Source organism: Ovis canadensis, chromosome 9, assembly GCF_042477335.2.
Source record: "Ovis canadensis isolate MfBH-ARS-UI-01 breed Bighorn chromosome 9, ARS-UI_OviCan_v2, whole genome shotgun sequence".
In the NCBI taxonomy this organism is placed as follows: Eukaryota; Metazoa; Chordata; class Mammalia; order Artiodactyla; family Bovidae; genus Ovis; species Ovis canadensis.
This window is the reverse complement of record NC_091253.1, coordinates 83,288,893-84,442,325: the sequence shown is the minus strand read 5'-3', so window position 1 is coordinate 84,442,325 and position 1,153,433 is coordinate 83,288,893. Positions and strand designations below refer to the sequence as shown.

The window sequence follows — 1,153,433 nt, the reverse complement described above, 5'->3', positions numbered from 1 at the left end:
TCTTGCTTTCATGTTGTCAATGCCATTTTCATTTATATCCCATTAATATTTATCCCCCTCTGTTAATTCACCCTCTTACTTCTAAGTTGTAGTCACTCCCTTTGCTTGGGGGGTACATGTGTACGTGTTACATATTTTATTTTCTCAAAGAATGCACACACCATTTTGGATTGGATATTTGTATAGCCTAGTTGGAAAATGTATATAATGATCATAATCATTACAAAATTTATATGTAGCAAGTCTAATTTCAAAATCAGGTTAGGAACTTGATTTTTTTCCGGGGTCCTGAAGGTAGTGGAATCAGGAAAGAAAAACAAAGATTTGGTATGCCATGGTGGATTTGGTGGTATCATATAGACTGGATTTGATTTTTTCAGTATTTTTTTTTAACCGGTAAGATCGCCTCATATCCCTTCATACAGAATTAGCTATATCTATGTGCTCTGTAAGTAAATCGATGCATTGGGTGCATTACTGATGTCAAGGATTTTTTTTCGATGCCATCTGGTATTTAGTGATATTTTAACTTTTTTTTTCTTTTGATATTTTAACTTTTGAAGGTGAAAAGTTTTACAAGTTTTAAATGTTTGTAGAAAAGTAGAAAATAGGTTATGATCATTCACTTGCTTCTTAAGACCCAGCTTGTGTTTAGCTTCTTCTTAAGGATGGTTTTTAATGTGGACCATTTTAAAAGTCTTTATTGAATTTGTTACAATATTGCTTCTGTTGTTTATGTTCTGGTTTTTTGGCTATGGCTGCATATGGGATCTAAGCTCTTAGAGCCCTGACCAGGGATCGAACTCTCAACCTCTGCATTGGAAGGGGCAATCTTAACCACTGGACCATCAGTGAAGTCACATGTGCAGCTTCCGAGGCAGGTGTTTTCTGGAGTTTCAGGGCTCTGTTCTCATCTATAAGACCAACAAGCAGGGAGCAGATGTGAGGCCCTCCAGCTCCCCATGCTGAGATTCATCCTGTGCCTGACTGGTAACTATTCCAGTAACTTGGCTGCAGCCTTTTTTGAGATTCAGTCCCCTTGTTTATGATTCAATTCTATTCATAAATAATAATGATCATTGTAGCTAGCAGTTTGTGGAAAGTCACTGGATGCCAGGGACTTGCTTAAATGCATTATCTCATTTAATTCTCCTAATAAGCCCATTGAGGGGTATATAGATGAGAACACCCAGAATCATACACAATAGTGAGTGGTAGACCCAGGTCCAAAGTGCTCATTACATGGAGTCCCTGCCTGATATCCATTCCCTCTAAGACTGTACTTCACAATCCTCCTTCTTTTTATCCAACTCAGGCTTATCCCTCACATTCACAAAACTTTCATGGCCCCCAAGAGGAGTAGTTACACCAAGAATATTTTGTCAGATGTTAATTCATATTAAAAACATTGTGCCTCCCCACCCCAACAGAGTGATAATATGATGTTAATTGTACTTTTCAAAGCCATCCCCAGCCTGCTTGAAGTTTTCTACTTTGGGATTCAAGTCCCATATCACACATGCCTTTGGGAGCTGTACAGCTCAGAAACTGAAAACCTACTGCTGAACTTAAGACCAAGAGCCAAGATATCTAAGCAATCTAAATATCCATTGACTGAGGACTGTATAAAGAAGATGTGATTCTATTTATACAATGGAATATTACTCAGCCATAAAAAAGGATGAAATCATGTCACTTGGAGTAACATGGATGGACCTAGAGATTATCATGCTAAGTCAAGTGTGAAGTAAGCCAGACAGAGAATGACAAATATCATATGACCTCACTTATATGTGGAATCAAAAAAAAAAAAAACAGAAAAGATGCAAATGAACTTACATACAATGCATCAGTAGACCCACGTACACAGGAAAAAAGCTTATGGTCGCCAAACAGAAAAGGGAGAGGGGAGATAAATTAGAATTATGGGATTAACATATACACACTACTATACATAAAACAGATAACCAACAAGGACCTAACCTACTCTTTAGGAAGGGGACAATTCTCAAATTTTGTAATAACGTATAACGGAAAAGAATCTGAAAAAAATATATACATATGTATGAATGTATAACTGAATCACTTTGCTCTACATCTGAAACTAACACAACACTGTAAATCAACTATATTTCAGTAAAAATAAATACCAAAAATTACAAAAAAAAAAGAGCAAGGGTACTTTTGGACTCACGGGCCTCACTGGGTGGCTCCTGGATTGCCTGTCCCTGTGCTCTGAGACGGCTTGCAGCGCGTTAAGCCCTCCTGATGTGCCCTCCTGACCACAGCACTACCTGAGGGCTCTTCCTGCCTCCTCCGGACACCAGGTTCCATCAATTGGCCTACACTACCCCCACACCTCAGCTCCAACCCGTTCAATTCTCCCAACAGTCCACTTTCTCTACCATTTACCCTTAGAATTGACTTACTTCCCCGCGCCTGTAGAGTATCTTCCATTTTCCTTCAAATAATAGACAAAGACTGACTGATCTGACCACGTTCTCTGCAGATACCAGCCTGACCTCTGACCGCAAATGTATCTTACACAATTGTTTGAATAAATCATTAGCCCATTTTAGTTCAGTTCAACATGTATTTATCAAACAGGAAGCTGTTCCACATATTCGAGGAGTTGAGTTGGTGGAGGGCAGAGGGGGTGGTCAAAAACGTGAGGGGTTTGGGATTTCACCCTGGTTTGCAAGCTAACAAGGTAGCCTGCCGTATTTTCATGGATGCGGACATAAGACACAAATCTCTTAGGTTAGTGAAAAAGGACTTTATTACTCCCCACACAGTAAGTGGCACGAGCATACTCATATGTATGTCAGTTCCCCTGCCTCAGTTCCTACAGGATGGATGTGGACAGACAGAGCTGGATGCCCAAACACACAGAGGGTTCCATCACAGAGAGGATCCTGAGCTTAGAGAACCCATATCTCTCAGACTAGGCAGTATGAAAGCTTACCTAGACAAATGTACCAGGGAAGATCCCCTGGAGAAGGAAATGGCAACCCACTCCAGTATTCTTGCTTGGGAAAACCCATGGACAGAGGAGCCTGCCAGGATACATACGGGGTTGCAAGAGTCGGACACGACTGAGCAACTAAACCACCAATAACAGTAAACGATGATGACCATAGTGAAAACTGAATGTGGGGTTTATAGGAATTCTCTGCTATCGTTACCACCTTTCTGTCAATCTAAAACTATTCTAAAATAAATTGCTTACTTTGCCTTTGCCCTGGAGGGTGGGGCTACTATTAATATCTCTACTTTCTGACACTGTTTGTTATACAAACACTCTTGAAAACAGAATCCAGACAAACAGCAGAAACGTGAGGAATCCATGAAGCATCGTCTCTCAGCAATACCCACCCATTGTTTCTACACCATCTTGGTTTCTGGTGAATTTTTCCCATAAATAGCCACTCCATTGGCTGCTCTGATTAACTGACAGAGATTGGGCAACAAATCTGTTCAATTTGTCTCATACAGCATCTTAGTAAGGTTACTGTGATCAGGAATCTAGCATCACGAGGAGGCCTTCCTGTAGTACTGTCCTCAGTTATAACCCCCAGGGTCTTAGAATCAAACCATTGAACAAATCCCCCAAACTACCAGGGTTTTAGTTAAGAAAAGTCATGGGGCTCTCTCCATAAGTTTCTCTATTTATCTCTCCCCTTGGCCCAAGGCATTAATATAAGCATGGCAGGATTTATTAGCAAGCCTAGAAGCAATCTTATAGACTCTGCCATGGCACAGGAGGAAGAAGTTTAAAGCAATTCTACCGTCTATAATATCCCTGACCAGTAATCTGAGTCAGAGACAAATTTTGTACTGTTTTTTTCTAATTGGATGACTTCCACTGGAGGAACAATTGGCCACAGATTGTGCATAAATCATGAGTCAGTTATCCCTTTGGGAAGCTCTTCCAGGGAAGTCCAAGGAAGCTTCACTGAGGGCTCTCAGTTATTTGAGGGCTATGTGGTCTACTAGTGGTATTTCCTTAAATACTTGAAGGTCTCTTATTATCGCCTATAAGGTGCAAGTCCCCGTGTTTGGGGGAGGAAGTCAAGATAACGCTTGGTTTCCATGCAAGCGATAGTTCCGGGAATGCACATGTTGGCACTGGCTTACTATTGGCGGCACCCCTCCAGTCAGACCTCCACTGTTCCAAGGACACAGGTTGGCAGTATCAGCAGCATGGCCTCTCCATCAGCTGTTAAATCTTGGCCTTCTCAGGTTGCTTTGAATAATCAGGTCTGGCCTTTGTTTATGGAGGAACTGCCTGATTGCAGTCAGACTAAACTCTGCTGTTTGTCCATGTCACCAGGCGGGTAGCATTTTCTCCACCCCAAGGAATGGCTGAGCAATGGCTGTGGAATGGGGCTGGGGAAGACATCTAGAGGTGTGGACAGGGGTTTTGCGTGGGAGGTGCAGGAGTTGGGACACCCCTTGCTATTTCAGATAGATGTTTTGGATAAGTTAAGGAAAATGGGAGTCAAACTTCAAACTGTGTTCAGAGTCATCTGGCAGGGGATGGCAGACCCAGCCAGCAGTGATTTAAATCACCGTGCTTCTAAGAGTTTAGCAGAACCATGCTAAGATGTTTTCATTCTGAAAGAAGGCTCCAGGGACAATTTCAAAGGACAAAGGTCCTTAGGGTTCTTGCCCACCCACCCTGGATGACCTGCTGAGGTCTAAGGTGTTATTTGCAAAGGTGGTGGGTTGCTGTTCTCCTTTCGTCATCACATGTACTGTGTGTCCTATTCCAGTAGCTGTACCTTTGCCTCTCCCCAGTCTTTCCCTCCTCTTACCCAGACCTTTCATCTCTGGGTCAGGCACGAGAGAGAAGGCATTTCATAAACTTACAGTGACTTGATGATGTTCCCACTTTGGCCCATGAGCCACTGTAGAGAGAGTTGATGAGCAGTGTATTGAACCAAATGGTCACTATCCATATGCTCTCTATCATTGTTGTTTGACAGGCTGTGGAAACTTCTGCCTATCCTGGACAAATATTAGTACCAGTCATTACAAAGGGCGGACCTGAGACTAAGTGCCAGAAATGTAGGAAGAGAATACTATAACAACCATGACCACATTTGGAGTCTTTGAGATGACATAGCCTGCAACCATTTCTCAAGTTTTCCTCATTTACAGGCAATTACAATTCGATCCCTGGTGGCTCAGGAAGTAAAGAATCTTCCTGCAATGCAGGAGACCTAGGTTAGATCCCTGGGTCGGGAAGATTCCCCTGGAGGAGAGCATGGCAAACCACTCCAGCATTCTTGCCTGGAGAATTCCATGGACAGGGGAGCCTTGTGAGTGACAGTCCATGGGGTTGCAAAGAGTCAGGCGTGACTGAGTGACTAACACAGGCAATTAAGCAGAAGATCATTTATTGCTCAGCAGACCATACAATCTAGCCTACAACTGATTCCCAGAAACTGTACAATTGGGTTTACTATCAATTTCCATGGACTTCTTGCAAATTCCATTAATTGACCTATGCGATGCTCATCCTTTGTTTTCAAAAAAACTCTATCTTTGATATATCCCATCCTTGTCACCAACATTATCAAGAACTGGGAAGGGTTTGAGATTTTACCCAACAAGTTAGCCTGGCCTGTCACGATTTCATGGATGCTGGTAGTGGACACAAAACCCCTGGGTCAGAGACAGAGGATTTTTTAAATGTCTTATTTATCTATTGACATATAGTTGATTTAAAATGCTGTGTTGGTTTCAGGTATACAACAAACTGATTCACTTATATATATATCCTTACATATATATGCACATATATATTTTTTCAGATTCTTTCTCTTAAAGGTTATTACAAAGTATCAAGTATATTTCCCTATGCTATAGAATAGTTCTTTGTCAGTTATCTATTTTATGTATTGTAATGTATATATATTAATCTGAATCTTCTAAAATTTATCCCTTACCCTCTCCTTTGGTAACTATGTTTGTTTTTATGTCTGTATATTTATTTGTTTTGTATGTAAGTTCACTTGTTTTTTTTTTAGAATTCCGCATATAAGCAACATAATATATTTGTCTTTGTCTGACTTACTTCATTTAGTATGATTATCTCTAGGTCCATCCTTGTGGCTGCAAATGGCATCATTTCATTCTTTTTTTATGCCTAAGTAATATTCCACTGAGGAGAAGGCAATGGCACCCCACTCCAGTACTCTTGCCTGGAAAATCCTATGGACGGAGGAGCCTGGTAGGCTGCAGTCCATGGGGTCACTAAGAGTCGGACATGACTGAGCGACTTCACTTTCACCTTTCACTTTCATGCACTGGAGAAGGAAATGGCAACCCACTCCAGTGTTCTTGCCTGGAGAATCCCAGGGACGGGGGAGCCTGGTGGGCTGCCATCTATGGGGTTGCACAGAGTCAGACACGTCTGAAGTGATTTAGCAGCAGCAATATTCCACTGAGTACGACACGATCTTTATCCATTCACCTGTCAATGGACATTAAGTTGCTTCCACGTCATGAAGAACTGCAGGAACATACATTGTTTGTCAAGAAATTGGGACTCTGAGAATATCCCGGGTCTAGTACTAGGGTTCTCTGCCTCAGGACTACTGACATTTTGGATCAGATGATTCTTTGCTGTGGGGCTGTCCTAAACATTGTAGGATGTTTAGCAGAATCTATGACTTTTGCCGTGATTTCACTAGATACCAGTAGCATCTCATTCCCCACAGGCTATGACAAACAAAAACATCTCCAGACACTGCCAAACATCCCCTAGTTGAGAACCACTGGTCTAGTGTATCTTATTATTATTATTGGTTATGCTCTGCAGCTTGTGGGGGGATCTTAGTTCCCTGCCCAGGGATTGAACCCAGGCCCTCGTCAGTGAGAGCACAGAGTCCTAATCATTGGACCACCAGGGAATGCCTTAGCATATCCTATTCATTAACCTGAGCATTAAACTCTAAAAATTCCAGATGTATCAAATAATTTTCAATGCTTTACCTTCAGAGTAGGCTTAATTCAACTAAATCTTTAATGTTGATGATGAAAACAGATATGATGATGTAATGAACATATTTTACATAAATATTTTCCTATCTTTTCCCATTATTTTCATCCTTATATGGATGAAAATAGAATGAGCATTTTTAAGGCTTCTCATCTATACTGTCAAATTGCTGACCATAAAAACTGTACCAGTTTACAGAACCACTTAGCAGTATAAGAGATTCTGTCTTATCATATTCTCACCAGCATTGGCTATTATGTATATATTTCTATCTTTGCTAATGTAAGTTATTATTCACATTTACTTTTATATATTACTTATTTTGATAAATATTTATATGTATGTTATCTTACTTATATCTTTGAGCACTAGTAAGAGTGTGCATTTCCCCATATGTTTTACTTCAGCCAGTGGTATTTCTTTTTATCTCAATTTTTTGTGCTTTTTGCTCATTTCCCAGTTAGGATCTTATTATTGTTCTTATTAATTTGTCTGTGCACTTTACATAATATAAACTGGATACCATAAATTTTTACCAAAAAAAAAAAAAACAGTTCATGAAAGCATTTGAGTTCATTAAAGGTATGAGCAGATGGCAATGAATTTACATTATAGCAATTAAAGTGATCTCAAATGGGGTTCTAAGCAGACCTAATTTCACAAGTTCTTTATCATGTCGCTTTCTTTCTTCTCTGCTCCCCGTGTCTTATGCATTCCTTGCATGCCTTCACCTGCTCCTCCTGTTTCCCTTCCTTTCCAATCTCAATTGGATACTAGTTTAGACATGGCTTTTGTTTGTCTCCACGTAGCCAAGCTCAGCTTATCTTCAACTCTGCTAGTTTATCTAAGTATTTTCCTAAACAAGGACACTTCCTTTTCTAAGAGGAATATCAGTGCCACCTTTCAATATATCACAGTTGTTGTTCAGTCGCTTAGTCATATCTGACTCTTTGCAACCCCATAGACTGCAGCCTGCCAGGCTTCCCTGTCCTTCATCATCTCCCAGAGCTTGCTCAAACCCATGTTCATTGAGTTGGTGATTCCATACAACCGTCTCATCCTCTGTCATCCCCTTCTCCTCATGACTTCAGTTCAATTCAGTTCAGTCGCTTGGTCGTGTCCGACTCTTTGCGACCCCATGGACTGCAGCATGCCAGGCCTCCCTGTCCATCACCAACTCCACGAGTTCACTCAAACTCATGTCCATTGAGTCGGTGTTCAATGCTATCCAACTACCTCGTCCTTTGTTGTCCCCTTCTCCTCCCACCATCAGTCTTTCCCAGAATCAGGGTCTTTTACAATGTTAGTTCTTCACATCAGGTGGCCAAAGTATTGGAGCTTCAACTTCAGCATCAGTCCTTCCAATAAATATTCAGGATTGATTTTCTTTAGGATTGAATGGTTTGATCTCCCTGCAGTCCAAGGAACTCTCAAGAGTCTTCTCCAACAACACAGTTCAAAAACATTAGTTCCTTGGTGCTCAGCCTTCTTTATGGTCCAACTCTCACATTCCTACATTACTACCAGAAAAACTATAGCTTTGACTATACAGATCTTTGTCGGCAAAGTAATGCCTCTGCTTTTTAATATGCTGTCTAGGTTGGTCAGAGCTTTTCTTCCTAGGAGCAAGTGTCTTTTAATTGCATGGCTGCAGTCACCACCTGCAGTGATTTTGGAGTCCAAGAAAATAGAGTCTGTCACTGTCTACATTGTTTCCCCATCTATTTGCCATGAAGTGATGGGACCAGATACCATGATCTTAGTTTTCTGAATGCTGAGTTTTAAGCCAGCTTTTTCACTCTCCTGTGAAAAATTATTTTGATTCCTATTTTGCAATTAATTTCAAATGCTTTCCCCACTTAGTTTCATTGAAACATTAATCTTTTTCCCTTGAAAAAACTATGAGGAAAAAAATAAATCTTCTCTATGCATTTTTTTCAGTGCTTTAAGCTTAGAAGGTGCTTAGGTACGTGGAAATGTAGGAAAACGTGTGTCATGCCTGCTATACATACTTAGATACCTATGATGCTCCTATGCACAGTAAGGAAAAGCAAGCATCCCCACTCTTTGTAAAACACATTCACTTCCTATCAGAAGCCATTAGAAAGCAAGCATGTCCTGCTTATTTTAAACATGTTTGCTAGATTTTTAAATGAGGCATGCTAGGTCTGATGATAACTGGAGCTCACATTTATTGAACAATGCTTTATACTGCCTCTCAAGTATAACATGATGCTTAAAACACTGCAAAGTGTCCAGACGTCAGAAATAGATGCACTTGAGTTTAAAAATTAAGAAACAGGCATGAGAATTCTGTCTCAGGGCCACACACAAGCATAAAGAAACCAAAAGGTTTCAAATGCAGACCCTAATTTTCACTGCCCAAAGCAGCTGTCACTAGTCTCACTGGTGGGTATTTAAGTTTTAATTAATGAAAGTGAAATAAATTGTAAAACTCAGTTCTTCAGTCACAATAGCCCCATTGCAAGTGCTCAAGAGCCACTTCAGTCTAGTGGACACAATATGGGAAGCACAGATTAACATTTTCACTACCAAAGAAAGTTGTATTGGACAGACAGATCTACCAGAACATGGCCTCTGGGAGCACGTTATGATGCCAGATAAAGCCCTTGGAATTTCTGACGAGTTTCCAAAGCTGTGTTACAGAACCAGTTGTTGGAATTGCCTGAACAGCATCCAAAATTAGTGAAAAACATTAGGTTGAAGATAGCTTGGTTGGTTAGTTGTTACTTTTTATTCAGATGTATTACTAAGGCTCTAAGAAATTCTGTGGTGAATTTCTGCATGGACACAACAGCCTGTAATTTTATCTGGCATAAAATAGGTCAGAAAACCTGGGTCCTATATAATACATAGTAATAAGAGCAATCCTTCACGAGGCATTTCCAATGTGCCAGACACTACACTTCATTTAAGCCTTACAACACCCCTATCACATATATATTATTGCCACCAGTTTACAGGTGAAGAAGCTGAAATTCACAGGCCTGGGGTCACACAGCTAATCAGCAGCAGAGCCAGGACTGAAAACCAGATATGTCTATTCCCTTGTGCTAAACAGCTCTGTGATCTCTAGCTCTTCACCTTCCCTAATATAAAAATACTGATTTAAAAAATAAAAAAGTTTTTTATTTTTTATGCATAGAGAAGATTTGTTTTTTCCTCATAATTTCTTCAAGGGAAAAAGATATAATGTTTCAATGAAACTACGTAGGGAAAGTATTTGAAATGAATCGCACAATAGGAATCAAAATCAAAAACTGAATTAAAAAGTTCTCTAACATTTCATGCAAAGATGGGCTCAATAAAGGACAGAAATGGTATGGACCTAACAGAAGCAGAAGATGTTAAGAAGAGGTGGCAAGAATACACAGAAGAACTGTACAAAAAAGATCTTTATGACCCAGATAATCACAATGGTGTGATCATTCACCTAGAGCCAGACATCCTGGAACTCGAAGTCAAGTGGGCCTTAGAAAACATCACTACGAACAAAGCTAGTGGAGGTGATGGAATTCCAGTTGAGCTATTTCAAATCCTGAAAGATGATGCTGTGAGTGTTGCACTCAATATGCCAGCAAATTTGGAAAACTCAGCAGTGGCCACAGGACTGGAAAAGGTCAGTTTTCATTCCAATTCCAGAGAAAGGCAATGCCAAAGAAGGTTCAAACTACCACACAATTGCACTCATCTCACATGCTACTAAAGTAATGCTCAAGATTCCCCAAGCCAGGCTTCAGCAATATGTGAACTGTGAACTTCCAGATGTTCAAGCTGGTTTTAGAAAAGGCAGAGGAACCAGAGATAAAACTGCCAACATCCTCTGGATCATGGAAAAAGGAAGAGAGTTCCAGAAAAACATCTATTTCTGCTTTATCGACTATGCCAAAGCCTTTGACTGTGTGGATCACAATAAACTGTGGAAAATTCTGAAGGAGATGGGAATACCAGACCACCTGGCCTGCCTCTTAAGAAACCTATATGCAGGTCAGGAAGCAACAGTTAGAACTGGACATGGAACAACAGACTGGTTCCAAATAGGAAAAGGAGTACGTCAAGGCTGTATATTGTCACCCTGCTTATTTAACTTCTATGCAGAGTACATCATGAGAAACACTGGGCTGGAAGAAGCACAAGCTGGAATCAAGATTTCCGGGAGAAATATCAATAACCTCAGATATGCAGATGACACCACCCTTATGGCAAGAAGTGAAGAGAAACTAAAAAGCCTCTTGATGAAAGTGAAAGAGGAGAGTGAAACAGTTGGCTTAAAGCTCAACATTCAGAAAACTTAAGATCATGGCATCCGGTCCCATCACTTCATGGCAAATAGATGGGGAAACAGTGGAAACAGCAGCTGACTTTATTTTAGGGGGCTCCAAAATCACTGCAGATGGTGATTGCAGCCATGAAATTAAAACAGGCTTGCTCCCTGGAAGGAAAGTTATGATCAACCTAGATAGCCTATTGAAAAGCAGAGACATTACTTTGCCGACTGAGGTCCGTCTAGTCAAGGCTATGGTTTTGCCAGTGGTCATGTATGGATGTGAGAGTTGGACTGTAAAGAAAGCTGAGCGCCAAAGAATTGATGCTTTTGAACTATGGTGTTGGAGACGACTCTTGAGAGTCCCGTGGACTACAAGGAGACCCAACTAGTCCATTCTAAAGGATCAGTCCTGGGTGTTCTTTGGAAGGAATGACGCTAACGCTGAAACTCCAGTACTTTGGCCATCTCATGCAAAGAGCCGACTCATTGGAAAAGACTCTAATGCTGGGAGGGATTGGGGGCAGGAAGAGAAGGGGACCACAGAGGATGAGATGGCTGGATAGCATCACCGACTCGATGGACATGAGTTTGGGTGAACTCCGGGAGTTGGTGATGGACAGGGAGGCCTGGCGTGCTGCAATTTATGGGGTAGCAAAGATTCGGACACGACTGAGCGACTGAACTGAACTGAACGTTTCTAAATTATGTTCTGAACCAGAATAATACCACCTACCTTCCTAAGCTAATGAAATATGCACGGCTCAGAAGAGCGGCTTGCTATCTTTTTCTCCCAAAGGATATGATTTCTCCTGTCCGTGCCTCTGCCCTGTAATCTTGTTTGGTTTTCATTTTTATCTACTGTGGTTCCAACCATCCGATGTTTATCACATGCCCCACAACAGACGCCCGAACTAGATTACAAGCTCTCTTCTGCAAGGAGTGATTCACGCCGGTAGACAATCCTAAGAAAATGAGCACAATGACGAGCGCATAGTAAATGCTCCAAGGACACGTATGGGATTAACTCGAAGTGGACTGTAAAGAAAAGGTGCATCAGAGGCTGAAGGGAACTCTTAAGGGTATTACTCAGAAAACCGGGCTGTCCGAACAAAATCCTGAGTGGAGAAGTCTGGAGGCAAATTCCAAGCCGCAGAAACGTGAAAAGAAGTGGGGTAACCCTAAGGATGGCAGCGATGAAATTCACAGGTTGCGGACGGGACTCGGGCGGACCTCCAGAAGCAGAAACCCCACCCACCCCGGAAGAGCTCCCCCTGCTCAGACTCTCGGGGAGCCTCCCAGCCCCGCCCCTCTTCCGTGGGCTCGGCCGGGGCGGCTGCGCAGTGGCGCGCGCATAGGCGGAGCGGCGCACGTAGGCGGGGCGGCGCGCGCCGCGGTCAGCTGACCGTCCCGGCTGGCACGTGACTTGCTCCGTAGGCGCCGGGGTCGAGGAAGCCGTGAGGCCGGAGCTTAGGTCGGGGAGGGATGGAGCGCTGAGCCGTTAACGCCTGCCAGGCTGTCCGCCTCTCTGCCTGTTACTGCAGCCACGTCCTCGTTTGACACTTCCGTGGGTCAGTGAGCGATGGCTACCCCGCCTCGGAAACGCCGGCCGGGCCGAAGCTCGCGCTGCGGTCGCCTCTTGGGAGGGATGGGGGCGGGCGCGGGGGCCGAGACTGTGGCGTTGGAGCCGCCGGCTGTGCGGCCGTGTCTGGTTTCTTAGCGCGAGTTTGTCGCCGCCGTGGGCCTGGGTTCTGTCTCTTAAGGGGAAGGGAAGGAGGGGAAAAGAGAAAGGGCCCTAGGGACTGTTCTGTGGCAGAGGCAGGCATAAACACTGCGGGTCTGAGGCGTTTTTCCTTGGGTTGGGGTAAGGGTCACAGCGAATCCTCGCTCAGGGAGACGAAAGGTAACAGTGGCCCAGATAAGGATCCGGGGTGGTGTGTGTGGTCACAGCGAGCGGGACAGTCTCCCCTGGGCGTACGTGCTTGCGAATAAGGTGATGGCAGTTTAGAGGGTCTAGGAGACCCTCACCGAGGACGCAGGGTCCCTGTGACGGGGAAAAAAAGGGATTCCAGAGAACTCAGACCGTGGTTTTTTGTTTGTTTGTTTGTTTGTTTTAGAATGGGGGAAGAGTAGGCAAGAAACCGTGAAAAGGAACTGGAGGAGAGAGTCACACAGGCGAATTGAATCCCCTAGAAACAGAAGAGCAAAGGGAGAAAAGATTAGATTGTTTGCACCCCTCACTGAGGGTCATTGTAACTACCTCACCCCCCCCCCCCCCCCCCCCCCCCCGCCTACCGCAAACAGCCCTGAAGTACACAGGAGATGTTGGATCATTTGGGGGTTGGGGAGACTCCTTTGTGAAGATCTGTTTCTGCCTTCCGAACTTATCCTTTGGTACTCTACTCCCGAATACCTTTTATTGAACAACAGTCACAGGAATTACGTTTTTGTTTTTTAAATTATTGTGTGTTTTACTGCGCTGGGTCTTCCTTGTGAGCCGGCTTTCTCCAGTTGCCGCGGGGGGGATACTCCCTAGCTGTGGTGTGCAGGTTTCTCAAGCTGTGTGCTTTCTTGTGAAGCACAAACTCTAGCGCGCTGGCTCAGTAGTCGTGGTTCAGTTGTCCTGAGGCATGTGGGAGCTTCCTGGCCGGGGATCGAACCCATGTCACCTGCATTGCGAGTCAGATCCTTCACCGCCGGGGCCGTCCAGGAAGCCCCTTTCTTGTTTGTTTTGTTCTCACAGGTCTTTGAGAGGAAGTAGATGAAAGTGCCATTCATCGTGTAGACTGGGACCTATCTAGATAGACTCTTGGATCTAGAAACAGATCAGATGATGTGTTTTAAGTCTAGCGTAACTTTTACTGTCTTCTGACTGCCAATTACCTGCCCAGTACTTAACCACAGTCTCTCTAGAGAGAAGGGTGAGTTTCTCCTAGTGCATTCTTACCTTTGATTCAGCACTTTCGGTGAAACTTGAGTAGGACAGCTTCAAAGGGATTCTGCAGCGGTGGTCAGTGCTTTAAAAACCGCTTTTTAGTTAGTTTGGGTGAAGCTGTTCAGTGTACAGTTCAGCTGGAGGAGATAATAAGCAGCAGGGTGGGCAGAAGGTGCTCAACTTGTCAATCACGGTTCTCTGGCAACCAGCACGTCTCAAATTGTGCTCAAGAGGGAACCTCGGGTTTATGTCTCAGAACCCCGGGATCTTTTTCTCTCCCCGGTGTATCTTGCAGGGACTAGATAAAATCTAAAGAAACAGTACTCGGGATCTGACTAAAGTGAATGCTGTGAGCTAGATGGTTCGTGTATAGAACTGGGCAGTAAATGATCGCTTTTATTATTTGTTGTCAGTCTTCGGAGCCTTATTTACATTAGTTCTCTCTACCTGAAAAGAAACATTTGGGCTTCAAAAGTCTGATTCTCTGATTATTTCCACAACTTTGTAAATAATTGCATTGGCCAAAGAGCAAAGCTGGAATGCCAAAATAAACCTTTGCCAAAGGGTCTCCTTGTGGTCCACCAGTCCCTAAGTGATCAGTCTTCCTTTTGAGCTTGAGTCTGCTTGGTCATGTATGGATGTGAGAGTTGGATTGTGAAGAAAGCTGAGTGCTGAAGAATTGATGCTTTTGAACTGTGGTGTTGGAGAAGACTCTTGAGAGTCCCTTGGACTACAAGGAGATCCAACCAGTCCATTCTGAAGGAGATCAGCCCTGGGGTTTCTTTGGAAGGAATGATGCTAAAGCTGAAACTCCAGTACTTTGGCCACCTGATGCAAAGAGTTGCCTCATTGGAAAAGACTGATGCTGGGAGGGATTGGGGCCAGGAGGAGAAGGGGACGACAGAGGATGAGATGGCTGGATGGCATCACTGACTCGATGAACTTGAATCTGAGTGAACTCCAGGATGGAGTGATGGACAGGGAGGCCTGGCGTGCTGTGATTCATGGGGTTGCAGAGAGTCAGACACGACTGGAGTGACTGAACTGAACTGTACTGCTTAGGGGTAACTACAGTTTGCACCAAATGCGTGTGTGTGTGTGTGTTCAGTCCCTCAGTCATGTCTGACTCTTTGTGACCCAATGGAAATACATACCTCTTAGTTGAATTTTGTTTTTGTACGTGTTCTAATCTGTCTGCCAGAGTACACCTTTTCACTCTTTGGCTGTGCAACTTTATACCTTTTTATTTACAATCTAATTCATGTTCAGGTCACATTTCACTGATATTTTAAAGACATAGTAGAAACCATTAGCATGGTGCTCTTGGAAAGACAGCTTAAGCAGTGAAACCAGGCAATCTAAATTTTCTTTTCGACATGAGTGATCCTTGGAACTAGAAAATTCAAACTCTATTCTTGATAATGAAGCAAAATTCTGTTCCACAGGTGTAGCAAATCTGCTGTATATTTATTGAGTTCCAAGAGGAGTCCTTAGGGCAGTGGAGGAGAGGTGCCTTGGTTCCATTATAGACCAGAAGATGCAACCTTAGCTCTGTATTTGAAAATAAAATGCTAGACAAATGTAAAAATGGTATTTTATAGAAAGAGGTTGATGTATCTTTTAAGATACTTTATGCAAACTATCCATGAATAGGAAATTATTTGTAAATAAAGGTGGTTAACAGGTAGATTGACTTAACCATGACAGTGTTTTGTTGTTGTTAACGAGCTAGCCTATAGTTTAGTGTTTCTCCATGGGTGTTGTTGGCATTTTGGACAGAACTGCCTCTTGTTTGGCCACCAGCTGCTAAATGGTGGTAGTGACCCCCCATGTTGGGACAACCTAAAATGATCTCAGACATTTCCATACTTCTCCTTGAGGAGAGAGGTACAATTTGGTTGTAAAACACCCTTTGTGATGGCATCCTTTATCTGTTGAACATATACCTGAGTGCTTCTTAGTGACAGGCCCTCTGCTATATGTTGGGGGCATAGAGGTTAAGAGTGGTGTTTTAGTAAACTTGCATGTAAAATGTATGTAGTCACTAGCTCTGCAACCTTGGGCAAGACTTCATTAACTGCCCTCTCATCTGCAAATAAGGGTGGTGATACCATCTTCCTCAAAGGAATCAAGTACAGAATTGCTTAGCATGTTGAGTGCTGATCACATAGTACATATTCAATAAGTGGTTGTCATTACCAGGAAACAGGATCTCAAGCTTACTTGAGTGATGAATTGGGGAGAGCAAACATGAAATTAAAAGACGCTTACTCCTTGGAAGAAAAGTTATGACCAACCTAGATAGTATATTCAAAAGCAGAGACATTACTTTGCCGACTAAGGTCTGTCTAGTCAAGGCTATGGTTTTTCCTGTGGTCATGTATGGATGTGAGAGTTGGACTGTGAAGAAGGCTGAGCACCGAAGAATTGATGCTTTTGAACTGTGGTGTTGGAGACGACTCTTGAGAGTCCCTTGGACTGCAAGGAGATCCAACCATTCCATTCTGAAGGAGATCAACCCTGGGGTTTCTTTGGAAGGAATGATGCTAAAGCTGAAACTCCAGTACTTTGGCCACCTCATGAGAAGAGTTGACTCATTGGAAAAGACTCTGATGCTGGGAGGGATTGGGGGCAGGAGGAGAAGGGGACGACCGAGGATGAGATGGCTGGATGGCATCACGGATTGGATGGACGTGAGTCTGAGTGAACTCCGGGAGTTGGTGATGGACAGGGAGGCCTGGTGTGCTGCGATTCATGGGGTCGCAGAGAGTCGGACATGACTGAGCAACTGAACTGAACTTGTTTCAAGTCTTTGGCTTGTTGGATTTCAGGCTAGAATATATCCTCTTAGAGATATTAACACCTTTTGGTGAAAAATGTGGTGGTGTGATTCAGTCACTATTATCAGATACCAACCTGAAAGAGAAGGGAAGTAACATTTTGGGAGACAATTAGTGTAGAGTCAGGGAGTTCCCTGGCATGGAAGGAATTGTTTGGTCCCTGCGTCAGTGTTGAGTTGCCTGTGGCAGAGAGGAAGTGTCTGGGTGCTCTGAAGGTTCTGGTGATTCCTTTCAGTGATGATACAGTGCCTGCCTTGCCTGTCTGTGGATTCAACTTGCTTTAGCAGAAGTTGCAAGAGAGTTTTTTTTAAACATTGTGTTATGTGTTATCTTTCTGGCTTGTTTCTGTTTTTATGATGGCATCTATGCCTAAGTAAGGCTTGGCTTTTGCAAATGTATTTCTAGCCAGATACAAAGATGTAAAAAAAAGATGGCCATTAATAAAATACATCTACTGAAGGTCTTTCACATTTCAGTATGTTTATGGCATGAAGTTCAGGTACTCCTTGATGTGGTTATAGGCCATCTATAAGTGCTGTTTCAGTTGAAGACAAAAGAACACAAAAGTTAAGAAAGAAGGTGTGTATCCCAACAATTTTAAACTTACATATAAATCACTAAAGTCTCCCTTGGGAGGTAAAATTCCTTGTTGTTATTGGAAGCTTTTATTTAAACAAGTTTTATTGTGAGCAAGCCTCTCCAACAATCCCAGTTAAGATGTTTCCTTGTTGAAGGATAGAATTTAGCATTCAGAATTATTCATTCATTCAGAAGTTATCATTCAGGTAATTATTCTTACCTTTTATTTGTGTGGTATTAAAATTTCAGGGGAAGGATTAGCAACCTTTTAGGATTGATGGATTGTGGCTGTTTTGCACCGTGATCAGCTCTGTTTGAAGTTGATGTGTCACAGAAGGCTGTGTGATATTTCACAAGGAGGCATTCCTCCTTGTGGAGGTTGAAATAAGCCACTTTCGTGAACAGCTTGGTATTTTCAAGGACTGTAAAACGATGTTTTTTTGCATGGAGACCCCCATCAGTCTTCATTGTGAAATTTAAATTTACTGTGAAAGGTGATTGCATTTCAGAGACTGAGTGTTGATTTCTTGAAAGCAGTTAAATATTGGAGCACTTATTGGGATGCTCTGTTTTCTGTGGTTGCCCTTGTCTTGGATCAGGCTCTTACTTTCATCCACAAAAGAAGTGCTAGTAGCTGTTTTGAGTTTATTATCCTCACCTCTTTTGTTATCATGATAGTTGTTATTTACTCTTCTTTTAGGGTAGGGGATTTTGGGGATTCTGTGGGATTTTAGTGCTCCTGAATCCATGACCCCTGCAGTGGAAGCACAGGCTTAACCACTGGACTGTCAGGCAAGTCCCTGCTTTACTCTTTTTATTTCACGTCCTAATCACTTGTGGTTGGAAAATAATACACTGCCTTTAAATTCTTAGAAGTGGGTGATACAGTAATGAAATAAACAGGCTCTGAGCTTTGAACCCAGGATTTCCTTTCTTCTTTCCTTCCCTCCATTTTGAAAAAGACTTGTTACTGTTTAAAAAAATAATTAAAAAAGCATACTGATTGCAGTCAGACAAGATAGAAGTGTTTAAGAAATTTGACTAGTGTTTCTCTTGTGCCTCCAGTGTAGTCTGCTTGACTTTTTTTATCTTGTCATGTGCCTTGTTTTCTTTCTACTCCTTGGAGGAGGGCATGGCAACCCACTCTAGTATTCATGCCTGGAGAATCCATGGACAGAGGAGCCTGGCAGGCCACAGTCCATAGCATCACAGAGTTGGACACAACTGAATCAACTTAACATGCACAGCCTCCCATTACCTAGAGCAATTTTTTTTTTTTAAATTAAAAACAAAACAAAACTTGTGGCACCCTAGCTCCCCAATCAGGGCTCGAACCCCTGTCCCTGCATTGGAAGGTGGAGTCTTAACCACTGGACCTCCAGGGGAAGTCCCTAGAGCAGTTTTTTTAGCCCTGGAAAAAAAATTTTCAAGAAGTTTTGGGAGTGAATCAGGACTCTACAATGTGGTCAAAAAACCACCTATTTATATATATGGCATTTAAAATCCTCTATATTCTGTCCTTCACAAATGAAATAAAATTGTGTGTTTCTTGAGCAAAGCAATAGTTTACCCAGATTTTGTTGTGTTTTGTACCTGATTTCATACATCATTTTGCTTTTCACTTATTTTTTAAGTTCATAAGCCGCCATAGAAAGCATGCGAAAAGTGGGTTGATACATTTAAAGTTTCTACATTCCATAGAACAAAAATCATTCCTGCATTATAGAACTGACAATACTGTGTGATTCTTGATAGTGATGATATGACATGTAGCCATCTTATTAAGGAACGGTTGCCATTTCATGTAACATTATTGTATAATTCACTAAATAATCATGGAAATGCTTATTTTACAACACTGGTTCTAAAACCTGACTGATGATCTGATTTACTTGAAGGACTTAACAAGAAAATTTTAAAAAAGGGTCCTGGGTCTTACCCAGTATAGATTCATGGAATATAGGAGCAAAAAAGCATCCTGGATGTGGGAATCCAATCCTCTCATTTTGCAAATGACATTTATACAGACGATGACATGCAGAACTGGGGTTAGATTCCAAGTCTTCATATTCTCAGTGCAGTGCCCTGGTGGTTACATTGCGTTTCCTTTGGAAACTGGCCTTTGGATTCTTTATGGCTGCAGTTCCCAGTGAGAGAAAAAGACCTTGCTCTCATGCTTCAGGCACAGGTACATTCCAGCAAAAGAATGACTAGAGAGCTTTAAACTAGGCAGTTGGCAGAGCTCATGGTGCTGAAGGGTTTATGAATACCTTATGAATCCCTGGGGCATCCCGAGGAATCCCAGGAAGATCAGATCTTAATTGGTAGGGCTACGTTAGCCCCAGAGTAAAGATTTAGACCTAACCTAACAAGTATTGGGGTGGCCAAAATTTTCCTTTGGGGTTTTTCCTTAAGATTTTACAAGAAAACCCAAACGAATTTTTTGGCCAACCCATTGTAACAACCAGCCTTGAGTGAAACATGTCAAAAGCTTAAGTAACTTAAGACTGTCAGAACAAAGCGCAACATACTTTTATTAATATTTATTTTTTTGGTTGCACCAAGTGTCTTGCAGATCTTAGTTCCCTGATTAGGGATTGAACCTGGGCCCTCAGCAGTGAAAGCGTAGTCCCAACCATTGGACCACCTGGGAATCCCCCCTTTTTTTAAAAAAAAAAAAAAAACTTTTTTAAAGCATAACGTTCTTTTAAATTTTTTAAAATTAGGTTTTATTGGAGTAGAGTTGCTTTACAGTTGTGTTAGCTTCTGCTGTATAGCAAAGTGAATCTGCTATATGTTTACATATATTAAAATACAGCATTCTTAAAAGAAAGAACACAAAATCCAGTGATCAACAATTTAATGTTGTGAATTACAGATATGCTCAGGGATTCGATAGAAAACATGAAAATAATGAAGAAAGTTTTAAAAGACGGAACTTAACAAGGCTGAAAAATACATCTAGAGTGAAAAATTCACTTCTTGAGACAAATAGCAGATAACTGTAAAGAAAAGGTCAACCAACCAGAAGATGTAGCAAGAAAGTTTCTAAACTGAAGTGTAGAGAGAAAAACAGATGAAAAAAAAAGAATGGAAGCTCAGTGACCTATGGGACAATGTCAGGTGGTTTAATATACATGACGTATCTGCCTCAGAAAAGGGAAAGAAAAGCAGGAAAAAATTTTGAAGAAAATGAATTTTGTCCTGAATTGTTGAAAACTCTAAACACAGTTTCAGGAATCTCTCTGAACTACAAGCAGGATAAATCCTTGTGACCCTGGGGTAAGTGAATCATAGAAAAAGTTGATAAACTGGACATCAGAATTGAAAACTTCTACTCAAGAGCACCATTAAGGAAAGGAAAGGCACAGAATACATGTTTTATACACACACATATCTCAAAGAAATTGTACCAAGATCATACAAAAAACTAACTCAGTAAGGTCAATGCAATTAAAAAAAAAGGACACAATATTTGAATAGAAACTTCACAAAGAAGATACACAACTGGCTGATACGGTGAAAAGATCCTGAACTGTAGCCATCATGGAAATGAGAGCTACAACCCACTGGAATAGCTCAAACTAAGAAGGCTGATAGCGCTAAGTGTTAGTGGACATGTGAGACAACTGGAACCATGTATCTTGCTAGTGAAATGCAAAATGCTTCATCTACTCTGGAAAAGTTTGATGACTTCTTATAAAGTTAAATATAGGTTAATCATTTGACTCAGAAATTCTACTCTAGATGTTTATCCAAGATAAATGAACATGTATTTTCACAAAAGCTTGAAAAAGGAATGTTCTTTGTTGTTAGTGGCCCCAAACCGGTTACAATCCAAATGTCTTATCAACAGGTGAATGGAACTGCAAACCATAGTACATTCATGTAACGGAACACTAAGAAGTAAAACAGAACGAATCACTACACAGGACATGGACAGTCAAAGCCATGCTGAGCAAAGGAAGCCAGATACAAAAGGGAATGCGGTGTGGACTTCCATTTACACAGGAATGCTAGATCAGGCCCAATGAGCCTGAAAGTGAAAGTGAAGTCGCTCAGTCGGGTCTGACTCTTTGCGACCCATGGACTGTAGCCCACCAAGCTCCTCCGTCCATGGGATTCTCCAGGCAAGAATACTGGAGTGGGTTGCCATTTCCTTCTCCAAGGAATTCTAGATCAGGCCCAATGAGCCTAGAGTGTGACAAAACAGGTTAGCGTCTGCCCAAGGTCCGCAGTGGGGTTGGGACTGACTGACCCTACATGTGAGGGAAGGGTTTGGGAAGACAGAAAGAAATGTTCTTAACCTTGGTTTTGTTGGTGGTTACACAGGTGTATGTGTTTGTCAAAAACTCATCTAACTGTGCTCTTATGGGTACATTTTACTGTATATAAATGATATTTCAGTGAAATTGATTTTTCTTTTAATGTAAAGGAAGTAAAGGGGACCTAACCAATTTATAAGCAAGGTACTTTATTACCTTGTTTTCATCTTCACTGTTACGTATTCATTCAGAAATATTCAACACACAGTTTTTGAGGTTTTGCATACCAGCTTCTGTGCCAGGTGCTGAGAATACACTTGTGAGCAAAAACTATCATGCTTTCCACCTCCTCTAATGTGCAGTTTATTTGGCAGAAAGATATCAATAAAAAGTGTCAAGGAAATATTGAAAAGGTGCTGTGAGGGCATATAACCCATTCATGCTTAGCATATAAGCATGTGATATGTGGCACTCGTGATATATGACATGATAATGCACTCTACTATATATTCATAATTTATGAGGCATTTTCTGTGCCTTGGTTTCTTCTTTTATAACTACTGTCCATCCAGTATGCTAAATGAGTTAATCCATATAAACTGTTTTAACTGGTGCTGGTAGATAGGAAGTGCGCAAGAAGTATTGGCTGCTATCTTGATGACATTCGACAATTATGGTTGTCCAGTGTTGCAGGGTACTAGGTGTGCTAAGGGAACACTCAGGTAGGACCGGGTTTGGGGGAAGAGACTAGGAGTTTGACTAGAAATATTTTTTTGTTTTTGTTTTTGGAGATATTCAGGTGAAAATGTCTTGTAGTCGAGAAATGTTGGGTACAGCTCCGGATGCACAGAGGAGCCTAGGCTGAAGCTAACAGTTTGGGAGTGTTCAGCATCTAAGCTGGAATCACCTTGAGTATAAAAAAGACCACCCAGAGAACAACCGAATACACACATATAACAGAGGGACCTAAACCTTGATCTGAGTTTTGAGGAATGCCTTTTAAATCATTTTCTCTTTTGTTTAACATGTGATTTGCCTATGTTAATGCCTGACTTCCAGTATTAAAGATGGAACAAAGGGAAATAATTAGGCATAAAAACCAGTGAGTTGAAGCAGTCAGCAGAGGTAGAAGTGTCCAGACTTTTTGGACAGGTTTGACTCTGTTTCTGTGCAGCTCAGAGAGAAAGAGAAATGTTTTGTAACATGGATTTCATTTTTTTACCATCCCTTTCCCCCTCACACACACACACACATGTTCATCTGCAGAGATTAGTTTGTTGGAACTGAGCTTAAATTGTACTTAAATTTCAAAGAGAAAAATTTTTATGTGACTTGTCTAAGTGACTGGATAACAGTGGGCATTGTTTAAAAAATAAAGAATTTGTTTAAAAACAGATTTTGCAGAAGACTTACTGATGCCTTTCTCATGAGCAGTTCTTACATTTATCCTTAGATACTTCAGTAGCTTGTCTTTCCCATCAGGTTCCTCTTGTATAGTTAGTTTCCTTTGACCAGAGGACAGAAGAAATGAGGCCATTGCTTTGCCTAAAGTACTTGGAGGTTCTTTCTCAATCCCTCTTTTTTATATTTCTGTATTCACACTTAAAATAACGAAAGACAAAGGCTTAGTTACTTGCAGCTTTATCAATTTTTAATGTCTATGTTACTCTAAGGTTGTTTTCTGAAAGACTCTTAAGTTAAAAAAAAGTTTAAATTTTAAATATTTTTCTTGGCTCTTATTTTTTTTCCTCCAATCAGATTTTTTGATTGGAGTCATTGGTATATTTCACTTTATCATAAAACAAGCATTTATAAACTCCCTGATATTGACAGGAATTGCATGTGTTGGGCTTTCAGGGCATTAGAAAAGAAAGTATGATTTTGGTCCTTCAGGATTTCCCAGTCAGGTGGAGAGGAAAAAATGTTATGAAAAAAATGAAGCAGAATAGTGTGATAACTGCATTATAGTGGCATTGATAAGATAGTAAGTAAACAAGATAATTCCTACTTGGGATACTGGGAACAGCCTTTGAAGGCCAGAGGGGACTCTAGTTCTATTTAGAAATAACATAACATTATTTCATTCAACCCTAATGAAAACTCAGGAAGTCGGGCAAATATTTATTTATAAATGAGAAAATGTGGTTCTCTTTCTTATTTCTTGAAATCTTTTGAAAACCTGTTGGCTGAAAAAGATTTTCTAGAACTCTAAGTGGTATGATAGTGACATCTACTGTAATAGCTCATATTGTTACAGTCTTTGAAGAAACTGCAGTTTAGATAATTTAACAGTGTCATAAGGAGGTTGTTAAAAATTGATTCCATCACCTGCCATTTTTCGAGGAGAGGAGGTGTAAAAATGTGTCATCAAAGACTGGTTTTCTGGCCAGGCTGAGTGCTTTGTCTGGGCCTGCCATCACTATAAAAGCTCTGTTTAGTTTGTTGGCCATTTAAGAGAGTATATAGTTCTTAGTGCAGCTCCCCGCCCCCCCCCCCCCCAACCCAGTAAATGTTGGAAAAATCATCTTAGAGTAAGATTCTTGAGAGATTGATTTAGTACCGGCATCTGTATTTTTATCAGTCTCATCTCTGTGAGTATGTTTTTTAATCTGTAAATGGAAAGGATCATATGTATCTTATAAAGGTGTTAGGAAGATTAATTGAGATGACAGTGTATAAGACATTTAGAGCAGTACCTAGTTTATGGTAAATGCTCTTGAAATGGAAGTTAGGAAAAAAACAAGTATATAGAATGACATCTATGATCACCTTCAATTGTGTAATGACTGCTGCTAATTCACTTCAGTCATGTCCGACTCTGTATGACCCCATAGATGGCAGCCTACCAGGCTGCTCTGTCCCTGGGATTCTCCAGGCAAGAACACTGGAGTGGGTTGCCATTTCCTTCTCCAATGCATGAAAGTGAAGTCGCTCAGTCGTGTCCGACTCATAGTGACTCCATGAACTGCAGCCCACCAGGCTCCTCCGTCCATGGGATTCTCCAGGCAAGAAGAGTACTGGAGTGGGGTGCCACTGCCTTCTCCGTGTAATGGGCTTCTAAAATTAGGAAGTGAAGTGAAGTCGCTCAGTCGTGTCCAACTCTTTGCGACACCATGGACTGTAACCTATCAGGCTCTTCTGTCCATGGGATTTTCCAGGCAATAGCACTGGAGTGGATTGCCATTTCCTTCTCTAGCAGATGTTCCCGACCCAGGGATCGAACCCAGGTCTCCTGCATTGTAGACAGACGCTTTATCATCTGAGCCACCAGGGAAGTCCATTGTAATTAACTGTCATGCTTTACATTTTAAAGGAAATGTAAATTTGCAGAGTTCTTTCACATTCATTATTTGATTTGTTATCAGAACAACTTTGTAAGACAGTTAATCTTCTATCTAAGACTCCAAATTTCAGGAAAGGTTTAAAAACAAGCTGTGGTAGTAGAAAGTTTTATGTTGGTTATAGTGAAAGCATATTAAAGTAGAAACAATGATACTGTTATATTGAGTTCTTTTATATTTGTGTTTTCGTGCTTACCTGCTTACATTCCCAAGAGGTTTGGCTTTGGGCTTTGTTTTTGTGTGCGTGAGAGAGAGAGGGGAGGGAGGGGAAAGGGGAGAAGGAGCGAGGTTGGGGAAGAGGGTTGTGTGCTTAACGGAACTCTGGAAAGTGAGAGCCACAGCCTCTTACTGAGATCCAGTAGTGTTGTATGTTATGCACCCCTCCCAGGCATGTTTTAAATAAAAGACTGATTTACAGGGCTGATTGGCAGTATTTTTTCGTGTGTGCAACTTTGTAAGCAGTTGATGGCCATTAAGTATATGCTAGGGATTGAGATTAGTTTGACTAGGGATTAGAATTTGGCTGACCTTGTAGGATTAGCTAAACCTGATGTAGCAAATTATTTGGTAGCTACTGTTGAAGTGCATTGATTCAGTTCTTTTTCAAAGGTCAGAGTTATATATGGTTTTTCACTTCCTGTTCAGGTTTTTTATTTTAAAAATTTGAGATAAACCCATTAATTGATGACTCTCCAACTTCTTTGGGGGATTGAAACTGTTGGGGACTGACATTTTTGGTAGTCTCCCTTCTTGACTAGCTCCCATTTTAGGATGTTGGGTAATTTTTTAAAAATTGTTTACTTCATGTATTAGGTCTTTATCATCACTTTTTCCTGCTGCTGCTAAGTCACTTTAGTCGTGTCTGACTCTGTGTGACCCCATACACGGCAGCCCACCAGGCTCCTCTGTCCCTGGGATTCTCCAGGCAAGAATACTGGAGTGGGTTGCCATTTCCTTCTCTAATGCACTAGTATCGTAAATAAATCACTGTTTCCCATTTATATGGACTTATATCCAGGTAAGTAAATTTGACTTTGTTTAGGATTGTATGCCAGTGTTGAATCAGTTTTGCAACAGGCTGTGCTTATCACTCTGAAATAATTTAGAAACAAGTGGTAGTAAATGTATTTTTAGTTTGTTTTGTTTTACATTTCAGAGTCTTAATTTTGGAAGATACATCTGGTAAACAACATGACTGAGTTCTGGCTTATATCAGCTCCTGGGGAGAAAACATGTCAGCAAACATGGGAGAAATTGCATGCAGCAACTACAAAGAACAACAACCTTGCAGTTTCTTCAAAGTTCAACATTCCTGACTTAAAGGTAAACCTGTGCTGTGCAGAGTAGTTCATTGTGTAGGAAAGGACAGCTGTCCCTGCTTACCTTTTGGTCGAAATGAGATACCCAGGTTCTTTTGAGAGAAAATTCTATGGATTGGCATAATTTACAACTTACCTTGTTCTTTCTAATTTTCAGATTTTAGATAACAAGGAAATTGAGGTTTCTTTGAAGAAAACTGCTTTTTCTTTTCAAAGAAAAGAAAACTGCTTTTCTTCTGCTTTTCAAACTGCTTTTCTTCTTCAAAGAAAACTGCTAAAACAAAGTAACATTTTCCCCTAAACTTTTGTGCTTTTCTAAATTATAATTTAAATTTTAATGAGAAATCTTATGAAAATACTTGATGTGTTACTTTCACAAGGAAGAATTTTAGAAGTGAGAAATCTTAAGAATATGTATTCTTAAATATCACAGTGAATACGTTTTTCTGTTATTCATGTAATACTGATATTGTAACTGTTCTACCATTGTATCTCTTTAAATTATTCTTGGCAAATTTAGTTATTTAATGTAGTTTATCTATTTAATGTTTATTAAACATCAGTAACCTAGCAACCTCTAAGTGAAGCAGATTGCCAGTAATCAGCTGACTGAACTTTTGTAATGGATGGAAAAGATCATGAGATTCATATTTTGCTGGTTAACCAAATGAGACAGTTATACACAGCACTCATTTAAGAAATACTTAAAGCCCTTTGATACACTCCTATAGACTGTGGGCATTTCTTCTAAAACGTGCTCATTTATACATACTTGGTTTTGTGTACAAATTAAATTACAGGGAATTCTCTGGTGGTCCAGTGGTTAGGACTCCGCACTTCCACTGCAGGGGACGCAGATCGATCTGGGGTCTGGGAAATAAATTCCCACATGCCCTGTGGCATGGCTAGTAATAATAAAGATTTCTTTAAAAAAAAGACCAAAAAACCTAAATGGAACTAAAGACCCTCTGATGCACAGCCCTGGATCCACTTTTAAAAGCTGCTAATGTAAACCACAACTTCAAGTGAACCCTCCCATTGGGCAGGACAAGTAGAGGCACTTGCCTGCTCTTGTGGAATCTTCACATCTAAATGGAGGTCCTCATAAATTAGAGGATTATCTTGTACAATAGCTTTGAAATGTCTTGCATTTTTTAACCATATTTGCATATTGTGAAATAAAATATGGAGAACTTAAGATCTGCAGGCCTTTCAAATCAAGATGCTGTATTACCTTGTTTTTTTAAAAAAGGATGAAATCTAAGAAATAAAACGTATTTCCCTTCTAGGTTGGCACACTTGATGTCTTGGTTGGTTTGTCGGATGAACTGGCTAAACTGGATGCATTTGTAGAAGGGTAATGTATTTATCTATATGCACAGGCTAGAGCAGAATGAGAGTGGCTATTATCAGGCTCCCTGGGATTGGGTTTATTATTATATATATACATACTCTGCTTATTGGAATGAATTTCGAGATCAGTCAACTTTAGTGCCTTTTTATCCACCTTCTGTTATCATAACATCCTATTCCCATTAGCAGTTATCCCCTCCTCCCACTACCCACTAATCTGTGTTCTGACACTATAGATTTGCTTTTTGTGGACATTTCATATAAATGGAATCGGAAAACACGTGGTCTCTTGTGACTGGCTTCTTTGCCTTATAGTGTTAGTCGCTCAGTTGTGTCTGATTTTCTGCAACCCCATGGACTATAGCCTGCCAGGCTTCACTGTCCATGGGATTTCCCAGACAAGAAAACTGGAGCGGGTTGCCATTCCCTTCTCCAGGGGATCTTCCGAACCCAGGGATCAAACCCTGGTCTCCTGCATTGCAGGTGTATTCTTTACCATCTGAGCTTCCAGGGAAGCCCTTCTTTGCCTTAGCGTAATGTTTTCAAAAGTTCATCCATGTTGTAGCATGTATCAACATTTAATTTCTTTTCATTACCAAATAATATTACATTGTGCAGATAGACTGTATTTTATTAATCCATTTATCAGTTGATGGACATTAAGGTTGTTTCCACATTTTGGCTAATATGAATAAATGCTGCTATGAATATTTGTGTGTATTTATATGTTCATATGTTCTCATTTCTTTTGGGTATGTACCTAGGAGTGGAATTGCTGGGGCATACGGTAACTGTATTTTCAACATTTTGAGGAGCTGTCTAATTGTTTTTCAGAGTTGGCTGTACTATTTTACAGTCTCACCAGTGGTGTATGAAGGTTGTGATTTCCCCACATTCTTGATGAGACACTCATTACGATCCATCTTTTTGATTATAGCAGTCCTAATGGATATTAAGAGTATTTCACTGTGTTTTTGATTTGCATTTCCCTAATGGCTAATAATGTGTTAAGCATTTTTCCATTTGTTTGTTGGCCAGTTGTGTTTCTTCTTTGGAGAAATGTCTGTTTGGATCCTTTGCCTGTTTTTTGATTGACTTATTATTCTTTTGATTATTGACTTGTAAGAGTTTTTTATATAGTCTGGATACAACTCTTATCAGATAGGACTTGCAGATATTTTCTCCCATTCTCTGTTTTTTCTTCACTTCCTAGATGGTTTTGCTGTCCAGTTTATCGTTTTTTGTGGCTTATGTTCTTGTCCTTGTATCTAAGAAACCATTGCCTAATCCAAGGTCACAGTTTTGTGTCTATATTTTCTTCTAAGAGTTTTCTAATTTTAGCTGTTATATTTAGGTCTTTTTAATGGGAAATAGATGGAGAAACAGTGAAAACAGTGTCAGACTTTATTTTTTGGGGCTCCAAAATCACCGCGGATGGTGATTGCAGCCATGAAATTAAAAGATGCTTACTCCTTGGAAGAAAAGTTATGACCAACCTACATAGCATATTAAAAGCAGAGACATTATTTTGTCAACAAAGGTCCATCTAGTCAAGGTTATGGTTTTTCCAGTGGTCATGTATGGGTGTGAGAGTTGGACTGTGAAGAAGGCTGAGCGCCAAAGAATTGATGCTTTTGAACTGTGGTGTTGGAGAAGACTCTTGAGAGTCCCTTGGACTGCAAGGAGATCCAACCAGTCCATTCTGAAGGAGATCAGCCCTGGGATTTCTTTGGAAGGAATGATGCTAAAGCTGAAACTCCAGTACTTTGGCCACCTCATGTGAGGAGTTGACTCATTGGAAAAGACTCTGATGCTGGGAGGGATTGGGGCCAGGAGGAGAAGGGGACGACGGAGGATGAGATGGCTGGATAGCATCACCAACTCGATGGACGTGAGTCTGAGTGAACTCCAGGAGTTGGTGATGGACAGGGAGGCCTGGTGTGCTGCAATTCATGGGGTCGCAAAGAGTCGGACACGACTGAGCAACTGAACTGAACTGAATTCATTTTCTTACTTATTGTATATGGTGTGAGGTAGAAGTCCATCTTCATTCTTTTGACTGTGAATATCCAGTTGTCCTAATGCCATTTGTTAAAAAGACTATTCTCTCTCTGCAGTGAATTGTCCTGACACCCTTGCAAAAATCAGTTGAACATAAATGTAAGAGTTATTAACATTTCTGAAACTCTCTTTTGTGTTCCATATTCCTGTCCTTATGCCAGTACCACATTGCCCTCTTTACTGTAGCTTTGTAGTTAGTTTTAAAATCAGAAACTGGGAGTTCTCCAAGTTCATTTAGTCTTTTCAAGATTGTTTTGGTTATTCTGGTTCCTTTCATTTCCATTTGAATTATAGGAACACTGTCAAATTTCTGCAAAAAGTCAGCTGGAATTTCAGTGGGGATTGTGTAGAATCTGTAGATAATTTCAGGAGTGTTGCCACCCTAGCATATTAAGTCTTTGGTTGGTGAACAGGGGATGTTCTGCCATTTATTGGAAGATCTATTTAGTGATGCTTTTGTGTCCAAAATTCAGTTACATTAAAAGATTTTTCTAGATTACAGGTTTAGTTACTTAGGAAATTCAGTTTCTGTGTATTTTGGCTGAAGGTGGGTATGGGATCCTTAATAACTTTCTGTATCTTGATTAATTGACAGAATCAGTCTACAATCAAATCATTTGAGTCTTGAGATACAGAGCTTTTAATACTTAGGGCTTAGGTAAATAGGTATAATTAGTTAAAAAAAAAAAAGAATTTTGGCAAATCTTAAGAAGTGTATATCTGATTGACACTCTTAAGGAACAGGGTTGAATAGAGGGGAACTTCTTCTCCAAATCTATGCAGAAGGGTCTTCCCTACTGTGTTGTTAGACTTTTCTGAATTGATAGAACCTCAAATGCACTGGCTCTGGTAATAGAGGCTGAGGTGTTTCAGAGAAATCTTTCCACATAACAGCGTGTGCTAAGGAAATAAATAGACCTAAAGATGTACTGGGCTTCCCAAGTAGGGCTAGTGGTAAAGAACACACCTGTGAGTGCAGGAGATGTAATGTAAGAGATGTGAATTTGATCCCTGGGTGGGAAAGATCCCCTGGAGGAGGGTGTGGCAACCCATTCCAGTATTCTTACCTGGAGAATCTCCATGGACAGAGGAACCTGGCAGACTGTGGTCAATAGAGTTGCACAGAGTTGGACATGACTGCGGTAACAGCACGTATACACACGAAGTCGTATTCCTGAGTGAAAGGCCAGTTAAGAACCAGTTTTACAGTCGAATTAGGCAAGAAATAATGGAAACCTCAAGTAAGAGGAGGCATTAGGCAATAAAAATGGAAAAAAGAGGATGCAAGCAAGAGTAACAGATTTGCTTTTAAAGGGTTAATAATTCCTTGCATCCGTATAGAGCAAATGTGAAAGTAATTATTGATGATACTCTGAAAAAACTGACTGATGGTAAGAACTGTCTCTTGGTTTCTTAATGTAAGTTTTTAATTAAGAAAAGAATTTGAGGAAACTTTCTGTGGCTGCCACCTTGAGGTGATTGTCTTTCCTGTTGTCCCACCTACCTCATTACAATGTTAAGTCATGACAAGGAAAGAGACATTGGGGAGGGAGGCTCCTGAAAATATAATTATCCAACTTATTTGGAGCCTTATTCATCACCTCGATAGCTTTCTAGATTTTTCTTTAAATCAGCAGGATGTCCTGAATATAGTATAAGGTTGGTGCACATTTTTTAGGAAAGTAAGTGTCACACAGATGCAGTTCTTACGCACTATTATGCAATCATGTCCTTATCAGTCTCCCTGAAAGATGTGAGGAATTTAAAAAACCATATGGTTCTTAGACTTTGGTAGAATTGTTAGATACTAGCTTATAGTGTTCGGAGAAGGCAGTGGCACTCCACTCCAGTACTCTTGCCTGGAAAATCCCATGGACGGAGGAGCCTGGTAGGCTGCAGTCCATGGGGTCGCTAAGAGTCAGATACGACTGAGTGACTTCACTTTCACTTTTCACTTTCATGCACTGGAGAAGGAAATGGCAACCCATTCCAGTGTTCTTGCCTGGAGAATCCCAGGGATGGGGAGCCTGTTGGGCTGCCGTCTATGGGGTCGCAAAGAGTTGAACACTACTGAATCAATTTAGCAGCAGCAGCTTACAGTGTAACAGTTTTTTAAGTTTGAACATTGTGGTGGAGTAAATTATAGTTTGTACTTTTTCAGTGGCCTAACTGTTAGAACTGTTTTTTTTTTTTAAGGTGACTATATGTCACAGATACTCCTGTAGAGATGCAGAGGGAGATTTTGAATTTCTGAGTTATATAATATTAAGTTGATAAATTTGATATCAGGCAGTTTTACACTCTGAACAATTTCCTGTGGTAAACCTGCACTTTTTTTTTAAATTGAAGTATAGTTGATTTGCAGTGTTGTGATCGTGCCTGTTTTTGAATGTTCATAGCACATGGTTCTGTTTACAAGATGCTCCTCAAGTTATATGGGAATAATGGTTCATCTTTGAAGGAATGGGTGAATTTTGGAGATACAGCCAAGTGTATGTACAGATCCCAGGTTTAAGCATGTTGAAGACTTACAGTTTATGTCATTTTTTTCTGAATTTGTTGTACTTTCTTAGAATTGAGGTCAGTTATGACCAACCTAGATAGTATATTCAAAAGCAGAGACATTACTTTGCCGACTAAGGTCCGTCTAGTCAAGGCTATGGTTTTTCCTGTGGTCATGTATGGATGTGAGAGTTGGACTGTGAGGAAGACTGAGCACCGAAGAATTGATGCTTTTGAACTGTGGTGTTGGAGACGACTCTTGAGAGTCCCTTGGACTACAAGGAGATCCAACCAGTCGATTCTGAAGGAGATCAACCCTGGGATTTCTTTGGAAGGAATGATGCTAAAGCTGAAACTCCAGTACTTTGGCCACCTCATGAGAAGAGTTGACTCATTGGAAAAGACTCTGATGCTGGGAGGGATTGGGGGCAGGAGGAGAAGGGGACGACCGAGGATGAGATGGCTGGATGGCATCACGGACTCGATGGATGTGAGTCTGAGTGAACTCCAGGAGTTGGTGATGAACAGGGAGGCCTGGTGTGCTGCGGTTCATGGGGTCACAGAGTCGGACACGACTGAGCAACTGAACTGAACTGATCCTAGGTTTGTCATTCACATTTTGTCCTTCTGTTGCCTTTTCCTGGCCCTTCTTGGTTCCTGTTGCAGGAGTTTCTTAATTTGTCTTCCAGTTTACACTCCCTGCCATTAAACACAAAAGTCCTAAGAGAAATTGTCCCAAGTCCTGACCATGTTACCCCTCTTCCTGCTGACTGCCATCAGAGGCAATCCACATGCAGTCTGACCCCAGCCTGCCTTCCTAGCCCAACCTCCCTTTCTCACCAGCATGACACTCCAGACTGTCTGGACCCCTCCTCATTCATTGCTTTTCTCTCTCTCCAGATCTTGACTCATACGATGCCCTGTGGCAAGAATATACATTCTTCATGCCTAATCAGCCTTTCAAAACCATTCCTGTCCTTCACTGCCCTGCTCTTGATCCATTATGCATTTTTGATTATAGTCGCTGGAAGTGAAGTCTTTTTCTTTTATGCATCTCTGTTTGTAACCTGATCATCTCAGTTGACACTCACCACAGATTTGCTTTGAATTTAGTCATCTTGTCTATTTTGGTATTAATGTTTCTTCATTTCCGTTTTAAGCATTGGGAAGCTAGACGGTTTTGTCATATATTTAGGCGTCTCTTAATTTCATGGCTGGTGATTGCAGCCATAAAATTAAAAGACGCTTACTCCTTGGAAGGAAAGTTACGACCAACCTAGACAGCATATTCAAAAGCAGAGACATTACTTTGTCAACAAACGTCCATCTAGTCAAGGCTGTGGTTTTTCCAGTGGTCATGTATTGATGTGAGAGTTGGACTGTAAAGAAAGCTGAGCACTGAAGAATTGATGCTTTTGAACTGTGATGTTGGAGAGTCCCTTGGACTGCAAGGAGATCCAACCAGTCCATCCTAAAGGAGATCAGTCCTGGGTGTTCATTGGAAGGACTGATGTTGAAGCTGAAACTCCAGTACTTGGACCACCTCATGCGAAGAGTTGACTTATTGGAAAAGACCCTGATGCTGGGAGGGACTAGGGGCAGGAGGATGACAGAGGATGAGATGGCTGGATGGCATCACTGACTTGATGGACATGGGTTTGGGTGGACTCTGGGAGCTGGTGATGGACAGGGAGGCCTGGCGTGCTGCGGTTCATGGGGTTGCAAAGAGTCGGACACGACTGAGCGACTGAACTGAACTTATATATCCCACTCATGGCCCATAGGTGGACAAGGAATGGGGTGGGGGGGAAGAACACAGAACGCAAGAATCAGGATGACAGGTTTCTCCCACCTGTCTGCCAGGAACTGGTTTCGTGACTTTTGGAACTAAATAATGCAGTGTCCTTATACTTGGGTGTGTTCGTGAAGTAAAGGGGTTGGCAAGGTGATGCCCAGTTGCTTCAGTAGTTTGGCACCATGGCTTGTTTCCTCTTAAGCTGAGCAGGAGATCCTGTGGACAGAGGAGCCTGGCAGCCTATAGTCCTTGGGGGTCACAAAAGAGTTGGACATGGTTTAGCAACTAAACAACAGCAAAATAAATCTCAAATAGTGGATCCTCAGTAAATAGGTAATGAATGAAGAGTGTAGGGCTGCACTGTTGGTTGTATTCTGTTGCCTGCGGGATCCCTTTTGTCCTGAGGGGAAGTATACTTCTGATGAATGCAGGCTCCTGCTTCCCACTTTGTTCTTGCAGGGCGGCGAGGTCTGTTGCACACTCAGCTTACCCTTGCCAACTTTCCACTACTTTCTTTCCAGACTTGATAAACGTATTGCAGGTGGTCTCCTTAAAACTACAGTTATTGAGTTGAGTTTTACATATAATAAAATCTTGGTTCATTTGTCCTTAACATTATTTTAGAAGTTAGGACCCATTGTTTAATATTATTATACAGGTAGTGTAATGGAAACAGAGTCAAATTCATGTGTTCATGTTACGTGTTCATTGTGTAGCAGGGAATTTAGGTTGTTTTCCTGAAAGTGACCACTGATTTTTTTTTCTCCTAAGGGTGGTTAAGAAAGTGGCTCAATATATGGCTGATGTATTGGAGGACAGTAAAGATAAAGTTCAGGAGAACCTGTTGGCCAATGGAGGTAAGCTAATGTTTCAGGATGTGATATTGACTTCAATAAAGTGAACGACATAAAAAAGATCTATAGATAAGGGTATCAAATCCAGTAGAAAGCCATTAAAATAGGATGATTATTAACAGCTTGGTTATATTGCCAGTTACATTCTGTCCTCTGAAACACAACCTCTCATAAGACAGTCCAACATAATATATAGTATATATTTTTTTTTTTTTAATATGGATCCTTCCAAAAGCAGTATCATAAAGATTTACCTTAGTTCTTTCCAGGATCTACCTGTCAGTTCCACTTAAAAGTGTGTTTCTGAGTTACGTGTTTCAGCATTGTTCCAGGTGAATACTTAGTTTTCTCTAGCTTTTTGTATGTAATTGCGTCCAACTACGGAAGCTTTGGAATAAAAATTATTAATCTTATTGCAAAGTAATGCCTCTTCCCCTCAAATTTCATATGGCATTTCTTTAGTACCCATAGAATAGTCTACTACTGACCTGTCTGTAGCTAGAAGCTAATATTTACATAAAGTTTTTTCTGTGTAATAATAGCTGCATAAAGATGGTTTCAACTGTATCATTGTCGTTTGTCCTTGCATTTGTTGTTTTCTCCTGAAATACCAGTTTAGAATGTGTTTCATTTTCAGTTCAGTTCAGTTCAGTCGCTCAGTTGTATCCAACTCTTTGTGACCCCTTGGACTTGGAGCACGCCAGGACTCCCTGTCCATCACCAACTTCCAGAGTTTACTCAAACTCATGTCCATTGAGGCAGTGATGCCGTCCAACCATCTCATCCTCTGTCATCTCCTTCTCCTCCTCCTGCCTTCAATCTTTCCCAGCATCAGGGTCTTTTTCAGTGAGTCAGTTCTTTGCATCAGATGGCCAAAGTATTGGAGTTTCAGCTTCAGCATCAGTCCTTTCAGTGAATATTCAGTATTGATTTCCTTTAGGATTGACTGGTTGGATCTTTAGTGATATGTCATTAAAATAAGAAAAAATCCTTTCCTCTCTGTCCTGTATAGCCTACTGTGGTAGGTCACTATGATAAATTAACATTTGTTAGGTAGAGCCCTGGGTTATCATAGGATGTTGAGCCACAGCAACGAATGACCACAGGGGAAAGAGAAGTAGAGTTATTTATTACTCACAGGTCCTGGAGGGAGGGGAGCAATGCAGGGAAGTTAGGGCGGGGTGCAGACAGGAAGAACAGTAGGACCTGGGGCACATACCTTTATTAGAGTCCATGGGTGGAGTGATTCGGGATTCCCAAGCCAAGTCCTGATTGGTTAATTCAAACTGAAAAGGGGAATTTTGATTAACTTGAAGAGACGTATGCATGCTCAGTTGTGTCCGACTCTTTGCAACCCCATGGACTACAGCCTGCTAGGCTCCTCTGTCCATGAGATTCTCCAGGCAAGAATACTGGAGTGAGCTGCCATTTCCTGCCCCAGGGGGTCTTATCTAAAGGGTCCACTAACAGGGGAAGCCCTGGGCAGCAGGGGAGAGTGCTTATCACAGGTTGGTATCGGAAATCGAACCAGGAACTGAGCTTACATTTACTTGTGATCGCAGACTTGTTATCTAGGGCTGTTAGCCAAGAAGGCTGTTACCTAGTGTGATTTCTAGGCCCCTGCTGGCTACTTGGCCATGTAAAATGGATGTGGAAGCAGCAGTATGGAGGTTTGGCTAAACTCTCAGTGGTCACTGTATTTTAAATTGAGTGTTTCTCTAATTTCATTTGTTTCCTTTGCCAATCATAGATGTTCAGTAAGTACTTAATCAGTTAAAAAAAATTAGTAATTTATTTTTGCTCTCTGTTAAAATAGCAACCCTGACTTGCTTACTGTTTCTGTTAATGTGTGGTTGGGGCAAAAGGACAGGAGTTAGATGTGTTAACTTAGGTGCCTTCGCTGATCTCTAGGTACTTGATGAAGTAGGACAGTCAGTCTGCTTGGCAGAATGGGGAGGTGACAATCAATCTAGGGGACATTGCATCCAAAACTGCTTTTGAAAATACCAGATATGTTGCTGACTTGCTGGTATTCTGTCGGGAGAAGTTGAGGAGAGAAGATATTTTGATATGAATTACTTTCGCCAATTAACTATAATTGACATTTGATTTCCCTGACCTTGATCCCATCAGGCTTGAGGGATAAAAAGTCATCTTGACTACCAGACTTCCAGGGAATTAGTTGTTGAGTTTCTCTTCGGCTTTGCATTTTTTATTTTTATTCTTTTCATTTGAAAGTGAAAAGGTCCGTGTTTTGAATATTACTGAAATACAGACTCCTAGAAACAGTCATCACATGGTTTTAACAGACAAGTTCATTTTCAATTTGTTTGGGTAAGTTGCAAAGAAATAACATACTTTTGTCAAATTCTTCTTATTGAGGAGACACTTTGCAGTAGTTTCTCAATCTCTGTGTGTCTCTCACCTTCCCATGTATCATGGGTATGTGCATATTCCATTTATTAAGTCATCAAGTTAGAAGGAGCATTTTAATATATATATTAAATTTTGAGTAAGGAGAAGAGAATTCAGTCTGATTACAGGTAAAAATTTTGAATAATCCATGTTACCTAATACAGTCCCACATTTATTTAACCTTCACAAATGATGATATCTTTACTGATTTTCTTAATGCCCATTTTGGCATTACTGTATTGCAAACTATAAAAAATTCTATTGCTTCTCCTCAGTAATTAATTTCTTCCCTTATTTCAGTTGACTTGGTTACTTATATAACAAGGTTTCAGTGGGACATGGCTAAATATCCAATCAAGCAGTCCCTGAAAAATATTTCTGAAATAATTGCCAAGGTAAGATAAAAAAAATGACACAGGTAGGACACATTGATTTATAGTGATTCTGTTTATTTTATAAGTATTTAGCTATTAAGTTCTCTAATTTAGGTTTTGACAAGGCAACTTAATTATATGTGACATTTTGCAACTTTACTTAAAAAACAAAGTTGTCAGAAAAGGATAACACTCACATGCACATTATCCATGTATGTAGTTTGTTTTTTTAAGTAGTTAAGTTAAAGGTTGCATCAACAATGTTTGACTAAGAAAAGTCACTTTAAAGTTATAAATTTTAAGCATAACTGAGATCACATAAAATGAGAAATTGGAATTGATTAGAGATTTACAAATCATTCAGACATATGATAATGGTCACTTGAGTGTGTTTATGTCCAGTACTGATTCAGATTAAACTTTTTGGGTTTTCTGACGCCTTTTGAGGTTCAGTATTGATTCCCTACCCAGAAAAATTGCCTGTATTCTCATAGTGCGTGATTCTATGAACAGTTTCGGGGAGTCCACAGGTGTTGAAAGTCCATCCATGAACTCACTAAACTAAGAGTTCCTTTTTTGTTGCAAAGTCCTTGAGCTTGAGAGAAAAATGTAAAGCTGAAACTGTAATGAGGCAATAGACAAGGACCTGTTCACTGTTTGACAACGTATCTGTGACCCAGCTGGATGAACAGTACAGTTTAAATCATTTGGACAGACTTCCTTAGCGTCCACGGACTTTATTTGTACATTGTGCTCTATGGTTAAATGTAAATAAATGGTCTATCAAGGATTTAACTCAGGGTCAAATAATTTAATGAAAATGAGTAGTCAGATAATATAAAATGGTGTCCTTCCTATGACTAAGCATTATTTTCTTTTAATCCTTATCAAGGATTTAGTCATCATCTTCCTGATACTATTATAGATGAGGAAACAGGCTCAGAGAGGTGAAGTGATTTACCCCAGAGTGCCACATGGCTGATAATGGTAGAGCTCAGTTGAAATTAGTTCTTCAAATGTTAAATCTACTGCTTTGTGTTTTCTCCTTAAATTGTTAGTAGTTTTAATCATATTTTTGAAAAATCAGCATGTGTAACATTTATAAATAAGTTGAAGCAAAATTTTAATTTCATCACAAAGATGTTTTGTGTAAGAATGGTGGTGTTATAAACAACAAAACTGTATGATTTCATTCCTTTGGAAATGAACTCTTCAGACTTGTGTATTAAAACCTTTCATTAGTCATGTCTTTAAATAGTGTCCTAGATTTCATTTACATGGTTTAAGAATATAGTAACAATAATGAAAATACATGTAGACTAAAATATTATCTTTAGTAGAAAAGATTATATGAACATTCCCATAGTTATTAAAATGAAGTAGGTTATTTTTTTAATGATCTTTAAAAATAATGCCTTTAAAATAATAGAATATTCTTACATCAGGATCTAGTGGTGGGTTTGTTTTTTAAAGTTTAAGCACAACTACTTTAATTGTATTAGTAGAGGCAGATTTAGGAAGATTCTCCCTATTTCTCTTCTTTCTTCTATAAAGGGTGTCACTCAGATTGACAATGACCTGAAATCTAGAGCATCCGCATACAACAACCTGAAAGGGAATCTTCAGAATTTGGAACGAAAGAACGCGTAAGCATGTCAACTATATGTGAATAATTTAGAATTGGAGAAGCACTGTGGCACAGGGGTCCCCAATCTCTGAAATCTAGTGCCTGATAATATGAGCTGGAGCTGATGTAATAATACTAGAAATAAAGTGCACAATAAATGTAATGGGCTTGAATCATCCTGAACCACCTGGCCCTGCCTCCCTGGTCATGGGAAAATTGTCTTCCATGAAACTGGTCCCCAGTGCCGAAAATGTCAGGGACCACTGTGTATTGTACGTTGCAGATAAACGGTTGTTGGGGGTTTTAGTAAGTTCCAGTTTGTGCCGTTTCTATAGTCAGATGGTGTTTTTTCACTTGCTCATTAATTCAGGCTAGTCAAAACAGATGCGAGGCTGATTTATTATGCTCGTCTCATACATAATACTTCTGAGCTGGGTCCTGGTTTATCCTTTATCCATCTGATTTTTCACTGTAAAAATTATCTAAAGTTAATTGTTTTAAATTAAATCATAATTTAATTACATAGCAATTATCTGCTGCTTAAGAGGATTCTATAGAAAAATCCTTTTTAATGTAATTCTCATTCTTTAATTTATCTGTTTTTATGTTTCAGTTTTTTATGCTAGGTTTTCTTAAAATAGAACACTCTTCTTTTGGTTGATCTCACTATAGTATGACTACTACAAGTGTAGCTTTAAGCACTTAACTCTTCAAGGTATACATTCGTATCCCAGAGGCAGAATTGACTTGTCCTGTCGAGTACGTACAGGGCAAGTCATTTTCAGTGTGAAATCTACTGGGAGACCAAATGAAGACTTGTATTCAAAGAGTTGATTGTTGGGTTAACTAACCAAAATTGATACCCAAGGAGAGGGAGGAAAATCAAAGGTTGTGCTTAGATGATACGATTTCATAATTATGGTGAGGTAGACTTTAATTGATGCTGAATGAGTAACGCTTTCCCAGTCAAGACATTATATATATATAATCAAGAGAAGAGCTGAGTTATAATAATTAAAACAAACGCAAAGAGAAACACTAGAGGCATATTCTCATAAAATTTTGACATTTCTTTGGGTTTAGATATGGGAAATATTCAGCTAAATTTTGGCTTCTTGCTATATCAAATGAAAATGTTAACTCGGGCTAATCCCTCTCGAGATGTATGTGTAGTATATGTAACTATACTTAGCCTGCTGTATCTTTACTTGTGTTATGGAACCACATAATTATCAGTCTAATGATCTTTTTCTTATTCCTCAGAGGGAGTTTGCTAACTCGGAGTCTAGCAGAAATTGTGAAGAAGGATGACTTTGTTCTTGACTCAGAGTATCTTGTCACGTTACTGGTCGTAGTTCCCAAGTATGTCTTTTCATTACAGAAGGTTTTTACTTATTAAAATACAAGAAAAATGTTAGTGTCTGACACTGTAATTTGAAGTTTTCCACAAAACCCGAGTGTAAATGGAATATCACCTTGTCATTTGTTCTGTCAACCAGCATATACTCACATGGCACATACAGTGGAATTTCGTTCGTAACCTGGTAATAGAGATGTCAGTTATAAATTGAGATTCTAAATCAAGTTCAACTTAGTAGAGTTGACCCATTAAAAAATTAGCTAATGCTAAACTATTGGATTTTTAAAAAAATACTGTTTTTAGATATTTCAAAATAAGTTCTTTTTTGAAAAATCTTTATGATTGATTAGGATGAATTAAACCCTCTAAGAAGTAAAGGATTGGATTAGAGCAAAGGTTAGCATATCTTTTATATAAAAGGCCAAATAATATTTTACCCTTTGCAAGCCATATGGTTTGTGATACAGCTACTCAACTCTGCCACATCAGTTTTGTGGTTGTAGCTGAAAGCAGCCATCCCCAGTGTGTGCGTGAAGCGATGCGGCTGGTGTCAGTAAAACTTTATTTACAAAAACAGGTACAGGTTATGGGCGTAGGTTGGGTTGGATAATTCTTTGAACTCTCCTCTAGATTAGGCCTTCCATATTAATTAACATTTGGGCCTAGTTCATCTTGATAAAATGAAATCTTTTGAAGGTTAGAATTCTGTATGTGTGGGTGGGTGGCGGAAAACACTGTTAATGGTTTCATTTCTGACCTGCACTGAAATGTTAGCATCAGGAAATCATTGGGGGATCCAGACTGGCATGGGAGATTTGGGGACTCTTCTCAGCATTATTCATAAAGTCTTCTTTTGATGTGCTCTCCATTTTTATCTGGCTAGGAAACTGGGAATATAGGAAAATGATGCCTCCTGGAAAGGGGTGGGAAAGTACCTCTGTTTAATTTACAGTGGCGACAATATCATCTGATTTTTGCCTTTCCCTGCTTACTGCAGAATAAGAAAACACTGATTATTTCTGAAAAATTTCTGTGTATTTGTGTTTTTATGCTATGCATGGAAATAACCTTTGCCCAGATAAAAGATTTGTCTTATGCAACCTTTGTTTAAAATTTGTGTTTAAGACAAGAAATTTTCATAGTTTTCTGTACACTGTACTTGAAACCTAGGGTCAGACCTAGGGTACCTTGTATAATGGCTTATTTATTATCCTGGCTACAGTACTAACAATCCAGTTCTTTATTTTGTGTTGCCACACCCACAAAAGCCAGCGGTCTCTAGAGAAGGCTGCTGCACAGTGACCCGTGGCCGCTTGGCTCACTGTCGCTCTGTTGACTCAGTGCTTCCTGGTGCCCTGTGCTTTCAGTACATGTGCTTTCACCCGGCGCTTCTGAATGGCCACTGAATAAAGACGTTAGTGATTTCAGCATGGCTTCTCTCTCTCTCTCTCTCTCTTCCTCTCTTCCTGCTTTGCTTTCTTCTTCTTTTTTTTTTTAGTGAGGTAATATAAATTAACCCTGAAGTTTAAAAATAATTTCAAATCTCCGATTTGCTTTGCTTCTCACCCAAACTGAGTTGTAGGGTGTGCCTCTTTTGCAGTAGTTATTGGATGTAAGAGATGGTGAGTTATGTTTCCTCCTTCACCACTCAGTGTATTTCAATTCATTCTCTGTAGGAAACTTGATTTTTCTTTTGTTAGATAGATTTGAGATATACTTACTATAGTTGAATTTCCTATTTGTCTCATAATTTTTTCCTCTTTCTGGGTTTGGCAAGAAGTAGGACTTGTTTTTCTCTTCTGGTAACTTAATTGTACCTTTTCTGCAGGTTAAACCACAATGACTGGATTAAGCAGTATGAAACACTAGCTGAAATGGTAGTTCCAAGGTCTAGCAAGTAAGTAGTAGACTTAAAAGCCTGCTCATGCCTAGAATTCCTTTGATAGTTTGGGTGTTGGATTAGAAAATATCTTTATCTTTTCTTTGTGGTAAATTTTATAGTTTTGGAACCATCTTTTTCACCTAATAAATGAATTATATTAGCTCTAGTTATTATAATTTTAGACTTGGAAGGGCCTTTGCACAGTCTCACCAACCCACTCATGTTGATAGATGTGAAAGTTTGAGGCCACAGAGCTGAAGTGGTTTGCCCAGAGTCGCATATCTCATACGTGGCATAGATGTAACCAGAACCCAGGTCTCCTGTGTGGTACTTTTTCTGCTGTACCACCTTCTCAAGATCCTTCTTTCAGTACTCATCTCATACCTACTGTGTGTCTATAATTCCCCATTCGTCTTGTTAAGGAAGTATGCCGAAATGGCTACCAGGGTACTGTGTTGCTCTGCAGATATTTACTATCACTTTCCAGTGAGCATAGATTCTGCCTAATCTGTACTTTCCTTTGGAAAAAAAAATTACTAAGCATTTTTGAACTTACAGATTAATATTCATTGTCTAATTTGATATTTACAACAGTTCTGTGAAGTAGTTTGGGCAGTTGTTACACTTTTTCTCATAGATGAAGTAAAAAATGCAGAAGAGTTAAGTTGTGGCCTAAACCGTATGGCCATAAAAGTGTCAAATGGCAAAGTCAGGACTAAAAATTCAGGTCTTTCCACTGCAAGTTGTGCACTCATGACACTGTAGCATATCATCTTTTCCTGTATTCTGCCTTTCCACATGAGATGCTTGCTAAGAAAATGTAAGTACAGTGTGTATGCTCCCCCAGAGAATTCTTGTGTGTGTGTATCCCTCAAGAGGTGTCAGCATGATGAAAGGGAAGTCTGGGAGGCAGTAGAGAAGTGGTGTTAGTAAGGCCAGGCCCATGAAATATTTTCTTTCCCAGTTTCATTGTGTCATATGGGAGGTAGCTTAGTATAATGGAAAGAGTCCTGGACCCAGGAATCTTGAGTTCTTTTGCTGGTTCTGCTACCAACTTGCTGTGTGACCTAGGGTAAGTCTTTTAACTTCTCTGGGCCTCATTTTCTTTGTAAAATGAGCATCATGCCTTCGCTGTACACATTATGAGGTCCTTTTAAGACTCGAGATATATGAAGTAGGAGTTCCCTGTTGGTGCAGTGGTAAAGAATCCGCCTGCCAGTGTGGGAGACATGGGTTCAATCCCTGGTCTGGGAAGATCCCACATGCCTTGGAGCAGCTGAGCCTGTCGCCACAACTACAAGCTCACACTTTGCAACTAGTGAAGCCTACATTCCTAGAGCTGGTGCTCTGCAACAAGAGAATCCATCTCAGTGAGAAGCCCGCACACCACAATGAGGAGTAGCCCCTGCTTGCTGCAACTAGAGAAAAGCCTCACAGCAGCGAAGACCTAGCACAGCCAAAAAAAAAACAGATAAATAATTTTGAAAAGATATGTAAAGTAGGAGGTAATATGAATCTTGCAGTTTCCTAAATGCTGACCTTTTTTTCTTTTTTTTGAGAACAAAACCACAAACTTGTGCTCATTGTGAATTTTTTTTCCCATTTTTGGGGAGTGCTTTCCATTCATATTGGCCCTTCACATGGTAAACTGAAGATTGAGGTTGTGTCTTGATACTGGTTTTCCTCTGAAGCTGTTTATCCGGATGAATGACACATTCTTAAACCTTGTTCTTTGGAGTGCATTAAAGCCACAGAGATTGGCTTGACATTTGGGGGTGGGGGAGGAGGAGAGTGAGGACACAGTGCGCATGGCATGCCCTCCGGCGCTGTGGTGAGCTGAGCCTGAGCCCAGGGGAGTGGCATGTGAGCCCAGATTTACTCAGGAAGAAGGACTTTAGAAATATTCAGACATTTACATCTTTTGAAAATCACTTTAGTAGTTTAAAGGAAAAAATTTCAGATGCTGCCAGTTGAGTATAGGCGATACCTATCTTCTGAATGACCCCCAAGTGTCCACTGACTGCCTGAGCACCTCCAACTCTTCCTCACTCAGTGAAAACATCTGTTCATCTGTTTAGCAGTTCTAAAGACGGATTTCAGATCACCTCCTTGAAAATGTATTTGAGTCATTAAGAACAGGGCAGTAGCTCAGCCAACCCTGAAGAGGATGGTTAGTTTATGTGAGGCAAACAAGTTTTAGTGAGTCAATCTGAAATTCTGTACACTGTTTAGGAAAGAGCTCTATGAGCTAATGCTGGATTTTTTGCTTCTCCTAATAACTAACATTTTTGAGTAATTACTATGTGCTAGTTATTGTTCTAAGTGCCTTATTTTAAAGGGAATTGTACGTAGCAACATTGTCACTTGTTGCCTTTTGGCACAATACTTGAGTGGTTACTCTTGGAAGCAGTGAAGATGAAAGTGGACTTTGGGGAAGAAGAATAGATTGAAAAAGACCATCTTTAAACCTAAAGACATAATTTAAATTAAACACAAAATCTAGCTATTTGCAAAATGTTCTCCATAAATCTTGAAAGACTGGACCATGTGAAATACTGCTGTCATTGGGTGGCTAAGTGCCGCATCGGAGTTCACACAGCCAAAGAAGTGGGAGCTAGACTATTGTTCTGCTGCTTTTTGTTGGAAAAACTGTTCAAAAAGAGGTGCTTTTCACTTATACTTTCACAATTACCGCTTAGCTGTTTGTCTCTACTTTTTGCCTGTTCAGATAAACTAGTTGGGTCAGATCATTGGTTGACTCTGGCCTTTTCTCTGTTGTGGGAAACAGCACCACAGACTTGGTGGTGCTTCACAGAAGCTTTTTTGTTCAGGGAGCTGGAGTTCTAGATGAAGCAGAGGATGCTAGCAGGGAGGACCTAGAAAAAGATGACACTAGCCGTTGTGCAGAGAAAAGTTTCACCTGTGCTTTGGAGCCGGGTTTGCACAGATAATTTATGAAGAAAAGCAGGAAAGATGCTTCAGCAGTGAAATGGGTCAGTTGATTGGAGCAGAGCAGATGGCAGAACTGAGCCTTGGGAGAGAGGTAAGAAGGGAACAGGCAGAGCCTGTAAGCTCCAGAAGCACTGCCACACACGTGGGTGACTGAAAATGCCATGAGGCAGCTGAAAGCACTGACTCTTAGTTTCGTCTTGGCTTGGTTACACAGGTGAGAATATACCGTTACTGCTTGTACACAACAGCAGAATTGAATGCAGCGAGTTTGGAGACTCAGACCTGCAGCTCACAGACTATCCCCGCTTAATTTCTGCCTTGGTTTTTAAATGAAGTTCTGCCCACTTGGTAGCTGCCTTGCTTTGGATTTGATGGGCACTGGGTGCAAGAACTAAGTGTAATAGTCTTGAGAGGGCACAAATTAAAAGGGATGGGCCAGGTCTCTGGGGGCAGGGTGGGAGAGAAGAGGAGAGAATTCAGGTTCCAAAAGAGAAGAGGGTGTTTAGCCAGGAAGCAGGGAAGAGTCTGGAAACCAACCAGTTGCTGGACAGTTTGTCCTTGGCTGGCCTGCTGCTGATACAGATTGAAAATCATGGTTCTTAGAGTTTGGAAGCTCTTCTCGAGTTAATGCTTAATTTTGTGGGTTAGGAAGAAATGTACAAGGGGCCTATTAAGACACTGTAAGTAAAAACATAAAGACTGTGTGTCCTCAGTGTTTGAGGCAGTACAGCTGAAAGGCACTGAGGGGTTCAGGAAGGGCTGCCATTCCTTTCCGTTTGTTCTCCTCCCCTTGTTTCTGAATTCTGCCCTCAATATGAATGTGAGCAATAAATATAAAGCTTTAAATGGACTTTGTCTTCCTCTCTCCAGTGTTCTCTCAGAGGACCAAGACAGTTACCTATGTAATGTCACCTTGTTTAGGAAGGCAGTTGATGACTTCAGACACAAAGCCAGGGAAAACAAGTAAGAGGATTATTTAAAAAAATGTTTAATTTGTTAGATTACCTATATTTCCTGTGGACAATTTTGGCTTTCTTTTTTTTCCTAATTTAGATTCATCGTCCGTGACTTCCAGTATAATGAAGAGGAGATGAAAGCAGACAAAGAAGAAATGAACAGGCTTTCTACTGACAAGAAAAAGCAGTTTGTATGTGTTTTTAGTATTTAATATTATCAGTGTTAAGCAGAAAAACTGGTACTGCTTTTCTTTAAAAGAAAAAACTTTTCTGATTTTGATTTGTTATTTTTTTCTATTAAATAGTCAAAATGAGTTTTCTCTAAGCAAGCTGAGATCTGTGAATTGTTATCTTAAAATGTATGTTTTAAAATTAATGCAAGTCTGTATCAAAAGTTAATTTTAAATACAGTGTTTTGATTAATGCCCCTGTAGTGAGGGGTCATTTTAGTTAAGTAATTGTTCTCTCTTTTCAGTAGGGTAATTGTTTTCTCTTTTCAGTAGGAAATTTCATTTTCTTGAGGCAGAATTTCTTTTTTTTAATGCTGTAGTCTTTACTGAAGGAATTTGTATTTACACCATTGGTGAGTTAGTATGTTCTAGGCACAGTGGAGAACAGGGATGGAATTGTGAGTGAAAGATAGTGTTGACTTTCTTGCCATCCTCAAGTAAAGGATTTTTGTGAAGATTAAAGAGTGTATGGAAGGGAAAACGTGATGAGTGAAAATGTGCTTCTCTTATAATGCAGGAGGAAACAAAAGCACATTCCATTTACAGCTATTTCCAAGTACTTTATAAACCGTAACATCTCAGTTGGGAAAAACTAACCCTAATGAAGTAATGTCAAATAAAACCAGCTGGTTGTGGGGGAGATCCAATACCATAAAAGAACAGATATTTTAACCAGAGACTTTCACTTTGTTGTGGTGTTATCCTCTTTGCGTAAATGGATTGCTATATCCAAATGAGCCTAGTAATATTACCCAAATAACTGTTAGCTGAACTGATCGTGTGTGTCTTTTGAGTATGGAGAAATGGTAATAAGTTGTTTGAAGTTTGTTTCTTTAAAGAAGTGTTTTTATTTAGTACTAGGAATCATCCTGAATAGTTTAATAAGTTCATAAAGAATTTATGCTGTCAAAATAATAGAATCATTAAGAAATTAGAACATAATAAGCAGGTTTTAGGGATCTGAGTCAACCCCCTGATTTTATAGATGAGAGAAGTAATACTTTTAAGTAAGTATTAAATGACTTACTACATAACTATTTTTCCTGTTCTGAGAAGTTGTTTGTAATTAAATTCTATTTTGAATGTATTAAATGCTTAACAGTATTGGGTAGTAAATTTAGATTTTTATACTTTGGTTTTCAAATCTATAGGACACTTCTATATTCTGTATCATTTTAAGTGACTTTCACTATAGTATATGCCTTTTTGAGAATTCCCTGGCAGTCCTGGTGGTTAGTACTTTTACTACAGGGACCATAAGTTTGATCCCTGATCAGGGAACTAAGATTTGCAAGCTGCACAACATGGCCCCCAAAAAGAAAAATACACACACATACATGCCCTTTTCTGTGTAGTGAATAGAGTCAATGGATATTTGTATCTACTGAGGTTACACAGTAGTAGCTAAACTTTTCATCTAATATAAGGTAAAGTATGCAAGATATGAGAATAATGAAACATTTTTAAAGTGAATTACAATGTGATTGGGGCTTCCCTCGTAGCACAGATGGTAGAGAATCTGCCTGCACTGCAGGAGACCTGGGTTTGATCCCAGGGTTGGGAAGATTCCCTGGAGAAGGGAATAGCTACCCACTTCAGTATTCTTGCCTAGAGAATCCCCATGGACAAAGGACCCTGGCGGGCTACAGTCTATGGGGTCCCAAAGAGCTGGACATGACTGAGTGACTAAGCACACAGACACATAAAGTGATTGAATTCTACTTAAGATTCTCACTGGATAGTCACTCCTTTAAAAATACTTGGTTTATCTGATTTCTAACTGCCATTTTCAAGACCAAATTTGTGGTGATTCTTTTCTGTTTTGTGGTGATTCTTTTCTTTCTTTCTTTCTATAGGGACCACTAGTACGGTGGCTGAAAGTGAATTTCAGTGAGGCGTTTATTGCGTGGATACATGTGAAAGCTCTGAGGGTTTTTGTTGAATCTGTTTTGAGGTAAAGAAAGCTCATTGAGAAACTTGGAACTAAAGAATGTGTAGATCCCTTGGCATTGCACCTCTTCATTGAAACACAGTCTGCTAATAGGAAATTGATTTGGGGAAACCGAAGGGCTACTTGTGAGGGAGAAATTGTCAGTATCATACTGCTTATGACGTGCATGTTGGTCTTGCCCTTAATACCGAGTTTAGAAAAAGATCATGCTGCTGTGCTCTGGTTCTTTCCATATTCTGTGCTTAAGTTAAACGTAGGTTATATAAGTCAGTGTTTGTTTAAAAGACCTATCACATATTTTACATGTAGTTTGATACACAGTATGCCTTATTTGAAGTCCTCGTTTCATAGTAGCCTAAAATATTTTATTACTTTGAGATACTTAAAATCTCAACCATCTTGTGATGCTTTGTACATGTTGCTCATATTAGAAATAGTTCAAAATACTTATCTGCCATCATGCTATTTGTAAATTTCTTTGAATTTCCATAGTAGATGGGTAATCTCATGCCTTTCTTCCCCCTATATTCTTTATTATCATAAAGGAATCAATAGTTGACTCTCCATATTCTTGGGTTCCAAATCCTTGGACTCAACCAACTGTGGATTGAAAATATTTGAACAAGAAATTCCAGAAAGTTCCAAAAAACAAAACTTCAATTTACTGGGCACTAGCTATGATTTACATAGCATTTGCATTTTACTTACAACTAATTACATAGTATTTACATTGTATTATAAGTAACCTAGAAATTATTTAAAGTATATAGGAGGATACATGTAGATTATACGCAGATCTTAACACCATCCTTGGATTGGTGAACATCCTTGGATTTGGTGTTCACAGAGGTCCTGGAGCCAATTCCCTGCGTATACCTAGAGAACATCCTTGGATTTGGTGTTCACAGAGGTCCTGGAGCCAATTCCCTGTGTATACCTAGAGACACTGTACTGTTTACATATTATCACTGTCTGCTGAGGGTGGGCATGCTGCTGCTGCTAAGTCACTTCAGTCATGTCCGACTCTGTGAGACCCCATAGACAGCAGCCCACCAGGCTCCCCCGTCCCTGGGATTCTCCAGGCAAGAACACTGGAGTGGGTTGCCATTTCCTTTTCCAATGCATGAAGGTGAAAAGTGAAAGTGAAGTCGCTCAGTTGTGTCTGACTCTTCGCAACCCCATGGACTGCAGCCTACCAGGCTCCTCCGTCCATGGGATTTTCCAGGCAAGTACTAAATTACCTTAAAAATTGAAGACTAATTAAAAGTAATTCCTAGTAGACAGTTGGCTCTCATTTTAAAGATTTCTAATGGATGGTGAGGACCAGAGAAGGTGTTGAGTTTCTGAACTTGTGAAGGTGGTTATTAAAATGAGGCACCCTCTCCCCATTAACTGTGATTAAAGAAGAGTATGAGAATACTTGCTTTTAAGCAGAAAATCTCTGCATATGTTTGCTTGTGTTACATCCTGTATTTCTGCTTCTTTATAAGGTATGGCTTGCCAGTGAACTTCCAAGCAATGCTCCTTCAACCCAATAAGAAAACAATGAAGAAACTAAGAGAAGTGTTACATGAATTGTATAAACATCTAGACAGCAGCGCAGCAGCTATTATTGATGTAAGTATTTATTAGCCTGGTAGAATAGGAACTGGATGAATTTCAGAAAAAAATTATTGGAAGAAGATGTTATTTAATTGCTTTAAGATTCTCAATTTGTTAGTAAATAATTTACCTTGCTTACTCCATTTTATAGTAGTTGCTTCTTGGTATTTCTAAAAGCCAGTCATTATCTTGCTGTAGATCTGATGTTTATAGCTGCAGAAATACCCACACAAGCAGTGATACTAGTTGTTTACAAGAATTACAAATTGCAGAGAGGAAGAAAATAAGTCATTACTGTAACTTTATTTGGTAGAAGTAGCAGTCAATAGATGAGCATTTTTATAGAGAATTATCATTTCTCTAAAATGGTGTATGTTTATATCTTGTTTAAAACAGAAATGTATGATCATTTATGCATACAAAAGCATACAAAAATGTGTGCTTTTTGTTGCTGCTGTTGTTTAAAATTGTAGCAGGCTTTTATATTTTTCGTTTCAAATAGCTTGCTGATATTTTCTCTCTAGTTTAGAATGGCAGTATTTCACATGTGCATTAGTTAGAACCCATGGGAGAAAAATCAAGGTTTCTTAATGGAACAAAATGCAGGAAATGACTCTAAATTTTCATGGAATTGTTGATAATATGTAAAGTCTAACTCCCATGCATAATTTCATACCAGTAAATTCTTACAACATGCATGCATACTAAGCGGTATCAGTAAAAATCACAGTTGGTTTATTTTTATCATCATTTTATAAGCCTTGTGTCTCATAAACTCAATACCCCAAGCCTGAGACTAAAAAAGTAATTTTATACAGTATGCATAGAAAAGGATGGTGGAGTCATGGTTAAACCCACATAGGCTTTGAGGGCAGAGTACTTGAATCTGGCATTACTACTCACTTACTCTGTTTCCCAGGGCAGGTCAGCCTGAGATTGTTTCCTTATTTGCAAACTGGAGTTAACAATGTCAAACTCAGATTAAATTAGGAAAAATGTATAAACTTAGCCCAGTTCATTAAGAAGGTACAAGCATACCTCATTTCATTGTGCTTCCTTTCATTGAACTTTGCAGATACTGCATTTTTTTTTTTTTAATCTTTAATTCTTACATGCATTCCCAAACATGAACCCCCCTCCCACCTCCCTCCCCACAACATCTCTCTGGCATTTTTTTACAAATTGAAGGTTTGTGGCAACTGTGCATTGTCAGATGATGGTTCTCATTTTTTAGCAATCAAGTATTTTTAAATTAACATAAGTACATTGTTTATTAAGACAAAGGCCATTGTACACTTAGTAGACTATAGTAAGTGTATAATAAGTGCATATCATTAATATGCAGTGGGAAACCAAAAAATTCATGTGACTTGGCTTATGGTAACACTTGCTTAATTGCGGTGGTCTGGATCAGAATCTGCTATCTCCAAGGTATGCCTGTGAATGGTAATATTTTTTTTCTTTTCCTTTTTTCATTTCTCTAAGTACTTAGTTGAATAATCATCTGACTTTTCCGTAGGCTCCTATGGATATTCCAGGCTTAAACCTGAGTCAACAGGAATACTACCCCTATGTGTACTATAAGATCGATTGCAACTTGCTGGAATTCAAGTAAAATGAGCCCTCCAGACAGCCCTGTCCTCGTGTCGTGTCGGTGTTTGCTAACAGACATAGGCTGCAGTAGGGCTGCACTTTTAACTCTCTTTTACCCCTTGCTTGCTTCTCACCTTCTCTCCTAGGCGCCTTCTCTCGTACAGGTCCATTTCGCAACATTTTCTTTTTAAAAGGAAACTATATGTCTTGTTTCTTTTTATTGATCAGGTCTGTAAATGTGTACTGAAAAAAAAATCAGAGTTTATTTATGAATTGAATAGTTTATTTAAAAAGAAGGTCTTTCCTCATCCATATTGTGGTATGCATTAATTCCATTTGTTACTATTGTGACAGAAGCCTTGTTTACAAGGGAATGGTGTAAACAGTTATGCCATTTTGTTCACTGTATTTAGTAGACATAATTGTTTATAGTTACTGAATCGTGATGTAAAGAAAATGTGACAATATTCAGGTATGTGCTTTCTGAATGTTTTAAATTACAATCTCTGAGCACTGTTGACACCCACAGGAGAGAATAAAATTACCTGTGCAAAGGTGGGTTGTGGTGTGCGTGACTTCCAAGAGTACAGTTCAGTTTGAGAGCTTAATGAATGGTGTCGTGGCTGATGCCCTGCCCTGCTTTCAGGATTGTGCTGTATATACCAAGAGGTGACCACCGTGGCTGACTCGCGTGATGATTCAGGTGTGCCAAATCTGGGTCAGAGCACCAATTGGAAGATTATTTTTGAACATGTGATGGGTATTTATATTTGCACACTAGACTTTGGGGTATCTCAGTTAGGAAGTAGGGCCAGTTTTGAATAAAGTTTAGTAGAACTCTGCTGCTTTAGTCGTTTGTTTTGTCTTAAGTCCTTATTTTATGTTTGTTTTTTAAGATTGTTAATTTTGCCCTCATCTTGACATCTATGTTATTTTTGATGCAGTTTGAAAAGAGGCATGGCTAGCCTTATAGATCTCTGGAATAAGACTTAGGTTAATGTCCTGAGTGAGCTTTTGGAATCAGGTTTTGTGGCAGTGCTCCCTTTATTATGCCCTCACAGGCTTGTAAATGAAAGAGGTTTTTACTTTTTAAGGGCATTTCTAAACTATCATATTCCACCTAGAAAATTAGCCTCCTAAATCCATTTGGTTTCAAAGTTGTATATTGTTAAGTCAGAAATAATGCTTAACTTCAAACAAATCCAGACTTCTATAAAGTAAAACGTGAGGCCACCCCTCCAGCCCCCTCAATTCTTTCTTTACAAGGAAGTCTTTACATAGTTTTTCAGGTTTTCTCCTATATCTCTGTAACATAGATATCCACACACAGCTTATTTTTAAATAAAAATAGGATCATCCCTCACACACTCTGTCCCTCACTTTTTTGCTTACCTAGTGTTCGTCGTTGTCTGGTCACTCAGCCGTGTCCGACTCTTCAGAGCCTAAGATTTCTGACCGCCTGGCTCTTTGTCTTCCTCCCATGCCCCCAGTCTCTAGTAGGCACTGAATGACTGAGGCAAGCACTTTCCATAATCTCTTTTCAAGATAGACAGTGATGTGGAAAAGGCATGGAGTGTGGGTCATCAGATAATGAACCATGTCACTCTTTGGCCCAGAACATTTGGACGATGTGACCAGGTGTTCCATGCTGGGTTTTATAGCCTACGTTATTCAGCCTGGAAGATTTTCCTACTTGATGGAGTCGCCCTTAAGCAGACGCCGTTTGTTCTGGGTGGAGCTTTCTGAGTGAGCATATATCAAGCAGTACGTTTAAAGTAATATCGTGTATGGAACAGATACTCAGCAGATGTGAACTGTTCTCTGCTCTCACTTTAAATAGCCCCAAATGTTGGAAATTAATGTGTACACAGGGTTAAAATGGCTTCCCGGGTGGCGCGAGTGGTAAGGAGCCCCTCTGCCAATGCAGGAGAAACTGACTCGGATTCTGTCCCTGGGTCAGGAAGATCTGGAGGAGGGCATGGCAGCCCACTCCAGTATTCATGCGTGGAGAATCCCATGGACAGAGGAGCCTGGCGGGCTACAGTCCATAGTGTCGCAAAGGGTTGGACACAACTGAAATGACTCAGCACGCACACACGAGGTTAAAAATGGTATACACAAGTATCATGGAACAGCTTATAGTGAAAACCTTGCTGGCCTTTAGAAGAAATGTGGTTATTGTCTCCTTTACTTTAGTAAAGGATGGTTTGGTCTAGAAAGTCTGTAACAGTATTGTAGAGGAAATGTGTTGAAAACTTCCCTAATTAAGTTCTTGTCTCTAAATTGAAGTTTACCCATTTCAGTATTGTAAAGTTTTCTTATGGTCTTTATTTTGCTAGCATGGATAGCTTTATTTTAATATATGAGTGTAATTATGGTCTTTTTAAAAAAGGATAACAAGACACATCAGAACTATTTTATTTACTGGAAGATTAACCCATAGAATATTCTTAGATCCAAGTCCAGTGACTTGAGAGAGGGAAAAGGAAACAATAAAACTGTGGAAGTGATTAGCAGTAGAGAATACCCCTGGGATTGTTTAGCTAGATTTAAAAAATGAAACTGAGGGGAAACAGGACAACACCCTTCATGCAAGAACGGTCAAAATAATGCAAGAAGAAAAAAGTTTACAACAAAGCAAAAGGCAGGCAGCGCACACAAGCGACATTTCCTAACAGTTGTTCAGAATTGAGCTTATGTCCACAGTGGTTCTTTACCTGCAGAATTTAATAAAAATGCAAAATCATTGCTAAATTCTCTAGAGTTGTGGTTAACAGTCTAAGGAGTACATCTGAGGAATTACCTACAAACACACAAGAGGCTCAGATGCCAGTGTCAGCCAATTTCAATCTGAGACTGCTTTTTAAAGATTCATCTTCTGAACCCCTCCACCCAGATGGGGTTGTTGACTTAAAAATTTGTGAGCTTCTTGAGGTCTCATTCAGATAGTGATTCTTCTCTATTTCACACAGACCACACTCAATAGGATCATCATGGATAAGTCAGCTTTCCTACCTGTCAGCCAGACCAGCATTCTACATCTACATGGATCAGGAGAAGCAGAAAGCTCTGCCTTGGCCAAAACTGACCAGTGTCGGTGTCCATTGCCCTTGCAAGGCCACAGAGTATCAAGTTGAAATTTGCAAAAATCATCTAAAATGATCAAAGTCCCATCTTTAGTCTTTTAATGGAAAGTCCACTATGGGTATGATTGATCACTACTTATAAAGTGTAAAAGTACAGCCATAACAGAGTTTCAAAGAATGGTTTCTATAAACAACAACAAAAAAAGGATATCAAAAGTGAAAAATAAATTGGATACAGCAAAAGTTTTTGTTGATGGTTGCCCAAAAGTGGAGTAAACAGTATGTGCAACACTGCCTTAAACCTGACAGTAGTAGTAGTAGTCTTTTTTTAACTAGAGGATAAACCAGAATGTGAGACCTAAAAAGCAGTTCTCATGGGTCTCACTGTTTCCTAGGTATGTAGATGACCTCGTTGAGTAATTCTGTGACAAACCATTCTTAATTATCTTTTTCACCAACACAACTGGCCAGATTTTATAGTGACCGGTATACATATATGGGCTGATTCTCAGAATAATTACTTGTCAGTACAGGTTTTAATGTGTTACTAGAAACATCATTTGTTTTTTAAAAGTTGAGACCACACAAGTACTTTATTTTCCCACAAGAGGGCACTCTGGTGCCGCTGAAAAGCTAACAGTCTCTCCCCACCCCCTTTCACTGCCCCTCAGGGTAGTTGTGAAATACAGTTTAGAGAAGCCCATTCTGATTTGTTATATTTTGTTACAAGTATTTATTCATGTAAAGTTCTCAGAAAATGTTAGATGACTCATATTCATTTTGTGATTTAATCCAGCCGTGTGTGTGTGTGTGTGTGTGTGTGTGTGTGTGTGTAGAACCCAGACACCTTTCAGGTGCCCGCTAGTGACAGAGTTTTCACGAACAATAAAATGAAAAAAATAAGGATGTCTGTGTGTGCCTGTATAATCACTTACCTAGCAGACAGTTGTTGAGCGCACACTAGGCACCAGGCATTGTTTTAGGTGCAGGGCATATGCCTAAATCATGCTGGGCAGTAAAAAGGCAGAGTGCCTGCCTTGGTGGGCCTTAAAACAAAGTCACCTGGTGGCAGCCTTACTTGACGAAGTATAAACTTGGCAACCCCAAATAAGAAAAAGGTATTTTACTGATCTGTGAAATCCAAAGTCTGAAAACGGTTAAGGATATCGGTCCAAAAAAGTCAACCTGTCATTTCTGTCAGTGGGTATAGAATAGACTAGTCTTTTTTTTGGGGGGGGGGTATTTTTTAAAATATAAATTTATTTCAATTGGAGGCTAATTACAATATTGTATTGGTTTTGCCACACATTGACATGAATCCACCACAGGTATAGACATGTTCCCCATCCTGAACCCCCCTCCCTCTTCCCTCCCCGTACATCCCTCTGGGCCATCCCAGTGCACCAGCCCCAAGCATCCTGTATCGTACATCGAACCTGGACTGGCGATTCATCTCACATATGGTGATATACATGTTTCAATGCCATTCTCCCAAACCATCCCATCCTCGCCCTCTCCCACAGAGTCCAAAAGACTGTTCTATACATCTGTGTCTAATTTTTTTCTTTTTTTTTTTTTTCAGATCTGACCACATGGTTAGTCTGGTTCAGCACTGTCCAAGAGATTTTCCTATCGCGATGGACATTGTGTTTCTGCTCCCCAGTGTGGTGGCCTCTATCGCAGGTGGCCACAGGTCACTTAAAGTGTGGCTGAGGTGACTGAGGGACTGCCCTTGTTATCTTATTTGAATTTAGTTAATGTGGACAGCTACAGATGACTAGTGGCTAGCACACTGTGTCAGGTTGGACACACTGGAGCAAGGAGCTGTTCTGCCCTTGATGTTCTAACATGCTGCATGTCTGGTGGCTCTCTTTGTCTCTTAACTGGCAGAGCCAGCCCAGCTTCTTTTCGCTTTGATTGCAAGACTTGATTTCCCAGGAGAGCAAAGGCTTGCTTTCTGGGTCATTGTTGATGGGCCTCAGACTGCTACACGAGACAGCTTTCTCTTTGATCACAAAAGACAGCTACGCATACTTTGTGCCTTTCTGTGCATGAGGGTAAACCCGTTGCAGTATTAAAAGACCAAAAGCTGTTTCTGATGGGAAATATTGAATCAGCGGGATTGAAAACACAGCTGGGTGGCTCTAAAGGGAGTGTAATTTCTCCTGTCAGTCAGCGCTCACTTGGCACTCATTGTGGGCAGAGCGGCTGCCATGCCAGGCTCTGGAGGGAGACTTTGAGGGGACGTTCAGTACATGTTCTTGAAGGACATTATTGGTCTCTGTTGACTCTTGGAGGGATTTAAGAGGTTCATAAAATAGCGAACAGCTCAGGTTTTCAGCAAGAAGTCTAGCAGTTTACAGGGCGGCCTTGGAAAGAGGCAAGTTGTGTACACGGACGTCTCCCTTGTGTGCGGGTGGTTTTCACCAGTGATGTGTTGTCACAGGTTTTGCCTCCTTGAACCCAGTGGCAGGATAACTAGCCAAGGAAGGAAAGAGTGACATCCAAACTCAAACCTCCACACCTCCTTACTCCAGCCTCTCACACCCACCTCTGTTCTCTGCTCCTTGTCTCGCCCTTTGCATCCAGGCACTCCAGCGTTCGGGGTTCCCCCTCCCCTTCTCCACCCCCGGCCCTGCTCTCTTGACAGCCTCCTAACCAGCCTTGTCTCCCACCTTGCTCAGCCTCAGTGCGCCCGAGCACTGCTACTAGAGGAATGTCTGCTCACAGACCTGAAGGGCTCACTTACCCACGGAACAATGTCCCTTGGTGCAAAATGGATGCTTTCCTTCTTTTTAATTTAGCTTCTCTGTGTGGGTTCTGAAAGCAGAATATTATTTTATTATTGTTTTATGTTTGTTTTCAACTTGACCACACTCTCTCTGATGGAGAATTTAGGCCATGGGTGCTGGTGAGGAATGCCCAGCGGTCTGCGGTCTCTGCTGGCCCCTTGGAGCTGGACATACCTGCCATGTTCAGATCTCTGTGCTCTCTTCTTGTGTGATCTTGGGCAGCCTGACATCCTGGAGTCTGAACCTATTTCTTTACCTGCAGAAGAGGGATAATTGTAACAACACTCTAGGACTACTGTGAGAATTAAACCTCATGGTGTGTACCAACTTCCTAGTAAGACACATGGCAAAGAGGAGGGGTTTAACTTGTTAGCTGCTGGGTTTTTTTTTGTTAGTAGTATTCTTTTTTATGTTACCTGATGATTGTTTCTTTCTTGTCTCTTCTACATGTCATGTGAATTAAAATCAGTTTTTCTCTAGCTACATATAGTTTGAAGGCAAATTCCCCCATTAAAAACTCACCAGGATCATGTGACTGGAAATTCTATTCCAAGGCATAATCCCCAGAGAATTGTAAACATATATCCTTACAAAACCTGTACATGAAAGTTCATAGCAGCATTATTTATAATAGTCAAGAAGTGGACACAACACATGTGCCCATCAACTTATGATGGATGAGTGAATAAACTGGTACAGCCACACAATGGAATATCAGCCAGAAAAAGGAATGGAGTTCCAATCTACAATATGGATGACTCTTGAAAACATTATGCCAAGTGAAGGAAGCCAGACATAAAAGGTCATATATTTGTATGATTCCATTTATATGAAGTGTCAGGAATAGGCAAAGCCCAAGATCCAGAAAGACTGATGGTTGGTAGAGACCAGGAAAAGGGAGGGATTTGGGAGTGACTGCTGCTGCTGCTGCTGCTGCTGCTGCTGCTAAGTCGCTTCAGTAGTGTCCGACTCTGTGCAGCCCCGTAGATAGCAGCCCACCAGTCTCCCCCGTCCCTGATATTCTCCAGGCAAGAACACTGGAGTGAGTTGCCATTTCCTTCTCCAGTGCATGAAAGTGAAAAGTGAAAATGAAGTCGCTCAGTCATGTCCGACTCTTCGAGACCCCATGGACTGCAGCCTACCAGGCTCCTCCATCCATGGGATTTTCCAGGCAAGAGTACTGGAGTGGGGTGCCATTGCCTTCTCTGGGGAGTGACTGCTAATTGTACCCAATTCTTTCACTCCAGGAGATGGTGATGGACAGAGAGGCCTGGCGTGCTGCGATTCATGGGGTCGCAAGGTTGGACACGACTGAGCGACTGAACTGAACTGAAAAATAGTCTGAGATTAGATAATGGTGATAGTTGCATAGCTTTGTGAATATATCAAAACCCACTGAAGTGGTGGCTCAGACGGTAAAGGACCTGCCTGCAATGTGGGAGACCTGGGTTCAATCCCTGGGTTGGGAAGATCCCCTGGAGAAGGGAATGGCAACCCACTCCAGTATTCTGACCTGGAGAATTCCATGGGTAAAGGAGCCTGGCAGGCAGTCCATGAGGTTGCAAAGAGTCAGACATGACTGAGGAACTAAGCACAGCACAGCACACTGAACTGGACATTTTAAAAGGACAAATTTTATGATCTATATATTATTTCTAAATTTTAAAAGGCTGCCAGGTTTTTAAATTTTCACATTACATACAAATTCCCTCAATTCGCTTCTCATATATCAGTGTAGCTAAAAAATTAATTTGAATTCCCCTTTATGAAAGATGTGGAGTTTTACACTTGAAGGTTTTACTCCTTTCAGTACTCTTGCTATTTATTCTAAGGTTTAATGGCCTTTCCTGTCAGTGTCTTTATTTTCGTGTTTTCTTTTGTTCCACTCATCCTTGCAGTTGGACTTGGCTGCAGCAGGCTGCGGACCCCTCCCCACTACCGGGTCATCACACATCTGTTTCAGGGAACTCTGCTATTGCCAGTTGTCATGACAACAGTCAGCACTCCTTCCCAGCAGTGTCTGAGAAAGTAAGCTATGTGAGGATTAACTGGTCTGATGGTCTCTCTGCCGCTTTAGTATGAGTCACACACTCCTCTACACTCTCTATAGAGAATATAAATACACTCTGTAGAGAGTATCTCTAGTTCATTCATTTACCAGGGTATTCCCTGGTGGCTCAGACAGTGAAGAGTCTGCCTGCAGTGACAGAGACCTGGGTTTGATCCCTGGGTTGGGAAGATATCCTGGAGAAATAAATGGCAACCCCCCCACCCCCGCCCCTCAGTGTTCTTGCCTGAAAAATCCCATGGACAGAGGAGCCTGGCAGGCTACAGTCCATGGGGTCACAAAGTCAGGACACGACAGCGACTTCACATTCTTTCACTGGACAAGACAACCCTTCCCTGAAGGTACACATTATGAGTTCCCTGAGGGCAGAATCCATTTCCTTCAGCAAATGTTGACTAGTTGTGAAAACCCGGCTGTGACAAAGCAGTCTGGAGAAGGACCCTGCCCACCTGAAGCTGACCTGTTGGTGGTGGAGCGGCAACAAACACATCAAGTGCAGCCTTTCACCTCTGACCTTGTGAGGTGATGAGAGAGTGACCTGGGCTGAGAAGGGGTGAGGAGAGCTGCTTTAAATACGGTGGTGACTTGCCCTAGAAGACACTGGGCCTGCGTAGAACTAGGGGAAGGCCATCCCTGGCTGGAGGGACAGCAGATGCAAAGGTCCCTGCAGGGAAGGCACCCAGAGGGTTCAAATAGCAAGGCCAGCACAGCTTCTGACCAAGAGCTTAAGCAGAGGGGGGGTGTCAACAGTTTTAAGCCAGGTAGGGTTTTGCAGACCACGGCAGAGAACCTAGGTTGAGTTCTTATAGCAAAGGGAAACCACTGTAGGGTCTGATTGACGTGTTTCAAGAATCCCCAGCAGGGCTCTTACTCATGTGTTTGTCACTCTGTTTCTTACATCATGTTTGTCACCTTTATGGCCAGTGCTGGGTTCATCCAGCACATGGATTTATTGAGAGCTTTCTATGCCAGGAAGTATGTTGGACTTTGCACCCCAAAGCTGTCCACCCCGTCACTTTTTAAGAGTGCTTTGCGAACAGATTCAGTGCTATCCTGCAAATGTCCATGGAGATCCAGGCAGAGTTTAGTAATTTGTGAACTTTACTATGAATTTCTGCACCAATTTCTTCAAACTCCTAGTCATCATGTGTTTATAAAATTACTTGGCTGTTTAGATCCTATTGGCTACATACCCAGCTAACTCCGCAGCTCTTTGGCAATAGCCAACATATGACAACAGGGGTCGTGGGGGTGGAGGACACTGTGGTTTCCTTCTCATTTTCCCAATATGTCTGTGTCTCACTTCCACATTCATAACAGGGGCAAGTTGTCTTTTTGCTTCAATCCATTCTGCTCTTCTGCTGGGAAAGAAGAAGCTATGCTCTCTATTCTTTAACTTAACAGAAATCTATCAGAGCGACGTCTCTCGTGGTCCAGTGGCTAAGACTCCACTCTCCCAATGCAGGGGGCCCGGGGTTCAATCCCTAGTCGAAGACCTAAAATCCCACATGCTGCAACTAAGAGCCAGCACAGCCAAGAGAATAAATATTTTTAAAAATGCCTCTGTCATATAAATGGTTGCTACTCTAACCTCTCTCTTGCCTCTGCCTCTTAAGTCATTCAAGGTATTCATCTGGCTCAGCTATTATCGCATGCCTAACTCTTTCAGGAAGTACTGCAACTTCAGAGAGGTGTGACCACTGGGAAAAAGGAATTGATTGCTTGAGAATTGCTAGTGTTAGTTCTGGAATGGGGCCGTCTAACTAGGTACTTCAGTTGAAGGGAAGTGTGAGCTTTTCCCAAAGTGCTACAGATTTTAATTGGCTGTTTGCCCTTGCTTCAGAATTCCTTTTCTGAAATAAATGATTTGGAAGGCTCTTATCTTCAGACTCAGACACACAGCTTCAGTTCCTCCTCCCTGGAAAAGTTAACTCTCCAGTTTAGTCTCCCCAAACTCATCAAATTCCACATTGAAATGGTGAGGCCCCAATAACATTTATCAAGACTTCTCCATTTTTCCTTTTTTTTACTCCCTCTTTGATAACTTTGCATATCTTTCATGCCTTATTTTGTTTGGTCACAATCTTTTACCATTCTGGTTCTCTTTTAATTGTTTTACCTTGGTAATTCTTCTGTTTATTCTGTTTTCCCTTATTCTTGCTTCATTTCAGAACCCCTTTCCAATGAACCTCCTTTTGCTCCTGTAAGGAACAGTTTGCATGTTGAAAGGCTTGCCTGAAATTTCATGATGCTAAGCGGCCCTTTCAAATCCTCTCTGAAACTGAGGGGGATGAATGGTGAAATCATGCAGGGAGACAGTAGAGTAGTTGGGGGGATTCTCCAGAGAAACAGAACCAATAGGAAACTCTGAGAAGAGATTTATTATAATGAATTGGCTCACACAGTTATGGAGGCTGGAAAGTTCCAGACCTCCAGAGCTGATGTCGTAGTCTGAGTCCGAAGGCCAGACACTGCAGTAGAATGAGGAAGAACTAATGTCCAAGCTCGAAGGCCATCAGGCAGGAGAACTCTCTCTGACCTGTGGGAGGTCAGCCTTTTGTTTTATTCAGGTCTTCAACTGATTGGATGAAGCCCACTCACATTACGGAGGGCAGTCTGCTTTACTTGGGTCCACCCTTTTAAATATTAATCTCATCCAAATACACCCACACAGAAACTCTCAGAGTAAAGTTTGACTATCGTCTGGGTACCCAGTGATCCAGTCAAGAATAATACATAAAATTAATCCCCTATAAGCAGCTCTTCCTTTCTCAGTAACCACACAATCCTGGGTTTAGGGTTATTTTTTGTTTGATGTATACAGAAGTTGAACCAAAATAAGAAGGACTGGAATGTCAGTCCAGAGCTGGAACGTTATTTTTAAGTTTTATACCATTCTGGTTTCACAAGCTCCTTATGTACCCTTTACCAGGTTGTGAACATGCTCTTTTTACTGGTCTCTGTCTCCCAATCCTCACAGGAATTGTTCCAGAACTTCCCATTCTCCAAGGTTCCTTCCCAACTCCTGCCCCTTTGAGCTCTATTTAAGATCTGGCCTCTCACAGATGGGCAAAACTGAGACTCAGGTCCATTGCTCTGCCTAAGGCCACATGGCCACTGAACAGTCAAACTGAAGTTTAGTTTGGAACTAGTGGGCTCCTTAGTCCCAAGAGCCTGCTGGGTGGGAGGCATCATGCTAAGTGTTAAATGTCCTTGCTTTTTCAACACCTCTGGACTTCTCCCTGCCTTTGTCATTCCCATTTCTGGAAAGGTATGTCCTGTTTCAACCAGTATTTCCCTGCTCCTGCTACCTGCAACACTTGGCTCGATCTTACGACAGTATGTGACAGTAAGTCACTTTGAGCTTCTAATATTTTTTTCTTTCTTTTTTATTTTTCGCCTTTGTCTTATATAAGCATAATTCTGTCCTCTTTACAAAAAACTCTCCTTTAACCCTATGTCCTTCTAAAGCTACTTAGCGATCTCTCCCTTTTCTTTTACTCTCCATTTTGTTATTATTATTATTATTTTATTATTCCAGATAAGCCCTCAGTCTGCCCATCCGTGGAAAACTATTCCTGGCAAAGTCATTGAGAACATCCTGTTTCATCAGACGTAATGGCCGCTCTGCTTGAGTCCACGGCCTTTGTCCCCATTGACCACTTCTTCCAGAAACTCATTTCTTCTCTTTTCTTGCACTGTTTTCCTCATTTTCTGCCCAATCCTTCCCTCGATGGTTCTCTCAATTGGTTGTGCATCAGAATCATCCGGAGAGCTTGTTAAGCCACAGGTTGTTGGCCCCAACCCAGAGCTTCTGACTCCGCAGGTCTAGGATGGGGTCAAAGGTTTGGCATCTAATGAATTCCAGGTGATGCTGATGGATTCCAGGTGCTCCAGAAACCACATTTAGATGCTGAGTTTGCTGATTTTTCAGAATGTTCTCTCTTTGTGAGCTCTTCTTAGTGTCATTCATTTGAGATGGTTGGATGGCATCACTGATTCAATGGACATGAACTTTGGCAAACTCTGGGAGATGGTGAGGAATAGGGAAGCCTGGTGTGCTGCAATCCACAGGGTCGCAAAGAGCTGGACACAACTTGGCAACTGAATAACAAAATACATCTCATAGATTCTGGATCATCTATTTCTGAAATTCCATCTCTCATTCCCACTTCTCTCCAGTCTGGCAGGGAGATGTACTTTAAGATTGTCTCCAGTATTTCTTGAAAGAGGCAGTTTTGGCATTTGGGATGTAGCGGTTCTCTATTGAGTGGGGCTGTCCTCTTCCTTGAAGAATGCTTAGTAGCACCTAGCCACTGGAACAACCACAGCAAACATTTTGCAGCTGTGTGAACTTAGGCAACGTTAACGAACCTCTCTGAGTCTCCATCTCTCTCACCTGTGAAAAGAACTCCTTCACAAAGTTATTGTGAAGATTAGCAGTGAGAAACACTGAGCTCTTTTCTCTGACACAGATGGGGCACTCAGCAATTAATAGCTCTCTCTATGGGTCTGATAATCTCTACCTCATATCACTGCAGCTGCCCACTTCCTGCTCACACAGTCTTGGTGCTCCAACCCTTGCTCATACTGCTATAAAAGTAGCTCCTAAGAGGCAGGGTTTAAAACACAGAGATCACTTTCTCCTTGGGCATCTTCATGTGTCTCCATCACACATACAGTAAACCTCAAGTCCTTAGCCTATGAGTAGCCTACATATCACGGAATCTCGCCAAGTGAGGTTCAGGAGGCTTCTTCTGGGTTCTAAAGTACCTCATTCCTTTGTAACTTAATGAGGGAAATAGTCACCACTAATAGTAAATGACCTGGCAGAAATTTCTTTAAGCCTAGATTTCCTATTGCAAAATATCAGCAAGAGACACTTAAAATCATGAGGATTTTAGATCTGTCAATAAAGGATCAGGAAGTCATATAGAAGGAATAATTCAGAAGGTGAATTTTCTGAAGTTGTGTCTAGGGTAGCCACACAATTTGTTGTTTAACACTATAGTTATATGTATCTATGAAACCTTATAAATTGTATTAATCACATAGAATATGAGCTTAATAGAAATATCTGAGCTGAACACACATGACATACATTTAAACAAGGAGACTTCACTGCCGCTCCTCCTGCTGCTTTTCCTGATCCCAGGCGGCTCACTTTACTTGTCCTCTTTGGAAGCTATGTTAGTTGTGGCTACGTCTACTGCAGTGTAAGACTTGTAACTGGGTCCTGCAAGAGCCTCAGTGTAAAGGGGAGAATGAGGCACTGACAAAATCTTGTTCCAGTATGCCTGGAGCCAAATTAATTTAAATTTGTCATCTCTCTCTCTCTTTTTTTTTTTTTTTTTTTTCACAAAACAGAACACACAAAATAATCCATAATCCCACATATCTGTGTTGTTTTTGTAAAACATTACCACCTCAGTGGCCATCAACAGACAAATGGATGAAGAATATTGCACTGTGTATATACGTACACATACGCACACAATGGAATATTATCCAGCCATAAAAAGAATGAAATCTTGCCATTTGTGATAAAGTGGATGGACCTAGAGGGTATTATGCTGACTGGAGTAAGTTAGAGAAAGACAAATACTGTACGGTCTCACTAACGTGGATGGAATCTAAAAAGCAAAACAGGGACTTCCCTGGTGGTCCAGTGGTTAAGAATCTGCCTTCCAATGCAGGGCACATGGGTTAGATCCCCTGCTGGGGAACTAAGATCCCACATGCCCCAGGGCAACTAGGCCTGTATGCTGCAATTACTGAGCTTGCGCACTCCACAGCCTGCTCACCGCAACTGGAGCGAAGCCGGAGAGCGGCAATGGAAACCCCACGAGCTGCAACCAAGATCCTGATGCTGCAACCAACACAGCCAAATAAATAAGTACACATTTTTAAAATAATAAAAATAAAAAGGGACTTCCCTGGTGGTACAGTGGACAAGAATCCACCTGCCAGTGCAGGGAACACAGGTTTGACCCCTGATCTGGGAAGATTCCACGTGTCATAAAGCAACTAAGCTCCTGTGCCACAACTACGGAGCCCACGTGCCTCAGCTACTGGAGCCCAGGTGTCCTAGGGCCTGTGCTCCACAGCCAGAGAAGCCGCCGCGAGAAGAAGTGCTTGCATTGCAACAAAGAGTAGCCCCTGCTCAGCACAACTAGAGAGAGCCCTGCACACAGCAACCAAAAAATAAATTTTTTAAAAATAGAAAAAAAAAGAAAGAAAACCATTAACAAAATAGAAACAGAGTCATAGATACAGAAAACAAGTGGTTGTCGCCAACAGCCTGGGAAATCTTTTCCTGGTCTGAGGGTATAAATATCTGACCCTTACTCATGATTTTCCTATGCTCTGAATTTTCTTAAGGGCCTAGGCTTTTAAAACTAAAAACAGACTCTTTTTTCTCCCTCCTTCCATCATGGTATTTTTTAATTTACAAAACAGTCTAGATGCCTAAGTGGGGCAAAATCCAAGAAGATGTATATGTGTATGTTGCAATGGAGGGCAGGGGTGGGTGGGGGAAAGCAGTGGTGTTGGTGGAGGGGATGAAGCAGATAAAAGAAAAAAAAGAAAACAGTATCATTTACTATTTTAAGCCTTGCATCCATTTAAAAACTTCAGACTTTTTAGAGATGCTTGTGATAAACTTTCATAATATTTCAAGGAGGACATAGGTAAAACTCATAATATTTGAAAATTTTAAGCTTTGACCCATTATGATCTGTCAAAAAGAAGGTAAAGTGAAAGTGAAGTCGCTCAGTTGTGTCTGACTCTTTGCGACCCCATGGATTGTAACCCACCAGACTCCTCAGTCCATGGAATTTTCCAGGCAAGAGTACTGGAGTGGGTTGCCATTTCCTTGTCCAAGGCAGAGCCACTTTCAAATCCAATAAATACTCTTCATTTGCTTCAGCCATTTAGGAAGTATTTTCAGAGCCTACAGTGTTTCAGGGTCTAGGTGCTAGGATATAGCAGTGTGCAAAGAAGAAAGAAATCCCTGCCCTTGAGGATTTTATTTTCTAGAAGGGGAAAACAGACAACTAAGAAATCAAGTAAAACAGAATGTAAGAAGATGATAAACACAATGGAGAGGAATAAAGCTGGAGATGTCGGGGAGAGGTTGCAGTTTTAAACGGAATATCAGTGCTCCTTAGTATTTTTGTTTTTGTTTAATAAACAAGGTGAGGGGCAGGATCTGACGGTGGGGAGGAGGCCCCTCCTTGTCAGGGATGAGCGGGTCTCACAGGACCATGATGACTCAGCACAGGAACATCTTTGCGATGCAGCGGATCTTGTTGACTGGCTTGGACTTCTTGCCCTTGCCACCCTTGGAAACCTCGGCCCACCTCTCCTTCGCGTTCTCCAGCACCATGTTGCAGTGCCCATCGGAGGCCTTCACAGCGTCCAGGAGCTTCCTGTTGTTGTGGCAGCTGATGGGCACCTGGGTGTTGTTCTTGACCGGCTGCACGAGCACGGAGAGTGGCCTCGGGTTAACCTTCTCCTCCCGCGTCTGCAGCTGCTCTGGGATCGTCTCGCCCCTGCGTTTCTTGAGAAGGCCCATGGTGGCTCTCAGGTCACTTCTGTCTCCTCCGTTTCCTCAGCCTCTTCACTGCCTGTTTCAGACTTTGATTTCTAAAGGGGAGGAGGCTGGGTGGCTCCCAGGCTCCATCCTTTCCTCAGAGCAGAGCAGAGTGGGGACAATGAGGTGTCTGCCATGGGGGTCTGGCTAGTCTCCATGCACCAGAGTTCCCAGGGTGCAGAAGGGCAGTGAGAGGGGGCTCAGCTCTTTGGGAGGTGGTGAGGAGGATGGAGGCTTCTATCTGGGGAAGACACTCGAGAATACTCTGGAAACATCAAGAAATCTCAACTTATCCCGCTCTTGGAGAGCATCTCCTGTTATTATGGAGAGGGCTGGCTGCTCAGGTTCTTTGCCACATGGGTGGGACCTGTTGTCATGTGTTAGTCCCTCAGTCATGACTATTTGTGACCCCATGGACTGTAGCCTACCAGGCTCCTCTGTACATGGGATTTTCCAGGCAAGAGTACTGGGATGGGTGGCCATTCCCTTCTCCAGGGCATCCTCCCAACCCAGGAATGGAGCCTGGGTTTCCTGTATTGCAGGCTGATTCTTTATCGTCTTAACCACAGGGGAAGCTCTCTGTTGTCTTGGGTTAACCAATTGTCCTGAGTCTTCTCAGGACTCCTAGAAGGCTCCTAGGAGTTTTGAGAATTGGATGGAAAAAAAAATCAGATAGTTAGGGCTCTCCTGACAGTGGGGGGCTCCAGTTATCCATATGTCAAAAATAAAATCAATGTTTTCATTGTAGGAGATTTGTTTTGGTAGCTTTATTGGATTAGAGTTTAAGATACATGCTTAAATATCTTTTACAAAGGATATCTTTAAGGACTGTCATTATAAGAGGTGCTTAGAAAAGGTAAGACAAGAGTCATTACTCGCAGATATGTAGCATGAGATAATTATTGAAAATTTACTGTATCGTTATCAACATTTATGGAAGGCCTAATAAGTGTTTGCACTAAGTGGTTTCCATTCATTATCTCATTTAATCCTCATAACAATGCTGGGATAATCATGTGTGTGTTAGTTGCTCAGTCGTGTCCAACTCTTTGTGACCCCATGTTCTATAACCCTCCAGGCTCCCCTGTCCATGGGATTCTCCAGGCAAGAATATTGGCGTGCAGTACAAGATGGCAGAGGAGCAGGTGGATGTGGAGTACGTCTCTCTCCATGGATACATTAGGAATACACCGTCAGACACAGAAGTGCATGCAGAACACCAGCTGAGAGGGACAGGAGTACCTGATCAGCAGAAAAGAATATATACAGCCACACAAATCTCAGCAGGATGAAGGAACTAGGGGGAAAAACAGGAGTGTTAGTAGCACTGGACCTGCCCTCCAAGGGGTGAGGGGTGGGGGATGGGGGCGGAGGGGGAGCCGGGGACTGAAGCAGGGGTCTGATCCCCACATGGGTGCCATTGTGTGAGCCAGAGGAGAAACATTTAAGGTTGAGAGTGAAACAACTGACCTGTGGCAGCCTAAATGGAATGGGAATCAGACAGTCCTTGCCAGAGACACCCCGAACAGGGACGTAGATCCCCTGAAAGGTAGAGCAGCTGGGAGTTGGAGTTTAGGGATTGTGGAATCCCAGTGCGAGGGCTGCTGTTGACTGCGGAGAGTCAGATCTAGGGGATGTGAGGGAGGAGACTGTGGTGGGAAATGCCTGTGGAGGAAAGCCAGGCAGCCATGGAAGCAAGGTGATACTGCTGAGTCACGCATAGTGGGTAGAGTCATCACCATAGCCGCTCCCTCCCCACAAGCCTACACTGGCAGCTGAACAATAAAAAGGCTGGCCCATCAAACACGTGATGCACTGAACCACAGAGTAGAGCCCCACCCAGGGCGCCCCTTTAAGTGCCTGACACACCAATATACAGAGTAGGACCCCAGCCAGGGGGCCCCTCTATGTGCCTGATGTGCCAAACAACAGAAAAGGATCCTAGGCAAGGGAGCACTCTTAAGTGCCTAAACAGGCGGAGATAGAGAAAGACTGGCCAAAGAGGCCTTCTGATTACCAGCTACAAGAGGCTCAAAAAAGACTCTGATAGGGCCATAACTCCTGCAGCGGAGGCAGTCTGTGTCCCTACACAATTGGCACCGCCAGGGTCCCCACGAGCCAAGCAGCTGCACCACCTTCACGCTCAATTCTCACTGGGGCAGAGCTGACACAGGCAAGAAAAGTCTTGCGTCTATGTGCACAGGGTCACTTCGGTCGTGTCCGACTTTTGCGACCCTGTAGACTGTAGCCTGCCAGGCTCTTCTGTCGGGGGGTTCTCCAGGCAAGAATACTGGAGTGTATTGGCCAATACTGGTTGCCATTCCCTTCTAGAGCACTATATTTCCTGCTGCCCTAGCTGCCAACCCCCCTGAGTACCTGGTGCTGCCAGAACCCCTGCGATCCAAGCAGCTGTACCACCTCAACACCTGGCCCTCACAGGGGCAAACCCAAGCCCTCCAGGGCAGCCTCAGGAGCAAACCCTAGTGGACAAACCACCTACAGAGGTGGAAATAAAATCACAATTGAAACCCAGGGGCAGCGTGGCTAAGGAGGAGGACCCAAAACCTTCCCACCAGCTGTACAAGCTGCAGATTAAATTCACCATGACCAACTAGGCAGACTCTGTGTCTATGGAATATATAAAAGGACATTGAGAGCTCCCACAAAAGAAAATGCACTAGTTCTTTTTTTTTGTTTTTTGAAGGTTTAAAAAAATTTTTATTTAGGCTGAAATGATTCAAATATGCTAAGTTGAACAGGCAATCTGTACAAAGATTTTTCAGTTTTGATATCTTCCACATTAGATTCCATTATGTGTGCTTTGTTCTTTCTTCAGATCTAGGGGGAAAAAAAGAAAATCTGCCTTTCAACCAGTCAGAATCCTCTCTTTGCCTTGTTGGTAATTCTTATGATCCCTCAGACAGTTCCCTCTGTAACAAGCTTTCCTCTTCTCCCCCAGCCAGCCCCAGTGGGTTCACCTTTACAGGCTCTGGGAAGGAAAATGCGCTAGTTCTGATAGCTGCAGACATTGGAGGCAAGAACACACAGGAGCAGGCCCAGACTAGAATCTGAGTGGCCCCCACAGCAGGTCCAGAGATCAGCACAGTGTTGGAGGGCATCCTAGGGAGGTGAGGTGGACTGAGACTCCTAGTGAGGGAGAGGACTTGGACAGCAGTGACTCAAGAAAACCGCTTATTATTATGTTTTGACTTGTTCTGTAGATTATTCTGGATTTTTTTTTCTTTTTTCTTTCCCTGCCTCTGTTGTAGTTGTCGATTTTATTGGCACTATTAAGTCTGATTCAGCTTCTGAGCTTTCTTTTTTCTCAGTCACATTTTTTATCATTGTTATAAACCTCTGCCTCTCTGTTGGACTTGCAGTTCTGTGGAGTTTTCCTTTTTTTTTTTTTCTTTTCTTAAAAAGATTTTTTAAAGCTATTATTATTTTTTCTACATTTATTCCTTTGTTTGCCTTTCCTATTGTTCTCTTCCCCTTGCAGTTAATCTTTAATGTATATAAATCTTCTTTATCTACCTCTGTTTAACTTTGCATATCTATTCTTTCTTTCCTTTCCTCTCAACATATTTGTTAGTGTTGTTTTCATTGCTTTATTCCCCACTTGGCACCCTGCTTTGGTTTTGTTTTTCAGCTTGTGCTTTAGTTAGTTTTGTTCTTAACTGGTAAATATAATTTTTGATTTCCCTTGTTTGCCGGTTCAAACTATTGTACTTTATTTTTGTTGGACTGTTCTGACTTTGCTTATGGGTGTATATGTATATGTGTATATTCCATTATTTTAATTATCATTTTCCTGATTTTGTAACTGCCATTTGTCTGGGGTTCCTCTTTGGTTTCTCATTTTGGGGTATTTGTTTTAATCTCACTTAATGCCAAAGCCTTTGACTGTGTGGATCACAATAAACTGTGGAAAATTCTGAAAGAGATGGGAATACCAGACCACCTGACCTGCCTCTTGAGAAACGTATATGCAGGTCAGGAAGCAACAGTTAGAACTGGACATGGAACAACAGACTGGTTCCAAATAGGAAAAGGAGTATGTCAAGGCTGTATACTGTCACCCTGCTTAGTTAACTTCTATGCAGAGTACATCATGAGAAACGCTGGGCTGGAGGAAGCATAAGCTGGAATCAAGATTGCCGGGAGAAATATCAATAACCTCAGATATGCAGATGACACCACCCTTATGGCAGAAAGTGAAGAGGAACTAAAAAGCCTCTTGATGAAAGTGAGAGAGGAGAGTGAAAAAGTTGGCTTGAGGCTTAACATTCAGAAAACGAAGATCATGGCATCTGGTCCCATCACTTCATGGGAAATAGATGGGGAAACAGTGTCAGACTTTATTTTTGGGCTCCAAAATTACTGCATATGGTGATTGCAGCCATGAAATTAAAAGACACTTACTTCTTGGAAGGAAAGTTATGATCAACCAAGAGAGCATATTGAAAAGCAGAGACATTACTTTGCCAACAAAGTAGTCTAGTCAAGGCTATAGTTTTTCCAGTGGTCATGTATGGATGTGAGAGTTGGACTGTGATGAAGGCTGAGCACCAAAGAATTGATGCTTTTGAACTGTGGTGTTGGAGAAGACTCTTGAGAGTCCCTTGGACTGCAGGGAGATCCAACCAGTCCATTCTAAAGGAAATCAGTCCTGGGTGTTCATTGGAAGAACTGATGCTAAAGCTGAAACTCCAATACTTTGGCCAGCTCATGCAAAGAGTTGACTCATTGGAAAAGACTCTGATGCTGGGAGGGATTGGGGGCAGGAGGAGAAGGGGACGACCGAGGATGAGATGGCTGGATGGCATCACGGACTCGATGGACGTGAGTCTGGGTGAACTCTGAGAGTTGGTGATGGACAGGGAGGCCTGGCGTGCTGCGATTCATGGGGTCGCAAAGAGTCGGACATGACTGAGCGACTGCACTGAACTGAAGGCCATAACACACCACTTGTGGAATCTTTGTTCCTGACCAGAGGTCAAGCCCTGAGCCTTTGGAGTGGGAGCACTGACTCCAAGACCCTAGACTACCAGAGAACTAACCCTAGGGAGTATCAAATAGTGAAAACTCACACGAAGGAAATCACTTGAAACAAGACCCAGCATCACCCAACCACCAGTATCACCTGTGCAGGATGCCTCATCTAAACAACAAACAAATAAACAAAATACAAACCCTATCATCAGCAGACAGGATTACCACCTCACTCAACCTTGCCCATCAGAGGAAAACAAACAAAACAACAAAAAAACTTAGCACAAAAAAGGAGACCTCAAACACAATAAGTTTTTTAAAACAGTAATGAAAAGGCAGAGAAATAATACACAAACGAAGGAACAAACTAGAAACACTGAAGTCCAAATAAATGAAGAGGAATTAGCCAAACTACCTGAAAAAGAATTCAGAATAATGATAGTAAAGATGATCAAAAACCTTGAAAACAAAATGGAGAAAATGCAAGAATCGATTAACAAAGACATAGAAGAATTAAACATACAGAGACAAACAGCACAATTACTGAAATTAAAAATACTCTAGAAGGAATCAATAGCAGAATGTCTGAAGCAGAAGAATGAATCAGTGAGCTGAAAAATAAAATGGTGGAAATAACTTCTGAAAAGCAGAATAAAGTAAAAAGAATGAAAAGAACTGAGGATAGTCTCAGAGACCTCTGGAACAATATCAAACACACCAATATTTGAATTATAAGGGTCCCAAAAGAAGAAGAGAAAATGAAAGGGTATAGTTGAAAATTTCCCCAATGTGGAAAATGAAATATTCAGTCAAGTCCAAGAGGCACAAAGAGTCCCATACAGGATAAACCCAAGGAGAAACACACCAAGACACATACTAATCAAACTAACAAAGACTAAACACAAAGAAAGAATGTTAAAAGCAGCAAGGGAAAAGCAACAAGTAACATACACGGGCAATCCCGTATGTTTAATAGCTGATCTTTCAGCAGAAACTCTTCAGGCCAGAAGGGAATGGCAGGATATATTTAAAGTGCTGAAAGAGAAAAATCTCCAACCAAAATTACTGTATCCAGCAGGGATCTCATTCAAAATCGATGGAGAAATAAAAAGTTTTTCAGACAAGCAAAAGTTAAGAGAATTCAGTACCACTAAACCAGCTTTACAACAAATGTTAAAGGGATTTGTATAGTCAAGAAATAAAAGAGAAGATAAAAGATCTACAAAATCAACCCCAAACAATTAAGAAAATGGCAATGTATATATATCAATAATTACTTTAAATGTAAATGGATTTAAATGCTTCAACCAAAAGATACAGACTGGCTGAAAGGATACAAAAATAAGACCCATATATATGCTGTCTACAAAACCCACTTCAGACCTAAAGACACATATGGACTGGAAGTGAGAGGATGGAAAAATATATTCCATGAAAATGGGAATCAAAAGAAAGCTGGAGTAGCAATCCTCATATCAGACAAAATAGACCTTAAAATAAAGAAGATTACAAGAGATAAGGAAGGACACTACATAATGATCAAGGGGTCAATCCAAGAGGAAGATACAACAATCGTAAATATCTATACACCCAATATAGGAGCACCTCAATACATAAGACAAACACTAACAGACATAAAAGGAGAAACTGACAGTAATACAATCATAGTAGCAGACTTTAACACCCCACTCACACCAATGGACAGATCATCAAAACAGAAAATTAATAAGAATACACAAGTCTTAAATGATACGTAAGATGAGACAGATCTCATTGATAGCTTCAAGACATTCCATCCAAATGCAGAAGAATACACCATCTTCTCAAGTGCACATGGAACATTCTACAGGAAAGATCACATCTTGGGTCACAAATCAAACCTCAGTAACTTAAAGAAAATTGAAATCATAGCAAGCATCTTTTCTTACCACAATGCTATGAGACTAGATATCAATTACAAGAAAAAAATGGTAAGAAACACAAACACATGGAGATTAAACAACACGTTTCTAAATAACCAACAGGTTACTGAAAAAATCAAAAAGGAAATAAAAAATTTGTAGAAACAAATGACAGTGAAAATACAACAACTCAAAACCTATGGGATGCAGCAAAAGCAATTCTCAGAGGGAAGTTTATAGCAATACAATCCTACCTCAAGAAACAAGAAAAACATCAAATAGACAACCTAACTTTACACCTAAAACAACTGGAAAAAGAAGAACAACAACAACAAAAAAATTAGTGGAAGGAAAAAATCATAAAGATCTGAGCAGAAATAAATGAAAAAGAAATGAAAGAAACAATAGTAAAGATTAACAAAACTAAAAGCTGGTTCCTTGAGAAGATAAACAAAATTGACAAACTTTAGCCAGACTCATCAAGAAAAAAGACAGAAGAATCAAATCAACAAAATTAGAAATGAAAAAGGAGAGATTACAACAGACAATGCAGAAATACAAAGGATTATAAGAGAGTATTATGAACACTATATGTCAATGAAATGGATAACCTGGAAGAAATGGATAGATTCCTAGAAAAGTTCAATCCTCCAAGACTGAACCAGGAAGCAATAGAAATTATGAACAACCCAGTTACAAGCACTGAAATTGAAGCTGTGATCAAAAATCTCCCCCCAAAACAAAAACCCAGGATCAGATGGCTTCACAGGAGAATTCTATCAAACATTTAGAGAAGAGCTAATGCCTATCCTTCTAAAACTCTTTCAAAAAATTGCAGAGGAAGGAATACTTCCAAACTCATTCTACAAGGCCACCATCACCCTGATACCAAAACCAGACAAAGACCACAGAAAAAAAGAAAACTATAGGCCAATATCACTGATGAACATGGATGCAAAAATCCTGAACAAAATTTTAGCAAACAGAATTCAGCAACATATCAAAAAGTTCATACACCATGATCAAGTTGGGTTTATTCCAGGAATGCAAGGATTCTTCAATATATGCAAATCAATCAATGTGATACACCATATTAACAAATTGAAAGATAAAAACCATATAATAATCTCAATAGATGCAGAAAAAGCCTTTGACAAAATTCAACACCAATTTATGATGAAAACTCTTCAAATAATGGGCATAGAAGGAACCTACCTTAACCTAGTGAAGGCCATATATGATAAACTTACGGCAAACATTCTCAATGATGAAAAACTGAAAGCATTCCCTCTAAGATCAGGAACAAAACAAGGGTGTCCACTTTCACCACTATTACTCAACATAGTTCTGAAAGTCCTAGCTACAGCAATCAGAGAAGAAAAAGAAATAAAAGGAATCCAAATCAGAAAAGAAGAAGTAAAGCTCTCACTGTTTGCAGATGACATGATACTGTACACAGAAAACCCTAAAGATAGTATCAGGAAATTGCTAGAGCTAATCAGTGAATTTATCAAAGTTATAGGATTCAAAATCAATATACAAAGTCAATATACGATACACTTGAATTTCTATATGTTAACAATGAAAAATCAGAAAGAGAAATTAAGGAATCAATCCCATTCACCATTGCAACAAAAAGAATAAAATATCTAGGAATAAACTTACCTAAGGAGACAAAAGAACTGTACACAGAAAATTATAGACACTGATGAAAGAAATCAAAGACAATATAAACAGATGGAGAGATATTCTGTGTTCCTGGGCAGGAAGAATCAATATTGTGAAAATGACTGTACTACCAAACACAATCTATGGATTCAATGTGATCCCTATCAAATTACCAATAGCATTTTTCACAGAACTAGAACAAAAAAATTCATAATTCATATGCAAACACAAAAGACTCTGAATAGCCAAAGCAGTCTTGAGAGAGAAAAATGGAGCTGGAGGAATCAAGCTTCCAGACTTCAGATTATACTACAAAGCTACAGTCATCAAGACAGTATGGCACTGGCACAAAAACAGAGATATAGACCAATGGAACAAGATAGAAAGTCCATAAATAAACCCATGTACCTATAGGTACCTGATTTTTGACAAAGGAGGCAAGAATATACAATGGGGCAAAGAAAGCCTCTTCAATAAATGGTGCTGGGAAAACTGGACAGCTACATGTAGAAGAATGAAATTAGAACACTTCCTAATACCATACACAAAGATAAACTGAAAATGGATTAAAGACCTAAATGTAAGACCAGAAACTATAAATCTCTTAGAGGAAAACATAGGCAAAACACTCGATGACATAAATCAAAGCAAGATACATGATCCACCTCCTAGAGTAACGGAAATAAAAACAAAAGTGAACAAGTGGGACCTGATTAAACTTCAAAGCTTTTAACTTAAAAACTTTTGCACAGCAAATATCATAAGCAAGGTGAAAAGACAACCTTCAGAATAGGAGAAAATAATAGCAAATGAAACAACTGACAGGATTAATTTCCAAATATACAAGCAGTTCATACAACTCAATACCAGAAAAACAAACAACCCAATCAAAAAATGGGAAAAGACCTAAACAGACATTTCTCCGAAGAAGACATACAGATGGCTAACAAACGTTGCTCATTATTAGAGAAGTGCAAATCAAAACTACAAGGAGATATCACCTCACACCAGTCAGAATGGTCATTATCAAAACGTCTACAAAAAATAAATGCTGGAGAAGGTGTGGAGAAAAGGGAAAGTCCTTGCACTGTTGGTGGGAATGTAAACTGATACAGCCACTATGGAAGACAGTATGGAGATTCCTTTAAAAACTAGGAATAAAACCACCATTTGACCCAGCAATCCCACTCTTAGGCATATACCCTAGGAACCAAAATTGAAAAAGACACATGTATCCCATTGTTCACTGCAGTACTATTTACAATAGCTAGAATATGGAAGCCACCTAGATGTCCATCAACGGATGACTGGATAAAGAAGTTGTGGTACATATACACAATGGCATATTACTCAGCTATAAAATGGAATGGATTTGAGTCTGTACTAATGAGGTGGATGAATCTAGAACCTATTATACAGGGAGGGGATATATATATACCTATGGCTGATTCATGTTGAGGTTTGATAGAAAACAACAAAATTCTGTAAAGCAATTATCCTTCAATTAAAAAATTAATTAGTAAAAAAGTGTTAGTCAAAAAAAATAAAGAATACTGGAGTGGATAGTCATTCCCTTACCCAGGGGATCTTCCCAACCCAGGAATCAAACCTGAGTCCCCTCCATTGCAGGTAGATTCTTTACCATCTGAGTCACCAGGGAAGGGGATAATCATAACTGTAAGTTACTATAGACGGAGTCACGGTCAGCAGCCCAAAGTCACACAGGGTTCCTCCCCAGGTTTGCTCTCTGAAAACCACTAGAACTTACTGCTGGGAAATCCTTCTTTTCCTTGTGAATTGTCGCAAGTATCCTGGAAACCAGCCAAGCCTTTATAGGAAGTCTCTTGTTCTGGACTTGGAGGGACAGGGAGAGAATATTCATAGTCTGGGGTAGAAAGAAAAATAGGAAATGGTCTCATTTGCTTTGAAATCTGAAACCACATGTCGAGTGTTCAAATCATTTCAGCCAAATTGGAGTTTTGTCTCTGTTCACTTGGACACTGCAGGCACATGTGGGGAGAAGGGTGGTCCATGTTTTCAGACCCAAACTCCTTTTCTTCTCTTACTGGTTCCGGGTTAGACCAGGAGGCCGGAAACCTGGATTTCAGCCCAGGCTACTCTCTGGCTCCTGAAATCTTCATTGTCTTGAGTGTGGAAGTGGGGTAGGGGGAGATGGCACCACTTCCCTCCGAGCTCAGGTTGGCATGTAAACGTGCTGCACACACATGCAGCATCACTGTTGTCAGGAGAGCTGAGGCCCTTGACAGAGAGTAGCCGTGCGCAGGATCCACGCAGCTTCCTTTTAAGGGGCCTGAGTGAGGGAATGGGTATGCTTCTGAGCTCGGAAAGCTCTGCAAAGGTATATTTTTGAGACTGATGCAAAATCTCAGGCAGTGACGTTCTAGTGACTCAGCCCAGTGGGCAGAAGCGATTTTAAATAATGACAGTATCAACCGTCTTCCTCCTCCTGCTCCTTCTGCCACGGAACACAAACTCTCTGGTCCTGCACCCACTGAGTCAGCTACTCTGTGCGGGCCTGAAATGCAGGCAGTGCTACACATAGGTCATGATGCAGCTCTCTGAGACGAGGGGGGAAAGCAACGTCCTTCTGTCTCCTCTCCCCAGTACCGAGCCCAGATAAACAAGGGGTGATAAAAAGGTCACCTTGTACATTCCCCAGTTTTAAACAGACTTCAGAGTGAAGTGAGTTGTAATTATAGTTGTTACCATCAGAGACGAGGGCACTTGAGTTAATTAGAAAGGGAGGCCACCCAATTTTGGTTAGAAATTGGTAGTATTTTAGAGAGAAAGAAAACTGCCGTAATTGGATGGGGGCAGCTTACAGATGTCTTTCAGACAGAACAATAGGGGGATCGGCTTGGGAAAGAGGACGCAGGTCGTGGCCAGGTTTGCAGCTCGTGAGTTTCTCCATGACCAGCACAGAGATGGACTCTTGGACCCCAAAACGGTACCCAGTCTCAGGGTCCTGGCGACACTGACCAGTATCCTGGTCGCCCCTGGTGACCCCAGGGCCTCCAGAGGAAAGGGGCCAGTCAAGGATTTTGCTGGGGCTTTGGAAGGATGGCAGAGACTTTCAAGCTAGCCGCAGGAGGAAAAAGGAGGATGGTTTCTTAGAAGAGACCAACCTCAAGAATAAAAATGAGCTGGAGATGGAAAAGATGGGAGTCAAAGCGAACACTCAGCATGGAGGCCGTCGCAGGAGTTGGTTAGAAATTGGTAATAATTGGTGGAAATTGGTAGAAATTGGTGGGAATCTTGGGTTCATCCCTCACCTCGCTCACCCCAGACTCTGAGGCTCTGAACTGAGAGATGCATGACTGTAAGGATCGAATATTCACTGGGTACTGCCAGGACAAATGCTAATTAAAGTAAGAGGTTCCATCCCCCCTGTTTAAAAATAATGGAAGAGATTTCCCTCTTTTCCTTTTACTTTGAGCACTGACTTCAGAAACCTTGTCATTGTCAGGATCTGCTCTCTTCTTTGAAAGATGTAAATCCTTTTGAAGACTAGATTGGCATTTTGTCCCTTTTATGACCCAGGGATGTCTTCATCAGGCACCTCTTTGAAATGCGAATGCCAAGGGAGAGGGCACCTGTCTCCCAGCATAGGTGAGTTGCAAAACACCCTCCTGTCATGAAGGAGAAGTTTGTTTTTCCTTTGGATGAAGTCATGTAGGTAACACAGACGGTCACCCCATTTACCAGGTAAAGTTAGGATGAGCTGTGTGTGACCGATGGTGCTGGCAAGTCCCCTGACTGCAGGACTAGTGGGGTTTATCCTGAGAACCTGTATTTAATGGGCTGCATCTGCATGGCTCTCTAAGAAGCAGATTTCTTTCTGCTTCTGTAATTCTTGATGGATTGTCTGTGCAGTGCATCACATTCTGGTTCAATGCTTATTCAATAACAAAACCGATTTTGTTCTCTACTGCATTTGGGAAGAGAATTTCTGGGTTGAGAGAAGATTTTGCTTTTAACTTCCCTGATGGCTCAGATGATAAAGAATCTGCCTGCAATGTGGGAGACCCAGGTCTGATCTCTGGGTAGGGAAGCTCCCTGGAGAAGGGAATGGCTACCCACTCCAGTATTCTTGGCTGGAGAATTCCATGAACAAGAGGAGCCTGGCGGGCTGGAGGGCATGGCATCACTGGAGTTGGGCACCACTGATCGGCTAACACTCTGTTTCATACTTCCCCAAAGAGTACCTACCATATACGAAGTATGTGCCTGACCTCCTGAATTAAGTCCATATTTCTAAGTTTAGTGTATACCACTTGGCTTTTTACAGCTGAAGTTCTCTCAAAGGACCTAACATTTTCCAAGGGATGATCTTAAAGCTCAGTGAAGGATCAGATACTCATTTGTGGTGGTTTCAGAAGGTAAGAGACTTGTCCAAGCTCATGACAACTGGAGAGAAACAAGGGATTGTTAATTCCTGGACTCCAGGGCTCTCCACTGCCGTATCACCCATCCCTAGAAGCCCACATCATTTGGACTGTCACTGTATTACACTCATATAATTTATTTTATAGTCACTTGCAATATTCAAATTTCCCCCCAAGTTCCTGATCATGGTCTGCTTCATCATGTTTGACGAATTCTTTAAAAAAAAAGCAGTTTGATCCTCTTCTAGGTAGGTGTGTGAGAGAAATGAGTGCACATTTCCATGGAATGACTTGTACATTCCTGTTTGTAGCAGTTTTATTCATGAGAACCAAAACCTGGACACAACCCAAACGCCTATCCACAGGTGAGTAGAGAAGACAATTGTGATCTTTCTGTACAAGGAGTCCTGCTCAGCCATTAGAATAAATAAACAATACATGTGAGTCCTTAGTGAGTCTCAAAAACATTACAGTGAGCCAGAGAAAACAGCCCCAAGATCACCATATGCTTTCCACTTAGGTGAAATTCTGTAATAAGCCAAACTAACCTATAGTGAGAGAAAGCATCTCAGTGGTTGCCTGGGTGGAAGTAGACAAGATTGACTGCAGATGAGAATGAGGGAGCTTTGGGTGATAGTGGATATGTTTTATGTCTTGATTAGGATGGTGGTTGCACAAGCGTATCCATTTATCAGAATAACCCGAACACCTAAAATCAGTTCAGTACAGTCGCTAAATTGTGTCCGACTCTTTGCGACCCCATGGACTGCAGCACACCAGGCCTCCCTGTCCAACACCATCTCCCAGAGTTTGCCCAAACTCATGTCTATCAAGTTGGTGATGCCATCCAGTCATCTCCTCCTCTGTCGTCCCCTTCTCCTCTTGCCTTCAATCTTTCCCAGCATCAGGGTCTTTTCGAGGGAATCAGTTCTTCCCATCAGGTGGCCGAAAATATTCATTCCTTCCAATGAATATTCAGGACTGATTTCCTCTGGGATTGACTGGTTTGATCTCCCTGCTGTCCTAGGAACTCTCAAGAGTCTTCTCCAACACCACAGTTCAAAAGCATCAGCAGTTCTTTGGTGCTCAGCTTTCTTTGTGGTCCAACTCTCACATCCATATATGACTACTGGAAACACCATAGCTTTGACTGTATGGAACTGAAATAGTCATTGGAAAAGATCCTGATGTTGGGAAAGATTGAATGCAGGAGCAGAAGGGGTTGACAGGATGAGACGGTTGGATGGCATCACCGACTCATTGGACCTGAGTCTGAGCAAGCTCCAGTAACTGCTGATGGGCAGGGAAGCCTGGCATGCTGCAGTCCATGGGATCACAAAGAGTCGGACATGACTGACTGGACTGAACTGAATTATATGTAGCATACACTTCAGTCAGGTTTCTTCAGGAAAAAATCATTTTCCCCTTTATGCACAAAATTTGAAATTTAAAAAGATGCAGTTTTCTGAATCAGTCAAGGTGACCGGGTCCCCATGAAGATGGGAGCACAGCCCTCCTACAGGGCCCTCTGAATATGTCACAGGCTTACAAGGGCGTTAAGGTTTTCCTAGTCCCCAGTCTCTGAGAAGTAAACAGGGGCCTGGCTCGCAATAATGCTCAGCTGGGAGGGAGGGCTATATTCCCAGATCCCTTCTCTGGGGAAAGCCTGCCCTCTCAGAATAAAGCGCAGCCTACAGCTAGGAGGGTTATTGATGAATCATGAGGCTTTTGTAGGACTTAAAGGGCTGTGATTCACATGTGTCAGAGTTGATGGGAAAATTAAGGGTTCCCTTCCCCAAAGAGGGGGATAGAGAACTCTCTCTTTAAATATTACATTTCTTTAGATAAAAAAACTAAGTCGCTTCAGCTCCTCCCCACTGATTCATTTGGGAGAAATACCTGTCAGGTTTTATGTCTGGTGAAGTCAAATCCTTTCTCTGAACAAGGTAGTGTAGGGTGAGGGAGATCACTTAGCTCTTGTCAGTGTTTATTTAATGTAGAGAGAAAACCCACTTCTCGGTCACTCAAGCCCTCACTCCTGCTAGGTGAAGGCAGGGACATCGTCCTTCTCTGACCGGGTTACCAGCCTCAGTCAAGGGTCAGGCAGAAGAAGATGGGCCAGAATGGTAATTCAGTGATTTAAATAGACTTTGTGAAGCCGGCAAATATCTCTAGGATCCCATTCTGATATCTGGGCTTCTCTGGTGGCTCAGACAATAAAGAATCTGCTACAATGCAGGAGACCTGGGTTCGATCCCTGGGTCAGGAAGATCCCCTGGAGAAGGAAACAGAAACCCACTCCAGTAATCTTACCTGGGAAATCCCATGGACAGAGGAGCCTGGTGGGCTACAGTCCGTGAGGTCACAAAGAGTCAGACACAGCTGAGCCACTTAAGCTTTCAGAGATTATTAGAGGCCTTTGTGCATTCATCACATTTCCGTCTGTCTTTTTTCTGTTTTTAAAATTAAAAAAATTGGGGGAGGGGGTCACTGTGCTGAGTCTCTGTGGCTCCTCCGGCTTTCTTTAGTTGCAGTGAGCTGGAGGGGGCTACTGTCTAGTTGCAGTGCCTGGGTTTCTCATTGAGGTGGCTTCTCATGTGGAACACAGGCTCTGCAGTGCCTGGGCTCAGTGCTTGCAGCCTGTGGCTCTAGAATGCGGGCTCAGTGGTTATGGAGAATGGGCTTAGCTGCTCCAAGGCATGTGGGGTCTTCGTTCCCTGGCCAGGGATTGAACTTACGTCCCCTGCATTGGCAGCTGGCAGGCGGATTCTTAACCCCTGGACCACCAGGGAAGTCCTCCATCTGGGTTAAGTGTGGGCTTCCGTGAAGGTGTGGAGGGAAGAAAGTAACAGCAGAGAGCTGAGTGATGCATCTGAGTCCAAGAACACCAAGGACTTCTAGCTGTCCCCAGGAGCGGCAGGCAACAGGTTCAGCCTCAGAGCATCAGAACAAACCAGCCCGGCAGACAACCTGATTTCAGGCTTCTAGCTCAGAACTGTGAGAGAATACATCTCAGCTGTTTTAGTACCCAGTTAGTGGTACTTTGTTCTGGTAGCCCTGGGAAGTGAATACAGGAGGCCTGGCAGGAGAAAGAGCTTTGTGCGCCTGAAGAAAGGGCAAAAGGCCAGCGTGGCTGGAGGTGCTGAGTCAGGCCATCATGGTCCGCTCTGGCTGGACTACGGGCTACAGTGACCTGTATGCTGGTGACTGCCCCCAGGGGGCCTTCAGGGGATCTTTACAGGCTTTCATCACAGAACAGACTGAGTCACAGGAGCTGGGTTCAGCCTCCCCTCCCTCTGCTTGGAGCCGTGTAGCTCACATTTCCACTTTCACTGTCTGTAACACAAGAAGATGCTCACGACATGCTTGGTCAGTCCATCTCTCAGGGTGTTAGCTGGGAACGGCGGATCCTATTGAAAAGTCTGCTGTGAACCACGTACCAGGGTTTGAGATGTAACTAACTGCTCCTGTCGGTTCTGAGTTTCATCAGAGACCCACTCTGCCGCCCCCAACCCCTGCAACAAAGGGAAACGAAAACACGGAGCTGCTTATCTAGGCCTTACTAGGAGATTGTGAAGTCAGTGTTGAGATCGTTAACTCATCACCTGCCTGGAGACTACCTAAGACAAGGCTGGGGCACCCAGGAAGAGACAGGGGGGAGGTGCTCTCTAGGGTGAGAGCTGTACAGGAATGGGGGGGGTGCTTCTCCCCTCACACCTCTGACTGTCTCTCCCCACCATCCCCATCCCCACAAGAGTGCTAAGTCACTCCAGTCATGTTCAACTCTGTGCAACCCTGTGGACTGTAGCCCTCCATGCTCCTCTGTCCATGGGATTTCCCAGGCAAGAATACTGGACTGGATTGCCATGCCCTCCTCCAGGGGACCTTTCAGATCTAGAGATGGAACCAGCGTCTCTTACGTCTCCTGCATTGACAGGCAGGCTCTTAACCAATTGTGCCACATGGCAAGGCTCGAAGGAAGACATGTGAAATTCTGAGGCTTCAGAAGGCCTGCAGAGAGCTCAACAGGTATCCTCTGGAGTTGGAGGAACAAAGGGATTTATGCCGGAGCCACATTTCAAGCCACAGAGGCAGAGCCTGGTTGGAGTGGTCCCCTAGGGTGGTGGGACAAGGAGAGGGGTACATGGCAGTGAGCTGCACTCAGGGAGGTGGGGCTCAGGAGCGAGTTTCCATGGTGGCAGGAGGGCCTGCAAAAGTGCGCTGGCGTGGAGTTACCTTGAAAGGGACTCAGCCCCAAAGGACGACCTGCAAGGCAAGGTGACCCCAGCAGAGACTCAGGGTGGGGTGGATCGCAGAAGCCAAGGCTGGGGGCTAAGTGGGCATCTGAGGAACAGCACGAATGTCAAATATGGCCCCGCAGAGAGGGATCTCCTCGGGACTGCAGAAGCTCCCCACGGGAGAGAGTAATCACGTGGGCGGGACACCCCTACCACTACCCCAGGCATTGGTTTTGGGGCCCTGCAGTGTCCTGAGTGCCCTGTCCCCTCTCCATGCTCCAAGTCTGGAGGGGCCGGAAGGGGATTTGAGCAGGAGAGGATGGGGGAGACGTCCACTGTGTTCCTCCTCCCTGATTTTGAGTTCCTTAGCCTGAGTCAAGCCTGAGTTGTAACTTGGATATGGGGTTATGGCCTTGAGGTAGACTGAACTGGACTTCCCAGGACCTGCGAAGGGAGACTATTCATTAATAAATAGAATGACTGGAAAAGCTCTGGGACTTTACCTGGAATTCATCTGGGGACAGAGGAAAACAACTTTACCAGGAGTTGCTTAAAGAAGCAGTGGCTAGAAAGAGTCAAGATGTTTTTCTCTTTTTTTGGTTAACATCTTTTGATTTTTAATTGGAGAATAATTGCTTTGAAACGTTGTGTTGGGTTCTGCCACACAGCATTGTGAAATTAGCCAAAAGTATACATATATCCCCTCCTTCTTGAACCTTACTTTGACCAACCTCTCCCATCCCACCTCTCTAGGTTGTCACAGAGAACCAAGCTGAGCTCAGTGCTCTATAGCAAGGTCCCATTAGCTCTCTGTTTTACCTATGGTAATGTATATGTTTCAATGCTACTCAATTCATCCCATCTCTTCTTCCCCTAAAGCTGTCTTTCTGTTTATACCATACTGAATCTTACCCTTTTAACAAAGAGCTTATAGTTGGATAAGTTAACCTTAGAACCTTTCCTGAGAATAAAAGGGTCAACAGAACCCACTCTCTTTACTGTAGATAAACATTCACAGAAAGGAACATGCATTTTTTAAAAATTTTTATTGAATAGTTGATTTGCAATATTGTGTTAATTTCAGGTGTACACCAAAGTGAATCAGTTGTTGTACATACATCCACTCTATTTTAGACTCTTTCCCCAAATAGGCCATTACAGAGTACTGAGCAGAGTTCCTTGTGGTATACAGTAGGTCCTTGTGTGCGTGCGTGCTCAGTCACTCAATTGTATCTGACTCTTTGTGACCTCATGGACTGTAGCCTGCCAGGCTCCTCCGTCCATGGGATTTTCCAGGCAAGAATACCAGAGTCGGTTGCTATTTTCTACTTCTTATTAGTTATTATTTTATATATAATAGTGTATATATATCAATCCCAGTCTCCCAGTATATCCCTCCCCGCTTCCCCTCTCGTAACCATAAGTTTGTTTTCTACATCTGTGACTCTGTTTGGTAAAGGAACTCTTTGTGCCATTTTTGGATTCCATATACAAGTGATATCTGTCTTTTCTGACTTCACTCAGTATGACCATCTCTAGGCCCACCCATGTTGCTGCAAATGGCATTATTTCATTCTCTTTTATGGCTGAGTAATAAATATTCCATTGTTTATGTGGACCACATCTCTTTATCCACTCCTTTGTCAATGGATATTTAGGTTGCTTTCCTCTCTTAGCTATTGTAACTGGGCCTGTTTTAAACAACGATTAAATATGGGGTGCTAGAAATTGCTGTTCTCTTTTTATGACTTCCCTGCTGGCTCAGATGATAAAGCGTCTGTCTACAATGCGGGAGACCTGGGTTCGATCCCTGGGTTGGGAAGATCCCCTGGAGAAGGAAATGGCAATCCACTCCAGTACTATTGCCTGGAAAATCCCATGGACAGAGGAGCCTGGTGGGCTACAGTCCATGGGGTCGCAAAGAGTCGGACACGACTGAGCGACTTCACTTTCACTTTCATTAGTTTTATTTAGATTGAATTGAGTTAGCAACAGGAGAGACCCAGGGTTTCAAATTTCAAAGCCAATAATTTCAAGGATGGAGGTTGAAAAACCCAGCTGCCCAGGAATTCTGCAGGGGTGAGCCAGCCACCTGGATGCTGGACCCTGTGTGGGTAGCTCGCCTAACGCTCCTGCTGCAGCCTGCGGGCCAGTGAGAGCAGGACGATGCTTAGGGTTTCTTCGGCCCCCTTCCTCAACTGTCCCTTTTTAAAATTCCTTTGACAAAAGCTGCGTGGCCGACAACCGGAAGATAGGGTGGATCTCTCTGTATTTATTCCTGAAGTTGTCGTATCATGGCTGAAAATGACGCAGACAGAATCCAGACTGAGAAACTCCTACAAAGAGTACAGGAACTGGAGCAGGAGGTAAAACGACTTAAAAAAGAACAGGCCAATAACAAGGATGCAAACATCAGAGAGAATTCTTCAGGAGCTGGGGGAAAAGCTAAGCGTGCCTTTGATTTCAGTGCTCATGGTCAAAGACATGTAGCTCTAAAGATCGCCTATCTGGGCTGGGGATATCAGGGCTTTGCCAGTCAGGAAAACACAAGCAATACAATTGAAGAGAAACTGTTTGAGGCTCTAACCAAGACTCGACTGGTAGAAAACAGGCAGACATCCAACTATCACCGGTGTGGGCGAACAGACAAAGGAGTCAGTGCCTTTGGACAGGTGATTTCTCTTGACCTACGTTCTCACTTTCCAAAGGGCAGGGATTCTGAGGATTTTAATTTAAAAGACGAAGTCAATGATGTGGCTACAGAGATCCGTTATACCCACATTCTCAATCGGGTACTCCCTCCAGACATCCGTGTGCTGGCCTGGGCGCCCGTAGAAACTAGCTTCAGTGCTAGGTTCAGCTGTCTGGAGCGGACCTACCGCTATTTCTTCCCTTGTGCTAACTTAGACATTGTAACCATGAACTATGCAGCCCAGAAGTATGTTGGCACACATGATTTTAGGAACTTATGTAAAATGGATGTAGCCAATGGGGTGACTAATTTTCAGAGGACTATCTTGTCTGCTCAAGTACAGCGAGTGGGCCAGAACCTGGCCGAGGAGGGATGGCAAGAACCCTTTCAGTTATGCCAGTTTGAAGTGACTGGCCAGGCGTTCCTTTATCATCAAGTCCGCTGTATGATGGCTATTCTTTTTCTAATTGGCCAAGGAATGGAGAAGCCAGAGGTTATTGATGAGCTGCTGAACATAGAGAAAAATCCCCAGAAGCCTCAATATAGTATGGCTGTGGAATTTCCTTTAGTCTTGTATGACTGTAAGTTTGAAAATATTAAGTGGATCTATGACCGGGAAGTTCAGGAATTCAATGTTACCCACCTTCAGCAACTATGGGCTAATCATGCTGTGAAAACGCAGATGCTGTATAGTATGCTACAAGGACTGGACTCTGTTGCACTACCCTGTGGAACAGGACCAAAGATGGATGGGATGATAGAGTGGAGAAATGTTAAGCCCTCTGTCACAAAGCAGACCAGTGCCTTTGTAGAAGGAGTGAAAATGCGCACTTATAAGCCACTAATGGATCGTCCTAAATGCCAAGGATTAGAATCCCGGATCCAGCATTTTGTACGCAGGGGACGCATTGAACACCCACATTTGTTCCATGAGGAAGAAACAAAAGCCAAAAGGGACTGTAGTGACACACTAGAGGAAGAAAATACTGTTTTTGAGAAACCAACAAAGAGAATTTGTGTTGATACAGAACTTAAAAGCATCATTTAAACCACAGAAAACTCACCAAGATCTAGGAGGCAATAAAACACCATTAGGCTAAAGAAGTCTCTTGAACAAGAAAAAGTTTAAACATTCCTTCATTCCTGTACAGAAGAACTAGAGGTAGGAGAAGCAAGAAGAAATTTTTAAATGGACATACATTGACATACACCTGGAAACCTGTGCCTTGTGTTCAGTCATTAAAACCAGAACCCACAAGTAAAAAAATAAAATAAAATAAAATAAAATAAAATTCCTTTGACAACACCCTAGTCACTCATTTGGCACTTGTGTCTTGTCACCTGTCTATGGTTCATTGATTTTTTTTTTCTGTATGAATACTGACTCAGACTAGACCATAAACCCTTCTTCAAGGTAGGGGTCTTGCTTTGAATATTTCATGACATGAGTCTTTGTTCACCTTAGGGACTTCACAGTCAGCCAGGGAAGATTAGTGAGTGAAGAGAAAGCTCTGGGCCACGCATGGATGGTTCGGGGCCATGCCTTGGCTGTCCTCCTCCTCCACGTTCTTCTCTTAGAAACCGTTCCCTATCTGAGAGGTTGCCTCCTCTCAACTTCAGAGATGGCACCTAGACCTAGACCACAGGTCCAGGCCACAGGTACTAACATCCAGAACTTGTTTCCCCATCCACAGCGAGTGGACATGTGACTTATGAGGTGAGCTTGCTGAGAAACCTGCTTTCCTGCTGAACTTGAACCTGGAGCAGTGGAGGCAGGAACTGCTGTATTCAGGATGCCTCCGATGCCTGAGCCTATACATTCTACTCAGGTTCTGGTCTGGGCTGAATTGTCTATCAACCGATAGAAAATACAGAGAGGTGTTATGAGAGAGGGGTGTTATGGAGGCACATATGATTAAATGTCGCACAGATGTATATGTATGTGTGTATATGTGTGTGTGTGTGATGGTTTTTAGGAGGCAGTGACACCTGAACCAAACCTGGAAGGACTGGCAAGGGTAACTAGAGCTGTTTCAGGCAGAAAGTGGCAGGTTTGTATTTGCAACCTGACATCAAAGTAGGTGAGATTCCAGAAGCCTCCAAGGCCTCCACATTGCATTCCAGTGCTTCCCCAAACATCTGTGGAGGGAAAAATGCTTTCAGGGGATATTACTAGGTAGATGTGCAGAGAGACAACTGTGGACAAAATTCCTGAGAACAAAATTGCTCCACTTCCTGGGTTTTTCTGAGCCTTTAATCTGTTAATGTGCATCCAACAACAGAATGCTTTGCGTGCAGAGCACAAATGATGCTCTCTCTCGAACACTTTTGGAAAATTTATAAAGTGCACTTCTCCCTGAGATGTGGAGTAATAAATCATTCCGCAACACTCACATCCCACCATCCTGGGTCTAATTGGCTCCCCAATTGTAAAACCAAATTACATGGCACCCAAGACAATATAAACACACTCGATTGGCTTGATGGATGACTGTAGACTTATCAAGAGTTCCCGCACATTTCAGCCTTCCTCTGTTTTGCATATGAATGACTCTCAACCAGCATTGCTCTGTAGCTCGTTGGAATACAGTTTAGATGGCTGGGACCAGTGCAATGTGCCATGAGGATGTTGTGAATATTGGCTCAGCGGAACCCTCCAAGAAATGAAGCCATTTTTATTAGTGAGGCCATGGGCATTTGCAGAGACCCTGGATGGACAGGCAGTGGCAGGTACGGGGAGCTGGGATTTCAACAGGGAGTTGAAAGTGAAAGTAACTCACTCGTATCCAACTCTTTGCGACCCCGTGGACTATACAGTCCATGGAATTCTCCAGGCCAGAATACTGGAGTAGCCTTTCTCTTCTCCAGGGGATCTTCCCAACCCAGGGATCGAACCTAGGTCTCCTGCATTGCAGGCGGATTCTTTACCAGCTGAGTCACAAGGGAAGCCCAAAAAGGCAACAATCAGGTGTATTTTAGAAAGCCCATTCTTAGGGCCAGGGAATTTGAAGCGGGAGTGTTCTCAAAGACAAACTAGTTGTTAGCAAGCTATTTCTGTAGTGGGGGAGAAATCATTTAGGTGCTGACCTAGGGGCTTCCCTGGTGGCTCAGATGGTAAAGAATCTGCCCATAATGCGGTAGATCCAGGTTCAATCCCTGGGTTAGGAAGATCTTCCGGAGAAGGGAATGGCTACCCACCCACTCCACTCCAGTATTCTTGCTTGAAGAATTCCGTGGACAGAGGAGCCTGGCAGGCTACAGTCCATGGGGTTGCAGAGAGTCAGACATGACTGAGCAACTCACACTATGGGAGTGGAGGTGTCAAGGGACTGGAAGAAAGACAGGATGATCTGAGAAACATTTAGGAGGTAGACCTGGGTCTGAAGCAGCTGTGGGGGGGTGAGAGCAGGGGTTAAGGGATGGGAGGATGATCCGTGACTCCTGGTTTGTTCAAATGGAATGAACCGCTCTGGCCCTGCAGTTCTCAGACAGCCTAGCAAAGAGGAAGCAGTGCAGAAAAGAGCTTAGGTTGCATCCTGGCACTGTCAGCTACTCAGTAGTATGGTTTGTGCAAGTAAGTTCATAACTTGGTTTCTTCACCTGTGAAATGGGATGACACCATCTTGCCAGTATAAAGTGACTGGCACATAGGTGATGCTTAAGAAGAGGAAGCTACAGTTCCTGAGATAGAAAGTCCATAGGAGGAGCCACTGAAGGAGAAAGACAATAAGTTTCATTTTAGAAGCACTGCACTGGAGGTGACTTGGGCAGCCACATGGCGGTTTTCAGTAGGAGAGTGGATGTACAGGTATGGAACTTAAGAGAGAGGTCTGGGCTGGAGAGAGAAACTAGGGGTCATCAAGCTTTTAGAATTAGACCAAAGGAAGGAAGGGACTTCTCAGGTGGTGCTAGTGGTAAAGAATCTCCCTGCCAATGCAGGAGACATAAGAGATGCAGGTTTAATCCCTGGGTTGGGAAGATCTCCTGGAGGAGGAAATGGCAACCCACTCCAGTATTCTTGCCTGGAGAATCCCATGGACAGAAGAGCCTGGTGGGCTATGGTCCGAGGTATCACAAAGAGTTGGACACCACTGAAGTGACTTCACACACGCATACCCAAGGGAAGGAAGTAAATGAGAATAACCTGAGATTGTATGGAGAGAGGAAAATGAAGGTCCCGAAAGAGAATCTTGGGAGTGTTGTCATTTAGGAGGTGAGAAGGAGGAGAGTCAGTAAAAAGTCTTGACATGATGAGGAATCAGAAGGAGGCAAGCTGGAGTCTGAAGACCTAGGTTTGAGTCTCAGCGCCATCATTTACTGGCTGTGTGATCCTGGGCAAACTCTCTAGGCCTCAGTTTTCTTATCTGTAAAATGGGAATTTAACCCATACTGCCTACCTCAGTGGACTTTGGTGAGCTAAGGTTTGTGAAAAAAAATTTTTTTTCATGAAATTGTTTTTTAAGCTAAAAGCCTTATAAGTGCTTCCATGTGATCAGGTTTCCCCTATAGACTGAATCATCCTGGGCCTAAAAACAAGATAACTTCAAGAGGGTCTTGGCAAGAGGTGAGGCTGGCCACACTCACTTGGCAGGAATTACAGCCCACAAAAATGTCTCCTGGGCAATTCTGGGGTTCCCAGACAGGGGGTACCACCCAGAAGTCTCTTTTGCTCTGAGCAAGGGGTCTGCACCCCATTCTGGGAAAACGAACCCTTATACACAGCCTCGCATACTCTCTCCCCCTTGACCCCATCACCCTGGCTACACCTGGGGGGACTAGGAGTGGGCCGTGCTCCTGGGGTAGCTGTCTGGCCAGCAGCTCCCCAAGCCTGCCCTGCCCTCTCTTGAGTAGAGGTCTGGACTCAGAAGCACTGAGGGCCTTGGGGACGGCCTGGCACACCTCCCTGCTGATGGGGGTGAGGATACCAAGGCAGGGCTTCTCTGCCTCCTGCTTTTCCAGCTGTTTGTTTCCTTTCTCAGTAAACCCCTGCTCAGCAAGGCAACCTGAGAGTGCTGCTGTGTCTTGCAGCTGAAAGCAGCCCAATTGTCAAGGGAGAGTGTCAAGATGTCTCCAGAGGGAGTGGGAATTTGCTCAGAGCAAAGGCTCCAGCTACTCGAGGAATGGAAACATGGCTCCGTCTATTGCTGGGGACTGTAAACAAGGTCACGGCGCCTCCCCACAGCAGTCAACAATGCAGCTGGAAACAGAGCAAGGATGTTCTCTCTGTGCCTCCATGGAGGGATCCACTGGACGCCTCCCCAAGTGAAAAGTGTGAGGCTCAGACCAGTGTGTATAATCTATCACTTACATAGCAAAATGCAATCCATAAACTATCTTGGAAATATCACATAGTCTAATGACCTTGGTTGTCTGTGAGGAGGGGAGCCTTGGTGAGAGAATTCTCTCTGTAATAACTTGAAAAAAAATTTTTTAATGTATGTATTAATTTTAATTGGAGGATGATTACTTATCAATATTGTGATGGCTTTTGCCATACAGCTTGAATCTTGAAATCACCTACTTAAATAATCATGTCAAAAAAAAGTTTTTAAGAACATGGCCGATGACGTTGAGCCATCCTGGGTTCGATCCTGAGTTTGGCTCCACAACTTATTGCTGTGTGATACTGAACAAATTATTCCACCTCTTTGAACTCATTTTTCTCATCTGTGAAATAATAACACGAATGCCTCCGGACAGAGCGGTTGTAATACTCCGCCCTGCCTGGCATGTAGTAGCCATTCGGCTTTGGTCGGCTATTGCTGTCGTTGCCAGTCTCCCCATAAGGCCCTTTCCCTTTTCCTTTTAGCCTCAAGACACTTTCCACTTTCCTCCTCAACTTCCGTGCTCCTTAAGCTACAAAACTTCAAAGCAGCACTTTTGTTTGCATTTTTGCTCTCCCCCCGCCCCCCCCCGCCCCCATACTCCCTGGTAGCTCAGTCAGTAAAGAATCTGCCTGCAGTGCAGGAGACCTGGCTTTGATCCCTGGGTTGCTAAGATCCCCTGGAGAAGGAAATGGCAAACCACTCCAGTATCCTTGCTGGAAAAATCCCATGGACAGAGGAGCCTGGTGGGCTGCAGTCCTCTGCTCTACCCAAATTAGCTCTTCTATATACGATGCATATATGTTCCTATATATGATGTAGTTGTTTTATAGCAGGAGTTGGGGATGGGGCACAAGAGGATTGAATCCACATTTTAGCAGTGGAAGTCCTTTTTTTTTTTTTTCAAATGTAGATGTTCTTATTTCTGTGAGATAAAAGGGTAACACAGCCACTGTGAGAGTTACTCCGTCAAGCACAGGCGGTTTGGCACTGCACACCGTAGGAGAGTTGAAGGAACATGCCTGCTTATTAGTGTGTGCGTGTGTTACTGCTCGGCCAACTGCCAGTGTATTGCATCGCGTTCTGCTCTGGGTATCTCGCTGAGGCCTGAGAAGAGGAGAAGCAGGGTCATGGCCGATCCCACAGTTCTATTTGGGTCTGCACCTAGCTTTTCCTCCCCTCTCATTTCCATGAAGGAGGTGTCCCTTCCATATCAAAGCCCAGCCCTACCCTGTGGATTGGATTCAACACCTCTAATCTTCTCAGGGACCTTGTTCCCTTGGAATCCTCCTTCTGCAGCAGTTCAAAGGCTGTTCAGGGTACGGTGGTGACCCTGCAGATATAATTCCTTTTTCAACTGAGAATTCTAATGCCTGAGGCCCGGAACAGGTAAGAGGTGGAGGTAGGATTTGGATGAGGTTGCCTGACACTGCTCCACAGGTGCGTGCATGCTCGGTCATGTCTGACTCTTTGCAACCCCGTGGACTGGAGCCCGCCAGGCTCCTCTGTCCATGGGATTCTCTAGGCAAGAATACTGGAATGCGTAGCCATTTCCTTCTTCAGGGGATCTTCTCAACCCAGGGATCAAACCCACGTGTCCTGTGTCTACTGCACTTGTTGGTGGATTCTTTGCCACCGAGCCACCTGGGAAGCCCTACTTTTTCAACAGCTTTCAACCAATTCTCCTTGTTTTAATGCTAGTTCCTAGCCCCTTTGCCTTACCCCCACTTTTTAAGTTTCCTGGTGCCACCACTTCCTCAGACTTTGAAGATGTAAACTGTGTTGGTTTTAAGTTTTTCCACTGCTGGCTTCAAAGTCAGCTTTCTTCAGTCTGCTCAATCAGTTAAAACTTATCTAAATGGTTTCCAGCTCTCAAATTTTTGTGGTTATTTTATTCTGTCCCCTACTCACCATCCCTATGGGTTTATGTTAAACACAATCACTTTATCATTGTTTTTGTGGGTTTCCAGGAGGAAAACGAGATGCCTGTGTTCTCTTGCTCATTAACCCTCTCTCTACGGCTCTGAGTCCACCCCTTCACTCAGACCAAGTTCACCAGTGACCTTCACGTTCTCAAATGAAGTGAGCTGTCTTTCACCCTTGATTACACAACGTCTCAGTAGCCTTAGTCAACACTGAATACATTCACATACGTACTTCTACGTTTATAATGGAAAATCAGCAAGGACCTCCTGTATAGCACAGGGAACTCTGTTCAATGTTATGTAGCAGCCTGGATGGGAGGGGAATTTGGGGGAGAATGGACATACATATGTGTATGGCTGAGTCCCTTTGCTGTCCACCTGAAATTGTCACAACATTGTTAATCGGCTATGTTCCAATATAAACAAACAGCTGAAAATGAAATAAAGGGTTTCTCTGGTGGCTCAGTGGTAAAGAATCCCCCTGCCAATGCAGGAGATACAGGAGATGAGGGTTCAATCCCTGAGTTGGGAAGATCTCTTGAAGGAAAAAATGGCACCTCATTCCAGGTTCTTGCCTGGAAAATTCCATGAACAGAGGAGCTACGGTCCATGGGGTCCCAAAGAGTCAGACATGACTGAGTGACAAAGCACACATCCACACTTGCCCTAAATCCTCCTCCCAAGAGGCTTCTCAGCCTTTCAAGCAAATAGAGCCCACCTGAGCCTATGTCCAATAGGTTAGATATATTCTGACAATTTTGCTGTACCCTGTTCCCCACCACCATTACCTACTTTTCAAACATTCTGCAATCATTCCAGGTCCTGCCTTTTCCCCCTAAAATGTCTGCCTACATTTTAGGGGCCAAAAAAAATGCACTGTTCTTTCTGTATGGGGGTATTAGTAAATACACTTTAAAAAAAGCCTAAATTTCTGTTCTTATTTGAGGTGCTTTGATAAGTGTGAAACCACCTGCTGCCTGGCCTGTGTGCTGCAGCAATTCTCTGATTCTTCAGTGAGCTGCTTACTGGTAGCTGAGAACCTGAAATTCACATCAATTCATTCAGCCTTCTGAGAGAATCTATCAGGAGGTAAAATCAATAATGCAGATAATTCAAACGTTCTACCAGCCCACACATAATTTCTACTAGCTTGTTTCTCCCCAGTGCTGCCAGGATAACACCCTATGCAACACAGATAATAAACAAAATCAAATTACTGCTCTCATATTTGTGGCTTGTTCCTGGGTTTGCTCATATGGTTGTTTATGAGGGAGTTCTAAACTGTGGAGGGAGTATTTTTCACCTTATTTCCAGTAACTGTTCTATTTTGCTCCATTTCAAATAGGATTACTCACAGAGTAGACACTGCTTGGAATTGGAAAATTTCTCCCAAGGTCTTTATTAATCTTCATTTTTCTCCCGTGGACAACAGGAGAGCACGCGTAGTTTTCCCACAATGGGATTGCCCTTGGAGAAGACCTTGCAGGTGCTTCACTCAGGGCTGTGACATGAGCAGCTACTTAGACGTTTGTGGGTCACCAGCCCAGGAGAACAGCTCCTAGATGGGAAATCAGCATGGTGATCAATGTGTGTGTGGACTTGGGTGTCATAAAGGCCTGGGTTTAAATCTCAGCTTTGGTGCTATGGTTGACACTGATTAAGACTTGACCTCTCTAGGTTTCAGGGTTCTCATCGTGACATTGGGGCTTTTAATGGCACCTACCTCTTAGCGTTGCTATGAGGAGTAAATGAGCTAATCCACGTTCAAAGTGCTTATTATACAGAGATTGGGACATACAGAGAGTGAAAGTGAAAGTGTTAGTTGCTTACTCATGTCTGACTCTTTACCCACCCCATGGATTATAGCCTATGTCCATGGAATTCTCCAGGCAAGAATACTGGAGTGGGTTGCCATTCTCTTCTCCAAGGGATCTTCCTGACCCAGGGGTAGAACCTGGGTGTTCTGCATTGCAGGTGGATTCTTTGCATCTGAGCCACCAGGGAGGCCATCATTAGTCACAGGAGCTGGAGGATTGCCGCTCCCCTGAGTATACCTGTTCTAGCCTGGAAGCCAACTATGTGCACCCCAGGGCCATCTGATCCACCATCCATCAGAAAGGTCTTCTTGTGGGGATGGATGCCCTCCAGTGGGCCTGGTATGTTTCCATGGCCACCTTTGGGTGCAAAAGGCAGCTGTATCTGTGTAGAAATCTGGTCTTATCTGTGAGCTTTCTGCCTCTCTGGCCAGAGGTGGAAATGCAAAGAAAGGGAGAAGGGCCTCTGTTAGCTTGTCCCCACTCTTTGTCTGCTTTCTGGATTCCAGGGCTTTAAGGACATTGCAAAAGAGCAGATCCGGGCAGCAATGTGAACAGCAGGACAGAAAGAAGACCCAGTGGTCCCAGTCAGTCAAGGAATAACAATGATAAGAATAAAACATGTTTAAAGATTAAAATCATAGCTGCCACCTATTGAAGACTTGCTATATGTTAGGACTTATGTTCAGAACTCTGCATGCACCATTCCCTTCTCCTACTGTGAGGCAGGTCCCATGCTTTTCCATGTCAGAGATGAGACTAAGACACAGAAAGGTGCCTATGGTCTCAGGTAGTAAGTATCAGAGCCAAACACAGGTCTTCTTGAGGGGAGAATGCACAAAACCTTCTAAATCCTTGGTTTACCTACCCCCCAGCTGATGCAGGGCTCAAGGAAACTCATGTGTCCAAGGATGTTCATTGTAGATACTTGGACAATGTCCCTAGTGTGTCCATCAGCAGGGGAATGAATGAACCGTGGTTGGAATACTCTGCGGCCATTAAAAAGATGACATGATTTGGGCTTCCCTGGTGACTCAGACAGTAAAGAACCTGCAATGCAGGAGATCCAGGTTTGATCCCTGGGTCAGTAAGATCTTCTGGAGAAGGGAGTGGCAACCCACTCCTGTGTTCTTGCCTGGAGAATCCGCGTGGATACAGGAGCCTGGCAGATTACAGTCCATGGGGTTGCAGAGTTGGACACGATTGAGCTACCAACCACAAGCACAGTACAGGCAAAGCCAGATGAAGCCCCGCCGCCCTCAACTGGCTGTGCACCAGGAGCTTCAAGCTTCTGAACAACCTCCGCCTTCAAAACACCCGGTGGACTGCCTCGGCTTCTTTTCCATCAGCTCCAGAGCTGCCAGCTCTCTGGGGAGACAATGCTTTCTCCAGATTACTACAAATGAAAGACCTGATTCTCTGCCTGCTCTTTTTTTTCCCCTTCCCCTATTTACTATAATCAGGAAGTCATGTTTTTCATTTAGGATAAGGCAATTATTTTTCTGCTGCTGAAGACTAGCAGAAAGCAAACTGAGCCTCATTTTCACATTACTGTTATGGGGACTGAATTGAGAGATGACCTGACTTCTGGGGTCTCACCCCCTCTCTCTTCTGGATCTATACTTTATCTGACAAAGGCATCAAACAAAACAGCTGCCACCAAAATGGCATGGGCAGTGTAAATGACTGTGATCCTTTGTTCCTCACCGGGGAAATGATGAACAGAAGTCAGCGTCTGCTGCCCTGGGCCCTGCTGTCGTGTGGTCTAAGTTTATGTATAGGTCTAGTTAACGGCCTGCCCTGCCTGAAGGAGCAGTGTAATATATATGGAAATCAATTTGTATTTTTTTCGCTTGCCTGGAACTCATTTTTTAATTTGCTTTGACTGAATAGGCAGGCAAGTCTTTGCAAAGGGAAATGAATAAGAAACAGCAGATCTCTTTAGTGATCAGAAGTCCAGGTCAACTGTAGCATGATTAAACAAATAGCAAACAAAAATGGTCTGAAAGTGCTTTCTTTTCTTTCAGAGAAAGAATCTCAATGATCTGGTCTACTGTGTACAACGTGAACATTTCTGAGAACCTTGGAGAGCCCCAGGAACCGAGTTGCCTTCATGGGTCACGATCAGAGCTGAGGAAAACATTCTGTTCTACATCTTGAGCTTTGCCTTAGAAATCCAAGCCCCGCGCTCTGGGCTCCCAGCATTGTAAACTAGCAACCTTTGTTCAAAAGCCTCAGCCACAATGTATTCCCTCTATTTCAATTCTTCTCTTTTCACCAGATTATGTTCTTAAAGGTGTCTGCCAAGATTCAAAACACTCTTGAGATTAATATGCTGTCAAAACTTTCATGGGTTCAAGGTGAAGGCACACTTAGAGAGAGCTGATGCATGGAAATGGGACCATTTATCTGAATAAACACCATAGAAAGCACTATTCAAATCCATAAAAAATGTTCTTTCTCCAAACTCAGGAAGAAGCTGCATTCTGTCCTTCCCTTCTTCTAAAGAGAATTAAGACTCTGTGTGTCTTGACTAAAATGTCCAGGATCTAATCTTTCTCTCCCTGACATTTAGAGTAACCTTTGATGAATTACTCAACCTTTCCTCATTCGAGATGAAGAGGAAGTGCAGAGGACAATTATTAATTCAGCCACTACAATGTTAGAAGACATAGATAATGATGACTCTAAAGGTCCTTAAGAATATGTAATGCTAGGTGGATACTTAATCAAAACCTTCTCTGGGTTTTCAAAATTCTCTTTGGAATTAGTTCTGTGTGAATATGCCTCTCTGGATCTATTCTCATCTCGAAATGAGTACCCCTCCTTTCAAACTCTCACGATCTACAATTTGAAGTTGTTCTGACAATTAAAAAGATCACCTGCCCACTGCATCATCACCAGATTTTCCTCTCCAGGCCATTTCCAGAAGGATGTATCTCATATTCCTTTGTGAGAGAACAAGCTGGTTATTCCTTACATCTGATCAACAAGCGGTACTATACAGAAAGGAAGTGTAATGAAATCAGAAGCTTGGAAATACCCGTAATGGCTTTGTCTCATGTTTTTATTTGGGATATAATAAAGTGCCACACGGAGGAGGCGAAGGCACCCCACTCCAGTACTCTTGCCTGGAAAATCCCATGGACTGAGGAGCCTGGTAGGCTACAGTTCATGGGGTTGCGAAGAGTCGGACACGACTGAGTGACTTCACTTTCACTTTTCACTTTCATGCACTGGAGAAGGAAATGGCAACCCACTCCAGTGTACTTGCCTGGAGAATCCCAGGGACGGGGGAGCCTGGTGGGCTGCCATCTATGTGGTCACACAGAGTTGGACACGACTGAAGTGATTTAGCAGCAGCAGCAGCAAAGTGCCACAGACATTAATCCAGGCACTGAGAGAGCTTCTGAAGATATTAAAAGAACTTGCTAAATTTCTTTAGAATTAACCTAAAGGAGCAGACCTTTCTTCTCATGAGAATTATTTGGTTTAAAGATTAGTGGAGGGAAAATTAATAGTGTTTTACTTCACATTTCATTGCCTGTATAAATGTTTTGTGGTACCATATTTAATTGCTTTCTTCCCCCCCCCAAATTCTCTCTTCCACCTTTTCTAGCCTCTTCAACCAAGTCAAAAGCTCACGTCTCCTTTTGCCATTTCAACATTTCAGTTTCCCTTTCTTGTTTCCACTCTAGTTGTCATGTTTTCCCCATCATCTGCATCACCTGAATTCCAGGTGCGCTGCGCCTTTCCCCCAGGGCATGAAGTCATTCTTCAATGGTGAGAGATGCATGAACTGGCCCATGTCAAATGGTCAAATGACACTTGCTGATTATTCACCCAGATGCAGGGAATGGACTCAGATTTTGTGCTTTGGGATACTAATCTTGAGCTCTCTTACTTTAGAACACAATTACAATTTGTAGAATGAGGATGTGTCAGCCAGCCAAGACTGGGGATTGGGAGGTGTGCTCAGTGGAATGCTTTAACATCCCCTCGAGGGAGGGCAGGGACCAGCGTTCTGGTTTGTTCCACTCACTCTGGAGCAGTGGGGTGCTAGTAAAGGGTGCCCAAGAGACTGACCTGGGGTCTGCACCTGGAGGCCAGAATTACTGCTGCTACTGCTGTTCATCTATATTACTTTTTCACTTGGAAAAATGGAAACTTCTAAGGCAATGAATCTATCTTTACTCATTTTCAGATGACTGATCCTGGTGGGAGGTTTGCCCTGGATGCTGTCTGCCTCCCGAAAGGTCTCCTTTCCTTGACTCATCACAGTGGGCCAGAGCCTTGTGATACTGGGCTCGAAATATGACCTGGAGGTAGAATGGATTTGGGTCCTCAAGCTCTCTGCTCTGGTTTCCATAGAAATGAGTGTGTGTGGGAGGCAGTATCCACCACAAGAGGTCTTAGAGACTTTATTTTGAGAATCCCATCATGTAACAAATGATGTAACACTCAGCAAAAGTGGATATTTTTTTTTGCATTTTTAAAAGAAAACTTTATTGGGGGTGTGTTCTTATCACACACACATATAAATAATTGTATTCTTACCTTGTTATTCTAATTGAAAGCTGAAAGTTGGAGGAGGGCATAGCACAGGAATTGACTCCTCTATCTACTCATGACAGACTGGTCACTTGACCCTTTAGTGGAGATGGCTGTCAATTGAAAAAAAAAAAAGCACAGCCTTAAAGTTGAGAATTATGTGTTTCTTTTGGTGCACAAAACAGAGGACTTAGGCCCAGAAGACAGCCCCTCAGATAGCTCTGAGGGACTGCTCTGAAAAGGTAAGGTAGAGGCCAGGATATGTAGGGATTTTTGCAACAAAAACAAGGTAGTAGGAATATCAAAAGATTACTGTTAATTAAAGAAAACCAGGCATCTCAAGTTAATGAATTTAGTGCTCTTCTATATATGGGCAGATGTAAGAGTTTGAACTCACTGGAATCACGCCTTTGCTATGCATCTTAACTATCTGGGGCCAGTACCCTGCTTTCCTCAGTCCTAAATCCCCTCTGGGTGCACAGTTTGTGGCTGCAGTGGATGATGGCTAGATGGCTGCAACGTCCTTTATTTACGTATACAGTAGGCAACGTCTGTAACCCACAGCTGGATGTCAGTGGCTTGCAGTGTTTGCCTCTCTGCATTAGTTGCGCTTTGCGTCAGTGGGTAGCCTGCTTTGCTTCCATCACTTTTCTCTTGATGCTCACACCCTGGTAAAGTACTTTGCTTATTTAGTGCAGACGTCTCCAGAATGGCATTGCTCTTCTTGTGGCAAAAAGATCAGGACAAATGGAGTAAAGCTTATATAAACACATTTTGAAATTTTTTTGAAAATTGAGGATTTGGTCAGAACATGATTTGGTTAACTCATGTAAGATTATTTTTTTCTGTGAAAATGCAGCAAAACTTTTTTAAAGGCATAATTGACTTCACTGATCTGGGTGACTTTGGCTAAGGCTTTCCATTTCCCTGTTGCAATCATACCCACTTAAAAATAATTCATTTTTGAGGTTGTTGTTTTCAAACTTGATGGAAAAAGATGGCTAATTCATGGCAGTTGAGTTCCAGATTCTGAACAGAGGGTTTAACATAATTTATTACACTTTCCATAAGTCACATTTAATTTATTAGTTATTCTTGAAGTTTTGGGAGAAAATTCAATACCAACTGGAAAGCTGTAATTAAAAGAGCATGGAGGAGCAGGGGCACTTCAGTTGTGTCCACATCTCTGCGACCCTATGGACTGTGTGTAGCCCGCGAGGCTCCTCTGTTCATGAGATTCTCCAGGCAAGAGTACTGGAGTGGGTTGCCATGCCCTTATTCTCCAGGGGATATTCCTGATCCAGAAATCGAACTCGAATCTCTTAGCTCTCCTGCATTGGCAGGTGGGTTCTTTACCACTAGCGCCACCTGGGAAGCCCCAGTAACATCATAAAGGGAAAGAAAAAAGGCTACCATTTACCAAGCTTCTGTTGTGTGCTAAGCAAATTACAGATAATGGGGGGCTTCCCTAGTGGCCAGTGATTAAGGCTCCATGCTCCCAATGCAGGGGACCTGGGTTCCCTGGTCAGGAAACTAGATCCGACATGCTGCAGCTAAAAATCCTAAATGCCGAGACGAAGAGCGAACGTCTCACATGCTGCAACTAAGATCTGGCTCAGCCAAATAAACTGTTGGGGATTACGAGTGAAATGACACAGAACAAGACACACAAGAGACAGACGACACGCACACTCCGGCCGGAGGAACAGAACTGGGTAAAAAACTAATTGCCGTTTATTATAAAAGCCCCCTAGGCAGAATTCCAGACTGCATGAATAAGCCTTTTCAGCACAGCACAGGTGCATACATGTTATCGTATAGCAAAGGGGAGTAAAATCCTAGTCTACTGTAAAGTCTGTACAAAGCCCTCTATTCCTTCTTTATCACAAGAAGGGAATGCTCCCTCGTTTGCAAGGGACCATTAAACTCAAGACTGTGTCCAGACTCTTTGGCAGAACGCCTCATTTGCAAGGATGTCCAGCCCTAGCAGATAGGCCCGTTTGCAGGCACATCTCTGCTATTAACCCTTCATAAACAAATATTAAACAAAACCCCCCAAATTAACAGACATTATCTCATGTGAAAACACATAATTTCAGAGATTTGCTCAGTAAGGGAGAGAGATGCTATTGTTGCTGCTTTCCCCTAAGTGCAAAGATACCTGCATTGATCGAGTGTTTCCTGTGTCCCAGGCACTCTTCCAAGCCTTTACATCTACTCACACAATTCATTATCCCCACTTACAGATAAGGAAACTGAGGCACAAGTGATAGCAACTTGTCCAAGGCTATCTAGTTGTAAGTGGCAGAGTCAAGTTCCAAACTCAGAGAGTTGGGCTCTAGAATTCATATTCTTGACCACATCCCCACACTGCCTCTTGTCACTAACAGGCAATTCATTCATTAAGCAAATATTTGATGAGCATCGACTCTCTGAAGCCATTATTCTTTCTTAAGGATTCTAAGCCAAATGAGATAACGCTCTTATCCTTGAGAAGCTTAAAATATACATAGATGTTCAGGAATATGCCTGCAGTCAGTGACCACATTCAACCCAAGAACTTTACAACTAGCTCCTGTTTCCTGGAAGTGTTCACAATTCCATTCAAATCACTGGACAGCATCTGGCAAGAGGGACCCTGTGCTCCTGGCTTCTGTTCTAGAGGCCCTACTCTGGTCCTCTCTGAGGGTAAGGAATCCAGGGGCCATGGGCTTCATCCACCTGGAGTCTGGGCCCCAACTCCTCCCTTCTAACCTCCCTGCTGGGTACCCAGGAACTTGTAATCCCTGCAAAGCCCTGACCCTATTTCCAGAGCTTGCATTGAAAGCAAGCTCCTTCGAGGCAGATTTCAGCCCCCAGCTACAGATTCCTCAGCCAGAGGAGGGGCCAAGGGCATTGATTTGGAGGAGGAGAGCATAAATGGAACACGGACTTGCGGGTTCACAGGGACATGTGTCCATAAGGACTGTTGCAGAGCAAGACTGACATGGGGGCAGGATGAGGAGTCCCAGACCGGGCAGCTCAGCCCACTCTGCCATGTTCAGCATAGATCTCCAAAGACACAGAGAATCCTACCTTAGAACCTGGCCTTTCAGGTTGTTATGAAGATAATCTGTTGAGATAAGAGAACATATTTTCCCTAAGTGTGCTAACTTTTTTTTAATCAACCTTTAGAAAGTAGATATATGGTACGACGGTTTCCATTTGCACTCTTACCCAGGCCCCACAAGCCTGTTCACAGGTTTTGAGTGGGCAGTTGTCCAATCTCAGCACTTTTTAGGATTCGTTCCACATGGGGTTTCAAAGTCCCTCTGCTTTCTCTGCCATCACCCCCACTTCTCCCAACTGGCCACTAAAGCCCCTACAATGAGTGCTCCTTGGCCACTGGGGGGCCTCCTCCTCCCCCATCAGCTCCCTCCCATCCAGTGGGTTCCATGCACCACTATTTCAGTCACTTCCCAGGCTGTCTGTCCCTCTTACCTTCCCCAGCCTTGCCTGAGCCCTCATTCATCTGGAACTTGCACCCCAGTGGCTGAACTCTGCCGAGGAATCTCCACAATCAGCAGGATGGAGTCAGCAGCCTCAACTGAGCTGAAGACTGGTCCCCCAAAATGCACAGCTCAGTCTCCCAGTCTCTAAAATAATGATGGAATCCTTCTGTGTTTTTCCCAATCTCTGAAACGCTTCTTTACTTCACTCTCAGTGACTAACTGTGTTTCTTGTTTCACAGAGAAAATAAAACCCATCCCTTTGGAGAACCCTCAACATCCTAGTTCTAACCTGGAATCCTCTCAGCCCTCCTCATGCATTCCTGTTACAACAGTGCAGGTAGGGGTGCCCTCCTCCCACGGGAGCCAATCGCATCCCACTGCTGTGGCTCTCTCCCTCTTTATCCCCAGATTTCAGTGTTCTCGCCTCCTTCTCGAGCCATAAACACATGCTTTTGTTGTTGTTATTCAGTTGCTCAGCCATGTCCAACTCTTGGCGACCCCATGGACTGCAGCACACCAGGATTCCCTGTCTTTCACCATCCCCTGGAGTTTGCTCAGACTCATGTCCATTGAGTCAGTGATGCCATTCAACCATCCCATCCTCTGTTACCCTCTTCTCCTCCTGCCCTGAATCTTTTCCAATGAGTCGGCTCTTCACATTAGGTAGCCCAAGTATTGGAGCTTCAGCTTCAGCATCAATCCCTCCAGTGAATATTCAAGATTGAACATTCTCTAGTTTCTTCTATTAAAACAAAAGTTCGGATGTGGACTTTCCCTCCAGCTGCTACATTGCTGCCTCATTCTTCACCCCTCCTTTACTCTTGACCTGAGTCAGTTTGGCTTCCACTGCCAGTATTCCAATGAACTGGACCTCCTTGATGTTAGATCCCGTGGTCCACTTCTCGGTCCCCATGTGGATGCAATCTGCATTGTATAGGTGCACTGTTGGAGAGGTCTCCTCTCTCAAAATCTCTTATGTGCCACTCTCCTCTGATGATTTCCCCTCGATTTCCCTTCCTGGCTCCTTCCCTCTATTCACCCTGCAAATGTTGAACATCCTCTGCGCTCATTCCCAGCCTTCCCTTCCCGTAGTCTCCCCCTGGGCTCTCACTAACTCCCGTGGTCCCCATCCAGAACTTTCTTCTGGGCTCCAGCTTTATATTTATCTACTGCCAGTTTGACATCTTCCTACAGATGTCATCTGGGCAGCTCGAAGTCAACAAGATCACAGTTTCACTGCCACTGCTCCCTAATCTGGCTCTGATGACCCCATATTCCTGTGTCTTTCCACACTCACCACTCCAGCTCAGCAATATTCTCCTCCTCTAAGAGCCTCAGGAAGCTGGGCTGGTAGAGTAACTTTTGAGGTGCTAATTCACATGGGATGCTGAAACATCGCTGGAGTCAGTCATAAACACAATGCTGGTTCATGCAGGTTTCCATTCCTATCTCCTGTCGCTGGCAAAATGTCAGCAGGCCCTATTTCCAACTGGTACACATATTAGATACCTTATTTAGAATGTGAATATGTGTCAAGAAAAATGGATTGTTATTTATTACCCTCCACAGCCTAGTAATAGAGGATTTTTCAAAGCTAGGTGTGGACAATATTTTCATCCTTCAAGTTTTTGAGATGCCTGAAGAAATTATTAAGTTGTGGCTGAAGTATCAAACATGAAGTCAGATGCTGGAACAGAGTTAAGTTGCTTTTCATAAGAAAGAGAGGAAGACTGGGGACATAAGAGATTGAGCTTTAAGGGACAGGGAGCAGGAGGCAGGAGCTGAGGAAGTTACTAAAAAACAAGAACAGAGAAGGCCAAGATATTTGGGGAAGACATTTCTTCAGATATATTTAATATACTGATACCTCCTAAATTCATTTCTCTAGCCAAGATCTCTCTCCTGAGTTCTAAACTTGGAGCCAGGTGATAAGAAAAACCAGCACTTATAACCATCTTCCCAGGTGGCGCAGTCGGTAAATAATCTGCCCATGCAGGAGACACAAGAGACACAGGTCTGGGTTGGGAAGATCCCCTGGAGGAGGGAATGGCAGCCCACTCCAGTGTTCTTGCCTGGAGAATCCCCATGGACAGAGGAGCCTGGCGGGCTACAGCCCATGGGGTCGCAAAGAGTTGGACATGACTGAGCACACACACGCATGCACACACACACATCACCTACAAAGTCACTGTCACTACATTCTAGCAACTAAGTCAAGTGCTTTACCTATGTGAACTCAAGTCATAGAGGCATCACAAATTCAACTGAAACAGTATTCCTCATCTATCTGCCATTTCCAGACCTCTCCATGCTGATACAATCTTAGTTCACCTCCAGGATTCCTATTCTCAGCAACTGGCAAACCTGTCCACCCCACTCCTTCCATACTCCAACATCATTGTCTCTAAGAGCCTCTTAATGCTTTCGCAGGACCCACTCCGGCGTCTTTGCCACGTATTCTCCACCTTCCTCCAGAGTGAGAGTTCACAATCACAGATCTGATGTTAACAGTGTATGGCTTCAAGCTTTCCAACATTTCCCATCGCTTTTAAGATGAAGTCCAAATCTCTCTCTCTGGTTGTTTCCATGCCCGAGCTGGTCCAGCCCACTCCTCCACCTCCTCTCATGTTCACCTCATTTCCTTGGCTCACAGTGCTCCAGCTCTGGGGGCCTTTTATATTTTTCTAGAACTCCCTGGCACCTTCCCAGCTCAGACACTCTTTCTGTTTGGACGGCTCTTTGGGTGGTGACTTTTACAAAGTAGTTGGTTATTAAAGGAGCCACTTCACGCTAGAACTGATGGAAGCAGATATTCTGTTAGAGATGTTGAGAATTCTCTGTTCCAGAGGGCTCATTCTTCTTACAATCTTAAGGTTAAGAAAAAAGGCACAGGGCATCTGAATTTCAATGGGCTGGGGAAACCTCCGCATCCTAGATAACTGCACCTCTTCTGCCTCTCACCGCTGAAACCAGATTGAAGACAGTGCCAGGGTGTCTTAAAAGGTGTCTTCCCCTGCAAACCCTTCAGGGGAAGGGCCAGCCTGGGCCCTTGGATTTCGCAGGCTCTGGACTCAGCATGAGGAGGAGTCCCTGATCTTGGCTCAGGGAGTCTTTGCTCACTTCTGCATTATGGGTTCTGATTAGAACCTGCCAGAGGGACATCTAAGAGCTCTGCCCTAAACTAGATCTTCTTTAGCCCACATTATTCATTTCTACTATGTTCCAGGAATGCCCTGAACTTGCCCTGAACTGGATGCTGTTAATACATACTGAATGCTACAGACAATGTAACTTAGCCTACATTCTATATGTTATATAGTATATAATGAATACTATACCTATATTCTGTATACTTCATAAGATATATTAAACAGTACACATTATAGTATATATACAATTGATAATAAAATGTATTAGATGGGTATTATATCTACTGGCAGTGTTTTGTCATAATAGGTATTTAATAATATATGTTGAATGAGGAAAGATACCTCAATATAATAAAGGCCATATATGACAAACCCACAGCTAATATCATACTCAGTGTTGAAAAGTTGAAACCATTTCCTCTAAGATCGGCAATAAGACAAGGATGCCCATTCTCACCAATTTTATTTCACACAGAGGTGGAAGTCCTAGCCACAGTAATTAGGCAATAAAAAGAAATAAAAGGGATTGAAATCAGAAAGGAAGAAGTAAAACTTTCATTGTTTGCAGATGATATAATACATATAGAAAATCCTAAAAATACCACAAAAAACTATTAGAATTACTAAATGAATTCAGTAAAGTTGCAGGATGCAAAATTATTATACAGAAATCTGCTTTATTTCTACTCACTAAAAGTGGGCTTTCAGAAAAAGACATTAGGGAAAAAATTCCATTTACAATTGCATCAAAAAGAATAAAATATTTAGGAATGATTCTAATCAAAGAGATAAAAGACTTGGAGAACTGTAAGATATTGATCAAAAAAATTGAAATGTCATGAACAAATGAAAAGATATACCACACTCATGTCTTTGGAAATATTAATGTTGTTAAAATGATCATACTCTGCAAGACAATCTACAGATTCAATGCAATCCCTATCAAAATACCAATGACATTTTTCACAGAGCTAGCATAGGGCTATAATCCTAAAATTTGTATGGAAATGCAAAAGACCCAAATAGACAAGACAATCTCGAGAAAGAACAAAGCTGGAAGTATCACAAGTCCTAATTTTAAACTATAATGCAAAGCTACTGTAATCAAAACAGTACGGTACTGACATAAAACTTACCCATAGATAAGCGGAACAGCACAGAGAGCCCAGAAATAAACCTATGCTTATACGGTTAATTAATCTATGACAAAGAAGCCAGGAAAATACAATGGGAAAAAGACAGCTTCTTCAGTAGATGGTATTGGGAAAATTGAATAGCTTAATGCATCAGCATGAAACTAGACTACTTTTTCACTGTATACAGAAAAATAAATTAAAAATGAATTAAAAATCTGAAACTATAAAAGTCCTAGACGAAAACATAAGCAGTATGCTCTTTGACACTGGTCTTAGCAATAGTTCTTTGGATCTGTCTCCTCATACAAGGGAAACAAAAGCAAAAATAAACAGTACTACATAAAATTAAAAGCTTTTACACAGCCAGTTCAGTTCAGTTCAGTCATTCAGTCGTGTCCGACTCTTTGCGACCCCATGAATCGCAGCACGCTAGGTCTCCCTGTCCATCACCATCTCCCGGAGTTCACTCAGACTCACGTCCATCGAGTCCATGATGCCATCCAGCCATCTCATCCTGGGTCGCCCCCTTCTCCTCCAGCCCCCAATCCCTCCCAGAACCTATTGAATGGGATAAGATGTTTACAAACAATTTATCCATTAAAGGGTTAATATGCAAAATATGCAGAGAACACATACAAGTCAACATAAAATGGGCAGAGGATCTGAACAGACATTTTTCTAAAGAAGACATACACTAAGTGGATGAAGTGACAAACATATATATATTTTACTATAATAAAATTATTTTTAATTCTCAAAAAAAAGACACACAGATGGTCAACATGCACATGAAAAGATGCTCAACATCACTAATTATTAGTGTTGATGACACAGAGAAAAGGGGAACACTTATGAACTGGTAGTGGGAAAGTAAATTGGTACAACCACTATGGAAAACAGTATAGAGATCCTCAAAAAAGTAACAGTGAAGCTACCATATGATCCAGCAATTTTACTTCTGGATATTTACTGAAAGAAAACAGAAACACTAATTTGAAAAGATATATGGGGACTTCCCTGGTGGTCCAGTGGTTAAGAATCTGCCTTGCAATGCAGGAGATGAGGGTTCAGTCCCCGGTGGAAGAGCTAAGGTCCCACAGGCCACAGAGCAACTAAGCACACACACTGCAACTAGAGAGCCCGTGTGCCATAACGAAAGACACTGCATGACACGATGAAGATCCTGCATGCTGCAACGAAGACCTGATGCAGCTAAACAAAGAAATAAATGATATTTGCACCCCTATGTTCATTTCAGCATTATTTACAATAGCCAAGATGTACAAGCAATGTAAGCATCTATCAACAGAAAGATGGATAAAGAAGATCTGGTATATAGACAATGTAATATTAATCATTTAAGAAGAAATGAAAAGTTGCCATTTGCAACAATATGGGTGGATCTAGAGAATATCGAGGCAACTGAACCAAGTCAGAGGAAGACAGATTCTGTGTGATCTTATTTAAATGTGGAATCTAAAAGCCAAACAAAACAAGCTGAAAACAGACTCATAGATACAGAGAACAAAAGAACGGTCACCAGATGGACAGGTGAGAAGGTGGGTGAGATAGATGAAAGGGATTAAGAGGTACAAACCTTCAGTGATATAATAAATGAGCCACAAGGATGTAATATACAACACAAGGAATATGGTCAATAATAATTTAATAACTTTGTATGGGGACAGATGGTTATTAGACTTACCATGGTGATCATTTCATAATGGATGCCAATGTCCAATACTATGTAGTACGCCTGAAACTAACCTCCTACTGTACATCAGATATATTTCAACTAAAAAAATAATATATGTATACTTTTGGAAGAATGAAAACAATATTTATTCAACACTATGAAGTTCTGCCAGAGCTTCAATAAATTGAGGATTTATTCTTTCAACCCTTCTTTCTTAGCTGTCTCCTTAAGGCAGTTTCCTTCTTTTCCCAGTGTGTTCTGGTTCCTTTGGGACAAGGGAATTCTTTGGTTTACCCAAGTCTGAGCTCGAGGGGTGCTCCCATCAAGCACACAGAGTTGAGCGTGCACCACGGAATGAAAGGCTGACAGTTGGGGTAGGAACCCTGGGAATATCAAGGCCACTAATGGATTTGGAGGGAAGCCAGCCATGCCTTAACAGAGGATCCAGAGGGACTGTTCCGAGTTCCCTGAGGTTCCTGAGGCTCTTTTGCTTTCTTGAGACCAAAGTTCAAAGTCGCAGAACTGGAAAGGGTATTAGCGACACAGACTCCGGTCCAACTCTCTCAGAAATTATAAGGCCCTACTCCCTGCTTCCCAAACCAAGTAGGAGAGGCAGGGGCTCTGATTCTTCCTTCATTCTTAACAGCAATAGTTTCTTTTCCTGGTTCTGGGTCGTCAGCTCCATTGCTTTAGAAACAGGTGGCCAGAAAGCTTGAGAGTCCCTTGCAAGGTTCCCCGGGATGTTTGAGTGGAACAAATGTGGAAGGGAGGGAGGGAGGGAAGGAGAGAGGAAGAAGGCATGAAGGAATAAATAAGGGGGAGTGGATGGCTGCGCAAGAGCCTGGGAGCCATAACCACAGCTGGAGGGGCTGAACCCCTGGAGGGACATCCACCCCTGGCCCCCCTCCCATTCCCAGGCCGTCGCTCCTAAGTCCCCCGGTCGGCTGGGCGCCCCCAGGGAGGATGCGGGGGAGAGTTTGAATCGGGGACGGGTAGGGAGCTCGGCGAGGGCGAGGGGCGGCAGGGGGCCGAGAGGTGGGGAAGGGGAGGGCCTTGGAGGAGGAGAGGAGGGGCGCGGGGAGTGGGCGCGGCGGAGGGGGCGGCGGGCGCCTGGCTGCGGCGCGGGCGGGAGGGCTGGCGCGGGGACCCAATGCCGCCGCCGCCGCCGCCGCCGCTGCCGCCTCCTCGCGGGCCGGGGCTGCGCCGCCAGGGCTGAGCCGCCGCCGGAACCAAAAACCCAGCGGCTGCCGGGCGCGCCCGCAGTGCGGGAGGGACGATGGGCTGCGGCGGGAGCCGGGCGGATGCCATCGAGCCCCGCTACTACGAGAGCTGGACTCGGGAGACGGAGTCCACCTGGCTCACCTACACCGACTCGGACGCGCCGCCCAGCAACGCCGCCCCGGACAGCGGCCCCGAGGCGGGCGGCCTGCACGCGGGTGAGTGCGCCCGGCCCCGGGCGGCGGGGGCAGCGGGGCGCCAGGGCCAGCCCAGACCCCCGCAGCGTTCGGTGCGGAACGGCGGCGGCGGCGGTGGTGGTGGTGGTGGGAGGGGGAGGCGGGAGACAGGCAGGCAGACAGACAGACGGGACCTGCCTTGTGACTGACCCGCCCAGGCCCAGGGAGGGGGTGGGCCACCCAGAGACCCTCAGGGAAGCTGAGTTAGTCCCCGAGCCTCGGGGGAACCCCGCACCTCCGGGCCCCCGCCGGTGCCCGCTCATTGGCAGGGTCGGATGGGGCGGGAGGACAGCGCGCCCGGCTCGCACGCCTTCTCCGCAGCCCACCCACGCCTCCAGCCCTCGGGATGCGCCGCCGCCGGGATTTGGCCACTGTGCACCCATCCGAGGCTCTCCATCCACTGGCCTCTTACCCCTCTCTCCGTTGATGTATAGACTGACCCAGATTACCTGGGTGCAGTCTTCCTCGTGGCTCCTACCTTTTCTCCTGTCTCGGGTTTTTGAAAACCAGAGTCCTAGTTCAGGGCATAATAAATGCCGGCCGCACCATCACCAGTTCTGCACTTAAGCTACTTTACAAGCAGTTGTTTCCTAGTGAAGACTTCCCTCTCCACTCCACCGTGCCCCGACGCTTAATAACAGGCAGGGCATGAGAGTGGATTACTACTGTAAATTAAATCCTCGTACCATTCCCCCTCTGGCAGAAATCTGACAGAAGGATATGTAGAGAACTTTTTGGACCGGTGACAAATAAGATTTTTTTTTTTTTTAAGCAGAGAGTAATGATTGTAGCGTAGAGATGAAATTAGATTAACTGTTGCCACAGACTGACCTTTAATCATGAACGCGTTGGTGATGTTAAAAGGAAAAAACTTCCCTGCTTATTACATGGATGTTGTCAAAAGCCATATCAATATTTGTATAACAATCTTTTAACTGTTTCCTGACCCCTTTGTGTTGCTTGCATTTTGAAATATTGAAATCTAAAATAGAAAATGAGGTTAATTGGAAGAGTAACATATGTTATAAGGAGGAGGAAAGAAATGTCAACTGCTCTTAAACCATCCTTAGTCCTAAATTCCTGCCTCCAAAATAAGAGCTGTCCCTTTTAATCCCGAGACTCTGTCTCCATCTTTTGGAACCAAGCTGGCTCCTTTTTCAGATGAACTTTGTGATTCCCCCCTCCCCTTTTTTTAAAGCGAGAATTGTCTGGGAGAACTGCAAGGCAAACGCTGCCTTTGTCTCTAATTCCTCTGACTCACAGTAGCAATCGTAATGGTCATTTTGTGTTGCTGATGCTTTCAGTGCCTTTTCAAATGGTGTGTTGGCTGAATTCCATGTCAGAAGGAGGGTAAGACATGAGCCTTCAAAACTGACCTGGAACATGTTAGATGTTATAGCATGTCCCAAGGAGGTGTACTGAGGTACTTCCTCAGGAGAGACTCCAAAGACCAGAGCTACACTCCTAGGAAGTAAGGTTAAAAATATCTAATGTGGAAAAGAACAAAATACAGCTTCAGGGAATGGTTGCTTTGGTGACAGGAAGTATATGTGTGTCTGTACACATGTGCAAGTGTGGGAGAGTTATTATGGGATGGCTAAATATGTCCATATTAATTTGTTTCCAATGCTTATTCATTTATTACTCTGCCATCCTGAGTCATGTCCCGTCATGCATCATGAGATCTGCAACAGGTGGTATCTGGGGCAATCACGCTCATTCGTGGTACCCTGCCATACGTGGGACAGCCCTGCCAGGCAAGTGGTCCTGAAGACCTGAGTCATTCACAGGAATGGCTCAACTGCTGTCTCAGAACAGCCCCCTAAAATTGGCAAGACTTTTAGATGGGCAGGATCATTTCAATTCCCTAGAAATTTCCATCAGCCTCAGAGGAGAGGAAACATTTCTGAAGGTCAGCATGGAACCAAGCATTCCCTGGGCTACAGTCACCCTGGGCGATTAGCCAGCGTTCTTTATTTTTTTCTTCCCTCCTGCTCCCGGAGTCTTATCCACCCTCTGCCCGTGTGCCACCTGTTAATTCAATTCCAGGCTTCTGGGGGGCACTGCACTGGTCCACAGTGATTGTGTTGTGGTAAGAAGCCAGACGCCACATTTTCCTGTTCCCATCAACTCTTTTCTGATGGGGGGACAAAAGGAAAACCAGGATTTAGGATAATTCAGATTGTAAAAACATCACTGGGCTTCCCTGATAGCTCAGGAAAGACAGGTTCAATTCCTGGGTTGGGAAGATCCCCTGGAGAAGGTAATGGCAACCCACTCTGGTATTCTTGCCTGGGAAATCCCATGGACAGAGGAGCCTGACAGACTACAGTCCGTGGGGTTGCAAAGAGTTGGACACAACTGAGTGACTAAACAACAACAAAATCGCCACTAATGGCTTCATGGCTAGAATTCTGGAGCTGGCGGGGGTCTCTGTTCAAGGCAGACTGCACAGCCTCCCAGTCCCTTCACACTTCTTGCCCCTAGCTCCCTCAGGCCTCAAGAGTCCTTTCTTTCTGGGCCCCTGGTCACTCTCTTTTAGTATCCCATTGAAACCACTTTTTATTCTGGCCACCCCAGCCTCAGGAGTTCTGAGTGCAGGGAGTGGACTCATAGCACGCTGTGAAGCCGCCCACTGGGGTCCTCTGAATGAGTAGGCGCTTCATCTAAACCTGCCCTCCTCCTGTCCAGTCTTCCTAAGTTTCCTCCTGCTTTCTCTGCCTTACATCTCTTGTTGCTGATGTTTGCTTCCCTGAATAAGTTTAACCTAGACTCCTCAATGGCACCCCACTCCAGTACTGTTGTCTGGAAACTCCCATGGACAGAGGAGCCTGGTAGGCTGCAGTCCATGAGGTAGCTAAGAGTCGGACACCACTGAGCAACTTCACTTTCACTTTTCACTTTCATGCACTGGAGAAGGAAATGGCACCCCGCCCCAGTGTTCTTGCCTGGAGAATCCCAGGGACAGGGGAGCCTGGTGGGCTGCTGTCTATGGGGTCACACAGAGTTGGACACAACTAAAGCGACTTAGCAGTAGCATCAGCAGCAGACTCCTCCAAGGGCGGTCTAGAACAGCAGGAGGGGAGGGAGCTAGGGGAGTGCAGAGAACTGAGTCATTCATTCTGCCTGGGGAGGGGCCCGTGTGCACAGAGCCCTGCAGGAGACCTCCCTTCAGAAACAGGACTGCCCCTGCAGGCCGCACCCAGCTGATGACCCCTGATCCCCTCCCTGAGTGAGGGCACCTGTGGAGAACTGACCTCTGACTGCGTGGTGGATAAGCCTCCCTCTCCACCAGCTCGACCTATAGACCTGTTACCACTTGGTAATATTTTCAAACAGTTTTTAGAATTGGAGTATAGTTAAATTACAGTGTTGTATTAGTTTTAAATGTACAGAAAAGTGATTTTATATATATATGTTTGGTTGGTCAAAAAGTTTGTTCAAGTTTTTCGTAAGATGGTACAGAAAAGCCCAAATGAACTTTTTGGCCAACCTAATATATAATACATATATGTGTGTGTGTATATATATCCTTTCTCAGATTCTTTTCCATTTAGGTTATTACAAGATAGTCAAATGATTATTGATTAAGGCCTGTACTCTTAGGAATGACAGGGAAGGGGTCTTCCCACTGGCCATTGTAGTCCTGCTCCTAACACTGGGCCTGGCCACAGTAGGACCTCAAGCGATCTCTCTTGAATGAATACATCTCCCAAAATGTTTCTGTGTCCATTTCGTCCTTCCTGTAGTCCGCAGAGTTGATGTTTCCTTTCCTCAAGAGTTCTACCCGCTCTTCCTTTTCAGGTTCTCATCCACCTGGTGGGTTGCATAGTAAGAAAACCTCCCCACCTCTCTACACTCCCTTTGCCAAACACAAGCCTGTTTGTTTTAAGGGTGGTTTTGCAAAAATGACTTCAAGAAACAGGTGGCAACAAACCCGGGCCTTTCATCAACATCTGGGAATCTCACCTCTCACGACCCTGGTCTCCCGGGTGGCCGCCCGTCCTGCCCCAGGCTCTCCAGGCGCTTTGTCCAGCCCGGTGAGACCAGCGGTCACATTGGCTTGTTCCCACCTCCATCTTTTGGATTAGCCTGGGAGCTCCACTAGAGACTTGGGTCCCCCGCTGCCTTTCTGTCTTCATTCTCGTCGGAGCGTGAAAACCTGCCAAGCTCACTTTCTCGCCCGGCTTTCAAGACCTCCTTGAGAGGACGCCCTGTGCCTTCGTGAGCAATACAAGTCCTGTGTGTGGGGTTTATTGGTTTTCTACGTAACCCCAGAGATACTGCTCTCTCTCTGTTTTTCTCTTTCTTTTTGTCGACTCTGGTCCACCAGGTCCCGGTCTGTTAAAGACCACGACACATACTGTTCTTCACAATGGCTATACCAATTCACATTCCCACCAACAGTGTAAGAAGGCTCATTTTTCTCCACACCCTCTGCAGCATTTGTCATCTGTAGGCTTTTTGATTAGGGCTCCTCTGACTGGTGTGAGGTGGTACCTCATTGTGGTTTTGATTTGCATTTGTCTAATAATTAGTGATGTTGATCATTTTTCATGTGCCTGTCAAGCCATCTGAATGTCTTCTTTGGAGAAATATCTTTTTATGCCCATTTTTTGATTGGGTTGTTTGGTTTTTTATTATTGCATTTAATGAGCTGTTAATATATTTTGCAAATTAAGTACTTGTTGGTTGCATCACTTGCAAATATCTTCTCCCAGTCCATAGGTTGTCTTTCTGTTTTGGTTTTGATTTCCTTTGCTCTGCAAAAGCTTATAAGTTTGATTAGGTCCCGTTTATTTTTTTTTTTTCTATTGCCTTGGGAGACTGCGCTAAGGAAACATTGGTACAATTTATGGGTTTGTGTCAGAGACTGTTTTGCCTATGTTCTCTTCCAAAATGTAACCTTTTCAGGAGATAGAGTTCTTACAGAAGTAATCATGTTAAAATGAGGTCATTACAGTAGGCTATAATCCAATGTGACTGGTGTCCTTATGCAAAGGGAAACGTGAGCACACAGACAAACGCCCAGAGAGAATGCCATGTGAAGACAAAGGCAGACACTGAAAGCAAGGAAGGCCAAAGACGGCCAGCCAACCAGCAGAAGTTGCAGGAGAGGCATGAAGCAGAGTCTCTGTCACAGCCCCCAGAAGAAATTAACCCCGCCAACACCTTGGTCTCAGACTTCTAGCCTCCAGAACTGTGACGAGACATTTCTGTTAAGCCCCCCAGTTTGTGGTACTTTGTTACAGCCACAGAATACTGATAGAAATGTTCTTGTGAGCCCAGACACTGAACATTTGGAACTAGCAAGAGGATTTCTGTGGTCACTACTTCACACTTCCTTCTGAGATTGCATCTCTTTCCTTGTCATTTATATTCAAATAGCATTTACTGAGCATCTACTATAAGTGAGCATTTTTCTTTGGGGATATTAGTATTCCCTGGGAAAGGAGATGGCAACCCATTCCAGTATTTTTGCCTGGAGAATCCCATGGACAGAGGAGCCTGCTGGGCTACAGTCTATGGGGTCCCAAAGAGTCAGACATGAATAAGAGACATTAGTATTCATAACTCTAAACCTCATACATCATTGCCATCAACATCTACTAGATGAGGAAAAACTGAGGCTTAGTGAGCTTAAGAGACTGAATGGTTTGAACACAACATTGTGAATCAACTATGAAGAACATTAAAAAAATATAACAATAGAAATAATAAAAGAGATTGAGTGGGGTCACCTATCCAGGAAATAGAAGCACCCAGGTTAGAATCCAGATCTCTTGTTTCTAAATCCAGGGCAGTGCTAACTACTGAGCACAAATTTAGGGCCCTCCTCCACCCCATCTGCCTTTGGCTTATTTGAAAATATGAACCACTTGGAGTGGGAGCCTCCTGCCAGCATTCTCCAGGCGAGAACGCGAGTCCTTGAAGTGATGCCCGCAGCCCTGTGGCACAGATGCCGCCCCTGCCGGTGCTGAGTGCCCCTGGGCAGGGCTGCCGGAGCTGCCCAGAGAATCACCTGCATCCCACTCACCTGCTGGGCTTGTTACAGATGGAGCAGTCTTTGGGAAGAATAATCTTTTTTCCCGGTTTCAAATGCAGTGTATATTCCTTCAGAGAATTTAAAAAGTGCAGAGAAGCACACAGAAGGAAACACGCCTCCATTTAGGTTTCATCCTTAAGGTCCTGAATCTAGGCTTATGTGGTGTGTGTTGCAGCTTCTGTAGGGGTTATGTTTAAAGTTTGGTTGGGGGAAATGTAAAAGAGCCTTCGAGTTGCTTGGAAGCCCAAAGGCCAAGGGGGAAAAAAAAAACTTTTTTCTCCTTGTGTTCAAAAAAATATTTAGTTACAGATGGTGTGTTAAGTCACTTTAGTCATGTCCAACTCTTTGGCACCCCATGGACTGTATAGCCTGCCCAGGCTTCTCTGTCCATGGGTTTTCCAAGCAAGAGTACTGGAGTGGGTTGCCATTTCCTCCTCCAGGGAATCTTCCTGACCCAGGGATTGGATCGTGTCTTAGTTCTGCTGCATTGACAGGCAGGTTCTTTGCCACTAGCACCACCTAGGAAGCCCCTTAGTTACAGATGGTGACAGCCGAAGTCTAGGTGGTATATGGGAAGAGCAGGCGGTGAAGACCATGGATGGGTGAAGGGATTTTTCTTCCTTTTTTTTTTGCTAAGCAATGTAGTTGAATTCAGGTTAATTACATACTGCAGGCTTCCCTGGTGGTTCAGTGGTAAAAGAATCCGCCTGCCAGTGCAGGAGATGCACATTCAATCCCTGGGTCAAAAAGGTCCCCTGGAGAAGGAAACGGCAACCCAGTCCAGTATTCTTGCTTGGAGAATCCCCATGGACTGGAGCCTGCCAGGCTCCTCTGTCCATGGAGTCGCAAAAGAGACTCAACAACAACAACAAATTACATACTAGGCTAATGAGTAGTGTGAATCCATTGTGTGTAAATCTCTTCATGTCCCTTCTACCTCCCTTCCGCCTCCCTACAATTTGCTCAGGTTGAGGATGCTGTTTTACATTCTGCCCAGCTGTTTTCTGGGATTTGTCGTTGCTTTGTGGATGTAGAAACATGATGTGTGTGTGGACCAGCTCTCTGTCTGAGCCTCAAATGCCCACGAAATCATGCAAGTTGGCTGCCCAATGTTGGGGTTGCTTCAACCCCATACGCTCCAGCTCTGGGTCTCTGTGTCAGATGGGATAGGTACTGTCTGCCTACATCTTGCCGTGTGGCTTCTGTGTTATGAAGCAAAGCCAGGAAGCAGTAGATTTTTCTTAATCTAGTCCATCTGCTCTACGAATAGTGCCCATTTCTCCTAGATTCTGGATTCGGTTGTCTGTTAGTCTTCACTTTAGGGATTGTTGTGAGTCTTGGTTTTTTTCTGTCTTCTAGGCATGTTAACAGCCAGTTGGGCAAGGCTGAGGCAGCTGCTCCTAACCAGATGCCCTTCAGCCTGGAAATCCAGTCCCAAAGTTCTTGCCCTTCTCTTCTCAGTCACTGAAGCAGCCTGAGACAGCCACACACACCGCACCACCTCGCCAGATCTGTCTCTCTGTTTACAGCCTCCTTCTCATGTAACTGTGTCCTAACCTCTCTCTTCATCCTCCTCCTCCTTGTTATTTTGCTTGCAGTAGTATAGTTTGGTGGTTAAGGAATTAGACTTTAACAACAGACATTTCCCAAGTGTGTGACTTGAGCAAGTTTCTTAGCTTCTCTGGGTTTCGGTTTCCACACTGTAGGACGGGAGTCGCTGCAGAATTACTGTGCTCACAAGTGTGAAGGACGCACGTTGTGTTTCAGTGCTGCTCTCCTGGCACCCAGGATCCCTTTACCTCCTCAGTCTTGCCCTGAGCTTACTGTGCCAACTTCAAACCCAGGGTCACCCCTCCTCTGTTTCTGAGTTGCCCAGAGTTGCCGTGGAAAGTGGTGAGTGTTGGTGATTGCATCCAATAGTGGTTCATGCCTGGAACCTCAGTGTTCTTACCAGTTCTTGGCAGTTCTATTGATTCCTTATTAATATGCTGTTTTAGTCTGTATGTGACACTCCCGACATTATTGTTTCTTGCCCTCTGAATGCTAAAAACATCGAAGACTTGCTGTGAATTCTCTCATCTTTCCCTCCAGTCACCTGCTGTGCATCCTTCTTGCCACTCCAGCATTTTTAGACGTCTTTAGCCATCCTGTCTCCTTACATCTGCCTGTTTGGATTCTCAGTGCACTGATGGGGTTGCTTCTTGATGTAACAATAGGTGAGGCCATCACAGGAGGTTCCATTATCTTTCCCACTTAACAGAAAGTCTGGAGGTCAGGAGCCACACCACCACTTAAGGCTGCTATCCAGGCTGGGCTCTTTGAGCTTATTATTTTGCCATCCTTGGTGTGTGGATTTCATCCTCATAGTTGCAAGTTACTATGACATCTTATTTTAGATAGGAAGAAGGGGAAAATGTAGAAAGAAGCATTCCACCTAAATTGGTTTTTTTTTTTTTAATCTGTAAAACAGTAGATATCTCAGGACCCAGTAAATTTGCTTACACTTCTCATTGGCCAGAAGCATGTTATATGGCTGTCACAGGCTTCTAGAGTCTAGGAAGTCAAAACTTTTAGCTGGGTTCATGACACCTTAAAAGTAGTGGGTCCTTGTGCCAAGAGGAAAAAGGGGAGAGCAGAGGCTAGGTAGACTGCAAGCAGGTGCTGTACCTTTAATCCTAAGACTGTGTCAGAGAGGAGAGAGGATTAGCAGGAGCCAAGGGGAAGGAGAGGAAGTGAGGGGAAGGCAGGTCTGCCAGAAACCCAGATAACATAATGACTGGCGTTAGGAGTTTGCTGCAGTAACAACACATTCTAATAATAATTGTTTGCAGCATTCCCCCGTGTCAAATGAATTGATAAAGGTGAATATTTGCTGAAACAGTTACGTGTGCCAATATTGAGCTAATCTTAGAACTAACGCAGCAATAACTCAAACTGAAATCTTTTGAAACGGTCTCTTGACATCAGACGCTGTGCTGTGTACACAGACATGTGGTGGCCACTTCTGTCTTTGCTGCTTCATTTTCTTGTAAAGTTGATGCCAGCCGGAAGCTGATGTGCCCTCAGGTCCTCTGTGGCACCCATTGCCAATGAGTGGGAACATTTGTGCAGGTTCACTGTGCAGGGTGACTCTAAGGCCCGGGCTGGAGGCTTCTGCTAGGGGAGCAGCAGACAGCCAATTGGCTCGTTTAAAGAATTGACAGTGTTTCTTGTGAAAGTTAAAAAAAAAAATCACTCTGCTATTGTCTCTAGGGCCGCTGGACTTTAGGGCATGGGGAAACCGAAAGGATTCGTAGAAAATAGCAGGGCTGTTCGTGAAACCGGTCGTCATAACAACAGGGTGCAGCGGCAGTTACAAGGGAAGTGGCGATGGGCTGGTGCCGATCATAGGAGGAACCATTCACACTTAAACATCTCCATAAACAACAGGTGTGTTTGACCACAAGGCCACAATAGATTATTACGTCCAAGAATCGCTTTTCAAGGACAGTCATCGTAGCAGTCAGGCTCAGATTTGCTTGCTGGGAGATAAATGATGTGTGTGCCAACACTCACAGTCACAACCCCTGCCTGTGAGCGTGGCTTCTGGTAAACTGTGTGCAGAGGACGTGCCAGGCCTTGTGTATTCAGTACCTAGTGCTGTTTACCCCATTTTACAGATTGGGGAAGTCAGGGAGGTGAGGCACCTTGCCCAAGGGCTGCACTTCAGGTTCTCTTGGGGATCCTAAAATAAAGCCTGCACCCCAACCCTGGGGCTTCAGATACGGTAGGCGGGTGGGGCCAGAACTCCTGCACGTTTAATAGCTGCTTTAGGTCCGCACTGAGTGGCATTCCCCCTGTCAGTGGTGGGGCCGAGATCCTGCATTTCTAATAAGCTCTTGAGTGATGCTTGGACCTCTCAGATAGAAGGGAGATTCTAGATCAGAGGCTGGGAAAACTTTTCGGTGAAGAGTCAGATGGTAAACATTTTAGGCTAAGTGGGCCACTGATCTCTGTTGCAGCCACTCAACTTTGCTGTTTTTAGCACTGGAGCCACCAAAGGAAAAGATACATAAATTAGTGAGCATGGCCATGTACCAATGCTCACTCCTGTGATTCTGAGGCTGAGTCAGGTTTAGGAGCCAATGTCTTTCATCCCAAAGGCAGAGTGGAAGGGAGAAAAGAACAAGATTTGCGGTTACTGGTCCTCGCCCTCAAACACACCTCTGGCAAGCTCAGCACATACAGTAAGCCCTGAAACAATGTTTGTGGAATGAGCAAATAAATGGGATTAAATGCTTTTCTCACCTGGAAGGCAGTTTTGAAAGACTAGTAAGGTGTCCCTGATAACATTAGGTCATTAAGGTATTAGGTATCTTATTATGCAGCTTCCCCAGTGGCTCAGTAGTAAAGAATCTGCCTGCCAAGCAGAACAGTGACAGACTTTATTTTCTTGGGCTCCAAAATCACTGTGGACAGTGACTGCAGCCATGAAATTAAAAGACACTTGATCCTTGGAAGAAAAGCCATACATAGGCAAACATAGACAGCGTATTAAAAAGCAAAGGCATTACAAAGGTTTGTCTAGTCAAAGCTATGGTTTTTCCAGTAGTCATGTATGGATGTGAGAGTTGAACCATAAAGAAGGCTGAATGCTTTGGAACTGTGGTGTTGGAGAAGACTCTTGAGAGTCCCCTGGACTGCAAGAGTATCACACCAGTCAATCCCAAAGGAAATCAACCCTGAATATTCATTGGAAGGACTGATGCTGAAGCTGAAGCTCCAGTATCGTGGCCACCTCATGTGAAGCGCCAACTCATTGGAGAAGATCCTGATGCTGGGAAAGATCGAAGGAAGGAGGAGAAGGGGACAACAGAGGATGAGATGGTTGATGGCATCACCGACTCAATGGACACGAGTTGAGCAGCCTCCGGGAGATAGTGAAGGACAGGGAGGCCTGGCCTGCTGCAGTCCATGGGGTTGCATAGTCGGACAAAACTGAATCGACAGCGTGCACACACGCCCTCTTGGGTTGAGTGGGATTTGGGAAGAAAACCTTGTCGCAGCATCACCCAGAGTAAAGCTGGCGTTCCTGGTTCTCTCAGGAGGTGTCCCTGCCTTGGGTCTCCAGGAATGTCGGCATCCTTCTGTCCCTTCATCAGAGGTCGTCGTTGATTCAGAGCCGCGAGGTAGCTGCTGTGGCCTGAAAGGCTTTTTCCCAGCTGCATCCTGTGCTTCCTCTGTGGGTGCGGAGCTGCTGCTGGGAGGTGAGAGGAATAATCAGTCATTTCCTTGTGTCTCTTGGAGCTCTGCTCACCATTCCTTAACACCCAGTTCCTGCCATGGGCTGTAAGGTCAGAGTTGGGGTGTTTAAAAAGTTGCTGTGTCTCTCTAAGCTCTGCTTACCATACGGTTGATGATGGTTCTGGGCAGCTGCTTGCTCTTATGATGTTTACTTTTCTGAATCAGGTGTTTCCTTTGTAGAGGCAGGGGCGTCTAGCCATTACATAAATGGAAGCTGCCAGACATGTTAACATAGGAGCCCAAGGAGAGTTTGCCCACGGCCTTTTCTCTTTTGCATGTGAATTCACAATTCAAACGCTGATTATTCATGCAATCCCCAAATTGCATGTGGTTTGGTGGTTCAGTCGCTAAGTCATGTCCGACTCTTGTGACCCCGTGGACTGTAGCCTCCCAGGCTCCTCTGTCCATGGGATTGTCCAGCCACGAATACTGGAATGCAATGCCATTTTCTTCTCCAGGGGGTCTTCCCGGCCCAGAGATCGAACCCAGAAACCCAGTGCAGAGGTCTCTTGCACTGCCAGCAGTGGGAAATGTAATAAAATCTCATATGACAAGGTGATTTAAACATGCGTGCAGACACCCATACACCGATTATATTTTCGGTTGAGCATGCATGCTTCCCAGCAGATACCAACTGGTTGCAGTTGCTCAAAACAGTTCTGGAACCCCACAGTCATAGCCTTAGGCACTTTCTCTTTTCTTTTTAAAAAACTTTGTTTACTTATTTTTATTGAAGTATCCTCAGGCATTTCTAACATTAACATTTCAACTTACATAAAAGTTTAAAACTTTAAAACTATACAAATGAATACGCATACTTCAAACTGGGAGAATAGTGTAATGAACCCCTTTGTACCATCATCCAGCTTCAACATTATCAACACACAGCAAATCTTGTCTCCTTTCTGCATCTATCTGTGTTCACCTACTGGATTATTTTGAAGCAAGTTTGGGAAGTCGTTTAAGTAAGTACTTTAGTATGGCTGTCTAAAACATAAGGATTCTTTTTAAAAAGATACAACGTTGAATTATATGAAACTGGTATTTTTGCAGGTTGAAATGTAATATCAATTCTGTGTTTCAACTGAACTGCAGTACCATTAGCACACCTAAAAAATTGATGAAAATTCTGCTAATATAACCAGATTCAATCACTGGCCAAATCTCACCCATGACCTCATAATGCTTTCTCTACAGTTGGTTTGAATTGGGATGCAAGCAACGTCCATACATTGTGTTTGGTTGATGTTTATCTGGCTATCTCTCAATTTTCTGTTGTTAAGATTGCCTGTGACAATCTAATAACCGTCCACTGTTAAGTTCCTTATTAGCTTTCAGTCATTGATAATCATTGCCCACATCAGTTACTTCATTAGGACTTGCAAAATGGTGATATTCTAACATTTCTTCAACATTCATTAGATATTTTATGAAGAATAACTTCCTTGTTGCCCTTTTGGTTTCCCTGAAAAGGCAGTTAAATGTCCACTTCTTTCCCTTAATTATCAGTTCCCAATTTTTTTCCCGGTTTCCTCCAAAGGTGGAACTATCATTATGAATTCATGGATTTTTAGCATATTTGATGAGTTTTAGTTTGTTGCATGTATTATTATCTATGTGTGTGTATGTTTCTAAACTGTTCCATCTTTGATGAAAGGGAGCTTCTCAGTTCTATTCCTTTTTACACAACTCCCGTAGTCTTTGATAGTCCTTGCTTTCTGCTGTGATATTTTTTCTAGACTTATATTGTATTTTTTCCTGTGCTAGACTAGGAATTAACCATTTCCCTGAGGAGTCCTGGTTCCTTTCATTGAAATATGATATTTAGAGACTTGAGCTTGGGCACTTGGAGTGTTCATTGCTGTTGGCTTTGTTGTTTATGAACCTTTGCAGTGGACAGAGCTAGGAGTTGTTTTCTTTTTTAAAGAGATATTTGTATTGATATTATTTGTTCAAAATTTGGCTTTCCTTATTTTTTTATTTTATATTCTTTTTTTTTAGATGCTGAAAGCCTTGGTTCCTAACAACATTATAAGTCCTTATTTACTTTTTATGTATCTAACAGTATGCTACTGAAAATATTTTTAGATTTTTGTGGGGTTTTGTCCTTAGGGTATAGCATAATAGAACTATATAGTTAGAATGCTATGTTTAACAGTAATCTGAAATAATTTCTTGCTGTATATGGTTAAGCTTAGAAGTAAGTGCATTTGTTCACTTTGTGGCCAAATTGTTGCTTTTTAAAAATTTAGTTTAATTTTGTTTTATACTTAGGTAAAAACTTTATATGGGTCCAATGACAAATCTGCAAAACAAGCTCCATATAAGAAGTCTAACTTCTATTTCTAGCCCCTCTGTACCCTTTGTCCTCCTCGTTTGATACATTTAGGGCTTCCCTTGAGGCCCAGCTGGTAAAGAATGCACCTGCAATGTGGGAGACCTGGGTTCGATCCCTGGGTTGGGAAGATCCCCTGGAGAAGGGAAAGGCTACCCACTCCAGTATTCTGGCCTGGAGAATCCCATGGATTGGATAGTCCATGGGGTCACAAAGAGTCGGACATGACTGAGCAACTTTCACTTTGATATATACACCACCCTTATGGCAGAACGTGAAGAGGAGCTAAAAAGCCTCTTGATGAAAGTGAAAGAGGAGAGCGAAATGTTGGCTTAAAGCTCAACATTCAGAAAACGAAGATCACGGCATCTGGTTCCATTGCTTCATGGCAAATAGATGGGGAAACAGTGGAAACAGTGGCTGACTTTATTTTTCTGGGCTCCAAAATCACTGCAGATGGTGATTGCAGCCATGAAATTACAAGATGCTTACTCCTTGGAAGAAAAGTTATGACCAACCTAGATAGTATATTCAAAAGCAGAGACATTACTTTGCCGACTAAGGTCCGTCTAGTCAAGGCTATGGTTTTTCCAGTGGTCATGTATAGATGTGAGAGTTGGACTGTGAAGAAGGCTGAGCACTGAAGAATTGATGCATTTGAACTGTGGTGTTGGAGAAGACTCTTGAGAGTCCCTTGGACTGCAAGGAGATCCAACCAGTCCATTCTGAAGGAGATCAACCCTGGGATTTCTTTGGAAGGAATGATGCTGAAGCTGAAGCTCCAGTACTTTGGCCACCTCATGTGAAGAGTTGACTCACTGGAAAAGACTCTGATGCTGGGAGGGATTGAGGGCAGGAGGAGAAGGGGATGACCGAGGATGAGATGGCTGGATGGCATCACGGACTCGATGGGCATGAGTCTGAGTGAACTCTGGGAGATGGTGATGGACAGGGAGGCCTGGTGTGCTGCGATTCATGGGGTCGCAAAGAGTCGGACACGACTGAGCAACTGAACTGATGTTTATACAGTATGTACACACACACACACACACACACCACACACACACACACACACACATACACGTATAGTCACATGTTCTCCTTTTAAAGATAAAAGGTGGCATACTATACCCTCTGTTTTGTGCCTTGGCCTTTTCACTCAACAATATGCTCCAGAGACCACTTCAAAGCAGTATATAAATTCCTCCTTCTTTTTTTATAACTACATAGTACTCCGTTCTGTGGCTGTGTCATAGTTTATTGGGGTTGTTTCTAGACTTTTACTAGGCAACTAGTGTTGTCCATATGTTTTTCACTTCTAATGTATGTTTAGGTAGATTATTAAAAGCGGGATGACTCGGCCAAAGGCTGACTGCAAACAGGTATTGCCAGATCCCCCTCCACAGGATTTCTACCATTTTGCTTTCCCATCAGCAGTGTCTGAAAGTGCCTGTTGTCCCATGTGTTTGCCAACAGAGTATACTGTCCAACATAGGGAGTTTTGTCACTTTAATGGGTAAGAAACTGGGTAGTTTTAATGTACATCTCTGTGAGTGAGGTTGCTGTTCTTTTCATGTGATTATGGGCAAATTGCCTTTTCCCCAGACGTATACAATCTGTTTACGTCTCTAGACCTATTTTTTTTGACCATATTCAGTAGTTGCAAATCTTCATTCTTGGAAGATGACTGAGATATTTTGAAGGGCAAAAAGTCCCTATAGTTATTTAGTGAATGAAATTGTTGGGGTTTTGCTCTCGGGTGGAGCAGCTGGAGCTGGCTGGGCATTTCCCTCTGAGTACAGTCCGGGGGCTTCTCCATATGGTCTTTCTGCATGGGCTAGCTTGGGCTTCCTTACAGCATGGTGGCCTCGGGACAGTCAGATTGTTTGCATAACTGTTCTGAGCTCCAGCGCATGTCCCAGCTAAAAAGGCAGAAGCTGTATTAACTCTCACGACCTAGCCTTGGAACTCATGGGGGTGTCACATCTGCATTCTCTTGCTTACAAGTGAGTCACAAGCCTGGCCAGGTTCAAAGGGAGGGAATTATACACCACACCTTGAAGAAGGAATGGCAAGGTTCTAGAAGAGCATGGCAGTTTTAACAACTGTGGAAGTTCTGAGATCTTACCTGACTAGTTAGCCTGTGACACCCTCTTGGAAGCTGGTAAGACAGGAGACTCCTGGGTCAGAAACAAAGGGCTTGATCACTGTGGTGTAGTGAGCCTCACAGGAATTACTGTTTGCATCAGTTCCCCCTTTTCCCAAGTCTCACAGGGGTGACGCCTGTGGGCCCAGATGGATTCCTTCACGGGCAGTAGATTGCATTACAGGAGACTTACGTGCCTGCGAATCTACTGAAACTCTTATCACAAAGAGTGGTATTGTAAATGCGGAGTCGGAGCTCTATGCAGTGCATTGATCTGGCTGATCTCTTCTGCCCACATCAAAGATCAAAATCAACCTTCTCCCTTGGTTTCACCACCCCCACCACTGGTGAGTTTCCCTTCTACCTCTGCGTATGTTTTCTCTGCCTCATTTTCCCTTTTGGCTCCTCTTTCCTGGTTCCCCCTCACCCTCCTCCTGTAGGTATGTGGCTCTTCATGTCCTTTCCAGGCTCTCTTTCATTAAGCATGCTCACTCCTGGGGAAATCATCATATTTCCAACTGCTCCAAAGACATCTGGCTGCTGTCAGCTGTGCATGTGTGCTAAGTCGCTTCAGCTGTGTCTGACTCTGTGCGACCCTTTAGCCTGGAGCCTGCCAGGCTCCTCTGTCCATGCGATTCTCCAGGCAAGAATACTGGAGTGGGTTGCCATGCCCTCCTCCAGTGGATCTTGCCAACTCAGGGATCGAACCCAAGTCTTCTGGGGCTGCAGGCAGATTCTGTATCCCTGAGCCACCGGGGAAGCCCTGCTGTCAGCCAGGTGCTTCCAGTTCGGTTTTCCCACAAATTAACCTCTTCTTCTACACACCTGCCTATCCTGTTGTGCATTCCCTTTCTGTTTACCACAGTCATCCTCTGGTTATCTGGGTGCAAGACTTCAGAGTTATTTTTGTTTTATACCTGCCTTTATCTCTCTTTTTGCACATCTGATATGGAACCGAATCCCACAGACTGTCTCTGAAGTGCCTCTGGGAATGGATTGATTTCTTTAGGCCCCAGACTAGTGCCCTAATTCAGGGCCTCCTTCATGCTCACCTTTGAACAGCCTCCCATTGACCTTCCTGCACATGGGGCAATCTGGTGGCAAGGCAGGCACCTCTCTCACCATCCCAGGCTTGTCTCTCCCCAGACCACAAGCTCAGTTGAATTGTTTTGGATTTCTCAACTAGTGAGCAACCGTCTTTCTCCTTTCCTTCCTTCCTTTCCACAAATGCTCTTTGGCACCCACTGTGGGTGGGAGGGGCCACTATTTTAGATACTGTAGAAGAGAATCAGACAGACAAGACTCTGCTCTTGGAGCTTATGTTCAGATGGGATGTGATGGTGATAGTAATGGTAATTACCAAGGTGATTTTAGATATTTGTAAGCACCGTGGGGAAAGAAAAAAAAAAAAAACACCTAGGTAATGAAAGAGATGGAACTGGGGATAGGGTGGGGGCTAACAGATTGGGTGCTCAGAAAAGGCCTCTTTGAGGAAGCGATATGTGAGTTCACCTGTGAGTGGAAAGCAGGGCGGGCCTTGTGGACGTCGGGCTGACCGGCTCCTGGACAGCCCCGGGCGAGTGCAGAGGCCCTGAGGCTGGAATGAGCTTGATGTGACTGGAGGCAGCTGAGAGAAGGGGTAGGAGGAGAAGATATGTGTAGGGGACGGAATGCGTAGCCCCTACCTCGTGGGTGATGGGCAAGAGTGTGGGCTTCGCTCCAGGGGCAGTGGGAGGCAGGACTGGGATTACCTCCATGGAGGCTGAGACTGTCGTTTACTTCGTTTGAAAAACACATTTATATTTATTTATGTTGGCTGTGCTGGGTCTTTGTTGCTGTGCACGGGCTTTGTCTGGTTGCAGTGAGTGGGGACTGCTCTTCCTTGTGCCCAGGCTTCTCCCTGCGGTGGCTTCTCTTGTTGCAAAGCACGGGATCTAGGCGTATAGTTGCTCTACTTCATGTGGAATCTTCCCGGACCAGGGATTGAACCCACGCCCCTTGCATAGGCAGGTGGATTTTTTTTTTTTCCCCCACTGCTCCAGCGGGGAAGTCCTCTCTTTTACTTCTGACCTTTCATTTCTTCAGTCATTCGCACACTCCTGCCAGAGTCTGTCTGGAGCATGGATGTGATCCTGTCACTCACGCCCCCGGGTGCTTTGTGACCGCTGTTTCTTACTGGACAGATGATGAAAACTTCAGCCTGGCCTTCCAGGCCCATGCCCCTCTGGCTTGAACCTTCTGTCCCTTCCAGCGCCACACTAGCCTCACATGCTTCCTTGGCCTGCCCTTTCCTTTCTTTTCTACGTCTCGAGTCTTGCTTGCTCAGATGGAACATTTTACCTTCACGTTTACTCATTCTTGTACCAATCCAACCCCGAAGCCATGCCCTCTGTGAAACCACCCTGGGTTCTTCCCAGGCGGAATCAATTACTGTTTTCCCATTTCCCTATGTTACTTTTTTCCCCTTCTGACCATTATTTCCACTGCACTCTGATCAACCTTGGGAGAATAAAAGGGGATGGAGGCAGATAAATAAGGAGGAGGCAGAAAGTATTCCTTCATCATTGAGGAGAGAGTTCTACTTTCTCAGGCTGCTCTTTCAGGCCTTGGGAACACTTTCTGTGTTGCCAGGGACCTCCTTGAATCAGGGCTTGAAGTGGAGATGATGTTGGGGGTGAGTGGAGAGGGACCACCTCCCTCCATGTTTTGGAATATGGGAAGGGCACAGGCAAGGGGCTCTTCCATAGCCAGCATGGTGATTTACTGTTATCCAGCAAGACCCAATTTTCTTTTTTAAAAATCTCCAGAGTGGTTAAATAAACATATTTGAATGTGTCTCTGGGTTGTTGAATTTGTACAAACCCGGTGAACACATTAACAATTAATGAGGTACTTGGGCATCTTTAAAAGCTTGGTAATAATCCTCTTAAAAGAAAAGCATATCTATTTAATCTCTGTGTGTGTAATTCTGAATACACATCTGAACTGGATTTGTATTCCACAATGCCCAAACTGACTTAGCTTGCCGTAGTCACAGGACACATTAGGATGATTAAATCCAATGCACTCTGAAGATACATGTCTTAGAGGTTAATTCTAACGATTGGCTCATACGACAAATCGAGAATCTAATTCTGGATGAAGTGTAATCCTTTTGCCTTGATGAGTCACTTGATTCCCTAATTATGCCTCAAAATGATGCCATGGGTATTTATTTATTTTTTTCCATAAGTTTTAATTTTCTTTGGTGCAGGTTTTGCTGTTGGGATGATATAGAAGTAGATGTTATTGAAGGGCTTGAGTGGAACCGAGCTAGTTGCAATTGCAGTTATAACATTTTCCATTTGGAAACTTGGAGTTCATTGAGCCTGGTTTAAAAGAAAGTAAAACCTTGGGTTATAGTATAGAAAAAGGATTTGATGGTTCAGATGGTTTTGTACTGGATGAGATAGTGGATAGACTTGCGGAAAGATCTGTTCAGGTGCTAAGCCCCAGTGACCCTAACCCCTGTGAATGTGATCTTATTTGGTAATAGGGTCTTAGCAGGTATAATCAAGTTAGGATGGTTTTGCACTGGATTAAGGTGAACTCTGGTCCAGTGACAAACGTCCTTATAAGAAGATTTGGATGCAGACACAAAGCGGGGAATACCACGTGAAGAGAGGCAGAGACTGGAGGATGCCTCTACCAGCCCAGGAATACCAAGGATTGCCAGCAACTCCCAGAAGCTGGGAGAGAGACATAGAACAGGCGCTCTCTCAGGGCCTCCAGAAAGAACCAGCTCTGCCAACGTCTTCATTTCAGACTGCCAGCCTCTGAAACAAATGTGAGAAAACGAGTTTCTGTTTCTTCCAAGCCACCCAGTTTGTGGTACTTTGTTAGCAGCAGCCCTGAGACACTAACACGGATGAATATTGCTATGTGGCGTAGTGTTCTTAGAAGTGAAATGTGCTTTGAGAAACAGAAGGTGATTCTCTCTGAAACAAGAATTTCTTCTCTGTGCCATTTGTTATTTGGAAGTTTCATTTACTGTATGTCTTAATTCTGAACACTATGAAATGTCATTATGTAGCACACATCTGTGTCTTATTTTTCTGGCTGACTTTTAAGATGTCTATCTGATTTCTTTGGAAAATCATCAAGCTAAGCAGAGCCAGGTGAAGTTTAGGAAAGCCAATCAGGGAAGAAAAAAAAAAAAAAGAATCCAAATATGTCCCCATTCATTTTGACCCAAACACTGGAAAATCTTCCAGCAGTGAACTCAGTATGACTTCTTCCTTTATCTTTTGCCACCTCTTTTTCCTGAGATCACTGAGACTCTCCAGAATCCAATTTGGGTCCCCCAAATTGTTCCATGCAACCCAGACTCTAGTAGTGCCGTCACATAGATTCTTCTAAGGACCTCCTGTGGGTGTATCAGTTCATCCTCCCCTGGTAACTAAATCCTTTGCCTCTGCTGGTGGCCATTGCTCGACTTTCTCCCTTGCCCTGGAAACATGAATTCTTTTTTTAAGATGTATTTATTTATGGCTGTGCTGGGTCTTTATTGCTGCACATGGGTTTTCTGTAGTTGCAGTGCTCAGGCTGCTCATTGTGGTGGCTTCTCATTGCAGAGCATGGGCTCTAGGCATGTGGACTTCAGTGCTTGTGGCATGTGGGCTCAATAGTTGCAGCTCATGGACTCTAGGGCACAGGCTTAGGCTCAATAGTTGTGGTGCATGGGCTTAGCTGTTCTGAGGCATGTGGGATCCTCCCGGACTAGGGTTTGAACCTGTGTCCTCTGCACTGGCAGGCAGATTCTTTACCACTGAGCCACCAGGGAGGCCCTGGGAACATGAATTCTTAAAGCCACATTAACAAATGCTGGGCGACTATGCGACCTCTGCAGAGCAGAGAGCAGCAATGGGGAGACCAGAGCCTCAAGGAAAGTTCTTGATACCAGACTTCCTGCCTCCCCCACCTCTGTTTACCTCTCAGGTTGGAGTGAGGACCTGGCTGAACTCTGGAAGCCCAGGTGAGATGGGCTTCCCACTCAAGATAGAGACTTCTCAGGAAAGCTCAGTTCAAAGCCCAACTCTTCACAAATAAATGAATCCTGTTAGTGAATCCACTGAATAGCTAAGACTTTGCCCCTAGTTTGGGTCTGCCTCAACTTTGCTGCAGCTGCTTTATCTCGGAATTGCTAGTCCAGGATTCTTTTAAGTGTCAATGATGAGACTTTCCTTTAAATCCATTTTTGTTGTCCTTGCTCTCTGGACTTCCACCCTGCGCTTGTTCCACTTCCAGCCCCTGCCCCGCCTTTGTCTGCATCTGCATGGACAGCATATTGTTCTAGCAGACTTTTCCAAACTGCCTGTAAAATAATTGACTGATAGTAAGTACTTGGGGCATTGATCATTTGGCTTTTTTGTTTTTCAGTGAAAAGAGTATTTGACTAATTGTTGTTGGTTAGTTACCCAGTCGTGTCCGGCTCTTTTGAGACCCACCAGGCTCCTCCATCCATGGGATTTCCCAGGCAAGAATATTGGAATGGGTTGCTATTTCCTTCTTCAGGGATCTTCCCAACTCAGGGATGGAACGTGCGTCTCCTGCAATGGCAGGCAGGTTCTTTACCACTGAGCTACCTGGGAAGCCCATTCGACTAGACTTTGGCAAATTGGTCTTCCAGTGAATTGCTTTTGGGTGAATTCCTTTTTGACTAAATGATCCAAAGGTCACGTGTACTATCCAAGGATGCATCTTTGGCTTTAGGAAGGCTGTAAAAGGTTGTGAGAATTATAATAACCTGATTTCTACTCTGGATTGCTTATTTGCCAAGAAAAATTTGTATATCTTCTAAGCTCCAGTTTCCCTATAGAAATGGGAAAAATAATGCCAACTTCACAGGTTTAAAGATTAATTGACCTGTGGATAACAAACTTAAAATTTGCTTAAGTATATACACATTAAATTAGGTAGAGCCACTCCTTACAGCTCATACACAGTCATAAGACAAAGAATAATTCACAAAGGAGAAATTCACAAACAAGAAAGCCTGAAGAATAGTTGAATAATTATTAAATTTTAAAATAATGAATAATTATTATTAATTTGCATTCTGAATAATAGCATTAATTTCACAGGTAATTGTGTAGAAGCTGATTCACAACTGTTAGTTTTAGTGGTAGAAAGATATGTTTGCTTATTTTCTATTCCACTTTCATCCACTTGATGCGTTTGATGTTGGAACACAGTGGACCATCATTTGAGTCATGGTTACTATCGCAGTTACTCTTCATCTTAACGGTGATTCCAGCTTTCAGCATCCAGTACTGTTTCTGCAGGTGGGTTGCTCTAAGGACGGGAGCACAGCTGCTTATGCCGGGATGCCCTTGTTTCCAGATCAGCCCCCTGTATTTCCTTGTGTTGGGGGATGATTCAAATCTCTTACCTTTTCTCCATTTAAATGACTCTTTTTCCACGAGTCCATTTCCCCTTCACATATATAGTGCAGAGGTCTTGTTTGTACATTTCTTTCTTCGTACTTCAAGACTATTAAAGCACTTGGTACCAATACAGCCTTAAAAACAATGTAAACGGGCACCAAATCATGGAATTCTACTGAGCTGAAATCCCAGGATGATCACAAATATGCATATAATATTTTTTCACAATTATCACCCAAATGGAAGCACAAGAATATGACCTCGGTCTCCCCAGGACTGTGCTGACCCCTGCATTTTTAGGCACATTGACCCAGATTAAAGAAAGTGTACAGTCGTCCCTGGATAAAGGTGAGTGTGAATGATATTCATGCCAAAACCATCCACTAAGGCCAGAGGTTTCCAACTGTGTATCTAAAATTAAATCAACTGGTTTCAATAATCTCGTTTCCAAAAATTTCTAAAGGAGCAGGAAAAATATTACTCAATGTAAACCTTAACAGTTTGAGTCTACTAGTATCAGTGGTGCCAGAAATGAATAGCATGAAATGAAGAATGCAAAATTAGTTATGATCCTTGCCCCGATCCTGCAGTCTCCGCAGGAACCAGAAAAAGGAGTTACTATTCAAACTTATCACATGAAGAAGGAAGAGGCTGTGAAAAGAAAACCATTTTTACAATGAGCAAGAGTTATCCTAGCAGAGATACCCTAGGGCCCATGCTGGACACCTCATTCTGTCCTGGACACCCCAGGGCCCATGACAGATACCCCAGGGCCATATCGGACACCCTGATCCACACTGGACAATGCCAGGTAGTGCCAGATGCCCTGGATCCACGGCAGATGTCTCCAGGATCTATGCTAGACACCCTGGGGCCACATGAGGCACCCTGAATCCATGCCGGACATCCCCAGATACACAACAGATGCTTGAACATTGCAGTCTCTCTGCTAGAAAATATACAAAAGCAGGTACCTCCTCAAAAACTCTTGATAAAAGTCACACCGTAAAAAAATGGCCCTCCCCATACTACTAGAACCTGGAATTATTTTTCCACCTATTCAGATAATGTGGAGATATTGGTATTTGTTTTCATAACGCTCACTTAAATCCACTTGACCCTAACTATGGAATAGAGACACGAAAATTCCACCTTCTGGCACAATTAAATGTGTTTTTGTTGGAAAAATGGCTTTGATCCGTAAACAACTGAGGATGAAAATTCTGCACCCAGTACACAGCACAGCTTCAGAAGAATTTGGACCCCGGAAGCTGATGGTTCATTAAACTCTGAAGGGGGACGAGACCCTGCAGCTACCCCTCTGGCCTCCTGCTTCAAGATGGACTTGGTGCAGGAGAGGACAAGTACACAAATTCTAGTTCAGTTGTCGGGGAAACCCCTCTGGCATATCACCCCTTGAAAAAATGCCAGTGTGTTCTGGGAATAAAGGAGAAAGTTACTTGTGTGTTTGGTGAGAACAAATTGAAACAAGGTCGCTGTTTCTCATGTCAGGCACAGCCAGGAGCAGGCTTTGTTCCAAGCCCTGGGCGGGGCTTCCTGCCTGGTGTTCATGGCACCACTGCCAAGACCTTGGGTATCTGCTATGGGCATGTCAACTCGCTGGTTTTCTGGGCTCACCTTATGAACTACAAAGGTGTGGAAGAGAGCCGGAGGAAACCCTGGAAATGTATGATGTGCAAAGGATGATTCGTGGATGTTTGAACCTGGAGCAGACCTGAGGATACAGAAACCATTTTTTTTTTTAATTGAAATATAGTTGATTTACAGTGTTGTGTTAATTTCTGCTGTACAACAAAGTGACTCAGTTATATGTATATGTACATGTACATATATAACATTCAGTTATACATACATGTACATATATAAACTTTCTTTTGAATATGTTTTCCATTATGACTTATCCCTGGATATTGAATATAGTGCCCTGTGCTATATAGTAGGACCTTGTTGTTTATCTGTTCTCTATATAGTAATTTGTATCTGCTGACCCCAGACTCCCACTCCATCCCTCCGCTCCCGCTACAAGTCTGTTCTCTATGTCTGTGAGTCTGCAAAAACTCTTCTTAGACTCACTACAGGAAGGCGCCTGGGCTGTGCCCTGTGGTTGCATAAGCTTGGAAAATGCTCATGCTATGAATTCCTCTTAGAGTCACAAGACACATGAGACTATAGACTATGAGAAATCCTATAGTAAATAAACCTGTTTACCTGAATGGTGGCCCCATAGCTAGGTGCGTGCATGCATGCTCAGCCGTGTCAGACTCTTTGCAACCCCATGGACTGTAGCCCGCAAACTTCTCTGTCCATGGGATTTTCCAGGCAAGAATAGCGGAGTGGATTGCCATTTCCTCTGGCAGGGGATCTTCCTGACCCAGGGATGGAACCCAAGTCTCCTGCCTTAGCAGGCAGATTCTTTACCCCTGAGCCATTGGAGAAGCCCCCAAAGCTTAGTCATTGATTCTAATTCCACAGCATCTGTGAATATTACTTTATATGGCAGAAGAGTATTATCTCATGTGACAGAAGATAGGATTAAGTTAAGGATCTTGAGAGTAATAGCTTATCCTGGAATATTATGATGGGTTCTAAATGCAATCGCATGTAACCTTAAAAGAGAGGACCAGAGGGGGTTTCAGCACCACACCGCTCACAGAGGAAGAAGGCCGATTGGAGAGAGAGGCCGAGATTGTAGCGAAGAAGCTGCAAGCCAAGGAACATGAAGGAATGGCAGCAGGTGCCAGAAACCAGGTGAGGCCAGGGAGGTCAGAGAGAGGCTGCCCACCCTGCTGGCACCTTGAATTCATCCTTCTGGCCTCAGAGAAACTGGGTTACAGTGGCCTCAGGAACCAAATACACCTTTGTTTAGGGACCTCCCTGATGATCCAATGGTTAAGAATCCTACTTGCAGTGCAATGGATATGGGTTCAGTCGCTGGTCGGGGAACTAAGCCCACACACCGGGACTGCTCTGGAGTCTGTGTGCCTGAACCAGGGAGTCCATGCACCACAATGGAAGATTCTGTGCGCCACGATGGAAGATCCTGTGCGCCACAATGGAAGATCCTGTGTGCCACAACGAGGACCCAATGCGGCCAAATAAGTAAATGTTTTTAAAAAGAAAAGAATAACAAATACACTTTTGTTTAATGAAGAGTTGCCCAAACTTAGAATCAGTCAGTTCAGTCGCTCAGTCATGTCCAATTCTTTGCAGCCCCCATGGACTGCAGCATGCCAGGCTTCCCTGTCCATCACCCACTCCTGGAGCTTGCTCAAACTCATGTCCATTGAGTCAGTGATGCCATCCAACTGTCTCATCCTCTGTCATCCCCTTCTCCTCCTGCTTGGGTATAACAGAATACCCAGTTATCATTCTGGAAACGTAATGTTCTGAAGAATTCACTCTGGGGAACAACACTTGAGGTGAATTCAGGAGTGACTGATCACAGTGGTGTCACTGAGGAAATTCACAAGTCTGGGTCTGTCCTGAGGTTACTGGAGTCCACAGACTGGCCAGAACTACAGGCCACGCCACACAGGTGTTTCTTTGGTTCTCCCATCAGAAAGGGCACCCCTCATTTCCTGCTGCCTCTCACCCATCTTACCTGTTTGTGCTCTTTTACATATATGACCAGACACACACACATCTATGAGGTATAACATCAGATCCTTCTGACATTTCTGCTTATCACACGGATCGTAAATGCTCTCCCTGAACTGTCTGCCGTCTTTGCTTCCTAAGTGTTCTTGCAATCTCTCCCAAGGTAGTTTGGTTGGAAGAATCCTCTTTCTAAGGCTGGACTGCACAAGGACTATCAGGATGCCTGGGAACAGAAACTAGACCGAAAGTTTCACGTGGTCTTTTATTCCCTATGAAATTCAGTGCTCAGGCTGTTCTGAGGTATCAACTGCATTGCTTTCAACTCTTTGCTGAGAGGTGGGCACTTCAAAGGACCGTGTGGTCCCAAGGTCCAATACGGTGTTGCTTTCTTGGAGTGGGGAATCTGCAAGGAATCCCACGGTGGGACCTTGGCAGATGATTTCTGCCTCACCTGCTCAGCAACTTGCCCCTTTTAACACTGTCCTATGGGTTATGAGGACAGAGGTTTTGGCTATCTATTCAGCTCCATTCCAACCTCTATGGATTAATGCCATTAGATCTTAGCAAAAGCAGTATCTCAGGGAAATCCTTAAGGGACAACCGACTCTAAATAGCTTAGAAAGTATACCCTGAACAGGGAAAAACTATCAGGGTCTCTAAGCAAAGAGTTTTAAAGGGGAGAGTCTTTTCTCAGTGCTCACATGGAAAACTATGGAAACAGGATTCAGTGATCTTTCACAATCCTTAGGAATAAAAATCGTTATAAGGAAAAAAAATACTTGTTTTCTCACCATTTTGAGTACAGTAAATATTTTATAATGCCCCAAAATTTCGGTATTCAGTATGATGTCCCAAACTTTCAGCATTCAGTGATTGAGAAAAATTGACCCCAGCCCCCACCAAATTGACAGAAAGATATTATGAATTCAATAATGCTTTTAAGTGAGTTTCATTTTTTTTAGTCTACCTACATTTTGGAAGCAGTAGTTAATATGTGAGACATAGCATTATTTCAAGCTTCAGGCAGTGCTTAATATATATTTGAGTTTGCAGACAATGCCATAATCCCACCTTAGGCAGTGGTTCTCAAATACGGTATGTGGACCAGTATCAGTCCTGACCAAGTTATGATTCAATTCAGTTCAGTTCAGTTGCTCAGTCATGTCCGACTCTGCGACCCCATGAACCACAGCACGCCAGGCCTCCCTGTCCATCACCAACTCCCAGAGTCCACCCAAACCCATGTCCATTGAGTTGGTGATACCATCCAACCATCTCATCCTCTGTCATCCCCTTCTCCTCCTGCCCTCAATCTTTCCCAGCATCAGAGTCTTTTCCAATGAATCAACTCTTCGCATCAGGTGGCCAAAGTATTGGAGTTTCAGCTTCAACATCAGTCCTTCCAATGAACTCCCAGGACTGATCTCCTTTAGGATGGACAGGTTGGATCTCCTTGCAGTCCAAGGGACTCTCAAGAGTCTTCTCCAGCACCACAGTTCAGAGGCATCAATTCTTTGGCACTCAGTTTTCATTATAGTCCAACTCTCACATCCATTCATGACCACTGGAAACACTATAGCCTTGACTAGATGGACCTTAGTCGGCAAAGTAATGTCTCTGCTTTTGAATATGCTGTCTAGGTTGCTCATAACTTTCCTTCCAAGGAGTAAGCATCTTTTAATTTCATGGCTGCAATCACCATATGCAGTGATTTTGGAGCCCAGAAAAATAAAGTCAGCCACTGTTTCCACTGTTTCTCCATCTATTTGCCATGAAGTGATGGAACTGGATGCCATGATCTTAGTTTTCTGAATGTTGAGCTTTAAGCCAACTTTTCCACTCTCCTCTTTCACTTTCATCAACAGGCTCTTTAGTTTTTCACTTTCTGCCATAAGGGTGATGTCATCTGCATATCTGAGGTTACTGATATTTCTCCCAGCAATCTTGATTCCAGCTTGTGCTTCATCCAGCCCAGCATTTCTTATGATTTACTCTGCATTTAAGTTAAATAAGCTGGGTGACAATATACAGCCTTGACGTACTCCTTTTCCTATTTGGAACCAGTCTGTTGTTCCATGTCCAGTTCCAACTGTTGCTTCCTGACCTGCATATAGGTTTCTCAAGAGGCAGGTCAGGTGGTCTGGTATTCCTATCTCTTTCAGAATGTTCCACAGTTTATTGTGATCCACACAGTCAAAGGCTTTGGCATAGTCAATAAAGCAGAAATAGATGTTTTTCTGGAACTCTCTTGCTTTTTCCATGATTCAGCAGATGTTGGCAATTTGATCTCTGGTTCCTCTGCCTTTTCTAAAACCATCTTGAACATCTGGAAGTTCATGGTTCATGTATTGCTGAAGCCTGGCTTGGAGAATTTTCATCATTACTTCACTAGCATGTGAGATGAGTGCAATTGTGCAGTAGTTTGAACATTCTTTGGCATTGCCTTTCTTTGGGATTGGAATAAAAACTGACCTTTTCCAGTCCTGTGGCCACTGCTGAGTTTTCCAAATTTGCTGGTATATTGAGTGCAGCACTTTAACAGCCTCATTTTTTAGGATTTGAAATAGCTGCACTGGAATCCCATTGCCTCCACTAGCTTTGTTCATAGTGATGCTTTCTAAGGCCCACTTGACTTCACATTCCAGGATGTCTGGCTTTAGGTGAGTGATCACACCATCGTGATTATCTGGGTCATGAAGATCTTTTTTGTATAGTTCTTCTATTGGAAGAACTTCTTCAAGTTATCATTGGCTTGCAATAAAATGAGAAACAGAGCCAGTTTGGCAAGCTTTACTTCCTTTCCTCCATTTTTTAAAATATTTGTTTACGCATCTTTTTTTTGACTGCGTTGGGCCTAAGCTGTGACAGCAGGGATCTTGCACTGAGTCACGTTGGCTTCTCCAGTTGCAGTGCGCAGGTCCAGCTGCCCTGGGGCGTGTGGGATCCTAGTTCCCTGACCAGGGATCCAGCATGCACCTGCCACCCCCCGCCCCCAACACTGCAAGGCAGATTCTTAACCACTGGACCACCAGGGAAGTCCCTGGCAAGCTTACACAGTGTCACTGCAGTGTTAGCCCTACAAGGGTAAGCGCTGTGTCTTCTTCATATGGTCACTGCTGTCTTCCAGGCCCTATGACAGTGCCTGCCACATAGTAAATGTTCAGTGGTTATTGGATGAATAAAAAAAAAAATTATTCAATTCAAAAGACAATTCTTTATTCTGGTATTTCATCATGTGATGATATACAGTAGTTTGATTTTTTAAAGTTTTATTTGGCAAAATAAAAAGTCAAAACCTATATCAATTAGGATTAGGTTTAGTTGTGAAGAAGAAATGTGAAAAAGTAGTGATTTAAAACATGGTAAGCATCTGTTTCCCTCCTGGGCCAATATGGCAAGTCCCAAGTCTTTAGGGACCCAGGCTTCCTCTATCTCAATGCTTTTCCATGAGCTTACTGCCCTGCCATGCTCAGGTGGCCTTTGAACTTATGGTCCAGGCATGGCATCCACATTCCAGATGTTAAGATGGGGGAAGAGAATGGAGAAGGACCTGTCTCATTCCTTTAAAGAAACTTCCTGGTAGCATCATTTGTTACTTCTATGTCATTGGTCAGAATTAGTCACATGACCACATCTAGCTGCAAGTGAAGCTGGGAAATGGCTTTTAGCTGAGTGGCAACATGTCATGCTAAAAACCAAGATTCTGTTATTAAAGCAAAATCAAAGGGCTAACATTCAACAGAAGGCAAGATGGTTGGATGGCATCATCCACTCAATGAACATGAGTTTGAGCAAAGTCTGGGAGGTGGTGAAGGATAGGGAAGCCTGGCATGCCGCAGTCCATGGGGTCACAGTCAGACATAACTGAGCGACTGAACGACAGCAATGTTAGATGGCAGCTAAGAGTCGGGCATGACTGAGCGACTTCACTTTCACTTTTCACTTTCATACATTGGAGAAGGAAATGGCACCCCACTCCGGTACTCTTGCCTGGAGAATCCCAGGGACGGGGAAGCCTGGTGGGCTGCCGTCTATAGGGTTGCACAGAGTCGGACACGACTGAAGCAACTTAGCAGCAGCAGCAGCAGCAGTCTGGCCATGGTTCCCCAAATTTTTTCAGATCATTTAAAAAATATGAGAAACACTGCTGAAAGAGGCTTGCCCACATCCATCTCCATGGATGGAATTACACAGGACAGAGCCTGTCAGATGTGGCAGAACTGTTTTAACCTCTTCGGTTACTCATCATACCCTCCTCCCCCTAAGCAGTTGAAGTCCAGAGACTTCCCTCGATCTCTGCTCTGACTCAGCTCCGTCTTTCTCAAGGCTAAGCAGCAGAGACAGCTCTCTGCTTCTGCAGCTCCCAGTTTAACACTCATTTTTCTTCATTAACATAGCTTTCCAATACCATGGACTCCAACAAAAGGCAAGTTGTGCTTGAATGAAGGCAAAAAATTAAAAATGTATGCAAATCAAATTGACAGGAAATGATTTCTACGTCCTCAGTTATTTATGTTCTAATTTCAGAATTGTTTTGTCATCATTTCTGAAGGATATCCTTTTGGCAGTGACTTCTGACCTGATTCCTCTCTTTTCTAGTCATACTGGGGAACAGAATTCATTTATCAATCTCTTAATTTATACGATCTTGGAAGTTACCACCTCCAGGCAAGTGGACTTGAGCATCTTGGAAGTAGTGCCTTGAAACCTTTCGATGTTTATCATTTATAGCAAGGGGGTTAAATACCGAGTTAAGATGAGCTCCTTTGAATGTTAGGAAACTGCCTTTGGGTGGCCCATGTCTGGCTTGGGCCCAGGTGTCAGCAGTGTGGAGCAAAGAGAGCAAACCCCAAAAGGACTTCTGAGATGTGGCCTCTGGAGAAGGCCTGCCTTGAGCACAGCTGAATCACATGCCGAGCATCATTTATTCACTGGACTAAACTCACTCTGTACCAGGTTCCTGCTTTATATATATCATCCTCTCAATGACTATTCCTCTTTTGCAAGTGAGAATATTGAGGCTTAAAGATATAGAGGAATCTGCCTAAGATCAAATGGCTGGTAGAGCTGGGTGCAAACCAAGCCTACCTTTTTCTGAAACTATTCTCTGAGTCCCCAGAGCCCTAAACTTTTAGAATTCATAGGCCAGTAAAATTGTTTTACTTGTGTAAAATTAAAAAGAGAAAAAAGTGTGAGAGTGCATGAATGGTAATATAGCGTTGCCATTTTAAAAAACTTTTTATTTTGTATTGGAGTATTTGTTGTTGTTTAGTTGCTAACACACGTCTGACTATTTTTGAGACACCGTGAAAATAGCCCACCAGGCTCTTCTGTCCAAGGGATGTCCCAGGCAGGAACACTGGAGGGCATTGCCATTTCCTCCTCCAGAGGATCTTCCTGACCCAAGGGTTGAACACACATCTGGCTGGCAAACTCTTTACCACTGAGCTACCTGGCAAGCCTGTATTGGGGTATGCCAATTAACAGTGTGGTGATGATTTCAGGTAAACAGCAAAGGGACTCAGCCATACATATACATGTATCCATTCTCCCCCAGTAGAGTTGTTAATTTTTAATTTTTCTATTGGGGCTTGAAAAAGGCCTGTCATTTGTTGTTACTACCATTTCATCAGAAAGGATATTTCACACACATACACACATACAAAAAACCATTTCTAAGTTAATTCAGTGAGTATTTATTGAGAAGCTATTATGTGCCAGATATTCTATAGAGAATATTAGAGTGACAAAATAAACAAAAATCTCTGCCCTCGTGCTTAAATTCTAAGTGAGGCATGATGCATTAAAAAAATAATAAGGAAAGCATATGGTATGTAGAAATGAGTGCTATGGGGAGGAAATAAAGTGGGGGAGAGGGATGTGAGTACGTGGGGGAGGAAGCCATTGTTGAGGAAGGAGGCAGAGCACCCCCGTCTTGCTAAGAAGGGGCATGGACCGTCCTAGCACCCACATGCACCTGCTACATGACTGCTTTTTTCTCACTGTGCAGTGCACAGGGGATCTCATTCCTGTGACCCAACAATGTTGGGAACCTCTGCTCTGTGCTGTCCCAGCTCCAAGAAGCTGAGATGGGAGGGACTGGTGAGAAGACTCAATCTCTGCTCACGATCCAGCCTTTTCCAATTCCTGGCTTTCAATTCCTAGGCAACTGATTGGCTGGGATTTTATCTTGCCTAAGTCATGATCCAGGAAGTTTTTCATTATGCCTCAATGTAAATCAATATGTCAGTAATGAAAGAACTGTGAATCAAAAATTTTCTTTTCTAAGGATGGAGGCTCAGGGTCCTGCTCATGCCTTTCTGCTGTCTAGCTTCCCTTTGCTAGGCGTGCTGAATAAATTTGAGCTGATCAATAGTGATTTCTTTCCCCCATGTGTTTCCAGCTTCGTGTGGGAAGAAATTTTAGAAAAAATATCATTTCACTTGTTTTACAAAAGATTTTCTTTTGGGTTTCTGTTGTTCAGAGGAATAGTCCTCAAACTCTAGAAATAAGATGGGGGGTATTTGGATCTCAGAATTTTTTTTTTTTTTTGATAGCCACCTATCCTGTGCCACATCCCCACCTTCTCAGCAACCTGTGTTCCTCTGGAACCTGAGTTTCTAGTTTTTACTCTGAATACATCTGCCTCACAGGAGGCTTTCCAGGTAAAGAACCTGCCTTCCAGTGCAGGAGATGTAAGAGATGCGGGTTCCATCCCTGGGTTGGGAAGATCCCCTAGAGGAGGGCACAGTGACTCACTCCAGTATTCTTGCCTGGAGAATCCCATGGCCAGAGGAGCCTGGCGTGCTACAGTCCATGGGGTCACAGAGAGTTGGACACAACTGAGGTGACTTAGCCCAGAAGCACGATATTCCCACAGAGTGGGGCAGAGGTGATACTTGGAGTCACAGAGCCCAGAGTTCTAATCCTGACTCTGTCACTTACTAGATTAAGACTCTGGGGAAATTACTTGAACTTTCTGAGCTCTGGTTTTTTCATCTGTTGTACTGGAATAATAAGAGCACTTACCTAGTAGGGTAGTTGTGGGTATTAAATGAGAGAACATATCGTAACTGAAATTTATTGAGGATTTATGTGCCACACAATATTCTAAGTGCTTTGTGTGTATTAACCTGTTGAATTCTCCATGATCTTTTTGAAGTAGGGGCTGTTCAGTTCAGTTCAGTTCAGTTCAATCGCTCAGTCTTGTCCGACTCTTTGCAACCCTATGAATCACAGCACAGGCCTCCCTGTCCATCACCAACTCCCAGAGTTCACTCATACTCACGTCCATCGAGTCAGTGATGCCATCCAGCCATCTCATCCTCTGTCATCCCTTTCTCCTCCTGCCCCCATTCCCTCCCATCATCAGGGTCTTTTCTAATGAGTCAACTCTTCACATGAGGTGGCTAAAGTACTGGAGTTTCAGCTTCAGCATCATTCCTTCCAAAGAATACCCAGGACTGATCTCCTTTAGGATAGACTGGTTGGATCTCCTTGCAGTCCAAGGGACTCTCAAGAGTCTTCTCCAACACCACAGTTTAAAAGCATCAATTCTTCAGTGCTCAGCTTTCTTCACAGTCCAACTCTCACATCCATACATGACCACAGGAAAAACCATAGCCTTGACTAGACGGACCTTAGTCGGCAAAGTAATGTCTCTGCTTTTGAATATGCTATCTAGGTTGGTCATAACTTTCCTTCCAAGGAGTAAGCGTCTTTTAATTTCATGACTGCAGTCACCATCTGCAGTGATTTTGGAGCCCCCCAAAATAAAGTCTGACACTGTTTCCACTGTTTCCCCGTCTATTTCCCATGAAGTGATGGGACCAGATGCCATGATCTTAGTTTTCTGAATGTTAAGCTTTACGCCAACTTTTTCACTCTCCTCTTTCACTTTCATCAAGAGTCTTTTTAGTTCCTCTTCAATTTCTGCCATAAGGGTGGTGTCATCTGCATATCTGAGGTTCTTGATATTTCTCCCAGCAATCTTGATTCCAGCTTGTGCTTCTTCCAGCCCAGTGTTTCTCATGATGTACTTTATTATTCCCATTTTTCAGAAGAAGAAACTGAATCACAAAGAAGAGAAGTAGCTTTCTCATGGCCATTCTGTGTTCCTGGCTTATAGAAGGATGGTTTTCATTGATATACTCAATGGTGGAGAAATTAGGAACCACTGGTCTACCCTTGTCATCAGTGCTCAGCCTGGAGCTGCTGCTTAGGTAGAGTAACTTCATAATGGCAAAGGAATATGTCAGCGTGTATTTCTCAGGACTTCCCTGGCTTCCCAGTGGTTAAGACTCTGCTTCCAATGCAGGGTTCCATCCCTGGCTAGGGAACTAAGATCCCACATGCTGCAAGGTGTGGCCAAAATATTAAAAAGAAAAAAACAAAAAAAAACCCAAAGTGTATTTTCTCAAAATGTTAAATTCTCATACAAATAGTAAACAGGTGTTACTAACTCATTAATAAGGGTCACAGCAGGCTGATAAATCCAAGTCAAAAGAGAATATGCTGGTATGGTTACTAAAAGGGCACCAGGAATCCTTGTGGTGATGAAACTATTCTGTCTTGACTGTGGTGATGGTTTCGTGAACCTATGTGTGTGTGAAGCTGGATAGGACTAAATGCAAACACACAAATGAATACACGCACAGCTGGGGACATCTGAGTAAGATGGAAGGATTGTACCCGCATCAGCACCCTGGTTGTGATCTTGTATATGGTTCTTTGTGAAACTGCTAAAGGACCCAGAGAGCTCTGTGCATTACATCTTACAACTGTTTATGAATCTACACAAATAAAAAGTTTAATTTAAAAACAAAATATAATTTTGAAAATAGCTCAGAAAAATACATGAGAAAGTGGTTTTCTGTTTTGTTTGGATATGCCATGTGGAATCTTGGTTCCTTGACAGGGTTTGAACCCGTGTCCTCTGCAGTGCAGAGTCCTAACCACTAGACCACCAGGGAAGTCCGTTCCTTTTCGTTCTTTGATTTGTCTTTATTTTGGCTATGCTGGGTCTTTGTTGCTGCAGGAAGGCTTTCTTTAGTGACAGCGAGCAGGGGCTACTCTCTAGTTGCGGTGTGCGGGCTTCTCATCGTGGTGGCTTCTCCTGGTGTGCAGCATGGGCTCTGGGTGCACAGGCTTAGTTGCCCTGCAGCATGTGGAATCTCCCCAGACCAGGGATCAAACCCACATCCTTTGCACTGGAGGCCAAATCCCAAACACTGGACCAACAGGGAAGTTCGAAACTGGTTGTTGTTGGTTTTAATAGGTAAAGCAATGGCACCCCACTCCAGTACTCTTGCCTGGAAAATCCCATGGATAGAGGAGCATGGCAGGCTGCAGTCCATGGGGTCACTAAGAGTCGGACACGACTGAGCGACTTCACTTTCATGCATTGGAGAAGGAAATGGCAACCCACTCCAGTGTTCTTAACAGGAGAATCCCAGGGACAGCGGGGCCTGGTGGGCTGCCCTCTGTGGGGTCGCACAGAGTCAGACACAACTGAAGCGACTTAGCAGCAGCAGCAGAAGGAAAGCTGAAGTAAGGATATTAAATATAAAGCTTGTTATAGCCTATGGGACAAAAAGAAAATAAAAGCATAGTGTTTGGGGTTATCCTCTCTAGCCAGTGGAAAAGAAACTCATCACACATTGTCTGTTCTCAGAATTGTAAAATGTTGGGGTTAAGACCAAATGTGGGAACACAATTGCATGCTCGAGGGCAGGATATCTCACCCTCAGCACTGTTGACTCTTTGGGGCTGAAAATCCTCTGTTACAGAGGCTGTCCTGTGCATTATAGGATGTTTAGCAGCATCCCCAGTCTCTACCCACTAGATGCCAATGGGGTGGACAACCCCCAGCTGACAACCAAAACATCTTCAGGGAGTAACATTGCCCCACCTAAGAACCACTAGTCTAGGCTCCAGGGACCCTGGAGCCTGAAGACCTATAGGTGAGCTTGTTAGGAAGTGTTCCTAGGATGACATTTACCATCTCCTCCCAGCGTTGGGGCAATTGTTCCTCACAAATAAAACTACCAATTACAGGGCCACAGGAGCACAATGAGCTCTACCAGGAGTCACAGACTTCTAGCAGAACAGGAGCCTCAGACATGCCCTAGGCCTGGCCCAACCCCCTTATTTTCCAGCTACGAGTAGAGGTGGTTTCTCTACAGGCAGACAGCTGGTTCCTGGCAGAGTGTGTGCAGTTAAGCTCTCTTGTTCCAGAATGGATCTGAGGCGATCACTGTGGAGTCGTTATGACTTTGTGAACATCAGTTATATGCCAGGTGCTATACTGGGCTCCAGGCTTGGATAATGACTAACACTGGGTTCCTGCCCTTAAGGTGCTGATGGTTTTACTGGGCAGGTGAGGCTACAGGCAAATCATTACTGTGAGATGAATATTCAGTAGTGAGAGTTGGAAATGTTACTAAGATAGATGGGGGTGATAGAGGGTGGCCTTAGGGTCTCAGGGATTAGGGATGTCTCTATTCAGTTCAGTTCAGTTACTCAGTCATGTCCAACTCTTTTCAGTCCCATGGACTGCAGCACACCAGGCTTCCCTGTCCATCACCAACTCCAGGAGCTTGCTCAAACTCATGTCCACTGACTCAGGGATGCCATCCAACCATTTTATCCTCTGTCATCCCCTTCTCCTCCTGCCTTCAGTCTTTCTCAGCATCAGGGTCTTTTCCAACGAGACAGCTCTTTGCATCAGGCGGACAAAGTATTGGAACTTCAGCTTTAGCATCGGTCCTTCCAATGACTATTCAGGACTGATTTCCTTTAGGATTGATTGATTTGATCTTCTTGCAGTCTAAGGGACTCTCAAGAGTCTTCTCCAACACACAGTTCAAAAGCATCAATTCTTTGGTGCTCAGCCTACTTTGTGGTCCAACTGTCACATCCACACACAACTACTGGAAAAATCATAGCTTTGATTGGATGGACCTTTGTCAGTAATGTCTCTGCTTTCTAATATGCTTTCTAGGTTGGTCATACTCATTGGAAAAGACTCTGATGCTGGGAGGGGTTGGGGGCAGGAGGAGAAGGGGACGACAGAGGATGAGATGTCTGGATGGCGTCACCGACTCAATGGACATGAGTTTGAGCAAGCTCCTGGAGTTGGTGATGGACAAGGAAGCCTGGTGTGCTGCAGTCCATGGGAACTCTGGGAGTTGGTGATGGACAGGGAGGCCTGGCATGCTGCAATTCATGGGGTCACAAAGAGTCGGACACGACTGAGTGACTGAACTGAACTGAACTGAACTAGGTTGGTCATAGCTTTTCTTCCAAGGAGCAAGCATCTTTTAACTTCATGGCTGCAGTCACTGTCTGCATTAATTTTGGAGCCCCCCAAAATAAAGTCTGTCACTATTTCCATTGTTGCAGAATTCTCAGTTCCTGATCAAGGAAGGACAACTCTACCCACTGCAGGAGCCCTGGGTCATTGCTCCTGGCCAGAGGGAATGTGAAGCTCAGGCCAGGTCCTGGGATTCCTGGCAGCCCAGGAGAGAATGATAAGAGAGGGGGATGCAGAATTGGGAAGTTGTTCAAAACAAGGGAGAGAGAGGAGCAGATTTATAACTAAGAGATAAAGTTAAAGATAGGATAGGATGGGTTAGCGGGAGGAATGCCATTGTTACAAGATGGAGAATGGAAGACAGTGAAGCCCAAGGCAGAGGAAGCGACCACACAGCACTCAGAGCCCGCCGGTGCCAGTGGCTCATTGTTACTAGTCATCACGGGTCCTTAGGGAGCTGACTGCACAAAAACCTGCATCTGGGCCTTGCAGGCTGTCTGCTCCAGGGCTCACGTGCTTGGCCACAGGGAAGATACAGCCTCTGGAATGGTGGTTTGAATGCTAACCTCCAAAACATTTTTGCAGAGTGCAGGCCTGGCTGGCACAGGGGCTGTTTCCAAAGTATTTGAGATGCAGAGCATCAGCCTCGCACACAGTGGCAGTTCAAGGAAGGAGGCTTCCAGCTTCAGTACCCTTCAAGCTCTTCCCTCCTTCCTCGTGACTCACCGCAGGGCCCAGGGAGAAGTCAAGTAGAAAATAAAGACCAGTGGGAGAGCCTCCCTGACCTGGGTGTCAGGAGGTCCCTGCAGCAGGTGGGCCGTTTAGGGTTCAGTACAGTTCCAATATTTTGGTCACCTGATGTGAAGAGCCGAATCATTGGAAAAGACCCTGATGCTGGGAAAGATTGAAGGCAAAAGGAGAAGGGGGCAAGAGAGGATGAGATGGTTGCTTGGCATCACTAATTCAATGGACACGAACTTAGGCAAACTCTGGGAGATGGTGAGGGACAGGGAGGCCTGATGTGCTGCAGTCCATGGGTTTGCAGTTGGACATGACTTAGTGACTGAACAACAGTCACCACAGAATCGCTAGCAGTGGTCAGTTCTTTTACAACACAGATCTTGGGGTGACTACCTACCCAGCCCCATCACCTCTGCTCCATACTCCCCAATAAACTGTTTGGTTAATGACTCAAATTGGTCCTAGGCATAGAAGTCATGGTGGTGGTGTTGGAATACCTAAGGTTGCAGAGCACTGTTGGATACTAACTGAATTCCTTTATGTGGTCTGGATGGAAGAACTCCCATGATACCAGGTGTATTCATTTCCTGTTGCTATTGTAACAAATTACCATATATGTAGCAGTTTAAACAACATAGTTTATTACCTTCCAGTCTGCAGGTTAAAAGCTGTCGGGGGTGGAGAAGGGGGTGTCTTACGGAGAAGGGGGTGTCTTACGGAGAAGGGGGTGTCTTACTGGACTGAAGTGTCAGCAAGGCTGGGTTCCTCTCCGGGGACTCTAGTAGAGAGTTCCTTCTCCAGCTTCTAGAGGCTGCCCACACTTCCTGGTTTACGGCCTCTTCCTCCATCCTCAAAGTCAATGAAATTGCATCTCTCTGCCTTCCTTTTGCAAACACATCATCCTTTAAGTCTTATTCTTCTGCCTCCTCCTACTTTTAAGGACACTTGTGGTTACACTGGATAATCCAGGATAATCTATTTTACGATCATCTTAAAACAGCAACCTTAATTGCAGTTAGCAACCTTGATTCCATCTGCAACCTTAATTCTCCTTTGCCAGGTAACCTAATACATTTATAGGGGATTAAGTGTATTATGGAATTATATGTATTAGGGAACACCCTATTACTTATGGGGATTAAGAACAGGGACTTCCCTGATGGTCCAGTGGTTAAGACTTCATCTCCCAAAGGAAAAATTAAAAAAGATTCCACCTCCCAATGCAGGGGGAGTGGGTCCCATCCCAGGTTGGGAAGCTAAAATCCCACATGTCTTGTGGCAAAAAAAAACAAAAAAACAAAAAAACCCCAAACCATAAAACAGGAGCAATATTGTAACAAATTTAATAAAGTTTTTTTAAAAAATGGTTCACATAAAAAAAATCTTAAAGAGCATTATTTAAAAAATATTTGGGGGTGGGGGCATTATTCTGCCTACCACACCATGGCCCCAGTCAGAATTCTGGTCAAAACCTTGAGAGCTACGAAGGAAGAGATCTGCCATTTACTGAGTGCCTACGATGTGTCAGACGGTAAAATAGGTGCTTTATAGATTGTCTCATTCAGTCTCCCAGCATTCAAGCCCTAATTTATGAGTGAGAATATGCTGACTCACAGAGGCTTAGTCACATAGCTGGGGACTGTGGGATTCTGTCTGTATGTCCTTCAGTCCGTGCTACCTTCTGCCACCCTTTGTTTCTTCCAAACAGGCCCAGAGGATTCAAAATGAAGTGTACCTAGGGATGATGGACAAAAAACACAGTAAGAAGTCACCTCTGAACTTGAAGCCAAGGAGAATCAACTTAGATGAGAGGGACAACCAGAAGCGGTGACTCATCCCAAGAGAACTGGTGCCTGTTGGGCTGCTGACAATAGAAGGCCATGGGGCTAGGGGGCAGGCCTGGAGACCCATCTGCTCAGAGAGCTGTCATTTGCTCGGTTGATTTATAATTTGCCTGGCGTAGAGCTGCCTCGAGAGAGTGATCAAAGCAGGATCTGAGTCATAAGAATGTCTCAGTTTTTTATCCAGCCCTCTCTAAAGGGAGGGCACACGTGTCATGACACAGACTGGAGCAATCTTCCTGTCCTGGCCTTCATGGCTCCAAAGCCTGGCTGGAACAGCCTCAACACCTCCTTCTTTGTGCTCCGATTCTGTTTGCACCAAGTAACTTTCTGCCTGATTTAGTCTTTTATAGCTGATTGGCTGTCCTCCAAAACCGTGATTTTAATCCTCAGCCAGGTCCTGATGACTGCAAATCGAACCTCTGACTCAGTCTAAGTTGGCCTCGTCTCCCATTCCTTTCACTGACCCTCCAAACCTTCACCCCCCTCTGCAGGCCGCCATTCCCATCTGTCTGGGGCCCCTTCCTCTCAGGGGACCATGGCACCTCCTACTCCCACTGAGAAATGGACCAGTTTTCTTCTCCCAACTTCTCTATTTCTCCCCACCTCTTTTCAGCTTCTAGATTGTTGTTTTTCTTACTTCTGATGTTTTCCTGAATTTTAGTTTGGAGCTTTTGCATTCTCTTTCTATTGTAGTGGTTATCCCAGAGTTGTAACATATCTCCTTTACCTCTTTAACTGATCAAAGTCTGAAGTTTCTCAATACCTTTCCTTGTTCCTGTGTGAGCTGAATTCCTTCCTAAAACACACACACACATGCACACATACACACACACACACACACACACACACAGCTTGAGAGTTGTGCATGGGGCTCTGTCCCAGACCTCAAAATCAAGTGGTGACACTGATAAAGATTCCTCAGGGAGTGAATTTACTGGAGAGTTTACTCTGTTGATATCTTATGTCTTTCTTCCCCAAGCAGGGCCACTGAAACAGGATTCAGTTCCCTGTCACTACCTCTGATTCCTGCTAGTCCTTTCTCTTTGATGCTAAGTGTGCTAATTTTCCAGGGCCGCTGCAACAAAGCACCAGAGACAGGATCACTTAAAACAAAAGGAATTGGGACTTCCTCAGTAGCCCATCACTCCTGGTGGCTCAGACAATAAGGCATCTGCCTGTAATTCAGGAGACCCGGATTCTATCCCTGGGTTGGGAAAAGCCCCTGGAGAAGGGAGTGGCTGCCCACTCCAGTATTCTTGCCTGGAGAATTCCATGGACAGAGGAGCCTGGCGGGCTGCAGTCCATGGGGTCGCAGAGTCGGACACGACTGAGGGACCTTCACTTTCTCTTCTGGTAGTCCAGTGGTGGGGAAACTTGTCTGCCAGTGCAGGGAACATGGGTTGGATCCCTGGTTCAGGAGGATTCCACATGCTGAGGGGCAGCTGAGCCCTGCGCCACAACTCCTAAAGTCCACGTGCCCTAGAGCCCCTGCTCTTCAAGAGAAGCCTCTGCAAGGAGAAGCCCAAGCACGGCAGCTAGAGAGTGGTCCCCATTTGCGCCAAGTAGAGAAAGTCCATGCATAGCCAAGAAGACCCAGTGCAGCCACAGATTAAATTCAAAAACCAAAACCGAAAAGGGACGAGAATTTATGCTCTCCCAGTTCTGGGGACTTAAGTCCGAGATCATGGTGCCGGTAGGGTGGTTCCTCCTATGGGCGGTGAGCGAGGCTCCGTTCCGTGCCTCTCTCTTAGCCTCGAGCAGTTTGCTGGCGACCTTCTGGGGTCCTTGACCTGCAGAAGCATCACCTTGATTGTGGCTTTATCTGGCTTCTCCCTGTGTGTGTGTGTCTGTGTCCAAACTTCTCCTTATTATAAGGACACCAGTTATTGTGGATTAGGACAATGATCTCATCTCAACTAAGTTAACTAGTTCCATCTGCCACAACCTCCAAACAAGGTCACATTCTGAGGTTCTGAGGATTAGGACTTCAATATATGAATTTGGGAGGGACACAGTTCAACTCATTATACTATTATAGTACATGATAAGCATAATAGGTTAAACTATAATAAGTATATTGATTCTTTCTAATGCATTGTGAAAAAATTCTCTATCTGATGGGTGCTTTTGAACATAGGGTTTAACCTCAGTGGTACTAATAAAGTACATTTTTTCCCCAGCTTTATTGAGATATAATTGACATATAACATAAACCAACATAACATACAAGTGTAAGGTGTACAACATGATTTGATATATGTATATATTACAAGATGATTACCAAAATAAGATTAGTTAACATGTTAATCTAATCATACAGTTAACTTTTTTTGTGGTGAGAACTTGATCTGCTCTCTTCGTAACTCTCAATTATATAATATGGTATTGTTAACTATGTAGTCATGAAGATATAGATTAAATCCCCATAGCTTAATCATTGTATAACTGGAACTTTGAAATTTACTTCCCACCCCCACCCATGACAATTCCCAATCTACTCTCTGTTCCTATGGATTCAGTGTCTTTTTTAGATTCCACATGTAAATGAGATCATACAATGTTTGTCTTTAGATGAGTTATTTCACTTAGCATAATACCCCCAAGAATTATACATGTCACAAATCGTAGGATTTCTCCCTTTTTATGACTGAATAATATTCCATGTGTATATATATATAAACATACTACATTTTTATCCATTCATCTAGCAATATAATTTTACTGTTTCCATATCTTGACTATTGTGAGTAATACCACAGTGAACAAGGGTGCGGATATCTCTTCAAGACAGTGATTTCATTTCCTTCAGCTCTATAACCATAAGTGGAATTGCTGGAATATATGGTAGTTCTAGTCTCAATATTTTGAGGAACCTCCATACTGTTTTCCTGACTGGCTGCATTAATCTACGGTCCCATGTGTTACCTTTTTCTACATCCTCACCAACATTTTTAAAAAAATAATAGCCATTCTGACAGGTGTGAGGTGATACCTCATTGTGGTTTTGATTTGCATTTTCCTGATAATTAGTGATGTTGAGCCCCTTTTCATGTACCTGTTGGCCATTTGGGAAAATGTCTGTTTAGATCTTGTGCCCATTTTTAAATTGGGTTGTGTTTTCACTATTAAGCTATGTGAAATCCTTATATATTTTAGATATTAACCCTTTTTCAGATACATGATTTGCAAATATCTTCTCTCATTCTGTAGGTTGCCTTTTCATGTTACTGATATTTTCCTTTGTTCTGCAGAAGAATTTTAGCTTGATGTCATCTCTATTTTTGCTTTTATTGCTTGTGCTTATGCTGTCAAATGCAAAACATTATAATGAAGACTCATGTCAAGGAGCTTTCCTCCCATGTTTTCTTATAGGAGATTTACAGTTTCAGATCTTACATTGAAGGCTTTAATCCATTTCAAATTTTGCGAGTGAAGTAAATCTGGGGTCCAGTTTCATTCTTTTGCATGTGGATATCCAGTTCTCCCCCAATATCATTTACTGAAGAATTTTTTTCCCTAATAAGGCATAATATTTTAGTTTATGCCAGGGCTTCTGCACCCAGCTGGCCTGCATTACTGCCTCACACCTGGTCTGGGAAAATAGATTGCCTTTCATCAAGGGCCAGGTGTGCATTCTTCCCCTGCGGGGACTCTGTTCTTGAAGGTCAGCTGCATTTCATGGAGCACATCCTCCCTCCAGGGCCTGTCTCAGGATGGCAGTTACAAGCCGCCATATGGGCTTTCCCCGAGGTCTATTTTATTAGGTACACCTGCCTTAAATATGCGTCTGTTTCCTTCTTCCAAATTCACCTGTGGGAAAGTGTCTTTCTTAGGGTTGAATGATAGGGCGTCTCAGTCCCTGAATTTTGAGGGGCACTGGAACTGGGATGGACACCCATCCCTCACCTCTGACGCGGGGGGAGGAGATTGCAGCAGCGTGCTTCTCCCTGCCCGCATTGTTCAGTTAGCTAGGAAACGCCTTTCTACAGTTCTAAAAACTCTGCAGATTGTGAGATCAGTTTCATAGTGGCTTTTAAGAAGGAGAGGGACTTCCCTGGTGGTCCAGTGGCTGAGTCCATGCTCCCAATGGAGGGGGCCTGGGATCGATCCCTGGCTGGGAAACTAGATTGCCCATGTGGCAGCTAAGAGTTCAAATGCTGCAACTAAGGTGTGGTGCAGCCAAATACATTTTCTTTTTTAAAAAGAGGAGACGTTGAGCAGATTAAATGTGACATCAATTTAAAAATATACTTTAATTTCAGAAACAGAAATGTGCTATTTGGGACTCAAGCTGTACACTATTTCTTTTTGTTTTTAATTGAAATTCAGTTCAGTCGCTCAGTTATGTCCAACTCTTTGTGACCCCATGAACTGCAGTTCTTTGGCACTTGGCTTTCATTATTGAAGTATAGTTGATGTATAATATTTATATAAATTACAGGTGTACAACATAGTGATTCACAATTTTTAAAGATTATACTACATTTATAGTTATTGTAAAATATTGGCCATATTCCCTGTGTTGAGCAGTATGTCCTTGTAGCTTATTTTGTACATAATAGTACCAGTTAAGTCCCTACCTTTCCCTTATATAGCCTCTCCCCGCTTCTCCCCATAACTACTAATTTATTCTCTATATCTGTGAGTCTGTTTCATTTTTGTTATATTTACTAGTTTGCTGTATTTTTTAGATCCTACATATATCATACAGTTATTTTTCTCTCTGTGACTTATTTCACTTAGCATAATGCCCTCCAAGTCCATCTGTGTTGTTGTAAATGGCAAAATTTTATTCTTTTTTGTGACTGAGTAGTATTCCTTTCCATATGCAAATATACATACACATACATACACACATCTTATTTAACCATTCATCTATTGATAGACATTTAGGTTGCTTGGCAATTGTAAATAATGTGACTATGAACATTGGGTGCATGTATCTTTTTGAATTAATATTGTCAGGGTTTTTTGGATATATACCCAGGTGTGGAACTGCTGAGTCGTATGGTAGTTCTGATTTTGGTGTTCTGAGAAACTTCCATACTGTTTTCCACAATGGCTGCACCAATCTACATTCCCACTAACAGTGTACGATGGTTTCCTTTTCTCCTCATTCTTGCCAACATTTGTCATTTGCCTTGTTTTTGATGAAAGGCATTCTAACAGGTGTGAAGTGATATCTCGTTGTGATTTTGATTTGCATTTCCCTGATGATTAGAGTTGCTGAGCATCTTTTCGTGTACTTGTTGGCCATCTGCATTTCCTCTTTGGAAAAAATGTCCATTCAGATCTTCTGTCCATTTGTCAGTCGGGTTGTTTGCTTCTCTGTTATTGAGTAGTGTGAGCTTTTGGAAATTAAACCCTTGTCAGTCATATCACCTGCAGTTATTTCCTCCCTGTCCATCGGTTGTCTTTTCATTTGTTTATAGTTTCCTTTGCTGTGTAAAAGCTTGTACATTTGATTAGGTCCCATTTGTTTATTTTTGCCTTTATTTCTGTTGCTTAGGGAGACTTAGTGAAGAAGACATTGGTATGGTTTATGCCAGAGAATGTTTTGCCTATGTCCTCTTCTAAGTATCATACTGTTTTGATTACTGTAGCTTTGTAGTATAGCCTGAAATCAGGGAGTGTGATTCCTTTAGCTTTGTTTATTTTTCAAGATTGTTTTGGCTATTCATGGTCTTTTGTGTTGCCATACAAAATTTTAAAATTATTTGTTCTAGTTCTGTGAAAAATACTGTTGGTATTTTGATAGGGATTGCATTGAACCTTTAGATTGCCTTGGCTATCTAAAGTAGTATGGCTATTTTAACGATATTAACTCTTCTAATACAAGAACATGGTATATCTTTCCATCTGCTCATGTCGTGTTCAATTTGTTTCATCCTTATCTTGTAGTTTTTTGGCTACAGGTCTTTTACCTCCTGAGGTAAGTTTATTTCTAGGTATTTTATTCTTTTTGATGTAATAGTAAATGGGATAATTTCCTTAGTTTCTCTTTCATTGTCAGTGTATAAAAGGCAATATTTTTATATTAATTTTGTATCTGGCAAGTTTACCGAATTCATTAAAGAGCTATAGTAGTTTTCCAGGGCCATCTTTAGGATTTTCTGTGTATAGCATCATATCAAGATGTACACTATTTCTCAGTGTCTTCTAAATGCTGGTACTAAAAGTATAGTGTAGAGCAAGTGAGACACAGTTTCTGCCTTTATGGGAAATATCCTCTAACACCGGAGACAAACAGTAGCCAAGTCATTAGTAAAATAGACACAAATGTGCAAAGGGCTTTGAACTTGAAATCCAAGAAACCCTGTGGTATGGACATTTTTGAGTTCACCACTTTATCTCCTTTGCCACTTATTACATGCCTGAAGAGTGGGGCCCAACCTCACTTTCCTTTTTCTCCTTTTCTTTCTTCTACTTGTTGCCAGCGTCTTGTGTTAGCACTCACTATAGCCAGTGAGTGCTAACACAAGCCACTCATCATGCCCAGTTCTGTACTTGCATGTAATTTAAGTGTTTGTTCAGTGGGATTGAAAATAAGATGTCAAGCTTCTTTGGGGCGGGGACAGCCTCATCGGTCTGTGATCCCCACTACCGGGGCTGTCAGCTAATGCATCCAGTGATCCCTGTCCACTGAAAGAATGTCCAGGAGTCACCCTCCACTTCCCTTTGTGGAAGGTCAGCTAGCATGTGGTAAGGCACCTCCTAAGTGTCCAGCCTGCTCTAGCTGCTTTATTAGATGAGGAAACTGACCTTTAGAGAAGTAACTTAACTCAAGATCATTTAACAAATAGGTGAAGGGCTTGGACCCCAGCTCTGTTTGACGGCAAAGCCAGTTCTCATGACGTCTCATCGTCAGACATAAGAGGCCAAGGAAAATGTGGTGAATCTGAATCTGATTCCTTTTGAAAATCCCAAGAGGCTTTTCTGCTCATCACCAAACTCTGTTTCTGTTACCAGCAGGGATTATTTTCTGTCTGTCTCAATATCTCCTTTTCACTCAGGCTAATCTTCCTGCTTTCTTGAAGACTCTTGATTAAATTTTCCAAGGAAATACCTTCCTGCATTCTCTTCTTTCAGTACACATACTGGAACATCCAAGCCCCAGAAATAGAGGCTGGAGTTTATTCCTTGTGGCTGTAGGTAAATTTACTTATGACTGAGAGAATAGTAGTGGGTCATCCTGAGCCAGTTATTTGATATAATTCAAAGTTATGGGATTTTCCAGATTTAATCCAAAGGTCCTCAGATCTCACTGGCCTCTTGGTACAGAGAGGCTCACAGGAAGAACAAAGAGCATATTTCACTGCTTCTCACCACCACTTACTTGTTCTCTCAGCCCCCCAGCCCTTTACCATCTCCCAAAGGATTTCAGGGAGTCCTCAGGGTAGGACTAGCCAGCTGCTATTCTGCTAAGATGGGGTCCTATTTTTGTTTGGGATTTTCTTTTTACTTTTTGTTTTAGAAACTGCCCCCTCACTTGCTGTCCCCACCCTCCCCACACACAGACACCCATATCCCGCGCAGGCACTGGCATATCTTCCAGGCACCTTTATTTTTGCAACTGGGCATCACTGTCACTTCTGGTGGGCACTGACGTCCCCCTTTAGTTATTGCCATAACCACTGAGACTCTAAAGCAGTGGTTCTCAACCAGGTAATTCACCCAGCTTCCAGGATCTAATGCCTGATGATCTGAGGCTGAGCTGACGTCATGATAATAGAAATGGAGTGCACAGTAAATGTGATGACTTGAGTGATCCCGAAATCATCTCCACCCCATCCCCCCATGCGTAAAAAACTGTCTTCCACGAAACCCAGATCCTGGTGCCAAAACGGCTGGGGACTACCCATGGACAGAGAAGCCTGGCGGGCCGTAGTCCGTGGGGTTGCAGAGAGTCCGGCACAACTGAGTAACTAAGCACAGCTCCGCCCTGGGAACAAGATCTGGAGACATTTTGGAATGTCACCACTAGGGGGCGGGTGGTGTAGGCATCTAGAGGGTAGAGGCCAGGGGTGTGCCGAACACCCTGCAGTGCTCAGGACAGTCCCAACAGGCAGAGATTATCCATCCCCAAAGGGCATAGTACTGAGTTTGAGAAACTCTGCTCTAGTGGATGTCCAGGATGAGCAGAGTTATATTACAAAGTAGGAAAGAAGACTTCTCTCCCCTTTTTGTGTTATGTTGTAGTTTGAGAGGGGGCCCCCCTGTAGTGTGGTTTGTACCCTATGAGTTAAGATAAGATTTTGACCAGCAGCTTTCTTAATTTTTGCTTGTGCTCCCTGGGGTCAGGTTGTGGCCAGAAGACGGAGCTCAGGGATAAAGGATGAATTCTTTTTTTTTTGCTCCTCTCCTCCCCTCGAGCCGTGAGGCTTGGCTCTTCTGCTTCCTAGGTGACGCCCACTGGGCCTGGCTCCTCTCCCCTTAGGGCAAGTTATTTTGGGGAGGATAATACACATATGCTGCTAGTTGCCCCCCCGCACTGGTTTGCCCTGACATGTCTGAACTCCAGTGCAGATCCTAGCTCAAACAAGAGAGAATCTTTTATGAGTTAGTGTCCAGGTACTGCAGAACTTAAGTACTTTTGAAGTGTAAAGCTTGTGGTCTACACTATGAGTCAGTTAGGACACTTTTGGCGGCAAGTAATAAAAATAATCAACATCTACCAAGATAAAACTTTAAGCAAAAGAAAGGACTGTGGGGGATTTCCCTGGCAGTCCAGTGGTTAAGACTCCAAACTTCCAATGCACAGGGCACGGGTTAGATCCCCAACCAGAGGGCTAAGGTCTCACATGTTGCATAGCACAGACAAAAAAATATAAATAAAATAAACTGTTCTGCCCTTCTCCCCCCACGAAAAAAATAGTAGGGGGAACACTGTATTGGTTCAGGTAACAGAAATGCCAAGTGTAGGACTGTCTGGGGGTGAGGCTGGGTTCAAGGCTCATGTGATGTCAGGGACCCCGTGTCTCCCTCTCCACGTCTTAAGTCCCTTCTTCTGTGTGGGCTCCATTCTCAGAAAGTGTTTTCCCTAGGACTGGCACAGCCCAATGTCAAAGCTCCCAGAGTCCAGCCCAGTGGGAAAAAGAGCCTCTTCGGTTAACTCCTGCTAATGGGTTCTGAGGGAGAAGGCAATGGTAACCCACTCCAGTACTCTTGCCTAGAGAATCCCATGGACGGAGGAGCCTGGTAGGCTGCAGTCCATGAGGTTGTGAAGATTCGGACATGACTGAGCGACTTCACTTTCACTTTTCACTTTCATGCATTGGAGAAGGCAATGGCACCCCACTCCAGTACTCTTGCCTGGAGAATCCCAGGAACGGCGGAGCCTGGTGGGCTGCCATCTATGGGGTCACACAGAGTCAGACACAACTGAGGCGACTTAGCAGCAATGGGTTCTGAGAGTTACTGACCTGGGTCATGTGATGCCCCTGAGCCAATCACATGGTCCCTGAGAATGTAGAGTGCTGACTGGCTTTGCCCTTGATCTCTAACTCAGATCTTTAACTCAGATCTCTAACTCAGATCTCTAACTGGGTGATCTTAACTCAGATCACCCAGTCTGAATTTGGGAGGGTGAGGTTGCTGGGGAAAAAAGTACTGAAGTAGTGGGGGACAAGCCCACTGCAGTGGTTTAGAATCTTAGGTTCTATCAAAGGAGCTACAGGGCTACTAGGTAGGTCAGGGAGAGAATCTCTAATGAAGAATATGTCATTTTAAAATGAGAAAGGGTTGATAGTTTTATGCTTAAAACAGATTGGACTGCAGGGCATGGGGAGCATGGGGTCTGGGAAGGTGCAGGGAACTCTATAGTAACCTCTGATAGAAAGGAAATATTGCCTACATGTTCCTCCTGTTACGCTATTTATAGGCTCCTCATTTGACACACTGTGCTCTGCCTCAACCTTTCAATACATGAAATATATAAATGCTGTTTGATATTTGCCTGATTATATGCCATGGTGTATTCAACTGTGATGAACACTTAAACATTTTTCTATATCTTAATTTATTCAGATTTATTCCTAAAATTGCTTGTGAAATCTCACAACTTTATTTTACTAAGCAACTATCTAAAACAGTGTTTCATTAGTTTCTTTTAAAAGCCAAAATGTGGCAATTGAAGTACTTTTAATTTCCATTAGACTTTAAAGTTCAGTTCTTCAACTTCATACCCAAGTGCTATTTTAAGGATATCTTTTAAATAGAAGTCAATTTTAAAGAAAAAAAAAAACACAAAAAACCTTTGTACCTAACTCAGTAGAGTAGGGATGCTTAAAAGAAAGCAACTAGTCCGTGCCTGACATGTGATGGGCTCTCTGTAGATAGAAACTCCTTTCTGATTCTTTTTAATACCTTTAAAAATCCGATAAAGGAAAAGAAATGGACCATATCCACTACAGTTTGCAGAGATTGCGATATTCATGTTTTCCAAGAGGTTATATGACTTAAACCTAAGTTATAGTTTCATTTTAAATAAAGTATGTAATTTAATAATTAAAAATGAATTAGAATTGTGTGCAAATTTGTTCCAAAATTACTGTTATATTTCCCATGGTTTATATAAGAAAAGCATAGTGTTTTTCTTAAAATGAGAGCAAAACTGAAGACGCCAAAGCTTCCTTGAGATCTTTCTTCTTCTCAGGTTAGCAGAGGTAGCTGGGCACAGTGGCAGAATTCACTCCCTGGAGAGAGAGCATCCGAGCTAGGGAGAGAAACCTTTGGCACGCGGAATGAGAAGGAGTCATTCAGTGCTGAGCTGGGTGATGTTGACACCAGGTGTGGATGTTGTTGAGTAAACACAGGTCTCTGTTGCCCCTCACCAGGTTGAAAAGGTGAAGGAGTGAGGGAGACCCCCTGCAGGGAAGAGGTCATCCCCAGCAGTGTCACCGAGGTGGGCATGAGGCTGCACTTACGAGGAACAGGAGGACACCGGCCTGCCTGGAGGATAAGATTGTAGTGAGAACCAAGCCACGTAAGGACTGAGCCCACACGGCTGAGCTCTTTAGAGCCAGCAGAGGTGTTTGGATCTGATGCGGTGTGGCAATGTGATGCGAGGAGGGAAGCCCCGCGTTGGGAAGACTCGTGTTTCTGTCATGATATGAATGTTCTGGACAGTGGTGAGAGACTACAGTCAAGGAGGCCAGCTGTCGCCTTTGCAATCATCTAGAGGAGAGGCGAGCTGGACCCCACCAATGGGAACATAAAAGGACAGTAAAGAGCTACTTGGTAAGATGTATAAAAGGAAGAAATGACAAAGCTTAGTGTCAGACTTGATTATTGGGAAGGAAGGAAAAGGGAAAGGAAATAACTCACAAACATTTTTTAAGACCAGAGGCTAGAAAGTTCATGGGCTCATGACATACAGGACAGAGCCAGGTAGAAGAACTGTATTGAAGGCAACATCAGCTCAGTTTGGACGTGCTGAGTCTAAGGAGACCTGAGCGACTTCCATGTGGAAGAGTTGGACTGCCATCGACACTGCAGGACTGCGGGCATCTCCTCCCGAATCTCTCCCTCCCTTCTCCCCTAACTGTGTCTTGAATCCATCCTGTTCAGCCCATCCCCACCCTACTGTTTGAGTTGAGGTTTTCATCCCCTCCTGCCTTCAGAGAGTATAATAGTCCTAACCAAGTTTCCTTCCTCCAGACTCATCCTCTTTAATCCATCGTCTTCCATGTCATTGAACTTTTCCTCTTATTTCTCATATGCCCATAATTTGGTTTTCCAGATTACTAATTCAGTATGGATCTAGGGAGACTGTAAAGTGTTGTGGTGGATTATGAATGGAACTGCCTTTGCTTATCTCTAAAAAAAATCAAGTAAAGGGTTTAAATTAGTTTCTAATAACTTACAAGTGTTGAACATGATTTCCGTCAGAGTCCCTTGGACTGCAAGGAGATCCAACCGGTCCATTCTAAAGGAGATCAGTCCTGGGTGTTCTTTGGAAGGACTGATGCTAAAGCTGAAACTCCAATACTTTGGCCACCTGATGCGAAGAGTTGATTCATTGGAAAAGACTCTCATGCTGGGAGGGATTGGGGGCAGGAGGAGAAGGGGATGACAGAGGATGAGATGGCTGGATGGCATCACCGACTCGATGGAGATGAGTTTGGGTGAACTCCGGGAGCTGGTGATGGACAGGGAGGCCTGGCATGTTGCAGTTCATGGGGTCACAAAGAGTCGGACACGACTGAGCGACTGAACTGAATTGAACTGAATGTTATTCTGAAACTGGACCACAAGGATGACTTGATTTATAAGAACTGCAGTGATTTCTGTATCTGACTCTCACTAAATGTGAGTACCTGTGGGGCAAAGACTGTAACTATGTGTCTGTGAGATACCAGAGTCCGGTGAAATGTCTGGGCATGTGTGGGTTCAGCAGATACTGGCTGAGGTGAACTGATGGAAGCAGAGGGTTTAGTGTCAGATATGAGTCAAATTGGTGAAGATGGTTGTAGTCTCTGGGAGGAATGACAACGAAAAGCAGGGAAAAGACTTTTAGAGTGGCTGTCTTTTCAGAAATGTATGGACCACCACGTGCTGATTTTTTTTTTTTTAAACAACAGCTACAGAGCTTCCCTGGTGGCTCAGAGGTTAAAGCGTCTGCTTCCAATGTGTCTGCCTCCAATGCGGGAGACCGGGGTTTGATCCCTGGGTCGGGAAGATCCCCTGGAGAAGGAAATGGTAACCCACTCCAGTATTCTTGCCTGGAGAATCCCATGGACAGAGGAGCCTGGCAGGCTACAGTCCACGGGGTCGCAAAGAGTCGGACACGACTGAGCAACTTTGCTTCACTTGACTTCACAGAGCCAGGGGGTCAGTAGTGTGGGGCTTGAGTAAGCCAGTCCCGGGATTGCATCTGTCTAAGGCCCTGCATGCCCTTGGGCTCTTGAAGTTTCCCACAGGGCTACCTACCTTCTTGTATATTATTGAGGTCTGATCCAGACACTCAGGGAAACTTGGAGAAAAATCAGCTTTGATATTGTCTTACAATGAAGAACATCCCTAGAAGGGATTTCGGTTTTTCTCAGACTTCACATCCCTTGGTTCTGTTATGCCAAACTCAGCAGAACCTTTTGCCTTCAGTCTTTCCCAGCATCAGGGTCTTTTCCAATAAGCTGACTTTTTGAAGGCAAAAGGAGAAGAGGGTGGCAGAGGATGAGATGGTTTAGATGGCATCACTGATTCAATGGACATGAACTTGGGGGCAAACTCTGGGAGATGGTGAGGGACAGGGAAGCCTGGAGTGCTGCAGTCCATGGTGTCGCAGAGTCAGACATCACTGAGTGACTGAACAGCCACAGCAGAACCTGTTTCAAAACAGAATCCATGTGTTTGGGGTGGAGTTAGGTCACACAAGCAGGCTATTGACTCTACAGGCAATGTTGTCCAAGCCCATCCATTGGAAGAGGCACCTCCTTCTGTAAATATCAAGAATGGTAATAGGATTTAAAGCAAAACCAACCACTCCTACTTCTGGATTCTTGCAGGAACTTGTTGAGGGTGGGGAGCTTGAACTTGACTTCTCAGAAGAAAATGTTAAGCTTAAACCTGCTTTAAAAACTATCCAGGGAGAGCTCAGAGACAGGAACTGGGGATATAAGAGCCAATTACTGCATTTCAGAGATAGAAAATCAAATCAGCCCAACTGGAGGGTTGTTTTTTTTTTTTTTTTTCTGCTTCTGATAGAACACTCACAGTGTCTGTCTTATCTGATGCTGCTGCTGCTGCTGCTGCTAAGTCGCTTCAGTCGTGTCCGACTCTGGGCCACCCCATAGACGGCAGCCCACCAGGCTCCGCCATCCCTGGGATTCTCCAGGCAAGAACACTGGAGTGGGTTACCGTTTCCTTCTCCAGTGCAAAAAAGTGAAAAGTGAAAGTGAAAAGCGAAAGTGAAGTCGCTCAGTCTCGATGCCATGGACTGCAGCCCACCAGGCTCCTCCGTCCATGGATTTTCCAGGCAAGAGTACTGGAGTAGGGTGATGCTATAGAAGGGGTTTTAGATCTCACCAACTGTCTAAGCATTCATAGTGAACTGTAGTGAGTGGCCTGGGAAGCTTAATTCTGTCCATTCTGCCTGTGTCGTTTTGAAATTGTTATTGAAAATCTTTTCATCTAGATCGTGGTTACAGATGATTATTCCAATTAATTTACGATTGTTTTCCTTTCCTCGCCTTTCTTTCTAAATATTCAGTTGCACTTGTCAGGTGTGTATTTTGGCAAACACTATCTGCAGTGGCGTTATTGCCAGTCACAGCCTTCTGAGAGTGGTTTCCAATTTGGTGATCCCAGCTGGGAAGATTATCACCTCAACAGTGCATTCAAAGGGCTAACGACACTCCAGAAGCAGGCAGAGCCCCAAAGGCAAGGCTCTCCTGGCTGGACTCCCTGCCTCCAGGCTTAAGCCCTTGGAATGGATCCTCCATACTGTTCTCAGGCTGCCACTGCCCACAGGACGTCGTCCAAACTCCTTGACAAGGTTTGACACCCATGATTTGGCCTCTGCGTCTCTTTGGCCAATTTTGTTCTTTGCCACCAGCAATATGCCTTGGACATCTTTCTTGCCCATGTCCTGAATATCTCCACCAAAGGGCAAGGATTGAGTCTCTCCTCCACTGCTGACTCCCAGCCCTAGAGTAGAGCCCAGCACATCGGAGGAGTGCAGTAAATATTCCTGACCCTCTGGCCCCTGCTGTCTTCTCTGGCTCAGCACAGCGAAAGCCATTTCTTTTCAGCACAGCAAAGGTCCATAGGTGGCCAAGCTCCAAATGATCTTTCCTTTAACGAAGATGGGGCCCAGTGAGGGCTGGTGGATACTGTGTTTTATCTTTTATCCCTGTCACGTGTGTCACGTAACAGCTCTCTAATGACAGTATAGTAAAGAGACCCTCATCTGCCAGCCATGTGCTCTGTCATCTGGGGCTCCTATGTTAGCTCAACCTTCTGAGCTTTTCATGCGTCTCCTGGGCCCCATAGTCTCTGGGTCTTGGACTTTTTGCACACGGGCGGGCTCAGTCATGTCTGACTCTCTGCCACCCCATGGACTGAAGCCTGTCAAGCTTCCCTGTCCATGGGATTTTCCTGGCAAGAATAATGGAGTAGGTTGCTATTTCCTTCTCCAAGGGATCTTTCCAACCCGGGGATCGAGCCCAGGTCTCCTGTATTGCAGGCAGATTCTTTAGCATCTGAGCCACCAACGAAGTCTTGGACTCTTTAGGGGTTGCTGTGCCCTGACCGGACCTGAAACAGAGCTGTGGTCTTGGCAGAGTTGGTCTTTGATAATACCCTCTTGTCCTCATCTCTTTTCTCCATTTTCTGTCACCTGCCTAGTACCCCTCCCCCCACCCTCTCCCTTTACTCTTGAGTAAAGATCTGGAATCAACATCTTGTTGTGCCTGGGGGTAGAAAGTTGAGAAATCAACCCTGACTGTGTGCCAGGCCCAGAGCCGGTCTCACCTGCCCTTTCTGCCTTTGATCACCAATCTTTGATGCACATATCATAATTCTCATTCTTTACCCAAGAAAATTGAAGCTTAATGATGCTGAGTAGTGGAGCAAAGACAGAAACAGAGATAGGGACAAGATGTCTTTGGAGTCACACAGATCTGAGAATTGAGTCTTGGTTCCACCATTGGCAGACTGTTTGAGCAGGTTACTTGGCCTCTCTTAGATAGTGTTCTAGCCTGTAAAATGGGAATAATCATAGCAAAGAGTTTGATACTTGGTAGCCTAAAAGGCAATGGCACCCCATTCCAGTACTCTTACCTGGAAAATCCCATGGACGGAGGAGCCTGGTAGGCTGCATTCCGTGGGGTCGCTGAGAGTCGGACATGACTGAAATGGCAACCCACTCCAGTGTTCTTTCCTGGAGAGTCCCAGAGATGGGGGAGCCTGGTGGCCTGCTGTCTATGGGTTGCACAGAGTCGGACATGACTGAAGCGACTTAGCAGCAGCAGCAGCAGCAGCCCAAAAGGGGAAAAAAAATGGAAAATGTTATTATTTAGTCACTTCAGAAAGGTCACACAGCTTGTCAGGGGTAGAGCTGGGATTTGAACCCAGGCCTGCGTGGCTGCAGATGCAGTGCCGCCCACTGTAGCAGACGCCTCTTGGACACATAGCTGCCAGTCACACCTGTTGAATTAATGTGTATTTAAGTCATTCAGCTCACAGACACTTGGGGCCCGCAGAGGTGCAGGCTCAAAATGGAGGCAGATTCAGAGACATGGAATAAAGGGAAAAATACAATTCAATTCCTGCTTTATCTTATAAGAAAAGTATCACAAAAGAAGGAATTTTTAATTCTTTTCATTAAAAAATTAAAGTCATTATTGACAAGTAAAATTGTAAGATACTTAAAGTATACTACATGACAGGCTTCCCTTGTGGCTCAGATGATAAAGAATCTACCTGCAATACAGGAGGCCCGGGTTTGATCCTTGGGTCAGGAAGATCCCTGGAGAAGGGAAGGGCTACACCCACTCCAGTATTCTTGCCTGGAAAATTACATGGACAGGGGAGCCTGATGGGCTACAGGCCTTGGGGTTGCAAAGAGTCAGACATGACTGAGCGACTAACACACTGACTTGATATATATGTGCATTGTGAAAGAATTTCCCCCTGTGTAATTAATACATACTCATCGCCTAAGCTTTACTCTACTAGCAAATTTCAGTAATACAATACTGTATTGTCAACTATAGTCACCATGCTATGCTTTAGATCCTCAGATCTTATTCATCTAAAAGCTGATAGCTTGTACCCTTTTAACAACCTCTCCCTATTTCCCCTACCCTTAGCCCCTGGCAACCACTTTTCTACTCTCCAGTAGTGGTTTAGTCGCTAAGACGTGTCTGACTCTTGTGACCCCATGGACTATAGCCTGCCAGGCGCCTCTGTCCATGATATTCTCCAGGCATAAATACTGGAGTGGGTTGCCATTTCCTTCTCCAGGGGATCTTCCCAACCCAGGAATCGAACCCGGGCCTCCTGCATTGCAGCCAGATTGTTTACCGACTGAGCTATAAGGGAAGCCCTATCTACTCTCTATCTCCATGCGTTTAATTTGTTGTTGCTGTTAAGATTACACATATAAGTGATGCCATATAGTATCTGTCTTTCTTTGGTTTATTTCACTAAGCACAATGCCCTCCAGGTTCATCCACGTTGTCACAAATGGCAGGATTTTGGAAGGAGTTTACTTTTGATACATAACTAAACCTCTTTGAAATCCTCTGACTCAGATATTTTTTTTTTCTACAAACCTGGCAGTGACTCCCCTCTCCCTCCTCTTTCTGTCCCTGACATGGCTTTTTTGCTTCCTGCTTCTTCACCTAGACCCTAATAAATAAGTCAACCTTCAGTTCATTTTAGTCTCTCAATCGTGTCTGACTCTTTGCAACCGCATGGACTGCAGCATGCCAGGCTTTCTTGCCTATCACCAACCCCCAGAGTTTACTCAAACTCATGTCCATTGAGTAGGTGATGCCATCTAACCATCTCATCCTCTGTCGAACCCTTCTCCTCCTGCTTCCAGTCTTTCCCAGCATCAGGGTATTTTCAAATGAGTCAGTTCTTCAAATCAGGTGGCCAAAGTATTAGACTTTCAGCTTCAGCATCAGTCCTTCCAATGAATATTCACGACTGATTTCCTTTAGGATGAACTGGTTAGATCTCCTTGCAGTCTAAGGAACTCTCAAGAGTCTTCTCCAACACCACAGTTCAAAAGTATCAATTCTTCAGTGCTCAGCTTTCTTTATAGTCCAACTCTCACATCCATACATGACTGCTGGAAAAACCATAGCCTTGACTAGACGGACCTTTGTTGGCAAAGTATTGTCTCTGCTTTTTAATATGCTGTCTGGGTTGGTCATAACTTTTCTTTCAAGGAGTAAGCATCTTTTAATTTCATGGCTTCAGTCACCATCTGCAGTCAACCTAAGTGAACCTAATGTCTCCCTTTTCTTTGATTTCCTTTCCACCGGTTAATTACCTGGATTCTTCAACTCAGAAGCAAGGCATGCGGTCATTCTAGCGTACAAGAATCCTCTCTGCTTTTAAAAGATTAAGAGAGGTGGAGAGAGGTGAATTTCAATTACCATGTTCTCTCTCCTGGAACTAACTAAAATTTAAACCTTAGTGCTAATCATAGTATAAAAGATACTGGGGAAGGAATTTTAAGCATCACTGGAAAGTGGGAGCACTTTGGAGGCTGGGGGGGTTCTTATTCTGCACAAAGTTGACCCTGTAGACCTTTCAGCCTGAACTCAAATGCCCAGAGGTCAGGGCCTTGGCACCTTTCGCATGTCCCATCCCAACCCCCATCAAAGCCCCTTCCCTGCAGCGAGGCAGCCATCTGTAGAGAGAGGAAAGGAAAGGCCAGTGTGACTCACCTCTTGCTTTACCATCGCCAGCCCCTAGGCAGCATTGCACTGCCCTGTCACCAGCCCTTCCTGTAGCTGGGTACAGGATGACCTTATTGGGCTGAGGTTGTGGGAGAACTGCTCTTGCCAGAGGGTCGTGACATTCATGATGAGGGAAAGCCATCCCTCCTTCCTGCAGCATGATCCCCGAAAGGGCAACTGGACTTAGAGTTTGCACTCAGCCCCAAATCCTGGAAAGACATCTGTCCTGATTGGGAGCTCCTGAGAGTCACAGTGACCTGAAGAGGGGTGTGGGGTGAGTGGCCAGCAGCCTTTAACAGGTCTCTCCTGGGGAGTCATTATGCTGTTTATGTGAGCTCTTTCCTCCACTTCCTGATACCGCCACAGTCATGGGAACCGCTGGCCTGCTGCACCTTTGCATTTGCTTCTTTGGGATTCCAGCTCTTCAGTCCATCACAGGAGGAAACACTGAACACACAGAGGTCTATAGACAGCTTCTTTCTAAGTGATGATTCTAGCTCTGGCAACCTGCTCAACGGTTCAGGACTCTTCCAACAAACATTTCTTGAATGCCTAATACATGCCAGATCTTGTCATGAACAAGACAGGTATGGTCCTTGGCTTTGTGGAGCAACCAGACTAGTGGAGCAGGCAGACCTGGAACAAAAAATTCCAACAGTGATGAATGGTGTGTACACACGTGTGTATATACACATGTGTATACACATGTGTGTATGTATCATGCAAAAATATAATAATAACGTAGTATGTAATATAGTTTTTTCTTTCCTATATAAAAACTGTCATTCTTACATGTTTGTCATCTAATTGCTTTATTCCACTTATTATTATATACTGATGGAGTAGGAAATGGCAACCAACTCCAGTATTCTTTCCTGGAAAATTCTATGGACAGAGGAACCTGGCAGGCTACAGTCCATGCAGTTGCAGAGAATCAAACACCACTGAGCTTGCCAAGAAAGAGATTATATACTGGATTTTTACCTACATAAATCTTTATGCTTTTTAAATTACTGTATAGAATTTCACAATGTAGGTAAAACACAGTTAATTTAGTAATTATCCAACTAATGAATGGCTACGTTGATTCCATTTTTCACTGTTATAGGGGTGTAAAGAATGTCCTCAACAGGCCTGGGTGCCAATGTAAAGAGATTTTCTACAGTAGATAGAAAGTAGTAGTAGCAGACTCTTTCTAAGTAGTAGACTCAGAAAATGCTGAGTCAAGGGGGACTTCCCTGGATGCCCAGTGGTTAAGAATCCAGGCTTCCACTGCATGGGGTGAGGGGTGGGAGGGGAATGGTGATGGGTTTGATCCCTGTTCTGGAAACTAAAATCCCACATGCCTCAAGGTGCAGCCAGCAAAAGAAATTTAAAAAAGAAATTGCTGAGTCATGATGTACACAATTCTAAACTTGCCTAAATTCTACCAGTGGTCCTCTAAAATAGATAGTTCTATTTGCACTCCCACCAGCAATTTATGAGAGAATTCACTCGCTGACACCTTTCAACATTTAATATTATCAGACTTCTTAACTTTTGCCACTCTGAAGGGTGAGAAATGATACCTTGTTATTTAAATTTTGCATGGGTCTATTTTCCAGTAATTCTTAAATAAGCTATTGAATTTCTAATTAAATTACAGAAGTAGGAAGGATTCAGGCAGGCAGGCCTTTTCCATCCTCCAAGGACAGCCCAGTGCTGGTAGGCACAGAGGAGGTGCTTGGAGATGCTAGAGAATTGATTGATTGCTTTGGATAATTTTAAATTTCCAAGAATTAAAATTTCAATTCAGTTGACCTAAATCTCCTGATTCTGATTGACCCAAATGTATTTCTTATATCTAATGAGGTTTTATCACTAAATTTCTAATGTCTACCTAAGAGAACAATTCAGTACCAGCTAAAGCTGGCCTACAAGAGCCTGCTATAAAAGCTAGTTGTACTAAATTTAGAAATGTCAAGGAATTTTTTTTTAAAAAAGCAAGAAACCAGCTGCCCCTTCCTTAAAGGGCTATCCATCCCCAAAGCGACTGAACCAAGGCAAAAAGAAAACAGGCAGGAAAATTGCATTGGAAGACTTCCCTGAGGACAATTTCACCAGCTAAGCAGATGTCCAGGGCAGGCTGAGGAGACGAGCGTGGAGCCAGCCACCTTTGGAGCCGTGTGAGAGGTAACCCCTGGGGTGTTTTTAAATCCCTGACTGATTAGATCTGCAGACGTTGTGGAAAAAAGCCAGGCCACAAGCAGGATATGTTGTCTGAACACATAAGGATGTGGGGTAAGAAAAAACGATCAAAGTAAGCCTCCCCTTTCAAGCTTGCTTACCAAAAAATGGGACCATGATGGGCAGGGCCTTGGCCAAGGAATGTCACAGCCCTTGGAGGGGTCCTGTCCCACCCGACTCCTGGGACTTCCTTCTGAGGCATCGGTTCGTTGCCCTGTTCTGTGATAAGGACACCGCTGTTCAGGGTTCCTGGGGTTGCTCAGATAAACAATTCTCTGAAGAGGCAATTTCAGCCTGAGTAGGATGGTGGACTCCAGACCAGGCCATGTGGGTGAGGAAGGGGGCAGCAGATACGTGATGGATGTGACTTACTGTCTTGCAAATGCCCTTCTGCCTTGCCTCGCCCTTCATCCCTCATAGAGAATTATGTCTACACCAGTTCAATTTCTTGTCTTCCTTCTGCCACCAATGAGAATTCAATCTTTCCCTCCATCCCTGGTATTCCCTCTGGTGTGGAAGTGGGGGACTTAGAAGAGACGGGGAGGGGCGGTAAGAAAAGGAAGGTGGGCTGGGGGAGGCCTGAGCTGCAACCCTGCTGGGCTGTAAGCCTCAGGTGTAACCCAGCACCCAGCGTAGCGCCTGGCACGTAATAGGCACTGTGTGTTGTGTTGGTTGCTCAGTCGTGTGCCACTCTTTGTGACCCCATGGACTGCAGCCCGCCAGGCTCCTCTGTGCATGGAATCCTCCAGGCAAGAATACTGGAGTGGGTTGCCGTGCCCTCCTCCAGGGGATCTTTCTGACCCAGGGATCAAAGCCAGATGTCCTGCATTACTATCTGAGTCACCAGGGAAGCCCCAGTAGGCAGTGAATATTTTTCAAATGATTGGTTAATTGAAAGACAAATGATAAAAGTGTAAGTGATCTATGAAGACGAAGAAGCAGATGAAGGAGGAATAAGGCTGAGTAGAAATGGTGATAGGTAAGGGGGAAAATGGAGCAGGATTAGGGCCTCATCTCATTTCTTAAAAGCTGTATGTTTAAGCAGTGAAAAATGTTTAGGGACATAGTAGGTAAAACGTCAACTCACAGCTATCCCTGGTTGGTGGGATTATGAATAATTTTCATTTTCTTATATATATTTTTACCAATATAGTCAATTTTGTATATGAAATATCTATTTCTCATACAAGCAAAATATAAACATTTATTTATAAAAGGAAAAACATTTATTTTATAAAAGGAAAAGCGAGGTGATACAGTCCCCTCAAAATTGAGATATTGATAACCCAACCCCTAGTACCTCAGAATATGATTATATTTGGAGACAGACTCTTAAAGAGGTAATTAAGGTAAAATTAGGTCATGAATTCTATTGTTTTAAACCACTCAACATGTGGTCCTTTGTTGTGATGGCCCTAGCAAGCTAATACACAAGGGAGACATTTTTAAAGTTTAAGATAATTATTCAATACATTTGTAACTTATGTATTACTGCATTGTACTTCAGCTATACTTCAATTAAAGAATATTTCTTCGATACAGACAAAAATAACTTTGTAACTTCATAACTACCAAAAGAAAAAAAGAAAAATTTTTCAAGGAAAGACAAAATGAGCAGAGAATATCAGAGAAGTGTTTTGGGCAATTTGGGAGGAAGACTATGGAAAAGCATATGGCATTGTTATGTTCATAGCATAGCAGTATTGTGTACCTTTGAAACAATAAGCTCTTTGATGGGAGAGAGAGGTGAGTTTTTATTACAGAGTCGAGACAGCCCCGAGGTAATTAACTCAGAGATATGGCCGTCCCCTCCCTGGAGTATCTACTCTGTAATGATCTCTGAGCAGAGGTGGGAGCTTCAAGGAAGGGAGGTGCCACCGAGGGGATCAAAGTGAGAGCAAAGGCTAGGACCGACAGGTTCTAAGGGTATTGGTCAGGAGAAGAAAAGGAAGACTGTGAGTTTTCCTTTTGGCTACCTCCCAGTTTATTGCTTGTTTGTGATCTCCTGAGTGTCTCATTCGGAGAAGGCAATGGCACCCCACTCCAGTACTTTTGCCTGGAAAATCCCATGGGGAGAGAATCCTGGTAAGGCTGCAGTCCATGGGGTCGAGAAGAGTCGGACACGACTGAGCGACTTCACTTTCATGCATTGGAGAAGGAAATGGCAACCCACTCCAGTACTCTTGCCTGGAGAATTCCAGAGACGGGGAAGCCTGGTGGGCTGCTGTCTATGGGATCACTCACACAGAGTCGGACATGACTGAAGCGACTTAGCAGCAGCAGCAGAGTGTCTCATTGGGGAGAGAATTCAGGCTCCCAGTTCATTGCTTGTGTGCATTCTCCTGAGTGTCTCTTTGGGAAGAGAATTCAGGGGTGATTTCACTGGGGACAGATGAGACTTTCCTTTCTTCTTGGGGCCCGCTGCTCTCAGCAGATGTCTTTCTTGCACACTGCTGGGTATCATGGCAGGGGACAAGGGGAGCCGTTTTCACCACCAAGCCCCACAGGCAAGGGCAGGTGTGGCAGGCTGGAGCTCCATCTCCGGGGCTCTCCCAGGTGGGACTCATGACCTTCGGGGACTGAGAAGTGAGTACTGCCAGCATCCTTATGGACTTGAAGTCCATCAGTCGGTCTCTCTCCCTGACTGTTGCTGTTCAAATCCAAATGTGCTCTGTTTTCTCAAGACGATATACCATTCTAAAATGTGTTGCTCACCATTTTTAAATTACAGCTCATTGAGCTATAATTCACACACCATACAATTCACCTATTTCAAGTGTACAATTAAATGGCTGCTCATATATTCTCAGAACTCTGCAACCGTCCCCACAATTTTAGAACATTTTCATCACATGAAAAGAATCCTGTATCTATTAACAGGCACTCGTCATTGCCCCTCCAACCTCCCCAGCTCCAGGCAACCACTAATCTACATTTCTGTCTACAGATTTGCCTCTTTTCTGATCTTTTCTCATAAATGGAATCATACCATATGTGGCCTTCTGTAACTGGCTCTTTCACTTAGCATAATGTTGTCAAGGTTTACCAATGTTGCAACTTGTCTCAGCATTTCATTGTGTTTGCTGCTAATAGTCTACTGTAGGTATATACCTTATTTTATTCATCCATCAGCTGGCGGATTTTTAGGGTATTTCCACTTTGGGGCTGTTATAATGCTGCTGTGAACATTCATGTACAAGTCTTTGTGTGGATATAGGTTTTCATTTCTCTTGGGGGTATACTTAAGACTGGAATTTCTGGGTCCTGTGGCAACTATGTCTAACCTTTGGAGGATCGGCCAGACTGATTTCTAAAGTGACTGGACCATTTTATGTTCCCATTAGCAGTATAAAAGTGTTCTAAATTCTCCACATCTTCATCAAAAGTTGTCATTATTTGTCCTTTTTTATAGCCATTCCATTGGGTTTGAAGTGATATTGTGGTTTTTATTTGTATTTTCCTGGTAACTAGTGACCTTGAACATCTTTTCATGTGCTTATTAGCTGTCAGCGTATCTTTTTTGGAAAACTGTCTCTTCACCTCCTTTGCCTATATTTTAATTGAGCTGTATGTCTTTTTATTGTTGAGTTGTATGTTTTGGGTAGTAAGACTCCCTTGCTGCTGCTGCTGCTGCTAAGTCGCTTCAGTTGTGTCCGACTCTGTGCGACCCCAGAGACGGCAGCCCACCAGGCTCCCCCATCCCTGGGATTCTCCAGGCAAGAGTACTGGAGTGGGTTGCCATTTCCTTCTCCAATGCATGAAAGTGAAGTCGCTCAGTCATGTCCAACTCTTCACGACCCCATGGACTGCAGCCTACCAGGCTCCTCCGGCCATGGGATTTTCCAGGCAAGAGTACTGGAGTGGGGTGCCATCGCCTTTTCCGAAGACTCCCTTACCAGATATCTAATTTCAAAAATTGTTCTCCTGTTCAGTGAATTGTCTTCTCACTTTACACATGGTATCCTTTGAAGTACAAAAGTTTAAAATTTTGATGATCTGTAATTTATTCTTGTTGCTTTTGGGGTCATTTTTAAGAAACCATTGCCTAATCCAAGGTTGTGAACATTTACATCAATGTTTTCTTTTAAGTGTTTAATAGTTTAAGCGATTACATTTAGATCTTTGATCCACTTTGGGTTAACTTTTGTATATCGTGAGAAACAGGGCCCAACTTCAGTCTTTTTTGTGTAGATATTCAGTTATCCCATAACTTGAAAAAACAATTCTTTCCCCATCCTTCCCCAAGATCAAGTGACAGTGATTGTAAGGGTTGCTAACCATTTTAAGGATTTTCTTATACCAGTCACACAAAAAGTCACACGTAGGGACTTTCCTAATGATCCAGTGGTTAAGAATCTGCCTTACAATGCAGGTGACTCCGGTTCAATCCTTGGTCGGAGAGTTAAGATCCCACAGGCTTGGGAGCAACTAAGCCTTCGAGCCACATCTAGAGAGTTCCATGTGTTGCAACGAAAACTCCTGCCTGCCGCAACCAAGACCTGCGCAGCCAAATAAATAAATATTTTCCAAAAGTCACATATAAGCTTCTTACACGTCATGTGTGTAATCAGAAATTACCCACAAGCATGAAGAAATGACAAACACCTTCCCGTTCTAATTCATTTTGAAAAATTGAGGAAACAAATTCTCAGTAAGTGGCTGGGTAGTTGCAGTTTATTTAACTTATAACTCAGTTCAGGCAGACTTATCATCAGCCACATATTCAGAGCCTGAGCCCAGATAGTGTTTGGTGAGCCAGAATTTTATCTGATGTGACTTTAGAAGATTCTTCCCAAACAGACTGCTTATGACTCAGCATTTTGGATTTTGAGCGTTGAGGGAATGACTTGCAGGTGGTTTCAGTGAATGAAATCTGTGATCACCTTCAACAAGGGTTAAGGAGAAATGGCCCTTTGTCCTGCTTCCCGCACAGTTCCTGGCTATCTTTTTTAACTTCTATGCTCTGCCCCTCTCCCAGTTCCATTTCCAAAAATAGCAAGAAACTGGCAAGAAGTCCTGGGTTGCAATTTGTCATCCAGCTTTGGACACAGCTGTTTCCCCTCTTCTGGCAGAGTCAGTGATTTGGCTTGTCTTCTGGATGGAATGAACATTTTGTGAAGGGTGTCCAAAAAGGACATACCCCAGGGGCACACAAATGTCCCTCAATTTACTGCTACAGAATTCACTGTGGAAAGAAATGGCGGTAGGCATTTTTCAGTGAACCTTCAAAACTAGTAGGAGTGTTGATCTCTATGCCAGGAGCGTAGAAGTGTAGTCTTTAGAATTCCTTGCCTCAGAATCACTGGAGGTGGGGAAGGATGGAAAGAACTTGTTAAAATGTATATTCCTGAGCCCCCAATGAATCAGAAATTCTAGGGTGGGAGTGGATGTAAGGACCTGTATTTTAACAGGGACTTTAGGTGGCTCTCTTGGGCTTCCCTTGTGGCTCAGCTGGTAAAGAATCTGCCTGCAATACGGGAGACCTGGGTTCAATCCGTGAGTTGGGAAGATCCCCTGGAGAAGGGAAAGGCTCCCCACTCCAGTATTCAGCCTGGAGAATTTCATGGACTGTAAAGAGTCGGACACGACTGAGTGACTTTTTCTTTCACTTAGGTGGCTCTCACAAACACTAAAATTTGAGAACTGCCTCCTTGGGAGCTTTTCCTCGAAGGTAATGTGAATGAATACTTGCTGAGACCACCAGCTTTGGACATATACAGAACCGGAGTTAAACTTCAGTTTCTTTTCCTACAGAATAAGGTTCACTCCCCCAGGTCCCAGGTAGGAGAGGGCTGGCCTGGAGGAGGGATGCGGATGAAGCTCGGGATCTAGTACAACGCAACTTTCACAACAGTGTCCCCCCAGTCTGGGTGACTTGGCACCCTATAGGGTTGCCAGATAAAATTCAGGACACCTGGTTAACTTGAATTTCAGAAAAACAACAATAGTTTTTCAGTGTAACTGTGGCAACAATGCCAAGGTGAGTTTCCAGGGTCCAGGGGCTGCTAGGACAAGCTCCATAGAAGGATTTGGGACATTGTTCCTCAATTGACAGCCTCTGTGTCTCAGTCTCCAGCCCTTCCAGATATTCTGTGAGCTTCTCGGATTATTTAAATGAATCACTTTTTGACTTTAATTCACTGGCGTCAATTTTTGTTGCTTGCAGCTCTGCACTCTGACTGATACAGCATCTGTAGCTCCCTACTCAACAGCTTACCATCTGTTCTCTCTTACCATCACTCCTCTGAGCTCCCCTCGAAGCCACCAGGAGCCTCCCAATGACACAGTCTCTCTGGCTTTTCTTGATTCTATACCCTTTTCTGGTGGAGGAGTGTGTAGAGGACACAGGCACCCATGGAAACTCTACTGGAAGGGAGCTAGGAAAGTAAAGGCCCTACCTCAGTGTGCTACTGCAGAGACCCCAGCTCAATAGCTCGTGATGCCCACTGGCACACCCAACTAGAAGCCAGTGGGCAAGGGAGCCTGTGAATATGGTGCTTTTCAAGTCAGAGTTCTAGGACCTGGAGCAGGGCGAAGACGAGGGGAAGGTCAGTGTGATGAGGCAGAAAGAATATATTGAGCATGCAGGGAATATATGCTGTCTGAAGTTTGGTTCTCCTGAAGCAGAGCCTGAGATGGGGATTGTATGCAGCTGACTCCTGGAGATACTCCTGGGAGGAGAACCATGTGAGGGAGGGAGCCAAGGAAGCAGGGTGGGCCAGGGGAGGGCGCTGGGCGAAGATGTGTTAGTTTCAGGATGAGTCTAGTCCCAGCTTCCTCCCCGAGTTACTTTGGAGAAAAGTTTTTTGTAGAAATTATCCTGCTCAGAGGCGTGGGTAACTGGGCTCTTATACACACACCCCTACACACTTTTTATTGGCCGTGGACTATACCTGACATAATCAACTGAGCCTCTCCCGGTGAGGGGGCCTCCTTTGACCAAAGACAGGCCTTAGGAGAAGGGGGCAGGCATGAGCTATTGGCCACCAGCATGCACCATAGCTGGGGTCAGATAACTGAACCTGGGTGGGGGCACCAGTAGCATCTGTCAGAAGGACATCACCTCCTTGTTATCTGGGCACGATGAGGTAAAAATTCTTTTCCCCTTGTGTACTTTTATAGTTGACAGGTTTTCTAATATTATTTTTGGAACTAGACACGTCAAATTAAATCCATGCAGTGAAACCACCTGATGGATTGTAGGCAGAAGTAACAGTAAATTACTCCGTATCCTTGACCCCCTGCAGTGACCTCTTGACCACACTGAGCAGATGGTCCTGCTCACTGGCAATGCCAGGCTCCAAGCTTGGCCCTGTTTCACTGCTTATGATCAGGGATTTTCTTATTTATCAGATTCAGTATGAGCTTCCCAGGTGGTTTGGTGGTAAAGAGTCTGCCAGCCAGTGAAGGAGACACGGGTTCAATCCCTGGGTTGGGAAGATCCCCTGGAGCAGGAAGTGGCAACCCACTCCAGTATTCTTGTTGGGAAAATTCCATGGACAGAGGAGCCTGATGGGCTACAGTCCATGGTGTCGCAAAGAGTTAGACACAACTGAACAACTGAGCACACACACACACACACGCATGCGCGCGCGCGTATCAGGCTCAGTGGGCCAGTCGTTGAGCTTTCCATAGACCCTGCTTCTGCGACTCATAGATCAAGAATGTAATTAATATGGCTGATAGAGGGGGGCACCTGAGGAGTCAAGGCGGCTGGTGTTGGACCTTAAATAATAATAAGAGCAAAGTGACATGCATGCTCAATCACTTCAGTCGTGTCTGACTCTTTGCGACCTTGTGGACTATAGCCCACCAGGCTCCTCTGTCCATGGGGATTCTCCAGGAAAAAAATACTGGAATGGGTTGCTATGCCTTCCTCCAGGGAATCTTACCAACTTGAGAATCAAACTCACATCTGCCTGCATCTCCAGCATTGCAGGCAGATTCTTTACCCTCTGAGCCATCTGGGAAGCCCATGTGCCAAACATATTCAGTTCAGTTCAGTCAGTTCAGTTCAGTCGCTCAGTCGTGTCCGACTCTTCGCGACCCCATGAATCGCAGCACGCCAGGCCTCCCTGTCCATCACCAACTCCCAGAGCTCACTCAGACTCATGTCCATCGAGTCAGTGATGCCATCTAACTATCTCATCCTCTGTCGTCCCCTTCTCCTGCACCCAATCCCTCCCAGCATCACAGTCTTTTCCAATGGGTCAACTCTTCGCATGAGGTGGCCAAAATACTGGAGCTTCAGCTTTAGCATCATTCCTTCCAAAGAAATCCCAGGGTTGAGCTCCTTCAGAATGGGCTGGTTGGATCTCCTTGCGGTCCAAGGGACTCTCAAGAGTCTTCTCCAACACCACAGTTCAAACGCATCAATTCTTCGGCACTCAGCCTTCTTCACAGTCCAACTGTCACATCCATACATGACCACTGGAAAAACCATAGCCGTGACTAGACGGATCTCAGTCAGCAAAGTAATGTCTCTGCTTTTGAATATACTCTCTAGGTTGGTCATAACTTTTCTTCCAAGGAGTAAGCGTCTTTTAATTTCATGGCTGCACTCACCATCTGCAGTGATTTTGGAGCCCCAAAAAATAAAGTCTGACACTGTTTCTACTGTTTCCTCATCTATTTCCCATGAAGTGATGGGACCTGATGCCGTGATCTTCGTTTTCTGAATGTTGAGCTTTAAGCCAACTTTTTCACTCTCCTCTTTCACTTTCATCAAGAGGCTTTTTAGTTCCTCTTCACTTTCTGCCATAAGGGTGGTATCCTCTGCATATCTGAGGTTCTTGATATTTCTCCCGGCAATCTTGATTCCAGCTTGTGTTTCTTCCAGTCCAGCGTTTCTCATGATGTACTCTGCATAGAAGTTAAATAAGCAGGGTGACAATATACAGCCTTGACGTACTCCTTTTCCTATTTGGAACCAGTCTGTTGTTCCATGTCCAGTTCTAACTGTTACTTCCTGACCTACATATAGATTTCTCAAGAGTCAGGTTAGGTGGTCTGGTATTCCCATCTCTTGAAGAATTTTCCACAGTTTATTGTGATCCACACAGTCAAAGGCTTTGGCATAGTCAATAAAGCAGAAATAGATGTTTTTCTGGAACTCTCTTGCTTTTTCCATGATCCAGCAGATGTTGGCAATTTGATCTCTGGTTCCTCTGCCTTTTCTAAAACCAGCTTGAACATCAGGGAGTTCACGGTTGACATATTGCTGAAGTCTTAGAACCTTAATATATGTTGTCTTGTTTAACCCTTACAATAGCCCAGGAAGTGGGAATTATTCTTCCCATTTAATCGTTGAGGAAGTCCCTAGACTGGGGATTAAGAAGGAGCTCTAACTTTTGTTCAGCCACCAGTGAAAACTGAAAACACTAGACCAAATGAATGGCAATGTTTCTAGGAGTCGTGAGCCTCAGCAGAGACACGCAGGGAGTCAGCGGGCTGCTGAGAGGGTAGGACTGACCATATGCACCGCAGCCACAGCAGCTCTGCCTTGATCTGTGTTGTCAGGACTGCCTCTTCCTGGGGGTGCCACCAGGGCAGCCCCACAGGGCCTGCTAGGCTCAGAAGGGGTCTGTGCTTAGGATTTAATGCCCTGCAGGTGCCATCCTGAAATTCTTAATAGTTCTGTCTAAATTTGCTTTTTGTAAGTGAAATACTACAGGACAGTAGAACAGGTGCCAGGAGCTTGGAGCTCTGCCTTGTGCCCGGTCCCACTTCCTGTTGCCTCTCGGCTTCTGTGTTCTCCACTGTCTGCTCTTGGCCAAGTTGCTTTTCTTTTTCCCAGTCCATCACAGACAAATAAATGGTCCTATGTATATGATTAACACCCAGCTCGCAGCAATTGTGGCTCACCTCATGAGTTTGACAACACTAAAACTGGTCTATACCTTCTTCAACCAGATAAGTTCAGTCGGACAGGTTCACCCTTGGATGTTCCAGTGATGTCAGATGGTCATTTGTTGTTGCTCAGTTGTGTCCGACTCTTTGAGACCCCATGGACTGCAGCACGACAGGCTCCCCTGTCCCTTACTATCTCCTGGAGCTTGCTCAAGTCCATGTACATTGAGTCAGTGATGCCATCCAACCATCTCATCCTCTGTCATCCCCTTTTCCTGCTGCCCTCAATCTTTTCCAGCATCAGGGTCTTTTCCAGTGAGTCGGCTTTACACATCAGGTGACCAAAGTATTAGAGGTTCAGCTTCAGCTTCAGCATCGGTCCTTCCGATGAATATTCAGGGTTGATTTCCTTTAGGATTGACTGGTTTCATCTCCTTGCAGCCCAAGGGACTATCAAGAGTCTTCTCTAGCACCACAATTCGAAAGCATCAATTCTTCCATGCTCAGCCTTCTTTATGGTCCAGCTCTCACATCCGTACGTTTCCAAATGCTTGTGTTCAGTTCTTATAGTTATCCCACAGCAGACCAGTAACAACAGTGGACCATGATAAGAAGCTCTGCTTTAGACTCTTCTGTGGGTGCCAGGATCCTGGAATTACCCGTCCAAATCACACAGACCTGCTTCCAGGGTCTTCATGGGCCTCTTCACCTGAGTCATTCTCCTGGTTTGCGGTTTGCATTTCCCTAGGCCGAGGGGCAGCTGTTTGCAGGGGGCAGTGGGGATGGAGATTGAGTATGTATGCTGGGGTGTCTGCATATGCGTTTGAAGCACTGCTGATGCAGGATGGAGGGAGGATGGGAAGAGAAGGGGGGCAGGCTGCCAGCTGGTGGAGGAAGAGGAGCACAAAGATTTGGGGTGAACCCAGCTGAAGGAATCCAGCCATTTCTCAACACATCTGGAGCTTATCCAGAGTGCCTGCCAGTCAGGAAACTTTCAATCAGGCATCGTCCATTTTGACTTAGTGTTTTGAATTTGGATTTCTATCCTGTGACCATGGTCAGGAGCCTCCTAGCACTTTGCAGAGCAGGTGGGTGGCATGTGGACATGTGTGTCCTTCAGGTCCCTCCCTTAGCTGCACGGAGACTGCAGCCTCATCAGCTCTGCCCCTCCCTCTCTTAGTGTATCAGATACACAGCTTCTGATGCCTGCCTCGTGCCAGATTTCTCAACACTCTGGGAAAGGATTTTGTTTATTTTCCTTAAGTTTGAAAGCAAACACCCCAAAATTAAGACCCCCAAAGTAACACCCCAACACCCCAAAAGTAAGACAGGCAAAGACTCAAAAATTTAAACACACACACACACAATTAGCCAATAGGCATATAAGTAATATATCTTATGTTTACATTTTATTTGTAAAGGATATTATGAATGATCCAAATGAACAGCTGGATAAAGAGGTACACAGGGCAGGGTCTGAAAGAGTTCTAAGCACAGGATCTGAGCTGTGGAGCTGGGGTGTGCCACCCTCCCAGCATCTGTATGCTTTCACCAACTTGGAAGCTCCCCCAAACACTGTCACGTAGGGATGTTTAGGCATCATCAGTTACCAACTCAAGTTCCCAGTCCCTCTCCCCTCCCCAGAGGCTGGAAGGTGGGGCTGAAAGTTCCAAGCTCCTACTCAAGGTCAGGTCTTCCTGGCAACCAGCCCTCATCCTGAAGGGGGCCACCTAGGGGGCCACCAGGAATGGCCTCCATATAACAAATAGCGCTCCTCTCTTTCCTGTCACTCATGAAATTCCAAGGAGTTTGGGAGCTCTGCGTCAGGAAACATGAGCAAATACAAAATGTTGTCACCGAAGGTGCTGCTGTCCCCGTTATTACTCGGGAAATGACAAGGGTTTTAGGAGCTCTGTGCCGGGAACCGGGGACCAAGACCAAATGTATGTTTCTTTTTGTATCACAGCGTCCTACCCTCACAGACGGCTCTGTCATTGCCGACTGGCCTTGGAGGAGCAGAGGGACTGGCCTGCCCTGCTGCCCTGGGCCTCCCTGTGGCCATCACAGCCTCTGCTGTCTTCCTGTCTCGCCCTTGCCACCCCCACCCCCAGTGCTCCCTGGACCACCTTTTGTCTTTTCAATTAAATACTCTTTATCCATGAAGTCCTCCTCTTGCTTTTCTTTTTCCTTTTTTTCTTTTTTTTTGGCCTCCCCCCACAACTCGTGGGATCTTAGTTCCCTGACTGACCAGGGATTGAACCCTCGCCCTCAGCAGTGACAGCTCGGAGTCCTAACCACTGGACCACCAGGGAATTCCACCCTCTTGCTTTTCACTGAGGCCATATTTAAACTTCATTCTGTCCTTTCCTGGCCTTCCCTGGGAGGAACCACCTACTCAGTCCAACACCTTGAAATGGAATTATGTAAAAAACAATGTGTTACCTTCAAACTAGTAATCCCACCTCTAGGAATTTATCCTAGGAGATAATTAAGAATAAAACTTTAGCCCCACTGGCTTTCATCACTGTAACATTTGATGTGAAAAGGTAAAAATAAATATCCAATTAGAGGGCATTAGTTAAATAAATAGTGACATATCCATACAGTGACAGACCAGACAAAGTGTATGGCAGAATACTTAAGGGTGTGGGAAAATGTCAATGATGTATTATTAAGTAATAATTTGAGGTTACAAAATTATTTTAAAGTCTCATTTTTGTAAAAACGGAGACTTGTCTGGTGGTTAAGACTACAGGCTTTCAACACACAGGGGTTACAGGTTCGATCTCTGGTCAAGGAAATAAGACTGCACGTGGCATGCCATGTGGTCAAAAATTATTTTTTTAATTTTTTTTTAAAAAGGAAGAGGAAAAAACCCACATGTCGTCTTATAGAAAAATGTAGCTCTGCATGATGGGATTTCTGGATGACATTTATTTCTTCATTTCTGCTGTCTTGGGGATTGTTTGCAGCAACTGCCATGGGCAAGACTCTAGTCCCATGCTCTGTTTCCCTCCCCGCAGGTGTGCTGGAAGATGGTGTGACCTCCAACAGCGTGCCCCGATCGACAGCCCCGAGCGGAATATCCAACCCAGAGAAGAAGATGAGCTGTGGGACCCAGTGCCCGAACCCTCAGAGCCTCAGCTCAGGCCCCCTGGCCCAGAAACAGAACAGCCTGCGAACTGCAGAGGTAGGTCACAGCCGCAGAACAGACTGGGGACCGGAGTCAGGGGGGAGAAGGTTGCTTTCAGGTAGAGCCACGCTGAGACTGCATCCACGGAAGCAGCCGTGATGGTTCACCTTGCCAAAGGAAATTCTCCACCCACCCGTGTGAAAATCGTTGCAAAGAAAACAGCACGGCCCCACCTCCCACCCCCTGCCTTGAGGGCTGCTGTGTTTAGTTGAATCAGCGGAAATGGGTCCTTGATATTTGGGCTCTAGAGGAAGTGTGTGTTTGTTTAAATACAGCTTTGTTCAAGGGTCTCTTTGCTGTCACATGTTGATAGTGAGGACTGTACTGGTTGCAGGAACTATCCCAGGCCAGGCAGTCGGCCGTCACAGGGCTTGGCAGGGAACGAGACCAGAGCCCAGCGTGTAGGAGGCAAGCCTGGAGTCTTACCTCACCCTCCAGCCAGGCGGGCAGCAGGAGGGTCCCCGGGGCGGGGCTCCTGTTGTAGGATGTGGTGACGGCACCACCCCACACTGTTGCTATTGGAGATGGAGTGGGGCTGCAGAGTCCCTGGACCTGGCTGGCATCCTTTCTGATTCTTTCTTTTCTCTCAGAGCCATCCTTGGGAAGTACTCTTTCTGCTGCTGCTCCTGACTGCTCCTTAGCAGACCAGGACAGGGGTCTGCAGTCTTTCCGCACCTGCCCCGACTCCATTCTTCCCTCTCACTCCCTTACCACCCCCCATAACCCACTTCAAAGTCCACTATTTACCTGCTCACTCAATACCTGTCTTTCCCATCTCCTCTGTCAAAACTTACTGCTCCTATCCCTCAGGCCAGTGCCACCTATTGTATGTCTGAAGATCCGACTGGATTATCTAATGATAGAATTCTTGCCCACATCAGTGAGTTGCCTCTCTAAGCTTTGGTCAGAAAACCTGTTGCAAATTTAGCTCCAATACTCCTGGACTAAGTGGCTTTGCAGAAATCACTTAGTCCTCCAGAGTCTCAGGTTTCTTATCCACACAGTGGAAATGATACCAAAATGAGAAAACAGATGGGCCTGCTCTTTGGGAACTGAGAAGTGCAGTGAGAAAGGCAGTAAGGATTCAACAGGGGCTGGTTAGACACCCAGCACCATAACCCTGTGAAAGGAAACACTGATGGTAGTTCTTCAGACACACAGAGGGTCATGGCTGGGGGGTAGATTTGAGGGCAGCGGTGGCCTTCCTGGGGTCCTGTATGGTCTGCTGACCTTCTAGAGGCCCAAGCATCATTGCCATCTCCCAAGGCAGTCTGGGTCCCACAGAGCGACCCCCAGAAGCTCGGTCACTGCTCTAGGGCCGGCCCTGACTTTTGTTCTCCAGCCTGCTCCCCACACCTCAGCCTCACCTTTTGAGCCAAGATGTGCACAAAAGGAAGGAAGCAGCTTCACCCGGTGTGAGTGTGCCTTCACTTTAAAATCCATTGCTTTAAAATTGTGTCATGCTTTCAGGTCTTCTGGGCTTCTCAGGTGGCTCAGTGGCAAAGAATCCACCTGCCAGTGCAGGAAATGTGGGTTTGATCCCTGGGTCAGGAAGATCCCCTGGAGGAAGAAATGACAACCCACTCCAGTGTTCTTGCCTGGAGAATCCCAAGGACAGAGGAGCCTGGTGGGCTATACTCCATGTGGTCACAAAGAGCAAGCACGCTTTAGGTCTCCTGGCTCATTCATTCCACCCAAGAGCGTGTAAAGTAAGCACCATCCCATTTTATAGACAAGGAAACTGAAATTCACTTGATAGATGACATGAATAGGTCCTATAAGTGCTAGAGATGGGTGTCACTAACATTAAGTTAAAACAAGTGACTATAAGAAAAACAGAGCAGTTAGATCTTAAAGTCCTTTTTTTGTTGAAGAATAATGTATTAGTTAGCTATTGCCACAATGATGCTGCATGACAAAGCAAATCAACATTCAGTGGCTTAAAACAGGAATCTTTCTCCTCGCAATCAACCACAACTTGAATGGCTAGACCTGACTTCAGGCTCCAGGTCTAGCTTAGTCTGTTCCGTGTATATTATTCTGGGAATCAGGCTAAAAGAGCAGCGGCTCTCTGGGGTTTATTATGCCTGTGGGAAACCCAAGAGGGCAAAACCATTTCATGTCACTGCTCCCATCAGACCCTCTGACCTCCTATTGGTCAAAGTAAGTCACATGGACAAACCCAACATCAGCAAGACAAGGAAGTGGAGTCTGTCTGCAGTGGATAGACAGCAAAGGATTAGCAATCTACTACATACACCATACATATACAAAAATGTTCAAGTCAGTCCTAAGTGTGATGAATTTTAATAAGGCAACACACACATGTAGCCATTATCTGTAAGGAGACTCAGAACAGTATCATTACTCCAAATATCCCATGTGCCTCTGACCATAGGGACTTGGATGCACCAGTCACCATCCACCCCCATAACATAACCAGTCTCTGACATTTAGCATTAGAGATCAGTTTTGTTTATTTCTGACTTTTATAAATGGAATCATATAGTATGTGCTCTTTTGGGTCCAGCTTCTTTTGTTCAGCATTATGCTAGTGGGAATCATCCATGGTGTTGTGAGTTGCAAAAATTTCCTCATCTCCACTGCCATGTATATTCCGTTAAATGAATACACCACCATTTAACTCGTACTTGAAGGACATTGGGTTGTTTCCAGTTTAGGGCTGTTGTGAACAATACAGCTGTTGATGTTCTTTTTTAAAATTAATTTTTATTAGAGCAAAGGTGATTGCAGCCATGAAATTAAAAAAGACGCTTACTCCTTGGAAGGAAAGTTATGACTGTTAGGGACCAAACGACGGTCTCTAGGACCTGAGTCATGTTTACCAGAAAGAGACAGGATATGTGCTCATCCTGCCTGGCCAATCATGTAACGCCAGCTACTCCTGTAACTGAGACAAAGAACTGCCTGTATATAAGCCGCCATACTCCTTTGTTCGGGGCTCTTGTCGGATTCCCTTGTGTGGGATGAGACTTGGGCCCTAGCGCACTAGGAATAAACAAACTCCCTTCTTGCCTTTGCATTACTGTGGTGGACTTGCTCTCTCGGTCGGTTCGGAGATACGGGCTCGGAGCATAACAATGACCAACTTAGAAAGCATATTCAAAAGCAGAGACATTACTTTGCCAACAAAGGTCTGTCTAGTCAAGGCTATGGTTTTTCCTGTGGTCATGTATGGATGCAAGAGTTGGACTGTGAAGAAGGCTGAGCGCTGAAGAATTGATGCTTTTGAACTGTGGTGTTGGAGAAGACTCTTGAGAGTCCGTTGGACTGCAAGGAGATCCAACCAGTCCATTCTGAAAGAGATCAACCCTGGGATTTCTTTGGAAGGAATGATGCGAAAGCTGAAACTCCAGTACTTTGGCCACCTGATGCGAAGAGTTGACTCATTGGAAAAGACTCTGATGCTGGGAGGGATTGGGGGCAGGAGGAGAAAGGGATGACAGAGGATGAGATGGCTGGATGGCATCACGGACTCGATGGACATGAGTCTGAGTGAACTCCGGGAGATGGTGATGAACAGGGAGGCCTGGCGTGCTGCGATTCATGGGGTCGCAGAGTCGGGCATGACTGAGCGACTGAACTGAACTGATAGTTGCTTAAAGTGAATGTTACATATATACATGTATATTTAGTCTTTTCTGTATTCTTTTTTTCCTTTTTGTCCACATCATGTGGCATGTGTGATCTCAGTTCCCTGACCAGGAATTGAACCTGTGTCCCCTGCACTGGCAGCTGGGAGTTTTAACCACTGGACCACCAGGGAAGTCCCAACTGTTAACATGCTTGTGCCCTTTGGTAGACATTCCCTTCTCTGGGGTATATACCCAGAGGTAGAATTCCTGGCTCATAGGGTGGGTATATATTTGACTTTAACAGATACTGACACAGTTTTCCAAAGTGGTTATATCACTTAACATGCTAACTGGCAGCAGATGAGTTCCAGTTAGGGACCATAAGAATGAAAGGCCAGTAAGCTGTGCTTAGTCCCATCTTTCTTAGGTCTTCTACATGCAGCCTGGGGTCTAAGCACTTCGTCATATCACTGATCCTCACAGTGTGGATATTGTTGTCTCCAGTGTACATATAAGAATGGAGCCTGGGGTGCTTCAGGAAAGCTCTCCCCACTGTATGGTAGTTAAAAGGGGGCCAGGTAGAGCCCACCCCGCCTAGGCTCCAGCCGCACTGGAAACTGTGTGGCTGGGAGTGATGATCACACATCTGAGCAACATGACCAGCACAGCACTGGGGGGGAGATGGCATACACTGATAAGCCCAACACACAGCTTTTGTGTTTTCAGATTCAGCGAACAATGCTGTGTACTAAGTATTTCCAAAATAAGATCAAGGAGCAGATAGCTTCAGTTTTAAGCGTTCAGACAATTGCTAAAGTGCATCAGTGGTGTTCCAGTTCTGAGACCTCACCAGCCACAAGTTGTCCTGTCTTCCTCAAGGGCAAAGATTTCTACCAAAGGTGTCAGCTTACAAGACAGGCCCACCTCTGATTGAAGCTTCTGTTAACACAGCTCTTAGCTGCCTAGAATCTGCTTTAAAAAAAAAAAAAGGATTGGGCTTCCCTGGTGATCTAGTGGTTAACAGTCTGCCTGCCAATGTAAGGGACAGCAGTTCAATCCCTGGTCCTGGAAGATCCCACATGCCAGAGAGCAACTAAAGCTTGTGTGCCTCAATGACTGAGCTGCTGTAACTAGAGAAAGCCCGCACGCAGCAGCAAAGACCCAGCACAGCCAAAAAACACACAAATACATAAATCTTTTAAATAAAGAGAAAATTATTTTCTTCCTATTCCATCCAGGGCTTTTGACACACTGTCTCTTCCTGGTGTGTCTCGTACTCCAGGCTAGAGCTTCCTGCGTCTTCTGTGTCTGGCTCAGGCAGTATCCACTGGCCTCTTCTGATCTGCCTTTGGCTCCCGCAAGATCACCTATTAGTACTTCACATCATTCCCCTGGAGATAATCAGGCCACCAGCTAAGGGTTCTTGGGCACTTTTTTAAAGCTTCCCTTCTCCAGAAGAACCTGTTCATGAAGCATGCATCATCATGCCCATGTCTACTCAGTAGTCCCGTTCAGATTGACAGACCGTGTTTGTGGGTTAAAGGCAATCCTCACCTGGTGTGGAAAATTTCCTTGTCGGGTAGTGTAAGAACGTTTTGGATTCATTCATCTGATGCTCACCTACGGAGTGCTGTCTGGGTGCCAGGCACTGTTCTGATGCCAAGGGTCCAGGAGTGGAAGAGGCAGCTGCCGATTTTAATGGCACTGAGCCTGGGGAGGCAGGTAACACAGGGTAAATGAACAGAGCCTTACAGATTCGAAATGGTGTTGCGAAGGAAATGAAAGGTCACTGGTAGGGGATGGTAGTTCAGCTCAGTTCAGTTGCTCAGTCGTGTCCGACTCTTTGCGACCCCATGAATCGCAGCATGCCAGGCCTCCCTGTCCATCACCAACTCCCGCAGCTTACTCAAACTCATGTCCATTGAGTTGGTGAGGCCATCCAATCATCTCATCCTCTGTCATCCCCTTCTCCTCCCTAGCGATCCCCACAGTTCAGATCACTTTCCGAAGGGTGATGGGGCAGCTGATGCCTATGAGCAGCCGCACCTCGCATTTGGAGCCCTGCTCCAATCCACACCGCATCAGACCAACCACATCTTTCTTTCAGTTCCCACTGGCCTTTGTCTCATGCCTGGTGTTAATAGGTGATAACTGGCAGAAAGAATGTGACAGAAGTGATGCTTCACGAGTTGGAACTGTCTCGGTGGGGCGCTCTTTCTTTCTCTGTTAAACCTTGATTTGCTCCAGTCACCTGGGACCTTTTTGATTGAAAAGCAGCTGATAGATCATCGGCTGTCTCCTCCCCACCCCTCCCTGAGCCCAGCAGACAACACAAGGGGAGCTCTGTAGCTGCCTGTTCTCCCATGCCAATGAATTGCTCGGGAGCTCGGGGCCGCCTCCAGACATGACTCTCCAACCCGTTTCTCCAGGCTGAGGACTCCTGTTTTCCTCCTCCAGAGCTGTCTCCTCAACTATTCAGCTAAGGTAGAGAAGTAAATATGGATGTAGCTCTGGGCACACGAAACTCTGGTCTGTGGCTGGCCTTCACATCCTCAGAAGCTTCATCTTTTTGGGTTTGCTTTATTATTCTCGTTAGAGTAGCCAGACCTTGCCAAACAAATTAGCCGATGCCTGGACTGGTTCTCGGCTGAGTAGCCTCTCCCTTCTTTGCTCCCAGCCCCCTCCTCTCTCCAGTGTCTAATTGTCAGCAAGGCTTGTCACGGTCCAGGAAAGGTAGGTGAAGCCTCAGAGATGTGGATGTGGATGTGACCTGAAGGCAGGGGCGTAATCCCAAAAGGAGGATGAAACCAACCCAGAATTTCTCCTGGTGGCAGTAATATAAGATCCATGAGTTTGGAAAGGAAATGTGAGTTTCTCTTGGAGAAACAAAAACATTACCTTAAAAGGAGAGAGAGGAAAAAAAGGCACATTTAGGACAACAGGAAAGGAAGACCGGGTAGAAGGGGCCTCCTGTGATGCATGTTCTAGTTTGAGCCTGGGAAAAGGAAGCAAAGAAGCAGTTTAGGGGTGGGGTGTGTGTGTGTGGTGATTTCCACAATTGCATGTATATATTAGCTGCTACCTTATGTAGATGAAGAATCGCAAGACTCGCTGTTCACCTAAGGGTCTGCAGAAAAACCACTTTGATGAGAAGACTCAGGGCAGAGATGGAGAAGGAAATGGCACCCCACTCCAGTATTCTTGCCTAGAGAATCCTGTGGACAGAGGAGCCTGGTGGGCTGCTGTCCATAGGGTTGCACAGAGTCAGACACAACTGAAGCGACTTAGGAGGCACGCATGCATTGGAGAAGGAAATGGCAGCCCACTCCATATTCTTGCCTGGAGAATCCCAGGGATGGAGGAGCCTGGTGGGCTGCCCTCTGTGGGGTTGCGCAGAGTCGGACACGACTGAAGTGACTTAGCGGCAGCGGCAGCAGCAGCAGCGGGGCAGAGACCTTCTTATTCTCTTTAGTATTCTTCCATTGTCCCTTGAGCCTGCTTCAGGAGTGTGCACCTAGCATGTACTCACTGATTGGTTTTTTAATTGATTTTTTAATTGGAGGAAAATCCCTTTACAAATTGTGATGGTTTTTGTCCTACAACAACACAAATCAGCCATAATTACACATATATCACCTCTCTCCGCTCCTCTCACCCCACCCCTCTAGATCATCAGAGTGCCTGGCTGGGTTCCCTGTACTATACAGCAATGTCTCGAGCCTGTTATACAGAGTGAAGTAAGTCAGAAAGAGAAAAACAAATATGGTATATTAACTCACCAATTGTTGACGAATGTGGTCAGCCTGGGACTTCATTAAGACTAGAAAGATTTCCCACGGGTCCACTCCCAACTCACCCAACCCCACCCCCCGTGCCACCATCATATGATTGATGACTGTTCCCTTGGAGCCAACTGTTTTTCTAAAGCAGGTTCTACTGCCCTCCTAGCATTTGATCTATCTGAGGTTTAAGTTGAAAAGCAACAACTCCTTTTGGCACCAGATACCTGATAAATAAAAACCCCTAGACTTGGTTAGCCTGAACTAGCACAAGTGGCTGTGTTCTGTGTAGGATTTGCTTTAGGTTTGGGGAGCTCTTGAGAATTTTACCCAAGGCATGGTCTGACCCCTGCCTTTGGAGGCTAGTATCCTGGGCCTTGGTGGAGTTGCTGAGATCAAATGTTTCCTGAACAACCTCATGTTAATGCCACCCTGGAGAAGGAAATGGCAACCCACTCCAGTATTCTTGCCTGGAGAACTCCACGGACACAGGAGCCTGGCAGGCTACTGTCCATGGGGTTGCAGAGAGTAGGACACTAATGAGCAGCTAACATAACATATTGAGAGTTTTGCCCGAGGCATGGCCTGACTCCTGCCTTTGGAGGCTAGTATCCTGGCTCTCAGCGGAGTTGCTGCGATCAAATGTTTCCTGAACAACCTCACATTAATGCCAAATAAATTCCTGGAATTGGGGGAACAGCCAGAAGTCTGTTATTGTACATCTCCTTTTAATGGGGTGTGATGGAAAAGAAGAAAAATGTCTTGAGTTGTAGCTGTCAAGGCTCAAGTTTTCATCTTTTGGGAAGGCGAAGAGGAAGAACCAACATTTCAGTGTCTACTGTGAACCAGACACCCTGTGTATATACATGGCATTATCTTTCCCCCTCACAGTGTAAGTGGTCAGCAGCATCATTCATTCCCCGGCTGGGAAACAGGCTTGGAAAGGTAAGGCCACCGCGGCACAGGGAGTAGTGTCTGGCTGTGCTGGAGTTCAAATCCAGGTCTGTCTGCCTCCAAACCCTACGATCTTTGTCCCATTTCCTGAAGCAAAGTGGTGGAGAGTTTAGTGTGCGTGCTGGCGATTGTAGGAATCTACATGTGAGACCCAAAGCCCACATCCACCCTCCTACCATCTTTAGTTCAACTCACCACCCCTGTTGACATTGTGAAAGAAAATGGAAGTGAGTCATTCAGTTGTGTCCAACTTTTTGTGACCCCCATGGACTGTAGCCTGCCAAGTTCCCCTGTCCATGGAATTCTCCAGGCAAGAATACTGGAGTACATAGCCATTCCCTTCTCCAGGGCATCTTCCCAACCCAGGGATCAAACCCAGGTCTTCCTGCATTATAGACAGATTCTTTACCTGTTGACGCTGACTTTGGGCAAATTGCTTTAGCCTGAGTGACTTCAGCTGCCTCCTCAGAAAAAGAGTACACAGCTGCATTCCTGGCCATTTTTCAGGGATGGTCCAAGGAACAATTAATGATGAGCATGATTGAAATCCTGTAGGAAAGTTCTAGAATGTTTAGGCAGGGCAATGCAAACAGGTTCTCCTCCCAGGGATTGTTTTTCTCTTTCTTTCTGAAGATGTATCTTTACACTTAAGTCCTTCATCAGATTGTCAGGTATCTGTTATGTATTAGGCAGTAAATTAGATGCTGGGAATACCAGACTGGGTCCCTACCCCCTTGAAGTTTTAATCTAACGAAGATGTAAAAATAAGCATGTAAACAAGCAGATAAATAGATAACCCAATCTCTGGTTAAAGGCCAAGAAGAAAGTACAGAGTACCAGGAGAGGAAATGAGACAGCCCCATACTGTGTCCACTTAGAAAATCCCTTCAACACTCTCTAAGAAATGATTAGCTGTGATCACCTCTGGGGAAAGCATGGTGTGGCCCCAGCATGGGAGCAAGTGTTGCTCATCACTGTACCCTTCCCTACTCTGTGAATTTCTTTTTACCATAATTACATATCATTTTTATAATTTATAAAAAATACCAGTTACATAGAACATTGGTGTCTGATAAATCATGATCTCATGGACTTCCAGGTGGTCCAATGGTTAAGAATCTGCCTGCCATTGCAGGGGACGCCGGGTTAGATCCCTGGTTGGGGAACTAAGATCCCACAGGCCGCATAGCAATTAAATCTGTGCTCTGCAACTAGGGAAGCCAGTGCAATGAGAAGCCTGTGTACTGCAGCAAAAAGCAGGCCCTGCTCACTGCAACTAGAGAAGCTCATCCACAGCAGTGAAGACCCAGCACAGTCATCAATAAATAAATACATTTTCAAAAAACATTTTGATCTCAAGAAGCCTTGTTTTTCTTCATTGTCTACAAGGACCTGCAAAAAGATCAGCACAGCCCTGTTAGGTATATTCGTGGAGTCAAAATAAAGCAAAGAACATCACCATTTCCATTTGGGAGAAAAGTGAGAAAAGGCTGAGGAGATGTAGCTGCCCTCTTGAGTTCAGGTCTCCTTTTGCGGGAATGAGCTGGCTCATTGACTTTTAAAACCTCGAAAGAAGTACATCCATCTGCCAGGAAGTTATCACAGTCAGTCTGGTTGCCCTTGAGAAATGGCAGCCAGTAAGTTACTATTAATTAAAAAGGCAGTATCGAGAGGACTAAAATCTATGGTTCTAAACCTGCAGAAATTAAAACAAGGTGAGGGGGAAAATAGAAAAGCTGTAAAACTGGGCGAGAAATAAGAGTGTGGCCATTAACAAAAGCCAATGGTGATAAAACTCGCAAGACAAGAATTTTAAAAGTGGAAGGACTGAATTAACAGCCAGCCACAAAAGGAAAAGGTGCCAAACAGGCTTCTCTCAGCATTGAGTTAAGGACCATAAGATTTTCTTTTTTAAGCCAATAATTGCAATAGGGACACATTTTGCTTTCCTGTCATTGAATAAAAAGAGTTGGCTGTTAATTTAAAAGGCTCGGATGGCTAAAAACCACATCAGAGGGGGAAATATCTGTGTCATACAAAATGCCATGGTCCCAGAAGCACAAGTGGTATAATTCTTCTGTGTATCTATTTAGCTCTTCTCAAAAGAGGGCAAAACAGCTTACTTCTTGGAACTTCTAGACAAATCCTCTGGCCTTGTGGTTCTCTTTCTCATTCATCTTCTTTGTCCCTCTCATTTGGGCTTCAAATCTGAGGTTTCCAAGTTGTAACTACATTTTAGCAACTGCCAACCTCCTAGATAATTGTGCCATTATAAAAAGGGTGGTTGCCTCTCTGAGGTCTCAGACTCGGAAGTTTCTCTTTCCTGTTTTAAGTCAATGCACTGTTGTTCTAATTGTTTCATTTGTCATATTAAATATACTGTAATTATTTGAAAGTGGATTTATGGCTTGGAATCGTCTGTGCCCGTTATTAGAATACAGAACTCCAGTTTGTTCTTTATTCAAAGACAGATCATGTAGAGTTATTATTATTGTTGGTATTTAGAAGTAGCCTCACCAATAGGGTTCTGGCCTGGAGAATTCCATGGACTGTATAGTCATGGGGTTGCAAAGAGCTGGACACGACTGAGCGACTTTGACTTTCACCGATAGTGATGGTTTCAGTAGAACAAGAAAGATTCCCAGAATGTGGGATTTTATTTGAAGACAGTCTTGGGCAAGCCAGGAGAAGCTGATCACCCTATTAATGTTAAGTCCGTCTAGTCAAGGCTATGGTTTTTCCAGTAGTTGTATATGGATGTGAGAGTTGGACTATAAAGAAAGCTGAGCACTGAAGAATTGATGCTTTTGAACTGTGGTGTTGGAGAAGACTCTTGAGAGTCCCTTGGACTGCAAGGAGATCCAACCAGTCCATTCTGAAGGAGATCAGCCCTGGGATTTCTTTGGAAGGAATGATGCTAAAGCTGAAACTCTAGTACTTTGGCCACCTCATGCAAAGAGTTGACTCATTGGAAAAGACTCTGATGCTGGGAGAGATTGGGGGCAGGAGGAGAAGGGGATGACAGAGAATGAGATGGCTGGATGGCATCACTGACTCGATGGACATGAGTTTGAGTGAACTCCGGGAGTTGGTGATGGACAGAGAGGCCTGGCATGCTGCGATTCATGGGGTTGCAGAGTCGGACACGACTGAGCGACTGAACTGAACTGACATGCTTAATTCTTTCCCAAACCCTCCTTACAAAAACCACTAAGAAACAAGCATTATTCCCTCTTTCAGATAAGGGAGCTGAGTTTCAGAGGTTAAAGCAATGTCTTGTACAGCTTCTTGTTTAGTTGCTAAGCTGTGTCCAATTCTTTTGCGACCCTGTGGACTGCAGCCCGCTCTTAGGCTAACTGATGGCAAAGCCTCATGCCAAGTCTATCTGGCCCCCAAAGCTTGTCCTTTGAACGTCTTCATTGTCAGGCTTTTTATTCACAGATTTAAGAAATTGCCCCATGGACTTCCCTGGTTGTCCAGAGGCTGGGACTCAGGGCTCCCAACTCAGGGGGTGGGTTCGATCCCTAGTCAGGGAATTGGATCCCACCTGCCTCAACTGCTGCCATTAAAGATTTCATATGCCACCACAAAGATAGAAGACTCAGCACAACCAAATAAATTTTTTTTAAATTGCTCCAGTGTACTTGAGATGCAAACTGTACATATTCTGCGGCTTTTCTGGGAATGACTGCTTTGTAGCCTTTAACTCTTAAACAGGCTGAATAACTAACGATCATCCAACTATTAAATGTTTACTTGGATTTTTTTAAACTTATGAAGGCAGATTGAACCATGGAGCAAGAGCACTTTCTGTGTAGAATTTTTAATAACTTTGTGAAACCTTGCCAATAACTCTAAAGAAAAGCAGTTCTACAGTTCAGAAAGTTTACATTTCCATTCTGGAAAGCTCTCTTACTGCCTACTGGTTTGATGGGAATGCCGCCCTCCACTTGGCTCATTTCAAATAAGGCCTCTGTGTCTCTCCTCCGTGCTGCAGCCCTCTAAGCTTTTATGCAATAACACCCAAAATTGAAATCAGATGGAATCAACCTCATAATCACTACCGTTATATTTAGGAAACAAAAATGGTTGTGGACTCTATAGGTTTTCTGCTTTTAGGAAAAAAATAAACCCATAAAAGTCACTGCTAGGCCCTAGTGCCAGGTAAGGCGTGGAGGATCTAAGTGAAAAGTGAAAGCGTCAGTCGAGTCTGACTCTTTGCAACCCTGTGGGCTGTAGCCCACCAGGCTCCTCTGTCCATGGAATTCTCCAGGCAAGCATACTGGAGTGGGTAGCCATTCCCCTCTCCAGGGGCTCTTCCAGACCCAGGTTTGATCCCTGGGTCTGGAAGATCAAACCTGGGTCTCCTGCATTGCAGGCAAATTCTTTACCATCTGAGCCACCAGGGAAGCCCCAAGTGCAAGACTAAATTCTTAGACAGTATTGACTACTGATAGTTAAAGAAAGGGTACATTCTCAGATATGTGTTTATTCATTCATTCACCCATTTATTCAACCAAAGTTAAATTGAAGGCTTAGGGCTTCCCTGGTGGCTCAGAGGTTAAAGTGTCTGCCTGCAATGCAGGAGACCTGGGTTCGATCCCTGGGTCGGAAAGATCCCCTGGAGAAGGAAATGGCAACCCACTCCAGTATTCTTGCCTGCAGAATCCCATGGATGGAGGAGCCTGGTGGCCTACAGTCCATGGGGTCGCAAAGAGTCGGACACGACTGAGCGACTTCATTTTTCTATGTCTCAGACTATGCTAGGTGCTGGGAACTTGATGAGGAAAACAATGAAATCCTATCTCATGAAATCAGTGAATAAGGCTAAAGTTGCATATAGTCAAAATGATCGATAAACATCCCCCAAATTACCCATGAAGTATTATCTTAGGTCAGGTTCCCTGGAAGCAGAGCTTGGCGTGAGGATTCTTGTGCAAGTAAGTGAGTAAAAGCATAGTCTTAGGTGAAGCCCTTAAGGTGATGGGATGCAGGGTGGGGCAGAGGACCAAGTTCTGCAAATACTGAGCTCAGCTGAATAGTTGTAGCTGCAGCCTCAGCCTGATCCCACAGGGAGCTCCAGAGCATGAATGGCATCATGGATTTATACCCCCTTGAGGCAAAAGGGCCAGTCTTTATATTCCCCATGATCAGGCATTAGCTTTGGGCTATCTCTAGAAATTCAGGTATAACCTGTTTGGTATTTCTGGGTGAGATGGCTCCAATCAGATGAAGGCAATTCTCAAAAGAAGGGTGCAGCTCTGCGTGATTAGCAGCCAGAACTCAAAACAGTTGAGGGATGGAGGCACCAGCCAAGTAGACAGCATCTAAGAGCAGCATCGCCAGCAGCCACTACACAGGATTTATGCGACCTGTTCAGTTCAATTCAGTTCAGTCACTCAGTTGTGTCCGACCCTTTGCAACCCCATGGACTGCAACACACCAGGTCTCCCTGTCCATCACCAACTCCCAGAGTTCACTCAAACTCATGTCCATCGAGTTGGTGATGCCATCCAGCCATCTCATCCTCTGTCATCCCCTTCTCCTCCTGCCTTCAATCTTTCCCAGCATCAGGGTCTTTTCAAATGAGTCAGTTCTTCACATCAGGTGGCCAAAGTATTGGAGTTTCAGCTTCAACATCAGTCCTTCCAGTGAACATTCAGGACTGATTTCCTTTAGGATGGACTAGTTGGATCTCCTGGCAGTCCAAGGGATTCTCAAAAGTCTTCTCCAACACCACAATTCAAAAGCATCAACTCTTCAGTGCTCAGCTTTCTTTATAGTCCAACTCTCACATCCATATACAACTGCTGGAAAAACCATAGCCTTGACTAGACGGACCTTTGTTGGGAAAGTAATGTCTGCTTTTTAATATGCTGTCTAGGTTGGTCATAACTTTTCTTCCAAGGAGTAAGCATCTGTTAGAAACCTGCATTTCATCTGTTTAAATACAACAGGGCAGTTATTATCCAGTGAGGCAACAGGCTACCACGTCTTAGGATGCACTACAGAGGAAATCATTGGCTTATGTTTAGGGACCATGTTGTATGAAAAAGAGGCTTCTATCAACTCTAGACTCACACCCAGAATGGGGAGATGCTTATGCTGTGAGAGATGCTCCCACACATCTGAGACTTGTTTTCCAGGAAGCCAGCTCTGAGATGTCATCCTGTGGGATGTTCTTTGGGAAGTCAGCACTGTGGGAGAGGGGGCCAGAAGCAGGAGTGGGGCAGAGGAAGTGGAGCCACAGTGAGGCCCTGACCATAGCCTCGGCGACCCCACCCCACGGGGGGCCCTGGAGCTAAATGGCTGCAGGGCTGGCCTGCTTTGGGTCAGATAGCTAGGCATTTATACCCCTGTGGCACCCTCTCGTTGGGCCACCTCAGGGAAGGAGGGCCCAGGGTGAGGGGGCTTTCTGCAGCTGAGACCACCCTGAAGAGACACCCTGAGGCTGTTTGATGGCTGCACTCTCTGCAGCTGGGCAGAGGGCCACCCTGGTGTGGGGGTTGGGAGCACACACATCTCTGTCCAAGATGGCGACGACTCAGGAGGCCTGTCTGTTGCTCACTTGACGCACGTGATCACTGAGAAGAGGCTCAGAATTACCCTCCCCCACCCCACCCCCCACCCCCCAACTGGTTAAGGTTGTCTTCTCTTGAGGGGAAATGTGAGGATTGTGCACATATGCTTGAAGAATCTGCAATTTAGTCAGTGCTTTAGTATTTAATATGAATCCTGGACTTATCTCACTGGTGTGTCTTCACTTAGAAGTGGATAATCTACAGATTTAGAGAACAAACGTGCGCAGAGAGGTAAGGAGAGAGGGGGCAATAATAGGGTTTTGGTGGTGGGGCGGGGGGAAACAGTTATAGGATTATATGAAATCATGTGTGTAAAACTTTCAAAAATTGTAAGGCACTGTGGAATTTAAAGTATCTTTCATTTAACTAAAAAATTGAAGAAAAAAGAAGTGGACAATTCATCCTATTTTACTTATTCTACTTATCATACTTATCAGGTCTTTTTTTTTTTTCTCATTTTGGTTAGTGACAGGCATTGTATCTTATATTCATTATCTTAGTTCAGTCGCTCAGTCGTGTCCGACTCTTTGCGACCCCGTGAATTGCAGCATGCCAGGCCTCTCTGTCCATCACCAACTCCCAGAGTTCACTTAAACTCACGTCCATCGAGTCAGTGATGCCATCCAGCCATCTCATCCTCGGTCGGCCCCTTCTCCTCCTGCCCCCAATTCCTCCCAGCATCAGGGTCTTTTCCAATGAGTCAACTCTTCACATCAGGTGGCCAAAGTACTGGAGTTTCAGCTTTAGTGTCATTCCTTCCAAAGAACACCCAAGACTGATCTCCTTTAGAATGGACTGGTTGCATCTCCTTGCAGTCCAAGGGACTCTCAAGAGTCTTCTCCAACACCATAGTTCAAAAGCATCAATTCTTCGGCACTCAGCTTTATCTTAGTGCTTATAATAACCGTATGAGTTAGGTACTGTTATTATCTTCCATCTTACAGATGAGGAAACTCATCTAAGGGTTAGAGAGGTTAGAAAAAAACTTGCCTACAGTGAAATTATAAAGTCAGTGTTCAAACCAAAGTCTGTCTGACTCCAAAGCTCAAACCCTTAGCTATTCTACCAAAGCCAACCGTGAAATCCTTCACATTGCCCTTTGATGGACCTTTGCTAATTGATTCATTCATTCCTTCAACACTGCTTTACCAAGCATCTCTTATGCCAAGCTCTGCGCTAGGTTGCTAAAAGAGATTCAACAGAATAGCCTATGAAAAGGAGTATTCGTGCATGTGTCCTTATGAGTTATTCTTCCTGCCTCTGTGTGTGTGTGTGTGTAACAACTTCAAGAGATTAATGCCAATATGAGGACCTTTGGATTTTTCCTAGTAACTCAATTCACTGCATTAAACTTTTTAACAGGCTAAAAAGGACACTAAGCGGACGTCTGCAAAAGAAGTCACCATTAATGTCGCAGACAGCATCCGACAGGTGGACAGAAGTCGAAGAATCACAAAGAACTGCATCAACTAGCAGAGTGTTCCGCCAGCTGAAGGGCAGAGGGACTTCCTTGGTGCCCTTCACATCCTGGATGCCGTCAAGGAAGTTTGAAGAAGAGGTTGCCCTTGCTGCATGGGAGCACGGCCAAGGGCTTTGGGATGCTGCCTTCGCCTGTTGAGACATTCTCAGCCTCCTGTGTGTCACCTAAATGCACTGGCACAGCATTCCCATAGGGTAATAAACCACAAATGTGTGTTCAGTTTGCCTCTGGTAACTCCTGCAGTGTGGTCTGATAGAAAAATGGTGAGCAAAAGCCACGGGCCAGTTTAGGAAACAAAAGTGGGAGGGGTGGGTTTCCAGCTGAGTCATGGGCAGTTCTGTGCTCTCCTGTTTCAGGCCAGCTTTTTCCTTCATTCTTCCTTTATTTTAAAATACTACTATCACAAAGCTTACTTAAAAGCTGGCTTTCACCCAATTTTCTTGAATGAGGAATCAAGAAACAGGAAAACTGTTACTCTTGCTTCCTTAGCTCAGTATGAGACAGATTCAGATCCAATTTTATATGAACTAACCCCACCAACAACCAGCGTGTCCCAAGGAGGCCTCGGTGATACAGTCACACCTGTTTCTCTCTCACCTGTCTTCAGCATCCCCCCAGGCCGGGGTCCACAACAGCCTCTGAACAACAATATTACAATTTTGGTCACTTCAGATGTCCTCAGGGCTCTGCAGATGTTGCATTTTTTCAGCTTCCCACTTTGCTTGTTTTCTTGAGTATTTTTTCTCTCCAGTAAGACCTTTGGCCCAATCAAAGACTAGGCTCACAAGAGGGAGAAAATCTGGAACATGTTGGCTTCCCTTAGGCCTCTCTGCATAGCTCAGGACTGTGTCATTTGGTATCTGCAAAGAAATCCCTTAAGGAAGTTAGTACCTGGTTGGTGTGAAGTCCCATGGACTTTAGATCAACATGCGCTCTGTTAGAAGTCAAGTAGCTGAGGGGGTAAATAAAACAATTTTTTTTGATAGGAATAAAATTTTCTAGCATTTCTTTAAACACGTTAAGTGGACATATTTTCCTCCAAAGTAATGTAGCCTGATTTTTAAAGAACTGTCAACAGGCCTGGGGTTGGGAAAGGCAGGACTAAAGTTGTACTGAATGATACCAATAAACTCCATGTTTAGCAGAAATGCACAGTCTGATGGTGTATGTTTATCTAACATAGTCCAGAGAATTGACACTAGCTGGCTAAAAATTCAGATCCTTGGCCTCGTTACCTCCCAGCTATGTTATTCCTCAAACACAAGCGGGCAGTGTCCTTCCTTCCTTCAGTGGACTGTATATTCATTAAACATTAAATGACAACCTTGTGTAAGGCAGATGCTGAGAGATTTAGAGTCTGGCCAGTCACTGCTGTGGGCTTCCCAGGTAGCACTAGTGGTAAAGAACCTGCTTGCCAGTGCAGAGATGAAGAGATGTGGGTTCGATCCCGGGGTGGGGAAGATCCCCTGGAGAAGAAAATGGCAACCCACTCCAGTATTCTCTCCTGGAGAATCCCACAGACAAAGGAGCCTGGTAGGCTGTGGTCCATAGGGTCACAAAGAGTCAGACACAACTGAAGTGACTTAGCATGCATACATGCACAGTCACGGTTGTATATCCTGAATCTGATGGTAAAATAACTAGGAGGCTGGTTTACATTGAGATATATGTGGTGTGAATTGCTCTGCAGTGTAACCTCATTTTTATGGTCAAGTTAGGTTTCTCTCTCAAACTACAGATCTGGGCTTCCTTCTGGTCACTCTACAAGACTCCATCATACACAAAACTACAGTTTTACCAAGTCTTTATCATTGTGTGATTCTTTGAGAAAGGGCTTTTAGGGAACTTTAGGTTCCAAAACTTTTACAAATAATAATAAAGCAAAACCTGTGACTCTGGCGTCCCCTCTGGCATTACTCAGCAGGAGCCACCCACTGCCCGAACTTGGCGTTCGTCCACCCACTGCCAAAGCTTGGTGCTCATCGAGCCAGCAAGTTCAAGGGCTCGTGCACCACGCTTCTGTGCAAGGTGTCCCTGCACCAGTCACCCTGCCAGTTGCCAGCTGGGCCCCCTTCCTCTTCACAACCTTGTTTTTTGCATCACTTAACTACTGTAGGTTGTTTGGAATTTATTAACTTGAGAGGGTGTCTCTGGTTTATCTAGAAACAGTTTCCACTTCTGGAGGAGAGGGGAATAAAGGGCATTACATGATCTTTCCTGCTCCAGAACAATCTGGATGGGTCATGGTGGAGGGGTCTGACAGAACGTGGTCCACTGAAGAAGGGAATGGCAAACCACTCAGTATTCTTGCCTTGAGAACACTTTGAATAGTATGAAAAGGCAAATTTGTGTACATAGCTACTTAGATATCTTGTTTCTTTTAAACAAAGGGCTTTGGGCTTCCCTGGTGGCTCAGTGGTAAAGAATCCGCCTGCCAGTGCAGGAGACCTGGGTTCAATCCCTGATCCGGGAAGATCCCACGTGCCTCGGAGCAACCAAGCCTGGGAGCCACAATTACTGAGCCCACGTGCCACAACCACTGAAATCGGAACGCTCTAGAGCTCGTGCTGTGCAACAGGGGAAGCCACTGCAATGAAAAGCCCTCGCACCACAACCAGAGAGTGGCCCCTGCTTTCCACAACTAGAGAAAGCCCCCACGCAGCACGGGAGAGCCAGCCCAGCCAAATAAATAAATTATTTTTAAAAATAAATAAACAATGGGCTTTTACATAAGTGATACCCGAAATGTATCACTTTGAGTCCTCCCCAAATCCTCATGAAGCAGGTAAGGGGAACACTGTTCCCATTTACAGTTTAAAAAGTATTTATGGTCTATTCAGCCAGTACGTGGCAGAACAAGGATTCAAGTGAGGAAGTTTGCCTGCAGATCCAGTGGTTTTCCTACCATGATCACAGGAGGGCTTGCCCAGCCGGAAGGTCTAGCATGGCCAGGAGATGGACTTGGAAAAACTTAGATGGACTTTGCAGGTCATTACTCCCAGCCAAACCTAATTCTAAAGAATATACTAACTTTCCATCTTTGAAAACTTGGAAAATCTTTCATCCCTGGGTCCTTATTGTCACTTACATACAGTCAGCTGGAGTTGATAAGGTTGTGTTAGCTGAAGTTGGGAGTCTCCAGCTTGTGAGGGTCCCCACCACTCACTGTGGTCAACACATTGCAGCCTCCCCATTTGTTACCTGCCAAGCCAGGCTTCAGCAATATGTGAACCGTGAACTTCCAGATGTTCAACCTGGTTTTAGAAAAGGCAGAGGAACCAGAGATCAAATTGCCAACATCTGCTGGATCATGGAAAAAGCAAGAGAGTTCCAGAAAAACATCTATTTCTGCTTTCTTGACTATGTCAAAGCCTTTGATTGTGTGGATCACAATAAACTGTGGAAAATTCTTCAAGAGATGGGAATACCAGACCACCTGACCTGCCTCTTGAGATATCTGTATGCAGGCCAGGAAGCAACAGTTAGAACTGGACATGGAACAACAGACTGGTTCCAAATAGGGAAAGGAGTACGTCAAGGCTGTTTATTGTCACCCTGCTTATTTAACTTCTATGCAGAGTACATCATGAGAAACGCTGGGCTGGAAGAAACACAAGCTGGAATCAAGATTGCTGGGAGAAATATCAAGAACCTCAGATATGCAGATGACACCACCCTTATGGCAGAAAGTGAAGAGGAACTAAAAAGCCTCTTGATGAAAGTGAAAGAGGAGAGTGAAAAAGTTGGCTTAAAGCTCAACATTCAGAAAACGAAGATCATGGCATCTGGTCCCATCACTTCATGGGAAATAGATGGGGAAACAGTGGAAACAGTGTCAGACTTTATTTTTTGGGGCTCCAAAAGCACTGCAGATGGTGACTGCAGCCATGAAATTAAAAGACGCCTAGTCCTTGGAAGAAAAGTTATGACCAACCTAGATAGCATATTCAAAAGCAGAGACATTACTTTGCCGACTAAGGTCCGTCTAGTCAAGGCTATGGTTTTTCCAGTAGTCATGTATGGATGCAAGAGTTGGGAGTGTGAAGAAGGCAGAGCGCCGAAGAATTGATGCTTTTGAACTGTGGTGTTGGAGAAGACTCTTGAGAGTCCCTTGGACTGCAAGGAGATCCAACCAGTCCATTCTGAAGTAGAGAAGCCCTGGGATTTCTTTGGAAGGAATGATGCTAAAGCTGAAACTCCAGTACTTTGGCCACCTGATGTGAAGAGTGACTCACTGGAAAAGACTCTGATGCTGGGAGGGATTGGGGGCAGGAGGAGAAGGGGCCGACCGAGGATGAGATGGCTGGATGGCATCACTGACTCGATGGACGCGAGTCTGAGTGAACTCCGGGAGTTGGTGATGGACAGGGAGGCCTGGCATGCTGCGATTCATGGGGTCGCAAAGAGTCGGACACGACTGAGCGACTGAACTGAACTGAACTGAGCTCTGAGACATTTGTGTTTGCAACCCCTGCTCCAAATTCTGTTTCCAGTATATCGTTTTCATGTTCTTTTCAGGAGTCATCAAAGTATACAAGGTCCTTTTACTGCATTCCCACCATTCTGGGAAGTCAAACTTGGGAAAATTTTCTGAGTAGGCAAACTCTGAACGTGATTTCATTTTTTAAGTTCTGTATTCACCTCCTCTTTCATTTACTCCATAGGAATTTCTCAAGAAGCTTCAGTGTGTTCAAAATTGAGATACAGTGAAGAATAAACAGACTTGTCCCATGCCCTCATGGAGCTGCTGTTTTAATGGAGAAAACAGACAATAATGACATAAAGAAATGATCACAATAACTTAAGATGGTGATGAATGCTGAAAAGAAGACAGGAGTTAACAGGAGAATGGATTGGAAGGAGGCAGAAATGGAAGCAGGGGCCATTTAGGAATCACTACAGCAGCCCTGGAGAGAGATGCAAGGAGCCGAGGAATGGCTTTGAAGATGGATAGAAGTGAATAGATGCTGAGAACATTTCAGAAACAGAAACATTAAGAGTTGCTCATGGATTGGTTTTAGGGAATGAAGAGAAGGGGGGAAATCGGTGTGATTCTTAAGTTTTGTTTCATCAACAGGGTTTTGGTAAAGTACTATAAGACGAAGTGGAAAAAATTTGTTTGGGTCTCTGAAGGGGCAGGTGGTTCTCTCAGCTGGGTTGTATTTCCCAGTCTCCCTTGCTGTGAGTCCCTAAATCATCTCAGCAATTCTGCAAATCCCCAATTTGGGGACAGCCATCCTCTGGAGAAGGAAATGGCACCCATTCCAGTATTCTTGCCTGGAGAATCCCACGGACAAAGGAGCCTGGTGGGCTATAGTCCATGGGGTCGCAAAGAATCGGACATGACTGAGCGACTAACACACACACACAGAGCTTGCCAACAAAATCTCAGACGTGTTTAAAGGGAAAATATAAAGTTTCTAGAACCCCAAACTATCAATAACTAAGCAAGCTTTCTTCCTCTACATTATCCTGAGTCCATGCATCTGCCCAGTGCCCAAGCTTCTTAGGAAGGTTTCGTGAGAAACCATTCGTGAGAATGGTTGCTGTCTTCATCTCATGATGCCCATGGTACATCCTGTATTGGATAAGAAGTGCTGACCTTGGACAAAAAGATACATTTGTGGTACATAAACAAATTACTCAAGTAAGGAGCCAGTTCTCTGGTACATTTACCCTTAAGAGCTGAATTTTATATGCCAAGTCTTGCCCATATCCTGGAAATTTCAGGGTTGGATAACAGTTCAACAGTAACAAACAACCTTCTGTTCATCTTCATTGCTGGGCACTGCGCTAAGTGCTTTAGATACATATCACTACTAAATCCTTCCCCTATCATTGAGTCAGGTTGGGACCTGAAACATGGCGCCTGGGATCCCTTGCCACAGTGCTTGCATCTGTGCAAATGTCTGCTTGAGCAACAAGATACAAAGAAACTTTAAGGGTAAGAATAACTTTATCCATGCACAGTTGGCCTAAATTAGGAACAAAAAGATACAAAAAGACAAAACATCCAACTGCCACTTCTGAGGAGCTGAGTGCAAAAGCAGGGTGCTATGCGTGCACCCTGCACACACCACCACCACTAAGAGGGAGGCCAGTCACCTAACTACCCTCCAAGCCCACCCAATAATCCACTCCCACCCTCACCCCATTCAAGCGACCAGCTTGCCCTCACTCCGGAGTGAGCAAAGCAACCTGGTATTTGTTTTCACTTCTCCCTGCTGAAGCAGGAGCTCCAATAAAGCCTTGCCTGAATTTCTTGTCTGGCCTCATCAATTTCTGTTTTTAAGGAGGCCGAGAACCCTGGTTGGTTACACCATGAGATACTCTTGGCTTCATTTTATCAACAGGCAAACAGGGTAAATGACTTACCCAAGGTCACAAACCTAGTAAGTGGTGAAATCAGGATCCAAACCCAGGGGTCTCATGGCTCAGACAGGAAAGACTCAAAGAAACATGTATATTCAAATATATCACTTGAATGAGCACAGAAAATCAAATCCTTTAAAAGAAAAGGAAAAAAAAATGAAAAGATCCTTCCAAAACAGCTTTGAGAACTAAAGAATAGAGTCAGTTCATCTACCATTTCTTCAGCAAAATCAAGGCTAATGTTTAAAACATGAGAATGCCTCTGAACAAAACAGATGGAGTAGATGAGACTGGTCACCCTATACTTACTATTGAAGACTTGATCACATTTTACAGCTTCAGGCCTAGGGCCTGGGAAACACACAGACCCAGGCTTAGCTCCAGGCTGGGCTGCTAGTCAGTGTAAACAGCTTGGTGGTAGCACAGCTCCTGGGACATGATCACAATATGGCTTTATTTTTGTCTCTAAGTTAGGTTTTCACCTGATGTTTCCAGCAGCTCTTAAGATCTTTTAGAGCACTCTTAGGTAGCAGAAAGCCCTATAGTCACTGAAAGTTTACAAACAGGCAACAGCTCTCAATTCAGAAATCAGAATGGCAAGTCCTATGAATGTTATCAACTCATCAGCCTGCACTCCAAGAGAGATTTCTTCTGGCCTTGTCCTTTGTTAGGGCCTGCAGGAAGTGGCCACCCTGCCATAAGGAAGGGTTCTGAGCGCTTACTATCCCTTCTCTGCTTATCCCCTCCATCTTCCATTCTGGAATTTGCCAAAGAATAAGAGGAAAGGATACTCCGGTATTCTTGGGCTTCCCTGGTGGCTCAGCTGGTAAAGAATCTGCCTACAATGCCAGAGACCTGGGTTTGATCCCTGGGTTGAGAAGATCCCCTGGAGAAGGAAAAGGCTACCTACTACAGTATTCTGGCCTGGAAAATTCCATGGACTGTGAGTCCATGGGGTCACAAAGAGTGGGACATGACTGAGTGACCCTCACTTTCACTTTCAAGAGAAAAGGAATTAAGAGTTCTTACTTGACAGTTGCAAGCTTGCTTCCAGTTGTCAGGGTCTTCGGACACTAAATTCTTATTATTTGTTTCCTTGTTTTTCCCTGAGTACTTCTCTGTGTCTCCATAAACCCCCTTGCTGGGCCTCTCCAGCTGCCACTCTTGTGCTGGGGGCTATGTGGCTGCCTTTCCCCCCCGTCTGCCCCTGATTCCAGGGCTCCCCTCCATACAGACACCTTCTGTTGAAGCCCATTACCCTCCCAAGCTGTTCTCCCAGGCACGGGTCCAAAAGGCTCCAGTCCAGCTCTCGCTCCCCAGGCAGCATCTGTCCTGTACAGGACACGTGGTCAGAGCAGGTCTCTCTACTGAGGAAACATCTGAGCTGACACCAGAGTGACTAGAGGGAGCCAGCCTCCTGGAGATCAGAGCAGAGAGGAGTCCAGGCGAAGTGAAGGACGAGTGCGAAGGCTCTAGGTGCGACTGGAGCCGAGGGAGGGAGATGAGATGAGATAAGAGAGCCAGGCTGGGGCCAGATCCGGAAAGCCTCATGGGCCAGGTAAGGACTTGGGAGTTATTTTTCAAAGTACAACCACCCCCCCCTCAACCCCACCCTGGCTACTGATTGGAGAAGTAGGTGGATTCGGATACACTTTTTGAGGTTGAGCTCCCAGAACTTGGTTTTAGGCCTAGATTTCTGTCAGAGAACAAGTGAGGAGATCAAAGATGATTCCTAGATTTGGGGACAAGTTGATCACCTTATTCCTAAACCAACAGTCTTCTAGACGTTTTTTCCTTTGGTGACGAAAGTGTTTACTGTTGGTGACTTTGTTTATTTGTGTCTTCAAAGGAAGATTATGTTCATTTTGCTCAATTTTTTATGTCAGTTGGAATATATTCATTTTGAAGGAGATTTAGCTTTTCCTGGGAGGAAATTAGGGAGCAGGAAAGAGAATCTTTCTGATGGTAACACATGATTAACCCTCAAGATAACGTTGAAATCTAAGCTGGTGAGAGGGGGCAGAAGAGCAGCAAGATCCCCACACAGAGCTCAGCCTCTGCGCTGGCTAATTTGCTCTTTCTGACCAGTGACTCCTTTTGACCCTTCTGCTTATATGGCTGTCACATGTTTTCTCTCCCATCCTCTTGTCTCTATTTCTCCCTTCCTAATAACCATTTCCTAGTTCTATAAATTTGTGCTCATTAATGTGCCTTGCATCCAACAATCAATGGATGACTCTTCTCCAAATGCTCAAATCAGACACTCTGGAGTCACTTCTGACTTCCCTCTCCTTCTGTTGTCAAATTTCATTTCGTTCACTTCCTACCTGCTTCATATTAGTCTTTTCTACTCCTTAGCCCCAGGCCACCAAATCTGGAACTCTGCAAGTCTCCTTACCTCTCTGCCTCCCACGTTGCCTCTAATCCACATCCTACACTGCTAACAAAATTATCTTTCAAAAATGCAAGTCTGATCAGAGCACTTGCTGCCCTCAGTTTAGACTGTAGTAAAGCTAAGCTGACTAAATAGTTGTTTGGACATCTGGCTCCTTCCATCATCTTCAGTTTCTACATTCAGATCAGAAAATCTTTCTGCCTCTTCTCATTGGGAAGGTGGGCCACGATGAGCTTATGTTTGAGATGCTTCATTTGTGGGAGTGACTCAGTGGGTCAATACAGAGGAAACATCCTTCATTTGCTCTCAGCTGCTGTCCCTGGCTGTAGTCTGGCTCATACCTTGCAGCACAGTGAATGTCCCAAGTACTGAGGTGAGGGGACTTGGTACAATTCCATGTCTGCCACTTTCTCTCTTTCTTTTTTAAATAGTTGTTTATTTGGATGCACCAGTTCTTAGTTGCAGCATGTGGGATCTAGTTCCCTGACCAGGGAGTGAACCCAGGCCCCCTGCATTGGATGCATGGAGTCTTAGCCACTGGACCACCAGGGAAGACCCCATGTCTGCTCTTGCTAATCCATTCGACTGTGGGCAAGTCATTTAATCTGTTCAAGCCTCATTTGCCTCATCTGTAAAACAAATGCACTCAGTAAATAAACATTAGCTCAATGTGAACCTTCCCTGCTACTGAATTTTCAGTAGCTCTCATTGCCAGACTTAAGAATAAACTTCTTGGTCTGGCTGGTTTTCAGAGCCTTCGCTGTCTCTGCAGTTCTGACCAACTTGCACATATTTTGTGCTCCCCATCAGGCTACTCTGAATGCCTAGCCTGCTGCCTTTGACCCAGATCTCCACTGGAGCCTCCCTCTCCATTGCTGTGGGAATCCTTCTTACCTTCTGAGGGTCAGTTCCAGGGCTACCTCATTCCTCAATGAAATATTTTAATCCTCTTAAACCAATGTAATCCCTCACTCCTCTGAGAGCCTCAGCTTTATCTCTGTAGCTTCTGGAACCAGTCTATCCATGTTAGAAATGCTCCTGTGCTTGTCTGTGAAGTCATCTGGACACTTATTTTATCATAAGGGACTCAGCTCCATAGAACACACTCTGTTGAGCATTTGCTATGTGACACCACACTGTGGAGGTGGTTTAGTCACTAAGTCGTGTCTGACTCTTGTGACCCCATGGACTGTAGCCTGCCAGGCTCCTCTGTTCATGGGATTCTCCAGGCAAGAATACTGGAGTGGGTTGCCATTTCCTTCTCCAGGGGATCTTCCTGACCCAGGGATCAAACCAGGGTCTCCTGCGTTGCAGGCTGATTCTTTACCAATTGAGCTACAAGGGAAGCATGGCACCATGCTAGAGCATCCATATTTTAGATGGATGCATCCATCAACATTCTAACACATCGAACAACGTTCTTCTGAGGTGTCTTTCAATATCACAAATTACTCGGATTTTCTGTTCCTTGTACTTTTTTATGTGCTTGTTCTTTGATGGTGGCTATCAGTAAGAAGTTTACGACTTTTATTTTTTCCCAGGCAAGGCTTTACTGGGGCCCCTGCTGCAGCAGAGGGGAGGAATTTTACAAATTTAAGGACCAAAACAATATTTGAAAATATCTAGTGGAACAAGATAACTTTTGTTTTTTTTTTTTTATTTTGGCAAGAAATAATTTATCTAAGATACTCCAGCTATTCATTGTTGCTCTAAACTCCTGTTTTGTCCACCTAAGTGGAAATGGCCCTGAAATTGTTCTCTAAATGCCTTGAAGTAAAAGTTGTAAAGGAAGGTGCTGCCACCCAGGCCACTGGGAAGCCACAAAAGGTTTGCAGCCAAGAACATAACTCACACTCCACGGTACCTACATTTTTGAGGATTCAGTGTGACTTTCCCTGGCAGTAGGGATAAAGAATTCAGTAGACAGAGGACTGAGGAAGAGCAGGTTAGGGAAGAGAGATGGAAAGAAAGAGCATGATTCGATGCTTGAGATAAATCCAGTCATGTGATAATTGTGCAAATCCACATCATAGATTTGATGTATGGATGAAATGCCGATGCTGGACACTCCAAGTGAGTTATTGATGTTTAAAGTGTGAGGAAACTTGCACATTTAGAATTGATAACATATGGAAAGCAAAGCACTAAGAACAGTGTCTGACGCATAATAGGTGCTGATTAAGCCTTCGCAGTGATCACTGTCTTCACCCTCCTCCTCACCATCCTATTAGCCTGGATTTCATTACCTATGACAATGTTTAGTCCCAAGTTAAGCCATTCCTGTGGTGCTTTTCTTACGTCTCCCTCCAATTGCCAATGAGTTTCTCCTAATAGGTATTATATTTATCCCAATATTTCCCAAAATGGTTCAAAAAAGTATTCATCAGTTCCCATGACCATGAGACAACACTGGATTCACAGTAAATACTCAATGCATAATTGTCAGTTAACATTTCAAAATCTTATCTGTAAATACATTTACTGTATTTTGTGACCCAAAAGTCAGGGTACATCATTATAAACATGATCTGACAATGGGCCAGAACATTTCGAACTGAGACATCCCCAAATCATCCTGATTACCTTGGACGTGACCAAGCTTTGTCAAGTCTCCCCTGTCAGTAAAGAATCTGCCTGCAGTGCAGGAGACCAGGGTTTGATTCCTGGGTTGGGAAGATCCCCTGAAGAAGGAAATGGCAACACACTCCAGGATTCTTGCCTGGAGAATTCCACGGACAAAGGAGCCTGGTGGACTACAGTTCATGAGGTTGTAAGAATTGGACACGACTTAGCAACTAAACCACCACCAAGCTTTGTCATCAAAATTGCTTTCTAATCAAATTCTGCCCTAGGAACCACTTAAGGTGTCTCTAGCTGGAGGGACTTCTCTGGTGGTCCAATGGCTAAGAATCCATTTTGTAATGAAGGGGACTTGGGTTCGAATCCCTGGTCAGGGAAGTAACTTTCCATTTGCCTCAGAGCTACTGAGTCCTCACACCACAACTAGAGAATCTGTGCCCTGCAAAGAAAGATCCCACATGTCTGGGTGCTATAACTAAGACCTGACACAGCCAAATATATATATATTCATATACATATACATATACATATACATAAATATATATATATATATCTCCTCACGAAGAAGATCCTTGTAGATTCCTTATTTGTGCAGTTGGATGCCTGCTTTCCTCCTACTTATCTAATTCCTAGAGTATCTGCTCTCAAACAGCCTCTCTACCTGCCAGTAATCCAGAGCTTTATGAGACCAGTGTCAGTCTGATCTTTTGCTTCTAGTTAAGCCCCACTGAGAAAAGAGATGACCCCTCATCACTGGCTGAAGTATGTGTTCTTCAACCTTCTCAGAACTCTAATTGCTGGAATTGTATCACCCTGAAGGTGATCTATGAATATTATATATTCATATATTTGTTATATATTCCAAGGCTATATATGAATATTAATAACTGATGTTTATTGAGCACTAACTAGTGCCAGGCACTATGTAAGCATGCTACACTCATTATCTCACTTCTCAAAATAATTCGTTGAGGGAGAGTCTCTTTTTATCTCCCTATGGCTGACACTGTGGAATGGCTACTCCAAAGTAATTTACATCCCTTTCCTTTTCCATGAGTGAAATGCTGGTTGGAGGATGAGGGTACAGCAGCTGTTTTGCAACCATGACTCAACAAGCACGAAGACAGAGGCCTTCATGCTAACAGTATCAAAGCAGAACAACAGAGTGAGCCTGAACCCAGACAACACTCTTTAATAGCTTTACTGGCCCTTGGATGGTCCAATCCTGGAGTTGTTATATCAGAAAAATAAATACCCAGTAACTCTGACAAATGTTTTTTGTTCCTGTAGCCAAACATATTTCTAATTATGCACTTGTTTTATAAATGAGGAAACTACAATGCAGTGGGTTTGGGTAAATTTTTCAAAGTCATACAACCAATAGGATTTGTACCCAAATCTGCCCAACATCAAAGCACATGCTCTTAATCACAAAAGTAACTGCCCCACCCTCTCATCATTGGATTTCTATCAGTTTACTTCCAAACCACACATCGCAGAACTTGGACACACAGAACGAAGGTGAACCTCAAAAGAAAAGCTTCCAAAAATGAGAGCCGCTGTATTGTGTATTCTTTTTTTTTTCTTTTCTTTTTTTTAGAGACTCACATTGCATATCTACATATCAAAGTTTGCAAGAAATTCTGCAACGAAGAAATCTACTTGACTTTGATTAACTCGTTTGAGCCTGGAACACATTTTTTACCTTTTAAGTGACATTCCTACTAATATCCTCAGAACATTGCTCCCTAGAATATCAATTCAAGAGGTCATTTGCAGAATTTTTAACTATTTCCTCAGCTTTGATTTAAAGTAAAACAAAGTGAGTCATAAACAATTTGTTACTTTGTGAATACTGTTGAGGGTTTTGTCCATCATGCAACTCAGGGCCCCTTAAAAAATTCCCAACAATAAATTTCTCTGAGAATCTGGTTCCAAGATAAAATATGCACCTCCTGAGGAAGTTGTCTGCTTCCTTTTTTCTAATGATGAGGATTATGTGACTTACTGTGCCTTTTCTTTTGCTTTGCCTTTCCGGAAGCTCAAAGACAAAAGGGACAATTACTGGCTCAGGATCCTGGGTTTTATATGTTTAAGTTTTCTTTTATCTGATCTTGATCTTTCTCCTTATTTTCCTTGATCCTGATTCTGTATTTGAATTTTATTGGTAATATTGTGTACATTCTTGTGAGTAGTGTCATATTCTTTGTGGACTGGGGCAGAATGTATAATAATTAAACAAAAATCAGGACTGCCCTGAAAAAATATATCACGTGGCCACCTTGTCTACATGGTCGCAGTACAGGTGCCTGATCAAAGAATCAAGTTAATTCATGTAAACTGATAGTATAAAATTTAAAGTGAGGACTTCCCGGGTGGTCCAGTGGTTAAGACTCCACACTTCCACTGTAGAAGGCACAAGTTTGATCCTTGGTCGGGGAACTGAGATCCTGCATGCCGAGATGTGTAGTCAAAAAAATAAATAAAAAATGATAATTAAAAAAACAAATAAATAATAAAAAATGAAATACCACACAAAAAAATCTTGAAGTTAGGTCTTATAAATATCTAATAAAAGGAAAGGAAGTAGATCTTCAAAGGGGAATATATTCTTGGAGATGAAATATAAACATCTTTACTTTTATTTGATTATATCCTAGTACAAACTGAATATTTATTCGAATTAATTCTACTTCTCTAGATTCCCAAGCTAAATCAACATCCATTCCATCAACTTAGTTAACCAAATTAATTACAACCTTGCAGAAAAATAAAATTAAGAATGACAGACGTGCTCTGTGATACATATCTATTTCAGGAAACTTAATTTAGTTAACTGTGGTTGAATAACCATTCCTTCCTTAAGAAGGCACAGAATTTGCTACACTCATCAAAACAGAGGAGCAGCAGTTATTCAAGAGTTATTCATGAGGTTGGTGCCATTCATTGAAGGGGCAACCTAACAAGCCCCAGATCAATTAAAAAAAAAGTTAACTAAGGGTTTACTATGAAATTCTGCAGGAGGTACAAAGAAATATGATACAGATATTGACTTTTCAACTCTTGAGGGGAAAACTCTTAGGCTTGAGTAGCAGCAGCTGCAAGTGATAGCTCAGAATATGCTATCTGCAGACACGTGTTTTCAACCAAATTCCTATAGAGATGGACATTGTCAAATTTATTGAAAGTTTCGGATGTTGTCAAATTTATTGAAAATCTTTCATCTCTCTCTATGGCAGCTCTTAGATCCATAAAGCTCTAAATTATAGGCTTTAACCCAAGGCATGGTGGCTATTTGGATAAATTTCATGTATGAAGGTAACATTTGGAAATATTATTAACATTTGCTTCTTTCTATTCCTTCAGGCAGCAAGATGTCCTCTGCATGGCTCTTAGGAAAAGATTGTTACAAGATAAATGCAAAGAAACAAAAGGAATCTGATTTTAGCTTAGCTATATAGACCTTTGAAATGCATGACAGAGAAAATAGCTTGAAAAGGGTTTTCAAGAATAAAAACCAAGTCCCTTGCTAGAGTTAGTTAAGCTACATGAAATAAAAAATGAAACATTGTAAATATAGACATTTATTTTTCTCTTATAAAATCAGTCTGATAGTGTAAGACTGGTACTGTTATCAGATTCTCAGACTTCATCTCTGTTTTAGTTCTCTCCTAGCCCTTGTTCCTTGCAGTTGCAGGATTACCTCCTGGTACAAGATGGTTGCTAGAGTTCCAACCATTATGTCCACCTGTGAGGAAATAGGAACTAGGGAAAGGCAAAGAATATTTCTTCCCACTGAGTCAACTCACAAACCATCTCAGAAGTCCCACGCAACACTTAGGCTTATATATCACTTGTCAGAATTTAATCACATGGTCATGCTTAGCTGCAAGGGAGCCTAGAAAAACATAATCTTTTGTAGGGCACAAAACTGACCTAAATAAAATAATACTCTTAGGGAAGTGGAAAGGGAGAATGGATAAAAGCTTGCAAATAGAAATCTCTGCCACATTCCTGAAGAACTCAAGTTGTAAAGTTGAAATCATAAATATAAATAGAGAATGGACCTTGATTATGCAGAAGTGAGTTTTTCTCACCCCAGATGAGATGAAACCTCCTTTGGACTGGGTGATGAAGGGAGGAACACCTGAGGGAGGCCAGCAGACCTGAAGATGCTTTGAGACTTTGATGAGAGGGATTCAGGGTGACCTTCCTGGACCAACCACCAGAGAACAGATGGAGAACCCAGATGTCCTACATATTTCCTGCAGGGATGAGGTACATCTCTAGAGATGCCAGCAGGAACCTATGCCTCCCCTCCTCCCAACACTGTGGCTCTGTGAACGGTCTCCGGAATTTAGACCGAATCCAGGGAATGGGGTGGTGGGGAAAACCACAAATTGACTGAAAAACACCACCTGCTTTGAATGAGAAAACTCCGATCTGACCAAGTCCTACTTTAAAATGGTGAGGATTACTTTCTGCTATCAGGCAGAATGGGGACATGAGATTAAAATTAAGCTCAGTTATAGAAAAAGAAATGAGTGTATGACTTGTGAAAATTCATCTGCCACACACGCGTTCTCAGCTTGTCATGTCTCACTCTCGGCAGTCATTCAGCTCAGAAATTTGGCACCTTGTAGAGACAAAGGAGCATTTTGCTGTTTCAACTGAAGTTATTTTGAGAGAGCAGGATTTCGCTGTTACACTGCTTCAATGCCACATTGTTATACTGTGGCTCCTATCTATGACTCACAAACACCCTCCCCATCCCCTGTCTACAAGTGGCTCCACAGATGGCCTGAGATGTATTTCTCAAATGTGAGCTGGCATCGAAGGTGACCTGTGTGTCCTGGCTTGCCCAGGGTTCTTTGGGTTTTAGCAATAGCAGTTCTGTGTCCTGGGAATCCTTTCTGTAGTCCCTGGGAAACCAGGAGGGTGGGTCACCCTTGCATCAGAATCACTCGGAGGACGAGTTAAGCAAGATTCCTGGGCTACCCCCAGAGCTTCTAACTCAGTAGGGATGGGGGTAGAGGCCCAAGATTTTGCATTTGTAACAGGCTCCCAGGGATCTGATGCTACAGGTCTGTGGATGTGTTGTACTAAGAGTCAGGTCAGTTTTTTTCCAACATTACCATAATAAAACATGTTGGGCCATATATTTAATCAAAGCAATAAATTCATGGCAAATGCTTTGACCAAGAGTTTAGCTTTTTCTCTTCTTTTATAGCAATTCCCTGGCCACGTTAGTTCTGAGCTAGAGCTCATCCTTGAGAAGCTTAGCCTAGAATCTGCCCTTCCAGCCCTTCCAGAAGTTCTGAAAGTGAAAGTCACTCAGTTGTGTCCGACTCTGCAATCCCATGGACTATAGAGTCCATGGAATTCTCCAGGCCAGAATACTGGAGTGGGTAGCCTTTCCCTTCTCCAGGAGATCTTCCCAACCCAGGGATCAAACCCAGGTCTCCCGCATCACAGGTGGATTCTTTACCAGCTGAGCCACCAGGGGAGCTTGAGAATACTGGAGTGGGTAGCCTATCCCTTCTCCAGTGGATCTTCCTGATGCAGGAATTGAACTGCTGTCTCCTGCATTGCAGGTGGATTCTTTACCATGATGTATGTAAACAACCACCACCCCACAGGACAGTCTATATGTTTCCTGTTGTTACACTGACGTGTGAAGTGAAGTAAAGTGAAAGTCACTCAGTTGTGTCCAACTCTTTGTGACCCCATGGACTATAGAGTCCATGGAATTCTCCAGGCCAGAATACTGGAGTAGCTAGCCTTTCCCTTCTCCAGGAGATCTTCCCAACCCAGGGATCAAACCCAACCCAGGTCTCCCTCATTGCAGGCAGATTCTTTACCAGCTGAGCCACAAGGGAAGCCCAATTTTTAATATTAAATCCCTGTCTGCTAAAACCAATGAAAGTGTGTCCTGTTTACCTGTAACTGAATCCTGACTGATAAATCCTAGGACGCTGGATCACAGGGTTTGAGAAATGGTAAAGGAAGTGGGAAAAGAGTCTGTGCATATCTCAGGGACCAGGAGAGAAAGAAAAGGAGAAATTTCCCATGGGTGCAAAAGCCTGTCTGGACAAAGATGCTCTTGTACACCTCAACCATTTACAAGCAAAACACTTATAAACCACTGTAGAAAACTCTATCAATACATTCCTGAATAGTTGCTAGTCAGCAGAAAAATGACGTCATCCTACTTTCCATCATAACAATAAGCCTGGATCTAACTGTATACAACAGAGGCAAAATCGGATTCTCTAACAGATGGAAATAAACAGACTTTGAACTCATGGTGATCGTCCTAGCCATCCCTGGTACAATGTCTCACCCTAATAGATTACAAACTGAAACACTAGACGTAGTAAAACCACCTGAGCCTTGTGAAGATTGCTAGAATCAGAGACCCAGGCCCTGCCAGACTGAGAGGTTTAAGACAACCTAGAAGAACGGAGTCTTCAAATTCTCACACATCTTCAAAGAAATCAACTTCAAAGCCATTCCTTTTGGATTTTTGTTTAAGCCTTTAAAAGTTAATTCACTATGAAAGGTAGAAAAGGAAAAGAGCTGGCAGGCTAAGGTCACTAATTTGCTAAATCAAGCATGGAGGGAGGAAAGTAAACCATGAAATCTCAATGTAGGCAGCCCTTGATATGAACTCAGACATGCCCATTAAATTCTTTAAATTGGATTATGCATGTGTAAGGAATCAGTGTTAGATATTAAAGTTAATATTTCTCCTGATTTAGCAGCACTTCTGCTAAGACTCAGTAAGCTGGTTAGCACACACTGATAATCCCCAGCCCCTGGCAGTGGCATGGACACTCGTGGGGAAGTGCCACACATCGTTTTTTCCATTTATTTATTTTAAAATCTTATTTTCCAGCTTTATTGAGATATGACTGACATACAACACTGTGTCAGTTTAAGGTGTGCAATGTGATAATTTGATACATCTATGCGTATTGCAAAATGACCACAATAAATTTAGTGAACACCTCCATCAGTTTATACAATTACCATTTTGTGTGGGTGTGGTGAGAACATTTAAGATCTATCTACTCTCATACTTTCAAGTATATAATACAATACTGTTAACCATAGGCACAATGCTGTATACATTCAGCTCAGTCGCTCAGTCGTGTCCGACTCTTTGCGACCCCATGAATCGCAGCACGCCAAGCCTCCCTGTCCATCACCAACTCCTGGAGTTCACTCAGACTCACGTCCATTGGGTCCGTGATGCCATCCAGCCATCTCATCCTCTGTCGTCCCCTTCTCCTCCTGCCCCCAATCCCTCCCAGCATCAAAGTCTTCTCCAATGAGTCAACTCTTCACATCAGGTGGCCAAAGTACTGGAGTTTCAGCTTTAGCATCATTCCTTCCAAAGAAATCCCAGGGCTAATCTCCTTTAGAATGGACTGGTTGGATCTCCTTGCAGTCCAAGGGACTCTCAAGAGTCTTCTCCAACACCACAGTTCAAAAGCATCAGTTCTTCGATGCTCAGCCTTCTTCACAGTCCAACTCTCACATCCATACATGACTACTGGAAAAACCATAGCCTTGACTAGACGGACCTTAGTCAGCAAAGTAATGTCTCTGCTTTTGAATATGCTATCTAGGTTGGTCATAACTTTTCTTCCAAGGAGTAAGCATCTTTTAATTTCATGGCTGCAATCACCATCTGCAGTGATTTTGGAGCCCCCCAAAATAAAGTCTGACACTGTTTCCACTGGTTTCCCATCTATTTCCCATGGAGTGATGGGACCGGATGTCATGATCTTTGTTTTCTGAATGTTGAGCTTTAAGCCAACTTTTTCACTCTCCTCTTTTACTTTCATCAGAGGCTTTTTAGTTCCTGTATACATTAGACCCTGGAAATTCTGTATAGTTCATTAACCTGATTCTCATGCCTTTGTAGGTACTTTATACCACCAGTTGTGATTCATTTTAAAAATTCTTTTCTGACTTGCAAAAGAAGTGCAATTCAGCCTCTTTATGTAAATGTGATTACCATTCTGTAAGGTCACATTCTTAGAAGACCAAAGAATTCACATCATCCTCTTTTTCACCCTCTCAAAACTTGGCTTCTTATCCCAATAGCAACTTTTCACCCACAGGGCTGTATACAAGGTATAAAATCATCATATGTTGCAGTTTTTTACATTTTTACTTCTACTTTTCTGCTGTACTAGCAGTAAACTTCCTATGATAATTTTACGCATCCTTTGGAAGGCACTTTATATACAACAGCTCATCAAGTTATGCAGGAAGAGCAAAATTTTGGGTGGGTGGATATTTAATGACTTGCTTCTACTCCTGCACATCTCTGATCCTTCCTCAACATAGCAGGAGAGCCTTTGTGAAATTTAAATCTGATCATATCTCTCCTGCTTAAGATCTCTCAGTGGTTTTCCATCGCACTCAAAATAAAAACAAACTCCTTTATGTGGCCTATAATATCAGAACTTTCTCTCCAGTTTTGCAAGTTAATCATTGTAAAACTCTTACAATTGGGCTTAAAACAACTATACTCCAAAAAAATTTTTAATTTTTAAAAAAGATGAAGAAACCAACAAACAAAAAGAACTCTGCAAACACGTAGTGCCCGGTGAATCTCAGCCATCCTTCCCCCCCTCCTCACCCTCTTCCTCTCACGTGACAGCGCTTTCTGGGTTCTATCCTTTGCCTCAGCCACCTTCTCTCTCCTTCGGACACCTGAGAAGTCAAGCTCTTTCCCATTTCAGAACATTCCTCCCAACTGCTCCCTCCCTTTCTTCCAGGTGGTTCCTTCTAGTTTATTAGGTTTAACTGACTCCTCCTCAGAAAAGCTCCTTTACTTGATCTCACTTGGCCCCCCTGCTCCAGGTGCTTTTCTTTTAGCCTGCTGAGGACTATTTGTAACTGATAACTTGTTTTACAACTTTTGTGTCGGTCTTTCCCACTGACCTTTAAACTCCGTTGGGAAAGGAGACATCTGCTTTGTTCACCACTTACGTTTAGTATATAATGTTTGATACATAGAGGAAACAATATTGAAGGAGAAAGAGAAAAATAACTTAAAACAACTTTAGTTATTAAACCTTGGCTATGTGACTAGGCATTCTACTAAACACTTGGCACATGTCAGCTCACCTAATCTTTCAAATGGCCACAAAGTTGAGAATTGTCTCCATTTTATATTGGTAGAATGTGGGACTTGAAGAATTTATGTAAGCCACATTAGGGCTAAGATTCAGAGTTAGGATTTGAACTGAGGTCTGTTAGGCTCCAAATTGCTTTGAGTAACAAGGGGGGAGAGGGTGTGTAAAATATGATAAACATGATAAACAGCTGGTTCTACCTCTTTTACAGCACACAAAGTCTTCCTGGGTGAGCGGTTTCATTCTGCTTCTGGAATTTGTGAGTACGTGCTGTATCTGAAATCAATAAACAATCAGCAGTACTCCAGGGCCTGGGTGTGCACTAGGTCTGAACTGTGTGACTTCAAAATACGGAGCTGATAGTGCTCTACTAAGGGCTGTGTTTCCTGTCAGGTGGCTTTATCGTCCTGGTTTTGTAATCAGTGTGAAAGGGAAAGTGGTCCATTTCTAAAATGAGAGGAATACGCTGCAGAACAAGCTCACCAGGAAGAAAACAGTTGAGTATTAAAGGGACAAGGGAAAATAATGGGGGAGAATCTGTGGATTCCAAATCAGCCCTTGTCTGTCTTAAAGTCAGTAATACCTTGTTATGGGTTGAATGTTAGATGGAATGTTTGTATCTTGTTAGATTGAATGTTTGTAGCATCCCCAAATTCATATGTTAAAGCCCTAACTCCCAGTGGGATATTTGGAGATGTGGTCTTCGGGAAGTAAATAAAATTAAATGAGGTCATGAGGGTGGGGCCTTCACGATGGGATTGGTGCCCTTGAAACTTATAAAAGGGAACATGAGAGAGCTTGTTTCCCAGGGGGTACCCTGGGAACCCCCCTCCCCTCCTCCTTCTCTTGCTCAGCACATGCACTGAGAAAAGGTCATGTGAGTAACGCAGTGAGAAAGTGGCTGTCTGCAAGCCAAGAAGAGCACTCTCACCAGAAATGGAATTAGTCAGCACCTTGATCTTGGACTTCCCAACCTCCAGACTGTGAGAAATGGACTTTTGTTGTTTAAGCTACCTAGTCTATGATATTTAGTTATGGTAGCTTGGGCTAATACATATCTCAAGTTTATGAGTGATTGTTGCTGTTGTTGTTTAGTTGCTAAGTTGTGTATGACTCTGTGACCCCATGGACTGTAGACCACCAGGCTCCTCTGTCCATGGAATTTCCCAGGCAAGAATACTGGTGTGGGTTGCCATTTTCCTTCTCCACGGGGTCTTCCCAACCCAGGGATCAAACTGGAGTCTCCCGTATAAGAGTGTTTACCTACACTATAAAGACTCTGTGACTCCTATTTTGTTTCCTATATTTTCCCATATAGTGGATTATCCTTAAAACACCAAATTGAGTTTTAACCTAAGTATTTCCTTGAGATTTTCTAAGTGAAACTAAAATGTTTTTTGTAATTGGAGTATAATTGCCTTACAATATTGTGTTAGTTTCTGCTGTACAACAAAGTGAATCAGCTGTCAGTCTACATATATTCCCTCCCTCATGAGCCTCCGTCCCATCCCACCCTTCTAGGTTATCATAGAGCTTCAAGCTGAGCTCCTTGTGCTACACAGCAGCTTCCCACTAGCTATCTAGCTTACACATGGTGGTATACGTATGTCAGTCTGCACTCTCAACTCCACCCTGCCCTTCCTGCTCTGTGTCCACTGTCCATTGTCTATGCCTGTGTCTCTATTCCTGCCCTGCAAATAGGTTCATCTGTACCAGTTTTCTAGGTTACATATACATACGTTAGTATACAATATTTGTTTTTCTCTTTCTGACTTCCTTTACTCTGTGTGACAGACTCTAGGCCCATTCACATAAGGGAAGCTAATGTTAAATGCAATGCATGCCTCACTGGGTTTACGACATGTTAAACCTGAGCTGGTCAAGCTGGGAATGGCAGGAATGGGGCCCAGGAGGAGGGATGAGGAATGGGAAAGAAGGAGGGATAGACAACTACTGTCTCTTGACCCACAAAATAATACTTGCTTGGATCACATCATACAGCTGTTGCAGGGATCAAAGAATCAATGGGTAAGCAAGTGCTTTTATTCGCAGTATACCATATAAATGAAAGGAATCATTACTGTTTAATGAGCTGGGGAAACAGTTCACTAAATTATTAGTGGTCTGAGTTACTGTTCAGTTCTCATGTGTAGGATCATGCCCAAATATTCCAAAGAACTTTTTTTTCCTAAGAAAATTTTGATCTTTAAAAGATTGGTGTGTGTTATAAATATAAACTAATAATGGAGTCATTAACTGGCATAAATTATCCTGCCACTGTTACTAAATGACATGTCAACAAAAATCTAAAGTACATAATAAAATTTTCTTAGTACCTTGACAGAATTTGAGACAGAATTGAGACAAGGATATGAAAGCACTTTGCTAACTGGAGAATACTAAACAGACACTAGTTATTATCAGTTGAACTAAAGAAATTTTATTTATCTTGCTTTTTAAAAGCTCATGTTGAAAAATATCAACCAATTTCCAATTCAGTCCCATGACAGTATTTATTGGTGCCATCTGCTGGAAGTGCCTGAAAAATTGATGAGGTTAAGATGAATCAAATGATAAACAGCACAGTATATATATTTTAAGCACTACATGCATTCTTTGCAGATTAAAATTAATGTTGGTAAAATTCCCAGCCTGCATTTCTTATATTAAAATTTGCTATGTAAAACAGTTGATGTTGAATAGATGGGTATATTTCATAAATTGTAACATTCTATTCATAGCTTCATTCATTGAACCATCATTTTGAGCTCTGGCTGTCCGCCAGGCCCTGTGACTGAAAAAAAAACTAGAGACGTAGGGAGGGGCAAGTAACTATCTCTTCTCACAAGGGTTCGGGTCCTCCATTTAGTGGGGGGATGACAGATCCACAAGCCACTAAATGCAACACATTGGGCTAAACTCCATGGGGGAGGTGAGATAGGAACCTCTCCGATCCAGGAGGCCAATGGATCTTTCCCACAAAATGAGGAAATCAGCCATCTTTGCACAGGTGGAGGAGAGAAGAAAGAATTATGGGGAAAAAAATCAAACTTGAGAAGGTGAAACCATCAGACAAGCAGAGATAGGAATCTTTTTTTTTTAATTTATTCCAATTCTGTAAAACATTGCAGATGTCAAGTGGCCTCCACGAACTTGAGTTCTATTTAAATCAGTCTAGCATTTTATCTGGGCTTCCCTGGTGGCTCAGAGGTTAAAGCCTCTGCCTGCAATGCGGGAGACCTGGGTTCAATCCCTGGGTCAGGAAGATCCCCTGGAGAAGAAAATGGCAACCCACTCCAGTATTCTTGCCTGGAGAAGCCCATGGACAGAGGAGCCTGGTGGGCTAGTCCATGGGGTTGCAAAGAGTCAGACACAACTGAGCAACTATGAAAGGCACCATGGATTTCAATATAGAGGGCACTCTGTAGACTGACATTTATCATAAAACCCCAGCATAATTTGCCCCACAATGAATTCAGACAGCACAACTCTATAAGTTTTCATTCTCATCAGCAGGCTCACCCCAATCAGTTCATTAATCCCACAATAATGGAACCTTGCACTTTAAATGACTGAAGGTTTTGGACCTCACTTATGAAACACTAGGGGGATTTACAGGTACGAGTAACAGAAGTTGTCTTTAGATGGGTGGTAACCTGGAGAAGAGCATGGCAACTCACTTCAGTGTTCTTGCCTGGAGAATACCATGGACAGAAGAGCCTGGTGGACTGTCGTCCACGGGTTGCAGAGAGTCAGACATGACTGAGTGACTAACACTTTTACTTTCAATTTCTAAGCAAACTTCAGGGCTTCCCAGATGGCGCTAGTATTAAAGAACCCATCTGCCAATGCAGGAGACATAGAGACACAGGTTTGATCCCTGGGTGGGGAGGATACCCTGGAAGAGGGCATAACAACCCACTCCAGTGTTCTTGCCTGGAGAATCCCATGGACAGAGGAGCCTGGCAAGCTACACGAATGAAGCGACTTGGCACAAATGAATGAAAACTTCAGTGAACGTCAGTGCCACCTGTGGGGCTTCTGAAAACACAGATCTGCTGGGCCCTACCCTCAGGAGGTCCTGGGTGGATCTGATATTTGCATTTCTAACAAGTTACCCAGTGTTGCTGATACTGCTGGTCCAGGGACCATTCTTTGAGAACTATTACTTTATACCCTGTGATAACGTAAATTTAACAGAAATGAAAGCAAAGTATTTTATAAGCATTTAAACTAACATATAATGATTTGTTAATCATTAGCAGTGCAGTGTACATTGGACAAATTGAAAAATTGAGATAATTATCAAACCCAGAAATAGCCACTATAAACATTTGGCATCTTTCCTCCCATATTTCTGTGGATATGTGTCTATGTGTACATTTGTTGTTGTTTAGTCGCCAAGTGTCCAATTCTTCGTGACTCCATGGACTATAGCCCTCCAGGGACCTCTATTCATGGGACTTCCCAGGCAAGAATACCAGAGTCAGTTGCCGTTTCCTTCTCCAGGGGATCTTCATGACCCAGGGACTGAACCCACATTTCCAGCCTTGCAGGCAGACTCTTAATCGCTGAGCCACATGTGCATACAACTGAAATCATTCTATATATACAATATTGAACTTGATTTTTTTTTCTTCTGGTATTTTCTTTTGACTATTATCCATATTATTTAAAAATTAGCAAATACAGGGTATATTAATAATCAGGTCATTGCTGTGAACTACCAGTGATATTGTTGCTTCCCTTGGGAAAGGGTGTTCAGAGCTCCTTAATCTATTATTTTGGAAGTCCTGCCTTGGGCTGCCTTCTCGTTTTTTCATCCCTTAACAGGCGTTGGTGGGAGCAGCATGAGTAAATAGTAAATGTCTTCCCTTTGTGTAAAGGTTCTCTTGAGCAAATAATAAGTGTTAGAATAATAAGTGTTAGTTGCTCAGTCATGTCCGACTCTTTGTAACACCATGGACTGCAGCTTATCAGGCTCCTCTGTCCATGGGATTCTCCAGGCAAGAGTACTGGAATGGGTTGCCATTCCCTTCTCCAGGGGATCTTCCCAACCCAGTGATCGAACCCAGATCTCGTGCATTGCAGGCAGATTCTTTACCGTTTGAGCTACCCCGGGAAGCCCAATGATAATAGGAAATTATAAATAATAGGGACACATTTTAGGACTTCACATCTTCTGTACCTCCAACCCATTTGATCACTAGTGAATAGTATTAACTTTGAATATATTAATTACAGTAAGTGTAAGTTGTTGATGTTGTTGTTGTTGGGGCTAAGATTAACTGATTCATCACAGAATTAGCCTAATTAGTTGTTTTACCATTCCTAAGATCCGGTTTCAGTTTTTGGTAAATAAGTTGAGGGTAAGAGTTAAGTTCAAGGGCAGATCTATAAACTTTAGAAAAGTTTTAAATGTTTTAAAATAATGTAAGTAATGACACTTATCGTAGGAAAAAAAACTAAATCCTCCCTTCCCAGACAAATTATTTTCATAGTTTAAGCACTCACTTTAGTTAGTAATCACTCTAGTTTTAGTCTAGATAGTAATCATTCTATGTGCTTGTGTGCTAGGTTGCTTCAGTCGTGTCTGGCTGACCCTATGGACTGTAGCCCTCCAGGCTCCTCTGTCCATGGGATTCTCCAGGTAAGAATACTGGAGTGGGTTTTTATGCCCTCCTCCAGGGGATCTTCCTGACTCAGGAATCAAACCCGTGTCTCTTATGTCTCCTGCATTGGCAGATGGGTTCTTTAACACTAGTGCCATCTGGGAAATGCACTAATCATTCTGGTTTTAGTTAAATTCTAACTCTCTTCATTTCCTTTCTACTATAGCTTAAGTTAAGAACTTGGAATCAAAATCTAGCCAGAAACATTCTTGGTATTTCATACAGGGACTTTAATAAAAGGAAGAGTCTCAAAGTATTGGAAGGGAGAGGAGGAAAGGAGGGACAGTGGGGTAACAGAGATTAGTAACTGCAGGGATTGGCTACCACCTGCAAGGGTTCAGTTCAGTTCAGTTCAGTCGCTCAGTCGTGTCCGACTCTTTGTGACCCCATGAACCCCAGCACGCCAGGCCTCCCTGTGCATCACCAACTCCCGGAGTTCACGCAAACTCACATCCATCGAGTCAGTGATGCCATCCAGCCATCTCATCCTGGGTCGTCCCCTTTCTCCTCCTGCCCCCAATCCCTCCCAGCATCGAAGTCTTCTCCAATGAGTCAACTCTTCGCGTGAGGTGGCCAAAGTACTGGAGTTTCAGCTTTAGCATCATTCCTTCCAAAGAAATCCCAGGGCTTCTCTACTTCAGAATGGACTGGTTGGATCTCCTTGCAGTCCAAGGGACTCTCAAGAGTCTTCTCCAACACCACAGTTCAAAAGCATCAATTCTTCAGCACTCAGCCTTCTTCACATTCCAACTCTCACATCCATACATGACCACTGGAAAAACCATAGCCTTGACTAGATGGACCTTAGTCGGCAAAGTAATGTCTCTGCTTTTGAATATGCTATCTAGGTTGGTTATAACTTTTCTTCCAAGGAGTAAGCGTCTTTTGATTTCATGGCTGCAGTCACCATCTGCAGTAATTTTAGAGCCCCAAAAATGGTAGAGAAATAGAAAGAAAGTGATGTGACCAGGCCCATCAGTCATTCCTCACGGTCAGTGCTGAGGCTCACTATGTTTGTTGTTGTTTTATTGAAGTAGAGCTGGTTTACAATGTTGTGTTGGTTTCTGTTGAACAGCAAAGTGATTCAGTTACACATGTATACACACATCCTTTTTCATTCTCTTTTCTATTATAGTTTATTACAGGATATTGAATATAGTTCCCTGTGCTAAACAGTAGGACTTTATTTTATATGCTAATCCCAAACTTCTAATGTATCTCTCCCCACCCCTTTCCAGCATTCTGGCCTGAAGAATTCCATGGACTGTATAGTTCATGAGGCCGCAAAGATTCGGACTCGACTTGAACGATTTTCATTTTCACTTTCACCCCCTTTCCTCTTTGATAATTATAAGTTTGTTTTCTAAGTCTGTGAGTTTGTTTCTGTTTTGTAAATAAATTCATTTGGGTTATATTTCAGACTCTGCAGTGTGGATCGCATGTATTTGTTTTTCTCTGACTCGGTTCACTTAGTTTGATCTGTAGGTTCATCCACATTGCTTCAAATGGCATTATTTCATTCTTTTGTGACTGAATAGTATTCAGTCTTTTGTGACATTCTGTATGACTGAGTAATATTTCATTTTATACTGGCTGCTATGACCAAGGAACTGAATTCCAAATTTTGTTTAACTTTAAATTAGCATAACTTGGAGAGTCATATGTGGCTAGTGGTTTCTATATTACACAGTGCAGATTAGGCCTCCTGCATTGCAGAGCAGATCATGGGAGGGCTAGATTGGAGCTGAGAGCAAACAGGCAAATGACTGGTAGAGGGTCAAAGGTCAGAGAGACCTGGGTTCCATCTTGTATCTACTTATGAGTGTGTAACCCTGGTCAGGTTAACTCATCTCTAGAAGCCATCTATAAAAATGGCAATGGTAACAGTACCTACCTCCTAGGATTATAGAGTTATCAGCAGAACCAAACAAGACAATGCAACCATTCAACTAATGCCTGACTCACGGAAGTGTGTAAGTGGCTCATTCGTGTCTGACTCTTTGCTACCCCATGGACTGTAGCCTGCCAGGCTCCTCTGTCCATGAAATTTTCCAGGCAAGAATACTGGAGTGGGTTGCCATTTCCTTCTCTAGCTTGACTCATGGAAAGTATCAAATAAATGTTTGTTATACTTTTCCCATCTAAAATAAATATTACAAAAATTTTATTGTGAGGGAGCAGGTAAGATATAGGAAGCCTTTAGAGGGATGATAGTCTAATTCATCTCCCAATGTTTTTTAGAGCTATAATTCTATTCATATGCTTGCTGAACATTTTCTTTTCTATTGATCTTTTTGTGCAGCAAGAGATTTTAGTCTTTCTATCCTCAATGCAGGAGACCCCAGTTCAATTCCTGGGTCAGAAAGATCCTCTGGAGAAGGGAAAGGCTACCCACTCCAGTATTCTGGCCTGGAGAATTTCATGGATTGTATAGTCCATGAGGTCGCAAAGAGTTGGACACGACTGAGTAACTTTCACTTTCACATCCTTCTTCTAGTATATATAGACTGTTGGGTTTTTTTGGTTTGTTTTTTAACTTGATTGACAATGATCATACTGTTATGGCAAGCAGACTTAATTATCATACACTGTGAAAGTCACTCAGTCGTGTCCAACTCTTTGTGGCCCCATGGCCTATACAGTCCATGGAATTTTCCAGACCAGAATACTGGAGAGGGTAGCCTTTCCCTTCTCCAGGAGTTATTTCCAACCCAGGGACTGAACCCAGGCCTCCCTTATTGCAGGTAGATTCTTTGCCAGCTGAGCTACTTGGGAAGCTCATTGTACACTATCAGTTCAGTTCAGTTCAGTTCAGTTCAGTCACTCAGTCGTGTCCAACTCTTTACAACCCCATGAATCGCAGCACGCCAGGCCTCCCTGTCTATCACCAACTCCCAGAGTTCACTCAAACTCACGTCCATCGAGTCGGTGATGCCATCCAGCCATCGCATCCTCTGTCGTCCCCTTCTCCTCCTGCTCCCAATCTCTCACAGTGTCAGAGTCTTTTCCAATGAGTCAACTCTTCACATCAGGTGGCCAAAATACTGGAGTTTCAGCTTCAGAATCATTCCTTCCAAACAACACCTAGGGCTGATCTCCTTTAGAATGGAATGGTTGGATCTCCTTGCAGTCCAAGGCACTCTCAAGAGTCTTCTCCAACACCACAGTTCAAAAGCATCAATTCTTCAGCCCTCCGCTTTCTTCACAGTCCAACTCTCACATCCATACATGACCACAGGGAAAACCATAGCCTTGACTAGACGGGCCTTAGTCAGCAAAGTAATGTCTCTGCTTTTGAATATGCTATCTAGGTTGGTCATAACTTTCCTTCCAAAGAGTAAGCGTCTTTTAATTTCATGGCTGCAAGCACCATCTGCAGTAATTTTGGAGCCCAAAAAATAAAGTCTGACACTGTTTCCCCTATTTCCCCATCTATTTCCCATGAAGTGATGGGACCAGATGCCATGATCTTCGTTTTCTGAATGTTGAGCTTTAAGCTAACTTTTTCACTCTCCTCTTTCACTTTCATCAAGAGGCTTTTTAGTTCCTCTTCACTTTCTGCCATAAGGGTGATGTAACCTGCATATCTGAGGTTATTGATATTTCTCATGGCAATCTTGATTCCAGCTTGTGCTTCTTCCAGCCCAGCGTTTCTCATGATGTACTCTGCATAGAAGTTAAATAAGCAGGGTGACAATATACAGCCTTGACATACTCCTTTTCCTATTTGGAACCAGTCTGTTGTTCCATGTCCAGTTCTAACTGTTGCTTCCTGACCTACATACATATAGGTTTCTCAAGAGGCAGGTCAGGTAGTCTGGTATTCCCATCTCTTTCAGAATTTTCCACAGTTTATTGTGATCCACATAGTCAAAGGCTTTGGCATAGTCAATAAAGCAGAAATAAATGTTTTTCTGGAACTCTCTTGCTTTTGTATACTATAGAAGTTTTCAGTTATGCCAAAATAATGTTTATTGGACTTGACCCATTGATAGAAGTTTTCTCACTTTTTAATTTTTTGTTCCTCGAGTGATTTCTCTGACATCACTATGCCATGATGTGAGGCTTTAATCATAATATTATTATACTGCATGTTTAACTTTTTCCTTATCATATTCTTAAAGACAGGAAAGACTTGTAAATATTTATAAATGTTTTATGATAGTTCTAGTGCAATGCCTAATTTATTATAAAATATATTATTTTGTGCCAGAACTAGCTCTCTCTCCCACAATCTCTTCTGCTGTTTTGGTGGCTTGGACAAGCGGACTAGCTTCTAGACACTTTTCTCTTTTTTTTACACAAGTAACATTGATATGGCCTACATATTGTCAGGTGCTTAGAGACATTTCAATTGAAAATGACCAGAATCTCACAAGACATAACCATCTTTGCAAGAGTGTTGAAGGAGCATCTTATCTTGGTTCAAGTCAGAAACAGGGTTAATGAGACACATCTGGGAGTGAAATATTTCTCTCATCAGAGAAAAATATACATAAATATATATTTTTATTGTTCAACTACATTGTGAAATATGGTGCATTTCTTAGATGACTTACAAGGGAGCCTTCTGAAGAAAGGGTAAACATAAAAGGAATGTTGAGCCTTAAACGGAACCTGACAAGGCAATACGGAGAAGGCAATGGCACCCCACTCCAGTACTCTTGCCTGGAAAATCCCATGGACGGAGGAGCCTGGTAGGCTGCAGTCCATGGGGTCACTAAGAGTCAGACACAACTGAGCAACTTCACTTTCACTTTTCACTTTCATGCATTGGAGAAGGAAATGGCAACCCACTCCAGTGTTCTTGCCAGGAGAATCCCAGGGACGGCGGGGCCTGGTGGGCTGTCGTCTATGGGGTCACACAGAGTCAGACACGACTGAAGTGACTCAGCAGCAGCAGCAGCAACAGAGCAATAACCAGATGAAGCGGCATGTGGCCAAAGTGGGCTATGGTTAGTACTCCCTCATGACAGGTCCACGACAGGCACTTAAGCCAGTCAAAGTTGTGTATTGCTCTGAATTTTTCCTGTGGCTCTGATAATAACACTAGCGGGAGCTCTTTTACACTAAGGTTAAAAAAAAAAAAAGATCACAAGGCCTGCAATTCTGCCACCCTTTCCCTCTCATATTAGATCCAGTCCTCACATCTGGGAGAATGGTCCTTAATGGCAGCTATCATTTGCCAAGACTAAGATCAGTTTTTGGTTTCGTTTTTAAGTATTCTGAGGCACTAGAACATAGCAGTCAATAATTCACTACCTTGTTTCTAACTCTGAACAATATTTAAGCCAGTGATGGGAGATTAGCTGCAGGTCATCAGTTGGTATTGTCTTTTGGTTTTGTTATTTTCACAGTGGTTATGTATATGAGGCTGTCGCTTGAAGAAAATCAGAAGAAAGCACATGAGCAAATGCAGTTGGAGAGGCAAACAGTTGTTCTCCTACCTTTGGGGGACACAGAAAGGAAAATGTAAGAAAGTTTGTTAAGCATTTACCTGTAACGTCTGACAGCGCTGTTACGACTTTGCAAACAAGCTCTTTCTAGTGGCTGTCCCCTCAGTTACAGCTGCTGTGATGCCCAGTACTCAGAACAGCATGGTGTGAAACTTCTGGCATGAGGCCTGGATGAAGCAGGGCAATTTCTCTCTGATTTTGGCTCTCTTGACCGCAATACTTGATTATAAATAACAGGGTGGCCTGGCACATTTGTGGGGAGCTGGGACTCACAATATGAGATTTTTAATCTTGGAAAGGCGTTGAGTCTCCATTTTCTTGCACTCTTACACTCATCCCAACATAACTCTATTTCTGATCAAAAGAGGAAGAGAACCTGGAGGAATAAGCTGTTGGAGCTGTGAGCTATCCTGGGGACCACAGACTCCATCCCCTCCCTTATACATCGAGGCAAAGACCCCCAAGAGCTACAGTGGCTTGACTGAGGTGGTTCTCTTCTTTATTTTGTTATCCTGGCTATGCTGGGTCTTTGCTGTTGCACGCAGGTTTCCTCTAGTGGTGGTGAACCAGTGCCACTGTTTACTGTGGGGCGTGGGCTTCTCATTACAGTGGCTTCTCTTGTTGCAGATCACAGGCTCTGATTTACAGACCTCAATAGCTGTGGCCTCCTGCAGTGCAGGGGCCCAATAGTTGCAGCTCGTAGGTTCTAGAATGCAGGCTCGGTGGTTGCGGCACATGGGCTTAGTTGCCCAAGACATGTGGAAACTTCCCAGACCAGGGGTTGAACCTGTGTCCCCTGGCAGGTGGACTCTTATCCACTCTACCACCAGGGAAATCCAGGGCCAAGTTTTCTTCTGATTCTTTTCATGACACCATGCTACAAATCATGAACATGTATCAGATAAAGTTCACAGCTTCCATCTGGTGGAGCGTGGGTAGTGGAGGGACTCCCTAAGTGTCAGGCACCATGTTAAAGGTTGTAGGCACATTCTCTCATATATTCCTCATACCAAATCTGAGATTATTATCATCCTTAGTCTGCAGGTTTATAAACTGAGGCTTTGAGAACTTAAGTCACACACTAGTATATGGCTGAGTGAGGATTCATACCTAGTTATATCTGAATGCAAAGGCCATTTATTCAAAATGCTATACCATACTATATTATCTGTGTAGAACATAACTTATTCTAAAGAAAGAAGCATTACCAAGATGTGGAAAGTAATTTGAGACCCCAAGAAAAGGTGAGATCCCAGGAAACATATCCAGGACAGGAATTATCCCTTAATAACCTTAATCATAGCTGAGAGCTACCATTGACTGAGGGGCTATTAAACACCAGACATTTTATTTCATTTAGTTATTGCAACCGCCTTGTTAAGTAGAGATATTATATATCCAGTTGTTTCATAGGGACTTCCCTGGTTGTCCAGTGGTCAAGACTCTATACTCCGAGTGCATAGGACCCAGGTTCCATCCCTGGTCAGGGAACTGGATCTTGCACGCCACAACAAAGACCATGTGTATCATAACTAAGACTAGGGTGGGCAATCCAAAAATAGGTGAATAACTATTTTAAAAATTGAAAGTATGAGGAACTATACACCCAATTTTCATGTGAAGAAACTTAGAATTAGAAAATTAAAATTTCCCAAGTCACACACTTGGCAAGTGGTAAAATGAAACTTTGTATTAAATATGAGTGCTTTGAGACATCATACCTTTATTCATCTTAAAATGAGTGCCTGGCCCATGGAATCTGTTTAAATAAATATTAAGTGCAAGAACAAGTGAATGAAAACAATGGATGAATGGGAACTAGAGTGGAGCATGCACCTGGCATGTAATGCTCAAGCTGGCCTTAGTTAGACTGTCTTGAAAACGAAGAAGTAATAAATACATAATATATTGTTTTGCTCCAAGAGGTAGAACGGGGACAAATCAGTGGAAATTGCAGGCTTCCTGTGGCTTCCTGTACAGGAACCTGGCTTCGAAAATGTCCTTGCCTGGTTGACCTTCAATTCTATGATTCAAAAATTCTGTGAAAGTCAGTGTCTCTACAGAGGCATAATAAAAGCACTTCAACAGTACAGAGTTGCCTGGTAAAACAGTGACCTGCCTGTTTTTGAAGGTGTTCCAGCTACATGACCACCTGCCAGAAATGCTGTAGAAGAAATGCTACAAATTTGGTACTAGAAGACTGCAAAGACGGCTCTACTTATTCTCTTCTTTTTTTACATATCCTTTTGCAAGATGATGTTGAAATAGTTCCCAGTGAGAGATGGCATTTCCCCACCCCTTGAATCTGGGCTGGCCTTGTGAACTGCTTCACCAAAGAGAAGCAATACCATGCCAGTTCTGAGTCTAGGTCTCAAAAGGCCTTGCATAGTTTCATTCTCCTAGAAATTTCAGAGACCCATATGAATAAACCCTCGCTAGACTAGTTTTTTGAGAGCATGCCAGACTTCACTAGCTATGGTGAAGTACCATAGCTAGCAGCCATCCAACCTCTGGAAGCAGACCCACTCAGCTGACCTATAGCTCTCCACAGACACATAAGTGAGTTTAACCTGTAAATTCATAGGCAATGACTCACACAGTTAATAGTTGCTGTGTGATTCTCAAAAGCACCGTCTGAGATGAAGGGAAGAGATAGGGAATGCCTGATGTCCCAATCAGAACAGCCTGCGCCATCGTCATCTACCAGTGTCCAAAAGGCCTCCAGAGACTTTTTTCAATGGACTTAGTGGTCAGTGTTAATTGGGCACCTTACTATTCGCCAGACAATGGCTTTAATGCTTTATGTAAATTAATTCTTAAGCCTCAAAATACCTAGTGAGAAATGTATTATTTTTTAAATTTCAGTTCAGTTCAGTCACTCAGTCATGTCCGACTCTTTGCGACCCCATGAATCGCAGCACACCAGGCCTCCCTGTCTATCACCAACTCCTGGAGTTCATTCAGACTCACGTCCATCGAGTCAGTAACGCCATCCAGCCATCACATCCTGGGTCGTCCCCTTCTCCTCCTGCCCCCAATCCCTTCCAGCATCAGAGTCTTTTCCAGTGAGTCAACTCTTTGCATGAGGTGGCCAAAATACTGGAGTTTCAACTTTAGCATCATTCCTTCCAAAGAAATCCCAGGACTGCTCTACTTCAGAATGGACTGGTTGGATCTCCTTGCAGTCCAAGGGACTCTCAAGAGTCTTCTCCAACACCACAGTTCAAAAGCATCAGTTCTTCAGTGCTCAGCCTTCTTCACAGTCCAACTCTCACATCCATATATGACCACAGGAAAAACCATAGCCTTGACTAGACGGAACTTAGTCGACAAAGTAATGTCTCTGCTTTTGAATATGCTATCTAGGTTGGTCATAACTTTTCTTCCAAGGAGTAAGCATCTTTTAATTTCATGGCTGCAAGCACCATCTGCAATAATTTTGGAGCCCCCCAAAATAAAGTCTGATACTGTTTCCACTGTTTCCCCATCTATTTCCCATGAAGTGATGGGACCAGATGCCATGATCTTCGTTTTCTGAATGTTGAGCTTTAAGCCAACTTTTTCACTCTCCTCTTTCACTTTCATCAAGAGGCTTTTTAGTTCCTTTTCACTTTCTGCCATAAGGGTGGTGTCATCTGCATATCTGAGGTTCTTGATATTTCTCATGGCAATCTTGATTCCAGCTTGTGCTTCTTCCAGCCCAGCGTTTCTCATGATGTACTCTGCATAGAAGTTAAATAAGCAGGTTGACAATATACAGCCTTATGAACATTATTTTTAGACAACCTACATGATGTGTTGGGTTTTTTTCCCCTCCCTCAAAAATAATGCTTCTACTCCAAATAAATCAATGTCAAAATAAAGAGCTCAAGTTGACCCTGGTCCCGTTTGTCTCAGTCCTGGTAGATGAAAAGCAGCTGCCAGCCAGTTATGAAGATAGGTGCTAGATCCAAAGTCACAGCCAAACTTGTTAACACGTTTCCATTTCAAAACCTTCCTTAAAGAAAATCATATATGGGGTCACAACATCCTCACACAAGTCCAGCAGCACAACCATGCAACTGGATTCGTGTTTTCACCAGTAAAGAACTGACGGTTTTTTTAATTAGTGAGGGGGGGGGGGGCGCTCGATTTGTTCCATAGGCCCTGCCATAAAAGGCTTTACTCTTCTGGTCTCTATACTTCAAGTTTCCGTTTGACTGACCTCAGGTCATTTTAATGTACTTCTTGTAAGCTTCTTTTGTGAAGCTTGTTTCCTGCAAGTGATGGTTCATGGCAATATTGACACCAGTGATTACTGTGCTTTAGGTACCTTCGCCCCCTTCAGGGGAGCCATTTCCATCAATGAGCCGAGTCATCAGTGTTACCTTCTGTGCTACTGACCAGCTTCCCCTCCACTTCCAGACACAGCCCGTCAGTGACCTCCTAGATCTCGTAGATGTTGGAGAACATCTCATCATGGCTGACGAGGTCCCAGCAGGTGACCGTGATGGCCACTGCCGCGCTAGCTTAGCAGGAGCCCCAGCTCAGAGTGAGCCTGGTGTAGCCCAAGCAGGTGGTGGAAGCGGGGAATGGGCGGAAAAGCAGAAGCGTTTTATTATTGAACTGATTTGACAGATAGAGAAAACTAGGCCAGAGAACTGACACCTACCTAAAGCACAGAGTGAGTAAATGTCCAGCCTAGGTTTTGAACTCAGGAAGCACAAAGCTACAGCCCTAGCTCTTAGCCACACTCCTCTGCTTCTTGCTATTGGATGTAAAGTAGGTGATTGTCTGTAAGAACTAAAAATATCTTCACAAAACCTGGTAGTTGTAAATATTTCCCCAGTGCCTTTCACCAGGCTCTCTTTACAGAGCCTGGGATGTCACCAAATACCACATTCAGTTTCCACGCTTCTTCCATCTCAAAGTTGTTTTTCTTTTTCCCCTGTTTCTAAGAAATTTCACTGTTAGACTTTAAGTTTAGAACCATGATCAGGAGAAATATTTAAGAAGACTCATTATTCAAAGCATGGGAGCAATTAGAGGGAAAAAAAGAAATCTCCTTTTCCAAAAGAGAATCAATTTTCCACTATGAGAGTTTCCATTCTACCAAGAAATGAAAATGTGTATAAATTAGGTTTAGAAAAATACATGAGACGGCTTATGCAAAAAAGGTTTAACCTGGGAATCAAATACTAAATAAAATGATAAAAGCAGATCTAATAGTCATGATTGATGTCCAAGATATGTCGGGGTTTTCCCTCCAAGATACAGTTTCCCTGCAGCTCATGATAATTACAAAGTGTCTCAAATCACCTCTTTTCTTGTTGAGTAAAATGGACTGCCAACACTTCAAACATAGTAAACCAGTCCAACAGGAAGAAAGCCAAGGAATGTATCCATTCCAACATTTTTTACAGTCTGGTAGTGTGTCGCTCTCTGAGAGAATTGCAATGCCAAACTGGATGAAACATGTAAGACACACACACTTTTCTAGCAATTTCTTCTGCCTTATCTAGTTTCTCCATTAGAGCCGGAGGTATCACTCACTTCCCTCCCATTGTGTGTGTGTTTAGATATCTCTTGCAGGAGAGTGAGTATCCTCTATCACCTCCCATTCCCATCCCACTGTTAGGAACTTGACCCTGGCAGAGTAGCGTGAATGCCTGTGTGTCTATACGCAGACCGTCCTTTTATTTTACCCATTTGCCTAATTATCTTATTCTATATTCTCAACTCCTTCTTGCTTGTGGCTTCTTAAGGTCTCAATGGGAGCTCCTAACTTCACCTACCCCTTTAGACTAATCAGTGGGCTCTCAAAAGCAAGACTGCAGTCTTCTGGGAAGTTTTCCTGGAACCCCTTTTTTTTTCTTTCCCTTTTTTTCTTTTTAATAGGCTTTATATTTCAGGCTGTCTTTAGATTCACAGCAAAATAGAGGGGCAGGTACAAAGAGTACCCATACACTCCCTGCTCTCACACACTCATAAGCTTCCCCCACTATCAGCATCCCCTAGCAAAGCGGTACAATTGGTTGCACTTGATGAACCTACATTGACATCAGTATCACTCAGAGACACACTTTACATTAGGGATCACTCTTGGTATTTTACATTTTATGAGTTTTGACAGATGTCTGATGATGCTTATCCACTGATATAGTAGCATATAGAATAGTTTGTGAGAGCTGGACGGTGAAGAAGGCAGAGCACCAAAGAACTGATGCCTTCAAACTATGGTGCTGGAGAAGACTCCCAAGAGTCCCTTAGACAGCAAGGAGATCAAACCAGTCAATCTTAAGGGAAATCAACCCTGAATACTTGTTGGAAGGACTGATGCTGAAGTTGAAACTTCAGTATTGTGGTCATCTGAGGCAAACAGCTGACTCATGGGAAAAGTCCCTGATGCTGGGAAAGATTGAGGGCAGAAGGAGAAGAGGGCATCAGAAGATGAGATGGCTGGATGGCATCACAGATACAATGGACATGAACTTGGGCAAACTTCGGGAGATGGTGAAGGACAGAGAGGCCTGGCCTGCTGTAGTCCATGGGGGTGCATAGAGTCGGACATGACTTGGTGGCTGAACAACAACAACAGAATAGTTTCACTGCCCTAAAAATCCTCTGTGCTCCACCTATTCATTCCTCCTTCTCCACTGCTGCTGCTGCTGCTGCTAAGTTGCGTCAGTTGTGTCCGACTCTGTGCGACCCCATAGATGGCAGCCCACCAGGCTCCCCCGTCCTTGGGGTTCTCCAGGCAAGAACACTGGAGTGGGTTGCCATTTCCTTCTCCAATGCATGAAAGTGAAAAGTGAAAGTGAAGTCGCTCAGTCATGTCCGACTCTTAGCGACCCCATGGACTGCAGCCTATAGTTCTGTGTTTTTCAGAATGTCGTAAAGTTGGAATCATACCATGTGTAGTAAGCTGCCTTAGTCATGTCCAGCTCTTTGCAACCCTATGGGCCATAGCCCACCAGGTCCATGGGATCCTCCAGGCAAGAATAAGGAATGGGTTGCCATTTCCTTCTTCAGAGGATCTTGCCAACCCAGGGACTGAACCTGCATCTCTTATGTCTCCTGCATTGGCAGGAGGATTCTTTACCACTAGAGACCCCTGGGAAGCCCCAAATCATATTATAGCCTATAGCTTTTTCAGATTGGCTTCTATCAGTAATATGTATTTAAGTTTCCTCCATGTTTCTTCATGGATTGATAGCTTCTTTTTAGTGTTGAATACTATTCCATCATCTGGATGTACCATAGTTTATCCATTTACCTGCTGTCTCTGTCACCTTGGGCTACTATAACAAAACAGCGTGAACTTCGTGGCTTAAACAACAATTTCTTTCTCACAGTTCTAGAGGCTGAGAAGTGCAAAATAAAGGCACCTAGATTCAGTTTTCTTCTGGCTTGCAGATGGCCTCCTTCTGGCTGTCTCCTTGTGTGTGAGTGTGTGCTAAGTCACTTCAGTCATGTACGACTCTTTGCAACCCCATGGACTGTAGCCCACCAGGCTCCTCTGTCCATGGGATTCTCTAGGTGGGAATACTGCAGTGGGTTGCCATGCCCTCCTCCAGGGGATCTTCCCAACACAGGGATTGAACCCAGGTGTCTTATGTTTCCTCTTGGCAAGCAGGTTCTTTTACCACTAGCACCACCTGGGAAGTCACCTTAGACGGTAGAAAAAAGAAAGCTCTGGTTCTCTCCTTCTCTCACAAGAAGCAAATCCCATCATGGGGGCTCTACCCTCATGCCTCATCTAAATCTAACACCCCCCAAAGACCCCACCTCCTGCAACATCACTATAGAGGGTAGGGCTTCAACATATGAACTTGGAATGTTGTTATTTAGTCACTGAGTCGTTTTCAACTCTTTTGCAGAGGGGAGAGGGGCAACACAAACATTAAGCCCATAACACACTGAAGGACATTTTGGTTGATTCCAAGCTTTGGCTATTAAAATAAAATTGCTATAAACATCTGACTGCACATTTTTTTGTGTGGAAATAATTCTTCAACTTATCTGGGTAAATACTAGGGGTTATGATTGCTGGACCATATGGTAGTATGGTAAAGTTACTGATCAGGGTCCCTGGATTCTTAAGTTAGTAGAAATTGGTAAGAGGAATTCAGGGAAAGCTTGACAAACACTGCAGCATGAGGGGATGGAAACAAGTAACAGCTGCCCTTGCTTGCTCCCTGCGTGGGGTAAGCTGGTCCCTGAAGGGATGAGGGTAGGGGACAGATTGGTGGGTCAGCGGGGAGGAGTGGCTTTAGGTGGTCTGCCCACCCCCTTGCTGGTGCTGGGTGCAGAGATCAATCATGTACAGTCTTGTCAGAAGTGGCAGTTGGGTTTGGCCCCTTTGCATCTTGCTCATGATTTGCCACAACTGCAAATTCATGAGGTATTTTTAATCCCCTGTAGTGTCTTTGTATTCTGTTGCTCAAGAAAACCTTTGTCCAGGTGCAAGCACTCCAGCCAGTAAAGGGTCCCACGTACAGGCCCTATCCTGTTTCACTCAAGAGTTTGTGTAGTTTTGTAAGAAACTGCCACGCTGTCTTCCAAGGTAGCTGTACATTTTACATAGCCACTGGCAACTAAAGAGAGTTCCTGTTGTTCCACAGCCTGGGAAGCATTTGGTATCATCAGTGTTCTGGATTTGGGCCATTTTAATAGAAGTATAGTGGATTCTAATTGTTAGTTTTTGTACTGTATTTTTTGTTTTTTTTTTCTATTGTATATATACTACACGGTAAGATTTTCCTATTTTCCTTCAAAATGTTTTTATAAAAGTAATATACACTCTATAGAAGTCCCCTTTGCACACCAGCCTCTGCTTTAGACTCGACTATTATTTGCTAGCCACACGGGACCCAACATCAACAATTTCCTATACCTTCTAGGAATATATCTTTTTACCTCTCTTCTGAATCTATTCCTTCTTCCATGTCTTTTTAAAAGTAATTTAATCTATTATTTATTTTTGACTGTGCTAGTCTTTGTTGCCGTGCGGGCTTTTTTCTAGTTGTGGCAATTGGGGGCGTCTCTCTGGCTGCAGTATGTGGGTTTCTCATTGCGGTAGCTGCTCTTGTGGAACACGGGCTCTAGGGGCTCGGGCTCAGTAGTTGGAGTTCAGGTTTTAGAACACAGGTTTACTAGCTGTGACACACAGGTTTGGTTGCCCCATGGCATGTGGGATCTTCCTGGATCAGGGATTTAACCCATATCTCCTGCATTAGCAGGCAGCTTCTTCACCACTAAGCCACCAGGGAAGCCCCCTTCCACCATGTCTTGATCTCACCCCGCTCAAGCCTAGACCTGTCAATGTGTTTTTGTGTTTAAATAATTTTATGTAGGAAAACATTCTGTATTTATAATTACAGTAAGCCCAGAGAATTGCTTTTATAATCTGTGATGTCTCTGGTTGTTGAACTGCCCATGTGATTCTCTTATTATCATTTTTGCAACAATGGATTTATCAATTAAAATACAATATTTTATCCAGAATTTTTACTAAAATGGAAATATTTTATTCACAAAATTCCTGTTTAAAGCCTTCTCTTTTTAAAATAATCCATTCAATTTGAGCAAAAACCTAGTTATTTAAGTAAAAAGTATGTGTTCAAATTAAAAGTGAAAGTTATCATCTGACATTATATTTAAAAAGAGACTGAAATCAAGTTTTTATTATGGTTTTGGTTGTTCATTAGTAGGTTTTCTTGGAGGCTGAATCCACCTTGAGTGTGAATTCTACTCTCAGATAAGGCGATGTGGGAAAGAAAATCCAGCCAATGGAAGAGGGTAACAAAGACCACCCCCCGCCCCACTCCACCGCCGTGGGAAGAAATTCTCATCACTAATGGAGAAGGTGAAGGGCCAGGCCAAGCAATGTAGGAGAAGAATTTCCTTTTCCCATGAACTCTGCCTTTGGCAGCAACGATTTCTAGATTGGAAGAAGGGGTGGAGGGCCAAAGATGGCCAGGGCTTTCCCTGGTTCAAAGATTTCTGCAATAAGAACAGACATGTACTGCTCAGTGCTCCATTTCTTCTCAAATAAAATAATTAAAGTTTTGAGTTTTGCCAAAGTTATACAAACAAAACTTAACTAGTTCTACAAGTGGGGATGGTTTAGTCACTTAGTTGAGCCCACCACAGTCCTATAGCCTGCTCTGTCCATGGAATTTTCCAGACAAGAATACTGGGGATTGCCATTTCCTACTCCAGGGGATCTTCCTGACCCAGGGATCGAACCTAAGTCTCATGGCCTCCTGCATTGCCGGTGGATTCTTTACCACTGAGCCACCAGGGAAACCCAGGTTTACTACTAATAAGAACATAGGTCGGTACAACCTCACCTCCCATCATTTCCCCTCACCTAGAGGAAATAAGTTAGACTCTTAATTGTTATTAACTGCCTGAAAATTGGGTTTCCCAGATGGTGCTAGTGGCAAAGAACCTGCCTGCCAATGCTATAAGACATTAAGAGATGCTAGGTTTGATCCCTGGGATTCCCCGGAGAAGGCCATGGCAACCCACTTCAGTATTCTTGCCTAGAGAGTCCCATGGACAGAGGAGCTTGGCAGGCTACTGTCCATAGGGTCACAAAAGTCAAACATGACTGAAGCCTCAAAACCCACCTGAATTGCTCCATTTCCCTGGTCTCCACACTATTATTTTTCTCCTTTCAAGAGGAGTGAACTCTAAGTTTCTTGAAGCTTACAAGTTTTAGGAACTCTTTTTAAGAGAAAGTTGCATTTCAAATAAAAAATTAAATGGAACTCTAAGACTTAAGCTTCATTAGCTTCATGGTAAACCTGCCTCTGCCTCCCAGTGAAAACACACAAGGTCTATTGTTTGAAATGATCCTGTCTCCCAATCCACATACCATGTCTGGAACAACAAATCTCTCAATAATTTATATTCAAGTTGTTTCCAAAGGCCAACATCCTCTATAAAATCTTTTCTATTGAACAGCAAAAACAGTAATATTTCTTTCATTCCTTTTTCTCTAAAATTTAATTCTGTATTTTCCTTCACTTATCACCCTGTAACACATACTTATCCCACTTGATTTGAGGCAATTTCAGAAAATGACATAGAGTCATGAGTAGCCCATGAAGTACAATTAGGAATAAAGTTGGCTTTTCATATCAAAGGACATTAGTTATTATCTAAATCATTAAGTTTGAGGCAGAAGTCCTTTTCTAGGTCCAAAAAGCTTTAGGGAAAATATAATCTCCAATATTCGACTTAATATAGCTGCTTTGCTATAAAAAGTGGTAAAATACTAAATTTTAAAGATGACCAGATGGATAAAATAGACTTTAAAACAAAGGCTGTGAAAAGAGACAAAGAAGGCCACTACATAATGATCAAAGGATCAATCCAAGAAGAAGATATAACAATTATAAATATATATGCACCCAATATAGGAGCACTGCAATATGTAAGACAAATGCTAACAAGTATGAAAGGGGAAATCAACAATAACACAATAATAGTGGGAGACTTTAATACCCCACTCACACCTATGGACAGATCAACTAAACAGAAAATTAACAAAGAAATGCAAACTTTAAATGATACATTAGATCAGTTAGACCTAGTTGATATCTATAGGACATTTCACCCCAAAACAATGAATTTCACCTTTTTTTCAAGTGCTCATGGAACCTTCTCCAGGATAGATCACATCCTGGGCCATAAATCTAACCTTGATAAATTCAAAAAAATCGAAATCATTCCAAGCATCTTTTCTGACCATAATGCATTAAGATTAGATCTCAATTACAGGAGAAAAACTATTAAAAATTCCAACATATGGAGGTTGAACAACACACTTCTGAATAACCAACAAATGACAGAAGAAATCAAAAAAGAAATCAAAATATGCATAGAAACTAATGAAAATGAAAACACAACAACCCAAAACCTGTGGGACACTATAAAAGCAGTGCTAAGAGGAAAGTTCATAGCAATACAGGCATACCTCAAGAAACAAGAAAAAAGTCAAATAAATAACCTAACTCTACACCTAAAGCAACTAGAAAAGGAAGAATTGGAGAACCCCAGAGTTAGTAGAAGGAAAGAAATCTTAAAAATTAGGGCAGAAATAAATGCAAAAGAAACAAAAGAGACCACAGCAAAATTCAACAAAGCCAAAAGCTGGTTCTTTGAAAGGATAAATAAAATTGACAAACCATTAGCCAGACTCATCAAGAAGCAAAGAGAGAAAAATCAAATCAATAAAATTAGAAATGAAAATGGAGAGATCACAACAGACAACACAGAAAAACAAAGGATCATAAGAGACTACTATCAGCAGTTGTATGCCAATAAAATGGACAACGTGGAAGAAATGGACAAATTCTTAGAAGAGTACAATTTTCCAAAACTGAACCAGGAAGAAATAGAAAATCTTAACAGACCCATCACAAGCACGGAAATTGAAACTGTAACCAGAAATCTTCCAGCAAACAAAAGCCCAGGTCCAGACGGCTTCACAGCTGAATTCTACCAAAAATTTTGAGAAGAGCTAACACCTATCCTCCTCAAACTCTTCCAGAAAATTGCAGAGGAAGGTAAACTTCCAAACTCATTCTATGAGGCCACCATCACCCTAATACCAAAACCTGACAAACATGTCACAAAAAAAGAAAACTGCAGGCCAATATCACTGATGAACATAGATGCAAAAATCCTCAACAAAATTCTAGCAATCAGAATCCAACAACACATTAAAAAGATCATACACCATGACCAAGTGGGCTTTATCCCAGGGATGCAAGGATTCTTCAATATCCACAAATCAATCAATGTAATTCACCACATTAACAAATTGAAAAATAAAAACCATATGATTATCTCAATAGATGCAGAGAAGGCCTTTGACAAAATTCAACATCCATTTATGATAAAAACTCTCCAGAAAGCAGGAATAGAAGGAACATACCTCAACATAATAAAAGCTATAAAACCCACAGCAAACATTATCCTCAATGGTGAAAAATTGAAAGCATTTCCCCTAAAGTCAGGAACAAGACAAGGGTGTCCACTTTCACCGCTACTATTCAACATAGTTCTGGAAGTTTTGGCCACAGCAATCAGAGCAGAAAAAGAAATAAAAGGAATCCAAATTGGAAAAGAAGAAGTAAAACTCTCACTGTTTGCAGATGACATGATCCTCTACATGGAAAACCCTAAAGACTCCACCAGAAAATTACTAGAGCTAATCAATGAATATAGTAAAGTTGCAGGATATAAAATCAACACACAGAAATCCCTTGCATTCCTATACACGAATAATGAGAAAGTAGAAAAAGAAATTAAGGAAACAATTCCATTCACCATTGCAACGAAAAGAATAAAATACTTAGGAATATATCTACCTAAAGAAACTAAAGACCTATATATAGAAAACTATAAAACACTGATGAAAGAAATCAAAGAGGACACTAATAGATGGAGAAATATACCATGTTCATGGATCGGAAGAATCAATATAGTGAAAATGAGTATACTACCCAAAGCAATTTACAAATTCAATGCAATCCCTATCAAGCTACCAGCCACATTTTTCACAGAACTAGAACAAATAATTTCAAGATTTGTATGGAAATACAAAAAACCTCGAATAGCCAAAGCAATCTTGAGAAAGAAGAATGGAACTGGAGGAATCAACTTGCCTGACTTCAGGCTCTACTACAAAGTCACAGTCATCAAGACAGTATGGTACTGGCACAAAGACAGACATACAGATCAATGGAACAAAATAGAAAGCCCAGAGATAAATCCACACACATATGGACACCTTATCTTTGACAAAGGAGGCAAGAATATACAATGGAGTAAAGACAATCTCTTTAACAAGTGGTGCTGGGAAAATTGGTCAACCACTTGTAAAAGAATGAAACTAGATCACTTTCTAACACCGCACACAAAAATAAACTCAAAATGGATTAAAGATCTAAATGTAAGACCAGAAACTATAAAACTCCTAGAGGAGAACATAGGCAAAACACTCTCTGACATAAATCACAGCAGGATCCTCTATGATCCACCTCCCAGAATACTGGAAGTAAAAGCAAAAATAAACAAATGGGATCTAACTAAAATTAAAAGCTTCTGCACAACAAAGGAAAATATAAGCAAGGTGAAAAGACAGCCTTCTGAATGGGAGAAAATAATAGCAAATGAAGCAACTGACAAACAACTAATCTCAAAAATATACAAGCAACTTATGCAGCTCAATTCCAGAAAAATAAACGACCCAATCAAAAAATGGGCCAAAGAACTAAATAGACATTTCTCCAAAGAAGACATACGGATGGCTAACAAACACATGAAAAGATGCTCAACATCACTCATTATTAGAGAAATGCAAATCAAAACCACAATGAGGTACCACTTCACACCAGTCAGAATGGCTGCGATCCAAAAATCTGCAAGCAATAAATGCTGGAGAGGGTGTGGAGAAAAGGGAACCCTCCTACACTGCTGGTGGGAATGCAAACTAGTACAGCCACTATGGAGAACAGTGTGGAGATTCCTTAAAAAATTGCAAATAGAACTACTTTATGACCCAGCAATCCCACTGCTGGGCATACACACCAAGGAAACCAGAATTGAAAGAGACACATGTACCCCCAATGTTCATCGCAGCACTGTTTATAATAGCCAGGACATGGAAACAACCTAGATGTCCATCAGCAGATGAATGGATAAGAAAGCTGTGGTACATATACACAATGGAGTATTACTCAGCCGTAAAAAAGAATTCATTTGAATCAGTTCTGATGAGATGGATGAAACTGGAGCTGATTATACAGAGTGAAGTAAGCCAGAAAGAAAAACACCAATACAGTATACTAACACATATATATGGAATTTAGGAAGATGGCAATGACGACCCTGTATGCAAGACAGGAAAAAAGACACAGATGTGTATAACGGACTTTTGGACTCAGAGGGAGAGGAAGAGGGTGGGATGATTTGGGAGAATGGCATTGTAACATGTATACTATCATGTAAGAATTGAATCGCCAGTCTATGCCTGACGCAGGATACAGCATGCTTGGGGCTGGTGCATGGGGATGACCCAGAGAGATGTTATGGGGAAGGAGGTGGGAGGGGGGTGCATGTTTGGGAACGCATGTAAGAATTAAAGATTTTAAAATTTAAAAAATAAATAAATAAAAAATAATAAAAAAGAGAGAGAAAAAAAATAAATAAATAAAGATGACCAGATGGTAGGTAGTGAAGCCACTAAGAACAAAACCAAGTAGGGTAAAATCATAGGCACAAAATGTAACTTAAAGGAGTGGCAAAGCTGAAGCTATGTTTCTTTAGCATTATGAATCTCTTTCTTTGCAAACGACAATTCCAGAGCTCCAACGAGGCAATCTTATACATCAAACTGTCAGGAAAATATGTGCCTCTCTCCTGCAGTGTCATGTTACTACCGAAATTTTTATTTTCCAGTAATACAGGAGGTAGTAATTAGAAGGTATATTATTTCTGGCCAACCATAGTGGATACAACCACAGAAAAGGTTAATTGTTTTGCTACAAACACTGCAGTAATTAGCTTTTAAAGTGGGGCTCCACAGGCAACATACTACAAGTGAAAGTTTTTAAATAAAGGTTATGCTCAATGTTGTGATCATGTACTATGCTTAGTCGCTCAGTCGTGTCCAAGTCTTTGCAACCCCGTGGACCGTAGCCCGCCAGGCTCCTCAGGATTCTCCAGGCAAGAATACTGGAGTGGATTGCTATGCCCTCCTCCAGGATGTTGTGCTTGTAGACTCCTCTAAATTAAGTCAATGAGCCATCAAATTCACACATATCACCTGTAGGGATGGGAGCCGTGGGGAGCTCTTCCAAGGGTTAGACCAGGAAGAGTTTAGGCAGAAACTTCAGGAGGGAAGGTCCGGTGCAGCCCCGGTTCCTCTCTTTCCCTCTGTTCTCTTCTGCGCCTCTGCTCAGCCCAGACTCCTCTAGCAGGAATCCCCTTAATGCTGTTTGCTCCCCAGTCCCTTAACACCTGAGGGGTGGTCACAAGCAGGCCTATCCACATGTCCGCAGGCCCCAGGCAAGAGTACAAAGGAGGGCACCGTACTCTCTTTATTTATTATTGAAATACAGTTGGTGTACAATGTTGTGTTCGTTTCTGGTGTGTAGCAAAGTGACTCCGTTATACTGATATATATACACACTCTTTTTCATATTCTACTCCACTATTGTTTATTACAGGTTACTAATATAGTTCCCTGTGCTATACAGACTTTGTTGTTTACCTTTTATATACAGGAGTTTGTATCTACCAAGTTCAAACTCCTAGTTTGTCTCTCCCCGACCCCTTTGCCCTGCTGGTAACCATGGAAGTTTGCTTTCTATGTCTGTGAGTATGTTTCTGTTTCGTTAAGTTCATTTGTAGCATATTTCAGATTCCACATATATGTGACATCATACAGTGTTTGTCCTCTTACTGACTGACTTAGTGTAACAATCTCTAGGCTCACCCATGTTGCTGCAAATGGCATTATTTCCTTCTTCTTTATGGCTGAGTAGTCTTCCCTTGTGTATATATGTACTTCGTCTTCTTTATCCGTTCATCTGCAGATGGACATTTAGGTGCTTTCCATGTCTTGGCAACTGTAAGCAGTGATGCTATGAACTCTGAAGTGCATGTATCTTTTCAAATTATAGTTTGTCTCACTATACATCCAGGAATGGGATTGCTGGAGCATATGGTAACTGGTTTTTTGGGAACCTGAATACTGTTTTTTGTAGTGGTTGCACCTCTATGTTTACATAGTTAAAAGTTATAAATCAAGCTAACTGTTAAATAAAATATGTTCAGTCCTTCTACATTTATCCTAAGATAAAAATTTTATTATGTATAAAGCTATATTTTAATGAATATGGGCATTTTAATGGGTACGGGCAGTGATCAAAAGATTTAGTTATTATTGTGAGTGCCTGCATAGCCTGATGATGGGCTGTAGATGTTTGAATAAGTAATATTAACAAAATAAAAACTCATACAACTTACTCTATGAAATTTATTTTCTGCCCTTCATTTCAGCAAAATAATTTAAGGAAGTTGTTATACCTATACTTTTCATATAACTAGTGTTCTATTAACAATAAGGCCAAACAACATAATATGGTAGCTTTGGAATTTTTAAATTTAAGTTCAACTTTTGAAGAAACTTTTTTCTGCTCAGTAGCAGTTGAAATTGCCAACAAGATTCTTAAAAAAGTACTTATTTTAGAAAATGAAGAATTGGGGTTCCTGTTCTGGCACATAAAGAGTATAGAAGCCAGCACTTCACGCTAACAAGTAAAAAGCTGAACAAACTGAAAATCAACAACTCTTTTTAGATCTTTCACGGAATTGAAATCACAAAGCAAACTGCTGCTCCTAAAACTGGAGAGACAAATGGGTAGAAACAGAGAATCACAACTTACTGGAGCAGAAACCCATGGGCAGAAACCTCCAGGGGAACCAGTAAGGGGTATGAAAAACCTGAACTGAATTCCTGGAGATTCAGTGCCGATGACTCTGAGAGTTAAAAACTTCATGGAGATCCAGTGTTCGCAGGATACCCACGCTTCTGGGAGTTTTATCTTCTGAAGCTCTACCAGATTCTCACAGTGAATATTAGAAAAACAATTAAAAACCCTCACATTTCTGGCAGGGTGGAAAGAAAAGGTAAAATTTTGAAACATGCTACAGAATTCTGTTCTTAACAAGTTCTGCCCGCTAGAGAAATTATCTCACCAGAAACTAACCTTTGGGGTTTTCAGTTCAGTTCAGTCACTCAGTCATGTCCAACTCTGCCACCCCATGGACTGCAGCACACCAGGCTTCCCTGTCCATCACCAACTCCCAGAGCCTACTCAATCTCATGTCCACTGCATCAGTGATGCCACCCAACCATCTCATCTTCTGTCATCCCCTTCTCCTCCCGCCTTCCATCTTCCCCAGCATCAGGGTCATCTCCAATGAGTCGGTTCTTTGCATTAGGTGACCAAAGTATTGGAGTTTCAGCTTCATCATCAGTCCTTCCAATGAATATTCACGACTGATTTCCTTTAGGATGAACTGGTTGGATCACCTTGCAGTCCAAGGGGCTCTCAAGAGTCTTCTGTAACACCACAGTTCAAAAGCATCAATTCTTTGGTGCTCAGCTTTCTTTATAGTCCAACTCTCACATCCATACATGACCACTGGAAAAACCATAGCTTTGACTAGATGGACCTTTGTTGGTAAAGTCATATCTCTGGTTTTTAATATGCTGTCTAGGTTGGTCATAACTTTTCTTCCAAGGAGCAAGGCTTTATCAGAGCCTAACTGAAGTTTTTAACTATTAAGAACAGAATTCTCTAGCATGTTTCAAAATTTTACCTTTTCTTTCCACCCTGCCAGAAGTGTGAGGGTTTTTTTTTTTTTTCCCTCTAATATTCACTGTGAGAATCTGGTAGAGCTTCAGAAGATAAAACTCCCAGAAGTGTGGTATCCTGCAAACACTGGATCTCCGTGAAGTTTTTAACTGACCTGGGAAGAGAGAAACACTCCATGGCAGCCCACTCTAGCCATACTATCCCAGCTAATGGGAGTATTAACTGAGAAGAAGTTCATAGATCAAGATCACAGGCACACTAAAGCCCAGACCTAATCACAGCTCTATAGGATGCTTCCACCCCCGCCCCCCCCCCCCACTACCTTAACATCACAGCACCAAAGCTTTGCTTACCCAAGTTCCTTTCACCCAGTACATCATGTCTGGCTTTCAATGAAAAGTTATATGGCATACCATAAAGCAAAAAAAAAACAACAAAAAACAGCAACAAAAAAACCCCCACAATATGAAGAAACAGAGCAAGCAACAGAATCAAACTTAGATATGGCAGGAATGTTGGAATTATCAGACTAGAAATTTAAAATAACTATGATTAATATGCTAAGGGCTCTAAATGAAAAAAATAGACAACATGTAAGAACAGATGGATGATGTAAGCAGATAAATGGAAAGCCTAAGAAAGAATCACAGAAACATGCTAGAGATTAAAAAAAACAGTGTAACAGAAATGGGCTCTTTAGTAGACTGGACACAGTTGAGGAAAGAACCTCTGAGCTTGAGGACATATCAATACAAACTTCCAAAACTGAAAAGCAAAGAGAGAAAAAAGGCTGAGAAAAAAATTGAATAGACTGTCCAGGGATGCTGGAACAGCTACAAAAGTATAACGTATATGTTTTTGAAATACCAGAGGAGAAGAAAGAGAAAAAGGAAGAGAAGAAATATTTGAAGAGATAATGACTGAGAAACTATTTCCATATTAATGTCAGACACCAAACCACAGAGACAGGAAGCTCAGAGAATTCCAAGCAGGATAAATGTAGAAAACAAAACACTACACCTAGACATGGCAAATACAAATTGCAGAAAATTAAAAATAAAGAAAAAATCTTGAAGCCAGAGTGGGGGGAAAATCATACTTATGGAGGAGCAAAAATAAGAATTAAATTTTACTTCTCAGAATTCATGCAAGCAAGAAAAGACTGGAATGAAATATTTAGTGTTAAGAGAAAAAAGAAAACCCACCAGCCTAGAATTCTGTATCCTGTAAAATCATCCTTCAAAAGCTAAGGAAAAATAAAGACTTTTCCAGCCAAACACTGAGGGAATTTGTTGCCTTGTAAGAAATGTTAAAATAAGTTCTTCAGAAGAAAGGAAAATTATATTGGTCAGAAACCAAATCTAACAAAGGAAGGGAAAGCATTAGAGAAAAAATAAGTGAAGGCAAACTAAAATCTTTATTTTTCTAATTCTTAGTTGATCTAAGAGATAATAGTTTGTTCAAAATAGTAATAGCAACTACTCATTCAATGATTATAGCTTATGTAGAAGCGAAATGAATGACAACAATGATATAAAGGGTGGGAGAGGGAAATTAAGAGTACTTTGTTATTATAAGGCACTTGTACAACTTCTGAAGCAGCATAGTGTTAATTGAAAGTGGACTTGAATGACTTGTAAATATATATTGCAAACTCCAGGGCAACCATTAAAAAAATAGTAGGAAAAGAAGTAATAATTTATATGCTAAGAAGAGAAAATGGAATTATACAAAATGCTCAATTAAAACTACAGAAAGCATAAAAAAGTGAAAGGCAGAAATAGCAACAAGATCAAGGTCAATGAACAGAAGACAGCATCAAATGTCAGATATGAATCCAACTATATCAATAATCACTTTAAACATCAATGGTAGAAATATACTAATTAAAAGGCAGAGGTTATGAGAATGGATCAAAACACAAGCCTCAACAATGTGTTGTCCACAATAAATCCAGCTGAAAAATAGAGACATATATAGGTTAAAAGTAAAGGAATGGAGAAAGATACGCCACACTAATACTAATCAAAAGAAAGCTGGGGCTCCCCTGTGCCTCAGTGGTTAAGAATCCACCTGCCAATGCAGGAGACATAGGTTTGATCCCTGGTCTGGGAAGACCCCACAGGCTGCAGAGCAACTAAGCTGGTGCAACGCAACTGTTGAGCCTGTGCCCTAGAACCCAGGAGCCCACCTGCTCTAAGGGCCCATGCTCTGCAACAAGAGGAACCACCACAACAAGAAGCCCACACACCACAAGTAGAAAGCAGCCCCTGCTCGCCGCAACTAGAGAAAAGCCCTCACAGCAGCAAAGACCCAGCACAGCCAAAAGTAAGCAAATAAATAAATACAAAGAAAGCTGCTGCTGCTGCTGCTAAGTCGCTTCAGTCATGTCCGACTCGGTGCGACCCCATAGACGGCAGCCCACCAGTCTCCGCCGTCCCTGGGATTCTCCAGGCAAGAACACTGGAGTGGGTTGCCATTTCCTTCTCCAATGCATGAAAGTGAAAAGTGAAAGTGAAGTCGCTAAGTCGTGTCCGACTCCTAGCGGCCCCATGGACTGCAGCCCACCAGGCTCCTCTGTCCATGGGATTTTCCAGGCAAGAGTACTGGAGTGGGGTGCCATTGCCTTCTCCAAAAAAGAAAGCTAGAGTAGCTATATTCATTTCAGCAGAGCAGACTTCAGATTTATCTCAGGTATGCAAGACTAATTCAACATTTGAAAATTCATGCAATCCATCACATCAACAGGGTAAAGAAGAAAAATCATGTAATCCTATCAATATATGCAGAAAAAGCACTTGATGAAATCTACCACCCATTTAAGATAAAAGATCTACTAAAGAACCTATAGTTAACATCATATTAAATGTTAGAAGCTTTCCTGCTACCATTAGGGACCAGGGAAGAATGTTCCTTCTCACTATTCCTTACCAACATTGCAGTGGAAGTCCCAGCTAATGCACGAGACCAAAAAAAAAAAAAAAAAAGTAAAAGGTATACAGATTGGATGGGAAGAAAAAACTGTTTTTGTTTACACATGACATGGTTGTCTACATAGAAAATCTGGAAAGATCTATTAAAAACACCTGTAACTAAGGTTACAGATAAGGTTGTAGGATACAAGGTTAACATAGATCCCATTCCCTTCCTATGTACCAGCAATGAACAAGTGAATTTGAAATAAAAAATGCAATACCAATTAAAAACAAACAACTCCAATACCATTTACAATAGCATATCTAAAAATTAAATGCTTGAGCATAAACCTAACAAAGTGTAAATAAGATTGTTACGAGGAAAACCACAACACTGTGACGAAAGAAATCAAAAAAGAAATAAAGATACCTGATGCTCAGGGATAGGAAGATTCAATATTGGCAAGATGTTAGCACTCTCCAACTAGTGCTTCCCAAATCTCAGTTCTGTTCAGTTCAGTTGCTCAGTCGTGTCTGACTCTTTACGACTCCATGGACTGCAGCGTGCCAGGCCTCCTTATCCATCACCAACTCCCAGAGTTTACTCAAACTCATGCCCATTGAGTCAGTGATGCCATCCAACCATCTCATCTTCTGTTGTCCCCTTCTCCTCCCACCTTCTATCTTTCCTAGCATCAGGGTCTTTTCCAATGAGTCAGCTCTTTGCATCAGGTGGCCAAAATATTGGAGTTTCAGCTTCAGCATCAGTCCTTCCAATGAATATTCAGAACTGATCTCCTTTAGGAAGGACTGGTTGGATCTCCTTGCAGTCCAAGGGACTCTCAAGAGCCTTCTCCAACACCACAGTTCAAAAGCATCAAATCTTTGGCACTCAGCTTTCTTTATAGTCCAACTCTCACATCCATACATGGCTACTGGAAAAACCATAGCTTTGACTAGACGGACCTTTGTTGGCAAAGTAATGTCTGTGTTTTTTAATATGCTGTCTAGGTTGGTCATTTCATGGCTGCAGTCACCATCTGCAGTGATTTTGGAGCCCCAGAAAATAAAGTCAGCCATTGTTTCCACTGTTTCCCCATCTATTTGCCATGAAGTGATGGGACCAGATGCCATGATCTTAGTTCCCAAATCTATTAAGATTCAATGAAATCCCAATCAAAATCCCAACAAGTTATTTTGGGGATATCAACAAAATGATTCTAAAGTTTATACAGAGAAGAAAAAGGCCCAGAATAGCCAACACAATATTGAGGAAGAACAAAATCAGAAGCTGGTACTACCAACTTGGACTCACTACAAAGCTACAGTAATCAAAGTCGTGTGGTATTGGTGAAAGAATAGACAAATGCATCAATGGAACAGAACAGAGGGCCCAGAAACAGACCCATATAAATAAAATCAACTCATCCTTGACAAAGTTGAAAAGACTGTCTTTTCAATGAACAGTGCTGGAACAACTAGATGTGCACATGCAGAAAAAAGAAATCAATGTCACAGATCTTACAGTTTTCACAAAAATTAACTAAAAATGAATCACAGACCTAAATTTAAACACAAAACTATAAAACTCCTAGAAGATAACATATGAGAAAATCTAGAAGTCCTTGGGTTTGGTGACAACTTTTTAGATACAACACCAAAGGCACGATCCATGAAAGAAATAATTAATAAACTGTACTTCATTAAAATCAATTAACTTCTGCTCTATGAAAGATGAGGTCTAGAGAATTAGACATTAAATCACAGACATGGAGAAAATATTTGCAAAAGATATAACTGATAAAGAACTGATATCTAAAATATACACAGGACTCTTTCAATTCAACCATAAGAAAACAACCCAATTAAAAAATAGGCCAAAGACCTTAATAAACACCTCATCAAAGAAGATATTCAAATGACAAAAAAGCACATGAAAAAATGCTCCCATCAAATTTAATCAGGGAAATGCAAATTAAAACAGAGCTATCACTAAATACCTATTAGAATAACCAAAATCCAGAACACTAACAATAGCAAATGTTGGCAAGTCGTGAAAAAGCAGGAATTCTTAAGCACTACTGGTGTGAATGTAAAGTAGTATAGCCACTTGGAAGACAGTTTGGCACTTTTTAAACAAATATAAAACTAAATATACTCTTACCACACAAGCTGGTTCCTTGGTATTTACTCAAAGGAACTGAAAGCTTACTTCCACGCAAAAACCTGTGCACAAATGTTTATAACAGCTTTATTCATAAGAGCTCATACTTGAAATTAACCAAGATGTCTTTCAGTAGGTGAATGGATAAATAACCTGTGGTCCACCCAGATAATACAATATTCAGTTCAGTCTCTCAGTCGTGTCCAACTCTTTGCAACCCCATGAATCGCAGGACGCCAGGCCTCCCTGTCCATCACCAACTCCCGGAGCTCACTCAGACTCACGTCCATTGAGTCAGTGATGCCATCCAGCCATCTCATTCTCTGTCGTCCCCTTCTCCTCCTGCCCCCAATCCCTCCCAGCATCAGAGTCTTTTCCAATGAGTCAACTCTTCGCATGAGGTGGCCAAAGTACTGGAGCTTCAGCTTTAGCATCATTCCTTCCAAAGAACACCCAAGACTGATCTCCTTTAGAATGGACTGGTTGGATCTCCCTGCAGTCCAAGGGACTCTCAGGAGTCTTCTCCAATACTACAGTTCAAAAGCATCAATTCTTCGTCGCTCAGCCTTCTTCACAGTCCAACCCTCACATCTATACATGACTACTGGAAAAACCATAGCCTTGACTAGACCCACCTTTGTTGGCAAAGTAATGTCTCTGCTTTTGAATATGCTATCTAGGTTGGTCATAACTTTTCTTCCAAGAAGTAAGCGTCTTTTAATTTCATGGCTGCAATCACCATCTGCAGTGATTTCTATTATTTATCACTAAAAAGAAATGAGCTATCAAGACACAAGAAGACATGAAGGAATATTACTATGTGAAAGAGCCTGAGAGGCCAGTCTGAAAAGGCTACATACTGTTTGACTCCACTGGACAAAAAAAGGGGTATGACATTCTGCAAAAGACCAAACTTGGTGACAGTAAGATCTGGTGATTTTCAAACATCAAGAGGGAAGGAGGGATGAACAGGGAAGCACCGTGAGATGATGTGTGGGCACAGTTGGTACTAAAAACTGGGTTGACTTCTAGAGCAGTTCAACTTTCTAATATGGTTCTGCATCAATAAATAAACCACAGGACCTGCCAGGCCTGAAATCTCATTGCCACCTGTTCCTCCAGTTAGTGACCAGATATCCTGAATTAATAAAACGGGGTTTTTGTGTTTTTGTTTTTTCTGTTTTTTTTAGGACAGATACCCAGGAAATTACCTACCTTCTGTCTAAGGTCACTTGGGCAATTGACTGTACAGAGCAAACTGGCCCCGTTTAAGAATTCTTGGCTCCTGAAATTCGAAATAAATTGGGTTTTTCTAAAAGAGGTTTTACCTGGAACTCAATAAGAACTTCAAAAGAGAAAACAAAAACCCTTCTAGGCTGAACCCCTGCAGACGGCACAAAAGAGACGGCGAGGTGGAGGGGGCTCCCCGGCCCCGCAGCGGGACCTCGCCCCGCGACACCGTTCGCCCCTGCGGGGTGGGGCGAGCCCAGAGCCAGACCCGGACGGCGCGGCGCGGGTGGGGCCCGGGCGGAGAGCCAGGTCCGCCGCCGCCGCGAGCCGGGACCTGCCCGTCCGACCTGGCGGCGCTGTCTCGCGGGATTGCTCAGCTCTCGCCCGGCCGTGCGACTCCCGGCTCCCGCGGTGGCCGGAGTCCCGGACGCTCCCTGGAGCCGTCGCTGGCCGCGGGGGGACGGTGGGCTGGACGGGGACGGGGAGGAACGGGTGCCTTCGACCGCCGCCCGAGGTGAGGTTCCTCGGACGCCAACTGGGCGAGTGGCCGCGGGCGGGCGGGCTTGCGGGCGCCAGGGCGAGCGGGCTGAGCGGCGCGGGCCTGGAGGGGTGCGGGGTGGGCGGGGGGCGCGCGCTCTGGGCCGCAGGTGCGCGAAAGGCTGCGGCCGGACGGTCCGCGCCGGCCCGAGGTTCCCAGGAAGCTGGGGCGCTGCGATGCTGGTCCCCGCGGGGCCAGGGACGCGGAGCACGGCGCTGGGCCTGGGGCAGGTGCCCGGGGGTGGGGCGCATTGCCCTGCCCGGCGCTGTGTGTGTGTGTGTGTGTGTGTGTGTGTGTGTGTTGGGGGATGGGGTGCGACGATTCGTGGCTCTGTGTGTATGTTTGGGGGGGGATGGGTTGAGGGGGTGAGTTGCCCTGCCCGGCGCTGGAACCCGGGACGTACGTGTGTGTGTTTGTGTGTTGGGGGGATGGGGTGACGGGTGCGACGATTCGTGGCTCGGTGCCCACAGCTTCCCTCCCACCGAAACTCCGTGGGCCTCCCGGGACAGCTTTGCTCATTTTTCTTTTCTATGAGATCGCTACTCCCCTCCGCCCTCCCCAGACTTTTGAACACTCGTTTCGCTCCTCCGCAGTAGGAATCCTAGAAGTCTCCCTCTGGTTGGCCTTTTTAAAGACAAAAAAGTTAGTCTCAGAAGAGTGCCACAAAAGCTGGCCCTTTAAAGTCTTTAAAGAATTTGAGAACTCGTGAGATCTTAAGGAATTTCCCTGCAACTCAGTTTTCTTGTGCGTAATAAGACACCCGACAGGGCCTTTTAGATTTTACAGTTCTGTTAATCCTCATTAACTTGTTCCCAACCCCACCATTTTCTCCATCTCACTCATCCAGTGCCCCGATTTTACCCTGTGTTGCATACAGCACGAACCTCCAGTCATCCGGTCTCTAGGGATGAGATTTCCTCCGCAAGTCATAGATTCTGTGCCAAGGCAGGTGGAACAGTAATTGATGGGACGAAATTTTCCGTCGTTTTCCCGGTGTTAATTACCTAGCATGAAACTCTGCACTTTGACGTTTGCATTTGAGTCGATAACAAATGTTGCTGATACACCCTTTTGATTGTTTTTACAGTAATTGACCCAGAACTCATTTTCAGGAAAAAGAGCTTCCTTCAAAATGGTAAAATAATCAAATGAGGAATTTGAACATTTTTATCTTTGGATGGAAATCTGAGAATGAAGAGTGATTAATACAAGCCATGTGGTAAAATTAGGAATTTGAAGAGAATGGAAACGTTTACGTTTTTGTGGACATGTATTTTTCTACCCCTGGTAAGAGGGCACAGTCTTTTCACCTGTGAACCAATTACTGTTCCCAGATGCATGAAAATGGCCTACAACATGACGTTTTTCCCTAATCTGATGGGTCATTATGACCAGAGTATTGCTGCTGTAGAAATGGAGGTGAGTAGTTCTTCATATCTTTATAGAAGAATAGATTATGGTCTGTGCTATAAATGCAATAAGCTGTAAATGCAATCTTTTTTTGAAAAAGATAACAGTAAAGGATTTCTTGAAGTTGTTAATAAGTCCTACTTTGAATAAATGCCTTTGAAAATTAAATCTCCCTACTGGATTATATTTTGTATATATTTGTGGCTTTGTTTAGTGGATTTGCATAAGATAGGGTTCATTCTCTATGAATTATAGTTGTGAATGATTTTGAAATTTTGTGCACCTGGCAGATATTTTGCTCTCCTGAGTCAGTTTGGTAATTCCTCATGGTAAAAAATGTGAATCCTGAATTTTTACTAATTCATTGAACATATAATCTTCTATTGCCTGGACTAAAGTGTTTGGACTACATATATTTTCATGAGTAGTTGTTATGTTCACTTGAGCCTGTTTGAAGCAAATCAGTGACTAGAAGATTTGGGGGCTGTAGATAGTGTTTTGCTAAGAAGTGACTTTTTTTAAGTATAGTGCTTAAGTAGTCTTTGTAAAAAGACAGAAAGAAAGTGAAGTCGCTCAGTCGTGTCCGACTTTGCGACCCCGTGGACTGACTATAGCCCACCAGGCTCCTCCATCCATGGAATTTCCTAGGCAAGAGTACTGGGCGGGTTGCCATTTTCTTCTCCATGAGATCTGCCCAACCTTAAAAGAAACCACACGTCAGGGGAGGAGCAGAGTGACAGTAAAGATTGCCCCAGGTGCCTCAGTTGCCTGCCTCTGGTTTAGAGATATGCAGATGGCTAGGGAGGTGTGGGAAGAAAGAGTTAACCTGTAGAGACAGGAACCTGTCCTCTCCTGCAGATCTGTTAGGATGATAAATTTTGTGAAGGAAAGAAGACAAATGTTTTTGTAGATTTTCTCCAGAAAGGCTGAGAAAGGTAAAGACTTATTTCCTCAGATTGTTTCTAAGAGTTGAAACCCTGGCAATTTTAATATAGACACAGCTTTAAAAACTGACTAGGCGTGATTTTGCAGTCTTCCCTTGTTGTTTAGTTGAACAGTTGTTCAGCTACCTCATTGTAGACTCGTGTCTGAAATAGGAGGGCTTTTGATTACTGAGTAGAAGTACTTTTAAAAGATACGGCAAATTATCAATGTATTACTATAATCTTTCAGTAGATTTCTAAGCCAGTGCAAAGTTGTCATTTTGAGCACTGAACAGATGATGTGGTGAGATTTCCATTGGCTAATCAGAACCATTTTGATTGTTTAATCTGATTAAATCAAGTAGTATGAGTAACTTCAAGGAATAATTATAACATTCATTCGCATTTTCTCTGTGTTTTATAACTCATTTCTTATAGTGTTCTTAAAAAAATTTTTTAAATCTGGTTTCCTTTTTATGTAATAGCTATATACATTTGAAGTTAGAATGCTGACATTGACCTTAAAATTCAGATTCTTTAGAGTTCCTTATCATAGAGAAGTACCATTATGAATAGAGAGAGAGAGATGCCTCCCTGCTATTAGATACTGTAGTTTTAAGATGTTAAGAATGAGTTTTTGTTTTATGCTTGTCTTTTTAAAACCAATTGTTTCTGACCCCCTGAAAGAGTTATTTTTTTATTTACCTAGCTTCTTTCCCAGGTAGTTTTGTGTCTGGACATACCCAAGAAATGTCCTCCTTTACTTGATTGCTGACACTACTAATTTCTTCATTATATAATCTTTCTCATGCACTAAACTTTCTCCTGCCCCTTACTATTGAGTTTTATTCCATAAGTCACTTTTCAGTTGGTTTAAGGATGTAAAAGAAAGATATCAAGCAATCACTTAATATCAGCATTAACCTAAGTCTACAAAAGAAGAAAGGGAAATGGAAAGGCAAAATAATATCAACCCAAGTCAGTCTTTGTTGCTCTCGTTCAGTCGCTAAGTCCTGTCCGACTCTTTGCAGCGCTATGGACTGCAGCATGCCAGACTTCCCTGTACTCTGCTGTCTCCTGGAGCTTGCTCAAACTCATGTCCATTGAGTCAGTGAATTCATCCGATCACCTCGTCCTCTGTCACCCCCTTCTCCTTCCGTCTTCAATCTTTCCCAGCATCAGGGTCTTTTCCAATGAGTCGGCTCTTTACATCAGGCGGCCAAAGTCTTGGAGCTTCAGCTCTAGCTTCCCTGGAGGAGGGAATGGCAAACCACTCCAGTATTCTTGCCTGGAGAATCCCCATAGACAGAGGAGCCTGGTGGGCTACGTAGCCACCATGGGGTCACAAAGAGTTGGACACAACTGAAGCAACTTAGCACGCACACAAGGGACTTAAATATCATGCAGAGTTTCTTATCCTTTTTTGTGCCACTGATGCATTCTCAGAATTTTAAATAAAATGAGTAGGATTACAAAGGAAACCAATTATATTGAAATATACTTCTGTTTATAGCCCAGGTTGTGTGTGTGAAGTGTGAAGTCGCTCAGTCGTGTCTGACTCTTTGCGACCCCATGGACTGTAGCCTACCAGGTTCCTCCATCCATGGGATTTTCCAGGTGAGAATACTGGAGTGGGTTGCCATTTCCTTCTCCAGGAGATCTTCCTGACCCAGGGATTGAACCCGGGTCTCTCACATTGTAGGCAGACGCTTTACCATCTGAGCCACCAGGGACGCTCAAGGTTAAGAAGCTTTGAATGTGTCGTTTATATAGGTGAAAAACTGAAGCCCCAAGAAGTTGTGATTTGCTTGTAATTTGAGCACTATGAAGCTAGAAGCTGTGATTTGAGCACTATGGTCTGATGTAGTCTTCTCTGTCACCATGGACCATAGTGTCATTTTAAAACTATTTTATGTATTTTTTTTTAACTCTTGACCTTATTAGATAACAACAACAAAAAAATACTCCCTAAGATTAGAATGTCATGTGTTAATTTCAGTCTTTGCTGCTGCTTTATAAACCTCAATACAAATTAAGCTGGGAGATTTTTTTTAACCTCTAATCAGTTTTACCTTTCTCTTTCTCATCCATGCCTTGGATACAAAGTCTCGTCAGAGTTTTTAGATCGAAAATAAAATCTTTTGGCTTCAGTCTGTCCCCTCTGGTGGTGCCAAAGTGATTTTATTGATATACAAATGTGTGCAGTCCTCTCTGGGGTTAAAATTCTTTATTTCCCTAAAGCCAGAAAAATACAGACCTGACCACCATGGCACCCAACGTTCTTTGTATGTGACCCTGCCTTCCTGTCCAGCTTCCCATCTCACCCCTTCCCACATTATACACTCTGCTTCAGCCAAACTGAGCTGTTTGTAGAACTCAGATTCCTGTTATTCCCTCTCACTTCCATACGTTTGCATATATTGTATCCACTGCCTCAATACCTGCCCTTCTTCATCTGCTCAGTCTTTTCAGGTCTCAATTAAAGTAACTCTATGTCTAGTGAAGCCTTCCTTTCACTTTTCTCCCAAGCATATTTAATCAACTCACTGTACACTCTGATAGTACATAATCTATGCAAGTGTCCTTGTACTTAACATGCTGTAGCACACTTACTTACACAGCTCTCTCATGAGCTTGTGAGCTCATTGAGAGGAGGGATGTTTATTCTTTTCTATCTCTAATGCCTAGTACAATGCCTCTGAGCCTGGTAGATGTTCAAGAAAGGCTGACTAAAGGAAAAGGAGATGTTTCCTATTCTAATAAGTCAGCAAAGAGAATTTTCCCTCCAAATCTTTACCTTCCTCTGTATCTTCTGCAGAGTCTAAGTGAAAGGCACTCATATCTTTCGATGGTTTACATATCAGCCACCTTTGATCTGCCTGAGCTAGTTCTAATAAAATACATCAGTTGTGTCATCTGTGTTCATTCACATACTAGCTTGACATGTATTTATTTTTAATTGAAAGGATTAGATTTTTAACTAACCCTTGAACTAATTTAAATTTTATATTTATCTATGTGATATGTAAGAATTAATCTTTTGATTGGACCATTGTATCATCAACCATATGTGTCAGATTTCTTTTCAAATGTTGTCTTTGAGTATTTATAGTCCAGTCAAGTATTAAATTATAACGGAATATAAAGGGGCTTTTATTTTTGAAAAGTGTTTTATAACTTCTCTGAAGAACTGATGGGGTTTTACACCTCCAACCCAATTGCTTTGGATTCCTGCTGGTCCCTGTTGAATTTCCAGTGTTCACTGTGAATCAATGTCAGGATGCTTTCCTGGTGTAATGTTAGGGGCTTCCCTGGTGTCTCAGATGGTAAAGACTCTGCCTGCAATGCAGGAGACCCTGGTTCAATCCCTGGGTCAGAAAGATCCCTTAGAGAAGGGAATGGCAACCCACTACAGTATATCTTGCCTTGAGAATTCTGTGGAAAGAGAAGCCTGGCAAGCTCCAGTTCATGGGGTCGCAAAGAGTCAGACACGACTGATCTACCAACACTATCACTATCACTAATGCTAGGATGAGGGGGTGAAGAATTATCTGTTGACTGTGGCAATCAGTTGTGCCTTCATAGCTATCATGAATTTCATGTAAGTCAGGAGATCTGTTTCCTTCCTCTTTTATGCCTTGGTTTCCATTATGTGTGATGACTGTCCTGTTTTATAGAATTTGTGGTCGTTGCTGATCTGTGATTATATGAGATGGTTTAGGCCAAAGTGGTTTGTCAAAATTTAGTTCAGAGACCAGCAGCTTGTGACCTTGTTAGAAGTGCAAGTTCATGGACCCCATCCCAACCTATTGAACCATGATCTGTGAAAGTAGAGCCCAGGAAACTGATAACAAGCTGTTCAGGTGTTTCTTATGAACATTAAATTTTGAGACCCACTCGTTTAGAACAGGGAATGCAAACTTTTTCTGTAAAGGGCGAAATAGTAATTTTGGCTTTGCAAAACATTCGGTCTCTGCCACAGCTATTCAACTCCTCAGTTGTAGCAAATAACAAATGAGTGTGGATGTGTTTCAATAAAGCTTTATTTACAAAAACAGTGCATCATTTTTGGCCCACAGGTTATAATTTGCTGAACCCTGGTTTAAAGTACTTGAAGGATTACATACATACAGCATGTAATAAATAATCATTATTGTGGGTTCTTATTAATATGTTACTGTATGTGCTATATGTTATTTACTTTCCAGATAAAATTTTTTTAAGTCAAATTTATCACAAACCAAAGGGTCTGACCAAGATATCCTGGTCCTTTAGTTCTGTTTCAGAGATTACCTGAAATAAAGGACTGATTTTTTTTCCCCTTATTTTATTATCTGAGGCTGAAGTGATTTGTATTACAAAGAGTTAATTTACAATTCTGAGAAGCTACTTGGCTTTATAATGAAAAGGATGTTGTACAGTGTAACTCTCCAAGTGTAAAAACAAATGGTTGCTGGTTTTCCATTGTGTTGCTTTTTGTTTCATATCTAGAGCATTGTTTCTCAAATTGTGAGGTTGATGTCCCTTGAGAGACTGATTTCATCCAAAAAGAGCTGAGACTGATCTAGGGAAAATGGAAACCGGAATATTGTATTTTTCTTTTTGAATTGCCTACGTTAAGGCCTAGGCAAAAGCTAAGTCAAGTATTGTGTTTGGAACAGCATGTGGTTGTTCCACTTTTGAAAGGTCTAAAGGGAAGTGAGCCAAAAAAACCCTTTCCTTTCACCTGTTAATATGCACTATTAAAATGTCTCTATTCAGTTAGAACTAAGGGGATGGAGAAAAACTGTATAAACAGACTTTTAAGAAAAAAGTCAGCTTCTATTGGGCATTGGTTTCTAAACATATTCATCTGCTTTTTGATGAGTCTAGTGAACCCCACTTCTATCCCATGCAAAAGGAAATGTTTAATATGACTAACCTCTGTATTTTTTTAGGGAAGACTTTCTGAAAATAAGTTTAACTATTCTGAAAGTCATGTATTGAGTCATTTAAAGTGAAATAGATATGGAAAAGTATTCCAGATCAGTTGTGTGTATAATGGCCACTGTTGCATTTTAAATGAAGATATAAGCTTACCTTCCTTCCTGACATTGTTCTGCATTAAAAGAAAGAGCGCCTTGACCACTTCTGAGTCTGCAGAATCAAGGTTAGACCTGTATGGAAATAGGGGACAATATTTCTCCTAGGAGTCTCTGCTGATAGGCACAAGGTTCCTAGGGCCATTCCTTGACATTCCACAGTCTAGGATATTGTGATTTCAGGAGAGCCTTCCACAACGGGATGTGGTTCTTTTAGACCATGGGAAGACTATTGTGTTGTGATTATCACCTTTCCTTGAGAATGCAGCTTGTAGATATTAAATTTTTATTACTCTAGTTTATATATTTGTTATGTATTCATTCATTGATGTTTGTTCAAGGTGTACCTGAATGTGAATTATAGTCTTTCAAGTTATAAGTTTTCTTCCAGTGAAGTCTCTGCCCCTTTATCTCTCTCCTCCTTCTGGGACCCTTATAACGAAAATGTTAGTACACTTGATGCTGTCCCAGAGGTCTCTTAAAGTATCCTCATTTTTAAAAATTCTTTTTCCTTTTTTCAGTTCAGCTTGGGAGATTTTTACTCTGTATTCCAGTTCACTGATCTGGTCCTCTGTATTATCTGATCTACTGTTTATTTCTTGGAGTATATTTGTTTCTTTCAGTTATTATATTCTTCAGTTCTGTTTAATTCTTCTTTATAATTTTAAGCTCTATTAAATTTCTCACTGTATTTATCCATTCTTCTGAATTCATTTGAGCATCTTGTGGTCATTATCTTGAACTCTTTATCTGACAGATCGCGTATTTCCACTGTGCTCAGTTCTTACAAGGTTTTGTCTTGTTTCTTCATTTGGATCATATTCCTCTGTCTCTTCATTTTCCCAAATCCTTGTGCTTGTTTCTATGTACTAAGTAGGTCAGTTATGTTTCCCAGTCTTGGGGAACTGGTCTTATGTAGGAGACATCCCGTGGGGCCTGGCAGATCACTCCTCTCTGGTCTCCAGGGCCATATGCTCTGAGGGTGTCCACTGTGTGGGTCCTCCTGGTGTGACAGGCCTGACTACTGTGGGCACCCTGGTAGGTGGGTCTGGTCCCTGGCCCTACTGGCTGCCACATCCCTGCCTTGTTTGGTGGCCACCAGTGGTAGTGGACCCCCCACTATGAATAGGCTAGAGGGAAGACTCAAAAACGGCACTTGCCAACACCGTTGTCCTCGTGGTAGAATGAGCTTCCCAAGTGGGTGCCGCCAGTGTCTATTTCCCCTGGAGGAGTCCCTTGCCTTCTGCCTCTCTGGGAGGCTAAGATCAGCAAGGTGGTCTTACCGGTCACGTTACTGCCTCGGCACTGGCACTGGGAGTGTGTGCAGTTTTGTATGTGCCCTTTGAGTGTAGAATATCTCTTTCTTGCATCTCTCCAGCTTTCCTGTGTGCAGCGCTGCTGGCCTTTAAGGCTAGGGATCCTGGGCTCTCATCTTCCCAGTGTGAGACCCCTGGTTAGGGAGCTGATGTAGGGCTAGGACGCTCACTCCTGGGGAAAACCTCTGCAGTTGTGACTATCCTTCCGTTTGTGGGTTGCCTACCTTGGGGAGTCGATCTTGACTGTGCTGGATCACTACCTCCCCTACCTGTCTCATTGTGGTTCTTTCTTTATGTCTTTAGTTGTGGAAAATTTTTTCTGCTAGTCTTCAAGTCGTGTTCATCAGTAGTTGCTGTGTACATAGCTGTAATTTTGGTGTGCCTGTGGGAGGAGGTGAGCTCAAAGCCTTCTGGCTCCACCATCTTGGCCACACTCTCTAAGTTATAAGTTTATTCTTTTTAATATTTATTTTTATTTGTTTGTTTCACTGTGTTGGATCTTAGTTGTGGCATGTGGAATCTAGTTCCCTGACCAGGGAGCAAACTTGGACCCCCCTGGGAACGCCAAGTGTTAGCTACTGGACCACCAGGGAAGTTCCTCTAAGTAGGGGGGACTTAAGTAACAAATTTTACTTAAATTTGTTACTTAATTTTGCTTAAATTTATTACTTAAATCCCCTTAAGTAACAAATTTTAAATTTAAAGATTGACTCTTCAGTGGATAGGTTATTTTGCAGTGCCAAGAACTTAATATATATTTGTTTAATTTCCAAAAGAAAGCTCTTTTGGAGAAATAGTTTAAAATGTATAGTGCTCACTTTGTTGCTTTGTTGCTGCGGTTATTCCGTACTCAGTCGTGTCCACCTCTTTGATGACCCCATGGACTGTAGCCTGCCAGGCTTCTCTGTCCATGGGATTCTCCAGGCAAGGCTGCCATTTCCTACTCCAGGGGATTTTCCTGACCCAGGGATCAAACCCATGTCTCCCGTGGATTCTTTACTGCTGAGCTACCTAAGTACTTTAATAAGTTTTCTGTTGTGGAAATAATGCACATTTCTGCTTATTATTCTTTTCTTATATCCCAGGCCCTGCTTTGCATTTTTAAAAAAGAAGTTAACTTGCCTGAGATTGGTCACATTCATGATAATAAGTGGCAAAGTTTTCACCACTTGATTATATACTAGTCAATTAACATTCTCAAAAATTTACTCTAGACTCTTGTAACCACTTTGAAAGTATTTGCTCTGTGAAGTGTAAACGGTTGAGGACCCCTTTAGCTCTTTAGTGAGTCTGTTTCCTAGCTACGGTGCACCACTTTCGTTTCAACCATTTTTTAAACTTCTTCACATTCTCTGTTTTCATTACTGTCACTGGAACTTGGATTTCTTTTTGGTGACATTAAGATAGGAAATAAAGCTCTTAGCACTTCTTGAGTTACTGTGCATATCACCAGAAGTAGAAAGCACAAATCCTAAGCTCAGAATCAGATGCTTGACAGTCACTTGGCCTTGGTCACTAGTAAAGTGGCTTCTTCCACGTACCAGGGGCTTCAGAAAAGTAACAAATGTTTATATAATCTTGTTTTAGGACAAAGGGAGGCAAGGTATAGATAAGATACTACCACAAGAGCACTCTGCAGAGGCTTAGCTCTACATATTTTGATATTTTTTAAAATAAAAGTATTTTTCCTCTTCAGATTCCTCTCTATTAGCCATCTAACCCAGAGTTTCTCTTCAGGATCTTACAGCAACAGCAAGCCCAGGTCCATGCTATGGTTCTTTCCATTATCATGTGATTACAGCATGGGGAGCTAGCCAGTGTGTTTTAAGGAAAAGGTGTAGTATGGCGGAAGTACGCATTCTGAGGGTATGAGCTATAGCTTTCCCTTGTCTTTTGAGTTCTACTCCGGCCACTTGAAGAAGGAATGCTATTGGCTACACCTGATGTCATAAGTAGATCAGCAGATAAACCCAGTTCATGAGCGGTCTTGGGCTGATTATCTCCAGGTGTTCCATAGATGTGTCCAGTGTCTGCCAGGAACCATTAGTAGAATCAAGGTGGGAGGTCCCTTTTATTATGTAGGGTTAATATCCTCATTGGAATGTATCTATGGCCTCACCAGCTTTCTGTCCTGAATAAGACGGGCTAGTGTGATGTCCTATGAAACAGTAATATGCTTAGAGTCTCCAGTCTCTGGTCAAATGAAATTAAGGCACAAAGCTGAAGAGCTGATGTTACTCTAAGGCAGTGTTCCTCACCCTCTAGCATGCATCAGAATCGTCTGTAGGGCTCGTTAAAACACAGATCACTGACCCCACCTCCCGAATTAGTAGGTCGGATGCGGGATGGAGAATTTGCTTTTCTAACAGATTTCCAGGGGCTGCTGCTGCTGCTGTTTCAGGAAACACTCTGAGAATGCTCTGAGGCAAGTTGGTGAAGACGTGTTGCTCTCCTTGCTAAGGTGAAAGGAAATTCCTTTTGGAGGAAAAAGCATTGGCCAGATTCAAGCTGCATATGTGTTGCCAAGGGTGTACTGATTTGTTGCATTAAAGAGACCACATCTGGAAAACTACCTTATACATTTGATTAAGGTCGCTCAAGACAATATATTAATAACATATCCAGTTAAAATGGACAGATGCCAAGAATTGCTACCCATGAATATGGGCATTACTTACCTCTGAAAGCCCCATCTGCAGTATTGCTTTTGATTTCCTGCTATGGTAGAGGGAGATCTCTAATATTTTTCATTTGACTACTTCAACCATAAAAATGTTTATCCAGGAAGCCAGTATGGTACTTGGGCAGACTATGAGTCTTGGGCAGCTTCTAGGGCTGGGAAAGCCCGTGAACATAACTTCCAAGGACAGGAGAGGGGATGAGAGAACTCCAGTTGCCAGGGTCTAGCTCATGGGTCATGTCCTCCCCATTATCTTCTCCAACAAGATCCCACCAAGCCCCTGTTAAAACCCACTGATCATCTGACCCCCAAAAGACCAGCTCTGAAGCTACCACATTAAATCTAGAATCAATACATTTGTGTCAATATATCGTAGCCCCATCTAAAATTTTGTCCTTTCCTCCATAATCTAGCACCCTCAAACCAATGTAAATGTATAGTGTCTTATAAACAATATATAATCCTTTTTCCAGATTTAGTTTGATTTAACTGTTCCAGAGCACAGTGGGTAGAACTCTACCTACAGATGAAGACATTGAAGAATGGTGGGAATGGGTTTGAGGCTATTTATTTTCTTTTCTTGTTACAAAGTATATCTTTCAGAGGAGTGCCCCAGCAGAAAAGGGATGAGGGTCTGCCTTGAGGGCTGTGGGTTCAGAATCCTGCATGGATACTCTGAACCTTGTCATGTACCCCCACGTCACATCTTGAGGTCCCACTCATCACAGTATCCCTCCTTATCACTATATTGTTAGATCTCTTATATGAAAGGGAAGCAAATTTAACTGATATAATTTGGCAGCCTGCAGGATCAGTCTGTACCTTTGGTTTTCACCTTCAGCCTTGAGATAGTAAAGCGGTACTGAAGCCAGTGGATGGTCTGTGTGACTGAGCCCAGTTAAGGCCTCTGTATAAACCTTTAAGATTCTGGCGGGCAGGTGCGGAGGTCTCATCATCTTGCAGCTGCCCGAGACAGGCCTCGTGTGTATGTTTTCTTGCTTACCAAAGGTGGCACCTACCAGTCTGGAGTGGCCTTTGATCCTTGTGTTGCACCCCACACCTTGAACCGAGAATTCAGGGGTGCCGGTTTGTCACTTTCTTCCTAAGCCAACAGTGCCCTTAGAAGCACTCACTTCAGCCCGTGGGCCTTGAGTACATGATGCTCTTTATGCATTTCTCGGCTTCTCTGGTAGCAGAAGTTCTTTGAATCCGAGTGATTATAAGATAACGCAGTTAATTGCTTTTCTGCTACATACCATGGACTTCCAGATTTCCATCTTTAAACACTGATAGAATGTTCACTTGCTTTTGGCCCCAGTTAGGCCGGAAAACTAGTTCTAGAATGCTTCTCATTTCACTGAGGTCATTTACAACTCATTCTTTATATCATTGCCAAGCTGGCTGGTCTTCTTGGTTGCAAACAATAGAACCCCACTTTGACTAACTGAAGCAGAAAATGGATGGATGTTGGGTGGCTTGTCGGATCATTGGAGAGGCTGGAGAACCATAGAGAAGCAAAGAGGAAGAACACACAGTTAAGATCAGGCCACAGGATCACCCCCTCACCAGTGCCAGTGGGCATTTCCTGAACCATTGTCCCTGGACACTTACTTTGGCCCCATGGATATTACTGATCCCATTGCAAATGCATCAAGTAATCCGACTGTTCTTTTGTACAGGAATCTCAACACCTGGAAGAATGGCCTAGCTTAAAAATCGTGTCTGTATTTTTGTTGTCAGGTTGCATCCATCCTTAGCTTTGTGCAGCCGCCCACCTACTTTGGGATTCCCCAGAATCGTACTGCTGGGCAGATGGGAATGAGCTCAGTACAGAGTTAGTTAACTGACAAGGAGAAATGTTCATCGTAGTACCACCAGTTGCTTTGAAATGTATGTCCACCTCTGCTATTCACACTTTGTCAGCTTCTTCATGAACTTTTTGAGACACAAAGTGTCCTTAGAGGCCATCCTGGAGTTCGTCACATTCATTTTCCTGACGAATGTTCTGAGACTCAAAGACAGAAAGTTTGCTGCCAAAGGTGACACCAATAGTTCATGGCAGAGCTGGGACCATAACTACAGTGCTGGCATTATTTCCACCAAAGAATTAGATGACATCCTGCCATGCTGAATACTAGTTAAATAACATGGTGATATTCTGAGTACAAGATTAAGGATGCAGGAAATGTCACAGTGAGTCATATTAGTAGTCTTTCCATCTCAGTCAAGGCTTGGTTTCTGAGAATGAAACCCAGGACATTTTTATGGAAGAACATAGATGATTTCCATCAAGAATTTTATTTAAAAGATGAGGAAAATATGCTTCTTCTGTTTTTTCAACCATTTGGGATGAGTTCATTAACAGGCTGACTACCCATTATTTAAAGTGCTATTATGTGTTATAAAATTACCTGTTCCAGAATTACCAGCTTCAGGAGGTGCATGTATCATCCAGAATATGATAAACATAGTTTAAGGTTTTATTGTCTTGAGTAATGTGTCCCGTGAACATTGGTTTTGTTTTGTGCTAGGTGACTCAGTTCTCTTTTGATATCCTTCTTCGCCTCCGCTCACATTGGCCTTCCTGCCTGTGTCGTGCTTTGGGGAAGAGCAGTTTTCAGGGAGAGCTGGATGGCAGCTTAGCATCAGGGTTACAGAGGACAGATCTGGAGTTGTATGGACCCAGGCTCCTACCCTGGTTGCCTCTTACTACTTATTGACTCGCTAGAAGGTGCTCTTGGAGTCTCTGTTTCCCCATCTATGAGGTGGAAATAAGAATGTCCCTCTCACAGACTTGCTGTGAAAAGACCTGGTATATGAAAAAGCACAGTGCCTGGTTTATGGTAGGTGCTGAATAAATCAAAGCTCTCATTTACTATCAGTAACATTAGCTCAGGGATAAGGCCCTTAAAGTCTATTTCAGACTGGTTGTGGGGATTGCAAAAACAATTTCAATAAGAATTGGATTCCATGTTCTCACTTGTAGTCTGAAGGTTTGGATTAGGTAGGTGCTTTGCTGATGTGGTCTCTGGAGGTGCTCTGAGGTTACTGGAGGGAAAGGGGAACAGTGAGAGGTGTCTCAGAGGGAGGGCTTCCTGTTCAGCCAGTGCAGCTGTGCTTTTATTTACTGAATGTATTACGCCTCTTTGTACTTCTTACTTAAAGAAACTATTCCTTGGCAGAATGCACACATATATACACACGTTTTAAAAACAAAGTCCCTCCCAAGTCTAAAATTCTAAACGGCTATTAGCTTGTAACGGAGCGTGAACATTAGTAGTCCACACTGGATCGGATCTTAAGACACGCTTGCTTTGTCCTGTACGTTATTTTACATGCTCACATTAAATTTTCTTTTTATTTGGAGACTTCTCATACAAATCCAGATTCTGTTTTCTTATGAAAACTTGAAATACCGGAGAGTTCTGTGTTCCCACTCCCTGATAACAGTCCACTAGAAGTGAGTCGCAGCTGCTACCCAACTACTCCTACCCTTTTGAATTTATCTGCCTGGCCACTAAAGGTGTCTTGAGTTGTCAACATCTGATTTATCCCTGTGGATTGCATAAACAACAACGTTATTGGATTAACCAATGTTGACACCGTAGAAGAATTAGAGCATGTGACTTGCCTTATTTGCCCCATAAGAAAATTGTTTTAATATAGCAAAAGGTACTGGAGAAGGCAATGGCAGCCCACTCCAGTACTCTTGCCTGGAAAATCCTGTTGATGGAGGAGCCTGGTGGGCTGCAGTCCATGGGGTCGCTAAGAGTCAGACACGACTGAGTAACTTCACTTTCACTTTTCACTTTCATGCATTGGAGAAGGAAATGGCAACCCACTCCAGTGTTCTTGCCTAGAGAATCCCAGGGACGGGGAAGCCTGGTGGGCTGCCGTCTATGGGGTCACACAGAATCGGACACGACTGAAGCAACTTAGCAGTAGCAGCAGCAAAAGTTACATGTGTTAGTTTCATTTTGTCCATCCAGGACAATAATAGTTCTAAAGTGCTGACCCTCAATTCATTTATAGCTCTTGGGTTAGAAGACTTAAACGCAGTGTGTTTTAATTCTTTCCATCATAAGATTCAATTTCCAGAGACTCAGAATTTGTAGGAACTAGGCTCTCTTGGGACAGCAAACAAAGAGGTAACTACCACGAGTTGCTCATGCCTCCCCTGTTCCACCCCAGTCCCAGAAGAGGATACTCACACAAGCTGGGCATTCTCCCCCTCGGGACAGAGAAAATGGATAAAGTACTCTACTGTTTGCTCTCCGGCAAGCTCCTGTTAGGTGGTTTAGGCTTCAGGATCATTCAAATAAGTATCAAATTCAGCATCATTCAAATAAGAGAGATGCAGTGTATCTCCCTTATTTCCCTCATAGCTCAGTTGGTAAAGAATCTGTTTGCAACGCAGAAGACCCCAGTTCAATTCCTGGGTTGGGAAGATCTGCTGGAAAGGGAATAGCCTACCCACTCCAGTATCCTTGGGCTTCCCTTTTGGCTCAGCTGGTAAAGAATCGGCCTGCAATGCGGGAGACCTGGGTACAATCCCTGGGTTGGGAAGATCCCCTGGAGAAGAGAAAGGCTACCCACTCCAGTATTCTGGCTTGGAAAATTCCATGAACTATACTGTCCAAGGGGTCACAAAGGGTTGTACACGACTGAGCAACTTTCAGTGTATAATCATGGCAGCCCTCTCTTTGCTCAGTCACTTGCCCCATCAGGGCAAGGTGAACTCTGCACTGGTCCAAAATCCTCCACAGCTCTTGTCCTCTAATAGTTTGGCATGCCTTTAAACCAGACTTGTTAATTGCAATGTACTCCTTGGAAGGAAAGTTATGACCAACCTAGATAGCATATTAAAAAGCAGAGACATTACTTTGCCAACAAAGGTCTGTCTAGTCAAGGCTGTGGTTTTTCCAGTGGTCATGTATGGATGTGAGAGTTGGACTATAAAGAAAGCTGAGCACCGAAGAATTGATGCTCTTGAACTGTGGTATTAGAGAAGACTCTTGAGAGTCCCTTGGACTGCAAGGAGATCCAACCAGTCCATCCTAAAGGAGATCAGTCCTGAGTGTTCATTGGAAGGAATGATGCTAAAGCTGAAACTCCAATACTTTGGCTACCTCATGCGAAGAAGCTGACTCATTGGAAAAGACCCTGATGATGGGAGGGATTGGGCGCAGGAGGAGAAGGGGATGACAGAGGATGAGATGGCTGGATGGCATCACCGACTCGATGGACATGAGTTTGGGTAAACTCTGGGAGTCGGTGATGGACAGGGAGGTCTGGCATGCTGCGATTCATGGGGTTGCAAAGAGTTGGACATGACTGAGCAACTGAACTGAACTGAATCACATCTCATATTTACTTACTAATTTTTTTGTCTACTTGGTCTTTCATTTACTAAGAACTATGCATTGAAATTTCCCATTGTGATCATGGAATTATCCACTTCTCCATGTAGATTTGTTGCTTTGCATTTTGTATATTTTGTGCCATTTTATTAGGTTAATGCAGTGCTCAGCAGTGTATTTTAAAGTTTATCTGTTGCAGTTTGTCTGGAATCTGAATGTTTTGTGGCCAGAGATGTTTAATTGGTCACAGTGCTGAAAGTAGAAGTCTTCATTCTCCTTTTGATTTTTCAGAGATATCGCAGTGTTCATAGTTCACTGATGAGACCCTTTCCCTATTTTTTGTGTAGCTATAGATTTTCTATTTTATCTTTAAACATTTTCTCACATTTCAGTGGCATTTGGAAAGAAAGAATATATTATATAAGATCAGTGCATTCCCCCTTGATTCAGGTTTTTCATCTTACTCTACATGTTCTCTTTGGATAATTTCATTCAGTCGTTTTAGTTACCATTTTTATAATGATGACTTGCAAATCTGTAACCTTAACCTAATCTCTTACCTGCAGAGCTCTTTTTATTTAACTTCCTGTTAGTAGATACAGACACTCACTTGTCCCATGGGCAATTCTTACTGTCCATCAATAGGAGAATGGATAAGCAAATTTTGATATAGCCATACAATAGTGTTTGTCTTAATCTCTCAGTCGTGTCCAATTCTTTGCAATCCTTTGAATTGTAGCCTGCCAGGCTCCTCTGTCCATGGAACTTTCCAGACAAGAATACTGGAATGACCTGCCATTCCCTTTTCCAGGAGAACTTTCAGACGCAGGGATCAAACTCAGTTCTCCTGCATTGCAGGCAGATTCTTTATCATCCATCAGGAAGCCCAGTACAGTAGAGAACCACTAGGCAGTTGTAAAGAATGAAGTGTTGATGTACACAACAACGTGATGAATCTCGAAATGATGCTAAGGGAAAGAAACCAGACAAAAAAGAATATATACTGTATGATTCCCTTCATGTAAAATTCTAGAAAAATACCACTCTATAGTGATAGAAAACAGATCAGTGATTGCCAGGGAAGGTTATGGCTGGGAGAGGGGGTGTTGATGAGAGAGGGGATAGGAGGGAGGGATTACCAACAGGCAAGAGGAAACTTCTGGATGGATAAATTGGTACCTTGATTATGGCAATGATTTCAAAACCTATCAAAGAATGCACTTTATGCATGTTCAGTTTATCATACATCAATTATACCTGAATAAAGTTGGGAAAAAACCCTCAGAATTAAGGACTTTTAACAGGAAAACAGCAGTCCTTGCCCACTGTTCTCTATCTCCACCCAGTCCTCCTCCCTCGTGGCAGGTACTTTGAGCTCTTTGGGGTATTCCCCCGCTATGTAGGCCATATTCTACCTAATATGCTTAGTTTGTTGTTTATTGATGTATCAGTTTACAACTTCAGGCAGTATCTGTTCAGTCTTTCAGTCTTTCCTCCATTATGGTAGTTGATAATTTATTTATCTTATTCTTCCACTTTTATTTCTCTCAACCTGATGCAATATGATACCCTGCTGAATCGAGTAGTATACTTTGATTACATTTACTTCTGTAATACCTATGCCCCCACCCCACCCCCCCGCCTCCTCCTATTAATCCCCCCGCCCCCTCCCCCCAGGTAATGCAGTATTTGCATCTCTCCCCATTTGCTTTGTTTCCTGTGTACCTATGGCTAATTTTTTTCAGATGTTCCAGCAGACTTGTTAGACATATAGCAGTAATTATCCCAGGTGCTGAGAGTATCATATAATCTGTCAGCTCCAGTCCCCCACTTCCAGCCCCTTGGAGGTCTTCCTCCTCCAGCTGTCTGTCTGTCCTTTTATCAGTACGCTCTGGCTGCTCGGTTTAGAGTCTCAGGGGTGGTACTGTGGCTTCCTCTTGCCATTCTTAGTGTTGGGTCTACTAATTCCTGAGTCCCGTGTCATTTTCCTTCCTGATTTATCCATATACTCCTTCAGTTGGTTTTAGGAATACTATATCCTCTAGTTGCTTCCTTCAAAGGCATATTTGAAAGGTAAACATTTGCTTCCTCACAGGGCCCAAAAGATCATTATTTTACTGTCAGCTAAATGTTTGGTTGGGTGTAGAATTCTAAATTGAAAGTAATGCTCCTTCCAAATTTTATGAATTACTTCTGCATTGTCTTCTAACATCTGATATTATCAAATATTCAGAATTTAATTCCTTTGCATGTGGGCTATTTTTTTCCAGCTGGAAATATTTATGATCTTTTCTTCATCTTGATGGTTTGAAATTTTTTGACATGCCTTGTCATTGTTCATTCATTGCTCTGAATAGTTATCATTTGTTCAATAAATATTTATAGATAAATCACTCTACACTCACACAAATGGTTCTAGGCACTGTGGATACAGCAGTAAAAAAAAAAAAAAAAAAATCCCTTCCCTTTTGGAATTTACCTTCTGACAGTGAAGGCAGAAATAAACTAGAGAATCTATCAGTCAGTTCAGTTGCTCAGTCATGTCCAACTCTTTCCAGTGCCATGGACTGCAGTATGCCAGGCCTCCCTGTCCATCACCAACTTTCGGAGCTTGTGTAGACTCAGGTCCATCAAGTCAGTGATGCCGTCCAACCATCTCACCCTCTGTCGTCCCCTTCTCCTCCTGCCTTCAATCTTTCTCAGCATCGGGATCTTTTCCAATGAGTCAGTTCTTCGCGTCAGGTGGCCAAAGTATTGGAGTTTCAGTTTCAGCATTAGTCCTTCCAATGAATATTTAGGACTGATTTCCTTTAGGATTGACTGGTTTCATCTCCCTGGAGTCCAAGGGACTCTCAAGAGTCTTCTCCAGCACGACAGTTCAAAAGCATCAATTCTTTGGCACTCAGCCTTCTTTATAGTCCAACCCTCACATCCATACATGACTACTGGAAAAGCCATAGCTTTGACTAGACAGACCTTTGTCAGCAAAATAATGTCTCTGCTTTTTAATATGCTGTCTAAGTTGGTCATAGCTTTTCTTCCAGGGAGCAAGCGTCTTTTAATTTCATGGCTGCAGTCACCATTTGCAGTGATTTGGGAGTCCAAAAATAAACTAGAGAATATATAAAACTGGTAATATAATGAGATGTCTGATAAGGACTATAAAGAAATATAAAACATAGTAATGAACCAGAGAAAGACAGTGTAATTTTTATGTAGGGCTGGCAGGGTCTGCCTCTCTGAGGTAACAGTTGAGCCAAGACACAAGCTGTGACTACCTGGAGGAAAAATGTTCCAGATGAAGGGAAAAGCAAATGCAGGATCCTGACATATACATGGAATGCCGAGAGGCAGAAAGCCAGTCTGGTGGCAGTGGAGTAAGAGAAAGAGTTAGAAAGTGAAACTGGAGACATAGCCAAGAGAACTTAAGGCCTTATAGGACTTAACAAGGACTTTGAATTTTTTTTCCTTTGGGGTCTTTCGGACAAGGATAAATTTGCATTTTAAAGAATCAGAGAAATTGTAAGATTAGCAAGGGTGGTAAGTAGTGAGACCTGTTGTTGTTTGGTTGCTCAACTCTTTTGCGACCCCATGGATTAGCATGGGAGGCTCCTCTGTCCCTCAGATTTACCAGGCAAGAATACTGGAGTGGGCAGCCATTCCCTTCCTTCTCCGGGGATCTTCGTGATGCAGTGATCGAACCTTCCTCTCCGAGACCCCTTCTTTAGAAGCCGGTTCTTTACCGCTGAGCCACCAGGGAAGCCCAGTGAGACCTGTCAGGACTATTTCAGTAGTCTAGGTGAAATATACACTGGCTTAGATGTACTAACTTAATAACGGTGAGTCCATATAGTCAAAGCTATGGTTTTTCCAGTAGTAATGTGAGAGTTGGACCATAAAGAAGGCTGAGCGCCGAAGAATTGATGCCTTCGAACTGTGATGCTAGAGAAGACTCTTGAGAGTCCCTTGGACTGCAGGGAGATGAAACCAGTCAATCCTAAAAGAAATGAGTCCTAAATATTCTTTGGAAGGACTAATGCTGAAACTGAAACGCCAATTCTTTGGCCACCTGATGCCAAGTGCCGACTCATTGGAAGAGACCCTGATGCTGGGAAAGATTGAAGGCAGAAGGAGAAGGGGACAGAAGAGGATGAGATGGTTAGATGGCATCACTGATTCAATGGACATGAGTTTGAGCAAGCTCTGGGAGATGGTGAAGGACAGGGAGGCCTGGCGTGCTGCAGTCCATGGGGGTTGCAAATAGTCAGACACAACTGAGTGATTGAACAACAACAGCAACAAATGGTCACATTTGAGATGTATTTTGAAGGGAGAGCCAATGGATTTGCTGATGGATTGGCTATGGAGTGAGGAAAGGAGAGGACTAGAGGATGAATCTTTGGATTCTTGGCCTGAGTAACTTGGCGAATGGTGGCACTAGCTCACTGAGATGGGAGACTAAGGCAGTGTTTGGCGGATAGGGCGCAGTGGGTTTGAGTTGTGTTTTCGACGTGTTAGGTTTGAGATGCGTGTTGACAGCCAAGTGGAGTTGTCCAGAAGGCAAATGGTCATTCAAGTCTAGGATTCACAGGCGAGATAGAGGCCAGAAATTGTGAATCCTTCATGGAGAGATGGTGTTTAGTACCGTGATTCTGGATTTGTTTCTCCTGAGGAGTTGGGTATACAGAGAGTAGACAGAGGTCTGAGGAGTGAGCCCTGGAGTGCTTCAGTATTTCCAGTTGGGAAATGGAAGAAATCAGAAGAGGAATGGAAGAAATCAGAAGAAAGAGATCCACAGAAATTCAGGAAAATCCGTGTTGTAGAAGTCAGTTGAAAAAAGTATCTCAGGAGGAGGGCAGGATCTACTGTGTCAAATGTTAAGAGTTGAGTAGAATGAGGACTCAGAATTGACCATTGGACTTGACAATCTGAAGCTTATTGGTATCTCTGACAAGCAGTTTCACTGAAGTATGCAGACAAAACCAGACTGGAGAGTGGGCTCGAAAGGAAATGGAAAAGCAGAACTGAAGAAAGTGGGTAAAGATAACTATTTTCAGGTTTTTTGTTTGTTTTTTTTTTATAAAGAGGAAGAAAAAAAAGAAATGATACCTGAGTTGGAGTGGGAATGTGGAGTCAAGGAAAGATTTTTTTTAATGGTTAGCGATAATAGAGTAAGTTTGTATGATGGAATCACTGTAACAGAGGGGGGAAATTATTGCAAGAATAGGAGACCATTACCAGAGGGAAGTCCTTGATTAGGAAAGTGGGAAGGGGTCCAGTGTACAAATGCAAGACTTGGTTATGAGTTCAGGCCGTTCAACCATTGAAATAGTAGAAGAGAGAGAATATGGATAAAGTCGGTTAGGTTTGGTACCTTTTGTGAGCTTCTAAGGAAATTATCTTCTGGTTATTTCTGACTTTTCAGTGAACTAGGAATCAAGTCATCACCCGAGAAGAGAACACAGAAGAGTTGACTGACATTTTAGCCCAGACATGTTTTAGAAGCGGGATTGCAATGTGCTGCCAACCTTTCCAGTGTGGAAATTGGCATCCTCCTGTTCTGAAAAATATTCTTAATTTCTCTATTTGATTGTCACCCCAATCCCATCTTCCTCATTTATTTCCATAAGTCCTTTAGTCAGGAGTTGGACACTTAGACTGGTACTCCTATGGGCTGTCTCTTCTTTCAGCTCTATCTTCTAGTGCTTCTATAGAGTTTTTAATTTCAGCTATCTTATTTTTAAATTTTCCTTACCATCTTATTCTTTTTAATGGAAGCAGTAGCTTCTCATTTAACTTACTAAGCTTCTTGTTTGTTTTGTGGTTTGTTTTCATCTCTTCCCTGGATAATCTGTTTCCTCCACGTTTCATTTTATCTGCTTGCTTATTTTAGTTTCTATCCTTCGTGGTGTTTTCTGCAGATGCCTGATGATGCCTGGCTGTCCAGTATGTTTGTGTGGGGCACTGAGAAGCTCTGTGTGCGTGAATGGGCCTTGTTACTGGTGGGCTTCATAGTAAGGTGAGCTCGAGGTCAACTAGCTTTTCCAGTGTCAGTGTGTAGAGGTCTTTTCTCCAAAGCTGTTGGGTTTTTTCCAAAGTTGGGGGATGCTAGGTATCTGCCGGTTTGCCGGCCTTTGGGAAACAGAGCAGGAGAAGGTGAGGGCTTCCTGTTTCCACAGGCAGCCTGTTCCTCAGTCCCTCCCTTCACTGTGGATCGTGCTTTTGCCCTGCTCTGTGCCTGATACCCAAGTGCCGAACGTCTAGTTCCATTTCTTCTGGAAACAGCCTTGGTAGGATGCAGTGGTCATCTGGCTGCCTGGTAGGGGTTGGAGGGGTGACATAGTGAGGAACTAACGTGTAAACGGTCCTCCAGTTGTAGCCTTTTATGCCACTCTGTGCTTCAAAGAACTGAGACTCTCAGATTCTTTAGGGCAAATGAATCAGCTCATCCTCGTGTGAATCCCTCCATTCCAGCTTTGTCCCATTAAGCCACTTACCACTCCTCTAGTAGCCTTCTGTTGCTCAAGGTTTGGGGCTTTCCTTTTTGTTGTTTTGTTTCCTGTTTGTTCTTTGGAGGACTCTGATATGCTAAAGTAGTCTCTCTTGTTCGCTTACTAGTGGGTCTGTCCTGTTAGTAAGGAAGCAGGGAGGGGGGAAAGGAGATAACCATGTGTGCTCAGCCTACCGTGTTCTTCCAGAACCTAGCCACACTCCCTAAAGGGTGAGAGTCACAACAATTACATTTCTGGAGTACTTCATACCAGACTCTGTTCTAAGCGTCTTCCATTCATTAACTTTGTATTCATAACAATCGTGTGTGTGTGTGTGTGTGTGGGTGTGTGTGTTAGTCACTCAGTCGTGCCCGCCTCTTTGCCATCGCACAGACTGTAGCCCACCAGGTACCTTTGTCTGTGGAATTCTTCAGGCAAGAATACTGGAGTGGGTTGCCATTCTCTTCTCCAGGGGATCTTCCCGACCCAGGAACTGAACCCGGGTCTTCTGCATTGCAGGCAGAGGCTTTACCATCTAAGCCACTAGGTTGAATATTTATTGAGTATGTAACTATATGCTCAACGCTGTTCTAAGCGCTTTACATTTATTAACCTTGTATTCATAACAATCTTGTGAGATAAGTACTATTACTATTGCCATTTAACAGATGAAGAAACTAAGGCACAGTGACTTTAAGTAACCTGCCAGAGTTATAAAACTAGTAAATGTGGAGCTAGCATTCAAACACAGCTGTCAGACTGTAGACATCTCCTGCTTACAATTCTCCTAGGATCCCACTCCTTCTTTTATAATCCAAGCAATTTAGCATGTCATCTGTGCTCTCTGTGATCAGGTCAAGGAACCTCTTCAGTCTCATCTCTGTCTACTCCATCCTTGACTTCAAGTCTTTGACCTTGTAATCTAGTCATAGTGAACTTCTTTCCCTGAATCCACCATATTCTTATGATCCTCATGCCATTTTTCATGCTGTTCCTTCCACCCCAAACATTCCTTTATTCTCCAGTATGCTCAGTGTAGTGATAGGATATCTTCAGATATACTTGCATGCATGCCCAGTCATGTCTGACTCTTTGCAACCCCATGGACTATCACCCACCAGGCTCCTCTGTGCATGCAATTTTCCATTCAAGACTACTGGAGTGGGTTGCCATTTCCTCCTCCAGGGAGCATATGCTTATAAATTGAATATTTGCATAATTTATTTCATCTACCAATCAACTCATACTTTTGATTTAACCCTAATGTCTGCTTGAAAATGCATAATTGTATAAATTAATATTCCATTGTGTATGAAGGGTTCTTATGTCTAATTAAACACTTATCTCCTCAGATTTGATTGTATTGAGAGTGAGATTTAAAATTCTTTTGGAGTCTAAGTGAAAAACTATATGCTAAAAATTTTATTTGTTGTATTAAAATGTTTTCTAACCTTCTCTTATTGTTTTTTTAAATAGATTTTTCTTCCTCTTGCAAATCTGGAATGTTCACCAAATGTTGAAACTTTCCTTTGCAAAGCTTTTGTACCAACCTGCACTGAGCAAATTCATGTGGTTCCACCCTGTCGGAAATTCTGTGAGAAAGTGTATTCTGATTGCAAGAAATTAATGGACACTTTTGGGATCCGATGGCCTGAGGAACTTGAATGTGATAGGTAAATTATGTTTTCAGCTGAAAGTTACTGATGATATTTTCATATTGGTATTAATTTTCAAGAATGTTAGTGACAAGCTTTCATTATTTGTCAATGACTGTTTATTGCACACTTAGTATATGTTAGGCACTTGTATATCAGCACGGTACACTGTGGTGAGCAAAATCAGACTTGGTTCTTATTCTTAGAGAACTTACAGTGGGGTGGGAGGAATAGAGAGTAATCAAATAAGCATAAAATTAAATGCACAATTTAGTTTAGTTCAGTTCAGTTCAGTTGCTCAGTCGTGTCCGACTCTGTGACCCCATGAATCGCAGCACGCCAGGCCTCCCTGTCCATCACCAACTCCCGGAGTTCACTCAGACTCACGTCCATCGAGTCCGTGATGCCATCCAGCCATCTCATCCTCGGTCGGCCCCTTCTCCTCCTGCCCCCAATCCCTCCCAGCATCAGAGTCTTTTCCAATGAGTCAACTCTTCACATGAGGTGGCCAAAGTACTGGAGTTTCAGCTTCAGCATCATTCCCTCCAAAGAAATCCCAGGGCTGATCTCCTTCAGAATGGACTGGTTGGATCTCCTTGCAGTCCAAGGGACTCTCAAGAGTCTTCTCCAACACCACAGTTCAAAAGCATCAATTCCTCAGTGCTCAGCTTTCTTCACAGTCCAACTCTCACATCCATACATGAATACTGGAAAAACCATAGCCTTGAATAGACAGACCTTTGTTGGCAAAGTAATGTCTCTGCTTTTGAATATGCTATCTAGGTTGGTCATAACTTTTCTTCCAAGGAGTAAGCATCTTTTAATTTCATGGCTGCAATCACCATCTACAGTGATTTTGGAGCCCCCCCAAATAAAGTCTGACACTGTTTCCACTGTTTCCTCATCTATTTCCCATGAAGTGATGGGACCAGATGCCATGATCTTTGTTTTCTGAATGTTGAGCTTTAAGCCAACTTTTACACTCTCCACTTTGACTTTCATCAAGAGGCTTTTTAGTTCCTCTTCACTTTCTGCCATAAGGGTGGTGTCATCTGCATATCTGAGGTTATTGATATTTCTCCCGGCAAACTTGATTCCAGCTTGTGTTTCTTCCAGTCCAGCATTTCTCATGATGTATTCTGCATATAAGTTAAATAAGCAGGGTGACAATATACAGCCTTGACGTACTCCTTTTCCTATTTGGAGCCAGTCTGTTGGAGTTACACCTCTGCTAATACAATGAGTGAGGCTGCAAAGTTCTTTGAGAATGAATGAAGATGCCTTTGCTCTAAACTGGGGGGAAACGGGCATTATTATCAACTCATGGACCTTTCTGCATATGTCTTGATTAGTTACTTTATCTGCTAATCTTTAGACATTGGAAGCTTGTAATTCGAAATATTCTACTGACATAATGAGACCTCATATAATCTGGGAACAATGGTGATGGTTCTCTTTTTGTTTCTTTATCCGTAGACTAAAGAAATTCTAGAGCCTTTGTGGAACTCATACACTTCTGCTAGATGCATAATCACTTTCTAGAACAACTGATAATACATAGTAAAGTGAAGGTGTTCTTACTGTACATCTTAGGAAATCCCCTTATATGGAAACTTTTCCCCAAATAAGGAATCATATGCAAGAATACTTATTGTAGCATTACCCATAATTTTTTTAAATGAGAAAAAGTCTGGGGGCTTCCCTGGTGGTCCACTAGTTAAGAATTTGCCTTGCAGTGCAAGGAGCACTGGTCTGGGAAGATACTCCATGCCACACAGCAGCTAAGTCCATGCACCGCAATTACTGGCCCCACACCCTAGAGCCCATGAGCTGCAACTACCGAAGCCCATGTGCCCAGAGCCTGTGCTCTTCAGCAAGAGAAGCCCCCACACCAACAAAGAGTAGCCCTCACGCACTGAGACTAGAGAAAGCCCTCGCGAGCAACAAAGAACCATCACAGCCAAAAAAAATAAAAGATTTTTTTAAATGAGAAAAAGTCTGAAAGTCCATTGTAAGAATAAATAAGTTGTGATGTACTTACACACTAGAATACTGCCATACAGTTATGAATGTGGTTGACGTACATCTGTCAATATAGATAAATCTAAAAGTTATAATATAATAAAAATATAATATAATATATATAATATGTAATGTATATTATTATATATAATATAATAATATAATAAAAATATAATATTAAAAGTATGATATATACAGCACCATGTCAAAAAAGTTCAAAATCTGTAAAACAATACTGTATAACATTATAGTTGGAAAAAACATAGTAAGGGAGGGGAAATAAAAACTGAACTTGTAGTAATGAATACTTTGGAAGAGAGAGCAAAGAGAATAGGACCAGAAAGGGGTCCCAACTGTATCTGTAATAAAGTAAAACCTTTTAAAAAAACTAGTAGATACATCCATGTTTTTATATGGGCATACATTTTATTATTTTCTATTCTTTCTAAGGCATATTTAAAATGCATTCTCCTTTAAAACCTCCACTAATTTCTTTTTTTTTTAATTTTTAAATTTTTTGGCCATGTAGTATGTGGGATCTTAGTTCCCCGACCAGGGATCAAACCCATGTCCCCTGTGTTGGAAGCATGAATCGTAACCACTGGACCCACCAGGGAGGTCCTCCACTAATTCCTAAACCATGTAGCTCCTCCAAAATAATTCTGGTGTGTAGAAACTCAGTGATAAAGTTCTGCACAAAGCAGAAATATCGCTTGCATCATTCTGGACTGCTCTGAACAACGGAGGCAAATAACCATACCTCAACAAAATGGTGATGTGAGTTCAGCTGGTCCTCAGCCTTCCTCTTGGTGATCTTCTTGCCCTTCTTTATAAACTTAGAGCTCACTTGAGCTTTGTCTTCTCCATCCAGGAAATGATCTCATTTCATTCATTTTAATTGTCATCACCTTACTGTGTGGCTGATCTACTTTGCTTATGGATGTTAAAAAAGAAAAATTTATTTCCCCAAGACTTACATTTCAAAATATTTCAAACAGATAAGCCAGCATCTTTTTGTCTAGAGACTACCAATCAAGATAAATCCTTTCTTAAACACTTAGCCTTGAAATCAGAATTTATTTAACAGTTATTAATTGATTGTTTTCCAAGTAAGGGAGTTTTCATGTTCATGTGCCTGATACTTAATATTTGTGGTAGTGTATTGGGGCCCAATTAACAACTACAATTTTTTAGTCAATTTCAAAACTTCCTTCCCAACTGTAAACCTGTATCTGCTTAAGGTTGTATGTCTCCCCATCAGTTATGAATGCATTAGAAGGGACATCCCTGGCAGCCCAGTGTTTAAGAGTCCATGCTGCCAATAAAGCAGGTGTGGGTTCAATCCCTGGTCAGGGAACTAAGATTCCACATGCTGTGTGCCTGGGCCAAAAGATTTTAAAATGATAATAAAAGAATTTTAAAATGAATGCATAAGGAACATTTTATAGTTGTGAAGTATAGCATTAAAATAGTAACACAAAAATGTTGGCTTCTTTTATTTTTTGTTAAATCTTTACAGATTACAGTACTGTGATGAGTCTGTTCCTGCAACTTTTAACCCACATACAGAGCTTCTTGATCCTCAGAAGAAATCAGAACAAATCCGAAGAGACATTGGATTTTGGTGTCCAAGGCATCTGAAGACTTCTGGGGGACAAGGCTATAAGTTTCTGGGAATTGACCAATGTGCACCTCCATGCCCCAACATGTATTTTAAAAGTGATGAGCTAGAGTTTGCAAAAAGTTTTATTGGAATAGTTTCAATATTTTGTCTCTGTGCAACTCTTTTCACATTCCTTACTTTTTTAATTGATGTTAGAAGATTCAGATACCCAGAGCGACCTATTATATATTACTCTGTCTGTTACAGCATTGTATCTCTTATGTACTTTATCGGATTCTTGCTAGGCAACAGCACAGCATGCAATAAGGCAGACGAGAAACTGGAACTTGGTGACACGGTGGTTCTAGGCTCTCAAAATAAGGCTTGCACCATTTTGTTCATGTTTTTGTATTTTTTCACCATGGCTGGCACTGTGTGGTGGGTGATGCTTACCATTACTTGGTTCTTAGCTGCTGGCAGAAAATGGAGTTGTGAGGCCATTGAACAAAAAGCAGTGTGGTTTCATGCTGTTGCATGGGGAATACCAGGTTTTCTCACCATTATGCTTCTTGCCATGAACAAAGTTGAAGGAGACAACATTAGTGGCGTCTGCTTTGTCGGCCTTTATGACCTGGATGCTTCTCGCTACTTCGTCCTCTTGCCACTGTGCCTTTGTGTGTTTGTCGGGCTCTCTCTCCTCTTAGCTGGCATTATTTCCTTAAATCACGTTCGACAAGTTATACAACATGATGGCCGGAACCAAGAGAAACTGAAGAAGTTTATGATTCGAATTGGAGTCTTCAGTGGCCTGTATCTTGTGCCATTAGTAACTCTTCTGGGATGCTACGTCTACGAGCAAGTAAACAGGATTACCTGGGAGATAACTTGGGTCTCTGACCACTGTCGTCAGTACCATATCCCATGTCCTTATCAGGTAAAAGCTATCATTTGTATTATTTCGCTATTTAATTTTAACATGGCATTCCCTGGAAATATCTTTGAATTCATCATGAAGCTAAAATTAGATTTCAGGTGAGAAAATCCAATAGAGGGAAATGTTCCCTAGGCATCATTTGAAACGGGGATGAGTGTCTTAAGAGTTGTTTCCTCAAGTTTTTGCTTCAGTTACACTGATAGTAAAGTGCCTCCTTTAGCTGTTCTTTTAAAAATTAAGTTAGATTGCAAAGGCAGAGGAATGGGGATGAAGAATAGAGTCAGGAGAACAGGCTCTTATTGTATGGAGAAGAAAAGTAACTTTTGCTGCATTGGGAGTAGCTTTTAATTCTTTAGTTAGTTGAGAAAACCCTTATTTGGGTTTATAATATTATATATATCATTTTATATTTTACTCATATATACTTTTAAAAACAATTTTTGCCTAAACTATCCTGTCATTTCTTATGACAAAAAGCACAATTAAAACATGATTTATGTGTTTCTGATACTTCTGATTAAAGTTGTGATTTTAAGATTTAAAAGTATCTGAAAATAGAAAATCTCTTAGAGCATTTTAGTTGAGTTTTTAAAATAGAAGCTTTGTGCTTTGTTTTTAATCGATGTTATAAATTTTTCTTGAATATATATATATGGTACTGACTAATGTTGCTTGTGAGTGCTATATCATCACAGTGTATTAGATTAAGCAGTGTATGGACTGAATTATTTTATGTAGTAATTTATATTCTAGAAAGTTACTGCACTGTAACAGTGAGACCTATTTTACATACTGATATGTGGGGATAATGGTTTTACCTGCCTTACAGCCTGTCCATAGACTGTTATCCATCATCTGTTTTTACTATATAATCAATAAGGAAGTACTCTTAAAGTGATCCTGTCATATTTTGTCCTAGATTGCTCATATTTTTGGCAAACTGGGGCAGGGGGAAGGCAACCATTACATACTGCTAAAAAGTGTAAGATATATGATGTTTTAAGATTATATTTCATGTAAAGAAAAAGTGTATTAGCAGATAAAGTGAAAAAATTTTAATCTTATAATGGAGAAGGACTTTATGATATAAAATTCATGAAAGAAAAGATTGCTAAATCTGACTAAGGAAAATTTTTTTTTCAGATTCTGCATGGCAAAAAAACCCACCATAATCAAAGTCAGGAGACCAACTGGGAAATTTTATTCACACTTCACATCATAATTAAAGAGCTAATTTCCTTACTTATAAAGGGTTCTTATAGATCAATAAGAAAAAAATTAACAATCTGGTATAAAAATGACAAAAGGATATGTCAAGAGGTCACAAAAAAGAAAAAGAAAACAAGCTATTCTTAACATAAGAAAAATACAAATTAAAATTATAATAAAATCATATTTCTGCTTATGACATGGCAAATGTGGTTTTATAACCACCGTATTGATGAAACTTTGGGAGAATACACATTCTAGACTTTGCTGCTCAATTAGTTTAACCTTCTGTGGAAAGAATTTTTATAATATCTGTTATTTAAGATGCACGTACTCTTTGATCCTGTCCTTCTGGGACTTTATCAATAGATCTGCTGACAGATGTGAGATATTACAGACATACAAAGTAGTCACTGTAACATTATTTGCAATAGCAATAGGAAATAACCTGAACATCTATTAGTAGGGGTAGTTGAATAAATTATAGTTCATTCACACAATGGAGCAGCCTTTAAAAAGAATGAAGTGTTCTATTTACACTAATATAGAATGGTCTCCAAGAAATATTAGTACGTGTAAAAAGAAAGATATAATGCATAATGTATAGTATTTTTATATTATATAACATTCTAAAAATATTTGAAAGTTTATGCTTGAAAGAAAAGTATGATTTAATTTTTATAAAATTTCCACATGTTTTTCATTTTACTGATGCTTACTTTGTTCTCACCTAGTTTTTATAACCATCAATAGTACCTAAAGACTCTGAAATAGTATGCTGTTAAAAATGAGTTTAAATGTATTTTTTTTTATAGATTATAGTTAAGGAAAATAGGTAAATATTGAGAGGCACATATTTTGGGAATTATAAGAGGCTGCTATACTTACAGGAAAAAGAATGCCAGATATCAAGCCAAGGATGTAAAGACATCCTTCCTAAATATATTTAATGTGTTATTCCCTTTCTGCTTATATATTTTGATAAAAGTTCTTTGATCAGAACTTCTATGAGGAATGTATTACACTTTTATCACTATTCATTATGCCATATCAAACATTTCATAAGACCAACTGATTTATACTTTTGTTCAAGTTTTACATTAACTGTATAGATTTCTCTTTACTTTAAATTTATCACTGAAATTCTTCTTATTTATTTGTAGGCAAATACAGAAACTCGACCAGAATTGGCTTTATTTATGATAAAATATCTGATGACATTAATTGTTGGCATCTCTGCTGTCTTCTGGGTTGGAAGCAAAAAGACATGCACAGAATGGGCTGGATTTTTTAAACGAAATCGCAAGAAAGAGTAAGCATCTATTGAATTATGTGACATTGTTTTAAGATAAATAGACCAAATACCAAGGAACTATTCCAATCATCACTGTACCAGAGTTTCATTATATTGACTGTTTTTTCAAAGTCTTTTGAAAGTCTTAAAGTCTTTTTTCATGGAGAGAGATGCTTTATTTTAGTATTTGCTACAGTAGTCTTTGACATATACTATTCTATTGAAATATAAATACAAAGTTTGTAAAATGTATATTTTCTTTCCATGGCTTATAATATATCCAGTATTATTACTGCTATCATTGAATTCATTGTTTTGGGTTCAGCATTGTAAATAATTTTATCCTTTTTTATCAATGATAAAAGATGAAATGGGTCAAATATCAATATATATTAAGCAATATAGAATATGATTCAAATGTGGTATACGATCATTACCTTTACATTTTATTACACATAGTACTGACTTAACACGTCACTTATTTGCCTTATTTAAGATGGTAAAAATTTCAACTTATGGAATATTCTTTAACAACATAGTAGACTTACATTTATGAATAAATAGTTAATTTTATTATTTATATATGTTATAAATTGTGTACTATCAATGTAATACAGAGTTTTTTAACTGTTTCCAGTTGGTTTGATTAGTGAACATTTTTGTGGTAAAAATTTTAGAACCTTTTTACAAATTAATTTTTGAAGCCTGAAGAATTCATTTAACTGGACTTTAATTTCTTTGAATGATTATTATATCTCTATCCCTGGTGGCTCAGACGGTAAAGACTCCACCTGCAATGCGGGAGACCTGGATTGGATCCCTGGGTCAGGAAGATCCCCTGCAGGAGGGCATGGCAAGCCACTTCAGTATTCTTGCCTGGAAAATTCCATGAACAGAGGAGCCTGGCAGGCTACCGTACATGGAGTCAGACACAACGGAGTGACTAAGCACATCCCATATTTATATGCCCACACTAACTTCCGAATAACTTGCTATAACTTGAATATTAGAAAGAAAGCAATTGTATTTAAGCAAAGACCATTAATTATATTCTATATTCTCTCTCTCTGGTTTACTTTCATATTTTATATCTTTGTTTATGATACACATACAGATAATCCCCTATTTTATGCCAGTTTGAGTTTTTTTGCCCTCATCTTTTGATTTTGCGTATTTAATTTCCTTCTGCTATTTATGGTGACAAAAGCCACCGACAGTGTATGCACAAAAGATTTCACTTCATGGCAATCTACTGATATCTCAAAGTATTTATAATCCTAGATTTTTATATATAATGTAAATCATATAGACTCTAACTTGAATGAATAAGGATTTTTGGCACAAGATGTATGATATGCTTTACGGTTTCTATTATAACACTTAACCTTTATCCAGTACACTCTCTCCTTGAATTTTCTTACAGTCCAATCAGTGAAAGCCGAAGAGTATTACAGGAGTCATGTGAGTTTTTCTTAAAGCACAATTCTAAAGTTAAACACAAAAAGAAGCACTACAAGCCAAGTTCACATAAACTGAAGGTCATTTCCAAATCCATGGGAACCAGCACAGGGGTGACGGCAAATCATGGTACTTCTGCGGTAGCAATCACTAACCATGACTACTTAGGACAAGAAACTCTGACAGAAATACAGACTTCACCAGAAACATCAGTGAGAGAGGTGAGAGGGGATGGGGCGAGCACCCCCAAATTAAGAGAACGGAACTGTGAGGAGCCTGCCTCCCCAGCAGCACCCAGCTCCAAACTCTGCGGGGAACAGACGAACAGGAAAGGCCAAGGCCGGGCAGGCCACGTGAATGACAAGAGCAGTGTGTCTGAAAGTGCGCGGAGTGAAGGAAGGTGAGCTTGGACTTGCTTCTCTTAAATCATATGACTATTTCAAACACTGCCTTACACATTTTCCATTAAAGGATAACATTTTCATTTCCAGCCTATAGCTGGAAAGAATGCATTCTTTGAGATGACAGGTCTATACATTTTTAGTCCAAGTCAGTTTGGGATTAAAAAGTGTGGATTCTGCCTATAAATGCTCTTTTATAGTTTAATTCTTAGTATTGGGAAGAGCCTTTTATGTATATTGTTCAAATAGAAAAGTAATGTTCATTTCTATGGTAATTGTTAAGAGTTGCTTGTGAATTTAGGGAAATGTTTGATTCATGTAAAATACAAGCTATTAGGTTTCAATTGCCCACTCCAGTGTTCTTGCCTGGAGAATCCCAGGGATGGGGGAGCCTAGTAGGCTGCCATCTATGGGGTTGCACAGAGTTGGACACGACTGAAGTGACTTAGCAGTAGCAGCAGCCCTACATTATAATACTTTCTAAAAGGTATTTGTCATTTTATATGAGTTTGATTATAAAATGTTTTTATTTTCTGAACGTGAAAGGATATTGACATTACTTTCAATGAATTTTTCCAAATGATCATAAGTGATCCAAACGCAGGTAAGTATTGAATTAGCCAAAATATTGACAGCTGACTACTTTAAGGTCTCAAGGCTGTCTTACCTTATCCTCCCAAACTAGACCAAATGTACCTCCAACAGCTTTTGCATACTAGATTATGTATTATTAGATGAATGCCTTTATTGTCCCCTAGATTTGTAAACTCCTCAAAGGTGAAGCTGAGGTCATACTCATCTTTGTGCTCCCAGCCTCTTACACAGGGTCTAATCCATGGGGGGAGAATCAACAAAAGGTTTGCTAAACTAAGGGCAGGAATCCTGTCTTATTCCCCATGAGATACCATGCTTAGCCTGTACAGGGGTGATGCTTGATGAAGTTTCTGAAGTTAGCAAAAATTGTTTTTGAAAATAAATCATTTGTACTTTGAGGTGTTAAGAGTATACATAAAGAGTTAATTATTTTCTGATAAAAGTGGTTACTGACTAGGAGTAAAACTCATGGAAAGAGAAATAGCAGTTGTAAGGACATCCAGCATCGCGTCTGTGCTTTGGTGTGTATGTACATCAGCTTTTGTTGTTGTACCTAGGGTAACCCCAAAGAGTGATGTCCCCGAAAGTGGCCCAGTGCAGAGCAACAGCGTGCAGGCGTCCAGTTCTCCAGAGCCAGGCAGCCTCAAAGGCTCAACATCACTGCTTGTTCATTCGGCTTCAGGAGCTGGAAAAGAGCAGGGCACTGGCGGTCATTCAGATACTTGAAAACCAGGCCATCGTGTTACTGAGAAGGGGATTCCTGCTACACTGGAGGTGCCAGTACACTGTCTTACAAGAATCACTGTTACAGTTTGCTTTTGCACTTAAAGCTACATCGCCTCTTGTTACACTGAAAACAATAGATTCTGAGACTATGATTCATTTCACACAGAGGTTAATGGCAGCAATATACCCCCCCAAACGGGAATGTGCAGGTTAATAATATTTTTCAAGTTGTGTGGGAGGAGAGACTGTTAGAGGAATCTTCATTTTCGATTTATGAAGATTCTTCTGTGTCAAAAGTGTTTTAAGTTGTACTATGCTGTTTCACTTTTCTAGTATAAAGTCAAGATTTTTCTTTGCTGAAGTATTTAAAACTTATCTTCATATCATTTTTATATATTTGAAAATGAATTTTTATGTTTTGAACTTTTTTTAGAAATCTTAAGTCTATTCAGATATTTTTATTATGTTATTCCAACAGCTGATTTTAGCACTATTTTGGTAGCTTTTACATTGAATTTCTAAGAAAATAAGTTCTTTTGTAGTATGAAAAGTAGTTGATACACTGAAATTCATTTATCATGGAAATTCACCTTTAAAAACCTATTTACCTTATCATCTTCAATGTGTGAATTTTATGAAGTCTAGTTGTTTTAGGAATTTCACAGATCTATTATGCAACTGAAATAAGGTGCTTACTGAGTGTCCAATGTTGATATTATGCTGCTGACTGATCCTTCTGATTTTTTAAAATGAAATTTTCTGAAGGATTAGTAGATGAATTGTTACTCTTTTATAAATTAAGCCAAGTGCAAGGTGAATTATTACTGTTTTATAAATTAAGCCAAGTGCAATTGATTTCCTTTTTTAATGTATCATGACTACCCAAGATTGTGTTTGTATGACCATTTACAATTGCTTATACATTTAACTTTTGTTTTTTTAACATTTTGAATACTACAGACTTTTTGCATTTTTGCAGTATCTTTCTCAGACATAATGTAGAATTCATCTGTGCAGCTAAATAGGATTTTGCTGAATATTCAAACATGTGCTAGCAGTATTAGTGCCAAACAAATGGAAAATATATATATATACAGTCCTGATAAACAGAATAAAATATATTTCATGTAACATACTTTGAAATATTAAAGAATTTTCTTAATTTTGTTTTCAATGAATATCTTTCCCTGAACGAAACTTTGTTATACTTTTGGTTTTTTCTCTTATTTAACATTCTGTTAAAGTGTAAAAAGAAAATCATCATGTACTGTATGAAAAATGTAAATATTAACTTTTCCACATTTTTTAACTTTGTATACAAAAATTTTGTGTGATCTTTTCAATAATAAAATGGTCTTTGCATATGAGATTATAGAGTAATCTATGGTTATGCACAGTGTTCCTGGCCCAAGAAGTGATATCGTTTTTCAGATTGGTGGTTCCATGACTAACAAGCCAGAATAGGCTCTTTTTTACCTGGAGAATCAAAAGACAGTCAAGGCTTGTGTTATTTCTTCTTTGTCACAGTATCTTCTCAAAGTATATTTCCTGTTCAGTCACTGAGTCACATCCCACTCTTTGCAATCCCATGGACTACAGCATGCCAGGCTTCCCTGTCCTCCACCATCTCCTGGAGTTTGCTCAACTTCATGTCTACTGAGTCGGTGATGTATAGTGTAATTATCGGAGAAGGCAATGGCACCCCACTCCAGTACTCTTGCCTGGAAACTCCCATGGACGGAGGAGCCTGGTAGGCTGCAGTCCAGTGGTCACTAAGAGTTGGACACGACCGAGCAACTTCACTTTCACTTTTCACTTTCGTGCATTGGAGAGGAAATGGCACCCCACTCCAGTGTTCTTGCCTGGAGAATCCCAGGGACGGGAGAGCCTGGTGGGCTGCCATCTATGGGGTCACACAGAGTTGGACACGACTGAAGTGACAGCAGCAGCAGCAGTATAATTATAGAATTGTTTTTGTCATAACTTTTTAAAGCCAACTGTAGACCTGAGATGTGGGATAAAGCAAAGGGAACCCAGGACACTACTTTCACTCCTGACAATGAGAAATAAAACAAGATCATCCTGAAAACATTAGAAAAACTTAATAAGATCATGTGAAATTGCCAGGTTAAGATTTGGTAGAAGAGAAATTCACACTGCCAAGCCCAACATTTGGAGTTGTTTTTTTTGCCTAGGAAGCATTTGACAATTCAGAAACCTGGCTGAGACATTGAATGGTGCCGTTATCAGCCTCAAACTCTGGAGGACGAGGACAAGGAGAACGGAGTCAGAATTGTGACCTCAAAGGGATGCATCCTAGGGTAGGATGAACTATAAGGAAAGCAACTCTGCTTTGTTATCTGGGTGGACTAGAAAAGTCTCTAACCCTGGAATTAGAATAAGGTGGTTTTGGATAACTGTGACCATCAGGCACCAGGCAGAAGCAAATGAAAATTTTCTCTGGAGGAAGAAAATGTCATTTTACCTACTCTGTGGATATTTTTTCAAATACAATGTCCATCATATACTCAGACACAGATATGCAAAAACAATACACAAACAAGAATTGGTACAAGCATCAGACAAGAGAAAAATATTGAGAGATACTCCTAAATTGCCAGGCATAGGTTCATTAAACTAGTATAATTTAAAAAGAAAAGAAAATAAAGAAAACAATAATGAGATACCACTGCACACCTATTAGAATGGTTAAAATCCAAGAAATTGACATCAATTCCTGCTGAGGATGCTCTCATTTCTTGCTGATGGGATGCAAAATGGTGCAGGCACTTTAAAAACATGTGGGCACTTTCTCACACAGCTAAATGTGGTCTTACCATATGATCCAGCAATCGCACTCCTAGGTGTTTAACTGATTTATAAAGATACACTACCCTTGACATGCAGTATAAAACCCTCCACTCTTTCAGTCTCATCAGAACATAGTGACTTCCTCCCTTGACACACACTACCTCCACCAGGTGAAAGTCGGTATCAGCAGTGATAAGTCATACTGAGAGTACGTACCCTTCGTATGATGTGCTGAAAACGGCACTTGACCTCTGTGACCTTCCTCCCCCAAATTTCTAACTTCACTCTAGGCATGACTTCTCCAGTCACACAAATCTAGGCAGATGGAGTTTTTACAAAATACCTGACCAGTAGTACTCCTCAAAACTCTCAAGGTCATCAAAAACAGTCTGAAAAACAGTCACGGCCAAGAAGAGCTAAGGAGACATGATGTAATGTAGTATCCTAGAAAAGAAAAGCTACATTAGATAAAAACTAACAAAATCCGAATAAAGCATGGGCTTGAGTCATTTCAGTTCAGTGGAATGCTCATTAATTATATATGCAATAAGTTCCTCCCCTCTGCTGGCTCTCTGTCAATGGCATTCCTTTTCATCAGTTGCTGGACACTGTAGATGGATGCTCCAATTTTCTTGTTTTTCCTCTCCTTTTGTTCATGTCTGAGTTTTTGTTCTCTAAGAAACATTTGAAGTGTTTCTCTAAGAAAACATTTCGAGCTTATCTTCTAAATTCCTGTTGAATTTTTATCTTGGCTATCATTTTTTAATTTCACAGAGCATTTTGTAGTACCTTCCTGTTTTCATGACTCTTTTTGAAATTATGTATGCAATTTTTGAAATTATGTACACAATCTTCCTACATTGGGAGATATATAATTTGCTTTTTAAAGGTCATAGAAAATATATTAATGTAGAATTTTTATTTTGTAACAGATATTAAGGTCCTTTAGGCCCTCATAATTTTCTAGTTGATTTTTCCTGGATTTTCTAGGTAAGTAAGCTTCTTGTAACAAATAATGATAATTTCATTTCTCACCTTTTAACTAACTTGATCTTGAAGCCAGTAATCATTAATAGTGAATAGTAGCAGGTATTCTTGTTTATTTTAATAAAAATGCCTATAGATAACAATGCTGGCATTTGATAAAAGGTAGGTATTTTTACTTGGGTTTCTCTTACCTTGGGAGTGGGGTATTTCTTCACGGCTGCTCCGGCAAAGTGCAGCTGCTGCTCCTTACTTTGGATGAGGGGTATCTCCTCACTACCGCCCTTCCTGACCTTCAACGTGGGATAGCTCAAGGTAAGAGAAACCCAAGTAAGATGGTAGATGTTGTAAGAGGGCATCAGAGGGCGGACACACTGAAACCATACTCACATAAAACTAGTCAATCTAATCACATAAGGACCACAGCCTTGTCTAACTCAGTGAAACTAAGCCATGCCCGTGGGGCAACCCAAGACGGGCAGGTCATGGTGAGGAGGTCTGACAGAATGTGGTCCACTGGAGAAGGGAATGGCAAACCACTTCAGTATTCTTGCCTTGAGAACCCCATGAACAGTATGAAAAGGCAAAATGATAGGATACTGAAAGAGGAACTCCCCAGGTCAGTAGGTGCCCAATATGCTACTGGAGATCAGTGGAGAAATAACTCCAGAAAGAATGGAGGGATGGAACCAAAGCAAAAACAATACCCAGTTGTGGATGTGACTGGTGATAGAAGCAAGATCCGATGCTGTAAAGAGCAATATTGCATAGGCACCTGGAATGTTAGGTCCATGAATCAAGGCAAATTGAAAGTGGCCAAACAAGAGATGGCAAGGGTGAATGTCGACATTCTAGGAACGAGCAAACTAAAATGGACTGGAATGGGTGAATTTAACTCAGATGACCATTATATCTACTACTGTGGGCAGGAATCCCTTAGAAGAAATGGAGTAGCCATCATGGTCAACAAAAGAGTACAAAATGCAGTACTTGGATGCAATCTCAAAAACGACAGAATGATCTCTGTTCATCTCCAAGGCAAACCATTCAATATCACGGTAATCCAAGTCTGTGCCCCAACCAGTAACACTGAAGAAGTTGAAGTTGAACGGTTCTATGAAGACCTACAAGACCTTTTAGAACTAACAACCAAAAAAGATGTCCTTTTCATTATAGGGGACTGGAATGAAAAAGTAGGAAGTCAAGAAACACCTGGAGTAACAGGCAAACTTGGCCTTGGAATACGGAATGAAACAGGCCAAAAGCTAATAGACTTTTGCCAAGAAAATGCGCTGGTCATAGCAAACACCCTCTTCCAACAACACAAGAGAAGACTGTACACATGGACATCACCAGATGGTCAACACCGAAATCAGATTGATTATATTCTTTGCACCCAAAGATGGAGAAGCTCTATACAGTCAACAAAAACAAGACCAGAAGCTGACTGTGGCTCAGATCATGAACTCCTTATTACCAACTTCAGACTAAAATTCAATAAAGTAAGGAAAACCACTAGACCATTCAGGTATGACCTAAATCAAATCCCTTATGATTATACAGTGGAAGTGAGAAATAAATTTAAGGGCCTAGATCTGATAGAAGGAGTGCCTGATGAACTATGGATGGAGGTACGTGACATTGTACAGGAGACAGGGATCAAGACCATCCGCATGGAAAAGAAATGCAAAAAAGCAAAATGGCTGTCTGGGGAGGCCTTACAAAAAGCTGTGAAAAGAAGAGAAGCGAAAAGCAAAGGAGAAAAAGGAAAGATATAAGCATCTGAATACTTTCCTGGTGGCTCAGACGGTAAAGCATTTGTCTACAATGTGGGAGACCCAGGTTTGATCTCTGGGTTGGGAAGATCCCCTGGAGAAGGAAATGGCAATCCACTCCAGTACTATTGCCTGGAAAATCCCATGGACAGAGGACCCTGGTGGGCTATGGTCCATGGGGTCGCAAAGAGTTGGACACGACTGAGCGACTTTGCTTCGAAGCATCTGAATGCAGAGTCCCAAAGAATAGCAAGAATGGATAAGAAAGCCTTCTTCAGCAATCAGTGCAAAGAAATAGAGGAAAAGAACAGAATGGGAAAGACTAGAGATCTCTTTAAGAAAATTAGAGATACCAAGGGAACATTTCACGCAAAGATGGGCTCAATAAAGGAAAGAAATGGTATGGACCTAACAGAAGCAGAAGATATTAAGAAGAGGTGGCAAGAATACACAGAAGAACTGTACAAAAAAGATCTTCACGACCCAGATAATCACGATGGTGTGATCACTCATCTAGAACCCGACATCCTGGAATGTGAAGTCAAGTGGGCCTTAGAAAGCATCACTACGAACAAAGCTAGTGGAGGTGATGGAATTCCAGTGGAACTGTTTCAAATCCTGAAAGATGATGCTGTGAAAGTGCTGCACTCAATATGCCAACAAATTTGGAAAACTCAGCAGCGGCCACAAGACTGGAAAAGGTCAGTCTTCATTCCAATCCCGAAGAAAGGCAATGCCAAAGAATGCTCAAACTACCGCACAATTGCACTCATCTCACATGCTAGTAAAGTAATGCTCAAAATTCTCCAAGCCAGGCTTCAGCAATATGTGAACCGTGAACTTCCTGATGTTCAAGCTGGTTTCAGAAAAGGCAGAGGAACCAGAGACCAAATTGCCAACATCCGCTGGATCATGGAAAAAGCGAGAGAGTTCCAGAAAAACATCTATTTCTGCTTTATTGACTATGCCAAAGCCTTTGACTGTGTGGATCACAATAAACTGTGGAAAATTCTTCAAGAGATGGGGATACCAGACCACCTGACAAGCCTCTTGAGAAATATGTATGCAGGTCAGGAAGCAACAGTTAGAACTGGACATGGAACAACAGACCGGTTCCAAATAGGAAAAGGAGTACGTCAAGGCTGTATATTGTCACCCTGCTTATTTAACTTCTATGCAAAGTACATCATGAGAAACGCTGGGCTGGAAGAAACACAAGCTGGAATCAAGATTGCTGGGAGAAATATCAAGAACCTCAGATATGCAGATGACACCACCCTTATGGCAGAAAGTGAAGAGGAACTAAAAAGCCTCTTGATGAAAGTGAAAGAGGAGAGTGAAAAAGTTGGCTTAAAGCTCAACATTCAGAAAACGAAGATCATGGCACCTGGTCCCATCACTTCATGGGAAATAGATGGGGAAACAGTGGAAACAGTATCAGACTTTATTTTTTTGGGCTCCAAAACCACTGCAGATGGTGACTGCAGCCATGAAATTAAAAGACGCCTACTCCTTGGAAGAAAAGTTATGACCAACCTAGATAGCATATTCAAAAGCAGAGACATTACTTTGCCGACTAAGGTCCATCTAGTCAAGGCTATGGTTTTTCCAGTAGTCATGTATGGATGTGAGAGTTGGACTGTGAAGAAGGCAGAGCGCCGAAGAATTGATGCTTTTGAACTGTGGTGTTGGAGAAGACTCTTGAGAGTCCCTTGGACTGCAAGGAGATCCAACCAGTCCATTCTGAAGGAGATCAGCCCTGGGATTTCTTTGGAAGGAATGATGCTGAAGCTGAAACTCCAGTACTTTGGCCACCTCATGCGAAGAATTGACTCATTGGAAAAGACTCTGATGCTGGGAGGGATTGGGGGCAGGAGGAGAAGGAGACGACAGAGGATGAAATGGCTGGATGGCATCACTGACTTGATGAACGTGAGTCTGAGTGAGCTCTGGGAGTTGGTGATGGAGAGGGAGGCCTGGTGTGCTGTGATTCATTGGGTCGCAAAATGTCGGACATGACTGAGCGACTGAACTGAACTGAACTGAGGTATTTTTAACAATAGAAATATCCTGTTCCATTTGACAATTTTTTTTTAATTGGCTGTAGGTGTTGAATTTTATCAAATGCGTTTTGCTATCAGTGTTGGTCATGGGGGCTAACTGCTGTCACAAACAATCCTCAAAATGTTAGTAGCTCATACATAGAAAGTAGGTAACAAATAAGGACCTACTGACAGCACAGGGAACTCTTACTCAATATTCTGTAATGGCCTATAAGGGAAAAGAATCTAAAAAGTGAGTGCTGAGTCACTTCAGTCATGTCCGACTCTTTGTGACCCTATGGACTATAGCCCGCCAGGCTCCTCTGCCCGTGGGAAGTGGATATATGTATAAATGATTCACTTGACTGTACACCTGAAACTAATACAACACTGTAAATCAACTATACTCCAATGATTTTTCTTTGAAATTGAGTATTCTAAAATCTGTTTCCACGCTTCCCTGGTCGCTCAGATGGTAAAGTGTCTGTCTGCAATGCAGGAGACCTGGGTTCGACTCCTGGGTTGGGAAGATCCCCTGGAGAAGGAGATGGCAACCCACTCCAGTATTCTTGCCTGGAGAATCCCATGAATGGAGGAGCCTGGTAGGCTACAGTCCATGTGGTCGCAAAGAATTGGAAAGACCGAGTGACTTCATTACTTCATTGCCACTCATAGGACAAATTCAGGTGTTCTTGAGGTAGCCTGCCAAGTGAGTCCTCAAGCTCCTGTCACTTCTGTGTGGTGACTCTGCTGTCTGTCAGGACTTCAGATTCTCCTCCAGATCTCTCTGCTCCCCGCCAGCAGGTGGAGGCAGAGAGAGAAAGAGCAACCACCTGCACACAGGAAAATATGGCTTGAGCGGGGAATTGGCTTGCTTCACTTTCAGCTACATTCCATTTGACAGAACTCAGGCACAGATCCATACCTAACTCCAAAGGAGGCTGGGAAATGTGGTCTAGGTATGCATCCGAGAGGGTGAAGGAACAGGCTCAATGAGCAGCTCAACAGCAATGTTTTAGTCCACAATTGTGATATCGTCAGCCCTTTTCCTAATATAAGATATCCTTTCATGCTTTGAATAACTCATTGATCTTAAACACTTTCTATATCCACCTATGTTCTAAATGATGTCTCAACCATGGGCATAATGTTTGTAATCAGTAAGCTTGAATTTTTTTAAGTATTCAGTTTTAATAACAAACTTTAAAACCATCTTCTTAAAAAAAATTAAAAATCATCTTCTTAATTCAAAAGAAAAAAGCAGTTTCTCTTTTTCCCAGGACCAGTGTCTCTGATGCAAAAAGAGCGTGCTGTTTCAGAGTCAGTGACATAAATTTTTTTTAATCTTTATTGAATTTGTTATAATTTTGCTTCTGTTTTATGTTTTGGATTTTTTGCCCGTGAGTCATGGGATCTTAGCTCCCCAACCCAGGGATCAAACCCACACCCCCTGCCTTGGAAGGTGAAGTCTTAACCATTGGACCACCAGGGCAGTCCCAGTGATGTTAATTTTTGTAAGAATTAACATGACCTTTTTCAACCAAGAAAGTTGACCTAAATTACATACTATATTTACATTTACAATAATGAAGTTGGCATGAGCCATGTGCAGCTAAATTCAACTGCAGTCAAGATATGATAAAGCAGCATTTATCACTATAAAAATCAGCCACAAATCCTCAACAGAACTTGGTGGAATGCCATCTTTCAAAAAGACAGTACCTTGTTGGGATCCATCGTAGCTATTCATAGTACTGAAGGAATCTTCCCTAGACTTTCCTCGAAAAAGTAGACCAAAAACAGCTTGTAATTGCCACCCATCATCAAAATCACAGTTTTAGTGCCTCTTTACTTCTCAGAAGCATACCACTGGTGGGTGTTTCCCACCAGTACTGCTGGAAAGTTTAAACATTGCCAAGGCAGTTAAATACCGGTACTCTCAGGAAATGAAAGATGTAATTTTTTAATAAATGCAGAAGCCCTGCTATTACTTTTCTGCCTGAATATTATCATCTTTAATACCTTACTGCTCACACATCAAAGACTTAAAATTCCAGATGCTAAAGGTTTTAACAGTGACCACTGGGACTTACCACATGCAGAAGAATCATATTTTCATTAACTCACAATGGCAATGAATCAACAAAGAGAAAAGAGGAGAAAAGATTAAAGGGCTAATAGAAAGAAAGATTCTTCAAAGTCCCTTGCACAGCAAGGAGATCAAACCAGTTCATCCTAAAGGAAAGCAACCCTGAAAATGCATTGGAAGAACTGATGCTAAAGCTGAAACTCCAATACTCTGGCCATCTGATGTGAAGAGCTGACTTATTGGGAAAGACCCTGAGGCTGGGAAAGATTGAGGGCAGGAGGAGAAGGGGGTGACAGAGGATGTGATGGTTGGATGGCATCACTGATTTCAATGGACATGAGTCTGAGTAAACTCCAGGAGATAGTGAAGGACAGGGGAGTCTGGCGTGCTGCAGTCTGTGGGGTTGCAGAGTCAGACATGAGTTAGAAACAGAACAACAATAAATGGCTCATACAGCTCAGCATCAGGAAAACAAAGAGCCCAATTAAAAAATGGGCAAAAGACTTAGACATTTCTCCAAAGAAGACATACAGAAGAGTAGATTTGAAACATACACACTACCATATTCAAAATAATTAGCCAGTGGGCATTTGCTGTATGACATAGGGAGCTCAAATCTGGTGCTCTGTGACAACATGGGGTGCAGTGGATGATGGAGTGGGAGGTGGGAGGGAAGTTCAGGAGGGAGAAAACATACGTATACCTACGGCTGATTCATGCTGATGTACGGCAGAAACCAACACAACATTGTAAAACAATTTTCCTCCCATTAAGATAAATCAAAAAGAAAAGATTAAAGGGCTAATCCCAAAGTTCAGAAGACACTGGGACCCAGAGCTAAACAGTAATGAAAATGGCATAGTAAGTTTGTCATGAACATAACCAGAGGAGCAGAAACCAACCCAAACAATATGAAAGAAAGATGATAAAAGAAAAGGAAGGCAGAGGAACTTCCCTGGCAGTCCAGTAGTTAGGTAAGACTTCGCCTTCCAATGCAGGGGGTTCGGGTTTTACCTGTGATCAGGGAACTAAGATCCCGTATGCCTTGGGCCAAAAAACCAAAACATAAGATGAAAATAATACTGTGACAAATTCAATAAAGGCATTAAAAATATCTTTTTAAAGAAGATACAAAAAGAAGGCAGAACTGGAACTGGTAAACACCAGTTAGAAATGAAAATAAAAGAAAAAGTAATTGCTAGATGAATACATTTAGCAGCCAAATCTGAGGTTTTTATTTTCCATCCCAAGAAGAAAAAAAGGGAAAATTAGGAAAATGTTCTAAGAATACACTTTCTATTTCTCCACCACAAAAGGAGGAGGTGAGAGGGGGATGAAGCTGAATTATTTTCTTGGGGGCCTATTCTAGGATCGAATTAGTTTCACTGTCAGGAAATGTATGAATCCGAATATATAGACACTCCAGACTTTATCTGGGAAAAGTCACCAACAAAGTACTAGCTCCCCTGGTGGTTCCAGTCTTTCTGAACAGCTGGTCCAGTGCCCGAATGAAAACTTTCGTAAAACAGGAAGGTCCAGAGCCTGTAAACCAAGCTGACCACTGGCAAAACCCCTTGCTGGCATTTTTAGCCTCTCAGCTGCCACCTCTGTCAGTGCAGAGTCCAAGTGAAAAAGAATAACATGCTGTGTTTCTAGAGCTGACCTTGTTGGCAGGCTGCGAGCAAATAAAAAGTACAGTAAAACAAAACAGGAGGACTGTGTTTCCTCGACTGACAGTCATCACTGCCTCTTTGTCACTGGTTCTGAGACTCCAGGTAGGGCTTTCCAGGCTGGCCTTGCAGACGCTGAAAAGTCCACAGGTTTTCTTTAGGAAAGCCAAGACCAGGAGAGGTGCGTGCAGCACATCCCAAACCGAGGAGTTACCAGTCAGGGTTCTCAGAGTCCTTAATCAATAGAAATGGCTAAAAGGCAAGAGGAGAAGTTCTGACAAGCCTTTATCAAGACACACCCTGCAGCACCAGCGAGGGGAAAGCAAGCAACAGGTGCTCCTGCTTGCTCCCTGAGTGGGGTGAGATTGGGGGTGGATCGGGTTGGCCCGAAGGAGTGTCTTGGGTGGTCTGGGTGGTGCTGTGTGCAGAGATCACAGTGTGGTCTTCTGCTTTTGCTCCCAACAGCTCAGATGCAGAAGCTGAGTTTTGACACTTTGTATTTTATTGTCCATTATTTGCCCCATCTGCGCATGCACCAGGCTTCCCTGGAGGCTCAGTGGTAAAGAATCTGCCTGCAATGCAAGAGACGTGGGTTTAATCCCTGGGTCGGGAAGATCCCTTGGAGAAGGAAATGGCAACCCACTCTGGTACTCTTGCCTGGAGAATCCCATGGACAGAGGAGCCTACAACTGACTGGGAGCGGCAGTCTATCCAGGTCCCAAGGAGCTGGACACAACCTAGCGACTGACCACCATGCGCATGCACGTGGTTGTTTGTAGTCCATTATAGCTTCTTCGTGGGTCTTCCCAGGTGGCTCAGTGGATAAAGAACCTGCCTGCAGTACAGGAGACACAGGAGATATGGGTTCGATTCCTAGGTGGGGAAGATCCCCTGGAGGAGGGCACAGCAACCCACTCCAGTATTCTTGCCTGAAGAATCACATGGACAGAGGAGCCTGGAGGGCTACAGCTCATGCGGGTGCAAAGAGTTGGGGACGACTGAAGTGACTGTGCACGCAGGCATAGCTTCCTCATAATCCATTGCTCGAGGAGACATTCCTTCTGGTGCAAGCATTGCAGCAAAGGGTCCCGGGTTTCAGCCTGTCTCAGGAGGGTACTTCAGGGACTGTTTAGGGTACCTCAGGGACTGTGGAGGCAGGGCCCAGCCTGACTACCCTGGACACCCTGAAGAGACTGATGATGAAGCAAGCTCCTGTCCTCTGATTCAGCAAGTATACAGCCTGGCGGAAGAGGCTGACTCTGCACAGGCAAGAGGTAAGAACATTTAAAGAATTAGCAGTTAGTTAGTTACAAGGCATGAAATCTAAATACATTGACATGGAAGTCTTCCAATATATTGCTCAACACACAAAAGCAAGTGGCAAAACTATACTTCCAGGATATCACCATGTATGTACACAACTGTCACCCCACAGGACAGTCTATACGTTTCCTCTTGTTGTGCTGACATGTATCTAAATGCATAAGGGTACCATGGATGTGAACAACCCTCATCTCACAGAATGAGGCTGTATGTTTTCTACAGGTACATAATCAGGGACTCTGGAAAATGTGATAATATTTTCTGTGGAGGGGGGTCAGCATCACAGGTGATGATCAAAGCAGACTTTAACCTGATCCATAATGTTTAAGGGCTTCCCAGGTGGTGCTAGTGGTAAAAAGCACCCACTTGCCAATGCAGGAGATGTGAGAGACCTGGGTTTGATCCCTTGGTTGGGAAGATTCCCCTTGGAGAAGGCAAAAGCAATCCACCCCAGTATTATTGCCTGGAGAATCCCATGGACAGAGGAGCCTGGGGGCTACGGTCCATAGGATCACAAGGATGTGACTGAAGTGACTTAGCAAGCATGTAATGTTTACATTTTTACAAGGAATACCTATTAATAGATCACCTGGTATAAGCATTAATTTTTTAATAGATCTACCAAGCATGTGCCTAGCTAATGGTGACACAGTGGGTCCAGCCACATCTGGCTGCAAGGGTCTTCGTGTCACTGATTTGCATGCCTGGGGGCAGGGGAGGGGCAGCCCACACCGCCGAGACCTGGAAAGGCCACCAGCTCATCTGGTTCAGACTCCGTTTGCTTCCTCCCTCCTGTGCTTCTCTGTGTCCCCGAAACAGTCTTCTCTTTGGCTGGCAATAAGTACAGGGGCTTTGAGAGCGTCCACGCCTCAGTCCTTTCTCTAGACCCTGCTTGCATCCCCACAAATAAAGCTTAGGCCTGCTGACTTGACCCAGCACTGGGAGACAGAGGATGTCCAAGGACCAGCCACCCAGGATGTGATACGGGAGACACGAGCAAAGGAGGAAAGGCTGCCATAGGCTGGATTCAGCTGAACGACCACAGTGGCAAATCCTTTCTCTCCACCTCCCCTCCGCCCCTCACCCCCGTACACAGACACCCTGCCTCAAGTGCCCCAGCAGAGGGTAGTTCCACATACCGTTTGTTTCTGTGTTCATGAATTTCAGGTTGAAAAGCGGGTCAATAGTGAAAGCTAAGTCTGGGATCTGAAGGTCCTGGCGAATCTGAGGTGTATGTGGCTTTCCGATGAAGGCAGACCCCTGCTTTTCTCTAGCGACTCTGCCCAGTGTGTTCACCCACCCCTTAGAGCCTGGCGTGCTGCAGTCCATGGGGTCGCAGAGTCAGATGTGATTTAGCGACTGAATAACGACAACACAGAGCCATGCAGTCGGCCCAGCCTCCTGAGGCAGAAAAGTGTTCTAAGCGGCCAAGCGAGGAAAAGGGCTAGGGAGAGGGCCGGAGGTGGCCACCTCCCCCACATCCCCCTAGGCTCTGTTGCCTCATGGAAGGGATCTGGAAATGTCCAAGAGCTCCTGGTAATAACAGCAGATAATATTCACTGTCCTGGGTGCTAGTGATATAATGAGAAAAAAAGAGACAAACCCCTGCTTCATATTCCAGGGGAGTGTAAGGCTATGCACAAGTAACCGAATAAACAAACAAGGTAAATTCAGACAGGGATAAGCTTTACACTAGAATATTAGTCAGTGGTGTTAATTGAAGCATCTTTTATAACAGAAGGCTTCCCTCATAGCTGAGTTGGTAAACAATCCGCCTGCCATGCAGGAGACCCCAGTTCGATTCCTGGAACGGCAAGATCCACTGGAGAAGGAAAAGGCTACCCACTCCAGTATTCCTGGGCTTCCCTTGTGGCTCAGCTGGTAAAGAATCCACCTGCAATGCAGGATACCTGGGTTTGATCCCTGGGTTGGGAAGATCCCCTGGAGCAGGGAAAGGCTACCCAAGCCAGTATTCTGGCCTGGAGAATTCCATGGACTGTATAGTCCATGGGGTTGCAAAGAGTTGGACATGACTGAGTGACTTTCACTTTCACTTCACTTATAACAGAAACTTAGGTGTCTACAAATATGCGACTGGTTATATAATTCATTCCATTCAATGGACTATGTGAAAATATAAAGAACAAAGTGGAACTCTAAATATTCATAGGAAAAGAAGTCCAGGAAATATCACAGGTGAAGAAAACAGATTATAGGAAATATGTGTGTGTATTTTCAACACCACTAAGCAACTAATTTAATTCTGACACCCTCTATTAGGAGATGGAAACAGGTTAGGGGTTCAGTCCCAGACGACTGCCTCCCACCTTCAGCTGCTAGTCAGAAGTCCAGGGGGTCACTTACAATGCACCAGCTATAGGTTGGAGGTTCCCCTGATCCCTCCTCTGGTTCAACTGATTTGCTGAAGTAGCTCAAGAACTCTGATAAACATTTACTTACATTTAAAATGTCCTCTGGAGAAGGAAACGGCAACCCACTCCAGTATTCTTGCCTGGGAAATCCCATGGACAGAGGAGCCTGGCAGGCTACAGTCCATGGGGTTGCAAAAGAGTTGGACATGAGTTAGCAACTAAACAATGATAATATTAATATAATAATTTATATTATCATAAAGGATTCAGATGAGTGGCCACAGGGAGCAATACTATATATAGAGTGAGGTATGTGGGAAGCGTGGTGAGGCTTCCAGACTCTCTGAGCAACCATTCTGCCAGCATCTGCCTGCATTCGCCAACCTGTAAGTTCTCCAAATCCCATCCTTTTGTGATTTTATGACAGCTTTAGAAAGTGAAGAGGAGCTAAAAAGCTCTTGATGAAAGTGAAAGAGGAGAGTGAAAAAGTTGGCTTAAAGCTCAACATTCAGAAAACGAAGATCATGGCATCAGGTCCCATCACTTCATGGGAAATAGACGGGGAAACAGTAGAAACAGTGTCAGACTTTATTTTGGGGAGCTCCAAAATCACTGCAGATGGTGACTGCAGTCATGAAATTAAAAGATGCTTACTCCTTGGAAGGAAAGTTATGACCAACCTAGATAGCATATTCAAAAGCAGAGGCATTACTTTGCCGACTAAGTTCCATCTAGTCAAGGCTATGGTTTTTCCTGTGGTCATGTATGGATGCGAGAGTGGGACTGTGAAGAAGGCTGAGCACCGAAGAATTGATGCTTTTGAACTGTGGTGTTGGAGAAGACTCTTGAGAGTGCCTTGGACTGCAAGGAGATCCAACCAATTCATTCTGAAGGAGATCAGCCCTGGGATTTCTTTGGAAGGAATGATGCTAAAGCTGAAACTCCAGTACTTTGGCCACCTCATGAGAAGAGTTGACTCATTGGAAAAGACTCTGATGCTGGGAGGGATAGAGGGCAGGAGGAGAAGGGGACGACTGAGGATGAGATGGCTGGATGGCATCACGGACTCGATGGACATGAGTCTAAGTGAACTCCGGGAGTTGGTGATGAACAGGGAGGCCTGGCGTGCTGCAATTCATGGTGTCGCAAAGAGTCGGACACGACTGAGCAACTGAACTGAACTGAACTTACTATGTAGTCAGGACTGATTAAATCACTGGTCACTGTTGTTTGATTCAACCTCCAGCCGCTCCCCGCTCCTCCAGTGGAGGTCAGGGGATGAGACTAAAACACCCAGCCTGCTGATTTTGTGGTTGGTTCCCTTGGCAACCAGCCCCTACACTTAGGTATTTTCTAAAAGTCCCCTCTTTAGCATAAACTCAGATGTGGTTGAAAGGAGTTTGTTATGAACATTAAGACACCTTTATTGCTCTTATCAGTTTGGGAAATCCTAGGGCTTTAGGGGTTCTGGGTCTGAAATGGGGACAAAGACCAAATATACACTTCTTAGTAAAAGTCACAATATCATATGTGTTTACAATTATCCTATTTAGCTTATATTCACATCTGTCATGTGTGTTTAATGACTAATAGAACTAGGGCAACAGGTGGACACCCCTGAGGGAAAGTGTCTCTGACGACTTAGCCAGGTCACAAAAGTTTCCACACTTACTGGCTCCCAGCGGCACCAGGGCTGAAGGTTGAAGTCTCCAGGGTGGGGCTGGCTGTGCGAGGCTGCTGGCTGGTAGGGCGGCCCCAGGGAAATGCCCCACCTTTGGCTCCCTGATTCCTCCCTCCACTGGGGAGCAACCTTTTCCTCCGTTCCACACCTAGACTGAGCATCTTGAGGTCACCACTGTACCTCTGTCCATCTCACACATGTGGCCCCCACCCTGTACATACCCAAGCTACCCACCACAGGGCAAGGACCAGGCCAGAGCCAGGATGAGGTCTCCAAGGCAATTGGGATGGCAAACCATCCCTCACCACCCAGATACCAGCAGTTGTTGCCTTGTGGTTGCAGGAAAAAAAAAAAATTAAAGGAGTGAGATTTTGGTGAGGGTTAATAACAGGGAAACTTTGACTTTCTGCTTCAGACACTGTATTGTCTAATTTCAAAATGAGCATATGCTATCTCCCACCCACCTGCAAGATTGGTGAAGGGGCACTCCAGTTGGTTAGAAACAATAGCCAGTTTTGGTAACTTATATTACCCGTTTAACTACTTTGGCATTTCAGGTAAATAAAAGTATATTGTATTTTAAGATATACATGAATACAAAAATAAGCAGCTTTATAAATTTCATTATCTTCAATATTATTCTAGCACTTTCCAAATTGCTATTGCTATTGCTAAGTCACTTCAGTCGTGTCCGACTCTGTGTGACCCCATAGACAGCAGCCCACCAGGCTCCCTTGTCCCCGGGATCCTCTACTCACCATATATATATATGTTTTTTCCAGTTTTGTAAAAGACACAATATGCTTGTTTCTACATGCATAAAAATTCCCAATAGTGTATAAATTTTAATGCATTCCATGTGTAATATTACTGTATAAAATATACAGTTGGTTGGTTTTACTTCCTACTGTAACTTGTTTTAGAACTTGACTTGAGTGATCCATGTCTCTGGATAGAGATTATTAGAAATAATTGGCATGTTTTAGTCCTATCCTGAATTCAAAATTAAATATTTCAAGATGGCTTTGGTCAGCCAAGCCTGATGGCTGGTATGCAGACATGAGCAAATCACTAAGAAAAACAATTAAAACCCTGACTTTGGATATTCAGCTTGGAGACCAGAGTATCTGTTGAATGTATTAACCATGACTCATAACCACATGAGTTAAATATATTGAGGAATTAAATGTTTAGCTCATAGTTCGGCTTGTGCTGAGGTCTAGAATTACTGTAACGCCAACAGAAAATTGGAATTGAAATAGATACACTGGACTTGACTCTTGACTTCCAGGCCAAGAGTTTGCTAATAATGCACCCTGTTGGGCTGACCCTCGAGGGGAGCCTCCCTGTCTCCCTCTGCCTTCTGTTCCCCAGGATTCTGTCAGGCAGGAGGGGGGAAATTTCTTTGCAGCAGCCCATGGTATAACTTGGATTCTTGCTCCTCATGCAAAGTCCAAAAACCTCAGAACAAAAGGAGCCCTGGTGACAAATTATAAGGAGAGGGAAATCTCTTTTTCACCGTGTTAGGGAATCGCCTGGAGTCCCCCAGGGTGTGCGTCTGGGCCCCCTTCGCTGGTGGAGGCAGCTCACTGGCACACTCGTCTGCTGGCACACTGTCATCTGCTCTCAGCACATTCCTGGCCTTGGGGGTCATCCCTCTGCAGTGGCAACACCCCAGAGTTCACCCTAGGGCCAAATCCTGCTCTCTGGAAAAGCGCCGATACACTCATTATTGTTGTTTAGTCACTAAGTCGTCTCTGACTCTGCGACCCCGTGGACTGTAGCCCACCTGGCTCCTCTGTCTGTGGGATTCTCCGGGCAAGAATACTGGAGTGGGTTGCCATTTCCTTCTCCAGGGGATCTTCCTGACCCAGGGCTCAAACCCAGGTCTCCTGCATTGCAGGCAGATTCTTTACAGCTGAGCCACCAGGGAAGCCCCATACTCATTCAGCCTAAATTATAAATGTTGATGAGGAGTAATCTCTGATAAATGGATAAACAAACCATGCAATTTTGCTCAGTGATAAAAAGAAGCAAACTACTGATTTTGTAATAATAGGTGGATCTCAAAAATATGCTCAGCAAAGGCAGCCAGAGCCACGAGCACACAAAGAGCACGCTGTCTGAAGGGGGCGAGTATGAGGCTAGGCCTGCTAAGGTGTCAAGTGTTGCAATACAGGCATTTCTAGCATCTCCCTGCAGACGTGTGGGGTGTGCCCTCTACGCAGGCTTTATCCAAAGTTCAGAGGAAAAGGGAAGAGTCATCTTTAACATCCTGTTTTACATAGCTGTAGGCTTCCCTGGTGGCTTAGATGGTAAAGAATCCGCCTGCAATGCAGGAGACCTGGGTTCAATTCCTGGGTCAGGAAGATCCCCTGGACAAGAGAATGGCAATCCACTCCCATATTCTTGCCTGGGAAATCCCGTGGACAGAGGAGCCGGGTAGGCTACAGTCCATCAGGTTGCAAAGAGTAGGACACGACTTAGTGACTAAATCACAACTACATACGTACTTGCATCTTCAACCAGAAGCAGTTGGCCACCAACCCAGCATTCATTCCTCCACCCATTTTCATTACCAACTATCCCTCCTTACTCACATAGCAATTCTATTCTACTTGGAGATTCTTCTTGAAGTGCTGAAGTCTGTGGTTATCAATTTCCCCTTGTTAAAGATTATTTTAAGGTTGAGTACGTAACCACCCCAGTCTTCTGGTCAATGAGGTGTAAAAGGGCTGGAAACTACTGGAAAATATTCTCTTCCTCCTAAGAAGGGGATATCACAAGAGTATGTCCTTTTCTTCCTTTTGACATCATTGCATCCAGCAGGGACGCTTGGACCAGCTGTCTCCCCTCGGTGAGTAATGACATGAGGACAAAGCCAAAATCTATGAGTAGAAGAACAGAAAGATGGAAAAAACCTGAACCCTTGATGATGTGGTTGAGTCACATGAAATAGCCCTTGCAAAAGAAATTTCCTTATTAAGCCACACAATTTTCTGTTACTTGCTGCTAAAAACATCTTAACTGATATAAGAGTCAACTCCCTGGGGGTGATACATAGCCCCCAACATAGAGTGCTTGTCACATGAAAGACGTTCAATAAATGTTTATTGAAATATTATAAGAATATATATGTCAGACCTCTGACGAGCTCCACTGGAGTTATGTCATTCCACCCAATACGACTCAGTTTGAGCTTGTTTACACTCCAGAATGAGTTGCAAAGTAAGAGGACACGGCAGGGTTTATGTGGAGTGAGCACATCTGGGTATCAGTGATGATCAGGAGTCACCAGGGAAGGCAGCAGTAACCAGCTGTCTGGGAGGATGTGGTTTACATCCACAGGGATTTCAACCTTCAGTATGAAATCCTGGGAAATTCTGCTATAAACATGGTGGACTGATGGCAGAGCAGAATAATTAGTGATAAGCTGAAAGCTTATCCTAGTCTGAGGTCTGGTGAGAACAAACAAAACAGATACAGAGCCTTTAGATGAGAAATTTAAAGCTTTTGGCTCTGCCCTACATTCCTGTGCTCTTTTCTACATTCTTAGAGAAGTGCCACTCTATTCCATACAGATCTGCTGTGCCTATTGCTATAGCCAAAGTGATTTTTGCAGTGGAGGAAATGGCAAATCTAGAAAGCCTTTGTTCAAACAGTGACCTAGAGCCATAATTTCATGGAGACCTTAATCAATACTGTAGTAGTCTACCCAATCATACCCAATTAAAAAAAACAAAACAAAACAGACTTTTAAAGAACAGTTTTAAGTTCACAGCAAAATGGAACAGAAGGTACAGAGGTTTCCAGCATACCACCTGCCCCACACGTGTATAGGTTTTCCCATTGCCATCGTCACTCGCCAGAATGGTACATTTGTTACAACTAGTGAACCTACATGGTTCCACCATTGTCACTCAAGACCCATACTTCAATTTAGGGTTCACTCTTGGTGTTGTACATTTTATGAGTTTTAAAAAATAATGTCATGTATCCACCATTTTAGTATTACACAGAATAGTTTCACTGCCCCTACTCAATCCTCTGTGCTTGGCCTATTCACCTTTCCCTCCTCCTTTAACCCTACCATTCCTGGAAACCACGGGTCTTTTTACTGTTTCCATAATTTTGCCTTTTCTGGAATGTTATTTACTTGGAATCACCCACTGAAGAGCATCATGGGTGCTTCCAAGTTTTGGAAATTATGAATAAAGCTGCTGTAAGTATCTATGTGCAGGATTTTGTATGGACATCAAGCTTCAGCTCATTTAAATTTGTATAAATACCAAGGAGCATGATTGCTTGATCATATGCTAAGACTCTGTTTAGTTTTCTAAGAAAAAAACATTATCTTCCAAAATGACTGAACTATTTTGCATTTCCATCAGTAATGCATGAAAGTCCTAAGGCTCCACATCCTCATAAACACTTGGTTTGTCAGCGTTCTGGATTTTGACCATTTTAATAAGTATGTAGTGGTCTCTTACTGTTGTTTTAGTCTGTAGTTCTCTGATGACATAAGATGTGAGCATCTTTTCATACACTTATTTGTCATCTATACAGCTTTAGTGAGAATCTTTTGCCCATTTAAAATCTTCCCCCCAGTTTAAAATTGGGATATTTGTTTTCTCATTGTTGGGCCAAATTTTAAATGTTACTTTGGTGACAGATTTCAAAACAAACTGATCCTCATCCATCTATTTTGCTTACTCTGCAACTCATAGGAAGGCAAAGTTAGAATTTCAGATCGATATAATACACACTATTTAACATCGAGTATGTGCCCACACACATTGTCTTAAGTACTGTGGAAGATACAAGCACATGTCAAATACAGTCCATGCCATCTTGGCATTCTTTAGGGGAACCAAAAATATGGAAACCAAAATAACTAGACAACACTGAAGGGTATAAAAGATTAATTGCCAAATGTGTGTTATCCCCTCTAAGTACTTACTGTGGAATTTTTTTATCTAATTAAAAATTAAATTTTCTATCTACATACATTTAAAATACATTTTATGAAAGGTGATTATCAATTGGGATGGTATTTTACTGAGAACTATTACTCTATAAACTTATAAACTGCATATACGTATCATTTTTACTGGTGTACTGAACTACAAGAAAACAGAATAGAAGAAGGAATGAAGCAATCATCTGATACCTCTTTCAGGCAGATACATTGGTGGAGAAATTCTATAAAGTGGAAAAAACATCACAAGGATTCATAGTTTCTTCTTGGGTTTGGAAATAAAAACCACATCATCAGTGGGGGGAGAAAAAGACTAGTGTGGAAACAATCAACCAGTGAGCCACAGTACAATGGTAATTATTATAGCAGAAGCATGATAACCATCTTTGATAGCAATTTGGAAACCAGTGCCTCATAACCGAGTTTCTACCAATGGACCAGCCCTTCCGGAACATGGAGACTATAACGAGCCAAAGAAAGAATACAAGCATCAGGAAAGGGCCTAAGTTTCATCTGAGGCTTTATTAAGAGACAGCAAAATCCCTGTGGAAAAAGAATTGACGAAAAATTCTCACTCGTTGGTGACATTTACGAGATTTACACAGGCTCCTTGGAAAGTGTCCCCCCGACCCTGCCCCCGCCAATGCTCACCCTAGGAAGAAAAGGCACATTCCATTGAGATTAGAATTGCTGCGGAGGCGGAAAGTAAATATTACAGACAAGACACTGAGTAAGCAGAGCAAGCTTCTTGGACTTTGTATAAAACACTCATAAAAATGGATCTTCTCAGGAACTTTCCATCGCAACCACATTGAGATGATGCTATTTCCCTAAAAATTGAACTAGTTTTCTGATTAGCTGGAGCTACTCCACATTCAAGGTCAGGAGGGGCCGCCATGAGGAGACACCCCTCGTCCAAGGTAGGGAGCAGTGGCTACACTTTGCTGGAGCAGCCATAAAGAGATACCCCACGTCCAATGTAAGAGAAACCCAAGTAAGACAGTAGGTGTGCGAGAGGGCATCAGAGAGCAGACACACTGAAACCATAATCACAGAAAACTAGTCACCCTAATCACACGGACCACAGCCTTGTCTAACTCAATGAAACTAAGCCATGCCGTGGGGGGCCACCCGAGACGGGCGGGTCATGGTGGAGAAGTCTGACAGAATGTGGTCCACTGGAGACGGAAAGGGCAAACCACTTCACTATTCTTGCCTTGAGAACTCCATCAACAGTATGAAAAGGCAAAATGATAGGATACTGAAAGGGGAACTCCCCAGGTTGGTAAGTGCCCAATATGCTACTGGAGATCAGTGGAGAAATAACTCCAGAAAGAATGAAGGGATGGAGCCAAAGCAAAAACAATACCCAGTTGTGGATGTGACTGGGGATAGAAGCAAGGCCTGATGCTGTAAAGAGCAATATTACATAGGAACCTGGAATGTTAGGTCCATGAATCAAGGCCACTTGGAAGAGGTCAAACAGGAGATGGCAAGAGTGAACGTCAACATTCAAGGAATCAGCAAACTAAAATGGACTGGAGTGGGTGAATATAACTCAGATGACCATTACATCTACTACTGTGGGCAGGAGTCCCTTTGAAGAAATGGAGAAGCCATCATGGTCAACAAAAGAGTACAAAATGCAGTACTTGGATGCAATCTCAAAAACGACAGAATGATCTCTGTTCATCTCCAAGGCAAACCATTCAATGTCACAGTAATCCAAGTCTATGCCCCAACCAGCAACACTGAAGAAGCTGAAGTTGAATGGTTCTATGAAGACCTACAAGATCTTTTAGAACTAACACCCAAAAAAGATGTCCTTTTAATTATAGGGGACTGGAATGAAAAAGTAGGAAGTCAAGAAACACCTGGAGTAACAGGCAACTTTGACTTTGGAATGCAGAATGAAGCAGGGCAAAGGCTAATAGAGTTTTGCCAAGAGAACGCACTGGTCATAGCAAACACCCTCTTCCAACAACACAAGAGAAGACTCTACACATGGACATCACCAGATGGTCAACACCAAAATCAGATTGATTATATTCTTTGTACCCAAAGATGGAGAAGCTCTGTACAGTCAGCAAAAACAAGACCAGAAGCTGACTGTGGCTCAGATCATGAACTCCTTATTGCCAAATTCAGACTTAAATTGAAGAAAGTAGGGAAAATCACTAGACCATTCAGGTATGACCTAAATCAAATCCCTTATGATTATACAGTGGAAATCAGAAATATATTTAAAGGTCTAGATCTGATAGATAAGAGTGCCTGATGAACTATGGACAGAGGTTCATGACATTGTACAGGAGACAGGGATAAAGACCATCCCCCCAAAAAAGAAATGCAAAAAAGCAAAATGGCTGTCTGGGGAGGCCTTACAAATAGCTGTGAAAAGAAGAGAAGCGAAAAGCAAAGGAGAAAGGAAAGATCCATCTGAATGCAGCATTCCGAAGAATAGCAAGGAGAGATAAGAAAGCCTTCCTTGGTGAGCAATGCAAAGAAATAGAGGAAAACAACAGAATGGGAAAGACTAGAGATCTCTTCAAGAAAATTAGAGATACCAAGGGAACAATTCATGCGAAGATGGGCTCAATAAAAGGAAGAAATGGTATGGACCTAACAGAAGCAGAAGATATTAAGAAGAGGTGGCAAGAATACACAGAAGAACTGTACAAAAAAATCTTCATGACCCGGATAATCACAATGGTGTGATCATTTATCTAGAGCCAGATATCCTGGAATGTGAAGTCAAGTGGGCCTTAGAAAGCATCACTATGAACAAAGCTAGTGGAGGTGATGGAATTCCAGTGGAGCTATTTCAAATCCTGAAAGATGATGCTGTGAAAGTGCTGCACTCAATATGCCAGCAAATTTGGAAAACTCAGCAGTGGCCACAGGACTAGAAAAGGTCAGTTTTCATTCCAATCCCGAAGAAAGGCAATGCCAAAGAATGCTCAAACTACTGCACATTTGCACTCATCTCACACGCTAGTAAAGTAATGCTCAAAATTCTCCAAGCCAGGCTTCAGCAGTACGTGAACTGTGAACTTCCTGATGTTCAAGCTGGTTTTAGAAAAGGCAGAGGAACCAGAGATCAAATTGCCAACATCCGCTGGATCATGGAAAAAGCAAGAGAGTTCCAGAAAAACATCTATTTCTGCTTTATTGACTATGCCAAAGCCTTTGACTGTGTGGATCACAATAAGCTGTGGAAAATTCTGAAAGAGATGGGAATACCAGACCACCTGACTTGCCTCTTGAGAAACCTATATGTAGGTCAGGAAGCAACAGTTAGAACTGGACATGGAACAACAGACTGGTTCCAAATAGGAAAAGGAGTACGTCAAGGCTGTATATTGTCACCCTGCTTATTTAACTTCTATGCAGAGTACATCATGAGAAACGCTGGGCTGGAAGAAGCACAAGCTGGAATCAAGATTGCCGGGAGAAATATCAAGAACCTCAGATATGCAGATGACACCACCCTTATGGCAGAAAGTGAAGAGGAACTAAAAAGCCTCTGGATGAAAGTGAAAGAGGAGAGTGGAAAAGTTGGCTTAAAGTTCAACATTCAGAAAACGAAGATCATGGCATCAGGTTCCATCACTTCATGGGAAATAGATGAGGAAACAGTGGAAACAGTGTCAGACTTTATTTTTTTGGGCTCCAAACTCACTGCAGATGGTGATTGTAGCCATGAAATTAAAAGATGCTTAGTCCTTTAAAGGAAAGTTATGACCAACCTAAATAGCATATCGAAAAGCAGAGACATTACTTTGCTGTCTAGTCAAGGCTATGGTTTTTCCAGTGGTCATGTATGGATGTGAGAGTTGGACTGTGAAGGAAGTTGAGCACTGAAGAATTGATGCTTTTTAACTGTGGTGTTGGAGAAGACTCTTGAGAGTCCCTTGGACTGCAAGGAGATCCAACCAGTACATTCTGAAGGAGATCAGTCCTGGGTGTTTTTTGGAAGGACTGATGCTAAAGCTGAAACTCCAATTCTTTGGCCACCTCTTACAAAGGGCTGATCCATTCAAAAGACCCTGATGCTGGGAGGGATTAGGAGCAGGAGGAGAAGTGGGCAACAGAAGATGAGATGGCTGGATGGCATCACCGACTCGATGGACAAGAGTTTGAGTGAACTCTGGGAGTTGGTGATGGACAGGGAGGCCTGGCGTGCTGCAGTTCATTTGGTCGCAAAGAATCGGACACGACTGAGTGACTGAACTGAACCGATACTAGAAAAATTACTAGTTCAAGAAAAGAGTAGGTACCATGTATTAATATCTATGAATGGAACTTGGTGATACATCCTTTGAACTTAAGGGTTTACTTACTCTGGTGTTTTGTCCTAAGACTATACACTTGCACTGCAAGGGGCACATTTTTGATCCCTGGCCAAGGAACTAGGATCTCACATGCTATGCCGTGACAAAAAAGACAAGATAAAAACAAACAAGCAAAAAAATCTGTAATCCAGGAATCTCCCATTTCCAAAAGACGTCCAGAAATGAAATGACTGTTAGTAGGTTGGATAAGTAAACCAAGGACTTTCCAAAGGTTGGCAGGAAGGGGGAAATAGTAACTGTAAGGATTTTATTTTATCTTATTTTGTGGCAGATACTGTCAGGTCTACCCAACAGTCAACCAACTATGTCTGCCACTCACCCTTCTTCCTTACTAATAGAATACAAATGTTGTTCCCCGTCCTCCAAGAAGCCGTATTCTTTAGGGGAGGCACAGTCTCTTTCTCACCCCAAGGAGTTAATGTCTCTTGCCAAACAGATTTGTTTTAGACCACATGCACGTGAGACAATCCTGGCCAATGAAACTGGAAGGAAGTCTACAGGGAAGAGTCCAGAAAGCATGTTGTTACCCTTGAAAGGGAACACATAACAGGGTCATTTCACATTTTTGCCTCTGGAAGAATGCTAATCTATATTTGGCTATTCAACTGATACATCTTCATTGCCCAGCATGTGTCCTGAAATCTAAAGTCTATCTGTCCTTGAACTGGAAGGGACCAGCTTTTAAAATGTAGATGAGTTTCAGAATTGAAAGAGACACATGTACCCCAATGTTCATCGCAGCGCTGTTTATAATAGCCAGGACATGGAAACAACCTAGATGTCCATCAGCAGATGAATGGATAAGAAAGCTGTGGTACATATACACAATGGAGTATTACTCAGCCATTAAAAAGAATACATTTGAATCAGTTCTAATGAGATGGATGAAACTGGAGCCGATTATACAGAGTGAAGTGAGCCAGAAAGAAAAACACCAATACAGTATACTAACACATATATATGGAACTTAGAAAGATGGTAATGATAACCCTGTATGTGAGACAGCAAGAGAGACACAGATGTATAGAACAGACTTTTGGACTCTGAGGGAGAGGAAAAGGGTGGGATGATTTGGGAGAAAGGCACTGAAACATGTATACTATCATGTAAGAAACGAATCGCCAGTCTATGTTCGATGCAGGATACAGGATGCTTGGGGCTGGTGCACGGGGATGATCCAGAGAGATGATATGGGGTGAGAGGTGGGAAGGGGGTTCAGGATTGGAAACTCATGTACACCCGTGGCAGGTTCATGTCAATGTATGGCAAAACCAATACAGTATTGTGAAATAAAATAAAGTAAAAATAAAAATTTTTTAAATAAATAAATAAATAAAATGTAGGTGAGTTTCAAAAACAGTCTAATAAAGTCATGTACTTTAGAAATAGAGTGGGAATGTAAACGAAATAGCAGACCAGAAGTAAGGGCTGGGCCTCCAGTTAGACAGTTTGAAAGCCTAGTTCAGTGGAGAGGTTGGAGGCAGGGGAATTTCTGTTCCTGGAATGGAGTCTTGGTCTCCCATATCAACTGCAATTGCCCTATGCAAACCAACCCCAGAAAGGAGGTCTCAGAGAGGTACCACTGCACCTTCCATCAGCACCTCTGCTCCTGCCTACTCACAGCCAGGACACCCTGATGTCTCTTGCAATACAAGCATCATCCTCAGTGATCACTTCCACTCTTCGCATTTCCTGGAACTTACTCTCAAAGAAGTTTACACCACCCTCTTAGTATAATAGATCAGGGTTCTTCTCTCCCTTTTGTGACAGCCCTTCGTATTTTTGCATCTTGTCTGCTCTTAGCCACAAAGCTCTGATTTTCAACCGTTCCTTCTTTGAGGTGGTTTCTAAATCCCCTTATAATCATGCTCACACTATATAGAAACATTCCTGTGCTGTATTTGCCAATATTCCTCTAAAAATACTGGGTTAGTCTAAAAGTTAGTTTGTGTTTTTGAGTAACATCTTAGGAAAAACTGAACGAACCTTTTGGCCAACCCAATATGTTGCCTAGAAGAGAATAGAGTGCTCCAGCAAGTCTTTCACCATGCAGGACATGTATACCCATCAATGAATTTGTTTCTTATAGTGGTTATAATGCCACTAAGTTTAGCTCACCTGGTAAAGAATCCGCCTGCAATGTTGGAGACCCCAGTTCGATTCCTGGGTTGTGAAGATCCCCTGGAGAAGGGATAGGCTACTGATTACAGTATTCTTGGGCTAGTCTGATGGTTCAGCTGGTAAAGAATCTGCCTATAGTGAGGGAGACCTGGGTTCAATCCCTGGGTTGGCTAGATCCCCTGGAGAAGGGAACAACTACCCACTCCAGTATTCTGGCCTGGAGAATTCCATGGACAGAGGAGTCTGGCAGGCTACAATCCATGGAGTTGCAAAGAGTCAGACACAACTGAGTGAATTTTACTTTTACTTTCAAGGTTACCTTGGTAGTTCAGTTGGTAAAGAACCTGCCTGCACCACAGGAGACCCATGTTCAACCCCTGGGTTGGGAATATCCCGTGGAGAACTGAACGGAAACCCACTCCAGTATTCTTGCCTGGAAAAATCCCATGACGGAGGAGCCTGGCAGGCTATAGTCAATGGTGTCACAAGTGTTGGATATGACTTAGCAACTAAACCACCACCATAGTAGCCATATCATCCTGGCCTTGGATAATTGTGAGATATGAAGCCAGTGGACCACATTCTGGAGAAGGGAATGGCAAGCCACTTCAGTATTCTTGCCTTGAGAACCCCATGAACAGTATGAAAAGGCAAAATGATAGGACACCAAAAGAGGAAATCCCCAGGTCATTAGGTGCCCAATATGCTACTGGAGATCAGTGGAGAAATAACTCCAGAAAGAATGAAGGGATGGAGCCAAAGCAAAAACAATACCCAGTTGTGGATGTGACTGGGGATAGAAGCAAGATCCGATGCTGTAAAGAGCAATATTGCATAGGAACCTGGAATGTCAGGCCCATGAATCAAGGCAAATTGGAAGTGGTCAAACAAGAGATGGCAAGAGTGAACGTCGACATTCAAGGAATCAGCAAACTAAAATGGACTGGAATGGGTGAATTTAACTCAGATGACCATTATATCTACTACTGTGGGCAGGAATCCCTCAGAAGAAATGGAGTAGCCATCATGGTCAACAAAAGAGTCCAAAATGTAGTACTTGGATGCAATCTCAAAAATAACAGAATGATCTCTGTTCGTCTCCAAGGTGAACCATTCAATATCACAGTTATCCAAGTCTATGCCCCAACCAGTAATGCTGAAGAAACTGAAGTTGAACGGTTTTATGAAGACCTACAAGATCTTTTAGAACTAACACCCAGAAAAGATGTCCTTTTCATTATAGGGGACTGGAATGAAAAAGTAGGAAGTCAAGAAACACCTGGAGTAACAGGCAAATTTGGCCTTGGAACTCAGAATGAAACAGGGCAAAGACTAATAGCGTTTTGCCAAGAAAATGCACTGGTCATAGCAAACACCCTCTTCCAACAACACAAGAGAAGACTCTACACATAGACATCACCAGATGGTCAACACCAAAATCAGATTGATTATATTCTTTGCAGCCAAAGATGGAGAAGCTCTATACAGTCAACAAAGACAAGACCGGGAGCTGACTGTGGCTCAGATCATGAACTCCTTATTGCCAAATTCAGACTTAAATTGAAGAAAGTAGGGAAAATCACTAGACCATTCAAGTATGACCTAAATCAAATCCCTTATGATTATACAGTGGAAATCAGAAATATATTTAAAGGTCTAGATCTGATAGATAAGAGTGCCTGATGAACTATGGACAGAGGTTCGTGACATTGTACAGGAGACAGGGATCAAGACCATCCCCATGGAAAAGAAACGCAAAAAAGCAAAATGGCTGTCTGGGGAGGCCTTACTAATAGCTGTAAAAAGAAGAGAAGCGAAAAGGAAAGGTATAAGCATCTGAATGCAGAGTTCCAAAGAATAGCAAGGAGAGATAAGAAAGCCTTTTTAAGCGATCAATGCAAAGAAATAGAGGAAAACAACAGAATGGGAAAGACTAGAGATCTCTTCAAGAAAATTAGAGATACCAAGGGAACATTTCATGCAAAGATGGGCTCGACAAAGGACAGAAATAGTCTGGACCTAACAGAAGCAGAAGATATTAAGAAGAGGTGGCAAGAATACATGGAAGAACTGTACAAAAAAGATCTTCACGACCCAGATAGTCATGATGATGTGATCACTAATCTAGAGCCAGACATCTTGGAATGTGAAGTCAAGTGGGCCTTAGGAAGCATCACTACGAACAAAGCTAGTGGAGGTGATGGAATTCCAGTGGAGCTGTTTCAAATCCTGAAAGATGATGCTATGAAAGTGCTGCACTCAATATGCCAGCAAGTTTGGAAAACTCAGCAGTGGCCAGAGGTCTGGAAAATGTCAGTTCTCATTCCAATTCCAGAGAAAGGCAATGCCAAAGAATGCTCAAACTACCGCACAATTGCACTCATCTCACATGCTAGTAAAGTAATGCTCAAAATTCTCCAAGCCAGGCTTCAGCAATACATGAACTGTGAACTTCCTGATGTTCAAGCTGGTTTTAAATAAGGCAGAGGAACCAGAGATCAAATTGCCAACATCTGCTGGATCATGGAAAAAGCAAGAGAGTTCCAGAAAAACATCTATTTCTGCTTTCTTGACTATACCAAAGCCTTTGACTATGTGGATCACAATAAACTGTGGACAATTCTGAAAGAGATGGGAATACCAGACCACCTAACCTGCCTCTTGAGAAATCTGTATGCAGGTCAGGAAGCAACAGTTAGAACTGGACATGGAACAACAGACTGGTTCCAAATATGAAAAGGAGTACGTCAAGGCTGTATATTGTCACCCTGCTTATTTAACTTCTATGCAGAGTACATCATGAGAAACGCTGGACTAGAAGAAGCACAAGCTAGAATTAAGATTGCCAGGAGAAATATCAAGAACCTCAGATATGCAGATGACACCACCCTTATGGCAAAAAGTGAAGAGGAACTAAAAAGCCTCTTGATGAAAGTGAAAGAGGAGAGTGAAAAAGTTGGCTTAAAGCTCAACATTCAGAAAACGAAGATCATGGCATCTGGTCCCATCACTTCATGGGAAATAGATGGGGAAACAGTAGAAACAGTGTCAGACTTTATTTTTTTGGGCTCCAAACTCACTGCAGATGGTGACTGCAGCCATGAAATTAAAAGACGCTTACTCCTTGGAAGGAAAGCTATGACCAACCTAGACAGTATATTCAAAAGCAGAGACATTACTTTGCCGACTAAGGTCCGTCTAGTCAAGGCTATGGTTTTTCCTGTGGTCATGTATGGATGTGAGAGTTGGACTGTGAAGAAGGCTGAGCGCTGAAGAATTGATGCTTTTGAACTGTGGTGTTGGAGAAGACTATTGAGAGTGCCTTGGACTGCAAGGAAATCCAACCAGTCCATTCTGAAGGAGATCAACCCTCGGATTCTTTGGAAGGAATGATGCTAAAGCTGAAACTCCAGTACTTTGGCCACCTCATGAGAAGAGTTGACTCATTGGAAAAGACTCTGATGCTGGGAGAGATTGGGGGCAGGAGGAGAAGGGGCTGACCCAGGATGAGATGACTGGATGGCATCACGGACTCAATGGACGTGAGTGTGAGTGAACTCCGGGAGATGGTGATGGACAGGGAGGCCTGGCGTGCTGCAATTCATGGGGTCGCAAAGAGTCAGATACAACTGAGCAACTGAACTGAACTGTACTGATGAAGCCATATAATTGTAATCAGAACAGAAATTCAGGACATCACCTTTGCGTGCATGCATGAATATGAGCTGGGGAAGCAAGGTAACTAGGATATCGCCAGGAATCTAATATTCCAAACACAACTTTGACATGTCATCAGACACTTAATAAAGGATTGAAAGTGAAAGTGAAGTCGCTCAGTCGTGCCCGACTCTGCGACCCCATGGACAGTAGCCTGCACCAATGGGTTTTCCAGGCAAGAGTACTGGAGCGGTTTGCCATTTCCTTCTCCAGGGAATCTTCCTGACCTAGGGATCGAACCCAGGTCTCCCTCATTGTAGTCAGACGCTTTACCATTTGAGCCACCATTACCAAGAAGCAAATGCAGAGATGTGACCTGGCTCTCGGAAGAAGTCTACCTAAACAAAAGGAGTAGAAAGGACTAGGGTACTAGTACAAATTTCCTGAGATACTCAGGGAGCAATCACTGAAAAATTAAGGTCCATGCCAAAGACCCCAGTTACCTAATGAAGAGATTTCACAGTGAAACCCTGAGAGGGGTCAAGCTTTCAGGCATTTCTTATCACTCCTGGTACTGGGGTCACACACAGCTAGTGGCAGCATATAATTGGTGGATTTAAGACCCAAAAGAAGGGGTCAATAGACATTTCTATCTGTTTAGAGTAAGTGAGACTTTTCTTTGGCCACACCACAGGGCATGCAGGCTTTTACTTCCCCGACCAGGGATCAAACCCTCATCCCCTGCAGTAGAAGCACGGAGTCTTAACCACTGGACTATTAGAAAAGTCCTTAAGTGAGACTTTTTATTTTCTCTTATTATTCAGTATCAGATGTACAGTTCTTCTGTACAGTTTTTTGGTTTTCACTTAGTGTTAGTTGGTCAGTCATGTCTGACTCTTTGCAACACCATGGACTGTAGCCTGCCAGGCTCCTCTGCCCATGGAATTCTCCAAGCAAGAATCCTGGAGTGGGTAGCCATCCCCTTTTCCAGGGGATCTTCCTGACTCTGGGATCAAATCTGGGTCTCCTGCATTGCAGGCAGGTTCTTTACTGTGTGACCCGCCAAGGCAGGTACAACATCTACCCTGCTCCCCTCACGCCTAGACTTAACCTCCCTGTTCTTTATTTCAGAAACTGCTACAAGTCAAATCTTTCCCATCTGGCTTTAGTGTAAGCAGCTTCAGCTATCTTTTCTAGTCATCTACACATTTCAAACAGAATCCATGAATAAATGGGGAGGGCAGTGTCCATAAAAATAGGAATCATTAATCTACCTAAGAGTTAAAAGGAAACGTGGTTAAGAGGATATTATTGACAATAGTGAGAATTCTGTAGTTGTAGTGATTCTGCTAATACTGCCAAAGATTATCAATGTTGCCAAAAGGTTATTTTCAAATCATGATAAGAAGCCTGGGAAGAAAGTTCACCTAGACTTAAGTTTAAATTCTACACAGTGAGTAGCAAGTCTTATAACCACTAACTTCTATAAAATATGTCATAACTGACAATGAATTATTCCAACTTTTGTTTTTTCTTTGGACATTTGTGTTTTGTATCCAAACTTCTTGATCTCTTTCTCTCTCCTGTCACCAATCAATTTATATTTTATCACTGTTTAACATCCTCTATTGGCAACTTTGGGGACAGGTCAAACTGTATTCAGCTTGCTTTTTCATTTGATAAAAACTCTAATAGTTAAGGAAAGATATGAATACTAATGGCTTATTTCAACTTAATTACCAGCTATGGTCTGACTTTATATCAACAAACCAATTATATCGGTAGTTGTCAGGAGACCTGGAGGAAAAAAAAACAAACCAGAAACCACATTTTAGCTGATGGAGTTTGAGATCTATGGAGGGAGACAGGAGACCTGGATGTATTTTGTAAACCTAAATGTTTAAGATGTAATTCCAAATATCCTGCTTACTTTGGCTTTCTTTTATCATAAAACAGGCAGTTCTTTGTGCCTTGAAAGAGACACAGACTGCAAAGAGTCATCTGAACTGCCCAGAAATGTCTTTAATCTTGATCATTTTCAAACACAGATCTCCACGGTGAAGAATTTTCTGAGGAATTCATACAATGCAGAGTCTGTTCGGAGGATGCTGATTTCAAAACCTCTGTACACAGGGCATAACGAAGAGGAAAAGAAAACACAGAACTTCCGGTAACTCAAGAAAAAGGAAGAAAATTGGATGGGAATGAAAGACTACCCAAGTAGAAAGCATGTGGCAGGCTCTGACTCAGAATAAATGAAATGTTAACTCGAAACGTAATTTAACCTCGTCTGGTCTAACACAGAGCAGTGCTCGCCCTCAAGCAGTGCAAAGGATGCCAGCTTCTAGTCACACACATTTGCACAAATAAAACAGGGTGCATGTACAATGTGCTTGCCATGATCGCGGGCAAGGGACTCTTACTCATCTTTCGTCAGTAACTTTTAGGTTCTGTAATTTTCCATCAACTTTTATTCTTTTAGAACTATAAAAATTCCAGTCACTCATGAGCTGGTAAAGGAAGTGTGTATTTAATGTCTTTCAGTGCAAGATGGGGGTAGATGAACAATTTAATACTGATCTGAGCAGTTTGGTAATCGAGGGATTTAGGAATGCAGATGAAGTCACTGCATTGCTGGATTTTTTGCTGTGTTTGCACATGTGAACTTGAGCCAATGGAGGGAGGAATTTAGAACCTGTTTCAAGACATCACTGCTGTTTGCCCTCTCTACCGCTTTTTCTGCTTCCCCTGCCCTGGTCTATATCCCAGGAGGGTGGCCTCTACAGGATGTTTCCAGGCTCCTCTCTGCTTTCCAGATAGCATTAATATCACTACTTATCGATAAATTTCTCTTCCTTCCTTCCTTATCCCTTCCTTCCTTCCTTACCTTTCTCTCTTTTTCTTCCTACCTTCCTTCCTTCCTTTCTTTTTCCCTCTAGCTGCATTTAGTCCATCAGAGACTGGAGGATGGCAAGAGGGGAGAAGCCAGGTACTGATCGTCTTTCCTCTCTGGTACTGGCTTTGTCTCTTTCTTGGCTCAAGCTTCCAATGGACAGCCCAGTATAGTTCCAGCTTTGACTGGGCACCTACATCTCTCCAGCTTAGGGGTGGCAGCAGCTTACAGCTACGGCCAGTTTGGGCTTGCTTCACTGTCCCCTGTTGAGCTTCTAGACTTTGTGGTCAATTTCCTACATTAAATTGCTTTTCTTTCAAATACCGAGAGTAGTTTCTGTTTCCTAATTGGATCCTGAGTGGTAGAACTGTTTTGTACATTGTGTAATCTATTAAATCATGGTTTCCTTTAATTTTATACAGAATCTCCTTTTTTTAAAAGATTTAAGTATTTATTTATTTTTTGGTTGCGCTGGGTCTTCCTTGCTGCATTCGGGCTTTCTCTAGTGTGGGGACGTGGGCTTCTCTTGTTGGGCAGCACTGGCTCTAGGCATGCTAGCTTCAGCTGTTGCAGCCTGCAGGCTTCAGTAGTTGCGGCTCACGAGCCCTAAAGCCCCGGCTCAGTAGTTGTGGCTCACTGGCTTAGTTGCTCCGCAGCACGTGGGATCCTCCCAGACCAGAGATTGAACCTGTGTCCCTTGAACTGCAAGGCAGATTCTTAACCACTCAACTAACAGGGAAGCCCCCAAATCTCCTACTTTTATAATAAAATAATAAGAGCTAATGTGGGAGAAGGAGATGGCAACCCACTCCAGTATTCTTGCCTGGGAAATCCCATGGACAGAGACGACTGGTGGAGATTGGACACGACTTAACGGCTAAACAACAATGGCAATTCTAGTCAATATGTAAGAAAAAAAGTTGTAAGGAATTGGGGACTGGGATTGAAACAAAAATCCTATTGTTTACAGATGTGATTGTTTATTTAGAAAAACCAAAATAAACTGCAGACGAATATTTAAAGAAAGATAATAGCTAAAGTGTATTGAGCACCTTATAAGTACCAGGTAAAAGTACCTAGTAAGGAACTCAGCAGAGAATAGCTACAGTTTTAGCCTCCAGCTTCCCTTGACTGTGCTACACTCCCTCAGAGGTACAAGCACCAGTTACCCATGACCTCCTTGGTGGTCCAAATACTATGAACTCGGTGTTCCAACCAGAAGTCTAAGAACCAGCTGTGCACCCCTGAGATGGGGCTGCCACTTCCTCCAAACTCTAGCTTCTAGGACCTCCCCCAGAGACTCCTGTTTTGGATTCCAGCCCTAGGGGTGGTAGCTGCTTCCTTCAGTCTGGTTTACCTCTACAGCCTGGCTTTCCAACATCTAGGTGACCAATCTCTTGTATTAAACCTCCTCTGGTTGAAATATTTAGTATGGTTTATGCTATCCTGACTAGACCTTGACTGATAACTAAATTCTTCTACCTCAATTCCAGTAAATGTCCCATTGATTCTAAAAAAATGGAACTTTTAGACCATTTATTTCTATATTTATTTCAACTATACTGTTTATGAGCGCTTATTAATATCACTACTTTTCTTTTTTTCTGCTCTTTAGAAGAAAATACCAAAAAAAAAAAAAAGGCAAATAATTGCACAAATAATGTTACAAAGATAGAAATGCTGCTGAAATGAAAAACTTGACTGGCAAGGAGTGATCACGTGATACTTTGAAATGCTTATCATCAACCGATGCATCAAAGATACACCTGGCGTGCAAAGGGTGATGGAGAGATATGTGAATGCTTAACCAGTTTAAAAGCTGAGAATTGCCTGTATTTGTTTTCCTGCAAAAGAAACAGAACTCTGTTGGCTGACTCCAACCTCTAGAGTGATTAGAATACTTTTTTTTTTAAGATTTTTTTTTTTGTGGACCATTTTTAAAGTCTTTTTTTTTACATTTTTGCAACATTGTTTCTGTTTTATGTTTTGGTTTATTGGCCATGAGGCATGTGGGATCCCAGCTCCCTGACCAGGGACTGAACCCTCATCCCATGCATTGGAAGGAAAGTCCCAACCACTGGTGCACCAGGGAAGTCCCTGGAATACTCTCATTGGCCTTTCTGACCTTGCCATCCACCAGGCTGGTTGCTTTCTATAAGTGTAACTGAACAGGACCCTATTGGGCTTTCCCTAGGTAGGTCCTTCTCCTGTATCCTCTGCTCTAGCTCCTCTTTGAAGTACCCAGGTAATAATATCTGATGCATATTTCCAGAGTTTTTCAGATGCTAAAAACCACCACCAAATAGAAGAAATTAACTACTTGATGACTACAAGTACATAGCCCCCAGACCTACTGGTACCTAAGAACTGATAATTAATGTTCGTTAACCACTCTGTTACCTAAACATCAACCAATCAGAGAATTGTGCATGAGCTGACCACATACCCTAGAAAGCCCCTCCTCACCTGGCCTTTATAAAGGCTTTGCTGAAACCCTTCTGGGAGTTCAGGGAGATTGGGGTTATGAGCTACCCTTCTCCTTGCTTAGCCCTACAATAAACCTTTCTTCTCTCCAAACTCCACATTTCAGTATTGTCTGGCCTCACTGTGCATGAGGCACAAGAACTTGCTTTTCATAGCATAAGAAGGCAAGTGATAAAAATCAAAAGATCCAGCTATAGCCAGTTGATACATGTGGTAGAGAGAAATCTGAAATGACCACTAAGATATCTGTCCTATGGTATATAATCCCCTCTCCTTGAGTATGAGCTAAACTGTGAATATGATGGATTTCACTCCCTTGTTACGTTATGTGGCAGAAGGGATTTTGCAGGTGGAGTTAAGTTCCCTAATCATTTTACTTTGACTTACTCAAAAGGGAGATTATCCTGGGCAAGCATGACTTAATTGTGTGAACCCTTAAAAAAGACTGTACCCTTCCTGAAGTCAGAGATTCAAAGTGTGACAGAGGATTTGTGAAAGGGGGCCATATGGCATAGATGCGATAGTGGCCTCTAGGTGCTGAGAATGATCCCCAGATAACAGACAAGAGGAAGCAGGAACCTTAGACCTATAACCACAAGGAAATAAATTCTGCCAACAGCTTAAGGAAGCGTGGATGTGTATCTCTCCCCAGCCAAGCTTCCAGATAAGGACTCACTTAGCTGACACCTTAACTTCAGCTTTGTACAATGCTAACTTGTGCTGGACTCCTGACCGACAAAAATGGGAGGTAATAAAATTCGTGTTAAGTCACTAAGATTGTGGCAATTTGTTACATGGTAATATAACAATAATATAATCAGTGTGGAGGTGTAGATTCCCTTTGCAATAGCAGCAAAATACATACAGCCAGAATGAGGAATATATAAGATCTATATAAAGAAAAATTTTGCCTATGCATAAATGAGGATTTGGAAAAATAGGGAGCTATATTATGTCTCTAAATGGGAAGATTAAACATTTTAAAGATGTCACTCTTAAAGGAGTTTTTATGACAGATTAGAAATGCATTAATAGTTCAACAGAAAAATATTTGAACAGAAAATATGTAGACATTTGGAAATCTTTGGGAAGGATCACTCTGGAAATAGCACCTAGGACTCTGAACTAATCCATAATCCCCAACTGGAACTAAAACCTATTAAGTTAGAATGGGTCTAAGTTTTAAACCAAGAAAACTCAAATTTCAGAGGTAGTAAGATAAATGACTTGGCAAACCCATGGAGTTATAGGATCTGGGAGATCAGATATGTGAGAGCCCTTTGTATGCTGTAAAACACTTATACGTTATTATATACTATCTTTGAAAAATAGACAATGATATCTGGTTTACTTGTCTTACAGTGTAACTCAATTAGCTATGTGAATGTGTAGATTTAAAAAGCACAGATGTTGGGACTTCCCTGGTGGTCCAGGGGTTACAACTTCACCTTCCAATGCAAGGGGTGTGGGTTTGGTCCCTCGTCAGGAAGCTAAGATCCACATGCCTCATGGCCAAAAAAACCAAAACATAAAATAGAAGCAATATTGTAAGAAGTTCAATAAAGACTTTAAAAATGATCCACATCCCAAAAACATCTTTAGAAAAAAAATGCATGGATGTTAATATTAGCTAATTGCTGAAACCCCAATCTTGACCTCAGATTTACACAGAGAGGGGCCATCTGAAGTCACTGGGTGGTAGTAACAGCAGCAAGAATTGTGCTTGAATAGAAGACAGATTCTCTGGTGTTGCCCACCTCTCCTCTCAGGCCTGTGGACTGCTGCCACCACACTGGTTTGGCTACATAAGGGCATCAGCTTTACACAGGGCTGGTTTCATGGGTAAACAACCCATGTGGTTGCATTGAGAAGGATCGCATGCCTAGTGGATTGCTCTGTTACCACTATCTCAAAATTCTTAAGAATTTTTTAACAAAGGACCCTGCATTTTCAGTTTGTACTGGGCCCCACATAGGCAGCCAGTCCTGGCTTTAGAACCCATTTGAATGTTTGCTTCTTCTGACAAACAGGAATGGAACTTACCTGAGATTAGTCACTGGCCCAAGATGAGCAATCCTAGAACTGCCCTGAACTGCTCCTCTGCTTGACTGTTCCTTCTCACTAATATCCATCTGTTGAGCCCACCATAACTTCCCAGAATCTGGCTGGGTATGTAAAGAGAACCCTGCTGCTGAATCTGACCTCAGTAGCATCACCATTCTGTAAACTTCCACATTGTTATTATTGGTATAGCAACACTTCTGTCCTGCCTAACTCCAGCCAGAGGTGAGGAAAGTTGCTCATACTCCAGCCTGACCCTAGCTGGTGGGTGACCAGGGTATCTGGGGATGCTTTCTTCCAGAATGCACAAAGGAGGACAGAAGAGGTTAGAAAAAGATAATTATCAATGAGAAGTCAACAGTGACTTCTACCACTGAATGTTCCTTAGCCTCCTGAACCTCAGTTTTCTCCTCTGTGAATGGAGCAAGCAGTTGCTGTTGTTCTGTTGCCAAGTTGTGTCCAACTCTTCGTGACCTCAAGGACTGCAGCACGCCAGGCTTCTCTGTCCCTCACCATTTCCCTGAGCTTGCCCAAGTTCACGTCCGTTGAATCAGTGATGCCATCCAACCATCTCATCCTGTCACCCTCTTCTCCTGCCTTCAATCTTTCCCAGCATCAGGGTCTTTCCATTTCCACGGGATTGCCAAGAGGACAGAGAGCGTGTGTGAAAGACTATTTGGTTCCTGGAGTTTTCCAAGTTTTACTGCTCATTATGAAGCTGCTGCTGCTGCTGCTAAGTCACTTCAGTCGTGTCTGACTCTGTGTGACCCCACAGATGGCAGCCCACCAGCCTCCCCCTTCCCTGGGATTCTCCAGGCAAGAACACTGGAGTGGGTTGCCATGTCCTTCTCCAATCATTATGAAGCAGAGGTTCTTAATTTTTGAGTCATGGGTCCCTGGGATGATGTATTCAGAGGTGGTAGGATAAATGCTTTGAATCCGATGATACCTATGATTCCTTCGCATCTCCCTTATCCCCCCACCCCCGCCCCAAAATGTCATCTCCTAAAAAAGAACTTGTCCACGGTGCCAGAGTTTGATCCAGGTGTTCCTGGACCCAGTGTCTCTACAATGTTCAGTTAAGCCGTGCCATCTCCACGCTGTCCTCAAAGCCTCCACCTGTGTGGTTCGCCGACCTCGGCAACACCGCCCCCGATCCCCACCTCCCCTGGCTCCGGCGGCGACTGACCCACGCGGTCTGCACAGCCCCGCGAGGGTCCCGGAGGGCGGGGCGGCCACAGGACGGGGCGGGCTCGGCTGTCGGCCCGCCCCACTTCGGGATCGGGGTGGGGGCTCCGACCTATTACTGGATGGAAACTCTGGTGTCCGGAGGGGCGGGAGGGAGAGGGGGGAGAGAGGGAAGCGTGCGAGTGAAAGGCGCATTCATGCAACCGGCGGCGGTGGCCTCGGAGCGCGGCGGGGCCAGACTGTGATCGCGTCGTCCGGGCTCCCGGGTCTCTTCTCCCCAGCTCCGTGCGTCCCGGGGCCGCCGTGCGCCATGCGCCCCCAGGGCCCCGCCGCCTCCCCGCGGCGGCTCCTCGGCCTCCTGCTGCTCCTCCTGCTGCAGCTGCGGGCGCCGTCGAGCGCCTCCGAGACCCCCAAAGGGAAGCAAAAGGCTCTGCTCCGGCAGAGGGAGGTGGTGGACCTGGTGAGTCGGGTGGAGGGGACAGAGCCGCGGAGCAGGGCCAGGGAAGGGGGTGGGGGTCTTGCTTGCCCCTGGGGGTTCCGCTTTGTCTGAGTCTGCGGCTAAGAAAGGACCTGGGCTCTGCGGATGGTGGAGTCCTGGAACTCTCAAGGGAGACTGATCTGAGAGGGCCATCGTGGACCACAGATGCGCCGTGGGTTGGGTGGGACGCCGGGAGTACAAGGAGTCGCCCAATAATTTGTGACCTCTGCGCCGCCCGCCCCCCCGCCCCCCGTCCCCCACCCCCAGGGACGGAGAGGGTTTGGGCTGCAATGAGAGTAGAATAAGGAGCTTGGGAGGTTAGAACGTAGGCCAAGGAGCTGTCAGCGAGACCCTGGATTCGCTAATCCCCTGGGTGGGCCTGGGCCAGGGACTTGCAACGTGTCCTTTGTTGGGGCTGGTGGCCACGTCTGCCAGCAGGATAGAATAACAACCCTCGCCCAGTATCGGTCCAACTCTTTGTAACTTGATGATAGTGAGTCATGTTGGGTCATCTTCCTAGGGAGTATGTGCTGCAGTTTACTTTGTCACAGCTGGGCCAGGAATAGCTCAGAGGGTTTATGATCAGAAGAGAAAATGAAGGGGCCCAGCACTAGCCCTCCAAGGACCCATTTCATTGTTGTATTTAGGCAGATGGGCAGTCAGTCCTTCCAGACAAGCTGGGTCTTCAGCCTGTGCCACCAAGTAGGAGCATGACAACTGAACGGAAGGATCAGACAGTTTCCAGGAGAGCAGTAAAGAGCCCAAGTTGTTTCTTTCTTTGGTGGCCCGCATGGCATGCAGTATCCTAGTTCCCTGACCAAGGATGAACTCATGTACCCTGCATTGGAAGTGGGGAATCTTAACCGCTGGACTGCCAGGGAGGTCACCCAAGTGATTTCTGAGGGGCTGATCTATGGGCAGGTCTGTTTGCTTAAGGCTCTTTCCTTCTAAAAGTCAGCAAACCCATTGGAGGGCAGAGTGGCTTTCTGCCCTTGTAGCAAGACGGATCCTTTCAAAACTATCACATTCCTTGGCATAGAATAAACTTCAGTCATTGAGCAAATATGGGTTATACAATCACTGCAGGACATAAAAGGGGCATTTAAAAAATTTTTTTTAAATAAAAACAAACTTTTGAATTTTTTAAGCTGCCATTGTAAACTGAGCTAATAAACCAAGCTCCCTGGCAGCTAGTTCTATGCCAGATTCAAAAGCTTAGGAAAAAAATTCCTGCCGTTCCACACTGCACTTTTTGGTGATGTACTATGTAATTTTCCTCCACAAAGCAGACTATGTGTTCAAGGCTATAGTTCTATTTTGAGTGTCTAAATTGTTTTAAACTGTACCAAATGAATGTGGTTCATGTGCAGTCTGCATTTTACGAGTCTGTAGTTATGATACACAAAATACCCTTTTTCCCTATAAAGCTAGCAATTTTTTTCCTTTCCCTCCAAGGATTTACAGAACCTGAGGTTTCCCACAACTCTAGCCCGACTTGGAAAAGTTTATTGTGCAGCCAGGCTCAGGTGCATCCTGTAGACTGGATTTGGTTTTGCTGGGGGAAAAGAATCCTCGCAGTCATTAAGGTTTCAACAGATTCTATGAAGCAGCTTCTTTGTACAGGGTCTTTCAAAGCCTTCCTTTCAAGCGTCCAGCAAGCTCTGACCCCTGGTGGCCAGTGAGAGAAACAGGCGTTCATTCCGCAGACGTTAGTGGAAGCACTGCCTGGTACCGATCATGTGCTGGGTTAGCATTTCAAATTGAAAGAAGGCAGATTAATACCTGTGGAACCGAATTCAGTAAAATCGTGCGGTCTCTCAATGCAGTTTTTTAGATGAAAAAGACAAATAAAAATTCTCAACCATAGCACAGTTGACATTTGGAGCCAGGTGATTCTTTGTTGTGGGGACAGTGCTGTGCATCTGGCATGCTTAGCAACATCCCTACCATCTTGGGCTTCCCTGAAAGCTCAGTTGGGAAAGAATCCGCCTGCAATGCAGGAGAACCCGGTTCGATTCCTGGGTCAGGAAGATCTCCCGGAGAAGGGATAGGCTACCCACTCCAGTATTCTTGGGCTTCCCTGGTGGCTCAGCTGGTAAAGAATTCTCCTGCATTGCAGGAGACCTAGGTTCGATCCCTGGGTTGGAAGATCTGCTGGAGAAGGGAAAGGCCACTCACTCCAGTATTCTAGCCTTCCATGGACTGTATAATTCATGGGGTCGAAAAGAGTCAGACACAACCGAGTGACTTTCACTACCATCTACCAAGCGCCAATAGCAATCCCTCCTTCCCAAGACGTGACAACCAAAAATGTCTTCAGACATTGCCAGGAAACCTCCAGGTATCCAATTTTGTCCCCCGTTGAGAATTTATATATAGAAAAATAAAACTTTGTGTAACATCTTGCTCTCAGGGACATAATAGTGAAAAAAAATTTTTTTTAATACCAGAAATATTATTTCTCCCTTCCCACTTGAAATCTGTGTCTGAATATTGCATATATCTGCTACTGAAAGTAACATATCTACTAAATGAAAATTAAAGTATATCTACTAAATTAATCTACAAAATAAGATTAAAGTATATCTATGAAAAAAATGAAAATTAAGCATAAAATAAACCAAACTATATGTTTTGTACTTTGGCATGTCTTCAGGTACTTTTACAATTTTTTAAAATACATTTCTTATTTCTCTGGCAGCAAATACATAGAAGTGTCCCTTTTTTTTTTTTTTTTTTGCTTAAAGTTAGGAAAATATCAGTGGTTGAAGTTACAAAAATCATTTAGCAAAAGTAAAATTCGAATTGGTGATGTGAGGAGATTGATCGGGAAACATTAGATAATAAGGACCTTTTCCAGGTAGTATCATTACTGACTTTTTAAAAACATGTTTATTTATTTGGCTCTACTGGGTCTTAGTTGCCATATACGGGATCATCCATCTTTGTTTTGGCATACGAGATCTTTTGTTTCGGCATATGGGATCTAGTTCTCTGACCAGGAATCAAACCCGGGCCCCCTGCGTTGGAAGCTCGGAGTCTTACCCACTGGGCCATGGGGAAGTGCCTGAATTTTATAATATGACCATAAAGAATCCTGGATGCTAAAATTCAAAAATAAGATTTGAAGTTATTTTACTATGTAAGGAATCTTGATTTTTTTGTTGTTGTTCTCACTGGACAATAGATTTATACAGAATGATAGTATCAGATCATTTATATAAATAGGGATTGTTAAAGTAAAATTTTAAATAAATTGGGTTTGGGGCTTGAAGGGTCTAATCAATGGACCAATTCGGGGATAGGCATGGGAATTAGGCAGATGGAGGTCCAGTTTTACCACTGATGCAACTGTTTTGCTGTGTGTGGCTTATGGCTTATGTGTGTTAGCTGGCAAGTTTGCTAATGCTCTCTTCCCCAGGTCTGGTGCCCTGGGCAACTGCCTCACACAGTCTTGGGGGAATAGTAAGAAAAATCATGGCTGCAAAATATAATATTTACTGTGTGCCAGGCACTGCTCTAGCACATTTTATGTATCATCTCACTTAAATCTCCTACAAGGTAAGAATCTTTATTATTTTCCCCTGCATTTTAGATGAGGAAACAGGCGTTAAAGTGTTGAATGACTTGTTCTATCTCACATAGCTTGCAAGTGGTGGAGCCAGGATGAAAATCCAGAAAATAGGACTCTAGAATCCATCGCTCAACCTCTACATCATAGTATTGCACCACCCCCCAAGAGAAAGAGAGAGAATCATAGCACTTAAGAGTTTGATAGGGGCTTCCCTGGTGGCTCAGTGGTAAAAAATCTGCCTGTCAATGCAGGAGACACAGGTTCGATCCCTGATCAGAGAAGATCCCACATGCCACGGAGCAACTAAGCCTGTGCACAGCTTGTTGAGTCTGTGCTCCAGAGCCCGGAAACTGCAACTACTGAGCCTAGGAGCTGCACATGCTGAAGCCTGTGCGCCTAGAGCCGGCGCTCTGCAACAAGAGAAGCTGCCGCGATGAGAAACCTGGGCGCCGAAACTGGAGAGTAGACCCCACTCTCTGCAACTAGAGAAAAGCTTGCATGGCAATGAAGACCCAGCACAACCACTCATAAATAAATCAAGTTACTGGAAAAGATTTTTGATAGATGACTGTTCCCCTCTTAAAGACTAATGGACACTTGCAATGAAGTCACTTACTCCTACTCCTTGGCAGGGTGGGCTAGGTGGATTTAGAGGCCAGAAGTGTTAGTGACACTTCCTCCACATGAAAATAAGAAGAGAAGAATAAGAAGAGAAGAAGGCTTGCTTATCCAGCTTAGAGACATTGCCAGTGTGAAATAAGTATTGCTGCTGCTGCTGCTAAGTCGCTTCAGTCGTGTCCGACTCTGTGCGACCCCATAGACGGGAGCCTACCAGGCTCTGCCGTCCCCGGGATTCTCCAGGCAAGAACACTGGAATGGCTTGCCATTTCCTTCTCCAATGCATGAAAGTGAAAGTGAAGTTGTTCAGTTGTGTCCAACTCTCCGCAACCCCATGGACTGCAGCCTACTAGGCTTCTCCATCCATGGGATTTTCCAGGCAAGAGTACTGGAGTGGGGTGCCATTGCCTTCTCCAGAAATAAGATATTATTTTATAATTATATCTCTAAGAATGTATCTTAGGGAAATAATTCCAAAAAAAGAATAAAGCTATGTAGATATTTTCATTATGATAGAACAAATAGAAATAGCAATCCCAAACTAGTGCAGTGTTTGCATAAAACTGTAGTTCTGAAATCTAAGTCCCTTTACAATATATAGTGTTAGAAGAATAAGTGTTATATCAAATTATGTTCACTTTGGAATACAGCCATTTAAAAATTATGTATACTTTTAATGAGCAGTTTGAGAAGGAAATGGTAACCCGATCCAGTATTCTTGCCTGGGAAATCCCATGGCCTATGGGGTCACACAGAGTCAGACACGACTGAAATGACTTAGCAGCAGCAGCAGCAGCAGTGGGGTACAGTCCATGGGGTCACAAAACAGTTGGCCACGACTTAGCGACTAAAACAACAATGACAATGAGCAGTAGGAAAAAGTAGACAAATGAACACATTTTCTCTTCTTTTTTGTTTGGTGAGTGTGTGTGTGTGTGTGTGTGTGTGTGTGTGTGTGTAAAGTCTGTGCAAAAAAAAAAAAGAATAGGAAAGAAATTCCATTATTTTAGGAATAACTTTAAAAATCAGTTCTTTATGTATATTGGACTTCTCTGGTGGTCCTATGGTTAAGACTCTGAGCTTCCAATGCTATAGGTGCAGGTTTGATCCCTGGTCAGGGAACTAAGACCCTATACATATTGACTTATCTGGAACACTGGCAACTGGTTCCCGTTGAAGGGATTCTTGACTCCTAGGGCTCAAAATAAAAGCAGTTCTAATCAGACTGAGTCTTTGAATCTTAGGTGGTGAGAGATTTTTCCCTTTTTTTTTTCTGCTACAGTACAATGGCATGTGCTTACAAGGGCCCGCGGGGGTGCCTGGGCGAGACGGGAGCCCCGGGGCCAATGGCATCCCTGGTACCCCTGGGATCCCAGGTCGAGATGGATTCAAAGGAGAGAAGGGGGAATGCCTGAGGGAAGTCTTCGAGGAGTCCTGGACGCCTAACTACAAGCAGTGTTCATGGAGTTCCCTGAATTATGGCATAGATCTTGGAAAAATTGCTGTAAGTCTAGTCTGAATTATTTTAAAGTTGAAATAAAACTTAAAGGTTTTCATAGTTGAGTGATCATTTTAGGTGAGATTTTATTTTATTTTTCCTAAAAGACAAAAAATATTAAGAAATGGGTACCATGTCACTTTCAACTTAGAATTAATGAAAAAATTGATAACTTCAGAATTGTATAAAAGTATTTCTGAGACAAATACATCACTGAATTATTTCAATCCTAAGAACACTTAAAATAACTTACTCTTTTTTTTTTTTAATGGAAACTGTGTTGGACAGTAAGTAACTTTCCAATCTTGTCCTAAAGTGAATTTAAATTAATTCAAGAAATTCTGCTGTGGTTCCAGACGTAAAGGTGGAAAAAAATCTCCAAGAAATTCCTGCATTATTGGAATTATCTTGTCCTTATTCTGGGTAGCAGACGCAGCTTAAAATTCTTTGGCTTAATGGGAGTAGAATGGGCCAGAGATGTGCTACAGTGATCATTTAAAATTATTCAGCAATATTTAGGGAGAAAAATTACTTTGTTTAGTGTTTGCTTCCAAATAACTGGCAAGTCCCTTGGATGGTGTAGGGTTGAACCTGGTGCCATTTCAAGCCTCTTTCTTCTTTTGTTGATCAACTCTATACATGGTTCCATATCCACAATATATTATTCCTTGATATTAACCACTACTACCACCAGGCGGCCTGGCGTGCTGTGATTCATGAGATTGCAAAGAGTCGGACACGACTGAGCAACTGAACTGAACTGAACCACCAGGCAAACAGAAGTGTTTTTTTTTTCCAAAAACTCTCAGGTTCTAAGTAGCAACCTGTATATTATCCTTGCTCCTCATCTCAGCTCTTTAATGTCTGCTCTGTTACTTATAAAAATGTTTGAAATGGTCTCGATTGGATTTCTGTGTGATAGAATATCCATTTGGTTTTCATAGTTTGGGGACTATGACCAGTTATACTTTCATATATGATTTCTTAGAAAGCATTTTGTTAAAGTGTTATCTACTTCTTTAAACACTTGACATTATAGATTGTTTGCTTTTTTATAGTTCATCAAAATTTAAAACTTTCCCTATGAACTCTGAATTATTAATAGGTTTCCAGTTTCCTTTTGGTTGTCAGAATGGGTTTGGGAGCCTTTTGTAAGTAAAAGATAGTAGCACCATGAGTCAGTAGGCAAATTTTGCAAAGACCAGTTAGAGGAAAAAACCCTGGGTCTTATCATTGTGTCATAGAGTTAAAGACTGAAAACCCTGCCTGCACTTTACTCCTGATACTGTTTTCTGGTGCTTGAAAAGAAACAGGTCAGAGTAATATATTTGGGCAGTGCTAGTCTAGAATGGTCGCTAAGAGTCGGAGACGACTGAGCGACTTCACTTTGACTTTTCACTTTTGTGCATTGGAGAAGGCAATGGCAACCCACTCCAGTGTTCTTGCCTGGAGACTCCCAGGGACGGGGGAGCCTGGTGAGCTGCCATCTATGGGGTCGCACAGAGTCGGACACGACTGAAGCGACTCAGCAGCAGCAGCAGCAGCAGCAGCAGCAGTCTAGAGTGGAAGTTCCATGATGGCAGGGATTTCATTTTGTTTACTGCTGCAATCTGTAGCACCCAAAGCATAGGAAATAATTTTGGAAGAAAAAGGAAAGTAAATATATAGATTGGTTTAGTCTAAAATTCTGAAAACTGGCTGTTTTTGTTAAACTGAGAGATACCCTCAATGGAGTGAATAATTTTAAGAAAGCCATAATTCAATTTTCTTAGCGTTTCTAATATCAGTGTCTCTTACCATCTTGCAAAGAACTGGTTTCCCTCTGTAAAAGCTAAGCTTTTTAAATGTACTTTGGGGAAAAGAATAGTTGAATAAAATTCACGGTACAGTTTGAAAGCATCTTTTAAATTAAAAATGAAAGTGCTAATTAAACTCTATTTCTGTGTCTGTGATAGGAATGTACATTCACAAAGATGCGTTCGAACAGTGCCCTACGAGTTTTGTTCAGCGGCTCACTTCGGTTAAAATGCAGAAGTGCATGCTGTCAGCGTTGGTATTTCACGTTCAATGGAGCTGAGTGTTCAGGACCTCTTCCTATTGAAGCCATAATTTATTTGGACCAAGGAAGCCCTGAATTGAATTCAACAATTAATATTCATCGCACTTCTTCTGGTATGTAGAATAGTGACGTTGCACAATGTGCCTCAGGTCCTTAGAGAGCAAAGATTAGTTTTGAGTCCACTATGATGGTAGGTCATCCCAGGTTTTCTGTGTATAGTTCTCCACCCTGGTTGCACTTCAGAATTTCCCATAGCTCTTTTTAAAAAATACGTGGATGCCTGAATCCCATCTCTGATCAACTGCATCAGAATCTCATGGTTAGAACCCAGCCGCTGTATTTTTTCTAAAAAGATCACAGGTTGAAAATCACTGAGTTAGATGAAATGGCGAAATAGCCAGTATTGTCGTAGAGCAGTGGTTTTCAACCTTGTCTCTACCTTGTGTTCAGCTGGGGAACTTTGAAAAATCGCCATGCCTGGGTACCACTCTTCTATGGAGTCTTACTTAATAGGTCTGGTTGCATCCTAGGTGGCGGAACTTCCCAAGTCTCTCCTGGTTATCCTAATGTCCTCCAAGGTTGAGAACCACTAGCATAGATTGATAAAGAGGCTGACTTCTCTGCCTTGTTCTTTAAAATAGTAGGTACAGTCCGCTGCATTTGTAAGAGAGAACTTTTCTATATTGTTTCTGTATTCTCTGCTTGCTTCGACTGATACGAGAGAAGGGACATTCAATTAAACCAGTGGTTACTTAGGCTGTTAAAACAAAACAAAACAAAACAAAAAAACCTTGTACTTCGCTGGTGGTCCAGCGGTTAAAATGCCATGCTTCCTCTGCAGAGGGCACAGGTTCCATCCATGGTCAGGAAGATCCCATATACCTCTCAGCACAACCAAAAAAAACAAACAGATAAACAAGAAAAATGTAAAACTGTTGGGGTTTTTATGTTTTTTTGGGGGGGAGGGTTGATTTGTTTCATTGTATTTTAAGGTTCATTGATAGAGTTTAGAAGCCAGGAAAAAGTAGAAGGGGGAAAAACTACCTGTTAGGTTGGTGCAAACGTAATGGCAGTTTTGGATCGTGAATTTTAAATCATTATAACTAGGCTCAAACACATCTTTATTAATCAAAATAGGGACCATTATGATCAACACATTTTTGCCAATGAGAAACAAGTTTGTTTATTCCTTTAGTGTAAAAATCTGTGCTTTGAGATTTGATGAACTCTTGGAAAGCATTTTTTGCCTCTTGCTGGTCTTGGAAGTGTTTACTCTGCAAAAATTCTAGATGCTTGAAGAAGCGGTAGTAGATTGGCAAGAGGTCAGGTAAATATGGCAGATGAGGCAAAACTTTGCAGCCCAATTCATTCAACTTTTGAAGTGGCGGCTGTGCAATGTGCAATCAGGCATTGTCGTGGAGAATTGTGCCCATACTGTTGACCATTGCCAGCTGCAGGGATTGTAGTTTTCAGTGCATCTCATCAATTATCGGGCTTCCCAGGTGGCTCAAATGGTAAAGAATCTGTCTGCCATGCAGGAGACTCAGGTTTGATCCCTGGGTTGGGAAGATTCCCTGGAAAAGGGCATGGCAACCCACTCCAGTATTCTTGCCTGGAGAATCCCATGGACAGAGGGGCCAGATGGGCTACAGTCCATGGGTTCACAAAGAGTCAGGCATGACTGAGCGACTAACACTTTCACTTTCATCAAGCATACTTCTCGTATGTAATGGTTTCTCCAGGATTCAGAAAGCTGTAGTGGGTCAGACCAGCAGCAAACTACCTAACAGTGACCGTGACCTTTTCTGTAGTACAAGTCTGGCTTTGTGAAGTGTTTTGGAGCTTTTTCTCAGTCCAACCACTGAGCTGGCCATTGCCAGTTGTCATATACAATTCACTTTTCGCCCCACATCACAATCTGATTGAGAAATGGTTCGTTGTTGTTGCACAGAATAAGAGAAGATGACACTTCAAAAGTGACAATTTTTAAAATTTTTGGTTAGCTCATGAGGCACCTGCGTATCAACCCTTTTCACCCTTCCAATTTGCTTCAAATACCCAACGACCGTAGAGCGGTCAATATTGAGTTAAGTTCGGTAACTTCTTGGGAAGCTGTAAGAGGATCATCAAAGCTGGTCATGGCCAACTTCCGATGGCTGGCCTCTACGCTCCTCATCTTCAAGGCTGTCATCTCTTTTGCAAAACTTGTTAAACCACCACTGCACTGTAAGATCATTAGCAGTTCCTGGGCCAAATGCATTGTTGATATTGCAAGTTGTCGCCGCTGCTTTATGACCCATTTTGAACTTGAATAAGAGAATCACTCAAACTTGATTTTTGTCTAACATCATTTCCATAATCTAAAATACGTATAAAATACACTACAAGTAATAAGTGATTACTCAACATTCAGAAAATTAAGATCATGGCATCCAGTCCCATCACCTTGTAGCAAATAGATGAAGAAACAAGAGAAACAGTGAGAGGCTTTATTCTGGGCTCCAAAATCACTGCAGATGGTGACTGCAACCATGAAATTAAAAGATGCCTGCTCCTTTGAGAAAAACTGTGACCAACTAAGACAGCATATTAAAAAGCAGAGACATTCCTTTGCCAACAAAAGTCCATCTAGTCAAAGCTATGGTTTTTCCAGTAGTCATGTATGGATATGAGAGTTGGACTATAAAGAAAGCTGAGTGCTGAAGAATTGATGCTTTTGAACTGTGGCGTTGGGGAAATCTCTTGAGAGTCCCTTGGACAGCAAGGAGATCCAACCAGTCCATCCTAAAGGAAGTCAGTCCTGAATATTCTTTGCGAGGACTGATGCTGAAGCTGAAACTCCAGTACTTTGGCCACCTGATGCGAAGTGACTCATTGGAAAAGACCCTCTGATGCTGGGATAGATTGAAGGCAGGAGGAGAAGGGGATGACAAAGGTTGAGATGGTTGGATGGCATCACCAACTCAATGGACATGAATTTGAGTAGGCTCCAGGAGCTGGTGATGGACAGGAAAGCCCGGCATGCTGCAGTCCATGGGGTCACAAAGAGTCGGACACAATTAAGCGACTGAACTGAATGTCATTAGCAAAAAAGCATAAAGTGAGAAATGCACATTAAAATGATGTCCAACGTAATCACATTCAAGAACGTATTCCAATATCTAATGGCAAAGTTCAACAATGCAAAACCACAACTACTTTTGCATCAACCTAATATTAATGTCATCACCCAGATATACCACTATCAGTTATTTGGCTGCCAGCTCTTTTGCTTTCTTGAGTTGTTGTGTGGGGGGTGGGGGGGCGGTGGGTGGGTGGCAGGTGAGGTGTGGGAGTGACCTACCTTAACAGCACATACTAGGGGAATCACAAGGTATATATATCACTAGCTTCATTTCCCAGATTTCTTGAAAAAATTTCTCTCTAATCTTATACTTTAGAATGGAGAGGGAAGAGAAGAGATACCCTCACTGCAATCAAAAGAAATATTTCAGCATTCTTAGGGACCCAAGCCAGATGATCCCCAAAATTAATATAGCACATTTATTGCTAAGGAATCAAGGGCATTCCTTCCATTTTCTTCTTCAAATCCACACAATATCCTCAAGACATAAAGAAGATATTTTAACCTCTTCTCTTTGCACATAGAGAAGGCCCAGGGAAAGAAAGCACCCTGAATAGGAGAATCAGTGTCCTGGTGAACGGAAACCAAGCCATGCTCTCATCTCCCAAGACAAGGTTTGATCAGAATGAAAAGCCTCTTCACTAAGTTCTGTGTTATAAAGGGAGACATGCTTTCCATCTGAGAAGCAGTCACTAAAATTTTGGTATTTTTAAAAATTTTTAAAAATTTTGGTATAAAATCTAAAATTTGATTAGAAAGTGGTATGTGTTTAAATAGTAGTCAATGCATCTAGACATTATCAGACTAAGTGAACTAAGTCAGAAAAAGACAAATACCGTAAGATATCTCTAATATGTGAACTCTCAAACATGGCACCAATGCATCTCTCTACAGAACAGAAACAGACTCACCAACATAGAGAACTGACTTTTGGTTGCCAAGGGGGAGGAAAGGACTGGGAGTGTGGGATTAGCAGATGTAGACTATTACATATAGGATGGATAAACAACAAGGTCCTCCTTCATAGCACAGGAAACTATATTCAATATCTTATGATAAACCATAATGGAAAAGAATATGAAAAAAAGAATGTGTAAAACTGAGTCACTTTGCTGTACTGCAGAGACTGGCACAGCATTGTAATTTAACTATACTTAAATTTTAAAGATTAAATTATAAAGTTCAAAAGATATGTTGTAAAGCAACTATGCTCCAATAAAAGTTAATAAAAAATGAAATCCATAAAAATAAAATAGTTTATATAAGCAACTTACTTTCTATTATATTATCTTTAAAGTTTTTATGTTAATATCTTGCTATAATGTAAGCCCTCAGGCCTAGGAACTGTCACCTATACATACACACACTTCATAAATTATTTAACATAGCATTTACCAACCACATTGTAGAAAAACTCATTTGGTATGATCAGCTGGGTAAAATGTCAGAAGTAATTTGTTATTCATAACAAATTTTGTCTCAAGATGAATTAAAGGTTGCCTCAATAGTGAATTCACTTTCCTTGTACACCGATACTCTCTTGAGAGAAAGAAAAGGAATACACTTATATTTTGCACATCAGAGGATGACATTAAGCCTTAAATATGCCTATCGGAGTTTAGAATATCATCTTACCTGGATCTAGGAGGAAAACAGGTTGAGAACCTTTAATTCAACATCTTTTAGGTGCTTAATAAGCTATTACTACCTTATTATAGCAAAAAATGTTCATTCGTTCAAAAAACATTTTATTTGTTAAAGACCATGAAGTGACCCTTTGACTCTCCCTGTGTGGGGATGATGCCAGACCCAACCTTGTCTGACGTGTGGAAGGAAGTGAACACGTTTCTAGGCCATGGTATTACGGGCACGCACAGCTTAGTTCTTCCAACTTGGACAGGGTCTTGAACCAGAGACAGGTACCTGGATTCAGTGGGACTTGCCTTCAATTCACTGATGTCACAGCTGGTAGAAGCAGATTGTTTCAGGCCTACATCCCTGGGCTCAGCTTGAACATACCAACCTCAACCAGATAGGAAGACGATCCAGTCACATGCGACCATCCCCACCCTACTTACGTGTTAGTACCTGTTTTCTTAAAGAATCTGCCAACCTGTGGTTCCTTTTCCCCCTGACACAGACATCAGAGTATAACTTTTGCCTGTTAAAATGAACAGTAGGGGGAATATTTTTTTACTGTTGGAGAAGAGGCTTGATAAGATGGAATGCAGGTTATATATATATTAGTATGTGAAAGTCTGGAGGACCTATGAAAAGGCACATGTTTATAAAGCAAAAAACAAAACACACAGGAAAAACAGGATTTAGTTAGCTTGTTTTTTCACTGTGGAGGAATTTCTATGTAAAACGGGATTTCAGGTTGAAGGATGAGTATAATGATTATGCTAGGATTTCTTTTGCCATTATGGAAGTCCTTTCTTCTACTTAGTATCATCAAGTATATATAGGAAAGGGCTCTCTTCATTTTTTTAACTCTTAAAATGAGACATTAGTTTAATTACTTAAAATTTGATCTTTTATAAGGTGTTTTCAGTTTGGCCTGCTGATAGAAAATTAAAATATGGAGGCTTCAGGTGTAACAACTTGTCCCAAATGGTTACATAAATTACTGATTCTGCTTATAATCAGAATTGTGTTTTCATCTTCCAGTGCTCTTTTCTTCAGATGGAAAGGTCTTTCTTTAAAAAAAAGGCTTACATATCGCATCAACATTTTTTTTAAAGAAAATACAACTTTATTTAATTTTATATATATATATATATGTCTTTTTTTTTTGGCTGAATTGAGTCTTAGTTGTGGCACACAGGGTCTTCCTTTGCGTCATGTGAGATCTTTTGTTGAGGGGCACAGACTCTCTAGTCACGGCATGGGCTCCAGAGCACGCGGGCTTCAGTAGTTTCTGTGCGGCAGTTTACTTACCCTGGGGCGTGTGGGATCTTGGTTCCTTAGTGAAGAATCAAATCCACATCCCCTGCATTGCAAGATGGATTTTAACCATTGGACCACCAGGGAAGTTCCCTTGGTGCACTGGCACAGACTTGGTACCTTCACTCCTGGTGGCTAGGGCTCAGTCCCTGGTCAGAGAACTAAGACCCCGCAAGCCACATGGTGCGGCCAAAAGAAAAAAGATAAATGTGGGCTTCCTTTATTTAGTCATGAATAAATTCATCGCTGTAAGTAAACAAATTCTACCTTTATGGCTGAAACCTCAAAGAAAATTTCCTGTGAGCTTATGCCATAGAATGGATATGGATATGTCTTTTTTAAATTTACTTATGATTTTGGCTATGCTGGGCCTTTGTTGCTGTGTGGGCTTTTCTCTAGTAATGGTGCACGGGCTTCTCATTGTGGAGGCTTCTCTTGTTCCAGAACACAGGCTCTTGGGACATGGGCCTCAGCTGCAGCACATGGGCTCACTAGTTGTGGCTTATGAGCTTAGGTGCTCTGTGACACACGGGATCTTCCCAGACGGGGGATCGAACCTGTGTCTCCTGCATTGGCAGGCAGATTCTTCACCACTGAGCTCTCAGGAAAGCCATATATATATATATATATATATATATTTTTTTTTTTTTTTTCAAATACTTATGAGCTAGGACAGAGAAGGCAATGGCACCCTACTCCAGTACTCTTGCCTGGAAAATCCCATGGACGGAGGAGCCTGGTGGGCTGCAGTCCATGGGGTCGCTGAAGGTTGGACACAACTGAGCAACTTCACTTTCACTTTTCACTTTCATGCATTGGAGAAGGAAATGGCAACCCACCGCAGTGTTCTTGCCTGGAGAATCCCAGGGATGGAGGAGCTTGGTAGGCTGCCATCTGTGGGGTCGCACAGAGTCGGACACGACTGAAGTGACTTAGCCGTAGCAGAGCTAAGAAAATGAGAACTTATCTTTATGAGACCCTTATTAAATATTAGCATTTTAAATTTACTGTACATTAACTTGCTTTAACCGCTAGTATGCTAAAATGATAAAATTGAGCTGAAAGTTTTTGCCTTTTTATTCCAAAGAGGTTTGTAACTGTCATTTTTGTTTTGCAGTGGAAGGACTCTGTGAAGGCATTGGTGCTGGACTAGTGGACATTGCTATCTGGGTTGGTACTTGCTCAGATTACCCGAAAGGAGATGCCTCTACAGGGTGGAATTCGGTGTCTCGCATCATTATTGAAGAGCTCCCAAAATAAATCCTTTCATTTTTGTTCCCTACCTCTTTTTTATTATGCCTTTGAATGGTTCACTTTAGTAACACCTTATATAATTTTTATGTGTACATTGTTGTCGTTCAGTGGCTAAGTCATGTCCAACTCTTTGCCACCCCATGGACTGCAGCACTCCAGGCTTCCCTGTCCTTATTATCTCCTGGAGTTTGCTCAGCATCATGTCCACTGAGTCGGTGATGCTGTCTAACCATCTCATCACCTGCCCGTACTTTTCATTTTGCCTGCACTTCTGAGTGAAGGAACATGACTAAACGTGTTTACAGACCAAAGTGTGATTTCACACTGTTTTTAGATCCAGTATTATTCGTTTTCCTTCAATCAAAATTATAGTGTTGAGATTTTGTAGTTGATTAAAATACTTTCTTCATTTTCCCATTCCCTGAACCTGTAATTTGAAATGTTATTATGGTCTTCATTTCTTTCCTGTTCTCTTAGTATAGCACTTTTTAAAATATAAAAGCTACCAGTCTTTGTACAAGTTGTAAATGTTCAGAATTGTTTTATATCTGTGAAATAAAACATATCAAACAACCTTGCTATCTTTAATGTAACTGCTACTAAAAGGAGGGTTTTTGGTACTTTATACCTGGAAAGTTGAGGATAAGCCTGACTTTGTATTTATCCATTTAACAATCTTATTTTCAGTTTAGTACATAGATGGGCTTGACAAAGGGCAGAAATGGTATGGACCTAACAGAAGCAGAAGATATTAAGAAGAGGTGGCAAGAATACACGGAGGGGGGGCGGTCCTAAGATGGCGGAGGAATAGGACGTGAAGACCACTTTCTCCCTCACAAATTCCTCAAAAGAACATTTCAACACTGAGCAAACTCCACAAAACAACTTCTATAGGCTGGCAGAGGACATCAGGCAACCAGAAAAGCAGACCATTGTCTTCAGAAACAGGTAGGAAAAAATATAAAAGACGAAAAAGGAGACAAAGGAGGTGGGGAGGGAGCTCCGTCCCGGGAAGGGAATTTTAAGAAGAGAGGTTTCCAAACACCAGGAAACACTCTCCCTGTCGAGTCTGTGGCGAGCCTTGGAAACACAGGAGGCAACACAACAGGAAGGAAAAATAAAGAAATAATTAAAACCAAGAGATTACAAGCCCACCAGTTACTCCCCCAGCGGAAAAGCAGCACAGACGCCTGCATCCGCCATTGGGAAGTGAGGGCAGGGCAGGGATGCGCGGGAGGCTCGGGCTGCGGAGCTTTGCAAGAATCGGGCAGGAACGCCCCACGCGCAACCAGAACGATCTAACTTGGGCTAGCAAACCAGACTGTGGGATAGCTACCACGTGAAAAGCTCGAACATAAGACACCTCCAGGACCGAGCACAGAACAGAGGACGGAACGGAAAAAGCTGGCTGCAGACCATCCCCCGCCGGGGACGGGCAGCCAGAGCCGTAAGGGCTGGGAAGGGGCAATTGCAGACCCGGAGAGACTTCACTTACCAAATGGCAAGCAGGCTTCTTTGCTAAGACTCCTGGGGGTGCTGGACAGTCACAATCTGCCTCACAAGGGGCGCCAGCGGTCCACCCAGAAAGCTGAGCAGCAGCGGCAGAAAAGGCGGCAAGTCGCAGCTATCGTGCTCGACAAACTCCTGAGCTACTCGGACCCGGGAAGGGCACAAAACGCAGCCCCAACCGAATCTGTGCCTCTGAGGGCTACCTGAGCGCCGAACCTGAGCGGCTTAGACCGAGGAAGTGCACGCAGCCTAGGGCTGGCCTCAGACGGTTCCCAGCTGAGCATCGTAGAGCCGGAGCGGTTTGTACACCACGAGAAGGGACAGGTCCAGCAGGGCTGAGACACTGTGTGCACACAACAGCGCTATTTGTTTGCAGCATCCCCCCTCCCCACAGCGCGACTGAACTAGTGATCCTAAAAAAACCAGCATAAAGAAGTTAAACAGAGGGAACCGCCTTGGAAGTGACCCCACAATGCCCACAACATCAGAGAAGGGCCAGAAATATTTTTACTATTTTTAAAATCATTCCTTTTTTTAAAAAATTTTTTCTGACTTTTTTTTAATAGTTAAGTCTTCTATTTCTCCTCTAATTTTTATTTCTATAACCTATTATTAATATTAAAAAAAAAAGACTTTTTTTTAAGGCAAACACCATATATAGTCTTTGGGTGGTTATTGGTGTTTGTTTTTTTTGTTTTGTTTTGTTTTGTTTTAATAATTCTTGTGGCTTTTTTTTTTTCCTTTTTCCTTCTGCTTCTTTTCTTTAATATTGTATTTTTGAAAATCCAACCTCTTCTCTAGATTTTTAATCTTTGCTCTTCAGTTTTTGTTGTCAGTTTTGTACATTTAAAAACCCAAACTTCACTACCCAATTTTACCTGAGAGCGAGATTACAGGCTTGACCACTCTCTCCTCCTTTGGACTCTCCTTTTTCTCTACCAGGTGGCCTCTGTCTCTTTTCTCCCCCATCTCTTCTCTATCCAACTCTGTGAATCTCTGTGTGTTCCAGACGGTGGAGAACACCTAAGGAACTTGTTACTGGCAGGATTTGTCTCTCTCCTTCTCATTCCTCTCTCTTATCCTCCTGGCCACCTCTGTCTACTTCCTCCCTCTCCTCTTCCCCATATAACTCCGTAAATACCTCTGAGCGGTCCAGACTATGGAGCTCACATAAGGAAGTGACTACTGGCTAGCTTGCTCGCTCCTCTTTTGATCTCATCACACCTCATTCCAGTCACCTCTAACTACCCCCTCCCTCTTCTCTTCTTCTTGTAACTCAGTGAACCTCTCTGGGTGTCCCTCGATGTGGAGAAACTTTTCATCTTTAACCTAGATGTTTTATCATCGGTGCTGTATAGATGGAGAAGTCTAGAGGCTACTGTAAAAATAAAACTGAAAACCAGAAGCAGGAGGCTTAAGTCCAAAGCCTGAGAACATCAGAGAACTCCTGAATTCAGGGAACATTAAGCAATAGGAGCTCATCAAATGCCTCCATACCCACACTGAAACTAAGCTCCACCCAAGGACCAACAAGTTCCAGAACAAGACATACCACACAAATTCTCCAGCAACACAGGAACACACTCCTGAGCTTCAATATACAGGCAGCTCAAAGTTACTCCAAAACCTTTGACGTCTCATAACCCATTACTGATCACTCCACTGCACTCCAGAGAGAAGAAACCCAGCTCCACCCACCAGAACTCCAACACAAGCCTCCCTAACCAGGAAACCTAGACAAGCCACTGATAAAACCCCACCCACAGTGAGGAAGCTCCATAATAAAGAGAACTCCACAAATTACCAGAATATAAAAAGGCCACCCCAAACGCAGCAATATAATCAAGATGAAGAGACAGAGGAATACTCAGCAGGTAAAGGAACAGGAGGGGTGCCCACCAAACCAAACAGAGGAAGAGGTAGGGAATCTACCTGAGAAAGAATTCCAAATATTGATAGTGAAAATGATCCAAAATCTTGAAATCAAATGGAATCACAGATAAATAGTCTAGAGACAAGGATTGAGAAGATGCAAGAAAGGTTTAACAAGGACCTAGAAGAAATAAAAAAGAGTCAATATATAATGAATAACGCAATAAATGAGATCAGAAACACTCTGGAAGCAACAAATAGCAGAATAACGGAGGCAGAAGATAGGATTAGTGAAATAGAAGATAGAATGGTAGAAATAAATGAATCAGAGAGGAAACAAGAAAAACGAATTAAAAGAAATGAGGACAATCTCAGAAACCTCCAGGACGATATGAAACGCTCCAACATTCGAATTATAGGAGTCCCAGAAGAAGAAGACAAAAAGAAAGACCATGAGAAAATCCTTGAGGAGATAATAGTTGAAAACTTCCCTAAAATGGGGAAGGAAATAATCACCCAAGTCCAAGAAACACGGAGAGTTCCAAATAGGATAAACCCAAGACGAAACACCCCAAGACACATATTAATCAAATTAACAAAGATCAAACACAAAGAACAAATATTAAAAGCAGCAAGGGAAAAACAACAAATAACACACAAGGGGATTCCCATAAGAATAACAGCTGATCTTTCAATAGAAACTCTTCAGGCCAGGAGGGAATGGCAAGACATACTTAAAGTGATAAAAGAAAATAACCTACAGCCCAGATTACTGTACCCAGCAAGGATCACATTCAAATACGAAGGAGAAATTGAAAGCTTTACAGACAAACAAAAGCTGAGAGAATTCACCACCACCAAACCAGCTCTCCAACAAATTCTAAAGGATATTCTCTAGACAGGAAACACAAAAAGGGTGTATAAACCCGAACCCAAAACAATAAAGTAAATGGTAACAGGATCATACTTATCAATAATTACCTTAAACGTAAATGGGTTGAGTGCCCCAACCAAAAGACAAAGACTGGCCGAATGGATACAAAAACAAGACCCCTCTATATGCTGCTTACAAGAGACCCACCTCAAAACAAGGGACACATACAGACTGAAAGTGAAGGGCTGGAAAAAGATATACCATACAAATGGAGACCAAAAGAAAGCAGGAGTGGCAATACTCATATCCAATAAAATAGACTTTAAAACAAAGGCTGTGAAAAGAGACAAAGAAGGCCACTACATAATGATCAAAGGATCAATCCAAGAAGAAGATATAACAATTATAAATATATATGCACCCAATATAGGAGCACCGCAATATGTAAGACAAATGCTAACAAGTATGAAAGGGGAAATCAACAATAACACAATAATAGTGGGAGACTTTAATACCCCACTCACACCTATGGACAGATCAACTAAACAGAAAATCAACAAAGAAACGCAAACTTTAAATAATACATTAGACCAGTTAGACCTAATTGATATCTATAGGACATTTCACCCCAAAACAATGAATTTCACCTTTTCCTCAAATGCTCATGGAACCTTCTCCAGGATAGATCACATCCTGGGCCATAAATCTAAACTTGATAAGTTCAAAAAAATCGAAATCATTCCAAGCATCTTTTCTGACCATAATGCATTAAGATTAGATCTCAATTACAGGAGAAAAACTATTAAAAATTCTAACATATGGAGGTTGAACAACACACTTCTGAATAACCAACAAATCACAGAAGAAATCAAAAAAGAAGTCAAAATATGCATAGAAACTAATGAAAATGAAAACCACACAAAACCTGCGGGACACTATAAAAGCAGTGCTAAGAGGAAAGTTCATAGCAATACAGGCATACCTCAAGAAACAAGAAAAAAGTCAAATAAATAACCTAACTCTACACCTAATGCAACTAGAAAAGGAAGACTTGGAGAACCCCAGAGTTAGTAGAAGGAAAGAAATCTTAAAAATTAGGGCAGAAATAAATGCAAAAGAAACAAAAGAGACCATAGCAAAAATCAACAAAGCCAAAAGCTGGTTCTTTGAAAGGATAAATAAAATTGACAAACCATTAGCCAGACTCATCAAGAAGCAAAGAGAGAAAAATCAAATCAATAAAATTAGAAATGAAAATGGAGAGATCACAACAGACAACACAGAAATACAAAGGATCATAAGAGACTACTATCAGCAGTTATATGCCAATAAAATGGACAATGTGGAAGAAATGGACAAATTCCTAGAAAAGTACAATATTCCAAAACTGAACCAGGAAGAAATAGAAAATCTTAACAGACCCATCACAAGCATGGAAATTGAAACTGTAATCAGAAATCTTCCAGCAAACAAAAGCCCAGGTCCAGACGGCTTCACAGCTGAATTCTACCAAAAATTTCGAGAAGAGCTAACATCTATCCTCCTCAAACTCTTCCAGAAAATTGCAGAGGAAGGTAAACTTCCAAACTCATTCTATGAGGCCACCATCACCCTAATACCAAAACCTGACAAAGATACTACAAAAAAAGAAAACTACAGGCCAATATCACTGATGAACATAGATGCAAAAATCCTCAACAAAATTCTAGCAATCAGAATCCAACGACACATTAAAAAGATCATACACCACGACCAAGTGGGCTTTATCCCAGGGATGCAAGGATTCTTCAATATCCGCAAATCAATCAATGTAATTCACCACATTAACAAATTGAAAAATAAAAACCATATGATTATCTCAATAGATGCAGAGAAGGCCTTTGACAAAATTCAACATCCATTTATGATAAAAACTCTCCAGAAAGCAGGAATAGAAGGAACATATCTCAACATAATAAAAGCTATATATGACAAACCCACAGCAAACATTATCCTCAATGGTGAAAAATTGAAAGCATTTCCCCTAAAGTCAGAAACAAGACAAGGGTGCCCACTTTCACCGCTACTATTCAACATAGTTCTGGAAGTTTTGGCCACAGCAGTCAGAGCAGAAAAAGAAATAAAAGGAATCCAAATTGGAAAAGAAGAAGTAAAACTCTCACTGTTTGCAGATGACATGATCCTCTACATAGAAAACCCTAAAGACTCCACCAGAAAATTACTAGAGCTAATCAATGAATATAGTAAAGTTGCAGGATATAAAATCAACACACAGAAATCCCTTGCATTCCTATACATGAATAATGAGAAAGTAGAAAAAGAAATTAAGGAAACAATTCCATTCACCATTGCAACGAAAAGAATAAAATACTTAGGAATATATCTACCTAAAGAAACTAAAGACCTATACATAGAAAACTATAAAACACTGATGAAAGAAATCAAAGAGGACACTAATAGATGGAGAAATATACCATGTTCATGGATCGGAAGAATCAATATAGTGAAAATGAGTATACTACCCAAAGCAATTTACAAATTCAACGCAATCCCTATTAAGCTACCAGCCATATTTTTCACAGAACTAGAACAAATAATTTCAAGATTTGTATGGAAATACAAAAAAAACCTAGAATAGCCAAAGCAATCTTGAGAAAGAAGAATGGAACTGGAGGAATCAACTTGCCTGACTTCAGGCTCTACTACAAAGCCACAGTCATTAAGACAGTATGGTACTGGCACGAAGACAGAAATATAGATCAATGGAACAAAATAGCCCAGAGATAAAGCCACACACATATGGACACCTTATCTTTGGCAAAGGAGGCAAGAATATACAATGGAGTAAAGACAATCTCTTTAACAAGTGGTGCTGGGAAAACTGGTCAACCACTTGTAAAAGAATGAAACTAGATCACTTTCTAACACCATACACAAAAATAAACTCAAAATGGATTAAAGATCTAAATGTAAGACCAGAAACTATAAAACTCCTAGAGGAGAATATAGGCAAAACACTCTCTGACATAAATCACAGCAGGATCCTCTATGATCCACCTCCCAGAATACTGGAAATAAAAGCAAAAATAAACAAATGGGATCTAATTAAAATTAAAAGCTTCTGCACAACAAAGGAAAATATAAGCAAAGTGAAAAGACAACCTTCTGAATGGGAGAAAATAATAGCAAATGAAGCAACTGACAAACAACTAATCTCAAAAATATACAAGCAACTCCTGCAGCTCAATTCCAGAAAAATAAACGACCCAATCAAAAAATGGGCCAAAGAACTAAATAGACATTTCTCCAAAGAAGACATACGGATGGCTAACAAACACATGAAAAGATGCTCAACATCACTCATTATTAGAGAAATGCAAATCAAAACCACAATGAGGTACCACTTCACACCAGTCAGAATGGCTGCGATCCAAAAATCTGCAAGCAATAAATGCTGGAGAGGGTGTGGAGAAAAGGGAACCCTCCTACACTGTTGGTGGGAATGCAAACTAGTACAGCCACTATGGAGAACAGTGTGGAGATTCCTTAAAAAATTGCAAATAGAACTACCTTATGACCCAGCAATCCCACTGCTGGGCATACACACCGAGGAAACCAGAATTGAAAGAGACACATGTACCCGAATGTTCATGGCAGCACTGTTTATAATAGCCAGGACATGGAAACAACCTAGATGTCCATCAGCAGATGAATGGATAAGAAAGCTGTGGTACATATACACAATGGAGTATTACTCAGCCATTAAAAAGAATACATTTGAATCAGTTCTGATGAGATGGATGAAACTGGAGCCGATTATACAGAGTGAAGTAAGCCAGAAAGAAAAACATCAATACAGTATACCAACACATATATATGGAATTTAGAAAAATGGCAATGACGACCCTGTATGCAAGACAGCAAAAAAGACACAGCTGTGTATAACGGACTTTTGGACTCAGAGGGAGAGGGAGAGGGTGGGATGATTTGGGAGAATGGCATTGTAACATGTATACTATCATGTAAGAATCGAATCGCCAGTCTATGTCTGACGTAGGATACAGCATGCTTGGGGCTGGTGCACGGTGATGACCCAGAGAGATGTTATGGGGAGGGAGGTGGGAGGGGGGTTCATGTTTGGGAATGCATGTACACCCGTGGTGGATTCATGTCAATGTACGGCAAAACCAATACAGTATTGTAAAGTAAAATATAGTAAAAAAAAAAAAAAAAAAGAATACACGGAGAACTGTACAAAAAAGATCTTCATGACCCAGATAATCATAATGATGTGATCACTAATCTAGAGCCAGACATCTTGGAATGTGAAGTCAAGTGGGCCTTAGAAAGCATCACTATGAACAAAGCTAGTGGAGGTGATGGAATTCCAGTTGAGCTGTTTCAAATCCTGAAAGATGATGCTGTGAAAGTGCTGCACTCAATATGCCAGCAAATTTGGAAAACGCAGCAGTAGCCACAGGACTGGAAAAGGTCAGTTTTCATTCTAATTCCAAAGGAAGGCAATGCCAAAGAATGCTCAAACTACCGCACAATGGCACTCATCTCACATGCTAGTAAAGTAATGCTCAAAATTCTCCAAGCCAGGCTTCAGCAATACATGAACTGTGAACTCCCTGATGTTCAAGCTGGTTTTAGAAAAGGCAGAGGAACCAGAGATCAAATTGCCAACATCCACTGGATCATGGAAAAAGGAAGAGAGTTCCAGAAAAACATCTATTTCTGCTTTATTAACTATGCCAAAGCCTTTGACTGTGTGGATCTTGAGAAATCTGCCTCTTGAGAAATCTGTATGCAGGTCAGGAAGCAACAGTTAGAACTGGACATGGAACAACAGACTGGTTCCAAATAGGAAAAGGAGTATGTCAAGGCTATATATTGTCACCCTGCTTATTTAACTTCTATGCAGAGTACATCATGAGAAACGCTGGACTGGAAGAAACACAAGCTGGAATCAAGATTGCCGGGAGAAATATCAAGAACCTCAGATATGCAGATGACACCACCCTTATGGCAGAAAGTGAAGAGGAGCTAAAAAGCCTCTTGATGAAAGTGAAAGAGGAGAGTGAAAAAGTTGGCTTAAAGCTCAACATTCAGAAAATGAAGATCATGGCATCTGGTCCTATCACTTCATGGGAAATAGATGGGAAAACAGTAGAAACAATGTCAGACTTTATTTTTTGGGGCTCCAAAATCACTGCAGATGGTGAGTGCAGCCATGAAATTAAAAGATGCTTGCTTCTTGGAAGAAGAGTTATGACCAACCTAGATAGTATATAAAAAAGCAGAGACATTACTTTGCCAACTAAGGTCCGTCTAGTCAAGGCTATAGTTTTTCCAGTGGTCATGTATGGATGTGAGAGTTGGACTGTGAAGAAGGCTGAGAGCCAAAGAATTGATGCTTTTGAAGTGTGGTGTTGGAGAAGACTCTTGAGAGTCCCTTGGACTGCAAGGAGATCCAACCAGTCCATTCCGAAGGAGATCAGCCCTGGGATTTCTTTGGAAGGAATGATGCTAAAGCTGAAACTCCAGTACTTTGGCCACCTGATGTGAAGAGTTGACTCATTGGAAAAGACCCTCATGCTGGGAGGGATTGGGGGCAGGAGGAGAAGGGGACGACAGAGGATGAGATGGCTGGATGGCATCATGGACTTGATGGATGTGAGTCTGGGTAAACTCCAGGAGATGGTGATGGACAGGGAGGCCTGGCATGCTGCAATTCATGGGGTTGCAAAGAGTTGGACATGACTGAGTGACTGAACTGAACTGAACTGATAGTACTGTTCCATATTTTAAGAGATTCAAAGAGAAAGGAGCATTTATGTGCCAGGAAATATATTAATACTAGCACCTTAGAAATCTTTATTTAACAAAGAGTAAAGGGCTCTGGTGATGACCATCAATGACCGATAACATTCCAAAATAAGAGAAAGGCTATGTGCCCCCTAAGGAATGCACGTAGTACCACCCAGGAAGTTGTTTTGCAAAGAAGAAATCAAGTCTGGACCTGATTTAGCCTCCAGATATAACCATTAAATTTTAGGAAACACAGGGGATAGAATAATATGTTAATTGACATGTCAGCCAATCAGGCCTATGGAAAACTTGAAAAACAGCTGGGTTTCTTCAACAAATATATTGCAACAAAAGAGAAAAAGAAAAACATGGATTGAAAGAGATTTGAGAGATACTAACTCATTTCAATGTTTCGACTTTATTTGCCTACTTGGGATAGTAATTTTGTGGTGTGAAGTAGTATTGTGTTTATTTTAAAATAGTGTTTATCATTTAGAGATACTGAAATATTCAAGATAAAGTGATATGATGTCTGGAATTTGCTTCAGAATAACCGTGAAAGGAAGAGTGCGTGATAGGAGGTCTAGGTGAAATAACGTTGAAGATAGGTAGACGTTGACCGAGGTGGGTAAAAATTGTGACAAATGGAGACTGGGATTAAGGACATTTTGATTGGAGACCAGAACATTAGTTAAGATCTCTTTGAATTGGCACAGATTGTGAAGACATTTGTATCCCATGTGAATGCCCACCAAAGGACACCCACTGCAGAGGAGGCTCTTAATGACAAGGTGGACAAAATAACTCACTGTGGATGTGAGTCAGCTTCTTTCCTGAGCACTCCAGTGCTAGTTCAATAGACCCATAAACAGAGAGGCTGTGGTGGCAAGGATGGAGGTAACGTATGGATTTGACAACATGGAATTTCCCATATTGAGGCTGGCCTGGTTAATGTCAGTGCTGGGTGCCTAATGGGGCAACAGCAGAGTCCAAAATGAGTCCCTAATATGGCATCATTCCCAGGGGGGACAAGCCAGTCACCTAAGTGCGGGCAGATTACACCAGACTTCCATCATGGAGGGGCAGAGATTCACTCTCATGGAAATATGTATTCTGGATACAGATGGACCTTCCCTGCTAGCACTGCCATCCGTGGACTCACAAGAATGCCTTATCTACCATCTTACATTATGCACAGCATTGTTTCTCATCAAGAAACTTCATATCACAGCAAAGAAGTGCAGCCATGGGGCTTGCCCCATGGAATTAACTGGTCTTACCACATCCCCGCCCTCCCCCCCCCCCCCCCCCCACCTGGAAGGGACTGGCCTAAAGAAAAGGAGGAATGGCTTACTGAGGTCTCATTATGGTACCAGTTGGTAGACAGCATCCTGCAAGAATGGGGTTCTGTCTTATAGGTGCAGTGTATTCTTTGGATCAGAAAGGTGTTCTTGCTCCTACAGCCAGAATACAAGCAGCATAGTGGGAGTGGCTTCTCTCACTGTTACATCTAATAACCCATTGGCAGGCTTTTTGCTTCCTGTCCTGACAACTTTGAGCTCTGCTGGTCTGGAGATCTTAGTATCCAATAAGGAAAAGCTTCCACAGGGGACACAATAACAGTTTCGCTGAATTAGAAGATGAGAAAGTGTTAGTCACTCAGTCGTGTCCGACTCTCTTAAGACCCCATGAACTGTATAGCCTGTCAGGCTCCTCTGTCCATGGAACTCTCCAGGCAAGAATACTGGAATGGGTTGCCATTCCCTTCTCCAGGGGATCTTCTGGATCCAGGGATCAAATCCAGGTCTCCTGCATTGCAGACAGATTCTTTACTCTCTGAGCTACCAGGGAAGATGAGACTGTATTTAAAAGAATAGAAAATGTGTTTATCCCATGGTTTCTATTGATCAAGGACCTAGGTACAGGTTAGCTGAGTCCTCTGCTCAGGGTGTCACCACTCTGAAAGCAAATTGTTGATTTAGGCTGTAGTCTCATCTGGGGCTCAGGGTCCTCTTCGCAGCTCAGGTGGTTCTTAGCAGAATCCAGGGCCTTGCAGCTGAGTGATTAATATCCCTGTGTTCTTGCTGCTGCCTGAGGACTGCTCTCAGCACCTGAGGTCACTCTCAGGGCCTTGCCATGTTCTACATTTTTTGGATTGCTGTGTTTGCATTTGTCTCCAGTATTCACCGACTCGATGGACATGAGTTTGTGTGAACTCCAGGAGTTGGTGATGGACAGGGAGGCCTGGCGTGCTGTAGTTCATGGGGTTGCAAAGAGTCGGACACGACTGAGTGACTGAACTGAAGTGAACTGAACCAGGTATTATTTTCTCTTTGATGTCTTCAATGACCTATTGGTTATTCAGCAGCGTATTGCTTAGCTTCCAGGTGTTTGTGTTTGGGGTTGTTTTTTTCCTTGTAGTTGATTTCCAGTCTCATAGCCTTGGGGTCAGAAAAGATGCTTGCTGTGAAGTATGGTCAGGCCACTCAAGGTGGCTGTTCTCTGGCTCTCTGTACATTCTCTGCTCAACCGGTCCCTGCTTTACTTGCATGACTCTCCATTCCTCTTAATTATAGGGCTTAATTAGTAACTGCCTGTGTGCTTGCTCTCTGCCCCATCTGCTGGTTTCCTTGGCAATTGATGAGCCAATCTGATGTCATTTCACCCTATAACTAGTAGCCTCTTTCTCCCCGGAGTAGTGAGGATTACTGCCAGCTAGCAGTCCTGTCTGCCGTCTGCCATACACAGCGGTGGTTTAGGACCTTCCTTCAGATTGTAAGTTGCTCTGTCCAGTAAGTCACTGATGTTTTTGTTGCCATATCAGGATGAGGAAACCCCGGGAGCTGAGATGTTCAGACACAAGGATGGGGGAAGAGAAAGCTGTGGGGGTGATTCTGAGCAGGCCATCCAGTAGCATGAGAGGCCCTGTGGCAGCTGTGTACCATGAGAGAGATCTTTTTCTTCTATCATGTTGATAGAAGTCCTCAACCTATCAGTCTTTTTCCAATTTGAAAGTAGCAGCCCTGTGCTCTTGGTTCATCTGACTGCGCAGAGGTGGCTGGTGAATACAGCAAGGGACAAAATGCAAGGGCCTGGATTATCTACAAAATTCAAGGATACTCCCGACCTACCACCCATAAACAATTACAGACACAGGCTTTAGAGATTTTAATTCAGAGATAGATCTGTGAGTTGAACATGGCCAGTTACCTGCAAAGGTTTGGTTGGAGCCTATAGCAACTGCAAAATAGCAAAAGTGTCCTTGGGCTTCTGGTTCCAGGTAGAGTGTGATGGAACAACAGCTATATGGAGTCTATGATGTATTACAACAGATGGGAGACATTACCAAAAAAACTACCTGATTCTTTGAGCAACAGAAAAAACCACCATTCATTTATGTGCAGCATATAGGGTCCCCATGGACATCAATAGTGACCAAGGAATCTACTTAATTGCTGTGAAGTTCAGGAATGAAAGTAAAAGTGAAGTCGCTCAGTTGTGTCTGATTCTTTGTGACCCCGTGGACTCTAGCTCACCAGGCTCCTCCATCCATGGGATTACCCAGGCAAGAATACTGAGATTCTCCAGGCAAGAAGTTCAGGAATGGGCCAATATAAATGACATACATGGGCATTTCCATCTGCCTTACAACTCCACTGCTGCTGGGCTATGAATAGACTATTTAAACAATAGCTGACATGGGAAACTCACTCTCAACACGTGGGCACATCCCAGGAGCAATCATCTCAGTGCCAAGGCCATGTTAACCCAGAGACAGTCAGTACCACTCAGGTTCAACTGTTGATCACTGAAGAACTGTTGACAACTATAGGTCAGGGCAATAACTCAGTTTCATCTTTGCCACAGGATCTACCCCCAGAAGAACAGATTATAAATAGCCCTTGGGACTGGCAGAAAAGTCCCCTGGCAGAAAAGTTTTCCTGGCAGAAAAGTGATTTGGGTTTACAACCTTGTTGGAATAGGATCAGAAAGGGACTTACACCTGTCCTCTACCTGGTCCCACCTGGAAAAAGGCACTATTATGCTAACTCTGTGGTCTGGTCTGTTACACTGCCTTTTCAGTATTCGACACTGGTTATGGGCACTAAATGTAGGCAGGTGGTACAGTATTGCAGGCCAGGACAAAACCCTTAGGCAGGGGTGCCACTATCTCAGAACAATGTTACTGTTTGTATTTGCTTAGTAGTTAGTAGTCGTGATCTTCCTGTATTGGGCCTGTTAAACATCTTGCAAGTCATCCAACTCTGAGTGAAGGGAATCTGTTTGTGAACTGGGTGACAGTGATGGCCTCACCACAAAATGAGGTGATTGGTGAGTCTACAGCAAAAGGAGCTGTTGTCGACCTCTGAAGTTCCCCAAAAAATTGACTTGATAAGCACCTGACTCCAAAGCTTGCCCGCCTTTTGGATGGTCTGCATGGCATTTGTAGTATTTGGTTGCAATGCACCTCTATCTATCTGTCCTCAGGGGTATTACAGAAGAGGGATGGGCTGAGATTATAAGGGTCATACATGTATGGGTGGAATGTACGACTAGGCAATTCAGGATGGCTGGTTTGCTCTCCGTACATCTCCTCTTCAACCAGTCCCTGCTTCACTCACATGACTATCCAACCCTCTTAATTATAGGGCTTAATAGTAATTTCCTACTTGCTTGCTCCTTGTCCCAGCTGCTGGTTTCCCTGGTAATTGATGAGCCAGTCTGACATTAATTCCCCCTGTAAATGGAAGTCTCCTTCTTCCCCAAGCAGCAAAGACTGCTGCCACATCCAGCCTGCTGTCTGCCACACACAGTGAGGTGCTGCTCCAGGACCTTGTTTCAGATGTGTAAGATCCTCTATCAAATAAGACACTGATGACTCTTGCTATCTTGAGGCTCTTCAGTCCTGAGGCTGGGCAACTGCAAGACTCGCAGGCTTGCAGGGTACAGCCCAATGTATGATTTAAATCTTCAGTTTAATGGGACTTGTTTTGTGGTCTAGCATGTGATATATCATGGAGAATAGAACTTTTCTTTTTGGAAAACTTGCCTGGTTAGATAGGTTGGACCCACCCAACTATATCCCTTTGGATTATAGTTGACTGATTAGGGACCCTAATTACACCTGCAAAATTCTTTTTGCTATATTGTTATATAATCATGGAGATGATATCCAACTGTATTTACAGGTCCCCACAACGTTCAAAAGGAAATTATACTAGTGTTTACCCTGGGGTCAGGAATTGTGTGGTCCATCTTAGAATTTTGCATACGACATACGGCCACCTGACCCTCTTACACTCCTTATACCAAGGACCAAAAGGTGAAAAAGGCTAACTTAACTGTAATGATCCCAATTATCAAAGGAAATTGGTTGCTACTATAATGAAAGCAAGGAGGACTTTGTCTGGAACCCAGGAGATTTTCTGAGGTTCCTCTCAGTGCTACCATGCCCGCAGTAAAGGTCAATGAAAAGCTACAGGAACTAAAAAAAAAAGAAAGGCAGGATAATTGAGGAGTCAGACCCTTCAGAAGGGAAGGATAGAATCATTCTACCTGGTAAAGAATCTAGAGCTGTGGGTTTTGGCTGAGGGCAAGAAAAACAGGGAATAAGCAGGTGAAGGTGGAAGCTGTAGACATCAGCTCTGACCCCATGAACAATTACAGAAACCAGGAAGGGTAACTGCATATTTTCTGTTATTCGTATGTGCTTGTATATTCTAACCCTCTTCTACTTCCCATTTTAATTTTATGTAAAACTAGGTAGAGATCAACTTTAAAATGTAGTCTTTAGTGGAACCAAGACTGAGATTGAAGGATAATTAATATAGGCAGCAATGAATTCACTGACCAGTGGGGTTTCGGGCCTTACTTGGGTGAAGGGCAGGAAGGGCAAGAATTTCACTTATTACAGGGTTAACTGTTTCTTGCTAAAAATATAGTTAATTGCTGTGCAGGTATTGAAACAGGTGTAGAATGGTGCATATGAAAGTTGAATAGTCAAAGGGGTCGACTGAACTGGTTATAAGCTTATGCTTCCTAGCTCTAAATTCTTTCTCCAGTTGCATACCTGGAATGTGCAGTCCTTCAACTATTTTGCAGCCCCAGCCCAGGAGGCCTGGTGGTCACCTTGCTAAGAGTCTTGTAAGAGCCACACCACATGCTTCTGGCCTCAGGCTGTAGCAACCTTCTGTCTCCCATCGCACACACTCCCGGGCATGACTCCTGACTTTCTTGCCCACTGCAGGGTTGTTCCTGAGACCTTTCCAAGGTGGAGAATGTCTGCTCTGGCTTAGCACCTGCAGAAACATCTTGGCTTCCTCAGCAACCAGTTCACATTCCTTGGCTTGCCTGTGCCGTCGGTGATCACTGTTTATCCGATGATTCTAAATAAGTTCTGACACAGGCAACCCGGCAAACTCTCACCACCCCGTGTCATCTGCTAATACACATTTTCCAATGAAAAAAGTTAACTAATGATCAAGTTTAAAAAGGAATTCCATTTGAGCCAAACTGAGGATTCTAACCCAGAAAGCAAATTCTTAGAAAGCTCTGAGAAGTGTCCCACCGGTTAGAAGTTGAAGGCATAGATATACATTTTTGATACAAAGAATTGTCCATCAAAATGACACGCTGATATTTTACATAAAATTCATGAAGGACATATAGTCTGGGTAAGCACAAACGAAGTGAGCAGCAAGTCACCGTGACTCTCAGCAGAGCTGGAAAAGAACATTATTCTTTGGAGAAGTTACCTTGCTAGGGACTTCCCTGGCAGTCCACTGGTTACGACTTTGTCCCTCCAGTGCAAGGGGCACTGTTTCAATCATTGGTTGAGGAACTAAGATTCTACATGCTGTGTGACATAGCCAGCGATTTCTTAAGTTACATTGTTAGTGTCAGAAGAAAGAAGACAAAACTGATCTTTAGGGTCGAGCAGGCACTCCTGTCTTTGGGCAGGTCTGGTTAATGTGTAATGAAGGCCTGAACAGGATTTGGGGTTTAATGATTTTTGTCCTGCCTTTAAATTAGATTCCATCAGAGGTATGAGCACCAGAGAGCTTACAAGCTTGGAACTTGTCAAGGATAAATGGATATGTTAAGTGTCTTTTCCATAAATATTAGTAAAAACTGTGGTGACCCAAGGACAAAAGAGCAGATAAAACCAAGGAGGGTCTTAGAATGCAGGAACAGGAAAAACAGACCCTTATCATCCTTCCCTCCCCCATGTTGTAAAGGTCCTCCTGAGCAGTATAACCTGTCTCCCCTCCTACGCCATAGGGAGAAGGTATTTGCCTTACTCTTCCCCTCAATCCAGTATTTGTGTCTCATCCAATCAGCAAATGAGCCTCAAGACCCCTATCCCACTCCTTGTACCCTGGGTATAAAAGTGGACTAAGGACCCCTGTTCAAATCCTGAAAGATGATGCTGTGAAAGTGCTGCACTCAATATGCCAGCAAATTGGGAAAACTCAGCAGTGGCCACCAAACTGGAAAAGGTCAGTCAAAATTCCAATTCCAAAGAAAGGCAATGCCAAAGGATGCTCAAACTATCGCACAATTGCTAGTAAAGTAATGCTCAAAATTCTCCAAGCCAGACTTCAGCAATACATGAACTGTGAACTCCCTGATGTTCAAGCTGGTTTTAGAAAAGGTAGAGAAACCAGAGATCAAATTGCCAACATCCGCTGGATCATGGAAAAAGCAAGAGAGTTCCAGGAAAACATCTATTTCTGCTTTCTTGACTATGCCAAAGCCTTTGACTGTGTGGATCACAATAAACTGTGGAAAATTCTGAAAGAGATGGGAATACCAGACCACCTGACCTGCCTCTTGAGAAACGTATATGCAGGTCAGGAAGCAACAGTTAGAACTGGACATGGAACAACAGACTGGTTCTAAATAGGAAAAGGAGTATGTCAAGGCTGTATATTGTCACCCTGCTTATTTAACTTCTATGCAGAGCACATCATGAGAAACGCTGGACTGGAAGAAACACAAGCTGGAATCAAGATTGCTGGGAGAAATATCAAGAACTTCAGATATGCAGATGACACCACCCTTATGGCAGAAAGTGAAGAGGAAATAAAAAGCCTCTTGATGAAAGTGAAAGAGGAGAGTGAAAAAGTTGGCTTAAAGCTCAACATTCAGAAAACAAAGATCATGGCATCTGGTCCCATCACTTCATGGGAAATAGATGGGGAAACAATAGAAACAGTATCAGACTTTTTTGGGGGGGCTCCAAAATCACTGCAGATGGTGACTGCAGCCATGAAATTAAAAGATGCTTACTCCTTGGAAGAAAAGTTATGACCAACCTAGATAGTATATTGAAAAGCAGAGACATTACTTTGCCAACAAAGGTCCATCTAGTCAAGGCTATGGTTTTTCTAGTGGTCATGTATGGATGTGAGAGCTGGACTGTGAAGAAGGCTGAGCGCTAAAGAACTGATGCGTTTGAACTGTGGTGTTGGAGAAGACTCTTGAGGGTGCTTGGACTGCAAGGAGATCCAACCAGTCCATTCTGAAGGAGATCAGCCCTGGGATTTCTTTGGAAGGAATGATGCTAAAGCTGAAGCTCCAGTACTTTGGACACCTCATGCGAAGAGTTGACTCATTGGAAAAGACTCTGATGCTGGGAGAGATGGGGGCAGGAGGAGAAGGGGACGACCCAGGATGAGAGGGCTGGATGGCATCACGGACTCAATGGATGTGAGTCTGAGTGAACTCCAGGAGATGGTGATGGACAGGGAGGCCTGGCGTGCTGCGATTCATGGTGTCGCAAAGAGTCGGACACGACTGAGCGACTGAACTGAAGGACCCCTGTTCAGCATCAGTTCTCCCCTGAGCTGGCCTGCTGTTCTAACAGCATCTCCCATTCTAAAAATCTTTACTTCCCTCTCATTCTGTCTCTTGTCTGGAAATTCTTTTCCAACCTGTGCACGGACCATGACAGAAAGGAGTTAGCCATATACCCAGGTGACATTGATTTGTTCCATTTGTCAGAAACCCAATTTGAGTCTAACCTCTTTTGTTATATTTTTGTGCCTGATTCTGAAATTTTGGAATGGGAATGTGGGGTCTTTTTACTGAGTTCAAGCTCACTCTGCTTGCTACACAACAGGCCAATGAACCCAAGACTTGAGGTGTTGAGGCAAGGAAGAGACTTTAATTGGGGAGCTGGCAGACCTAGAAGATGGCAGACTAGCACCTCTAAATACCCATCTAACTGGGGTGTGGATGCCAGGTCCTTTTATAGATCAGAGAGAAAGAAGCAATGAGGAACTAAAGTCAAAAGGCAGAATAGGAAGGAGAAGCAGTGGGGAAGTAAAGTGAAAGCGTCTTCAGTCTTGCAAAACATCCCCAAGAGAATGGTCAGCCTTTGGAAGGAGTGTGTTAATCTCTTTTATTCACAGGTTCAGTTCAGTTCAGTTGCTCAGTCGTGTCCGACTCTTTGAGACCCCATGAATCGCAGCACACCAGGCCTCCTTGTCCATCACCAACTCCCAGAGTTCACTCAAACTCACATCCATTGAGTTGGTGATGCCATTCAGCCATCTCATCCTCTGGCATTCTCTTTTCCTCCCGCCCCCAATCCCTCTCAGCATCAGTCTTTTCCAATGAGTCAACTCTACACATGAGATGGCCAAAGTACTAGAGTTTCAGCTTTAGCATCATTCCTTCCCAGGAACACCCAGGGCTAATCTCCTTTAGAATGGACTGGTTGGATCTCCTTGCAGTCCAAGGGACTCTCAAGAGTCTTCTTCAACATCACAGTTCAAAAGCATCAATTCTTTGGTGCTCAGCTTTCTTCACAGTCCAGCTCTCACATCCATACATGACTACTGGAAAAACCATAGCCTTGACTAGACGGACCTTTGTTGGCAAAGTAATTTCTCTGCTTTTGAATGTGCTATCTAGGTTGCTCATAATTTTTCTTCCAAGGCATAGGCATCTTTTAATTTCATGGCTGCAGTCACCATCTGCAGTGATTTTGGAGCCCCCCAAAAAAAGTCTGATACTGTTTCCACTGTTTCCTCATCTATTTCCCATGAAGTGATGGGACCAGATGCCATGATCTTTGTTTTCTGAATGTTGGGCTTTAAGCCAACTTTTTCACTCTCCTCTTTCACTTTCATCAAGAGGCTTTTTAGTTCCTCTTCACTTTCTGCCATAAGGGTGGTGTCATCTGCATATCTGAGGTTCTTGATATTTCTCCTGGCAATCTTGATTCCAGCTTGTGCTTCTTCCAGCCCAGCATTTCTCATGATGTACTCTGCATAGAAGTTAAATAAGCAGGGTGACAATATACAGCCTTGACGTACTCCTTTTCCTATTTGGAACCAGTCTGTTGTTCCATGTCCAGTTCTAACTGTTGCTTCCTGACCTGCATACAGGTTTCTCAAGAGGCAGGTCAGGGGTCTGGTATTCCCATCTCTTTCAGAATTTTCCACAGTTTGTGATCCACACAGTCAAAGCCTTTGGCATAGGAAAGAAGAAATAGATGTTTTTCTGTAACTCTCTTGCTTTTTCCATGATCCAGCGGATGTTGGCAATTTGATCTCTGGTTCCTCTGCCTTTTCTAAAACCAGCTTGAACATCCGGAAGTTCACGGTTCACATATTGCTGAAGCCTGGCTTGGAGAATTTTGAGCATTACTTTACTAGCATGTGAGATGAGTGCAATTGTGCGGTAGTTTGAGCATCCTTTGGCATTGCCTTTCCTTGGGATTGGAATGATGACTGACCTTTTCCAGTCCTGTGGCCACTGCTGAATTTTCCAAATTTGCTGGCATATTGAGTGCAGCACTTTCACAGCATCATCTCTCAGGATTTGAAATAGCTCAACTGGAATTCATCACCTCCACTAGCTTTGTTCGTAATGATGCTTTCTAAGGCCCACTTGACTTCACATTCCGGGATGTCTGGCTCTAGGTGAGTGATCACACCATCGTGATTATCTTGGTTGTGAAGATCTTTTTTGTACAGTCTTCCGTGTATTCTTGCCACCTCTTCTTAATATCTTCTGCTTCTGTTAGATCCATACCATTTCTGTCCTTTATCGAGCCCATCTTTGCATGAAATGTTCCCTTGATATCTCTGATTTTCTTGAAGAGATCTCTAGTCTTCCCCATTCTGTTGTTTTCCTCTATTTCTTTGCATTGATTGCTGAGGAAGGCTTTCTTATCTCTCCTTGCTATTCTTTGGAACTCTGCATTCAGATGCTTAGTGGGCAGGGACAAATTATCTCTCCAGGAGCTGAACAAAGGCACTTTATTTTATGGTCAAGCAGAGGGGCAGGGTCCTCCAGACAAGCCATTGAGTATGATTGCAATGACAAAAGCAACGAAAAGCAAGTCAAAGAAACATTTTGCAACAGGGAGTCAGAATTGGCTTTCTCCCTGTAACAGTCTCTGTAAGTATCTTTATGTGTGTTGTAGATGTGTGCTATTGTCAAAATTAATTTTTAAAAGAGGTCTATTTAATTGACTTAAAGGAAATTAAGTGCTTATATAAATACTTGGAAATATAAATGAAACTGGTCAGAATGAACTTCAGGTTCATATGATCTGGAAAATATTCAGTACTGAATTAATATTTGATTAAGTTAGCTTAAGTTTTTTGGTTTGATTAATAAAGACATGTCTTTAGAGTCATCAGTATTAAATATACTTTTACTGTACCTAGGTTTCAGTTCAATTCAGTCGCTCAATTGTGTCTGACTCTTTGCGACCCCATGAATCGCAGCACGCCAGGACTCCCTGTCCATCACCAACTCCTGGAGTTCACTCAGATTCATGTCCATTGAGTCAGTGATGCCACCCAGCCATCTCATCCTCTGTCATCTTCTTCTCCTCCTGCCCCCAATATCTCCCAGCATCAGCGTCTTTTCCAATGAGTCAACTCTTCGAATGAGGTGGCCAAAGTACTGGAGTTTCCACTTTAGCATCATTCCTTCCAAAGAAATCCCAGGGCTGATCTCCTTCAGAATGGACTGGTTGGATCTCCTTGCAGTCCAATGCACCTGGGGCTCCCAGGTGTATTGAGTTTCCCCTTCTGTTTTCTTCCATGGCTTGACTTATGAGTAGAGAATCCAGGAGTTGTGTCCTGGAACCTTGACTGCTGTGGGGGTAGAAAGGATTACAGGGTAGGGGCCCTTCCATGTGGGCTGGAGTTGAACCTTTTGACCCATCTTTCCAGACTTTAATTAGGACTTGAGTCCCTAGAGTATACAGTGGTGGCTCTTCAGAATATTTGGGGTCTGGTTGACACCCCACAAGTGTATACCTTGTTGGAATAGCCCAATGACCATGGTATAAGACCAGAGGATCTGAACCTCTGGATCTAGGAAGAGGTCACTGACATAAACAAAGGTCTCCCATATAGCATCTCATGAGGACTAAGACCAACCTGTTCCTTAGGGGCAATGTGGGTGTGGAGGAGAGCTATTGGTAAAACCTCCTTTCATCCCAGGGAGGTCTCTGGGGTTATCTTTTTTATCACTGATTTTAAGAATTGGTTGGCTCTTTCTACCTTTCCTGAAGACTGAGGCCTCCAGGCACAATGGAGATAATAAATAATACCCAATGCTTTAGAGACACCTTGGGTGACCTTAGAAGTCAATGATGTCCCATTGTTATTTTGTAATGACCTGGGCAGACCAAATCTCAGAATGATTTCATGGAACAGTTTTTTCTACCATCTCCTCAGCTTTCTCAGTCCAGGTGGGAAAGCCTTTAATTCATCCTGTGAATGTATCTATCATGACTAATAGGTATTTATACCCTTTAGAAACTGGCATCAGGGTGAAGGTCCATCTGCCAGACGTCTTCTGGGTAGGTCCCACGTCGTTGGATGGGCTGGGCCAGCTGGGGTCTTTGAGCTCTTCAGGGATAATTGGCAAGTGGGACAAGAGGAGACCACTTGCCTTATAGTCGTTTGGAGGCCTGTTTCTCTGAAGGACCTTTCTAGTAATCTTCGGAGGGCTTTCTCCCCTAAATGAGTGGTGGCATGTAAGGAGTTAACCAACTTCCGTTAGAGGTTCCAGGCAGAAAAAGGAGTCCCTCCTTTTGGAACCACTCTGTATAATCTTCTTGAAAGCCCTCGCTCTTAGCTTTAAGAGTCTCACCTTCAGTATATGAAGGAGTGTTGGGCATATTAGTCTGTGGAACTAAGGTGGCAACCCCTTTTAGGGCATTGTTCTGTAATTCTGCTCTCTTAGCTGCCTGATCAGCTGCTTGGTTCCCTTGTGCCACTTCCATGCTTCCTTTTTGGTGTCCTTTACAGTGGGAGACTGAAACCTCAGCAGGCAGATGGACTGCCTCCAAGAGCCTAAGGCTTTGATTACCATATTTGATTGGGGACCCTCAGGTTGTCAAGTGGCCCCTTTCTTTCCAAATAGTGGCATGTGAATGTAGCACCAGAGAGGCACACTTGGAGTCAGTGTAAATGGCTCCTCTTTTTCCTTTTCCCAGCTCTAAAGCTCGAGCCAGGGCTCGGCTAGTTGGGCTGAAGTAACTGGTGGCAAAGGTTTAGCCTCTATGGTCTCAAAATTGGAGACTATTGCATATCCAGCTCTTTTTCCATCCAAGAAAAACCTGCTTCCATCAATGTACCAAATTTCCTCAGGATTGGTCAGAGGATCTTCTGACAATCCCTTTCAGGGTTTTGTCCAGTGGTCCAAGGTTTCTAGGCAAGAGTGAAGGAGAGAGAGCCCTTGGGGGTAGGCAGGAGGGTGGCTGGGTTAAGAAACTCACAAGGGGATATAGTCAGGCCTGGATTTTCCATCAATACTACTTGATATCTGAGGAGTCTTTGATCAGACATCCATAAATGGCCTCTCCCACTCAGGAGTTGTTTCACTTGATGGCTAGTAAAAATAGTTAGTTTGCCCCTAAGAGAGAGTTTTAAAGCATCTTCTATCAAGACTGCAATAGCTGCAAGATTTCAAAGGCAGAGAGAGATCTCTTCCCAATAAGTGAGTAGTACACTCAGGAACCACCAGAAACTGATGGGAAATTGCTGGGGTCCAGCCCCTGCAGGATCCAGGGGAACCCGAAGGAAAAACGGCGTCGGTGAATGATTTAGAGAGAGAGAGAGAGAGATAAAGAATGTTGCAGATAAGAAAATAGAGGAGAGAAAGAGGCTGATGTTCCTTGGTTTACACAGAAAATCAATAAAGTCTCGAGACAAGAGACTTGTGCCGTCTACATAAGGCCACAGGTGCCCTCCCGGTCTCCCAAGGGAGTGAAGACGCAGGGCACCTTCCGGTTCAGGTCTTAGAAACCCAGGCAAATAAGTAGACACAGCAAACTCCTGTGTTCCAGATGGGAACTAGCCTGAAAGAGAGAGTAAGAGAAAAAAAAAGACACGGTGTGACCAAGCTTCTTCGGTGAGTGAGGCCCATTTACTTTATTTTCAAAAAGGACTTTAATACCTCAACTTGTACATAGAGGGAAATGAAAGATGCAAGGTCATACAGAGTCAGCCCAAACATTCCAGCAGTTTTGCCCTTATTGAAACCAGGATTTTTTCTGCAAACCTTTCCCACAAATGATGTGTACATTATCTTCTGGCCTTGGAGGCCTGTGAACATTTTATGACCCTCTTTTGATAAAGGCTGCTCAACCAGAAAACTTATTTTCCCTCAAAAATGTTTTTTCTTTATATTTCTAATCTATGTCAGCCTCAGAAAATGCCAGAGTTACATTTCTCATAGAGTAAAGGTGCAGTGAGTTACAAGAAAGAACCAATTAGCTCAAAGGTCTGATGTGGTTAATTTCAAGGCTACACTTGTTTTTCTTACATTCCAACTATGTTAACTAATGCACTCCCAGGTGCACAGTGGATAAGGGATATGGGAACTTGGCAACAAGCATTGGCCCAATAATGAAATCCTACACCAGCACTACTCTTTTTAACTCTTTGAAAGGCTCTATGTTTTAGGCTTCCAGTGCTTCTCACAATTGGGAGGCTGCAAATAATCACATGCGTAGCTGCAAGAGTGGATAAACCTGCCAAGCAAGCTAGAATGCTAACAGAGGGGGTTTGATTTGAAATATTCCTCTCATGTCCAGGAGACTTATTAGCTAGAGCCCTAAGTTGATTTTCTCCAGAGAAAGGTGGTCGGGGATAGCCCCCTGTTAATGTCAGAGGAGTTGGTGAAAGTCATGAAATAATAAAACAGACAGATTCTGGTTTTGGGGTAGATGCTCGAGAAGGGGAGCCCCTCGAAGTCTGATCTCGCCTTTGCCCCTCAGGCCTCTTCCTCATGACCTTTGCCATGGGCGGGATTCCCCACACTGGCTGCTGGCAGGAAAATATTTGTCCATTGCAGCAACAAAGAAGTGCTCAGGTGAATCTTTTTTGTAATTGTTTTTCCTGTAGCACCCAGAATGGTACAGGTTTTGGGGGGAAAAGGCTCTGGAGCAGGAGGTCAGGACAGAGTAGATGTCAACCAAGAAATTCTCAGACTTATCTGCCACATCCAGTTGCATCCTTGGCTCCAGCCCTGTAATGGTTATCTGTGACAGGCGGGCTGGTGGAGTGGGCTGCTTCAGTCCTGTTGAACCATCAGAAGGGGAGGCTTGGTGCTTGACCTTGAGGCTCTTGGGTCCCTAGGGCAGAGTGCCACCCAATGTCCCAACCATTGGCATTTGTAGGAAGCTGTTTTAGGAGACTTGCCATGGTTTGGACACTCTTTGGCCCAATGTCCCACCTGTCTACAGATTAGGCATTTGCCTTGTGCCTTGTCCTTCAAGGACTCAGGGTTTGCCAAAGGGCTTCCCTGGAGGACGGCCAGCATCTGGGCATGGCTTGTCTCTTTCCTTTTCTCCCTTTCCTGGGCCTTGGCTTTCCTCCCGTTCTCTGTTATAAAAGGTATTGGTGGCTATCTGGACCATTTCATCTAAAGAGGCAGCAGGACCCTGTTGTCACTTTACCATGATGGATAATGCACATTGGGACATGAATTTGTCCTTTAAAACCACTTGTCCCTTGTAAAAGTCTAAGTCCAGATTGGTTAACTTTTGGAGGGCCTCTTTTAGACTTTCCAGAAGGCAATAGGGTTCTCCGTGTACTCCTAAGTTATTGCTGAGACCAGGCACAGTCCCACAACTAATAGGCTTCTTTCTATTTCCATGGGTGGACTTCCTTAGGGGTGAGTCTTTCCAAAGCTTATCCTATCCAGTACTGTTGCAACCTGAGAGCCAGGCATCCCCGGCTCAGGGTGCAGATCCCCATGCAGGTTGAGGCAAGACAACCTCCTGGAGATCAAATCCCCAGGCAGATCGAGGCATGTCGGCCTCCTGGGACCCCTGGACTGTCGGATCCCTGGGCGGGTTGAGGCGTGGCAATCTCCCAAGGACCAGATCCCTAAGCAGGTTGAAGCAGGTCGACCTCCTGGGACCCCTGGATTGGAGTTGGGCATCCCCAAGGTCTCTCGTGTGACCAGTGCTGGGTAGGATTAAGGGGCTGTAATCTTAACTTATTGCTGGCTTGTCCACCATGGATAGCAATAGGTATCATGATGTAAAGCAATGCAAGTCTGTGCCTGAGACTGGGAACCTGGTGAAACAGCCATAAGGCTTATCCCTTTGTTGCTCTAAGGGAATGTAAGTCGCTGATTTCCTCCCCTAGTCTTTCATAAGGGCAGCTTAGGGTGTCTCCAACAGTAAACATTTCATTGTCATAGACCCACTCTAGGTACTAACAGAAGTAATGACAAAGGAGTGGGTTATCTGGTCCTGTTTGGGGCATTCCAAATGAAGTTGCTCAGTCATGTCTGACTCTTTGCAACCCCATGGACTGTAGCCTACCAGGCTTCTCTGTCCATGGGATTTTTCAGGCAAGAGTACTGGAGTGGGTTGCCATTTCCTTCTCCAGGGGATCTTCCCGACCCAGGGATCGAACCCAGGTCTCCTGCATTGTAGGCAGACACTTTACCCTCTGAGCCACTGTCAAAAGATGGAGGAGTGGGTGGTTCCCCAATGGAATGACCCTCCCACTAATTAGCATATGAAATCACCCAGCCCTCAAAAACTAACATCATATTCCATGGCCGCTCTCCTCTGTGATGGCCTACACTCTTGGCGTGTGCTTCTCTCCGAATTTGAACAAACCCACCTCTTACCTATTGCTGTCTTTCTCACTGAATTTTTTGCAATGAGACATCAAGAGTTTGAGCTTCATTAGGTCCTGAAACCAGGCACTTTGGGTTTTGGTGGCCAGGCTGAAGTCCCAGTAGAGAGGAGCTGAAGAACGGGAGGAAAAAGCAGTGGGAAAACGTGCTGAGGAATCCCCTTCATAACCTGCTAGCTGCTGCTGCTAAGTCGCTTCAGTCGTGTCTGATTCTGTGCAACCCCATAGATGGCAGCCCACCTGGCTCCGCCATCCCTGGGATTCCCCAGGCAAGAACACTGGAGTGGGTTGCCATTTCCTTCTCCCATGCATGAAAGTGAAAAGTGAAAGTGAAGTCGGTCAGTTGTGTCTGACTCTTTGGGACCCCATGGAATGTAGCCCACCAGGCTCCTCCGTCCATCGGATTCTCCAGCAAGAGTACTGGAGTGGGTTGCCATTGCCTTCATCATAACCTGCTGGAAAATCTGCTAAATACCTGACCTGTGCTCACAGTTTTCACTGGCCTGATCCTTGGCACAAAGAAGATTAAGGACAGAAGAACCCCTACCCTCTTGGGCAACAGTTACCAAGCCACGGCAGATAGTAGAGCCTTGGGGACACCCTGGGGCACCTGCTGCCACTCGTCTGTTCACAGGGGGTTCAAGGAAACAAGGAATGAGATATTGTAAAGAAATTAAGATTTTGTTAGCCACGTCTTTCCAGCCATAGGGGCAAGAACTTCCTACCCCAACCAGAAGTCTCCTGGAATCTAAGACTGAGCCGTGTGAGCGTTCTGCCGAGTGTCTTTTGCTGTCCTGGTTTCCAGCACGCTGGGCTTCTTGTCACTTCCCCTGTGCTGGGTTTTCTTCACATTCAGCTTCCACTACAGGAGCTTTCGAGTTGGGCTTCTGCTGTGCTTGGTCTCTGCCTTGTGGGGGCGGAGCTGAGGTTGTTTCAGCCAGGTTAAATCCGAGTCACAGCACTATGTATGTCGGGGGAGTGTGTAATTTTCTTGGTTCGGTCTCGCCGCAGCAAAAATTTGAAGTGATGGACAGACCAGTGTTACAGCTGTTTTACTTGGCAAACAAAATATATCCTTGAGGCCTGAGGGTGGGCCGATCCAAAAGATGCAGAGAAGAGAAGCAACCCTCTGCCCCCCTCAAATTTTGGCTCCTCTTTTTATATGTTTTTTTTCCTCCCCCTGAGCCTGCCCTATGTAAATTGAGCTAGCCAGGAGGGCTGTTTGTTTCACCCGAGGTCCTCACCCCAGCCCTTGGACCTTCATTTATTTTCACAGGCTTTTCCCTTTGTCTTTTAGCCACCACCATTCTGGATTCCTTTTTTCCTATTCTATCTACCTAACATTAATACACATACTCTAGAAATCATATGGAATTCCTAAAATTCTGATAGGTCCTAGTAAATGACTGTCAGTCATTTTAGTAATTATCTTAAGTTGTTGTATGTCAAAGCAGTAACCAAGTTTTTCAATTGCATTATAATCATATGTTTAACCTTGACTTTTAAAATCTTTTGTCATTTATAGACAGTTACCATTGTACTTTGCTTTTTGCAAAAAATGTTTCATCCTTAAAGAAAATTCACAAAGTACTTCTTGACAAGTACAGATTTCTGATTAATATTCCTATCATACTGCTGAACTGGGTAAGAAAGAATTCTAATGAAAACTGGATGGCTTCATATAACTGTTAACAGAAAATAAAAGTCAAGGATTAGTCACATAGGACTAGGTGAACTAAGTATGGTTATAATTTTTGTCTGAAATATTACTGCTGACACACCTTTGGAATGGCTTTCCTAACCTTGAGGTTTTTAAAGCTCAATCTGAGAGTCTTCATGAAAGGTTCCAGCATAGCCAATTTAGAAGTCTCCGTAGTCAATTATTTTGTGAACAAGTAAGTTTCAATTTGGCTACATTTGGTAGAAGTGAGGGTACCTTTAGAAAAAAAAATTATTTCAGTGAACACTGCATTCTAGTTTTGTTAACTGAGGTCTGTATTTACTGACTAAGACTCACTTTCCAGATAATGCCTTGTGAAGTTTACTCATTAAAAAAGACCCTCTTTCCAAAGTTTATCACAGTAAACTAACTTTGGAGGAAATCAGTAAAGCACCATGACCTGCAAGCAGATTATGCATACTGGAAAAGACAGACAAAGGCCTTGGCCACTTTTGAAGGGACCTTATCAGGTCTCTGCTGAATGAACTGCAACTCCTGTTTCTGACACTTGACTTAGACCAGCACTACCAGACCAGTTTGAGAAGATAATATCTGAAGTAGACAGCTAACCCAAAATGTCAGAGCAGGCCTGTATATTGAGTACTCTGACAACTGCTCACAATTTTGCTAATGAGCCAACTGTTTTTCTTGGGCTTAACCATATGCAAGTTTCAAATATCAATTAAAGTATTGGGTTTGTGGAAAATTAACTACATCCAGTACTCCCAGGTTGCCTTGAAGGATTTCTCTTCTCCAAGATGGTCCCTAAACATTTTAAAATTAATTCTAGCACTGTGAAATCTAAAGTCACTACCAATACCACTAAGTGATACCGTCTTATTTGTTAACTCATCTTATGACCTATGAAGTGTCAAATTTTTGCTCTGAACCATCTTCTTACTTCAAGCTTAGGGAAAATACTAGGAAAATGATTTGATTCAGGAGGATTTTGGCTAAAATCTTTGCTAATGATATTGCTACCACTATAAATTTAGTTTCTGGAACTTATGAGTTGATATTTTCCTGCCTTTCAAGCTGTGTCACCTACTTGTACTAAGATAATGTCTAAATGACTTAAAATTCTAGATCACGTCTGCAGTTCTCTATAAAATCACGGATATACACAACACACGTGAGGAAAGTGGCTTAAAAGTCTTACTGGACACCTTAGAATTGAATGTCAGTCCTTGCCAAACATCCTGCTAGTACAGGTCTCTGGAAAGGAGAGAATCAGGTGATTAGAACTTGACATGGAGGGGCATGATAGACCCTGGGACAGCCAAGCAGTGACCCTGGTCTTGAGTGACCAAACAGTTGATCACCAAATACTTTCTAGTGAAAGATTACTTTGCAGTTTCCCCCCATTGATCATTAAATTTCCTGTTTTATGGCAAGACAAGAAAAATTTAAACAAATTTTTTCTCCGCCCTTTGGTAGCCTCTGTCCCCTCTACTGTGCACTGAGTATCTGCATTACGCATCCACCAAGCTTCCTCATCAGCAGAAATACCGCTCAACCATAAAGAGAAACATTCTCTTAGCATCACCAAGACAGCTCCTTAAAAGATAACATTACTTCTTGATCTTATAAGGGGCCATGATGATTCTTAGATCTGGATTGTCTAAACTGTCAATAATACATCACTTAAGGAACAGCTCTGTCTCAACAATCTTCCAAAACTGTGACTTGTCTTCACTTCTCAGAGCTTTCTGATATGTTCCTCTTGGGTTTAATCCTCAAATTTGACTCAAATAACAGTTTCCATTTCTTAGATTAACTCGTTTTCATACACTGACATGTCACAGTGACTTGCTTCCTCACTTACGTCAATGTTTCAGATACTACCTCCTCAGAGACCTTTCCCGACCTCAACTGGCCTACGTGACATAGCAACACTATTCCCACTATTCCTTAGTTATTTCTAGCATTTAATATCTGAAGTTATATTATGCATATTTTGGTCACTCACAAAAATGAGTGTTCCCTAAAGGCAAGAATGTTGTGCAGCACACTTACTGCTCCATCCTCATGTGCGGCAGCATACACGGATGGCACAGAGCAGCAAGGGGTGCTGTAACCGCTGTTCGAGGGGAATGAATTCTCGGAACTCTTGCAGGGTTTGTAGAAATCTTCCATGTTCTTAATCTAGAACTATAGTTATTTAATGCTAATTGCCGGGAGCCAGTGTGAGGAATCCCGCCCGTGACAAGGTCATGAGGAAGGAAGCTGACATATGCAAGGCGTGCTCAGACTTCAGGGACCCCTCTGGAAATTCCTAAGCATGTACCCCAACAAAAATCTGCCGGCTTTTGTGCTCTGCTTTTCCACTCTTCTGACATTTTCTGGAAAAAGTCAATTCAGGGCTTTAGTCTTCTGCATTTGAAAGAGTGTTTCAATCCAAAAAACCCTCTGATGGCTTTCTAGCCTGCCTGCAGGACTCCTACAGCTGCGCGTGTGATTGTTTGAGGCCTCCTGACCGCAGGAGGCACAGGAAGCTTAAAACATCCTAGGAATGTAGGAGCTTCCGAGGAGTCAAAATCTTTTTAGGACTGATTAAAGGTTTCATTTGTTGAGTCAATATTTGCTGCCAAATTTTCACATCCTTTAGTTGTAGATATAGTTAGAAAAACAAGTAGTAGACCTTGTGTTAGCAACATTAGATCTTTGAGTTAAGTACCTTCTTTGTTATATCCCACTGCACCTTTGTTCTATAGAGATGTAACTTTAATGTTAATGCTTTAAGGAGATGTAGATTAAAGAAAAACACTTCAGGGGAAACAAGATTAACATTCATTAAGGAAGAGAGCCAAAAAGTGTTAACAAGCCTCTTGGCCAGAAGATAATGTAAATCACCTGAGACCTTTTGTATACCAAATGATGTATAGAAAGAGCCTGAGCTGCAAACGCTACATAATCTTGTGTTATCCATTGATCTCTGTGTTTTATCAAAAGTATAAAAGGCCTTCTGAACAATAAAGGATTGGGGCCAGCTTCTTGGACCAGCTTCTCTAACTAGTCTCCCGGCCTGGTTTCTTGGGGCTCTGGCTCCCCCCGTGTCTCTTTCTTCTTCTCTCTCTTTCCCTCCCTCTCTGCTCTTTACTTTAACTTCAGGCTGAATCTCCACCTGGAGCGCGGAGGCTCGCCAGGTCTACTTACTTGCCCTGGCTGTTAAGACCCGCAAGAAAGGGAGCTTAAGGCGAGGCACCCTTAGATATTCAAGCGGGCGCCGGTGGCCCAACGTAGATGGTGCAAATTCCTTGTCTGGAATTTTATTGGCCTTCCGCGTGAACCAAGCTATTCAACCCTCTTCCTCCACTTAATCTTCTTACTACACTATAGTTTCTTAATCTAATCTTTCATTAATAAATAAACAAGTCTTTCCACGCCGACGCTGTCCACCCTTCAAATTCCCTGGATCCACCGGGGCTGGACCCCGGCAGCTAATTTGTCCTACAAGTCTGTATGCCCTTAGAGAACAGGAATTATGCCTTATTAATTTAGGGGTACACAGGAGGCATTCAAATGACACTACCTCTAAAATTCCAAATGCCAACCCAACTTGTCTTTCCATATAGGGACTACTATCAGGATAGTTAAAAGTAGGAAAATATATCACATTTACAATGCATTCCTCTGCATATAACAAAGTAAATACAACTAAGTACTGATCATTTCATCTTTATTTTTAAAACAAAGCCATTTTTAAAATATAAAAAATAGACCTCTTTTCCAAGAACCATTTAAATATGGCTTTGAAAACCACAATGTTTTATTTACAACAAATAGATGGTAGTGCAAAAAAGCATTCATATGTAAATAAAAATTACTTACTAGAGTAGCTAATAGGTCACCTTATATAGATACTAGACGATTGAGGGTATATTTGTTGACATTAAGATCATTCTGGCATCCTTTTGGGGCAGAGGCCTTTATATTTATAGACAATTACAATAACTCAAAAGTAAAATCAAGAATGGCCTTTAGAGTTATCCGTATTTAAACCTGACTTTGAGCAACCAATGTAGATTGATCAATTATTTGGGATTTGAAACCATATATCTGAAATCTGAAGTGAAAGTTAAAACTTTTCATTTTCAGTTTGTCAATAAATATACCCTAAATCATCTAGTATCTACAAAAGTTTATTAGCTACTGACTTATGGTCAGGAAAGCTAAATAATGGCTGATACTGCTGGATTTTGTTCTGATTTTATAAATAAAAAAGATAGTAAGTATCTATGCCAAAAAATTATAGTGGGATCCAGGATTACATTTTAAATTATGAAACCAGACTCTGGGAAAAAAGTACTGATGGAATGATAACACATGTCAGATATTTCTCAAAGTAAAAGAAGTATATAACTTCTTGAACTTTTCAAATTTCAACTGCATTCCAGCTGAATTAAAACTAAAGCACATTTATGGAGGATTTTTTTTCCCCACCAAACTTTCCCAATTCAAAAATGGTCAGGACTTGGGGAATATCTTTCACAGTAAATCTTAAATGTTTAATTTACTCTTCAAATATCAATGACATCTTTTAAGAGGCCACTTTCTTGCTATTGCACAGAGGTTGATTTTTAAAGCCAATCCAGGCAAATGAAAAAGCAGCACATTCTTCAAATCCATCCAGCAAGTGCTGCAAATCAGCTCCTACTTGGACAATGAAATGGAGAAAATTTGCGAAATTCTCCACTTGGTGTCAATTTTACTGTTACGTTGCTGGCAGCCATTTCAGGGAGAGGTAGCCAAGTCCCATACCCATGGGGAAGGCAAAAGCAGAAAAACATGATGAAGACTGAGCTGTTCTGTGACTTCTAATGATTATAGACCACGTTTGATTATGAGCCATGTTGCTGTGCAGTAATCTTCTGAGTTTTATGTCTCAAATACAAAGAAGCATGTTGCTGCCTTGGGCAGATGTACTGGAATTATCTTCTCTTAGTTTATGTCGTCTTTTCTAAGGCCAAGTAAAAAATGAGAGACATTTTCATATACCACAAAGGTAATACAGCAGGCTGGAGTCACTCGAATCAAATTGGGGGCAATCCCTTTGTAAAATCCACTGATGCCTTCTTTCCTTTAGAGAGAGAGAGAGAGAGAGAGAGAGAGAGAGAGGGGAAAAAAAAAAAAAATATATATATATATATATATATATACACACACACACACACACACACACACTTAATTTCCTACAGAACCAGTCTGAAGACACAGAAGTTTAGCAGACAGGGCACAGAGCCAGCATTCAAACCACACTGGGATCTGAGTTCATGTTTTCAATGTCCTGAAACAACAGTTTATGAACCATTCGTAGGGCTTACATGCCTTTTGTGGGAATGAGGAAGAGAGGGCACGGACACCTCAAAATGAACTAAAAAGCGGTTTAATCATAACCATCTTCCAGATGCCTTTAAATGTATGAACATGTAGGAGTATTAACTGATCTAACACAAGCATTAAACATTTCATAAATAAATGCTAGACAATGCTAAATATAGCACACACAAAAATAAAACTTTATTTCCTTCATGCCTAGAGTTGGAATATGGCCTTGAAACTTTTCACTTAGGTTCTCAATACAGATTTACTGAGGTCAACTGAATTGAAATGCTGAATATTCTGTTCTGACCTTTTAGAATTAAAACGAAACATGGGGATGTCTACCTATAACAGTTTAAGGATTCCCATACGGAAGAACAAGCATCTCTTCCACATACAGAAACAAGTTACTTGCAAAAGTCCTGATACCAGTAGAGATGTGGGGCCTTCTTAATTGTATTAAATTAGGTGTTTTTTTTTATGCCCAGAGAAGGCAATGGCACCCCACTCCAGTACTTTTGCCTGGAAAATCCCATGGATGGAGGGAGGAACCTGGTAGGCTGCAGTCCATGGGGTTGCGAAGAGTTGGACACGACTGAGCGACTTCCCTTTCACTTTCCATTTTCATGCATTGGAGAAGGAAATGGCAACCCACTCCAGTGTTTTTGCCTGGAGAATCCCAGGGATGGTGGAGCCTGGTGGGCTGCCGTCTATGGGGTCGCACAAAGTCAGACACGACTGAAGCGACTTAGCAGCAGCATGCTCAATGCCATTCAAATAGTTTACAACACCTGAAATTTAACTTGTCAAAGCACTTTCACATATCTCATTTGATTTTTATAAACAAGTCTGTCAACACAGAAATTCAAATTTTACAAATGAAGTCAAGTCTCACGTAGTAAATAGGGTATGTTCAGGAGGGAGCCATCAGCCATGTCTTCACCACAGACATGGTCTTCGCTATAAAACTAACGTCAGTTGGATAGTTTAAGATTTATAAGGTACCTCCTAAGGGCCATTCTAACATACATGTGCTCTTACCTCCATGTCTTTGTCATTACATCCAATACACCATTGTAAAACATGTGCTGATCTTGCAGACGAGCTCTTATGACCTGGTAAGGGTATGTTGCTGCCACAGCAAATATTTTGGATAGTGCTGCAACCGATATATACTCTACTGTGCTCTAAAATGACAATATAAGACATTTTTTTTAAAGATAGAATTTCTTTAAAAATAAAGATGGGAAAACACTGAAGTGGATCCATAAGTGAAAATCAGTTTCCTCTCTTAACACAAACTCTGTTTTTAACGTATGTATTATTAGCCTATAAAGTATTTAGCTATAAATTAAATTAGTGGCCGAGTTGGTACTCATCATCATAGCAATACTACTAAACATGATAAAATTTCCATCTATTAAATATCCATAAAAGTAAATACCATTTTTTTTTTTTAAATTCATCTTACCAATTGTGCTTCTGGTAATCTATTGATATGTTGGTTGTATTTCAACTTCAATAATTCATATGCCATAAACTGAAGGGCACCATGTGATGTTCCAAACAGCCCAGGAACAAACCCCTAAAAAAGATAAAGAAAAAAAGGTTAAATTAACCAAGTTCCCAAAGGACCACAGCTTACGGGGAGGGGAGGAAGGAATGGGTGGCCTCAATGTGTGGCTTAGAGAAATTGTTATTCCAAGTTTTAGACAGTGCTCCTCACCCACCAGTGTCATGATACTACCTTTGGTGATGATGACAAATGGTTTAAAGCACAACTTCAATGCAGCTTTCAGTTTTCATAAACTGTTCTTTGCTCAAATCTGTCTTCTTCTCAGGACTGACTACAGGTCATTATGACCAACCTAGATTAGCATATTCAAAAGCAGAGACATTACTTTGCCAACAAAGGTCCGTCTAGTCAAGGCTATGGTTTTTCCTGTAGTCATGTATGGATGTGAGAGTTGGACTGTGAAGAAAGCCGAGCGTCGAAGAATTGATGCTTTTGAACTGTGGTGTTGGAGAAGACTCTTGAGAATCTCTTGGACTGCAAGGAGATCTAACCAGTCCATTCTAAAAGAGATCAGCCCTGGGTGTTCTTTGGAAGGAATGATGCTAAAGCTGAAACTCCAGTACTTTGGCCACCTCATGTGAAGAGTTGACTCATTGGAAAAGACCCTGATACTGGGAGGGATTGGGGGCAGGAGGAGAAGGGGATGACAGAGGATGAGATGGCTGGATGGCATCACTGACTCGATGGACATGAGTTTGGGTGAACTCCAGGAGTTGGTGATGGACAGGGAGGCCTGGTGTGCTGCGATTCACGGGGTCACAAAGAGTCGGACACGACTGAGGGACTGACAGGTCATTCAGAGCTCAGACAACAGAGCCAAGGGAAATTACAATTGTCAGCTATTAGAAATATGTTGATGATAATTTATTACCTTATACAATCCACGCACACCTTCATACTTATATATTTTCACAAGCGTATCAAACATTCCTTTATATTGCCGCTGTGAAGCATTAACAACACCATCGTACTGTAACATAAGGCGAGTTTTTGTTACCCATAGTGGGTTGGTGATGCAGAGGGTCATGGCTCCTGAAATCAGATTTAAATACTATTATTACTCAGCATACAGGTACCTTCTCACTTCTGACAATCCGAATTAAGAACAGTCTCTTTATATAAAGAATGGGGGGTGTTCGGGGGTGGTACCTACAACTGTAAGATGTGGTCTCTGAGGCACAGACCTAGGGTTAACAAATGGGTAGACATAGTTTTTGGTGGTCTTAAAAAGTCCTCCGTGTGGTTAGTGAGAAGTAAATTTAAAGGAGGTAAAATGTAAAACACTCCCTTTGAGAGGTGAGGAGAGCAAAGATGTCCTGGCTCCTAAACCAGGTGTGGAGAACAGATGGAGGTCCTGGGAAGCAGATGCTCATGAAGAGATACAGATGCTTAAGAGGACACAGTACAAGCCAGAGGGACTGAAGACTGGGGGAAAGGACCAGGAAATCAGCATCTCAACCATCTGTGCACGTGTACACATATACACACCTCAACTGCATCACAATCTTCCTCAAACCCACTCAAAGGAGCCACTATACCTCAAAAATTAAATAACTACATAAAGACAAAAGTAACCTTTACATTCTTTATAGAAAGTGACAAGTTTATAAATAAATAAATAATCTGGTTTGGCTTCTCATTTGCTGCATTTCCTAAGTAGTCCTTTATTCAACAAATATTGAGTCCTATGTGACTCAGGTCTCTGACAGCAGTTAGGTAGGTATTCAAAAATGAGAAAGATAATTCTTGCCTTAAAAAATCAATCAGTAAACAAGGGAGGGAGGTTCAAGAGGGAGGGGACCTATATATACCTATGGCTGATTCAGGTTGAGGTTTGGTAGAAACCAACAACATTCTGTAAAGCAATTACCCTTTAATTAAAAAATATATCTAAAATTTTAAAAATTCAGTAAACATTAAGAAACTAGGGTGGGGAAATTTCCTGGTGGACCAGTGATTAGGACTCAGAGCTTTTACACCTGGTAGGGGAACTAAGTGCTCACAAACTGTGCAGCCTGACATGATATTCCTACTCCCCCTGCCAACACCCCCCAAACAACCAAGATAGCAAGGTATCAAAGCAGGACTTATAAGTCCTACTTTGTTTTAACACCACCAAAGACTATGCCTACCCATTCATTAACCCTGTGCCTAAGGGACCACATCTTACAGTTGTAGGTACAACCCCTGAGCACCCCCATAAGTCTGAATATTATACATACATGAGGCAATTAAACAAGGCTATTAAATTGTTTAATTCAAAGATTGAAGTCATACTTTAATTGAAGAACACTATATCAAATCATCTTTTTTAAAAAATATTTTAATTGGAGGCTAATTACTTTACAATATTGTATTGGTTCTGCCACACATCAACATGAATCTGCCACGGGCATACACGTGTTCCCCATCCTGAACCCCCATCCACCTCCCTCCCCGTACCATCCCTCTGGGTCACCCCAGTGCACCAGCCCCAAGGGTCCTGTATCGAACCTGGACTGGTGATTCATTTCTTATATGATATTATAAATGATTCCATGACATTCCCCCAAATCATCTTAAGTCAGAGTCATAAGCACTCTAAATGTTATATCCTTTGTGATAAGTAAAATTCTTGAAATCTACTCAAGGTAATCCATCAGTATACCTGCCTTCTAAGAAATTTCATGTGATAACTGATTAGCATAGTTAGAGGAGCATATTTAAACTCAGATGTTCACAGGGAAAAAGGCAAATAAAGAACAAAAGTGAAAAGCAAGCTGGAAGCTGATGTTTTATATTTCACACACTGCCTTACCAGCTTCAGCAGCTGAGATGAGATACTCTGTTGCCTCTAACTGTTCAGCTCTGCCTTCTGTCTTATATGACTTGATGGCATTGTAACTGGAAGAATAAAACAGAAACACTTGGATAAATATTTGAGTGGGGGTCACAAAGCAGGAAATGCTATTTTCAACTGTGGGTAATGTAACAATATCTCAAAAGTAGAAGTCAACGCATAATCCAACTACAAAATAAGACCTTTCTCAAATAACGGGTTTACTGGAAGACTACACCATCTCTCCCCCCAAATATGGAAGGCTGGCAATACATACGTAAAATATTTTCATCACACACTCAACTGCTAATCATAAGAAAAGATGACACAGATGATATCATGAGAGACTTAGAAATTACTACTGATCAGAGAAGGCTCTGTGGAGGAGGCAGCACTGAGCCAGGTATGGAGAAACTGGTATGGGGAAACAAGAGCATGAGAAAAGTGATGGGAAGTGGATGGGAAGCCACACTTGAATGAAACACTGACATTTCTGCTTTACTTGGCAGAAAACAGCCACAGAATACTTCTGAGTTAAGGGAGTTATCAATCTTTTTTCTCTAACTCCAATTTTCATCTTCTTCCAGGAAGATGACTTCAACTAAATAAATCTTTCCAAACTTGACCAATCCATTTCATCAAAAAACAAGTATATTGTTTTATTATAAGATGATTTCAACACATTAAACCTTACATGGCTTTCCCTTACAAACTCTCTTTAAAGAATCCACACAACTCCAAAGTTATTAACACAATAAACTGAAAACAGGAAAAATATTTAAACAATATTAAGGCTGGTTTTTATTTTGCTTTCACTTACAAAACATTTTAAGGTTGGTTTGGATACTGCTACAAGATTATATGAGATCAGGTAAACTACAGGACACAAAAGAGGAAAAGGCAAATATACCAGGAGAAACAGTGGAAACAGTGGCTAACTTTATTTTGGGGGGCTCCAAATCACTGCAGATGGTGATTGCAGCCATGAGATAAACACATGCTTGCTCCTTGAAAGAAAAGTTAAGACCAACCTAGACACCATATTAAAAAGCAGAGACATTACTTTGCCAACAAAGGTCCATCTAGTCAAGGCTATGGTTTTTCCACTAGTCATGTATGGATGTGAGAGTTGGACTATAAAGAAAGCTGAGTGCAGAAGAATTGATGCTTTAGAACTGTGGTGCTGGAGAAGACTCTTGAGAGTCCCTTGGACTGCAAGGAGATCCAACCAGTCCATCCTAAAGGAATTCAGTCCTGAATGTTCATTGGAAGGATTGATGTTGAAGCTGAAACTCTAATGCTTTGGCCACCTGATGCGAAGAGCTGACACATTTGAAAAGACCCTGATGCTGGGAAAGATTGAGGCGAGAGAAGGGGATGACAGAGGATGAGATGGTTGGATGGCATCACTCACTAAATGGATATGAGTTTGAGTAAACTCCAGGAGTTGGTGATGGACAGGGAGGCCTGGCGTGCTGCAGTTCATGGGGTCACAAAGAGTCGGACACAACTGAACAACTGAACTGAACTGATGTTTCCCTAAAATGCCATGTATTAAACAAAAGCCTCCCCACTCATGGATTCAGTTTCGAACATGAGAGGCAAGCTCAGGGCAGCACACGCTCCTCCACCGCAGGGTGATAACGCTTTGTTTCCTCACCCTTGAACACTCAGTAACTTGAATGCGGCTGCCACAGGTGCTGCCTGTGGCTCTTCAGTAAGCATCCTCTGGCCGGAATAACAAATGGTGATGCCAGTAAAGGAGTGAGGAAATGAACGAGCTTTGAAGATGAAGGAGCAGGTCAAACAGGAGGTAAGAAGAAACATGCCTCAAGACTCTCTCAGTCATGCACTGGTTTTGACTTTCTTTTCCCAAAGGGCTGTCCTGTGACACATGTTCTGACGAGGGCTCCGAGATCTGTCCACTTCTGCTCTGTCAACTTCAGCATGAGTCACATGTATTTTGGGAAGCCACCTTCCTGATTCATCTCGCAGAAATGGATTCTGGAAGAGTGTCCATCCCTTCCTTTTACCTTCTTCCTATTGAGAACTTTTTCCCAAACCAAATGCCTCTGATAAATGATAAAAGCTTACAGAAAATGAGCCTGATAAGGCATTCTATGCTTCCTAACTCTTGAAGTCAGAGAAACTGCTTAAATGATTCATTTTGCTTTACCAACTGATTTTTTTAAAAAATCATTAAAAACAAAAATTCCTTTTTATTTACAACTGTAAAATCTCCCAGAGTTACTCACAAAAAAAAGTAGAGTCCCCAGGATAAACCTGCACCCCACACATTTGGGGTTACTCCTTGGTAAAGTCCCCGTAGTCCATCAAGTTTCCAAATGGTGGTCAAGCAATGCAAAATTCCTTTATATTTTGGTCTCAATTCCAATCCGTCACTCACTGCAGTAAAGGATACACAGAGTTAGGTGGAAGCAAAGTTCTCGCTCTGAATTATAAACATGTCACACAATCAGTCATAGAAAGCAGGTAAATTCAAAAGAAAACAATTTTTTGTTGATAAAATTATTTTCCAAGATTTGACATTTTAAAATTAATACATTCATATATTTATCCAAGTTTTAAGTGTTTAGTATGCTCTCAATAAAAACCTGGATAAAAATATGAGCAGTGATAAAGAAAGAGAATATAGAGAATGGAATAAATGTTTCTGGAAATTCTCTTGCCACCATCCCCACCAACACACACATCATCAGAAGAGAAAGTAGAAAATTTCATCCATTCTTTTCTCTCAAAAGTTCTAAATTAATAAAACATAATAGGCTAAAACAAAAACTAAGTGATACAATATACATTCTATGTTTTTAAAATAAGAATTCCATAAGAATGTTTTGAAAGTTTAAAAGATAACACTTATTTTAAGTAACTTCTGTTTTATGAAAGATTCCACAAACCAAGAAGAGATTGAAAAGAATAATACAGACGTAATATATCTAAATTTACAAAAAAGGATTCACAAATAAGAAAACAACAAACAGTCCCTAAAAATTTTATGGGCAAATTACATAAACTGCTGATTCACAGAAAATTACACACGGTCAAATGGAATAGAGTGGAGAGGCCAGAAATAAACCCACCCACTTACGGCCAATTAATCTGTGACAAAGGAGGCAAGAATGTACAATGGAGAAAAGACAGTCCCTTCAAAAGTGTGCTGGGAAAACTGGATAGCTATGTGCAAAAGAATGGAATTAGGACATTCCCTAACACTATGTACAAAATAAACTGAAAATGGATTAAAGACCTAAATTTAAGAATGGATACCATAAAACTCTTAAGAGGGAAACAGGCAGAACACTCTTTGACATAAATGGCAGCAAAATCTTTTTTGATCCACCTCCTACAATAATAAAAATAAAAACAAAAATAAAGAGGACCTAATTACACTTGAAAGCTTTTGGATCTGGCGGTCCCCTTCCTTGGCATATATCTGGAGAAAACTCTCATTCAAAAAGATAAATGCACCTCAATGTTCATTGCAGCACTATTTACAATAGCCAAGACACAGAAGCAACTTAAATGTCCAATGACAGATGAAAGGATAAAGATAATGATACATATATACATGCAAAGAGACATGACTGCGCAACCGAGCACACACACACACACACACAGATATACATACACACAATGAAATTATACAAAAGAATGAAATGATGCCATTTACAGCAATATGGATGGACCGATCGTACTAACTGAAGTCAAAGACAAATATCATATGATATTGCTCACATGTGGAATCTAGAAAAATGATACCAACCAACTTATTTACAAAACAAAAATAGACTCACAGACTTAGAAAACAAACTTGTGGTTACCAAATGGGAAAGGTGAGGGTAAGGGGTAAATTAGAAGGCTAGGATTAATATACACATACTACTATATATAAAATAAATAATCAACAAGGACCTAAGGGTAGAGCACAGGGAACTCTACTCAATACTCTTTAATAACCTATATAGAAAAAGAATAGATACATGCATACATATATAACTGAATCACTTTACTGTACACCTGAAACTAACATAATGTTGTAAATGAACTATATTCAGTATAAAATAAAAAATTTTAAAAAGAATGTCATACATACAACATGAGAAATTAAGCAAATATTTTATAAATGGAGTATAACCTCTAAAAACTGTGAATCACTATATTGTACACCTGTAATATATAATATTGTATTTGATAAAAAAGCGCTGAAAGAGTTTTCAACTTCACCAATAAAATACAAATTAGACAAGGTAGCTTTTTCTCTTTTTTTACCTTCAGAATTAAAAGAGCTTTATGATTTGTTATAGGGAAATTTTCATGACCTTTTTGAGAGAAGTTTAACACTATCTAATAAGATGCTTACTCCTTGGAAGGAAAGTTATGACCAACCTAGACAGCATATTAAAAAGCAAAGACATTACTTTGTCAATAAAGGTCCATCTAGTCAAGGCTATGGTTTTTCTAGTAGTCACGTATGGATGTGAGAGTTGGACTATAAAGAAAGCTGAGCACAGAAGAATTGATGCTTTTGAACTGTGGTGTTGGAGAAGACTCTTGAGAGACTGCAAGGAGATCCAACCAGTCCATCCTAAAGGAGATCAGTCCTCAGTGTTCATTGGAAGGACTGATGCTGAAGCTGAAACTCCAATACTTTGGCCCCCTGATGTGAAGAGCTAACTCATTTGAAAAGACCCTGATGCTGGGAAAGATTGAGGGCAGGAGGAGAAGGGGACCACAGAGGTTGAGATGGTTGGATGGCATCACCGACTCAATGGACATGGGTTTGGGTAAACTGCGGGAGCTGGTGATGGACAGGGAGGCCTGGTGTGCTGTGGTTAATAGGGTCGCAAAGAGTCAGACACTACTGAGCGACTAAACTGAACTCAATAAAAATTCAAATGCAATTATTCTTTGACTTAGAAGTTCCATTAAAAATATATCCTATTTAAATATGGCCCCAAATTTACAGAGATACACATACAACGAGGTTCACTAAAGCATCTTTTGTGATGGCAAAAGTGAAAGTAATTTCAATATCCAAAACCAGGGAAATGTTTAGATAAATTATGATATATTTATACTGTGGACTACTCTAAATATTCAGAAAGATTGACAGCTATAAAAGGAATAGACTGAAGCATGCATATGGTTAATAGTGACTATCTGCAGAGAACGAGACTGGCTGTGAGTAGTTACAGGGGAAGAATGATAACGACAGTTCAACAATACAAATTTGACGACGTAAAGTAAACAACGATGACGTAACTTTTGCAATAAAATAAAACAAAGCAGGCCTAGGGAAAACTTTTTAACCTTTACTTCTGTTATCCTTCACCCAAGAACATTTTCAGATGCTTCACATCTCCAATAGAAGCACTTTTAAAAACCTTCTTCATGTAATAAATATTAAACTAGCATACAATTGGGCTTCCCTGATAGCTCAGTTGGTAAAGAATCTGCCTGCAATGCAGGAGACCCTGGTTTGATTCCTGGGCTGGGAAGAACTACTGGAAGAAGGGATAGGCTACTCACTCCAGTATTCTTGGGCTTCCCTTATGGCTCAGCTGGTAAGGAATCCGCCTGGAATGTGGGAGACCTGGGTTTGATCCCTGGGTTGGGAAGATTCCCCTGGAGAAGGGAAAGCTTCCCTGGTGGCTCAGATGGTAAACCATCTGCCTGCAAGTGCAGGCAACCTAGGTTTGATAACTGGGTTGGGAAGATCCCCTGGAGAAGGAAATGGCAACCCACTCCAATATCCTTGCCTGAGGAATTCCATGAACAGAGGGGCCAGATGGGCTACAGTCCACAGGGTTGCAAAAAGCTGGACACGACTGAGTAACTTCACTTTCACTTTCAGCATACAGTCATTCAAAATGGTGTTTTAAAAAGCAAAACATGTATGCTGCAGAACGTTTACAAAATATAGGAAGGCATGTGCTTAGTCACTGCTACTGCTACTGCTAAGTCACTTCAGTCGTGTCCGACTCTGTGCGACCCCATAGATGGCAGCCCACCAGGCTTCCCTGTCCCTGGGATTCTCCAGGCAAGAACACTGGAGTGGGTTGCCATTTCCTTCTCGAATAGGAAGGCATAAAGAAAATAAAAACCATGCACAATGCCACCACTCTAAGATGACTGCCCTTATTGTACTATACCTCCTCCCTTTCTTTTTTGTTAGTGGATATAAATGCCAGTCCTCTACCTCAAGACCAGACCCTTTTGTTGATCTTCAAATCTACATAAATAATGCAATTAACAAACACTGCAGCTTGAACAAATCCAAAACTGAAGTAGTTTTCTCCATCCCTTTTGAAGATGCTCTTATTCGCTACTCTGTGTTGATCAATAAACAGGGATTCTCTGGTAGCTCAAATGGTAAAGAATCTGCCTGCAATGCAGGAGACCCTAGTTTGATCCCTGACTCGGGAAGATCCCTTGGAGAAGGGAATGGTATTCCCCACTGCAGTATTCTTGCCTGGCGAATCCACGGACAGAGGAGCTTGGTAGGCTACAGTCCATGGGGTCTCAAGAGTTGGACCTGGTTTAGCAACTAACACATCATCTATACAGATGCTCAAGACAGAAACCTAGACACTCCTCCTTTCACAACCTCTTACCAATTAAGACATCCTGTTGATTCTACATCCCAAGTCTTTTCCTGTCCATGTCTCTCAGTTCACACTGCCGTTGCCCATTTAGAACACCATCACTAGCAACAGAAATTAAATTAGCTTTCTTATCTCCAGTTTTGCTGCCTTGCCTCACTAGTTGCACTGCAGGTTGAGAAATCTTTCTAGAAATGTGCATTTCAATAAGTCACTTATTTATTATACTTAAAACTATCCTACACCCCAAACAATAAAGAACATTATTCCTTAACACATTACTTAAGACCCTCCATTACCCGTCTGCCACAAGCCCCAGTCTCCTCTTTATTCTCTCTCTCTCTCTCCAACAAAGCTGCCTTAGGGAACTTACTGCAGAGTACTTGGCTCACTGAAGCCTATACTTTTGATGAAAATTGCTAGAACGTTCAACAGTTTTCAGTTCGTACACAGCCTCTGACCTTAACACTTTGGCACAGGCTATTGATGGTCTGCCACGAAAATTCTCTTCCTACCTATTCCTTCATACAGGTAACTTTGATTCCTCTTTCAGGTCTCAGTTTAACAATTCCCCAATTCTTTGGGGATCCCTTCATACCCTCTAGATGTGGTTTCCCATGGCATACTATACATTCCCTACCATAATAAAATACTCTTCATTGCAATAATTACTGGGGTTGTTTTGTTCTATTATCCTGGCTTCTCATTGCTCTGTGAGAACAGAGACGACTTTTTCATTGCAATATGTACACTCCAATCATAGTGTTTTGTATGTACATTGCCGGCTCTCAAGATATACGTGCTCAATTGGTATAGCCTGAATATTTTCCATTTCCTTTCCAGAACCAGAGTCTACTCTTCTCTACCATGTTCTGCCCTAGAAGTCTGATGTTGCCTCTAGCTTCTAGTTGAGTTGGGCTGGTGGTGAGCCCAGGCAGACGAAAGGGACAGAAGAGAGCAGATGCAAATATTATTTATTCTTGCAGAGGTTGCCTTGGGTAGGCTGCATTCCTCTACTGAAAGTCACAGTTCCTCTCAAGGTGGCCCTCTCCCAATGACTCTCCCTGTCCTGGGGCCCTTCAGGTGACAACAGCCCAAAAGGTTTCTAGTCCCAAAATACTGCATTCTTCCTTGTGGTTTTCCTATAATATGCATTGTTTCTGTTCAGTCCCTGAGTCATTCTGACTCTTTGTGACCCCATGGTCGCAAGGTTTCCCTGTCCTCCACTATTTCCTAGAGTTTGCTCAAATTTATGTCCATTGAGTTGGTGATACAATCCAGCCATCTCATTCTCTGCCACCCTCTTCTCCTTTTGCCTTCAATCTTTCCCAGCATCAGGGTCTTTTCCGATGAATCAGCTCTTCCCATCAGGTGGCCAAAGTATTGGAACTTCAGCATCAGTCCTCCCAATGAATATTCAGGGTTGACTCCTTTAGGATTGACTTGTTTGATCTCCTTGCAGCCCAAGGGACTCTCAAGAGTATTCTCCAGCACCACAATTTGAAGGCATCAATTCTTTGATGCTGTCTTCTTTATGGTCCAACTTTCACATTTGTATATGTTTACTGGAAAAACCATAGGTTTGACTATACAGACCTTTGTCAGCAAGTGATGTCTCTGCTTTTTAATGCACTAAGTTTGTCATAGTTTTCCTTCCAAGCAGCAAGCATCTTTTAATTTCATGGTTGCAGTCACCATCCACAGTGATTTTGGAGCCCAAGTTTGCCATGAAATGATGGGACCAGATGCCATGATCTTAGTTTTTGAACATTGAGTGTTAAGCCAGCCTTTTCACTTTCCTCTTTCACCTTCGTCAAGAGGCCCTGTCATTCCTTTTTGCTTTCTGCCATTAGGTGATGGTGTCTGCATATCCGAGGTTATTGATATTTCTCCCTGCAATCCTGATTCCAGCTTGTGATTCATCCAGTCTGGCCTTTTGCATGATGTTCTCTCCATGTAAATTAAATAAACAGGGTGAGAACACACAGCCTTGTCCTACTAACCTGCTTACATCTTTGTAAACAGTCCTTTTGCTGCACTCAATATGCCAGCAAATGTGGAAACTCAGCAGTAGCCACAGGACTGGAAAAGCTCAGTTTTCATCCCAATCCTAAAGAAGGGCAATGCTGAAGAATTTTCAAACTACCGGGCAATTGCACTCATTTCCCATGTTAGTAAGGTTATGCTCAAAATCCTTCAAGCTAGGCTTTAGCAGTATGGGTATCAAGAACTTCCAGATGTACAAGCTGGATTTAGAAAAGGCAGAGGAATCAAAGATCAAACAGCCAACATTCACTGGATCATAAAGAAAGAAAAGGAATTTCAGAAAAATATCAACTTCTGCTTCACTGACTATGCTAAAGCCTTTGACTGTGGGGACCACAACAAACTGGAAAATTTATCGAGAGACAGGAATACCAGATCACCTTACCTGTCTCCTGAGAAACCTATATTTGGGTCAAGAAGCAACAATTAGAACCTTACATAGAACAACTGACTGGTTCAAAACTGGGAAACGAGTACAACAAGGCTGTATATTGTCACCCTGTTTATTTAAGTTATATGCAGAGTACATCATGTGTAATGATGGGCTGGATGAAGCACAAGCTGGGATCAAGATTGCTGGGAGAAATATCAACAACCTTAGAGATAAGATGATACCACTCTAATGGCAGAAAACAAAGAGGAACTAAAGAACCTCTTGATGAGGGTGAAAGAGGAGAGTGAAAGGCTGGCTTAAAACTCAACATTCAAAAAAGTACGATTATGGCATCTGGTCCCATCACTTCAAGGCAAATAGAAGAGGAAAACATAGAAGCGGTGACAGATTTTCTTTCCTAGGGCTCCAAAGTCACTGTGGATGGTGACTATAGCCATGAAATTGGAAGATGCTTGCTTCTTTGAAGGAAAGCTATGACAAACCTAGAAAGCATATTAAAAAGCAGAGACATCACTTGTCCAACGAAGGTCCATATAATCAAACCTATGGTTTTCCCAGCAGTCATGTATGAATGTGAGAGTTGGACCATAAAGAAGGCTGAACACTGAAGAATTGATGCATTTGAATTGTGGTGTTGGAGAATACTCTTGAGAGTCCCTTGGACTGCAAGGAGATCAACCAGTTAATTCTAAAGGAAATCAACTTTGAATATTCATTGGAAGGACTCCAACACTTTGGCCACCTGATGCGAATAGCTGGTTCACTGGAAAAGACACTGATGCTGGGAAAGATTGAAAGCAAAAGGAGAAGAGGGTTGCAAAAGATGGGATAGTTATAGGATTACTGAACTCAATGGACATGAACTTGAGCAAACTTTGGGAAACAGTGAAGGACAGGGAAGCCTGGAGTGCTGCAGTCCATGGGGTCACAAAGAGTCAGATATGACTTAGTCACTGAACAACAACAATGCTCCAAGAGCTATCCTATTTTGAATGTGTCTTCTTCTGTTTCCTACAGGGAAATGGAATGAAAGAGAATGACAAAGTTATAATACCGATTACGTTTTTATAAAATCAATATATGGTAAAATAGGATTTCCAAAAGATCCCCCCCTTCCTTACCAAAAAAGATTTCTAACAAGATCTGAACAATGATATGATGGTGCTGCCTCTCACAGATTTCCCATCATTCGTACAAACAGTCCTCTGGTTGGCATGTGAATTGTTTTTTTCTCTTTGCTATCATCGAAAGGTCTCTAAAGAAAATTCTTGTCAACAATTTGCACAAATCCTTATATACTTAGAAGGGGAATTAGAAGAGGTTAAAGATGGCACCCCACTCCAGCACTCTTGCCTGGAAAATCCCATGGACGGAAGAGCCTGGTGGGCCGCAGTCCATGGCGTCGCTAAGAGTACGACTTCACTTTCACTTTTCACTTTCATGCATTGGAGAGAAATGGCAACCCACTCCAGTGTTCTTGCCTGGAGAATCCCAGGGACGGGGGAGCCTCATGGGCTGCCATCTATGGGGTCGCACAGAGTCGGACATGACTGAAGCGACTTAGCAGCAGCAGCAAAGGGTATAAATTTAAGGTTACAAATTTCACACTGAAACTGTCCCCCCAGAAAGTTTATACAAATTACAGTGCACTAGTCATATCCAGGCATGCCTAGTTCAGTGTGCCCTCACCACTACTTTTGTGCATACTGCAACCTGGCAGAGACACTATACACCAATGCCAGGCAAAGGGGGAAAGCCAGTTTCTTTCATCATTAACCTTGACAATGTTACACCATGAAGTGAGATTAAAATACACTAGGCTTTGTTAGATGACCCAGGTTTTGATATTTAACTTCCCTCATTAGCTACCTGGTGTTTTCTTCCTGAGCTTTAGCATCCTCTTTTATAAAAGTGGGGATAAACATTCCCTACCTCGAAGGTTGCTGTGAGTTTTATAAAAGATAAGTTTAAAGGGATGGAGCTGAGTAACTGGTTCTCAAGAAATGTTTTGCTGTGTACTTTAGAATCTTTCTGGTGGTTCCCTTGGATTTCATGGCTCTCATTTTCCTGTATTAAATGCCTTCTAAGTAAGTTTTCCTTTCAACAAGCTCACAACACAATTTTTCTTTTGAGGTTAAAAAAAAAACAAAACAAAAATCACACAAAATCACTGATTCATATATGAACCAATGATTCCTTTGTTTTGAGAAGTCATTTAATCCTAGAAATAGAGTATGAAATATCAGTAATAGGCAACATCATTCTGTACCCTATACTTCATATAACCTTATCTACTTTATTATATATTTAGGATCAAATCTTTAATTTTGAAAAATATTCATTTGTTCACAGATAATTTTTTGTAAAAAAAATAATAATTTAAAAAAACAATGTATTGATTCCTTATCATTGCCAGGCAAAGAAGGAATATAAGTCTAAGTATGACACAAACTCTGACCCTGAGGAGGATATAATTCTCAAGGCAAAATGGACAAACAATCTCATGACAAAGTCATAAGCACTGTGGTTCACCTCTGAAGAGCTATAGGAATAAGGAAGAAACATGATCACCACTATATAGAGGAGCCCCTGGAGAGAGGCAGGAGGGTGACAGGGAAAGCGAGAGAGCAGATAAAGGGGAGAGTCCTGAAGATGATTAGGGACTTCTTTTTGGGAAAAGAAGAGAAAATTTCTCTCCAGACAAGTGTACAGCTCATACAAATACATGAAGCATCACAGCACCTGGCGCTGCTGGGGAGAATCCTGGGGACATGGTACAGCTGAAGCGCACAGCTCTTAGAGGGAAAGGATGGTAGGAAATGAGCTTATGAAGAAGGACAAGGGCTTCTTTAAGGATGGAACTGCATCCTTCCCCTACTGCTGCTACTGCTACTGCTGCTACTACTGCTAAGTTGCTTCAGTTGTGTCCGACTCTGTGCGACCCCATAGACGGCAGCCCACCAGGCTCCCCCGTCCCTGGGATTCTCCAGGCAAGAACACTGGAGTGGGTTGCCATTTCCTTCTCCAATGCATGAAAGTGAAAAGTGAAAGTGAAGTCGCTGTCGTGCCCGACTCTTAGCGACCCCATGGACTGCAGCCCACCAGGCTCCTCCGTTCATGGGATTTTCCAGGCAAGAGTACTGGAGTGGGTTGCCATTGCCTTCTCCGATCCTTCCTCTAGTTCATATATTGAAGTCCTAACCCCCAATGTGAGTGTATTTGGGATAGGGCTGATAAGGAGGTTCAGTTCAGTTCAGTCACTCAGTCGTGTCCGACTCTTTGCGACCCCATGAATCGCAGCACGCCAGACATCCCTGCCGGGGGCCAGCGTGAGGAACTCTGCCCATGGCAAAGGTCATGAGGAAACCTCCTGTGCCCGAGCATCTACCCCCCAAACCAGAGTCTATCTACTTTACTGTTTCATGCTCTCACCTACACCCCTGACTTTATGGGGGGCTGTTCCCCACCGGTTCTCTCAGAGAAGGAGTTAACTTGCAGCTCCAGTTAATAAAAATTCCTGGGCGTGACAAGTGTTTCAACTTAGGAACTCCTCTGAAGGTTATCTAGCCCGCCTGTATAGGTTCGTCCAGCCACATGTGATTGTTTACAGCCTCCCAACCTGAGAGGCAGGAGATGTTTTAGACCTACTAAAGGCAAATTCTTTTGGGGAGTAGGAAATTATTAGTATAGTGGGTTGATTAGGAATTATATTGGTGAAGGGTTTTTCATTTGTTGTGCCAATAATTGCTGCTAATTCCCTGCCCTGGATGTGACAAGGGTGTCTCAGGTCAAACCTCTCTGCTAACAGACTAGCCTGTGTGACAGGATTATCCATACATGATTGTTTACTACCTCTCAACCATAAACAGCACAGAGAGTTTTGGAGTATTTTGAGAGCCTTAATTAGCATAGGGCTTTTCTCATTGTTGAGTCAATGATTGCCACCAGGCCTCCATATCCTTAGGCACCTGGGAATATATTAATCAATGTATTTGGAATATAGAAAAGGAAATATAGTAGTTTTTAAGGTTAGCAATACTAGACTTTTTGAGTTAATGAATTTTCTCTTTTGTAATAGATCACTGTACTTTGTTATAAATCACTGTGTCCTTGCTATGTAAAAATGTAACTTTATCACTATCTTAAGACTAAATAGATCTTAAGGGGAACACTGGTGAAAGGATTTTCATTTGTTGGGCTGATGTTTGCTGCTAAATCTCCATATTCCCTGCCCTTATAATGAATATAAGTAGCATATAGAAGAAATAAGTATTAACCTTTAAGCATATAGGAGAAATAAGTATTAACCTTTGAGATTAATCATGTTAACCTTGGGTTAAATAAATTCCTTTCTTGATTGTAACTCACTACACCCTCACCCTATAGGAATGCAACTTTATTTGGAGGGTGGTGCCTCATTTAAGAAAAAACACCCTTGGAAAAAATAAGTTTTTTGGTTATCAGAAAGAAAGGATAATAAAATGTCAGCAGGTCTCATGGCCAGAAGATGATGTAAAACTCCTAAGATCTTTTTTTTTATGTAAAGCACCTGATTTTGATAAAGGTCAGGACTGCGGACCCTCGCGTGACTCTGTATTCATCCCTATGTGTAACAAAAGGTATATAAGCAAACCCAAAAATAAAGAAAGAGGATCAGTTTCCGGAAAGACTGATTCCCCCATGTCGTTTCTTTCTTGCTCCCCGTTTTTCTGGCTGGATTCCCATCTGGAGCATGGATGCTATTCCACGTAAACCAAGTTATTCAGCCTCTTCTTCTCCACTAATTTTCCTACTACACTATCCGTTTCTAATCTCTCTATATATCTGTAATTAAATATGTATTTTTCCAAGGACGCTGATTCCGTCCCCACCTTCAAATCACCCTGGATCCACCGGGGCTGGACCCTGGCACATCCCTGTCCATCACCAACTCCCGGAGCTCACTTAGATTCACATCCATCGAGTCAGTGATGCCATCCAGCCATCTCATCCTCTGTCATCCCCTTCTCCTCCTGCCCCCAATCCCTCCCAGCATCAAATTCTTCTCCAATGAGTCAACTCTTCGCATGAGGTGGTCAAAGTACTGGAGTTTCAGCTTTAGCATCATTCCTTCCAAAGAAATCCCAGGGCTGATCTCCTTCAGAATGGACTGGTTGGATCTCCTTGCAGTCCAAGGGACTCTCAAGAGTCTTCTCCAACACCACAGTTCAAAAGCATCAACTCTTTGGCGCTCAGCCTTCTTCACAGTCCAACTCTCACATCCATACATGACTACTGGAAAAACCATAGCCTTGACTAGACGGACCTTCAAGATTAAATGAGATTTAAGGGCGGGGCCCTAATTCAGTAGCACTGGTGTCCTTATAAAGAGGAGACACAGCAGGAGGGTATAAGCACTGAGAAAAGGCCCTGTGAGGACACAGTCAGAAGGCAGTCATTTGCAAGCCCACGAGAAGGGCTCCTCCTGGAAACCACCCCTGCTGGTCCCTTGATCTTGGACTTCAAGCCCCCAGAACTAGGAGAAAATCAATTTCTGTGGTTTAAGCCACCCTGCCTGTGGTATTTTGTTATGGTAGCCCTAGCAGACTAAGACAGGATAATTCCAAACATCCCTGAAAATCACAAAAGAACATTCGCCTATGATCAAAGGCCCATATTTCTCAAACTTGGGTTCAGGTGTGCCTAAGATAATCAAATATGTGTTTAGAAAGGAGACCCTGGCACCCTGGGGGAAATGCATTTGAAGGTGGAAAAGCTGGAGGCAAGAAAACAAGAGACAACTGCACAGTTACTGAGATGAAGAGGGTGTGAATTTGGGCCTCTCTAAAGTCGAATTACAATTGCTATATAAATCAAATACAGTGAATATTTTTGGCCTAAATGGCCTCATAATTGTCTCAAAAACACTTGCCACTGAGAATTTTGTAGCTCATCTAAATACTCCCTGCGTAACTGTTACAATGGCCTATGACAGCACTAACAGATGCCGACAGACACAGCCCTGTGCATGTGCGCTCAGGCACGGGTGACTCTGCGACCCCATGGACTGCCAGGCTCCTCTGTCCACGGAATTTTCCAGGCAAGATATACTGGAGTGCGTTGCCATGTCCTACTCTAGGGGATCTTTCTGACCCAAGAACCAAACCCAGGTCTCCTGAATTGCAGGGGGATTCTTTACCAACTGTGTCACAAGGGAAGCCCAACAGACAATAACTGGAAGATAGAAAAGTTTGCTGAGCAAGAGGGAGCCCAGACAGGGGACACTAATTTTAACTACCCTATTACAACCTGTTTCATTTGTTGCATGTTAGTTTTATCCCTCTTTTCCTCTGTCACACTGAAGAGCTGGTCCCTCTTAATAAATAAAACCAATCCCCTCTACTTGTACTCTGTCTCAGCATTTTGAAAGCTGCAGATGGGTCCAGAAACTGATTTAGCATATTATTAAGGAAAAAAAAACCAAATGAACAAAACAAAAACCACCACCACTAATAGACTGGAGTAGAAGACAATATAAATGACATCACAAGCAGTAGGTATTGCCTTATGAAACTTGTTTCAGTAATATGTGTGTGCTCACATCAGGTAGCAAAGATAAAAATTTATTTCCTAGAGACTCACAGACTTAGAAAATAAACGTATGGTTGCCAGGGGGGAAGGGATAGTTAGGGACTTTGGGAAGGTCACGTACACACTGCTATATTTCAAATGGATCACCAACAAGGACCTACTGTATAGCACATGGAACCCTTCAATGTTATGTGCCAGCCCGGATGGGAGGGGCATCTAGAGGAGAATGGATACATGTGTAAGAATGGCTGAGTCCCTTCACTGTTCACCCGAACTACCACACATTGTTAATCAGCTATGCCCCAAAACAAAATAAAAAGTTTTGGGAAAAAAAAGAAAAAAAAATTTCCTACTGAGAATTGTGGCCAGAAAAGTTTGAGAGAGACTGCTCTAGATTCTCTTTGCTTAGAACCCCTTCAAAATCTCACTAATTATCTTCTTGCCTCCATCTCCAATCTCTTCATTTTTAGTTTTTTCCCAACAAAATAAAAACTCAAATATCTCATCTCTTGAGTGTCTCCTTTCAGATCCCAGTGCCTCCCTGTCAGTCAAGCTTCTGGAAGAGAAAACTACAATCTCAGCTTGGACTTTCTCACCTCCATTGCTTCTCAATCCAGTGGAGGCTGGTTTGGCCTCCACCTGCCACTGCAGTTTAAACACCTCCATGTGCACTTTGGGATTCCTCTCTTTTTACCCCCTGACCAGCATCTGACCTAGTTTACCTCCTAAAACACACTTCTCTGGGCCAGCTCCCCTCTCTTCTGATTCTTCTCTTACTTCTCTGGCCGTTTTCTTCTCTTCTACCCATCCTTTAAAAGCTGGTTTTTAGGCATCCTTTCCACTTAACAAGGATAGTCTCTCAATCACTAAGTAGTTTCGATTTCTACCCTCATGCTTTGGTTTCTACAACTCCAGTTCTGATCTCAAACTGTTTTTGAACTGCGGTGCTGAAGAATACTCTTGAGAGTCCCTTAGAGAGCAAGGAGATCAAACCAGTTAATCCTAAAGGAAACCAGTCTGGAATATTCATTGGAAGGACTGATGCTGAAGCTGAAGCTCCAATACTTTGGCCACCTGATGAGAAGAGCTGACTCATTGGAAAAGACCCTGATGCTGGGAAAGATTGAGGGTGGGAGGAGAAGGGGGTGACAGAGGATGAGATGGTTGGATGGCATCACCGACTTGAGGGACATGAGTTTGAGCAAACTGTGGGAGATAGCGAAGGGCAGGGAAACCTGGCGTGCTGCAATCCATGGCGTCGAAGAGTCGGACATGACTTAGCAACTGAACAACAGTCCTGATCTCGTTCCTAACATCCAGACCTGGTTTCCATTTTTACGTGGCATAAAAGATGTGTCAATCTGGAAGCTTAACTTTCTGGAATCATTTCATTTCAACCTCTAGCATTTTACCCTTTAGATATACCAAACTACCCATTTGGGGTTTCAGTCTAACAGCAAAAGCTATGGAATCAGACTTCTTGAGTTTGAATCCCTATTTCAACACTTTGTAACCCCAAGTAAGTTACTAGATTACTCTGTGCCTGAGTTTTCTCATGCACATAATGGAGAAAATAACAGAAACTAACTCTCATAAAAGAGAGAATTAAGTGAGTTAATACACATAAAGCATGTCTTAAAAGCATGCCTGGCACATAGCAAGCAGTCAGTAAGTTATTATTTATGCTAACAGGTCCTGCAATACCATATACATACAAAACTTGACTGTATGCTATTCTCGTTAAGGGTGCTCTACATTTAGGTTCCTTAGATTAACCTATACATTATCAGGATTTCAGGTTATTTTAGAAAATTACTATTTTTATGTCACATTCTTTGTTGAGATGCCCACTCACCATTCTTGATGGCTTACAATGACATCTTGAAGTAATAAATGTTAGGGACCAAATGACGGTCTCTAGGACCTGAGTCATGTTTACCAGAAAGAGACAGGATATGCGCTCATCCTGCCTGGCCAATCATGTAACGCCAGCTACTCCTGTAACTGAGACAAAGAACTGCCTGTATATAAGCCGCCATACTCCTTTGTTTGGGGCTCTTGTCAGATTCCCTTGTGTGGGATGAGACTTGAGCCCTAGCGCGCTAGAGATAAACTCCCTTCTTGTTTTTGCATTACTGTGGTGGACTTGCTCTCTCAGTCGGTTCGGAGATATGGGCTCGGAGCATAACATCTGGGGGCTCGTCTGGGATCTCCGTCCCACCAGGGAGGACAACTCTCCTGGTAGAAGGGAGTAACCTCATTAGGAGATAAGAGCTCTGAGCACCAGTGCTAACGTTGCAGAAGCCCAGATTAAGTCCGGGGCCCGGTATCGTACGGGGGAGGCATCTGGCTGTAAAGGGCAGAGGCAAGTCAGCATAAGGCCGGGGCCTGGTTTCATGCTAGGGAGGCAGCTGGCTCTGGTTACTGGATTAAGTCAGCGTAAGGCCGGGGCCTGGTTTCGTGCTGGGGAGGCAGCTGGCTCTGGTTACTGGATTAAAAGTCAGCGTAAGGCCGGGGCCTGGTTTTGTGCTGGGGAGGCAGCTGGCTCTGGTTACTGGATTAAGTCCAGCGTAAGGCCGGGGCCCAGTTTTGTGCTGGGGAGGCGGCTGGCTCTGTGAACATCCTGCAGGTAAGATTGAGTGCATTGTCGGTGGCCACCTTGCGTTTGTTATCTGTTTGTCTATTTGTGGTGTCTGCGTTGCTCTTTGTGTGCTCTGTTGGCTCCCAGTATACTTTTCTGTGATCATGGACAAACAACTTCTACTCCTTTATCTCTTATGATTAACCACTTCTCTGATTTCAAGTCTAGAGCACAGAATCTATCATTGCTGGTAAAAAAAAAGCAAGTTAGTAACTTTTTGTTCTGCCGAGTGGCCTGCTTTTGATGTCAGCTGGCCACAAGAAGGCACCTTCAGCCTGCCTACTATTCAAGCGGTCAGAGAGAAGGTGCTCGCCCCCTACCCTTCAGGACACCCAGCCAGACCAAACTCCATACATTTTGGTCTGACAGGACCTGGTGGAAAGCCCCCTGGCCTAGCTAAAACCTTTTGTTTTTCAGCCCCTCACTTCCCTTCCCTCTTCCCCGTCCTTGCTTCCACAGGTTCCACAGGTTTCATCAGGAGAAGCCAAAAAGAGAACCAAGCCTTCAGCTCCTCCCAGAAAAAGGGGCCCCGCCTAGGGAACTCGGAGAAAGGCAAAAAAAAAAAAAAAAAAAAAAAAGGCCAGCATAGCAGAAGAAGACCCGGAGGTTCCCTCCTCCACCATTCATGCGTTTCCGGTCTGGACGGAGCCAGCCAGAGAGGGTGGAGAACGGACATATCAGTATTGGCCCTTCTCCACTAGTGATTTGTACAATTAAAAAACCCAGACTCCCTCCTTCTCTGAAAAGCCATGGGGTCTTATTGATCTTTTAGAGTCTATCCTGTTTACTCACAATCCCACTTGGGATGATTGTCAGCAACTGTTACAGGTACTTTTTACTACAGAGGAGCACGAACGGATCCTGTCAGAAGCCCGGAAAAATGTGCCAGGGGTGGATGGGAGGCCCACAATACAGCCTAACCTCATTGAGGAGGGGTTCCCCTTGGTGCGACCCAACTGGGACTTCAAACGCGCTGAAGGTAGGGAGCGTCTCCGAGTGTACCGTCAGACTCTCATGGCTGGCCTTAGAGCGGCCGCCAGAAAGCCAACTAATTTGGCCAAAATAAATCCAGTGAGACAAGAGCCAAATGAGAGCCCAGCAGCCTTCCTGGAAAAGATAATGGAAGCTTTTAGACAGTATACCCCTATGGACCCACAGGCAGATGAGTCACGAGCGGCAGTTATGTTAGCATTTGTAAATCAAGCAGCCCCCGATATTAGAAAAAAGTTACAAAAGATAGAGAGGTTAAATGAACAATCCTTGCAAGATCTAGTGAGGGCAGCCGAGAGAGTTTTTAATCATAGAGAGCCCCAGAAGAGAGAGAGGACCGCATTAAAAGAGAAAAAAGAGAATTTAGAGCTGAAGAAAACCGTAAAAATCAAAAAGGGCTGGCCCAGATATTTTTTGCTGGGGTTGAAAACAAAAACAGGTTCCAGAAAGGGAAAAAACTGGACTCAAAAACTGAAGAAAAAACGACAAGGCGTAAGCTTGAGAAAAACCGATGTGCATTTTGTAAAGTGTTTGGACATTGGAAAGATAAATGCCCCAAGAAAAATCTAAAAGAGGGGCCCAAGAACCCCAAGAATGAGACTCCCTCTCCAGACAGTCATATCCTCTATGCAGGTGAGGATAGCGACTAGGGGGGTCAGGGCTCGAAGCCCCTCCCCAAGTCCTAGGTAACTATAAATGTGGAGGGAAAACCGGTTGGTTTCATGGTGGATACGGGAGCTCAATACTCAGTCTTAAACCAAAAAGATGGACCCATGTCTAAGAAAAGTAGCTGGGTGCAGGGAGCAACCGGGACTAAGCAATATGGATGGACTACAAAACGGCATGTGAACTTGGGGGCCCACCAAGTGACCCATTCTTTTCTGGTGATACCTGAGTGTCCAGCGCCCTTGCTGGGAAAAGATTTACAGTCTAAAGTATATGCCCAAGTTCATTTCGACCACGGGCAAGTGTCAGTTTTAGATGGAATTGGGCATCCTCTTCAGGTCTTGTCTCTGGCATTAAAAGATAAATACAGACTGTACTTGCCAAAGGCCCCAGCGACAATAAGTCCAGAAGTACAGCCATGGGTTCAGAGATACCCTCAGGCCTGGGCTGAAACAGCAGGAATCGGACTGGCCAAACAGAGGCCCCCTATTATTGTGGAACTAAAAGCCAGTGCCTCACCAGTGAGAGTGCGACAATATTCCACGAGTCAAGAGGCTCGGCAAAAAATTACTCCTCACATACAACGCCTCATAGACGCTAGGGTCTTGAGAAGGTGCCGGTCCCCATGGAACACTCCCCTGTTGCTTGTGAAAAAGCCTGGGGGAACTGATTTTAGACCGGTTCAAGATCTACGAAAAGTCAACAAACGGGTAAATGATATTCATCCTATGGTTCCTAACCCTTACACATTGCTAAGCAAGTTGCCTCCAAACTACATTTGGTACACTGTTTTAGATTTAAAAGATGCCTTTTTCAGTTTGCCTCTTGCCCCTGCAAGCCAAGAGATCTTTGCCTTCGAATGGCAGGAAGACGGTGGTCAGACCCCTGTGTAGCTGACATGGACTCGCTTACCACAGGGTTTCAAAAACTCGCCCACGTTATTTAATGAGGCCCTGGACGAAGACCTCCGTGAGTATCGGGTTGAACACCCTAACATTGTTTTATTACAATATATTGATGACCTTATGCTGGCAGCGGCTACAGAGAAAGAGTGCCAAGAGGCAACAGGTGACCTTCTCCAAACCTTGGGGACTTTAGGTTACCGGGCTAGTGCCAAAAAGGCCCAGATTGCCAAGCAAGAGGTTACATACCTCGGTTATAAGATAAAACAGGGCCAGAGGTGGCTAACGCAGGCTATGAAAGAAACCATCCTCCAGATCCCTGAGCCGGCTAACCCTAGACAAGTGAGAGAATTTCTGGGAATGGTGGGATATTGCCGGTTATGGATCTCGGGGTTTGCAGAAAAGGCCAGGCCCCTATAGGAGGGGACCAAAGAAAACAAGGACTGAAAATGGACTGAGCCAATGAAAGAGGCCTTCCAAGAGCTCAGGCGAGCCTTGCTAGAAGTTCCTGCCCTTGCCCTCCCTGATCCATCTAAGCCTTTCCAATTATTTGTAGATAAAAAGCGGGGGATAGGAAAAGGGGTACTAACACAGAGATGGGGACCATGGAAGCGACCTGTAGCTTACCTTTCCAAGAGACTGGACCCAGTGGCAGCCGGATGGCCACCTTGCCTCCGTATCATCACGGCCACCGTGCTCTTAGTCCACAATGCTGATAAACTGACTTATGGACAGAGACTCTTGGTCTACACTCCTCATGCCATAGAGAGAGTTTTAAAGCAACCCCCAGGTAAATGGATTTTTAATGCCCGCTTGACGCACTACCAGGCCTTGCTACTTGACACCCCACGGATTCATTTCCAAACGCCCTGCACTCTAAATCCGGCCACTCTTTTGCCCAATCCAGGGGAAAATAGCCCCCTCCATGATTGTGATGAGATACTGGCCGGGGTAACAGCAATGCGAAAGGACTTAACCGATACTCCACTGGATAACAGTGAGCTAAAATGGTTCACAGACGGCAGCAGTTATGTAAAAGATGGACAGAGACGGGCGGGAGCCACAGTAGTAGATGACTCTGGACAGACAATATGGGCAGAGGCCCTTCCCCCGGATACCTCAGCACAAAAGGCAGAGTTAATTGCCCTGATTCAAGCATTAGAGAGAGCCAAAGGAAAAAGAATAACTATTTTCACTGACAGTCGCTATGCTTTTGGCACGGTACACATCCAGGGCCTGATATATCGGGAACGGGGGTTTCTGACAGCTGAAGGAAAAGAAATTAAAAACTTGCCTGAAATCCGTAGACTTTTAGAGGCTGTACAGATGCCTCGGGCTGTGTCAATAGTACACATACCTGGACATCAGAAGGGTGACAGCCCCACGGCACGAGGGAATCGTGCCGCAGACCTGGCAGCTCGAAAAGTAGCTGATAAAGATTTCATCACCCCTATGTTGGCGATCGGACTTCCACCTCCAGGTATGGGAACTCTGCCCGCAACCCCTGAGTATTCATCCACAGACTTTGCTTGGATCCAAAAACACACCAACCTTCAAAAAGATAAAGATGGATGGTACCGAGACTCAGATGGCTACTTGATACTCCCTGCTCAGTTGGGACGGCAACTATGTGAGCATTTGCACTTGTCTACTCATCTGAGAAAAAAAAAGACTCTGATGCTCTTTCAGACTGCGCGCCTGCGATTTCCCCAGCACCAGACAACTGTAAAGAACGTAGTGCATGCTTGTAAGGCGTGTCAACAGATGAGGCCAGGAAAAGGACAACATGCAGGACTGAGGTATCGGGGAGAAGGACCAGGGCAACACTAGAAAATAGATTTCACCGAGGTAAGGCCAGGCAAGTATGGTTACCGGTACTTGTTAGTGTTGGCGGATACCTTCTCAGGGTGGGTGAAAGCTTTTCCTACAAAGGGAGAAACCACGATGATAGTGGCAAAAAAGATTTTAGAAGAAACAGTTCCCAGGTTTGGCCTGCCAGTGACCATCGGCTCTGATAATGGACCTGCTTTTGTGAGTCAAATAGTTCAGAGCCTTGCCCTAGCCCTGGGGACTAAATGGAAGTTACATTGTGAATACAGTCCACAGAGCTCAGGGCAAGTAAAAAGAATGAATCGGACTCTAAAAGAAACTTTAACTAAATTGGCTATAGAGACTGGCGGGGACTGGGTGACCCTCCTTCCCTTCGCCCTCTTCCGTGCGCATAATACTCCTTATTAACTTAATCTGACCCCATTTGAGATTCTGCATGGGAGACCTCCCCCTGTATGTCCAATATTTAAAGGGAAGAAACTACCGCCTCCCACGTTGGGGCAACTCCAAGAGGCCTTGATGGCCTTAAGCAAGGTGCACTCTCGTGTCTGGAAACTGCTCCAGGGAATACATGTGGGTCAAAATAAGGGAACTATTCCCTCACATGATATTGGCCCAGGAGACTGGGTATGGGTCAAAAGGCACCAAACCAAGGCACTAGAACCCAGATGGAAGGGTCCTTATGTTGTTCTTCTTACCACCCCAACTGCCCTAAAGATTGACGGTATCGGGCCTTGGATGCATTGCAACCACGTACGCCCAGCTGCTTCAGCAGAGCAAGAAGACGCTAAGAAAGAATGGGAAGCATCTCTGCACCCATCCAACCCCTTGCGGCTAAAGCTTTGAAGGCGCCAACAGGACCAGGACAACTCGGCTGGGCCATCTTGTGGATGACCCAGTTACTCTGCTCCGGAGTCGCCAGCGTGAACCCGCATCAACCCGTCAAAATCACCTGGAAGCTGCAAAATGGACTAACACGAGAGGTGCTAAACTCCACTACCGCAATATATCCACCAAACACATGGTGGCCGGACTTGTACTTTGACCTTAAGCTGATGGTAAATGTGCCTTGGGCTAGGGGTTATCTCCGAGAACAAGGGTTCTGGGCATGCCCAGGCGCACCCAGACATGACTGAAAGACCTGTGGGGGGGCACAAGACTCATTGTAAAACTTGGGATTGTGTTACTTCTAATGATGGACCTCGGCGCTGGGAAATAGGAAATTGAGATTTACTTAATTTTTCATTCGCCAAGCCCCTCCCTAGGGTCCTCGGAGATCCAACTTTTAGCTGTAAAAGTTGCAATTATGCACAAGTCAGAATAAGGTTCAATCCAGAAAAAAGCAAACAGGAGGGGATTAGATCTGCTCTTTCTGCAACAAGGGGGACTCTGTGCTGCCCTAGGAAAAGAGTGCTGTTTCTATGCGGATCATACAGGAATAGTTAGAGAATCTATGGCCAAAGTGAGAGAAGGACTAGCCCAACGTAAACGAGAACGTGAGGCTCAACAGGGATGGTTTGAATCTTGGTTTCAACAATCCCCTTGGCTGACTACCTTAATCTCCACCTTGCTAGGACCCCTGCTAGTACTTTTACTAATGCTTACCTTCGGCCCATGTATTATCAATAGACTTGTAGCCTTTGTAAAGGAACGCATAAATACAGTACAGCTGTTTGTGCTTCGACAACAATATCAAACTGTGTCTCAGGACCGAGAGGAAGATTCCTCTATATGATCTAAGGACAGGGGGGAATGTTAGGGACCAAACGACGGTCTCTAGGACCTGAATCATGTTTACCAGAAAGAGACAGGATATGTGCTCATCCTGCCTGGCCAATCATGTAACGCCAGCTACTCCTGTAACTGAGACAAAGAACTGCCTGTATATAAGCCGCCATACTCCTTTGTTCGGGGCTCTTGTCGGATTCCCTTGTGTGGGATGAGACTTGAGCCCTAGCGCCCTAGAGATAAACTCCCTTCTTGTTTTTGCATTACTGTGGTGGACTTGCTCTCTTGGTCGGTTCGGAGATACGGGCTCGGAGCATAACAATAAAGGGCCTCAATAATCACCTCAAGTGACCTTTCCACCCAACACAAGAATGTTTTCTAGCCATTGTCATCCAACTGCTGAACCACTAGTATTCATTGCCGGTTTCACTTCTGAGCACCACCTACTTTGCCAGGCCAAAACCTGCTTCCCTGTAATTTCCACCCAACCTCTGCCTTTCAGATTACCTGCAATAAGGCAGCTCCCTTTCTCACATGGCAGTTCTCTAACTACCTTAAGTCCCTCACGTGTCCTAAGTTAAACTAGTTCCTTTAGTTATTTCTCACACGAAATGATTTCTACTCCTTCAACTATTGTGGACACCTCCAAATTCCAATTCGCACCTGAACTCATTGAAATATTGCAGGTTTGGTTTAATGGTCAAGACTAACATCCCCATCACTAGGTATTGTAATTTTATTAAAAGGGCTTAGTTTAATGAAAGTATTAAAAATCCTAGCATTAATGCTTGTGGCCGGTCAAGTATATATTTTGATTTCAGTTATTCATCTTCCTAAGTTTTCTTTTCTATCACCATTTCACAGCCACACTTGTGCTGTGCACAGCCACACTGGGGGTTTATTACATAGTCCTGCTTCAACTCCTAGATCTTTAATTTTGTCCTCCTATCTTGATTACCTTAACTGTCACTTCAGTCCTACTGGTCTCCTAATATGCTCTCCATTTAATTAATATTACCAATATTCTCAAGAATACTGGTACCAAGAATCCCCTTTTCTCAGGCATAGTCTGCACCACAGCACTGTCTTAAACTCACCAGGCCAAGCACTCTAAAATGATCATCTCAACCATCACCTCTTTTGCTCTTACATAAAATTGAGAAATACCAAGTCATATAGGTCTGCACCTGCAACCAAATCCAGAATTCTTACCTTCATGCTCAAGTCACAGTATACCAGGAATTCCTGGGGTAAGGCTTAAGGGCCAGAGGGTTTTGAGTTAGACCTAACTCAGATCTAGATGTAAATCTCAGATACCTTACAACTTGGGCACGTTAGTCAACTCCAATTATCCTCATCCGTGTATCGGGAATAAAAAATTTATAGTGTTGTTCAGAGTAGTAAATGATCTACCGTAAGAAAAGTTCTTAGTTCATTGCTCTTATTGCAAGTAACACTCAATGAATGTTCCTTGTTGTCGTAATTCTTATTTGTGCATGTGTGGTAACCTCCATGGAAATTACATGTCTTTGTGGGTTCTCTTCTAGGGAGAACCCTCCATAATTTTCACTAATTTTCAATGGCCTCTCTCCTCTCCAGCTTTCAAAATTTTAGTCCTTCTCTGGTGAACCTCAAGGCTAATCAGACTTTTACAGATACAGATATATATGACCATCATCAATCTATAACTTTCTTAACAGTTTATGACTACTCCTGTTTTGGTATTTGGATTTATTCCATTTTGACCTAAATTTTATGTTGTCTACAGTTACTTTTTATTTGACGGAGTCTCAAGACTAAAATTTGGAGAAGGCAGGGGAAACCCACTCCAGTACTCTTGCCTGGAAAATCCCATGAATGGAGGAGCCAGGTAGGCTGCAGTCCACGGGGTCGCCAAGAGTCGGACACAACTGAGCAACTTCACTTTCACTTTTCACTTTCATGCACTGGAGAAGGAAATGGCAACCCACTCCAGTGTTCTTGCCTGGAGAATCCTAGGGACGGGGGAGCCTCATGGGCTGCTGTCTATGGGGTCGCACAGAGTCAAACAGGACTGAAACGACTTAGCAGCAGCAGACTAAAATTACAATGTTAAGTTTCCTGAGGGCAAGAACCTTATATAGGTGCTTCTATATCCTATACAAATGTTAAAAGGCTAAGATACAGATGAACAGAAGAGAATCTCCTAACTCTTTGAGATAAACCACTTCTGCTGATCTAATTCTCAAGGTAGACCTTAACCTGTAGTGGTTAAACAGAGCAGGACTGTCTAGCCCTTCCCTTCCTCCAACTCCATCCTCCACCAGCCTTCTGTCTGTAGAAAACCTTTAGTCAAATAAGTTTAATGGGAAAAGTGAGAAAATACAGAAGCAAAGGAAAACAGGACCAAATACTAATGGTTTATCATTAAGCAAAGTCAAGGACCTTTCATTCCTCTTCAAGGGCTATAGATAATATTCTGAGCCATATCCTTTAAGCAGTTTTATAGATACTGAAACGCCCATCTGGTGGCAGAAGATAATTACATGATGACCAAAACTGTAGCCATGACATTAGCTGCCACAGCTGGCCTCAAAGAAACGAGAACAAATGGACCCTGGAACTGAAGACTAGCTGTACTTAAAACAATCAAGATTATGCTGCATGACCAATTTCAACATGATTGTCCGGCTGCCTGTGTTTTCACTTGTAACCCGCTTCCTCCGCCTATAAACGTCCTTTCCCACTGATTGTCAATTGCAGGGAGGGAATTCAGCCTTGGGATATGAGTGCCCCTGCTCCCAGTTCCAACCTCCAAAATAAAGCAGTTTCCTTGTTATCAACTTTGCCTCTTTACTTGCTTTTGAGCCGAGAGCAGCTGGACCCCACTTTCAGTTAAAGAACTGAAATGCCAGAAAATAGTTTCCAAATAAAGTTATGAAAGACATTTTTTGAAGCTATCTTTTTCAGAATTTTATGTTGAGTTTAACTTTTCAAGTATTTTCTTAATTTCCATGCAGTTAATTCACTAAGTGCACTTAATTCAATAAAGCTAAATAAAAACCTGTACTGTTTGGATTCTAGCTACTTATTCCTTCACAAGGACCCGCACCATACTACACACGACAACAACAAACTTTCAAGAGAATTTTGTACCAACCCCATTCCTAACAATGTGATTACTCCCTACTCCAGGATTTCCCTCTCAGCCCAGAGGGCAAACACGTGTCTATTCTAAGATTTCCAAGTACAGGTTTCCTGGCGATGCTAAAGTAAAGCATGAAAGCTTTAATATAGGCCAAAAGTGCATAACGTGAAGAAGCAATTACCTTAACACGCACTTTGCTAAAGGATGCACGAAATAAATCCAGATAAAGCACAGATGCTCACAGAAACAGTTCAAAGCTATGACTGATTGACGCTGAGATGTTGAATGTAGTTTCCGGGAAAGGAGCTGGTGGTGCACGCTGCCTCTCAAAGGCTTGGTGCAAAACAAACGCTGAACTTTCTATTCTCGATTTTCGCCTTCTTTTTGTAATGGCGAAAATCCTCTTCGATTCTTTGCGATTTGGGGGTGAGCGGAAAAAGGCTTACTAATGAAAGCCTTTCCTAAAAGCCAGGTGGTGTGAACAGAACTTTCGAAAAGCTGGGGGTTGGGGTGGGGGGTGGCGGGTACTTGTATCTCCAAGGGAGAACAATTTGCACGTGTGAGGTTTAAGCCCTGAAATGTGATCAACCCTTTCTTATTTTATAAAGCAGGCTTTTGAGTTCCACGTTCTATACCAATGAGGACCTTTCTCAGACTTTGACATCCATTCTGCTCATTCCTCAGTATCGGGGAAAAGGGGACGCCGGCAGCCAGACCACTTAAACCAGACTCCCTTTCCTCAAATCTGGTCCCACGGGAGCCCGGGCAAAAAGCATTCTTCTTAAGCTCTCGCCTCGCCTGCAGTACGCAAGAGGCAGGTGAGGACGAAGCCGTCCCTCTGCGTCTTTATCACTCGGTTCGGGGTGACAGTAAGGAGAAGCCCAGGGTCTGACTGGTCTCTTACCGGCGAAGCGGATCTTCACGAGGTCAAGCGGGTGCAGCGCGAGGTTGGAAAGGACCCCGCCGGTCACGCCCGCCACCAGATTCTCGTAGTGGACGTGGCGGAATATTGTGCTGCTCCACGCCGACCAGCCGGACGCCGACTGGCCCTGGCCTGTCATGGGCTCAGGGTCCGCTGATACCGCGGGCGTGGGACGAGATGCAGTGGCCGCCACCGTGGCGACGGTCGCCGCGCTGGAGCAGAAACCGCAGGGCACGAGCCCACTTCCGGCACCCGCAAGTGGAGTCCCACTCGCGGAGGCGAGGGTGAAGCCGAGAGACCTAGGCGCACGAGTGACTGACTAGAGCGGCGCTGCCGCAAGTCAAGCGGCCGAGGGAGAGTGGGCAGCGGGGCGGGGCGCCTCCGCCAAGGCCCCGCCCCGCCTCGCCCACCTCCGCGGCTGGGTTTAGGCTGAACTGCGTGGATCTGCGAACACAGATGAAGCACCGCCCCCGGCCAACCTTTGTCCGCGCGAGTACGGAGCGCCGCAGAGCCCACCTGAAGCCGGTTTCCGCTCCGCGGAAGTCACATGACAGGAAGTAGTCGGGAAAAAGCGGAAGTGGCATGTGTTGGTGGAGACGGCGTCTGCGGCGGCGGTAACTGGGGCTGGGAGGGAGAGGGTCGTGAGATCCCGGTGAACTGGCAGCAAGATGAAGGTGAAGATGCTGAGTCGGAACCCCGACCACTATGTCCGCGAAACCAAATTGGACTTACACCGAGGTGAGACAAGTTAGTTGGGAGTCCGCCAGCCTTGGATCCAGCCTCGGCTCCACCGAGTAAAGCTGGTTGGGGAGGGTAGACTGGTGTTTCACTCTCGTTGTTTACCTGTTTTCTTTCGCTAGGGCTCTTGGTTTATAAAGCGCTTCTGGTTCTGGGTAGCAGAACACTTGTCTTCAAATCTCTTTCCTCATAACTTTTGTCTAGTGGTCAGTGACAGTTACTTATATGGGGAAATGATTCCGTCTACACCGCTTTCAGCTGCTGCTCTCTGATTGTTCTCAGGGTCCCGTTGGGGGGAACGTGGACTTGAATGAGCCAAACTCGTGGATTGTGAAGGAATTAACAATTAAGCAAACTTTTTTAAACCTCTCCTTGTTACTCTAACTTTCGACAACTTTGCTAAAGTTACGTATTTTGGGATGTGGGAACAGACAAAGGTGACAACGCCGTCAGTTTTCTCTTAAAAACTCTTGTGGGGAATTTTAGTGGGGGAATGACTAAAATGAAATTAATGGGTTTTGTCTGTACTGGTCTGTTCCCCCATTAACCTGCTGACTACTTAATGAATTACAGCTAAGTGACCAACCATGTGTGAAGTGAATAACAGGTGCAAAGGCCTTAAGGCAGGAATAAACTTACGGCATAAGAAAAGGGCCATGTCTTCGCAGTTTGAGTTAGGGGTGAGCCATAGAAGGGGAGGCTGGAACAATATTTCCATATGATTGAGTCATACAGCTTATCAGTATATACCGTGAGCAATGCTAACTAAATGGTCTCTGCTCACAAGATGTTTACAGGTTAAATATCAAAACAGCAGTGTTCTTAAAATGTAAAGTAGATTATGTGACTCGGACTTGACATCATCCCTACTCCTTAAACTTGGTCCCATCTTCCTCTCTCCTTTCATGGGTGACTACTTTTTCTACAGCTAGTGTACATGTACTCTCGTTAGTCTGTGTGCCTTTCAGGAATGCGATGGCACACACCTCTACCCAGTTTCTGTCCCCTGCAGATTTCCCCCCATCCTGTACGCATGTAGGCACCCTCCTATGCTTCTGTTTCATATTTTTATACTAATATTAGAGTGCTTATTACATTGTCTCATTATTTTTGTGACTATCAGTCTTTTTTTTTAATCAGATTGAGCTTGCAGAGAGTGGCCCAGTTGTGTTTGTTTCTATGTCCCCTGTGTTTAGAGAGCACCTGGCACCTAGTAGTTGCTTTATTAATGTCTGAATGAAGGAATGGGTAACTGGTTGGTCATAGATTTTTTTCGTTTAAGTGGTCTTTGTAAATTTTGTGCAGTATTCAAATACTTATTTGAGTATTCTGACTCATAGATCCGGGGTGTGGGCATCAGGGAATCTGTATTTTTAAAACTCTGTTGGTAACATAGCTGATAACATACAAATGTATAAGAACAACATACATAAATATGTACGGTGAGTTTGTTTGCTCTGATGTCCTGAGTGCTTATGGTATATGGGAGGTGTTCCGTATATCTTTGTTGAATGTTTCTTGTTGACTGAATTGAATTTAGAGGTGGGCATAATTATGGGTATTTGGAAAAATTTATAGAAGATACAAGATTTAAGCTGAATTGTTTTTAAAGGATGTGTAGGGTTCAGATGGGCTTCCCATCTGAATCTGGGAAAGAATCTGCCCGCAGTGTGGGAGACCCATGTTCAGTTCCTCCAGGAAGGTCCCCTGGAGAAGGGAATGGCAACCCACTCCAGCATTCTTGCCTGGAGAATTCCATGAGCAGAGGAGCCTGACAGGCTGCAGTCCATGGGGTCGCAAAGAGTTGGACCCAACTGAGCGACTAACATGCACACACAAAATCAAACATTGAAAGTGCTCAATAAATAGTATAATCATCATATCACAACATTGTACAGTGATCAGCACTGGAGATTATTAGTGTTCCCTGCCCAGTAAGGGGGCTTCCCAGATGGCGTTAGTGATGAAGAACCCATCTGCCAGTGCAGGAGATGCAGGATATATGGGTTCGATCCCTGGATCAGGAGGATCCCCTGCCTAGGGATTCCCATGGACAGAGGAGCCTGGTGGGCTATGTTCAATGGGTTGCACAGAGTCAGACACGACTTAAGCAACTTAGCATGCATACACACACCCAGTAAGGAGCTTAAGAGGTCAGTTGAGCAAACGTTTATGATGCACTTGTTTTGTGCTGGGTATAAGAGATGTAATGAAGAATGTAGCGGAAGCCCTGCAGATGAAGGCTTATAACCCAGTTGAAGAGCGTAGTAGGACATAGAAAAGGAAAAGTTGTGTGTGTGTGTATGTATAGAGTCTAGTTATTTTGCAAGATGTATGTGTTCTATCACTTTCTGGTCATTTTGGAAAGGTTCTGGACAAAAGGTCTTCAGTGTTTTTAGTTTTAGTCCTCAGCATAGTCAGTGTCCCTAATAAAGGCTTATTGAATAATATATTGAATGATTAGCCAAGGAATACCACAGGAGGTATTAAATGTGAATTATTTTATTAAGAGGAATCATTCTTATTTCAGTTCCAAGAAACTATGATCCTACCTTACATCCTTTTGAGGTCCCACGAGAATATATAAGAGCTTTAAATGCTACCAAACTGGAACGGGTATTTGCAAAACCATTCCTTGCCTCCCTGGATGGTCACCGAGATGGAGTCAATTGCTTGGCAAAGAATCCAAAGAGCCTGGCTACTGTCCTTTCTGGGGCATGTGATGGAGAGGCAAGTATCACTAAATACTGACATTTTAAACTGAAAATGGTGATGTTGCAAATATTCTTCCTTTAATTGTGAGTTACTGTGGGTTTTATTTGGTTTGATTTCATTTTTCTATGTCCTGTTTTCTTTTAATTCTTAAGACTAAATTTTCTTTGAATCAGTAACTTCAGTCGTTTCTTATCTAAACCTAAGAAATTAAAAATGTAGTTGCTTTTGGCTGTTTGACAGTAAGTAATAAGGCATGTTTACAATACAGATATTTAGCTGTGAGTTTTTTTCACAGAGCATATTATTAACAATTCAACTTAATTATTTCCCACTCTGCCAAGAAAAGAAAAGCTTTAAAGCACTTTTACACTAGAATCAACAGAGTATTTCAGAGATTCAGTTTTCTGCTTGTTGATGTTCGTATCCATAGACATTGCATACTTTTTTCCCAATGTGCCCAACAGACATTCTTCTGTGAAATTTAAAAAAATTTTATTTCATTTATTTATTTATTCTGTCTTTGGCTACACTGGGTCTTTGTTGCTGTGTGTGGGCTTTCTGTAGTTGCCACGGGTGGGGAAGGGGGCTACTCTTAGTTGCGGTGCTGAGGTTTCTTGCAGTGGCTTCTCTTGTTGCAGAGCATAGGTTGTAGGGTGCGTGGGCTTCGGTAGTTGCTCCGTGCCATGTGGGATCCTCCCTGACTAGGACTGAATCCGTGTCCTTTGCATTGGTAGGCAGAACCCCAACCATTGGACCACCAGGAAAGTTCAGCATTGCATTATTTTGATGTAGAGGATTTTGTTTTTAACCATCTGGTAGAGTGATTTACAGCCTTTTCGGTGTTGAACTTATTTTTGTTGGAATGTAGTACTTCTGTGCCTGAACATTTTTTATTTATACTTCACTGAAATTTCCTAGTATGTTTTATTATAGGTTAAAATTTGGAACTTGACCAAACGAAAATGTATTCGTACGATACAAGCACATGAAGGTTTTGTACGAGGAATATGTACTCGCTTTTGTGGGACATCTTTTTTTACTGTAAGTATAGTACAGTTAAGTCATTAACTTTTCAACACGTGTAGAACTAATCTAATTGAATATTTTCTGAGTTCATTTATGTGATCCAAGGCCCTTTCTGATTTTCACAATGCAAAATAACATTAAAACTCAGGTAAGTCTTGGTTTTCTTTATGTAATCCCGCCTTTCCCATACTTAAAATTTTTTTTATACCTAATTACATATTACATGTGGGTGTGCTAAGTCATTTCAGTCATTTCTGACTGTTTTCAACCCAAAGGGCTGTAGCCAGCCAGGTTCCTCTGTCCATGGAATTCTCCAGGCAGCAATAGTGGAGTGGGTTGCCATTCCCTCCTCCAGGGGACCTTCCCAACCCAGGGACTGAACTCACGTCTCTTAGGTCTCCTGCATTGGCAGGCGGGCTCTTTACCGTTAGTGTCACCTGGGAAGCCCAAATACGTATTACTGAACTAATATTCTATAGAACAGTTAGAAGTGGGATTAAAACAAGATGAGTCATTTGTACTTCCTTTGTCAGTTAGCAATAAGTCATTGAAGGATTTTTGTGTATGATAAAATATACTTAACATAAAGTTTACCATTCTTACCATTTTTAAGTGTACATTTCAGTGGCATTAAGTACATTCACATCATTGTAAAACCATCACCACTATCCATCTCCAGGACTTTTTCACCTTCCAAACTGATACGGTGTAACTGTTAAACACTGTAACTCCACATCTCTCACTCTTGCCTCCTACCCTTGAGTAATTTACCTGGTAATTACTGTTGTGCTTTCTGTCCCTGTATGTCCCTATGTGTCTGATAATTTCACTTAATATAATGTCCTTAAGGCTTATCCATTTTGTACCATGTGTCAGAATTTCTTTCCTTTTTAAAACTAATGCTCCATTGTATGTATATACCACATTTTGTTTATTCACTCATCTATTAATGGATGTTTTGGTTATTTCTACCTTTTGGCCTTTGTGAATAATGCTGCTGTGGTGTGCAAATATTGAAAGTTCATTGAAAGTTTTTAATAGGAAAATGACAGAGTCTGAGTTGAGCTTTGAGAGGATTAATTTGACAGCTGTGAGTGATCAGTTTGGAGGCAGTTTTAATAGTCTGCATAAGCAATAATAGAGCCAACTCTGGAGAGTGAAAATAACTGAAAGTAGTTGTTAGGTTTAAAAACATTTTTATTTTTAGAATTAGGAACTGTTTTATTGCAGTGTAACTGACGTACAGTACTACAGAAGTTTAAAGTTTACAGCACAGTGGTTATATCCATCCTGAAGTGATTATCACAGTAAGCTTCCTGAACAGTCATCATTTCATATAGATACAAAATTAAAGAAATAGAGAAAAAGTTTTTTTCTTGTGATAGGGACTCTTAGGATTTAGTCTCAACAGTTTTCCTATGTTACATACAATCATGTTAATTATGTTTGTCATATTGTACATTACATCCCTAGTACTTGTTTGTCTCATAACTAGATGTCTACACCTTTGACTGCCTTCTTCCAATACCCACTGCCCCAACCCCACACCTATGGTAATCACAAATAGCCATCTTTTTTTCTGTAAGGTTTTTTTTTTGTTTCAGAAGTATAATTGACCTACAATACTAGGTTGGTTCTTTGTGCACAACATAGTGATAATATTTCTGTGCATTTCAGAATGATCACCGCAATAAGTCTAGTTGCCATATGTCACCATACATAGATGTCCATAGTTTTTGACTATATACTCTGCTTTGTACACATACTTTGCAGCTAGAAGTTCATACCTTCTAATCTCCCTCACTTATTTCTCTCATCTCCCCACTACTCTCCCTGCTGGAAACCACCTATTTGTTCTCTATATTGATAATTCTGTTTGCGTTTTGTAATGTTTATTCATTTGTGTTTTAGAGTCCACATGTAAGTGAAATCATACAGTGTTTATCTTTTTCTGACTTATTTCACTTAGCGTTATACCCTCTAGGTCCATCAGTATTCTTTCAAATGGTAAGATTTCATTCTTTTTTTTAAGGCTGAATAATATTCCATTATGTTTATAGAACACATTTTCTTTATCCATTCATTTGTTGTTAAGCACTTAGGTTGCTTCCCTATCTTGGCTATTGTTACTGATGCTGCAGTGAGTATAGGGGTGCACATATCTTTATATTTTTTCTAGTCAGTGCTTTTGTTTTCTTCCAGTTAATACATAGGAGTTGAATTGCTGGATCATACGGTAGTTCTAGTTTTAATTTTTTGAGGAACCTCCATACTGTTTTCCATAGTGGCTCTACCAGTTTATACCCACCAGCAGTGCACAAAGCTTCCCTTATCTCCACATCCTCACCAACACTTGTTACTTGTTGGCTTTGATAATGATAGCTTACTATGAACGATGTCAGGCTTGTGATCTCCAAAGAAGATTTAGCTTCAGGACCAGGGACCAGGCTTGATCACTCAAGCCTTGATCACTTTTGTATAGCGGAGTTTTACTAAAGTGAAAAAGGGACAGAGAAAGCTTCTGACATGGACACAGAAGGGGGCCGGAGAGCACCCTCGCTCACTAGTCTATGCAAGGCCTTATATACTTTTACCAGACCCCCCCTCCCACAACATACATCTTAAATTAACAAGATTAGAACTAACAGAAAGATGTCACCAGACCCACTCCCTTAATATAGATTTCAAGAAGACAGGATTAGTCAGAAGATTCTTAAGAAGGAGAAACATATCCTGGAGCAAGATACATTGTTATATTGACTAAGACAAAGCAATGTAGGGAAAAAACATTTGTCCTTTTCTCCTTCTTGAGATTCCCAGACCCCTTTCTCTTCCTAAAGGACTCTGGACCCCTTCCTCCTCCTTGGGGACCCTGTACTTCTTATCAACCTACCTAGGAACTGACTCTCAATAATAACCATTCTCCATTCTGACAGGTATAAGGTGATACCTCGTTGTGGTTTTGATTTGCATTTCCATGATGAACAGTAATGTTGGGCATCTGTGTGTCTTTGAAAAAACTGTTTATTCAGAGCCTCTGCCTATTTTTTGAGTTTTTTTGATGTTGAGTTGTATGAGTTCTTGTATACTTTGGATATTAATCTGTTATTGGATATATTGTTTGCAGATATCTTGTATTTTTACTTTGTTGATAGATTTTTTATGCTGTGCAAAGGGTTTTTAGTTTGATGGGATCCCATTTGTTTTCCTCACGTGAGGAAACATATTCCAAAAAATGTAGTAAAATCGATGTTTACATGATATCTTGAACATACCTGCCATGTCCCAAAGTCTAAATTACCGTAGTTTGTTTCCTTAACTTTCATTTGGGCTAAGGTGCCAGCAGTTCTGCCCACCATTTCTTTCACCATCTCTGTAACCGTCAGCTCCAGTGAAAAGGCAAGCCATGCCTATACTAACATTATAAAAATAATATTATCCTTATGGACTCCTGAAAAATTCTTAGGATCCTTCAGAAGTCTACATTTTACAGTTTGAAAACCTCTGCCTTAATATTGATAGTTTCTGGAGTTTTGAGTCATAGAAAGAAAGACTTTTCCCATGCCAAGATTATAAAAATGCCTTGTCTCTAGTATCTTTATGGATTATGTTGCATGTTTTGCATTTAAAGTTATCTGGAATTATATTTTTATATCAGGTTTCACATTGGTTTCTACTTTTTAAGTGACTAACCTGATCTCACAGTACCGTTTTATTGTAAGTCATTTTTCTTCCTAATTTGAAATGTCATCCTTATTACAACATGCAACTTTTACTGTCTTTATGATGTAATATTATTTCTACCCTTACTCTTGTTTTGTTCTATTAATCCTATTTTATTTTACATTTTATGCATTTTATATGTTTATCACAAATCTTTAACAAGGTGGGACATAAATGAATCAATAAATACAGTACTGGAAGAATGTGGTATATGTTATTTTTTAAACTAAAGATGTTTATAATTTGATGTATGTGTTGGCAAGTTTACCGTTTATAACTGTTCTTCATTATCATTGTAAATATTTCTAGGTTGGTGATGACAAAACTGTGAAGCAGTGGAAAATGGATGGACCAAGCTGTGGAGAGGAAGAGGAGCCATTGCATACAATATTAGGAAAGGTACAAAAATAAATTGACCCACGCTTGCGCTACTAGAATTCTTCTCTTTTACCTACAGTTATTTCATAATTTCAATTTCATAAAAAGGTATCAGAAATCAGACACTTTAGGCTGCTATACTTTACCTGTTTTAAGCAATAGTTAATGCAATCAAAGGGTCTTTGCAGTTAAAGAATTTGAACAGTTCTTTGGTGTTCGTTGGAATAGGGTTCTGTTTCTATTTTTATTTTGAGGAGGCAGCGAAACATTTCCTATAGCAAGAACATGGGAGGAAATCTATAAGATAAAAGGTCAGAAAAAAATAGAGCTTCAGCTTCTCATTTATATCATGGATCTTTCTCAAAGCTCAGCATTTACTTGAAAGTATTCTTTAGGAAATTAATAAATTTAATAGTGTGCTTTCTATATAAATCTTATTTACATTTAACAGCATTCTGCAACTCACTTGATATAGTTTAGTTATAACTTAAGTTATAGCTTAATAATTTGGATCATTTGCCCTACCTATGCTTTTTAATCCTTATGTTTTGATACTAAGGGAAATTCTAAAATTAGAATTAATCTTTAAATATTTCATCTTTAAAATTTTTTTGTCATTTTAGTATTTAGTATATATTTAGGTTCTGCTCTTCAGGCTTCAAGAAGTTCTAAATTTTTTTTTTTTTTAATGAGAGGTTTGGCCCATGATCAGGACTTTGCTGAATTCTAATGGTCCATCTAAATGTTCTTTAAGGATGTGGAGGTGGTATATTAGTATAAAATGGAAATAGTTTGTAGATGGTAAAAAATTAGTAATTCCTGAAAGAAAATTTATTTCATTCTTGTAAAATGTCTTATCGCTAGGAGTTCCAAAGATTTTTGAAATAGTTAGTGTTACCCCTTCTCTGTGGTACTGGGAGTTAATTCTTACTGTGCAGAAGTTTGTAGAGACTTGAACAGAAATAATTCTAAATCTGCAGATGCTGATAAGAGTTCTTAAAAGCTTAAAGTATTGGCTAAATAGTTGCCTATAATTTGCTTTCCAAATATTTTTTACTGTCTAGTACAAAGGTAGACTTTAATCTGGCCCTGAATAGATGAGTCACATATTTTAAGTAAATAATACCAAATTTATGAGATTTTATTGCTTTTAACAACCTTAGCATCCATGCTTGCTAATTTTCTCTCTCTAAATTTTGATGCAGTTGTTTGTATCTGTGTTTCTTTCCTGGGAATCAGTATTTCATATGTTAAATGTGGAATTAAGTTTTTTAGAAATTGCCTTTTGTGTTTCATCAGTTGATTCCAAGATCCTTCAATACCCAGTGACGATTTAAAAATTACTTCAGTGCTGTGTATTCACACTTAATTAAATACATCCCATGTTAACATTTTTCTTTATTCCCAGAATATGTGATAAGGAACATCACTTCTTATGGTAGAATTTTCTCCTTTAAGTAAGGGCTTTAAAGAAATGTCTTAGTGAACAGGGATTTTCTTAAGCACATGAGAGTGTAGAGAAATATATTTTAAGATATTATTCTGTAGAGTTGAAGTACTAGTGAAAAGACTCATCTGTAACAACCTCTCTGCTTTTAAAGACAGTATATACAGGAATTGATCATCACTGGAGAGAAGCTGTTTTTGCCACGTGTGGACAGCAAGTAGACATTTGGGATGAACAAAGAACCAATCCTATATGTTCAATGACTTGGGGATTTGACAGTATAAGCAGTGTTAAATTTAACCCAATTGAGGTAATGCTCCTTTTTGAAATATGTTCTGCTTATTGTTTCTTTATTATCATATAATTTCAGCTCTATTCAGGAAAAACTTGAATGTGTGATCCAAGAATTTTCTGAATTGTAGTGGTGCTCTCCCGTTTGGTCATTGTTCCGGATTGTGTCTGAGTGCCACTTTCTTTGGTCAGATCTCGACACGTTAGTCCACAGTTTAGCCCCAGACACCAGTGTTCAGCCCTGTTAGAGGCGGTGTATGCGTGTGCTCATGGGGTAGATCTCAAGCACATACGATCTTAAGAAACTTTCAGTTTTATTTGTACCCTCAGCACTGATGTTCCACAAAGTGAAAGTCACTCAGTCGTGTCCGACTCTTTGCGACCCCGTGATTATACATGACTATACAGTCCACGGAATTCTCCAGGACAGATACTGGAGTAGGTAGCCTTTCTCTTCTCCAGGGGATCTTCCCAACCCAGGAATCGAACCCAGGTCTCCCACACTGGAGGCGGATTTTTTACCAGCTGAGCCACAAGGGAAGCCCCATGTTCCACAGATTACCTTTAAAAAAAAAGTTAATTATTATTAACTCTGTTGGAGGTCAGAAGTGTTGAGCATTGTTTTCTTTAATTATTTGTACATTACAAGGACATCAGTGCTTCCAAATAATATGCATGGTTATCTTTCTACTACATGATAATTAGTTATAATTCTGTTTTTCTTTGCTCACAAAACTAAATTGTGATTCCTAATTCTTTCCAGATCTAAGGGAAGAGTTAGAGATTAGCCTGCTTACTGTTTATTTAGGTCCAAACTTGGTAACAGAGGTTGCCCTGAAGGCTAAGCCAGCTCCTGGACTCCAGGCCTTTCCCTGAGCTTTTTCTGAATGCATAATAACTGATAAACTCACTGTCCAGAAGACTCAGTCAACATGCCTTTTCCTGAAGGAAGAAAAGGAAATCACCTTGTATTAGCTGGTTTTAGAAGTTATCAGGAGATTATCTTGTTAGATGGTACCAGAGAAAATTCTCATCTTCAAGTTTTGCATTTAAGAGACTGTAATTGACAAAAGGAAGAATAAAAGTTTGGGTCAAAGTAGCAGGGTATAAGACTGAGTGAGGGGCTTCCTTGGTGGCTCAGTGGTAAAGAATCCACCTGCCAGTGCAGGAGACATGGGTTCAATCCCTGATCCAGGAAGATCCCACATGCCAGAAAGTAACCATTGAGTCTGTGCTCTAGAGGCTGGGAGCCTCAGCTCCTGAAGCCCATGTGCCCTAGAGCCTGTGCTCACAAGAGACGCCTCCGCAGTGAAAAGCCCCTGCTCACCACAACCAGAGAAAACCCTGCACAACAAAGAAGACCCAGCGCAGCCAAAAATAAACAAAATTATAACAATAAAAGTATTCTTAAAAAAGAGTGAGATGCGGTAGCGTAATGTGAACTTGGCTTTGAAGTCCTGCTGAGAAATCAGTCAGAGGATACCCCCTTCCTTCAGCCCACACCAGTAAACACACTTCTGGGAGAGGCTGCAGGGTTAGAGCAGGGGTTAGCAAGATATAGTCTGTGAGGCCACTGCCCGTTTCTGGTTTTTATTTTTAAGTTTTTTCCTGGAACACAGCTGTGCCCTTTTGCTCATGTATTATTTGTAACTGAGTTTGCACTACAAAGTAGAGTTGAATAAACTGCAGAAACCATATGGCCCCACAAAGCCTAAACTATGTCCCCTATCGCCCTTTACAGAAAACGTTTGCCAATCGCTGGGACAGAATATCTGTCTGTTTTGTCTGTATCTTCCTCGCTCCATCCTCCATCTCCCTTCCCTGGGTTCCCCTTGATTGTCGAAGTGAGCCTTGTAGACCAGGCCACAGTGACACTGGGCAGAAGCAGGCTACAAACACGAGTGACTTGTGAGAAAATTTAACGTCTTACCTTGCTGTGGACCTAGGCTCGAACTACATTTCCTGCCAGTATGCCTTTGCGTTGACCTTTCACAAGTCATAATTTTTCTCTGTATTTGTCTATTTTTAAAATGAGATTAATTGTGTCTTCCAGTGTACTTCTTAGGTTTGTTGCAAGTGTCAAATGTGATAATATATGTGAATATTTTTAAAAGGTGCTACCCAAGTTTAAGATGGTGGTGTTAGGCTGTTTAAAAAAAAAAAACAAAAACAGGAGGAACAGATACTGATTTCTGCTTCCCTAATGGGTAAATGAGATCTTTTGTTTCTCTGTTTTGGTCAACACCTGTGTTAGTAGAGCTGATGGCCAATCCTAAAATCATAATTAATGATTAGTGATGACCTAGCAACCACGTTTCTCAAATTAGCCTGTATAAAAACACTTATTTGTTCAGCTGTGTGTGTATGTGTGTTTTATTATCCTTATGACCTTGACTTGGTGTCAAAATCAAATGGTGTGCATGTCTCTTCCCCTGACCCTGTATTAGACTTCATGGGGAGGGCATGTTGCTGTGAACAAATGGAGTGTAATTGTCTCCTCTAATCATCACTAATTAATTTTCTGTTAAAATATTGAAGCTGAGGATTCTGATAAAGCCAAAAGTTTATTCTGAGAATTGCTACATTTTACAGCATTAAAATCAGCTTTCCTTCTTGGTAGAATTTTTTGCTTTGCTCAAATTCAAGTCTTTATTTTTTGAAAACAGTACCTGGTCAGACCTTAGAGTGAAATAACGAGAAACTAAGAAAGGTTGAGAGGAGTCATTCAGTAGGGAAAAAGCTCAGAGAGGAAGCAGTTTAAAAAGAGTTTTGGGAAAGAGCTGAGATCCTGATGGTAGCATTGGCTTTATGAGCTTTACTTGAACTGTATACACAAATGTAGCAGGCTCTACAGAAGTTTAGTAAATAACTCTTCTGGTTCCTTTTATGCTTGTGGTGGGGATACTATAAGCAGAAGACAGGAGTTATATCAGGAACGATGGGTGAGGAGGAACGGTGCTACCAGGGGTGGGGTTTGGGATTCCATTGGTAGGCGGAGAGCTTATTTTCACTTAATACCAAGAATCATTTAACCACTTGACACATTTATAACTGATTTACAAATAAATACTTGAAACATCTTGAAACCACAGTTGGACAAAGGACAGGCCTAGTTTATACAGAGTTAATAACCATGAGGAAATGTCTAACTGTTAATAAAGCAATAATTTATACAGTCGCCCCTCCAAATCCACGGGTTCTGCCTCTGTGGTTATAGAAGGCCGAGTGTTAGGGACTTGAGAATCCTTGGATTTTGGTATCCTGTACCCAGTCACCCACAGGTACCAAGGGATGACTGTATATTTAGGAAATACTACCATAGATATAACATTTTAAAATGATACTTAATATTGCTACCCAGTGTAGTAAAATTAATATATTTCCACATTGCGATGCTTACTGCTATAACTCTCTGGAAAAACCATTACCTCTAAATAGCATAAACCATAAAATTATTCATACTTTTTGATTAGAGTGATGCCACTACTAAAATCTTACCCTTAGGAAAAGAAGATCTAAATGTATCCAAATGTTTACTGAAGTGTTATTTACAATATGGAAGCACAGGAAGCAGGTCTAAGTGAAGAAGGGGTAAGTAAAATATATTATTATAAAATAGAATGCAGAATACCTACAGTATCATCTCAGACATCTAAAATACACGCATGGGGATTTAATCATGAAAATCTTGGGCTTTGGTTGCCAAGGTTATGAGTGATTTGTTGTACCCTCTTACAATGGACTTTAGTGTTACAACTTTGTATCTTAAAGGTAATTAAATCATTTGTTCAGGAATGGACATGGTTTGCTGCCAAACCTGGCTTTTAACTGATAATTGTTACACTTATTTTTAGACATTTCTCTTGGGAAGTTGTGCTTCTGACAGGAATATAGTACTATATGATATGAGACAAGCTACTCCTCTGAAAAAGGTGAGTTTCAATTTGTCTTTTAATTTATACAGTTGTTAATGCATCCTTTTGTGAATTGAGTGACTGAAAATACAGAGCAAATGTTTTTTCAGAATAAAAAAAAAATTCTTTTTAATAGAGGTGTTCTTAGAACCCAAAGTGGTCATAATGGCATTCCCTCTATTCCCTGTTGCTTTTTAGAGACCCATAAATTTCCATGAGGTACTCTATTCTAGTCTTCTGTTTTCCATACTGCCAGAATATTTTAGACACCTAGTTTGTACTCACTGAATGGAAAGTTCTTAAGTGTTGCATCCTATTAGTCAGGCCCTGTGATTATCATAGTGACACACATGGTATTTTATTCCAGAAAGTTTTATAACTAATTCACATAATCACCTTTATTTGTTTAGTTACACACCAGTGGGTACCAGTTTGACATTTTATGTAGACAGGCACTATCCTGTTCAAGGTGTCAGATTTCCCAGCAGTTCTGAAGCAGTCATTCCAGGACTTAGATATCACAGTTAATGAAACCTTAAGCTGATTATGAAGAGGAAGGAAATATTATTAGTAAAGAGAGGAGTGCCATTATAAGTAAACGAGCATATGGTTGATTGCAAGTGCTGGAATTGAGAGAGTACCGGAAGAGCTATACATTGTTAATGGACTTCAGGTCTGTTATCAGACATCTCTGTGCCACATGTAACAGAGATGCTTGTAATATTTTTGTTGTTACCAAATCATTTTAATAACATAATAAATTCAGAAATATTAGAAGTAGAACATATTGATTGACATTTGAGCTAGATAAGTAGAATAATCTTTCCAAACTTCATCCATGTCATATGGTGGGAATAACATGTGTGAACTTTGGTGTTAAGACTTTAAGCAGGTAACTTAATCTGTGTTTCTTCTGTGAAATGGTGATATTAATAACTGCCTTACAGCCCAGTGGTAAGAATAAAACATTAAGCGTTTAGCAGAATGTTAACATGGAAGTGCTAGTTTTTTGTTTATTTGGTTTTTGTCTTTTTTATTGGGGTATAGTTGCTTTACAATGTTGTGATGGTTTCTGCTATACAAGTGAATCAGCTGAATGTAAACAGATATCCCCTCCGTCTTGGACCTCCATCCAAATTCCTTGCATCCCACCCACCCAGGTCATTACAGAGCACCAAGCTGAGCTCCCTGCTCTGTGCAGCAGGCGTTCCCACTAGCTGGCTGTCTTACACATGGTAGTGAGTACATATGTCAGTCTCCATCTCCTAATTGATTCCACCCCTGCACCAAAGGACTAGTTTAATAAATAGTTGTTTCTGCCCCTTTCAACCCTACCTTCTCAGTTGTTAGTAATAGTACTTTACTACTTTGGGGTTGACCTTTTGTTACATATGTCTCATCTTCCCAACTACACTATAAGCTTTATTGAGGTTAAGGGACCATTTATTAAGCATTTTTATATTTTTCAGTATTTAGCACTCTGCCTGTGTGTTCAGGAAGCGAATTATTGATTTTCTTTTCCTATTGCTCTGAGCCAGATACTGTTCTCATGGTAGGTGTTTACTGAAGTATTTGTTTAACTCAAAAAAATGAAGAAAAGGAAATGAAGTAGGGATTTATCCATTTTAGAGGGACTTAATTTCATAGTAATGGGTCAGTGTATGTTTCTCAGGTCATCCTAGATATGAGAACAAATACAATTTGCTGGAACCCTATGGAAGCATTCATTTTTACTGCAGCAAACGAGGATTACAAGTAAGTTTCCCTTTTCTTATAACTTAATTTCTATGAGAAGTGACTCAATCGTATATCTTATTAATGAAATATATTTTCCTAGGTAGTATTCCTTCATACACATTAGAAAATTATCATTTGTTTTCTTAAAAAAAAAAAAAGATTTCCCAAAATAGAGAGGTGCTTCTTAAAAAGTATTCTTAGTTTTCAAAATGATATGGATCAGGGACAATAAAATTTGATCTATGGACTCAATGCTGTCTGCTACCTGTCCCTGTAAAGTTTTATTGGAATATAGTCACATTTATTTATTTTTCACTTTTTTGTATTGGCGTATAGCTGATTGGCAGTGTTCTGATAGTTTCAGATGAACAGCAAAGGGACTCAGCCATACATCTTCATGCATCCATGCTCCCCCAAACTCCCCTCCCATCCAAGCTGCCACATGACATTCAGCAGACTTCCATATGCTATACAGTAGAACATTTCTCTTTTTCTGACTCACTTCACTCAGTACGACAATCTCTAGGTCATCCGTAGACACATTTATGTATGGAATATGGCTGCTTTTGTCCATAATGCCTGAGTTGAGTAGCTGCAACAGAGCCCGTATGACCCACAAAGTCAAAAATGTTGATTATTCTGCCCTTTACAGAAAAAGCTGGCTAATCCCTGACATTAACCATATGTCAGTAAATAATGACTGAATCATACGTGTTTTAAGAACCTAAAAATGCCTGCAAAATGTGTAAGCAGGTGATTGTTATCCATGTTGTCATGTTATCAGCCACCACTGTTACTTCAGTAAGACAAAAGGAAAAACTGAAGTTTCAGTCTTTACTAATATTTACAGATACATTTATCTGTGACTCTTTGTAAAGGAGTAACTTAGCAGCTTATGTTCTTGACCTGGATGGAATTTTATGATGTCTTATATACTGCTTTAAAACTTGCTGAAGCATTTGACATTAGCTCACTTTATCTTTTCAATATCCCTATAAGATGAATAAGACATCTATGTTATCCCCTTCTTATAGATGAAGGTATTGATGTAGGGAGTTTAATCTCCTAATGAGGGAAGAATATCTTACTCATATTTTCTTATCCAAGCATTTATTGTAGTGCTTTGCATATGATGGCTTCTTAATAGGTGTTTTTTTGCAGAAGGTGGAAATTTGTCATTGGCTTGAACTTTAGATCTTCTGTATTTAAATTCTTTGTTCTTTCCACTACTGTTAGTTAAGAAAGCATAAGTTAGCTCAGAAATAGGATTTATTACATGATGCTTTAGTGATATTAAACTAAAAGCATCATTTATGACTTTTCTGTACAGCTCTCATCAACTCAAACTACTTAATTGAAGTTCTTTTAGCCTTGATTAATGTTTGAAATTAAATGCCCTTGTTCCAGTTAAAAGCAATAAAAAAAAAGTCCAGCTGACCAATCTTATTAACATTTCTAAATTAGCTATTTGGGAAAAATAGAGAGTATCTTTAGAATTTCTCAATTTTTGCCTTGGAAATAATTATATATGGAAGCTGAAACAAAGAGTACATCACTTATAAGAAGTGACTGTTAGAGTACCGTAATTGCTCTTACTTGAAAGTGATTTTGCTATGTAAAATCACTTCATCATTTTATTTCTTTTCTTGGCCTTTAAATAATCCTGTGGCGATTTAGAAATCCAAATTCAAGTCTAGACCCAACCAGTAACTATTGTAAAAATATAGACAAGTCATGTGAACTAGTCTATACCATAGTTTCATCAGGTAATAGGGTTGAACTGTAGTATCCCTGAAGAATACTGTGACTTGAAACTTTGTTTACAAAAATATTTTGCATCCAGGTGGGTTGATTTGCTTGGAATTCTAACAAGTTCTTAACCTTTTTCTCATGTAGAAATTAAAACAGAATTTACTAAAAAAAAAAAAAAAAAAAAAAAAAATTTGCTAAAAACAAGCCTGGTTGAAAACCACTGCTGTAGATAGGGAATATACAGCAGTTGTCAGCTCAGAAATTTAACCTCAGTGATCAGTATGACCTTGATTGACAATCCTGTGTTATGTTTGAAGATCATAAAAGAAAGCAATGACTCATCTCTTGATGAGAATTTCATGGTTATTTGAAAATTGTTAACTTTAGCATCAGTGACTTTTTCTAATAATGGTATTAGAAAATAATCTCTACTAAGTTTTTTTTTTTAATTTTTGTTTTGAAGTAATCTTAGACATACTGAAAAGTTACAAAAAAGGTACCTGTAAGACAATTTCCCCAAATGTTAATGTCTTAGGTCACCACAGTTCAATTAGCAAAACCAAGAAATTAACATTGGTACAATATTGTAAACTGTAGACTTTATTCCATCACCTGTCTTTCCACTAGTGTTCTTTTACTGTTCTAGGATCCAATGCAGGATCCTACATTGTATTCGCATTTGATTACCATATCTCAGTCTGCTCACTGACTTTCTCAGTCTTCCCTTTTCTGTTATGACCTTAGTACTTTTGAGAAGGACTGACTTGTCAGTTATATTGTAGACTGCCCTTAACTTGGGTTAACTGGTGTTTTCTCATTATTTCATTGAGATTATGCATCTTTGGCAAGAATACCACAAAATTGATATCCCCTTCTTGGTGCATCAAATCAGGAGTACATAATGTCAGTACATCTTATTACTAGTAATGTTAACCTTCATCACTTAGTTAAGGTGGTGTCTACCAGCTTTCCCCACTGAAGTTACTATTTTCTTCTTCTGTGATTAATACGTATCTGTGGGGAGATCGTTTAAAATTTTGTGGATATCTTGTTTCTCCTTAAACTTTTCCCCTTGCTAATATTTGCATCTGGAAGTATTTTGATGTTAGGAACTTGGTTACAGTAATTCTGTATCACTACTGTCCATCATTTATGTTGGTACATTTTAAGCACTGTTCTTCTAGCTGTCAATTTAAAAATTCTAAACCTCAAAAATCGTGAAGTCATTGTTCTTGCTAATTGTGTACGAAGTATAGTTTTCTAATTTTAGTGCACCCTTTGAAAAGCTGTGCTTGCTCTCATGTATCACTGATGGAGTATAAATTAGTGTGATTTCATTGGAAGTGATTTATCAACTCAAAAACCTTAAAAATGCTCATGCCTTTGAACTTAATAATTCTAATTGCAGGAATCTGTCCCATTAAATATCAAAAGTTATAATAAAACATTGGAAACTTCACTAACAAATAGATTTAAATATAAATTTAAACAGATTATTAATTATTTTAACTCATTTACATATGAAAACATTAAAATATGTTCAGAGATTAATAAATGCTCATAATATGCTACATGAAATATCAGTATAGAGCTTTATACAGTAATATCTTAATTGTATTAAAAGGCACATAATCAAATAGCAGGGTTAAAAGAATCATTTACACCGTGCTGACTTTCTCTGGGTAGTGAAATTAAATGCAGGTTTTGTACTCTTCATGGTCTTGGAGTTTGCACATTTTCTACAATGAGATTTCTGTTTGTAAGGATTAAAGTGTGTAAGTATATAATCTTAAGGAATAATAAAACTGTTGATATTTTTCCCTATCACTTATCTGCTGTGTGAAGAATTGAGCTGTTTGTTTAGATGTGCTTTATTTATTAGCCCTCTCAAATTCGCTAATGTCTCTCAGTACTGCATGTGCATCTTTTAGCAGAAACTTGTATCAAATAATTAAAAACTCTTTTACAGCTTGTATACTTTTGATATGCGTGCCCTGGATACTCCTGTAATGGTACATATGGATCATGTGTCTGCAGTGCTTGATGTGGATTACTCTCCCACTGGGAGAGAGTTTGTGTCAGCCAGTTTTGATAAATCTATTCGAATCTTTCCTGTGGACAAAAGTAGAAGCAGGTATGTGACTACCAGTAAACATTTGTTTCTGTTTGACTTTTTTTCCCCTGCCTAGATCATCGTGTATCTTTTTCGAAAGGTTATTTGGTGGACAGAGAAGCCTGGTGGGCTCCAGTCCGTGGGGTCGCAATGAGTCTGACACGACTGAGTGACTAACATACACTGGTTTTGTGTATATGATGGGACTCACACTCAGGTGTTGTGATGTGGGGTGCCACCTTCTGCATCATCTGGGAGCAAAACATTAAGGAGGATTCTTAGTTGGCCAAGTAACTGTCCACTGGATTTGTCTGGTCTAATATCAATACATGAACTGATGTAATGTATGCACGTTATTTTTAGTGGTTACCAAAGCCTAATTGAATTTCCTGATATTTAAATTCAGTATATTGCTATGGGGAAATGGGAATCTTAAATAGGTAGAGGTGGTAAGAATTGCGTCTTGTAGAAGCAGAGCATTGAGAGAAGAAAAAGCAGTCTGTCTGATCTACTTTTTCTTTTAACAGTATGTTCGTTCTGACCATCCTCTCTTTTAGAATTGTGTCATATGGTTTATGTTCATTCAAGAGCTCAAAATGTATCCGTTAGAAATAGCGTAATAGACTACTTTTCTGAGTGTACTTCAGAAATCTTTTTATAGATAACAAAATCTATTGATTTCATCATCCTATGTGAGTTTTCTTTCACTGTGCAGAACTGGCTGAGCGTATTTCCTTTGTAGTGTGGATTTTGAATCATTTAATCCAGATAAGGAAGTTTTACTTTTCCAGGAGTCTCATGTTTTAATTTTTTCTGACCTTGTCTTTTACTTGCTTTTTAATGCTCTGCTTCACACTTCCTAATATAGTATCTTCTGTGAATTCACTTAGCATGTTTCACACCTTTCCGAATAGGTAGGCTATTTGACATCACCATTTACTAAATGATCCTTCCCTCAACTTATCACTTCTATAGTCCTCTCTTTCTTTTCACATATGTAAGTCATCCACTCTCACTTTAATTAATTAAACTTTTCCAACAATTTGACCAAAACAGAAATCAGACATTAGGATCAGCATATCAGGATGTGTTCTTTGAATGCTGTTGAGTTTTTTTTTTTCCAGTGAAATGAAGCCCAAAGAAGTGTGGTGGTTGATCTTATTGTTACTCCAGCTCCAGTGTATTTTATTTGTGTTACATGCCCACAGTTATTTTGTGATCTTTTCTGGATATCTAGTTTTGCTTGGTTTGTTTATACTCATTTTTTCTTACTGGATTATAACTTCTCTGGGGGCAGGACTTTTTTATAAGTTCCGCAGCACTTAGCATAGAATCTTAGCAGTATGGTTCAATAAAAATACATTTAAATGTATTTTAATTTCTCTTTTATACTCTTCCAGGACTCAAAAAATGTTACCCTGATACTTAATAGGTAGTTGGTTAAAGAAAATCTGTACCAGATTCCTAAATGTTTTAACTTAGTTCCTCTTCTGTAGGGAAGTCTATCACACAAAGAGAATGCAGCATGTTATCTGTGTAAAATGGACTGCTGACAGCAAGTACATTATGTCTGGATCTGATGAAATGAACATTCGTCTATGGAAAGCTAATGCTTCTGAAAAGTTGGGTGTGGTAAGAGATCCTATTTTCTTTCATTATCATGCAGCGTGTTTCTAGTGTTATTGAATATCATTATATTATAAAGAGAATTTATTTCAAGTGCTTTAGTTGTGATAAAAGGAAATAAGCTAGCTACGAAACAGACAAGGTCATATTGAGGTTCGCTTTTTTCATGTCAAAGGCACCTTCAGAGTTCTTTTTTTTGTTTTTGCTGTTGGCCACACTGCATGACTTGTGGGCTGTTAGTTCCCCGACTAGGGGTTGAACCTGGACCCCCAGCAGTGCACATGCTGCGTCCTAACCACGGGACCACGAGGGAACTCTCCCAGAGGCCTTTGTTGATTCAAACGGTTGATCACGTTTGAGCCTTCTTGTTTTTTTGTATTTTCCTTGAGGTAGGGAGAGAAGATGTAGGGACTAGAGGCTTAGAACTTGGAATGCATATTCTGTTAAAGGAATAGTAATCAGGCAAATCAAAGGCTGCAAGTCTCTGTGGGGTATCAATATTTTAATATCAAAGACACAGTGAAACACTTAATACACAGCTTCAGACTTAAAAAGATTTGATGAAAATATAACAAATATTACTGTTGACTAGCAACCTCTGGGTTGTGAGTTATGATTGATTTCTGTTCTTAATGTTTTTCTAAATGTCTCATGTTTTCTATAAGAAAGATACAGGGTGTTTATATCTGAAGCAAATAGTAAGTTTAATAAGGAAAGGTTGAGTGTGGTTTGTTTTCTGCTTAGCCCTGGAAGGAAAAGTAAGATATGAAAATAAGTAATTAAAGATAAATTTATTTTAGGTTTAATGATTATTAAAGTACTACACTATGCCTAGGTTTATGTTCATCATTAAATATTCCTCTAAATCATGTCATCCTTAACAATTATTAGACAAAGGCTGGTTATTATGTCATCACTTTTGTTTATTTTTCAATAATTTTTACAGAAAAATTTTTTGAGTGATTCATTAAGTGCTTTTTCTGTGTTACGTGGACCAACTCAGTGGTCCACAGAACCTAACTCCCTAGGCACTGCTCATTTGCACCTGGTGGCATCCATCCATCAATACATTGTAGGCACCCTGACTAAAAGGAAATAGCAGAGCTGGTATCAATAACATATCCTTGTAATGGGTACAGTTTAATGTAACTGTATAGTTACGTTAGTAATTTTGGTTGCATGTCATAAATGTTGATAGTTTTTTGGGGAAACGTTTCTTCCTAAGTCTGTTGTACTGAAGCAAAAAGAACGCATCATTCGTGAAAATATAAAAATTTTTTTTTTTCAGCTTACATCACGAGAAAAAGCAGCCACAGATTATAACCAGAAGTTAAAGGAGAAATTTCAACATCATCCTCATATAAAACGTATCTCTCGTCACCGACATCTGCCAAAATCTATCTATAGCCAGATTCAGGAACAGCGCATCATGAAAGAAGCTCGTCGACGAAAGTATGTTTTGGAGCATTTGTATCTCTCTCAGTACCATTTTCTAACTCTCCCCTCACATTCCACCAAAACCAAACAAAACATGTACCCATCAAAGGAATAGTTTATGTGTTGTTGTACATCAGAGGTGGTTTTGAATACTCCTCTGGGCTTTTTCCTGATAAAAGGGGAAGCTCTGGTTATCTAACATGGTGAGAATTTTCATTACCTGTCTTTGGGAATATGTTTAAAGGGCAAACAATGTCAAAGACATACATATCAAAATTAGAAAAGGCTCTACTCATACTAAATAAACTATTGTAAATAGAGTGTAAAAGATTTCCAATGTAGCTGGAATTAAGAGGTAATGTGTATTTTCTAGCTTAAAGACTGGCAAGAATATTTGTTAGATAAGAGTTTATCTAATATGCTTGCTTCATCACCACATTTGGAATCTAGCATTTTGGCTCTGAAGCAGAATTTCGATCATCACCATCATTTCCCCTGTAGAATATTCTTCTCTTTGCAATCCTTGAATTCATGTAATATATTACAGAAATTCTAAGAAAAAAATTTTTTTAATTAGGCAATGCAAATTGTTGTTATGTTGGATAGATGTTGGAGTTGAGTCAATTTTAAACATTTTAATAACTTGCAGCAGGTTTTTAAGCTTAGTAAAGGACACTGATGTAGTAAGAGAAGAAGCCAATAAGTTAACAAAAGTTGATTTCTAAGTGAAAATCGCTCAGTTGTGTCTGACTCTTTGCGACCCCATGGATCGTACAGTCCATGGAATTCTCCAGGCCAGAATACTGGAGTGGGTAGCCATTCCCTTCTCCAGAGCTGCTACTTACCTACTCTCGTGAAAACTTTTTTTCAGTGGGTAGTTTCTGGTGAAAGAAAATGCCTTGTAATTTTTCTGAGAAGGTTTTCTTTGGTTAGGGTGACTGCTCGTAAACTTAAAATTTGTGTATTTTGTTTAATTTCTAGGGAACTGAATCGTATCAAACATAGCAAGCCTGGATCTGTGCAGATGGTGTCAGAGAAGAAGAAACACATAGTGGCAGTTGTGAAATAATATTTGGTATTCTTACCAATACTAATGTATAATTATTTGTTACATGTTGATTTGTGAACTTAATAAATAAAAGTACTGCCCCTCTTATAACAACAAATGTTTTAGTTATATGTGTAGAGTTTAATTGTTGCACATTTTTGCTGTCTTGAAAACTTACCTGTAAAGGTGACCTGGTTGATAAGACTATCCAACATGTTATTCTTGATCTTCTTTCTTCATTGAAGAATACAGAATTTACAAACTAACTTATTTTTTGCTGTTAGACATTACAGATATACTTTCACTTTGACCTGTTATTTTAGACACTCTACATTTGAATTTACATCTAAGACCAAACATCTCTTGTTACCTTTAATATTACTTTGGATAATTACTGCAAGAGACTGTATAGTTGATTAGCCTACATTTATATAACTTTTATAAATAATAACTTACAGACAAGATTATAAAATATCTTTTTCTCAGCAAAATGACTTTGTTCCATTTCTGCTAAATCATTTATTTTTAATCTCAGTAATCATAAATAGCTCTGTGTGACATAGATTGGGGTTTTTTTTTAAACCCATCATCAGCTTAGTATTATGAATACGTACAAAACTAATTTTTAGGAAATTATGTTTAAAAGAGATTAAAAATCCAAAGGAAAAAATATGTTAAGAATACTTGTAGTAAAAATATTTAAAATACAGCAGCGATGATAAATATCAAAATCTGGAAAGTGAGAGCAGGATTCAATCAGGGTGGGATACACGGGAGATTTTTTAACTCTTGATAAGGTTTCTTCAGCTGTGTGTACATTCTATTATTTTTTTATGCTTTCTTGGATATTTTAAATATTTCATCGTGTTTTTCTCAAAGCTGATAAAGACATCAACCATCTACCTTTTAATCCTTTGGAGCTATTGTAGGACTCAAAATTCTTGATTTATAAGGTGAACCAAGTTCTCTTGTACATCTTACACTGCTGTTAGTTTGGGTGTGGTTTCAAAGAAAGTATATTGATCCATAAACATGAGCTTCTGTGTCGATTTGAATCCATCAAGAAGCAGGTGCCTACAGAAGACTTGTGAGAGATTTCCTGGAGGGGACTGTTCTTTGAAGCATAAAGAGGAGGACCAGGAGGAGGCAGGTTGAGCCTTCCATCTGTACTGTAGGCTTGACCTCTGGGGCAGGAGAGCAGGAAGGCCAGAGGACCCTTCCCTGACGTGGAGCCTCAGACTGCAAAGGTTGGACCAGGTTGTTGGGGTGTTCTGGAATGCAAATTGCTTGTCAAAGGAGCCCCATGTTGTGCGAGACTGGTTCAGCGCTGCTGGCCTCTCTGGGCTCGGCCAGTGGCAGGGAGCAGCCCCAGACTAGCCTGGCTTTGCAGCAAATGCAGTGGTGAGTCCAGAGGGGTGGCAGCGAGGACCCCTCAGCTGTGAGTCAGCCAGTTCTCTCAAAGGAATTGCAAACAGAACATTTCTGTAGCTGTACCTCTTGCACCACACAGACTCACTTCTTGCAGGATTGGGGAGCAACTCCATGATTTCCATGTACACAATGAGGAATTGAATAGGATCAAATCAGTATTCCCTGTCACTAAAGGGCAATGACTGGTATTCACCCTATCTTCCATCATCCATTTTAAATATTTCTCATCCACAGGTATTACTTTAGCAGATTTTGGTGACTTACCTAATCTTGTGACCCAAACCATTCCTGAGGGGTCCAACCTTTGTTGATCGTACCCTTACCAGGCTGGGGTTGTTACACATAACTTTACAGTTGCAGTGGAGCAAGGGAATACCAGTAGGCACGAAATGGGTCACCTGTGTTCTGCACAAGTTCTCCCATTCTCCACCCCCACCACCACCTCCTGCTGATCAAAGCCAGTGACCTCTGCCAGGAGGATGACTGCTTTTCTAGCTGTTGGTCCCTGGACATAAGTACAAAGTACTTTGGTGACAATGGCATGTAATTCAGTAGGACTTTTGCTGTGTACCCTAGTAAGAGTGTGCCCCCTTTTGGTGACCAATACTTCTGACCCTGAAGAGCCCAGTTTTAGGAATGGTAACCAGAGACCTCCAGTGAGTCACTGGAAGTGATGGTAATTGGAGCCATCACATGTATCCTCTCATCTTGTGAGTTAATGCATGTACTGCATCCTGAAGGATGGTACCCTGTCCTTTCAGCATGTTGCCTCTGAGCTGGTACTAACATTGTGTCTTTAGTAGGCCACTCCAGTGATCTGTGAGATGGCATATTTTGGGATTGCCTTTATGTGATACGATCAATGGGTACTGTGGTTGGGCCCACTCTCACTTCTTTACTGAAATAGATACCCGGATAAAAACTGTATTGGGGGTGGGGGACTTCTCTGGTGGCCCAGTGGTTAAGAATCCATCTCTCAATGCAGAGGATATGGGTGCAATCCCTGGTCCAGGAAGGTCCCTCATGCCATGAGGCAACAGCCTGTGTGCCACAACTACTGAGCCTCTGTTGAGCCCACAAGCTGCAACTGCTGAGCCCGTCTGCTGCAACTCCTGAAGCATGCACACCCTGGAGAGCCTGTGCACCACAGAAGCCACCGCAGTAAGAATCCCCCACACACCACAGCTAGAGAGTAGCCCTCACTCAGCAACTAGAGGAAAGCCCTTGTGCAGCAACAAAGACCCAGCACAGCCAAAAATAAATATAAAAAAGATTAAAATTTAAGAAAAATTGTATTGGGGTGGGATTGATGCCTGAGAATTAGGCATTCCATTAATATCCAAACAGAGGTGCTGGCTGAGACATGTAGCTCTGGTATCTGGGGATATCAAAACAGATGTCCCTGTGAAGTTGAGTTGCTAGCCCTTCTATAATCAAAAGGATCCAGTGTAGTAAAGTTGACGCCAAGTGGCCTGTTGTTCTCCTAACGGAATAGTGCCATACTGGGGGCATCGCATCTCTGTTGCTGACAGATTGGATAGAAACACAATAGCTAGATCAGCTTTGGTAAGGGGGAGTTTATCTGTTGGGCTCATTCATAGCCTCTGTCTTTGCCACAGGCCATTCCATCCACATGCCCGTTGTGCCTCTTCTAGGCTGGCCATTGTCAAGTGATGGAATCATTTTATCTACTTGGTGGTTTCGTGCCGCCTCTATGGTGGATGCTTTCTTGTGGACATTAACAGGTTATACAAACATATTTATTCTTTATGCCCACATCCTCATCCATCCACATATTTGTTCCCCAAACCATGTCTCTGATCTTCAAGCTGTTAACTCTTCTACACCCTCACCAAAGGGCCAGCCATAGACCACTGCCCAGGAATCTCCCCTAAGTCCACTTCTACATAAAACTACAACCAGGTGCTTGCTCCTAGATCTGCCCATTGGGGAGATTTTTCCCTCACTATTCTCTTTCAAGGCCCACCCCTTTATATGTCTCTAATGCAGCCACCTTCACCAAAAAACATCCATATAGTCAAAGCTCTTGTTTTTCTAGTAGTCATGTACAGATGTGAAAGGTAGACCATAACGAAGGCCAAGCACCGAAGAATTGATGCTTTCAAACTGTGGTGCTGGAGAAGACTCTTGAGAATCCCTTGGACAGCAAGGAGATCAAACCAGTCAATCCTAAAGGAAATCAACTCTGAATATTCATTAGAAGGACTGATGCTGAAGCTCCAATACTTCAACCACCTCATGTGAAGAGCCAACCCATTGGAAAAGACTCTGAGGCTGGGAAAGATTGAAGGCAGGAAGAGAAGGGGCAGCAGAGGATGAGATGGTTGGAGGGCATGACTGACTCAGTTTGAGCAAACTCTGGAAGATAGCCAGGGACTGGGAAGCCTGGCGTGCTGCAGTCCATGCGGTTGCAAAGAGCTGGACATGACTTAGAGACTGAATAACAAGTGCAGCTACAGTACACTTGGGTTTTGTATCCACATTTTAAGCCAAGCCAATCAGTTAGTACTAGACATTGTTCTCCTTCAGCTGTTTGTACTCCACCTCCCCGTATGGCTGTAGATAAAATGTGGAAAATAGCATTAATGCAGCTGTGATTGGTGATGTGTAGGTCTGTGCTTGCTTGTACATCTTATTTGTACCCTCTGGCCCTGCTACAACTTTATATATCTTGGTGGGTCTGACTGAACTCAATGGGCAGTTCTGGATGACATGGTTACTTGGTGCTCAAGGTCAAGCATGCTGTGTCTTAGAAAAGGCTTAATGCACTGCAGATGGCATGGCTTTGCTCTCGAATCTTAGAGTATTGTGATTCTGCCACCGAGGCTTGCCATAAACTCCACACTGCATCTTTTCCAACCTCTGATGCTGACTGTGCCTCAGATCATGAACTCCTTATTGCCAAATTCAGACTTAAATTGAAGAAAGGAGGGAAAACCACTAGACCATTCAGGTATGACTTAAATCCTTTATGATTATACAGTGAAAGTGAGAAATAGATTTAAGGGACTATATCTGATAGACAGAGTACCTGATGAACTTTGGACAGAGGTTCGTAACATAATACAGGAGACAGAGATCAAGACCATCCCCATGAAAAAGAAATGCAAAAAAAGCAAAATGCCTGTCTGGGGAGGACTTTAAAATAGCTGTGAAAAGACGAGAAGTGGAAAGCAAAGGAGAAAAGGAAAGATACAAGCATCTGAATGCAGAGTTCCAAAGAATAGCAAGAAGAGATAAGAAAGCCTTCCTCAGTGATCAATGCAAACAAATAGAGGAAAACAACAGAATGGGGAAGACTAGAGACCTCTTCAAGAAAATTAGAGATACCAAGGGAATATTTCATGCAAAGATGGGCTTGATAAAGGACAGAAATGGTATGGACCTAACAGAAGCAGAAGATATTAAGAAGAGGTGGCAAGAATACACAGGAGAACTGTACAAAAAAGATCTTCATGACCAAGATAATCACGATGGTGTGATCACTCACCTAGAGCCAGACATCCTGGAATGTGAAGTCAAGTGGGCCTTAGAAAGCATCACTAAGAACAAAGCTACTGGAGGTGATGGAATTCTAGTGGAGCTATTTCAAATCCTGAAGATGATGCTGTGAAAGTGCTGCACTCAATATGCCAGCAAATTTGGAAAACTCAGCAGTGGCCACAGGACTGGAAAAGGTCAGTTTTCATTCTAATCCCAAGGAAAGGCAATGCCAAAGAATGCTCAAACTACTGTGTAATTGCACTCATCTCACACGCTAGTAAAGTAATGCTCAAAATTCTCCAAGCCAGGCTTCAGCAATACGTGAACCGTGAACTCCCTGATGTTCAAGCTGGTTTTAGAAAAGGCAGAGGAACCAGAGACCAAATTGCCAACATCTGCTGGATCATGGAAAAAGCAAGAGAGTTCCAGAAAAAACATCTATTTCTGCTTTATTGACTATGCCAAAGCCTTTGACTGTGTGGATCACAATAAACTGTGGAAAATTCTGAAAGAGATGGGAATACCAGACCACCTGAGCTGCCTCTTGAGAAACCTATATGCAGGTTAGGGAGCAACAGTTAGAACTGGACATGGAACAACAGACTGGTTCCAAATAGGAAAAGGAATACGTCAAGGTTGTATATTGTCACCCTGCTTATTTAACTTCTATGCAGAGTAGATCATGAGAAACACTGGGCTGGAAGAAACACAAGCTGGAATCAAGATTGCCGGGAGAAATATCAATAACCTCAGATATGCAGATGACACCACCCTTATGGCAGAAAATGAAGAGGAACTAAAAAGCCTCTTGATGAAAGTGAAAGTGGGGAGTGAAAAAGTTGGCTTAAAGCTCAACATTCAGAAAACAAAGATATGGCATCTGGTCCCATCACTTCATGGGAAATAGATGGGGAAACAGTGGAAACAGTGTCAGACTTTATTTTGGGGGGGCTCCAAAATCACTGCAGATGGTGACTGCAGCCATGAAATTAAAAGACGCTTGCTCCTTGGAAGGAAAGTTATGATCAACCTAGATAGCATATTCAAAAGCAGAGACACTACTTTGCCAACAAAGGTCTGTCTAGTCAAGGCTATGGTTTTTCCTGTGGTCATGTATGGATGTGAGAGTTGGACTGTGAAGAAGGCTGAGCGCCGAAGAATTGATGCTTTTGAACTGTGGTGTTGGAGAAGACTCTTGAGAGTGCCTTGGACTGCAAGGAGATCCAACCAGTCCATTCTGAAGGAGATCAGCCCTGGGATTTCTTTGGAAGGAATGATGCTAAAGCTGAAATTCGAATACTTTGGCCACCTCATGCAAAGAGTTGACTCACTGGAAAAGACTTTGATGCTGGGAGGGGTTGGGGGCAGGAGAAGGGGACGACAGAGAATGAGATGGCTGGATGGCATCACTGACTCAATGGACATGAGTTTGAGTGAACTCCAGGAGTTGGTGTGGACAGGGAGGCCTGGCGTGCTGCGATTCATGGGGTTGCAAAGAGTGGGACACTACTGAGCGACTGGACTGAACTGAACTGAACTGAACTGATGCTTCTAGGTCTGCTGGATCTTGTGGCCCGAGGTTTCAGGCCCGCTTGCACCACAGCCAGCTATGGTACTATATCCTGCTCTGGGTCCCTCACAAAACCTGTAGCCTTCTATGTTATCAATGTATGAGCCAGAGCATAAATATTCTTAGGTGTGGAATACGTTGCCTGCACTACTCAAGGAGGCCCACCAGGCACAGTGCTTCCTTCCATTGAAATAGTTTGGAAGAGATACCATGGCAGGCCCCTGATCACTAGACCTCTAAAAGGTCACTTAACTTATATGGCACATTGTTGAACTTTCAAAGGATTAATTTTTCACCCTCTTGACTACAGGTGTCTTACCAAATCTTCCAGTGTACTAGTCATCTCTGGCTCGTCCTCTCCAGTAGCAGAATGTCATCAATTTAGTGGGTACATGTATTGTTCTATGGGATGTCCTGTCAGTCCCGATCTCTTTGGACTATGAGAGAATTCAGAAGAGTTAACAGTTCATGGACAAAAGTAAATGAATATTATTCATTCCATGTGAATATGAACTGTTGCTGGTCCTCTTTTTAAAGTGAAATGCATCTGCCTGATCAATAACCACATACCATGTACCTGAGGCTTGGCAATATATCTGCTCTTAGCAACAATACTATGTCTATCACACCAACTGTGATTGGGGCTGCTGCTTTCGACTGCTTGCACTGACATTACGGTTGTTCAACAGAATCCATCTGGTTTGTGCAAAGGTCAGACTGACATACAGACACAGGAAAGACACCACACCTGCTCCTCTCCTTCCCACCTCCATCTTTTAGGTCCTTAATGATGACACTAATCTTCTCTATCTTACCCACTGCCAGTGCAATATTTTTTATCTGCTAGATTTTTCCAGTAGTCAAGTACAGATGTGAGAGCTGGACAATAAAAAGGGGCTGAGCACCAAAGAATTGATACCTTCAAACTGTGGTGCTGGAGAAGACTCTTGAAGGTCTTTTGGACAGCAAGGGGATCAAACCAGTCAATCCTAAAGGAAATCAACCCTGAACATTCATTGGAAGGACTGATGCTGAAGCTCTAATCCTTTGGCCACCTGATGTGAAGGGCTGACCCAGACTGTAATGCTGGGAAAGATTGAAGGCAGGAGGAGAAGGGGTGACAGGATGAAATGGTTGGATGGCATCACCCACTCAATAGACATGGGTTTGAGTGGACTCTGGGAGATGGTGAAGGACAGGGAAGTCTGGCATGCTGCAGCCCATGGGGTTGCAAAGAGTCAGACAGGGCTGAGCAACTGAACAACAACAAGATTTACCTCCGTTGGGAGGATGCAGTGGAATTAAAGAAGTTCTTGTTTTTCCTTACTGTGATAGCTCTTAAAGGACAAGATTCAATATGGTGCTTACTCCAGCTATATCATTCCCATTTAGGCATTTGACAACTGAGGAAATGACAACTGGGTAAGTCCATGGACTTAAAACTTACCCAGTCTATACCTTATACCCAGACTTATAACTTACCCAGATTCTAGATAGATCTCTGTTTATTAAGTGGCCCTCATGAGCTGCCATGCTAACAGGGTCATGATGACTCAAGGTTTTCGGGAATCAAACTCTGGATCCCATAGTCCTTCCAATATCTCGGTATTCCCCCTTTCTCACAGTTCCCTGAATAAATGGTCAGAGGTCCTTTGGAGGAACCACTGTTGCACATACTTGAGGTGGTTTTGCAAGGTCCTTCCTCTGAGGGACTCAGCCACCTCTCCAGTCTCTGATTCCAGATATGAAAATTAGCTCAGGTCTGGTAGCAGCAAGAGCTTGCACTTCTTATTGTGACTCCTCCCGGGCTCTTACTCCACCCTGCTCCCCCAGTCTTGCCCTTTTCTGGTTGTGGATGTCAAGGAGTACCCTCACTGGATGCTCATCTGTTTTGCCTGAAGGACACCATGCTTTGTTTTCACAATTCCCTGCAGATTAAGACTCTTTGCCTGTCCCTCAGCCTTGCCGATCAGTATAGCCGCCTGGCTTCTAATGGTGAAGCACCACCCACTGACCTCTATTATTGGTAAATATTTGAGGGCAAGGGTTCGGATACCACAGATTTTTAAATGTTATTTCTTAATGTTTGGCTGCACTGGGTCTTCATTGCTCCTCGTGCTCTTCCTCTGTTGCGCCTAGTAGGGACTGCTCTCTAGATGCAGTGTGTGGGCTTCTCACTGCGGTGGCTGCTCTTGTGGGGCATGGGCTCAGTGGTTGCGGCTCATGGGCTCTAGAGTGCAAGGTCAGTAGTTGCGGCTCACAGGCTGTTTCCCCCACAGCAAGTGAAATCTTCCTGGACTAGGGACTGAACCTGTGTCCCCTGCATTGGCAGGCAGGTTCTTAACCACTGGACCACCAAGGAAGTTCCAACACCAAAGATTGTAATGAGCCCAGTTCTGGCCTGAAGAGGAGAAATAGCATTGAGCATTTTGGTGATGTTAGTACTCCTCTCACCAGCACATTCCTGTTGACCTTGGTGAACGGTGTGTCTTCTAGGCTTTTCTGTGGTACATCAGGTCATCTTTTAGCCTAGCATATCCATCCAGTATGGGTGTTCCTTCATTTCTTTGTTTTTTCCTTTATAGGCTACCAACACAAGTGTTTCCACTTTGCTCAACATCGGTGATCACTTTCTCTAGGCTTCTAAGTGTCATGCCTGTTGGCTCCATCTCTCGCATCCTTGCCAGGGTGCTAAATCCCATGACAAAAGAAAGTGCCCTCAGTTAAATGCAGTATTCCTTTTTCAGTGTTATGTTCCTGTCCCCTTAATCAAGTATCCTCAGAATCCAATCCCAGCAGCACTTGCCTTGCTCCTGCCAGTATACACTAGCTAATTCTCACAGCTCCTTTGGCATGGAATCCCCAGAAAAGAAATGCTGGAATTTAACTCTAGTTATTGGGCTGGTAGCACGCAGTGTAGATGGATAGATCCTCATACCTGCTGCGTGGCAGGGGAGAAGCTTGTGCAGTACTTTCCCATATGGGGAAGTGCTAGCTCCTGCTAGAGTGGACCACCACTCCAGCCTCTAGGGATTCAAGGAGGTTCAGTTCAGTCGCTCAGTCATGTCCAACTTTTGTGACCCCATTCACTGCAGCACGCCAGGCTTCCCTATCCTTCACCAACTCCTGGAGCTTGCTCAAACTCATGACCATTGAGTCAGTGATGCCATCCAACCATCTCATCCTCTGTTGTCCCCTTCTCCTCCTACCTTCAATCTTTCCCAGCATCAGGGTCTATTATAATAAGTCAGTTCTTTGCATCAGGTAACCAAAGTATTGGAGTTTCAGCTTCAGCATCAGTTCTTCCAATGAATATTCAAGAGTTGATTTCCTTTAGGGTTGACTGGTTTGATCTCCTTGCAGTCAGTCCAAAGGACTCTCAAGAGTCTTCTCCAACACCACAGTTCAAAAGCATCAGGGAGGTTTGCAGTGCCCAAATCCTTGGGACATCATTAGAGCACTCCATATTTCAAGGTCCTGTTTTTGTATTTTTTTGTTTCCCTACCTGAGTCTTGTCCTCAGCATAACAGACCTACATTGGTGGAGCATTTAAATGTCCCAGGGGCTCTACAACTTTCATTATCAAATCCTTTGTCTGCTTCTCTGCTTTGTCTACACTTTCACTGCAGAAGCTGAGGGCCTCTTTGGAAGCTAGCAAAGACTCGGGTCTCTGGCTCTCTTATTAATTACATATAACTGTCAGTGGTCCTCATTATTGCCCTGCAGGGCACCAATACAATTTAATAACTGGTGACTCTGCCATTCTTACAGACTTTGTGCCCCTCATATCTTTCAGATGGCTTGACTCATCACACTTGCAATGGTAGTTTCTTCTATCAGGATATTTTTCTAGGTCATCACCACTGAAATCTTCAACAACTGGGCCACTCAGGATAGTTTTTATCAGCCAGGCAGTGAGCCTACTTCCAAACTCCTCCTTATGGCCTATGTATTTTCTTGAATGCCTCCCAGTATCGCCTGGTTCTGTGCAAGTTCTCTGAGAAACAGGTGCCAATCAAGGTTAAACAAGCAAGAGATCTATGGGAGGGAACTGGGTGTGAAGGCGAAGGAGCAGTAGGCAGTGAGAGCCTTCTACCTGTATGGAAGACTTGACACATGGGACAGGAGACGGAAAGAAGGTCTGGGTAGGAAGAGCCTCAGACTGCAAGGCAGCTTTAGGAAGGCTTTGGCCAAGCCAGAGGAGAGTCCTTTAGCCAAAGTTGTCTTCAGAGAAGCCCTGAGTCAGAGAGGACAGGCTAAGACCCCTGCTATACTCAGTCACTGAAACAGCTCAGGAAAGTATAGCTTGACAGAAGCCTAGTGGTGGATCCAGGGGGGTTGCAGCTGGGGTTCTTAGAAAACTATGCCCCCCACTGCCAATTCTCTTGAAGGAAATCTGAGTGGTACATTTCCAAGGCTGCCACAGCCACCCACGTTCATTTTCGTTGTCATGATTTACTATCGACTTATATTGCCATATAGGAGATATCAGATCATTGCTAAGTGCATACTTAATATTTTTACTTATCCTGAAATTAAGTAAAAGTGCAATTCATTTGCAAAATGCTATTTAAATATTGGTCTTAAGTGGTATTCACTTAAGCGATATTAATTTAATATTGACCTTAAGTGATATTAACTGTTATGGGATTGGAAAGGACTGTAGAGAAAGGAGCCAAGCTCAGCACTTAGCACTTGGCACATAGTGGGTGCTCAGTAAGTGCTGTGGACATGACATACACCCAGACTTGTGTCCCTGGTAGAATATTTGCTGATGATTCTAGTTATATATTTTCATGACTTAACTCTTTTTCCTTAATGCCTTTGTCCTCCATAAGCCTGGGAATACAGAATGTCCCTATTTAAGAAGAATGCTGCCTTAAAATATATTTTGTCCTAAAATGTTAAAAAAATATTGCCCACAAGCATGAATAAAAAACATATGGCTCAATTTTTTGATGGTTTTAATATCAAAAAATGTATTTGCTAAAACAAAGTATTGATTAAATTCAAGCCACTGAACTGTGCATTGTGGCAGCGCTGGCCACTCAGTTGTGTCTGACCTTTCTTGACCCCATAAACTGTGGCCACGTGGCTCCTCCGTCTATGGAATTCTCCAGGAAAGAATCCTGGAGTGAGTAGCCATTCCCTTCTCCACAACTATGCATTATAACTGGTTAAATTCATTTTAACAAAAATATTCAAGCTATTTTTTCACCCATATCACACCTCAATTTGAACGAAATGATTGATTCAAATAATTGAAAATATATCCATGTATGAAAATGCAGTCAAATATTTCAAGTTAGCCCAAATAGATGTTTAGAAAGTACCTTTCTGATGTCATTGTTCCGGGGAAGAGTAATCACTATAAATGAAACAGAACCCAACCATGATTCCTACTGGAGAAGGAAATGGCAACCCACTTCAGTATTCTTACCTAGAAAATCCCATGGACAGAAAAGCCTGGCAGGCTACAGTCTGACTTAGTGACTAAACCACCAGCGTCATGATTCTTAAGGGAAAGGGGATGAGGGTGTCTATATCAGGTGACAGAGTTAAGAAACAAAGCCCTAGTTTTCCCTTCTGTTTGATTTCTTTTTAACCACAATATATTTTTTCTTAAATTTTACAAAACATAAAGGAGGACTACAGATTTTTTTTTTTCTTTTTGAAAGGGATGTGCAAGGCTCTTCAATAGTGGAAAACTGCTAGTACAAGTTCCTGTCCTTCTGTCACAAGCCATTTGACCACTTTTCGGTTTCCATATTGGCCATCATTCTCTCTCATTTTTATTTTGGGGGAGTGTAAAGACAAATAATGGAGCATGAATGATCACAGAGCTTATTGTCAAGTAAGACGACAGAGTTCTCAAAGTCAAAGAGAGATGTTGATCAAATGAATGAACAGGAGAAGCATTTTTTTAAAGTAGCATAAAGTTATTATAAATATTATACATATGTTATACTTAGTACATATATTGCAAGTATCTAGGAAGGGAGAAAATTTATGAGTCTTATTCCTCTGGCACTGAAACTTCAGTGCAGTTCAGTTGCTCAGTCGTGTCCCACTCTTTGCGACCCCATGAATTGGAGAACGCTAGGCCTCCCTGTCTATCACCAACTCCTGGAGTTCACCCAAACTCATGTCCATTGAGTCGGTGATGCCATCCAGCCATCTCATCCTCGGTCGTCCCCTTCTCCTCCTGCCCCCAATCCCTCCCAGCATCAGAGTCTTTTCCAATGAGTCAACTCTTCCCATGAGGTGGCCAAAGTATTCGAGTTTCAGCTTTAGCATCAGTCCTTCCAATGAACACCCAGGACTGATCTCCTTTAGGATGGACTGGTTGGATCTCCTTGCAGTCCAAGGGACTCTCAAGAGTCTTCTACAACACCACAGTTCAAAAGCATCAATTCTTTGGCACTCAGCTTTCTTCACAGTCCAACTCTCACATCCATACATGACCACTGGAAAAACCATAGCCTTGACTAGACGGACCTTAGTTGGCAAAGTAATATCTCTACTTTTGAATATGCTATCTAGGTTGGTCATAATTTTCCTTCCAAGGAGTAAGTGTCTTTTAATTTCATGGCTGCAGTCACCATCTGCAGTGATTTTGGAGCCCCCCAAAAATAAAGTCTGACACTGTTTCCACTGTTTCCCCATCTATTTCCCATGAAGTGATGGGACCAGATGCCATGATCTTTGTTTTCTGAATGTTGAGCTTTAAGCCAACTTTTTCACTCTCTTCTTTCACATTCATCAAGAGGCTTTTTAGTTCCTCTTCACTTTCTGCCATAAGGGTGGTGTCATCTGCATATCTGAGGTTATTGATATTTCTCCCGGCAATCTTGATTCCAGCTTGTGTTTCTTCCAGCCCAGTGTTTCTCATGATCTACTCTGCATAGAAGTTAAATAAGCAGGGTGACAATATACAGCCTTGATGTATTCCTTTTCCTATCTGGAACCAATCTTTTGTTCCATGTCCAGTTCTAACTGTTGCTTCCTAACCTGCATATAGGTTTCTCAAGAGGCAGCTCAGGTGGTCTGGTATTCCCATCTCTTTCAGATTTTTCTGCAGTTTATTGTGATGCACACAGTCACAGGCTTTGGTATAGTCAATAAAGCATAAATAGATGTTTTTCCGGAACTCTCTTGCTTTTTCCATGATCCAGCAGGTGTTGGCAATTTGATCTCTGGTTCCTCTGCCTTTTCTAAACCCAGCTTGAAATCTGGAAGTTCATAGTTCACATATTGCTGAAGCTTGGCTTGGAGAATTTTGAGCATTACTTCACTAGCATGTGAGATGAGTGCTCTTGCCTGGAAAATCCCACAGACGGAGGAGCCTGGTAGGCTTCAGTCCATGGGGTCGCTAGGAGTCGGACACAACTGAGCGACTTCACTTTCACTTTTCACGTTCATACATTGGAGAAGGAAATGGCAACCCACTCCAGTGTTCTTGTCTGGAGAATCCCAGGGATGGGGGAGCCTAGTGGGCTGCCATCTATGGGGTGGCACAGAGTCGGACACGACTGAAGCGACTTAGCAGCAGCAGCAGTAGAGATGAGTGCAATTGTGCGGTAGTTTGAGCATTCTTGGCATTGCCTTTCTTTGGGATTGGAATGAAAACTGACCTTTTCCAGTCTTGTGGCCACTGCTGAGTTTTCCACATTTGCTGACATATTGAGTGCAGCACTTTCACAGCATCATCTTTTAGGATTTGAAATAGCTCCACTGGAATTCCATCACCTCCACTAGCTTTGTTCGTAGTGATGCTTTCTAAGGCCCACTTGACTTCACATTCCAGGATGTCTGGCTCTAGGTGAGTGATCACACCATTGTGATTATCTGGGTCATGAAGCTCTGTTTTGTACAGTTCTTCTGTGTATTCTTGCCACCTCTTCTTAATATCTTCTGCTTCTGTTAGGTCCATACCATTTCTGTCCTTTATCGAGCCCATCTTTGCATGAAATGTTCCCTTGGTATCTCTAATTTTCTTGAAGAGATCTCTAGTCTTTCCCTTTCTGTTGTTTTCCTCTATTTCTTTGCATAAATTGCTAAAGAAGGCTTTCTTATCTCTTCTTGCTATTCTTTGGAAGTCTGCATTCAGATGCTTATATCTTTCCTTTTCTCCTTTGCTTTTTGCCTCTCTTCTTTTCACAGCTATTTGTAAGGCCTCCCCAGACAGGCATTTTGCTTTTTTTGCATTTCTTTTCCATGGGGATGGTCTTGATCCCTGTCTCCTGTACAATGTCATGAACCTCGGTCCATAGTTCATCAGGTACTCTGTCTACCAGATCTATAAAACTTACTTTTTTTCCTCAAAAATGTTAAAGGAGAGTCTGGATTCACAGCTCCCAATCAGCTGGGAGCAAGACTTTTTATGGCTTGTGCTGTGGTTCTCAACTAGGGGCAGTTGTGTTGCCCTGGGGACATTTGAGAATGTCTGAAAACATTTTTTACTGTTACAACCAACTGGGTAGGGGTAGAAGGTTGTAATAGTAGCAGGTGCCCAGGGCAGAGGGAAGCAGTCTCCCTCAACCATTGGTCTGTGTGGCAGTGGGCCCCTCCCCCGAGCAAGTGTCCGTTGGGAGCAACTGTCAACCAGCAACCGTTAGTGGTCCTGATCAGCCATTGGTTCGGACGGCAGTGGGCCCCTCCCCCTCCCCATCATCTGTATAAAAGTAACAGAAATTCAGACTTGAGCAAAGACAGTTTTTTGAAATACTAGTCTGTCATCTTCTCCATCTGCTAATTTTCCAATTAAAGTTGTTATTCCTTACTCCAACAACTCATCTCCCACTTTACTGGCCTGTCATGTGGCAAGCAGAGGGAGCTTGGGCTTGGTAACATTGTCACTGGCATCTGGTGAGTAGAAGCCTGAGAGGGAAGCTGCTAATATCCTACAATGCATAAAGCAGCATCACCATGAGGAAGAATTATCTAGTCCAAAATGTCAGTAGTGCCACTGTCAAGAGGCTCTGCTTCAGTCATATTTAGCCAAGCTGCTACAGAAATTCCAATGGAGATCCTTACTTTATATATATATATATACATATAATTTTATTTATTTACCTCTGGCTACACGGGGTCTTTGTTGCTGCGTACGCTTTTCTCTAGTTGTGGTGAACTGGGGGCTGCTCTCTAGCCCCCAGTGTTGGTGCTTGGGCCTCTCATTGCTGCGGCTTCTCTTGTTGCGCAGCACAGACTCTAGATGCGCAGGCTTCAGTAATTGTGGTTCCCAGGCTCTAGAGAACCAGCTCAGTAGTTGTGGCACAGGCTTAGTTGCTCTGACACATGTGGGATCTTCTTGAATCAGGAACTGAACCTGTGTCTCCTGCATTGGCAGGCAGATTCTTCACCAGGGAAGCCCAGATTCTTCTTTTTTTTTTTTTCATCAAAATTCAAAACTGCAAATGTTTAACAGTTTATAATGCATTAAGAAAAAAAAAAGATTCCAGGCAGGAAAGGGCCTAACATGAAAGCACATCCTTCCCTTACTGCCTCCCCGGAGTAAACAGTTTCAATCACTGAGGCCAACTTTCAAGTGATTTACAAAACTGAGTAGAATGGTAGCTTGCTTAACTTTTTTTTCCATTCTTGTTCACCACTTGATTCGGGTCTTTCTCTTTGTTGGTTTTTTGTCCTGCTTGTGTTTTGGCTGGTCTAAAATCTGGTTGCATCAGAGCCCAGTGAACATCAGAGTATATACCACCTGAAAAATGCAACACCCATAGTGTGCTGCTTGTCTGGCATCTTGTCAGGGCACTAGGTACTATTGACTTGAAGGCAAGCACCGCCTGCTGAGTCACTGGCACGACCTCCTGAGACAACCTGTGGTTTCCATAGTGACATCTCAGGGAATAGCTCCTAAGAGAACCTGACTGGTTAGAGACATGAGCGATTTCCTTTAATTTGAGCTTTTTACTAATCTAGAAATGGGAGCATGATTTTGACCATAATAACTTTTCCAGTCAAAATCTTTTGGAGTAAAATGCACAGAGATGTTTCAAAAGTGAGGTAATCAGGATAGAACATGGAGGGAGAAAATAAGGCTGGTGGTGATATGAAAGTCCTGCTTAAGAAGACAGAGAAATGTTAGTAAATACAAAGGATTTACAGTAGCCCATCAGGAAAGAAAGGTTGGCCTTGTTATTAATTCTTACCACTTAGTCACTGGCAGGACAATTTTCTCTGATAGAGCCAGAGGACACAGATTGTTCTTGAATGTTTTTTTTTTTAATAATCTCCACTCATTATCTTCAGAAAAAAGAAAGGGAAAAGAACAAGTTCCCTCCCTTGCCACCCGCTTAATGATGTGAACATAGAACAGTCTGTCTTTTCCTTCCTCCTCCCTCCTCCCTCCTTTCTTTCTCTCTTCCACCTCCCCCATTTCCTCCTTCTCCTTCATCTTCTTCCACAGTTTTACAATTATGGAACAGATCAGGGAGATTATTTTATAACTAGTGTGACATCTATGTACTAAGGAGACTTGAGGACTGGTTATGGTCAAGGGATAATCAAGAAATCAGGCATCTTAAGCCCTTAGAGAACATTCACGGTCAGTTTCGATGGTTGAGTAATGAATCCAAAAGTGATTGCTACCCAGTGAACACTGATAATTTATACAGGACCTCAAAGACCCATGTTAGAAGGTACTAAATAAATATTTGATTAATTGGAGAAAAGAATTTGAAAATGTTTAATTGACCAGTGTTGTTCAGTTGTTTGGTATTATAATAATCATAGTAGTGCTAATGGTATATACATTTCAAAATAAACATTACATTTACTTTGATCCTGTCCCATAAAGTTACTGAACAGCTAGAGTTAAATCAGGGCCAAGAACTCATTCATTGAACAAATGAATGAATGAATGACCATTCTCTCAGAATCAGCATTTATTCCAGCAAAGGAAGTGTGTGTTTTTAAGTTGCTTCACACTTGGGTCTCTTCAAAGCACTGAAGCTAATGTCCCCAGATGAACTCATTATTTCACTCCAACTCCCAAATCACACCTCCTTTTTAATTCCCTGTTTTTGAATGGCACATCACCCACAGAGATACCCAGATAGAAACCTAGGTGGAAGGAAGCAAACTTTGTAATTAATAATAATTGTGATGGTAACAATAGCTGCTAATATTTATGGAATACTCACAACATTGCAAATGCTTTGCATGCTTTTAAGTTAATTTACTTTCAATTCTCCTAAGTACCCCCCAGAAGAAGGCCATAAGAAGGAGCGCAATCTTAAAGGACATGTACATGAAAACAAATCACTACAGTACATTTTGATGCCTGTAGGATACTATGGCGGCTCCCAAGAGGAAGGGCCTAATTTCCTGCTGGAGATGAAGAAGGCTCCAGAGATGAACAATGACCATCCAATGCTGCTAGTTCTGGCATGTTGCCTAGCAAGTAGAAACACAGCAGGGCTGTTTTCAAAATACATCTGTGATTCCTCATTCAGATACATCACTATGAAGGAAAGAAACTGTTACAGCAATGCTATGTTACCAACAACTTATTACCTAGGTCTAATAATATATAAGGTTTGGGCTAATATTCTCCAGGAAGATAAGAGAGTTGAGGATAGGCATTTGACTAGGCACTAAAGATTAAGGATCAGAAAGCACAAAAACATATTGGGGCGGGGGGTGGGGGTGGTCTTAGGACACACAGCAGAAAAGGGAAGTGGTAGGGAAAGATAAAGGTGGGTGTGAGCAATGGAGGTGCTGAGCCAGAACAGGGTGCTCTGCAGGTCTGGGTGGGTGGCCCGGGCAAGCTCAGCCAGTGGCAAGTGCCTACACACGCAGAAGCATGCTCAGAGGATGAGGGAGAAGGCTGGCTGCAGGGAAAAGGGAAGGTGTCTTCTGATCTTTATACCCATAATTCATCCAAACAAAGGAGGGGGACAGTTTTACTTTTAGGGTCAGCTTTAAAAATAGGCCTAAATGATTTTGTGGTTCCCCTCCTCTGCCCCACTTGAAAAAAAACAAAAACAAAAAACCCTCTTAATTGTAATTAAACACAAAGACTGAAAATACAGGGACTGGCTAATATATCGATTTAAACACACTGTAGTTTTGTTGTAGATTGGGGGTAATGTTGTTACAAGAAACAGTATTTTCCCCAAGGCTGTTGAAGAAATTCGTGGGAAGGAATCTTGCAGAAACCGAAGGACAAGACCCCAGTACAGCTGAGTCAGAGGCCAGGGCTCTGGAGCTGGGCGCTGGAGAGCCACAGGGAAATAGGACTCCTTCAGCGTCTGCCCTGTCTGTTCCCTACCAGCTGCCTTCTCATTGCTTGTAATTTCTGCTCTTTTGTAACTTCAACTCTTTAAGTCCACCAATGGCTTCCCTGGCCTGATCCAACATGGCTTTTCAGTGACCCATCAATTGGCTCCTTACCTCCATGTCTCTCAACTTCAGTTCTCAAGAGAGGAAAACGTCTTAGTCGGAATCACTTACTTGGGGGCAGAGTCCTTTGTGGCAGAGTCACATCAGAGACCCTGGTCAGCAAATCTTGCCCTTGACCACTCTCGCAGCAAGGGTTAGAGGTGGGACAGCTTCAGAATGAGCTCTGGGGAGGTAAGCCCCTCAGATGCTTAAGACCATTCACTTACTTACTTATTGAAACAAATGGCAATCAGTATTTTGCAATCATATCAGCAATCACATCAAAATACACCATATCAGTATTTCGATATGGGTGAGGAGGTGAAGAAGATAGGAAGTGAAGAAAATAAGAAGGACCTGGGAGTGTACAGTGTGGGACAGGCCACTCCTGAGTTGATATAAGGGCACAGAAAGAGGAGATTGATGTCTGCCTCAACTGACTTTGACTGCCTCTGCTTTCTTAGCCCCTTGACTCCAGGTCTGCTGGGGCTCCCCCGAACACATCCCAGTCTTGCGTTTGCTGCTTCTAACTGAGGTAGGAAATACAAGGAAGGCTTCAAAGTCAGTTAGACTCTCTAAGACCCTCAATGTCTCCCTGGGTTTGGGTGTAGACCCCAGTCCTCATTTCTCCTTGTGGCTTCACCCTGCGTCCCCGTGGTGAGGACTGCCATGGAACTCTAACCAGTTCCCATTAACTTGGCCTCCCACACGGCTGAATCCTGCAAGCTGGGCCCCACTCACTGGCAAAATGGACGTAGGTAGGTGTCCTTTCTGGCTCCTACACTGAACACCATTTGGAAACCCTCCCTCCGTGCTCTGACCAACTACGAAAGAGCCCCCGAATTCTCCTCAAGCCTGCTAAACCACAGCATCTCTGAGAGCACCATAGCATTACCAGCACCTAGAGCCCCTGTCTTGTCAGGTCAGACCTTCTTCTTACTGCTCAGGTCCCAGCAGGCCCTGCACCCGAGAACAAACTTTGCCAACTTCAGAATTACCTCAAAGGGAATTTGATCTTCACCTTAACAGGGATAAAATAGAAACTCTGTACAGAGGTGTTGTTGTCCTGCTAACACGTTCGGGAAACACTGCTTTGCATGATTTCTGAAGCTTTTTGTTGGCTTTAACACCTTGAACCTCCTCATGAAGAAACAGTTCCCTAAGGATTCCTTAATCAAAAATCACATTAGTTTTGTGAAAAAGTTCCCGTCAACAACCAGAATTGGTAGAGAATTTAAGCTGAAATATTGAGTTTGGCAGGATGGTAATATACATTCCTCAAAGCTATTTTTCTCATCATCTGTAATTTTAATTAAAAAATTCATTTGGACTTACATGTGCTATCACTGTACATAGAATCCCAAATATGAAAGTTTCAAGCTCAAATATAACAACTAACTAGAGCAAACACATTTGAGTCATTTTAATTCTGTAAGGAAATAGGTCAGAAATTAATTTATAAAAAGCACTCTTGTTAATTAGATTCCTTCCAGGTGAAATGTGAAGCTTTGAATAGCATTATTCATTCTGATTTATAATTAATGGGCTCAATTTCTATTGTAGAGAAGAAATTTCCTATTCATCCATCAAGGATTTTCAAATCACTACTATTCACTCTATCAAGAAAAAATGTGAAATGTTCCCTATAGATGAAATATATATTTGAAAATAATTTTATTAATCATGTTTTACTTAGAGTATATAGGTAGAAGAATTAATTATACAAATCTGTTTATATTGCATAATACCAGTTAGGTCTATAGTTTGTGATTATAGGCAAAATGCTTTATCCTCTCTGAGATTCCATCATATCATATGTAAAATGGGTATATAAAATGATATACCTATATCTACAGAGTGCTGAGGATTTCTAAGGAGACAATGCCACATGGAAGCAATGGCAATCTTGACAAAGAATTGTGTTTCAAGATCTAAGAATCAAAGTCAAAGGTAAACATGGATGGTGGTTGTTATTTGAGTCAGCCAGTGGCTGACCCTTAGGCAAAACTTCTTTGCTGCTCTTACAAACACTTTTGAAATCCTTGGCTGAAATTCGACATTTTCATTAAAATAACACTTTAGTAAATTACCAGAAGCAGAGTACAGTGTGTCCTGTTTGTGGCTGCCTGGTATCTACTCTGACGAAATCCACACTGTGTGATTATTGAAAGTGATGGAGCCAGACATTTCCTCTCCCCATTCCCTTATGGGAAAAGCCAACTGGATGCTCCTGATCAGTGCTTTCAATCTGAGGCTAGTGAAGCTATTATACAGGGGCAGTTTTGAATTGTCACGTGGAGGTCCATCTAGCAGCAGCCTAGGGCAAAAATGGCAGTCATGTCCACTGAGATACCACAAATAGACCTTTCCTGCAGTGGGACTTTGGCCTGGTTCCTGCTACCTGACTTTTTCTGGCTCCTCTCAAATTGCCAAGCTTGGCATCTAGCCCTCCCATCCAATCTGTAACCTATCCTCTATCTTTCCAACAAATTCCTTTCCTGCTGAAGTTAGCAATAGTCAGTTTCTGTTTTTAAGAACAAGCATATAGCTTTTGGCTAATTAATTTAATAGGAGATTGCCTTTTGGTTGTTACATTAGGAATGATTCCAATTTATTAGTTTTCCTTAAGTAAATCTTGCCTTTTGGAGAATTAATTTTCTTAAAAAAACAACGACAAGAACGAAACAGTTGAGTGAGAACCCTACAAAGAACGGGAAGCCCTGTATTGATTTGGGGATATGTTGCATATGAACGGCCTCCTCTTCTGACATTTTTTGTGTGTGTGTGCTGGATCTTCATTGCCGATCAGGCTTTGCTCTAGTTGCAAAAAGCAGAGTCTACTCTAGTTGTCGGAGAAGGCGATGGCACCCCACTCCAGTACTATTGCCTGGAAAATCCCATGGATGGAGGAGCCTGGTAGGCTGCAGTCCATGAGGTCGCTAAGAGTCAGGCATGACTGAGCGACTTCACTTTCATTTTTCACTTTCATGCATTGGAGAAGGAAGTGGCAACCCACTCCACTGTTCTTGCCTGGGGAATCCCAGAGACGGGGGAGCCTGGAGGGCTGTCGTCTATGGGGTGGCACAGAGTCGGACACGACTGAAGCGACTTAGCAGCACTCTAGTTGTGGTGTGCAAGCTTCTCATTGTGGTAGCTGCTCTTGTTGAAGAGCGCGGGCTCTAGGGTTCGCAGGCTCACTAGTTGCTTTTCCTAGGCTCAACGGTTGTGGTGCAAGGGCTTAGTTGCTCTGAGGCATGTGGGATCCTCCCAGACCAAGAAATGAACCCATGTCTCCTGCATCGGCAGGCGGATTCTTCACCACTGAGCCACCAGAGGAGTCCTCCTCTTCTGATTTCAATGGGGATTTTTTTTTTCCCCTATTGGGGATATATTTTTCCCTTTCTCTTTTCATTTGTAACTCTGCTTCCCTAGTGGCTCAGACAGTAAAGAATTCACCTGCAATGCAGGATAGCTGGGTTTGATCCCCGGATTGGGAAGAACCCCTAGAGGAGGACTTTGCAACCCACCCCAGTATTCTTGCCTGGAGAATCCCCATGGACAGAGGAGCCTGGTGGGCTACAGTCCATGGGGTTGCAAAAGAGTTGGACATGAGTTAGTGACTAAACAATAATATTAATATAATAATTTATATTGTCATAAAGGATTCAGATGAGCGGCCTCATGAATCAATACAATATATAGAGTGAGGTATATGGGAAGGGTAGTGAGCTTTCCAAACATGACTGAGCGACTAAGCACAGCAACTCTTGCTTTTGATGCCTTTGAATTGTGGTACTGGAGAAGACTCTTGAGAGTCCCTTGGACAGCAAGGAGATCAAACCAGTCGATGCTAAAGGAAATCAACACTGAATATTCATTGGAAGGACTGATGCTGAAGCTGAAGTTCCAATACTCTGACCACCTGATGGGAAGAGCTGACTCATTGGAAAAGACTGAAAGATTGAAGGCAGGAGCAGAAGGGGATGACAGAGGATGAGATGGTTGGATGGCATCACCAACTCAATGGACATGAGTTCAAGCAAACTCCAGGAGATGGTGAAGGACAGAGAAGCCTGGCATGCTGCAGTCCATAGGGTCCCAAAGAGTCAGATATTACTGAGCAATTGAACAACAACTTGCTTTTCTCAAGACTATTTTTTCTCACTGCTCAATCACTGCCCTACTCCACATTCCTGCCACTGATCCACAGATTTACCCCAGATAGTCAAGGAAGAGAGATTACATAGAGAGAATGAGCATAAAGGAATTTCTGGCAGCATCTGGGAAGGGGAGAAGGGGCAGGAAGGAAAGTCTATCACATTTGCCTTTACTAAATTTCACTCTCTTCCATTCCCTGGGCAGTTTCCGCTTTTCACCCTTGGGGTAGGGAAATGAGAGAGGGGTAAACATAGAAGAGTAAAGAAAACCTTCTTGTGGTCATCACTCCTATTCTCAGCCCTTTATTTCCAACTAGACTGCAAAGATCTTTGTATTGTTTATTATTGATTTCTCAGCACATAAATACAATCTAACAGATGCTTGATGGAGCTTGTTGAATAAATGTGATGGATCTCTTCGACATGATTTATATAGATTCTTATTCTAGCTGTAGCAAGCAAGCAAGTAGCAAGTGAAAGTAGCTCAGTCATCCAACTCTTTGTGACCTCATGGATTATACAAAGAGTCAGACATGACTGAGTGACTGAACTGATCTGGACTATACAATCCATGGAATTCTCCAGGCCAGAATACTGGAGTGGGTTGCCTTTCCCTTCTCCAGGGGAATCTTCCCAACTTAGGGACTGAACCCAGGTCTCCTTCATTGCAGCTGGATTCTTTACCCACCGAGCCACAAGTGAAGCCCAAGAATGCTGGAGTGGGTAGCCTATCCCTTCTCCGGTGGATCTTCCCAACCCAGGAATTGAACCAGGGTCTCCTGCAATGCAGACAGATTCTTTAGCAACTGAGCTATCAAGGAAGCCCTGATATTCTATTCTAGCTGTATTAAGGCTTAAAATAACTTTTTACAAGCTGCTTTGGGAACTCATTCACGATTTATAACTTGTTCTATTAGAAATTGTTTTCCAAGGTTCAAATAGTAGTCTTATAAATAAACTTTTGTAAGGGAATTTCAGGTTTAATAGACACTGCTCTTTCAGGTTTAATAGACACTGCCAATGTTGACAGTGATGGTTTAGTAAGTAAAAGAGATTTCAGCTCAAAGTTTATCCCTGGGTTGGGAAGATCTCCTGGAGAACGGAATGGCAAGCCACTCCAGCATTCTTGCCCCACTCCCCCAAAAAAGGGGCTCAAATAAAATATTAACAGGATCTTAATATATGAATTGGCTAATGACTTCTCTCCATTTAAAAATATCTGCTCAAATTCTACCTTTATCAGTATATCTGCACCAGGGAGCTAAAGTGAATTTTAGTAAAATATTTAGAAGTATTTTTGAAAGTGGCCAAGAAGCTTTAGGAACCTCCCCACCCACCCTTCTCTTTCTATTGTCATCCTAGCATCAATCCTTGCCTTCTCCCCTACCTGTCATTCCATCATCTACATGCAACCTTCGGCTTCTTCTGTCTGCTCTTCAACTTGCTAGCATTGCTCCACTAATTGGTTTATTAATTACCCAAATGTTAGATTTCTGCCTTTGGATGTCTCTGGCTCTTCCATCTTTTTTCATTAGTGATTAAGTCCTGCTGCTACTGCTACTGCCAAGTCACTTCAGTCGTGTCCAACTCTGTGCGACCCCATAGACAGCAGCCCATGAGGCTCCCCCGTCCCTGGGATTCTCCAGGTAAGAACACTGGAGTGGGTTGCCATTTCCTTCTCCAATGCATGAAAGTGAAAAGTGAAAGTGAAGTCGCTCAGTCGTGTCCGACTTGTAGCGACCCCATGGACTGCAGCCTTCCAGGCTCCTCCGTCCATGGGATTTTCCAGGCAAGAGTACTGGAGTGGGGTGCCACTGCCTTCTCCGATTAAGTCCTAAATACCTTCTAATTATATTTGAGTCTTTCCTCTCCTCTCCATCTCCACTGCGAACATCCCAGTCTAGCCTATCACCAAACTTCACTCAAAGTACAATTAGGAAGAAGTGGCTCCCTAAGAGGCCTTTTTACATAAATTTCTCCTTCTTTTAACTTGTTCCCTACTGTTTGGGCAAAGCAATCTTTTAAAAAAGCAAATCTCACCATGATTCTCTTACGTTTAAAAACCTTTCTATAGCTGACTATTGCCATTAGAAGAAAGTCCAACGGTCTCAGCAGGGTCTGCTCTCTCAACTAACATCACATCGCCATCTCATGCCAAACTCCTCCATCTCTGTGCTCAGACAACTGATCTCTCAGTTCTTTGATCACACTGAGCTTTCTCCTGCCTCAAAATGTCCTCAAACTTTTTCTTCTATCCTAAGGGCTTGTCCCAAATTCTTCAGATTTTCTCAAGCACCATTTCCTCAGAGAAAACTTTCTGGACCCCACAAGTCAGAAAGGCCTCTCATTATGAAATCTCTGAGAGCTTCTCTGAGTGCTCAAGAGTGATGTAGACCATGCTTGTTTTATCCTCAGCTGTATTCTCAGCTCCCTGACTTCTCTACTTTGTTGCATCCCTCAAAACCCCCATCTCCCCCATATCCCAAGTAGATGTTATTTCTTCCATTCTTTTCTCATTAGGATTTTCTCTAAGCAAAATGTATCCAAAAGTTATCCAACAGTTCTGAGAGTCAATGAGAGAGGTCTCTAATCAACCTATTTCAACAAGCAATTTCTCAATAAGAGAAATAATAGTACAGTATTAAGATCGTGGTCCCTCAAGTTAGAATGCTTGGGTTCAAATTCCTGACTTTGCCAATCACAAGGATTATAACTTTGGGTAAATTACTCAACCTCTAGCTCTGACTGAGTTTCTTCATCTGTAAAGTGGTAGGGATGTTGGGAGAATTAAATGAAATAACATCTACCAAAAAGTGCCTAGTCTGTAGCACATACTGCCCATGTATTAGCTATTATCACTTCTTAAACATGGACTCTATACCACATTAGACTAACAAAGTCAACCCTTTGAAGGTAGGGTGTGTATTGGTCTTTTTTTTTTTTTTTAAGATTTATTTATTTATTTATTTTTGGCTACATTGTTTTGGCACACTGGCTTAGCTGCCTTGAGGTATGTGGGATCTTCCCTGACCAGGGATTGAGCCTGTGTCCCCTGCATTGGCAGGTGAATTCTTAACCACTGGACCACAAGGGAAACCCCTGGTCTTGTATACTTTGGTTTTCTCAGTCACTAGCACAGCACCTAGCACTAAGCAGTCGTCCATTAAATACTTACAGCATGAAATCAAGGATGACTGAACGAATGATTGTAATTTGTTAGACAATCATGGGCTTCCCAGGAGGCACAGTAGGAAAGAATATGCCTGCCAGTTTAGGAAATGCAGGACATGTGGTTTGATCCCTGGATCAGGAAGATCTCCTGGAGAAGGAAATGGCAAACCACTCCGGTATTCTTGCCTGGGAAATTCCATGGACAGAGGAGCCTGGCAGTCTACAGTCCATGGGGTCACAAAAGAGGGACATGACTGAATGACTAAATGACAACAAAGTATGAAAAATATTTATCCCAGTGCCCAGCACTCTTAGTTCACCATTTACGGGCTAGCTATTAGTCTCCAAGTCTGGAAGCTAGTGGGTCTGACTCTTTTTTTCTCTTGTTTCCAATATTTGAGTCTCACTTCTGCATCTTTGGCTGTCCTTCTTTATTATGGAATTTGCCACAAGATGACTTTCTGTCTTCTTAACTTCTGACTGTTGTAAAAAAAAAAAGGTCAGCAGACTCTTGTGCCTTCAATAGTAGCCAACGCTTCCCCTGTCTGGAGCTTACTCCATTCTTACGGATATTGGAAAGATAAATGGGGATGATTAGGATGTACTTTCCAAATATAAAGCACTGGACTATAAGAGTTTGTCAAAGGGAATTAATATAACCAGATATCTGGAGAAGAACTTTATGAAGACTCTGTGTATCTCTAACCTTAATATCTGAGATTGTAGATATGATAGAAATCTGTAAATAGCATGTAAAAGAAAATTTATTGAAGTCTGAGACAACTGCATTACCCAGCTGTAAGCAGTATGTTCTTTCTTCAGACACTGAGATAAATGAAGAAAAAAAAAAAAAAAGGGTGCCACAGAGATAGTTAAAGTATGCCCTTTGGCTAGCAGATTAGAATTGCATTTCAGCCTAGGAGAAGAGAATATATTTTGCCTTTAAGTGACACTTACAGATTATATCTATCACAATTCCTACCCAAATTATTAAAGCTCAAATGCAAAATATAAACATTGCACTTTATGAAGACTTTTTTTTGCTAAAACTTATTTTAACATTTACATTCAAACCTTAAAGCTACTATCTTTTTGCCTCAGAAAATGTTTTTTTTAAAGTTCCTCACCCTAAGATATTATTAAACTTCCTTGAAATCTATTCTACCACACAGTTGGCTTCATTTTCTTTGAGGCTCATATTTTATTTTTGAATCATTTGTCAGAGGCAATATGTAGTATCACAAAGGATACACCCGCACAGGAAATGCTCATGAAACATGGAAAGCCCACTTAATGATAACTCATAGTAATAAGTTAGCAGAAAGATTTGAGGATGGTAATATTCAGATCCTTATGCAGCCATTTAATCTGTGCTTCAAAATTAAGAAAGTAATTACAATCCATAGCTTGGAAAATCTGCCAGTTGATGCAAGCATTTGCTTCAGGGAGACAATTCGTCAAGGTTAAGCTTATTTTGCCTGGTTGGGTAAGATAGGTTCTGTGGATAACAAAGAGGAAGCTGAATTTTTTTGTAAATTCAATGAATTTCATGTCATCGTAAATCTGACCACTGTTCCCTGAAATATTGCTGCATAAATCCATTTTTCAAGTGTGATAACTTAAAAGAGATTTGTATTCCCTAGGGAAATAATAATTTCCCTCTTTTCCTGGCATTGGAAATTCCTGGTATTCAGTCACGACCTTCTTTTGCCCAGGCCAAGGTTTACGTAATTGCTTCTTCTTTCCCCTATGCTGGTGGTGACTATTTATAATCTGTGTGTGTGTGTGTGTGTGTGAGTGTATGTGTTTAATTGGGCATTTACAGGAGGAAAAATAGTAGAGAAAAATACTTTGCTAAAATACCCTGAATTCTGGATCAGGACCTCTTAAATTTCTGAATTTGGTGAGTAAATTGTTTCTCATCTCCCCATCATCCCTAGTCTCCACTGTCTTTCTCTTAAATATAGGAAACCCAAATGATTCAATATGCATGAAAATCTTGCATGGCCTGCAAAGGAAGGCCACAAACTACTTAAGGTAGAATAAAAGCTTTGTTTTTTTCTGAAATAAAGTGGAAATTCAAGCAACCTCACACCTTCCTAGATTAAGACAGTTGGAAGCAGAGTCGCACAGTGTCCACATTCTTGTTTATGACCCATAAAATCAGTTATTTTATTTCCTCATCTGAGAATCTTTTTAATGTTTGTACAAGAAAAAGTTTGGCAAACAGTAAAATACAACTAGCCTAAATCCCACTCCCCTCCTCTTCTTCATCCAGAACTCTCTACTGGAGAGGTTAGAAATGCAAAATTTTTTCTTTCTACTGGCCTGACAGTTGCAGCTGGCCATGTGACCCATTCTGGCCAACATGGCCTAAACAAGGATCTACTATGAGGCTTCCAGGAAAGCTTTTCTTTGTTAAAAAGGGAGAAATTTGGTTGTTGCCGCCGTCTTCCTTCCCACGCTCATCCATCTTTCTTTTATGTTTTAAATGTGACTATGGTATCTGTTACTGTGGTAGACATATTATGACCATGATATGTGAGTCCAAAGGGTGAGGTTCAAAGTGTGAGGCTAAGTATGAGGGAACAGAACGATAGAAAAGGCCAAGGTATCTGATGACATCATTCAGCAGGAGATCTGACCTCCTGTCTTCTAATTCTATGAGACAAATAAATCCCTACTGGTTTAAGCCACTGTTAGTTCGATTTTCTGAACACTTACAGCTGAGAAAACATACCAACTGATGCAAGACTTGGTTTGAGTTTCAATCTAAGCATCCCCTACCCCACACCAAAGGATAAACTAATATATTTATTTCTTGGCTATTTTGGGTGATATTGTTCCATCTGTAGTAATCATTATAAGCTTTTTTTTTTTTTAATTTGGTAAGTAAACTAGACTCTTACAAATGGTGGAAGAGAGGCAATAGTTTAGTGCTATGGGAACATTATGTTATGTTATGGAAACATTATTTTATGTTATGGCAAAAAGATAGGACACTGAAAGATGAACTCCCCAGGTTGATAGGTGCCCAATATGCTACATTTGGAGAACAGTGGAGAAATAACTCCAGAAAGAATGAAGAGAGAGAGTCAAAGCAAAAACAACACCCAGCTGTGGATGTGACTCGTGATGGAAGTAAAGTCCAATTCTGTAAAGAGCAATGCTGCACACAAACCTGAAATGTTAGGTCCATGAATCAAGGTAAATTGAAAGTGGGCAAACAGGAGATGGTAAGAGTGAACATTGACATTTTAGGAATCAGTGAACTAAAATGGACTGGAATGGGTGAATTTAACTCAGATGACCATTATATCTACTACCTTGGGCAAGAATCCCTTAGAAGAAATGGTGTAGCCCTCATTTTGGACATGGGGTAGTCCAAAATGCAGTACTTGGATGCAATCTCAAAAACGACAGAATGATCTCTGTTCGTTTCCAAGGCAAACCATTCAATATCACAGTAATCCAGGTCTATGCCTCGACCAGTAATGCTGAAGAAGCTGAAGTTGAATGGTTCTGTGAAGACCTACAAGACCTTCTAGAACTAACACCCAAAAAAGATGTCCTTTTCATTATAGGGGACTGGAATGCAAAAGTAAGAAGTCAAGAGATATCTGGAATAACAGGCAAATTTGGCCTCGGAGTACAAAATGAAGCAGGGCAAAGGCTAACAGAGTTTTGCCAAGAAAATGCATTGGTCATAGAAAACACACTCTTCCAACAACACAAGAGAAGACTCTACACATGGACATCACCAGATGGTCAATACTGAAATCAGATTGATTATATTCTTTGTAGCTGAAGATAGAGAAGCTCTGTACAGTCAAGAAAAACAAGACCAGGAGCTGACTGTGGCTCAGATCATGAACTCCTTATGGCCAAATTCAGACTTACGTTGAAGAAAGCAGGGGAAACCACTAGACCATCCAGGTATGACCTAAATCAAATACCTTACAATTATAGTGGAAGTGACAAATATATTCAAGGGATTAGATCTGATAGAGTGCCTGAAGTAATAAACTATGGACAGAGGTTCATGATACTGTACAGGAGACAGGGATCAAGACCATCCCCAAGAAAGAGAACTGCAAAAAGGCAAAATGGCTGTCTGAGGAGACCTTACAAATAGCTGTGAAAAGAAGAGAAGCAAAAAGCAAAGGAGAAAAGGAAAGATATAAGCATCTGAATGCAGAGTTCCAAAGAATAGCAAGAAGAGATAAGAAAGCCTTCCTCAGTGATCAATGCAAAGGAATAGAGGAAAACAACAGAATGGGGAAGACTAGAGATCTCTTCAAGAAAATTAGAGATACCAAGGGAACATTTCATACAAAGATGGGCACAATAAAGGACAGAAATGGCATGGACCTAACAGAAGCAGAAGATATTAAGAAGAGGTGGCAAGAATACACAGAAGAACTATACAAAAAAGATCTTCATGACCCAGATAATCATGATGGTGTGATCACTCACCTAGAGCCAGACATCCTGGAATGTGAAGTCAAGTTGGCCTTAGGAAGCATCGCTACGAACAAAGCTAGTGGAGGTGATGGAATTCCAGTGGAGCTATTTCAAATCCTAAAAGATGATGCTGTGAAAGTGCTGCACTCAATATGCCAGCAAATTTGGAAAACTCAGCAGTGGCCATAGGATTGGAAAAGGTCAGTCTTCATTCCAATTGCAAATAAAGGCAATGCCAAAGAATGCTCAAACTACCGCACAATTGCACTCATCTCACATGCTAGCAAAGTAATGCTCAAAAATCTCAAAGCCAGGCTTCAACAGTACATGAACCATGAACTTCCAAATATTCAAGCTGGATTTAGAAAAGGCGGAGGAACCAGAGATCAAATTGCCAACATTTCTTGGATCATTGAAAAAACAAGAGAGTTCCAGAAAAACATCTACTTCTGTTATGCCAAAGCTTTTGACTGTGTGGATCACAATAAACTGGAAAATTCTTCAAGAGAAGGAAATACCAGACCACCTTACTTGCCTCCTGAGAAGTCTGTATGCAGGTCAAGAATCAATACTTAGAACTGGACATGGAACAACAGACTGGTTCCAAATTGGGAAAGGAGTGCCGTCAAGGCTATATATTGTCACCCTGCTTATTTAAATGATATGCAGAGTACATCATGTGAAATGCCAGGCTGGATGAAGCAAAAGCTGGAATCAAGATTGCTGGGAGAAATGTCAATAACCTCAGATACACAGATGACACCACCCTTATGGCAGAAAGTGAAGAGGAGCTAAAGAGCCTCTTGATGAAAGTGAAAGAGGGAGTGAAAAAGTTGGCTTAAAGCTCAACATTCAGAAAATGAAGATCATGGCATCTGGTCCCGTCACTTCATGGGAAATAGTTGGGGAAACAATGCAAATGGTGAGTGACTTTACTTTGGGGCTCCAAAGTCACTGTAGTCATGAAATTAAAAGATGCTTGCTCCTTGGAAGAAAGGTATGACCAACTAAGGCAGCATATTAAAAAACAGAGACATTACTTTACCAACAAAGGTCGGTCTTGTCAAGGCTATGGTTTTTCTAGTAGTCACGTATGGATGTGAGATTGGACTATAAAGAAAGCTGAGAGCTGAAGAATTGATGCTTTAGAACTGTGGTGCTGGAGAAGACTCTTGAGAGTCCCTTGGACTGTAAGTAGATCCAACCAGTCCATCCTAAAGGAAATCAGTCCTGAATATTCATTGGAAGGACAGATGTTGAAGCTGAAACTCTAATACTTTGGCCACCTGATGCAAAGAACTGGGTCATTTGAAAAGACCCTGATGCTAGGAAAGATTGAAGGTGGGAAGAGAAGGGGACGACAGAGGATGAGATGGTTGGGTGGCATCACCAACTCGATGAACGTGAGTTTGAGCAAGCTCCAGGAGCTGGTGATGGACAGGGAAGCCTGGTGTGCTGCAGTCCGTGGGATCACAGAGAGTCGGATATGACTGGGCGACTGAACTGACTGAGGGAAGCATTAGCACGTTATCAAGATGTGCATGTAACAGCTCAAAAATCATTCTTCGGGGGATAATAACTTTTAACTAGTTTGGGAAATGAGGCCAGGTACAGAAAAGATCAAATTTAAAGTTAATCCCTTTAAATCAGAGGTTCAGTTGGCTCATTTAAGGCATTCCTTTGTGTGTAAGTTAATGAAACTGACTTCATAGAATAGAAAGCACATCTTCTCTGTTACGATTATTAGCTTTTCCAGCCCAGTTCTGTATCCCTGGGAATAGAACCTGCTCTCTTGGCAGACTCACCTGTTTTTGGTAGAGTGATATATGTAACTCTTCTAAAGCACTCCTCTCGATTCTCCTTGGCTCTAATTAGCACTCCTCAGAGTACCAGATATGCTTCTATAGTTTCTAAGCTGTCAGCTGCACTGCCGCGGATCTATCAGCTTCATCATCTAACACTATCAATTTCCCCAGGATCTCCTAGTCACTTCGGTCAGCCAGTCATGTTCAAATTGATGTCACTTGTTCTGAATCAATTCTTTATCAGTTATGGGGAAACAACAGTAAATCATTTATACTGCTATTTAACAGATATCAGCTAAACTTTGAGCATACACACTCATATAAAGGATTCCCCTGAAAAGATAGATTTTTATGATACTTTGAAAAATAATTTCAATTCAATGAACTGAATATGTCATCAGAAATTATGGATATAAGAACACTGCATTCTGTTGATTCTGGCTTCAAATTTGCATGGCAGATCATTAAGTAATAATCATCAATGGCTTTTGTTTTAAACTGAGGTTAAATCCACATAACATCAAAGCAACCAGTTTGAAGTGTACAATTCTGGCATTTAGTATGTTCACAGTGTTGTGCAGTCATCACCTCTATCAAGTTCCAAAAGATTTTCATCACCCCAAAAGAAAAAGGGAATTTCCTGGTGGTCCAGTGGTTAAGAATCTGCCTGCCAGTGCAGGCGACATGGGTTTGATGCTTCATCTGGGGAAATTTCACATGCTATGGGGCAACTAAGCCCATGTACCACAACTACTGAAGCCTGTGAGCCCTAGCGCCTGTGCTGGGCAACTAGAGAGTAGCCCCTGCTCACGCCAACTCGTGCGAGCCCATGCACAGCAATGAAGACCCATGCAGAAATAAATAAATTTAGACAAAAATAAATTAATTTAAATAAAATCCTATTAAAAAAAAGAAAGAAAACCCATGCCCATTCATAGTCATTTACCATGACTTCTCTTCAGCCTGAGGTAAGCACCAATATGCTTTTTGTCTTTATGGATTTTCCTATTCTGGGTATTTAATATAAACGGAATCATACAATATATGACCTTCTGTGTCTGGCTTCTTTCACCTAGCAACATGTTTCTGAGTTTTATCGACATCATAGCACGCACCAGTGCTTTATTGCTCTTATGGCTGAATAATATTTCACTGTATTCATGTACTACATTTTGTTTATCCATTTATTCATCAATAACTTCCCTTGTGGCTCAGCTGGTAAAGAATCTGCCTGCAATGTGGGAGACCTGGGTTCGATCCCTTGTTTGGGAAGATCCCTTGGAGAAGGGAAAGGCTACCCACTCCAGTATTCTGGCCTGGAGAATCCCAGGGACTGTATAGTCCACGGAATCGCAAAGAGTCAGCCACGACTGAGCGAACTCCATATTCACTGCCACTTTCGGGCTATTGTGAATAGTACTGCTATAGATATTTAAGTAAGAGCATCTGTTTGGGTACCTGTATTAAATCCTTTTGACTGCATACCTTGGAGTTGACCTGCTAGGGTATTTTATACATATGGTAATTTTATGTTTAGCTTTTTGAGGAGCTACCACATGATTTTCCACAACAGCTTCCAATTTCAGAATTTATAGAATTTATATCTACCCAGATGTCAGCATTGGCTATTCTCTTAGTGGCAAATCCAATTGGGAGACAAAATGTTGGTGTGACATTTTGGCAGAAATAAAGTAATGATGTGTGTTGTGGGTCCAGGTAGGAAGGATCTTTACCTGTTCCTCATAGTACGAGGGTGCATGCGTGCCTGCTAAGTCACTTCAGTCGTGTCCAACTCCTTGAGACCCTATGGACTGTAGCCCTCCAGGCTCCTCTGTCCATGGGGTTTCTCTAGGCAAGAATACTGGGGTGGGTTGCCATGCCTCCTCCAGGGGATCTTCCCCACCCAGGGATGGAACCCGCATCTCTTGCGTCTCCTGCTTTGACAGGAGGGTTCTCACCACTAGTGCCACCTGGAAGCCCACAAGGATACTTGAATATAAATATTTTCTCCAAAGAGAGTCTGTCTCTCAACAGGTACCCTGTTCATTCCCATCCATAGCTTTCCTTTTGGTGGGTTGTAGCTTGAATAAAAACATACTTAGTGCAACAGCTCTATCTACCTCTCAGCTGATGTACAGTTCCTTCCATACCAGGGGAGAGATTTCTCTTCTATCAACTTAAAGCCCTCTTACAAATGGCTACCCCGTGCCTTACACTTTGAGCAATCTGGTGGTTTCAATAACTTAAAAGTAAACCCCTGAGCCACTCATTAACTGGAGGAAATTAGTGATATTATAGTTTTCCTCCATTTTTTTTCCTCTCAAAAGGCAATGAACTTGAAGAAAAACTGAGTCATAACTGCATTTAGTACTTCCTTTCTAACACATTAAACCACAACATCACTGTAGACAAGCAAAAAATATATATCTTAGGGTTTCTCAGAATAGGATCTGTGATCACCAGTCGTATACAAGTTGATTTCAGCTGTTGCATGGATGAAGAACATTTATTTTTAAGGTTATACATTTATGCTAATAGCTTATCAAACTCATGGGGCTACAGATACTATTGCTTAGGATGAAGCTAAAGTGAGAAAAAACTGTTTTAAGGATTACATGAAACAACGTACAAATGGTATGAGGACATGGCAAAGATGATAAAGGTAGGGCCCAAAGACTAAAATTTGAGACCCTGAACATACTGATTGTATTAAGTAACAAAGTTTTAGCAGCATTTATGCAATGTCTTGATATCTTATTTAATACATCCAACTAATCACCATGCTATTCCCTATCTTATATGTTGTTTCTAAATACTCACCCCTCAATTGCTTGACATCGCAAAGTATCAACTTCATGGGGAAAAAAATGCTTACTACGGCAAGTTCAACATGGGATGTCTTCTTCCAATTTTCCTCTTCATTCAGGCATTTAGATTCAGCTGTTATCTACAAATGCACTCCCTTGTGATTATGCCTCATCCTTACTTTCTCTTATCAGTAGGTCAACCTTGCCTTTTTCCTAGTCTTTCTTTCTTTTCATCCACTCCTGAGCTGCTTGTCCCTTAACACTTCCATTTAGCAATTTATTTTCCTATCTGGCACTAAATGTACATTAGTCTCTCCATTCATGACATTCTTATCCACTCCTCTTCCTAGTTCTCTCTGCCTCCTGCAACACACGGTGAAAATAACAACAAAAATAGTTAGATATAATTACTGCTATTTTTATAAAATTAAGTGTAGCTTGCCCCTGCTCTATTCTAGGTATATTCTAACTAAATAATTGACATTGGTCCCCTGAAGTCAAGTGTCCTGTCATCAAGGGATCCTGGGTAAAACTAATATCAGTTTGCTCTCTGGCCTTCCTTTCCTAAGGTCTAAGGCAGACTTCCAATCCTCCTGTTATGACAGCACAACAGAAACCTGAGGCATTTGACAATATCACTGAGTGGACTACAGTTTGTTTTTTTTTTTTTGTTTTTTTTTTTTTGAGAAATCCAATGAATCTCTTAATTGAACTAAGAAACAATGGCTCCATTTGGGACAACGTATTAAATCTGTGTCATTTCTGCAGATGCAGTCCTATCCAACTTTTTTTCTTTGTTTATCAGAAGCTAACCTTCCCTTGATCACATCCCCAAATTCTGGAGCTGTATTTTATATGGAGACTTAATGAATTACTATACTCTCCCTTGCGGTTCCTAAGCATCTCTGCATTGTGATCCTAGTCCATGCCCGATAACAGAGTCTTCCTGTCTTAATCAGGTGCCCGAATGTAAAGCAATCTTGGCTTAACAGGTTTTTGATAGTTAAAGTTGTGACTGAAAAAACATAACCCTTCCTCAGCGAATGTGTAGATTTAAGGATATGGTTCAGTTTGGTTCAGTTGCTCAATCGTGTCTGACTCTTTGCAACCCCATTCACTGCAGCATGCCAGGCTTCCCTGTCCATCACCAACTCCCGGAGCTTGCTCAGACTCATGTCCATTGAGTTGGTGATGCTTTCCAACCATCTCATCCTCTGTTGTCCCCTTCTCCTCCTGCCTTCAATCTTTCCCAGAATCAGGGTCCTTTCCAATAAGTCAGTTATTTGCATTAGGTGGCCAAAGTATTGGAGTTTCAGCTTCAACATCAGTCCTTCCAATGAATATTCAAGACTTATTTCCTGAATATTTCCTAATATTTCCTGAAATATTAGGATGGACTGGTTGGATCTCCTTGCAGTCCAAGGGACTCTCAAGAGTCTTCTCCAACACCACAATTCTTTGGTGCTCAGCTTTCTTTATAGTCCAATTCTCACATCCATACATGACTACTGGAAAAATCATAGCTTTGACTAGATGGACTTTTGTAGACAAAGTAATGTCTCTGCCTTTTAATATGCTATCTAAATTGGTCATAGCTTTTCTTCCAAGGAAGAAGAAATTTTAATTTCATGGCTGCAGTCACCATCTGCAGTGATTTTGGAGCCCAAGAAAAGAGAATCTGTCACTGTTTCCATTGTTTCCCCATCTATTTGCCATGAAGTGATGGGACTGGATGCCAAGATCTTAGTTTTTTAATGTTGAGTTTCAAGCCAACTTTTTCATTCTCCGCTTTCACTTTCATCATGGGGCTTTTCAGTTCCTCTTCACTTTCTACCATAGGATGGTGTCATCTGCATATCTGAGGTTTTTGATATTTCTCCTGGCAATCTTGATTCCAGCTTGTGCTTCATCCAGCCTGGCATTTCACATGATGTACTCTGCATATAAGTTAAGCAGGGTGACCATATACAGCCTTGAGGCACTCCTTCCCCAATTTGGAACCAGTCTGTTGTTCCATATCCAGTTCTAACTGTTGCTTCCTGACCTGCATACAGATTTCTCAGGAGGCAGGTAAGGCGGTCTGATATTCCCATCTCTTGAAGAATTTTCCAGGTTGTTGTGATCCACACAGTCAAAGGCTTTGGCGTACTCAGTAAAGCAGAAGGAGATGTTTTTAGGGAACTGGAGAAGGGAATGGAAAACCACTTCAGTATTCTTGCCTTGAGAACCCCATGAACAGTATGAAAAGAATATGGCACTCTTATCCATATGGGAGAAAGAATAATTGAAATGTAAATGGATTTTGTGTTTTATCAAGAAGGATAGGATAAAGATTATAACTATGAGAGGAAAAGATGGAAAAATGAAAGGCAGAAGTTACTTAGAGACACTTGGGGAAAGAAGCATAGGAAACGAAAGTGGAAACAGTAGGTTATAAGGCTGCCGGGAGAGTCCACTGGGAGGAATATATTAGCTCTATACAGACACATTGTCTACAAAAGGCTTGGAAAGATGAAGCAGCAGCTTCAGTCATGTCACCTGAATGGGCCTAGGGCTCCTGAGAGGAGAAATCTGATAAAGAGATTTAGGATAGACTCTAAAGAGAACTGTTCAAGTCATATCCTGAAGTTGCGGAGGGAAAGCTATTTTCAGTTGTGACCAAGGGCAGTACCTAGTGGCCAGAACAGAGCTGAATCACCAACTGACCTGGCAATGAATTTTGAATAACAGTTAAAACTGGATTTAATGAGTTAAGAAGTATCAAACTGGTTTAAGTAGCCAGACTGTACTCTGATCACTCTGGATAATTTATATACTGAAATTTCACTGCAGAACCAAGCCATGCTGAAATCTAAGTGACTGACTGCCCTGAGCTAACAAGACCCAGAAAGGAGGGGAAATTAAAGACGTAATTAATTAATCAAAGGAACAGCCACAGTCCGTATGACAGGTGGCAATGCTAAAACTTACCTGTCAGGGAATTCTAGGAAAATACTTTCCAGGGGTTATTCTGATATATTTTTGTCCTAAGAATAAAAAGGATTATTTGGGAGTATGAGATCTTTCTAGTTACCTTCAAATCATGCTGTGTCTAGTCTTAAGAATGAACTGAATGGATCAAAATGCATCTTTTTCCCCCAATGCACACCAAAATCCAATGTGTAACTGCAGCATAAGTGAAAAGTTTTAAGTATATTTTCCTTCAAATCAAATTTCCCCCACATCTGAGGTTAAACCAAAGAAACATGGGTCCCCATTCTTTATTCTCTTTCTTTCTACCATAATTTTTCTGTTCTTTCCTACAGGTAGAGGTTCATGTAGCCACTTAGGTTTGGTAAGCAATGGTATGTTTTTGATTGCTTATACTTCAAGTGACTTTAAAAAAAAATTATTTTTAATTGGAGGAAAATTGCTTTACAATGTTGTGTTGGTTTCTGCCATACAACAATATGAATCAGTCATAGGTATACGTATATGCCTTCCCTCTTGAGTCCCAACCACCTCTCTAGGTTGTCCCAGAGCACTGGGTTGAGCTCCATGTGTTACCCAGCAACTTCCCACTAGCTATCTGTCTTGCATATGGTGATGTATATGTCTCAGTGCTTTTCTCTCAATTCATCCCACCCTCTCCTTCGCCATCTGTGTCCACAAGTGGGTTCTCTACGGTCTTCATGTGACTTTTAAACTGTTTTGTCAGTTGTGTGGATAAACTCCAAATACATTTTTCTTTGAGTTCATCTTCCCCCAAGACCGATTCTATTTTAAAATACAGGTTTTGTTTGTTTTTAAAACAAAGCTGTTAAATGAAGCCAATGGTTAACATAGGCACAAAATTTTGATTTTAGAATGTAGAAAAGATTTGGAAGTTTATTATGACCAAGTGACTTGGGTGGTAGAAACAGCTCTCTAAGCGAGCAAAAGAAAACAGGGCATATGACACTGTGCTATCTCAGAAATGGGAGACTGGCATCTGCGTCAAGTGTCAGTGAAAGATGGCGCCTGGTCCAGAGACAGCCACCAACCAGATAAAGCAAACCTGAGAACACTCTCCCGCACTCTCAGTTAGTGCCCTGCCCCCACGCACTGCGGGGGGATGAAAACCTAGGGGGCGGTCAGACAAGGGAGGAAGAGATGGTTCACACTGCAGGTAATAAGACAAGAATTTCATAAACATACACTTGGCACAAGACGTGTAGGTAGAAATTGACATGTAAGTCTAAGGGAGCAAGTGGAGTGGGTAGGGGTGATGGATAAGGCTTTTGCTGAGAAGGGAACAGCTACATAGAAAAGCTGCCACACTTTGGTCTCAACTGCTTCTCAGTCTTGATTTCCCACTGCTTCTTCCCATCATGGTTTTAACAACCACCAACTTTCATTATAGAGCATTATTGAAGAAAAAAAAAAGAGTCACAGTACAGCTGATACCTAAAACCTTCATCTCCAAGGCAGACTGAGAATTCATGTCCCTCCCCTGCCTCCTCCAATTTCCTTCCCAAACACAAACACATGCGTGTACATGATGTTCAAGCTGTTTAGTCCTCTGTGACTTCTTTTTTCCCCCCACCATGGTGTCACTGATGCTCATTTGTAAATGTTTCCTGTCCCTATAGAATGGCCCCATTCAGAACTTACTGTAAAAAGAATGTTTGTGTATCTGTGTGCATTTGACAGGAAGTGGGTGGTTGAACAAAATAATAATTATGCTTTCTTTATAGACTACTACCATTCCAGTTTTATATTTGTTTCTTGCTATCTGAGCCTTTTCGTTAAGTAGAACTATTCCTAGAAAATCATCTCCGAGTTTTTTCTCTCTTCTTTCTTAGCTAGTTTATACTGAGACATCCTGGCTTTATCAGCAAAAAAAGAGCTCACTATTTTCTTTAATTTTTTTCATTCAAATTTCATTAATTATTTGAAGTGGTGCCGCTCCAAATAGCTAAAGACTAACAAGAAAGCCTAACGGTGATTCATTAATTTCCTCCACCAGAGTCACATCTCAGCCCAAGGGCTCAAGAAGGCAGCAGCATGAGATTAACTCTGGAAACACAGGCTGCTTGCACGAGAATTGCTAGTTTCACTGCTCTGCTCTTCTGGGTGGGGAACTCCCACTGTTCACATAAGCAGAATGATGGATAAGAATTAAGCTTTCTAAGTGGGAATTAGCTATTTTGGGCAAAATTAAGGATGATGTAGGTAGGGTGGATTAGGTTGAAATGACACCCCCTTCCCCAACAAAGCCCTTAAAATACACACACATATACACACACACTAGATATCAAACCCAGTATCCACCCTCGAAAACAAGGTAGATCACCAAATATCTGCAATGTCCTACTAGTTTTCCAGCAATAGTAACATAGTATGAAAATTAAAGTAATTACTTTAATCCAGGCTCAGGTCTGGACTCAGTCTAAATACTGGCTGTATCACTTGCTAGCTACATAACCTTGAAAAGTTATTTGATCTCCTCAAGTTTCAGTTTCCTTTCATATTATATAACAGTTAATAAGTACAACAAACGTGTATCAAATACGTGCTATGTACAGAGTATTTACTCATTTATTCAGTTATTTTTTATTCTGAGAGTGCACAGAGTTCTCTATTTAGACAAGAAAGTAGCTGTAAATATTTATTTTTGTTTTAACGAATTGGAAGAAAGATCAGAAGAAAGTATTCTGACTTAAGTGCCAAAAGGGATGCAAAAGAAGAGAAAAAGATAAATGGAACACAGAGAATAGGTTTAACTTGCGTAGCTGGAGTCCTAAGAGATACGAGAGAGAGTTTATTATTGCCAGTCCCTGCTTGAAGTACTTTACAGACATAACTAAATCCTCATAAAAGCTGTTTAAGTTAGGTACTCTTCTGGCCACATTCATTTTACAGAGGAGGAAACCGAGGCACTGGTAAGTTAGGTAACTTGTCCAGGGCCACTTAGCTCCTAAGTAATGGAGTGAAAGTGAAGTTGCTCAGTCGTGTCCGACTCTTTGCGATCCCATGGATGGTAGCCTATCAGGCTCCTCCTTCCATGGGATTTTCCAGGCAAGAGTGCTGGAGTGGATTGCCATTTCCTTCTCCAGGGGATCTTCCTGACCCAGGAATAGAACCCAGGTCTCCCTCATTGCAGGCAGATGCTTCGCCATCTAAGCCACCAGGGAGCTGAGATGTAAACTCAAGTAGCCTGGCGTCAGAGTCCACATTCGAAACCAGTCCAAACCAGAGGACATTATATGTATTAACTCATGAAACGCTCACCCAGAAACCCTGTGAGATAAGTCCTATCATTATCCTCATTCTGTGGGTGAGAGAGTTTAGGTAATTTGCCCATGATGACACAGCCAGCTGGGCTTCCCTGGGGGCTCAGCAGTAAAGAATCTGCCTGAAGTGCAGGAGATGCGGGAGACACAGGTTCTTTCCCTGGGTTGGGAGGATCTCCTAGAGGAGGGCATGGCAACCCACTCCAGTATTCTTGCTGGGAAAATCCCATGGACAGAGGAGCCGGGTGGGCTGCAGTCCATGGGGTTGTAATGTGTTGGACATGACTGAAGCAACTGAGCATGCACACAAGACACAGCCAGTCAATGACAGGGCCAGGATACAATCCCAGGCAAGCCTGCCTCTAAAGCCCTCAGTCAAAATCACCATGCAACATCCCCTCTTGCAACAGTACCTACATCAGAGCATTCTTGTGAGAATTAAATGGTATACAATATTTAAAGCACTTAGCCCATTGCCTGGTACACAATAAGATGATGTTCCTACTACCAGTCCTGTTTACTGGTTGTCTTCTGATGGCTTGTAGCACAAGGAAAAATTGCAGTGAGGTAGAAATAGCAGGAAAGTATAGAACCGTATCTGATATGATACCCTTGCACTCTTGGTCTCACTGCCTAAGAAGAGGGCCTTTGCTGGAGAATCTTTCTATCTCTCTTCATTTACTTCCAAGGCCTAACCACAACAGAGCAGGTGACCTGATGCCAGAAAAACAGCAGGAAAAGGGGAAGGCCCATGCTGGGAGTTTTAAAATTTGATAGAATTCCAGTCAATCTTAATTGACGGCAAGATAACATAGAATACCATGTCCCCCTTCCCAAATGATGCCAAGGTATTTAAGAGGTTTTGCATAATCTTTACTCTATGCCAACTACTTTTCTAAGTGAATATGTATTAATTTACATATTCCTTAGAAGAGCCTTATGAGGTGAATGCTATTATTCTGTCCATTTTATAGATGAGGAAACTGAGGCCCAGTTCCCAAGACCACACAGTAAGTGATAGAGCTGAAATTTGAATCGTTTGGGTCTAGAATCCAAGCTCTTTTGTTCCTCTCACATCAGTACTAGATTTAACATTCTTTCCACATTGCTAACAAAGTGGAAATGAAAGGTTAAATATATAATTTAAAATACAAAGAGGGCATTTTTTTATGAAGTTTTGGAGTCCCCCCAAATTAAGGATGCTTTCCATCTTTTTCCATTAATTACATTCTAATTCTTTTACCTTGAAGGCTTTCAACCCTTCACCAGAGGTGAAACTCTTGATAAAATGTTCTGGATCCCTTCGGGAGGATTTGGTTGGTTATGAGGTGCTTGGGTGCTGTCCTTTCTGTTTTTTTTTTTGTTTGTTTTTTGCCAAGCTGCATGGCTTTTGGGATCTTAGTTCCTTGAGCAGGGAATGAACCTGGGCCGTGGCAGTAAAAGCAGTCAGTGCTAAGCAGTGGACTGCCAGGCAATTCCCCTACCTCCCGCCTTTTATTACTTTTCCTAGGGTAGAAATTGTTGGCACATACTAGCAACCAATGGCAACCTCATTTTCCCTTATTTGGAATCCTAAGAGATCAATTTCTCCTAATTTATTTATGAAGAAACATATATAATATAATATATACTGTACATTATATATTGTCGGGCTCACATGTTTCTCTTCCTTGGTGCAGATAGACAGCTTATTCTTTTTTGTAAGCAACACAGAAAAATTTACTGTGTGTTGCTAAACAGCAGTAGACAATCGTCATGGTCTGCTGATCCCATCTGCTTCTCATGAGAAGAACAAAGGTCTGGGAGGAATTTGCCCACTGCTGTAGGAGGTTTCCCTGAGGGTTTTATGTAACCACATGTTTTGCTTGTTGACTACTCAGTGATACTGGATTGAACAATCTAGGCTGAAATGTAACACAGAGATTAATCCATTGTTCAAACTCATTGCCAGTTCAGAATATTTCTATAGATTAGATTTTATAATATAAACTATAAGTATAAATGTATACTATTTTGTAGAATTCTAAGAGATATTCATGAAGGACTTGAAAAATTAAGGACAGTATAATGCTAAAACTTTCTCTTTGGATAGTTGTGGTTGTTTACTAATGTGAATTTGTTAATACTACATCTGATGCTAATGGTAAATTCTTTGAAGGTAAGGTTTTTATTTTGTAGCTCATAGTGAGCCTAATATAGTAATTTGGATGTACTAGGTACTTCATTTATATTTGTTGAACAAGCGATGATTAAATAAATATAAATATAGATAAATAGATGGATCCTAATGCTTCTGCTTCTCTGGAGAACCCTAACTGATGCACACCCTCATACTCAGCTCCAAGGTGGCATCTATATTTCAGCAGCAGCATGCAGCAGGGCCTGTAGGAAGAGCCAAGAGCAAGCTCCAGGTTTCTCTTGAGAGGTTCCCAAAAACTGCCAACAAGGACATTCCCACTTACATTCCATTAGCCAGAGCTTAGCCACACAAGTCACATGAACTACAAACAGGGCTGGAAAATGTCACCTTTATGTATGCCTAGTTAAATGTTCTAATACCAAGTAAGGAAGGAAAATGGATATGGGGTTCAATTAACAATCTCTCCTGTTACCAAACCAAACTTGGGTCCACTTGCCTGAGCACAGTGAAGTCAATCTACTGACTTGGGGTTGTGAGGAAGGAAAGTACAGTGCTTACTGCAGGGCACCAAGCAAGGAGTTCAGGACAACTAGTGCTCAAAAAGCCCAAACTCCCCAGTAAGGTTCAGGAAAGCATTTTTAAAGCCCAGGTGAGGAAGGAGGTTTGCAGAGTGTGTGATCGGGTTGTGCACAATGCTCTGATCGGTCATTGGTGAGGTAACATAGTAATGTCACAGGAGTTAACATTATCAGTCCTTAGGCTCTAGGAGGTCATCAGGTAGTCAATATCTTCCATTTGGTGTGAGTTTTCAGCCTGTAAAACAACTCAGGAAATGTGCATTAGATACTATCATCCAGGTACCTCAGAGACTGACTAAATTTGTTTTTAAAAATGAAATTTTACTTCTCTTAACGTAATTTTAAAGAGTTAAATAATACTGAATTCTTGGGTGAGAGGTTAAATTATTGTAACAAAGATAATGTTGAATACAAAGGCTCAAGTAAAATAGAAATTTACTTTTCTCTCATTCAACAGTCCAAGAGGGTGGGTAGCTCTGTTTCAGAGTCATCCGGGGACCCTTCTACCATGTTACTCTCAAATCTTCCTGAAGTATTTTTCTTTTCTGCATGGTTGAAACTGGCTCACCACCAAGTATGAAGGAAGAGGAAGCGAGGAACACTGAGCAGCTTCCTTTCAAGGACATAAATTCGAAGGAGCCTCCCCTCTCTTTTCATACCCACTGGTCACGTTAGCTGAAAGGGGAGCTGGGAAACAGTGTTTAACTAAATATTCACGTGTCCAGCAATAATTCAGGAGGTTCTATTACATAAGAAAAAGAAGAAGAATGAATATTAGCAACGGTTGTCGGCTCTGTCTCAGGTGCCTGAGGCCTTCCTCCAGATGCCTGACGGCTCTCAGCTATCCATTTCTAAGAATGAAGCACTAGGACCTGATTGGAAGACTGACCTGTGGTAGTGAGCAGTATATGGGCAGACTTGAGCTTCACTGTTGGTTCATTTGACAGTTTTTTCCTTGTATGTGTTAAACTTCTAAAATGTCAATATTTGTAAGGCTTTTCTCTGGGGCTGATCAGTTTTTCCAGAAAACAGTCTTCCAGTTCTGCCTAAGGACTGATGTATTGGTTTCCTTAGGGCTATAGTAACAAATTACCACAAAGTAGGTGGCTTAAAACTGTGGAAATCCGTTCTCTCACAGTTCCGGAAATTGAAAGTCAGAATTCAAGTGTAGGACTACCTGGTGATCCAGTGGTTAAGACTCCATGCTTCTATTGCAGAGGACACAGGTTCAAACCCTGGTTGGGAAAGTTCTGCATGCCCTGCTGTGCAGTCAAAAAAAAAAAAAAAAAAAAAAAGTCAAGGCAGTGTCAGGGCCATGCTCTGAAGGCTCTAGGGAACACTCCTTCCTTACCTCTTCTTGCTTTCCAAATAAACTTTTTTCCTCTATCAAAGTAATGTAAAGTACTAAATAGTACTGAATTAGTAGGTGAGAGGCTAAGTTATTTTAACAGATACCCCCCAATACAAGGCTTAAGGATTACCCACTGTGTTTGTCGGTTCCCGTTGGAAGGACTTTATTTTGGGGGGCTCCAAAATCACTGCAGATGGTGACTGTGGCCATGAAATTAAAAGACGCTTACTCCTTGGAAGAAAAGTTATGACCAACAAGACAGTATATTAAAAAACAGAGACATTACTTTGCCAACAAAGGTCCATCCAGTCAAGGCTATGGTTTTTCCAGTAGTCATGTATGGATGTGAGAGTTGGACTATAAAGAAAGCTGAGAGCCGAAGAATTGATGCTTTTGAACTGTGGTATTGGAGAAGACTCTCGAGTGTCCTTTGGACTGCAAGGAGATCCAACCAGTCCATCCTAAAGGAGATCAGTCCTGAATATTCATTGGAAGGACTGATGCTGAAGCTGAAACTCCAATACTTTGGCCACCTAATGCAAAGAACTGACTTACTGAAAAGGACCCTGATGCTGGGAAAGATTGAAGGCAGGAGGGGAAGGGGACAACAGAGGATGAGATGGTTGGATGGCATCATCAACTCAATGGACAAGAGTTTGAGCAAGCTCCAGGAGTTGGTGATGGACAGGGAAGCCTGGCGTGCTGCAGTGAATGGGGTCACAAAGAGTCTGACACAACTGAGCGACTGAACTGAACTGACTGATTGGAAGGACTGATGTTGAAGCTGAAACTCCAATGCTTTGGCCATCTGATGTGAGGAACTGACTCCTTGGAAAATACCCTGAAGCTGGGAAAGACTGAAGGCAGGAGGAGAAGGGGACAACAGAGGATGAGATGGTTGGATGGCATCGCTGACTCTATGGACATGAGTTTGAGTAAGCTCCAGGAGTTGGTGATGGACAGGGAAGCCTAGCGTGCTGCAGTCTATGGGGTAGCAAAGAGTTGGACACGACTGAGTGACTGAACTGAACTGACTTGGTGGCTCCCAGCAATCTTTGATTGACGGATCCTGGCAGTCTTTGGAATTCCTTGATTTGTAACTGTATCACTTCAGTCTCTGCCTCCATCTTCACTTGGTCTTCTTCTTTTTAAAAAACATTTACATATTTATTCAACAATGTCAGGTCTTAGTTGAGGCATGTGGGGTCTTTTGTTGTGGCCCATGGACTCTCTAGTGGTGGTGTGTGGGCTTAGTTGCTCTACGGTATGCGGGACCTTACTTCCCTGACTAGGGATCAAACTCAAGTTCACTGCATTGCAAGGCAGATTCTTAACCACTGGGCCACCAGGAAAGTCCCTTCACTTGGTCTTCTGTCCATGTGTCCCTCTGTGTCCTCTCCTCTTTTAGGACACCAATCATTGAATTTAGAGCCCACCTTAATATAGTATGGCATCTTCTTAATTACATCTGCAAAGACCCTATTTCTAAATAAGGTCACATTTTAAGGTTTTGGGTGTACATTCAATCAACTATAATAGGTATTGGTGCCTATTTTCCTGGAACTAGGGGAAGGGAAGGAGGTCCATTAGATTTGCTTAATCTCTTCTGTTAGCCCTTTGTTTTCCTACTTCACCCCTAAGCCTGGACAAAAGTCAGAGCCTCTTTGGTTCAGGGTCCCCATATAGGGGTGGTATCCTGATGGACGTGTTTGGGAATATGGTATGGGTGGAGGATGGGGGGTGGGTAGTGGGTGTGGAGTCATAAATTACACGGGGTTGAAAAGAGAACCTAGGAAGTCTAATCATTTTCTGTCCAGATTTTTCAACCAATCCTCCTTTCAGCCCCAAACTTTACTCTGCCATTTGTTATATCTTGGACAATCAAGGAGAAGCCTTTCCATGGTTCTAGGGTTGAATCTCCTTCATTCTCTTTAATACCCTCCCTTCCTGAAGCTCTTCCTCCACCAACTTCACCCCCAGGAAGCACTTAGGTTTTGGCCTAATCCACACTGCAAAGTCTGTTGACACTTCTTTCTTCCCCATGGTTAGGCAGATGTTCAAATTATTTTAAAAGATACAAACAAGAAAGGTTGAGTTTGTGTGGGCTCATGAGAATCACATGAGATATTTTGTCTGAAAACACTAGGCCTATGATTGTCATACAGAAAGAATTTGAAAGATATTACTTGAATCTGAATTTCTTATAAAAGGGATGTTTGCAGAGCAAATTATCATGTCTTAATTATCTTTTCTGTAAATCTAGATGTTCATATGTTGAATTTGTATCAAGCAGGCTAATATTTTAAAATTTTCTTCTTTCATTTAGAAATATTCTCATAAAAGTATATAAATATCTTTTAAGGAATCTTTAATTTAGAATAATAGGGCCAGATAAATGTTATAATATTAATTAGTTTTTAAATGACTGATTACTTTTAATGTGACATTTGATAATTATAACATTGGAAAAATATATTGCCTGAAAATTTTCATATGCAAGGGAGTGTTGGTCTAGTCATTAAGTCGTATCTGACTCTTGTGACCCCATGGACTGTAGCCTGCCAGCTTCTCTGTCCATGGGATTTTCTAAGCAAGAATACTGGAGTGGGCTGCTATTTCATTCTCTGGGGGATCATCCCAACCCAGTGATCAAACCCAGGTCCCCTGAATTGCAGGCAGATTTTTTATCGACTAAGCCACCAGGGAAGCCTTAGCACTAAAAAGTTGTTCAGTATATTTAAGATTCTTAAGGAATCAACAGATTTATAATTCTAGTTAATATGGTTATACAAAATGTACTAATATTTAGAAGACGATACTACTTTAAAACTTTTAAATGAATTAATTAAGATCTCAGAATATGCTATTTAGGAAAGAAAGATATTAATAGTAATTAGTGTAGTCATTTGAAACTTTTCCATCAAATTCTCAGTTTTACTTAAGATAATACATTGGTCTATTATTAAAGAAAAGAAAAGTTACAAGTCAATTTAGCCTTTAACTGGGAAAATACTTGGTACTTAGACACTTTGTTTTCCTCTTTTGTACACAATTTAACATTTCTATTCACAACTTTTCTTTAAAGAAAAGTTTTATAGCAAATATTTAACTTGGGGAGTGTATTCACCTCATTCCCACTGCTTCCCCTGACTAAGGCCAGAGAATACTGTCATTCAACCATATGATATAAATCTTAAAAAAGTCTGAGCGATTATGGGTTTGCTAATCACTAGCCCATTCAGGTATGACCTAAGTCAAATCCCTTATGACTACACAGTGGAAGTGAGAAATAGATTTAAGGGACTAGATCTGATAGATAGGGTGCGTGATGAACTATGGACGGAGGTTTGTGACATTGTACAGGAGACAGGGATCAAGACCATCCCCCAAAATAAGAAATGCAAAAAAGCAAAATGGCTGTCTGAGGAGGCCTTACAAATAGCTGTGAAAAGAAGAGAAATGAAAAGCAAAGGAGAAAAGGAAAGATCTAAGCATCTGAATCGGAGAAAGCAATGGCACCCCACTCCAGTACTCCTGCCTGATGAATCCCATGGACGGAGGAGCCTGGTGGGCTGCAGTCCATGGGGTCACTAGGAGTCGGACACAACTGAGTGACTTCACTTTCACTTTTCCCTTTCATGCATTGGAGAAGGAGGTGGCAACCCACTCCAGTTCTTGCCTGGAGAATCCCAGGGACGGAGGAGCCTGGTGGGCTGCCGTCTCTGGGGTCGCACAGAGTCGGACACGACTTAGCAGTAGCAGTAGCAAGCATCTGAATGCAGAGTTCCAAAGAATAGTAAGGAGACATAAGAAAGCCTTCCTCAGCGATCAATGCGACACGAATGAGCACTGAACTGAACTGAATCCTATATATTGGGGCTCCAGGTTTCATAAGACAACAGCAAGGATAGAGTAGCTGCTGAGGGGATTCAGTTCCATGCTGGGACCTGACAACCTTGCCTGTACCCACACAAGACTGAAGAAGATTGAATGTCAGCAATCCTGGCAGAATCTTCCCAGAACGTAGGAGCATTGGAGGTTTGTGAGTTGTTTCTATATGGCCATTTCCTGTTCATCCGCTGTCTCCAGGGAGAGTGTCATGAAAACATTTCCTGTCACCTCCTGGTTCTGATGAGGTAGGAGGCTTTCTGCCTTATCCCAACCCCCACCCCCTACGTAGGGCACAGCCACAGCCTGTAAAACTGCTTGGTTGCAAGGTAGCATTGGCTTCTCAGCAACACGGGGTGCCATCATTCGTGTGGCAGTCATCTGGCCTTTCATGTTTTGGTGTTGCCATGAACAAGGTCCGTGGGGAGCTGGCATCTTGACATACTCTTTCTTTTGCAGCCTATGTAAGTCATAAATGGTCTGAATCTAATAAAAAGGCTTATTGTTTCTTTCCTGGCTGGTTAGTCAGATCTTGTTTTGCGCTGGACAGTAATAAAATAGCTAATAACACAGTTTGCTAACCTGTATATGTATGTGTGTGTGTGTGTGTGTGTGTGTGTGTGTGTGGGAGAAGGCAATGGCACCCCTCTTCAGTACTCTTGCCTGGAAAATCCCATGGACAGAGGAGCCTGGTGGGCTGCAGTCCATGGGGTTGCTAAGGGTCGGACACGACTGAGCGACTTCACTTTCACTTTGCACTTTCATGCATTGGAGAAGGAAATGGCAACCCACTCCAGTGTTCTTGCTTGGAGAATCCCAGGGACGGGGGAGCCTGGTGGGCTGCTGTCTGTGGGGTCACACAGAGTCGGACACGACTGAAGTGACTTAGCAGAAGCAGCAGCAGTGTGTGTGTGTGTGTGTGTGTGTGTGTATGTATACATATGTCATAAATACGTCAGGAAAGATGGATTATCTAATAAATCATTTTTTAACAACTGGCTCTTTAGAAAAAAATGTATATTTCATTTCATGCAATGCTCCCTTCCCCAATTCATATAGATAAAATAGTTAACCAAAGAAAAGAGAAAGAAATGAAACCATGATAATTTCAATGAGAAAATGGATAAATTCTTGAAAATACTTTTAGAAATGAGAAGGCATTTACTATGGTACAAAGTACAGACTACATAGCTCAAGAATGCTGATATAGTTGACAACATAAAAAATTGAAACAGTAATATGAGAAAAATACCATAAATATATTCAAAAGAAAAAAGGCAAACTGGAAAACACATTCACAACACATAAGACAGAAAAAGACCAGTTTCCATCATATGCAAGAATGTTGAAAAATCAGTAAGAAAAAGACAAAAAGGGAGTGAGTGGCAAGGACATTTTGCAGTAACTCTCCACAAATGAACTATAAACACTTGTTAGTCATAATTAAAGAAAAGCAGGTGGACATTATTTTTCAAATACTGGACTGGCAATGATTACAGTGCTCAGTACTGCTGACGGTGTAGGAAATAAACACTCTTGCACAGTTGGTGGGAGCATAAGTTTGTGCAATCTTTTTTAGAAGACAGCGTTGGCAATTATTTTAAAAGGTAGCAAGGAATTCTCTGGTGGTCCAGTGGTTAGGACTCTGTGCTTTAACTGCCTGGGCCTGAGTTTGATTCCTATAAACTATAAACTTAGGGAACTAAGATCCTGTAAGCTGTGTGGTGCAGCCAAAAAAAGAGAAAGTAACATATGTTTACCATTTCACCTAGAAACTTGCTTTCTAAGATATTCTTGCACGAGTACACAAAAATGTGCAAAAAGAATGTTTATAACATTGTTTAAACTATAACATTATTATAACAAGGTTTAAATAGTAGCACTGTTTATTATAGCAAGAAAACTGGATATAACTTTAATACCCATCAATAGGGTGTTGGTTCAATAAATTATGGAGCTTTGATATAAATGGAAAACTGAAAAATATTAAGAATGATAGAAACATACAGTACTAATATGGAAAGAGTTCCAAGATATATTCTTAAATAAAAATGTAAATTGGCAGAACAGTATGTAAATTATTATCTCATTTGCCTTAAGTACATATTGCATATGCATAGATACATTCTGAAGGATTTTGGAAGAAACCATTAATAACGGCTACCTATGTAAAGTGAAACTGGGGACAGGATGGCTGGGGATAAAGAGGAAAACTTGAATTTTCTTTTTGCCATGAGTATAGCAAAATAGCTTTTAAGAAACTTTTAAGAAACCTTGCTCCTTGGAAGAAAAGCTATGACCAACCCAGACAGCATATTAAAAAGCAGAGACATTACTTTGCCAACTAAAGTCCATCTAGTCAAAGTTATGGTTTTTCCAGTAGTCATGTATGGATGTGAGAGTTGGACTATAAAGAGAGTTGAGCCCCGAAGAACTGATGCTTTTGAACTGTGGTGTTGGAGAAGGCTCTTGAGAATCCCTTGGGCTGCAAAGAGATCAAACCAGTCCATCCTAAAGGAAATCAATCCTGAATATTCATTGGAAGAACTGATGCTGAAGCTGAAACTCCAATACTTCCGTCACCTGCTGTGAAAAGTGGACTCATTGGAAAGGACCCTGATGCTGGGAAAGATTGAAGGCAGGAGGAGAAGGGGACAACAGAGGATGAGATGGTTGGATGGACATGAGTTTGAGCAAGCTCCAGGAGTTGGTGATGGACAGGGAAGCCTGGCGTGCTGCAGTCCATGGGATCACAAAAAGTCGGACACAACTGAGTGACTGAACTGAACTGAAAAAGTTAATTAATGTAAATAGTAAAAACTTATACCACACAAATACTGAATACATTTCTGCTGCTGCTGCTGCTAAGTTGCTTCAGTCGTGTCCGACTCTGTGTGACCCCATAGACAGCAGCCCACCAGGCTCCCCAGCCCCTGGGGTTCTTCAGGCAAGAACACTGGAGTGGGTTGCCATTTCCTTCTCCAATGCATGAGAGTGAAAAGTGAAAGTGAAGTTGCTCAGTCATGTCCGACTCCTAGCAACCCCATGGGCTGCAGACTACCAGGCTCCTCCACCCCTGGGATTTTCCAGGCAATAGTACTGGAGTGGGTTGCCATTGCCTTCTCCGAAATACATTTCTAAACTGGTACAAATTCCTAAAAAAATTTTTTCCTGAATTATAATCTTCAAACTTCAATTTCAACTTTTCTGTGAGTCAAAGCATTAAGAAGAAACAAAGGCCCAAGTCATTTAATACACTATTGGAGAAAAAAGGAATTAAAAACATGGCTTTAATTAGCTTACAATCTTCCTAGTAAAGCTTTAAAAAAAAAAAAGAAAGAAATATTTGCACTAACTCTAAGGCTTCCCTGGTGGCTCAGAGTTAAAGCGTCTGCCTGCAATGCGGGAGACCTGGGTTTGATCCCTGGGTCAGGAAGATCCCCTGGAGAAGGAAATGGCAACCCACTCCAGTACTCTTGCCTGGAGAATCCCATGGACAGAGGAGCCTGGTGGGCTACAGTCCACGGGGTCGCAAAGAGTCGGACACGACTGAATGACTTCACTAAGGATAGAATGATTTCAGGAAAAGGATGAATCTGTGTTCTAAGAGCCAGAGTACTTGAAAAAGGCCTCTTTCCGACAGTGGGATTTGGACTGAACTTCAAAAATGCGACAGTTTAGTGAAGAGGGCAGTAGCAAGGTCATTTCAGCAATACGCTGGCACTCGCACAGGCATTAAAGCAAGAATGGGCTTGGCATTGTGTGGGAAGTGCTTAGATAAATGTCCCTGCCTGAAACGAGTATATGTTTTAGGCAGTACTGGGAAGTAAAATTTATGCAAGCAGGGTAAATTTGGATTTTGGAGGGCTCTTATTTCTCAGAAAGAGGAACATGGCCCTGATATCCTAGGCAACGTAGATTCTTGAGACGATGAGTAGCAACATGATGAAAATAACTAGGAATATTAATCTGCTGGCCTTATCTGAGACAGATTGAAGTAGGATGAAGTGGCAGTGGAGAAAGAAAGAAAAAAGTAAAAGTAGAGAAAATGGTGAAAGAAGAAGGATTTAGTGATAGCACAGATATAAGGGACCCAGTGGAGGAATCAAAGGTAGTTTTATTTCTAGTCTGTAAAAGTCTAGGCTTGTGAGCCTAGAAAAATTTATTAAAATGCTCTAGATGACACTGTCAATTGATGTATTGAGACTAATGAGGACCATATTTATCCATCCTTTTTGTACCTCCTGAGTATAATTTCTTCCCTTCAAATTCAGGAATATATAGATAAACATTTTTTTCCCCAGACATTTCTTATGTCATTTTCCCCCTCAGTTATATTTGTAAAGACCCAACCCACAATTCCTCTTGATCTCAGTGTTACTTCTTTCTACTCCTCTTAACTTTCCTCTAACTGAATGTTGTATCTTCTTTTTCTATCTCTCAATATTATTTCAACTCTGTAAAATCTCATACTCCCAATCATTACTACATATTTGAAGCCATTAGGGACTTATTTTTGTACCAGCCTAGCGCAGCACCATGTGGAGTAGAAAGCAATCATAGGCACCATGGGGATCTATAATTAAATGATGGTGATGGTACTAGTCTTGTTTTGCTGAGATTTTCTTCACAGTTTTTGCTACCTCCTCCTCTTAGAGAAATGTCATGAGTTAAGAGTACTTAACTCATGCTTAAGAATTATCTTATAAAAATATTGTATGTCATGTCATAACCATTTCTTATAAAAGCTGAAACTCAAAACCTGAAGTTCTTTCAGTGAAAATTCTGGAAGGAAAACCTCTAGGAGAAGCCAAGCAAATGACCCTAATTATTTCACCTCCATTTTCATCTTCCCTTGGGAAGATTTGTGCTGTCCCAGTTTGAATTATGCTGGGCACCTAACTTGAGTCCAAATGTGAACAATATTTCCTTCCTTGGTTCTCCATAGGACAGAAGAAATAAGTGGTCATGCTGAGAAATTCACTAAGTGTTAAGATAAAACAAAAAATTGGGGAAAAAAGCAAAAATAAAAAAAACTACCTTAAATGTAAAAGATGTTTTTTATTATGAGGTAATTATAACCATGGGCTTCCCTCATAGCTCAGTTGGTAAAGAACCCACCTGCAATGCAGGAGACCCTGGTTCATTCCTGGGTGGGAAAGATCCTCTGGAGAGGGATAGGCTACCCACTCCAGTATTCTTCGGCTTCCCTTGTGGCTCAGCTGGTAAAGAATCTGCCTGCAATGCAAGAGACCAGGGTTCAATCCCTGGGTTGGGAAGATCCCCTGGAGAAGGGAAAGGCTACCCACTCCACTATTCTGGCCTGGAGAATTCCATGGACTGTATAGGTATTTATAACCATACAGCAAGCTTAAAGGATTAGATCAATTTTGCAAGCACAGTTCCCTTCTCTTTCATCTCCCTGCCTCCATATGACAAGGCAACTCATTTACCCTCACAAGAAAGCTCTTCTCATGACATACTGACTCATTCTTGGACTAAGGTTTAGGAGACTGGTTTAAATCTCTCAGACTAATTAAGGTCTTCTCACACAGTTCAAGTTTAAAGCGCTTATTAGCTCCGTGCGCTTCCGGTGACCTGGGGCCATGGTGCGGCTCTTGGTTCTCTGTGCTTCTTCTGAGGGAGAGGCTCCCTTGCTTTTGATACCCCTCAGAGGGATCTCAGAGAAGGCAATGGTATCCCACTCCAGTACTCTTGCCTGGAAAATCCCATGGGTGGAGGAGCCTGGAAGGCTGCAGTCCATGAGGTCGCTGAAGGTGGGACACAACTGAGCGACTTCATTTCACTATATACCTTATCCGTAGGGGATTCTTGGAACTCATACAATATCTAAACCTTTCTGGCTGAAGTTAACAGATCTGCCAACTTCTAGAGCATTCTGTGAGGAGTGATCTAAAGAGTTATCATCATCACAATATGACTTTAATCATATCACTATAACACATACACACTAACAAAAGAATAGTACTTTCATAGAAACACATAGGGATGAAGAATGAAATAAATATCAGCAATCCTGTAGCAGAAAATTAAGACCTTCTATATTCAGTGTTAGAAAAGAGTTTAATCATTTTTTTTCTTTTTCTAAAACAATAAAATTAAATGAAAAAGTAAATTAAACCTAAATGAAGGTGAGTTAGAATTTGATAATGTGGTTATCACTAACCAGACATATTGACACACTTTTTTCCCCCAATATTTATGTTGACAATAAAGGCTAAAAGTAAAAGGAAAAAAAAATCAGCTTTTTTTTTTTTTTCAACTTTTGGCCACACTGAGGATCTTTTGTTGGCCAGCAGGGATCTTAGTTTTCTACTCAGGAGTAGAACCCTCGCCTGCTGCAGTGGAAGCTCAGAGTCTTAACCAATGGACCACCAGGGAAGTCCAAAAATCTTAACATTTTAAGTGAGGAAAATCACATTCTTATGCTTAGATATTTTTCTTTCAAGTGTCAATATTTTAAGTCAAAACACTGCCCATCTACTGTTGGTTTATTAGCAGAGCTTATTGATTTTTAATTAGATTCAATAAGCCTTCAATGATGTAGAAGGCACTATGCTAGAGGATTTGGTGAATAATAAGAATAAGGCATTTCACATACCTGCAGGCATTCAAAATTCAGTGGGGAAGACAGAACAACTTTGGAACTATTACCTAAAAATCAGTACTTATTTGCATACTTATTGCTTATTGAAACTTTTTAGAAATGAGTTTGTTCCTTCAACATGTTATTAATAATTCTTACCTCTATACTTTGCTATGTTGCTCTGGTGAATTTAACATTATAAAGAGCCTTTATTTTATTTAGCATTATTAGGAATATATTTAGTAGAAACAAAGCATTAGGTGAGTGCTAATGATCTCAATTTATAAATAAAAGATTGCATCATCATTAAACAGCTGGATTTGCTTTCTTCTTTTGACATGCAATGATCCAAGGAGAATTTTTCTTAATATTTCAGATCAGTAATATTTAAATCAAAGAGTGTGAATTAAAAATTAAAATACCAGCCAGCTGCAGATCTACAAGCAACAGTTGGACTGCGAACCCTTTATTATTAGAGACATGAGATACCCAAATTTCAAGTCATAACATTTCAATATAACATAATGTGTGGTTTCCATTAATAAAATATTTTGTATAGAAATAGCAAAATATTTTTATACAAAGCAGTGGGTCTGTCATCACTTCCATCTGCAAAAGACGAAGATTGTCAATAATAAGTCCTGTTTGCAAGCACATCTTAGGTTCTAATGGTTAGGGAAGCAATAAAGAGTTCAGCCATTATGAAGTAAATGAATAGAATATGTTTTCTCAGATGCTATGTGAGGAGAAACACTTCACAAGATCCAAAGGGAATAAGAAACAAATTGAGATTGTCAAGACTAAGAAAGCACTTGTGGAGGAATAAATATAATCATCAAACACAGCTATTAGAAAATCTGAAAGCAGAAATGGGATTCTGTGGGCTCCTGTCTTGGGGAGTGAAACCGCCTGAGTTATTTCACCCCAGGATCCATTACCTAAGCTGTGCCTCTCCCCTAGAACAATTCTAAGAGCTGTGATATTCTTTTTTACCCACTCCACGTCTTTCAATGACCTAGTTCCACTTTCCAAATATATAGCACTGATTCCCCACCATTCAACTGTTTTATTCTTTAGTCAGTGCTCTCTGTATGTGCTTAGTGCTTGAGTAGGGATATAATGTCCCTGATTTCAAGGAACTAATAATCCACTGGGGGAGGCAAGACATATACATAGTATAAAGCAAGGCAAAGCAGTGTTTATAAAAACTAACATTTTCGAAGAGATAGTTTGTTTGTTTGTTTGTTTTTTCAGTTTGCAAGATAATTTTTACTGAAATCATGGCATGGCAGCCTTTCAAAAATTTTGTGAAGGAAGAACTATTACTTCTAGTTTAGAAACCAGGACACTGAATCACAGAGAAGCTAATGCCTGTGTCTAGGGCAACACTGTGAATTAATACAAGAGACAGTCTTTAATTGGGCCTTAGGGATGGTGGAGTGGACATTCTTGGCTTCATACCAATCTTCATTACTTGCTTTCTCACTATTAAGAGGATTCAGACTTGAGCTTGGATAATAGCTTCTACCATAAACTATAGTATTTTGGGGGAACCTGATCCCACCTCCAGCTCCAGGAAGATCTATGGTGGTTTAAGCTAATGGTTGGCACATTCCATTTCTCCTGGTCATATTATTGTTCTGTTGGGGTTGAGTGTGGTGGGGTAAGAAGAGACTATGAACCAATCTGGTTGAATTTTAGGACTCTTATTTGTAATGCTGGGAAGAATTTCTCTCTTCCACAAACAACAGGAATAAAATCTCAATATATCCCAATAATCCTTATGCCATCAATTTTTCTGATTCTATTTCCCCCACTTTTTGTGGTTGCAGTAAAAATCAAATTGACCTTCATGCGACTATTTTCTTCCTTATGTTTTCTCTAATGTGATTTTTTTCCTTGTGAATCTGAAACCTCATTTGCCCACTTTCAAAGTTTTTTCTTATCAAGAAAAAAATGACATGGAATGTAAGGATTTTAAAAATAAGTTGATATAAATGAGAACCAAAAAATAATCTTCTTTTTCTGGTGACACGGTAAACATTGTTTCTTTCCCCAACATTTATTTCTGTCTTCCTCTTTTATATGGCAGCCATGTGGTTTGAGTGGACCAAGCTTCTTGGTACAATGATGAATTCGGATTAGTCAGACCTAAGTCATCAGAGCAGTCGTGGACTGCCCTAGCCACAGGGATGAATGAGAATTGCTCTAATCAGTGCACAATTTAGAACTTCTGTTGAAAGGATATGGGAACAGACTAGCTTAGACATGAAAGTGAAAAAGTGAGAGTGTTAGTCTCTCAGTCATGTCTGACTTTTTGCAACCCCATAGACTGTAGCCCTCCAGACTCCTCTGTTCATGGAATTCTTCAGGCAAGAATACTGGAGTGGGTTGCCATTCCCTTCTTCAGGGGATCTTCCCACCCAAGGATCGAACCGGGGCTCCCGTGTTACAGGCAGGTTCTTTACCGTCTGAGTTACCAGGGAACCCCCAGCTTAGATATAAAAAGGCCCTGATTATTTTTGTCAGCTATGCCAGTGAAAGTAATCATTGTTAACATTAAGTCACACCATGGAGAGATTCAGAATGAAACTGAGTCCTTGATAAAAAAAAAAAAAAAAAAAAGCTAGACTGTTAGACCCATCAATTCTGAAATCGCATCCACTTCTGGCTTTTCTGGTTAAATGAGCCAATAAGTTTCCTTATTTATCAGTTTGTGTTGAATTTGTTTGTATACACAACAGAAAGCATCTCTTGAGGTAAAGCATTCTTTGTCTATTGATAAGCTTATAGTTGTTATGGGGGAAAGCCCTGGAACTTTCCCAGTGGCTCATCGGGTAAGGAATCCATGCAGGAGACACAGGAGACTTGGGTTTGATCCCTGGGTTGGACAGATCCTTTGGAAGAGGAAAACGACAACTCACTCCAGTGTTTTTGCCTGGGAAATCCCATGGACAGAGGAGTCTGGTCCACAAAGGGTCACAAAGAGTTGGATACGACTAAGTATATGTTAAGCACAGACTCTATCTTTAAATATCAATACTCAGTTTTTTATTTTTGACTGAATTAATCATGGCAATTGCATAAGGTTTTGAAACTGAGTCTTAAACTTATTTACTGTTTACATATGGGGAATAATGCATTTGTATCATTCTCACAGACTTACTTACAAATGAGCTCATTGTCTCAAGGGTGCTATGATCCTGAGACATCTTCTGGGAGTTCCACACCTTGGTGTTGTTTCTCAAAGGGAAAATGATGTTGTTGAGTCTGCCAAGATGTCCTCACCTTCAAAATGGTTTTTAGATGTTCCCTTTTCTTAATTCATTGTCACATTTAAAAATTACTGAATAATCTTTCAAGAAGGAGAGGATACATTCCAAAAGAAATAAACAAAGAATAGAGACAACGGGATGTTTTTCATAATGTTGACTCCTTATACTACAGATGCCTAGCTGAGCCTCTCTTGGTGCTGTGCAATAGAAATTTCTTCTGAGTTGAAAATGTTTTATATTGATGCTGTGCAAAATGGTAGCCATTAGCTATGTACAGCACTTGAAATGTTTAGCGTAATGAAAGAAATGAATTTTTTTAAGTTTTATTGAAATTTAGATGATTTACAACATGTTAGTTTCAAGTATACAGCAAAGTCATTCAGTTATATATGTGTGTGTGTGTGTGTGTGTGTATGTATATACATATATCCTTTTAAAGATTCTTTTCCATTATAGGTTATTACAAGATAAAGAGTATAGTTCCCTGTGCTATATAGTAGGTCCTTGTTATTTATCTATTTTATATATAGTAGTGTATATATTTTAATTCCAAATTTCTAATTTATCCCTTCCTGCCTTTCCCCTTTGGTAACCATAAGTTTGTTTTGTCTGTGAATCTGTTTCTGTTTTATAATCGGTTCATTTGTATCATTTTTTAGATTCCATATATAAGCAGATACATTTGCCTTTCTCTGTCTGACTTACTTCACTTAGTATGATAATCTCTAGGTCCATCCATGTTGTTGGAAATGGCTGAGTAACATTCCATTGTGTATATAGACCACATCTTTATTCATTCATCTGCTGATGGACATGTAGGTTGCTTCCACGTCTTAGCCATTATAAATAGTGGGCTGTGAACACTGAGGTGCATGTACCTTTCTGAATTATACTTTTCTCCAGATATGCCTAGGAAATGGTATCACTGGATCATATGGAGAATTAAAAATTTTTTTTTGGCTGTGTCGTGCTGCATGTGGGATCTTAGTTCAACCAGGGATCCAGCCTTCACCCCCTGCATTGGGAGCTCAGGGTCTTAACCACTGGACTGTCAGGGAAGTCCCTAAGAACTGAATTTTTCATGTTACTTAATTTTAAGTAATATAACAATAAATTAATAAAAATTTAAATAGCATCCTGTGGGTAGTTATGGCTGGTAACTACCACATTGGACAACATAGCTCTAGAACAACCTTAGACTATTAAAGGGTTAAGAAAATGGCAAAAGATTGTTGTAGCCAAACAGGTGTCCTTATTTCTTTTTTGGCAATTCCACATGGCTTGCGGAACCTTAGTTCCCTGACCAGGAATCAAACCCATTCCCCCTACAATGTAATCCGAGTCCTAACCACTGGACTGCCAGCGAATTCCCCAAACAAGTGTACTTCTACAGTGCTTTCTTATCTTTGAGACGCAGTTCAACATTGATCTAATGAGATTTTATTCATTTAAATAAATTAATTGATGAGAGTTAATGGCTTCCCAATTTTTCTTGTGGTTGCCATGCTTGTTTTTCTTCATTTCCTACATTTTACAGGGTGCATCCTGCTCAGGTCCCCCCGGGGATCTTCCTGACCCAGGGATCGATCCTGCATCTCCTGCATTGTAGGCAGATTTTTTATCGCTGAGCCACCAGGGAAGACTTTTATAGGGTAACAGTTCTTAAAAACAACCTCACCACATCACATCTCTGCTTTAGAATACCCTTCATGCTCAAAATGGATCAGCAGTATAGGAGGCATTGCTCGGAGCTCATTGGAAATGCAGAATCTGTCTCCACCCAAACTAACTGAATTAGAATCTGCATTTTAATGAAATATATAGAGGTGATTTATATGCACATTCAACTTTGAGAAGCACTGTTGCAGGATGAAGTCCAAACTCTTTAACATATCTTAGAGGTTCTGGTCTAGCTCAGTTTCCGGTATCATCTGCAGCAACTGCCCCTTCCCAATCTCTTAAAACCCATATTCAGTCTTGTACAAAATGATTTGCAACTCTGGGTATTCATCTTTGCTCTGTTGCCTAACAAACCTTCTTTCTGGTCTTCAATACCCATTAACATTTTTTTCCATGGTTTCTCATAAGAGTTAGCTATATCTGTACTTTGCATAATTTTATAGATACCTTCCTTACAGCATGTATCAAAGGGATTATAAATATTTGCATGTCTCTCATGCTACACTGTGAACTTTTTGAGGCAGACATTTTTCATATAGTTATGCTATTCTCAATAGTTCCTGATCCATGCTTGCTGTTTGAATGATGTTCCAGAAGTGAGCATTAGATAATTGCAATATTTCATAGAATGACTACATTTGAAAGGTAGAAAAAATTCCTTGTAGAGAAATTTTATTTTACAAGGGAGAAACTGAAGCCCCAAAGTTGAATGACTTTCTCCAAGTTATTAGCATGGTGACATTTTCCTCTGTAAATATTAATAGCACGTGTGTGTACATGCTAAGTCGCTTCAGTCCTGTCTGACTCTTTGTGACCCTGTGGACTGTAGCCTGCTAGGCTCCTCTGTCCATGGGATTCTCCAGGCAAGAATACTGGAGTGGGTTGCCATGCCCTCCTGCAGGGGATCTTCCCAATGCAGGGATAGAACCCGCGTCTCTTATGTGTCTTGCATTGCACTAGTGCCAATTGGGAAACCCATATATTAATAGTAGGCACCTCATAAAACATCCAGCCAATAAACATGATAAACTGATTTTTCTCTCTCTGGGTTTTGGATGAACTAAATTTCCCTTGACTAAGGTAAAGACTCTAACAAACTTGGATTATTCTGTATCTCTTCTGCTAATCTTTTCCTCACCTTTCCCTTGTGGGAAATGACAGGACTCTTTTCTATCTCTCTTTCAGTTTAGTGTTATATGACGCTAATCAGAATGATAGTGAAGTAATTAGGGATGCAGTACCATTAGTACACAGCTGATAGTAAGCTTTGCATCTCCTTTCATCAGATCTAAGATGAGGTTTCTTGAATTTCAGTGTCTGGCGGAGTAAAGGACATGGACGAAAGCAGTTGGACCAGGTACCATCTAGATAAGACCAAAGCAATCCTCGTAGGCAGAGGAAGACATTTGAAGTATACAGCAGTCAGTTCATGTTGCAAAAGATAAACCCACCCTTTGTCTTTGAGAGCCACAATATTGTAGGAAGTCTTGGATTACAGGCTATTTCTACCTCATTAGATGTTGGCCAGACTTCTAGAGTCCCTTCTTACCTGCTCTCAAATAAAAACGGTTATCTTTTTTTCTAGTCGGGAAGATTCCTAAAACTTATCTTCTTGTACAGTATTTCAGCCTATGTTGATGAGTTCTGTATCAATTATTTATTATGCTTGTCTTACAAATCCTAGGCAGTTTCATTCATTTTGTCATGATTCTTTGTTAAAAGAAGGGCTCCATTTTCCTGGTATTCCTTTTAGCTATTTCTGGATTCCAGCTACGGTTAAAAAAAAACACAAAACTTGTCTGAGGGGAGAACATTAATATTAATACTAACCAGAATGATTTACTTTTTAAAAAAATTTGCTCTTTTGTAATGGAGAACACAGTAACTCTACATCAACCAAATTTATTAAATGTCTAGCATATACTATGGTAATCACAGGATGGTTATGACATAGCCCTGGGGAATATGTTTTAATTTTATTTACATGTTGTCCAACTGAGATAGTACACTAAATATAGCATGACCATAAAATTTGGGGTGAAAACTGGGATACTTTGAAATGAGTAGCAACAACTAAACAACATGGAAAAGAAATGCAAAAAAGCAAAATGGCTGTCTGAGGAGGCCTTACAAATAGCTGTGAAAAGAAAAAAAGTGAAAAGCAAAGGAGAAAAGGAAAGATATAAGCATCTGAATGCAGAGTTCCAAAGAATAGCAAGGAGACATAAGAAAGCCTTCCTCAGAGATCAATGCAAAGACATAGAGGAAAACAACAGAATGAGAAAGACTAGAGATCTCTTCAAGAAAATTAGAGACACCAAGGGAACATCTCATGCAAAGATGGGCTTGATAAGGGATAGAAATCGTATGGACCTAACAGAAGCAGAAGATATTAAGAAGAGGTGGCAAGAATACACGGAAGAACTATACAAAAAAGATCTTCACGACCCAGATAATCACGATGGTGTGATCACTCACCTAGAGCCAGACATCCTGGAATGTGAAGTCAAGTGAGCCTTAGAAAGCATCACTATGAACAAAGCTAGTGGAGGTGATAGAATTCCATTGGAGCTATTTCAAATCCTGAAACATGATGCCGTGAAAGTGCTGCACTCAATATGCCAGCAAATCTGGAAAGCTCAGCAGTGGCCACAGGACTGGAAAAAGTCAGTTTTCATTCCAATCCCAAAGAAAGGCAATGCCAAGAATGCTCAAACTACCACACAATTGCACTCATCTCACATGCTAGTAAAGTAATGTTCAAAATTCTCCAAGCCAAGCTTCAGCAATATGTGAACCGTGAACTTCCAGATGTTCAAGCTGGTTTTAGAAACGGCAGAGGAACCAGAGATCAAATTGCCAACATCTGCTGGATCATCGAAAAAGCAAGGGAGTTCCAGAAAAACATCTATTTCTGCTTTATTGACCATGCCAAAGCCTTTGACTGTGTGGATCACAATAAACTGTGGAAAATTCTGAAAGAGATGGGAATACCAGACCACCTGACCTGCCTCTTGAGAAACCTATATGCAGGTCAGGAAGCAACAGCTAGAACCGGACATGGAACAAGATTGGTTCCATATAGGAAAAGGAGTACGTCAAGGCTGTATATTGTCACCCTGCTTATTTAACTTCTATGCAGAGTACATCATGAGAAACGCTGGGCTGGAAGAAACACAAGCTGGAATCAAGATTGCCTAGAGAAATATCAAGAACCTCAGATAAGCAGATGACACCACCCTTATGGCAGAAAGTGAAGAGGAACTAAAAAGCCTCTTGATGAAAGTGAAAGAGGAGAGTGAAAAAGTTGGCTTAAAGCTCAACATTCAGAAAACGAAGATCATGGCATCTGGTCCCCGTCACTTCATGGGAAATAGATGGGGAAATAGTGGAAACAGTGTCAGACTTTAGCTTTTGGGGCTCCAAAATCACTGCAGATGGTGACTGCAGCCAGGAAATTAAAAGATGCTTACTCCTTGGAAGGAAAGTTATAACCAACCTAGACAGCATATTGAAAAGCAGAGACATTACTTTGTCAACAAATGTCCGTCTATTCAAGGCTATGGTTTTTCCAGTGGTCACGTATAGATGTGAGAATTGGGCTGTGAAGAAAGCTGAGTGCTGGAGAATCGATGCTTTTGAACTGTGGTGTTGGAGAAGACTCTTGGGAGTCCCTTGGACTGCAAGGAGATCCAAGCAGTCCATCCTAAAGGAGATCAGTCCTGGGTGTTCATTGGAAGGACTGATGCTGAAGCTGAAACTCCAATACTTTGGCCACCTCATGCGAAGACCTGACTCATTGGAAAAGACCGTGATGCTGGGAGGGATTGGGGGCAGGAGGAGAAGGGGATGACAGAGGATGAGATAGTTAGATGGCATCACTGACTCGATGGACATGAGTTTGGGTAAACTCCGGGAGTTGGTGATGGACCGGGAGGACTGGCATGCTGAGATTCACGGGGTAGCAAAGAGTCAAACATGACTGAGGGACTGAACTGAACTGAACTGAGCAACAACTAATAACTACATCTGATCAACAGATTAAACGAGGGATAGACACTATCCTGGGCAAACTGGACCATTAAGAAAACATTAGTTTCTGTTATAAATTTTTTTGGCATTTTAAATATTACAGTTACCAGGGACTGCTGTTGCTGCTAAGTTCTTCAGTCGTGTCTGACTCTGTGTGACCCCATAGACGGCAGCCCACTAGGCTCCCTCGTCCCTGGGATTCTTCAGGCAAGAACACTGGAATGGGTTGCCATTTCCTTCTCCAATGCATGAAAGTGAAAAGTGAAAGTGAAGTCACTCAGTCGTATCCAACTCTTAGCGATCCCATGGACTGCAGTCTACCAGGCTCCTCCGTCCGTGGGATTTTCCAGGCAAGAGTACTGGAGTGGGGTGCCATTGCCTTCTCCTACTAGGGACTAGTTTGGGTTAAATATAACTATGCCTATTGTATGTCAGACACTATAGTAAAGCGTACTCAGATTTTGGGCTTTCCCTCATGGTACAGTGGTAAAAAAAAAAAAAAAAAAAAAAAAAAACCATCTGTCAATGCAGGAGATGCAAGATGCTGGTTCGATCCTTGGGTCAGGAAGATTCCCTGGAAATCTTCCTGGAAATTGCAACTCACTCCAGTATTCTTGCTGGGAGAATTCCATGACAGAGGAGCCTGGCAGGCTACAGCCCACTGGGTTGCAGAGTGAGACACAACTTAGCTTTCACTTGCACACGCACGTACGCACGTACATACACACACATACACACACACACACAGATTTTAGTCAGAGAAACAGAATATATACATACCGCTATATTAAACAATTGTGTATAGAGGCATAAATATTGGATAGAAAGTCAGGATACCTAGACTGAAAATTTGCCTTAAAATTCAACCTCTTCCTTTGATTGAATCCATAAACCTCTCAGGCTGTTTCCTTACCCATAAAATGTAATGATACTTATTCTTCGTATGTTGGTATAAGAAGGCGGTAAAAAAATGTGAAAGCAGCTAACATAGTATCTATTCATCAAATAACAAATCTTGATAAAGGATTATCTGATTTTGTTGATTTTCTAGTTTAATGAAGGCAGCTAGAGTGGAAGACAGAGACTTCTTTAGAAAGAAAATATTTCTAAAAATGTTCATTGTAAAAAATTCTATTTTTTTTTTTACTATATTTCATGGCCAGTTTTGCCCCATTCGCACCTCCATCCATATTATTTTGAGGCAAATCTCAGATATCACACAATTTCATGTATAGGTATTTTAATATATGTACATCATCACATTATCATTATTAACCAAATAAAGCAACAATGATTCTCCATTATTACCAGGTACCTCGTTACTGTCCAAATTGCCTGGTCTCTTATAAAAGTTTCCCACTCATTTTTAAAAGATGAATCCTTGCACTTGGTTGATGTTTTCAAAGTTTCATTTAAAGCATAGATCGCCTCTTCATCTTCACCTCTTTTTAGTTTTTTTTCCTCGCAACTTATTTGCTGTTAAAAAAACCTTGGTTTTGGGGAATTCCTTGGTGGTCCAATGGTTTGGATTCCACGTTTCGACTACTGGGGACTGGGTTTGATTCCTGGTCTAGGAACTAGGATACTGCAAGTCTCTAGGTGTGGCAAAAAAAAAAAAAAAAAAAAAAATCTGGGTTTTGCCCTGTAAAATATTCTGTATTCTACAGAGTTCATTCCCATGGTGCAGTTTACTCGCAGAATAAATTTTATTTGATTCTAATACAAGTCTTATTTTAGTAAGTTTTGTCATTAACGTGCACATCTGTACGTCTTATATGGTAACTCATACATTGGGTCCACTTGGAACTTTCAGACTCCCGTGGCATTCCTACAATGTGCCTGAGGGGGATAGAAGCACTGTGCTTATGAGAGCACAGATTAGAACTGAGATACTTCATTGTCAATTCTGGTTCCATCACTCACTAGTTGTCTGAAATACACCTCCCTTTGTAGGTTTCTAAAATGGGATTAATATCTGAGTTTGTCATTGTTAGAATTAGGTTGGAGAAGGCAATGGCACCCCACTCCAGTACTCTTGCTTGGAGGAGCCTGGTAGGCTGCAGTCCATGGGGTCGCGAAGAGTCAGACACGACCGAGGGACTTCCCTTTCACTTTTCACTTTCATGCATTGGAGAAGGAAATGGCAACCCACTCCAGTGTTCTTGCCTGGAGAGTCCCAGGGACGGGGGAGCCTGGTGGGCTGCCGTCTATGTGGTCGCACCGAGTCGGACACGACTGAAGTGACTTAGCAGAATTAGGTAAGTGAAGAGCTTAGCATGCTTTCTGACACACGGGATGGCTCTTAAGTGCTATTAATATTGTTTACAATGAGGAAAGTAAAATTTGGCCTTGAATTTAAAATGAAGTCGGGGAGATGAGACAGATACCAAAACCTAAGTAGGTATAAATAAATATAGTCAAGGGATACAAAAACCTAAACAGGTATAAATAAATATAGTCAAAGGGATCATGGAAACTGAGATACGGAACTTGTTGGAGAAATAGCTTTGAGAAGAGATTCACTCACTTATATCGTACGTCTGCTACTCTGCATAATGCTCTCAGCCCACTTGTTCAGTCCTCACAACTACACTGTGAGGAGACACTTCTTACAAGGTCATGTGTGAGAAGACCGAGGCTCCAGGAGATCAGTCTTGCTCCAGGTCACCAGTTAGTAGGGGACCTTGGTAGAGTTTAATATGTTCCTCTGTTCTATTTCCCATAAATTGGTTGATGTATTTAGAAGGTGTTGTAAATTTAGCTTTGATTTTTTTTTTTTGGTGGCGGGGGCAAACAACTTCTACATATAGTTGTATAATTTTTCTATCAGGAAGCACATAATGCCTGGTTGATTATCTTTTATGACGTTAGCAGCTGTTGCTATTTAATTGATATTTAATGCTTAGCTCTATTTGTTCATTAAGGGTTTTGTGTTTATTTCTGATCTCATAAAATTCACTTGTTTTTTCACTTCTGAAAGTGGTCAGAGTTGTAATTAAGATGAAGATGTAATTAAGATGAAGATGTAATTAAGAAAATATTTACATTAATTATGTCTATATGGCCCAACCTCCAATACTGTCCTTTATCACTTTAAAGATGTGATTGCTAGGAGGGAATAAAAATAGAAATAACTTTATAATGCTATAAATGAAAGATGATTAGAATATGATTTCCCCAGACCTGTTTAATATAAATGGCTCTATGGGTTTTATGGCATAATAATTAAGAAATAACTTCCTATATTGCTAGATGCACAAAAAAGTAATTAATAAGTTTATCTACACCAACATCCTCTAAATTTTTCATTACTTCTTGGCTTCAAGTCCTAATAATTAAACTGTTCTAATCTCTAGCTCATTTTCTAGGAACAAACAATATATTCTTTCTCTGATGCCGTGCTCTTTTGTTATCACTAATATAATACTGTTATTTTGATTTAAAATGACAGTATGGTCCTACAGTCATAGATAAGCACTTTGAGTTATTTTTCCAATAATGCTGATTAACTTTTGATGAACCAGTCATATCCTTCCACCTAGTTCCTGGTCAAGAAATAACATGTTGTCATCTGACAACTGGCAAAGATTAACAGTCAGCTGTGGCCACTGCACTGACTGACTCACCCAGGGATTTAAACCATGACCTTGGCCTCATTATCATGCTGTTATAATCTACTGAGCAACATAGCCAGAAAAATAAATTCTGAAGACAGGAAGTAAAAAATTCTATTTGTGTCTCCATGCCTAAATCACCGCACATCTGTGTCCTTTCAGTAATTCTATTAGCAGGTGTTTTGGATACGCATGAAGAAGTAAAGGCAGGATATTCTGAAAATCAAAGCTGATCATGTCAGTTCTCTGACTAAAGAAACCTCCACTGCCTAGCTAATGACTATAGGATAAGTTCAAATTCTTCAGCAGAGCACATAAGGTTAGAGCATAATGTGCCACTGCCTATTTCCCCAGGTTTATCTCTTGCTGCAACTCCCTGCCTCATTCTCCAGCAACAGTGATTTTTCTCATTATTTTGTGACCGCTCATGTAATTGTGCATATATTTATCAAGAGTTTGTAATATATGAGACAGTCTGATAGGCCTTGGGGAAACTGGAGTGAAAGGCATATTCCTTGCCCTGAAGAATTCATGGCCTAGTTGAGGAGCCAGACAGGGAGATTAATGGGTCCAGCACTGTGTGACAAGTGCTATCTGTGAGTAAGGTAGTACAGTGCTAAGAGAGCCTGGGGCAAACAGGAGGAAGCACACAAAAGGAAGGGATGAGCACGTGGTGGAGAAGACAAGTTACCGACAGAGAGGAAGGTTATGGCAGACGGAGCAGAAAGGGTGGTTCAAGTTGAGGGAATATAAAAGAAAGTCCTGAAGATGAGAAACTTTATATATTCAATAAAGTACAAGTCAGTTGTCACGGCTGAAGAGGGGTGTGTGTTGGTAGGCTGAGTTGCAGATAAGGCTACAGAGGTAGGCAGTAGTGGAATCCTAAAGGAACCTCGGACAAAGGGTTTAGATCTTATTTCTTTCCGCCTATGTTTCCTCCTTTCGAAGCTGCTTTTTCCTTTTCTTGGACTTCCCACGTGACCCAGGGGTGAAGAATCCACCAGTCAATGGAGAAGACACGAGAGACATGGGTTTGATCCCTGGGTCGGGAAGATTCCCTTGAGTAGGAAATGGATAACCCCAAATCAGTATTCTTGTCTGGAGAATTCTGTGGACAGAGAAGGCTGGTGTGCCACAGTTCGTGTGGTCATAAAAAAGTCAGACATGGCTGAGCATGCATGCAATTTCCTTTTCGCCCACCCAACTTAAACAAATCATGACAAGATTCTCTCCCCAGAAATTAACGAGTATTTATTTGTTGGAATACCTACTACATGCGATGTACTGTTCTAGGTCCATACGATACATTAGTAAAAATCCTACTTTGTTCATGTGCTTAAATATTCCTGTGTAGGAAGTTAAAGATTAATGATAAACATAAAAAGCTGGGATATTATTCAACTTGGAGTAAAAGTTGGAGAGTGGCAAGTGTCATGGAAAAATCAGGGTAAGGTAAAGGAGACTAGAGTGACCAGGGAGCAGGAGAAGCAGGCTGGAGTATTAAACAGGACGGATATCTAAGTAGAAATGCACAGAAGGGGAGTGGGCCATGTGAATATCGGGGTGAACAGTATTTTGGGCAGAAGGAACAGCTAGAGGAAAGCCTACAAGAGACTAGTAGGTGAGGTCAGAGAGGTTCTGTGCGACTTGCAGGCCATTTAAAGGGTTTAATTCTGAGTCAAGTAGGGTGCCACCACAGGATTTTGACCAGTAGAGTGATATGGTTTGACTAATATTTTAGGAGGCTTTGTCTTTATGCTGTGTTGAGAAAAGACTGAAAGCCACAAGGACAGAAGCAGGGAGATCTGTTAGGAGAAACTGAGGGCTGCAATGATTCTAAGCATTGTGAGGCAGCCAGATCTGTTAGCAGAGTACTGAGTCTTCAGTAAATTTTACTGATTATTACAGTTTTGATTTTAGTTTAGATATGCCTCCTATAACTTATTTAGTAGATTGCAAGTAATTAGCCCTTGCTGTTTAGTCACTAAGTTGTGTCTGACTTAAGTGAACCAGAATTCGCCAGGCTCCTCTGGCAGTGGGATTTTTCAGGCAAGAATATTGGAGTGGGTTGCCATTTCCTTCTCCAGGGAATCTTTCTTACCCAGCGATCAAACTCATGTCTCCTGCACTGGCAGGCAGGTTCTTAACCACGGAGCCATCATGCAAGGCCTAAGTAGCCCTTCAGTTCAGTTCAGTTCAATCCAGTCGCTCAGCCGTGTCCGACTCTCTGAGACCCCATGAATCGCAGCACACCAGGCTGCCCTGTCCATCACCAACTCCCGGAGTTCACTCAGACTCACGTCCATCGAGTCCGTGATGCCATCCAGCCATCTCATCCTCTGTCGTCCCCTTCTCCTCCTGCCCCCAAGTCCTCCCAGCATCAGAGTCTTTTCCAATGAGTCAACTCTTTGTATGAGGTGGCCAAAGTACTGGAGCTTCAGCTTTAGCATCATTCCTTCCAAAGAAATCCCAGGGCTGATCTTACCCTTATGCAAAAATCAAAGTCCACAGGTTTACAGGCATAAGTTCACAGACTTATGCTCCCATAGGAACTGAAGAAAGGATCTGCATTTCTGAGTTAGTTTGTGGCCTGTCAGAGAACTCAATGAAGGATGAAGATGAAGATAGAGAGTTACTCCTAAAGGTAAGTAAGAACAATTCACTTGCAACTCAGTTTCAAATGTGTTCATATATTTGAGGGACATGCTTAAGTAAAACATAATGCCTTACAAGATATAATGAGATGTGATAAACATTTTAGGTTAAATACTAAACCAGAACAAACAAAACAAAACAGAGATCAAAAGACAGATCTTTGGAAGGTGTTTTAGTTCTCAGCATACCAATCTTACTTTAAATTGGGTCTACTACTTTGAAAAGTAGCCCATTTCAAATTCTTTGGGATTCTGTATGTTATATAAATACTGTGATAAATTTTTATTTTGAAAAGGTATATGAATCAGAGTAGAAGATGATTTTAAGATACCTCCACTGCTAAGCATTCCCTTTAATAGGAAAAACACATGTACTTGTTTGTAGTAAAGAAATGTAAAAAGGAAACACACTTCTGCTTTATCCAGTCCTATAAGAAATCAGGTGTCCCAGTGATACCAGCTTATGCACATTGAGTTTTATATGCTGGCATTATCTCTAGGCAGGTGAGAGGTAGGAGGGGTTCTGGGAGACACAGCTGCAGGCACTCAGCATACTTTGTGACTGGTAGAAAACAGTGCTTGGCCCAGGGTGTGACTCTGCTACAAAATAAGCCAAAATTGTTCAGTTTGGACAACCTCTTTTAAGTTCACATTTTATGTACTCAAAATAACTAAGCCTTTTAGCCTCCAGGTAGTCTGTTTCTACTTGGGTTGATAGCTGACTGGGGAATGGAGATGGTGGTGCTTCAAATCTGGCTCAGAAATAGGTGAATAAGGTAGTGTTCCACCCATCCTTTTTGTTTTTAGCTCTAATCTCCTTTCTTTTAAAGGAGCATTTAGTGTATTTTAGTGGCAGTAAAGTAAAGATCATAGATATGTGTATTTACTGTTACCTGTCATTGCATATTAGTGGAAAGGAGAATGTGGATGTTATTTGAAAACTCAATATTCCAATTTTAGGTAAAAGAATCAGTCTCACTAGACGTGTTCTTTTTGTTTTCCACTTCCCAGTTTCTCCTCCATTATCTTTTATTGTAATGCACTTAGTATAGTTTCCAATCTTTGTTATGTTTTAGTCACTTAGGAATTTTCAAAATATACTCTTGACCAGAGTCCTTATGCCAGAGACTGATTCATCTGATCTAGGGTTAGACCCAGGTGATATTTTTAAAAAGTGCAGCTAGGGTTTAAAATTGCCATGGTTTCAAACAGGAGTAAAAGTATGTAGGTTCTAGTTGCAGTGCTTCCACTTACTAGCTGGCTGACCTTAGTACTCTAGTTCCCATAAAATGATGAGGCTGGATTAGAGATATGTAATAATCCCCTAATTCTACAACAACATCACATAAATCTGGATTCATATGATCTCATTAAACTAACTCCAACGAGATGAAAACTGAATTACTTGGGGATGTGAGAGCTTGATTTGAAGTAGGTGAGTAATATAAATAAATGAGTAAATAAATAAATAAAAGCACTTAAATAAACTTTTCCCTGACAAGGGGTGGGAGAAAAGAAACAGAAGACATTTATGCTTAGAAATCACAAGAGACTTCCAAGGCAGCTTTGTGTATCCCCCAGGTCTCTTAAATTGGGAGCTAATCAGATGCTACCCGGGGAACGGGGACTGGGAGGAGGAGAGAGTTTGCTACACACCAAGAAGATAAATATAATACAAGTCCCCAAGGTTTTACACTACTCATCAGACGATAATCTGGCCTGGTACTAAACAGAGCTAGCGTGGAAGGCGGGGTAGGGGTGTGTACGTATACGTAGATACACACACGTACACGCACCCCACCTCAGTCATTCACTGCGCTTGCCAAGAGCAGGCAGAAGGGGTGATCCCTGGCAACGAGTCCCCCTGGCCTCAACTCTACCCCTCTCCACTAGCTCCCAGTCCCGCCCCACTCCACCCCACCCAGAGGGTTGTCAGGGAGGGGCTCAGCCCTACCCAAAACACAGGGCAGCGGCGGCCACTGCCATTCTCCAGGAGCTGGTTTTCTGTTCATTCTCAACCTGTTTCATCTTACCCGTCCCCGTGCTTGGAAAACCAGACTCTCCCACTAACCCCATCCCCTGGCTTCCCTGCCACTACTCTCCAGATAAGGCCCGCCAAAGAGGGCCAAATAGAACGAAGCCCTTGGCCCAAGCACCGGCTGATCCTCATTCTCCCACTGATCCTTAGTCCTTTGCCTTCACATTTATAGCCTCCGGTCTCCTCCTCATCCGCACACCTTTCCCAGACAAACCCTAACTCTCCCAATGTCACCTCTCACTTCTCCAGCCTCTCCTGCGCCCTCAGTCAATACCTCTCCGAGCTTTCTTCGCCATGAGGATCCCCCGGGGAACCAACCCCCCCTACCCCGCCCCAACACAAGTCTCCCTCCGTCCAGGACTCCGCCCTTGCCAGCTCAAGAGCCCCTCCAAGCGCTCACACTTTTCCCCCTCCAGCCTGACACCTTGCGCGCCGCCCGCCCCATTCCGGGTTCAAAACCCCTGCGAGCCCCTCATTCCCGGATCTCACTCAGTCTCCGGACCCGACACGCCCGCCGCCGGTCCCTGCGCTCCTGGTTCTCTACCTTTCTAGCTGACCCATAGGGCTCTCCATCCACCTCGATTCTTAACTCTGCCCTCTCTACCGACGCCGGCTATCAAGCTCCCCTCTCCACACCCCCGCCCTCGAAACTCCCGCTCTTCTCCTCCCAGCTCACTCTCTTCCCTTGCTTCCCTCCCTCCCACCCTCCCCAAGTTCTCCCCGCCCGGCCCCAGTCCACTGATCGCCTTCGCGAGGGTGGGCGCCGCCCGCCGGGCATCCGCGGTGCTCCGGCCTCCACGGCCAGGAGGTGACGCGGCCCCCGCGGGAGGAGCCGGGGAGGCGGAGGGGCGGAGGAGGCGCGGGCGGCGGCACCGAGCGGCGGCGGCAGCAGCAGCGGCGGCGTAGGGAGCGGGCCCTCCGCACCCACTCCACGGACCACAGGGGCGGCGGCAGCCTGAGGGACTCCAGACGGGCGCGTCGATGTGGAAGGACCCGCGCCCGACCCTGCTGCGCGTCGGAGGTCGCTGGGATCCGGGCGCTGGCAGCCGCGAAGCCCCGGCCTCGGGACTGTCCGCCACTAGCCCTTGTCATCCCTACTCCGCTTTCGCTTCCCTGCTCTAGCCCGGAGGGGTGGTCTTCAAGGCTACCCGTCCCCCCACCCCCGGCCCTCTCCTCTTCGTTTCTGGAGGGGGGTCCTCCCTGCGCGGAGCCGGGAGCCCAGTGACGCGTCGGCCGGTGGGACGGCTCGGCAGCTTCTCTGGGAAATTTGCCCCTGCTTCCTCACTCTCCTCTGCGATCCCGCCTCGGCGCCCCTCTTGGCTCTCGGGACGCTGCCTCCCCGGCACTCGGAGCGAGTTCCCGGGATTCCCCCCAGGGGGCTGGGTCGCAGCCACCCGTCTCCGCTCCCGAGCGGCGCGCGCGGGGCCCCCTCCTCCGCCGCGGCCGGACACCCTCGCGCCCCGGGCCGGCGCGCCGCCCTCCCGCCCGCTCCTTCCAGTCACCCCACCCTTATCGCCGTCCCCGCCACCTTACTCCACCACCCTCCCCGCGCCCTCCGCGGCCGGGCCCGGCCTCCCGCTCCTCTTCTTGCTCCAACAGCTCACTTGCCAGCCCTTCGTCCCCCGGGGAAAAAGAAACATTTCTCGGAGCGCACTCGTCAGCCCTGCCTTCCCCCCACCCCGCCGCGCTCGCCCTCCCCTCCCCTTCCCTCCCCCCTTTTCCATCTTGGGGGAGGGGGGCCGTCGCCTGGGATTGAAGGCCATTGATTTGTATGTATTTGTCCCGGCGCCGGAGGCTGCCCCAGCCGCCCGCGCGGGTGCCGCCGCCGCCGCCGCCGCCGGTGGAGTTGCCTCCCGGCTTCCCTAGGGTGGTTGGACTCCACCAAACATGTCGGCTCCTGTCGGGCCGCGGGGCCGCCCGGCTCCCACCCCGGCGGCCTCTCAGCCGCCTCTGCAGCCCGAGATGCCCGACCTCAGCCACCTCACGGAGGAGGAGAGGAAAATCATCCTGGCCGTCATGGATCGGCAGAAGAAAGAAGAGGAGAAGGAGCAGTCGGTGCTGAAGTAAGGACCTGACTCCATCTTCCCGCCTCCCTCCCTCCCTGCCCTCCGCCGTCCCCCCCACCTCGGTCGCTGCCCTGCGGCCGCCGGCGCGCCCGGGGATCGCCGCCCTTCCTTCCCGCCGGCGGCGCCTGGGCCACGAGGGTTGCGACCGCCGCCGGCCGCCGGGGCTAGCTTGCTGGGGCTGTCAGAGCGCAGGGGTGTGTGTGTCGGGGAGGGAGAGCGCCGAGGCCGGCCGCGGCGAGCCTGTGGGCGTTGTACTTTTCCCCCGGCGTCCTTCCGGCTTGCCCCGCCGGGCCAGTTCGGCTGCGGGCCCCGGCGGGGCTCGAGGCTGAACACTCTCTCCGCGCGTCCCTGGTCGCTTCCCGCCGCCCCCGCGCGGAGGCAGTGACTGGGGCGAGGAATCCAATATGGCCGTGCACAGGTGCTCCCTGGGCCGGGACCCGGGCGGAGGCGCGCCGGCCGGGGAGGAGGGCGCCGCCGGGGGGCCCGTGGGCCCCGCCTCCGCGGGGCGCTTCTGCCCCGCCAGCCTCTCCCACTGCGGGAAGAGCGGCGCTGCCCACTGTCGCCCCGGGCAGGAGGGTGGCGGTGCGGGCGAAGGGGGCCTGTAATAAACGCTGTCGTGTCTCGGGTGGGTGTGCGGTCGCCGCCATCTTCCAGCCCCTCCCCCTCGGCGGGTGTGTAACACCCTGCACTCTGCCGCTCTTCCTATTTGCAACTAGTAAATCTGCTTAATCTCGAAGAGGCTCCGAAGGGACTCCAGTTCCTCCCGTTACTGCAGCGTGGGATGCTCCCTACCTTGTGAAGTTCTGCTCCTCGTGCTCGTAGTCTAGGCAGCGGGATCTTGCGGAGGGTGGGACAGTGAAAGCAGCACCCAGGCACCCAGCACAGTTTAGTGACGGTGTAACTTCAGCACCAGGGAACTGTCCAGAGAGAGAAAGATCTGTAGGCGTTTGAGATTCATTTTCTTGTCAGTCTAACAAAGATGTGTTTCAGCAGGTTTGCTTTTAAATGTTTTACGGTTCTTTGACTTCTCGGTTACTACGTGAAGGAGATTGTGCACAGCATGTGTAACCTTTTTTAAAAAATGTTTTTCCAGCTCAATTCTTTCATTTTTTGAGAAATGCATTATTCATTAAGATTAATTTGTACAGTTTATATACCAAATATGCGACAGTTCTTTCGTGTCGCCTATTTCTAAATTATGCTTTCCCCATATTCTCCACAGAAACACATAGCTGAAAGTGTAGAGTTCCTCTGGGACCGAACTAACACACTGACCTCTAATCATGTAAATTCCAAAAAACAGGTTGTTGACTTCAGTATTCATTAGCACTTAACAAAGAAACAATTCTCTCTACACATATATTTACATATTTTAATGAAAAATACTACTTTAAATTATATAACAAACTTATCAAATATCTTTACATGTCCAAGAAAAATACTAGTTCTCAAAAAATACTGAAGGGCTAAGAGCAAATGTGCTTCTAACATACAAACTGAAATAAAGAATTGCTTCTTCAAAACTAATTTCTGGGTTTGAATAGTTGTTTGGCAATGTGATTTACTAGTAGGCTTGGGAAATGAAAAAATAGTAAGAGATTTAAGTAGCTTATTTCAACTAGTAAAAAATAAAACAATTATTTTAAAGAGCTTTTTGAGCATACTTCTAACTTTTCTTAACTTTACTAACAATGTCAAGCTTTTGATGACTTAGAGTTTGATATTTGGATATATGAATCTGTATTTTCTTATAATTGTTATAAGTATTGCCAAAATGATGCTCAAATTAAATGTGGTTTTATTTGTTTGACTCATATTTAAATGTAGGAAGTGTTTTTATTTTTTTATGGCATGCAGAATTATGGTATTTATTGGCTAGTTCACTGTAATTCCAAATCTATTTATTTTTCCAATATATAGCAACTTAAATGAACTTTTGAGTACTAAATTAAAAATTATTTAAGGTGAACTATATGTTACATTAGGAGAATGTGAAAGGGTTTTTCCAGGTAGGTACGTGTGAGTATTTTACTTTCCTGTGTAAACCTACATACTGTGCAAATGCATATAAAGTTTGTGCATTCATATTTGCATAGTTTAGGTAGAAACAAGCATTCTCTAAGAACATAGTCATACAGTCTATGAAATTATATTGATGAAAAATCTGTTTGTGTTTATGTAAAATATCTATTTGCATCTTTACTTAACTCAGACTTGGAAGGAATCATACCTCAAAATGACATACATGGTTTCAGAATTAGTTTTGTATCCACTTTAACAAGAAACTATTTGGAGGTTAAATTATAATATATTTGAAACTTTAATTTTTAATGTTCTTTGAAAATACTTTTGCAGAAACCAACATAATATTGTAAAGCAATTACCCTTCTATTAAAAGTAAATAAAAACTACTTTTGGCTTTTGTAATAAAATAAGATTAGACAAGGAAGATTAGGAAAAGAATAGACTTTATAATAGAATGATAAAAATGAGACAGATTGTTTTGAGGATTTTGACAATTTACTAATATTTTCAATATTGGCTATTAGGTTACAAATGCTATTTATAAGAAAAAATAGTACTAATATTCTTCAATGATTGCTATTTGCCATTAAATTTTAGGGGCCATTTGCTTGGTCATGACTATACTTTGTTTCTCTTTAGTGATGTCTGTTTAATTGCATGTTAACATTTATTCTGAGAGAAGGTCATGGGCAGAGAGAAATAAACTGAAATTCAAACTAATGTCTGCTGCCTTTTAACAGCTATGCTAAAAAATGATTTTGCTGTGTGAAAAATTGAAACCATTGGATGAAAATATTTTTGCATGATCTGTGAGTTTAAGTATTCATAGTAAGTACTCATACAAAGCAGAATGTGGATACCCAAGGGCATAAGATGATGTACTAGATTACAAGAAGAAAATAATTAAAATTTTTATTTACATTTTTGTCTGTGTTTGAAAAAGACAGAAATTAAGTTTTATTGATACTTAATATATAGATTGACAATGCGAAGATGCATATAAGTGAATATACGTATTTTAAGAAGTTAGTGCCTGACATATTTTTAGTGAGAAAGGTGAGCGATCAAAACTGATTGAGACCATTGCAGTAAATTCTCTTCTAAGGAGTGTGGATAAAACTATTTATATTTAATCATTAGCAGTTTCTTCACGGCCTAGCTGGATATTCACATATTCTGGAAGTCTTCGGTCATCATCAGATGTTACAGTTTTACATATGAGTGAGAAATTAGGTCTTTGGAAGCATTTTTATATCCAATAGATCCTTCAATGGATCAACAATTACTTTTTTTTAATCCTTACATGAATGCCTTTAACAGTTTTAGTTTGGATAACTCAGTGTATCAGTAAAATCTATAATATTCTTTTATTGATTAAAGTTTTTAAGCCTTGTCTTTTAAGATTGTAAACTTCTTGAGGGCAGGAATAAGAATGTACTCTTCTTTGGAGTCTCTGTTTTGTATTATCCTTAACACCTGCACATGGTACGTATCTAGTAAGCAATGTTGATTTAACTTCGAGTAATGTTCATTAACAAGAAGCTTACCAAACTTACTGGAAAAATGAAATTTTTTGGACAAAGTGCGTAATTTATTTAAAGTTTTTATTTTCCAGTGAGTTTTGTTCTTGTTACTATTTTTTGTTTGTTTTGGGTGTGATGTGAAAAAAATGTAAAGTAAACCCACTGAAATCAATAGAAAAGTATTTTCAGTAAATATTTATTGAGCTTTCTGCTATCCTTGTATCATAGTCTTTTAGATGAGATGTTTTTGGAACAAATTAGAAATTATGTGTTTCTTGCCATGTAAATTATCTTTTCAGCCACAGTTTAGATTTTCTGTTAATGTCAAAGGGATAATTTGCTCTCCTAATAAAAGAAAATGATAAATAAAAATTTGCATGATAGATCAAGGTAATGATTTAGATTACATTTAAAACATAGGTAAGAAGTTTTATATTTTTTAATATTTCAATTTTAAAGTACTTTCCAAAGTCAGTTTATAAACTTCTTTACTTAATAGGTAATATATACATATGATACAAAATTTTTAGCTACCTATTTTCCCTTTCCAGAGGCAGCGCCTGTTGCCAGCTTATTTTATACTCTTTCAGAAATATTTGCTCTAGAGTAGATATGTGTGTATATCAAATACTGTGTGTATATATATGTGTGTACACATGTGTGGACTTATATGTGCAAAGATAAAAGGTACAAATATGTCCTGCAGTTTAATGTTAGGAGATCAATTCCACACCCATGAATATATAACTCCCTAATTCATTTTAGGGATATGTTAGGGATATTAAGCTCAGATATGCAGATGACACCACCCTTATGGCAGAAAGTGAAGAGGAACTAAAAAGCCTCTTGATGAAAGTGAAAGAGGAGAGTGAAAAAGTTGGCTTAAAGCTCAACATTCAGAAAATGAAGATCATGGCATCTGGTCCCCATCACTTCATGGGAAATAGATGGGGAAACAGTGGAAACAGTGTCAGACTTTATTTTTTGGGGCTCCAAAATCACTGCAGATGGTGATTGCAGCCATGAAATTAAAAGACGCTTACTCCTTGGAAGGAAAGTTATGACCAACCTAGATAGCATATTGAAAAGCAGAGACATTACTTTGCCAACTAAGGTCCGTCTAGTCAAGGCTATGGTTTTTCCAGTGGTCATGTATGGATGTGAGAGTTGGACTGTGAGAAAGGCTGAGCACCGAAGAATTGATGCTTTTGAACTGTGGTGTTGGAGAAGACTCTTGAGAGAGTCCCTTGGACTGCAAGGAGATCCAAGCAGTCCATCCTAAAGGAGATCAGTCCTGGGTGTTCATTGGAAGGACTGACGCTAAAGCTGAAACTCCAATACTTTGGCCACCTGATGCAAAGAGTTGACTCATCCGAAAAGACCGTGATGCTGGGAGGGATTGGAGGCAGGAGAAGGGGATGACAGAGGATGAGATGTCTGGATGGCATCACCGACTCAATGGACCTGAGTTTGAGTGGACTTCGGGAGTTGCTGATGGACAGGGAAGCCTGGCGTGCTGCAATTCATGGGGTTGCAAAGAGTCAGACATGACTGAGTGACTGAACTGAATTCATTTTAATGGCTGTATGTGTGCCTGTGCGTACATGCTAAGTCACTTCAGTCATGTCCCACTCTTTGCAACCCTATAGACTGTAGCCCGCCAGGCCCCTCTGTCCATGGGATTCTCCAGGCAAGAATAGTGGAGTGGGTTGCCATGCCCTCCCTTCTCCAGGGGATCTTTCCAACCAAGGGATCAAACCCGAGTCTCTTACATCTCTTGCATCTGTACATATATCATTTTCCATATGTGTGAATTTGTCTCTGGAATAAATTCCTAGAAATGAGATTCTTTGATCAAAAGGTCATAAAATGTAACCTTTATATTTTTATAATGTATAAAATAAAAAATTTACATTTTAATATTGTCACATTTACTTTCATAAAGGAAGTATGCATAAGGGACATATGCTAGGGAGATTTTCATATATCCTTGCTAACTCAGTATGTGGTAGTCTTTGCCAATAGTTTTGGTGGAAAATATGCCATTCTAAAATTTAATTGCAGTTTTCTTATTATCAGTGAAGTTGAGAGCTGTTTACATTTGTTTAGAGCCTTTTGTATTTCTTTTTCTTTTGGTCATTTTCAGTGATTTGTGGAAGCTCTTTATTTGTCATTTGTTTTATGACCTTGTTTATGCCTTTTTTTTTAACTAGTCAAGATTTTTTAAAATGTATTTAAATTTATTATTATTATGATTGCCTTTGGGTTTTATGATATGCTTAGAATGATCTTCCTCTTTCTAATATTTAAAATACCATATTTTTTCTTATAGCTAAATGAGATTTTAAGTGTGGCGTGTCATCTAATTATGTAATTTAATCATGAAGAGTTAAATAAAAATCATTATTGTACATGCAGTAACCATGGTCATTGCCAAAAATTGAAACTCCGTAGTTTCTAAGGATTCAAAATGCATTTTAAAACATTGCCATTTTATGAGAAAATAATAAACTGTTCATATATATTCTATATTTTAAAGTATTTAGGACAATTAAATAGTATCTTCTTGTTGATAATATATATTGATAAAATTGATTGTACAATGTGATGAAGAGAGAGGTAGTGGAGGGAAGTGTGATAGGCCAGATGAATTTTGACTTGAAATCTTACTTTACTAACTAATAACTGTAAGGTCTTGCTTACGTTAATAGGCTCTCTGAGGCCATGTTTCCTCACCTGTATTATCTGAGTAATAATACCTGTCCTGAAGGATTGTTGTAATCAATATATACCAGGTGTCCTGGCACAAGTAGGTATGCAACAAATCATTGCTACTAACTGACTATAGATAGGGGTCTCTAACCCTTAATTCTGGGAGAAGGCAATGGCACCCCACTCCAGTACTCTTGCCTAGAAAATCCCATGGGCAGAGGAGCCTGGTAGGCTGCAATCCATGGGGTTGCTAAGAGTCGGACACGACTGAGCGACTTCACTTTCACTTTTCACTTTCATGCTTTGGAGAAGGAAATGGCAACCCACTCCAGTGTTCTTGCCTGGAGAGTCCCAGGGACGGGGGAGCCTTGTGGGCTGCCGTCTATGGGGTCGCACAGAGTCGGATATGACTGAAGCGACTTAGCTTAGCTTAGCTTGGTTTAGCCTTAATTCTATAGCACTCTTGGATGAAATCTGTCCCCCCGCCCTTTCTTTTGAGAGATTCTTTTTGCTGCCTACTCGGATGTCAAAATATGCCTGGAGGACTTTTAGGTGACTTCATTCTTTGTCAAGGGCTTCAGTTGGTAAAGAATCTGCCTGCAGTGCTGGAGACCTTGGTTTGATTTCTGGGTTGGGAAGATCCCTTGGAGAAGGGATAGGCAACCCATTGCGGTATTCATGGGGTTCCCTGGTGGCTCAGATGGTAAAGAATCTGCCTGCAGGGTTCGATCCCTGGTTGGGAAGATCCCCTGGAGGAGGGCATGGCAACCCACTCCAGCATTCTTGCCTGGAGAATCCCCATGAGCAGAGAAACCTGGTGGGCTATAGTCCATGGGGTCCAAAGAGTTGGACATGACTGAGAGACTAAGTACACACATTCTTTGTCTAGAAAGCTAGGGACAAGGAGGGGGAAGGTGAATTGGAAGCAGTTTCCCTAGCAGAAAGCATTATTAAAGAGCCTGATAACTAAGGTGATGGTGGTGTTCAGTCACTCAGTTGTGTCTGACTATCTGAGACCCAATGGACCACAGCACACCAGGCTTCCCTATCCTTCACCATCTCCTGGAGTTTGCTCAAACTCATGTCCGTCGAGTCAATGATGCCATCCAGCCATCTCATCCTCTGTTGTCCCCTTCTCCTCCTGCCTGCAATCTTTTCCAGCATCAAGGTGTTTTCTAAAGAGTTGGCTCTTCACATCAGGTGGTCACAGTACTGGAGCTTCAGATTTAGCATCAGTCTTTCCAATGAATATTCAGGATTGCTTTCCTTTAGGATGGACTGGTTTGATCTTGCAGTCCAAGGGACTCTCAAGAGTCTTCACCAACACCACAGTTCAAAAGCATCAGTTCTTCAGTGCTCAGTATTCTTTATGGTCCAACTCTCACATCCATACATGACTACTGGAAAAACCATAGCTTTGACTAGATGGACCTTTGTTGGCAAAGTAATGTCTCTGCTTTTTAATATGCTATCTAGGTTGTTCATAACTTTTCTTCTTTTTAACTATTACACAATCTTTATTATATATGTTGGATTTAACTAGAACAAATTTTCTTTTTTATATATCTTCTTACATCACTTCTAATGAACTTTTGGAAATGTGAGTGTATTTTAGGAAAATATTCAAAGAAGATTAGCCTTGGAAATGACATGTTACAGTTGAAGATTCTCTTTCTCTTTATATGAGCTTACTGAATTATTGCAGAATTTCAGAAAGTGTTTTATTATGAAAGGGAGATAATTTTTGTTGGATTTTGTGATAGGAAATTCTAGAAATATGATTAGAGGTAGGGTTATTAGAAAGGGAAAGTTGAGAATGGGTTTTGACCCAGGAATGATATAATATTGTTCACCTACTTTCTGTCTAAAATTGTTATCAAAAAACTGATGGACAACTAGATAGTATAAATTAGTCTAAGAATGAGTGGCTTTTATATATATGCATCTCAGATGCTCTAATTTATATTTTCCATACAACATAATGCTAGCTAAATGCTTTTTAAAGACATTTAGAATTGAGAATTTTATAGGGTTTATATATTATAAACATTTAATATTTTTGTGTAATACACATATAGGTTCTGCCAAACAGAGATGCTGGATAAATGCTCCTTTACTCACAGGAAGAAGATGGAATTCTCTATGCCCTTTAGTGTTTTTTCTTCTAAGAAAACTTATGTTCATCTGGGAGGGAGAAATAACATTTTCACATATCCTGCAACTAGGCTTCTGGGATGCTAAAACTGGATAAAAAGGATACACTAAATAATATAGCTAGGTAGCAATATAATCACAATCGTGTTTATTGATACTTAGTACTTTGGTATTATTCAGTTGACAGATGGAGAAGATGCTAACAACCCTCTTGTTTTGTTGGCATATGAGGTGTCTATTATAATAATTGTTGTAGTGGTTTGCTTCTCAGGCACATACATGAAAAATCTGTTTCATCACATATCACTCACACATAATTCCTTTTGACCAAAAGCTGAAATAGTTAATGCTTTTATTAACACAATTTTTTTTTCCTGTCAAAGTGAATTTTGTTATGGAGGTAGCTAGGTGTTCCTCAAAGGTTTATATTCCTTTTTCATAGAGTTACTGTGCAGTAGCTGTCTAGTCCTGCCTTTTCCATCTTCCCTGGCATCTAGATGAGTTCGTGTAATTAAGTTCTGGCTGATGACTCTTTGTGACACTATGGGCTGTAGCCTGCCAAGCTCCTTTGTCCATGGGGATTCTCCTGGAAAGAATACTGGAGTGGGTTGTCATGCCCTTCTCCACGGGATATTCCCAACTCAGGGATTGAACTTGCATCTCTTGCATCTCCTGCATTGGTAGCTAGATTCTTTACCAGTAGTGCCACCTGGGCACTGAATTTTGTTATCACGAGTTGACCTCTCTTCAACGATTGCCTGGTCTAAGCTAACTAAGTCTTAATGCAGCCATTGATTCTTGAATGCAGAATTTATCAGGACATGTCTTTTCCATCCTGTTGCTGACAAGTTGCTGGCTGTACCCTAACTGAGGATTTGTTGAAGGTTTGAGAAAATGCTTACACTGTACCTTAACAGAGATAGTTGCTCAGGGAGTTAAAATAGCATATAGACTTATGATGAGACAGAAGAATTCACAATGCTAAGGATCCATTTTAGAACAAACTGAAGCTTCATGTTAAAAGTTTTGCAGGTTGAAGGCTAGTAATTAAACTCTGTCTCCAAACTGAAGTGTAGGAAGAGTTACAGAACTGGGAGGTGAATTTTTATACAGTTGAATGTTGTTGAATTGTATCATTGCATGTTACATATTACCCCATTCACCATTCCAGATGTCCTCACTTTTCCGCACTTTGCTGAACCCTATAGGAGCTGACCTCTGTGGATTGCACCAGCAGGTATGCCTGTTCTTAGACCTCCGGTTGGTTTCTGTTGATGTGACATTGGCAGATTGTATGGAAGGAGAATGACATCAGGTTGTTTGTTCCCAAGTTTCCTCCATACCAGTCTGGTGGCCCTCTTAGTACAGCTATTTTCTTCCAGTTCTGGAAATTGCTTTCCTCTGTTGCTAGCTGTCATACCGCACCATCTCTTGTTGGTTTCCTTAAATCCTGCTCACATCTTTGTAAAACGGTACCTTTATTAAGCTCTCCTTAGTTACTCAGTTTGTGCCATCTGTTTCCTGCCAGGACCCAGACTGATACACTGTAGTTCAGTAAAAATTTATTTGGATTATGAATGTGAATGAATCCTGACTTTAGGTATTCACAACCCACCTCCTTCTATATAATCATAGTAATCTTTTTACAAATCCTTCTCTATATCATGTTCTTTGATTATGCGCATCCTCTTGCTCTTTTCCCAATGTGCTGTTCTGTGTCCAGCTCCATTACTGTGCAGAGATACATCTCTTTGATGTATTTCCACTAGTTGGGTGTCTCTCAACTTTCGTATCATTCTGTAAATAATTTTTATAATGTTTCTGATATTCAATATTAGTTACTAATCTCTATGTTCTTCTTCGTATAGCTGGTTTCTTTGATGTCAGGGACCAAGTTTTAATCATCTTTTTATGCCTAGTGTAGTACCAGGTGCATAGTTGTCAGTCAATAAACATTTGTTAATAAAACATGGTGGTCATGGTAGTCATTCTAACTTCCTCACCCTTCCTCAGCTCTCAAGTATAATCAGTTACCAAATCCTATCTTTATTATCTCAAAAACATCTTTGAAATCTGTTTCTCTTCATCTTCATTGTCACTGCATTGTTTCATGCCTTTATTGTATTTTCCTTAATCATTTCTAAATAAGGATCTTTACTTGAGGCCCACTTCCTCTAGTCCAGCCTCTCTGTAATAGTCCTACACTCTGACACAGTTTGATTTTAATATCCTTAGTATTCTTTAGTGCCTTCCCATTGCATTTACGATATTGTCCAAACTTCTAGGTATATCATGGAAGTCCCTTTGTAATGTTCTATTAGTGATAAATCCTGATAATCTTTCATGAGCACTATCTGTTTTAATTGTATTGAAGTGAGTTCCCTATTCTTTTTTTTAATCTTCTGTTGTAGTTTGGCATATACTGTTCTCTTTGACTAGAAAGCCCTAACCGCTTTCCTCTGGCTAAGTCCTATTGATTCTTAACTGAGATTCATCTCAGGTTTCCAACTTTTGGAAACCGGACTAGATGACTCTTTGTGCTCATATAACTCTTATTATGTACTTTTATTATACCCTTATTACCTTAATACTCAATAGCCAGCATTTGTTGAATGCTTACTGTGCTATTTTATATATTCGCTCTCTGATTCACCCACTACAACCATCTTGTGAGATAGTTATTGCTTTTCCCACTTTTACAGATGAAAAAAAATGAAGGCTTAAGTTGGATGCTCAGAGTTTTCAGTAGGGAGCTGAGATGTAAGCCCAAGCAGTCATATTCCATCAGAATTTGTACTTAGAATCCGCCTGCAATACCGGAGACTCCAGTTCGATTCCTGGGTGGGGAAGATCTCCTGGATAAGGGAATGGCTCCCCACTCCAGTATTCTTGCCTGCGAAGTCCAATGACAGAGGAGCCTGGCGGGCTACAGTCCATAGGGTCGGTCACAAAGAGTCGGACACAGCTGAGCGACTAAGCACAGCACAGCATGATAGATTAAGCCACCGTTTGCTGATGTTCCAGTAGATACTTTTTTTTGCTATAGTGTCAAGTATGTCTTTATTTGAAATAGTAGTTAGCATTTAGGAAAATTCTACCTCTCTTAAAAAAGATTTCTCTGGGCAATAATAATAGTGGTATTGCAGGGGTAGGCAGCCTTGAGGACGAGCATCTTTGTTAAGACCAGGTTCACTGTCTAGACTATGAGATGGTAAAGTTGATTTCTAGGCGATAACAAATATAAAGAATGTTAGCATAAAGAGTATTAATATATGGCTAGTGACCACTCTTCAAACATGTTAACTCAGTTAAAGAATTGCCTGCAATACAGGAGACCTGGGTTCCATCCCTGGATCGGGAAGATCCCTTGGAGAAGGGAATGGCTACCCACTCCAGTATTCTTGCCTGGGAATCAACCTATCTTATTTTTAGTAAATACTTTTATGAATGCCCAATATTTTAATACCTGTTGAAAAGACATTGTTACTTTCTTTAATAAAGTATGACCTAGATCTTCCAAGGTTATAAATAGTGTCATTTTTATTAGTTTTCTGCTACTAACAAACTTACTGGCTTAAAACAACAGAAGTTTATTATCGTACAGTTCTGTAAGTCAGAAGTCTGACATAGGTCTTACTGCTACTGCTGCTGCTAAGTCGCTTCAATCGTGTCTGACTCTGAATGACCCCACAGACGGCAGCCCACCAGGCTCCCCATCCCTGGGGTTCTCCAGGCAAGGACACTGGAGTGGGTTGCCATTTCCTTCTCCAGTGCATGAAGGTGAAAAGTGAAAGTGAGGTCGCTCAGTCGTGTCTGACTCTTCCCAACCCCATGGACTACAGCCTTCCAGGCTCCTCCATCCATGGGATTTTCCAGGCAAAAGTACTGGAGTGGAGTGCCATTGCCTTCTCCATAGGTCTTACTGGATAGAATCAAAAGAACTGGCTATATTTCTTTCTGGAAGCTACCCAGGGTGGGGATAAGGGTGGGGGGTGATGGTGGCGATTGGGGGCTGAGGTGGGAGGGAATGTTTTCTTGCTCATTTGGGCTGTTGAAAGAGTTCAGTTCCTTGATGTTAAATGACTGAGATTCCCATTTCCTTCAGCTATGAGCTGAATGCTGTTTTGACCTCCTAGAGACCTCTTCTCTAGTCTTGCTCATAGCTTGCTACATCTCAGAACCAGCAATGGAGCATTGCTTTCTTCTCATGATGCCATCTTTCTGACCCTTCTTCTGTCACTGCCTCTCTCTCTGTCCACAGCTGGGAGAGACTTTTCTCTTCTAAGAATTCCTATGATTAGATTGGGCCCACCCAGATAGTCCAGAATAATCTTGGTATCTTAGTCACAGCTCTAAAATCTCATTTACCATGTAAGGATACATATATTCACCTTCCTGGGATTAGAAAATGGACTTCTTTGGTGGTCATGATTCTCCTTATACTTCTTCAGTAAGTGCCACTAGATACAAGTTTGGATATGTGTCTTTTATAAAGGAGACATTGAGCTACTCATTTAAAAAAATGTATTTTGTATTAGAGACATTCTAGAATATCTCTGAAATTTTTTATTTTATGTTTTGCTTTTCCATAGGTTTATAATACTTTATTGCCCTCAAATTACTGCCAGCGTGCTCTTCACTTTTCGTTTGTTTCCTCTTGAATTAAAACACTGGTCTAATGGGAAGTGGGGTCGGGGGCAAGCAGTGAGAATTGTTTTTGGCTCTGCACATAAGAAACACTTAAGTACTCTTCCTGAGTAGTCTTTTTCGTTAATAATTGGATTTATTTTTATAGACTGAGGAATATGTAATTTTGCCATATGACTAACATAGTGAAGAGTAGTGAAACTTTTCCAAATGCAATATTTTCATTATCTGATTTTAAAAGACTCAGTATAAACTGATTTAAAAAGACTCAGTATAAACTTTTTATTGTAGTATGAATAAATAAAGATTGGAATTTAATCTTTTGACGAGAATATAATTTTCATTGCCATGTTTGGTTGAAGAACTATTTCTTACCCCCCAATAAATGTGCTTTCATATATTATTTTTATTTCTTATAATTTTTAGCCAATAAGTCTGACTTAATGAAAGCATGTAGTATTTGAAAATGAAAATGAAAGTAGCTCAGTCATGTCCAACTCTTTGCAACCCCACAGACTATACAGAATCCATGGAATTCTCCAGGTCAGAATACTGGAGTGGGTAGCTTTTTCCTCCTCCACGGGATCTTCCCAACCCAGGGATCGAACCCAGGTCTCCTGAATTGCAGGTGGATTCTTTATCAGCTGAGTCACAAAGGATGTATTTAGTATGATTTAAATTCTATGTCAGTGGTCAAAATACAATTAATTGCTTTAACTTTGATGCATAAAATATTAAAAATAGCTATGAAATAGCTAGAAAAAGAAAATAACCAAAGTTATCTTTCAAAACTACTAATACAAATTCATGTTGCAGCATGAGTTTTATATGTTGGGGTAGACGAGATATCACAGTCCAATTGGAAGACAGAAACTGCAGTAATAATTTGAATAGGGAAATTTTAATATAAAGGATTATTAACTTGTAGCAGAGAGCAGCCACCTTCTTTAGGGCTGAGGCTGAGTACTCAAGGAAGGAACAAACTTGGAGAGTCCCTTTCCCCCATGGCTAAGGCTGAAATTCAGCCCTTGTTGGAAGGTGTGACAATGTCCCATTGAGCTGCCACCAGCTGAGATAGGCAGGAAATCATCTGTGGGGGTGTCGGTGGGGCTGCTGAGAGGTTGGCTAATGTGCTTAGCCAAAGTCACTGGGAAGCCACCTATAGGGTGTCTGTGAGACTTACTGGGTTACTGCCTGCTGGGATGCTATTGAAATTTCTGGATCAGTTCCTGCTGGGTGTTGGTGAAACGTGTTGCGTTCTGGTGAGAGTTGGTGCCCAGAGTGAGTGCCGCTGGGTATCCTGTAAGCTCCTGACAGCCAAGCATTGCAGGGAAAACAACAGAATTCCCAAATCCAGAGAGAGAAGCCCCTTCTTCCTTTTGCTCCAGCTCCCTCTACTGACGAAGCTTAACATTGCGCCAACTGGTAAAGGAGAACCGGTTGTACTGGATTCAGCATTACTAAGTAGGACGAAGAAAGATGGATTAGGAGCTAAGAGGCAACACACTGATAAATTAACTGTCCTCAAATTTCAGTAGCTTAAAACAAGACAAGTTTCCTTTTCATGTTGTATGTTTTTATCTGGGTTGCTTCGGGTCTTTGCTCCGTGTCATTCTCATTCTTGAACACAGGCTGATGATGGAGATGGTGTATGGAACGTTGAGAGCAGATGAAGAGCGAAACTAGTGAACTGCAGATTGTCTCTTAAAGTTTCCTCTCAGAAATATATATATAACTGCTGTTCACATTTCACTGGCCATGGTAAGTTACATGATCATGCATAACTTGGTAGAAAAGTGGAGTCCTACCGTGGTTAGAAGGAGAATCGAATTATTTGTTGAAAAATATAACTACCACAGAATTGACAGGATTGGTATTAGAAAGTCTGTCAGTTCCTAGGATAGTTATTTATAATTCTCTTTTAAAATTGTTTAATTTGTTATGTAGTGTTTAGGAATTTTAGTGAAAAATAATATCAACATTAAAATTGATGGTGCTCTTAACTTCTGGAAGAGTGACCCAAAATCTGACAGTGACTTTACTCCTTTGTATAAAATAGGGTGAAACATTAATATTTAAGCAGCAGGAAATATATTTTTTGAAGATTAGATACTGACTTTGTTTTTTAATTTTTGCATTAAATTTTTTATATTAACTTATGCTTACATGATATTATGTGAAATGTGAGATGTGTCTTTTTATGCAGAGAAAGGATTCTTTTTTCATTAATGGTCTGTCTTGGATAGGGGATAAAACAAGACTTAGGTGTCTGGATTAGAGTCCAAGCTATGTTATCTTGACAAAGTCACTTCAGCTCCTTAAGCCCTGGAAATGGAGATTGAAAACACACATCCAAAATTCCTTAACTGAATTCCGTGGTGCCAGATGTGGTTTAGAATTCAGGTATTTTGAATTCTATTTTGGGGCTTCCACTGTGGCTCAGCGGTAAAGAATCTGTGTGCAGTGCAGGAGATGCAGCTTTGATTCCTGGGTCTGAAAGAGTCCCTAGAGAAGGAGATGGCAACCTACTTCAGTATTCTTGCCTGGGAAACTCCATGGACAGAGGAACCTGGTGGGCTACAGTCCCTGGGGTCGCACAAGAGTCGGGCGCGACTGAGCGACTAAATAATAATGGCAACAACCCTTCTTTTGGTTTTAGAAACATAAAGGGGCAACCACAGAAGTATGCAACTCTCAGTGGATCAGGACAGCAGCCCCTAAGCAAGTGCGTTTACATTTCTCTAGTGAAACATGTGAATATTTATAAGTAGGTTAAATAGAGATTACATAAAGCCTCATGCTATTAATAATTCATTTAGATCAAGAACTTTGGCCCAAACTTGCAAAAAAAAGTTCTGTTTACAGAGCTTTTGGGTTTTGGAATCATGGGTAAGGAATTAGGGTTTGTGGTATCTTTCTGACAGGGTTACGGTGCCACTTTAAATGAAAGTGCCCATGAGCCATAAATTGTTATAACATGTTAATTGTCATAACTACAGTGGCCAACTGATGCTCTCATTGTCACCAGCCGTTTAGAATATTCCTATATTGATAGGTGCATGGAAGCTCGTTGGCAGGGGTCAGTTGTAAAGGACCTTGTATGAAGGACTGGTATTCAATTGCTATGTACCAGTAACAGAGACACCAGTTATTAAAATATTGAATCACTTTCGTGCATATTGGTGACTTTTACTGAGAGAATGTTATGTTGTACAGTGCACTCTGTAAGCATGGTGTGGATTAACATGGTCCTTGGAAGGCCCACAGTGACTGGAGCTGGAACTTTGGAGCCTAGTACTTTAGCGCTCCCTGTTGCTGGAGGCCATGGGGCAGGCCGCGGTGCAGGTAGTTTCTGTGGCACCATTTTTGGGGGAGGGGTCCTGTGACACAGGGGTTTCATGCACTGTGGGAAACAGTAGCCTCTATAGGCTGTGTGACAGTGACTTGCAGGCAGCAGGCCCAGCTACCTTACGGCTTCAACAAAGTGTAGTAGCAGCGACTAGTGACAATCATTTAAATGAGAAAGATGTTGGGAAAAGCTTAGTATGGTCCCCAATATCAAATCATGGCCCCTTTAGTCAGATTAAATCAATACTTCTAAAATTTACCAAATGATTTGGAAACTGTTAAAATGACTGGTGTATAATGTTGCTATAGCTCTTACTACACTAGTCCCCTTTAATCAGCTGTGGGTATGTTCCACAGCCCCCAGTGGATGTCTGAAACTGTGGATAGTGCTAAACCCTATATATACTATGTTTTTTCCTGTATTATATAGTTTATATATTATAAAGTTGAATTTATAAATTAGGCACAATAAGAGATTAACAATAATAATAAAATAGGATATACAACATTATACTGTAATAAAGGTTATGTGAATGTGCTCTGTCAAAATACTGTATAAATTTAACGCTTTTTCCATCTTATCATGCATACGGCCATAACTTTTGAAGTTTGAGATTCGACAGCAAAACTAGCGCAAATTTCTTTCTCCTTCTTCACAAGTTCACAGAGAATTTGATCTCACAGTAGATCTTAGCAACTTCAACCTACTGGTTTTTCGTTTATTATTAAGTTAAGAACTTTCACCATTTCACATAAAGAAACCCTTTATGGCTTCTCTTTGGCACGTACAAATTGCCAGTATCACTACCATTGTGCTCTGGGGACATTCGTAAGTAAAATCAGGGTTATTTTGAACAGAAGCACTGTGAGAGTTGATCTGATAACCATGCAGGCCACTAAATGACAAATTGGCAGAGAGAGCTGAGCAAAGGGACGATTCACATCCTGGATGGGACAGAGCAGGACAGTTTGAGATTTCATCATGCCGTTCAGAACGGTGCACAGTTTAGAACTTATGACTTGTTTGTTTTTGAAGTAAACATTTTCCACTTAATATTTTTAGACTGCTGTTGGCCATGGATCACTGAAACTGCAGTAAGCGAAACCGCAGATTAGGAGGGACTACTATACACAGCAGAATTCTATTTAGTTTATTTGGAAAAAAATTTATTTTTAATGTTAATTTATATCTTGACACATATTTTATATGGTTGTATCAGTTGTTAAATATTTAGAACTATCTGTATTTTTATGCTTTGTGAAGAAATTTGAATTTGTCTCACTGGCACATTTGATTGCAGTTTAAGATTTGGAACTAAGAGCACGGTAGTGCTTATATGTCTCTACATTCTATTGGTTTACTGTCAGAAAATCTAGCCGGTGTTAGAATTCTCACCAGTGTATTTCCACTGGTATTGCTATTGTCTTGTATTCTGGGATCTTGTGGTTCTTTTTTTTTTTTTGAATCTTATGGTTCTATCCCGGATTTGTCTTCTGTATAGTTCCAGAGCACCGTCTTAAAAATAAAATTTAAATCATTCATCTCCTAGTCTAAAGACTAGGATGAATTCTTTAGGCTTCCTCTTGCTTTGGATAAAATCTAGACTCCTTCGTTTTGTTCCTTCACAGTCTCTGCCTAAGCTATCTTTCCAGCTCACTGTCTGCCTTTCCCTTTCACAAATCTTTTCTTTTAGCTACAAAATTTTTACTCTTCCTGGAACACTGAAGTAGGGAAAGGGGGACCCTGTTATAAGGGGGATGAGTATGAAATATATAACTTAGTGAGTTAATATACATACTATGTATATTGAATATTTGAAATTGGGAACGATTCAGTGGTGCCTTCATTTAAAAAGTTCTGTAAAAACCACCTTTTGAAGGGACCACTCAGATACCACTAAGGATGTAAAACTCTCATTACTCATTTTCTTCAACTTCAATAGAAATCTTATGGAATTATTTTGGAACACATGCTTCCAATCTGCCACCAGATTTTGCAGCAGGAATTTATATAACCATGCATAGCTCAAACTGTCTCACAATTTACCATATGTTTCAATATTTCCAATGTTTTCAAACACTCTCCTCTTTCCCACCCTTTCTAGTTCACATTTCTCAGCTCTGTCCCGGCTTTACCCTGTAATTCTCATTCATTTCTGTGATTCATGAAAAATCTTTGTTTTATAGTCTTCCAGTTTAGAATCAATTCTCTATTGTTCCTCGTTTCCTGGACCCTTTTCTAGGCTATTAACATAAGCGATGCTTTATCCTCAGAACTCTTGATTCCTGATCTGTGTTCAGCAGTCTAATCTCGGTTCTTCAGAGCTTGCCACTTGTCTTTTACTTCTGTTGAAAGTAATCAGAGTCAGAAACATTGTGATTTAGAGCTGAGCTGGTTCCTTTAATAATATAAGATGGAATTCTAGTAAAAATTTCTCTTATGGATCCTGTTTTTATCTGTCTAGAATTTATGGGAATTTATGTAGTCTAAGTCAATTCAGATAGCGTATATAAGTATTTTATGACTGAAACTATTGATTTTTCTGCTTATTTTAATTCTGCGTTCCCTTAGCTGGTTTCAAGGAGTTAAGGCAGTACTGTGTGTAAGCAGTGTAAAGAGGACGCTTTGGCATTAGTCAACTCTGGGTCATATCCTAGTTTGCCAGTTACTAGTTGTGTGACCAGTTTGTCAGTTACTAGTTGTTCAGTTGCACAGTTGTGTCCGACTCTTCACAACGCCATGGACTGCAGCATGCCAGGTCTCCTGTCCCTCACCATCTCCCAGAATGTTGGGAATTTGAGTTTGCTCAAATTCATGTCCATTGCATCAGTGATGCCATCTAGCCATCTCATCCTCTGACACCCTCTTCTTCTGCCCTCAGTCTTTCCCAGCATCAGGGTCTTTTCCAGTGAGTTGGCTGTTGGCATCAGGTGACCAAAATACTGGAGCTTCAGCTTCAGCATCCGTCCTTCCAATGAGAGTATTCAGGGTTGACTTCCCTGAAGGTTGACTGGTTTGATCTTGTTGCTGTCCAGGGGACTCTCAAGAGTCTTCTCCAACACCACAGTTTGAAGGTATCAATTCTTCGGCAGTCTGCCTTCTTTATGGTTCAGCTCTCACAACCATGTGTGACTGCTGGACAGGCCATAGCGCTGACTGTACGGGCCTTTGTCGGCAAAGTGACGTCTTTCGCTTTTCAACCCACTGTCTGGGTTTGTCATGGCTTTCCTGCCCAGAAGCAGTCGTCTTCTGATTTCAAGGCTGCAGTCACCATCCGCAGTGATTTTAGAGCCCAAGAAGAGGAAATCTGTCACTGCTTCCACTTTTCCCCCTTCTATTTGCCATGAAGTGATGATGTAGCTAGATGCCATGATCTTAGTTTTTAAAAATATTTAGTTTTAAGCTGGTTTTTCATTCTCCTCCCTCACCCTCATCAAGAGGCTCTTTAGTTCCTCTTCACTTTCTGTCGTTAGAGTGGTATTATCCGCATATCTGAGGTTGTTGATGTTTCTCCTGCCAGTCTTGATTCCAGCTTGTAACTCATTCAGCCTGGCATTTCTCATGATGTGCTCAGCATGTAAGTTAAATAAACAGGGTGACAACAAACAGCCTTGTTATACTCCTTTCTCAGTCCTGAACCAATCAGTTGTTCCATACAGGGTTCAAACTATTGCTTCTTGACCTGCATACAGTGTGACCTTAGGCAATTCACTTAATCTCCTGGCCTCTCTGTTGCTTTAACTGTAAATTGAGGACAATAATACCTGTTTCATAGGGTTGTGGTGAGATGCAAGTATAATGTACCTGGTATACTGAAAATTTATGATAAACATTAATAGGGAAAAATAGGCACCATGCTCTTTAGATTACTTTTTCTGCTGCCAATCTTGTGCTTGCCATTCCTGTATGAAATTGTATTTGTTTATATGAAGGTCACTCTTGAGGTTAGAAGATGAGACTAGAGTGAGAGGAAGTGAGAAGAACATAGGTGAAATTCATCTGGGTATTTGTCCTTGAACATTTTCTTCACTAAAGGAAATTTTAGATTATTTGAGTATAACAAATTACCTTTATGAGTCCGAAAGGTGGTTTAAAATTTTTTTTAATCTAAATTTATTTAATTGGAGGCTAATTACTTTACAATATTGTGTTGGTTTTGCCATACATTGACATGAATTCATCACGGGTGCACACGTGTTCCCCATCCTGAACCCCCCTCCCACCTCCTTCCCTATCCCATCCCTCTGGGTCATCCCAGTGCACCAGCCCCGAGCATCCTGTATCCTGCATTGAACCTGGACTGGCAATTCGTTTCACATATGATATTATACATGTTTCAGTGCCATTCTCTCAAATCATCCCACCCTCTCCCTCTCCCACAGAGTCCAAAAGACTGTTCTATACGTCTGTGTCTCTTTTGCTGTCTCGCATACAGGGTTATCATTACCATCTTTCTAAATTCCATATACCTGCTTTAGTATAATGTATTGGTGTTTTTCTTTCTGGCTTACTTCACTCTGTATAATCGGCTCCAGTTTCATCCACCTCATTAGAACTGATTCAAATGTATTCTTTTTAATGGCTGAGTAATACTCCATTGTGTATATGTACCACAGCTTTCTTATCCATTCATCTGCTGATGGACATCTAGGTGGCTTCCAGGTCCTGGCTGTTGTAAACAGTGCTGCGATGAACATTGTGGCACATGTGTCTCTTTCAATTCTGGTTTCCTCGGTGTGTATGCCCAGCAGTGGGATTGCTGAGTCATATGGCAGTTCTATTTCCAGTTTTTTAAGGAATCTGCACACTGTTCTCCATAGTGGCTGTACTAGTTTGCATTCCCACCAACAGTGTAAGAGGGTTCCCTTTTCTCCACCCCCCTCTCCACCATTTATTGCTTGTAGACTTTTGGATAGCAGCCATTCTGACTGGCGTTAAGTGGTACCTCACTGTGGTTTTAGTTTGCATTTCTCTGATAATGAGTGATGTTGAGCATCTTTTAAAAATAAGTAACATGCTGAAAATAGTTAATCAGAATCCTTAGCTTTTCTCTACTTGCCATTAGTAACCTGATATTTGTATCTTAAAATCTTTTTATAACTACTAAAAAGTAATAGAATTTAAACAATTGCTTTTTAAATTCTTCAGTTTATCCAAATCTAAGCCCTCTATGGAATTAATTTGTGGTTTGACAAGTATGTATTTCAAAGCTGTTAATAACTTTTTCAAATTGATCAAAATAATAGTATTCCTAAATTTATATTAATTTTCTTTGACCATCCTAGGTGCTGAAATCACCTAGAGCACTGATTATGTTTTATACAAATAAAAATTTAGAGACTTCCCTGGTGGTCCAGTGACTAAAACTCTGTACTCCCAATGCAGGGGGCCTGGGTTCAATTTCTGGTCAGAGAAACTAGATCCCACAGGCTCCAACTAAGAGTTCACATGCTGCAACTAAAGATCTTACATAATGTAACTAAGACCCGGTGAAGCCAAATAAATAAATAAATATTGTAAAACTTGAGAGACTGTTTCATCTCAGTTTTAACTATAAAGAATAATAACAATAAACATTTTTGGAAAAAGGCAAAATTCTGTATATTCTCACTGCGCTACGTAATTGTTCATTTTTTTATATATTCTTTTATCTTTTTCATTTATATGCATAATATATTTTACATATATGCAGTTATGGTGAATGTGCAATTCCTTTAAAATTTTATTTTTGGTGTCACTGTGTCTTCCTTGCTGTGCACGGGCCTTCTCTAGCTGCAGAGAGCTGGGTTATTCTCTGCTGTGGTGCGTGGACTTCTCATTGCAGTAGCTTCTCTTATTGCAGAGCAGAGGCTCTAGGTGCGTGGGCTTTAGTAACTGCAGTGTGTGGGCCCAGTAGTTGTGGTGTGTTGCTCTAGGGTGTGGCGTGGGCTTCAGTAGCTATGGGGCAGGGGCTTAGTTGCTCTGAGGCATGTGAAATCTTCCCATACCAGGGATGGAACTCATGTCCCTTGGATTGGCAGGCAGATTCTTATCCTCTGTGCCACCAGGGATGTCCTGCAGGTGTCAGGGATGTCCTGCATGTGTCATTTTGTATTCTACTTAGTACTTTCTTATAAATGTTTTTTACTTAATAGGGTATCATAAATGTTTCTCCACTTGGGAATGACTTCTTTGAGCATTTACTGCTCCATCTCTATTATGTAGAAAAAGAGTAATCAATCATATTTTCTCATATGGCAAATAATAAAAAAGAACCTTAAAAATTCCAAATGGCTAATAATAAAGTTATAATCTTAAGAAGATATGTATTTACAGATTAAGCCAGTTATTAGTAAGTTATGTGTATGAGAAGACTGAGGGCAAGAATTTGTATGATAGATGACTCTATTCCTTTTTGAGGTTAGTTAGCATAGTACCTAGCACATAGTAGGTGTTCAGTAATAAGGTAATGAAGGAACTAAAGATGCCTTGTTTAGTTTGGGGTTTCAAGGTACTGACAGAATGTATGAAGGGGTACAGTGATAGGGAATTTTATAGTAGTATTAGAATACTCTAAAAGCTGACCCTAAAGGTAAACCAGAATTAATCATTTTGGTGTAGCCAGAAATGAGGATGTGGGGTGTGCGTGTGTGTGTGTGTGTGTATGGGAGAGACAGAGAGACAAACATATATACATAGATGCATATGGGGGAAGCTCATGAGAAATGGTTTACTCTTCACCATAGAGGAGTAAGTGTGAATGCCATGAATCTTCAGTATCCATTCTACGTTAATGGATTTCCTGCTGAGCTATACAGGTTCCGCCATCAATTTTGGATTGAGCATTAACTTACTTGCCACCTATTATTTGTCTAGAAAAGATGTGATTGACTTTGATTTCTGTCCACTCTTCTGGATGAGGGGAACACAGGGTGCATAGGAGGGTCTCACCCGAGGACTGGAAGGGATTTTGTGCATGCGTGTGTATGTGGGTGTGATGAGTTAGGATTGAGTCATTCTGTGACTGTTGGTTATTTTCCTTATCTCTGTGCTGAATAAGTTAAGTAGATAAGTTGAGGATGGAGCAGTAGGCAGGAGCCAGGCAGAGATAAGACAGGGCAGAGTTCAGTTGTATTCTAAATAGAATGACAATTTAAGTGGATAGAGTTGAGTGGTATGATGTGGGGGAAGTGATAGTGGAGAGTGTTTTAGAGTTGGGCAAGAGAAGTAGCCGACTCATTGGAAAAAACCCTGATGCTGGGAAAGGTTAAAGGCAGGAGAGGGGACGACAGAGGATGAGATGGTTGGATGGCATCACTGAGTTAATGGACATGGGTTTGAGCAAACTCCAGGAGATGGTGAAGGACAGGGAAGCCTGGTGTGCTGCAGTCCATGGGGTCGCCAAGAGTCAGACACGACCCAGCGATTGAACAGCAGCAACAAGAGAAGTGGCATACTTCTGTCTCAAGCAGGAGATCCCTTTAGAACAAAGGTGAAGTTTGATTGTGATCTCAACTGATTTTTTTTTCAACTTTTCAGATGAGTTAAAATATCAACATTGCTTTATCGCTATCTTCTAAAACATAAACCGAATTTTTCTGGTTTATTATGTGATAATGATGATACATTTGAAATGAAACATGAACCTAAAGCTATGAATCATAATTTCTATTTTAATTACAGTTGTTACTTGGCTTAAGTTTTTTTGGCTAAGATGATGTTACTCAAGTGGTGAGTTATGGTAGTGTTTATAGAAAATATTTTTTAGGTATTGACAATTGTAATTATAATAAAAATTGGATTCTAATAAAGAGTTATGGTTTCTAGGAAGTTATTGTGTTTGTACTTGTACTGTTGATTATTTTAATTGAAACTGTTCCACCTTTTTTTTGCCCTGAGTGTCATCATATTAATGACATAGATATTACTGATATACTTAAGGAATAAGTCCAGAAGAAAGAAAGGAAAAAAAAAAAACGAAGAGAGAGGATAGAGAAATGGAATGAATGAATGAGAAAGAGAAAGCGTGGACAAAAAAGACTAAAAAAATGGAGTAATAGAAAAAGAGGCCCATGCCACTGAAAATTGTGCAACTAGGAAAACAAATCTGCTGTAAATATTTCTAATGAAAGGAATTTAATCTAGAGAATTAATTACCAAAGTATTGGCAGGATTGAAGAAACAAAAAATCAATGATGATTTTACCAAAAGATCAGCAACTACAGGAAGTCAATACCAGTCCTGGGGCCAGGAGAGAAAAAAAAGAAAACGATGTTAAATAGAGCTCATTCATATGTATTGTAGTGCTAAGATTGTTGAAGTACCGTTGCCACCCTTGGGAGCTGCTGCTGCTTTGCAGGAAGCCCAGGAACTTGTGCTTCTAATGATGTTTGAAAACCTATAAGGTCTGTTGATGATGCAGGACTCACCAAAGAGGATGCTGGAGCCTGCAATCACCCACTATTGCCCTTACCAGAGCTGCATTTCTGTTGTAGTAGCCAGCATTCGCATGATAGTGATCTGGTGCTGCTACTGCTGCTGGAGCCAGAGCCCACGATCAAACTTTTGCTGAGGATCCGGGACTACTGCTGATGCCTCTGCAGGAACTAGAAACAGAAGGAAGAAAGTAAAATGGTTTATTTTCTCCTGCCATCTGCTTTTCACCATTGTTTCCAAGTGGTAGAACCTGATTGGAAACCAGCTATCAAGGAAATGTAGTCTGCAGTCTTCTAGCCCCTGGAAGTACAGAAGGGAATGGAAAAGCAGGAATGCAGCTGAGCCAACAAAGAACTGGCATAGAGAGAAGTTACAGGATATTGATTCTTCAGTCATAAGAGAAAAGAATCCTTTTTGCAACTTTTCTGAGTAATGTCAAGATCCTTTTTTTCTAGTTGAAAGAAGTTATAGGGATGGTAGAAAACCTTTGAAAGTAAGAGAGTTTTCCATTGAGGTTTCAATTAGAGTTTTTTAATTTCAAGAACAAAAAAATGGATCCTGGTTAATTTAAAAAGTTCCTGGAAAAGATGGAAATTGGAGTAGCTATGGATCTGGATAGAAGCTAATGGCTGCCTCTTCAAGGTGTTACTTGCTTTTTGTATGGACTGGCTTTTTTTGCGTATGGTTCACATTCCCAGTAGAGAAGCAGACTGGCCTACTTTTGGTTTGCTACCCACCATTGGTCAGAGGATGACATGATACCTTGACTGACAGCTACATCAGGATTATTTGATTGTTGAAGAGTAGTTTATTAAAGGAATTTTGAGCTGTTAGAGGAGAATGAATACTCAGCAGGTAAAACCACAAGATAACTATTAACTGGGGCTTGTTTGCATTAGTCATAGGTAGCTTGAGACAATAGTCAAAGTTCTTGAGCACTTAATATATAATAGGCATTCTGATCTCTTTTGATAATATATTTGAGGAAGTTGTCATTATTATCCTCATTTTACAGATGAGAGAAATTGAGAGGTGCACTTCTGATGATGGTGGATTAGGCAATTTGGACTAACTCTACCACTCTGAGAACAACTAGAAAAGCTGGATCAAATATAAAAAATCATCTGTTTGAAGGTATCAGAGAGCTAACACTTCAGTGAAGACTGTGGGGACAAGATCCTGGAGAAGAAGGAAGTCCAAAGAGGTGAGCGAGGCATGTGAAACTTTTTCCCCTTAGGAGAAACTTACGTTTCAGGTAGAGGTGTCTGAACATCTGAGAAGCTGAGAAGAGTTTTCAACATACTCATAGGGTGGACTAAGGGAACAACAGTTTGAGTCCAGGGTCCACCAAGAAGGGAGATTTCCTGCTAAATCATCCATGCTTTGGTTTGGGACTCTGAAGGGCCATGCTGTAGGAGTAAGGGTGAGTCACAAGTAGAATGATCTACTTATAAAATAAAATCTAATTTAGAACCAGCCATGTCATTGATTAGATTAAAGATTTCCAGGATTATAAGTGATTCTAGCTGTTATAACAAAAGTGAATCTTCTCTGAAGGCAGATAACATCATCCTAAGCCTCAAATAATTTCTGTAACTTGCATAAAATGTCTTGGCATGCATATAAAAAATAACTGGTCATACAGGAGACAGGATCATATGACTGCAACTGAGAGAGACAAAGATCACAGCAACAGACTCACAGGGATTCAGATAATGGAGTTCTCAGGCAATAGATCAAGCAGACAAAAAATTAATAGTAACTTAGAACATGTGAACAAAACAGTTAATGTGCTGTACCTTTTGACATATTAGAACACTGCACCCAACAGCTGTAGAGTGCATACTCTTTTCAAATGCACTGCTGCTGCTGCTAAGTCGTGTGTCAGTCATGTCCAACTCTGCAACCCCATAGACGGCAGCCTACCAGGCTCCGCCGTCCCTGGGATTCTCCAGGCAAGAACACTGGAGTGGGGTGCCATTTCCTTCTCCAATGCATGAAAGTGAAAAGTGAAAGTGAAGTCGCTCAGTTGTGTCCGACTCAGCGGCCCCATGGACTGAAGCCCACCAGGCTCCTCCGTCCGTGGGATTTTCCAGGCAAGAGTACTGGAGTGGGGTTCCACTGCCTTCTCTGTTCAAATGCAAGAGTACTGGAGTGGGGTGCCATCACCTTCTCTGTTCAAATGCACATGGAATACCAGACTGACTATGTGCTGGATCATAAGGGCTTCCTTGGTGGCTCAGCGGGAAAGAATCCACCTGTTATGCAGGAGACCCTGGTGTGATTCCTGGGTCTGGAAGATCTGGAGAAGGGATAGGCTACCCACTCCAGTATTCTTGGGCTTCCCTTGTGGCTCAGCTGGTAAAGAATCTGCCTGCAATGTGGGAGACCTGGGTTCGACCCCTGGGTTGAGAAGATCCCCTGGAGAAAGGAACAGCTACCCACTCCAGTATTCTGGCCTGGAGAATTCCATGGACTATATAGTCCATAGGGTTGCCAAGAGTTGGACATGACTGAGCAACTTTCACTTTACTTTCACTGGATCATAAAGCAATTCCCAACAAAAATCAGACAGTTTAAATATACAAGGTATGTTCTCTGATCACAATGCTGGAAATCAATAACAAAAAGATAATTAGAAAAATCTCATATATTAGAAATCAAGAAATCCACTTTCAGAAAATTCAAGGATTGAAGAAAAATCAAAATAAACATTTAAAGATATTTTGCCTGAATGATAATGAAAACACAACTTGTCAAAATTTGTATGATGCATTCCCAAACATGTAAGAATTAAAGATTTTAAAATTTAAAAAATAAAAAACTAAAAAAAAAACAAAAAAACAAACAAAACAAAAAAAAAATTTGTATGATGCAGTGAGGGTACTTTGAAGGTAAATAATAGCTTTAAGGGCAGATATTATGAAATAAGAATGTTTGAACATTTATCATCTAAGCATTTATCTCAAGAAAACAGAATCCCCAGCAAATTAAACCCAAAGAAAGGAAAATGAAGCAAATAAAAAAGATAAGAAAGAAATCATTGAAAGGAAAAGGAAACTTAAAATAGAGAAGATCTACAAATAAAAATAATAAAACTTTTAAAGACAGTATCATGGATATCACTGTTAAAGAAAGGAAGGAGAGAGAAGGCAGAACTAACCAATATCAGAAATGCAAAAGAGTGCATCACTATAGACGCTATGGACATTAAGCAGTTAAAGGATACTATGATCAGTTTTAGGGACTTCCCTCGTGGCTCAGAGGTTAAAGCATCTGCTTGCAATGCGGAAGACCTGGGTTCGATCCCTGGGTGAGGAAGATCCCCTGGAGAAGGAAATGGCAACCCACTCCAGTATTCATGCCTGGAGAATCCCATGGACGGAGGAGCCTGGTGGACTATAGTTCATGGGGTTGAAAAGAGTCGGATACAACTGAGCGACTTAACTTTCACTTTCATGATCAATTTAATGACAGTACAGTTAACATTAATTCATATGGTCAAATTCTTAGATTAAAAACAATTTACTAAAAGCTTACTAAAATTAGTAAAAGGAGAGACAGAAAACTTGAACTATCCTATAATTTTTAATGAAATTGCATATGTAATTGAAGGAGTTTCTCACAAGGAAAAATGAGATGACTTACTAGACATTTAAGAAGGAAGTAATACTTAAAACTCAGAGAATAGAAAAAATTAGAAAAATTTAAAAATTCACTTTATGAGGTAAGCAAAACTTTGATGCCCAAGCCTAATGTTACCATAAACGTTACTATAAACGTTACGACTATTATAAAATATTATAGTTTAAACTTTTCTTAGGAATGTAAGTCCATAAATTATATAAAAATGAAATCTATCAAGAAATAAAAAAGATCATGGAACATGATTAGATTGTATATGTTCTGGGGATATAAGGTTGAAAATCACAGTGATTCACAGCTTTAGCAGAATAAAGAAGAAAAATACTGATAATGTCACTAGATGTAGAAAATATATTTAATAAGATACACTATCCATTTTTGATAAAAAGTCTTAGCAAATTAGTAATTGATAGGAACATTATTAATTTGATAAAAAGTGTTACAAAGATTCTGAAGCAGATATCCTACTTATGTTAATACGCTGCAACATTCTCTTTGAGATAGGGAATGGAAAAAGGATGCCCACTCTCACCACTTCTGTTGAGTCCTAACTAGTACAATAAGGTAAGAAAAAGAAATACATTGTATAGGGATGGGGAAGGAAAAAAACAACAGCAACCCTGGAGTTGTTAGTATGGAGAGAATTTAAAAAACAACTAAAAATATACTTTTAGAATTAATAAGGATTTTAGTAAGATTTCTGGATATAAAGTTAATAGATAGGAATCTAGTATATTTCTATATAAAAACAGCACCAGAAAATAAATCTAAAATATGATGATTTATGGGCTTCCCTGATAGCTCAGATGGTAAAGAGTCCTGTAATGAAGGTGAACTGGGTTTGATCCCTGGTTTGGCAAGATCCCCTGGAGAAAGGAATGATAACCCACTCCAGTATTCTTGCCTGGACAATTCAATGGACAGAGGATCTGGGCAGGCTACAGTCCATGGGATCGAAGAGTTGGACACGATTGAGTGACTAACACACACACAAACACACACACATGCACACACACACACACACACACACACACACACACCCACAGTGCTAGTGGTAAAGAACCTGCCTGCCAGTGCAGGAGACATAAGAGATACGGGTTCGATCCCTGGGTTGGGAAGATCCCCTGGGGAAGGGCATGGCAACCCACTCCAGTATTCTTGCCTGGAGAATTCCGGGGACAGAGGAGCCTGATGGAGCCCTCTGGGGTCCATGGCGTTGTAAAGAATCAGACATGACTGAAGCAATTTAGCATAGATTACTGTATGATATGCATTATATCAGATACTTTATCTACTGGCCTATTTTTTATATTCATTAGTACAGTTACTCAAATGGGATCTTAATTTCTTTTATTCTGGTAAAGCACCTACTTTAAGTATTCTATTAAATAACAATATATTTACTCCAAAGGGATTGTGCATTTTTAAATTTCTGCTTATGTCAGTATAATGAGTCTCAGATACTTCAGATATTTGCTCTGATTTGTTTATTACGTGGGCTTCCCTTGTGGCTCAGCTGGTGAAGAATCCACCTGCCATACGGGAGACCTGGGTTCGATCCCTGGGTGGGGAAGATCCTCTAGAGATAGGAAAGGCTACCCATTCCAGTATTCTGGCCTGGAGAATTCCATGGACTGTGTAGTCCATGGGGTTGCAAAGAGTCGGATATGACTGAGCGACTTTCACTTCAGTTCACTTCGTTTATGATGAAGTTTTCTTTTTTATTTATTATGTAGTTTGAACTCATTATTGTTTGATAGATAAATGAATAATACCAACTTAGACTGGCAATGATACTACTAGTGGCAAACTGTAAGCATGATAATTGTAATGTTACAATTCAGGGCCATTTCTGGTTAGCCAAACTCAATTTACTTTCATACTGGAAAGACAGCTTTTATACCTTTATGTAGGAAAATAGTGAAGAGTTTACATGGTCTCCTTTGAGACTTACAGTTGTAAATAAAGAATACAAGTGAGCCCTGTGCTTTAGGAATCGGGTCATCTGGACACTAGTCCCGCCTCTTCCATCCATTAGTTCTGTGGTCTTTTACACCTTCATTTGTAAATTTAAGAGGCTGGGTTAGATTATTTCTATGATGTTTTCTTCACTTCTAATGTGCTATAATTCTGTTAGTAGAAACTTGTTTAATTTTTACCTGCTTCTTGCATTATGAAGCCAATAAATTTTCGTTTAGATTTTTCCTGATGATTGAAATGTAACTTTTATGTCCAATTTCTGTGAATTATTGGAGCATTCTGTGTTCTATGGTTATGACTTTAAGAATTGTTTCTGCTACAGAAGATACTTTAGTATCACTAGTTCATGTCATTTAAATTATTTAAAAACTCTAAGGAAAAAAATGATCATGCTTTGAACAGCAGGACATTTACTATAATGTTGATTTGCTTCATTGGATTCAGATAAACACCATTGGTTTTATTTATGTACTTATTTTTAAATATTATTTATTTGGCTGTGCTGGGCCTTCTCCAGTTGCTGTGAGCTGGGCTACTTTCTAGTTGCAGTGCGCAAGTGTCTCTTTGCAGTGGCTTCTCTTGTTGCAGAGCATGGGCTCTAGGTGAGTGGGCTTCAGTAGCTGTGGCCGGCGGGCTTAGTTATCCCGCAGCACGTGGAATCTTCCTGGACATAGGATCGAACCTGTGTCCCCTGCATTGGCAGGTGGATTTTTTACCAATGAGCCACCAGGGAAGGCCCCTGGTTTTAGAAGCAGACAAAGCTGGTATGGAATATTTCTTCTGCCATCTATTAGTTTGGCCTTTAATAAGTTATTTACCCCGAGGGACTGTAATTTAAAGTAAAAGTATCTACCCAGGGCTGGAAGAATTAAATGATAAACTGTATAAACTGCCAAATACAGTGTGTAGCCATAGTGTTTATAGTGAATAATTATTTATTTGGTCTTCTGTTCTCTCCGCAATGCCCCAGGGGCTCTCTACCTGAGGTTACGTAAAGACCAGAAATATTTAGAAATGACACGCTATGCAATGTTCAATATTTAACTAAGGTTAATTTAGGTATAAATATATATATATATGGTCAAGCACAATAATGCACAGATAAAACTATTGTGTGCTTCTAGTGTTAATTTGCAATTATTCTTCATTGAGTTATGGAGAAGTGCTCAGCCAGGTGTGGCTGAAGGAAATTGCTTTATTATGGTGCCAGTCAGGTTGTCTTCTTTCATATTTTGGCTCTTTATTGTCCAGAAATGTGATCCTCTGTTTCGTTCAAATTACACCACAAACTTAATGATTCATTATGTCTAAAATGTGGTCTTAGGAGTGAAGGAAAAGTTCTCTAGGACTGTCTGATTTTTCAGTCTCTTGCTCTGTTGATGGGTTTTGGCTAGGGGTTAGCAAAGTACTGCCATAAGCCAAATCTGCTTCACTCATTTTGTGTGACGTATGAGTTAAGAATGCTTTTTACATTTTTCAGTGTTTTAAAAAACTCAAAAGAAGAATATTTTATGGCTCATGGAAAACCGTGTATGGAATTCAGATTCCAGTCTTTATAATTAAAGTTCCTTTGGAACACAGTCATGCTAATTTGTTTGTCTTGTTTATGGCCGTTTTGCACTGTAATGTCAAAGTTAAGTAGTTGGAACAGTGATTAAATGAGTGCTATGTTGGCACCCCACTCCAGCACTCTTGCCTGGAGAATCCCATGGACGGAGGAGCCTGGTGGGCTACAGTCCATGGGGTCGCACAGAATCAGACACGACTGAGCGACTTCACTTTCACTTTCATGTGTCCTGCTATATTTTGATGTTTGCTACTGCTGCTAAGTCACTTCAGTCGTGTCCGACTCTGTGAGACCCCACAGATGGTAGCCCAACAGGCTTCCCCGTCCCTGGGATTCTCCAGGCAAGAACACTGGAGTGAGTTGCCATTTCCTTCTCCAATGCGTGAAAGTGAAAAGTGAAAGTGAAGTTGCTCAGTCATGTCTGACTCTTAGCAACCCCATGAACTGCAGCCCACCAGGCTCCCCGTCCATGGGATTTTCCAGGCAAGAGTACTGGAGTGGGGTGCCATTTTGATGTTTGGTTGTATTTATTTTTTACTTAACCAGTGCATACCCATCTTGTCAAAACAAGAAGACATGAGAAATGTAGACTTCAAATGTTGATATCAAGTTAGATGACAAAACATTGTGTTTATTATGTATTGAATATATGTATGCTAAAAGAATACAATATATAATGGACATTACCTTACTAAGCACCTATCACAATCATCCTATCTAGAGAAAATTAGAAAATTTAAAAAATGAAAATGAGTCTTGAGTCAAAAACTTTCTGAATGACTAATTTATTAACCAATCCATTTACCGTGGTGATTTAATTAAATAACATTTGATTGCAGCAACTGAAAAAAATGTATGCAGAGAAAATAAACTTGCTTAAGACTGCTAACCCTTTTGATGAGAACAGATTGTCAGAGTTGAGTGCATTAGCAGCAACATCTTATGGTCAATTGAAAAACAAGGCAAATGATTTTGAACTGTTTTTCTTGGCCCGTGCCAAGTTGACAGGTGTTACTGGTCCTGCTGTGCTGTTTATTTGAGAAGTCAGTACTGTTTGTGTTGCAGGAAGAGGGACTGCTTCCAGGGGCCGAGAGGGGCTCGTGTCTAACTTGGAAATGAATTGTCCAGGGAGGCATGTGCTGACAAAGCAAGGGACCTGGGCAGGTGCACCCGAGCGGAGAACAGCAGGATAAGGAACCCAGGAGGACTGCCCTGCCACGGGCTCCCAGTCTTGGGTTTTATGGTAATAGGGTTAGTTTCTGGGTTGTCTTTGCATGCTAGCAAAGTAATGCTCAAAATGTTTCAAGCTAGACTTCAGCAGTACATGAACCAAGAACTTCCAGATATACAAGCTGGATTTAGAAAAGGCAGAAGAACGAGAGATCAAATTGCCAACATCCATTGGATTGTAGGAAAAGCAAGGGAATTCCAAAAAAAATCTATTTTTGCTTCATTGACTTTGCTAAAGCCTGTGATTGTGTGGATCACAGCAAACTGTGGAAAAATCTTAGAGATGGAAATACCACACCACTTACCTGCCTTCTAAGAGACCTGTATGCAGGTCAAGAAGCAACTGTTAGAAATGGGCATGGAACAACAAATGGACTGGTTCAAAATTGGGAAAGGAGTATGACAAGGCTGTATATTGTCACCCTGCTTATTTAACTTATATTCAGAGTACATCATGAGAAATGCAGGGCTGGATGAATCACAAGCTGGAATCAACATTTGCTGAGAGAAATATCAGTAACCTCAGATATCCAGATGATACCACTAATGGCAGAAAGGGAAGAGGAACTAAAGAGTCTCTTGATGAGGGTGAAAGAGGAGAGTGAAAAAGCTGGCTTAAAACTCAATAACATTCAAAAAACTAAGATCATGGCATCTGGTCCCATCACTTCATGGCAAATGGATGGGGAAACAGTGGAAATAGTGACAAACTTTAATTTTCTTGGGCTCCAAAATCACTGCAGGTGGTAACTGCAGGTGGTGACTGCAGCCACAAAATTGAAAGATGCTTGCTCCTTGGAAGAAAAGCTATGATAAACCTAGACAGCTTAAAAAGCAGAGACATTACTTGGCTGACAAAGGTTTGTATAATCAAAGCTATGGTTTTTCTAGTAGTCATGCATGGATGTGAGAGTTGGACCATAAAGAAGGGTGAGCACCAAAGAATTGATGGTTTTGAGCTGTCGTTCTGGAAAAGACTCTGAGAGTCCCTTGGACTGCAAGGAGGTTAAACCAGTCAGTCCTAAGGGAATTGAACTCTGAATATTCATTGGAAGGAGTGATGCTGAAGCTGAAGTTCCAAAAGTTTAGCCACCTGATGTGTAGAGCCGACTCATTGGAAAAGACCCTGATTCTGGGAAAGATGGAGGGCATGAGGAGAAGGGGACGACAGAGGATGAGATGGTTGGATGGCATGAATGACTCAGTGGACATGAGTTTGAGTAAACTCCAGGAGGTAGTGATGGACGGGGAGACCTGGTGTGCTGCAGTCCATGAGGTTGCAAAGAGTTGGACACGACTTAGTGACTGAACAACAGCAACTGGGCTGTCTCTGGCTAATCATTCTGACTCGGAATCTTTCCTGGTGTCTCATGCATCTCTCAGCCAAAGTGAATTTCAATGAGAAAGATTCTGGGAGGTTTGTAGGATCATATGGATTGGCGTCTCCTCTTTCCTTTTGGCCTTTCATGAATTCTACCAGTTGGTGGCAGCTTGTTAGTTCCAAATTCCTTTCTAGGACCTCCTGTTGTAAGTCATGCAAGTGACTCCTGTCTTGCCTGGCTAGGATGGGCTGTTTCAGTTAGTGTTTAACTTTTGAAGTGACTGAAGAATAAACCTATATGAACAGTCAATGTGGAACAGCAAAAGACAACAACAGTTAAAAAAAAAAATGACAAAACATGAATTTAGTATGATCTGAAGTGAAATCTGCTAAGACGTGTTAAAAATGATGATGATAAAAGTATGTATAGATAGAAAAAGGCTAAGTTGGACACATTTACAAAGACTGAAAATAGAAGGTGTTTAAAGCCCATGGTTACTTACTGTATTATTTATGAGTGGGTACTTGGCAGAAAATATTTGAATCATCATGGATTATTGAATCAGTAGTGTCAACAGTAAACTTCATTTTGTCTTGTGGATATAAACATTAGTTCTGTGCATTTTTGTCAGCAATAGAAACTGAGTATCATGACTTACTCCATTACACAGTTTAATGGCCCAGAAGTGCTAACATTTTATTATGATTTTTTGAACTAGGGCTTACACTTGAACTGTGTCTGCATGAGATAACACCCTTAACCACTGTTATTGAACACCGAGTGGCTTTGGAAATTTGCTTTTGCTGCAGAACTGATAAAGTTTCTGAGTTCAGTCTATAATTACAAAGCAGAACTGTGCTTATATGTGGGACTTTCACTATGGTAAAGTCATTTCAATGACAACTAATATTTATCACAAATAATTTCAGTTGCTTCCAAAGTTAAAACAAGTATGTTGTCAAAAGTTATAGCAAGTAGCAAACTCTTCATTCCCATACAAATTTTTTGGTGGATCTGTTTTCTGAGCTCAAGCTTTGGTTTCAACAGTACTTCTCTGGCTTTGATGCAAATGCAAAAAATTTACATATTTAAAGCTTCTTTGTTGTTGTTGTTGTTGTTGTTGTTGTTGAGTCCTGTCTGATTCTTTGCAACCCCATGGACTGCAGCAAGCCAGGCTTCCCTGTCCACCATCTCCCAGAGCTTGGTCAAACTCATGTCCATTGAGTTGGTGATGCCATCCAACCATCTCATCCTCTATTGTCCCCTTCTCCTCCTGACCTCAATCTTTCCCAGCATCAGGATCTTTTCCAATGAGTAGGCTCTTCGCATCAGATGGTCAAAGTATCGGAGCTTCAGCCTCAGCATCAGTCCCTCCAGTGAATATTCAGGATTGATTTCCTTTAGAATGGACTGGTTTGCTCTTGCAGTCCAAGGGATTCTCAAGAGTCTTCTCCAACACCACAGTTCAAAAGCATCAATTCTTCAGCGCTCAGCCTTCTTTACATTCTAACTCTCGCATCCATATAGGACTACCGGAGAGCTTCATTTAACTATACAATTGAAGACCTACCACTCAACCATAATCTGCAATGTAATGACATGCTAAATGGTGAATGTTAAGAGAAGAAGCTAATTCAGTTTTCTGTATCCTTTTAGTGATGAATGTAGTCAATTAAGTCATATTCTCATGGATTGATGTCAGTGCTTGATATTTCTTAATCTGTATGAAAGACGTTTTTATGATGAAATACTTAAAACTGTATTACAGATCGAATACACACACATATTACAGATCAGCATCAGCAGAAGAACATTTTCTGTTGATTTGGATGATTTGGAGTACTAACTCTGAATCCCAACTAAAGTGTTGTTATTTAGTTTCGAGTTGTGTTGGGATCTTTTGCGACTCCATTGACTGTGCTCCTCTGTCCAAGGGGTTTCCCGGGCAAGACCACTGGAGTGAGTTGCCATTTTCTTCTCTAGGGGATCTTCCCAACCCTGGGATTGAACCTGCATCTCCTGCATTGGCAGCAGAATTCTTTACCACTGAGCCACCAGGGGAGCTCAAATTAAAGTGTTATTCTCCCCTAGAAGAATTCCATATATTCCCATTAATAGAGCTGTATTATTGCACTCAACTGTTTGAATTTTGTCAATAAGAATACTTGGAAATGTGTTTATTCGTTTGTTATGTTTGTAGTATGTATGATCCCCAATTTTGTCTTTTGACCCCGGAGCCTAAAATATTTACTATCTGGCCCTTTAAAGAAAAAAGTTTGCTGACCTTTGATTTAGACTGATGAATATCAGTAGATACTAATCTGAAATCTGTACATTGTGTTGGTTTTCTTCTTTAAGTAATCAAGAGGAATTTTAAGTTTGAAATAACCAGTTTACTGATGCCTCTTTCCGGCTAAAAGAATTTTCTTGAGGAAACTTTGAATGTAAATTGTTATTTACAAGTACAGAATATAACTATATGTGGTTGGTTTCAACATTATCACATCCTTGTTTGCGTCCTTTACAAAGTGTGGACTAACCAGAAACAACTGTAAACTATGGACAGAACTAGGATAACTGTCTTCATCGTCAGTTCTGAAGGTCAGAGCTCCTTTCTCCCAATGATATTTTATCCTCTCATTGTGAGAATTAGCTCTAGTAGAGATTAGGCTGGTAGCAATAGAGCAGGTGTGGAGGAGTAGTATAAGTACTTTTTCCTCCCTTGTTACACAACCTATCAGTTCACCCTTAATTACATATAAATAGTTTAGCAATGAGCTGCACTGCTAGAAAAGCTTTATCTACACCATATTCTAAGTTTTAACTCTGATACTAGAAACTACCAACAGCCTTGTTCATAAATGTGTTCAGTTCAGTTCAGTCGCTCAGTCGTGTCCGACTCCTTGTGACCCCATGAATCACAGCATGCCAGGCCTCCCTGTCCATCACCAACTCCCGGAGTTCACTCAGACTCACGTCCATCGAGTCAGTGATGCCCTCCAGCCATCTCATGCTCTGTCGTCCCCTTCTCCTCCTGTCCCCAATCCCTCCCAGCATCAGAGTCTTTTCCAATGAGTCAACTCTTCTCATGAGGTGGCCAAAGTACTGGAGTTTCAGCTTTAGCATCATTCCTTCCAAAGAAATCCCAGGGCTGATCTCCTTCAGAATGGACTGGTTGGATCTCCTTGCAGTCCAAGGGACTCTCAAGAGTCTTCTCCAACACTACAGTTCAAAAGCATCAATTCTTCGGCACTCAGCCTTCTTCACAGTCCAACTCTCACATCCGTACATGACCACTGGAAAAACTATAGCCTTGACTAGACGGACCTTAGTCGGCAAAGTAATATCTCTGCTTTTCAATATGCTATCTAGGTTGGTCATAACTTTTCTTCCAAGGAGTAGGCGTCTTTTAATTTCATGGCTGCAGTCACCATCTGCAGTGATTTTGGAGCCCCCCAAAATAAAGTCTGACACTGTTTCCACTGTTTCCCCATCTATTTCCCATGAAGTGATGGGACCAGATGCCATGATTTTCGTTTTCTGAATGTTGAGCTTTAAGCCAACTTTTTCACTCTCCACTTTCACTTTCATCAAGAGGCTTTTTAGTTCCTCTTCACTTTCTACCATAAGGGTAGTGTTAGCTGCATATCATAAATGGCATATCAGGCTCAGATATATCTCCAGCATTTCAATATTATGTTTAACACCATCATTGAGGTGATCACAGCCAAAAGAACTGCTTTGAATGCCTGCAGAGCTGTGCCAGAATTCTATATTAGCTTTTGACTAGTTTCCAGGAGCCAGTGGTGAACCTTGGCCATCTGGTCTGCTTCTGCACTTTCAGTTCTTGCCAAAAGGTGAGGCAAAAATTTGGTGCATTTTGATGGATGATAGGGTTAGCAAGGGGTGATGAGTTAGGCTTTTCGGTAGTTAAGTGTGACAGGATGACTAGGGTTCAACTTTGATAATCTTTTTTCCCCCCTTTTTTAAACTTTTTATTTTGTATCAGGGTATAGCTTATTATCAGTGTTGTGATAGTTTATGATGAACAGCAAAGGGACTCAGCCATGTGTATAGATGTATCCATTCTCCCCTAAACCTCCCTCCCATCCAGGCTGCCACATAACACTGAGCAGACTTCCATGTGCTATACAGTAGGTCCTTGTTGATTATCCATTTTAAATACAGTAGTGTGTACATGTCGATCCCCAACTCCCTAACTATCCCTTTCCCCCATTCTTCCCCCTGGCAACCATAAGTTCATTCTCTAAGTCTATGAGAACTTTGACAGTCTTCTGCATAATCTTAGAGTGAAAGAGAGAATATGAAAAGGCTTAAGAAGCAAAGTTAAGGAAGGGACTGAGATTTGTAAAGTGGCAGACACTGTGCTGGTGCTTTGCATGTATCATTTTATTAAAGTACAGCAAAAAGTCTGGGAGTGAGATACTACCATGCAAATTTTATAGGTGAAACTCAGAGATCAAGTGATTTAAAGCAGTAACTATTAATAGTAGATTAGAACTTAGTCCATCTGTCTTACGTACTTGACTCTGAAGATACAGTTGTGACAAGTGGATACTATAGCAGGAGAAATAGCCAGAAATCAAACAGCAGTTTGGTACATCTCTGACTTCAGCTTCATCACATTTTGTTTCACTGGGAAGTCCAGTTGTGTTTGATCCAAACTTTTTTCCTGGAAATGGAACTGCAGAGAATATTTTGACTCTTATTTCGGTTGTTAAACTCAAGGAGGATGCTTTTTCAACTTTGCCTTAGTAGAAACACATAAGGGCACTTATGTGGGTATGGGGTTGAAGAGAGCTTTTACATAAGAAAAAATTTAAAGTTTGTTTCTGTGTTTTTGTAGACGTGCTATATGTGTAGAGGAGGTTTAAGCAGTCTCCAGGCATCTAAGGAAAAGCAATAAGAAAGAATAAATGAGATAGTATTAATACAGTGTGTAGAAATTGTGGAATAATCTCAAGATATGCACTGGTCAGACTGACTGTGTAATGTCTATTTTTGAAATGTAAAGTTTTAGAACAGATAAGAGGAAATCAACCAAAGGAAAGTCTCAGATGTTAATAGGCTGTAAAACAAAAACAGTTGATTAATTAATTCACTGATCTATTCATCTTTATCTCTATCTATATAGAGAGATAAAGATGCAACCCACTCCAGTGTTCTTGCCTGGAGAATCCCAGGGACGGGAGAGCCTGGTGGGCTGCCGTCTGTGGGGCTGCACAGAGTCGGACACAACTGAAGCTACTTAGCAGCAGTAGCAGCATATAGCACAGAGAAAACAACCTTAGCTCAACACCAGGCTGCTTCACAGTGTGTTTTCAAAAGCTTTTCAAGGCTCTTCTTAACTGCCAGCATCTAATGGTCCATTTGTTTTGACCATTTCCTTATTTGTCTTTCTTGAGAAAAATGTCCGTAAGTATTCCTTGTGATTTTCTTATTCTTCCCCAACTTTAGGCAAAAGAAAAGTAAACCTAGTAATATATTGATGTTAGATGTGATAATTGAGAGCATCATGGTTTGTATATAACTTAGCAAATATTTATGTTCTAGGTATTGTTCTAGAACTGTGGGATACTGTAATGGACGAAGCCATCATATAAACCCTTCAATAATTTCTCCCTTTGTGGACTTTATATTCTATACCAATATTATTTCCTTAAGTAATGACAGTACCAATGTTCTGACTATACATTTTTTGCTTTTTTCAACACTCAGTTATAATTCAGGCCTAATAGGCCACAATTTTTAAAGGTATGTATAAATCAAGCACAACAAAACAGTTTGTATTTGCATGTATAGTGTATTTAGGTATTATAGAAGGAATCCTGGAAGTGGGTAATCTGTGCTGTAGTTCTCTCTTCTGACTAAATGTGCAGCTTGGGCAGGTTATATAAACTCCTCCAACCATGTGTAAAATTGGATTGTCTCTAAGATGCCTTCAGCTCTAAAAAATTTCTGTGATTCTAAAATTTTAATAAAGGTATATATAAAGAATAGCTTCTCTATAGAATGTGTTATTGTTCTAATGATACTATCGTCTCATTGAGGATCCAGGATTCAATCTTACTCTTCGTAAGTTAAAATTGTATCAACTACACCAGCTATACTGAGTGAGAAGCAAAGAGACTAGGTAAAAAGGCTACTGATAAACCAAAATCCTTATATCTTTGAAGTTTATATACTTCAGCATCTCTACTTAAAATTTTTCCATCCTGGTTACAGGTAAGGATTTAACCAAAGATGTAATCATGGAACATTCTCTTTTATGATAAATACCCAAGAACCTCAATATTGGTTAAATAAATTTGGTAAAAGCATAATAGAGCAAAAAAATTTTTGGTAGAGAAGCAAGATTTTAAAATGATACTACAGTCTTTAGCTTTTAGGTTTAAAGAAATCCCTTTCTCTGTTGCTGGCCATTATTGTGTGTTTTCAAGAACAGGTGAGTGTGAATAGAAATTTTAAAAAACCAACCCCATATTACCTAGCATAGTACTAAGTGCATAAAAGATATTCGATAAGTACGTACTGATATTGATTCATTGTATTGTCGATGAACGGTCTGAGATTTTCCTCTATTTACAAGTTAGCCTGCTACAGTTTCACGGATGCTGGTAGAAAATATGACACTCTGGGTCAGAGAGGAAGGACAGTCATTACTTATAGCAATAGCAGTAGCTAGACTGTGATCATTTGTGCCAGCCTCTGAAGTCCTGTTCTCACAAGGTGGTATGAAGAGGGCCAGATAATATGTGAATTATAGGAGAGGAACTCTGAGCCTTGGAACCTCCAGTTTTTTTATTCTGTGGAGTAAGCATGATTTTCCTTTGCTCTGGAAGGAGACGTTCTTTTCTTCTCAGGCTGTAACCATATCTGCCCTTGTCTTTCGAGGCAGACCTTATCTTCCAGTTCTGTTTTCTGTACAGACATCCTTGAGAAGCTAGTAAAAGAGAATGAGAAGTCAGTGCCTCTGCTCATGAGACAGGCTGAAAAGAGGGACTCAAGGAGAACTGTCTCTCAGCATAAATTCTATACTAGAATTATTGTTATATAAAAGAATGAAAAGACATATTCAGATTTCATCTCTATCTCTATTCACTGAAATACTAGAAACTGATAAACATGTGACCTTTATATAAAAATCTACAGAAAAGAGTACACTCTGAAATTAGTATTTAAGTAAGTTCTTGAATGTTGTTGAATGCACATATCAAACATTCGATTATATTTACATTTTGAATCAAGGGAGGTGGAAAGGTAGCTTATATAATAATTCAAGTGATTTACATAGAAAGTAATGAGATTGCATGTCACTGGGGATTTAGAGAGTGTTCAAAAACACAAGCTGAACATATTGTACAATCATGAAATTTAAGATGTTTTAAATTAAAAAACTTATTCAAGACTTTCATTCACTTTTTCAAATACCTCAGGGAAATGATACCCCAGATGCTATGCTTATGTTCTTTTGAGGTTCTGTTAATGAATATGGGTATAACCCTGTGAAACAGTGGCATTGGTTAGCAGCTTGACTAGTATTGCTTGCAAACAAACCAGTAAAAACAACAACAGCGAAACTCTGCATATCAGAGACCAATGAAAACAAACCAGCAACCAAAATTACTGTCTGTATCTTTAAATTCTTGAATGTGTTTCGGAATTTGTTTGACAAAGTTAGGTTGGTTTTAAAATTTAGCTCGGTGACTCAGTTGCAGCTGTTCCAAATAATTGGTCATGAGCTTTTTATACTATGTAGCTTAATTTAACGGAGCACAGCTTCCTGCCGTTTTTTCCTTCTCTGTGATCCAGAATCTGAAATAAACACATTTTAAGGGATTATATCAATTGTTCATATTTAAGAATAACAATCTAGAATAGGCTTTATGAAGAGCAGTTTTTATGCACTTTTGATTTTAGATACTTTCATCTAGATAGATGAAAAATAGGAATTCCAATATATTTTAAAAATAAGAAACCCGTGCTCATTGTGTCCATTTAGAAAAGTTAGGCATAAAAGAAGTAATGCTTACACTTACCGACAGCTACTTAAACATTTGGTATATGACCCAATCACTGCATTTCTTAAAAATTTTTTTTTCTTTTTTCTTTTTTTAAATTAAGTTATTTATTTTATTTTTTTGGCTGTGCAAGGTCTTAGTTGCAGCATGTGAGATGTGGTTCCCTGACCAGGAATCGAACCCGGGCCCCCTGCATTGGGAGCTTGGAGTCTTAGCCACTGGTCCACCAGAGAAATCCCTAAGTTATTTTTTAATTGAAGGTTAATCGCTTTACAGAATTTTGTTGTTTTCTGTCAAACATCAATATGAATCAGCCATAGGTATACATATGTCCCCTCCCTCTTGAACCTCCCTCCCATCTCCCTCCTGATTCCATCCCTCTAGGTTGTTACAGAGCCCCTGTTTCAGTTTCCTGAGTCATACAGCAAATTCCCATTGACTGTTTTACGTATGGTAATGTAAGTTTCCATGTTACTCTCTCCATACATCTCACCCTCTCCTCCCCCCGCCCCCGCCCCTGTGTCCATAAGTCTGTTCCCTATGTCTGTTTCTGCATTGCTGCCCTGCAAATAAATTCATCAATACCATCTTTTGAGCCACCAGGGAAGCCCCTATATATTCATTAGTATATAATATTTATCTTTGTCTTTCTGACTTACATCACTCTGTACAATATGCTCTGTGTTCATCCACCTCGTTAGAACTGACTTAAATATGTTCCTTTATGGCTGAGTAATATTCCATTGTATATATGTACCACAGCTTCTTTATCCATTCTTCTGTTGATGGGCATCTAAGTTGCTTCCATGTTCTAGCTATTGTAAATAGTGCCGCAGTGAACGTTGAGGATACATGTGTCTTTTTCAATTTTGGTTTCCTCAGGGTATATGCCTAGCAGTGGGATTGCTGGGTCATATGATGGTTTTATTCTATATTTTTAGAGAATCTCCATGCTGTCTTCTGTAGTGGCCGTATCAATTTACATTCCCACCAATAGTGCAAGAGGGTTCCCTTTTCTCCACACCCTCTCCAGCATTTAATATTTGTAAACTTTTTGATGATGGCCATTCTGACTGGCAGTCACTACATCTTGACATCTGTTTTATTACTTTTGTAATATATTACTGTTATGGAAGTCAATAAGTACATAAACAAAGTCCTGATCCAGTAAGAAACATTTTCCCTTTAAAAAAAAATCCCAAACAATGTACTTCCTTACTCACATTATCAGCAACAGAAATACAAGCACAGCAACCAAACGAAAAGGTGTGCCCCTAATCTATCTTGACTTCATAAATATTAGCTATTTGACAGCCATAAAAATGAATTAGCACTGACCTGACTGGGTTACTCGGGATTTTTATGTAGGCAGATCTTCGTGTCTTCCCTGGCACTGTTTTTGTGTCCTCAAAGCAGTGTTTATGTCTGTTGCACATTCTTGGTGCAAATTCTCCTGTATGGAGAAGGAACATAGCATTTGTAATACATGCATTAAAGTTAATCTCTCTGTTTAACTCTTAGCTCATGTATATTTATTTGAAATATGATTATAGGGAAAAGTGAACTGGTTTTTAAATAAATAGCAGATCCTGTACCTTTGAACGAATATTTATTCCTTTAAAGTGACCATCCTGGGAGACTATAGGTTTATCCCAACTATTCTGTCGTTACTGTTCCCATTTTTAAGGGATTAGACCTGGGCATCTTTCGTAAGAGTGAAACCAAGGAGGACAGAGTGAAAGGACAGAAAGAGTAAGAGTGACAGGAAGAGTTCCACTGTTGTGTGACGAAGTACCTTCTTCCTGTGTTCAGCCAGCCTCTTAGAGAAGCTTCGTACTGCGCATTCTGACTGCGTCCTGTTTGGACTCTCAACTGAGACTTGATGGACATATGGGCTAAAGACATGTATGTGTACAGAAGTTGATTATATCTGATCAAGATTTACACTTAGCATAGGAATACATAGACCAGCGTATTAAAAAGAAGGAATACTACTTTGCTGACACAGGTCCATCTAGTCAACGCTATGGTTTTTCCAGTAGTCTGCATAGATGTGAGAGTTGGACCATAAAGAAAGCTGAGCGCTGGAGAATTGATGCTTTTGAACTGTGGTGTTGGAGAAGACTCTGGAGAGTCCCTTGGACTTCAAGGAGATCAAACCAGTCAATCTTAAAGGAAATCAATTCTGAATATTCATTGGAAGGACTGATGCTGAAGCTCCAATATTTTGGCCACCTGATGTGAAGAACTGACTCCTTAGAAAAGACCCTGATGCTGGGAAAGATTGAAGGCAGGAGGAGAAGGGGAATGACAGAGGATGAGTTGGTTGGATGGCATCACCAACTTGATGGACATGAGTTGGGGTAAACTCCGGGTGTTGGTGGTGGACAGGGAAGCCTGGTGTGCTGCAGTCCATGGGGTCATGAAGAGTCGGACACGACTGAGCGACTGAACCGATAGGAATACATAGCGTCAGTGCACTGATTAGGGACAGACTAGTCTAGGTACATTTTCACAAAGTTGTCTTCCCACAACTCTCTTTAGTTCCAGTGGTTTTTGTCAGGAGTAGCGTGCTAAAGTGAAAGAGGGAGAGAGAAGGAAATCTTGGTTCTGATTTTGTGATATTATTTAGTTTTTCAGCAAATATTTTGACACTTTACAATTGTATTAGTAAGATGGCATGCTAAGACGCTTCAGTTGTGTCCGACTCTTTGCGACTCTATTGGCTGTAGTCCGCCAGGCTCCTCTGTCCATGGGAATCTCCAGGCAAGAATACTGGAGTGGGTTGCCATGCCCTCCTCCAAGGCGTCTTCCCAACCCAGGGATGGAACCTGTGTGTCTTATGTCCGCTGCATTGGCAGGCAGATCCGTTACTGCTAGCGCCACCTTGTGTGTGTGCTCAGTCGTGCCCAGCTCTTCGCAGCCCAAGGACTGTAGTCCCCCAGGCTCTTCTGTAACTATGGGATTTTCCAGGCAAGAATCCTGGAGTGGGTTGACATTCTCTTCTCCCACGGATCTTCCCGACCAAGGGATCGAACCTGTGTCTCTTGCATCTCCTGTATCAGCAGGTGGATTCTTTACCATTAGCATCACCTGGTAGTTCCACTTTACTTAACTCTAAAAAATAGAAAATTGAGAAGACTACAATGTAGATTTTACTAAGGGTGAAAAAAGATCAAGATTGGTCTATAATCTTTTAGAGTGTCAGAGAGCAAGAAGAGGGCTTTCTTTTCCAAGTCTTTCAGGGACAAACAAACTTTTATCATTCTCTTTAAATTTTCACCTCCCTTCCCATACTCTTCACTCTCAATTGGGACCTGACTTCGTACTTCATTGGGAAAATGGAATTCATAACACATGAACTCTCTCATTTTTATAATTCTATTAAATGTTTGCTTGTATATATTTCAGTTCAGTACAGTTAAGTCGCTCAGTCGTGTCCGACTCTTTGCGACCCCATGAATCGCAGCACGCCAGGCCTCCCTGTCCATCACCAACTCTTGGAGTTCACTCAGACTCACGTCCATCGAGTCAGTGATGCCATCCAGCCATCTCATCCTCGGTCATCCCCTTCTCCTCCTGCCCCCAATCCCTCCCAGCATCAGAGTCTTTTCCAGTGAGTCAACTCTTCTCATGAGGTGGCCAAAGTACTGGAGTTTCTGCTTTAGCATCATTCCTTCCAAAGAAATCCCAGGGTTGATCTCCTTCAGAATGGACTGGTTGGATCTCCTTGCAGTCCAAGGGGCTCTCAAGAGCCTTCTCCAACACCATAGTTTAAAAGCATCAACTCTTCGGCACTTAGCCTTCTTCACAGTCCAACTCTCACGTCCATACATGACCACTGGAAAAACCATAGCCTTGACTAGATGACCTTTGTTGGCAAAGTAATGTCTCTGCTTTTGAATATGCTATCTAGGTTGGTCATAACTTTCCTTCCGAGGAGTAAGCGTCTTTTAATTTCCTGGCTGCAGTCACCATCTGCAGTGATTTTGGAGCCCCCCAAAATAAAGTCTGACATTGTTTCCACTGTTTCCCCATCTCTTTCCCATGAAGTGATGGGACCGGATGCCATGATCTTCGTTTTCTGAATGTTGAGCTTTAAGCCAACTTTTTCACTCTCCTCTTTCACTTTCATCAAGAGGCTTTTTAGTTCCTCTTCACTTTCTGCGATAAGGGTGGTATCATCTGCATATCTGAGGTTCTTGATATTTCTCCCAGCAATCTTGATTCCAGCTTGTGCTTCTTCCAGTCCAGTGTTTCTCATGATGTACTCTGCATAGAAGTTAAATAAGCAGGGTAACAATATACAGCCTTCACGTACTCCTTTTCCTATTTGGAACCAGTCTGTTGTTCCATGTCCAGTTCTAACTGACGCTTCCTGACCTGCATACAGATTTCTCAAGAGGCAGGTCAGGTGGTCTGGTATTCCCATCTCTTTCAGAATTTTCCACAGTTTATTGTGATCCACACAGTCAAAGGCTTTAGCATAGTCAATAAAGCAGAAATAGATGTTTTTCTGCAACTCTCTTGCTTTTTCCACGATCCAGTGGATGTTGGCAATTTGATCTCTGGTTCCTCTGCCTTTTCTAAAACCAGCTTGAACATCTGGAAGTTCACGGTTCACGTATTGCTGAAGCCTGGCTTGGAGAATTTTGAGCAGTACTTTACTAGCGTGTGAGATGAGTACAATTGTGCGGTAGTTTGAGCATTCTTTTGCATTGCGTTTCTTTGGGATTGGAATGAAAACTGACCTTTTCCAGTCCTGTGGCCACTGCTGAGTTTTCCAAATTTGCTGGCATTTTGAGTGCAGCACTTTCACAGCATCATCTTTCAGAATTTGAAATAGCTCAACTGGAATTCCATCACCTCCACTAGCTTTGTTCATAGTGATGCTTTCTAAGGCCCACTTGACTTCACATTCCAGGATGTCTGGCTCTAGGTAGTGATCACAGCATCATGATTATCTGGGTCGTGAAGATCTTTTTTGTACAGTTCTTCTGTGTATTCTTGCCGCCACTTCTTACCTATGGTTATATTTTGTGGTGAACATTTGTTGGTGTTTCCCCCAGGATATATTCCTATTTCCTCTGTCTAACCATCCTATGTTTCCTCATCTGACTGTTTAGGATTTGATTACTCCGGAATAAGATTTAGGGAATGTTCAAGAGCAGTGGTGATCTTGTTCTGTATCCTTGTTTTGTATGTTGTTTTGATTATTCCTATTTTATACTAACCCTTCATTTTTTGATCTAATTCTTAGTTCTCTGCTTCTCTCTCTCCAGTTTTATTGCAATATAACACACGTATACAAATCATTCTTTCAAAGTGTATAATTCAGTATTTTTTAGTATATTCACAGTTGAGGTATCACCATGGTCTAACTATAGAACATTTTTGTTTTCCTAATAGAATCCCCATACCTAGTAGCCCTCATTCATCACTTGCCTCTTCCTAAGGGGGCACTTGCTATTTATGGATTTGCCTGTTTGGACATTTTGTATAAATAGAATCATACAATATGTTGTTTTTGTGACTGGTTTCTTTCACTTAGTGTAATTTTTTCAAGGGTCATCCATGCTATAACATGTATCAATACATCATTTCTCTTTTTCCCCTATTGGGGTAAAATACACAAAGCAAAATCTACCATTTTAATAATTTTAAAGTATACAGTTCATTGGCGTGTAGTACAATCATGATGTTGTATAACTGTCACAATTCTCTAGTTCCAGAACATTTTCATCACATAAAAAGAAAACCCTGTATCTGTTATAGCCTCACCCTATCACCCCCTCCCCCCAGCCACTAATTTGAAGGCAATGGCACCCCACTCCAGTACTCTTGCCTGGAAAATCCATGGATGGAGGAGCCTGGTAAGCTGCAGTCCATGGGGTTGCTAAGAGTTGGACACGATTGAGTGACTTCACTTTCACTTTTCACTTTCCACTTTCATGCATTGGAGAAGGAAATGGCAACCCACTCCAGTGTTCTTGCCTGGAGAATCCCAGGAACGGGGAAGCCTGGTGGGCTGCCGTCTATGGGGTCGCACAGAGTCTGACACGACTGAAGCGACTTAGCAGCAAACTGCTCTTTGGATTTGCCTGTTCTGGGTATTTCATATAAATTGAGTCATATAAGATGAAGTCTTTTTGATTTCTTTTTGTAAAATTAATTTTATTGAAGTATAGTTGAATTACAATGTGTCAATTTCTGCTGTACAGCCAAGTGATTCATGTATATATATATAATATATATATATTCTTTTTCGTATTCTTTTCCATAATGGCTTATCACAGGATATTGAATATAGTTCCCTGATAGCTCAGTAGTAGCTTGCTGCTTATCCATGCTGTATGTAATAGTTTACATCTGCTAACCCACAGCTCCCGATCCATTCCTCCTGCCTGGCAACCACAAGTCTGTTCTGCATGTCTGTGAGTCTGTGTTCCATAGATGAGTTCATTGGTGGCATATTTTAAATTCCACATAGAAGTGATATCATATGGTATTTCTCTTTCTCTTTATGATTTACTTTAATAGTATGATCCTCTCTAGGTCTATCCATGTTGCTGCAAATGACATTATTTCATTCTTTTTTATGGCTGAGTAGTGTTCCATTGGGAAGGACCCTGGTGCTGGGAAAGATTGAAGGCAAAAGGAGAAGAGGCAGCAGAGGGTGAGTTGGTTAGAAAGCATCACTGATGCAATGCACATGAATTGGAGCGAACTCTGAGAGGTAGTGAAGGATAGGGAAGCCTGGTGTGCTGCAGTCCACGGGGTCACAAAGAGTCAGACGTGACTTAGCGTCTGAACAACAACAGTGTTCCATTGTGCACACACACCACATCTTTATCCATTTGCGTACACCACACACATGCACACACACCGCACAAGTACACACACCATATCTTCTTTATCCATTCATCTGTTGATGGACATTTAAATTGTTTTCATGTTGCGGCTAATGTAAATTGTCCTGCAGTAAACATTGGGATGCTTTTATCTTTTCAAATTACAGTTTTCTCTGGATATGTGCCCAGGATTGGGATTTCAGGGCATATGGTAACTCTTTTTAGTTTTTTGAGAATCCTTCATATTCTTTTCCCCAGTGGCTGCACCAACTTACATTCCCAACAACAGTGTAGGAGGGTTCCCTTGTCTCCACATCCTCTCCAACATTTGTTATTTGTCGACTTTTTAATGATGACTGTTCTGTGTGTATGAGGTGGTACCTTACTGTAGTTTTGATTTGCACTTCTCTAATAATTACCAGTAAGCATCTTTTCATGTGCCTGCTGACTATCTGTATGTCTTCTCTAGAGAAATGTCTGTTTAGATATGCCCATTTTTAAATCAAGTTGTTTGTTTTTTTGTTATTGAGTTGTATGAGCTACTTGTAAATTTTGGAAATTAAGCCCTTGTTGGTGACATCATTTACAAATATTCTGGTGCATAGGTTGTCTTCTCATTTTGTTTATGGTTCCCTTTGCTGTACAAAATGTGTCTGGCTTCTTTTATTTAGCTTAATGTTTTCAAGGTAAATTAAATAATAATGTTTAATTATTTTTTAAACAGTGTTTTCAAAATCCACCCATGTCATAACATTTATATTTTATTTTCTTTACATGCCTAGAGAATAGTCCAGTTAATCAGTATACTAAATTTTATTTATCCATTTCAATTTTTTGTTAACATTTAAAAAGTTCAAGTATATTTGACTTAAAATATTATATATTAGTTTCAGATATATAACATGGTGATTAGTATTTTTATACTTCACAAAATGATCACCATGGTAAGTCTAGTTGCTATCTGTCACCATACAAAATTATTACAATGTTGTTGACTATATTCATTATGCTGTATAATGTATCTATGTGACTTGTTTATTTAGTAACTAGAAGTTTGTACCTCTTAATCTCCCTTACCTATTTCATCCATCTCTTCCCACTCCCCTACCTCACCCCCCCACCGCCCTGCCCCTGGCAACTGCAAGTTTCATCTCATATTCTGTAGGCAGCACTTTTCCATTTTTTTTTTAAGTTTGAATTTTTTAATTTTTCAAACAATTATTAAAATTTTTTCTATTGTTTTTCTTTCTTTAAAAAAATTACTTATTCATCTATTTTTGGCTGTGGTAGATCTCCATTGCTGTGAGCAGGATTTCTCCAGTTGCACAGAGCGGGGGCTACTCTTTGCTGCAGTGCGTGGGCTTCTCATTGCTGTGGCTTCTCTTGTTGCCGAGTCCAGGCTCTAGGGGTGTGGGCTTCCATAGGCCCAGCAGTGGCAGCACGTGTGCCCGAGAGTGTGTGGGCTTCAGTAGTTGCAGCATGCAGGCTTGGTAGTTGTGGTTCTAAGTCTCTAGAGCGTGGGTTCAGTAGTCATTTTGCATGGGTTTAGTTGCTCCACTGCTTGTGGGATCTTCCCAGACCAGGGATCCAACCTGTATCCCCTGCTCTGGCAGGCACATTCACATCCACTGCACCGCCAGGGAAGTCCTCTGTGCGCTGTACTCAGTTGTGTCCAACTCTTTGCGACCTCATGGACTGTAGCCCCCCAGGGGCCTCTGTCCATGGGGCTTTCCAGGCAAGAATACTGAAGCGGGTTGCCATTTCCTCCTTAAGGGGATGTTTCCGACCCAGGGGTCGAACCCGTGTGTCCGTCCTGCATCGCAGGCAGGTGCTTTACCACTAGCACCACCTGGGAAACCCTAGGGAAGTGCTCTATTCTTTTTCAAATTCTTTCCTCCCTGCTTTAAAAAATCCATTCAGCCATTATTGGCCTTTTGATTGGTGTGTTTAGTCCATTTAAAGTAATTATTGGTAGGTATGTACTTACTGCAGGCTTCCCAGGTGGCACTAGTAGTAAAGAACCTGCCTGCCAATGGAGGAGGTGCTAGAGACACCAGCTTGATCCCAGGGTTGGGAAGATCCCCTGAAATGACAATCCACTCCAGTATTCTTGCCTGGAGAATCCCATGAACAGAGGAACATAGCTGACTACTGTCATAGGGTCTCAAAGAGTTGGACATGACTGAAGTGACTTAGCACGCATGCATGCATGTACTTGTCATTTTAGTGACTAATGATGATGAGTATCTTTTCATGTACTCATTAGCCATTTAAAATAATCTTTTTCATAAAAATACTTATTCAAAGTCTTTGCTTAGTTTTCAATCAAGTTGTCTTTTTATTATCAAGTTTTATTAATTAAAAATGGTTGTATATTTTGCATACAAGTACCTTATTAGATTTGTTATTTACAAATATTTTCTCCCAATCTGTGGATTGTTTATCTACTTCCTTGATGCTGTCCCACTGATACACAAAAGTCTTTAATGTTGATGTAGTTCAATTTATTTTTATTTTTTTTTAAATCTTTACTTTTAGTGAAATATCCATGAAGTGCTGCCTAACCTAGGTTCATGAAAATTTGTCTTTTTTTTTTCTTTCTGAGTTTTATTGTTTTAGCTCTAACATTTAGGTCTTTTGAGTTAATTTTATCATGTGAGGTAGGTGTTTTCCTCTCCATGTGGCTATACAGTTTTTCCAGCACCATTTGTACACCATGGGGATAAAGTGGAAACAGTGTCAAATTTCATTTGGGTTCCAAAATCAATGTGTACGGTGACCTCAGCCATGAAATTAAAAGATTCTTGCTCCTTGGAAGAAAAGCAATGACAAACCTAGACAGTGTATTAAAAAGCAGAGGCATCACTTGCTGACAAAGGTCTGTCTAGTCAAAGATATGGTTTTTCCAGTAGTCATGTATGGATGTGAGAGTTGGACAATAACAAAGGGTAAGCACTGAAGAAGATGCTTTTGAACTGTGCTGGTGAAGACTCTTGAGAGGCCCTTGGACAGCAAGGAGGTCAAACCAGTCAATCCTAAAGGAAATCAACCCTGAATATTCATTGGAAGGACTGATGCTGAAGCTGAAGCTCCAGTATTGTGGCCACCTGATGTGAGGAGCCAATTCATTGGAAAACACCCTGATGCTGGGAAAGATTGAAGGCTGGAAGAGAAGGGGGACAGGATGAGATGACTGGATGGCATCATTGACTCAATGGACATGAATTTGAACAAACTCCAAGAGATCGGGAAGGATTGGGAAGCCTGACATGCTTCAGTCCATGAAATCACAAAGAGTAGGACACGACTTAGAGACTGAACAACAACAACAACAACAACAACATAAGATAACAAATATTACCACCCAGTTATATGCAGCTTTTTACCATCTGGGTATGTGGACTAATGAAGCTTTCCTTTTGTGTGTTTGTTCCTATGTGTGTATGTGTATATACACTGTTCAGTTCAGTTCAGTCGCTCAGTCGTGTCCGACTCTTTGCGACCCCATGAATCGCAGCACGCCAGGCCTCCCTGTCCATCACCAACTCCCGGAGTTCACTCAGACTCACGTCCATCGAGTCCATGATGCCATCCAGCCATCTCATCCTCTGTCGTCCCCTTCTCCTCCTGCCCACAATCCCTCCCAGCATCAGAGTTTTTTCCAATGAGTCAACTCTTCTCATGAGGTGGCCAAAGTACTGGAGTTTCAGCTTTAGCATCATTCCTTCCAAAGAAATCCCAGGGCTGATCTCCTTCAGAATGGACTGGTTGGATCTCCTTGCAGTCCAAGGCACTCTCAAGAGTCTTCTCCAACACCACAGTTCAAAAGCATCAATTCTTCGGCGCTCAGCCTTCTTCACAGTCCAACTCTCACATCCATACATGACCACAGGAAAAACCATAGCCTTGACTAGACGGACCTTAGTTGGCAAAGTAATGTCTCTGCTTTTGAATATGCTATCTAGGTTGGTCATAACTTTTTTTCCAAGGAGTAAGCGTCTTTTAATTTCCTGGCTGCAGTCACCATCTGCAGTGATTTTGGAGCCCCCCAAAAATAAAGTCTGACACTGTTTCCACTGTTTGCCCATCTATTTCCCATGAAGTGATGGGACCGGATGCCATGATTTTCGTTTTCTGAATATTGAGCTTTAGGCCAGTTTTTTCACTCTCCTCTTTCACTTTCATCAAGAGGCTTTTTAGTTATTCTTCACTTTCTGCCATAAGGGTGGTATCATCTGCATATCTGAGGTTCTTCATATTTCTCCCAGCAATCTTGATTCGTGCTTGTGTTTCTTCCAGCCCAGTGTTTCTCATGATGTACTCTGCATAGAAGTTAAATAAGCAGGGTGACAGTATACAGCCTTGATGTACTCCTTTTCCTATTTGGAACCAGTCTGTTGTTCCATGTCCAGTTCTAACTGCTGCTTCCTGACCTGCATACAGATTTCTCAAGAGGCAGGTTAGGTGGTCTGGTATTCCCATCTCTTTCAGAATTTTCCACAGTTTCTTGTGATCCACACAGTCAAAGGCTTTGGCATAGTCAGTAAAGCAGAAATAGATGTTTTTCTGGAACTCTCTTGCTTTTTCCATGATCCAGCAGATGTTGGCAATTTGATCTCTGGTTCCTCTGCCTTTTCTAAAACCAGCTTGAACATCTGGAAGTTCACAGTTCACGTATTGCTGAAGCCTGGCTTGGAGAATTTTGAGCATTACTTTACTACCATATGAGATGAGTGCAATTGTGCGGTAGTTTGAGTGTTCTTTGGCATTGCCTTTCTTTGGAATTGGAACAAATACTGACCTTTTCCAGTCCTGTGGCCACTGCTGAGTTTTCCAAATTTGCTGGCATATTGAGTGCAGCACTTTCACAGCATCATCTTTCAGGATTTGAAACAGCTCAACTGGAATTCCATCACCTCCACTAGCTTTGTTCGTAGTGATGCCTTCCAAGGCCCACTTGACTTCACATTCCAGGATGTCTGGCTCTAGATTAGTGATCACACCATCATGATTATCTGGGTTGTGAAGACCTTTTTTTGTATAATTCTTCTGTGTATTCTTACCACCTCTTCTTAATATCATCTGCTTCTGTTAGGTCCATACCATTTTTGTCCTTTATCAAGCCCATCTTTGCATGAAAAGTTCCCTTGGTATCTCTAATTTTCTTGAAGAGATCTCTAGTCTTTCCCATTCTGTTGTTTTCCTCTATTTCTTTGCATTGATCACTGAAGAAGGCTTTCTTATCTCTTCTTGCTATTCTCTGGAACTCTGCATTCAGATGCTTATATCTTTCCTTTTCTCCTTTGCTTTTTGCCTCTCTTCTTTTCACAGCTATTTGTAAGGCCTCCCCAGACAGCCATTTTGCTTTTTTTGCATTTCTTTTCCATGGGGATGGTCTTGATCCCTGTCTCCTGTACAATGTCACAAACCTCATTCCATAGTTCATCAGGCACTCTATCTATCAGATCTAGGCCCTTAAATCTATTTCTCACTTCCACTGTATAATCATAAGGGATTTGATTTAGGTCATACCTGAATGGTCTAGTGGTTTTCCCTACTTTTTTCAATTTGAGTCTGAATTTGGTAATAAGGAATTCATGATCTGAGCCACAGTCAGCTCCTGGTCTTGTTTTTTTTTGACTGTATAGAGCTTCTACATCTTTGGCTGCAAAGAATATAATGAATCTGATTTCGGTGTTGACCATCTGGTGATGCCCACGTGTAGAGTCTTCTCTTGTGTTGTTGGAAGAGGGTATTTGCTATGACCAGTGCATTTTCTTGGCAAAATCTATTAGTCTTTGCCCTGCTTCATTCCGCATTCCAAGGCCAAATTTGCCTGTTACTCCAGGTGTTTCTTGATTTCCTACTTTTGCATTCCTGTCCCCTATACTGAAAAGGACATCTTTTTTGGGTGTTAGTTCTAAAAGGTCTTGTAAGTCTTCATAAAACTGTTCAACTTCAGCTTCTTCAGCTTTCCTGGTTGGGGCATAGACTTGGAAAACTGTGATATTGAATGGTTTGCCTTGGAGACGAACAGAGATCATTCTGTCGTTTTTGAGATTGCATCCAAGTACTGCATTTTGGACTCTTTTGTTGACCATGATGGCTACTCCATTTCTTCTGAGGGATTCCTGCCCGCAGTAGTAGATGTAATAGTCATCAGAGTTAAATTCACCCATTCTAGTCCATGTTAGTTCGCTGTAGCCACAAATAATTAAAACCCTACTATTTGATGTGTGTTTGTGTACATTTTCATTTATTTTGTGATTTCTAGAATAAAATGTTTTAATAGTACTTTTTTCTTTGAATTAGAAAAATTGTTAGTTTAAGGGAAAAAAATTATTGCAAGTCTAGAAAGTGGTTGGATCCATGGCTTCAAAGAAATGTGTTTTCTCTTCTGTATTCTCTTGGTTCTGCTTCCTTTTTTTAGTTGGCTTCAAATTTTTTTTTTCTATCTGTTCCACAACTGGCAGAGACTGATTTCTGGCATATATAAAGCGTATTGTTTAAACTTAGCAATCTTACAATTTGTTTATAACACTGATAACAAAAGTAATAACAATAGTAATAATAATGTCATTAGTAGTTAATATTAACATTTATTGAATTCTTTATGTATGCCAATTACTATACTAAGTTCTTAGTGTGTTTCCCAGTATTTAGCCTTGATAATAGTTCTGTGTTGTTGTTTAGTTACTAAGTTGTGTTTGAACTCTTGTGACCCACCATGGTTGTAGCCCACCAGGCTCCTCTGTCAGTGGGGTTTCCCAGGCAAGAATACTGGAGGGGGTTGCCATTTTTTTTCTCCCTTCCCTTCCCTACCCAGGGATCAAACCTGCGTCTTCATCATTGGCAGGCTGATTCTATACCACTGAGCCACCAGGGAAGTCCAATAACTCTGTGAGGAAAGTATTATTTATAAATATGAGGAAGTTAAGAGACAGACCAGTGTAGTAACTTGTTTAATCATTCAGCTAGTCAAGTGGTAGAGCCGTGGAATCCAGGCAGACTGTATGTGCTATACTGTCTGCCCAGTATCAACTCATGGAAAAACTCATTGTCTTTGCGTTTGTAATGTGCCCATTCTCAGACCAATCACTCTGTATAAAGAAATAATGATCCCATGTTTACTCAGAACTGAGTTATCTTCCTAGCCCATTGACAGCCTTATTAGAACCACATAGGGTAGGGAGGGTGATTCCCTAAGGAAAGGGACCTGGGATGTATTAAAAAAGCACGTGTCCACTAAACAAATATTTTATTAACCGTGCTGCTTAGCAACAGAGAGTTCCATATTAAACATTGAAAGTTGCAACTGCCACTGTCAGAGGCCAACAGTATTGTCAGTTTTGATTACAGGCTTCTTAAATGTGTTGTGTTCTTTTGAGACTATTTGTTAGTGGTAGGTTATTTACACTGTTAAATTATGATCTTAGACTAGTGAAAATTTTAAAATAAATCACTTCGCAGTTTCAAAATACTGTATTTTGTATTTTGTACGGCTTTAAAATCTATATCTTAAATTTGATTTATAATAACTTTGTTTTGGATGGAGAAAAGGAAAATGAAGCAGATAAAATTTGGACAAAAGATACTTTTCAGAATATTATTTATACTTTAAAAAATATTGAAATTCAGTCTAGATAAAATCGAGCTTGTTTAAGCAATGACTAGAATAAGAAAGTTGAGACAAGATTTGTCTTTTGCCTTTACACAGAACTTTTCTTGGATATTTGAATTATTTGCAGCTAGTCTGTCAGTATTGTGTTTATGTGTTTCAGGTTTCTGTATCTTTTCCATGAATTTCCTCAACTGGTCCTTCATTCCAGTAAGCTGTTTTTTTTTTTTTTTTTTTTTTTTTTTTGTTTTCTTCCTTATGAAAAAGGCTTTCCTCCGGCTAGTATATGTAGACTTCATTCTTTTGTGAAGTCAACTGTTCACTTTTATTGTAATCTATTTGGAACTATTGAAGAGATAGTGCCTTTGGATGCTATTCAAGGAAAAATTGCATATTTGTCCTAAGCTTCCCCTGTTTATTAAGTATAAAGATACTTGAACCAAAGGTATTTCTAAAAACCATAATAATTCTGGTGTAGAATGCTTTTTATTACTCTTACAGGAGTCAATCTTTAGACCATGCATCCCTACACCAGTCTTTCCTTATATATTTTTCACTGAAAATAATAAAAACAGGTATCCCTTAGTTGTGATTTTGTTCATAGCCTTATCCTGACTGAACTCCTTGGCCCAGTTTATTATGATTGAATTGTTCCTATTTCAAGAGATTCATTTTCTTTTTTATTTCCTTACTTTACTCCTCTGATGTGTAACTACTTTGATAACATCATTAATGTTTGTATTCACTGCTATTTTATTCTCTTTTTATAAGGTGTCTTTGATTACCCTGTAAAAATATGTTTTTTTAAATTTGTCCTGCCTGGTTCCTGAGATTTCCTGGTACTTGGCCTGGGATATACATTTACTTGAGCTTCAGTACTTAGCTGGTTACCAGGAAGTCCTTACTTTGGAATATAAATGAATTGTTTACCTTCAGAGACTCTTATTTTTATGCGTACTTTGTTGTTGGGGTTTAGTTGCTCAGTCGAGTCCACATCTTTTGTGACCCCATGGACTGTGACCCACCAGGCTCCTTTGTCCATGGAATTTCCCAGGCAAGAATACTAGAATGGATTGTCATTTCCTTCTCTAGGGAATCTCCCTGACCCAGGGATCGAACCTGTATCTCCTGCACTGGCTAGTGGATTCTTTACCACTGAGCCACGAGGGAAGCCTGTATGTATACTCAGTGTACATTAAATGTACACTTAGTGTTTAGGATCTTCAGAGGAAACAAAAGAGATAGGAGTTTTTAGTCCCTGCTCCAAAGTACTTTTTAATCTAGGCTTTTAGCCATTTTACAGTGAATGCTTATGATAGCAAATCACGTCAATATTGTAGCTTTTAAAGCTTTTTATAAGGAAGGATCCCCACTGAGACATGAGGATGCTTCCTTTTTTACTCTCAAAAGGTCCTAATTTGATAATGGACTCATTCAGAGTATATAAACAAGTCACACAAATCAACAAAACAACAAACCTCGAAGTTGAAAAATGAGTGAGGTCCTCTTAAAAGTAATAGATAAAAGAGGTTACACAAGTGGCTAATAAACATTTGAAAGGTGCTTAACATTATAGTCACAATGGAAATACAGATTAAAACCACAACAAAACCTACTGCATACCCTTCAGAATGGCTGAAATAATAAAAAGTTTGACAATACCAAGGGTTGCAAGGATATCAAATAACAGCAGTTCAGATATAAATTTTGGAAATTTAAATGAATTCAACTGCTTTGTAAAAATATAGAAAATATGTGCTAAAGATGGATATGTGATATCCCATTACCTAGGTATATATGGAACAGAAATGAGTGTGTAACTATACTAAAAGAAAAGGCAAGGGCATCCATAGCAGCCTTATATGTAATGTTCCTATGTTGCAGCTGTAACAAATTACCACCAACTTAGTGGCTTTTTAAAGCAACACAGTTTTATTTTAGAGTTCCTGATGTGAGAAGTTCAGAATGGGTCTTACTGAGCTAAACTCAAGGTGTTGTCAGGTTTCTTCTCTTTGGAGCTTCTAGAGAGAACCCCTTTCCATCCCTTTCTAGCTTTTACAGGCTGTCCTCATCCCTTGCTTTGTAATCCCAGATTGTATTGCCTTTTCTCCTCTGCTCTTGTTGTCACATCATCTTCTCTGACTGTTTTGCATCTTTCTTATAAAGATCCTGCTGATTACATTTATCCCACACAGATAGTCTAGGAATATGTTCTCATCTCAAGGTCCTTATCTTAAACAAACCAGGAAAGTTCCTTTTCCCACATAAGATTATATATTCACAGAGTCTGAGAATTAGAATGTGGACATTTTGAAAGGTCATTATTTGGCCTACTGCAGTCCCCAAACTGGAAACAACTTAAATGTTCATTGAGAATAGAGTGGATAAATGCACAGTAGTATATTCATAAAATTGTATGGCAAACAGTAATGCAGATGAAAGAACTAATACTAGACCCCAAAATGTGGCTAAATCTTTCACAAACATAGTGTTTATAAAAGAATCCAGATATAAAAAAATATACATATTTTGCGGTTCTCTTTATATAAAATTCAAAGGCAGGCAGAAATTACCTGTAGCTATTGAAGTCAGCAAAGTGTTTAACTTTGGAAAGTGTTAATGACAGGGAGCACAAAGAGACCCTTTGGAGTGCTGGTAATAATCTACTTCATGATTTTCATTCTGATCACATGGGTGTAATCACTGTGCAAAACTTAATTGACTTGTACACATATGATTTGTGCACTTTCATATTGTATTCCAGTAAAGGAACTCTGCTATGACTACACTGTATAAGTGTTTGTTTAGGGGAATTACCAATTCTTTTTCAGTCAACTTTATGGAGTTAAATGTCACTGATGAGGGGGCAAGATAAGTGAGTTATAGAGAGTAGGAAAGTGAAATTAGTTGAAATGGTGTTTAGGAAGAGAACATAGTTATGATACAAGTAGAAAAACCAATTTTGGTGGCATTGTGGCAGAATAACTAGAGAAGGAATCTTGGGTTGGATTACTGAGGAAATAGATTCTGAGATAGAGATTTGTCTGCAGGAGTTTACTGGAGAATGCTCTTGGTAATCCTGGAGAGGGAATGAAAGAAGCAGAACTAAGTAGAGGAAGAATTTGAAATGTGATGCTGTTGTAACAAGGTCCTTAACTGAGTCCAGGGGTTGTTCTGGTGGTGAAATGGCCCTTCAGAGTTGCCCTGACTTGAGGCAAAGTTGCTGGACATTTGTATGTCCTTATCCATGTGTCATTGGATGTGAGTTGCTCTTGGGTAACTGGGGTGAGGAAGTTCCCTTCAACTGAGGGAAGTTTCTGGGGAGGCATTTCATTGTAAGCTGTCAACGGACAATACTCTTGAATTAGCGTATTGTATGCTGAGGAGGCATCTGAGCAGTAGTGCACCACAGCATCTACTACAAAGAGGTACAGAATCTGCTTGATTAAAGGCATGTTTGACAGTTCTCATGAAATGTAAGCATTAAAAAAGCCAAATAACAATAAGAGGGAACAAGAGAAATTATATAATGAAAATAGACCTGGAATTGACTAAATTTCAGAAGTCAAGTATAGTGAAGAAATGGGCGTGTGTTGGTATCTTCTATTGTGATTTGGATAGTGAAGGGAATATCTGAATCCTGAAATTGTAAAAGGAAGCACCTAAGTATCTAAAGCAAATGTAAAAAGCCCTGAAGGGAGAAATAGACATCAATACAGTAATAGTAGGGGACTTTAGTTCCCCACTTTTAATAACAGACAGATCATCCAGACAGAAAATAAATAATGAAACTTTGGACTTAAATTATACATTAGACCAGAGGAACCTAACAGACATTTACAGAACATTCTGTCCAATAGCAGCAGAATACACAGTCTTTTCATGAGATGGTCTCCAGGATAGATCATATGTTAGGCTGCAAAACAAGTCTTAATAAATTTTAGAAGATTAAAATCATATTGAGCATCTTTTCCAACCATAATAGTGTGAGACTAAAATCAGTTATCAGAAGAAAACTAGAAAACTTATGGAATGTGGTGATTAAGCAATGTTATTCAACAACAGATGGGTCAAAAAAGAAATTAAAAGGAAAATTGAGAAATATCTTGAACAAAAGTAGAAATATGACATATAAAACTTAAAGAATGTAGCAAAAGCATTTCTAAGAGGGAAGTTCATTGTGATAAATGCCTATCTCAAGAAACAAGTCTCAAACAACTTAACATTACACCTCCAGGAATTTTAGAAAAAGGAGAGCAAATATAGACCAAAGTTAGTAGAAGGAAGAAAATAACAAAGATCAGAGAAGAGCTAAAATAGAGACTAAGAGACAATAGAGAAGGTCAGTAAAACTGGGCTGTTGCTTAAGATTAAAAAAGGCAAATTTTTAGCTGGATTCATCAATTAAAAAAGAGAAAAGACTCAAATAAATAAAATTAGAAATGAAAGTGAAGATGTTACAGCTGATACCACAGAAATACGATATATCATAAGAGACTGCTATGAACAGTTATATTAGACAACCTAAAGAAATGAAAAAATTTTTAGAAAGTACAACTTTCTGAGACTGAATCTTGAAGATAGAAAATTTGGATGAACTTATTACTAGGGAGGAGATTGAGTCAATGGTCAAACATCTCCCAGCAAACAAAAATCCAGGACCAGATGTCTTCACTGATGAATTATACCAAAATTTAAAGAATTAATACTAATCCTTCTCAAATTCTTTTATAAATTGAAGAAACTTCCAAATTGAAAGTACTTCGAATCTCATTGTATGTGACCAGCGTTATTACCCTAGTACCAAAACCAGACAAGGACACTACAGGAAACACAGGCCATTATGAGTGATGAACATAGATGCAAAAATCCTCAACAGTATTAGCATGCCAAATTAAACAGTATATTGCAGGTATTGCATCTATACCATGATGAAGTGGGATTTACTCATGCAATGGGAGGATGGTTCAACACATGGAAGCCAATAACTGTGATTCACCACATTAACAAAATGAAGGATAAAAATCATATTGTATGTAAGAAAAGCATTTGATGACATTTAACATCCATTTATAATAAAAACTCTCTACAAAGTACGTAGAGAGGGAGCGTATCTCAGTATAATCAGGGTCATATTTGACAAGCCTACATCTAACATCATACTGTTGGTGAAAAGCTAAAAGCTTTTCCTGTATGATCAGGAATAAGACATGGATGCTGGGCTTCGCTAGTGGTCCAGTGGTTGGGAATCTTCTTGCCAATGCAGGGGACATGGGTTTGATCTCTAATCTGCCAGGACCCCACATGCCATGGAGCACCGAGACCCACATGCTGCAACTACTTAACTCACATCTAGAGCCTGTGCTCTGAAACAAGAGAAGCCACCACAGTGAGAAACCCTTGCACCACAATGAAGGGTAGCCCCTGCTCACCACAACTAGAGAAAGCCCATGTGCAGCAATGAAGACCCAGTGCAGCTAAAGCAAAACAGAATAAAATAAATCTTAAAAAAAAAAGGCATGGATGCTAACTCTCACACATTTATTCAACACAGTACTGGAAGTCCTAGCCAGAGCAATTTGACAAACAAAAGGTATCCACATCAGAAAGTAAGAAAGAAGTAAAATTGTTACTATTTGAATATGACATGGTACTCTAGAAAACCATGAAAATGCACCAAAAAGCTGTTAGAATTAATCAGTGAAATTGCTGGATACATTATCAATACACAAAAATCAGTTGTGTTTCTATACACTAATAATGAAATAGGAAAAGAAATTAAGAAAACAACCCCACTTACAATTACCTCAAAAAGAGTAAAACTGGATTACGTTTAACCTAGCTGGTGGAATATCTATATACTGAAAATGATAAGATATTGCTGAAAGAAGTTGAATACAAACACATATAAATAGGAGGATATTCTGTGCTCATGGGCTGGAAAAATTAATGTTAAATGTCTGTACTACCCAGAGCCATCTATAGATTCACATCAAATATCAAATGACATTTTCCTCAGAAATATAGCAATTCTAATATTTGTATGGAACCATAAAAACAGCCAATGCGATACTGAAAAAGAACAAAGTTGGATGCATCACACATCCTGATTTCAAACTATATTACAAAGCTATAGTAATCAAAAGAGTATGGTATTGGCATAAAAACAGACACATAAATCAATGAAACAGAGGAGAGAGCCCAGAATAAATCCATGCATATATATTGTCAATTAATTTATGACAAAGGAGCCAAAAATGTGTGATGGGGAAAAGATAGTCTGTTCAGTAAACGATGTTGGAAAAATGGACAGCCACATGCAAAAGAATGAAACTAGTCGTCTCTCTGTTTACAGCAACTCAAAATGGCTTAAATGCTTAAATGTAAAATATGAAACCATAGAACTCCAAGAAGAAAACATAGGAGGTAAGCTCCTTGACCTTGGTCTTGACGATGATGTTTTGTTTGGATATGAAACCAGAAACATAATGCCAAATGTGAAAATAAACAAATTGGGACTACGTCAAACTAAAAAGCTTCTGCACAGCGAGAGAAACAGTTAACAAGGTGGAAAGGCAACCGGTGAAACAGAAGAAAATATTTGAAATGATATAATGGATAAAGTGTTAATATCCAAAATATTAAAGAACTCATACAACTCAATAACAAAAGTACAAACAATCCAGTTTAATAATGGGCAGAAGAATCAAATAGACATTTTTCCTAAGAAGGCATACGAATGACCTACAGGCCCATGAAAAGATGTCCAACGTTGCTAATCATCAGGGAAATAACAAATGAAAACCATAACGGGATACCAACAGATTATCTGTTAAAACAGCTATCAGTAAAAAGACAAGAGATAACAGACATTGGCATGAATGTGTAGGAAAGGGAACTCTTGGCACTGTTAGTGGGAATGTAATTTGGTACAGCCACTCTAGAAAACAGCATGGGGATTCTTCAAAAACTTCAAAAATTAAATCTGGAACCATTTATGATTCAGCAGTTCCACTCCAGGATATATAGGCAGAGGATGTGAAAACAGGGTATCAGTGAGATATCTGCACTCACAATTTAAAAAATTTTAGTTTCATTAGAGCATAGTTGGTTTACAGTGTTGTGTTAGTTTCAGGTGTACAGCAGAGTGATTCAGTTATACAAATATGCATATTCATTCTTTTTTAGATTCATTTCTCATATAAGTTATCCTAGAATATTAAGTAGAGTTTCCTGTGTTTTAAAGTAAGTCATTGCTGCTTATCTATCTTATACATAGTAGTGTGTGTATGTTCATCCAAATCTCCTGACTTATTTCTCCCTGCTATTGCTTCCCCTTTGGCAACCATAAGTTTGTTTCTGATCTATAAATCTTATATTTTTTTGTAAATAAGTTCATTTCTTTTTTTTTTTAAGTTAGATTCCACATAGGAGTGGTATCATATGATATCTTTGTCTGTCTGACTTACTTCACTTAATATGATAATCTGTAGGACCACCCATGTTGCTGCCAATGGCAGTATTTCATTCTTTTTTTAAAAAATTGTTGTTATTCAGTTGCTAAGTCATGTCTTAATCTTTGTGCCCCCTCAACTGCAGCATGCTAGGTTCCTCTGTCCTCCACTATCTCTTGGAGTTTCCTCAAATTCATGTCCATTGAGTCAGTCATGGTATCTAACCATCTCATCCTCTGCCACCTCCTTCTCCTCCTGCCTTCAGTCTTTCCCAGCATCACGGTCTTTTCCAGTGAGCCAGTTCTTCACATCAGGTGGCCAAAGTACTGGAGTTTCAGCTTCAGCATCAGACTGAATATTCAGGACTGATTTCCTTTAGAATGGACTAGTTGGATCTCCTTGCAGTCCAAGGGATTCTCAAGAGTCTTCTCCAACACCACAGTTCAAAAGCATCAATTCTTCGGCACTCAGCTTTCTTTATAATCCAACTCTCACATCCATACATGACTACTGGAAAAAGCCATAGCTTTGACTAGATGGACCTTTGTGGGCAAAGTAATGTCTCTGCTTTTGAATATGCTGCCTAGGTTTGTCATAGCTCTTCTTCTAAGGAGCAAGCATCTTTTAATTTCATGGCTGCAGTCACCATCTGTAGTGATTTTGGAGCCCAAGAAAATTAAAGGCTGTCACTGTTTGCATTGTTTCCCCATCTCTTTGCCATGAAGTGATGGGACTGGATGCCATGATCTTAGTTTTTTGAATGTTGAGTTTCAGGCCAGTTTTTTTCATTCTCCTCTTTTACCCTCACCAAGAGGCTCTTAGTTCCTCTTCACTTTCTACCATCAGAATAGATATCATGTGCATATCTGAGGTTGTTGATATTTCTCCTGGCAATCTTGCTTCCAGCTTGTGACTGCTGAAGCCCAGCATTTAGCCCGATGTACTATGCATATAAGTTAAATAAGCAGGGTGACAATGTGCAGCCCAATTTTGAACCAATCAGTTTTTTCATGTCCTATTTCATGTTGCTTCTTGAGCTGCATACAGGTTTCCCAGGAGACAGTAAGGTGGTCTAGTACTCCTTCAAGTATTCTTAATCTCTTGAAGAATTTTCCACAGTTTGAGCCAGCACCGCACCCTTTCCTCTCCTTCCTCTCTTCCTCCTTCCCTTCCCTTCATCATGGATGACCAGTGTAGATGACTCCAGCAATAACTGGGCTCAAGCTGTGAAGAAGCCTTAGCCATTGATCACAAGGACTGTGAAACCTCAGAGCCCACAGGGCAGGGGGAAGGTCCAGGCCATGGAAATCAACTTTTACTTCTTTTGATGAAAATTTTTCCTTTGGTAGTACTTGTATTATTGTGCTGTTATTTTTTTATACTCCAATGTATCAAAGATCCTGAACAGAGTGGATGTTCACAAGTGAGGGGAATTTTACTCTCCTGTGGGAATGCTGTCTTCAGATCTTTGATGGAGGCCAACTCATTCAAGAGCAATATTGTTCATGTTTAACTACATCACTGTGGTTAATGTAAATGGATTTAAGGAAATAAATGCAGGCCAGGGGTGTTGTGATTGGAGGAGAGAGGAGGTGACAGCAGCAGCAAATTCTTTGGGTATTCCCTGAAGAATGAGACAGTCTTTCTTTTTTATGGCTGAGTAACATTCCAAGGTATATATGTACCACATCTTCTTTATCCATTCCTCTGCTGATGGACATTTAGGTTGCTTCCATGCCTTGGCTATAGTAAATAGTGTTGCAATAAACATTGAGGTCTGCATTCCCAATTTCATTGCATGATTATTCACAGTGACCAACATACGGATACAACCTATGTGTCCATCAGTGGATGGATGGATAAAGTAGATCGACTTGCACTCACACACACATAAACACACATAGTGAAATGGGAAATCCTGCCTTTTGTGATGACGTGAATGGACCTTGAGGGCAGTATGCTAAATGAAATAAGTCATACAGATAAGGCAGTTATTATATGCTATCACTTATATATGAAATCTAAACAGTCAAGCTCAAGTAGAATGGTCATTACCTGGGGGTATACATATTGGGGAAATGTTCCAGGGTACAAACTTACAACTTAAAGTCCATTGACAGATGAATGGGTAAAGAAATTGTGGTACATATACACAATGGAATATTTATTATTCAGCCATAAAAAGGAACACATTTGAGTCAGTTCTAATGAGGTGGATGAACCTAGAGCCTATTATACAGAGTGAAATAAGTCAGAAAGACAGAGATAAATATCATATATTAACACACCTATATATATAGAATCTAGAAAGATGGTACTGATAAATTTATTTGCAGGGCAGTAATGGAGAAATCTATTGCAGAAATCTATATGCAGGTCAGGAAGCAACAGTTAGAACTGGACATGGAACAACAGACTGGTTCCAAATAGGAAAAGGAGTACATCAAGGCTGTATACTGTCACCCTGCTTATTTAACTTCTATGCAGAGTACATCATGAGAAACGCGAAGCACAAGCTGGAATCAAGGTTGCTGGGAGGAATATCAAGAACCTCAAGATATGCAGATGACACCACCCTTATGGCAGAAAGTGAAGAGGAACTAAAGAGCCTCTTGATGAAAGTGAAAGAGGAGAGTGAAAAAGTTGGCTTAAAGCTCAACGTTCAGAAAACGAAGATCATGGCATCCGGTCCCATCACTTCATGGGAAATAGATGGGGAAACAGTGGAAACAGTGTCAGACTTTATGTTTTTGGGCTCCAAAATCACTGCAGATGGTGATTGCAGCCATGAAATTAAAAGACGCTTATTCCTTGGAAGGAAAGTTATGACCAACCTAGATAGCATATTGAAAAGCAGAGACATCACTTTGCCAACAAAGGTCCGTCTAGTCAAGGCTATGGTTTTTCCAGTAGTCATGTATGGATGTGAGAGTTGGACTGTGAAGAAGGCTGAGCGCCGAAGAATTGATGCTTTTGAACTGTGGTGTTGGAGAAGACTCTTGAGAGTGCCTTGGACTGCAAGGAGATCCAACCAGTCCATTCTGAAGGAGATCAGCCCTGGGATTTCTTTGGAAGGACTGATGCTAAAGCTGAAACTCCAATACCTTGGCCACCTCATGCGAAGAGTTGACTCATTGGAAAAGACCCTGATGCTGGGAGGGATTGTGGGCAGGAGGAGAAGGGGACGACAGAGGATGAGATGGCTGGATGGCATCACCGACTCGATGGACATGAGTTTGGGTGAACTCCAGGAGTTGGTGATGGACAGGGAGGCCTGGCCAGCTGCGATTCATGGGGTCACAAAGAGTCAGACACGACTGAGAGACTGAAATGAATTGAACTGAACTGAATGGAGAAACAGACATAGAGAACAGATGAACAGAGAATGTCTGTAGAGAATGGACATGGGGAGAGGGTGAGATGTATGGAGAGAGTAACATGGAAACTTACATTGCCATATGTAAAATAGATAGCCAATGGGAATTTGCTATATGTCTCAGGAAACTCAAGCAAGGCTCTGTATCAACCTAGGCTTGGAGGGTGGGGGGGTGGATGGGGAGGGAGATAGGAAGGAGGTTCAAAAGGGAGGGGACATGTGTGCACCTATGGCTGATTCATATTGATGTTTGACAGAAAACAACAAAGCTCTGTAAGGCAATTATCTTTCAATTAAAAAATCATAAATGATATCTATATGTTTTATATATAAATTATATTTATAAAAATAAATTATTAAAAAAGGTGAATAAGTTCTGGAGATCCAATGCACAACATAGTGATTATGGTCAACAATGCTATATCGTGTGCTTCAAAGTTGCTAAGAGACTGGGTCTCAATTGTTCTCACCACACATACACATAAAAGATAATTATGTGATGTGATAAAGGTGTTAGCTGATATTAAGTTTGTGCTCAGTATACAAATGCAGTATATAAATGTATCAAATCAACATGTTTTACTTCTTAAACTTTCACAATGTTACATGTCAAATATATTTAAATAAAGAACCCAAACCAAACAAATACATGAATAAAAATGGTGAAGTGGTTATTTTTGGTAACCTATTTCCTACTACAGATTATTTTTAATATTCCTTTCTTATAAACCATGTGGCAGTGCTCATACCTTCTTGGATTGTAGGGTGTTTGCAAGTTTTCCTCCTTTAAGTTTTTCTAAATTGCTCTTCTGACTTTTTTACAAATTGAATTTATTTTTATGTCTGTCTTTCTTTGATAAAAGCTTTTTGCTTGTTAAAAGTTTCTGTAACTTCCTGTATGTGTGTGTGTGCTCTGTCCTGTCTGACTCTGTGGCCCCATAGACTGTAGCCTGCAGGTCTCCTCTGTCCTCAGAATTTTCCGGGCAAGAATACTGGAGTGCGCCGCCATTTCCTACTCCAGGGGGTCTTCCCGACCCAGGGGTCAGTCCTGCATCTCTTGTGACTCCTGCTTTGGCAGACGGATCCTTTACCAATAGATCCATCTGGGGAGTCCCCTTTATACCTTTCTGTTTAAATAATGTCAGTGGATTAGGGACAGTTTCTACATTTTAAAATTGTTAATATTATTAGCGCTATATAATTTTTATTTTGTGAGTCTTAATTATTTAAATTTGATACTTGTTTTTATTCTGTTAGCGTGTTACTGAAATTTGACTGTGAATTAATTCTTTGCCAGTTAATTTAAGTGAAAGTGTTAGTCGTTCAGTCGCGTCTGTGTCTGACTCTTTGTAACATCATGGACTATAGCCTACTAGGCTCCTCTATCCATGGAATTCTCCTGGCAAGAATACTGGAGTGGGTAGCCATTCCCTTCTCCAGGGGATCTTTCTGACCCAGGGATCGAGCCTGGATCTTCTGCATTGCAGGCAGATTTTTTACTGTCTGAGGGATTTTATTTAGTTGTTCATCAGTTAATGTGATAGGTAATACCACTTAGGCCTTTTATAAAATTTGTTTTTGGAACATTTGCCTAATGATAAACCTGAATGAATAGATTTTGGTGAATTGTACTAGGTGGTGATTTAGTTTTTCTCATAAGTATAAATATCTGATTGATTCTGGTTAAGTTAAATCTGACCTCAATTTAAACTTTCCCCTAATTTGTTACAAAATTACTGATTCTTATTCTTTTCTAAAAAAATTAAAAAAAATCCAGTTATTTATCAAAGATACAACTTAAATATTGGCAAATAGTGATGTTTATAGCAATTGTATCACTAATTTATTGAATTATCTTGCAAATTTTTTTTTATTAGTAAAGACTAAGAATAAGATAAATAAAAATTAGCTTCTTGTCATATGAATCTTAGACTTTCCCTGTTGGCTCAGTGGTAAATAATCTGCCTGCAATACAGGAGACCAGGGTTCGATCCCTGGTTGGGAAGATCCCCTGGAAATGGGCGTGGCAACCCACTCCAGTACTCTTGCCTAGAGAATTCCCTGGACAAAGGAGCCTGGTGTCTACCGTCTATAGGGTGGTGTCTATAGGGTGGCACAGTGTCGGCCACGGTTGAAGCGACTAAGCAGCAGCAGCATGTGAATCTTAATGTATTTTTCCAGCAAAACAGAATAGGTATTTTCATAGCATAGTTGTATGCATGAAGTATTAAAGAAACTAGGAAACTGGGTCTGTAAGGAATTATAAAACAATGTGGCAGAAATGAAATTTCATTCTAAATTCTGGCAGTTGAAAATTATCAAGTAGATAAAGAACATATGCTTATTTACTCAAGTAAGCATTTTAATTAAAATAGGTCAAAATTATCGGTAGGAAAGAAATGCTAATTAATAGAGCATAATAAACCAAGACCATATTTTTTGACTACACTTCATTTTAGCTGCATGGAAAGTTCTAGTTCTCTGATAGCCCCAGAGAACACACATAATAGCACAGTTCCATGCTCTTCTGCTCTCATGCATGAGGCAGCCAAATGCCATCAGCCTTTTTTCCTTTCTGGCATAACACATTATTTTCTGTTGGCCTTGTTTCCGCTTGTGTGCCTGTTTTTGCTTTCCCTTCTGGCTCTGGCTCCATTTAGCCTCCTGCTTCAGGTTCTACTTGCTTTCCTGGCTCTGGCTGTGTTTATCTTCCATTCTTTGCTTCCTTTGTCTGCCCAGTGGGTCTTACACCTCCTGCCTCTCAGCCTACTTAATGTTTATTTCCTTTTTCTCTGCTTAAAGCTTATGTCTACCTTATGGCCCTAGTAAGACCTCCTCTTGTGACTTACCCTCCTTTGCACTCCTTTACACATAGAATTGCAATGATTTCAACCTATAGGAGGACCCGATAACCTATCATATCTGCATGTATGCTAGGTGATTATAAAGGTACGCTCATGTTATTTGGCTGTTTTTGAATCTTAACCTGCTCTCCTAAGTAAACTCTGGGGATATTCTGAACGTCATGAGGAACTCAGAAGATATGGATTTGGCCTGAAGTTATAAGATATAATCAACTGTAGTTGCTATTATTGTTTAGTTGCTAGGTCGTGTCTGACTCTGCGACTCCATGGACTGTAGCCCTCCAGGCTCCTCTGTCCATGGGATTTCCCAGGCAAGAATTCTGGAGTGGGTTGCCAATTCTTTCTCCAGGGGATCTTCCTGACCCAGGGATCAAATCGGCATCTCCTGCACTGGCAGGCAGATTCTTTACCACTGAGCCACCAGGGCAGCTAGAAGAGTGTTTTTCAAACTGTGGGTTATAAAATCAATTTCTTGGAAGTACAACTAGGAATTAAAACAAATGGTAGGACTTCCCTGGTGGTCCAGGCGTTAAGAATCTGCCTGCCCAATGCAGGGGACGTGGGTTCCATCCACGGTCTGGGAAGGTTCCACGTGCTGTGGGGCAGCTAAGCCCATGTGCTACGACTACTGAACCCGCGTCTTAGAGCCCATGAGCAGCAGCTGCTGAAGCCTGTGTTCCCTAGAGTCTGTGTTCTGCAACAAGAGAAGCAGCTGCCTTGAGAAACTCGCTCACTGCAACTTGAGAAAGCCCATGCACAGCAACGAAGACCCAGTGCAGCCAAAAGTAAAAATAAATAAAATAATAAAACAAATAGTAAATTGAAAAAATACACAGTATAATTGTGTATTACACTTAGGAAATATTGTGTTAGGGAATTATATGCACTTATATAAGTATATGGAGAAGGCAATGGCACCCCACTCCAGTACTCTTGCCTGGAAAATCCCATGGACAGAAGAGCCTAGGAGGCTGCAGTCCACGGGGTCACAAAGAGTCAGACAGGACTGAGCGACTTCACTTTCATGCATTGGGGAAGGAAATGGCAACCCACACCAGTGTTCTTGCCTGGAGAATCCCAGGGACGGCGGAGCCTGGTGAGCTGCCGTCTATGGGGTTGCACAGAGTTGGACACGACTGAAGCGGCTTAGCAGTAGCAGCAGCATATAAGTATATATGCTTTGCTGTGCTTAGTTGCTCAGTTGTGTCCAACTCTTTGTGACCTCATGGACTGTAGCCCGCCAGGTTCCTCTCTCCATGGGCATTCTCCAGGCAAGAATACTGGAGCAAGTTGTCATGCCCTTTTTCAGGGGATCTTCTCAACCCAGGGACTGAACCCAGGTCTTCTGCATTGCAGGTGGGTTCTTTACCATCTGAACTACGAGGAAAGCCCAAGAATACTGGAGTGGGTAGCCTATCCATTCTCTAAGGGATCTTCCTGACCCAGGAATTGAACAGGGGTCTCCTGCTTTGAAGGCGGATTCTTTACCATCTGAGCTATCAGGGATGCCCCATAAATGTGTATACTATATGTAAAATGTATTTCTTACTGTCATGTTAAAATTTTTTTGAGTGCCATTGAGTAGAAAATTTACTTTGGTCTGACTGCTTTCCGATTATACTTATTCAAAGAGGTCAATCCATATAGTTGTGATCAACTTTACAAGAATATATATAAAAAGACTCGAAAGAGTGGATTTGAATTAAATTAGTTTTACAGTAGAAGCCCTTGAATTCTATCACAGACTTTTGCTTGAGCCCCAGAACAACATTACCGTCTCTGAGATGCCTGACTCAGCATTTAATTTGGTGACACCACTGTGAAAGCTGGGAAGTAATTCAGAAGCATGTGGGTATTTGAAGCTCTGTTGCAGCTCCTTTGATACTGTGCTACATTTGGAAGTGACTAGGTTAAGAAAAGTATGCTGAAAGATGTGCACATATTGAAGTCCTATTCATCTTCCCATTCATAGCCTTACAAAATTTGATTCATTGAGGTAATGATATTTTTTTGTCAGAAAAATATGTGGTAGAGGATTGTGTCCTGTGTTAGGACCAGAAATTTGGCTCACTCAGGTGGCAGCAAATTTCCAACAAATAAGAACAAATAGTGTCAGAAACAAAACCTTATCCCCATGCTCTGTCCTGGACCAGGATGTAATTTGTCACCTGCCTGAAAGGGGAGTGTTCTTTAACCCTTACACTATCACAAGAACGTGATTTTCAGTTGCAAGTCCTATTTTCAAAATATTTCAAATCAAGAGCATTTCTTCCATAGTTTAAGGTGCAGAAATCTGTAGTTTCAAATAAATACTTGCTAAAAACCTTAAGATAGAGCTTCTTTTAAAAAAAGAAAACAGTCCTAACACTGACCACAGGTAGTTCTGTGGCCTGCTTTTATACTGAAATAGAATATCCAAGATGGAGCTTAGATGTGGAAAGATTTAAAGTAATTTATCTAGTATAACATTACATGTGCTGCGATTCACAGGGTCGCAGAGAGTCGGACACGACTGAGTGACTGAACTGAACTAAACTGGACATTACATATGGTAGTTATATGTACATGTAATAATCAGTATGGACTTCCCTGGTGGCTCATTGGTAAAGAATCTGCCTGCCAGTGCTGGAGATGTGGTTTCAATTCCCTGGGTTGGGAAGATTCCCTGGAGAAGGAAATGGCAACCCACTCCAGTATTCGTGCCTGGGAAATCCCTTGGACAGAGGAGTCTAACAGGGTTGCAAAAGAGTTGGAAACAATTTAGTGACTAAGCAGCAACAACAGTAAATTAATGTATCTAGTATTTCAGTTGAGTGATTTTTGTGTGGGGGCCACACACATATTTTTTTAATTAGAGTATAATTGCTTTACAATGTTGTGTTAGTTTCTGCTGTACAACCAAGTGAATCAGCTATGTGTATTCACAGATGCCCTCCCTCTTGGACCTCCCTCCCACCCCACCCCCACCCCTTACCCTACCACTCTAGGTCGTCACAGAGCACTGAGGTGAGTTTCCTGTACTTCATAGCAAGTTCCCCCCAGCTATCTATTTTACACATGGTAATATACGCTCACTCCTTGGAAGAAAAGTTATGACCAACCTAGATAGCATATTGAAAAGCAGAGACATTACTTTGCCGACTAAGGTCAGTCTAGTCAAGGCTATGGTTTTTCCAGTAGTCATGTATGGATGTGAGAGTTGGACTGTGAAGAAGGCTGAGCACTGAAGAATTGATGCTTTTGAACTGTGGTGTTGGAGAAGACTCTTGAGAGTCCCTTGGACTGCAAGGAGATCCAACCACTCCATTCTGAAGATCAGCCCTGGGATTTCTTTGGAGAGAATGATGCTGAAGCTGAAACTCCAGTACTTTGGCCACCTCATGCAAAGAGTTGACTCATTGGAAAAGACTCTGATGCTGGGAGGGATTGTGGGCAGGAGGAGAAGGGGACGACCGAGGATGAGATGGCTGGATGGCATCACTGACTTGATGGATGCGAGTCTGAGTGAACTCCGGGAGATGGTGATGAGCAGGGAGGCCTGGCGTGCTGCAATTCATGGGGTCGCAGAGTCGGACACGACTGAGCAACTGAGCTGAGCTGAACTGAATATATATATGTCAATCCCAGTCTCCTGATTTGTCACACCCTCCCCTTACTCCCCTGTGTGCTGATGTCCATCCTCTACTTCTTCATCACTATTTCACAAGTTTTTGATGAAAACTGACCATAATATATTGCAGCAGATTCAGAAATCAGATTCTCCCCCTTCCTTAGGGTTTGTTTTTTCCTGTTTGCTGTTTGTTTGATGACTTTTCTGAACGAATTCTGTAAAGTCTGTTTGCTTTGTTATTAGTGACGTCCCTACTTGATTAACTTGTGTGTGCTGTGCTCAGTGGTATCTTACTCTTTGTAACCCCATGGACTGTAGCCCACCAGGCTCCTCTGTCCATGGGATTTCCCAGGCAAGAATACTGGAGTGGATTGCCATTTCCTTCTCCAGGGAATCTTCCTGACCCGGGGATCGAAACCTTGTCTCTCTCATATCCTGCGTGGTCAGGCGGATTCTCTACCATTATGACACTTGTGAAGCCACTTGGTTAGCTTGGTGGTTAGCTAATGACTGGGCAGAGGTTTCCTTAAATGCCTGTGCCAGAAAAGTCCCCAGTGTTTGCTAAGGGTCTCTGTGTGGATGTTGAGGCGTGCTGTTAACATTCAGCCAAGCAGGTTGGCAACTCTGCCTTTGCCTTCACTTTCTGCTTCCATTGTTCCCAAAGATCAGCCAGAAATGAAAGCTTAGAGCCTTCTCCAGTCTTTCCTGAGCTCAAGCACAGACCTATGCACACGTATGGCCTTCTAGAGTCCCTAGAATATGTTAGAACTTTTGAAGCCCCTGTGAACATGTCATTGCTTTTGAATGTTTTGGTTAGCCTATTATTTGCTCCAGTTGTCATACATTGCTTCTAATTGATTTTGACAAAATCCTCCAGGGAAAAGGTTTTTTTTTTTTTTTGTATGGGGCCAGCTCCAAGTCAGGTACAATAAAGACAGCCTTGCAAATGGGGTCTTCCATGGTACCACCCGACAGGTCAAGTAATGACACGTCTCTGGAAAGGAAGCTTTGAAGGCCTTCAAACCCTTTTCTGCCCCTTCTCCTATGTTGTTGTTTTGTTTGTTTGTTTATTTTAGCATGCATTTAACCTGTTCAGGTTCACTAGATGTACCTCCTGGCCCACTTTTTTGGGGTTATGGTTAAAATGTCAATTTAGTTTTTGAAACCTTTCCAATGTTCTTCTGGTTTGCCTTACTGATTTGTTATCCAGAGGTCAGTGTGGAACTTGGGTGGTATTTCACATTGTAGTTCTCAGTGTTTGCTGTGTTAGTTTTGGTTAACTTTATGCACTGGCTGTACAAAGATCTGGCCAGGGCTTCCTATGCTGATTTAGAAAATCCCTTCCCCTAATCCCTTCCTCTTGACAGTCTTTCCTCCACTCTCCACTTTACATCAAAGATATAGAGGAGAGGGCTCTTACCTCTCTGCAATAGCCAGAGCAGGAAGAAAGGTGTACTGTTTCATTGTTGCAAAGCAAGGATACAAGATAGGCTCTGCTCAGAGCCTGTAGCTGGGGAGAGGTACTGTTTCATTATTATAGGATGCGGCTAGAAGCCTGGGCTCTTATCACATTCCCCACAACTGGGGAGGGGGTACCCTGGAGATGCCAGACATGGTCTCTGCCATGGTAGTGCTCAGGAGAGAGTGGAGAGAAGTAGTCTGACTTTGTTTTTTTGGTGCTACTTGCCTGGAGTAGGGCAGGTACTGTAAATGTTTGTTCTGCAGGACTGCTTTTCCCCTGATCCTTTGACTAGAGGTATCAGACTTTCTTGGGACTTCTTGTTGTTATTGTTGTGCCTGCTGCTGTTTCTGGTTGTGAGTCTCTTTAGTGCTCATGTTAGGATATACAGGACACGAGTCTGGGGGGAAAGGCCTCGGGTATCTTATTCCTAGAGAGTTTTCCTTGAATCTCAAGGTCCTTATCCAGTCTGTGTTCTTTTCTTTGTCTAATAGGGTCTTCTTCAGTTACTTTTTGAATTTTATTGGGAGTTCACAAATTGTAATTAGTAGGAGAAATAGTATGGCATGTGTTTATTCCATTTTGTCTGGAATTAGGCATAGTTTCTTTTTTGTTCTCTCTCTTTTTTTAAAGCTTTATTTTATAATGGAGTGTAGCTCATTAACAATGTTATGATAGTTTCAGGTGAACAGCAAGGGGACTCAGCCACACATAAATATGAATCCATTCTCTCCAAAACTCCCCTCCCATCCAGGCTGCCGCATATTATTGAGCAGAGTTCCCTGTACTATATAGCAGGACCTTGTTGGTTATCCACTTTATTTATTTATTTATTTGGTTATCCATTTTAGATACAGTGGTGTGTACATGTCTATCCTAATCTCCCAACTGTCTGTTTCCCCTCATCCTTACCCCCATTCTTCCCTCCTGGCAACCATAAGTTTGTTCTCTAAGCCTGTGAGTCTGTTTCTGTTTTGTAAACCGGTTCATTTGTATCGTCTTTTTAGATTCCGCCTGTTGGGGATATTTCTCCTTCTCTGCCTGACTTACTTCACTCAGTGTGGCAGTCTCGGTCCATCTGTGTTGCTGCAAGTGGCGTTACTTCATTCTTTTTCGTGGCTGAGTATATATGTATCACATATATACTGAGTATACATGTATCCTTTGCATATATGTATTGCATCTTCTTTTTCCATTCCTCTGTTGATGGACGTTTAGGTTGCTTCCATGTCCTGGCTTAACAGTGCTGCAATGACCATTGCAATGGATGTATCCTTTTGGACCGTGTTTTTCTCTGGGTCTGTGCCCAGGAGTGGGATTGCAGGGTCATATGGTAACTCTATTTTTAGTTTTTAAAGGAACTTCCATACTGTTCTCCATAGTGTCTTTTTGTTCTTTTTATCTTCTGTTTTCTGATTACATTTGTTTTCCCTAGCGTATTTCTATTCCCTATGTAATTTGGCAATAATATTGGATTCATTACAAAGAAGTCACAGATAATACTGGATTGTGAAACTGTTAAATGGATCTAGTTAATGTGTATCTAATCTCTCTAACTTTGGAGAGTCAGTACCCGTGAAAAGAGTTGCAAATTGAGTACCCAGTTATTAAAGAAGCAGGTGCATTTAGGTTTTTCAAAGGCACTAGATTAGCATAAATTTAAAGCTTTATCTAAACTTGAAGCATAAAAAAGTATAGTTTCTACTCTGAATAAAATGACCTTACCTCATTACTGTTTTCTATTTTGATTTGACCGTCTTTGTCTTACAGTAAGAGAAGTCAGTTGTTCATCATTGTAAAATTGAGAACTTCTTTTTATTATTTTTGATGAACTGCTGAAAGACATCAATATTTATATTGTAGTGATACATACTTTCTTGAATATTATTCAACTGTACCATCTTTATTTGAAACAGCTATTTTGAATGTCTTTAAACTTGTTTGTAGTATTGTATATTGTGTGCATGCCACATAACTGTAATAATTTTTAGCCGATGTTCACATTTTTGCAGTTGCACTCCTTTATTTGCTTTTATTTGTAGACTACTTTGTTATTATTATTTTCTTTCTTGTCTCCTGCTAGTGTATTTCTTCAGTGACTACCCTATTAAGTTTCTATACAGATCAAAGAAAAACTGGCAGGAGTGAATGACTGTAATCTGTTGGTAACAGAAGGGGTGACAGCTTTATAATCATGCTTTATTATGAATTGATTATTCTCGGTCTATGAGTCAAAATTCAAGTATTATACTTTAACAATTATCTTAATAAAAATACCTGAAAGAGATACCTCTTAGGGGTTAACCCATACATTTAAATCTATCCCCTTTGTGATAATGTACTACTTAAAGTATTAAAATATAGGGAAATTAATAATTCACTCATTCCTTTAATCTTTATTTAACACTTAGTATATGCTAGACATTGTGTGAGGTTTTAGAGTCACAGAATGACTAAGACGTGGTCCCTATTCCTTTTCTTTTTTTTTGAAAATCATGTTTTTACTTTGGCTGTGCTGGGTCTTTTCTGCAGTGCATAGGCTCTCCATCGCATCTCAGAGGCTTCTGTTCTTGTGGAGCGTGGGCTTAGTTGCCCTGTGGCATGTGAGATCTTAGTTCTACCACCAAAGGTTGAACCTGTGTCCCTTGCATTGGAAGGTGGATTCTTAACCACTGAAATGAGTTCATATCCTATTGAGGAATATAAATATTTCAACAAGAAACCCTAGTAATGTGTATCCATATGTATATATATTGTTGTTGTTCAGTTGCTAAGTCATGTCCCACTCTTTGCAACCCCATGAACTGCAGCATGCCAGGCTTCCCTGTCCTTCACATCTTCTGGAATTTGCTTAAACACATATCCATTGAATCAGTGATGGCATCCAATCATCTCATCCTCTGTCACCTCCTTCCCCTCTTGCCTTCAGAATCTTTCCAATCATCAGTCTTTTCCAATGAGTTGGCAGGTGGCCAAAGTATTGAAACTTCAGCTTCATCATCAGTCCTTCCAATGAATGTTCAGGGTTGATTTTCTTCAGGATTTACTGGTTTGATCTCCTTGCTGTCCAAAGGACTTTGAAGAGTCTTCTCCAGCACAACAGTTCGAAATCATCATTTCTTTGGCACTAAGTCTTCTTTATTCATCACCCTTATGATTATACAGTGGAAATGATAAAAAATGTATATATATATTTATAAAATAGTATTAATATATAATATATAAAATGTATGTATGTACATACATACATGTGTATGAATAGAATAATTATACAAGGCCAGCAGATATATATACAATATATCTATATATTTTATCAATGTACACCTATACATCTGACACCTATAAATATTAATGTCAGACCTGTGTACACACAATAAATACTTGAAATGTTAACTGAATTAGCATAGATAATATTTACTTATTTTGCCTTTTGTTAAAAATCATTATACCCATTAGTAAAACTGTGATCTTGAAGATACCATTTAAACTATATGATTGTTAGTTTTCAATATAGGTTGGGCTTTGTTAGAAAGAATTAAATTAAGGCATGGGAGAACATTTTAATAAATTTTAAGGTACTATGTTAGTTAATGTAAAGATTCCTATCCTTTACCTTGTATATGAATACAAGGCAAAAAAGCAAAGTGTCCTATTTTAAATCCGTTTCTCAGTTTCTGCCTTTGCAGTACTCTGATCTAGAATATAACTGTTAAACTAGAATTTGAGTTCTTTGAGTAGCATCTATTTTACTTCTAGATGGTAAGTCATCTCTTAGGCACTAAGGATAGAGTAGTAATCAAAACAGATGAAGACTCAGAATACATCATTATCTGTCATGGTTACTACTTTATCCTTACTGCCTAGAACTATGCTTGGTATAACAGGTGCTTGAAAAATATTTGTTGATTGACAGCTTTGTTTTGTAGTTAGAAGGTTTCATTATGCTCTGAAACAAACAAAATCCCTCAGCCCTTTACATACTTCTCACCTTATCCCTCAAAACATTTGTATATGTTTATAGCAGAAGGAACAGGAAAGGTAGCCAAGTTGGAAACAGAAAACATATTAATTATATACAAAGGTGTGATGAAGCATAAACTCAAGTCCTATAGGTGTTGCCTTAAAATCCTGTACTTGCCTTGGCCCCTTCACATTCCTCCCCCTAAGAGGACACAATGTTTTTCTATGTACTATTTTATTTATTTCTGTGTGGATATGTAGGTATAAATGTGTATTGCTTAAAAGTTAGAAAATAAAGATAAGTATAAAGACAAACTGCTCATGAGACTCATCTTCACAATGAGGATAATAATAGTACCTCTTTTAGAGTTAAGAGAATAAATGAATTAGTATTTGTAAATTACTTTGAACAGTGCCTGGTACATATGAATCACTATGTAGTTTGTGTACTAAAATAGAATAAAATCCTACAAGTGGATGACTTCCTCTATTCAGATTACTTCCTTTATTATATTACATACACATATACACCAGTGGCTAGATTATTCCTTTAAGAATTTTCACTGTAACACTAAGGAAAAGAAATTCTAATAGTGAACTATGTTAAATAATAAAGCAGAAAAATATTCTTCCCCTTGTTATTCTGAAAGTACCTGGCATCAATCAGTTTTCAAATACAATTGGGTTTCCGTTCTTTTTTTATTGATTTATCAGTTCTTTGAATATTCTAGACATTAATGCCTTTTTAATGTTGCAGATGTTTTCCCCCAGTATGTTACTTTCCTGTTATAGTAGGTGTTCCATGATATCCTTCATTTGACAGATATCTTTAATTTTTATAATGTCAAATAAATAATTTTTTACTTTGTTGTCATATTAAGAAATCTTTACTCACTGCAAGATGTTAATGAGACTTTTTTCTTTACTTTCTTATGTTAGTTTTATAGTTTTATCTCTCTCATTTAGTACTTTATAGCCAATTTGAATTTTTTTTTCCTTTCTGGTGTGAAGCAGGACTTGTCAAGTTACAGTCCACTGGCTCAAATCTGACTGAATTCTTGTAGATAAAGACTGGCTTTCTATTTTTAAATGTTTTTTTTTAAAAATCAAAGAATAATAATACTTTGAGATATGTGAAAATTATAAAGCTTTATTGGAACACAGCCTTGTTCTTTCGTATATGTGTTGTCTGTGGCTGCTAAAATGGTAGCAGCCATTTTTTGCTAAAATGACAGTATTGGGTAGTTGCAACAGGGACTGTCTCTCTGGCCCTGTAGAATAATTTGCCCACCCCTGGCGTAAAGATACACATAATTTCGCTTTTCCTCTTACAGTGAGTTAGTTTCTATGATATTATCATCAATGAAAACGTTACATTTTTTTCTTCTATTCATTTGTGATACTACCTATTTTATGGATTTTGTTTGTTTTAATCAGTATGGATTTTGTTAAGTTTTAGCCATTTAAACTGCAGGAGTCCTTAAAAGCAGGTTCCTTTTTACAATCAGCATCAGCTGTGTCTATTAAATTGGTAAATTAAATGGATTTAACTGATCAATATTTTCCTATTTGTGATCTTTTTTTCTTAGGCACTGAGAAAAGTTCCTCTTATACCCTGTGCTGAAAGTCATCAGATGATGTTTATTTAATGTGATAAATCAGCCTAGAGGTCTGAACTTCTTCTGTCCCTTCCTTTTTTTTTTTTTTTTTTTTTAAGTAAAAATTCTTAGGTGTATATCAAGGAAGGGAGCCAACATTTATTGAGAGTCCATTGTGGCACTCAATGTAATACATATTTTTATAATATTCCAAATATATAGAAACGTTTAGAGAATAATAAACATGCAATTTTGCCCATTGTTTTACTTAATCCTAACTACCACTCTATGAGGTTGTTTGCTATTCAGTTAACCAAGTCGTGTCTAATTCTTTGCAACTCCATGGGCTTTATTTAGCACGCCAGGCTCCTCTATCCTCCACTATCTCCTGGAGTTTGCTCAGATTCATGTCCATTGAATTGGTTATGCCATCCAACCATCTCATCCTCTGTTGTCCCCTTTTCCTTTGCCTTCAATCTTTCCCAGCATCAGGGTCTTCTCCAGAGTTGGCTCTTCTCATCAGGTGGTGAAAGTATTGGAGTTTCAGTTCCATCATCAATCCTTCCAATGAATATTCAGGGTTGATTTCCTTTAGGATTGACTGGTTTGATCTCCTTGCAATCCAAGGGGCTCTCAAGAGTCTTCTCCAGCACCACAATTCAAAAGCAGAAGTTCTTCAGAGCTCAGCTTTCTTTATGGTCCAACTCTCACATGACTAATGGAAAACCATAGCTCTGACTATCCAGACCTTTGTCAGCAAAGCACTTTTTAGCATGCTGTCTAGGTTTGTCATAGCTTTCCTTCCAAGGAGCAAGTGTCTTAATTTCATGGCTACTGTCCTCAGTAATTTGGGAACCCAAGAAAATAAAATCTGTCACTGTTTCTACTTTTTCCTCATCTATTTGCTATGAAGTGATGAGACCGGATGCCATGATCTTAGTTTTTTGAATGTTGAGTTTCAAGCCAGCTTTTTCACTCTTCTCTTTCACCCTCATCAAGAGGCTTTTTAGATCCTCATCGCTTTCTGCCATTAGGGTGTTGTCATCAGCATACCCGAGGTTGTTGATATTCCTCCTGGCAATCTTGATTCCAGCTTGTGCTTCATCCAGCTCAGCATTTTGCAGGATGTATTTTGCATGTAAGTTAAATATATAGTGACTATATATAGCCTTGTCTTACTCCTTTCCCAATTTTGAACAAATCAATTGCTCCATGTCCTGTTCTCTTGCTTCTTGACCTGCATACAGGTTTTTCAGGAGACAGGTAAGGGAATCTGCTACTCCCGTCTCTTCAGGAATTTACCACAGTTTGTTGTGATCCATGCAATCAAAGGCTTTAGTGTAGCCAGTGAAGCAGTAGTAGATGTTTTTCTGGAACTCCCTTGCTTTCTCCATGAATGTTGACAATTTGATCTCTGGTTCCTCTTTTTCTAAACCTAGCTTATACATCTGAAAGTTCTTGGTTCACATACTGCTGAGCTTGAAGCCTAGCTTGATTTTGAGCATAACCTTGCTAGCATGTGAAATGAGCATAGCTGTACAGTAGTTTGAATATTCTTAAGGTAGCTAGCTATTTTAGTTCCCATTTCTACAAGTGGGCTTCCCTTGTGGCTCAGCTGGTAAAGAATCCACCTGCAATGTGGGAGACCTGGGTTCGATCCCTGGGTTGGGAAGATCCCCTGGAGAAGGCAAAGGCTACCCACTCCAGTATTCTGGCCTGGAGAATTCCATGGACTGTATAGTCCATGGAGTCACAAAGAGTTGCAAATGAAGGAGCGACTTTCACGTTTTTCTACAAGTAGATTATAAAATGGTTAAGTAACTTCCAGGTAGTGAACATTGGAGCCGCTATTCAAACTTCAGTGTGCTTGACTTGAAAGCCCATACTGTTTCATATAAAAACTGAAAAATTAAATTGGGATATCATGTTATTGAATGGTTTGCCTTGGAAATGAACAGAGATCATTCTGTCGTTCTTGAGATTGCATCCAAGTACTGCATTTCGGACTCTTGTTGACCATGATGGTTACTCCATTCCTTCTAAGGGATTCCTGCCCACAGTAGCAGATATAATGGTCATCTGAGTTAAATTCACCTATTCCAGTCCATTTTAGTTCACCGATTCCTAGAATGTAGATGTTTACTCTTGCATCTCCTGTTTGACTACTTCCAATTTGCCTTGATTCATGGACCTAACATTCCAGGTTCCTATGCAATTTTGCCTTTACAACATCGGACGTTGCTCCTATCACCAGTCACATCCACAACTGGGTATTGTTTTTGCTTTGGCTCCATCCCTTCATTCTTTCTGGAGATATTTCTCCGCTAATTTCTAGTAGCATATTGGGCACCTACCAACCTGGGGAGTTCCTCTTTCAGTATCCTATCATTTTGCCTTTTCATATTGTTCATGGAGTTCTCAAGGCAAGAATACCGAAGTGGTTTGCCATTCCCTTCTCCAGTGGACCCCATTCTGTCAGACCTCTCCACCATGACCGGCCCATCTTGGGTGGCCTCACACGGCGTGGCTTAGTTTCATTGAGTTAGACAAGGCTGTGGTCCATGTTACCAGATTGACTAGTTTTCTGTGATTATGGTTTGTGTGTCTGCCCTCTGATGCTCCAAATCTATGCCATAACCAGTAACGTTGAAGAAACTGAGGTTGAATGGTTCTATGAAGACCTACAACACCTTTTAGAAGTAATACCCCAAAAATATGTCCTTTTCATTATAGGGGACTGGAATGCAAAAGTAGGAAGTCAAGAAAAACCTGGGGTAACAGGCAAATTTGGTCTTGGAGTACAGAATGAAGCGGGGCAAAGGCTAATAGAGTTTTGCCAAGAGAATGCACTGGTCATAGCAAACACCCTCTTCCAACAACACAAGAGAAGATTCTACACATGGACATCACCAGACGGTCAACACTGAAATCATATTGATTATATACTTTTCAGCCAAAGATGGAGCAGCTCTATACAGTCAGCAAAAACAAGACAGGGAACTGACTGTGGCTTAGACTATGAACTCCTTTTTGCCAAATTCAGACTTAAATTGAAGAAAGTAGGGAAAACCAATAGACCATTCAGGTATGAAGTGAAGTGAAGTCACTCAGTTGTGTCCAACTCTTTGTGACCCCATGGACTGTAGCCTACCAGGCTCCTCCATCCATGGGATTTTCCAAGCAACAATACTGGAGTGGATTGCCATTTCCTTCTCCAGGAGATCTTCCCAACCCCGGGATTGAACCCAGGTCTCCCACATTGCAGGCGGATTCTTGACCTAAATCAAATCCCTTATGATTATACAGTGGCAGTGAGAAATAGATTTAAGGGCCTAGATCTGATAGATAGAGTGCCTGATGACATATGCACAGAGGTTCCTGACATTGTACAGGATACGGGGATCAGGACAATCCCCATGGAAAAGAAATGCAAAAAAAGCAAAATGGCTGACTGGGGAGGCCTTACAAATAGCTGTGAAGAGAAGAGAAGTGAAAAGCAAAGGAGAAAAGGAAAGATATAAGCATCTGAATGCAGAGTTCCAAAGAATAGCAAAGAGAGATAAGAAAGCCTTCCTCAGCAATCAGTGCAAAGAAATAGAGGAAAACAACAGAATGAGAAAGACTAGAGATCTCTTCAAGAAAATTAGATACCAAGGGAACATTTCATGCAAAGATGGGCTCAATAAAGGATAGAAATGGTATGGACCTAATAGAAGCAGAAGATATTAAGAAGAGGTGGCAAGAATACACTGAAGAACTGTACAAAAAAGATCTTCATGACCCAGATAATCACAATGGTGTGATCACTCACCTAGAGCCAGACATCCTGGAATGTGAAGTCAAGTGGGCCTTAGAAAGCATCACTATGAACAAAGCTAGTGGAGGTGATGGCATTCAAGTGGAGCTATTTCAAATCTTGAAAGATGATGCTGTGAAAGTGCTGGACTCAATATGCCAGTGAATTTGGAAAACTCAGCAGTGGCCACAGGACTGGAAAAGGTCAGTTTTCATTCCAGTCCCAAAGAAAGGCAATTGCACTCATCTCACATGCTAGTAAAGTAATGCTCAAAATTCTCCAAGCCAGGCTTCAGCAATACGTGAACCATGAACTTCCAGATGTTCAAGATGGTTTTAGAAAAGGCAGAGGAACCAGAGATCAAATTGCCAACATCTGCTGGATCATGGAAAAAGCAAGAGAGTTCCAGAAAAACATCTATTTCTGCTTTATTGACTATGCCAAAGCCTTTGACTGTATGGATCACAATCAACTGTGGAAAATTCTGAAAGAGATGGGAATACCAGACCATCTGACCTGCCTCTTGAGGAATCTGTATGCAAGTCAGGAAGCAACAGTTAGAACTGGACATGGAACAACAGACTGGTTCCAAATAGGAAAGGGAGTATGTCAAGGCTGTATATTGTCACCCTGCTTATTTAACGTCTATGCAGAGTACATCATGAGAAACGCTGGACTGGAAGAAACACAAGCTGGAATCAAGATTGCCGGGAGAAATATGAAGAACCTCAGATACACAGATGACACCACCCTTATGGCAGAAAGTGAAGAGGAACTAAAGAGCCTCTTGAGGAAAGTGAAACTGGAGAGTGAAAAAAATTGGCTTAAAGCTCAACATTCAGAAAACGAAGATCATGGCATCTGGTCCTATCACTTCATGGGAAATAGATGGGGAAACAGTGGAAACAGTGTCAGACTATTTTTGGGGGCTCCAAAATCACTGCAGATGGTGATTGCAGCCATGAAATTAAAAGACACTTTCTCTTTGGAAGGAAAGTTATGACCAACCTAGATAGCGTATTCAAAAGCGGAGATATTACTTTGCCAACAAAGGCCCGTTTACTCAAGGCTGTGGTTTTTCCTGTGGTCATGTATGGATGTGAGAGTTGGACTGTGAAGAAAGCTGAGGGCCGAAGAATTGATGCTTTTGAACTGTGGTGTTGAAGAAAACTCTTGAGAGTCCCTTGGACTGCAAGGATATCAAACCAGTCCATTCTGAAGGAGATCAGCCCTGGGATTTCTTTGGAAGGAATGATGCTGAAGCTGAAACTCCAGTACTTTGGCCACCTCATGAGAAGAGTTGACTCATTGGAACAGACTCTGATGCTGGGAGGGATTGTGGGCAGGAGGAGAAGGGAACGACAGAGGATGAGATGGCTGGATGGCATCACTGACTCGATGGACGTGAGTTTGGGTGAACTCCGGGAGTTGGTGATGGACAGGGAGGCCTGGCATGCTGCGATTCATGGGGTCGCAAAGAGTCAGACATGACTGAGCAACTGAACTGATCATGTTGTTAACGTCCAGAATGTCAAATCAATATCCTTATCATCTCATTGTCTTTGAGAGCATATTGTGAATGGGATCAGACACTTAGTGTCTTTCTTTATTCCTTTTTAAGTTTCATTAAGTCCTGTCATATGTTGTAACAGCAGGTCCTTTGTCAGCCATCCTGTTCAGAATAAATAAACTGTGCTATGCCAACATGATTTATTGCTCCTGCTTCCTTTCTTTATGTTTTGGGTAATTTTATCATAAAAGCATATAAAGTGTTTTAGACGTGTGCAAATGCCTGAGTGACTAGAGCAGTTCACCTGGCTGCTTGGCTACCTGCCCGTGGACAGTGTTTCATTTGATAGCAGAGAGGGTAGGAGAACAAATTAGGATTCTCTGATAGGACTGGTGTACTGAGTCCTATTACCATTTCTCCTCTAACTATCTCCACGGAGCATTTACAGAAGGTTTCAAGGGGTCAGAGCACAAATACATATGATTTATTTATGTTCTTTGAGCAACCTAAGTCACTGTGATGAAGGCAGGAAGAGCTTGTTTAGCAAGTGCTCTTGCTGAACAGGTGGTGCTAATTGTGTATCCCCTTTCTTGGCTACTTTCAAACTGGATTATGTATCTATGTGTAAGATTGTTTAATCTTTAAACAACCTATAAACACAGGGTACACTTGATGCTTTCTTTTTTAAACCAGGTAATATCTTAAAAATACCATATATATATTATTATGAGAAGATTACAATAAAATTATTAATAATACATTAGGGAAAATTTGGGAAATAGAAGCAGGAAGAGTAAAATCACCCACAATCTTGCCACTCTAATGAGAATATTGATATTTTGTGCTTTTTTTAAAAAAAACTTATACATTAAAAATCAAAAATCTTAGAACTAACCTTCCAGATAATATCTTAACATCTCTTTTGGACCCAAGGATATATGCCTTATCATGACAATGCCAAGGATTTTCGAAACGTGTATGTTTGTTTCATGGACTAATTTATTGCCTTGTTCAGTCTGAATTTTTGTAATTTTCTGTGGAAAAATGTTTTCATTTTTTATGAATTACCTGGTTTTCTCAGTTACAGAAGCAATGACATTACTTGTGAGCAATTTTTAGAGTTCTGAGAAGTGTATTTTTCTCTATAAATCTCTAAAAATTAATGGTAGTTTAAAAAAATGTTTGATTTTTTTACCGTACATTTTATATTGTTTCTCTGTATACAGCTGTTAAATTATATCATTAGGGGATCAATTACTTTTGGTTTCCCTGATAGCACTGCTAATTAACTCATATTCTGTTATGTAATTTAGGTAGCTAGAGAGCCATTTTCAGTTTCATTTTTGCTACCATGTAAATATGACCATAATGTACATAGAAGTCTTAACTATGCAACTATTAATCCTGACATTTTTGAATATTTATTATGTACTTAGCATTGTTTAAAATTCTTGGGTTCCAAAGATGAATAAAACATAATTTCTCCTTTCAAGTGTCTCAGATAAAATTATTAGGACTTTATGTGCTACATTTATTTAATAGTTTTGAATATATTGGTTTACTATTTAATTGATTTATTTTTAATACATATATATGTAATAAATACAATGCAATATAATACAAAAGTTGTAAAAATATACCATGAAAAGTTTCTTTTCCAAAACTTTTTCTTGTTTATCTGTTGTTCTCTCCTAAGAGAATATATGCATAGAAATGAAATGTAAATATTTTAAAGGCAGAGGTAATTTAAAAATTTTGAATTTAGTTTTGAAAGGGAAGTTCAGTTTAAAAAAGTGTACTCTTGTTTATTGCATTACCACTGTGCGCCAGACGCTTTCCAAATATTTAATCCTTTATCTAGTCGTGTCACAATTTTATTAATTAAAAATGGAGGGTCAATGAAATAAAATAAGTTGATCATGATCTCGTGAGTACCAGGTAATACAGCTAAGAAATAGGAACTGCTGCTGCTGCTGCTGCTGCTGCTAAGTCGCTTCAGTCGTGTCCGACTCTTCGCGACGCCATGGACTGCAGCCCACCAGGCACCTCTGTCCATGGGATTTTCCAGGCAAAAGTACTGGAGTGGGGTGCCATTGCCTTCTCCAAGAAATAGGAACTACTTTCATCTAAATTCTCCTGACCCATTCTCTTTGTTCACCAGTTATCTTACACAAATTAATGCTTTGGAATTTCAGTTGCATTTACATTAAAAGATTATCATTGCTTTTCCCTCAGAAATGGTTAAGAAATAGATTTTTACCCCTAAACTGATAGTGATAAACTTGAGTAACTAGTGAAAGAAATTTGGGAAAAGATGTATGAAAAAAAGATCATAGTTTTTAAATGATCCAATATTTCTTGTTCATGTTAATATAAAGAGGAAATAAAAATCATTTTATCTTAAATTTACATTCTATTATGGGTTCATTGTTATCTACATATTTAAATTTAAATAAATTTTAAGTTTGCACTCCTTGAGCAAATACTGTGTGGCACTGAGGGAACATCTTTTGGTGTCGGGGGAGAACAATTTGGCATTGAAAAGTTGTCACATATATAATCCAGACTGATTGTGTAAACGTTTGTCCATTAAACTTAGTATGGAAAGGACTTCAGCATTCATTTACGATCACTCTTTTGACTAACAGCTTGACAAATGTTCTCTTCCATTATTCATAAGCAGAGTGGCTCATTCTTACAGACAAAGGTAGTAACAGCCAAGGTTCTGGAACCATTATTTCTAAAACACTGATCTGCTTGCTGTAACATGCAAAAAAAAAAAAAATTGGTTCATTTATAGAAGTATACAAATATTTAAATATTTGGTGTTATATGGACAGTTACGTGGTTATTAATGGAAATATTCATATTTTCCCCCTGAATATGTGCAGATATTTACATAGATCTTATGGCAGAAAGGTGCCTGACATGTTTTGGGAACTGAAAGAAAGCCAAAGTGACTCAAGTATGAATTCAGTGGGATCCGGAACAGATGTGGGCAGGTGGTGTGGCAGCTTTAAATGCTGATGGGAGAGGCAGAGGCAACTGCTGTTTATGGTCTCTGTTCTGTCTTACTTCATTTTGTTTACATTTATGTTAGAGAGTAAAAGTCTTTTGTTATTTGGTTTCTTTTCTTTGATCTTTCTCCCTTTTTTTGTAATTCTGATATTATAAATACTTGGTGGCTTAATTTTATTTCACTATCTTGTCATAAGATCCTTAGCCCCCTCTTTCTTTAGGTGTTGGTTCCCTTCTGAGATTTGGGAAATAGCTGGGCTGCTTCCTTGAACTAGATTTCCCAGAGCAGGATCTTCCAGACTTAATGCTAGAGGACAGATGCTTGGCTGCTAGTGCCATGTTGGTAAGCTAGAGTTTTAACATTCATTTCATAAGATTATACTGACCTTCTCTGTGTTCAGCGTTTGTTCTTGCCCTCACCTCTGCTTGGTATCTGCTAGATTAATCACCCTCTGTTTTACCCTCTCCAGAGAAGACGCTGCTAAACTTCTGCTGAGGTTGGGGAGAGGCATGGGTTGAGTGAAGGAATCTGGGTCCTGATCTTGTTCTTAAGAGACTTCATATTAGTCTCTACTTCTAGAGATACCTGGTGTAGCCAGTTTTTGTGCCTGAACGGGTTCCATGATGTTGATTTGCTCCTTTGTTCTCTTCATGCTGCCTTAAGTTTCAGCTTTTCGGGGCCTGCTGAAGTCGGTTACCAGTTGCCTGCCTGCTTTGCAACTCGATGAATTTTGCTACCATTGGGTCTGTTGGAGCCTAGGGCAGGCTGCCCCAAAATATGCTTCTAGGCATAGTGATTATTATAAAGTGACTTGAGAACCAGCAGGTGAAAAAAAAAAGATATTAAAAAATCCTCTGAGCTTCTCTTTCCAGCTCAAAGGAGGAAATAACCTCCCTTGAGAAGGTTTCTTTCCTATAGCAGGAGACTAGAAAGCATCTTTATTATCAGTGGTTAGGGAATTCAACACTAAGAGAGCTGTATAAACAAATTTGTTTATATCTTCATGAGCCTGCAGCTCCAAACACAAGTCCTTTTGTTTTATTAAACCTTCACAAATAATTGTTTCTTTGTTTACGAATGATAAATACCTTGCTTTTGTTACTTCAGAGCAACTATTTCTATGAGACTTTTATGCATATGCATTAAATAGTTTTTTTCCTCCTATTAATCTGTCTTATATTTAAGTATTAGAGCAGCCCAAAAACTTAAAAGGGATACTGGAGAAATTTCTTCCTCCCTGAAAGATCTGAACCCATTCCATTGATAAACAAGCAAACAAACACTATTATTTTTTATTTGGGGTAGTTTTTGGAACAGAATGAATACAAATGCATTTGTTCATAACTTCATTCTTGGTGAATCTAGTAACTTGAGCATAATAGCTCTGGTTTATTAGTTACATTCTATCTATCCATCATCATCTGTATTCCCCTCTCCCTCCTTTTTTCATTCTCTCTCTCTATTGTGTATTTTTGTCTACTTGTTTTAGCAGTTTCTGAGATGACTGTGCTTACGTTTTCAGTTATAATTGCTGATTTTTCTGTTTATTCTTTGATGTGTTTGGATGGATACATATATGAGTAAGATGGCTATGTCTTCTTCTGTTGTTTCTTATGCAGATTAAGTAGCTTTTTGTCCCCTTAACTGTTTGGTCAGCTATCAGTCAGGGGCCAGTCAGGAGATAACAGATGTTTCAAAGTGGAAGTTTTCATATAACAGGTGAACTGTATATAGGGAAAAGTGTTAAACAGGGTAAAAGAGAACAGCCTAGGATTGAAGGAGTGCTCAAGGAAAGAGTAAACTTGGAAGCCAGGGTCTCTCCTCAATGCTGGGATCCAGAGCTTGTTGGAGAGGGTGGAGTTGTGCACTGGATAGTGGAAGAGGCTTGTTAGATTGCCCTAGGCCAGAGCTGGTCCACTGTCAGTAGGGAGAATGGTGGGGGGAGAACCACGGTCTGGGGTTGGTGGGTTGAAAGCTTTCCACTGAGGTGTGGGCAGGATGAGAGGGATGGGCACACGGGCCAGCACAGTTGTAGGGAGGAAACCCTCTACTGGAGGCTATTGGGAGTGAAACTGCATGCTGCGGTATTGATGAAATTCACCAAAAATCTGCTTTACAGGGAGTACTGTTGAACTTTCTGGAAAGGGGGCTGGGGTACTGGCTGACTTCCTGGAGAGCTGCAAGGAAGTCCCTTGTGGAATCTTTTGGAAAACTGAATAAACACCCTCAGAACTCACTGGATGTCTTTTCTTGGGGTCTCTGCTGAACTCACCACTGAGAAGCCAGTTGGGGTTCCTATGGATCTTACTGAGAAACTGCCTGTCTAATGGGCTGACTGCTAGTTTTTTTCTTAGCGTGTTTGCTGTTATCTTGAGAGCCATAGTCATGCTTGCTTACACATCCAGACACATTGCAGAACTTTGCTATTCTTTGAGACCATAAATAGACAATGGAAAGAAAAGGAAACGCATAGTAAAATAAGTTGCAAATTAAAATGACAATAAAATTGGTAAACATTAAAAAGTTGTGTACATTGTCTTGTTGAGGACGTGGGAATGAGCATTCTCATGTGCTATTAGTGGAAAAAAAATTAATACAGCTTTAGGGAGGGCAGTTTGGAATACTGAACAAAATTTGAAGTGTTCTGCAATTCCACCTCAAAGGACTTATCTTCCAGGTGAAAGTGAAAGTCGCTCAGTCGTGTCCGACTCTTTGTGACCCCATGGACTATACAGTCCATGGAATTCTCCAGGCCAGAATACTGGAATGGGTAGCCATTCCCTTCTCCAGGGGATCTTCCCAACCCAGGGATCGAACCCAGGTCTCCCACATTGCAGGCAGATTCTTTACCAGATGAGCCACCAGGGAAGCCCAGTCTTATAGGTATTTTGCACATATGCAATGTGACATGTACAAAAGAATGTTTGTAATAGCAAAAGATCAGTTATAATCGAGTTAAATAAATTATGGCATATCTCTACAAAGTAATAGTGAATTTATTAATATAAATGTGATAATTCTATATGCATCAATATAGAAAAAAATCCAAGATATACAAGGAAGAGATAAAATTAAGGTACAGACCGTTTGTATAAAAACCCTATGTCTATATATAATAACTGTCACAATATGCAGAAGAAAATGTTGCTAACAAGAACATGAAGCAGGAGGAAAGGCAACAGAAAGCACACATTTTGAAAAACCAGGAAGGTTCAAGATCTTTCTCTTCCAGTCTTGTAATCTCCAACTAGCACTTCCTAGTGGCAGAGCCTAACACGGGGCCAGCTGACAAAGCATTAGTGGATGGTGGCGGATAGCCCAGCGTCAGAATCAGAGTCAAGTGTAGAAGGGCAGGTTTGGAGCTGGGAAATAATAACTCAGTAACTGGCACTTCTTATCTGTTTCAGAACTCTGATCAGATGGTGCATGTTCTCTAGTCTGTTCTGCTTTTTAGATTGTAGGCCATCGTAATTTTCTTTTCTTGAATTGACTGTTTCTAGTTTTGGTATCAGAGTGATAACACTGGCTTTACAATATGAGATGAAAAGTGTTCTGTTTTGAGAGATGTATGATTTTATGAAAGATGAATATCTGTGACAAACAAATATTTATTCCTTAAATTTTTAAGAGAATTCACCATTGAAGCCATATAGGCTTGGAGTTTTCTTTGTTGGAGGATATTCCACAACCGCCCCCCCCCCTACAAATTTTCATTTTGAAGTAATTTTTGATTTTACAGAAAGGTTGCAAAAATGGTATAGAGAATTCTTGTATCCTTTTCACCTAACTTTCTGCAATGTTAACAGTTTATATAACCTTGATGTATTTATCAAAGCAAAGAAAAAGTACTGGTAACTAAACAATAGGCTTTACTAGAATTTTACCATTTTTCCTGTTAATGTTTTTATTCCAGGATCCAATCTAGGATACAGATTTGCATTTAGTTGTCATGTCTCTTAAGGGCTCTTCCAATTTCTGACAATTTCTCAGTCAATTTTTGTTTTCATGATTTTCACTTTTCAAAGAGTACTGACTAGATATTTTATAGAATGCCATTCAATTTTTTAAAATGTTTTCTTATATTAGACTGGGTTTATAAATTTGGGGAAGAATTCGACAGTGGTTTTACATGATATTGAGGGTTAATTTTGACCCCATGGTTAGAGTGATGTCTGTCAAGTTTCTCCACTATAAAGTTACTGTTTTTTCCCTTTCCATTTTCTTTTTTTTTCCAACCTCCATTTTCTTTGTTAGAAGCAAGTCGTTAGTTCTAGTCCCCATTTGGTGGGAGAGGGGTTAGGCCCCACCATTTTTGATAGAGGAATATCATAAGAGTTTGTGCACATATATTACAACCATGGTAATAAATATTTTGGGGATATTTTGAGGCTATGCAGATATTTTCCTTCTACTCTAAGTTTTGACCACTGTATTATTTGCAGCAGTTATTACTACATTATTCTAATGGTGATTTTCTGTTTGCCTTGTACCTTTTACATTTATTATTTGGACTTCTTCTGTAAGGAAGATATGTCCCTTCTCTATTCATAGCAATGTGTGTTTATGTGCACGCTTAGTTGCTCAGTCGTGTCCGACTCTGTGACCCTTTGGACTGTAGCTGGCTGGGCTCCTCTGTTCATGGGATTATCCGAGCAAGAATACTGGAGTGGGTTGCCATTTCTTCCTCCAGGGGATCTTCCTGACTCAGGGATTGAACCCATGTCTCTTGTGTCTCCTGCATTGCTAGGCGGATTCTTTACCAGTGAGCTGTTGCGGAAGCCCATATGGGTTCATGGGTGTTTATTTTTGAGGGGTTATGGTCTCCCCAGGTGGTACAGTTGGTAAAGAATCTGCCTGCCAATGCAAGGGTTGCCGTAGATGCGGGTTCCATCCCTGAGTCAGGAAGATCCCCTAGAGGAGGAAATAGTAATCCGTATTCTTGCCCAGGACGTCCCATGGGTACAGAAACCTACAGTCCATGGGGTTCAAAGAGTTGGACATGACTTAGCAACTAAATAACAACAATAATAATCAATATTATTATTTATTTTGTTCTCAAATTGTTAGAGCTTTGGCCAGTTGGGAGCTCTTTCTGGTTGACTTCTATGTCTTATCAATATGCTCCATTTTCTTTTTCTTTCATTCTGGCATTACAAGACAGTCTATGTTCACCCATATTTTTCCTTTGCAACCCCACGTTAGCCATTTCTTCAAGTAGTCTTGGTTTCTTTGGTTGGAAGATGGCATGTGTTAGGTTGGTGCAAAAGTAATTGAAGTTTTGCATTGTTGAACTTTGCTCTTTGATATTGGAATAATTCTTAAATAAATGTGGTTATGTTATACATCATTTTAATGCACATTTCTTGCTCTATGTTTTTTGCTACTGACTTATTACTTGCTGTGTATTTTATGTTTATTTTAGACTAGAGTAATGATGTTAGACGAAAAGCCAATTTGAGTGATTTTCTTATTCGAGTTTAAAATGGGTCATAGAGCAGTGTAGACAACTTGGAACATCAGCAGTGCATTTGGCCCAGGAACCGCTAATGAATGTATGGTGCAGTGTTGGCTCAAGAAGTTTTGCAAAGGAGATGAGAGCCTTGAAGATGAGGGGTGCAGTGGCCGGCCATTCGAAGTTGACAACAACCAGTTGAGAGGATCATTGAAGCTGATCCTCATACAACTACACAAGAAGTTACCCAAGAACTCGGGGTCAACCATTCTATGGTCATCTGGCATCTGGCAAATTGGAAAGGTGAAAAAGCTAGATAAGTGGGTGCCTCATGAGCTGACGGCAAATCAAAATAATTGTCATTTTGAAGTGTTGTCTTCTCATAGTGTACAACAACAAACCATTTCTTGATTGGATTGTGACCTGTGATGAAAAGTGGATTTTATATGACAACCAACAATGACCAGCTCAGTGATTGGACTGAGAAGAAGTTCCAGAGCACTTCCTAAAGCCAAAATTGCAACAAAAAAAACAGTCATGGTCACTGTCTGGTGGTCTGCTGCCTCTCTGATCCACTACAGCTCTCTGAATCCTGGCGAAACCGCTACATCTAAGAATTAGGCTCAGCAAGTCGATGAGATGTACTGAAGACTGCAACAGCTGCAGCAGTATTGGTCAACAGGAAGACCCCAGTTGTCTTCCATGACAATGCTCGACTGCATACCACACAACCAGTGCTTCAAAAGTTGAGTGAATTGGGCTACGAAGGTTCCTATTTTGACTAAAATAGGAAGCCTAGTTTGAGCCTAGTTATAATGATTTAAAATTCATGATCCGAAACCACAATCATGTTTGTACCAACCTAATACAAATGAAGATCTGATGCAAGATGTGCTAATTGCTCCTGGGGTGTCACTATTTTTAGGCCCATTCAGTGGACATAACAAACCCATGTAGACAACACTTATATGTATTTTTTTCTATATGTCTGTCCATTGGCATACATCATTTTATTCTGCTTCACTTTACTGTGAAGCGAAGTGAGTTGCAGATAGTGAGTTTTTTACAAACTGAAGGTTTGTGGCAGCTCTACCTTGAGCAAGTCTATTGATGCCAGTTTCGCCAACAGCATTTGCTCACTTTGTGTCTCCTTGTCAGATTTTGATAATTCATGCACAGTTACAAACTCTTCACTAGCAAAAAGATTATGATTATGACTTGCTGAAAGCTCAGATGATGGTTAGCATTGTTTGGAAATCAAGTATTTTAAAATTAAGGTATGTACATTGTTTTTTTAGATATAATGCTGCTGCTGCTGCTGCTAAGTCGATTCAGTCGTGTCCGACTCTGTGCGACCCCATAGACGGCAGCCTACCAGGCTCCCCCATCCCTGGGATTCTCCAGGCAAGAACACTGGAGTGGGTTGCCATTTCCTTCTCCAAAGCATAAAAGTGAAAAGTGAAAGTGAAGTCGCTCAGTCATGTCCGACTCTTAGCAATCCCATAGATTGCAGCCTACCAGGCTCCTCCGCCCATGGGATTTTCCAGGCAAGAGAACTGGAGTGGGTTGCCATTGCTTTCTTCGAGATATAATGCTATCACACACTTAATAGACTACAGGAAAGTATAAATGGATGTTGATATGCACTAGAAGACCAAAAATTTTGTGACTTGCTTTATTGGGATATTTGCTTTATTGTGGTGGTCTGGAACAAATACAAAACCTCTCTTTCCTTGTATCTACCTACCTATTATTTACCACTTTTCCCTATAATGCATAAATATACATGACTTTAGAGTAATATCTTTGTGGCTCTAAACCCAGCAGGGCTGACTCTAAACCCAGCAGGGCGGGCAGGGTCCATTCTAACCTCCTTTCTTTGCTTGTTTGTAACTTCTTTCCCTGACAGTGAAAAATCTGGTACTCATTAGCAATGATTTATTTACTTATTGTTCAATCCTGGCTTACGTGTACAATAGAATCAGAATTGCTAACCTGTGCAGTGTGAAACAAATTTGCCAGTTAAACTACAGTATTTATGTATAGTTCTTTTTAGGCTTTAGTGTTACAGTTTTCTAAACTTTCCTTTCCTAATGTTGATTAATTCAGCAACTTTCCCCACCCATCCTTGTCAGCGAGGTTATGTTATACATTTTCCATGCAGAGATTCATTTGTCATATTCTTCATTCCATCCTAGGATTCTCGTGTCCTGGTTGACTTTTTAAAAAATTGTATAAATTAAGATTTACTCTTTGTCATGTTTTTGTTGGGTTTGTGTTTTTTCCCCCTGTGAGTTTTGACAACTATGTATTGTCATGTATCCAGCCACACAGTATTATACAGAACAGTTTCAACAGTTATCCTAAAAATTCCCTTGTGTGACCTCTTTGTTGCTAACTCCTGGATCTTAAGGGAAAAGCTTTTAATTTCTCATCACTCAGTCTGAAGTTAGCTGCAAGTTTTGTTGTTGTTGTTGTTGTTATCAAATTGAGGACATTTCCTCACTTTCTTGTGTGTTGAGAGTTTTATCATGGATGGTTCTTGAATTTTGTCAGATGCCTTTTCTGTACCTCTTGATGTAGCCATATGCTTTTTCTTCTTTAGCCTGAAGATGCGATTGATTACATGGACTGATTTTCAAATACTGAGCTAGCATACCTGGGTTAAATCCAGCCTGGTCATGCTATACAATTGTTTTTATACATTGTTGGATTCAATTTGCTAATATGTTGTTGAATATACATTCATTGGTGTTCATGAGAGATGGTCATCAAAAATTTCATTTCTTTTAATGTCTTTGCCTGGTTTTCATAAGGTGATGTAGAGAATGAGTTAAGAAGTGTTCCCTGGGCTTCCTTTTCTGGGAGATTGTAGAGGATTGGTACCATTTCCTCTTTAAATGTTTGGTAGAACTCACTGACGAAACTGTCTAGACCTTGGTGATTTCTGTTTTGTATGGTTATTAGCTACTTATTTGATTTCTTTAATAGATGTAGATTATCTTTAATAGATGTAGATTTCTTTAATAGGTTCAGATTATCTGTTTCTCCTTGTGTGAACTTTTGTAGATTATATTTTCTAAGAAAATGGTCCAGTTCAGAAAGTTATTAAATTTCTGGGCATATAATTGTTCTTAATATTTTTAGATCAGTAAGGAGATCCAACCAGTCCATTCTAAAGGAGATCAGCCCTGGGTGTTCTTTGGAAGGAATGATGCTAAAGCTGAAATTCCAGTACTTTGGACACCTCATGCAAAGAGTTGACTCACTGGAAAAGACTCTGATGCTGGGAGGGATTGAGGGCAGAAGGAGAAGGGGACGACAGAGGATGAGATGGCTGGATGGCATCACTGACTCAATGGATGTGAGTTTGAGTGAACCGCGGGACATGGTGATGGACAGGGAGGCCTGGTGTGCTGTGATTTATGGGATTGCAAAGAGTCAGACACGACTGAGCAACTGAACTGAACTGAACTGAATGATAGACTGCCTTTCATTTCTGATATTGGTAATTTGTGTCTTCTTTTTCTTGACTAGTCTAGTTCTGCTGCTGCTGCTAAGTCGCTTCAGTCGTGTCCGACTCTGTGCGACCCCATAGATGGCAGCCCACCAGGCTCCCCCATCCCTGGGATTCTCCAGGCAAGAACACTGGAGTGGGTTGCCATTTCCTTTTCCAATGCAGGAAAGTGAAAAGTTAAAGTGAAGTCACTCAGTCGTGTCAGACATTTCGCGACCCCATGCACTGCAGCCTACCAGGCTCCTCCGTCCATAGGAGTTCATAAATTTTTTATTCTTTATAAACAGGCAACTTTTGGTTTTGTTGGGTTTTGTCTGTTGATTTCCTATTTTAGATTTCACTGATGATTCCTTTAATTTTTATTTTTTCTTTTCTTCTTGTGTTAGACTTAATTTGCTTCCCCACCCTGCTTTCCTAAGGTGGAAGTTAGTTTTATGGATTTAGATCTTTCTTTTTTCCCTAGCATGTGCATCCAGTACTAGGAATTTTCATCTAAACACATATTTAGCTGCATCTTACAAATCTTGATACATTTTCATTTTCACTTTAGTTCATAAAATTTCAAATTTTTCTTGATAATTCATTGACCTTTGCATTATTTAGAAGTGTGTTAGTTTCTAGACATTTTGATTTCCCACTACAGTTCTGTTATTTATTTCTAGTTTAATTTGATTGTGAACTCAGAGCATACTCTGTATGACTTACGTTCTTTTAAGTTTGTTGAATAGTGTATTACAGTTTAGTATGTGGTCTGTCTTGGCAAACACCCCACTGAGCTTGAGAATAATATGTATTCTGCTACTGGATGAAGTATTATAGAATGTCAGTTGTATCTATTCTATTGATGATGCTCTTCAGTTCTGCTATATTCTTGCTCATTTTCTGCCTACTGGATCTGTCAATACTGATTGAAGTGTAACATCTTTAACTATAATAGTGGATTTGTATATTTCTTGTGCCTCTTATATTTTGACATTCTATGGTTAAGTTCTGCAAATTAAGGGTTATTTTGTGTTCTTGGGAAACTCACTTCTTTATCATTATGGAGTGCCCCTCTTTATCTCTGATAATTTTCATTGCTGTGATGGTGACTTTGTCTGAGATTAAGTAGATTCTCCAGCTTTCTTTTTATTACTGTTAGAATGGTATATCTTTCTTCATTCCTTACTGTGTCTGTTTCAAGTGGTTTCCTATAGAAAACACATTGTTGACACTCTTTTTTTGTTTTTTGTTTTTGGTTAATCTACTTTGACAGTGTCTATCTTTTAATTGGTGAATTTAGATCATCCACATTTAAAATTGAAATGGCAACCCACTCCAGTATTCTTGCTTGGGAAATCCCATGGACAGAGGAGCCTGGCAGGCTACAGTCCATGGGGTCGCAAAGAGTTGGGCACGACTGAGCGTGCGCACACACACACACACACACACACACACTACTTTGACAATTTCTATTTTTTAATTGGTGAATTTAGATAATCCACATTTAAAATTATTATTGATATAATTGGGTTAATAGCTATTATGTTTGTAATTGTTCCAATCATTGCCTTTGTTCTTTTATTTACTTTTTTGGTCTTCTACTATTTCTCTCCAGTCTCTGGTTTGAGTTCAGCATCTTATATGATTTGATTCCATTTTCTTTCCTCACTTAACATATGAATTATGTTTCTTTTTAAAAAAATTATATTTTTTAATGGTTGTTGAAGAACTTGCTACTGATTCATAAATTAACAACTAATCCAAGCCTACTTTCAGATAACACTATACCACCTCAGGGGTAGTACAAGTACTTTATAAAAGTGTATTCCTGATTTTTCCCTCTTGTACCTTAAAAATTGGTATTAGTCATTTCACTTATCCTTAAGCTATAATCATCAAAAACTGTGTTACTACTATTATTTTGAACAAACTTCTGTTAGATCAATTAAGAATAAGAAAAAAAATTTTTTTTTTTCCCCTCATTTATTCCTTGCAAAGAGTCAGGCACAACTGAGTGACTTCCCTTTCACTTCTCACTTTCATGTATTGGAGAAGGAAATGGCAACCCACTCCAGTGTTCCTGCCTGGAGAATCCCAGGGACAGTGGAGCCTGTTGGGCTGCCGTCTATGGGGTCGCACAGAGTCGGACACGACTGAAGTGACTTAGCAGCAGCAGCATTCCTTCACTAATGCTCTTCCTATATTTTATATAGATGTTAGTTTCCAACTTATACCATTTTCTTCTCCCCTTTTTACATTCTTTGAAAGGCAGGTAACCTAATGATACATTACCTAATTTTTTCCTTGTCTGAGTAGGTATATTTCTCGGTTAGTTTTGAAGAATAATTTCACTGCACACAGAATTCTAGGTTAGTGGGTCATTTTTTCTTTCAACTCTTCAAATATTTTATTCCACTTTCTTCTTTCTTGCTTGTTTTTTTAAAGAGAAGTCCAAAGTAATTCTTATGTTTATTTCTCTGTAGTTAAGATGTTTATTTTCCTTCCAGCTTCTCAGAATTTCCTGTTTGTCTTTGGTTTTCTGCAGTTTGAGTAGCATTTGCCTAGGTATATATATATATATATATATATATATATATATATTTTTTTTTTTTTACTATTGATCATGCTTAGTGTTCCTCATGCTTCCTAGATCTATGGCTTGGAACCTGTCATTAATTTTGGAAAACTCTCAATTTCTTTGTTACTTCAAGTATTCCTTCTGTCCCTTTCTTCTCCTTCTGACATTCCCATTGCATGTATATTATACCTTTTTAAAATTATCCCATAGTTCGTGGACATTCTGTTCCATCTTTTTCTTTTCTTTCTTTGTCTTTCAGTTTTAGAAGTTTTTATTGGCGTATTTTCAAGCTCATTTGTTCCTTTTCAGCTGAGTGTGGTCTACTAATGAGTCTATCACAAGCATACTTCATTCCTGCTATAGGGTCACTAATTTCTAGAAATTCCTTTTCATTCTTTCTTAAGCAGTTTATTTCTTTGGTCACACTACTCATCTGTTCTTTTTTTGAACTTCTTATTTATTTATTTTTAATTATAGAATAATTGCTTTACAATATTGTGTTGGCTTCTGTCATACAGCAGCGTGAATCAGGCATAAGGATACACATGTCCCTCCCTCTTGAACATCTCACCCACACTCACCCCATCCTACCCTTCTCTGTTGTCATACAGTACCATGTGAGGATATATTTGCAAATGAAGCAATTGAAGCGGGATTGATCTCTAAACTGTACAAACAGCTCATGTAGCTCAATTTCAGAAACAACCTGATCAAAAGATGGGTGGAAGATCTAAACAGACATTTCTCCAAAGAAGACATACAGATGGCTGACAAACACATGAAAATATGCTCAGCATTGCTCATTATTAGAGAAATGTAAATCAAAACTATAATGGCCTTCCACCTCAAATCAGTCAGAATGAGCATCATCAAAAAATCTGCAAACAATAAATGCTGGAGAGGGTGTGGGGAAAAGGGAACCTTCTTGCACTATTGGTGGGAATGTGAAGTCATACAGCCCCTGTGGAGAACATTATGGAGAGTCCTTAAAAATAGAACTACCATATGACCCAGCAATCCCATGCCTGGGCATATATCTGGAGAAAGTGGAAGTGAAAGTGTTAGTCAGTCAGTCATGTCTGACTTCTTGCGACCCCATGGACTGTAGCCTGCCAGGCTCCTCTGTCCATGGGATTCTCCAGGAACGGAGGAGTGCGTCACCATAGGAAATCTTACCAACCCAGGGATCGAACCTGGGTCTCCTGCATTGCAGGTGGATTCTTTACCATCTGAGCCACCAGAGAAGCCCCTTATCTTGAGAAAACCATAATTTGAAAAGACAGATGCACCCCAATGTTCACTGAAACACTATTTCCAAAAGCCAGAACATGGAAGCAACCTGCTCTTCATCAACAGATGAGTGGATGAAGAACTCAGCCATAAAAAGGAATGAAATTGTGCCATCTGCAGAGATGTGGATGGACCTAGATCATACAGAGTGAAGTCAGAAGGAGAAAAATACTATATGTTGCTTGTATTGGAATCTAGGTGAATGATACAGATGAACTTATTTGCAAAGCAGAAATTGACACACAGATGTAGAGAACAAGCTTAAGGAGGTTGTATTCTTGCCTGGAGAATTCCACGGAACATTATGGAGGGTCCTTAAAAAACAGAACTACCATATGACCCAGCAATCCCATGCCTGGGCATATATCTGGATATGCCCAATATATCAGTATTTTCTAATTTTCCTTGTATTTTCTTTTACTCATTGTTTAAAAGTGTATGTTCATTAATTTCTAAAAATTTATGATTTCTCTAGGTTTCCTTTTGTTCTCAATTTCTCACTTTATCCTCTTGTATTTTTAGGCAGTTCAGTTCAATTGTTCAGTCGTGTCCAACTCTTTGTGACCCCATGGACTGCAGCACACCAGGCTTCCCTGTCCATCACCAACTTCCGGAGCTTACTTAAACTTAAGTCCATGGAGTCGGTGATCCCATCCAACCATCTCATCCTCTGTTGTCCCCTTCTCCTGCCTTCAGTCTTTCCCAGCATCAGGGTCTTTTCCAGTGAGTGAGTTCTTCATATCAGGTGGCCAAAGTATTGGAGTTTCAGCATCAGCATCAGTCCTTCCAATGAATATTCAGGACTGATTTCCTTTAGGATGGACTGGTTGTATCTCCTTGCTGTCCAAGGGACTCTCAAGAGTCTTCTCCAGCACCACAGTTCAAAAGCATCAGTTCTTCGGTGCTCAGCTTTCTTTATAGTCCAACTCTCACATCCATACATGACTACTGGAAAAATCATAGCTTTGACTAGATGGACCTTTGTGGGCAAAGTAATGTCTCTGCTTTTGAATATGCTATCTAGGTTGGTCCTTTTCTAGCTTGCTCCTTTTCTTCCAAGGAGCAAGCGTCTTTTAATTTCGTGGCTGCAATCACCATCTGCAGTGATTTTGAAGCCCAATAAAATAAAGTCTCTCACTGCTTCCATTGTTTCCCCGTCTATTTGCCATGAAGTGATGGCACCAGATGCCATGATCTTAGTTTTCTGAATGTAGAGTTTTAAACCAAGTTTTACACTCTCCTCTTTCACTTTCATCAAGAGGCTCTTTAGTTCTTCACTTTCTGCCATAAGGGTGGTACCATCTGCATATCTGAGGATATTATATTTTAGAATATACTTTATATGATTTCTCTATTTTAAAGTCTACTGAGACTTAATTAGTGGCCTGACATGTGGTCTTTCCTGGAAAATGCTCCATTTCCACTTGAGAAGAATGTGTTTGATTTTCTTTTTGGGTGTAATAGTCTATATATGTTTGATTTAGTTGATTTATTGTGTCTTGATGTGAATCTCTTTGATTTCATCTTATATGGAATATGTTGATCTTCTTGAATGTTTATATTGATGTATTTTATCAAATATGGGAAACTTTTAGCCATTATTTCAGCAAATATTCTCTCTTTCTTCTTCTGGAATTCCCGCAACAAACCTATGTTGATCTACTTAATGGTGTCCCATAGTTCCCTTAGACTCTCTTTTCTTCAATCTGTTTTCTTTCTGTTCTTCAGATTCAGTGCATTTTATTGTTACATCCTCAAGTTTGCTGATTATTTCTTTTCCCTCTTGAAATCTGCCTTTGCATTCTTCTAGCGAATTTTTCATGTCACTTTTTGTACTTTTTTTTGGGAAGGGGGAAATTTGTCTGGTCTGAAAATTGATACAAGGCAGATTGACAGGAGAAAAAAAAATTAATTTGTTTGCCCAGAGGTCACATAGAAATGAAACCCTTAAAGTGACCAAGTCAGGCTGTTTATATATTCATTTTACACAAATAGACAGTTATTTTTGACAAGTTAACAAAAGGGCTTTACTTGTAGTAGCAGACCAATGAAGAAGTCACACAGATTTTTTTTATACAGCTTTCTTTTGCCTGAATTTCCTGATTCTGTTGATGAGGATGTTTTCCGTACTTTGGGTATGGGGGAATACCTTCATACTGGAGATTTCTTTCTTACTTTTGGGGGAAAGAGAAGGATTAGAGTATTATTTTCCTCTAAGTATCATTTTTTTTCTCATTGTTTGTCAAGTAGCTTTAATTCAAAATAATCTATATGCCATTGTGTGTGTCTTGGGGCAGCCTGCTCTCAGTCAGGAAACTGGTCATATTAATATAAATATGTGGTAAGTCTGGAAATCATATTTCCCCTTCACTAATTTTTGTTACCTTCTGTTATTGTTTTTATGTAGTTGTATTTTTTTTTAGCTGTAGGCTGTGTCTTTCTGCCATTCAACAGTTGTAGGCTGTGTTATAAGCTTGAGATCTTCTCAGTCTTTTCTGAATTTGCCCCTCTCACTGGGCAAGTGTAGTGACTTTCTGTTTTTCTCAGGTACCCAATTACTTTAAGTTTCAGTCTTTAAAGTCTGGCTTCCAAAGCAGGGAGGAATTGAAAAATGAAAGTCGTGGGGGAAATGTACTGGTCCTTTAAATATATCCTGGGTGTCACCTTCGCCAAAGAAGAAGGGATTTGCAACAATGAGGGGATTACAAAAACTTACCTCTTTATATCCACCTGTGAGATGAGAAGTAATAACCAGTGATCAGAGCACAAATCTTATATTTGGGGGACAGGGTCATTTTTACTCACCCTGGCCCCTCTAAACGGAGGGCAGGTTGCTCCAGGAACAGGTAAATAGCTACCTTACACGGAGCAAGGTGGTATGGAATGGTTAGCTGCTATTATGCTAAGAACTCAAATTGACTGAAATTAACAGCAGTGTGTAGTTCTAGCATTCTTCTGAAGTTAAAAACCCTCATAGACTCCAGATTTCCAAAACAGTTACATCAGGGAGATTGCCTAGGTTTGGGCTGGGGGGCAGGTTTCTGTTGCTTTCTATTCTCTTCTGTTGTCTTTATTTTTGTCTTCCTTCCTGTTTTGTGTTTCCCCAGAGACTTCTTACTAGTGTCTACAGCTTGCAGTTCTTTTAGTTGTAATCCCATTGCTGTTCAGGAATTCTAATGACTGGTGGTAAGGTGTTGCTACGGGACAGTCATTCAGTAGTCCTAGTTGTTGTTGTTTAGTCACTAAGTTGTGTCCAGCTCTTTGTGACCCAATGGACTGTAGCCTGCTAGACTCCTCTGTCCATAGGATTTTCCCAGGCAAGAATACTGGAGCAGGTTGCCATTTCTTCCTCCAAGAGATCTTCCTGACCCAAGGATCAAACCCATGTTTCCTGCATTGGCAGGCAAATTCTTTACCACTGAGCCACCAGGGAAGCCCCAGTATTCCTAGAGGGAGCTGTAGTTTGGTATCGTCCTTCTCCCACATAAAAGGCTAGAGGATTTTATAATAGATGTTTACCTTCTTCAGGCTTGTTTGATTTTGGTAAAATTTCAGGTGCTTTGTTGTTGTTGTTCAGTTGTTCATTCATATCTGACTCTCTGTGACCCCATGGACTGCATGCAGCACGTCAGGCTTCCCTGTCCGTCACCATCTTGCAGGGCTTGCTCAAACTCATGGCCGTTGAGTCAGTGATGCCATTCAACCATGTCATCCTCTGTCGTCCCCTTCTCTTCCTTCTTTCAATATTCTGCAGCATCAGAGTCTTTTCCAATGAGTCAGCTTTTTGCATCAAGTGGCCAAAGCTTCAGCTTCAGCATGGGTCCTTCCAATGAATATTCAGGGTTGATTTCCTTTAGGAAACCAGTCATGGTTTAATCTCTTTGCTGTCCTGGGGACTCTCAAGAGTCTTCTCCAACACCACAGTTCAAAAGCATCAGTTCTTTGCCGCTCAGCTTTCTTTATAGTCCAACACTCACATCCATACATGACTACTGGAAAAACCATAGCTTTGACTATATGGACCTTTATTGGCAAAGTAATGTCTCTGGTTTTTAATATGCTGTCTAGGTTGGTTATAGTTTTCTTCCAAGGAGCAAAAATCTTTTAATTTCATGGCTGAAATCACTGTCTGCAGTGATTTTGGAGCCCAAGAAAATAAAATCTGTCACTGTTTCTCCATTTGTTTGCCATGAAGTGATGGGACCAGATGCCATGATCTTCGTTTTCTCAATGTTGAGCTTTACGCCAACTTTTTCACTCTCCTCTTTCACCTTCATCAAGAGGCTCTTTAGTTCCTCTTTGCTTTCTGCCATCAGGGTGGTATCATCTGCATTTGTGAGGTTATTGATATTTCTCCCGGCAATCTTGATTCCAGCTTGTGCTTCATTCAGCCTGGCATTTCACATAATGTACTTTATATATAAGTTAAATAAGCAGGGTAACAATATACAGCCTTGACATACTTCTTTCCCAGTTTTGAACCAGTCTGTTTTTCTATGTCCAGTTCTACTTGTTGCTTCTTGATCTGCATGCAGATTTCTCAGGATGCAGGTAAGGTGATCTGGTATTCCCATCTCTTGAAGAATTTTCCACAGTTTGCTGTGATCCATACAGTCAAAGGCTTTAGTGTAGTCAGTCAAGTGGAAGTAGACATTCAGTTGTTTAGCCTCTCTTAAAATTTTTCCCCCCTGAATTTAGGATTGTTAAAGAGAGTAGAGAGCTCTGGGAGTATTTCAAAAAAATATTGATCCCCCCGCTCCTGTTGCTGGATGCTGGAGGAAATTTTTCTGTGATCTTCACAGCGAGCAGCTGGTAGGGCTTTGTGGAAGTGTGATGGTATGCCTGAAACTTGGACTCCTTGTGTTATGCCCAGTGTCCGAGTCCCCAAAACTGAGAGAATAAGACATCTGCAGCAATGCAAAAGCGTGAAGGGGTTTATTGCTAGCTCGAGCCAGGGCTCCCGTCGCATCCAACACAGTGGAGTAGAACAAGAGCCCCGAGCCCTGGATCATAGCCCTATTTATAGGTTTAGGACAGAGACAGAGAGTTGGCAAGGGCTTATTGGCTGCAGGAGTTTCCTGGTCTTAACTAATTGGCTAGATTCTTGGAGGCGTGGGCTTCTTTGGGGGAGGTCCATCCTCATCCTGATAGGCTTGAACCAGGCTACTGGGAGCATACTGATTGGCCAAGTCCTTGGTGTCGGCAGGAGATGATCTCAGTTCCTCCTGGGCAGTGACTCATCCCTTCTGTGAAGGAGACTTAGGCCTACCGTGCCCCTGAAGCCTGTCATGGCGCCGGCTAAGTCTTAACACTTGGAATTTTTAACTTTTTATCTAGTCCAAGGAGAGTCTCTGACCGTTGGTCAATTATGTTAAAAGTCTTCCAAAAGACACTGGCCGCATGTGTGGGCCTCTGCTCCTGGGCTTGTACTATTGGTAAACTGTGATAGACTGTGTCCATTTGTCTGTTTCTCTAGCTTTCAGTTTGCCCACTCCATGACCTAAATTGTTAGATGACTAAGAAGAGTTGTTGATTTTCAGTCTGTTCAGCATTTTTACTTGTAAGGATGGGAGTGATGATTTCCAAGCTCTTTATATATTTTATTGGAAACTGGAAGCCCCTCATATAGTTTCTGGAATGCAGGAATGTAGGAGTTTATTGTTAATAATGTTAAGGTGCTATCCAAGACATATATAATTACTTTTCCATATTATCAGTGCTTAAACTATTATCTCAGCATGAATTTTAAGTGTGGTCAGATACTCTTGAGGTTTGATTTCATCTAATATATTGGACAAAAGAAGGATAATTTTATACTCTTGATTGTATTTAAAGATGACAAATATTTATACTGCTATGCTTTGTGGTACATATTTTATTTGGGAAGCTGATGCAAATGTTTATATATTTCACATATATTTTACAAAGCCCATAAACAATTTCTGAATTGGTAATTTACATTTTTATGTCTGTTAATTATTTTAACTTACATTTTAAAATTAGAAACTGATTTATAATTAATATAAATTCGTTTATGATAAAAATATTTATCACTAATTAAGAGCAAATATGATTTCTTATAGAGAATCACCTAGGATGTGTTCAAATATCTTCTCCTCTTTCATGAATTTATTTTAATGTTTTTGTTTTTAACATACATATTATTTGGTGAAGGATAATCTTGAATTGTTCTCCATTTTGATAAGCTGGTTTGGTAAATTTTCTTATATAGGACCTATTTTGTTCTAAAACATTAAGAGATTTTTATGTCTTATTCTCAAAGAAATACAATGATAAGTTTTCTAGATAGATTGTCACTATAGTTTGCTTGTATTTGTTTGCTTATATATTTGGTGCTAAATATAATCCTTTATTAGTATTCCATTATATCTCTATTTAAATGCTAAATGATGTCGCCTTAGCTCTAGGCTAAAACTGTTGTACTTTTTGAAGTTTATGCAGAGAACAGAAGATATTCTTTTTAGTTAATATAGAGATATATAAATACCAATTATATTCATTGAGACAAAAATGTATAAGGGTATACCTTTTCATTAAATCATTAGATCATTTAAAATAAAAATACACTGGAAAAAATCAATTTAATTTAAAAAGAATTTAATTTACAGTGTTAATATAGTTTCCTAATGAAAGTCCTAGATTCTGGGGATCCATTTTAGTTACCAATCCTTAGTCTTTCTTTGGGAAAGTAAAAACTAATCAACTGATCACTTATCACAGGCTTCTCTCTCAGGACCAGTCCCAGGCAAAGTGTGGGAAACCACATTTCAGAGGCATCACTATCCTTGTGTTTTCACTTTCTCTACTTTTAAATGTCCAGCTAAACAGTGAAGCACTGAGTTGATTATAGGGTAAATGCATTTTTAGTCTTTTATAGTTATATGAATAATTTACTTCAGCTTATGAATATTTTAAATTTAATACACATAATTATCTTAGTAGCTATTTTTAGGTTATTGGATGCATAACTCCCCAACTTCTTTATCTGTTCCTTTGTGAAGTAAATAAATCCATTTGGAAGGCTTTAAAAATACATTTATAAAACTTCACATTTTATTTAAAATATTTATACCTTTACTTCAATTATATTAAGGAAGAAATTTTAAAATAAAGAGGAAATCTGTTCATCTTCAGTAGATCAAATGTAACTATTTCATATAATACTTTATTTTAAATGCTTCAGTTTCAATATTAATACAAGTGTGCAGAAAACTTGAGGACAAATCATGGAATCATTAAGAGAGCAGAAGAATTTTAATATTAGCCCTCTAATAAAACAAACGATTCAACTTTTCCTTTTTGTGTCATATTAATTCAGATGTATAATTCAAATATATGGCAAGGCATATAGCTTTTCTATGTGACCTCATTTTTCATTTCTATATGACCACAGATCTGTAGATAGAAATTTCTTCCCAGTACAGTGCACTCAGTTGTGCAAACTTATCTTTTTAGGGTCAAAGAAGAGCACAAACCACAGACGACACAGTAAGTAAACGTACTGAGTGCAGTAGGCTTGACCTCTGTACCTTTGCCACCTTCTGCTTTCTGCGCCTTGGATGGTATTAGCTCACACTAATACTGGATAGGCTGCAGCTAGTGTGTTTTCTGCTTTCGGACTCTCTGGCTTGTAAGAGAGCTGCCCGCAGCTTCTTACTTCATCCATACACTGACTAGATGTAGTGTTTTGCTGCCTGCTTGTGGACTAGTTAAGTGTTCAAACTTAATTTCCCTATATTCTGACTGCCTGGATGATAACTGAAGCTCATATTTCCATTGGCTGTAGCTTCTGTGCCTGTGTATTTTTATTAGTATGGATAAGAAAACATTTTCCTACAGTTGTTTTATTCATTTGGTTATTCAGTCACATTATTTGCTTATTTAAACAGGTGGTTTCCCTTTAGTGGGATCACTGAACTGGTAAATAACGTTCTTCAGCCCCAGCAAAAACAACAAAATGAAAAGGAGCCCCAGACGTAAGTAAGCTGATCTGTACAGACTAAATATTATCTCTGATAGCATAACATACTGAAGAGTAGGTATTAAAATACAGCCCTCGAAATAGCATTCCTCAGAAATGAACATTGTTAGACTATGAATATGATATTTTCACCTTTTATTTTTCATATCCCATGGAAATATTAAAAGAAAACAAGGGTAATTTATAGGGTAGGAAGAATAAAGAGGTAATTCTTTCCCCAACTTTAATATAAATTACATTATCTGTATTTATCCAGTAAAATATTGTCTCCAATAATGCAATATATTCCAAAGCATGTTTCTTTCAAAAATAATTCCTGAAGACATAAGATGTATTTACCCACCCCACCACAGCCCCCGATTCAATCTTTGTTCAAGTTTATACAGGTTTTTTTTTTTAAAGGCTAGGAGAATTTCTTTATTGTAATATTTCTGAGTGTCTAAATATGCTCCAAAGGTGTTAGTTAGAATATATAATCTTAACTAAATTTTTGTGACTGCTAAGTCCTGTTTTCACTAAACATTTCATTAGATTATGAAATATAATTTGGGAAATGCAGCAATTTATTCTCACATTGGTCCAAAACATTAAAATATGTCAATTCCACTTATTTCAGTTTTTTCTAGGTTGAAACACATTCTTTACACAGTTGTTCATACTTGTATCTTTTTAACTTTGTGCAAGAAATATTATTTATGTTGTAAAGTGGAAGTTACTCGGAGAATGGGAGAAAGATTGCATAGATATAAGTTCCACTCTCCCCATAATAATTGCTATCTTACTCAGAAATGCTGTTACCAGTCAGCCTCTATGCTTTCTAAAAGTAGGAATTATGTCTATGGAGAAGATGGTTTGGTTGTAGGAATGGGCAGGTTGAAAAGTGAAACAAGCTCTGGAGAGAACAAGAATAGCTACCAGGAACCTTAAGATGAAACATTCAGTAAAACATTAATATTTTTGCCTTTAATCCAAACTAGAAGGCAGTGTCTTTTTGTTTTGCTATTGTTGAGGGTACTCCCTCATCCATTTTATGTTATCTGTATGCATTTTATTTTAACTTTTGTCAGTGTTTCAGTTTCAATTGAAGTAGAAAACTGTATTGTGATATGCTCTTCCTAATAGTTGATAATGTAGATGTATAGTTGAAACTGCTGCTATATTTAAGCCAGTTGAAATCAAGACCTGTGCTTGTCTTGTCTACATTTTATCTTTGACATCTAGCAGAGTGCCTGACCCACAGTAAGAACTCAATAAATGTGTCTTTACAACTGATTTTATATGTTTTATCCTCTTATAAGAATAATGTGTTCCAAGGGATAGAAATAATTTCTTTAATCAGCAAAAATTGTGTTAAAATTGCACAAAATGTTATTGTTTTGCTGATTTTTCTCTAAGGCACTGAAACATGGTAATATAGTAAAATCAATTAGCAAAGTATGATTAGATGCAACTTTGTCTCAATTTAAAATGATGTCAGTTATGTATCTTCTTTGTTTTAGAAAATAATCAAGATTAAATTACATTATTTAGTAGATTACAATAGATATTAAATAAAATAGATATTTTGTTAGTAACTTTAAAAAGTGATTTCTAATTACTGAAACAAAATAACATTTGATTGGCATAAGCAAAGATCAAGGCATATTTGAAATGAAATAGCTTTATTTCAAATAAAAATAATATAATTTGCTTTGATTTTTGGCTAGGAATATTTTAGAAGAGACTAGTACTTTGTGATGTTTTAAAAATTAATTCTATATTAATAAATATTATTTCCATTAAAGTTTCTTGGACAACTAATTCATTTTTCTTGTTCTGTGACCTATACAGTTTAAAAAAAATCAGAACTAATAGGTTCTCTTAATAGTTACTTTCTTCATCTTACAGTCTTATTGTACTAAAGATTTCTGATACATAAGCTTTTAGTAGCTTTCCTTTTATCTTTCTGATCTACAGAAGAGGGTTTCTTCTGAATCTTCTTTGATTCATCTTCTTTTCAATCAGAGTCTGGGATTTCTTATTTCCGAATCATCTCAAGGTTTCTCTCTTTGACTACCATTTGAGTGGGATAACATCCAATCTGCTTGTTCACTTATCTGTTAAATTATTTTGGTGCATTGTATTCTGGGAATTTATTTTAATTTATAAATGTCAGAAAGTACAACTTATGCTTTTCACATTTTATATAAACATTTTCACAGTAGAATAAGTAAGTATTCTCTCAGTATTGAAAATCTAATATTTCCTGAATAGTAATTTCACTTTAATGAATTTCTGTAAATCCCATGTTGTGATTATTTAAAAGTTTAATGATGCAGGTTCTTTGAAGTCTGTAATTTTGAAGTTTGTTTATTTCATAGGTGTTTAAAAAAATGTAACAGGAATGTAATTTTGGATTTTGAATGTAATATAATTTTGCTTTGGGTATTTAATGTGAAAATGTAGATATAAGTAGAATAATGTATCCAACTTTGACTTTCCATAAATATTAAAGTATAGAAAATGGATTGAGCTGATTTTCAGTTGTCAGTTCATTCAGCCTTTGCAGAAATTGCCTAATATACAAATTAAATAATTTTAAATTCTTTTCTTTCTTTCACTACTTTTTTGCTTTAATATCAAAATATAATTGTCTGTAAGGCAATGTAATATACATTATATGTAGAATGTAAAACAAGTCTTTGAATAATTAAAAAGGGTATGCTCGGAAAAAATATAAATGATTTTTAATGCAACAATTATTTTAACTTGGTGCTCCCAATATGTAAATTAGTATCAAAGATACAAATTAATTAAACTTACCAATTGGATTAGTTTGATTTTGAACATTCATGTTTTATTCAGGTTGTGACATGTTAAATAATAAATGTACTTTTGAAATAGTAGGAAAACCTAAAATGTGAGTCAGAATGAGATGGCCACTTAATATAGTAATCGATTCTCTTTGATAATGAGGTATTTTGATAGGAAAAAAAATGGTAAGGGGAAGAATTTTTTAAGCTTAGAGAACATCACAGGTGAAAGTTTTTAAGTAGCGAAGGGTTTGAGAGACACAACGAAGACTAGTGTGGCTGGAATGTAGTGGACAAGAGGGAATGTGAGACCAGGTGTAGAACTCAGACAGGGCAGTGTTTTTCTGGAGAGTGAGAGGGAGTTTAGATCTGAATCTCAGTATAAAGGGAACATATTGAACAATTGTAGACATGAGAGTGATATGATTTAATTTATGTATAAAAATCAGTCTGGCTGTTCTGTGGATAGCGTGCGTGAGGATGGAGGTTGAGAGAGTAGCAAGGAGGCTTTTGTGAAAGACTTGGCTAGAGATTATGATGGCTTGGACCAGGTTGATTACACTGAAGAGGGAGGGAAGTGGATTGGGGATATATTTGGGGGTTGAAATGACGTCATTTGTTAGTGGAGTAGATTTAGAGGAAGTAAGGAAGATGAAAGAACCAAAGAGATTTCTGACTGGAAGAATTTATCAGATGGTGATACCATTTACTGTGATCAAAAAGCAGAAAGGGTGAACAGGTTAGAAGCAGAAATTAAAATTGAAGTTTTAAATTTTAGAAGTCTGAGATGCTAATAAGTCAACCAACTTTAAAGGAAAGATATGGATTAACTGGAGAGAAAACTTTTGGAGTTGTCAGTATGGTGTATAAAGCTAGAAGAGTAGATAAGCTGACCCAGTAAGAGAGTGTGTGATGAAGAGCAGATAAGAATGTCCAAGACTGATGTGCCCAGAACAATTCAGGTTACTAGGAATCCGGATAAAAGGACTATGGTTCCTGCTCTCAAAGGTTTGACATTCAAACATGCTGATAAGTAATTAAAAACAATATTGTGGAGATTTCTGGTTTCCTCCTTATATAAAAAGAATTTGGAAGCTGTCACTCCTATACTTATAAGAAAAGAGCTGGATAAATGGAACAAACTGAAAATCAACTCTTCTTTGATCCATCAGAAAAGTGAGGTCACGGGACAAATCAGTGCCTTGACAACTGAAAGGAGAGGTAAATAGAGAGAATTTCTAGGAGTAGAACCCACTGGAACCAATAACTGGTAGGAAATTGTTGAACTATGGAAAGCTGAGTGTAGAACTAACTTAGGAGTTAAAAATTCCTGGAAGTCCAGCTTTCAGGGAGCCCCCAACCTAGTTTTATGAGTTTTACTTCCATGAATGTAAAAGTGAAAGTCACTCAGTTATGTCTGACTCTTTGCGAGTCCATGGACTATACAGTCCCTGGAATTTTCCAGGCCAGAATACTCAAGTGGAGAAATACCCTTTTGGAGAAACAGGAAGGTTAGAGAGGACTGTAATTAGGTATTTCTCTACTCTCATGTTGGTTGGGCTCTGGTTAAGTAGTTTCTCCTTCTCCAGTGGATCTTCCCAACCTAGGAATGGAACCCAGGTCTCCCGCATTTCAGTCGGATTCTTTACCAGCTGAGCCACCAGGGAAGCCCAAGAATACTGGAGTGGGTAGCCTATCCCTTCACCAGTGGATCTTCCTTGCCCAGGAATTGAACTTGGGTCTCCTGCATTGCAGGCAGATTCTTTAAAAACAGCTGAGCTACCAGGGAAGCCTAAGAAAGTGAAAGTTGCTCAGTTGTATCCCACTCTTTGCAAGTCCATGGACTATATAGTCCATGAGATTCTCCAGGCCAGAATACTGGAGTGGGTAGCCGTTCCTTCTCCAGGGAAGCTTCCCAACCCAGGGATTGAACCCAGCTCCTCTGCATTGCAGCTGGATTCTTTACCAGCTGAGCCACCAGGGAAGCCCTCCATGAACTCTACCAAATTCTCAAGCTCAGTGAAAAATTCTCTCCTACTTCCAGCAATGGATAGGATAAGTAACCATTTTTGACATATTCCAAGAAATTTTCATTCTGAAAGGAAACTACTTAACCAGAGCCCAACCAACATGAAAGTAGAGAAATACCTAATTACAGTCCTCTCTAACCTTCCTGTTTCTCCAAAAGGGGAAAAAAAAAAGCTGAGAAGCATTTGTGACAGTCATAGCCCAGGGGCAGGAGCCCATGAAAAGATTTAAGACTTACTTATGGGATTCTAGAATTCTTCTCTTCCATGTGGCAGTTTAGCAATCCAGGCTGCTTCCGTCTTGTTGGCCAGCCAATTAGAACACATAGCTATTAGGATTGCTGCATCTGAGCAAGAGAGAGAGAAGGGAGAACTCACATTCATTCTTAATTATGTAAGACAGGAAGTGAGGTAGGTTACCTTTACTCACAGTTCATTGCCCAAAGCTTGTCACAAGGCTCTTAACTAACTGCAAGGAAATCTAGATGGTCCATGTCCTCATGAAGAGAGGCAACTCTGTTTATAGTGAGCACTAGTAACATCGACTGCTTCCCAGGTGGCTAAGTGGGTAAAGACTCCACCTGCAATGCAGGAGACGCAGGAGGCACAGGTTCGATATCTGGGTCAGGAAGATCCCCTGGAGGAAGAAATGCCAACCCACTCCAGTATTCTTACCGGGAGAATCCCATGGACAGAGGAGCCTGGGGGCCTATAGTGCATGGGGTTGCAAAAGAGTCAGCCACAATTCAAGTGATTGAATCTACACAGTAATATCAACTGCAGTTAGGTTTCGTTTGATTCTCATTTATTGCAGTGAGGTGTTAATTTCTGGATGCCAAAAGATAACTTGCCAAGAGACTGCTGCTGTAGCAAAGGTAACCCCAGTCCCCACTCTTAGTACTCTTGGTTCTTCTGAAACTGCTGTAATGACTTGAGATCAAGGTCTAATTGGTACAGTACTGAAAGTTAAGGTTAATAATGTGAAGAAAATTCAGAAGTATCCTCTCACAGGAAGGAAATTAATGGTATATAGTGTTTCAGGGAGTACCCCTACAATTTTGTCAGTGGGATTACAAGGAGAAATTTTTGCATTCTCCTAGGTGGCAGGAGCCTGGTGGGCTACAGTCCCCGTGGTCTCAAAGAGTCAGACACAACTGAGGCTGCACACATGCAGGTGTCAGTGAAAGGAGGTTAAAAATGGGTTAACAGTGAAAGTATATGAAAGCATACTGAGAAACCCTTATTTGAACGTTAGAGATTCCAAGGAACAATAATAAATAAGATAGTTAACAAAGTAATTTTTAAAAGGAGGAACAGAGATACTAGAAAATCTTTCTTCTGTTCTTGGATGGAAGCTGTCTGCTTTGGTGGGTTATCTGCTTGGTCCAAGAGTTGGTTAGCTCTTTCTCTCCAAAGACTATTTCTGGGAGGTTCTTAAGACTCTTTTATTTAAGGTCTCCCGACAGAGCAGATTTCCAACAGTTCATGCAAAATTGTTTGTGTCTTTTTAGTTGTGAAACGTGAGTCTAAGGATCAACATTTTTGAGGCTTTTGCTGAAGTGCTGATTGTTAATGTGACTTATTACAGTCTTTTCCATTGTAACCCTGAGGTAGTTTTTCTCTCTTTTCTCTTTAGAAGATGAAATCTGTAGATTTCATGTCATAGAGTGTCCCTTAGAAGGATGTTTTGGAAATCCTGCTTATACCTGTTGTTGATAAGACTAAGTGAATAACCTGATCCCTTTGCTTAATCATGTTAACTTGCAGTGGGGGTGATTTTAGGGTCAAAAGTGAAATTTCTTAATGTGTGGGCACCTTATTATTAAGTTATAAGAGAAAGCTGATGGACCTGCCTCAAAATTGATTTTATTCTTTTGAAGGCTAATGACAATGGAACTTGAAGGGTCATTGAAAGCATTGTTAATTTTACTTAAAAACCTGGAGAGGGCAATGGCAACCCACTCCAGTACTCTTGCCTGGAGAATCTCATGGACGGCGGAGCCTGGTGGGCTACCCTCCATAGGGTCCCAAAGAGTTGGACACGACTGAATGACTTCACTTTCACTTACTTAAACAAATTCTACTTGTATTTTTGTGAAGATTGAGGATGATATGGACAAGATGTTTTCTTGTAAGCTATTGGTGCTTGACTGATCAAAGCAGTTGACACGAACTTGTGACATAGTGAAAGCAGTTTCTCCACATAAATATGTTTCCAGGTCCAGCACAGGTATTCTTCAGCCTGAGTGGTCTAAAATTGACTATATCTGTCATGTACCATAGGTTAGAACCACCTTAAATTCCTTTTAGCTCAAAAGAAAAAAAAAGGGGGGGATCAGTAAATAAAGAATAATGATGATGATAGATCACTTGTTCAGACAGTGCATTTAGAAAAATTGATAAAAGTACCAAAGTGCTTATTGCCAAGTAAAGTTTTTATTAAAACATAGTATATGTAGTAATAAGTGCACAGTTTAAAAATATATAGCTCACTGAATTGCCAGACAGTGAATATATCTGGAAACCATGACTGAATGCAAAAAGCAGAGCATTGCCATACTTCCAGGATCTCTTTCTCATGCTCTCTTCCACGGAGGGCTCTCTCTCACCCCTGGGAGTGACTTTTTAACTTGAATATTTTTTTAGCACACATAATATTTTGCCTATTTATATTTAGACTTCAAATAAATAGAATCATATGGTATATTGTGTGTATAATATTTTGTTTAATGTGTTTGTGAGATCCATTCATGTGATTGCATCTAGTTGTATTTCATTCATTCTCATGACTGTATGGCACTCTAGTGTTTGCATATACTGCAATTTATTTATGTTTTACTATTTCTGTGCGCTGGGGTTGTTTCCATTTTTGTCTATGAGTAGTGCTGTGATATCAGAGAAGGCAATGGCAACCCACTCCAGTACTCTTGCCTGGAGAATCCCAGGGACGGGGGAGTCTGGTGGGCTGCAGTCCATGGGGTCGCTAGGAGTCGGACATGACTGAGCGACTTCATTTTCACTTTTCACTTTCATGCATTGGAGAAGGAAATGGCAACCCACTCCAGTGTTCTTGCCTGGAGAATTCCAGGGACGCGGGAATCTGGTGGGCTGCCGTCTCTGGGGTTGCAGAGTCAGACACGACTGAAGCAACTTAGCAGCAGCAGCAGCAGTGCTGTGATATACATTCTGATGCCATTATTTCTCATATTATTTGGCAAATTTTGCAGTTATTTGGAACAGTGAAGTACTTCAGCTATTTAAAAATATTTTCAAACATTAAATCTAGTTACTATGTCCGTGTCTCTAGTTTCCCACTTATTTATTTGATAATACTATACGTACTGTTTCTTTCCATGCCCTAGTGTTTGATGTTTCAGTGCCTCTGCATCTGACCAAGAAAGAGAGAGAGACATTCCAGGCCGAGGAACAGGATGGTATGATCAGATCTGTATTTTAGAAACACATTACATTTGTAATAGTCACTTAGGCAGCTATTTAGAAATTCAGAGGAGAGACTTGGTATGTGACTGGGATGGCCAGCTGTATGACGTATGTTTTTATTCTTTTGTAATAATACTAATTATTATTATTACTCTCAGCTGATTAGTAAAGCAGTAACTTTCATACTTTTTTTTAAAAAAGCTTCCATTCATAAAAAAATATATTTTGCACTATAACCCAGTATACACATACCTACATACATATTTATATAATAGAAATAAGATTTATAAGAAATCATGCACTCTTTCCAATGCTTTGATCTAGTTCATTAAACTGTGAGTCCTGGCTTGCTAAATTTATTTTATGTCCTTGTATTGGCTTGCACTCTGCTGTTAGAAAAACTCTCTGTAATGTGTGTGACTGCATTTAATGTTGTGAGCTTACTGTTCAAAGCACAACTTAAAACTCATCATCTGAGGAAAGTCAGTGTTACACAAATCATGAAACCCCCCCGCCCCACAAAGATGAATGGGAAAACAACAACAGTAAAAAAAATCTATGTGACTGGGCATAAAATTACCAGGAACAGCAGGATTACTAGGAACTAACAGATTGAATGATGTCTGTTTCTTAAAGAACTCAGAATGAAGAAATTACTTTTGAAAACACTGAATTCAGTGAGCTGCTTTGGTGAGGATGGAGAAAATAGACATGAAAATTTTGAATGAAATAGCTTTTTGAATTAACAAAGTGGAAAAAACTATTTCTAAGTTGATATATTATTGCATATGTCTTTTAAATATTTGTAAGAAAAGTTTTAAATTAAATATGAGTATTATCTTTGACTCTTTATATCAGGGATCTACAAAATATGACCTGTAGGTCAAATCCTGCCCATTGCCTGTTTCTGTAAATAAACTTTTATTGGGACACAGTCAAGCTCATTTATTTGTTTGCTTTTCTGTGACTATTCTTGCATCTCTTTGGCAAAGTTGAGTCTCTGTGACAGATCCACAAGGCCTACAATATCGACTATCTGGAAATTACATTTTTACCATTATATTTATATTTATAAGCTTAAATATATGTTTATATTCTTAAGATCTTTTATACCTTTCATTATATTTGGAGTTTGGATTCTAACAATGTTGTTTTGGAGTAGAAACAAACCAAAAGCCAATGAAACAAAATATAGACAACTCTATAAATAGACCATTGCACATGTAGGAACTAAGTATATGATAGACTGCTATTATAAATCAGTGGAAGAATGGATGGGCTATTTAATGGTACTGGGAAAATAGATTCTCTATGTGAAAAAGATTGAAATTAAATTCTTGCATCACATTATATATAAAAATAAACTTTAGATCGATTAAAAGCCTAAATGTGAGAGGCAAAATTATAAAGCTCCTAGAAGAAATTATAGAATTTTTTTGTGACTGACTTAGGGGTAAATAAGAATTTTTTTTAGCTGGCCACCAAAACCACAAACCATACAGGGAGAAACTGATGTATTGGAATGCATCAAAATGAAAAAATTCTGCTTAACAAAGAATTAGCAGTTATTTGTCAGACTAGAACTTTTGCTATGCTCAATTTATAAAGAATTAACATACAGGCTATACAAAGTTCTTCTACAAATCAGCAAAACAAACGAAAAAGGCCCCCAGGAAATCCAATAGAGTTTTGGTAAAGGATGGCATGAGTAGGTAGTTTATAGGTGGGACAGTCCAACTGGCTGAACTTCATTAGGAGTCAGAAAAACATGAACTTAAAAAAATGAAAAATTTCATATGCCCAACCTGTAAAATTTTGTTAAGTTGAATAATATCACATATTGGCAAGGATAAGAGGAAACTGGAACCGTCATACCCTACTTGCAGGTGTGCTGAGTTAAGCCGTTTGAGAAGGCAGTTTAGAAGTATTTTTACTGAACTTAAGTATATCTATTATATTCTTGCATACATGTCTCAGAGAAGAACATATATGTGTTTGTAAATATGTCATTCAGTTCAGTTCAGTTCGGTCGCTCAGTCGTGTCCGACTCTTTGCGACCCCATGAATCGCAGCACGCCAGGCCTCCCTGTCCATCACCAACTCCCGGAGTTCACTCAGACACGTCCATCGAGTCCGTGATGCCATCCAGCCATCTCATCCTCTGTCGTCCTCTTCTCCTCCTGCCCCCAATCCCTCCCAGCATCAGAGTCTTTTCCAATGAGTCAACTCTTCGCATGAGGTGGCCAAAGTACTGGAGTTTCAGCTTTAGCATCATTTACAGAAATATTATAACTTATAGGAAATACTGGGTTGGCCAAAAAGTTCATTCATCTGTGTGATGTTACGGAAAAACCCAAACGAACTTTTTGGCTGACAACAATATTACAGAGCAGCGGTCCCCATCATTTTTTGGTACTAGGGACCGGTTTTGTGGAAGACAATTTTTCCATGGACTGGGAGGTGGGGGGATGGTTTTGCAAGATTCAAGCACGTTACATGTATTGTACACTTTATTTTGTGGCAGTCTCATGATATCCTCCCTGGAGAAGGAAATGGCAATCCACTCCAGTCTTCTTGCCTGGAAAATCCCATGAATGGAGGAGCCTGGCAGGCTGCAGTCCATGGGGTCTCAAAGAGTCAGACACGACTGAGCAACTTCACTTCACTCATGATTTTCTACCTTGACTTTCGGGTTCCAGTTCATGCTCCTATGAGAGTCTAATGCCACCTCTGATCTGACAGGGGTCAGACAGTAATGCGACTGATGGGGAGTGCTGTAAATTCATGTTTGTTTCAGGTGTACAGCACAGTGATTCAGTTATACGTATTAAGTTTATTCTTTTCCAGAATAAAGTGCTAACTTTTAAAAAACAAAGGGATGAATAAAATGTAAATAGGGAAAATTATATATCCATTCAAGTGTGAACTTCTAGTGGTTAGCACTCTGATTCTGCAGCTGAATTTGGATCTGGCTTTACTTACTAGCAGTGTGACTGTAAAGTAAAAATAGCCTCTCTGTAGAATAGGAATAATAATAGACTATTTATAATAATACCTATCTATCTGATACAAAATAAACCACAGACACATTGGCTATAGTCTATTTAGATTTTACTAGAAAAATTTAAAGACTGGTTCCTGAGGGAAGGGAAGTCACACTGGGGAAGGGGAAAACAATTAATTAAAATGGGAGCCAAGCATGAATCAGCGAAGCCAACCTCATGATCAACTCTATTTTGGATACCTAAGGTTTAAAAAGAGAAAGAGGAAAAAAAGGCATGTGTTGCAATCTATTCTGGGAGGAGGCAGGAGGATGTATAAAATACATCCTGTGATGAGATGCACCATAGTGAGTCTAAAGGATGAGTAGCTTTAGCAGAAAGAAGGAAAAGAAACAGTGCAGAAAATGAGGTTGAAGAGGTGAATGTGTGAGCGAACATTCAAGACTTTGTAAGACTTCATAAGAAGTTTTTTCTTTTTCTTGAAAGCAATCAGAAGCCATTAGAGTATTTTAAGCAGTGAGATGACAAGATAATTTTTCTGTAGTATGCAGAAGGGGAGAAGTATGAATGTGAGTAGCCTAGCTGGGATAGGTGGGCATTGATGATAACAAGGCCTATGGTATTGACCATGGATATAGAGACAAGTGGAAGGATTTAGGACACATTTAAGAAGTAAAATTGAAAAGACTTCATGATAGATTAATTATGCATTTGAAGGAGAAAGGTATTTCTAAAATAACTCTATATTTCAGGCCTGCATGATTAAATGGTGTCACTTATTGAAATAGGGGATACTAGAAGGGAATTTGCTTAATAGGAAAATTACAAGTTCACTTTGATATGCACTGAAATTCAAGTGGCGTTGAAACTTCCCAATACAGATGTGAAGTAGGCAATTGAATATTGAAGCTCAGAGGAGAAGTCTGAGCTGAGGATTTACGTTTATATGTAGGAGGAAAGTAAAGTCAGGCGTGGGTGACACTGCCTAAGAAGACACAGAATGAAAAGAGTAGAGAGGCCTGAATCTTGACCTTCAAAGGAAAAAGAGCATGAAAGGCTAGAGAGACAAGAAGAAAGCCAGAAAAATGTAATGAAAGCCAAGTGGGCAGTGAACATAATTTCAAGTGCTGTTGAGAACCCAGTAAAATGGAGACTAAAAAAATCTGTCCGTTAGTTTTACGTACAGGGAGGCCGTTGGTAAACTTTGTGAAGATTAAGAAGTAGACTGGAAACCAGATTAGGTTGGTTGAAGAGTGACTGGGATGAGGAAGCAGAGATAGAATTTGGCCTATGTATAAATGGGAAGGGGGAAAATGATCTCTTTGGCAAGGAACATGATTGAGCTCACATCATCACTTCTACATATAGTAGTTTCTCATTTTATAGGACTTGAAGGATGACTACAAAAAAAAAGAAAAACCTCTCTAAAAGTCCTCTCTTACCTCCTCAAACTATTGTGGATTAGTCCTATCTGAACTTTTCACTTCTGTCTCTTTCTTTGCTCCCTACAGCAGGAAAGATTTGATCCCATCCCACAGCCCCAATAATGCTACAGTCTCAGGGACTGCTACAGTTCTTACTGTAAGAGAGGCTTCAATAGCTCTAATCTAGCACTTTGGGGTACATAATTACTGATTTCTCTGCTTATGTTACTGGCCATCTCCCTGTGTGTGAAAACTGGGGTTTCTATTTCCCTTGAGGGCCTGTGTAGCACCGTTTGCTCCTACTTTTTACTTCTACAAAAAGATTTCTACTTTTTGTTCCAGTGTAACTTGACTTGGTAACTTGCCTAGTACTCCAGTGCCTCTAGAATGAAAACAAAGCATTTGCTCTAATTTTCTTCTTCTTTCTCTTGCTCCCAGAGAGGTTCAGCCATATACTGAGAGATCATGCCAGAGATCGTAAGTGTATAAAGAGGTATATGGTAGAAATGTGTAGACCTCACACATAGAAAGATGATGCTTCCAAATGGTTGGAGAAGCTCTGGTGCACAGCTCATTCTGGTCCACTTAAAATCATGCTTGTTCTTATACATGTTTTATGAACTTAGGTCTCTTGTAGTGATGCTTATTTTGTGTTACTAGAGATTCACTTAAACCTGGTGAAAGACCATCAGGGGAAAATAGTATGTTACCTGAAGTTACAGGAAAAAAAAAACTGGCATAGCCGTTTGAATTTATTAATATTAGGTATGAAAATGGAAATATGCTTTTGTGGTTGCAGAGATAAAAGGACTTATATGGCTCTATTTTTAATTTACCTACTGACTTTAGGTTGGGGGCTTCCCATGTTGTGCAGTGGTAAAGAATCCACCTGCCAGTGGAAGAGGTACAAGAGATGTGGGTCCAATCCCTGGGTCAGGAAGATATCCTGGATTAGGAAATGGCAACCTGCTACTGTATTCCTGCCTGGAAAATTCTACAGAGAGAGAAGCCTGGCAGGCTACAGTCCATGGGGTTGCAGAGTCGGACATGACTGAGCTACTCAGCACACGCGCTGATTGTAGGTTAGCACTTTGAAACGAACTATTTTTTAAAAGTCAAACTTATTTGAGGTTATATTTATTAGGAGTAAAATTCATTCCTTTGAGGCATACACTTCAGTAAATTCTAGAAAACATACACAGTAATATTTACCACCATGATCAAGACATAGGTCATTTTCCTCACCACCAAATGTTCCTTGCGTCCATTTGTAGTCAGCCCCCTTGCTCTGCTCCACTCCCTAGCAACCATGGATCCGATTTCTGTCCTTATAATTTCATCTTTTTCAGAATGTTACATAAATTAAATCATATCATATACAATTGGACAATCTGTGATCCACAGGCCGCATCTGGCCCACTACTTGTTTTTATATAACCAGTGAATTCAGAATGGCTTTTACATTAAAAAAATGTTGAAAAAAATTGGTTTTTAATAATATTTTGAGATGATAAAAATAACATGAAATTCAAGATTCAGCATCCATAAATAACATTTTATTGGAGCATAGCTGTATCCATTCATTTACATGTTGTCATTGGCAGGTTTCTGAATGATGCTTTTTAAATTGTGTTGAAGGTCTAGAGCCTATACCTTGCCTAACCTAGCTAAGAAGTCTGTTGAAAAGGCCGCACTTTTCTTTAATGTTTTCATCTACAAGTGTTATACTCTTAGTCATTTTATTTAGTTCTGTAATCTATTGTTTACAGTTTTATAATACATTTAGTTAATTTTCATATAGGTATGAGGTATGGGTTGAGGTTTATTTTTTTACACAATGGATTTCCAATTACTATTTTTACACATGGATTTTCTGTTGTTTTAAAGGACTATACTTTATTGTTGAGTTAGCTAGGCATCTTTTTAAAAAAGCAGTGACCGTTTAAGTACTGGACTGTTCTGGACTCTGTTTTATTGTGTGTGTGTTTACGCTTTACCAATATTTGATTACTTCTATAGTTTTTATAGTAAGTCTTCAAATTAGGTAGTGTGAGTTCTTCAGTCTTTTTCTTTTTCAAAATGTGTTGCCTAATTGGAGAGTTTTGCTTCTCCATACAAATTTTAGGTTTAGTTTGTCAATTTGTTTAAAGAATTCTTGCTGAGATTGTGATTTGAGATGACATTGAATCAATTTGTAGAGAATTGATATCTTAACAGTACTGAAGCTTCTCATGATGAATATAGAATATTTCTCCTATTAATTAGATCTCTTTTAATTCTTACTATTAATATTTTATAGTTCTTAGCAAAGAAAGTCTGCTCATATTTTGGAAGATTAATATCTTAGACTTTTCTTTCTTTTATTTTTGATGCCATTTGCATACTACTTTAAAATTTTTTGATTTCCAACTGTCTATTGCTAGTATACAGAAATGCAATTGTTTTTTGTATATCGAGCATGTGTCTTGTGACCTTGTTGCTGCTACTGCTGCTAAGTCGCTTCAGTCCTGTCCGACTCTGTGCAACCCCATAGATGGCAGCCCACCAGGCTCCCCCATCCCTGGGATTCTCCAGGCAAGAACACTGGAGTGGGTTGCCATTACCTTCTTCAATGCATGAAAGTGAAAAGTGAAAGTGAAGTCGCTCAGCGACCCCATGGACTGCAGCCTACCAGGCTCCTCTGTCCATGGGATTTTCCAGGCAAGAGTACTAGAGTGGGTTGCCATTGCCTTCTCTGTGTGACCTTGCTAGACTCATCTATTATAGGAGTTTTTTTAATAGTTTCTTTGGGACTTTATACATAGACAATTATGCCATCTGCTCAGTTTAAAAATATTCCTTCCCAATCTCTAGGGTTTCATTTTTATTGTTTTTCTTGCTTTAATATGTTAGCTAGGATTTCTAGTCTGGTGTTGATTAGGAGTAGTGGAAGATACCACCTTGCTTTGTTCTTGATTTTAGGGGGAAAGCACTCAGTATTTCAAATACAATATGATGTCAGCTGTAGACCCTTTTGTGGATACTTGTTCTTGATTTTAGGGGGAAAGCACTCAGTATTTCAAATACAATATGATGTCAGCTGTAGACCCTTTTGTGGATACTTGTTCTTGATTTTAGGGGGAAAGCACTCAGTATTTCAAATACAATATGATGTCAGCTGTAGACCCTTTTGTGGATACTTGTTCTTGATTTTAGGGGGAAAGCACTCAGTATTTCAAATACAATATGATGTTAGCTGTAGACCCTTTTGTGGATACTGTTACTGAGTTAAGGACATTTCTGTCTATTCCTAGTTTGCTGATTTAGGTGCTTTCTCAACATATTTTGACATAATCGTATGTTCTTTCCCTTTGTTGTTGTTGTTAGTTGCTAAGTCATGTCCGACTCTTTGCAATCCTATGGACTGTGACCCGCCAGGCTCCTCTGTTTATGGGATTTTCCAGGCAAGAATACTGGAGTGGGTTGCCATTTCCTTCAGAGAATCTTCCTGACCCAAGGATCAAACCTGCATCTCCTGCATTGCAGGCGAATGTTTTACCGCTGAGCCACTGGGGTGTGAAATCACTAGTCAAGTCAGGGGCTCAGATAGGTTTGGATTGTGTCGTTATCTTCAGGGCACTACTATTTTCAGATTTCTCTAACAGAGAGCTCCTGTTGCTTTTTCCTTGGGGTGAATGCAGGAGTACTGTACTTTTTTTTTTTTTATGTTTTGCTACCCCTTCAGCTGTCACAGAGGGAGAGGGCCTCTTCCACATTCTTGCCCATTCCCCGGCAGCAGAATACTGGTGCTTATTTCTTGATACTAGGCTTGTGATAGGGTTGGGGTGTTCTGTTGTGTGTTTTCCATCTTCCATTTCTGTCTAGGAGGGCCTCAGGGATGAGGCCTGCTCAGAGTTCTTATTCCCTTTTTCCCAAGTAAGGAAGTTGGCTTGGTGTCTCTGAATGGTTTAGGGCGCGAGTTTCTACCTCCCTCTTTGTGATAAAAGCCTTTGATCTGTGGGTAAGCTCTTGACTGAAGATGATTTCCTGTCCCTCCTTCAGGAGAAGAGGGCTTTTCCCCTCCCAAGCTTTTCCCTAGCTGCCTGGGTCTTTGCCTTTGTCCTGGGGATGACAGAGTTTACTCCCGTTTCCTGTGGCTTATAGCTTTGGCTTTTTAAGGAGAAACAGTCTGGGGAATTCCTGTGCTCTAGCAGCCACTTCTGTTATATTTGTACATATGCACCCCCAAAAGGTTCTTTTTGTTCTTACGTCCTGCTCTCTTTGTTCCTCATGAATAACCAGTACAGGTATGTGGAAGAGTGCTTGTGATCCTGGGCCCATAGCTATTCCAGATTGTCCGATTAGCCCACACTTGACTTTTACCAGTTGTTAAATAAGATTTTAGTGAACTTCCTCTTAACTGTCTGGTGGCCACCTCTTTCTTCTGTGCTCTGCCAAAGGTGAAATAGTGTGTCCCATTGTTCTTTGGAAGGTTTGTCTTGGAGTTCAGATTGTTTGCTTGTCTTATAACCCTCAACTCTCTGATGGGATCAAGAGAAGTTATGCTCTTATAGATTATTTAGCCTTTTGTCCTCTTTAGGATGAGTGACATTATTTGCAGCTTTGTAAATCCTAAGCATTAGTTCTGACTAGGAACTTTGATTTGTAAATCAAAATTATAGTTTTAATCATTTAAAACCATCTTTTATAAAGATAATAGTAAAAGTTTTATCACTATTTATTTTTAACTAGAATCAGTAAAGGCCTTAGTTTTATTTGTACTGCCTTATTTGGTAGACTCCTAATATTTCAAGTGTCTTTGCAGCCAACTAATGTCCAGGCTGTTGAATAGCTTTAGATAGTTAGTGAGACCACTCATCCAATGTTTTCCTCTCTGTTTTGATTCTTAATTGCATTCCAGTTGAGATTCTGTCTCGGTGATTTGAAGTTGATAGGTTTTGGTTTCCCTGTGCAAGTCATATCATTCAGTCTATTTCTGAAGCTAAACTCTTGAAAAAATAACATTATAAATATTTCATGGTATATGATTGAAACATATTGCAGATAGTTGGTAGAAATTTTACAATTACCTTTCAAAAAAGTATGTTAATTGTACTGTTTGTCAAATTAGCGTGTATATCAGAAGTTAGAACTAGTTACACTTTTCCGATGCTGTGGGACATAAAAGATGTTATTATCAACAGAAAGTTAAATTTTTATTCTTTATTCTCACATGGATTTTTCAGATACAAAATTGTGTCCACAGATTGTGGTAATTCTTACTATTTTTTGGGACCATCAGGAAACCAAATTTTTCTTGTCTGTGTTCTCTGCAGAAAACTTCATCAGCAGTTTGAAATGTATAAGGAGCAGGTGAAGAAGATGGGTGAAGAATCACAGCAGCAGCAAGAACAGAAGGGTGATGCTCCAACCTGTGGCATCTGCCACAAAACCAAGTTTGCTGATGGATGTGGCCATAACTGTTCATATTGCCAAACCAAGTTCTGTGCTCGTTGTGGAGGTCGTGTGTCATTACGCTCAAACAAGGTACAGGATTAGAGCTGAATTTCGTAATTCTCTCATACTTAAGCTCATTGTGAATAAAATAGACAACTGAAATTAACATTCAGGTTAATCCATGAACAGAAACCTTCCCTAGTGTCTTCAGTTCAGATAAAAGAATTTAAAAAACTTTCCTCTGAATTAAAAAGGTATTTATCTCATTGTTTTTGTTCTTTAGCTTATGATCTTTTAGACTCATAGGATCTTAGACTTTCAAAGATGAAGAGACTTTAGAGATCAGTTGGCCTAATTCCTCATTTTATAGATGTAGATAACTCAGATCCAGAAAGATTAGAGTTCATTGTTAAAGTCACACAGCTGGTTCATGTTTGAGTTTTGTCACAGCTTTTTCGATTACCTCACATAACATTATCAGCTTGGTAGATCTGCTCTTCTTTTGGCCTGTATTTCCTTTGTTTCTGAAGGAGGCTCTTTCTGGCTTTGAGATTCTATGTTTCATAATTTTATAGCTTTTGAGGCTACAATACCCTTTATTTTTGTTTTAACATTAGTGAAAAAAATAGTAGAATATGGAATTAAAAGAAGAAATGTTAAGGCTGTGTTTCACACCTGTTCTAGATTTTTGTAGTTTATCCATCCACCTGAGGGAATATATTAGTATTTCCCAAAGAATGCTATGCTGAAATTAGCAAAAACAATGTTTTAAACTGTCTCAATTAGTTCTTTATAATTTGCATTTATCTCCTTCTTAGTAGGAGATATTTATCACCCAGTTCTTAGGTAGCTTAAAAATATGAAGCTGATGTCTTTACATACATTACTTAGACATAACGGGAATTTGTTAGCCTTTGTGATTTAATTTCTCCATTTTCTCATTGCTTCCCTTTTCTCATTCTTTTGTTTTACCCAGAACTAATAACTTTTCTTTATCTTTCTCCCTGTTTACCTGATTATTTTTCTTTTCCTTGACTAGTCGTATTGGCTAGAAACTTTAGTATAATTTTGAGTGGAAGTGATGAGAAGAGACATTCCTGTTTTGTTCTCATCTTGTGGAGAAAGCATTCACTTTTAAGTATTATGTTAGCTGTCAGCTCTTCATAAATGTTTCTAAAAGTTTTTGTTCGTTTGTTTACCTTAAGAATAGATGTTGAATTTTGTCAAATACTTTTTCTCTGTCTATTGAGATTGATTATATGTTTTTGCTTTCTTTGTTAATATGGTGAACTACCTTGATTTATTTTGATGTGTTAAACCAACTTTTTTTATTTATGATGGATTATATCTTTTACATGTTAATGAGTTGGATTAGATAAAATTTTGTTTACAGTTTTTGCTTTTGTGTTTCTGAGGGTTAATATCTGTAGCTTTCTTTTCTTGTGATGTGTGTCTTTGAGTTGGGTGTTAGAGTAATGCTGGCTGGATAAAATGGATTGGGCAGTATTTCTTTCTCTCCAGTATTTTAGTAGAGTTTCTGTAGAGTTGGTATCATTTATCCTTTAATGTTTTATAGATTTTACCAGTGAAGCCATCTGGGCATACGGTTCTGTTTTGGGGGGAAAGTTTTTAAGTACAGTTTCAATTGAATAGATATAGGGTTATTCAGGTTATCTATTTTTTTTCTTGAATGAGCTTTGGTAATTTGTATCTTTCAAAGAATTTGTTTAGTTCCTTGTAAGTTGTTGAATTAATTAGTATCATAGTATTCCATTATCATTCTTTTAATGTCTGTATAATTTGTAGTGATGTTGCCTCATTCTTGATATTGGCAATTTGTATCTTCTCTCTTTTTCCCTCTTCAGTCTGACAGATACTTACCTATTTTATTGATATTATCAAAGAACCAGTTTTTCATTTTATTGATTTTAAATTGTTGATCTCATCTTTGATCTTTATGATTTGTTTTCTGTTGCTCACTGTGGGTTTAATTGTCTCTTCTTTCTTCTGGTTTCATAAGGTGGAAGCTGAGGTTATTGCTTTGAGATATTCCTTCTTTTCTAATACAGGCCTCATGTGCTGTTAATTTCCCCTAAGTACTGCTTCAGTAGCATCTCTCAAATTCTAATATGTCGTGTTTTCATTTTCACTCAGTTGAAATATTTTCTAATTTTACTTTTCTTTTTTAACTTATGAATAACTTAGAAGTATGTTATTTATTTTTTAAATATTTGGGGTGGAAGTGTCTAGAGATCTTTCTGTTCATGATTTTTAATTTTATTCTGTTGTGGTCCCAGATATACTTCACATGCTTTGGGTCCTTTGAAATGTACTGATACTTATTTTATGGCCCAGACTGTGCTTTATTTTGACAAATGTTCTGTTTGTTCTTGGAAAGAGTGTATATTCTGTTATTTTTTTACAGTGGTTTTAAATGTTCAGTAGGTCAAATTGTTTAATAGAGTTGTTCAACTCTACTAAATCCTTATTTTCCACATTTTTTTCTACCAATTATTAAAAGATGGGTATTCAGATATGTCACTCTCAGTTTTATCAACTTTGACTATATATTTTAAAGTTCTGTTTTTAGTTGCATAAACAGTTGGGATCATTACATCCTATTAAAATAATTGGCCCCTTTATAATTGTCATTTAACAATTCCTTTATTCTTGGAAATATTCTTGGCTCTGAAATATTCTGTTTTATCTGATCTTACTGTAACCATTCCAACTTTCTATTGGGTAGTAGCAGCATTGTTTATGTTTTCTCTTCTTGCCCAAGTGAGATTAAGCGTAAATCCCAGTTTTATTATTTACTAGTTCTGTGACCTAGTATAAGAAGCTTAGTCTCTCTGCCTCAGCTTCTTCACCTGTAAGTAGAAGGAATAAGAGGATATATCTTACAAGGCTATTGTGAGGACAAAATGAGTTAATATTTGTGCAACACTTAGCATGTACCTGGCACACACACTGAGTGCTTTTAAAGTGCTTTGCAGTAATTTCTGTAGTATTGCTTCTTACCTAACAGGGATGTAGGGTCCCATGAAAGAACCTTTCACATATGTTTTCTTATTCAATTAAATGATCATATTTTATATTGGGTTAGTGTGTTCCTTGTTGCATACCTAAACTGATTCTGTCATTATGAATATATATGTAAACTATATAAGGTAATTCTAATCTTTAATCATTGCTGCTAAGTCACTTCAGTCGTGTCCGACTCTGTGTGACCCCAGAGACGGCAGCCCACCAGGCTCCCCCGTCCCTGGGATTCTCCAGGCAAGAACACTGGAGTGGGTTGCCATTTCCTTCTCCAATGCAGGAAAGTGAAAAGTGAAAGTGAAGCACCAGGCTCCTTCGTCCATGGGATTTTCCAGGCAAGAGCAGTGGAGTGGGTTGCCATTGCCTTAATCTTTGAATTGACCATTTAGTAGTTTTTCTTTAAACACAGACTAAGTGTAAAACTGAAGTAAATATTCAAATGATTCAATTGTAGGTTCATTTGTAGTCATTTTAAAATATCCAAATTTTCCATTTGTTTAAAATTAAACTACTACTCCACAGCTGGTTTTTATTTTTTACATGAGATTTTAATGTCTTAAGGACCTTGATAATATTTCATATTTATACATTACCTTTGTTTTTCAAGCAACTCAATTCTAGTTTGATTAAAATCACTTTGGACAAATACAGTGAAACTTTAAATTGTGTTACTAAAATCTGATTAGAAGAGATTACTAGTCCTTTTGTTTTGAACTTCTTTTCCTTGGAGGCTTGCCAGTTCAAAGAGAAGAGGTATTTTGATTAAGCGTCATTATCCTTACTTTTCCTTTTTCCTTTAACAATTTTCTTGGGAGATTTTATTCATTTTCATAGCTTCATATTCTGTTATATGCTGATGATTTACAGATGTGATTTCACTAGCCGGATTATTCTTTTGAGCTACAAGTCTATCTGTGTAGCTTCCTGCTGAAAATCTATGCTTAGATGAATTGATAGTCACCTCATATTCACCTTATCTATACTTGAATTCATTATTTTCCACCAAATCTGCTGCTCATGTGTTTTTTTCTTTCAAGGAATTGCCTTCTTATTCTTCCGGTTGCTCAAACCAAGCTCTGGGAGTGCTTTTCTCTTTCTTCCTCTTCCTCAAGCATGTCTTAAGGGGCCATACTTCTCTGTATCTCCTAAGTCAGTTTACTTCTCTTGCTACTACTGTGGTTCATACCACTATCATATATGTTTCTTACCTGAAGTATTGCAATAGCTTCCTAACTGTTCTTTCCACGTCTAGACTTTTCTTCTTCCAGTCTGTCTGCACATTTTAGCAAAGTAAACACTTTATAAAATAGTAGCAATGTTGTGCCTTATTTATAAATTATATAATAGATTTTGTGTTGACTTTTTATCCTTATTGGAAGATAGTAGAGATACAATGGTAGAGTAATATTTCATATATGTATTATAGGTAAATTTTCCATGTATATGTTATAGCTAAAATTGAACCTGTATTATCTGTTAAGAGGGATCGAGTATGTGCCAGTTTGCTTCAGTCGTGTCCAACTCTTTGTGACCCTGTGGACTGTAGGCCCCCAGGCTCCTCTGTCCATGGAATTCTCCAGGCAAGAATACTGGAGGGGGTTGCCACTCCCTCCTCCAGGGGGTCTTCCTGACCCAGAGACTGAACGTGCGTCTCTTATGTCTCTTGCATTGGCAGGTGGGTTCTTTACTACTAGTGCCACCTGGGAAGCCCTAAGAGGAATTAACTATTAGCAAATTCATTAGCTTCATGTTTTTTTTCTTTTTTAAAACAATTTCTGCAATGTGAGTTATTTTATGAAAGTATTATGCTTCTAAGCTTTTGCCAGATTATTAATATAGTTAACTGTGAAGACTTTAGTTCATACATGTCAGTTATAATTTAGTCATTCCCAGCTGTGCTGTGCTTAGTCGCCCAGGCATGTCTGACTCTTTGTGACCCCATGGGCTGTAGCCTCCCGCAGGCTTCTCTGTCCATGAGGATTCTCCAGGTAAGAATACTGGAGTGGGTTGCCATGCCCTCCTTCAGGGGTCTTCCCAACCCAGGGGTCATTCCCAGCTAACTTGTATCCCAATATGCCAGGCACGTTTGTGCTTTTGTGCTTTTTACATATTCCATGTTCTTTGCATAAAATGTTCTCCCTCACTGGTCTTGCCAGCATTCTCTTTATTACTTTAGAGGCCTACTTATATCTCAGAAGCTTTCAATTTTTTTTTTCCAAGTTCTGTTATCTCATCAGTCATTTGTGTTTCCATAGTGTCTTATTCTTTGCTTGCTTTCAGGCATCTTTCCGTTCTGCAGTGATTTATTCAGTTCCCTCTCAATACATTCAGTTCTTTGATGGCAAGAACTGTCTGACTCACTTTTTATGTTTCATAAATCTAGTATAGTGCCTGTTACATATATGTGAGTGCTCCATAAATGATTTTTGTTAAACTAAATGCTCACCAGTAGTTTTCCTTGACTGCATACAGTTGCTTTTCTTTTTTACAATAGCTTTTATATGACCTGTATGTAGTTTTAACATTTGTAACAAATGAATCAGTCAAGATAATAATATAGCAGATCCAGCTTATCCCTTTACACAATATCCTGTGTTTTAATCAGCTAGAATATCAGATATAGAACTGTGTGTCAGGCACTCTATATGGAGAGCTTTTCATATTGTTTAATTCTCAGGAAACTGTATAAAGTAAATATTAATTTCCTATTTTGCAGATAAGGAAGTAAAGGTCTAGAGAGCTTAAGAAAATCGCATGAGGTATACAACTAGAAATGTTTCAGAGAAACAATGATGCCTAAAAAGACATGATTTTAATTTTTAATTTAAATTTATAACTTATAATGTATCAGGTTATTATTACATTATGAAGTATTATCATTATTTATGTTTAATTAAAGATAAATGTAACAATTTTAAACTTTACCCTATTTAAATATGTTCTTTTGACCAAATCATGTATCTTTTTATTTATTTAATATTCATTTCTATTATGGTTTATTACAGGATATTGGATATAGTCCCATGTGCTTATACAGTAGGACCTTGTTGTTTATCCACTCTGTATAAGTTTTCATCTGCTAATCCCAAACTCCCAATCCATCCCTCCTTCATCTCCCCTACCCCTTGGAAACCACAAATCTGTTCTCTATGTCTGTGAGTCTGTTTTTTGTATTGTAGATAAGTTTGTTGTATCATATTTTAGATTCTACATATATGTGATATCATATGGTATTTGTCTCTTTTTGGCTTACTTTACTTAGTATGGTAATCTCTAGGTCCATGCATGTTGCTATGAATGGCATGATTGCTTTTTTTAATGACTGAGTAGTATTTCATTGTATATATGTACCACATCTTTTAAAATTTTTATTTTATTGGAGTTTAGCTTATTTATAATGTGGTATTAGTTTCAGTGTACAGCTAAGGGGTTCAGTTATACATATAGTCATTCTTTTTTATATTCTTTCCTTAAAACTCAGGTATCTTACATATTATTTTATTTTCTACATTTATAGTGTTAGGAAACTGTGACCCCAAATTACCAATAGTGATCAATAATATTTTATCTTTAATGACTATTTCTACTTATTTTTTCTTTTAAGTTACAAAGTTTAGAAGGCTTAAGTTAATGGGACAAATACCTTTTAGAAGTAATATGAATAATTCATGTAGAATTATATTTTGTCAGCTTTTGATAGTATATGATGAAATTAAACAGTGATACTGTGTTTTATTATATTTCTACATAAAAGCTTTTTTCCTTAACTTCTTTTAGTTTTTTTCTTTGAGTTAATTGAGTGTTCAATTAAGATTTTATTTGTGGAAAGAACATTCTCCTTTTTCTGATGTTTGGGTATTTACTTGCTTTTGTAGAAATTGTTCTCTTTATATGTCTTAACATATACCAGTATATAGCATGCTCTTGCTTGAAATGTATGGAAAAGTTTTTCCTCTTATAATGTTTATATTTTGGTCAAAATGTAGTTTGAAATTTTCCAGAATTTTAATTTCATTGTCTTAAAAAGTTTATTTGTTTTAAGAATGGAATTAATTATTTATTTTTTGTTTTGTCTTTTCTGTCCTTTCTAACTTGCTTTCGTGGATATTCACACCAGGAGGACAAAGTGGTTAGAGTCTTTTTTCTGTCTAATATTATTTTTTTTCTGATTATTAATGCTAATATAATTTTATAGTTCTATTTAATTTATTTACTCAAGTGTTTTGGTACAGTTGTAGTGCATGATAATTGCTAAACAGTAAGATATATTTTAAGCATGCTATCTGAATTTACTGAAAGACATTTAGTTTATTATATTATAGATGACAGTTTGACTATTTTACTTGATTCTTAAAGAAACTTGCCTTTTTAGAATATAGTATTTTTTAAAGGAAATGTGTTTTTATAACATTTCTCATTGTGATAAGAATTCCTTTAATCTTATTATGTCCCCTAAACTGATCATTGTGCTGGTCAGAATTTTTAAAATAAGTTTCCAAGTTAGTATAAAGATTCAATTTTTGTAATAATGAGTCACAATAACATTGAACATGGGTTTTCTGAAGTATATAATAATAGTTAAGTATTTAATATATTTTAATTTTTCTTAAAATATGTTTTAGAGATTGGTAAAATGCTTATTTTTTACCCTCATGTTGAATATTATATATAATTTACAAATTCTTAGAAATATAAAATTTGATAATACATTATAATAATCTGCTGATCTCTGTCTTTTAAAAGTCTGATTTGAATTTGTATCTGCTCTGGAGCCTGGTGACTTCCTGCAAACACAGATAAAATCTTTCTGTTCTGATTCTTTATGATGAATCAGACTAAAACTTGAAGTCTTTTCAAGTTTTCCAAATTCAAATTGGCATAAAACCCAAAGAGAATTTCCCTAGCTGAGGTCTCCTCTTTCTTGTCATTTGGAGCCTCTTCATTCTCTTCAGTCTTCAGTTACGAGGCTGCAGATGATGTAGACATTGGCAAATACTGATGTGAGTTTAGATATGAACCCTCTGAGCAAAAGAAAAGATACTGTGACTACCCAGATGGTATATAGTCTTTAACCCAGAGCAGGTCCTCTAAACAACTTGCCAGCTTTCTACCAGTCAGCTGTATTATTTGACTCTCACATAGTACAATTCAAAGCCTTTTAGAGTCTCTGCTGCAACTTTTGTGTCTCGAGTTAACACAGGGTACATAATGGTGTGATTATTGTCTGTAGTTTCACAATGAATTCTGACACCTATCCCAGTAATGAGACATATAGTAGTAGTTCAGCTATAGAAATTATTTTCATGTACTGACACAATTTCATAATGTAACAGTCAATATTTTAAGCCATGGATTGACTAACAGATAACACTAATTTTATGTGAATTTGGAGCATTGCGGTTAAAATTTGACAAGTCTTTCTGTGATATTCTTTATGCACCGGTGTTCAATAGAACTTTCACCAGTGATGAAAACATTTTATGTCTCTACTGTAATACTATAGGTGCTAGTCACATGCAGCCATTGAACGCTTGATTTGTGGCCAGTGGGACTGAGGAATTGAATTTTCAATTTTATTTAATTTTAATCAAATTTGAATAGCTGTATGTGGCTAGTGGCTAAGTCAGATAGCAAGCACTGTATGGCTATTAAATCTCTAAGGCAATTCCCTGCACTAATAATAGCAGTATGATGTGTGTAGTCAGTGGACATGTACCTGGACAGAACACAGAAGGGTTAAGTGTCATTGCCAACCTCTTATATAGTCAAGAAGGATAATGGACAAGGAACATCCTCCCAAAGGGTAGAACCAGGGCGTATGATGGTAATAAGTGTAATAGTCAATGGAGAACCTAGATACCATGTAGAAGAACCAAGGAAATTAAGGTGTTGTTTTTGTAGGGATTACTGTGTGCTATGGACAATCAGCCGTGGGTATATTTCTCATTCTTCCTGTTTTTGAATGAGAGTTTTTGTTGCAGTTATATCATTTTGTATTGGATATGTTGAGAACAGATAACTTGGCTTTCATTGTATACAATGACTTACAGTATCAGTTGTTTATAATAATCTACACTTGACTGTGTACAAAGATTTGTTCGGCTTCACAGATCCTACGTTCAGAGCTAGGTTTTATAACTAAGTGAGAGTTGGGAATTCTTTCCTTTGGATGGGGGATATGTTACATGTAAAATATATGCATGGAAATTGTGAGCAGTTGAAAGCAGACTGTTCTAGACCCTGTTCAATCACTATCTGAACAGACATTTAAAAAAATGTCTTTTAATTTCATGGCTGCAATCACCATCCTCAGAAAAATAAAGTCAGCCACTGTTTCCCCATCTATTTCCCATGAAGTGATGGGACCAGATGCCATGATCTTCATTTTCTGAATGTTGAGCTTTAAGCCAGCTTTTTCACTCTCCTCTTTCACTTTCATCAAGAGGCTTTTTAGTTCCTCTTCACTTTCTGCCATAAGGGTGGTGTCATCTGCATATCTGAGGTTATTGATATTTCTCCCGGCAATCTTGATTCCAGCTTGTGTTTCTTCCAGTCCAGCATTTCTCATGATGTACTCTGCATAGAAGTTAAATAAGCAGGGTGACAATATACAGCCTTGACGTACTCCTTTTCCTATTTGGAACCAGTCTGTTGTTCCATGTCCAGTTCTAACTGTTGCTTCCTGACCTGCATACATATTTCTCAAGAGGCAGGTCAGGTGGTCTGGTATTCTTATCTCTTGAAGAATTGTTCACAGTTTGTTGTGATCCACACAGTCAAAGGCTTTGGCATAGTCAAGAAAGCAGAAATAGATGTTTTTCTGGAACTCTCTTGCTTTTTCCATGATCCAGCGGATGTTGGCAATTTGATCTCTGGTTCCTCTGCCTTTTCTAAATCCAGCTTGAACATCTGGAAGTTCACAGTTCACATATTGCTGGGGTTATTTTATTTTTTTTTTTTTTTTTTTTTTTTTTTTTTTTTTTTTTTTTTTTTTATTTTTTTTTTTTTTTTTTTTTTTTTTTTTTTTTTTTTTTAAATTTTAAAATCTTTAATTCTTACATGCGTTCCCAAACATGACCCCCCCTCCCACCTCCCTCCCCACAACATCTTCTGGGTCATCCCCATGTACCAGCCCCAAGCATGCTGCACCCTACGTCAGACATGGACTGGCGATTCAATTCTTACATGATAGTATACATGTTAGAATTCCCATTCTCCCAAATCATCCCACCCTCTCCCTCTCCCTCTGAGACCAAAAGTCCGTTATACCCATCTGTGTCTTTTTTCCTGACTTGCATACAGGGTCGTCATTGCCATCTTCCTAAATTCCATATATATGTGTTAGTATACTGTATTGGTGTTTTTCTTTCTGGCTTACTTCACTCTGTATAATCGGCTCCAGTTTCATCCATCTCATCAGAACTGATTCAAATGAATTCTTTTTAACGGCTGAGTAATACTCCATTGTGTATATGTACCACAGCTTTCTTATCCATTCATCTGCTGATGGACATCTAGGTTGTTTCCATGTCCTGGCTATTATAAACAGTGCTGCAATGAACATTGGGGTACATGTGTCTCTTTCAATTCTGGTTTCCTCGGTGTGTATGCCCAGAAGTGGGATTGCTGGGTCATAAGGTAGTTCTATTTGCAATTTTTTAAGGAATCTCCACACTGTTCTCCATAGTGGCTGTACTAGTTTGCATTCCCACCAACAGTGTAGGAGGGTTCCCTTTTCTCCACACCCTCTCCAGCATTTATTGCTTGCAGATTTTTGGATCGCAGCCATTCTGACTGGTGTAAAGTGGTACCTCATTGTGGTTTTGATTTGCATTTCTCTAATAATGAGTGATGTTGAGCATCTTTTCATGTGTTTGTTAGCCATCCGTATGTCTTCTTTGGAGAAATGTCTATTTAGTTCTTTGGCCCATTTTTTGATTGGGTCGTTTATTTTTCTGGAGTTGAGCTGCATAAGTTGGTTGTATATTTTTGAGATTAGTTGTTTGTCAGTTGCTTCATTTGCTATTATTTTCTCCCATTCAGAAGGCTGTCTTTAAGGAGGCAAGAATATACAATGGAGTAAAGACAATCTCTTTAACAAGTGGTGCTGGGAAAACTGGTCAACCACTTGTAAAAGAATGAAACTAGATCACTTTCTAACACCGTACACAAAAATAAACTCAAAATGGATTAAAGATCTAAATGTAAGATCAGAAACTATAAAACTCCTAGAGGAGAATATAGGCAAAACACTCTCAGAAATAAATCACAGCAGGATCCTCTATGATCCACCTCCCAGAATTCTGGAAATAAAAGCAAAAATAAACAAATGGGATCTAATTAAAATTAAAAGCTTCTGCTGGGGTTATTTTAAAACATGTTGCTTTATTTTTAAGTATTTGAGTAATTTTTAGATACCTAATTGAGTTCTAATTTAGAGCCATTGTAGTGAGAGAACATCTCTGTGAATTTTTGACCCTTTAGGATTTACTGAGACAATGTGTGTCTTTTTTGATGAATGTTCCATATTTACTGGAGAAGCATGTGATTTCAGAGAACCTCAATCTATGGGTATCTTTTACAGCCATTGTTGGTGGTGTATCTCTCAAGCAGTTAATTTGTTTTTCTTCCAATTTGTAAAATTGGAATTTTTTTGGTAAAATTTCTGTCCTGGCATCAGTTTTGGTTTGTGGGTTCCTGGATCATGCTGCAGATTACAAACCTATGTGAGGTGCAGGCAATTTTTTTGAATTCTTAGGGGAGACTTTTTTTGTTTGTTCATTGTATAAGCAGAGACTTCATACTTCCTTGTGTTTTCCCTTGTCAGTAGATGAAATATTTGTAGTTTACTTTTTCACTGAAGATACAGTTTTCAGTATCTTGGATTGTACATCATCATAAATTCAATTCTTTGGCCTATATATGCCCAGGTTTTTATTCATCTTTTTTTTAATCCTTGTGTTTTTCATGGATAGGCCTTAACATTTTAAACTACAGAATGTCAGTTTTAAGCATACCGCTCTGGTTTGTAAACCCATTGTCTGTTTTGGCATATTGGCTTTTCCTTCTTTGTAAGCCTACCTTTGTGTGCTAAGTTGCTTCACTTGTGTCTGACTCTTTGAGGCTCTGTGGACTGTAGCCCGCCAGGCTCCTCTGTCCATGGAATTCTCTAGGCAAGAGTACTGCAGTGGATTTCCATGTCCTCCTCCAGGGGATCTTCCTGACTCAGGGACTGAACCTGGGTCTTTTATATCTCCTGCATTGGCAGGTGTTTTTTTTTTTTTACCACTAGTACCGCCTGAGCAGCCCAAGCTTACCTATTGACCCTTTGTAACTCTTTGCAATCCCATGGACTGTAGCTTATCAGGTTCCTCCATCCATGGAATTTTCCAGGCTAGAGTACTGGAGTGGGTTGTCATTTCCTTCTCCAGGAGAACTTACCAACCAGGGGATCGAACCTGGGTCTCCCACGTGGCAGGCAGTTGCTTTACCCACTGAGCCACCAGGGAAGCCCAAGCTTACCTTTCCGGTTAAAATAATTTGTGTTTTTGTTGTATATTATTTTCAGATTTTTTTCTGAATCATTTTCATATTTTTGTGTCCATTGTGCTTATTTTAAGTATGAATTTTGACTTGAGTTCCTTGTGGTGATTAGAATATATTTAGAGTCTTAATATCTATTTTGTTGTAGTCAAGATGGAGTTCTGTAAACAATGGGTAATATAGTTTTTTTTTTTTTTTTAACATCAAAGACTTGTTACTCATAAAACTGCATTTAAAAGAAGAGAACGTGTTTCTAGATTCCATATATATCATGTGTAAAATAGATAGCTGCTGAGAGGTTGCTATAGAACTCAGGGAGCCCAGTCTGGTGTTCTGTGATAAACTAGAGGGGTAAGATATGAGGAGGGGAGGGAGGCTGTGAGGGAGGCAATATATGTATAATTATGGCTGACTCATGTTGTTGTAGGGCAGAAACCAACACAACATTGTAGAGCAGTTTTCCTCCTATTAAAAAATAAATTAAAAAAATAAAAGAAGAGACAGGTGAGAACCAAATAGCTTATTCCATTTTGTCACTGGCTTTAAAAGATCTGGCCAGAACAGACCTAGCTTTCAAATTATCCTTGTTGTGAGTCGATTCATTGAGAAAAGCGATATATTCAAGTTCTTTAGCAATGCACAGAAACACAGAAGTCTATTCTGGTATTGAAGAGAATGTGGCTTTGATTTCCTCTAGCCTTTACCTTTCATTAATTGGGGCTTCCCTGGTGGCTCATCTGGTAATGTATCCACCTGCAATGCAGATCTGGGTTCGATCCCTGGGTTGGCATGATCCCCTGGAGAAGGTAGTGGCTACCCACTCCAGTATTCTGACCTGGAGAATTCCATAGACTGTATAGTCTATGGGATCGTGAAGAGCTGGACAAGACTGAGTGACTTTCACTTTAACTTTTCACTTTTGGATTCATTTTGACTTAGGATGAGCAGTTATGGATTGACTGGAATAAGTTTAAGAAACCTATTTTTCTTTAGTGTTGCTCAAGGTTTGGCTCAGTTTTAGTTCTTGATTGATTTTGATTTGAGAATTGGTTTTTATATGGAAACAACATTTTGGTATACTTTTGGGAGAGCTTAGCAGATTCTTTGAAGCATAATACAGTGGCCTAAAATTGAGTTTTATCTCTAAAAATGACTTCTCTTCTATGAAGGTTTTTTTCTTTTTCTTTGTGTTATACTTTGTGATATTTAACTAGAACAGAATCTTATAAGCCTTTGTGAACAGGAGTGTATAATGAATTACCAGGTTTGTTTTCCTTAGATTACTCCTCCATTTTACCTCTAGGATTAGCTGCATGTAAACCAAATTCTAATGATAAGAGAGTGGACTATGGGACACTCCAGTGGTTTTAAATATCATCTGTATTCTAATATCTTAGTCTAGCCTGGCTGCTATGACAAAATATCGTAGATTAGGCTGCTTATAAGCAACAGGAGTTTGTTTCTCACAGTTCTGGAGGCTGGAAAGTCCACAGTCAAGGCGCTAGCAGGTTCTGTGTCTGGTGAGGGCCCTCTTTCTGGTTGTTAGATACTGTCTTTCTCTGTATACCATGTGATGGGAGAAATGACCAATCCTTCTGGGACCTCTTTTAAGGGCACAAATTCCATTCCCGAGGGCTCTGCTGTTAAGACTTGGTCACCTTCCAAAGGCCTCATGTCTTAATGCCATCACCTTAGGGGTGAGGATTTCAACTCACAAATTCTGAGAAAACACAGATATTCAGTCCATAGCAATTAATGTTTTCTGAATGTATATAGTCTAGTCCTGACCTGGACTCTTGAGTTATATATCCAACTCTACTTGACAGCTGTCTTTCTCTGCTTCCTTTCTCCAACCCAGTCTCCATATATTGCTGCTGCTGCTACTGCTAAGTCACTTCAGTCATGTCCGAGTCTGTGCGACCCCATAGATGGCAGCCCACCAGGCTCCGCCGTCCCTGGGATTCTCCAGGCAAGAACACTGGAGTGGGTTGCCATTTCCTTCTCCAATGCATGAAAGTGAAAAGTGAAAAGGAAGTCGCTCAGTCTTGTCTGACTCTTTGCGACCCCATGGACTGCAGCCCACCAGGCTCCTCTGTCCATGGGATTTTCCAGGCAAGAGTACTGGAGTGGGGTGCCATCGCCTTCTCCGATATAAGTGCTAGGGTGATCTTTTTCAAAAAAATGCGACCAGATTATGTCATTCTTCTGCTTAACTCCCTTAAGTGCTTTCTCACAGTTTCTTTCTGGGGCACACAGGGAAGATAATTCATGATCTGGCTTCTGACTGTCTCTTTAATATCTTATTGTACTATTTCTTCCCTCATAGCTTTTTATCGCAGGCATTTCTGTCCCTGAAATCACAAAGCTTTTTCCCACCTGTAGACGTTTACATATGCTGTTTCTTCTACCTGGAATGCATTTCATCAGCTTTTCACATGAAAGGCTCACCTTATCTTTGGCATCAGTTTACTGTTGTCTCTTCAGAGAGGCCTTCTCTGACCTACCCTTTGGAGGGTTTTACTCCCATTCAAGACCACTTTCTCTCTATCATATCACTAATCGATTCTCCAAAGTAGAGGTGCATAGTTACCTTGTTTATATGTTTGTTCAGTTGTTTATTGTTTTTCACCCCCAGTAGACTGTAAGCCCCATAAGAAAAGAACTTTTCTGACTTCTTTATCACTTTTTCTCTAGTAAGCAGAATAGGATGTGGCACATAGTAGGAGGTATTCAATAACTTTGTGACTCTATGAATAATCAAGTGATTGAATGAAATAGATATTTTCTGATACCACTAAATTTTCTCTTCCCTCAACCCAAAATGAGCAGATGAAATAATAAAAAAGACATAAAGTGAGATAAGTATTCTATTATTTTAAAGAAATGTCAGCATCATAAAGCCAGTTGAAGTGGACAGATTTTTAAATTTCAATTACTTCGATTTAAGCTGCAGTATTATTTCCCATTTAAAAAGTGGATCAGGCATATCGAGTGAGCGCAGAGGAGACTGCTGGCTGCGTCAGGCCCAGTGGTGACTCTTCTGTTAACGTCAGTTTTTCAATTTTTGGTTCAGTCATTTGCTATTAAGAGAAGTGAGACAATAAAAGTGAACAGTTCAATTAGATGTTGTGACTGTGAGCTCTTCATTGTGCTTATCTCACCCCTCAGCATCGTTCCAAGGGATCTTTAAAGTCTGTGTCTTGGGGACTGGTAGTCTCCTGCAACGAGACACAGTGCTTTCCTTTCCTTAAGCCTGCTCATCGGTTAGGTCTCTAAGTTCCGTTGTCATGTATCTTAGGGTCTGTTCAGTTTTTAAAGGCTGCTCTTTTTATATTGCATGGAGACACTGGATTACAATAGTCATCCACGAGAAAGGTTTGTTCTGATCTGGAGCCGTCTAGCCCGCCAGAGTGTAATCAACCTGGGAGCTGACCAAATTGGATCTCTAAGAATAGCTCTGCGTTCACTCTAGGCAGCCACAGAGTAACTGAACTGGGCTTTGAGTGAATAGGTAGTGATTCCTCAGGGACTTGTGTCTGGGCATGTGCATTGGGTTATTTTTAGTTATTTACCATAAAAGAATTTGCTGAGCTGTTTGTGTGTGTGCCTTTTAAAAATGCCAGCACATTTTGCTTCTTGGAGTTGAGGGTATGCTTCTTTAATTGAAGATGGCACCAAGTGAGGCTAGTGTTAATCTAATAGTGTAGAATTAGAATTTATTGTAATGTTGGAAAGGCAGGGAAATGGCCAGCTAAAAGTTAGATAATTTCACTAGGAATGCACCGAAAGTAACTCATACAAGAGCCAGTCCTATGAAAACCTAAGGACTATTGATTTGATTAAATATACTTAGTTTGAGGAGAGCACAGGGTCAAGAGAAAGCTAGTAATTACTACTGGGATTTATTTGCAATGGTGAATAAGACCTTTCATAAATAGGATTTTTTTCCTGGTTCTGTCCCTCTCTTTTACAAAACATTTTTTTTTTTAACTGTGGTAAAACACACAAACAAAATTTACCATCTTAACCATTTCAAAATGTACAGTTTAGTGGTAATAAATACACTCATAATGTTGTACAATCATAGACATCATTTAACTCTTTTTACTTTTTAAAACAGTAATTCTGTATGTATTGAACAATAACTCCTCTCACCCTACAACCCTTGGAAATCACAATTCTGCTTTCTGTCTCTGATTCTGAGCGCTCTAAGTACGTCATGTAAGTGGAATCTTGTGGTATTTGTCTTTTTGTGATTGGCTTATTTCATTTAGCATAATGTCATCAAAGTTCACTGTGTTATTGCATATGTCAGAATTTTTTTCCTTTTTAGGGCTATATAATATTCCCTTGTATACACCACATTTTGCTTATCCACTCATTTGTTAATGGACCCTTGAGTTGTATCACATTTTAGCTATTGTGAGGAAAGCTTCTATGAACCTGGGTGTACAATTATCTCCTCAGGCCTTGCTTTCCATTCTTAGGGGCATAGCCCCAGAAGTGGAATTGCTGATCATCTGATAATTCTATCTTTAATTTTTGTAGGAACTGGCATACTGTTTTTCATATGGTCTGTACCATTTTATATCTCAACCAACGGTGCCCAAATGTTCCAGTTTCTCTGCATCCGAATCAACTGTTGCCATTTTCTGTTTCTAATGGGTTTGAGTGGTAGCATACAAGAGTTTTGATTTGCATTTGAAGCGACTTAGCAGCAGCAGCAGCAGCAATGATTAATGAGGTTGAGCATGTTTTTCTGTGCTTGTTGGGCATTTGTATATCTTCTTTGGAGAAATGTCTATTCAAGTCCTTTCTCTACTTTGAATTGGTTTTTTGTTGTTGTTGAGTTTCAGGAGACCTCTGTAGATTCTGTATATTAATCACTTATCAGATAAATGATTTGCAAATGTTTTCTCCAGTTCTGGGATTCCCTTTTTACTCTGTTTTTTGATGGACCAAATCTTAAATTTTAATGAAGTCCTATTTGTTTTTTTTTTTTCTTTCATAGCTTGTTTTTTGATGTCATATCCAAAAATCATTGTCAGATCCAATGTTGTGCAGGTTTGCCCTATGTTGTAGTCTAAGAAGTTTACAAGTTTAGATCTTATATTCAGGTTTTTGGTTGATTTTATTTAATTTTTGCGTGTGGTATTAACTAAGGGTCCAACATCATTCTTTTGCATATGGATGTCCAATTTTCTTAGCACTGTTTGTTGAAAAGAATCTACTATTCTTGTGGCAGGGTCTTGGCACTCTTGTCAAAAACCATTAGACTATATATGTAAGAGTTCATTTCTGGGCTCTCTATTCTATTCATTGGTCTATGTCTGTCTTTATTGCCAGTATCGCACTATTAGACTAATGTGCTTTGTAGTAATGTTTCTAATCAGAAAGTATGAGTCCTCCAGTTTAGTTCTTTTTCAAGATTGTTCTGGCTATTCAGGGACCTTTGAGAGTCTATAAGAATTTTAAGAAGGGCTCTTGTGTTTCTGCAAAAACTGTTATCAGGATTTTGTTAGAAATTGCATGACTCTGTAGGGCTCTTTGGGGAGCACTGGGATATTTGTCTGTATTTTTCTTTTCTTTGTCTGACTTTGGCATCATGGTGCGTGAGTGCTCAGTTGCTTCAGTCATGTCTGACTCTTGGTGATCCTACGGACTGTAGCTCACCAGGCTCCTCTGTCCATGGGAGTCTCCAGGCAAGAATACTGGAGTGGGTTGCCATGCCTTCCTCTGAGGAACTTTCCAACCCAAGGGTCAAACCTGGGTTTCCTGCGTCTTCTGCATCCCAGGTGGATTCTTTACCACCGAGGCACCGGGGAAGCCCTGTATTGTGGTATTGGTGGCCTTAAAGAATGAGTCAGGATATGTTCTTTCTTCCTCAGGGAAGTTTGACATCTTAATAATATTTATTAAGTCTTCTAACCCATAAACATGGGATGTGTTCCATTTATTTATGTCTTATTTAATTTCTGTCAACAATATTCTGTAGTTTTCATTGTGTAAGACGTTCACACCATTGGTTACTTCTTAATAATAAAAATATTTTTGGATAAAATCATTATACTGGGATTATTTTTGTAAATTTTTTCAACCAGTCATTGTTAATACATGGGAATGGAACTGATTTTTGGGTGTTGACTTTGTATCCTGCTACTTTGCTAAAATCATTTATTAGTTCTAAGAGTTTTTTGTGTGTGTGTGTGTGTGTGTGTGAAATCTTTAGCATTTTCCACATAAAAGATCACATCATCTGTGAACAGAGATAGTATTACTTTTTCCTTTCCAATTTGATTGCCTTTTATTTCTCTTTCTTGCTTAATTGCTCTGGATAGAACTTTCAGTACTATGTTGAATAGAAGTGATGAGAGTGAACATTATTGCCTTGTTCCTGATCTTAGGAGAAAAGCTTTCAGTCTTTCACCATTGAATATAATGTTCACTGTGATTTTTTCACATATGACTTTTATTATGTTGAGGTAATTTCTTTCAATTCCTTGTTCACTTTTTTTGTTTTTTAAATCATGACAGGATCTCATCATTTTGTCAAATGTTTTTTTCTGCATCAGTTTGGATAATCATATGTTTTTTTCCCCTCATTCTGTTAATGTGTGTATTGCATTGATTGGTTTTCACATGTTGAATCATTCTTATATTCCAGGAATGAACTCTGCTTAATTATATATAGTGTACAATACTTTTAAAATGCTGTGGAACTCAGTTTGCTAGAATAATATTTGCAGAGGATTTTTTTCATCAATGTTCGTAAGAGATATTGCTTTATAGGTTTTTTTTTTCTTATTATGTCTTTGTTGTCAGGGTAATGATGGCTTTAAGTTAAGTGAGTGAGAAAGTGTTCCCTCCTTTTAAATTTTTTGGAAAAGTTTGGAAAGAATTGGCATTAATTTTTAAAGTATTTGATGGAGTTCAGTATTGAAGCCATCTGCTCCAGGCCTTTTATTTGTTGTGATATTTTTGATTACTGATTCAATTTCCTTACTCATTATAGGTCTGTCTTACTCATTATAGATTGTCTGTTTTTTCTCGATCCTTCATTTTGTTAGATATATTTTTAGGGACTTGACTATTTTATCTGTGTTGTCCAATTTGTTGGCATACCATTGTTCATATTACTCTCTCAATCATTTTTATTTCTGTAGAATCAGTAGTAATGTCCCTACTTTCATTTATGATTTTAATAATTTGAGACCTCTCTCTTTTTAAAGAGATACTCTTTAATGTATCTATTTTACACATTATTTTCTCTGTCTAGTGTCCCCTTCTCTGTTTTGTCCATTTAAGAAATTCACCTAGTTTCTTCCAAATCCAGCCTAGATGTTTCTTCTTTCATTGGGAAAGATCCAGATGCTGGGAAAGATTGAGGGCAAGAGGAGCAGGGGGTGATAGAGGATGAGATCATTGGATGGCCTCACTGACTCACTGGGCATAAGTGCGAGCAAACTCAGGGAGATAGTGAAGGACAGGGAAGCCTGGTGTGCTGCAGTTCATGGGGTCACAAAGAGTTGGACACAACTTAGTGACTGAACAACAACAATAGGGTTTTTTAAAAGTTCTTGTTCAGTATCTTCTGAATGTTATTATTACTGTCCTTATCAGATTTTACTATAATTTGTTCATTTATCTATATCTCTTGCTTGTTGGTTTCCTGAGGGCAAAGATTACATTTTGTTAATTTCTTATCATAAGCATTTAATATAATTACTAAGAGGAAATCTTACACAGTTGATAATCAGCTTATTTTACGATTAGCAGGCCTTTTGACATGAATGAGTCAGAATATATAACTGACTAATCAAGATAGATAATGACTTTTATTCCATATTTTCATATACTGGCTGTGAATTCACCCTGGGTGCTTAGTCAGTGCCCACAGAGTGAATGAATGATGAATGGATGAAACCTTTTTTCCTTTTCCTCCCCTTTTATGTAGTCATTCTGTATGATTGTTGTTCCTCCTGTTATTAAATGACATTGTTAATCTTCCCAATACTGTTTTAAAATTAATAGAAGAAGGAAGCTAAGAGAAATAATTTTCTTTATTTCTATGGAAAACATTATAATCTCTCAATTTCTTATTTTTCTTTGTATGTATTTATTTTTCTTAAATTATTGTGCTCTATAGTAGCTGTGAACACGACTTGGCAACTAAATACCATTAGGATCATAGCAGCTGTGAGGGAAAGAGTTTTAATGTTTCCATCCTTATTTTAACTCAAACATGATTAAGGTCTTCTTATACAATTAAGAAACAGAATAAATAAATAATTGCCTCATCAAGCCTAATGGATAGCCAACTCTGTGGGTGAAAGAATGGCCTCACTTGAGCCTGAGACTTTTCTAAGAACTGGGAGATGTCAGGAGTGAAAGGTAATTTTAGAAAGCTAAGTTATTTTCTGATTTATACATAAACCTGTTATTTTATCTCTGCATTAAATATTACCACCAAAATTCATTTTATATGGATTCAGTTTGATTTTTTATATATTTTTATGGTAACAAATTCTTCCTTTCTAGAGGCAATTTAGAGTTATTAATAAAGATGAACATTCATTTAAGTGTATTCTGTATTATATTAAAAATGGTGTTAATACCAAGTCTGTTTTTTCAAACTGCACACCATGTGTACATCTTAAAAGATAAAAAAAGAATATGGTCTTAAAAAACGGTCTCTAAAGATAATGATATGTATTAAATCATTTTCCAGTGGTTTTCATTAAAAATGAAAGACGTATGTCCATTCTTAGAGTTCCTAAATATTATAGCTATTGTAATGTATACTAGCACAGCCATTATGCCTTTATTAATACATACATGTGCCAGTTGATAAGCATTGGTAGGTGAGAGCATTAGAGAAACAGTTTTTCTTTAATTGAGAATTTTTTGCTCTGCATTTAAAACATACTCCAGAATTTAAAATTCCTAAACAGTATGCAGGTATTCCTTAATAGAAAGAGTAGACTGAATTTACTTGTATTTAAGGATACCTAAATATCAACAATACTTACTTAGAAGCTACTAATGACCAGGTTCTGTGCTCAGGATTATACAGCTAGGTAAGACTCAATCTTTTTTCCTCATGAGCTCAATTATCTGTGTATATCTATATCTATATATGTTTTCAAATATAGAAAAGAGAGCTTCAAATAGTAATTTGCCCAGAATCTCCCTACTAAGATAAGGGCCAGACTCAGGAGTTCCCTAATGCTTCTCCTTTTATTGGCTTTATCAGAATTATCTGGGGAAGCTTTAAAATAAAATTATGCATTTCTATGCACACTGGACTGACCGAATCAGAATATCTGAGTAATCCCCAGAATATTTATTTTTATAATATTACTCAGATGATTCTAATACATAATCAAGATTCAGTTCAGTTCAGTTCAGTTGCTCAGTTGTGTCTGACTCTTTGCGACTGCATGAATCGCAGTATGCCAGGCCTCCCTGTCCATCACCAGCTCCCGGAGTTTACCCAAACTCGTGTCCATCGAGTCGGTGATGCCATCCAGCCATCTCACCCTCTGTCGTCCCCTTCTCCTCCTGCCCCCAATCCCTCCCAGACACCACTAATTTATGAGACTCTAAATGACCTCAGATATGCAGATGATACTTCACTAATGTCAAAGTGAAGAGGAACTAAAGAGCCTCTTGATGAAAGTGAAAGAGGAAAGTGAAAAAGCTGACTTGAAACTCAACTTTAAAGAAACTAAGATCATGGCAGGTAGTCCCATCACTTCATGGCAAATAGAAGGGGAAAAAATGGAAGCACTAACAGATTTTATTTTCTTGGGCTTCCAAATCACTGTGGATGGTGACTGCAGCCATGAAATTAAAAGACACTTGCTCCTTGGAAGTAAAACTATGTCAAACCTAGACAGAGTATTAAAAAGCAGAGAACGTCACTCTGCCAACAAAGGTCAAAGCTGTGATTTTCCTAGTAGTCATGTATGGATGTGAGAGTTGGATCATAAAGAAGTCTGAGTGCCAAAGAACTGATGCTTTGGAAAGATGGTGCTGGAGAAGACTCTTGAGAGTCCCTTGGACTGCAAGGAAATCAAACCAGTCAATCCTAAAGGAAATCAACCCTGAATATTCATTGGAAGGACTGTTGCTAAAGCCAAAGCTCCAATACGCTGACCAGCTGATGTGAGGAGCCGACTCATTGGAAAAGACCATGATGCTGGAAGAGATTGAAGGCAAGTAGAGAAGGGGTTTCAAAGGATGAGATGATTAGATAGCATCACCGATTCAATGGACATGAATTTGAACAAACTCCAGGAGATAGTGGAGTATTAAGGAGCCTGGTGTGCTTTAGTCCATGGTGGTCACCAAGAGTTGGATGTGACTCAGCAGCCAAACAACAGCAAACATCATGCCTTTTAAAACTTGAAGCACTGCCTTCGTTTCAGTGTTAATGTACTCAGAAATCAGTATGTCATGAATTCTAGATTTTCAAAGATAGAATATATGTGAAGAATAAAATTGTGTACAGATAGCCTGTGGATTGATTAAACCTTTAAGCAAGGATGATTTATAAATATGAACCTTGTTTCTGGCTCAGAGAGCCTGTATGCTCTTTGTACCTTAATTCAGAATGGTTGGGAAATGATTGAATTAGTTTTTTTTTGTTGTTGTTGTTGTTAAAAACGTCAAGTTTGCATTCTGTTGGTGTTCAGGATTATGTAGCTTTTCATTTCTTGTCATAATAATCACTACTCACATTTGGGGACAGTGAAGGGAAGGAGGGGAAGAATATATATTCTTTACATGCCAAGTTGGAACTCAAAATATATTTTGTTGCAGAAGCAATTTTATAAGTGGTGATTGAATAGAATCTTAGTGGGCATTACTGCATAAATCACACTGACTTAACCTAGATGCCTGCTGGCTTCTTGGCAGTCAGCTGGTGGGGAAGAGTAAAAAGGCCTCAACTGGCAAGGCCTGGCTTATAAGGGCTTGTCGTAGAGGATGATCACCTGTAGCCTACAGGACTCTGTTCAGAAAATATTGTGCACTTCAGCTCAATATAAAATGACTATGATCACTATGGATTGGAGAATTGATTAGTCTGAAGTTTGGGAGTGGAGGAGGTTGAATATTACAAGCAGTAGCTGAAATTGTAGTTCAGACATTGATCTTGAAATGTGTTTATTTCAAGTCTTCAACTAAATTTTTAAAAACTTTTTACCTCATCACATATATTTTAAGATGACATCTAACATTTTCATTGTGTGTTTAAATGGTTGCGGAGTATAGTTTTCTAGCATGTTATTGATACTAATACCTACACTTTATAGTAAAGCTATTATAGCTGCTTAAAAAATACATGTAATACTTTTAAAATAGTGCATTTTGAAAACTTCCATTATTCTTAAAAATCAAGCAATGAATAAATTCATTTTCAACTGTAGAAAGTTTTTCTTATTTATCCTTGAAAATGTATTTACATTTCACTTCACTCATAATAGTTTATCCTCATGTAATATATTTTTCACTAGAAATCCTTAAAAAAAATCACCTTTTATACTTTGTTCCAGTAAAAAATATATGTTAAATATATATTTAAAATACTTCAGTGACCATAAGGGTTAAAGTTTTGAAAAATTTTTGATAGATTTTAATTATGATAATTAATAGAAATATAATAAACTTATAAAATGATTTTAAATTATATATCAGGTGACCACTTATTTAATCTATTATTAAGCTATTTTAATAATATTTATTAAATATTTTAATATTCTTGAATTTATTGAATATTCAATAAGTAATTGACTATTTATTATTATTACTTTTTAACTTAGAGACATCTTGTTTAAACCAGTATACTAAAAATAATTTGGAAAATATTAATTTTAGTACCTGCCAATTTTAATTTATAGTGATAAAATCATTTTGCCTTTCCATGTGTTTTAAATTATTTTTATAAATATCTTAGAACTGCATATTTAGCTTCACTTCAGTTCAGTCACTTAGTCGTGTCCGACTCTTTATGACCCCATGGACTGCAGCACGCCAGGCCTTCCTGTCCATCACCAACTCCTGGAGCTTGCTCAAACTCATGTCCATCGAGTTTAGCTTAGTTTATAGGAAATATGGAACATGTGAACTAATAGGTGGAGCTAGTCTTTGTCATCAAATCAACTAGGCAAATGAAATTTTCTGAAAAAGTCTCACATTATTTTTCAGTTAAAAATATGTTAATACGCATTCTTGAATAATACTAATGTGATGTCTTAAATGTGACAAAAGCTGTTTATGTTGCTGTTCAGTTGCTAAAATGTCCGACTCTTTGTGACCTGATGGACTGTAGCACGCCAGGCTCCTCTGTCCTCCCACTGTCTCCCAGAGTTTGCTCAAATTCAGGTCTGGGCCACATTTATTTGTGCCACTTTTATTTGTGCCGCTTTAAAAAGATGTGAATGTTGCATATTAATAATATAGTAATATTTCCCATTTTAATGATAGCATCTGATACACAAAGACTCAGCTTTTGGGAACAGTATCTTTATGAATAGATGTTCTCAATGAAGAGTTTAAAGTATAGGTATTATCCATAAAGCTATTTCTTGGGGTTGCTCACTGAATCAACTCTGTTCATAGAGATCCTACAATGCCAATAAAGTCCAAACAACCTGAATGTTGGTACTCACAGTTTTGAAGTCTCTTCACCAGCTGATTCCTGGGCAAGTTGCTGTGTGTTATAATTTCTTCAGTTATGTTGTTTTCAGTAAAACTGTGAATGATTGGAGACATCTATAAATTAATCAGTGTGTAAGTAATATCTTCTCTCTACCACAGTTATTGTCACAATCTGCTGAACAAAGCCACCTGCAATTTTATGACATCTACAAAGTATGGTGATATCTATAAAGGTCTAATGAAATTGTGCTGATGAACTTACCAGCTATCATCTTTTTAGCCATTTACTTGTAGAGCAAAATAGCAACTTTTTTTGTCATATAGGATCTTCTAGTTTTAATATTATTGCTTCTGTGAGCAATATTAATTTGTAAAAGTTTTCCAAAGTCAGTCTTAATTTCTACTTGTAAATTGCTAATACCTTGAGTATTCTTCTAATATTAGTAGATTTCTTTAAGGTTTGAGTGTTTTGCGAGTAATAAGGATGTGTAGCAAGAGTGATGGTTTCATGCTATTGCTTTATAGCAATGTCTCGAGAGCAGAGTCTTTCTTTGTCTTTCTGGAGTATGCATTCTTTTACATTTTGGAGTCACTTTCCGAGAAGGGGTATATTAATATATCCGAGAGCATCTTTTCTGTATATTCCCATACCTCTTTTCTTAACTCTGTATGGATTTTAACAAATTGCAAGTTATTAAATGGCATTAGTTTATTGTTGGGTAGTTTACCACTAACAGGCTTTATAAGGAATGGTCTGCTTTATTAGCAATTAAAATATTTTTATGAAGAACATTGCTATTTAAAAATGATAATGTAGTTGCTTCTTACTCTTAAATTATATTTTTTAGTATTATTGCAGTAAGAATTAGATTTTTTCTATGGTTTTTTTTGAAGTTCAGCCGGTACCTTCTTTAGTCATAGCTGTGTAACTGAAGCATCCCTAATGTTCTCTGAACATAGAAGAAAACTCTGCACGTGTCAGCTAGTATTGGCATTAGCTGTTGACACATCTTCGTTTTTATCAATATCTCTTCTGCATGTGTATGACTTGTATCATGCATTTATTACAGGAAGTAGCCACATATTTCTTTCTTCCCAAGCTATTTGTCAATTATCTACAATAAATACAGATTTATTGAGAAACTAGATTAAGAAAAATCATGATTTCATGAAGAAAAAGATTTGCTCATATGAAGTTTTTATTCCATCGAGGTGATGTTAGTGTTGATGTGAAAATTTTCTCTTAAAATTGGTAACTCCAGATTATTGGCATGACAAAAAATCATATTACAGTATAGTTTATTTACAACTTATTCACTTAACAAGATCAGTACCAATATGGCATAACTGAATGGAGTCTCATTTCTTTCATCTTCTGTAAACAGTCAGGATCTTTATTTCTGGATTATTTGTCTTTTGGTTCTGTTGATATTTCAGAGTCTTCTGCATACTTTTATATTGCAAATGTATACTACTTTATACCCTAAGGAAGTATTGGAGAAAGCGCAGTTATATTTGGTCAGAGCTATCTAAAACTTTTCCATTAAGTATAACCTTTGCTGAGGGTTTTTGATATATAATTTTTACCAACCTAAGGAAATGCCCTTTTATTCCTACTTTGACTATCAAGTTAAAGGAATACTAGTTTTTCTAGGAGTTAATTTAATATTCCTGATTTTCCAAGTTACTTTAAACCATAAACAGGTGTTGAATTATTAAATGCTTTTCTTCATTGATTGAGATATGATTTTTCTTCTTTACTCTTTTTTATTGATTGCATAACTAGATTTTCTGGTATTGTACTACTGTCCTTATATCCCTGGGGTTAAATTGTGGTTGATAGTGATATAACATGTTTTTGTCTTAGATTTTGTTATTTAAGTTTAGTTTATGTTTTCACCCTATATATATGTGAATGAAGTTCACCTGTGGTTTTCTTGTTTTTTGTCATAATTACTTTTGCTTCAGAAAATGAGCTATATGACTTTTGTTCTTTTCTAAAATTAATTTTATGAAATAATTTATATCATAAATTATAGAATTAATGGTCCTTTAAAAGTTTGATGGAACTCACCTGTAAACTTGTAGCAGTTGCTCTAGGTACCCTACTCAAAAGCCTTCAGCCACTCCAGATGACACCAACAAATGGTACCTGAACAAACCAATAGCTTCCTGCATCTCTCTGCCTCAGGGCATTTCATGACCAAAGAAATAGGCTTAACATGAAGGAGAGGCAGAGAAGTGCCAGTGGGCTGACTGATAACTACCCCAGGCTCCTTGCCCTTAGTGGGATGATTTTAAGAGAGTCCCATCAAGACCGAGCTCCATTTGCCTCCAGAAATACCCTACTCTTTAATTGACTGTTTATTGGCTGTTTTTCCATGTTGTACTTCCCCTCTCTTTCACTGTACTTCCTGGTATCATTCTTTCAAGTAAACAAACTACTTTGCATTCAGATCTTTGGCTTGGGATCTGATTGTGGAGAAACCCCAAACAGGAAACACCATCTTGGCCTGAGATTTTCTGTAGAAGAGGTATTAACAGTTTTTAAATTGAGATATGATTCATACAACATTCACCACTTTCAAGTGGCTTTTAGTATCATCCGCAGTGTTGTGCACCTATCACCATTACCTAATTCCAGAACGTTTTCATCACCCTGAAAAGAAACCTTGTGTCCATTAGCAATCATTCCCATCTCACTGTACACCCAGGCACCCAGTAATCCACTTTTTTTCCCTCTAGAAATTTGACTATTGTGGACATTGTGTATAAATGGATTTAGACAATATGTGGCCCTGTGTGTCTGGCTTCATTCACTTAGTATAATGCTTTTAAGGTGCCTTTGCTATAGCAAGAATCATACTTCATTCCTCTTACGGCTGAATAACATTCCATTGTGTGTTTATATCACATGTTGTATATTTGCTCGCCAACTGAAGGACATCTAAGTTGTTTCTACTTTTTGGCTATTGTGAATAATGTTGTTAGGACAGTATGCTTTCAAGTTACATGAACATATATTTCCAATTATCTTGGGTATTGCTTAGTAATGGAATTGCTAGGTCATATGATAATTCTATTTTTTAATTTTTAAAGAACTGCCAAACAATTTTCCACAGTGACTTTATATGACACTTTATATGTGTACCAAGAATGTACAAAGGTTAAAATATCTCTCTCCCTTCACCAGCACTTACCATTTTCTTTTTTTAAAAACATGTGCCTCTCCCAGGGAGTGTGAAGTTCTGTGGAGTCGGTTTGCTGCCACCACTGTCCACTGTAGATGTGGCTGAAATCAGATGTGAGCCAAGGAGATCAAAACTGTCTGCAACGTGAGACTGAGGAAGGACTTCATACAAAAAAATCTAGTGTCCTAGGTCATAAGAGACCAGGGGTTTGAATTCTGGTTGTGTTACCTATTGGCTCTAAGACCTTGTCTATGTGACTTAACTCTTGCAATCTTCAGTTTCTTCATCCATTACTAAAGTGTAGATTAAATGAGGTAATAGCAAGAATTAGAAGAGTGCCTAGAGCGTAGGGAGAACTCAGGAAGTTCTGTTTGCTGTTGTTATTGTTGCTGTTAGTAGCAGTGACATTGGTGGTGGTGGTAGTCCTACCAGGCTATTAGCTAAAGCCTAGAGTTTGACTCAAAATCCAGTCTGTGCAAAGTGTGGTCTGCGAATCAGCAGAAGCACCATCACCTGGGAGGCTGTTGAAAATTCAGAATCCCTGCCTCTCTGCCCCCAGACTTAGAAATTGGCATCTGCTTTTTAACAAGATCCCAGGTGATTGGAATGCACATTACAGTTTGAGAAGCATTGGTCTATTACATTATTTTGCCATTCTCAGCTTGACCACTGTAGTTCCCGCAATTTTGTTTTTCATTTTTATAACCGCTTTTTTGTGGAACAGTTGTACAAAAACTGCACATGTTTAATGTATGCAGTTTGATGGCTTTGAACTTATGCATATAGCCATGTAATCATCACCACAATCCAGGTTATAAACATATCCATCACCTCCAAAATGAACAGATGCATGCACATCATTCAGTGTGATCTCTCTTTCACCCCCAATAAAAAACCTAATAATATTCTGAAATCTGTTGGGTTAGATCTAAAGGAGGACATTGATTTAACAAGTCTGAATCCCCTAAGGTAAGCTATACATATTTTACTTTCATTTAAATATCTAAGCAATTTTAATACACTAAAAATAATCTTCATGTACTTTGTACATTTTGACTTATGATAAGAAAATATAAATCTCATAATAGCACTCATTTGGAAAATTCTTAAATGTTATTTAATTTTTTCTTAAAGACAGTTTCTTGATATTCATGGTATTTGGATTATAGAAATTCTTTAGGCAAACAGATTTTAAAGAAAGTAAGGTATAACTATTATATCCTTACCGTTAATACATTACCGCACTCACCTATTGAACATCTTTTGGTGTTTTACAGGTAATTGGGACGGACATAGCAGTGAACTAAAATAGACAGACATCTCTTACCTTTCTGGGGAGTATATTCTAATTAGGAGATACACATAACAAGATAAATATTAGAAGGTGTATGTGTCCTGGAGAAAAGGAAAATCTAGATGCTTAATTTTGGATGATGTTGGAATATTGATTTGAATGGCCTTTGACAAATAACAGTTGAGCAGCAGCTTAAAAAAGTTTAAAAAGATGATGGAGATATTTAGGGGAAAAGCAGTTTAGACTTAGGTAATAGCGGATACAGAGGTCCTCTGGTAGGGGCATGCTTGACGTGTTGGATGAATAGGAGGGAAGTTCACGTGGCTGCACAGAGCAAGTGGGTGAGAATCGTGAGACACAAAGACCCAAGTGGGTGAGAGCGAGTCCGAAGAGGACCTTCTGGATCATTGTAAGGACTTTGGCATTTATTCTGAGCAAAATGGGAAATATGAAAAGGTTCTGACAAAAAAAGTGACGACATGCTTCAAAACGTTTTGAAGGGTTTGCTTTGATGGTTTTGTTGGGATAGGTTAATGAGAGTGAGAAGAATAGCATCTAGGAGACCAGTTTTGAGGATATTTAAGTAATTTAGGCCTCTGGAAAAGGAAATGGCAACCCACTCCAGTATTCTTGCCTGGAGAATTCCATGGGCAGAGGAGCCTGGTGGGGTTGCAAAGTTCATGGGGTCTCAAAGATTCAGACATGACTGAGTGACTAACACTAACAAAAATAATTTAGGCTGGCCGTGGTGGTGACTTAGAGTGGTTGTGGTGAAGATGATGAGATGACATCTCTGCAGATATATTTTAAAAGAAGAATTTAAAAGATTTTGTAGTGGAATGTGTGTGGGATATGAAAAAAAAAAGATTATTCCAAGGTTTTTGACCCCAGGTAAACCAGGAGGATGGGGAATTGCCATTAACCACTCTGAGTAAAACCGTGAATGCAGTTTTGAGGTAAAGGTCTGGAATTCAGCTTCGACCTTTGAGATGAATCAAGATACAGATGCACTGAAGCTCGATAAAAGACAGTGCTTTTAATTTTGTATTGTGATAGTGTTATGATACAGTTTAGCTTTCATAGAATAGTAAATCTCCCTTGGGTGGGCGGAGTTGAACTTGCTTCACATTGAACTGTGCTTTGAAGTAGATCAGATGACTATATGATTACTGACGCTCGCCTCTTGATGAAAGTGAAAGAGGAGAGTGAAAAAGTTGGCTTAAAGCTCAACATTCAGAAAACGAAGATCATGGCTCTGGTCCCATCACTTCATGGAAGATAGATGGGGAAACAGTGGAAACAGTGTCAGACTTTATTTTTTGGGGCTCCAAAATCACTGCAGATGGTGACTGCAGCCATGAAATTAAAAGACGCTTATTCCTTGGAAGGAAAGTTGTGAGCAACCTAGATAGCATGTTGAAAAGCAGAGACATTGCTTTGCCAACAAGGGTCCGTCCCGTCAAGGTTATGGTTTTTCCAGTGGTCATGTATGGATGTGAGAGTTGGACTGTGAAGAAAGCTGAGTGCCGTAGGATTGATGCTTTTGAACTGTGGTGTTGGAGAAGACTCTTGAGAGTCCCTTGGACTGCAAGAAGATCCAAGCAGTCCATCCTAAAGGAGATCAGTCCTGGGTGTTCATTGGAAGGACTGATGCTGAAGCTGAAACTCCAATAATCTGGCCACCTCATGCGAAGAGTTGACTCATTGGAAAAGGCCCTGATGCTGGGAGGGATTGGGGGCAGGAGGTGAAGGGGACAACAGAGGATGAGATGGCTGGATGGCATCACAGACTCGATGCACATGAGTGAGTGAACTCTGGGAGTTGGTGATGGACAGGGAGACCTGGTGTGCTGCGATTCATGGGGTCACAAAGAGTCGGATACGACTGAGTGACTGACCTGAACTGCCTTTAGCAGTTATAGGAGCAAGAAGGACAGTTTGCAAAAGGAAGTCCATATTCCAGTGTGTGGCTTCTGGCAGTTTACTTGAAAGGATCCCAAATTGTTTTATCCGTTAAAATTTTAAAGAAGTAGTAGTGAGAATCTGAGAAACTAGTAAATGAAACTTTATACTTTGAACTCTTTTCTCTGAATTAATGCCTCGTCCTTAAAAATTTCTGTTTCGCTGGAATGTTCTAGTGATTTCCACATTGCCATATTTTGTTAGTGTTTGTTACTGTTTCCTCTAGTTTTAGACCTCCAATTCTTCTCAGTTTAGATGAGGCATCACTTTGTAATCTTCATATAATTATGTTCTGGCCTCTCCCTTTTACAAGATGTTCTCCTCAGAAAGTATGTTCTGTTCTCCATTTTAAGGGAAACCTATGCTTTCTATTTTAAGAAAAATAAAGCTTGCTTTCCATCAATTTAAGGCATGATTTGGGGCTTCCTAAGTAGCTCAGTGGGTAAGAGTCTGCCTGCAGTGAAGGAGTTTCAGAAGACTCGGGTTCAGTCCCTGGTGGAGAAGATCCCCTGGAGGAGGGTATGGCAACCCACTCCAGTGTTCTTGCCTGGAGAATCCCATGGACAGAGGAGCCTGGCAGGTTCCATGGTTGCAAAGAGTCGGACGCGCCCGAAGTGACTGAGCTCACGTGCAAGTCATTTACTTTAAATTTATTGAAATAATTTTATAGCTCTATAATTTATACAGCATAACTTTTAAGTTCTACATGTTGGAAAAGAAAACTGTCAACTGATAGATGTGTATATTTACCCTCTTGAATTTTTGAGTAAGTTAAGATGCAATGGAAAATAATGATTCTAATTAATACCATCACATTTTATAATGTAGAATAATGATACTCTTTCAACTAATTTTTAATTTTATGAAAGTTACTGTATTTTAAACAGAAACTTAATTTATTTTTAGGGAAAATTAGATTAACAATGTAGTGAGTATAAAGCTAGTAGTTCAGATTGAACAAAGCGCTATAGCGCAGACTAGTGGGAAAACTTAATAATTGCAGAAATGTTCACTTCCCTTAAACTTGCTGTATATGCCTACTTTTTTAAGAGTTGTCTTTTCTTTAAAACACACACACACACACACACACTTAGAGAAATTCAAACTTAAAATTCGATTCTGAATTAAGGTAAGATTTAAAGGTCAAATATTTATTATGAAGGTAGTAGCTACCAATTCTGATAGTAAGCAATATGCAGTTAAATTCTCCTCAATGACTAGTTTACTTTGAAACCACTTTTCTAGTTTTTTGATAAAATTTAATTTAGAACAGAGAGTTTATAAAGTGAATCAGGTGCTCTGATGGAAAGAAAGTAAAAGCACCACTACAAAATATGTAATTTTGTTTATATGTTTGGCTAATTGGTACCTTTTTACATAAACCTGACTTCTTTATTCACATCACTCCATAAAAAAAACAAAACAAAACCCTGAAAGTAAGCTGTACCGTATTTTAAAAACTGTATTTGTATGAAAACTCAATGAATTGTTCTCAGTTAACTAATATATTTATTTTAACCTTAATTGGTTTCTAGTCTGACACCTGGTTACATACTCCTCTATCTCCTACCACTTTTTTCTTTTCTCTCTTTTTTCATTTTGAAATATTTCAAACATGTCAAGAAGTTTAGAGACTACCAAGCAAGTTATACAAATCTTAAAATGTTCCCATGTTTCGTATTTTTTTCTGAGATAGCACAATTATCTTGAGTACTTATTATTCTATAAGTTTTTATTTGTATAGTTTATAAACACTGCTTATACCTAAACACTGCTAAACCATATAAAACATTGTTTTACAAGGTTTTAAACTTTATATTATGGATCACACTGTATATATTTTTCTGAAACTTTATCTATTTTGAGATTTAGATCCACCTACCTCTTATAATTCATTCATTTTGGTTGCTGAATATAATTCTTGGCATGAATATGCTAGATGTGGGTTTGATCCCTGGATTGGGAAGATCCCCTGGGGTAGGAAATGTCAACCTGCTCAAGCATTCTTGCCCGGAAAATTCCATGGACAGAGGAAAATTCCTGGTGGGCCACAGTCCATGGGGTCAGTGAGACATGGCTGAGTGACTGAGCGCTCGCACACATCCTCATAAGAGGAGGATTAAACACAGAGAGAAGGTGATGAGAGGGTGCAGCAGAGAGAGCTCTGAAGATGCTGTCCTTACAGACTGGATTGACGTGACCACAAGCCAAAGAATGCTGATAGCCATCAGAAGCTGAATGCCAGGAAAGGCAAAGCATTGATTTTCCCTGAAGTCTCTTAAATGAGCAAGGCCCTGTTGATACCTTGATGTTGGTCCATTGATGCTGAATTTGAATTCAGACTTCTGGTTCTTCAGAACTCTGAGAGAATGTATTTCTAGTTTGTGTTAATTTGTGACAACAGCTATATGAGGCTAATTTACTGCTCTTTTCTGATTTTTGCCATTAAAATCTTTTCAGTCTTATAAATTGCACTAGGGAAGTTACCTTTTTTCTCCTTTCTATAATAGTTCAAAAAATTCTGTGATCACTTTTTCAGTGTTTGGTAGGCATCAAATGTTAAAACCATATAGACCCCATTTCTTTTTTGGTGAGATGATTTTTTTTTTTTAAGTTTTCACTGTAGTTTTTTCCTTTTCTCTCTCTCCTGCTCTTTCCCTCCCTTTTGCCTTTCCCCTAAGCTTATGTTTTCCTTATTAACAATTTTGTGATTGCCTTCATGCAGTGTCCAGTCTCTCCAATGCAGAACCAGGTCTTTAGAAGTGAGCTGGGATCTTGTTTCCATCTTGATATTTAGTGATACTGCAAATTAACGTATTAGTGGTATTTTAAATTAATGATCCTGCAAATTCATATATAGAAACCAAGGTCATGGTTGGCTTTGTTCAGGGTCTTGTTACAAGACTGTGTCCCATTTATCTGAGCTCACAGCTATGTGTAATCTGTAGGTTGAGGCAGTTTTCTATAGTGTTTTCCAGCTTCTTTTATTAATGAATCCTCTGGGCATCAAGAAGTGAATCTTGACTCCAAGTTTTCACTTTATAAGGAGCATATTTAATTCTTTTATCCTAAAGAGCTCTGTTCTCAGCCATTGGTGCCTGCTTTTTGGCTGGGGGCACAGTGGCCCCAAGGCTTCAGCTCTGCTCCATAAAAAACAAAACAAAGCCCTGAAAGTAATTTTAATTACTTTACATTTTGTTTACATTTTGTTTTAATTTTACTTAGTTTATTTCTACTTTTTATAAGCTAAAATTTTGGGTGCAGAAACAAAAATCTTTCTACACAAGCAATATCTATTTTAGCAGAAAAATGTTAAAAGTTAAGATTTATATCATGCCATGAAACAAAGTAATATATAAAAATAAGAGTTTAAGGAAAGTAGAAAGAGGCTTAAAGGTTTAAGTTTAGGCAGAGTGGTCGAGGTCACTATAGTTTTTAGTTCTCTATAATAATTTCACTTGAGATTTTAAGGATAAGTTAAAATTGTATTTTTTCAGCAATTGTGTGTTTTGTTTTGATAAAGGTACAGATACCTAAAATGTTTAGTAATATTGACTGCATGGCAATCCAATAAATGAGTATATTTTCAACTTAATTGTCTTTCATTTTCACTTCATCTCCTGTCTTTTAAAAACAGCAGATTCCTTTTTTGTTGTGCTCTGCAGCCTCCCAGCCTGCCCAGAGTAGAGGAACCAGCCATTTTTATCAGAATCTAGACGTTCCCAGTTCTTCTTTCTCTAGGTGTGGTTCTGGTTCATACTTGGCACTTTGGTAAATATTAATCTTTGACCATAGCTGACAGTATTCAGATCACAGAGAAATAGGTATAGTATATTCGAAGTGCCTCTTGGTTTAGATTATTTTATCAGTAAGCTGGCTTCTTTTGGGAAGCTTTGGAATGGTGAAGGGGGACGCCGCAGTTCCAAGTCCAAGCCTGAGGGTTCTTGGGGAGAGTGTCAGGTATACAGAAAAGGTACACAGTCAGGGAAGAGTCTGCCGCTTCTATCCCTGCACATGGTGAGGAAGAAGAAAGACAGTAGGAAGGCACAAATGATCAGAGTAATGTTCTGGTCTGTTCTTTCTAGTCTTTGACTCAGGATGAGGATGCTTATTAGTTAAGTCAAAGGGCAACTTTTACCCTTACTGATATTCGAGGTTCTTGGAAGAGATATCCTTCTGGATGTCCTTCCAGCATTAGCTTTCCAGAACTATCTTCAGTTCCAGGGTGGCATGGAGGACACAGAAGTAGCTGCATGTCCCTGCTGTGACACTCCCCCAGTGGTGAGGGATGAGGGATGTGGCCACTTTGCAGTAGACTGCAGTACAGCTACCTTGGGCCATGACTGAATGGAGAGTTGTTCAGAGACTAGAAGGAGTCAACAGAGCCTTGGGAGCTGAGGCGAGATCAAGTCAACAATGGAGCATGGTCCTGTCTGAACAGAGTAGAAGAACCAGACTATGAGTTAGATGAGCTGTGGATTTTAGCAGCAGAAGCTCCACAGGACACCCAGATACTTTCTTAAAAAACAGCAGGGGACGGGGTAGAAATGTAAAGTATAGAGAATTTAGCCAAAGGAACTATTTATCAGGCTAAAATTTAGTACGTAGTTTTAAAAGAAATCTGGCTAATTTGCTGTTGAGGAAAATCAGATAAATAATTAGAGAAATAAACAAACTATGTTTCTTTGTGGAGTAATTTTTCAAAGCCGTTATCAATAGCCAACTAAGACTTGGAGATGTTCCAAGTAAAAATTTCTTCTGTACTGCTGCTGTCTCCTGAGGGACTTAATGACCACATGGCTGAACTCTCCTGTATCAGCTGACAAATAGGATTGTATGTTAGCTAGAGATGCCATGCTTGTGGTTCACGGGGAATTTGGCAAAGTCTGGCTGCTTGTCTTGGGGTATCAGATGGAGGAAATTTTCTGATACTTGTTTTGTAATCTATAAACCCATTACATTGAAATTACATTAATCTCTTAATTCCTTAAGGAACATGTTTGAAAAACTTTAATCCTCTTAAAATATGGTCTGGTACTTCCTTGCCAGTTGCAACATGACAGCGCTAGGGAAGGGGTACGTAGGTTAGTAGCCTGCAGCGCCACTGAACTCTACCTTTTGAGGGACAGAAACAGCATGGATCTAATCATGGGAACAGTAGGGTAATGCTGTAATTGACTTTTTTGGATTTCCAGGCCTCTTGCAGATCTCTGCATTCTTTTTTTTTTTTTTTCCAAATGCTGCCTGGGCCTGGGGAGAGGAAGCATCAGGGATTTATGGTGTGATTGTATTCCTTTTGTAGCATTTCTCATAATAGTAATCTAAAGAATATTTGTGCGGTCATTTGCAATTATTTGTCTTCCTTACTATACTTTAAACTCCACAGCAAAATCTATGTCTGCTGACCTGTATTTGCCAGCTCTTAGCATAGTGTCTGGCATACACTAGACATTTAGTGAATACTGAGTGAATGAATAAATATTGAATGAGTTAGTGTTAGTAGTTACTTGCACATCTATAAATAAATTAGAATTTTATGGTCTGAATTAATTTCATGGTAAATTACAGCTTCATCCAAGTTTACCTTCTAATACTAAACGTATAATCTTTTAGGAGATTATATTAGGCACATCATATTCAGTGATGTACTGATAAATACTAACCACAGGCTCCCTGTAAGAAGGATAAATGCTAACCACAGGCTCCCTGTAAGAAGGATAAATGCTAACCACAGGCTCCCTGTAAGAAAATGTCCTGGTTGGCGGTATTTTGCAACTTTCATAGTCTATAAAAACATCCCCAATGGCTGCCTTCAAGCAACTCAGGTTACTTCATCGAATGCAGAGATGAGAAGAAATATGCACAAGCCGTTCTTAAGACTCAGTGAAAGTTGGCTCCAGAGCAACACTGAAGCACGTTTTTATGCCCTTTTAGTAATTCATTGTTCTTCACATATAAAGAGTATGCTGGTGACGCATTCAGTAGAACATGTGCTGTAGAAAGATTTTGAATTAGTCAACTGCAAATGATAAACTTAGAAAGTTTCTATAGCTCAACATAATAGAATTTTATTTCTCACAGTGTGAAGTCCACGCTGCTGTCTGTGGCTGATCATCAGAGACTCCCTTCCAAATAGTCATTCAGATTCCCAGGCTCCTTCTTTTATTTTAATGGATCCTTTATCCCCCAGGGTCTTGAATGAAGAGCTTGATCATAGCATATGAGAGTTTTGAATGGTCATGAAATGGTACACATCATTTCGCTTGTAGTCCATTGGCCAGAACATAATAATGGCCATCTCTACAAGGGAGATTAGGAAATGTAATTTTCTAAGAGACAAAGAAATAAATTTAATAGCTAGCTAGCATCTTCTACAGTTTTCTAGTCATGTGATAGTGTTAAACCAATCAATTTAACACCTTTTTTTCTGACAAATACACACATTGATAAGCATTACAGATTAGTGGTGGAGCCTACTCTGATTAGACTGGAGTTTAGCAAACTCTTTTATTCTGTGTGAAGTTAGCTGGTTTTAGCAACTTTGCCTTGGCCTCATTAGCACCAGTCTCTAAGCAGTAATCCTTCATTTCTCTGAAATACTCTATTATTTATTATCCCTATTTAGATGAAAATCAGAGTATTCAGAGGTTTACATTCCTTTAAGTTATTGTACGCAATTAACATAGTTTTGTTTGTGACTATGAAGTTTGGCTATTACATTTACCATTTTTATGGTTTTGAAGAGATATTTCTATTTTCCTTAGTTTTTTCCCCTTTTTAACCCCAACAAGGATGTTTGTGGAATGGAACATATGGTAATAAGGGACAAATTTGGGTCACTAGTATTTCATCTTGTATATTGCTGTATTACTTTGAAAATAGTGGCATATTTAGAACTGAAAGTAATAATACCTTATAATTTTGAATCCTCTGTGTTTTTGTATTCTCAGGGCCTAGATTTTTTTTTTGTTTGTTTTGGATAAATGATGACCAGCCAAACTAATAGGCTTTGACCTTGGTGATTTATGAGCATATATATTTCTAAGACGTTTTAAAAGCATTTATCATAAGGTACATTTGCTGGTTAACTTAACTGGCTAAAGGATTCCATTAACAAAAGTCCTATTTTATCCCAAATTAGTTAATTTTTTCCACAGACACAGAATTCAGCTCTATAGACATCAATTGTTTCATAGCCAATTAGTGAAAATTCACTTCACAGCACATCTATATGTTTGTAAGACATTGTTCAGTATCAGCAATTGATAAGTTGCAGTGTATGTAAAGGGCTTCAAGTGAAATTGTCAGTTTCTGTATTAATTTAAATGAGTGGATTTAGGCTTTCTGATCCTTAAAGATTAATAGATTCTTAATCCAAAAGTAGGAGGAGATAGTGAGAGAAGGGTAATGGGGTGTTAGGATGTGAGGATTACTAGAGACCAGCAGTTTAGGAAGGAACATAGGATCTAGTCAGAATTCCCTGGTGGCTCAGACGGCAGGGAATCCACCTGCAAAGGGCGGAAACCTGGGTTTGATCCCTGGGTTCGGAAGATTCCCTTGGGAGGGCATGGCAACTCACTCCAATATTCTTGCCTGGAGAATCCCGTGGACAGAGGAGCCTGGTGGGCTATATGCAAAGAGTCGGACACGACTAAGCGATTAAGCACAGCGCAATGTGGATAGCTCAGAGAGTATGGGAAAAGTATTAATACATAGTGTCTTTAATAGGAATCAGACAGCATCCTTCACACCTTGCAGTCATTTATTTTATATATTGATATCTACTGAGTGTTAACAGATAAGGAAAACTAAGCTCATAGTGTTTCTAGTTTTGTTTTTTTTTTCATTTTGCACTACCTGGAAATGATACTGTTCATACAATGAGTTAATTTAAATTTATAAATTTGTACAAATAGTATCATCAGTTCAGTTCAGTTCAGTTGCTCAGTCATGTCCGACTCTTTGCGACCCCATGAATCGCAGCACGCCAGGCCTCCCTGTCCATCACCAACTCCTGGAGTTCACTCCAACTCACGTCCATCAAGTCAGTGATGCCATCCAGCCATCTCATCCTCTGTTGTCCCCTTCTCCTCCTGCCCCCAATCCCTCCCAGCATCAGAGTCTTTTCCAATGAGTCAACTCTTCTCATGAGGCGGCCAAAGTACTGGAGTTTCAGCTTCAGCATCATTCCTTCCAAAGAAATCCCAGGGCTGATCTCCTTCAGAATGGACTGTTTGGATCTCCTTGCATTCCAAGGGACTCTCAAGAGTCTTCTCCAACACCACAATTCAAAAGCATCAATTCTTTGGCGCTCAGCCTTCTTCACAGTCCAACTCTCACATCCATAGATGACCACAGCAAAAACCGTAGCCTTGACTAGACGGACCTTTGTTGGCAAAGTAATGTCTCTGCTTTTCAATATGCTATCTAGCTTGTATCATACGTTTACCTAGTTTACACTGATGTAAATTGGTAGGGCTGGTTATGGCCTCCTCTAGCCTAGCCTAGTCACTGTGAGGAACACACTTGTAACTCACTGAACACACTGAATTGGGAATTGCTGCCCTGGTGGGCTCTCCTTACCAAACATCAGAATCACCTGTAGGATTTGGCAAATAAATAAAAGAAAATAGCAGATTTCTGCGTTCTTTCCCAGTTTCTGATTCGGTAAGTCTGGGGTGTAGCCTGGAAAGGTGCACTTCTAAAGTTGCCAGGTGATACTCGGCTGTTCTAGGGACACTCTTGAGGCTCTCTGGAAGAGCTTAAGTAACCTGCCTACCTTGTGACAAATGATGAAGCAGCAGTAAGTTGTTTCTGCAGATGATCATGATTGGATAGTTGTCTGTCTCACAAACTCTCATTTCTGTTTCATTATCAATTAGCAGGTGCAAAAGGATGTTACTCTTCAATATTTTGAGTGTGACTTAGTCCAGATAACTTCATAGCATCAAATCACATAGATGTATTATCACTGTTAACATGAATCATAATTTTTTATAAAAAAAGCAGACAAATTCAAATTTAATTTTTAACATTATTTTCCGGTTCTATATTTAGTTGCTTTCACTTTTAAAAGAGATCTGCAGTACCTACGTTTGTCACAAGATGGCATTTAAAGGCTGAAGATTTTGGTTGAAATTTGATTTTTGAGACTGTTGATGAGTTAGATGTATAATGTTTCATATGTATTCAAAACAAAAGAAATTTGAACTATGATGTATTTTTTAAAATTTGAGTGAGATTTTGATATTTTACTATCAAAAATGCTTCCTTATTATAAAAATTAGATAGTAACAAAAATTAACGTTATTGATGATTAATTCTTTTGGGAAAGGATGCAACATGAATCTTAGAGTAATAGCATAAAAATTTTATTACATTACATCCCCCAGAAAGATTTCAAATGATTTCAAGTTAGCAAACATTTAGAAGCTCTTACTGTTCTATAATGTATAAAGTCTTATTATGCAAACAGGGTTTCCCACGTGGCTCAGTGGTACTCCTTCTGCCAGTGCAAGGAACACAGGAGACTGGGTTTGATTCCTGGGTTGGGAAGATCCCCTGGAGTAGGAAATGGCAACCCACTCCAGTATTTTTGCCTAGAGAAACTCATGGACAGAGGAACCTGGTGGGCTGCAGTCCATAGGGTTGAAAGAATTGGATACGACTGAGCAACTGACTGAGCAAATAGATTCAAGGGATTAGATCTGATAGACAGAGTGCCTGAGGAACTATGGACAGAGGTTCGTGACCCTGTACAGCAGGCAGGGATCAAGACCATCCCCAGGGAAAAGAAATGCAGAAAGGCAAATGGTTGTCTGAGGAGGCCTCACAAATAGCTGTTAATAGAAGAGAAGCGAAAGGCAAAGGAGAAAAGGAAAGATATACCCATTTGAATGCAGAGTTCCAAAGAATAGCAAGGAGAGATAAGAAAGCCTTCCTCAGGGATCAATGTAAAGAGATAGAGGAAAACAATACAATGGGAAAAACTAGAGATCTCTTCAAGAAAATTAGAGATACCAAGGGAACATCTCAAGCAAAGATGGGCACAATAAAGGACAGAAATGGCATGGACCTAACAGGAGCAGAAGATATTAAGAAGAGGTGGCAAGAATACACAGAAGAACTATACAAAAAGATCCTCATGACCCAGATAATCATGATGGTGTGATCACTCACCTAGAGCCAGATATCCTGGAATATGAAGTCAAGTGGGCCTTAGGAAGCATCACTACAAACAAAGCTAGTGGAGGTGATGGAATTCCAGTTGAGCTGTTTCAGATCCTGAAAGATGATGCTATGAAAGTGCTGCACTTGATATGCCAACAAATTTGGAAAACTCAGCAGTGGCCACAGAACTGGAAAAGGCCAGTTTTCATTCCAGTCCCAAAGAAAGGCAATGCCAAAGAATGCTCAAACTACTGCACAATTGCACTCATCTGACATGCTACTAAAGTAATGCTGAAAATTCTCCAAGCCAGACTTCAACAGTATGTGAACTGTGAACTACCAGATGTTCAAGCTGGTTTTAGAAAAGGCAGAGGAACCAGAGATCAAATTGCCAACATCCACTGGATCAACTAAAAATCAAGAGAGTTCTGGAAAAACATCTGCTTTATTGACAATGCCAAGGCCTTTGACTGTGTGGACCACAACAAACTCTGGAAAATTCTTAAAGAGATGAGAATACCAGACCACCTGGCCTCTTGAGAAATCTGTATGCAGGTCAGGAAACAACAGTTAGAATTGGACATGGAACAACAGTCTGGTTCCAAATAGGGAGAGGAGTCATCAAGGCTGTATGTTGTCACCGTGCTTATTCAACTTATATGCAGAGTACATCATGAGAAACACTGAGCTGGATGAAGCACAAGCTGGAATCAAGATTGCCGGGAGAAATATCAATAACCTCAGATATGCAGATGACACCACCCTTATGGCAGAAAGCAAAGAAGAACTAAAGAGCCTCTTGAAGGTGAAAGAGGAGAGTGAAAAAGTTGGCTTAAAATTCAACATTCAGAAAACTAAGATCATAGCATCCAGTCCCATCACTTCATGGCATATAGATATGGAAACAGTGGAAACAGTGGCAGACTTTATTTTCTTGGGCTCCAAAATCTCTGCAGGTGGTGGCTGCAGCCATGAAATTAAAAGAAAAGTTATGACCAACCTAGACAGCATGTTAAAAAGTAGAGACTTTAGTTTGTCAACAAATGTCCGTCTAGTCAAAGCTATGGTTTTTTCAGTGGTCATGTATGGATGTGAGAGTTGGAGTATAAAGAAAGCTGCGCACCAAAGAGTTGATGCTTTTGAACTGTGGTGTTGGAGAAGACTCTTGAGAGTCCCCTGGACTGCAAGGAGATCCAAGCAGTCCATCCTAAAGGAGATCAGTCCTGAATATTCATTGGAAGGACTGATGTTGAAGCTAAAACTCCAGTTCTTTGGCCACCTGATGTGAAGAGCTGACTCATTTGAAAAGACTCTGATGCTGGGAGGGATTGAAGGCAGGAGGAGAAGGGGACGACAGAGGATGAGATGGTTGGATGGCATCACTGACTCAATCACTGACAGGGAGGTCTGGTGTGCTGCAGTCCGTGGGGTCACAAAGAGTCGGAATTAACTGGGTGACTGAACTGAACTGAGCAACTGAGCATGCACGCATGTGCATTATTCAAATAGAAGATACAGATGTTGCCCCCACTGAGCTTTGAATTTAGTTGGAGAAACATGAAGAGAAATGTATATCCAATTTGAAGAGAACAAAATAAAAATGATCAAGTACGGTGTTGTTTGATGTAGACACAAACAATGTCAACTGAAATAATGGGCAATGAAGCAAAAATTTTAAATTGCATTTTACAAAAGCATCCTTGTATCAGTTGAAAATAGCATGTTGAATATTTCTTTTACTGTGATTATCTATATTATTATAATTGATTCAAACCAAGGAGAAATGTTTAGCCAATTGGAGAGCCTTAAGATTCAGTATTTGACATAAATATGACATTAAAGTCACTCGATTTTTTTCTTGATTAATTGAAAAACATTTTTGGGAAGAAGATAAAGTTTATTTGCCCATACAGATGTTAGTTTTAAAATTCTTTGATTCCTGGAGTCTGAAAAATGCATCTATTAAAAAATCAAGAGTAGGATGATGGTTACCAGGGGATGGGAGGGGGAAGAGGGAATTTGCTATTTAATGGATATAGACTTTGAATTTTACAAGACACACAAATTTCGGAGATATGTTTCACAACAATATGAATATACCTAATGCTACTGAACTGTGCACTTAAAAATGGTTAAATTGTGCATTTTATGTGAAGTGTTCTAGTAAAATTATGAAATTGTTTAGGTTTCTATTAATCAACAATATTCCTAGCTTTATTTTAGCCATTAAGAGCTACTCAAAAAAAATAAAAGCCCCTCAAGAAGCTGTAATATATTTGATGATAAAAGATTAACCTATTATTAGCAGGTAACCTACTGAAAGTCCAACATAAGCCAGGCGTTGTGCCATTGTGCCAGACATTTTATATAAATTATTTAAATCCTCAAAACAATAATAGGAAAATGAATATTACTATCCCTATTTCTTATTTTATCATTAAGGGAACTAAGTTTTATAGACGTGAAGGTTCAGTACCTTGTTGAACTTTCAGTTTCGTTGGAGAAACATGAAGAGTAATGTATATCCAATTTGAAGAGAGAACAAAATAAAAATGGTTGTCCAGGTTCCTTTGAGTTGGTATTAAATCCATTTTTTTCTAGCCTCAGAATCCATTTTCTGTGTATTTTACTATGTTTCTAATTTAAATAAAAAACAATTAAAGACTACAAAGAAACAGCTAGTAATTATACTTTCCAGTCTGGTATTTCTACTGCCAGTAAATATTGTCTATTTCATTATAGTTATTTTGCTAGAGTTAAAAGATACGTGATTTAATTATCAATAGTAGTTAATCTGGATTATGTTTTAACTTTAAAAAGAATGACCATACATACACATATATACGTATATATATTGTTAGCTTGAGTTGTTGTCTCTCTTTCTACTTGCTTTTAACTTTGGAAACACTAATTTCTTTTCCCTGTATATTCACGTGCAGGTTATGTGGGTATGTAATTTGTGCCGAAAACAACAAGAAATCCTCACTAAATCGGGAGCATGGTTTTATAATAGTGGATCTAACACACCACAGCAACCTGAGCAAAAGGTTCTCAGAGGACTGCGGAATGAGGAGGCGCCTCAGGAGAAGAAAGCAAAACTGCATGGGCAGGCCCAGTTCCAAGGACCCTCAGGTGACTTATCTGTACCTGCAGTGGAGAAAAGTCGATCTCATGGGCTCACAAGACAGGATTCTATTAAAAATGGGTCAGGAGTGAAGCACCAAATTGCCAGTGACGTAGCTTCAGACAGGTAAACATTTTGCTTAATCTTTAGGTAAATATTATTTTTAAACTTCATTCCAAACAGAAGTAAAAATACATGACATGTTTAGGCAACAAATGAGTTGTCTAAATATAATGTAAATGTCCATATGCTTTATAGAAATGCTGAAAGTGATGTTAGGACTTGAGCTCTTATATGTTTGAACAGTCTTAGATTTGATGAGGGAGTGTCAGATTGTTACAGAATAAAGAAGTGAAATGAAACAGGGAGCCTTGGTAGGAGGTTATGATCCCAGGAAAGACAAATGGGCATAAGAGCAATGGGAATGAAGGAGATGGTTTTTAAGACACTTTGGAGAAGTTGGATTGATGGGACCAACTGGGAGAGGAATTGGGAGAATGGGGAAGATTAATCACATTTCCAAAGGTTCTACCTCAAGTTGAAGCATGAAGTGGTTTTCCAGCTGATGAAAGGGCTTCATAGTTTGATTTTTCCATTGACTAACTCTGTTATTAACTCTGTGGCTCAGTTCAGTGGGCTTCTCTATGTTCAAAGTGTTAGACTTTTAAAATTAGTTTCTGGGTCTTAGATTTCCTAATTTTGGAAGGGGGAGGATGAAAAATTTTGTTGGGAAGATTATTTTTCTATATCGTATTCCTCTGAACTGACAATTAAGAAAAAATCTAGTTCACACTATGTTTGTTATCTGGAAGTGGCAGATGCATTTACATGTGAACAACTATAAAGTCATACATTTGTTGAAACACAAATCTAAGTTGTGTTTACAGGATGGTTGGTTCTGAGTGTTACTAAAATGCAAGTCTGTGTGTCCCACACACAGTGAGGCCAAATGGTACCAAAGCTTCGGAGTCTGGAACAGAGAAAGATATATTGCGATGTCATGAGAGGAGATGGGTGGCTCACATCCTCGGAACCCCAAAAGCTTTCAGCAGAGCCCCTCATAGGAAAGGTGAGGGAGGGGTGTAGTTAGCATCAGATCCTTTGTTCTTAAGGTCATGTCATGGTTGGGTAAGAATGTTTCCGCACACCTTCACTGAAACAAATGATATTCTCTGTTCTGACAAGAAAAAGCAAGGTCCTGAGACTCAACTTCTCTCTGAGATCCAGGCCCTGGCTAAGAGAAGGGGGCTGGTCACCTTGCCCAGGAGTGTTCACATCCAGCACCCAATCTGGGTCCTCTTACCGGGGTCCGGGCCTGGTAGACGAGGCTGGCAGTGTTCTCAGGCCTGGGTCCCCAGACCCTGCGTGGCCATCATTACTGAGGGAACCCGATGCCCAGGACTGCAGGCTTTTCATTTAAACTGGAGAGAATCATTTGTGGCAAATACCAGTCAGATTAATTCCCAGCTCACAACAATTGCCCTTCTTTGAGAATAGCCCCAGCCACAGAGGTGGACCTGAAGTAATGGAGTACAGTGTTCTTACAGCTTAACCCCGACCTCTGGCCACCTCCTAGGGGTAGACAACTGATCAAGCTGTACCAGTTTTTGAAACTTGAATGGGCAGACTGAAGCTGCTACCTTAATGACAGTATCCACATACTCAGGTGCTGAGGCCTCCATGGACTGTGACTCATGGAGACTGCCCCTGCCATTTTGTAAAGGCCTGGGCCCAGCCACTGGGCGGCCTTGGCAGGGGCTCTGGTACTTAGCAGGGCACAGCCCTTAGCCTGTCCCAGGCCATCCTAGCTCACCTGCTGGCCCTCAGCCCGGTGGCTCAGGAGGACCTGGGGCAAAGGGCACAACCTGCCTCTCACTGCACTTTCTGCCTGGAGGGCCGCTGGGAGTCTGACTGTTGGCAGAAAGGGACCTCTAGCCACTGCTCTAAGGGGCTTGTGCTAATGACCACATGCTGGCCAGGTGAGAATGGTGTGCTAAGGGCTGCCTGCATGCACTGCCCCAGTTACAATCTGAAGGCAAGGAACAAATCTCTCCTTTAAAGTTAACATCAGATTCTGCTCAGTAGGAGTTTCTTAGTAACAGAATTTGAGTTACGTTTTGTGATGTAGATCCCCCTCCAACTTGAGGGCACCTGCTGCCGCTTAGTCACTTCAGTTGTGTCTGACTCTGTGCGACCCAATGGACTGTAGCCCACCAGGCTCCTCTATCCATGGGATTCTCCAGGCAAGGATACTGGAGTGGGTTGTCATTTCCGTCTCCAGGGGATCTTCCTGACCCAGGGATTGGACAGCTGACCCTCGCCCATTTTCACAGTGACGGCTCTTAACTGTCTTTCTGCAGAGCCTGGACTTTGGCCGCTGGTCTGAGGTCTGACCCTAGGTAGGATGGTGATGCCCTCCAACCTCTGTCTGCTACCCGGTCAGTCTTCTCTGGCTGGACACCCTACCAGGTGCCAGAAATGGAAAAGCTCAGACTCGAAATCCAAGAGGGGAGCATTGGCTGAGAACTGGAGGGTTGTGATCCTCCATGTCTGTGGGGTGGGAAAGGTGCTCAGCTGAGGCGGAAGAACCCAAGCCAGGCTGGCTACCAGCTAGACCTGTCCCCTGGTGTCCATGACCCTCCAGGCTCATGGCTGTTTGGAGTCTGGCTGTCTCGACTCCTCTGCTGGCTCTCAGAGCCTTGCCTGCTGCTAGCAGACATGCCCCTGGAGGCGTGCCCTCAGCCCCATCACTCACACCCCTTCTGTGTCCAGCTTAGCTGAGGCATGCCTGCCTCTATTACATGAGCACTCAATTATAACAGGTAAGGTAACTATGAGTCACTTTGTCTTCGGTGTTCAGTTGCTAAGCCATGTCTAACTCTTTGTGAACTCATGGACTATAGCCCACCAGGCTCCTCTGTCCATGGGATTTCCTAGGCAGGAATATTGGAATGGGTTGCCGTTTCCTTCTCCAGGGGGAGTCACTTTAGAAGATGCCTAAAGCCATCACCCTGTTGTGTTGCTACAGCTTAGGAAAATAATGAAATGATGGCTGTGCTTGTTGTTTGAAAACTAGCAAAAGTGAAACAGACAGTGTAAATCCTATCTTGGGCAAAACAGTGGTGATTTCATGGCTGGTATGCTGTGAACACGTCTCAGTGCAAAATCTCAGGAACTCAGGAATTTTAAGGTTAGAGGACCATCTTAGATTGAGGGCCACCTTAAGGACACAAAAATTTAAGAGCAGGTAGTTTTATGTGTAAGGCAATCCAAGGCATTGCCTGTAGGGAGATGGGAAATGATCCAGTTAAGGAAGGAACACAATATTGGATGCATTCAAGACCTTAACCTCTTAGCAATTGTGTCTCAATCTTACTGGTACTTTTGGGAGACAAAGTATCATTTCCTCAGAGTTATCCCATGCAATGGGCAAGGAGGCTGGGGATATTTATCCATAACTTTCCTTTGCTGTTAGATTAAGACTATTTCTGGTGGGTACTAACTCTCTGGAACTCATTGCTCAAGCAAATTCTTGTGCCAGAGGAAACAGTCAGGCAGAATATTACAAATACAGTAAGAAAGCATCACTGTGTAGGGGACAGTGAAGGAATAAGGCAATGTGGGTTGAGACAGCAGCAGTGTCTGCTACACAGGGACTTCACGAATCAGGAAAAATTGTGAAATGGCAAGTATAATGGTCACAGTATATGAACTTCAATGAAGAAAATAGATGATAACCAATGGAGATAGGGTTTTAAATGAATAAATGGCAATAAAATGGATAATGGAAGCAGATTCCTTCAAAAACTAGATAGCTGAATGAGATAGTTTCCTTTGGACTCTAGAAAGTTAGGAAGAAAAAAGGAAATACTAGAACCCTGGATCACATAATAGATTATTAAGTTTTGGAGTGCATATAGTTAAGAGGTTATAGATGTTAAAAATAAATCCAACAAATTTATGAATAATTACTTCACCATTGTAGGGAAATTAGAAGCATATCTCTAATCTTTGAAGAAGGTGGTAAAAACAAATGTATTTCTTTCAATATTATCCCTTGATGCTTCTTTCACTTACAAAGTACTAGCCCAAATGAACAGTAGAATTCTGACACATTATGGGGAAGCATAATTCAGAATTATGAATGTTGAAAGCTCAACATTCAGAAAACTAAGATCATGGCATCTGGTCCCATCACTTCATGGGAAATAGAGGGGGAAACAGTGGAAATAGTGTCAGACTTTATTTTGGGGGTCTCCAAAATCACTGCAGATGGTGACTGCAGCCATGAAATTAAAAGATTGATTTTAATTTCCTCCTTTGAAGGAAAGTTACAACCAACCTAGATAGCATATTAAAAAGCAGAGACATTACTTTGCCAACAAATGTCCATCTAGTCAAGGCTATGGTTTTTCCAGTGGTCGTGTATGGATGTGAGAGTTGGACTGTGAAGAAAGCTGAGAGCTGAAGAATTGATGCTTTTGAACTGTGGTGTTGGAGAAGACTCTTGAGAGTCCCTTGGACTGCAAGGAGATCCAACCACTCCATCCTAAAGGAGATCAGTCTTGGGTGTTCATTGGAAGGACTGATGCTGAAGCTGAAACTCCAGTACTTAGGCCACCTCATGCGAAGAGTTGACTCATTGGAAAAGACCCTGATGCTGGGAGGGATTGGGTGCAGGAGGAGAAGGGGACGACAGAGGATGAGACGGGTAGATGGCGTCACCAACTTGATGCACATGAGTTTGGGTGAACTCCGGGAGTTGGTGATGGACAGGGAGGCCTGGTGTGCTACAATTCATGGGGTCGCAAAGAGTCGGACACGACTGAGCGACTGACCTGAACTGATGGGGAAGCAGGATGTAGTCCTTTTTTAAATTCTTTTTCTGCCCAGTGCCTTTGACATCTGAAACCAGTAAATGCATACTTTACTGACTCAATGTATCCTGTAATTATATCCTTCCGTTCTGAACCTCATACAAGTAAACCAATAGCCCCTTTGTTAATAAGAATTACTTTTAGTTAAGGAAGAAGTCAAGAGTTTAATATCAGATTTGGTAATTATACCTACAAAATGGAATTGGTTATAATTTGTATAAACTTTTACTTGGAAAATACTTTCTCTTCAAGAATAATTCCCCTTATCATAAGCAGGAAAGTGTGTTTATTTTTTTAATGCAGGTTCTATATTAATTTATTAGGCATATATGTATGGGCCTTTTGAATTTTTTTCCCTAGAGCAAGGGATCAGCAAACGCTGTTGCTGGCATCCAGTCTGTGCCGTATGTTTTGTAAATAGTTTTGTTGGAACACAGACACATCTGTTAGTTTACTTATTGTCTGTGGCTACTTTCAGCTAAAACTCCAGAGCTGAGCAGTTAGAAGAAACCAGTTATATGGCCTTCATAGCCTATAATATCTATGCTGCTGCTGCTGCTGCTACGTCTCTTCAGTCGTGTCTGACTGTGCAACCCCCTACACGGCAGCCCCCCAGGCTCCCCCGTCCCTGGGATTCTCCAGGCAAGAACACTGGAGTAGGGTGCCATTTCCTTCTCCAATGCATGAAAGTGAAGTTGCTCAGTCATGTCTGACTCTTTGTGACCCCATGGACTGCAGCCTACCAGGCTCCTCTGTCCATGGGATTTTCTAGGCAAGAGTACTAGAGTGGGGTGCCACTGCCTTTTCCGATAATATCTATGACCCTTTACAAAAAAAATTTGCCTTTTCCTGTCCTAGAGAGAGAGTGGTTAGGTCTCTTAGCAGTGTTGCAATTTCTCTGTTCTTTGCTCACTTTCTTCTGTTTCTATTTAAATTGCTTCAGGTAGGCCTGTTTCCTTGCTCCCCTTACCTTCCTCTCCTCTCTCACTGTCTTGTCTTTCTCTCTCCCCGTGTCTCTCTCCTGCCTTACTGGAATGAGTCTTCTAGCAATATTTGACTTGGACAGTAAAATGGATTTTCTCATAAAGAATATAGCTCCAGTTTAAAGTACAATATTATTAGTACTTTGTTCTTTAATATCATCCAGAAACCAGCAGCCTCAAAAAGAGAAACTTTGGTTTAATTAATTTAAATCTATGGACCTAGAACTATGCTTGAAGGAAAATTATGTTATATTTTCTTGCTTTTAGGAGCTTTAGTTTAATTTTTAACTATATCCTGTAGCGGTTTTGACCTATTTTATGACTTATTATTTTAGCAAAGATCTCAGTACCGTGCTTTACACATAGACCTTCAGTATTTACTGAATGATGAACACCAAGTTGGCTCTAGAACTTAACTCTAAGTTATTTCATAATACTGAAGAAGTTAGTTACTCAAGAGGACATAAAAATCTTAAATGTCTATGTCTATATTAACAGAACTTAAAAATACATGAAGGGAAAACTGATAAAACTACAGGGAGAAATCAACAAATCCGCAGTTGTGAAGCCTCCAAGCCAGGCTTCAGCAATACGTGAACCGTGAACTTCCAGATGTTCAAGCTGGTTTTAGAAAAGGCAGAGGAACCAGAGATCAAATTGCCAACATCCGCTGGATCATAGAAAAAGCAAGAGAGTTCCAAAAAAACATCTATTTCTGCTTTACTGACTATGCCAAAGCCTTTGTCTGTGTGGATCACAATAAACTGTGGAAAATTCTGAAAGAGATGGGAATACCAGACCACCTGACCTGCCTCTTGAGAAATCTATATGCAGGTCAGGAAGCAACAGTTAGAACAGGACATGGAACAACAGACTGGTTCCAAATAGGAAAAGGAGTATGTCAAGGCTGTATATTGTCACCCTGCTTATTTAACTTCTATGCAGAGTACATCATGAGAAGCGCTGGACTGGAAGAAACACAAGCTGTAATCAAGATTGCTGGGAGAAATATCAATAACCTCAGATATGCAGATGACACCACCCTTATGGCAGAAACTGAAGAGGAACTCAAAAGCCTCTTGATGAAAGTGAAAGAGGAGAGTGAAAAAGTTGGCTTAAAGCTCAACATTCAGAAAACGAAGATCATGGCATCTGGTCCCATCACTTCATGGGAAATAGATGGGGAAACAGTGGAAATAGTGTCAGACTTTATTTTTTGGGGCTCCAAAATCACTGCAGATGGTGACTGCAGCCATTAAATTAAAAGATGCTTCCTCCTTGAAAGGAAAGTTACAACCAACCTAGGTAGCATATTAAAAAGCAGATATATTACTTTGCCAACAAAGGTCTGTCTAGTCAAGGTTATGGTTTTTCCAGTGGTCATGTATGGATGTGAGAGTTGGACTGTGAAGAAAGCTGAGTGCCATAGGATTGATGCTTTTGAACTGTGGTGTTGGAGAAGACTCTTGAGAGTCCCTTGGACTACAAGGAGATCCAACCAGTCCATCCTAAAGGAGATCAGTCCTGGGTGTTCATTGGAAGGACTGATGCTGAAGCTGAAACTATTACTTTGGCCATCTGATGTGAAGAGTTGACTCATTGGAAAAGACCCTGATGCTGGGAGGGATTGGGTGCAGGAGGAGAAGGGGACGACAGAGGATGAGATGGCTGAATGGCATCTCCAACTTGATGCACATGAGTTTGGGCGAACTCTGGGAGTTGGTGATGGACAGGGAGGCCTGGCGTGCTGCAATTCATGGGGTCGCAAAGAGTCGGACACGACTGAGCGACTGAACTGACTGACTGACAGTTGTGATTGGAGTGGTTGGAGTTATAAATACCCTTCTCTCAGTAACTGATAGTACCGGTAGGCAGAAAATCATCAAAGATATAGTAGACTTGAAAAACAGTATCAATCAACCTGACCTAATTGATATTTACAGAACAATCCACCAAACAACAATAGAGTATTCATTCTTATTAGTGGTACAAAGAATAGTAAGAAGATAGACCACATTCTGGCCTTTAAACAAGTCTCATTGTGCTGAAACAGTGAATATCCATTTAAAAATGAAATTTGAAGCTTGCTTTTTTACCATAAAAATAGCCAAAAATGGAACATAGCTGTAATAATAAAAATTAGAAGTATAAAACTTATAGAAGAAAATGTAAAAGAAAATCATTGTGACTTTGCTTTGGGATAAAACTATAAAGTTCTAAGAAGAACCAGAGGAGGCTATCTTCATGATGTAGGCAAAGATTCTATAGATAAACATAGAAAGTGATAACCATAAAAGGTAAAAAAATGACAAACTAGACATCATCAAAATAAAAACTTTGTTCATCAAAAGATACTAAGAAAATGTATAACCAAATTAAACTTTAAGAAATTTCCAGAGAAAATATTTGCAATACATATAGCTTAAAAAGGAATATAAAGAACACTTACCTGTAAATAATATAAATAAGGGACTTCCTTGCTAGTCCAGAGGCTAAGACTCCAATCTTCCAATTCACGTGATCTGGGTTCAATCCCAGGTTGGGGAACTAGATCCCAATGCTGCAATTAAGAGTTCACATGCTACAGCTAAGAGGCCAGGCACAGCCTAATTAAAAACAAAACAAAACAAAAACCCTAAAAGTGCAAAAAGTATTCTCTTCACAGCAGAAATACACAAATGGCTGCTAACCTGATGAAACTATGAGGAGAATGTCCTATGTCTTTATTCATTTGAAAGATGCAAAGCAAGGCGACAATGAGACACTTTTGATGCACTCACTTGGAAAGCTGCAATTTTAAAAATGAAAACCGTGATATCATTTAACATCTGTGAGGATTTGGAGCGATTGGATCTCTAATATTTTGCTGGTGAGAGTATACTTCCTATACTCCATTTACTCTGCAGGTGAGAGTAAATGCTTTCTGTTTTCAGTTGAGTTAAACTTGAACCATTGTCAAGTTTCCTTCATTTAAGAGACCTATAAATAGAATTGCAATATATGCCAGTTTGCCCAGGACAGTCCAGTTTGCACCTGTTCTCCTGGCAGCCTGCATAGGTTGGCTTTTGTCCTGGATTTTTTTTATATGAAATATTTCATTGAGTTGCCTTATAAACTGGCTTGAGTTTGATAGGTCTCCACTTTATACTTTTAGCTTCTGACATGATTTAATTCTGTGTGGAATACATGTGCAGTTAACAAAGTTCTGATCTGAAATACAGCCAGCAACAGTCTGTCTTTTCCCCAACTTTTCAGATGTAAGATAGTTAACATTCTTCTTTTAAGGACAGGATGTAAAGCGCTGGTGGACAAAATGAAGTGTGGTTGAAAGGTGGTGGTGGGAGAAGTATTTGATATCACTGTCCCACTTACCCTGTGGTTATAAACCAACTTTGTCATGGCTCGTTCTTTGGCATTTGAGATGCAGAAATCAAAGTTTGCGTAGTCTTTGAAAAATTTAGATTATAGTCTGGATGTTTTTTTATACAGTGGTATTGTCATTTATTGTAGACTTTAAATATGCAAATGTTTATATATTTTATTATTTGGTAATTAAAAAATCTTTTGCAATGAGTATTTCATCAGCAAGGTGCTGAAACTTGAAAATGTGTTTTAACTGACTGTATATAACCCGCACAAAATTTTTGTTTCACTTGCCATCCACTAGGGGGCTCATAGTCGCTGAATACATCACTGCAGAAAACAAAATATCTGGTGAAAAAGCAACATCTATTTCAAAAGTTAGCATAGTTATTTTAAGAAGAACCAAAAATCACAGAATAATACATATATAGAAGTTATAGTTTACATGTCATTCTGAAAAACATTTCTTTTACATGAAATGACTGTGCTTTAAAATTAATTTTACTTATTTTGAATTCCAAGTTTCTTTGTGCTCAAAAAGTAAATTACTGGCTTCATTAACATAAGAACGCCATTGCACTGGTAAGTGTTGACCTTTTAAAAAAGAATTTTGAAAGTTGTGGTTATCAACTATAAAGTGAAAGTGAAGTCACTCAGTTGTGTCCGACTCTTTGCGACCCCGTGGACTGTAGCCCACCAGGCTCCTCCATCCCTGGGATTCTCCAGGCAAGAATACTGGAGTGGGTTGCCATTTCCTTCTAAGACACTGAAAATTTTCTCTACAAAAAGTAAGGGAGGAAATGAACAAATTAAACCGATTTCATGATGTGAGAGTCACGTATCTTCTTCATCACTGTAATCCTAGCGCCTTACACAGTAATTGATACAGTGTGCTTAGTGAAGGACTTGTCTGGTGGGTCAGTGGTAAAGAGTCCACCTGTCTTGCCCGAGACGGGAGTTTGATCCCTGGGATGGGAAGATCCATTGGAGAAGGAAATGGTAACTCACTCCAGTATACTTGTCTGGAAATCCCCACGAACAGAGAAGCCTGGTGAGCTACAGTCAGTGGGGTTGCAGAGAGAGTCGTACACGACTTAGCGACTGAACAATGAATACCAATGTGCTCAGGGAACAGTTACTGAAAACCTGAATGAATGGAATAATAAAATAGCTTAAGGAAAAAGAAGGCTGATCTATAAGGACATGGGGATGTCTGACAGAACCCCAGGAAAAGAATGGGGATAAACTTTATGAACAATTGGAGTTATGGATTCAAATTCTACACACTCTTATCTCACTGTCTTTTCTCTCTTTCTCATCCTAACCATGCTTTCTTGTGTCTGTCCAAAATGGTTTTTACTATTCAGCTGTTCTCTGTGGTAGGAAAGACGACCATCAATAGAAATTAGTTGAACAAATGAATGAAAGGAATATTGTAGTAGCCTTCATATTGAAAACCAATATAGTATCATCATTTTACATAATGCTTGGGGATTTATAGGGTAAGTTAACTTAAAGAAAAGTGATGTAGAGATTGAGTAGTTAGGAAACAAAACTTTGCTATGAAAATGCAGTTACAAAGTCTAAGATAACACATAGTTGAACTGGGATTTATGCTACTTAGGGTTGAGATAGAGCATGAAGTATAAATTCTTGCCATTTGAAACCTATTAAAATGCCTCAACATTTAACTATATAATGGTACATATATAAGAGTATTTTAGGAGGGGCTGCGTGCATTTTGTTCTGACATTCAATATCAAAATTGATCTTGCCAGTGGCCCATAAAAATATTACCCAGTCTGCTACTGCTGCTAAGTCGCTTCAGTCGTATCTGACTCTGTGCGACCCCAGAGACGGCAGCCCACCAGGCTCACCCATCCCTGGGATTCTCCAGGCGAGAACACTGGAGTGGGTTGCCATTTCTTTCTCCAATTACCCGGTCTAAAAGGATATAAATAACATTTTATGTTTCAGGTCTCTTAAACTGGGTGCGAAATCAAGAGCAACTTCTGAACTCATTCATAGCATATACTTGTTAGTGAAATTAGATTAGATTTATTTTTAATTTATCAGCAAGTGTTAGAAGTTATTTTCTCCTAAATGACCTAGTATTATTCTAGATTCATCGAATTATTCTATAGAGATAGCTTTGATAGCTATTTGAAAAATATTTATGTTAATTAAAATACAGTTTATGCACTAATTAAAATACAGTTTATAATCAGCCACATTTTTTAATTGAATCTTGTTTTGGACTCTTGATTTTTGAGTAAATCTTAAAACTTCTGAGGTCATAGGGAAAGATTGTCTTACGCGTGAAAGTGTATTTCTTCTGTATATTATGTCCCAGTTCTGTGTACCTACTCCATATCCTAGCCACTCAGTTTCTTTTTCTTCTACAAACACTGGTGCTATTTTTGTATGCATTTCTATACTTATTCTCTGCAAATACAAGAATATATTCTTCATATATACATACATACATACATAATTTTACATATAAAATATATGTGTATATATTATATATATGTATATATATATATTTATGGGATTCCCTGGTGGCTCAGTGGTAAAGAATCCGCCTACCAATGCAGGAGATATGGCTTCAATCCCTGATTTAGGAAGATCTCCTGGAGAAGGAAATTGTGACCCACTCCAGTATTCTTGCCTGGGAAATCCCATGGACAGAGTAACCTGGTTGGCTACAGTCCACCAGGTCACAAAAGAGTTGGATCCACTAAATAACAGCAACAATATATGTTTTTTCCTTTAAAATGATAGCATATATATAGTATTCTATTTCTGTCTTTTCATTTAATAACATGTTTGCCAATACATAAATGACGGTGCTTCATTATTATTTTTTTGGCTTTGCCACATGGCTTGCAGGGTCAGGGAGCAAACCTGGACCCCAGCATTGGAAGCATGGAGTCCTAACCACTGGACTGCCAGGAATTCCCATTTCACCATTATTTTTAATGGATGTGTCAAAATTATTTATTTCCTAATGATGGAAACTTAGGTTATTGCTAAAATTTTTTTGTTTACAAACACTGTTGTGATAAATAATCTTATAAATATATGTATATACATATATGTGTATATATAAAATCTTGTATAAGAGTAAATCTGTAAGGTAAATTCCCAAGTGGAATAACTTGATCAAAAAATACGTGTAGTTTAAATTTTTTTTTATTGGCATTGGCAAATTGTTTACTATAGAGAATGTACCAACTTATACTTTGGTCCACAATTATTAGGGATTTTATTTTCTAATTCTTTAGCCAGTACAATGTTATAAAACTTTTGACCTTTATCAGTCTGACTTATGAAAAATGATAGTGCCTTATAATAAACATATGCAGAAATGCTCAACTTGATCAGGGTATAGGTTATTCTGGATCTTTGGCTGAGAGTCTCACTAGGCTGGAAGTGAAGTGCTGACTGGGGTTGTAGTCTCATCTGATGCTCAGGGACCTTTTCCAGTCTCTCTAACTGTTGACAGAATTCAGTGCTTGCAGTTAGCTGTTAGACTGAGGCCCTCAACTCTTAAAGGCTACCCGTTGTTTCCCTTGATGGCTCAGATGGTTAAGAATCTGCCCACAATGTGGGAGACTCAGGTTCAATCCCTGGATTGGGAAGAGCCCCTGGAGATGGGAGTGGCTACCTAATCCAGTATTCTGGCCTGGAGAATCTCATGGACAGAGGAGCCTGGCGGGCTGTAGTCCGTGGATTTTCAAGGAGGCTGACATGCCTGTAGCAAGACAGTTTTTCTTTATACGAACAGAAAGCCTATGCTGCTCTGAATCTCTCTGACTTCTCTCTCTGACCTCTGTAAACTCTCTTTTAATCTATTTGGTCAGGCCCAGCTTCCATAATTTCCCTTTTGATTAACTTAGAATAGGCTGAGTAGGTACTTCATATACAAAGAATCACCTTCCTTTTGTCATATGGTGTAGCCTGATCACTGGAGTAAAATCCCATCATATTCACAGGTTCTCTCTGCTCTCAAGGGCAGGGGATAACAAGGTAGGTACACTGGGTCATGGGAATCTCAGGGGTTATTTTAGAAATCTGCTCACCTTAGATTGCTAGTATTTTCTCCCAATTTGTTATCTTATGATTATGCCTATGTTTCTCTTTTTCCAGTGTATAAACATAAATGCATCTTATACTGAATTAGAGTATTTTTCTTATATGAGTCTCTATATTTAAACAAACGGAGATGTAATTCACCTGTAAAAAATTCACCCCTTCAAAGTATAAAACTCAGTGGACTTTAACATATAAATGAATTTGTGCAACATTTAATGCTGTCTAATTCCAGAACATTTCCATCATCCTCAAAAGAAACTCTGAACCCATGAACAGTCAATCCCATTCTCCCCTGCCATCAGCTCCCTGACACCACTGATCTACTTTAGATCTCTATGGTTTTGCCTGTTCAGGACATTTCATAAAAAAGAATCAATATGCGGCCTTTCGTGTGTGGCTTCTTTTACTTAGCATAATGTTGTCAAGATGCATGTTGTAGCGTGCATTAGTAGTTTGGTCATTTTATGACTGAGTGTGGATATACCATACTTTGCTTTTCCCTTCATCAGTTGATGGATGTTTGAATTATTTTTACTTTTTTGTCTATTATGAAAAATACTGTAACGCAAGTTTTTGTGTGGGCATATGTTTCAATTCTTGTGTTTGTCCTTTTGATTATAGTCCTCCTAGTGAGTGTGAAGTTTTGTCTCATTGTGGTTTTGATTTGCATTTCCCGATTCATGATGTTGATCATCTTTCCTTGTGCTTATTGGCTATTTATATATTTTTAATGGAGAAGTGTCTAATCCTTTGTTGTGGTCCTCTCCTCACTAAGGTTAAAAATAATCAGTATGATTTCCTCTAAAACTATTATGATTTTATTTTTACACTGTGAAACAGCGACCTGTCTGAAATTTATTAAAGTATGATGTGAGATGCAGATCCAGCCCGACTTTTTTTCACATGATGACTCCTTTGACTTCTATATTTATTTTAAACAATTTGTCCTTTCCACTGATTTGAGATGCCATTTTATCATACATTTAATTATATCTTAGAGTGTAGCTATTCTGTACTGTTCTATTGATAAGTCTGTTCAAAGCACATATCTAGTTTTAAAAAGCCATTTTATTCCTTAAACAATCCACACTATTAGTTGTTGAAAGCAACATGAGCTTTAGTAATACTATTAATTTCATAGTTACTTAACTGTCTTATGGAGTATTTAGACTATGGAGTGACTGAATTATGAAGTGGTGAGGAGTTGACTCATTGGAAAAGACTGATGCTGGAAGGGATTGGGGGCAGGAGGAGAAGGGGACGACAGAGGATGAGATGGCTGGATGGCATCACTGACTCGATGGATGTGAGTCTGAGTGAACTCTGGGAGTTGGTGATGGACAGGGAGGCCTGGCGTGCTGTGATTCATGGGATCGCAAAGATTCAGACACGACTGAGTGACTGAACTGACTGAACTGAAGTCCTGGAGAACTGGAAGGTTATGTTTTTGCCAATAATACTTCTTCCAGTTATATAATTTGAATGCATTAGTGGCCATACTAAAACATTCCCTGTAGCATGACAGTTTTTCTTTACACCAACAGAAAGGAGGAGAGAAATAGTAGTTATGATAGAAATGAATAATGAATAATGAAAGATCCTTTCCCTGGAAATGCTGTTGCTGGAAATGCTATTGATAAACCACATGACAAGTAATTAGAATGATTACAAATTAATCTGTTTTTATTCTTTTTGCCACCAGATGGCGCAGGTACTTCTCAAAAGCACATCTAATTCTGCGATCACTCCACCTGAACTAGGTAAATAGCTGGTTATAGAGAAATTCTGGGCTTCCCTGGTGGCTCCGTTGGTAAAGAATCCGTCTGTAATGCGGGAGACCTGGGTTCGATCCCTGGGTTGGGATGATTCTGGAGGAGGGCAGGGCAACCCACTCCAGTATCCTTACCTGGAGACTCCCCATGGACAGAGGAGCCTGGGGGCTACAGTCCACGTGGTCACAAAGAGTCGCATAGGACTGAGCAACTTTCAATTTGGACACTTTGGACTTTTGATAGACCAATATGAGGATTAAGTTGGCATTTGAGATTGTGAGATATAGGCCTTCTTGCGTATCATTGCCTTTCATATTCGAATATGATGTTTATTTCCAAAATGTTTACCTTCTGTTCTGAGGTCTTCATCTACCAGGCTCATATTTTCAACTGCAGATTGTACAGTCTTACCTTTGTTCCACAAATACTTTCACAATCAGTGTTTTCAATCTGTGTCTATTCCCTCCCAAAGGAGCAGCACTTTGTCATTCCCTTATCCTGCTGGTTTTACCACCAGGCATCCTCTGACCGAGTTAAGATTCTTAGATATTACTTCCTAATCCTCTCCCTGTTGATTTTCATATTCAATGAATATTTCTAAAGGTTTTGGTCAATTCCACCTTTGTTACTACTCTATTTAGGTATTACCTGTGTCTCGCTTTATTTCTGACTTCCTGCTCCTCAGTTTATTTGCTTTTTTACATATTCTACTTTGTTTTCAGAATTGTGTTTTTAAAGTAATAGCTGTGATAAAGTCATTCATTTGCTCACTGTTGATGCCTTCCATTTTGTACTTAGAGCTTCAATCCTTAGTTTCCTAAAGGAATCCAGCATTTACTGAGTACCTACTCTGTTCTGTGCTGTGTGAAAAAATTTAAGGCGTTGAATTCTAATTTCCGTGATCATGTTGTAAGGTGGGGTTTAAGAGATCCCCTTTTTTACTGCAATGATTTCTCAAGATTACAAAATTAGAAGTAAAATTTCAATTGAAACATTAATTTTTTTTTTCTGACTAAAAACCCTATCCTTCTACTTTCTGAGGCTCACTATCATCTGTCTTTTTTAACCTCATCTCTCACCACTTTTTTCTCTCCCCCCACAACCTACAGCTGAAGTAGATAACTAACGAATTTTTAAAAATCCTTCATTATTAAAATTCTAAGTCTTTGCTCATGCTATTCCTCTTTACCTAGAATCCTGTTCCCATTGGGTTTACAGTAATTCAACAGATATTTATTGAATGTTCATTATGTGAGATACAGATTTCTAGGTGCTGAGGGTATAGCATTGAACAAAATAAAATCTGTCATGGAGATTGCTTGTCAGCTGGGAAAGGCAAAGGAATAAGAACTAATATCAATGCATTAGATAGCAATATAGCTTGAGGCCTGTTCATTTGACTTCATGGGCTGTGCGGAGAGGAACACTAGAGGGCGCCATTCACTTATTTGTGAGTGGCACAACCTGTAGCTGGCACCTCCCAGGCCTGGAGAAAATTAATACTGGGGAGAAAGGAAGGGGATTTCTTTTTTGGCGGGGAGAGGGAGGTTGGGGGGGAGGTGGGGGGGGAGGGAGAGGTGGGGGGGGGAGGGAGAGGTGGGGGGGGGAGGGAGAGGTGGGGGGGGGAGGGAGAGGTGGGGGGGGAGGGAGAGGTGGGGGGGGAGGGAGAGGTGGGGGGGGGAGGGAGAGGTGGGGGGGGGAGGGAGAGGTGGGGGGGGAGAAGGTTAACAATTTTTAATTAGAAGTGAGGGAATGCCCTATATTGAGTTAAGACTTGAGGGAGATGACTAATTTAAGTCATATGGATATCTGGGGGAAGAAGACTCCAGGCAGAAAAATAGCAAGGGCCAAGATAGCTCAGTGGTAAAGAATCCGCTTGCAATGCAGGAAACCCCGGTTTGATTCCTGGGTGGGGGAGATCCCACTCCAGTATCCTGACCTAGAGAATCCCATGGACTGCATAATCCATGGGGTCACAAAGAGTTAGACACGACTGAGTGTCTTGCACTTTCAAAATGGTTAATTTAAGTAAGGGTGTGTCTTGGTGTTATCTGCCTAAATGTTACTTTTTCTTCAAAGGTCAACCCCTGTCTCTACTTACCTGAGCATGTGTGCGTGCTCAGCTGCTTAGTCATGTCCAATTCTTTGTGACCCCATGGACTGTAGCCTGCCAGGCTCCCCAGGACATGGGATTTTCCAGGCAATAATAGTGGATTGGGTTGCCATTTCCTCCCGCAGGGAATCTTCCCCACCCGGGGATCAAACTCGGTTTTCCTGCTGGGTTCTTTACCATTGAGCCAGCTGGGAGACCCTACTTACTTACATGAAGCCTTCTCTTATTTTTTTTTTCTAGTAAGAATTATATTTTTTCTTGTACCTTTATATATATATATATGTTGTATGTTTGATACCTTTATATGTGTGTGTATACATAGACACATATATGTATACACATATATACATCTATTCTTTATATTTGTATATTTGAGCTCTTGCCACTGTCTCATCTTCAGTGTACTTATCAATGTTTCCTTCCCTCTTACCTAACTTTGAACAATTTGAGGGCATATTTTCCTTTATATCTTTGTGTCCATACATGCCTAGTTTAGGTTCTAGAAATCATAGACATTCATTGAATATTAGTTGAATAGGAATGAAGTGAAATAAACTGAATCACTAAAAAGACAAGCAAATAGTTATCTTTTCCATAACTTTTATGTGCTGCAGTTATCCTGTGTTTACAAAATTAAATTTACTGACAGAATCCAGTACTGTATTTTCCTCTGCCTCTTAGATCCCCCTGTTTTTGGTAATGTTTCTGTAAAAGCATGTTAATTTGTATAAGAGAACTTGTATAAGAGATCTTGGTTTGATACGTGATATTGATTTCCAGAATTTTATTGTTTTCTAGATACCTGCAATGGTGATGGGGAATTTTAAGTGCTTTAATGTATTTTAAAAGAAGTTCTATGTCTGTTTGCTTTGACCTCTCACATTTTAGCTTCACTTTAGAGAATTTGATTTAATATATTGCTGTTTTCCATGTTCTTCGATATATTTTTGAGTAGGGTGACCTATGTCCCAGTTTATCAGGGCCTATCCTGGCTTATACCTTTTATTGCAGCATAATTATTAAGAATATCCATTTCACTCTCAAAAGTATCCTTGTGTGGAGGATAAACTACACGATCTCCTATTCTTGGAGGATTTTATATGATAACTATTGAAAATGCTGTGTAGTACTTAGACTTGTGGAACTATATTGTAGCAAATACTGCTTTGAGAGCTTAGCCTACAGTATTTATTGAGTATATACTTTATTCATAGCACCAGTTGATATGGAAAAATACAAAGATAGTAGAAGATGCACTGTGCCATAAGAATTTATCTAATAAGTACATTAGAATTCATGATGTAGTCATATAAACATAACTATTTGAAACTGGTAAAAACAAAATATTACTTAGAAATATATGGAAATAGAGAATTAAGTGAATAAATCTAAATGATGGAACCAAATATGGCAGCTTAGGGGAGGTTTTGTAGATTTGTTAGAGCTTCAACAGAATTTTAATGAAGGAATTTTAAAGACAGAAGATAACAGCATGATGTAAAAATAGTGGGAAAACAATTTTGCATAATGTATGTATTCCTAGGTCATCAGTGTCTCTTATGCCACTCTTTTATTTGTAGTGAGTTTTGTTAATCATTTTTATCAGTTTATGGCACTTCAGTCATCTGTGTAAGGCTTCTGTTGTGTGTTTCTACCTAAATATGTATCTTTGAGTAATAAAAAAATTATTGCATTGTGTATGTATGTGTTTTAAATTTCATAAATGAAATGGTGCTTCAGATCTTGCATTTTAAAAGATTGATTCATGTAGGAATGCTGCACCATACTCTGTGGTAGACAGAATGGTGACCTCTAAATACATTCACCTTCTGATCCCTGGGAGCCTGTGAATATGTCAGTCTACATGGCAAAAGGGACTTTGCAGATACGATTAAGGTTATGGACTTTAAAATGAGGAGGTTATCCCGGATTATCTAGGTGGGTCCAGACTAATCGTGTGAGTCCCTAGAACTGGAGAACCTCTCCTTACCAGGTCAAAGAGAAATGATGGAAGTAGGGAGAGATTCAAAGCAGAAGACAAATTTGACTGGCCATTGTTGAGTTTGGAGATGGAACAGAAGGACCATGAGTTAATTCAGCCACCTCTAGAAGGTGGGAACCACCTTCAGTTTATAGCCACCAAGAAAAGGTGACCTTATTTCTACAACCCAAGAAACTGAAATCTGCCAACAACATTGTTGAACGAAAAATAGATTTTTTTCTAGAGCCTCCAAAAAGGAACTCAGCTAGCACCTTGAAGTTTAATCCATTGAGGCCTCTAGGAGACTTCTGATCTACAGAACTGTAAGATGATAAACTAATGTTTGAAACTGCTTAATTTGTGGTAGCTTGTTAGGGTGGCAACAGCTATATTTGTGAAATTATGGTAGTGATGGGCAATCTAGGCTATGTGAAAACTCCTTATTAATACAAACAGTGAACCAATGAAAATCCTTGTAACATGTCTCCTTGTAGACCTATGCAAGACTTTCTCTGTAGTCTGTATAACTAAATGTGGAGTTAACGTGACATAGGGTATGTGTAGGGGCTTTCCAGGTGGCGCCTAGGGGTAAAGAACCTGCCTGCCAAGGTAGGAGATGCCGGAGACCCAGATTTGATCCCTGGGTCAGGAAGATCCCCTGGAGGAGGGCATGGCAACCCCACTCCAGTATTTTTGCCTGGAGAATCCCGTGGACTAGGAGCCTAGCAGGCTGTAGTCCGTAGGGTCACACAGAGTTGAACATGACTGAGCAACTTAGCACGCGTGCACAGTATGTATAACTATCTCACTGTTTCTGTTCTCAGTAATGGCTCTGTCCATACTTCCACCTGCAGTGCCTGAAAGTTTGTTATTCCCCTATCATTACTAATATTTAATATTATTCAGACTTTGGCTTTTTGCCAGTTTGGTGGATATTAAAGGATACTTTGATTTTTATTTGCATTTACTAGTTTCATAGAGTGAAGCATTTCTTCATTTCTTCATTTGCTAGCTATTGGATTGATATTACTCTGAATTGTTTTTTTTAATTTATTTCATTTGCCTATTTGAAGAAAAAAAAAAGATAGCTCCCTATCATTTTTGTCTACAGTCTCTTTGTAGAAGAGACATTCTTACTTTGACGTAGTAAAGTGTATTGCTCTTTTACTTTACAGTTTGAGGCTTTTAGTCATAATTAGTAAGTCAGACCTCACTCAAAAGCCTAAATATAGACTTTTACAGTTTGTACTGTTGGCTTGTAGTTCTCCCTTTTTCATACATGTCTTTAATGAACCTGGAGTTCACTTGCGGATATGGTAAAGTATGAATTCAAGTTTATTTTTCCCGTGTGGTGAGTCAGTGTTGCCAGCAGCTGCTGCTGAGCAGTTCGTTTGCACACCGCTGGTTTTGGGCGCTTCTGTTTTAGCATGTGTCTAACTGCAGTTTGGCCAGTTTTGAGTTCCCCTTTCTATTGGTCTAATTGTCAGCCTTGTGATAGTACCACACTCTTATAAACATTCTTTGACTTTTTTTAAAAAAAATAGATGATTATGTCACCTGTCAAAAAGACATCTTTATTTCTTACTGTTCAACTTGTAAGCTGTTTATTTCCATCTTTTGTAGTGTTTGGCTAGTGCCTCCACGACAGTGTTAAATAGATGTGGTCAGAGTAACAGCTTTGTCTCATTTCCAGTCTTAGGGTGAATCCTTTGAGTCTTTCACAATCAAGTGATGTTAATTGTAGGTTTTTCCATAGATGTCCTTTATGAAATTGAGGAAATCCTATTCTACTATTAGTTTGCTGAGAATTTTCTTTTTTATTATGAATAGCTGTGGAATTTTGTCAGTTACTTTTTTTCTGCCTCTATTGAGATGATAATATGATTTTTCTCTTTTGGTTTGTTTGTAGAAGAAATGACACTGATTGTTTTCAAATGTACCAAACTTGCATTCCTGGGGATAACTGCTTTTCCTCACGATGGTGTTACTCTATTTATTTATTGCTGAACGTGACATATTTTATTAGATAATTTTTTATTTATGAAGGATATTGGTATTTAGCGTTCTTTCCTAAAACATCATTGATTTAAAATCAGGGGAATGTTGGCCTCAGAAGATGAGTTACCATGTGCTTTTCTGTCTTCAGTCTTCTGCAAATTTGTATAGAAAGAACTTTGTGTAGAGTTTGTGTAGAACTCTCATTATTTCTTCTCTAAATGTTTGGTAGAATTTATCTTTGATGCCAGGGGCTAGGGGCTTTTGTGTGGCTAGATTTTTAACCTATGAAAGCAGTATCAAAAAAAAAAAAAAAGAAAGCAGTATCTTCAATAGCTATAGAACTATTCAGGTTTCTTATTCTTGAGCATATGGATATTTTTACCATATAGTTTTATAAGCCATAGCAGCTGTATTCATTATGGGAATGTCTCACTAATCATTTGAAAATCATTCTGTCTTCCTTTTAGAAGATAGAATTGTCTACAGAATAAAACATTTTGATACAATACTTCTTTCCACTTTAACCTTTTCCATGCTCTGTACTCATCTATGTCTTAGAATTTTATTTTACTCCAATTTCAACTCACTTTTATGTCTGCTGGTATCTTTGGGGTGATTTCAGTCACCATTCATTCCTCTGTGTCTCTGGGTAGATTTGGTGGCTTTTTACATTTCTGTGTAGTGACGTTCAGTCATAATTACTTTGCCTTATAAAAGTCTTGCTTTTTAGTCTACCGTGTACTTTTTTCATTCTTCTTATTCGAAGTCTAGGGAGGTTGTTATTCGCTTCCTTTAGAGTATGACTTGACTATATTTGTCACTTTTGAAATAGTTACTCTTCAGTCATACTTCAAGTATTATAAATGAATATCCATTCTCCTTATCAGTGACATTTAATTAACTGAGACTCTGTGCTTATTACTTACTATTTCTTGAAAGTGTCGATAAATTTATTTTTTAACAAGTTTGAGTGCCTTTTATTCATTTGTAAAATATAGTTCTGTTTTGGTTTTTATAATGTCAAGGAAAATGCTTTAGTAGCAAAATTAGGAGAGGAAAGCTAAGAAGGCATTAAGATGGGCGTTCTTTCTTAGCTATTGGTGGTAGTTTTGTTAGCCAGCAGCACTTTTTTTATGCTCTTGCTGAGAAAACAATTGGTTAAAACCAAAATGACAATTTTTGAGATATTTTTTTAAATTCCAACAATAATATGTATGTTGAATACTTAGGTTACTCATGTATTAAGCATATAAAATTTAATAAATTTTAATAAAATTTTAACTATTATTAGCATAAGTGTTCATATAACATTTTTTCCAGATAAATTGGCATAGATGTGTATGTGTAGTCTCCACAGTCAACTGTGGGGGTATATTGCTTCTAGTCTGACTTTTAAGGCAATATGAATGTCATGTACTTATTTCCTTCTAGGGAATTTCACCATATCCCTCCTTGCCCTTTGGCTCTCCTGATACATACAGGTAAAGCTGTTCTGATGTTGGTCAAGGATGTGATAGATATGGGCTACAAAATTGAACTGCGATATTGAGGTGGGCTAGTGTGAGGACTGGTAAACGTAAAAGTGTCTCTTAGATCTTTTAGTAAAGTGAGTAAAGTGGTAATCAATGAAAGTGCCTTGAGGTATTAATAAGTGCCTACTTTAATTTTTTTTCAGTATTTTCTTCTCTTATAGCTGATGTGATAAGACAGCCCTGAGATGAAACAACTGGGAAGTACCCTTTGCTAGATCAAAGGAGAAGAAAAGGGTGAGAATAAGGAGCCAGTCACTAGTTCTGTCTTATCTAGTACTGAAGCTTCAGGAGCAAGAGTAGTCTTTTTAAGGCTTATGTAAAGTCTAGCATCTCGCTAGAGTTAAAAAATAGGGGTTTGGAGTCCAAGCTTTAAATGAAGATAAAGATACATCTTCCTATTTGATATATTTTTTTTGTTCAAGGATATGGGCATCTAAATTCATCAGTCCTAAATAACATGAATAATAGTAGTCAGCCTCATGGTGGGGCCTTTGAATTTTTTTTATACTCATTTACATTGAAATATATGTGCTCATAAACCATCCTGCATTTTACTATAGATAAATGGTCCCTGTTCCAGTTATACATAGGACCCACCTATTTTTGTCTACTCAAAAAGGTTGCTCCTACAGTTCCCCGAAATGTGAAAGTATGAGATTAAATGGGGAATATTTAAACATTTGTAAAAATAAATGATTATAGTTCAAATTTTCAAGCTAAATGATATGGAAAGCTAAATATCTTGAATCATTTACTCAATGATTTACTCAAAAATTTACTCAAAAACTTCATTTTATATTGGAATCATAGGTACTGCCTGTTTGTTTTAAAATTAAAACACTTCTTGCAGAAAGTAAGTTTTCTTATCTTTGTGTTGAATATAGAGACAGCAAATACAAGAGGCAACTTAGATTAAAGCAATGGTTCTCAAACATTTTGATACTGAGATCTCGTTACAATCTTAAACATGGTCGAGGACCTCAGAGAGCTTGTTTATATGGATTATATTATTGATATTTGTCATATTGGAAATAAAAACAAAAAATTAGAATAAACCTTTGCTGCTGCTGCTGCTGCTGCTAAGTCACTTCAGTCGTGTCCAACTCCGTGTGACCCCATATACGACAGCCCACCAGGCTCCTCTGTCCCTGGGATTCTCCAGGCAAGAACACTGGAGTGGGTTGCTGTTTCCTTCTCCAGTGCATGAAAGTGAACAGTGAAAGTGAAGTCGCTCAGTCATGTCTGACTCCTAGTAACCCCGTGTACTGCAGCCCACCAGGCTCCTCAGTCATGGGATTTTCCAGGCGAGTACTGGAGTGGGGTGCCATTGCCTTCTCTGAGAATATACCTTCATTAAATAATTTAAAAATAACAATAAGCCCACTGCATGTTGACTAACCATATCGAGTGGATAGAATTCTAAGTTGAGCTGTAGTGAGTTTTACCCTTCCTTTGGGTATGTATGGAACTTGTGACTTGTTTCTATTTGGTAGAGTATGACAAGAATGATGAGATAGTCACTTCTGTGTTATATTACACTGTATGAGACTCTGTCGTAGACTAAAGTCAGAGATTCTTCTGCTTGCTTTAAAAAGTAAGGTACCGTGTTGTGAAAGGGCTGTGAGAGGATCACATGGCAGGGATCTGTGGGGGAGTCTCTAGGAGCTGAGAGCATCCTCTGTCTGCTGCATGCGGGTATTCAGTCGCTCAGTTGTGTCTGACTCTTTGTGACCCTATGGACTGTAGCCCGCCAGGCTACCCTGTCCATGGGATTTTCCTGGCAAGAATTCTGGAGCATGTAGCCATTTCCTTCTCCAGGGGGTCTTCCCAGTCCAGAAACTGAACCCACACCTCCTGCACTGCAGGCGAATTCTTTACCGATAAGCCACTAGGGAAGTCCTCCTATCTGATAGCCAGCAGGAAAATGGGGCCTCATTCTTAGAGCCACAAAGAACTTAACTCTGCCAACAATCATATGAACCTGGAAAGGGACCCTGAGCTTCAGAAACGTGGCCTGGCCATCACCTTGAGTACACCCTTTAAATCATGCTGGGCTTTCCTGGTGACTCAGCTGGTAAAGAATCCACCTGCAATGTGGGAGACCTGGGTTCAATCCCTGGGTTGGGAAGATCCCTTGGAGAAGGGAAAGGCTACCCACTCCAGTGTTCTAGCCTAGAGAATTCTATGGACTGTATAGTCCATGAGGTTGCAAAGAGTCGGATACGACTGAGCGACTTTCTCTTTCACTTAAATCATGCTGGAATTCCTGGCCTAAAACAAACTGTGAGATAATAAATGCGTGTTTTGTTAATAAGCCACCACCAAGATTGTGGTGATGTGTTTGCAGCAATATGCAACAACTATTTCAATATTTCAAATGAAAGTATAAATAAAAGCTAGTGTTTCAAGTATTGCAAAAAGAAAAGAAAAATTTTGTGAAAAAATTGGTGTTATTTTGCATTTTTTCATATCCCTTTAATGTCTGATTTAGTGGAAGACAGCTGGACACTTTTATCTCCTTGTGTATTCATTATCTTTAGATATCACATATAATGTAGCCTCTGGAAAACCCCACTATACACCCATGAGAGAATGAAAGTCCAAAAGGCAAATGATATTTTGGTATTATTATGAATATAGTTTGGCTCTGCAGATTCTCTGAAGGAGTCTTGGGGATACCCCCTGAGGTCAGTAGAGCACTACAGTTTTGAAAATTGCTAGACTATAATTGCTAGACTAAAGGTTAAATTTTTCATAGTCTCCCGCCTTATCACCAACAGAGTATTTAATTGTGTATTGACAGGATTGTAGAAGATAACTCAAACTCTCAGTTACCTTGCCTATTTTTTGTTAGATTTCTGTTTTTGTCCTTGAGTTTGTCTATGCTGTGATTGTCATGATAAGCAAATGCAAAAGATCTTTGCTGAGTTTATTTTCTAAGAGGAATGGTGGGACTGCTGCTGCTAAGTCACTTCAGTCATGTCCGACTCTGTGCAACCCCATAGACGGCAGCTCACTAGGCTCCTCTGTCTCTCGGATTCTTCAGGCAAGAATACTGGAGTGGGTTGCCATTTCGTTCTCCAATGCATGAAAGTGAAAAGAGAAAGTGAAGTCGCTCAGTCGTGCCCGACTCTTAGCGACCCCATGGACTGCAGCCTACCAGGCTCCTCCGTCCATGGGATTTTCCAGGCAAGAGTACTGGAGTGGGGTGCCATTGCCTTCTCCGAATAGTGGGACTAAGTTTAATATACAGTGAGTTGGGATAGAGGTTTTTCTTGAAATAATTCTGGCATCTTTTGACCGTAGCCTTTATTTGCAGAGCTGCTGCAGCCATTGAGAAATTTGGTTTAAAACTCAGGAACAGTTTTGAAAATGTATTTTTTTAAATTTGTAAGAAGTGTATAGAAATTTTTACATTTAATTATGCATGCTCATTTTTGTATGCATGCTGTATTTAATAATGGCACTAGTGTGTATTTCTCTTAGGTGTTTTTATTTTAATTTTGTGCGATCTCTTTTATCCAAAGAATGAATTAGTCTCATGCATCTCAAGATAGCTCAACACACGATAAACTGCTGTTGTCCTAAGATTTGAAATACAGTTTGCTGTTAGGAGCATTAATATAGAATCATGTGGATTTCTTCTTTAGTCATCTGTGGCTACTCTAGTTTTTTTAAACTAATAATGCAATAAAAATAGATAATGTAGAGATTCAAAATTGTTATTACCTATAACCAGCTATTTCTGTTTCTGTGATATATACCCAAGAGATGCTTATATATATTATTTGACACAGTTGGAAGTCTTGTGGTGTGATTTGGAGCTCTTTGTCTGGAAAGGTCTTTCAAGGTTGGTTTGAAGGTTATTGGTGGAACAGTTCTCACTGTGCTTGCCTAATTACACAGTGCTTGAACTGGAAAATTAAACTTAAGGGTGACCTCCCCTCTCTACTGATGCAGCCCTCATCCATGTCTTTCTTTTATTATGTTTCCACCCGAGCATTTTTGTTTATTTGTCTGTTTCTTAGATGTTAGTTCTTAACTTGTTTTTTCTCAGTAATTTTTTTCAAATTCTTATTGAGTTTTCTATTTATCTAATCTTTAAAAGTATTTTAGTCTTCCTTTTCTCTGTGTGAGAGTTGGTTTGTGTTCATAAAGCAGGATTGACAAATTTTAGTTACATTCATCTGGAAAAGTGTAATATTTTTTCATATAACGAAGACTGCAAGGCTGCAGAATATATGAACTCAAGATTGTTGTGATGTAAAATAACTTTTTCACTTTAGTGGTATAGATCTGAAGTTCGTTTGTATAAATTATTTGACATGGGTGAAAGTTCTGAGGTTGATTTCTTATTCTTGTCTAAGAAAAGTGCTAAGACTCCCATTTTTTCTGGTTGACTTTGCTTAATAAGAATTAGAGTCATATGAATAGGGAGACTTAGGAAAATCTGATTTTTTTCATTGTGATGTTTTCCCCTCTCCCTAAATATATTTTGATCCAGTGCTTCAGTGCACCTCAGTGTTTTGTTCTCTCAAAAAAAAAAAAAATGAGGTTTGGTGGTTATGTTTATGTCTAAGGCCTAAATTGGTCTTTTACTTGTATTTTCATATTATCTTTTCTTTTTTGCATTCTGGGAACACTTATAAATTGTAAAAGTAGCTTACATTTTAAATGAGAGAATGCATGTATGAATTAAAGATTTTAAAATTAAAAAAAAAACCCTAAAAAAAATAAAATAAATGAGAGCATCCATAGGAATTTCTGAATTATAGTGACATGGTAGTACTGTGTAAGGAGTAAGGGGTGGTTGCTCACACTAACTCTCACCAACCACTAGGACAAAAAAAAAAAAAAAATCACCCTTTCTGTCAAGTGATGAAGTTTAGATCTTGTTTTAAATGTAATAGGATACCATTGTAGGCTTTAAATATGGGAGTAACGTGATATTGTTTATATTGTCATAGGGTCATTTTGTTATGTAAGAATGCTTTGTAGGAGACAAGTATTAATACAGAGAGAAATTAGGCAATCGAGGTAGTCTAGGAGAGAGATGTTAGTGACTTAAGCTAGAATGATAGTAACAAGATGGATGTTGTTGGACTTGTGTTCCATTTTGAAGATGGAGTTGACACAATCTACTACTGATAGACTGAATATATGTGGTGGAATGTGAAAGAAAAAGATTAAGGAAAACTCCTAGTAGTGTTGTTCCAAGAAGGGAAAAACTAAGGAATTCTGTTTGGCCATGTTATGTTTGAGATGACTTTCTTACTTCCATTTGCTGATATCAAGTTGATGGACACAAGAATTTGGAGTTTGGAGTTTTAGGACATATGAGTTTAAAGTTCTCAGGAAAGGGAAGGGCAAAGGTATAATGTGTAGAAGATATTTAAAGCCATGGGATCTAAGTCACTTAGGAAGAGCAAATTAGATTAAAGAACAGAAACAACCTACAACATGGTCACTATAGAGCCTTGGACAGTTCCAACATTTAGAGATTGAAGGAGAGTAGTAAGAGTCAGCAAAATAGGCTGAAGAAAAAAAAGTGCCACCAAGAAGAGGGAAATAAGGAGACTATGTTTCAGGAACAAAGAGTGAAGATAGTTTAAGAACTATAGATGGCATAGCATCAGTGTCAAATGCTAGAGTGAAGCTGTGTTAAGAAAAGAACAGAGAATTGTTTTGGAATATGGCAACATGGAAGTCACCAATGAGAGCCATCTCAGTGGCGTGTTAGTGATGAAAACTCTGTTATTATAGATTGAGAAGAGAATGTGAAATGAGGAGGTACACTCAGCAATGGTTGACAACTTTTTCAAAACATTTTGCTGAGAAGAGGAGCATAAAAATGGGGCAGTGCCTAGAACAGAATATGACATCAAGGGAGGTCCTTTCAAGATAGGAAGCAATATATTAATCCAATTCCCGGTGACTTGCTTCACACATAAAGTAAATATTATTCATTGTCATTACAAATATTATTCAAGGAGAGTGAAAAAACTGGTTTGAAACTCAACATTAAAAAACTAAGATTACGGCATCCAGTTCCATCATTTCAGAGCAAATAGAAGGGGAAAAAGTGAAAGCAGTGAAAGATTTTTTTTCTCCCCCCTTGGGCTCCAAAACCACTGCAGACTGTGACTGCAGTCGTGAAATTGAAAGACACTTGCTCCTTGGAAGGAAAGCTATGACAAACCTCGAGAGCATATAAAAAAGTAGAGACATCACTTTGCCGATGAAAGTCCGTATAGTGAAAGCTATGATTTTCCAAGTAGTCATGTGTGAATGTGAGAGTTGGACCATAAAGAAGGTTGAGCACCTAAGAATTGATGCCTTCAAATTGTGGTGCTAGAGAAGACTCTTGAGTGTCTTGCACTACAAGGAGATCAAACCAGTCAATCCTAAAAGAAATCAACTTTGAATATTCATTGAATATTCGGCTGAAGCTCCAATACTTTGACTACCTGATGCGAAGAGCCGACTCACTGGAAAAGATCCTGATGCTGGGAAAGATTGATGGCAAAAGGAGAAGGGAGTGTAAGAGGATGAGATGGTTTACGGTGAGGTGGGGGGGGGAGTTCAGGATGGGGAACACGTGTGCACCTGTGGTGGATTGGTGATGAACAGGGAGGCCTGGCGTGCTGCGGTTCATGGGGTCGCAAAGAGTCGGACACGACTGAGTGACTGAACTGAACTGAACTGATGACAAAACCAATACAATATTGTAAAGTAATTAACCTCCAATTAGAATAAATAAATTTAAATTTTAAAAAAAAGCATTACCTACTCACCAACTCAATGGACATGAATTTGAGCAAACTAGGATATAGTGGAGGACAGAGGAGACTGGCATGTTGCAGTCGATGGGGTTGCAAAGGGTTGGTACAACTTAGCTGCTGAACAAAAGCAACAAAAATTACTAGAGCAAGAGGGTTCTAAAATAGAGTTAATAATAAGTAAGCTAGATATTTTAGGAAGGAGTTAGTAAGAAAAAAAGGAAACTAGGTGGAAAATTGATAGAATAGCTCTTTGTTATGTTATATTTTAGTTTCTTTTCTACTTTCAAATTTGGTACTTAAACAGATTCACTCATAAGTAGCTCTAGTTTCTCTGATTAGTATTGATTTCTGTCCATTTCTAAGGACCAGGCATATCTAACTAGATGTTTTAGTTGGTAGAATTGGATCAAAATACATGTAGGTTTGCATTTGTTTGCACAGAGTCTCCTGCTTTGGCTGAATGAAGACTAAAAATTTTGTTTGCTTACTTTCTTCCAAGTGAGGAAAGAGGACTTATGAAGGAAGCTTAAGGATGTCTGCTCTCAGTCCATTTTTATAAGCTAGGTCTGGGTCCTATAGAGCAAGTGATTTCAGGTAAAAGAGCTGTTTTCCATAGAACTGTTATGAAGCACAGCATTATAAGGGGTGACTCTTCCAATTCCAGATGACAGAATATATAATACAGAGTCAGTCATATCATTCTTCTTAAAATGTTGTCTTTTATTTACTTAGAGACCATCACGCTTTCCTGATTTCCTCCCACCTCTGTGGCTTCTCTTCATCTTTATCCTTTATGCTTCTTCTATATCTGATGACAGTGTGGAACTTAGTTTCCTGGTGCACTGTCTTACACTTTTTTTTTTTTTTTTTTACCATTTTGAACTTTCTCTAGGTGATCTCATCTGCTTGCTTGGTTGAAATCATTACTAACATGCTGATGCTTCCTGAATTTATATCTTTGGCTGAGGACTCTTTTCTGAACTCTGGAGTGACATATCCAATTGCTTACTTATTTGTCTTTCTAGCTATCTAAAATGCTTCTTAAATTCAGCAACTCATCATCTTTCCCTTTCCTTTCCCTCAATCTGCACCTCCTTTGGCATTCTCTGTCTTAGGAAATGTTAAGACTCTCTGCTTGATTACTTAAGAAAGACATCTGAGAGTCATTTTGATGCCACTCTTGACCTTCATACACCCCCCCTCCCACCCCTGTGGCAAATCGTCATTGTGTCTTGTTGATTTAATATCTACTTTTTATCTTCCCGTGTCTCCATTTTACTGCTATATTTAATTCAAGCCAACTATTATCTTGCTTTGGCTACTTTATTGGCTTTCTAATTGATGTTCTTGCATCCACATGTGGTGAGATAATTTTTTGGTGTATTTATGATGTCTCCAATTCCTCCTTTATTTCATGAAATAATGAGTAGAAGGAAATTGTATGAAAGAAATGAAGTGTGTATATTCAATATCAATATCTTATCTTCCATCATGATGGAAAAGCGTAAAGGCATTGTGGATGGGAACTCTTGGAGGCCAGTATTATTGCACAGTATTTCATTGTCCCCCTTATTTTGCTACAACACGTTTATAGTTGTACCAATGATTATCATTTTTCATTTTCATATAATGACAGTATGCAGTCAGCATTTCTTTCATGAAGAATCTATGGATACTTGGAATTTGCTAGGTAATAGAGTGCCTTATGGAGGCAGTTTGCAAGATTAGGTTGAGTACTTGGAGTCCCAAGGCTATCATCATTTCTGTACTGTGGTTCCCAGACAGTGGAGCTATTAGAAGTGGAGTTGGACCTTATTCATATGGATCTTGCTCCCTGAGGTTGTAGTGTTGCTTCCAGTTATTCTCTTGATGGTTATCAAGGGAATATTTACTCAGAATGAGCAGTCCTGATACTGGAGTGACTTACCAGATTGTATATTCTGAGATCTTGGTTCTCTTTCCTCTAACAGATAGACCTTTTGGGTGTCAGAGCAGACAGTCACTCTGGCTGTTTTCATCCTGGAGTTTAAATATAGAATTGGTACCCTGTAGCCTAATCCTTGAATCTGATAGGAAACGTATTCCTGCTGTTGCCAGCTTGTAAGTTGGAGGCTGCTCTGGTAAGCGCTGCGTTGAACTGTTGAAGCGGCCTTGAAGTCCTTCTGTTAGCTCTGCAACTTGGTTACAGCACAGTGACGTTAGCCCCTAGATTTGGCCTAGACTGAGGGATCAGGGAGATGAGAATGATGGTGGGACTTCATACATTTGTGGATGCTTTCACTGTTTTTCCTTTCCTTTCTAAATTAGATGGTAGAAACTGTTGAGTCTGTTTTGATGCAGTGATTGAAATTAGGGAGATTGGATACAGAGTTTAAGCTCCAGGAAGTGTTACAGATTTTTTATTTTTTGGTATGTCAGAAAACAAATGAAAACGCTATCAACACATTTTAAAAAGCTGAATATGAAAACTGCTGTAGGTATTTTGAACTAAACTCCTTTCTGATTTTTATATGAAATCTTTAGACTTTTGTACTTATTTAGATCCGGGCTACTCTTCCTCTGTTTCTTTCCTGGATGTACTATATGGTCCACCTTAAGTTGAAGCATAGGCCAGTTTACATTTGTTGAACATCTTTTCTTTCCTTTTTTTTGGTTAGAAATTTCATCTTCTTCCTATTTCTTTGCTTATTTGTTACCCCTTAGGTAAATGGTTTCATGGTCTTGCCTCAGGGACATATTTACAATGCAAGAGTTTTATTTGCAAAGCATATAAAGACACCTTGTTCTCTGGGCCATCCTTCTTATAAGCCTTAGATTTTTATCAGATGGTTCAGAAAGTCAGTGGACCAAGAATATTACAATAGAAGAGATAGTGCAGTTGTTATATAGATAGAACTACAGACCTATATTTTAAGAAAATGAAAGATTCTTTTAATGTTTCAGGGATTTTTCTTATAGATTATACATACTATATAACACAATTTCATTAATTGATCAGTAATATTTAGATGTTTTCATGTATGTAGCATTTTAATAGAAATACTTTGGTACTGTTAAACATTAAAAATAAATCCAAACATGTTTGGGACTAGACATCTTTAGAACATAAAATTTAAATAAGTGTTTGTGCCTTAGATACATGTACTGTTAAGAAGAGTATAATTTCCTAATTTTTACTCATTCATCTAATTTTTGAGTTTGCATTAAACTTCTTAAGATATCCCACTTATTGACACTAGAAATTTATAAACCCAGATTCTTAAATATTAATAATTTTAATTTAAGACTTATACTTCAAATATTTTTGAAGGTAATGTAAAGAAGTTAGTGCTAAATTTTGTTTTCTCATTCATTTGGATTTTCATAGTACTAATTAAGCAGTTTTACTGATTACAGAATTTTAAGAACTTTTTGATAAAGAAGAAAACATACCACTGCTAATTTGTTGTTGTTTAATCACTAAGTTGTGTCTGACTCTGTGAACTAATGGACAGTAGCCTCCCAGGCTCCTCTGTCCATAGGATTTCCCAGGCAGAATAATGGAATGGGTTGCCATTTCCTTCTCCAGGGAATCTTCCTGACCCAGAGATGAATATAGCCAATCATGTGAAAACTAATAATCTAGTATTTGATTTACTAGAGCATTGCTAAGCAAAAGCTTATGGGCTAGCATCATAATATATTATGGGTAAAGATTTCACTGTAATTATAGAATTCTCCACATTACATAGTTTACATTTTGGTCTGTCTTGTGGATAGCATACCAAAAGCTACAGAATAATGGAAAACGATTCTATGATATTTTCACCCAGAAGTAGTCAATATCAACATTTCATTGTTTATTCTCCTAGTGTTCTCTCAGAGTTTGAGCATTTTAAAAGTTTTTGCCAAATACTACTTAATATTTCTCAAAAGGTTCTATCAGTATACAGTCCTGATAATAAATGCAGTTTATTTACATGGCCATTCTCTGACTTTCTAGCCAATACTTTGCCAATTTAATAGGCAAAATAAATTACGTTATCATTTTTATTTGAAAATTTGAGATTGCTTTCAAAAGGTTTAACTTTTTAGTGTTGATTGACTTTTTCCCTGTCATCTTTAATGAAATTGCCTGTGCTGCTTGAAGTGTCTTAACATCTTCTGTGGGAACTCTAGTTAACACTGTTATTTCCATTGAGGAGCTAAATTTTCTAATAGAATGGCCACAGAGAAAACAATTGCTACCAGCTATACCATTTGTGAGTGTTAATGCCTCTGCAGGACTAGATATAAGTATGGAACTGACCTTACTTGAAGGACATTCTGAATTTATCTCATTTTTGCAGAAAAGGGTAAGCATAAGCATTTTATCCCTTCAGCATCTAATGAACAGAGATATAGAACTTTGCACAAAGAAATCCTATAAATATTTGTTGCATAAATAAATATGATGAATAAAAGATACCTAATGCTATTGTTGGGCTTCCCTGGTGGCTCAGTGGTAAAGAATCTGCCTGCGATGCAGGAGACCCTGAGCTGGTTTGATCCCTGAGCTGGGACGATCCCCTGAAGGAGGGCACGGCAACCCACTCCAGTACTCTTTACCTGGAGAATTCCATGGACAGAAGAACCTGGCGCGCTACAGTCCATAGAGTCGCACAGAGTCGGACACGACTGGTGACTAAGCAGTAGCAGCAGGAACGTTATTGTTAGAATCTTGGTTCCAATAATTTGATTCCATAGATAGTTCACAGTGAGGTTACTCCCACATACAGCATACATTACAGTTTATAAAATACATTTGTTTTGATATAATAATACCCTAAGTGATGTAGTTTATTTTACATTTGAAGAAACATAGCTCAGACATATAAAGTGAACATCCTGAGGTTTTATGGCTAGGTAGGGTTGGACTCACCACTTAAATCCAGGCTATTTGACTTCAAGCGCTATGTTCTTCTGTCTTTATAGAAGCCTCTGATATTTATATTACTTGTGAGCCTTCAGTATATAGAAAATTTAAAACAATATGAACTGTAAACATTCTTTATAATATTTAGGATATTGATAACAAATTACAAGGTCCATCCGATGCACAATGTTTTTGGTTGCGAATATTGGTTGTTCTTGTATTTATGAACCTTATAACATGATATGGCAGGCCAAAACAAAAAAACAAACACGGAAACTAACAGCCAAATTAAGCCCGGAGCAGTTTCCTGTACTAATTTGTGATGTGACTAAAACATAACATTTATAAAATTTAGGCTTCTTATTTTTTAAATATCTACTGTACTAGGCATTGTGGTAGACAGATAAACATGTGTCTTAATATCATGGAACTGAGAGTGAAAGACAGACTTTTTTCAAGTAAATATATAGTTATGCTTTTATCAAATGCTGTGAAGAAAAAGTATAGGGTACCATGGTCGTGGAAAATGGGGGACCTAATCTAGACTAAAGAAAGTCTTCTTGAGAAAGTGACATTCGAGCCCCTCAGGATGAGTATGAGAAGGTGAAAGGTGATAGTGAGGTAGGGAAGTGGGAGAAATCTCTTCTCGAATGTTGAAGAAACTGTGAGGAAGCTGACCGGTACTGCGTGTAACACAGTGACAGCTGGAAAATAAGGCTGCTAGGAAGGCAGCTGCTATATTATTTACTTTAAAGAAGCCATTTTGAGGCTCATTCCAGTATTCTTTCTATTGCTTAGACCATTTTTGAAACTCTTGCTGTGAGCTTGCCTTAAGATTTAATTTTGAAACATAAAAGAAAAAATTTTTTAACGACAGGCTATTTTGCAGTTTAGTCACCTTCTTATTTAATAGACTTGCTTTAAAATGGCTTTGGATTATTTATAAGAGTTAAAAAATTTGTTTAATTTACTTTTGCTTACTCTAGGTCTTCATTTTTGCACATGGGCTTTCTATAGATGTGGTGAGCGAGCTTCTCCTTGCTGGGGCTTCTTTGGCTCTTGGCCCCTGGGCTTCAGTATTTGCAGCACACAGGCTCAGTAGCTGCGGTGCCTGGGCTTAGTTGCTCCATGGCACGTGGAATATTCCCGGAACAGGGAATGAACCTGTGTACCCTAAATTGGTAGGTGGATTCTCATCCACTGTACCACCAGCGAAGTCTCCTATTTATAAAAATTGAATCTACCCACAAGGCGTTGGGTATATATATATGTGTGTGTGTATGGATGGATATATCACAGATACTATAAGTTTCAGAAATTAAGAACTTAAAAATGTATATATCCACTTATAGAAATTGACCTTTCATAGATGTAAAAATCAACTTGTAGTCAGAGGCTTAACAATTTGAAGCACATCAGGTTGCTTCTGTCTGAGTTAAATGGAAGAAACCCACTTAACATTATTTGTGAATTTTAAAAATTTGACATGTTTACTTTGAAATATACTTGATTGCATCACTGGGAAATAGGTTTCTTATTCATGTATTGAGGCTGATTTATTTACAAATGGACTTTCCTGGTGGCTCGGATGGTAAAGAATCTGCCTGCAATTCAGGAAACTTGGGTTTGATCCCTGTGTCAGGAAGATTCCTGGAGGAAGGCATGGCTACCTACTCCAGTATTCTTGCCTGGAGAATCCCCATGAACAGAGGAGCCTGGTGGGCTACAGTCTTTGGGGTTGCAAAGAGTCATAGTTGACTGAATGACTAACACTTTCACTTATTTTTTATTTACAAATACAAGTGTGTATGTGTGGGTACCCATGTGTGCACGTGTATAGATAGAATAATAGGCAAGAAGCATATGAAATGGAGCCCAAAGTAAAGACCTTCATTCGAATACTCTTTTACAAGCTGTGTGATCTTTAATCCCTTAATACCTTAGTTTCTTTTCATCCATAAAAGAGTAGCAACGATCACTTGTTCATAATGTTTTCTAAATATTAAAAAAGTTAAAAGTATTAATACTTAATAAGCCAAAAATAGTTTATGATTATTATGTGTGTATATATTTCATAAACATATTAGTGTATACCTGTTAAAATATAACATAATAAGCAAAATAGGAGCACTCTTAAAGAAAGTGAAGTCGCTCAGTTGTGTCTGACTCTTTGCAACCCCATGGACAGTAGCCTACCAGGCTCCTCCATCCATGGGATTTTCCAGGCAAGAATACTGGAGTGGGGTGCCATTGCCTTCTCCAGGAGATCTTCCTGACCCAGGGATTGAACCCAGGTCTTCCACATTGCAGGCAGACGCTTTACTGTCTGAGCCACCAGAGAAGTCCTTATACCAGGCCTCTCTTAGTTGAGGACAAACCCATTATTGAAGATCTTAATTTATTAAAAAAGTAAATTAGTTGTTTTAAAATTTATATTATTACATTTACTTTTTATCTTTTAAAATTTTAGTATTGTTTCTTTTATGTTATTATTTTGTGACATGTTTATTCGCATCAAAAAGAATTCACTAGTTTATAAAAAAGGTTTTGTGTATTTAAATAGGCACTTAAGTGCTTATTTATTGATAGTGGTATGTGTGTGGAAGGGGATAGAAGAAGTTAAGGCTGAAAGTTGAGAGAAAAAGGGCTAAAAGAGATGTATTTGTTAAAGAAATGTCATGATTTAGGAGCAGTTAGAGATCAATAAATACATTGATCATCCTATAAGTGAGTTGCTTTTAAAAATTTGGTTTACACACTACTTTTAGAGCATCTTTTGTAGAAAGATGGATGATCCTGGATGTAGAGTAACTTAAGATTTTAGTTAAACCAGAGTTACTCGTTTAGAATGGATGGTGATCTGTGGTACTCTAAGACCATTGGGGCCTTCAGGAAATATCCTTCTAAAAAATACTGTGACTGCCATTATTGGAATAAATAATAGTTGATAAAGTCTCTCTAGCCTTAGTTGTATCTTTTTGATTTGTGGGAAAGTTCATATTTCATGTGTGCTGTTTCAGTTTTAATTGATAAGGTACAGTTTTTTTCTAGCATTACTTGAATAATCACGTAGATCATACTATGTATGGGCTTCCCTGGCGGCTCAGATGGTAAAGTATCTGCCTGCAATGAGAGAGACCCAGGTTTAATCCTTGGATTGGTAAGATCCCCTGGAGAAGGGAATGGTAACCCACTCCAGTTTTTCTTGCCTGGAGAATCCCCATGGACAGAGGAGCCTGGTGGGCTATACAGTCCATGGGGGTCGCAAAGAATTGGAAATGACTGAGTGACTAACACTTTCATACTATGTATGGCCTTTAAAAAGGGCCCAGCTGAACATTATTCACTTTCCTTTAAAAATAAGTAGATGAAGACATTTTAAAATTAAATAGGAAATTAAGACAGCTAAGTACATGTTTTCCAAATGTCTCTTTTGAAGTATGGCATTACAAATGCAGACAATAAAAACCCTATTGTCTGTTATATTTTTATTGTTTTATGATATTAAAAGAAGGATCAGCTGCTTATTTTTTGAATGTTTTGGCCCTATGCAGTAGCCTATACACTAATGAGACCTATATACTCTGTTGCTGGAGTTATTCATTTTTCAGGGAAAGAGAAAAGGGTTGAGGAATGTATAATTTCTTCCCCTCTTACCCAGTAGTAACATTGGGAAGATACCTTGGCCCATTTTTATTGCTTCTGAGATTTTATTGCTGGCAGCCAGATGTGCTGAAACTCCTGACGACAGCATCTATTCATTGCGTGTTTTTAATAGGCTTAGAGAAATATGAGTAGAGTCCATGAAAGCAGCTCAGCTTCACACTTCAGCTGGGAATGCCCAAAAAGCTCACTGCTGTTTAGAATTCTTGCTACAGTCAGGAGAAAGCCGAAAGCCGCACGGGCACTGAATCTTCTACGACTGAATTAGAAGAATAATGACTGTACAATTAACTATCAACCTCTGCTCATTTAAGCACAGTTTTTACAGAGCTCAGGAGAAATATGGAACTTGATTGGCATGTTTTTATTTGATGGTGTCTGCAAATAGATGACTTTAAAGACAGGTGGTAAGGAAAAATAAGAGAAGGGGGAAAATAAAAGGAAGGAAAATGCAATTTGAGACATTGCGCCAGGTCTGCAATTCTGTTTTATCTCATTTTCATGGGGTTTTTTCATCCCCACCAAATATTTTACAAAATGAGCTTTTTGGACAAACGCTGAACAATGCAAGGTGAGTAAAGCTAAACTATATATTCTTTTAGAATTGATATTTTCAGAATAAGAATCTTATGTCTGTAAAATTGTTCTGTATTGAAATATTAGTATTATAAGGGTGTCATCTTTTTAATCTTAAACATATATTTTTATGTAGTTCTTAACTGATTTTAAAAAGGAAAATAAGCTTACTTCAAAGCACAAAAACATCTTAAATTTAACTAGCTTGACCTCTGAAATATAATATAGGCTGTTTCATTATTTCATTTTCTAATAAATAAAATGATTAATTTAAAATGTCTGATAGGTTTTTTCCTTTGTGATCACGGCAGTGATTGCATTGCATATGTAAGGATGGGACTATATAATCACATGTGATTTGTTGGAAAATGTGAATTAGCAGTCATGCATGCTTTTTGTAAAACATGCAGAAGACGTTTTCTAGGTCCAAGACATTTCTCTATGCAGGGTAGATCAATAATCACTTTAAAACAAGCTCCGTTATGGAACTGCTAATAATGCTTTGTATGAGATGGGCTAGTTTGGAAGGATGCTTTGTTATAAATTCCTATTGCTTTTTCAACTTGCTCTTTTCCTGTGTGTGTGTATGTGTGTATGGTGAAGGTTGTTAAATCACGGACATATGTTTTGGATGGTTTCTCTGGCTTTCACTGTAGCAGTTAGCTTATTAAAGAATGCTTTTGAAATGCAGTTTTATCACGCAGTTTTTCGCTCATTTAAGTTGTTTGCCTTTTGAGTATTTCTGATGTTATATACCTTGTTTAAGAAAGACCCCACTTTAACTAAATATGTGTAGAGAAAGACTGAGAAAGAAATACTGTGAACATGATAATGTACTGAAACCTTCTGGAAATTGAGGGGGAACTAAGAGTGCAGAGAATATTGAATGATTTTTGCTGGTCTCTTCTAGGATCTCTCAACAGTGTGAGGCAGGCTATTTTAGGATTTAAAAAATACCTATTACCCAGTATTTGTATTAACTTAGCAGGTGAAAAGGAAGCTTTTAGAATTTGTTGAAAATTAAAATGTTTACTGATGATAAATTTATCTATGACCTTTTCATGAAATATGGAATAACATCCGTTTTTTATAAAATTTCACTTCTTTCCTCCTACTGTTCTGTTAAATTAACTAATTTGATTTTTTTTTTACATTTAGTTTTTGGACTAATTAAAAATATATGAGTTATGAAATTCTGTGATATTCTAAAAGAGGCTGTCTATATTTTAAGATACTTTTTTGTTTTTAGTTTAGAAATACATTGCTTGAGTTTCTTCAATGATAAAAATAATCTGTATTGCATTTTACATTTATGTAAAAGAGGCAGCATGGCTTTCTTAAAATTTCCATGATCTGAAGCTCTCAGACTTTTAGTATGGGTACTTATCCTTTATATATCTTTTCCTTGTTTGATTTCTATTTCTTTTTTTGTGATGCCAAGAACTTATGTGTTTATTAATGTTAGGGCTGAGTGCACATTCACTTTAGAAGTTGTGCTATTAACAGCATGGTATGGAATTTGTTTTAAAATAAATGTTAGTAGTTTTAAAATTTGAAAAAAGTCTATTTCTTGAGGGAATTTTGTGTATGCTTACTAAGATTCTTTTGCTTGGCTTCAAGTTTCTGTTATAATGGGCATGTTCAGAATTGCAATGCTTTCATTATTAAAAACCCGGAGTTTTAGGTTGCTGCAGTTAAACATCAAATTGTGAAGTTTCTAATGCTTCCGTGAGATCAACCTTACTTAACTTTAAAAATTTTTTAGCTAAAATTATCTGAAACTATCAGTTAGTAAATGAAGAATTTATTCTAGCTTAGGAGGAATAAATCCCCTGTCTTTATATATCTTTAACTTGTTAGTCTTAAGAAAACATGACATTTTTTACCTGTCAATCTATTGATTTTCATAAATATAAACTATTGATTTACTTTTAATAAGCAAAGCCAGTTATGCAAATAGTTATTATTTAAGAAATATGAGAGATGAAAATGAGTTTATATGAGCTTGTAATTAGTATCTCCACATATTTTAATGTTTTGGTTTGTGTTTGAATCAGATACAGTAGTCTTTTAAAATTCTTACTTTGCTTAGACATTAAATCAGAAAGTAAGATGTAGAATAAAAAATCATCCTTGAAGAAAAATTTATAGAACAAAGATGATCTGAGTATGTCATCAGATGTTGTACTCTTACAACAACTTTAAAAATGTATCTAAATAATAGGCCTTTCAGCTTTGTGGACTGGACATAATAATGGTCTTAAAGTTGAAGCATCAGTTCTGTAAGTATCACTCAGGAAAGAATAGTGTTGGTTGTTATTACTTGAATAATTATTATTTAATGGTATTAATTGAAATGGAATATTCAATTATTGTATTGTGACATTAAGTATGATCTTTAAAGTGACAGAAACATAACATCATAGATATGGACAGTCACATTATATTTTATTCTGAATTACTTTTTAGGAGAAATTACTAGAATAGTACAACACGTCAATTGTAGACAATCTATTATTGAAAAGAGGACTCTTTCAAATAGTTTTCTTGAGACTTTTTCCAGGTAACTAATCTTGTCCCTAAATCTGCAGCTTAACTTTCATCAGATTTTCAGGTGCTAGGGCAGATTACCTCTATGACATATAAGCAATACAAGGTTAAAAAATTAAAATCTTCCATAATAATTACTCCAAAAGTATTTTCAGGTTCAGCTTGTCAAAGAAGTGAAGAATTTTCAATACACAATAATATTTGATGTATCATAAGTCACTAAACCAGAGATATGTATAGATTGATAAAATATTTTATTATCTAATGAATAATTGAAATTTCTTTTATTTGAAAACAATCAAAATATTTTAGATGGACTTTTTATTGGAAATGATATAATATAGCTCTTACATTTTAAACTGGAAGTTCTTAGGTGACTCTCCTATCTTGTGCTTAAGTACCATTTTTGTATGTAAAAGAGGTGGCAAAGTACCATCTTCTTTTATAATTAAAATAACAAAACCAAAGGTCCAACAAGAAAAATAAAAATCTGTGTCTGCATCTAATGTAAATCGACTTGATAGGTTTTGATGAAATGATGCTTTCATTTATATTCTTATAATCAAAATTTCTTACCCTAAACTTATTTCCCCCCTGATTAAATGACTTGATCAGGATACAAAGATAATTCCTTTTGTTACTGGAAACAAAATTCTGAAGTACTAAGTTCATTATGGAATCTAAATTTGTGATCTTATCTTTGGAAGCAAACAAAAATGTTGGGATGCTAGAAGGTATATTTTTAAATGTTCAGTGCCTTGAGTAATCATTTGCTTTGAGCAGTATTTAAATAACTTGATAATAATGATTATCTTTCGTAATAAAATTTGCGGAGAAAATGTACTTAATATTTTCTGTTTGGCTTTTTCTGATTTTTAGTAATATTTCTTGTTCTTTTCCTTCAAACCTTGTAATTATTTCTCTGTCACTTAATGTATGTCAGTGAGTTTGCTGTGCCGGCTGGCCACACAGGGGCATAATAGGGCTGTAATTTATTCAGAATGGATATTAAAGACACACACTCTCTCCTTTCCATCTGTATATAATGAGCTATGCACAGGCTTTAATATTTAAAAGTAAAATTTTAAAAACCTAGTAGATCAAAGAAGATTCGGACTTGTTGACATTTTCAATTACAAGTAAGGTTCCCATATGATCAGATTTGGCTGGGCTGGCCTCCGTTTATGCCTGCTGTCTCCCACTGATTATTGTCACTACTGCTTTTCCTCTCAAAAGTGTTGTCATTTGACAATAAATTACAGATCCACTCTAATTATAAAACTGAAATTTAAAGCTTGAATTCACCTAGTATAAATGGGCTATTTTCCTCCAAAACATTCAGTTCAGTTCAGTTCAGTTGCTCAGTCATGTCCAACTCTTTACAACCCCGTGGACTGCAGCACGCCAGGCTTCCCTGTCCATCACCAACTCCCAAAGCTTGCTCAAACTCATGTCCATCGAGTTGGTGATGCCATCCAACCATCTCATCCTCTGTTGTCCCCTTCTCCTCCTGCCTTCAATCTTTCCCAGCATCAGGGTCTTTTCCAGTGAGTCAGTTCTTTGCATCACATGGCCAAAGTATTGGAGTTTCAGCTTCAATATCAGTCCTTCCAATGAATATTGAGGACTGATTTCCTTTAGTGTGCACTGGTTGGATCTCTTTAGAGTTCAAGGGACTCTCAAGAGTCTTCTTTGGAGCCCCCCAAAATAAAATTTCTCGCTGTTTCCATTGTTTCTCCATCTATTTGCCTTGAACTGATGGGACTGGATGCCATGATCTGTTTTCTGAATGTTGAGTTTTAAGCCAACTTCTTCTCTCTTCTCATTCACTTTCATCAAGAGGCTCTTGAGTTCTTCTTTGCTTTCTGCCATAAGAGTGGTGTCATCTGTATATCTCAGGTTATTAATATTTCACCTGGCAATCTTGATTCCAGCTTGTGCTTCATCCAGCCCGGCATTTTTGCATGATGTACTCTGCATGTAGCCCGCCAGGCTGCCCTGTCCATGGGGATTCCCCAGGCAAGAATACTGAAGTGGATTGCTATGCCCTCTTCCAGGGGATCTTCCCGACCCAGGGATTGGACCTGAGTCCCTTAGGTCTCCTGCACTGGCAGGTGAGTTCTTTACCACTAGCACCACTTGGAAAGCCCTCTAAAACATTAATATTATCCTAAATAAAATTTGATTTTGCAAAGTAAATATTTAACTATTTCATCTAGTAGTGTTTTGGGTTAGAAGTATTTGGACCTTTATATAGCTTTTTACTATTGCTTTGGTTTGTAATGAAGCCATCAATTTGTGCTCAGAATTTTTGGCACGGACTCCTGTTATTCATCACGGCACAGTAACGACTGCTTTGACATAGCAAGAACAGCATTCTTAGTTTTCATAGTTCCGGGAGTACAGCGTGCTCAGTGGGCATTGGTTTTAGTTGGTATCATCACAGCACATCAGTTTTTCATGACAGGAAGAATGTTTTGTGAAGAGTCTATATTCTGAAAGATAAAGCACCCAAGAGGTAGATACGAATGTACACATGTGCACACACTCTCACACACACATATCTGTATCTATGCTACTGTTGTTGTTTAGTTGCTAGGTCATGTCCAACTCTTTTATGACCCCGTGGACTGTAGGCCGCCGGGCTCCTTTGTCCATGAAATTTCCTGGGCAAGAATACTGTAATGGGTTGCCATTTCCTTCTCCAGGTCATCTTCCTGACCCAGGGATCAAACCCATCTCTCCTGCTTTGCAGATAGATTCTTTACTGCTGAGCCACCAGGGAAGCTCCAGAGTGTATCTATAAACCTTGTTAAGTATATAATAATTATTATAATGCTGATAGTTATATTACAGAAATAAAAGCTTATCTTAACAACTCTTTATTTCTAATCAGAATGTCTTTTGATTTCTAGATGTGTATCATTAATACTTTTACTGGAATGTTTACTGTGAATCATAGCCATATACCAAAATTATTAGTATAGATACTTAATCTGATACTGATATACAGCCACTAGGTACTACTTTCTCTATTCAAAGAACTTTCATTTATAACGTTATTGCTTTTGTTGATGACTGACAAGTAAAAGTTAGCTATACTTTTTTATTATCACCTTTTATATGATTGTAAGGAATCTTATAAAACTCGAAGAAGCTAATTACTGGTAAACTCACTTTGTTTAATTCACTGACTAGCAAAATGAATTCATTTCATATATGCCATGGACCCTTCACATCCATTTATGAATTATTGACAAAGATTCATGTCCCCAAGAAAATAATTCCTAAGGCTGATCTAGGAATTTAGCTTCTGCATTTGAGAAGTTTTAAGAATCTCAGAGGGCTTCCCTTATGGCTCAGTTGATAAAGAATCTGCCTGCAATGTGGGAGACCTGGGATCGATCACTGGGTTGAAATGTTTGTGAGCAGTTCTTTTGGGGCAAAATTTAAAAAGCCATTACAAGTTAAAGTTGTGGTATCTTCAACTATGAGGGCTCTTTGTCTAGTGTTTTTCAAGTCATGATTTTTGTTTGTCTTTTGATTTTAGCTGAGAACATTTCCTTTAAAATCTAACTCAGTATGTAAAACAGTTAAAAGTAGAGCAGCTCTGGTTTAGAAAGTGGGACATGGGACCCAATTTAGGCTCTAGGAAATACAGTTTTTAGCTGCTTACTTAAACTCAGGACTTCTCAGTTAAGTTCCTTTAAACTTTCCATTTCATTGCATGACCTTTGAAATGTCAGATATAGAGATAAAGGAAATTGGCAAGGAGAGCTGCCATGTCTAGTCAGCAGGTGATTTGTGCCTGACTGTTAGTGCATATATTGTGGTAGCTTTATGTTGTGTAGTGTTGAACACAGGGGTTGTGTTCATATCTTGGGTCTGCTACTTACTGACAATGTGATATTGGGGTAGTCACTATAGGTTGAGCCTCTTGAATTAGAGACTATATTAACCTCTGAATTCCCACACTTACATCTCCCATGATTCTTTACAGTCAATACTGACTCCCCTCAGCCTCCAGAACCAAGTATTGTTCTGATTATTTATTTATTTTTTTAGTATAGATTGTTTTGTCTGTTCTAGAACTTCATGTAATTGAAACCATGTAGGTGATACACTTTTATGAAAGACTTTTGATCAGCATAATTTAAAAAATTCATTCATGTGCATATATGATTAGTTTTCCCTTTCCTTATGAGTAGTCTTCTATGTTATGAATATTTTATACTCATATTAATCTTCTTGTGGAGATACATTTTTATTTCTGTTGGATGCATATCTAGAAGAGAAATTCTTCGGTCTTTGGAGAGGTGTGTATTTAGTTTTATTATGCCAGATCATTTAAAAAAAATAATTAAACTCTCACCAAATATGTTTGAAAGTTTTGGTGATTCCTCACACTTTCTGACATTTGTTGATATATGTCTTTTAATTGTTTCTCATTGTGATGAATTTATAATAGCAACTCCTTTGGTAGTATTTGCCTAGTGACTAACAATGTCACTTTTTCATATACCCATTGGCCATTTGTATATCTTCCTTGGTGAAATGTCTGTTCAATTTTTAAAAAATTAGGTTGTTTTTATTTTTATTAATGAGTTGCAAAAATTCTTTATTCTAGGTATCAGTCATTCATCAGATATATGCTTTGTGAATATATATCCCAGTCTGTGGTTTGCCTGTTTATTTTCTTAATAATCCCTTTAGATGAGCAGAAGTTTTAATTCTGATAAAAATCTAATTTATCAATTTTTTAATTTACAGTTTTTGTTTTCTTTGTGCTAATGGTTTGCCAGTCTCTAAGTTGTCAGACTATCCTCCTATATATCTTCCAGAAGGTTTAGAGTTTTATTTATTTATTTTTTAGTTTTTTATTTTTTTAATTTTAAAATCTTTAATTCTTACATGTGTTCCCAAACATGCACCCCCCTCCCACCTCTCTCCCCATAACATCTCTGTGGGTCATCCCCATGCACCAGCCCCAAGCATGCTGTGTCCTGCATCAGACATAGACTGGCGATTCAATTCTTACATGATAGTATACATGTTAGAATGTCATTCTCCCAAATCATCCCACCCTCTCCCTCTCCCTCTGAGTCCAAAAGTCCGTTATACACAGCTGTGTCTTTTTTCCTGTCTTGCATACAGGGTCGTCATTGCCATCTTCCTTAATTCCATATATATGTGTTAGTATACTGTATTGATGTTTTTCTTTCTGGCTTAGTTCACTCTATATAATCAGCTCCAGTTTCATCCATCTCATCAGAACTGATTCAAATGAATTCTTTTTAACGGCTGAGTAATACTCCATTGTGTATATGTACCACAGCTTTCTTATCCATTCATCTGCCGATGGACATCTAGGTTGTTTCCATGTCCTGGCTATTATAAACAGTGCTGCGATGAACATTGGGGTACATGTGTCTCTTTCAATTCTGGTTTCCTCAGTGTGTATGCCCAGCAGTGGGATTGCTGGGTTATAAGGTAGTTCTATTTGCAATTTTTTAAGGAATCTCCACACTGTTCTCCATAGTGGCTGTACTAGTTTGCATTCCCACCAACAGTGTAGGAGGGTTCCCTTTTCTCCACACCCTCTCCAGCATTTATTGCTTGCAGATTTTTGGATCGCAGCCATTCTGACTGGTGTGAAGTGGTACCTCATTGTGGTTTTGATTTGCATTTCTCTGATAATGAGTGATGTTGAGCATCTTTTCATGTGTTTGTTAGCCATCCGTATGTCTTCTTTGGAGAAATGTCTATTTAGTTCTTTGGCCCATTTTTTGATTGGGTCGTTTATTTTTCTGGAATTGAGCTGCATAAGTTGCTTGTATATTTTTGAGATTAGTTGTTTGTCAGTTGCTTCATTTGCTATTATTTTCTCCCATTCAGGAGGCTGTCTTTTCACCTTGCTTATATTTTCCTTTGTTGTGCAGAAGCTTTTAATTTTAATTAGAGCCCATTTATTTATTTTTGCTTTTATTTCCAGAATTCTGGGAGGTGGATCATAGAGGATCCTGCTGTAGAGTTTTAGCTTCTCAGTTTAGGTATACAATCCATTGCACATTATTTTTTGCATGAATGGTGGGAGGTAGGGGTCAAGATTCATAATTTTCCTGGTTGTTATTCAGTGTTTTACTACAATTTGCTAAAAATACTTAAAGATTTTATGCTCTCTGTTGGGTTGGTTTGTCACCTTTGTAGATATTGGATATTCTAGGCCCTTTGCATTTTCATATACATTTTATAATCAATTTGTTAATTTTGATTTAAAAGTTTGCTAGGATTGAGTCTGGGATTGCATTGTATTTCTGTACATTGATTAGGGAGAATTAACATCTAAAAACATTAATTTTTCCTATTGGATGTTTCTTCATTTATTTAGATTGTCTAAGAATGTTTTGTAGTTTTAAGGGTACAGGTCTTGAATGACTATTTTTTTCATAAGCATGTAAGGTATTTGGTCATGCTATAAATAGAATTATTTCAAAAATTTCAATTTCTAGTTGTATTCAACTTCTATGTAAATTTATTTTCAGTGTTAACCTTGTATCTTTTGACCTTGCCAAATTTACTTATTAGTTGTGATAATTATTTTAGGTTCATTATAATATCCTATGTAAACATTCATGTCATCTGCAGATAGATATAGTTCTACTTCATATCCAGTATTTATGCTTTTTGTTTCTTTTTCTTCTTTTTTTAGGACACATAGTACAGGGTTAAATAGAAGCTGTGATAGCCCATTTGTTTATTAACAGTGTTTAGAAAGGTATAAATTTCATAATTTTCCTTTATTGTTTTTAATATCTATGGAATTGATACTGATAACCTTTCTTTTATTTTTGATATTGATATTTTTAATTTCATGAACTTCCTCTTGTTTGCTTGATTGGTTTATTTTTAAATTTTAAGCTCTGTTCATTTTCTCTCCTGTTTGTGTCAATTGTTTCACTAAGTCATGTTTTTATCTTAACTTCCTTTTCATTCAATTATTTGTATTTTAAACTATTTAGAAATTATCCCAGATATTGTGTAATTAAAATTTTTCTCTCTCTTTTTCAGATTATGTAATTATCGAGTTCATGGGATCTTTCTTTCATAATCTCTATCTGATTAAATGCACATCTAGTGGATTTTTAATTTCAGAAATTTTACTTTTCATTCTAAAATTTCCATTTGGTTGTTTTGAATAGTCATCACTTCTCTGTTGAGATCTATCTGTTCACTCATTATGAGCATATTATCTTTACTTCCTTTAATACAGTTATTTTGGTAGCTTTCAGATCCTTTTCTGCTAACAGTAGCATCTAGGTTAGCTCTCAGTCTCTCTGGATGGTTTTTTTCTCTTGAGTAGGAATCATGATTTTCTATTCCTTAATTTATCAAATAAATTTTAGTTGTATCTTGGACATGTTTAATAATACTTTCTAGATAGGGACTCTGAAATCTGTTCTGAGTGTTGATTATTTTTAAAGCAAGTTAACTTGGCAGAACTTAAGCTACAGACTTTTTTCCCCCTAAGGTACAACAGCTGAAATTTTGGCTTAATTATTTTAATTTTAACTGAACTGTTTGAATTCTTCCTGTGCATACATGAGATTTGGACAGTGTTTATTATACATGGAATTTAATTTTTTCTTTTTGTAGCTTTCTTTTGTCATTCTGTCTTCACTTTCTACATGCTCTACATGCTGTATTTGCTCAAACTTTTCTCATTTTTCAAGCTAAAACTGACTTTTCTAATATAGATTTAGCCTTTGGGTATTGATTAGATTTGACTAAAAGCCATAAAAACGGGAAACTCATCCAGTGTCATTCTCTCCTTCCAAATGTCAGTTGAACCCCAGGGTCTGTCTGTTTTTTTGTTACTATCTAGGGTGGAGAAGGCAAGGGCACCCCACTCCAGTACTCTTGCCTGGAAAATCCCATGGATGGAGGAGCCTGGTGGGCTGTAGTCCATGGGGTCGCTAAGAGTCGGACGCGACTGAGCGACTTCACTTTTTAATTTCATGCATTGGAGAAGGAAATGGCAACCCACTCCAGTGTTCTTGCCTGGAGAATCCCAGGGCAGGGGAGCCTGGTGGGCTGCTGTCTATGGGGTTGCACAGAGTTGGCCCCGACTGAAGCGACTTAGCAGCAGCAGCAGCAGGGCCTTCAAGTAGTTTTTGTTCACATATTGCCCAGAACACATTATCTTTGGGATGGTTCATTTGATGGTTCATTTGATGGGAGCTCATTATCAAAAGAAGTATCTGTTCTTTAGTATTTTTAATTGAATTTGTTAAGTGCTGTCTTGGTAGAAATTATATCTATAATTCTTCTGTAACCTCATCTTCATGCTCTATAATTTGTTGTGCTTTTCCAAATATCATTGGCTAGTGACTGATTAGGAATCTCATATATTAGTTAAATTATCATAAGAATACATAGAGAATATGTAACTTTAAATTTTTTCAAAATTAATTTTATTTTTTAAAATTATTTCTATTGGAGTATAGTTGATTTATAGTATTACGTTAGTTTCTGCTGTACTGCAAAGTGAATCAATTATGCATATACATACATGCACTCTTCTTTAGGTTCAGTTCCCATATAGGTCATTATAGAGTATTGAGTGGAGTTCCCTGGAAATTAATTTTAATAATATATTTTATTTAACTCAGTCTATCCAAAAACAAAAGAAGGGAACAGCAGAGGGTGAGATAGTTAGACAGCATCCCAGGCTCAATGGACATGAATTTGAGTAAAGTCTAGGAGATAGTGGAGGACAGAGGAGCCTGGCATGCTGCAGTCCATGGGCTCATAGAGAGCTGGACACAACTTAGCAACTGAACAACAACAATCCAAAGTATTGCCATTTCAACACGTAATGGATATAAAAAAATAAATGAACTATTTTAGATTATGGCTTTTTTGGTAAAAGGTCTTCAAAATCTGGTGTGCATTTCATACTTGCAGAGCAGCTTGATTTATACCAGCCGTGTTTCAGAGCTTGGCAGCTATGACTGATGGCTTAGTCTTTTTTTTACTACTGTCCAGGCCTGTGTGCTCAGTCCTGTCTGAGTCTTTGTGACCCCCATGGACTGCAGCCTGCCAGGCTCCTCTGTCCATGGGATTATCCCCACAAGAATATTGGAGTGGACTGCCATTTTCTCCTCTGAAGGATCTTCCTAACCCCAGGATCCAACCCACAACTCCTCCATCTCCTGCATTGGCAGGCAGATTCTTTACCACTGAGCCACCTGGGAAGCCTGCTTTACTGCTGTGAAAGTGAAAGTGTTATTTGTTCAGTTGTATCCCTCTCTTTGTGACCCCATGGACTGTAGCCCATCAGGCCCCTCTGTCCATGGAATTCTCCAGGCAAGATTACTGGAGTGGGTAGCCAGTCCCTTCTCCAGGGGATCTTTCTGACCCCGGGAATGAACCTGAGTCACCTTCAGTACAGGCAGATTCCTCACTGTCTGAGCCACTAGGGAAGCCCTTCTTTACTACTGTGCCTGATCCACGAGAGCAGTGTATGCATAGGCTTTCGTGGTAGAAAGCAAGGTTGATATAACTGGTCTAACAGACCAGAAAGAGAAATTGAGACCAGAAAGAGAAATTGAGAAACTGTCTGATTGGATGACACAAAAATCATCGTATTTATTCTTTATTGTTTAGTTGGATGAGCATCCATTTCAAAGACATTTTCCACAGGGAATTTTTAAAGGAAATTTGATAATGTTTGTGACGGCAATAAGTAAGCTAAAGGTGAAGTTCATCTTTGTGAGAGTAAGTCACCAATTGATTCTTCAACTGGTGTCAATCACAATATAAAAAATAAAAACTATGTGATGAAAATTTGATAATGATTTGTAATTATGGCCTATTTTTTAAATTGATAATTTTTCCAATGTCACAGTGCGTTTTTTGCATTGAACGTTTTTGTGAACATTATTTCTTTGGATCTGCTGCGTTATAGCTTAACTTTGAAACAACTTGGTGAACATAAAAGTGGCATACATTACCTTTTCTGAAGAAATTGAACGGTTTTCTTTTTTTTATTAAACTATTTGCAAAAAATGTAAATCTGACAATGAAATACGCTTAGAGCAATATGTATTTCAAAGAAAATTACCATATTTTCCATGAAGTTCACAGAGCTTGAAAATGCTCATTATATCCTTTGCCATTGGCATTGCAGCAAATATGTAGATGAGCAATTTTAATGAAAAATGCTACCACAATTTGATTATACTTTCCAAAGATTATATGGAATTCTTCCCTTACATGAGTATATGAATATTTTTCTCTCACTAGTTATTAGTTATTTTTATTCATGTTGGCTTATCAAAGTTGATTACTATATAAAACACTTAATATCAGTATTAATTTTATATTACCACAAGCTTAGTAAGTTAAAACAATACTCACCTATTAACTGCAGCTCTGTATGTTGGAAATCTAGGTGAGTTCTGGCTTTTCTACTTAGGATTTCAAAAGGTTGACTGAAGATATTGGCTAGCCTGGGCTCTTATCTGGAAGATCATGGGAAGAATCTACTTCCAAGTTCATTAAGTTTGTTGGCAGAACCCAGTTCTTTGTGTTTGTGGACTTGAGATCATTATTTCCTTGCTGGCTGTCAGCTGGGAGCTACTGTCAGCGTGTAGAGGCTTTTTATGTTCCTTGGTTGGTAGTTCTGTCTATTTCTATTTTTAAATTTTCATTATTTAATAATAATTTTTTTAAAACAGATATAATTGAAAAAATATTGTATTAGTTGTAGATACACAATACAATGATTGGATATATTTATGTATTGCAAAATGATTACAAATAAGTTTTGTTAGCATCCATCACCACAACAGTTGCAATTTTTTAAATCGTGTGATGAGATTTACTTTCTTAGCAACTCTTAAATATAAAATACAGTTTTGTTAACTATAGTTTCCATTCTGTACATTACATCCTCAGGACTTATTTATTTTGTAGCAGGAGCTTGATATCTTTTGAATCCCTCGCATTCTCTCCCCTGTCCCCACAGACTTCAGCTGGCACTGACCCGTTTCCTTTCGTATGTATGAATTTGTTTTTAGATTCCACACATGAGATACACAGCTTTTGTATTTCTCTATCTGAATATTTCATTTAGCATAATGCCCATAAGGTCCATCCCTGTTGTTGCCAATGGCAGAATTTCCTTCTTTAAAGGCTAAATAATATTCCATTGTGCATATATTGCGCATTTTCCTTATCTATCCATCCGTGGATTCTGAGGTTGTTTCTGTGTCTTGGCTGTTGTAAATAATGCTGCAGTGAATGGGGGGTTGCATATATGTCCTTTTAAGTTGGCATTTTCATTTACTTTGCATAAGTACTTGGAAGTGGAATTGCTGATTCATATAGTAGTTCTATTTTTAGTTTTTTAAGGTTCTTTTATGTTGTTTTCCACAGTGGCTGAAACAATTTACATTCCCACCAACAATGCAGAAAAAGATTCCTTCTTTTCAAAATTTATGTCACCACTTGTTATTTCCTGTCTTTTGGATAATAGGTATTCTAATAGGTGTGAGGTAATATCTCATTGTGGTTTTAATTTGCATTTTCTGATGACTAGTTGGGCACCTTTTCATGGACCTGTTGGTCATTTGTTGTCATCTTTGAAGAATGTCTGTTTAGATCTTCTGCTCATTTTTTTAATTGGATTTTTTTTCCATTGAATAGTATGAGTTCTTTGTATACTTTGGATATTGACCTCTTTTCAGACATGATTTGCAAGTATTTTCTTTCACTACCTTCTCGTTTTCTTGACGATTTCCTTTGCTGTACAGAAGGTTTTCAGTTTTATGTAATCCCACTTGTTTACTTTTGCTTTTTTCCCCTTTGCTTTTGTTGTCAAATTCAAAAAAACCATTGTCAAAATCGATGTCAAGGAGCCTATTCCCTGTGATTTTTTTCCATTAGTTTTATGGTTTCATGTCCTACATTCATGTCATCAGTCCATTTGGAGTTGGTTTTTGTGTATCATGTAAGAGAGTGGTCCAGTTTCATTCTTTTGCATGTGGCTGTCTAGTCTTTCTAGCCCCATTTATTGAAGAGACTATCATTTTTCCATTGTATAGCAGATTCCTTTGCCATAAATTAATTGACCACATATGTGTGGGTTTATTTCTGGGCTTTCTATTCTGCTCCTTTGTATTAAATGTCTGGTTCATGCCAGTATTATACTGTTTGGACTACCATAGCTTTATAATATAGTTTGAAATTGAAGTGTGATGCCTCCAGCTTTATTCTTCCTCAAGTTTGCTTTGGCTGTTTGAGGTCTTTTGTGGTTCCATACCAATTTTAGGAATATTTCTTCTTCTTCTGTGAGACATGCCATTGGAATTTTGATATAAATTGCATTGAATCTGTAGATTGCTATAGGTAATATGGAAATTTTAGCTATATTGATGCTTCTATCCCATAAGCATCAACTATCTTTCCATTTATTTGTGTATGCTTCAGTTTTTTTCTTTGTTATTCAGTTTCTTTTATCATTGTTTTATTTTTATTAATTTATTTTTTCATCATTAAGAATATTTATGTACTGAAATGAATAAATATTTATTAATGTAAAACATACTTGTGATTAAAAGTATTAAACAGAGCCAATAGTCTCAAGATAAAAATAATAGACCCCTTGGTCGCTTTCTCTGTACCCCAGCCCCAGTCTTCAGAGGGCAGTCACTTTTAAACTTCTATTTAGCTGTTTTTTCTGGCCTTCACCTCCATGCTTCTAGACAATATACTTACACCATTATTTCTCTTATTTTTTAATTTTTACATTTTATTTATTTGGCTGCATTGGGTCTCAGTTGTAGCACACAAATGCCCTTGTGGCATCTGAGATCTTTGGGTGTAGTGCATGGACTCTAGATCACAGGCTCAGTAGTTACAGTGTGCAACTTGGTTGCCCAGTGGCCTGTGGGCCCTTAGTTCCCCTACCAGGGATCAAACCACATCCTCTGTATTGGAAGGCAGATTCTTAACCACTGGACCAGCAGGGAAGTCCCTCATTATTTCTGTTTTTGTTTTTTTTTTTTTAATTTATTTATTTTAATTGGAGGCTAATTACTTACAATATTGTAGTGGTTTTTGCCATACACTGACATGAATCAGCCATGGGTTTACATGTGTTCATCATTGTTTTATAGTTTTCAGTGTATAGGCCTTTCATCTTCTTGATCAGATTTTTTTCCTAGGTATTTTGTTTTTGGATGCAGTTGTGAATGGGGTTGTTCTCTTAATTTCTCTTCCTTATATTAATAGTTTGTTGTTTGTGTATACAAGTGTTGCTGATTTTTGTATGTTGATTTTCTTTCCTGAAACTTTACTGAATTTGTTTATTAGTTCTAACAATATTTTTGATAAAGCTTTTTATATGTATATGTATATGTATATACATATACATATACATTTGTAGCCCACCAGACTCCTCTGTCCATGGGATTCTCCAGGCAAGAATACTGGAGTGGGTTGCCATTCCCTTCTCCAGAGGGTCTTCCTAACCCAGGGACTAAACCTGGGTCTCCTGCATTGCAGGCAGATTCTTAACCGTATGAGCTAAGGGATTTCCTGTATGTGTATACACACACACACATACACACACACACACACACACACACACACACACACATATATGATATCGTGTCATCTGCAAATAAAGACAGTTGTACTTATTCCTTCCATTTCTTTTTCTTGACTAATTACTCTGACTAGGACTTATAGTACTATGTTGAACTTATAGTGCTACATTGAATAAAAGGGGCAAGGAGGAGCACCTTGTCTTCTTCCTGATCTTTGAGTATAATATTAGCTGTCAGCTTGTCATACATAGCCTTTATTATATTGATGTATGTTTTCTTTGAACTTTTTTGAGAGTTTTTTTTCATGAATAAGTGTTGTATTTTGTCAAATGCATTTTCTGTGTCTATTAGAATGATCAAATTTTATCCTTCATTTTGTTAATTGGTGTACCATCAGTTTTGTTGAATGGTGTATCACTTTGATCATGGTATATGGTTTTTTTAAAAAAATCTATTGTTGAAGTCATTTGCTAATTTTTTTTGAGGATTTTTGCATGTTTGTTCAGCAGGTATATGACCTGTAATTTACTTTTCTTATTGTCTTAAGTTTTCTATATTCTTACTAATTGTCTTTCTTTTAACACTGAGTGTTAAAACTTCCAACCATGATTGCATATTTGTCTGTTTCTTATAGTCCTATGTCATTTTTTTCTTTATGTATTTTATTCTTTTGTTATTGGATATATTAGCACTTAGAGTTATTTTTTAAAGAATATATCTGTTGCTGTGAAATCTTCCTCTTTAACTCAGGTAATATTTTCCTTGCATTATATTTTATCTGCTATTATTGTAGCTGCATTGACTTTTAAAATTTAATTTTTTTTTTATTGAAGGATAATTGCTTTACAGAATTTTGTTGTTTTCTGTCAAACCTCAGCATGAATCAGCCATAGGTATACTCATTGACTTTTTTATGGTGAGTATGTGTGTGGAATATCCTTTCCCATTCTCTTAACCTATTGGATTCCTTATATTTAGAGTGTACGTTTGTGAGATAGAGAGGCAGAGAGAGAGACAGAGAGGCAGAGAGAGAGACAGAGAGGCAGAGCAGCAACATATGATTTTCGTCCAGTCTCATTTTTTTTTAATTGGAATGCTTGGTCCATTTACATTTCATATAATTACTTATGTAGTTAAATGTAATCTATCAGCTAGCTATTTTCTATTTCTTCCATTTTTTCCCCTCCTTTTCTTTTTAAAAAATCCTTTTGTTTGATTTATTAATTAATTTTTGGTATTCTATAGTATCTCCTTTAATATGTTTTAAACCATAACTTTTTAGAAGTATTACTCTTGGAATTATACTGTGCATTCTTAATTTATAATTCTACCATGAATTAATATTAGAATCTTATAATTAAAGATTTAATTATAATTAAATCTTATAATTAAATCTTATAATTAAATCTTATAATTAAATAATTTCATTTTTACCTCCATTGTACTTTTGCTGTTGTCATTTTATGTTACCATACACAAATATTAGAAACATTACCATACATTCTAAATTTTCATCCAATTATCAACATTTTTGGTTTTTAAAAAGAATTTTTTTTTAATTACTCACATATTTGCTGTTTTTGGTTATCTTCATTCTTCTCTCCATATTTGGGCCTCTTTCTGGTATCATTTCTGTTCCACCTTCTGTTAGTATTCATGTTGTATGGTTGATCTTCTTTCAGCCTTTGTAGTTTAAAAAAGTCTTTATTCTTGCCTTCATTTGTTGGAAGAGTGCTTAATTACAGATTAGATATAGATTTAGGTGAACTTTTTCTTTCTCTCTTAAGATACATCATTCTTAACATATGTCATTCTTAGGCTTCATATGGCATATCTTTGGACTTGTCATTCAGTTGTCTTCTGGCTTTCAATGTTCATGGAAAGAAGTCAGCTGTGATTTCATTTTTTTTCCCCTTATAGGTATTGTGTCCTTTTTCTCTGGTTGCTTTTATGATAGCTCTTTGCCTTTTGTTTTTAGTAGTTTGACATATTTAGATGTGTTTTTCTTTATATTCTCATGGTTCACTGAGTTGCTTGGATGTATGAAATGATTTGTCATCAATTTTTAAAAATATTGGTTATTATCTCTTTTAATATTTCCTCTTCTCCATCTGTTCCCCTTTTTCCTCTATGATTCCAAAAATATATGTGCTTGAATGTTTGATACTGCCCCACCAACCTTGCATGCTTTTCTGTTTTCTTTTTTCTCTTTCTGTGTCTTTACTTTGTAGTAATCTGTTCACTCTTTGCTGTTTTTATCCACTCTACTGTTGAGCATATGTAATGTACTCTCTATTTCTCTTATTGCAGTTTCAGTTCTAGAATTGACACTTTTTTTCCCCAAGCTTCAATCAATCTGCTGAAATTCCTTCTCTGTATACCTTCTGTATCCACCTCCCCACTAAATTCTTTTTGACATATTCCCTGTAGGTATTTTGAGCTTCTTGTCCATGTTCAGAACTCCTTCTGTTGACTTTTTGTTCCCTTTATTATGGATTCATTTTATTTCCTCTTTTCACATTGATTAATACTTCATTGGATGCTGAACATTGTAAATGATTCATTGCAGAGATTCTATATTATGTTTTCATTAAAGAATTAAAAAAAAATCTTGTCAGGCAGGTAAATCAAAGTGGATCACCAAAGTTGGTTTTTGGGTTTGTTTGAACAGTGCATGCATGCACAGTTGCTTCAGTCGTGTCTGACTCTCTGTGACCCCATGGACTGCAACATGCCAGGCCTCCCTGTCCATCACTCACTCGCGGAGCTTGCTCAAACTCATGTCCATCGAGTCGATTATGCCATCCAACTATCTCATGCTCTGTCGTCCTCTTCTCCTCCTGCCTTCAGTCTTTCTCAGCATCAGGGTTTTTCCAATGAGTCAGTGCTTCGCATCAGGTGGCCAAAGTATTGGAGCTTCAGCTTCAGCATGAGTCCTTCCAATGAATATTCAGGACTTGTTTCCTTTAGGATGGACTGGTTTGATTTCTTTGCAGCCCAAGGGACTCTCAAGAGTCTTCTCCAACACCACAGTTCAAAAACTTCAATTCTTTGGCACCCAGATTTCTTTATGGTCCAAGTCTCACATCCGTACATGACCACTGGAAAAACCATAGCTTTGACTAGACAGACCTTTGTTGGTAAAGTAATGTCTCTGCTTTTTAATATGCTGTCTAGGTTGCTCATAGCTTTTCTTCCAAGGAGCAAGCATTTTTTAATTTCATGGCTGCAGTCGTCATCTGCAGTGATTTTAGAGCCCAAGAAAAGAAACTCTGTCACTGTTTCCATTGTTTCTCCATCTATTTGCCATGAAGTGATGGGACTGGATGCCGTGATCTTAGTTTTCTGAATGTTGAGTTTTAAGCACACTATTTCACTCTCCTCTTTCATTTTCATCAAGAGGCTCTTTAATTCCTCTTCACTTTTCTGCCATAAGGGTGTTGTCATCCGTGTATCTGAGTTTATTGATATTTCTTCTAGCAATCTTGACTCCAGCTTGCACTTCATCCAGCCCGGCATTTCGCCTGATGTACTCTGCATATAAGTTAAATAAACAGGGTAACAATATACAGCCTTGGCATACTCCTTTCCCAATTTGGGTAGGAATCTGAGTAAAAACTGTATTTCTGGAGTTTTTGCTCTTAGCTCTCTTCTCTGTAGCAACCTGCATCACAAGTTGCCACTGCATTAGCAAGCCTGAGTTCCCTACTTTTAATGCCAGATTGTTTCATATGCCTAGTAAATCTTGTGCTCTCTGCCTGGGCTTCCAATTCTTCATGCTGCAGTTATGAAATTGTTTCCAGACAGAAATCTAGAGTGACGCTGATGTTAAACGGTTGGGGTTTCTTAAAAATGTCAGTCTGTGTCATGCCCTCAAGTAACTGTCATCCCTTCTGCTCAGTTTGGCAGTTTATGGCGAGAGGGAAAACTTTATACTTGCTACTCGGGAATCTTTTAATTATTTTATAATAATTTAATAAGCACCTATGAACCTTCCATGTCAAACAAGATATGGAACCTTGGCAGTAACTTAAATCTAACTATTTCTTTATCTCATCCCATTTCCTTGACTCCTTCAGTTTGAGACAGTCATTATGCTGAACTCAGGTTCATCATTCCTTAGGTCTTTTTTCTGCCGGTTTCATAGATATCCATAGATAGATAAATACGTACCTGTTCTTAAACAGCACTAGTGTCCTTTATATAAAATTCTTCTGTTTTTTTTTTCATGTAATTTTACATTTCATCATAATTCTATGTGTTGTGGTAGTTCATTTACTTTGCCAGCTGTGTGATAATCCATAGTGTTACTATATCACAGTTTTTAATTCACTCTTCCACTGATGTGTATTTGGATTGTTTCTAAATTTTTACTATTGTATTTTACTATTGTGAAAAATGATGCTGTGAACATCTCTTGTTTTATGTATGTAGGAATTTCTCTTAGATATATTCTATTTTTATGTCCAGCTTTAAGACATAATACCATTGTGTTTTCTAAGAAGTTTTTTAGGCAGTAATAGTTCAATGAATTCATAAGTGGAAATGAAACAATGCAAGAGTAAAACCTTAATAGAAAAAGCTGAACATTTTTTAAACATAGCTATCTCCAGGAGGTGTGCTTGGTAATTAGAGGGAAATAATCATAGAATTAATATATTTCAAATGAGTGCTCATACCAGAAATTTTCTGCCTCCCTTTCTCTAATCCATCCTTCCTACCCGCCTCTCTTCCTTCTTCCTTCCCCTTTCTTCTTTCTTTTTTCCCACCAAAGCAAGGTATGACTTCCTCAGTGAGGTAGGACATTTGAAATAGGCAGGAGTAGCGGGTATAGAGCAGGCCTTAAAGAACACCAAGTCTAGCATTTTTATAGAGAAAAGTTTCCAGATTGCCGAGAAAAACTGTGTTGTCAATAGTGATACTAAATTAGGCTATCAGGGGCATACGTAGGTCTTTAATGCTATCATCTGGGAATTATTTGTTTATTCTCAGTTAATTAGTTCTTGCAATTTCCCTCTCTCTACACATGTCTATTGGAAAATGAATTTCATCTTGATTTTTATCTTATTTTTATATGAAACAATAAATGATAAATCTATAAAGCTTGTTTCCACATTTGAAATTGTTATTTTTATTATTACCTACCTCTGGAAAATGTTTTTTTTTTTTTCCCCTTTTTTCTCTCTTGTACCTGATGTTACTTTAGAATTATCTTTTATTTGGATGTTTATTGTGAAGCACTGAAAAAGCTAGCCTGGTTAGTTTTCACTCATTGTGCTTCTCCATTATTAGCAGTAAGATGTAAGCAAGTGAGTCAGTGGAAGATTTTCAGTCCTCCCAGCCTGGTGGTGCACAGTCTCATCGCCTCTAGTGTAGAAATGCAGGTGAGCCTTGTTAAGCCATCTTCCTCCATCCAATCTTACAGATGGTTTGAATGTTTCTTAGCATCTGTTTAAAATTCTCAAACTGCTTTCTCCAAATTTGTTTGAATCCTATTTGTGGTAACACTTGATTATACATCTGTAGACATTTGAGGACTGGCATTAAGAAATAACTTTGTCTTATCCAATACTTACATTACTTCTAGTGTAGCTATAATTGAACTGAAAAATAAACAAAAACAAACCTAAAAATGCATGAGATTAGAGTATTCAAAGAAAGAGCTTAACTTCATTAACAGTGTCAGACTTTATTTTTGGGGGCTCCAAAATCACTGCAGATGGTGACTGCAGCCATGAAATTAAGATGCTTACTCCTTGGAAGGAAAATTATGACCAACCTAGATAGTATATTCAAAAGCAGAGACATTACTTTGCCAACTAAGGTCCATCTAGTCAAGGCTATGGTTTTTCCTGTGGTCATGTATGGATGTGAGAGTTGGACTGTGAAGAAGGCTGAGCGCCGAAGAATTGATGCGTTTGAACTGTGGTGTTGGAGAAGACTCTTGAGAGTCCCTTGGACTGCAAGGAGATCCAACCAGTCCATTCTGAAGGAGATCAACCCTGGGATTTCTTTGGAAGGAATGAGGCTAAAGCTGAAACTCCAGTACTTTGGCCACCTCATGAGAAGAGTTGACTCATTGGAAAAGACTCTGATGCTGGGAGGGATTGGGGGCAGGAGGAGAAGGGGACGACTGAGGATGAGATGGCTGGATGGCATCACAGACTCGATGGACGTGAATCTTAGTGAACTCCTGGAGTTAGTGATGGACAGGGAGGCCTGGCGTGCTGCGATTCATGGGGTTGCCAAGAGTTGGACATGACTGAGTGACTGAACTGAGTTGAACTGAACTGTGGGTTCATAAAATCTTGCACATAAAGCAAAATCTTAGTTTTCTTTTGATTTCCTTTATACTTTCAGTAATTTATTAATAGAATAATACTTTCTGACTTCCTTCACCCATGTCAAGTGAAAAAAGAATGTTTATGTGCTTTTTGTTTTTGTTATACAAATAAGAAAAAAATCATAGAAAAAACAAATGAAGAAAAGATACCAAAATATTAACAGCAAATGCTTTGGGTTTTATAATTTAAATTTTAACTTAAAAATAATCAAGGCTACAATGAATTTTATGAAAATTGAATGAGCTAAAATATGGAAACATTTAGAACATGGCCTGGCAAATAATAAACACCATGTAAATAATAATAATAATGGTGCCTGCCTGCTAAGTTGCTTCAGTTATGTCCGACTCTTTGCCACTCTGTGACTGTAGCCCACCAGGCTCCTCTGTACTGGAGTGAGTTGCCATTTCTTTCTCCAGGAATCTTTGCAACCCAGGCATCGAACCTGGTCTCTTAGGTCTCCTGCATTGGCAGATGAGTTCTTTATCACTAGCGCCACCTGGAAAGCCCAATAATAATAATGGTAATTAATTGCTATTAATTACACCTTTTTCTGTATGCAGGATTTCACTCTGAAAGATTCCCTGAAGTCCAATTACTAGGTCAAACTTTATCATCTTTTCTAAGACTCCTATTATTGCCAAATTGCTTTCCTATAAAAGATTAACTACACTTCCACAATGAACACATAAAATTGCTTTTCATAATTGGCATTGGCTGCTTTCATAGTATCTTATTTTTAACTTTATTAGTTATTAAATTTTGAAATACTTAAATGAAAAAGAAACACCACCTCACGTACAATCTGTATTGTATTAGTTTCCTAGGGTAGCCATAAAAAAGTACTGCAGACGGTACCGAGTGGCTTAAACAATGAACATTTTTTTTTCTCATACTTCTGGAGGCCAAGATCAAGGTGTCTATAGGTTTGGTTTCTTCTGAAGCCTCCATGCTTGGCTTGCAGATGGGTCACTTTCCTTCTGTGACCTCATATGGTCTTTCCTCTGTGAGCATCCATCCCTAGTGTCTCTTGGTATGTCCAGATTTCTTTGAAAAGAACTCCAGCCAGATTAGATTAGGATACTATTCCTGATTCAGACGTTTGTCCTATGGCGTGCACTCATTGCTGCTAGCTTGTTGGTAGCAGAAGGAAACATAATGGTTGGTTAAGTAAAAGAGGAGTAAGTAGATAATTTGGATCTGAATATACAGACTGCAACATAAAACAAATGCAGGAAAGAGCAGGAGAGGTCATAGTCGGAAAGGAATTCATAGCCTTTGCAAGGATATTTGATAGTCATTTATGCTACGAGTTAGAATTCATGCTACGAGTTAGAAAAAGAGGAGTTATCTTGGTGCAAGTAGTCTAGGAACAGAGCCTGACAGGAATGCAGGTTATATACACTTTTGAGTGACTGCCTTTTAGAACTGTAAGGGAATGAGTGAAGCGGGGTGGGGCAGAGCTAGTCAAGGATGTGGTTTCAGGTTAAGTCTGTCCATGGGGGTGGGAGTCTCTTGAGCGTGAGTCATTCCTCAGTTGGTCCTCCAGTCTGGGCACTCTTCTCCCAGTCCCTCACTGGTTCAGTGCTATCTCTTGGATGAGGGTACCCTCCTGGGTGAGATGGGCTGTCATCATTTGGGGACATTGCTTTCGTGAAAAAGGGTAGCTGTGAGCAATTAGCAGCCAACACTCAATGCAGCTGGAAGATGGGTATACTGGCCTGACAAAGGGCATTTGGGCAGGCCACCAACGTGTACTCTATTGTAACCCTTGCACCAGCTGGAGAAAGTTGCCTCTGGTACTCTATTCAGGTACAGGTCCACCAGGGTTCTGTGTTCACAATTTCTATAACAATTTGTAGGAGGACTCACTCTCTCTCCTACCACTGCAGTTGACTCTGTGACCATAACTGATACCACCTCCCCTTCCCCCCACCCCTGCCCCCTTTCTTTTAGTCTGAGAGACCTGCCCGGTATGTAGACTGACCCTCATAGTATAGTGGTACTTGCTGTGGCACTTGGAGAGGAAAGGCAAACCCATACCTGAATGCCTGTCTATGGCTTTTTCAACAAATTATAGGCCCTTATAGGGTGTAAGAGAAGGCAATGGCACCCCACTCCAGCACTCTTGCCTAGAAAATCCCATGGATGGAGGAGCCTGGTAGGCTGCAGTCCATGGGGTCGCTAAGAGTCAGACACGACCAGGCAACTTCACTTTCACTTTTCACGTTCATGCATTGGAGAAGGAAATGGCAACCCACTCCAGTGTTCTTGCCTGGAGAATCCCAGGGACGGGGGAGCCTGGTGGGCTGCCATCTCTGGGGTCGCACAGGGTCGGACACGACTAAAGCAACTTAGCAGCAGCAGCAACAACATAGGGTGTGACGTATCCAGTGCAGCCAATTTATTACCGAATGTCCAGTCATTCTCTTTGAAGAATGGAATCATATCGCAGGTGCTCTGTCCTTGACAGGTCAGACATTCAGCAGGTGGAGTGGTTTTATCAATCATGGTAAAAATAGGAGACATGTTTAGCTTACAAATCTGCCACCATGGTTTTATTTCACTTATGGAGGTTGGTGGGGTTGGTGAGAATAGAGGCTGGGCCAATTCATCGGTCTACTTTAAAATATTTGTTCACTTTAGTTTCGCTTGCGCTGGGTCTTCCTTGCTGCATGGCTTTTCTCTAGTTGTGCCGAGTGGGGAGTACTCTCTAGTTGCAGTGCATGGGCTTCCCATCGCGGCGGCTCCTCTTGTGGCGGAGCACGGGCTCTAGGGTGTGTGGGCTGCAGTAGTTGCAATGCGTGGGCTCAGTAAGGGTGGCTCCCGAGCTCTGGAGCACAGAACCACAGTCGTGGTGCGTGGGCTTAATTGCTCTGTGTCGTGTGGATCTTCCCGGGTCTGGGATCAAACCCTGTCTCCTGCATTGATAGGTGATTTCTTTTTACCACTGAGCCACCAGGGAAGCCCTCTCCTTGGTTACTTAATGCCTCTTTTGTAGCAGATGTAAAGATACCTTTAATGCACTCTCCTAGTTCTATCCACACGTTTCTTTATTGGAACTCCTTGGCTCACATGTTTCAGTCTTGCTTCTGTTCTGGCCCCTAACCTATCAACTAAGCTATTCACCACTGTCCATCAGTCCATATGTTTTTTCCTCATCACACAGAGTGGGTAAGGTCTGCCTGTTGAGAGGATTTCCCCTTATCAATGCCTTTCAGGGTCGACCTTGAATCTGAGGCCCAGCAGCGCTCCACTTTTAGCTTATACTCACATACTGAGCTGACCCATTCGTTATCCAGTGCCAGCCTTATTCTTTCCTCTTCAGCTGATTGTAAGTGAACAAGAACTTCAGAGGAAGCATTGATGTAAGAGCGTTAAGTGACTTGGTAGCCTGGGCCACCTCTCTGGGCCACTTACTCCTGCCCTCTGCACCTGCTCAACCCTAATCCCAGGTGAATTGCTTTCATTTTATTGTGGGATGCTGCTGCGCCTGTCTGACCTTATGGTTTGCTCATCTCTTAATGGGCTCTTCTGGATGTATGGTCATTTGATATCTCCAGGTCAGATGTTCTGTCTCCTCCTGGACCCAGTAGTATGACAGAAGCAGTCTTTTTAACTCTGCTTTGATAGCCTGGGCTTGTTCTAGAATCCTGTGGGCTTGTGTTGCAGTTCTCCTGTTGGGACTTTCCAGAGACTCCACATGGCTTCTTTTTCTACCACAGATCTCTCTCTACCATGCGCTCTATGGGGTGGTATAACAGCCTGGATCCACTGCAAAGCTCTTTTTTTTGCTCTCAACCTACTCACAATAAGCAGCCCCCTATTTTCTAGGGGGAAAAGCAGTATTCTCAAGTACAGAATATGCTACCTTCAAAACTGATAGGGTTCTAACAAATTTTGGAATTTTTTTCTTAGTGTTCAGAGGTCTAAGGTACAGTCAACATTCCTTTATGTTAGAGATGTTCTGGAGTGTTCCATAACCCTGAAATCCTGAAACTTAAGCTTTTGAGGTTTCTCTCTTACCTCCTCTTCTGAAATGCATGTGAATTACCATCAAGTTGCTGTTCTGGTGCATTTAACAGGCTATTATCAAAATAGTTGGCCAAAGTGATTCTGTGAAACATGTGTTTAGTTAGTAAGTTTCCTTCTGACTATATATATCAGAGAACAGGAAAATTAACATTTACTTGGGGTAAGTCTGAATATATACAGTGGTTTGGCCTATGTGAATTAAATTGCTTCAAATCTTCCTTTCTGATGGTAGAAAATTACTTTCACCAAATGAAAAACAACACATCACTTATTCAATACTGTGTTAATCAATTCTAGTAGAGATACCATGGTTGGCACAGCAGTTGAATCTGGGGGTTACTGCTTGGTTATGTTTACAGTAGTATATCATCATCTTCCATGGTCTGTTTGGATTGGCAAAGGCCAGACTGGTGAATTAAGTGGGCGTGTTATAGGAGTCATAATATGCCACCATTTAAGTCTTTGAGAATGGTCCTAGTCACTGACATTTCCCTCAAAATGCAAATTGGTTCTCATTTACCATCTTGACGGTGGCTGTGAGGTAACAGGAGCTCTCCAGGTTAAAAATATCAATGTTATGCTTCTGCCAACTGCTGAGTATGTCATCCATTCTGATTTTTATACATTTGGAAATCAGGTAAATAACCCATGGGTCCACTGTGAGATAGACGTGGGCTGGGATTCCATTTATTATTGACACTACTCACCCCTTCTCTAACTGGTGGTGGTGGGGTTATAATGGTGCTTTAGATCGCTGGATGTTAGCATCCACATGGATCATTCCCATCCTTCCCACTGATACTAGGGAGCCCAGTTTTCCAATAGCATCTTCTCCTGTTAGCCTGGGCCTGCAGACAACAGTTGCCTCACCAGTGTATTTTTGTACCAACTTGGTGAGTCCTCTGAGTTCTCCTGAGGAACATAGCCAGTACATTTCTCAGTCTTCTGTAGCTAAACTATTCCATCATACACACTTCACTAAATTTTTTGATACCTCCTTCAACAATTTTCTAGGGCAGTGCTGGCATCATTATTTCATTTAATGCGGATCATCACTTTTAAGCTTTCAGGAGCAATCTAGTTGCATATTAATAGCATCTGCTGTGGCCATTGCCAGAGTTAAAAATCCTGTCTTATCTAAATTCTCTTATCTAGCTTTATATTTTTTACCCTCTTTGACCTAGCACTTTTAGGATTCACTGCCAGTCATACTCTCCCAGTTCCTGTTGGTATGTGTTGGCTAGGTTCTGTTTGGGGGTATAATCTCTTTTTATCCTTCACAAAGCCAGTACTATCTCAATTGGGTTTTATTAAGATTTGACCCTTTTTGATCAGGTGGCAGATCCTGAGGGAAACCAGCGCAGTATCGGGAGGCCTATACATCACTTGAGCCTTCTGCATAGTCTTCAATCAAGGAGGTCATCTGTCTTTCAATAAGTTGAGGTGGGGAGGGTAGGTCACTTCCATAGGTCTAAAGGATTCAGGGAATCTGAGTTTCAGTGATCTCTTGTTTAGCTCCTTAGGGAGTCCCATCTCAAGTCTCATGTTTCTGTTGCTCCTCACTTTGACATGGAAAAGGCTGAGATTTTAGCTTTTTCTGAAATTCTTTCACCCTTATAATTAAATTCTGAACTAGTCTTCGGCTCTTTCATCTGGCTTTAAGGGAAGAGGACCCTTTAAATGAGGCTAGGGAGGCCCTTTGACTCTCACACTTTGCTTTATATTGGTGACTGGCTGCCCTGAGCTTGTCATTTTCAAATTTTCAATGCATCTGTCTGGCATTCAGTAACAGCCATCCAATTTCAGTCTTTATAGTTAGTTTTTTTATATTCTTTAAATGACTGAATATCACATTATTGAATGTATCCCTTTCTACCTATAATCCAATGCAGTTTACTGCCGATGAAAGTCTTTACAACTTCATCACCACTGCATGTCAAGGACCATCAGTGTTCCATTCATTTCCAGTTAGCTAGTGAGTGAGTCAACTCCAGATCTTTCTTAGAGTCTGTCTCCTAGACTGACCCGTGGTGTTTATTGTCCTATGTATGTTAGTTGCTCAGTCATGTCTGACTCTTTGCAACTCCATGGATGGTAGCCTGCCAGGATCCTCTGTCCATGGAATTCTCCAGGGAAGAATACTGCAGTGGGTTGCCATTTTCTTCTCCAGGGGATCTTTCTGATCCAGGGATCAAACCCGGATCTCCCACATTGCAGGCAGATTCTTTACTGTTTGAGCGACCAGGAAAGCCCATTTATTATTTAGGTCAAGTTCATTAGAAGCAGAGCCTGAAACAGGGATTTCTGTGTGCATGATTTGTTGCAGATCTGTTCTTCACGAACAACCTTTATGGAAGTTGTAGAAGCAGGCTAGGGAAGGGGAAACAGCTGAAGAGGGATGGTCAGCTGAAGTGGTCTCTAGTAAAGCCTCGCCTTGGCTGAGGGTAGCCTAGCTTGGGTATGTGTATGTATGGGAAGGTGAATGTTTGGGAGCTTAAATCCTGAGTTAATCATAAGACAGTGTTTTCTCCTTTGAAGCAAGAGTGGTAGGCTTTGGCATCCCCATCTCAGTAGGGCATTGGCTCTTGGCCATACCTGGGATGGAAATGTCAGCACTGTGTTCCAGAGAAGGTGACTCCTGTTAGTTGAGGAGGACAGTTTGCCGAAGTGGGGTATGCATGTCATTATAGCAGCCAGCACACACAGCTCTGGGGAAAGGATTCATCAGCCTGGTGAAGGGGAGCTGGGAAGGACAGTAACAGTCAGTGTCTGCCATAAGGAAAAAGAAAAATTACATGCACTTCTTGGAATAAAGAGACTTAAGGACTGATGTTAGTGTTTTATCCTTTTACATAGAATTGGCTGTTTTATATGTATATAGCATAGAGTAGCTAGTGAGAAAAAGTGTTGAAAACAAAAAATTATCTAAATATGTGTTTACACATAACTTGAGTAAAGAGAATGAATGTAGAAAAAGTAAAATATTGAATGGATTTCATACTGTAAGGATAGCAATATTTTAAAATTGGAAAATTTTTCAAAATCTTAACTAGTAAGTTGCTAACATTTTTTTTTTCTTTTCAGTCACTTTTCCAGAAAGTTTTCTTATACTTGAAGATACCATTAGTGATGGGATACTCACTATTTAAGTGTAGTCATTTTATCACGTCACTACATATGAAAAATCTCCAAGATGTGCATTGTAACTTATTTGTAGAGGAAGAGAATAAGATACTATCCCATTTTAATAAAGCATTTTAATGAACTGGGTATTGGTATTTATTTTTAAAATGTGATATGAACTTGGCATTGATAATAAGTTGACAACCAGCTTCTCCTTCCCTGGCACTCTGAAGTCCCTAAGTCACTGACAGCTCAGTAATTTCCTCTGGTCTGTGTGGCATTTGGAGTCCTGTTACAGAAGCTGCTATCTTGGAGGAAGGATCATCTTCCTGGGTAGCTCCTTGGTGCCTCTTTAGTTCTCCAGTGAATGGCAGAGACCAGATGCTCTGGATTTTGGTTGAGGGTTAAGAAACTGGAGGCACCCTCATTCTGATCTTTTTATATTTAATAGCCACGTATTCTTTCTGCGTGACTATGACGTACTAATTTTACTTTGCACTTGTATCTCCTGTTAACGGCTCTAAAGGGAGCAGAGCTAAGAAAAGTAGGCTTGGGGTTTAGTAGGTAAGTCATGTATTTTTAATATGAATGATTGAAATATATTGGATCTGCCCTGTTGCACAAGATCTTCTTATCTGGAAGTATATTTAGAATCCTGTGTTTTTTCCTTACTCAGTATCTACTACTGGATAAGATAACTAATTCTTGAGTATAAAGTATGTCAATTATATAATTTTCTATATTAAATCTGTGATGTCTTTGAGTGGGGCAAGGTACTGGCAACTTTTAGATAAACATTAAAGAACATCCTAGGTATTTATTCACTTTGTCAGAGTTTTGGAAAATCAATTTTAAACTCTCATTGTACTTTATAGTTTCATATTCTAAATTGCCTATTGTCACACCTGATGTGAGTTTTTACATTCAGACCTGAAGGGCACAGCGCTTAGTGAATAACTCTTTTTATATCATTTAAAGTTTTCCTCTTTATGAAGCAATATGATAGATCAAAAGGAAGATAAAGTGCTGCTGCTGCTGCTGCTAAGTCGCTTCAGTTGTGTCCGACTCTGCGACCCCATAGACAGCAGCCTACCAGGCTCCGCCGTCCCTGGGATTCTCCAGGCAAGAACACGGGAGTGGGTTGCCATTGTCACAGTCAAATAGTTGCATATAAATTTTCTTATTATTTTTTTGAACCAGGGAAGTTGTTAGAATGCTTGTGAATTTTCTACTGGTATATTCTTGGTAAAAATTATGGGCTATTTGTCATTATGTTTTTCTAGTTATCTGTAAAGTTTCCCTGTAATTTTGATAATTTAAAAATATTTGTAATATCCATAAAATCTGAAAAGTCTGATAATGTTATGAGAAAGAATCCTTGAAATGAGTGGAATTTAAAAAATCAACGAAAAAGAATATTAAAAAAAAGTTGTTTTCTACATAGATAAAACAATGAGCTTTCAAATATGTGACTAACCATTGTGTATGTATTTTTTCTTTTTCTTCATATTCGGAAAATAGTTTAACTTCACTCTTCTTACAGTTGCTACCTGCAGGCCAATTGTATATCTGTATGTGTATATGTGATACATATAACACCCATGCATGCACATGTCCAGCCCAAAAGCTGAAGATTAAAAAGATGGCATAGCTTGATCTTAAATAAATAAATCCAAAGAGATTATTTATAGTGATGTCAAAAATGGGATTGAATATATGTTATGATTTTGTTTTCTGTTTGTATTATTGATTGTATTATAAGGGTAAATAACACATGAATGTAATTATACTTTTAGAAAAATAATTAAATATTTTCTTATTCAGCACTGCAAAGAGCCAATGAAAGGTCAGAGACATCTGGGTTGTATTGTAGCTCCCTATCTTTTCCTGTATAGATGCTGCAAGTGATATTCAGGCAGATGGATATTTAGAGCAATCTTCTGCTGCAGTTTCTATATCCTTACTCTAAGATAGGATAGATACTAATGACTGTTTCCCCCTAAATTATTGGAGAGTGAAGAGGCTACTTTGACAGTAACACTGTGGTTGCAACTGGCAGCAAGACCAGGATCTGTTTTTGTATTTTTCTTCTTATGACATAGCAGCTAGTTTGCATGAGGGGAATCAGCACCAGTAGAATTAAGAAACACAACTAGTGACAAACAGAACACAGTGTGGATGTAATAGCCCAGGACTCATAGAGAACTGGACTAATTTTAGCAGTTTAATGAAATGAACACATAAAAAGTTTTTCTTTGTCTGAATTTACTGGGAACAAGTTTGCCTGGCAATTTGAAAAGAAGGGATGAAACTGGACACAAGAAAGGAGAAAGTTGAAGACCTTTTATAGTTTTCAGGATGTATCTAAAAACATTCATTTTTATTTTTTAAAATATTTTAATTTTATTGGAATATATTTGATTTGCAATGTTATGTTAGTTTCAGGTGTACAGCAAAGTGATTCAATTATACATATATATATATATTCATTCTTTCAAGATTTTTTTCCTCATACAGGTTATCACAGAATATTGAGTAGAGTTTCCCGAGCTATACAGTAGGTCCTTGTTAGTTGTTTACCTTATATATAGTAGTGAAATATTCATTTTTAAATGACCAAAACACCAATTGTTCTTATGGTAAATATAGCTTACATCTAATACTAGCTACAATAAACATCAATTAAGTATTTCCATTAATTGAGTTACCAGCTTTAAGTTGGTGGCAAACTATAGGTCACTCAGTCTCTGTAAAAAAGTTTCCAAAGAAGTACGAGCTGAGGGTTTTTTCCCCTTTAGATATTCATGTAATAGGTAGAGACATTCAGTATTGTTACACTAAACTTTGAGGTTTTTCCCCTCCAAATCTGCAAAATCTGTTCTTAGAAAATTTGATAATACTTCACAGACCACTTTATACTTCTATATAAAATTTTGCTCAGGGAAATTCATGATTCTGTTACCAAACTTGAATAGAAAAGAAATCAAGTGAGGAGTTATTAATAGCCAAATTCAAGTTTTCAAATATATGCTGCATTTAATGAAAACTCTGAGGACATGTCTAGTGCCTCAGTGTCTTTCACTGAGACATTTTCTTATTTTAAAATAGAACTCTACACTTCTGGCTTGTTGAAATGCTTCTTCCAATCAGTGATGTATAACCATGCTCACCTCTCTTCATATTTGTGATTACTCTTAAGCAACTTCTTGCTCATATGTGTTATAATAAAATCTTTTTTTCAACATTTAACTCAGTATTTAATATCATGCTTATTTTAAAGGTCTTCATTTAACAGTTTTTTGAGCTATGAAGGGATATATTGTTTGGGATATTTTGGTTTTATTTTAAAATGTATGTTTATATGAGGTTGTATATTTTGATCTTTAGTTTCATCTCACAATGTTTCATGATCATCAGTTTCCCACTTAGATCTGAGTACTTACTATTTCAATTTCTACTATAATATGATTTTTATTGTACTCTATTCAATTTATTATTTTTAGAATTGCATCATGAGCATAAAGAAACTCTTCGTGATCTTACTAAGTGTCCACTGTAGCTCTTTAGTTACTCTGTTCCTCTGCTATATATTCTTTTCTTCTATAGAACCTACAGAATGAAAAGCTCATCTTTTTGTTGTAGCTTTGGACAGCCTTGACTCAGTTCTAGACAAAGAGAGCCTAGTCCACTGGCGCAGCCACTCTGGCTTCTCCCGTTTTTGTTCCTGGCATATGAAACAAGTGCCTGAGGTGCAGGATCCAGAGTCCAGGATTGTAGAGCGATACGTTATGGAGAGTTTGGTGCTCTGTCAGCATCGCTTAGTGCTGTAACAGCCCTGGCCTGGCTTCTTGTTGTGCCAGAAAGATAAATACCTCTCCTGTTAAAAATGCTGCTTGATGGATTTTTGGGAATTTGTAGCCAGATGTAATCTTAACTGATTATTAGATTAGCTTTTAGAGATGAGCTTCAAAACATGTATGTTGCTGCTGAAAAAGGCATGAGACATTGTCATGGGCTAGACCTGTGTAACCTTTTTATGTATAACCTCAGAAAACACTGTGATACAGTGAATATTATTTTATTAACATTTTTAATTCCAGTCATGTCTAGTACAATGCTTGGTGGCAGTAATTAATAAGATACGTATAAAGGAATAAAACTTTGAGTGAAACAATATATAAATTGGGTATTGCTTAAAATAAATTTTATTAATGTGTTATTTCTGATTTTAATTTTTAACATTAAGAATATATTTGCCTTAAAAGTTTTTATACAGATTACACTCTATACTAATTTATTGAATGAAATTATTTTATACACTAAAAAACTAGTATTAAGAAAGTGACTTTACAGGCTTGCTAATGAAATTACTAAAATACTCCTGCTTTAAGATAGACAGCTTATTTTATTGCACCAGTATTTTATCAGAAGAATTATAGCTGAAAATTTTTAATATTTGTTGATGGTCTGTATTGAGAAAAAGAAGGCCCTGTTGAATGATTAAGAATCTGTTACCATCACAAAATCTACCAGTTTCTACAAGAGTCTTTTGTTGAACTCTACGAAAAAAAGAGTCCAAAACGTAGTACTTTGGTGCAATCTCAAAAACAACAGAATAATCTCTGTTCATTTCCAAGGCAAACCATTCAATATCACAGTAATCCAAGTCTATGCCCCAACCACTATTGCTGAAGAAGCTAAAGTTGAACAGTTCTATGAGGACCTACAAGACTTTCTAGAACTAATGCCCCCAAAAGATGTCCTTTTCATCATAGGGGACTGGAATGCAAAAGTAGGAAGTCAAGAGATACCTGGAGTAACAGGCAAATTTGACCTAGGAGTACAGAATGAAGCAGAGCAAAGTCTAACAGAGTTTTGCCAAGAGAACACACTGGTCATAGCAAACACCTGCTTCCAACAACACAAGAGAAGACTCTACACATGGACATCACCCGATGGTCAATACCAAAATCAAATTGATTATATTCTTTGCAGCAGCCAAAGATGGAGAAGCTCTATACAGTCAGCAAAAACAAGACCGGGAGCTGACTGTGGCTCAGACCATGCCTCCTATTGCCAAATCTAGACTTAAATTGAAGACAGTAGGGAAGACCACTAGACCATTCAGGGATGACCTAACTCAAATCCCTTACGATTATACAGTGGAGGTGAGAAATAGATTCAAGGGATGAGATCTGATAGAGTGCCTGATGAACTATGGATGGAGGTTTGTGACACTGTACAGGAGACAGGGATCAAGACCATCCCCAAGAAGAAAAAAATGACAAAAAGCAAAATGGCTGCCTGAGGAGGCCTTACAAATAGCTGTGAAAAGAAGAGAGGCGAAAAGGAAAGGAGAGAAAGAAAAATATACCCATTTGAACGCAGAGTTCCAAAGAATAGGAAGGAGAGATAAGAAAGCCTTCCTCAGCGATCAGTGCAAAGAAATAGAGGAAAGCAATAGAATGGGAAAGACTAGAGATCTCTTCAAGAAAATTAGAGATACCAAGGGAACATCTTATGCAAAGATGAGCACAATAAAAGACAGAAATGGTATGGACCTAACAGAAGCAGAAGATATTAAGAAGAGGTGGCAAGAATGCACAGAAAAATGATACAAAAAAGATCTTCATGACTCAGATGACCACGATGGTGTGATCACTCACCTAGAGTCAGACATCCTGGAATGTGAAGTCAAGTGGGCCTTAGGAAGTATCACTACTAACAAAGCTAGTGGATGGAGGTGATGGAATTCCAGCTGAGCTATTTCATGTCCTAAAAGATGATGCTGTGAAAGTGCTGCACTCAATATTCCAGGAAATTTGGAAAACTCAGCAGTGGCCACAGAACTGGAAAAGGTCGGTTTTCATTACAATCCCAAAGAATGGCAATGCCAAAGAATGCTCAAACTACCACACAGTTGCGCTCATCCCACATGCTAGCAAAGTAATGCTTAAAATTCTCCAAACCAGGCTTCAACAGTATGTGAACTGTGAACTTCTAGATGTTCAAGCTGGATTTAGAAAAGGCAGAGGAACCAGAGATCAAATCACCAACATCTGCTGGATCATCAAAACAGAGAGAGAGTTCCAGAAAAACATCTACTTCTCCTTTATTGACAACGCTAAAGCCTTTGACTGTGTGGATCACATCAAACTGTGCAGAGTTCTTAAAGAGTCTTTCATTTAGATTTCAGGAAATCTTGAGAGTCTCTTGGACAGCAAGGCGATCCAACCAGTCCATCCTAAAGGAAATCAATCCTGAGTATTCATTGGAAGGACTGTTGCTGAAGCTGAAACTCCAATACTTTGGCCACCTGATGCAAAGAACTGACTCATTTGAAAAGACCCTGATGCTGGGAAAGATTGAAGGCAGGAGGAGAAGGGGACAGCAGAGGGTAAGATGGCTGGATGGCATCACTGACTCACTGGGCATGAGTTTGGGTAGACTCCAGGAGTTGGTGATGGACAGGGAAGCCTGGGGTTCATGGGTCGCAAAGAGTCAGACACTAGTGAGTGACTGAATGGAATTGAGTCAATGGAGAAAAACTAAGAAGGAAAATCTCTAAGGATTTATTAGGAGGGGTTAAATCTAGTCTTTTTTTGAAGAATCACAAAATTGTATATTATGTTCAGTTATCACATGCGTGAAGTGAAGTGAAAGTCACTCAGTCGTGTCTGACTCTTTGTGACCCCATGGACTGTACATTCCAAGGAATTCTTCAGGCCAAAATGCTGGAGTGGGTAGCTGTTCTCATCTCCAGGGGATCATCCCAACCCAGGGATCGAACTCAGGTCTCCCGCACTGCAGGTGGATTCTTAACCAGCTGAGCCACGAGGGAAGCCCTATTGCATGCAGACATGCGTTCTAAGTTGCTTCAGTCGTATCTGACTCTTTGCGAACCCATGGACTGTAGCCCATCAGGCTCCTCTGTCCATGGGGTTCTCCAGGCAAGAGTCCTAGAGTGCGTTGCCACTCCCTCCTCCAGGGGACCTTCCTGACCCAGTGATCGAACTTGCGTCTCTTAGGTCCCCTGAATTGGCACCGTGGCTTCTTTACCACTAGCACCACCTGGGAAGCCCATATTCAGTTGTTAGTTCGGTTAAAATCCTTTTCATAAAGATTTGTATTAGGAAAAGAAGTAACATTTGTACATTATATATGTATATATTCTCATATAAACTATTAATGAACAGTTTAAAATTCTGGGAGAGTACATCAGAAAAACCCAAATAGTATAATTCCTCTTTTTATATTTGTAATGTTATGTTTTGGCTTTTTTTTCCCAAAAAAACCCCAAACATGCAAGACTCTATTAATTTTAGCATAGCCAGGAGAATATTCATTTTTACAAATACCAACCTCCTACCCGTGGTAGGAAGTTTAGAAACACTTGAACCCATGAAAGTTGCTGCTGACATTATTATTTACCAAGTACTGTAGTTAATGTTAATTAACTGTCTTTTTAAAGTTTGTGTTATGCATTTAAAAATCTGGTGTTCATTTTGGTAGTAGTCATTGGATCCTGTGAGCCTTTGTTTGTGTGCTGTGTGCGTGTGCTCAGTTGTGTCTGACTCTGGACTGTAGCCTGCCAGGTTCCTCCTGTCCATGGGATTTCTCCGGCAAGATTACTGGAGTGGGTTGCCATTTCCTCCTCCAGGGGATGTTCTTGACCCAGGGATTGAATCTGCATCTCCCATGTCTCCTGCACTGGCATGTGGGTTCCCTACCACTGAGCCACATGGGAAGCCTCCTGTGTACCTTTATTCAATCGTAAAGGAAAATGCTCATTAAATTTTAAATATTAAAGTAAAAATGTGATTTTTCCAACTTGTTTTAGTGTTGGAATATAGAAAAGCATTGGATTATTATGTAACATTCAGTTCAGTTCAGTTCAGTTCAGTCGCTCAGTCATGTCCGACTCTTTGCAACCCCATGAATCACAGCACGCCAGGCCTCCCTGTCCATCACCAACTCCCGGAGTTCAGTCAAACTCTCATCCATCGAGTTGGTGATGCCATCCAGCCATCTCATCCTCTGTCGTCCCCTTTTTCTTCTGCCTCCAATCCCTCCCAGCATCAGAGTCTTTTCTAGTGAGTCAATTCTTTGCATGAGGTGGTCAAAGTACTGGAGTTTCAGCTTTTGCATCAGTCCTTCCAAAGAACACCCAGGACTGATCTCCTTTAGAATGGACTGGTTGGATCTCCTTGCAGTCCAAGGAACTCTCAAGAGTTTTCTCCAACACCACAGTTCAAAAGCATTAATTCTTCGGCGCTCAGCTTTCTTCACAGTCCAACTCTCACATCCATACATGACTACTGGAAAAACCATAGCCTTGACTAGACGGACCTTTGTTGGCAAAGTAATGTCTCTGATTTTGAATATGCTATCTAGGTTGGTCATAACTTTCCTTCCAAGGAGTAAGCGTCTTTTAATTTCATGGTTGCAGTCACCATCTGCGGTGATTTTGGAGCCCCCAAAAATAAAGTCTGACACTGTTTCCGCTGTTTCCCCATCTATTTCCCATGAAGTGATTGGACCAGATGCCATGATTGGATTCCAGATATTGCCTGTTATTTTGTTAAAATGTGATCAGATTTTCATTCTTTATAAGTAATAATGAATGTAGTATATAGTTCTAATGTGGAATAAGACATTAAAAAATCTAGCATATAACATTTCATGCATCATCATTATTAATTAGGCCTATATGTTAAACACTTAACTGCAAGTGCTTAAATTTTTAATCAAATCCACTAGTTTTTAGTTTTATTTGTTACTTTTCCCAGCTATTTAGTTGACTTTAAGACTGACAATTTCCCTCATACCTTTCATGTATGAGGAGTGTTCACATACAGCATAGTGTTTAAGGCAGAAACCCTGGAGCCTGAATTGTTATTCATTAACCAAACCCAACCAAGAACACGTCTTGAGTCAAGCAAAGTTGAGTGTTATTATTGCTGCAGCAGGGAAAACCACATGTCTTGTGAAACTGTTGGGGTTGTTTGCCAGAAGGGGTTAAGGGAAGCTTGTTACAGGATTTGCGCTTGTATTAGGTGGTTTGGGAGAGAGGGGGAATGAACAGAACCTTACTTAGCACCGCTACTGGAGAAGAAATAGAGTCATTTAGCATTTAGGGAAGGGGAATGTTTGCTCATTTTCATTACGCAGTGTGTTTGCTTTTTTTTTAATATAAATTTATTTATTTTAATTGGAGGTTAATTACTTTACAATATTGTATTGGTTTTGCCATACCTCAACATGAATCCGCCACAGGTATACACATGTTCCCCATCCTGACCGCCCCTCCCTGCTCCCTCTCCGTACCATCCCTCTCGGTCGTCCAAGTGCACCAGCCCCAAGCATCCAGTATCCTGCATCAAAACTGGACTGTAGATTCGTTTCATATATGATATTATACATGTTTCAATGCCATTCTCCCAAATCATCCCACCCTCTCCCTCTCCCACAGAGTCCAAAAGCCTGTTCTATACATCTGTGTCTCTTTTGCTGTCTCGCATACAGGGTTATCGTTACCATCTTTCTAAATTCCATATATATGCGTTAGTATACTGTGTTGGTGTTTTTCTTTCTGGCTTACTTCACTCTGTATAATAGGCTCCAGTTTCATTCACCTCATTAGAACTGATTCAAATGTATTCTTTTTAATAGCTGAGTAATACTCCATTTTGCTTTTATCTGTGTTCAGACCTGATTATGGAGGGGTATTGTTTTTGCTTTGTTCCATAATAGTAGCAGAAAGCTCTTATCTGATGGTAATATTCTATGAAATTGTTTTCATTTCCTGGGAGCATACATGAGCCTAACCAATAGCAACTAGGCAGCTACAAGCTGAAAGCTATAAGGGCAGCCTTTTCTTTTACTAGTTTTAAATTTTTCCTGTACCCTTTCCTAGCTGTGTGATTTTAGGCAAAGTTAAATTACTTTGTGCTTATTAGTTAACATATCAGAAAAATGGGGTAATGATAAGAGGATATATGATAAATTCCTTCACAGGATTATTTTGAAAGTGGACACCTGTAAAATTATCTGGTACAGTCAATGTCCTGTTTATCTAAGCAGCCACCACCACCACATAATGATAAAATCAGTAATTTATAATACCCTCCCAGCTTCCCTGGTGGTTCAGTTGGTAAAGAATCCACCTGCAATGTGGGTTCGATTCCTGGGTTGGGAAAATCCCTTGGAGAGGGCATGGCAACCCACTCCAGTATTCTTGCTTGGAGAATCCGTATGGAGGAACAGAGGAGCCTGGCTGGCTACAGTCTATGATGTTGCAAAGACTAAGCACATAATACTCTCCACCACACACATTGAATTATGGCATAACATATTCAAGTACTCATATATGCACTATAAAAATATAGTCTACCAGTAGACAAAAATGCTCATGTTGGATAGCTAGGATATCTTCTCTTTTGTTCAGTGATGGAGGAACACTGCCAGATTCATTTATGAAACACATTTATTCATTAGACAATAGAATATATATTTTCCTACAAACGTTTTTCTTTTCCTGTGCTCTAAATCTTCCTTATTTATTCCCTAAAGGGATAAAATTGATAGTCAGCTTTTGTTTCTCTCTCTCTTTTTTTTACCTCCTGTATCGAATCTGTCAAAAACTTTAACAATTTAACCTCCTAGATATATTTTTTCATTTCCTTCCACTACTTTATTAAGGGCCCCATAATTTCTTACCAGAATCAGTGGAATAATGCAGTTGATCTCCCTACCACTAGACTTACTCCTATCCCTTGGTTTAACCAGATTATTTCTGAGTTAACTCACTAACAGAAAGCATCTGATGACCTCTTCTTCACCTAGTATGGTACATGAGCCTTCTAAATCTTCACCCAGCTTTTATTTCTGGCCCCCTGTGTCACTGTCGAGTTTGGTTCCAGCTTTCTGTTTCTATGTAATTCTTTTCTGTATTTTAGTTTTCGTGCCATCTAAAATTATTAGTGCCAAGAATTATGCATAAATAATTCCAATAAATAAAATGATGTAAAGGGATTTTACATACTATGCAAATCTAGAATAATGAAGAAAACAAGCATACTTCTTTATTTTGGGTATCTCAAGATGTAGATTCTGTTCCATAATATAGTGCCATCTAATGATAACCACTTTCAGTTTTCTCTGTATAACTCGTGAATCGACAGTCGCTCAGTCATATCTGATTCTTTGTCACCCCATGGACTGTAGCTCTCCAGGCTCCTCTGTTCCGGGGATTCTCCAGGCAAGAATCCTGGACTAGGTTGCCATGCCCTCCTTCAGAGGATCATCCCAATTCAGGGATCAATAACTCAGGGAACTTTAAATGCTCCTTGACACCCTCTTTCCCTGTCTTTGTCATTATACTGATGATTGGATCTTTGGAATCATGCTTGCTAAGGTTTTTTAAAGCTCTAACATGTTTTGATTTTATAAATACACTTAAACTCTGTCACAACATGTAATTCAAAGAGAATAGTGTAGGATCAGGAGTGGAATGCACTTTCAAAGAATTGCAAAGATTTTCAGGTATCATTAAGTTAAAACCTGAGGAATTTGTTACCCTATTTTCAGTTCCTTTGAAACCTAAAATTAAGTTTGTAATAATCTATAACCAAGAGAGAATTGTCTGATTCTCCTTTCTTCTCTTACTTTCCCAGACAGTGACTGAACTCCTGCTAAATGTCAGGCTCTCTATTAGGTGTTCTTTGCACTAATGAAGTCGCATATGAATAGTGATAGTTCTTTGGCTAACCATTACACTTTTTTCTAGTTTCTTGTTTAGCTGAGCAGTGGAGTATAACCAGTGGTGTGCTGGTAAATATTGGACAATCAGCTTTCCAAAGGGAAAAATACAGAAATCCTGATTTGCAGCATTTGCTAATTTTCATGATGTAAACATTGCCAACATGGCTGATTTTAAATTGCCAGTGTGACATCACTGAACAGAGTGGGGAGGAGATGTTTACAGTGGGCTCTTGGCTCCGGTGCTGTGCTAGATAATGAATTAACATCTGCACTGGACTAGTCTGCTTCTTTCATTTGAAATCACCCTCTCCTTGGTTTATATGCATTACATAACCTGCACCTATTTTTTTTTCCTAGACCTTCTCATCTCTAGGAGCCTCTGATTTACTTTATTTTCTACTGAAATAGCAGCCACGTTGCTAATGACTCCAGTTACCTTAGACTTCTCTCTGGAAGCAAATCTTTCTCTGACCTCAGCATTGTATTTAGCTATATGTAACACTTATATCTGGAGAAGGAAATGGCAGCCCACTCCAGTGTTCTTGCCTGGAGAATCCCAGGGATGGGGGAGCCTGGTGGGCTGCCGTCTATGGGGTTGCACAGAGTCGGACACGACTGAAGCGACTTAGTATTAGTAGTAGTAACACTTATATCACAACTACAACATTTAAATAAAGGAGTGTATGTCTTTCTCATGTAAAAACTAATCTGGAAATAGACTGCTCAAGGAAATCAAAAGAGACCTATGCATTTATTTTTTCTGTTTGTTTCCCTTTTCTTGCTCATTGCTCTACTACCTGCTGTGTGTGGCTCTCAAACTTATAATTAAAGAGGACTGTTGAATTATAGGAAGTAGGACCACATTGCAGTCATAACGGAGGAAGGACAAAGTATTAATATGCAGGGTGCATGCCAGTTGGGTCTATCTCTTACTTAGGATAAATAGCTTTGATAGAAGCTGTACTTATTAAACTTCTATCTAAATATTATTTGCCTGAATTATGTCATAGAACCACCTCTAGCCTTAAAAGCCCCTGAAAAATAATTTTTTTATCCTAAGCACACTGTTAATCTGAATAAAATTTTGATTCTATTTGTAGGAAAGAAAAGGCACAACCAACTTTGTTTGCCATATTCTCTTTTGCCTTTAGTCCTGGTTCACCTCTATGAACTCTGTAAAGCTAATTCTCTACTGCTGTCTCATTGATTTACACTTTGAGCAAAGTGTCTTTTGAACCCTACATCATAAAGTCCTATGTTCAGTAGAGCTGCTTTAAAGTAATACAGTTCTAGACTTAATGTTCTAAGGTTTTGGTAGGTCAATTTTCCAATTTCAGCTTTATCAGTAATAGAAGTAATATGTCATTTGCTGTCTACTCCCTCTTTTATGTATTTCTGAATTAGCTTTAAAGTTGGGTGGGAGATAGTTTCATGTGAATTACTTTTTTTAAAAAGTAGTTTGTTACCATCACTTGAGACATGTGGAATGTAATTTGTTGTTACTGCTCTCTAGCCTTAAATAGAATCAGTCTACTGTCATAATTATCAAATGAAATTTAATATCAAACACCCAGTCTTGTGATTTTCGATCCCAGTAAAGATTTTGATCTCATTAGATGACTGTTTTAGTGTAAAGCTACTTTAAAGAAACAACATGACTATAGAATACAAGTCCCAGTGTGCTTGCTTTTCACAGAGGAAAACCAGTTTCCATAGAAACAGAGTTCATAAGCATCATGACAGCTGATGAGAAAGTAATAAACAGATTTTAGAATCTGTATTCAGAGAAGGCAATGGCACCCCACTCCAGTACGCTCATCTGGAAAATCCCATGGACAGAGGAGCCTGGTGGGCTGCAGTCCCTGGGGTCGCGAAGAGTCAGACACGACTGAGCGACTTCACTTTCACTTTTCACTTTCATGCATTGGAGAAGGAAATGGCAACCCACTCCAGTGTTCTTGCCTGGAGAATCCCTGGGACGGGGGAGCCTGGCGGGCTGCCGTCTATGGGGTCTCGCCGACTTAGCAGCAGTAGCAGCAGCAGCAGAGTCTGTATTAGAGATTGTGTGCCAACCAAGATTTCGGTAGCAAGTAATAGAAAACTCACCTGTGACTGGCTTAAAAAATAAAAAAGAGTTTATTGGTTTACCAGAATCAAAACTCCAGAGGTGCATGTTGCTTCAGATGAGGATTGATCCTGAATCTCATAGAATGTGACTTAGGTTGTAATTTCCTTCTTTTTTTTTTCTTCTAGTTTTGTTAAGATATAATTGACATACAGTTTAACGTGTACAAAAATAGTGATTTCATTTCCATATATCATGAAATGATTATCACAGTGGATTTAGTGACCATTCCTCATCTCAGAAATACAAAATTAAAGAAGTATAAAAAATATTTTTCCTTGTATGAGAATTCTTAGGATGTACTCTCTTAACAACTTTCACATATATGGCAGTGTTAATTATCATTTTGTTCACTACATCCCTAGTACTTATTTATCTTACAACTTGACATTTATAACTTTTTTGAAGGTATGTAACTCATTTTTATTATTAAAAAAATTTTTTTAAGTACCTATGCAAAGCTTGAATACATCTTCAAGTCTCTATAATCTTTCATCTTCTACCAGAATCAGGTCCAGACTTGTGGGGCCTGAAGCTTACCAACTTTGTGTGTGATCCTCTTGAAGAAAAGAAATCAAAATCACAAATTCAAAATTAAGTTCAAACGTCAATCTTTACTTAGAAAGGGAAGATAAATCAGAGAAATCACAAATTTGAAAGGCTGACAAATACCATAGATACCGTAAAATCCAGAAAAAGTAGCACATTTTGAATAATTGTCTAACATTTTCTTTAATCATTGAAGTTTTTAATTTTTGACTGGCCTTCTTCCAATTCCACATTTCTGGTAACTGCAAATCTTATCTTTTTTTTCTCTGAGTTTATTGTTTTGTTTTTGAAGTATAATTGGTCTACAACATTGTGTTAGTTCTTTCTTTCTAGTTTTAATTGTCACTAGGTGGATATTGACTCCATTTTGGGAAGACTTCCCCAACTCATGACCCCAAGTTGACTTCAGTAGCTCTGAGAGTTATGTGACTTCTCAATCACAAAACAGGAAATCTGTGTTACCACTGACAGTGAAATGTCCTTAAGAATCATGGCAGTTGGTCCAGCTTAGGTCATTGTGCTGATCATTATAACAGGAATAGTGCATGCAGGGATGGTGTTTGCTAACCATGGCTCATCCCTAGAGCATGTGAGGCCGGTTCAATCCAAACCAGACTACAAAGCTGAGAATGGAGGAGACATTTCTTCCTTTCCAAAGAAAGAAGAGAAATAGATGACAGAGGGCCAGTAACAGTTATCATCACAGTTGTTAGCAGAGTGCATTTTCTATTCATTCAGAAGAATTTAAGTGACCTAAAAATTCACCTATTTTTAACTTGTTACCTAACACATTTTTAGAGACAAGGCATAAATAAAAGGTTATGCAACTAATCTCACCATGTGGTATTATTTTCTACCAGTTACTTTTAACATTGCTAAAGAAATTTTGCTATAAAAGTGGTAAAATACATGATTTATCTGGAGGGATTTATATTACAAAACATTCCTGCATTCAGAAGGAAGGCCCAACTCCAATGTCTACTCTGGTGACTCATCATTCCCATGGTTTATCTCTCTATTAATTTGGTATTTAAAAGAGGATATCATGTTTAAAATACTACAAAACCACAGAAAAACACTTCTTGAAATTTGACAACCTTCCTTCATAACTCAGTCTCACCAGTGGCATCCATCATGCTCTGTCTCATCTTTGGGGCCTAGCATCAGCAAACATCATGCTTTTTTTTCTCCTGTCTGTATTATATCACTGATAGGGAATTTGCAGAAGAGTGTAGGGGACAGCTGATAAGGGGCTAAGAGAGGTTTACTGAAGGGAAAATTACTTCAAGTAAAGAACAGAATTATTAAAAAGAAGATCTTCTTTACCTCCTCGGTAAAATTTCCTTAAATTTTACATCATATTTTAATATTAAACTCATGTAGATATATGGGTTTGAGGTAGACTTTCTGAGACTGGGAATGGAGTGAAAAGAATGGTGCCCCAAGAAAAATTATATTTTGCTTTCAACCTCTTTTGAAGACAATCTACTAAAGATTCCACTTGACAGTCTTTTACTCATCTTGAAGAATTAAGAAATTAAGAGCATGTATCTTCCAGAGAATGCATTGCCTATGTAAACAGCGGTGCTGATTGAAGCATGATTTGCAGCAGTGCAACATTTAGTATAGATAACGAAGGATCCCAAAGTATCATGCTAGATGCAGATGTCAGGTGCTGTTTTCTCTGTTTGAGAAAGAGCATTCTTTAACTGGGTGATAAATCTAGTTTCTTTAATAAATCTGATTGAGTAAATCGAATGAGATCTGAAAGTGCAGATCATGAAGAAGTATTTTGTATAAGTTTTTTCAGCTTTCTATCAAGATATACAACATGCTATAAGGGTATTTATTCGGTACATAAAATCACAGGAATCATGTAGGAAAAATTCTATTATCACAAATGCTGGTGTAATGAAGTTTCCCACATTTAAATACAGTAGATTTTGTTTATCTGGTTTTGATTTGTCATGGTTTTTCTGCAAACAGTACCGTATTGATTTGCTTGTCAGGAATTCTCTTCCAAGAAAAATCTTGTTCAGAAAGTGCTTTCTTTGTACCTGCAATATTCTAAAATAATATGAGCGAGTGGTATTCTCATGCAGCTTAGTGGCAGGCTAATTGACAGAACTAGCTCTGTTTCTCTATTTTCAAATATTCTTTTTCTTCTACTATCAAGAAACAGCTTTTCTTTAACTCCTCGCCTTTCCCTATTTCAGCATTGCAGTTATCTCTACATCTCTGAAAGATCACTTAAATTCTTATAATCACTCTTAAAAAGTCAACAGAACTGGACAAAAACATCCAGTAGTTGGGAGAGTGAAGAAGAGGTCAGTATTCTCAAAACTCCTGCAATAAAGGCACATATTTTGCTTGTTCACCTGAAAGTAATGTTTTGAGTACTTTGTCAGTGTATTTTTCAAGTTAAAATACAAAAAGGAAAACAAATGGTGTGAGTTTTGTCTAATCCTATTAAGTTTTTATTGTAGCTAAGTTGGGCAAGTTGGGTGAATGACATTTATGTTTAATCATAGTGTAAAAAATACTTTGCTTCTGTAGTTTTCTTTACTTATTCAGTAAATATTTATTGAGCACATACTGTAGGCCAGTTATTTGGGAATAAGGTAACCAAATAACAAAAAACTGGAAAATTCCTAAAGAGATGGGTATATTAGACCACCTTACCTGCCTCCTGAGAAACCTCTATGCAGTTCAGGAAGCAACAGTTAGAACTGGACATGGAACAATGGACTGGTTCAAAATTGGGAAAGGAATACATCAAGGCTGTATTTTGCCACACTGCTTCTTTGATATATATGCAAGTACATCATGCAAAATGCTGGGCTGGATGAAGCACAAGCTGGAATCAAGGTTGCCAGAAGAATTATCTATAACCTCAGCTATGCAGATAACACCACCATAATGGCAGAAAGTGAAGAGGCCTCTTGACAAAGGTGAAAGAAGAGAGTAGAAAAAGCTGGCTTAAAACTCAACATTGAAAAAACTAAGATCATGACATCTGGTCCCATCACTTCATGGCAAATAGATGTGGAAACAGTGACAGACTTTATTTTCTTGGGCTCCAAAATCACTGCAGATGGTGACTGCAGTCATGAAATTAAAAGATGCTTGCTCCTTGGAAGAAAAGCTGTGATAAATCTAGACAACATATTAAAAAGTAGAGACATCACTTTGCTGACAAAGGTCCATATAATTAAAGCTATGGTTTTTCCAGTAGTCATGTACAGATGTGAGAGTTGGACCATAAAGAAGGCTGAGTGCTGAAGAATTGATGCTTTCAACTTGTGGTGCTGGAGAAGACTCTTGAGAGTCTCTTGGACAGCAGGGAGATCAAACTAGTGAATCCTATAGGAAATCAACCCTGAATATTCATTGGAAGGACTGTTGCTGAAGCTGAAACTGCAATACTTTGGCCACCTCTTGCGAAGAGCTGACTCATTGGAAAAAACCCTGATGTTGGGCAAGATTGAAGGTAAAAGGAGAAGTGGGCCTCAGAGGATGAGATGGTTGGATGGCATCATTGACTCAATGGACATGGGTTTGAGCAAAGCCCAGGAGATAGTGAAAGACAGGGAAGCCTGGCGTTCTGCAATACATGGGGTCACAAAGAATTGGACACAAATAAGTGATTGAACAACAGCAACAACAAAGTAACCAAAATGGAGATCCATGCCTGGGAAACTTATGCAAGAAGAAACAAACAGTAAACATGATAAACAAAAAGTATGTCAAGGACAAATTTATGGTTACTGGGGATAAGAGGGCAGGAGGGATAAATTGGAAGATTGTGATTGACGTATATACATTACTATATATAGAATAGATAGCTATTAATAATTAGAACCTACTGTATAACACTGTATAGCCTACTGTATAACACTGTATAACTCAATACACTATAATGGCCTATAAGGGAAAAGAATCTAAAGAGTAGATATATGTATAATTGATTCACTTTGAGATATATACCTGAAACTAACACAACATTGTAAATCAACTAGACTTCAATAAAACTGTTTTAAAATATAATAATAAGAAGGTGAGATATGTTATGAAAAGGTTAAAAAGTAAAGCAGGTTAAAGGGATTGGGATTTGGAAGGTGGGGGGTAGAGATGGAGATTGAAGTATTCAATAGGGTGACCGGGGGAAGCCTTCTTGAGACCAAATTTCACTCTGAGAAAGTTAGATATGAGAGAAGAATTAAAAGAAGCTTTCTACTGACTAGAAGACTAGATGTCTCCGCTGATTTCTGGAGAAACAGCATTTTAGGCAGAGCAATGATCCTACGTGAGAATGTACAGGGAAGCCAGCATGGCTGGATCTGAGTGAGCCGGGGCAAGCAGCTGGGGAGGAGGACAAGGAGCAATGGGTTCTGGACCCTATAGGCATGGTAAGCAAAATGGGAAGTTGTTGAAGGGTTTTAAGCAAGTTAATGATGTGATCTGAGGTACATTATTGCTGCTGTGCTAAGAGAGAGCCGAAGGGATATTGTAGAAGTAGGGAGACCACTCAGGACGTTTTCCAGTAATTCGCATGAGAAATACTGGTGAAACCAGGCTTGTACTCGTGGAGCTGGTGAGAAGTGTTTGGGTTCTGAATATATTCAGAAAACAGATCCAACAGAATTTCCTCATGGATTGGGTGAACAGCTGGAAGGAAAGAATTACCCTTAATGGAAACAGAAAATGCCACTCCTCCACTTATCTGAATTTTCCATATTCTAAAACACTGTATGGTTCTTTTCTCAGTAAGGAATTAAGCACTTAAGATGAAAATTAATTATTCATATGATTGATTTGCAGATAAACAGCATCTCTTTTTAAATCTGATGTATACTTCTAGATATGTTCATTTTATAGGAAGATATTTCTCTTTTTTGAATAAGTGTAATTACAGGCCCCTAACTAAAAATCTTTTGTCCCTTTGGAGCAAATAGAAATAGGGGGAGAGAACAAGTATATTAAACCACTGGTTAAGATTCAATAAAGGGACAGTAACATTAAAAGAATATAAAGTTATCAGTAAAAAACAGAATGAAGTAACTCTGGAGACTTTCTGTGATTATGGAAGGTAGTTGGTAGGTTAACTTATTTATTCTTTTAAAAATTCTCTATTTTTCCTATCTTGTTCATTGTACTCCTTTATATTGATTCCAATGTATCTTTCTTTTTTTTTTTTTCAATGTATCTTTCTTTATTGTCATTGTTTTAAGGCTGCCACAGACATGGATAGAGCATCTTCAGTTCAGTTCAGTATTGGAGTTTCAGCTTCAGCATCAGTCCTTCCAATGAATATTCAGGACTGATTTCCTTTAGGATCAACTGGTTGGATCTCCTTGCAGTCCAAGGGACTCTCAAGAGTCTTCTCCAACACCACTGTTCAAAAGTATCAATTCTTCGGTGCTCAAGCTTTCTTTATAGTCCAACTCCTCACATCCATACATTACTACTGGAAAAACCATAGCTTTGACTGGACAGACCTTTGTTGGTAAAGTAATGTCTCTGCTTTTTAATATGCTATGTAGGTAGGTCATAGCTTTTCTTCCAAGGAGCAAACATCTGTAATTTCATGGCTGTAGTCACCATCTGCAGTGATTTTGGAGTCCCCCAAAATAAAGTCTGTCACTGTTTCCACTGTTTCCCCAACTTTTTGCCATGAAGTGATGGTTCTGGATGCCGTAGTTTTCTGAATGTTGAATTTTAAGCCAACTTTTTCACTCTCCTCTTTCACTTTCATCAAGAGGCTGTTTAGTTCTTCTTCACTTTCTGCCATAACGGTGGTGTCATCTGCATATCTGAGGTTATTGATATTTCTGGCAATCTTGATTCCAGCTTGTGCTTCATCCAGCCCAACATTTCACATGATGTACTCTGCATATAAGTTAAATGAGCAGAGTGACAGTATACAGCCTTGACGTACTCTTTCCCATTTTGGAACCAGTCCATTGTTCCATGTCCAGTTCTAACTGTTGCTTCTTGACCTGCATACAGAGTTCTCAGGAGGTAGGTCAAGTGGTCTGGTATTCCCATCTCTTTCAGAATTTTCCACAGTTTATTGTGATCCACACAGTCAAAGGCTTTGTTGTGATCAATAAAGAAAAAGTAGATTTTTTTCTGGAACTCTCCTGCTTTTTTGATGATCCAGTGGATGTTGGCAATTTGATCTTGGGTTCCTCTGCCTTTTCTAAATCCAGCTTGAACATCTGGAATTGCACAGTTCATGAACTGTTGAAGCCTGGCTTGGAGAATTTTGGTCATACTTTGCTCGCGTGTGGGATGAATGCAATTGTGCGGTCGTTTGAGCATTCTTTGGCATTGCGTTTCTTTGGGATTGGAATGAAAACTGACCTTTTCCAGTCCTGTGGCCGCTGCTGAGTTTTCCAGATTTCCTGGCATATTGAGTGCATCACTTTCACTGCATTATCTTTTAGGATTTGAAATAGCTCAACTGGAATTCCATCACCTCCACTAACTTTTTAGTGATCCTTCCTAAGGCCCTCTTGACTTGACATTCCAGGATGTCTGGCTGACTCTAGGTGAGTGATCACACCATTGTGGTTATCTGGGTCATGAAGATCTTTTTTGTATCGTTCTTCTGTGTGTTCTTGCCACCTCTTCTTAGTATCTTCTGCTTCTGTTAGGTCCATACCATTTCTCTCCTTTATTGTACCCATCTTTGCATGAAATGTTCCCTTGGTATCTCTAATTTTCTTGAAGAGAAAATTACTACTGGTTTAAATTATCTTCTAGTATAGAATGGTGCTTAGTCTTCATGTATTTTTTGACATGGTAATTTTGGGAAAGATAGTGGAGTGGGGCATGGCCCAAATATGTAACTATTAGCATCATTTGTGCATCATTTTCTAGAGATTTACATACTAGGTCTTCATTTTTCAAATATAAGTTTGTTATGGATAAAATAAAATTAAGCTGGTATCTAATTCATAGAGTCTTTTTCTTAGTTTTTACTTCTGAAGTAGTCAATGGATACTAAAATTGTAATAGTCCCATGAAAACTGTTTAAACCCCAAATTGGACCTTCACAAATTTGAATGTATAGGTACTTACCTAGGGAATAATTGAGAAAAAACAGTCAAAGTAAAGAGTTAAAAAAGGCAATAACACTCTCAAAGGGTGGGGAAGAAGAAATTGGAGACCTGGAACATTCTTTAGAGAGTAAAGGGGAAAGTAGCAGTGATGTTAGAAATGATACAAATGGCAGTCTGAGATGGACAAATGAGAGAAGCAAGGTTGATAGGAGAGGAGAAGAGGGGCAGCAGACTGTGTGTTACAGTTGGGAAAATACTGCCAAGAGATCACTGAGGGGTTAAAAAAGTTAATGGAACGAAAAGGAAAAGTGAGAGTTTGCTATCCCTCAGCTGTGATGTTGTTTCTGAAATCTTCTGGACTTAACTGCTTGGAAGAGTCAAATATTGTGTGGAATTATTTTTCAGTTTGATATGAACTGTGGGGTCTAAGTGGTTGAATTTTATTATTGGTTAATATTCCTGTGAAAATGAATGAACTTGAATTTTTATTTCCTTTCTGTTTAATAATCTACCAATCTTTATTAGGAATCTTGGGGCATAAAAATGACTTTATCTGTCTCTGCTCCTCCCCTCCCCTGCACCCAGTGTCTCACATAAGTAGTTGAATGGTGTTATGACATATTCCTAAACCCTCATTTAAACTTGAAATACTGGAGATGAAAACACAGCATACTCCCTACTCTACAAATGCTGACTTTTTCTCAGTTTTATAGGTTTATTTGGAATCACTTAAACATAATTATCAAAAGGATAATATTAACATCTAGGTGTTTGGCTTTTGGTAGAAAGAAATCCATGGAGTTATCTTTTTTTTCTATTTTTTAGTTTTTTGAATGACTAAATAGAGGCATTGAAGTGATAACAGTGAGCAAAGCTTGATTTAAACTGTGTGTCTAACCAAATTCTTAGCTCATGAAGCACATTTTTTAAATTAAATTTTTATAGAAACTGCTACTTTCTCTTTCATTACACCTTTTAGGGAGCACTCTCTCTTCGTGAAGATTAAGAAACTTCTTATTGAAAAGAAATGACAGAGTAGTCCCATTAAACCATCACCATCTTTTACTATCCCTTTACATTTTATCGTGAAAGCAGTGTGGTAGACTTATCAATAGCAAACACAGTGAATCCTGTTATTTTAGAAATACTGTAACTCATATAGGAGAACATGGTTTATGCTTTTTGAATCTGTCTGTTTTCAGTATAGTGCTCAGAAATGCCTTGGATGTAGGATGCATTTAGTTTTCAGTATTGTGAGGCACTAATCAGCTAAGTACCATAATCCTTCTTACAGAGTACATTCTTACTTGACCTGAGCTATATACAGCCACATAGTAACGACATTAAAGAATAACCTTTTTCTTAACAGGCCTATCACTAGAGGATTTTATGTCTCTATCCGCAAATGAGTTTGTTTTATGTGTAACTTTTTAGTAATTGAGTTTTGAAATGTAATGATTGTAAGCAAATAGAGACTTCCAATCATCTGATTAAGGATGGCTCCAATGATTTTGCTCGAGCTAGAAGGATTAAATGAAAGCACTCCCTGGAACAGTGTTGATGTATTTTTGTCAACATGATGCTTCATGCTCGACAGATGTGCATTGGTTGAGCGCAAGGTAAAACTATAAAAAATGTGTTGAATACTGTGAAATGTAAAAAAAGATAGATTTTTTTCTTGTTTTATGATGAATATAAATTGTTTGATTTGTTAAAATTCCTTTTTTTGTAGGAATTATAGGGATAGAACCTACATATTTTATGTTTTACAGGGTTGTATGCATCTGTTAAATCCTTGATTGAATGTGCCTTACCAGCTTCAGATTTTGGAATTTGATTACAGTGTTATGTTTAAACTATATGGTTAGCATTGTGTAATTCAATTAAGGAAGTATCATTTCAATTTATTTAGCAATATCATGCTGTATTTAGCTTCTAAAGTTGGAGATTTTTTCAGATTATTGACTCTTCAAATATAATTTCTATTCTTATACTAATATAGTGATAATTATCAGTAATCTCTACTAAAAACATGAGTAAGAGATTTTCATATAGGTAGTATTAGTTGTAATAATACAGATTTGCATTTAGAGAAATTAGTAATCTTCAAGTTCTTCATTCTTCTCTCAATGTGACTACAATTCTTAAAAATTCCATAGGTTTTCAGAATTAAAAACATAAATATTAAAGGTGAAGTTTTTTGTATAATCTTTTGCTGTTCTTGTAAATGTTTTCAGATGTTTACTGGATTACATTTTCAGTCACTTCATGATTTTATATATAGTAAGTATTGTAGGTAGTATATATAGTAACACAAACCACATAGGATGCTAAAGGGTATAAATATTAAAATAGAAACTAATGTTAAAAACATCATGAATTAATATACAGTATATAAATTGAGCTTCCTTTGGGATATTCTTGAAAGTGGCTTTAATTGAGGAAAAATCTTTTTATTTGGAGTTTCACTACCAGTCAGTATGATTTTTAGACATGGAATTTTAAAGAGACTAATTAGAGTTTCTTGCTCAAACTATTATGCCTAACATTTATAATGAAATATCAGGTGTGAATGTATAGCTTGAATATTTAGAGATAGATTGACTCGTTAGTTCAGATGACAAAAATTATAAGCAGTGGACACAGAATGCTGCTGATTAAAGTAGATTTAGGATATTTCTGCACGTGATTTTCTATAAACTAGTTACAGTTAAATTGCTTGTGTGCTCGGTCATGTCTGGCTCTTTGCCACCCCATGGACTATAGCCCACCAGGCTCCTCTATCCATGGAATTTTCTGTAAGAATACTGCAGTGGGTTGCCATTTCCTTCTCCAAGTTCTAATTAAGACCACTATAATATGGTGAAAGAGAAAGTAATTGTATCAACTTAAGTTTCAACTAAGAGAAGTAAGATGAACAGATATTAGGTAAATACAGAGTAATATGAGTAGATATTGATATTGTTATATATTAAAAATAGAGATTGATGCATAGTAGTGAAAATTAAAACACTGCATAATGTCACAAATACATTTTATTCTAAAAACGTCGTAATACTGGATTGTGCCTTTTAATTTCTCAGGGCCTTTGAAGGAATAAGTGAAATATAACATCTTAGATGAATTGTTCCATTTTTCTGAATTAAAATTTATGGGTTAAAAAAAATTTATGGGTTAAATACTGTTAAATGCTTTATGATTATTTAGAGAAGTGTACAAGTTACCACTATATTTTTTTTCCTGTTAAATGTTTGCCACCTGATAATAATAAATGCTAAGGCCTTCTTACAAAGGCCAGTGGTGAAGGCAGAGTTTAAAGGTACAGTAGTTACATTTTCTTGGATTTTCTTCAGTTCCTGAAAAAATACAGTGTCTGAGAAATATAGCAATTTTCATTTAAAGAAAGTATATATGAAATAATTCTAATGATATAATTGGTAAAAATTGTTTTGACAGAGTATTTGGATATTTTGGAATATCTGATAGCAGATTCATTGTTTGGTAAGAATATTCTTAGAGTATCTTGCCCTGCTTCTAGCATGGCTTAAATACTCTCAGGTACTCTACCTCAGAGCATATTTTTAACAACCCAATTCCATGTTAAGTAACTGTGACAATAGTCATCCCAATTTCAGAGGATTTTACTTAAATAGTATGGAAATCAACATCCACAGTGATTCACATGCTTCAGGCAAATTTCATAATCTCTAGAAGAAAGTAATCATTGGCTTTAATATTGAATTCAGTTTTCCTAAGGTATGATTTTTAAAAATCACTTAAATAGCTGGCTTAAGTGACTTAGCAGCAGCAGCAGCAGCAAGGTCTAATTAATAATATACTTTCTTTTAGAATTAAATTCTGTAATGAATAAGTATTCTTATCAATACAACAGAATATATATTTCCTGGATTATAAAAGTTTTACTGTATTTACTTTATACCCTTGTTACTTTCAGAAATTTAAGTTAACTCCTCAAGGGAATAAACTATTCCTTTTTCCTTCCTGTCTTTATCCCATAATAACCATAATGATGTTAAATATATTACTAGAAAGTCCTCACTTCCAAAGAGATCTTGTTCTAAATGTTTAATTCTAAGGGGATTGGCACTCAAAATACATTTTTGCCAAAGAAGTCATTTTATAGACAATAGTCTAAAGTCCAACAACAAATGACAAATTAACGTATAATAATTAACATATAATTACTGCCTTGGGAGTAGTAGGGGAAAGAGAAGAATTAGACTGTTTTAGCATATCAGTGGGTTTGTGTACTGAAGCAGAGAGCGAGCCATGAGGAGCAGAGATAACCTAGAGAGAATTATTTAATCAGTTCCTTCATTCAGCAGATTGAGCACCTATTATGCGCCACCCTCCTTAGATTCAGGGTGCCTGTCTTCTTCATATATAACATGTAAGCAGTATTATAGATATTTCTGGATAGAAATGGGTAAGATTACCTAGAGGAGTGCAGTGAGGAAACAGACCATCACTAAGTTTATTTTCCTTCAGAATATCCAATTTTCTGTGAATATTTTGTGCAACTTTTTACTTCATTTACTTGTAGTCTTTTTTTAATACAAATTTATTTTAATTGGAGGTTAATTACTTTACAGTATTGTATTGGTTTTGCCGTACATCAACATGTATCCGCCACAGGTATACACGTGTTCCCCATCCTGAACCCCCCTCCCTCCTCCCTCCCGGTACCATCCCTCTGGGTCGTCTTAGTGCACCAGCCCCAAGCATCCTGTATCAAGCATCGAACCTGGACTGGCGATTCGTTTCATATATGATATTATACATGTTTCAATGCCATTCAATCATCCCACCCTCTCCCTTTCCCACAGAGTCCAAAAGCCTGTTCTATACATCTGTGTCTCTTTTGCTGTCTTGCATACAGGGTTATCGTTACCATCTTTCTAAATTCCATATATATGCATTAGTATACTGTATTGGTGTTACTTGTCTTAAATTCCACATTTGAGAAATTAATTTGTATTAGAAATTTTAGGCATGAAAGTATTTTGATAATATTGTAAAACCAATATCCATTCATTCTGATTTAGTCTGCTTGTTTTCCTTTTGACTTTCAACTGAGATGAGACAAAATATAATGAGGTATTTACCAAGTATAGTAAATTCCAATTAACTCAGTTTGGAAGCCTGACATTTTTTGAAAGGGAGGAGCATGTGAAAAAAGGCTTAGTGGCCTGATTTTAATGGATTCTAGAGATGAACTATCCTAGAAAATCCTTGATTTAATAAAATAACAGTGAAGAATTTAGTACATTTATATTTCATAAAACAGCTTTAAGTTAAAGGAAAAAATGGGAAAGAATAGCAACTAAATGACAATACCCAAGACATTTCCAGCAAAGCTATATGTTTTACATGAATGGGCTATACATAGTATAACCATGTTATTCAGGTCTTAGTTCAAATGTACTTTCTTAGAAAAGACCTTCTTTCCTGAAAGCTTCCCTCAGTCACTTTTGTAATTTTACCTCGTTCCAATTTTCTTCCATAGGTTTTCTTACTATATGAATTTATCTTGATGTGTTTATGTGCTTGCTGTCTTCCCCACTAGAAAGAGCTTCTTGAGGGCAGACACATTATGTGCCTTTTCTCTGTTGTGTTTCCAGCAACCAGCATCATAACTGGCCCATAGTCAGCACTAAATAAATATTTATTGAGTGACTGAACAAATACTGGAGATAAAAAAGTATGTTAAAAGGTAAGGTTTAGTGGACAGTACTTAAAATTAGGTAATTTCAAGTAGAATGAGTAGTATTATGCTGGGGAAATATGATCCGTACTGAATGCTAATTAAGTAATTATGAATGGAATGAATAGCATTTTGTGCTGGGGAAACACAAATTTCTATTCAGTACACACTTAATTGTAAGAAAATTAAAATTTAGTTAAGCACTCTTTAAATGAAACTTTAAAAATTCTTTTCTTATTTTTAGAGACAGGTATATTTATTAACTTAGGTTGGAACAATTTGTTATTTAAACACTGAAATGTATTTGAATTCCATAAAGTCTGCATTTAATGGAGATCAGATGGTCAGTTTGAGAAAGAACTTATTTAATTGCCTATTCTTTAGAGTTCTCTAGAGAAATTTTCATCTCTCTCAGTATATATATTTGTAGTGTAGTAAGTAGATAAGCAGCTAGATAATGAGATGTGAATATTTTAAAAATTGGCACTAGTAAGTTAATTACATCTTGATAAGACTATCATTATTTTTTGCAATGCTTTAGACTTTCATTTAGGCATATTAACTTGATGAAGTTGTGGTACTGATATTATAAGATCATAAGCTCTAAGAAATGGAAGAGGATTTTAGAATCACTCAGCTTCCTGTAACAAAGGATCATCTCTTAATCATTTCTGTATTCCTAATTTATATTATCAGTTCAGTTCAGTCACTTAGTCGTGTCCAACTCTTTGCGACCCCATGAATCGCAGCACACCAGGCCTTCCTGTCCATCACCAACTCCCGGAGTTCACCCAGACTCACGTCCATTGAGTCAGTGATGCCATCCAGCCATCTCAACCTAGGTTGTCCCCTTCTCCTCCTGCCCCCAATCCCTCCCAGCATCAGAGTCTTTTCCAGTAAGTCAACTCTTCACATGAGGTGGCCAAACTACTGGAGTTTCAGCTTTAGCATCATTCCTTCCAAAGAAGTCCCAGGGCGGATCTCCTTCAGAATGGACTGGTTGGATCTCCTTGCAGTCCAAGGGACCATCAAGAGTCTTCTCCAACACCACAGTTCAAAAGCATCAATTCTTCGGCACTCAGCCTTCTTCACAGTCCAACTTTCATATCCACACATGACCACAGGGAAGACCATAGCCTTGACTAGACAGACCTTAGTTGGCAAAGTAATGTCTCTGCTTTTGAATATGCTATTTAGGTTGGTCATAACTTTTCTTCCAAGGAGTAAGCATCTTTTAATTTCATGGCTGCAGTCTACATGGCATTAAGTTTTTATCTAATACATACTTGTTAAAATAATATTTGAGTTAATGTGTATAATCCATATCTCTCATTTTAAAGTACATGCCCAAAGATTAAATGTCTGTAAAGGTTCGAGTAACTGGTTAATAGTAGAAGTAGGACTAAGAAACCCAGATCCCTTAACTCCAATGTTCTTTTTATGATACATTGCTCCCATACTAGAATATTTTTTCTTTATTCATATATATAAAAATAATGACAAAAATAAAATGAATTATGCATAATAGACACATAAATAGATATTATTTAAGTTAATGCTGTATAATTTGAGTGCTCTGTTTTGACTGTATATTTTAAACTGTTTAAGTCTGTTATGTAAATCACAAACCTAAAAGATTTGTGATTAAGTCCTAAATGTTTTATATGTAAATATGTAAGTGAATGTCCTTTTTTTTCTAAGTACATACACTTACTTAACCATAAAACATTTAAGGGAACAGGCCAGCTCCTTCATTTACTGTAGTACTTTTCCCTTTATGGTTCTAGGTTAGAGTCAAGCCTAGCAATGCACATGTATGAGGTTTGAAAGGTCAAAGAAATGATAAAAACCACTATTGTCAAGCAGAGTTGCTGGCAGGCAGATGGCCAGGTGTGAAAGTTTTAGTGGCTCCTGGATTAAGCTTCTGTTAGTTGACCACCCTAATGTGGTAATCAGCTGAGATAATTGGTGGCAAATTCCCGAAGACTTTTGGAATTCACTGAAATTTCCTAAGGGCCATTTTGAAAACCCTGTCCTTGGTTCTCCAGGCTGAGAACAACATTAAAGTCTCTGACCTTCATTACTTAGCAGGATCAGCAATTGTATAGTTTTGATTTCTATATTGAAACCCTGACTCTCTGGAAAACCTAGAGTGCCTTTTGTTTTTATTAACAGACTCTAACTGATACATTGACAGACTGCATTCCTGATATGGGGGATTGGTGATAGAAAAGAGATTTTTAGAGGAGAATGATATTTTGTTGCATTGGATCATTCCACATGTATCCTTTCTCTGCTCTTTCTTTTGGATCAAAAAATATTGTCTAATAAATTCTCAGCTGAGGTCTCTAGTCTTTGTCATCTTTAACTTCAACTGACCCCACCCTTTCATGTGTCCTGGCAAAATCTCTGTAACAGTTATTCTTAATGTTTTCTGACATCTGCATGATTCCAGTTCCATTGCTTCTCATGTCTTTGCCGTTATTTGAGTTTGTGCCAGAGAAGAGGACAGTATGAACATTTTGTTGACAAAGAGTTATTTGTGTGATTGCAAGGTCTACCAGCTTGAATGGTGTTAGAGGGGCAGGTTGAAAACTGAATGAAGAACTGTTTCTCTGAGGCTGTAAGGACATATTAGATACAGAGGACAGAAGTGTCAATGGAGCCAGGCTTAATTTAATGAAGATGGAGTGAACATAGCAAATCTTTCTGATTTCTTTTTGAAATGAATAAATTATCATAGTTGGTATTTATTTACATTGCTTATCTCAAGTTAGGGCAGTAAAGGGTTGGAAATATAATGATAAGATGAAGACTTAGATGAACCAGTACTAGCATGATCTAGGTAGATAATGAGTGAAAAATGACTTTTAAGAGTCAACTTTTTAGTAAAAAAATGTTGACTAAATTATTGACCAAACAACTAGAGAACAATCAGTTTAACTTCATCATGTTTTCAAGTAACTGTGAAATCAAAGTATCAGGAATAGAGAGAAAGGAAGGTGAAATTTTTCTAAGCTTCTGAATAACAATTGGGAGATAGTGTAAGGGTATTGCTACTGCTGCTGCTGCTAAGTCGTTTCAGTCATGTCTGACTCTGTGCGACCCCAGAGACGGCAGCCCACCAGGCTTCCCCATCCCTGGGATTCTCCAGGCAAGGACAATGGAGTGGGTTGCCGTTTCCTTCTGCAATGCATGAAAGTGAAAAGTGAAAGTGAAGTCGCTCAGTCGTGTCCGACTCCTAGTGACCCCATGGACTGTAGCCCACCAGGCTCCTCCATCCATGGGATTTTCCAGGCAAGAGTACTGGAGTGGGTTGCCATTGCCTTCTCCGAATGGTATTGAGCCAAGCAAAAAAGTTAGAATAAAGGCTCTTTTGCAGCAGCAAGATGAAATGTTGATTATTTGATTTGGAGGCATATATATATTCCATACAAGGTATGCCATTGAAGAAGCATATTAAAAGCACCTTTTAAATTTCCCATTTGAACTGAATAAAGTGAGTGTCAGTAAAACTTTCGTTATGGCATGACTTCAAAATTAAAAAAAGAAGCAATAGAACGATTTGAATTTATCCATCCAACCTTCCAGTGAATCAGTAAAATGTGAAATTGGTTAAATTCTGCTCTTTTTATCATTCTTTTTCTTTGGTTATTTAGGAAAAGAAGTCCATCAGTGCCCAGAGATCAGAATAGAAGATACGACCAAAGGGAAGAAAGAGAAGAATATTCACAGTATGCTACTTCGGACAGCGCAATGCCTAGATCTCCATCAGATTATGCTGATAGGAGGTCTCAACGTGAACCTCAGTTTTATGAAGAGTCTGATCATATAAATTATAGGGACTCCAACAGGAGAAGTCATAGACACTCCAAAGAATATATTGTAGATGACGAGGATGTGGAGAGCAGAGATGAATATGAAAGACAGAGGAGAGAGGAGGAATACCAGGCGCGCTATCGAAGTGATCCGAATTTGGCCCGTTATCCAGTCAAGCCACAGCCCTATGAAGAACAAATGCGGATCCATGCTGAAGTGTCACGAGCCAGGCATGAGAGAAGGCACAGTGATGTTTCTTTGGCCAATGCTGAACTGGAAGACTCCAGGATTTCTATGCTAAGGATGGAACGACCATCAAGGCAAAGATCTATATCTGAACGTAGAGCTGCCATGGAAAATCAGCGATCTTATTCAGTGGAAAGAACTCGAGAGGCTCAGGGACCAAGTTCTTATCCACAAAGGACCACAAACCATAGTCCTCCTACCCCCCGGAGGAGTCCAATACCCACTGATAGACCAGACGTGAGACGTACTGACTCACTAAGGAAACAACACCACTTAGATCCTAGTTCTGCTGTAAGGAAAACGAAACGGGAAAAAATGGAAACAATGTTAAGGAATGATTCTCTCAGTTCTGACCAGTCAGAGTCAGTGAGACCTCCACCACCAAAGCCTCATAAATCAAAGAAAGGAGGTAAAATGCGCCAAGTTTCATTGAGCAGTTCAGAGGAGGAATTAGCTTCTACACCTGAATATACCAGTTGCGATGATGTTGAGATTGAAAGTGAGAGTGTAAGTGAAAAAGGTAAGCACTATATTCTAATCATACATTTGCCTGTAATTAATAAGAGTTTTTCTTTTAGGCTGTATTTCTGAGTAGTCGTTTAATAGGTATTACAACCTTTGTTTTTAAGTTCTGTAATGGTGCTCATTATGGAAGAAAATTTGAAGTTATAAAAAGTGAATATCTTTGGTAATTAATTTTCATAGAAGAACACTCTATTGATTTTTTGAAATTAGTTTTTGTTTTGGAAAATGTTCTTGCATCACTTGATGGCAAATTTTAAAATGCCTGTTAGCTATAGTTGTAAAAATAACATCTTTTGTGTTTCCTTTTAAAAGGAACAGTATGTTTATTACAGAACATCTGAAAAATTCCCCAGTATAAAGAATTAAATACAAGCTATCCCTAGTCCTTTCTGCCAAATATAGCTATTGCTAACATTTTGTTGTATTACCTCTTCCAGTTCATATATATTTTGCATATTTACAGAATTGGTATCCTACTATATAATTTTGTATTCTGATTTTTTTCAATTGATATCATATCATTAGCTTTTCTCTAAGCCTTCAGATGTTCTTCAGAAATGTTTTAAATGACTGCATTAGTGTTCTATCATAAGGAAGTACCACAAACTAACTATCCATTTACTTGGGGTCATTGCAGTTGCTTCCAATTGCTAGTGTAAATGATATTTTAATGGCTATCTTTGTACATAATTTTTTTCCTGTTTTCTGAGTATTTCACAGATACCTATTTGTGCTTTGAATCTTTTAAGCTTTTAATTCAGATTAGCAGCCTGCTCTCCAGAAAGATTATAACACTCCATTCTCCTGTCAGTCGTGCTTGAGTTTTCAGTCTTAATGCTCCAAATTTTTGCCATTTGAATAGACCACTATCTTTTTGTCATTTTATTTTGGTTGTGAAGATGAATGTTTTGTGTGTTTATTGGTATTTGCTATATTGTTCTATGAATTGTCTGTTCTTTCCTTTTATTTCTTCTGCCCAAGATCCTATTGCATGTTAATTGGTTTTGCTCTTATTGATTGATGAGATATTTTTAAATGGTTAGAATTTTACTCATTTAGCTGTCATATATTACAAATATATTTCCCATTTTGGTGTTGAAATAGTAATTTTCTTTGGTCATTTGGAAATACTGAATTTAGTTTAGCTAACTCTTTGCATATTTCATGATTTTTTTCCATCCTTTTATCCCTAGAAACTTGTTATTCATCACCAAATCAGTTAAATATTTAACTGTATACTCCTCATGTTTTTATTATTTCATTTTTTTTAAAATGTTGACTTTTCAATCTTTCTGAAATTTGTTTTAAATAAAGTGAAAGAAAGTGTTAGTTACTCAGTCGGGTCCGACTCTTTGTGATTCCATGGACTGTAGCCCACCAGCCTCCTCTGTCCTTGGAAATTTCCAGGCAAGAATACTGGAGTGGATTACCATGCCCTTCTGCAGGTGATCTTCCTGACCCTGCGATCGAACCCAGGTCTCCTGCTTTGCAGGCAGATTCTTTACCATCTGAGCCACTTAGATGGTAAAATAATTGCTTAAATTGCTTAACATAATTACTTATAATTACTTAAAATAGTTACTTAGAAATATAAATGAAAATGGTTTCCAATCTGATCTGAAAACAGAAAATGTGATTTTAAAATATCTAATAAGAAATGTGAGAGGCCTACATGAAGGAAGCTATTCAACTTCACTGAGCACCATAAAGGAAGATGTGAGTAGAGATTCACTTTATGTTCCTTACTGGGAAGTCTAAACACTATAAAGATGCATGTTCTTTCCAAACGATTGTTGGGGGCAGTAACATTCTAGTCATAACCCAGTTGGTTGCTTGGAGTATCCTATTTCTAAAGTCAATCTGAAATTTGTAGAGGAGGAAAAAAAACCAGCTCTTTTTGTTTCCATCTGTGTGTCTTAGTTTCTTGTGTAAATTAGGCTGATAAAAGATTAATAAGAGAAAAACAAGTTTATTGATCATCATGTGCATTTTGCATACATATGCACACTCAGCTATAAGAAACTCAAAGAAATGTTTAGAATGTAGGTTCATATAGCATCTTAACAAAGAACAATACAGTTTTTAGAGCGATGACAGAAGAAAGGCAAGAGACTTCTTGAGTTCCTAGAGCTGCCAATTGTGGGAAGGTAAATTTGGAGGGGGAATCCAGTGGAAGATAAGGGCTAGCTAGTAAACTTTGTTACATATATTCTTCTGGAGCGATCTCTGGGCTGATACAGAGTAATGAAGTAATGTCCTTTCTGGTATAGATGGCATAGGGGAACACCTTTACAAATTTATGTCCTGCTTTTAGGCCTATGTGGAGAGGACAGGGAGCTTTCCTTATATCTGCTGCTTCTCAGTTATCTTCAGCTCAAAATAATCCTTATGCCAGAGTTGGCAAGTGAATATATGGCAAAAACCACCACAGTATTTTAAAGTAATTAGCCTCCAATTAAAAAAAAAAAAAAGAACAGGAAACAAAACAAATGAGAGACACAGAATGCATTACAAACTGAAGGGGAAGATAAAAGTTATCTCTTAGGGAAAATGAATATACAGTGAAAAAAATCAAGTTAAGAGCCTTATTTCATAGAAGTTGCATTTAAGTGATAAGTGATAGGAAAATTATGTTTATTAAAATATGAAAGTCTATAAAGAGAAGTTGTAGATCTTAATTTTATCATAGATCATATAGAAAATTTATTTCCCAGAAGATATATTACTTCCTTAGGTATATCTAATTATCATTAGTTTGGTCACATTCCATATTTGTCTGAATGTATCATAATACCTAAGGAAAATGAGTTTTGTTATCTGTAGTAGTTTGGTTTAGATTCTGTTATTTATTTATATTATTTTTTGCCAACTCAGTGCCTTTACTGTCACCACATAAAGATGGAAAAAGCAAAACGAACGCACCAGACAATTCTTGAAAGCTTTTTATATGTAATGCTCTTCTAAGGGCTTATGCTTTGTTTCAGGATTTTGGAGTATACACTTATAAATATCTCACATAAATATAAAGCTATGTATGAGTTAAACTAAAATCCTATGTAATACTGCTTAAGCATGAGAAGAAACTATACTCATTCATATCACTATTTTCTCCTAACTTAAAGTAGTAGAACACTTTTAGATAGTCTTTCTCATCTACCTAATAATTTGTTTCAGAGTATGATTTCTGCCAACATGTTCTTCCAGTGGACAATCATAATTTAATTCAGCTTTGGAGCAAGAAATTAAATAACCTTTTCCCATTTGACATTATCTCCAATATGAGGAGAAATTGTAGCTGTTGAGAAACTAGAATAATATGGGAAAGATTAAATTGTGTTGTATCTTGACTTTTCTTCATTAGCCTTTTTTATTATTTTTGGAAAAAGTGTCAGTGAGACTAGTAGCATTCCCATACCCAAATGTGACAACCCAAAGTATCTCCAGACATTGCCAGTTATTCCTTGTGGGATATTTGTGGGATATCCTCCATCCCTAGGCCTTCCTGTTATTCTCCTTCCCTTCTTCCTTTCAGAATCCATTGAGAGAGTCATGACTGGTATTTAAAAAAAAAAAAAAAAAAAAAAGGGAAACCAGAATAGGACAGAGTAGAAAATATCAAAGTGAATTGCACAGAGTAAAGGTAATTGATCTGTAAAGTATTATTTTAGTGTTGCATGTGTTCTTTAGGCTCACAGTGTAAAGTACATATTTTTACTGTGGATCATGGCCAAGAATGTTTCAAAGCTACTTCCTTTATTAGGATTTTGTGACTCACTTAATCATAGTATTTCCTGCCTCTTCCATCTCTTCTACCAGACCTACCTGGGGAAAGGTCTAAGAATAGTGTTCAGTGGCTAATTGATGTATTGTAGACATAATACATTTTCTTATTTGAAATATTTTAATCTTAATATTCTAATGTAATATTAAAATGTTTAATAATAAAAGATGTTTATCAGTTTTCATAATCAGTAACCAGGCAAAAAATATAATTACAATTGCAAGCCATAATGGAAACATGATTAACCTAACAAAACAAAACAATTACATACAATTTGAGGGGTCAAGCAGAGTGCTGTGATAAGTGGAAGTACATAGATGCACACGTTTTTATTTCCTCAGCCAGTCTATATCTTTTGATTGGTGCATCTAATCTATTTGAATTTAAGGTAATTATCAATATATGTTATCCTATTACTGTTTTCTTAATTGTTTTGGCTTTATTTTCTGTAGGTAGAGCTTTTCCTTCTCTTCTTTTCTGCCTAGAGAAGTTCCTTTAGCATTTATTGTAAAGCTGGTTTGGTGATGCTGATTTCCTTCAGTTTTTGCTTGTCTGGAAAGCTTTTGATTTCACCATCAAATCTGAAGGAGAGTCTTACCGGGTAGAGTATTCTTGGTTATAGGTTTTTCTCTTTCATCACTTTAAATATGTCATGCTATTATTCCCTTCTGGCTTATAGAGTTTCTGTTGAGAAATCAGCTGATAGCCTGATGGGAGTTCCCTTGTATGTTATTTGTCATTTTTCCCTTGTTGCTTTTAATATTTTATCTTTGTCTTTAATTTTTATCAGTTTGTTTATTGTGTGTCTTGGTATATTCCTCCTTGGGTTTATCCTGCTTGGGACTCTGTGCTTCTTGGACTTGGTTGATTATTTCCTTTCCTATTTTACTGAAGTTTTCAGCTAACTCTTCAAATGTTTTCTCAGGTCCTTTCTCTCTCTCTTCTGCTTCTGGGACTCCTATAATTCAAATATTCATGTGTTTAATGCTGTTCCAGAGGTCTCTCAGGCTGTCTCCATTTCTTTTCATTCTTTTTTCTATATTCTGTTCGGAGGCAGTGATTTCCACCATTCTGCCTCCCAGGTCATTTATCTGTGCTTCTCGCTATGGATGCCTTCTAGTGTAGTATTCATCACTGTTTCTTCTTTAGTTCTTGTAGATCTTTGGTAAACATTTCTTGTATCTTCTCAGTCTTTGCCTCCATTCTTTTTCTGAGATCCTGAATCATGTTCACTATCATTATTCTCAATTCTTTTTCTGGAAAGTTGACTCAATTCAGTTTAGTCACTCAGTTGTGTCTGACTCTTTGCAACCCCATGGTCTGTAGCCTGCCAAGCTTTCCTGTCCATCACCAACTCCTGGAGCTTGCTCAAACTCATGTCCATTGAGTTGGTCATGCCATCCAATCATCTCATCCTCTGTTGCCTTCTTCTGTTTTCAATCTTTCCCAGCATCAGGATTTTTTTCTAATGAGTCAGTTCTTTGCATCAGGTGCCAAAGTATTGGAGTTTCAGCTTCAGCATCAGTCCTTCCAGTGAATATTCAGGATTGATTTCTTTTATGATGGACTGGTTGGATCTTCTTGCAGTCCAAGGGGCTCTTCAGCGTCTTCTCCAATACCACAGTTCAAAAACATCACTTCTTTGTGCTCAGCATTCTTTATGGTCCACCTCTAACATTCATACATGACTACTGGAAAAACCATAGCTTTGACTATACAGACCTTTGTCGCTAAAGTAATATCTTGGAAGGTTGCCTATCTCCACTTCATTTAGTTGTTTTTCTGGGGTTTTATCTTGTTCCTTCATTTGGGTCATAACTTTCTGCTTTCATCCCCATTAATTTTCTGTAATGTGGTTTCATTTTAGTTGCTGTGGGATTGAGGTTCTTTTTGCTTCTTCTGTCTGCCCTCTGATGGAGTCTAAGGGGCTTGTGTAAGCTTCCTGAAGGGAGGGACTGGTGGTGGGGAAACTGGGTTCTACTCTGGTGGGCAGGGCCTTGCTCAGTAAAGCTTTAATCTAATTACCTGCTGATGGGTGGAGTTGAGCTCCGTCCTAGGTAGTTTTATGTCCTGAGGCAAGCCAGCCCTGGGCTCTATGGTCAGGTTAATGGCAATCTCCAAGGGTGTTTACACCACAGGGGACCTTTCTAGACAGTTGCCGGCAGTCCTCTCATCCCTGCAGCGAGCCTCTGCTGGCCCACGCCACCACAGGCAACCCTCCAACACTAGCAGGTAGTTTTGGTTCACTTTCTTGTGGAGTCACTGCTCCTTTCCTCTGAGACTTGGTGCGCACAAGGTTTTGTTTGTGCCCTCCAAGTCTGGAGTCCCTGTTTCCCCCAGTCCTGTGGAAGTGTTATAATCAAATCCCACTGGGCTTCAAGGTCAGATTCCCTGGAGATTCCTAGTCCCTTTGTCAGGTCCCCACATGGGAAGCCTGAAGTGGTTTTCCAAACCTTCACAACAGGAGAACTTCTTTGGTATTATTGTTCTCCAGTTAATGGGTCAGCCACTCGGCGGGTATGGGATTTGCTTTTTTTAAAGTTGCATGTTGTCAACCATTTGTCCAGTTGCAGAGATGTGCAGTTTGATCTTTTCTAAGATCAACTGTGGAGAGTTTAAGCTTTCCCTGTCTTCCAGGTCCTGATCTGATTGATTTTATTTGACTGTTGCAGGTCTCTTGTTTCTGTGTAAATTCTTGAGAGACTGGGGTAGTAAATGCAAGGAAAAATGCATATGGCAGTCTCCTGAGCTATAAATTGTGAAATACTTAATGTTGTTAGAATCTTTAAGGTGACACAACTGCTTCCTTTTATTTATTTTTGGGAGATGGTGTATGTAGATATGAAGGTGGGGTAATTTACAGAACAGACCAGAATAGGAGGAAGGGAAGACAGACTGCAAACCTCCAGATAGAAATATGTGTTTTAAAATATTAAAGGCAAACCCCCAAAGATACCAACTTTATATATTTACATCTGAGCTTAGATGTCAGTATCCATAGTGAAATTTACCCCCCGTATCATCTCAAGTTTCTTACAATTTTTAAGTAATTAATTTACTGTATGTCTTTATAAGGAAAAGAGACTATTGAAATGATAGGCAATATACATTAGAAATTTGAGGAAAATCTTGACTTATGGTATTTGAGACTAATTAAACATGAAGGGAATTATTAAGTATGTGAACTAAATATTTCTTTTTAATAAATTCTAGTAATGTGGAGATTTTAAAATCTTCAGTTAGCTGTTTATTAGGAACACTTTCTCACAAGTAAAATTTTTTAGATTTATTACTTTGTTTTATATTCATTTCAATCTATTGGTAAAATAACTTTATGCTAAGTAATTATTCCAATTGTAACATGAGTTTTAGAGCTTCACTATGGAATTAAAAAACTCAATCACATCAAAAGTGAAAGTGAAGTCGCTCAGTCGTGTCCGACTCTTTGCGACCCCATGGACTGTAGCCTACCAGGCTCCTCTGTCCATGGGATTTTCCAGGCAATAGTGCTAGAGTGGATTGCCATTTCCTTCTCCAAGGGATCGTCCCGACCCAGGGCTCAAACCCGGGTCTCCTCCATTGTAGACAGACACTTTACCGTCTGAGCCACCAGGGAAGTCACAGATATAGGTATAGAATTATTCTGTTATATTGTGCAGCATTATACAATTGTTTCATTGTCTTTCCTAAAAGTATACTTTTTATGAGCTGATAAATCAAGTTGCAAATACATATTATGAAGGTGATTTCAGACTTGAAATTATGTAACATAAATATAAGCTGTTTAAGAGGCTAAACTGACTCAAAGTTAATTTGTGAAGTGAATAGCCAGAAGGTAGATTTACAACTGGGATAAAGAAGAGTTTTTTATTTTTTAATAAATTGTAACATGTAAAATGTTTAAGATAGTAATTCCTTCTAGTTACAAAAATATTTTCTTGTTAATTATGGATAAAACAGTATATTAAACATTTGCCTAAAGAAAAAGGATTATGTTTAATGGAAATATATCAACTATATATATTAAGGGAAAATTTTCTTCAAATTTCAGTTTGTGGGATATTTGAGAGGGTGTTTAGCTAGTTGAATGAAAAATTAACAGCAAATTAAATTATTGACTAGTTGTTGAAATTAGTTTGGTAAATGGTAAAGGGTAACCTTTAATTTATAATGAAGTCTCTGTTAAATTGAACTAGAATATAGTAGATAGTGCCTAGATATTTCTATTTAGTATAGCTTTAAAATTTTAATGATGAAATTCATTCAATGGATAGAAAAATACAAAATTTTGGGAAAGATATTGCTCTTAACTGGTAAGAGGATATCAGAGCAAATACCCTAATGGTGTTACAAATGCTGTACAAACAAAATTTTGCTTGACTTACAAAGCATTGTAATAGCAGAAAAGTTGCATTAATTTCAATATTTTAAGAAGTATACAGTAGATTCATTCATTCATTCTTTATATCATTAAACCAAAATATATTAAATAGCAATAATTTAGAGTATTAGAGTATGAAACATGAACTATGAAAGTGTTGTTTTATCACCCTAGAATTGCAGCTTTGTGGAACAGGAGTAAGAACTTGTGATCCAAATGACTGCACTTATGCTAACTGACTCATCTAAGAAAATTGTACATTGGATTGGCTTTTGTTTTTGTTAGTGTGTGTTTGAAGCTGTCTGTTTTCCTTTGTAGGATTTATCTATAAGAAGGCCTTCTTGAGAAATTATTTGGGATATGGGTAGTTGTGTTTCAGAGCAAAAGGACAGCTCAAATTACTGCCATTCTTAACCCCATTCTTCCTTGTACTGACTCTGTCTCTTTTTGTAAAGCTTAGTGTGATTAAGATCTCTTTCAGGAGCAAATAAAGTGAGCCTGACACAATAAGCATGGAATCCTAGAGGACAAGACTGTTATTTTCTTTCAGCAGAGGATCTAATGAAATATAAGGAAAAGTTTCATTACATAGGAATCTAAGATGCTCCTGATACTTATCTTTTGCTCAAATCTTGAAATATATATTTATCTTAATTAATTCATGGAATAGATTGTTGAATTAAATAGTAAGATCTATGAAAATTGTGAACTTTAATGAATGACCAAAATGATAAGAACAAGTTATGATATATAAGGTGATATGTATGTTATGATATATAAGATGAAAAGCATCAAAAAAAAAGAAAATAGAAAGAATAAAAGGATGCTAAAACTCTAGGTTTAGAATAAATGAATATGAATGGAATATATTTCAGTCTCTTCAAACTAAATGCATTTTAGATATGATTATATTTTACAAAATAAACATATCCAGAAATATGTGTGCATGTGTGAATGTCCACACAGTGTTGAAAGAGTCAGCAGTTCAGTCGAGTTTCTTACAGATGATTGTAAAAGCCACTTTATTTCAGCATATCCTATACTATATATGTTGAGAGTTTTTTAAAGAAAAAGTTATTTCCTGTGGGACCATTTCACTTTGCTTTTTTATGAAGGATATCTAGGTTTTGACCTGAAATTTGTGCCTTGTATCCTATTCTTTGAGATACTGAAAGGGGCCTGACTCTCTAAATTTTACTGAGGAAATAGGAAATGTGTTTCGAATTGTAAACTTTATGTATTTTCTCAAAGAAGTAATGTTATTCGGAGAAGGAAATAGCACCCCACTCCAGTACTCTTGTCTGGAAAATCCCATAGAAGGAGAAGCCTGGTTGCTGCAGTCTATGGGGTCGCTGAGGGTTGGACATGACTGAGCGACTTCACTTTCACTTTTCACTTCCATGCATTGGAGAAGGACATGGCAACTCACTCCAGTGTTCTTGCCTGGAGAATCCCAGGGACAGGGGAGCCTGGTGGGCTGCAGTCTATGGGGTCATACAGAATCGGACACTACTGAAATGCCTTAGCAGCAGCAGTAATGTTATTCAGTTCAGTTCAGTCACTCAGTCATGACTGACTCTTTGCAACCCCGTGAACTGCAGCACGCCAGGCCTCCCTGTCTATCACCAACTCCTGGAGTTTACCCAAATTCATGTCCATTGAGTTGGTGATGCCATCAAATCATCTCATCCTCTGTCATCCCCTTATTCTCCTGCCCTCAATTTTTCCCAGCATCAGGGTCTTTTCCAATGAGTCAATTCTTCACATCCGGTGGCCAAAGTATTGGAGTTTCAGCTTCAGCATCGGTCCTTCCAATGAACACCCAGGACTGATCTCCTTTAGGATGGACTGGTTGGATCTTCTTGCAGTCCAAGGGACTCTCCAGAGTCTTCTCCAAAACCACAGTTCCAAAAGCATCAATTCTTTGGCTCTCAGCTTTCTTTATAGTCCAACTCTCACATCCATACATGACTACTGGAAAAACCATAGCCTTAACTAGATGGATCTTTGTTGACAAACTAATGTCTCTGCTTTTGAATATGCTGTCTAGGTTGGTCACAACTTTCCTTCCAAGGAGTAAGCATCTTTTAATTTCATGGCTGTAGTCACTATCTGCAGTGATTTTGGAGCCCCCCAAAAAAAGTCTGACACTGTTTCCACTGTTTCCCCACCTATTTGCCATGAAGTGATGGGACCAGATGCCATGATCTTCGTTTTCTGAATGTTGAGCTTTAAGCCAACTTTTTCACTCTCCTCTTTCACTTTCATCAAGAGGCTCTAGTTCCTCTTCACTTTCTGCCATAAGGATGGTGTCATCTGCATATCTGAGGTTTTTATATTTCTCCTGGCAATCATGATTCCAGCCTGTGCTTCCTCCAGCCCAGCATTTCTCATGATGTACTCTGCATATAAGTTAAATAAGCAGGGTGACAATATACAGCCTTGACATACTCCTTTTCCTATTTGGAACCAGTCTGTTGTTCCATGCCCATTCTAACTTTTACTTCCTGACCTGCATACAGGTTTTCAAGAGACAGGTCAGGTGTTCTGGTATTCCCATCTCTTTCAGAATTTTCCACAGTTTATTGTGATCCACACAGTGAAAGGCTTTGGCATAGTCAATAAAGCAGAAATAGATGTTTTTCTGGAACTCTCTTGCTTTTTCGATGATCCAGCAGATGTTGGCAATTTGATCTCTGGTTCCTCTGCCTTTTCTAAAACCAGCTTGAACATCTGGAAGTTCATGGTTCACGTATTGCTGAAGCCTGGCTTGGAGAATTTTGAGCATTACTTTACTAGTGTGTGGGATGAGTGCAATTGTGCAGTAGTTTGAGCATTCTTTGGCATTGCCTTTCTTTGGGATTGGAATGAAAATTGGCCTTTTCCAGCCCTGTGGCCACTGCTGAGTTTTCCAAATTTGCTGACCTACTGAGTGCAGCACTTTCACAGCATTATCTTTTAGAATTTGAAATAGCTCCACTGGAATTCCATCACCTCTACTAGCTTTGTTCGTAGTGATGCTTTCTAAGGCCCACTTGACTTCACATTCCAGGATGTTTGGCTCTAGGTGAGTGATCACACCATCATGATTATCTGGGTTGTGAAGATCGTTTTTGTACAGTGCTTCTGTGTATGACAATAAATTGTTATCTTTTTATTTGTTTGATTCAGCAAATTTAAGGAACCAGTTCCAGCCACTAAGCTAGGTACTTGGATCCTGTGGCATAAAAAGCATATGACTATTTTGCTTTTGTTTTAATCTGGGAAATTTTTAAAATTTCACCTTTATTTTTTTCAGAATAATTTCTTTGGAGATAGAATTCCTGGTTGACAAAATCTCTCCCCCTTTTTCAGTGCTTTGTATGTCATTGAATTTTTTTCTGGTGATAAGAGTCTTACCTTCTTTTTGGTCACTCCTGTGTCTGCATAGTCTAACTGTCAGCTAGAGATTTGAACAGAAATTTTGCTCAATATAGTCAGGCTTTCACTCTCTGCTGATCAATCTGTGTGTGTTGGGGGGGGACATATTCAGAATTCAGCCAGTTTTCAAGTCACTTGCTTGGATTTTACTTTCTACTAAAATCTCTCCAGATCTACCCAGAACTTGGTATAATTTCCTTATCAGTGTGATATGTATGGATTTTATCAAGCTTTTTTCTGTGATTGTCTTATTTCCCGGGTCTCCCTATCTGCCATTCACCTTATATACGACTGCAGTCTTAACCTAGTAAAGGTTCTGGTTGTTGTTTTATTGGGTTTACTTCTTTTAGCAGACAGAGCCACAGCTTTTTACCCCACCCCAAATCAAGCTGCAAAGCTGCTGGTAACAAAGCTGCTAATTTTCCCAGCCAGCCTTTCACTGCTAAAGCTATTCATCCTTTCTGTGTATGCATGCTCATTTGGGTTCGACTTTGAGACTCCATGGACTGTAGCCTTCCAGAGTCCTCTGTCCATGGGATTCTCCAGACAAAAATACTGAAGTGGGTTGCCATTTCTTCCTCCAATGGATCTTCCTGACCCAGAGGTCGTAACACTGTCTCTTGCATCTCCTGCATTGACCGGCGGATTCTTTACTACTAGACCACCTGGGCAAATACACTATACCAGAAGGGGGCTGTGGGGGCAACCCCAGGCGAGAAGGTAATGGGCTTCTGTTATTATCTGAAACTGTATCATTTTTTTCAGTTTTTTAATGAGCCTTTGATTTCCATAGCCATGCATTTGTTGTTTTTGACAATTTCATCCTGGTTTCTACTTGAATTTTTGTGAGGGAACTAGTTGACACTTCAAGCCACTAAGCCAGAAGTTCCCCCCATTATCATGATTTTGTGAATCTGGAATTCAGGCAGGGTTCAGCTGCATAATTTTATTCTTCATAGAGTGCTATGTGGAATAAAGTAAAAAAAGCTGTAATAATTTTTTGTATGGCAACAGATGGTATCTAGACTTACAGTGTTGATCATTTTGTAATGTATAAAAATATTAAATCCCTGAGTTGTACACCTAAAATTCATACAGTATAGCAAGTCAATTATATTTCAATAAAATACAAAATGAAATAAGATATAGGAACTTAATGTGTTAAAAAATAAAGGTGACTCATCTTGCATCCTTATTTTTTATTTAATCTTTACCAGTTAGGGAGGATATTTTCAGAGACTTCCAGTTGGCCTATAATGACAGTCCTTAATCCCACAGGCCAAGGAATCTTAGTTCTTCCAAATGCCAGATCTGTCCATTTGAGGACTGCTATAGTGACCACTGTTGTTGTTTGGTTGCTAAGTCGTGTCCAACTCATTGCAACCCCACGGGCTGTAGCCCACCAGGTTCCTCTGTCCGTGGGATTTCCCAGGCAAGAATACTGCAGTGGTTACCATCTCCTGCTTCAAGGGATCTTCCCAACACACAGATCGAACCCATGTCTCCTGCACTGGCAGCTGGTACCTCTGTTAGAACTTGATAAATTAGTAACAATACCTGTGAGGCAATAAGGGCAGGAAGATAATGGAAGAGAAATTAAACTCTGAGCAGATAAACCTCCTCCAAACCCACTGGAGTTTGAAGCAGGTATAGATCTGTAAGGATGACCTAGTTGAGGCAGGAGCCAGGAGGGCTCCCCACATAGCTGCTCCCTGGGGAGGGAACATAACTTCTTACATAAAGGACTCTGCCGTGAGCACTGAATATGCAACACTTGAGGCAGTTTGAGGAATGAGTGCAGTTCTGAGGGGTTCATATGGATAATATTCAAAAACATCCAATAAGATTTTGTTCTGAGTATTGTCTCCTTGTTTTTATGAGAGAGATATAACAATTTTAAGCATCCTGTGCTTAAATAACCTCTGGAAACTGAGGGAAACTTTTCTAGAAGCCTTGTCTGTATACTTCATATGGTTTTTTTTTTTTTTTTGCCATAATTGTTACTCACGCAGTTCCCAGTTAATCATTGACAGTAGTGTTGAAATTATCAAGATTGGCTTAAAGTTCACAGTTCTAAGGGGACAGAAAGTGATTGTTGGAGAGAGGGCCAATTATGCCTGCCAAAAGTATTTATTGTAAGGGTTATACTAGTGCAAAACTGGGGGGAAAAAAGCCAGCTCTCCAGAAATAAAGTGCTGGAGTTGCTTGGTACCAACTTGTAAGAGCCAATTGTTTGCATCTCATCCCACATGGTATTGGTAGGTCAAAACTGGCTTAAGTATTTGCCTCATGGAAATAGACAGATGTTACAAAAGAAGTCTTGTTTTCACCCTGGGAAGCAGGTTGTTAAATTTAATTACCATATCACTGAAATCTATTTGAAATTTGGATAATTATGGAGATTGTGGTAACAAAACTATCCAGGCAATAATGTAAACTTCTGTAAACAGAAGCTGAATTGAAAGTTTTGTCTGCTGTGTTAAAATGACATATGTGTGTGGAACTAGAAAGAAGTAAGGGTAAATTAAAAGTTTAGGGGAATAGTTTGTAAAAAAAAATTTTAATGTAGAATTTTAATAATAATGCTGGTTAAAATCTGATTCAAATATCTACAAATATATACAGTAATAATGCTTTTTAGGTATGCTTAATAAAAATGTTTCCTTTTCTGCTCAGTTATTAAAAACTGAAATGAATGTATTTGTGATGTTAATATTACCAAACTGCTATATTGGAATACATTCATTAGTAGTGAAAATGTATCCCATTCTTAAATAAGACAACTTTGATTTTGAATTGCAGGCCAGGCAAATATATTCAAACATAGGTAGCATGTTCTGACCATTGTTAATTTCTGTGTCATGATTGAGAAGGTTGACATTCACTTTGACAGATTTATTTTAATGAAGTAGTAAACAAAAACTAAATGCTTAGTAAATTGTTGTTTTTGTTATTCATTCGCTGAAGTCGTGTCCAACTCTTTGCAACCCCATGACCTCCTTGCTGTCCAGGGACTCTTCATATGAAATACACTTCAATATGAAAAAAATGTATTTCATGCCTGTTGTGTGCCTGTTGCTGTGCTAAGTGCTATGTGTAAGATAATACAGTATGACCTCTGCTCAAGAGATAAGCATGTAAGCAAATGAGGAATATGGTATGATATATATGAAATAATTCAATATGAGATATTGATATAATTTAGAGAAGGAAGAGATAATTCTAACTTGACTTATTATGAAGGACTTTACAAAAGAGTTTCTATGTACATTGAGTTTTGAAAGTTGAATAGAATTTTCCAGCAGAACAAAGAAGGTATTGGATGGGGACAGGTTGTCATTCTGTACATTCGACTTCACCCATTATGTCAGTAAAAACAGTTTTTATGGAGTACTTACTATTTGCTAGACATTACTTGACACTGGAGGGGGGCAAAGATGAGAAAAGCCATTTCCTTTCCTTAAGAAATTCATAAGGCTTTGAAGAGCTAGTGTGGGTGATGGATTTATTAATTATCCTTTTTTTTTTTAAATAGAGAAGCAATGTGGTATATTGGAACAGTGAGTTGAAAATACACACACCCATTTCTTTTCCAGGCTTTGCCAGCGATCCCATTGTAATCATTGAAAGGTTATTTGATTTTCTGGTCTTTTATTCCCTCTTAAAAAATAAAGGAAATAGACTCAGTGTTTTAAAAACTATGCCAGTAGAGCACCAGATTTGTGTGGTAGCATTTCCGGAACTGCTGAAGAGGATCAGAGGGCACTTGCGCGTGAGTGAGCATCTGGGATCTCAGATTATGCTCTTAGTCACTTTTGTATTTGGCAGTTCTGTTAGGAAAGAGACTCTACTGCATAAAGAAGTGTGAAAATGATGACCTGATATTTCAGTTCGTCAACTAATTTATTCAACTAATTTTTATGTTCCAGGCACTTCTACGTATGCCAGAGGCTACAACAGTTAAACAAAAAATAGGCAGATTACCTGAGGTTGAAGAGTTGCAAGAGGCCAGATCATGTAGGGCTTTGTATATCATTTCAAGAACCTTGGCTTTCATTCTAACTGAGCTGAGAAGCCAAATGATCTGATTTACCTTTTGAGGATTACTCTTGATGCTGTTTTGTAAACAGAGTTGAGAAGAGCAAAGATGAATCTAAGGAGACCAGTTAGGTGGTTAATCCAATTGCTAATGAGAGGTGATGGCTGTTCATACCATTGTGGTAATAGTGGAAGTGAAGAGAGGCAGTCAGATTTTGGATGTATTTTGGAAGTACAGGCACCAGAGTTTTCTGGTAGTTTAGAGGTGGGCTGCTGTCTATGGGGTCGCACAGAGTCGGACACGACTGAAGTGACTTAGCAGCAGCAGCAGCAGTAACCGTAAGAAAGTAAGTTACGATTACTTCAGAGATTTTTGCCTAAGCAAGTTGAAGGAAAGAGTTGCCATTAATTAACATAAGGAAATTACAGCAAACAGATTTTGGGGGATGGGCAGGGAGGATCAGCTGTCTAGTTTCCTACATATTAAATTTGATTTTCCTATTAGGTATTTAATGGAGATGGTGAATAACCTAGTATATATTCTAATCTGGAGTTAGATTTGGGGTACATACATTTGAAGATCATCAGTGTATGTGTGATGGGCTTTCCTGGTAGCTTAGCTGGTAAAGTATCCACCTGCAATGCAGATCAAACCAGGTTCAGTCCCTGGGTCAGGTCATAATGCTTTCTTTTGGTAGCTATATTTCTCTCTTTTCCTTCTTATTTAACACAGTAAGTGAGATTTATATTAATAAGATACAAGTTAAAATTATTCTAATTTAAAATGTACTCTATCACAAACTTAGTGGCTTTCAAGCTCATATTTAGCACTTTACAATTTTTGTTGTTCAGGGATCTTAGCATGGCTTCACTAAGTATTTTTCTTAGGGTCTCAAGCTCCAATCAGGTTGCTGGCTGGGCTGTGTTCCTAGAGGCTTGATGAGGGGAGAATCTAACTTCAGATTCAATGAGATTCGTTGGCAAAATTCATTTCTTGGTGACTGGATGCCACTTGAAGTTCCCAGATGGTGCCCATGGTTACTAAAGGTTGCCTGCTATTCCTTGCCATGTGGGTTTTTCATCATGACTGCTTACTTCACTGAACAGGCAAAGGGAGTCTTAGAGCAAGTTGACTTCAGACAGATATTTTACTGATATCATACGAGTGACATACTACCACTTAGCCATTCCAGCACCTTGATTAGGAGCAAGTCACAGATCTGTACAAAGACATGAGGTGGGGATTATGGGTACCACCTTAGCCTCAGTTCTCCACACTCACCCAATAGTTGTCTCTGAGGTAACTCCATGGAGCATGAAAACCATTGCCTTCAATAATATCCTCTATGTATAACTTTTTTTTTTTTTAAATTTGGGCTATTGTTCAGTCGCTCAGTCATTGTCTGACTCTTTGTGATCCCATGGACTGTGGCACACCAGGCTTCCCTGTCCTTCACCATCTCCCAGAGCTTGCTCAAATTCATGTCCATTGAGTCGGTGATGCCATCCAACCATTTCATCCTCTGTTGTCCCCTTCTCCTCCTGCCTTCAATCTTGCCTGGCATCAGAGTCTTTTCTAATGAGTTGGTTCTTCACATCAGGAGGCCAAAGTTTTTGAGCTTCAGCTTCAGCATCAGTCCTTCTAATGAATGTTCAAGATTGATTTCCTTTAGGCTTGATCTTACAGTCCAAGGGACTCTCAAAAGTCTTCTCCAACACCACAGTTCAAACGCATCCATTCTTCGATGTCAGCCTTTATGATAGGTCCAACTCTCAAACCCATACGTGACTACTGGAAAAACCATAGCTTTGACTGGATGGATCTTTGTTAGCAAAGTAATGTCTCTTACTTTTAATATGCTGTCTAGGTTTGTCAAAGCTTTTCTTCCAAGGAGCAAGCGTCTTTTAATTTTGTGGCTGCAGTCACCATCCTCAGTGATTTTGGAGCCCAAGAAAGTGAAGTCTCTCATTGTTTCCCATCTATTTGCCATGAAGTGATGGGACCAGATGCCATTATCTTTGTTTTTTGAATGTTGAGTTTTAAGCCAGCTTTTTCACTCTCCCTTTTTACCTTCTTCAAGAGGCTCTTTACTTCCTCTTCACTTTCTGCCCTAAGGGTGGTGTTATCTGCATATCTGAGGTTATTGATATTTCTCCTGGCAACCTTGATTCCAGCTTGTGTGCTTCATCCAGCCCAGCAAAATTTCATGTGGTATATTCTGCATATGAGTTAAATAAACAGGGTGAAAATATACTGCCTGGTAATATGTATAGCCTTGTAATAACTTGGGCTATTAGTCTCCCTTAATAAGGACAATTTTGCTTGAAGAACATAAGTCTTATCAGTTTTAACGGCTATCTTGGGAAAAATGACCCTCCAGGATGGTTTCAGCATTATGGATCAAAATATAGTTCTTGTAACACTTGTCCTGTGAGAGAAGTTAGTGTTCCAATTAAGTCTGCGGAAGCTGTATGTTAACATAATTCTTGTAAAGAAGCATATTGTCATTACTATAGGGAAAAATCTGCACTCAAAACATCTATTTAAATACATTTGATCCAGAGTTTTCTAAGCTTATTTGACTAAAGGACCTGTATATCACTCAAGCCTATTAACATTTACAGAAGCAGTGTTTCTTATTGGAAAATGACAAGCTGAGGAAGAAAGTAAAATAAGGAGAAGAAAAATGAGAGGAAAAATAAAAGGGCCATAGATAAATTTCCCTTTCTATTTAGAATGAAAGTTATGGTTATTTTACTTTCATAATGATGAAGATGGTTATGATATCATCAACACTGGGATGACTCTGTAATTTGCCAAGCATTTTCACAGTCATTATCTTACTTAAGCCTCTCAACAATCTGTAAGATGTCACAATTAATCTCTTTTTATACAAACGAGTAAATGAGGCCTAATGTATTATGTGACTTGCCCAAGTCATAAAATTAATAAGGAGTGGAGCCAATAGTTTAATGTAGGTTTTGTGGCTCCAACTATAAAACTCTTTCTTTTACAACATTCTGTGATTTTATAAACATGATTAAGTTAAAATGAAGATGTTGAAGACTACCTTTGTATAGTATGTGATTTAATTGAAAACATTTATTGACATAAGCAAATGAAAAACTGTGACATAAAGTAGTTTATGAACTCTTGTTTTCATGTAGTGACTGTAGGAAAAATATTACAAATAGGATATCTGAACTGTTTTTCCTCTGTGCATCAAACACACACACAACAGAAACATGTGCTGTTGGGTTAGTTTATGTTTTGCAATAGAGATATTTGAAGGAGAAAATCTTAGCATGCAATGTGAATCTTTTGATTAGTTTTCACCAGGTTTTATATTTAAATATGTTTAACTCAAACTAATAGAATCATTGACTATTGGAGTTCAGTAGGACTCAGTTCTCTTTTTAAATTTTATTTATTTTTTTATTGCACTATGCCTTTGCTGCTACACATGGTCTTTCTCTAGTTAAGGCCACTGGGGGCCGCCCTAGTTGCTGTGTGCGGGCTGCTCATTGCGCGGCTTCGCTCGATGCGGAGCGCTGACTCCAGGGCGCGTGGCCTTCAGTAGCTCCAGCTCGTGGGCTCTGATGTGCAGGCCCAGCAGTCGTGGCACCTGTGCTTTGATGCTCTGGGGCATGTATAATCTTCCTGGATCGAGCCCATGTTCCCTGCATTGGCAGGTGAGTTCTTATCCGCTGTACCGCCAGGAAAGTCCTCGTGCTCTCTTAATGTAACTTTCTAAAGCACTGATTCCTCTTCTACATCATGCTGACATGTGGCACTCCAGCTTTTCTTTAAATTCTGCCTGTGATGGAATTATCAATACCTATGAAGGCAGCAACACCTTATTTTTAACTTTTAATTTTGAAATAATTATAGATATGCAGATAGTTGCAAAGGTAGTGCATAGAGATCCCATGTGCCCTTTACCTAGTTTTCCCCAAAGGTTACATTTTATATAATGCTATTGTGCGTAGAATATCAAAGCAGGAAAGTGACATTGGAACAATGTGTTTGTATAGGTTTGTGACATCTTATCACATACATGGATTTGTGTGAGCACTACTGTTATAAAGCTACTGTACCATCACAGAGATCTTCCTTATGCTGCCCCTTTATAGTAACAACCTTCCTCCCTCCCCCTCCTAGCCCTACCCTGTGCTGACCACTAGTTCATTCTACAGTTTTATTATTTATATTATATAAATGAAATCATGTGGTATGTGATTGTTTTTTACTCAGCATATTGCTCTTGAGGTGCATCTGTGTTGTATGTATCAATAGTTTTTTCCTCTTTATTCCTAAGTAAAATTCCATGGTATAGTTATACAACAATTATTTTTTAAAATATAAATTTATTTATTTTAATTGGAGGCTAATTACTTCACAATATTGTAATGGTTCCCCCATACATTGACATGGCCATTTGCCTATTAAAGGACATTTTGCTTGTTTCCACTTTTTCACTATTACAAATAGAGATATTCTTTTTCATGAAATTTCTCTTCATATAAAGCACTTTGCCTTTTGCCTTTGAGTACAATATGATCTTAGCTGTAAGTTTTTGTTTGATGTCCTTTATTTATTTGAGCAAGTTCTCATTTCTTGTTTTCTGTTTTTCTTATTGTGATTTTTTTTCCTTCATCAATTAATAGGATCATGATTTTTCTTTAAACTTATATGACAGCTTACACTGATTTTTAATATTCAACCAGCCTTGCATGCCAGCAATAAGTCCCATGTGGTTAGAGTGTATAAATATTTTTATATATTGACATTTGCTAATATTCTGTTAAGGATTTGTCTATATTCATGAAGAGATTGGTCTGCATTTTTCTTGTTTGCCTTTTTTTTGGTTTTGTTTCTTCCTTCTGTTTTTTAATTTTGTTTTCTTTTTCTTGCTATCTATAGATTATTTGAACTTTTTTTAAAAAAATTGCATTTTAATTCATCTGTAGTATTTTTCAGTGTATTTCTTTGCAAAGAATTTTATTTAGTTGTTACTGTAGGTACTATGGGGCTTCCGTGGTGGCTCAGCTGGTAAAGAATCTGTGTATTACATATGTATAAGTTACATCCTGCTGCTGTTGACGTTTTACTAGTCAGAGAGAAAAGTGGAAGCCTTACATACTTTAATTTCTTTTGCCTTTTCCTTCTTATAATGTAATTATCTTACCTATTTCTTCTATGCATGTGGAAATGCATATCAGATGATGTATACTTCTTGTTTCAAACACCAACATAATTTGGAAAACTAAAGAGGAGGGTAGCCTATTGTATTTACCCATAGTTTTGCTTACCGTGTTCTTTATTCCTTCTTGATATTGTCAGGTTCCTTCTGATTGTTTTGTTTTAGTTTCCACAGCTTCCTTTAGCTATTCTTTTAGGGTAAGTTTGCTGGTGACACATTCTCTTTGTTTTCTTTTGTCTGAGGATGTCTTTATTTCTCATTCATTTCTGAAAGATATTTCACCATGTTTTGTATTCAGAGTTGACAATTCTTTTATTTCAACAATTGAAAAACGCTATGCCATTTCTTTCTGGCCTTGAAGGTTTCTGATGAGAAAATTTATCACTGTCTTTGGAATTGTTTTTCCCCCTTAGATAATGTGTTGTTTCTGTCTTGCTGGTTTCCAAAAAAAAAAAAAAAAAAAAAACCAGTTTGTTTTTAGTTTCTAGTTTGTTTATGATATATCTCTGCACAAATTTCTTTGCATATTTCTTGCTTGGGGACTTATGGAGTTTCTTGAATTAGTAGGTTTACATGTTTTACAGATTTGGGAAATTTTCATTCATAATTTCTTCAAATACTTTCCACCTCCATCTTTCTCCTACCCTGGAACTACGATGGCGTGAATCTTTCATTATTTTAATTATGTGATTATAAACCCTGAAGTCTCTGAGGCTCTGTTTATTTTATTTTTTACTCTACTGTTTTCTCTCTGTTTTTCAGATTATGTAATTTCTGTTCTATTTTCAAGTTCACTGTTGTTCCTCTGTCCTTTCCATTCTGCTGTTGAATCCATCCGTTTGATTTTTAAATTTCAGTCATTTTTCAAAACATTCTAAAATTTCCTCTTGGTCCTCTTGTCTTCCATGTCTTGTTCTAGAGCTAGAAAGTTAAACAATGTGTTTTTGTACTGCTTCTAAAGGAGGGACATTTTATTATCTTAGTTCTGCCCTTTGAAGCTAAATACAATAAGAATAGTAAGTGATAAGTGTTATTATCTAAATACTAGCAGTCCTGAGGATTATTTTCTATATGTTTTGCACTGATAACCTTATTTAATTCTTAAAGTAACACTAATATTTACTCATGTAAGAAATGTTTACTGATGGTGTACCATTTGTGACAATTTTTTTTTTTTAAGTCACATATTTTCAGTTTAGCTTCAAATGGTTACATGCCTGATTTCTTGGAAAAACTATTTCTGCAATTTCGGTAGTTTGCAGGCACAGGGAAAGAAGTGAGACTGCAAGCTGAATTCTCACATCTTCACATAAACCAGTCAAAAATGCTCATTTATGGCTTCTATCTTTATTCCAATTCAGAGATTTATCAGTGCTTTATTGTGGAACAATAATGTATTTTGAAAGAGTTATAAGTTTTCTGAGATTCAGATATGCTCAGGGTTTGGGGTAGCTGTAAACTCTTTAATTGTCTATTTGTGCCATGAAAAGGATTGGGAAGCACTTCTCTAGTTTACAGGCTGAAGAAAGGGTTCTTTTTCTGTACCAGTTGAGCTTTGGGCATGTTAGTACAGCTTTATCATTCTTTACAAATAAACTTCTCAAAAAAATTGTCTCCTGTTGTTCTCCAACAGTGAGATCATAATCACCTGGTGGACTGTTAAAACAAAGGCTTCAGAATTTCTTATTAAAACACCTACAGAATTTCTGATTAAATCTAGGTGCTACCCAAGAATTTGCATTTTTAACTAGTCCCTGGGCAATGTTGATTATGTTATTTTAAGGATTTTGTGAACCAGTCATCTACACAGAATTTTTCTACTCCATCTTTCTTTGATTCTTCAGTTACTTCAGTTTGGTTTCAATTTCATCCTTCTATACAGAGTGCTTTTTCTAACATCCTTCCTGATATTAATGTTGCCAAATCAAATGCATAATTTTCAGTTCCTGATCTTACCTGACATATAGAAATCATTTTATTGCTGTTTTCTCCTCCTGTTTAAGAAACTCAGTTTTTATTTGGTCTGGAGACCTCTGCCTCTGCCTCCCTCCTTTTTTTCTATCTCTGCATGGTCTTTCTCAGTCTCTCTCTTTCCTTTATCTCGAATCAAACTCTGTTAGAATTCATTCTGGGTCCTCTTCATATCTTATTTTACCCTCTCTTCCTAAATGATCTAGTTATTTCTAGATCAAATGATCTAATAATTCCCAATTTATGTCTCCAGCTCAGATTTTCCTTTTAAGCTTTATTATAATTTAACTAATTGAATTCCTGAATAACTTATAGGTATTTGGAATAATACCTAAATGCATATTTTATCATTTTAATGTGTATGAATCTTAAAGATTCCATGAAATAAAGTAACTCTTTTCTTTCCCTTCACTAAAAACTACTTCTCCCTCTTGTAAATGGTCTTTACTTCCATTTAGTTGTTAATGTCAGAAACCTGAGGGTTATCCTTGATGCATGTCTTGCTTAACACTCTCATTTATACCCCTAAAGCATCTCTCAGTTTCCTCTTTACTTACCATGTCTGATACCATCACCTGTGTTCAAGTCATAATCACCTGTTGTGAGTTATTACAACTGTCTTTTAACTCATGGTGTCTTCCAATCCAATCTCTCTTTAGTACTTAGATTCATCTTTTTAAAATGTAAATCAGATCATGTCACCATCTTGCTTAAAGTCCTTCAGTGAATGAAATTCGTAATCTTCAATATGGTGTGAGAAGGCCTCTCTAAGCTGATTTGTGTTGCCTCTCCAGTCTCAGCACCATATTCTCCCTCATTCTTTTTGGTTCAGACACACTGGTGTTCCATCACTGTTCTGTACAGTGCCATCTTGTTACTTCTTCCTGGAATGCTTTCCTTTGCTTTCCATCTGCCTGTATCTTTATCTGTCCTTTATAGGTCACATATTTCAGTTCTCAAACATCACTCCTTTAGAGGTGTTTGCTGACCCCAAAATCTAAATTAACTGTTATTGTACTCTTTCAGTGTTTTGCACATCTTATATGACACTGATGATTTATTTATGTTTATCTCCATTCTGTTGAATGTCTCATTGTTTTACCCCTTACCTTAAGGTTTAGCACAATGCACAGCAAGATGAAGGTGTTTAGTAAATATTTTTAAATAAATGAAAATATGAATAGAGCTTAACAAGATGTGCACAGATAGATGAAAAAGTTCTTTTCCAAAGGTAAGACAAATCAGGAGCACATAAGTTTGAGAAATGGATATTTATTGTGAGTTGCCAATTACATAAATTATCTGAAAAATTATTTGAGTAGAAAATTTATTTTTAGGAGAATGCAATTTCTGAAAAAAACTTGAAAAATTGCTTCAAAATGATATCAAGTAATTCATGATATTTAAGGGAAGTTTATATTTACTAACAGAAGTTGAGTGAACCTGTTTTGTCATTTTCATATAGATTTAATCTTTTGTGTAACCAATTCTTTTTTTTTTAATCACTTGAAATTTTTAGGAGGTTTCAGCATTAAAGAATATCATACTATATTCCAGAAACATTTAATTACTTCATTTTTCATTATAGCGGTTATTAGCAATCCACTGTTTAATTTTTAAAATGCTTCTTAATCTTTGGAGAACAAACTCATGTCTGTAGGCCAGCATCAAAAAAATAGCATGAGTAAAAGACATTGCTGAAAGTCTTTCTGTTTTTCAAAAAATATACATTTTTTCTTTATATTCCTATTTATTAGCAGCTGTTTCTCTTCTTGCAGCAGTTTTGTTCTGTAGGATTTGTCTAGAGTACAGAAGTAGTCTGCATTCTATAAGTTTACTCACTTAAAATCTTAGGTTTTTCTTGGTGTATATAGTGAGTGCTTACAGATAAAGTACTTCAAACTAGAGGGGATCACAGAGTTTAAAATGTTGATTATGTCTTTGCCCTTTCTTTCGCCGTCTCCTTTACTTCCCTCTTTTGTCTGTCTGACTCTCACAGGAGACGTGGATCACAACTGGTTGGACCATACGTCTTGGCATAGCAGTGAGGCATCCCCAATGTCTTTGGTGAGACATGTGGGGCCTTACTATCTAATTTCTGTTATCATTTCACTTTTCCTTTTGGATTTACACCTTTGCATGTTTTCTTTTTGTATCTTTTTTTTTTTTTTTATCCCACACCTTTAGGGGACAGTCAAAAGGGAAAAAGAAAAACTAGAGAGCAGGCAGTTTTGTCGGACTCTAACACCAGGTCTGAGAGACAAAAGAAAATGATGTACTTTGGTGGCCACTCTTTGGAAGAGGATTTGGAATGGTCTGAGCCTCAGATTAAGGACTCTGGGGTAGATACGTGTAGTAGCACAACCCTTAATGAGGAACATAGCCATAGTGATAAGGTACTGAGATTGTGGAGCCTGCCTTTTAACCTGCTCATTTGGTCTTCGTTTGCTCTCTGTCACTCATTCAAACAGAACATAATAAAAGGACAGGGCATTTCAAGGGTCAATATAGCATTTCTTAAGGTGCAGAAAAGAAAAACAAAACCAAAACAAACCAATCAACCAAAATACTTCTTGCTTGCTTTGCTGTTTTTGTTGTTTGACGGCATACCAAAAAATAAGTAAATGAAAATAAAAATTAGGAACAATGGAATGTTTTGTTTATGGTCGCATGAAAGAACTTGGTAATGTTATTATAAACCACAAATATAAATAATTTTTTTTGGATTGGCTTATTTGACTGCTTGCATATATTTTCCTTGGGATGAAAATTAAATTATTAACAGTTTGAATCCCAGGTAAAAGGGAGATAATTGGGTCTGTTTGCACAGAAAAAGTTGTTTTTCTTTTTTCCCTTTCACTGTCATTTTGCTCTTTTGTTTTCTTGTCATAGCATTTTAATGTAGTGTCAATTAGTATTAGAGCCATTGCCATCTGCTTTGGTATTTATTGTTTGCTTTCAGTATAGTGAAACTTTTGAATTCTTTTTATCATATAGATGTGATTTACTGGAACTTGTCTTTTGCCTGCTAAATTTTGCATGAAGATGTGCATGTTAACTTTTAGATAACTGTGAAACTGTGATTACACAAATCATTTACTTCGTTATTTGACATATAATATATAATGGAATTGTGTCATGATTTAGAAAAGACTTGAGAAAAACTAATATTTTCAAGGTTGTTGAACAGTGTTTAACAGTACCATTGAATTATCAAATAAATAGTTCAGAAACCTGAAAGAGTCAAGAGATCTCCAAAAAATGATCAATGTAATCTATCCTCATGTTTGAATTGGACCTGTTTCTCCCATGCACATTCATTTGGAAAGTTACCGAGCCCTGTGTATTTTTAATAATTTTTATCTAGAAACCTATTTCAAGAAAACCCTCTTCAGTTTTCATATTTTAATTTAGCTTGACCTTTTAACTTTTACTGTAATAAAGTCTTTCAAAGTCTTCCAGAAGTGTTTGAAGATTAAATTCTCATTTTTAAATGAGTTCAATTGCATAGAATTAAGTCTCTTTTCTGCCTATGGTTTTTTAATCTTTAGTATGTAGATAATTAAACTAGAGTCTGCATATATTTTTAAGATTTATCAGTTTTTGTAGAACTATATAACTTCAGTATTGTGTCAGAGCATGTTAGAATTTGAAGTAACTGATTTTTTGAAAAAATGAGATATTAAAGTAAGATTATAAGCATAATCTTATCATCTTATTCAATTTTTGACCAGTGTTTTGATGGAAAGCTGATTTGTGTAATCATAACACTTTGGGAATTGCAAGTTTGGCTAGGTTGTACAATAAAGGGCCATTTGTCATAAGTAACATTAATTTTTGTGTTTATTGATGCAATATATCAGCACCCTGTGACGTGGCAGCCTTCTAAAGATGGAGATCGTTTAATTGGTCGCATTTTATTAAATAAACGTTTAAAGGATGGAAGTGTACCTCGGGATTCAGGAGCAATGCTTGGCTTGAAGGTATGTGATGAAATATGTGAGATGCTCTGTACTCCTTATAGATTTATCAGAAAAGCAAAAGATATAATAACTCTATACCAACTTAGTGTTTTTTTTCCATCTTCAAGAATTCCTAAATATTTGCACTCATTTTTCGAAACCTTTTCATTTCCAAGTATTATTTAAGAAGTTGTCATTATTTTACAATAATACATATTTATTTAATTTTGGAGAATAGAACTTGAGTTATATACTTTAATTCTAAATACAGTGCTCAAGCTTATTTTACCTATAGTTGTCTTTCAAGTCTATGTATGTGTTTATAGCCTATTAAAATGATAGCTTTGTTCAATTATTAAATGTGCAAATGTGGGAAATATATGTATTACATAGGAATAGAATTTGTATTAGCATAGCAAAATATGTATGTGTTTGTATGTGTGTGTGAGAGAGAGAGAAAGAGAATAATGTTTGAAGTCTAAAAACTCAGAAATAATTATGTTAGGAGATTTAATGTAAATGCTGATTTGTATTTTACGGTAAAATACCAGACAATTATTTGTTAAGTACACCAAAGAAGGCTCTGTTGATTTTTTGTGTATCTGTAAGGTGAACTAAAAACTGAAATACAAAGAGAGTTTTAAAATTGAGTCACTGCTATGGAAGTAGTTGTATAAATCCAGGAAGAGATATTTGAAAATTTTGATTGTAAATAAAATTGTGCATCATTTATTGGGCAGTTGCCATGTGGCTGGCACTCATCTGAGCACTTTATCATTTTACTGACTCTCAGATAAGAAATAAGCTTAGCAAGGTGTTCATCACCATAGTCTCAAAGATGGTGATGAAGGTGAGAATTAAATCCAGATCTGCCCAGTGTAGAGTTAGAACTGTAGAATAGTATAGAGGTCGGGATGCCTTGGCTTGACTTCTATTTATGGCAGTTACTAGCTATATGACATTAGGCAACGAAACTTCTCTTAGCCTCAGACCCTTCATCTGTACAATGGAGATAATAATACTGAGAATTATTATCTAGTAAGATTAAATAAAGCAATATACAAACATTTAGTACTGTGCCTGGCACTCTGAGATTTCAATAATAATAATTATAGTCAGTATAATTATTATTAAAATTTATGAAGAAAATTTTAATATATTTACATAGGGATTACAGCCCATATTGTCTATACACGTAATTTTCAGAACCAAACATTTGAATAGCTAGTTAATATTAACTGAACTGCCACTGAGTGTTATTCACTGCAATTGGGGAATAAATACATGGAGTAAAATAAATCAATAATTTTTTAATTCTATGTCATTCAGTCAATTGAGAAGAGGGAAAAAATCTATTCTAGTCAATAAAATTAGTTACTATTTTTTGCATAACTTGCTACAAAGTTGATATATTGATTGATTGGCAGTTCTGAGAATCAAAGCATTAATTTTTAAGAGACTAGTCTTACAGCTACACATATGATTCCACTGCATTAATGCTAACATTTGTTTTTTTTTCTGATTCTGAAACATATGTGTTAATATAAACAGAAAAATTGGGAGGCAGATGGTCTAAAGTTTACATTAATTTGGATGAGATTAAGTAAATTTTGTAATTTTCTCAGGAAAAATCCATCATCATCATGCATGTTATCAATGTGCCCCAAAGATTACCAACTTATAAAATTTTTAGAAGATATCATAATTATAGTAAAAGTAATAAATTTAGTATGATACTTGACATCTATAACTAGAAATTTATAATTAGAAATGTTAATGTAATTATATGTAATTATGTAGTATTGTATAGTAACATATTTTTAGAAATGGCAAAAGTAAGAATTCTGTAATAAAGGCAGAAATTATAAATTGTTTCTAAGGTATGCAACATTTTCAACAAATAATTGCTTAAATTGTAGAATACTTGGAGTATGTAAAGAGTCTGCCCTTGGCATATACTCAATTCCTAATAATAACACTATATTATTTAAAAATTATTTTTAACATGTTAAATTATCGTTTCGAAACTTGCAAATTATCTAGTTATTTTTTACTTGAATCTTCAACTGTGTTCTATTGAACAATATGCCTGTTTTAACATTTTCTTCTTTTAAACAGGTTGTAGGAGGAAAGATGACTGAATCAGGTCGGCTCTGTGCATTTATAACCAAAGTTAAAAAAGGAAGTTTAGCTGATACTGTAGGACATCTTAGACCAGGTAGGTTTCAATTTTTGATTATTTACACTTAAACTGTTAAACTTAGTAGTTATGAAAAAGTTGTCCTCATTTAGAAGTGACTTCACTGGTAACCAAAAGTTCATTTAACTTAAATGTTAATTTTTATTCATCAGTGCAAAGTTGTAACTATTAGTTCTTAAGTCACAGTAGGTAAAAAGATTTTTTTATTTACTGATTTTATTTTTTTGTTGATGGATATTCCTAATCTGTATCTCAGATTAGCATAATTTGTTTCCCATAAGCCTTATTTCTTTCGAAGAACTTCCAGTATAGTTTAGAAAGTAAATTTCATGGATAAATGTGTTTTTCCTGAAATGTGTTACTCCTATGTCTTTGATAATGGATACTATTAAAGAGATCCTTAAATGCCTTGGAGAGGATTCAGTGAATGGTCAGGGTTAAACTTTTCATAAAAGAGATTAGATAAGTGCTCAACTACATATATATTGAGAATCATAGTATACAGAGTTATACATTTTTCAAAGAGGCAACTGATCTTGATAGATTCTAGAATTGCAATTTCTATTAAGAAATCACAGACAAGAGTGATGTCACCAACTTGGAGACATAGGTTGTTCCCAAGTTGCTTCCCCTTGCAGAAACAACTAACAACTACTCAGGGACAGGACACTATTGAAAACAATTCTAGAAATCACAGAGATGAGTTTTATGTAATTTTTTCCTCTGGCCTTTCCTTGTCCTTTTGTGTGAAATTTCCTAATCATCCCAGTCATCATATTTTATGCCATTGGAGCTGTTCTCAGTATGTTTCTTATTCCATAACGGTGCTTGTATTCTACAAAATTGATTTTGCAGTTTGAGATTGCATTTGTTTCGAGTGCGTTTTGTGAAGTTAGATTTTCTTTCTAAGATTATCATTGCTGACACACACCACAGGTGATGAAGTACTAGAATGGAATGGAAGACTATTGCAAGGAGCCACATTTGAAGAAGTATATAACATCATCCTGGAATCCAAACCTGAACCACAGGTGGAGCTTGTTGTTTCAAGGCCTATTGGGTGAGTTGATCTGAATACTTTACACATGTGTAAATTTGACTGTGTGTACATGCTCAGTCATTCAGTTGTGTCTGACTCTTGTGACCCTAAGAACTGTAGCTCACCAGGCTCCTCTGTCCATGGGATTTTCCAGGCAAGAATACTAGAGTAGGTTGCCATTTCCTCCTCCAGGGTATCTTCTCTACCCAGAGATCAAACTCCTATCTCCTGCGCTGGCAGGTGAATTCTTTACTACTGTACCAACTGGGAAGTCATAAAGTTGACTACTATAATTTATAATATGCAATTCAATAATATCTGATTGCTTTATAAAACTAAATTTTTTGAGGACAGTGCTTTTTCCTCTTTTACTAAAAACACCTTATCAAAAATGACATCTTTTTATCTGATCATGTTAGAATATGTAGTTAATTACAAAGGAAGAAAATTTAGGTGTTTATAATTTTTCTTAGGGCTTCCCTGATAGCTCAGTTGGTAAAGAATCCGCCTGCAACGTAGGAGACCCCAGTTCGATTCTTGGGTTGGGACGATCCCCTGGAGAGGGGATAGGGTGCCCACTCCAATATTCTTGGGCTTCCCTTCTTGCTCAGCTGGTAGAAAAATCTGCCAGCAATGCGGGAGCCCTGGGTTCAATTCCTAGGTTGGGAAGATCCTGGAGAAGGGAAAGACTACCCATTCCAATATTCTAGCCTAGAGAATTCCATGGACTGTATCTTTTATTTTTAATATTTAAGATAATTTTTATTATCTTAGTAACTCAGTAGAGAGCTAAAGGATTAGCAGAAGGGGACTATAGTAACAATTATTCTCAAAAGAAGTTTCATAATCTGTGGTTCTGTACATTGCAGTTCTATGAATTTTATGTTTTTTTCCAAAATGGAGATTTAATATAAAAAAAAGAGACAGGTTAAGGGCACACTATTTCTAGATGGAGGCAACCGCTTAAGGAAAAATGAACATCTTTAAGTTAGCAGATAAAAAGTAAGCAAATGTCAATTACTGTTTGACTTTTAAAATTGGCAATTAATATAATCCTTAATAATTATTTTATTATTATTAATCATTTTATTTTATTATTTTAAATATAATCCTTTTTAATCTAGTGAATAATTATGTTTACTTTTTAATTATGTTGTTAGAATTACTCATGAAATACCACAGCAGTATTTACTTTACAAAAGCTTGTATTCTAAGCCAATGTAAAAGAGAAACCTATAACTTAAAAAAGCAATAAAAAAATATATAAACTGACAGTGAATTATTAAATGCATGTCTGGTGTAAAAGTATTCCAGGGTAGAAACTGGAAATTTTTCCTTCTTAGAATACTAATGCCTAGTTTTAAGTCATTTATATGAGTTTTTCATGATGAAATTGGTTCATGAAGGATATTTTCGTGAAGGAAATTACTTCAGTTGGTAACTTAATTTTTGAAATGTTCCTTTCAAAAGTAATGAATCTATCACATGAAATTATATCTATTTTTTATTTTGCCTTTTCATAGTTTTGCTATATGGTTAAACTAGTACCTTAGGGTATTAATCAAATGTATTTCTTGGTATTAAGGAATTCTCCAATCACATTTTTGTTTAATATTTAAGTATTATTGATGAAACTTTTTGAATGAGCTTAGCCATTAATATATATCATCCTTGGCAAACCTCAAACAAAAATGTACATACTTTAAGTGTAAATGGAATACAGAGTAATTATGTTAAGTCCAATAAAAACATGTTTACTTTTTTCTTAGTAGAATTATTATGTTTAAAAAAATTTCAGTCACAATCCAAATATTTTAGTTTTTATTTTGGTGATATTTTATTTGAATTTCAATGTTACTGATTTGAACAACAGCAGGTACAATGTAAAGAGTAGAGTATAATTAAAATATATCTCTAAAACTTACCTTGTTTTGAGTATAGAAATTTTTTGAATGGAAAATTGTATAGTAAAACACATAGAAATGAATTGTATATTTTCATAAATCTGCTCCAAATGCATGTAATTTTTCATTTTTTTAAGTAGTAGGAGTCGGCCCCGAGAACTTTGATTAGCAATAAAGTGCTACGACTTTTTTCTCCTTATTTATATAATGCTTCTATCATACACAGTTTTGTTCATTTTGCATTGTCCTGTTATAATATAGATTGATAATTGTCATAATAGTAGTTCCTAGTACTTTTTAAAACAGTTCTTGTATTTTTGTTTTCTTTTTCTGTCATTTCAGAGATATACCTAGAATACCTGATAGCACACACACACAACTGGAGTCCAGTAAGTTTCATTTATTTTAGGAGAAAATGTCATTGATAAAGTCATTCATCATCTGAGTCAAATGAACTCTTTATTAATACAAAGTAAGAAATATAATAGTAATGTTATCAAGTATGCAGTTGTATAAAGCTGGAAGATTTAGTATTATTTCCTGTTATTGTAGAAAAAAGTACAAAAGTCTATATCTTAAGATGATTTTTTTAAACTACACTGTCTTAACTACCATGTACTTTTTCGATAGCTGTATTAAGGTATATTACTATAAACTGAAGGTATTTAAAATGCAGTTAGGTAAGTTCACTACTCAAAATTTCACTCTGTCCCCAAATTTAGTCTAATTTTAAAATTTACTACTTTGTAACCTAATCCTCAGTAAATGTGGGGAATCCTGAGGACAATCTAGTGAGTAATTACATATATATTCTTATTTATATTTTCAGAAAATGGGTAATAGTTCTGATTTAACAAAGTAGTAATGGAACAATAGACATTTAAGTTGAAATAATATTAACTATATAGACATTTTGAATTACTTGTGTTTGAATGCTACTTCAGATATTAAGCAAATATCTTAAGCAAATATAAGTTAATTACAATTTTATATATTATATAGACATTTTAAAATTACATAGGCATTTTAAATTACTTGTGTTTGAATGCTACTTTCAGATATTAGGCAAACGAATTTTTTCCAGTGAATTAAGTTCGTTGACTGATTGACAGAAAGGCATGTTGTGAAGGAAGAGAGGAGGGTTGCAACCTGAAATATGTTGATCAGGATAGACCACACTGAGATGGAAGAATGGGAGCAAGATTGGACAGAGTGGCAATCTGAGGAAAAAGCTTTTCGGATACAGAGGGCAGAAGTTCAATGGTGCTAAGCCAGGAAAGCCTAAGAGTCATTTAAGAAAAAACAAAAAGACTGTTGTGGCTGCAAGAGTGAGCAAAGGGAAGAACAGCAGGAGGGAGGACAGGGAGGTCTCAGGGCAGCGAAACTGCAGAGATTTTACGAGGCACTGTAAAGAATTTGGCTTTCACTCTAAGGGAAATCAGGAGCTGCATAGGATGTTTTTGGGGAGAAACATGTTTTACAGTCTGGGTGCTGTATTGAAAATAGACTAAATGGAGTGAAAGCAGAGAGGCTAGTGAGAAGGCTGTTTCAGTATTTGACTGGTGAGCCAGCGGTGACTTAAGGCATGGTGGTTGCAATGAAGGTCGTGAGAAGTGACTGGATTCTTTATACACATGTCAATTAACAGAATACTATTAAAATAGATGGGGTTTTTTACATTCACATTATAAGTATGAGTATTAATTTTTTAAAAAAGAGAAACTTTACCAGAGAGGTCAAGTCATTTTGGAATGGCTTAGCTCTAAATTTTAAAATTTGATTATATGATATATTTGCTTTAGTACCTTTGGCTAGTTGCTAAATTATTTTATCCAAAATAATATTATGATCACATAAAATTATAAGTACTAGCATAATCATCAGAGAAGGCGATGGCACCCCACTCCAGTACTCTTGCCTGGAAAATCCATGGACGGAGGAGCCTGGTAGGCTGCAGTCCACGGGGTCGCTAAGGGTCAGACACGACTGAGCGATTTTACTTTCACTTTTCACTTTCATGCATTGGAGAAGGAAATGGCAACCCACTCCAGTGTTCTTGCCTGGAGAATCCCAGGGATGGGGGAGCCTGGTGGGCTGCCGTCTATGGGGTTGCACAGAGTCGGACACGACTGAAGTGACTTAGCAGCAGCAGCAGCAGCATAATGATAATAATTATCATTAATATATAATGATATCATCATCATCACTCCTATTTTGGATGCCTGGAACTATGCTAGATATTGTTACTTATACTAATTTTCACAGCAGACTATGATGTAGGTAAAATTTTTATTCACTTACATCACCCAGATATTATATAAGCAGTATGGAATCCTTTATCTTATTGAGGCTATTTGAAAAACCCCTAGGCTACAATTCCAAAATTGTTTCTATTAGGGCAGGGGTCCTTTCTCAAATAAGATTGAGTCCTGTTTGTTTTACAAGTTGAAGAGTAGCTTTCTCCAAGGCCTATTTCTTAACCTCTATTTTTAGTTCCTCAGTAAGTTTTTCTCTTCATATAATTTTAATTGCCACATGACTCCTAAGTTACATTATCAAAATGATCTATCATTGTCCCTACAGCCCTGGATATATAAAGAATATTGAAGAATATGTTCTAAGTGTCTTCCTGTTACTTGAACTTAGCTTATTTCTTAATATAAAGGCAGTATTCTTTCAACTTCTAAGTGCTATGAAGGTATCACCATTACTTCTTATCCCAAGGCTTACCGTTTCCCCCTTCATTTTACAATGTATTCTCTTTGGAAGTGAATACTATCCATTGAGTTCAGTTCAGTCACTCAGTTGTGTCCGACTCTTTGCGACCCCATGAATCGCAGCACACCAGGCCTCCCTGTCCATCACCATCTCCTGGAGTTCACTCAGACTCACGTCCATTGAGTCAGTGATGCCATCCAGCCATCTCATCCTCTGTCGTCCCCTTCTCCTCCTGCCCCCAATCCCTCCCAGCATCAGAGTCTTTTCCAATGAGTCAGCTCTTCACATGAGGAGGCCAAACTACTGGAGCTTCAGCTTTAGCATCATTCCTTCCAAAGAAATCCCAGGGCTGATCTCCTTTAGAATGGACTGGTTGGCTCTCCTTGCAGTCCAAGGGACTCTGAAGAGTCTTCTCCAACACCACAGTTCAAAAGCATCAATTCTTCAGCGCTCAGCCTTCTTCACAGTTCAACTCTCACATCCATACATGACCACAGGAAAAACCATAGCCTTGACTAGACGGACCTTAGTTGGCAAAATATTGTCTCTGCTTTTGAATATGCTATCTAGGTTGGTCATAACTTTTCTTCCAAGGAGTAAGCGTCTTTTAATTTCATGGCTGCAGTCACCATCTGCAGTGATTTTGGAGCCCCCCAAAATAAAGTCTGACACTGTTTCCACTGTTTCCCCATCTCTTTCCCATGAAGTGATGGGACCAGACGCCATGATCTTCGTTTTCTGAATGTTGAGCTTTAAGCCAACTTTTTCACTCTCCTCCTTCACTTTCATCAAGAGGCTTTTTAGCTCCTCTTCACTTTCTGCCATAAGGGTGGTGTCATCTGCATATCTGAGGTTATTGATATTTCTCCTGGCAATCTTGATTCCAGCTTGTGTTTCTTCCAGTCCAGCATTTCTCATGATGTACTCTGCATATAAGTTAAATAAGCAGGGTGACAATATACAGCCTTGACATACTCCTTTTCCTATTTGGAACCAGTCTGTTGTTCCATGTCGAGTTCTAACTGTTGCTTCCTGACCTGCATACAGATTTCTCAAGAGGCAGGTTAGGTGGTCTGGTATTCCCATCTCTTGAAGAATTTTCCACAGTTTCTTCTGATCCACACAGTCAAAGGCTTTGGCATAGTCAATAAAGCAGAAATAGATGTTTTACTGGAACTCTCTTGCTTTTTCCATGATCTAGTGGATGTTGGCAATTTGATCTCTGGTTCCTCTGCCTTTCCTAAAACCAGGTTGAACATCAGGGAGTTCACGGTTCACGTATTGCTGAAGCCTGGCTTGGAGAATTTTGAGCATTCCTTTACTAGCATGTGAGATGAGTGCGATTGTGCGGTAGTTTGAGCATTCTTTGGCATTGCCTTTCTTTGGGATTGGAATGAAATCTGACCTTTTCCAATCCTGTGGCCACTGCTGAGTTTTCCAGATTTGCTGACAGATTGAGTGCAGCACTTTCACAGCATCATCTTTCAGGATTTGAAACAGCTCTACTGGACTTCCATCACTTCCACTAGCTTTGTTCGTGGCCATGCTTTCTAAGGCCCACTTGACTTCACATTCCAAGATGTCTGGCTCTAGGTGAGTGATCACATCATCATGATTATCTGGGTCGTGAAGATCTTTTTGGTACAGTTCTTCTGTGTATTCTTGCCAACTCTTCTTAATATCTTCTGCTTCTGTTAGGTCCATACCATTTCTGTCCTTTATCAAACCCATCTTTGCATGAAATGTTCCCTTGGTATCTCTAATTTTCTTGAAGAGATCTCTAGTCTTTCCCATTCTGTTGTTTTCCTCTATTTCTTTGCATTGATCACTGAAGAAGGCTTTCTTATCTCTTCTTGCTATTCTTTGGAACTCTGCATTCAGATGCTTATATCTTTCCTTTTCTCCTTTGCTTCCCGCCTCTTTTCTTTTCACAGCTATTTGTAAGGCCTCCCCAGACAGCCATTTTGCTATTTTGCATTTCTTTTCCATGGGGATGGTCTTGATCCCTGTCTCCTATACAGTGTCATGAACCTCAGTCCATAGTTCATCAGGCACTCTATCTATCAGATCTAGTCCCTTAAATCTATTTCTCACTTCCACTGTATAATCATAAGGGATTTGATATAGGTCATACCTGAATGGTCTAGCGGTTTTCCCTATTTTCTTCAATTTGAGTCTGAATTTGGCAATGAGGAGTTCATGATCTGAGCCACAGTCAGCTCCTGGTCTTGTTTTTGTTGACTGTATAGAGCTTCTCCATCTTTGGCTGCAAAGAATATAATGAATCTGATTTCGGTGTTGACCATCTGGTGATGCCCATGTGTAGAGTCTTCTCTTGTGTTGTTGGAAGAGGGTGTTTTTTTGACCAGTGCATTTTCTTGCCAAAACTCTATTAGTCTTTGCCCTGCTTCATTCCACATTCCAAGCCCAAATTTACCTGTTATTCCAGGTGTTTCTTGACTTCCTACTTTTGCATTCCAGTCCCCTATAATGAAAAGGACATCTTTTTTGGGTGTTAGTTTAAAAGGTCTTGTAGGTCTTGATAAAACTGTTCAACTTCAGTTTCTTCGGCGTTACTAGTTGGGGCATAGACTTGGATAACTGTGATGTTGAATGGTTTGCCTTGGAGATGAACAGAGATCATTGTGTCGTTTTTGAGATTGCATCCAAGTACTGCATTTCGGACTCTTTTGTTGACCATGATGGCTACTCCATTTCTTCTGAGAGATTCCTGCCCACAGTAGTAGATATAATGGTCATCTGAGTTAAATTCACCCATTCCAGTCCATTTTAGTTTGCTGATTCCTAGAATGTCGACGTTCTCCCTTGCCATCTCTTGTTTGACCACTTCCAATTTGCCTTGATTCACGGACCTGACATTCCAGGTTCCTATGGAGGACCCCAATTAGGGTGACATTTTACATTTTAATTTCTACAGCTAATATCTATTGGACATTTGGTCCCATCTGCATGTCTTGTTACCTGCTTTACATTTCCCCCTGGATGTCTTTGTGGTGTCGCAGGGTCACTGTGACGGGTTCCAAATTAACTTCTTCAACCACTCCTTTACACACAGAACGTCTCCAGAGTTCTGCATCCAGGGAATATCCGCTCTGTCCTGTGCAGAGAACAAGACATAGGGGACCATATCTGGTTATAACCCTTGAAATCTCAATGTCCCCCCCTTTTCCTTAATCTTGCATATCTAATTAATTTGGGTCCTCATTTTCTAATTTTGTTATACTGTCTCAATTCTTTTTTTTCAGTCCATTTTCCAGTCATTCCTTTTCTTTAATATTTTATTGAATTCACTTATTCTTAACTGTTTTTCATCTCGCTCAATTCAGACACTTTAAATAAACGGTAAAGACATCTTCCTCAAATGCGGTTTTTATTACCTAACTCAGAAAAATTTGGCATGGATATTTTATTTGCACCAAAATTTGTAGCCCAGAGTTCCAGACATTAAATTCTGTTAGTATCTCATTAGCTCCATTTTACTCACTTTGTGATTTGTTCATGCCTCTCCATACAAATAAATTCATACATATAACTTCTGGGTACTGAAGTTCTGCTTTTTCTGCTCTCCTATATCTTTTTCTCATAGCTCCTTACTTTCTTTTTACCCATCTAGTTTATTATATTCTTCCAGATATGGTTAGAAACCACTGCTGAGAACTTTCCACAGTTAATATTCTAGTAATTACATTTTTAGCATTACAAGTTTAGACCATATTTGATTTGCTTTATTGATTTAGATTTTGGCTTGGGTTTTTCCTTCTTCAGTTTCTATTTTTAAAATTTCCTAGTATATTATTGTAAGATATGAGTTTAGAACACACAACAGATGAAGTAGCTAGGTTCTGAGGTCTCTTTCTGGTCTAATTGGCACAGAAAATGGTTCACCCTTGGTCTTTCAAGAATCCCTAAGCTGCACTTATATTTTTAAAGAAACCTTTTAAGTATATTTAGAACATTGTGGCTAAGAAAAAGGTCTATATAATGAAATTTTGTAAGTATTAAAAATAACAAGATATATGGTAAAGATTATTAAATACTAATGAAGAGTCGTTGTTATTCTTTATGTATAATTGCCATTTCAGGTTCTAGCTCATTCGAATCTCAAAAAATGGATCGTCCTTCTATTTCCGTTACATCTCCCATGAGTCCTGGCATGTTGAGGGATGTTCCACAGTTCTTATCTGGACAACTTTCAGTATGTAATTACTATATTAATTTCTCTCTTGGGGATATCAAGTAGTATTTTTACTAGACGATGCCATTTTTTGTGAACCAAGTCCTATTTAGAATATAATTGTGCTTTTCACCATCAACTTTGTCATTCTTAGTAATTTTAATTAATTTAAATTCAATTATAATTATCTAACAGAATGCTTTCTTTATTAGAGCTAGAGTTTTCTGGAATTTGGTGAGAATTAGAATTTTTGATGCTATCTAAAACCTTTTTCAGTAAGTAATATTATTCCAAAATTCAAGGTCATGATTTTCGCTCAGCTAAGAAAATGGGGAAATATATAATAGATTACTGAGTATATCATGTGGATTTCATATTAAGTGACCCCTAATTTGAACATTTTATAATAAATGTTAAAATAAAGTTACCCATCTTATACCCATATTAGAAGAGCTTTGCAAATTCAGGCCCTCACATTTTATTAATTTCTAAAGTTGTCATTCTGTTTTAAACCATTTAAAAATATTAAAATTTATCCACTTATATTTTAGAAACAAACAGATTAATATTGATACTAATTCTGATGAGTTACTAACCTGAAATTTTATGAGTATTAAGAACTCTTTAGATTCTCAAAATTCAGACATTGAATTTTGGATAATTGTTACTGTTATAGTTAAAAGCAAAACTATTCTTGGTCTAATTTAAAAGCAATTTCTATCTTTGTTAAATTAGGTACAGATTTTGTCCTTTTATTTTCTGGGGGAAGGAGAAGTATTTGATTTTTCTTAAGAGTTTCCATTAATTAGTTGAAGATACAGGAAGTATAAGCAGAAATAACATAGTAAAAGTCATTAGGCACATCTGTTCTGAGACTACTTTGATCACAAAAATGAGAATAACAGAATATGAAATACTATTAGGAGATTGTAAATGTCTTACTAAAATGGATTTCTTCTTTTTATTATTTTCTTTTCCTTTCTCTTTCATAAACAGAGTGAACTTTTTCATTTGAGGACAGTGGTGTTTTTTCCATTTTCTACAATAAGTAGCATCTTTCTACTTATTCTCTTACATACACTGACAGCACAGATGTTGAGATTTATGGTTACAAGTATATGTGTATTTTCTTCCACCATTTTAGAAAGTGTTAATAAATGTTAGCTTTTAATTTTTAATCATGGCTTCCCTTAGATAGTTTCATCTATAAGTAAAGCACTGGGTGGCTGATGATTCCAGTATATATTAAATCTGTATGTGTGTGTGTGTGTGTACTTAGTTAGCTTCAGTTGGTGAACAAGGGAGTGGAAGTTAGACTCCCATAATAAGTAAGTACCACTTTGTTGCTGCCTCTTTTGAAATCTCAAGGTTATATTAGAAATTGAACTAGGAACAGAGGGTTCAGAGTGTGGGCATTTAGACAGATTTCAAATTCAACTACTTTTCCTCACGGTTCAAAGTGAATTTGGTAGAAAGGTAAGACTGTTAAATATTTGGGGAAAACATAAATGTATATAGTACTTGTTGTGTTTGTAAGTGATGGTTTAAAATCTATATAATTATAATTTAACACATGTTCCATTTTATCATTTTTTATGATCTAGAAGTGTGTTCCAGTAAGATAATGTATATAAATATGATATATATTTCTTTTGGTAAATCAAGAAAACACATATAACTAAAAAATTAAAGTCACCTATATTCTTGCCACTAAAGCATAATCATTCACATACATATAAGTTTTTAAACAGAACTATAATAAATCTGTATATACTATTTTAAAACTTCTTTTTTTACTCAATGTATCATATACATTTTCCTTTAATTTTTTTAATTCATCCTAAAATGATTTTAATTCCTATTTAATACCCCATTTTAACTTAATATGCTATTATAGGATATCTTGCTTGTTTGTAATTTATAGTATTTTAAATAATGATGCCATGGAAATCCTTGAATATAAATCTTGCATATTTTGTTAGGATAAAATTCTTTTGTCGGGATAATTTTTATTTGGATATAAAATTACAATGTGAAAGAAAAAAAGTTTAAGATTCTTGAAATCTTTTGCCAAAACTTTCCTCCAACATATTTTTGCCAAATTAAACTACAATTATCAATTCAGGTAATATATATTAAGATCTATCCCCTCATCAGTTATAATGCTAGTAGCTAAGAGAATACAGCAGAGGATTTTACCTTCATGAAACTTAATTTTACCTTCATTTTATTCATGCAGCAAAACTAAGCAAGATACCCTTTTGGATATAGTATTTTCCTTTTTATTTAACCCAATTTCTGCCAACTGGAGACAATTTTTGGTTTGCTCTAATGATGCAGAGGTTGGGAAAACATTTGTCCACTTATATCATCCTTCAGGGAGACACTCAGGAAGTCATAAGGCAATATTATGTTTCCTATATCCTTCTGTTCTACCTTTGGGTATTTTTGATTTTTGATGAGATTTTACCTGGGTCCATAACTCCCTTATAAAATTATGACATTGTTAATGTCTGCTAATATAATATCTGACAAGATAATTTGTATATTATGTGAGCTTTCGTTCCTAATATATTTATGTCAGTTCATGGACTGATATTTTCTCAAATATATGAGATGTATATAATATATATATATATATAACACATTATTTAAACTTTCATGTGCAAGGCTGTTGTTGATGAATTTAAAACTGTTACTCCATTTATTTCTTCATGCTTGAGTTGTACTGCTAGCTTGTTGTTATTCTCAAGCATAACTATGAAAGTGCCATTAATGTGTTTGGTGAGAAAATCTGTATGAGCTTAGGTTTATGACACCTGGACTGTATGTTAGTCTTTTCGGTGTCAGCAATCCCTTATTTTGATTCTTTTTTAAATTTGTGGTCTTCCGTAATTTAGCAGTTTCCTTGTTTGAAGGATTGCTTCTGTAATTCTCTCAATATTTTAAAATTAATTTCAGCCTTTAACTAGTTTTTTGATAGAGTGTTAAATTAAGATATAGCCTTTAACTATTTCAAAAGTGAGAAGTGACTCAGGATTTTGTCTCTAGGAACACATTAATTCTTATTGATAATCATTTTACTTCAGAGTCAGTGGCTAACTAATAGCTGCAATGTTTTTCCCTAAGTTACTTTGTTTTAATATTTTTCTGACTCCATTTTTAGTGATGAGCTTGTAAATATTGTACATATCCATTTTATGCCCATTTAAAGGGACTAAGTAGCTGAAGAATGGGTATGTATTCTTTATATCTACTTAGAAATTTGATAGCTGTTTTCAAATTTTCTATAAATGAAAATTTTTTCTTTGAGCTTTTATCTTTTATATTTCTTTGTTACAACCTTGTTATTTTAGAAATATTATTATGTAAGAAGAATGTCCTGAAGTTGGTAGTGCAGGATGAAGTATGAAGGGACATTAAAAATGCAAAATAAATCATAGTGTGCAAATTCAGATTCTTCATTTGTATGAAACTGAATTGTTACAGATATAATCAGACATTTCATGCTTAAAATAAATGAATCGTATTAATCACAAATTGCAATGAGATGCATAATACTTCATCATTTTTTGATGAAATATCCAGAATCTATAGAGATAGAAAGCAGTTTAGTAGTTGCCAGAAACTGGGGCAATGGGGAAATGGTGAGCGATTACTTAATAGATACAGAATGTGATGAATCATGACTCTTCTGATGTGATGAATAAGTTTTGAAACTAGAAGGAGGTGGTGGTGACACAGCATTGTGTATTCTCTAAATGCCACCGAATTGTACACTTTAAAATGGTTAATGGCATGTGACTTTAACCTCATCTCGATTTAAAACAATCTGACAAAACAAAATATGTTTACATAGCCAAGTTTAATGTATAAGCTTATGCATAAAGGTTAAGTTTAAATTGGCATAGATTTTAGACAGTTGATTTCAAAAATCTATGAGTTGCTCGTTTGAGGTCATTTTGGAAGATGGAAAAATGTTGACCTTAAAGGATTACTTTATTTCAAAGCACTGTTTCTTTGAAAGTAAATGTTTTAGTTTTGAAGTAATATTTACTTGCAAAAATCTTTCATTACCTTGAGGTTTTTGGTCAACAACAGGTAGGACAGTTGGGAAGGCAAGAAAAGTAAGATATATTTCAAAATTGAGTACATTGTTAGTCCTTTTCTTCAGCATGCCTAGCTAATCTCTGTGAATTTCAAACATCCCTTACCCTTCGGCTAGAGAATTATCCACTTAGGGTTATGCAGACAGATACCAGGAACATACTCCATATCTAAACTTTCCTTTCTTCCTTTGGAAATGTCTCCTCATGAAAGGGAAGACAACTGAAGTTTGAGACTATCTTGGTTTTTGGAGATAAAGATGACTCATATGGCTGAGTGATAGTCTGCTTTAAAGATTCACTTTCCTTTGGGTTTTAGATTACGTCTTAAACTATTATCAGATTTTGTCTGATGATGGCTACATTGGACAGCAGTCCTCCTAGTACTTATTATCTGTTTCTGTATAGCAGTGGAAACGTCTGAAATCTTTAACTGTTCACAACTGTTAATTAAACAAGAGAGACATGCATGAAAAATGTGAGAGATGGGATGGAATCTTGGTGAAGGAACAAAAAACAAATGCCCTGATATCCACTCCCAAACCCAGAAACTTGAATCTGATTTTGTTCCTCTTGTAACTGTTGGCATGTCTTAATGAAGGCACAATGTTCCAGTGGTTGTGGTATCTTTGGGAAGGAAGCTGTTTCAAAATGAAAAAAAAAAAAAGAAGAGAAAAGAAATTTGATTTTATTCTATGAATTTGAAATAGAGTGTTTTAACCAGAATTTAGCTTTATTATTTACCTTTAAAACTGTCTTACTTTTTGAGATTGGACAAGTCTGTCTAGGCTTTTTTTTAAATGTCTCTGTTTCCTCATCTACCTACTGGCGATAAAAACAACTACTTCCTAGCATTGTTTTAGGCAACAAACTTGGCAATAAACTGTTATTGAAAGCTTGAAAATATAGAAAGAACTGTATAAATAAAAAGAAAAATATTATTGTCATTAATAAGTGTAATTAGCTCTAAATAGTGTTATCTCAGGTGGTACACAGTAAATGTCTGAAAATGATGGTTAAATACTAGTTCCTAGTATAGATTCTTAAAGTGTGAAGCAACGAATTAATCCAGTGTGTTCCAGCACACTTATCTTTCTGTGTTTATTCTTTTAAGAAATGATAAAGCTGACTTGGCTAATATTTTTTAGACTTTTGTTAGGCATATTCCTTTGGAAAGTTGGATAATTACTTCTATAGATGACTTTTCACTAATAATTCTTTAATGTATTTTTATCTAACTTCTTCTTGGACTATGTTTTTTTCTATGTAGTGTGTTTAAGGATGATATCTGAAATATCTTGGCTCTCGTATTTTATGTTTACATTCATTCTTTCAGAGTATATGAGCCCGATTATATTGTTTTACATTCAGTCTTAATTCCTGTTATGTTGATACATTTAAAAATCTGATTTAAAACTTAGATTTTATATAGGTCTTAATCTGTTTTATAATTTTGGGAAAATTATTCATTATGTTGAAGTACTTAATTTAGATATATATTGTCATGGAAAAATGTATTTAAGGGATAGTTGTATGTGTTTTTTACTTTTGGTCTTTTAGTTCCAGCGTGTTGTCCTTTTTGGTTTTGTTTTATTGCTTTTTTCTTTAATTTTGCTTACCAGAGCCAAAGCCTTAGTAGAAGAACAACGCCTTTTGTTCCTAGGGTTCAGGTAAAGGCCTTGTCTGCCTGATAGAATCTAAAATTGTGTTTTAACCCTTATTTGTATGTTTTTGGAAAATGCATAGTAGGAAAACTTTATTTGGTATGTTGCTCCAAACCATATTATTGACTTCCAAATCATTTTATGAGCCAGTTTGTAAAATTCTGCATGGGGATTAAAATACAATAAAAATTTAAAGAGACAATCTTTGTTAGTGATTTTATATGGTAGACTGAATACTAAAACTCATAAGTTTCAGGTTGACATTTAATGTAGATTTCACTTATATCTGTAATATTGACACAAATAGCTGATTTTATACTGTTGATATTTTTATTACACTAAGGTTACTGTCTCTTTAAATCATTCATTATATCACTTAACATCTACATTATCTTGCATTTTCCAAGCAATTACTCCTTGAGGAGACTGGCAAATAAATTTGTACCTTATCTAAAATATGAATTTTCTGCAAATTATATATAAAGTTCAACTTTTGAAAACTATATGAATTTGATAGAACAAAATCACAATCCAAATAAAATGTGTTGGGTTTATTTTGTTTACACTATGTAATTATAATTCCATTTGTTTTTACTGCAATACTTGGGTACAAGTTCTTTGCCTCTTTTCATTAGGAAACCCCTATACCAAAAAGTAATGTTAATATAGCATTTTTAAAAAAGTAGTATTATGCTTTCCTTGCTTTGCTGCATGGGTTTCTTTTTTTTTGGTTATTGTTGTTGGTTTTCAATAATGCTAATTTAATTTAAATTTTAAAAAATTGAAGTTGTTCTAGTTAACACTATCTAGTGTAAAATATTTACTTAAACTGCTCAGAGTCTGCTTGGGAAACTTAAAAGTGGCACATGAAAATTGTATTAAAGCAAGTACAATGATATCAATATTTTTATTAATGAAAATGATATAAAATAAATATATCATATTTAGAACTGTGGAAGTATATTTATTTTATTTTGAGAAGACATATATTCCAACCATTCATTTATAAAGCACATTTAGGAATGTGACTAGTAATCTAGCAAATAAAATAATTTTGTTTTGATACTGTGAGCTGGATATCTATTAAAAACTTCAATGCAAGTCCCGTAATATAAAATGAAAATTAGGGCTATTGATCAAATGCCCAGTTTGACAGTTTATTAAGACATATAATTTTCATCAAAAAATCAGTACAAAGTGTGCCTGTTTCATATCTATATTATTTTAATATGTATATATTTGTAACATATAATTTAATAAATTGTAAAGTATTAATGTGAAAATATGAAAGCTAGTACCTAATATCTGTTTGTGTGAGGAATGAATATTATTAATAAATGATATTTTTGGTTTTCCATGGCATAAGAAAGTCTAAAAATAATACTATTTATCAAGCATTTGAAATATATATCTTAAGATTTAGCTATAATAATTTTAAAAGAGCAAAAATGCTGCCTGTGGAGATGACAACAAAGGTTTAGTGTCAATCCCTAATAAAGTACTCACAGAAATCAGTAATTTGCTCCAATAATTAATTATGAACTTAGTCTAACAATACTTATTATTTTTCTTTGTTATTTAAATGCACTGTTGGAAAACAATTTTGTAGCCTTTCAGAAGTTTTTTTCTTTTTTGAAGTGTCTTATATTGTTGTCATGATGCTCCAAGAAGGATTTTTAACCTCATGGAAAATAAAGCCATAGCTCTTATTGCTATAGAAAATAAAAAATATAGAAAGTAGTGTGATTTGGTCACAAACTTAGAGGAACTTCGAATCTTTCTTACATCTGTTTCATCTCATGTATGAAACACTCTTGTATTTCTTACTTTTTTCTTCCTGCTCATATCTTTTGCCTGAATGTCTCTTTTTTCCATCTATTCTCATCTATATCTTTGTTTTAATATTGTTGGGCAAGAAATACTTGAACTTTTTTCTTTTTTTAATAGTAATTTCTTAAAGTTTTATATTGGAGTATAGTTTATAATGTTGCCATTAGTTTCAGGTGCTGAACTTTTTTTTTTTTTTCACTTAAATATCAGATGCTTTTTTCCAGGTTATTGCTTCCCTAGTCTAAGGCAGTGGTTCTCAAGCTTTAATGGAAATGAGAGTCACCTGAGGATTTGTTAAAATGCAAATTTTCTGGGCCCCATTCTGGTTCTGTAGCTGAAAGGTGGGCCACAGGAATTTGTAACTTTTAAACAGATGAGTCAGATAATACTGTTACAAGAGTTTTATGAACCACAGTTTGAAAACCACTTGACTAGGGTCTGTACTTAGCAAGTCAGTTCAAAAAACTTTTTGTTATAGAGCCTCAAGATAATAATACCTGCATTAAACATAAGGACTTAATATAAAGAGTAGTATTACCATTTGTAAAATTTAAACATTTCTAATAATTATTCTTATAAGAGAACTAATTTCATTTAACCAAACAAAAAACTGTATAAATAATTTTATATACTTTTCCAGGCCATTAGTCTTCTGACTCAAAATTCTTGCTTGGCCTCTCATCCTCTTAGGATATGAAGTGAGGGACTCAACAACACCATGTTAAAATTGGAACTGAGCTACTAACATATCATATATATATTTATCTGTATATTTTTTTAACGTGGATGGTCTTATGTATATAGCCTAGAGCTTGGCCCAGCCGACTGTCTGCTTTGGAGTGGAGAGGAAAGGACTGACATGAGATATATAGTTAAGGCTTCCAAGCGGCTGCAAACATTGTGCATCCAAATTAAAGGAAAAAATCAAACCATTGAAAATAAAATATGCATATTACGTAAACAAAACTTTTCCCCAAGCTCCAAATTTCCAATTCAATTTCAGTTTGAAGATAGTGGCCAGGGATGTGCTAAATTCTGAACCAAATGTGAATCAGAATCATAGTCATCATAACTAGGTGTGGGAGTGTGAGATGTGTGTGGGAGGTGACAGTTGTTAAGTCTAATGAATTCAACAGCTGGATGTGAAGATCTAATCCTTAATTATGACATAGGCAAATTATTCTAATTTTCTCATCTTGAATTATAAAATATACCCTTTTATTCTAAGGATGAATATATTTGCTTCACAAATGAAAAAGAGACTATGTATAAAAAACTTTAAAAGATGAATTTATTATAGTTTTAAATACAAATTTAAGCAGTCTGTTTACTAAATCTTCTAGTAATTCCTAGTTACTTATAATCTTTGAAAGATCTTTGCTATGATATAACATAAAACATTTGCTGAAAATATTCCCATGAATGCCATATGAGCAACTTATCTGTTCAGTTCATTTTGAGCGCTTATTCTGAACTCAGTATTGTAGGGCAACCAAAATGAACTACAATGATTCCTGCGTAAATGTAGACACAGAATAATCCTATATAAAGTCCTTATTTTAGCAGTACAATTATTATGTGCATGTTAATAAGCTATCAAATTAGATTACAAAAATTTCAAGAGATTTGTCACACTAAAATATCTGAATTAAATTCTCCATTCATTGAAGTTATTATAGCATATCCTTTAAGTTAACTGCAATTTACTAAGTGGAGTTTATATTCTATGCTAATATCAGGGTAAGAGAATGGGGCAAAGATTGGGAATGTAAGCATTCTGTTATATTAACAAATGGTTAAGCTGATAAATAAATATTTTTGCTTTTCAGATAAAACTGTGGTTTGACAAGGTTGGTCACCAATTAATAGTTACAATTTTGGGAGCAAAGGACCTCCCTTCCAGGGAAGATGGGAGGCCAAGGAATCCTTATGTTAAAATTTACTTTCTTCCAGACAGAAGGTAAGGATATGAAACAAAAGTAATTATTCTTGAAAACAGATGAGAAATGTTAATAGCAGGGAGTGTTTTGATTTTGTGTCATTTATTAAAAAATTTTTTTAAAATATCATACCAATTAGATACTTATAAAGTTTAACATAGGCATAATGATTCCTAGGATTCATCATATTCCTCTACAGTTTCTACTTTCTCTTACTAATATATTATTTCTCTACATTCTGTAAAATTAATGAACATGCTTTATATTTAATTACCTATATCATCAAGGAATCTCTACCATTGGGCCAAGATTTAGCTTCCTAAAGTGTCATTTACTTTGTGTCCATGCTGATCAGTATGCATGTTATTAATCTACCCTGATTTAAATAGAGAAATCAGGATAGGAGAAATAGCTTATCAAAAATCATCTAATCATTCTTAATTTCAAACACATACAAAATGAAAGAAATTATCCAATAAACACCATGAAAAAGGAAAAAAGTAGTACACTAATTTCCCTTCCCTAGCTCTTCTGCATCCCTGGTTTCTAGGGCTGGTCTGGTCATTTTCTCAGGATGGAAGTAGCCGGATACAGATGTGGTTTTAAACATAGTTGTATACTTCTGCACACTCTCTTATTTGGTTTAACTTAAAGTCATCAGTATTGAATGCCACAGTATCATCTGAAGAATAGCCTCAACAAAGATAATAACAAGTAGGCAGTTAACAAAGGCCTTACACTTTGATACATATTTTGGAAAAAAAAATTAGTAAAACAAATTATTCAGAAAATATGTGAGGTTGCCACAGCCTCCTAAACTATTAGAAACTGTCTGCTGTATGATTTTATCTTATAAAGTTTACTTAAAGAAGATTGTTATGTAACAACTTAGATTGTCTTTCGGGGAAGGATATGCTTTGAACTGTAAGGGAAGATGAGGATATGCAATAACTAAAATGGTAAATCCAGCTTAAAACTTCAGTTGGATGACAGATGTCACAGCCATATTATCTACCATCTCATGGGGAGGCCACATCACTTTGCTTCTCAGAGTGCAGCGAGTTTACTAGTCTAAGCATCCTTAGATTGCCATCATAAAAACTTGCAGAAAATCGTGCATTCCCACATATGCTTTTATGTAAGCCACGTAACAAGTCATAGCTCAGTCGGTAAAGAATCCGCCTACAATGCAGGAGGATCTGGTTCGATTCCTGGGTCGGGAAGATCCACTGGAGAAGGGCTAGACTATCCACTCCAGTATTCTTGGGCTTCCCTTGTGGCTCAGCTGGTAAAGAATCCGCTCGCGATGTGGGAGACCTGGGTTCAATCCCTGGGTTAGGAAGATCCCCTGAAGAAGGGAAAGGCCACCCACTCAAGTATTCTGGCCTGGAGAATTCCATGGACATAGTCTGTGAGGTCGCAAAAGTCAGACATGACTTTCACTTCACTTCACTTCAACAAGTTACTAGAGCTCTGAAGAAAAATGCTTGTTTTGGAAGATGATAAAAGTCTCTCAGATTATTTGGGGTTTTTTTGTTGACTGTTTAGTTTTAGTTTATTTTTCATGCCTCTTCCCACTTTCTGAGCAGAGCTCAGATGGATGAGAAAGTCCCTTTAAAGACGCCTTTGTATTCCCCAATATAGAGTTTTTATCTTTTCTCAACAGCAAAAAATTAAGAAAGTTTTGAATTTTTTTTCTCAGATTATCTCTCAGCTGAGTTTTCTTGTCAGTTATCAGGAATTTGAAGAATATTTAGGCAAGCTTGTTGCTCACTTTATTAATAGAGTTGTGTCAGGATTTTATCCGTAGTAGAAAACAGAACTCTCTGGTTAATTCACATAGCTACTTTATCACCTCAACCTTTTTTATTCTGTTGAATAAGTTTTTACACATGAATAAAGGACTGTGCTTTTAGTTTGAATTATTTGTTTTTTGGAAGAAAAGCCACAGGTCGTAGGAAGCAGTATAAACCATTCTTGGATTAGATGGCAAGGTTCCATCTAAATATTTTCTTTCTGATGTTGGTGGAAGGAATTTTTATCTCTGACAGGGTGTCATAATTCATTCTTTTATGGGTAGAATATAAAGTAGATGCTTTATAAATATGTGTTAAAGTTTTGGAAGGAGGAAGTGACAGTCATAAATCATAGTCCTTGTCATTATTTCTCCATTATTTAGTTTTAATTTACAGTGCCACTTCTTTTTCATAAATTTGAATGGAGATAAGATTTCCTACATGGGTTTCCAAAGTTATTTTCCTAGGGAAACCATAGAAATTAATAAAGATACATTGCTTTTAAATGGCCACATTAAATACATGCTTTTGATTCATTAAGTTAAATCTCTTGCATCTCCTGCATTGGCAGGAGGATTCTTTGCCACTCACACCCTGGGAAGCCCTTGTATTAAACAGCAAGCTCTGCTTTCACCTAGGAGAAGTCATATAGACTCCCTCATTTAGAGGTACTCTATCCCTTCTTAGTTCAAACTGCTTCCTGTTTCCCAATACTCTTAGAACTGTGCTGTGCTGAGAGAATTTGAAGAAGTTAGTACAGTTCCACTTTCCGTTCATTGGCACTTCTCTCTTCAAATAGCCTCTTCTGATAGCTTAACATCGCCTTCCTTGATGATTTTCTTTGTTCCTATTCAGCCATTGATCCTCTCCAATAAGCTAAAGTAGTGATCTCCAGAAAGAATGGATGTACCCAGGGAATGTATGAAACAATTCATTGGAGTTCAGAAAGAAATATTTGTCTTTTAATTTTCATCTATTTTTGATTCCTATTTTTATATATTTACCAATGAATGCAATATTACATATTATATGCAATTATATGCATGCAAGTAATACATGCATATAATTTATAAATATATATGTATATAATGGAATGCATAATAAAAAACATTAATTTGATAGAAATATGCAGCAGAAAAAAGTATGAAAGCCCCTGAACTGGAAGTTCTGTCCATCAGGATGGCAAACTTACATATCCAGCCCAGACTATAGCAGCTACCTCACACAGAAATAATTTTACTATGTTTATAAAGACCTATAAATGTCAAATGAGCAAGTGTGGATATATAAGAAAATTGAGAATATGTAATTACAATTGCTCATTAGCTTAACTGCATGGATGTAAAGACATGAACATAACAATTTATTAGATTTATTGTACAAAGAATTTCTGTAGTTTAAGTGAATAGTATATTGGTTGCAAATACTGTGTATAGAATTTGCATATGTACAGATACGCAAAGTAATAGTGTATGTAGCCAATAGATTGATTTCCATTTTAAAGGTTTCCAGTAGGGCACTGTGTTTAAAAAAAAAAATGAGGGTTAAATATTCTTTAGTCTGGTTTTATTTAGAATTTGTGAAAGACTGTTTTAAATTATCTATCATGGAAAATTTTCATATTTATTGTAATATTCTGTTATTAAATCAAAGTTACATAATATTGTGCCTTATACATTTCAATAATAATTTTGAAGATTACAGTATTTTTAATATATGACAAATTTATGGGAAAACTTCACTTCTTTCCTGCAAAATTTTAAATTAATACATTTTAGGGCAAAAGTTAAGATGAAGGTTTATGTAAGTTCATATATTCTTGTTTTCTTCATAGTGACAAAAACAAGAGAAGAACTAAAACAGTGAAGAAAACTTTGGAGCCCAAATGGAACCAAACATTCATTTATTCTCCAGTCCATCGAAGAGAATTTCGGGAACGAATGCTGGAGATTACCCTTTGGGATCAAGCTCGAGTTCGAGAGGAAGAAAGTGAATTTTTAGGAGAGGTATCTGGAACTATTTTAAAGCTTAGACTATTCATGTTATCCCGAATACTTTTGTTTATATGACTGTCAGTAACATATTATATTTTAAATACCTGAGAAAGTAAACATAATTTAACAATGAATTTAGCTGCTGTTTTAAGAAAAAAACTTATTGATGTTTTTATAGTATTTGTATATCCTTTTAGTTTACTAAACCAGTTGTACCAATATAATTCAATCATTTACCCATGGATAAATGGATAAATTTAGGGACTGAGGTTTCAAAGGCAGACAAGGTATATTCCTCTCTTTAAAGAATTTATAATCCACTAGAATACATGTAAGTGAATGAACAATTATAACGTAGCATGACAGATGTTCTATGGGAAAGTGCAGTAGGAATACAAAATTGCTGTGCAGGGAAGGGGAAGTAAGTGGTCCAGGGAAGACTCCACAAAGAAACTAGAATTTAGCGAAGTCAGAGGGAGTAAAGTTCCTGCAGAGGGAATACAAGATCCTAGAGTTATGGGAGTCTTGGACAACTGCACTGAAATTTGAAAGGAACGTGGTAAGAAATGAGACTTGAAAGCTAAACTGACATCTGATTGTATCCGTTCATGTATCATATTAAGAGGCTGGATTTTATCCTGTAGATAATGGGAACAAATGGCAGCTTGGAAAGAGCATGACTTGATTTCATATATACTTGAGAAAATATTTCTATCTGAAAGGTAGAGGATGAATTAAAGGGAACAGATGAGAGGCAGTTCTCTCACCATTAACATACTAAGATAACTGCTTTCAGCATGGTTGATTTTCCTGAGTGAATTAAATGGTAATATCATGGGTAAAACAACAATCCATAGAAATATTGAACTGAATGTTGTTAGCGAAGGAATCAAAGAGTTGGAAAGAAAGGGAATATAATTGCTAAAATCAGAGACTAGCTTCTGCTGCCTGGTTGTGCGTTCCTGACATTGCTACTTCCTGACTTTGGTACTTAGCAAGTTATTTAATATATTTGCACTTAAGTTTCCTCTTCAGTAGAGTGAGAAGGGCTAGAGTGAGGATTAAATGTGTGTGTGTGTGTGTGTGTGTGTGTGTGTGTGTGTGGTGTGTGTGTGTATAACCATTTAAAACACATGCCTATATTTTTGAAAATGACTAGGGACAATTTAGGAAGAATGAAGAGTACCTTAGTTGTTTTACTTTTTTACCTCCCATAGCTATAACAGTTCTCATATCCTTAAACACAGACCTTGTCATATTTGCATGACTTTGAAAGATAATAAAAAGAATCATTTATTTCTATGGACTGATTTCCCTTTCAAATTTATTATATATTCATATTATAATATGTGATGATGTGTTTGTGTGCTTAGTCGTGTCTGACTCTTTGCAACTCCACAGACTTGTAGCCTGCATGGCTCCTCTGTCCATGGAATTTTCCAGGCAAGAATTCTGGACTGGGTTCCATTTCCTATTCCAAGGGAATAATCTTCCCAACCAAAGGATTGAACCTATGTCTCGTGCGTCTCCTGCATTGCAGGCAGATTCTTTACTGCTGAGCCACTTAAAAATCCATTCTTTTTTTCTTTCCTGTTTTGAATTCTTAGTATCATGATACATTAAACTGAGTTTTAAGTAAGACAGTCTTTGATTTATATTACATCTGTTTCACTTACCAGCAATGCAGACTTAAACAATTTTTTAAATCTTTTTCAACCTTGGTATGCTTATCTGTAAAAAGTTGACTAATAAGACCAACCTAGTAGTTTTTACCCAAGAATTAAGATAATGTATAACATGGAGAAGGAAATGGCAACCCACTCCAGTACTCTTGCCTGGAGAATCCCATGGAGGGAGGTAGGCTACAGTCTATGGGGTCGCAAAGAGTCGGACATGACTGAGCGACTCCACTTCACTTCACTTCATGACATGGTGCTTAACACACAGTAAGCATTTCTAACTTGTTTCTATATCCCCGTTTCAGAATTTGTAAAGGTTAAGCTAATGAATGTAAGCTTAAAACTGTAAAACAGTATACATATATTAGTTATATTTACCGACATTTAGTGATAAGTTCTCTTTCAGTTCAGTTCAGTCGCTCAGTTGTGTCCTACTCTTTGCAACCCCATGGACTGTACATGTCAGGCCTCCCTGTCCATCACCAACTCCTGGGGTTTACTCAAACTTATGTCCATTGAGTCGGTGATGCCATCCGAACATCTCATCAATGTCATATTTAACAGCTTCTAGTAGAGGGTCTGCTACAGCCTCCAGTAGTTCAAAGAGCTACAAAATAAATGCCTTAGGTATATAAAGCTGTTAAGTCAATGAGTTATAAATATTTATATATTTAACTAGTGTTGAGCATATGGGCAATTCTACTGTATAACCTTGCTTTTGACCAAACAACATTACTATTATAATGAAATCATTTCATAGAATTTCTATATTGTTGTCATATGACAATTCTTTGTCTCTTGGCTTTGTAGATTTTAATTGAATTAGAAACAGCATTATTAGATGATGAGCCACATTGGTACAAGCTTCAGACTCATGATGTTTCTTCATTGCCACTTCCCCATCCTTCACCATATATGCCACGGCGACAGCTCCATGGAGAGAGCCCAACACGGAGGCTGCAAAGTAAGTTTTCAGTAAAATTTTTCATATATTTATTGAAACATCTTGGATGATATATATGACAGAGAATTTACGGACACCATTATGGGTGTTAACAGGTATCTATTAGTATTTTCATTGCTATTCTTAAAGCTTTTAAATTGACACACTTAACTGAATGCATGTTGTATTCACTTATCGCAGTGTGACACACTGTGCTTCACTGTGTTAAAACTTCACAATGTTTTAACTTTACCTCTTAGAATCTAAAATATAGAAATGAAATAGTTAATGTAGTAGAATTTGGTCATGTAGCTGTAGATATCTGAAATTATGATTTCTACCTTCATTAAGCCAAATATTTTAGGAATATATAGGATAAAAGTATAGCATAGTGGTTGAAACCATGTCTACAAACATTAAGTTTTAATTCTCTCATTTAACAATTGTATGACTTGAGGTAGGTCATCTCTCTCTGTTTTGCTTTCTTCATTTAGAAAATGGAAATAATACATCACAGAATGGTTCTATTCTAGGAGTTAATCTCAGGAGTATAAACTGATACCATTGTTGTTATCAGTGTTTGCATTTTATCCTGAATTATGCACAGTCCAAACTATAAAATAGATTATTCAGAGAATCTTGATGGAAACTCAGAAATATTTTCCTCATTGAAAACGGAAAATGGCGTTGTTGGTTTGTTGATCTTGCAGCTCACGTTTATTTGTTTTTTTCTGACGAATCTTTGTGATAGGTGAAGTGGATGCTTTTTGCTTTGGATAGTATTCATGGAGCCATCATGTTTCAGGTTTAGCAACTTTTTTGTCAAGTAATAGGGAGCTGATTGAGATTAACTAAATTTCCGAAGTACAAATTTATAAGCATAAATACTGTGTCATCATGACATCAGTCATGGTAAAGATACTTGACCATATAACAAATAACTCTTGTATAAATGGATCACAGCCTTTCTGATGAATAAAGGGCTGAATTACATATCAGAAGGTTGTTGAATAGAGAATTAGAGCAAAGCATTGACTTTATGGAATAATTAGTCATAGGAGAGCATAGAGATGTGTATCAACTTCTTTTTAAAATAATCTAATTACTGGAATTTTATTTCCATTAGACATAACCTCTTACCCTTGGAGGGGATTAATTTAACACTAATTTTACAGCACTCACTTTTTTCAATTCCCCCCAGAGTGAACACCCAGACACCTTTATTTGCAGTTGCTATCACAATATTGTTTGTTGTAACTACATTATCATGAAATGTATGTTGACTAAATTTAGAGTGTCTGCTCTTTCTGACCCTGTAATCTACTCAGTACATTGTCTCTAAATCATAGTGTAGGATGATGAATTACTACATGAAGGTTGCTAGTATAATTCATTTTCTACTAATTCCTGTAGATGAGGTTTATAGGCCATTAATGCTAGCTTCTATTGCCCTTTCTTGCAGCACTGGCCTCTTCTCTATTTACTCTAGTTGTTATTGCAATAAAGAGTAGGTTTGATGACTCTTAGTATTTGAAACTCTTAAATCTACCAATAATTTTCATTTTTTCCCTCCCTAGCTAAGAATAGTTTATGTAAGGTATGATGAGAATAAAGGACTTTCTAGTTATCTGTATAATCATGGATATTCTTGAAGTTAATTTAATCAGTTTTGCAAATATTAATATTTTCCATCCTTACAATGCTTCCTCTGTTAAATAATCATTAATAATATTAAATTAACCCCTAGGTGAAATAATAACTCCATGTTATACTGTATGAGTCTTGCCACTATCAATTAACTTCTAATAAAATTAATTTTCAGTATTTGAATGTATGACTGAATTTGGTGTTTTACATTAAAATTTTATTATAATTTATTAGAAGTGTGTGGAGAAGGCAGTGGCAACCCACTCCAGTACTCTTGCCTGGACAATCCCATGGACGGAGGAGCCTGGTAGACTGTGGTCCATGGGGGTCACACAGAGTTGGACTCAACTGAAGCGACTTAGCAGCAGCAGCAGCAGCAATGTGTAGGCATAAAGATGGGAAAAAATGATGTGATAAAGGAAGATTAGGAGATAACACTCAGGGGTAGTCAGAAAGTTAAAGACATTACCATCTGCTAAGTGTGTGTTGCTCATCAATGACAGGTTCAAGTTCAGTTCAGTTCAGTTCAGTCGCTTCCAACTCTTTGCGACCCCATGAATCGCAGCACGCAGGCCTCCCTGTCCATCACCATCTCCCGGAGTCCACTCAAACTCATGTCCATTGAGTCCATGATGCCATCCAGCCATCTCATCCTCTGTCGTCCCCTTCTCCTCCTGCCCCCAATCCCTCGCAGCATCAGAGTCTTTTCCAGTGAGTCAACTCTTCGCATGAGGTGGCCAAAGTACTGGAGCTTCAGCTTTAGCATCATTCCCTCCAAAGAAATCCCAGGGTTGATCTCCTTCAGAATGGACTGGTTGGATCTCCTTGCAGTCCAAGGGCCTCTCAAGAGTCTTCTCCAACACCACAGTTCAAACGCATCAGTTCTTCGGTGCTCAGCTTTCTTCACAGTCCAACTCTCACATCCATACATGACCACAGGAAAAACCATAGCCTTGACTAGACGGACCTTAGACGGCAAAGTAATGTCTCTGCTTTTGAATATGCTATCTAGGTTGGTCATAACTTTTCTTCCAAGGAATAAGAGTCTTTTAATTTCATGGCTGCAGTCACCATCTGCAGTGATTTTGGAGCCCCAAAAAATAAAGTCTGACATTGTTTCCACTGTTTCCCCATCTATTTCCCATGAAGTGATGGGACCAGATGTTAGGGTGTTAGTAAGTAAGTATATTTGATTTGTATCATACCTGAATGGTCTATTGGTTTTCCCTACTTTCTTCAATTTAAGTCTGAATTTGGCAATAAGCAATTCATGATCTGAGCCACAGTCAACTCCCAGTCTTGTTTTTGCTGACTGTATAAAGCTTCTCCATCTTTGGCTGCAAAGAATATAACCAATCTAATTTTGGTGTTGACCGTCTGGTGATGTCCATTTGTAGAGTCTTCTCTTGTGTTGTTGGAAGAAGGTGTTTGCTATGACCAGTGTGTTCTCTTGGCAAAACTCTATTAGCCTTTGCCCTGCTTCATTCCATACTCCAAGGCCAAATTTGCCTGCTACTCCAGGTGCTTCTTGACTTCCTACTATTGCATTTCAGTCCCCTGTAATGAAACGGACTTCTTTTTTGGATGTTAGTTCTAAAAGGTCTTGTAGGTCTTCACAGAACCATTCAGCTTCAGCTAATTCAGTGTTGGGGCATAGGCTTGGATTACCATGATATTGAACGGTTTGCCTTGGAAATGAACAGAGAATATTCTGTCGTTTTTGAGATTGTATCCGAGTACTGCATTTTGGACTCTTTTGTTGACCATGATGGCTACTCCATTCCTTCTAAGGGATTCCTGCCCACAGTAGTAGATATAATGGTCATGTGAGTTAAATTCACCCGACCCAGTCCATTTTAGTTTGCTGACTCCTAGAATGTCAATGTTCACTCTTTCCATCTCCTGTTTGACCACTTCCAATTTGCCTTGATTCATGGACCTAACATTCCAGGTTCCTATGCAATATTGCTCTTTACAGCATCATATCCTTGCTTCTATCACCAGTCACATCCACAACTGGGTATTGTTTTTGCTTTGGCTCCATCCCTTCATTCTTTCTGGAGTTATTTCTCCACTGATCTCCAGTACCATGTTGGGCACCTACTGACCTGGGGAGTTCCTCTTTCAGTATCCTATCGTTTTGCCTTTTCATACTGTTCATGGGGTTCTCAAGGCAAGAATACTGAAGTGGTTTGCCATTCCCTTCTCCAGTGGACCACACTCTGTCAGACCTCTCCACCATGACCCACCCATCTTGGCCCCACATGGCATGGCTTAATGTCATTGAGTTAGATAAGGCTGTGGTCTGTGTGATCAGATTGGCTAGTTTTCTATGAGTATGGTTTCAGTGTGTCTGCCCTCTGATGCCCTCTTGCAACACGTACTGTCTTACTTGGGTTTCTCTTACCTTGGACGTGGGGTACTAGACCATTCAGGTATGACCTAAATCAAATCCCTTATGATTATACAGTGGAAGTGTGAAATAGATTTAAGGGACTAGATCTGATAGATAGAGTGCCTGATGAACTATGGACAGAGGTTCCTGACATTGTACAGGAGATAGGGATCGAGACCATCCCCATGGAAAAGAAATGCAAAAAAGCAAAATGGCTGTCTGAGGAGCCTTACAAATAGCTGTGAAAAGAAGAGAAGCGAAAAGCAAAGGAGAAAGGGAAAGATATAAGCATCTGAATGCAGAGTTCCAAAGAATAGCAAGGAGAGATAAGAAAGCCTTCCTCAGCGATCAATGCAAAGAAATAGAGGAAAACAACAGAATGGGAAGGACTAGAAATCTCTTCAAGAAAATTAGAGCTACCAAGGGAACATTTCATGCAAAGATCTTTTGACATTTTTTCATAGGTTACTGGGTCTATGTTGTTGTTGTTTTATAATTTTTTCCTCTCTTCCTCAGTTTTGATTATTTTTATTTACTTGTCTTCAAGTTGACTGATATTTTGTTCAGTCATGTGTTCAGTTTTCCAGAAAAAAAATTCTGTGAATTGTCTTATTAAATACATTATATTTTTCATTTAAATTTTGTATTTGGTTTTCTTAGAAGTTACTATATCTTTCCTGTTCCCCTTGTTTTATTATATGTGTGTATGTATATACAAACAAATGTGTGTGGGCCGATGTGTGCTTGCTTAGTCTCTAAGTCATGTCAGACTCTTTGCAGCCTCTTGGACTGTAATCCAGCAGGCTCCTCTGTCCATGGGATTTCCCAGGCAAGGATACTGGAGCAGGTTGCCCTTTCCTTCTCCAGGGGATCTTCCCCACCCAGGGATGGAACCTGTATCTCCTGCATTGGCAGGCAGATTCTTTACCACTGAGCCACCTGTGAAGCTCATGTGTAGGTATATGTAGATATGTTAAAGAATTTATAGGATTATATTTTATATACACATGCTACTTCTGCTAAGTCACTTTAGTCATGTCTGACTCTGTGCAACCCCACAGACGGCCTCCTACCAGGCTCCTCTGTCCCTGGGATTCTCCAGGCAAGAACACTGGAGTGGGTTGCCATTTCCTTCTCCAATGCATAAAAGTGAAAAGTGAAAGTGAAGTTGCTCAGTCGTGTCCAATTCTTAGCAACCTCATGGACTGCAGCCTACCAGGCTCCTCCATCCATGGGATTTTCCAGGCAAGAGTAGTGGAGTGGGGTGCCATTGCCTTCTCATATGTGAGATATATATGAAATATAATATAATTTATATCTATATGTATAATACTATAACTTTTTAAAGCTATCTATCAGTTCAGTTCAGTTGCTGAGCTGTGTCCGACTCTTTGTGACCGCATGAATCGCAGCACACCAGGCCTCCCTGTCCATCACCAACTCCCAGAGTTTACGCAAACTCATGTCCATCGAGTCAGTGATGCCATCCAGCCATCAAGCTATATATAGTATTTATTTTAAAGTATACGAATTCCAACATCTTAGTCTTTTGTGGGCTTATTAATATTTTTCTTTCTTTCTTTGCCTAGGGATCACATTCTGTATGTTTTATATATCTACTAATGTTTTTTTGTACTGGACATTGTGTTTAATATACTTTAGAGACTGAATTTTGAAGAATATTGTGTTTTATTTTAGCAGACAGTGAAATTACTGAAGGATCACTTAAAATCAATGGAAGATGTGTTTCATTTTTTATTTTATTTTTTTTCTATTTTGACCCTTTACATAGTTCTAAGTTATAATCCTTAGTCTAATTTGTGGTTCTTATGTCTAAGTTTTGAACTCTAAACAGAGTTTAAGATTTTGGCCAAAACCTATAATAATAGGATTTAAACTCCAAACTCTGTATCCTATACATCAGGAAGTTGTTGAAATCTTGCAGACCGTTTAGCCTTTCGACTGTGACTTTCTGCTAGGTTTCTTCTTGTTTTTCTCTTTGCAGTTTATAGTTTTAGGCAAGAATTTTGGGGACCATTAAGTGTAAGTTTTTGGTCTCCTCCTTCTCTGGCTCCGTCCATTCCAGGATTTCTGTACAATTACAGCTGCTCTCACAATTCTGAATTCTGATCTCTGGCTTCTCAGTCTTGTAAGACTGAGGTTTTTTGCTGAGCTGTAATTTCTCTTCAGTAAACCATATGGGGAAGCCCATTAAGAGAAAACTGGTCAAATAGGTCCTTTTCTTGGGCTTCTCTGTAGCTCAGCTGGTAGAGAATCCTCCCAGTTCGATGCCTAGGAAGGGAAGATCCCCTGGAGAAGGGATAGGCTGCCCACTCAAGTATATCTGGCCTGGAGGATTCTATGAACTATACTCCATGGGGTCACAAAGAGTTGGTCACGACTGAGTGACTTTCACTTTCTTTCTTTTATTTTAAGGGTCATATTGCCAATTTCTGCCTGACTTTGTTCTCTGGTATCTCTGAATAGTTTTGTATTAAAATATTTTTTCTAGAATTTAGAATTATTACTGACAGGAGAGTTAGTTTGATATAAGCTACCCTGTTATTCTCAGAAGCAGAACTCTACATTTTTATTTTTAATTCGAGGATAATTTCTTTAAAATGTTGTGTCGGTTTCTGCCATACATAAACATGAATCAGAGATAGGTATACATATGTCCGCTCCTTCTTGAACCTCCCTCCCATCTCCCACCCTGTCCCACCCCTCTAGGTTGTCACAGAGCTCCGGGCTAAGCTCCCTGCATTGTATAGCGACTTCCGGTTAGCTATCTATTTTACACATGGTAATATATACATTTCAGTGCTACTCTCTCAATTCGTCCCACCTTCCCCTTCCTCTGCTGTGTCCATAAGTCTAGAACTCTACGTCTTTATGTAGACTTTTTACTGATGTATAGAATTCATATAAAAATATGTGTAAATTGTGAATATACTCATGGATCAATTGTGAGTAAGAAACCACAACATGTAGCTAGCACCCACATCAAGAAATAAAACATCATCTACATCTTTCCAGGCTCTCTGCTGCTCTCTTCCAGTAATTATTCCCACTGTCAATAACATATGATAGAATACTTTCACTTATTTTTAATTTCATATAAATGGAATACTCACACATATGTGAATTTTGTAGAAATGAGATTGTACAATATGTTTATATATTGTATCACATATATAATATGTGACTTTTTCCCTTACCACTATGTTGTATGACTCATAAATACTGTTGCATATAATTGAAGTTGTTTATCATTTTCATTGCCATATACAATTTATTTCTATAAATATACACCAGTATATCTTATTTTTAGGTTGGTTATGAAAGCTATTTGTCTAAGTGAATTCTTATGCTTTGGTCAGAGGTAATAACTATACAAAGGAATTGCTTATCTTGGCTTTAAAGTGGGATTTAAACTATTTACAAATTTTGATATACTGTTGTTTATTAGCAACCTTCTAAGAAGGTTATAATGTGAAGGTATTTAGTTACAATCACTAGTTTGGGGGATTAAATTGTTTAATTAAAAAAGCCTACAGTTGATTAACAGTTTGCTTACAGATTTTGACTGTTCCTGAGAGTGCTTATTGCACATGCCTTTTGGTAATCACATGTGTTCATTTTTGCTATGGATATACCTAGTAATAGAGTAGGTAGGTAAGAGGCTATACATATACTCAGTTGCTGTAGATATTATGTTACTGTTTCCCCAAGCTATCCAAATGTATACTTCTTACAGCAGTGAAAGAGGGTTTGAGTTTCCCTATATGCTTACTTTATATTTGGTATTTTTAGTTCTTTTCATTCACTCATTCAGGTGGGTGTGTAGTATTACCTCACTGTGGCTTTAATTTACATTTCTCTAATAGCCTTTTCTTAAGTTAATTGACTATTTGGATATCCTCTTTTATGGAGAACCTAGTCAAATTTCTTGCCCATTTTTCTTTGTAAGTATTTATATTTATATAACATTTATATTTCTTGATATTTTCATAAGATTTTTATGCTGCTTTTGGAGATTCCAGAAGTTCTGTGTAATTCCTGGTTGAATGAAAAGTTTTAATCATGAATAGATTTGAATTATATTATTTTTGTTCTGTGTAAGTGGATATAAATATATGTTATATAGTCTTATTCCACTAATTAGTAAATTGTATTGATTTAAAATGTTAAAGTTATCTTGCATTCCTTTAATAAACCCAAGTATCTCATGGTGCATTATCATTTTATCTGTCTCTGGATTCAGTTTGTTAAAATGTGTAGAATTTTTGCATATGTATTCCTGAGAGAGAGAAGGGAGAAAAGTTTTCTTTCTTTTTGTAACAACTTATTTGCTTTTGTTATCCATATTCTGCTGCTGGATTCATACAAAATATTAGGAAATTTTACTTCTCTTTTTATTTGATGTCTTTTATTATCCTTTTTTGTAATATCCTTGTCGAGCTTTTATTTCAGTGCTTCTCTGGCTTCATAAATTGTTCCTCATTTTCTGTTGCTTGAAAGAATGTGTATATTATAGGTATTTTTTTCCTGTACATGTTTAGAAATATTCACCATTTATGTTACCAGGGTTGGCAATTTCTTTGTAGGTGCTGAATGACATTTTCAGTTTCTGTACTAGATTTAAAACTATTCAAAATTTTATGTTTTCTTATGTGTCAGGTTTGTTAGGTTGGATTCTTCTTGGAATTTGAATATTTCTCCAATTTTGAAAAAAAAATTTGCACTAAATTTGTTCATAGTAGCATCTTATTGTCTGTTTAATGTCTATTGAATGTGTAGTCATGTCCTCTTTTCCCTTACATTGATAATTTGTTCCTTTTCCTTTTATTGTTCTCGGTCAGATTTGCTGATGAGCTATCAATTCTACTAGTCTTTCAAACAGTAAACTTTTTGTTTGTTTACTTTTTAGGCTGTATATTTCTTTTCTTTTCCATTATTTTTTTTTCCTATTTCAGTTTTCCTCAATAGGAAGCTTTTCCTTTAAGTTTCATTTGTTTCTTGTCATCTCATCAGAAGCATACATAGATAATTTTTAATGTAGTGTGATAATATATTATTGTGTTTTCATTTAACTTTGGATTTTTTAGGAATATATTGTTACATTTTCAAGCTTTAGGGATTTTCTAGGATTTTGCAAAACTTTGAAATTGACCATAATAACCATCTTGTAGGAGTATTCACTTTGAATAATTGCAGTCTTTAAAATAAACTGTTTGCTTTATGGTATAGTATGTAATCAATTTTGGTAATTGTTCTTTAAAAGAATGTTTATCTTGTCATAGTTTGGTATGTGTTCAACATATGTTGTTTATTGGGTTTATTAACTTCATTTTTCAGATATTCTGGGGTTTTTTTCTTGATTTTTCATCTGATTATTTCATCAGTTATTGAGAGAGGTATATTAAAATCTCCACCTGTGATTTGTCACTATTTGTTATATATATTTTCAGGATATGTTATTAAACTAGAATTGTCATATTTTTTTCCTAATGGACTGCTGATTGTATCATTACATAATGCCTCTCTTAGGAATACTTTTTCCTTAAGACATGCTTTGTTTGATGTTACTCTTGCTGCAGCTGCTTTTTTTTTTTTTTTGGTATGGAATATGTTTCTCAGTCCTTTTATTTTCAGCTCTCTGTGTACTTGTATTTAAGATTTGTCTATTGAAAACAATTGTAAACTTTATTTTCTAAAATCCATTTGGAAAAGTTTATCTTTTATTGGGATAATTTATAAATTAACATGCAATTTCTTATAAATTTTGCTTAATATTGTATACATTATTTAACTTTGATTTGTTTTTTTTCTCCCTTCTTACTTTCTTTCAAGATCCACATTATTTTAATGACATCAACACATAGTTAGTCACCTGTTATGCTTCTGGGGCTTGACATTGTGACTGATCCAAAGATACATAATACATAAGTAGCAAGCAAAACCATTATTTACAAACTTGTCTTTGAAATACACTTTTTAAAAATTTTTACTTAATCTGACTCTTAGGTTCCCAGTTTTGTAGTCAAATAGCAGTCATTCCTTCTTCTTCAGTTCAGTTTAGTTTAGTTGCTCAGTCGTGTCCGACTCTTTGCGACCCCGTGAATCGCAGCACGCCAGGCCTCCCTGTCCATCACCAACTCCTGGAGTTCACTCAGACTCACATCCATCGAGTCCGTGATGCCATCCAGCCATCTCATCCTCTGTCGTCCCCTTCTCCTCCTGCCCCCAGTCCCTCCCAGCATCAGAGTCTTTTCCAATGAGCCTAACCCTTCTTACCTACTCTCAACTCTCAACCAAGGTTCTAGAAAACCCTAAAAAAGGACAACATTCAGGGAAAAAACCCACTAATTTTTATTCTTTTGAGCTTCACTGGTATGTCCCAGTGTGCATTGGTTTCTGAAACCAGGTCTACACATAGAAATTGTTACTAATGCTGGTTGCTGTGGTGCTTAGCATCCAGCTTCTGAGGTACTTCATGTAGCTACCATCCTGGAATCCTAAAATAAGACTGGACTCTGGAGAAGTCCTAGAGCCTGGGTTCCTATTATTTACAAGGCTCTTTAACCATTGTCTCCTTACAGATTCTGCCAAATCTTGTCCTTTAGCAAGGTTTGCCTTCATGGCACCCCACTCCAGTACTCTTGCCTGGAAAATCCCATGAATGGAGGAACCTGGTAGGCTGCAGTCCATGGGGTCGCTAAGAGTCGGACACGACTGAGCGACTTCACTTTCACTTTTCACTTACCTGCATTGGAGAACGAAATGGCAACCCACTCCAGTGTTCTTGCCTGGAGAATCCCAGGGACGAGCGAGCCTGGTGGGCTGCCGTCTATGCGATCGCACAGAGTCGGACACAACTGAAGCAACTTAGCAGTAGCAGCAGCCGCCTTCTTGGTAGCCATCTACACTCCTCTTTCTTTTCTGTCTTTTAGCATAATCTCATAGTAAGCCTGTAGTTTCTCCATCTCTCATAGCTTTCCATCCCGAAAGATATATGTCCCTAATTCAAAGAAACACAAAAGTCTATAATAAAACATAATTTCTATAACTGTATGGGTCATGCAATAATTAATTTCTAACTTTGTATAATTTTTAAAATCACATATAAGAGGATTGTAAAATTAAAATTTAAGCTTTTGTGGAATGCTGTAGTAATTTAGAAATATGAGAGAATAGTGCAAGTGGTGATGAGTATTTTAGCTAGATCTGAAAAGAATAAGTAGAATTTTAATAAATGGAGGTGAGGGAAGTGAACTGTATGTTTGGGAAGGTAGAGACATAAGGGAATTTATTATGATGAGACTCACTGCAGAAAGCATTGTGTGCCAGGCTAAGGATTAGGAGATTCTAATTTTTAAATAGAACCTGATGGTAGAAGAATGAAAGGAATAGCATCTTAACACGACTTATTACTTCTCCTGATGTGCTACAACCAGGGAAAAATGTGCTTTGAGGGGAGGGAATTCTCTTCATTGTATCATATAAACAAATGTCTATCTTGCTTATAAATGTAGACGTGTATTTTGGAATTGGAGCAAGTTAAATATAGTAAATATTAGAGAAAGCATTAAATTGTAATGAAAAAATTACGGGGAAATGGCTTTCCTCTATTTGTCTATTTATTATGAAAATATCTGCAATAAAAATGTAAGCTTTAATTAGTATCTTGCAATATTTTTACATATAATCCATTTTCCTAATTTGAAAACTTTTTTTTATAAATTGTGATTCTTAAAATAATGAACATAAATTTTAATTTTAAAAAGACAGAGGAGCTATATCTTTGACAGAAAACACTCATATTCACTCCCTGAAATCATTTAAAATATTAGGTATTTTACAATATTTGTGAAGAAAGAGCTGGAGTTTGAAAACTTTAGTGTCTTTTGTTCTGTATTGATTATAGTAATTAATGCCCTTTATACAGTTTTAAGAAATAGTGTAATCCTTTGATTATTTGTCTGAAACTTGTAAAATGTTTCATTCTAAATACTGACAGTGAAAAAGTTTTGAATACTTCCAAACTCTTTCTATGAGGCTGTTATCACCCTGATACCAAAACCAGACAAAGACAACACAAAACAAGAAAACCACAGGCCAATGTCACTGATGAATGTGGATGCAAAAATCCTCAACAAAACTTTATCAAACAGAATTCAGCAGCATGTCAAAAAGTTCATACACCATGATCAAGTTGGGTTTATTCCAGGGTGCAAGGATTCTTCAATATATGCAAATCAATCAATGTGATACACCATATTAACAAATTGAAAGATAAAAACCATATTATGATCTCAATAGATGCAGAAAAAGCCTTTGACAAAATTCAGCACCCATTTTTGATTAAAACTCTTCAAAAAATGGGCATAGAAGGAACCTACCTCAACATAGTAAAGGCCCTATTTGATGTCTATAAGCAAACATTATTCTCAATGGTGAAAAACTAAAAGCATTCCAACTAAGATCAGTAACAAGACAAGGGTGTCCACTTTAACAACTGTTATTCAATGTAGTTCTGAAAGTCCTTGCTACAGCAATCAGAAAAGAAAAAGAAATAAAAGGAATCCAGATCAGGAAAGAAGAAGTAAAGCTCTCACTGTTTGCAGATGACATGATACTGTACACAGAAAACCATAAAGATAGTATCAGAAAATTACTAAAGCTAATCAGTAAATTTAGCAAAGTTGTAGGATACAAATTCAATACACAGAAATCACTTGCATTTCTATAAACTAAAAATGAATTAAGCCTTATACTTCTTGGTAGTTAGACTGATTATTCCATTGTTCCTTTCTTCCCAAGGGCATATTTAGTAGACCAATAGTAATAAAAAGAGAAAAATCACATAAGACCATCTCTGAGTGGTATATAATTGAAATAATGATATAAATAATTTAACAAACTATATGAGGGGTCCTCTTAACAACAGAGCACTTTACAGAAAATCCTCAAATACCTTTGAAATAAACAAGGGCATAGTAAACCTGGTGGCTCAGACTGTAAAGAATCTGCCTGCAAAGCAGGTGACCTGGGTTCAATCTCTGGGTCTGTAAGATCCCCTGGAGAAGGGAATGGCAACCCACTCCAGTATTCTTGCCTGGAGAGTTCCATGGACAGAGGAGCCTGGTGGGCTGCAGTCCACCAGGTCCCAAAGAGTTTGACAAGACGAGCAATTTTCACTTTCACTTTAGTAAACTTAGATCAGTTAAATCTGTCATTAACCCATAATGTCCAGATCATTCAATATACAGGAAGGATATGAAATTATACTTTCCTCATAATGTTCTTGAGAAAAAAGTTATTATATATTATCAATACACATACTTTCAGTTTTATCAAGGATGCATTGTTACATCTGGACACTGTTCCCAAGAACAAAGTTTTCTGATTCAAAGTTACCTTTGAAGAACACAGACATCAGAATGACATGAAGAAGGGAGAACATTCCAAAATTATATTTTTATTTATTACTAAACATTCCCAAAATATTTTTTACTAAATATATATCCATTATAAATACTCGGGTTTGGATATATTAATATGATTTTGCATATGGCAAATAAGTATGGTTATGAATATCATCATTCTAAATATTTAATAAACAGTATTTGATATGATACAAAAATATCTACAGAGAATTTTAAAACTAGTGAAAATGTTAATTGTATCAGCATGTAAAATACTTTTTTGATATAGATGTTTAGTTAGATTTACAATTATGTTCAATGTTTTAAGGAAATATTATATACCAATTCATATTACAATTTAAAATTTTATTTGTGGTTGTTATTCATTTGCTAAGTCTCTAACTCTGCAACTTATTCATTCTCTAACCCTGTGACCCCATGGACTGCAGAACGCTAGGCATACACTGTAGCAATTATATCTTTTATAAAGTAATGTGTTATTTTTATTTATTAACTTATGATTTTCCTGCAATTTTTTGCTGCATGCTTTGTGATTTCCTCTTTATATGACAATTTTGAAATATCAGCTATTTATTTGTGATATATTTTTGTACAGCTTTTAAAATATTGCTTTTTCTTCTGCTTTTTTTCTTGTTTAGAAAATTGTTGTAATTTTATCTCTTCTTATTTTCTTTGTCTTTCTTTTTTGGGTAAAAATTGCTGTTACTCTCAGAGTTGTCTTTTTCCTTTGTGGTATAATAAGAATTTTAAATATCTTGAAGAATCATAAGTCTGTTTACTTTGTTTACCATAGTAATGTCCTCTGGGATTATTTCTTCCAATTATATTTTAATTTCAGTATGGTCAACAATTCTTTTCCAGTAGTATGCTGGAGATAGAGCCAATTGTATATTCATCTCTTCCCTTCACATACAGTGACTTTGGTAGCTTGAAACTGGCTGTATGGGAGTTTTTACATTATGGAAATAGGCATGTGTTACAAATCAAGGCTTTTTTCCCACCAGAGAGATAGTTGTCAAACCTTTACCAGCACTGCTGCTGCTAAGTCGCTTCAGTCGTGTCCGACTCTGTGCGACCCCATAGACGGCAGCCCACCAGGTTCCCCATCCCTGGGATTCTCCAGGCAAGAACAATGGAGTGGGTTGCCATTTCCTTCTCCAATGCAGGAAAGTGAAAAGTGAAAGTGAAGTCGCTCAGTCGTGTCCGACTCTTCATGACCCCGTGACTGCAGCCTACCAGGCTCCTCCACCCATGGGATTTTCCAGGCAAGAGTACTGGAGTGGGGTGCCATTGCCTTCTCCGTTACCAGCACAGCACTGCCTTATATTGTATACTAAAATTAATTTCAGAATTAACAAAATTTGAAATATTAAGGGACTGGAAAACATAAATATTTAACCAAGCTGATATATGAAAGTAATAGAAGGAAACTGAGGGAAGATTATCATAAATGAGGATTTTTTAAAAAGCTGACACAAACTTTAATTCATTTGGGAAACACTATTAATCTATCTGGTTTCAAACTTACTTTACAACATTTATGATGAATATAGTCCTTCTTTTATGAAAATGTTGTAAGGTAAGTTTGAAACTAGATAGATTAATAGTGTTTCTCAAATGAATTAGGGTTTGTGTTGATTTTTTTAAAAATCCTAGTTTAATCTAGTTGATTCAGTTTTTTGTTAATTTATGAAAAATTTTGTATTTATGTTTTATGAAATTCCTTTATAGTGTCCCAAATAAAGGGTTTTTTTTTCCTCCCTTAAAATACTTTATATAATTCCAGCAATGTATAGATTACCAGTGGGACAGATTAATCACGTATAGTAATGGATAGTGTACTACTTCTCTATCTGTTAAGTAAAGTTTAGAATTGTCATTCACATTTAAAAATTTTAATTAAACATTGAAAACTAATTCCATAACAACTAGAGAACCTATTATTTTGTCCTCCTGTGATTTATTGTCTTTTGGCTAACGACGGAGATGTGTTAGGATAAATATTTACTTTTTTCCAGGTAATATGGCATTTTTTTCACTACTTAGTATTTTTTTGGCATGATAGTTCATAGATTCCTTTAAATTTCTGATGTATACTCAGATGATAATTTACTCTTCTTTTAAATATAAAAACAATTCGTTAATATTGTGCTACCTTTTGAAACTTGGTAAATATTTAGAAATAGATGAATCTAACTAATTTGTATTTTGCTAACTTAACTGTGAGAAGGCAATGGCAACCCACTCCAGTACTCTTGCCTGGAAAATCCCATGGACGGAGGAGCCTGGTAGGCTGCAGTCCATGGGGTCACTAATAGTCTTTTACAACTGAGCGACTTCACTTTCACTTTTCACTTTCATGCATTGGAGATGGAAATGGCAACCCACTCCAGTGTTCTTGCCTGGAGAATCCCAGGGATGGGGGGGAATCCCAGGGACGGGGGAGTCTGGTGGGCTGCCGTCTATGGGGTCACACAGAGGCGGACACAACTGAAGCGACTTAGCAGCAGCAGCAGCAGCAACAACTTAACTGTGATGATTTCTATGAATTATATTTTTTATTGAATGCGAATGTCAAAATAGCTTGTTGTTTATGAATTTTCAGTTTTCTTTGTACAAAAAGAAATCAGTTTTAAGATATACTTTTTCCAAAATCAGAAATTCCAAAATTAATAATGTTTCTCTATTATCTCTTCAATTTAAGTTTATTAGTTCTTGTGTGCCAAATTTCTGTGTGCAACAGTTATGTCTTACATTTAGTTATGTCATGCAGTTAATGTATGTTATATGGCCATATGATATAAAATAGAATTGATAATCATTAGTATGCAGGGCAGGCCTATATTAATTTTTTATTTTATGTACCTTCTCTAATTTGTGCTTCTCTCTTAGCCTCTAACTGTTTCATGTATTCAAAGTTCCTAGTAAAATTTATAATTCCTTCATTATTTTATTCTGACTAGTATGGCCTTTTAAATTTTTAAATGAAAATGTTGAATGACCTTCTGTAGTGTGAAGCAGAAATTAGATTTTAATATCCCTTTTGCATGTAAAGAGTTTTAAATCCATTTTGACATTTTAATTTTTTTTCCAGATAAAGCCTTATGTTCATATAATTCAGGTAAATTTTAGCATGCACAGTGTTTAATGCATGAATTCATATGCACAGTTGAATTGGTTTGTTGTTTTGTGCTTTGTCTGGCTATTGTGTATATGTAAAATGACTAAACAAAATGTCACTAGCTTTCTTTTTCTACCTATAGAGCTTTTCCAGTATCTCCCATGTTGACATCTTTATTATTTTGGTATTAAAAACCTTTTGTTGAAATATAGTGATTTGTGATTTTAGTGTGTCTGCTCTTGTCTCATTTAGTATGGTATTATTTCATCAATGAAGTATGTTTTAGTGTATTATTGTGTTATCATGTGCACTATTTCAGAACTTTTGAATATATATGGATGCAATTTGCTATATTTTTGACTTATGAAGGAATAGTGTTAAATGTTCTAAATATGTTAAATTAAAATATAATTAAAACTGCAGTGTTTGCTGTAGTTTCCATCATTTTAGCCATTTTTCGTATCTTATAAGGAAAACTAAATAGATTTAGGTTTTATGACTTTTAAATTCATATATGCCAAGCTATTAAACTGATGGTAAGTTTTTTAACTGCTTTCTGAGCTTTTTCTCGGTTTTTAACAATTTTAATAAGGTTAACATTTTAAATTTAGTCTAATGAACTTGTGTATTTAAAAAATTAACTTCTTAAGTAAGATCAGGAAAAAAGGTATTTAAAACCACAGGAATAGTGGACTGAGTTTTCAGTCCCTAAATGAAAACGAAAAGAAGGACTTACTATTTACAACCAGAATTGAGTAAAAGGGGCTGGACTTTCCTTCCCACCTTAAAACAACAGCAAAAATGAACAAGTACAAGAAACAACTGTTTGAATAACACTGGGCATCAGGCTACCGCTAAGAGAACCCTAAGAACTACTGAGAGAACTAAGATGAGTTGAACCCTGTAACTGCCCTTGCCTAATTCTGTTGAAGAGAATTTCCTGCACGCAGCATAGTGGGAGGAGCCCAGATGGAACCTACAGATTCCCTGAGTTAGGGCGATGGAGCTGAATGCAGGGAGACAGACTACTGGACAGGAGAGAACTATGCAGAGAGGGGACGCAAGCACCACTAAAGATCCCTCTCAAGTGTTCAGACGAGGCTGGTGAATGAGTGAATGGAGGAGGCGCCCCAATGCTGGGCAAAGAACCACCCGAAAGGATTAGAGGTAACAATACCTGAGAATAGGGTCTTTTTTTTTTTTTTTATCCAGTGAGTCTGGAAACATCAAGTTTCACAGGACATTGTATTGAGTATACAGAAATGTCTGACCTCAGTAGTGAAGAATAGTTAGCCATAGAACACGATATAACATTTAAAAAATTTTTAGAGCACGAACTGAAAGGAACGAAGTGTTTATATGAAAACTCCATGTAGAAGAAAGCTTAAGAATATTTAAAGGAATATAAAAGCATCCAACATACAATATAAAATTCACAATGGCTGGCATCCAATTAAAAATTACCAGGCATGTAGAAAAGGAAAAAAAAAATCATTAAAAGGACATAAATGAACCAAAATTAAGTAAGAGCTATAACAATTCAGTTCAGTTGCTCAGTTGTGTCCAACTCTTTGCAACCCCATGAACTGCAGCATGCCAAGCTTCCCTGTCCATCACCAACTCCTGGAGCTTGCTCAGACTCATATCCATTGAATCAGTGATGCCATCTGACCATCTTATCCTCTGTCATCCCCTTTTCCTCCTGCCTTCAGTCTTTCCCAGCATCAGGGTCTTTTCAAATGAGTCAGTTCTTCACATCAGGTGGCCAAAGTATTGGAGTTTCAGCTTCAGCATTAGTCCTTCCAATGACTGTTCAGGACTGATTTGCTTTAGGATGGACTTGTTGGATCTCCTTGCAGTCCAGGGGACTCTCAAGAGTCTTCCCCAGCACCACAGTTCAAAAGCATCAATTCTTCGGCACTCAGCTTTCATTATGGTCCAACTCACATTCTGTACGTGACTACTGGAACACCATAGCTTTGACAATATGGACCTTTGAAGCTATCTAATACACAGGTAATTTAAGTCCCTAAGCCCCTGCAGGAGAGGAGAGGCGGAAGCACAAAGATATTTGAAGAAATAATGGCTGATCAATTGCCCAATTTGATGGAAACCGATAAACCTACATATACAGGAATGTCACTGAACTCCAAGCACAAGAAGCATAAATAATATACCAAGGCACCTTAAAATTATGTTCTTTAAAACTAATCACAAATAGAAAATCTTGTAGCATTGAGAGGAAATAAACTCAACACATAACTGAGAAATAAAGGTAAAGATGACTGCAGATTTTGCATAGGAAACAATGTGAATACTCAAAGAAAAAATATCAATCTAGAATTCATGCCCATTCATATTTCCTACAAAAATGAAAGCAAAATAAAATCTTTTCAAACACACAACTGCTGAAAGAGCTCATCACCAGAAGACTTGCCCTTCAGTTCAGTTCAGTTCAGTCACTCAGTCGTGTCTGACTCTTTGCGACCCCATGAATTGCAGCACACCAGGCCTCTCTGTCCATCACCAACTCCTGGAGTTCACTCAGACTCACGTCCATTGAGTCCGTGATGCCATCCAGCCATCTCATCCTCTGTCGTCCCCTTCTCCTCCTGCCCCCAATCCCTCCCAGCATCAGGGCCTTTTCTAATGAGTCAACTTTTCGCATGAGGTGGCCAAAGTACTGGAGTTTCAGCTTTAGCATCATTCCTTCCAAAGAAATCCCAGGGCTGATCTCCTTCAGAATGGACTGGTTGGATCTCCTTGCAGTCCAAGGGACTCTCAAGAGTCTTCTCCAACACCACAATTCAAAAGCATCAATTCTTCGGCGCTCAGCCTTCTTCACAGTCCAACTCTCACATCCATACATGACTACTGGAAAAACCATAGCCTTGACTAGATGGACCATAGTTGGCAAAGTAATGTCTCTGCTTTTGAATATGCTATCTAGGTTGGTCATAACTTTTCTTCCAAGGAGTAAGCATCTTTTAATTTCATGGCTGCAGTCACCATCTGCAGTGATTTTGGAGCCCCCAAAATAAAGTCTGACACTGTTTCCACTGTTTCCCCATCTATTTCCCATGAAGTGATGGGACCAGATGCCATAATCTTTGTTTTCTGAATGTTGAGCTTTAAGCCAACTTTTTCACTCTCCTCCTTCACTTTCATCAAGAGGCTTTTGAGTTCCTCTTCACTTTCTACCATAAGGGTGGTGTCATCTGCATATCTGAGGTTATTGATATTTCTCCCGGCAATCTTGATTCCAGCTTGTGTTTCTTCCAGTCTAACATTTCTCATGATGTACTCTGCATATAAGTTAAATAAGCAAGGTGACAATATGCAGCCTTGACACACTCCTTTTCCTATTTGGAACCAGTCTGTTGTTCCATGTCGAGTTCTAACTGTTGCTTCCTGACCTGCATACAGATTTCTCAAGAGGCAGGTCAGGTGGTCTGGTATTCCCATCTCTCTCAGAATTTTCCACAGTTTCTTGTGATCCACACAGTGAAAGGCTTTGGCATAGTCAATAAAGCAGAAATAGATGTTTTTTCTGGAACTCTCTTGCTTTTTCTATGATCCAGCGGATGTTGGCAATTTGATCTCTGGTTCCTCTGCCTTTTCTAAAACCAGCTTGAACATCAGGAAATTCACGGTTCACATAACTTGCCCTTAACAAATATTAAAGAAAGTCCTTTAATCCTTCTGCAATCAAAAGGAAGAAGAATGATACCAGACAGAGATATAGAATATGAATGTATATAAAAGAAAGAGGACTATCAGAAAAGGTAACTTCATGGATAAATATATAAGATTTTTTTCTTGTTTAAATATGTTTAATTGACTATTTAAACAAATAGCAATACAGTACAAGGTTTGCAGTACATGTGAAATACATGACAATAGCAGCAGAAAGGTAAAGAGAGGAGAAATAGAAGTGTATGACTATAGTGTTTTTATGGATTACTGAGTGTATTATTGAATGTAGATTGTAATAAGTTAAATATGTGTACTGTAAGCCCTCCAATCACAAAATAAAGTGTTAGTGCTAATAAGCCAGGAGAAAAGAGAAAATGAATCCAGAAAAGTAACTTTTCATTGAAAGGAATACAGAAAAAGAGGGAAAATGGAACAAAGGGACAACTAGAAAATAAATAGTAAGTTGATAATATAAGCCAATAAAGTCAATGATCACATTAAGTGTAAATAGTAAAAATACCCCAATAAAAAGACAGAGATTGGATTTTTTTTTAAGACCCAGCCATATGCTGCCTACAAGAAACCCATTATAAATATAAAACACAAGGAGTTTTAATGAAAAGAATAGGAAAGATATAATATGCTAATATAAATTAAAAGAAATATGAATTACCTATGTTATATTAGACAAATTAGATTTTAGAGCAAATATATTACCAGGGACAGTGTTTATTTTATAATAATAAAAGGGTGGGGTGGGAGGTGGGAGGGGGGTTCAGGACTGGGGACTCATGTACACCCGTGGCTGATTCATGTCAATGTATGGCAAAACCAATACAGTATTGTAAAGCAAAATGAAGTAAAAATAAAAATTAGAAAAACAATTCAGAAACTAAAAAAAAAAAAAAAAGGGTAAATTGATCAAGAGATAATACCAATTCTCAACATTTAAACATGTAATAATAAAGCTTCAAGTTACTTAGAGAAAATTTATAGAGATTGTTAGACTAGATTAATTTTTTAAAAATAAAAAAGAAATTAACTATGATTTTTGAATAGCTGAACAAAATTGACCAAGGAAAATGACACAGATTATTGAAATGCTTTGGAAATCCCTACTAATTTAACCGAATTTAAAGGGAATACTCTGGAGAATCACATAGGAATATAATGAACACTTTTATGCTATGAAATTAAACAACCTAGATGAAATGGGAAAATGTCTAGATTCATAAATTACAGAAACAGATTTTAAAAATCTGAATAAATGTATAACATATAAAGAAGTTGAATCAGTAATGAAGATTTCCCCACAAATAAAGCCTAGGCTTGGTGGCTTTACCAGTGATGAACATGAAGAATTCTATGGTACTTGTAAAAATAAATACCAATACGTCTCAAATTCTTTGAGAAAAATAGAAAAGGAATTATTTTCCAATTAATTCCATTAGGTCAATATTATCCTGATACCAAAGTCAGACAAACATATCACAGGAAATCTAGAAGTCAAGATCCGTGAACATAAGAAGAAATCCTCAACAAAATTAGTAAATCAAATCCAGCAATATGTTATACACTGTAACTGAGAAGGATTTATCCTAGTAATATAAAGTTGGTTTACTAACTAAAACTCAATTCACTATATTAATGAAAAAAAGGACAAAAACCATATAATCCTATGAAAAGATATATATGAAAAAATCCAACACCCACTCATGAAAGAAGTGATCAGTGAAGTTGGAATAGGGGAGAACTTCCTCACTTTGATATAGAGAACCTACAAAAACCTACAGCTGACACCATTATTGATTGTAAAAGACTGAATGCTTTCCCCCTAACTAGGAACAAAGCAAGGATGTCTCCTCTTAGAATTTCTATTCAGCAATGGATTGGAGACTCTAGTTAAAGTAGTGATGCAAGAAAACTAAATAAAAGGCATTCAGAACGAATGGAAGAAGTGAAATGTTTTTATTCACAAATGACATGATGCTGTATATAAAAAATTGTAAAGAATCCATAGAAAGCTACTGAGGCTAATAAACAATGTCAGCAAGGTTCCTAGATAATTGGACAATATCTTAATTGTATCTTTTATACTAGCCACTAACATTTTGAAAAGGAAATTTAGCATATTTTTATTCATTTTAAAGTAAGTAAATTAAAATACTTGTGAATATATTTCAAAAATAAGTGCAAACTTGCATACTAAAGAAGTCACAGAAATTGTTGAAAAATTAATGGATAATTTACATAAATTGAGAGATATTTCACATTCATGGATTGTAAGACTCAATATTATTAAGATAGCAGTTCTTCCTGAGTTTGAGTTTTAGATTCAATGTAATCCATATCAAAATGTAAGCAGGATATTTTTTGCTGAAATTAGCAAGCTGATCTTAAAATTTATATAGACACGCAAAAGATTCTGAACAGCCAAAACAAAAATAAATTTGGAAATCTTGTATTTCCTGATTTCAAAACATATAAAGCTGCAGTAATCATAATAGTGTGGTGCTGGCCAAATGATAAACTACAAATAAATGTGATCTAGTTTAGAATTTAAAAATAAGCCCTTATGTTTATGGTCAGCTGATTTTCAACAGACTGCAAAGGAAGCCCAGTGAGAAAAGTATTATCTTTATAACTAATAGTGCAGGAACAATCAAATATCCTTATGTTAAAAGATTATTTTAGAAACTATCTCACACCATCCACAAAAATCAACTTAAAAATGTATCAAAGACCTGACTATAAGCTAAGACTATAAAACTCTTAATAAAAAACATAGGAGAGATCTATATTACCTTAGGCTAGGCAGAAGTGTCTTTAATACAATACCAAAAACAAAATCAATAGAAGAATGAGGAAATAAATTTGACTTCATAAAATTTTAAAATGTTTTGTTTCAAGACACCATTAAGAAGGTAAAAAAGATGAGCCACTCCAAAGTATTTTGGAGAAAACACTTGCAAATCATATATCTGACAAAGGACTTGCACCCACAATATATAAACAAAAGTTAAAATTCAATAACAAGACAAATAATGCAATCAAAAAGTGGGCAAAAAAATTGTATTGTCTTTTCATGGAAGAAGATGTACAGATGACAAATAAACACATGAACAGATGCCCCAAATCATTATTTGCTAATGAAATATAAATTTTAACCACATGAAATTATCAATTCATACCCAGTGCTGCTGCTGCTAAGTCGCTTCAGTTGTGTCCGACTCTGTGCAACTCCACAGATGGCAGCCCACCAGGCTCCACTGTCCCTGGGATTCTCCAGACAAGAACACTGGAGTGGGTTGCCATTTCCTTCTCCAATGCAGGAAAGTGAAAAGCGAAAGTGAAGTCGCACGGTAAGTGTCCGACTCTTCGTGACCCCATAGACTACAGCCTACCAGGCTCCTCCATCCATGGGATTTTCCAGGCAAGAGTACTGAAGTGGGTTGCCATTGCCTTCTCCAGCTAAAATCAATAAAATACAAAAGAAGAATAATAACAAATTTTGGCAAGGATATTGAGAAGTTGAAACCCTAATATATTTACTGCTAGAAATATGAAATGGTATAGTTCTTTGGAAAAGAGTTTGATGATTTATTAAAAAAAATAAATTTACCGTATAACGTAGCAACTCACTGACAGGCAGATGACATGAAAATGAATATCCACTCAAAGACTTGTACATGAGTGTATAGCATTATTGATAATACACAGAAGTAGTATTCATGCAGCAGATTACTATAAATAACAGGGGAAAAAGTACTAATACATACAACAATGTGGTTGAATTTTAAAAAATGCTAAATCAAGTGTCAGGTACAAAAGGTCAAGTGATTTTAAAAATGAACCTCTATCCACATTTCACACCATTATAAGGTTTACTCAGAATAGATCAACATAAACCTTAGAATTATGAAACTCCGAGGTGGTGCAGTGGTAAAGAATCTGCTTGGCAATGCAGGATCCCTGGGTCACAAAGATCCCCTGGAGAAGAAAATGGCGACCCACTCCAGTATTCTTGCCTGGAAAATTCCATGGACAGAGGAGCCTGGTGAGCTACAGTTTATAGGGTCAAAAAGAGTCAGACACGACTGAGCATACACACACACACACACACACACACCTTAAAAGTATAAAACTCCTAGGAAAAACCTTTGTCACCTTTGGTTAGTCAGAGATATCTTAGTACCCCCAAAATTGCGTTCCATTACTTAAGAAACTAATGAATTGTATTTCCTCAAAGTAAATAAAGTTTTTGTCTTTTTTCTTTAAAGGACATTGTTAAGATAATTAAGTATTTGCAAATCATATAATTGAAGAATCTGAGTAGAATCATTTGCCAGAGACCACAAAGTGGAGCTAGCCAAAAGCAGAGAAGCTCACCCAGGAGGGGGTCCCGAAGTTTACAGTTGGTCATAGGTCAGCGTGGAAAGAAAGCATGCATGAAAACCAGGTTAATCAAAGAAAACTAGAACCTATGAGGACAAATAGAACCAGTGTGTCTCTGACGATGACCTTGTGGGTGACTGACTGAGGAAGCCGTGTCTTTTGTGTGCGACTGCGCTTGACACAGGCCTTCCGGAAGCGGCAGAAGCCGAAGAAGCCGAAGAAGCTGCAGGAGCCAAAGGAGCTGACTTGGCTGCTGCTGCTGTTGCTGAGTCGCGTCAGTCGTGTCTGACTCTGTGCGACCCCAGAGACGGCGGCCCTCCAGGCTCCCCGGTCCCTGGGATTCTCCAGGCAAGAACACTGGAGTGGGTTGACATTTCCTTCTCCAATGCATGAAAGTGAAAAGTGAAAGTGAAGTCGCTCAGTCGTGTCCAACCTTCATGACCCCATGGACTGCAGCCCACCAGGCTCCTCCGTCCATGGGATTTTCCAGGCGAGAGTACTGGAGTGGGGTGCCATCACCTTCTCCGACTTGGTTATGTCACACCTATTATAAAAACCAGAAAAAATGGAAATGAGAAGTTAAAAAACCAAAGTTATAGTAACAACCTCCCAGAAATTTAAACTACACAGCTTGAATGCTTTTCATCTACAGATTAAACATGTACAATTTTGCTACTGATTTTAATTAATATACTCATAGGGTATAAATTCAAAAGTGTGTATAGTAAAAAAAAAAAAATCTATTGCCCTTATTTTTTCAAACATCTAGTTCTCTTTTCCTGAATGAACCATTGTTACCAGTATCTATATTTTTGCAGAGATGTTCTATGCATACACAAACAAATACATATATAGATAATTATTTTTTCTAACATATTCTGTGCACTCTGCTTTTTTATTTTTAATCTTTATTCTTTTAGTATTACTATTGAAATCCTAACATGTGCCCTTAACAAAGTAATACTAACATTGCTACCTTTTTTCCTAACCAAATCAAAACTTTAAAAATCAGTCTGATTCACAACCACACTCCTACCATTTAAAACATTACTGCCAGGATTTTACCTCTGCTTCTAAATTAGTAATTATTATAATTACTGACATTTTGTTAATTCAGAGTTTATTTCTATTTATCTGAAGTTTTAAAACTCTCTCTGCTCTCCTTTTTTCCATCCCTTTCTTCTGGGATTAATTTCCCTACTTTTAGGTACACATGTTTTAAGAAGTTCTTTTAATGAAGAACTGGAAGTAGGCTTTGATTCTCTGCATATATGTTTGTTTATTCATTCCTGGTGGAAAGATTTGCTTTATATAAAATTCAAGAATGATTTTTGTTTTCTCTTAGCCCCCTGAGAATGTTAGTCTAACAACTTCTGGTTTCCAACTTTGCAAAAAAATCTCCCCATTTATTTAAATTTTCTTTAATTTTCAACAGTTGTTATGAGTTGAATTGTGTTCCCCAAATATGTTCTTAAAGTCCTAACCAGTACCTTCAGCTGTGACTTTATGGGGAAATAAAGTCTTTACAGAGGTAATCAAGTTTTCCTGAGGCCACAAGGGCAAACCCTAATCAAATATGGCTGGTGACCCTATAAAAAGGGGAAATTTGGACATGGAGACAGACAGGCACAGAGGAAGACAATCTGAAGACATTCAGGGAGAAAATGACTGTGTGACTGGAATGATGGACCTACAAGTGGAAGAATGCCAAAGCTTGCGTGCAAACACTAGAAGCCAGAAGACACAGGAAGTATTCCTCCCTAGGAAGAGAATGAGCACATCAGAATGAGCATGGCACTGCTGACACCCTGATTTTGGACGTCTACCCTCCAGAACTGTGAGACAATAGATTTCTGTTGTATTGAACTTCACAGTGTTTGGTACTGTGTTACAGCAGCAATATGAAACTAGTACAGTGGTGTGTTGTGGTTTGGGCCATACATGTTTCATACATTTCATGTTAAATGTATTCCTAAATATTTCATATGTTTGGAAATTTTTGTAAATGATAGTGGTTTTGAAAACAAGTTTCTAATTTTTCATTGTTCATTTTTGTATGTTGACTATGTATCCTAGAGTGTTGCTAAATTCATTGATTAATCAATCTTAATAACAGGCTTTCCTGGTGGCTCAGAGGTTAAAGCGTCTGCCTGCAATGCGGGAGACCTGGGTTCAGTCCCTGGGTTGGGAAGATCCCCTGGAGAAGGAAATGGCAACCCACTCCAGTATACTTGCCTGGAGAATCCCATGGACAGAGGAGCCTGGCGGGTTACAGTCTATGGGGTTGCAAAGAAGTGGACATGACTGAGCGACTTCACTTCACTTTCACTTAAGATTTTTAATTTACATGATCATGTTACATCTTGCTTTCTAGTCTGTATGCCTTTCATTTATTTCCTTTGTATTTTACTAATACAATATTGAATCAAAGGGGGTTGTAGTGGACATCACTGGCTTGTTCTTTCTTTTAGGGGGAATGCATTCTGTATTTAATAATTACGGGTTATGTTAGGTGCAGGTTTTTTGTAAACACCTCTTATCAGTTTGAAGAAGTTTCCTTCTTACTGGTTTTCTGAGACATTTTGTCATAATGAAGGTTAAACTTTTTCAAATGATTATTTATGTCTATCAAAATAATTAAAAACTTGCATATATAAATGAAACAGCTTCAGTAACCATTAATTAGAGCTAGAGAGAAAAATCAACAAATTTACAACCATTAAAAGAAAGTGCAATATAATTCTGTCTCAACCGTTTATTGGTCAAGCAAACAAAAATTTAGGGACAATACAAAATAAACCACGGAATTAACAAATTTATCTCATGGTTAAAGAACTCTGAACCTAACATTTAATGAATTCATATTCCTCTCTTATATACAAGCAACATTTTAAAGAATTATTAATATACTATTCAATAATTCATTTTGGACAGATTTCAAAGAATTGATATGATTTAGGCTAAGCAACTATGTCAATTTTTAAAGAAAGAGATATATTATACCCATACCCATGATAAATTTTAAAAATAGACACATACTATAAAGAATTCAAAATCTATTATATCTGATTTGTCATGGATTAATCAGTCAATAGTATCTTAAATATAATTAAATATGGAAATATCTTCTAGACGCATGAAGAAAATTTAACACATATTTACATACAAATATTTGTGTAATGCAAAGAAGTACTCAGGGGAATGCTTACATTAACAAAATATTCAAAGCTTGAAAATTATAATGTACTCATCCAGTGTTTTAGGAAAAAAAATCAGTTCAGTTCAGTTGCTCAGTCTTGTCCAACTCTTTGGGACCGCATGGACTACAGCACACTAGGCTTCCCTGTCCATCACCAACTTCTGGAGCTTGCTCAAACTTGTGTTCATCAAGTCGGTGATGCCATCCAACCATCTTGTCCTCTGTCATAAAAATCCAAGGAAAGAAGGCCTTAAAGTAAGAGCAACAATCAATAAAACAGGAAACAAATTTCTAGTTAGGATTATGAAAGCCAAAATTTAATCCTTACAAAATAAACCTGTGATGAAATTTGTGGCAGAATAAAAAGAAGGTACAGTTAGTATTCAAATGGTAATATGATTGATATCTCAGAAAACACGTTAAAAAATAAAGTTAGAAATGTAGCAAACAGTTTGAAAACTTAAAGTGAAGAAATTCTTTTAAAATATATGATTTACTAAACCTTGAATTAATATATCATTCTACATCTACTACAAAATGGAATTAGTAATTTAAAATATTCCCACAAAGGAATGGTAATTTTATAGATAATTTCTATCAAAATTTCAAAGAACAGAATTTTTTAATTTACAGATTAATCTCTCAGAGATTAAAATAGGACTAGTTGTCTATATTTAGTTGGGCTAGTGTAACTTTGATTTTAAGCTGAAAGGTTAGTACAAGGAAGGAAACAGGCCAGAATCAATTGTAAATAAAACGTGAAAATCATTTATGAAATATCATTGAACTTACAAGATTTTCCTCAATCTGATAGAATGTAAAGTCAGCAGATATCACTTTTAATGGAGAAATATTAGAAATATTCAATTTAAAATCAAAATTAGAAAGAAATGTAAAAGGTCTTTTTCTTTCCAGTATTGAACTTACTAGCATAAAAAGACAAGAAAAAGGAAAAAGGCTTTAGGACTGAAAAGAAAGATTGTCTCCGTAGGAAAATACTAACAAAACCATTAAAAATAAGGAGGGAGGGATATCTGAGGTAGGTCAGTGGTAAAGAATCTGCCTGCCCATGCAGGAGATGCGTGTTCAACCCATGGGTCAGGAAGATCCCCTGGAGGAGGAAATGGCAACCTACTCCAGTATTCTTGCTGGAAAAACCTCATGGACAGTGGGCTACAGTCCATGTGGTCACAGAGCCGGGCATGACTTAGCCACTGAGCGTGGTTAGTGCACTACTGCTACAAGGGAAAAAGAGACTTTAACAAGTTGGCTGATTATCATTGTTTTACAATAAAACTGCATTTCTGTTTATGAGCAATTAGGTTAGAAAACATCATCTTAACAGTATTTCTAAAATCAATAGAAATGATAAGATACAAAGGATAAATCCAATAAATAAGGAAAATTTGAGTGACCAAAGTTAAAACATTTCAGAGAGATCCTAAAGGCGACTTGAATGAAGAGAATGCCATATTCATAGCTTGTAAAACAGTGCTGTAAAATGTGTCATTTCTCCCTGATTGGTGTTTTGATTTAATGTATTTATCAAGTCAAAATCCCAATAGAATGTTTTTTTGTGCAGTTTGATAACCTGAATTTAAAATTTAAATGGAAGAGCAAAGAGTGAAGGAGAAAGATCAAAGATATGAATAATTAGGTGAATTATTTGCATTTTAATATATAACATTGTAGTAACAAAGACAGTGAGTTATTGTCGAGGACAGTGAGCTTGTACGAAGTAGAGCACCAAACAAGTCCTATACATTTATTTATAACAGAAGAAGTAACATTGCAGATGGTTGTGGAAAGAGGATGATTGAATAAACAATGCTGAGATACGTGTTATCCATATTTTAAAAGTGAATTTGCATCCATATCGCCTGTCATTCACAAACTCATTTCAAGATGGACAAGGATATAAATGCACAAAGCAACATTTTTAAACTTTCAGAAGGAAATAAGAGTATCTCTGTACTTGTATATATGCTTGGGAAATTTCTTAAAGGAGACCCTGAAAACAGTTTTAGAAGAAAAGATTGATATATTCAGTGCCATTAAACTTAAGTACTTGAATTCATCAGAATATGAAAAGACAAGATCCACATAGAGAGAACATAACTGCAATATATTTAACTTCTATAGGACTAATATCAAAATAAATCAAGACTTCCTTCAGGAAAGTAATCAAGAGTTGGAAGGAAGTAGCATTTACAAGCCACATGTTTGCCCTGCCTCTGACTCCAACCCCTACTGTCTCACACACACAGGACAACACACAAAGGTTTCATGTTGGTGTCATTCTTGTCTTACATTAGAGGCAGCTCTGATCCTTGACCAAGACAAAAATCATGTAATCTTTATGCTCTATGCTGGACCCGTAGCATTAAAATAACCATTGCTTTTTCCTTGATTATTTACAGGTGAAATCTTATTACCAACTGAGCAATTCTTAACTCTCTCCTTCATAGCCTCATCTGTGTTATCCTTCCTTTCTCATAAGTTTATTTACAGTGTCTGTCCTGATTCTATAAATCCTTTTGTGACCATTCTGCTGAGATGTTGTCAGATAACTGTGGTTTCCATATTAACCAGTGCTATAAGACCCTCTGGAGAAGGACACAGCAACCCACTCCAGTGTTCTAGCCTGGGAAGTCCCAAGGAAAGAGGAGCCTAGCGGGCTACAGTCCATGGGGATACAAAAGAGTCAGACATGACTTAGCAACAAAGCAACAATAAGAGCCTCAGATTCAATTGGGTCTAAAATGTATGACATATGGATTTGGAAGGAAAGTAGTGGTGAGTTAATTCAGTGGGACCACATGACCAAAAAAAGATAGGTATCTTCTACCTAACCATTAAAAGGAGAAAAACAAGAACTGCCGTTCCTATCAAAAAAAGACTCTTCCTCTCCCAAGAAGGCAGGGATTACAACAAGCAAAACATAAAGAGAGCGTATTTCTAGGGGGCGGTTGCAGATGTTGGAAGACATTCCTTGAAAGGAATTGCATCAGTGACTGAACATTTTAATTATTGCTGTTTTACACAACATGGGCTTTCAGTGTTTTATAAACCTTACAGGAAAGCATTTATTTTCTGATAAGAGTTTCGTCTATTTAATGAGTAATGTGTTGTGTAAGTAGACAGACAAAACAAGTCCTCTTGAAATAGAAGCACTGTCTTCATTTGTCGTTGAATATTTTCTGATACCAAGAAAAAAAGAAGTGCTTTAGTAGAAGATTCTCTTATGAATTATGTACCTATTCCTCAGACACACATAGGAGAAAAGATTACAAAATTATGATGTTTTTATTTGTCTATGTGATGTATGTCATAGTTAAGTGTGAGAGCAATCTGCTTTAGCCATTTAGTCAATCAAACTCTACTTAATTCAGTTTAATGTGATTTTTGCCATAGCATGATTAACTTTTAAAGTTTTGTTACAGATTTGTAAGGAAAACACATACAGGACTATTGATTTATAATAATACTTATTATTCTGTCTTAGGTGGTTTCTTAGAAAATAAACCACAGTTCATAATGCCTAAGTTAGTTTGTGGATGATTTATTCTCATATCTTTCTTAAAGCAACAGAGAAGCAACTAGGAAGGATGTTTAAGATGTCTTAAATTATTCTTCCTCTCCATAAACATGAAAAATAAAGAATTGGATATATTTAATTCATTAGTCACGTGTATTAGAAAAAGGCACATGAATGTCTTTGAATATAACATTGTTTGTATTTAGAAATTTGTCTAGATTTAAGTGCATTTGTCTAAAAGCATCTAAAACTGATTGAGCTATTTTTGACTTTGGATTTTTGTTCAATAGATTTTATCAGTTAGCATGAAATCACTAACATATTTTTTAATGTTTAATAGTATTTCAAGCTTTAATCCTTTTAGGAATTTTATCATACATTTAAAAATAATATCCTCACATAATAAACGTGAAAATGAGTGTTTGTGAGTTTATGATGACTTTTCTTGTTTTTTATCCTCAAGTGTTCCCCTCAAAATCCTCCCATTTGCTTTTTAGGTTGGTGAGGATTTTTCTTTTTCTTAAATGATCAGCGATTTTAATTATTTGCTATTGTTTGCTTCACAGGATCAAAGAGAATAAGTGATAGTGAGGTCTCTGATTATGACTGTGATGATGGAATTGGTGTAGTGTCAGGTAAGCATTTTATAGTAATAAGAAGGAACTATAATCATTATTTACCAATGAACGTGTAAATAGACAGATAAATATAATTAATGGGTTACAAAGAACTACCCTGTTTATCCCCCACCCCCAAAACAGCCTTACGGCAGTTTAAACTGAATGATTCCAGTTGCTGGAATACCTGTATAGATTGTTAGATTGAATATTCTTACTGAAAGATGTCTCATAAGTACTTACCAATTTTCTATTTTCAAATTACTAAATAAGAAGGATTTCATTATAAGTTTGAGAAGTTACTGTATAACTAAAGCTTCTTTGTATTTCACTAACAATGTGGAAAAAATCTTTTTACTATCACAAACAGCCACATGTATCAAATATTTGAATGCACTTTTTAAAAATTTTGTTCACTGTTGTTAAGTATCAGATACAGCTGCGTTTTGAAACTGTGATATTGTAGTTTTAAAATATTGCCTCACTTATGGCTACAAATTTGTCTGATGATTTAATAATTTAGCTAAGTAGCTATTTTTAATAAATTTTAGAAATGTTTTTAAATATAATATACTCTATTATAAAAATGCTTGATTCTCTTCAGCTTGAAGGTTAATTGGCCTAGCAAGTTTCATAAGCATAGCCAATTTTATCATGAACAAAATATTTATGTTGTACATAAGATGTGCTACAGTTGCATCAGTGACTGATAATTTTTGTTGGACAAATTTTGATAGAGTATGAGTCAGTTTGCTTGCTGTCAGTGTACTACATTTTAAAAAAACTCAATACAATCCTTTTAGCCTTTATTTTTTGTACTAAGGTGAATAATATATTAATTCACTAAGACTACAAAAATATTTTTCATGTTTTATCATTTGTGAATTGAATCTTAATAAAGTCATATTTCTCATGATATCTTGCTTGGAGATTGTTAGCATTTTCCCCTACTTGTATTCTATTTTTTATTAATTGACTTTTCAACTTCTTCCCTTTATTAAATATCTAGCCACATCAGATTTTTTTACCCAAAATATTTTTCTTCAGGTCATTAAAGCTCTTTGTTTTGATGTCATTTGGGGCATATCTCAGTTCTTTTATTTTCTACTTCCAGGGTGACAAAAAAATGATTATGTTGTTTTTTTCCATTTTATTAAAGAATATATCTTTTGAAAAATTTTTTCAGGAATCATTCATTATTTGGGTTAATACTTTCTGCAATAATCTTTGCTATTGCAGAATATTATTTAGCAAGCTTACACAATACAAAGTGTTTATCCTGGGCTCATTATTGTTTACCACCATAAAACATCATTGTTTCTTGTCTCGGTATTATTAATTTTTTTGCTATATGGTGATTCATTCAATAATCCATTGAGGAAAAAATAGTGTTGTATAATATCCTCTGTATTGCTATTTTGAAGTCAAGTGTAATTTTTGAGATAACTTCAAATACTTGGAATCAAAGTTTAAATGTTTACTTCAAATGATATTCAGAATGCTTTCTAATACTGTTTATTTCTTAAAGAAATATCTATATAGACTATAGAAATTGGGATTCCCAGGTTGCTCAGTGGGTAAAGAACCAACTTGCCAATGCAGGAGACACAGGAGACTCAGGTTTGATCCCTGGTTTGGGAAGATCACCTGAAGGAAGGCATGGCAACCCACTCCAGTATTCTTGCCTGAAAGTGGAAGTTAGTCACACAGTCCTGTCCGACTCTTTACAGTCCCATTGACTGTAGCCTGCCCGGCTCCTCTGTCCATGGAATTCTCCAGGCAAGAATACTGGAGTGGGTTGCCATTTTCTTCTCCAGGGTATCTTCCTGAACCAGGGATCAAACCTGGGTCTCCTGCATTACAGGCAGATTCTTTACCAACTGAGCCAACTTGGCCATTCTTGCCTGGAAAATCCCGTAGACAGAGGAGCCGGGCGGGCTACAGTACATGGGGTTGCAAAGAGTTGGACACGACTTAAGCAACTGAACATGCATGCACTATAGAAAGTAGTAACTTTTTGTCAGGTTAATTATTCTAAATATTTATAGTTGTTGAGAACTATCTGAAGCTCTTCTGGTCAATGAAGAGATGAAAATGTTTTTAGAATAAGCTTAATTCTTTTAATGAAGATTACTAACTGTGTAAAAATGTGAGCATAGTAGCTGTCTAAATATTTGAATATTTGTCATTCCTTCTCAATTTAAGTGTTTATAAAATATTATTTTATGTTAGCATTGTGCTTTATTCATTATGCTTTTCATTTACTATATTTAAAGCCTTTCACTAACATTTTATGTTTTTCAGTAAATTACAAAATACTAAACATCTCAGTGTGTGGATAACTGTAATCTTAATATTTCCACCTTTAGATTATCGACACAATGGTCGAGATCTTCAAAGCTCAACATTGTCAGTGCCAGAGCAAGTAATGTCATCAAACCACTGTTCACCATCAGGGTCTCCACACCGAGTAGATGTTATAGGAAGGACTAGATCTTGGTCACCCAGTGTCCCTCCTCCACAAAGGTAAGACAGCATAACATTTTGTAGGATGATATTATAAGCCTATTTATCTTAAAATATTCTTGCTGCTGCTAAGTCGCTTCAGTCGTGTCCGACTTTGTGCGACCCCATAGACGGCAGCCCACCGGGCTCCCCCATCCCTGGGATTCTCCAGGCAAGAATACTGGAGTGGGTTGCCATAGAAATTTATAAAGATAGGTTCTTATAGAAAAAAGTTGTTTAGGGAAAAACATATGTGCTAGTCAATAGCCTATATAAGGAGAGTAATACGAAATATGGGCTGCTTTGTAACTTTGGATGACCTAAATATGATTTTATTATAAGTTCATAGTCATAAGTTCAGTTCAGTTGCTCAGTCGTGTCCAACTCTTTGCAACCCCATGAATCGCAGCACGCCAGGCCTCCCTGTCCATCACCAACTCCTGGAGTTCACTCAAACTCAACGTCCATCAAAAGAAGATACAAATTCCACTTTCATATATATATTGAGCAGGTCTAGTTAGACCCAACGAATTGTACTCATGAGTAATATTGACATTTTAAGAAATAGGAAAGAATAAACATTTGTTGCAGCAGTACAATTAAGAACAATCATGAGAAGACTAAAAGGAAATGCATGAGCAGTGGGAAGAATTGCTTGGAAATCTGCAATTCCAGGTCTTACATTTAGAGGAAACCTCTAATCAATCCAGTTAAGTTATAGAAATGCTTATTAGAGTAAGAACCATGGAAATAATGTTTCCGAATCAATCCAGTTAAGTTATAGAAGGGCTTACTAGAGTAAGAACCAAGGAGATAATGTTTCTGAACAGGAAATATGTGCATAATTTCACATTTTATATACTTGCAATGTTTAAGGCAATTTGAACCTTTAGAATAGCAATCTTAGAACACTTATTTTAAATGAGTAATTTAGTTTTAGACATTTAGACTTAGAATTTTAGGTTGACATCTTAATTTTATACATGGCATTAGACTGTCTAAGAGAACAAGATTTATTATATTTATAAATTTAACTTATTTAATTATAAGGATATTAAGTACTTAAATGTTTATTTAGACAATTAATTAAAGAGAAAATTTAATATATTAAATTTATAAACAGTTTAAAACATTTGAAGATTTAGGTAAGTGTATAAATGGGACTAAAATTATTAAGTCTTCGTTTAAACAGTTAAAAGTAACTGTTTAAATGTGGTAGACTTAGCAGTAGAATAATAAGATTTGTAATCTGAAATAAGATTTTAAATTTGTAGTTTTAGTAAATTAAGCCCTTTCTCATTAAAAAAAAAAAGAATTCTTGACTTATCAGAGAATGAATATTTGAACACACCAGTAGAAAATAGGCATGGATTTTAGATTAGATTCATTCATTCATGGATTTTAGATTAGATTCCTGCACTTAACAGAAAGCCTGTAGTAGCAGGAGCTTGTGTAAAAGGTTTGTTCCATCATGGAAAAGAATGTGTTTAGTCACTCAGTCATGTCCAACTCTTGGGACCCCATAGACTGTAGTCTGCCAGGCTCCCCGGTCCCTGGGATTCTCCAGGCAAGAATACTAGAGTGGGTTGCCATTTCCTTCTCCAGGGGATCTTTCCAACCCAAGAATCGAACCCAGGTCTCCTGCATTGCAGGCAGACTCTGTACGGACTGAGCTACGAGGGAAGCCCATAAGATTAGTAAACAACCCAGGCCAAGATTGGTGGCTTAAAAAAATAGTCATAAAAAAAAATAGTTAAAAATAGTCAAAAAATAGTTATAAAAATATCAGTTTAGATTAAAAAAAAAAACAATTATTATCCCTAAAATAAAATGGCTAATAAGCAACATGCTGAACTCATTTTCTCCACACAAACCTATACTTCCTCCTATATTTCATATTTTATTACCACTACTATACACCTGGGCTGCTGCTGCTGCTAAGTCGCTCAGTCACATCCAACTCTGTGTGACCCCATAGACGGCAGCCTACCAGGCTCCTCCGTCCATGGGATTTTCCAGGCAAGAGTATTGGAGTGGGTTGCCATTGCCTTCTCCCACACACCTGGGAGTCATCCATTAATCGTTTTCATAACCCTTATCTTCATTCCTATTGATATTACCTTAATTTTACGTCGTACCACTATCATGGCTTCCTGTGTGGCACTAGTGGGTACTGCCTGCCAATGAAGGAGTCGTCAGAGAGGTAAGAGGTCCGGCTTCCATCTCTGGCTCAGGAAGATCCCCTGGAGGAAGAAATGGCAACGAACTCCAGTATTTTTGCTTGGAAAATCCCATGGACAGAGGAGCCTGGAGGGCTACAGTCCATGGGTCACAAAGAGTTGGACAGGACTGAAGCAATTTAGCAGGCACACACCTGTTACAGCAGCAATCTCCTAATTTTATTGTCAATCTCCAGATGATATTTATAGATTTAGCCAGAAGTGCAATTAGTTAAACCAAAGCAAAAATCTTGAGGTTGACATTACAGTGATCTTTTGTCTTTTTCTACTGTCTTTATTAAAAAACTTTATTTTTTAGTATAATATATGATTATGATTTATTAAGATATTTAATGGATCTTGCTATTTCAGTCGAAATGTGGAACAGGGACTTCGAGGGACACGCTCTGCTATAGGACATTATAATACAATTAGCCGAATGGATAGACATCGTGTCATGGATGACCATTATTCTCCAGACAGAGACAGGTAAATTTAATCAAATACTGTGAGACCATATTATAATTGCTGCCTATGGAAGAAAGATTATCATAAAATGTTTTCATCCTGAACTTGGGTATTTATCTTAGTTTTTGAAACCATGTGCTTCGTTTACAATATCTACATTAATTCTTAAGACTGTCACATCATTTTTAAAAATTAAAGAAACAAAAAACAACCTTTTGTTTGCTAAGAAAAAAAATTCATTTTGCTCTTACAGTTTTGGTACTTTGTTAAATCAAGCCAGTTAGTTAAGTTAGTGAACTTGTACATGAAATTATAATGATAATCATAAGGAAAACAGGATGTTTTATTATTTTTACTTTATCATAACCAATTACTATACTGAAAAATACTTTCATGAGACAGTAGATTTAAAGTCTTACGTTCATCTGGTGAATCTGTGTGACTTTTTATATATAGTCATGTTGAGACAAGTCTGGTTTGTTTAAACAGACAGAAAAACTGATTCATGAAGAGGTTTTTCCTCATGGCTTTCAGTAAATCTTTTAAACAGCTTAAAGAATTATACTTGTTGACTGCTATGCTTGGAAGACTTCTCTGCATTTTCTCCATTAAATGTGATATACTTAGGCATGTTTCAGTACATACGTTAATTACTAATAATTTTTTAACAAGCTAATTGATTAATCCTCTAGTACATGATTTGATTATATATGAAATGAAAAATGCTATGGTATTTCCCCAAAACTACCAAGTGGGTTTAAGATAAGGATTAGAATAGAAAGCTTAATTTGCTGTTCAGAGAATATTATGATGAAATAACAAAGGAACTCAGAAGTCTCTTTATATGCATCCTAAACTATAGCGATATAGTGAAGTTGCTCAGTCGTGTCCGAATCTTTGCGACCCCATCCTAAACTAATTTTAGTAAAAACACTGGGGGGAAGGGTGGAGATTCAATCAATTGATATGAAATTTTTTTGTCAATACTTATAAATTTAATTGTTTCGTCCAAATCTAGTCTAAATCTAACTCAGTTCATGCTTATAACATTGTGTTGGAGTACACTTTTCCAAAAGAAATGTAGGGAATATCTTAGTCTTCAATAGTGTCAGTCAGCTATTGGCTTTTGTGTCTGAGAGCTAAGAAGAAATAGGAAGTGAATAAATTAACATCTTAGTGTCAAATGAAAACTAGTGTAGTGCTTCATTTATTTTTAATTTATTTGACTTTTTCATAGGGGTTTGTGTCTTTAAAGTAATTATAGGCATGTTACCTACAGAAATGAATACTTATCAAGTGCAATAATATTGAAAAAGGTAACTATATTAGAATGATTAGGAATGCATCATATTAGGATGGATGAATGAGTTTTGCATTACCTAGTAGAATTTTTTTAAATTGATAATATCTTGAAATTTTTCATGTAGTGACTCATTAACTCCTTGTTCACACTGAAGGCATGTTAAGCAGATGATGAGGGAGGAAAGTCTGAAATGACTTTAAATCCTCCAAGTTTATGTAAAATGAACTAGATAAAGGCAGTATGGTCTGGGCTAAATCTTACAGGGAAGAACAGAAGAAAATTGACCTCCAGAATTTTAAACAAAAATAGTCACTGTCATGACAAGCACATAATATTTTATTGATATTTTGAGACAAAGAGCTCTAAGATTAATGACCTGAAAAGTGCTATTCAATCCTTGGTATTAGTTAATATTTGAATTAGTCATAATTGAAATATCATATTTTATTGTTTATAACATTATTAATCTTTTAATTTGGCAAAAACGTTCAAGTAATTCAGAGATTTTGTGGGGAAATTGATCCACGTGATTTCGTTACTGTTTTAAAGTCTTGTGCATTACCAGATCATAATTACTCTTCATTGTGAGCTGTTTTAAATCCTTTGAGAAATGAATAAAATAGAATTTCATTTAAATAGGCCTATAAAACCATTTCTATATTAATTTTGAGTATTTTTGTAATCATTATTCATTAACATGAGGAATCAAAAATGAAAAGCACAGTATTATCCATGAAAATAGTCTATCACATTATTAAACAATGAGTTCTTAATTTCTGTTTTATCCTAATATTCAAAAGATTTTACATAGTAGAATGCATGTGAAGGCATGAAGGCATTGTTATTTTTATGTACTATTTATAATAGATGGTAAGAATACTCGAAGCCTCCTACAGTGGATTTTCATGAATTGCATTTTATAGAGTTGATAAATAATACTGTTGATTTAAAAGCCTAAAAAATAATTTCCTTTGAGATGATAAGTAAAATTTAGTTATTTTGAGTAGTGCGTTAATCTTGCTTGTCAGTAAGAACTGACACACTGGACTAGAATATTTCATGAAATGTATTCTTTTTCATGGGATTTGGAACCAAATGGCTTTGGGCTTGAATTTAGATTTTTTTACCACTTGATCGCTGTGTATCTTTGATTTGATTTCCTTATCTACTTGATTTCCTTATCTATAAAATTGGAATATTAACACCAACTTTATAGGGTTGTTGGATAGATTAAGTGAAACAGTGCCACCAATTGAATGGTATGAACTCAAAAAAAGTACTTCTTAACATTTTAAAAGGATCTTTTAGCTTATAAATAATTTACATTTTAATGTGCTCATCAATTAAGCAGAGAAAAAGTCAGTCAATTCAGTTGTTTTCTTAAAGTGGCTTGTAGAGGATGTAGGATATATGTTGGACCTTGAAAAATGAGCATGTTTATTTAGGCAACAACAAAAGACACAGAGGCAGAATATACATATACTATCAGAAAGACCCAGTAAGAAGGATGAAGGACTAGGGGACATACTAAAAATTGTGAATAAAGATAATAGCTTAAAAAAAAAGATAATGGCTTTTACATCGGCCATGTTGGGTGATAAATGATACAACCCCATGGACTGTGGCTTGCCAGGCTCCTCTGTCCATGAAATTCTCCAGGCTAGAATATGGTATGGGTAGCCATTCCCTTCTCCATGGGATATTCCTGACCCAAGGATGGAACCCCAGTCTCCCACATTGTGGGCGGATTCTTTATTGTCTGAGCCACCAGTGAAGCCCCAGTAAGTGATACTATATGACGTTAATTTATAGCACTTGGTTGGGCTTCCCAGGTGATGCTAGTAGTAGAAAACCCATCTGCCAATGCAGGAGGCAAAAGAGACGTTTTGATCCCTGAGTTAGGAAGATCTCCTGAAGGAGGATAGGGCAACCCACTCCTGTATTCTTGCCTGGAGAACCCCATGGACAGAGGAGAGGCTGTTGGACTACAATCCCTAGCATCACAAAGAGTCAGACACGACTTAAGAGACTGAAGCATGCACACACACTTGTTTAAACTTACGTTGTGTAAGAAAGATATCCTTTTATTATAGATAATATAAGAAGAATTATACATAGAATTTTGATTGGATCTTTATTTCTCTGCACATCTCATTTTATTAGTACCAGTCAAATTCCTTTTCTTTTTTGAAAAGAAAGGTTTATTACAAGCAATTCAGAAACTTCCATACAGTGATATTAAATAAAAATGATTAATGTAATAGTCGTCTTCCTCTTCATTCCTCCTGCTTTTTTGTATCATTATTTCTCTGGTAAATCCTGGTAACTACTACAACTAGGAACATCATTTTCTGTAGCAAACTATGTGACTTTAGTATTAGAAATCATTTCAAGAGCTTGTTTATTATAGGAGTTAACTTACTACTAGAATAAGAATAGAGTACTAGATGCTATTTCTATAATATGTCATAGATATCTTACAGTACACATTTTTTATGTCTATCATAGAGATTGAAATATATTGGTTGCATTTAATTCCATAGAGTATAATTTCAGCCTAATAAGGAAGAAAAATAATACTGGCAGAAGATATATTACTTCATAAACTTCTTTCTTCTGTTCATTCAATTAATGCATTTATATTCTATAATATTTTATAGAATAGGGCATATTTACCTTATTATATGAATTTCTAAAATACTTCAAACACATGATATTTCACTATTCTTTAACAAGCTGTCAGCTACCAAAAATTACCAAACCATTTCAGTTATCAGCTATGAGAGAAATACATCTCTGAAAGTTTGAAAACATAGAGAAAGTAAATGAAAAAGAAAACTCATCCTACAAATTAATGCAACTTTTTATTTATTAAATTTCAGGATTATATTTTTACTTTTTAAATCATAGTGTATTTTAGGAACTATAAAGTATCAAAATAGTGACAATGTTAAAGACAGTTTGGTATTAAATTGACATTGTTGGAAATTTAGCTTTCAAAATCTCCAGATTACTTAAGAGTGAGATTTTTATCTCCTCTTTTTTACAGTCGTTTTTGTGTATCTGGTAGTTCCTAAAAGGGAACATGGGGTCGCAAAGCATTGGACATGACTGAGAGACTAAACCAAACGAAAGGGAACATTCAGGCTAATGAAATACAATGCAAGGATAATTCATTATAAATATAGTTTTGTTTTGTCTTCAAAAATTAAATTTCTTAGTAAGAATCAAAGTGTGTCAGGAAATTAGATCAATAATCTTTTTTAGTTCTTTGGATAGTCAAATTTTTTTATCAGGATTTGAGAATCTGTAAGTTCCTTTATTAATCTTTTTTTTTTAATTTAGTCACATTTTGTGGCAATGGATTAATTTCCAAAATATACAAGCAGCTCGTACAACTTAATACCAGAAAAACAAACAACCCAATCAAAAAGTGGGCAAAAAACCTAAACAGACATTTCTCCAAAGACGACAGACAGATGGCTGGTAAACACATGAAAAGATGCTCAACATTGCTCATTACTAGAGAAATGCAAAATCAAAACTACAATGAGATATCACCTCACACGAGTCAGAATGGCCATCATCAAAAAAATGTACAAACAGTAAATGCTGGAGAGGGTATGGAGAAAAGGGAACCTTCTTGCACTATTGCAGGGTAATATAAATTGATGCAGCCACTATGAGAAGGCAATGGCACCCCACTCCAGTACTCTTGCCTGGAAAATGCCATGGATGGAGGAGCCTGGTGGGCTGCAGTCCATGGGGTTGCGAAGAGTCAGACACGACTGAGCGACTTCCCTTTCACTTTTCACTTTCATGCATTGGAGAGGGAAATGGCAACCCGCTCCAGTATTCTTGCCTGGAGAATCCCAGGGATGGGGGAGCCTGGTGGGCTGCCATCTATGGGGTCGCACAGACTCAGACACAACTGAAGTGACTTAGCAGCAGCATGGAAAACAGTATGGAGATTCCTTAAAAAACTAGGAATTAAACCAATGGAATTGCTGCATTGACCCACTAATCCCACTCTTAGGCATATACCCTGAGGAAACCAAAATTGAAAAAGACACATGAACCCCAGTATAGCACTGTTTACAGTAGCTAGAACGTGGAAGCAACCTAGATGTCCATAGACAGATGAATGGATAAAGAAGCAGTGGTACATATATACAATGGAATATTACTCAGCCATAAAAAGGAACACATTTCAGTTAGTTCTAATGAGGTGGATGAACCTAGAGCCTATTATACAGAGTGAAGTAAGTCAGAAAGATAAAAACAAATATTGTATATCAATGCATATATATTGAATCTAGAAAGACAGTACTATTTACCCTATTTGCAGAGCAGCAATGGAGACACAAACATAGAGAACAGACTTGTGGACATGGGGGTGGTGGGAGGAAGGAGAGGGTGGGATGTATGAAGAGCATAACATGGAAACATATACATTACCATATGTAAAATATATAGCCAATGGAAATTTGCTATGTGACTCAGGCAACTCAAACTGGGGCTCTGTAACAACCTAGAGTGGTGGGAGGGAGGTTCAAAGGGAGGGGACAGAGGTATACCTATGGTTGATTCATACTGATGTTTGGCAGAAACCAACACAATACTGTAGAGCAATTATCCTTCAATTAAAAATAAATAAATGTAATTTTTTAAAAAGAAGTAAAGGGGCTTAGACCAAAAAGAAAAAATTGAGTCATGTTTTAGTTTCCTGTTTTATTCTTTTGCAATGAGTTAAAGTTCTGCTCAATTTTTTAAAAATTTCAAACAAATTGGATTAAATGCAATATTTAAAATAACAACTCCTTATGTACATTTAGGACATTATTTATTGCATAGATTTTATTAATTTCGGGAGAAAAGTAAGCATGCTTTAATGGAGAAGTGTAAATAAAATGTTTTTAAATTGCTGTAAGTGGATGCAGCAAATGATCACTGTATCTTAGGTGGGTGAATTTTAGGGGACTTACTAAAATAGTATGGTTAATTTCTGTAATATTCACAGATGCACTTTTATACTATTACTCCAAGGGGAATCATGACCAGATTATGTTAAGAGGTATAACATGTCTATGGAAAAGCATATAGTCACTGTTATCCAGAGAAACAGAACTGTTAGGCTGGATAGAGAGATTGATGATAGATTGATAGATAAATATATAGATAGGTGATAGATAGATTTATTATGAGGAATTGGCTCACATGATTATACAAGCTGAAAAGGTCTACCATCTGCTGTCTGCATGCTGGAGACTTGTGAAATAATGGTATAATTCAGAGTACAAAGCCCTGAGAACCAGGTGAGCCAGTGGTGTATTAATCAGTCTCAGTCAGAGGGCCAGAGAGCTGTGAGACGTCAAGCTCATGCCTGATGTCCACCCACACTGGAGTGGGCAATGTACTGATTCCACTGAATCAAATGAGAGTCTCATCCTGAGATACCTTTACATACATTCCCAGAAATAATGTTTAAGGTGAGCACCCCTTGGCCAGTTAAGTTGATACATAAAATTGACCACAAAAAGGGAAATAAAACAGACTGTTGCGTCATGATGAGGATTCCTGTATAGTGTTTTCTTTGGCTTTACAGAGATGAAATTTATTCTAAGCTTCTCAAGGAAAATATTAAAAGTTGGGTGATTTTATATATATATATATATATATATATATATATATATATATATGCTCTATGAATATGAAAATTTTAACGGCTTTGAATTTTACACATCTTTGTTACCCTTAAGTAATTTTCAGAGACAGTCTATTCCTTTTTAATGCAGTAAATCCCAACATCACTACTGTTGGGTATTCTTTCTACTCTTCGTAAAGCCAGAAAAATCTTTTTGATACTGTTATCCTTATGTCTTATACTACATAGGTTTTTAATCTTTTGTTTACTGTTCTAGAGTGTTTCTGGGATTATATGAATGACTGCTCTCTTTAAACAGTAGGTTCCACATGAAAAGATCATAATTCTGCTTTACTTTTGAGTTCAAGTCAAAATATATTTATTGAGTGGGTTAGGCATTCTGCACAAAGATTTAGAGTAGGCATTATCCTGGTCTAGATAAGCACCTGATCCAATTGATTATATACAATATAGTAACTAGTTATAAAATGTAAAAGACCATGAGGCCTAAGCATAATAGGATTAGAACAGATTGGAGAGGAAATGACTTGCTTGAATCTATTGGAAAGAGCTTCTAAGAGAAGTTGGACTTTAAAAATTAGTAGAATTTTGAAAGACAATGAAATGGAGACAGAGAGGGAATGATGGACAGGACATTCTTGGCAGAGTGTGGAGCATGAGTGCTGAGCATGAACTTAGTCTGAAAGTCAGGAAAGTATGGAATATATTTAGACAGTCTTAGTCTGCTGTACCTAGATGAAAAGTGATGGTATGGGAAAAGTGAAGTAATAGGAGATGAAGATTGAATGTAGCTTAGAAATTAGTTTTTTTACAATTTTAAAGAATATGTACTTGTTTTTTGAGATGGATATTAATTGAAGGATTTGGAGCAATGTACCTACATGATCAGAATCATAATTTATAAATATAGTTCTGTAGGCAGGGTGGATTGGGAGAGGGTTGGGCTCTGAAGGGAGGCTTAATAGGAGATTATTTCAGTGGACATGTTAAGCCTGATTTATAGTGGCAGTAAAAAAGGAAAACAAGGGATAAATCTGAGTTATTTAGGCATTAGAATGAGCAATGGTTATAAATCAATTGAATGTAGAAAATAAGGAAAATGGATAAGTTAAATTTTGAGACTTTATGGCTTGGTTTATCAAATATTTAAATTCTCAGTCGAAACAGAGATTACAAGAAAACAAATAGCTGAAGTATTATATTAAATTCCAAAGAGGATTAAAGAATTATAATTAACTACTAGGAAGGAGGCCTTTTAAAATGATAGGGTTCTAGATTCTAAAGATATGTGAAGGAATGCTGTTGTAGGTAAGGATGAAGCCAAATGGGTAGGATCTAGGCTTCTTACTCCCTCTGTAGACAGTGCCATTCGGATTTTATTGGATTCCTAAATATTGGTCTGACATAAATTTTGTTTGAAAAAACAAATGGCCTTCTGCTTAAAAAGAACGTTGGAAAGCTACTGCTCCAGCTGTCTTACTTACAATTGCAGCCCCAGATGTTCAAATTGGCCAATGTCTCACATGTCTCACAATTAGCATGTGTTTTACTGAAATGCTTACATGACACTCAAGCAGCCGTGTGGAGATCTCAGGAAGCTGCTGGAGATGTGAAACCCAAAGAAAAATCAAGGTTAAACCAAAGTGAGAATTTATGCTATAAAAACAAATAGTATTATCCAGAAAGAATGTGTTTGAGTATGAAGAAAGTCAAGGAAAAATCTTGGGAAACCACTGCCTCTGAGGAATAAAAGAAAGGGAATCAATAAGTGAAATGGATAAAGAAACAGTTAGTAGGTGGGAGACCAGGCCAATGTGTACATGTTAAGAGCCTGAGTTTTGGCTGAAGGAAGCCCTGAGTTTAAAAGCCAATTGTGCTCCTTACTTTACAGCTGCGCGCAAGCACTCAGAGCCAGTTTTCTCTGTCTGTGGGAGTACTAGACCCTATCTCGAAGGGCTGTGATGAGTAGTTGAGTGAGACGTAGACAAAACTTTAATGGAGTATGTGGCACATAGTTAAGTGTTAACAGACACTATTAAAGAATCCACCTGCCAATGGAAGAGACTCAAGAGACTCGATCCCTGGCTTGGGAAGATCCCCTGGAAGAGGAAATGCCACCCACTCCAGTATTCTTGCCTGGAAAGTTCCATGGACAGAGCAGCCCGGCGGGCTACAGTCCATCGGGTAGCAAGGAGTCAGACAAGACTGAGCTCACACACAAATTTGTAATAGCCTGAGAGAATAGTGTTTCAAAAACCAAGACAGTGTCAAGAAATAGAGGTTGACAATCAGTGTCTAAAGCCATAGATAAATGGAGCATAATGAAGATCAAGAAGAAATTAAAGGATTTTTTAGAATTTCACAGATAAAACTCAGAGAATACCTTGAAGAGAATTGTAGAGGCAGAAGTCAAATTACAGTAAACTTTAGGCATGACTGAAAAGTGAGACAGTGATAGCAAGAATTGTAGATAAATCTAAAATGTTTTATGATGAAAAAAGAGAGAGGAAGGCAGAGTTACTGAAGTTTTATTTTGAGAATTAAATGTGATCGTGGAAGGGAAGGCATGAGACAAAAATGAATGAAGCGAGGCCATATGGGAAGTAGGATTACAAGTAGAGGAATTTCTTCCTTTTTTGGAGAAGAATAGGGCAAGTAAAGATACAAATGTATATATCCTCTTTAGAGATGTTGAGAGAGATCAAGGTGGGTTTCCATTTTTTATTGAAGCATAATGGTAATCTGCCAAAATTAAGTGTTTTGACATGACAGATTAAAAAAATTTTTTTTAATTATATTAGTGCTATGGAAATAAGAGAATCAGCTACAGAGGGGTAAAAATGAAAATGTACTACTTTGATGGCTTATGGTAAGTCATGAGGCATGAAGTGCAGCAGAATCAATAGCATGTAATAAATAGTGACTGGAAAATGGGATAGCATCCAATATATTTTAAAAATAAAATTAATATTCAAATAAAGTTAATTTCAAATAATTAATATTCAAAATAAAGTAATATTAAAATAAAACAATATTCAAATGAAGTATTCAATTTGTTCCCTACTAAATGAAATTTTATAAACTCTTTTAGTTACTTTTAATTACTAATGATTGTAAAAGAAATCATTGCCTTATGAAATCCCCTAAGTGTGATAAGTATTCAAAATGATCCCTTTTAATATTTTCTTCTCAAGTTTTCTGGTTATTTTTTTTCTTTTTCTACCTTTCATCCCCCAAAGTGAGGAAGCATCTGTATTATGATACATTTTATAGATGGTGCTGAAGATGTTTGTGATACTTGATAAGATTTTATTTTTAAATATTATTTGTTTAAATCTCAATTCGTTACATTCTGTTGTGTTTTGTTTTAGAATATTTAGGCCATTTTAACCTTTAGCACTGCCGTATTACAATGGACATTGAGAAGAAGGAGCAAACTTTCCAGTAACGATTTTCATTTGCTTTGCTTGCTCTCTGCTTATCTTTTTTGAATCTCACTTTTAAAAATTAAACTATACCGTCTTCATTTTCTTCCTGAGTCTCATTTATGTTCTTGTTTCTGCCATGCTTTCAGTCATTTTCTTACTCTACCTCGCTCCAGATACAGTCAGAGCATTGAACATCATCACAGGGATGGCAGGTATTTTTTTCTTACAATTGAGTCTGTTCGTAGAATTGCATGTGCCTGTCTATTGATAATAACTCACTACTATTTATATATATATATATGTTTGTAGTTACTGATGAAATATAGAAATATTATCCTTGTAAAAAAGTAGGAAATAAAGCATATATAAACAATTTAATTGTATTGGGCTGGGATCATCTCTGTGATGATTCTAAAAATGTGATTCACCAGAAATTACTTTTGAATCATTACATGGAAAAGTAGAATAACAGTATTTTTAAAGATTAATACAGTTGAGAGCTCATCTTCCTCTGGAGAGTTCATAATTAGATATTCAGACAGCGCTAGTTGATAACAACCCACTTCTACCTCCCTCCAAATCAGCCTTTGAAAAGTGCTTAGATTGAAGGGAGGCTGAACTCAGGTTTATGGTTACTTTATCAAGGGTAGCTGTGGTCTACTCATTGGTTATAGTAGATGAATCTGGATCCCTGGAGAATACTGGGTTTGTGGGAAAATCCTTGTTCATTTCTACTCTCCCACCATTCTCCTTGTATTGAAGAGAAATATAAATTACCTGGCATTTAACAGAAAGGAGGATTATGTCTCTAGTTATTCCCAGAAGGAAATCTAGCAGGGAAAGAAGGTCTCTAAAGCTTGCAGTTTCTCAAGGCTAAACATAGCTGTAGGGATTTGAGCCAGTTCAGTGACAACATTTTGAGGCCCTGTAGACAGAGAAAAGAAGAGCAATGATAATGTGGTTGTGGGTTCAGCTATACAGATAGGGAATTAATGTGCTGTACTCACTCTGACTATAGTTTCAGAGTGATTTGGGTTCTTTGTGGCCACTTTTATCCTATTAGTTTAGTTAATTGAGAGTTGATAACGAAAGAGCTTAGAAACAATAATTGAAACTAGTGGGTAAATACCTAAGATTGAATTCATTTAGACAAATATGGAAGGAAACATAAGAGATAGTATCAACAATAAATTCCTAATAATTCAAGTTTTGTGATGTCTTTCTATACGTGTATCTGAAATTTAGTGCCTTCAGTTTACTATACTGTAGTGGTTATTGCTATGTTTTATTTCCTTTTACATTTCTTAGTCTCTTTTTTCTATTTTTTTGCTTCAATACTAAATAATTTTCATTTTTTTATTGTTAGTGTTTGTCATCTTTATTATTGCTGTATGTTACTTTCAAACTCTTTTTTGGTTGCAATGATTATAAATTTATCTTACAAAAATGTGAAAAATAGTTATATACCTATTCTTATAATTGGGTAAGACCTTTTTTAAGGGGGGTGGCATGAATGAGATATTATTGACTATAGAATTCTTATGCTGGTATCTTTCCACTTAACCATAAATTAAAATCATGCATCACATTAGTTTTTATGCCCTATATTTTTCTTAGCTATCAACAAGTAGATTGCTCCATATTATTTATTCTTTCAGTGAACCAACATAGATAGAGCCAGTCCATGAACAGCTCTAGGTTGATTATCAATTTCATATTCTTTTTCTGTTTCTCAACCTCAGCCTAGCTGGCCTATTTTGAAAGAGAGATTTCTGAACTGTCTTTTGTACCATAATTTAGTTTGTGGTCAGGGCACACAGTATCACTGATGTTTATATTAAAGGAAAACATAGAAAAGAAATGATCAAATAACTTACTCTAAGATTTGTTGTCACTTAAATGATTCGAATTTGTGAGTCTAGTGTACTCTGGAAAAATTGGATAGCCATTGTAAGAATCCAGTTCTTTAGTTGCTTTCAGCAATATTATCTTTTATTATTATTAGTTTGATTCATACAAAAACATGACTGCATGTTTCAAAGCATAGTAGTAAAATAAACATTTAGGAATCTACTACCCATACCAAGAACCAGAATAGATAGTTAATATTCCTTCGTCTACCTCTAGGCTTCTTGCCTATTGCATTCCTATTGTATTCCACAGAAATAGTAAATACTGTATTGAATTTTCAGCTTAACATTTCCTTCATTTTTTTTTTTAAGTGGCTTTGAACATTTACTTCTCTCTGCTAACTTTCTGAGTTACTTAGTTCTTCTGACTCCCACTTCAGTCCACTATGAGATTCTGGGGATTATTGAAGATACAAAAACTCATCTAGTCAGCTATCCCTTCTCCTTTATTTATTACCATAATGTTTAATGCGTCTTGTTTAACCCCTGTACCTTTGTACATATTGCAACTGAACACTGCCATGCATTTCCCTTACATGTTGATATCATCTGTTGACTTCTTGGATATACTGTTTTATTTACTGAAGATTTTAGCATGTGGCCTTAATCTTCCTCTTCATCATAATTCCTGCCATGTATCTGAGTGATGCTGTGTGTGTGCACACTCAGTCATGTCCAGCTCTTCTCGACACCATGGACTGTAGTCCGCCAGGCTTCTCTGTCCTTGGGATTCTCCAGGCAAGAATACTGGAGTAGTTTTCCATTTCCTTCTCCTGGCAATGTTAGCATTCACCCACTCACTTCCTTGAGTATCTCAAATTGGAGGTAGTGAGCTTTACTCTCAGTTCTGCTTTAGTTACTCCCTCCCATGGTCACGCTCTGAATATTATCATCACTTGAAACTGTTCTACCTTTGAAATATTTTTTTAAAAATTAATTTTTATATAACTTTAAAAGATTACTTTCCATTTATAGTTATTACAAATGCTTCACTCTTGGACAATAACTATACATGGTTCTTTCTTCTTCTTTCACTGAGTTACTTTTAACTCACTGATTCTTTTATCCACTCTGTTTACCCGTTTACCTTTCCCAATTTGCTTCCACTTTACTTACATATCTGGAGGTTGAATCCATTCTTGGAAACATCCTCAGTTCAGTTCCCTTGCTTCATTGTTCTTTTACATTTTTGATGAAGTCCAAGTCTGGAGCAATCTCTTTCTCTTGACAAATGGTTTTGATCTCAATTATCCAAGTTCTCTCTAATTACCTACTGGAGAAAAAAATGACTGAACATTCAAGGAAAAATGACCTCTTTATTGAGGATTGTGAAGAGAATAAAAAGAAATTGGCACCAACTTTCTAAGCGTTCAGTTTCCCAGTCTATATTTCAAGGTGGCATTTACTGTCATGGTCTGGAAATTCCCCTGCTGTGAATAAATATGTGCTAATAGTTCCAAGTGGACCATAGTTTGGCTGTATAAAATCTGGAATTTTAGGAATAGAATAAATGTATAATAGTTAACTCAACATGGCATCCTCAATATGTGAAGAGTCAGAACCATTGTCTTCTCTACTTCACATTTGTAAAATAAAATATTATGTATGCTGTCTATTTGGAACAGTTGAATAGAAGCTTAATGTTTGCTTAACTTCTTTTATATTACCCCAGGAAACAAATATTTAACTAATATTAGGGATCAAGACTTTTTTCCTCTGGACAAGTTACACTGACCAGGGCAAAATTACCTTTGATCATTGCATATTTTAAAACACAGTCAAAATTTAAACAAACATATTTGGAATGGATATCGTGTTACCTTTTATTGATATCCCTCTAAGATATATCCTTTATTTCAATTAATATATCTTTTAATATTTTAAAATCTATCCTCATATCTTACTTTCCCCCCAAGTATTTATCTTAAAGCTATACTCTTACTCCTTGGAAGAAAAGTTATGACCAACCTAGATAGCATATTCAAAAGCAGAGACATTACTTTGATGACTAAGGTCTGTCTAGTCAAGGCTATGGTTTTTCCAGCAGTCATGTATGGATGTGAGAGTTGGACTGTGAAGAAGGCTGAGCACCGAAGAATTGATGCTTTTGAACTGTGATGTTGGAGAAGACTCTTGAGAGTCCCTTGGACTGCAAGGAGATCCAACCAGTCCATTCTGAAGGAGATCAGCCCTGGGATTTCTGTGGAAGGAATGAGGCTAAAGCTGAAACTCCAGTACTTTGGCCACCTCATGCGAAAAGTTGACTCATTGGAAAAGACTTTGATGCTGGGAGGGATTGGGGACAGGAGGAAAAGGGGACGACTGAGGATGAGATGGCTGGATGGCATCACTGACTCAATGGACGTGAATCTGAGTGAACTCCAGGAGTTGGTGATGGACAGGGAGGCCTGGTGTACTGCGATTCATGGGGTCGCAAAGAGTCAGACACGACTGAGCGACTGAACTGAACTGAACTGAACATTGATGGTGGCAACTTTTGACACATTGATGGTGCCATTGATGGTGGTACCATAATGGCAACTTTTGCATAAAGATGTGATGGAGGAGATGACAGGTGGGCTGTATCTTAAAGGAAGAATTAGAAATATTTAAGTTGAGTAAGGTAGCGCTAGTGGTAAAGAACCTGCCTGCCAGTGCAAGAGACAAAAGAGACATGGATTCGATCCCTGGGTTGGGAAGATCCCCTGGAGGAGGGCATGTAAACCCACTCCAGTATTCTTGCCTGGAGAATCCCATGGACAGAGGAGCCTGGTGGCTACAGTCCATAGAGTTGCAAAGGGTCGGACACAACTGAAGCGACTTAGCACTCACGCACGCATAAGCAAAGCTACTGGCGTAATAAGCACTGTGTTTAGAGCTGTTGCAGCATTCGTTACAAGGCAGGGAATAGCAAGGGATGAATATGTAATGATAGAGATGGTCCCGATAGTGAATAACCTTGTATCCTCTGTTAAGGAACTTAAATCTAAGACTGTATGTGACAGAGGTACTTTGAAGAGTTTTAGTTTCGGGATGGCTGTAGTACATTTATTCACTCTAGAGACTGTGGGGATGGTTGATGGAAGAAAAGTGTATGAAAAACACATACTGAGGTATTTGCCTTGGTCTTGGACAACAAAAGTTCTTTGAGGGTCTGAACTAAGTAAGGTACTGCATGGAGAGATAAGTGATGAGAGCCAATCAATTAAATTCAATATTACCTGGTAAATAATCAGATTTGGATGTTGAGGGGAAGCCAAGAGTCAAGAAATATTCCAGTTTTATTGGCTGAGTAACTGGGTGCATGTGGTACCTTAACAGAGATGGGGGAATTGTTAGGAGAGGAATCAGTTTAGTTGAGAGACAAATTTGGTTTTAGAATTATTGAAAAGGCTGGCGGAAGCTTCTAGCAAGAAGTAAATTAAATAATTTTAAAGCTTTAAGAAGTTTAGGCTATGTATAATCATTTAGGAGTAAATTTACTACTCATGGAAAGTAGCTACAAAAATGAAAATGAAATCAGCCAGAGATACTACCCATCAAATGAAGGCCAGGGAGTTTTCCTCTGCCATGGAAAATTGACAGACAGAGAAAGAGAAGCTTCTGAAGGACACAGTGAAGGAAGAATAGAAAAGTAAGAAGAATAGAGCTTGAAAAAATAATTTGAAGAAGAAAGAGATAATGTCAACAATAAAAATAAATGAAAGTAAAGGTGTATGAAAAATACCATCAGCTTTGTCAAGGAAGAAGTAATTGATGATTCCAACTCAGGTGATTTCAGAAAGATGGTGAGAGGAGAAAAGCAGATTGCAGGGCCTGAGGCGTGATTGGGAGATAATAAACACATCAAAGGAGTGTGGAGAAATATTGGACAGGGGCATATGATATCAGACTAGGTTTCTTTCTTTCAGAGTAAGAAATACATCCTATGTTTATAGGCTTGGAGGAAACAATCCTTTAGGGGAAAAAAGAATAAGGGAAAAAGAAGGGAAAAAAGAATAAGGGAAAAAGAAAGGGTGACTAGAAGAAAAGTCTTAGAGCAGTGGGTGGGGCTAACCACACAGATGGAGTTTCTAAATGTAAAAAGTTCTTATTTACCATTGAGACAGGAGGGAAATAGATGAAGGAGTTGGAACTAAGTAAATCTTAAAAGGATGTTAATCGAAGGTAATTATATTTGATAACCTCAATGTTGTTGTTGCTATAATTGAGATTATATGGTTGGTTTTGAGACAAATTCCTGAGGATTCCCAAAGGTTGAATATGATGAGAAGGTTTAAATAGTCATTGTGTAAAATCTGATGGGAACTGATTAAATATAAGTAGAAAGGTTGTTAATGATACCAACACAGCAGTGTTAGAAACTATGAATTTGCAAAGTGCTGACCTGTATGAATGCATGCTCTACTTAAGAAATATCCAGTTGCCTAAATGTAGAAAGATCATTATGGCGTAGAATCAATTTTAGGGTTTTGATGAATATTTGGAAGATTTGGGATAGAAGGGAATCTATTGTTATAGAAGTGGTTCAGATGATCAATCACAGAGTCTAAGATGATTAAGGAAGGAAGGAAAGTAGAGAGGTACTATATCCTGACAGAAATTGGTAGGTCCATGGAATGAAAAGTGTTGAATGGAGATCAAGTAAAGTAGAAGTGAGATTATAAAACACCTGAAATAATTAATGATTATCATCAGTTTGATATTAGAGTTTAGTATTTTAGAGTTTGAATAGTTTCACTAGATTCTAAGATTCACCATATTTCCCCAGAAAAGAGTGCAGATGCAGGGGAAAAGTGAGAATTATTGACGTTTCAAAGATCCAAGAGTTAGGGTTCAAGATGATTGAACAATTTCCTGCATGTACATTGAAATCTCCTGGAATCATCATAGAATTTATCTAAAGAAAATGGCTGATAAAAATTCCCCAAATAATCAATGACTAAGGGATATTGGCTGGAAGTTGATAGTTATTAGCAACCTGAGTTAATAATGGGTCTTACGGCCAGGTGGCATGCTTGATAGAAATAAGAACATGTATGTTACAATGAAAGAACAATGGCCAGAGTGTCTCTACGGAGCCAGTCTCTTCTGAATCCATGGTCTATGAAATATGAAAGAATAAGTAGCTTCTGTAGATGACAGTTACACTGGAAGGAGAGTCTGCAGGGTTGAGCTAAGTGCTGTTTGAGACAGGGATGTGCAGAAACTATTCTGCAGAAAAGTTGACGACATAACGAAGTTAGTTAACAATAGATGAAGATTCTTGAAAATACAGCTAGGAGAATAAAGAAAATTAAAATGGTACAGAAGATAATAGAGGAAATGAAGAGTTTAGAGAGAAGAAGCTGTCAAGGGACAACTGGGCTTTCTCTGTACTTGATACAAAGAATTATACAAATAAGATGCTTAAATAGAAGTGATCTACCTGAGACATCTAAATGTATCCTAAGTTGTTTTGGTGCCAGAATGGAGTAAAGTTCTGGGAAGGGTCTGACCTGGGGCTAGAGTAGTACTGTGAGATGCCATCACGTTTGAAGAGAGGCAGCGAGTGGTCTTATCTTGAGGTATTTGGGGTCATGATGAGGACCCAAGTTAGAGAAAGGTTCTCACAAAGCTCAAAAAAGGGCTTCTCTGGTGACTCAGAAAGTAAAGAATCTGCCTGCAGTGCAAGAGACCCGTGTTGAATCCCTAGATTGGGAAGATCCCCTGGAGAAGAGAATGGCTACCCACTCCAGTTTTCCTGGCTGGAGAATTACATGAACAGAGGAACTTGGTGGGCTAGAATCCATGGGGTCACAGAGAGTCAGACATGACTGAACGACTAACACTTTCACACTTTTTTTTGGTCACAAAACTAGTGGAGTAGCAGGAGGATGAGATTCTTGTGTGAAATACAGAGTGTTTTCCCGTAGATTCACTGAGAAGTAGTGCCAAGAGCCCTTAGTGAATGTGATCAAATCCAAGTAATTCACACTTCCTGAGCTACCTCCTCATCTTTTTGCCATAATTTCTTTGCATTGTTACCAACCTCCTTTCCTCTTAGAAGCCTTGTCTAAGAGGAAAGTGATCTATTACATCACGAGTAATCTCCTATTTGTGTTTTTGACTCTAACTATCCTTAATTTCCCTGAAATTTTGCTCTGTTAATTGTCTTGTTTCTCTTATATTTCAGTCTTTCTTACTTTACTAATTTTGTTTTTCCTCAAATTGTTTTTAAAGAGACCTGTTGCCATCTCCTTAATAGTATCTTCTTTCTAATCTGCCACACCTTCAAGCCCCCTGGAGAATGGTTGATTTCTCTCTCTTACTTAGGTCATGTTTCTTGACTATGTATTTTTAGATATGCTTTCCCCGCTTCTTCATCAGCTTCTGCTGCTAAGTCGCTTCAGTCGTGTCCGACTCTGCGCGACCCCATAGATGGCAGCCCACCAGGCTTCCCCGTCCCTGGGATTCTCCAGGCAAGAACACTGGAGCGGATTGCCATTTCCTTCTCCAATGCATGAAAGTGAAAAGTGAAAAGTGAAAGTGAAGTCGCTCAGTCATGTCCGACTCTTAGTGACCCCATGGACTGCAGCCCACCAGGCTCCTCTGTCCATGGGATTTTCCAGGCAAGAGTACTGGAGTGGGGTGCCATTGCCTTCTCCACTTCATCAGCTACTAAGCTTTAACCCTCTACAGTTTGACACCTATTTCCAGCAATTTGTTTTAAATGATTTTCTCCATGGTTATATTTGCTGTATCTTTTTACACTTTTTATCCTTGTTACGTCCTTGTGTCTGCCATTATTAATCTTTTTAGCCTCTCTAATACAGTAACTCTCCTGATTCTTGTTCTACTTCTTGATTGCTCTTCTCTTTCCTTCACTTTATTCCTACTTCTCATGGTCTCAACTTCTTGACCATATGTTATCCTATATTCTGTCATCTTTATGACTTTGTCCAAAACTTCTAATACTTAGTATAATGCCTGGCATATGACATGCATACAATAAATACCTTTAAAAGAATTAGTGAATCAATGAACAGTGAAATATTAATATAATACAGTGACTTCTCAAACTATCAGATTTCTGTATCTGACATATCTATAGAAGAGTATCATTGCAACACTTCACAAATTTAGGTCCAAACCTAAAGTAAGGCTCCTTCTTCTCAAGAATTCTTCTGTTTCTGTTAATATATCATCATTTCATTTTAGAAGCTTCTTTCTTTAGTTTATATTCATTTCTTTCACTTAATTCGTGTGGTGATTTGCCAAACATATATGTAGGGAAAACTCTATCCTTGCTTTCAAAAAAGATAACAGGCTTTAGAACCAAGAAAGAGCAATTCGAATTCCATCTCAAAAAATAGCAAATTGTGTGACTCTGATCAAGTTTCTGTGAGCTTTAGTTTGCTTATTTGAAAAATGTGAGAGATTGACCCACTCCTAGTCAAGAAACAAAGCAATCAACATTGTCAAACTCAGAGATGCACAGATGTTGGGAATATAAGGCAGGGAATTTAAAATAATAACTTCTGAGATTCCTTCTAGCCATAAAATTGTTTGTATAATTCCATATATTGTACATTGTGATTTATTTTTCTCATCCATGCCTTCTTCTCTGTTTCCAACCTTTTTCTACAAGTCAGCCTCTTCCTACTCTAATTTATTCCATATGTTACCCCTGAAGACATCTTCTTAATTCATTACTTAAACATTACCTTTGTTCAGAACTTTTTGGTCGCTCATTGAAAATTAAACCATATCTTAACCTCTTAACTAGACATTTAAGATCTCTATAAACTTAACTTCAAACTTTCCAACATTTTGCCACATTCTAATTTCTATAATTTCTGACATTTCCATTTGATTAGTTTTTCGCATCCAACCAGATTTATTGACCATAAGAAAATTCTATATACAAAGTGATCTAGACCTGTTGCTTCAAAGCAAAATCTTTTTTGTATTAATATTTTGGTAGGTCATCCCATACAGTGTTGAAAGGTGCTTACTCTAAAGCTAATAGAAAAATGTTCAATGTATATTAAATGAAAGGCCTAACTACTGAACTTTAAAAACTCTTTGAGATAATTAACAAAGGCAGACTGTAGTCCTATCATAGGCTGCTGGAGAACTGACTGATACAAAACATCAGGAGGTCATTTTGTGCAACACCGTTGTGACCCTGATGTTTTCTGGATAATGATATTCCCATTGTCTGATTCTAGACACACCACAGGAATACCAGTGGGGTCAGAGGTGAGCTTAGCTGTGCTGGGCTAGGCTGCTTATCTGACGAGGTCTCACAGCAAGCCAGGTTAAATCTTTGTGAATCTGTGAGCAGGACTCCATCAATGGATGGATGCTTCTCTGTGCCCTCCAAGTGCTACTCCAAAGTCACCTCCAACTGCCCACTGTCTGCCAGGCCCAGGACCCCACGGTATATCACATCCTTCTTCACCACAGGCTTACCATTTGATTTCTACAGTCTTCATCTATCTGCTGATGTTTCTCTAGCTTTTCATGCAAGAGATATTCTCCATCTTTTCTAAGGTAATCTTTAATGCACCAGTCATACAATATTTTAAAGTCCCTGCCTGATAGTCCCAACACCTGTGCATCTCTGAGTTTGACTCTGTTGATTGCGTTGTTTCTTGACAGTGGGCTTTGTTTTTCTTGCTTGTTGGTGTCTCCAGTAAATTTTTTTTTTTTGACTGTTAGACATCATATCATCATTCATGACTGAGGAAGAGGATTATGCTTGAAAATGTACACACCCCTTGTTCTGTGTTTGTGTCTGTGTATTTGGGAGGGGGTGAATCAGTCTTCTAATCACAACTTCTCTATGATTTGAACTAACATTATGAAGTAGCAGTGAAGGGCAGCAAGCACCAGTGTATATGAGGAACTTCCACTATCCATGTAAAACTAGCAAAACAAACGGAATGCTAGTGAATTGTTCAAAGCTGACCAATGAATCTGTTGAACACGGCACTCAGATATTCTCGAGTAAGGACTATGCCTTATCACAGTTACTCCTATCAAACAATATCAATTCATAATTTGGTTTTTCAGAGATACAACTTTAGTTCAGTTAAGTTGCTTAGTCATGTCCGACCCTTTGTGACCCCTATGGACTGTGCCACACCTCGTGTCCGATTGATTCCTTGTGACCCCCATGGACTGCAGCACACCAGGCCTCCCATCCATCACCAACTCTTGGAGCCTATTCAAACTCATGTCCATTGAGTTGGTGATGCCATCCAACCATCTCATCCTCTACCGTCCCCTTCTCCTCCCGCCTTCAATCTTACCCAACATCAGGATCTTTTCAAATGAGTCAGTTCTTCACATCAGGTGGTCAAAGTATTGGAGTTTCAGCTTTAGCATCAGTCCTTCCAGTGAATTCAGGACTGATTTCCTTTAGGATGGACTAATTGGATATCCTTGCAGTCCAAGGGAGTCTTCTCCAACACCACAGTTCAAAAGCATCAATTCTTCAGCACTCAGCTTTCTTTCAAGACTGTTTCCCCCTCAGTCAATCTCTGCCATCAGGAAGCTTCCATAAGCCCCTTATCCTTCTCCATCAGAGGGCAAACAGACTGAAAACCACAATCACAGAAAACTAACCGATCTTATCACATGGACCACAGCCTTGTCTAACTCAATGAAGCTATGAGCCATGCTGTGTAGGGCCACCCAAGATGGACAGGTCATGGTGGAGAGTTCTGACAAAACATGGTCCACTGGAGAAAGGAATGGTAAACCACTTCAGTATTCTTGCCTTAAGAACCCCATGAACAATGTGAAAACTGAAAAAGATAGGACACTGAAAGATGAACTCCCCAGGTCAGTAGGTGCCCAGTATGCTACTGGAGATCAGTGGAGAAATAACTCCAGAAAGGATGAAGAGACGAATTCAAAGCAAAAACAATACCCAGTTGTGGATGTGACTGGTGATGAAAGTAACATCCGATGCTATAAAGAACAATATTGCTTAGGAACATGGAATGATAGGTCCATGAATCAAGGCAAATTGGAAGTAGTCAAACCGGAGATGGCAAGAGTGAACATCAACGTTTTAGGAATCAGTGAACTAAAATGGACTGGAATGGGTGAATTTAACTCAGGTGACCCTTATACATCTTTAAGAAGTTTGTTATTTTATGGAATCTTTGAGGAGCTGGGAAAGGAAACCATAGGGCTAATACCTTGACAGAATAGCTTGAATTTCTTACAGTTGATAAAACACTTTTAATACTTCACCATCCACTGAAAATAAAATTATTTAGTAAATTAAGAATATTGTAGATGGAACGTGATAATCTCTCAAGACTTTAAAAATACATATTTTAAAGATGTATTAATTCACTGTATGTTTAATTGTTCCTGAGTAAATAACCTTGCTTATTTGTGGTTTTGTTTCTGTTGTTTTTTAAACTAAAAATTAAGTGACAGTGAGAATTATAACTCTTAATACTTATTTAAATACTCAAAACATCCTCAAACATTTATATTTTACATGTTTTTGTGTGTGCATGTTTACTAATATATCTTTATTGTTCATTATTGTATTTGTCCATAATTTTCTTAAGAAAATTGTGATAGTCTTTTCTTCTTGCTATTTATAATAATGACTGTTTTATGATAATACTTCTATAGATAAAAGACCATTTTATTTTTATGATAAAAATAAGTTTATGAGTAATAGTAACATGTTTTTCTACATTAAAGTGTCTTGTTTCTTCCCCATCAATATGTGTATTATTACCATTTTTACATGTTAGATTGTTATTAAGGTGGCTGACTCTAGATATTACTGCTATTTTTTATAAACTTATCTACTTTTAACTAACATACAAATTTAATGTTTAATTGAACATAAATGTTCTGGTATAAAAAAATCTATCATGTCCAAGGAAAATTAATCTATCTTCCACCAAAATAATAAAATATTTCTATTTGTACACATGATACAAATATTCAGAAATATTAATTTATTACCATGGTATTTTGTGTCTTCCAATTCTCTTAACTCTGGGAGCAATGCTAAAATATATAAACTGGGTTTTAAAAGGTTAAACTTATACCTCATACAATATGATGTACAAGAAAATTATAGAGTTTAATTTTATAATTGCTTTAAATTACTTGATGTATTATACAGCATGTAACATATTAATTACCCTATATCTCATTTTAAAATTCTATAATGTGCTTGTTTCTTCCTTCAATTATGTAGTTAATGCTTAGAAAATCTCTACACATTGATATTTAATGAAAAGTATAATGTTGCTGCTGTTAATCAGCTTGCTATATTACGTAATACAGATTTATGAAAGTCATTTCTTGCTCCAAATCTGAGATTATACTTTTTGTCCTTCGGAGATATCTCCAAGGTTTTTTGTTTTTTAATTTAAGATTTTGACCTTATAAAGAAATTGTTTCCTTATAAAGAAGAAAAATAATTCCTAAATAGTTTTACTTTGTGCAAGTCTATGAGAAAGAAACCCTATTACATTTATTTACCACACCTTTACAATATAAATATAAAATAAATCTGTCTGATTTAACATAGATTCTAAGGCCTGAGTTATGTCCTAGGACAGTTTTCATTGATATCTGAACAATATTTTGAAGCACTGTGCAGTTTGTTTTTCATTGTTTTAGTAATCTTGGTATTTTTTTATTGTACTTAAGAGATAGTCTATATCGAGTTTATGTTGATCTGGAATTGCATCATTGCAATGGTTGAATATAAATGAAAGAAAATGCCCACTGACCTATGCTTCTCTGCAGCACTGCATAACTCCATGTACTTGGAGACTGGGAGAAATAAGTGACAAAGATGGTGAAATAAGTAGACAGCTGTGCCAAATTTTCAAGAGCAACTATATGAGTGGAAAAATGATGGAAAATGAATAACTTTGCTAGATAATTATAAAATTATTTTCCCCTTAGAAATCAAAATCTGCACATACTATTAAATGATTTTAAAGCTGACTTGATACAATACAGGGTCTTGTTACAATACTGTCAGTCAACATGAATTAGCTTTAATTGTGGAGGATCCTGTGCAAATGCTTGCAGTTTAGAATAGTAGTCACTAAATAGGCAGAACTATATCCGTATCTATCCAGGTAAATGGCACATAGAAACTCTAAACTATTTTAAGCATGTATACCAGAAAATGTAAACTAAAAATAGAGTTATGACAGATATTAAATCACTTTTATAAGATAATCAAATTATTAACCTAAGAAAAATTTAAATTTACAGGTGAGAGTTTCCTGGTGTTTTATATGGCTTGCTTTCGGGCAGTCTTGTAAAATCTATGTCTACCCTTTTTCAAATAATATTTTGAAATGCATAAAGTAAAATAAATAGGCAGGGTTACAAAGGAAACTATTTATATTGAAATACAGACCCCAAATTCAGAAACCCAGGTAGGCACTAAAATAGTTCATAGTTCAATAGAATAGCAAATGGTCATTCAACATGATGGTAAAGCATCTGCCTACAATGCAGGAGACCTGGGTTTGATTCCTGGAGTCAGGAAGATCCTCTGGAGAAGGAAATGGCAACCCACTCTTTACTGTTGCCTGGAGAATCCTGTGGACAGGGGAGCCTGGTGGGCTATAGTCCATGGAGTCGCAAAGAATCAGACACAACTGAGTGACTTCACTTTCACTTTCACCATAAAATGAAAACTCACTAAGAATTTAGGTGAAAGTTGTCAAGTTTTATATCTCAATCCCTTAGAAAACCTACTATGAAAGTGGGTATTATATATGAGACTTAAGCATTGCTGCTTTCAATTTTCTCAGTAGTAACCTTAATTCTCACCTAGTAAGACATATTTTTAGCCATTCATGGAAATAGAAGTCTATCTTGACCTTCTACTGTGTTATCAAAGTTTAAAATATAACTTTCCCCTTTTCTTAATTGTGGTGGAGCATTTCAATACATTTCTAACTCCTACCATGGTTCTCATCATGTTTCACTTATTAAACATTTTTATTTTTTGTGGAAATCATAATTCATACCTTTGATGAATATGGTGAGAAAAATATAAGTAAAATTTAAAACATTGACTATAGCTTCAAACGACTTTTTTACTAAAGAGCTTTTTTTAAAAAGCATATTTCCTAAAGAGTGACTTCTTAATTAATACTTTAAAGATAATAGTATTCTTTTAAGGACATGGAATGTAGCAACACATTTGAAATAATTCTCTAGATTTCATTCACAATTATATATTTCAATTATTAAAATAGAGTGTCAAAGATGTGAAATTGTATATTCTAATATTTCACTTTCCACTTGGAAAAATTACTTAATGGAATCAGAATAAATCAGATTTTGCATAATCCATGTTATTTAATGAAATAAATTATTATTTTAAGAAATATGAAAATAATGTAAAGATTGGTATCTTCATAACTAGGTTTAACGAATCTAAGATATATATACATTAATATATATTTAGGCTTCCAAGGTGGCACTAGTGAAAAGAACCCACCTGCCAGTGCAGAAGACATAGGAAAGATGAGTTCGATCCCTGGATCAGGAAGATCCCCTGGAGTAGGGCATGGCAACCCACTCCAGTATTCTTGCCTGGAGAATCCTATGGACAGAGAAGCCTGGCGGGCTACAGTCCAAGGGTCACAAAGAGTCAGACAGGACTGAAGTGGATTAGCACGCATGCAGTATATAAATATATTGTATTGAAGATATACAAAGATATGTACACTAACAACATTTAATAGACATTGAGCATTTTTATTTATAAAAAGAAGTGTTCTCTCTAAAATAGTCTTTCAGGAAGAAAAAATAGAATTATGATTTCTTACCCTGTCAAATTGCCTTTTCATTTCTCTCTTTGATAAGTAATTGAATATTGTATATGTATTTACACAGCTTTTTTGACATATTTGGATACACTTATAAAAATACTAAACTTATCTTAAGAAATCAATCATATTATAGTACATGAACATAAAAATAGTTTAAAAATCTTTTGCTTTCATGTTACCATATGAATATAAAGTGTAAGATAATCACAAAATATGTTGTAGAGTAAATCTAGTATTCAGTTCCTAAAGTCATAAGGAATATCTAAGTGAATATCTAAGTGAAATATCTAAGTGAAAGTTGCTCAGTCATGTCCGACTCTTTGCGACTCTATGGACTATATAGTCCATGGGATTCTCCAGGCCAGAATACTGGAGTGGGTAACCTTTCCTTTCTCCAGGAGATCTTCCCAACCCAGGGATTGAACCCAGGTCTCCTGCATTGCAGGTGGATTCTTTACCAGCTGAGCCACAAGGGAAGCCCAAGGATACTGGAGTGGGTAACCTATCCCTTCTCCAGCTGATCTTCCTGACCCAGGAATTAAACTGGGGTCTCCTGCATTGCAGGCAGATTCTTTACCAATTGAGCTGTCAGGGAAGCCTAATCTATATCTGCTGGTCCAAAATTGTATGCCATGTAATGAATTACATTTGGAAAATTGTGTCCTTTATATTATTTTTCTTTAAGCACTTACAGTTTTCATTATCAAAAATAAGATCGAGAGAATTTGTAGGTAAAGTGGAAGTCGTTAGTACCTTAGTCTTGAGGGATACTAAAGCTTTCTTTGGTGTTTATAATATATAAGCATTTCCAGTACTGTTGTTACAACTATATGGGGAGGTAATAGTTTCTTTGAGGTATACTTTGGAGTTCTAGAATCAAAACTACTGTTTTGGGGGCTGTTCTGCAGATAGTGGGGTGATCTTAGAAAACATTTACAAATTGCATGTTGGATGTAAAAGCATTATGCTAGACTCCGGGGATGCAAAAATTAGTGCTGATAGCTTGCTTAAGTATACTTCTTTAAAGAAGGAATAAATTTTGATGTTGGATTTATTTCTCATCAAAGAAATCACATTGTTTCAGACTGTTATTATTTCAGTCAATTAATGCTCATTCTGAATTGCGTTTGTTGGCATTGTTAAAGTGTGATGAGATAAACGATATAGAATGGTTGATTTACCAGCTTCCTGAAGAATGATTTTTCATGTGGACTATGTTTGAATATGGCTACAGACTTCAAAGTTGCACTGTTTTCTCATAACATTTGGATTCAGTCATTTAAATGTTCAGATGTATCAGTATACTACAATTGTGCTGTAAGCCTTTTTAAATTTTAGTTGTTATACTGTTTATTAGTATAAACAGCCTTAGCAGCTTGAGAATTAGTGCCTTTATGGTTTTCTTTACTCTTTTGCAAATGTTGGGAAGTCATTGAATTCTTTCCGAATAGAATACTTCACATATTTCACATGTTCCATTTAGGGAATTCATTGTGGAAAACAGATAATTTTGTTTTGATTATAACAGAGCAACTCCTATTATCTTCACTGGGAATTGCTATTAAAGGCAGATGTTGGTTCTTTAGGAATTCTTATGGAGTTTAGTGAGAATTAACGCAGCATATGTTGGGGAAGAGAACATTTTTTTCCATACTCAATAATCTTAAACAATTACCTTTTTCAAAATCAGTTTGATGCATCATAACAAAATAGCAGAAAGGCACTAAAGATCAACTGAGCTGCTTTTTGACTAACGTTTCAGGGATTGTGAAGCAGCAGATAGACAGCCATATCACAGATCCAGATCAACAGAACAGCGGCCTCTCCTAGAGCGGACCACCACCCGCTCCAGATCCACTGAACGTCCTGATACAAACCTCATGAGGTCGATGCCTTCATTAATGACTGGAAGATCTGCCCCTCCTTCACCTGCCTTATCGAGGTGAAAGATAAATCAATCAGACTAACTTCCCCTTTGCCCCACCAGCACACCATTTTATTTTCCCAGCAGCTAAATGGTCTCTTCTGTCATCCTTGGCTGATCACTAATAACAATCGACACTAACCTTTTCAGTGTAAGCACACTATTTATATTCCGTGGATATAATAGTGTGTGGCTACCATTGTAATTTGTTTATTAACTGTCCTGACCACATTTGTTTTGTGATTTCTCATTTATCAGGAGTCCTGGGTATTCCCCACATAACACACCTCATGGCTATCATGTTCTTCTCCTACAGAATGAGAAATTGTTTGTGTCCATTAGACATCACTTTTGGATAATCATCCTAATGACAGTAGTTAAAACTAGATTTTTAGTTTCTTTCTATCACTACTAATATGTATTAACCAATATCTTCTTTAGCTGAATTTTGAATTATTCAGGGTTTTATTTGTAGTTTCATGAGATAATTTCTAATAAAGGGATATCTAATATAAGCCTGAGTAAAAATCTCTTAGGATCAAGGGAGGGAGGTTAGTGTTAAAGAGTTTGAAATCTGGTAGAAAGAAATGTGAAGCATTATCTTTTATTTTTTGAGCTGTAGACTTCTCTCCTTGCTTTCATATGGATAGAATTTCAGTTTACATTAATAATTCCATGGATTTTACTGTAAGACTTTGTGTGCATGTATCTGTGTATGTATGCATATTACATAATAGTATAAACATCTTCTGCTATTTAGATAATCATTCAAATATCCATATTTTGTCCTACTTTTCCTAACCTTTTAATCAGCAGCTAAACCTCCTTTAAAATTGCACCATACAGCTATCATATGAACCAAATATATTAAAAATATTTAACTCATTCTATTGAAAATGAATATTAATGATGTATCTTGTAGGTCTCATCCTCGTACTGGGTCTGTCCAAACAAGCCCATCAAGTACTCCAGTGGCAGGACGAAGGGGCCGACAACTCCCACAGCTTCCACCAAAAGGAACATTGGAGAGAAGTAAGTTTTATTTCTAATTGTGTCATATAGGATATACACATGGAAGCTAAGGTGAATCAAGATTTTTTTTTTACTACCTTTGTATTAGCTTTCTTCTTTTGTTAATTGAATACCTTAGCTGCATTTTTAGTAGTTATATTTGCAAATACATTTATAATATTCTATATTTTGCATTTAAAATCTATAATATTTGAAGGCAACCTATCATCATTGCTCTTGCACATTTTTCAAATTTTAATAAATGCATTTTAAGAAGTAAATTTAATGATCTTAAATAAGCAGTTGGATGATATTTCTTTGCTACAACTAAGTTTATATAATTGTTGATAGTTACATAAAGTTTATTAGTAACTAGCCAAATCAATTTTCACACACTGCAAAGGACTGGTTAGCTGATGCACAACAATGGTGATCCTTCTCAAAACTGGAGTGCCAGAAAAAGGTAATCATGAATATACAAAGAAAGATGCATGTTGTACTGATATTTTTAATACTTTCAAATTTTTGCATAAGAAAACCCTAGTTGCTTATACACAGATGAACATACTCCCCCAAAGGTCTATAAAGTCTTGGATAAAGGACCTCTAAAAGCATGGCTGATAGAATATAATGATTTTTAATGTCATTTGTATAAATGGTCCCTTTATTTGGTAATGGGATGTGCATTGCCAAAACCAGCAAACCAACAAACATATTTAAGTCACCTTTTAACTTTTCTTTAAGATGATACATTCTGTGCCTTTGGAAATTTCTGTTGTTTTTAACCCCTGTGCTTTGGTTCCCTTTTTTTGTTTTGTTTTTATTTTGTTTTTCCTAGACAATGGAGTCAAGGAGATAGAACCTTATGAAGGTCTGTACATAAAGGAGGGTTTGTTTTGTGCTGATAGCCTTTTTGGGGGGCTATGTGAGCAAAAATAAACCCAACTGCAATTGATGTTCCTTCACTGTATAGACTTTCATTACAGTCAAATTATTTTGTTTTATGATTCTGATTAAGTGTTCACTTTTTGTTTTACTTTGAAAATATACAAAGGAGTTAAATTTCTTTGATTCAGTCAAGTAAGAATACAAAGAATTAACTTCTTTTCAATCACAAGGTAAATTTTGCTTTTTTTAAAAATTTGCTTTGACATGAAATTTTATATTTTGTGGAAGACTTTAAACAAAGATGTCAATTGCAGTCTGTGTTTATGTCACTGAGGATATACACCTAGTCTAGATATAATTATTATCATATATTTTATTTTGTGTTTATGATGATTTTTTAGTTATTCAATTTGGCTTTCTAGAAAAGGAAGTTTTTTTAATTAGATAGTGATTGTGCTTCATATTTCCTGCATCATTTTTTATGTTATAACAAGACTGTTTATAGTATAAGAAAGTTAAATATGTACAGTTTTGTTATCAATGCTACATTATGACTCAAGAGGAAAATAATTGAGTCTTGTTATATGGAATGTCATACATTTACCAAGACAATAAAAATTCCTCTACTGATTATAGAATTCTGCTGATGATGTTGCAACTTTGAAGAACTGTCAGCTATTTTAATTACTGGTGAATCTCCAGCACATAGAATAAAGCCTGGCACATTATAGGCACTCAATAAATATTTGTTGAATGAATGCATGTAATATTTATTTACAAATTGAAAAGCTACTTCAAATAGTATAGAAAGTACCATTAAAATAAACCTGTCATTCTATATATGTTTATAGTAAAAGTCATATTTCTATAACCTATTGGTAACACATTTTTAAGTGTATTGCATTTGGACAGCAATACTTTTATTGCCTTACATAACTCAAAACAGGCTGTATTCTTGTTAGTTGGAGTTGAATGATTTATCACCTCCTATTTTGTGGTCCTTTTTATTTGCTATGTACTATGAACTATAATTTTAAACAACTCAGCACTATTGTGATGGTTATACAGCCTGATGAAACGATTTTAGCAACATTACTATAGTTCTCTTTATGTACATAAAAATAGGAGTATGTAGTTTTAAAAGTACTTTCCATAAGGGAAGTTCTATAATACATATGGAATTTTTTGTCTCCTCTCCCCACAAATTTTAAAGCTAGGGTTTTGGCATCATCTGTTGTCATAAACACAGTTTATGCCATAATTTTTTCTAAATTCAATTTTGATATCTTCAGTAGCAATATTTATTGAGATATGAGTGCTCCATCCATTGTAATAATAAATATACCAAAAAACGAACACTACAGCTGATACTTGACATTATTAATGAGCTTGTCAACAAACATTCTATTTACTGTCTGACTTTTGTTCTATAGAATGTATTAAAACTACAGTTTTCCTTTAATGTCCGTAATTGTGACTTTTCCATTTTTATAAATGAAAGAGAGCAAAAAAACTTCTTTTATTCTTTCCAGTATAAATTAAAACGATTTGAAGGGGGGTTGGTTTTTTGTTTTGCTTAAGAGTGTGGATGATTGTAGCAGTGTTTTCATAAATATTAATATGAAGATTCCAGCAAGTACATGGTTGCATCATTTAGTTTAGCTTTAATGGCTATATATATTCTACTTTTCTAACTGAAGTTAAAGGTATAATGCAAAATTGACTATTGATTAATGGTCTAAATTAGATTATGTTTGGCTTATCTCTTTAAAAGTTGTCCGACGTTACAATTAAGTGACTGTTTTAGAATCAAAGTAATGGCATGTTTATCTTCTGATTCTGTTCAATAGCTGAAAAATGAGAATGTCCTAGTTGAATTCCTTTTGACTTAGAATATATTTGTCTATTAATTAAATTAATTAAAAGCCTTGTATGTGTTGGTCTTGACAGCGGTACAATATTAGTCAAAATCTGAGAGTCAGAGAAAAATGGAAACAATATAAAGAAAGTACAGTGTACTAAATCTTGTAAGACATTATTATTTTTAATTTCCCCCAACTTTGATGTACTGTAATTTATAAAAATAGGAAGGAGTTTATAACATTTTTTTTGTTTCTCTAGAAGAAAAGTTATATTGTTTTTCTAAGAATGTATCATTTACAGATGAAGTATTTTGCCTTACAATTGTTATGTATTACAGATGTTTATGGGCCACAAATTTCTTTTATAAATCGAAGTTATCATAAAAGGAGACAGTATGATAACTTATTCACAATATACTTACTTGTTTCCCTAACATGTCAGAAACTTGTTAAAAAATAATCTATTCAATTCCTTATAATCACTCGTTGTATCATGAGTAATTTGAAAGTGTTTATTTTATTTTATTGAGGAATAACAAGTGTACATGTCTGGTCTTATCCTTTTCTTACTTGTGCATATACAGAAGTTAATGAAGAAACTAGACACGTGGAAGAGCAGGGGGGAGAAAAGCAGGGTGAAGAGGTCAAAGCAGGTCTGTCTGTGTGTTTAAAATAAATAATCGAACGTTTTAGAAGTATGACTTTTCTATTTCACGTAAGACTTTAGGCTCCAGATTTATAATCTGAAATAGAGAACAGATTGTTCAATCCTAATTTTAAAATAATTACTTAATTTTATTGATGGAGAGATGTTACATGAGCTATCTAAGTAAGTTATCAGAATATTTAATTTACCTGTTTGAACATTCTCCTTGTTGTTTAAATCACAGTGAAATTATAGACAATGCATCTGACCAAGGTTTATACTTATCCTTTACCCCAGATTTTCATTCAGTTCATGCAGTACCTACCGAAACACTGTATTCTGCCACGTGTTTCATTGAGTGCAGATACTTTGAAGTTGTAGATCCTCCTCTCAACAAGTTTGATTTTTTAGAGGTAAATTACAAGTAAATATAGGGAAGAATATAAATTCCAAAATTTTAGTTCTTGAAACTTTTAGAAACCATCATAATTTATCCATAAAATTTTCTCTACAATAAGATCAGGGACTCCCTGGTGATCCAGTCATTAAAAATCTGCCTTGCAATGTAGGGGATGTGGGTTTGATGCCTGCTTGGGGAACTAAGATCCCACATGCCATGGGGCAACTAAGCCAAATGAAAAAAAAAACCCAAACAATTTACTGTAGGTTCCTCTTCATCCCAGCTCAGTATTGCTCTAATATTTATTGACAATCCTAATTTCTCTTCAAAGAGCTCTCCTTCTAAATGGAATGAAGATACTTCATTTTGGTATTTTGATGGACAGGGAGGCCTGGCATGCTTGCGATTCATGGGGTCGCAAAGAGTCGGACACGACTGAGCTGAACTGAACTGAACTGAAGCCCCAATTATGTTTAATATCATAATTTTGGTTTATCAAAATGTTTATGAAAGGATTTAACTCATCAGTATATTGTGCTCGTGAATAGTAGTGTGGACTTTATGTGCCTTTTGTTCTCTGCTTTATCTTGTGTGAAAGCAGTGCCACTCTGCATATTGTGCGTAAGATATGTTTTCACGGATGCATTCTTGCAGTAGTGATTGTAATCGAAGACAGAAAACCTCTTAAGCTGCAACTGCTAATTTTTAGTAATGATTTTTAATGTTATAAAGATGAGAAAAATTGTCAGTATAGACCTGGTCATGAAAACAAAGGCAAGTTTAGATTCATAGATATAGAAAAGTGTAAGTATGTCTGTTCTGAACATATCAGATACTAACGACTAGAATGTAACACATCTTCCATTTTCCTGAAGTGCTTTAGGAATAACTTTTTTTTAGAGAATACTGTAAGAATGAGCTTCATTTTAATTTAGCTGTATAGTTAAAGTTTCCCTGCTTGCCCATTCCTATATTTCTGAAGCTAGTCGATACAAATACTGAAAGTCTTTCAATACTGTTCAAGAATTGGCGTTTGCGGTAATGTCATTGTTTGGGGTATCATTAGTTTGGAGACATCAGCAGTAGTTCATTTTACTTTTATTTACTTTCAACTTAATTATAAAGAAACCCATTCATTGAGCCAGTTTGTCACCTATGCTTGATTCTCAAAATCAACTTAATTAGTAAATTATATTCCTTCTTAAAGTAGAATAAACCATAACTGTAATCTTCCTAACTTATTATAAAATGACTTTTTATTCTTCATTTTATTTTTATTATTCTTATTATAGGCTAGGAAGGGTGTACTTTACTCTTTAGTTCAGTACTGCGAGCTGTCGTATTTAGTGCATGGGTTTGTTTCTCCAGTGTGTGATATCATCTTTTGTGGTGTGCTTGATTTTATTTGGGTTGTTACTGACCTTAATTATTCACTGTTGTCTGTTTTCATTGTTATAAAGACAATGAGGGAGAAACACCAAATCCACCTAATAATGGAAAAAAAGGCAAGTCTAATATGAAGTTAATAGTACATTAATATATGTTAAATATCCTGTATTGACATTTGTGATGTGCATGAATGTGCTTTCTTTACTTAAATAAGTATAAATACAACTGTAGTCCCAGTTTAAGTTATCCAACATTTTCTGCTCTTTTAAAAATATATTTCTGAATATAAAATTTGTTTTTGAAGTACCTACCTTATTATTGGATCCTAGTACAATCTTATTCTACTGAATTTATGGCATTAAAAAGTTTTACTTTATTGGTTGTAGTAAGGAATGAGATTCTGAGGGAAATAGTGATGGTTGTATTATTATGCATTTAGAAAAACACAGCATACATAGTTTTCAATCCAGAATATTTTTTAAATTGAACTATTTAAAACTATTTTAAAGTAAAAATGAACTTAATTATAAGTTCAACAATATTAAACAAATTTATAATATTTGTATATTTTTCACAGTTTTAAAACTAATATTTGTAGCTTTTCAATCTTACATGTAAAGGTTCTAGTGACAATGGTTATTGGGACCTCAGTCACTCACATTCATGATTATTTTTATCATTTATATAAAAGTCCTCTTGACTGCAAAACATCACTATTGTCATGTAGACCAATCCTACTCATGATATAGTTGGACCTAGAAATAGTTACTGATAAAAATTTGAAAAATGAAAACTCTGTATATTTTACTTAAGACTAACTCTCATTTTTATTTAGTTTAATCTTTTCATGTTCTACCTATAATTAAGGTCTAGGTGTCTAATATTTCTTATTGGCATTTCTTTTGGGAGAGACAAATTTAGTGTTTATTTTGAATTTCATATTAAAGTTCATGAGTAAGGTTAAGGTAGGAGGTTATTTTTTTAATTGGCTAAAGCATGTTTGTGGATCAGCGAAATTTATAGAAATCAAAGTGTTGTTACTTTGTTCTTTTACTTATATAGAAAGAGAAAACAGTGAATTTTAACTAATGAAGTACTTTCACCAGACTTTTATGTTTGTTTCCTGACCTCTAATTGACCGTGAATATTGTTTGTTTTTATATATTAATTTTTATTTTATGTTGGAGTATAGTTGATTTCAGGTATAGTGAATTCTAGCTGTAACTGTGTGTTAGAAATTCTCAAGCATTGAGTTCTTCATTGATGGACTTTCACCATCCTCTCTTCTGATTTAGTATGGAAAGGGAAGAAATAATGAAGCTAACTTTACTCTATCTCTTGGTGTGAAGGGCCCACATACCATTTTGGAATACACATAGTATATGTTGCCCTTCAATTATCGAGATATATGATCAGCCAGAGCTTCTCCATTAAACCTAGATTAAAATCAAATTCTTTGGTTCATGAAATTGGTTTCAATTTTCTCAAATAATTATTTACCTAAAGGCAATCCTTTTTAATATATTGCTCTTCATACCTCCAGTGAGTTAAAATGAGACAGCTTATTCAATAGCATCATACTACAAAATTCAAAGAACAAAATAATAGGCGAGTTTCTAGTTTTTTTCATTATTCATTCTTCCTACAAAGAATTTTATGCATTCTTTCTACAAATAATAAAACGATTATATTCCAGTCTCCTTTTGGGAGTGCTGGAGATATACTAGTGTACACATAAAACAAGGTACCTGCCCCATTGTCCTTACATTTATTAGGGGAAGCAAGTGATAAATAAAATAATGTATCTTATAATTTCAGATACTGACATTTACAAAGAAAAAATAAATCAAGATAATGGAATAGGTAGTGTTCAAGAGAGTAGGGTAAATGATTCCTGATAATTTTTTTCTGAGAAGTATGTACTATTTGAGCAGAGACTTGAATTACCATGTGAAGGTCTAGGTAAGAAAAGTGTATCTGGCAGAGGGAACAGCAAGCATGAAGGCTCTGTAATAGGAGCAAGTTTGACTTGTTCGAGGAACAGTAAAGAGGTCAGTGAGTACTACAGAGTGAGAAAGGTGGAGAGTGATAGTAGGTGTGGTCAGAAAGGCTGGGGAGGTGACCCATATATGACCTATTGATCAGTGTTAGGACTTTGCTTTTCACTGAATGAAAAAGAAGGATTTTTATCAAAGTGACACAAAAACTGTTTCTTTTTTTAAAAACATCAGTTTGATTGTTAGGTTGAAAATAACCTGAAAGAATCAAGATTAGAAAAAAGGAGAGCTACTAGGAGGCATTCCTAATAACGCAGGAAAGAGGTAATGATAGCTAACTTAGGCCAGAGTAATAGGAGTCATTGCATTCTGGATAGATGTGCAAAGATAGAACCAACAGAGTTACCTGACAGGGTGAGAGAGACACAGCGATAACATCCAGGTGTTGGAAGGATATGGAGTTTCTATTGACTGGTGGAGGGGAAAACTTGAGTCAAGTAGATTTGGTGGGAATATCAGGTGCTCAATTTTAGATATAAGATAGAGATGTTGTTAGACATGTCAGATATGATGTCAGATAGGCAGTTTGAAATATGTTCTGGATTTTAGTTTAGAGATGGACTCTAGTTATAGATTTAGGGAGTTATCCTTATAAAGAGAGACTTAAAACCACGAGGCCCATTGAGATCACCAGAGATCACAAGTGTAGATAGCTAAAAGAAGTCTGAGGACTCTGAACTGAACTGTTCTTATTTAGAAGGTGAAAGGATGAAGAAACAAGAAACTGAGAAAGAGTAGGAGGACAGGTAGTGGGGAAGCCATGGATTCTAGTGTCCTAAGTGGAAATCAAGTGCTTGAAGCAAAGAGAATTATCAAGCAGGTAAAACCACTAGATTTAGCAAATAGGAGACCGTTGTGTTAACCTTTTTTTAGAGAAGCTTTGGTGGAGTTGTAAGGAGTAAATGGCCAATTGTTGTTGTGTAGTTGCTAGGTCATGTCCAACCCTTTTGTGATCCCATGGTCTGTAGCCCACCCCACCTCTATCCATGGGATTCTCCAGGCAGGAATAGTAGAGTAGGTTGGCGTTCCCTCCTCCAGGGTATCTTCCCAACCCAGGGATCAAACCTGCCTCTCTTATGTCTCCTGCATTGGCAGGGGGCTTCTTTTCCGTTAGTACCACCTGGGAAGCTCCCCGCATTGGCAGGTGGAATCTTTCCCTCTGAGCCAAAAGGCCGATTAGAGTGGATTAAAAGAAAGAAATGGAGGTTGTTTGCCTGGGAAATCCCATGGACAGAGGAGACTGGTGGGCTACAGTCTATGGGGTTGCAAGAGTCAGGCCCGATTTTGCAACTAAACCACCACCACATAGACACCTTTGGCTATAAAGGGAAGAAAGGAACTAAAAATCTGGACTAACGAGAAAGGTCAGGGGAGCAAGCAAGAATACATGAAAGATACGTGGGAAACTTTGTGCTCATTCTTTGACTTCTAAATCTAGCTCAGCTAATTTGTTCTCTAGAGCCATCTGCCTATAGTTTGCCAAGATATGTATCAGTGTTGTGTAGCTTTGTTCCTAGATCTAGAATCAAGACTTAGATTTGGAAGGAGCCTTATAAATCTTCTGATAAAACAGCTTTGTTTCACTGATAAAAGAGCAGAATCTAGAGGATTAGCTTTCTTCAGTCCAGGCAGGAGCAGATTTCTAGTCTTGACTCCCTGTGTTATACATATACATACCATGCCTTTTCAGATGAATGGCATTTTCCTTGCATGTGTTTCAACCATGTCTGTGTGTTTTAGAGATTAGTTAACAGTTAAGTTCAACTCAGCCAATAGCTGCTATTTCCAATTTGTTGTACTAGGTAGTCATTGAGAATGCAATGATCAATAAGATACATTTCCTGCTTTGGGGAGCTCCCAATTTAAAAAAATAGTAATACAGTAATAATTTAATGATAAGAACAAATAAAACATAGTTGGTAAATTTATAACATATTACTTACATAAAATCTCTTAAGATTGTGATACATATAGAGGAAGTAAGTTTTGAAGTGTTCTGGGCATGTTTTCATGCCAAAATATTTTCCCACTGCTTGTGATAGTACTTCATATTCTGGCATTCTCTAATGGCTTAATTATTTTAATAATATAAAACAGAATATCTAGAACATTGAAATGTAAATTTTCCTGAGGGGACTGATCTGAGTTATTACTACATAGAAATTTCAAAGGAAACAAGTTAGAGCTTGTGAATGGAGAAAGTCAAGTAAGGGGACAGAGCTGCTGAAAATGTGGATGAGTATTTGGTACCTTGGGAGGATGATCATGATAAACTCTGCCCTGAAGTAGCCCCTTGTGAACGGGCTTCCCTCACAGCTCAGTTGATAAAGAATCCACCTGCAATGCAGGAGACCCCGGTTCGATTGCTGGGTTGGGAAGATCCGCTGGAGAAGAGATAGGCTAACCACTCCAGTATTCTTGGGTTTCCCTTGTGGCTCACCTGGTAAAGAATCTGCCCGCAGTGCGGGAGACCTGGGTTTAATCCCTGGGTTGGGAAGACCCCCAGGAGAAGGGAAAGGCTACCCACTCCAGTATTCTGGCCTGGAGGATTCCATGAACTATACACAGTCCATGGGGTTGAAAAGAGTCGGACATGTCTGAGCAACTTTCATTTTCACTTTCTACTCTAAATAACATTCCTTGCTATGTAAATATGCTATAAATTAACTTCTCAAATAATTTAGTTTATTTAAATTGCTTGCAGTAATACTTGTCACATAGTACTATTTGGATTTAAGGTGAACTAACCTGAATATGATCATCACTCTGAACCAATTATTTCATATATATTGTTTGGTAGTTTTGAGGAAGATAGTAACCCTGATGCTGTTCTTGGTCACATTTGCATAAGCAACAGTACAAGGAGGAAAGAAACTACCTGAATTGCAGTGTGAACTGATGCTCATTGTACAGCATTTGTACATGTTTCAATCCACATGTGAAGCTCAACATGCAAATATCTAGAATACTTTTCTCTATGTTAAAATTGCTTAAACCATTTGGACTTTACCAGTTTCATAATGTTTAGAGATCTCCACTGGAAGTCAATACATCAGGTTTTAAACTCGTTTCTACTCTGAAGCGTATGACCTCTGACAAGGCTTTTGTTGTAATTTCTCTGAACCTCAGTTTCCTCTTCTGTAAAATAAACTAACCTGGAAGGATCTTTAGCAGAAACTAAGCGTTTTGGAGATGTGGCTAAAAAATTGTTAGTCTCAAATAGTTTTTACCTAATTTATTGTTTATGATGTTATTAGTGTTTGTTAATTGTGTCTGTTTGGGGAAACTGAATGGCCATATCCTACTATTGTCTATTAGTGAGCCATTCAATGTGGGATTATAAACTAAACGCTACCATACTGCCTTCACAAGTCAAGTTCCTAAAGATACACAATGAGACAGAAGGAAAAATATTTTGTTCCTTTGAGTCTCAATGTATAGTTGCCTACATTATTTCATATATAGAGAACCATATAAATAAGAAAGGAAGACAGGAAGGAAGGATGGGAAGAAGAGGGGAAAAATACAGGTTTCAAAGGAATCAAAAATAATAAAATAACTTTTACAGTCTTCATAACGGATGCTTGCTTCTATAAGTATTCAAGGAATCAGATAGCATTTAGGGTGATGGTGTGGACAGGCTTCGTTTTGCTGGCTCTCTGTATTCTCACAAATGCTTATAGAGTAAAGAGAGTACCAATACCCATGTCTTAATTTCCAAATTTGCATAATATCTAGATAGGAATAGATTTTATAGTGGCATTGGCAGATATTTCCTAAAGACAGCATTCCCTGCTAACTTAGATGAATAACACTTTGACAAAAAGTAAAATGGGAGAGACTGAGGGATACTTTAAAATAGCAAAGAATTTATCATATATTTTACTCAGTTACATCTGTTTTATAGAATAATAGCTTGGTGACAGTGAACAAGATGGATTTGAAAGACTGAGGACTTGTAACTGTTTAGGGTATTTCAGTAGGCAACTATATGGTGACCTCTATTAATTAACTTGTAAACAAATATGTTCTAATTTCTTTTCCTAATCTTTCCTTTCCTTCACAGTAGCCATTCTTCCTTATTTTCCTTTGCCTCCCCTTTTGCTCATTTTATTTCCTTTAGACTACCAAAGCCTCAATTAATTAATCTAATATGGGAGAGAACCCCTCCTACCTCACACCTTTCTGCAAACTTCAGCCATTTTTTAAAACATACCATTTTTGGCTTCCTAAATACAAACAGCCATCTTCTGTTTGTTTTTGAAAATAGCGTAATCTTAGGAAGGTGATACAGTGCTGCAGAAAGATCACAGGTTTTGGAACCTTGGATCAGGGCCTGCCTTTACAGTGGGCCAACTTTGTGACTCTAGGTCCTTAAGTCCCATTAGTTCATCTGAGAAAAGCAAATCTTAGCATATCCCAATATGCTATTTTGAGAATAATCTTTTATCCCCAATATGCTGTTTTGAGAATCAAATGAGGTAAATCCTGTGAAATTGTTTGTGAACCTGGGCAAATATTTAGTTCTTATCCTTATTAATCAGTTCCTTCTTTTCTTACCTGTAGAAAACACCTGGTAAAAGGTCCTTTCGGTGGTTTATAGGATCAGATATGATGTTGTATGTGAAGTACATTGAAACACATAGTATCATATAAATGCAATCTCTTACCATAGGAATTTGTGCTCTTTAAATTGTTGTCTTGATATAGGATTGTACTAGCTGGAATATAGGTATTCTATAGACATGTAGGTTTTTAAAATATCATTTAAAAATATCTCATAGTTTAATTTTCATGAGTAAGTTGTTTCTTCAAATTATCTAGTAGTTATTAGGTCAGTCTTTAGGCTTCCCCATCTACAAATTAAATTCATAACTGAATGTTTACTTGATGCAATTATCCCCCTTAAAAAAAATGTTTTCTCCGCTTGATTGTATTTCTAGTTTGCAGCTGAGCAATGGGACATTCTTTCGAGCTCATACTTATCAACTAAGTTGCTTTATGCATCTCTGATTTTTCACCTCTACTCTTTGGTAATAGATGTACAATATCATGGGTTACTACTTTGTACTTAAATCTTAAGATCTTTATTATTTAACATTAAGAAGACTATTTTTTAAATTACCACAATAATCCTTCAATAGAAAAGACTATCTTTAAGGGGCTGCATGCTTAGCACTTTTTTGCTGTTTTTCTTTAATGTAACTAAAACACTTTTCAAACAATTTGAACATTTTCCTGAAATTTTCCATAGTTTATTCTTAATGACGTTAAGTATTTCATTTTAATTATATGACCAATAAATTCAAAGAGGGCTAGGTATGGTTAATATTTCACATTGTTTCTGGAGTGATAAATTAATTATTTGGTAGTCAGTTCTGTGCTTTTTATGACTAGTTCTGTTTTAAACAGACGTTTGAGTTTCGACACAGGGTTTAATAGTCACATTTAGAACTTCTAGAAAATCTTAAGATTCAGTGTCTTAATTTTATCGTCTCTGGTATAAGTACTCTCACACAAAATCTTGACTAATCAGTAGTAAGAAGCCAGAGCAACTTAAAATTTAGAGCTGGCATTAACCTTAGAACTTCCTCACTGCTAAGGTAACAGATTAGAGGCAGAGGAGCTATAAAACTTGTCCAAGGTTATGCACCTAGTTATGGCAGAAATGTCCCTAAGAGCCCCCTTAGTCCAGTTACATATCTGTTACCTCCTTTATCAATCGTCGATAGCCTTGATCTAAGTCTTCTTCCATTGTTGTGTTGTCTGGTATTTATAAATGGATGGTTATGAGATTTTATTTTTTGTTACCGCCATGTAATAGGTTTTCTTCAACTAAAATGTTTGTCAACTCAAAAAAGTATTTAAAAACTAACTCTGTTTGTGTTAGGATATTTTCCTTCACACTTCAGAATACGCTTTCTACCAATATATAGAAAGGTTGAGCCATTTTCAAAACAAGTTATTTCTACTTCTACACACTGTCTTACTTCAGAAGGTAGCATATCATTCTTTTTTGGAACATCACAAACTCTACCAAATGATGAAATTTGAAATAGCTTTTTAAATGACAAATATATAGGATTTTAGAAAATTTGATTTTAGAACCAACTCTTTATTGCTTGTGAAATCTTGTATATTGATAGATAACCAAAAGTGCTAGTCATTCAAAATCAAGAAATATTGTATTATAAATGAGTTTATTATTTTCCCCAAAATAGGGAAATTTGCCTGTTGTTTTTGTGTTGCCACAGATTAATTTTGACTAAGGAGAGATCATTTCTTTTTTTTTTTTTTTTTACCTTTGTAACTCTCAAATAGCTTTATTGCTTGGAAATCAACTCATCCTCATTTATTTTCCCTTTCTGTTACTTTCAGCTTAAATACACATAAAGAACTCTTCTTTCTTTCTTTTTTTTTTTTTTTAAATTTTTAGTTTTTTATTTTTTAAATTTTAAAATCTTTAATTCTTACATGCATTCCCAAACATGAACCCCCCTCCCACCTCCCTCCCCAGAACATCTTTCTGGGTCAGGAGAGATCATTTCTTTGTTCTTTTAACTAAACAGGATTTAACTAATAGAGTCTTGAAATTTATCAGAAAATTTATTGTTTAAAGCTTTTAAGATTTCTCTTTCCACTAACAGTTGATTCAAACATTGTGTCTTTATCCAGATTTTTTACCATTTGGGAATGCTATTTTGCATCTTTATCAGATTATTTATCAATTAGAAAATCAGGGGGGTCAACTACATGCCAAAGTACAAATTAAATACTCTCAAAGCAAGAAGTTTATTTCCTGCTGATTTATGTTGGACCAGAATAAAATGCCTTTGTTAAATAGCATTTACATATTTCAGGTCTAGGAACTGAAAAACCCTTATGCTTAATGCAGTCAATTCTAGCAATATATGTAAATAAAGATAGTAGTGTATCCAAAATCATCCATATTTGATGTTGCAATATAGCATATTTTTTTCATTTTTGACAGTGCTTTTTATCTTCCTGGTTATATTTTGCTTAGCTTAATATTATAAAATAGGTTAGTATTTCATTCCAGTATTCCATTATTTATGGCCAAAGGTGAATAAGTACCAGAGGATCATTTACAGCATGGTGAAACTTCCTGGGGATTAAAATGTCCTTAGATGGTAACTGTCTACTTGACTTACAGCTTTAGAAACATGGGAATAAAAAGAAAAGCAAGTGTCTACTTAAGTGTTTGTGAATGCTACTATGAGATTAAGATCAAAGAGTGACAGTGAATCTTTTGAAACATGATCTACAAGGCCCAACATGATCTGTACTCCCTCCACTTCCTTTTTCATTACCTCTTTAACCTCACCTTCTGTGATTTTCCATTTTCTCTTCACTGTGCTCCAGCCAGGAGACCTCTGTGCTTTCCTAGAACATATCAGACATTCTTCCGCCTCAGGACATTTGCATGTGCTGTTCTTCTACCTGTAATGCCCTCCCTTAATAATCATAGGCATAACTCCCTTACTTCCTTAAGTTCCTCACTCAAAACCTTCCTTCTTAATCAGAATTTCCATGACTAACTATTCCAATTTGCATCACACCTTGCACAGTCCCTTTATTTCTTACCTACTTCATGTTTGTCTTCTTAGCACTTACCAGTATCTAAATCACAACATGTTTTACTCATTTATCTTGTTTATAATTTATTTCTCCCACTAGAATGTAAGTTTTAGAGGCCATGGATTTTTGTCTTTTGTTGTTGTTGTTATATCACCAATGGCTAAACATGCCTGGATTATAGTCAGTGCTGAATAAATATTTTTTGAATGAATGAATGTTATATTATACTACAAATAATTCCAAATGATTTTAGATAAGCCAGGTAATGCATTTTCAATGATACCAAACTAATATTCATTTTTTAAGATACTAATTTTTATTAAGATAAAATTTCATAATACATGTATTTTTCTGTTGTTCAATGAAAGTACTAAATACTGTAGTAAATAAATCACCATTTTATCTTATTATATATTAAATATATATTTAAATATATATAAATATATATTTATAAATAAATATATATAAAATAAATACATGTAAATAAATATATTAAATTTATATTTATGTATATATTAAATGTAACAGATTTTCTCTCGATTTGTATGAAAATCTCTGTATTTTAGTTCCATATAAACATTTCATCTACCACACTAATGTTTAGCAAAATGTTTATTTATAACATAAATTAATATTATTCACTATTGATTAAAAAAACTATTTGATATATCACTGAAATCATTTTCTTCATACGTTCAATAATCTTTTATTGAAAATAAAGTTTAGAATTTCCTGAAAGTGAAATTAAATGCTTTGGATTTTGAAATCTAAAAAACAATTTTAAATGTCATATGTCTATATTTAAAACTAACTGCATATTACTGAGAGTTTATGGAATAATTTACAGGAAAAATAGTTTTTTAAAATTAGATCCATGAAGTATTTTTAGGTTTTTAGTACACAAATTATCTAATGTGCCTGGCAAACTCTGATTATATTTTTTGATTTATATTAGAAGTTACATGGGAAGACCAGCAGAAAAAGGTGAATGGTACAATAAGTGATGACAAACCGTTGCTGACAAAGAAACACCAATCTGAGCCAGGTTTGTCAGGATTTGGAAAACAGCTGAAAGCATGAGGCTATAAGCATTGCGTTTCATGCTTTTTAAACATGTGTGTGCTGTTGTACTTCATTTTTCTCACTTTGGTGTGAACTTTAGAGTGTGTAGAGCTTGTTTAGATTAGAAATTTAAATTAGATTAAATTCAAGATTTATTTAGAAAACTAGTTACACGTGTTTTGGAAAAAGCGATTATTTTATTATTAAGATTATTTCTTTAGGGAAAAGGTGACTAACGTAAGCACAAATAATAACATATATTTGGTTGTTTAGACCCAAATTAAATGAAAAGTGCTTACATCCCTTTAAAAGTTCTCTAGAAAGCTCAACATATATATATTTAAGTTTGTCTTTGTAGGCCATTCCTTGTATTTAATTGCAAATGCTATTGAGGTATTATATCAATTGGTAATGATTTGCTTACAACTTCTGGAGCTAAAATTATTGTAACCAAAACAAGACAGAAAGATAGCATTGTATGTGAATTCAATAGTCTCTTCAAGCCATTAATTCTACCAGTAAATTGAAATGAAGTGATTTTATTTTCTTCTTTCTTTCTTCTCTTTTTTTGGGGGGATATGATTAAGTAGGAGAGGACAAAAACTTAAACCAGAAGCAAAAGGAAGAGATGCAAAATGCAGAGACAAGTCAACTGAATAATCAATACTACTTTTAATCGGTAATTGGATGAGAGTACAATGAAAAGTTCATTCAAATCTTAAGAATGCTAATAGTTTTTTATAATAACTATCATCTTTAAAAATTATGTTTATAGTAACAAGGTTAATGTATTTTTATGCAGAAATTCAGTTCGTGTTAAATCTCTGAAACCTATAGTTTAAAATATGTCAATATAGGGACTGCCCTGGCAGCCCAGTGTTTAGGACTCCACACTTTCACTTTCACTCACTCCGCAGGGGGTCTGGGTTCCACCCCTATTAGGGAACTAAGATCCTGCAAGCCACAGATGTGGCTTAAAATAAAATTTCAATATATAAATTAAACTAATTTATTAACAAGTATTCATTGCTATGCTGTTGGGTGCCTGACATTATGGTAAGTACTTAGTTCCTGGGGTAGACAAGAGAGATGCAGCAATTGCCCTCATAGAGCTTACATTCTGGCAATAATACATAAGTTAAAAATAATTATACTAAAGATTTCGTTGTTATAATTGTGATAGTGCTATTAAAGAGAAGAGGATGTTTTGAGAAGTATTGTGTTACATAAGCCTGGCGAGCAAGGAAAAAAATGTGTGCTGTGTGCTCACTCGGTCGTGTCCGACTCTTTGTACAGGGACTATAGCCCACCAAGCTCCTCTGTCCATGGAATTTTTTAGGCAAGAATACGAAGTGAGTTGCCATTTCCTCCTCCAGGGGATCTTCCCAACCCAGGGATGGAATCCTTGTCTCCTGCATTTCTGCATTGGCAGGCAGGTACTTTACCACTGAGCCACCCGGAAAGCCCATAAGGAAAAAATGCCTTTGTGTAAAACGGTCAATCTGTGAATTCCCTGTTAGTGAAACAATTAAATTCTAAAAATTAAAAAAAAAAACCTGAAATCATATTGGGAATTTAAATATATTCATAAAGTTGTAAGAAAAATATCTTGCACTCTTTTTCAAATCTTTAATTAAGCATCACTTGTTTCATCTAAGAATCACCAAAATGTTGATATATGGCAGAAACCAACACAGTATTGTAAATCATTATCCTTCAGTTTAAAATAAATATGTAAATAATCAGTTTATTTGGAAAATAACAAGTAGCTTAATATATTTCTGAAGACTTTAAAAAATAAAGTATAAAATTGGTTTCATGTTATGACTTATGTTAATAACAAGTAGCTTAATATACTTCTGAAGACTTTAAAAAATAAAGTATAAAATTGGTTTCATGTTATGACTTATGTTATGATTTTATGTTATGATTTTTTAACAAAAATTATTAGTGTAAAAATATCTCCTTGTTGTGTTGTGTGATATGATTATCCTTGGTCATAAACTATTATTTATTTTTCTTGCTTGCCATCATGTCTGATGACATGAATACCCTTGTGGCCATATATTATCTATGTAAATAAATTACATTGAATATTAAAATCAGGAAAAGATTCAGTATTTGGCCAAATATATTTTTAAGCCTCACAAATGAAATTTCTTAATTTCATTTCATTTGTGAAATTTAAAATTTAAATTTAAATTTTAAAGGAAATCTTAATTTCCTTTAGATATTTTTAATTTGTATATTCTCATATATTGCATATATTTTTATTACTTAAGCCTTCTGATTAAGTATAAGCTATGTATGCAATAGGGAAAAATTAATGTAGTTAGAGTGCCTTAATATCATGGTTTAAAATGTTTATAGATTTTCCTACCTTGGCAATTGTGCATTTTCCTATATACTGGTAAATTCCTGGGAATTCAAACCCTAAATGTCATGAGTAAGTATGCAATATGCTAAGGCAGTAAATACTATGTTAAACTCTGTTGTTCATAAATATTTTTGTTTCTAAAAGAAAGGTAGAATATGTTGAGAATTTTTTAATGATTGAAACTTTGGAATGATAGAATGGGTGGAAAACAGTGGGCTGATTATCAGATGGGCCTAATTGCATTTCAACAGCCTGTTTATGAGTTGGGCTTCACAGGAGACCTCTTTGGATTCATTCTTTATTTTATACTTAAATATATCTACCATATTAATTATCAGTAATTATGATCAGTGTTTAATATATAATTTTTATTCATTAAAATCTAAGAGATCATCTTCCATTAATAGTCAAAGGTTTTTAATCAAAGGATTATTGTAGTAAACTTGTAGCATTAGAAAAAATTTGGAAAGGCTTGAACCCAAACCTGAGATGCATTGTTGGCTATGTATTAATCACATTAATTGTTACCTTTTTCTTTTGCTCTCTTACGAAAATTTATACAAGAACAACACTAGGAATTTTTCATTAAGGATGTATACTAACAATTAAAACACTGCTTGAAATTTTTGTTTTAAATATGACTATGGAACTGGAGTGCTAAACGGCATGATGTAGACTAGAAAATGGGTTAACAAAACTTAAATGAACTTTAAGTAATATGGATTAGTATCTCTTTTAAGAAAAATACATCTCTGAACTAGGTTGTTCTGAGAGAATTATCAGCAAATGGGTGGTTTATTTTCAGTATTTCTAACTTAACTAATAGCAATATAGATGAAAATCCCTGGGAAAGATAATGATGTTTATCGTATTTGTATCTTTAATGTGATCATAAAATTCAAGAATTTTATAAATGATTTTAAAACCCAGGTTTTATGTTTAATCTTCAGAGTAAATCATTAAATATCTTCTTCATGCAGAATGTGTCATAGATTTTGGGTAGGCCATGAAGTTAACAAACCATTCTTAATGCTAATCAAGGACATGCAAGCATGTAAACTGTGTTGCTTATTTTCTCGATAAACAATCCAATTCTAGACTAGAATACTATGCCTACAATAATGTACTGTTTTTAAATGATGAAAACAAAGTTAATCTGTTGAAATTTATTATTTTCACTTTGTGAGTTATCTGTTCTTCTAGTAATTAGCATAGTATATGGCAAAAGAGCATAGTTTTGCATAAAATATATCTCATATTTTACTTAAACTCAAAAGAAGTCTGGTGCAAAAGCTAACTTCAGTTATGCTAAATGAATGTTTTAGACTGATAAAATTTCTCTTTCTCCAGAATAAAAAACTCTTGGACTTAAATAGTTCAGAATCTACAATACTTTGAGATGTAATTATAAATGATTTCTGATATATGTGATGATTGATAACTATCTATAAAAAAAGATTGTCCACCTTGATTTGTCTTTTTCTAAGTGGAAGGTATGCTGTAGCTAGGAAAATCTACAATTGACTTAGCTACTTTTTGTATAATTACTGTGAAATTTGACAGTGCTACTTACCTTGCTGTATCTTATCTGGAAATAATTGCTTATGATTTTCTGGAAAAGTGAGGGCACTGGAGCACTTTCCTGAGTGACTGTATGATTATACAGTTTTTTGGAAATTGAGAATATTCAAAGTAACAAGTTATGTTTTACTACTTGCTGTAAGTTTGTTTTTTTTTCATAAGCCCCTAGTTTTAGCATTATATGATTTAATGTATTAACCTTTAATTTTTTCCAAAATAGAGTTTCCATATTGTATTTTTTATAGATCTGCAACTGTGGTGAAGGCAGGGATTTTTTTTACTCAGTTCAACCTTTGGAGTTATGTAGAAAATTTATCATGAGGCAAACTAAATATTCAAAAGTGTGTTATATTAGTGAATTTCACACTTAAAATTTTTCCTTGATTATTTTGATATTTGTGCTTTTGTTTTCTTTCATTCTTGAATACTCTAACCTTTCTTAAAAGTAGAAACAATATATTTCAGACTAAATCAATATTTTAGTCTTTAATTAGATGCTAGTCTAATCCATCTTTATCTGGGAAAAAGAATCAAGATTGTATTCTTGGTTAGTATTAACAAGTTGGTAATTTCTAATTATTTCTGGATTGTTTTCAAATGAATATACTTTATTTTGGCAGGAGAACATGATATAAAACAAACTAAGTAGATATTTTATAGAAAGCAAATCAACTGATGGGAATTTTAGAATTAAGTACTGCTGATACCTTCAGAAGTAAACACAGCATTGTTAACAAGGATATTCTCCTGGAATAATGTGAGATTTCATGATGTATGAGTTTACTTGCTCATTTAAAGTTGGTTCCATTTTCATTAAACATACAGATAAATTTATAAGGCCAAGCCTGTACTTAAGTGACTTTCGTTTTTATGATAAGTAGCATGCTGTAGTTTGGAAATCAATTATTTTAAACTCCTTCAATAAGTACTCTAAGCATGTTTTTCTTCTGCATTTAAAATTACATTACAAGTAAGACTCTCAGGATAGAATCAGAAGAAAACTGGCACAGCTAGGAATAAGAAATGAGACATTTAAAAGATAAATATTTTTGTTAACTTTAAAAATATGTTAATATTTCAAAAGATCATGCTTCACTTATTCCAATAGGTAGGTAGAAATTTTTGTAAATATTCAATAATCTGAAGGTTGTTGCAAAATTATGGAAAGTAATAACTAGTTTAGAAAATAAATTTGAATCACTTAGATTGAGGAGTTTTTCAACAAGATTTTTGTCACAGTAGGGAAATTTTAATTTGAAATCTGTAAACTTCAATAAACATTTTGATTTTTTATTCTAGATCTTTCCTGATCTTTATATTGTTGAGATACCTACTAAGTAGATGCTTTGCTTAGGCTTTATTATGAAAAATATCTCTCCTTCCCTCAAAGGAAACATTCTAAGGCTCCTACGACCTTTAAAAAACCCTCATGCGTGCATGCTTTGTCATTTCTGACTCTTTGCAACCCCATGGACTATAGCCCCCCAGGCTCTGCTATTCATAGAATTTTCCAGCAAAAATACTGGGGTGGGTTGCCATTTCAGGAAAAGCCCTCATACTTATTATTAACTTTTAATTACATGCAAGTTCTAATATACACTTAAAGTCTTAAGGCTGTAAGTGTATATTTTATCTATATCTATATAGATCTATCTATTTAATCACAACCAGCTATAGTGTGACAGTAATAGATCCCTAAGAGAGGGTATACTTTTACTGTCTTTAATCTCTCTAACTGGTTATTGGTTAAATGACATGTTAGAAAGATTTCTGATTAGAATTGCCATTAACAGCACTGAAGGTAGAATGTTTGTCACAAAGTAAGGATTAAAGGAAAAGTAGAGAGATAGGAAAAGTGAAGGGAGTGCTTTTAGCTTCTTCAAGGTTCACGAAAGCCTGTAATTTATTATAATAATATATGTGAAATAAGTTTTTATAGCTATTGCCATTGAAATATGACACAGCTGTTTAAAGGATATAGAGCATAAGCTTCTCTTTTCAAAAGTGGATATTCTAATACAAACAGTATATAATTAAAGCTATAACCACAAAGAAGACAGGAAAGCCAAACATTTAAAAAATATATTCGGTATAACTGAAAGCTGTTCATTGAAATTTTATTATTTAAATTGATATTCGATCTTCCAATTAAAGTTAAGTGATTTTTATGTAAGATTAAAATCTATTTATTAAGTGATCATGTTGACATAAGTAATGGAAAAATGATTTAATAGGCACTTTCAGTTCATAGTGAGGTCATTGTTAAAATCTTTCATTTTCATCCTTTTCTACAGTATAAATTTTGTAGTATTTTCTCAAAACAATTAAATTGTTGGTGCTAAGTATTACCATATTCTTCACAAGAGTAAAAAGCATTGGTGAATTACTTGCATAGTTAGTTGTACCATGTACCTCTTTTTTAAAGTGTCTAGTTAATACTATATAATAAAATATCCAGTTCAGGTGTTACCATGAAAAAAGTTTATTTTTTCTTAATTGACTTTTTATTTCACGTTTTTATTGGGTCATATAGCATCTAGTAGAAAGAAAATTGATCTGTAATCAGGAGACCTGTGTTCTATTTCTGGTTGTGGCCTTGAGCTTATTTTTTGACCTTGGGTAAGTCACTCAAAGTCTGTGTGCTTCAGTTATTCTCTATAATAAATTAATAAATGGGTTAGAAAGAATTTTGAATGTTTTGAATCCATACAACATGAGAAATATTGCTTTAATGCCATTATAAAATACTCAAAATACAGGAAAATGCTAGGTACCAAAAGAAGCTCCACTTATTTATGTTGCTTTTATGTTTTCTGAAAAAAAATAAAATATTTTCTTAGAGGTTGAATATACTTAGGTGGTTATTTTGTCCAATTCATACTAATTTCATTTTAACGTGTGTGGAAGCTGCTTTAGTAGTGTGGTAAATATGTATGTAGGGAAGTTTTTACTATAGGAAATGATGCAAAATATGGTATTAATATATCTCAGCATTAACCTATTGTACTAATATAGCTCATATTTTCCTATTTTATTTACTTTGAGAAATGGGTGGACTGGGATGCAAAAGAAAATATGGTATATAGGATGTTAATTTATGAGTGTATTTCAGAGGATAATACTTTTCTAGTGGTCGATCCTATTGGCAAAGTCTAGTTTGTATTATAATTGTGATGAGATTTACTGTCTACTTTTGATTGGGTCAAAAGTATACTTGCATAGTAATCAAAATGACATTTACGTTTCAAAATGTGTAATTTTTTTTCAGATCTCTAGAATTCATACCAGAATTTCTCTTCTCTCTTAAAATGTAAAGCTTTGGTTACCTCAGTACTTCTTTCCTAGTGGAAAATTTTCATTTTCTCACTATTCAGAAAGAGATAAATTTGTTATAGGAATGCTTTCTCTAAAGAGTTATAATTTCAGTATATCAACATTCTAAATATATTTTGATAAATCATGTTTTTCTATAAATCACTCAAAAACCATGATACAAGTATTGCAGAAATGAGTGTGGTATTTTGATTTAAGAATTTGTGTCACCTGATTTGAAGCTAAGAAAGTAATTAAGATAGGCCATTTTGATTTTGTGTTACAATGTTTATCTGTATCAGTCATACAAATACTAACTCTTTAATATCTTTGAAAAAAATTTTTCTTAGAATGCTCAGTTTACCATACATTTCCTGCTTCAACGCTGTATAAAATGTCTTCTGAACTTTTCCACTATCAATGGATAAAGAAGTGTTTCCTAAACACGTGCCGTATTTGCTATAGGAGGTGTTGGATTTGAATGGGCAAATTTCTGTGCGAACATCAATGATCTGTTCTGTGATGTCTGTAAGAATTTTCTGAATAAATAAGCCTTATAAGGGAGTATGATCAAATAAAATCTATCTTAATTGAATATTAACTTGAATTATTAACATTTAAATAAAGTCTTTTATTTCAGCTAGTCTTTTATAATGAGTTTTATTATATTTGTTACTCTAGGATATTTTTATAATAATATGTTGTTGTACTGAAGTATTGTGAATTATTGGCCTAATGGTCATACTTTATTTTCATATATGTACTGACAAATTAAGGAAACTTGAAGGGCATAGAAATAAACTATTTTTATTGCTCTTTTTGAAGATTATTCAATTAAATCATTTCCTTTCAATGATAACTAAAAATTCTAAAAGCATTTTCAGAGATCTGAAATGGACTTAGTAATGTCTTAAACAATATGGTCTTACAAGTACTGTTGATTTTACTAATGATATCTTTCTTCAGCATCACTGTTCAGGATTGGCTGTCCATAAATAATTGTAAACATTTGAATCCTCTTTATTTCTATACTAACTTTACTTTTCTGATTCTGCTAATCCTTAGTAGCTTAACCAGTTCACCATCAGTTCTTCCGTATTTTTTTTTCTTTTAATATGGTATGTATTTGATTATATCTTCCCTGCAACTGTGCACAGGATTCTTTCTCAAAATGATTTGAGGCCCTTCCCTTCAGTGTCACTTTTTGCCTTTTGAGCACATCCACTCACACCCATCTCCTTTGTCTATGTCTGTCCATTACACGATGTGATCACAGAAGAAGTGGACGCCACAAGGAGAAGACATGCAGGTCTGTCTCTTCTACTGTTTTCTTTGTTATTTTTCATTTATCTAACTTATCTTAAAAAAATTTTTTTTACTATATTTTACTTATCTTCTAATTTTTCATTCCTTTCCTATATTAACAAAATGTTAAATCTGCAGGCATTTTTATTTTAGGTAGTTGTATATTCAACTTTTAGCAGCAACTGCTCCAATTAGATGAATAAAAATAAAATGATTAATTTTATGTCATAGAAGTATATATATACATTTTTTCCATAACTGGGTAACTAACTCCAGATTCAAATATATGTATGCTTATGTATAGTCAGGTAGGTTAAATTAACAAATTAATCATACTTCAGTTTGTTTTAGGCTTAAAATTTATTTTTAACTTTTTAATACATAATTCTAAAAGTATTTTACTTCTGTCTTGAGTTCAGCAGTGTGTTAGAACATGGAAAATTATTAAAGACCTAATACATGCCATAAACAAGCTGTCAGTATCACAGGGGAGTTAAAATATGTGGGTAACATGCTATGTTGATGTGCTAAAATGGATGACTCAACAGTATGTTCTACAAAGGTATAAAGTCAAATAAAATTTGATTCGAATAGACGGCCAGACAAAGTTTCATGAAAGAAGTAAACATTTATTCAACACTCATTTATTGAGTACTCGCTGTGTGGTACTGTTCCAGGTGCTGGAAATCACAGGGTGCACAAAATAGCCCCTTTCCTTGTGGACTTTTTCTAGTATGAGTCTAACAAATAAGCGCAATAGTATTATAGGTGCTATAAGAAATATATACATACAATTTATATGTATATGTAGACTAAAGTGGAATCACAAAGGATAGTGTTATCATTTCCCCCTGAGAAGTGTGGGTAGTAGTTCAAGAAAAGCTTCATGGAAGCAATGATCCTTGAGTTGAATGAATATTGAAAGCTAGGAATATGTTGACCTTAATGTGTACAGAATATATCAGGCAGAGGAAACAGTATGGCGGAATGGTTTCAGATTTGTTTAGACAAAAGTAGGCCAGGGAGGGTTTCTGAAGTTTGTGTAAGTTATTGAAGCATATAAAGCAAGAGAGGGACACAATCAGATATTTGCTTCTAGAAAGACTACCTGGAAGCTTGGTAAAAAGTGCACTGGAACTATATAAGCAGAAATACCATTTATGAGGATATTGCATAAATCAGTTGAGAGATCAAAATTGGCTGAATTAAGGTATCAGTAGAGGCAGTTGATTCATTAGAAGTTATTTAAAGATGTAGAATCTATAAGACTTAGTTATCAATTGGACATTATTGTTGTAAGGAAAAGAAAAAAGTAAGAATAATCTTTGGATAGGTGATGGTATAGTTTATGTTATAGGGAATATGAATTGAACAAAAGTTTAGGGTGCAAAATAAAGAGTTCAGTTTGGGGATGGGTTAGTTTGAGGTTTCTCTGGAATATTCATCTAATATCTGTGTTTGGCTATATGGGTCTGGAGCTCTGGAGAGAAGCCTGAGCTAAATGATTTCAATTATAGTATTCTTAGCATGAAAATGGTTCCTTTTTTGTTTTGTTTATCTGATTATTCTGGAATATTGTTCATTGGTATGTATTTTTTCAAATTTACTCTTCAATTTTTATTATGTTTGCTTGGCATATGTACCATATTTTCAGTGCTGTGAGCTTACATGTGACATTTTGTTCTACTTGTGTTGTATCCTAAAATAGTAGAGTAGTAACATTCATTGTAGGGGAAGTTTGACATAAGTGTATATGTGTTTACATCTAAATGTACATATAAACTGTTTTTGAAATTTCCCCGTTTTCAATTTATTACCAATCATTTTTTTAATATATTTTATCCATTATGTAGATATTTTCCATTTTTGGTTACATTCTGTATTTAATGGACATAATATTATTAACAAAAATCTAAGACACAGGCACTCAAGATTGCTCAATCATGGGGAGTTCCCTGGCAGTCCAGTAGTTAAGACTCCGCACTTTAACTGACAAGGGCGCAAGTTCAGTCCCTAGTGGAGGACCTAAGATCATGAAAGCCACAAGGCATGGGAAAAAAATTTTTTACGAGATTGATTAGTCATGGGAAAATGTAACTCTAGTTACTACAATGAAATTTTACAGAAAATGTAAATCACTCAGTTCATAATGAGGCACATGATGTCAGCTCTGTTTCAGTACTGTGTTAGATAGCTCAGATGCTATGAGAGACACAGTAACTTTGAGAAATATTTTATATAAGTTTAAGCTTAACATTTTATTAAGCAATATTGTGATTTTTCAGAGAAGGCAATGGCAGCCCACTCCAGTACTCTTGACTGGAAAATCCCATGGGCGGAGGAGCCTGGTAGGCTGCAGTCCATGGGGTCGCTAAGAGTCGGACATGACTAGCGACTTCATTTTCACTTTTCTGCATTGAGGAAGGAAATGGCAACCCACTCCTGTGTTCTTGCCTGGAGAATCCCAGGGATGGGGGAGCCTGGGGGGCTACCATCTATGGGGTCACACAGAGTAGGACACGACTGAAGCAACTTAGCAGCAGCAGCATTGTGATTTTTAACCAAAAAGTCTTGAGTGAAATATATGTATATGGACATATATAAAAACATCACATCATGTATGAAAACTACTACTGATAGAGTATAATACTTAGACTTAGTTCTTTAATGCCTATAAATATTCAACTATAAGGTAATAGAGTTAGGAAAGTTCCTGGAGCTCGAAACAAAAATACCCAAACATGGGATAAACATGATCTTGAACATTTCTTCCTTGTGTGGGTGGTGTGGAAGAAACTGGAAAGATTATTAGATAGAAGACAAGAGATCTAGCTTTAGTCTTATTCTTGCTAGTAAGCTGTGATTACAGACACATAATTTAATGTCTTTGGGTTTCAGCTGTTTCATATTTTAAATGGGGTGTTAGAATGCATTGTTTTTAAGTTTAGAACTTAATCCTGATTGTAAGATGTTACTGCTAAATTTTCAAAATAGTTTTCATGCACTGTTGATACTATGATATTCAATTTTGCCTAGACCAGTAAATTTTGCTCACTTTAATTCTCTTTCATAAAAATATTGATATTGGGGGAAATAGTGTTCCTTTAAGAAATAGTCTGAGAAGCAGTACTAGAGCAAAGACTGTGGTACTAGACTGCCTGATCAGTTTCACCACTTATTTGATGTGTGATCCTGAGAAAGTTGCTATCAGATACCTCACCTATAAAATGGAGATAAGAACATCACTATGTCAAAGTGCTTTCATAATGATGAAATTAGTTAATATATACTATGTAAAGCACCTAAAAACTGTCTGTTACATAGTAAGTACTATATAAATGAAACCGTTATTTTGTTATTATATAACATATTAAAAAGCACTTTTTATTTTAGATCAACTGTATTGAAGCCCATGCATTTTGATGTGTAGACATTCTTTCTATGATATGATAGAATGATAGCATTAATTCTTCTTGTTATATTCGTTGCGGATGTCTTATTACTAGTTTGTGGCTACCGCTTTAGGAGCTTGTTGTCATAAAAACTTGCACATCAGGGCTGCTATACCAGAAATGAAGTTTATAATTTCTGAGGCAAGAGAGTTGGATTGAAACAGCAAGGACATTGAACCCATATAGGTTCTGAACTGCATGTGATTAAGGAGTTAATTATGTTTGATGAAAGCATAAAGAGTTTCTCTCTGGAGGGGAGAATGCTTTCTAAGAATAAAAGCAATGAAAAAATTTAAAAAGAGAGATCTGACTAAAATGTGTCAGGTATTAACTTCAAATATCAAAATCAGCATAAACAAATTAAAAGGCAGACAACAAATTGTGAAACATATTTGCAGCAACTCAGTATTAAGAGCCTTAACATCTGAATCACTTTGAAACAAATAGTATCTATTGTAATATAAATTGTATATTCCAAAAAGCTCTAATAGAAAAATGGGCAAAAGACATACACAGAAATTTTATTAAACAGGAAATTCATTGATCAAAAAATATATAAAAATGTTTTATTTCTTTCATAACCACTAGGGAGAGTGTGGTAAAAGAGTGGTAGCATAGTTTAATATAATCTTCCTAAAAAGCAGCTTTTTTCAGTATAAACCAAAAGCCTTAAAATTTTCATAAATTTTGACCTTTGAAAAAAGGCATATATTCAGATAACTTTCTTCCTCTTTGCTTACTTAAAGTTGTATGTTTAATATTTATAAAAATATTGTAATATAAATGGATTGTTATGAGCAGTAAATAGATTTCATATGAAAGAGAATAAGTTAGCATGAATATATTAAGAGATAATTCCCAAGGGAATGTAAATTAGGTTATAGTTTAACTGGAGAGAAGAATGCTACTTGACAGATAATAGTTTCTTTTATCAGTCTGCTTCAAATGTTGAGGGCTGGGGTATGGGAAATGAGGGGAGGGATGAGGAAGGGAACTGATAATGGGAAAGCCAAAGTTTAATGGACAGCAAAATGACAATAAATAGAAATATTGGAGATGGTTAGCATCACCAACTCAATGGACCTGAATTTGAGCACACTCCGGGAGTTGGTGATGGACAGGGAAGCCTGGTGTGCTGCAGTCTAAGGGGTCTCAAAGAGTCAGACATGACTTAACAACTGAACAGCAACAATTGGGTTAATCAATTATGTAACACAGCTGACAGGAAGAACCTGGTCATAGGTGTTAAGGTCATGCTGAATGTAAAGGAGGTTGATAGGCCAATTCAAAGTATAGGAAAGAGAACCAGAAGGAATCTCTAAAAAGAAGATTACAGATAAAAATTACCATATCACAGTCTAAAGGTTGGCTCGTAGGGAAATAGCCTGAAGAAGCATTGCCAAAAAAGAAAATTAGCCAAGAGGAGATGTTGCTAGAAGAGAAAAAGGAGATGTTTTTAAAGGAAGAACATTGGGCAAAGAGAAAAGAATTAAAAAGACCTGAGAGTGGTGTGCTGAAAGAGAGAGAGAGTCATTTCAGGACTAAATATTTCAGATTATAAGCTTTATAAAACAGACCAATATCAGTCACCTTACAAATTTTCTAATTAAAAAAAAAAGTCCTACCAAAAACTGCTGTGCTAATTGTTGTTCAGTTGCTAAGTCGTGTCCGACTCTTTGAGACAGTGAACTGCAGCACCCCAGGCCTCCCTGCCCTTCACCATCTCCCTGAGTTTGCTCAAACTCATGCCCATTGAGTCAGTGATGCCATCCAACCATCTCACCCTCTTTTCACCCCCTTCTCCTGCCTTCAATCTCTCCCAGCAGCAGGGTCTTTTCCAGTGAGTCGGCTGTTCACATCAGGTGGCCAAAGTATTGGAGCTTCAGCTTCAGCATCAGTCCTTCCAATGAATATTCAGGGTTGATTTCCTTCAAAATTGACTGGTTCAGTCTCCTAGCTGTACATGATTAAAACACATGTAAAGCTGTTAGCACAATTCCTAGCACGTACCGAGTATTGCTGTCATTGTTAAGAACTTAATTGTGCCAGAACATTAAGTGTCAAGTTCTAGAGGACACAATTTTAACTGTTATTTTTAAAAGCATTGTTATATTGCATTTTCTGTGCCTTGATCAAATAAAATTTTAGTCCAAAAACTATTGGAGAAAAATTATAAGGTTAGTCTAAAATTATAAGCTTAGTTTGAAATCTGATCAGTGGTTATCTGGGCTGGCAGGGGGAGGACTGATGACACAGCAACACCAGGGAACTTTTTAGGGTAACAGATACACTCTGTAGCTTGATTGTGGCGAGGCTGCATGACTATATACACGTATCAAATGTCATATACTTTTGTACCTACATAGTGTGAATATTAATTTTTGTAAATTATGCCTCCATGCATCTGACTTTTTAAATTATTGCAAATACACAAAATTTAAATGAATCTTAATAAATTACTCAAATACTACCAAATATATGCTAATCAAAAATTTTTACTTTATCTAACACATCTCAAGCAATTAAGAGACAAGTTCCCTCCCAAAACAGGCCATGTTAATGGACAAGGTTGACCTATGACTTCAGAGAGAAGAGATGACTACAGTGGATGAGCTGGGAGACAGAGGAAGGAATAAAGCTTTGTGTCCAATGCAATAATCAGTTAACCAAGAAAGATGAAGTACAAGCAAGGCAGTCAGCAAGTAGAGTCTGGGTATTTTAGACATGTATTGATAACTAAAGGGAGAGCAGACATGAGAAGTAACTTTAACTTGTTTTGGACAAACTGTGTTTTAGGTGCTGAAGGTGGTTTTAGGTGTATTTAGAAAACATCGAAAATGTGAGCCTTGGGTTACAGGGAAGGTAGGAACTAAAGGGAGGAATACTCATAACTGAAGTGACGGTTGAAACTATGGATTTAGACAAAATCACTCAAGTATGAATAAAAAAGAAAGTTATAGTAACACTTTAGGAAATGCACTTATGTCAATGATGGGCTGAAAAAGATGAGCTAACAACGTCATCTGAGAAAGAGTGAACAAGAGTATCAGAAAAATGTGGAGCCAAACTGATGGAGAGAATATCAAGAATAGCGTAGTATAGTGTAGTAACACCAAGGGCTGCAGTGAGCCCAGGAGAATGGTGCTGAGGAGTGATCACTGAATTTGGCAAATATGACCTTTGAGGGAACTTTTGAGACCTAAGTTTGACAATATTAGACTTATCTTAACTACAGTATTCAATGAAGTATTTCTTTGAGTAAAGTCATCATGAAATAAGAGGAAACAAGCAGTAACCAAATAATGCTGCACTTGACTCAGTGTTGGAGACAGTAAGAAACTCTATATTTGGGTAGTCCAACTTGACAGCTCAAATATATAAGGCTCACTTGTACAAGCACAAATGCTCACATCATATAAAAATCCATTGTTTGTATACTAGATTTGATGAGTCCTGTGGTAATGAATAACTGATGCCTAGGAAGTTAATTCCACATACTGCAGATTTTACTCTTGGGAGACCCAGTATAAAAACTAGCTCAGACAAGGGGATTGGGAGGGTTTGGACTTGGCATAGTTGCAAAAGTAGGACTCAGTAATCAGTCACTGTGGTATAAGTTATTTTAATCCATAACTGAGTTTCCCATGCTTTGTAGGTACTATTTTTATTTCTAGTAGATAAACTGAAAAATTCAGGTATAAATCTATTAAATAACTTACTCTTAATCATTTGAATCTGGAATTTAAGCAGAAGCATTCAGATTTGGTGCCAGAGTCCATGTCTTCATTCTCGGGAAATGGGGGCTTTATTGGTGACAAAGTAGAGAATGAAGGGAAGTGGGGTGGGGGGTACTGTCCAGAGAACAACATGAAAGAACAAGGCTAGAGGTCTAGGAAGAAGAGAGCAGGAAGAGGGTTGAGGAAGGGAAACCTAATGTCAGTGGAGACCAACCAAATCCAGTTTGCAGTTTTATTTAGGATCCTCAGTGCAACTGATATTCCCATGTGTAATTTGAAAAGTTGAATGAAATTCAATTTAGTCTCTAACATATGTTAATCTCTACGGTGCCTCTTCATTCTTTCTGAGAGTGATCTCACCTAACTTTAATTTTCTTTCTTCTCGGTACTAAATAGGAATATTTCATAAAATGTCCCTATTCATGAAGGCATTTAAGATACATTTCTTTGAATACTGTGTGATATTACTCTGTATAGTCATTCTTGCACCATTGACCAATAATAATCATTATTAGCACCTTTGGAGAAAGAAGTAAAGCTTGATGTCCAAGCATGAGTACTATTTAAAATCTACATATCTAAATATTCAATCAAGGGCACGTAGATTTAGGTGTTATTAATTTCCAAACTAATATACATAAGAAAAATTACGTAACTCTCTTTTCCAGCATAGGTCTTATCCCAGTTTTTATATGATGGATATTTTTATATATTTATGATTTTCAAATTAACACAGTATTTCTAAGTATATTTAAATTTCTATGTTTCTAAGCAAACAAATGTAAAGATGCATTTAAATTTCTTTATTATACTCCTTTCAAGCCTTCTGTGCTATCCTTTGATATACGTGAATGGATGTAGTTGAAGTATATTTTAAGGATATGTTAATTAGGCTCCAGATGTCAGACACAGCGTGGTCTATGATAATTATGTCATACCAAAACACAGTAAGATGGAGATAAGACATACTCATGGTAAGGTTATGACTTCACTACCCTGTGGATTATCTTATCTATAATGTAGATTTTAGCTATAATGAAAAGTCAGAACATTCCAAAGAGCTTAACACGTATAAGGTATACCTTATTAACCTGATGAATATGACTCATGTTTTTATCATTTATTAGTGGTTATTACACTTTTTGTTAAAAGCAATTGTAATGATAATCATTACATTCCTTCTTTGAGGGACTTACATTTTAAAATTTAGTTTATCCTCTAAAATATATCTTGTGTTCTCAAAGATAAAGGAATTGACTAACAAGTTTAAAGTAACTAAGTTATTAGATTACTAACATTTCCCCCTAAACATGTCAGTGTACACTGTAGAAAATGTTACATTTTAGCTAGTCTGAAAGATGCTTCTAGATTAGATTGCCCTTATGATCTTTTTTTTTTCTGTACAAAATTTTTGGTTTAATGAGCTTTTCAATTCTGTCTCTCTTTCCCAGCCTCCCTCCCTCCCCCTCTTTTTGCCTTTCTCCTTCCCTCCTTTATTCTTTCATCTCATTCCTCTCCCTGCTGCTATGCACACACACACACACACACACACACACACAAACATTCATTAAAGGAAACTTTAATGAATGCAGTGCCAGGGCAAAGAGAGCAAGAATTTTTAGAACACTTTACATTTTCTACATTGATGAAATAGGTATTACAATATAAAAAAACAAGCACTTAAACATTATTTGACTTCAGAATTAACCAATCAGAGAGTTATATAGCTGAAAGGATCGTAAAGACTATCTGATCCAAAATTATTTATTTTACAGACGGTGAACTTTATCCCTAGAAAGGTGAAATGAAGTGCTGACAGTTATAGGGCTTGAGAAATTAAGACTTGAACCCTAGCCTTGGCTCTTACCTTTTAAACTAGTGCTGTTTTTAAGATTTTCTTGAATCCCATATAACACAAACATACTCGTTACCCTAACTCTGGGTAGTTCCAAGCCTTATCAACACTGTGGTGATTACCTTCACTGAACTCTACATGGTCAAAACCCTGATCTACCCTGATTCCAAGTACATCCTGATTTTACACATTGAAATATAAAATGGTGCTAAAATCCAAGTCCTCTGAATAATAAAATCTCAGTAAGTCTGTTCACTGAATTTAGATGTTGGAAATAGACATACTGTATTTCCTGAGATCACTAGACCACTCCTTATCACATATGTCCTAAAGTAGTTTGAATGTCAGTTTCTTTTGACTACAGTGAAAGGAGTCTTTGAAATTTGTCTATAGCATCTCCTCTGAAGTATCATTTAATGAATATGATAGACAGTTAATACAGCATACAGATACACAGAGTAACAGGTAACCTAAATATCTAACAGAGATCTTTAAAGTTGAGAACATAATTCAAGAGACGATAGCCCATAACTATGAACCTCACAGTAGAACAACAGTTGTATAAGTTTCTAGGATTCTTATGTTTCATTTAATTCCACATGTTACTTTTAGGCACTTATGACGTTCAGTTTTCCTTCATTTCTAGGAGCCAAGATCATTTTATAAGTAAATGCAATATAAGCGAAACCAAATCATACTTTCTTTCATTGCAAATGTGTTATTTCCTAGTGACAACAGTAGAGAAATCCTCAAAATTGATTGACTTGGAACTATTTCTTAAAACTCATGTGTCTTAGTTGTATAGTTAAGATTATGTTTGTTTATACTTCAAAATGAAATGCTTCCATTTGCCCCAGTACTAGTACAGAATAATTTGGTACATAATTTATAATTTTTTCACAGTATTTATTTCCAAATCTTTTCTCAGTTTAACTTGTTCCAATATTTAATTCTCTGCATTACATTTATTTTAATAAATAATTTGGCTAATAAAAGTATACTTTTTATGTGGCTCTAGTATAAATGTTTTAATCTAAAAAGTGAGAAAATTCATTACAGCAAGTGATTATGAAGAAATCATTTTAAAGTGAACTTAAGTTTTTGTTGCAGTTTCTTAGGTCCTACACTTGAAAAAAACATGGAAAATTTGAGAACATGCCAAATCACTTTTTGTATTAATATACATAAAAATTGGAAAGATGTGCACTTTATTACATTTGGAAGTCTTTCTTATTTTGTACCACTTTTTATCAGTATACCCACATACTTGTATTTAACAAGAGTGTATGTCCCTAAGATAAATAATTAATGATTGCACATTTGCATTTTAAAAATTATTTCCAAAAGACTTTATCAAATCATGACAAAATATTTTCAAACTGAATAATTTGTCTTTGTTCACATAAATATTATATTTTGTGTGGTTTTAATAATTTTTTTCTGTATATTGTATGATCATTGTGGGTACTTCATAAACTATATATTAACACAAATAAGCCAAAAGCACTTACACTAACTTCTGGTAACCAGCGATAACTGATAACTACTCTGATGTGTAAATCTTACATCTTTTTCACTCCATCTCTTTGTCTTTTGTATCAGTTATGTGCCTATATATTTTTATGAGTATGTGTTTTTTTAAAATTACTAACTATAGTACAATATCCGTCATTTAATATTTTATAATATCTTTAATATAATTTATACAGGTGAATGGATGTACACACTATTCACATAATTTTTTGTGACTGTATAATATTCTGTAGACATGCCATAAAGGCATGTACTTATTCCCCTATTTTGAACATTTGAAGTTTCTTTTCCCCAGTCTTTAAAATTATCAAATAATAGTGCATTGAAGATGTATGTACATTGATTTATTTCTTTAAGAAAGATCCTGGGAAGTGAAATTTCAGGTTCAAAAATTTAAGCAGCTTGCTTTTAATATTTATACATAAGGTACTTTGGAAAACACTCATATAAATGACCATGGATTTTTTTGTCAACAGCTAGTTTATTACTATCAATCTGAAAAGTATTTTTTCTATTACTAGATTATTGAAAAAGTACTTAAAATATTCAATACAATTGAAGAGAATACTATCTTTTTGAATTGCACCTCCTTTGAAAAAAAATTATAGCATGACAAAATATTACATACTCTTATTTATCTCATGAGTCATTTTAACAATTTCTATTCTTACTCCTCTGACTTTTGAAAAACATCAGTGAGCTGTTTTTATAGTCTGCCTACTGAATCTAGAAAATAAATGCGCAAATAGCTGAGCTTTTTCTTGTGTCATTGTTACCTCAGAGTGAGAAAACAGCTGCCCGCGCTGATTATATCTTTTTGTATTGCTCTCAATTTGGTACATGCCTAAATGGTAATTGCAGCATTTAGAGAGTCCATGAATTTGGCCTTTTTCACTTTGTTCATTTGAAATGTGTTATTTCTATCACTGTCCTCAGTGCTGTCTGTAACCTGCTTTTGTTCGGTTGTTCCTCTTCCACACTCCTGGTATGTACATGGTCTTTGACTTCCATGGGGTTTTCCAGGTGGAGCTAGTGGTAAAGAACCTGCCTGCCCTTCTTTGTTTCTGTTTGTATTTCATTTTTTGCTTCCCTTCTTCCTTATTGATTTCATTTATTCCTAACCAGATTTTAATGCCTCATAATAAAATATGAATTGAAAATCGGAAAAAAAAAGAACCTGCCTGCCAAAGCAGGAGACATAAGAGATGCAGGTTCAGTCCCTGGTCAGAAGATCCCCTGGAGGAGGACATGGCAACCCACTCCAGTATTCTTGCCTGGAGAATCCCATGGGCAGAGGAGCTTGGCAGACTATAGTTCATAGGGTCACAAAGAGTCAGACATCCCTAAAGTGACTTAGTACAGCACAGCACAGACTTCTATGATGTTGTAATCATAGGTTCTCTAATTTATTTTCTTGGCTTTTCTTTCTTTGAGCTTTGCTGTTGGACTTAAAAGAGTTTTCCCTCTTAAGATCCCCAGATTTAAATATTTTATTTAAGAATACATGATGAGTCCCTGAGTCAGCAGCCCTGCAATATTCTGACCACTACTTAGCTTAATTATGAATTGCATTATTGCCAGACTTGTGTCCTTACTTCAGAGAAGTATGATGTGTGAGGCTGCTTTGGGACACCAACAGCTGTGTGTGTGTGTGTGTGTGTGCACACTTGGAAAAGCAAACTTTAAACTATTGTTTGCACTGCACTACAGAAATCACTGGGCTTCCCTTGTAGCTCAGTCGGTAAAGAATTTGCCTGCAGTGCAGGAGACCTGGGTTCAATCCCTGGGTTGGGAAGATCCCCTGGAGAAGGAAATGGCAACCCACTCCAGTATCCTTGCCTGGAAAATCTCATGGACAGAGGAGTCTGGTGGGCTGCAGTCCATGGGGTCACAAAGAGTCAGGCACAACTGAGCGACTAACACTTAACTTACAGAAATCACTGAAGAGGTACTGTAAGTGTAGAAACCTAAGCAACCACTGTCTTGCTGCTGGTTAATCTGGTCATATTCAGTACATCTCTGATTACAAAATCCACCTATAACTTTAACTTTTTAAACTTAATTGCCATACCAATATTATAAATATGACTTCTTAACTTTTTGGGCAAATACAATCTTTTTAAGTTAAAAGTAACCACAACAATTAGTTTATTGGTTTAAGAATAAGTATGCTTCTTAGATGGCTTATATTATTAAGACATTGAAACAAGAAGTATTTTCTTAGTGTACTTAATAATTTATAACCAAGAATTTGAGATAATTTGAATATTACAGTGTAACATCTTTAATAATTGTTAAGAAATAGAAACATATGCAAATTTTTGTTGAATTGGGTTTGTCCAGGAAGACTGATAGTCTTGTTAACCTTTTAATCTACTTTTGTTATAATTTGAAAATATATTGATATTTGATTTGATATTGAACATTATAATGACTAAATTTTTTAGTGTACTCAAATTACAAAATCATATCGAACCACTAAGATATCTTCTGTAAATAAGCATAGTGTCCTCACATATAAGAATATGACTCAATGATTACTAGATAAATTTACCTTCTAAACTTATGAACCAGCCTTTCCCAAAATGTATTTTTGAGACTATTTCAGCAAGATATTACTTGATAATAGATGGGAAAGTCAGATATCTGCAATCAAATGATTAGTCATTATTACAGAATATTCAGGACCTTGTATATGCAAGTTTTAGGGTAGATTTGAAGGAGAGAAAGGAAATGGAGAAAAATCTGCCTTATCACTTTAATTTACTTTTTTTTTTTTAGCTAAAATTTACTTTTAGCTACTTTACTTTTTAGCTTTAATTTACTTTTAATGTACTTTGGAGAGTACAGCCTTGGACATTAGAGTTAAAGTTGAGAAATTACATATTCTATTCCCTGACCGGATGGTAAGCAACTCTTCTACTTGCATGTGTGCTAAGTCCTTCAGTCATGTCTGACTCTTTGCAGCCCCGTGGACTGTAGCCAGCCAGGTTCCTCTGTATGTGGGATTCTCCAGGCGAGAATACTGGAGTGGGTTGCCATGCCCTCTCCAGGGGATCTTCCCAACCCAGAGATCAAACCAGTGTCTCTTATGTCTCCTGCATTGGCAAATGGATTCTTTACCACTAGCTCCAGCTGAGAATTCCTCTACTTGCATAGATTCCTTCATATGGTTTTTCATTTATGGGAAAAAGAAAAAATAGAGTTTGATTGAAAAAAAATACTGGTATTAAAAATATGATTTCTGGATTATTTTCCATAGTGATAATGAACAACAACAAAAAATTATCTTGTTGATGAAGAATCCCATACAGTAGTTCTCTTTATTCAGGATACTTTCTTCTCTAAGGATATTATTATCTATGGAGTGTTTTCTTTAAGAAAATAGCTTGATAAAAATGTAGAAAAGAAGTGGAAGACTTCAAATGCCATTGGAGAGAGGCACTGTTTTTCTTACAGATTAGGTTCCTGGGAGAATTTTAAGTTAAAAGTATATTTACCCAAGTTTGTTTACTGTGTATTCACTAAGATGGTCCCTTGAGATTTCATTGGTTAAGACTCTTAACAAAGTAAAAATAAACAAATTATGTAAATAAATAAATACCAGAGCCTAGCCAGAAAAGAAGGAATAAAAGGAAAGAGACTCCAACGAATTTTTCCAATTTGAGGACTATACAGACGATGATTGGAAAGATTTGTTTGAGATTAGAATTTAGTTGATGTATTTAAATGTTTGTATTACTCTCTCTATTTGCATCTTTGTTTTCTTTTAGCAAAAACAGATTAATATCCTTCTTAGATTCCCTCAGTGATCTGTTAAATGTATATGATATTCCATAAACCTGATTCTACAAAATCTTCAAACCATTACTAAGGAAAAAAGCTCCTCATCGCAAAATTACCAAAATGCTTCAATGCAGGGTTCAGCAAGCTGTGGCCATGGACCAAATTCAGCCCATTGCCTATTTTGTAAATAAAGTTTTATTGGAATACGCACATACATTTTGTGTATATAAAATATATATGTTGTCTAAATCTGCATTCATATTACAGTGTCAGAGGTGCAGCAGAGACCTCATGGTCTGCAAAGTCTAAGATGTTTACTGTTGAGCTCTTTACAGAAAAAGCTTCCCAACACCTGTCAGTATATATCCCATAATTATCCAGTAAGAAGGAAGAATTTAATGTAGTGTCATAGGAGGTTGATGTCCAGAAAATAGTCTTGATATTAGAAAATGCATATATGTATATGTGTATGTATATATATATGTGTGTGTGTGTATATATTTATATATATGTGTATAAAATGTGTTTAAGCCTTGTCTATTGTTGCTATTTATAGTTAAAATACTATTTTGCCACTATAATGTCAAAAAACTTCAAAGAACCTTTCCAGATACTTACTTTAGCTAGTATTTTTTTAGCACACAATTTTTGAAGCTTGGATGGCTTTTTCATTCCCTTGACTTTGGAGAAATAAACATATTTATCTGAGACTATCTCTTGAGGTACAAACAATTTCAATATTGTATTTTAATAAATAATAGACATTTATACCTGACCATATTTAACACATATCACGGAAGCACTCACTTCATTTTGTGTATCATTCAATTTATATTAATATATTTTTATTCCCCATTTTATAATTTGGCACAGAATAACTCAGATCATTATTAAAATTCGACTCAAACTGATTAGATGATTTCAATTTGCACTTTTACTTAGAGGTCATGTAATCTAAACTCTGTACATTCTTTTAGTCAAGATTTTCTTAATCCTTTTTGAAACATTGTCTTCCCTTTGGATGTTAGTTTAGTTATCAATTTTTACTTAAAAATTTTGCTTGCAATTATCAAATACACAGTGAGGTTTTTTCCAGGATGAGTATTAAAATGCCTATTTTTGAATAGTCACAATATGGTCCATATGTCTTTACTACAGTTTTAAAGTTATGATCTTAAGCAAGGAGTACATGTGTGTGTGTTTACAATCTTACCTAGACTCAGTGTTTGTGAATTTACCTGGCAACATTTTATTGGAGAAAACCACTTGAACCTACTAAACTATGATTATTTTTCCCAGTTTGTAGATTTGTAGCATACAATTGAGGTTTTATTTTCCATTATGCATATTAATGAGAAATGTTTTTTTCATTTCTCATGTTTGCTTTTTCGTATTTGCTAAGATTTGTTCATTGAATTTAGTTCTTATTCTAACCAGAGTTTTTAAAAACCCTTTTGTTATCTATAATTGATGTGTTTTGAGGAAGCACCTTTTACAGACAGCATTATTCTCATCTTGTAATAAGCTTACCGTCTCAATTTTTCTCCTCACATTCTTTTTTCCCCTGAAATGATTTCAGTAATACTTTGTGCCTTTACTGGCATGGTTTGTTTTCAAGAGTATTACTCCAAGTGCCTCTTTCTTCATTCTAGTTCTAGAAAATCCATGTTCAAACGATCTTGATAGCTACATTCACGTAGATGCTGGAACAACCTGCTTTGATACATGGGCTGATTTTTTGATAACTTAAAATGCAATTGTACAATCGTGTTTGAAACTATTAGACTTGCAACCTCTTTCCAGTAAATAATTTCAATCTTGATGCATTAATTACAGACCAAAAATCTTATAAAATTACTGTTGTCATGTTTATGTGCTGTCAAATATATTCTCCTGGACATACATTTACCAGAAAGTATTATCTCTAATGAAGATATGTTCTCTTCTGTTTAAAACCTTTTACACTTTATTCAGATTTAATTATTTTACATATTTAATAATCCTGCTTTTATTCACCAAATTGCATACTTAAATAAATCTTAAAAATAATATGACATTTAATTTGTACTACTACCTTGAGTGAAAGTGGTATATCAGCCTACCTTTTTTTTTTTTTTTTGGTACATCCTGTAAGTAGGGCTAAGAAATAAGAACTGAACATTAATTTTATGGGTTTTTTTCTACTCGATAGGTGCTATGGATATAGAGGAGAGAAATCGCCAAATGAAAATTAACAAATACAAACAGGTAGCCGGATCAGATCCCAGACTGGAACAAGATTACCATGCAAAGGCAAGACATTTTTCTTTTTAAAAGTTGTGAAATAATCAATCATATGAAACCGTTAGATTCTCAAACTGCTGAAGGCAGATTAGTCAGAAACGAACATATAGTGCAATGGCCCCATGATATTATTAAATGCTAAAATTTATAATGTGTTTGTATACCAACTTTTAGGTAAAGATTTGCCTTAATTTTTGAAAAAAATCATTGTATAATATAGGAGGTTAAGGAAATGGAACGCTTAAATGATCTGAAGAACAAATCTTTTGGAAATTTTCATTTTCTAAAACCTAAAAAGGCGCTAACACCCTCTAAAATGTATAGGAAGAACTTCTATTTTCATCTTACGTTTTTCCTACATATAGAGTTTTTTATTTATAGTATTTTAATTCGATCTGATTTTTGATAAGTTTTTGAAACAAAATACATACTCATGAGATGTTGTAAGGAATTCAACAGGTTTCTTAGAGAGAATCTTTTTGAACCACTTTTTGGTAATAAATTGAGGTATGAAATCTTCCAATATAGGAAAAAAGTATTCTTTTTATTGTTCGTGCTCTTCATTGCCTTTATATTTTCAAAACATTTTTAGGTTTATCATATTATTCATTCCCAAAGTCATGAAAAGACTTTGCTCTAATGTAGCTATTTAAGATTTAACAAAAAGATGAAACTAGCAAAGCTTATTCATAATATTTAGTTATTATATACTCTCATAATTACAGTCATGTAATATTTGTGGTCTATTTATCTGTGTACTAGAGAAAAGCAGTTTGGATTTTTCTATACTTGGGTCTGTTTTATCCTTACCTTCTGAAACTTCAGTTTCTCTCAATTATACCCCAATCTTCAGTAAAAATAAGATTTATTAAGTAAAGCATAACTGACTATGCTGGATATGTGTATATGGTAGGCAGTATACATTTTTAGTTCCTCTGTTATATGACCTAGAGGAGACAGATATTCTTACATCAGCGTCATGTTCCAAACCAGCAATCTCTTTTCCAAATTACATGAATATTGACCGATGTGGTGCATACAGGATTGTTCATCACAGCATTCTGTTGTCCTGGAAATGGCACGGGCCTAAAGCCAAGAGAAAGGTAAATTTAAGACCAACAAAACACAGCCTTGCCTTTGCTTTGCAGGCCCTAAACTTCTAAAAATTTTCCTCTTAGATGAAAATATGAATAACTTCAAATAGGTTCAGTGAATTTCATAGAAAATAGATTTGTAATGATACAACATTGCAGATATATCTCTAACCTTTTGAGCTTGATATCGGAACTGATTGCTATGCCTTTCCAGGTACTTTTAAAAATATATCTGTCAAGGGCTAAATTGGAGGAGGCAATGGCAACCCACTCCAGTACTGTTGCCTGGAAAATCCCATGGGTGGAGGAGCCTGGTAGGCTGCAGTCAGGGTCGTGAAGAGTTGGACATGACTGAGCGACTTCATTTTCACTTTTCACTTTCATGCATTGGAGAAGGAAATGGCAACCCACTTCAGTGTTCTTGCCTGGAGAAACCCAGGGACGGGGGAGCCTGGTGGGCTGCCGTCTATGGGGCCGCACAGAGTTGGACACGACTGAAGCGACTTAGCAGCAGCAACAGCAGCAGGGCTAAATAGGCATAATCTTTTGTGGCATCTGCTATGCCAAATCTCTCATTTATTCATTTTGTATAATCTAAAAATCAAGGCATGAAATCCTGATAAAATAGGATATTAAAACTTCCATAAACATAGTATAACACATTTGTTTCATGTTTGTTTATACCCCACTGTACTTCATGAAGGAATTAGGTGATTTTTAAAATACATATAATATTATTGTCAATGAAGAAATGAGTATCAAGGGAAAATGAAGTCAAGACACAACAAGGTAATACCAGAAGTAAAGCTTGTGAACAAAATGCATAGTGTGAGATCCTTTGTGCCTACATGTGGGGCTTATATTCTGACTGTGAGCTTCCTTACAAGAGAAACTGGATCACTCATATGATTTACATTGTTCATACAATAAAAAGTTCCTGAGAAGCAATGCCAGTGATTCTTGTTATGGATACCTGATAAATTTATTACAAGAGAATGAACCAAAGGAATACTATAAGTGTGGCTCAAATTTTATTTTTAGAAAAACAAGTTTTGATTACATTCCATTTCATAAATTAAAGCTTGAGACCTCAAAAGTTTTATAACTTTGACACCAATTATTTTAGGTTAGAGAAGATTTAAGTCTTGGCAAAGGACTAATTATGCTAAGCAACATAATTTCCTATGTATTTGCTAAGGCAGTGGTTTTCAAACTGTAATTCCAGACAGTAGCATCAACGTCACTTCAGAATTTTTGGAAATGCAGTTATCTGGCCTCCTCTAGAACTGCTGCTGCTGCTGCTGCTAAGTCGCTTCAGTCGTGTCCGACTCTGTGCAACCCCATGGATGGCTTAAACAAAACTCTAGGAGTGAGGTTCTTGTGTTTTAGCAAACCTGCCAAATGATTCTGATGTGGACTATAGTTTGAGCATCACTGCTCTAAGACAGGCTGCTTATAGAATTTACTTCTAGGTAACTGAGTTGACTTCCTTTTTAAGGGTTTTATTCAGAAGAAAATGATGAATGATGTCACTTAAAAATGGAGCCTTCCTTTGAGAATAAGTGATCTGATCTTTACAAGCCCTCTCCTAGTTTCTAACAAATCCTACCTATTGAATGCCAAATACTTAGAAATCTGTTTTCAATTGCTGGAGTTACGCTCTCAGCCTAACCAAAAAGGCAATCAAATCATTAAGATTTTAAGAGAATCCAAAACACAACTCTATTTTGTTCCACTCTGAATTTCCTAATGTGGAACTGTCTTTGCTGGATCATCTGTGTGCCTATCATCCCTGCTTTGGACTACCTCCCTCATGGATGAAAGAGAAAATTGTGGAGGATCCTTTTTCCAGTCAAGTGCATCTATAGACTTAGTTATTATTCATTTCCATACTAACAATTCTTTATATTAAAATTTTCAACAGCATCCCTTTCTTCTTAGCTAGGGATATTTACCCTATATTACCATTCTTTTCTTCCTTGTTTGATTAGCAAGTACCAGCTAAATATTTGCTGTTGGCCTATGTGCTTCAATATATTGGGATTCCCTGATAGCTCAGCTGGTAACGAATCCACCTGCAATGCAGGAGACCCTAGTTCAATTCCTAGGTTGGGAAGATCCCCTGGAGAAGGGATAGGCTACCCACTCCAGTATTCTTTTCAATATATTAACTCATTCTTGAAAAAACATGTATAAGGAAGAGAACTAAGCCATAGATAGAAAGATTAAGTAATCTACACCAATTCACATTAAATCATGGAAAGTATTATTTGTAGCTAAACTTCGTTTTCAATTTTGAGATAACAGATTAAGTTTAAAAGCCATGGAGCATGTGCTGTACCTCTGAGCTATAGTCCTGAAATTCTAGTGAAGCTATGAAGAAGTTTTGATGGGATATAATTGTTAATGAAGTTTTTTTAAAAACTATATATTTCATGTTTTAAATGGCATTGCCTTCCTGAATTTCTCAAGTGTTCTGCACTGATAGTTATAAACAAGTATTACTAATTTATAAAATATCTCCTTAGTAATTCACTTTGAGAGCACCTGTAGAACAGTGCCTTTAAAGTTACTGTCTTTCCAAGTATATTTTAAATATATTAGGAAATTTGTAAGTAGACATCCTGTATTTAATAAGAGCTAATTAATTAATTAAATATTTAATCAAATCCAGGTGCAGACATGATTCTGTTTAATCAGTGGATGAATTCTCAGGGCTTTCCCCCTCAAAACAGAATTTAACTATGCAGCCAGCCTGTGAACCCTTTCATGCCTGTTACATTCTCTTTATCCTAGCTTAAATGTGATTCACCTGTTCTACTCTCAAAAAAATTTAAGGATCAACTTAAAACCAATGTTCTCTGCTCCCCATTGGTTTAGAAGAATGTGATTTATTAGATTTAACAATGTGAGTTATACTTCAGCATAAGCCAACTACCTTTCCATGAGTAATATGATTACAATAATTAGCAATAATTGATAAATAGTGTGTGTATATATGAAAATTGATATGGAGAATTTTATAATATTTAAGTATATGATGTTTGCTTTTTTAATTAGCCATATTTAGTGTTTTTAAATGAATTCAGAGGATTGTTTTTTAAAGGGTAGTCCATAAGATTTCAACAGGGAAACTATAGTTTATTGATACTGTGTTTATTTGGAAATCAAAGTTTATTTTCCTATAGAAAACAGTGCTCTCTTTTGGTGCTAATGTTCCCACGAAATTATCACAGAAGTATCTTATCCCTATTTTAGCACCTAAAATTTTCGGTTTTCATGTTTATCTCTCTAAAATTAAGTAATATAGTCAATAAATTTCCCAGAATTTTTCAGATGCAAACCAGAAGTTCATATTAACCCATTTAGTGTTCTGGGATCAGGGTACAATGGAGCAAAAGAAAGGAAAAGATCTTTTATCCTTCTTTGTATATATCTAATGGGGCACTTGGCACCTCTTCTCCCAGGCTTCTTGTCTTTTAAAGATACTTCCACTAATTTTAGCTCTTCCCTGGTGGCTCCATCGGTAAAGAGTCTGCCTGCAGCGTGGGAGACCTGGGTTCAATCCCTGGGTCAGAAAGGTCCCCTGGAGAAGGGAATGGCTATCCACTCCAGTATTCTTGCCTGGAGAATTCCATGGATGGAGGAGCCTTGTGGGCTACAGTCCATGGAATCACGAAGAGTCGGACACGACTGAGTGACTAACACTTTCACTTTCACTGGTTTCAAAGAGGCGTATTAGGAAGAAAGCACGCCCACTAAAGTAATTTAAATTACAATATGAACTACATAGCACAGAGACAGTTTCTTTAAGAAAAAGAAAAGCTCTATAAATACAAGTAAACCTCACAAGATGAAGTTGTAGGCAGTATCAATATAAAAAATTCAGACAGTTCAAGGCAAAATGTTTTTGGCAAATAAATTGCCATTGTTAACTAAGCTGTTCCCTTTATTAGATCTTATTCTCTTCTCATGGGGTTGCAAAGAGTCGGACATTACTGAGCAACTTCACCTTCACCTTCCATTCTCTTCTCAACACTGAAAATACACATTCAAGGCCAGCCTTAAATGTTTTGACTTTCAACACACAAACAGTTGGGACTCCAAAAGAGGGGAGATGGGTAGGAGCTGGTAAGGAGAGGCATATATGTGATTCTTGTGTGTTTGTTGTTTGTGAGTCAGGAGTACTTCAAGACTCTAATATGAAAATGAGGCCAGTGTCCAAGATGAGATCCCAGCCTGGAGTTAAGCAAACTCCGCCTGAGTGACTTTGGGTAGTTTAACCTCCTCTTCTCAGTTTCTTTATTCAATAGGCTTTGAGATCTATTTCTTATCTATTTTATATGTTGATGATTAGGAGGAAATAAGATAATGTATATATATGGTCTAGCTTTTAGTAAACTGCTTAATAAATGGTAAAGATATTTGTTATATTATTTTATAATAACAACAAATGTTTCATAGACACCAGAAGTGAATATGATAATGTCAAAAAGGAAGTGGGAAAGAAGTAATTGAACTAATGAAAAGGATTTTAGTGTAACTCATATCACTGAATGTTCCCTTTATTCTCAAATAGATTAAAGCAGCAGAGATCCCACCAAAAAATAAAATTTAAGGAGAAATAATTTATGAATCTTCAAAGGATATATAGATAAAAAGAGCACAGAACATATGATGAGAAATTACAGACTGAATTACTGAAATTCAGAAATGATGTTATCAAGGTTGACTTTGTATGAGCCTGACTGGTTCTCGGAAAGTTGATTAATGGATGAAATATGGCTATAGGTATTTTAAAAGAAATACTCTGTAACAGCATTGACATAAATGGATCTGAAAACTGAAAAACCAAATTTATAAAAAGTCAATTTTAAAATGTAGATTAGGTAGCCTTATACAAATCCCTGAGATGATATATGAAAATACATTTATTTATTGAAGGTGAAGAAATGAAAGACATAATTTTATAGCAGCAATTAAAATAAAATGATAAGGAAATTTTCTTTATGGATAAACAGAAAAGTTGAGTTTCTGGTAGCACACAACACCGCCCAACAATAGCATAATTGGTCTGGGCTGGGTGCCCACTAGAGCGCTGATTCTTAAGCTACCCAGAGAACCTGATATTTGCATGAAACAGACAGCATTGTACCAGCATTAGATGGAATCATCCAATACACAAAGCAAGAGAGTTCTAATTAGGAGTGATTTTAGTAACCCAATCTCTACTCTGTGAGGTCCTCAAGGAATAGGTTAAGGTGTCTTACAGGAAGAAATGAAGTATCCTTTCTTGGAATAAGCTGTAGGATTCACATTAAAAAAAAAAAACAAACTGCTAAGCTTAGTCTAGCCAGATGTCCAGCAAAATGGTTTCATTTTTAAAAAAATCAGAATTAAGATCACCTACTTAAAGTTTCCATCCCAAACAAAGTCAAGAAATCTTATCACTTACTGATGAAGATGTCAGGGAGAATGCCAGTGGCTGCACCTGGATTTCTTCCCTAAAACATAGAGTTTCTCTAAAAGTCTATTCTACTTTGTCAATTTTCTCTAGTTGTGCTCATTTCTGCATAACCTTGCAATAAGTTAGCGTCATACTCTTTAGCAAAATTAGCACAGAGTGCTAATAATAATACCTACCTCAAAGGATTCTTTTCAAGATTAAATCTGTATGTATAACTCTTAAGCCTTTCCCTTCTCCAGGGGATCTTCCCAACCCAGGGATCAAACCTAGGTCTCTTGTATTAGAGGCAGATTCTTTACCAGCTGAATCCCCCACAAGGGAAGCCCTAAGGAAAAAGGAAATGTTAGCTATAGTATGATGATGGTGGGATGGTGATGGTGATGGTGATGGGGAAGAAAGAGAAAAAGAGAAATCATTTTCAGCAGATACCTTGCTCTTACCAGGTCTATATTTGTTGCCATCAACAATATCCTAGATATAGATTAGTATATCTTTAAAATAATCCTGAAAAATATGGGAGTGGAAAGGAAGGAAAAGTGTAAAAATTATTGATAATCTAAAGAGCATAAAAAGTGATTTGGGTTCTCTCATTCAGGTTAGTTAACTTTTGATCTGCCTCAGATTATTATTCTTGTCATGTCTACTCTTTAGCCAGCTGGAATGTACTTAACTTTAAAAATAGAGAGATAAAATTATATTTATACATAATTTGATTCTGTATATATGTCTATACATACACACACATCCTTAAAGCTCTGAGCCAAAGGAAAATTTCTCTCCTCCATATTTTAACTGATGGAAATAACAACTATTTATTTCTTCCTCATCTCACAGGTACCAATATACCTCACTTTATGTAACAGACCTACAGTTAAAAACTTAATAGTAGAATTTTAGAAATTTTATATTTTTATCTGTGAATAATCTTTGGATGTAAAAGTTTCTAACTTTAAGTTTCTTTTTTCTTTACATCTTATGTTAATTAGCTAGGGCTGCCATAACAAAATGTCATAGACTAGGTTGTTTAAACAACAGAAATTAATTTTCCCACAGTCTGGAGACTAGAAGTCCAAGATAAAAGTATTGGCAGGTTTGATTTCTTTCAAGATATTTCTCTTTGGCGTGGGGATGGCCACCCTCTTGCCATGTCCTCATAGGGTCATCCCTCTGTTGTGTCTATGTTCCAGTCATATTGGATTAAGGCCTACCAGTGTGACTTCATTTTACCTTAATCACTTCTTTAAAGGCTTTATCTCCAAAACAGTCACATTCTGAGATACTAGAAGTTAGCACTACAACATATGAATTTTGAGGATATGCAGTTTAGTTACAATATATCTCTGCAAAGTAGTTAATAATATTTAGTTTATTACCTTAATGAATTATGAAAGCATATTTTATTGTACTGTAAATATGGGTTTTTAAGCAATAAACTATAGCTATTTTGTTTCAGACTTTTTGATTCTTAAAATTGTGTTCACTGTTCTCTGTTTTTCCAACTACCTTCTCACATCCTAGGATATGAAATATTCGTGTTTGGCAGTTCATTTTAAAAAGCATTTTCCTTAGTTATAAGACCACATTTAAATTTTAGATGTCTTCTGAGGCAAACATTTAAACATGTGTCCTCTTTCTTTGCATTTTATTTGTGAATTGCTAGCCCCTACTGTATAATCACATGTCAGGCCAGGAAAACCACATGTCAGTTCAGGAAATATAAAATAGATTTTTTTTTAAATTATCAAGAAGTCATTTGAGATGAGTAGAACCAACTTATGTGTTAAAGAACACTACAGAATTACAGAAGGAACTGTAATTTATTTCTCCCTTTTTTAGTAAATATAGAAAGAATTTTAAATAAATTGCATCTGGCTACTTGCTGGTAAAAGGGTCAACCTGTGGACAATAGCTGCTGTTGCCAAGAGCATAATTTCTTTCAGTATATTTCCAAAGAACACAAGAGGGAAACATTTTTCTTTTACCTTCAGCAAAAATAGCAATTTATGCATTCACCTTTGCTTTCCTAAGACGTCCAGGGTTGCTTGCTTGCTAACAACTAGGACGCCCTACAGGGGATAAAGGGATGAAAGATACAGGTCACCAAGGGGTGAGAGATCTTGCTTTATAGAATCGAGGAGAATAAGGGAAATAAGGAAAAAAGGAAAGGTGATAAATAGGGCAAAAACATTCTTTCCAACTCAAATTTCACATAATTCAAAAGGGTTAAGTATAGTCATATAAAAATTATAAGTAGAAGAATATTCAAAACAACAGAGATATGAAAACATATAAACCTTATGAACCAACCATGGCATTTATCGCTTCCTAAAATACATATATCCTGTCTTATATGGTGCTTTTTCCACACCTTTTTATTAAACTATACACTTCTTGAGAATGGATATATAGTTTATTCATCTTTGTAGACTCTCCACGGACAAGTAGGGACAAGAAACAAATTTCTGGAGAGAGTGTATGTAGGTTATCACCTAAGAGTCAAAAACAAATTTTCTAAGGGATATATGATTATTGGTTTTTGTCTAGAGTTAATCATAGTAAAAAGAATACTCAGAAAAATTTGGAAGACTAGGGTTCTAATCTTGATTCTACCAGTTATATGCTAAGACGTTGGGTAAATTGCCCAAGAGTTCACAACCCAGCTTTTTCCTGTGTGCAAACTGAGGGAACCTTGTTATCTGTAAGTGCTACACAAACACATGGTACTTTGGAGGCTGCATAGAAAAAAAAAATCATTAGGTATTAACACATGGGTTTTAGGCAACTTCCTCACTAACTAAGCAAATCATTTAATCTCATAGCCTAATCTTCAAAATTAGATTTGTACTAGATATTTTTATATTTCATTTTCTTAATCTACTGTTGTTTCCTTTATTGATTCAGTAATCTCTGCTCAGGGTCAGGCTTTTTACTTAATGTATTCTCACAAATAATTGAAAATTTTAACTAACTTATGGTGTAATAATTATGATTTAGAGAATAAGTTTATGTGTGTAATGTTTTTATCTTACACTTCACATGAAATAAATTATAACTAAGTTTGAAGTGAGACTTAAAACATTTACTCAATTAAGGCACTCAGTCAGCTAGGGCAGCATGCAGTCCTCCATATCTGATATCTCTAATATCAGTTTAATTGGCTAATTATAATTTGAACATATCTATAATTTATTATATAAAAACTTTCTTCATGAGCACAAAAATTAGTTGTAATTTTTCATCAGTTGTGAGGATTACAGATATTATTTATTAGCAAAATTAGTTTACTAATGTTTTCCTAAGCATAGAATTTTGATAATTTCTATTTCATCAGTTTTGAAGATTATAAAATAATACTCCAGTCTAAAAATAATATAGCTAGCCTTGGAATGTAACTGATACGAGAGCAGGAACTTTTAGCTGGTGATAATTTTATGAGGTAGAAATATTATATGTAAAAGTATACAGAATTCATACTGGCATGTGGGAATGCCCATAATGGTAGCTGTTCTTATTATTTATTATAACAGATGAGATGGGAGTAATAACAAAAACCTGACAGTTGAACTCCATTCTGATGGATAAAACATTACCCACAAGTTTAATATAACTTTTGTACTAACAAAGAAAATGTCTGTGATTTTATGATTGGCCCTTTTCAGGTCATTTTCATGACAAGGCATATTCACCCCCCAAGGTTAACAGTCTTCAGGGTCCAGTCACATAAGAACAAGTTATTTCTTAAGCCCATTTTCAGTTTTTGCCCAAAACAACCAAAATCTGGATTTTCAATGGAATGTGAAGGTGTTATTTCAATATGACATAAAAGATGTTTGTGTGATTTTTAATTATTTAATAGTTTTACTTGTTTAAAATTCATCCAAGTAGAGTTATAAGTACATAAATTATAAAAGTGTTGTTGTATTTCCATGCTGGCTTTGTATTCCAATTTTACATGTCATTTTATATAGTTTTCAAAATCTCAGAAAAGAAAATCTTTATTTTAAAGTATATACTTAAAGAAGAAAACGGTATGTGAATCTTTTAAAGTGGTTTGATTCTGAATATGCTTGCCTTGTATCCCATTAAATGTGAAATTGTAGCTTGCAGATTTTTTTTAATGAAAATAGAAAGTCTAATACTAACAAGTTTTATGAGCTTAGTCAATTTATTAACTTCTTGGTCTCTAAATTTTCTCAGCTATAAAATAAGGAAAGTATATTACATCTTCTCTGAGGTCACTTTCAGCTTTAAAATATTGTTATTTTTTTGAATGAATCAGTGATGAGTGAATAACTAAAAGTATGTTTTTAATATCAAATACCTTTCTTGGGCTTTTTTTTTTTTCTTAAAGTGTGGTTTTGTGAGTCCTCTTTTTTATGTCTGAACATATTTTGTGATCTCAAGGGACATTTAGTAACTTTCTCTTTCCTGTTACTGAACTGCATACCGGGGGTGTTTCTAAAGCTGGTCAGCTATAAGTCTGAGTTCTGGTTTTGCAACATTAAAAGAAAAAATTATCAGAGAAATAAGTAAATAATAATTTTTAAAAAATCAAGGACCAAGTGAAGGAGGAAGGAATAATGGAAGGAAGAGGGAAAAGAAGGAAGAAAAGAAAAACAGAAGAGAGAGGAAGAAACAAGTGGAGGCTGGGAGAAAAGGCAGAGGCATGTGTGCGTGCTCAGTCACTCAGTCGTGTCTGACCCTTTGTGACCCCAGGGACTGTAGCCCTCCAAGCTTCTCCGTGGGATTTTCCAGGCAAGAATACTGGAGTGGGTTGCCATTTTCTTCTCCAAAGGCAAAGGCAGGCAAGGGTAGTCCTTCCCATCTAAAAGTTCATAATCAAATCAGGGAAACACATGTACATAAGTATTGCTCATAGAAAATAGGTTATATTAAGTAACATAATAAAAGTAAACCATGCAAAGGAAGAATAAAAAGAGAAATATTCATGTGGCTTAAAGAAATCTGGGAATACATTACAGAACAATATATGATAATAATAATATAATAATATAATATAATAATATAATAATAATAATACATGTCCTTAAGCAAAGTTATAACATAAAAGCATATGAACATTGACCCAGAGGGATGGTACGGGGAGGGAGGTGGGAGGGGGTTTCAAGATGGGGAACACATGTACACCTGTGGCGGATTCATGTTGATGTATGGCAAAACCAATACAATATTATAAAGTAAAAAAAAAATTACTTAAAAAAAAAGCATGTGAACACAAGCTATGTTTAAGGAACAGCTAGTAGTTCTTTAGAATAGTAATATTAAACAAAACAGGATACATATTAGAAGGTAAGAATGGAAAAATTGCTTGGGACCAGGTTGTGGAGAGCTTTAAATCTCTCAGTTAAAAATCTAGAATGTTCTCCTTTACAGTTATGGTCTTTGAAGATTTTTGAAAAAGTCACAAATATGAACAAATTTGTGTTTTTTGCATATAATTCTGATGGTATAATTACAACAGATTTGAAAAGGATCCATTTAAGTCCTTGTTAAAGATAAAGAGTCCCGGTCAGAGGCTGTTGGTATAGTCCAAGCTAGACATAATTGTTATTCCTTCCCACGTTTGATTGTTGACTCCATCCAAAATGATCTTCATCCAAACCCAAGTGATCCTTCACTATCTTCTCACAGAAAAAAATATGGGTAGTGGGCCTTTTCCAGATTTTCAACAGAATGCAATTATATCTGCCCTTAAATTTGATGAGTCAAGGCAATTATCAAGCCCTCTTAGGTTTTTCAGTACTATTCAGGCTATTACTTAGTCTGATTCTCTTAAAATGCAAATACCTTAAATTACTTTATTACTTACTTTTTTCTTTTATAGTTGATTTACAGTGTTATGTTTTTGCTGTGTAGCAAAGTGAGCGAGTTATATATACATATATATACACTTTTTAAAAGATTCTGTTCCCATATAGATCATTACAGAGTATTAAATAGAGTTTCTTATATTATTCAATAGGCTATTAATTATATATTCTATATAGTTGTGTTTCTATGTGTATTCCAGTTTCCCAATTTATGCCTCCCACTTCCCTCCCTGATAGGACCTAATTAATATTTGAAAGGGAGCCCTGCTTCATATCTTCAATCCATTACTTTTTAAAAATTTTTCTTCCTGCTACAGATTCCCAGGATCATTATCCTACTGCTAAATTCTCATGTCTTATTTCTGTTACAACTTTTAGGACGTTACAGATTACAGTATCTGTAATATCTATATCCTGTGTCCTAATAGGATACATAAATATCCTGCAAAAAATTGTATAATGAGTCATGTAATATTTAAAGATATTTACAAAGGACAGAGATCAGAAATTCTGATGGCTAAGAAGAGTTTCCTTATGATTATTTATTAATTCTAGCTAGATCTTACAAGCTTCTAATCTGAGCTTCAAAAGCACAAGCTCTACAGCCACATAAGATTTCTAAACCTGGATTTCATCGCAGAACTGGCATTTCCATCTCTGAAAATCGTGAGGAATCAATGAAAGTAAATATAGGATGAGGTTTCTCGGAGAAACACTGATTCCTAACAGATACAGAATTCTCACAGAGCCAAGTCTTTGGGAAAGTCATCATGACTACTAGTGATAATTCTTCCTCTACAAATTCTCCAAGAAACTTATCAGTTTCCTTCAGACCAAGAGTAGTGGCTCTTTAGTAAGTCTTGACCTCCAAGCTAATGGCTGCTCTGTCCACAACTGCGTTTCTTTACCTTAAGCGATTCTTATTCCATCTTTCACAAGATGAGTAATTTGCAGATATGATATCTTATTGTCCTTTACTTCTTGTCTCCTAACATGTCTTTGAGAGTCCTACAAAGTGCATTTATTTCTGGACCCCCACCCCTGGTGGTATGTACCAACCTCTCATTCAGTGACCACTTGGTTGGTAACTTGAGATCAGTCATGCCTGCTACGTCACTTCAGTCGTGTCTGACTCTGTGACCCCATGGACTGTACCCTCCAGGCCCCTCTGCCCATAGGATTCTCCAGGCAAGAATACTGAAGTGGGTTGCTGGGCCCTTCTCCAGGGGATCTTCCCGACCCAGGGATCAAACACGTGGTTAAGTCTCCTGCATTGCCAGGCAGGTTCTTAACCACTAGCGCCACCTGGGGAAATCAGCCATAGTGGGAGTATTTGTTCTTCAGAAATCAGCCAACTCTAAATCAGAATTTTTCCCTTTGGATAGCTGATTGTTAAACATGTATTAGCACACCACTTCCTATCTGTACCCATTACAGAGAATGAAAGGATTAACTGCCTAAACTCTATTCAGCTCTCATTGCCATAGTTTATACTCTGACTTGGGCTTCCCTGGTGGCTCAGATGGTAAAGAATCTGCCTGCAATGCAGAAGACCTGGATTTGATCCCTGGGTCAGGAAGATCCCCTGGAGAAGAGAATAGCAACCCACTCTAGGATTCTTGCCTGGAGACTCCCATGGACAAAGGAGCCTGGTGGGCTACAGTACATGGGGACACAAAGAGTCCGACATGACTGAGCAACTAACACTTTGACTTTTTCACTTTATACTCCAGTTTGATACACTATACTGGAGACAATACCTCAGGATATAGCCCAGATAAAACAACCATTCCACTCACTTCTATTCATTAAAAGTTCATTGAGTTCCTAGTTAGGCATTACTGATCTAGATAATGGGAATACTAAAATAAATATGGCAATAATTATCCTCAAGGAATTTACAATCTAGCAAGAAAAAATGATAGGTGGAAGGTAGATAGATAGATAGGAAAGAGACAGAGACATGGAGAACCAGAGACGTGATAAAAGTATAAGAAAGGCACGAATAAAGTAGTTCAGGAGCACTCAACGCAGTGATCAATTCTCTGGGAAGAAATTAAGAGTTTTCTAGCTGGGATTTCATTTGCAGGGTACTGTTTACAAAGCTAAATCTTAAATTATTCCTCAGTTTTCTCTGGCCCTTCCTCATTGTCTTCTCCCTCCAAAGCAGAGGATTTATCACACGTACCTTCTTTAGGAGTCCTATCTAAACAAAATGATCTATTGATTGATTTTTGCACAGTGCAGCATTCAAATCAGACAATGATAAGAACTTTGGCTAGAGATAAGAGCTGTGGACAGAAAAAAGAACATCTAGAAATAGTTCCTTAAAAAGAGAGTACCTACAGGTATGGTACTAACAAAAGACAGCATCCACTCTGTTTGAATTATTACATGAAATGAAAATAAGGTGATGCAAATAAGAGCATCTTCTTGCTCTTGTGATTGTTTAATTTACCACAGTGCCAAGAGTTCCTCTGCTCTGTGCTTGTGTCTTCTAGATCCCCTGACCAGTATCAAGAGCCCTGCCTAGAACTTCAGCTTCTCTCTTCTCTTTCAAAGATTTTGTTTGCCCCAATTTTTCCCTACCATTTGACCTATTCATGTTTTATCTCTGAATATGATATGAATATTCCTCCAAATACTTCTTGATGGCCTAAAACATTTTTCTTCAAGCTTGGACTTTATTGCTTCCCGGTATTTTGCCATAACCAATTCTCAGACTAGCGTTTTAGACAACAGATTGTAGTTTTATGGTGAGATTCAATAAATTGAAGACAAGCAATGCTTCAGGAACTCTCACAGAAGTTCATATACAAAGCTCAAATGACATGAGTTGCTGAGATGCTGCAGAGAAAGCAAACAAGGAAATGACTAATTTAAGAACTTGAATATACTGGAGAAAATGAAAATTTTATCTTAGAAATTTGAGGGTTTTTTCTCAGGGATGTTATTATAAAAATTTGATAATAACTTTCCTTGCAGTAGAGCTCTGCTGATATTCTGTTACTTTCCACTGATTTAGATAAATAGGGAGAACATTAACTTTTCCAGGCCACTTAAGAACTCTAAAATCTGGAATGTCCTGAAGAATAATAATTTCCTGTAAATTTTTCTACTTTATGATCTGCTTAATAGTACTGTACAAAACATCAAAATGTTGTCGGGAAAAGCTTCCTCACTGTAGTCCAAGACTTTAATGATCTCCAGTCAGCACAGTTTTCAGCTGAGATCCTGATATCCTATGCAGTAAACCTTCTTTGTTTTTGTTCCATTAAAGATAATGATGAGCATGTCATCTATTTTTCATCTGTCAGCTGTAAACTAATACATGCTAGTCATTTAAAACATTATTTATTGTATAGTGCCAAAGCAATACCAACCATTTCCTAAAGGAACTTATTCACATCCATAACTCATTACCTTGGTGTAATAATTTGGCTGCTTCTGTCTCACCTTTAAATTATATAAATTATATAACTTTCATTTATCTTACTTTTGGAAAAGCAAAAAGGTTGAATGACTTTAAAAGTAAACTCCCATGGTAGGTCAATTATTACTTTGATTTGGGTGTTTTGGGGAATTGTATACATGAAGATGTTATATTCTAAATGTATTCAAAATATGTCCTTCTGAAGCTTTACTTATAAGTTTTTTTCTATTATTTCTTACTTTCCAAATTTCTTATTCTGTCTATCTTGTGTCTATTTGTAATAGAAACCTGAGCTATATCCCAAAGGTGCACATGCTCAGTTACTAGAAATAGAGAAATGCATTTGGTGCAAGCCTCGTTGAGGCAGCAAAGTCATCATCAAACTAGACCTCTCAGCGAATTTGTAGTCTTTTTTTACTTAAACTAATCCATTCAGTGTCTTTTTATTTAGACCTGCTGCTTTAGGTGCTGGAAGTGAACAACCGCTGTGTGCAAAGCATGCTATTGGGTATTTTGATTATGTTATTTCTCTTACCCCTCCCAAGAACTCCTAAAATGAGATTTATCCTTATTTTACTGGTGAAAAAAACTAAACCTTAGATTTTAAATGGAATCTTTGACTCTTAGGTGCTAAGAGAGTTACAAAGATAAGGAGGATATTATTCTGGCTTTTCAGAGCTCATATTCTAATAGAAGGTTTGAAAATTAAATATGAATAGACACACATACCTATAACAAAAGGTAGCTTGTGATGAATTATATAAAGGTGTAAAACTATAGTGTGTGGAATCTTATCTTTCTTTAAATTTTCTTATCCAAAATTTTAGCTCAGCAAACTAGATTATCTGAGAGGTCTTAGCCAAAGATATGTGCTGTGTATACCATATGTGTTTAAAAAAATTGTTTTTTAAGCCTTTGGCTGGCCCGTCTGTACCTATGAATCATAACATCAGGATCAGAACCCGTGAGGACCTAAGGAGACAAAGGCTAGAAATTGCAAAGTCAAAACCCTAACTACTAAAATACAAAAGTCAGGTAAGGTGAGAATCAGTAGCTCCCTGTGAGGTGATGGGATATAAGTGAACCCAGCCAGATGGGAAAGATGAGGCCTGAGGACATACCAAGAGTCAGTCAGAACATTTGGTTTAATATTTCATCTGCTGTATAAATATGTTTTCTGAAATGAGTCTCTTATACATAGAAATAGTTATATTTTTGTTGTAGCTTAGAACAGTTTTAAAATAAATAAACTTCCTGTTGGGTATTTTACCTGATAATTCTTTTGGTAAATATATTCCTGGAGTTGATACTAAGCCAGTATTTAGCGGCTATGTAAGCATCATCATCACCATTGTCATCATCTGTCATTTATTAAACACTTCTTAGGTGTTCAGAGTTGTGCTAAGTGCTTAATGTGCATTATCTTATTTCATCCTTGCAGTGAACCTGGGAATTGGGTATGATTGTTCTCCATATTTTAACAGAGAAAAAACTGGAACTCATAGATGCAATTGGCCCAAGATCACAAACCTAATAATTTATGTAACGGGATTCATACCAGTGATTCAGTGTCATTGCAGAGCATGTGCTTTTAATGGTTATACCTTAATACTTCCTGAGTTAAAAGTTATGGCTTATCATTTGAATTTAGATAATATAATCCCATAAGTAAAAATTTAAAAATTGCTTTTCTATTCAATGATAAATTATTTTTAAAGATATAAATAGCAATATGCTCCCTTTTATTATAAATTACAAGAATGATAAAGTTCCACCAATACAATATAGTATCTATTGAACAATTTAATAATATTGGAAAGTTTCTTTGTCCATTTTTAATATATATGAAGTATCCCAAAAATATATAAATAAAATGAAATACTTCCATTTGAGGTCAAATTTACTTTTAATAAATTTCATGGAAAAAAATCCATATATGTGTGTATCCAGCATTATCTATGCTAGCCAATATATACTAGTTATTTGTGTGTGAGTGTGTGTGTATATATATTTATTTATTTATGTTTGTTACACTGGCTTACATAGATAATGTTGGATCCATCCATTGAAATGTTATTCTGGGCAATGATGAAAACATTGTCGTTTAAAGTAATTGTTTTCATTATTTTAAAATGAATTTAGTTTGAAAAAAGAATATCATGGACTGAATGTTCTCTAAATAAATGCATTATAAATAAATAGACTTTCTTTTAAAATCAAATATAATAGTTTTATTTACATAGATATTTCTGGGAAAAAGACAATGATTTTTTAAAGAATTTTAATGTACTTTTTTATAATCAAGAATTCCAACAAAGTCAAAAGTTAGAGTGGATTTAGAAAGGCCATATTTTACCTACTTTATATATTTCAGATAAAGGATTTGATTATAACATTTTATGGACCTTCAAAATAATTCTTATATTTTACATTTAGAAATGGATCAGTTATTAACTCAAAAATATATAACAGAATACTGGGAGAGATGGGGGGTTGAGGGGGAGAAACAGATCAGTTGAATTAATCTAATTAATATTTATGCTATACACTATTGCCATTCAACTTGCTTTACCAAAATGTTTTTATCTAGCTAATATTTTCAGTGAATTATTACTCATATACGATTATTTATTAGGTAATGATTATTCAAGTCACAGTAAATGGTTTGCATAGATAATCATCATTGTAATGATTTGTTAAATTTGCCAGTATCTGTGGTTTAAAAAATCTCCATTATGAAATTCACCAGGTAAGAATTTTTACCATTATGTTTAAGTGGATATTAACAAAGAAAAAGCCATTAACAGATAGTCTCTTAGCCCAATAATAGCCATCAGGTAGTAATGGTACAGTAATAATACTGGCTGCATTATTTTATATTATGCCATATACCAGGCATGTATTATTTCTGATTTCCAAAACAGTGCCGCAAGGAACAAAACAATGCTGCAAGGAAGATATTATTTTCCCTATTATTTTATAAACAGGATTTTAAAGGTGGAATAATTTGCTCAAGTTTACCCAGCTAGTAATAGTTTTCCTTACTCCAGGTTTTCAAGACTTCAAAATCTATCCTTTTTTTACATTCCATATGTCATTAACATAAAGCCTCTATGATGGTTTTCAGTTGACCAGAATATTTGAACACCCTGTACCCTGGCTGTGCCAGATAATCATCTGATTATTTCAATTCCAGGAAGTTTGAATTATCATAAATAATAATGACTTTTTCTAGTATTTCTAGGATTCATCAAAATTCCAGCAACCACTCAGAAATTAAACTTTCTCTTTTCTCTTGGCCTTTCTTTAAAAAGTTAGTGTTTTAATAATTAGATTTTGTATTACCTCTAGGTTTTCACTGAAGCATAATGGATTTAAGAGAAAATTTATGCTACTAAAATTGGTTTTCATAAGTTACAGTGGCAACTTCATCATGCTTTTAAAAAATTTTATTCAAAAATTTTAAAAAATTTGCTTCCTAATATTAAGCCAATATTTATTTCCTAGATTTTGCCTAAATGTTCTTCCCTGAGGCCATTGCTCTTGTGAAACTGTTTTAATGGCCTTCATTGGGGTGTGGTGAAAAAGCTCTAATTGACTCTGCTGAAAACAAGGGTTTCATATAAACTGAATTTTTCTTTTAGGATAATTGCCATTCACTTTTGTTTTATATGCAACTGAGTGGGGTTTTGCAGTATCCTCTGTGGACAATTAAAGTGCTGAAATAGGAGAAGTGAATAATTGCTTTGTGTGGTAATACTGACAACTTCTGCGTGTTTGTCAATCTGTGTTAACAGTATCGATCAGGATGGGATCCTCATAGAGGGGCAGATAATATTTCCACTAAATCTTCGGACAGTGACGTAAGTGATATATCTGCGGTTTCCAGGACTAGTAGTGCTTCTCGTTTCAGCAGCACAAGCTACATGTCTGTCCAATCAGAACGGCCAAGAGGAAACAAGAAAATCAGGTGAGTAGGGGCACTTTAAGAAGGAAATTCTAAATACGTTTTAGAATATCTTTATTTTTCTTTGGATAAATGTAAAATCCTTTCCTTCTAAATGGTTAATATATATCATGAAGACAATAAACAACTTCTGTGATTACTTTTTATTATATTTTGGTCTACATTTCATACTTTTTAACACAAAAGTTTTATAGAACTTATGATAATATTCTTGCTAGATTATCTGAAATAGTATCATTAGCTATTTTTTCATGTTTGTTATTGAAAAAGTAATTCTAAATGGTTAATATATATCATGAAGACAATAAACAACTTCTGTGATTACTTTTTATTATATTTTGGTCTACATTTCATACTTTTTAACACAGAAAAGTTTTATAGAACTTATGATAATATTCTTGCTAGATTATCTGAAATAGTATCATTAGCTATTTTTTCATGTTTGTTATTGAAAAAGTAATTCTGTTGTGGTAGTTTTACTGAGATTAAAGGGATGGTTAAATGAAGACTTGAATGTTTTTAATATTCTAAGGAATATGAAAAATCATATTGGAAGGTGATGAATACCTTTCAATGATTAAGAAAACACAACATTACTTTTTTAGATGCTCTCTTGTCCTCCTAAAACTTTTATAAATGTATGGAAGTTTCTCCAAAAAGTTTATAAATGTATGTTAGTATAATTTTCATTTATCACCTCATCTATAGACTTTATGGGCACCTAAGCTAAGTTAGTTTTTTGTTGTTGTTTTTTTAACTCCTATTGGATCAAAACAAAACAAAAATCAGTAATGGGGAGACCACAACTTTTTTCCAGGCAACTTTGTAACAGGAAAACACAACTTAAAAAAGCAATTTTGATTTAACTGTTGCTTACATACTGCTTCTCTGTTATACACTGGAAAAAATGTTTTCAGTGCTTAAAAGATGTAATTTTTACCTATGTTTTAGTAATTTTCATTACTTTTCTATTTAATTTTGTATGTATTTTTTTCTTAACGTTTTCTTTCTTTTTTGTGTTTATTTGCATGCCTTCAATTTGTGTTGCTTTCAAAAGGCCAAAGGGACTAGAAGAGGGAGGGAAAGAAGGGGATAAGCATGAAGAGATAGTTCATGCGGAGGAAGAGGTAAAGGAAGAAAGAACTAATGAGAATGAGAAAGGGAAAGACATTACAAACATGTGTAATAAGGAGAAAAACAGAGAATCAGGAGATGAGGAGAAAACACCAGATATACCTGAGCAAGGGAAAGAAAAAGAACAGTGGAATAAAGAGGATTTGCAAAAGCAATTCTCACAAGATGATGACAGGTAAAATTTGCTTATTTTTGTAGACATTTCCCATTAGTTATGTCCTTTCTCCTACTCCTATTTTGCCATTTGCATTTGGTTTATTGTCTTGCATTTTATCTATTTAGCTTCTAATACAACTAATTAATGTGTTGACAAGTTACTATCAAACAGATTGATTTATTAACCAGTCTTCAATTTGTATACACTGGCTCTGAGTATGACTTAATTGGGTTTTAAAATCCTTTTTGACTAGGTAAATCTAAAGTAAATTTCCCTTTCCATTTTTTTAGCATGAAATGCTGTATATCTTCCCAATTTGTAGAGTCAAAAATCTTTAAAATGAGGTTCTGAAGAGGCTGGGAAAGTGTAGCCTGCTCTACAAGAAATATTATACACTAGAAATGAACTTTTAAAACGAGTGGCAAAATAGGTAGCAAAATGTAAGCTTTATTCTGAAAAAAGCAAGTCCTTTGTCTTATAGTTTTCTGGTGGGTTCCAGTGCAGTTTTAATTCCTGAGAAAGATTGTGAAGAATAGTGTTCTTTGAACCTTTAAAAAGAAAGGATAGAGGCCTCAGGGCTTGTTAGAAGGCAAACATGTTGGGTTAGAAATTCATTCAGCTAGAAAACTGCCAGAGAAGGAACTTTGAACAGAGGATAAATGGAAAAAACATAACAGCAAGGCATAAAGCCAAGTATGTTTTCATTTCCGTGACGCAATGCATTAATAGGTATGAATCCTTCTTCACAGTGCTGTACTGAAAGCCGCATCAGCCCAAGTACTCATAGACTTCACTTTCTGCCTGAGATGAGCTTTCTCTAGCTACATTTCTCTGAAACTAAGAGTGGCAAAGCATGTACGGTTTGGAGGGATTTGGTTTTCCAGTAGCCAATTCAGAATTTGATTTTGTATTCTTATGAAGTTGGCATAATAAGCACACCCAATTACAAGCCAAATTTTGCTTTATTATATATAAATTCAATCTCAATTTATGCTTTACTCAAAATTAATGAGAAGATAATCATCATAAATGTTTACCCCCTTGGTATACAATTCAGTGGTCTAATTCTATGACACTTTACTTTTTGTCTCAGTTTGCTATATTTAACTATCTGTGGTCTACAAAGGTTTCTATGTAACAGACACAAAACCTAGAAGTTAATTTTAAGTTAGGCGTATTTTGTGATTCCAATCTGAACTAGTAATTTCAAGTCTATTTTCTTTGTTTACATTGCTTTATTAATGAAGACTTTTTTTCTGACTTATTTGGCATAGAGTCATTTCATCGTTAATTCACAGAGAATAGTTTTCCAAAATTTCCTTAGAAAGAGACATAGCGTTTCCTTTCTTTAAAAAGCAGAGCAAAATGCGGGCCTCTAGTGTGTTTTCCTTTCTTTAAATTGTGTAAAGGAGAACATATGAGCCCCTTGGTGTATGCCTGTTGCCAAAGTCTATGTTAGCATATCTGGCTTGGTGGGTAGAAGTTTGGAGGTTATATTTTTAAGTTATTGATTTTTAATATAAATTTCTTCACCATTTTCTTCTTGATAAAAGCACATTATTTTATACAGGAAAGAAAAGGATAGTATATTCCTAGCAATGAGTCTTTTAAGGCACTGTACTCTGCTTAAGTATAACTATGTAATACTTGCAGAACTGGAAACTACACAGGGCCCGGCTGATGTCTTTCAGTTCAGTTCAGTCTAATTCAGTCGCTCAGTTGTGTCCGACTCTTTGTGACCCCATGAATCGCAGCATGACAGGCCTCCCTGTCCATCACCAACTCCCGGAGTTCACTCAAACTCATGTCCATGGATTTGGTGATGCCATCCAGCCATCTCATCTTCTGTCGTCCCCTTCTCCTCCTGCCCCCAATCCCTCCAAGCTGATGTCTTTAGGGAACATATTTTCCATAATATGGCAGAGAGTATCAACTGCAATTATTTGTTAGAAAATGTTGGTGCCACTAATTAATTTTTGCAGTGTAAAATCCTGAATTAGCTTTCACATCTCAGAATAAAATGAGCAATCTTTATTCCGAGAGAAAATATGTCTGAGTACTGCTAGTAACATTTTGTTTTGGTAGTTGATGAACATAATCATGGATTATTTAAATGACAGAAACAACATAATATGCTTGTGCAACATTATTGGAAGTACTCTTATTTTATAGTACACCATTGATATTTACTTGTAATCCAAGTTTTGTAAAAGAAAAATTCTTTTCTGACTTCAGAGTTTAATATCTATAGCAATGCTGGTATATTTAAAATTAACACAATAACTGCAGTGAACCAAATCCATTATAGTCGCTATTTTCGTTATAGTGATTGGATCTCATTGTGTGATACAAAATTATATTGTTTGTGTTATAGTAACCGTATTAAAGTCTTTTGTATGTACAAGTAGAAAATGAATAGCAAAAAATAAATTTTTAAAAAAGTAAAAATAGCAAAAATTAATAATAGTAAAAATTTTAAAAAATTCTTAATGAAATTTTTAAAAATTCATTAAATATTTGAATATAGTATTTTTCAAAGTAGTTTAGTAAATAATACATTCGTATTTAGCTATTTGTATTTCCACACAGGTATATTGGTCTGGTTAAATATCCATCTATCATTAATGATTGTCTAATAATCATTTCTAGAAAATCTGATTTACCATTTAAAATATTTTTCTCATTCTGCGTACCTGGATATGCTTTAAATTTTATAGCTATCTACATTTGCTGATTATATACCATATATATATGTGGTGGGCTATCCCAGAAAAAAGTTTCCAGAGGTAATGAAAAATCATTCAATGAACCAATGTTTATTTAGAAAATTTCTCAGGCAGTGTACTTTGAACTGTGGATAAAAATGAAATCAAGCAGTTCTAAATTTCTAAGTCTGAAGGTCAAGCAATTTCTTAGCCTTGTGTGGATGGATATTTAAGGATAGCTCCATATCCAAAAAAATTTCATCAAGAAACATAAATAAATTCACAAGGATATTTGATGAAAGAATTTGGCATAAGAAGTGGAGGTCTTAAGTAAATCTGCAATGGAAGATAGAAAAATAAATATTGAAAAGTACAGTATTGTCAAAACTAACAACACTGATAGCTTTGTGATCAAATTACTCATCATTCCTCCAGATTCTGTTCTGGGCATATAAGACCAAAGAAAAAATAATTCAAGAAACTCGTTTATCTACAAATGTGTGTAGATAGCCAAATAAGATATCCTGAACCTCAACAGATTGCCTGCTCCACAGATCTCCTCATATTTTTTTATTACTCAGCTTTCTTTTAATAGAAATGATATAGTTTATAGTTGTGTAAAAACTTCATGGCTTCATTATTGTAAAATGGATTCAAGGTCTTAGGTAAAAGTGAAACATTCACACAAAGATTCATGTTAATGGAGACTACACAGAAAACTTTGAGAATTTATGTTTATATGATATTTAGCAAATTTTTATGCTTTATAATATTCTTACAGAAGAGTCAATTTATATGATTATTTGTAAGATCAAAATATAAATTAAAAGTTTCAAAAATAAAAGAAAATGAGTTCTCAGGCATGTCTATAAGTGGTATGTATATTTTCTCTTTCTGAAGAATATATTCTTGAGGTAGGAAAAGTTTTCAAAGGAAAAAGATGGCATCAGTTCAAAATATTCATGAATAACTGTTTTTAAGAGTCTTAAACCATCTAAATTATCTAGCAAAAAAAAGTTCTTATAGTCTTTAAAAGGGCAAGCAGAATAATTGTTAATGAAATATTTACTACTGCTAACTTATAGATCAGAGTTACAGATCAGAGTTAAAATGTGATAACACGTTTTCCTGACTATGTGATATTACTTGATGTTACCACATATTTACTCATATTATAGACCTTTAAAGGGGAATCAATATGTGTTACGAAAATAATTATGGATTAGGAATCTAAAATACCTGTTTTCTCATTCTGATTTTATTACATGTCCCTAGCCACTTTACCTGGCTTTTTTCACTTGTCAAATGAATGAATGAATGATTCACACTCCTTCTCATCATTTAGATGAATGTAATACACAGCAAAGGGAAAGTAAGCATCTTCTGTTATACCAATGATCTGTCTTTATCATGAATTGGAGAAATAATTGGGTCCGTGGCTAACCACCAGTAAAACAAACAGCTCAACATATGTTTCTCTCATCTAGCAGATGATTCCAAAATTTAGGTGACTTTTGTAATACTCCATTGATCAGGTTGAGTTTTTGTTGTTTTCTGGAAGTATGTCTCAGTGCTAACTCTCCCAGAGGGCATACTGATGGATTATGCTGTTCAGCTGATGGATTATTGACGGCTTGTGTTTTCCCCTTCTCATTGAAGCTATCTTCTAGTTAATACCACTGAAAATCTTACACACCCAAGCAACATCTATTCTATGATTGTGCATGAAAAGGGAACTTCAAAAAACAAAACAAAACAAAAAAAAATGCTTGATTATGACTTTTGGAATTTTGATCCTGTAAAGGCCCTGGAATTTGCATTTTAAAAACACCTCCCCACCACGTGATTGTAATGTATCCTTCCTCTCTTTTGGGTTGCATACATTTCCTCACGAATGCTGAGATGAGCTTGCCAATTTCGAAGGGAAAAAAAGCAGCTAGGGTTTTGACTGGGATTGTTTAATTAGAGCAATTTGAGGATTATTGCCATCTTAGAAAATGTTGTCTTCTCATCCATGAGCACAAAGATGTTCCCTTTAAGTTACTTTCTTTCAGTGATGTTTCATCGTTTTCAGGATACATACTTTATACTACTTTTGTTAAATTTATTCCAAATATTTTATTTTTGAAGTTGAATTGTTATTAAATTCATTTCGTGCCTAATCATTGCTAGTATATAGAAACACAATTTATTTTTATAACTTGATCTTGAAACCTACAACCATGCTATATTCATTTATTAGCTCTAAAAGTTTTTATATGAGATCATGTCATCTATGACTAAAGATAATTTTACGTCTTCCTTTCTGATCTGAATGCCTTTTGTTTCTTTGTCTTGTCAAATTGACCTGGCTGAAACCATCACTGCAATATTAAATAGAAATGCTCATGGAATGTTTTTAAAAGAAACAGCCACGTAGAATTACTCATTAGCTCTAAAAGCATTTCTGAGGGCATTGTCTCCTGTGCCACTCATCCATTTTAGAACAGTCCGTGTAAAACTTTATTTTAAAGTTGTGAGTAGCTGTCTTTAAGAATAGATGTATCTGTGTCACTGAGAAAGAATGTAGCTCATCGTGTGTTTTCTTTATCTAGTCTATCAGGAAAGACATGATAATTCTAATCAGTTTCTTGAACTACATTGTTCTAAAATCATTACCTATAATTGACATTTTTACTTTTCCTCTTTTTTGAGACTCTGCTTCTTTATACCTATTTTATTACAATTGTGTTATATAACTTTGTTCTAAAAAACTGTCTCAAATTGTATATGCTGCTAAATCATAAGAACTTTCATATTGCATCTAACCTTTCAACCTTTAGAATTCAACCCCATTACATTCTCTTCTTGAAATGTTTTTTCCTCTGCACTCCTGTGATTGTACACTCCTTTGGGTTTCTATCCATCTTTCTGATCACTTCTGTCTTCTTTGGGAGCATTCTCTTTGCTGCTTGATAATTTCCAGACTGCCATACTAGGCTGTCTTTCCTTTGCATGTTCTATCTTGACGGTGCTTTCTGTTCCGTGACTTTCAGTAGCCTCTGTGTATTGATGGCTTCCAAATCTATGTTTCCAGCCCAGGTCTCTCTCTTATTTATCTGTCAGATCTGTTCAGTCCTCTTCTGGCCATCTTCTTATCTGTCCCGGGGATGTACCAAGTCAGCATGTATAACTGAATTCATCATACCTCTCACAGCACAGGCGACCACATTTAGTAACCCACTCCCCACTTTGTTCTCTCTCGGTATGTGGCAGCAGCATCTGCACACCTGCCCCAACCAGAAACCCGAGCATCACCCTTGGCTAGTGCTTCCCCTGAACACAATTCCCTCCCTCCAGTCACCATGTCTTATTGATCCTAAAACTTAATTATCTCCGGCGTATTCCATTTCTCCCTAACTCTGTATCTACTTCCATGATCTACACTACTATCTCTTATGGAGATTAGTTTAGTAGATTAGTTTAATAGGAAAATCTTACCTTTTAAAAATAATAGCTTTTAAATCTGAGCTCATTATGCTAATAGCATAAAAAATGAGTAGTCAAGTTCTTTGAAGTTGTTCATTTGTGAATTGTATACCCTTAAAGGGTGAATTTTATGGTATGTGAATATACTTTAAAAATGGTCAGAAGGCTTCTGAAAAAAAAAAAGAGAGATCTGTGTTTCTTCAGTAAATGTTATGAGTATAGTGGTGATAAAATGCAGGTGATACTTTGTTTGGGGTTAAGTTTGTCAAGCATATCTTGTTTTCTATTCCAATACTCCTTAAAAGCTACTTTTCAATAAAATCTTCATCTCTCTCTTTTTTAACTTATTGTATACATTTTTAATATCACCAGAGTACTGAAGATGAATGAAATACAGGTTTATTCTCAAGAAAAGGTGATAATTTTCTTTTTCCTTTTTTTTTTTGCAGCCTCAAATTTATCCTTTTCACATAAGTTTAGTTGTTAGCCTAAAACTCTGAAATAATTCTCTCCTCTCTGTGACTGTCTCTCTCTGTCTCTGTACCTATCTCTAGATAGACACATAGATTCCTCAGCTAATAAGTAAATAAGCTATTCTCATAAAAATTTACGAGATTTCCATGTGCAGGAATCTGAGCATGCTGTGACTTCCCAGTCTCTGTTATGGGTCACCAAAAGGGAGAAATCTGAGATTTGAACATGTATGTGGTCTGAAGAGAAAGGGCATTTGAAGATAGGAGAGGCACTGGTACTAGAGTAAGAACCTGGAGGTGGAGGACGGGTTTGGTTCAGAAGCATAGGTGGACTCTGGATTGGCCCAAACCAGAAAAAAAGACAGATAATAAAATAGATCAGTTATTAGACAGGGAGTTGGGAAGTTGGTTGTCACTGCCTGTTGGCCCTAATGTTCTCAAACACGTAAGAAGCGAGAATATAAGGGTTTGGAAGTTGAATTTGAGATTTAATTTGAAGATTTAGAATAATCACTGAAGAAAATAGGAGAAAGTAGCTTACCGAAGACAAATTTAAAAGTTGATGAATAGTTCTGCAGATCTAGAGGGTTGGAGACCAGCAATTGCAAGACACACCAGCGTGGGAGAGCAGTGTGATCTTTCCTAGCAGCACTGAGCCCATCCAAGTGTGGAAACACAATTCAGACTGTAGCATTTGTGGAGGAGTGGGAGTTTTGATGGATGGATTTTCTGGGAAAATAGCAGTGGAAAGCAACTGAGGGTGCTTGTGTAAATGTCAGTGTTAGACAAGGAGGAGGAAAAGTCCATATGGGAACTTAGAGACTAGGAAAATGTAGAGAAAATCCAAGAATTAGAAAGCTAGGTCTTGTAGTCAAAAAGGAAGTTTAGGGTGTTGGGCAGGTAGAGCATGTTGTTGAAACTTAAGAGCTTGTGGTGGAGCTATTTTCACTAGTTGACAAACTCTAAGACATGAGCATTTGGAGTGACTAGGAGAGTGGGTGACGGAAAAGGCGATGGCACTCCACTCCAGTACTCTTGCCTGGAAAATCCCATGGATGGAGGAACCTGGTAGGCTGCAGTCCATGGGGTCGCTAGGAGTCGGACACAACTGAGCTACTTCACTTTCACTTTTCACTTTCATGCATTGGAGAAGGAAATGGCAACCCACTCCAGTGTTCTTGCCTGGAGAATCTCAGAGACGGGGGAGCCTGGTGGGCTGCCGTCTGTGGGGTCGCACAGAGTCGGACGCGACTGAAGCGACTTAGCAGCAGCAGCAGCAGCAGCAGCAGCAGGAGAGTGGGTGAAAAGAATAAAAGTGAAGGTAACGAGATGTGTGAGTTTTGGAATTACAAAGCAATTTGATAGGTCTTCTTAATGAATACTTATATTTGATATGGTTGTGAGAATTTGGGAATTGAAAAGACTAAGCCAGCTCAAAGACTTCAGTGAATGAGTCAGTGACCATGAGGTCATCAGATGACAGAAAGAAAGGGGAAAAAATGGTTGGTATATGTCAGCATGGCCAGAAGTCAAAGAAAAGAAAGTTTAACAAAGAAAGTTTAACGTAGAAGAGAAATATATTTTGTAAGTAGCCAGTAGAGAGAAATATGACAACCAATGAAGAAGGGTAAGTATTTTACACTAGAGGAGATTTCAGCAGAAGCAGAGTGCCCAAGAAAGCACCAGGTTTCCGTTCAGCTGGTACGAAAAGGGCCAGGAACAGGTGGCAAGAGCATAGCTTTGTAACAGTACTGCCTGGCTTTTGCTTTGTTGCTGGTGCCACCATATTTTCAGAGTGGTCTTCACAGCTGACTCATAAGAGTTATATTCAATATCACATCTCAGTACCTGGATATGAAGTTGGAGATCTGTGGCAATTAAAATTTACTCCCATGTCTTACATAAATTTTAAGAGACACACAATTTAATTGACTTTGTAGTATATAATCATTTTTAGCAATTTCTGTTAATTTGTATTTCTGTGGTGACTGGTTACTCTATCCTATTATCACATGGGAAATCTTATTCAGAGATACTTACCCAGATTCATTTTTACTGATGAATTAATTTCATTCTGGTTAGAATAGCAATTTAGGGTTCTATACATTTGAAATAATCATTGGCATTCATTTACATATTAAACTTTTGTTTTCTGGCATCACCACTATTGATTATTGGTAAATCATGTTTATATAGACTCACTGTTATTTCTAACATTTTTAACTTTATTTCTAAAATATTATCCCCACAGGCTATATGTTAGTAAAATAAATTTAGTGTGAAAGTAGAGAAATAATTAAGTTGAAATGATTTCTACCATACAAAATAATAGCATTTGAAAATACTGCTGTAGTAGTTTCTGTCATATCCAATATTTATTTTTACAGCCAAAAGGACAGTTAATCCACAACTGTTATTCTAAAGTAAATGCAACATTCTAACCAATGACTCCTAATAGAACCACAGATATACCTCAGGATGAACAATTTTAACATATAGAAGTTATATTTTTATAGGAATAACAAAAATAAGATCAAGTTTGAAGTCGAAGGATTCCCATGATGAGTGTTACTGCTAGATGCCAGGTTATCAGTATGGGGTGGAACGGTATAGTAAGACTTCATTTCAGATTCTGATTTTCCATATAGAAAGGATGAATCTAATCTTCAGTTCAGTTCAGTTCAGTTGCTCAGTTGTGTCCAACTCTTTGCGACCCCATGAATCGCACCACGCCAGGCCTCCCTGTCCATCACCAACTCTCGGAGTTCACTCAGACTCACGTTCCTCGAGTCAGTGATGCCATCCAGCCATCTCATCCTCTGTCATCCCCTTCTCCTCCTGCCCCCAATCCCTCCCAGCGTCAGAGTCTTTTCCAATGAATCAACTCTTCGCATGAGGTGGCCAAAGTACTGGAGTTTCAGCTTTAGCATCATTCCTTCCAAAGAACACCCAGGGCTGATCTTCTTCAGAATGGACTGGTTGGATCTCCTTGCAGTGGAAGCAAAATTCAAAAAAAGAAAATCCACAAACACCTGGCCTGAGACCTTAGAACCTTAATGACAAAATTTGAATCTTTAATGTTATCTTGACTTCAGCTTTTCACGCTTACTCTTACCCTTCTCTTTAAAGGCTCTTGATTTAATTCCTTTGTGTGTATGCTCACATTGCTTCTGATGTCTGAAGCACAGTTTCTTTCTCTTTCTGAGTAAAGTACCTGCTCATCCTTTAAAACCCAAGTCAAGTACAGATTCACCCAGGAGACACCATCTCTCCTTTTCCTTCATGATTTATCTAATATTCTTTTACAGTAACAGTTTCTCTTGGGTGCTTATTTTCCTGCCCTGTGATATAGTTAATTATGTATCCACCTAATATACCATTGTCGACCATTAGTTAGCCACTTAAGGATATGTATTTATTATTTTTATCTTTTTGCTGTCTTACTTCTCAAAACCTACAATCCCTCATACATAGTAGGCACTCAGAAAAGTTCGAGGATGAATGTATGAATAAATGAGATCGTAATAAAGCAGTAACAGCTTTGAGGTGTGAAGAGCTGCTATCACAGTGCTTCTGGCATGTTCAGTATCCGACACGCTCATCTCTCTCTTTGACAAAAATGACCAAGAAGTCATTTTTTTTCCTTAGTGGAAAGAAACTTACTTCTTTCAGAAATCAGTGGAGTTTTTTTACCTTAGAGGAGTTTGTTTTATGACACATGTGTATTCTAGTGAGAAAAGATTTAGTTGGTTTACTGATTTGATATATGATGAATGAGAATCATTATTTTATATATATGGTTCAGTTCACTTTAGTTGCTTAGTCATATCCGACTCTTTCCAATCCCACAGACTGCAGCATGCCAGGCTTACCAGCTCCCGGAGTTTACTCAAACTCATGCCAATAGAGTTGGTGATGCCATCCAACCATCTCATCTTCTGTCATCCCTTTCTCCTCCCATCTCCAATCTTTCCCAGCATCAGGGTCTTTTCCAATGAGTCAGTTCTTCACATCAGGTGGCCAAAGTATTGGAGTTTTAGGTTCAGAATCTGTCCTTCCAATGAATATTTAGGACTTATTTCCTTTAGGATGGACTGGTTGGATCTTCTTGCAGTCCAAGGGACTCTCGAGAGTCTTCTCCAACACCACAGTTCAAAAGCATCAGTTCTTTGGCACTCAGCTTTCTTTATGGTCCAACTCTCACATCCATACATGACTACTGGAAAAACCATAACTTTGACTAGATGGACCTTTGTTGGTAAAGTAATGTCTGCTTTTTAATAAGCTGTCTAAGTTGGTCATAGCTTTTCTTCCAAGGAGCAGGCATCTTTTAATTTCATGACTGCAGTCACCATCTGCAGTGATTTTGGAGCCCAAGAAAATAGAGTCTCACACTGTTTCCATTGTTTCCCCATCTATTTACCATGAAGTGATGGGGCTGGATGCCATGATCTTAGTTTTCTAAATGCTGAGTTTTAAAGCCAGATTTATCACTCTCCTCTTTCACTTTCATCAAGAGGCTCTTTAGTTCTTCTTCACTTTCTGCCATAAGGGTGGTGTCATCTGCATATCTGAAGTTATTGATATTTCTCCAGGCAATCTTGATTCCAGCTTGTGCTTCATCCAGCCCAGGTAGCCTTTCCCTTCTCCAAGGGATCTTCCCAACCCAGGACTCAAACTCAGGTCTCTTGTGTTGCAGGCAGATCCTTTACCAGCTGAGCCACCGGGAAGCCCTTTTATATATACAAATCCTGTATAAAGTGCCAGGGTACAGCCCTGGTGGATCCAGGGTAATTCGAAGTGGGGACACAGTCAGTGAGGAAAAACTTATTTATTTAGAAATATAGAGATTAGGAAAGAATAGTGTACTAGGAAAATTAGTGGAGAAAAGATGCTGAATAACTTGGTTTACACGGAGAACAAATAAAGTTCCAAGACAAGGAACTTGCACCGTCTACGTAGGCCACCAGCGCCCACTTGAAAAGCAGAGGGTGCCCCGCCTTGGGCTCCCTCTCGCATGGGTCTTAGAAGCCAGGGCAAATAAGTAGACACCGTAAGCCTCCACGCTCCAGATGGGAATTCAGCGAGAAAAGGGAGAAAAGAATGACATGGGGGAGCCAAGCATCGGTGCCAGACCCACAACTTTATTTTCAAAAGCAGCTTATATACCCCAAATTGTACATAAAGAAATAATGGAATATGCAGAGTTATGCAGGGGCAGCAGTCCTGACCCTTACTGAGACCAGGCTTTCTTTTTGCATACCTTCCCATATACAAAAGGTCCCAGGTGGTTTTACATCATCTTCTGGCCAGGGGGCCTGTTAACATTTTTATGGCTCTTTTCCTAGATAAATGTCTATCAACCAGAAAACTCTTCTTCCCTTGAAGTGTTTCTTCTTTAAAGTTACATTCTTGTAGAACAAAGGTGCAGTGGGTTATAACAAAGAAAGTACTTAACTCAAACATCTAATGTTGCTAATACCAGGTCTACTACCTGTTTTTTCTACATGCCAACTATATCTACAAATAAAAGATATGAAAATTTGGCAGCAAGTATTGGCTCAACAAATGAAACCCTTAATCAGTCCCATTCTAATGATTTTGACTCCTCGGAAGCCCCTACATTCCTAGGATGTTTTAGCTTCCTGTGCCTCTCACGGTCGGGAGGCTGCAAACAATCACATGCGCAGCTGTAAGAGTCTGGCAGGCAGGCTAGAAAGCCATCAGAGGGGTTTTTGGATTGAAACACTCTTATTATGCCCAGGAGACTTATTATCTAAAAGCTCTAAATTAACTTTTTCCAGAAAAAGGTGGTGGGGGGACAGCCCCCTGTTAATGTCAGAAGAGTAGGTGGAAAGCATAACACAGTAAAGCAGGCAGACTCTGGTTTGGGGGGTAGATGCTGGAGAATTTCCAGGGGGACCCATGAGGCTCGATCCTGCCTTTGCATATGCTGAGCCTCCTTCCTCATGACCTTAGCCACGGGTGGGATTCCTCACTCTGGCTCCAGGCAATAAAGTCTAACAAGAATGGGGAAGACAGACATGAATAGAAAATAAAAGTATTCATTAGATAGTATTTAAAGATTAGAAAAACTTATACCAATTTAATGTGTCCCAAAAAATAGTGTAAAGTGAATTCTAAAATCCTATTGAAAGGTGCAAAGATGAGAGAAATGATTATCATCTGGGGATCTCAAAAATAAGAAACTTGTAAATTAGTCTTCTGAGACTTTCTATCAAAATAATTTGAATGAATGATATGTACCACTTAATACTGAAGTTCTTTAAAGGCAACTACATATTTTCAGGACACTAAGACTTAACCAACTTCAATTCAGTCACTCAGTCGTGTCTGACTCTCTGCGACCCCATGAATCACAGCACACAAGGCCTCCCTGTCCATCACCAACTCCCGGAGTCTACCCAAACCCATGTCCATCGAGTCGGTGATGCCATCCAACCATCTCATCCTCTGTCGTCCCCTTCTCCTCCTGCCCTCAATCTTTCCCAGCATCAGGATCTTTTCAAATGAGTAGTTAGCTCTTTGCATCAGGTGGCCAAAGTATTGGAGTTTCAGCTTCAACATCAGTCCTTCCAACTGAACACTCAGGAATGATCTCCTTTAGGATGGACTGGTTGGATCTCCTTACAGTCCAAGGGACTCTCAAGAGTCTTTTCCAACACCACAGTTCAAAAGCATCAATTCTTCGGCGTTCAGCTTTCTTCACAGTCCAACTCTCACATCCATACATGACCACTGGAAAAACCATAGCCTTGACTAGATGGACCTTAGTCGGCAAAGTAATGTCTCTGCTTTTTAATATGCTGTCTAGTTTGGTCATAACTTTCCTTCCAAGGAGTAAGCGTCTTTTAATTTCGTGGATGCAGTCACCATCTGCAATGATTTTGGAGCCCAGAAAAATAAAGTCAGCCCCTGGTTCCACTGTTTCCCCATCTATTTGCCATGAAGTGATGGGACCAGATTCCATTATCTTAGTTTTTTGAATGTTGACCTTTAAGCCAACTTTTTCAAATTAAGTTAATCAACTTACTTTCACTATTTCTGTTTATCATGGAGTATGAGTGCACATTCCATGGTGCACCTGTTATTGCAGAGACTTAGCCTTCCCGTCTGGCACACTGGGGATTCAGATGGCTTGCTTTCCAAAGTTGTGAATAAGAACTTGACGCCACGTTACACTGACTCACAGTAAGCGTAATATCACTTATCATCATTCAGAATTTATTTTTGGTATTATAATAGGTAATAAAAAAGTCCTCCAAAAATATATATGAGAGATAATATAGAATGATGGTTAAAACTTAGCTCTTTATTCAGACAAAACTGTATTGAATCCTAGTTCTGCCAGTTCCTAATAATGTAAACTTGGACAAGAAAAAAAAAAACACTTTCTTCACCCATATACTAGGGGTAATATTCTTGCAGGGTTGCCATCAAAATTCAATGGAATTATGTCCTAAAGATTTTGATACCATTCCTGGCGCATGACAGGAAGTTGTTATATAATAAGTGTTGAAAAAGAAAAGAATAGGAGATGAAAACTAAGTTTATAAAATCTCACTTTTTTTTAGCTTTTAGATCTGCATATTTCATAGCAACTTTTCTATAACACTTTGCCAGATGACAATTCAAAATAAGGTAGACCCTTTTTATGCTTTGTACAAGAGAAAATAATTTCTAAAATATAAACAAGATTTTATTAAATTTCACAAAGTAATGTAGTAGAGATTCTAGAAAATTTTTATGAGATATGTTTCATAGTTTGACCTTTAATGGTCTTGGAATTTAAATTATTTTATTCCTTAAATTGTCTTCATTTATTCAACATACATTTTTGAACATCTTCTATATGCTAGTTGTTTTTCCATCCCTAAGTCGTGTCTGACTCTTTGTGACCCCATGGACTGCAACACACCAGGCTCCCCTGTCCTTCATCATCTCCCAGAGTTTGCTCAAATTCATATCCATTGAGTCAGTGATGTTATCTAACCATTTCATCCTCTGCTGCCCCCTTCTTATTGCCTTCAATCTTTCCCACCATCAGGGTCTATTTCCAATGAGTCTTTACAACAAGTGGCCAAAGTATTGGAGCTTTAGCTTCAGCATCAGTCCTTCCTAATGAATATTCTGGGTTGATTTCCTTTAAGATTGACTGAAGTTTGATCTCCGTGCTGTCCAAGACACTAAAGAGTCTTCTCCAGCACCACAATTCAAAAGCATCAATTCTTTGGCACTCAGCCTTCTTTCCAGTCCAACTCTCACATCCATACATGACTACTGAAAAAACCATAGCTTTAACTATACAGATGTCTGTCAGCAAAATTGTCTCTGCTTTTTAATATGCTGTCTAGGTTTGTCATAGCTTTCCTTCCAAGGAGTAAGCATTTTTTGATTTCGTGACTGCAGTCACCATCTGCAGTGATTTTGGAGCCCAAGAAAAGAAAATCTGTCACTGCTCCTACTTTTCCCCCTTCTATTTTCCATGAAGTGAAGGGACTGGATGCCATGATCTTAATTTTTCTTCATGTTGAGAATCATGCCAGCTTTTTCACTCTCCTTTTTCACCCTCATCAAGACGCTCTTTAGTTCCTCTTCGTTTTCTGCCCTTAGAGTGGTATCATCTGCATCTCTATCTTGGATTCTGTGCTAAAATACTGAATAACAAGACCTGATTCCTTCCCTCAAAGAGATAGAGAAATAAATAAATGGTAACAATATAGAGTAAAAGTGTAAAAAGTAATTTTAATATGTGGTTTGATAATACTTCCCTTTAGTAAAACATTTAGAATAAGTGAACTGAGGCAGGAAGTGAGAAGTGACTTTTTTCAACATTATCCAAGATAAGGAAACAGTCTCAGGAGAAAATCCAGTTTCTTTTTTAAAACTAATTAATTAATTTTTATTTTATTTTTAATTTTTATTGGAAGATAATTGCTTTACAGTACTGTGCTGGTTTCTGCCATACATCAACATGAGGCAACCATAGGTATACATATGTCCCCTGCATTTTGAACCTCCCTCCCATCTCCTCCCCACCCTGCCGGGGTCCAGCCCTGGTGGATCCAGGGTAATTCAAAGCAGGGACGGAGCCGGTGTGGAGAGACTTATTTATAAAGAGAGATTGGAAAAGAATAGTGTAGTAGGAAAATTAGTAGAGAAAAGAGGCTGAATAACTTGGTTTACACAGGAGACCAATAAAGCTCCGAGACAAGGGGCTTGCACCGTCTACGTAGGCCACCAGCACCCGCTTGAATAATAAGAGAGTGCCCCGCCTTGGGCTCCCTCTCACGTGGGCCTTAGAAACCAGGTCAAATAAATAGACATGGAGAGCCTCTGTGCTCCAGATGGGAATTCAGCAAGAAAGGGGAGAAAAGAACAACATGGGGGAGCCAAGCATTGGTGCCAGACCCACAACTTTATTTTCAAAAGCAGCTTATATACCCCAAATTGTACATAAAGAAATAATGGAATATGCAGAGTTATGCAGGGGCAGCAGTCCTGACCCTTATTGAGACCGGGCTTTCCTTTTGCATACGTTCCTATATACAAAAGGTCTCAGGTGGTTTTACATCACCTTCTGGCCAGGGGACCTGTTAACATTTTTATGGCTCTTTTCCTAGATAAATGTCTGTCAGCCAGAAAACTCATTTTCCCTTGAAGTGTTTTTTCTTTAATCTGCGTCACCCTCAAAGTACTAAATAAAGTTACATTCCTGTAGAACAAAGGTGCAGTGGGTTATAACAAAAAAAGTACTTAACTCAGACATCTAATGTTGCTAATACCAGGGCTACTACCTGTTTTTTCTACATAACAATTATATCAACAAATAAAAGATGAAAATTTGGCAGCAAGTATTGGCTCAACAAATGAAACCCTTAATCAGTCCCATTCTAATGATTTTGACTCCTCGGAAGCCCCTACATTCCTAGGATGTTTTAGCTTCCTGTGCCTCTCGCGGTCGGGAGGCCGCAAACAATCACATGCGCAGCTGTAAGAGTCCGGACATACCTGTCAGGCAGGCTAGAAAGCCATCAGAGGCGTTTTTGGATTGAAACACTCTTATTATGCCCAGGAGACTTATTATCTAAAAGCTCTAAATTAACTTTTTCCAGAAAAAGGTGGTGGGGGGACAGCCCCCTGTTAATGTCAGAGTAGGTGGAAAGCATAACACAGTAAAGCAGGCAGACTCTGGTTTTGGGGGTAGATGCTCGAGAAAATCCAAGGGGACCCCTGAGGCCTGATCCTGCCTTTGCGCTTTGCCAGGCCCCTTTCCTCATGACCTTTGCCACGGGCGGGATTCCCCATGCTGGCTCCTGGCACCACCCATCCCACCTCTGTAGGTTTACACAGAGCAGTGGGTTGGGCTCCCTGTTTCACACCGCAGATTCCCTTGGCTATCTGTTTTACATACAATAATGCATATGTTTCCATGCTACTCCCTCAGTTCATCCCACCTATCCCTCCCACGCTGTGTCCACAGGTCTGTTCTCTCTGCGTCTCCGTTGCTGCCCTGCAAATAGGTTCATGAGAACCATCTTTCTAGATGCCATACACATGCATTCATGTACAATATTTGTCTTTCTCTTTGTGACTTACTTCACTCTATAATAGGCTCTAGGCTCATACACCTCATTAGAACTGACTCAAATGTGTTTTTTTTTAATGTGTTCTTTTTTAAAGCTGAGTAACATCCCTTTGTATATATGTACCACAATTTCCCTATCTATTCATCTGTCGATGGACATCTAGTTAATAAGCAAAATAACAGCAAGTTATGTGGACTTGTTGTCTATAATACTATAAAGCCCGTAACAGATACAAAAGGAAGTTCTGTAATAGATTTTTAGTGTGCAAGAGTGGAGCTAATTATAGAATGCTAACTAAGTATAAATGAATGATGTTGCCAATGTGAAAAACTTTATTTTGTTATTTTATAAATAGATTAAGGGAAAAGTAAATCAAGCTTTATTGCAATTGCTAGAAATTAAAAAGTTAAATTCTAAAAATGATTTTTAATAAAAGCAGCTCTTTAAAATGCAGAATTAAGTAAATATTCTTGATTGCTTTAGGGTTCATGTGGAATACAGTGAGATAGGCTGAATTTGATACTTGTAGTAATTTTTGGAATTTAGGAGATACTGTTTAGTTTACCTGGCTACCCAGGTGGCGCTAGTGGTAAAGAACCTACCTGCCAATGCAGGAGACAGAAACTAGTTCTATCCCTGGAGAATATCCCCTGGAAGAGGGCATGGGAACCCACTCCAGTATTCTTGTCTGGAGAAATTCATGGACAGAGGAGCCTGGTGGGCTACAGTTCATGGAGTCTCAAAGAATCAGACATGACTAAGTGACTTAGCACACACATTTAATTTACCTTGAAAGAAAATGATTTCAATTTTGACTTTAACTCTGATCAAATGTGTGTATAAAACAAAATGTGCATAACATATTTATTATTATTTATATAGATAGATAAGATTTCTTAAAAAAAAAGACTCATTTTTCTAACAGGTATAAACCTGGTCTAACAGGTATAAACAGGTATCATAATATACATTTCAGGTTTACTTTTTAAATGATAAAGACCTTTTCTTAATCACTCTAAGTATATTGTATGAACTTGGAATTAACTCAGTTAATTCAATAATTGAGTAACATCAATAACTATGCTTTGGTAATCTGTTCGCAGCTTTGCCTTCTTTCTTCCTTTTTCTTTTTTTTTTAAAGTAGTAACTCAGCTATTTATTTACACAAGTTTAATTCAGCTTCATCCAGAATTCATCACACTTAATATTAATGTTTAAATTATACAAATGATATATGTGAGCATACAGTGTATAAATTGGCATGTTTTCTGTATTTCATGGATATAATCTAATACCTTCAAACAAGTTTACAGTTTTAGGGTAATGGAATTTTAATTTTTTCTAGGAATATACACTTTTGAAAGAAAATTTATCTCTGAGAACTTTCAGAGAGTAACTATGAGCAAAATATATTAATATTTTCTATTAATTGTTTATGTGGAATATTATCTTCTGCTTTAATCAACAAAACCCGGTACTTAAGATAAGTTTTGGGGAAATTTTGTCTTCTCTTTTATACTGAATTCTGAAATTTCTATATAGTGTTATCAAATTTCTGGCTCCATGCAGGTTGTCTAATGTCTATACACACTTAAATATGTAAATGTTTAATTTAAGGGAATTCTTGCATTATTGAATTAATTTCCTACTGGGACATTTGTATTACGACTACAGATTGTTTAGAATCATATCAAGAGCACAGTAGAAATGGATTGCAGTTCTGTACAGAATATGCTAATTACATATATATATAATGTATATGTGTATGCTGCTGCTGCTGCTGCTAAGGCACTTCAGTCGTGTTCAACTCTGTGCGACCTCATAGACGGTAGCCCACCAGGCTCCCCTGTCCCTGGGCTTCTCCAGGCAAGAATACTGGAGTGGGTTGCCATTTCCTTTTCCAATGCATGAAGGGAAAAGTGAAAGTGAAGTTGCTCAGTCATGTCCGACTCCTAGCGACCCCATGGACTGTAGCCCACCAGGCTCCTCCGTCTATGGGATTTTCTAGGCAAGAGTACTGGAGTGGGGTGCCATTGCCTTCTCCATATATGTGTATATATACATATATCAGTTAAAAGTGAAGTGAAAGTGAAGTTGTGTCTGACTCTTTGTGACCGCAGGGACTGTAGCCTACCAGGTTCTTCCATCCATGGGATTTTCCAGGCAAGAATGCTGGAGTGGATTGCCATTTCCTTCTCCAGGAGATCTTCCCAACCCAAGGCTTGAACCCAGGTCTCCCACATTGTAGGGAGACGCTTTACTGTCTGAGCCACCAGGGAAGCATATATCAGTTAAACCACTTGGCAAAATGCACTTTACCTATAAGTTTGAAGAGTAAAATCTTCAAATAAGTTCTAAGTGCCCCAGTGTTCACTTATTCACTAGGGCAAAATTGTTTAAATGTTAATTGTAAAAAATTATTTTTGAGTTAAAAATTATGGTATGTTATTCATTTTTACTTTCTTCTAAATTTGATTTCTCAGTGTTCTCTCTGAAACAGAATTTATAATACAAATAGAGCATGTCTGTTCTGGCAGTCAGTTTCTACGTGATTAATGTCTGCATCAAGTGCTCCCAGTTTGAAGCTGAGTAAGGGCAATTTAACCATTCTTGCCTGTCATATTTCTTCAGTCTTTCTCAAAATAAGACAATTGGTGACTAAAAAATTACAGTGACTTAGAGTCTGCTAAAGTGGCACACTGGTATCTTTTGCTTAAACAGCAAAAGCCAATGCATATATGGACAGATATTTTGATAGAGACTGATATTCTGTCATGTTTAATAAAAGACTAGTTTGGGACTCAGTTTTACTTAGCCATGGTAAAGCACTTCTATTTTTAACAAATGTGAAGCGCATTGTGATAAGTAGAGTTAGTGAGATTAATCTTGATAGTGGGGACAAGACTGTTTGCTGTGGTTGGGGTTTCTAACCAGGAGCACACGGAGTTCCAGGGTCCACTTCCTTGAAGCCTGTGGTGATGGAGGGGTGATCTTACACCCCAGTGTAGGGAGCAAAGAGAAAGGAAAAAGGAGAAACCTCAGCATTCACATATTTAGTAACTATGACTGTTGAAAACAAAGTTGGGAAGTTTAAAGGGTTAGTATTTTTTAACAGATGGAGAGTAAAAGATTTTCAAACTTTTGAATTATTAAAAGTAAGGCATGAAATTGGCTTGAAGCTAATTGGACAGTGGATTTGCATATTTGTATTTGGATTCACATGTATAGTCTGTCAAAAGAAAACAAGAAACAATCCAGTTATTGTCACTGAAATAAATATTAACTTCATGTTTAACTTTAGTTTTTAAAGCTATAGTAATAAAAATAAGGCATTAAGTGTACCACTCTCAGATTATTTTAAACTATTTCCTCTGCAGACATTTAAATTTCCTGTGGTCTCAGACAGTAAATTTCCTATTACCCTATATAATTCCTGAATAGTGTAGTTAATGATCAAAAAATTACTCTTTTCCTTTCAGGATGCCAAGAAACATGAATCTAAAGAAAGCTTCTTGTACTGCTGAGTAAAGAAAAGAAAATATTATTTACCAAATGACACTATATTTTGATATCTTAATTTTCAAGTTGTTAAGGCCTTTGCATTGTTGTCACATTATTTTCGGATAATGTTATCTCACAAAAATGTTCAATAAATTAGAGTGAATTAGGTTTTTAAGCAAAGAAAATATTGTATTTTGAATATAAGAGTGACTAGATTTTTGCCATCTGAAAAAATACATTTAATTACCTTTTATAAAATGTTTATTTTATAATGCTAACCTTCATTCAACTGTGTATTTCTTTTATAAAAAGTTTATTTATTTTTGGCTGTGCTGGGTCTTCGTTGCTGCATGGAGGCTTTCCCTAGTTGTGGTGAGCAGTGGCTGCTCTTGGTTGAGGTGTGCGGGCTTCTTGCTACGGTGGTTTCTCTTGTTGTGGAGCGCGGGCTCTAGGTGCATGGGCTCCAGCAGCTGCAGCACATGGGCTCAGTGGTTGTGACGCGCAGGCTTAGTTGCCCCATGGCACATGGGATCTTCTCAGACCAGGGGTCAAACACATGTCTCCTGCATTGGCAGGTGATTCTTAACCACTGGACCACCAGGGAAGCACCTGTGTATTTCTTGATTTTACTTAATGTAGGATCATAGGAAATGAAGGGGACTTATGATGTTTCCGGAGAAGGCAATGGCACCCCACTCCAGTACTCTTGCCTGGAAAATCCCATGGACGGAGGGCCTGGTGGGCTGCAGTCCATGGGGTCACTAAGAGTCAGACATGACTAAGTGACTTCTCTTTCACTTTTCACTTCCATGCATTGGAGAAGGAAATGGCAACCCACTCCAATGTTCTTGCCTGGAGAATCCCAGGGATGGGGAGAGCCTGGTGGGCTGTCGTCTATGAGGTGGCACAGAGTCAGACATGACTGAAGCGACTTAGCAGCATTAGCAGTATGATGTTTCAATAACTCTAAAAAGTTTTTATTCTAATTATTACAAGCAATAATTTTGAAAAATCTGAGTCACAAAAAAATCATATCTGTCCTACACATTAGTGAGGAATTTCACCCAGATCATTCTAGTTGGGCAACATTTCTCCTATTTAAAAAATAAAAACCTTTAGAAATAAAACTTTACTCTACTTTTAAAGTAGTGCTTTAGAATTGAAGAGTATAACAGGTACTATTTAGCTAAATTTCTTATTATAGAAATGAAAGAGGACAGTAAACTGAGACATAATAGTAGCTAATTTTAAAAAAATAAAATTTGATATGCAAACTAGATCTTTCTGTTATTTCTTAAATACATTTCATATAGGAATAAGATATAGCCAAATACAAAACACTGGTAGATTACAAAAAAAAATTGCATATGATGGTTAACTTTTTTTTAAGCCAGTTTTAATATATAGGTTTAAGGTTTCTTCATAGTAACTTGAAATTATTTTCAAAGCTCAAAATATAAATGGTCAAATATTAAAAGCTTTCTGTGGTTAAAATTATTTTAACTCCAGGAACATAAGAAAATAATAAGGTCAAAAATTTAATAAGACACAGAATATATAAAGTAAAATTAGCTAGTTTTCAAATAAAGTATTTATACATAAATACATGAAAAAAAATTCCAAAGTTGACTTTTCTTTTTGTGTGGAATTATCAACCAAATGGGGCTCCCTCCGTGGCTCAGTCAGTGAAGAATTTGCCTGCAGTGTAGAAAGCCGCCTACTATGCGGGAGACCAGGGTTTCATCCCTGGGTCAGGAAGATCCCCTGAGGAAGGAAGTGGCAACCCACTCCAGTATTCATGCCTTAGAAATCCCATGGAGAGAGGTGCCTAGCGGGCTACAGTCCATGGGGTGGCAAAGAGTCAGACATGACTTAGTGATTAAACCACCACCATCAGCCAAATGAAGCTTGTACAGTCATACCAACTGCTAAACCAAAAATACTGTTCTATTTTTCTCAAAATTTAAAATCAACCAGAGTAAAAATATTTAATGATATACAATCATATCCATGCATGAAAGAAAAACAAGCATTTCAAACCAAAATGATTCTTAAGTGTATGCTAATTTAACACAAACAGGCATCTAACATGACTCCAGGCGTATGAAGAACTGATTAAAGATAAGGCAGGTGTTCTTTAGTTGAAGTGAAGTGAAGTCACTCAGTCATGTCCAACTCTTTTGCAACCCCATGGACTGTAGCCTACCAGGCTCCTCCGTCCCTGGGATTCTCCAGGCAGGAATACTGGAGTGGGTTGCCATTTCCTTCTCCAGGAGATCTTCCCAACCCAGGGATCAAACCTGGGTCTCCCGTATTGCAGGCCAATGTTTTACCATCTGAGCCACCAGGGAAGTCCTTTCGTTAGATGGCTCCAAAAATGTGAGTAACTTGAGCTGGAGAAATCCAGTAATCCAGTCTGCTTGCTGATAGACTTAGAAATTTAACCATAAAATTCTATCTAATCTAAAAGGCAAAACTACCTAAATAAGATATTTTATAAGATTACTTTTTGTTAGCCTACACCAGAGTTTCTTTGTGGTTTTTGTACGGTCACTGCATTAGAATTACCAGAGAAACTTTAAAATGTGAGTTTCTGGCTCTCTTGCTAGGAATAGTATATTAAGGCTGCAAATTGTATTCCTGAAAAGCTCTTTCAGGTGGTTCTGGCAAAAAACTAAAATATAAGAACTACTCATCTAATTCATCTGGAAATTGTGTACTTCATACGCTTTTTCCATTGAACAGTATCATTCAAGAACAAAATTTACTGCTTGGCTTGTTGTTTGGCTCACTTGAAGGATCTTCAGGTTTCTGGAATTATCCCCAAAAGCCTTGCCAAAAGAGAAGCAGATTGTCCAAGCTGCAGGAAAAGAAATTAAAAAGATTACAAAGATTACAGTCAGCATTCCGTGATTTGTCAGCCTGACCCATGGAGAACGAGGAACACTTTGACTAACTGGTCCTGTCTGTAAATGCTTTGTCATTGAATATGAAAACCAAGAAGTGACAGGAAAAGAGGTTGAATTAAAGATAGTGGTGAGTAGCTGCAGGTGCAGTGCAGAGGCGGTGGAAGACAGTCAGCAGAAAACAGTCAGCAGCAGACATCCAGAGGGGAGAATTGGCAGCAAAGGAAAGAATGAAATTCAGCCGTTCTTTAAAATTGGCTTGTACTCCCCTGGATAAAGGACCTGTTATGCACATATATAAATCAAGACAAGGAGACCCATCACCTCTGAGTGATTATGTTGAAAACAAAGTATCTCTACTTCTGGTCAAGTAGAAAGTCTGCTGCTGCTGCTGCTGCTGCTAAGTTGCTTCAGTCGTGTCCAACTCTGTGCGACCCCATAGATGGCAGCCCAACAGGCTCCCCCATCCCTGGGGTTCTCCAGGCAAGAACACTGGAGTGGGTTGCCATTTCCTTTTCCAGTGTATGAAAGTGAAAAGTGAAAGGGAAGTCGCTCAGTCGTGTCTGACTCTTCGAGACCCCATGGACTGCAGCCTACCAGGCTCCTCCATCCATGGGATTTTCCAGGCAAGAGTACTGGAGTGGGGTGCCATCGCCTTCTCCTATTAGAAAGTCTAAATACTTGTAAATGCCAATTGACTGAGCGATGTGTATTTTAAGAAGGTGAGCTTCCTCTCTTCACGAGAGGCAGCACAAGCTCCACGGTTATACTTTGTTTGAGCTGTGATTCCTTATCTTCCTCAAGGTTTATGACTTCTCAGTCTTCTCTTCTTTAATTGGGACAATAATAGTACTTACATCATAGATCCTTTAAGAGGTTTAAATTACTTGATATGTATAAAACAGTGCATTGCACATAAGTGGTTATTGTTATCATTATTATTATTCAAACTAAGAGACAGAATTATGTAAATTGAATAAAATGTCAGCAGTCAAAGCTTTCAAAGGATGTCATGGCATTGCAAATAATTCATCTATTAACACAGGAAATCTTCTGAACAATCTTTGAGAATAAAGATATTATTATAAGTATGGCCAACTTCCACCATGACAGTAAACCAAGTGTCACCATTTGAAAACAAATAAGAATTTATTATCTTTTTTTAAATGTATTTTAATCCCAGTGTCAGAAAATTATAATCCTAGACCTTCCAAAATGTCACAGATTTAACCATTGAAAAATGAAAATCTTTCATATCTGTGAGGAAAAGCATTCACAGCTTCAAAATATTTGATGAATAAATGAATGGCTGTTGATTTTGAGGGTCTCTTCCAACTTTGTGAGAAGTGAAATTGTAATAGACTCATCTTTGCTGGCCCTCTTTGTATTAAAATTTTCTTTTCCTCAGAAGCAAAGTTTACTGTTTCTGTGCTTATAATTAGAAAGTAGACTAGTGAAATTATTTCAGAGCTGTAAAACTAGTATTTTCCTAATAAAAACCAACTTCCAAGGAGTTCCCTGCTGGTCCAGTGGTTAGGGCTTGTCATATTCACTGTTGTGGCCTAGTTCCAATCCCTGGTCAGGGAACTTAAATCCCACATGCTGTATGTCATAGCCAAAAAAAAAAAAAAAAAGCCAACTTTTGTATTCTCTTGACCTCTGCAGATCCAGAAACTCCTTTCTCCCTAGTAGGGAGAAATTGGAATTTTCTTTGGTCAATTTTTTAAATTTTTTTCCTTATGTCTTAACTGTAAGTGGTAAAATGCAAGTCCATTCTAACTTTTACTTACTGAAAAATAATAGAAGTACCAAAGCTGAGAAATTACTGTCAAAATGTAAAATAAAAGACTGACCAAATCAATCAATCAATAAATAAGTTAATGCATAAATGGAAAATACTGTTTGACTGGTTTATCTACATTTTTGCAACTTCAGTGAAACATAATTTCCAAACTCGCTTGTGTGTTTCCACTTTTTGATGGCTAGAAATTGTACCAGTCAATCAAGTCAAGTGATGGGTATAACTTATTTTAGAAGAACCTCTGAGGCTTTATTGGTGGGTACATCAGACCTGCGATAGAATACAGTTCTGAAGCAAATGGTCTCTAGAACCAGGTAAACCTGGGTTTTAATTAAAACTACTCATCAGTTTGTCAGCATGAGTAAGTTACTTCCCAAATAATCAAGTTTCTTTATCAGCAACATGGGGATAATTTCCTACCTTAAAGTTCAATATGAATGTAAAGTGAGATAAAATATACATGAGGTGCTTAACACAGTGGCTAGCATGGAGTAAGCATTCAATATATTAAATGTTAGAAGCTGTTGTTTTTGAAGTAGTATGAGAAGGATATTTTGAATGGAACTAAAAATCCAAAACACTTTTATGACATTAGTGAAAATATGATTTTTTTAAAGCAGTAAATATCCTGTGATAAAGTTGCTTTCATCTTTGATTTTATATACCAACACTTCCTCCAGAGATAAGGGATCAAAGAAAAAGTACAAATTTTCAAATCTATTTTCATCACTGTGAAGCTAGTGCCTATTCAGGCCTAAATTCCAAATTATCTGAAACATAGAATAATAAATGATATTTATAATTGTTTTCCCAGTCACCAAGAACAAGTTAAATTATTTCAGTGGCTTTTGTAAAAGGTAGGAAAATATATGGTTAGTCCTAAGTCATGTCCAACTATTTTGTGACCTCATGGATTGTAGCCCACCAAGCTCCTCTGTCCATGGGATTCTCCAAGCAAGAATACTGGAATGGGTTGCCATTTCCTTCTCCAGGGAATCTTCCCTACCCAGGGATAGAACCCGCATCTCCTGCATTGCAGTCAGATTCTTTACCCATGAGCCACCTGGGAGGCCCCATATAATACCATATATACATATATACATATATAATTTTAGTTGTGTTATCTCTTTGTAACATTCACTTCTTTCAGATTTATTTTTTCTATAAATATCTCAGTTCTTGGCTAATATTGCCAAAATATTGCGTCTTAAAGTTGTACTTGTTTTCATTTGAATTGTAGTTACTTCAGAAGTTACCTAAGGATTTCTAAGAGTGGAATAAACGAGGTAAAACCATTAATTCAACACAGATCTTAAGAGTATCCTACTCAGGGCCCGGTGCTTGTAAGTTCTCCCTGAATGTTAGAAAGAATGGATAAGTGAGTGAAAGTATAATGTGTGTGGGATACAATATAATGTGTAAGAGTGAAGGTTGTGGAATCAGACAGTTGGCTGGGAATCCTGGCTCCACTACTTACCATCTTGCCTGTGCATAGACCTTGGACAACTGACTTAGCCTCTCAGTGCCCAGTTTTCTCATCTATAAAATTGTAATAATAACAGTTTCCTCACTGGATTGTTTGAAGATCAAGTAAATTAAAATTAACAAATCATGTATAACAGAGACACATACTAAGAACTGATAATTATTTCCTAAAATGCTAGAATAAATATTAACTATAACTTTAAAGGTAAAACTTATACGTGAAATGCCAATATTTAAAGTCATGTACTACTAATTTAAAATTTCTAGAAATAAAGACTAGCTTGATAATTCAGTTGTAGCCAACTGATACAGACTCTGCCCATATCTATCATATGCAGGCCTTTCACAGGTTGGAAAAGGGGGGAGAGTCTCTGAATCCAGTCTACAGTAACTCTAACACATTGCTTCATCAGGTCACATCTTAGTCCACCTAGCCCAAGAGTCTATAAGCCACAGAAAATATTCATAAATTGGAAAGGTATTTAGCCACTCTGTTTAAAACACGTGAAACGGGGAAGGTCTTCTGAGTCTAATAAAATGACAGCTCGTTGGTTGTACCTGGGAAGATCCCCAGCTGTGGCAGTTTTAGGAGTGGGAATGATCTAGCACCGAATTTACTTTCTCTACACTTACCATCTGATCAGAAGGATCATGCAGCTAACACAGGTAAGAATGTGTTTATTCTGTTTTGTGGAGAGTATTTAGAAGTTCCTCTGTGCTGGATATTGGAGTATCAATTTCCAAGGACATTTCTAAGAGTAATTGGCTTTTCAAAAGGTTACATTTTTTTTAATTTATTTATTTTTTTAATTTTAAAATCTTTAATTCTTACATGCGTTCCCAAACATGACCCCCCCTCCCACCTCCCTCCCCACAACATCTCTCTGGGTCATCCCCATGCACCAGCCCCAAGCATACTGCATCCTGCGTCAGACATGGACTGGCGATTCAATTCTTACATGATAGTATGCATGTTAGAATTCCCATTCTCCCAAATCATCCCACCCTCTCCCTCTCCCTCTGAGTCCAAAAGTCCGTTATACACATCTGTGACTTTTTTCCTGTCTTGCATACAGGGTCGTCATTGCCATCTTCCTAAATTCCATATATATGTGTTAGTATACTGTATTGGTGTTTTTCTTTCTGGCTTACTTCACTCTGTATAATTGGCTCCAGTTTCATCCATCTCATCAGAACTGATTCAAATGAATTCTTTTTAACAGCTGAGTAATACTCCATTGTGTATATGTACCACAGCTTTCTTATCCACTCATCTGCTGATGGACATCTAGGTTGTTTCCATGTCCTGGCTATTATAAACAGTGCTGTATAAGTCATTTTATTTTCTAATCTTTGAGGAATTAAGATAGAAAAATAAGCTTTCTCTGACATAACAGTGGTACTATTTAGTCAACTGTGCCCTCTTTCATTAAAATTGTTCATTTGATAATAATAGGCTAAGTAGCATTTTAGCAGAGTGGCTAAATGTCTTATTAGAGTGTTTTCAGCTGTTTTAAATAGCCTAGCTAAATGTCTTCAGTTTGTAAAAGAAAAAATGTATTTGTTGTTTTTAAAGTCTTGGGCTACATGGGCTAAAATGTAATCTGATGTAGCAATTCTGAGTGTTATTCCATTCTAGATCCAAATACAATTTCTTCCTTAGGTTATGCCTTACATCCCTACTTTAAAAAGCAACTGAGTAGCAAAGGAGAACAGTCTAGACTAGATTATTTTAATGCTTTGAATATCCGCACATTGTTTAAGATGTAACCTAAATATAATGGAAGGCACAAGGATTATTTTAAGTGGGAGGAAGAAGGAAGCTTCTCCAAATTAGTGCAACACTTTCAGTATCAGCATAGAAGCAAAAGTGGGTGCAGCATCCGGTAACTGCATGGTCGACGTGGGATGCGGGACTATTGGGAAGCTTGCAGATGGACAGAAGAGATCAGTAGCATGCCTTAACTTATTATCTGAAATTCTTTATTATTTAGTATCTTTAGGATTTACTTGATATACCCTACTTGCCTAGGGTATGAGAGTGAAAGTGTAAGTCACTCAGTCGGGTCCTACTCTTTGTGACCCCATGGACTGTACCCACCAGGCTCCTCTGTCCATGGAATTCTCCAAGCAAGAACACGAGTGGGTTGCCGTTTCCTTCTCCAGAGGATCTTCCCAACCTAATGATCAAACCTGGGTCTCCTGCATTGCAGTCAGATTCTTTACCATCTGAGCCACCAGGGAAGCCCTGTTGCCTAGGGTATATGTTGTCTTTATGCTTCACTTAGCACACTGGATTTTAGAACAAATATTGTGTCTTATTTTTCTTTATAATTGCCAGAGTATTGACTCCAGTGTTTTGTACATAGTATATATACAAATTAATTAACTTCTATTTCTAAAACATTTATTATGAAGTTTTGTTTTCTTTATCATGAGCAAATATTTATTGAGCACCAAAATGACTTATGAAAATTACTAGATGCAACTTAAACATTAGTATTTAATTATCCCTACATTACTAGGAGCATTCATTCATATCATCAATTTATTGAATTCACTTATTCAGTTAATTTTTTTTTTTAGAGCTGTTTTGTGCCAAGCATCAGGTCTGGGGCTGCTGAAATACACTGAAAAATAAACTGAGTTCCATTAGAAGAAAGCAAACAATAGTGACATAATTTATATAATGGAGATACAAAAGTCTGAGAAAACACTATAACTGGCAAATGTAATGTTGCCATATTATTAGATTTATGAAATGATGGACACCCTTCATTTTCCAACTTAAACAATTTGGTGAATTGTTATACACTTTACTGAAACAGGGAAGACTGAAGGAGAAAAGTATTTGCAAAAAAAAAAAAGATTAAATTCAGTTTGCACGTGCGTGCGTGCTTAGTCACCTCACTCATATCCAACTTTTTGCAACCCCATGGACTGTGGCCTCCAGGCTTCTCTGTCCATGGGATTCTCCAGGCAAGAATGCTGGAGTATTGGGATGCTGGGATGCCATCCCCTCCAGGGGCTCTTTCCAACTCAGGGATCAAACCTGTATTTCTTATGTCTCCTGCCTTAGCAGGCAGGCTCTTTACCCCTAGCGCCACCTGGGAAGTACTAAGTTCAGGTTGGGACACATCAAATTTGTGATATTCTGTGCAAAAAGTAGGTGAGTGGGTAGGTAATTCATAAGTTCAGAAAAGTAGCTTAGTTAGCTAACTTATTTAGAGATGAGTGGAATATATATGTGTATTTGTATATATGTATGTGAGTGAGTGAGTGAGTCACTCAGTCATGTCTGACTCTTTGCGACCCATGGACTGTAACTGCCAGGCTCCTCTCTTCATGGCATGCTCCAGGTAAGAATATTGGAGTGGGTTGCCATGCAATTTTCCAGGGCATCTTCCCAACACAGGGATCAAACATGGGTCTCCTGCATTGCAGGCAGATTCTTTACCATCCGAGACACCAGGGAAGCCCATATATGTATGTATGTAATATGTATATGTATATTTATATATGGATAAATCTTGGTATGTTTATATTATTTTTAAGGTAAGATAATTTTTTCTGATGGTTCTGTTTCCTCTGTGAAGTTTAAGGAAAAGTTATGTGCTGAGAGGAAAGCAAAAGGAGGGAGATTTGAGTAGCAGAAAGGCTATTAAGATTTCGCTGTAATCTGTCTACGCCATTTTAAACCAGTCATCTAGAGCAGCAGCATCTAATAAAAATGTGGCTATTGTGGAGAGTGGGGAGCAGGTGTGCAGAGTAACTTCAGGCTGGTGACAGTGGATTATAGTGGAACCAATAAGTCCTACTGAATTTTGGTTTTTTTCAACAGTGCTCAGCTGTTGAGGGAGAAGGCAATGGCACCCCACTCCAGTACTCTTGCCTGGAAAATCCCAAGGACGGAGGAGCCTGGTGGGCTGCAGTCCATGAGGTCGCTAGGAGTCGGACACGACTGAGCGACTTCACTTTCACTTTTCACTTCCATGCATTGGAGAAGGACATGGCAACCCACTCCAGTGTTCTTGCCTGGAGAATGCAAGAACGGGGGAGCCTGGTGGGCTCATCAAAAGGTTCTGCCAGTTGGATGCTACATGAGGAGGGATACTAAAAATGTTGAGAGTATTTGCAAAAGAGTGATTGAAATGATGGGCTATAGTGTCAAGTTAAATGTAAGTAAAGATGAGGGGGTTGATAATTAGAGAAAAAAATGAAGAAATCAAAAGTCTTACATTATTAAAAAATGAGGATAGCTGATGAAATGAGCTAGAAAGAAAGTAGATAGAAACACCTCTTTGCAACTTTCTGAATATGGTTTGGGCATTATTTCCCCCATTTTACATTAGAGGGCAACTGAGGCACAAACTATTTTGACAGCTCAGTTACAGCGTGAGCCTTGCACTGCATCTTGACTATGAGTCTCCTAATAAACTAAACGACTTCCCAGGAGATAGTTGTTTTTCTTACTAGATATGCAGATCATAGATACTCTTTGTTCAAGGAAAGGCATCATTACACTTAACAGAGTTGAAATACATGTCCAAATAAGTATCAAAATAGAAAAATAGATTGTTCATTTTAGAGCATGTGTCTGCTTCATCTTTTTAATATTTACTTGTTAAATATTCATTTACTGCTTTATATTTTCACTTTCAAATGTATTTTGTTTTGAGTGTCGTCATATTATAGTTGGGGCTTCCCAGGTGGCTCCAGTGCAGGAGATATAAGAGATGTGGGTTTGATCCCTGAGTTTGGAAGATTCCCTGGAGGACAGCATGGCAACCCACTCCAGTATTCTTGCCTGGAGAATCCCATGGACAGAGGAGTCTGGCAGGCTGCAGTCCATAGGGTCGCGAAGAGTTGGACGCAACTTGAAGCCATTTAGTATGCACACATATTATAGTTGTTAATTTTAGTATTAAGCTTAATATTTTGTATATGATAGCATATAATTACCTTTATAAAGTTTTTTCATTAGTTCACTCTATTCACAGCACAAAAGTAATTAATATCAAAAGGAAATAATGCTTTACATAGGAAAATACATTTTATATCAAATATTTTTGCTGGAATCTGTATATGCCATTTAAATCAGTCATCTAGAGCAGCAGCATCTAAGAAAAATATAACGTGAGCCAAATTTCTAAGTTTGAGTATTTGCATAGACATCAAAAAATTAAAAGGAGCAAGTAAAATTAATCATATATTTTATTTAATCCAGTATGTCCAAAATATTCTTATATCAAATTTTAACCTATATAAAAAGATTAATGGGCTTCCCTGGTGGCTCAGTTGTTCAACAAAATAACACAAAGCTAAGCTTTTTGTTTCTCCTAAGAGAGCAGATTAAGAAATCTTGGTAAGGAAAAATACTTATTTGTTAGAAAAATAGTTTTTTAAACAGTAAATAAGTTCAAACTGCTACAAAGTTCTGGTCTCTTTTAGTATTAACAATCCTTTTACCATAGTCTTATTTACCATAATTTTTTTATGAAACTTTTTATATGTGCCTATTTGTAAAAAAATATATATATATACACACACACACACATATGGCATAATTGTGTTTATTTATATAAATTTGACTTTAGAGGACTAATGATAAATCTTGGGCAATTTAATAGTTTCATTGTATATTATTCTATAGCATGATCATGCAAAAATTCTGAAGATTTATAATTTCTATTTGTGGAACATAAGAATTTTAAAATGTAAGGATTTAATCCTATAGTAGTAGTGAAAGTCGCTCAGCCATGTCCAACTCTGCGACGCCATGGACTGTAGCCCTCCAGGCTCCTCTGTCCATGGGATTCTCCAAGCAATAATACTGGAGTGGGTTGTTATTCCCTTCTCCAGGGGATCTTCCCAACCCAGGGATTGAACCCAGCTCTCCTGCATTGCAGGAAGATTCTTTACCATCTGAACCACCAGGGAAGCCTTGAGTTCTACAGAATGGAATAAATGATGCATTTTAAATTTACATTTTTACGTTTAAAATTTAGAGTTTCCACTTAATGGCAATTAATGACATTATTGGTTTCAACATTTAAAATCAAAATCATAAATATTCAGTGCAACATAAAACACAAACACATCAGCTTTTTATATGCTTCTAATTGAATACTATAAGAAATGTTAAGGTGAAAAAATACTTTGTATTTGCATTTGTATGTGCAATTCATTATTCACCATCCAAACGTGATTTTGAAAGAAGTGGCAGGTTATGTTCATTAAAGCAAAAGAACTTATACTACATAAATAGCCATGAAAGCAGAAGCAGCCTATAAATACACTGCAGGAGAAGTATGTTTGAGACAACATTTACAACTTGCTTAAATTCTATTCACATTTATTATTTCATGTGGTGAATAGATATTTATTATCTAAGTTATTTTCTAGCCTTTGGCTTCTCAAAATCAATAGAAAATGGGAGTGTATTAGTTTCATAAAGTAGCTAACCACAGTGGAAGTCATAATATCCTTAAATTAATTTTTGTTGTCAGTTTTCAACACAAACCTGAGAAGATAATAGTCTAATGTTTCCTGTGAGCACTTTTGGCACAGATGTGCCCAGATTACAGTGTAGATTCTTGGACATTATTTTGAAACCTGAGCTTTAGTAGTGAACAAAAGAAATAAAGTTCTTGCCCCATGTAGCTTCAAGTGAAAGGGCATATAATAAAAAGAAGAGAAAAAGCTCAGAACACGTTAAGAAGTAAACTCAAGGTCATGAACTGTTAAATGATGGAAATAGGATAGAAATCTGTGTCTGACTTTGAACCTAAATGTATGTTTCACTTCTTCAATTTTACCAGATTTTTATCAGATTTTGTTGCCTTGAATAAATCACTAATATTGTTGAAGTACATGTACCTAAGAATCAAATATAAAACTTTTCCTATGAGAGACCATGACCTAAGCTTAAGAGAATCTGAGAAGTAGAACTCCCTCATTACCCCAGTATGAAGAATTAGGCCTATTTTAAATATAATTTGCTTTTCTTTGAAGCTTTGAACAGTAACTCTTAAAAATACCTTATTTTTGGCAAACAAAATGTAGAGAAACCTAAAAAATCATTTTGTTGATTAGTCCAACTAAAGGAAATTTATAAAATACTGATACTTAGAGAAACATAGATTTATTTTTGACACTCTCACTGTATATTTTAATTTGTTTGTTCATTGGGACCAAAGATGCAATACTTAATGCCTCACATTTATGTTAGATATCCTAAACATTAAAGCATAGATATAATAGCTCAGGAAAATTTAGCTTCTTTTTAAAAATAATACTTCATGGTTTAATCATGTTAGTCTTTGTCTTTTGTATTGCTCATAATAGAAGGAAAACTTTAAAAACCACACACTGCTAAAAATTGTTGACAGCCTTAAAAGACTAGCGTTGTGTGTACCGAGACGTCCCTCCAGAACAGAAATCCACAATCTTTGTAGAACTGACTGACTTGAAATCTGAGAAGAAAAGATGCTTCCCTCTAAATGGTTCCAAGGAAGGTTCAGTATATATGACCCAGGGCATTTTGCCAAAATACTACTGTCATTATAATCATTGAAGCAGACTACAGTCTTTCTGTTCTTCATGAGTTCTGAGTGACATGTAAAAAGCAAGTTTATACTTGGGTAATGATGACTGGAACATTGTATTCATGCACAAACACAAGCTAAGCAAATATACTAAATTAAATCATGTATTTGTACATTTTTACCTGAAAATTTTCTATAAGGATGAACGAAGGGATAATCTCAGACATTTCAAGACATTAGGTGTATTAACACTGCATTTATTCAAAGGGAAATTACCAGTATTCATTTAATGAGGCAACAAAAGTATATTTTAGTGACAAATAAAAAGTTACCTATTATAAAAAGTATTTTGTTTTCCACATGAAATGCCTAAATTCAATTTAAAATATGCAAGTCTTAACCTAGATTCCATGCTATACTTGCAAAGTAATTTACACATTAAACCTTCTGAGAGTTTTGTTTCATATCCCCTCTATTAGTTTGTTTTTCTAAATTTATTAAATAGGGCTATAAATCATGGCCCTTGACAAGAAGTGTGCTTATTTTATACACATACACATACATACTGTTCTTTGCTCTGTGTGGTGGTCAGTCAGGTATGGCCACAAGAGGGGACACAGGAGGAACTCAGGAAAACAAAGTTTGTAACAAACTTTGTCCCATGAAAAAGGAGGCAGGTATACCATACCACGCAGAGCAACAGGGTAGGTCAGGAGGCAGAAGGGGCAGGAGAGAGAGAAAAATCAAGGCTGGAACCTTTATTGGGGCAAGAAAGATAAGAAAGGGCAGAATAAAGTTTAAGATTGGCCAATCTGAATAATTTCTGCAAGCTGGGCTTTGGGTTATAGGGGTGGTCTCTAGTTGCCTAGTACAGGCCATGGAATGGTTCAGGGCAAAGAGCCTCTTGATGAAGGTGGAGAGAATGAAAAGGCTGTCTTAAAGCTCAACGTTCAAAAAACTAAGGTCATGAAATCTGGTCCCGTCACTTCATGGCAAATAGATGGGGAACAATGGAAACAATGACAGATTATTTTCTTGGGCTCCTAAATCACTGCAGATGGTGACTGCAGCCATGAAATTAAAAGACGCTTGTTCCTTGGAAGAAAAACTATGACAAGCCTAGGCAGCATATTAAAAAGCAGAGACATTACTTTGTTGACAAAGGTCTGTCTAGTCAAAGCTATGGCTTTTTCCAGTGGTCATGTCTGGATGTGAGAGTTGGACCATAAAGAAGGCTCAGTGCCAAAGAATTGATGCTTCCGGACTGTGGTGCTAGAAAAGACTCTCGAGAGTCCCTTAGACAGCAAGATCAAACCAGTCAATCCTAAAGGAAATCAACAATAAATATTCATTGGAAGGACTGATGCTGAAGCTGAAACACCAATACTTTGGCCACCTGATGTGAAGAGCTGACTCATTGGAAAAGACCCTGATGCTGAGAAAGATTGAAGGCAGGAAGAGAAGAGGACAACAGAGGATGAGATGGTTGGATGGCATCACTGACTCGATGGACATGAGCTTGAACAAGCTCCAGGAAATGATGAAGGACAGAAAATCCTAGCATGCTGCAGTCCATGGGGTCATAAAGAGTGGGACACTACTGACTGACTCAGCAACAACAGTCTGGCTCTGGATTGGGCTACTTTGCATATCAAAGGCATGCCCCAGGCTGAGCCCCTTATTATCTCTAGAGTTGGCTCATACCAGAAACTGACATCACCCCCCAGCCAGGAAGGTTTTAAATTGGCAAAACATAACATAATCAAGCTTACTCCTTGGAAGGAAAGTTATGACCATCCTAGACAGCATATTAAAAAGTAGAGACTTCACTTTGTCAACAAAGGTCCATCTAGTCAAGGCTATGGTTTTTCCAGTGGTCATGTATGGATGTGAGAGTTGGACTATAAAGAAAGCTGAGCACCAAAGAATTGATGCTTTTGAACTGTGGTGTTGGAGAAGACTCTTGAGAGTCCCTTGGACTGCAAAAAGATCCAACCAGTCCATCCTAAAGATCAGAGGGTGTTCATTGGAAGGACTGATGTTGAAGCTGAAATTCCAATACACTGGCCACCTGATGGGAAGAGCTGACTCTTTTGAAAAGACCCCGATCCTGGGAGGGATTGAGGGCAGGAGGAGAAGGGGACGACAGAGGATAAGATGGTTGGATGGCATCACTGACTCAATGGACATCGGTTTGGGTGGACTCCAGGAGTTAGTGATGGACAGCAGGGCCTGGCGTGCTGCGGTTCATGGGGTCGCAAAGAGTCGGACACGACTGAGCGACTGGACTGAACTGAACTGAACATAATCAATACACATATGCACAAATACCCTCTCTTTAAACCTTAATTGTTTAATACCCACTAAAACTGAACTAAGAAATACAATTTTCACCTGGAGCTTTGCTGTTTAGATATTTTAAAATATCTGTAATCAGTGGCCTTTTGGTACATTCTATTGATGAACAAGCTCCTTGTTTTTTTTTTTTTTTTTTTTTTTTTGATCTCTAAGCCCAGAACCCTAGGGCTTCCCTGGTGGCTTAGCAGTAAAAGAATCCACCTGTAATGCAGGAGACCTGGGTTCAATTCCTGGGTTGGGAAGATCCCCTGGAGGTAACCCACTCTATTATTGCCTGGAGAATCCCGTGGACAGAGGAGCCTGGCAGGCTACAGTACAATCCGTAAGGTCGCAAAGAATCAGACACGACTGAAGCGACTGAACAGGCTCGCACCAGAACCCTAATTTTGTTGCAGGCAAGCAAACCTGATAACACAATGTGCTCCTCCTCTTCACTGACATTTCCACATCCAATGGCCCAGTCTCCTGAGCCCTGCTCTCTGTGAAAAAGGCTAACTTTTCTGAAAAGAAAGCCTTTACTACAGCAACAAGGCAAAGCTCACTAGGAGAATAATGTAATATATGTTGCTGTTGTTAAGTCATACAAACGTATATATTATTTATATATATATAAAATGCCACAGATTCCAAGAACTTGGAACATGGAAGTTATTTCTGGTTCTCTACAAATGTTTTTACCTGACTCCCACACATACTTAGAAAGATAAAAGGGCAAGAAACAACTTCTTTTTCTCAGTTATTGTCAGACAAGTATAAGGAAAAAGTAGACAATTTCCAACAAGGCATCCTTATTTCTAAATGTAAAGGTATAATGTATAGGTAATGTATATTTTGGGCTTCCCTGGTGGCTCAGAAGTAAAGAATCCACCTGCAATGCGGGAGACATGGGTTTGATTCCTGGATTGGGAAGATCCCTCAGAGGAGGCCATGGCAACCCACTCCAGTATTCTTGTCTGGAGAATCCCCATGAACAGAGGAGCCTGGTGCGCTGTAGTCCATGAGGTCACAAAGGGTTGGACATGACTGAGCAACTAAGCACAATATGACCTCTTGAAAATAATCCTAGAATGAGTTTCTTTTTTTTTTTTTAATCCTTTGGGATTCCAGAAATTCTGGTAGATTCTTCTATTCTTCTACTAGAAAATCAGGTAGATTCTTCTTGAAACATTAATTTTAATTAGATATAAGAATTTATAGATAGTAATTAAATTTCATCAAGATATGTAGGTTTAAAGTATGTTCTCAGTCTCTGAAATGTTGCAATGTGATTATATAAAGTAGATTTTTTTTTAACTTGAATTTGATTTGCAATCAAGTTTTCAAAAGAAAAAAATCAGAGTATCCACTATTTTTCAAAATATGGAACTAATGTCTTTTGTACGTTAAAGTCTGAGGAATTAATATTCTTAATTTATAACCATTTATACATTCTGGCCTAGACAATTCTATGGACTGTATAGTACATGGGGTCAAAAATAGTTGGACCCAACTGAGCGACTTTCACTTCACTTCATACATTTTTATACATTTTGAAACTCAATATTTAGTGACTTTATATAGGTTAGTTATAGTCCAAGAATGTTTTCATATTATAGTTTAGCTTTCAGTGCTATTTTTAGCAGTATAATGTGAATTTTTATGTACTGTAATATTTCAATAATGCAGCATATTCATCATTTGTTAAATACAAAACTTGATACACTGATTATAGAGCTGGATGATTCGCAAGAATAAATCAAGTTCTCACTTTTTCTCACAAAACCTTAACTCTTAGTGTTCCTTTGACATTAGTAAGAATGGTGAAAAATGTATATTTATCCTTGAAGTAATAAGTCAGTGAGTGTCCCTTCTGATAATTTATCATGGAGCTTTTCTTTTTCCTGTTATTGAGAAATACTATGTAATCATGTGGTTAAAAAAAAAAAACAAAAAAAACTAACATGAAAATAAGCCAGAGGGAAGTCTACTTCTACCTAAAAGATTTATATATAGAAATAATGAGGTTAGCTGAAAAGTTCAGATGAAATAATAGAAAAGTTCTTTACCAACTGAGCTATGAGGGAAGCCCAATAGAAAAATTAGAGATTTTATATATTTGGTGAGTTGATGGACTAAAATTATGAAATTTATTCTGAAAACTTGTGAAGTGAGACATGTTTTTGCTTAAAATATATATATCAAGGAAAATTGTGGGGAACAATAGGCAAAGCTGAATTTAAAAAGAAAAGAACCATGAAAATTTGAAAGAGATTACTTTTAAAAACCACTTCAACGGAGGTATTATGGTCATAAAAATCCAGAGTTTAAAAGTACCTTAACAATGATCTTTAATCTCATTTGCTAAGTTAGGAAAAAGAGGACCAATGAGTAAAAGAAACATTTCTGGAAAACTATTAGCCATGTAGTTTTGGATCTAGAAATTGTGGTAAGACAGTTTTATTTAACAGATACACAGATGAATTCCTTTTATTCCCCTTTAGTAAAATTCCTCACAGCATAAAAATTTAATGTTCTAAATCAAACATTCGTGTTTTTAAACTCACGTATTTCTCCATCTTGAAGGAATTTCAATAGCTACTTTCTTAAGGGTCATTTGTGTCCTCCACACCTCTAAATCTGCAGCTTTTCTTAAATGTTCCTGGTAATTAACTCCGTATCATTTGACCACCACAACTTTCTTGAACCTCATTCTTCTCTTCTGTGGAATTTGACTCTATACTATTTTCTTATTTCTGAGAATGCATCTCTATTCACCTCAGTCACTCTTCTTTTCCTAATCTTTAAATATAAGTAATCCTTGGACTATCTTTTCAATCTTTTTCATTTCTCTCTCTCTACCTACTTAGCCTGCCTTCCTTCTTGCGTATCTCAGTTGTTCAGTCATGTCTGACTCTGCAACCCCATGGACTACAGCCCACCAGGCTCCTCTGTCCATGGAATTTTCCAGACAAGGATACTGGAGTGGGTTTCCATTTCCTCCTCCAAGAAGGATGGAAAGTCGACTCGACTGAATGACTTCACTTTCACTTTCAAGAATGGAAAGACCATTTCCATCCTTTTTAGGCCATCCTAATTTCATCTGTCCTCTCCTTCCTGTTCAGCAAATACTTGTTGGTTCTCTCTGTTTAGCCCTGACTGTTCCCTTGAGCACTTGGCCTGAGTGTGCAGCCTGCTCCTACTGAACCTCAGTTCTGTTCAGTTCAGTTCATTCGCTCATTCTTAGTTTTTCTGCGTTGACTGAATTCCGTTCAGTCACTCACTAGTGTCTGACTCTTTGCAACCCCATGGACTGCAGCACGCCAGACCTCCCTGTCCATCACCAACTCCCGGAGTCCACTCAAACTCATGTCCATTAGGTCAGTGATGCCATCCAACCACCTCATCTTCTGTCGTCCCCTTCTCCTCCTGCCCTCAATCTTTCCCAACATCAGGGTCTTTTCAAATGAGTCAGCTCTTCCCATCAGGTGGACAGAGTATTGGAGTTTCAGCTTCAACATCAGTCCTTCCAATTAACATTCAGGACTGATTTCCTTTAGGATGGACTGGTTTGATCTCCTTGCAGTCCAAGGGACTCTCAAGAGTCTTCTCCAACACCACAGTTCAAAAGCATCAATTCTTCGGCGCTCGGCTTTCTGTCCAACTCTCACATCCATACATGACCACTGGAAAACTCATAGCCTTGACTAGATGGACCTTAATTGGCAAAGTAATGCCTCTGCTTTTGAATATGCTGTCTAGGTTGGTCATAACTTTTCTCCCAAGGAGTAAGTGTCCTTTAATTTCATGGCTGCAGTCACCATCTGCAGTGATTTTGGAGCCCAGAAAAATAAAGTCAGCCACTATTTCCACTGTTTCTCCATCTATTTGCCATGAAGTGATGGGACCAGAAGCCATGATCTTTGTATTCTGAATGTTGACCTTTAAGCCAACTTTTTCACTCTCCTCTTTCACTTTCATCAAGAGGCTCTTTAGTTCTTCCACTGAACCTCTCCATCAGGAATTTCCACTGGTCCAATGTTGATTGTTTCCTAAATCAGTACCACTTGGCAAACACTATACTCTCTAAGGGGCTCCATTTTCCCCTCTTTATGAGAATCAAAAGTGAAAATGTTAGTCTCTCAGTTATGCCTGAGTCTTTGCAACCCCATGGACTGTACCTCTGTCTATGGAATTTCCCAGGCAAGAATACTGGAATAGGTTGCCTTTGCTTTCTCAGGGGATCTTCCCAACCCAGGGACCAAACCTGGATCTCCTGCATTGCTGGCAGATTCTTTACCTCCTGAGCCACCACAGAAGTCCTCTTTAAGAGAATTACATGAGTTAATTCATAGAAAGCACTTGGACAAGCATTTGGAATATAATAAATGCTTATCAATTTGAGCTATGATTATATCTTATTCTTAGGTCCAGATACTAAGCTGTATAGATGGTTACTTCTAGATAACTTTTACGTTAGCTTTGTTTTCTATTAGTAGTAGCAGTGGAGTAGCCTAAGTTCCTATTTCCTTTCCTAGAAATATTGCTGCTGCTGCCGCCAAGTTGCTTCAGTCATGTCTGTGCGACCCCATAGATAGCAGCCCACCAGGCTCCCCCGTCCCTGGGATTCTCCAGGCAAGAACACTGGAGTGGGTTGCCATTTCCTTCTCCAGTGCATGAAAGTGAAAAGTGAAAGTGAAGTCGCTCAGTCATGTCCAACTCCTAGCGACCCCATGGACTGTAGCCTACCAGGCTCCTCCATCCATGGGATTTGCCAGGCTATAAACTCCTAATTGATTTTTTCATAGGCATTCTCTCCTGACTTTGCTATTGGAGACATATCAAATTGTGCTGCTGTTATAAACAACCCTGAATTCTTAGTTGCATAATCAACAAAAATTATAGTCACTTGGGCTTGGTCCGATAGAGGCTCTGTCTTTCACAGTCCCAGCAGCAGAGGGAAAGGGAAGTTGGAGTTGAACACCACCAATCAAATGCTTCTGCCCAAAAGTGATAGGACTCATTTCCACTCATTCCAGATGAGCAAAGATCTGCTCTTTTATCAGCAAGGCACTACTTCCTATCCTGAGATCCAAGACTTAGGAACATTAAACACAGTTTCATTACTAATGATAAAGTCAAGGAAGATGTTCTGACTAAAAAACAATCTGTTGATTAGCTAAATATTCCTCCCTAACTCTAGACATCAACTTTGTAGCATAGACAAATACACACACTCAAGTACACTTAGATAATATACTAATATGTTATAGTGCATTGATAGAATGTATTTATATACAGTACCTGAATTACTGTTTAAAATACCAAATGTTCAAATTCTGGTCATCTCCAGGAATCAAAGAATTAGCATGAAGAACTCAGATTTTTTATACTCTTCAGAGAGAGATCTTTTCTTGATCATCTAACTTAATGAAGGTTTAATGACATTAGAACTGGTCATTGGACTCTTAATTCTAAACATTCTCATGCAGCCATGTTTGCATTTTACATGCTGATATATTTACCAGTACATTCATTAAAAGAGCCTATGTCACACAGTTCTTGTATCCCTGTATTTGTGGGAATATATATGCAATAAACATTTGAATAAATGGTTCCTATTTCACTAGCCTAAAATTGTAGATGGTCATTTGAGTAAATGAAATGTTGTCTATTAAATTATAATGTAGGATCATAATCATTTTGAATTCCACATTTTAGGAAGGAAATAATATTTAATACAGAAAAAATATTTGATGAGGTAAAGAAGAGCAGGGTTTTAGCAGGGTTTGTTATCCTCCTTTCCCCCTCCCCACAAGGTATATGCCAGAATCAATAAATGGCACTCCAAAGCCAGATATCCACTCAGTGACTCACAACAGGTGCAGTCTAGTCTGAGTTACAGTGATGGGTATTCAGAAGCTCTTTGCACATGCCTTCAAGAATACAAGAATGGGAAGGAAGAGAATTAAGGCTTTCAAGGTGGCATAATGTTTGGGATTTTGGCTCATCTCTATGGTTTTTTTTTTTTCCTACTCTATCATTATTCCTGTTTTCTTCTAACTTTAATGTCCTCCTAACCTTCTCTAGCGCCACTTACTAGCCTAAGATGTTATAAATAGTCCCATTCAAGCGTCTTTTCTGTGCCTGCGCTGCAGTTCTCATACTCCTTTCTGGGAGCTGGTAGGCCCTCTCTACTTCATTCATAACAATTCTGAGTCACTCCAGTCCCTGATTCCTTGGGCAGGTTCTCTCCTGATCACCTTCCCACCTCTCAGTATGATGAAATATTTTTTCATGACTGTGTATTTTATTTACAATGTTACTCTTATGTTTGTACTCTCACAAACTCAAGAGTTTATCTTTGTCCTGTGTTTGCTGGTTATCTTAACAGCCAAACTGCTTAGTTGTATTCATTTAAACCTGTTAATGAATAATTTTGGTCTATAAACATTTTGTTTAATCAGTAACTGCTATAATCCCTTAAATATGCTAATTAAGTCTTTGGAGACTATTTCTAAGTATTTCACCGCCTTTCATTACCTTTCTCCTAATTACAGGTGATACAAGATTTGCCCTTTAAAAAAGTCTTCCAGGATACAACTTTAAACAACTACAGTTATGTCATAAAATTGCTTGTACTGACAGTTTTTTCGTATTTTAAGACTACTACATATATAAACTTTTTCATTATTTTCCATTGCCAAAAATCAGAAACATGCATAAAACCATATTCAGGATGTGGAAACACTGTTTCTTTCTGTAATTGAGCATCCTGTATCAGTGCCCAATAGTAGTGTGTAGTAATCTCATGGATTAGCTTGAAAGCCATGCTATACCTTTAGCCTATGGAATAAACTATGCAAATTGAATTGTTTAAGTCCTTCATTGCTTTTTTCATTTGTCCGATTGTTTAAAATTTTTTTTTCCGGTTATCGATAACTTTTATGTTCATTTTGGAAAAAAACAAAATAGAAAAAAAAGAACATTTTTCAAAAAGCGTAATACCGACCAGAGAAAATTAAAACCACTTTCCACTGTTCACAGTACATCCTTTAGGTTTCTTTCTATATGCATTTGTACTTCTTTTCCCAAGAACATAAGCATCTGAAACATATTTTTCTTTACATTCCCTTTATTCCTCTAGTGCAGGTAGCTAGTGAGTCATCTATGAATCTAGGTTTCCTGAACTACCCAGTTTAGCAAGCGATGTTTATTTCTATTTATATGAATTTCTTTTCTTTTCTGTTTGTGACACTGTACTCTGGGATTTGAATTTGCTTGTGTGCCCTAGTGGCAGAGTGAATCCATATTTGGTATGTGTGCCAGCCAAAGCTAAACTGCAGATATCTGCTTTCTCACCCTTTCTCCCATATCAAGAACATATTTTATGTTAATAAATATTTATTTACAACAGCATTTTCAAAGGTATATTCTATTTTATTGATGAACATGAGTTATTTAAACATCCTCTACCACTGGACATTTCTGGGGGTTTTGCCTTTGTGTGTATGTGTTTTACTATTACAATCAATTCTGCAATAAATATTATTCTTGCTAAATCTATGATCATTGCTGCTTTCCCTTAGGGTAAATCCTGAAAGTAATACTGATATGTTAAAGGATAGGCATGTTTTTTAAATGCTTTTGATACATTTTGTCATGGTGCCTTTCAGAGATACATCACTGATACTCCCACCAGCAACACTGGTAATTTACCTTGTTACCAGACCCTTACAGATGTTCTCTTTTAAAGTAATAATATGATGATAGAGTCTGTGTTTTCTTAACCACTAAGTATTCCAAATGATCACCCATGTTTACAGATTCTTTACTACAAAATATTCTATAAGAGTAACAAGACTTTTAATATGTCGGTTGATAGCTTGTTTGCTTGCAGTATTGTTTGCGTATAGTTTAAGGTGATGGCCAAGTGAGGAAAGTAAACGAAAGCAATAGGGATACCCTAGACTCAGTCATCCTCCCTTCAAAACATGGCGCTGAAGAGCAACTACACAAACTCATCCTGATGATCTCTGTTTTAAGGAGATGAGAAGTAGATCCATCTTACAAAACTTTTCATAACTGTTCTTGTAGATAATGCATTATCGAAGGTGTTAGATTGAAGGAAGTACATTTCTTTAAAACCAAATAGTCAGTAAAACATTTATCTATAAACTTATTTATCTTTTCAGTTAGTATTTTTTTATATCCTGATTGGTTTTGGCTGAGTTCTTTATGCCCTAATATCCAACCATGAAAATTAAAATGCAAAAGTCACAAGGTATAATATTTTGAGAGTATATCTTTAACTTCCTTGGTAGGTAGTTATAGGTGGTTCTTATAGAAAAGTATGTTTGGGATAAAAGTTCCTACAAAACAAGAGTACTAGTTATTGTGACTATGGAACATATATTATTTTGAAAGCCTTAGTCTTGACTGAACTTTGACTTTTCTAGACTATGCCATGCTTTTTCTGATGATAGCATACCATAAAATCATGTTGTATTTCTATGTTCATTTGCCCAAAATCCGTGAAGCAAGGTATACCCTGGGAGCAAAGTGTTTCATGAATTAAAGGGGACCTTATAGATATTTCAGTTCAACATGTTTAATTGATGCTTAATGGATGATGATGGTGGTAGCGGTGGTGGAGATAGTAATAAGAAGGAGGGAGAGAATAATTTTTGGAGCTCTTATGTGTCTCCTACTCTGCTTAGTGCTTTACTTAAGTTTTCTCACTTATTAAATGAGGAAGTTAAGTTCCAGAAAGGGAAACAACTCTCCTAAGATTAGTCAATAAAGCCAAAATTCAAATTCAGATTTCCTGACTCTCAGTGTAGTCCATCCTGAATATAGCCACATAATGCTGGCTATATGAAAATCATTTTAGACATGTGAATCTCCGAAGTCTTAAAATTTATAATCATAAAGATTATTTTTTGATGCTTTTAAGTATTTACATATATAGGTTGAAGGGCTTTAGCCTTATTTTATGTATTGTCTATATTCCCTAATTGCTGTCATTTCTATTTATTGAATTTTTATTTTAATCTTATTATGTCTATTCTTTAAAATAAGAAGCTACAGTGAAACATTCTCTTATAAATGAGGACCCTGAGGATCAAGTAGAAGCAATAAACTTGCTGAAGGAAGTCAGTTAAGTAGCAATAAAGCTGGGATTGAAGCCCCCATCTGTTACCTCCAAACTCTTTCTACTTTATTCTATAGTTGGTTACTGAAAAATAGCAAAATCAAACAAACTTGAAAATGATTAATTTGTGTCACCATGGAAGTGTATACACTATCTCCTCTCTTGCTATCTCTTGATCTGTTTATGCCTCATTTCTTCTTGAAACTAATATGAATGATTTACTGTCTTTTTAAAAAAGTCACACTGAGTCTTTTCCCTCTTAAATACTTGGAGAAAATGAACATAAGTTAATACCTAAACTAATGTGTTAGGTATTCCCTGGCAGTCCAATGGTTAGGACTCCATGCCAGGGGTGCCCAGGTTTGATTCCTAGTCCTTACTTTTTAGTAAATATTACTCTGGATAGAGGAAAAATAAGTGTTTAAAAATTATTGCCTTCTGACCATATTGTGTAGAAAACTGCTAATGACTTTTCTTTCTTTCAAATGAATACAAGAGGAAAATCTTTCCTTCATTTTTGGAATATAGACATATCAATAAATATGAAAATATAAAGTGAAATAAATTATTTTTAATTCAAAAACTAATGAAGACATCAATCCTTGTTAGAAAATTTAACAAGGTTTAGAAAAATCTTATTAATAAAATGAGAAAATTAAACAGCTACTGAGCAGTAGATGCTGTCATTTTTGCCATTTTTTTGGTAAAATTTCCCCAGTCATCAAATTTCTCTTTGATGGCTATAGTAAAGCAAATTAGAGAAGAATGGTTTGGAAACTTCTTTTTTTTGTTGTTTTTCGCTATATGACTGCCTTAAAGCATATTGCACTTGTAAGATAGCATATTCTCTTAAATGAGCCCACTTATTTTTCACAAATCTTTTTTATCTCCCCACTGTGGCCATGCAAACCATTGTCTTCTTTGAAAGCAGAAAAGAAAACATGTCTGATTTTGGATACTTATGTTAAGGTTAGCCCTGAATAGTAAAACCCATTCAAGACCATGGTGTTTGAAAAATTTTAAGTCCTTAAAACATGCCCCATTAATGATATAATTGAATTATACTCCAGATATTTCATCTAAAACTCCTTTTTCTGTCTTTTCCTTTTTGCTCTTGCCATCACTTTTAACGATCCATGGGCCTACAGTGTCTTTACATCCAAAATGCAAAGCAGACAAATGGGCATCTCAGGGAAGAACATGACCAAAAGCACCAGCATCAGCGGAGACATGTGCTCGCTGGAGAAGAATGATGGCAGCCAGTCGGACACCGCAGTGGGTGCCTTGGGCACCAGCAGCAAAAAGCGACGCTCTAGCATTGGGGCCAAAATGGTAGCTATCGTTGGTCTTTCCCGGAAGAGCCGCAGTGCTTCTCAGCTCAGCCAAACGGGTAGGCATTTTTATGTTACTATTGACTTCCTAATTGAGTTGTAATTAAAATACATAATCTTTTCTCTTACTCATTCTGCCTCAGTAATGTGTGGATGATGACAAGTACCAGAAGGAAAGGGGCATTTTAAACTAGTGGACCTTTCTGAAAATATAACCATGACTTTGTTTTTCAGTAATGAGCGAACCTGCTTGGAAGTGAACCTTGGTTATACTGTTCTTAACATGTGCTTCACATCTTTTCTCCTCAAGGAGGAGCTCAGCTGTGGTCCCCCTGATTTCAGTTTCTGGTCCTTTGCAAAGGTGCTCTGATCTGTGAGATGTTTGCTTTTCTTTAGGTTCCTCAAGTTGGAACCCACCAAGTTAATTTCCACTCCCAGCAAGTTACCACGATGAAGATGACACCACATATTTTGTGTGAATAATATACTTCTTTTATTGCTGACAACCTAACTTCTTTTTCAGTTTGTAAGCAGCATTTACCAGTTGTATCAATTTCCTCACTGCAGTTTTTACTTTCCTGGTTAACACTTCAAGCAGCAATATTCTCCAGCTGCAGGGGTGGAGGAATTTTCTGCTGATGGGGAAGATATTCAAAGCTTTGCTTTTTGAAAATTCAGTCTCTAAATCACATCTGCGAAAATAAATTAGATACCACCCTCCTAACTAGAAAAGCCACTGTTAGCAATTAAGAATTTATTTGTGAGTCAAAGCAATGTCTTTTTTCAAATGGGTGTTGATAATTAAACATTCAGTCCCTGGTATCTGGGAAATAATAGCATATCTTCTACTTAACACACAAACAAAAGCGTGTAATATGGTGTTTCTTTTACAGCAAATAAATTATAGGCAAATGGATTAAATCTCATTTATGTCTGAATACTAAGGTTCTAGTACAGAGAAGTCAGGGCATCAATCTGCAACACAGAAGAATTTAAGGGTACGTTAGTTCCTGGACCCGTCTAATCTTGTTTTTACAAACTACACCAGTGATTCTGGAAATTTGAGCCTTATATAATAATATTATATTGAAATAAGATTTTGATGTCTTTCCTATATCCTGGCTGTAACTTACTATATTTACTGTGATTATATTAGAGTTTTTTTTTAATGTTTATTTAGAGTTTAATTTTTTACTTAGTGTTTTAAAATGTTATTTTGTGTTTTAATATAGAATTAAGGATTTAATGTATGGACAGAGAGATCATATCTAAATGATTTTTTAATTGCTAATATTTATACATACATAATTAACTGTGTTGTGGTAAAATGATAGATGTTGACCTTTTGAAGTTGAGAGGTTTTTTTTCTCTAGCAATTAGAACTTCATTGCATTTTTCTATTTAAAACTTACATTTGTAAACCTAAAACTGCTCTAAAAATAAATTCTATCAATTTTTTAAAATGAAGAACCTAAAATAGACACTAATAAGACTACAAGCTACTAAATAATTAATTCTGTTCATTTGGGGGTTTTGGATAAATGTTGAACACTTATTGTGTGCCAGGCAAATTGAGAACACAGATGAGTCAGAAATCATTTATAACCTGAGTTGCTTATACTCTAGTAGAAGATATATACTTAAGCAGATTACTTCAAGCTCCTATGTCAGGGACTTCCCTGTGGCCCAGTGGTTAAGATTGTCTTCCCATTACAGAATGTGCAGTGTTGATCCCTGATCAAGGAATTAAGATCCCACATCCCTTGAGGCCAGTCAGTCACACAATTTAGTGATGGGTTTGTTGTGGGGAGGTGAAGGAGAGAAGATTCTAAGGTGATCCTCATGTTTCTGGCTTGCATCCATGGATGGATGGATGTAGTGCTATTAACGGATATTGGAAGCATAAAAGAAGGAGCAGGTTGGGAAAAGAAGGGTGAGTCCTTCATTTAGGACACTTTAAATCTGAGATATCTATGTAATATCCAAATAGAAATGTCTAGAACATATTTAAATACATACTTCTAAGGCTCATGCCAGAACCAGAGATATAAATCTGAGAATCATAAAGTTTAGAGGTTGCTTGAAACCATGAACATGGGTGAGATTGCCCAAAAAGAACACTACAGATAAAAGCAATCGATGAAGACAATACTTTGTGGAAGATTAACTTTTTAGAATCGGACAGAGGAAGAGGAGCCAGTGAAGACCAAGGAGATATTATCATGAAGAAAGAACAAATACTGTAAGAGAGCAGTGTCACAGACACTAAGAATGTAGAAGATTTGAAGAAGAAAATGGTCAGTATTTCTCAATCATCAATTTCATTCTTTGTAGTATTGGCATTAATATTCTATATATCTTTCTTTGACAGTATTTTTATTTAATGATAGAGGTCTGTTAACCATACACTGATTTGGTTTTTATCTTCAGAAACACTGTGATATTGGCACATTTTTAAAATGTAGTTTCTCCTTGTTATATCCTATAGCCCCGTCTTTCATATATAACATAGCAGAAAATAACGTGTTTCTTTTTGTTATTGTCTTCATTGATATTCAGTGACATTATAATGGTTAAAATTTTTATCATCTTAAAATGTGTAATTATTCCTGTCTGCACACTGTATAGCTTTGACCTGTATTCACAATAGAATTCAGAGTATCTCTCACTTTAAAGCCCACGTTTAACTAGAATAGCCAACAGAGATAGTTTCATAATTATTGAACTCCAAACTTTCGTTGGGTTTCTAAATTCCGTATTTATGTGTATATGTTTCAAGTAAGATTTTTGTTTTATTTTCTTTAAAAATGAAGTAATAAGCTCTAACAGTGTTTAAGACTTAAATCTTCAAATTTATTACCTAAACTTTGATCATATAGTAGCATTATCTAAAACAATGAATGGATTTGTGATGCTGGATCTTATATTAGATCCTTTGTTTTGATTTTCCTGGCCTCTGCATGGAAATCTGCATGTACTTAAGGTGTAGAGTTATCACTTAATGAATGATATATCATACATAATGTCTTTAGCTTCTTAAAATATTTATCATCATAAAAGTAAATATCATTTTACCAGTATGAATTTTCAAGATGAGATAAAGACTGCTTGCTTGACTTCTGAAGAGTTAGAAAGCTCAGCAAAATAGTATCTTTCTAAAGAATGTTGAAATTATTCTGAATTATATCAGTAATCATACATAAATAATAATTGGTGAAGGGGAAACCATTTATAAAGATATGTTGGTTAATACACACAGTAGCTAAGTCATACCTCTCTTCTATCCCCGTGCTATTTTGTATCCTTTGACTGCTAAAAGGAAACTCGCCATTTTTAAAGCTTAAATATATCTTGCTAAACATCACAACCTTATAGAAAGTGCATGGAGTGAATAAGGAGACTTGGATGCTATTGCCTATCCTGGGTTATATAAGATATCAAATATGGCCTCTTAAAAAAACCTACCCAACATATCTGAGTCATAGAATGATCATCTGACATATGGAATTAACACCTGCTGTCCTAACAGGGTATTTATAAGATCATACTTTAAATGTATAAGAAAGTGCTTTCAGCACTTAAAAATCACTTTGCAGATGTAAGCTATCAGTAGCAAATGCAGCCTCATATGGGGAATCAGGAATTCTATTTTAGACATGTTGATTTTGAGATGCCCATTAAACATCTAAGCACAGTTATATGTTTAATTAGATATGCAACTGTAGTCTAGTAGGTCAAGCTAAACATGTAATTTGGGAGTAATCAGCAGGTAATATTTAAAGCTGTGGCACTAGATAATATTGCTTAGTGTAATTTGAATCAAGAAGAAAACTATAATAAAAGCAGAGCGATGTTATATACTAACATTTAGAAGTCAGGAAGAGAATTCATTCAAGGAAACTAAAGAGAGAGCAGCCATTAAAGAAAATGAAAAAGAAGAATATGGTATCTTAGAAACCAAAGGAAGGAAATATTTTAAGGAAGATGATCATCTCTGTCAAGTGCTTCTGGTAATTCAGATAAAGTGAAGACTGGGAGTTGACCATGGGATTTCACATGATGGAGGAATTTGACAAACCTTGCAGTGGTGGACAAAACAGGACAAAACCTGATTTAAGCAGGTTAACAAAAATGAGAGAGGAGGTAGAGACTGTGAGAATAATTTCAAGAATAAAAGTTATAACACGTGGACTTCCCTGACCTGCCAATGGGTTCAGGAGGTTTCCACATGCCGCCAGGCACCTGAGCCTGTGTGCAGCAACTGCCGAGCCCTTGCTCCACAGCAAGAGAAACCACCTCAGTGGGGAGCCCACACACCTTGACAAAGAGTAGACCCTGCTCTCAGCAATGAGAGGATGCCTGCACACAGCAACAGAGGCCTAGTGCGGCCAAAAATAAAATGCGTGAAAAGAATCAATTAAAAATAAACAAATGTGATTGATCCTTTAAAGCAATTTTTAACACCTAATACTTATGGAGCACTTTCATGTGCTAAGCAGTTTTTTGGGGCACTTTACATGTAAATCATCTAAGTCACACAACAATGTTATGAAAAAGAATTAATTACTATTACCCTCATTTTACAGATGAGGAAACTAAGGTAGGCAAAAAGAGTAAGTTCCTCAAGTTTGCTCAACTAGTGAGGGTCAAAGTTGGGATTGAAATGCAGGCAGTATATTCATTCTTCATTCTCAATTATTCTGTTATAGTCTAGACTAGCACTATTCAATAGAACTGTTAGCATTGTTGGCAAGTTCTGCATCTGCTTTATCCAATACAGTGTGTGACTGTTGAGCACTTGATATGTGGCTTCTATGACTAACTAAATTTTTTTATGTTTTAAATTTGTATAATTTTAATTTAAGTAGGCACATATGACTGATGACGACTGTATTGGTGCAAATAAAAATAATTCCTAGAATTCTGATTTTAAAAATAAAATTTAAAAAATAGGACTATAGCTTGGAAGAAATAGAGTCAAAGAAGAGTTTTGGCTTTTTTAATAACAGAGGGGATACTTCTGGGGAATACTGAGTAGGTGAGAGTTTCAGATCCAGAGCTGAAGCAGAGATCAGCTGTTATCACCTGTGGCCACTCAGGGATCTCAACTCTTTTCATCTTGTAGTAATTTCTAAGCTCATGTAGTACTTTTTATTTCCTCTAATTGTAACATTTAGTAATTGTAACTGTTTGTATATTTGTTTAGCTCTTGGCTAGACTTTTTTTTTTCTTATTTTGTACCTCCTTCTCAGTGTCTGCTCATATCAAATAAACTGATCTCCAGTGAAAGACCCGTATACTTCTTTGGAGTTCATGGTGAAGTTCTCTGGAGAATGGAATGAAAATGGTAGAACTTATTTTCGTCTTTTAGCCTAAAAGACAGAAAAAGAAATTAAGCACTACCATGTTCAATATATGGCTTTACCCTAGTTTTCTCAGTTGGTCTGAGTGTCAGTCAGGTGTCATATGCCTTTTTGGAGGTGTTAGTTTCATTATCCGAGAAAGTGGGCAAGAGGCTTACAGAGATTCCAAGAGGCTTGCAATGAAACTGAGTTAAGTGTAATACCAATACCGCAACTACACAAAAAAGGCAGACCTGAAAATTCTAACCTTATTTCAAGCTTTTCTTTAGGTCCAGATGAAGTAAATACAGTGACACTCTAAGATCTGACAAGTCCCTAAAAATTCTAAGTTTTCAGGAAAATTAATAAAATACAGATTTATAGCCACTATTATTAATGATGAACTTTACATTTATACTTTATATGATCTATGATGTTTCCTGGTGAAGTTTCTTTTTCAACTATGACATTATTAAAACTAAGTATGAGAAAACTGAATTCGAAACCAGACCTTTGAATTGCTCTGTTAGCTAACATAATGCCAGCTGCTTTAAAATATAAACTGTGAAAATTTAATACAAAAGAAGTTTATTCATTGAGCAGATATCAGTCCAAATATCAGTTATTCCCAATGGGAAGTGGCCTGCCCTGTGGTCATTCAGAGTTTGAGGCTCTTTTCATCTCGTGGCTCTGCCCTCTTTTGGGCCTTAGAGCCCTGTGTATTCAGCCAGCAGGTGGGAAAGTGTTTATGAGCAAGAACTGGAAATAGTGAGATCACTTCTGCTTGTCTTTCATTGGCTGCAACTCAGTCACAAGATATTGGAAAATGAGAGGTTAAGAAATGTAGTCCAGGGAGTGCTCAGGAAAAAGAGGAAACAGTTTTGTAAGCAAACCAGTATTTTTAAAACTAAAATGAATATTACTTCAAACATTTTTCTTGAAAGCATAAAGTATTAATTTGCCATTTGAATAATGATTTACAAATATTTATTGCATTGTAATGTTTTAAAATATTTGTATATTATGTATTCAAAAAGTAAAAATATGTGTTTACAATTTTTTACCAAAATGGATATAATATTTTAAAGATTTTAAACACCTTGTTTAGTATGTAATTCCAAAAGGCTTAAAACCACTGTACTCAGTTCAGTTCAGTCGCTCAGTCATGTCTGACTCTTTGTGACCCCATGAACTGCAGCACACCAGGCCTCCCTGTCCATCACCAACTCCCGGAGTCCACCCAAACCCATCTCCATTGAGTCGGTGATGCCATCCAACCATCTTCTCCTCTGTCATCCCCTTCTCCTCCTGCCCTCAATCTTTCCCAGCATCAGGGTATTTTCCAATGAGTCAGCTCTTTGCATCAGATGGCCAAAGTATTGGAGTTTCAGCAATATCAGTCCTTCCAATGAACACCCACGACTAATCTCCTTTAGGATCGACTGGTTGGATCTCCTTGCAGTCCAAGGGACTCTCGAGAGTCTTCTCCAACACCACAGTTCAAAAGCATTAACTCTTCAGTGCTCAGCCTTCTTTATAGTCCAACTCTCACATCCATACATGACTACTGGAAAAACCATAGCCTTGACTAGACGGACCTTTGTGGGCAAAGTAATGTCTCTGCTTTTTAATATGCTGTGTAGGTTGGTCATAACTTTCCTTCCAAGGAGTAAGCGTCTTTTAATTTCATGGCTGCAATCACCATCTGCAGTGATTTTGGAACCCAAAAAATAAAGTCAGCCACTGTGTCCACTGTTTCCCCATCTATTTGCCATGAAGTGATGGGACCAGATTCCATGATCTTAGTATTCTGAATGTTGAGCTTTAAGCCAACTTTTTCACTCTCCTCTTTCACTTTCATCAAGAGGCTCTTTAGTTCCTCTTCACTTTCTGCTATAAGGGTGATGTCATCTGCATATCTGAGGTTATTGATATCTCTCCCGGCAGTCTTGATTCCAGCTTGTGCTTCCTCCAGCCCAGCGTTTCTCATTATGTACTCTCTTCTAGTGTATAATAACTCTAAGGGAATGTTTGCTAAATTCACAAGTCTATTAAGAGATAACTTTGTAATAATGAAGAATAATGTAGATATTAAATAGTAGTACTGTCTCCTTATGTCATTAGCAATCCCAAACTAACACTAAAGGATACATAACAAGTTAACAAAGAATGTGACTTTAACACTAAATTTAGGCATATTTCTCACCACTGAAATTATAATAATGCTTTAGCGCTTATAATTCCACAAGCCATTATTAATTAAAAGTCATGTCCCTATTTGTCATTTGCTAATAAGCTTAAGTGGTTCAAATGTTACAGATGAGGCAAACAAAGTATTTCTTATAAGTGAAAGCTGTTATTAGCATAAGTTATGTTAAAGTACTTCTGTAGCAAACTAGGATCAACAAGTGGCTACGGAAGAGCAATTTTATTGTGACTGAAATTAATTTAACATATCTTAAATTTAAACTGAATTTCATATCTTTTTAAAATTTGTTTTCAATTGAAGAATATTTGCTTTACAACGTTGTGTTGGTTTCTGCCGTGCATCATGAATCAGCCATAAGTGTATATATGTCCCCTCCCTCCTGAGCCTCCCTCCCACCCCACGCCCATCCCATCCCTCTAGGTTGTCACAGAGCACAGGGCTGAGCTCTCTGTTAGACAGCAGCTTCTCACTAGCTATCTGTTGTATATGTTTCAATGCTACTCTCCCAATTCGCCCCACCCTCTCCCCTCACTGTGTCCACAGCCTGTTCCTTTTCTTGTTCCTGATTTTAGAGGAAATGCTTTCAGTTTTTCACCATTAAGAATGTTTTCTATGGATTTGTCTCTATCCCTGCCCCGCAGATAGGTTCAGCAGTACCGTTCGTTCTACAAAATTTAATTTTCAATTTCTTTGCATGCTTAATCACTGAGTCATATCTGACTCTTTGTGACTCCATGGACTGTGGCCTACAAGGCTTCTCTGTCCGTGGGGCTTCTCCAGGCAAGAATGCTGGAGTGGGTTGCCTTGCCCTCTGCCAGGGGATCTTCCAAACCCAGGGATCAAACCCAGGTCTCCCACATTGCAGGTGGATTCTTTACCATCTGAGCCACCAGGGAAGCCCAAGAATACTGGGAGTGGGTAGCCTGTTCCTTCTCCAGGGGATCTTCCTGACCCGGGAATTGAACCAGGGTATCCTGCATTGCAGGAGGATTCTTTACCAGCTGAGCTACCAGGAAAACCCAATGATGGTAAAATATACATAACATAGAATTTACCATTGACGACTTAACCATTTTTAAGTGGCATTAAATTCAGTGACATTAATACCTTCATACTGCTGTGCTACCATTACCACCATCCATCTCCAGAACTCTTTTCATCTTGTAAAACTGAAATAATTCCCCATTTGCTTTTTCCCCCAGCTTCTGACAATCACCATTCTGTTTTATGTCTTTGTGAATCTGATGACTTTAGGTACATAATGTAAGTGGGACTGGGCTTCCCTCGTGGCTCAGACAGTAAAGCGTGTGCCTACAATGCGGGAGACCCGGGTTCAATTCCTGGGTCAGGAGGATCCCCTGGAGAAGGAAATGGCAATCCACTCCAGCACTCTTGCCTGGAAAATCCCATGGACAGAGGAGCCTGATAGGCTAAAGTCCATGGGGTCGCAAAGAGTCGGACACAACTGAGCGAATAATGTTTGTCCTTTTGTGACTGGCTTATTTCACTTTGCTTAATGTCCTTCAGGTTCACCCATGTTGTAGCATATGTCAGAATTACCTTCCTTTTTAAGGCTGGATAATATTCCATTGTATGTATGTATACCACATTTTGTTTATTCAGTCACTGTCAAAGGACATTCAAGTTATTTCTCCCTTTTAGCCATTGTATGAACATGGGGATGCAAATATGTATCCCAGACCCTGCTTTCAGTTCTTTTGGCCTATGCCCAGAAATGGAATTGCTGGATCATTTTTAATTTTTTAACGAACCATCATATTGTTTTCCATAGCAGTGACACCTTTAATATCACCACCATTGATACACAAGGGTTCCATTTTCTCTATATCCTCACCAACACTTGTTATTTTTTGATAATAATCATTCTAATGGGTGTGAAGTAGTCTCTCACTGTAGGGTAGATTTCTATTTCCCTAATGATATTGAGCATCTTTTCGTGAGCTTATTGGCTACTTGTATATCTTCTTTGTAGAAATGTCCATTTGCGTCCTTTGCCCATTTTCTTTTGTTTAAATCAAAGAATAATTGATATATAACATTATATTAGTTTCAAATGCACAACATGAAAATTCAGTCTTTTTATATGTTGTGAGATTATCATTACAATAAGTCTAATTAACATCTATCACCTTATATAGTTATGGAATTTTTTTCCTGGAATGAGCACTTTTAAGAGTTAATCTCTTCCAAAACTATGTTAAATAATAGTGGTAAGAGTGGGCACCCTTTTCTTGTTCCTGATTTTAGAGGAAATGCTTTCAGTTTTTCACCATTAAGAATGTTTTCTATGGGTTTGTTGTATATGGCTTTTATTATATTGGCGTATAGTCCTTCTATGCCTACTTTCTGAAGACTTTTTATCATAAATAGGTATTGAATTTTGTCAAAAGTTTTCTCTGTATCTATTGAGATGATCATATGGTTTTTATCTTTCAGTTTGTTAATATGGTGTATCACATTGATTGATTTGCATATGTTGAAGAATCCTTGCATCCCTGGGATAAAGCCCATTTAATCATGATATATGATCCTTTTAATTTGTTGTTGGATTCTGTTTTCTAGAATGTTGTTGAGGATTTTTGCATCTGTGTTCATCAGTGATAGTGATATTGGTGTGTAATTTTCTTATTTTGTGGTATCCTTGTCCGCTTTTGGTATCAGGGTAATGATGGCCTCATAGAATGAATTTGGAAGTTTTCCTTCCTCTGCAAGTTACTGAAAAAGTTTGAGTAGGATATATGTTAACTCTTCTTTAAACTTTTGGTAGACTTTGCATGTGAAGCCATCTGGCTCTGGAATTTTGTTTGTTGGAAGATTTTTGATTACTGTTTCAATTTCCATGTTTGTGATTGGTCTGTTCATGTTTTCTGTTTCTTCCTGGTTCCATTTTGAAAGGTTATACTTTTGTAAGAATTTGTCCATTTCTTCCAGATTGTCCATTTTATTGACATATAGTTGCTCATAGTAGTCTTTATGATCCTTTGTATTTCTGTGTTGTCTGTTATAACTTTTTCTTTTTCATTTCTTATTTTATTGATTTGAATCTTCTCCCTTTTTTCTTGATGAGTTTGTCGATTTTGTTTATCTTCTCAAAGAATCAGGTTTTAGTTTTATTGTTCTTTGCTATTGTCGCCTTCATTTCTTTTTCATTTATTTCTCTTCTGATCACTCGTCATGAGAGAAATGAAAATCAAAACTACAATGATGTATCATCTCATACCAGTCAGAATGGCCATTATCAAAAAGTCCACAAACAATAAATGCTGGAGAGGGTCTACAGAAAAGGGAACCCTCTTGCACTGTTGGTGGGAATGCAAATTGATACAATCACTGTGGAGAACAATATGGAAATTCCTTAAAAAGCTAGGAATAAATGACCATATGGCCCACAATGCCACTACTGGGCCTATACCCTGAGGAATCCATAATTGAAAAAGACACATGTACCCTAATGTTCATTGCAGCTAGGACATGGAAGCAACCTAGATGTCCGTTGACAGATGAATGGATAAAGGAGGTGTGGTGCATATACACAGTGGGATAATTCTCCCCTGTAAAAAGGAATGCATTTGAGTCAGTTCTAATGAGGTGGTCTAACCTAGAACCTATTACACAAAGTGAAGTAAGTCAGAAAGCGAAAGACAAATATCATATATTAATGTGTATATATGGAATCTAGAAAGATGGTGTTGATGAACCTATCTATAGGACAGAGAGAGAGATGCAGACAGAGAGAACAGACTTTTGGTTACAATCCAAAAAAGAGGTGGGATGATTTAAGAGAGTAGAAACATATACATTAACATATACAGAAACATATACATTAACATATGTAGTCAGGCAGAAAAACATAAGCCTGTTTTTAGATTCTTAAGTCACTTGTATATTAATAACATTTTGTATATAACTTATTTAAATTTGTCTAAATCCCATTGGATTGTAAATCCTTGATGGTAAGCACCCATCTCATTCATTTTTATATCTATGGTACCTAAGATAACAGTTGATATCTACTAACTACTCAGTACATGTTTGAATGAATGAATGAATGATTTAGTATATCTTTGTTATAGATATTAATAAAATAACTTAAAACTATGTTGCTCCAGATGTTAAACTATTGCAGTGAAGTTTTTTAAGCTATAAATAATCATTAAATATATGTGAAATATTTCTTATTTCTCATCTCACATTCTAGTGTTTTGTTATTATTTATGGAAAGAATAGCAGAATTTGTGAAAGATATTAGAGAACTATCCATTTATATCTACAAATGAAAATTATCTTGCATTATCCCTTAAATCCCATAAATATTACACTCTTAATCAAATTATTAAAAATTTGCTCATGAATTCTTATGGTATTTTAATAATTTCCTTAAACTACAGACATTACCGTACATTTATTATCCTACTTAATGTTCCCATTAAGTAAACATTTTTATCACTCTTTGCAAGGAAGGCATCTTAGTGGGCACTGTGAAAGATAAAACTTCACAAAGTGGAGTCCCTATTCTCTCATAGCTTTTTTATTTGTTCTTAAAATCGGTTGAAAAACATGAGTTGTAAGCCTGAATAAATATAAAACAAGTTGGAACATGATAAGGACAAGCAAGAGGTACAAAGAATATTCTATAATGGCATGTAGCAGAATGGAGAAAAAGATTTTAGAGTTTTAGATACTGGATCCCATCTCTGCTACTTGGGCATGTCACTTACCCTCTTTAAACCTCTACTTCCTCAGCTGTACAGATAGTGGAATCTATCTTCCTACCTCATGAAGTTGTTATGAGCACTTATGAAAGCACTTAAAATGTTGTCCAACAAGTTCTCAATAAGTGGAGGCTGCAGCTGTTAATACTATTAACATTAGTTTAGCTATTATTGTTAATATTATTATATTATCATTAGTGTAGCCATGGAAATAATTACTTTCAACATTGATGCCAAATAACAGTTGTCTGAGCCTTGAATTTTTAATGCTGTTTAAATTTATGAAGATGCTGAAATAAACAGGTCAGTGTTAGACCCAGAGCTATGAAAATGCAGTTTATGTATGAGCAGAGCAAATAGTAGCTGATACAGTGGGAGATTACATGAGCAATATAGATTGGGGCAAGATTACAAAAAAACTTAAAGTCAAGCGAAAGAGTTTAAACCATACAGTTGGCAGTAGGGAGCTATTGCGGGGTTTGAAGCAGGGTCACCATCAGAGGCTTCCCTGATAGTTCAGCTGGTAAAGAATCTGCTTGCAATGTAGGAGACGCCTATTCAATTCCTGGGTCAGGAAGATCCCCTGGAGAAAGGATAGGCTACCCACTCCAGTATTCTCAGGCTTCCCTGGCAGCTCAGATAGTAAAGAATTTGCCTGCAGTGAGGGAGACCTGGGTTCGATCCTTGGGTTGGGAAGATCACGTGGAGGAACTCCGTATGTTCTTACCTAGAGGATCCCCGTGGACAGAGATGCCTGGCAGGCTACAGTCCGTGGGATCACAAAGAGTCAGACACGACTGAGCAACTAAGCACAGCCCAGCATGATAGTCAGAGCTGAAAAGATTTTGTCAATAAAGACTTGAGATCAAAAATAAGAGACAGTTTATTAGTTTAGAGCAGAGATGATGCAGGCCTAATCAGTGGTGTATTAGTTTCTGTTGCTACCTTAAGAAATTACCACAAATGAATGTAGCTACCTAAAACAGTGGAAATTTACCATTCTGTCAGAAGGCTAGGTTAGCTGGTCTGGTTTCTTTGCAGTGTGTCTTACAAGACCAAAATCAAGGTATCACCAATATTGGGCTTTCATTTAAAGGCTCAGGAGAAGATTGTTTTTCTAAGTTAATTCAGGTTGTTGGCAGAATTCAGTTCCTTTCCATTGTAAGACTAAGGTTTCCATTTTCTTTGGCACTTGACCCCCTTCCTCATCGAGACAGCAACGTACACTGAATCTTTCCTGTGCCTCTAATCTCTCTGCGTACCCATTCAGCTGCATCTGCTGCCAGATGAAGTTCTCTGCTTTTAAAAGCTCATGTAATTAGACTGAGCCTACTTAGAAGATCCAGGACATTTCTCTGTTTTAAGCTCCTTAACCTTAATTACATCCTCAGGGTGCCTTTTGCAATATAATGTGACGTGTTTCTAGGTTCCAGAGGACAGTGCATGGGCATCTTTAGGGGTGATTTTTCCTATGATGATAGTACATGGAGACAGATAAGTGGGGAGATTCAAGAAATACTGCAAATAGTTTTAAATTATTATTTACATCCTATGTGCTTCCTGGGAGTTGATGCAAAAGGGAAATAAAAGTTAATTTTCACAATTTATACTATCTGACTAAAGAACACATACCAGTTATTAAAGATGTCAGCCTCTTTCCCAATAGAAAATTAAGAAAAGTCTATCATTTTAAAAATGTAATTAGCAATGGTATAGTTTGATCATGTTAATTTTCACAACCTGAGGTGTATAATTTATCATCTCATTTCACATACTAGAAAACTGAGACTTAAAATTTGCAAGGTGAACAGATATAGTCCAAAGCTGGCCCTCTTATGTGGCCCCACTGCTGCTAACATAATGTCTTTATAAGTAGTTCTTTTCCTATCATTAGGGGGAGGGGAAAGTTCTCGTCAAAATAAAGGTTTCTCAAGGAACTACTTTAATTTAATATAGGTTTTATTTAATGTAATTGGACATAATTTTAAGATATAAATAGCCAAGTGATTAGATTGTACATCCTAGTAATCAGTAAAGGCCTAGTAAACAGCTAAACCATAATGAGTCTAATTGTAAGCTGAGCAGCACATATTAAGGAAGAGAAATCTTTTAATTTTATTAAAATTAAGTGCATTACAGTTTTTGAACACAGAGTGTAAACAGTATTAAAATATAATTTAAAGTAAAGGCCAGTTTTAATGAAATTCCCACACACCCTGAATAGATCTGTGTAGCTACAATATGCTTTTCCTTCAGTGGGTCCTTTTCCTGTTACCCACCAGGAAGACTTCCAAAGAGACAGTTGCAGGTATTTGTTAGAAATGTAATACAGCCCTAAGCTAAGCAGTGTCAGATTCTACTAGGCATAAGGATCATTTGTTTTTGCAACATGTGAAAGAAGGTAGGAGTGTTGACTCATTGTCCCCTTGGACTTTTAAAGCTCTTTGCTGTAACAGACATTATAGAATGAAAAACACGAAGACAGAATCCATATGTCCTCTCTGATGCTGCTCTAAGACAAATCCTTCTAACTTTTTATTGTATGACTTTCTTTAAAACTGACACTCTTTAAAAAAAAAAAACTGACACTCTTATTTCACTACCTTATAGTATCTTAACATATTGTTATTTAGTAAATATGTATTAAAATTCTTCTCTATGGCAGACAGCAGAGTTTATATTAATAACTGGGATCCTTCTCACATGGTATTTATGTTCCAGTGGGAAAGACAAGACTTAACAAAATAATAATTAGTCAAAATTACAAAGTTTCCTTGATGGAAAAGTACCATGTAACATGAAAGTGTATCATGGGAGATGCTAACTTAGTCTGGCTCATCTTTACCTCCACCCTGGCTCTCGCACATAGTAGGGTTTCAACAAATGCCTATTGAATGATATGCACATATGTACAGGGCCCTTCTGTCTTTGTGTATGGTTTATTCCGCCATTTCTGCATCCATAAATATGGTCCACAAATAGTCTCCATATGGCAAAGAAGGTGAGGCTGGGAAGATTAGAGAGAACAGCACTGAAACATGTATGTTACCATATGTGAAACAGATCTCCAGTCCAAGTTCGATGCATGAAACAGGGCACTCAAAGCTGGTGCACTGGGACAACCCAGAGGGATGAGATGGGGTGGGGGTGCAGGGTGGGAGGTGGGGTTTGGGATGGGGAGACACATGTACACCTGTGACTGATTGATGTCAATGTGTGGCAGAAACCACCACGATATTGTGAAATAATTAGTCTCCAATGAAAATAAATAAATTAATTTTTTTAATTGAAAGCCAAATGACCAAGGCCAAATTGAAAAGTGATATGAATTCAACCGTATAAGATCCGAATTTGTATCTGTGTATATTCTGAGGGAGCGAGGCAGTAGATCCCAGTTTAACCTAGATATATGCTTGGACTTGAAACAGTGGATAAATGGGTCCAGAATAAATCTCTCATGCATTAAAGTTTGGTACTGACATAAGAATGTAAATTCTGTATTTTTTAGTCCAAAGAGTGATTTGGTTTGGGTTTGAGTTGTTATTTTGTTCTAATATGTGAGAAATTCATTGCTTTTTACTTCAAGCTTCTTGATGGCTTACAAAATGAGACTGGGACAATAGCTAATAATGGAGTATGAGATGAGGGAGGAAGTATGCTGATGAGGAAATTGATGGTGAGGCAGCAAGAAAGTAAGAAAAAGTGGAGATGTGTGGAGACACGGAAATAATCGCAGAAAACCATAGAAAACCTGCAGTGATATGTGCTCATAACTGAGCCGTTCAGCACTCTTCATCCAAACGTTCCTTTCCAAGGGAAAGATAGCAGCAAATGGCAGAACAGCAACCACAAGCCTCCCCTTGTGTCTTCCTCCTTCCTCTGCCAGTGGTCATTTATCCTGAAACTAGACCTATCTGTGTCAAAGGGAAGATGTGTGACCAGAGGTTTCTGACTTGCTGTCAACCAGGCTGACTTCTTCATTTAACTGGTCAGTTGTAAAATTATCTTATAGGAAATGACAATTTGCTAGTTTTACTTCTATACGCTGAAATAGATTCCCTTAAAAAAATACAAATAGTATTTAAGAATCTGAGTTCATTTGACTTCTTTCATTTTGAAAATTTCTCCCCCCAAAATAAGGCCAGTGAAATCCTTTTGCACAGATGAAACTATCTGTGTTTTAGAAACAAAATAATAGATGTACTGAACAGTGAGAGAGATGGCATACCATATAACTAAATAGCTATAACTCTCTGTTTAAAAGTCCATTTCTTATTTCCAACTGAAATGAAAAGCTGAGGTTTATTTTCTTCATCAAGAAATTATAATATTTCTTCCACATCATACAGTACAGTGTACAATTTTAAACCTACTTAAGGCTCTTTCTTTGAATCATGTTCTGGAATTTAATCCCATTTACAATCAAATCTTTTTTGTTTTATTCTATATTTTATAGTGATGAAGACCAAGCGCTTCACATTCTCTATATAGTTGAATAACATTTCATGTATTTAGATATGATTTAACCTTCTTATTCTCAGTTATACACTCTTTTAACTTCAGTAAAATTTCTTTGCTGACTTTGAGTAATGGACCATCTGTCTTTTTAATCCTTTCAAGCATATTTAGTATGCTTGACTAATACACCTGGAGGTGTATTTATTCTGCATTTATCTTAATGACTAGAAACTTAAGCTGGAAAAAGTTATACAGATGTTATATAAAAATACTCCTTTTTTTGGTTTTATTATGGAATATTTATGTGACTCTAAAACCTGACTATTCACTTTGAATAAAAGAATTGTAAGAGTTCATTTAATTTTAATCTGCTTTATCTTTTTGGTCTTTTATGATTGCTAATCCTTTCTTTATCTGTTCTTGGTATAATTTGATTTTTGTTCTTATCAGAGTCCCCATTAAGTTTCACTCTGTTTCCAATGAGATATTTTAGTATCCTAAGGTCAGTTAAAATTCCACTGCATTTATCTATTGCCTAAAATTTTAAATAGACTATTAAACTAGCGCTAAACTTTGACTTTTTAAAAGTATTACATGTTTAAAATAGTCAATCAATATAGTTAACTGTGTTTCTGATAAAATAAGAGTGTTGTGCAGGTATTATGAACAACTAAATATTACACAAAGTATAAAAATTATATAAATCACAGCTATATCCTCAAAAAGCTTTAGTACTATTAGGGAAGATGTGTTATATAACATTTCAGTAGCAGAAAATACTGTAAGATTTTAGAAAGATCACTTCTGACTGGAGTGAAATTTTGGATAACTTCTTGGAAGATTTATAATTTGAGCCAGAATTTAAAGATGAATGAAATGATATAGGAGTGCATATCAAGCCTAGAAACATTTAGTAGTATAAGTTCAGGAAAACAGAGTATGCATCAGAGAAACATCAGTGATCTAATTTGATGCAAGCATTGGTTTTTAAACTTTTTTTCTAAGCAGTTGGAGCCCTTTAATATTTGCAAGAGTCAGGCAATGTAATCTGTAAGGGTGTTCAGAGACGAATATGACATGCTCAAGGGACTAAGCTATGATCAGGGCGCCTGAAGCATAGAGTAAAAGAGAGAGAGTTGAGATGTGAGGATGGAGAGTTGAGCAGAGGACAGATCATGGAATATCTTAAAAGTCATGTTCAGGAAATTGAATTTTATCCTAAACCTATGGACAGTTTTGCTAAAGGGAGACTAGAGGTGGGGAGAAGCTGCTGGAGAACTTTGCAGTGACTTTTCAGGGCAGGTAATGGCTTTGACCACCAGGGAGTAATGGGGAGGGAGGATGTGAATGGATGTGACTAGAGCTCCAATACTTTGGCCACATGATACAAAGAGCAGACTCATTGGAAAAGACTTTGATGCTGGAAAAGACAGAGGACAGGAGGAGAAGGGGGAGACAGAGGATGAGATGGTTGGATGGCATCACCAACTCAATGGCCGTGAGTTTAGTAAACTTCAGGAGATAGTGAAGGACAGGGAAGCCTGAGGTGCTGCAGTTCATAGAGTTGCAAAGAGATGGACATGACTCTAGTGACTGAACAGTAAGACTAGATGGTAGTTAGAGGTGAAGATGTAAGAATAATCAAAGCGAATATCTGAAAATCTGACTTGAGCAACTGGATAGACAGCTGTTTTGCTATTTATTGAGATAGACAATGAGAACCATGAGGTTACTTTGACAAATATAATTCTGTAATAGTACTTACTATTTGCCAGGCACTGTGCCAGGAGCTTCATGGGCTTCCCTGGTGATTCAGATGGTAAAGAATCCGCCTGCAACGCAGGAGACCAGGATTCGATCCCTAGGTTGGGAAGATCCCCTGGAGAAGAGAATGGCAACCCACTCCGGTATTCTTGCCTGGAGAATCCCATGGACAAAGGTGTCTGGTGGGGTGCAGTCCATTGGGTCGCAAAGAGTCGGACACGACTGAACAACTAAGAAGGCATGCATGCACATGCTAAGAGCTTCATTCACACTATCTTCAATGCATTATTTATTAATCATCTTTAATATATTACCTAATTGAATCCTCAATAAATATTAGCTTTTAAAGAGAGCCAGATCATCCGGACTTTAAAGAGGAAATGAGTGGTAAAATCTGGAGGTACCATCTATAAAGAAGCAAAGGGGGAAAGTTCTAGTTCAGAGACTGGCAAACCGTAGACCACAGGTCAAGTTTGGCCATGCTGCTTTTTTCTTGATAAATAATTTTTTTCATTCAATATAAAGTTTTTTTGGAATACAACCAAGTCCACTTATTTATGTATTACCCATGGTTACTTTGTGCTATAGCCGCTCAGCTGAGTGGTTGCCAGAGAAAATCATATGATCCAAAAAGCCATCTGGTCCTTTACTGGGAAAGTTGACCAAGCCCTCTTTTAGTTTTGTTACAGGTGGGGATCCAAGTATAATTTTACCCTCCAAGATGAGAAAAGTCTTTATATTTGAACATAAAGGGAAGGCTGGAGAAGGAAATGGCAACCCACTCCAGTGTTCTTGCCTGGGAAATTCCATGGACAGAGGAGCCTGATGGGCTACAGGGTTGTAAAGGTCAGACACGACTGTACACACACACCCAAAACATAAGTGGAAGGGAGTAATTGAAGACAAAAGAGGAAATGACTAAGTGTAGAAGGAGACTCCCCAACATTTTTATTGGATAACTTTAAAGTCTCAAATATAAAAAGACTTTAAATACAACAGTCGAACAAATTTTCTCTTTCCTGCTAAATTTTTAGTTCTTTTGAACTCCAAAAAGAGTTCTCTACTCTAGCAAAGCTGATCACTCCAGGATTATCTAGTCAAGAAACAGTGCTCCATTGTTGCAAGAGAAAGGGGTTTTCCGCTAAAATAGCCTCAAAATATTATCATTGTCCATACATTTACCATCCAGCATATTTGTGTGCTCTGCATATCGTGTGCTTGCATATTGGGCTTCCCAGGTGGCGCTAGTGGTAAAGAATCTGCCTGCCAGTGCAGGACACATAAGAGATGCTGGTTCAATCCCTGGGTCAGGAAGATCCCATGGAGTAGGAAATGGCAACCCACCACTCCAGTATTCTCGTCTGGAAAATCCTGTGGACGGAAGGGCCTGGCAGGCTACAGTCCATAGGGTCACAAGGAGTCAGACATGACTGAAGCAACTTAGCAACTTGGGAACTTGGCAACAACTGCATAAATCAACAACTGTGCTGCTTACCACCTCTGTCTCTGGTTCACTGAACCAGAGTGCTTTCTTTCACTTCTGATCTTCTCGTTTTGTTTTTTGGATTAATACAGCATATGCATTTAATATTGTAAAACAAGTATAACAAACTCAGTACTCCCATGTTAAAAGAAAAATTCTTTGCAGTGTTTGTTGTCATTTCTCCACTTTGTCCAGAATGCTGTTTGGAAGATCCTTGTTTCTTACCCTGTAACCTAGAATTATTCCCTCTGGATTTTGGCAGCGTTTGAGAAAAATGACATGATCATAGCAGTTAACTATGCCTTTTCCAGATATGTGCAGTTTGGGAAGTTCTGTTCTTTGTGGATAATTGTAGGTTAATGTTGACCACTATTGTTTATCTTAATAAACATCAGATTATGAAAATGAAGTAATAGTATATTTTACTATGAATTTGATCATGAGTTTATATATTATTGTGAAACAAAATTCTGTTTTATAGAGAAAATAAATACCAGCTCTTGCTTTCCTAAAATCTTTACTGCTGTAGCTTCTGTGAATTTTTAAAAATTGAATCTGATTCTAGGACTCTTAAATTATGTATTATCTATTACAGATAATGGTTAACATCAAAGGAATATTTTAACCATTACAAAAATGTTTGACAAAAAGAATTGACTATGTGAAATTTAAAGCAGGCCTTGTGATGGTTGATAATAGGTTCCTGAAATCTTTTTGTGGGGATGAAGGTTAAATGGCAAGTTGAAAGAGTCTGGGCTTAAAAAGGCACATAGGGCTATTAAAAAAAAAAGTTTAGGAATAATGTTAATATATCATCCTTTTGATATCTGTTTGTTTACTGTCAAATTCATTGAAGAGAAAATGCTTTTCTTCTTAAGCCAAGTGAAACAGAGCTAGGAGAAGCAGCAAGAAAGTAACTGACATTTACTGGAATACCAACCATTTCCTAACATTAACTCTTTTGATCCCCATAGTTACTTTTTGCAGTGGGGATTATAATCCCTACCTCTCATTTTTTATATGAGGAAACTGAAAGAGGCAATAAAAACAATGGTGAGGGAGATAATGGGGGAAGGAGAGGAGCAATGCCTTGTCCAAGTTGTATTCAAAATTGTGAAGCAGGAGAATTTTCACTGATGGTCTCTACTTTCTATTCTCTTTGAATGGACTCCCTTCCTTTCTCTAGCTGACCCCCCACCTTAATTATTTCCAGGTTCTTTCACTTTTTTCTTTTTTTCAGGAAATAACTGACCTCTCATTCTAATTAGGATACAAAATAATAGTTCTGAATGCTTAAAAGCCCTTCACAAGTATTTGTATATTCAGAATTGGAAAGTCTTAAACCAAAATTGTGATGCTGTGATGGTGAAAATTCAGCCATCAACAAGCAGAGAGAAAGGTTTGAGGAGGCAGAGTCGCCTTTTATCTCCAAAATCACCCCTAAGATGATTATACAACCTCCTTTCTTTTCCATACCCAAGTTCACCTTTGAAGAGCTGCCATTGTTGTTAAGCAGGAGATATGTTATCTGCTAAAATATTACGGTTTTACCATAGCAACTTTTCCGTAACTTTTAAGTTGTGGTAACAAACACAGAGACTTCTCTATCCACATTATCAGAAATTGAATCTCTCTAGTGTACAATAAACTTACTATATCTCAGTATGGGTACTGAAGAACAGAGATACGAGGAAAAAGAACAAGTAGAGAATAGCGTGCCATCGTTAGTCATGTAAAGCTTTCACACCTTGGAGGAAGCCTTTCCGTGAAGCCTGCAGAAACAGCAGCATCTGAAGCGTCACTGAGCAGACCTGGTAATCTCTATAGGTCCAGGTTCTGACACAGTTTCTAGAGGCGACCAGTCACTAACCTATGTTCTCTTCTTTTACTTTTCTTTCCCCTGAAAGGGAAGTAGAACTGAGCCCAGCTGCATATTCCTCTTTGTCACGGGACAGGCATAAAATCCATAGCTATGTTCCAAAACCCGTTCAGCTTCTCAGGATGACAGATTCATTCTCACTGTCATCTTGTTCTGAGACAGGAAATGTATCAGTACCACGAGTCCTCGGCCCCACAGTGTCATATCTGTTACTCCAACTTGCTTACAGCTGTGTTGCTTACAGCTGTGTGCTCCCTCCCTTCTGGCTTCTTGGCTGGTTGATTCATGTCCTTACTGTATCTCCAGCTCTGGCTTCTTTTCCTGTCTTGCATTCTAAACTCTTCCAAAGAACTAAGGTAGTAGGTAGACTCCTTAAGCATTTTTCTTCTGATTGTAATAACATGCCAAATCAAGAACAAAGTTAGAAATTTTCTCTGATTGGACTATAACACCAACCACCTACCACCACCACCATCATCATGCTTGCCATCTATTCCATTATACCAGTCCTGGCCTGGCTTTGTAACATACTGGGAACTTAATTCTGGCTTTAATTCTGCTGCTTCAAGCTATTGGTTTATTTATTCTCTCCTCTTTGATGTAAAAGTTTAGAAACTATTTCCATAGTGAAAGTAATAGTATCACCATAGCTGTGGAGAGGCAAGGTAAGGCATAATGAAGAGATACGTAAACATTATATGATAATTTTATTCTTAAACAAATTTATCAAATTATTAAGTGGTAGTCATATTACATCCACCATACTTTCTCAATATTTCTGAACCATATAGAAGTTATATACACTTTTCAACTAATAACTAAAGGGCAGAAAGCATGTGGTTTTATGTATTTTCTTATTTTATCATTAGTAACCTTTACAAATATTTGCTCAACTACAAGCAGTACAGTTATTTAGTGTATCTAAGGAATGTCACAGATTCAACAAGTGAGTTTATATTGATTTATGAAAGGCCAATATCTGCATGTATACAGAAAAATTTTATGAGTTAGTCAACTATAATATGTTTATTGGTGAGATTATTTCATGATTATGAAACTAAAGCTAAAAATGTGACTTTCTCGAGGTTGCATAAGGATATTAATAACAAAACAAAGATCAAAACTAGTTCTTTAATAATGTGATCATGTTGCCTTTTTTACTAGGAAAATTTCTGTTTAAATCCATAGCTATTGTCTATATAGTAGCTATTTTCAGAGGGAGTACATTGAAATGGCAAATTTATATAACATATGTAACTATCTTTACTTTTTTCAGAACTAAATTGAACCTTTGTTTAATATCACAAGTTTATGCTCAGTTTATAGCTTTTACATGTCAATCAAGATGAAGTGCTTCTGAAAAGTTTTCCTAACATAAACAATTCTAAAGGTAAAATAACAATGCTTAAAGGAGATCTCTTCGAATTAGTTACCAGGCAAAGAAGGAAGAACCACACACTGAATACACATATAAGGTTATAGCAGACTGAGGCAAAGCAGTGTTTGGTAGTCGTGTCTCCATAATGCATTTTTCTCTCTGGGCCTCGCTTTCTTGGTTCCAGACTTAAAGGAAGATATGAAAGCTACAGATTAGGAACTCTAGTGATAGATGGGATCTACCGCATGGAAGCAGGCAACTAACTGAGATGGTCTAGAGTCTGGAAGAGTATATTAGTTTTGTGTTGCTACTGTAACAAATTACCATGAATTTAGAGGTTTAAAACAGCACAAATTCATTCTCAAATGTGTTCTTTTGTTAGGATCCAGGTACATTATGGCTTGGCTGGTTACCTGCTTTAGAGTCTGACAAGACCAAAATCAGGGTGTTCACAGGAGTGTCTCTCTCTGCTGGCTCTGGGAGTGAATCCTCTTTCAGCCTCATTTGTTTCATGGATCTTTAGTTGTTGGCAAAATTTCATTCCAAGCAGCTGTGGGACCAAAGTCCCCATTTCTTTGCTAGCTGTCAGATGGGGTCATGCGTAACTTTTGAGGCAGTCTGCATTCCTTGGTTGGCAGAGAGCTTCTTCCACTGTCAAAGCCAGCAACAGCTGGTACAGTTCGTATCAGGTTCCGAGTCTCTCTGACCTCTCCTTCTGCCTCATCGCTCCTTCACTTCCCTCCTTTGATATAGCTCTATAAATGACTCTTCTGCCTTTCTCTTCTTTTAAGAGCTCACTTAATTCTACTGGGTTCATGCAGACGATCCAGGACAATCTCCTAGTTTTAACATCAGCACCTAGGCTCGTATTTGATTAAAAAAACACAGGCTAGGAACTTTAGTGGGACATCATTAAAATTCTGCTTACCAGAGAACCCTGGAAACAGTGAGCCATGTTTTATAAAGGCGATTATCTAGTTTTATGTTAAAATCTACATTTAGTTGTTGATGTTACAAGGATTTGTGAAGTCATATTTAACTGTTCCAGTCATCTCTGTACTGTGTCTCAGAGTTAAGAAAAAGCTGGACACTCGATCATACATACTTTAAACAGTATGGCAGAGGTTCGGTGTGGTGGTGGGCAATAGCAGTTAGCAGGAAAATCTCAAAGACGCTCTTCAGTACTAAGAGAAACTATGCTCAAAATGTGCCTCTTCCTGTGGAAAGTCTTGCAATATTGCTGGTTTGGGAAAACTGGGGTTTTCTTTTATTAAGGGCACTAGTGTCTTTGCAGGGAATACCATGATAAATGGTGTGATAATTATTAGACATTTACCTGAGTAGACTTTCTTAGTTGTTGAACTATAGTCCTGATATAACTAATGGCCTTCCTATTTTTGCTGTTGTGTCATTAGACAGGGAGGCTGGGCATAAATAAAAACAGCTCAGGTTAATCTATACAAAAAGCAAAGTAGATGTCTCCTACTAATTAAGGATCAGAATCTTCTTGGTTATCTTTTTATTTCGAAGACAACAAACCTACATTTTAATAGTTTGGTAATACCGAGTGTATATGCAATGTGATGCAGTGTATCTCAATGTGATGAGATAATTGGATTTTTATTATATAATGATAAGCTTCTGGCCATTACTCAGTGCATGCTTGTGTTTAATATTTATTGAAGTGGAGTCTAAGAAGATGTTTTCTGGATTTGTACTGATAAATTTCTCCTATAATCTGACTAGCCTTTATTAATAACAGTGTAAAGGAGAGTCAATTTTTACCTCATAAAATAAAATATAGTATTTTATTCAGAATTTTTTGTAACCAGTAATTACTTATTACACAAAGATTTCTATTTTGTTGTTAAGTAAACTGAGCCATTAAAGTAAGTGGATAGGCTAGAAAAATGTAATAAATAATATTATTTATAACAATAGTAAAATAATAGTAAATTATCTTCAAATTGTAAATCTTTGATGAATATACATCTATATATGGTGAAGTATAATCATCACCTTGTCTGTCCAGGAAAACATGCATCAAAGATATTTACTTTTCTGTGCTTTTATTATTTTTTTTAAATGCTTTTCCTTTTTAAGAAACAGTACAAACACCTATAACAGAAAGTAAAAGTTGCTTCCTCACTTAACCACATCCTTCCCTTTGATCTCAAAAGATAATCACTGTTAATAATTTGTTCCATAATCTAATCATCTGAACTTTCATCTATTCATACTTCAGTATACATTCTCCAGGTTCTGTTGCAGTTTGCTTTGGGTTATTCACTTAATGTATTTTGGAATCTTCACACATCATTGTGTATAGATTTCTCTTATCTTTCAAGGAGTTCTATTAAATACTCTTTTACCTCATAGATTTAACATCATGACCTACTGAGGGACATCTAGGCTTTTTCTATACTGTGCAATAGTGAACATCATTATACAGATACAACCTATGTCTAACTTCAGTTCAGTTAAGTTTAGTCGCTCAGTTGTGTCTGACTCTGACCCCATGAAGCGCAGCACACCAGGCCTCCCTGTCCATCACCAACTCCTGGAGTCTACCCAAACCCATGTTCATTGAGTCAGTGATACCATCCAACCATCTCATCCTCTGTCATCCCCTTAATCTTTCCCAGCATCAGGGTCTTTTCAAATGAGTCAACTCTTCACATCAGGTGTGGCCAAAGTATTGGAGTTTCAGCTTCAACATCAGTCCTTCCAATGAATACCCAGGACTGATCTCCTTTAGGATGGACTGGTTGGATCTCCTTGCAGTCTCAAGAGTCTTCTCCAACACCACAGTTCAAAAGCATCAGTTCTTCAGCACTCAGCTTTCTTTATAGTCCAACCCTCACATTCATACATGACTACTGGAAAAACCATAGCCTTGACTAGACGGACCTTTGTTGACAAAGTAATGTCTCTGCTTTTTAATATGCTGTCTAACTTATCTGTAGGGTAAATTCCTGCAAGTAGAATAACTTGCTAAAAGGGTGTGCTCATTTTTAATTTTGGAAATTACTTGCCATAAGAATTGCACTATTTATATCCTGTCCAAGAGAATATGAGAAACTCATTTTTGCCCATTCTTGGTCATACTAGTGTTTATTTTTTTTATCTTTGCTACTTTGGCATAAATTTTCGTTTTTATTTTATTCAGTATTCAATAAACACTGAATACATTCTTTGACTATTGGTGATAGAACAAATATTTCAGCGCACTCATTGGTTTACTTACCATTTTTATTTCTTTTTTCCTATGAAATATTTGTGAATAGTTTTTTTACCCATATTCCTAGTTCTGTGCCATCATATTTAGTAAACCCTTTCCTCTCCAGTACTGTAAAAATATCATATTTATTCTCAGATATTTGTATAAAGTTTTTATGAGTTTAAATCTTTGATACATTTGGAATTTCTTTTGTAGACAGTAAAAAAAATTAAAAATCTACATTTTTTTTCCAAATATCTGGACCTAGGTTATTCACTGAATAATCCAAACTTTATTTCTGTTAAATCCTCCCCCCCTTTTTTTCCTTTATATGTATCAAATTGTCCTTTTTTATTTTTCCTGGATTATTTTCTACTCTGTTCTATCAATGTTAGTAGTTAAAATAGTACCACAAGGTTTTCAATATTATTCTAGCTTTTTAATTCATTTTACTAACTTGTAGGGCAAGACTACAATTATTATTCATTTTCAATATTCTCTTGCCTAAACTCCCATGTTTTCTGTACTTGATAAACTGTCAAGTTAAAGTTGCATCAAAATTTAGGCTAATTTGGGGCAAACTGACATATTTATAATGTTGGTTCTTCCTATTTAGACTCATAAGATGTCCTTCCATTGATTCATGGCTTCAAGTCCTTCAGTAACATTAGATAATTTTCATCATTTAGCTTCTGGACATAACTTGTTAATATTATTCATAGGTATTTTGTAGCTTATATTACTGTTGTAAATACCGTGGCTTTTTTCTATTACATTTCCTAACTGGTTATTTTTGGCATTCTTCTGTTAAAATTATTGGTTTAAATAGTGCTTTAAATCTTGTATCAGGCCACCTAATGAACTCTGCTTAATTTTAATACTTTTTTCTCATATACTTAATTCTTAGTTAATACTTAATTCTACTAGTTTTTTCCTTAGGTTTCCTAAATACAACCTCAGATCTTCTGAAAATAGTCATCTCTTCCACGTGCACTTTCAAGGTGCATCTGATTAGGTCTATCACAGATTAATTGGAGCATTGACTTAAGATATGGTCAGAAAGTATTTTGCATTTGTTCCCTGCTACTCTAGAAAATAGACCAGTATGACTCTCTGCTTTTTTTAAAAGAGGAGGGAATAGAAAAAGCTGAATTTTTTTCCTTCCCAACCCCAAGCTTACATAACTCATGTTGTCAAAAAAGAAAGCAAAATTCAGTTTTCCTTTGTACTGTATCCTGTGTAACTCTTTGAAGCATAAACTTTTATCTATGAATCACTGCTTTTTAAGGTCATTACACTGTTTAATGTATTGATATGACATTGGGTCTTTTGCCAATATAAGATCTATTTCCAGCTATTAATATTTTCAGAGACATGAAAAAGTAAATTTTAATAGTGAATTAACAAAGTGACAGGATCAAGGGAAAAAGTAATCAGAAGCATATTTAATAAAGTTTTCTATGCCTGTGGCATTCTAACTTTGTTTATTTAAATGTGTTACTGGTTAAAAATGGACAATATCAGGTGTGAAAATGGAAAATGTTTTCACCCAAAGTAGCATTTCCTGAATTGTATACCACAGAACAGTTGGTCTCTGGATGCCAAGAGATGTTAAGCAGAAAAATAGGGCTTTGTGGTCAAATAAGTTTAGAAAATGTGGGTTAAATAGTTTTAATGTGTTTTTTTCCCTTCGCTATGTTTATGTACTTTGTGACTTTTATAAAGAAAGGATATGTAACTTCTCTCTGACTCACTTTGACCAACCCTTTGTCTATGAAGCATATCTTGGAGTTAATTCCTTGGAATACTGTGGAAAATACCTGAACATCCCCAAATTTAAATTGCAACATATGTTTCTAAGAAAACATAGAGATGGAAGAAGTAGAGGACACACTTTTCTTTGATTATCTCGTTGTAGATCTCTGGGTACATTTTTTCATTAAGTTGATGACTAAGGACTAAAACAGCCTTCTTAGCTGATTTATGTGTCTCTCCTCCATTCTTTTCACTGAACCAAGAAGAGACCACACAGAACTAGCTGCATTGATGTGAGATGAGAGGTATAGTAGGAGGAAGAAAGATGCAATGAATGATAGAGAAAAAGAATTGTATGGAGTACAGGTACAGTGATCTAACTGGAAATGATTTGGTCTAAAAGTGAAGTGAAGTGAAGTTGCTCAGTTGTGTCCGACTCTTTGAGACCCCATGGATTGTAGCCTACCAGGCTCCTCCCTCCATGGGATTTTCTAGGCAAGAGTACTGGAGTGGTTTGCCATTTCCTTCTCCAAGGGATCTTCCCGACCCAGGGATCGAACCCTGGTCTCCTACATTCCAGGCAGACACTTTAACCTCTGAGCCACCAGGGAAGTCGATTTGGTCTAAAGTGGCACCTAATCTAATGGGCTTCCCAGGTGGCACTAGTGTAAAGAACCCTCCTGCCAATACAGGAGACGTAAGAGACACAGGTTCAATCCCTGGGTTGGAAAGATCCACTAGAAGAGGGCATGGCAACCCATTCCTGTATTCTTGCCTGGAGAATCCCATAGACAGTGAAACCTGGCAGGCTACGGACCATAGGGTCACAAAGAATTGGACATGACTGAAGCAATGAAGCATGCATGCAAACACCACCACTCTTACAATAAGTAAGTTAATGATGTGTAAGAGAGTTAAATCTACAGTCTATATTTGATAGTCTCATTAATTATATGTATTTTTACCACTGGAGGACTTTCGGGGAAAGCAGTAAGCAGTCTAAGTTCTGTCGGTACAGATATCTCCTGAGGTCTGGAGCAGAGTTAAAAACTATGAAAACAGCATTTTTTTTTTTTTTTTTTTGTAAAGCTTCCTATAACACTCAATAGAAGTCTTACATTATGGGAATCTTTAAGGAGAAAAATATTGTTACTTTTTTAATTTCTATTTTTGTTTTTTATTTTTTAATTGAAGGATAATTGCTTTACAGAATTTTGTTGTTTTCTGTCAAACCTCAACATGAATCAGCCATAGGTATACATTAGTCCCCTCCCTCTTGAACCTCCCTCCCACCTCCCTCCCCATCCCACCCCTCTAGGTTGATCCAGAGCCCCTGTTTGAGTTCCCTGAGACCTACAGCAAATTCCCACTGGCCATCTATTTTGCATGTATGTTTCCATGTTACTCTCTTCATACATCTCACCTTCTCCTCCCCTCTTCCCATGTCCATAAATCTCTTCTCTATTTCTCCATAGTTGCCCTGCAAATAGATTCTTCGGTACCATCTTCTGGATTCCATGTATATGCGTTATATACAATATTTATCTTTCTCTTTCTGACTTCACTCTGTATAATAGACTCCAGGTTCATCCACCTCAATAGAACTGTCTCAAATGCATTCCTTTTTATGGCTGAGTAATATTCCATTGTGTATATGTACCACAACTTCTTTATCCATTCATCTGTTGATGGACATCTAAGTTGCTTACATGTTCTAGTTATTGTAAATAGTGCTGCAATGAACATTGGGGTACATATGTCTTTTTCAGTTTTGGTTTCCTCAGGGTTTGGTCTGGATTGAAGTATCTTGCTTTTGGTGTGGGCTCATCTAAGATTATGAAAATGTGGAAAGTTTTGGGAGGAAGGAAGGAAAGGGGAAAGAGAAATTTTTAAAATGTGCTGTTTATGTCATAACCTGTATTCTATCTCACTATGTAGATAACAGTATATAATGTGATTTTTTTTAAACAGGTTCCCTATGTACCATGGACAAAAAAGATAACAGTGCTATGACATGAAATTTAGATAGACAGTATTTCTGATGGCCTGTGTTTTCTCAAGGTTATCACGTCTACACTAACCTTAGATTGCTTGTACTGAATTAGGTTATATGCTTCTCATGTGCAAAGATTTTATCTTCTTTAGAAACTATTGTTCTTAAAGCATCTATACTCAGCCTTGTTTGTAATTATTTTTTATGTAATTTGAGTTACTCATCACCCAGCAAGAAAACTGCCAGAAATAAAACACCGTTTATTATAATTTTTTACCTATCTCATGATATCTAAGCTGGTATTTCTTTTGATAGTATGACAGATATGTCTTACTTGATTAGTCATAAATGCTATTTCTGACAGCCTCAGTGTGAAAGTGCACACTGACTGTGGGCCTAAGCCTCTATGATTTCTCTTTAATATCTAGGTTTGGAACTGTTTCCGGATTTTCAGTGTTTCTGTAGTTGCTACTGAATAACTTTTTATTTTATTCTATTTTGGTTAATCCTAAAAAGTTCAGTAAAAATTAAGATAAAGTGCTATACTTCCTAGAAATTTTTAGCAAATCAAAGATAGATTTTGGAAGTAATCAAGAACAAGTCAGTTGAAACTCATCTAGCTCTTTTGTAAAGTACTATGTTTAAGAAACTTTTTAGTTGCGAGGCATGTACATACATAGCATGGTAAGAAGTCAGATTCTCACTAAAGTTTATAATAGAGAAGAAAGAAAGAAAATTCATGAGCTGTGGCCAAATAGTTTTTTGTTTTACTTCTGCCATTTTGTGTGTACCAAAAGCACTGGTTAGCATCTGTTCTGAGTGATAAGTTGTAAAGTATTTTTAGCTTTAACCCTGGTTTGTGTAAAGTCTAATTACCTTATGTATTTCTCTTTATGCATATGAATAAATGACAATTTATTTATTTTTATGCATATTAATAAATGAATATTTATTTCTTTCAATGCATATTAATAAAGAAAAATATGTTTAAATTTCTCCAGTTAACATTTACATTTCATACCAGGAGTTTAATTTCAACTCAGTAACCCCTGAGAATAAAGCATAACATCTTGCTTAAGCTGGTAATTAAGTATATTTCATTATAAACAAAAATAATTCATTAAACTTTTATGTTTTTCCTTCCTGCTAGTAATGGATTATACATAAATTTTTTAGTATCCCTGATCTCTGTAACCTTTCAAGGCTGTCATTTTAAGTTTTTTTAAATTTTCTGATTAGAATTATAATGTCTAAATAATATATAGGTGTTACTTCCAGAGGGCCTAAGGTCGTCTTTCTATGTTTGCTTAGATCAGTGTCATCTGTAGCCCAAAATCCTGACAAAATGCACTAATGCAAACAGTGCATTATTTGCATTATTATATGTTATACTTACAGAGAGCCTTCAGCTATGAGATATAAATAGACATTAAAGCAATTTATCATTAAAACCCTAAATGTAATCAACATCTAAAAGTTAAACATAAGGAGATGGTTTTCTCCCTTATTAAAGATCTCCTTATATTTCTTCTACTCTTTACTCTCAGGGATCTAATTTCTAGTATTTCCAGGGTTGAAAGTGGAAGAGGAAGAAGAAGTTGGGGTGGTAAGAATTCTCTTTGTCTATAGGACTGACTACCAATGTTACTCTAGTCTCAGAACTCGAAGGGCTCTTTGTGGCCCTTCAAGTTAATAGTCAAACCTCTGGCCCTCTGTGTTAATACTTTCCATCAGCTACATATGTTTGTTCTTTAGGCCTCACCTACTCACACTTTGCTGAGTTGTAGTGCAGGAAGCTTCTCCACATAAGGCCAGAGAGTTTTCATTATCTGTATTAGAGAATGTTTGATAGCCCATCTCCTTGTCCTTATCGTAGGATCAAGTCAGGGTCAAAAAAGAAAGGTCTTGCAGCCTCAGAAGGCCATACCCCTAGCATGACGCCAGCATTCAACTAGTGCAGGAAAGAATATGATAAAAAGGAAAATATATCTTGAAGGAAAATAGAGGGAATAACTATTTTCACAAAAGGTTTGAGAAAAAGAAAGGATGAGAAGACAGTAGTGACAGACCAAGAAATAGAACAAAGCCATAATTAGTCTCAGGTCTTAAGTTTAGGATTTTAACATGCCTTCTCTTACAAGAAGTCAAATGGTTGCCTTTGGAGAAAGGATAATCCATGCAAAAGTCATTATATGACTCTTGCCTTTTCAAACTTTGTAGATTTCATGAGGCCAGCTCTATGCAGAATTCTGCAGGCCACCTCTGCAAAAATTTAAGTGTAGAAAATATATGTTCTTGTAAATTCCAAAAGAATTCAAAATGTAGACACATGGTACTGTGGTTTGTTATTCCTCTCCACTGTGAGAATTTCTATTCACTGCTTATAATATGAACAATATAATGATGATAATCTATAGTGTGTTTAAGAATAAATCTCAAAGAACATGGTGATGTGACAGGAAAATAGTTTCCTGCTGCTAGTGAAATATCAATGCAGAGTTAAAATAGCCTTAGAAAATAAAGCTGTAGGTGAAACTGAAACTTTTCAAAGCTAGAGTCTTTTGTTCTATCACTATGTTCAAATCTAGCATGGAGAATTAACTTTATTTTTATTTAGATATGTACCTACTTGAAAACTGAATCTTTTGCTTTCAACATTAAAAGAAAAACATTGTGTGCTTCTTTAAGTTTTATGTGGAGGCATGAACGCAGTGGCACCCCACTCCACTACTCTTGCCTGGAAAATCCCATGGACAGAGGAGCCTAGTAGGCTGCAGTCCATGGGGTCGCTAGGAGTCGGACACGACTGAGCGACTTCACTTTCACTTTTCACTTTCATGCATTGGAGAAGGAAATGGCAACCCACTCCAGTGTTCTTGCCTGGAGAATCCCAGGAATGGAGGAGCCTGGTGGGCTGCCATCTGTGGGGTCGCACAGAGTCGGACACGACTGAAGCAACGTAGCATTTAGCATGAAATCCATTTTGTTTGGCTGAAGGTTTTCCTTTCATTCTTGTATTTCTATTGAATTATTTTAAATGATTTTATAAGGAATTAAGGAAGTGAAGTGTAATCAGATTTCGGGTGTATTTTTTACTACTTAGAAATCATGATATTCTATGAAAGGTAAGGCCAGACAGATTCTTTAAGTCTTCACTTTGATAACATTTATCAGTCTTGAATCCAACACACTTCCCTTAACCATGAATACCTTTCAATATCACACACACTTCTTTGTCAGAATTTCTTAGTAGGGGTTGAAATGATACAGAAGGGTTTTTTAATAACTTTTTTTATTGTAAAAATAATTATGGAAATTGAAAAATAATGTATAGTGTCTCATGTATCCTTCATCCAGCTTCCCCTGGTGGTAATATCTTTAATAAATATAGTATAATATCAAAATTAAGACATCTAAATTGGTACAATAGCATTAAACTGCAGACATCAGATGTGATAAGTGAATGTGACGGGAAATCTAGAAAGTTTTCCATATTTGAGATGTCTTAATGCTTTAGTAGCTGTTGTAGTCGACTCAGGCTGCTGTAGCAAATACCTTAGGCTGGGTGGCTTAAACAAGAGAAATTTGTTTCTCACAGTTTTGGAGGTGGAGAAGTCCCAAGATCAAGGTGCCAGCTGATTGGATTCTCCAAGAGCTCACTTCCTGGCTTGCAGACTGCTACCTACCCACTATGTCCTCTAATGCTTGGGAGAGAGAGAAAACAAAACACTTTCTGTTGTCCCTTCTTATAAGGGCATTAATTCCATCATGAGGGCCCCACTCTCATCTAAACCTAATTACCTCCCAAAGGCCCCATCTCTCCATATTTTTACACTGGAGGGTTGGTGCTTCAACATATGAATCTAAGGGAGGGACACAATTTAGTCTATACATAGTAGAAACATTTATCAAAATAGGAAATGAAGGCAAGAAGAGAAATACCATTTACATCTTGGGAATAATGAGTTTTGAAATTCCTATGGAAAAACCTAGGAGGCAGTTGATACACCAGTTAGGGGATTGGGTTGGGTTGCATATATAGTATGAGGGATTTAAGAGTCATCAAAAATGATCATTTATAGGATGGGTATTGGCAGAGCCTAACACATCTGTTCGGAGAAGGCAATGGCACCCCACTCCAGTACTCTTGCCTGGAAAATCCCATGGATGGAGGAGCCTGGTAGGCTGCAGTCCATGGGGTCGTGAAGAGTCGGGCATGACTGAGTGACTTCACTTTCACTTTTCACTTTCATGCATTGGAGAAGGAAATGGCAACCCACTCCAGTGTTCTTGCCTGGAGAATTCCAGGGACGGAGGAGCCTGGTGGGCTGCCATCTATGGGGTCGCACAGAGTTGGACACGACTGAAGCGACTTCGCAGCAGCAGCAGCAGGAACACATCTGTTCAATAGAACAGTGCTTACTGGTTACTAACGAAAGTTACAGAAAGGGGACTTCAATTTGGGTGCCATTTGTCAGGGAAAGTTTTATGAAAGATACAGGACTTTGAGTTGTTTAGAGAGGGTATGTGTCTGCATGTGTGTATAGTCATCTAAGTATGTAGTTATCTATTTTTTTTTTAATCTGGAGCTATCCTGAGCTAAAAACTCTTTAATATTCTCAGTATTCATTTCAGGTTAATTGTTTTGTATTCAATTCACAAAGAGTAAATAATAAACATATCTAGTATGTGTTATGTGCCAGGCATTATAGAAGTCCTAGATTGCAAAATGTAAATAAAATTTATATATTTCCCATGCATGAAACACTCAAAATCTATCAAGTGAGATATATTATGTGCCCAATCTGAGAGGTGTGAAATAATTAAAATCTCAGTGGATATTGTGAAGAAATATCATATCCAAATGAGAATTTGCAATGTTTGCCTGAGAAAAGGCTCACAATGTGTACATTTTTTAAAAGGGCATAAAATTATAGAGCATAATTCAGTGTTCATTAAATTTAATTATAGATAATAATAATAATATACCAAAATATAGTTTCCTTCATTCAGGTAGTGAAAGTATGAAGGTTATTTTTCATTAGACTTTTCAGTATTTTCCATGTTTTTACAATAAACAAATCATATTTTAAAATTATGCATTCTTTTACAGTCTTAAAAGAGAAAAAGAACAATTGTATAGGATTGCTAGTGAGCATAACTAGTCTTGGGAATTACAAATATTGGCCTTTCCTAAGTATTCCTCTTTTGGTTTGCCCATGTCTACAAATTGCTCAGTCTTCCTTAACTTTAGTTGCTTTCTAAATTAAATTATATTTTTGTCTTTCAAAAGGTTAACTGTGAATCAGCTTTTTGATAATTATTTTAAGAACAGTAAACAACCAGAATTTTCATAAGTTATTCTACAGGATAGCTGTTTCTATGAAAAAGAAAGGAAAGGAAACCTCCAGTGTGTTTTCAGAAGTAGAAATGGGAAAAAGGAACTGGAAAGGAACATCTTCCCTCTTAAAACTTCTGGCATTAGAGAAACATCCCAGCATGTACATGCTTAGATCTTGATGGGGGATAAATTGTTGGGCTTTTGTCACAGGGTCATTAGTCCGTCTTCCTGACCTGGGGATGGCAGTATTGTGTACTCCCTAAGGGTTCTCCCGTTACCTCTGATGCCCCCTTATTGTTGAACTGGACCTATTATTTCCCTAGTGGTCCAAAAGAATGAAATCATAGCATTCTTTGATTTCTAGCATAAACTCTGGAAAGTCCTAGCTAAATGTCAACATGAAAAGGAAGAAATATATGCTCTATGTGCATATATATCCACATATATAATTAATACTAAATAATAGGTGTGAAATTATAATTCAAGGTAGTATATTTTTATTAATTATTAAATTATGAAACAAGCCATTTAAAATTTATTTTAATTGGAGAATAATTGTTTTACAATATTATGATGTTTTTTGCCACGTATCAACATGAATTGGCCACAGGTATACATGTGTGTCCCCCATCCTGAACTCCCCTCCCCACCCTATCCCTCTGGCTTTGGGTCCCTGCTTCATAATAAGCCAGTTTTTAATATGAATCCCCCTTTGAAGACAAATAAAAGGCTCATTCATCACTTTGCTTTAGAGATTATGCAATGCCAGAACCGGAAGGTACCACCTAATCCAACTACCCATTCTTTGCTTGAATCTTCTCTTCTCAGTTTCCTGGGCCATTGTACTATGCTAACCACATCCGGGGACAGGGAATTCACTACTTAAAGTTAAGGATACTTACTTCTTCTTTCCAAGAGCTTTGGTTATGATTTGTTTTTTACTTGCCACGGCTTCCAACCATTGGTCTAGTTCTACTCATCAGACTCATGTAACTGTCATATGCTGGTTTTCCATATTTTCAAAGACAGTTGTGATATCCTGCCTAAGTTTCCTTTTTAGTCTTTCTCCTTTTCGCCTTTACTATTCAAGTCTCCAAATACTTTGATTCTACTCCTCCAAGTGAATTTCAAGTTTGCCTATATTTCTCAAGTTTAGCACTGAAAAGTGAGTAAGTTTCTGAGTGTTCAGTGACTACACTGATGCACAGTGCCAATGATGTCATCATCTTCTCTATAGATCTGAAAGTATGTAGATATTTTGGCAGCCTAATAGCACACTGACTTTGGGGATATCTAGTTAACAATCCTACCACTTCATAGATAATTTCAAACCATCAAAAATGTATCAAGAAACAAGCAGTTGCTGTTATCAGATTTTGTGTTGTTCTAGAGAGTTGCAGTGATTTTAGAAGCCTATACCTCAGGTATCTCACTTTCTCAAATATTTGAGAAATGTTACATTTAATCTTTCTTCTTCCTGCTTGTGAGCATGTTTTAATCTCTTTTCTGCGGTGAGAAAGAGTAGGAAAGGCGGTAGTATATAGAATCAAGCAGAAGATATGCAATCAATTCTTAATTATCACTTCTAAAAACCAGAGTAGACAAAGAGTTTGTTACCTGAAACATTCTGCTTTTTTTGGAGTCTCTCTTTTAGCAGGATCTAATTTTCATTATATGATACTAAACAAATTAATCTGTAAAGTGAAATGTAGTCTGTATTCCTATAGGATTTGTGGTGGCCTTTTCAAGACAGTGGCAATCAATCCTATCATTTCAAGTCTTACTTTTGTAAGACTTGGCTTCTGCCTTCGCAATGACTAGGCTTCTGCACAGAATATACCTGTTTGTAAATTTACATTATTATGAATCAGCACACTCTACCTAATAGATGTTTTTAGTGGTGAAATAAGTCCTCTTCTAATTACCTATTTCATGTATATAAGTCTGACGTGTGCTGTTCAGTCACGGAGTCATGTCTGACTCTTTGCCAACCTGTGCTGCTGCTCCTTGCCAGCCTAAGACAGACTCTTCTGTCCATGGGATTTTCCAGGCAAGAATACTGGTATGGGTTGCTATTTCCTCCTCCAGGGGATCTTCCCAACCCAGGAATCAAACCCACATCTCCTGCATAGGCAGGTGGATTCTTTACCACTGAGCTACCTGGGAATCCCATATATCAACCTCAGGACCCTGGCTTTTCAGATCAGAAAAGAGCTGATCTAGTAAAGTGAGGCACTATGCATACTAGAGTGAGTACTATGCTTTTCCAAGAACGAATTGAGCTTAAGACCACAACAAAGAGAGATTTGGAAGGAAGCGTTTGAACGTAACACATGACTTAGCCAAAAGAGATTATTTAGATACTTTAGCAGTTCCAAAGAAACTGTTATCTAAGTACAAATTATCTTGCATTAATTAGTATTTAACCTATAATATTTGACTCTTTTTAATCAGTTTATAAGCAATCAAATGGTGCATTGCAGTCTTGTTACTTTAGAGCTGATCAGCATAGCCCTATGAGAGACTTCTATTTAAGTAAATATCTTACATCTTAGAAATGGAAAATGTGTTCATTTCCCAAGAAGAGTAGTTATCCTAGAAAAATGTTTGTTCCCAGAAGAATTAAGCCTAATGAAAAATTTCACTATAATACATATGAGCCAAAAAAAATACAGTTTTACTGTAAAAGAGAAGCTAAGATTTTGAAGCAGTTCAAAGATTGTTTGGAAAGTTTATTCATAGATAAGACTTCCTTCAGTTGCAGGTAGTGGTGAATGGGCATTTATGAATTCTGGTGGAAAAATCAAGGATCAACAATACCTGCATTGAAAGGATAGGATCATTTGTTCTGTCCTTTATAATACCTCTTTGATAAGTAAAATGCATTGTAAATACATACTTGTAGGTCAAAGGTGATTCTTTTTTTGTTTGTTTGTTTTTTATTTTTTTTAATTTTAAAATCTTTAATTCTTACATGTGTTCCCAAACATGAACCCCCCTCCCACCTCCCTCCCCATAACATCTCTCTGGGTCATCCCCATGCACCAGCCCCAAGCATGGTGTATCCTGCGTCAGACATAGACTGGCGATTCAATTCTTACATGATAGTATACATGTTAGAATGCCATTCTCCCAAATCATCCCACCCTCTCCCTCTCCCTCTGAGTCCAAAAGTCTGTTATACACAGCTATGTCTTTTTTCCTTCTTGCATACAGGGTCGTCATTGCCATCTTCCTAAATTCCATATATGTGTGTTAGTATACTGTATTGGTGTTTTTCTTTCTGGCTTACTTCACTCTGTATAATCGGCTCCAGTTTCATCCATCTCATCAGAACTGATTCAAATGAATTCTTTTTAACGGCTGAGTAATACTCCATTGTGTATATGTACCACAGCTTTCTTATCCATTCATCTGCTGATGGACATCTAGGTTGTTTCCATGTCCTGGCTATTATAAACAGTGCTGCGATGAACATTGGGGTACATGTGTCTCTTTCAATTCTGGTTTCCTCAGTGTGTATGCCCAGCAGTGGGATTGCTGGGTCATAAGGAAGTTCTATTTGCAATTTTTTAAGGAATCTCCACACTGTTCTCCAAAGTGGCTGTACTAGTTTGCATTCCCACCAACAGTGTAGGAGGGTTCCCTTTTCTCCACACCCTCTCCAGCATTTATTGCTTGCAGATTTTTGGATCGCAGCCATTCTGACTGGTGTGAAATGGTACCTCATTGTGGTTTTGATTTGCATTTCTCTGATAATGAGTGATGTTGAGCATCTTTTCATGTGTTTGTTAGCCATCCGTATGTCTTCTTTGGAGAAATGTCTATTCACCATTGCAACGAAAAGAATAAAATACTTAGGAATAGATCTACCTAAAGAAACTAAAGACCTATATATAGAAAACTATAAAACACTGATGAAAGAAATCAAAGAGGACACTAATAGATGGAGAAATATACCATGTTCATGGATTGGAAGAATCAGTATAGTGAAAATGAGTATACTACCCAAAGCAATTTACAAATTCAATGCAATCCCTATCAAGCTACCAGCCATATTTTTCACAGAACTAGAACAAATAATTTCAAGATTTGTGTGGAAATACAAAAAACCTCGAATTGCCAAAGCAATCTTGAGAAATAAGAATGGAACTGGAGGAATCAACTTGCCTGACTTCAGGCTCTACTACAAAGCCACAGTCATCAAAACAGTATGGTACTGGCACAAAGACAGACATATAGATCAATGGAACAAAATAGAAAGCCCAGAGATAAAGCCACACACCTATGGACACCTTATCTTTGACAAAGGAGGCAAGAATATACAATGGAGTAAAGACAATCTCTTTAACAAGTGGTGCTGGGAAAACTGGTCAACCACTTGTAAAAGAATGAAACTAGATCACTTTCTAACACCGCACACAAAAATAAACTCAAAATGGATTAAAGATCTAAATGTAAGACCAGAAACTATAAAACTCCTAGAGGAGAACATAGGCAAAACACTCTCCGACATAAATCACAGCAGGATCCTCTATGATCCACCTCCCAGAATTCTGGAAATAAAAGCAAAAATAAACAAATGGGATCTAATTAAAATTAAAAGCTTCTGCACAACAAAGGAAAATATAAGCAAGGTGAAAAGACAGCCTTCTGAATGGGAGAAAATAATAGCAAATGAAGCAACTGACAAACAACTAATCTCAAAAATATACAAGCAACTTATGCAGCTCAATTCCAGAAAAATAAACAACCCAATCAAAAAATGGGCCAAAGGTGATTCTTAATCAGGTTTGTAATGTTATATTACAGGCTCAAGGAAAACTCACTGAGAAATTCCAATATAAAAGAACATAAAAATCCTGTTTTGATAGGAAAATTATAACATGCATGCTTTAAATTTTTAAAGAGAAAGGCATTTCTTGCCATTTGAACAGTAGTATCTCTACCTTGCTGACATTTTAAAAAAGCTGAAGATAAAAATCTTTATTCTCTCCATGTTAAATGTATTACCTAATATGAAAGTGGTTCAGCCAGTGCCACATATGAGTATCATTGAAAATAAAACTGCTGCTCTATACACTTCACCTTAATGAAATCTAAGAACTTTTTTTTCTTGACATGAAGCCTGGAATTTAACACTGAAAAGATCTATGTGAAAATTTTTTTCAAGATCGTTAAGTTCAGCTTTGACTTTCTTTCTGTTATTGTATCATGGGTTAGTCAACATAAAATTATGCATTCATTCATTCCTTCAACAAATATTCCTTGAATACCTACTGTGTGCAAGCATAGTACTGGGTACTAAGCAGGAATGAGACACACACATGGCACCAACCATCATGTGGATTAAGACCTGGCTATACAGACATGTCACCTGTTCTCATACTGTGGACTAGTTGAAAGGAGGCAACACAAGGAGACACTGAGAAACAGGGTGGAGAAGGGTCATGTGCGTCCACACTGAGAGAAGGGTTTCCCTCTCCTCTCTCTCTCTCTTTACTGAATGCCCTCTGATCCGTATTCTCCTTCCTCCGTCTGTTAGAATGGCTATTTTAATGTGTACCTTCAATGTATGTGTGTGCTCTTATAAAATGTGCATTATTGTTTTATAGACACGTATATGTGTTTGTGCCTTTTAAATTTGCATTCCCTCTTTTCTCATTGAGCATTATGGTTTTCAGAGCACCTGTGTGTACATTTATTCCTATATTTCTAATTGCTGTGTGGTACTTCATGGTCTGCATTTACCACATTTTTCCTCTCTGTTCTTCCAATGCTGGACATCCAGAGAGACTCCAGCTCCTGCCACCACAAATAGCATGAGATGAATATCCTCATTTATGTCTCCTTATGAGCCTGGGTGAGAATTTCTTTTACATATATTTATATATACCCAGAACTAAATTTATCAAATTATTCAGTGTGTGTTTAATTAACTTGGCCAGGTTCTGCCAGCTTTTTCACCAGATCTCCTGCCCTAGTCTACTTTCCAAACAATAGTGAAGAAAAGTCTCTATATCCCGACATTCATGCCAACAATTGGCATTACTTCCTAATTTTTAATATGCTAATACAAGTACTTCTGATATTACTGTGAGTGATGATTAGCATTAGTGATATTAGCAATGAGTGATTTCTCATTGTTGTGTTAACTTGCTTTTCTCTCGTAACTAATGAGTTTGCAAATCTCTTTATGCACATCAATCTTTTTGTTTGCTCTTACGTGAATTGTCTAACTTGTGCTCTTTTTTTTTTGGTTGGGATTGCAATCTTTATCATTTTGGTTTTCGAGAGTTTCTGATATTAATTCCATTTTTAGTGTAAGATATTACAAAAATTTTCTCCCAATCTATCATCTGGAAGATTTTTTTTTTCATTATGAATATGATGGGGTAAAATCTGGAAGACTCTAGAACCCCTCAAATCTAGACTCTTAACCATTAGGTAGTATAGGCATAGGGCCTAAAGCCTGTGAGGATGTTTAAACTGTCTTTTTCAATAGCTACAGTATTTTCCAGGCTGCTTAGATTAAATTCGCTTAACAGATAGCAATATTTTAAGAGCTTCCTTTTTTCATATTACCAAAATGCTCCTGTATTCCGCCTTTGTACTTATTTGTTACAGATGATTCCCTGTAATCTTCAGATACTGTGGTTCCAAAATTCACATTTTAGAGCAAGCAAGGTTTCTGCAAAAATTTGCCATAGTTTACCAAAATTATGAGCAGTTAATATTTCACAAATGTTATTCTGTGTTATTTATACGTGTATGATTATATACTTTTTCAAAATCTTCATGGCGTTTTGTAATCAATGATAATTTTTTCTCAAAAACATTTTTAAGACTGAATGTAAAAATAAATGTAAAAAAGTGTTTCTTAAGCTATTGCTATATATAAAATACTGTGATAGAGTAAGGACATGAGGGTAAGTGGAAATAAATTCAAATACATAAAACATAACAGTGTTCCTCTTAAAGTTCAGCTGGGCAAATTCACTCATTCATTAGCAAAAATCATTTATTGAATACCTATTACATAGCACAAAAAGTGTCTGACCCGTCACAGGTATTCAATAAGTACTTGAATGAGTGAATGAACATAATTATTGCTTTTAATATTGTGTAGCAGAGGTAGAAGGCGATGGCAGCCCACTCCAGTACTCTAGCCTGGAATATCCCATGGACGGAGGAGCCTGGTAGCCTGGTAGGCAGTCCATGGGGTCGCTAGGAGTTGGACACGACTGAGCGACTTCACTTTCACTTTTCACTTTCATGCATTGGAGAAGAAAATGGCAACCCACTCCAGTGTTCTTGCCTGGAGAATCCCAGGGACGGCGGAGCCTGGTGGGCTGCCCTCTCTGGGATCGCACAGAGTCAGACATGACTGAAGCGACTTAGCAGCAGCAGCAGCAGAGGTAGCTTCCAGATACTGTGGAATCTTAGAGGAGCATTTGCTTCCTCAGAAGATTAGAACTTGTTCCCTGGGAAATACCTGAACATATAAGTAGCTTCCCAGAAAATGTCTAGGTAAAGAGAAAAGATAGGGGGAAGATATTTCAGGTATCCTACCTTCATATACACGGGGGAGGTAAGAAGTAGCCTGGAGTGTGCAGGGCAGCTCATCCAGTCCAGTACTGCTGGAGCTGGGAGTGAGAGGCAGGAAGAAGCAAGAGATAAAGGATAGTAGGTGTGCCATTTAGGCCAAGGGAAGGGAAAGCACTGAAAAGGTTTTCAGCTAAGTGTTGACATGGACTAACTTGCTGTTTAAATAAGATCATCTAGTTTCATAAAAAATAGATTGAAAAGTACTTAGAGTGAAGAGAGAACAGCAAATTGTGTGCATGCATGCTCAGTCATGTCCAACTGTTTGTGACCCCAGGGACTGTAGCCCGCCAGGCTCCTCTGTCCGTGGGATTCTCCAGGCAAGAATACTGGAGTTGGTAGCCATTTCCTTTTCCAGAGGATCTCCCTGACCCAGGGGTCAAACCCACATCTCCTGTGGCTCTTGAACTGACAGGCAGACTCTTTTACCACTGAGATACCTGGCAAGTCCAGAACAACAAATTAGGAGTCTTTTATATAACAGAGTCTTTTACATAACAGGTCTTCCCTGGTGGCTCAGATGGTAAAGCATCTGCCTGCAATGTGGGAGACCCAGGTTCAGTCCCTGGGTTGGGAAAATTCTCTGGAGAAGGAAATGGCAACCCACTCCAGTACTCTTGCCTGGAAAATTCCATGGACCAAGGAGCCTGGCAGGCTACAGTCCATGGGGTCGCAAAGAGTCGGACATGACTGAGCCACTTCACTTCACTTCACTTCACTTTATATAACAGAAGTGAGAGTGTGTGAGACTGCAAGCTTGGGATGAAGAAGAATCTGTTTCATATTATAGATATTTAGGTCTTAAATAGGACTTGATGATTGATTGGAAATGGATGGGGGTGTGAAGAAAAGGGAGAAGTCACGGTTGATCACACTTTTCTGCCTGAGGGACTGAGTGAATGAATGGTCCTGCCACCAGCTAAGAGAGGGAACACAGAATTAGCAAGTTAAACAGAGGAGAGGTATTTGGGGATGTTCTGTTATAGCTCTAGAACTTTCAAGTAAAGATATGCAGTAGGTGGTTGAAAAAGAAAAAACTCAATGATGCAGGTAGACTGTGATAAGCACCCAAAGAGTGAATGAGATAAAGGGATTTCAGAGTAGGAAGGCATTACTATGGACCAGGGGATTCAGAGAGCTGGTGGAATAAAACTGAATCCTGACGGACTGGCAGTGTATATAAGCAGAGAGGCAGGAGAGCATTCTGACCAGCACACAGTAGTGGCTTTAACAGGCTCTGACTTTACAAGGCTGCTGGAACCTGGAAGGAAAGAGACTTGAACTGGCTGGTGCTAGAGATGCTGAAGAGCTGGATCCTCTTCCTGAGCACCCTTACTCACAGTCCAAAGAGTGCTTGCTAAAAGAGGGAAATGAACCTGGGACCCACTTGGCAAAAGGAAAGGGGGAGGGGCATGACAGGAGAAATTACCTGGAGATTACAACATTCAGAGTTGGATTAGAAGCTCTGTCATGATGCTGAGCATCTAGAGGCTAAGGGAATAAGGAATCCAGTAGCTTCCAGGTCTGAGATAAAGGAATAGTTAGAGGAGCATTTAGCTCTGGCACAGCATACAGGAGGCTTTGGATAAGCAGATGAATTCCACACACTATCATCAGTCCCACAGGAAAGGAAATAAGAAATGAGAAGCAGAGGTATGCTGGAGGCACACTAAATAGAATAGCAAAGTTTGATAAACTGTATGGATCTGGAAAATGAGAGTAAAATTAGAACATTCTCTTGGTTGGAAGCCCTGAATTTCAAGATTGGTAGAATACATTTTGTCCTGTCAACACACTGAGGGTTGGTTCATTATTTTTTAAAAAAAGATACTTGGTAATAAATCTATTCTAGGAAAATCAACCTGGCAAAAATGTTCAGAATGGATTAAAAGAGAGGGACTGGAAGCAGGAATGCCTATGAATGGATTGTGAAAGGTCCAGACACAAGTAAGAAGAGCTGGGGCCAGGACATAGGAACAGAAAGCTGAAAAGAAGAAATGCTTACTGTTTCTTCCTTTAAATCTGAGTTGGTACCAGCATTAATAGTTGATTTATCTTAGCCAATGCACACTGAAACAAAGTTTTAATCCTAGCATAAGAATTGATCTTCTAAATGATTTCAAGAACATAATTAGATATATTTTCTTTGCCCATATATATAGATATAGATATATTCATGATAAAGATTTAGGATCATAAATATATACTTAAATTTATGAGAATTTCAAAACAGATGGAAAGATCAGTGCATTCCAACTCTAGTAATAACACTCAGGGTTTCTGTATTCTTTTAGAACTATCACAAAATTTTTGAAATAGTCTCAAAATAAACTTTAAGTCTCTTCAATTTGATATATGTCATGAATGACATCTAGGAGAAAGAGATGGCTGTGAAAGCAAGTGAACAACTGAGGGGTATAAAGAATTCAACATCACAGGTGTAAGTGATGATATTGAATTAAGACATTGTAGAAATGCTAGATTTTACATTTCTATTATACTAAATTAACTAGGTAGAAAATGACACAGTTAATTTTTTTTTTTTTACTTTACAATATTGTATTGGTTTTGCCATACATCAACATGAATCCACCACGGGTGTACACATGTTCCCAGTCCTGAACCCCCTTCCCACCTCCCTCCCCATATCATCCCTCTGGGTCATCCCAGTGCACCAGCCCCAGGCATCCTGTATTCTGCATCAAACCTGGACTGGCGATTCATTTCTTATACGATATTACACATGTTTCAATGACATTCTCCCAAATCATCCCACCCTCTCCCTCTCCCACAGAGTCCAAAAGACTGTTCTATACATCTGTGTCTCTTTTGCTGTCTCGCATACAGGATTATCGTTACCATCTTTCTAAATTCTATATATATGCGTTAGTATATTGTATTGGTGTTTTTCTTTCTGGCTCACTTTGCTCTGTATAATTGGCTCCAGTTTCATCCACCTCATTAGAACTGATTCAAATGTATTCTTTTCAATAGCTGAGTAATACTCCATTGTGTATATGTACCACAGCTTTCTTATCCATTCATTTGCTGATGGACATCTAGGTTGCTTCCATGTCCTGGCTATTATAAACAGTGCTGCGATGAACATTGGCGTACACGTGTCTTTTTCAATTCTGGTTTCCTCAGTGTGTATGCCCACCAGTGGGATTGCTGGGTCACAAGGCAGTTCTATTTCCAGCTTTTTAACGAATCTCCACACTGTTCTCCATAGTGGCTGTACTAGTTTGCATTCCCACCAACATTGTAAGAGTGTTCCCTTTTCTCCACCCCCTCTCCAGCATTTATTGCTTGTAGACTTTTGGATTGCAGCCATTCTGACTGGCGTGAAATGGTACCTCATTGTGGTTTTGATTTGGATTTCTCTGATAATGAGTGATGTTGAGCATCTTTTCATGTGTTTGTCAGCCATCTGTATGTCTTCTTTGGAGAAATGTCTATTTAGTTCTTTGGCCCATTTTTTGATTAGGTCGTTTATTTTTCTGGAATTGAGCTGCAGGAGTTGCTTGTATATTTTTGAGATTAGTTGTTTATCAGTTGCTTCATTTGCTATTATTTTCTCCCATTCTGAAGGCTGTCTTTTCACCTTGCTTATTGTTTCCTTTGTTGTGCAGAAGTTTTTAATTTTAATTAGGTCCCATTTGTTTATCTTTGCTTTTATTTCCAGTATTCTGGGAGGTGGGTTATAGAGGATCCTGCTGTGATTTATGTTGGGGAGTGTTTTGCCTATGTTCTCCTCTAGGAGTTTTATAGTTTCTCGTCCTATGTTTAGAACTTTAATCCACTTTGAGTTTATTTTTGTGTATGGTGTTAGAAAGTGATCTAGTTTCATTCTTTTACAAGTGGTTGACCAGTTTTCCCAGCACCACTTGTTAAAGAGATTGTCTTTAATCCATTGTATATTCTTGCCCCCCTTTGTCAAAGATAAGGTGTCCATAGGTGTGTGGATTTATCTCTGGGCCTTCTATTTTGTTCCATTGAGCTATATTTCTGTCTTTGTGCCAGTACCATACTGTCTTGATGACTGTGGCTTTGTAGTAGAGCCTGAAGGGGTTGATTCCTCCAGTTCCATTCTTCTTTCTCAAGATTGCTTTGGCTATTCAAGGTTTTTTGTATTTCCATACAAATTGTGAAATTATTTGTTCTAGCTCTGTAAAAAATACCGCTGGTAGCTTGATAGGGATTGCATTGAATCTATAGATTGCTTTGGGTAGTATACTCATTTTCACTATATTGATTCTTCCAATCCATGAACATGGTATATTTCTCCATCTATTAATGTCCTCTTTGATTTCTTTCACCAGTGTTTTATAGTTTTCTATATATAGGTCTTTAGTTTCTTTAGGTAGATATATTCCCAAGTATTTGATTCTTTTCGTTGCAATGGTGAATGGAATTGTTTTCCTTAATTTCTTTTCCTATTTTCTCATTATTAGTGTATAGGAATGCAAGGGATTTCTGTGTGTTGATCTGATATAAAAACAAGACCCCTATATGTTGTCTACAAGAGACCCACCTCAAAACAAGTGACGCATACAGACTGAAAGTGAAGGGCTGGAAAAAGATACTCCACGCAAATAGAGACCAAAAGAAAGCAGGAATAGCAACACTCATATCAGATAAAATAGACTTTGAAACAAAGGCTGTGAAAAGAGACAAAGAAGGACATTACGTAATGAGCAAAGGATCAATCCAAGAAGATATAACAATTATAAATATATATGCACCCAACATAGGAGCACTGCAATATGTAAGACAAATGCTAACAAGTGTGAAAGGGGAAATTAACAATAACAATAATAGTGGGAGACTTTAATACCCCACTCACACCTATGGATAGATCAACTAAACAGAAAATTAACAAAGAAACACAAACATTAAATGATACAATAGACAAGTTAGACCTGATTGATATCTATAGGACATTTCGCCCCAAAACAATGAATTTCACCTTTTTCTCAAGTGCACATGGAACCTTCTCCAGGATAGATCACATCCTGGGTCATAAATCTAGCCTTGGTGAATTCAAAAAAATTGAAATCATTCCAAGCATCTTTTCTGACCATAATGCAGTAAGATTAGATCTCAATTACAGGAGAAAAACTATTAAAAATTCCAACATATGGAGGCTGAACAACACGCTTCTGAATAACCAACAAATCAAAGAAGAAATCAAATTATGCATAGAAACGAATGAAAATGAAAACACAACAACCCAAAACCTGTGGGACACTGCAAAAGCAGTGCTAAGGGGAAAGTTCATAGCATTACAGGCATACCTCAAGAAACAAGAAAAAAGTCAAATAAATAACCTAACTCTACACCTAAAGCAACTAGAAAAGGAAGAAATGGAGAACCCCAGGGTTAGTAGAAGGAAAGAAATCACAGTTAATTTTTAATGTATTCAGCGCTTAAAAAATTAGCTTGGCTTCTAGTACTGAATACCTCAGATGATGAAAGTAAGAATCGTATGTTCACTTTTGATTTCCTTCCTAATAAAAGATATTTTCAGGGCATCCATTTACTTTGGTGGATTGGATAAGTTATAATTGCATTTGGTAGAGCATTTTAAATATCAAAAAAATGTAATTTATAAGTAATGATTTGGAATGCTAATGAAGAAAAATCAATTTCAAGAGCCACATCCACAGTAATAGTAGTCAGATGATTCATTCACATTCACCACAGGAGCTGGTATTAGCAGTTTTAATTTTAACCTGTTAGTAATGAACAGCTCCTTTATCAGAATTTATGTAAATAGTTTCCTTAGAAGCAAATCAGTGTGCTGGGCCTTGATCGTTATGGTAGGAATTCAAATAATATCATCAATAAAGTACAATTTCTGCCCTTAAGAAACTTAAAGTCTTATGTATATAAAAATTGTAGTGACAAGTGTGGGAGTTTTTTGGCAAGTGTGTTTTTTTAAGAGACTGTGTAAATAATTTACCTTTGTTTAAACTGAGCAAAATATACAATTGTTAAAACAGCAGGAGTAATTAGAAAATACCATTTGATTTATGGAAATTCACTTTACAGTTAAACTTTTAAGATACAAAGAGACCTGGCTCATTGAGACATCAAAATTGTACAAAGGGTTTAAAAATTTTAGAATAGATCTAAATAATGTTAAGTAAAACTTAACTTTTTAGGAAACGAAAGCTTTTGAAAACACTGCAAAGCTAAAGATTATAGGGGACTTAATTTATCTCAAGGGATATTGTATTACTTTGCTAGGACTGCCATAATAAAATACTACAGATGACATGACTTAAACAACAGTCTTATTTTCTCATAGTTCTGAAGACTGGAAGTACTTTCTTCTTGACTTGTAGAGGGCAGCCTCTTGCTGCCCATTCACATGGTCCTTTCTCAGTACACACACATCCCTGTGTCAACGTGTGTGTCCAAATTTCTTCTTATAAGAACACCAGTCATACTGGATTAGGTTTGACCACTTCATTACAGCCTCAGTTTAACGTAATCACCTCTCTAAAGACCTTATCTCCAAATGCAATTACATGCTGACCTACTAGGGGCAGGATATCAACATATGAATTTTTCGGGAACACGGTGCAGCTGTAACACCTGTGTAGTGCTATTATGTATAAGAGATATGAATCACAATACTTTTTCTTCAATTTGCTAGGACCAAGGTTGGTATGGAATGTAAGGGATAGTGTCTGTAAGACTTCCATGACCCTGGAGGTACAGGAGATTGGGAAGCATCTTTTCAAATATTTAGAAATATAACTGATATAGTGAAATAAAAAGATGCTTGCTCCTTGGAAGAAAAATTATGACAAACCTACACAGTGTATTAAAAAGCAGAGACATCACTTTACTGACAAAGGTCTGTATAGTCAAAGCTATGGTTTTTCCAGTAGTCATGTACGGATGTGAGAGTTGGACTATAAAGAAGGCTGAGTGCCAAAGAATTGATGCTTTTGAACTGTGGTCTGGAGAAAACTCTTGAGAGTCCCTTGAACAAGCAAGGAGATCAAACCAGTCCATCCTAAAGGAAATCAGTACTGAATATTCATTGGAGGGGCTAATGCTGAAGCTCCAATCAACTGATGCAAAGAGCCAACTCATTAGAAAAGACCATGATACTGAGAAAGATTGAGGGCAGGAGGAGAAGGGGGCAGCAGAGGATGAGATGGATGGCATCACTGACTTAATGAACATGAGTTTGAGCAAGCTCCCAGAGTTGGTGATGGACAGGGAAGCCTGGCATGCTGCAGTCCATGGGGTCGCAAAGAGTCGGACACAACTTAAGCAACTGAACAACAGCAACAAAATAATTGATTGCCTTCAGTCAAGCTGTATTTGCAGACAGAAATTATACAAGAACCTTCTGAATATATTTTCAGATCTTAAAGTTAACTGTCATTCTTCCCAGTCCCCTAAATACAAAATTATTTATCAGGTCTAGACACTATAAAAAATATTGTGATAATAACACACAATATTATTATCCAGTTCTTTTGCCAGAAACAAATTAATTTTGAGAATGGAAGTTTACACAGTTTTAATAGCACAAAATTTCATTATGTAATGTATATCTGTTATTATATTCAAAACAATTATATTAGAAAAGGTGTGTGAGAGGGTTTTTAAATAGTAAATTTCTTATACTGTTATCATGTCTTGTAAATATATTGTGACCCAAAGGCAGAAACCTATTTAAATGATCAGATGGGTTCTAAGTTAAGAGAGCAACTTTCGACCATGCAATATCAATTGAACTTTCAATACAAGTTGTACAAATTTTTTTCATGCAACGAGGAGCTATACTTTTAATTACACTAAATAAATGACTGAAAGAATGCATCTGTTAGGAACTGCTTCTGAAGCATTCAGTTCAGACTTCGCGTTTTTGCTTTGGTGATTTATAATAGAGAATTGCTATCACAGCTTCTCACTGAGTAAGGGAAGACACAAAACCAACAGTTTGAATCTTTGAGGGTCTTTTATAGTCAGTACAGCAGGAGTAGTTGATGTGCAAGACCCTCTGCCTTTCACTCCACCCACAAGAAAATGCTGGATAAAACATAGCAAAATCATTTGGGGACATAAATTTATCCTGAATCCATCTGGCCACTTGAATAAAATAAAATCTGAGCAGTTTTCACATATGGACTTACATGAAAATATAAATAAATGTACTGTACAGTGTTCCGTATTGTGGACCTGTCTCTGTATGTATACAATATTAGGGTGAAATTCTGAATTTCTGTAAATGCTTGTGACACTTTAATATAATCTGTGTGATGGTCACATCATAGTCATGTGGTAATGCAAACTACATGATACACTTATATCCTGAAAGTGGAATGAATCGCCTTGAGATGATTGCTTTGTCAGGCTTGGTTGAATCAAAAACTCATCTTGTGAGTCTGACATAACACTGTGAGGTTAATGTGGTATATTTCTGTGTGGAATTCTCCCTCTGCCTCAGAGGAGTGCGTCGCAAAGGTTGGTGGTAAATTTCTTACGTAGTATTAATGAAATTTGAATATATTGAAAAATATATGTACAGATAGTTCTTTAACATACAAATGCCTGTCTGAAAAACCAGCCTCAACCTCCACTGGTAGAATGCTTCTAGAACACCTAATGTTTTTTAAAAAATTATTTGGCCTTTGTTCATTTTTAGGGGGAAGAGAAAAGCTGTAACAAAGCTGGTAGTCAAGAGAACTGTGCCCAGAGAAAAATCTCAGGAGAGGCTTGTTTATCTGTGAGAAAACATACCAGTTCTTTCCTGGGTTTGCCTTGGTATTTTTAAAAATCACTTATAGCACTGCCTGAAGTGTCACCAATTAGTTTAGCATTTGTTTGAAAATGAAAATATCTCTGAAAGACAAATATATTTCACCAGTTCCTTTTAATCTTAAAACCAGCCTGAAGGTTGCAATGCTTCAGGAATAGAAGTCTTAACTGGAAGAGCAGAAATATGGAGCTGATGATTTGGAATTTATGAACTTCGTTATTGTTGTTCAGTCGCTAAGTTGTGTCCAACTCTTTGCAACCCCGTAGACTGCAGCACACCAGGCTTCCCTGCCCTTCAGTGTTTCCCAGAGTGTGCTCAAATTCATGTCCATGGAGTCGGTGATGCTATCTAACCATCCCATCCTCTGCTTCATGCTCACTGTTAATTGAGATGATTCTCACAACAACCTACAAGGACATTATTATATCTCATTTACAGATGAGAAAACTGAAGCATAGAGAGTTTAAGTGATTCTCCATGGTCATACAGCTAAGAACTGGAAAGTGAAAGAGTGAAAGTGAAGTTGCTCAGTCATGTCGGACTCTTTGCGACCCATGGACTGTAGCCCACCAAGGAAGAGCTAGGATATATACCCAAGCCTGTCTAATTGCAGAGTTCACACCATTAACCACTGTGTCCTCATGTCTCCTGAGTAAGGAGTGGATGCAGAGTGCAAAGGGGGAAGGAGGGTGGAAACTCAGTGCTCTATGGAACAAAGCGGAAAGTAAAATTTCAAATTATTAAAGCTGGAGGCAGGGGGGACTCTGTGACCATCTCTATTAAACAGTGTAAAGAAGTATATAAAAGTATATAGACATTCACCTCTTTTTAGAAAAGAAATTAAGGGACAGCGAGATTCAATGACTTGCCTAAAATTACAGATTTCTTAAAGAGATACTTAATTATAGTTTCAGAATAAAAATCAGACTTCGTTTTGACATGAGACTTGAAATGTCTGCCACGTGCCTAAAAGAAGGGATGACGACTCTACATTGCTGCGTTTCAAGAGCTGGGCCTGCATGGCCATTGGTGCTAGACCAAATCATCTTTCCCTCGTGGATAACCATCCTCTTCATCCAACTGCAGAGCTAGCACAGAGGGACTGGCAAGTTTTATTGGAGGGAACAAGAGAGATGAAATTTTAAAATTTGTAATGTTAAAATTCATTCTAATGAATTCCTAATAGCTATGTAGATGGGATCAAATAATATTATTAAATTATGAAATGTTAAGTATTATATGCAATATTTGATGGCCTATATCATGGTCCTGAGGTTCTAAGCCTACTGCCACTGTTTTTTATTGTAAGAATGGGGTACTTCCTCATCAGTAATAGCAATTCACTGCATAAATGAGTCACAGGTTCTTCAGGGAGGCAGGTGCAAATTTCAAAATCTTCTTCCAACAGATTATTGTTGTGTTAAATAATCACCAAGCTGAGATATAGCTGTGAAGAATTCCTGGCCAGAGATACAGTGCATTTCATGAGACCTGGGGAAATGTTTGGTAGGAATTGACTAACCTTTACATAGCTCCCTTTAAACTGAAGTATAAGAAACCAGGAGGAAAAGGTCTATTTTAAATTGCAGAATACTTTCTGTAGTGGATATCACTATAACAAAACAAGAAAAATTACTGTAGGAAAAGATACTCAGTGATTTTTGGAGTAAATAACAGAAACCAGACACCACATGGATGTCTTACTGGGTAATAAATAAAACCATTTGATATGAAAAAGTTAATAGAATCCTAGAGGGAGGTCAGGCTATATGTTTGTGTTTTATGTAATTGCAGTGAAAAGACATTGATGTGTTTTTAGAAGGGTAGTGATGTGACCCAACATAATTTTAAAAAGATAATCCTGGCTGCTTTATGAATAATATCTGGATGGTAAGAGTGAAAGTGGCTTGCAATGGGATTAGAGAAATGGGTGGATATGAGATCTGTTTTAAAGATAGAATCAATAGAATTTGGTGATGATTGGATGAGAGAGACATACAGTATGGGAAAGTAAGGAATAAAACAGGATGTCCAAATTTCTGGTTTAAGCAACCATTTGGCTGATGATGTCACTTTATTTAGGGAGGGACGATAAGAAAAGACGCAAGTATAATGCGAGAAGGTGGCCCAGGATGTGTTAAAGATGTTAAAGGTAGAAATTTGATAGAAACGATGGCGTCAGCTATGAGGGTTAATGAGGAGATGCAAGGGAAATGAGAGTAAAACTCTAAGAGTATAATGGAATTCAAGAGCAGATAATGCTTTCAGACCAGAAGAGTGGTAGCATGCTGCTCTTAGATTTATTTTTGATTCATTGTATTTTTGTTAGTTTATTCTTTCTGAGTCATTTGTGCCTCCACAGTTTAATGCTTGTGTGTGTGTGTGTGTGTGTGTGTGTGTGTGTGTGTGTGTGTAATAACCAAAGTAATTTATTCTCAGATTTCCCCTTTGGTTCTGTGTTCTTGTTGTGCTGTGTGCTGTGCTTTGTTGCTCGGTCATGTCTGACTCTTTGCGACCCCATAGACTGTAGCCCATCCGGCTCCTCTGTCCGTGGGATTCTCCAGGCAAGAATACTGGAGTGGGTTGCCATGCCCTCCCTAGGGGATCTTCCCAACTCAGGGTTAGAACCCAGGTCTCCCACATTGCAGGCAGATTCTTCACCATCTGAGCCACCAGGGAAGCCCATGTTCTTGCTGAATACTGTGCTTTTCCAAACTTGTATCTTAGAATGTGGTAGTACTATAATTTTTAAAATTAATGTCTTATGATCTTGAAAGTGTAGCATTACTCTAATCAAAACAGGAGTACTTAAGCTGTCTTTGTTTTGCTTTGGTGCTCATATATTAAAAGCTTTTGAGCTGCGTACACATGTTCCAAATACATGCTAGTCTATGATGTTAGTCTTTATTTTTAATTGCATAGCATTACTTGACCTGTTTCCTTAGCATTTCTATACTTATCAGTTGAAAAATAACAAATGAGTGAAATGAGTAGCTTTAATCAATAGTTAGTAAATGATACTGTTTGCTGCTTTAAATGCTTAGCACTGTGCATGCATGTGGTGGCAGTCAATAGGCACTTGTTTAATACTGTTTAATATCAAATGGTTGAGTGGTCAATTAGTTCTACTAGGCTAACAATCAGTTCTCTTTGTTAAACCTTTGCTATAGATTATCTTTTAATAGGAACTATTCATTAACCCTTGACATATATTTTTGTGAACAATTATTCATGTGCAGAAATGTAAAAAAAGTTTTAAACCTATAGTTGAACTGCCCAGGCTTCACCAGATCCTATCACTAATGGATTTGTAACCTTTTTATCTTCCTTATGCTTTAGCACATATGACATGGGGACTAGCACTGACAAGATACATAGATATGTTTTAGACATGAATGTATAGGTTTTGGAAAATAATACTTGAGAGAAAGTCACTGTATGAAAAAAAAAGTATTATGCATTAGACAAACATAATATGGAAAACTTGGGGAAAACTATACCATGGGGAATTAATGTTAGAAGCTGAGCATTTGGAACTGCATATGGAATTTTCAGTAAACTAAAGTAGTTATTCTGTTTCTTGGATTGTCCCTTAAAAATTGAAACATATTATTTTCTTTTATACTAGATGATGTTAGTAACCTCAAGGAGTATATAGGGAGTATATACTCCTATAGGAGAATTTAGGAGTCATTTTGCTCCCTCTAAAATGACTCTGAAAGAATGAGTTCTAATAAGTGTTTAACATGAAACTTATTAAAATTCTAAGCAGTAGTCACAAACAATGAATGGAGGCCAGTACAAGTAAGACATTTACAGGAAAAGTTTTTATAGAGATTCTTATAGTAGTTTTGACACACCATCAGCAATTGTTTCATTGTCATTGATTTCTTAAACTGGCGCACGCTCAGAACATTACAGAAAACATAATTTAGAGAATTTCTCTCATAATTATTGTGATCATTATAGTGAGAAATACATGTTGATAATAGAGTCTCATAGAGCGGTTTAGTCTCCAATGTTGTTTTACATTTTTCTCAACATACTCCACTATGGAAAAAAATTATCTTTCTCTCTCATGAGACCTTGTATCAAAAGGAGTACTGTAATATATGGAGGCCAAAAGAACCTTCATTTATAGGGGGACATTACCATCCTGTCATTTATGTCAGAAGTTCATCTGCAGAGAGGTGTAAGCAAAGGAGACACAGTGTGGTAAGTCTGGGCTAATCACAGGAGCAGAGTGATAATGAGAGAGGTTGAGAGTAAAGCTGGGTTAAGACTATGGATGGAGGTGGGCCTCAGACCTAACTATAAGGGGGTGATTGGAGCTCTGGTTCTGCAAGGTACAGGAGCAGACTGTGTCTTACAATGTTGACAAAGGGCTGTTCACTCATGCTGTGACTTTCTGTTTACTCCCCAGTACTACAGTTCTATTGACAAGCACCTTCTAAGTGGTTATAGAAGCCAGAAAACGTACCCTTTGTCGGCTGATCTTAACCTATAATCTGAAATTGAGGACAAAAATAAATCATTTTTAATAAATGAAATGAGAAATAGTACTCAAAATGTTATATGTGTTTAAAATTGCAGTTACCTTGAATTGTGATAAAATATGTAATAATACATTTTTTAAGATCACTGTCCTTGAAAATGTATCTTTTGGTGTTTATTCAGATGCAGTACAAGACTTATTAAGACATAAAGTTTGTATTTTTGCCTCATCCAGAGAACCCATAAAATGCTGCCTTCATAGTGTGAAATACAGTATTACTTGAAATTAATAGTTTATAACAGTGAATTATGAAGCAATGCCTTTTTTCTAGATGTTAGATAAAATGACAGATAATCACGCACAAAAAGTAATACAGAACAGAAAATAAAGGAACTCAGAAGTTCTACACCACTTTTTCTATGTTCAAATAGTGATACATGGTGGCTAGACTACAAATAAACATTTTTGGAAAGGCTTTTTGAATGGTGTTGCCAATTTAAATATATATGTGTATATATGCATGCGAGCATGCTAAGTAGCTTCTGTGGTGTCCAACTCTTTGTGACCCTATGGACCATACATAGCCTGCTGGGTGCCTCTGTCCATGGGATTCTCCAGGCAAGAATACTGGAGTGGGTTGCCATGCCCTCCTCCAGGGGATCTTCCCAACCCAGGGATCGAACCCACATCTCTTACTTCTCCTGCATTGGCAGTTGGTTCTTTACAACTGGCGTCACCTGGGAAGCTCCATGCTGCTGCTGCTGCTAAGTCGCTTCAGTCGTGTCCAAGTCTGTGTGACCCCAGAGATGGCAGCCCACCAAGCTCCCCCATCCCTGGGATTCTCCAGGCAAGAATACTGGAGTGGGTTGCCATTTCCTTCTCCGGTGCATGAAAGTAAAAAGTGAAAGTGAATTTGCTCAGTCTTGTCTGACTCTTAGCGACCCCATGGACTACAGCCTACCAGGCTCCTCCGTCCATGGGATTTTCCAGGCAAGAGCACTGGAGTGGGGTGCAAGCCCCATATGTGTGTGTGTATATATATGCATATTTAGTTGTTGTTTAGGCTGTTAATCGAGACTTTTGGGTCCTCTCTGGAAGTCTTTTCTCAATTTGGTGTCAAGTATGGGAAAGGAGGTTGAGATCTGAAACAGTACTCCATTGAGTTACAGAAAGAGTTGCCAAGCAGAAGAATCCAAGTTATAAAGCAGTGGTCAAGGAATCACAGAATATTCCTGTAACTAGAACACATACTGATTTGCCTCTTTATAATTACTTGTATCTTAGAGAATTTCTGTATGACACCACAAACTGACCTCTTCCTGAGGCCTCTGTCTTGTTAGATCTGAGCTTCTCACCTTATTTGGGGAGTATAACTAAAGCATATTAGATGGAACCATTTTGAATTGGATTTTAGGAGGAAAACATGTTTCATCTATATTGTTACTTCCTATTATGAAGTTTCATATCAACAAGACAGACAAACTGTTACTTTCAAGGTGTCTGTAACACTGAGTGCCTTAAATGGGAGTCAGCTGATGATGAGTTGCTTAGTTTGGTTCCCAGGTTGGCCACTTTGCACAGTCTGAACTGTTTACCTAATGTGCTAGAGCTCCAAATAGAACTTCCTTCAGGCAGCAATTCACTTATGCCCAATCTAGGTGATGTTTGACCTGGATCTGTATACCATGAATGTTTTTCATGGGCTTTTTTTTTTTTTGCAATATACTATTTAAAATCCTGCAATTTTTATTGCTTTAAGAGAATCTTCATCTTCTTTACTGCCTTTTATTTTTAGCAACTTTAAGTAACTTTGTTATAAATTTTATGCCTTAATATATAATGAAAAACAAAATGCCCATTTAAAAGTCAACCAGACAGTTAAGCCAAATTTCTATGAAAGATGTTCCATTTTCCATTTTTATGTCAGCATGGTATCACCCAGTTTAAACAATGTATAACTGCTGATGTACAATCAATGTACAATTCAGTTAAATTGAATGGTAATCAGAAGCCTTTTCTCATATGTATGTTGAAATAAATAAGTGAAGCTTTAGCCAATAAAGAAAAAGAAGAAACATGAGCAAATAGGAATTAGACTTCATTGTGATTAAGAGACTCCCTCTATTTTCCATGCATACCTAATATTATTCTCATCACACTGTGCTTAAGAAATAAATGAGTAATGAGTAAGTGAATAGTGAATGAATGAATAATAAATGAATAAAGCAGTTGAAATGCACACACTTTATAAATATTGTATAGTTATTGGCATTGGACCTGAAATGTACATAAAATTCTTAAATCTTGCTGTGTATTTGTGCAGAATGTTTATACTCACAAAATCTCGATGCTGTTGATCTTATAATGATACGAGAAGTAGCTAAATGATGTTCATCTAGAATTTCAAGGGGTTTATAAGAAATATTTCTTCTTTTCTCTCAAATGTTTGAGAATGTTACTATGAAGACTGTTTAAATTTATCACAAAGCCAGAGCATTGGTTGGAATAATGAAGAGAATAGTGGCACAGGAAGTTTCTCAAACTTGGAAACCCTCCTTGCCATGACCACTCTCTTAAAGGACTGTATGCACGCCACACACACAACATGCATATATGTATGGACTCTGAGAACTGGGGTTTTTTAATTTAATTTTTATTTTATATTGGAATGTAGTTGATTTACAATGTTGTATTAGTTTTAGGTGTACAGCAAAGTGATTCAGGTATACCTATATCTATTATTTTTCAGATTCTTGCCCCATATAGGTTATTACATAGTACTGAGTAGAGTTCCCTGTGCTGCAGAATAGGCCCTTGTTGGTTATCTATTTTATATATAGTACTGTGTCTATGTTAATCCCAAACTCCTAATTTGGGGAAACTCCCTCTTCCTTTCCCTTTGGTAATACTGTTTGTTTTCTAAGTCTATGAGTCTGTTTCTGTTTTGTAAATAAGTTCATTTATATAATTTTTTAGATTTCACATGTAAGTGATATCATATGATATTGTCTTACTCTGTTTGACTTAATTCGCTCGGTATGTTGATTTCTAGGTTCACCCATGTGCTTCAAGTGGCATCATTTCATTCTTTCCTGTCTGTTATTCCCCTGTATGTATATACTACCACCCATTCCCCGTCAATGGACATTCAGGTTGTTTCTATGTCTTGGTTATTGTAAACAGTACTTCAGTGGACACTGGGGTGCACGTATCTTTTTGAATTATGGTTTTCTCCAAATACATGCCCAAGCATAGGATTGATGGTTCATATGTTAGTCTTTTAAGGAACCTTTATATTATTCTCCATAGTGGCTGCACTGATTTGCATTCTCTTCAATAGTGTCATTGGGTTCCCTTCTCTCCACACCCTCTCTGGCACTTGTTGTTTGTAGACTTTTTGATGATGGCCATTCTGACTGGTTGGAGAAGGAGACGGCAACCCACTCCAGCATTCTTGCCTAGATAATCCTGTGGACAGAGGGGCCTGGTGGGCTGCTGTCCATAGGTCGCACACAGTCAGGCACAACTGAAGCTGCTAAGCAGCAGCAGCAGCATTCTGACCGGTATGAGGTGATACCTCACTGTAGTTTTGATTTGCATTTCTGTAATACTTAGTGATGTTGAACATCTTTTCATGTGCTTTTTGGCCATCGGTATGTCTCTGGAGAAATGTCTACTTAGATCTTTGGAGTATTTTTTTTTATTGGATTGTTTGTTTTCTTAATATTGGAGGTGATGAGCTGTTTGTATACTTTGGAGATTAATCCCTTGTCAATCACATTGTTTGCAAATATTTTGAGAGTTAGTTTTGAATAAAACAAACCAAAATATATCCACAAATATTCCTATTTAGTATAGGATTATTTGCTGTCATAGAGAGGAATGGTCCAATGTGGCAAAGGTAATTAAAATCTATTGTGAAGACTGAGGTAGAGATGAATTCCTATATTATCAAGAGCAAAGGTGTATCAAGAAGAAAAAGGTTAGTTCAGTCTGCAATGTGGCTTTATACCTATTCTGAGTAATTCCTATCTCTTTTAACAACCAGCCATTTCTGGGATGACTGAATACACCAAATAGTGATGGAGTAGCAATAAGAGTTCTATGTCTTTTTAGCATATGCATTTCTGGGCCTTAGTACTTGTTTTTCCCCCTACTTTCCAGAATGACCTACTTCCTCTTTCCTATCCTTTATTAGTAGTTTGCACTCTCATCATCATTGCCTACATCATTTCTAGCATAGAAGAGAGCAAGGCTGCCAACCACACAACTGTGTTCCCAGTTGAACTAATCCTTGGTCTAGACACTATGTAACTACTTCACATAATAACCTCTTTATGCATTCACTTCAGTGACCAAGCTTCTATTTCAGGAATAAGCTAATTTCAGATCAGTTCAGTTCAGTCGCTCAGTCGTGTCCGACTCTTTGCAACCCCATGAATCGCAGCACACCAGGCCTCCCTGTCCATCACCAACTCCCGGAGTTCACTCAAACTCACGTCCATCGAGTCAGTGATGCCATCCAGCCATCTCATCCTCTGTTGTCCCCTTTTCCTCCTGCTCCCAATCCCTCCCAACATCAGAGTCTTTTCTAATGAGTCAGCTCTTCACATGAGATGGCCAAAGTACTGGAGTTTCAGCTTTAACATCATTCCTTCCAAAGAACACCCAGGGCTGATCTCCTTCAGAATGGACTGGTTGGATCTCCTTGCAGTCCAAGGGACTCTCAAGAGTCTTCTCCAACACCATAGTTCAAAAGCATCAATTCTTCAGTGCTCAGCTTTCTTCACAGTCCAACTCTCACATCCATACATGACCACTGGAAAAACCATAACCTTGACTAGACGGACCTTTGTTGGCAAAGTAATGTCTCTGCTTTTGAATATGCTATCTAGGTTGGTCATAGCTTTTCTTCCAAGGAGTAAGCGTCTTTTAATTTCATGGCTGCAATCACCATCTACAGTGATTTTGGAGCCCCCCAAAATAAAGTCTGACACTGTTTCCACTGTTTCCCCATCTATTTCCCATGAAGTGATGGGACCAGATGCCATGATCTTCGTTTTCTGAATGTTGAGTTTAAGCCAACTTTTTCACTCTCCTCTTTCACTTTCATCAAGGGGCTTTTTAGTTCCTCTTCACTTTCTGCCATAAGGGTGATGTCATCTGCATGTCTGAGGTTATTGATATTTTTCCTGGCAATCTTGATTCCAGCCTGTGCTTCTTCCAGCCCAGCGTTTCTCATGATATACTCTGCATATAAGTTAAATAAGCAGGATGACAATATACAGCCTTGACGTACTCCTTTTCCTATTTGGAACCAGTCTGTTGTTCCATGTCCAGTTCTAACTGTTGCTTCCTAACCTGCATACAGGTTTCTCAAGAGGCAGGTCAAGTGGTCTGGTATTCCCATCTCTCTCAGAATTTTCCAGTTTATTGTGATCCACACAGTCAAAGGCTTTGGCATAGTCAATAAAGCAGAAATAGATGTTTTTCTGGAACTCTCTTGCTTTTTCCATGATCCAGCGGATGTTGGCAATTTGATTTCTGGTTCCTCTGCCTTTTCTAAAACCAGCTTGAACATCTGGAAGTTCACAGTTCATGTATTGCCAAAGCCTGGCTTGGAGAATTGTGAGCATTACTTTACTAGCATGTCAGATGAGTGCAATTGTTTGAGCATTCTTTGGCATTGCCTTTCTTTGGGATTGGAATGAAAACTGAGCTTTTCCAGTCCTGTGGCCCCTGCTGAGTTTTCCACATTTGCTGGCATATTGAGTGCAGCACTTTCACAGCATCATCTTTCAGGATTTGAAACAGCTCAACTGGAATTCCATCACCTCCACTAGCTTTGCTCGTAGTGATGCTTTCTAAGGCCCTCTTGACTTCACATTCCACGATGTCTGGCTCTAGGTGAGTGATCATACCATCGTGATTATCTTGGTCATGAAGATCTTTTCTGTACAGTTCTTCTGTGTATTCTTGCCACCTCTTAATATCTTCTGCTTCTGTTAGGTCCATACCACTTCTGTCCTTTATCAAGCCCATCTTTGCATGAAATGTTCCCTTGGTATCTCTAATTTTCTTGAAGAGATCTCTAGTCTTCCCCTCTTTAAAATTTTGGTGATTTTTTTTTGGATAAACTATTATAAAAAATGATACATATAAATGTATACTATAATAAATATATACAATAAATGACATGTAACTTTCTGGTCCCATTAGAATTGAGTGGAAATACATACGTTGTTGTTGTTGTCTTTGTAGTTAAGTGGTGTCCAACTCTTTGCAACCCCATGCAATGTAGCATACCAGGTCCTCTGTCCTCCACTATGTCCTGGAGTTTGCTCAAATTCATGTCCATTGCGTTGGTGATACTATACAACCATCTCGTTCTCTGCTTCCCTTTTTTTTGCCTCAGTCTTTCTGAGCATCAGGATCTTTTCCATTGAGTTGGCTCTTTGCATCAGGTGACCAAATATTGGAGCACCCGTTTCAGCAACAGTTCTTTCAATGAATATTCAGGGTTGATACAGCTATGTAATATTAATATGTTTTGATTAAAAGAGCAAATATGGATTTAATATTAGTATATTGTTAGAAGAAACATTATAGCTTTAAATATATTTTTTCAGTATTTATTTTGAACCAAATAATTTACTGCATAGTTTACATTATATCTATCATCTCTGTTTTATATGTTTCATCTGTGTTTTTGTATATGTGAGACACCTGTGATATAGTATACAGGGCATTGAACCTCAATATCATTGAGCATTAACTCATCTATAAAGAAGAAATAATGATGACACTCAGGATTAATGTAAGAATTAAGTGGCATAATTGGTATGATGTTTCATATTCATCAAATAGAATGATATTACATGCAAGCTATGTCAATCTATATATCTTTTCTTCAAAAATATAATTTTCATATATAATGGTGGTATTTTTTTCGAGGCCATAATTTGCTTTTAGAAAGTGCTGCTGCTGCTGCTGCTGCTGCTGCTGGTGCTGCTGCTGCTGCTGCTGCTGTCGCTTCAGTCGTGTCCGACTCTGTGCGACCCCAAAAATGGCAGCCCACCAGGCTCCTCCACCCCTGGGATTCACCAAGCAAGAACACTGGAGTGGGTTGCCATTTCCTTCTCCAATGCGTGAAAGTAAAAAGTGAAAGTGAAGTTGCTCAGTACTGTCTGACTCTTAGCGACGCCATGGACTGCAGCCCACCAGCCTCCTCTGTCCTTGGGATTTTCCAGGCAAGAGTGCTAGAAGTGATTAGTATATACATTTGTGACTCACTTTTTCTCTGATTATCTTTGGATGAGTAAGAAAGTTATAAGTATAGTATAAATAATTTGAATACTAGAGTATAATGATTCTGAAATTAGGTTTAGTTTACATAATGAAACAATACAGTAGCTCATCATTTGAAAACTACATCCAAAGCCATTTGAATGCCCTTTCTGGTATGGAGGAAATGACATTTCCAATCTTTTATCAATAGTTTACTTTTTATGTAAATTTTAAATTCATTTGGGGTTGGTATTATCAACCATATTATCAAAATGGAATAAGGAATAGTAAATCAACTTTTAAAAACATATAAACCAGAAATATTATTCATATATTTATTATATATGAAAACATTTAAGCATAGGACCAGAAAAGAGAAATTGTAAATGTTCTCAATAAGTTCCATATATTTTATCATTCAAGACTAGAGGTCCCTGGCCATTATTGTCTGTCTCTCTGATACTTGTGTGTCAGTGGTCTTCTTTCTCCTTGATGCTTCCTTCCCTGAAATAAGGTGGTTTCCTTCTTCCTTCTTTATACTTCCTGTTTCTCCTTGTGGCATTCTTCTATCACTTACTTATATCTCTCAAATCCCAACTATAAGCACAATTATTGAAAAGCTTCCCAGGACAACTTTGTTCTGAATCTGCAAGAGAGAAGTGATGCTCATGAATAAATAGATGCATCTGGGCTATTCCAGACTAAACTCTTCTTGACCCATTCGTTGTTCAGTCGCTCAGTCCTGTCTGACTCTTTGCAACCCCATGGACTATTACACCAGGCTTTCCTATCCTTCACTATCTTCCAGAGTTTCTTCAGACTCATGTGCATCAAGTTGGTGATACCATCCAGCCATCTCTTCCTCTGTGGTCCCCTTCAACTCCTACTTTCTATCTTTCCTAGCATCAGGGTCTTTTCCAAAGAGTCAGCTCTTTGCATCAGGTGGCCTAAATATTGGAGCTTCAGCTTCAGCATCTTGGAGTATAAAGCCAGGTTATTAATGTAGAGAAGGCAGGACCCAAGCAACTCTGGTGTGACCACTGATCCAGGTCTTAGATTTCCTATCACTATGGTGTCACTGGTAGGAACCCAAGCTAACCCCCTTCCTAAACAACTTTCAACTCTCATTATGATGTCCTGGATACCAAAATAAAGCTTTTCCACACTTGGCCAATTTATTTTCCTAGTATTTTCCTATTTAGTCCCTCTTCTTGAAACTTTTCTCTTGATCACAACTTAGTACACACATGTAAACACACAAACACACAGAAATGCACACATATTCATGACCTAATACTGCCGTTGTTACAAAAACTGCATTGTGTTAGTTACTGCACTCTGATTTTATTTTTTAGAATGTGGCTCATTCTAATAGTAAGTTATTTTTGTGATTCACCAAAAATTTGTGACCCACGGTTTTAAAAAATGTATTAGATGACTTCCAATACTCCTTTCAGTTTTCAAAATGCTATGACTCTCTTTATTCTTCTAATGAAAATTTCATTTATTAAAAACATTTTTATCTCTGAATAAAAGCAATATGGTGTGAGAAATACTCATAGAGTTCCTAGTTCTATCAATGTTCTGTTGAAACACTGGTATTTTAGGAAGGTGAATAATGAATAGGAAACTGAACTAAGAGAGTAGCAGGAAGGACAAAAAAAGTCTATCAGAAAAACAGAAGCAAGAAACCTGGATGATCCTAAGTCTGTGTGCTGTGCTTAGTTGCTCATTTGTGTCTGACTGTGCGACCCCATGGACTGTAGCTCACTGGGCTCCTCTGTCCATGGGAAATCTCCAGGCAAGCATGCTGGAGTGGGTTGCCATGCCCTCCTCCAAGGGATCTTCCCAATCCAGGGATCGACTCAGGTCTCCCTCATTGCAGGTAGGTTCTTTGTAACCTTACACAAGCCCCTTGACTTCTCAGTTCCCCCATCTAGGCAGGTGGGAAGTCAGGGAACAATGGGAAGCCCGATCCTAAATCTAAGCAACAAAAAGTTGTTATTATGTGATAGCACTCTTAGTTGTCCTAGAAGCTTCCTAATTTTTAGAAAGATTTGAGAGGGTTATTATATGAGTGCATTGTTTTGTACTCTCTAAATTGTGATGTGCTATAGCCAAAGTTGTTCTCATACCCCTGTGTAATCTGTCCCTTCTCTGTCTCATGTCTCTGACCTCCATTCCTTCCTACTCACTCCACTCCAGCCACCCTGGCCTCTTTGCTATTCTGTGGACACATGAGGACATCATATCTTAGGGAGCTTGTCCTGGAGGCTCTCTTTGCCTCAAACTAACCCTCTCCCTCACATACCCAAATGGCTTACTTTCTCAGCTTCTTTATACCTCTATTCAGATGTCACTTTGTCACTGATATCCACCCTGACAACTATTATTTGAATTGCAGACTGTTGTATACCCATTTTTTTTTGCCATTTTCACTTATCCCCCCCTTAAACACTATATAATTTACTGATTTGTGATTTTTGTGTGTGTCTTTTCCCCCCTACTTGATTATAAGCTCTATGAGAGCAAGGATTTCTATCTGCTTGGATCACCATATGCCCTAAGTATTTACAAAGGTACCTGACATACACTAGGAGCTCAGTTACTATTAATTGAATGAGTGTTTGTACTTCCCAGTGTATCAAGCAAATAACTTGTACATATGTAGTAATCAGGAAATACTTATGGTATGAAAGAACCATTTTAGATGGCATAATTTACGTTTTACATACACTTTTGAAATTCCCTAAAACACACAGCCAGCAATCAAGCTGTGACATGGTTGGGTCTGAAATCATTGTTCCCTGACTTCCCACCTGCCTAGATGGGGGAACTGAGAGGTCAAGGGGCTTGTGTAAGGTTACAAAAAGTAGGACAGTCTTTTGCCTTCTCCGACTGCATGACTTCACTTTCACTTTTCCCTTTCATGCTTTGGAGAAGGAAATGGCAACCCACTCCAGTATTCTTACTTGGAGAATCCCGAGGACGGGGAGCCTGGTAGGCTGCCATCTATGGGGTTGCACAGAGTTGGCCACAACTGAAGTGACTTAGCAGCAGCAGCAGCAAAATGGAATTACAGTTGCTCTATGTTCTGGAATAGAGATCTGTGATTTGCAGAATGGGATGTTATTTCACTTACAAACTGTTGTGTTTCTGGTACGTCTGTGTTGCTTCCAGATTTATGTTAAGAGGATGTTACCGTTGAAAGCCTAACAGTGCTCATTGTCATTCTTAGCAACAATAGGTAGCAAATTAATTTGGGGGGAAAAGTATTAAAAATTCCTAAAATTAAAGCAAAATTGGTAAACATCACAGTCCATTTTTTGTGTTGATGCTTTTTTGGGCTTTTGATTTTTTTTTAAACCTTTTTTTACCTTCTGTTTACTTTTTATCTTTCTAATAAAGAAGATAAAGGAGAAAGCTAATTGTAGGCTTTTATGGAACCTGTTGAAAATTGGGGAGCCTTTGTTTTATGATTTGGAGAAAATTTCAGTATTCCCTGTCTATGCTTGAGGAGCGTTAATAAATTTTAAGTGAAACCGAGGTGAGGGAAAGTGACTACCCAAAATTTGAGATAATACCCATCTGCGATGCCTAACCTGTTGTCTCTAATTAACGACCCTTCTCTGGCGTTCATCACGCGTTTAGCGGGGCGGGGGAGAGAAGCGGAAACAGCTGGAGCTACTGGGGGTCGCAGTTGTCCTGAACCTGGGGTGCGCGCTCCAAGCCGCCAGCCCTCCGAGGTGCTGCCGCCGCCGCCGCCGCCTCCCCCTCCGGCTGCTGATTGGCGGGGACCTCAGCATCAGCAGCATCTCCCGGAGAGGGGAGGGCGCCAAGACTGAGTCGCAGCCACAGCCTCCGGGAACCTCAGCTCCCTCCTGGCGAGACCTCGGACTTTCCCATCGAGCAACCGCGTCCCCGCTCGCCACCGCCTGGATCCCTTCCTTTTACCCGCCCCTCCGCCTCCCCCCCCCACAAAGTGGAGACCCCCTGCAGCCAAGAAAGCCACGTCTGGTCCGGACCAGGTCAGGGAGGCAGGGGCCGGTTTCCTGGGGTCCCGCGGCACCATCGCGGCCCTAGAAGCGCTGCGGTCGCCGCGCCCCAGCCGCCAAGACGCCTCGTATCTTGTACCGCGGGAAGAGCGGGTCTTCGTCCAAGATGGGCCGGCAGGGCTTAGGGGGCGCCGGCGCCGCGGGGCGCTCCATGCAGCGCTCGCAGAGCCGGAGCAGCCTCTCCGCCTCCTTCGAGGCGCTGGCCGGCTACTTTCCCTGTATGAACTCCCTGGAGGAAGAAGGTGAGGCTGTAGTTGGGGTTTCAGCCTGTACATCTCCCGTCTCGAGAAGTCGGTGGTTGGAGGGTTGGCAGGGTTTGGAGAACTCCAGGGAGCAGTATTCCTACCCTCTCCTCTCGGGACTGTGACTGGGGCCAGATACTCCAGAGCGCCGGCTGGCCGAGGAGTTCTGTTGATTGGTGGTTTGGAGAGCTCCACAGGCGCTGACTTGGTTTTCCTAATGAAGTTGACTTCAACAGTGCTTGAGAGTTGGATGAGGATGGGGTGGGTGGCAGGGTGGCCCTATTGGGCGCAACCCACTTGGTCTTGTTTCCGTTCCCTCCCGCCGTCTTGGTATTAGCATTTGATTTCGAGGGCAGAAATAATCGAAAAATAAAGAGAAAAGCAGTAGCAGAGCTTTGAAACACGATCCGAATGAGGAGAGGGGGTAATACAATGGACGGGTCAAAGGTTGACAGTACAAAAGGCTGGTTTGTGCTCTGGGCACTTGGAACTTTGTTGGCAGGCACAGTACTATGACCATTGGTTGTCAGTCTCTGGTGTTTGAGTGATGTCACTTTAATTAAGATAATGAGAAAAACAGCTGAAGGGGACTCAACTTTTAAACTTTTCACCAAGTGACTTGAAGTCCTTCATAAAGTTTTCAATAACACAACATAGGTTTTCTTTGTGAAAAACTTTCCTATAAGATTTAACAACTAATACTAGAAACATAATTTGTAAATCAAAGTAAGAATTGGCTGCTAAATAATAGTGTCCCAACATTTGAAATGCCGTTTATCCGTTTATTGATAAGCTAGTTGTAAACTGTTCATCTTTGCACATATACTAGGGTAGATCTGTTATCATCATCATATTACCTCTATTTTAGGATTTACTTTGCTTTTATTCTGTGACAACAATGACTTCTTATTTGTAAATCTACAGTTAGCCCTGATTTGAAAGAAATTACCTGCTCTGAGAACAGGTAGAAATAACTTTTTTCCATTTTTGCCAGTGGAGGACAGGAAGTGGAAAATGGCTGATTAAAAATACATCTAAAAAGTGTTTTCCAGAATAACTTGCTAGTTATTGCTGTCTAGGTTTCTTCTAGCTTATTGTTGCAGTATCAGTTTTCATTAGATTAATACAGGTTTAATGGTATGGTACTACGTCCCTATATAAATGTAACTTTTAATTTTCATACTAATCTTTTACTGTTCTTGTACATTTATGTTTTACATGTTTTCTGTTACTAAATGATTAACATTTCAGGAGATATAAACAAGTCAAGAAATTAGAAAATCAAGTTGGGTAAAGGAATGATCATAATTGTAGCCTAAAACTTTCAGTATTTGTTATTAGCCAGGCACTATTCTAGAAACCTAACATTGACGTACTCTTGTAGGCCCACAGCAGTCTTATGAGACAGTGCTTTTATAATCCCCAGTTAACAAATGAGGAAACCTAGGCAGAGAGATTCAGAAACTTGCCCAAGGTCACCCAGATAGTAGGTAATAGTCAGCATATAAACTCAATCACACAATCTGTTTACCCAAACTAAGCTATACGAGTTTATTATTTGCATACACTTGGCCACAATTACATACCTAGTAAGTGTTCAAACTAGAACTCAAATCTAGGTGTATGTAAAGATACATATTTAAATAAGACACATTGTTATAAACTCATTTCTCAATTTGAATTTTTATACCAAGTCTTCAGTCTTGACTTTGCTTCAGGTAAGCTATCATCATTCTTTCTTAAGTAGTAGCTACAATTCTTGGATTAAAAGCCTTTTTGTCCTAAAAGCCTTTTTGAGACAAAAAATAAACTTATGTCAATGAGAATTTTTCTAAATTTTAAGTAAATTGACTTAACCTTGACTCTTGCAGACTAATCCCAAAGGAAATTCCTACATCTACACATGGGAAATTGGAACAGGTTTCTATCCTATAATATGGTTTCTTGAGTTGCCAAGACAAAATGTTCCATAAGGAAGCCAGCATTTTTAAAATGAAACATATAGTTCCGTACAAGTAACCAGAGAGGAGGCACTCCCCATAAATTAGAGGTCTTTCCACTGGGTTATAGTCATTTTACTGCCAAGAGAAGAAATCCTTTCTTTGATTCTGCTATACTCCTACCACCCTTGAAAGTGCTGAGATTGTTGAGGGTTTTTCAGTATGCCCTGAAGAGTTATAATAGTTAGAAATCACTGGCCTGGAGTGGTGCTTCTCTGCAATTTTTTTCTCGAGACACCCCCACAGGACACACAAAATTCATGTGGATAACATACTCTCATAAGCTTACTCAGGACCAAATTATTATAGTCATAACTGTGAAACCGTACTAATTTATAAAGAAAATCCGTCTCAACAGATGATTTTCAAGAGAGAGCAGTGGTCTACCAGCCAGTGTGATTTAACTAAAGTAATCATCCCTGGGTTGGAAAGATCCCCTGGAGAAAGGAATGGCTACCCACTCCTGTATTACTACCTGGAGAATTCCATGGGCAGAGGAGCTTGGCGGGCTAGAGTCCTTGAGATCACAGAGTCAGATACAACTGTGTGACTAACATTTTCGCTTCTTTCAGCTGATCAGTTCAGTAGTCAGTCTGATTTTAAAGCTAGTCTCTCTCTCTCTCTTTTTTTTTTTTTTTTTTTTTTGGTCTTTTCAGAAATAGTGCAACAGCTAACTAATCTCAAATGTACTCTGCCTTCCAATTCCATATTCTCATTTCTCTCTTGGACAGCACATCCAGGCATTATCATTTTACACAAGAAGTACTGAGACGTTTAGTGAGAGCTGTGTTCTATTATTTACTCATTCATTCATTCACAAATATTTCCTGAGGCTCTGAGATGTGTTAGTCACTGTGGTAGTCCCTAATTAGCTGAATATGCTTCCTATCTTCTTAGAACTCACAGTCTAATGGAGAGAGATATTAATAGGAAATAGCTATGTAATTAAAACTGTGACAGGGCTTAGGAAGGTGAAGTAGAGTGCAATAAGAAGATAAGAAAGCCTAACAGGACTCACAGAAACGGTATCCTAAGAAATGAGGGTTAAACATGGGTTCAGGCGTCAGTAATAGCTAGCTCTCAGTGCCTCTTACATACCTTTGAGAGCAGTTTACCCAGAGTTCACAGCCAGTAAGTGGACCTGGGATCCAAACCCATAATCTGGCTCTGAAGTTTATAATCCCAACTATTCTGTGTATTATCTCTTCATTGTTTTACTGCATTTCCTTGCAACGTGCTATATTTTGAAAACCAAGTACAACAATTATGGTGGTTACCATTTATTGAGCACCTTCTCCTTTGCCACATTCCTTTGATTTCATGATAATTCTTCAAGGAACTTATTATTATTATCAATTTACACATGTGAAAACTGAGACTGAATAGTTAAGGAACTTGCCCACAGATTACAAATCTCAACAGGGCTGACTTGAGTGAGGAGGAAAGGGTCATTAGTATAAGCAAAATAAAATAAGATTGTTGACTAGACTTTGTAACTACTTTTTTTGTATGCTTTCCTTTTTTCTTTTCTTTCTTTTTTTTTTTCTTCTTTGTCCCTGGATATATTCCAGATAACTATTCTCCAAATCTCTGAATAGTTTTATTTTAAATAAAAGTAATGATAATAGCATCTACTTGTTATTTATCTATTTCTAAATTATGTTTATTTATCATTGAACTCTCTGAGTTAAGTATTAGAATCATTATGTAAGCCCCTTGGCCCCAGCATTAAGTCTACCACCCCAATATAGGATATTACTGTTTTTAGAATTTTTAAACATTATAATAATTATGAGAAAGAAGAAACCATTGAAATGGTTACCATTCCATGTAGGAGAAGCAAGTCTCCCACCCATAGATCCAGGGGCAATGGTTATGGTCATGTAATGTAGGGAAATGGCATGTATCCTAATATTTTTAGATCTGGTTTTTCAAGAGATCTTAAAGTTACTCGTTTCTGGGCTAGTGATTTTTGTTCAGTTACATATGTATAGTATGTGACGAATTTGATTTGCTTGATTTTGTGACCTTCTTCCTTGTTTAAAATTTGACTTGGCAATCCTACAGAAGGAGAGATCCTATCAACTTAATACTATTTAACAGAACAAATTAATTTATTAAATTTCTTTTACATGCCACTGTTTTGAAAGTTAAGTTACAGGAAAACCATCTAAGAAATAAGAATAGTTTAAAAATCACCAGAAGAATGCAGGAAAGTGTCTTTGCATGTGACAGTGAAGCTATGAGGAATTAATATAAAAGGAACTAAATAGACTGTATTCAGAAGACCTGTTTAATTATCCTCCACTCTTAAAGAGGCTGTACAATCAGTAAAAGACCTTATCTTATTCTAATCCTTAAGTAATATATTTATTTTTTAACTTTATTTTTTATTAAAGTATAGTTAATTTATAGTGTTGTGTTAATTTCTGCTGTACAGCAAAGTGATTCAGTTATACATACATGCATCCTTTTTAATATTCTTTTCTATTATGGTTTAATCACAGGATGTTGACTATAGTTCCCTGTGTACTTAATTCTTAATAAGCAGTCCCATTTGATTAAAATGGAGCTTAGCACTTTACTCATGCTCCATTGGAACAAAAAATTATTCATACACTTAAATATAATCCTCTTAAATACAAACATCATGTCTAGCACTGTAGGTATTCCACTATTAATAACAACAGTATAGAGTCCTACCATTCTTTTCAAGCTGAGTATCGGTGCAACTGACTGCTAGCCACTATATTTACACTGTTTTAAAATTATAGTGTGTGATCTAGACTTATTAAAATTTACCATTCATAGTTTTTATATATTTTCACAATGCCAGTGTTGGGAACAGGACATGAATAGACAGTACTAGTCCTGATACATAGCTTTTCTTAGAGGATACTATATATATCATATCTCCTAGATTGTGATTGGTTCTATATAATAAATCACTTCTTACATGAGTCCACATCATATTCAACAATAGCACAGTTTTTATATTAGATTTACGTTTAGGCTTATTGTCTGTTTTAGTCACTAAGTTATGTCTGACTGTGACCCCATGGACTAAAGTGAGGCAAAAGACTTTGGAACTTAAAAAGGTAAATCAAAGAACAGTCCACTCAAAATGCTTATCAAATATTGCATTTTAATCAAAAATTAAAAATCTTTCACTGCCAAGTGTCCAAATAATACCCTTAAAGTAATTTAAATTTAATACAAAAGTGAAGTTAAACCCCAGTTTGCTATGTTCCTTCAGCAGGTTCACTAAATTCAAAACTAGAAAATGGAGACAAGCTTCCCTATTGAGACATGTTGTATGAAATGACTTATAAAAGAAACCCACTAGAAAGTTGTAGTGGCAGCTTCCCAATGCTGCCAAGAACAATGGGTAAGTGCTCTCTGCTGGTCTTCCTAAGTCCATATTATTGATCAGAGAAGATCATTCTGTATAATCTATCACATATGGTAATGTTTATTTGGGGAGGAAGGGATTTACCTGCTGCTGCTGCTGCTGCTGCTAAGTCACTTCAGTCATGTCCGACTGTGTGTGACCCCATAGACGGCAGCCCACCAGGCTCCCCTGCCATTCCTGGGATTCTCCAGGCAAGAACACTGGAGTGGGTTGCCATTTCCTTCTCCAATGCATGAAAGTGAAAAGTGAAAGTGAAGTTGCTCAGTCATGCTAGACTCTTAGCGACCCCATAGACTGCAGCCTACCAGGCTCCTCAGTCCATGGATTTTCCAGGCAACAGTACTGGAGTGGGGTATATACACACACACATATATATATCAAGGTGACATATATATATATAGTATATATATAAAATATATATGTATACTATTTGACCAGTTGAAAAAGCTAACATAAAAGTGATAATATCAGTTCTAATTTTGAAGAATCATTTAAGGTTTAGATTATGCTAATTAGATTGAAATGAAAGGGACATTTATTTTAGCTATTCCAGTGATCATTTGTTCTCTTATTATTCCTGTAAGTCAAAGGCCAGGAAGGTAACATACATCAGTGAAGTAGGCCAGATACTAGACAAAAGGGAAAATGCAGGGACTCTGAAAAGCTGGAGAAAGCTTATCCATCCAAAAATGAATGGTGAATACTCAGTTCTAGCTAATTGATGCCAAGTTGAATATCAGCCCAGGGTTGGCAATTTCTTCTTCTCTTTTCCCGAAGAGAAGCTATAATCTGACAGTTTACTTAAAGCCTTTGCATGTTAAAATGTTGGTGCCTAAGTGAAAAAATTTAAATAATGATTGAGCCAACATTGACCACGTGTAGCTTAACTGTGCCACCAGTTGGCACCTTCTACAAAAGAAATGCTGCCTTCTCAGCTTTCCTCAGTTTTTTCTTCCTTCCCATTTTCACTGTCACCTTGATACTTTAGGACTATATTAGTTCATCTTTGAAATCATCTGAATCTCCCAACCTGCTCTCTTCCATTTCTTGATCTCCCAACTCAAATCTAACTTCGTTGTCCCCAGATCAATTTTCTTAAACATCATCTTAATATTGACATTACTCCTTCTACAAAAACTTTAGTAGATTCCTATCTCCTACTAAATAAAACCTTTAGCCTGACATTCAAAATCTTTCACAATCTGGTTCTTACATACAGTTTAGCTCCCCTGCCTTCCAAAACCCTGTAGTAGCCCAGTGATTGGGTAAAACTAAGTTTTTTGGCTCTTCCTCTCGAAATTCAGTTAAGTTTGGAGCAATGACGTCTGATCAGCAAAACCTTGGCCATTTGTTCATGTCCTCATTGGCAGGCAGGTTGAGAAAATGACAGGTGACAGTATTCACTTCTACAGTTAAAGGATGGGTTGTTTCTCATACACAGGAAGAAGGTTCAAATCCTGGTGAGCCCAAAACACTAACAAATATCCACCTAGTGATATGATTACCAGTGGGGGACAAAAACTATTAAGCTCAGCCTAATTACCTATTTTTAATTTTTTAAAATACTAGCTTGTTATTTGGTAGTTTTCCTCTTTGTTCAATAAGATAAACAGACAGGAATAGGAAAAGAAATCTATGGAAGAAACCTAAGGTGATGGGTATGGCTCTCTTCATTTTAACTTTTCCAGCAGAGTGAGCCACCAGATATCTGTGGACATTGTTATTTTGCATATAGGACAGAGACAATCTCTAAGAAAGACGACGTTAAACTGTCATCCACTTAGCTGCAGGTTGAAGTCTAGGATCTTTGAGTGATGTATAGTCCTCTCCCTCATAAACACATATGGCTTTTCATGTTATAGTGACCTGTAAACTGTAAGACGTATTATCTGCCTCCAGTACATCCTGTTTAAATTGGTAGCAACAGGATAGCCAAAGTAAACATTTTCATTTCTAAAGGAGAGAATAAGAAACACAAGGCAATCAGTCATCCACAGGAATTTTCAAATCCCATTTGGAGGGAATGGCGAAGACTGAGAGTAGAATACATTTCTCGGTTTACATATCTGGGACCCTGGTTTCTGTTTTCAGAAAGTGTTTCTTTGTCCTTTCTTTATGGCCGCAAAGGTTTCCATTAGAGAGAAGGTATAGCCCACTTCATAGCCCACTTCTCTCTAGTACAGATTAGGAAAAAAAGTAGTTACCTTTTGTATTATAAATGGACTGGTAATTATTTTTTTCTATACAGATCCTTCAGAAATTCAGAAGGCTGTTTGATTCCAATCAGCTTCAAGTATAAGTGACTCTAACCAAACACCTCATTGGACAAAGATTTTAAGCCTCAAGATCCTGTTATAGTTTCCAGCCTCTGTGCCCTGCCTACTTCTTTTGTTCTCAACTTAATGGTGACCGCCTTGATATCATTTGAAAACAGTGGGTTTGCATGGAGAAAGCAATCCCTAAATCCAGATGGCCAGCAGGCTCTCCTTCCTATGGCAGGACTCCACTTACTTATATATATAGTTTTCTCCCTTTAAGTTTAGGATAATCTCACATTATTCCAGTCATTTTTCAAAGAAGGATTTGTATACATTTTACAGTTTTCAAAATGCTTTCACATAGATTACAGTATCCAGTCCTTATTTATCACTATTCATTAAATACCACTGCATTTCATTTATTCTGTGACATAGGCTAAATTTGATCTCAAGTTTGCATATGATCAAATAAAAACTTGAACACATATCATCTGATTCTAAAATGGCATGCTCTTCTCACCACAAAATGCTGCCTTAAAATAGCTAACTTGAGAGTTAAGATGAGGTGGATGATATTTCATGTCCATTCTTCAGAGAGAAACAGGCACGAATATCAGTGGACTGATATGTGACCAAGGACAGACTTGTCAGCTAAAAAAGGCAAGGGGACCAATTTTCTAAATAAATTTCATTTGTCATCATAGCAACATCAGAAACAACATCAGGAACAAGAAGGTACCATAGAAATGACAACTCCCAAAAGAGTAAGAGTGAGAGCTATAATTTCTTAAAAGTGTTAAGAATACCAAAGTGGTAAGCCTCAACTTTTATGGGAAAAAAATAGAATGATCTTACTGCAAAAAAGTCATAAACTTGGTTTTATTTCTTGCTAAAATCAGGATTAATAATTATTAACTATATTAACAAGTAATAACAGTGGGAGCCGAGTGTTCTGATTCTCTGAGGTAATCTCTTCGTTTTGTAAGAAAGCATAAACTGTCTTCCAAAGTCTGTTCCAGTTTGCAATGGATGAGAGTTCCTGTTGCTCCATTTCCTCAGCAGCATTTGGTGTTGTCAGTGTTCTAAATTTTGGCCATTCTAATCCTAGTGTCTTGGATGATAAAGAACCCATCTGCAGTGTATGAGATCTGGGTTCAATCCTTGGGTCAGGAAGATCCTCTGAAGAAGGGAATGGCTACCCACTCCAACATTCATGCCTGTAAAATCCCATAGACAGAGGAGCTTGGCAGACTACAGTCCAAGGGGTTGCACAGTGTCAGACACAACTGAGCAATTAACACACACACAATAGGTGTGTCCTGGTATCTCATTGTTTTAATGTGCATTTCCCTGATGACATGATCTAAAGCACGTTTTCGTATGATTATTTGCCATCTGTACCCTGTCTTCTTTGGTGAGGTGTCAGGCTGTTTGGCCCATCTTATAATCGGGTTGTATGCTTTCTTATTGTTGTGTTTTAAGAGTTCTCTCTATACTTTGGATAATAGTCCACTATTAGATATCTTTTGCAACTATTTCTTTCAGCCTGTGGCTTATCTTCTCATTCTCCTGGCAGAGTGTTTTGCAAGGCAAAACTTTTTAATTTTAATGAAATCCAACTTATCAATTCTTTATTTCATGGATCATGCTATTGTTGTATCTAAAAAGTCATCACCATACCCAAAGTCATCTAGGCTTTCTCCCACATTATCTTCTAGGAGATTTATAGTTTTGCATTTTACATTTAGGCTTGTGATTCATTTTAAGTTAATTTTTTGTAAAGGATTTAAAGTCTGTGTCTAGTTTTGTTTTTTTGCATGTGGACATCCAGTTGTACTTTTAGCTGCATTATTGAAGAGACTGTTTCTGCCCCATTGTATTCAAATCCTTTGCTCCTTTGTCGAATATCAGTTGACTATATTTATGTGGGTCTATTTGGGGGATGTATATTCTATTGATCTATTACTGTAACACCATAGTAAGTCTTGAAGTTGGATAGTGTCAGTCCTCCAGCTTTATTCTTTGAGTCTTTTGCCTCTCCATGTAAACTTTATAGTGAGTTTGTCAGGATCTCAAAATAACTTGCTAGGATTTTGATTGGGATTGCATTCAGTCTGCTGATCAAGTTGCAAAGACCTGACATTTCAACAATATTACATCTTCCTACCCAGGAATATAAAATATCCCTCCATTTATTTAGTTGCTCTTTGATGTTATCCATCAGCGTTTTGTAGTTTTCCTCATATAGATCGTGTACATATTTTGTTAGCTATTATACCTAAGTATTCCATTTTTTGGATGCTAATGTAAATGGTATTATATTTTTTATTTCAAATTCCACTCGTTCATTGCTGTTATATAGGAAAGAAGTTGACTTAAATATTAAGCTTGTATTTGGCACCCTTGCTACAGTCACTTACTAGTTCCAGGAGTTTTTATGTCAATTCTTTTCAGATTTTCTACATAGACAATCATGCCACCTGTGAACAAAAACAGTTTTATTTCTTCCTTCTCTATCTGTATACCTTTTATTTCCTTTTATTCTTTTACTGTATTAGCTACAGCTTCCAGTGTGATGCTGAAAGGAGTGGTAAGAAGGAACATTCTTGCTTTGTATCTGATCTTGGTATGGAAGCTCAAGTTTCTCACTTGAGTAAGATGTTAGTTGTAAGCTTTTTGTAGATACTCCTTATCAAGTTGAGGAAGCTCTCTGCTATTCCTAGTTATTGAGAGTTTTTTATGATGAATAGAAGAAGAAGTGAAATCACTCAGTCATGTCCAACTCTTTGCGTCCCCATGGACTGTAGCCTACCAGGCTCCTCTGTCCATGGGATTTTCCAGGCAATAGTCCTGGAGTGGATTGCCATTTCCTTCTCCAAGGAAATATGATGAATAGGTGCTGGATTTTGTTGAATCCTTTTTCGACACCTGTTGATATCATGTGATTTTTATTCTAACCTGTTGATATGATGGATTACCTTAACTGACTTTTGAAAATTGAACCAACATTGTATAATTGACATAAATCCCTCTTCATCATGGTGTATATTCTTTTCACGCATTGTTGGATTTGAAGCTTCTGTTGGCCCTAAAGTTACATGGGCCAGTTTTGCTCACATTTCATTGGCCAAGCAAGTCACATGACCACACTGAACTTCATAAGTGGGAGAAATGAGAATATATTTTATCAGCCCTAATGTCTACCATAACTGTGACCTCTACTTGTAGCTTACTGTATTGAAGCTATTAATATTTAACTTTCATAATAGTTGTGACAAAGCTGATGAAATGAATGAATTTGTGTTAAACTCTGAAACAGTTTTGAAAATCAATGGTTAATTTCTATTAATTTCTATTTATTTTAGTTGTTAATGCAAATCCTGGATTAGCCCAAAAGAAATTGTCAGATATTTGTCCCTATTTTGTTTAGACTTTCAGAGACTTGAATTATGTTTATTATAGTAAGAAGCGCTGCTGCTGCTACTGCTGCTGCTAAGTCGCTTCAGTCGTGTCCGATTCTGTGCAACCCCATAGACAGCAGCCTACCAGGCTCCCCCGTCCCTGGGATTCTCCAGGCAAGAACACTGGAGTAGGTTTCCATTTCCTTCTCCAATGCATGAAAGTGAAAACTGAAAGTCAAGTCGCTTGGTCGTGTCCGACTCTTAGCGACCCCATGGACTGCAGCCCACCGGGCTCCTCTGCCCATGGGATTTTCCAGGCAAGGGTACTGGAGTGGGTGCCATTGCCTTCTCCGAAGAAGCCCTAGCAAACATAAATATAAGTGAACAAGCTTTCATGCACCATATAGTAATCTACTTAGGAATATCCATATATTGAGGTCTTGCTGGGCCACGTGGGTAAATAAACCAACCTCTTTCACATCCTGATATATCTACCAATGTGAAGTTACTAAACAGTAGCCAGCCAGAGTGCTGGAGGCAACTTGAAATTTTGAGAAATTAGAGAAGTTATTAATAAAAGATAGCTAAAGTACAATTCGAAATCATTACTGATTTTTAAAGATAAAAATCTTTTATTAAAGAGAAAGTAGCTACTCTGAACCTCAACTTGCTCATTGCTATAGGAAGGGAGTACATAAAATTACAATGATACACTGGATCCCTATAATAGCTTTTGAGATTCTATAATCAGTAATTTTAGAAATTCTCATGTTTTAATGCATTTAAAAAATCTCTAGATGAAATGCAAATGGATTCTCTAAATTATACTTGCAAAATATTTCAATAAAATATGTAAATAGGCTTATTAACTCTTGTGGTCAAAACCAAAAATTAAAGTCATTTTTCAGGATCTACCAATCTATCTTCAACCTGTTTCCATAAATCATTTTCCATATTAACATCAGGAAAATCCTGACTTTAAAATAAGTCTGTCTGCCAAAGGGTGAGATTTCCAGATAAGAGCAAGCAGGAATGGTTTCTGTGGACACAGGATTTGGAAAGTCACTCTGAGATTGTTAGGCATTTGACTGTGAGCCTCCTTTTGGGGCTTGGGAGAGTTTTAAAATCTGCAGCAGGAAGGACTTTTTGATTTTTGTTGTCAAGTCACCAGGAAAGGGTTTCCTGGTTTTCAGCTATTATTAGGGGAAACTGACACTTTGTTTAATCAAGTGGTTTTCTTTGAATTCAGAAGGTACCAAGCAATTGAGTCATCAGACTACACGAAGAATAACAGGGACATCTCCTGTGTTGCTTTCTGCTTGTGATGTTTTGTACTTCAAGAATTTGATTTTTACCTGCAGGCACCTTCTCCAAATACACTGTCTTAAAATACCCAACACTAGAATGAATGGTTTAAGAGCTCTGCAGCAACATAATCTGGACCTTAGTTTTATAGTTTGCTACCTAAGTATTTTTTAACATCTTTTAACCCACACACACATATCATATATATGTATATGATAGTTGTGCAGTGTATATATGTGTATATACATACAAATGTGTGCTTAATCATGTCCAACTCTTTGCAACCCAATGGACTGTAACACCAGGCCCCTCTGTCCCTGAAATTCTCCAGGCAAGAATACTGGAGTGGGAAGCGATTCCCTTCTCCAGAGGATAATGTTATTAATACTGGGGCTTCCCTGGTAGCTCAGAGGGCAAAGAATCTGCCTGCAATGCAGGAGACCAGGGTTCAATCCCAAGGTCAGGAAGATCCCCTAGAGAAGGGAGTGGCTACCCACTCCAGTATCTTGCCTGGAGAATTCCAGGGACAGAGGGGTCAGGTGGGCTACGGTCCATGGGGTTGCAAAGAGATGGACATGACAAAGTACACATTTGTATATATTTATATGTATGTTTTAAAATATATACTTTGCCTTATTATGGCTGTTGAGTTCTTACAAATAACTTCCATTGGTCTACTCCCGTGGTCACAACGGGTTATTTTTATACATATCCCATTAAAAAATTCATCTAAGGAATTACGTTTTGTTGCTTAACAACTACTACAAATTTAGCAGCTTAAAACAGTACCCATTTGCTAGTTCACTGTTCTGTAGGACACATCTGGCCTGGCTGGGTTCCTGCCTAGGACATCCCATGGCTGATGTCAGGCTATTGGCTGGGCTGAGTATTGGCAGAGAACAGCCTCTTGCAGGTGTTGGCCTTGAGGTCTCCATTTTCTTTTTGCCTTTCAGCTAGGCATTGCTAAAGGCTACTCTCAGACCCTTCCCACATGGTCCCCTCCATCTTCAAGACACAAAGGTACACTGAATCCTTCTTGTGTCTCAGATCTCCCTGACTGACTCTTCTGGAACCAGTCAGAGATGGTACTCTGCTTTCAAAATGTTCATGTGGGTATGTTAGGCCCACTGAGATAAGCTCCTTATCTTTAGGTCAACTGGTTAGCAACCTTACTTATATTTGCAACATCCCTTTGCCATGTAAGGTAGCACAATCATGGGAGTCATCTTAGAATTCTGCCTAATATACTTTATATAGGCATTCTCTGTTATATAGATTTTTTGGTTGAATAACATGATAAAGCATTTGAAACATTAAATGTGATTCATCATAATGAATTGTATTTAGGTTAAATTACTTTTGTTGTGAATGTGATGTAAAGGATTTGCAGTATTGAAAAATACATTTACTTTTTAAATAAGTCTATGAATGTATCAGATAAAAGTACATTTAGAAGACATATTTTTAAAAGCTATTATAAATGTATAGCATATGCCTGCTGCTGCTGCTGCTAAGTCACTTCAGTCGTGTCCGACTCTGTGTGACCCCATAGACGGCAGCATATACCTAGAGTTCATCAGATGACAATGAGTAGCCTTCTCTGTTCAGTGTATGCTGTTAATCATGGTCATGGTCATACACGAATGATAGAAACTCAGACTTCGGAGCTAAAAGACCAGAGATCATCTGTCACCCTCCCCCTCCTCTTTTTTTCATAAATGAGGAATCTGAGACTCAGAAGGGGGATAATGACTCAGAGAAGACCATAGAGCCAGCTAGTCAGTGGTAGAGATTGGCCTGGGAAACATGTTTTCTGATTTCCTGTCTAGAAGCCCATATGTATACTTATGAAAAGTTAAAGTGTTAGTTGCTCAGTTGTGTCCAACTCTTTGTGATCCCATGGACTGTAGCCTGCCAGGCTCCTCTGTCCATGGAACTCTCCAGGCAAGAATACTGGAGTGGGTGGCCACTCCCTTCTCCAGGGGATCTTCCCAACCCAGGGATAGAACCTGGGTTTCCTGCATTGCAGGCAGATTCTTTACCCTCTGAGCCACCAGGGAAGCCTCAGTATTAATGACAATATCATTCAGTTCAGTTCAGTCGCTCAGTCGTGTCTGACTCTTCATGACCCCATGAACCGCAGCACGCCAGGCCTCCCTGTCCATCACCAACTCCTGGAGTCCACCCAAACCTATGTCCATTGAGTCAGTGACGCCATCCAACCATCTCATCCTCTGTCCTCCCCTTCTCCTCCTGCCCTTTATCTTTCCCAGCATCAGGGTCTTTTCAGATGAGTCAGCTCGTCACATCAGGTGGCCAAAGTATTGGAGCTTCAGCTTCAACATCAGCCCTTCCAATGAACATCCAGGACTGATCTCCTTTAGGATGGACTAGTTGGATCTCCTTGCAGTCCAAGGGACTCTCAAGAGTCTTCTCCAACACACAGTTCAAAAGCATCAATTCTTTGGCACTCAGCTTTCTTTATAGTCCAGCTCTCACATCCATACATGACCACTGGAAAAACCATAGCCTTGACTAGACAGACCTTTGTTGACAAAGTAACGTCTGCTTTTGAATATGCTGTCTAGGTTGGTCATAACTTTCCTTCCAAGGAGTAAGCGTCTTAATTCCATGGCTGCACTCACCATCTGCAGTGATTTTGGAGCACCCTAAAAATAAAGTCTGACACTGTTTCCACTGTTTCCCCATCTATTTGCCGTGAAGTGATGGAACTGGATGCCATGATCTTAGTTTTCTGAATGTTGAGTTTTAAGCCAACTTATTCACTCTCCTCTTTCACTTTCATCAAGAGGCTCTTTAATTTTTTTTCATTTTCTGCCATAAGGGTGGTGTCATCTGCATATCAGAGGTTCTTGATATTCTCCCAGCAATCTTGATTCCAGCTTGTGCTTCCTCCAGCCCAGCGTTTCTTATGATGTACTTTGCATATAAGTGTCGTTAATGGAAGGTTTTCTATATAGCAGGCACTATCCTAAGCATTTTAAATGTATTTTTCTTAACCCTCACAAATTCTGTGAGGTAGGCATTATTATTATCATTGCCATTTACAGTTTAAGAAAGCTGAGTCACAGAAAAGGTAGCTTGCTTCATGTTAGCCAGCTGGTACATGATAATGTAAGGATTTTAAGGGATTCAAAGAGAAGCAGTTGTATACCTGGGCCCAACCTCTTCACTGTGCTCTGCTCTTTCCATCCCAGCAGTTGCTTCTAGTAGGGCCTTCCATATATTCCTACAGCTCAGTATCCTCTCCCTGAACAGCTGTACAGGCTACTCATCAGTTATATTCTGACAGCAAATCAGGGAATAGCAGAGAACTGGGAGTCAGGAAACTGTGTATAAACTCTGGTTTGGTTATTTTCTGTATGACTTCAGGGGATTTTGTCACAACTAGGACCCTTGGATACTGTATCTGTAAAATGGGGATTGTGAAAATTCTAAAGAGGACACGTTAAAAGCAATCTGTAAACAAGAGGATTACATGCTTATTGTACTGTTGCTGCTGCTGCTGCTAAGTCACTTCAGTCGTGTCTGACTCTGAGCTACCCCATAGATGGCAGCCCACCAGGCTCCCCCGTGCCTGGGATTCTCAAGGCAAGAACACTGGAGTGGGTTGCCATTTCCTTCTCCAACGCATGAAAGTGAAAAGTGAAAGAAGTCGCTCAGTTGTGTCCGACCCTCAGCGACTCCATGGACTTCAGCCTTCCAGGCTCCTCCATCCATGGGATTTTCCAGGCAAGAGTACTGGAGTGGGGTGCCATTGCCTTCTCCGATTGTGCTGTTACTTTTTCTCAAATGGTGGCTAGTTCGCTTTACCCTATACTAGCAGGTTTTCAAGTCACTTTGCTGTGATGAGTCAGACATTAAATGAAAAATAGTAGATTTTGGACACTGCAAAGGCTGTGTTCTGAGGCCTTTGGGAAGTCATGTTTTCTGTGCATACCCTCATTCTGAATTTTCAGATGTCACTGAAGTTGTATGTCTCAGTTGGTGGTGATTTTTCATTCAAGCATTCTTCACTGGAAGCGAACAGTGCAGCTTCCACAGAGGGGCTGGGACTCCCTCACACCAGCCCAGCACCTTTCATGATTCCAGTTCATACCTGTACAAAGTTTTACTACTATTTTGATTAATTTAAGTTGTGTTGATTTCTGCTGTATAGCAAAGTGAATCAGTTATATATACTATACATATATCCACTCTTTTTTAGATTCTTTTCCCTGTAATAGGTCATTACAGAGTATTGAGTAGAGTTCCCTGTGCTATACAGTAGGTCCTTATTAATTATCTATTTAATATATAATAGTGTGTATATGTCAATCCCAGTCTCCCAACTTATCCCTCCCCCTCTTCCTCCTTGGTAATGACTCTATTTCTGTTTGTAAATAAGTTCATTTGTACCATTTGTTTAGATTCCACATATAAGTGATATGATATTTGTCTTTGACTTAACTTCACTCAATTTAATGTGGCCATTCTGAGAATCACTCTCAAATAAAATCACAAATATTGAGTGTATGACTGTCAAGATCTACTCTTCATGCCCATCCTTTTTATTGTTGTTAACATTTCATTCTTTGTTTTATGAATATGCATATTTTTTGCTATACTGTTTGAAAGTAAGTTGCAAACAGTGTAAGACTTGAGATCTAAATACTTCAGCATGTATCTCCTAATGATAAGGAAATTTTATATAATACATGCCATTATCTACCTAGGAAAATTAACAATTTTCTTATCCTATCTAATATCCAATTCATATTCAGATTTCCCCTACTTGTCCTAAAATTCCTTTTAGTATTTTGCTTTTAGGGTTTCTTTAAAAAAAAAAAAAACAAAAACAAAGTATACTCATAGCATTTAATGGTTACATCCTGTGATATTTTTAAATCTGGGACAATTCTCCCACCTTGTTAGTTTTCATGATATTAATTTTAAGTGATTCTTGAACAAAATCCCATGTCCTGGGTTCATCTGATTTTGTGTGTGTATATCATTTATCTTGTTATTCTATCTTATTTCTGAAAACTTAGAAGATTGTTACAAAGACCTCATTAAAAACAGGTTGTATATTTTTGTCCAGATCAACCTGATAGGTACTACAGTGATTGATTGTCACACTATTAGTGCTACTAAGTTCACTTCCATGATTAAGAAGGCAATAGCCAGGTTTCCCAGTATTAAATACGTATTCTCCTTTAGTGATTAGAACTAATTTGTAGGATGATTTTTTTGGCTTATGTTAATATAATTTTATTTATATTAGCATTAGCATCCATTGATATGTCTTATTTGAATTATTCCATTGGAGGTTGCAAATGAGTAATTTTCACATTTTATCATTTTATACACATATTAACTAATCATTTCTCTGGAAGGATGTGCTTTCCCTCATCTGTGGACGGTGATGTATCTCCTCTTAATAGTTCGTATCAGTACAACATGTTTTACTATCAGTTATCTGAAATATCAGCCTCAGTTGTAGATCAGTCTATATATCTACTGATCTATGGAACTGAGTTGTAGACCAGGCATTACATATTTTATATGTACTTATTAAAGCATTTTGATGTACATTAAAGTTGGAAGTGGAGAACAGTTGAAATTTAAAGCACTGTTTCAAAATGGTGAGCATATATTTCAAGAGGTTTGATGGAAAGAATTTCCACAAGTCATTGGCAATATCACCAAATATTTATTGATCTAAAAGGAAGTTATTAATACCAGGCAACAAAAGAGTTTACCATCTCCCAAAATACTGATGATATGTATGGTCAATGTGGATGAATAGTTAGGCCTGACAGGATGTAAATTAATAAAAGTATTTTGAGCCATCCCCCTGTTGCTGCAGCTTTAGCTGTCTCTCAGTTCCACATTCTAAGCTGTAAGGTCTCTGATAATTAGGGCTGTTTCTTGGATCATAATCTGCCCAATTTTTAAGCTCATCTCAAATCCCACGCCCTCTGTGAGCAGGCGCTCCTTCTTCCTGTCCTCTGCAGATGGCAGTTTGTGCCTCTGCCATATCTGGGGCCTTGACTCCGTTTCTTTCCTATTTGGCCTCCTAGTGGGCTTCCATGAGCAAACCTCCTAGTAAGACTGTTAAAGAGCCTTAAGAACATGGCTTGGTGGTGATTGTACTTTAGTTGCTGGGTTGTGTCTGGCTCTTTTGTGACACCCTGAACTGGAGCCCACCAGGCTCCTCTGTCCATGGGATTCTCCAGGCCAGAATACTGGAGTGGGTAGCCATTTCCTCCCCCAGGGGATTTTCCCAACCCAGGGATCAAACCTGGGTCTCCATGAATTATTTTCCAACTGAGCCACCTGGGAAGCCCTAAGAACATGACTGTTGCTGCTGCTAAGTCGCTTCAGTCGTGTCCGACTCTGTGCGACCCCATAGACAGCAGCCCACCAGGCTCCCCCATCCCTGGGATTCTCCAGGCAAGAACACTGGAGTGGGTATCCATGACCAAAAACTTAAAAGCTCTTTTTTCACTTGGGAATGCAAAACCCAGCATGAGAATCTCTCTGAAAACTGCCAACAGATGTGAGAAGTGTTTTCAGGCAGGGCTGTCTCCTTAGTGTAGCTTTCTTTATAATTTATACTTTCTAATATTCATCACGCTACAAAAACAAGTTTTTATATGAAAGTTGAAAGTAGAATTTGAGGATTACTCACTACCTATTCTTTGGAAATAATATGAAGGCCTACTTCTTTGACTGTGACAAAAAGAAAGAAAAAAAAAAGACAGGCATAAATTAAATCTTGATTTAAATATTACAATGAAAACAAAGCTTATTTTATTTTACATAGTTTGAACCTTTTTGTTCCTTTTGTTACCTATTTGAACACTGTTTTAAATGGGAATAAAACAACGGTATTTTGTGTTTCTTGACAATTTTTTAGAAAATTTTCATCCCACTCAACAAGACAAGATTTGAAATACCTTTTGTCTCCTTCATAAAAGCACTTTAGATTTACGCAGTTTTTTTTTTTTTTTTTGCCATCTGAGAACCTCAGTGCTTGGCTGATATATTTGTTACGTGATGGTGATGACAAAACTATCACCTCTTTTGTTTTCTGTCTTTGCAGAAACCGGGGGTAAAAAGCTACGGAGCACTGTCCAGAGAAGTACAGAAACAGGCTTGGCTGTGGAAATGAGGAATTGGATGACTCGACAAGCAAGCCGAGAATCTACCGACGGCAGCATGAACAGCTACAGCTCAGAAGGAAAGTGAGTGATGCTGGCTGAGTAGTGGTCTCCACGCCTCGCTGCAGTCTTCTCTCCCCGTCTCTCTGTGCTTTCACAAAAGCTAACTCGCATGCTCTGGGGCACTGGCTGATTTGCTGTGAAGGAAACTTTTGCTTACCTGCCACTGAGAAATGTGATGTGCCTGGCTTTTTTTATCAATGGAAATAGGTTTGGGGATAAAGTGTTTCACTTTAAAGGCAAGATGCTAAAATATAACTGTCACAAATGGAAGCTTGCCCTACCTTGAAATAATACATAAAAACACAGCAACACTTAAAGTTCCTATGCCCATGCAACATGTACAGTGCTAATTTTGAAAATCTTTGCTCTAACAGTTATTACTAAAAAATATAGAAAACTGATACATGCTTAGTTCCATCCAGTAACAGTTTGGATAAATGTAACAACAAAAACGAAACGCCACAAGCTTTGCTGAGCCTTTCCTTTATGTAATTATCATGTAGCTTTCCTTTGACTCCACCGTGTCTGAAATATTTTTAAGGCATTCGTAAAGATTGTACAGCCCTGTCACCCACGAATTAACAGTAATTAGCAACTGCAGAGCTGTAGATGGATATGTAAAGGACATTAATAGAGGAAAGGGGGGTTTAGTGACCTCATCTGTCATCACTATGGAAGCAGCAGATGCTTAGGCAACATAGTGTGTAGTCAAGTTCACAAATGTGTGGCCATGGGAGCGGCTGGCAGTGTTGATGATATTGCCTTAGGAATCATTTGCATAGCAGTTATGTAAATATAAGAGATGTATATGGTTTTCATACATCTATAAATAAGGTCATGTGTGATAGTTATGGAAGCATTAAAAATGTTCAGATTATATATTTGGGAATTAAGCTTGGGGGAAGAAACAGATTTGACATTGATAAAGGAAGTCTTAAAAGAGATGGAGAGTCAAGTAAAAAAGAAATGTGCATGAGCACTCATCACTGCAAAGTACTGTGTTAGATACTGTTAGGGATTTTAAATGTTTGAACTATGACCCCTGCACTCCAGATGCTTATGGTCTTATTGGAGAATGGAGTTAATACGCATAAATTCACTCAACAGGCATTTCCATACCTTCTGATGTTCTAAGCGCTTCACTATGAGTTGGGGATATCAATCACACAAGGGAGCAAAACTCAGTTGCTGGTTTGACATAGGCTTTAGAATCGTATAGGCTTAAATGCTAATCTCTTTTTGGTGCTATACAAATTTGGGCAAGTTATGTAATTTTTTAAGATTCACTTATTTGATTTTTTATCATTCATTTCTTTTATTCATTAATTGAGTTTAATAAGTACACACAGTATTGCAGGCACGGTTCTAGTGCTGGAGATACAGCAGTAAACACAGAAGAAAAAAAAACCCTACCCTCATCAAACTCGCAGTCTAGCAGATAAGATAGACAGTAAACTATAAACTGTATTGAAGTGCATGTATAAGAAAATCTAGTAAAATATATAATAGACTGGGTGGTGTAAGTGCTAAGGAGAAAAGGAAGGAAGAGAGATGGTAGGTTAAGGGTAGGGTATTATGAAGGACAGACAGAGAAAGGGGCTGCTGCTACTGCTGCTAAGTTGCTTCAGTCGTGTCCGACTCTGTGCAGCCCCATAGACGGCAGCCCACCAGGCTCCGCCATCCCTGGTATTCTCCAGGCAAGAACACTGGAGTGGGTTGTCATTTCCTTCTCCAGGGAAAGGGCCACATCTGAGTAAAAATCTGAAGGAAGTTAGTGAGCATGTAGGTATATGAAGAACATTTCAGGCTGAAGCAGCGCTGGGGCCGGAGCTTGCCTGGCAACCACAATGGGAAGGGCATCCCTGAGGAGTGAGGCAGAAGTGGTAAGAAATTAGACAGTAAGATATGGTGGGCAGGGGTGCACGGCTGGTGTTGTCTTTACATATCATTGCAAGGACTTTGCTTCACTCCGATTGGGATGAGAAACCAATGCAGGACAGTGAGCAGACACCTGACATTATCTGACTTCAGCTCTAACAGATCAGTCTGGTTGCTGTGGGAGTGGAGAGCAAAAAGTGGCAACAGGGGGATCATTCAGAAGGAGCAAATGATGGCTGGGACCATAATGAATGGTAGCATTAGTGAGGTCAGATTCTGGATGCATTTTGGCAGGAGAACCAGTAAGATTCAATAATGCATCTGATGTGAATGTGAGAGAAAGAGCGTGTATTGGTTTGTTGTGCTGTGCTCAGTCGCACCTGACTCTTCGCAACCCCATGGACTGTAGCGCGCCAGGCTCCTCTGTCCACGGGATTCTCCAGGCAAGAATACTGGAGTGAGTTGCCATGCCCTTCTCCAGAGGATCTTCCGACCCAAGGATTGAACCTGTGTCTCTTGAGACTTCTGCACTGCAGGCAGATTCTTTACCCACTGAGCTATCTGGGAAGTTTGTTAGGGCTACTGTTAAAAAAGAAAAAGAAACAAAACACAGAAACAATACCACTTAAACAACAGAAATTTATTTTCTCATAGTTTTGGAGGATGAAAGTCTTAAGATCAAGATGTCGGCAAGTTTAGCTTCTCCTGAGACCTCTCTTCTTCTTGGCCCCCAAATGACCACCTTTTCACAAGGTCCTCACATGGTATTTCCCCTCTGCATATGTACCCCTGGTGTTTCTTCTAAGGACACCATCATATTGGCTTAGGGCCCCACCGTTATGACCTCATTTAACCTTAACTATCCCGTTAAAGTTTCTACCTCTAAATACAGTCACACTGGGAATTACAGCTTTAGCAGTCTGTCCAGAGGAAAGACAACTGCAAGGCTGAGCAATTGAAATAATGAAGTTGCCATTTAAGATAGGAATCCTCTTGAGAACAGAGTTTGGTTTTCTGTTTGTTTGGGGGTTGAGAGTCAGTGTGGGACAAGTTGAGTTTTGATTGCCTGTTAGACATTCAGGCAGGTAAGTAGAGCGGTTAGAATACAGGTCTGGGACCTATGGGAGAAGCCCAAGCTGGAGATGTCAGTCAAGGTAATGTCACTGCAGACAGTGTTTAAAACCTGGAGATGGGATGAGATTGCCAAGGGAATTGGGACATACAGGGAAGAGGTCAAAGGATTGAGCGGGTATATTTAGCACTAGAACTAGCAAAGGAAACAGTGAAATAGCTACAGAAGAAAACCAGAAGACTAGAGAATTCAGGAAGCAAAGTGTTTCAAGTGAGAGGGAGTGATCATTTGGATCAAACGAGACCAATATGTTCAATTAGATGAGTACGGAGTATTAACAGTCAAGATTTACCACTGTGGCTATTAGATAACCTTGATCAGAGAAGTTTTGGTGGAGTAGAGAAAAACAAAGCTTGGAAGAGAGCAAGGGAAAACTGATTACAGTTTCACTAGAGAATGAGAGGAAAGAAATTGAAGATCGGGACTTCCTTGGCAGCCCGGTGGTTGACATCGACCTTCCAAAGCAAGGGGCACAGGTTTGATCTCTGGTCGGGAACTAAGATCCCACATGCCTGTGCAGTGCAGCAGGCAAAAAAAAAAGAAGTTAAAGAAAGTGAAAAGATTGTACATAGAGACCTCTCTTTCAAGAAATTCCAGGGAGAGAAATGAGATTGTAGCTAAAGAGGAAAGTGTGTTGGGAAAGGGATTTTTTATTTCTTTAAGGAGGAAGAAATAGTGCGTTTGGGTATTGATGGCAGTAATCTGAAGGCTTTCTTCATTGATAAAAATGGATTAAATAACAGACTGTCTCATAATGCAGCTAAGAGATTCAGTATGCTCATGCCAGTCACAGAATAAGTGCTCAGCGTGTAGGAGTGCTATACATAGAACTCACAGTTCATGCCCTCCAGACAAGGAAGAGAAAGGCGCACAGACGGAAGCGTGCATGCAGTACAGAACGAGGGCTGCTGGAGGAGAAGGAAGGAGGGCCGTGGAGGTGCAGGGGGTGCTTGGGATCCAATTAATATGTGACAAAATGGCGATACCAACTTCTCCTGCCACAGGCAGGGGGCTAGATGGAAACAGGAGTTGAGGGTAACACAAAATAATCCTGTGTTGTTTGCTTTTAGCCTGATCTTCCCTGGTGTCCGCTTGGCCTCGGATAGCCAATTCAGTGATTTTCTGGATGGCCTTGGCCCTGCCCAGCTAGTGGGGCGCCAAACACTGGCCACACCCGCAATGGGTAAGAATTTCTGTCATGTGATTCACTGTTTTCCTTTTAGCTTATTGAAAAATCACGTTCCCCAATTTCATAAGATCTTTAGGAATATTATCTGGAATGATTATCTTTAATTTTAACAATATAAACTTCAACTTTTTCCATTTTAATTTATATGCTTTTTAAAGTAAGATATCATTGATACATTTTTAAATATATTTGAATTTAGGAAAATACATGGGAAATGATCCAACAAGGTTAAGCCAAGATCTTTGACACAAGCGTTTTTCTGTCTGCTTTTGTATGTTAAGGCCTGTTTGTTTCTTCCTCACTCACTATTAGGTGACATTCAGGTAGGAATGATGGACAAAAAGGGACAGCTGGAGGTGGAAATAATTCGGGCCCGTGGCCTTGTTGTAAAACCAGGTTCCAAGACACTGCCAGGTAAGAACAAAAGAGATTTCTTCTGTGACTGTTCAGAATCTACACTCTTCAATTCAGAGGCTTTGTTTTTCAAGAGATGCTGAAAACTTTGTTCTTAGATAATTAAGGTTATTGGTAAAGGAGCCAGTTATCTATAGTAGTTTGCATTTCTCCTGAGTGAGCACCCAGTGAGGGTGACCTGGTGGGGAGAAGTCATTAGCTAATAAGCATATATGTGGTAGAAACCCTCCAAAATAAAAACTATCACACTTACGTACATGTTGCACAAAATAAATTACCTAAGAAGTTCTTGTTAGCTGGTATTTTGTGTTATTCTGTTTATATGAGCTTCAAAATTCTCCTTAGAAATCCTTAGAGTTGTAGAGTTAGAAGAAATATAGAAAGATATAGGTCCCCAAAATAGCATAAACCCATTGACGAAGGACGTTCTAGCTAGAAGACTCTTACTTCCTGGAGTGTATAGAGAGGCACCATTATAAGTTTTTATTGCAATCTCACATTTGGTACCAAAATATTATAATCTAAGGTGCTTAGAGCCATAGGGAATGCCACAGATTCCAGATGCCTGGTGCAGAGATGTAGACAACTTCAGACCTGATGTACAGAATAATTCTGAAACTTGGTTTCTCACCTCAGCACCTCCACTGAACGAATTGTAATTTTGAATCTCTAACCTAGAAAGTTCATGTTGTTACCCAGTGTTACCTATTGTACAACTTTGCAGTGGTGATTAAGACAGTTGTGTTCATAAAGGTCTCAGAGTTCAGTCAGCTGATTGCTAGAAAGAATACCGCAATTTGTATGTGCATGAAAATGCTTTTATAAAGAGTCTGTCAGGAAAATATCAATCCATGGTATTTATAAGTAGTTTCCTCTTTCCAGCTAACTTGAACATATTACATCAAACCCCACCCTTGTCTTGTACCCACACCATCAATAAATAATTGATAAATGGTCCATGGGGACGGGTAAAACAGTATGATTTTGAGCACGTTTAACTAGATTTATGAACTGACACATGAAAATTCGAGTGAGACCTCTTTCCTGGATATTGTTAGGGACTAGAAGGATTTCTTTTTTAAAAGCAGTATATAAACCCAGTTGATGGCAAAATAGTAATCAACTCAGAGGCTGTGTTAACCAGCTAAAACTACCTGAATGACTGATATCTAATCTATTGTTATCTAATAATTTATCTGTTGCTTATCTAATAATGTGGAAAGGCCAGTGATTTTTGACCGCTGGCTCTCTTAACCTAAGACTAAGCTGTGGCAGGTGCCATCCATAAGTTGGGTGTTCTGTAATCATAGCTCATCACTTAACTCTCCTGTGTGTTTTCTTTCCCAAGCACCATATGTAAAGGTGTATCTATTAGATAATGGAGTCTGCATAGCCAAAAAGAAAACGAAAGTGGCAAGAAAAACGCTGGAACCCCTTTACCAGCAACTATTATCTTTTGAAGAAAGTCCTCAAGGAAAGGTTTTACAGGTATTTACTGAACTGTATATTCCTTACCTAAGAAGGTGTCTTCATGGAGTCAAACATTCTCTTCCAATCCTCCCCTCAGCTGAAATTCTTGGGAAACTTCCAAGGAGTAGCCAGTGCTATAAAGCTGTACACACTAGGGAACTATGTTGAATGTAATAAACCATAGTGGAAAAAAAATATGAAAAAAAGCCATACACAGTTTCTTTTAAAGTGAACTATAGACTTGTAAACCCCCATCACGCATTAGCTCTCATCTTCTTAATGGCTTAGGACCCTAACACTCCTGTAGAGTTTTCCGACTGTACCTTTGAATTCCAGTAAGGATAACTATCCCAGTAATTAAATACAACTACATAACTTGATGTTTGATGTCAGCACATTGTATGAAAGTTGCTCAGTCATGTCTGACTCTTTGCAACCCCATGGACTGACTATACAGTCTATGGAATTTTCCAGGCCAGAATACTGGAGTGGGTAGCCTTTCCCTTCTCCAGGGGATCTTCCCAACTCAGGGATCAAATCCAGGTCCCCTGCATTGCAGGCGTATTCTTTACCAGCTGAGCCACCAGGAAGCCCAAGAATACTGGAGTGGGTAGCCTATCCCTTCTCCAGAGGATCTTCCCGACCCAGGAATTGAACTGGGGTCTCCTGCATTGCAGGTGGATTCTTTGCCAACTGAGCTATCATTAATCGATTGTATTTTGGTTTACAAGCTCTTACATACATGATTGTACTGACATTGCTCTTTTAATTTTGCCAACAGATCATTGTCTGGGGAGACTATGGCCGCATGGATCACAAATCCTTTATGGGAGTGGCCCAGATACTTTTAGATGAACTGGAGCTATCCAACATGGTGATTGGCTGGTTCAAACTCTTCCCCCCTTCCTCCCTAGTAGATCCAACCTTGGCCCCTCTGACAAGAAGAGCTTCCCAATCATCTCTGGAAAGTTCAACTGGACCTTCTTACTCTCGTTCATAGCAGCTGTAAAACTGTTGTCATAGCAACCAGCGTTACAAAAAAAAAAAAAATCACAGGTCGCAAACCCTGGTAACACTGCATGCTTAATGTTGTGTCTTCTGAGCCTGTTCCTAGGGATACAAAGCGATCCTGTGTTCTCAGAGGAAGTTGCACACATTGTGCCCTAAAGGAGGCCCTCAGGTGAAGGAGCGGAGCTATGAAGAACTATCAGGTTTGGAGTTCAGTAACACTCGAGTTTTGGTCCAATCTGAAGCCATGGATTAATATCAAAGAATCAGTCAGTTTCATGCAACAAAAGCCCTTTTCAATGGCACCTTTATATTTTTATTGTTCCTTTTTCTTCATTTCTCTGACCCCCAAAGTCCTGTGATGCCACAGAAATGGAGCTATCCAGCCATTAAGCCATGATATAAATGAAGGACTGACGTCCTGGGAAGCATCAGGTGAAAAGCAAGAGACCAAAGACGAGGTCTAGGACAGAACGTCAGCCCTCCCCCGGACTGGACAGGAACAGCCGGTCCAAAGTGACGACGTGAGCAGTGGCAGACCTCGGAGCTCCAGCAGGCATGTCGTTCACTAATGCCAAGTTGTGTTGGACTCTGAAAAACAAAATTCTGTGGCTACACTGTACTGAATGAAATTAAACTTTTTTTTGCATGGACAGATTAGCTGAATATTTAAATTATTTTCTTGGGGCTGCAACTTGCAAAAAAAATAAAAATCAGCCATTTTTGACAATTTATATTATTTTTAAAAATAAATTTCACTAGTGCATGGTTTTAAAAAAGGGAGAGAATGCAGCAGGGTGATACAAAGACACACCATGTTTATTCTTTAATCACAGTCTGTGTTTTGGCAGACATTGCAGAAGAAAATACTTTCTAGAAAATACTTAAAATTCTCTTTATGTGACAAATAAGTATAATATATTCAATTTATTTCCATGGTAAATATACAAGTCTTACAAAGTTCAACATGTGCAAATTGTCCACATCTTTCTTCCTTTCTCTCACTTTTCCTCTTCTCCCTCTTTTAATCTTTTTATTTTCTTTCTCCCTACTAGAGTGAACATTATGCTAAAAAAAAAAAAATGACAAGTTTTTTGACCTGATACTCTCTTAATACCCCATGTTCGATTCAGAGCTGTAGATACTTCTGAATTTCTCAAGGAGGGAAAAAACTATTTAAAAGCTTTCTTTATTTCAAGCATGTTGAAAAGGATTTTGCAACATGACTTGGGAGTGCATTAAAGTAAGTCAGCATGTGTTTGATAAAGAAGATATTTGAACTTTTGCAATTTATTGTACAGTGCATGGTAATTTTATTTTCACCTTCTAAGTTCAGTTTACAGGAAAATCCTAAAATCATGTGGCCATTGTAATGTCTAATAAATTTGTTTTTAGCACCAGCATTATTCATACAGGGGTTAAAGTATTATTTCTAGAAGGTCTTAGGTTTTGTTTTTAATTAGTTAAAAGCAATTTCTTTAGTCAATTTCCATTTACTATGTGAATAAAAGCACTGCTAAAAATTTGGAGCCCTGAAAGACAGGGCAGTTTATTAATTCATTTTTCTGTAGTAAAACTCAATTTTTCACAAATTATATTTCTAAAGAAACATAGCAAACATAAATTTGCAACAGATAATTTTAAAGCTCCAATTTTTAGGTAATTCAAAGAAAGTCAATCTGCCTGTTAACAGTTCTTTGATGCCATCACCAAAAGTCTACACACAAATGCCCTAAAATCAAACCCCTGCCTTTGGTTTTACAGACAGTTATTACCATTGGGTGGTGCTGCAAGGTCAAATTTCTCTTAAGTTCCCCTCTTTAGAGGAAAAGTCACCGAGTAATGTAATAAGCCACCCATAGTTTCTGTTTCCTTCTGTACACTTTGATAACATGTTCTTATAGATTGATTTTAACTTCTAGCAACAACTTTTGAAATCTACATACATACCATTTGTTTAAGTTAATGCCATGCACAAAAACTGCTCTTTTGTGTTCCTTTTAAATTCAGTGCTGACCGTTAAAAACTATCACGCTTGATATGGTGCAAAAGTTAAAAGTGAGTATCACTAAAAATGCCTTCTCTCTATGTGGTGCAATATGAGATACACCAAGACTGTGTCTTGACATTCTGAGACCTGCGATGGACCCAGGTAAAGTTGCGAAATAAACGAATAAAATAATTTAGACACTTGTGTACCAGCAACAATTGATTTAATAGACCTATAGCGTCTATACTATCCCTTAGAATAAATGTTTAACATTTTCCTGATACTAAGATGCAGTCACATAATCTTTTGTGCATATTCCTATATAAATTATTTCTAATTTTAATAAGAAGGACATGACTGTATGGAATATTTGTACATACCTGTCATTATGCAGTATTTATTTTAAAGTTGGTGTTTTTTTTTTTTAATTTTCACATGTCTGCACCTCAACTTGTGACCTAGTCATGTAAATAGCACTATGCCAGTGACCATTGCTGCCCTGTACATAATATGTTTTAAAAGTAAAGGGAATTCCAGTTGGAAAAAATAAAAAGGGCAGATTAGTCCTGTGATGAACACCAACTCATGTAAAACTCAAATTCATTCTGGTGATGGTATTTAACACTTTAAATAAAACATTTTCTTTACAGACGTTGTATGCATGGCCTTCTGACTTCTCTTCTCCCCACGCATCCCCAAACCTGCTGCAGCTCATGTCCTGAACCCACACATCACTTAGAGACACTGAAATCATCTTCTGCCTCTCCGTAACAGAAGCAGACCACTGGTTCTTAGCAAGTAGCCCTCAGCAGAGCACTTTAAACACCAAAGGATTTCAGCTCACATCATGAAACTTGTTGGTTTTCAAAAGGTCATTCCACATTGAGGTGCTTTCTGATGAAGTGACTTGGCAACTCCCAAATTTAAATGAATGAAATTTCTGAGTCCGTGTGGCCTCCACTGACAGCAGGGTCAGAATCATGTTCAAGCTCTGCCATTCCTGGGTGGAGATAACAAGGGTGACAGTTGGCGCTATGCTGCGTTTCCACTAATGTGTCGGTCCAGCTTTGTGGGAGACTAGGGTGGGTGCCTTTTCAGTTGGAGAATTATCCGTGGTCACCTGACATATGATGGTTTAGTCGCTAGGTCATGTCTGACTCTTGCGACCCCATGGACTGTTGCCCACCAGCCTCCTCTGGCCATGGGATTTCCTAGGCAAGAATACTGCAGTGGGTTGCCATTTCCTTCCCCAGGGGATCTTCCAGACCCTGTAATCAACCCAGGTCTCCTGCATTGCAGGTGGATTCTTTACCGACTGAGCTATGACTGACATATAACAACTAGTCCAGAGACTGGCTTCTGTCACATATGAATGGAAGAAAGGGTCTCTCCATACCTTCTAGGGCGATTCTTCAAACTGCAAAATGAGTTTGATTAGAATGGGCTTCCGTGGGGGCTCAGATGGTAAAGAATCTGCCTGCAATGCGGGAGATCTGGGTTCAGTCTCTGAGTTGGGAAGATCCCTTGGAAAAGGAAATGGTAACCCACTCCAGTATTCTTTCCTGGAGAATCCCATGGATGTAGGAGCCTGGCAGGCTACAGTCCATGGGGTCTCAAAGAGTCGGCTATGACTGAGCGGCTCATGCTTTCACTTGATAAATAAGAAATCCAACTGCAATCCAAACTTAGTCCTCTCTCCATCCCCTGAACCAGCCATTACTTCCATTTCCAAGGAACCCCAGTCCCCCTATCTGCCCCAATTATCTTTTCATTAATATATACTCTCTGCTCTAGTGAGCTATTTCTTTGCTATTCATACACTCCTATTCTAAAACTCTCCTTGCCTTTTTTATATGCCCTCTCCTGAAAAGCCCTTCTACTTTCTCAAAAGTGCAATGCTAGTCCCTTCCTGCAATTCCCAGCTGAAGACTGAGTTCTATAGCAGTTCCAAACTGAACCCTAAACACATGGATGCTCTTGGGACCAACACCTTCATTTTCCCAGCAACTCTAGACACCAAGGGTTCAAAAGCAATGATAAAGTACCTCATGATCACCATCACAAGGGCTTTGGGAGAACTGGCCAAGAAATCACCAAGCTGTCTGCCTGTGCCGACTTAACCTTTGACATAAGAACACGGTCTCTGAATGTTTGTCTCCACTCACACCGTCCGTGATGCCTCCTCGACGGTCTCTAACATCCGCACACGAATGAATAGAAGTTCACACATCCACCTCTGGTGTGTGAAATGTGTATTGAGAAGCAGTGTGTAAGAGGGAACAAAAACGATTTGTGACACTCAAATTCTTTGTATGATGTGACTTAAGTCACTGAGTCTCTCTGGCAATCAGTTCTTTACCTGGAAAAGGGGAGGGCGTGGCAACCCACTCCCATATTTATGGGCTTCCCTGATGCCTCAGATGGTAAAGAATCCGCCTGCCATGTGGGAGACCTGGATTCAATCCCTGGTTGGACGCGACTGAGTGACTTTCACAAGGACTTTGAGTTAGACATTCTTCCATCATTAAATCTACACTTTGACTATTTTATAAGCTCCTTCAAGAAAGAGATCATACCTTTTTTCTCCCCTGTTTTATATACTCAATGCCAAAAACAATGCTGTACACAAAGATGCTTCATAAATATCTGCCAAGTTAATGACTATTTAGTCCTGCTATTTTGAGACACAATTTTAGGCATTATAGTAAACAGAAAAAGCATGGCCCTGTCCTCATGAAACTTTCATTCTAATAAAGAAGACACACATTGGGTGAAAACTTACAAATAAGATACCTTTCCCAGGGCAAAAATGCTATGGGAATATACAGCAGTGTTTTAACCAGTTGAGAGAGTCAAGGAAGGCTAGTATCTATAAAAATGGACAGGAATTAAACACAAGGTAATAGTGGCAATGGGGGATGGGAGCTAGATGAATATTCCAGGCAGAGAACAGCAGCTAAGAAATCTGAGAGAAGGAACTGCAGCTCTACCATGTTGATTACACAGTGTGGCTAAAGCAAAGGTGAGTTCATAAGACATGCATACGAGTGAACAAATGAATAAATGGAGTGAATGCAGATTCCTACAGCTTAAGCTATTTCTGCACCACTGAGAGTTTTGTTGAGAATAACATAAATTTGATGTGAGAACTGTCTGTAAATCCTCTATTTGCGTGCTGTATGCTTAGTCATTTCCTTCTCCGAAAGGAAATGGCAACTCACTCCAGTGTTCTTTCCTGGAGAATCCCAGGGATGGAGGAGCCTGGTGGGCTGCTGAGTTGGACATGACTGAAGCGACTTAGCAGCAGCAGCAGCCTGCTTAGTCATGTCCGACTCTTTGCAATCCCATGGACTGTAGCCTGCCAGGTTCCTCTGTCCATGGAGTTTTCCAGGCAAGAATACTGGAGCGGGTTGCCATTTCCTACCCTGGAATCCTCTATTTAATTGTATTTAAAATAGTTCTCAGAATGCACAGTCCTAATCCCATTCAGTTGTTAAATCTTTGAATATAGGAACCATAGCCTATAGTTCTGTACACAGCATAGGACCTAGCTCAGCACTAAGCGATTACAGGTCTCAGATACTCAGCCTTAACAGTGAATATCCCTTTCTGATATTCTTGGAAAGATTGCTGTTATCAATATGGATAATTCCTGAGTCCTTAAATTTCTGTTAATAGTTTGCATATGGTGGAATCAGAAAGACTAAACCTGTCCTGTTCTTAATGCCTGAGCACCAGCTCTCTGTAATTGTGCTTTTGGAGTAGGGTGTCATTTTGTTCAGTATGCCTCCTTTTCTGATTCATCCACAGAGTTCCCAAGAGATCTGCCATTTCCTAACTAATCCCATTCTCCTGGTTTCAACTGATGGTGGTATAGAGGGTGCAGACTCCTAAAATGGGTCAGTCTATACCCTTGCTTGTGAAGATTTCTTATTTTTGTCTTGTTTTGCCTTGACACCAAAGAGGCAGCTTATCTCCCATAACAGAAATTTCGTGGAAAAAAAAGACCAAGAGCTATCAGTGGCTATGTTTTCTGTTATATGATGGAAATTTCATTGATAGAAAGTCAGCAAAGCTAAGTGGAGGCATGAATTGAAGAGAGTCCTGCAGGTTCCATGTTACTGGTTCCATTATGATTGAAGACTGGCTGCATCTTTGCTGTTCTCAGAAAGCGCATCCATTCTAGCTGTTGACTAGTTGGGTGTCTGCTATTTGAAGTCACTAGTCCTAATTAATACATTTGGCCAAGGACAAGGCTGATGGAATCGTAGAATCTTGAAGGAGTCTTTGAGAACAATCTCATAGCATTTAAGAAAAACCCTAAGAGGTGGCCATCCAACCTCTGCTTGGCAAGTGGCTGAAGAGAAAAACTCGGCAAAGCAACCCATTCCACAGTCTCTGACAGTTAGACTCTCTCTCCTAAACACCTAGCCTAAATCTCTCTTTTGGAATTTTACACTTCCTAGGCTCACTGTTAGCGAGTTCGAGCTCCTACTGCTCATCAATAAATAGACAAGTTGTTGGGCAAGGATTAGCGACTTTATTCAAAAACCAGTCACCTGAGAAGGTGGTGGACTTGTCTTCTGAAGAACCATCTTCCTGAGTTAGAACTCAGGTTTCTTTTATAGTAAAAGGGGAGAGAGTAAAGTCAAACACTTCCTAGTTCCCATCAACCTTCAGAGGGGATGTGTTGATTTCTTCCTGCCTGCAGTCATCCAAAGGTGGGAGGATGTTTCCTGAGAGCTAAACAAAGGTTCTCTAGCTTAACGTTCATTACTTGAGAGGCAAGGTTCCTAGAGTTGGGCCATTATGTATAATTTAAACTTATAGGCAGTGTCCTTTTATCAGTTAACTTGTAACAGAATACAAAATTTCTCTCCTATCACAACTCCTCACTGTCAGTGTCTACTCCACCATCTGGTGGGAAAAGGACAAATACTGCTGTGGCTATTTGCAGAGGTAACGAATATTCCTTAAAATCTTTAGCAGTCCTCTCTTTAATACAGCTATCTGAACCTCATGAAACCCCTTAGTACTTTTTTGTCTAATTTGTAATTGAACTTAGGGGTTTTGATTCCAGTTCACAATACATATACTAAATTCCTGTGCTATTTGTATTTGAGCAAAATTAAATTGGTTGACCCTTCTCCAGCTACAGTGATATCACTCCAGTTGCATAGGCAGATCTGTTGGTGGCAGGCTCATAAACAGAGATTAGTATAGTGCCCAAAGTTTTAGCATAATTGGTAATTGCTAGGGGAGAATCCCAGGGACGGGGGAGCCTGGTGGGCTGCCGTCTCTGGGGTCGCACAGAGTCGGACACGACTGAAGCGACTTAGCAGCAGCAGCAGCAGCAGGTCTTTTAAATCATCTATAGATTCTCTTGCCTGGGCAGACACCTGGAATGACCAACCATTCACCATTTCAAAGAGGCTTAATTTAAGCCTGCTTCTGGTAACCACCCAGAAGGCACTGATCTATAGCAGGGCAACTGGCAAGGCCTTCAGTTCAGTTCAGTCGCGCAGTCATGTCCAACTCTTTGCAAGCCCATGGACTGCAGCACATGAGGCTTCCCTGTCCTTCACCAACTCCTGGACGGAGCGTACTCAAACTCATGTCCATCTTATCTCAAATTAGTATTCATCCTCTCAGTTTTTCCTGTTGATTGTGGTCTCCAGGATATATAATTCCTATACCTTAATCCAAATCAGGGGAGAATTGCCCTTAAAAGGGCTTCAACTAATTAAAAGATACTGCTTTTTAAAACTGATGACTTAAAACTGCCACACACAAAATAGTCCACAAAACATTTTCCATTTTCTGACAGTTTTACAGTCCATTGTTGTCATTAACCAGTCCTTTACTATGAAACTTAAATGACCAGTTGAGACCAACAGTTCTGAGACTGTTCTTCCAGCACTGATTAAGCCTGGGGTGGCAGGTATAGTATTTATTTAGCCTTCTGAACTTTCCAGGCAGATTTGGTGCCCTTGCCAACTCTACCCACACTCCTGTCCACTGCTTAAATGACACCCACAGCCACCATCCACCTCATGTCACCACCAGCAAAGTGGTCCAAGAAGAAGAGGGTAGTCAGAGAAGTTCTCAGCGCACATGGGCTTGCTAGGAACCATATCAACGATGGCAGCATCACCAGATTTCGAGAATTTGGTGCCATCTTCCAGCTTTTTCCCAGGATGATGCTCAATCTTCTACTTCAGCTGAGCAAACTTGCAGCTGATTCCCCACTGTGGTTTACCTGGGGCTCTGGGTGTGGGGAAATAGACAGCCCAAGTCCAAGGGAGGCCCAGGGCCTCTTCATTCATCAAGTGTTCCCCTCTTTCTATAAGGTTTCTATGAGGTTCTGTCTTTTACTGTCTTTCTTATGTTTCAGCCTAGGGCAATTTGTTTGCTAATGTTCTTCCTCCTTATAGTAAGCACATTGTTCCTTCCCCAATCATGGCTTACCTCTCTTCTGGTTACTCTCCTTCAGGAAATTCCAATGCCACTGCCAAAAACAAGTGTTTCGTTTGCATCATCTTTCTTCTGTTGTTGTTCCCTATTGAACACTTTAAGGGCGACATCTCCCAATTAAGAATGGTTCGTTCCAAATGTATCGTCTAGTGTTTGCAGCATTCTCCTGATATTTGAGACACTTTGCCCCAAGTGAAAAAAAAACTTCAACTTTACCATTATAATATTTTCAGGGGCTTCAGGATCTACATTAGTATGATGTCTGTAGGCCTGATACATCATTTACAAAAATTCAGAGAAGTCTTCATTTGCTTGGCTAAATTTCTTGACTTCTGTTTAAACTCTTTTGCTTTCCTTCCCCTGCCTTGCCAAGACGTACTAATAAATAGTACTCCAGGAGGGTAGTACTGATGGTGCAGACGGTAAAGAATCTGCCTGCAATGCAGGACACCCAGGTTTGATCCCTGGGTCAAGAAGATCCCCTGGAGAAGGGAGTGGCAGCCTATTCCAGTACTCTTGCCTAGAGAATCCCAAGGACAGAGGATCTGGGCAGGCTACAGTCCATGGGGTCGCAAAGAGTCTGGCATGACTGAGTGACTAACACTTTCACTTTTCAAGGGCATTCTTTCCTCACTGAGGTCCCAATTTGTTTCAGATGTGAGTACTGCCCAGTGGGCTTCAGGTGTAAAAGATCCTCTCCCTAAAGGAAGGTGGTGATCTTTCCAGTTAAAGAAGTCAGAAAGCTAGCTGTCTGGTCATGTGCATTCAGCCCCCTTTGAGACAGCAGCAGTGAAAGCTGCCCTGCTCTGGAAGTGGCTCCTGACTCAAATTGAGTGCCATGTCCTGTCTTAGATGGTATCGCCATACCAGAATAAGTCCCTGCACCCCAGAAACAAACCCAGGATTTTCTAATTGGTCCCCAGAAGGAGGGGAAGTCCTGAGCCCCAGTGTCAGCATTTGGGCCTAGAAAAGAATGAAAAATGGGAGAAGGGATGTATAGATTGGCCTAACGGCCAGAGCAGCTGGGCAGGGTAACTCAGCCAGAGTTGAGGCCTGAAAAGCATATCTTCACCATCATTCCTTCCCTTTTCTTATTTTCCCTGAAGTTCTTATTTTCCCACAGGTGCTTGCACATAAAGGATTTTATCATGCTTCCCTACTTCTTCATAAAATAGCTACAGAGTCATCAAAAGCCACTGTAAAGCCATAAAGAGTAACTGATCATCTCTAGCCATTAGCAGGATGCTTTTTTCATCCCAACCAAGATTACAGTACCATTGAAAAGAAATTTGGTTACTGTTGTGATGTACAAAATCCAACAGAATTACTAATCAAAAAATGGGCCAAAGAACTAAATAGACATTTCTCCAAAGAAGAAATACAGATGGCTAACAAACACATGAAAAGATCACTCATTGTCAGAGAAATGCAAATCGAAACCACAATGAGGTACCATTTCACACCAGTCAGAATGGCTGCGATCCAAAAGTCTACAAGCAATAAATGCTGGAGAGGTGATAGAGAAAAGGGAACCCTCTTACCCTGTTGGTGGGAATGCAAACTAGTACAGCCACTATGGAGAACAGTGTGGAGATTCCTTAAAAAACTGCAAATAGAATTGCCTATGACCCAGCAATCCCACTGCTGGGCATACACACCGAGGAAACCAGAATTGAAAGAGACACATGTACCCCAATGTTCATCACAGCACTGTTTATAATAGCCAGGACATGGAAGCAACCTAGATGTCCATCAGCAGATGAATGGATAAGAAAGCTGCGGTCCATATACACAATGGAGTATTACTCAGCTCTTAAAAAGAATGCATTTGAATCAGTTCTAATGAGGTGGATGAAACTGGAGCCAATTATACAGAGTGAAGTAAGCCAGAAAGAAAAACACCAGTACAGTATACTAACACATATATATGGAATTTAGAAAGATGGTAACGATAACCCTGTATGCAAGATAGCAAAAGAGACACAGATGTATAGAACAGTCTTGGATTCTGTGGGAGAGGGTGAGGGTGGAATGATTTGGGAGAATGGCATTGAAATGTGTATAATATCAGATAAGAAACTAATCACCAGTCCAGGTTCGATGCAGGATGCTTGGGGCTGGTGCACTGGGATGACCCAGAGGAATGGTATGGGGAGGGGGGTGGGAGGGGGTTTTAGGATGGGGAACATGTGTACACCCGTGGTGGATTCATGTTGATGTATGGCAAAACCAATACAATATTGTAAAGTAATTAGCCTCCAATTAAAATAAATGAATTTATATTAAAAATAAAATAAAATAAAATTATGAATGATACCATTTACCAGGATAGACCAGAATTTTAGGAGTTATAATTTCTAGAATGTGTACATTAATAATATTTACCCATATGATACAATCTAAGAAGTTTTATCACCACTTACTTGACAATGCCTCCCACTCAATTTAACATACTAAAAAAGCCTAAGTAATGTTCCTCTCTCTGAGAGAGAAAAGAAATAATTTGAGGTGTTTCAGGGCCCTTTCAGTTCAGTTCAGTTCAGTTCAGTCGCTCAGTCGTGTCTGACTCTTTGAGACCCCATGAATTGCAGCACACCTGTCCATCACCATCTCCCGGAGTTCACTCAGACTCATATCCATTGAGTCCGTGATGCCATCCAGCCATCTCATCCTCTGTCGTCCCCCTTCTCCTCCTGCCCCTAATCCCTCCCAGCATCAGAGTCCTTTCCAATGAGTCAGCTCTTCGCATGAGGTGGCCAAAGTACTGGAGCTTCAGCTTTAACATCATTCCTTCCAAAGAAATCCCAGGGCTGATCTCCTTCAGAATGGACTGGTTGGATCTCCTTGCAGTCCAAGGGACTCTCAAGAGTCTTCTCCAGCACCACAGTTCAAAAGCATCAATTCTTTGGCGCTCAGCCTTCTTCACAGTCCAACTCTCACATCCATACATGACCACAGGAAAAACCATAGCCTTGACTAGACAGACCTGGTCAGCAAAGTAATGTCTGCTTTTGAATATGCTATCTAGGTTGGTCATAACTTTTCTTCCAAGGGGTAAGCGTCTTTTAATTTCATGGCTACAGTCACCATCTTCGGTGATTTTGGAGCCCCCAAAAATAAAGTCTGACACTGTTTCCACTGTTTCCCCATCTATTTGCCATGAAGTGATGGGACTGGATGCCATGATCTTCGTTTTCTGAATGTTGAGCTTTAAGCCAAATTTTTCGCTCTCCTCTTTCACTTTCATCAAGAGGCTTTTTATTTCCTCTTCACTTTCTGCCATAAGGGTGGTGTCATCTGCATATCTGAGGTTATTGATATTTCTCCCGGCAATCTTGATTCCAGCTTGTGCTTCTTCCAGTCCAGCGTTTTTCATGATGTACTCTGCATATAAGTTAAATAAGCAGGGTGACAATATACAGCCTTGACGTACTCCTTTTCCTATTTGGAACCAGTCTGTTGTTCAAAACCTCAAAGTTAGCTAGAGGTCAAATAAACTTTATTTATAATTTAATTTTGGGGAAGTTTGTAAAATATCAAAGGTTTTAACCAATGATAATAAAAAATCTCAATGACAAATGCAGATAAGTTAAACAAAGAAACTCACAATACCAAAAGCAGTTCAGTATTTTAAGAAGACTTTGTCCTGTTAGAGAACCAGATTCAGGAGGAGCTTTAATCAAAATGGTAGAGAAGGACATGGAAGCTACCTCCCTCCTACAAATACATCAAAAATAATCTACAAATGGAACAGTTCTCACAGAGCACCTATAGAACATTAGCAGAAGACCTCGAACACCTGAAAGGACAAGAAAGATCCCACAGAATTGGGTAGGACAAAAGGGATAAAAAAAAGGAGGAAGTGAGATAGGACCTGTGCCCCTGGGAGGAAGCTGAAAAAGCGAAATGTCCCTGCTCCCTGGGAAGCCCCTTCACTGGCAGGGAGCTCAGTCAGGACAGAGAAGGAGGCTTCAGAGGCTCAGAGGAGAGTGCAATGATTGGTTTGTGGCAGGCAGAACAGAGGGTGACCTGCATAGACAGCTGGTCATGCCACTGCCCTTGGCATCCCAGCCTGAGATACATATTTGCTGGGGTGAGCGGAGGCTGGAACTGGGGGTTTACAGGACAGACCTGTGGGGAGGACTGGGGTTGGTGGCACAGAGACAGCCTGAAGGAGCTGGAGTGTGGTGTGGCCACAACCGGGAGTGTGCGTGGAAGAAGCCCAGGTCCACCATAAAAGCAAAGTGCCATTGTTAAGTGTTGAGTGAAGCGAGGGGCAGGAGCCCCTCAGCAGCCTCTTTCTCTACCTGCCAGCCTCCGTGGCCTCCAGGAGGATGCACCCCAGCCACGACCTGCGCCAGTGCCCCTGTCCCAGCCACCACCCGGGCGGGCCCCGGATGCTAGCAGGCTGTCCATGCACAGAGGTGGGGCTGGAATCACACCTGAGCCCCAAGGCCGGGTGACTTAGGAAGTAGGACTGAAATCTCTCCCCACGACTGCATGAGCCATTATCTCACACTTTTGCCACTGGCTTTGTAAATTTAGTGTCTGCAGGACATCCGAATGGACAACAGGCACTTCCACAGCTGGGATAAAACTGGTTGCTGTGGGCCACATTGGGGCGGGGCCAGGCTTGGGTTTAAACTGCCTCCGTAGCTCCCACAGAAGGTCAAAGTGCATGACTACTGTGGTCCTGAAACCGGACTTCAGTGCATCTGTGCTGGTGGCCTCATGAAAACAATGCCTGAGGGACACCAGGGTCAATTGCCGTCATTCCTAAGGCGGAGGTAGGGCTGAGGGCGGTGCATCTTTGTGAGCCCATACAGTGATCAAAGGTGACACAACAGCGCACGCACTGCTGAACAGCTCCGCAGAGGCCTACTCAGGGGCTGCTTTCTCAGTGGGAGCATTCCACTCCTACCTGCCTATCACTACAGAGCTCGGAAACACAACTCAAAAACGAATCTTAAGAGGCTACTTACTGCAAGCAACTGTATGTCAATAAAGTGGACAATCTCGAGGAAAGGGACAAATTCTTAGAAAGTTACAATCTCCCAAGGCTGAACCAAGAAGATTTAGAAAATAGGAACAGATCAAGCACAAGTACTGAAATTGAAACTGTGATTTTTAAACTCCCAGCAAACAAAAGTCCCCAGGACCAGAAGACTTCACAGGCAAATTCTTTCAAACATTTAGAGAAGAGTTAACAACCAAACTTCAAACTATTTCATAAATTTGCAGAGGAAGGAACACTCCCAAACTCATTCTATGAAGCCACCATCACTCTGATACCAAAACCAGGAAAAAAAAAAAAAGAAAGAAAGAAAATTACAGCCCAATATCACTGATGAACATAGATGCAAAAAATCCTCAACACAATATAGCAAACCAAATCCAACATTCCATTAAAAGGATCATACACCATGATCAAGTGGAATTTATCCCAAGGATGCAAGGATTTTTCAGTATCAAAAAATCAATCAGTATAGCACACCATATTGACAAACTGAAGAATAAACCCAAATGGTCATCTCCATAGACGCAGAAAAAACTTTTGACAAAATTCAAAACCCATTTATGATTAAAAAAAAAAAAAACTCTCCAGAAAGCAAGCATAGAGGTAACATACCTCAATATAATAAAGGCCATATATGGCAAACCCACAGCAAACATCATACTCAACAGTGAAAAACTAAAAGCATTTCCTCTAAAATCAGGAATAAGGACTTTCCAGGTGGTTCAGTGGTTAAGACTCCATGTTTCCAGTGCAAGGAGCATGGGTTTGATCTTTGGTCAGGAAGTTCCACAAGCCATATGCGGAGGCCAAAAATTAAATAAAATCAGAAAAGGGACAGAAATGCCCACTCTTGCCATTTCGATTCAACATAGTCAGCCACAGCAATCAGAAAAGAAAAAGAAATAAAAGAAATCCAAATTGGAAAAGAAGTAAAACTGTCACTGTAGATGATATGATGCTATACTGAGACAATCCTAATGAAGGTACCAGAAAACTACTAGATCTCATCAGTGCATTTGGTAAAGTTGCAGGATGCAAAATTAATATACAGAAATTTATTGCATTTCTATATGCTAATAAGGAAAGAAAGAGAAATTAAGGGAACAATCTCACTTACTATTGCATTAAAAGTAATTAAATACCTAGGAATAAACCTACCTAGATAGGCAAAAGACCCATACTCCAGAAACTATAAGATGCTGATGAAAAAATTGAAGGACACACAAATAAATGGAAAGAAAGATATATCAAGTTCTTAGATTGGAAGAATCAATATTTTCAAAATGACTATACTACCCAAGCCAATCTACAAATTCAATGCAATCCCTATCAAATTACCAATAGCATTTTCACAGAACTAGAACAAAAAGAACTTAACTTTTTAAAAAAATGTATATATGTTTTTAAAACCTTAAAATCTGTATGGAAACACAAAAGACCCCTAATAAACAAAGCAACCTTGAGGAAGAAAAATGAAGCAGGAGGAATCAGGTTCCCTAACTTCGGAATATACTAAAAGCTTCAGCCATCAAAACAGTATGGTACTGGCACAAAGATAGAAATCTAGATCAATGGAACAGTGTAGAAAGTCCTGCGATAAACCCACACACCTATAATCAATTAATCTATGACAAAAGAGGCAAGAATATACAGTGGAGAAAAGACAGTCTCTTCAATAGACTGGGAATGCTGGGAAAACTTAACAGCTACACAAAAAAGAATTAAATTAGAACATTCTCTAATATCATAAACAAAAATAAACTCAAAATGGATTAAAGACCTAAATGTAAGACTGGATACTCTAAAACTTTTAAGAGGAAAATGTAAGCAGAACACCCTTTGACATAAATCGGAGCAATATTTCTTTGGACCTAGTTCCTGGAGAAAAGTAAATAAACACAAAAATAAACAAACAGGACCTAATTAAACTTTTTTGCACACAAGAAATCATAAAAGAGGAAAAGATAACTCATAGTGGGAAAAAAATGTTTTCAAACGATGCAAACAACAAGGAATTAATATCCAAAATATACAAACATCTCATGCAACTCAGTGCCAAAAAAAAAGAAAGAAACCAAAAAACCCAATTTTAAAAAAAAAAGGACAGAAAATCTAAACAGACATTTCTCCAAAGACACAAACAGATGGTCAAAAGCACATTAAAAAAATGATCAACATTGTTAAGTATTAGAGAAATGCAAACCCAAACTACAATGAGGCATCACCTCACACCAGTCAAATGGCCATCATCAGAGAGTCTACAAACAATAAATGCTGGAGATGGTGTGGCGAGAAGGGAACCCTCCTACACTGTTGGTGGGAATGTAAATTGGAGCAGCCACTAAGGAGAACAGTATGAAGTTTCCTTTAAAAACTAAAAATAGAGCTACCATATGATCCAGCAGTCGTACTCCTGAGCACATATCCAGAAAAAAAAATCATAATTCAAGGTGAATACATGCATCCCAATGTTCGCTGCAGCACTGTTTACAATGGCCAGGACACAGAAGCAACCTCAACGTCCCTCGACAGAGGAGTGGATAGAGACCTTATGGCACACACATACAATGAAATGCCACTCAGACATCAAAAATGAAATAATGCCATTTCAGCAACATGCACCTGGAGATTATCATGCAAAATCCGCAGAGAAAGGCAAATATCATATGACACCACTTACATGCGGAATCTTACAAATGATACAAATGAACTTATTTATAAAACAGAAACAGACTCAGACTTTAAATACAAACTTCGGTTACCGAAGGGGAAAGGTGAGGGAAAGGGATAAATTAGGAGCTTGGGATTAACATTTTCACACTACTGTATATAAAATAGATAGTCAACAAGGACCTATTGCATAGCACAAGGAACTCTACTCAATACTCTGTAGTAACCTAAATGGGACAAGAATCTGAAAAAGAAGAGATACAGGTATAACTGAATCACTTTGCTGTACATCTGAAACACAACATTGTAAATCAACTCCATTACCATATAAAATTTAAAAAACCTTTTAAGCTAACTGCAATTAATGCCAAGGCAGTGAAAACTAAGCAACCAACCAAGCAAAAACATCCCAACCATACAAAGAGTAGAGTCCAAAGTGCTGCAATGAAGAACAAAAAATTTATCTATTCATAAATGAATAGATCAGAAGTTGTAATACAGGTATCCTTTATACTTCACCTTCTTTTCTAAATCCACGTATTTTGACTCTTGAAAAAAATGTCACCGTGGATTTTTATTGATGCAGATCATTTATTCCAAGCCCTTAAGATTGTCTCCTAGAAAGTACCAACATTTGAGCATTTGGGAAGTATGATATAAACTAGTAGTGAATATAAAAACATGAGTTGATTGCCCCAAACGTTTTGCTACAAAATGAGTTTATAAATTGCATTAGGTTCTTCCCCATATTTTTCTTTTATGCATATGTGTACTTGACAGGGGTTTCCCAGGTAGCTCAGCAGTAAAAAATCCAACTGCAATGCAGGAGATACAGGCTCGATCCCTAAGGCGAGATGATCCCCTGGAGAAGGAAATAGCAACCCACTCCAATATTCCTGCCAGGAGAATCCCCATGGACAGAGAAGCCTGGCAGGCCACGGTCCAGGGGGTCACAGAAGTGCTGGACATGACTGAGCAACTGAGCACGCGTACTTGACAGAGTCAGTGAAACATGTCTTTTTCCTAGCAGCAAGGGAGTTTGGAATGAGTTTACGGAATCCTCTCTGGGCATGTTATCTGTTAATGAGCATCTTTCTCTGAAGATGTTGGCTGCAGAGAGAGAGAATTAATGAGAGGAAGAAAGATGAGCAGAGAGACAGATCTATAACCTTTCATTTTACAGATGACAAAATAAAGATAAGGACTCTAATTGAAATATAGGTTTTCTGCTATATTAGTGCACTAGAATCATTGATATTATGATTACCATTTTTGTTAGTTGTGTATTGGAGAGTTCTCATAATATTTTTGTATGAATATGAAAGCAAACAGATCTGGGCTTCATGAAAAGGGCTAATAGAAACACAATCTCTTGGGTCAATACCAGTACACAAAATGCACCACAGGAAACTAGGATTCTGATGATGCTTTAATCAAATTGCTGGGGTGGAGGTCAAAGGGGAAATATGAAATATATTTTCATAATGAAGAACATACAGAGATTATGTCAATATTTTAAAGAATTCCCCATTAGCTAGGGAAAATCTTTTTCCCATTTCTACTGGAAAAAAAAATTGGAGTTCAAGCAAAGTTTGGATTGTAAAATGATATAAGATTGATATATATTAACAGCATTTTAAAAATTTACACAACTAACTTTATACCAAATAGAAGATAATATTATATACTGTATAAACATTATATATCATATAAATATTATATATCATATAAATATATATTCATGTCTTAGTTTATATTTTATTGTCTGCCATTAATGTGTGTTGTTATTTTCATAAAACATAGACATTTTAATAGCTATTTTGTTGTATAAGGGGGCAAAGTCATCTTAAAAGAAGTTCATTTGTGATTTGACATTGACTGTCAAAGGAAATACAAGGCATGATACACTGATGCTGAGATGTTTATTAATCTATTTTTGAAAATGAACTAGTTTTGTGTTTACATTTTATAAACTAAAATAAATATGTAAAGTAACCAATAAAAACAAACAAAAAAACACAGGACATCATAGTTTCCATTCCAAAGTTAAACTCTGAATCAAGTACAACAATGAAAAACCTATCAGTTACTAAAGAAGAGGGATTAAAATTGGGTTTCTGACAGATGGAACAAATCAAAGTCACCTTTCTGAATGACTAAACCCTTTTTAGTAATATCTATGAAAAAGATACTATTTCTATTTGTAGCTTTTGGTGATTTTAGGAACCAATGGAACCTTTCTCTTCTTCCTGGGAATGTCCCACTCTTGGACAAGAGCAGCCAGGTTTCTTATTCTTTTACTGTTCCTTTCCTCCATTTGACATTAGCAAAAGTTTTAAATATCACAACTAATTTGACTGTAAGTGGAGAAACAATAAAGGACAAACAGACAATCCTAAATAAAACGTCAAGTTTGGTCTTGGGATTTCACACATACCAACACCACAAGAGACCATAAACAACAATAAACAGAGCAAGCTTAGCAGCACGTGGTGCACAGGGTCCCAAGATAACCCTGCTTAAACCCCATGTGAAGATCCTCTTACCCGTGGGTCCACAGCTGTAAATCAGATCACTTATCCAAAAAGTGCCCCAGAGGACTTCAGGTATAGCCAAAACAGTCCCCATTTTTAAAGATGGAAATTCAAGACGCACAAAATACAAATCTCGTACGTAAAATGCTAGCATCCAAAGACATAAACAAACCGGTTCACAAGTCGGGTAGAAATCCAACAACTATTTCCTCTCTCCAACAGGACACCCCACTCAAATGTAAAACAAATTGGCTTTACTAGTGAAAAAACCCACCCCAAACATAAAGTTCCCAGCTGTACACACTGGAGTGACTTACCCTGCTGAATGGAGCTCATCAGCAACCAAATGATTCCTTGCTCCAAGTGTCAAGCACTGGAGTAGTCACTGCTACTTTGGGGAATTTTGAAGTGAAGATCTTCACAAGTGGTCCCAGCAGCTGCTAGGGCCATAACTGAAAATTTTCGAATCCCTGCTGGCTATTCAGCCTCTGCTTGACAAGTGACTGGAGAGAGCCACTCAACAATGCAACCCATCCCATAGTCTCTAACAGTTAGATTCCCCTTCCTAAAACCTAGCCTAAATCTCTCTTCTGGAATTTTAAACCTGCTGGGCTTCAGTGTTACCAAGTCCATGCTCATACGGTGAGCCATATGACAGACTGAGCTGTTGGGGCAAGGAATAGTGACTTGATTCAGAGAGCTGGCAGACCAGCAAGACGGTGAACCTATGCCCCCAACAACCATCTTGCCTGAGTTAGAACTTAGGCTTCTTTTATTGAGGCTAGTGGTAAAGAACCCACCTCCCAAGACAGACATAAAGAGACTCGGGTTTGATCCCTGGGTCTAAAAGATCCCCTGCAGGAGGGCACAGCGACCCACTCTGGTATTCTTGCCTAGAGAATCCCATGGACACAGAAGCCTGGTGGGCTATAGTCCATAGGGTCGCAAAGAGTTGGAAACGACTAAAGCAACTTAGCACACGCACATACTAAAAGGGGAGGGTGTAAAGTCAAGCATTTCCTAGTTTCCATCAGCCTCTGGAGGGAATGTGTTCATTTCTTCCTCCCTGCAGTCGTTCACAGGTGGGCCTGAACCGGATGTTTCTTGTGAGCTAAACAAAGCTTTTCAGCTTAAAGCTTATTACCTAGGAGGCAGGTTCCCAGAGATATGCCATTATGTATAATTTAAGTTTATAGGCAACATCCCTTTAGTGATTAACCTGTGATAGAATACAAAGTTTCTTTCCTATTGTATTAGCATTATCTTCCAGAACTACAGGCTTCCCTGGTGGCTCAGGGTAAAGAATTTGCCTGTAAGGCAGGAGCCCCAGGAGATTTCTGGGTCGTGAAAGTCCCCCAGAGGAGGGCATGCAACCTACTCCAGTATTCTGGCCTGGAGAATCCCACAGACAGAGGAGCCTGGTGGGCTACAGTCTATGGGGTCACAAAGAGTCACAACTGAAGTGACTCAGCATGCATGCATGCTAGAACTACGTAACCAAGGGTTGACCTCTATTCCACATGATAGAATATTTTAAGTTAACTATTGTAATTTCCCCCAGCTCTTAGAAAGCAGCATAACAAGTTGGCTAAAAGTACACATTCTAGATAAGAATTTTGTTGTTCTTAAGTTGCTGAGTCCTGCTGCTGCTGCTGCTAAGTCACTTCAGTCGTGTCCGACTCTGTGCGACCCCATAGACGGCAGCCCACCAGGCTCCGCCGTCCCTGGGATTCTCCAGGCAAGAATACTGGAATGTGTTGCCATTTCCTTCTCCAATGCATGAGTGAAAAGTGAAAGTGAAGTTGTTCAGTCTTGTCCAACTCATAGCGACCCCATGGACTGCAGCCTACCAGGCTTCTCCGTCCATGGGATTTTCCAGGCAAGAGTGCTGGAGTGAGTTGCCATTGCCTTCTCCGTGCTGAGTCATGTCCGACTCTTTTGCAACCCCATGGACTGTAACCCACCAGGCTCCTCTGTCCATGGGATTTCCCAGGCAAGAATACTGCGGTGGGTTGCCATGTCCTTCTCCAGGGGATCTTTCCAGACCATATCTCCTGCATTGCAGGTGGATTCTTTAGCACTTAGCCACTAGGGAAGCCACTCTAGATAAGAATGCTTGGATTCAAATATATGTTCCTTCACTTCCAGTTATATAAACTTGAGTGAGCTGCTAGCCTCTCAAGTCTGCTTTATCAGCTAATAAATGGGAAAACAAGGATAACGGTACCCAGCTCCCAAAGTATTTGAGAGGATTAAATGAGATAACAGATATTAATTCTACACAGTAAGTACTCAGTAAGTATTAACCATTCTGTGGTGATGGTGATTATAATTATCACTACCACTATTTACTCCTCTCTCCCAGGTACTTCTAATCCTTTCAATCATTTCTCATTGACTAGAAATCAATGCTTGTTCTTTAAAATGGTCTCTAGAATTAAACGGAGGATCCCAAATGGATACTGGCCCAACAATCGTATGGATACTATACTATGGCCTCTACTTGTATAAACACAGCTTATAATTCTCTTGCTTTTCTGTGCAGCCACCTCATTAGCTCTTTCAGACTGAGCTTGAGGTCAACCAGCTCTCCCAGGCCCTCCTTCAGCGAACAGCTTCCTCATTCTGTCCTTGTGGAATTTTGTTTTTGGCCAACCACAGAAGCCACATTCTTTATTTATTTATGACTGTGCTGAGTCTTCATTGCTGTGCCCAAGCTTTCTCTAATTGCGGCAAGTGGAGGTGATAGGACCAGATGCTGTAATCTTTCTTCCCTAACCAGAGATTGAACCCTGTCACCTGCATTGGCAGGCAGATTCTTAAACACTGGACCACCGAGGAAGTCCCTAAAAATTCATTCCCGATAAGTTATTTTTTCTTATTGGGTTTGTTGAATATTCCAGCCTAACTTTAGCATAAACTCTGAATTATTAAGAATATCAAATGTATCTGCTTTCACTGCCTGCTCTGGGTTACCTGAAAATTTGATAAAGGTGTTTCCTCTGTTTTATTCCATTATTAAATGTTGACTAAAATAGGGTCAAGATCAAAGCTTTGACCCTCTACTGATAATATTGCTGGATATTAATAGTTATTGACATGTAATACATTATAGTTTATGAAAGTGAACGTGTTAGTCACTCAGTCATGTCCAATTCTTTGTGACACCATGGACTGTAGCCGCCAGGCTCCTCTGTCCTTAGGATTCTCCAGGCAAAACTACTGGAGGGAGTTGCCATTCCCTTCTCCAGGGGATCTTCCTGACCCAGGGATTGAACCTGGGTCTCTCACATTGCAGGCAGATTCTTTACTGTCTGAGCCACAAGATATCTTTAATATATGTAATCTAACAATCCTTGTGAAGTAAACCATGTTATTATCTTTATTTTACAAGTAAGAAAACTGCAGCTCAGAGAGTTTAAATAATGTGAACAAAGTTTCCCATCTGATAAGGAGTATGCTGTGCTGTGCTTAGTCACTCAGTCGTATGCAATTCTTTGGGACCCCATGGCCTGTAGCCTGCCAGACTCTGTCCATGGAATTTTTCAGGCAAAAATACTGGGGTGGAATATCCCTTTTCCAGGGGATCTTCCTGATCCAGGGATCGAACCGGGGTCTCCTGCATTACAGGTAGATTCTTTACCAGATGAGCTACCAGGAAAGCCCAAGATGCAAACCTCTGGGGTCCTCTAACAGCAGAGTTGTTCAATCAATTATGAGGCCACGTCACCTTACCATCATCCACCATGCGTCTTCCCTCTTTATCCTCAGGCAATCCACAGAGCCATTCTCAAATGACTTGCTGAAATACAGGGTTACTGCTTTTGTCATATGTGCCTCCTACTGCAAAGTGCTAGCAAAGCGCTGGGGTGGGAGGGGAGATGTGGGAGGAGGAAGGGACTGCTGGTTATAGTACCTACTTCTCTGCGTTATTATTTGAGTCTGATGGGAACGTGGATATGGGCTGGGCGTGAACTAGGTGTCATTAATGGCAGCTCTTTTCCTTATCGTGGGCATGTCTCCTGTTCTTCGGCTGTTTTTGTTTTTCTGTTTTGTCCTGCCATTTCCCGTTAAAGACTCTCCTCCCAGTCTCAGACAAAAGAAACAAGAGAGAATTAGCAAATGCTTTCATATATTTCCACCATTACCTCTGAGCAGTGGGTCTTTGAAAACTCCTTGTCCCCAACGCCCTAAAAGAGCCATTTTTATTACCGTCCGCATTTTTGCTGGTTCACTATATTCCAGCCTCTGCCACCCTCCCCACAGATACTCACCCAGATGCCCCTTGCCTCACTGATGGACGCCTGCCTCTTCCTTTCTCATCAGAGCTCATCAGTGGAACCTCTCTGTAATCAGACTTTTCACTTATATGTTTGGTTTATATATTTCTGTTTTGCCTGCCTTTCCCTTTTTTCTTGTTGGGATATTAGGATGATTTGTTTTTCCTTGGTTTTTGCATGCTTTGTTGGCCATTACCACACCTGCCAGAGAATCATCCTTATATCCTCTGAATCTTTCAACACATCAATTAAAAGCTCCAGGGCACTGTCTGATCATGACCAATATCTTCCTTCCTCACTGTGATAACTATGAAATGAAATAGTGACTTACTCCCAAGAGTACAGATGACTAGCTTCTACTCAACAAACTAGTTTGGGGTGTTTTGTTTGTTGTTGTGTTTTAGAATTGCATTCTATTGGCTGGTTCCCAGTTCTGCCACTTACTTAGTGTTTGTCCTTGACAATATCATTTTTATTCTGAGTCTCAGTACCCACCGCTGCAAAATAGATATAGTAAAACTATTCAATGCTTTGGCTTGTCATAAGGATTAAATGAGAGTATGTATGTAGAACACACAGCACCGTGAAAGTATAAAATATGGGCTTGCAAATTTCAACTATTATTAGTTCAATTCAGTCGCTCAGTCGTGTCCAACTCTTTGCGACCCCACGGACTGCACCGTGCCAGGCTTCCCTGTCTGTCACCAACTTAACTATTATGAGTGTAAGCAATTAATTAAAATGCCTTGAAAATTGTTTCATTCTTAGCTGGTCTGTCTCATTGAAGTTACAAGTGCTCCTAAGGAAACAAATAGGTCTGTCTGGAAATTCGGGGCACTAACTGCTGGATTTGGAGGTGGTTCTGCTGAGCTAACAGCGGACTTTGTCCAATTCCCCTCCTGGAAATGAAGGTTCTCCCAATGGATTCAGCAGCCCACTGTCAGGGCTTCACGCAAGAAAGATGACAGTGAGAAATCTCAAGCAGGAAGGTAGCTCAGGGCCTTCTCAGATGGGAGCAGCTGGGCAGGCAGAGCTGGGCAGTCATCCAAAAGCTAGGACTTTAAAAATACCCTGGGAGAGTTCACTCCATATGGGCTGGCTCTGTGTGTCCCGGGGCATCGGCAATGGGAAGCGGAGTCCTGGCTCTTGGAAGATAACTCTAAATGGGAGCAGGGCAACCTCAGGATCCCTGTGGGCAGATCTTCACTTTCCTGCTCATGCAGCCTCTCTGGATACTTCCTAAGCAAGAAGTAGGTCAGGCTCTTTTCTGGGTCTCACCTCCAGAGTCTGAGCTCCCCTCTGTCTTAAGTCTGGCTGATGAGCTGCCAGGGACTAAGGACTTCTTGGGTGCCCACTCAAGAACATCAGGATCCCTGAAGACTCCAGTGGGTCCCTGATGATAACAGCCAGGAAGCTTATGTAAGTTGCTTGTGACATAGTAAACAAAACTAGCCAAACAGAAATCAAAGCATCCCCCCAAATCCCCAATGATGTGGGGACATGGGGGCCAGAGGAAGGACTGGTTGATCCTGAATGTTCTGAGTTCTGAGAGGTGCCGAGCACTCAAGGTTGACCATGCAGTCAACCTTTAGGTACAAACTTGGTGCCTCAAGACTGTTAGAGAAATAATTCCAAACTCACAAAACTGAAGATCTAGTTCTTCAGGAGAAGTAAAGAGCACAGTCAGGTGGGGAAATACAGGCATCCTCCACTTGGTACCACTTCACCTTTAGGAAAAACCTACGTTAGTACTCTTCACTTTTAGTGAAAGCAAAAATAGTGTTCCGCGTTTGTTTGCAGTGCCCTTATGCAGTCAGTGGGCTTCCCTGATAACTCAGTCTGGTAAAGAATCTGCCTGCAATGCAGGAGACCTTAGTTCGATTCCTGGGTTGGGAAGATCCACTGGAGAAGGGATAGACTACCCACTCCAGTGTCCTTGGGCTTCCCTTGTGGCTCAGCTGGTAAAGAATCTGCCTGTAATGTGGGAGACCTGGGTTCAGTTCCTGGGTTGGGAAGAGCCTGTGCAGAAGGAAAATGCTACCCACTCCAGTATTCTGGTCTTGAGAATTCCATAGTACAGTCCATGGGGTTGAAAAGAGTCAGACACGACTGAGTGACTTTCACTTTCATTTCTAGAGTCAGGAGGGATTCCCTGGTGACTCAGAGGTTAAAGCGTCTGCCTCCAGTGTGGGAGACCGGGGTTTGATCCCTGGGTCAGGAAGATCCCCTGGAGAAGGAAATGGCAACCCACTCCAGTATTCTTGCCTGCAGAATCCCATGGACTGAGGAGCCTGGTGGGCTGCAGTCCATGGGATCACAAAGAGTCAGACACGACTGAGTGACTTTACTTACTTACTAGGCACACCAAGCAGCAAGAGCGACCCTGCCAAGCTCCTTCCCCAGGAACTGCACTCACCGCCTCAGCATCAAGCTGCCACAGCTTTGAACTGTGTCTGTGAGCACCTTGCTTTACCTCCATGTATTCTGTGCATCCCTTAGCAAGACAGGTCTTAAGGTAATCGCTTCTTTGCTTTAAGTCATTCTACAGCTTATAAGGTTTCATAGGAATGCTCTGCTTTGTGATGGTGGCAGAAACTTCTATTTTGAAAGCTTTCCTGGAAGTCCTGCCCAAGACTTCCAGTCTTGACGGGGGTAAGTATTCAATATTTACCCATTAAGTGCTATGTTAGCTGTAGGATTGTTGCAGGTGCTTTTTATCATATTAAGGATGCTTCCTTTTATCCTTAATTTGCTGAGGGTTTTTGTCATGAATGGATGTTAAATTATGTCAAATGCCTTTTTCCTTCAACTGAGATAGGGCTGTGCTTTTTTTTCTCCTACGTCCTGTTAATATAATGAATTACACTGGTAGAAACAGAATAGAACTCAAGGGTCTAAAGAGCACTGAGACATCAGCAAGCAGTGGTCCCGGTGGGAGACTGAAGATTGTAAAAACTTCTCAGTTCTTGGTTTCCCAGTGGTAAAACTTTCCCCTGATTGCCACTGGTTCTTGTCTCCACTACACAACTGGGTCTTCTTAACAGTGACAATTCTAGAGTGGTTCTTGTCTCCGCTACACAACTGGGTCTTCTTAACAGTGACAATTCTAGAGAATATACTACAAGACAGTGCATTCTCTTGATTTTACTTTTAAAAAATATACATTAAATTCTGTTCAGGCACCTGCAATGCCATGGTGAATCAGATACTATTCCAGGCTGCAAAGCAATACTCTGATATGCCCCAATGTCTTCTTCTATGTCTGTATGTCAGTTGCTAGATAAGATATATACTAGACAGGTGCATACCGAGGCAGAACTAGTTAATTTTCTTCAGGAAGGTTGCATAAAGGAGATGAGCTTTTCTGTTTACTATTCACTTTTCTGTTTCCGTTTACTCATCTGTAAACAGAGGCATAGAAAGCCCACTTCTGGGCTTTGGGGGTTTAAATGACAAAAGAAATGACCACATTCAACATAGCTCAGTATATAATAAGTGCTCAACCAAAGTTACTTCCTATATTAATTAGAGATTGTGTTCTGTCATAGGTAACAGAGTCCCCAGTAAAAGGAGCCTTAAAATACAGGCCTATTTTTTTCTTCAAGGTTACTTCCTGGTTACAAAATGGTAGCTACAGCTCCTGCCATCACAACTACATTGTAGGAATTCTGTGTTTTGTTTTGTCCAACTTTAAGATATTATTCCATTGTCTTCCAGCCTCCATTATCTGTGATGAGAAGTCAGCCATTATTTGTACTCTTCTTTCTGATTTTTAAACACATTTTTAAAAATATGACTGCTTTAAAGATTTTCTCTTCATTTTTGGTTTTCAGCACTTTAATAACATTCTACCTAGATGTGCTTTTTTTATACTTAAATTACTGTTAAGTCATTGGTAAAGTCTTTGGGTCACATCAGACTTGTCTCATTCCATGGTAGGCAGGTCTGTTTCAGGTTTGAGTTTAGTCTTAGAGCATGACTTTCCTCCTTAAGTCATGATTTTTCTGGAATAACAACTAAATGTGCAAATTACTCAAGGAGAAGTCTCCACTCTGGCTGATCTACAATTCAACATCTCCCAGCATTATCTCTGAGCTAATCTCCTCAAAATATTTGATCTCTAAAATCTAGCCTTTTTGTGCACAGTAGTGTCCTCAGCCTAGGAACTGAGGTGAATTAACATGCTGACTTCTAAGGTCACCTCTCTGTACAGCTTCCTTTTCTCAGGTATCCTGTCCAAAAATTCCAGCTGCTTCAGCAGCCCAGAATGCTGCTCCTTGACTCCTTAGCTCAGCAGGATGACAACTGTGCTTGGTCTGCCCCTCAATTATGCTGAGCCAGGAAAGTATCCCCAGAGAGAAAGCCAGAATGCCCATGAATTTTTTCCTCTCAAGCTCACAGTTCTACACTGAGTGTTGTTTCATACCTGGAAAGCATTGCTTCATATATATTGTTCAGGTTTATAGTCGTTTTTAGAAGGAAGTTAAGTCCAGCATTACTTTTATGACTAGAAGCAGAAATCTGCAGCTAAAATGTTATTTAATCATTTTAATGGAGTAGGTTGCCATTTCCTTCTCCTAATGGTAGTACTACTAATAATAGCACAATAACATTAACTCTTTTGGAACTGCCTGCTGGCACAGTGGATAAGAAGTTGCCTGCCAATGCAGGGGACACAGGTTCAATCCCTGGTCCAGGAAGAGTGCATATGCTGTGGAGCAACTAAGCCTGTGCAACTCAGAAGCCTATGTACTGCAAGAAAGAGTAGCCTCCATTCTTTGCAACTAGAGAAAGTCTGTGCAATGAAACCAAGATCCAGTGCAGCCAAAAATAAAAAAAATAAAAATAAAATGTAAAAAATCAACTATTTTGTGTTTTATAAGGACACATATGTAAACTAATTTTAAATTTATAGCATATAAAGAATTACATTAGCTGATTGAACCTTTTTCTAACTCCTCCTTATACCTCGAGAAGCAACTACAATCCTGTATTTCTGTTTGTCATCTTTGTGTATGTCTTTATACTTTTTCTATTCATTACCATATCCTCAAACAGAAGAATGGATAAGTGACTGGAATACTTAAACGATGCAATAGAGGGATGCCTTGAAGAGAATATAGAAGCTGTATCAGAGAGAAAGATTCCAGAGATAAGAAGATGAACTAAAAGGTTGTTGAAATGGTCCATGCAATGTTGGTGAGTCAGGGATTAGGGCAAGAGGAATAAATAAACAGACTGAAGGGCCAATTGTAAGAAAGGAAAAAACTGTTTACCTCAGAGCTTGAATTTTAAGTACAGGTATTGTTTAAATATTTAGAAGCATAGTTTCCAAATTAAATGCCCTGATAAGCATTTAATGAGTGTCTACTATGTGCCAGGCACTGTGCTGAACTCTGTGGTTATGCTATTGAGCATTAAAATCCCTACAATTTCTGCTTATATTGATCCTTTTGCTCTGACCAAAGTCCATTCGAAAGGGACAGATCTAAACAGCTCTTTTTCAGCCCGATATTCAGCAGGTATGCAGTGGTATGGCCATGCCAGGTGTTTACAGTCAGTGCTCATTCTAACCGGTTGGCATCTTTTCTAATATGTTGATTCTCCATTTTGATTGGTTTAGGTCTGCACAGTATAAGTTATCAAGTAAGTATTTGACTCTCACCAAAAATGACCAATAATGCGAGACCCAAAAGACAAGTTGATCCTGTCATACTCTTTCTCTCGAAAGAAAAACACTGAAAGAATTAAGCCTACAACCCCAAATTGTGGAGCACAAAAAACATGATTAAACAGAGGAAGTTGATAGTAGGATTTTTAAAAAGCAAACATATGAGAGTGCAATTGCATCACAGTCATGGTGTGGTATTGCAGCTCTTCCAGGATACTTTGACCAAACTTAAACTCAGAACCATCAGCCAGCTACAGACTGTGTGAGGCTCCACCCTGTTTCAGATCTCCTCTTCAGAGATACCCAAAGGACCTCCTACTCACTTCACCTGATTGCTCACAGTCATTTCCTCCCCCCAGTTTAAGCTGCTTTGAATTAGTCTCTATTTAACCCAAGAGACAAGCTAAAACTGTGACATAATGTACAATTCAGATTATCTGTTAGGCTGTGACATCAGTATTTTCATCAAAAGTGTTCATATGAATACTTTCATTAAGCACACAGGTACACACAAACTGTGTCAGTGCGGCAATAGGCCTAATATATTAAGAACAGATAAACCATCTAAGACCCAGAAATATCTTTTACGCCGCTAGTAATGAACTTTACTCAGTTCTCTTGACTTGAGATCTTAACACATGGTATAGAGCAGTGGTTCTCAAACTTGAGTGTCCATCTAACAGGAAGACTTTGTTTAAATACAAATGTCTAAACCTCATTGACAGAGTCCCTGACTTGGTAGGTCTGAGAATGGGCTCAAGAATCTGCATTTCCAACAAGGATCCATGTGCTGCTGGCGCTACTGGTCTGGGGACTACACTTTAAAGAGCCACTGATGTGGAGAGTTCTCAGAGCAAGTTCATGTTCACGGTTGTCTGTATTTGTGTTTCTCACCTTTAGAGTCATGAGCTCTGTGGTCACTCATTACTTTACAATGCATGTCACTCATATTCCCAGGGTTAGATGGGTATGAAGAAAAGCTGATATCCAAGAGCAAGGAGAAGGTTATAAAGGAGTCATTTCAGTAATAAGATTTTTTTTTCCCCCTGTAACAAGTGACTGCAGGGAGATTTGAGGGTTTCCAGTTACTTCTCCAGTACTTACTGTGCTATAAATAAATAGCCTTAAGTATACAGTTGGGATCTGACAGTATTTCTTTAATAAACCACACTGGGAAAAGCTAATGATGGTGAGCCACAGATGTTTCTAATATTTAGGTGGTCATTACCACCAGCAATACTTCTCTAATTCACATCAAATGAAATTTCATAGCCCAGTGATGGCCCATTTTTGTATTAGATGCAGACCCAAAAAGACAACAGTAATAACACTGATTATTGCTTAGACTTGATACAGCTCTCCATTTTGTCAAATTGTGAAATTCCCACATGCATTCACTTCGCTTAGTCACACAACTTTTCTGCGAATTGAGGTCATGTCCTGGAGTTTCTTCACTCAACTAGTGTTTATGGAAAAACAACAAAAGTTAGGAACTGTGCTCTGTGGGGAAGTCAAAGGTGTTCAGGATATGGTGAGTTCAAAGAGGAAAGGTCACTATAAGAGAGGTGAGAACACTGCAGAAATTATTGCGACAGTACGGAGTTGAGCAAAGCAAGTACCTGAGGGTTCAGAAGAGAGTAGAGTCACTGTTGGTTGGAGTGATCAGAGAAGATTCTATGAAGAAAATGGCATCTCAGCAGGATTTTGAAGGTGGATTTGGGTTTCAACAGGCATGTGGAAAGAAAAGCAAGGACAAGGAATTAATTCTAAGTATACCAGAGGCAAACTAGCTCAGAGTATATTTCATTTATAGTGAGCCAAGTGGTTTATTGCTAATGTAAGATCCATGCAAAGGAGTAGTCAGAGAGCAGATTGGAGGTGAGAAAAAAGGGGGTCTAAATGCTAGACCAAGAACTGAGAGTTGATTCAGTAGACAGTGGTGGCACATTGAAGATTTTGAACAAAGGAATACAATCTGGATATTTACTTTTATCATATTCATGAATAGCCAATGATACAGGGAAAAGAGTTGATTATAAAGTAAAGAGAATGGAAACAGTGAGATGATCAAGAGGTGTACTAGTCTAGGACTGATCCAGCAGTGTGCCTGTATAGTGTGGACCCTGCAATGTACTAGCCAAGGTTAAGACCCGGGGGGGCCCAATGGGAACAACACAGCAGGGTGTAAATAAAAGATGGACAACATGTGGTAACTGGCTGTATAAGTTTAAGTTTTGAGAAGTGTATTGGTGCCATTAGCCGAAAAAGAAAAGTCAGGGAAGAAGGATGTTTCAGAGTTGGGAAAGAAAATGATGAATATAAATATAGATATTTTAGGCATATACGTCTCTAAGTAAAGCAGACAGAAATTTTGAAGGCAGTTGGAGAAGTGGGCACTGAGCTTCTGGCAAAAGTCAGACTGAGTTGTTGTATTAGTCAGGATAGGCCAGGTTATGTTGCTATAAGAAGCAGCACTAAAAATCCCAGTGACTTGAAACAACAGTGCTTATTTCTAACTCACACTCCATGGCCACTGCAATTCAGCAGGGAGGCTCCGTTCACCCTAATTACTCAGGGATGCAGTTTCATGGTGGCTTCATTTTAGGGTGTTCTCAGTGGTCACAGAGGCTGGGCAAGGGGAACACGGACAATCAGGAGCCAGTTCAGAACACTGCTGCCAGGAAGTGACACGCGCCTTTCTTTCCTTCACATGCCATCGGCAAAAGTTAGCCCCATGATCATCCTTGGGCTCAGGAGAATGCAGAAAAACAACCATACATGTGCTAGAAAGAAATGCCATCTGTGAACTGCTATTCTGACTCCCGTGCGTATTATCCACAACTGAGACCTGTGATGAAGACAGAGTCGTAGATACCACCTACGATGTAAGGAGGAAGGAGAGTGGGAAACAAAGCTGTAAGGACAGAAGGCAAAGGAGCACTCAGATACATAGCAGGCAAAATAAAAACGCAGAGACGAGCAAGGGCTCCGTTTAGCAGGGCTACATGCGTGAGAAGCATCACAAGAGGGTGTGCGTGCGTGCTCAGTCACTTGCGTCCGACTCTTTGCGACTCTGTGGACTGCAGCCCACCAGGCTCCTCTGTCCATGGGGATTCTCCTGGCAAGAATCTTTGAGTGGGTTGCCATGTCCTCCTCCAGGGGATCTTCCTGACCAGGGGATCGAACCTGAGTCTGCCTGCATCTCCTACATTGCAGGCAGATTCTTTACCCACTGAGCCACCTGGGAAACCCTCGCAAGAAATGTCCTCACTGCCAAATCTGAAGATTAGTCAAATAAGCAGAGGCCAACGACAGGCTACTGAGTCTGACCATGAAGGAGACATAGGTGACCTTCAAGAGATTTACTTTACAGAGGCAGTGGGGCCAGATATGAAGCCAGGCTGAGGAAGGAGTTACCAAAAGTGGAGACAAAGCATTGGGCTGTGGAAAAAAAAAAAGGAAGGGAAATAAGATGTTCGCTTGAGGTAGCAGCAAAATCAAAGCTGCTTTGCTAAATGGAGTCTGACAGGTTTTCATTTGTTCATTCAGCAAATGTTTATTGAACGTTTACTCTTGCCAAACACTGTTTTAGGAGCTGGGGAGAGAGTGAGTAAGATAAGTTTTCTGTTCCCATGAAGCTTATCTTCTGGTGGAGGCAGGCGTCTGATAAACAAGTGAGCAGAGGAATGAATGAGTGAAAGAGATAACTTCCAATTATATTTAGTTCTGATAAAATGAAACAAATTATATCTAGTTCTTCCTTTCCTTCAAAAAGGAAGTCACAGGGTGGGTGGGGAGTCTGGGCTGAAGGGTATGTCCTAGACTAGACAGGAAAGGACTCTCAGAAGGGGGTGACATATAAGCTGAATTTTCCAGGCAAGAATTCTGGAGTGGGTTGCCATGCCCACTGCCATGCCAGGAGATCTTCCTAACCCAGGACTCAAACCTGAGTCACCCACATTGCAGGTACTTTCTTTACTATCTGAGCCACCAGGGAAGCCCCAGAGGACAAGAAGCATCAGTTAAGGAAAGATTTGGAGCCAGAGTGCTCCGTGGCAGGCAGAATCTCTGAAAGAGAGGCTTCCCTGGTGGCCCAGTGGTTAAGAATCCATCTTGCAGAAGACATGGGTTCGATCCCTGGTCAGGGAGCTAAGATCCACATGCCTCAAAGCAACTAAGCCCGTGTGCCACAACTGGAGAGTCCATGCAACACAATGAAAGATCCCACATGATGCAAGGAAGATCCTGTGTGCCACAACTAAGACCAGACTCAACCAAATAAATAAATAAACACTTAAATTAAAAAAAGAATCTCTGAAGCTGAGATCAATTTCTCATAAAAGAAAAATAGGTATTAGAAGAAACATTTTAAGTAGCTGGCTATGTGTGCATGTGTGTGTGTTTGCATGGAAGTGTCTCTAGCAAATGAAGGTCAAATATTTGTATAAAGTCAATCTTTCTCGCATGTGACCATGGGCAGAGGGCAGATTTTCCTGGGCCTGCTCTGGGTGTTTTTTGTCTTTGTTTTTTTTAAGAGGAGCTTAAACAATACTGCTGAACAGTATGACCAGCCCCAGTGGTCTTAGGAGAGCAGCCATCATGGCCATGATGATATGAATTAAGGCAAGGAGGATGTCCAATTTTCCACCTTCCTGCTCCAACAGGCTGGGTGCAGGGTCTTCATTAGCAGAGAAGGATGCCGCTTGGTCTGCATGGGCCTGTATTCTCCCGGCTTAGACCACAGCCACGTTCCTCCTGTCCCCGGGTCCTGCTGTCCCAGGAAATGTCCCAGACAAATTCAGGAGGCTCTGACCTAAGGCATGAGGTCCATTCTGTTGCCTGCAGCATCTTTTCCTTGCTCCCTTCAGAGCTGACATGCAGGGTCAGCATCTTCAGGACCAGCTGTGTTGCTCCTGTGCTTGGGCAGAAAGCCTGCTGCTGTTGGGTGACTGACACTGGATCTGGCTCTGAGAGGAGAGGTCGGACTCAGGCTTGTGCTGAGACGGCTGAGGGTGTTTTGTATCTTCTGCTCAGTGAGCACGATGTGTACTCACAGCGCTAATGCCCTGTGACAGATGGAGTCCCGCATGAGCCTCATGCTTGGCTGGTCACTCCTGCAGAGAGGAGATTCAGTGGGGAAGTTGCTCCCAGAGAATTTATTTCCACGGGTCTGAAAAGCTACGGGGCTCTGGGAGCATTTGATGATTGATGGAGATCAACATCATGTTCTCAGCTTTCCAGCTCCCTCCCAGACAACCTGAACTAATATGTGAGAACAGTGAAAATTGCTTTCAAGGGAGACAATTCAGTTCAGTTCAGTCGCTCAGTCGTGTCTGACTCTTTGGGACCCCATGGACTGCAACACGCCAGGCCTCCCTGTCCTTCACCAACTCCCAGAGCTTGCTCAATCTCATGTCCATCAAGTTGGTGATGCCATCCAACCATCTCATCCTCTGTCATCCCCTTCTCCTCCTGCCTTCAATCTTTCCCAGCATCAGGGTCTTTTCCAATGAGTCTGTTCTTCGCATCAGGTGGCCAAAGTATTGGAGCTTCAGCTTCAGCATCAGTCCTTCCAGTGAATATTCAGGACTGATTTCCCTTAGGATGGACTGGCTGGATCTCCTTGCAGTCCAAGGGACTCTCAAGAGTCTTCTCCAACACTACAGTTCAAAAGCATCAATTCTTTGGTGCTCAGCTTTCTTTATGGTCCAACTCTCACATCCATACATGACCACTGGAATACTCAGGGTCAGATGGCCTTGGCAGCCCCTCCTTTCTCTTTCTATCTTCCTGGATCTGTAAGGCCAGCGAAGCATTGCCTCTAGGAAGCATCTTCTGACCTTTATTAACTATGAAGTTCTCTCTTGTCTCAGATCTGATGCTACCTACTATTTCAATTCCATTCAACCTAAAGTTACTTACCTACTACTTTGTTCCAGTCAAATGAAAATGACAGTGACACCATCCTACCCTCTTGAGGACTTGGAGGGGATACAGGAATTCATTAGATCACTCATAGTGCATTAATATATACTGCTTTAGAGTGCTTATTCAACTCCGCTGCATGTGTATATATTTATATTACATAGATACAGATATTGATATACAATTGGTTTTTCCATAAGACTAAGCATTTTGAGCAGAGGGGCTGTTATCTTGTATGATCATTCACAATGTTCAGGGTATAAAGCAAATGTATAATAATTCCTTTAGAAATTGAAAGGAAAGGAATTTGAAGCAGTCGAGTCCTATAGTCAGAGTATCTTTTGGAAGAAAAACAGCAAGTTATTCATGTTTGTTACAACTAAACATCCATGGTTGGGTTCACCTGCACTTTTTCTACTTGAAAATAACCCCACCACTTATGCAGCAAGGACAGAATACATTCTTGCTGCCGACCTCAGGAATATACTGTAGGCTGATCATTCCCAGGCTTATCTTTTCAAGGCAGCCAAATAAGCCAGTAAGGAGCAATGAGGGATATTCATAGAGGGAAAAAAATCAAGCTGGATCCTTACACCATCCACAAAAATAAATCCCAGATAGATTAAAGATTAAGGTGTAAAAAGAAAACCTAGATAATTAGAGTATCTCTTTGTAATCCTGAGATAAGAAAGGCCTTTCTAAACAAGAAAAAACAAAACCCAAAAAACTCTGGAGGCGTAAAGAAAAGGATCGACAGATTTGAGTTTATAAAATTAAAAACCTCTCTAGTAAAAAAATTAAAATGTCTTTCAAAAAGAAAAAGTCGCCAAGTTGGAGAATATTATCCAAATAGATGGAAATCAGTAAGAGAGGTGAATTTTTAAAAAGATAACCTAACATGGGTTTGGGTGGACTCTGGGAATTGGTGATGGACAGGGAGGCCTGGTGTGTTGTGGTTCATGGGGTCGCAAAGAGTCAGACATGACTGAGCGACTGCACTGAACTGAACCTAAAAAAAAAAAAAAAAAAAGATTTAACAATGACATAGGAACTTCCCTGATGATCCAGGGGCTAAGAGTCCGTGTTCCCAATGCAGGGAGCCAGGGTTCAATCCCTGAGCAGGGAACTAGTAATAGATTCCATAAGCCACAACTAAAAAGATCCCCCACACTGCAGGAAGATTGAACAGAGAAAAGGAAAAAAAGAGGAATAAGGTTTTTTTCCTTCCCTTTTCCTGAGAACAAAGAAGATACAGAGAACAAGAAGCAGGCCTGAACATTTCTGTTACTTTTACTTTTAACTGCTCCTAACATGCATGTAACCAAGTTTGCTTTTCGGCCCCCTAACTCTGCAGGAGTTGCACTTCGCACCTATCTTCCTTTGACTCTATGCTAAATACATCCCCTATCTGGTGTTTACCCTTACAACATCCTTCCTCTCATAGTTAGTAGTTACACATCAGAAAGAAGATGCCAGAGCCACCAAAGTACCAGATCCAATTACTGGGTTACAGCCTATATTGTCTCTAAAACAACCCTAGAAGAAGAAATCAAAATTCTAATACCTTTGTTCCTCGTCATAGACTCCTGACTACAAGCCCTTATCTTATGTAAGCCCCTAGACTCCTCATGGAGGCGGGGGCACAGTTCTTGAGGCAGTCTATTATGTTCCCCTCTCCACCGGTTGAGAATTAAAACCACCTTTCTACTTCCTCCAAATTCTGTCTCTGTACTTTTTATTCAGCTTCAGTGAGCAGAGAAAGCCAAGATTTTGGCCAACAACAAACCAAGTGTGATAACCAAGACCCAGAGCAGCCAAATAAATAAATTTTTTTAAAGTAAAATAAAAGACAAAAATGAAATAAACAGAGAGTTTATAGAAGTTTACAAATGGCCAGTAAGGTTTATCTTTTTGTCTTTCAAGGTAAGCCTGTGCTTTTGTTGCTGTTAGCCTGTTTGTGTCTCCATCGTAGCAAAATTCATTTTGTAATATGATTTTGCAAAATATAGCACCATTCTTTCAGAAAGAATTTTATTTTTTTGAGGTATTTTACCTCTTTGCAGTCATCTAGAATCCAGGTTTCCTCTTTCTGACCTAGAAATAGAAAGGAAAAGTTCACCAGGGTTTCAGCTTTGAGATGCCACGAATGGAAGATAAAAGTCCTGGACCATCATCACCATAACAGAACCTCCTATTCATCCCCAACAGTGAAGCCTCTTTGATTGCCACAGGGATGCAGTCTTCTCAACAGAGATGAGCTGAATGTGTGTTCCTTTGGGGCTCGGAGTAAACAAAGAGTTTATTTCAGCACCAGCGGTGGTTCAGACGTGTCTCATTCAAAGGCAAGCTGACTTCAGATCGCACAGAAAGACAGGATGCCCTTGTATCCCCAGGCACTGGAGGCCTTAACACACTCCTTCCTCATCACCTGACCCCGTTTCAGGGACAGCCAGTTCTGCAGCTATGTGCTGCTTTGGTCACTTGGGCACACAGATCCAAGGAAGAACCAGAGAAATATATCTATATATCTGCAAAAAGGACTGTCAGGAGCATTGAGAAGAGAGATTCTGAGAACTGGAGACCAACTTTGAGAGAAACAGGAACAATGGCAGCTCAGATAATGAGCCATAAAGGTAAACGTGCACCTTTTCCTAAGTGTGATAGAAAACAGAGCCAAGAAGTGGGTTAAGAAGTCACGTGCCTGAGGTTGCTAACATCACCTTTCTTTTACTTTCCTGTCAGGGCTCAAGTGCTGGCAAAGTCAGGTGCAGTGAGGGGCAGGAGGTAGGGGGGAGAGACTGCCCTGCCATCCTTCCAGCCTTTCTCTCCCCTCCCTTGAGTGAATATCATGACATCCAAAAATTATTGCTGGCATGTTTGGAATTCTTAAATGAAAGTCCTCTCTTCTTATTTACCTTTAGCATTTAGCCAAATGCTAAAACAGGTATCCCACTGGTGTTCCTACATCATGAGTGTAAATATATGGGACAAATTACTGTTTCTCTTATTTTGCTGTTGCTGCCCTAGTATGAATAAACCCATCCTTTTTTCCTTCTCCTTCCGTATCCTCTTCAGCATAACATTAATAACCATTCAACTGTATTCATCCATAAACATGTACATATGCTATATGTTATTCAAATATGTACATATACTATAAATGATAAATGATAAATATACTTTAGGGGCTGTGTTATAATAAATATAAGGTATATACATTATGTGTGGTTTAGAGAGTATTGTGGTGGTGGCCAGGTACAAGACTGCAGGAATTCAGGACGGTAAGTCAGCACAATGGAGAAGCAAG

General features: G+C 39.2%; 8 protein-coding genes, 1 non-coding gene and 2 pseudogenes across 19 annotated transcripts; 7 read left to right on the top strand and 4 right to left on the bottom strand.

Moving 5' to 3' along the window:
- The first annotated feature begins 12,615 nt into the window (after nucleotides 1-12,615).
- Nucleotides 12,616-52,922, top strand: ATP6V1C1 (ATPase H+ transporting V1 subunit C1). Its single transcript, XM_069601135.1, has 13 exons — nucleotides 12,616-12,865; nucleotides 26,411-26,577; nucleotides 27,863-27,930; nucleotides 35,056-35,141; nucleotides 37,854-37,948; nucleotides 39,482-39,573; nucleotides 40,818-40,916; nucleotides 42,743-42,811; nucleotides 46,619-46,711; nucleotides 46,802-46,895; nucleotides 48,791-48,888; nucleotides 50,376-50,502; nucleotides 52,007-52,922. Exons 2-13 carry the CDS (start codon nucleotides 26,446-26,448, stop codon nucleotides 52,100-52,102), a joined length of 1,149 nt encoding a protein of 382 aa, XP_069457236.1. The 5' UTR covers nucleotides 12,616-12,865; nucleotides 26,411-26,445; the 3' UTR covers nucleotides 52,103-52,922.
- A 13,677-nt stretch (nucleotides 52,923-66,599) lies between these two features.
- LOC138446283 (small nuclear ribonucleoprotein Sm D2 pseudogene) lies at nucleotides 66,600-68,361 on the bottom strand (annotated as a pseudogene).
- Nucleotides 68,362-70,531: 2,170 nt separating this feature from the next.
- On the bottom strand, nucleotides 70,532-70,654 carry LOC138446372 (small nucleolar RNA SNORD22). The gene has a single exon (XR_011259307.1). It is a non-coding gene; the product is annotated as a small nucleolar RNA SNORD22 (small nucleolar RNA).
- Nucleotides 70,655-87,055: 16,401 nt separating this feature from the next.
- On the top strand, nucleotides 87,056-88,803 carry LOC138446281 (tRNA pseudouridine(38/39) synthase). The gene has a single exon (XM_069601134.1). It carries the CDS (start codon nucleotides 87,120-87,122, stop codon nucleotides 88,563-88,565), a length of 1,446 nt encoding a protein of 481 aa, XP_069457235.1. The 5' UTR covers nucleotides 87,056-87,119; the 3' UTR covers nucleotides 88,566-88,803.
- Nucleotides 88,804-111,658: 22,855 nt separating this feature from the next.
- BAALC (BAALC binder of MAP3K1 and KLF4) lies at nucleotides 111,659-203,763 on the top strand. Of its 2 annotated transcripts, XR_011259045.1 has the most exons (4): nucleotides 111,682-112,039; nucleotides 162,645-163,047; nucleotides 185,324-185,490; nucleotides 201,766-203,031. XR_011259045.1 is itself a non-coding variant. In XM_069600419.1 (3 exons), exons 1-3 carry the CDS (start codon nucleotides 111,880-111,882, stop codon nucleotides 201,874-201,876), a joined length of 438 nt encoding a protein of 145 aa, XP_069456520.1. In that variant the 5' UTR covers nucleotides 111,659-111,879; the 3' UTR covers nucleotides 201,877-203,763. The 2 variants fall into 2 exon arrangements, 1 of the variants encoding a protein (XP_069456520.1); XM_069600419.1 differs by lacking the exon at nucleotides 162,645-163,047 and having other exon boundaries at nucleotides 111,659-112,039; nucleotides 201,766-203,763.
- A 33,720-nt stretch (nucleotides 203,764-237,483) lies between these two features.
- On the bottom strand, nucleotides 237,484-250,015 carry LOC138445876 (translationally-controlled tumor protein pseudogene; annotated as a pseudogene).
- An 8,366-nt stretch (nucleotides 250,016-258,381) lies between these two features.
- Nucleotides 258,382-296,570, top strand: FZD6 (frizzled class receptor 6). Of its 2 annotated transcripts, none has more exons than XM_069600417.1 (7): nucleotides 258,382-258,722; nucleotides 259,834-260,165; nucleotides 283,484-283,680; nucleotides 287,204-288,221; nucleotides 290,594-290,742; nucleotides 292,148-292,582; nucleotides 293,735-296,570. In XM_069600417.1, the coding sequence occupies exons 2-7, from the start codon at nucleotides 259,989-259,991 to the stop codon at nucleotides 293,901-293,903; spliced, it is 2,145 nt and encodes a 714-aa protein (XP_069456518.1). In that variant the 5' UTR covers nucleotides 258,382-258,722; nucleotides 259,834-259,988; the 3' UTR covers nucleotides 293,904-296,570. The 2 variants fall into 2 exon arrangements, with proteins under 2 accessions (XP_069456518.1, XP_069456517.1); XM_069600416.1 differs by having other exon boundaries at nucleotides 258,497-258,722; nucleotides 259,859-260,165.
- Nucleotides 296,571-334,443: 37,873 nt separating this feature from the next.
- CTHRC1 (collagen triple helix repeat containing 1) lies at nucleotides 334,444-350,512 on the top strand. The gene is made up of 4 exons (XM_069601133.1): nucleotides 334,444-334,847; nucleotides 340,340-340,561; nucleotides 342,511-342,727; nucleotides 349,802-350,512. The coding sequence occupies exons 1-4, from the start codon at nucleotides 334,698-334,700 to the stop codon at nucleotides 349,942-349,944; spliced, it is 732 nt and encodes a 243-aa protein (XP_069457234.1). The 5' UTR covers nucleotides 334,444-334,697; the 3' UTR covers nucleotides 349,945-350,512.
- Nucleotides 350,513-374,394: 23,882 nt separating this feature from the next.
- On the bottom strand, nucleotides 374,395-417,575 carry SLC25A32 (solute carrier family 25 member 32). 4 transcript variants are annotated; one of them, XM_069600414.1, is made up of 8 exons: nucleotides 417,003-417,565; nucleotides 390,837-390,987; nucleotides 388,561-388,646; nucleotides 386,635-386,795; nucleotides 385,659-385,772; nucleotides 385,229-385,374; nucleotides 377,138-377,258; nucleotides 374,395-375,568 (listed from the first exon to the last, which is right to left on the bottom strand). In XM_069600414.1, exons 1-7 carry the CDS (start codon nucleotides 417,157-417,159, stop codon nucleotides 377,153-377,155), a joined length of 921 nt encoding a protein of 306 aa, XP_069456515.1. In that variant the 5' UTR covers nucleotides 417,160-417,565; the 3' UTR covers nucleotides 374,395-375,568; nucleotides 377,138-377,152. The 4 variants fall into 4 exon arrangements, 3 of the variants coding, with proteins under 3 accessions (XP_069456515.1, XP_069456516.1, XP_069456514.1); XM_069600415.1 differs by having other exon boundaries at nucleotides 374,395-375,623; nucleotides 417,003-417,556; XR_011259044.1 differs by lacking the exons at nucleotides 374,395-375,568; nucleotides 377,138-377,258 and adding exons at nucleotides 382,528-382,587; nucleotides 382,809-383,945.
- On the top strand, nucleotides 417,303-441,083 carry DCAF13 (DDB1 and CUL4 associated factor 13). 2 transcript variants are annotated; one of them, XM_069600411.1, is made up of 11 exons: nucleotides 417,303-417,758; nucleotides 420,289-420,488; nucleotides 421,407-421,514; nucleotides 425,532-425,621; nucleotides 427,202-427,357; nucleotides 431,193-431,270; nucleotides 432,925-433,007; nucleotides 436,711-436,875; nucleotides 438,351-438,486; nucleotides 439,769-439,932; nucleotides 440,899-441,083. In XM_069600411.1, the coding sequence occupies exons 1-11, from the start codon at nucleotides 417,689-417,691 to the stop codon at nucleotides 440,984-440,986; spliced, it is 1,338 nt and encodes a 445-aa protein (XP_069456512.1). In that variant the 5' UTR covers nucleotides 417,303-417,688; the 3' UTR covers nucleotides 440,987-441,083. The 2 variants fall into 2 exon arrangements, with proteins under 2 accessions (XP_069456512.1, XP_069456513.1); XM_069600412.1 differs by lacking the exons at nucleotides 420,289-420,488; nucleotides 421,407-421,514 and having other exon boundaries at nucleotides 417,573-417,758.
- Nucleotides 441,084-515,245: 74,162 nt separating this feature from the next.
- Nucleotides 515,246-1,116,968, top strand: RIMS2 (regulating synaptic membrane exocytosis 2). Of its 5 annotated transcripts, XM_069600405.1 has the most exons (31): nucleotides 515,250-516,447; nucleotides 626,472-626,504; nucleotides 626,906-626,992; nucleotides 644,999-645,209; nucleotides 689,924-690,234; nucleotides 789,294-790,219; nucleotides 815,019-815,086; nucleotides 816,883-817,002; nucleotides 819,100-819,199; nucleotides 820,118-820,241; nucleotides 822,467-822,513; nucleotides 828,946-829,058; nucleotides 834,766-834,813; nucleotides 838,467-838,597; nucleotides 842,208-842,379; nucleotides 844,857-845,010; nucleotides 876,996-877,064; nucleotides 879,416-879,572; nucleotides 882,143-882,259; nucleotides 892,781-892,846; nucleotides 910,148-910,327; nucleotides 911,232-911,341; nucleotides 952,353-952,453; nucleotides 972,067-972,239; nucleotides 973,294-973,545; nucleotides 1,020,660-1,020,901; nucleotides 1,108,354-1,108,495; nucleotides 1,112,555-1,112,667; nucleotides 1,112,986-1,113,087; nucleotides 1,114,436-1,114,575; nucleotides 1,115,339-1,116,968. In XM_069600405.1, the coding sequence occupies exons 1-31, from the start codon at nucleotides 516,272-516,274 to the stop codon at nucleotides 1,115,555-1,115,557; spliced, it is 5,004 nt and encodes a 1,667-aa protein (XP_069456506.1). In that variant the 5' UTR covers nucleotides 515,250-516,271; the 3' UTR covers nucleotides 1,115,558-1,116,968. The 5 variants fall into 5 exon arrangements, with proteins under 5 accessions (XP_069456507.1, XP_069456508.1, XP_069456506.1 ...); XM_069600406.1 differs by lacking the exons at nucleotides 626,472-626,504; nucleotides 626,906-626,992; nucleotides 815,019-815,086; nucleotides 834,766-834,813; nucleotides 973,294-973,545 and adding an exon at nucleotides 815,207-815,415 and having other exon boundaries at nucleotides 515,246-516,447; XM_069600408.1 differs by lacking the exons at nucleotides 815,019-815,086; nucleotides 834,766-834,813; nucleotides 892,781-892,846; nucleotides 910,148-910,327; nucleotides 973,294-973,545 and adding an exon at nucleotides 815,207-815,415.
- The last annotated feature ends 36,465 nt before the right edge of the window (nucleotides 1,116,969-1,153,433 follow it).

What these genes read in the sequence shown, in the direction of transcription:
- CTHRC1 (XM_069601133.1), top strand. Translation starts at nt 334,698, where the DNA reads ATGCGCCCCCAGGGCCCCGCCGCCTCCCCGCGGCGGCTCCTCGGCCTC. An exon ending in TAGATCTTGGAAAAATTGCT is followed by an intron (nt 340,562 to 342,510) that starts GTAAGTCTAGTC and finishes TGTCTGTGATAG; the next exon opens with GAATGTACATTCACAAAGAT. An exon ending in TATTCATCGCACTTCTTCTG is followed by an intron (nt 342,728 to 349,801) that starts GTATGTAGAATA and finishes TTTGTTTTGCAG; the next exon opens with TGGAAGGACTCTGTGAAGGC.
- SLC25A32 (XM_069600413.1), bottom strand. Translation starts at nt 417,159, where the DNA reads ATGACAGGCCAGGGCCAGTCGGCGTCCGGCTGGTCGGCGTGGAGCAGC. An exon ending in TGGGGACTCTACTTTTTTTT is followed by an intron (nt 388,647 to 390,836) that starts GTGAGTAACTCT and finishes TTATTCTTCCAG; the next exon opens with TTACAATGCCATCAAGTCAT. An exon ending in GTGTGCGTGGATTGTATAAG is followed by an intron (nt 385,773 to 386,634) that starts GTAATAAATTAT and finishes TATCTTTTTTAG; the next exon opens with GGGTTTGTTCCTGGGCTGTT.
- RIMS2 (XM_069600405.1), top strand. Translation starts at nt 516,272, where the DNA reads ATGTCGGCTCCTGTCGGGCCGCGGGGCCGCCCGGCTCCCACCCCGGCG. An exon ending in AAGGAGCAGTCGGTGCTGAA is followed by an intron (nt 516,448 to 626,471) that starts GTAAGGACCTGA and finishes TTATCTTTTTAG; the next exon opens with GGTCAAAGAAGAGCACAAAC. An exon ending in AAAGTGAATTTTTAGGAGAG is followed by an intron (nt 842,380 to 844,856) that starts GTATCTGGAACT and finishes TTGGCTTTGTAG; the next exon opens with ATTTTAATTGAATTAGAAAC.
- ATP6V1C1 (XM_069601135.1), top strand. Translation starts at nt 26,446, where the DNA reads ATGACTGAGTTCTGGCTTATATCAGCTCCTGGGGAGAAAACATGTCAG. An exon ending in TTTCTGAAATAATTGCCAAG is followed by an intron (nt 37,949 to 39,481) that starts GTAAGATAAAAA and finishes TCTTCTATAAAG; the next exon opens with GGTGTCACTCAGATTGACAA. An exon ending in CACAAAGCCAGGGAAAACAA is followed by an intron (nt 46,712 to 46,801) that starts GTAAGAGGATTA and finishes TTCCTAATTTAG; the next exon opens with ATTCATCGTCCGTGACTTCC.
- BAALC (XM_069600419.1), top strand. Translation starts at nt 111,880, where the DNA reads ATGGGCTGCGGCGGGAGCCGGGCGGATGCCATCGAGCCCCGCTACTAC. An exon ending in GGCGGGCGGCCTGCACGCGG is followed by an intron (nt 112,040 to 185,323) that starts GTGAGTGCGCCC and finishes CCCTCCCCGCAG; the next exon opens with GTGTGCTGGAAGATGGTGTG. An exon ending in ACAGCCTGCGAACTGCAGAG is followed by an intron (nt 185,491 to 201,765) that starts GTAGGTCACAGC and finishes ACTTTTTAACAG; the next exon opens with GCTAAAAAGGACACTAAGCG.
- FZD6 (XM_069600417.1), top strand. Translation starts at nt 259,989, where the DNA reads ATGGAAACGTTTACGTTTTTGTGGACATGTATTTTTCTACCCCTGGTA. An exon ending in AAACGAAATCGCAAGAAAGA is followed by an intron (nt 290,743 to 292,147) that starts GTAAGCATCTAT and finishes ATTTTCTTACAG; the next exon opens with TCCAATCAGTGAAAGCCGAA. An exon ending in AGTGCGCGGAGTGAAGGAAG is followed by an intron (nt 292,583 to 293,734) that starts GTGAGCTTGGAC and finishes TGTTGTACCTAG; the next exon opens with GGTAACCCCAAAGAGTGATG.
- DCAF13 (XM_069600411.1), top strand. Translation starts at nt 417,689, where the DNA reads ATGAAGGTGAAGATGCTGAGTCGGAACCCCGACCACTATGTCCGCGAA. An exon ending in GTGGACAAAAGTAGAAGCAG is followed by an intron (nt 436,876 to 438,350) that starts GTATGTGACTAC and finishes CCTCTTCTGTAG; the next exon opens with GGAAGTCTATCACACAAAGA. An exon ending in AAAGAAGCTCGTCGACGAAA is followed by an intron (nt 439,933 to 440,898) that starts GTATGTTTTGGA and finishes TTTAATTTCTAG; the next exon opens with GGAACTGAATCGTATCAAAC.
- LOC138446281 (XM_069601134.1), top strand. Translation starts at nt 87,120, where the DNA reads ATGGCTGAAAATGACGCAGACAGAATCCAGACTGAGAAACTCCTACAA.